We start from the raw sequence: 1153433 nt of genomic DNA, 5'->3' as shown, positions 1-1153433 counted from the left end.
TTGTCTACCTTAATGTTTTTCAAAACATCCAACATTTCCTCCTTTTTATTAATATGCCCCTCTCTGGACTCACCGTCCACCATAACCTTCTTGTTTGTGAACACCAATGCAAAGTATTCATTAAGGACCTCACCCACTTCCTCCAAGTCCATTCATAAATTCCCTCCTTTGTCCCTGAGTGGACCTTCCTTTCCCTAGCTACCTTCTTGCTCCTTTATATGTATAAAACACCTTAGGATTTTCCTTAATCCTGTTTGCAAAAGACATCACATGGTCCCTTTTAGCCCTCCGAGCTCCTTGTTTAAGTTCTTTCCTGATGTCTTGGTGTTTTTCAAGGGCTCTATCTCTCTTCAGTTACCTAAACCTTAAGTATGCTTGCTTTCTCTTTTAGACTAAGCTCTCAATTTTTCTTGTCATCCAAAATTCATGTCATCCAACATTTTTCTTCACTCTCACAGGAACATGATGGTCTTGAACTCTAATTAACTGACCTTTAAAAGGTTCTCACATGACAGATATAGATTCAAACAGCCACCTTCATCTGCATTTACCAGTTCTTGTCTAATATTACCATAGTTTTCCCTCCTCAAATTTAGTATTTTCACCTCAAGACTACTGTTATCTTTATCCATAAGTAACTTAAAACTTACAGAATTATGGTCACTGCTCCTAAGATGCTCCCAAACTAAAATTTGAACACTTGGCCTAGCTCAATACCAGGTTTAGTAGGCTCCTTCCCGAGTTGGATTACTTGCATATTGCTTCAAGAAACCTTCCTGGAAGCAACTAACAAATTCTCACCATTAAAGCCCTGTCAGTATAATAAAAGTTAAAATCACCCCGCACAACAACCTACAGTTATTACATGTTTCCATAATCTGTCCACATATCTGTTCCATCATCATTCACTGGTTGTTGGGACTTGCTGGGATCTATCTCTGAATATTGAGGGAGATGATTGGACCCTTCCTATTCATGAGCTTTACCCATAAGGCCTTGCTGGATGAGCCCTCCAAGGTGTCCTCCCTCAGCTCAGCTGTGATCTTCTCCCTGATAACTAACACAACTCCCCACCTTCTTTATGTTCCTCTCTTCCTAAAGGGTTTGAGACAGTCAGTGTCTTTGTTTTTGAAAAACCCATTTAAACTGGCAATAAGCACCAAAAAAACCTCAAAGAACTGCAAATGTTGGAAATCAGAAATCAGAACAGAAATTGCTGGGAAAACTCAACAGATCTGGACACATTATGTACAGAGAAAACAAAGTTCACTTTTTGAATCTAATGACCTTCAAAACATAGTCAGAAATCTGATAATAACATTATTTTGGATTGGTTTAAGAGAAGGGCATTTGTTTATATTAGTCCAGAAAGGTTATGTTTGCCTTTGAGAAAGGGAACAGTTACAATCCATCAAAGAAGTAGGATAACATTTTTTCCAGCATTTTGTGTCTAGTTTATAACAGTCTGAAAGACAATTGACTTAAAGTTTGTAACATATTGGATAAAGAAACCTGATGTGCTGATTATAATGAGGTCAGCCAGGTGGACCTCATAGAATATGAGTTCCCCGATTGGGGCTATTAATCTGGTCCAATCAGGGAGTCCTGGCTGCCAGATATATACAGGAGTGTCAAGGGTTACTTTCACTCTACAAGCTGGCTCTGAGAGAGCTAGATCAGTGTCAAGGACTGTCCAAGTGGATACCAAGAGTGATTTGGTGATGGGATATTGGTCTCTGTGGAGTGATTTCACCTGATTTATCTAAATTCATCTTATACTTGTAACAGCAGTTTTAATGTGAAGAGAAATGGCGCCAATCCAGCATTTAGCAGTAAACATAATTGCAAGTTGAAAAGAAAACATTTTTCTCAGATGCTCATTCTGCTGTAGTAGTGGAAAGAAAATTGTGGATTAGTGAGTGCAATTTCTTATCAACAACAAATTTAAAAAAAAATATTTGAACCAAGACTTTTCAGATATTCCAACTTACATTCTGATGGTGTATTCAAAAAATTAATAAAGGTCCTTGATTGGATCACTGTCATTGATTAATTTAAAACATCACTGCTCCCTTTTCATGCTTCCTATTTCACTGTTTCCTTGTGTAATGTTTTCTGGCAATATATTACTTCAAAGGTAAATCACAAATGCCTTCAAAGAATTAATTGTAACAGACTTCAAAGCAATATTTTATAAATTACAATCATTGCATGTGACTCCAACTCATTTATCTTTTTGTTCAAACTGAATAATCATGTGATGCTGCTTATTTCTGTAAACTTTATTTCACCACAACAAGAATGTCCTTCATATAGCACTTCCAGCTTATTGGCATTCATAACTTGCTGCTCCGAAAACAAACAGTATTTCTCTATGACTTAAGTTTGTTTTGTTTTCTGCATAATTTTTACCAACTTTTCTCTCAAATTGAAGTTTTATTTGCTTCCTATGAATTAAATTTTAGCAAAGAGAGAAATGATTTTCAGTGAAAAGATACCACACTCTCCCCTCACTCTCTTCCTAAAAGTTTAATAACTTTAAATGAAAGGTAGAGATGAATTTTTTCCTGATCCTACCAGTTGTGGAAACAAAAATAAATGGGAGTAAATGAACTGCTATGTGCTGCACCAGTTTTGAAAAACCATTCTTGATGCTAGCTTTATTTAATCAAGTGATGCGGAATGGAGACTGCAGATGGAATATCGAGATAGACAATGCTTCTATAACCCTCCTGTCATTACCATAGATCACCATGGAACACCAATAGAGGCATTGAGCTTTCAATTACATGTTTTATTTATTTAAAAGAGGATAGACTGGCCAAAGAATGAAATAAAATGTAATTATGAGCAATGTAAGCCAGTGACTTATTCTCAGCCCTGAGGGAGATCCTAGAATGTCACATCTGATCAGCACTGAGCATTCTTCAAACCAAAGGATTTCAAATAAGGGATAATTGAACTTCATTCACCTGTGAGGTATCTCAGGCTATGAACACAATGGAAGGAAAGTGAGTAGCCTGGGTGAGAAATATATTTGTGTTTTTCTCTTTCAAGAATGTACAAGGACAGCAATTAAAAACTAGTTTGACCCCTGGTGTGTGTACAGTCCGAGGTGAAGATATGTGGTGTGAACATTATAGCTAAGCAAACCTCTACTCATCTCTGTGCTGCAGGTAAGAAGGAAGAATTTTCTGTCTCTCTTCGTTGCAAAGCCAGAAAGTAAGTAAAATCACATTTGAAAAGGAAACAGGATCTTTCACCTGACCTACAAAGACAAGTATTTCAAAGTTAACTTTCCAAAACCAAAATTATTACAAGAAGGATCACACAACATAACAGCCACGATGTCCCATCATCTACTCATCTCAGAACTCTGAGTCTAGTCAGTGTATGTTTTTTTTACTGTTTTTGCACTCACCTCTAATTTCTGATCTGTATGTGTTTGTGGTGTGTTTTTACTATTCATGTTTAGTAACAAATAAACTAAAATGCCAGGTTAAATTGTTTGCTTTCAAATGATGAGTCCATTTTTGGTGTGGAAGAAAAGTATCTCAACGGGAAGAGTTATTTTTAAAAATGAGCCTTGTTGTGACTTTAAAGTTCACTTGAGAAGGTAACATTAAAAAATATCTATGATTTACATATGAAAGAACTGGAACCAACATGTTCATTCTAAAAGACGAGAGACTTAACAAACAATCCAGGTCTTTTGCAATATATAATTTCTGTTACATCACATTGTAAATTTTTGTTTTAATTTCTGTGTCTTATGATCCTATACTCCACAACCACCTGATGAAAGAGCAGCATTCCAAAAGCTGGTGCTTCCAAATAAACCTGTTGGACTATAACCTGGTGTTGTGTGATTTTTAATTTTGTACACCCCAGTCCAATACCAGCATCTCCAAATTATAAGAGATAGGATTTATAATCATCTAGAGAGGAATAATTTGATTAGGGATAGTCAACACGGTTTTGTGAAGGGTATGTCGTAGGGGTTTGTAGGATTTTCTAGGATGTTGTCTGGTATGGAGGCAAGGTCTTATGAGGAAACACTGAGAGTCTTGAGGCTGTTTTGTTCGAAAGAAGAAGGTTTGAGAGGTGATTCAGTTGAGACATATAAGATAATCTGAGGGTTAGATAGAGTAGACCGTGAGAGCCTTTTTCCTTGGATGGTGATGGCTAGCATGAGGGGACATAGCTTTAAATTGAGGGGAGACAGATATAGGACAGATGTCAGAGGTAGTTTCTTTACTCAGGGAGTAGAAGGGGTGTGGAACACACTGGCTGCAACAATAGTAGACTCACCAATTTGAAGAGCATTTAAATGGTCATTGGATAAATGTATGGATGAAATTGGAATAGTGCAGGATACATACGCTTCAGATTAGTTCCACAGGTTGGTGCAAGATCGAGGACCGAAGGGCCTGTACTGCACTGTAATGTCCTATGTTCTAATAAGCTTGATAAAAGAGGGGAAGTTAGGCTATATTGCCTACAAGTACTGTGCAGAGTGAAGAGCCAATCATGATCATTCCTCGGAATTAACTTGAAACCCCAAGGAAATTCTGAGAGTTGGGTGGAAGTGGGGGGTGTTCAGGATTGAGAAAAAGATACTACCTTGCCACTGGGCAGGAGTTAGGAGAGTGAGCACTCAGTGACTGGGCATTGAACAGAGTCATCAACTTTCCTAAACTCAGGGCAGTAAAAAGAGCAGAAATAAACTCTATCACTTGAAGTAGAAATATAACCTGTCCACAAGGAGGGTTGGTTAGCTACTCATGAGGGCCTGACACTCATATTTCAACTCCAGTCAGAATGAGGTACAATGCCCCCACAATAAATGTGGAACACTGGGTATCAGGAGGACATGGGAGAGGAGAGAAGAGCAGAAAAGCAAAGGAAGCCACACCTGAAATATAGGCTCTATTCCCAGAGATGGAATTACTCTGGAGGAAAGAGACTGTAATTCTCTCGTCAAACGTTTTACCTCTTCATTGAGTACCTTGCACTTTGCAGCACTGGTCACCGCATCTTGACAATGGCTGCTAAATTCACCAAAGCCTTTAACATCTTCATTTCTGGCTCATTTCAAGCATCAGCTGCAGAACCTTAATGAAAACTTGCAAATGATTGCACACGACTGCACCTTGCAGGCTAGTCATTCTTTCATTGCCAGGGCTGAACAGTACATTCATTTCTGAGCAGATGAGGCCTCACAGCACAGAGAGCACTGGGTATCGTTGACATTACTGGACTCCTTGACATGTATCATCAATCGCATCTGTATGTCCAGTAATCGGAGATTCACCAAAGGATTCGATTCCACTGCCTCAATGTCAGGAAAGGCCTGGGTCCACAAAAACAGCTTCCAGTTAGTGCTTACTTTATTGGAAGCTGTCAATATTACTCATCCTCCAACAGTTCAGCTGCCTCAGATCTTTGTCGCTGGCCATTAAGTCAGTCCATTGGGAATTGTATGTCTTAGTGGTAACAGATTCTCTAGAGTGCTATGAACCTTTCTGGGTACACCCTCTGCATGTTCAGCAGCAAGATGAGCCCTGACGCTCTCCAGTTGGTGTGGCTGCTGGAGAGTGAACACCCAGAGACTGGTCCTGGGGTTGGCGACTGCTCAGAGCCTCTCAGGTTTGGAAGGTTTTACAAAATATTGCATCTCATTTCCAGTCACCATGACAGCTGAACCCAGGTCCCTTTACAGAACCACAGGTTTAATTCTGCCTGCCTTCCTCTCTTTTTGAAGGTAATCTATTTCACAGGCTCCAATGTTACATTCAGCTTGGTATGGATGAAGCGGTATGGGCGGCACGGTGGCACAGTGGTTAGCACTGCTGCCTCACAGCGCCGGAGACCCGGGTTCAATTCCCGCCTCAGGTGACTGTCTGTGTGGAGTTTGCACGTTCTCCCCGTGTCTGCGTGGGGGTGCTCCGGTTTCCTCCCACAGTCCAAAGATGTGCAGGTCAGGTGAATTGGCCATGCGAAATTGCCTGTCGTGTTCGGTAAGGGGTTGATGTAGGGGTATGGGTGGGTTGCGCTTTGGCAGGGCGGTGTGGACTTGTTGGGCCAAAGGGCCTGCTTCCACACTGTAAGTAATCTAATCTAATCAAGAGATAGGCCAGGCCTCCAGCTCTCTGGTGCCATCTCATTTCCCTGTGGTGCTGTAGAAGCCTTTGATGTCATCAGCAGACGTTTCCCTCTGGGCAGTCAGCGGTCTCAGTGCTGGATGCTGTGGGAATCCCATATCTGACCCACCTCTACAGCTGCTCCCATTGACTCTAACTGGACACCTCATTTATCATTTATGAGCTCAGCCCTGTGAAAATCGAGACAATAATTAGTTTCCTCAAAAACTGGTTAGATCTCTCTTCCCTACTTTCGTGCAGAAAATTCAACCTAAGCTTATTCTGTTTGAATTAATGCTGAAAATCTGGCTATTTGCTCCATCACATCAATGTCAGTGTTTATCCTCCATCTACATTTCCTTCCATTCAATCAACCTACCCTCCTTATTCCTTTCTCTCTCAGGTATTTGTCTAGTTCCCCTTAAATGAAACCATTTTGCAAACTCACTGAAGCCTGAGCCATTTGCAGATGATTTTGTCACAAGATTTGCCAACGTCTTTCACATCTCTTTTGTCTTTTTGCACAAATGTATTTGCTAATGGGTGCCTAGTCTCTTCCTTGTCCTTGGGTTGGTGCTTACTAACAGTCTGTGTCTCTGTGTGTCAATGTTTTCCATATTCTGAGTATATATATATATATATATATATATATATTTATATATATAAATATAAAATACACAGTTTGCATTTTCATATCTTTTTATCTTTGCATTTGTATCTGTTTATCATTGGCAGTATATAGACTGCTCACATTACACTTTCTATTTTGTCAATCAGTATTTCTCTTAGCCTCTTTTAAATTGTCTGTTTCTTGTCTTGCACATCTTTTCTGACTTCTCAATTCTGCTTCCCTGTTGTAAATCTTTAAGGGCATGTTACGAGTCATGTGTAGTAGTAGAGAGGCACTCTTGCTGCTCTGACTGCACACAGACACTGGAGAGCATTCAACTCAGAGAAGAGAGAAAGGAGAAGCAAACTCAGCTGAGCCAGGCATGAAATGAAACCAGGCACACACAGGTGAAGGAAGGCACACAGGGAAAACTACTGAGGGGCAAATGGAGCAACATGGAGGGCCACTCAATTATTAGGTTTATGTTTTATTGTCACTTAGACTCAAGTATGGAACTCGAAGAGTGTGGTGCTGGAAAAGCACAGAAGGTCAGGCAGCATCTGAGGAGCAAGAGAATCAACGTTTTGAGCATCAGCCCTTCATCAGGAATGAAGCAGAGAAGATGACCTGGGGGGTGCAGTGAGAGAAAGAGAGACTCACTGAGATCCTGGCAGAGGGAAGAGGAGAACTTCTTCAAGGTGGGCATTCTGGAGAAAGCGAGGATTGCAAATGCTGGAGATCAGAGTCGAAATGTGTGGTGCTGGAAAAACTCAGCAGGTCAGGCAGCATCCAAGGAGCAGGAGAATTGCTGTTTCAGGCATAAACCATTCATCAGGAATGGGAACAGTACAGGAATGCAGCAAAAGTGTACAATGTTGCCATTCCCAGTCCCATCTTGTACAAAAATACCTCAGGACAAGAGCTTAGGCACAAAACAAAAGAAATATGTTAAATAGTTACTGCAGTGATGTTGGATTCTCTCTTTTCCTTCTTAGAATAACCAGTCATCATGATGTGAAATTTGAGAATTTTTATGAAGAGGCAGTGATAGTTAGACTCTGGTTGCTAGAATAAGAGCATAACAATGTAACTGTGTCAATTATAAGTTCGACTTACATTTTTAGACATTAAGACACTGATAACATTATCTTAATTATTTTTCATTTTCAAGCCTTAGCAACACAATAAGCCAATTACAACATGACATTTTGTCAGTAATTCACTTGACATGAACACTTTGTCATGTGACCCTACTAGCAGCAGAAACAAATTTAGATGTTATACCATATTAACTCAATCAGATAAGCTGTTTTCTTGTATTTTTAAACTGTTATACAACATTGGCTCAATCACACTGTTTTCTTATATCCTCACAGTAAGAAATAAAGTTAGAAGTTAAACATTACAGCCCTTTCTTAAGCCATGGGCCTGCAGTCGCTCCACATTGGGTTTTCCCCACAAGGGTTCATTTGCCCCTATGCTGGGCAAAGACCCACCCAGGCTCACCAGCCACTTCCCTGCCGACCACTATCTGGGCTCGAGTTGGTCCCTAGCCATGGCCACAATCCATCACCACCATTGTTTTCACAACTGAGCTCTCACCAGAATGCCAGTAAAATAACACTAAAAATTTAAAAAAAGAATGAGAAAGGAAGAAGGGAAGAAGAAAAGCAGACAGAATGGACAAGACCCTGGTTCAAGAGTCCACATGCTGCCTACTCTGCTGCTGCCATCTTGGCATCTAGGTGATGTCTACATGGAGGTGCAAAACATACAAAGTTGAGGGCAAGAGTAGACTCTTGGACACAAAATGCTCTGACATGCCCTTGAGAGGGAAAGAAAAAAAAGTGTGCATGAGGAAAAGTTGTTGGATGTATTGGAAGATGGTGGATGTTGGTTAGCTCAGTTGGATAGGTGATTGGACAGCGAGCGGGTTTAATCTCAATAATAGTTTGTGAAGACCTGCCTCCCTTCTTTATCCCATCTGACGAAGGTTCTGATGTAAGACTAGTTGATTTTTCAGCAATTTCTGTTTTTGTTTCTGATTTCCAACATCCGCAGTTATTAATTTTGTTTTTAGCTTGCCCCATGTTTGATACAATGTGGAAGAATTGCCTAAAGCCTCAGCATGGACAATGCTAATTATCTTTTCTGGAAGATGGAATGATTGAGTTTCATTCTTTTTCGAGCTCCTTATACTCACTGATTTAATTTTGTAAATATCTTCATCACTCTATTTTAGAATTCCAAACAGATGTTACCTCTGAAAGGATTTAACAGAACAAATTCAATGATATCCCACTTTCTTTCTTCATAATTGGATTTTTTTTTTAAAAATGGTGGTTAAGTGATTTTTTTGATTGGCTCAGATTCATATTCAATGGGATGTGACTGATCTGTGTGCACTCAAAGCCAGATCAGAAAACAACAGCTTTAATTGTGCACACTGATATACATGGCACAGTAGAACAGGGAGACTAGATTTGAACGACAGATGCTCTGCCAAATACTCTCATGAAATATGTCTGATCTGATTTTTGCAAGAGGAAGCTCAAATCCAAAGAGATGGAGAAGCAGACAATGAAAGAACAAACCTCACTGGGTTCTGAGGTCATGTTCCAATCCTGTCATGGTGATAGAGGAAATGGCACTAAACAATGTGGACAGAGGAAGATCCCACAAATATCAGAATGCAATGGGATCAGACACACAATTGTTTGTTTGAGGGTCTTAAACTGCATTATGATATCCATGGAGACAAACAAATCAAAAAAGAAGCAAATTCACACAATTATCTCTATGAGAAAACTAACAGACAAGATGTAAGTTAAACTCACACAACACCAAGTCATAGTCCATCAGGTTTATTTGGAAGCACCAGGTTTCAGAGTACTGTTCTTTCATCAGGTGGTTGTCTTGAAGGAGCGGCACTCCAAAAGCTAGTGCTTCCAAATAAACCTATTGGACTGGTGTTGTGTGATTTTTAACTTTGTCCACCCCAGTCCAACACCGGCACCTCCAAGTCAAGGTGTAAGTTCTTGTGACAATAGAATCAGAATAAACAAATGTGAAACATCGAATGTGAAACACACGTGTGGTCAATATAAACTAAATATTACATGTCAGGTAGCCTACATCACTCAGATTTATTCAGCACTCCACTCAGCATTATACAGCACCAATTTTAACCACAAAATCGTTCAAAGGTCTGAACTTCCTCAGGTAGAATCCCAGTTCCTCTTCCTTGAAGATTGAGCCTCTGATCCCCATCCTACAACTGCTTCCAACCAACTCAAGTTCCACGAAAGTATTCATTCCTGTGTAACCTCACCAACTCTGCTCAAGACATTCTTGATTGTCTGGACATACCTTTATTGAGAATTAATAATAACCTTGTGCATTACATGTTCGGTGCTGAATAGTTCTATTTAAGTAACTTCAGTAGTGACTTGAACTTATGAATAAAACCAGTAGCATCTTAGAAATGGGGGCGGCATGGTGGGTAATTGGGTAGCACTGCTACGCCAAAGAGCCGGGGTTTGATTCCAACCTTGGGTGACTGTCTGTGTGAAGTTTGCACATTCACCCCGCATCTGCATAGTGCCATTTTAGCATAATTAGCATAGTGCCATTTTTCCCTTATTGCCATCTCTGACCCAATGTACATATTCACCTGCTTTTATAACTATAACCTTTTCATTGCAAACCCAATAATATGGGTCTGTATTCACATCTGACTGTTGGGTCACAGAATAATACAGAACTGGCTTGAAGGTAGAAGACAAAGGATGATGATGAAGGTTACTTTTCAGACTGGAGGTCTGTGACCAGTGGTGTGCCACTAGGATCACTGCTGGATCCACAATTTTCCATCATTTATATAAATGAATCAGATGTGAATATGTGCGGTAGAGTTAGCAAGTTTGCAGATGACACCAAAATTGCAGCTGTAGTAGACATTGAAGAAGGCAAACTCAGAGTACAATGGGATCTTGATCAGCTGGGCCAATGGGTGAGGAGTGGCAGGTGAAATTTAATTTAGATAAATGTGAGGTGCTGCACTTTGGAAAAGCAAATCACAGTAGGACTTATATACTTAATGGCAAAGTCCTGAGGACTGTTGCTGAACAAAGAGGCCTTGGAGTGCAGCTTCATAGTTCCTTTCAAGTAGAATTACAGGTAGATAGGATAGTGAAGAAGGCATTTGGAATGCTTTCTTTTATTGGTCAGAGTATTGAGTACAGGAGTTGGGAGGTCATGTTGCGACTGTACAGGACATTGTTTAGGCCACTTTTGGAATATTGCGTGCAATTCTGGTCTCCTTCCTATAGAAAGGATGTTGTGAAACTTGAAAGGGTTCAGAAAAGATTTACAAGGATGTTGCCAGGGTTGGAGGATTTGAGCTATAGGGAGAGGCTGAACAGGCTGGGGATGTTCTCGCTCGAGTGTCGGAGGCTGAGGGGTGACCTTATAGGGGTTTATAAAATCATGATAGGATAAATAGACAAGGTTTTTTCCCTGAGGTGGGGGAGTACAGAAGGAGAGGGCATAGGTTTAGGGTGAGGGGAAAGATATAAAAGGGACCAAAGGGACGACTTTTTCACACAGAGGGTGGTAGTTGTATGGAATAAGCTGCCAGAGGATGTGGTGAAGGCTGGTACAATTGCAACATTTAAAAGACATTTGGATGGGTATATGAATAGGAAGGGTTTTAAGGGATATGGGCCGAGTGCTGGCAAATGGGACTAGATTAGTTTAGGATATCTGGTTGACATGGATGAGTTGGACCGAAAGGTCTATTTCTGTGCTGTACATCTCTATGACTCTGTGATTCTATAATAACTACTATTTTGATAAATATGAACTATCTGTGATTATGTAATATCTCTCCTCATTACTCACGTGGATGCGTTTACACTTTCTCTCCCCAACCAACCTTACCTGAGCCGCAAAACCTCTGCATTCCCCATAAATGGCATTCAAGAACCATCACCACGTGTCTTGATTGTACGACCTTACATCTCCTTCCCATTGCAGGAGTTGACCCATATTTATTCAAATGATCTAAACTACCACAGTTTTCAGACTGTTAACCTCTGACTGCACTTCTCTAACAGCCATCCCATTAACATCATGACACGACTTGAGAAGAGATTGAGATTCCTGTCCAGAGTCCCTGTGAATATTTACCTTTTAATGAGCATTTAATACCAAAAAACAAATTTATTGCCATTTATCTATTATCCATTGAATCTGCTTCTGCAGAGAATTTCAGGTTATATCAGCATACTATGTAAAATTGATTTCTAAAATTAATTTGCCTTTCCTTCGGTTCCTCTGTTAATCATTTAAAGCATGTTTTAGAAATATTTGCCAAATTATTAGGTGCGAAATTTACTACTCCCCTTCATTGAGAAAAACATAGCCTATTTTCAGTAAACTGACTCCAACTCCAACAATCAAATTGCAAATAACAGAGGATAAAAGCTAGCAAATAGCCTGTTTATGAATGGATTATTGAATTGTTAGGGATATGAGAAATACGGAATCTGAAATTGAGTTAAATCCTGATAAAAGAACAATTTGCCCAGCTTTGATCAGTACTTTAATCATGACTTAAATAAACTGAATTAAAATAAGCCATTCACAAATCAACAACACATTGACCTTTGCTTCTGAACAATTTAATTAAAAGCAACAGAAACTCAACCAGTCCTATACTGAACATGGGGAAAGCAGTCTTCTAAATCATGCTGCTGATTGAGAGCAAAGTTGAGCTATAAATGACAACATTTGGTGTCCTAAGTGCTATAAATTGTAGAGTATAGAATTACATCAGGAGTAGTATGCAGGAGAAATAAATAACAGTGTATAACTTTTGTCAGGAGCAGTTCAGCTGAAAGACATATTGATGCTAGGACGGTAGAGATTTATCTTGTGTGATTGCACAAAATGAGTTCTATCACAATGGTCACCTGTTATACAACCCACAATGGAACATCATACAGAGCGTATCATGTGTATTCAAAGAGGAACTGCCTGCTGTTCCACACTACAGCCAAAAGCAAATTTCTACCCTGACATTTCTGTGCATGCAAGTTGTAATCCAGTATTAAACATTTAAAAAAATGTCTTCAAGGGAGCAAAAAAAAACATGCTCGGCAATAGACTGCAGCTACAAGGTTCTGAATCATGAATCTCACAGAGCAGAAAATCCAATCGACAAATTGAATTGAAATAGAGTACCTTTCTTTCTGATTTGAGTGTTATGTTTAGGTAGTGTCCTACATCAACCTCATACTTACATTATCTACCTGAAACGTTAACTCCACAGATGCCAACAGACCTGCTGAGCTTTCCCAACAATTTCTGGGTTTTTTTCTGATCTACAGCATCCCCAGTGCTTTAAGCTCTATTAGAGTATTGCTGTTTGGAAGCAAAAGTAGAACTGTGGTCCAATCTTGAGTGACAATATACACTCTCAAATTTGTGTGTATTTGTGTGTGCATGGGTGGAGGGGATACGGTGGCAGGAGCTGCTGGAGTTTGGATATGTACTAAACTTACCTTCATAAAATTTAATTTGTGTTGGCTTGTCTTACAGCTTATCATGTTAAGAAATTATTCTTCCAGTTTTGCTATCTCTATCTCTTTCATATCTTCATAAGACCTTTAAGACATTTCAAGGTTAAAGAGTTCATGCTTATCGAATCATGCTGCATCATCCATTTTTACCATCTAGGACTGTACTGTTCTCCAGTAATCTACTCCATGTACAACCTGAACACAGAACTGCACTGCTTCACAATGACATCTGAATATTGAAAGTCAACTGATCCAGCAATGATGCATTGGCCATTCTGCTTATTCTCCCCTCATAGGCTTTGCAAATGAATGGATATCATTCTGGGTGTAGGTTTGTTTGCTGAGCTGTAAAGTTCATTTTCAGACATTTCGTCACCATACTAGGTAACATCTTCAGTGAGCCTCTGGATGAAGCTTCATTTGGAGGCTCACTGAAGATGTTACCTACTAAGGTGATGAAACGTCTGAAAATGAACCTTCCAGCTCAGCGAGCAAACCTACACACAGAACCTCAACTTGAGCTCAAAACCTTCTCAAAACTCACGAAGGGATATCATACCAGATTTCTCATGTTATGTTAAACTGACATAGTAGTATTACAAGTTGTCAAAAGCTGTACTTTTAGAAAGAAAGGGCATTATTGGATTTTTAAGATGGCTGCTATAAGCCATCAGACTTCTGGAATTACAATTTTACTAAGCATCTTGAAAATTTTGGAATTGGATTGCAAAGGGCATGCCTGAGCTATTCTGTTGTGGAACGTCAGGTCTGCCATTGTCAGGGCCCACTGTAACAGCAGGATTAGACATTCAGACTTGGTGTCTGCAAACCTAGCTCACAGAGAGAAAAAAAACTCATTATGCTCAAGAAAGTGTTAAAAACAGCAATTGATCTTCTGTTATGTCTTCAGTGGTTTAACAATTGGGGGTAAACGTTGTGTCGTTGACACAAACAGACTTTTGATAGCTTTGCATTGTGGATGAGTGGCCAGTCATCATATGATCAAAACCCTTTGAATTTTGAAAGCCTTTTTTTATTCTAAGTCTTGTTTATCTTTGAAAAGTCTGCAAGAAATCACATCGGAAAGCAGGAAGTAGGCTCCAACGTATAGCTTTTTAGCAAGCCACAAGCCTTGAAGTTCTGAAGTCGCCTTGAAATCTGTTTTCAAAAGAATCTGATTTCACCTGGAAAAGCAAGCTAGCCCTTGGTTATAAATATTACTAAGGCTGCCTTCTTAACTAGCAGAGCATCTCTTATTTTGAAAACATTCCATGAAATCCTGTCTTTGGCTATTTTGTCTCACCTAGATGTTAACTCCCAAGTGAAAGAAGTGTGAGTGTGTACGTGAGTGTGTTTGTGTGCGTGTGCTTGTGTGTGTGAGATTGTGCGCGTGCGTGCATGTATGTTTGTGCGTGAGCATTCATGCATGTGTACATGTGCGTGTGTGTGTGCATGCATGTGTGTGTGGATCCACGTGTGTGTGCGTGTGCACATGTGTGTATGCATGTGTGTGTATGCATGTGTATTTGCATGTGTGTGTGTTTGAGGTAGTAAGCCTTCTGTGGCTTACTGAAAGCTGACTATACATAAATAGCAGTTTATGTTCATGTTTCAGGCTTTATCAGATGTAACTATCCTGATAATGGACAGAAAGGAGGAAGAATTGACTGTTTACAGTCATACACTCCCCTGTAAAACTTTATTGGCAAACTTATAACCATGAGGTATATTGACTTCCTATTTTTGCTTCCATAGAAAACAGAAGCAGGAGTAGGCCATTCAGCTCTTCAAGCCTGCTCCACCATTCAATATGAACATGGTTAATCATCCAGCTGTAAAAGTCTGTAAAACTTTATTGGCAAACTTATAACCATGAGGTATATTGACTTCCTATTTTTGCTTCCATAGAAAACAGAAGCAGGAGTAGGCCATTCAGCTCTTCAAGCCTGCTCCACCATTCAATATGAACATGGTTAATCATCCAGCTCAATTCCCATTTTCTCCCCATGCCCTTTGACCCCTTTAACCGTACGAAATATACCTAACTCCTTCTTGATGACATTCAATGTTTGCCCTGGACTGCTTTCAGTGACAGAGAATTCCATAGGCTTATCACCCTCTGGGAGAGGAAATTTCTCCTCATTGTAGTCCAACATGGCCTATCACTTTGTCTTAGACTACAGATACATTACACTGTAACTGTCCTTATATTTATCCGTGCTGTTATTTATTTGCATTAATCCATTCACTTTGTCTGGTTTTGCTTTTTTTGTCTTCTTCATTTCTCGTGTTTCTTTTCTCAGGTTTGTTTTTACTCTATTTACTTTACTTTTCAAAGAGACCTCAGTCATGGAGGCAGAGGTGGTGATGGCATTGTGGATTCATCGGGTCCAGAGCGTGACAGTGGCTGAGGGCTTGGATTTGGACTTTAAAGGTTGGAGATGAAGCCGAATGCAGGAAGAGCAAGCGGTGAGGAATGTCACTTGGTATCTGCAACCTGAGATCTCCCAGAGTGCACACCAAATCAAAGGAGATGGAGCACGTGTAGGCAGTGCTAAACTCTTACGAAAGACTGTTGAAATCTTAACTTTGTTTCTTTATTTTCCTACTTAATACTGAGAAAGACTGTCATGTTTAACTTTTAATATTGATCTTTACTTTTCTACTTTATACCAAGGAGGATTGTAATGTTTAACTCAATTTTGTTTCTTTATTTTTCAGAAAACCAAAAATTGCTGGAGATCACAGTGGGTCAGGAGGGAGAAAGTAAGGACTGCAGATGCTGGAGAACAGAGTCGAGAGTGTGGTGCTGGAAAAGCACAGAAGGTCAGGCAGCATTGGTGGAGAGAGAGAGCAAGCTAACATTTCGGGTCTAGATGACACTTGATCAGAGCTGACGTGAAGTGTGGAGGGGACAGCATCTGTTCAGTAGTGGGGCTGGGCTGAGTGTGGAGTGCTGCGGGAGAAAGAGTGTTGATAGTGTAGATTAAGTGATCAGAAAGTGGGAAAGGCAGAATAATGATGTATTCTGGATTACTGGTGCTGGAAAAGCACAGCAGTTCAGGCAGCATCAGTAAAATCGAAGTTTCGGGCAAAAGCCCTTCATCAGGAATACAGGCCCCTGATGAAAGGCTTTTGCCCGAAACGTCAATTTTACTGCTCCTCGGATGCTGCCTGAACTGCTGTGCTTTTCCAGCACCACTAATCCAGAATCTGGTTTCCAGCATCTGCAGTCATTGTTTTTACCTAGAATAATGGTGTATCTAACTGACGGACTGGAAAGAACAGGTAGTCCCACTGGAGTGGAGGGAGAGGAGAGAGGACATGGTGACAGAGAACGTAACAAGTAAATCAATGAAGAGTCATCTAGACTCGAAACATTAGCTTGCTTTCTTTCCACGGATGCTGTCTGACCCTCGGTGATTTCTAACATAATTTGCTTTCAGTACAGTTTCCAGCATCCCAACAATTAAGGAGATTCAAGGGGCAGCGTTGAGTATGGCAGCCATTACAAAAGAGGAAGTGCTAGAAAAGCTAAAAGATCTAAGAATTGATAAATCTCCTGGCCCGGATGGGCTACAATCTAGAGTTCTGAGGGAGGAGTCTGAAGAAATAGTGGTTGTAATCTTTCAAAAATCACTAGAGTCAGGGAAAGTTCCAGATAATTGGAAAATCGCTGTTGTAACCCTCTTGTTCAAGAAAGGATCAAGACAAAAGATGGAAAATTATAGGCTGATTAGCCTAACCTCAAATGTAGGTAAAATTCTAGAATCTATCGTTAAGCATGAGATTTCTAAATTCTTGGAAGTGCAGGGTCAGATTAGAACAAGTCAGCATGGATTTAGTACGGGGTGGTCGTGCCTGACAAACCTGTTAGAATTCTTTGAAAGGTAACAGGTAGGTTAGACCAGGGAAACCCAGTGGATGTTATCTATCTATACTTCCAAAAGGCCTTTGATAAGGTGCCTCACAGAAGGCTGCTGAGTAAGGTGAGGGCCCATGGTGTTCAAGGTGAGCTACTGGCATGGCTTGGGGATTAGCTGTCTGACAGAAGGCAGAGAGTTGGGATAAAAGGTTCTTCTTAGGAATGGCAGCTAGCGACAAGTCGTGTCATGCAGGGTTCAGTGTTGGTGTCCCAACTGTTCACTTTTTATATTAATGATTGAGATGAAGGGCTGGGGGCATTCTGGCGAAGTTTGCCGATGATACAAAGTTAGGCAGGCAGTCAGGTATTTCTGAGGAGGTGGGAAGGCTGCAGAAAGATTTAGACATTTTAGGAGAGTGGTCCAAGAAATGGCTGCTAAAATTTAATGTGAGCAAATGCAAGGTCTTGCACTTTGGAAAAAGGAACACAGGCATGGACTATTTTCTAAATGGTGAGAAACTTCCTCTAGCCAAAGTACAAAGGGATCTGGGGGTGCTACTCCAAGATTCTCTAAATGTTGACTTGCAGGTTGAGCCTGTGGTAAAGTAAGCAAATGTAATGTTGTCATTTATCTCAAGAAGGTTGGAATGTAAAAGTAGCGAGGTGCTTCTGAGACTATGAAGCTCCAGTTAGGCCCCATTTAGAATGTGTCCAGTTTTGGGCCCCACACCTCAGGAAAGACATACTGGCACTGGAGTGTGTCAGCGGAGATTCACACAGATGATCCCTGGAATGGTAGGCTTAACATACAATGAACAGCTGAGGATCCTGGGATTGTATTCATTAGAGTTTAGAAGGTTGAGGGGAGATCTAATAGACACTTACAAGTTAACGCATGATTTAGAAAGGGTGGACGCTGGGAATTTGTTTCCATTAGGCAGGAAGACTAGGATCCATGGGCACAGCCTTATAATTAGAAGGGGTCAATTTAAAACAGAAATGAGGAGACATTTCTTCAGCCAGAAAGTGGTGGGCCTGTGGAATTCATTGCCAAGGAGCACAGTGGAGGCCGAGATGTCAAATGTCTTCAAGGAAGAGATTGATAAATTCTTCATCTTGCAAGGAATTAAGGGCTATGGGGAGTGTGCGGGAAAGTGGCATTGAAATGCCCATCGGCCATGATTGAATGGTGGAGTGGACTGGATGGGCCGAATGGTCATACTTCCACTCCTATGTCTTGTGGTTTTATGGTCTTATCTGCACTAATTTGCTCCTCTTTTTTGCACTTTGTTCCTACGATTTTATACCTATGTACCTTTGCACCTAACATGGTGCCAGGAATGGGGCCATTGTACATTTTGCGCTGTACTCATGTACTTGAGTAAACGTGACAATAAAATCGAAGTCAATGCAAACCTGCCAGCTTCTTCTCTTTGATTCCCTTGACTTCCAAATGAAGTCTTAACTTTTAAATCTTTCCATGTTATTTTTATGTCTGCAAGCTCAAACCATTTGGCTATTACAGAAAAAGGCAGCATCCACCATAGAGAATCATGGGCACCCCCCTTAAAGGTTTCCATGCATCCCATTTCAGTTGTGACTACCACAAAGCAACAAAAGAGGGTCCTATCGTGGCTGCAAAGGGACGTTGTTTCTATGCTGAAGAGAATTGAAGCTAAATCGATTGCCTTTCTTAATTCCGGGAAAGATTAATATTAGGTATTACCATTCCAGTGTGACACGATCAAGATTTATACTTTGACAGAAAACTGTTCCTTAAGGCCAACAATTCCTTAGATTGTTGCCAGTTAATTTTTCTATCACAGAGGTATCCATAACTCTTTGCTCATTCCTTCAGGCAGGATGTAACTGATGAGCAGCTAAATCTTATCAATGTAGAGTAACATTGCTGTTTCTGAATATGAAGAAACAGTTCCTGTCTGCTTGATTGATATCAGACTCTGCAAACCTGTTTGTCAATGCAGACACTGAGATTTATTACTACCTGGACTAATTTTGATGGTAAATGGACTGCAGAAAGTAGCTCCAAATAAGCAAGTTTATATAAGCATGTTTTTACAACTCCAAAACGTCACAAAGCACTTCACAGTGAATTAAGTGAGTTTGCCTTGTAGTCAGTTATTTACTTCAACTTAGGGTAAGAGGTTGTGGTCTCAGAGAAGCTGAGAAGAGCGGCTAGTGAGTGAAGTTAATCAGGCGAGAGACAATAATATCACATTCTCTCCATCGAAGTAAATGTTAGCAATTCAGGATCTCCGACCACTAGGGCAGGTCAATTTTACAACTGCAGATGTGAAGAAGCTTATTAGCATCTCATTAAAACTGCAATTTGCCGGAATTAAGCCAGCCTTCCCTGTTAACCCCTGACCAAGTGCTTTGGCAAATAGAGTTAAGAAGAATCCAAAGGACTTTTACAAATATGTTAAGGACAAAAGGATAACTAGGGAGAGAACAGGGCCCCTCAAAGATCAGCAAGGTGGGCTTTGTGTGGAGCCGCAGAAAACGGGGGAGATACTAATTGACACATTTTGCATCAGTATTTACTGTGGAAAAGGATATAGAAGATATAGACTGAAGGGAAATAGATGTCCATATTACAGAGGAGGAAGTGCTGGATGTCTTGAAATGGGTAAAGGTAGATAAATCCCCAGGACCTGATCAGGTGTACCCTAGAACTCTGTGGGAAGCTAGAGAAGTGATTGCTGGGCCTCTTGCTGAGATATTTGTATCATCGATAGTCACAGGTGAGGTGCTGGGAGACTGGAGGTTGGCAAATGTGGTGCCACTGTTTAAGAAGGGCAGTAAAGACAAGTCAGAAACTATAGACTGGTGAGCCTGACCTCGGTGGTGGGCAAGTTGTTGGAGGGAGTCCTGAGGGACAGGATATACATATAATTGGAAAGGCAAGGACTGATTAGAGATAGTCAACATGGCTTTGTGCATGGGAAATCATGTCTCACAAACTTGATTGAGTTTTTTGAAGAAGTAACAAAGAGGATAGATGAGGGCAGAGCAGTAAATGTGATCTATATGGACTTCAGTCAGGCGTTCGACAAGGTGCCCCATGGGAGACTGATTACCAAGGTTAGATCTTATGGAATACAGGGAGACTAGCCATTTGGATACAAAACTGGCTCAAAGGTAGAAGACAGAGGGTGGTGGTGGAGGGTTGTTTTTCAGACTGGATGCCTGTGACCAGTGGAGTGCCACAAGGATCGGTGCTGGGTCCTCTACTTTTTGTCATTTACATAAATGATTTGGATGTGAGTATAAGAGATACAGTTAGTAAGTTTGCAGATGACACCAAAATTGGAGGTGTAGTGGACAGTGAAGAGGGTTACCTCAGATTACAACAGGATCTGGACCAGATGGGCCAATGGGCTGAGAAGTGACAGATGGAGTTTAATACAGATAAATGCGAGGTGCTGCATTTTGGGAAAGCAAATATTAGCAGGACTTATACACCTAATGGTAAGGTCCTTGGGAGTGTTGCTGAAAAAAGAGACCTTGGAGTGCAGGTTCATAGCTCCTTGAAAGTGGAGTCGCAGGTAGATAGGATAGTGAAGAAGGCGTTTGGTATGCTTTCCTTTATTGGTCAGAGTATTGAGTACAGGAGTTGGGAGGTCATGTTGCAGCTGTACAGGACATTGGTTAGGCCACTGTTGGAATATTGCATTCAATTCTGGTCTTCCTCCTATCGGAAAGATGTTGTGAAACTTGAAAGGGTTCAGTAAATATTTACAAGGATGTTGCCAGGGTTGGAGGATTTGAGCTATAGGGAGAGGCTGAACAGGCTGGGGCTGATTTCCCTGGAGCGTCGGAGGCTAAGGAGTGACCTTATAAAGGTTTACAAAATTATGAGGGGCATGGATAGGATAAATAGACAAAGTTTTTTCCCTGGGGTCGGGGAGTCCAGAACTAGACGGCATAGGTTTTGAGTGAGAGGGGAAAGATATAAAAGAGACCTAAGGGGCAACTTTTTCACGCAGAGAGTGGTACATGTATGGAATGAGCTGCCAGAGGATGTGTTGGAGACTGGTACAGTTGCAACACTTAATAGGCATGTGGATGGGTTTATGAATAGGAAGGGTTTGGAGGGATATGGGCCATGTGCTGGCAGGTGGGACTAGACTGGTTTGGGATATCTGGTTGGCATGGACGAGTTGGACCGAAGGGTCTGTTTCCATGCTTTACATCTCTATGATTCGATGACTCTATGAGGTTGGGGAGTCCAGAACTAGAGGGCATAGGTTTAGGGTGAGAGGGGAAAAATTTTAAAAAGACCTACATGGCAACTTTTTCACGCAGAGTGTGGTACGTGTATGGAATGCGCTGCCAGAGGAAGTGGTGGAGACTAGTACAATTGCAACATTTAAGAGGCATTTAGATGGGTATATGAAAAGGAAGGGTTTGGAGGGATATGGGCCGTGTGCTGGCAGGTGGGACTAGATTGGGTTGGGATATCTGATCAGCATGGACGGGTTGGACCGAATGGTCTGTTTCCATGATTTACATCTCTATGAGTCTAAGTGGGAAAATCAGCTGCATGTGACAACTGCATTACCTGACAACCTTCTCTTCTTTCCAGACTTCGGGGTAAGTTTCTTTTGTGATTGGTTTGAAACAGTCTTTGTGTTTTTTGGGGCGACATAGTGGCTCAGTGGTTAGCATTGCTGCCTCACAGCGGCAGTGAGCCAGTTTGATTCCAGCCTGGGGTGACTGAGTGTGTGGCGTTTGTACATTCTCCCCATGTCTGCGTGGGCTTCCTCCCACAATCCAAAGATGTGCAGGTTAGGTGAATTGGTATTGTTAAAATGCCCCATAGTGTTCAGGGATGTGTAGGTTAGTTGCATTAGTTGGGGTAAATGTTGAGTAATAGAGTAGGGGAATGGGTCTGGGTGGGATACTCTTCAGTTTTGGGCTGAAGGGCCCATTTCCATACTGTAGGGATTCTATGAGAGCTTCTATGAGTATTGTATTGAGTTGGAACATAAGCTGACTGATCCCAGTTGAGTTCTTAAAGTGGAGGAAGGCAGGGCTATGGCTATGGTCATGTTTAAGCAGATTGTTTGGGTGGAGTAGGAGAGAGGATAGACTCTCAGTCTGCCCACAGTAGAAGGTTAGACTTTGAAGCTGTTTCTGTTTGTTCCTGTGGCCATGGTTGCAAAGATAAAGTCAAAGGCCGATGACTGTCCAATGGTGCTTACCATGAGGAATCCCATGCATGGGGATGTATCTGGTTGTACTGGCTCTCAAAGAATATGATCAATGCTATGAGTGGGGATGGGAGGGGGGGGCGTTTGGACAGGTAGAGTGGGACTGTGTCAGTCAGGATCTGGAGTAAGAGGCTCCATGAGGAGAATGGAATGTAGTGATGCAGATGTTCTCAATCATGAGAAGGTCAGGTGGAATTTGGAGAGTGCTGGGCTCAGAGAGGAAAATGGGAATGTTAATTGTAAGATGGAGGGACCTGCAGAAGCAGGAGCAGGTGCCTTGTCACGGGGGTGACTCGGGAATTATAAGACATTGAGTGAGATAAAGAATGGGTGGAGTTTGTTAGGTCAGATAGGAAAGGTTGTCCACATTAGTTACAGGGTAAAAACAATGACTGCAGATGCTGAAAACCAAATACTGGATTAGTGGTGCTGGAAGAGAACAGCAGTTCAGGCAGCATCCAACGAGCAGCGAAATCAACGTTTCGGGCAAAAGCCCTTCATCAGGCTCCACGCTTCAGGCTCACTGCCTTTATTCCTGATGCAGGGCTTTTGCCCGAAACGTCGATTTCGCTGCTCGTTGGATGCTGCCTGAACTGCTGTGCTCTTCCAGCACCACTAATCCACATTAGTTACAGGACAACAGTAAATCTCACCAGCTTGAGCAGCAACTGCACAATTCTCTTGATTTTTTTTTACATTCAAAATAGGAATACTATTTTTTGCACTGGGGGTTATTGTATTAACCTTAGATTTTTGTGCCAACTGAAGGGGAACCCCATTAACTTTGGTAATGGAGAAACACAAATCAGGGATTGCTCCCTCAGGAAGCTTGTCTTTTTTCTGTATGTGCTGTTGAATCCAGCATGACCTGAACAGTTGACTGGAAGGCTAACAGCAGATGTAAACATTATCTTCAGTTGAAGTTGAAGAAGATAGGTTAATTAGGCCAGCAGTTCATCTTAAGGTCAGCAGTGCATGAGCAATTATTATCTTTGCATTCCCATTTCATATTTCTACATTATAATGGGAAGAAATGGCTGATGTTTATGCACAATGAAGATCTGCTGGCATATTGTTTACTTCCCTTTTGCCAAACCATAATTATCAGGTTGATGTTTCTCTGCTTTTAAAGAAAAGGGAAAAAAAGAGGTGAGGTTTGAAAACTACGTATGAACACTTACGCTGCTTTTTAATCCAATATTGGATTAAAACCTCAAAAGCTGAGAATTAGTGAATTCATTGAGCTCAATCATCAGTGAAGCAGCAGAAGCATTCTCTGGTAAAGACCTGTCCTAGAGATTGTCGAACTCAGCCAGCAGTTGGGGAGACCATCCCCAGTGATCCTATGTACCTGGAATAGTTATTTTCAAGCTCCTTGCAGTATTCCATTTTAGTCACTGGTGAACATTAACAATCAGAAAGAAAGAATGCTTGGCTTTAGACAGCACTGTTCACTGCCCCAAGGTGTCCCAAAGGCTTTGCAGCCCATTAAGTTTTTTTAGAATTGTGTTTGCTGTTGTTACCCATTCGGGGTATTGAGTAAAAGAGTTGTTACTGTTGTATGGGACTTTGATTCTACCACATTTGGAATATTGCGTACAATTCTGGTCGCCACATTACCAGAAGGATGAGGGTACTGGCTAAAGTGTGGTTGAGTAGATTATGATTATTTTCATTAGAAAGACAGAGGTTGAGGGGGGACCTGATTGTGGTCCACTAAATCATGAGAGGTATAAATACAATGGATAGCAAGAAGCTTTTTCTCAGAGTGGGGAACTCAATTACTAGGGATCACGAGTTCAAGGTGAGAGGGGAAATTTTTACGGGGGGATATGTGTGGAAAGCTTTGTGCACAGAGGGTGGTGGGTGTGTTGCTAGCAGAGGTATTGAGGCAGATACATGAATGGGCAGGGAGCAGAAGCATAGAGACCTTTGGAAAATAGGTTTAGATAGAGGAACGGGATCAGCACAGGCTTGCAGGGCCAAAGGGCCTGTTCCTGTGCTGTAATTATCTTTGTTCTTTGTTTGTACAGTTGCCCTTGAGAAGCTCCACCAAAGAGTATTGTGATAATGACCAGATCATTTGTGTTTTTCAGTGATGATAGCTGTTGGACAACTAATGACTAAATTATTCAGAGAAACTCCACTTCTTTGAAATAGTGTCTTGGGATCAATTCGAAGTCTTGTTTTTGTGTTGAATTTGAAGGACCAGCTATCCAATTGCACAGCGGTCTGTATTCTGAACCCAGTACTTTCTGACTCAGAGGTGAAAGTCATCCCTATTGAAGCACAACTATGAATCAGTGTTGACAAAATGTACGAGGAACTTGTGTAGCCAGTCTTAACATCAGACTGATGGCCCCTCCTTTTCATGTAAGTTCCTTCCATGCTTGGTAAAGTGTGGGCATTCACAGATACCCATGAATTTTTTAATGTAATTCACAATGATCAACTGGATGTCAGGTATCTGTGCTTTACTTAAAATGATATTTGAAAGAAAAAGAAAAATTCATTAGCTACTATGTAATATATGAAAGAGCAGATGGCTGTCAGTGAATTACAGGCACTAATCCAACAATGGGATTTGGCTCGACCACTTGATTGGATTATATGCTCTGAAATCCAGTATCTTCTGTGCAATGCTCTGAGCATCAATATGACAGTAAAGCATTTACTTCAATTTCATCATGAGAACACAGCCAGTACATTTCGCATCTTTGCACTGCCCTCGATTGTTTCCGGTCTTACTTTCCCTGTTTGAAGAAAGTTGCTAGCACACAAAGTTTGCACACGGACTATCTAAAAATGGAACATGACAGCTGGTGTTCACCAACACTGCATGGAGCTCAGTCTAGCCTAGATCTGATTCAACTTGCAAATATGTTGTTGAAGTGTACATCTTTGGCTTAGTGTTTGCATTACTGCCTTCTTCCGTTACTCTTGTGCTCAATAATAGACCGACACCTGTGGACTGTTGAGCTGAAATGACTTTGGGCACTGAAAGGCGTGACCTCTATTGAACTGTGAAGTCACAGGATCTTAAAAAAACAACCCAATATACTGGATATGACCATAAGCTGTAAAACATGAATAGACAAAACACAACATGCAGAGGTAAGCTATACAGATACAAAAGGGTTAATCTGGAAGTGGTATGAGCCAGCCAGATCTCTGGCTCAATAGAAAAGTGGGAACAACATTATCACAAGCAATGGTGCATGGTAATTGCCATTGCCTAATGCAATTAAGAGATGGTAAGCAATATTGTCATGCACGAGACAGAAGGAACACTCACACATCTGTCAATTCTAGAGCCTGGTACCTCCCCACCATGCGACAGAGATCATTTTGTTTACAGTTACTGAAACAATGTTATGTCCAACATCAAGAGCAGACTGTGGAATAAATTAAAGGTAAAAACAGATGTTCAACACTGGACAATTCAGAAGGATGACAACAGGAGGGATATTGCAATATTCTAAAAGGATGCATCCTTAAAGGCAGATATTATCTGAGCATGATTTCTGCTGTCAGAAGTACAAAAATGGAGATAGATCACCGCTAGATTTAAGCCTACAGTCCACACCAGTCATGTCAGTTATGTGAGTGATTAAGTTTCAGACAAATCCTGGTGGGAGTAGAATTATGAGAATTTTCTAAGTGCAGGAGAATCAGAGACATCCAATTAGTGTGAATTTCAGCAACCTTATTATGGGGGCTTTTGTATTGTGGATATTTGTGTAAATTCCAGACACGTCAGAATGAGATTTGTAATGGGGATGGAACTGCAGCACGGTGGCAGAGTGGTTAGCACTGCTGCCTCACAGCACCAGAGACCTGGGCTCAATTCCCACCTCAGGCAACTGTCTGTGGGGAGTTTGCACATTCTGCCTGTGTCTGCGTGGGTTTCCTCCGGGTTCTCCGGTTTCCTCCCACAGTCCAAAACTGTGCAGGTTAGGTGAATTGACCTTGCTAAATTGCCTGTAGCTGAAGGGGTAAATGTAGGGGTCTGGGCAGGTTGCTTTTCGGAGGGATGGTGTGGACTTGTTGGGCCGAAGGGCCTGTTTCCACACTGTAAGTAATCTAATAATAACATACAGCTCTGGAGTCTTGAACACAATCAACCACACCATCCTATTCTAGTACTACACCTACATTATACAAGACTGCACAGGAACAGGCCTTTTGGCCCACCATTCTTTGTCTTTATTTAAACCTATTACTCATTGCCAATTCGTGGTTTCTATCCCACCTCCCAATCATGTGGCTCATCACAATACATCCTTAAACGTTGTTAATGTTCCTGTTTCCACCACCTCCACTGGCAGTTTCCAGATATCTACCACCTTCTGTGTGAAACAAATTCCCCCTTCTCCCCTAAACATCCCCCTTTCACCATGAAGCTGTGTCTTCTTGTAGTTGTTTTTTCCATCCTTGGAAAGTGCCTCTGACTGTCCAGTTTATCCATGCCTGTCATAGTTTTGTAAACCCTTATCAGGTCACCCCTTCACCTCCGCTTTTCCAGTGAAAAGAATTGGGAAAACAATTGGAGTTTATCCAACCTCACTTCATCAATAAAACCCTCCAGACCAGGCAACATCCTGGTAAAGCTTCTCTGCACTCTCTCCAAAGCATCCATGTCCTTCTGGCAATATAACAACCAGAACTGCACAGAATATTCCAAATGTGGCTTAACTAAAGTTTTATACAACTGTAACATAACTTGCCAACTTTTACACTCGATGTCCTGGCTTATAAAGGCAAGCATGCTGTATGCCTTCTTGACCACCTTAACATTGTCAAATAGTACGGGACAAACTCATTTGATTCCACTTTTATTCATCCAGTCACAGCCACAGCCATCTGTAAAGTGGCTTCCCACTGCCGTACTATTACGCGATTACATCCAGTGTTCATCAAGAATCTATTCTTGGTCCCTTCTCTTTCTCATCTATATGCAACTCTGTGGAAATATCATTTACAGACAAGGGGCTGAATTTTACAGATTGCCATGATCCCTACACAGCCCCAACATACTGGTAATAAAATAGGTTAGCAAAGGCCATCGACATAAAGCTGGAAGCTACAGTAATTGCTTCTGTCCCTTTCGCAAGTTAGAAACTGACTTTCAAGAGCTGGTAGCTCTCTTGTCCCAGCACAAGTAATGACCATCGCTGGCATTACAGGCAGTTCCACCCTGCCAAGGACCCAGTAAGTCCACAATGAGGGGCCTCACTAATGGTTCCCTCAGCAGCAATCATTCCCCTTCCTTACACTTCAATGCTAAACACCAATCCACACAACTGAAGAAGGCGCTCTGCATTTGAAACACTAACTCTGCTTTCTCTCCATAGATGATGTCAGACCTACTGCCTTCCTCCTGAAATTTCTGTTTTTGTTCCCTTTCTGTATGTGCCCCCAATCCAACATCTCAAATATAAAATTACCTTTCTCATCATTTAAGACTCTACCAGGGCCCAATCCTCTCCATCCTTTTAACTTGCTTCACCTTTTAGGCTTGCCTGTACTCTGTCTTCTTCTGTTTCTGATTGTTTGTGCACTGTCCACTATGTGCCTCTATGAGCAGACATGCCTTCAGCTACTGAGATATTCCAGGATGGAAGTTGTTGCCTAACCCCAGCCACTTCCATCTCCTCAGTTAAACCCTCCGTAAAAACCTGCCTCTTCAGCCAAGACTTTGAGTATCTCTTCAACTACATCTCCTTCGATACCAAGCTCATGTTTCCCTGGTAGCGCCGAGAAGTTGATAGCTCTGGGTGTTATCTAAATGCTGAATGTAATTGTACACCGAATGTAGGGCCTGTCAATGTCACTTGAACTCCACAGCAAATAATTGGAGAAACAAAGACCTTTTGCATTTTGCATCCAATTAATGCATCAGTCAGCAGCAATTTATGACATTTGACCTTATCCCAGCCTGAATTAGCTTCCATCCTAACTCTGCACTCATTGGGAATGATGATTAGTTTGTTAATTAACAGCTTAGCTGGTTGATCATCTGAAAACTAATTGCTCTGTAATAATTTCTTGAAGAATTCAAAATATCAAAGATAACTTCCACTCCTCCTTTTGTTCTCACCTCCACTTTTATTTCCAAAGATAAATTTGCTGCATTCATTCCATGTACAGTTTGACTGTTTGATGTCTCATTGAAACTCATTTGTGTATATTTTGTCCAAGGGAAGAAAAGCATTATATTTGTGTTCTTTTGATGCGAAATTGCGAGTTGGCACACACTCAATATTACATTCTTGGATGATTTCACTGGATCTCAATGACTCTAAAGTATGCTGTGATATTCAAAGGGGTGGGAGAGGTGGGGAACAGGGAGCCTGCACTCCTGCAATTACGTGATCGTCAAGCTGTTGCAAAACTCATTACAAAGGCTTTTCGGCAGCAGTTTCACATTTTCAGTTATGAGGTGTTGTGGGGGGAGGGGAAGGAGAATCTGAAACATGTCAGGCTACAGCTGTTGTGAATACAACAGGATGGCATGAGGATTCATGGACACCATGTTGAACAACTTTAAGAAACTGACATTTCTACTGCTATTCTTCCAGTGGGCAGGAAGACAGAGCTGGCATTAATATTGCTGAGTGATTTGCATTTAAGAGTGATATAGGGCTCTTGGGGGGGATGTCAGGTGGCCGGCATCACCAGGACATTGGAGGTTGGTAGAGGAACAAAAACACAAGGTAGGTGTGTTAAATGCAATATAGACCAACCTGACATTGGACAGAGGAAGTGGTGGTGTTGTGGAAATGTCACGGGACTCAAAATCTGAAAAGCATTATTGAATCCTACCTTGAAAGATGGTCATATTTGAATGCAAAAATATCTCGAATTAAAATGCTCGGCTAATGGCAAACATTGTTGACTATTGTAAAAAAAATCTGAATATCCTTTAGGGAAGGAAACCTGTCATCCTTATCTGTTTTGGCCTACACCTGACTTCAGACTCTGAGATGTGTTGAGCTAAAGGGTTAATTGGACATGGCAGTGAGCAATTGAAGGAAAGTGGAAACATATATTTGAAAAACAGGCCTAATGCCAACCAGACTGTTTTGACTAGGGAGGGGACTGCCTGATTTTGATGGGCAGTGGGAACTGTCCACTTGTGTGGTCTACATTGGGCCTCCTGGACTTGTTTTCCACCTGTTTTTGAGCGCTAGAAAACTACTGAAGTTATGATGCAATGGGGATTCAGGATGTAATCTTAGGTTTAGAACAGTATTAATATCAGGGACATAGCCCCACTCATCAGAATTTTCACCATCAGGCTGGGTTCATGAGACTGGTGCCATGGAATCTGAGATAGAACTCCAAGTACCACCATTACCAAAGTCTTTGATGGATAGAAGGAAGTGTGAGACTCACGCGTTTGTGTCAACATGTGTACAGTTTAAGCTAATAGGTTCACTCATTAGTTTGCACATATCTCTAGAATATATTAGGTCCTATTTTATTTTTCGACAGGATGAAGGCATTTCTGGCTAGGCCAGCATTTATTGCCTATCCCAGAGGGTAAAGTGTTAACCACATTGCTGTGTGTCAGGAGACACATTTAGGGCAGACCAGGTAAAGATGGCAGTTTCCTTCCATAAAGGATATTAGTGAACCAGATGGGTCTTTCCAACAATCAACAATGGATTCATGATTATTAGATTCTCAATTCCAAAATTAAAAATTAGACCAAAAATTTCTATTATATTTCACTGAATTCAAATTCCTCCATCTTCCATGACAGGATTCAAGCCTGGGTCCTCTGAGCATTATCCGAACCTCTGGATTAATAGTGCAGTGATAATACTAAATTGCTTCCCCAAGTTGATTCATAAATTTGCTTCATATTGAAATGCAAGTTTTTTTCTTGTATTCATTTTGAACAGATTTTAACAAACCCCCCATTAGGAATGTTTACCCCGACAATACAGACTCATTGCAATGCATTTAGCTCTTAACCAATCTGTGGGCAATTAGGTACAGGCAATAAATGTTGGCTTCTCCATATCTCATGAATAGAAAATGGCAAAGCATTATGGTGCAGAAGGCTGCACCTATCCAGGCAGGAATATCAGACATCTGTGATCCTGGTCCCCATTGTGTTCTCCTACTTTCAGCCATCAAAGTCACTGTTGCCCTGAATTGTTATGAACTCATACTTGCTTATGTGGAAACGTCAGCAGGTGTGGATGACTCCTCACAGTTGGCAGCTCATCACACCCTTAGACAAGCAGAAAATTAGGATTAGTGCACTTTTAGTGATAGTTATGTTGGTGCAGACTTGATGGGCCAAAAGGTCTGTATAATGCTCTATAAATCTATATAAGTTACACATTCACCATTCTGGAGGGTGGGGCTGATATAATTATTTCCAGATAGATGGGCCAATGCAGCCTCAGAAGTCTTGTTGCCAGCAATGGATTCCCACAAATCCAGGGGTTATCGGTTGTACACAAGTAACCAAAATAACCTTCCTATCAGATGCTGCATTGTAATGACCTAAAGAGAGGATATTTGTGCACCCATGGATGTCTATCCATACCAACTTTGGTCCTGTCACTCCAGTGATCCATTGAGTGGTATTATACTTAGATTTTGGAATTGATCTGATTCTGGACAACGTTGTGCAAGTTATCAAATTTTGCGATGGATATTATTGAGCTCCAGGGTGAGGAGAGGCACACTGGCTTCCCATCTTTATTAAGCCTCCATCTTGATTGCTTGCAGCAAGGCTAAATTAAGAAGAATTCCTCCCTTGTCAGTATTATTCTCCCAGAACAAATAACCTCTTTTTGAATCGAACCAATTCAATCATTAAATTAACAGAAGAATTACTTACTAAACACAAAAAAATTATGAATAGTAAGTGAGTTCAAATGAAAGGATAAAAGTTAAAAGACATTTAAGTCTCTTTCAGTATAAAGCACAGATAGCAGGACATTAATTTTGGATTTCTTGGTTTTACAGTTTGTTGAAATCCTTTAGTCCTGTTTCCTTTCAATGGCAGCTGGCTGGCATCACTCAGAGTGATAAAATCCTCCTGTTGTTCTGTTTCCTTTAGACCATCATTTTAGCTAGCTGACCTTGTGCACTCAGAGTGAGACAATCCTTTTGCCTGCAGTGCAGTGGAACTAGTGGCTGGTTCTCTGACTGTGACCTTCAAAGCACCCTCACACTTGAACCAGACTTGTCCATGTGAACCTCAACTGACAACCACACCTTCTTCCATTAGTCATGATTTGTAGATGCCGGTGTTGGACGGGGGTCGACAAAGTTAAAAATCACACAACACCAAGCTATAGTCCAACAGGTTTATTTGAAATCACTAAAAGCTTTTAAAGCACTGCTTCTTCATCAGGTGGTTGTGGAGCAGAATCATAAGACACAGAATTTATAGCAACGGGATTGCAGTGTCATGGAATGCAATCTTAAACAAATTTAGTTTAAGTATTTCATCTTTTAGAATGACCATGTTAGTTTTAGTTCCTTCTTATGTAAACCCGAGAACATTCTCAAGATAGCTTATAACAATAGGTGCCATCTCAGCTCAGATAATGCATTGAAGGCATGAAGTCTGTCTGTGTCCTAATGTTAGGTCAGACTGATTCTATTTCTAAAGTGGTACTTACAGAATCTTACATGGATTTATGCAGTTTTTGAGCAAAATAAAATGTAATTCTGCAAGTACAAATTCGCCCATCACAAAATGAGATGGCACCTATTGTTAAAAGCTATCTTGAGAATGTAACTTTAAAAGAGTTCTGGGGTTTACATAAGAAGGAACTGAAACGAACATGGTCATTCTAAAAGATGAAAGACTCAAGCTAAATTTGGTTAATATTACCTTCCATGACACTGCAATCCTATTGCTATAAATTCTGTGACTTATGATTCTGCTCCACAATCACCTGACAAAGATGCAGCGCTCCGAAAGCTAGTGATTCCAAATAAACCTGTTGAACTATAACCTGGTGTTGTGTGTGTTTTTTTTAACTTCTTCCACTAACACACCCGGTTGCAGTCAGTCTTTAAGCTGTATTTTGTATATGCATAGAAGGGAAAAGCACAGAACATCTGAAGATGGAAACTTTCTGCAGGCTGAAGAAAGCGAGTTAACCCATCATTACCTTTTCAATTACACCTCTCCTCTTTCTGTCTGAATTTTCCCTGACACTTTACAGATGCAACATGTCATGGGTCTCACACAGGATTTTGCCAGTCAGCGTTAACTTCACATCTGCAGTGCTTTTTTTTGTCAGTTGCATTCTCTTAGAAAAAACACATTTTGAATTAAAAATGTAATAATATCCATAGTTCTCTGGTGTTCTGATCTTTTGTCGTGGCAGCTAGGATAATACTCCAGTTTTTGTGTGTGCACAATGACATTTACTCAAAGCTTTAAAAAGGTTCCTAATTCTCATGCTTACAGCAATATTCGTCAATTTTGTTTACTTTCCAGGTCATCAGAAGCAAGTCTAACTAATCGTACATAGTGATCAGACAACAGTGAACAGACACACGTAATTAAACACCAAACAATTGACCACTACCAGAAGGAAATCTTGTGGTGCAACAGTAGTGTCCATATCTCATGGCCAGGAGGCCGAGGCTCACAGCCCATCTTATCCAGAGGTGTGTAACAGCTTCTTTGAACTGGTTAGTTAGAAAGTATCATAGAATCCCTACAGGGCAGAAAGAGGCCATTCAGCCCATCGAGTCTGCACCAACCTTCTGAACAAGATCCCACCCAAAGCCACCATGTTCCTGTAATTCCACATTTACCAGGCTAATATATCTAGCCTGCACCCTAGTGGGCAATGTAGCATGGCCAATCTACCTAACCTGCACATCTTCGGATCGTACGAGGAAACTGGAGTACTCAATGGAAACCCACACAGACACAGGAAGGACATGCAAACTCTACACAGTAGCCCAAGACTGGAATTGAACCCAGGTCTCTCATGCTATGAGGCAGCAATGCTAATCACTGTGCCACCCCTCCAATCTAGATCATCGAATCTTAGAATCCCTACAGAGCAGATTAAGGCTGTTTAGAGATCGTGTCTGTACCAACCATTGGAGCAGCATCCCACTCTATCCCCGTAACCTTACATTAACCATAGCTAATTCACTTAGTATCTTGAACACTACAGTACAGCAGCAGTAGTTATTCACCTTTTCAATTGGTACTGCAAACCTGTGAGGATGCCAGTACTTGGATGTCAAACTGATTGTTTCCCCCAACTCCTATGGACAATTAGATGCTTTGAACATGTAAGTTATTCTGATCCAATAAGGATCAGGATCCATATATTATCCAGGCTAAACATTAATTTTAATGCAGTCACCTTGATACATCAATCGCCTAATGTATTGCTTACATAATCTAAACCTGTACTTATATAAGTGATTGACAAATGGACAGACTTTGTCTTTCTCTTATAACTTATTCTCTTACGGAAACCAATCTACATTATAAAGTGTTGCTTCTCAATCTCAGTACCATAGAGACTTCTTCAAAATATTTATGAATAAATATGAGACAGAGAAATCAGACAGACAGGTATTAAGTACAAGGAATACATATGACAGACAGATAGATAAAATAGCTAGATATTAGATATGACAAGCCAGATGGAGATGAGAGACAGATGGGAAGATCTTGTTACAATGCAAGCACAACATAAATGGGGTAAATGTTTTTCTTCGATGTATTGGATTGAAAATTGTACACGATCATGCGTTATTTTTATGAAGGGCTTTCTCAACATGTCATGACTTTGTCTCTTGCCTGCTGTTCAGTCCTCATCACTGGGTTAAGCTAACAAGTTAATATTGAGCATGCTTGCACTGTTACAAAATATCGCAGAAGTAGTCATGAGTAGCCAACATGTCAGTGCTGTTTGACATTTTTATCTCAAGAGTATCACAGTCTCTGACTGATGGTTCCTGAAAGTATTATATATTGAGAATTGCTACCTTTCCACTATGCAACAAGTTTTCAGTCAATTCTGATGCTGTTCCAACTGAAAATATGTGTTAATACTAAAGATTGAGTATGAGCCTGAGACAACTGTAGAATTGGAAATTTAAGCTTGCAGTTGCAATGCATTCCCATGAGTTTCCAACCACGTACACTACCCCAACTCAACACCCAAACACCATACCAAATCCTACCCTTTGCAATATTGATCCCATGCTAGACATTATTTCCTTTGATCCCTGGTGCCATTGTTCTCTTAACCAGATAGCCATATATCTGCTTTGTCTCTTGTGCCTGATGACATCTGACCATCATCGTCTGCATCATTGTTGACTCCTTCAGTCAAACTTCGTGTCCTCCATCAATTTCAGTTGTTCCAACCATGGTCAGTGCAGATATCCACATGTAAGAATCTTTTTGATGGATCAGAACCTTAACTGAGTAAGCCTGGAAAAGTTTCTGACTAATCTTTGGCTTCTGTCTCATTGCTATGGCTATAAAATAGCAAAGCAGTAACAATTTGCTCCCTGCTTCACAAATTTGTGTAAAAATGCAACCTAATAATCAACAGGCAATGGGCATTAGGAGGACTTAACAAAACCATTAACATGATCCTGGAAAAGACTCAAATTTTCAAATCCTCTGTGAGATGATTCTGAATGACATTTTCCAGTTCTATGCTTCTGTACAATTTGTACCCATCCTACTGTGGCTTGTGACTTGTTCCTTGTTCTTTCAAATCCACTGCCAGATGGTATTTATTCATACCCTCTGAAGTCCTCTGACAAATCCATTTGACTTTTCACCTTCCTCTCTGCCAATTTTAGCAAAACTGCTCAAAGCTTGTTTCACTCTGCCTGCAACCTACTTAAATGTCACACACTTCCTCCCTCAAAATACACATCGAGTCTATTTGTAAAAGGCTCTGAACTAGCGATGCTAAAAAGCATAAATGTTTTTCTACCTTGTATCAAGTTTGCCAAAGTTAGGGGGCACGTTTTTAAGTTAAGAGAAGAGATGTTTAAAAAAGCTATAAGGGGCAAATGAACTTCCTGATAAAGTGGTGGATGTGAGTACAATTACAACATTTAAAAGATCTCCAAACACCATCTTACAACCCATCTGCTTTATCCTCGATCACTACGTCTTCACCTTTGACAACCAGTTCTTCATCCAGACACATGGAACAGCCATGGGGACCAAATTCGCACCCCAATATTGCAACATTTTTATGCACAGGTTCGAACAAGACTTCATCTCTACGTAGGATCTCCAAACAACATTATACAACAAGTACATTGATGACATTTTCTTCCTCTGGACTCATGGCGAGAAGTCACTGATAAAACTACACAGTGACATCAACAAGTTTCATCCCACCATCAAACTCACCATGGACTACTCTCGACGATCTGTCTCATTTGTGGACACATGCATCTCCATCAAGGATGGGCACCTCAGCATCATACTCTATCGCAAACCCACAGACAACCTCACAGTGCTACCCTTCTCCAGCTTCCACCCAAAACATATTAAAACAGCCATTCCCTATAGACAAGCCTTACGCATACACCAGATCTGCTCAGATGAGGAGGAACGTTCTGGGCACCTGGAAGTACTCAGGGATGCCCTCACAAGAATGGGGTACAATGCCCAACTCATCGACCGTCAGTTCCAACGTGCCACACCACGGGACCGTAATGACCTCCTCAGGAGACAGACACATGCTGCAACCGACAGGGTACCCTTAGTTGTTCAGTATTTCCCATGAGCTGAAAAACTATGCCATGTTCTTCGTGACCTGCAACACATTATCAATGAGGATGAGCACCTCGCCGAGACCTTCCCCACACCTCCACTACTTGCCTTTAAACAACTGCCAAACCTCAAACAGATTGTTGTTCGTAGCAAGTTGCCCACCTCTCAGAGCTGAAAATGTGTTGCTGGAAAAGCGCAGCAGGTCAGGCAGCATCCAAGGAGCAGGAGAATTGACGCCTCAGGCATGAGCCCGACCTGCTGCGCTTTTCCAGCAACACATTTTCAGCTCTGATCTCCAGCATCTGCAGTCCTCACTTTCTGCCCGGCTCTCAGGACAACTCCATACAACCCTGTCACAGTAGGTGCTGCAAGACGTGTCAGAGTGTGGACATAGATACCACCATTACACGTGAGGACATCTTCCACCTTGATCGTGACAGGTACTCATGTGACTCAGCCAACGTTGTCTATCTTATACATTGTTGTGGTTCTGTTCGCCGAGCTGGGAATTTGTGTTGCAGACGTTTCGTCCCCTGTCTAGGTGGCATCCTCAGTGGTTGGGAGCCTCCTGTGAAGCGCTTCTGTGTTGTTTCCTCAGGCAGCTGGAACTGACAACCGGAAGCGGCAAATACAAATCACTATAAATGCCGGAGGAAAGATCACAGAAGCGCTTCACAGGAGGCTCCCAAGCACTGAGGATGTCACCTAGACAGGGGACGAAACATCTGCAACACAAATTCCCAGCTCGGCGAACAGAACCACAACAACGAGCACCCGAGCTACAAATCTTCTCACAAACTTTGAATCTTATATGTTGTAGACAAGGATGCCCTGGCGCATGGTACATTGGGGAAACCGAGCAAAGGCTACGACAACAGATGAACGGGCACCACACAACAATCAACGGACAGGAGGGTTCCCTCCCAGTTGGGGAACACTTCAGTGGTCCAGGACATTCGACCTCGGACCTTCGGGTGACCATCCTCCAAGGCGGACTTCGGGACAGGCAGCAGCGAAAAGTGACCGAGCAGAGGATGATAGCTAAGTTCGGTACCCATAGGGAGGGCCTCTACCGGGTCCTTGGGTTCATGTCACATTACAGGTGACCACCATTGCACTATACATACACACATACACTCCTACACACACAGGCACTCCTATACACAGATACACACGCACACACACTCCCACACTCACACATGCACCCCCTCACAGAATTAAGACACTCTACACTCACTACACACACACGCACACACACACACACACATATACTTTCTCGCACTCACAACCCCCAACCCAGACAGTCACACACACACACACACACAGTCAGACAAAGACCTACATGTACACATATATTTTGTGGGGTGAATCTGTACTTGCAGAGTTACATTGTATTTTGCTCAAAAACTGCATGAATTCATGTAAAACTCTGTTATCTCACTTTTTAGATTAGAATCAATCTAAACATCATGGCATAGACAGAGAACACAGGGGGCTAACACCTTCAACATATTGTCTAGCTATTCCCCATTGTTACAGCTAACCTGAAAATGCAACTTTTACATATAAAAAAAGAAGTGAAACTGTCATGGTATTCAAACAGATGAAAGACTCAACAGACAATCAAGGTACTTTTCAACGTATAATTTCAGTTACATCACACTGTAAATATTTGCTATAAATTCTGTGTGTTAGGATTGAGCCCTCCACTGTCACCTGATGAAGGAGTGATGCTTCGAAAGCTAGTGTGCTTCCATTTAAACCTGTTGGACTATAACCTGGTGTTGTGTGATTTTTAACATTTAAAAGACATTGAGATAAGTGCATAAATAGGAAAGTTTGGAGGGATATGGGCAAGGTACAAGCAGGTGGGACTAGTTTAGTTTGGGGTTATCTATGGCATGGACTGGTTGGACCAAAGGGTTTGTTTCTGTGCTAATTAAGGCTATGAGTCTATGTTGTCTTCAGGTGAAGAGGACAATAAAAGAAAAAAAAATTCATATTGTGCTGAAATTTGAGGTATGAGTGTAAGAGAATGAAGTTGAGGAGTTTGTGGGTGTTTGTCATTCTGGTCAATGAAGGTTACACGGAAACATTGACTTCTCCACCTCCTGATGATGCCCGGCTTGCTGTGTTCTTCCTGCCTCCTGCCCGTCTGTTCTGGTCAATGAAGTAAACGTCAGATGGGATGATGAAAATAGGTTATCTGCTTCACATTTTTCAACAATTTTATTCGTTCAGGGGGTGTTGACATTATTACTGAAGCCTTGAGAAAGGAAAGGTAAGCCAATTCTTGAACCATTGATGTCTTCTTGGTTAAATTACTCCCCTATGCAATCTTTACTCAAGAATGTTTACTCAGTGGCAGTGAAGCAACAGTGATAGGCGTCGAAGTCAGGATGGTATGTAGATTTGAAGTACAAATTGGAGGTAGCGGTAGCGCTCCCAAAAGCCTGCTGTCTTTTCCATTTCGAGGAGCAAGCTGTGTACAAATTGGCTGGCATGTTGCTTGCATTACAACAATGACCACTTTTCAAAAGTACTTCATTAAATGTGAAGCAATTTGGCCTATTCTGACATCATGAAAGGTTCAGTTTGAATGGAGTCTTTCAAGACTTCTTATCCACATTTTGCGCATCTCAATTTCTTTTGATTTATTTTCCTATCTTGAGCATTTTTTATTCTCTGTATCTTTCTTTGCTTCACCTATCTGTCAGATTATTGCTTGTCTTTGCCTCTCTCTGCCCACTATCATTTCTTGAATGCAGAAGTGAGTGAATGCCTCTATCACAGGAATATTATTTTAAGAGGGAATATTCTGATTTATCTTTCCATTGTTAGAGTGCTCTAGCCAATATGGATACTGATAAACTGTGCTAATCGCTAGTGCAGGGAGGTGATTCTCCAACAGAGTTTAGTCATCACTACTCTGATAGTAAGGTGCGAACAAAACCACAGACACAAATTGTGACACAAAGATAAAGTCTGCCTGACCAAAACAAGGCAGAGTTACATCAATCTGGCTGGTGCTAGCACATTGGAACGGTGGTTTATTGACATTTGCATATAAAGCTCTGCTCACAGCCTGACTCAACATTTTTATTACAGTTTGGAAACTGAAACAATCACATCTGAGCAAAATTATAGCGGCTTCAATTTGTAGATGTTGGATATCAATTCATGCCTTCATGGAAAATCCAACAGTTGCATGTTGTGACTGTAATCTTAAACTGGTTGATACATGTTGATAGTTTAATAATTCCAAGAAGGAAAATTGAAAGCAGGAAAATTTAAAAGGGAGAACCGGTTTCTGCGATCTATCACACCTTATGCTAATATCTCACCCAACAGCAACAATGGAATAAGATACTTGGCTCTTTGTCAGTGTATCTTTAAATGCCATCACTGTACAGCCTACTTGTTGTGGATGTGAAGAGATGATTCTGGCTGATGTATACTGATGATGTGGAAGGAATTTTGCAAGGGCTTTGTGACAGGAAGAGGTAAGGACCTGAGACAAGAAAGGGCCCATCCTAACCTTGAAGACCCAGAGAAGTACTGTTACTCCTCTTAGCCATGCAAAGCAAAGTTAATGAGGTACCTATTGTACCTTTTTATCCTTCTTGGCAACCAACACCTGATATGCACTGGTAATGAGAGTTCCCATCAATTGGTGCTACAATCTGAATCTAAGGCAGCTGGGTTTTGAATTTATGCCTCAGTTGCAAGGTGTTTGTAGAGTTCTGATTTGTAATCAGTTACTCCCTGATCTTCAAGCAGTTTGAATCACCCCAGGACCCCTGGTTCTGGGGGTGTGACATGAAGAGGCAGTAGACAGATGCTTCAAGGCAAAAGAATCTCTGTGTTTATTTAAGGCACAAAGGTAATTATCATGCATGAAATAGGTAATGCAATAACTCAAAGAAATGAACACAGTCAAGGTACAGAAGAACAGTAGTACTTTAAATGCACTACTGTCGGAGAAATTTGCCCAATAGGTTAGAGATCACAAAACACAGCTCGAAGTGAAATTGACAAACAGTTTATTGCAAGTGATATGGCTGGAAGAGAAAACAGACCAGCTGACACAGAACTGACAGTCTGTACAGGTAGACCAGATTTCACTTCCCAGAGCTGAGGATGAGACCAGTTTTATAGTAATGCTGCACAATGACACCGATTAAGAAATGGGAAACTCCAATGTATCTGGAAATGGAGTAATCTAGTTACAATGATACGAACTGGAAAACAAATATCGGATGAATGTACTGTTCCTTCACACAATGCAACATCCTGGCAGTATCGATGGTTCCATTGCTCTTCACAGGTAGATGTCAATGTCTCTTCTGAAGTGGCGAGGTGCTTGCACTGTCCTGTGCCTGGAGCATGTCCTTGCTGGTGCCTCTCTGTCTGACCTGCTCTCTGTGTGGCTTTGGTATTGCTGGATTGTGAAACTGCTTTGAGGGCTTTGCGATATCTGTGGTACTCTGTCATGTCCATGGGAGCTTAAAGTATATTCCCTTGTCTGCAATGTTGTCTGTTTCGGATTGTGAGTTGCTCGGGAATTCTAGGGGTTCTGGCACAGTTTGGCCAATTTTGCTTTTATGGGCCTTTCATGGGTTAGCAAATCTTTTCCCACAGCTACAAAACCGGATTAACACTATGAGAACACTATCCTCCTGACACACACAAAACAACAGTGTTTAATTTCTCATACTTTTATCACAATTCCTACCCCTGGGGTCCGAATGCAATGTCACTACCTGCCTTCCCCACCCTGCCAGCTGAACTTCCAGGTCTCAGGAGATTAGGCTCACCACTCAGAAGGTGGTCTTAAAATACACCCTGGCTGTTCTATTTTGCCGTACCTGGAGACTGGATGAAGACTTCAGACTACATAGGTTTTTCAGTTAGGGTTGAGCGCGCTGATGCGGTAAGATACATATTGGATCTATCGGGTGAGTACCTGGTGTTCTTTACTTTCTGCTGGGTTGTGGGCACGGTTTTCTCCACAAGTTGTTTCTGAGGCATTGTGATGTCGGCACAGTCATTTGTTTCGCCGAGTTGTCAATCTTTAGTTCTGATGGTCATGGCTGGTTGCAGAGGTTCTTGCCATCTGTTCTTTCGGTTCAGAAGAGCCCCGTGTCTGAAAGCTCTTGTGCGGAATAGTATCCTTGTGCTGAGGTGTGTCCAGCTATTTGGTTTTGGATTTCCTGGTTGGCTTCCCCCTCGTCATTACCTTTTGTTCCAATTAAGCCCTTGTTTGGCTTCCCAGTTCTTGCTTTTCAGTTCGGCATCGGTGGTTCTTGTTTCGAAGCTGTTTATGGGGGAAGCCTGTGTGTGGAAGCTTGTTGTTGGAAAGGGCTCCAGCTTCTCAGGTGAAATCCAAGCCAGCAGTTACACTGACTGTGGGCCCCTTAACTCTGCACCAAATCTGTGACTTTCAATGGGCTCTTGACATTCTTTTCTGAAGTTAATCAGCTTTCTGATGATTACAATATGTGTGAATGGGTTTTGATTGAGATTGAATGTCAAGGATCTCAGTAGGCCCTATACCATCTGCGCTATGTAGGCCAAGGTATAAAAGCTGTCTTGGGTTAGGTCTGCTGGTTTTGGGCAGTTATTCTTTCAGAGAGGAGAATTCCAGGCTGAACAATAGTCCCAGACAGCAGTCTCCATTCCCAAGCCCTGCTGGTTGTGTATTTCCCAGAGACTCATTCCCACTTTCATTTTTGGTTTTAAAAGTTTTGAAAGTGCAGGACTCTGCCGCAAATCCATCAACCTTACATATCGGCTCTTCAATGTCAGGCTAGCCTACAGTTCAAGCACTGGGCCAAGTTTCTAACTTCAAACTTTTGCATCTTAAATGAGAGCCAAACTGACAGTCTGTAATCTTGACAGATAACCTTCATGTCTTAGTTTTGAAAATTTCTATTAGTATTGATATTACATTTTCCAAATTGCATTCATACAGGGTTATTTACTTGACCATCATAGATCATGACTGCATGATGTTACATGTACAGAAATATAAAGAAGACTAATGGGTCATCACCAGAAGAGAAGCTTTAGACTAGTGTGTCAATTCATCCTGTCCATGCCATTAAATTCTCAACTCAGCTTTCTGCCATGCTTAAAGGGATGATTACTGTTATGAACGTGTGCCTAAAGATTGTGTTTCTATAGCGTGCGATTGATTTTTATTTTAAAAAGATGACCGTGTTGACATTTTCTTTGAATTGTATGAGATCCATCCAAAGACATAGCTAGCAATTTAAGATTTGTAAAAACATTTGTTGATGCGTTGCTATGTCCACGACAATTGAATTTCACACATAACACCAGTTTAAATGTGGATCCCAAGATAAATCCAAATTTATGGAAAAAATATTCCATCACAGGAACCTGAGTCATATAAGCAATGACATTTCCGTTTCTTTAATGCCTCTTTCCTTCTCTCTGTTAATAACCTTACCTTCTAATATGGAGAAAATGAGGACTGCAGATGCTGGAGAGTCAGAGTTGAAAAGTGTGGCACTGGAAAAACACAGCATGTCAGGCAGCAACCGAGGAGCAGGAGAGTGAAGGCTTTGGGCATAAGCCCTTCATCAGGAATGTCTTGATGAAGGCCACATGCCCAAAATGTCAACTCTCCTGCTCCTCGGAGGCTGCCTGAATGGCTGTACTTCTCTCGAGTCACACTTTTCGACACTTACCTTCTGACATGACTACTAAGGTCCCATGTATGGGTCAGCAGTGGCACTTTGACTTCTGAGCTGCAGGTTGTGGGTCTGAATCCAGCTGTGTAGATATAAGCATTGAATCTAGGCTCACACTCCATTGCACTGAAAGTGTTGTGCTATCAGAGATGATGGCTCAGGTTTGAGATATTAAACTGATGTCCTGACTGCCATCTCAGGTAGACCTAATAGACCCCACAGCCCCAGTTCAAAGAAGATGTGGAAGATCTCATTGCCAGTCTGGGCAAAATTCATTCTTAAAACAGACTATCTGGTTGTTATCCTATAGCAGGGGTCTTGCTGAGTGTCAATTAGCTGCTGTGCTTCCTAAATTATAGTGATGATTACACTTCAAAACCAACACATTGGTTGCTAAGCACTTGGGGACTTGGTGGGATAATAAAATACATTTATTAAATGCAAGTTCCTTCTTTACAATTTGATTAATGCTGAAAAACTGTCCTTTAATTTTTTTCAGGCTTTACCCAGGGAGCTATGAAGGTTTTCACATTGAAATTCAAGTTAACCAATTAAGTCTACTAGATTCTGTTTTACCTGTGATTCTGCCTGTTTCACATCTTTTACAGTGGCTTAACAACATATAATTGATGTAATAGTCGCCGTGGTAAAGCAGCAATGTGAAAGGTCAAAACACTGCAGAAAGAGAGACACTACTAAAGAACCTGCTTCCAATGACCAGGCTCAGAAGTGGATGGTGCAGTGTCAGAGAAACAGATTGACCTGTGTGGACCTGCAGGACTCAGCTGCATGAATGTCAGGTAACAGTGCACTTCACAATGTCTCACTGCCAGGATGAATATCATCTCCCCAAGCTCTCTGATGTGGAAGGAGGTGAGGATCAAGAATATTAATTGCTTGGGAAATTTACCAAGTCAATGCTAAGTTGCGTGGATATGATATTTGGGAATAAAAGTTTATAATGTGGGCCATCAGAATATAACTGTAATGTATGGTTTAGCATTATGGATTAAAGGGTAGATAATATGCATAAAGCACTGATCTGAAAATCAGGATAAATCAACCTGACTACTTCTCTTTCGATATATATATATATATATTATATATAAAAGGAAAAGCAATATTATTTTGTAATGGAGGATAGCTCTCAAGGAAAGGTCAGGGCAGTGGTGCAGCCCAGTATATCTCTTATGATCAATATTTCTAAAGACATCACAATCATATTTGGAAAGAACAACAAATTTCCAGCTTTGCAAATGAGAAGCAAACAGGAAATCTGACCACAATGCTTTAATTTATCAACAGTTCATAGTAAACAGTACTTTATACAACTTTAGTTAGGCCACACTTGGGATGTTGCGTACAGTTCTGATCACTACACGATCAGAACAAAGTGGATGCTTTGGAGAGGATAAGAAAAGGTTTACCAGGAGGTTGCCTGATATGGGGGGTTTTAGCTATGAAGAAAGATTGATTAAAAAAGGTTTGTTTTCACTGGAATGCAGAAGGTGGAGGCCAACCTGATAAATGTAAATAAGATTGTGCAGGGCATGGATAGAGTGAAAAGGGTGGAAGGGTCAATTACTCAGGGGTACAGGTCTAAGATGTTGTGTGGGGGCATATTTAAAAGAGATGTTTGAGGCAGGGTTTTCAAATAAATGGTGGTGAGCGCCTGGAACTGGCTACCAGAGGAGGTAATGGAAGCAGACACTATAGCAGCATTCAGGGAGCACTTGTATGAATACATGAATAGGAAGGGAATAGAGTGATACGGATCCTGCAAATGAGGAGAGTTTTAGTATGAAAGGGCAAAATGTGCAGGCATAGGCTTGGAGGGCTGAACAGCTATATTGTTCTTTGTTCTTTGAAATCCTCTCATGCATTTCAACTAATGTGTACAGAACCTTTCAAGGTGCAAATAATATCCCAAATAAGCATCACAAGGGAATGGAGTGGAAAGGAAGCCAGACATATGCTGCAACCAATTCAGGATGAATCTGCTCTGAAAGAGCGATGTGTTGAGAAGGCTCTTTCAAATAGTAAGGTTCGGAAGAGAATTTCAAAACCTGCTGTGCCACGATTGGTGGAGTTCAACAAAAAAAACAGAGCCAATGAAGGGAAAGCTGCAGGCTGGAATGGTGCCAGCAGATGAGGACGAGGATTTTGAAAGGGATGCATTAGATTATGGGAAGCCAATGAGGACACGGGTGACGGATCCTACTTTGGGCCAGATGGAATGAGAACAGTGGAGTTTTGAATTAGTTAGGGATCACCGTGTACAGCTAAGGAGGTGGCAATTAAGATCGACTCATGGAGAAAGGAAATCTCATGAAAACATTCGTGGGAATTTCAGGAGAACTGAGCATAATGCTGGAACAATTCACAGATTGGGCTGAATGTCTTTTGCTTTGGCAAAGCAGAAGTTGTGTCAAGTTTTTTCAGAGGATTTCTTTCCATGAGGGCCAGTGAGATTTCTCGCTGTATTTTAACAAATATGTCCCAACCCTTGGCATCCTTCACACCCATATTCTATCCCACCTTACCATTCATATAAAAACCCACCATTTAGCCAATGCCACTGAAAGACAGGCTTCCCTTGAGCCCACTCGATCTTTAAGAGGCCACTATACACTCAGACGAGAGTTGGCGATCCAGTATTGCCTTCACGAGCAACATAATGACACAGCAACCATAAAGCTCTGCTGCTGACAACATATAGCCAGCATGCAACCCTATTCTCCCACTCTAGTCATTAATTAACCACCATGACATACTTTACCTGTCCTTAACTACATACTGTCTTCGCACACTTTCTGAGTCCCAGTGCTGTTTCCCAATGCTCAGCAGTCATCTGCATGTTTTCATTGTCCAATGGGGAATATCATATACAGGCAAGCAGTTAGACAATTCCAATCTTCATTTTTTTATTTACAGTCAGCAAAAAGTAACAAACAGGAAATGAATACAGGGTGAAGTTTACCCCAACAATACAAAGCAAATGTTGGCATTTTGACTTTGCCAGTTCATGATGGTCTTCTGCATAAAGCTCACATCTACTGAAACTGGGTGTCAATCAGGTCCTGTCTCATTCCAGCACCAGTTGCTATGGAGATCCGTCATCCACAGGGAGAGATTCCTCTAACTGAGTGTCCCCATCCTTCCCCTTGGATGACTGATCACATTCTCCCAACTCCTCAGTACCTATCGTTAACTTCTGTATCAACGAGTTGTGAATATTAATTCAGCCTACATCAATGGCATGGTACAGTTCACATTTGTCCATCTTTTGACACATAAGCATGTTCACTCAGCAGGTGTGTAGGTGAAGAAATTTTCACAAATGAACTGTAGCTGATGAATGCAAACACTTGCTCCATGTATTTGCCCTTTCAATTTCGTTTGGTTTGCAAAGCCAACAGTATGGGTTCAATTTCTGAACCAGCTGAGGTTTCCATGAAGGACTCTCCTTTGTAACCTCTTCCCTCGCCTGAGCTGTGGTGCCCTTTGGTTAAATCACCACCAGTTATCTCTCGAATGAGACAGCAGCCCTATGGTCTGGTAAGATTATACAATTTGGTCTTGATCATCACCTTCAGCAGAAGTGGATCCCACACTTTCATCCATCAGTGTGACATTGACTCCACTCACCCTCACAGGTGTTTCTCTGTCACATTGTTGCACTATTGACTGAGAGTATGTGTCTATAGCTACTCCTTTAATGGCAATGGTACATGGATGTAACAATGCACATAACTGACTGCAATAGCTGCACGCTGTACTGACGCTATTTCACTGATGCAATTGCACAGAAAAAATGACCGAAGATGAGGTTGTTGGCTTTATACCAGAAAGTCACATGTCATGGTGTCACACAGTTGTCTAATTTGTAAAGGTTTATCTGATTGGGATAATGTGCAATAACATAACATACCATATTTGTGTATGTCAGAGGTGGCAAGGTGGCTCAGTGGTTAGCACTGCTGCCTCACAGCGCCAGGGACCCGGGTTTGATTCCAGCCTTGGCAACTGTCTGTGGGGAGTTTGCACATTCTCCCTGTGTCTGCGTGGGTTTCTTCCACAATCCAAAGATGTGCAGTTTAATGAAATTCGCCATGCTAAGTTGTCCATTTTGTACAGGGATGTATAGATTAGGTGCATTAGTCAGGGGTAAATGTAGGGGAATGGATCTGAGTGGGTTATCCTTTGGAGGGTCGGTATGGACTTGTTGGGCCAAATGGCCTGTTTCCACATGCAGGGAATCTATGTTTTTCCTTTTCTGATAAACATACAATAATTCACATAGGTATATTGAATCTAGACATTAAGCATAAGGTAATTATTTTGAATTGAGATGTAACCCAGGATTCATGCTGACAAAAATATAGAATAAACAGTTCATTTTCGTGCCACATGAATCTAAAGCCAATTAATTTTCAGTCTTCCAGTCTCAGAGTGATACCTGTGACCACAAAATACATTTGCACCAACAATGGCTGGTGCACCACCAGTTGTGATAAAAATAAGTTCCTTTGGTTAGAATGTTTTTCTCAAACATGTACCTTTTGAATTCATCGTGACATGCTGAACTTCTGTTCACTTTTTAAGGGGCAAAGGGTGAGAAGATCCTTCTAGTCATTCTATCTTTAAAAATCATGCAGGCAAAAGCAATCAGCTTGGCTATGTCGATTATGTCGATGGATTCATCGAACTGTAGAGAGAAGCAGTCACAATATTTAAGGTCCTGCTGTAGTTGCTGAAAGATTATTTCAGTGAAAGATTTCAATCATATTGCGAGTGGAAGCACCACATTACATGCATGGGATTATTATTATTATCTCTTTGTTCTTAAACTCTTTGAATAAAGAGTATTACTTCTTGAATCAGCTTGCTATCTGTAATGATTTCTTGTGTTTTGCCAGGAGATGTCAAATGAGGAAAGATGTTTCAGTTTAGGTCTTTACTTTTTATTGTTGGGTTGGAAAGAACAAAAACAAAGGTTGAGCTTTCAAAATAGCCTTCAGCTCATCAAATTTCTTCACTGAGAGTATGTTATTCAGGGGAAAATTAATCCTGAATTTCCTGTGCACCATTGTGTGGTGTTGTTCCAAATCCTCCTGTTTACATTTCAATATAAAGCAAATGCTCTTTTACAGTCATGAACAGAAATGTATTTTCACATTCCATGTGGAAGTTGTACAGTTTTGTTCAGCTGCTTTGTACAATGACAGCATTTTTTTTTTCAAGCAGCGATTTAATGCTTTAAAAAATACAAAATACAGAAACCTCTTAAAGTGCAATTTCAGATGGGCTGGTAAGAATTTGCTGTCAGGATGTTCTTACTTTCAGGAAATTTTATAAAATGGACAACAAGCTGCTGCCCATTTTACCCATCTCTCAATGGTAAGATTATCTCTGGTATGAAAACAAAATAATAATCCTTTGATTTTAGTCTGGAAGTTGTCTATACTGTAGGATGGAGGATGGCTCTTGAGGTAAGTTTTATTTTGGTTGGAGACAGTTTCCTTAAAGTCTTGCAATTTTTAAACTGAAAGTTTTCTTTAGATTTAGCTTCAGCCAAGCAGCCTGGAGACCTGACAGACAGAAACCCTACTCCACAAAGCCATGCTGAGGAGATTAGGTAGGTATAATGTAGAGAGGGGGTTCAGGAAAATGGGGAGGAGATCATGATCATGAAGGTGATTCCAATTTGTAATAGTAATAGAGGTGGAATAGAGGACCCGGAGTCTGATGATCAACTGGAATTGTCGATGCTGGGTTACTGGTGCTGGAAGAGCACAGCAGTTCAGGCAGCATCCAAGGAGCAGCGAAATCGACATTTCGGGCAAAAGCCCTTCATTCCTGATGAAGAGCTTTTGCCCGAAACGTCGATTTCGCTGCTCCTTGGACGCTGCCTGAACTGCTGTGCTCTTCCAGCACCACTAATCCAGAATCTGGTTTCCAGCATCTGCAGTCATTGTTTTTACCTGGAATAGTCGATGGTCTGGGAAAACAGATAGCTTTTTGAGCTAGAATCTGACATAGTCAGGGGCTTCGTTGGTATTTGGGGAAGCAAGTATTAATCAAAGCGTCTGATAGTTGGTGGGTATGGACAGATTTCAGGTTGAGTGTAAGTATTGGAGTGTTGGTTACTGGGTAGCTAGTTAGCCATGAAGAAAAGATCCATGATCTTCTTTGCCCTTGAGCAGTGCTGTAAAGACATAGATTGAACTCTCCTGTTTCCCTGCTAGTTTCACATGATGCGTAAAACCAAGCTGATGTTAGTTATAAGTAGTACGAGTTATAAAATGAAGGCCGGCAGTCTTGTGATGAGGTTGAAGTGATCAGTTTGGTTCCCATAGCCACATAAGTCACTAGCCTGCTAAATGATCTCCAAAGTTAAAAGTGTGTGTGTTCCTCTCTCAGGTTTTTTTGCAAATTGATTTTTAACCTATTTCCACCCATTTCTGTTTACGTAATTAAGCTCCAGAAGCAGATTGCCTTCAGGGAGTCAACCTAGTTCTCTCATGGTAAAAAGGATCAACTATAAATGGCACTTCCAGTTAAGATTAAAAAACATGAATGAAATATCATTGACTTGAAACATTTTTCCTTTCTTTCCACAGATGAATTTTCTATTATTACTCAATTCAAATCCCCCTTGATTCAATCAACTGGCCCACAAATGGACCTGGCCAACTTCTTGCAATGTGACAGCCACAAGCCACATGTTAATTGCATTCATTAACTTATAAGACAATAAGCAGAAATGGTGATTAATTTACCAACGTAATGAAATGCCCATAAATCTCCCAGCGGGCAACCAAAGTCATTTCCTGCAATTTTATTGAAAAAAAATAGTAAATTGAATTGCTGATTGATCTTTTAAATCCGTTAATCAGGCTGCTGCCAGGTCACTGTGAGGTCACCATTGCCAGGACTTCACAGACTGAGATTCAGCAGCAATAAATGCAGTGTTTATTCTGGAAACCCATGACCACTATTCATTTTGATGAAGGAGGAGCTGCAATAATTAAATTCCTGGCAATTGAGTGCCACAATAGACTACAAATTTACAGTATGCTTTTCTCTTCATAGTCTATGAGCATTTCTGGCTGGGCCAGCAGGTTTTGACCATCACTCATTGTCCTTGAGAAGTTGGTGGTAAACTGTCTGCTTAAACCTCTGCAGTCCATGCCTTACATGGAACCTCTGCCTTACACGGAAAGACTGAAGCGACTGGGCTTGTATACCCTTGAGTTTAGAAGACTGAGAGGGGATCTGATTGAAACGTATAGGATTATGAAAGGACTGGACACTCTGGCAGGAGGGAACATATTTCCGTTGATGGGGGAGTGCCGAACCAGAGGACACAACTTAAAAATACGGGGTAGACCATTTAGGACAGAGATGAGGAGAAACTACTTCACCCAGAGAGTGGTGGCTGTGTGGAATGCTCTGCCCCAGAGGGCAGTGGAGGCCCAGTCTCTGGATTCATTTAAGAAAGAATTGGATAGAGCTCTTAAAGATAGTGGAGTCAAGGGGTATGGAGATAAGGCTGGAACAGGATACTGATTAGGAATGATCAGCCATGATCATATTGAATGGCGGTGCAGGCTCGAAGGGCAGAATGGCCTACTCCTGCATCTATTGTCTATTGTCTATTGTCTATTGTCTATGTGTAGCAGCACACCCACAGTGTGGTTTATCAGACAGTTCCAGATTTCTGATCCAGCAGCACTGAAAGAATGGTAAATATATTTTTAAGTTAGGCATGGTGATAAGCAATGGAAGATGTCACTGATGCCATAATTCCATCTTTCATTTGCATGAGTCAGTGCTAAGGTCTAAGTCTGCTATTACAATTATTATCAAGGCCATGTTTCTGATTGTGGGATAGTCTATCGTCTACAACCCAGCAAGTGTGGCTTCTCATTGTACATGCAACCTCTAGATGTTTTACTGCTGATTAAATCTCCACTTTAAACTTAAACCTGTTCAAGCGAAGAGAGTAGAAATAAATATTTTTCAGACATGTGCACAGCAGTCATCACTACAATTTCCCATTTATCAACTGTCGACTCTGCCTTTCATTCCTACAAAGACTTCAATGTACCACGTATGATTCCCCTACCTCACAACCTTCATGTCACCTCTCTAACATTGATCCTTGTTTTCAACTCCCCAACCTCAGAAGTTAGGTCTTTCTACCTCAGACCTTTCTACCTCAACTCTATTCTCATGACCATAGCTTTCTTTCCTGCCATCTCTCCAGGTGTAAGCCTACAACCTAGTCTTATGTCCTCATGTACTTATGGCTTGGTTATTCCTCTTCTTATGAATGTTCTTCTGATTGACAAATGTGACACCATATACCCACACAAATTATTCAATTTGTCATTTTGAGTATGACAGTAAGATAACTGCATTTGCATTTGAAAGTTCTCCTCCAATAGAACACAAGATTCTTGGTCATAACCTGAAGAAATAAGAAGAGCAGTAGACTATTTGGCCCCTCAAATCCACTCCACCATTCAGTAGGATCGTGGCTGATCCAATATTGCCCACTTCCACTTTCCTGTGTTTTGCCCATAACCTTTGATTCCCCTACGGAGCAAGAATCTACCTATCTCAGCCTTAAACATACACAATAACTCTGCCTCCATAACTCTCAGTGGTAAGGAGTTCCAAAGACTCTCAACCTGCTGAGAGAAAAAAATTCCTCCTTATTTCAGTCATAAATTGCCATCCTTCAATTCTGAGACTATGCCCTCTGGTCCTAGAGTCTCCCATGAGGGGTGACATCCTCTCAGTAATTACCATATCAAGCCCCTTAAGAATCCTACATGCTACATTATCTTGCGGAGTACCCCCTTCAAAAATATTATAAGTATATAATTTGTAAAATGTCTTGTGATGTTAATGAGTATTCCTACTACAATGGAGCTTGGTGGTTGTCTTTCACCTCACTTGCTCAGCTTCAAAGGGGAGATTTTGATCGAGTGGGTAACGAGGAACCATTTCCACTGACAGGATGATTGGAAGCCAGAGAATGCAACTTGTAGGAAACTGGGAATAAGAACCAGAAGAGCAATGAGGAGAAATTATTTGATGCAATGAGTTGTTATGTTCTGGAATACTCATGTTGAGTGGGTGCTTGAAGCAAATTAAAATATAACTTTCAAAAGGGAATGGAATTTCTATTCAAAATGAAGGATTTGCAGGGTTATAGGAAAAGAGCAGAGGAAAGGCACTAATTGAGTCATTTTTCATCGAGACGGTTCAAGTAGAATGTGCCAAATGAACTCCTTGTGGGCTATACAATTATATAATTCTATTATAATGTGTCTAAGCCACATGAAGTCACTGTATAAGAAGTCTGTACAATTTCTATGTATGCTAGTGCAAGTTGTTTTTGGAAATAATATAACTGTTGTTGAAATAACAGTTTGGGAGCAAACAGATACAGAATCCAACAGAGATTGCAATCTTCCTATATAAATTGTAAGTTTATAATTTTTTATTGTTTGGGTACTTAATTCTAAAGCAGAGTTAAAATGGATTTTTGGCTTATGTTCTGTGAGGGTGACCTTTTTTTTAAAGCAAAGTCAGAAAGTAATTTTTTTGAACATGCAATTCAAAACAATCTTCCCAAAAAAAAGTGACTGAAGGTTAAAGTTTAAATCAAGTTTGGATTATCAAAGTTAACTTGGTAGATAATTGCTTAAGTATTGGCTTAGAGGAACTCCTATGACATATAGAGACAATTGGCTTGGAACCACAAATAGATTAAATTCAGAAGACTAGTGTCATCCCCCTGTTTGATCGTGGCAGTCTGCAGGGCATCAGAGTTCAAAACAGGTCCATGGGTTGCTTTAACAGCCGTTTTTCTTTTTTCTTGGAAGTCACAGAGGAAGTTAGTCAATGGCTGTATGTTTCAGGGAGAGACAGTAACTGAGAGAATCAGGTGAATGTGCAGGAAGTGGGCGGCACGGTGGGTGGGCGGCACGGTGGCACAGTGGTTAGCACTGCTGCCTCACAGCGCCTGAGACCCGGGTTCAATTCCCGCCTCAGGCGACTGACTGTGTGGAGTTTGCACGTTCTCCCCGTGTCTGCGTGGGTTTCCTCCAGGTGCTCCGGTTTCCTCCCACAGTCCAAAGATGTGCAGGTCAGGTGAATTGGCCATGCTAAATTGCCTGTAGTGTAGGTAAGGGGTAGATGTAAGGGTACGGGTGGGTTGCGCTTCGGCGGGGCGGTGTGGACTTGTTGGGCCGAAGGGCCTGTTTCCACACTGTAAGTAATCTAATCTAATCTAATCTAAAATGAAATGCTAACAACACTGAATCTTAGAATCTCAGAATTAGCTTTATTGTCACATGCAAAAGTTTACATGTCACCATTTACGGCGCCATCTTAGGTACGAAGATACCTCGACACAGATTCTTAAATACAAATTCTAAGCAAAAAATATTATAAAATAAAGAAGTAAAAAGTCCAGCAATTTAGGTCATTGGAATAAAATAGAAAAATAAGGAAAGAAGTTTTGACTGGATTTTATTTATTTTTGTCACAAGTACCTATGTACAATGAAAAGTTTTGTTTTGCTTGCAGTACTGGCAGATCATACCATATAAAGATCACCACGTGATTTAACAAAGCAAGAAATACAAAGTTACAACTGCAAAGAAGGCTCACAAAAGCAACATCAACATTAGATTTGAAATTTGAAAGGTCCATTCAGAGCTGAATGGAAGTTCAAAATTATAGTACTTCCAACCCAGTCCATGCTAGCACTTGGTCTTAGTCTTTAGTCCATGCCAGGGCTTGGCTCCAGACCGTGCTGAGCTTCACCTCCAGGCCCTCAAGGCTGGGAGAATGCTCTGGAATCATCTTGAGGCCAGATGTCCACACTGAGGTCACACCAAGCCACTGTGAGACCATCACACTGGATTGCCGAGAGATGAACAAGAAATGTTAAAGTGAAGATAGAAGAACTATTCACTGGTGTTGATGGTGAAGGATAGTGTTGGGAAAAAGAATAGAGTTGAGTCTTTACTGATTCATAAGTATTGATAGCACAGAAGGAGACCACCCAGCCCGTCATTTCTGCTCCTGGTCATAAAGTTCTGACAAAATTGATCCCATTTGCCAGCTTTTGACCTAAAGCCCTGAGGCTATGATAAGTCAAGTGAATATCTAAATACTGCCTAAATGTTATGAGTTTCTGACTCATTTCCTGAAGCAAACAAATTATCCTCAATTTCCTTCTTAGCTTCTCACTTTTTCTCTTAAACCTATGGCCCATGGTTTTTCACCACTTGATTGATGTAAAAACATTTTCCTATCCACTCTATCTGTGTCCGTTATAATCTTAAACATCTCTATCAGATCCTTTCTCAGCAGTCTCTGCTCCAAGGAAAATGGCCATCGTCTTTCTAATTATTCCTCACAGCTCTGCCCATCGAGTCCAGGCAGCGTTCTGGTAAATGACAACAGAAATTGCTGGAGGAACTCAGCAGGTCTGGCAACATCTGTGGAAAGAGAAACAGAGTTTTGTTGACTTTTATATGACACTTCCTCAGAGTGAAAATGGTCCGCCTTATATGGTCACAGTGGTGGAAGAAAGGGAACTGATAGTGAGGGTGTCAAGAGGACTTTTCATTTCTTTGCAGGGGGTACAGATGATTAATACATCAATTGCAAGGACAACTAATTACTATTCAAAGGCCAAAGCTTGCAGTGGCTGGTGAGGGTAAAAAAACTGGCATCACATATTTTACGGGATAAACAAGATACATCATCTATTCTTGTCACCGTTTGAAAGCTCAGCTGCTCAAGACCCAATTGGCTAGTTGTTGTCAGGCTTTGTCATTCACAACTGATCACAACTCTGCCAACCAATCAGCATCCTGTTACCGGGAGTCTCACTTTTTACACATGCCTCCCAGTACTGGCCCATTTACAGACAGCCTCCCCTACTGTTTCAATAAATAAATGTGACTGACGATGAGGTTCAGTAACTAGACTTTTAAAAATGCTGCAATTCCTTCACCTTTGCTTGCTTTAAAAATAGTCCATCTTCGCATCTTACCACAGTTAAAAATACAGCAAAACATAAAGATGTCATCTCTACAATCATGCTTATCAAGCACATGGAATACTAGGCTTTTTTCAGGGCCCTCATAACCTTCTAAACATGTGTTTTGAAAAGATTCAAAGGGATTCTGTCCACATTGGGGTGACACATGACCATTTGTCCTGTACAAAGCTGACTGGGTAAAGAGTAACCAATCTTTGATCACTGCAGGTTATGAACACATATAAACTGTAAAGGGCTACAGGAAATGTATACTTTTCCTTTTCACCATACTAGAGACCCAGACTTTGGCCAACATTTTGGAAGTTACATCTTTTCTCTTGGGCATCTTTTGGTATGAACAGAGCCAAAAAGGAACCAGTTGGACAGCATGAGATGAATCATATAACCTGTTAATCTCTTGATTGAGCTAAAGCTTCTTTGGAGTGTATTATAAAATGAGGACAAATTGATTTGAGAGAAAGTTTTGATTTTTTTTTATGTGTCCTGTCAATGTACAAATCATACTCTTGTGATTAAGAAACATACATAACTAAAGTTTGTTCAAGAATTTTATAATTTTATATCTTCTCCAGCATCATTATTTATTCCATGCAAGTGTGAACGCTTAAAACATTTGAAGTATTGTTGGTTGGAGTCTCCGTAAAACTGAAGCAATCAAAGTTTGGGCATTTCAGGAATTGTTTCCTTTAAACATAGAATCCTTATTACATGGAAGCAGGCCATTCAGCCCATCAAATTCACACCAACCCCTCAAAGAGCATCTCACACCTCACTCTATCCCTTTAACTCTGCAATTCCGATGGCTAATCTACCTAGCCTGCACATGCCTGGACACTATGGACAATTTAGCATGGCCAATCCACTTAACCTGAAAATATTTGAACTATTGGAGGAAAACAGAGACCCAAAGGAAACCCACAAAGATGCAGGTAGAATATGCAAACTCTGCACAGTCACCAAAAGCTGGGATTGAATCCGGGTCTCTGGCACTGTGAGGCAACAGCGCTAACTACTGAGTCATCGAGCCACCCAATCAGTGTGAATTTTAAACTGGAAAAAATTCTAAAATGTGTTGCAACATGGAGTCATTTGCAGTTACCTTTACAAATATGAGTGTCGGTAAAGGTGAAAATCCTCAGCACTAAATATTCCACATAAACTCAGATGTCACCATCCATATATACTTTTAATATTCCATTGTAACAATTTGTCTCTTCAGGCAATATTGCAGCTAAACCGAGTGTTATAGCACTGAAGATAATTGTCACAGCACCATTGACCAAATTAGCCAAATGCTAGCACAGAAGGTTATCTTATTAGTTACATTGTCTTTGACTAAATTAACAAGAACATATAATAAAACCTATGAAACTGGAGAATCTTCCTAATTGGAATCATACACTCTGTAAGGCTGGTGTGATCAATTTTGGCCATTTCATTAACGTTAAAGTAGGGAGATATTTCTAAAACATTTATTAATGCAGTTGTTCAGTTGGCCACGGAAGATTTGAAATAAATATATTGTGTTTGTGAAAATATGGTGAAGATCTGGACAAAAACAGACATAGGAAGATATAAGATTTGCTGTTGTTGCAGGAATGTATCCTAGGGAATCACAAATCTGTGAACAATTGATATAAAACAGAATTGGATAAAGTATGCATTCACCTCAACGTGGACTGATTTCAGCAAGACAGTCTAAGAAATGTAGAATAGGACCTCGGGCTTAAATTGATTAAAAGATCATTTCACCACTGAGATCAGCATTGCCCATAATACTTTGTTCAATATTTGGCTAGGGATTAATTCATCCACACTAAACACTTTAATTGCTCTAGGTTATGTCACTTCCCTTAAGACTGGAGGAGGAACAGCTCAAGTTAATTCCAGGCATTTTGTCTCTTAACAAGAAACATTTCCTAATCATATCCATTTTTTATTAGAAGGAGGAATTTAGGGTTGAATGTCAAAATGGGAGGCTGCTTAATAATCTCTGCCAGCAAAGTTGCATTTTGATGGATTCCTTGATGCAAAGACTCAGAGTTGAATTTTACCAGAAGTTGGTGGAGGTCGATTCATGGAGGGTTTCTCCCCGTGAGCACAACCAAGTAGTCTCATGGCAATCTCTGTATCTCATTAGCTATGCACGACCTCCTTATTGGGCTCCATTCAACAGTGGCCAAAATACTCACCACCACCAGGACTTCCTGGGATATTTAAGAATCAGGTGGGCACTAGGTCAAGCGCTGTCAGTCCAGAGCTACCCTGTCAATATTGTTCTTAGTCTTCCAGATGCATGAGTTCCTCATTCACTCTGTAACAGCCTGAAGTGTAGCAGCCATGGATGCTTTCTTTGGCATGCAAGCTCCTGTGATCAATACCACAAATAAAGCTCTAATGTGATCATTCAGCAGTCCCATTAATATCAAAAACTGGGGTATAGACGTCCCTGACAAGGAGACCAGGGTGATGACTCAGACATGGAAATTGCATATGTTGGCCCTGATTTAGCTGTCCATTATTCAAGCCTTTCACAGCATGCACAGTGGCAGATTGTAGTGACAGCAATAATGAGGACCTCTCCCTCTACTCATAGTACTCAAGAAAAATGGCATTGCATAATGGTTTGGATGTTTTATTATCGAAAGTGTGAAGTAAACCTTGTTCAGACTATGGGACCTTGGAAGACGATTGCTATTTTTGTAAAACATTTCTTGTGCCTCATAGCCATTAGCCAGATTGATTTGCATTATTGAATGATGTGGTCACGACTGCTTGGAGCCAAGATGTCTCACTGACATTGTAGATCATTGCATATGGCCCCCACATGCAGCACTTTGTGACAGCAGGTCACTCTCCCCTGTACTGTGTACTTAATGCTATTACAGTTTGAAGGGCCTCAGAAAGAGCAAAAATGGACCTTCCTTTCTTCACCTTCTAGGTGCCATTTTCGTTTTGATTATGCTCTTGTTATTTGGATGAGGATGGAAGGCAACAGCAGTCATGTTGCACGGAATGAGTCACAGACTTAACCTTTCAGTCTAGGTGACCCTACTAAATCATTATATTCCCCTATTGATGAATGTCTCTGACAATCCCAGCATCTAAGAGAGAGTTGGTAGATTAGGATTGTTTTCGTTGTGTAGAAAAGGCTGAGGGCGATCTTGACTGAGGTGTAGAAAATTACGAGGGACATAGATAAGGCAGATAGGAAGAAAACCTTTCTCCTTGGTAGAGGGGGTCAATAAGTACAGTAAAGTTTAGGAGGTTTAGAGAGGAATTAAAGAAGTTTGTTCACTCAGAGGGTTGAGGGAAGAGCGGCGATATCTGGAGCTCACTGTTTAAAGGGGGAACGTTTGCAACATGTAAGAAGTATTTTAATGAATACTTAAAACAGCATAGTATATAAGGCTACAGGCCAAATTCTAGAAAGTGGGATTAGAGTAGATTGGTGCTTGACAACTGGCATTGTCATAACAAGCTGGTGAGTTTCTTTCCATGTTGTAAAAGACTATGATTCTATAACCAAAGACTACTCCCCTTGAGTTTAAGATATGAAGCACATACAGTGTGTGATTTGTGCAGTTTGCTGATGTTGTAGATATAATATTGAGGTAGCACAATGTTGTACTGCAACATGTCTGACTCCATTGTCTGTTGAGTGTCAGCAATCATGAAAAGTTGCCTGCCATTCTTCTGCACTGAAACACAAGGCAAGACTGAAGTACTATGAACCTGTCAACTCAGATTGAGGCAACAAAGTGCAAACAGGCAACGCAGAGATGGGTGTGGGCATCCAAATAGGCGGGAAGTGAGAGATCGTTAAGAGACGCTGGAGACGCAGCGTTGCCCAATTCATGAGTCAGGTCTGTATCACTATGTGAAAAGTGTCCTAGGAGTAGCATGCCAAAGAAAGCTTCTGGTGCATTCCATAGTCTAGCAATGAATTGGAGAACTGCTTATAAATGCGTGCTGGAGATGCACCTGAATGACATGAAGATGGTAATATGTGTTCAATGCTAAACTCTACACAATGGGGTATGGATAGCCGCTGACCATGAGCATGCCCTGACAAGATGATAACGGCTGTCTGAGGTGCAGCTGAGAGCCACAAGTGGGGAGCTGGAATTGCCTGTATCAATTCTAATTTTAGTTTCAGAAATTGCTGCCATCTAGTTTCTCTCTGGCATGTGGGAGAATAGCAAACTGCATGTCACTGAGGCAAGATGAGTTACTAATGGAATGCAAATACATGCAAATAGGACACTTTGCCACTCACAAGCAAGATTCTCAGCTCACCATTCAAAACCTGACTGCAGAAATGGTCTTTCTCTTCTTAACTTTGAGAATCACATTTCTGCTGATCTTGGCAGATTTTCCCAGTCAATTTGTATTGTTCAGAGGTTGGAAGATTCTGCCATCGCACTTCTGACTCCTGCTGGTAGGAAATTATTGATTTTTAAAAATTATTTCATGAGATGTGGGTATCATTCGTAAAACCTGGTTTTTCACCGTTAAAGTCTGGTTTATAATTGGTTAATCAATAAATTACTGGCTATTGTCTGCCCCAAAGTGCACTTGAACTGAATAACTTGTCAGGTCCTTCAGAAGGCAGTTAAAATTCAATCATATTGCTGTGGATCTATCGATCAGATCAGGTAAGGGCAGTAAATTTCCTTCCCTGAAGAGTAGTATTGAACCTGATGTTTTATTTTTAATTCATCCACAGTTGTCGGCATCATTGGCAGGGTCAGCATTTATTGCCCATCCCTAATTGCCCAGAGGGTAGTTAAGTGTCAATGATGTTGCTGAGAGCCTGGAGCCACATGTAGGCCCAACCAGGTGAGGATGGCCGAATTCCTTCCCTAAAAGACATTAGTGAACCAGATGGGCTTTTCTTGACAATCGATGATGGTTTGATGGCCACCATTAGACTCTTATTTCCAGATGATTATTGAATTCAAATTCCACCATCTGCCATGGTGAGATTCGAACTTAGATCCTGAGGACATTACCTGGGTCTCATGATTAACAGCCTAGCAATTATACCATTAGCCCATCGCCTTCCCTTTTTAGCAATAATTATTGATATAGTCACCCTGGTCACCATCACAGACTGACTTCTTGATTCCTGATTTTATTACTGTATTTTGCATTCCACCATTTCCATGGCAGGTTCTGAACTCATTTCCGCAAAGTATTTCTCTGAGATTCATATTACTCACTCACTCTGCCACTATCTCGCTATTTACTGCTGATATCTGTACAAGTAAGTGACTTCCCATACCATGTCAGAAGGCAATTAGAGTTAACCACATTGCTGTGACCCTTAATTCACATGTAAGCCAGCAAAGCTAATGATGCCCGATTTCCTTCCCTTGAAGACCTGAGCAAACCAAATGGATATCTATGTTGTGTTACTGACAAAGCTTTACTTTCAATTCTAGATTTACTGAATAAACATTCTGCAGATGCCATGGTAAGATTTGAATCGATTTCTCCATTTGAATCAGTCCAGGCCACTGTTGATTGAGGTAGAAGGAATTCACTCAACAAATGAGGGGAGTACCATTAAGAGGACTCAGACATCTCATTAGCTTGACTTTCTGAGAAGTTTGTGGTGAATATGGAGCCAGGGCTTCCAAGGACAAACAGCAATCATGGAATGAAGTTAATCATCACGATCATGTAACTTGGTCCAGCAAGTATAGTTTAATGTAAAGGGAAAAAAGAAAATTTTGTATTTCCTCATTTACCAGTGATCTATTGATCCAGAAACATTGGTGCCATTGAGAGACTATTTTGATTAGATTGTGAATGAGGATTTGACTAAGATATGGACACGAGTCATATTATTATCAAAGCCACAGTGGAAACAAGGAATTTACTCTGACTATTTTTGTTGTGGTTTGTCTCTCTAACATCCTTCACATTAACATTTTGTTGACAACTTTCAGCTTCTTGGCACACTCTGGGAAGCAGCATGTGAAAGCTGGTAAAAAAATGTTTGCTAATTTCACCAAAAATGTTAATTTCCTAAAAGCTCATATATTGCATGCTGACTTGGATTCTCATTGTGTCCTTCTGCAGCCCAGTAAGGAAGCTGATCCATTGTACAAACTGGACACCACGAATCTGAATCCTGAAGATGTGTGAAGAAGTGCTTCTATTGTTGCCAGGAGAATGGGAAGATAAATTGTTACAGGTTGGTCTGAGCAATGATATCAATTGGTGATGAGGAATTGACATGTCAGTTGGTTGATCTACACTGACCATTATTCCCCAGAAGAGAATGGGATTCGATGTCAATCTCCTAGTATTATGCTGGCTCCATCAAAAGGAAAGGGCTTATGCAGATGCAGTGAAGTGTGCAGTTCTCCCCTAGTGAGACTGAAAAGTATGAATGATATGATTGCCATTGATTTCTGAGCTACTGTTCCATAATATCCTTGGAACAATAGATTTTAATTAGATTAGATTCCCTGCAGTGTGGAAACAGGTCCTTCGGCCCTACAAGTCCACACCGACCCTCCAAAGAGTAACCTACTCAGATTCATTTCCCTACATTTACCCCTGACGAATGCACCTAACACTATGGGCAATTTAGCATGGCCAATTCACCTGACCTGTACATCTTTTGGATTGTAGGAGGAAACCGGAGCACCCAGAGGAAGCCCATGCTGACATGGGGAGAATGTGCAAACTCCACACAGACAGTCGCCTAGGATGAGTATTGAACCCAGATCTTTGGCTCTGTGAGGCAGCAGTGCTAACCACTGAGCCACCACATCACCCTCTTGAGATTAAACTCAAGAAACCAAGCATTTTAAAAAATATCTTAAGACAAAATATAGTTTGGATATAGAAAAATCGAAGAGAATTCTAATTCTGCATTAGGGACATTTGACACTCCAACACATCAGGATATAATTCTATCCTGGGTAGAGACCCATATTCTGGCAGTTGTGATTGTATGACTCAGATTGTATAAGCAGATAATGAAGGCAGAATGCAAGGATTTCTCATAAATGCTAAACCTGATTAACAATGTGATTTTGACTGTGGGATCTGAGACTCCAAAGTACTTTGATGTATTCACCTTGTGAAAGAGTGAACTCCAGAGACATATTTCAAAGCATTTAAAGGTTTCTCAGGCAGTTTGTTTGAAACTAATGTTCTGTATATTTTCTTGTGTGTCAAACAAATAGAAATCCTATTATTATCTTGTGTCTTTGATAGCTCTTCAAATATCACAGAAGCCATTGTTCTGCAATTGATAATGTAATCTTTGTATTTAGACAGACTTAATCCTGAAATTAGAGACAGGCCCTTTCCCATACTTCATGGAATTCCAAAGAGTGATTTTTTTTTAATATTCAGGAGTTCCAATCTTTTCAACAGTTCAGAAAATGAATTAACTTTATTTTGTAAATTAATGAATGGCAGTGAAGGTGGTTTGTGATTGTAAAAGTCAAGCTACCTGCATTCCTACAATAATGCAAAAGCAGATCTTTTTTGAACTGCCACATGTTTCAATGGGTTCCATGTGAGCAGATTGCACACGATTGACTTTTAGCAATCAGAGGCTTTATTTAGCACTTCACACAGCCTGGTCACACTTCTGTCAGAGATGCATTGTTCTGCAGAATGTTGTATCACCAAGAGTGGCTTCAAATCTATTCAGCAACCAACAAAGTTTGAGCAGTGAAAGATGCGCAAGCCCAGAATGTAATGGGGAACTGAAACAAAACTGCTAATGTTGCGTTATTATTTTAAAAAGGCAGAAAGGGTAAACTAAAATCACTGGTGGGAAAATGGTTGAAAAAAGTTCTGAGCAATGGCATGAATTATTGGTTAGGAAGGCCTGGATATTTCAGGACAGTCAACATAGATTTGTTAAGGAAAATTTGTCTCAGGCTAAGTTAGAGTCAGAGTAATAGAGATGTACGACATGGAAATAAACCCTTCAATCCAACTCATCCATGCCAACCAGACATCCTAAATTAATCTAGTCCCATTTCCCAGCCTTTGTTCCATAGTTTTCTAAACCCTTCCTGTTCACATACCAATCCAGATGCCTTTTAAATGTTGTAATTGTACCAGCCTCCACCACTTCGTCTGGCAGTTCATTCCATACATGCACCACCCTCTGTGTGAAAAAGTTGCCCTTAGGTCCCTTTTCCATCTTACCTTAATCCTATGCCCTCTAGTTTTGGAATTTTGGGGAAAGACCTTGGCTACTTACCCTATCCATGACCCTCATGATCTTATAAACCCTTATAAGGGCACCCCTCAGTCTCCGACACGCCAGGGAGAACAGTCCCAGCCTATTCAGTCTCTCTCTACAGCTCTCCCTACAAAGATTGAATTTCCTGCAGAGGTACAAAAGGAGAGTCAATAAGGGTGACATGCTTAGTGTAGTCTACTTGAATGGTAATAAGGCGTTTGATGAGGTCCCACATAGCAAAGTGGTCAAGGAATTAAAAGTTCATGAGATTGAAAGGAAAGTGTCAGTGATCTTGGCAGCTGGAAGCAAAGGATTATGTTCAACATGTATTTCTATGATTAGAAAACTGTTTCCATTGTGGTTTCCCAGGGCACTGAATGTCTTGCTGTTTGCAGTATATATCAATGATCAATCTTAAATGTAAGAAGGATTACAAAGTTTGCAGATGATAATAATATTATCTGTGTAATGAACACTGTAGACTCAGGAATATTCTGATAATCTGGTCACACAGCCAGAAACATTGCAAAAGGAATTCAATCCAGAGAATTGTTAGGCAAAGTATTTGGAGATGACAAACAAGACCAGGAAATACATAGAACAGTAAATGGTGAGATTCTTAAAATCTGTTGGATTGGTTTATTTTGTGCTTTGAGCTAATACTGGCACACACACATTGAGATTCAGTTTGGAGTATATTGGGTTGTGGCTCTGTACAAATACATTGCCCCTGAGGCTGCTTGCTACTTATTTTGAAGTAAAACTCTCAACATCTTATCTACCATAACACATTTTTATTTCTGCACATTCTAGGTCATCAACTGCAACTCTCTACTGCAGCTTCACAGACCTCTCTCATTACATCCTAGACCGATGCCTTCTCTCTTACTGCTCTCCAAGTCATGTAACCAGTTATATCATCATAATTTACATCAATCTCATTATACCGCAGGGACCTTATAATGCATGTCTACAGATCCTTGAAATTGGAGGACAGGTAGATAAAATAGTAAAACAAAGTATGCTTTCCTTTATCTGGTGAGGCCTACACTATAAAATCTGACTGGATCATAGAATCCCTGTAGTGCAAAAAGAGGCTACTTGGTCCGTTGAGTCTGCAATGACCCTCTGAAGAGCAAACCTACCATATCCCCATGGCCCCCACATTCCCCATGGCTAATTAACCTAACCTGCACATCTGTGGACACTACAGACAATTTAGCATGGCCAAACCACTCAACTTGTACATCTTTGGCCTATGGGAGGAAACTGAAGCAGCCAGAGGAATCCCACACAGATGCAGGGAGAATGTACAAACTCTACACAGAGAATCATCCAAGGCTGAAGTTGAACCCATGTCCCTGAAGCACCAGTGAGATTATAGTAAAACTGTACAAAGCACATCAGAGTATTGTACACAGTTCTGACCACCACTTTACAAGAAGGTTATAATTCCACTGGAGATGCTACAAAACAGATTTACTAGAAATACTGTTTGACTTGAAACTTTTAGCAAGAGTCAAGGATTAGATGTTCCTTTTTTTTCCCTTTTTTGGAACAGTGGTGGACAGGGAGAAAACTGATTAAGGTGTATAATTTACAAAGGGTTGAGATACAGTGTGTAATTTCCAATGACATAAAGGTCAATACCCAAGGGGTAGACTTGATTAATGGAAAGTCGAGGAGCACATTTTTAACACAGATGATGTTGCAGAAGAGAGTGTGTAACTCACTGCTGAACTGAGTGGAATGGGCAGAAATGTTGATTGTATTTAAATGTACACATTGAATGCCATAACCTACAGGCCTATGGACCAAGAGCTGAAAAGTGAGATTAGAATGTTTGGCTTTTTTTTTAATGGTGTGGACATAATGGTCCAAGTTCCAGGCTCTGACCTAAATTAGACACATATTATCTTTTCCTCATGTTGTTTGATTAAAGTTCTTAGCTCCCTACATAACACGAGTGTTGGACAAACATCTCCATAATAATTGTAACATTTCAACTCCATTCTCAAAATATACCTGGGAACAATGAGATATTAAATTGAGACTATACCCACTTTATGAATTGGATGTAACCTGATTCCATTGTGTGCTTTGAAGAATAAAAATTACTGCTTACTCCTCAGCTGTAACATCTGATAAACTCTGCTAATACAATGGGAACAGAAGATAGGACTTTTTCTCCTGTACATCTGGTATATTCTATCCTGGATGCTATCATCCAATCTTCTGAGAAAACTATTTGTGACAAGTCACCCTTCAAAAAGATAATGTTCTGTGAGATTCTTCTCTGATCCCTGAAGATTTCCAGGAAAACTCTTGAATATTAACATCATCTTAGGAACAATATTTACTGCTCTTGCCTACTGCAATCCTCAGGCTCCAATTCTATCCTTAGATTCTGTCTCATCTGTCTTTTAAATGAGACATTAAACTGTCACCGTATCTGCTCTCTCAAGTGGATATAAGTGATCCCAAAACACCATTTGACGAACTGAAGCAATAACAACAATATGCATTTACAACATCAATATAGAACAAAATTTGAATGATTTCCACAGAAGTATATTCTGACAGCAACGAAGATCAAATTGCAGAAGGTGAAATAAAGAGTTGATTCTAAAGAGGTCTTAACATTAGAGAAGGAATTGGGGCCATTTAAACAAAAAACATTTCCTGGCCAGCTGACTAAAGTTTTGGCTGCCAAAGCTGAAGTGGAAGGAAACATTCAGAAGCAGCCAAATTAATGGAGATCTTGTTTGGGGAATTGTACAGTTGGACAAATATAGACAGAAACATGAAGGTTTTAAAAAGCATTATGAGACTTTTATAATGGAGTCCTTAGAAACTGTGAATCAAATAGATCATACTGGGATTTGTTGGGCTATACTACATGCAACAGAAATTTACATGATCCTAACTTAACAGAAGATGGCTGATGAGGATCAGAATAGGAGATCATCGGAATACTCAACTCTTAGACTGACAAAGGCATGAACAAGAAATTCAGCAGCTGATGGGCTGAGTAGAGGTAGAGGAGGTGATGCACTCTAGGTTGGGTATAGAAAAGATGGATCAGAAACTCAGATGAGTGTCAAATGCATGTTAATATTACGCAAACTTAACTTCAACTCAAGAGAGTGGCCAACAATAGGATGGAATCAGTGACAAAATCAGAAAATTTGCAGCAGAGTCAAAATAACCCCTTCCTATTTGTAACTGGAAGAAATTGTACAGTCTTTGTAACTGATGTGAAATGAGCAGTTTGACAGATCAAGGAGAATGGAGAACTTGAGAAAGACTGATATTGAGGTGGAACAGATCATCGCCAGATGACATGTAGAAATGGATGGGACATCTTTAGAGGTTGTCACCCGAGCTGCAAAGGCAAAAAGGTTCTGCTGATGTCTTGGTTAACATGTATTCATTCAGCAAAATTGTTAGGGAGAGAAAATGACATTGGCTAACTCATTACTCAGAAGTGAAATGGGGAAAGGTCTAATTTGACAGGGTTATGTTCCAAGGTTCAAATCTGCAGAAATATGCCTGACCACCATATTGGCTCAATCACATCTAGGTATCCTTGACAGCAGAATTAAGCAGCTGTCGAGCTTTTGGCAAAGACACCATTTTAAAATTGGCAGAATATAAGCGAAAATATGCCCTTCAGCTTTTCTTTCAGATTTTGGTTTTCCAGGTTCACTCTCAAGGGGTGTCTGAAAGTCATCAAGAAAAAGATACATTTTTATTTCTATTTGGTTAACCCTGGTGTTATTTCTGAGGCAGTGAATACTACTCTCATTTCTGAGGAGTAATGTGACACGGTGGCTCAGTGGTTAGCACTGCTACCTCAGCGCCAGGGACCTGGGTTTAATTCCAGCCTCAGGTGACTATCTGTGTGGTATTTGCATGTTCTCTCGGTGCCTGCATGGATTTCCTTCAGGTGCTCTGGTTTCCTCCCACAGTCCAAAGATATGCAGGTTAGGTGGAATGGCCATGCTAAATTGCCCATAGTGTCCAGGGATGTACATTAGCCATATGAAATGCAGGGTTATAAGGTAGGGGTGTAGGTCTGTGTTGGGATGCTCTTTAGAGGGTTGGTGTGGACTCGATGGGTTGAATGACCTGCTTCTTCACTACAGGGATTGTATAAAAAGGCTGTGAGTTCATATCCCACTGCCATGCCTTTAGCAGATAATGTGGGCTGGCAATCGCATACCTGGTTAAAAATCACACAGCAACAGATTATAGGAGAAAGTGAGGACTGCAGATGCTGAAGATCAGAGTCAAGAGTGTGGCGCTGGAAAAGCACAGCAAGTCAGGCAGCGTTGGAGGAGCAGGAGAATCAATGTTTTGGGCATAAGTCCTTCATCAGGTTATAACCAACAGGTGTAGTTGGAAGTACAAGTTTTCGGAGCACTGCCCCTTCATCAGGTAGCTAGTCAGGCAGCTAGGAGCAGTGCTCCAAAAGCTAGTACTTCCAAATAAACTTGTTGGCCTATAGCTTGGTGTTGTGTGATTTTTGACTTTGACCACTGCAGTCCAACACTGGTACCTCCACATCATGACTCCTGTACCTGACTAAGACAATACTGCACCGTGTGATGAGTCACCCTTCAGCATGGGATGAACTGGGATGTTTTGTTGTCCCTTCAGATGCTTGTAAAAGATCCCATGGATGTACGGAGAAGAAGCACAACAAAAAAAGTTCCCCAGTGTCCTATTTCATACTGATTCTTCAACTAATAGAAGGAAACTAGATTGTTTGTTTTTTTTAACACAATACCATTTGTAAGACCATGCATATTGCAAATTAACTGGTACATTTCGTGTATTGCAAGTGACTACATTTGAGTTTTGAGGAACTTAGGGTATCATGTAAAACTCTCCTAGAATCTAATAAGTTCTGTTAATCAATGTTTGATACCAGTATTTGAAGGTATCAGGAGTGTAGTGTTGATTAATGCATAGATAAGTATATAAAGAAAAGCCAGCCAACACTGGTGGGGAATAGTTTAGATTAAGATGTAGGCTCTATGTTAAGCAATGAACAATCTCCATCAGTCTCTGTGTTTACTTCACAGATCAGCTTGGATTTCCTCCAACAAGCACTGCACAAATAAAAATCTTCCATTTGATTCAACATCGAGTGAGGAGAAAGAAAGAAATGCTACAGTCTGAATAGCCCTATTAAAGATCTCCAACAGCCAATGTCCGACCGTTCCTATTGACATGTCACACCTTCCAAGTCTCTGTTGATGCCACAGATTGGAAAATCTGACCTGAAGTATCTGACAAGATAGTTCTGGATAAGTCTTTAGCTTCAAGTTGTGTGTGGACTAGTTATTTCTGGCTTGAAAACATTTCAATTTTTCTCTGACTAAAGGTTTGATCATTCTTTGATCATTCATCGCCGTTATAATTGCTGTGAGAATTGCAGTGAGTAAATTGGTTGCATTTTTCCCCTAAGATATAAAATTGACCATCCTTCAAATGTGTTTCATGTCTGGGAAGTGCTTTTGAACACGCTGAGACTGTGAAAGATTAAATGTACACGCATAAATTCCTTGTTTCTCTTTCATCCCAAACATGGTCTAAATTCTAATTATAGTTTGTAATTCCAGACATCTCTTCCACACATCAGCAGCGCAAGGAGGGGTGGGCTAACATCCTATTTGTTTCAGTGGCATGATTGGAAAAATATCTGAAATGATCATTAGGGTGCTGAATCTACTGCATGCTGATTTGTAAGGGGTGGAGCAGTGGATAGCACTGCTGCCTTACAGTACCAGGGACCTCAATTTGATTCCAGATTCAGGTGGAGTTTGCACATTCTCTCCGTGTCTACATGGGTTTCCTCCAGGTGCTCTGGTCTCCCCCAAAGATGTGTGCAAGTTAAATGGATTGACTATGCTAAAAACAAAATGCCCTGTAGTGTCCAGGAATGTACTGTTTAGTTGGGTTAACCATGATAAAAACCCCAGAGATGGCATGGTGGTGTGGATAGGTCTGGGTGGGATGGTCTTCGGAAGGTTGGTGCAAACTCGATGGGCTGAATGGCTTCTTTCTGTACTGTAGGGTTTCGATGATTCTATGGTTTAGAACAATAAGGCTATTTTTCTGTTCTCTTTCAGATACAGGAATAACTTCAATGTTTAAAAGTTCCTTACACATTTCGGAGGACATTGCTGATTCAGGATGTATTGATCTGAGACTTCACATATATTTTATGGTATATCTTTAACGTCCAACCACTGTTTCCTACTAAGGTGCTTAATATAATATTGAAAAACATATAGTTTAAATAAAACATATAAAAATTCTTTTCAGAATCTTGGAACAAAAGAAAAATATCAAGTGTTGTCTTTAAAGATGTAGGCCATTTCCCACTGCATCAGTCGCAAGTTGTCATTACTTTGGGAACATCAACATTCATCAGGCAGGCAACAAAAGCATACAGTGTAAAGTTCATTGTAGTATCATTCTCTTCAATCTATGTAACACCGCGTTCCAGCAAATTAATGCATTATTGTGGCTTTGAGTCTAAATTTACAATCGTTTGCCTTGAACCTTCAGGCGAAGTGAGCAGGAGTTAAATACCTGACAGAAATCAGAGTCCTGCAAAATTGCAGTACTTACAGAAGGAGAATAGATCCACTTTCAGGAACAAACATGAAAAGAAAGCAAAAGTCTGCCTTCCAGACTCCTGAGCCTGATCTCCTTTCTCAATTCTGCAGTCCTGCACCAGCCCCATATCCCATGATTCCCTAAAGTTCCAATGTTCTCTTAATCCACACATGAGTTTGGGCAAAAATAGAACATCATGCGTACTTTCTGGGCAGAGGATTAAAAGTATTCACAATCCTGTGTGTAAGAAGGTTTCTCATAAACTTGGTCTTTAATGGCGATCCACTTATCCTGAAATTATGACCCATAGTTCTACACTCTAAACAAAGGGAAGAGTGACTTATCATTTGTCTTTTCATAACCTTTAAGAAATATACACTTTTCAATGAGAATGTCTTTCAATCTTCTCAACTCCAGAGAAGATAACCCATTTTACTTCATTTCTCTCATCGCAGGAACCATCTGGCGAATCTTTGGTACAGTTGCTGTAAGGCAAGGATATCCTTCCATAGGATCAGAGATCAAAACCTTAGACATTACTCCAGGTTATCAAAGGCTTGCACAATTATAACAAAACTTCTATGCCCTTATACTCCTGTCCCTTGTCCCAAGGACTAACATATAATTTGCCCTCCAAATTGCTTACTGTACCTGCTTATTAAACTTCACTGATTCATTTACAAGAACCCCTAAATTACCCAAAATCTCAACATTGCTATTCTCTCAACTGTTCAAAATTATTATTGTTGTCCAAAGTTAAAAAGCACACAACATCAGGTTATAGTCCAACAGGTTTATTTGGAAACACTAGCTTTTGGAGCGTTGCTCCTTCATCAGGTGGTTGTGGACTATAAGATCGTTAGACAGAATTTATGGCGAAGGTTTACAGTGTGATGTAACTGAAATCATGTATTGAAAAAATCCTGGATTGTTTGTTGAGTCTCTCATCATTTAGAATGAACATGTTGTTTTCTGTTCTTTCACATGTAAGTTGCAGGACATTCAAAAGTTATATTCTCAAGTGAACTTTAACAATTGGTTGTCTGGTTGTGGATTTGTGAAAGTTTTAGGTTGAGATTATCTTCTCTGTTGTATCTTTTTGGCTTGTCTTGCTTTGCTGCTTTGTCTTGTTTGTCTGCTGTGTTTTGTTCTGTTTGTTTTAGTGTGTGTTCTTTGTTTATGGAATACAGAGGGTGGTTCCTGCTTTTGTCACGTTAAAAAAAAGCTGGCCAGTGATACAATTATTGCACACTTGGTTAAGCAGCTATGTGCCACAGCCAGGATTTGTGAGACTCAACTTCCTAACTTTGATTGTTTTGGAATGAGTGCCTCATTACCCTTAAAATGTTCATGTTGCGTGTGTGTGAGAGAGAGAGAGACAGACAGAGAGACAGAGACTCAGCGCTGATTCCCTGCAGCTTGCAGAAAGTTTAACACTTTCAGGTTCAGTTTGAATGCACACTTGTTTGTTGGTGATTGAATGTTTGCGTTTTGTTCCATGGAGCTTGAGATCCAGTACTGTTTTGAATTTGATTTGCGTTTTGGGAATTTAACATGATTTCTTTTAATGTTAAGGACCCATTGGTGATTAGGAAATGAAATGAAATATTAACCCCTATTCTTCTTACAGGCCAAGTCTGTCCTACTATCAGTTTCTAACTAATCACTTTTACGCTTACATGAAAACCACTCTTATTTAATTTCAAATAAATTTAACATGGAGGTAGACGACATCATAATCTTTTAAAAATTGTCTTCTCCTTCGATTCTGCACCATTTGACATCAGGAGAACTTGCTCTCAAATTCCCCATAATTTCATGCTACTACCCCAGATCATTTTCATCTCTCTCACCCCTACGTGTTGGACTAATGAAAGAATTGACGGAAAGGAAATAAAGCAGTAGCACTAAATCTGGGCCTCTGGTGCAGAATCATTATGTTCCAGGATGAGAGCAAGTCTCTGCTCAATTTTAGCTATAATCTAAATCTAACATTGAGGAAAATCACTTCAGACTTTAACATTCGCTCATTGAGTGGAGGAATTGCATGAACCTTATTTAATTTAGTTAAACTTTGTTAAAACTGGAAGTATAAAGATAGATCCAAAATACCCCAAAGCAACAGCATTGTTTTCAGAAAATGATACTCGCAGATTTAAGTTTTGATTCAGACTCGTTTGTTTTTATTTAATTTTAAGACTGCTGTGTCTCATTGGTGATTATGGTGTGCCAGTCATAGCTTTATTTATATCAGTTCCCCTCCCTCAATGACAATTGAAGTTTCAGTTCAACATTATGTTGTGATAAATCATGTAACAAAATTAACATCCTGTTGTTAACATCTGTGTCTTTGGATTCGGCCATTATTTGTGCATTAGAAGTTTTTTGTTACCATGTGAGAAGGCACGACCTTTTAAGGTAGCTGCAGTTATTTCACAGCCTGTAGCATTTTAAATGAGCAATGATTGGTCAGGACCGCTTAAGGAACCCCATCTGGGATTTAAATTAAGGGACTAGAACCAGGTATTGATAATGGATTTCAGAGTTGGAAACTGTATACATTTTACATTTTAAATATTGAATACTGAATAAATGAATTTCCAGTTTATATTGATGACTTTTAAAATGTCTTCGTTACTTGCTCAGTTTCCACCTCTAAATTATAGATAATGATTATTTAATTTATTTGTTTTTAATAATCAATTGTATTAGCCCTGAGTCACAAAATCAGAATTAATTGGCAGGATCGCTTAGTTTTATTCCTTTACACATTGTCAGTGACCTGTCTCATTGCCTCATGGTTAATTTCAAACATGGCTGCATTGATTCGTTGGTAACTAAAGAATGGAAAGATACCTCACCGGCCAGTTGAAGGAATTCTGCGTGTGATTGGGGAATAGAAGCATGTATAGCAGATTGAACTCCCAAAAGCTGGGAGGTGTTCATAGCTGACTGTGAATTGGTAGATGAAAAAATAAAAGGGACATGCACAGTGGCTCAGTGGTTAGCACTGTAGCCTCACAGTGCCAGGGACCCAGATTCGATTACAGCCTCGGGCAACTATCTGTGTGGAGTTTGCACATTCTCCCCGTGCCTGCGTGGGTTTCCTCCAGGTGCTCCGATTTCCTCCCACAGTCCAAAGATGTGCAGGTCAGGTCGATTGGCCACATTAAATTGCCCATAGTGTTAGGTGCATTAGTCAGAGGGAAATGTGTCTGGGTGGATTACTCTTCGGAGGGTCAGTGTGGACTTGTTGGGTTGAAGGGTCTGTTTCCACACTGTAGGGAATCTAATCTAATCTGAGGACATGATTTGAAAACTATAAAAGGAACATGAGAAACAGTGTAAGGTCACTAAGGCTGAGGAATATACAAACAGGGTTCATGCTGTAAAATAAAAAACTTAGATCCTACTCGGAATCCTGAGCCTATGTCTGGCATGCCGACCTTATTTGAGGATGGGGGGTTTATTCCTGGATACCCGCTGAGCCCCTAACATCTCCTGATTGTCACCAGCACACACCCTTATTACAAACCTTTCCTTCTTTTGAAAATGAAGCATCCAGTCTTCATAGCCGAAATCATAAACATGAACGGCCTACACCATTCTAAACCATGGCCCACCCTGGGAATTAGAGTAATGCTAATGAAGCATGCCACTGTCTGTAAGAACAAACCGGCCCAATTTGCTCAATATGTCCAAGGGTGATACGGATGTAAACACAGCAAAATTCTGGGAGTAGCCTGAATACGAATGGCTTGTGTTATAAAACTGAAATATGTGGCTATCTGTCTGATTTAAATGGTATACAATTGAAAAAAGGTAATCGAGAAGCTCAATCACTTTTGTTTGACCCTATGCCTTTGCAATGTTTTCCTCCTGGTGTCACTGAAATGATCCGGACAAACAATATGAGCTAGTCCAGGAATTTCCAGTCACAAATGAGGTGAGCGGTGTTTTCTATTGGGATGACCAGAACCAGACTGAACCATGATACAAGTTACAGGTAAAACCGATTATATCCAGCACCCTTGTGAACCCAAATGCTGTGTGCCAGCCCTGACAGGGTTGATTGGGACCAGGTTACCGGGGGGGGGGGGGGGGGTGGGGGGGGTGGGAGGGGTGGGGTGTAACCTGCCTCAGTTGCCCACCCAGCGACCACTGCTGAGCAAACCTTTCCTGAGAGGACCCTGGAAATGGGGACAGGCAGGATACAGTATTGCACCTTTGAGGCTGGGAACAAGACAGCTGAATCTTTCAGGGACAAATGGCTGGTCCTTGCTTTAACTGCGGAAATGTAGCCACTGGGGAGTGATGTGCTTTTAATGTTACCTTGAAGCTAACATGAGGAATTGGCATGTTTGTGTATTAGCAAAAGGAAAATCCGCAAATATACACAGACTCTTCATTGTGCTTTTGATGTAACCCACGATTATGGAACCTTGTGGGAACATAGAGGATTTTTAACCCCCTCGTGACAGTGTTACAGTAATGCTGTTTTGTCCAATCAATCTGGCAGTTATCAAGATGTTTGGCTCACACTGAAGCAACTGATACAGCTTCCAGAGTGATGGGCAGCTGGATGCTGCTCCCAAGCAGGCAGCCTTACAGTCCAAACCTCTGGTCCCATTGGGCCCCCAGCAAAACCCAGACAGAGACAATATGGAGCTGGGTATGCCAGACCTGGGTACGGTACAGAAATCACAGGGGAAGACCCCTGCTGAAAAGCACAAACTATGGCCTCAATTTGGGTACTCCATCGATACTCAAACCAAAATGTAGGTGACCCCTGCTGGACAAGTTTGTATTCCTTCTTTGCTACTGCCTATTTTAGTTGATTATGTGCGTTATTGTACACACTTGGGCAAGGAGGGATGGTTTATACTCTATTATAATGAACAAGCCACGGCCTCCAACCTCGATGGGAGGAGCCCTTCCAGGTTCTCCTCAGCACCCCTACTGCTGATAAGGTCTGCAGGCACCTCCTTCATTGCAAGGTCGTCGGATGAGCCCATTACAAGGAAGGAGATGATGAAGATTGAACTTATCCTGTTATGTGGACTCGTCATCATCAGCATTAGTGCTCAAGAAGGGACTATTTACCCATGAGATCCTGAGCAACCAGAGACTATGTACTATTTATGCCAAAAAGATGTCCTTGTGTGCCAAGAGACTGATTCCTTTGATGCATGAAATGTTAACAAGAATGACTGTTACAATGGTCAACTGCATCAAGAAGATCGGACAGTTCATTTACAGGACAAGTCTCAATGGTCTTTACCCTGTCAAGGCGTTTTATGTCAGTTTGAGTTCAGTTGTGCTATGAGTGGCCATGGTATGTCAAAGAGGGTGGGGTTTGCGCCATAGTGAAGGGCAAGTATATGATGGCTGTTACTGACCCCTTTGAGAATATTACCAAGCATGAAGATAACATCTGCACCTGCATCAATCAAATGACAGAAGACATTGGATGGGGAGATTGGGGCTTTGGCTCATGGTACAACTGGTTGATAAATCTGGCAATATATAGGTGTTATTTTAATTGGTCTCTTTGCTGGAATTGCTATTATTAAGTGTATTATTGCCATGATAATAACTTCTGTTGACAACATCGGCTTCCCCCAGAAAATACTTCTTCTCCATCCAAATGAAGATGAGGAGGAGCAGTTCCTCGGAGGGGGAAGTATGGTGGTCTCTAGTGTCCATTTGATTGGAATAATCTAATGTATGCCCTCCCATCATATGGGGTGGTCATGGAATGACCAAAGGGGGAGATGGCGATCTGAAACCTGAATACACGCTGAAGTAACTAGTTGTTGTCAAGAGCAACCACTTAACAGATGGTCTTAATAACTTCAGTGGCAATAAAATGGCTTCTCGATGCAAATAACAAGACAAAATGGCTTCTAGGCTGCAAATTGACAATACTGCTAATGCTGCATAAAATGGCTTTTAGGTTACTAACTGCTAATTCTGCAATAGCTGCATAATTGACTAACCACGGTCTGCTTCAATAGAGATTAGCAGACAATGTTCCCTTTATAGCATAGAAATAACTACATGAGATGAAACATCACTGGCCATCCGAACTGACATTTAGATGCAGGTGCAATGGCTCAGTTATGAGAAAAGGGTGGCCTGAGTGTTGGAAAACAAAGTTGGTTCCCAGGAAATATCTTTGGATATAATAAAGCCATATCGTGTACTGATTGGTAATTGAATGTACCATGCAATCGTGGCCTATACCCTTCTTTAAGAAAAGTATAAAAATGTCTGTTTTAAGCCAAGTGTGCAGCTCCTCCAGGCAATGCGGAAGTACACAACCTCTGTGTTTCCGAACGCTCTGTACCCGGCCGAATGAAGAAATAAAGAATGAAGTCTTAAAGAACCAAACTGATTGTGAGTGCTTATTGACTGATCACGGAACATAGAGCCCCAGGGTCTAGATCTTCAGGACCACTAGAAAACAACAAGAGTGTCAGATATCCTGACACCCTGAGGGCTGTCTCTGAGGGAGCTGAATCACTGTTAAGGACTTTCCAAGTGTAAATAAAGAGTGCCATTGTAACGGGATACCATCCTCTGTGCAGTTATTTCAATGATGAGAGTAAAGCATGTTCTTGTAGGGATTCACTCACACCAATAGTCTTTGAGTTGGAGTAAGCTTTTCAGACATCATGCCATATTTGGGAAGCTTGACTCATTCAATCCTGCTGTCAAAGTCTGGGGTCAGTATCTGGAAATCTTTCCAGGCAAATGACGTTGGGGCAGGTGAAAACCAACAAGTAATTCCTCTGACAGTGCGTAGACATGTAGCTTTTTCTGTATTAAGAGCTTAACTTTCCCTGAGGCATCAGATACTAAAACCTTTGGAGAATTGATGGATTTAGTTTAGAAATGTTAAGACCCCAAGTCTCCTCTAATTCTGAGGTTTTTACTCAGCAATTTGAGAATCAGGGAAATCCATTTCAGGATTTTTGACTAGGCTAAGATGACTGGCAGAAGTATGTGACTTCAGTTTAACCCTTCTTAATATACTGAGAGACTGTTCAGTATATGGGATTAATGATGTAACCATGCAAAAGCACCAATTAGCTGAAACCCAACTGGATTGCAACAGGCACTACAACTGGCTTTGTCATGGAAAACGTGACAAGTGGGGCAGATGAGTTGCAAGTTATACCGATGGACATGAACACCCAGTCTGACTGCGCTTGGTGAACACCGCTTGAGTGAAGGCCATTGCATAGCCTCACACAGGACAGATCCTGAACAGAGGGACTCTCAGTTAGTTCATAGCAAAACCCCAAAACAAAGCAAAGCCTCAACCAAACAGTTAAAATTTTCTTCAGGATCTGGGCCGGCAGCCATTGTAGTTGTTGCCAGTATGTGGACTTGAGACAACTTGGAGGGGAAAGTGAGGACTGCAGATGCTGGAGATCAGAGCTGAAAATGTGTTGCTGGAAAAGCGCAGCAGGTCAGGCAGCATCCAAGGAGCAGGAGAATCGACGTTTCGGGCATGAGCCCGAAGAAGGGCTCATGCCCGAAACATCGATTCTCCTGCTCCTTGGATGCTGCCTGACCTGCTGCGCTTTTCCAGCAACACAATTGCAGCTTGAGACAACTGGACCCAAGTTGAGAAGAGAACTCATAGGCTGGAGAGTGCACTCCCTGGAAAGCATACCCATGTCTGGCTTGGAACAGTTAAATTGTTATGGAACATCCAAACTAGAACCAATCAAAATAAACGTCTGGCTTAGTGGTCACTCGGTTCTTGACGGATATAAATTTATAATAATAATGAACAACAATCCGCTGCTGGGTCTATTTTAAGTACTCAAGGCAATGCTACCCAAAGCTTCAGGCTGAATTCAGCAGTGGGCTGTAATACTAAGTGCCTCGAATTGGAACAGCAACCAGGAAGCCAACTAACGTATGCGGATGCATTGAGCTGCCTCCCACTGGCAGATACACTACCAATGATACTGCCACTGGAAGGGTCTGTAATAGGTTTTAATTTTCTGGGCACACGACACGGTGGCTCAGTGGTGAGCACTGCTGCGTACAGCAGCAGGACCCGGGCTCGATCCCCACCTCGAGTGGCTGTCTGTTCAGCAAGTGAGAACGCTTGCAAGCAGCAGTGTATTCTGAAACTGAGTGTGAGTTGCTCTTATTATCAACCATTTAAATTAATGATTAGAAAATTGTACACAACATGAGCTCAAATTATCAGTATGTGCTGGTAATGAGCAGTGCAGCCTTACATCTAAGTTACCATATCAGCACTATGGGAGCTCTTTGTGGAATTTGCACATTGTCTCCGTGTCTGCATGGGTTTCCTCTGGGCGCTCTGGTCCAAAGATGTGCAGGTTAGGTGGACTGGCCAAGCTAATTTGCCCATAGTATCCAGGAATGTATGGATTAGGTGCGTTAGTCAGGGGTAAATGTAGAGTAATAGGGTAGGGGAATGGGTCTAGGTGGGTTACTCTTCAGAGGGTCAGTGTGGACTTGTTGGGCCGAATGGCCTATTTCCACTCTATAGGGCTTCTATGATGATTACTTCCAATCAGAGCTGACAATATTAGCCTTTGGATACAGAAAGATCCAATCCTGGCAAAACTGAAACAGCCGGTTCTGGTGGGGGCAACCAAAGGATCGTCACAACCAGAACTGAGACCTTGATGGATCTGGAGAGACTGGATCGCTGTCAAGGACAGCATATTATTATGGGGAGCAAGAGTGTTTGTCACGAGCAAAGGTCACCACCAGATACTGGCTGAACTCCATCAGGAAAATCCAGGGGTTACCAAAATAAGGATGATGTGGCCAGGATTGGATGCAGATGTAGCCGGGTTTGTGGGGCAGTGCCCAGAGTGCCAACAAGGACAAAACTTACCGCCAGCAGCTCTCTTAATTGTGTGGGAATGTTTAGGTAAACCCACAGGTCGACTATCCAAGTCCGTTCATTGGCTCAATGTTCTTTGTCATTGCGGATGCCTGCTCAAAATAGCTGAATATGCAAGAAGGTCATTAATCAAAAACAGGGACAACGTTAGAAAACTGTGCGCATCATTTGCAATACACAGAGTCCCGGAAGTGTTGGTCACAAATAACAGGCCATCATTTACCAGCAGGGAATTTGAGTATTTCCTGACGTCAAATGACATTTGACATTTAAGGACAGCTCTGTAATAAGCGTTATCCAATGGTCTGGCAGAAGAGCAGTTCAAACTTTGAAGAGGAATGAAGGGGAGAGATTTTATAGACCTTATGGTGTTAGCTTTCCTTCTATACACTGCAGGGAGGTCCCTTAATTTTTTTATTTTCATTAACATTAAAAGAGCTCCCATCGTGCTGATATGGTAACTTAGATGTAAGGCTGCACTGCTCAGTACCAGCACATACTGATAATTTGAGCTCATGTTGTGTACAATTTTCTAATCATTAATTTAAATGGTTGATAATCAGAGCAACTCTCACTCAGTTTCAAAATACACCACTGCTTGCAAGCGTTCTCACTTGCTGAACATATTCTTAAAATGACTTCATACACGTCCCCCTGAACAGCAGTAAGAAGTGTGAACACAAATAATTTAAGGCAACAGAAGAATAACTTTATTTCTAATTGCAAGGCATTTAATCCTTTACAGAATAGTCAAACATTGACTGTGCTACAGGGCATTGGCTTCACGGGTCTATTGGATAGAACAGACATCATAGAATCCTACTGTGTGGAAACAGACCATTCGGCCCATCGAATCCACATCAACCCTCTGAAAAGCAACCCATCCAGACTCACCAACCCCCACGCCCCACCCCACCCATCACCCTTCATTTCCCATGGCTAATCCACTAGCCTGCACATCCCTGGTCACTATGGGCAATTTTCCATGGCCAATCTATCCTAACCTGTGCATCTTTGGACTGTGGGAGGAAACCAGAGCACCCAGAGGAAACTCACACAGACACAGGGAGAACATGCAAACTCTATGCAGATAGTTGCCTGAGGCTTGAATTAAATGCAGATCCATGACGCAGCGGTGCTAACCACCGTGCTGCCCAGACAGATTTTATGAGTAGCCCATAACAGATACTTTTTCAATTGAGTATTCTCATTTTCTCACTATAGATATAATCCCCATAACTAGGGAGGATATAATCTCATTTGGGCCTTGTTCTGTATTGTTAGATCTAAAATATCTTCATTCTTATTCTATTCTGTGATGCGAAAATTGTTGATAAGGTCAGCATTCTTGCCTCTCCTTAATTGTTCTGGAACTGAATGGCTTGCTTGGCATTTCAGAGGATATTAAGAGTCAGCCATGTTGCTATTGGCCTGGAGTTACATGTATGCCAAATTTTATTTTTATTTATTCATGGAATCTAGATGTAATTATTTAGGACAGCATTTATTGCCTCTTCCTAGTTGCCCTTGAGAAAATATTGTTGGATATACACACATTCAGGTAAGTGGGAGTATGCCATCACACTCTTGACTTGTCCCTTGTAGATGCTGGACAGGCTTTGGGGAAACAGGTCATGAGTTCTTCACCAGAGAAATCCTAGCCTCTAACCTGCTCTTGTAGTCGAAGCTTCTCCATTCTGGTTTAATTCAGTAGTTTGATTATGTTACTCCCTTAGATGTTGCTAGTAAGGAATTCAGTGATTGCATTGTCATCGAATGTCAAGGGTAGACATTTAGATTCTCTCTTGTTGGTGATAGTCGTTGCCTTGAACTAATGTGGCATAAGTGTTGCTTATCAACCCAACCTTGGATTATGTCCAGATCTTGCTGCACCTAGACATTGATTGCTTCATTACCTGAGGACTGGTACTGAGTATTGTTCCTCCATCAACAAACATGCCCACTGCTGACCTTACAATAGAGAGAAGGTCATTGATGAAGAGACTGAAGATGTCTGGGTTTAGAACATAATCTTGAGGAACTTTTGCAGTGATATCCTGATGCTGAGATAATTGATCTCCACTAACCAGAACCAGCTTTTTTTTAAAATTAGGTCTGACTCCAAGCAGCAAAGAGATTTCCACTTGAAACCCTTTGACTTAAATTTTTCTAGGGCTCTTTGATATTGTACTCAATCACTTACTGCCACATTGTCAGCTAAAGGCCATTATTGTAGATGTAGTCAATTACTTTAACTAGGGACAAGGCTAGTAATGGCCACATCTTCAGTGCTAATACCAGGATATTGTCAGGACCATAACCTTAGTGGTGTTCAGTGTCATCAACCATTTTGTGATATTACATGCTATCTGAGATACTGAGGAGCTCTGGAAAAGGATTATCCACTCAGCATTTCTTCATGAAGATACATACAAATGCTTTAGCCTTGCCTTTGCACCGATGTGTTCAAATTCCTCCCACCCGCACCCCACAAACTCACCTTAGATTTGTGAAGTCAGGAGATATCGCCATCTGGAACCATACAAAATGATTATTAATGAAAAAGGGAACACTGTGTTGAACATCACATTATTCAAGAGGCCATTGCCCAGTAGCAGGTGGCATTTGTGTACCAAAGATTCCAGTGGCAGCATCCAAGGAGCAGGAAAATCAATGTTTTGACACACATTTCCTGATGAAGGACTTTTGCCCGAAATGTCGATTTTCTTGCTTCTTGAATGCTGCCTGACCTGCTATGCTTTTCCAGCACCACACTCTTGGCTCTCACTGTCCATCCTATCTAACCCTCTGATTATCTTATATGTCTCGATTAAGTCACCTCTCGACCTTCTTCTCTCCAACGAAAACAGCCTCAGTTCCTTTCACTTTCCTCATAAGACCTTCCTTCCATACCAGGCAACATCCTAGTGCATCTCCTGCTATGCTTTTCCAGCACCACACTCTTGGCTCTCACTGTCCATCCTATCTAACCCTCTGATTATCTTATATGTCTCGATTAAGTCACCTCTCGACCTTCTTCTCTCCAACGAAAACAGCCTCAGTTCCTTTCACTTTCCTCATAAGACCTTCCTTCCATACCAGGCAACATCCTAGTACATCTCCTCTGAACACTTTCCAAAGCATCCACATCCTTCCTATAATGTGGTGACCAGAACTTGACCGCAATACTCCAGGTCCGGCCTTACCAGTGTCTTGTACAGCTGAAGCATGACCTCGTGGCTCCGAAACTCAATCCTACTACCAATAAACGCCAACACACCATATGCTTTATTAACAACCCTGGGTGGCAACTTTCAAGGATTTATGCACCTGGATACCAAAAACTCTGTTCGTATACACTGCCAAGAATTTTACCATTAGCTCAGTACTCTGCATTCCTGTTAATTCTTCCGAAGTTAACTAACTCACACTTTTCCGCATTGAACTCCATTCACCACTTCTCAGCCCAGCTCTGCATCTTATCTAAGTCTCTCTGTAACCCACAACATCCTTCGGCACTATCCACAACTCTGCCTCCCTTAGTGTCATCTGCAAATTTACTGATCCATCCTTTGACACCCACCTCCAGATCATTTATAAAAATGACAAACACCACTGGTAACTGAGCTCCAGGATGAACATTTCCCATTACTTACCACCTAGTCAGGTTTTGTCAGGACTTTCACCCTTTTAAAGGATGAGCTCCCACTTCCAAGAGCTGTTGACCATTTAGAGTGTTGACATCTCTCCAATCCCAATAGTGCCACAGTAATTGGTGACAATTACAGGACAGAAAATGGTCTGGACTAACATCGTACAGAATATGGCCACACTAGGGTCAATCAAGGAGACATTTAGAGTATGGAGGAAGGTCAAGTCGTGCAGAAGTGTTTTTTTTATATGGGGCAATCTTTGCCACTGGTGAGGTCCTTTATGGGTCGCAGAGTACCTGATTAGGAATGATGCCCCTCACTGAACAGCCTCGCCCCAATGTTAATGATTAGACAGGGAGGATCTAACTGGAGGTCCCTCCATGGACCAAATGTCCATCTGCCATTGATAAATACAAGGAGCGAGAGGTCTTTAACGGAACCTAATTGGCTAATTAAAGACCTCGATTGGTCTTGTGGTCAATGGGCTGCCCACTACTGCTGGTAAGATGGTAGCTGTCATAGGAAGGTAAGAGGGAGGTCAATCCTGGCAATCCCACCGAATTTTACATGGCACTGCCCTAGCTGCATCCCAGCAGCTCCTGGTACTACCTAAAGCTGCAGCCAGCTACTCCGCTGGACAACAGTTGGTTTGGCCTTCATGTGGTAGAGTTGGTGTTGGTGTTACAGAAAGGCTAAGAGCTTTATAGTAATAAAAGCAGGAGTAGGCCAAGTGGCCTGTCAGCCTGCTCTGCAATTCATTAAGATCATGGCTGATCTAACCATTATCTCAGCTCCCCCTACCTGTATTATCCCCAAAACCCTTAATTCCCTAATCATGCAAAAATCTATCCAAATGTGTCTTGAATACATTTACTGAAGCTGCCTCTACTACTTCCTTAGGTAGAGAATTCCATCGATTCACTACTCTCTCGGAAAAGCAGTAGCTCCACATCTCTATCCTAAATCTACTCCCCATAAGCTTGACTAGTCTCACCCACCAGCAGAAACAACTTGTCTGCCTCTATCTGATCCATCCCTTTCATAACTTTATATGTTCCGATAAGATCCCCTCTCATTCTTCTAAATTTTAGCGAGTAGAGTCCCAGATGGCTCAACCTTTCCTCATGGGGTAACCCCCTCAACTCCAGACTCAACCTGGTGAACCTCCTCTGCACCACCTCCAAAGCCAGTATATCCTTCCTCTGAGGAAAATTCCTGCTCTTCCTGCCTTCACAAGCAAGGTCAAAAACAAACAGTAAAAAGAACTTTCAGAGTTTAAGATCCACTTACCATTTCTCTAGGTCAGACAAAAGTGCATCACAAACCAATGCTTAAAACACGAGTTGTCCCTTAATTATAACTTCAGAAACCAATTTTTATGTTTAAGGAAAGACCCCACACAGCTTTCAGGTAGTTGTGTTTTTTTAATGAATTCATGGGTTGGACGTGTCACTAGTTTGTTGTCCAGAAAGCGTTTAAGAGTCAACCATATTGCTGTTGTTCTGGAGTCACATGTATATCTCAAATTGAAAGGCTCAGTTTATTTATCATGTATCTGTCAGCAAGGGACAACACTGTTCTGATACTTGTTTTATTTTTATTTCCTAATCAACCTTGTCAGAGTTGCTATCACACATTTCTGCAGTAGGTGGGACTTGAACCCAGGCCACCTGTTTCAGAGATAGGGATTCTACCACTGTCCCACAAGACCCCTTCCTGATGCTTGTTTTGATCATGTAAAAATGGCAACACAATTATAATGGAAAAGTGAGGACTGCAGATGCTGGAGATCAGAGTCGAAGAGTGTGATGCTGGAAAAACACAGCAGGTCAGGCAGCCTCCGAGAAGCAGGAGAGTCAACATTTCAGGCATAAGCCCTTCCTGCCTCCTCGGATGCTGCTTGTTTCTGTTTGGCTTGTCCTAGGATGGAAGTGTTGTCCCAGTAGAACTGGTATCCTTCCTCATCTGTATGTAAACATACTAGTGAGAGTGGGTCGTGTCTTTTTGTGTTCTTTAACTGTGTTCATTGGGTACCTGTTCTTTTTGAATACATTGTATAGGTGATTTTCCGCTGCTCTTCATAGTTTGCCTGTGCTGCAGTCAGTGGTGGCTCATTGAAATAATGTTCTAATGCAGCTTCATTTGCGCATTACTTGTGCAAACGAAGCTGCATTACAACGTTATTTCAATGAGCCACCACACACTGCGGCACAGAGGAACTACACATTCCACTGATTTCTCAACAACAAACTCAAACAAGCAGACAAGATACATCCAGAAACCTTAGCCACTCTCCCTTATATCAAAGGCATCTCAGAAATGACTGCCAGACTACTCAGACATGTAGACATCATGATATTTCACAAACCCACCAACACACTAAAACAGCACCAAATGAATTTGAAAGACAATACGCAAAACAAATGTTATTTACAATATACCTTGCAAGAACTGTTACAAACACTACACTGGACAAACATGCAGAAAACTAGCCACCAGGATACATGAATATCAACTAGCCACAAAAAGATATGACCCACTCTCACTAGTATCCTTATATGCAGATGAGGAAGGACACCATTTCGACTGGGACAACACATCCATCCTAGGACAAGCCAAACAGAACACACACAAGAACTCCTAGAAACATGGCATTCCAACCAGAACTCTATCAACAAACACATTGACTTGGATCCCATTTACTACCCCCTGAGAAAAAGAACAGGAAATGACATCACCAATCCAAGAAAATCTCAACATATAAATAGAAAGTGGGCCATGCCACCAGTGCTTCATCCAGAGGTTCACTGATGATGTTACCTAGTATGGTGATGAAATGTCTAAAAACAAACCTTCCAGCTCAACGCACAAACCTATATCCAGAGGATGTAAATATGTCAGTAGCAGTTCAGAGATTTCCAAGGCTAATACCTGGAATGAGTAGATTCCTGATGAGAAGAGGCTGGACAGGTTAATTGAAACATGTTAGATCCTGAGGGGATTTGACCAGGTAGATATTGAAAGGAAAGCTCTTCTTGTGGGAGAAGCTAGAACAAGGCAACACAATTTAAAAATCAGGGGGTGAGCATTTAAAACTGAGATGAGAAAACATTTTTTTTTCTCTCTGAGTTGTGGGTTTTTGGAAATCTCTTCCTCTAAAGGAGTAGATGCAGAATCTATAAATATTTTTAAGGCAGAGGTGAATAGATTCTTTAATACCAAGGGAATGAACGTTTATTGAGGATATGTAAGAACATAGAAGTGACACTGAAATCAGGTCAGCTATGGTCCTGTTGAGTACATAGAACATAGAACATAGAACATAGAACAATACAGCACAGAACAGGCCCTTCGGCCCACGATGTTGTGCCGAACTTCTATCCTAGATTAAGCACCCATCCATGTACCTATCCAAATGCCGCTTAAAGGTCGCCAATGAATCTGACTCTACCACTCCCACGGGCAGCGCATTCCATGCCCCCACCACTCTCTGGGTGAAGAACCCACCCCTGACATCTCCCCTATACCTTCCACCCTTCACCTTAAATTTATGTCCCCTTGTAACACTCTGTTGTACCCGGGGAAAAAGTTTCTGACTGTCTACTCTATCTATTCCTCTGATCATCTTATAAACCTCTATCAAGTCACCCCTCATCCTTCGCCGTTCCAACGAGAAAAGGCCGAGAACTCTCAACCTATCCTCGTATGACCTACTCTCCATTCCAGGCAACATCCTGGTAAATCTTCTCTGCACCCTCTCCAAAGCTTCCACATCTTTCCTAAAGTGAGGCGACCAGAACTGCACACAGTACTCCAAATGTGGCCTAACCAAAGTCCTGTACAGCTGCAACATCACCTCACGACTCTTGAATTCAATCCCTCTGCTAATGAGTAGTGGTGCAAGCTTGAATGGCCAAGTGGCTCACTTGCTTTGCTTGTTCATATGTGCACACTTCTGACCCAGGAGGACCAGGTTCAAGTCTCATCTATTCCAGTGGTGTATAATTACATCTTTGAACAGATTGATTTGAAAGCATTCATAAGTGACAATAGGTTCTTGTGGTGCAATGGTAGTGTTTCCTACTTCTTCACCAGAAAGCTTGGGTTTAAGCCCCAACTGCTCCAGAGGTGCATTGAAACAGGTTGGTTAAAGTATCTATAACAACATACAAACATTTCTGTCAGTGAACATGTAAACATTATGGCTACCCAGAACAATTTGATTTTGCTCAAAATCATTTTCCAGATTAATACCTTAAGTTTGTAATGCAAGAAAAATTGCTCTGCCCGTTGGTTTAATCAGTACATAAATGGCAGAGTATAAAAACAGCTACAGTTTTTAGGTATATAGTGCTTTTAAAATAACAAAGTTTTCCCAAATGCATTACAGAACAAAGCATAACATAAGAAGCCATATACACAGGTTATCTCAGGTTATCTTGAGACAGCTGATTTTATCCATGTAGAAAAACGATTTGGTCACTGCAAGTGAACCTCAGCCAATTCAAACCAACATCATAAAAAAGTAATCCGGAGTTTACATTCCAGATCACAATTCAAAGATCTTTGCATTGTGTATACTTTAAGTGAGGGTAGAATCAACCTCCTTCATTGTGCAATAGATCACCAGTGTTACCTGCTGAGAACATGAGGAATAACACTTGGATGGATACATGAATAGGAAAGGTTTGGAGTGCCCTGGACCAAAATCAGGCAGGTGGGATCAGTTTAGTTTGGGATTATGTTTGGCATAGACTGGTTGGACCAAAGTGTCTGTTTCCATACTATATAATTCTGACTCTATGACTGTTAGGTATTCGTTGGAAATATTTTTAAAAATCCTGATCAGGAAAGTTTGTTACAGAATGCTGGCCCAGATCTTCTAGCTCAGTGTTAGGGAAGTATCATGAGTACACAACAGTCTTTACAAAATGCTGATTGTATCAATGGAAATTATGTGCATGTAGTTGGAGGGCATTAATGAATGTCTACTTCAGCACATATTACAAGACTTTTCAAGTGTAGAATGATGTCCATTGAGAAGACACCAGAATGCAACTAATGACATCTGGATTAAATTGTCTTCATGATTACAGAATATAATCCTTACAATGTGAAACAGGCCCTTCGGCCCAACAAGTCCACAACAAACCTCTGAAGAGTAACCCACCCAGACCCATTCCCCTACTCTATATTTTATCCCTGACTAATGCACCGAACTTAGGCATCTCTGAACACTATGGGCAATTTAGCATTCACACTAACCTGCACATCTTTGGACTGTGGGAGGAAATCCACACAGATGTGGGGAGAAGGTGCAAACTCCACACAGAGAGTCACCTGAGGCTGGAATCAAACCCAGGTCCCTGGCACTGTGAGACAGCAGTGCTAACCACTGAGCCACCGTGCCACCCCAAGAAACTGAGATACAACAGTTGTCCAAATGTGGTGAGTGCAAACTGAAATTCCATTAAGATGGACAGAAAGAAATCACTTAATCATAAAGTCAAAGTTTATTGTCTGTTGTGAGACAATTGCTTCGACCACGAAGATTTTTGCGTGACTATTTGGACAGTGAGTGCATGGTTACATGATACAAAGAGCATAACCAATAAGAGGTAACAACCCAGCCCAGAATAAATCACTGCAGGTGTGAGAACTGGGGCTGTTTTACTTGCAAATTATAACTTCACTGCAGAGGCTTAGTTACACCTTTCACTGGAAAAACCTTAACCTGCTGTTCCAGGGAGAAAGTCATTGGGAGTTCATCACCAGAAGCTTAAACCTCCATTGTCTTAAATGAACTGAGAGCAAAACCTCAGGCGCACAGTTTCCAACCACCAATTCAAGGATTAATGTAAAGAGTGAGTTCTTCTTTTAATTCTGTGAGTAATGTAAATACTGTCAACACATTTTGTGATATTCTTTTCTTGTGTGTGTGAGTTTTGCATGAATTGGGTGTGTGGAAGGTTTCGCATTTATATGCGTAATCAACTTTCTTGGGTGCTATGGAGGCTATAATTGCCAGGATTTCCAAGAGACACTGCACAGATATTTAAAATACAATTTTGACCCATTGGTATTGAAGGAGTAGAAACAAAGGTCTAAGTAAAGATGATGCATGACACAAAGTTACCATGCATCTACTGTCCTTGTCACCCGAGGTAGTTGGTACAGGTTTGCAATATGGGGTTATACAAGCCATGAAAAAGTGAGGACTGCAGATGCTGGAAAAGCACAGCAGGTCAGGCAGCATCTGAGGAGCAGGAGAACTGACGTTTCAGGCAGAAGCCCTACTGTAGTCATCGCGCATCAACAAAGGGGTGATTGCTTAAGCTTGTTGATGAGATGTTGTCCAAAATGACAATTTTGTTCTGGATGTTGTGAGGTCTACACATTTGGTGAGTGAACATTTTCAAACTTTATTAAAGATAAGTGTTTACAATGCACAGTAAAAGATGACATCATGCTGAAATCTGGCAGAGTCAGGCTCCAATTTCATCTGATCTGTCATCACTATGACATAACTCCTTTCACACATGCTCGGTAGATATTCTTGGAGTAAACCCTTTACTGCATAGACCATGGCAAGCTTCTTGATTATAATTGCAGCTGCACCCATTGTGGTGGGTCACTCTTCTGACATACACGTTGTAGATGGTGGAGAGGTTTTAGAAAAGGGTGGAGGTGTGTCACTTGTCACAAAATACCAAAACATACTGATTCAAAAGTTAATTGGGTATTAGCAGAGCCAAGCTGGTATTTGGAAAGAAGAATTAGGCCATTTGGAAGTTCATGCTCTATGGTAATGGACACCCATAGCATCTTTGTAAGAGCCCAGGTGCCTCCACCCTATCACTATCATCCATTGCCCCACTCGTCAACCTAGCCTGGCTGTCGATATTCCAACATCTCAAATTTGAAATTCTATTTCTCCTATTTAAATTCTGCCCTGGCTTTCACCCTTCCTGTCGGTCTTGTCTCATTTGGTAGCCCTGTATCTGTGACTTGTGTCCTAACTTCCAGTCCCACTCTTGGATTCAAGCACAAGTTGAAGCTGACCGTCCAGTTTTAATACTGGGAGAATGTTGTCTTTCAGCTGAGATGGTGCGTTGAGGTTCTATGTGAGCATATAAGTGGATGTAAAAGACCCCTTAGCACTAATTCAGAGAAGGAGTTTTCTCATGTCTTGGCCAATAATTATCCCTCAATCCTCATCACAAGAGGAGATTTCATTATAACATTGCTGCTTTTGGGAATTGGAATACACAATTCGGTTCTTGCGTTTCCGACATTACCAATAGCAATTAAACCTTGAAATGCATAATGAACTGGATGGGTGCTCTGAAATATGCAGAGATCATGAAAGGTGCTATATATAAATGCAAATTTACTTTAAATTAATAAAGCTTTCGTTAGTATTGCAAGTGCCCCCCTTCATCCTATCATTATCTCATGCTCAGTAATGAAAACATTCATTGTCCTCTCTCCAGTCTCAGACTCCTTGCCTTGCTATCGATAGCAGTGTCTAAACAAAATAACAAAGAAAATTTACAGCCCAGGAACAGGCCCTTCGGCCCTTCAAGTTTGAGCCGATCCAAATGCACTGTGTAAACCTGTTGGTCAATTCCTAAGCATTTGTATCCCTCTGCTCCCCACCTACTCATGCATCTGTCCAAACGCATCTTAAATGAATCTATCGTGCCTGCCTCTACCAGCTCTGCTGGCAATGGAGTTCCAAATGCCCACCACCCTCTGTGTGATGTACTTGCCACGTGTATCCCCCTTAAACTTTCCACCTCTCACCTTGAAAGCATGACCTCTGGTTATTGAATCCTTCACCCTGGGAAAAAGCTTGTCTCTATCCACCCTGTCTATACCCTTCATTATTTTGTAAACCTCAATCAGGTTCCCCCCTCAATCTCCTTTTACCTAATGAAAATACACCTAACCTACTCAAGCTCTCTTCATAGCTAGCTCCTTCCATACCACGCAACATCCTCGTAAACCTTCCCTGCACCCTACCCAAAGTGTCCACATCCTTTTAGTAATGTGGCAACCAGAACTGTACATAATATTCTAAAAGCGGCCGAACCAATGTCTTGTACAATTTTAACATGACTTGCCAGCTCTTATACTCAATACCCCATCCGATGAAGGTAAGCATACTGTATGCCTTCTTGTCCACTCTATCCACCTGTGCAGCAATCTTCAGGGTACAATGGACCTGAACTCCCAGATCTCTCTGCCCATCAACTTTATCCAAGGCTCTTCCATTCATTGTATAATTAGCTCTAGAATTAGACTTGCCTAAATGCATCACCTCACATTTGTCTGGATTGAAATCTATCTGCCACTTTTCCGCCCAACTCTCCAGTCTATCTATATTCTCCTGTATTCTCTGACAGTCCCTTATGCTTTCTGCTACTCCACCGATCTTTGTGTCATCTGCAAACTTGCTGATCAGACCAACAGTGTCCTCTTCTAGATTATTGTGTATATTACAAACAACAGTGGCCCCAGTACTGATCCCTGTGGAACACCACTGGTCACCTTTCTCCATTTCGAGAAACTCCCTTCAACAAATACTCTCTGTCTCCTGTTGCTCAACCAGTTCTTTATCCACCCAGCTAGAACACCCTGCACACCATGTGACTTCACTTTCTCCATTAGTCTACAATGGGGAACCTTATCAAATGCCTTACTAAAGGCCATGCATATGACATCTACAGCCCTTCCTTCATCTAACAGCTTGGTCATTTCCTCGAAGAACTCTATTAAGTTGGTAAGACACGCTCTCCCCTGCACAAAACCATGTTGCCTATCACTGATAAGCTCATTCTTTTTTAAACATAAATAGATCCTAACTCTTAGTACCCTTTCCAGCAACTTCCCCACCATCGACGTCAGGCTCACTGGTTTGAGGTTATACGGAATATCTCTACTACCCTTCTTGTACAGGGGGACAATATAAGCTACCCTCTAGTCCTTCGGCACCTCACCTGTATTTAAGGAAGCCACAAAGATATATATCAGGGTGCCAGCTATTTCCTCTCTCACCTCCCTCAGCAACCTGGGATAGATCCCATCCGGTCCTGGGGATTTGTCCACCTTAATAACCTCTAGCATACCCAACACATCTTCCCTACTTATGCCAACATGATCCAGACTGATCAAACTTCTATCTCTAATCTCAAGATTCATCGTATTCCTTGCCTCAGTGAACACTGATGCAAAGTAATTATTTAGAATCTCCCCCATTTTCTCAGGTTCGACACACAGCCTTCTTTCGTTATCTTTTAGTGGACCAATCCTTTCTCTAGTTATCTGCTTGCTTCTTATATAAGAATAAAATGCTTTGGGATTCTCCTTAATTCTGCTCGCTAAAGCTATTTCATGACTGCTTTTTGCCTGCTTGATTCCTTGTTTAAGACTTGTCCTACTATTCTGATATTCCTCCAGGGCCCATTCTGTTCTTAGCTGCCTAGACTTTATGTACGCCTCCCTTTTCCTCTTGGCTAGTCATACAATTTCTCCTGTCATCCACGGTTCACAAATCTTGCCCTTCCTATCCTTTGCCTTCAACGGGACATGTCTATCCTGCACTCTCTTTAACCTATCTTTGAAAGCGTCCCACATCCCAAATGTCGACTTCTTTTCAAATAGCTGTGTCCAATCCACATTTCCCAGCTCCTGCCTAATTTTGATATAATTTGCTTAGGCCCAGTTTAGTACTCTTCCCTTAGGACCACTCTCTTCTTTATCTATGAGTATTCTAAAACTTACAGAATTGTGGTCACTGTTCCCAAAGAAATCCCCCACTGCAACTTCTACCACCTGTCCTGGCTCGTTCCCCAGTATCAGGTACAATATAGCCTCTTCCCTCATCGGACTATTGGCATACTGGTCTAGAAAACTGTACCCCATCCAGACCTCTGACACTAAGTGTATCCCAGTCAACGTTGGGAAAATTAAAATCTCCCATCACCACTACCCTATTGCCTCTACATCTATTCATAATCTGTTTACCTATTTGTTCTTCTACTACTTCTTCATTCTGCCTTATCTATCCTCTTCTGCCACCATCGGCTTCTTTAGGATGCTCCATATCTTTGATAAAGCTTTAAACAGTACTGTCTTAATAATTTTTCCTTTGGGTCCGGCTTAAGTTTGTTTTTCCCTCGCAGATCCTTGAAAATTTGTAGATCTGAGATTCAACAGCTATTCTTTGATAAAGTTTGACATAAACACAAGTTGTTTTTGCCTCCCAAGTTTAAAACACCACATTGCAGTGATTTCAATCCTATTTGCTTGCTCTGGAATTGTAAGCAGCATGCGAAGGATTGGACCATTAGATCTTCTCCTATCTGTGGGTGTTAGCTTCATGTCTGACATATATCTTGTGACCCACAGCCACCAAATCATTACATTTCAGCAGAAAAGGAGCATTTTCTGGACTAGGAATTTATAAAACTAAACGGATGCCGGGGCAGTTTTAAGTTGCCCGAATAGGTAGTTCTTAAATTTAATGAAAACCTATTCAAAATACTTCCACACAATGGTTCTGGACCACAAAATCCTTTTGTAGTTCTTGCAGAATTTGCCTGAGGGTAAGGAGAGCCTGAAATAATTTCTTAAGTAAAAATGTCAATAAGCCTTAAAGTCAGCCCTAAGACTCTGTGTTTCACTTGTCACATCAATTGTAGACTCAAGGTGCAATACCTTTCCATAATTGTACAATTTGTTACACCGTGAACAGAGTTCGGTCATACTCATGTAATCATTTCCTGGAGATTTCAGAAGCCGAAATTATCTTTTCAGCAAATGCATATCAAGGGAGCATTACAGGTCAGAGATAAATGCCAGCAATGTGTCAGCAGCTTTAATCTTCTTTTTTTTTAGTATTTTTTTCTTCTGAACATTCTCAAAATAATCAATTAAGTACTGTGTCTGCTCTGGTATTTCTGTATGGCAATCATCAACAGTAAATTTTGCCACCAACAACAAGAGATAGGTGATAATGAAGAATACAAATTGGTTTAATCTTTTCTCAATTATATAATTTTTGATCCAACAGTTCAGAGAGGTGGATCATTAAAGCAATAAACTGTACTCACAACAGAATGAACAAGGTTATTTATTTCTCTGTTGACGTGGACAGGTAAATTGCTACGAAACAAGGGAAAAACACATTCTCCAGTGAGTTTTTATTTTACAGACTTTGCTGCAAAGTCTGTCAGTGTAGATGCACATGATTCCTCTCACTTCCGGATGCAGAAAGGGAGGGGTGGTGTTACGACAGGATTTGTAATCCAGAAACTCACGTGAATGTCTTTAGGATGTGGGTTTCAGTCTATAGAGCAGATGGTGAAACTTGAATTCAATAAATGTCTGCAAGGTGAGGCAGGGACCAAATGGCAACCACATAACCTCTGCCAATTATTTATTCAAAAATATATTTGGTTCAGTAATGGCCTTCAGGGAAGGAAATATGTCTTCCTTACCTATTGATTCCAAACCCACATCGATGTGGTTGACTCTTAGACATCCTCTGGTCAACAAATATTGGTTCAGGAAACAGTGCCCATACCCCATTAATGACAATTTTCTTCTTATTCAAATTAGATCTCTCAAAATTTGGCTTAATTTTCTTGAAGCATGTCAACCTGAAATTTTCATCTCAAAGATGTTTTGTGGGGCTCCTGTGGTGCAGTGGTGGTGACCCTGCCTCAGGATCAAAAGGAGATGACCTGAAGAAGGGCTCATGCCCGAAACATCGATTCTCCTGCTCCTTGAATGCTGCCTGACCTGCTGCGCTTTTCCAGCAACACATTTTCAGCTCAGGATCAAAAGGTCCAGGTTTACATCTACTTGCCCTCGAGTTGGATCATTACATGTCTGAATAGGTTGATTTGATAATAGTTTGAAAATGTTTTGTCCTACAATTTGCTGATTAATGAACTGACAATTGTACAACAAGGACACTGGGCATTCAAGAGTTTGATACTTCCTTGAAAGTGGGGTCATAGGTAGACAGGGTGATGAAGAAGGCATTTAGCACACTGGCCTACACTGGTCATCACACTGAGTTCTGGAGTTGGGATGTCATATTGTGGCTGGACAGGACATTGGTGAGGCCACATTTGGAATACTGTGTGCACTTCTGGTTGCTCTTCTATAAGAAAGACATTGTTAAAACTTGAGAGTGCAGAAAAGATTTACAAGGACGTTGCCAGAACTGGAGGACATGAGCTTTACGGAGAGGCTGAAAATACTAGGGCTTTTCCCCCTGGAGCATCTGAGACTGAGGGATGACCTTACAGAGGTATTAGAATCGTGAGGGGCTTGGATAGAGTGAATAGCCAAAGTCTTTCTTCCAGGACAGGAGAGTCCAAACTAGAGGATATGTGTTTAAGTTTAGAGGGGATAAAGTTTAAAAGAGATCTGTAGGATCTCTTTTCATGCAGAATATGGTATGTGCATGTGCTCGAGGAAGTGGTGGAGGCTGGTACAATTACATTTAAAAGGCATCTGGGTGGGTATATGAATAGGAAGGGTTTAGAACTTTATAGGCCGAATGCTGGCCATGGGACTCAGTCTAATTGGGATGTCTGGCCAATGTGGATGAGTTGGAACAAAGGGTCTGTTTCCATGGTATCTGACTCTATGACTATACAAATACCTGTGTCAATAGATTGTGTCTTTAATAAATGAGAGTTAATGATTGGCACAAGGAAGTTTCAGAGTTGGTGCCTTAAAGTCATATCAGCTACAGATAGTGAAAAGTTGACTCCCAGAAGTCACCTTGGAGAGACCAGCATTAGGTGATGCATTGAAGTAGGTCCACTCTCAAAGATGTAATAAGACTGGCAGGTGGTTGAGTGCATATGCAGATACCAGTCCAGAAATAAGCCTTTGAATCAAGATTAATTTTGGAGTGAGGTAAAGCAGAGATAAATAAAGAGGAAGAAAAATAATTAAACATCTTAAATACATCATTACCATGCTGCTAATTGTGTCCTTAAGCTGTTAACTAAGATCTCAAATGTTCTATGATGAATTTAATGTGTGACTCCAGCAGGTTCTGAAAAGCAATGGCGAGTTTGAGGATAAGCTGCCGGTGGTGCGAATTATTCCATGATGTATCTTTCCTTCACCTGGGCCTTCTGATCGATTGTGCATTCATAACAGGGTGCATCATTAATATACTGATATATTTCCAACATGATATGGGTCTTTAGCAGCAATATATAGTCATAGAGTCATAGAGATGTACAGCACAAAAACTGATCCTTCGGTCCAACCCATCCATGCAGATATCCTAACCTAATCTCGTCCCATTTGCCAAATCCATCAAAAAACTTCCTATTCATATACCCCTCCAGATGCCTTTTAAATGCTGTAATTGTACCAGCCTTCACTACTTCCTCTGGCAGCTCATTCCATACTTGCACCACACTCTGTGTGAAAAGGTTGCCCCTTAGGTCCCATTTGTATCTTTCCCCTCTCACCCTAAACCTATGCCATCTCGTTCTGGATTCCCCCACCCAGGGAAAAGACCTTGTCTACTTATCCTATCCTAGACCTCTCATGATTTTATAAACCTCTATAAGGTCACCCCTCAGCCTCCAATGCTCCAGGGAAAACAGCCTCAGCCTATTCAGCCTCTCGCTGGAGCTCAAATCTTTGAACCCTGGCAACATTTTTGTAAATCTTTTCTGAACCCTTTCAAGTTTCACAACAGCCTTCCGCTAGGAAGGAGACCAGAACTGCACACAATATTCCAAAAGTGACCTAACTACTGTCCTATACAGCTGCAACATGACCTCTCAACTCCTATTCTCAATGTTCTGACCAATAAAGGAAAGCGTACCAAACACCTTCTCCACTATCCTATCTACCTGACTCTCCACTTTCAAGGAATATGCAGGAAGTCCATCAATATTATGTAAATGATATTGCTGGCAATGTTGGCAATTATTGTCCATCCTCTGTCATAATAAAAAAGATTAGATTAGATTACTTACAGTGTGGAAACAGGCCCTTCGACCCAACAAGTCCAAACCGACCCTCTGAAGCGCAACCCACCCAGACCATACCCCTATATTTACCCCTGCACCTAGCACTACAGGCAATTTAGCATGGCCAATTCACCTGACCTGCACATCTTTGGACTGTGGGAGGAAACCGGAGCACCCGGAGGAAACCCACGCAGACACGGGGAGAATGTGCAAACTCCACACAGTCAGTCGCCTGAGGTAGGAATTGAACCCGGGTCTCAGGCGCTGTGAGGTATCAGTGCTAACCACTGTGCCACCGTGCCACCCTATAAAGAAAGTGGTAGAGAAAATCTTTTTTCAAAACCTTAAAGGAGTCCACCTATTCCAATATCTCTAATCCCTTCCAGTCCCCGCTGAGTTACCTGTTTTTTTCCAATTCTAACAATTTGGCACGTCCTACTTTAATTGCTTTATCATCAGTAGGTATGTCTTCAGCTCCCTGACTTATAATAAGATTTAACCATGCCAATGAAATTCCTCTGCAGCTTCATTTTGATTTACTTCCCTTCCCCTCTCTCTATCTCTCTCTCTCACCTTTGACGATATTGCATGTCCTTAATGGGCTTTGCAGATAAGTTGATTATTTGGAAACACAGGTGACTTGACGGCAGTGAAAAAGGTACAAAGTAACATGGGTGATTTGGTGATTAGGGACAAAAAATGTTCAGTTTACATGAAGGCGTTTCTGGATATTGCAAAAAAAAGGATAATAATGTTTACTCTGACAGCAGCAGAGCAGAGATACCAGAGAGAAATGTATAATGAAGTGAGACATTGCAACCCTCTTAAAACATGATAGCAGCAGTGTTAGCATATTAAAGGAAACTAGACAGCAAGTTTTGTCATTCCCTCTATAACTTCTCCACCTCTTTATTTCTATTTCCAATTCAAGTTGCTGTTTTAAATCGAAAGGTTCTGCATAATGTCAAGTCATTTTTTTGATTAAACAGAATGGTTTGTTGGGCCAGTATAACAGTACATTATACTGTTCCTGAGATGAAATCAAGTTTGTTTTAATTTAGACTTGTAGAGATGGCATTGCTCACCTGAAATGACATTATGGACAATATTTAACAGCTAGGAGGTTGGTCTTGCCCATCAGCACAAGAACTGAAAAGAACTCTGGGTATTATTTTGGGAAAGGCCTCTCCACATTGACATTAACTGAACAGTGGTGGGCACTCCCTCAGGTCAAGTAACCTGGGGCAGAAGACCTGCCTCTTCACTAAATCAGTAGCACCAAGTTGATGTCTAAGGATCATTATGCAACCACATAGAAAGATGAACTGATGTTGAGAGAGAAATTACAAAGTGGAGGTCAGGAGAGAGGAACTCAGATTGGTGGTGGGGGATTCAGCAGTAAAGTTAGGGTTGGTTATCAGCTGGCTATCCATTTCCTAATGCTGGATCCTTCAATTAGCTACTGAGGTCCTGACTATTCTTTCATGACAGCTGTCTAATATGCATGAGCTGTTAGGTGCTCCTGATGAAGGTTGCTGTCATCATCCTTTTTAGTCTGAGAAACACGAGGACCTATCTGGTCTACTGTGGTAATGAGAAAAAGCATTTTCCAGTCTAGCCGGATGAGTCAGTTACAGTAAACAAGATTATAAATAATGCATCAGTTGGACAGAGAGGAAAAGCACACAATCCAGTATGGGTAAAAATGTTTTACTGATCACAGTGATACAGACAGAGTGGTGATCTCTGTCTCTGGGAGGGTCAGCCTTTTGCTCTCCAGCCAAACATTTAGGAAGTGCTTTTCCCACTCTTACTTGGTCTTCCTCAATCTGAAGAAAACAGCAGTTTTTCTTTCAGAGCATCTAGTTATATCACTTCATTTTGAAGGGTATTTATCATACGTCAAACACTTGTTTGATACAATCTGACCAAGTATCAAGGGGCAGGTATCCAAGATAAACCCTTTTTGCTGCCCATCACTTTGCCTTGCTATTACCCTTCATGTTCATTTTGAATCATGCTGAGTACCACTTGTTAACTCCTGCCATTCACTTACTTCAACTACAGGGCAAGACTGTTGTACTGACTTAGGAATACCAAAGTGAGAACCTGCCCATGATGATGAGACTCCTTGTTAATGCTGTTTCCGGATGCTAAGAAGCTTTTATTTGAAGAGAGTGTGAGAGAGAAAGGATAACCTTTAGTCAAACAAACACTATGCCATAGAGACTGAGAGTCATAAAGGTGTACAGCACAGAAACAACTCATCTATGCTAACCAAATATCCTAACCTAATCTAGTCCCACCTGCCAGCGCTTGGCCCAATTCATTCCATACACGCACCACCCTCTGCATGAAAACATTGCCCCTTAGGTCCCTTTTATATCTTTCCCTTCTCACCCTAAACAAATGCCCTCTAGTTCTCGACTCTCCCATCCCAGGGAAAAGACCCTGTCTATTTATCCTATCCATCATGATTTTATAACACTCCATAAGGTCACCCCTCAGCCTCCGACGCTGTAGGGAAAACAGCCCCAGCCTATTCAGCCTCTCCCTATAGGTCAAATCCTCCAACTCTGGCAAAATCCTCGTAAATCTTTTCTGAACTCTTTCAAGTTTCACAACATTATTCAGTTAATCTGATATCATTCTTAAAGATGTCATTGCTTACACTATTGGCTTTGCCAGTAGAGATATTGCATCCATCTAGAAGCCATATCTGAAATAATCACAATGTTCCACATGAGAGAACTTCAGGTAGGCACTTGTAATATAGTGGCCTGAGTGAAAGGAATGTTTGAAAAACAAGTAAATCATTTAAATCGGAGTGGTATTTCCAATCTTGTCAAGTAATAGTTCAGAGTGATCACAATACATATTTTAGTGCAGAAAACCAAAACAATAGAAGAGATAAGACCACTTCTAATTTTCTTCCTCCATTTTTGATTTTCCCGACACTCCTTTCTCTCATTGAAAGGGTGATCAATCATTCAGTCCCCCTCTGCTGCCATTTCTCCTCGATAAAGCCAGCCAGAATAATTGTGCAGAAGACTGTGAACACCCACTTTGCTGCTTATCCTCTCTCTCTGAGATGCTTCTCCTAATGACACAGCAGACATGAGGAATTGATCACTTGGAGAAATCCGCAGAGGAACAGATGCACTGTGGTCCTGTTAAACATCATCAGAAAACATTCATACTTTGCTGTCAGTTTTACAGCTGAAACCAGTATCCATTATGCACTTGTTCCTGATTGCACAGAGTAATTTTCTAGCTTCAATCTCCTGAAAGATTTTGAAATCTTATCCTGATCTAAAGCAAGTTTCAGTGTGTTTTGATGATAAAAAGGATATGATTTGACAGGTTATATCTCTTAAGTACTTACTTCTTCCATACTGTTGTGTTATTCCACTCATCTGCCACTATTTGGAGAAAATGTAGTGACACAATAATAGTATGGCCTGGATCCAGAGTCATGGGCTTGTGCTCTGGAAACATGCATTTGAATCCCACCATGGCAGCTGTGAAATTTGAATTCAATTTTTAAAAATCTGGATTAAAAGCTAGTTTATGTCAGCAATGTGCCATTGTTGATTGTTGTAAATACCCAACTGGTCGACCAATATTATTTTGGGAAAGACATCAGTGGTCCTTACTGCTCTGGCCTTTGTGTAACTTCAAACCCACCACAATCCTATTGATTCCTAATTACCCCCGAAATTACCTTACAAGCTGTTCAGTTAAAAGGCAGTTCCAGATGGGCAATAACTTATGGCTCAGCCAGCAAAACCCCTATGCCATGAACAATTTAAAAAAACATGTTCTTCTCATCTTTAATTTGTTTATGCATTCAATCACAGCTCCAAGCAGCTACAGGTCAGCTAGCTGCAAATCTCTCCAAATCACAACTTGCAAAACTCAAGGAAATTATTCTGGAACCTTGCCTCACCTGCTTACAGTTCCTCTTTCCCTTTCGCTTCTCTGGACAGAACCATGAACTGTTTATCGCCAACACCCTGAGCAAGACAAGTGGACTCCTCAGACAAGAAGAGACAAGATCTCAGGCATGTGCATCATTCTGACCACATCGAGCCTACGCCACCACCACTCCCACTCGCCTCCCCGCCACCCCCCCCACCCCCCCCCCCCCCCCCGCCTGACCGCTGGGCGTGTTGGAGCCAGAGGACTGAACATCATCCACTACCTGACCACAGAGTCATGGATCTCCCTGACAGAGAACTCTCTGTGCCAGGAAACTTGACTGTGATAAATCCTCTAGACGTTAGAGGAGGCTGCCCTTAATTCATCATGCCTCTGACTGAGGGCTACCTCCATCAGCTTTGGTGAGGACTACTCCGCTAAGACTTTGAGCCCTGCTTTCTGCACATACAGTGTGATTGCTGTGTAAGCTGCTGGCACACGGTGTGGGGTGTGAGGTTGACGTAGCACACTGCAGCACAGCAATATGCCTGCTCCTTGACTGAGCACTGCTGACCAACAACATAAGCTGTCTGGTTGTGTTAGTGGGCTAATTGGCCCATGAAGGCAAGGCAAGACTAGGAGCCTGTGAGCGTGCTGGTAGGCACAAAGAGGAAACAAACACTCCTGAGAAGCAGCTTTGGTCTAATCTGGGTGCTGAATCCCTGCACAGTGTCCTTGCAGCAACCTTTCAATGCTATTTGACAGTGTGTCTTGGGCAGCGCATCTTGAGTGTTCTGAAGGTGCCATTAGGATCCTGAGTCGCTGGCAGTTATTGGATGCCAATGTCTGTGGATGAATTGTGAATCATGCCCTGAGATATTCTTGCATGGTGAGGATCACAGATCTCCTCACATCTGGCAACAAGCTGAGGTCATCAAGTGCCCGCTCTGACTTCCAAGAATTCTGATGTGTAGTATCACTCGCAACTGGTGGTACAATGGGAAACTGGATATTCATGAGATGAGCCATGCAGTTAATAAGATGGATAAACAGCAACAATCTCCTTTAATAGGCAAATCACTGATGCCTCGTGAGAATCTTGTATTGACATCCATTACCCCCTTACCTACGTGAAAATTGTAATATGTTGCATGGTGTTGAGGTAGCTGGAATTCTGGCACAATTCTCAGGCTCCTATAAGATTCCTTGGCTCATTTTAAGGAAAATCAGATTAACCTTCTTTATTATATATAATTACACCATTGTGACCATGGATAAGAATTGTCAAAAGGCTAAAGTGAATCATCAGTCATTTCAGGCCAGATCTCAGGTATGTAGTGGCTCATTTATACCTCTGACAAAGCAAGCCATGGGTTCAGTTTCCATTTCACAAATTTAAAGAATATATATCTTGGAGAATGTTGTATCTGATGAACAGGAAGCCTTTTGCTAAATCTCCATTTCTCTCAGGTGGATGCAAAACATACTGTCGCGCTGTTTCTAATAAGACATCAAGAGTTTACCCTTGTGTGCCAACCAATCTTTAGTCTTCAAGTACAAGCAATCAACAAATGAAAACAGCAGATGATCTGATAATTGCTGTTTTTGGGAGTTTGCCGTGTACTGGTTGCCTGTTGTATTTCCGACTTTACAGCAGTGAATTAAACTATTTCACTGGCTGCAAAGTACAATTGACATTGACACTAATTTTCTATTCCTCAATGATGTGCAAGATGGAAAATGGTTGGGAAGTATATAACTCATTTGAACTGAGGTGATTTTTTAAGAAACTACGGATCCAGTTACACAATGCAGAATGCAAGGTGTTAAATGAAGGAACTCCCACAAGTCAGTGAAAGTTAGAAGCATGTTGTGAACCATTTCATTCTAACAAAACAATAACAATCAACAGTTATCAGGCCATGGACATTCAAATATATAATGCATCATTTTTTAAACAGAATGACATATGGAATGATTTGTTTTTTAAATCTAAAGTTGCTCAGTTAGCAATGTCTTTGGACATTGAAAATAATCATGCTAAGATTCTGAAAACACCATTCTGCTCATCATTGCATGTAGATTTGCTGTATGCACCAATTAATAATAAAATTCACTGCAATGACTCACCCAGACTTCTTTCATAGCACCTTCCTTCAGCACTTTAAAGAATGTTGACATGAAAAATTTGGGAAAACTGTCATACTAAGTCATGAAATATCCTGACTTGGCAGTATGTCACTGTTATAACAGGGTTAAAGTCCTGGAACTTGCTTCCTAACATCACAGTGTTTAGACCTTTGCCCCCAGTGAAATACAGCAGTTCAAGAAGCTTGGTCATCTTGACCTTCTGAAAGGCAATTAAAGATGGACATTAAAAGTGGACCTTGCCAGAAAAGCTAGTATCCCTTTAACAAAATTCTAAAAATCGACAGAATCTATATTCCCACCCAAAATAACGGGCCACACCAACTCTCGTCTCCCAGTCAGCCTCAATCCCCTGCAGTTTGCTGACCAGTGTAACAGGTCCACAGCAGATGCCATTTCCCTAGCCCTGTACTCATCCCTGAAATATCTAAACAACAAGGACACCTACATCAGACTCCTGCTCATCGGCTACAGCTCCACGTACAACACCTAATCCCCTCCAAACTGATCTCAAAACTCCGAGACCCTGATCTTGGCTCTGACCTCTGCAGCTGGATCCTTAACTTCCTGACCTACAGACCACAATCAGTGAACTTAGACAACAGTTCCTTCTCCATGAAAATGTTCAACACTGGAGCACTTCCAAGGAGGTGTCCTCACCCCCTACTGCACTCCCTGTACACCCACGACTGTTTTACCAAATTCCAAACAACGCCATCTACAAGTTTGCTGATGACACCACCAAGTTGGATGGATATCTAATAACAAGTCAAAATAGAGAAGGGAACTAGAGGGCTTGGTGATGTGGTGCAATGAAAACAACCTCTCTCTCAACATCGGCAAAACTAAAGAACTGATCACTGACTTTCGCAAGAATGGAGGAGCCGACTCTCCTATCTGCATCAATGGAACAGAGGTCGAGAGAGCGGAGAGCATCAAGTTCCTTGGAGTGACGATAACTGACAACTTGTCCTGGACTTCCCATGTAGATGCGATGGTCAAGAAGGCACAACAACATCTCTTCTTCCTCAGGCAGCCCAGGAAATTTGGCATGTCCATAAGGACCCTCATCAACGTCAACAGAAGCGCATTTGAAAGTGATCTGGTATGGCAGCTGCTCTTCCCAGGAGCGTAGGAAACTATAGACAGTGTGGTGAGCTCAGGCCATCATGAGAGCCAGCTTTCCATCCACGGATTTCATTTACGCAGCTCGTTGCCATGGAAAGTTGCCAATATCATCAAAGATCCTTCTTACCCTGACGATGCTCTCCTACAACCTCTTCTATCAGGTAGAAGATACAGAAGCCCGAGCACACCCACCAGCAGGCCTAGGGAAAGCTCCTTCCTGGTTATTATTAGACTATTAGCCTCAAGTAATGCTGACCTTGCTAACATTGATCTCTCCCTGTGCAATGTTACCTGTATGTCTCCGTCGAAATCTTTTGTTCTGTACAACTTTGCTTACTATGATCTGCTTGTACTCCTCGTAAACAAAGCCTTTCACTGCACTTTGGTACACACGACAATCAATCAATCAATCAATCAATCAATAAAATAAGATTCCATGGATTTCTCAGCATTTCTCCCAGACTGCCTCACTGACTGCTCCTGTTCTAGTCAATTCTTCTCCTTTCTTTGGACTATGTTCTCCTGGACTCCAGAAATTGCACTTGTACTTATTACCGGCACAATCCAGCTTTTCGTTGACCCTTAGCTTCACCAGGCTAGAACTACCCTTGAGGTTTTCCCAGAGCACTATTTTTTCTCAGCTGCATCAATCGAATACTGCTTGTGTTTCAATTGTCACTGAACTATTAGTGGCACATGCCTTCTTCTGAAACCTCACAGGTCCCAGGGCATGTCTAGAACCCTGACCCCAACATTTGGTTGCTCACGAACACCTTGAGCATCATCACATAAGATAATCCTCAAGCTGATTTTAATTTCCTCCTAGGTGGACAATCTGTCTCAGTTTTATTTTTGACAAAGTTCTTATTTTGTTTCAATATTTTATTATATCACCGTAAACACAAGCAAATGCAACATCTATAGATGCCTGTGCTTTATACTCACAGCAGGACACTTCAAGGAATTAAAATGAGACCTCATGCCCACTACACTGCATAGTTCAATCTGAAGTCCCAGTGCGCTCTTGGTTTGGCTGGTATGCTGAAGGTGGAGTTGAGCAATGAACTATCCTGGGCTTTGTAGTGTCGGATTGGTAGATTTGAGCTCCTGGGGTCTCTTCTATATAGCCTGGTCCAGTCCTCTCTCTAGAGCTAGTTTGTAGTAGTTTGTAGGCAAATGAAAATCAATTGGAAAGTAGATATTATTACAATCTGTAAAACATGCATGAGATAAAGATCTTCTCTGGCTCGGTATAGATGTCCCTGAAATAACAGGACGTAATACAGAACAAAGAATCAGTAGCCAGTATCTCAGCAGCAATTAGATTTGACTAATAAATGTAGACTTTTCCAGTGACAGCCATACATTAAGAATGCACAATTAAGAACTTTATGAGCATCGGATTGGCAAACATGAGAGTAGCAATAGAAGAATTGCTGTCAATTCAGGATTATTGTTACAAAGCATTACGTTGCTTGGTTGGAGACAAATAATTTTGTTCTATAGATTTTTGTTTTAATAAAGCAATTAGCATTCAACTAAAATCTTGATTGAATCATGGACATTGAGCGAGTCTCGCCATATAATACAGTGACAGTGAGAGTAAGTCAGAGGCTTACTGCAGCAAGTAACTCAGTCCCTGACTCCCAAAGCCTGACCGCCTACATGACACAAGTCAGGAGTGTGATGGAATACTCCTCACTTGCCTGGTTGAGCACTGCTACAGATCAGACTAAACCCCCTTCAACCATATTGATATTTGAAGATAGTCTAGATCCTAACTTTTATCATATTTAAAGGCAAGTGCAAAGTGCTGTGTTCCAGATGTAACTCAATTGGTAACACTACTTGGCTTTAAGCAAAACAAATGTTATTTTTGCACTCAGTTAAAATGCAAACAAAAGAAAGAAGCATTAACATAAGTTTAAATCTATTTGAAAACTTAACAAAATAATAGACCATTTAACTACTAAACAGCAACTGTTCCAATATAGCAATATCTCTCAGCAAAGGCAAATTCAGTATATTGGATTGTCTCACATGCAATTCTCCAATCCAGGAGACAAGAACACTGACAGAAAATTTTGGCAGAAATGTTGACAGCTTTTAGCTGTAACAGAGAGAGATGTAATTGTTAACTTCAAAACCCCAACAACTGAAAACCAAGCTAAAACCCTGATTCTGTGGGAGGCTGACTCACCTATTCATGCTGCTTCTGTAGTTTTAACTTTAAAAAAAAAACTCAGACTCTGACAAACTATTTATTTTTTTTGTCTTGGAAGAGACAACTTTGTATTTCTGCCTCAACCCCTCTTCAAAATAAACAAAGACAAAAGACACTTCTTCAAGCCATATTATTGTCACAGCACAACTCCCTACAATACTCATGAAGCTTGACAATGTCCAGGACAAAGCAGCACAGCTGATTGACACCACATGTGAACATCTCCTCCCTCCACCACTGACACTCAGCAGGAGTAATGTGTACAAGATACTCTTCCACGCCCATGAATGAAATACTACTTGCAAGTTCCATTCCTAGCCACATGGCATATTAATATGAAAATATATAAGACCATAAGACCATAAGACATAGGAGCGGAAGTAAGGCCATTCGGCCCATTGAGTCCACTCCGCCATTCAATCATGGCTGATGGGCATTTCAACTCCACTTACCCGCATTCTCCCCGTAGCCCTTAATTCCTTGTGACATCAAGAATTTATCAATCTCGGCCTTGAAGACATTTAGCGTCCCAGCCTCCACTGCACTCTGCAGCAATGAGTTCCACAGGACCACCACTCTCTGGCTGAAGAAATGTCTCCGCATTTCTGTTCTGAATTTACCCCCTCTAATTCTAAGGCTGGGTCCACGGGTCCTAGTCTCCTCGCCTAACAGAAACAATTTCCTAGCGTCCACCCTCTCCAAGCCATGTATTATCTTGTAAGTTTCTGTTAGATTTCCCCTTAATCTTCTAAACTCCAATGAATACAATCCCAGGATCCTCAGCCGTTCCTCATATGTTAGACCTACCATTCCAGGGATCATCCGTGTGAATCTCCGCTGGACATGCTCCAGTGCCAGTATGTCCTTCCTGAGGTGTGGGGACCAAAACTGCACACAGTACTCCAAACGGGGCCTAACTAGACCTTTATAAAGTCTCAGTAGCACAACGGTGCTTTTATATTCCAACCCTCTTGAGATAAATGACAACATTGCATTCGCTTTCTTAATCACAGACTCAACCTGCATGTTTACCTTTAGAGAATCCTCAACTAGCACTCCCAGATCCCTTTGTACTTTGGCTTTATGAATTTTCTCATCGTTTAGAAAGTAGTCCATGCTTGTATTCTTTTTTCCAAAGTGCAAGACCTCGCATTTGCTCACATTAAATTCTAACAGCCATTTCCTGGACCACTCTCCCAAACTGTCTAGATCCTTCTGCAGCCTCCCCATTTCCTCAGTATTACCCACCTGTCCACCTAACTTTGTATCATCGGCAAACTTCGCTAGAATGCCCCCAGTCCCTTTATCCAGGTCATTAATATATAATGTGAACAGCTGCAGCCCCAACACTGAACCCTGCGGGACACTGCTTGTCACTGTTCCTTCAGTGTCGCTGGGTTAAAATCCTGGGTCTAACCACAGTACATGGACTAGAGCAGTTCATTTCCCCTCATCCCCACCTTCTCAAGGGCAATTAGCGATGAGCAATAGGTGCTGGCCCAGCCAGTGATACCCATGTTGCATGAGTAAATAATAAAACATTCCTTGTGTTAGGCTTTCCATCCTGGATGTGAGTCAAGCGTGTGTTGCTGGAAAAGCACAGGAGGTCAGGCAGCATCTGAGGAGCAGGAGAATCAATGTTGCTTGTGGGTTAGGGCTGAGAGATAAGTGGGAGGGAGGTCGGGTTTGCAGGAAAGTAGCTGAGAAAGCGATAAGTGGATGAAGGTCCCTCACAAGGTGATAGCTCAGAGGGGGCAGCGATAGACTGGTCCGAAGTGTGGTGCTGAGTTGGAGGCTTAAGACTGGGATAATGGGGGGGGGGGGGGATGGGAAATAAGTAAGCTGTTGAAATCCACATTTATCCTGTGTGGTTGCAGGGTCCCAAGGGAGAATATGAGGCCTTCCTCCTCCAGGCGTCAGGTGATCACGGTTTGGTGGTGGAGAAGGCTCAGGATCTGCATGCCCTTGACGGAGTGGGAGGGGAAGTTGAAGTGTTCAGCCATGGGGCGGTGGGGCTGGTGGGTGCAGGTGTCCCAAAGATGTTCTCTGAAACGATCCACAAGAAGGCATCCTGTCTCCTCGATATAGAGGAGACCACATCGGGTGCAACGGATGGAACAGATGACATTGGGAGAGGTGCAGTTGAATTTCTAATGGATGTGGAAGGATCCCTTGGGGCCTTGGATGGACATAAGGGGAGTGGTGTGGGCGCAGGTTTTGCAATTCCTGAGGTGGCAGGGGAAGGTGCCAGGAGTGGGGTGAGGGCTGGTGGGGGGTGGGGGTGGGTTGGTGGGGGGGTAGACTTGACGAGGGATGTGAACTACTGTAATATCGTTATATCCAAATTCTTTGTGTTCACTGAACAATGTTTTTTAAAAAAAGATAAAACATAAAGCAACCAAAGGAACCACATCCTGATTAATTTTGATGGTTTAATAAATGATAATAAGCTTTATACTATCGTGACCTGAGAAATTATGTGATAGAAAAACACTTATTCTGTTACATTTCCTGATGTTATTATTACTTCTGCTAAATGAAGTGGAATATCAATGGCTCTCTGCTCTGTATAGTTCACAATTAGAGGGCAATATCTGCTTTGGAATTCACAACTTAATTTAGATCCAGTAAAATAAAGTAATCTAAGTATTTATCAATTTAAGAATAAATGCCCATTCCTCAATTTCACATTTCTAAATTCTAGGACTGTGTGTTAAATGCTGATGTAAGGATTTCAGAAGGCCTAGTATTCATCATTTGAAGCTGTTTATTGAACTGGCAAATTACAATTCTTTCACTTTAATTTTAATTCATCCCTTAACTTTGTCTGGCTGTTGGTCTGCTTGTCTGTGAGTGGATGTTTATGCTGAAATATGATTGGGCTTTAGCTTATAGATTTTAGTTAGATTGCCTTGTTGTTAGTTGTGTTCTGCTAAAGTTAATTATTAACAATAAATTAATAGTTTTTGTTTAAATGATAAACTTGGTTTCAAGATCTGTAACTCAGAAAGTCTGAGGAGAAACAATTAAGCAATTTTGAGAAACATTGAATGCTTTAATTTCATTGGGTTGTTAAGCAAATGTTAATGAGGCAGATATGGTTTGGTTTGCTATCTCCATGTCATAACAGGCACCATCAACCACAAACATCCACCGATGCTCAATGGCAGCAGTGTATACTATCTACATGATGCACTCCAGACATTGGCCAAAGATCGTTCACTAAACTTCCAGACCAGCTGGCACAGCGGTTCAATTGTTAGCACTGCTCTCTCATAGCACCAGGCATCTGGATTTGATTCTAGCCTAGGATGACTGTATAGAGTTTGCACATTCTCCCCATGTTTGTGTGGGCTTCCTCTGGGTGCTCTGCTTTCCTCCCACTATCCAGAGATGTGCAGGTTAGTTGGATTGGCTGTGCAAAATTGTCCATAGTGTCAAGGAATGTGCAGGCTAGGTGGATTAGCCATGGAAAATGCAGGGTTACAGGGACAGGGTGGAGGGTGAGGGTCTGCGTGGACCGAATGGCCTGCTTCCACACTGTAAGGAATCCATGAATTTATGAAATACATGACCGCTTCCATCTATAAGGTGATCAAGGCAGCAGCAACATGGGAACACCGCTGCCTGCAAGTTCTGCTCCAAACCACTCAGCATACTGACATGGAAAAATATCACCATTCCTTCACTGTCACTAAATCATATTCCCTCCCAAACAGCTTTGTAGGTCTACCTATAAACATGGACCGCAGTAGTTCAAAAGGACAGATCATGACTACCTTCTCAAGGGAAACTAGGGATGATCAAAAAGCACTGGCTTTTCCAACATCCACATGCCCACATCCAATGAGTACAAAATTTTAAAAAATTAGGGAAATGAACTCATTTGCTCCATTAGATAATCTCAGTCAGCCTCCGATAATAGAACTAAATTCAGCATTTATGAGCATAATTGGCTAGTCACAAAGGGGGACTATGTAACTCTGCTGATCCCAGCTGTGCCTTTGCAAGAATAGCCAGTGTAGGGTATGGCATCATGAAACTTACACACTGGACAGCTCCTCCATTTTCTAGACCTCTGTGTCCATTCCTGCAACCAGGGAGGCCCTGAAGATTTAGCAGATCTACAGAGGTCAAATTGGAATGAAACATCAACTCTGTTCCTCTGTACAAGTGCTTCCAGACCTCCTGAGTTTCTCCAGAATTTCCTGCTTTTATGTTAGTCAGTGTTTTGTACTATTTTAGAATGATATGCCTGTCATAGCTGAACAGTTCGAGGTAAGTGGAGGCAGTACAAAGTGGCGTGATGGGCAGAAGGTAATCTTTGAAGATTCATTTGGTGATGTTAACCACTCACATAAAGATCATTAAACCTCTTTCAGAAGTGAAAGGCCATCAATGCCAGTGTCCAGATTTCACTTTTGAAGAAGTTTCACCAGACTCAAAACTTTAATTCTGTTTTCACTCTCCACAGATGCTTCCAGACCTGCTGAGTTTCTCCAGCACTTTCTGTTTTAGATCCAGATTCCACTTCCTGGGTATTAGTTCCCATTCCTCCCTTTTAAGAAGTGCAGGCTGTCTTTAAATGTTGGAGGGTCATGCTGTTATCATTCTATTCCCACTGAGTGAGCAGCCAGGCTTCAGTCGGAATTGCTTTGCACTGCATGCTGACATCATTCAGGTGAAGAGGCAGCCAAAAGTTTACATGCTGCCTGTCTCAGTAGAGTGAGCATGGCCACTTTGCCAATTGCAATTTCTCAATTTTAAGTAAAATTGTAGCCCACTGCTGAATTGGCACACAGTGGCTCAGTTGTTAGCACTGCTGCCTCACAGGGTTCAATTCCAGCCCTTGGGCGACTGTCTGTGTGGAGTTTGTACATCCTCCCCCATGTCAATGTGGGTTTCCTCTGGAGGGTCCAGTTTCCTCCCACAGTCCAGAGATATGCAGGCTGGGTAGATTGGCCATGGGAAATTGCCCATAACATCCAGAAAAGTGCAGGCTAAATGGACTAGCCATGAGAAATGTATGGATATGGGGTGGGGTTGTGTGTTCTTGTGCATGAATCACAGAAAGTTGGTCTGCAGGTGCAACAAATAATTAAGAAAGCAAATGGAATTTTATCCTTCATTGTGAAATAGATTGAGTTTAAAAGCAGGGAGGTTATTTTGCAGCTGTACAGGGTGCTGGTGAGGCCACACCTGGAATACTGTATGAAATTTTGTTCTCCTTACTTGAGAAAGGATGTATTGGCACTAGACAGAGTGCAGACGACATTCACTAGTTTGATTCCAGAGTTGAAGGGGTTAGGTTATGAGGAGAGACTGAGTAGACTGGGATTGTATTCTTTGGAATTTAGGAAAATGAGAGGGAATCTTATAGAAATATATCATATTCTGAAGGGAAAAAGATAAGATAGAAGGGTGAAACTAGAACAAGAATGTATTGCCTCAAAACTTAGGGGGAGCAGAATTAGGACTGAATTGAGAAGGAGTTTTTTCATCAGAGGTTTATGGAATTCCTTGTCCAGTGAAGTAGTTGAGGCTTCTGCGTTTAGTGTTTTTAAAGCTAAGTTAGATCATTTTTTTGAACAGTAAAGGAAGTAGGCGTCTTGGTGAGTGGGTGGGTAAGTGGAGCTGATGCCATGAAAAGATCAGCCATGATCTGATTGAATGGCAGAGCAGACTCAAAGGACCAGATGGCCTACACCTGCTCCTAGTTCTTATGCTCTTTGGAGGGTCAGTATGGACTTAATGGGCCAAATGGCCTTCTTACACATGGTAGGGATTCTTTGATGTATCTTTTACTGCCCAGGACAGTGCATGCTTGTCATCTGGAACTGACAACTGTTGTTTGAAAGATTAAAGAAATTTAATGAGATTATTGTCGTAATAAGAGAGAAGAACTGAACTAACCATTAATATAGAAACGTCTACTTATGCCTGCACATTCAGCACACATTAAGCACTGCACTTCAAAGGACTTGGGGAGAAAATGTTTGAAATACGTCATTATATAAAATGTTATGGAAATGTTTTATCATTAGATTGTAAATATAAGCTTATTGTAAATAATTGTACACTACAAAGATAAAACAGAGATAGCATTGTGAGTTCAAATAAATTGTATCAAAGATTTAATGTTTTGATAGGGGGACAACCATTTCCATTGGGACCCAGACTAAGCCCTTTCTGAGGTGCACTTGTGAAAATACACAGAGAATGATACGGGTTTCTGAGGAGTGACCCCTCCACAAATCGGGTGATAGACTAATCAGCTTACACTCTACAAGTGAACAGGACATCAATTTGGCTTTGGAGATTTGCATTTGCTAAATAAAAGAGAGGTTGGATTGAGGTATGGCTGCTAATCACTTTAAACTCAACAGCATGAGTTCTAAAGGATTCTGACCCTTGTGTGACTTCCTGCAGTCACATCTCTACCTGAAACCATCAGGAAACAACTCAAAGCATCAGGCAGATGAAGCTGAACATCAGGTAGCAGACAGCAGCTGCCAAGAATTGAAGAAATCACTGCACAGGCTCACACTGAAGACCTCAACTCAGGATAGCTTTGAGGACTCAATTGAAATATGTGGAATTGTAGTTTAAGAATCAATAATAGGTTACCTAACTGGGGAACGAGTACTGTTTTTTGTTTATCCGCCAAAGTAGGCTGATTGACACTGTGTGAGCAATACGCACAAGACAATATTTGGCATGAAATGTGCACTATAAATGTAACGGTAATGAAACACCTCACTGAATTGAAAACATGGAGTCATAGAGATCTACAACGTGGAAACAGACCCTTCGGTCCAACCTGTCCATGCCGACCAGATATTCCAACCCAATCTAGTCCCACCTGCCAGCACCCGGCCCATATCCCTCCAAACCCTCCCTATTCATATACCCATCCAAATGCCTCTTAAATGTTGTAGTTGTACCAGCCTCCACCACTTCCTCTGGCAGCTCATTCCATACACGTACCACCCTCTGCGTGAAAAAGTTGCCCCGTAGGTCTCTTTTATATCTTTCCCCAAAAGATCTGTATTGCACTTTATGTACATCAAATTGAACTATCAAGTGAACGTATTTTCATGAATTTTAATATAAATGTATATTTTGGGGGGAAGATAGCTAACACATTGTGCAATAAAAGATGTTTCAGTTAATGGTGCTTTGCTGCTTTGTTTCATAATTATCAGCCATGTTTGCACCATGAATGTGGTCTTTTCGCACAGATTTATCAAATAGAGGTTAGCTTTCCAAGACAATTCCATTCAGAAATGTGAATACATAGACAGGCAAATTACAGTCTAATGGAAGATAGGAAGTTGTCTCCCTCATGAGCTATTACATAGGACCTTAGAGACATATAACATGGGAAGTAGTCCTTCAACTCAAGCAATGGACAAGGCATTTCTCATTGGTTATGAGAATCCATTTCACACCTTCATGTAGAAATTTGTGTATATTTTTTTAAAAAGGCACTGTGCAGGGGATTAAGTTAAAAAAGCAGACTGCGATCAGAGCAAATATCTGTCTTACCCTGTAGGATTGTGCTTTTAAGTTGTGTTACATGATCCATTAGCATGGACTAGCTTACAGCTGTTCTTTATTTTTGTGACAATACATGGATAGAGTGGTATCAATTTTGTCCAGCAACTTCCACTATTCCCTGTCACTAAGTGTCAGTTTGTAATTTGAACTGAGCTTCTTTGCCCTGGGTTTGCTCAATCTACCTATGGAGACACTGAAGTAAGATATATGAATAAGACACAGAGATTTGTATCCTATCACAAGCAATCTCCATTCTAATGCTCCTGGGTACCACTAACACAAAAGTAGATAAAGATAGCGGGAGCTAATTTCCATGGAAAACTCACAGCACCTAACAGAGTGACTGATTGATATTTAAAGCAGTCCCAAATTTGCAAAAGTCAATCCAAATAGTCAATGCTTAGATTGTGCTATAAAAGTGAAAAGAATTTTAATTGAATTTGTTGCATTCTTTTCCATTGGAATTCATTGAGAATTTTTCCTTGCTCTCATGGAGGCTGGTCCAAACCTGGCTTTAGGGTATGATGTTTTCATTTTGCAGCTTTCCTTTATGTGAATAGTTTGTTGTTAGAGTCTGTCATCAAACTCAATATACTACTATCAGTAAACAATCAGCAATTAATAGGAAGAGGAAGGGAAAGGGATACTTTGTTAATTTTTTTGAGCCTGTGCAAACAGTTAAAAGCAAACAGTGCACTGTATAATGCAAGATTAATCCACTATATTTTATAAGGGAGCCTGGTGTTCACTATAGAAGGACCAGTAATTTGAAAACAAAGAATTGAATCTATTATTGTTATTCCTGCAATATTGGAGATTGTGCAGTTGAGTATACTGCAAACATCAAATGAAAAAAGACACTGCTGCACAACTTCATGTCAGCTAACTATTAATTAAATTCATTTACATGCAAATTATATACATTGTTGTTTTTAAAGTGATGTTCTTGTCCAGAATAAACCAGTAAGAAGCAATGAAATCCATCTATAAGATGTTAATATGCCATTTTTAGTGAGCCAGTCTCTTTAGATATAATATTGTCTTTGAGTAAGTAAAATAACTTTTTTTCCTTGGCATATAGTCTGTAGTCCTTTGACAAAAGATGCTCCTCCAGATTCTTCAAATGTAGCTTACCTCTAACAAAGTCATGATTTGGAGATGCTGGTGTTGGACTGGGGTGTACAAAGTTTAAAGTCACACAACACCAGGTTATAGTCCAACAGGTTTAATTGGAAGCACTAGCTTTCAGAGGCACAACCACCTGATTAAGGAGCAGCCCTCAAAAAGCTAGTGCCTCCAATTAAACCTGTTGGACTATAATCTGGTGTTGTGTGATTTTTAACTTCTTACAAAGTCCTCATGGTGTTCCTGCACTGAAAAGAAATCTTGCTTTTATGTTTAATCTCTGCAGCATGTTGTCAGAATTCTCAAAGATCTTATGCCCGTCTTTCAACAGAAACATCTTGCGTCCCTTTTACTAGTTTCTCTCTATTAATTTCAATCGGGCATTACTGGAAATTTCCTTTGCACTTCTTTCATTTTTTTACTTGCTGTTTGGGTTTTATTTGGGAAACACATATTGAATAAAAATACACTGACCAAGAGTCATGCTGCTGTTGGCAAGTGTGTGATGTTTGCAGAGCTGTGTCAGGCTTGGTCGTTGCTTAAATATAAGGGACAGCATGGTGGCTCAGTGGTTAGCACTGCTACCTCTCAGTGCCAGGGACCTGGAATCGATTCCCACCTCAGGCAACTGCCTGTGTGGAGTTTGCACATTCTCCCCATATCTGCATGGGTTTCCTCCTACAATCCAAAGATGTGCAGGTTAGGTGAATTGGCCATTCTAAATTGCTCATAATGTTCGGTGGGTTGCTCTTTGGAGGATTGGTTGGGCTGAAGGGCCTGTTTCCACACTGTAGTGAGTCTAATTCTTCAGCTGGCATATTATCGAATTAATTGCTGAGTGTATTCCTTTCAGGCCTTCCATCATTTTCTTACAATTGGCCTTTTTAATTTTTTATAGCTGGACGTTAATCATTGATGGAGTTAAATTTCAGATCATATCAGCCTAACTCTTTGATGTTCACTGGTGTCTAGCGTTGGCGTAACTCTTATTACTGATGTTCTGTTCATGGTCACTTATTATTTCTGGGTTACAGTGGAAGATATTTCTGACAGCTGCATTGATACAGTGAAACTGATGTGGTTTGTGTTGTGTATGCTGCCATTTGTATCATCTCAGTGTATGAATTCTTTAGGAGTTAACTTGCTCTAGTGTGTAGAAGGGTAACCATTTTCTGCTCTTACAAGAAGTGCCTTACAAATTTAACAAGACAAAGTTTATTGTATCACTGCAATTATTTACATGTAAAAAGAATAGGCTCTACATTGCTATGAAGGCTATTCGGAGGACCTAGCCTTAGATCTATTTCCCACAAGAGCCATCAATTCCCTGTGACATCATCAGTGGGTGATGCTGATTGCACTCAGGTCATTTATTAACCCTTTCAGACCCTTCCAGGTACGTACACAACAACTTGTAGCTGATATAGGTTTACAGCCTGAAACTAAAAGAGAAAATGCTGGAAAACCTCAGCAGGTCTGGCAGCATCTGTAAGGAGAGAAAAAAGCTGACATTTTGAGTCTAACTGACCCTTTGTCAAAGCCTCCCTGGCATACTCCAGCAAAAGTAAGGCTAAAGTTAGACCTAAATCTGGATCACTACTTGTGAGCGTAGAAGTGTAAGAGATGAGATGGGATAAAGGGAGTAACGGAATTGGCAATTGTGAAGGAGAAGACCCAATAATGAGCCGAGTCATTGGAACAATTACTGCATAACTGATTTGTTCCACAGAGATCTTAACACTCTGACTAAAGTTCAATGATATTTTCTGCATCTGTGTATTCCTGTGTGACAAATGCTCTAAGGAGTTTGGAAAGCCAAAACACTCAGCTGAATTTTGGCATACTATTTTTACATGTAGCTTCTTAAAACCTGTACTGTACACAATTTTCTCAATATCACTTTCTTTCTCTTTTTCTGAAGAAATGCATGTGGAAAGAACCCCAAAATCAGCTTGACGTTATAAAGAGATACTGTTATTGTATCACTGTTATGTAGTCAATGCTGGTGCTATGAATCAACCTTCATAAAGAACTCCTGTCAGGAGTGAACAACATCATAGAAACCAAAAAGAAAGTGTCTACGAAGGCTAGAATGTGTAATATCTGTCACATGCTCGCTGCTCAATTTCACAGTCACTACTTTTGTCTAATTATTACTCCCTCCCTCACCAATCTGATCTTTCGACTTCTCATTCCTTTCTCTGGCTGTGCCATTCTTTCTCTCCTTCTCTTCATTAGTGTCAGCCTCCATTCTTTGCCACGTAAACCTTATGCACCATCTCTGATTTGGAACATTGATGTAAATCCTGATTTAAGCATAACGCGGGAAGTGAATTCTGTAGAATTACAAATTTTTGAGTGAAGAGCTCTGGTAGGTATTTATGAAGATAGAAGCATGTTACTGAAACATTTTGTTGTGAACTCATCAGGACAAAGTAAGAAGGTAAAATTTGAACAACGACAACAATTTCGACCGTAGGAGTAATGATTAGTTGCAAATCAACTCTGATTGGCAAGATGTTGCCATGGAGATAGAAATGGGGATCTGTAAGAGGTTTTGACTCCCACTTAATCTTAAATTGATAGCCTTGTGTTCCAGAAAGCCCTTCTACTGGAACCATTTCTCCCATTTGTCTTCTCCCATCCTGTCATAATTGTAAGCATTTCTGTTTCATATCCCTCAAACTTTCTTATTGTCGTGAAAAAAATCCAAACATTTTACAATGAACTTTATAAAGGAAGGGGGGTGTAGTGAACTGAACAGTCTCCTCTGGCTGAGTATGTCAGAATTACTGTCATTGGCCATCAAGTCTCAATTCTGGGTTGTCTTCTCAAATTCGTTAAGTGTGGTTTCAGTAAAACCATTTGTTGAGTGCATCTTGTTACATCTTAATAAAGTAACTTGTTTTAAAGGACCTACTCTGCACTATTCTTTTTTTTAAAAATACGCTCACTGGTGAAGTTTTCAGAACCTCTCCAGCACATCTTCAAAAATAAATTTCCTTGAGATTCATAGAGTCATTGAGATATACAGCACAGAAACACACCCTTCGGTCCAACTCGTCCATGCCGATCAGATATCTTAACTTAATCTCGACCCATTTGCCAGCATTTGGCCGATACCATCTATACCCTTTCTGTTCATATACCCATCCAGAGACCTTTTAAATTTTGTAATTGTACCAGCATCAATCACTTCTTCTGGCAGCTCATGTCACACACGAATCAGTCTCTGCATGAAAAAACTGTCCCTTAAGTCCCTTTTAAATCTTTCCCCTCTCACCCTAAACCTATGCCATCTAGTTCTGGACTCCCCCATCCCAGGGAAAAGACTTGTCTATTTACAGTCTCCCTGCCCTTCATGATTTTATAAACATCTACAAGGTCACCCCTCAGCCTCCGACACTCCAGAGAAAACAGCCCCAGCCTATTCAGACCCTCCCTATAGCTCAAACCCTCCAACCCTGCCAATAACCTTGTAAAGCTTTTCTGAGCCCTTTCAAGTTTCACAGCATCCTTCTTATAGAAGTAAGACCAGAACTGCATACAATATTCCAAAACTGGCCTAACCTATGTCATCAACAGCCACAATATGACCTCCCAACTCTTGTACTCAATGTTCTGATGAATAAAGGAAAGCATACCAAACACCTTCTTCACTATTCTACCTACCTGTGACTCCACTTTCAAGGAACTATGAACCTGCAGTCCAAGGTCTCTTTATTCAGCAACACTCCACAGGACCTTACCATTAAGTTTATAAGTTCTGCCCAGCTTTGCCTTTCCAAAATTCAGCTACTCACACTTATCTAAATTAAACTCCATCTACCATTCCTTGGCCCATTGGCCCATCTGATCAAGATTCTGTTGTATTGTGAGGTACCTTCTTTGCTGTTCACTACACCTCCAATTTTGGTGTCATCTGCAAACTTACTAACTAGACCTCCTATGTTCACATCAAAATCATTTATATAAATGATGAAAAGTAGTGGACCCAGCACCGATCCTTGCTGCACACCACTGGTCACAGGCCTCCAGTACGAAAAGCAACCATCCACCACCAGCCTCTGTCTTCTCCCTTCAAGATAGTTCTGTATCCAAATGGCTGGTTCTCCCGGTATTCCATGTGATCTAACCTTACTAACCAGTCTACTAGAAGGAACCTTGTCGAATGTCTTACTGAAGTCCATATAGATCGTGTCCACCATTCTGCCCTCATCAATCCTCTTTGTTACTTTTGCAAAAAACTCAATCAAGTTCGTGAGATATGATTTCCCACACACAAAACCATGTTGACTATCCCTAATCAGTCCTTGCCTTTCCAAGTATGTGTAAATCCTGTCCCTCAAGATTCCCTCCAACAAATTGCCCACCACCGATGTCAGGCTCACTGGTCTGTAGTTCCCTGGCTTTTCTTTACCAATTTTCTTAAACAGTGGCACCACGTTAGCCAACTTCCAGTCTTCCGGTATCTCACCTGTGACCGTCGATGATACAAATATCTCAGAAAGAGGCCCAGCAATCACTTTCCTAGCTTCCCACAGAGTTCTAGGGTTGAAAAAGAAAATGAAGATGGAAAATTTTGTTACAGCATTATGGAACCAGTTTTACAGAACATCTGAAGTATGGTTTACAGTTTTGGTCAATTTATTTAAAATAGGATGTAAATGCATTTGAAGTAATAAAGAGAAGTTTCACTTGACTGATCCAGGAGATGAAAGTGAGGACTCCAGATGCTGGAAATCACAGTCGAGAGTGTGGTGCTGCAAAAGCACAGCAGGTCAGGCAGCATCAGAGGAGCAGGAGAATTGATGTTTTGAGTATAAGCCCTTCTTCAAGAATGAGAGGGTGGCCCAAGGAGACCGAGAGATAACTGGAAGGGGGTGGGGCTGGGGAAAGGCAGCTTGGAATGCGATAGGTAAGATGAAGTTGGGGGTGATGGTCATAGGTGGGAGAGGAGGGTGGAGCGGATTGGTGGGAAGGAAGATGGACAATAAGGACAGTTCAAGAGAGTGGTGCCAAGTTGGAATATTGGATCTGGGAAAAGGTGGTGGGAGGGGAAATGAGGAACTTGGTGAAATCCACATTGATCTCATGTGTTTGGAGGGTTTCAATGCGGAAGATGAGGCGTTCTTCATCCAGGTGTTGGGTGATAAGAGTTTGGTCGTGGTCCACCGTTTCCTCCCCATTTATCTCTCAGCCCCCTTGCGCCCACCGTCCCCCCCATTTCTGATTAAGAACTTATTCTTGAAACATGGACTCTCCTGCTTCTCGGATGCTGCCTGACGGCTGTGCTTTTCCAGCACCACACTCTTCGATTCTGATCCATGAGATGACGGTGCTATCTTATGAGGAAAGATGAGATAGGTTGGGGTGGTATCCGTTGGAGTTTTGAAGGGTGAAAGGTTATTATATGGAATCATGTGTGATCCAGAGCAACCTCGACAGACAGGATAGTGAAAGAATGTTGGAGAGACCACAGAGTAGAAAGCCAACATCTTTTAAATTTACGTTGGAAATTAAGAGGATTTCTTTCCCTTCAAGGGTCACGAGCTTTTGGAACACTCTGCCCTGGAGAGTGGCAGAGAACATGAACTTTGATAGATTCTTGACTAACAAGATAGTCAAATGTGATCAGGAATAGTTATGAATGTGGATTTGAGACCACTATATGATCAGCAATGAGATCATTCAATGACTGAGCTGACTTGAGAACTAAATGGTTTACTCCTGCTCCAAGCTTGTTTGTTTGAGTCTTGCTTGTGACCTACACCTCCAATACTTATTCAGGTGGCACAGTGGTTCAATTCCTGCCTCAGGCAACTCTCTGTGTGGAGTTTGCACATTCTCCCCATGTCTCCGTAAGTTTTCTCCGGTTTCCTCCCACAATCCAAAAATGTACAGGTTAGGTGAATTGGCCATGCTAAATTGCCTGTAATGTTAGGTGTAGGGGGATGGGTTATGCTTCGGCAGGTTGGTGCGGACTTGTTGGGCTGAAGGGCCTACTTCCACACTGTAAGTAATCTAATCTAAAAAAAAACAGTCAATTTACCCTTGATTTTCTGCAGATATTATCACCACTGCCCTCAATACTTGATCAGTGTCTTGTCTAACTTATCCTTTCAGTGTTCCCTTATTGCTGTGTTGCACTCTTCCCATTGCAATTTCAAGTTTGTTGTCTCTCTTAAGCTGAGCTGTGTGATTTTATTAAAAATCTACCTGCAATCGAAACAAAAGTTCACATAATATTGAGCGATCAAGAGAATTTTAAAATCTGCATCCAACAGTAATACCGGTTTCCATAGCATTTTGAAGTTTTGTTTCAATATAATGCACTGTTTATGCTGCTTATTGAAGTAAGAAATTTTAATGTAATCCTGAAATCCTGTTTGGGGTGTGCTTTAGCAGTGTCTGATTATCTGTTTGAGGTTTCTATATCTCTTTGTGCAAGGTTCATATTTGTATGCCATCCATTCATATTCCATCTTGTGAAATAGGCTGACCAGTTACTCAGGAACATCAATTGCCCATTCAATTCATCAAGAGTCAAGAGTGTGATGCTGGAAAAGCACAACAGGTCAGGCAGCATCTGAGGAGCAGGAGAATTGACATTTCAGGCAAATGAGACCATTCAATTCATTAAGTCTGTTCCCTCATTCAAATGCAACATATTACAATTACACTTTATCTCCATTTATTTAATTTTATTAAATAACCCTTAATACACTTCATTGACCAAACAATGTTAATCTTGGACTTTGAAATTACACCAACATCCATAGCATTCTGGATGTTGACTATCTTTTGATGAAAAAGTACTTTCTAATTTCAGTCTTTAATGGACTAACTCTATTTTCAGCTGTCACTTCAGACTCTCTTATCTTCAAATACAATACTATTCAAGGTAAAACTATATTGCCCAAGCATGCCATCAAATGGACAGCTATGCAATGTCCAACACGAAGATATATTCATGTATATCACACTAGAAGCACTTAGCATTTAAACCTTTTTTTTACAAGTGCAAAATTCTCTTATATACACTTTAATTACTTTCACTAAGTGTGATGAAATCACAATGTACACTCTGTAAGCCAAATGCTCACACACTTACACTGGACACAAGCATACATATTCTTCTGTTGTATGAATCATTTTACATTTGTATTCATTAATGTAAGCAGGTCATGTAAGAGTCCTGGGTCAAAAACGTGTGGTGCTGGAAAAGCACAGCAGGTCAAGCAGCAACCGAGGAGCAGGTGAGTCGATATTTCAGGTATAAATCCTTCATCGGGAATGTAAAAGTCCTGTCTGCTGAGTTTGTTTCTTGGTGGCAGAATCAGAAATGGTGAAGTAGAAACAGGTACACCAATCAAAAGCTTTCTTGTGGATTTGAGAACAGGAATGCAGGAAGGGAGAATATTGGTCCAGACAGAGATTTGGGAAAATCTGCAATGTGTACTGGAACACTAAGCTGGAAAGGTGAGGCAACTGTAGCCCCATTGTTTCTGTACCCTTAAAAGATGCCTCCTTCATTTCAGTATTGGAGATTGGTAAAGATAATAGAGCTGACACAGTAAACAGCTGCCTAGCTTTACTCAATCTTGATACAAGGCCCAGAGAACATACACCCAGCAACAGCTTGAAACAGTACAGTGATGCAATTGAAAACTTGGGCCCAAAACAGTTAGGACCTTATATGGCACACTGTCAAATCAAGTGAAAGGTGTAAAGAAGCATTTCAAAAACAACTAGATACTGCAGCGGGTTCAGCAGTTTGCCCAGCCAAGAATTCCATTGACAAATTGATTGCCTGGAACAGACTTTAGTCTGTGATGTGTCCAAGCAATCAGTGTCACTGTGAGAAGTACAATTAGAATAGAATGGAATGCCTAAAGTGTGGAAACAGGCCCAACAAGTCCACACCAACCCACCAAAGCGAAACCCACCCAGACCCATTGCACTACCCTACATTTACCCCTAATAATGCACCTAACCTATACATCCCTGAATGCTATGGACAATTTAGCATGGCCAATTCACATAACCTGCACATCTTTGGTTTGTGGGAAGAAACCAGATCACCCAGAGGAAACCCACACAGACACAAGAGATGGCTAAATATGTACAGCCTGACAAACAAATCACCCATACTTGAGTACCCACCAAACAGAAAATAGAAGATACATTTTAGAATGTCAAGGAATGTTTTATTTGAAATTCCAGACCAGAATAACTTAACAGAATCAGGATCACTTATCAGGTTTATACACTGTCAAACTAATTGTGATTTAGAACTTAAACATTGCTGTAAGGCCTCAAGAAATTGAAGCTTTTTAGTTCTGCACTTATCAAAACTACAAGAATGTAAGAAACAGACTAGAAAAGGAGAGACTATTTTAAACAGCATGAGGTAGGTTGCTGATTGGTTGAGCCATAATTGACACAAGGATGCAAGAAGGACAGTTAACTGTAAATCTTAATTCTCAGACCAGGCAAGTAGACTCTGATTGGTCAGGGTGTTGCTAAGGGAATGTAGTAGTTTTCTCTATCCACAATTCCTTTCTTCTCGAAAAAGATCCAATGTATGCACATAAAACTGGGTCTTGAGTTTTTATGTACGTAGCTTCTAGCATGGTCAAATCCATCACACTGCAGGTCCTGCTGATGACATTAAATTAGGTTCCAGTGTAACTCTTAGCAGCATCAGGATTATTTAACAAATGCTTTCCAAGTCCAAAATGCTGGATATACTTTTCTGAGGCTTGCAAAACAGTTTGCTTGAGCACAATTGCAATGCTCTCAGCCTTGAATGGCCAATTGGATGTGTTGTTCAATATGGTCAGCCAGCCGTTGGGATATATAAGGCCTACATACCTGGCATCACTCTGGCATTAAGCTCATACATCACATTATGCATTTGTAGGGTGGGCACAATGTTTCTTAGTCCAATGAAAGCATCTTGTTAGTATCCAAGTTATTGTGGGGTCAGTTAGCTTAGTTGGCTGGATGGTTGGTTTATGATAGAGTAGAATTAAAATTAGAATATCCTTTTTTGTCATGTGTATCAAGTACAGAATTACCAGAGTACAGTGAAAAGTTTACAATCTCACCTCTCATGGCACCATCTGAGGTACAGAGTACCTAGGTACAAATCTTAGATACCAAAAGAGGAATAAAAAGGAAAAGAAATTGAATTACCCAACAGTGATTCAAATCTAAGTTAAAATAAGACATAGTTAAAAGGATAAACATTATAGTCAGATAAACATTACATTGCAGTAGATCAGTGAAGGGGTTTCTGCATGCGGTCTAACCGGCCTTACAAGCCACTGACTGCCCGTAGCAGATCCCAGTCCCACAACTGTCCCTGCTCTGCTCCATACCTCTAGCCTGCTCCCAGCTGCTCAATGCCACTCCAGGCCTCCAGCCCGCTCCACATGCTCCACGCCTCCAGCATGCTCCACTGCAACCCTCAGCCACTGCTCATCACTCCAGGCCTCCAGACTGTTCCTCTCCAGGCCTCCAGCATCACTCCAGCTCTCAGTCGCTCCTTAATGCTCCAGGCCTTCGGTTCCCAGCCACTCCACACTGCTCTAGACTGCTTCACTCCAGGTCTCCAGCCCTCATCCATTCCTCACCACTCCAGGCCTTGAGCACTCTCCTCTCTGACTCTCAGTCAGTCCTCACTACTCCAGGTCTCCAGATCTTCTCATTGCTCCAAATCTCCAGACTGCTCCTCTCTGACTCTCAGCAATACCAATAGTGTGGGTTCAGTACCTACACCATCTGAGATTGTCAAGAAAGAGCTCTCCTTCTTAATGTCTCCCCTCAGCTGAGGTATGGTGACCCTCCGGTTCAACCCCCACAAATCATCTCTCTCTTTCTCTCTTCAGAGAGCAATCCTATGATCTGATAGGATGATAATAACTATACCTTTGCTTGTCCACTATTCACACCTAAAAGACATTTTGCCCAGATATCATGAAAGTATCATGTTAGTAAGCAAGTAATTGTGGAGTTGGTTAGCTCAGTTGGTGGGACGGCTGGTTTGCAATACAGAGTAATGAAAGCATCCTGTTGGTGAAGCTAAACACTCATGGATTTACTCCGTATTAGCAGCATGTCGCAGCTGGCTTCACCTGTTGTTGAAAGTTTTGAGACACCTTCCCCTTCCAGGATAATCTATGGTAGACTGGGTATTGCTCAAGGCAAAACTGTGATTTCCATATAATATATAGAGGGTTATTGCAAAGATAGCCCAACTCCAAATTGACTATATCACATGGTCATAAATAACATGGCATAATGATGATAATAATACTTCTTTGATTTGATTTGATTTAATTTATTATTGTCACAGCTATCTACGTACAGTGAAACATTTTGTTTTACGTGCAGTTTAGGCAGATCATATCTTACAAATAATAATATATTTATCCAACTTAGAAAAATACTTTTTCCAATAAACTAAGTGCAGTCAAATAAGTATACAACATCAAAGTAAACAAAACTTTGAGGAGTACAAACGTGACAAAACAACAACTGACAGCTTTCCCTTTTTGGCGAGGGCCTAGACTTGTGAGGAGTGACAGTCACTCTCAGATTGCCACTCCACTTCATTTTACTCGCTCTGCCCCAGATATCCATGTTTCTGGCTCAGAATCTGGTGGAGCATATGTGATTTGAGTCTCTGTCTACACCGTGCAGGATGCAGACTAGAAAGTAAATTGCATACCATTTTTACAGCAGTCACTGTATTGCAGGGGTTAAAAATCCCAAAGCCACTCTAACATCTACAGAGTAAGTAATGTGGGTAAGACAAAAGAGTGAGGGATGACGCTTGCAGATAGGCAAAGAGGTAGTGGGTCAGGGACTCGGGTAGCAGATTAATGGATGTAGCAATGGGGTGACAGGTTTATTGTTAAGGGGATAGGACATCATTTGAATGAGGGGCACCGAGCAAGTTTGAGAATAGGGTATGTTGGCATGAAAGTGGGTAAAGGAATATGGTGACAAGGAGGTAGGTAATGGAATGAGTTGGCAAGAATGTAGGTGCGGTGAAATGAAAATTGAATGTAACTTTTAATCTTCATAGGTATATACACCTTAAATTTGAGCGTGGTTTTCTCTTTTAGCAGAAAATTGGATTTGATTCCCTACACGATGGAAACAGGCCCTTCAGCCCAACAAGTCTACACCGACCCTCTGAAGAGCAACCCACCCAGACCCATTCCACTACATTTACCCCTGACTAATGCACCTAACACTAAGAACAATTTAGCATGGCCAATTCACCTAACTTGCACGTCGTTGCACTGTGGGAGGAAACCCACACAGACACAGGGAGAACATGCAAACTCCACACAGACAGTTGCCTGAGGTAGGAATTGAACCAGAGTCCCTGGTGCTGTGAGGCAGTGGTGCTAACCACTGAGCCACTGTGCCACCCTAGTCTGTGTTTCAAGCTGATACCTGAAAAGTCAGTCAGCACTTGTTTCTTGAGTGTTTCTGAGACAATTCTCTGCTGTATATAATATGGTTGAGTGGGAAGTTGTATTGTGCGATTCAGCTTTGTGAAATGCTAGAGGCGAGCAGAACAATGCAGCCCTTTATTTGGTTCGCATGCACACTTCACAGAAAGGTTGATATCGAGAGGTTGGTATTGGATATTATTCATTATCACTGCCTGATTTTTTTGTGAGTGCAGAATTCTCGCACAATCTCATGGTCTGGTTTAACTTGGGCACAACCATGATTGGGGATTCCCGAATCTCTGTGATCTGTTTTCACCAGCACAATCTCTCTAAGTTGTTTAGTATGTCCTCAAACTGGGTATAAAAATATTAATAGGGTGAATTGCTAAGGTCTTTCCCAGGGTAGGGGAGTCCAAAACTAGGGAGTATAAGTTTAGGGTGAGAGGGGCAAAGACATAAAAGGGATGTATGGAGCAATGTTTTCACACTGAGGGTGGTGCCTTTATGTATAATGTTGTGAAGGCTGACACAATTACATCTGGGTCGGTATGCGAATAGGAAGGGTTTTGAGGGATATGGGTCAAATGTTGGTAAATGGGACTAGATTAATTTAGGATATCTGGTTGGCATGGATGAATTAGGCTGAAGGGTCGCTTTCTGTGCTGTACAACTCTATGACTCTAATTGACCTAACCAACACTATCTTTGAATTTCGTTTGAAATCAAATGAGGAATTAAGCCTTAAACTATCTGTAAAACATGCACTTTTCAAGGAAAGGATTGGCTTTGCATCCGTTCAAATTTGAGTGTGTATTTTCAAATCAGTAACAGCTTCATAACTCTCTTCAACAAATGTTTGTTAACTTTTCAATTGATTCAGCTTTATACTAATTTGGAAAAGAAGTAAAGGTGAAATGGGGAAAAGCTTTCTTCACACAGTGAGTAGAGTGTGGAATGACTGCTTGGAAAGGTGGAGGAGGTGAATTCAATTGAGGCACTGAAGCAAGCATTGAATATTTCTATGGAGCAAAGTAATGTGCAAGGGTATGGGGAAATGCAGGAGGGTGGCACTCAGAAATGATGCTCACTAAATGAGCCAGTGCCAGCACCATAACCTGAATGGCCTCTGCTGATATATCTGTGATTCTGTGAACTATCTCCACTCAAGCAATTTGAAAGACATGCCTCAGTCTAACTTCAGCTAACAAAGTTAGTCATCATTCATTAAGATTTTTTTTTGTTGTCTGAGGTATCTAACCACAGCATAAGAACACAAGATATAGAAGCAGAAGTAGAGCATATGTCAGAACAACCAACCCCACTGTTCACTGTGACAATGTCTAATCTTGGGCTTCAACTCCATTGTTCTGCATGCTCCCCATGTCCCTTGGTTCCCTGAGAGACCAAAAGTCTGTCTGGCCTGGTCTTTAACATCATCAATAGAAACTCCACAATCATCAGTGGCAGAAAACTCCAAGGATTCAGAACTTTTTGAGTGGAGAAATCTATCAATCCCTTTATCCTGAGACTGTAATGTCACTCCAACCTGTGCTTTTGAGTTCTTGATCAGTAGAAACAATCTTTCAGCTTTTCCTGTAAGACCATCAGATCTAGGCCATTCAGCCCATTAGGTTCACTCCACTATTCAATGAGATCATGGCTAATCGCATAATCCTCAATTCCACTTTCCTGCTTTTTTGTTGCCTTTTTATCATAACTATTGATTCACTTACTGACTAAAAATATCTTTATCTCAGCCTAAAATAGACCAAATGATACTATCTCCCACAGCTCTCTGCACAACAAATTCCTCCTCATCTCTGTTTTATACTTAACCTTTAAGCTCCTTCAGAATCTTGTGTGGTTCATGAGATCACCTCTTATTCTTCTCATCTCCAGAGAATGTAGATCCAGTTTATTCAGCCTCTCAAACCCGGGACTAATTTTGTCAACGTTTGCTTTATCAGTTCTAATGCAAGAAAATATTTCCGTAAATGTGGAGATAAAAGCTGGATACAGCACCCCAGAAGTGACTTCACCAAAGCTATGTACAATCATATTAAAACTTGCTTATTCCTATTCTCCAATCTGCTTTTAATAGAGGTCAACACGCTATTTGCCTTCCTAAATGTTTGCTGCACCTGCATGATGATTTTGTGTTCTTTGTTTGAGCACACCCTCATTAAACATGATACATCCAAGTTTCACAAATTTTTAAAAAATGTCCAAAACATGTTTTTCCATTTTTAGGACAGAAAGCAGAATCCCTACATTATAATCCATCTGCCACCTTTTTCCAACAGACCTAATCCGTCTATGTCCCTTTGCAAACTCTTGGAATCCTACCTTTACACATGGTTTTGTATCATCAGTAAATGTAGATACATTACTGTCTCTTCAAATAAATCATGAGTACAGATTGTAAGTAGCTCAGAACATCGCATTGACCCATGTAGCACTACATGGTTCACTGCTTACTGCTTACTAGCGGAAAGTGAGGACTGCAGATGCTAGAAATCAGAGTCGAGAGTGTGGTGCTGGAAAAGCACAGCAGGTCTGGCAGCATCTGAGGAGCAGGAGAGTTGATACTTCAGGCATAAGCCGTTCATCAGGGATGAGACTCATTCTTGACGAAGGGCTTATGCCCAAAACATCGATTCTCCTGTTCCTCGGATGCTGCCTGACCTCACGTGAAAATACCCCTTGTCAGCCCACTACCCAGCTGTTAATTAAATATCTAGCATGCTAATATTACCCCAATATGATGAGCTATTTTCTTGCACACTAGCATTTAGTGTGGTACCTTAGTGAAAGCATTTTGAAGGTCAATGTTTGCGAAATTTACCTGTTCTCTCTTCTGTACGTCATTCGTTGCATCCTATAAAGTTCCAATAAATTTGTCAAATGTCTTTTTGCCCTTCAATAAAACAATGTTGACTTGATCTAATCATGTACTGTACTTCTAAGTGCATAGTTAAAACTTTCTTAATAGATTCCAGCATCTTCCCGATGATTGATTTGTGGCACACTGGCTTGTAGTTTCCTGTTTTCTCTTTCTCCCTTTTCTTGAGAACCTATGTAATATTTCTCAATTTCTAATCTGATGTGACTGTTCACGGATCTATCAACAATCTCTGCAGCTATTTCTTTTTGAACCTTTGGGTGCAGGTTATTGGTCCTGGAGATTTGTCACATTTTGGTTCCTCGCGTTTCTCCCCTACTTGTGTGATCTGCTACCATGTTGTGGCTGTTTCATTCCAGTGAGGTATTTGTCTGTATTAGTTGAGAAATGGTGTTGGAGAAATTCATGGGACTGAAAACTGATAAATCCCCTGATAATCCACATCCCAGAGTGTTTAAAGAAATAGTGGATGCATTGATGGTCATCTTCCAAACTTCTTTAGAGTTTGCAAGAGATCCAACAGATTGGAGAGTAGCTAATCTAATCCTCACTATTTAAAAAGGGAGGTATAGAGAAAACCATGAATTATAGATCAGTGAGTCAAGAATATGGAAAATGCTGGAGTCACAAAGTGTGGTGCTTGAAAAGCACAGCAGTCAGGCAGCATCTAAAGAGCAGGAAAGTTGACATTTCAGGCATGAGCCCTTCATCAAGAAGATGCTGGAGCCCATTATCAAGGATTTTATAGCAGAGCATTCGGAAAACAGTGGTTGAATCAGACAGTCAGCATGGAATTACCACAGGGAAGTCATGCTTGACAAATCTATTGGCATTCTTCAAGAATGTAACTAGTAGATTTGATAAGGGAGATCCAGATCCCGTGGCTTATTTGGACTTTCAGAAGGCTTTTGACAAGTCTCACATAACACAGAGATTGGAGATAGTGTAATGAGATGGACAGAAAAATGATTAGCAGATAAGAAATAAAGAGAAGGAATAAATCAATCTTTTTCTGAATGGCATGCAGTGGCTAGTGGGATACCACAAGAGTTGGTAATAGCTCTCTAACTATTCACAATATAGGTTGATGATTTAAATGAAGGAGCTAAATGTGACAGCTCAAAATTTCCCGATGATGCAAAGCTGGGCACAAGCTGAGCGGTGAGGAGGATGTAAAGATGTTGCGGTGTTATTTGGACAGGCTGAGTGAGTAGGTAAATGCATCCTAGATGCAGTATCATGCAGATAACTGTGATGTTATCCACTTGGGTAGTAAAAATATGAAGACAGATTGTTATTTGAATGATTGTCAATTGAGAGAGTGGAACATTCAACAACACCTGAGTGTCCTTGTGCACTGCTCACTGAAAGTAAGCACATAAGGTGCAGCAGATGGTAAAGAAGGCAAACTCTATCTTGGTCTTCACAGCAACTGCATTCAAGTTTCAAGTACAGGAACAAGCATGTCTTGCTGCAATTGTTCAAGGGCATTGGTGAGGCCATTCCAGGAATATCACGTGTAGTTTTGGTCTCTTTATCTGAAGATGTTCTTGCTAGAGAGGAAGTGCAGCAAATTTACTAAGTTGATTCCTGGGATGGCTGGACTGATTTTTGAGGAGAGACTGAATCAGTTAGGATGGTATTCACTGGGGATTACAAGAAAGGTGGAGGAATCTCATAAAAAACGATTAAACTGCAAAAGGACAAGGTTAGATGCAGATTTTTGTTCCTAAGTGGAGTCCAGAACATTTTAATGATAAAGGGTAAACCATTTAGGACGGAGAGTGGTGAGATTATGGAATTCATTACCACAGAAAGTGGTTGAGTCCAAAACATTATGTGGTTTCAAGAAGGAGGTAGATACAGCTGTTGTGGCTAAAAGAGTAATTGGATATGGGGTGAGAGAGGGGTTAGAGTATTGAGCTCAATGGTCATCCTTGATCATAATAGATGGCTGAGTAGGCTGAAGGGTCAAATAAGATCATAGAGGTGTATAGCACAGAAGCAGACTCTTCAGTCCAACTCATCCATGCTGACCAAATATCCTAAATTAATCTAGTCACATTTGCCAGCACTTGGCTCATATCCCTCTCAACCTTTCCTTTTCATATACCCATTCAGATGCCTTTTAAATGTTCTAATTGTACCAGCCTCCACCACTTCCTCTGGCAGCTCATTCCATGCATCACCCTCTGTGTGAAAAAGTAGTCCCTTAGGTCCTTTTTAAATTTTTCCCCTCTCACCCTAAACCAGTGCCCTGTAGTTCTGGACTCCCAACTCCAGGAAATGACCTATTTCTCTTCCTATCTTCTATATTTCTATTTCATGAGGCAAGAAGAATTAGATATGGGTAATATAGTATAAAAATATTTAACAGCTATTTATTGTGGTTCCTAGAAGTCAAAAACATCTTTATGTTTAGGCTAAAATTAAGCTATTTGGTTACAAGAAGTAGCATGATTCTATTAGACTGTCATGCCTAAAGAAGCCCCATTTAAGATGGAGACAGACCTTTCCACTTTCAGGTTATATGCTATGATGGGTGATAATATAACTGGCATGTCTTTTAAAGGTACACAGCATTCGAACTGTGAAGCATTACACAACATTGCTCTCTGTTGATTATAATGTCCATCAACTTTCGCACTTTTTAGTGTCTAAGTTACTTTCTATTTCTAAAATTAAATCTGTGTCCTCTGCGACAAAACATATCTCCAATAGCACTGTCATTTGCTCATTCCTGATGATCATCTATAAGTCTATGCTTCAAACTGATCAGAATTTACTGAAGCGACTGACTTGCTTTTTATAGATTTATAAAAGCTCTTTCCAGCTATTTTACTTTCATATCTACATTTTCCAATTTCATCATTATTTTGTAGCCCTTTGCTGTTTTTTAAAATGTTCATGATCCTCAGATTTGTTACTTGTTTGTAACATTATAAATCATCTTCTTTTAATCGAATGATATTTACATCTTCTTTGAATCAAATGATTAAGCTACAGATGGATCTTCTGTGCTGATCTTCTTTTATTTTCAACAGAATTTATTTTGTTTTTAGTTGCTCCTTTAGTTTTTTCCCACTTTCAATATACAGTCTTTTTTAAACTTAAGCAACTAACTTTAGTTAATTCTCCTTTCATGCCAGTGTAATTGGTTATGTGTAGGTCTAAGACTGCATTTCTCATTGGGAGCATGTCACTTCAAAGTTAATATAGTATTGTAGTCACTATTTCCCAGGGGGCTGTTTGCTATGTCGTTACTAATTAACCCTGCTTCATTATGCAATGCTAAACCTAAGACAGCTTTATCCTTAGTTAGTTCTAAAGTGTACCACTCATAAAGCAGTCAGGAAAACATATTACAAACTAATTTTATACAGTGGTCTTGCCAATGTGTTTGTCCCAATTCATATGAAGATTAAGGTCCTCCACAATTATTATCTCTAATAATTCACTCTTTATTGCTCTGACCTAAGCAATGGTTAAGGGGGCAATCAACTATTCCTGATTATTACCTGACCCTTGCTATTCCAAATATCCACCCATTTTTATTATAAGTTGTCATCTGGTGTCACGGTGGTTCTGTGGTGAGCACGGCTGCCTCACAGTGCCAGGGAGAAAGTGAGGTCTGCAGATGCTGGAGATCAGAGTCAAAAAGTGTGCTGCTGGAAAAGCACAGCAGGTCAGGCAGCATCCGAGGAGCAGGAGAATTGACGTTTCGGGTATAAGCCCTTCATCAACATTCCTGATGCTGCCTGACCTGCTGTGCTTTTCCATCACCACTCTTTTCAACTCACAGGGCCAGGGACCCAGCTTCAATTCCAGCCTTGAGTGACTGTCTGGACAGAGATTGTACATTCTCCCTGTGTCAGCATGGATTTCTTCTGGGTGCTCTGGTTTCTTCCCACAGTCCAAAGATATGCAACGTTTTCATGCAGAGGGTGGTATGTGTATGGAATGAGCTGGCAGAGGATGTGGTGGAGGCTGTTACAATTGCAACATTTAAGAGGCATTTGGATGGGTGTATGAATAGGAAGGGTTTGGAGGGATATGGGCCGGGTGCTGGCAGGTGGGACTAGATTGGGTTGGAATATCTGGTCGGCATGGACAGGTTGGACCGAAGAGTCTGTTTCCATGCTGTACATCTCTAAGACTCTATGACTCTATGCAGGTTAGATGAATCTGCCATGCTAAATTCTGCATAGTGTCCAGGGATGTGCAAGCTAAGTAGGTTAACCATGAGAAATGCAGGGTTACAAGGAAAGGGTAGGGGATTAGATCTAGGTGGGATGCACTTCAGAGAGTCAGTGTGGACTAGGGTGGTTATGTTAGGGGATTTTAACTTTCCAAACATAGATTGGGACTGCTATAGTGTTAAAGGTTTAGATGGAGAGGAATTTGTTAAGTGCGTACAAGACAATTTTCTGATTCAGTATGTGAATGTATCTACCAGAGAAGGTGCAAAACCTGACCTACTCTTGGGAAATAAGGCAGGGCAGGTGACTGAGGTGTCAGTGGGGGAGCATTTTGGGGCCAGTGACCATAATTCTATTAATTTTAAAATAATGATGGAAAAGGATAGACCAGATCTAAAAGCTGAAGTTCTAAATTGGAGAAAGGCCAATTTTGATGGTATTAGGCAAGGACTTTCAAAAGCTGATTGGGGGCAGATGTTTGCAGGTAAAGGGACGGCTGGAAAATGGGAAGTCTTCAGAAGTGAGATAACAAGAATCCAGAAAAAGTATATTCCTGTCAGGGTGAAAGGAAAGGCTGGTAGGTATAGGGAATGCTGGATGACTAAAGAAATTGAGGGTTTGGTTAAGAAAAAGAAGGAAGCATATGTCAGGTATAGACAGGATAGAGCAAGTGAATCCTGAGAAGAGTATAAAGGAAGAAGGAATATACTTAAGAGGGAAATCAGGAGGGCAAAAAGGGGACATGAGATAGCTTTGGCAAATAGAATTAAGAGAAACCAAAGGGTTTTTACAAATACATTAAGGACAAAAGGGTAACTAGGGAGAGAATAGGTCCCCTAAAAGATCAGCAAGGCAGCCTTTGTGCGGAGCTGTAGAAAATGGGGGAAATACTAAATGAGTATTTTGCATCAGTATTTTCTGTGGAAAAGGATGTGGAAGATATAGACTGTAGGGAAATGGATGGTGACATCTTGCAAAATGTCCAGATTACAGAGGAGGAAGTGCTGGATGTCTTGAAATGGATAAAGGTGGATAAATCCCCAGAACCTGACCAGGTGTACCCGAGAACTCTGTGGGAAGCTAGAGAAATGATTGCTGGGTCTCTTGCTGAGATATTTGTATCATCGATAGTCACAGGTGAGGTGCTGGAAGACTGGAGGTTGGCAAATGTGATGCCACTGTTTAAGAAGGGTGGTAAGGACAAGCCAAGGATCTATAGACCAGTGAGCCTGACCTTGGTGGTGGGCAAGTTGTTGGAGGGAATCCTGAGGGACAGGATGTACATGTATTTGGAAAGGCAAGGACAGATTAGGGATAGTCAACATGGCTTTGGTGTGTGGGAAATCATGTCTCACAAACTTGATTGCGGTTTTTGAAGAAGTAACAAAGAGGATTGATGAGGGCAGAGCAGTAGATGTGATCTGTATGGACTTCAGTAAGGCGTTTATCAAGGTTCCCCATTGGCGACTGATTAGCAAGGTTCGTTCTCACGGAATACAGGGAGAACGAGCCATTTGGAATACAGGGAGAACTTGCTCAAAGGTAGAAGATAAAGGATGGTGGTGGAGGGTTGTTTTACGGACTGGAGGCATCTGACCATTGGTGTTCCACAAGGATCAGTACTGGGCCCTCTACTTTTTGTCATTTACGTAAATGATTTGGATGTGAGCATAAGAGGTACAGTTAGTAAGTTTGCAGATGACACCAAAATTGGAGGTGTAGTGGACAGCGAAGATGGTTACCTCAGATTACAACAGGATCTTGACCAGATTGGCCAATGGGCTGAGAAGTGGCAGATGGAGTTTAATTCAGATAAATGCGAGGTGTTGCATTTTGGGAAAGAAAATCTTAGCAGGACTTAATGGTAAGGTCCTAGGGAGTGTTGCTGAACAAAGAGACCTTGGAGTGCAGGTTCATAGATCCTTGAAAGTGGAGTCGCAGTTAGATAGGATAGTGAACAAGGCATTTGGTATGCTTTCCTTTATTGGTCAGAGTATTGAATACAGGAATTGGGAAATGTCGCAGCTGTACAGGACATTGGTTAGGCCACTGTTGGAATATTGCATGCAATTCTGGTCTCCTTCCTATCAGAAAGATGTTGTGAAACTTGAAAGGGTTCAGAAAAGATTTACAAGGATGTTGCCAGAGTTGGAGGATTTGAGCTACAGGGAGAGGCTGAACAGGCTGGGGCTGTTTTCCCTGGAGCATTTGACGCGAAGGGTGACCTTATAGAGATTTACAAAATTATGAGGGGCATGGATAGAGTAAATATGCAAAGTCTTTTCCATGGGGTCAGGGAATCCAGAATTAGGGGGCATAGGTTTAGGGTGAGAGGGGAAAGATATAAAAGAGACTTAAGGGTCAGTTTTTTCACGCAGAGAGTTGCACGTGTATGGAATGAGCTGCCAGAGGAAGTGGTGGAGGCTAGTACAATTGCAACATTTAAGAGGCATTTGGATGGGTATATGAATAGGAAGCATTTGGAGGGTAATGGGCCAGGTGCTGGCAGGTGAAGCTAGATTGGGTTGGGATATCTGTTCGGCATGGATGGGTTGGACTGAAGGATCTGTTTCCATGCTTTACATCTCTATGACTCTATGACTCGATGGGCTGAATGGCCTGTTTCCACATTGTAGGGATTCTATCTGCTGAGGCAAAATCAATGATTGCCATGGCTGGCACCTCAGGGTATTGCCACCTCTGTCCATTTGTGGCATAAGGTAAGGGCTGTGTCAAGTAGTTCACTAGAAAAGCACAGCAAGTCAGCCAGCATCCGAGGAGCAGGAAAATCGACTTTTGGGGCAAAAGCTCTTCATCAGGAATGATGAAGGGCTTTTGCCCGAAACATCGATTTTCCTGCTCCTCGGATGCTGCCTGACCTGCTGTGCCTTTCCAGCACCACTCTAATCTTGACTCTGATCTCCAATGTCTGCAGTCCTCACTTTCGCCTTCGTCCAGTAGTTCACTGCCTACTCTTTATTCTGTCTGAATGGGGGGAGCTTAATGTAAAGCAAACTTTAAAACCTTCAGAACCATTATCCAATACTTTATTCCCCCCAAGGTTTTTCACCATAACTCACCCTTAAGTAAAATGTGTCTAACTATGTTACATTTACCATGACCCAATCTTCCCCACATTTTTGCTCTTCTCAAATACAGGTGGACCACATAGCAGAGTTGTGAATGAGATACCTGAGGAGATTGTCAAAGCATTAGTGGTGATCTTTGAGGAATTACTGAAGTGAGGAAGCATCCCAGAGGACTGGAAAATGGCTCATGTAACACTCCTGTTTAAGGAGGAAGGGAGGCAGAAGACAAGAAACTATGTACTGTTACCCTGACCTTGATCATTGGTAAGATTTTAGAACCTTGGAGTGCAGATTCATAGCACCTTGAAAGTGGAGTCGCAGGTAGATAGAATAGTGAAGAAGGCGTTTGGTGTGTTTTCCTTTACTGGACAGACCATTGAGTATAGGAGTTCGGAGGTCATGTTGTGGCTGTACAGGACAATGGTAAGGCCACTTTTGGAATATTGTGTGCAATTCTGGTCTCCTTCCTTTTAGATGCATGTTGTGAAACTTGAAAGGGTTCAGAAAAGATTTGTAAGGATGTTGCCAGGGTTGGAGGATTTGAGCTAATGGGAGAGGCTGAAGAGGCTGGGGCTGTTTTCCCTGGACCTTTGAAGGCTGAAGGGGTGACCTTATAGACGTTTATAAAATCATGAGGGGCATGGATAGGATAAATAGACAAGGTCTTTTCCCTGGGGTGGGGGGGTCCAGAACTAGAGGACATAGGTTTAGGGTGAGAGGGGAAAGATAAAAATGAGATCTAAGGGGGAACTTTTTCATGCAGATGATGGTGTGTGTATGGAATGAGCTGCCAGAGGAAGTGGTGGAGGCTATTACAAGTGCAACATTTAAAAGGCATCTGGATGGGTATATGAATAGGAAGGGTTTGGAGGGATATGGGCCAAGTGGTAGCAAATGGGACTAGATTAGGTTGGGATATCTGGTTGCCATGGATGAGTTGGACCGAAGGGTCTGTTTCCATTCTGTACATCTCTATGACTACGATTTAATGTCCATTCTTTCAATGTATGAACTGAATGGTTATTGAGCCCTCACATATATTCCTAGCCTTTTGATATCTCCTCTGGGTGCAGTCATATCACCCAATTTGAAATGTAGCAGTGACTGAGTGAACAACTTCACTGTGAATAGGAAATTGAATGAAGGGTCACCAGGACCCTGAAGTAGCCTCATGTTTGCAGGAGCCATCAAACTTAGCACAATGGAGTGAAAAATCTTTGTCATCCAAAATTGCTGAGAATGAGCTTGTTTTGTTGATCATGATTTATATCGCTACTTGCTGCAAAAATAGTGGACTTTATTATACCCCATAATTGCCAAAATCTGTTACTATATTGGAGGGAACTTGTAAAGATTGTAAAATTAAGATGATCAGATCACATGATTAGTGGCATCCAGGTAATTATAAAACATGAAGACATTGTATCCCTGGCAGTCTTGTGGTATAATGGACAGCATTCCTGTCTCAGAGGCAAAGCTCCAGGTTCAAGTGCCACTTCAGGACTGGGTAGACAAACATGTTGAGCATCAACTATCGGATTCTTCCAGCACATGCCAATGGCAGCTGTTAAGAACAGGAGAGACTCTTGGTCAGTCATGTGATGGAACAAACTTCGAGCCTTTAGTATCACCATCCAGAGTACAACACGCATGCAACATCGTACAGTATCACAGCAACTCAGACTCATCTGCTCATCTAGTTCCTCTTGGTGGATCAAATTGGTATCAACATCCAGGGCTTCATTTCCAATTCAGTTGAGCTGATTTGCCTGACCTTGATGGAGTTTGTGACACTCTGAGTTAGATTGCCTTCAGGTAAAGAACTCATGAAAAAAGAAAGTAAAGAAACTACACATAGGCTACTTGGCAACTGGTTTAACAACAAAGCTGCACCCTTTCTTTGTGGGGCTTCCTGTCTGTCATGTTGGTAACAATGTTCCCACTAAGCTGTGCACACACTGATTAGCATGCCAATCCATTGATTTCCAGTTTCAGAAGACACTGTGGTGCACGGACCACTGATATCCACTCAGAAGCAGGGAAAATCATCTCATAGGTCCAGGCAGACACAATCTCCCTGGATCTGCAATCATCTCTGGAATATCTGGATAACAAGGACCCACATTAGACTCCTGTTTATTGGTTTTAGCTCCACCTTCAACACCATAATTCCCGCAAAACTCATCTCCAAACTCCGAGACCGAGGACTTTGCTCCCTCCACTACAACTAGATCCTTGACTTCCTGACTCACAGACTGCAATCAGTAAGGACAGGCAACAACACCTCCTCCAAAATAATCCTCCACTCCAATACCCCAAAAAGCTGCATACTCAGCTGTTTACTATATTCCTTATACACTCACAATTGTGTGGTTAAATTCAACTCTAACTCCATTTGCAAGTTTGTTGATGACACCACCGAAGTGGGTCAGATCTCAAACAACGACAAGACAGAGTACAGGAAAGAGAACAACAGCTTAATGCCATGGTATAAAGACAACAATCTCTCCCTCAATGTCAGCAAATGAAAGAGCTGGTCATTTACATTGGGAAGCAGAGTGGAGGACAAACCCCTGTCTGTATCAATGGTGCTGAGGTGAAGATGGTCAAGAACTTCAAGTTCCAAGGAGTAAATATCATCAACAATCTATCCTGTTCCATCCACATCAATGTTGCAGCCAACACAAACCATTGTCTCTACTTCCTCAGAAGGTGAAGGAAATTCAGCATGTCCACTAAGACACTTACCAATTTTTATAGATGTACCATAGAAAGCATCCTATCTGGATGCATCACAGCTTGGTATGCCAACTGCTCTGCCCAAGACTGCAAGAAAATATAGAGTTGTAAATGCAGCATAGTCTATGAAAAAAAAAACAGCCTGCCCTCCAACTACTCCATCTACACTTCCCACTGCCTTGGAAAATCAGCCAACATAATCAAAGACCCATCCCAACCTGGTTATACTCTCTTCCACTGGGCAGAAGGTACAGAAGTTTGAAAACATGTATTAACAGATTCAAGAACAGCTTCTTCCCTGCTGTTATCAGACTTATGAACAGTCCTCTCATATATAAAGTTGATCTTTCTCTGCCCCTTCTCTGTATCTATAACACTATATTGTTGTATTCTTTTGTATTACACAGATGTACTTATGTAAGGTATGACTTGTCAGGTTAACACACAAAACAGTACTTTTCCCTGTATCTCAGTACACATGACAATAATATATCAAATCAATCAGAGGGCAGGTTGGTAGCCCTGGTAATGAGCAAAAAGGCTGGTCAAAGCATATTACTCGGCACACAGACCCTGCTCAGGGTAAAATATTAATGAGCATTTCAGATCATACTTAGAGGTCATATTAATGTGATATATTAATATTCCTGAGGATATAGCCTTTTCTTTTAATGGCATTTCCAAAGGTTGTAATAACACTTTGCAGGAGATTAGAAAAATTAAGTCCACGTAGCTATCACACATTATATACACAACAAAGAATTCTGGTGTGTTTGAGCTTTTGAAGATTTGAGTAACCGTGTGATGATGACCTGGAGCAGCTCCTCACTGGGCATAAATAGCACAATGTGTGAAGAAAGATACAGTGTAAGGGAAATACATGGAGAACTAGGCAGAAGTTTAATGTCCAGCTTTGTGAATGTCAAAAATGTGAGGGATGTGGAGCAGATTGTTGGCATTGGGCAGCTGAGTTTATAGAATAGACTCTCAATAATGCAACAATTGGATTAGATTCTGATACATAAAACTGTCAAGCAAAATAATACGAAACCACGAAGATTGGTGTTCAAAACAAAAAACCCTGGCGATCACAACAGGTCAGGCAGCTCCCCATACAGAGAAGGCAAGTTAACATTTTGAGTCTAGATGACTGTTCGTCAGAGCTGACGTGAAGTGTGGAGGGAGCAGCACTTATACTGTAGTGGGGGGTGGGGGAGGGTTTTGGGTTGGAGTTCCGGGGTGGGGGGGGGGGGAAATGATGGTGAGAGTTAAAGTTCTGACCAAGTGATCAGAAAGTGAGAATGGCCGAAAAATGGTGCGTTTAACTGGCAGACTGAAAAGAATAAATATTCCCACTGGAGTGGAGGGAGGAGAGAGAGGATATGGTGACAAAGAATGTAACAAGTAAACATAAAAGAAAGGAAAGAGATAGGTTCACCATTTGAAGTTGTTGAATCAATATTGAACCCAGAAAGCTGTAAGCTGCCCGGTTTGGAGATGAGATGCGGCTCCTCCAGTTTGCACCGTGATTGGCTGGAGCACTGCAGCATGCCAACAATAGATAAGTGGGCATGTGAGCAGGAGGCTGTGCTAAAATGACCAGCTACATGGGTCATGCTTGTGCACAGACCGGAGGTGTTCTGCACAGCAGTCACCCAGTCTGTGTTTGGCTCCTCCAATGTAGATTAGGCCACATTGGGTGCAGCAAGTACAATACACCAGATTGGAGGAGGTACAGGTTAAATGCTGCCTTCAGTCTGTGTGCAAGCATGATGGCAACCTTCCAGCAGCATCCTGCTCGTGTGACCACTTGTCTGTCCTTGGCATGCTGCAATGATCCAGCGAGTCACAGTATAAACTGGAGGAGCGACATTTTATCTTCAGACTAGACAGTTTACAACCTTCTAGGCTCGATATAGAGTTCAACATCTTCAAATTGTGCAGCCTTTCTTATTGCATTCTCTGTTGCTATGTCCTCTCTACCCTCTCCCCACCCCAGTGGGACTGTATTTCATTCCAGTTTTCAGGTGGACACACCATTGCGCTGCCATTCTCACATTACCATCACATTGCCATTACTATCAACGTCCTTTCACCCTCAACACTCCAGCAAAACCAGCTCCCAACCACTGCATATTTGCCGTACCCCTCCACATTTTACACCAGCTTTGGTGCCTAGTCATCTCGACTCAAAATGTCAGCTTGCCCTCTCTCCATGGATGCTGCCTGACCTGCTGTGATTGCCAGCATTTTTTGTTTTCAGTACAAATTCCAGCATCTGTAGTAATTTGCTCTTCAGATTAACATTTAACTCTGGGCTGCTCAACTGTTCAATGGTAAACATTACATTTGTAGAAGTTATGGGACTGGGTGCCACATGATCAGATGGCAAGCTGATATCAATTGATCATCCAGGCACCAAAAACTGTGATCAGAGTTACCAACACTTGCTATGTGTGATGTGAGTGTCCATCAATATGCGAAGGCTTCTTATAGCCATCCCAATCATGTCTGCTTCTGTCAAGCCAGTCTCAGAGATGTTTAAAGTGGTGCCACTTAAATAGATTCCATCCTTCTGGAAGATTCATTGATGTCTCAGTGAACCAGCATCCTGTGCATCTAAATGTGTCCACGGATACCTCATTCATCAAATTGCTTTCAAATCAATATGCACCACTGTGCTAAGCTGGAGGACCAGGACATAACAATCAGCATAATACCTTTTATTAGAGCAACTGCAGAATATATTGGGGATGTGTCCAGGCCAGCACTGAGGCATGATGAATGTCTTCACAAGCACGACTTACTGGACAGTTCACAACTGATACATTCATCAATGGGTTTATGGTCAGTGTTACTAATAGAGATATTTATCATCACACTGTCGGCTGTGTCATTTTCTTTTGTATATATAATATTTCTCTTATATTTTCTTTCATGCTCTCTCTATCTTCACTTTTCTCCTCAATTTTCCTGAATGTGACACAAATACAACTATCAGCTGCCCCTCTCAGACTAAGGCCAAGATGTACCTATTTAGATATGGAGTGTTGATATATATTCCAGCAGGAGTGTGTAAAATACAATTTTGAATATTAGTTACCACGCAATGGAGTCTAATAATACTTTCAAGAGACTGACTAGCAGAGTTGGTTACACCAAGTTTTGATTTGTTTTTATTTATTACTGTCACATGTACATAGCAACAGTGAAAAGTATTGTTTTGCATGGAGTACAGGCAGATCGTACCATACAAAGACCATACGGTGATTACACAAAACAAAGATTACAAAGTTACAGCTGCACCAAAAGCACGATCAACATTAGGTTTGAAATATGAGAAACCCATTCAAAAGTCTAATCACAGCAGGGAAGAAGCTGTTCTTGAACCTGTTGGTAAGTTTGTTTAAGCTTTTGTATCTTCTGCTGGACAGAAAAAGTTGGAAGAAATTATAATCAGAGTAGGAGGGGTCTTTGATGATGTTGGCTGCCTTTCCGAGGCAGCGAGAAGTGGAGATGGTGTGACCAGATGGAGGGTTGGCTTGTGTGATCGACTAGGCTGTGTTCACAATCTTCTGTACTTTCTTATGGTCCTGGGCAGAGCAGTTGCCGCACCAAGCCATCATGCATTCAGACAAAATGTTTTCTATGGTGCACCTGTAAAAGTTGGTGGGAGTCCTTATGGACATGCCAAATTTCCTTAGCCTCTTTCGGAAGAAGAGGCATTGTTGTAATCCTCTTGACCGTTGTATCAACATGGGTGGTCCGGAGATTGTTGGTGATCATCACTCCGAGGAACTTGATGTTCTCCAACCCTCTTCACCTCAGCTCCATTGATGTAAATTGCAGTGCGTCCTCCCCCTTTCTCCCTGCTGGTCAGCTCCTTTGTTTTGTTGATGTTGAGGGAGAGATTGTTCTCTTTGCACCATGCCATCATGCACTCCATCTTTTTCCTGTATTCTGTCTCGGCATTGCTTTGGTAGTTAGGTGCACTCATGGTATTACCGTTCTGGTTTCATTTCAATCTGGCAGTTAAGCTTCAACGCATTAAGCTTCCTTCCTATTAGAGTATACCTTCAATTTGTTTGTTAGTTCGTGAGTGAGGTGTTTGTCCTCTTGAAATATTTTGATGGCTATGTTTGATGAGGTTGGACAGAATGTAAGTTGTGCAGAACAGTTCCCTCTTAAAAGAACATAGGGCATAGGGCCCCAATTTCTGAAAAGAATTGATGGTCTTCAGAAGCATCTGGGCATTCAGACACTTTCAATCTGGAGTCAACATCATCAGTGGTGTTGACGGAGTGATGAGGTGTTAACAACAAGTGCAGACAATGAAATTTAACATGGCCGGACTGCGGCTTTGAGTGTGAATTGTGGTTAATTTCTTCACCTCCCTGATGCTGGAATACAGAATGTAGAGAATTGTCTTGACTGTGTGGAGTTTGCACGTTCTCCGCGTGTCTGCGTGGGTTTCCTCCGGGTGCTCCGGTTTCCTCCCGCAGTCCAAAAATGTGCAGGTTAGATGAATTGGCCATGCTAAATTGCCTGTAGTGTTAGGTGAAGGGATAAACGTAGGGGAATGGGTCTGGGTGGGTTGCGCTTTGGCGGGTCGGTGTGGACTTTTTGGGCCGAAGGGCCTGTTTCCACAATGTAAGTAATCTACTCTAATCTAATCTGTTACCTTGGTGCATATCTGGAGAGAAACCTAAGGTCAACCTACAGTGGCTCATCTCTGCCCTTCCTTGTTGCAGAGTGACGCTGCTTTATCTTCCTAAACCCCAGAAAAATCAACTTTCCCTTACATATTTGTGGACATTTTCCTCTTCATAGATGGGAGAAGCTTTTACAGCAAGACCCTGACTCAGACGTCAATGAAAATTATACGTCACTTCACAGATTCGAGAATAAACATACAGGCTTGTTCTTCAGAGCAGTACGGAGGGAATGCATCAGATTCAATCTTTCAGTCGATATTTTAAATCTATGCCCCATCTCAGAAGGATGGCTCAATTTCAAAGAAGAAAAAGGAAGTTATTCTCAGTGTAATAATCAATAGTTGTCCTTCAGTCAATACCACAAAATGAAAAAGAAGTTATTTGGTCCTTATTACATTGTTTCTGGAAGTTCGCTGTGCCAAAATTGGCTGCCCTGTCTCATACATTTTACCAGTGATTATGTTTCCAAAAATACTTTACTCATTGTAAAACAGTTTAGACATCCACAGCTTATGAAAATCAACCTACCAGTACAAAGTTTTTTTTTCCCTTTGTTTGTGTAGAACTGACAATTTGCTTACTACCCAGACTTCCATCTTGGTTATCATCCAATGCAAATGCTGTGTCTCAGTCCAAAAGGTCTGAAATGGTTAATACTGACTGAGGCCATAAGCACCAACCATTATCATGATATCATGAGAATTGCAGAAGGAATAACTAATGATCCTAAAGGAGTGAGACTGAAGACTAAGTTGTCCCAAAAGTCTCTGAAAGAATGTGTACTATATCCTCGCGTCATGTAAATTGTTGCAGAGATTCAGAAATATTAGAAACTCCTGGAGTTAGACCTGAAGGTAGCTATCCACATCCACTGCAACCCTTGCACAGCATGTAACTAAAAATGCATTAAAGGCAACACAGATGCAAGAGAGCACCAGTGGATATGATGGGAAACAGGAACGTGTCACTAAGTTCACCACAGACTATTAAACTCTGTTACAGCTTCATGTGTTCTGAGCTAGTCGAGTTACAATGGACCTATTTTCAAACACTTGAAACTTTACTTGCTTGAAACGTGTTATCATTTTACTGCTGTGATATTCTGCTGCTAACAGTTGAATGAAAAAGAGAATACATTTTGTGTCGCTCAATAAATATCTCCACAAATGAGACCAATAAGTCACAATTGACAAATCATTTTTGTGAAATATAGGTTTTCCACAAGTACAACGACATACCTTCTGACGCACAGCTTACTGCACTGTATACTAATAGACTATTGATAAGATCTGTAGCATTTTTAACTTAATACGATAAGTTTTAGGAGGTGTGTTGGCCATTTTTCAATATATTCCATAAAAACTGTTTGGTAATGTTTCTTTGCCACCATAGAAACATGATTGAGATTTGTGCTGGTGCTTTCTGAATGGAATTTGTATTGACTTCAGTTATTTCCATCAGCGTTCTAATACACAGATTGTCAACTTTTATTGTGTAAGCAATATTAGCCTTGCAAATATTGATGCACTCTCGTTCAACACCTGTTATACAGTAGCACTGTCCCAGACAGCACTCTCAACAAGCTCAAACCATCGGAGGGCTGTGTTTCCAAAGGAGTGGAAAGAAGACGAACGGAGAGCAAACACAGGCCTGCAGCATTGGAGGAGGTTGCAGTGATAATGAGGGCAGGTGAGCCAGGAAGGTTTTATTGACAAGAATTAAGACTTTAAACATAATGAATCAGATGACAGTGAATAATGGGAGTTGTTATCGACAGGAGTGGTAAGCAGATGCCACGCATTGTGCGATGAAATACTCAACTGAGTTTGGACATGTTCCATTTTAGGCAAAGGGGAAAGCAGAGACCAACAATAAGATGTGAGGATGTGACTAACAGCTGGCTATGTCTTTCACTGACATTGGAAACTAAGAAAGGCTGGAGATGGGCAGACATGTGCATAGTTGGCCCAAGCTGGAACAGTGTCAGTTCATCTTGACCGAGCGGCCATCTAACCAGATCGAACTTGCTTCACACGTGGAACTTATCAGCAACATTTTAGCAGATTGGATTCTCAGCCTTCAATGGTGAACGTTTTTGACAATATTTGGCTCCATGTTAAACATGTCTAGCCCCGATTCAGCTCACCTACTGCTGAAACCATCACCAAATCTTTTATTGCTTGGCGACTTAATTATCCCAATGCTCTCCACACCCATCCCATAGCATTCGCCTCTGTCTTCATTTAACCCCTACTGCCCATAGCCTTACTCATGTCAAGTCCTGTTCACCCAAACCTTCATGAGTTCATTGTTCTGCTTTGACTTGGCCCAGCAACAGTTTTAAAGTTCTCATCCTTGTTTTCAAATCCTCTGCAGCCTCGCTCCTCTGTATTTGTAATCTCAGCACGGTGGCACAGTGGTTAGCACTGCTGCCTCACAGTGCCAGAGACCCGGGTTCAATTCCCGCCTCAGGCGACTGACTGTGTGGAGTTTGCACATTCTCCCCGTGTCTGCATGGGTTTCCTCCGGGTGCTCCGATTTCCTCCCACAGTCCAAAGATGTGCAGGTCAGGTGAATTGCCCATAGTGTTAGGTAAGGGGTAGATGTAGGGGTATGGGTGGGTTGCGCTTCGGCGGGGCAGTGTGGACTTGTTGGGCCGAAGGGCCTGTTTCCACACTGTAAGTAATCTAATCTAAAACCTTTAAAATCTCTGGTCCTCCCATACTGAGTTCCTGCTCATGCCTGATTCCATAGCTTCAGTGGAGATTCTGGAGTTCCCTCTGTAAACTTAATTCTTCTCTACTTGCCTCCTCCTTTAATTTGTTCCAACAAACCTATCTCTCAACCAAACGTCTGGCTACTGGAGTCCTCATAACCATCCCAGAGCTCAATTTTCTCATGCAGGCAACAATCCTTCAAAGCAGCTTGAAATATTTTTCATTTGTTGAGGATTCAGGGATTGAAGTGGGACCCTGAGAAAAAGAAACCTTTGACCAGTCAGTGAATTTGACAGCATGCTCAGAAATATCAGCTGTTGTTGAAGCCTTCCATTTGAGTCTGATGTTTGTACATCCAAGGCCCATTGCAGGACTTGAATGTAAAAGCCAAGTTGACACTCCAATGCAGTTGTCAGGGAGTGCTACACTGTCAGAAGAGCCTTCTTTCAAATGTTAGGTTGACATAAGAGGTCCTGTGTCCCATTTCAATCAAATGCAGGCTAGTTGTCTTGGATATAATTCATCCTTGAAATCAAATCTGAGAAACAGATTCTGATGAAGAGTCATGGGACTTGAAATGTTAACTCTGTTTTCTCCCACAGATGTTACCAACACTGCTGAGTTTCTCCAGAGATTTCTGTTTTGTTTGGGAAAAGCAGGTTACCTAGTCATCATCACATTGTAGTTTGTGGGAGTTTGTGGTGCATTAGACATCTGCCATGTTTCTAACTTACAGCAGTGAGTACACTTTAAAAGTTATAAATAACTAGGAGTGCCTTTAGGATTTCAGCGTGTCATGGCAGGCACTATAAAAATGCATGTCCTCCTCCATTTGTTTCCCTGCTTGTCCTAGCTTCTTGCTGAACAAAGAGACCTTAGAGTGCAGGTTCATAATTCCTTGAAAGCGGAGTCACAGGTTAGTGAAGAAGAAATTTGGTACACTTGCCTGTATTGGTCAATGCATTGCTTACAGGAGTTGTGGCTGTACGTGACATTCGTTAGGCCACTTCTGGAATACTGCATTCAATTCAGGTCTCCCTGCTATAGGAAAGATGTGAAACTTGAAAGGGTTTGGAAAAGATTTGCAAGGATGTTGCCAGGGTTGGAAGGCTTGAACTATTGGGAGAGGCTGACTAGGCTAGGTGCTATTTTCCCTGAGCGTCGGAGGCTGAGGAGTGACCTTATAGAGGTTTATAAAATCATGAGGGACATGGATAAGGTGAATAGCCAATGTCTTTTTCACAGGGTAGGGGAGACCAAAACTAGAGGGTATAGGTTTAAGGTGAGAGAGGAAAGATTTAAAAGGGACCTATGGGACAATTATGTCACACAGAGGGTGATACGTGTGTGGAAGAGGAAGTGGTGGAGGCTGGTACAATTACAACATTTAAAAGGTATCTGTATGTTGACATGCACAGGAAGCGTTTAGAGGGATATGGGCCTAATGCTGGCAAATGGGACTCGATTAATTTTGAATATCTGGTCTGCATGGTTAAGTTGGACTGAAGGGTCTGTGTCCATGGTGTATATCTCTATGACTCGAAAAGCAAAGCTAAAATAAAACAAAACATTCTGATGGGTATGACTGTGCCAAACAATGTCGAAATGAATGCATGGATCTGTATACTAATGTGAGTTACAGCCCACAGCAGATGAAAGAAGTTGGAGGAGAATATAAAATGAAATCATCCTGTCCATGGTGCTGTTACAGTGCTATCAGCATTCAGTTAATTATTGTTATCATTGACTTTAAATCAGCCTTGCACATTTTTCTGGGTTTAATTCATTGTCGTGATTTACTCATTACCATCTAAGTAGAAAATCACCAAAACTTAATTAATAAGTAAGTAGACCAGGCTGAATTAATACCGGTAGCGGCTTTGTATCAGTTCTAAGAGTACGGAACAAGTTGTGTTCATTTCCATCTCTTCAATCCAGAACAAAATTAACAGTCGCTTGGAAAAGTATGAATAAATTAATGGAATGCAGCATGAATTTGTGAAGGGTAAATTGTGTTTAACTGATTTGATTGCACTTGGTGTTGAGGTAACAGAGACAATTGATGAGGTTAAGGTTGTTGATGTGACAAGTAGATGGGATTCAATAAACGCATTTGATTAAACTGCTACATAAATGGCTGGTTAGCAAAGATGGCAGAAGGGGTACAAAATCTGCCGAATTACAAGGAATGAAGGGGAATAGTCATTCCTCACATTTGATCAATTAATTCCAGGAGGTTCCCAGTGCTGGTACAATCACTGCTTTTCTCAATCTAAATATTAGTATCCTAAATTTGAGTGCGCAATTTCAAAATTTGCAGAATGCAACTTAGAAGGATTGTGAAACATGGGGAGGATAGTAACAGACTTCAACAGTGCACAGACAAGGTGCTGGAATAGGAAAGCATGTAGTAGAAAATGTTTAAACTAAAGCATTTCTAAAGGATGCACTTTTAAAGTGGACACCCAGGCACTTTGGACTTCCATGGATATAAAGCTCTGAAGGTGGTGGAGCAAGTTACAACTGGTTAATAAAGAATTTAGAATTCTGGGCTTTATAAATGGAGACATGAAGTGACATGTCACAAAGCTAGTCCCTTTTTTCTAAAAGCTGTTCCTTTTTGCAAGGATACTGTGTCCTTGGATGTTTTCAGACAGGTCATAAACCAGTTCCCAGTTCTGATCAGACTGATTTGGTATAGAGTTTAAAGGGAATTGAGAGGCCTTTTTGTTTATATGTAAACAGATGAGATTTCAGGCCAAAGTGGTCATGTTTTAGACATGACCTGTATAATGAAAGGGGAGTGGTCAGCTCTCTAGCTGAGCAGTTTAGTCCAGAACTAGTTAGAAGTTCAGCTGTGGACTGTTTGAACAGACTCTCTCTCTCTCTCTTTTTGCACTTCTAACTTCAACCCCTAAACATCTGTTCCATTTTAATTGTTCTTTTTACGGGGGTTTGCTTATTGGGACTGTTGTGTATATTCGGAACAGCATAATTACATCTCGTTTGGATAGACTGAGTTATGCAAGGGTTCTTTATTCTGGTTTTTTTGTGATTTATTGTTTAATTTTGTGAATAAATTTTTGTCTGTTTTAAAACCTAATCGTCAACCTAGCTAACGAACTCTGAGTAATTCTCACTGTACACTTACCAAAACAAATTGCAAAGTTATGGTCTGGGTTGCCTGTTCAAGAATGTTTTGAGTGGTCTTGTCTAGTCCATAAAATATAAAACAAAGAAAGTGTGATGACCCTTGGCTTAGCTTGAATTGAATTGAAGTATTGTTTCTAGCCCTGGACATCAGATTATCAGGAAGAAGTGAAGGTATTAGTGAGAATTCAGAAAGGATTGAGAGAATGAACTTAGGGAAGACGGAATTCAGTTTTGTGAATAGATTCGACAAGCTGAGATTGTTCTTTATAAAGGGATGTGGACAGAGTAGGTCGGAAGAAAATGCATCCATCGAGAGAAGGACTTAGAGACACAGGAGACTTATTTAAGGTGATTAAAAATAATCCAGGTTGACGGGATGAAAACATTTTGATAGTCAATGGTTAATATCTGGAATTTCACTGCCTGAGAGCATGATTTAAGCAGATTCATTTATAACTTGCAAGTTGCAACTGGATGATTTTCTGAAGTTTAATAAAAAACTACCGGAAGATCACTGATGAAGGCCAAGGGAGTGAGACTCACTGAGTGATTCTCACAGAGAGCCAACATGGATATGACAAGCTGATTGGCCATCTTTTATGCTGTAACAGTTTGACAATTTTATCATTTTACCTAACAAGCCGCATCACTCTCACGTACTTCGATTAAATAGGTTATTTTGAAATAGCAGAATGTAACATTATTCATTGAATTTTTCATCTTTCACATGGAGTTTTAAATTGGTAAGCAACATGAAATTTTCTTCTACCGAAACAGTAACATTGGCAAAATTATTAAATATATTGTTAAAAAGGGAAGAAGCATCAACATCAGCTCAGCCAAGTAAGAACTTGTATTTGCAAAGCACCTCTCATATCTGCAGAATAGCTGAAAGCCTCCATGACCAATGAATTACTTTAAAGTTTACTTACTTCATTTATTTGCAGTACACTTCAGAAACAACAATGAAATAAATGAGGAGTTAATCTATTTTGCTGGTATTTGTTCAGCAATAAGTATTGATTAGGATAATAAGACAACTCTTCTGCTGCTGATCAGATAATGCCATAACAACCTGACAGGACCTGTTTGGTCTCAGCTAAAAACCAGGTATGTTTGCAACTGGTTCGTCAACAAACATTTTCCTTATAAAATTCTCGTCTTTATAGCTGCATGGCTTCATCCCTCTATATCTCTGTGAGATCCTCCAGCTATGCTGCCCACTGAGTATAGTGCATTCCTCCAATTCTTGAGTGTACCCCACTTCTTTTCTCCTTCCTTAGGCAAGTATCTACAATTATCTAAATTCTGCAACTAACTCCCCAAAACTTTTTTACTTTTCTACCTACCTTCTATTTTAGGAGTAAGTGTCTTTTCATAGCATATTGTGAATTCATTTCAATATTTTTGGGGATGATTAGGAGCAAGCTGATAAAATGGTCATGGTTTTGACTCATTTTTTGGTGCACAAGTGTAGTGGGCAGTTGTATACACTGTTAAGGAGCTCTCAATGTTGTAGACTGGTGCTGGCGAAAGGCAAGATTAATTCTGAAGGCCCAGACAACCAAAATATTGTCATGCCCCAAAGATTCTGCTACTTTTGGTGCAATCAGCTGTTTTTGGTATCAAATGAATTGATTCAGTTTGGTTGAAGAACTATCAACCAAATATGGTTATGGTGGGGACATCGGAAGGTGATGTGTTATTATAGTGTAATAGCTGATGATCTGCAACTATCATGTTGTGATTTTTATGTTAGCTCCTGTAACATAAGGACCAAGTGTGGGCCATGTACTACTGATAGATTCAATGGCCTTTCATTAAAATCCTTGGTATTTATATATGTACATTACAATCACGAGCATTTCCCTGTCTGGGCTCAAGCTAAGCAATTCATTTCATTCAGTGCACAATGCTGCAAGAGGACAGAGTTCAGTAAGATGGAGATTGAGACCTTTGCACTAATCGGTTACACGCCATGATAGGCTGATGACATCATGAGGATAACCCTTAAAGGTATGTTGTATATCTGCTGTGAGACACATTATAATAGGAGGAGGAGGCCAAGGTGGATCATCCATTCTGCACTTTACGCTGAAGATGGTTGTGATTATATCTTTTGTATGCATGTTTCTACTTCAGAAAATGATGAATGGATAAATGAAGGAATGAATGAGCTTTATTGTCACATATAAAAATTTATACATTACCACTTAGGTAACATCTTAGGTATAAACGTACCAGGTACAGATTCTTTAGTTACAAGATCTTAGAAAATAGAGGTAAAATGTCCAGCGTTGCAGATGTAAAAGTCCAGAACAGCGGGTCTTCAAACCCATACCAAGCTGGCGCCTAGCCTCCTGTCTGCCCTGGGCCCTGGCTCCAGACTGCTCAGGCCTCACCTTGAGGATCATGAGGCTAGGAGATCACTTCAGACCGCCAAGGGCTGAGACCCCATGCCGGGCTGAGAGACCTCCACGCCGGGCCGAGAGATGGCCACTCTTGGGGCTGCCCCGCCTCACTGAGAAGCACCCTGTGAGGCTACTACACCAGGCTGGGGGAGGCCACTAAGTCAGGCTAGAAGTTATTGACCTGAGGCCAGCAGTGGTCAGAGGCAGGGAGAGAAGAAGAGAAGAAATACTAAGAAAAAGAAAATACAAAATAAAAGAAGAATGAGCTCCAGCTGAAGAATCCTCCTCCACCTCCATCTTGGCAGGTTTATGATTTTGATCACTCACATTTACTGAGATAGGAACTGCCTGGGACAAATTGGTGAAGTGAGATGAAAGACCACAAGACATCAGGAAACCATGTTATTGACCAAAGATTCAAAAATTTTAATCTGTTGAAGTAATTCCCAAAGATTAGATTCCCTACCATGAGGAAACAGGCCATTTGGCTCAGCTAGTCCACACCAACCCTCCGAACAGCAACCCACCCAGACCCATTCCCTTACCCTACATTTACCCTTGAGTAATACACCTAACACTATGGGCAATTTAGCAAGGCTAATTCACCTCATGAACATCTTTGGAATGAGGTTGGAAACCCACACAGACATGGAGAGAACGTGCAAACTCCACACAGAAAGTTGCCTGATGTCAGAATCGAACCCAGGTCCCTGGTGCTGTGAGGCAACAGTGCTAACCACTGTGCCACCCAAGACTTGTTGCACCACTGAAGCAATGGAATTATAGAACCATGGGACTATTCACAGCAGTTTCAATTCATGTTGTCCCTGGAATAAGCCCTGGACATGTTTAGCTTCTTTACAAGAGAGTAGCATTTGCTATAAAATTCCAACAACAGACAGGGTGGCATGGTGGCTCAGTGGTTAGCACTGCTGCCTCACAGCACTGAAGGTGGGTATAAACCGTCCCGTGTTTACCGTGGAGCAAGGCCCACATCGGGAAAACCGGCAGTATCCATTTTAAGCCAGCAGTATCCATTTTAAAGCAAACAGTATTCATTTTAAGACAGCAGCTGCCAGCCCGACCACATGATCGGGAGAAGGGGGCCCAAAGACAGATCCGAATACACACCGGACCAGACACTAGTCAGGACTCCAGACAATGGTCATGACTCACAGATCGAAACCCACCTTATAATCTCGTCAAGGTTCCAACTGACACACACCCATAACCTGATCATGCAAAACAGTCCTACACAAAAGGCAAACACCAAACAAACAGGATGAACCTAACAGACACTTTGGAAGTAACAAAGGGGGTTGCTAGCCTCCAGCCCTCACGGAGAGACAAGCAGATAGCACCCGGACCCATTTACATAAAGATAAACAGCACACCTTTTGTGTATGCTGCCGACTCTCCGAGGACGGCAGGAAGCTTGACATTCACACATACTCCAGCCATGATTGCCACCATTCACACTCATTCATACCCAATCTCCTACATCCTGACTCATGAAGTATATAACTTGTAACATTGCACGGGAAACGGGAGAGCGATCGAGATTCGGACCTCGGTTGGTCTCCGCCGGCGTTAAATACTTCAATAAAGTTACCGATTGTCGAACCGCACTCTGGGCACGGACTGAGATCATTTCATCCGCGCTAACAGCACCAAGGACCTAGGTTTGATTCCAGCCTCAGGTGACTGTCTGTGGGGAGTTAGTACATTCTCCCTGTCTCTGTGCAGGTTTCTACCGGGTGCTCTGGTTTCCTCCCACAATCCAAAGTTGTGCAGGTTTGGGGAATCGGTCATGCCGAAATGCCCATAGTGTTCAGGGATGTGTAGGTTAGGGTAAATGTAGGGGAATGGGTCTGATAGGTTGTTCTTCAGAGGGTCAATGTGGACTTGCTGGGTTGAAGAATCTGGTTTCACACTGTGGAGATTCTATGAAGAAAAGACTCTGGAGCAATTTTTATCTTGTATCATGTGAACTGTTTCTAGACAAGTTAGTATGAACAACAAAGAATTTTATGTTGGTCTTTGGAACTGAAAATATTTGAACTTGCAGGTAGTTGTTTTGGAGATAGTGTTCAATGTTTATTTACAGGCAAGCTAAACCAACACTCATAAGCCTCCATGGATTACAGATGAGGAAATCTGCTTTTGCCTCCTAACCACTCTTCCCTACCACAAAGAAAGAATTCATGCCTTCTTCCTCACAATGCAACCGTTCAGAGCTCGACCAAACATCAGTGCTGAAAACACACTGACAGGGCTCTCTCTGGCAGCTGCCCGTCCCGGGCTTCACAAGTTAGAGGAAATCTGGAAGGGTGACGATTCCATATTCACTTCCATATCACGTACAATGATAGAATCACTTTGACCTCATGAAAATTCATTAGTGACAGTATTCAATCATCCAGTAATTAACAAAGAGACAAAGATAGGTGAGGGCCCGGAAACAATCATTATCATAAAAAGAGATGGTGTTGGGCAAGCTATTGGAGCTAAGAGTAGACAAGTCTCCTGGCCCTGATGAAATGCATCTCAGGGTACTAAAAGAAATGGTGGGAGAAATAACAAATGCACTTGTGGTAATTTTCCAAACTTCACTGGCAGTTCCAGCAGTTTGGAAAACAGCAAATGTGATGCCACTGTTAAAAAAGGAGGGAGACAAAAGTTGGGGAATTACAGACTGGTTAGCTTAACTTCTGTCATGGGGAAAATGTTTGAGTTTATTATCAAGGAAGAGATAGCAAGGCATTTGGTAAAAAATTATCCCATTGGGCAGACGCAGCCTGGATTCATGAAGGGCAGGTCATGCTTAATTAATCTACTGGAATTCTGTGAAGACTTCATGAGCTTGATGGACAACAGGGATGCAGTAGATGTGGTGCATCTGGATTTCCAAAAGGCCTTCAACAAGGTACTGCACTAAAGGCTGCTGCTTAAGATCAAGATACAAGGTGCCACCAGCAATGTATTAGCATGCATAGAGAATGGGTTAACTAACTGGAAGCAAAGATTTGGGATAAATGAGTCCTACTCTGGCTGGTAATCAGTGACTAGTGGTGTGCCTCAAGGATCAGTGTAGGGACCACAGTTATTTATAATTTACATAGATGGTTTGTGGTTGAGGACCACGTGTAATGTGTCAAAGTTTGCAGATGACACTAAGGTGAGTGGTAGAGCAAAGTGTGCAGAGGACTGTGAAACTTTGCAGAGTGACATAGATTGTTTAAGTTAGTGGGCTAAGGTCTGGCAGATGGTGTATAATGTTAATAAATATGAAGCTTTCCATTTTGGTAGGAATAACAATAAAAAGGATTATTATTTGAATGGCAAAATGTTGCAGCATGCTGCTTTGCAGCGGGACCTGGGTATCCTTGTGCATGAATCACAGAAAGTTCGTCTGCAGGTACAACAGGTAATTAAGAAGGCAAATGGAATGTTGTCCTTCATTGTTAAAGGGATTGAGTTTATGTTGCAGCTGTTTAGGGTGCTGGTGAGGCCACACCTAGAGTACTGTGTGCAGCTTTGGTCTCCTCACTTGAGAAAGGATGTACTGGCACTGGAGGGAGCATACACGAAGTTCGCTGGTTTGATTCCAGAGTTCAGGGTGTTGGCTTATGAGGAGAGACTGAGTAGCCTGGGATTATATTCATCAGAATTTAAAAGAATTAGGGGGGATCTGAAAGAAACATATAAAATGATGAAGGGAATAGATAAGATAGAAGTACAGAGGGATGTTTCTACTGGTGGGTAAAACTAAGACAAGAGGGCATAGCCTCAAAGTTTGAGGGAGCAGATTTAGTACTGAATTGAGTAGGAACTTCTTCACCCAGAGGGCTGTGTATCTATGGAATTCTCTGCACAGTAAAGTAGCTGAGGCTTCCTTAGTAAATGTTTTTAAAGCTAAGATAGATGATTTTTTGAACGGTAAAGGAATTAAGGATTATAGTGAGAGGGTGGGTAAATGGAGCTGAGGCCACAAAAAGATCAGCCATGATCTTATTGAATGACAGAGCAGGCTCGAAGGGCCAGATGGCCTACTCCTGCTCCTGGTTCTTATGTTCTGATCAGCAGAACGTCTTGAGAAGTTAAATGATCAATTGCTTGCACATTCGGTTTTTTAGGCCTGTATATTGAACCTTGCTAAATTTCAGCTGAACTCATTAAGGACTATACCCTTGATTGTTCCATTTTATATTCTCATTAAGAACTTGCTCCTTCCTCCTGATGCCCTTTCTATTGTTGAATTAAACAGCATAAATAAGCTGGATGTGAAGCTTCGCAGTCTATGTAATGACCTGTCTTATAAAATGTAGCCTCCATGGTTTCATTTAATGACTTTACACTTCACATCTGACATGTCTTGTTTGGTGTTTATGACTGACAGACTCAACCTTTACAACAGTGCTTTACTCATCCTGTCAGCGCAATGTAGCTGGCAAGAATGCAAAAGCTATGCCCCTGACATAAGTCAGGTAGCTGCTTAGATGTCCAATAACAGGCACATATCTATTCTTTCTAAGGCTGGCCTGACTGACTCCTTCGCAACAATCTGTTTTTCTGTAACATTTCTTTAATATGGTATAATCTCCGCAGCACCTCAATGGTACAATTCTCAAACAAAATATCACACCAGGTTTTGAAAGGCGCTATCAGAATAAAAAAAAAGAGATGGATTTTAAGGTGGATCTCAAAGAAGGAAAGGTTTAAGAGGGAATTCCTGAATTGAGGCAGCTATACACATATTTGCCACTGTTGAGCAACAAAAAACAGGAATGTGTGGAAGGTCAGGAGCAGAGGGACACTGAGATCTCAGAGGGTGATAGGGATGGAGGAGGTTACACAGAACAGGAGAGATGAAGCAATGGAGAGGCTTGAAAGTAAGGGTAAGAATTTTAAAACCTTTAGTTCAAATCATGTGTCAAACGAATGATGCAAAACTAGATTACAAGAGCTGTGTAATGCAAATTATCATGCAGGCCAGTTCACTTCATCTACACCATAGAGCAGTCTATGTCCTATTGTTACTCTTAACTGTGTGGTAGCATGCGCATCTTTGTATCAGATAATTGCTGGTTTAAATCCTACAGTAAGAACTTAAAACACAAAATCTCAATTTGTACTCTAATATTGTTGAAGCTGCTGTCTTTTACATGATGTGGTAAACTGAGACATTATCTGTTTTCCCAGATGGGTGTAAAAGATCCTATGGCCCTGCCTGAAACAAGGAATGGGAGTTATCCCTGGTGCCCTGGCCAACAACCATCTCTCAAATCAGTTTACTGACATAGATTTACATGGTCATGACCTCATTGCAATTTGTTGGATCTTACGGTGTAACATTGGACAAAAAAGTGACAATTCAAAAAGAAAAGCAAGGCTGTGAAAGGCGCTATATAAATGCAAATACTGTTTTCCTTGCAGCACTCATATTTCAAAAACCTCTGTTCAACTGAATCTAACCATTTGTACACCTCCTTCCATGTCACCAACTATTGTGGCCATACTTTCAGCCATCACGTCCCATTCCTTCTCTGAAGTACTCTACATCCGTCACAGCATCTCATTGCTTCAGACCTGAACAAAGCTCCATTTCACCAAACACTTAGTCACTCTTGTTTTTCATTCTGTCAATATTTATTACATTGTGCTATACAAATACAATAGTTGTAAACCTTGTACTTTATAGTTTGCAGCGCAAAATATTGTAGCCTGTATTGATTATTTTTGTTGATGTTCTGAGATCACTTGATCCTCAGAGAAGTACCTTTGTTGTGGGCTTTCAAACTTTGCATCATGTGAACCATATAAGTTATAGTGAAGATATTGAGGAAAGTAAAGTATGCAGATTTCGTATATTGTCTGCTTCAGTACTTTGGATGGCTGGTTTGCAATGCAAAGAAATGCCAGCAGTGTAGGTTCAATTCCCACACCAGCTGAGCTTACCATGAAGGACTCTCCTTCTCACCCCTCCCCTCACCTGACCTGTGGTGATCCTCAGGTTAAAGTACGACCAGTTGTCCACTTCTCCAATGAGAGTGCAGACCTATGGTTCCCCCTTTATTTTTTACTTTTAACTAAAAGCTAGTTGCTGTTATTAGGTGGATTTGAATTGTTTGTAGTTAATTGCTTCAGTTTAGTCATATTATGGATGTATTTTCATTGGAAAATGGTTACTTAACAGTCACTAGTAAACCTCCACTTGATTCTCCAACATCACAGATGACAACCTTCAGTCAGTTTGATTCTCGCTGCATGAGATCCAGGAACAGCTGAAGGTACTGGGTACAACAACACTGGGTACAGCTGCACTGCTGAAGATTTATGCTCCAGAACTAGTTGCACCTGTAGCCATGGTGTTCCAGTACAGTTACAACAAAGATACTGAGGACACAGAGCATGTCTTATCCACATCAAGCAGATCAAATCCAACATGGCAAATTTGCAAAGTGACTGCTGTCAAAAATGCTTGCTCAGCAATAGCCAACTCATTGATGCCCAACTTGCATTCTGCCAGGGCAATCTCTGCTCCTGGCCTCATCACTCAGACAAAGGAGGTGCACGTGACTGCCCCTGGCATCAATGCCACATTTTAGTAAGGATAATATGAATGATTCCTAGCAAAGTGAGAGTTAATGGGAATCAGGGGAAACCTCTCCACTGACACAAATCATACCTGGCACATAGGAAGGTGATTGTGGTGTTTGGAGAGTTAAGGTCAATCATCACAGCCCAAATGGTAAAATTTGGTACCCGTTGACTTTGTCAGGGTAGTATGCCCAGGTCAACCATCTTCAATGCTTCAACAATGACCTTCCCTCCAGCATAAAGTCAGAGGTGCTGATAATTGCACAATGTTCAGCAACATTTGTGACTCCTCAGATGCTGAAGAGTGCATGTCCAAATGCAGCAAGGTCTGGACAATATCCAGGCTTGGATATGGTAAGTCACTTTCACACTGAATAAGTATCATGCCATGATGATGTCTAAAAGAGAGAACCTATTAACAGTCTCTTGACACTCAATTTGCTATTCCAGCTGAAATCCTCACTATCAACATCCTGGGGGCTACCATTGGCCTGAAACCGAACTGGTCTAGTCGTATAAATTCTGTGGCTGCAAAAGAAGGTCAGAAGCTAAGAACTCTCCAGCATGTAACTTACCTCTTGACTCCCCAAAATCTGCCTACCTTCTATAAGGCACAAGTCAGGAGGGTGATAGATTACTCTGTAATTGCCTGGATGTGTGCATCTCTAACAATATTCAACAATTTGACACCACACAATACAACATAGCAACCTGCTTAATTGGCACCCCTCTACGACCTTCACCACTGACACTCAATGGTACTAGTGTGTATCATTTTGAGATTTACTGCAGAAATTCACCAAGATCACTTCAAAAGAACCATCAAAAATCCTTGAGCTCCTCTGTCCAGAAGGACAAGGTCAGCAGCTGCATGTGAACATCACACATGTATGTTCCCCTCCAAGTCTCACATCATTGTGACTTGGAAGTATATCACTCTCCCTTCACTGTGCTGGTTCAAAATCTTGACAATCCCTTTATATCTGCACTATGGGTGACCTACACCCCAAGCATTACAATAGTTCAATACACCACTTCAATATCACCTTCTACAGGGAAACTGAGGATGGGCAACAAACACTGCATAGCCAGCAATGATCACATCCCATGACCAAGTAAATAAGAGTCTTAAACAGAGAAATCACCCAATCTGTGGTTCACTACACGCAATGTGGGTGTTAATGAGCTGCAGTTACATTATCACCTTTTCTCCTCTGCGCGAGCTCTTTGAAAATCTCAGAGGTGTCGGGATCCAAGAGACAACCTTTAGGGCTATAAATTTCAAATTGTGCCCAGACTGGGTCACAACCAGAGCAGCTCATGGTGTCTGCAGTTGTTGTGAATTCCTCCGGAGTTTCTTTATCCCTTTCTGCATTTTGCAGCCTTAAGCAGAAACCTAAAGATGCATTTTAATTCCTTGGTCCTGTTAAAGATGGGATGTATGGAATGTTAAAATCTTTGCAGTCATCTATTCATCCAATCTTGACTGCACTCAACATCCTTTAACAAATGACATAAGACCATAAGACATAGGAGTGGAAGTAAGGCCATTCGGCCCATCGAGTCCACTCCGCCATTCAATCATGGCTGCTGGGCACTTCAACTCCACTTACCCGCATTCTCCCCGTAGCCCTTAATTCCCCGAGACAACAAGAATCTATCAATCTCTGCCTTGAAGATATTTAGCATCCCTGCCTCCACTGCACTCTGCGGCAATGAATTCCACAGGCCCACCACTCTCTGGCTGAAGAAATGTCTCCGTATTTCTGTTCTGAATTTACCCCCTCTAATTCTAAGGCTGTGTCCACGGGTCCTAGTCTCCTCACCTAATGGAAACAATTTCCTAGCATCCACCCTTTCCAAGCCATGTATTATCTTGTACGTCTCTATTAAGTCTCCCCTTAATCTTCTAAACTCCAATGAATACAATCCCAGGATCCTCAGCTGTTCCTCATATGTTAGACCTACCATTCCAGGGATCATCCGTGTGAATCTCCGCTGGACATGCTCCAGTGCCAGTATGTCCTTCCTGAGGTGTGAGGACCAAAACTGGACACAGTACTCCAAATGGGGCCTAACCAGAGCTTTATAAAGTCTTAGTAGCACAATGGTGTTTTTATATTCCAACCCTCTTGAGATAAGTGACAACATTGCATTCGCTTTCTTAATCACAGACTCAACCTGCATGTTGACCTTTGGAGAATCCTCGACTAGCACTCCCAGATCCCTTTGTACTTTGGTTTTACGAATTTTCTCATCGTTTAGAAAGTAGTCTGTGCTTTTATTCTTTTTGCCAAAGTGCAAGACCTCGCATTTGTTCACGTTGAATTCCATCAGCCATTTCCTGGACCATTCTCGCAAACTGTCTAGATCCTTCTGCAGCCTCCGCACTTCCTCAGTACTACCTGCCTGTCCACCTATCTTCGTATCATCGGCAAACTTCGCTAGAATGCCCCCAGTCCCTTCACCCAGATCATTAATATATAATGCGAACAGCTGTGGCCCCAACACTGAACCCTGCGGGACACCGCTTGTCACTGGCTGCCATTCTGAAAAAGAACCTTTTATTCCAACTCTCTGCCTTAAGCATTGGGTAAACTCTCATATTAGACAGGTGAAGGCTGCAGTCAAATTCAGGGACAATGTCTGTGTTCGAATGTTTTTCAGACTTCAATTATATTTTACCTCTTAACAGCCAGGTTCAGGGATCACCCAGTGGGGCCAGTGAAGTCTTCACTTTTTTGTTGGGTTATGCCTCACAGCTATTATACAAAATATCTTCTAAGATTTAGAGGAGAAGGTGTTGGACTGGAATGGACAAATTTAAAAATCACACAATACCATCTGATGAAGAAGCAGCGCTCTGAAAGCTAGTGCCTCCAAATAATCTATTGGACGATAACCTGATATTGTGTGATTTTCTAACATTATCTTTTAAGATATATGGTCATGATATAATCACAGTATCATAGCATGTTACCTGATGGTATAGAGTCTCAGTCTCTATCTTACAGTGCCCACTTATAACATGACAGACAATAATTTGTAATCAAATCGCTCAGGAGACAGTGAGGTCCCGGCCTGAAAAGTAAATTTTCCTACTCCTCAGATGCTGCCTGACCTGCTGTGCTTTTCCAGCAACGCACTCTCAAAATCAAATCGCTCAGCACTAACCCAGAAATGATAATGCCTGTAATTTTAATATTCATAGCTAGTGGGAGCCATAACAAACAGTTGAATTGATCAGTACTACATGACTCACGTCTTGTTGCTATGTATGGAAACTATCATAATATCACCTCATCAGGTACAAACACCCTGCTGAAAGTAAAATCCATCACTGAAGATTGTGACTACGGAACAGATGAAATTTAACTGTGGTGTCCATTTCCAATGATGTGGTGCCGGTGTTGCACTAGGATGGACAATGTCAGAAGTCACACCACACCAGGTTATAGTCCAGCAGGTTTATTTGAAATCACAAGTTGTCGGAATGCTGCTGCTTCATGGGGTGACTTCTGACTTTGTCCATTTCTAATGAATCTAAATACGCCCCATCTCATCACATTATGATAACAGCGAGGGCTTACAAAAGATTCCAAGACCTTACTTGCAGTGGAAACTCCACTGTAGATCAAGGTGACAATATCCCTGGACTTCAAAGCATCTGGAAATATTCATACCAACAGCAGCAAGATTATGTGAGTTACAGAGCTATAAATAAAAAGCCAAAGCCCTTTTCTCTCATTTCTACTGTAAGTTCTATCAAGCTATAAGTATACTGCTTTTACAAAAGAAAAACAAATTTACAGACTGTTTCTACATGTAAAGGCTGCATATGCCCTCCTGCTTCGAAAGAAAAGGCTTTCAGAAGGATCAAAAAGTGACTTTCTATGCAGAGGTCAGCTCATTCTGCTATTCTGCCTCTTCAATTCTGAACCAAAGCCTATCAGACTTGATCAGTCCATATTTAGTCCAAGCTCCTTCTGGTGGCTTCCACTGGATGCCTTTACTTATAAAAGACACAGTTACAAAGGTATCGACACCAATGGAACGAGGACTACTAGCCCCAGCACAATGTATATTTGGAAGGACAGTGCAAGAGACCTTGCCTCACAACCCATTGTCCAACTGTTCTGGTTCAGAATAATCTTCCCCAAAGTCAGACCTTTAGTTGCTAAACTTGATAACTCAGTTTTACATTTACACTGTTATTGATTTGACAACACACACACCTAAATCCAACCACGAAGATGTTAGTGATTTTCATTCTGGGATTTTATTGTTTTCTTTGCAAAGGGGAGGATGTTGCATTGGTAAGAAAATGATGTTAAGGAATTTGATGGGATTAAAGGCCAAAATATCCCCCAAATAATTAAGGAAGTGACCTCAAAAAAATGGTTGCTTTGATGGTCATCTTTCAAAACTCCATAGACTCTGCAACAATTCCCATGTTTTAGCGGATAGCTAATATAACTCCATTATGTAAAAAAGAAAGTTAAGAATAAACAGGGAACTGTAGACCAGTTAGCCTGAGGGGAAATACTAGAGTCCATTCTAAAAGATTTAATACAGAGGACTTTAAAACCAGCGACAGGATCAGCAAGAGTCAGTGCAGATTTATGAAACTGAACTGATCCCTGACTAATCGACTGGTCTTTTTAGAGGATGTAACTATTATCATTGATATGGTTTGCTTGGCATTTCTGAAGGCTTTTTGTAAGGTCCTACATCTAAGATTAGTGTGTAAAATTAAAGCACATGGAATTGAGAGTAGTGTACTGTACTGACATCCTGATCGAAAACTGCTGACAGAGAGGAGACAAACGGTAGGAATAAAAGGTCTTTTTTCTGAGTGGACAGTTGGGTACTGCAAAAATCAATGCTTGGGCCCCAGGAATTCACAATATATATTAATGAGTTAGATGGGGGAACTAAGTGTGATATCTACAAGTTTGCAAATGGCTCAAGGTAGATGAGAGGGTGAACCGTGAGGAAGATGCAGAGATGCATCATTGTGATTTGGACAATTGAGTGAGTGGGCAAATGCATGGCAGGTGAAGTCTAATGCAGATAAACATGAGGTTATCCACTTTGGTAACAAAAACAAGAAAGCAGATTATTACCTGAATTTCGATAGATCAGAAAAGGGGGAGATGCAACCATGTTATATCAAACAGCCTACTCAGAAATAAAATCAGAATTGACACTTGAGTGTAAGGTAAAATATTAATGAGGAACTGGACACTGCAAGAGGGAGGGCCTTAGATTCTTGGGTTATTGGGGCTTGACTCTGTGTCAGATGGGACCTGTACAAGTTGGGCAGTTGACACTTGAACAGAATTGGAAGAGAGTTCCTTGGAGGATGCTTGTTGAAGCTGGAGGGGAAAGTTCAGGTGAACTTGGCAGGTTTGGGAGCCAAGAGATGCTGTCGAAGAGAAATAACATGGTATCAGATATCATTGTCATAGAGTATAATAAGTTAATGGGTGGAGTCGGATTAATAAAGAAATGTTCAAAGTCTAAATCAGAGTTCATGTGTCTCTATGGGAATGCACAGAATGCTGTAAATAAGATTGGTCATATAGCTGATTACAACATGCAAATATGTTGTATTTATTACACAGACCTGCTCAAAGAAACATAGGGCTGTGTATTAAACATTCTTAAACGCTTGGGAAAGCTAAGAAAGAAAGAAGAGCGATTGGCGTGTTGGCATTGATCAAGGAAAACATTGCTTTGCTGGAGAAAGACGATGTCCTAGAGGGGTCAAGGACAGAATCCCTTTGGCTAGAATTAAGTAACAAAAAAAAGAGAAATCACATTGCTTGGTGCAGTCTATAAGCCACTAACTAGTGGGAAGAGTGCAATAGTAAAAATTGGCAAAGAAACTACAGAGAGATGCAAAAACCTATTGAGCAGCTATAATGGAGAGTTAGACAAGGGTAGGAGTAGTGTAAGGGAAGACAGGAGCAAAATGTCTGAGAAATTGTGGGAAAAGACATTGAACAACCCAGAGTTAGAATAATTAACTGTGAGGGAAGTCAAAGGCAGCAATTCAAAAGGGCAACTCAGCACCACCTATTCAAGGACAACTCGAGATGGGCAATAGGTGCTGGCCCAGGCAGTGATGTCCACACCCCAGGAATAAATATAAAAATAAACTTCACCTGGGTTGGGGGGGGGAACATAAGCTGAATATATTGAAGCCAAATTCTGGCAGGAGAACACTTTGCTGACTAATGAGTTACCTCCAAAGAAAGATAACTTGGGCGCAGAAAAGGTACATTCCTTTGAAAGGGGAAAGGTTAAACCCATAAATCTAGAGCTCTCTCAATGACAAAAGAGACAGAAATTAAGATTATGAAAGAAAAGAGTGTCTGTGACAAGTAGAAAATACAAGTGTGAATCAAGTTGAATATCAAAGGGTACAGGGAGTAGGTGAGAAAGCAATCAAAAATAGCAAAAAAGCTGTACAAAAAGACACTGACAGCTAACATAAAAGCAAATCCACAAACATCATCTATAGTCATGTGAATGATAAAAGAGGAGTCAAAGGAGGAACGTGGTCAATTACGAACATAAAAGGGGATTTACACATACCGGCAGGGCATAGCTGAGTTATCAAATGAATCCTTTGCATCTGTGTTTGCCAAAGAAGCAAATCTTACCCAGTCAATGGAAAGAGAGGCGCTAATTCATTAGAAGTGTTTAAAATTGCTCAGGCGAAGGCAGTGGATGGGCTGTGAGTACTTAAAGTGGACTGGATGAGACATATCAAAGGCCACTGAAGGAAGTAAGAGTGGCAACTGAATCAATTTTATATTGAATTACGTATATTCAATATAAAATACAGTGAAAAGTGTATAACGTTACCATGCGTAGGCGCTATTCCCATTAATTTAAATTCAAATACAAAATAAAGAAAGATCGCTCAAAGACAGTCAAACCATTCTTTCTCTGCCGCTACAGTCCTGCTCTGGGCTACACTAGTCCACGCCATGTTGCTGCCAGAGTCCCACTCTAGTCTACACCAACCCAATCCATGCAGAAGCGAGCGTTCGACTCTGGGATTGCCAGGCCAGCCAACCCTGTAACCATGCTGCCGCTGAATACACCCCCAGCTGTCCTTCAGTTCTCTGAAACCACCCTCCTACTGAAGAGCTCTTTATAAGGCAATCCTGAGCAAAAACTAAAACAGACTGAGAAAAGAAGAAGGAGGAATAAAGGGAAAAAAATTAAAAACTGACAAAGTGGACAAGCCCGGGCATAGGAGTCCAGATGGTGCCTACTCTGCCACCACCTCTTTGGGAACTTCGGAACTGTCCAAAGGAAGTCTACAATTGTGGAGGCACTAGCCATAAATTTTCAGGAGCGTTGCCAGAGGACTACAGTCATTATGTCATGAGTGTAAAGATAATCCCAGAAACCACAAGCCTGGTGGAAAAGCTTCTGGAAAAAATAGTTCAGGATAAATCTAACTGTCACATGAACTAACACCATGGATTAAAGAAGGAAATTTAACTTGCTGGAACTTTTTGAAAAGGTTACGGGGAGATTGATGAGGATGATGCTGTTGATATGATGTACATGGTTTTCCATTGGCATTTGAGAGCTGCTAGCAATGCAAGAGCTCTTGGAATAAAAGAGACAGAGTAACAACATGGAGACAGAATTATCTGATTAGCAGGAAACAAGGAATAATGGTTAATGGATGGTTTCAGGGCTGAAGGATTTTTTTGTAGTGGAGTTTCCAGTGCTCATTGTTGGTAGCTTTGCTTTTCCTGATATATTAGTGAACTAAATCTTGGTGTACAGTGCACATTTTCAAAATCTGAGAATGCAGAACCTTGAAGCAATGTAAACTGTGAAAAGGATAGAGTAGATCTTCAAAAGGATGGAAATAATTTGGTGAAAATGGGCAATGAGGTGACAGATGAATTTCAACATGGAGAAATATAAGGGGTTTTGTTTTGATGGAATGAATGTGGAAATACAATATAAAATAAAGGGCATACTTCTAAAAGGAGTACAGGAGCAGGCAGACCTGACTATATATGTTCCAAGTCACTGACTACGGTAAGACAGACTGAGAGATTGATTAATAAAACATACAGCACCTTGGTCATTATTAATTGGGTCACAGAGTACTATAGCAAAGGGGGTGATTTTGAATTTGTATAGGACACTAAGTCAGCCTCAGCTGCAGTACTGCATCCAGATTTGGCAAAGATGTGAAAGCAGTGGAAAGGATGACAGAAACAATTTATGACCATGGCTGCAGGGATAAGGAATTTCAGCTAGGCTGAAAGATTAGAGAAGTTAGGACTGTTTCCATTGAGCAAAAGAAGACTGAAAGGAGATCTGATAGAGGTATGCAAAATCATGAGAGGACTGGACAGACTAGATAAAGGAGAGGTGAGAGTGTTTTAAAGTAATTGATAAATGAAGCAAAATGATCTGAGGAAAGGTTTCTCCATGCAGTGAGCAGTTAAGGCTCAGTATGTGCTGCTTGAGAGTGTCCGGGGGTGGTATGATGGAGGAATTCGAAATTTTATTGCTTGAAAGGGAACAAAGTGCAGAGGTTTTACAGAGAAGGCAGGAGAATGGCATGAAGGGAAATGCTGTTTCAGAGTAGACACTGAGTGCTGAATGGCTTCTATCTGCCCTGTAATATATTCCGCACAATGTCTTCCACCGTAAACTTTAAATAACAGTGTGAATATAGAACATTACAGCATAGTACAGGCCCTTCGGTCCTTAATGTTGCAGCAAATTGTGAAACCAATCTAAAGCCCATCTAACCTACAATTTTCCATATCATCCATACATTTATCCAATGACCATTTAAATACCCTTAATGTTGGCAAGTCCATTATTGCTGCTGGCAGAGCATTCCATGCCCTTACTACTCCCTGAGTAGAGAACCTATCTCTGATATTAGTCCTATAGCTATCACCCCTCAATTTAAACCTATCTCCCCTTGTGCTCACCATCACCATCCGAGGAAAAAGGCTCTCACTGTCCACCCTATCTAATCCTCTGATCATCATGATTTGGAGGTGCCAGTGTTGGACTGGGGTGTACAATGTTAAAAATCATACAACACCAGGTTATAGTCCAATAGGTTTAATTGGAAGCACTAACTAGCTTTCGGAGTGCCGCTCCTTCACTAGGTGGTAATGAAGGAGCAATACTCCAAAAGCTAGTGCTTCCAAATAAACCTGCTGGACTATAACCCAATGTTGTGTGATTTTTAACTCTGATCATCTTGTATGCCTCTATTAAGTCACCTCTTAACCTTCTTCTCTCTGCCGAAAACAGCCTCAAGTCCCTCAGCATTTCTTCATAAGATCTTCTCTCCATACCAGAGAACATCCTGGTAAATCTCCTCTGCACCCTTTGTAATGCTTTCACATCTTTCCCATAATGTGGCGAACAGAACTGTATGCAATACTCCCATCAGAACCCTGCACAAACTCAGCAATAGTTTGTAGAAGTCAACAAGCGACCAACCTGGTAACTATCCCTTGACTGTTGGTGAGCAAGGTCCTTTCTGCTAATGAATACCTGCCTATCTTGCATACTCCTGGTGTACACGCCCATGGTCTTATCCTCCCCAGGATGGAGTCTGATGCAGATCACATAAGAAATGTACAAATGCACGGTCGATGCCATTGCATTCAAAATGCTGCCGGAAGCCCACATACAATACATGCTGTGGACCCATATTTTTACAGCTCATCTCTTTTATGTTACCAAGATCAGCTATACAGATCAGTTGTGTACAACATCTGAATCTAGTCCATGCACGTTCACACTTGATGGTGTAACAAATTTGAATGATAGAGAATGAGAGCAAGTCATTTTATGCTGATTATTCTGACTTTGACAAGCTGACCTCTCCCTGAGAAATTTGTAATTGCTATCAGCATGAATGCCTATTTCTTAAATATAATGACCACACCCTTTGTGCAACTGTCAATGATGCACCCTCATGCCTTTCAACAGTGGTTCAGACAGTTTGTCAGTCAGGTTTATCATTAACAAGGCCAGTGCTGCAATCAGCCTGTCACTGTTATTTAATTGTGCTGTGTTTGATTGCTGTTGATGACAGACTGCAGTGGTCTCTGGTTTATTTATTGTAAATGTGCTCTTTTGGGATGCGATTAAGTATGAGGCAAGATGAGAAGCTCGAGTCTTTTCATGGGTTTTGTAGTTTGTCAGCTCTTTCAGGAATGCCTATTAACTCAAGCACTCAGTAGTCACAGTCCAATTAAGGCCAGTTCATTAAAGGGCCTTTCAAAGACCATAGACACAGAAGGTTGTGACCTGAATCAGATCTATAACCTGAAGAAATCATGGGATACTTCAAGATTCCTTCATATCTCATTTGACCATGTCACAACTATGAAGGGCTTGGAAATGAGCACTAAGATTTGGCAGGACTCAGATTTGCCAGAGGACTTGGATCATTATGGCTCAAGAAGCAGAATGTTTCTAAGAAGATACTGAATGGCCATTTAAGAGCTGCTTCCTGCCAACCCCAGGTTTGAGTGGGGTGAGGTGGCACCTCCTTCAAGAGTTTCCTGTTCACACTGGGCACCCATCAATTTACCACTGCCTGCACTCCTCAGGGTCCTCTCTATTTTTCCAATCAACCTGCTCAAAAATGTTAACACACTTCTGAAGTAGGTGGAAATTGGACTCCCAGTTCAAGGTTACAGGCACTATCACTACAACACAAAAGGGGCGTTCTCCCTACAGCCCCGCTATCCAGTTTTGACATCTAGATCCTGACTTCCTGCTATCATAACCCCTGGGGTCGCCCTCAACTCTCAGCCCATCCACCCTTACTGCCACATTAGTAGCTCATCCAAGACTCCAGGACTTGGAAATTGGAGACTGCTTGTAGTCCCAGCCTTGGACAATGCTGAAATTTGAAATAATTGCACAGAGGCCAGTATCCCATCACTAAGTCACACTTTATTGATAAGTGCACATCTACAATCAGCCAGCTCAGAGTTAGGCTCCTGAAGACTCTAAAATCCCCTTCTTATTTTTTATCTTTTTTTTTCTCCCCACTCTACCACCTAACTGCGGTAGTGCTTATAATTTCCCCAGAACCCGTGATGTGTGTGCGCAGATGTGAGACACAGTGAAAGACAACAGGTATGCAAATCTTTATTAACTTCCCACCACCAGGAAGAAAGACAACATCCTAGTGGCCAGTGACAAGCATCAAAGGGCACCCCTGCTTATATTGGTCAGTTACAGCTCCCTGATTTTCCCAAAGTTAACAACCCCAATAAAGGATCTTATAGTCAATAAGATCCACCATGTTCCAATCACTCCATCCATTCCATCCCCCACCCCCTCACCCCCATTAGTTCAGGGATGGAGGCCTTCCCTTCCTCTAGAGGGTCTTCCTGTGATGTTTTAGCCCCAGATCCTGTTCATCTGACTCGGACTCTGACACGGGCGGTGTATAATGGATTGTAACTTGTCTCTTGTGTCCAGAGCTTTTCAGGAGATTTCCCTCCCCTCTTCCAGCAGTAATGGTATTGAGGCTGTATCCACCTCAGACTGTATCCACCTCCACCTCAGTTACAGCTCCCTGATTTTCCCAAAGTTAACAACCCCAATAAAGGATCTTATAGTCAATAAGATCCACCATGTTCCAATCACTCCATCCATTCCATCCCCCACCCCCTCACCCCCATTAGTTCAGGGATGGAGGCCTTCCCTTCCTCTAGAGGGTCTTCCTGTGATGTTTTAGCCCCAGATCCGGTTCATCTGACTCGGACTCTGACACGGCCGGTGTGTAATGGATTGTAACTTGTCTCTTGTGTCCAGAGCTTTTCAGGAGATTTCCCTCCCCTCTTCCGGCAGTAATGGTATTGAGGCTGTATCCACCTCAGACTCTGAGGTTTCCTTGATACTAGACAGAGGGAGAGAATCTACGGTTTCTGACAGGTCTTCTGACTGTTCTGAGGTGCCACGTATCCCTCTGGTCAGGATATGCCCTGTGTGAGGCTCTGCGGTTAACTCCACTGAAGTGGTGTTGCTCAATCTCAGTTGGACTGCTGAGGGTGTCCGATTCTGTTGGAATGCCCTTAGCTCCCATACTCTACCTGCTACATTTCTAATGACAAAGCCAATTTTAGTGCCTGTTTCAAGTCCAGTTGACCACCAGCTAGTAGGCGCTTTTGTATGGTTATATCAATTTGGCAATTCACTTGGTCACTTGGAGTACTTGTTTTGACCTTCTGCACCAAGAATTATATATAAGCAAATTGGGCTTGGATTCACAACTAGTTAGGCTGCGAAATCAGGATTAAAGTAAAAATCATCGAGGAGAAAGTGAGGACTGCAGATGCTGGAGATCAGAGCTGAAAATGTGTTGCTGGAAAAGCGCAGCAGGTCAGGCAGCATCCAAGGAGCTCCTTGAACGCTTGGATGCTGCCTGACCTGCTGCGCTTTTCCAGCAACACGTTTTCAGCTCTAAAGTAAAAATCACACAACCCCAGGTTATAGTCCAACAGGTTTATTTGAAAGTACAAGCTTTCGGAGTGCTGCTTACCTGATGAAGGTACTTCCCCAAATAAGTTGTTGGACTATAACCTGGGGTTGTGTGATTTTTAATTTTGTCCACCCCAGTCCAACACCGGCTCCTCCACATCAGGATTAATGTAGGCATTTGTACAAGGTGATGACATCCTTTAGTTTGAGGCTACGTACTGCCTGTTTGTGTGACTTAGTCCACTCCCACTTGATGGAATGCTTTGTCAGATCACACAGTGAGATGGATAACAGTAAAGTCAGGAATTAAGTCAAAACAGTGTGTGTTGAGTCCTAGCTGACTTTGGACTAGCTACAAATTTGTAGGACTTGAGCTTTCCACTGATCGGGTGAGATTCCCTCACCACCAAAAACGTGACTGAAGAACCTTTTCTGTTTTCATTGGTCTTCTCTTTATTCAAGGCTTCATTCTCCTTCTCCCATTTTCATATTTCGTTCTCTAAGATATTGCACACATGTATTTAGGAATGTCTCAAATTTTCAATGCAATTGATAATGAGAATGTCATCATTGATATTTTGCAAGCCCTCAAGTCCTTGAAGCAGAGATTGAATTATTGTGCTGAAAATATCTCAGTGACTGAACTGAATCCCAAGTTGAGCATTTGTGTTGAACAAACCCAATGTGCCGGGAGAATACATTACAATACCCCGTTTCTTCTGCAAGTTTGATGAGATAGTATCCTGTAATATGGTCTGTTCAACAAAGTGCTTGGCATCTTTTACTTTCTCTGTGATATTATTGATTGTTAGTGTTTCTCATTGTATGGTTATGTGGCTGCCCATTAACACAGATTTGAATCTGGTTCACAATTAAGCTTCTTGAAGATTGCATGGCTGAGACCCAAGCAGTGAGTACATCCCCAACTTCCTCAGCAATATCAATATCAAGTGAGCCTCAAAGTTCCTTCACTGGCTGTTCTAGACATGAAATGCTACTTGTCACTGCTGATGTGAACTGGAGACATGTTAGGCTTTTCATACAACTTGAAATTTAACACCTTTGTCAATAGAAGTCAGCAAAAAATGAAAAAAAAATTGAAAATGCTGTTGACATGCACAGGAATTAAGCACACAACTGTAATCGTGTGCACACCTGTTACTGTGTGGAGAATAGTCATAAGCATGTCACATTCTCCAGATGCATTCTGGTATCTTTAAATGAGACCGGTGTTTCAAAATCCTGAGAAACTTCAGTTGCTTGTCACCATTGTAAGGGACAACTTTGAATTTTCTGTTTTTCAGAGATTAGTACAATCCAGAGTTTGTTGAACATTTTGCCTCCCACGACATTGACAGATGCCGCTGTTGTTATGAGAACATTTTCTCAGGCAGACAGTCACATGTGGCTGATTTGTTGAAGCTAAAGAGATCACAAGGCATATTCAGGGACATTCATGTCTACATTGATTATGGTCTCTCGCCCTTTTGTTCTAGTATATGTATGTGACAACTTTGAGCCTTTGTTATTGTGTTCAGTGATGAACAACAAATTTCAGCATTGGTGTTAAGGTTTCCACAGGTCCACGGTGTTTACCAAGAACAGGATCTGCATGTTAATAAGCACTGTCACGGTGGAAACATTCTTTGAACTTTAAGCTGTTGCTGTTTTGTAGATGCCTTCCTGGCAAGTGAGCTTTGAACAGCTTTCACAGTTTTACAGAGTGGTAGTTACTGTTGGCAGCCTACACTTCAGTGGATTGGGATTCAGAAAGTGAGAGTGATCTTCTGAACTCCAGTAGACTTCTATCTTGCGCGAATGTTTTGCATGTATAGTAAGTCCTCGCTTTATGTTGCCTCACTTAACGTCATTTCATTTTAACAATGTTTTAGCTTTCAGGACTTTTTCCTTGAATTACATTGGGATTTTTGGTTTCACATTGTTACCTCCCCTCGTCCTTGGTCTTGCCTTCCATTATTTCCTCCTCCCCTTGTTTCCTCCCCTTTTGCTATGCTTCTCTTCCGTGCTGTCTCCCTTCTCCATTGCCCTGGTCTTGCCTCTCAGTTTGCCCACTGGTCTCCTCCACCAAACCATGACATCTTTTGGAATTCAAGCATGGGTCCCCAGAACATTATCTGGGCCAATGGACTAATAGTCTAATGATGATACCACTAGGCTGCCTTGTGACAACAGTTGGGTGGTGAAGGGATTCTGTACCTCCTTGCAGTAACCACCTTCTGCAATTAGATGGAGGCCATTCAATGTAAAATATAGGATGATGTAATGTTTTTTTAAAAAACTGTATTGTTATTCTTTTATATCTAGCAAAGTATTTTGTTTTGCATATTTTTTAGTTAGAAATGCACGCTGCTGTAGATGCATCATGTAGTGTTTCAGCTTGTTTTTTTTCAGACAAGACATGTCTGATGAAACTTAATTCTGAATACAACATTCATTCTTACGAGAACCTATGATTCTCTTAAAGTCACTTCAGTCAAAGTCACAATTTTCAAGAATACAATCACATCTTTTAAGAGCTTACTGCATATGACTAGAGATGCACCGTTTGATTGTTTGCATTTTAATTTCCCAGTCAATGTGTTTAATATCACTGAAGGCATGTTGTGTTGCTATTTGGCTTAATTGCATGCAAGGTTGTTCAAATATTTTGTTTGCCTTTATTAGAAATGTTGGAAGATAATCATTTGTAAATTGTGTGCTTTTTAAGCTTAAGAAAGGTTAGCCAAACATTTTGTGCTGAGTCATTATCATTTTCAAAAAGCATGGATCTAAGTGCCTCAGAAATATTTTCCAATTATATCCCACCATAGTGGAAAACTATGGCCTTTTATCTTGCATCATCTGTGATTATAAAACCTAATGCTACACCTTTGAAATATCACAGCCACTTTTGCCAACATAATAATTTCACCAAAGTGCAACCAAACTGTGTATTAATAGTAGCATTATTCCGATGTGATCAGTTTGTGTGCAGGATTTTCTGCTGCTAATCCTGGGCAAAGCAAGTGGGATGCCAATTCACTAATTGTGAATTGACGGGATGTTCAGAGTAGGTCAGGATAGGAGGGATGTATAATGGTCAGTGGAAGGACTGAATACAGCAGGAGAGCAGATACCGAGTCTTGGAAATAGAGAGGGGTGTGGGGGCTTGGGTGTGGGGAGTGTTGGGTCAGGGTCTGAGGGATTTAACAGGTCTGAGAAGGTGTATTTGGGGGGGTGTGACATAAGTTGGATGTCTGTTTAATAGTTACCCAGGAATTGGACAAGGTTATAATAAGCTAACGTTTCCTGAGTAACTCTTAATTTATTGTTAGCAGAACCCTCTGAATTCCTTGATTAAAATGGATACATTTGGAGGTCTCTGAGCAGAGAGAAATTGCTCATTGAAATCTTCAATTTTTTAGGCAATTCTTTTGGAGCCAGCTAAGATGGGGATTCCACAGTTAAGGTAACAGTAAGAAAAAACTAAAATGATTTCAAAAAGGCCAGTATCTTGTAATCAAATGATTGCTTGTTTACACGTGGAAAGTCCTTGACATTGATACAGCTCCCTCAGAGCCAGTTGTGTGTGAGGGAATCTGACCGTCCTGTTTTTATCTGTAGGTCAGGGCTTCCTGATTGGACCAGTTTAACAGCCTCAATCAGGGAACTCATATTCTATGAGGTACATCTAGCTGACGTTACTATAATCAGAAGTTTAACGACTGCAAAAGCTGTGAAAAACGTGTTCCTTTATTCTCCTTCCAGACTCCCTCTGTTCGTCATATGTGTCTGGTAGCCTTCAGAGAACATATTGCACTGTGCAATTTTTAATACATGACAACATTCCGGGCCATTACATATTTTCTGGAGTAGATTAGGCAGTTTTTCTTCCAATTTATGTAGAATGTGAGAGATTGCAAAGAAATATAGTTTACTGTCTCATTTTTGGTGTCAATTTAAACACTGCACTTTGACCATCAAGTTGGGTATAGGTCCATGAGGAGAAGTGTGATTGTGGATCTGACGAAGAAAGTCTAGGAGAAACGCAACAATGATGTCTCTCTGGCTACCTATGTCTTACCCATAGTCTCATGCATATTCTTGAGAGTGAGAATATGATATCCACTAGCTCATTTTTGATATTTCAATCCCGGTGATGATCACAGACCATTAATGGTTTGGTAAACCCAAATATAATTATCTTCTTTACATTTAAATATTGCTATCTATTCATCCTCGCAAGCGAATACAAAGTTCATCTTCCTGTTCATGCCACTACCCTTATAGGTTAGTTTATGAGAAAAAGGTTATTAGATTGGATTAGATTAGATTAGATTCCCTACAGTGTGGAAACAAGCACTTCGGCCCAACAAGCCCACACCGACCCTCCGAAGAGCAATCCACCCAGACCCATTCTCCTACATTTACCCCTGCATGGTGGCTCAGTGGTTAGCACTGCTGCCTCACAGCACAAAGGTCCAAGGTTCAATTCCAGCTTTGGACGACTGTCTGTGTGGAGTTTGCACATTCTCCCTGTGTCTGCGTGGGTTTCCTCCGGGTACTCTGGTTTCCTCCCACAGCCCAAAGATGTTCAGGTGCAGGTGAATTGGCCATGATAAATTGCCCATAGTGTCAGGTGCATTAGTCAGAGGGAAATGGGTCTGGGTGGGTTACTCTTTGGAGGGTCGATGTGGACTGTTTGGGCTGAAGGGCCTGTTTCGACACTGTAGGGAATCTAATCTAACGCACCTAACACTACAGGCAATTTAGCATGGCCAGTTCACCTAACCTGCACGTCTTTGGACTGTGGGAGGAAACCGGAGCACTGAGAGGAAACTCACTCAGACACGGGGAAAATGTGCAAACTCCACACAGATGTTTGCCTGAGATGGTTATGCAATACGTTTTTTCTACTGAATCATAAACGTTGGTGCAAATGCAAAGAAAAATAATATGTCACACCCCAATCCATCCATTCTGCCACTTCTGATATCCTGTTATAATTTAGGGTGAATGTCAGCTGGCTCAGTTTACATTTTACTCATGCTGGAGTCAGACTATTGTAACATCAAGCAATACTTCAGGACATAGTCTATGCTAATACTCCACTCTGCTATTGAGACAGTGATATACTTCCATCTGTTGCCTAACCTGTCACTCTCCAATCCAATCTGTTTGGTGTTGTATGTGGACATTAAAGATCCCATAGGTATTCTTTTGGATCACAGGATGTCATCCTGACTGGAATTTTATTGCCATTCCTTCATATTAATCGGGTCAAAGACTTGGAACTCTTTTCCTAATATTATAGTGGGTGTTCCTATATCCCAAGGAATGCAATTGTTCCAGAAGCAGACTTCCCACTACCTGCTCAATAGCAACTCAGGATGGGGCAATAAACAAAGGATAAGCCAGAGATACCTATATTCCATTGTGGCTGGACAAAATATTTGACTTATCATGAACCTTGATAAAGTGGCCATAAATGAAAGTTTGTTGGAAAAGGAAGCCAGTTTGACCAACATGATGCCAATAAGTATCATGCAGGACTCAGACAGGCTGCAGCTGCCCACAAACAAACCTGATAGCTGTAGACCCTGCAATACATACTTGAAGCTGGACTTAAATGGAACAATGGGACGTCATCTTCAGGACAATCAGGAACATCGAGTCTTTCGCCTGGCACAGAGGCACCTCGTACCCTTATTTGCAGGAGGCTACATGCACCCACCACCTACCATAATGGACACCTTGCCATCAATGTGCCTGCCAACACCTGGTCAGGTCTGAGCAATCCATTGGCAGATCCTCAAAATCCTCCAAAAAGGACACAAAGACTCTGAAGGATAAGAATCGCCACAAAACCCCGCTCAGTGTGGCAACCTGAGAATAACCACCGAAAGGGAAGACATCCCTGAGACCCTCAGGAGAAGACCAGATGACATCACATGTGGAGACCACTAGGGTGGCGGTATGCAATCATACAAAGTTAACTTAAACCATTAGGTAGTTTGTAATGTTTAGCATTAGTTTACAGTATACTTTATTGTTCTATTATTAATTGTGTCAAATAAACAAGTATTATTGTGTATCATTACTAAGAATTGACTCACAGCTCTTTTGCTGAATATATAAGAATTTAAACACACTGTGTGGCAGGCACAATGCCATATACAAATATGAACAGGTAACAATGATATTCAAATGAATGTTCATCACACAACCACCATAAAGTTATGAAATGTGAACTAATTCCATGAACTGATTCTTTTCTGTTTGCACACATGTTCGTGTGTTTCTGCTTATCATGGGATTAAAGAAAAGTTTTAGTAATGTTTATACTTCTTACTGATGGAGTTTACAATTAAACTAGCTCCCTAATTTTAATCAACTGAAGAGATTTGGCTGCCTTGCTTCCTTATAACTTTATAAATCTGGAGGAACGTATTGAATTGTGACAAAAAAACAAAATCTATGACGCAAACTTCAGAAGAGAAAAGACAGGAATTTATTCACCCCTCTGGACTAGGTTGTAATGCAGTCAATTGGAGAATTTGACTTTAGTTGGTGTATTTATGCAACCTCTTCTGGTACAAGACTGGTTTTATGATATTGCTACTCATGATCATCTTAGCAATTAGTAATTAGTGAACGCTAAATTCAAAGACAATGCATGAAAACTTGGCCTGAACAAACACCCTGAGGATTAGGAATAGAGTATTCTGTCCCATTAGTAGAGGCTGGAAATGGACCCATCCTTTTGGAACAGGCAAATAGTTATTCCAGTTCGGCTAGCCCAGAGTGGGAAAACATCAGCTGTGTTTCAAGATGAATCACCTCTTACAGGACAAATTGGAATATTTCGCGTTCCCACCAAAACAGACTGGAACATAAAGACACAATAACCAGGGCTGCCCAGTTAGTCTCTTCAAGCCGACCAACCACACTGAACTGAAAATTAAGATTATATTTGCCAGCGCTGTTCCAAAAAGTTCCCTGGATTGAAAAATATAAAATGAAAAAGATAATTAGAAGTTAATTACCTAATTTCTAAAGAGATGTCTTTATTTGGAGAATTTCCGTGTTTGAACTTTCCTTTTCTCTTTACTAATCAAGTAATATTTCACACAACTAAATCACGATAATAAGATGCAATTTGTTCAGTTTGGCTTGTAGTTCACCATCACAAATAAATGTAACTGAGGAGGAACATCTTTCCTTAAGAAGTGGTGAGAAAGCGAAACTCTACTACATGGAGTAGAATCATTGTATCCTTACATTGTAGAAATGGACCATTCAGCCCATCGGGTCCACACTGACACTCTGAAGAGCATCCACCCAGGCCTATCCCACTACCCTATCCAGTGACCCTGCATTTCCCATGGCTAATCCACCTAGCCTACACATCCCTGAACTTTATGGGCAATTGACCATGGCCAGTTGAACTAACCTACACATCCTTTGAATTGTGGGAGGAAACCGGAGCATCTGCAGACATGAGGAGAATGTACAAACTCCACACAGACAGTCATCCAAGGGCGGAATCAAACCCAGATCCCTGATGCTATAAGGCAACAGTGCTAACCACTGAGTGACTGACCCACCCAATAGTTCTGATGAACTGCAAAGGAATATTTAAGGGGAAGCTAGATATGTCAGGGATCGGATGATTGAGTGTGGTAAAGTTGGGTGGAAGCAGATACAAACACCACAATAGCTCAGTCCTGTGATGTAAGATCTGTGTGATTTTCATGTTTCACTAAGTACTCACGTTGAGTTCCTGTAAATAGAAAGAGCTCTTCATGTGAGAAAAATTGATCAGAAGCCTTCATGTATGCCCACAGCCTATAGGTCTCCCTGGATGTGAATCTCCTGAAGTTCTCCGATCTTCCAAATGCCACATTGCGAACAATGAAGTGGTACACCCAGTAAAAGAAAGGTCACTTTGTTCATCTTGATTAAAGATTGATTGTCTTATGTACACCACTGTTAATGAAAAGTCTATTAATCTGTATCTTAAACATAGTCAAAGGCTGAGCTTCCAAAGGCATCTGGGATAGAGAATTCCAAAGTGTTACAATGCTTGGAATAAAATAATTTTTCGTCACATCAAACCTAAGTGATATTTTTCTTATTTTCAAATGGTGCCCTTTGACTCTGGACTCCCCCAACCAGTAGAAACATCTTACCTGCGCATGCCCTGTTTATTTTGGTATGGCAAATCAGGATTTATATACTTAATGGCAGGGTCCTGGGCAGTGTTGCCAAACAAAGAGACCTTGGTGTGCAGGTTCATAATTCCTTGAAGGTGGAGTCACAGGTAGACAGGGTAGTGAAGGTATTTGCCTTCATTGTTTAGTGCATTGAGTATTGGAGTTGGGAGGTCTGTTGCAGCTGTACAGGACATTGGATAAGCCACTTTTGGAATACTGCATTCAATTCTGGTCCCCCTGCTATAGGAAAGATATTTTTAAACTTGAAAGGATATAGAAAAGATTCACAAGAATGTTGCCATGGTTGGAAGTTTTGAACTATAGGGAGAGGCTAAATGGACTGGGACTATTTTCCCTGGAGCATTGGAGGCTGAGGGGTGACCTTATTGTGGTTTATAAAATGCTGAGGGGCATGGATAGGGTAAATTGCCAAGGTCTTTTGCCCAGGATAGAGGTAATAGATTAGAGGGCATAGATTTAAGTTGAGAGAAGAAGGATTTATAAGGGAACTAAGGGGCAACTTTAGGGTGGTGTATGTATGTAACAAGCTGCCAAAAGAAGTGGTGGAAACAGATACAATTATAACATTTAAAATACATTCGAATAGGTACATGAATTGGATGGGATATGGGCTAAATGCTGGAAAATGGGATTAGATTAATTTCGGATTTCTGGTCGGCATAGACAAGTTGTACCGAAGGGTCTGTTTCTGTGTACATCTCTATGACTCTAATTCTTTGCCTCCAAGTATCTGGAAATGTTAAACATACAGAGAGATAACAATCTCAGTGGACTTGCTGACTCTTATCTGATTAGTGTTACCTACACTGGTCATTTCCTGGTTTCTTTTAACATAAATTCTGTTTTCTCCAAATTAGATATTCTCTAAGGCAAACAATAATATAATCTGATGTGCAAGTGCCTTAAAAAAATGTAAGTATTCCCCATGGGAGGCAGCAGCAGAGTACAAACTCATGGGCGCAGCAGAGTGGGTGGCACGATGGCTCAGTGGTTAGCACTGCTGCCTCACAGCACCAGGGTCCCAGGTTCGCTTCCAGCCTTAGGCAACTGTCTGTGTAGAGTTTGCACATTCTCCCCGAGTCTGCGTGAGTTTCCTCCGAGTGCTCCGGTTTCCTCTCACAGTCCAAAGATATGCAGGTTAAGTGAATTGGTCACCCTAAATTGCCCATAGTGTTAGGTACGTTAGTCAGAGGGGAATGGGTCTGGGTGGGCTACTCTTTAAAGGGTCGGTGTGGACTTGTTGGGCTGAAGGGCCAGTTTCCACACTGTAGGGAATCTAATCTAATCTAAACCGGAGTACTGGGGGCATCAGAAGAAGACACATTTCTGCCACAACAGGACTCACGATCTACTCAGACCCCCGTCCCAATAAGGGGAAAGAAGGTTTCATGATAAGATCCAAAGACCAAAGCAATGGAAATACAGTACAGGGTAACAAATTGAGTCTCAGTACTGAGAGTGCTGTATTATCAGGGGTGCTGCCTTCCAATTCAAGGGGACTCTGTTTGTCCTGTCAGGCTAATACAAAAGATCCCATGGCACACTTTTAAAATGGAACAATGAAATTATTATAATGTTAGTGAAGTAGATGGTCAGTTCGATATCGCATTGCTGTTTGTTTTTTAACACTACAACAGACTGCTATTCAAAATCACCTCAGTTAGGATTACATAGATTATATGACACAGAAGCAAACAATTAGGACAACAAGTTCATGCCATTGCTTTTGTTCCACTCAAGTTTTCTTTCATTGTATCTGATCGAAATCTATAGTTTTAGCCCTCTATTTCCTTCTCTCTCAAAGGCTTATTTGGCTACATTTCAAATGCAACTATTCTAATCAATTCAACCATTCCCCATGGTAGTGAGTTCCTTATTCTCGCCATTCTTTTTTGAGTTAGTTTCTTACCTTATAATAATCAATCTCTGGAGACTAAGTGCAGCTTTACGATCATTTTCTTCATGTCCTGCAGGAAGAGCTCCGCCTAATTATACCAAAGTTAAACTATAAAGGAGAACAGAAAAGTTGAGTATCTTACACCATTTTCTTTGGTCACGTAAGCATCTAATTTCAAAAGTCCACTCTTACTTCATATAATCAAGGTGTCCATTGTAAGTCATGAGTTGATCTTATTAACATCTCTTTTATCCAACCAGGTGTTATGGACCAGACTAGAGCCCTCAAAATATACTAAGAAGATAGTCTCGACCTTAACCCTCTCTGATTTTTAAGGATAAATGTAAGATACTGTGTCCCAGATGCAATTTGATTGGTCAAACTATAAGATTTGAAGCAAAGCACACTTTATTTGTACACTGTTGTTAACATACAACAAAAGAAAGAATAAAGAAAAGAATTGGCTTAGCTGTAACTCTATTGGAAAACTTAACTGAATAATACATTACTTAGTTACTAAATACTAACTGTTCCAATATAGTAACATCGCATAAACACACCCTTAACAAAAAGGCAAATTCAGAAAACAGATGGTCTCACATCAACTCCAGCAGCCCAGGAGGAAAACTATCAAGGGAACTTTGAGGGAGTGTGGCAGGGGTAAATGTGCTGCAGCAACAGTCCCAGCAACAACTGCTGCTGAAAAAATTAAGAAACTAAACTTCCTGGTTCTATGAGAGCTTAACCACACTCACCCAGACTGCTTCTATTGTTCTAACTTTAAAAACAAACTAGGACTCACAAGCTGTTTAAATTATTGGCTTTCCAAATAGACAGCGCTCACCTCTGTCTTAAAGCCTCTCTTTGAAATAAAAGGACAAAATATCCTCTTAATGCCTTAGTATCATCACAAAGGATACACTTAACCTCCTCCTAGATATATGGTGTCAGTATCTGGAACCCTTTTTCTCTCTCCTGTCTCAAAACGTTTTATTTCATTGCCTTTTATTTGTAAAACGTTGCTGATACAGTAATCTTGAGATTCATGTAAAATTCACGAATTGAAGCCTGCATTTAAGTCTATTATGGTAACTTTTATTCAACCCTTAGAGTCTTAAAATCTAAATTCACTCAAATGGTAAAGATGTTTCTTCTGAAATTCCTATTTGATTTCTTGATGATAATCATCTATTCATGTCCCCTAGTAATGCTGTTCCCCACAATCGAAGCACTCTGCCTGTATTCATGCTATCAAAATAATTTTAAGACTGTGTTTATTTGTGACACAATACAATGAGGAGCACATACACAATACATCAGAATGTTTGCTATCTGTATTGAAACAAGTGGCTTGACACAGATGAACAATAACTTTCAGATTATTCACTTTTAAGTTCTGTGCAGTCCTTAGTAAATCATAAGTTTTGTATCTGATTTATGATTTTCAAACAAGTTCAATGAATTCAGAAACTGTGGAGAATTGATTATAATTTGTTTTGCAATAAGAATGGTATTACGTATTAAACATTTCAGAAGATCTTTTTAACCTCATGTAGGATCCTAAAGGATGACACTAGGATTACAAATCATTTTAGCTGTGAAGATACCTTACACTGTGCAGGAGCTCCCCACACTAAATCGTAAAATACTTTGGGATAAATGAGCATTCAAAAATTCAAATGAATCAATTTATTTTGCTTCTTTTCATGAACTGATTTATTGTGGATTTTGGCAAGTTAATTGGTTTGTGTGGGGTTTTCAACCCACGATAAATGCAGCCAATTGTCTTTCAAAGTTCTAGCATGCTTCCTTTAATCTAGAGCCAAATGAGTCTGAAGTAGAAGTGCTCTTATTCAGTTTCTGGTTAAACAATCTCAAAATCAAGATAATTGTCCTAAAGTTAAGCAAAACTTTGACCCTCTCTCTGGCTGAGAAGGTATCAGGAACAGTTGAACCTATTTGGCTCCAATTTGAGGTTAATCTGAATGTGTAACTGTTCCTGGTACCTTTCTTGTCAACAGCATGAGTTAGAGTTAATTTCAGAGTCATAGAAAAATGGATGTTTTTACAACAAGGGGAGAGGCTCTTTGGCCATCATGTCTGCACCAGTCATCAAACATCCATTTATTTTAATATTATTTTAAGGACATCCAAAAGGCCAGTCCTCAGTCTTCTTTATCAAGAGGAAAAGGGACTCAGTCGATATATCTTTTCTTGGTACCTATACCCATACTGTTCTGACATCATGTTTTAGAATCTTCCCAACACCTTCTCCAATGTCTCACTGTCTTCTCTTTATACAATAAGATAACGTGATGTGCATGCAGTACTCTGAGTGGGGTCCAATCAAGGTTCATTAAAATTTTAACATATCTTACGTACTTTACACTTTATTTTACCTTCCTACAGGCAATGAACATCATAAATAAGAGATAATTTAACCACCACCCCTTGACATTCTATGGTGTTGCCATCACTGTTAACATCTCAGGGGTTACCATTGACCAGGAACTCATCTGGACTCACCACATGAGCACAGTGGCTGCAAGAGCAGGTCAGAGGCTAGGAATACTGCTGCGGGTAACTCACCTCTTTTGTCCATCACCTATAAGGCTCAAGTCAGGAGTGTGATAGAATACTACTACTTGCCTGCATAGGTTCAGCTCCAGCAACAATCCAGAAGCTTGACACTATCCAGGACAAAGCATTCCATTTGATTGGTACTACAGCCACAAACATCCACTTCCTCCGCCACCAGTGCTCAGTAGCAGCAGAGTGTACTATGTAAAAGATGCACTGTAGAAATTCAGCAAAATCCTCAGACAGCAGCTTCCAAACCTACGACCACTTCCATCTAGAAGGACAAGGGCAGCAGGTACATAGGAACACCACCAAATGCAAGATCCCCTCAAAACCACTCACCATCCTGACTTGAAAAAAATAGTCATTCCTTCACTGGTGCTGGGTCAAAATCCAGGAATTCTCTCCCTTAGGGCATTGTGGGTTAACCCACAGGAGGTCAACTGCAGAGGTGCAGGAAGGCAGCTCTCCATCATCTTCTGAAGGACAACTTGGGATGGGCAATAAATGCTAGCCCAGCCAGTGACGCCCACACCTCACAAATGAATAAAAGGAAATGCATGTGACATCATTAATTAGAGTGACATTGGGATAATGCACCAAAGCCAGTGACAGTTCCTAGGGAAGGAGGAAGGGATGACATTGTCTGTGGACTGAAAGCACATTCGTGGAATGTCATACCCTCATTCCAAATCTACTGTTCTCGAATGAGCAATGCCATCCGAACTGTGCACGATTCTCTTCAGCATGTTCACTGCCATGTACCATTTCTGGATATCGATGAAAACCAATTTGTTGCCTTTCTCTGAGCATGATGATTCCTCTGCAAATAGGCCATGAAGCATTGCTGCCCTCAGAGAAATTGATTGACTTATCTGAGAGGGTGGTAAATCAATTTCCAATCAGAATGCAAAACTGACGAGATGTGAGGTGAGTGTCGGAGATGGGACACACATGTTCTACCAACCTTTATCAGATACAGGATTGTGTCCAACTCCCACCCAATGTTGGCCTGCTATCGGTGCTACTCCCCGACTTGACTACTTTTATGTGTATGGTTTTTGTTTCTGCCTCAAATCTCTCGGCTGCAGAATCGACCTCTGTAGTATCTGTGGATTCACCTCTGACCTACATGGCCTCAGCTGCAACTGCAAGGATTCTGGTCAGGCCATTAGCTCCTAGGTACTGCTGCTCAAGGTGTAATCACCAAGGCAGGTCAAGGAGGTGGAACAGAGTCAACAAAGTAAAGAACAAACTGCCGCCTAGACAGAGAAGGGAAAGGATTCCCGCGTAGAGTCTCCAGTAGCAATTCCTTCCACATTAGCCAGGAACTGTGTATGCATCCTCAGTAATTCAGGTAGAGAGCTCTAATCACTTCTTGGAAACAGATTTGTCACCTCTGAAAGGTCTGTTTCCATGCTCAACATCTCTAAGACTCGATAACAGAGTAAAGAAGGAGCTGCCAATGGCCACACCAATGATGCTGAATTTCTTCCCAGTGGGATCCCTTCGGACTGCAGCAAGCAACATCTCCTTACTCATCATCCCCTACTGCATCAGAGAGGTGATGGATGCTCACTCTGTCAGGGGAGGGAGTTCATTGTTGTCTCACAGGGGAAGCGATGCCTGAATGGTATTATCACTAGACTGTTGATCCAGAAACCCAGATGGTGATCTGGGGACCTGGGTTCGAGTCCTGCCACACCAGATGGTGAAATCTGAACTCAATTAAAAAATAATCCGGAATGAAGAGTCTAATGATGACCATGAATCCATTGTTGATTGTTGGGAAAACTGGTTCAATCATGGAGGGGAAATTGCCATCTAGAACCCCAGTGATGTGGTTGACTTGTAAATGTGAGGGCAATAAGTGGTGGCCTACTTGCCCTCATCCGCATGATTGAATATGAAAAAGAAATTTCAGAGAACAGACAGGTAGAGCATGCATCAAGCTTTGTAAGGATAGCAGGATGCTCATGGCACAGAGTGATTTGTAGAAACCGTATCTCAATGGTGAGAGATAACACCACTCAAGTATAATCTCATTCCCTGTATGTACAGTAGATGGGTGACTGTGATCAGCACATCATGTGGTGAATGTCCTCTATCCAAGCAATAATCATGGTGCTTTCACTCTGCAGTAGTCTGCTGTTCCCATCTTTCCCTCCCTGCATCCTATTTAAAATGCATATTTTCCTGCCTTCTAATACATTAAGCTCATGAAAGATAAAGCAGCAGGTTGCCCTTACAGCACACTTCCTACCCATCTCCCAAACTGGAAGAGCATTGTTCCACTCTGCACAAAAAAGGTCGGCCAACTGATGAAATTGTACACCCAGTCTCAAAGGAAACTAGGTATGGGCGATAATGCTGGCCCAGCCATTAAACACCTACATCCCACAAGTGAAAAAACATGCTCAGGGTTACTGAAACAGAGAGTTAAGTGTTGGAATGTGCTCCCAGCTTCAACCAACCCATCCAGTCAAACAATCTATATTCCCATCATCAATACACTGACATATTTTCAATGCTTTTATTTAATCATGGGTTTAAAAAGAAGATCCATTTATTTTAATGTCTCTGCAGACAACAGAGTTCAGAAGATTTATTTTTGAGTCCTGGGGATGTCAGGATAAAGGTGAGGGACAGCAACCATTCTCTCACTGGTTAACAGTGGCCACCCAGGGATAAAAAAATTAAGGTAAGGAAAAAGCATCAAGAAGATAATGAGAATAAAAGATTGTTTTTTGTATGAGGTGGGTTATTATGAAAGTTAAAAAGTCAATGTCTTTAAGAACTGTTTATTTGCTCCAAGAATGGAGACTTATGCTGACAAATGCATGGCCTAATTTCCTCCCAACTCTATGGTGCATGAATCCTCAGGTGAGTGAAAGAAATTTAAGAATGATCAATCTTTAAAGAGTAAAAAAAAGAAGACTCATCGAAAAGTTTCATAATGAATTTTTTATAGAAAGAAACTCAAGGGCATGCATGATAGTTATCGTCACTTTCTTTTGTGGATGTGAGTGTTGGAAGTCGAGGAAAATTATTGAGAGAAAGATACCAATAGCAGAAGTGTGTTAGCTCAGAGGAGCACAAAGAGTGTCCAGAATATGAAGAAAGTAGTGTGATCTAGTGGGAATATTGCTTGGACAAGGAGCATTGCTTACCCAGAAGGTGCAAGGAAGCGATGGTTTAAAGAAAGGAATGAGCTGGAACATCATTCCTGGCCCTTCACCTGGAACTGAAAGTGACCACTGTCTGCTCTCCTCATTACAGAGAGCCATTTGGTGCTAAGATTAACTTGAGGGTCACCATGATTGAGGCAAGCGACAATGTTAACCCTCATGGTGACACCTCAGCTGGAATGGGAGCTGTTCCCTTGCTTTTAGAGAGGTGATGATATTGTGGTAATGTCATTGTGAGGGAGTTGCATTACTGGTAAGGGAGTATCATATGGTTGTACTGAGGGAGGACACATCAGAGGACTCATGTAGAGACAACATAGGTAGAACTCAGCAATAGGAAAGGTGAAATCACAATGCTGGGTATATATACAGGCCTCCCAAAAACCAGTGAGAGATAAAGGAGAGAACATGTGAACAGATTATGGAAGGATGTAAAAACAGCAGGGTTGTTGCTTTGGGTAATTTTAACATACCCATGTTGACTGGGAGTTACCGTGCTAGGGGTTTGGATGGAGCAGAATTTATAAGGACCATTCAGGAGGGTTTCTTCACACAGTATGAAATCTGACCAACCAGGAAGGGTTTATACTGGACCTGATTTAGGAAATGAGCTTAGGAGGATGAGTGAAGTTTCACTGGGGAAGCATGTCAGGAGTAGTGACCATAAAACTGTGAGTTTTAAAATATTCATGGATAGGGATAACAGCAGTCCTCAGGCGAAGGTATTAAACTGGGGGAAGGTGGACAATATTAGGCAGGAACTGGAGAACTGGAGGCAGCTGTTTGAGAGTAAATCCATACTGAACATGTGGGAGTTTTTTAAATGGCGATTGATAAGAGTTCAGGAATGGCACGTTACTGCAGAATGAAAGATAGGTGAAGCAAGTTATGTGAATCTTGGATGACTAGGGATGTTATGACCTTGGTCAAAAAGAAAAAGGAAGCCTATATAAGGTCTAGAAGGATACAAATTGATGAAGCCCTTTACATGTTTCTGTTCTGTTCTGTTCTGCCACACTATATTAACTCATTCCAAACACTACCTAGCTTGCCTCCAATTTTAGCAGTCCCGGTCCTGCCCAGTTGTAACCTGTCCAATTTGTACAAGTCCCACCTCTCCCAAAACTGGTCCCAATGCCCCAAGAATCTGAAATCCTCCACCTTACACCATCTCTTCAGCCATGTGTTCATCCTGTATATCCTGTTGTTTCTACTTTGACTAGCTTGTGGCACTGGTAGTAATCCTGAGATAACTATGTTTGAGGTCCTACATTTCAACTTTCTTCCTAATTTTCTATATTCTGCTTTTAGGATCTCATCACTTTTTTAACCAATGTTATTAGTACCAACATGCACCAAGACCACTAGTTATTTGTCCTCCACTTCTAAAATGCCCTGCAACCGCTCCGAGACATCCAGGACCCTAGCACCAGGGAGGCAACACACCATCTTAGACTCTCGTTTGCAGCCACAGAAATACCTAACTATTCCCCTTACAATTGAATCCCCGAAAACTAAAGCATTTCCATGTCTATTTATTCCTTGCTCTGCAGCAGAGCCAAGCAAGGTGAGGTGAATTTGGCTGCTGCTGTAATCTCCGAGAGGCCATTCCCCTCAACAGTATCCAACATGGTATCTCTGTTTGGCAGGGGAGATTCCTGCTTTGCCCTCCTGCTTTGCCTGGTGGTCACCCATTCCCTACCTGCCTGTGGAGTCTGAGTCCGCGGTGTGACCCACTCTCTATACATGCCAGCCACAACACTTTCCACCTCGTGAATGCTCCACAGTGTTCCCGACATTCCTCCAAATCCAAAACTCGGGCTTCCAGGAGCTGCAGCTGGAAACACTTCTGGCACACTCACAGGTCCTGGGCACTGGAAATGTGCCCGGCTTCCCACACTGAGCAAGAGGAGCAAACTATAATTTGGAGCTCTCCTGCTATGGTTTACTCGTTAACTTAATTAATCCTCACAATGTCAATTATGTTTAATACTAAATTGAAATTGCTGGTGCTCTTTGCTCCGATAACAATTTCTCAAAACTTACCAAAAATGCAACTTACCAACCACGGTTTCCAGAAACTGTTTAGACTCGCGCTCCTTTACCTGCTTAAACTCTCATTGTCGCTCTCTACTCACCCCTATACCCTCCTCCTCTCTCCTCCCCTCTCCTCTTCTCTCCCCCTCCTCTCTTCTCCTCTCTCCACTCCTCTCCCATCCCCTTCTCTCTCCTCTCCCCTCTTGTCCCTCCGCTCCTCTCCTCTCCTCTCCCCTCTCCTCCTCTTCTCCCCTCCCCTCTCCCCCTCCTCTCCTCTCCTCTCTCCCCTCTCTCCTCCTCTCTCCTCTCCTCTCCTCTTTCCTCTCCTCTCCTCCCTCCTCTCCTCTCCTCTCCTCTCCTCTGAACTTTGCCTCTCCTTATTGTTTGGTTAGAGAAGAAGGCAGGGATGTAATGTTTGGTGCCGACCATTCCTTAACACCACAATGCCCTTCACACCCACGCTGACTGCAAAACCCACCCCCAGAATGCAAATGACCGATGTCTCAGCACCCCCTGGTTGGATATTGTGTACAAATGTCATGACTTTCACATCTCGGAAAATCACCTAAAACATCTCACATTATTTGAAGTGTTGTGACATACGATCTAAGCAAACATAGCTAACATCTTGCTCCTCTTCAGAATGAGGCTGTGATTGACAATGCAGTTACTCAGAAATCAACTTATGTTTAGAAGTAGCAATGCAGCCTACTCTAGACTGACTGAAACATTGTAGTTCACTAACACTCCGCTTCTGGTAGAGATCCACAGCTACTTCCATTCAGTTGTCAATTTGGGATGTACTTTACAAACTCTCCATAACACAATCAATAAAGAAGCTTGTCTGGATATATCTTTCACTCTCTGTTTCTCTTTGACTGTTGTAAAGCTCTAAGAACATATCGGACATTGCAGACATCTGATACATCCTGCAGTCTGTGATGATTGGGAATAAGATTACTCTACAGAGGACTAAAACACATTGCTGATCACGTAAATAGAGTCATTGAGTCAAAGAGTCATACAACATGGAAACAGACCCTTCGGTCCAACCACTCCATGCCCACCATGTTCCCAAACTAAACTAGTCCCACGTGCCTGGGCTTGGCCTATATCCCTCCAAACCTTTCCTTTTTATGTACTTATCAAAATGTCTTTTAAATTTTGGAGCAGTACCAAATTAAAAACCGCGATCCATCTGCTTTCCTTCATACACTCCAAAAACTAAAAGTTTGCAATCATGGTATCAGTGAAATTTTAGAACTAGTGATCAGCAAGTGTTGATTTCTATTCTCTAAGCAACCGAACCAGCCATGTGACTGTTCAAAACTGCTCTTATCTGGATCAAAAACCACAAGGGAGGTTGTCGTCTCTCCTTGTGCATCAAAAGTAGGATTCATTCATGAATAGCTCACTTACCAAATCACTGTCTCTTCTTGTGATATAATGACAACATTTGACACATTGCAAGCAAACTTCACTGGCAATCAAGCAGAGCAGCACAGAATTAGAACTAAAGATGGGCAAGGTCATTTTATTTGACAGTGGTTAAGAAATAACTGTGACATATTGTGCTTCGGGGCTGCAATCCATGCTGTAGCAGGAAAGCAAGCAAAGCTGGCAAAAGAGAGATCTTATTGCTGAAATAAATCAGCCAGGAATCACTAGTGAAGAGATGTTGAGATCAACTCTCAGTAGGTTTTTGGAGTGCCAGTAAAACATTGCATCATGAAAAAGTTGTGTATGAATTAGAATTGCCATATTAGACCGGAGTTTCCAGGAATTGAAGATTAATCTTCAGGGCGTTGCTATGAACAACATAAGATGAAGATTCATTAATAAAATTATTTATTTAATTTTCCTGAGTACATTGAGTAATAACTTGGGGATGGAGAAAAAGGCTTTTGACTACAGTCAGGTAGCAATGATTTGTTTTTTTTCAAGTCATGCAACATGATAATGCTCCCTGACAGTGGACTGATCTGGGATCCAGTGGTGGACCAATGGGAATATCTGTGAAAGATAGATGGGTACATTATCAAACCTCCAGTAAAACATTCAGTTACAGTTGATAACTGTTGCATACGATAATGGTTGTGAAAGGGTTCATGTTAAAAACTGTATTAAGCTCTACCCAATTTGATAATGTGATATAGTCTGGAGTGGGGGAAAAGGAATATAATAATAGATATGTCTATTGTCTCCTAATTGTCTTACTTCTTATGTTTACCTAACCAAACATCCTTGGACCTACTGTTCAAAAAACAAACCATATTTTGTTAAGAAGGTAAGTGCTTCTTCTCATTATGACTCACAGGTGATTCTCTCTCCATTATAGTTAACTGAATAGCCCCTTAGCCCCAGTATAAAAAGGTGAATTGATCTACAATGCATTTGTGTGGAGTACTGGCAATCACATTGACCTCACATGCGTAAATGTCCAGTTCAAAACCAAGAGAAATGTTGTTCCTCCTTTGTCAATAGAGTGATGAGGCAAGAATGTACTGCAACTGTAATACAGAAGTCAATGGTTCAAAACCACCCTACGCAGTTTACATTCTCTCTAATGCCAGGGAAAAGCATATGATGCTGGAGGACTATTTGGCCTCAACCTTGGTTTGGAATGGGGTGAGGGATTAGGCTGAATAATTACAGGTAAACCAGCCTCACCTAGGTAGTAAGCAACTGATTGATGTTAATTGACACTATAGAGAAGGTTCTGTTCCAGTTCTGTATACTATTTGATTTGTTTCTGTTATAGTGCCCCACCAGGGACTGTCGAACCCAATCGCTGTTTTGTTTAACAGGAGAGCAAACCACACACCTGCCCGATCATTAGATAGTGTAGATTGGTTCAGCAGCACATACAATAACAACCTTAGCCTGCAAACAGATGTAGATCTATACTTAGAGATCCTGGTGTCACCCTAACCCTTTATCTCACAACAAATGGAAGACAAGATGATGATGAAGTGATGCTGCATGAGAAATTCAGAACACCAGGTTAACATTCTGAGAACATGTTTGCAAATCCTATCATGGCAGGTGGTGGAATGTGATTTCAAAAATACTAAACCTGGAACTTTGAAAAAAAAACTAACTTAATGGTAGCCATGCAACCATTGTCAATTTTGGCTCACTCATGTCCTTTAGTGAAGGAAATCTGCTGTCCTTAACTGGTCCGGCCTTTACATGACTATAGATCCAAAACAATGTGGCTGATTCTTAACTGCCCTCTGGGCAATTAGGGATGGGCAAGAAATGTTTAACTAGCCAATGACATCCGTAATCAATGAATACATTTTAAAAATTATCTGGAAGATTTCACATTAGTTGGTCTTTGAAGTGGCCAGTTCTCCAAGAGCTGGTGGTCCCTTACTCAGTGATGGGGGAAGCAGGGAGGTGACCAGTCTCCCTCCCAGGCACCTCACAGGTAAAGCATTAAACTCAAACCTTTATCCACATTTTCCAAGTCCACCACAACATAAAGGTAAGGAATAGAAACTAGTGACTACCCCTGATGGAAATGTGCATAAAGATATTAATAGGTAAGGAATGAAGACCATTGTGTAAGAGGGTGCAGATGGAAATTAACCTACATTACACACTGTCTTAATGCTGACAGCTTGCGGCCATATCCAAGCTGCATGCAAGATAAATTTTAAAAAACATTTAAATTAAGTTGTGAGTAGTATGTGGTGCTGTCAAGGCCAAAGGTAGACATTCTGTACGCAGTTGTCAACACCCGTCGAAACAAGGATCCAAGAACAGTGAGAAATTACACCTCTACATATTATCAACTTGATGATTATGACACATCTAAACAACAAAAATAAAACCTTCAGCATATATTAATAATCATGAAGAATTGCATGTTTAATCATTCCATTCAAGTGCAATTTATAAGATAGATACATGCATATTATATATAATTCACATTTTTTACGGTACATACATGTGCACATAAAATCTGAGAAAAAAAAATCTTTTATTGCATTATACGAGTGAAATTTTCACTTCCCTCAATCTTAGCCATCATCAAGATTTGCAATTTGATACTCATTATTGTGTAGACTGAGCTAATTTTGTACTGTGGTTTATTGTCGTGTTGGAACTGAATGGAGGTAGTTCTACTTGACAAGAAAGCTTTTGTAGTTATTGGAGGGATGCATTTCTGCCTGGTCTGGCTTGACCCTAGTTCTATTGTGGGAAGGTTATGGTTCACTGTGCAATCTTGCCAGAACAATTGACCTGGTTCATTTACAGAATCTCAGCAGAGCACAGTATCACATTCAATGCGAATGAATGACTATGATGAATGGCAAGGCAGGCTTGATGGAGTGAAAGGCCTACTCCTGCTCCTAATTTGTGCATTCTTATGATCCAACTAAGTCACTTGCTAGGCCATTTCAGAAGGGTGTTAAGAGTCAACCACATTGCTGTGTGTCTGGATTTGCATATAAGCCATACCAGGTAAGGACTGCAGATTTCCTTCCCGAAATTACAAGTCTAATGGGTTCATAGTCATCATTAGACCTTTAATTTGAGATTTTTGCAACTCAAATTCCATCATCTGCTGAAGTGAGAATTAAACCTGAGTCTCTGGACCTCATATTTAGCAGCAATACCACAAGCCATCACTTGCTACTTGCAAGATACTTAAAGAACTCAACATAGTCCCTAATATCACCAGAACAGACAAATCATCTTTGGACCACTTCGATGGCAAAATCAGAAGGACCTCCAAGCTAGCCTAGACCAACCCAAGTCACCAACCTATGAGAAAACTACCACTTTCACTTCACTGGAGTTTCAGCTGCTAAATCTTTTCTCACACCCAGCTATCTATTTGTATTATGTTAATTTTGAGTGTGTGGCTGGTAAAAATTTGGAGTGTTTTTATTGCTATACACAAATCAGGTCAAGAACAATAAGTGCACTTCTCTTGTTTTAAGGACTTAAGGAAACCTGCCTGCCTGTGTTTTATTTAACAATCATTGCACATAAGCACTTAAACATTCATTGACTTCAGAAACATGTCTTTTAAAAAGAATACATGTTACAGTCAACCAGCTTCCAGGAATGATGAACTTGGAGTCAGGAAATACATTAAATAGGCAGGATGGTCTCACTGCTCAAATCCTCAGATTGTGGATTGTGGGGGGGAGGGGGGGTGTGGTGTCTTGTGATTAAAGTGTCTGATCGATAGACAAATACCGGTTGGAGGATAACCTGTTGGGAGCCGACTGCCTACCCTTGCTTCTGAGTACCCCAGCCCCATGTTACCTTATGACTCACCTTTTTTTCTGGGATCTTAGAAATCCCTGTCACCCTGGGAGCAGGGATTTCTTCTTACAACCCTGTAGGGAATCTAATTAAAAAAATGTTTCCTTTGTCCTATTGCTGCTTTGAGGATCCCCTCTCCTCTGTTTGGCCAGCAGCTGGATTTCTTCACCAAAGGGCCTGATTCCAGGGTTAGGGCCTATTGGCGGCTTCACCACTGCCTGATTAGCTCATGATCTGGTTATGGTGGGCCTCCACAAGAAATGGCAGTAGTGTCCAGCAGGCTGGTGAGACCCCTGGTGTCTCAACAAATTTCACCAGAGGAGTGAGAAATGAAGGAAGCCGTCCTCTCCTTTATCTAGCTATCATATTCCCTGCAAACATTGAGCAGAAGTGAAACCATACACAGAGGGGCAAATAAAACGAACAAAGAAAAGAATCTCAGAAGGTGAATGCCCAACCTAACAGTGTGGAGTTGTCCACGCGGGTATACGAACATATGATTATGACTGAGCACCTCCAACCCTCTCTACCATTTATTAAGACCATGGTTAACCTGATCATTCCACATTCCTGCCCACCCCAGTGACCTTTCTCCCCCTTTGTTTTATCAATAATCTACCTTTCACTACCTTAAAAATTAAAGTAAAATTCTACTTCACTTCCTTTCAAGAATGAACATTCCAATGATTCAGTATTCCCCATCAGAAACAGAAATCCCCATCTCTGTCTCAAATAGAAGACCATTTATTTTTAAACAGTGACTATTTGATCTTTATATCACCCTATAAGGATAAACATTCTTTCCACATCCACCCTGCCAAGATCCCCCAGAATCTATATTTTAACTAGATCACTTCTTACTCTAAACTCAAGTGAATACAAATCTATTCTGCCCAACCTTTCCTAGCTTCCATCCGTTCCAAGTATTAGGATGGTAAATTTCAGAACCACTTCCAATGTGTTTACATCCTTCCTTAACTAAGAATTCTAAAACTGTGCACAGTACTCCAGATATGGTCTCACCAATGCTCTACATAACTAAAGCAGAATCCCCTTACTTCAATAATCTATTGCACTTGCAATAAACAATAACATTGTAAGAGCTTTCCTAATTGCTTGCTAAACCTGTGTATTAACCTTTTGCAAATCATGCTTAAGGTCAGCCAGATCCCTCTGCATCTGGTTGCTGTGCAACCTCTCACTGTTTAGATAATATCTTCCTTTTTATTCTTCCTACCAAAACATATATTTTTTCATTTTCTCATATTGATCTCCATTGCCATATCTTGGTCCAATCCCATATCCAATCCATATCCCTCCGTAGCTTTGTTGTATTCTGTTGGTAATTTTTTATTCCTAACTATCTTGGTGTCATTTAGCAGTGATATCTTCACTTCCTTCATCTAAGTCATTTATATAAATTGTAAAAAGAAATTGTGGTCCAAAGCATAGATACCTGTGGTGCACCATTCATTACATTTTGCCAAGCAGAAAGTGAGCCATTCACACCAACTCCTTGTTTTCTGTCCACTGGCTAATCTTCTATCTGACAATGCATGTTGCCCTGTACACCATGAGCTTTTATTTTTTTCAATAGCTTTTGATCAAATGTCTCTGGAAACCTAAGTACAGTATATCTCCTGGTAAGCCATTATCCACAACACCTGTTATTTCTCCAAATAACTCGAACAAATTGTTTAAACATTGCATGCCTTCCCATGATATATGTATCCCTGATTTAAATGGGTTTTGCTCATCTGATCCCAAGATATGATAGTCATCAATAATTCATGACGTCCACATTCAATAAATGAATGCAGGTCCAGCTAAGCTTTTTTGTTTGAAAAAAAATGATCCATCAAAACAACATAAGAATTCATGCACAGTATGTGATCACATTGTGGTTTCAGTACACTTTCCATCTGGAAGGTAAACAGCATCAAATATGAATCGTGTTATGTGCTTGAGTTCATTTTACAAGCATATTACAACTGAGAAAAGCAGACTTCTTACTTTTTGGCATGAAAAAGGCTTTCTGCAAATTGCTGTTATTACTAATTTGTTTTTGCTTTTTGCTGCTGTCCAATTTTATTGGTGTATATCCACTCCAGCCTCATGCATTGAATCATGGGTTTCGTATGATCGCACATACTCTGGGCGTACTGATCCCACATACCTAATTCCTGATTGTGAGCCTTCACAGGAATTTTAGAATATTTATGCTGATGGTCTTTTTCAAGAGTAGGAGCCCGGCCAATTTTTCATTCCGCAATCTAGGAATTCTAAAGCCAAATGGAGTATTTCGCTGCCCCCATGCAACACCAGGTTATAGACCAACAGGTTTATTTGGAAGTACTAGCTGCTCCTTTCTTTGGGTAGATAGTGGAGTAGGATCATAGGACACAGAATTTACAGCAAAAGATCATAGTATCATACAACTGATGTGATATATTGAACAAACATAGATTGCTGTTAAGTCTTCATCTTTTAGAATGAGTTTCGGTTTTGATTCATTAATATGTAAATCCCTGAACTTCTTTCAAGTCACATTCCCAAGATAACTTAAGCTTTTATAAAAAATGGTGACATCTCAGCTCAGACAATGCATTAAAGGTGTGAGCATAGAGTCTGAATATATTCCAACCTTGAGTAAGACTGGTTCTATTTCCAAAGTAGGAATTTATAAGATGTCACATGGATTGACTACCTACAAACTCTGTGTTTTTTGAACAAAATAGAATGTATCTGCAAATATAATTATGCAAGTGCAAATTCACTCCATTGACCTATATGTGTGTGCGTGTGCATGCGAGCGAGTGAGAGAAACAGAGAGTGTGTGTGTGCATGTGTGTGTGTGTATGTGTGAGAGAGAGTGTGTGTGATTGTGATGGATTATATGCCTGTGAGAGGGTGTGCATGTGGATGGGAGTGTGGAGAGTGTATATGTGTGTGCCTGAGAGAGAGCATGTGTATGAGAGAGTGTATGAGTATGTAAGAGTTTGTGTGTGTGTGTGTGTGTGTGTGAGAGAGAGAGAGAGAGAGAGAGCGAGTGTATAGTGTAGTGGGGTGACCTGCCGTGTGACATGAACCCAAGGTCCCAGTGAGACCACCCTCGTGGGTACCAAACTTGGCTATCGGCCTCTGCTCGGCAACTCTGTGTTGTTGCATATCTCGAAGTCCGCCTTGGAGGACGGTCCCCCAAAGATCTGAGGCCGAATATTCCTGACTGCTAAAGAGTTCCCCAACTGGGAAGGAACATCCCTGTAGCGATTGTTAGGTAGTGTTTATTCGTTCATTATCATAGCAGTCTGCTTGCTCTCGCCAACGTACCATGCCTCAGGGCAGCCTTGCCTGCAGCGTATGAGATAGATCACATTGGCTGAGTCACATGAGTATCTGCCACGCACATGGTGGGTGGTATCCCCACGTGCAATGATGATATCCACGTTGACACTCTGACATATCTTGCAGTGGTTGCCATGACAGGTTTGTACGGTGTTGTGGTCATTGTTGTCCTAAAGGCTGGGCAGTTTGCTGTGAACAATGATCTGTTTAAGGTTTGGCAACTGTTTAAAGACGAGAAGTGGAAGCATAGGGAAGGCCTTGGTGAGGTGCTCATCCTCATCGATAATGTATTGCAGACTGTGAAGAACATAATGTAGTTACTCGTTCCCGGGAAGTACTGGACAACAAAGGGTATCCTATCGGTTGCATTCCCATGTCTGTCTCCTGAGGAGAGCATTACTGTTTCTCACTGTGGCATGGCAAAACTGGTGATTGATGAGTTGAGCATTAACTTTGTCCACCCCAGTCTAACAATGACACCTCCACATCACAATTGGGATACATACCGGCTCTAACCTCACACCTTTAATGCATTGTCTGAGCTGAGATGTCACTTTTTTAAAAATAAAACCTTATCCCAGGAGTGTGACTTGAAAGAAATTCTGGGATTTACATATTAATGAATGGGAATCTGCAACTCATTCTAAAAGATGAAAAACTGAACAGCAATCTACATTTGTTCAATATATTGCATCAGTTGTAAGACATTATGATCTTTTGCTATAAATTCTGTGTCCTATGATCCTGCTCCACTAGCTATCTGATGAAGGAGCAGTGCCATGAAAGCTTGTGCTTCCAAATAAATCTATTAGACGATAACCTGGTGTTGTGTGATTTTTAACTTTGTCCAGCCCAGTCCAACACTGGCTCCTCCACATCATGGCACAGTAATGAACACTGACTAAGCTATCATGACTTTATTCTTGTCCATATTCATTTTTCAACAGAGTTTATTTTGAATAAATCCTTATACCTCAAATGGTAATGATAGATCTTGTGCCGTGCATTAGAGTAGAGATTTGTTTTTAGTGATAAATACAGATATACTCAAGATTCTAAAAGCTTCATGAATTTTGTATGATATTTCATCATTGCTCTCTTTGACAACCCCCCAGAAGATACATTAGGTCAGGGCTTTGTTATCTATTTTCACTTTCACTCTTAATTTGGGGTGAGTGTGATATTTGAGCAAATGCTAAACAGTATTTGCTTGCCAGCTGTTGGAATGTATCACACCAAGCCAGTTCCTCTGTGCCCATTATACCTATTGCCTTGGACATATCCACTGTGGACACTGCTTGTTCATCACCACTTCAGGAATAAAAAGAAAGTATGTCTATCAAACAGACACCAAAGCAATTCAAATAAAAAGCATGAAAATGGGCAACACGGGTGCTTTTTCATTTCAGCTGATCAATTTATTAGCTTTTCTCATGAGGTGAAATCTTCTTTTACTGCAAGATGCATTGCACAACTGAGAGTTGGTATGCTGTTGGCCAGTCAGGATTGCTCTGTTGGGAGATAGGTGCATCCTATCACATGTCACTGACTAGAAACCAAGGTCAATGAACTCAACTTGGCCAATTTAAGACAATCTTTTTTTTAGCCTTTCATCTTTTTACTATCGTCCTTGGTCCTATTCAGACTGAAATCAGAAATGCATATCATCCCTCAGTTCCATCACAAATGCTAAAGCGCCTGGTATCAAATAAGTAACAATAATTTCAGTTGAGTTGACTTTAAACCGCCTCAGCATTTAATTGTTTATATTCTGCGTTCCAATTGATATTCTAGCACAACTCTGGGTGAGCACTAAAACTACTCCTGATAGTTAATAAAACAAAGGGAGAGAAGAGCAAAATTCAGTTTTGAAGTAACTGTGTTGTGCCCAAAGTTAAACACACTCCCAGTGAAGGGTCTGTAGTTGCTGCTTCAGCTGGCTTAGGACAGGGGCTTATTCAAGCAAAGTAACCCTTGCCAACCTTTTAGTTTTCCAAGTCCCCTGTACAGCTCTGGAAAGGTTTGAAGTGGAGACTGAGACCCCTTTTGCAGTTTGGGGGGAGAAATTGGAGGTACTTCTCTCTAATTCCCTCCTGATGATTATTGTGGTACTGTTTTGTTGGAAGTCTATAATGTGTTGCATTGTCGACCAATGTAACATCATGTGGTAGTGACATACCCAAATAGACACTGGGATGGAAAGCAAAGACTTATGGAGAAAAGACCAAGATGGAATAACGAATTAGGTGGGCTTTTCTTTCAATGCAATATGATTGAAATTATTGGGATTCAGTTTGTCTGCATAATTTATGAAATGAAACAAAAATTGTATTTGCTTCTGTTGCATTTGAAAGATTAAGCAGGTTGTGGAAGACTAAAGAGAACTGGATAAATAGAAAGGTTACAGGTGGGAAGCAAGAATTAAGCCAATGTTATTACAGAGATCTGAATGTGTGTTCATCGGGAAAAACATTATTGGGGAAAGATAATAACAATGGAAAAGAATTGGCTGATGGAAATATTGCAATGAAAATTGTTGTAATGAAACAAGGCTTGGACAAGGAACATTGCATGTAGAAGTTCCAAGAAAGATGGCTTTGATGGCTTGGTCTGGTTCAAGAATGGGAGTTGTAGGAAAATCTTTCATATCCTGAACAAGAAGCATGAGTTAAATAAATGTCAATAATGACTTGTCAAAGAAAGAGACAGTCTGGAGAAGGGGCCCAGTTCATTCACAATTGGCAATAGTGAATTCATTGTCACTGCTGAGCTGACAGACAGAATTTAGTGGAAGTAGTATAATTAATTATACACAATGTTTTTTTCTCTCCCTCTCGCTCTCTCTCTCTCTCTCTCTCTCTCTCACAGATCCTTGAACTTATATCTCATCAATCCCCCTAAAGCACCAGCTCCCCTCACTGGTGGAGCATGCAGATTTCTGAACTCAGTTTATTAAAGACTATATTGAATCCTGCACCAAAGCATAAATAATATAAATGTACTTTAAATGGAAGTCAAACTCAATGTTATATCAAGAGAGCAGCTTTTATTTTGCAAATCAGACATTAATGTAATACATTGGCAAGATCCATTCTGATCTATTATTTCATGTTCTAAACTGATATGTTTGTATTAATTTTATTCTGGTTTCACAAGCTCATTTTAACACAAACTAGAACTGAAAGAATAATATCTCCCTATATTTCCTAATATGTATTTGTTCCTTGGTAAATTTAGAGAATAATAATTTGTGGACCCATCATTCACCCTGCAAGTTACTAATATCATCATTTAGAAAGGCAGTGATTCATTCACTTTTAAGGCATCATATTTCCTACTTTTTTTACTCCTGAAATATACTTCCTTTTGATACTCACTAGACAGCACAAGAAACTAATAAAGCATCCAGCATCTTGCACTCAGGGCTCTGCTAATGTCACCCTGAGAAGAGCCAATAAGACATTTGACTGTCAGCTTTGAGTCACTGCTTCTTCCTTGTGTCAGTAGGTTATGGGTTCAACTCCAGACAATGGGAGTCTACAATATTGTATCAAACTTAAGGACATTGAGAGAGAGAGTGTGTTCTGCTGTCAGATGTACCGGCTTTCAGGTTCGTTGGCTCATTTGGATTTAAGAAGATTCAAAAAAGGCATACAGCAATAAAAAAGAGTCGAGAAAATTATTCCACAAGAGGTATTGAAAATGAAAATTTAACTCATTATTGTTCACACACACTTCTGAAATAGTTCTGGGCAATATGAAATATTATTCTTACTTCTCTCACAAATGCAGTCTGACCTGTTGGGCATTTCTGGAAATTTTCTGTTTTTTTTGTTTGAAAAGCAATTTATCAGTTGCAAAACATTTAGAGACATTCTAGCTTCAATCACTCACTGGTGCAGATTTAACCAATCTGTTCTGGATGGTAGTCACAGCAGCATAATTGATCTCAGTGTACTGGGAGAGGGAAAAACAATCAGCCAGGGTTTCTGCTCCTCATTGTTATCCACTGACATCTACTGCAGCCTGGTTATTTGGGGATATTGGGTGAGTATAAATTTGGGATTGATTGTGATACCTCGCTATCAATTCCACATATGGAACTGGAAGGAACTGAACCATTTGCAGAAAATATCATCTTTAGGCAAAACTGTGAAGAAACAGTAGATTGGAGATGAAGGGTGGGTTTGGTGTTAATAGTAGAATCATAAATTCCCCACAATGCGGAAAGAAGCCATTCAGCCCATCGAGTCTGCACCAACCCTCCGATCAGTATCCCAGCCACCCACTCTTTCCGTTTAACCCCACATTTACTACAGCTAAACCACCTAGCCTGTGCATCTCTGAACACTGTGGGATACAGTAGCGTAGCCAATCCACCTAACCTGTGGGAGCAAACCGGAGCACCGGGAGAAAACCCACACAGACACGGGGTGAACATGCAAACTCCGTACAGACAGTCACCCGAGCCTGGAATCAAACCCGGGTCCCTGGCACTGTGAGGTAGCAGTGCTAACCTCAGAGTCACTGTGCCGATGTTGAAAATAAGAGCTATAATTTGTGCATTCATTTGATCCTCACGTGCAAAATATCAAAGTCTTCAGATAAGAAGCCATTCATCATTAGCCAGAGACCTTCAACAACTTTGAGTACTGGACTGGATCTGTGCACAAGAACAGTGAGTATCTCAAGAATGATGAAATCATTCTCACTCAGGCAGAATAATGACTAAACATGTCCAACATCCAATCTAATTTTCACCTCTTGGTGTCAGTGAACCATGTCACTTCTGTTTCCCTTACTTTTAAATCAGGTTGTCTCCTTCACTAACCTTTCTGTCTCTTTTCTCAGGCATCTCTTCCTCTTTTTATTATTTTCAATTCGGTTATTTCACATCTGCCAGTGTTCTTTCTCAAGTCTTCCTCTTTTGTCTTTCATTTTATTCCTTTCCTTTAATTTTATTCATTTTTTTTCCCTCACTGCTTCACCAATACTCACCCACTCACTCACTCACTCTCTTTTTTCAGGTCACACTGAAACTCCTCCTTTCAAAATTTTACTTCTTTCAATTCCTACTCACTTGCCTCACTTCTCACTTGACCTTATTCAATTTTCATCAATGCTCCTCTATCTATCTTTTTTTTGCTCACTCCTTCATCAGTTCTCACTATGTCTGTCTTCTCCTTCACTTCTCCCTCTCCTCCTTAACTCATGTTTTTTTCAATGTTCACTCACTCTTTTCTTTCACTGCTCTGTCTCTTTCCTTCTCTTCACTCCTCAATCCCATTCGTTACATCTTTTTTCTTACCATCTCCATAGAGACCTATAACTTTTCAGAAAAGATTTGACTCCCTGCGACCTTGCAAGTTTCAACACTTGCACCGTAACAAATAAAGTAAAAACAATATTGTGCATATCTGACTTTTTAGGCAATACTTTAAACAACAGAAAAATCAATTTATTAATGCTTGAGTGTATTCAGTAAAAACACATTGCACACATGTACAATATGCTCTCTGTGTGCTTCCAGACTTTTTCAGAATAGTTTACAACTATTCCTAGCTTCCAATGGGCTTGCATCTTCCTGTGGTACTCAGCTATACCATCTAGTAATCATCAAACCATACTTCTCTCAGTTTCCAGAGGAGTCCAAAATTGAATTCGAGCAGTCAGGCCTGTTACATGGGATCTTTCTTCCCATTCCCACAAAGGACAAGCATCGTGGAACCCTTTAAGATGCCATGGGATGCACCTCTTTAACCAGAGCATATTCCCTTCTATATTCTGCTTGGTAGCCCACAGAAAAAGCAAATTATCTTCTCTGCTGCTTGTGGACTAAATGATATCTTTTATCTGTCTGTGGTACCCTTCTCTCTCTTTCATTTTCATTCTCTCTCTCTCATTCCCTCTCCTTCTATCAAAAACTTTGGAGACACAAGACTGCCCAACTGCCATTGTCTTTATTGAGAACTTTGACCCCTGCTCCACAAATCTCAATCTGTTTTCTGAGTAAGTAAACTATCTGGCATTTTGTTGAATAAAGCTATACAACCTTCTTTCCAGGTTATTCTGTTTTATCTTGAAGTACAATGATCATTTAAAGCATAAAAATCTTGCAAAATTTGCATTTGTATTATTTTTCACTCACTCTCTTTCTTCACTTTGCAGTCACCTATCTCTAAACTTTCACTCAAACTCCCCCATCACTTGTGGGTTCCTCTGCTTCTTCATTTTGCGTTCACTCCTCTCCTTCAGTCCTTGCTTATTCTCCAACAGCTCTCAATCACTCTTCTTTTCCATAATAATCCTCCTTCATGTGATATTCACTCTCATTCACTGCTCACTCACTCTCCTTTTCAATCCTCACTCACATTTCCCATTTCACTCCTTAATTACTCTCCTCCCTGATCTCCTGTCCACCTCTTCCTTTACTTCTCACATACCCTCTTCTTTCAATTCTCAGTCATCCACCTCCTTCTCTCTCTCTTTCCTGATTTCTCCATTTTTCCTCCTTCACTTTTCATTTGTGACACTCTTCAATCCTCATTCCCATTTCTCACTCACATCATACTGTCCCCTTGAATTTTGTCACTCCTCACTCACCCTTGACTTCATTATCACTCACCTCATTTACTTCCTAATCCACTCCATCAGCTTTCACTCATTCTCGATCTTGACTTCACACTCTCCTCTTCACAGTTTACCTATTCTCCTCCATCCTGATCACCTTTCTCCATATTCAGTCACCCTCCTTTACTTGTTACTCTTTCCACATGCAATTCTCATTCAGTCCATCCTTCACTCTTCTCGGTCAGCCAACTCTCTGAACTTTCACTCACTCTCCTCCTTCCCTTCTCCTGCTCTTCTAATTCTCAGTTTCATTTCGTAGTGACTCACCTCCACCATTTCCTTCACATGCTGTTCCTTCACACCTTGGTTTCTTTCTTCAGTTTATTCACTCTCTTCCATAATTTCTCATCAGCACCTCTCCTTCAGTGCTCACTATCCTTCTTCATTTCTCATGCCCTCACCTCTGCATCACTCCAATTCTCTGCTTCACTCCACAGAACACATCTCTCTCTCTTTCATCATTTTTCACTAAGTCCTCTCTTTTGCATTGAGCTCACTCTCTGTTTTTACTCATTCACATTCCTCCATTTCTCACATAATCTGGTTCAGTTCTCCATTAAATTCCAACTTCATTCCTCATTCACTTCCTGTCATCTTTCCTCAATTGTTTTTATAGATAGCCGACCTATCATTCTCACTCTTGTCTTTAGTTTACCTTAATTCTTTTTCTTCCTTCATTTTATTAGAATTAGAATTAGAATTCCTACAGTGTGGAAACAGGCACAAGTCACACCGACCCTCTGAAGATTAACCCACCCAGACCCATTCCCCTACCCTATTTACCCTTGACTAATGCACCCAACCTACACATCCTTGAACACTGTGGGCAATTTAGCATGGTCAATTCACCTAACTGCACATCTTTGGATTGTGGGAGGAAACTGGAGCACCCGGAGGAAACCCACACAGACACGGGGGAAATGTGCAAACTCCATGCAGACTCCATACAGTCTGAGAGTGGAATTCAACTCGGATCCCTGGCACTGTGAGACAGCAGTGCTAACCACTGAGCTACCATGCTGCCCCATTTCTTGCTCTTTCTCCTCCTTCCCATATATTACTGTCTTTTCTTCTTTATTCACTCATATCTCTTTACTGCTCTTGCTCTCTCCCTTTACTTCTGACTCAGTCTCCTCTTTTTCTGCCATTCTTTGACTTTTCTTATTTATCCTCTTCCATCACTTCCCTTTCTGCAATCTGTTTCTCCTTCCTGCCCTTAAATTGATTTTCTCTCAATCCAATCTCAATTTTCTCTTATTTGTGTTTTTATTTTGCTGTCTGTTACTCCATCTGGAGAAGGGAGTGGCCCCAGCTGTCAGGCTGAAAATTCAGGTCCTGATGGAAATTCACATTAGAGTTTGACTCATTTGTCACCAGCATGCAGAGAGCTGGATGGGAAATAGAATGTTGTGCTAGTGGAATTCAATAGTTACATGAGAAAGAAGTGAGGATGAGAAAGAAAATAAGAGAGAAAGAAAGAAAGAGAGAGAAAAGAAGAGAAAAATAGAGAGAGAAAGACAGAGAAAAAATAAAAGAAAGGAAGAAGGAAAGGAGGGAAGGAAGGAAGGGAGGCAGAGAAAAAAAGAAGCAAGTGTGAGCTAGAAGTCAAGCAGTGGATTTTTGGCTAACCTCTTTACAAAAGTTAGAATGTGGTTCACCACAAGGCTTTTGCAACAGCCAACTCTAAAAGTATCAAAGGCACGGTTGAGGACTTTTGCAGCAGATGAATTGGGGCACTCTGGAGAAGTGAAAATTGACAGCTTTAATCAAAGGACATAGATGTGATCAGAACCAGGTTTTAACGACTAGATGAGATTACCTACAGTGTGGAAACAGGTCATTTGGCCCAACTAATCCACACTGACCCTCCGAAGGGTAATCCATCCCTACATTTATCCCTGATTAGTGCACCTAATACTATGGGTAATTTAGCATGAAGGGCTTTTGCCCAAAATGTCAATTTTCCTGCTTCTCGGATGCTGCCTGACCTGCTGTGCTTCTCCAGCACCACTCTAATCTAACTCTGGTTTCCAGCATTTGCAGTCCTCAATTTTGCCTCGTTGATTTTAACCTTACTGTGAATCCTCTTGCAAGAATGCCTACCTTGAAGAAGTTCTCCTCCTCTCTCCACAAGCTTCACCCTGGAGGCTCCCTGCCTCCATTCCTGATGAACGGATTTTCCCCGAAACGTCAATTTTCCTGCTCCTACGACGCTGCCTGTGCTTTTCCAGCACCCCTCTAATCTAAACTCCAGTTTCCAGCATCTGCAGTCCTCACTTTTGCCCAGTAATTTAGCATGGCCAGTTCACCTGGCCTGCACATCTTTGGACTGTGGGAGGAAACTGGGGCACCCAGAGGAAACCCACACAGAACACAGAATGTGCAAACTAGACACAGATAGTCACCTGAGGGAGGAATCAAACCCAGCTCCCTGGTGCCATGAGGCAGCAGTGCTAACCACTGAGCCACGGTGTCAACACCAAGACTGGCTGAAGCTCGGCTCATTCTTAGGGTGAGGGATGGAGCTGGTGTCTCAGGAATGGAGTTCAGAGCAGGGACTGAAATTAATGAGCTGCTTTCACTGAAGCAACAAATTCCTTGAAACTACCCCAACCCCCAACTAAATCATCAAAGGGGGTGGGGGGAGCGGTGGAGTGGGGTGGGGTGAGGATATGGTCAAATATGGTCAGGGGAGTCCCTTCAAAGAGGCACCCTCCAACTTTAATCATAGAAATGTTAGAATCCCTTCAGTGTGGACGCAGGCCATTCGGCCCATTGAGCTAACAGTGACTCTCCCACTCGGACCTACCCTCTAATTTTCACCAGTCCAGGCTGAGAAACCTGCTGGCCTGGATCCACTTGGTCTTGAGTGTCTCTCAGTCCTGGTTACTTTGCAACGGCAGGGTGCTGAAGCCGTGCGGTGGGAATTACCTGTCCATTTATGGGCCTCAGTTGACACACCGATCTGGCTGTGCCTATCGTCGGTATTACGACGACAGTACAGATAGATCGGCAGTGGAGAAGTGGTTAGCCCAGCCTGAGATCTTCAGTTTTCCGAGCGTTTAATTAGAGGAATTTTTTTTTGCTGATTCTGCGGTGGTTTGGTTTTATCTGAGATTTAAGAAATGAAGGAGTTCTCTCAAAACCCTGGGCAGATTAGTGCAATATCTGCCCGATTAGTTCAGCCAGATTAATAATAAAACCGAGTTTGTAAACACACAGGCTTAACGTGCAGGACGTAGTGTTAGATACGAAGCAACTACCAGCAGATCATGCAACACAATGATAAACTCCCGAATTGAGATTGCCACCAGTACTCCCGCTTGTTTCAATCAAATTGGAAACAAATCATGTGAAGTAGAACAGTGATTAATCAGTGGCGTCAAAATGGCAACATTTTAAAGGGCAGAGTGGATAATGACAATCCCGCTGGACCAGAAGGTCCACTTCAGAATGTGATCAGCTAAAAGCAACCAAGATGTTGGAAGTCTGGCAGTAAAGCAAACAAGGAGCAATAATGCAGCAGATTCTGTGGAAGTTAGACGAGAAACGTTAATTCTCGACACAGGACGCGATCAGGTTGGCTTTAATCAAAGCAAGGTAAACTACAGCTTCAGTCAGTCAGTCAGCTCTGCCATCTGCCCGTTTGAAATGCTCACAGAGCCCCACAGCTCACTTTGAAATCCTACCCTCCTGAACTGGTGTGGACAAGTGCCCTCTCCAAACCTCAACAGCAATAAAGTGAAGCTAGATAACTTTAGGCAAAGCAAAAATCGCAGTCCCTTTTGCATTACCCGAGCCGCCACTCCAACGGACACAGTGGTTGGCCGGTCAATTCCCACACCACAACTGAGAGCGGAGATGAAAGGGTTAACCTTTCATCTAGCGCCCCGCTTGAGCAACGTCTGGCTGGTCCCTTGCATTTCTTAAGCATTTCATTAAAAGGAGATTCCTTCTTTTTTTTTTATTCCCTGAATGGCCACCAGGGGATGAAATGAAAGGATCCAAGATCTCGCTACGAGCGAAGCTGCTGTCAGCGTTCGCCTGGACTCAATCCCCCTCCTCTTTCACGGCGCTAGAGGCTGGAGCTGCAGTCTTTCACACTGCGTTCGAGGAAGGGACTGGAGCTCGCACCACAGCTGACGAGGGGAACCTTTTTTTCCTGTTGTAGGGGGATTACTCCAGCAAGACCACCAGCCACTAGGGTGGGAAGACAGAAGGACAAGCGGGTTGTCTCTCTCTCAGCTGGCGCAGAGAGGTAAACTAGACTATTGCTGTTAACTGAGGCTGGACAAGGTTTCTCCAGGTTTTGGTGTGAATAACAGATTTAAACGCAAGACTGTTTTAGATCAGGGTATTTACTGCAGGTTTTAAATCCGAGTGATGTGGGGGAAGGAAGTAAGGTTTTTCAACAGATTCCCTTGGAACACGAGCTAACAAACTGATGCCAGTCTGTGACAGAATAGAAACTGTAGAAAGCTGTGGTTATGATACCTGACAACTCCGAATGCAGCCAGTATTCAGTAAAGTGCGCTTCAGCGTTGTCTTCAAGTTCAGGCTAACGTTCTGACAGCGGCGAGATTTGAGAAACTGTGTTTTGTTATTTCTGTGTTGAGTTGCAAGTAGCTGGCCCGTTTCAGTCGAAGGGTTAAAAAAAGAAATCACTGAGCGTTACTTTATTGGGATATTGGTTAAACTTTGCACCTTTCCTTCTGTCTTAACATTTCCAAGTCCGCTACTTTCTCGCGGTCCGTTTAGTCCGAAAATCCACTCAGATCAGCTGCTCAGCTGCTCAACTGGTTTCCCAGGGTCTCTGGGCAGGCAAGTTAGCATCACAACTCCGGTCCTGACAAGACTTGAGCCTTCCAATGGAGCAGACAGAATACATTCGCATGGGTTTCCACTAGTTAGCTGTCCGTTCTGACAAATTCCGTTTAGTATGCAGGCAAGTGTCGGAGGGAAAGATCTATTGACTTTTAGATTGAGGCTGTATGTGGCAATGAAACGGATTGTTCGTGATGTGCTGTCCTGGGTGCTGATAGCATTTACAAGTAAGAATTCTTCACGAGCAAAATAGTAAGCAGATTGATGAAAAATTATCCCCTCGTGCACATTTTTAAAATGCTTTGAAAAGGTTTTAGAGGCGAAGAAACGTGCACGGTTGATAAGTGAGCCTCAGCTCGGTTTCTTAATTGATAACTGTCAGTAACAACACCAAATTCTTAATCTCCTGCATTTGTAATTAGCTGTTGAGCTCTGCATCTTTTATTTCATGTTACATAGATGCAGCAAATGCTTCCTAAGGGTTTTGATGCACACCCTACCTTCTTACCTGCACGGGGTATCCATGCTCGGCACATAAAACTTGGGTTACCTGCCAATTCCTTTTTTGTAAAAAAAAGGTATCAATATATTAATTGATTATTACTGAAAAAGGATAGATGCTGCAGCAGAAAATCTGTGTGCAAAGGGATGTACTTAGTGGGGGTAAGGGACCTCATTCTAATCTGGTCAGAATGTATCCATAAGTATCCCAGCCGAAATGCATCAACTTCACATAGCTGGGAAATAAATGTTTTGTTTTTCTGAGCGTCTTTTGGTTAAAATGTGGAGCTGAGTAGGAGAATTACTTATAAATTGGTTTCCTGGTATCATAAACCTGAAAGCAGGCAGGTTTTTTTTTGTTTCAAAAACGGTTCATTTTAAAAGAAAACCAATTTCAAAGGAATCAGTTTTTTCTGTGTTCAGTTATGAGATTCAACAGTTTTTGTTTATCATTTGTAATTTTTGCTGCTGTATGGTGATATCTTGAATAGTTACAATTTGCTTTACCGGCTGGTAAGGGCTATCTTTACTTCAGCCTGAATCTTGCTGACTCCTCACTGAATTGACAATACCTCAGCTCCTCAATAACAAGGTGGGACCTGAGTTCCTCAGTGAACAAATGGTACCCCCAGCCTTTTGGTGAAGGGATAGGACCTGAGCTACTTATTGAAGAGATAAGCTCTCAACTCCACATTAGAAAATGTACCACGATTCCACAGTGAAGAGGTGACAGCCTCAAGGGATTTTCGATCAGCTCTGCATTGAAGCTCCACTTTCATCCAATGGGAGCCATGTTGGTACCTTAGCTCCTCTGTGAAGAGATAGTATCTAAGCTCCCCTTTGTCAAGATGGTACCTTAGCTCCTTAATGAAGAAACAAGTGCAGATCTTCAGTGAAGAGATCTTTAGTGTAGAGATGATCTCAGTTCCTCAGTGAGCAAATGGCAACTCAATTTTTCAGTGCAGGGATGGTTTCTCAGTGCATAGAGGGTACCTCAGATAAGAGATGGGAACTAATCTCCTCAATGAAGAGATGATTCATCAACTCCTCAGTGAAGAAATGGTACCTTGATTCTTGATTCAGCTGCACTGCATTAAGGACTCCCAATCTGATGGTTTGAATTGAAAACCATTCTGGAGACACTTACTTCCCACTAGACAGAATGTTCTCAGCTCATTCTCTGCTCTGTATTTAGAAGAGAGAAATCAAATTGTTAAACTGGCATAGTTTGAGTAGAGGGGGTTGGGGATGGAAGTCCATTGCTGTACTATTCAATGTATTCTTTTGGTAAGACATAGGAATTGGAATGGATGCCTTATCGTTTTGGTAGTCTGATGGCTGAACTTTATCATTTCCTCAGCCGCAGTTAGCACAAACAGGATTAGGGGTTTGGAGGGGGTAGCACCAAAAATAAGCAAATGCCATACGAAAGAAGGCATTTAAAATTGTGATCTCCTTTGAGTGGTAGAATGGAACCCTCTCACAGAGAGGAGTTAAATGCCCTTCACCTCAAACAGTCACAGAAAGAATGGGACCTGCAGTTTGCTTGAATGAAAAAAGTAAAAACTGTATGATGAAGCTAATTTGCAGGAAACAATAAAGACAGTAAAGGTTTGCATGTTAATTTTCAAACTTAAATATAAGGAAGCAGGTAGACCATCTACCTCTGGAAATTGTGGGACTGATCTGAAAGTGACTGCATACTATTGTAAAATAAATTGCCATTGTCTGTTTCCTATAGCTCAGCTGGAATGAATGCTCTTAATCATTCATCTGCTGACAAGTCTAGAGCGATGCAATCTCTTTGAACCAGCTGTTACTTCAGCATGCACATTGTAACACTGAAACAAACTATATTAAATAGCAATAATAGATGCTCGAATGCCAGAAGTAACTTCAGTCGTATCACATTCATTATATACAGAGAAATAAAGGCAAGCCATTTTTCATGAAAATAACACATAATATGTTAATAGTGTTTGCTCAGCAGTTTTTGCCTAATTTTCTTACTTATTCATTTATTTTTGCAAATCTAATTCACCTATAGTGTGCATAGTAACTCACAAAAATACTTTAAAGTCACCTTCAGACCTTGTTTCCTCTTCCTGGCTAGCCATCCCCATTGTCCATAAAGGAATTAAGAGCATCTTCTTGTAACAGAGTGATTTGCTAAATCCTGGTCGTGACCAAACTAACCAGCACTCTTAATGAGGCCAGCAAACCTGCTACAGTGACAGGGTAATACAATATTTTACGAGAATAATCCATTTCAAATAGTACTGAAACATTCATTATGAATGGGCATTAAATTTGTTGTAACAGAACTTTTGTTCTCCCTTCAGTTCATGTATGTCTGCTCTGGATGTAAGTAGTAGCGTTCGAAATTTCATTCATTTTAAGAAGGGATTTTTTTTCTCAATTTTCCTTTCAAATTCATCCATTTGTTGGCAAAAGTGAAAGTGTACAATTTGCATATTCAAGAAATGTTTTAGAAGATCTTTCTTCTTTAGAAAAGAAATGTTTTATAAGTATTCTTTGACATATTGAAAAGCAACAACTTGGTGTTGTTTAATTAGTACAGCTGAATATGGGTTTACCACAACAAACAAGCATTTGTGTCTCGTTCACCATCTGCCAGTAACCTGACTTTAAATTACAGAAAAGTGCTTTAAATAACTTAACAGAGCCATTTTCTAGCCATATTGGTGTACAGTAGTCAGATTCTCAGTAAACTAAAAGAAAATGCTATTAAAATGAGCATGATGATTTCTTTGTCCTTAAAATAAGTGGCTTCAATTTTAAGAGCCTCCCTGAAGACCAACAAAAGATTACAATTAGCAAAAGTTCTCTATATTAGTGAATTCGATCTGTGATGGTGGTCAGTTTTGCAAGCAGTGTTGTTAAAGCAATGCTAAAGATTGTAGAATTCTAATTTGCAAAGGATTTCATTTATGCTTCAAATTGCTCAACTGTTTTTTGCACTGTGACTTGCATTTCACTGTCACCTCATTTGCAGTAAGTAGGAGACTATTATTTTGGGCTCAAAGAGGTTGGTGAAGTAATTGTTGCCATCAGATATTTGTTGTATTGTTGACTTCTACTTCCAATTTAAATTATTCCCGTCAGCAAGGAAGGAACTGTTCTCAAACTTAGGAGGCTCGCAATATAAGGTAAGTTTGCCATAGAGATGTTGAGATCTAATTTTACATATGTCAATTCTTTCTTTATGTTGACCATAAGATAAACCTCACCCTATTTTAAAAAAAGTTACATGAGCTTGGCATAATAACCATAAGCACAAAGCAGCATGCGATGGGTTAATAGAGGGAACTTTGTTGTTTATTCAGATTATCTTTAGTCAATACAAGTGGCATAACTTTAGAAGTACATGCAATCTTTCTTGATGCCATTGTGTCAGATTGGCATGACATTCAGGATGCTCAGCCTCCAGGAACTGGTATCAGATTATGTCAGCCACACCACAAACTAATAACAGGATCATTTACCCTCAGTCCCAAGAAATTTGATTCTGGCCTATGAGCTGGATATCAACACAGTTAGGAGTGCCAACATGTAATAGAAAATTGATGAGCAAGGGAAAGGGACAACTGGTCAACCACAGCATGTTGGCCAATGCACCATGACTAAACACCTTGTTCTCTTCTTCAGCCAACTAACATCAGGCAGAAACACAACACTCAATTTCTTTAATATCCCAAAGTCAGCAACTCTCATATTGATTAAGAACAAAGTCCCAGCTCTGTTAGTATTTGTCCTTGAGTAAACTAATATCTATACACCTAACCAATAATATTATTTATACTGGGAATTGAATATGAAACAAATTTACTAGTTTAAAAAACAGAATATGAATCAAACTAGTATGTCTTGCATGGGTGGGGATGGGAAATTATGAAAGTTGAATGGGTTTTTAGTGATTTATTGTATCTAAGATGTCACTCCGAAGAAACCTTTATACTAAGGTGCACGTAATAATGACCAATGTGAAATGTGATTGAATCTTTTATTTCACTATGCACCTTTGAAGTTTACCTCACTTCAAAGGCACTGCCACTATCAGTAGCTCAGCCCCATGGCCAACATTCCAGATTTTCACTTTTCTCTCACTTCAAAGTTAATGCAACCCAAAGTGCTGCCAATTGGAAAGAAACTAACACGATGAGTGACAATCAGTTCAAAAAGGTATTGTCAGTGTTTGTTGAAAAAAATAAAGCCATGCACCAGAAACATAATATAATCACTAATCAAACCAGTAAGGAATCCAGAAGAACCTGTATAGTCAGAGATTGTCTAGTATGTGAAATTTGGTAATACAGAGTGATGCATTTTAAGGGAAGTTAACTATACGAAGAGATAAAGAATAGAATTTAAGATATCTGATCAACATGGACGAGTTGAACCAAAGGGTTTGCTTTAATGCTGTACAACTCTATAACTCTGTGACTTGGTTTTTAGGGTTAAGTAAAGATGGGAGAAGATTCATGGTGACCATAATCACTGATATAAACCGATTGATCCAAATGGCCTGATTCTCTACTGTAAATTTCAATCTTATTCTATCTAGCTTATTGCTTAATGCACTAAATACCAGGTAGAAAATGCATCAGAGATGCAAAGGTGGCTCCTTTCCCCAGCCCCTCGCTCCATAAGTGTTTGTTAGACCAAGATGAGATTCACTTTGCAAACAGACAACTCAAACTTTTCCATTCTTTGGAGTGCTGGTGCAGAAACACTGTCTTGCATTTAGTGCTTGTTAATCAGGAAGCATCAAATGTTGGAAAGTTGTAATCACAAAAAGAACACTTCCATTTTTTTCTGAAGATGTGTAGCATGTTGGTTCTAACATCTTGTGTTCAGATAAACCAAACAGGAGAATAACCTTGGGTTCACTGACATCATAAATTGTGATGGTGCAGCTAAAGCACTTTACAAAAGGCAGCAGAAATCTTTATGCTCATGATCTAGGTGCCAAAGCACTTCTCTTTCTCTTCTTATTTACAATATGTATTCTTCATGTTTCTGAACATGGCTGCTCCTATGAATGTTTTTTGCTGTAGCAGCAGATTCTTCCTTTTAAGTTTGTCATCTTCCATTTCTTAAATGTGCAGACTCTATTTGGAATATGAAACTTAGCCACTCTTTTCTCAATGTGTTCAGACTGAGAACATTGGTGGGCTAATCAAGTGGGAAGCTGAGTACTATTCTCTCCATAACAATAACACCTTGGATTAATGTAGCACCAGTGTTTTCAGATAATGTTACTCAGGAGCAGAAGATGGATGAGAAAGCGGAGAAATCCTTGGAAAGCTCTAGATATGAAAGATGAGCATTAATGGAGATCTGTTAACAGTGACTGGATAGATAGGAACAGAATCCAGAGAGAGTTGATCCACTCAACTGAAAAAATAGAAGGAATTTGCAGAGGATGGTGTGGTCAAACATGGTAAGGCTGCAGGGTGGATGTGGAGAGATGACTTCTCTTAAGTAACATTGACACTGACAAGTGGCTGCTCCAGTGTGTTGGCTCTGTGGAAACCTGATCAACAAGGTTCAATCAAGCAGTTGAATGAATAATGAACAAATGATTTTATTGTCATGTGTGTTTTACAGTGAAAAATATAGTCCAGTTGGTTCTGCTACAATGTGCATTTCTTCAACACCAATTGTCTACAATGCGATTGAAGAATGTAGATCATTATTTGTAGAATGCCTGTTTGGATATAATTACCCGTATTGGCCATAATGCATTTCTGGCCCCTTTAGTTTAAATAGTGCTGCACAGGAACTGAACTACCACCTTATACCAGAAATGGCTGTAAAACTACAATGAAAAGCTTCCATCGTCACTGGTGCTTTTTGAGCAGTTAAAGAATAACGATTAAAAATAAAAAGATATAGCTTAAAGAGAGTCCATAACCCTCCTGCCACTGTTTTGCCACTGTCTACGCCGGACTCAACCAATGTCAAAGTCGCTGTTCCTGATCCTTCACCGCTGTGCCTACCTTGCCAACATCGCCTCTGCTGGTGTAGGAGCCAATGCCATTATAAGAAAGATGACCAAGGATTCAGAAGGAGACGATGTCTTCCAGGACTTTTGAGAGGATATGCAAGTTGGAGAAGTGCGGTTAATTTCAAGAAGAAAAAGCATCAAGACAGGGTCTTGAAGGTGGAAGATAATGGCAGATTTAACAGCGAGTTGTGATCATGATTTTACTGAGGGGAAGGTTCAGGAAACAGGGGTGTGTTTGTCTCATGGACAATATGAATTAGTTTACACATCACATTTATATGTGCATTTTGTAACAGTAAATTCAATGGTTCATAATCAGAAGCAAAGGTATGTGAACAATTGAGAAGTACTGAAGTCAATCCAGTTATTGCCAACTGAATCCCCCACTGAAGTCAGTAATGGCCACAAATGAGGGCACGATTCAGGGTTTTTCAACTCAATACTGTGCTCAGTTACAGCAATACTACCTCAGTCCCTGGATTTATTTTAGCATGTTCTGCTACTTTCCATCATTGAAAGTATTGCTGTCACCTTTCTTCAAGGTGAAACCTTTATTTGGAACCACACAGACTGACATCTGACTGTCACTTCACACACTATCGGAAGAGAGGTTTAAATGTTTGATAACCACATTACTGGTGTTTGACATTGAAGTGATTGCAGGGATATAAGCAGCAGTTTCATCATGTATTGGAACATCGTAGCAAATATCAATGACAGAGATATACCATGTTATTTGTGAGATCAACAAACCCTTTCATATCTAGGGAGGATTAATGGAATGAAACTTGGCTTTGATACCCATCAAGACAATCATTTTAAGTCAAAAATATTCATTGAAATGAGGTATCACCTGAATAATCACAAACATAACATGACCTGGTGGTATTGGTCAATATACTATCTAATCATGAGAGCTAGATAATAATCTGCATTCAAATTCTGTCATGGCAGATGGAGGAGTTTAAATTCAGTAACAATCTGGAATTAAGAGTCCAATAATGACCATTAAACCATTGTTAATTGTTCAAAACCCAACTGGTTTATTAATGTATATCCTAACCTGATCTGGTTCTACATTTGAGTCCATACCAACAGCAGTTGACTCCTAACTGCCCTCTGGGCAACAAATCTGGCCAGGACAATGAAGCCCACATCCTGTGAATGTTTTGTTTTTAAATATCCAATTCTGTGCATTTGACAATGAAGCTAATTCAATTCAGTTCAATTCATTTGCTGCTATCACAACATGTCTGATTGTCTATTTCAAAATGGCAGCTTTATCTTGGATATAAACCAGTTTATTTCTCCTGAAAAGCACTGAATCTCAATTGAAAGTCTTCAAACTGGCACCTTCGCCTGGAAGTCCTCTCTGTAGTTGCTCATCATTGTCACAGAAGGAGGACAACACAAGTGCAGGAACAAGAAAATAAAGAACAAAGTTCAGAAGTGTGAAAGCAAACTAGTGAAGAGACTGTTAATGGCCAAAATTAATAATTAGAATAAAAGCAAATTGATATGTTTCAGAATGTAGCTCCACAAGTTCAAAATTCAAATATGTTAAAGATTTTTAATTCATGGTCCTAAAACCCAATTCGCTCAGACCCACTTCATCAATAATTGAATATGAATTTGTAAAAAATTAACAATTTCAAAATTGACAGCCTGCTTGATCTCTTTGATCTTATCCAACAACTCTAGCTATTAAGAGAATTCAAGAAGTCGAGGTTGTTGCTGAAGTGGCACTAGATGGCGTAGCAGTTTAAGGCACCACTGTCAGAGGCAGTGCTTATCACCTCGAGGGACTCCAGACCAACTTTAGTTCGGGTCAATGAGGAAGAAACTCCCCTCTGGCACTGAGTGACAGAAGCATCTAGTTTAGAGCCTCAGATGCAGCTTCATGTGGGTGTAATGCCATTCAGTGCAATGGTGCTGAATTTTTCAACAGAAGCATCAGGGATACCAACAAATAAAACACCCAGCAGTATCACTTAAAAAGGGAAACTTTTCTAAATGGCCCAATTTGGATACACCAGCCTTTATATCCTGAAGTATTAGCTTGCTTTTGTTTTCAGTTACTGAGGCATCTGCCACATACTTCCATCATTTTCTATTTTTATTTGTGACTCTCAGCTTTTTGTGGATTTACTTTCATTAGAATTCTAGACAGTAATTTCCCAATTCCAAAAACTGTACCAACAGATTGAATTCTTGAGGATTTATATCTTATTCACATTTTCAAAAAAAGTTGCTCCCTTTAACATCCCTTCAGTATATTATCTGAACTCTCAATGTATTCACATTTCTCTCTGTGGCACTGCTGAAGTTCAAAAACAGATTTGCTGCTGTAATTCTGTAATGCTCTCTCCAGTAGCTTTCTGCTTGAATTCTTTGCCCAGCTTCTAGCATCTTTCCATCATGCGCATTGTTCTTGATTGCTTTACATTTCTCTTTCCAAACGGCTATGATATATTTTATCTCAACTCGGATTTTTAAATCTCAATTTCTAACTCCTTTCTGTCTCATTTTCTTTTCCCCTACAAATCCAGGTTTTCAAAACCTTGATAGTCATAAAGAGATGAAAAGTGTGGTGCTGGAAAAGTACAGCAGGTCAGGCAGCATCTGAGGCACAGGAGAATGTTTTGGGCATAATGTCGAATGTCCAAAATGTTGATTCTCCTGTTCCTCGGATGCTGCCTGACTTGCTGTGCTTTTCCAGCACCACACTTTTTGACTCTGACCTCCAGCATTTGCAATCCTCACTTTTTCCTAGTCATGAAGAGAATACAATATGCACCCTTAAATGTGATGAGGGAGGGAAGTCAGAGCAGGGAAAGGATAGGTTGGTAAATAGTAGAATATTGAAGGTTTTAAGCTTGAACATTTTACGCTGTGAATGATATAGGCTAAGGAAGAATTTTAGCCTGGAGGCAAGATTGAATAGGATAAAATTCTAGTGTACAACATTAAGAAGGGCCTTGATTGAGCTGATAGACAGGAACCATTTCCTTTATCACAAGATAACAAAGGTTATGCTGGTTAACAATTGTAATTTTGTGAATAAGGAAAATAATCTGATTCTAAAATGCTCATAGACACATAGGTATGGAGCATAAATAGAGCCCAAGCCACTTTGTCCTTTCACCATTCAGATAGTAAGCATACATTTAAAAAGTATTGAATATAAAATAGAGTTGAGAGTGTGGTGCTGGAAAAGCACAGTGGGTCAGGCAGCATCCGAGGAGCTGGAGAATTGATTCCTCGGATGCTGCCTGACCTGCTGTGCTTTTCTAGCATCACCGTCTCGACCCTGATCTCCAGCATCTGCAGTCCTCGCCTTCTCCTTGAATATAAAAAAGTCAAATTTACTCAACCTAGGAGTAATATTGTATCAACTGGTGACTATTTCCAACAGTATCTAGTTCTAAGAGAACAATTTTGATATCAAACCTCTGCTTATGGTACTAGTCATCCATCTGGATCCCCCACTATCTCACTCAGTATGATGCAATAACATAGACTGATGAAGGTTTCAATGGACTAGCCAGGTACACAGAAATGTGGCAAATATTGGATTAAATCTGGAGAAGTGAGGAGTAACATATTTGGGGGAGGCAAAAAAATGAGAGACTTATTATGTAAAGAGGAACAGAAACTGGGAGCATTTATAAATTCCTAAAACCACTAAGACACTCAGATAAGGTGTTAGGGAGACACACGGGTTGTTTTCTCCTATTGGATGACACTTCGAATATAAGAGCAGTGAGATTTGTTAGACCTGTATAAAGCATCCAGTAGGTCATAGTTAGAGTATTGCAATCTGTGCTATTGCCGCTGTTACAATTTTGATCACCTGAGGTGATCATACTGGAGTGGGTGCATGGTGGCCCCATGGTTAGCACTGCTGCCTCACAGCACCAAGGACCTGGGTTTGATACCACCTTGTGCAACTGTGTGGAGTTTGCACATTCTCCCCATTTCTGCATGGGTTTTCTCTGGAAACAGCACATTGGCTCAGTGATCAGGACTGCTACCTCTCAGAGCCAGGACCCAGTTTGATTCCACCCTTAGGCGACTGTCTGTATGGAGTTTGCACATTCTGCCCGTGTCTGCATGGGTTTCCTCCAGATGCTCTGGTTCCCTCCCACAGCCCAAAGATGTGTAGGTCAGGTGGGTTGGCCATGCTAAACTGTCCATAATGTCCGGGGATTTGCAGGCTCGGTTGATTAGCCACGAGAAATGCAGGGTTATGGGTGCAGGTCTGGGTAGGAAGCTCTTCAGGAGGTTGTTGTGGACTCAATGGGGCGAATGCCCTTCTTCCACACTGTAGGGATTCCATGATTTGTAAAGTTGATGATGGAAATGTAGAATTTTAGACTTGAGGCAAAAGTGATTGGGATAAGGTTGTTTTCTTTAGAATAGAGGAGGCTGAGAGGTGATTTCATTCCAGTGTACAGATTCAGAAGGATCATGATTGAGTGGATAGGATTGAACTATTTCCATTATCACAAAGGCCAATAACCATTGGCATTATTTAAAGTAGGTGGCAGAAGAATTTGAGAAGAGTCAAGCAGAGCTGTTTTCAATCAGAGGATGGTAGGAATTGTCCAACATGGCTTTAAAAATCAGAAGAGAGACTCCCATCACATTCTAAAAATATTTTCATTTGACTTGCTGCATTCAGGACGATAGATCAAGACTTGGAAAATGGGTTTGGCTCTAGCTCAGTTGTCGCAGAAGCATGGGGCCAAATGGACTCCTTTCATGTTACAATGCTTTATTTTCTGTGTGAAGTTGTCCAGCTGGGAGGTTGAAAGCAGAAAGCTTCCTTCAATGAAGGACAGTGACATCATTACTTCAGAGAACCTGTTTGAGCACAGGAGAGCTTTGAAACAAGGAAAGACCATAAGTAAAGGACAGATGATCATTAGATACTTAGGCCAGTCCTCATGCAGGAACCATGGCAGTTAAGTGGTTGAAGCCTGTGACTGCAAAAGAGGTAGGAATGATGCAAGACTTTAGGTTAAGTCTGATGTCAAGACTGGCTGTTCTTGAGGGAGGTGGTGAGGATGTTTGAGTCAGCTGTTGGGCAGCTGACAGAGTATGGATTCAGAAACCCCAAGACTCAGGATAGGAGCCAACTGAGTTGGGAAGAAGGGTGATTGGTTCCTGCTATTCGGGGTATTGTAATAAAGTTGTTTTAATAATCCAGGTGAACTAGACTAATGACCTGGAGACAGGATTTTAAATTATACCATGAAGAATTTAAATTTAGTTGAATACAATGGAAAGAAAATCTAGTCTCAGTAACGATGACCATGCCTGGATTACTGTAGTTACTGGATTGCTGTTAGAATACTGTAAAGATCTGTCTAGGTTCACTAATGGAATTCAGAGAAAAACATTTGCTCCTCTTATTTGGCCTGGACTATCATAGAATCCCTAATATTTGATCCGGACCTCCAGCCATAGAAGTACAGGAAATCAGAGCAGGAATAGGCCATTCAGCCCCTCAAGCCTGCTCTTTCATTAAACTAGATCGTGGCTGATCTTGTCAAAGCTATTTCCTCTCATTATCCCCATGTATCTTGAAATTTTTAATACGGTCTACTCTTAATGGTCCTCTGCAATGGCTGAGCATGCAATTCAGTTGCATTGAGTAAGGCAGCTCACCAGGACCTTCCTAAGGGCAATAAGGGATGTATCATAACCGCTGGTCTGATGCCCATATCCCAAGAATTATTAATCATTTGTTAGATGATAAGTGGTATTTTGTTGCACTCATATTTAATGGGTAGACTGTAAATTCAAATAGCAGTTGAAAGATACGGTGAAAAGCTATTTAAAGATTGGATTCTTGCAGTGTCCTACTGGCATCACATTTGATCTATTGTTGATAAAGATCTTTAATAGCTCTTCCTGTTTATTTTTTAATCATCTGTATAGCATTATATTTCCACATTACACACTGATGTTTTATAACTATGAAACCTTGCTCATAAGCAAATAAAACAATTTGGAATTACATTGATACATGAGAAATATAGCACAAGAAACATTGCTCAGGGAATGCAAGACAAAACCCTTGCTATACATGATATGAATGTTCCACAGATTTTAAATAGTTTTTTAATGTATTTTAAATTGGCATATTCATAGATGGTAGGCTGAATGCTCTGATTAAAAAAGTAGAATTCAGGAATTGAGTATTTTTTAGCCATGTTAGTATAAACTGTAACATTTTCTTAAATGAAATTTTTTAGTGTAAATATTTTATCAAAAATAGGCTGCAAGCAGACTTTATAGAGATTAATCTGCAGATATGATTGTTTGGAAATTTGGAGTGAAAACACACTATGCATGGCTGACAGTATAGTGCCCAGGTCACTAATTATTCTCAAAGCAGTAACATCTACCAAACTGTAAACATATGATACGGAGACACTGGTTAGAATTTATTGTTTCCATTACTAAAATTGGAGGAAGTGAATCTACGGGTCATCAGGCTAACCCTAACTCTAACCCTAACTCTAAGCTCACTGACAGAAATACTGTTAGAAAGAATTCTGAAGGATAAAAACAAAGTGTGCACTTGGACTGTTCAGACATAGTCAGCATGTATTTGTTAAGGACAGGTCACATTTGACAAATTTGATTGAACCTTTTGAGGAGGTAACCAAGATTGATGATAAGTGTACTGTATTTGATGTGGTCTACAAGGACTTTAGCAAAGCTAAACATCTCTCATGGTAGACTAAGAGCCCATGGGATCCAAGGCAAAGTGACATATTGGATCCAAAATTAGTTGAGAGTTAAGAAGCAGAGGGTGATGGTAAAGGATTGTTTCTGAGATTGGATGTCTGCCTTGAGTGGGGTTCCAAAGGGCCCAGTGCTGGGGCACTTGTTGTTTATGGTGTACATTATTGATTTGGACCTAAAAGTTGGAAGAATGTTCCAGGTGTTTAAGGATGACATGAAAGCTGTGTGATAAATAGCTATATACTACAGGTGGATATCAACAGACTGGTCAGCTGAACAAAATGGGAGCAGTTGGAAATCAACCTGGAAAAATATGAGCTACTGCGTCTCAGAAGCACAAACAAGGCAAAATACTATACTATGAATGAACACTGACAATCAGAGGGACCTCACTGTGCATATCCAGAGATCTCTGACAGTATAGTGCTCAGGTCACTAATTACACCCAAAGCAGAAACGTTTACCAAACTATAAGCATAAGATACAGAAAGACTGTATAGAATTTATTATTTCCCTATGTATGTAACAGAGCAGGTAGACCTGTATGCAGCAGAGCAGGTAGATACAGTGTTTGAGAAGGCATATGGGTCATAGTTGCCTTTGTTAGTAGGGGCATGGAGTACAAGAGTGGAGAGGTTATGCTGGAACTGAATAAAACACTGGTTTGGTCATAATCAGAGTATTGTGTACAATTCAGGTCACTATATTGTAGGAAGCATGTTATTGTACAAGAGAGGTGCAGAGTAGGTTTTTTTTAATTTTATTCATTTTTGTGGGATGTGGGTGTCACTGCTGGCCAGCATTTATTGCCCATCCCAAGTTGCCCTTGAAAAAGTGGTGGTGAGCTGCCTTCTTGAACAGCTGCAGTTCATGTGTTGTGGGTTGACCCATAGTGCCACTGGGGAAGGAATTCCAGAATTGTGACACAGTGACAGTGAAAGAATGGCTACATATTTCCAAGTCAGGATGGTGAGTGGCTTGCAGAAGAGCTTGAAGGTGGTGGTTTTCCCATATATCCCTTGTTCGTCTAGATGGAAGTGGTCATGGGTTTGGAAGGTGCTGTCTGAGGATCTTTGGTTTACCGGAATGCTGCCTGGGCTGGAGTGTCTGAGCTGAGAGGAAATGTTGGATAGGCTGTAACTGTTTTCCTTGGAGCAGCACAGATTGAGAAGGGATGTATTAGAGGCATATATGAGGGGCATAGATAGAAAGGATAGAAATATTCTGGAGGAGTGTATGTCAAGGGAGTGTGGATTTAAGCAAAGAGGGAACGGCAAAGAAGGGATTTGAGAAGAAAGTTTTTCACTCAGAGGGTTGTGGTAGTGTTGAACTCATTACCTAAAAGAGTGACTAAGTCAGAAACCTTCAAAATGTTTAGGAACTCACTTGTCTTACCATAGCCTCCAGGGCTATGGGCCAAAATCTGGAAAATGGGATTAGTGTAGTCAGATCTATGTTGACTGGTACACACATGATGGGCTGAATGGCCTCTTTCTATGCTATGAATGCCAATGAGAAATATATCCATTGGTTTATTTATTAGGGCGACAAAGCATTTGGCATGATTCATGACAAACTATAGACTTCAATTGTAGGTCGGTAGAATAATCAAACCTGTGTGCAGAGACATAACTTAGTCCAAGTTCTTTTTAAGATTGCTGAGTTGAGATGTTAACTAACAGTTGATTAAGTGGTCAGATCATTTGACAAATTGTTTTGTGCGTTTTGGCTTCATTTGACTGCACAGAAACTCAATTATTTCGAAGATTATTTCACATCTGAAGTAGTAGATCACTTTGGGTTTGATCAAATTGTGTTGGAGGGAATGCTTTTGCATGGAAAGGTGTCAAAGATGGAAGGGGGAGAATTCATATTACTGCAGACATAATTTAGGAAGAGTATTATAGGAAATTTCCCAAGATGTGTATTGAGTATGAATTCTTTCATGTGCGACAGTGAGTACACATTCAGATTTTTCAGGGAATAGAATATAAAAATGTATGCATTGCCTTTTTTTTCTAACCCTTTATGTGAAAAATGACAATTCCATATTGCTATATCTGATTCCAATTGGATTCCTGGGGATTTGGATGTATAAATTTACATATTTACATGGGTGCAAGTGTACATCCTCACACCCTCTAATTATGCAAATCTCTCAGTCGCTGCTGTATACATGAAATAAAGCAACACCTACTTGGACACAACCCAAATATAATTTCACGCTGAGTTCACACATTGACTGATTCAATCATTTTACCTTTAGTTAATCTCAAAAAGTAACAGACATTTTAACCCAACAAATTAGTCCTGTGGCCTGGGAATGTTAGATGATCCTTCATCCTGGCCTAACCAAACTGTACACCAGACAATCTAACTCTGCTGTCATTAGACACAATGGCAAACAGCAATTCAAGCTTGGAGTTGGGACTGGAGGAAGATTGAATTAGAATTGGTTAATACCTGATAGGAGAGGTTCACACAGCCTCCACTCAAACATTACCTTATGGCCTTCTTTGTCATCTCTAACGAGATTCCCTACAGTGTGGAAACAGGCCCTTTGGCCCAACAAGTCCACACCAACCCATTGAAGACTAACCCACCCAGACCCATTTCCCTCTGACTAATGCACCTAATACTATAAGCAATTTAGCATGGTCAATTCACCTGGCCTGCACATTTGTAGATTGTGGGAGGAAACCAGTGCACCTGGAGGAAACCCACACAGACACAGGTAGAATGTGCAAACTCCACACAGACAGTCGCCCTGGAATTGAACCTGGGACTCTGGTGCTGTGAGGCAGCAGTGCTAACCGCTGAGGCACCATGCCACCCTATGTCAACCTGTTCAGAGTTGCTATCAACCCCTCTGAGGCATGTGGGATTTGAAGTTTGACCAGTGGCTAGAAGGGCACAGACAACAATGCCAAGTTTATGCATCGACTCCCTCTGATTCCTGTGGCAACGAAACATATTTATTGCACAATGGAATACTTCTTTAGGCGGTGGAAAAGTGAGACAGTAAGGGATGTGGGTGGGGGAGGGCATGGGTTCTGCAATTCAGGTTTATTATTAGGAAGGGTCAGTGCTTGGGTGCCAGCCTGCCGAGGAGCTTGAAATCTTTGACACTTAATTTAAAGCAGACTTTTTCTTTTCAAATTGATTTTTTTTTTGCTGAATGGGTAATCTTGGAAAGTTTTCTGTCAAATCATGTGAAAATATTAATGATGAACTGACAAACAAAACACATTGTGTGTACTGAACCTACTCAATTTAAACCTCAACGAAGCAATATATAGAATACTTTTAATTAGCCAGCCTGTAATTTGTACGATTTAAAGGTATAATTAGTGCTGTCTACTTTGTAAAATCAGCACCAAGAACTTGGATGTAAAAATATAAACTCAGGCAATGTGCAGGTGATGGGCGTTTAATCAACATACTTTGAATGCAAACTGTTACTTTGATATTTTTAAAAGCAGCAATGCTGCTTTGTCAAGTGCCAGTGTAAGGAACCAAACTATGAAGCAATGTTCGATGTACAGATGAACAGATGAAAATGCATAGTCGTGTATCTCAAACATAATTATCGCAAATGCACAGTGCTTGGAAGAGGTAGAAGTTATTGCAGCTCACTTCAGAGACACATTTGTTATTCCATTTGTGTGCATTTGTTGACTGATGAATTTTATTTTTGGGAATCAAAATTGATACGGTTGAGGATCTATATTTTTTCGTATCCAGTCCTGGCTGTGAGTAGCATTTATTGCCTACCTATATTTGCTCTTGATAAGATGGTGGTGAGCTGCCTTCCTGAACTGCTGCAATCCATTTGCTGTAGATACACTCTCAATGTCATTAGGGAGAGAGTTCCAGGAATTTGACCCAGCCACAGTGAGAGTTTGGCAATATATTTCTAAGTCGGGACGAAGAGTGGTTTGGAGGGTGAAATAACTCCATCCATCCCGTCACCAAGTCCCCCTGTATTTACACGTGGAGAGCCCTTGACACTGATCCAGCTCCCTCAGAGATAGCCGTCAGACTGAACAGGATCTCTGACACTACTGTTTAGTTATTTTCCATGTCGTGTGTGTGCAGTTGGAGAGTCCTTTTTTTCTTTTTTTTTCTTATTATATTACCCCCACACTACCGTCCAACTGCTGTACACTACTGTTTATATCTGTCAGTCATGGCTCCCTGATTAGACCAGATTAACAGCCCCAGTCAATCATGGCTCCCTGATTGGACCAGATTAACAGCCCCAGTCAATCATGGCTCCCTGATTGGACCAGATTAACAGCCCCAGTCAATCATGGCTCCCTGATTGGACCAGATTAACAGCCCCAGTCAATCATGGCTCCCTGATTGGACCAGATTAATAGCTCCAGTCAATCATGGCTCCCTGATTGGACCAGATTAACAGCCCGAGTCAATCATGGCTCCCTGATTGGACCAGATTAACAGCCCCAGTCAAGAAACTCATATTCTATGAGGTCCTCATGAGGCTGACCTCATTATAATCACTACAGATACCATCCCCAATATATAGATACATGCAACAAAGTCTGTTGTTTTCACTCAAAAGTATGTGGATCTCATGTTGCTTCATGATAAACTGGAACCATAGAGGCATTCTGTACTAATCTGAAGAGAAACCAATGATGGATAGCCATTAGGCCAGCCTAGCAATGCAAACCCAGAGGTACTGCAAATACCTAAAGTGAAACTCCGTGGTAATAAAAGCTGGCCAGCTACAAGCTTCGGCATCTACATGAGTACTTAACTGTGGAATCCTGTGCAGAAACTGAAGAAAGAGCTGCTGATGGTCTGTGGCAGAGTATGAGCAACAGAAAGAAATCAATCAGCCACTGTGCAAAATAGCTACTGTACAGTGATGGGGAAGAGCCAAGGTCTTGAAAGAATATACCAAAAGCAAGCCTGCTTTCCAATAAGGAGTAGTCCAAACCACAGAGGAATTCCACCATTACAAACTAAACTAAACCCCATTTTGTAAAAAGACATCAGGCCGCTGAGAGAAACTAAGATAAGATTGCAATTGCAATGCAGAAAATCAAATTCAGATTGCAGCAGTCCGTCAGAACGTGGATGTAAGGGATAGGATGAACTTTTCCAAAGAGAGATGCACAGTAAAAATTCAACTTCCTTGGCAGCACAAATCTGCAGGATAAATTTTATTACGCAGAGATTATTGTAAATGACAGAGAAACTGGTTTTCAGCTGGATACTGGAGATAAGGTTTTGATCCTTTGAGGCCAGAGATCCTCAGCTCATCTTTCATTACACTTTGGTATCAGGAAATACAAAGGTCAGAATAAAAGACCAGATGCATGCTACATGTTGTTAAAGTTAAAAATCACACAGCACCAGGTTATAGTCCAACAGGTTTATTTGTAAGCACTAGCTTGTGTAGTACTGCCTCTTCACCACCTGATGACGGAGCAGCACTCTGAAAGCTAGTGCTTCCAATTAAACCTGTTGGACTCTAATCTAGTGTTGTCTTGTCCACCTTGTCCACCCTAGTCCAACACTGGCTCCTCTGCATCATGACATTCGTTTTGTTAACAATAGAAAATAAGTTGATGATGCCTTGTACGTGCCTTCTAATCATTAAATTTCTTTACTAAGTGGAGCTGCTTATGTAGCTATATTCATCCTGTGGTTAGCAAACATTGAAGGTACTTCACTCTCAGAACTGCACTAACATGGAGCAGACTTTGCATTTCTCACAAAACAGAAACTGGAAATAATAGTAAACAAAGGTGCCAAAGGAAGTAATGTCCAGCCACCAGAGGGCATTCATTTGCTCTTTCAGAATAGTTACAAAGAAGGAAACCGGCACAAAAGTTGTTCATTTGCTTAAATGGGTAGTTTCAGACATTACTGCGATTTCTAATTCAAGGGACCGTGTTCCTAAACATCCAACTGTCTCTTTCAATGAGAGCTAGTTACTTGCAATGAAGGTAAAGGTGAAGTAAAATTGTCTACACTTTGCACAGATCTTGCTCAGGAGATGCAGCAACAGCAACTGAAATCTAGTTTAATACAAAAGTTCCTTCTAGAATAGAAAACAAAATCACTGCTAGGAAGGAAATAAGTAACTTTGTGCTAGATCAATTAGCAGCAAAAGCAAGTGAAACATCAGAAATTACTGCAGCCAATAAAGTGACCACTAAATCTGAAATGTTTAATATATTTAGAAAAAAGAGCTTCAGTCATTGGAAGAAAGTTGTTTCATTGCTTCAGAAAACAAATCAAGACCGTTCAAGTTTTGATTAGTGTAGACAGTGCCAAATCTGTGCAGGCAGAACTCAGAAACCAAAATAGAAATTGTTGGAAAAGCTCAGCTGGTCTGGCAGCATCTGTGGAGAGAAATCAGAGTCATCATTCCTCAGGATGTCAGGCAGAGGTCAGTTGTTTGCAGTAAATCTTTTCAATCATGTACAAACGATGTTAACATGAGCGAGACATGTTGAGAGAAAATACTTCAATACTGAGCAAAGACCCTTCAAGAAGATATACAGAAACAAATAAAAAATTATCCAAGGAGCATAAATCAAAGATCAGAGTGGATTGTTTTAATATTCAGTGTACATAAATTGTTGATCTTTATGGATAGCTACTGGAAGCTGCACAAGAACCTCATTAGCATCATTAAAGGTGAGAGCATTACAGAGTATCTTAAATCAAAGCTGAAAATGTGTTGATGGAAAAGCGCAGCAGGTCAGGCAGCATCCAAGGAGCAGGAGAATCGACGTTTCGGGCATCAGCCCTTCTTCAGGAATCCTGAAGAAGGGCTGATGCCCGAAACATCGATTCTCCTGCTCCTTGGATGCTGCCTGACCTGCTGCGCTTTTCCAGCAACACATTTTCAGCTCTGATCTCCAGCATCTGCAGTCCTCACGTTCTCCTATTTTAAATCAAAACTAATAATATCAGAATATTGAGGTCCTGGAGGTATGGAATGTGTCTGCAGAGTTTAAAGTTGCGTATAATAATGGACTTGATTAGCTTGGACATCAGCGACAATCAGTAAAATTTGACCATCTCAGTGAGGTGACTGAACTGAAAGTTCACCTATTGGCAGTCAAACAGCGTAAACAAACCTTGTAGGCTACAAAAGAATCACAAAGATCTTGCAATGAGCGAACTATCTCATGTGACAGAACAGAGAGCTGGTTTGATGGAGAAAAATGCCTTTTCACTACAGAAATGTGCAGAACTCCACAATCGTGGAGAACGCCTGGCTGAAGAAAACACAGCTACAGTTAATGAATGAACACCCATCTTTCAAAATGAAACACAGGGGAAAGAGGGGGAAAGAGAGAGAGAGAGCGAGTGAAGCATTTTCCTTCAGTCATGAATGACAGTGATTATCTTCGGACAGAGGGTGTCCTTTTAAATAACTCTGCAAATCAGAACACTACACAAAATGTTGTCATTGCTGGATTGGAATTGTTTGGTGTGGACATGAGGGCCAAAGGACCTTTTTCAGTGCTGTAGATCTCTACAACTCTATTGGTCCTGATTGGGTAATTTGATATGTTGTCCTGGTATGGTACAAACCTACTTCAAGATGGAAACTTTGCGATGAACTTGTCAGCACCTCATCAGCCTCACACCACAGCCACTAATTGCAGAAATACTTCCCGAGAAATAGAGGAGAAAGCTTTATCGCTTTACGTCCAGTATATTAGATTAGATTAGATTAGATTACTTACAGTGTGGAAACAGGCCCTTCGGCCCAACAAGTCCACACCGCCCCGCCGAACGCAACCCACCCATACCCCTACATCTACCCCTTACCTAACACTACGGGCAATTTAGCATGACCAATTCACCTGACCTGCACATCTTTGGACTGTGGGAGGAAACCGGAGCACCCGGAGGAAACCCACGCAGACACGGGGAGGACGTGCAAACTCCACACAGTTAGTCGCCTGAGGCGGGAATTGAACCCGGGTCTCTGGCGCTGTGAGGCAGCAGTGCTAACCACTGTGCCACCGTGCCGCCCATGGTGGCAACACCCAACACCCTTCATTTTCTTTTCTTGTGTACGACATTGATATGCAGGCCAGAGAGCAAAGCAGATGGAAAGGGGAGTGAGAGTTTCACTTCCTTTGAGAGATTGTAATCATTTGGGTCCCAGAGTCTTCTCTGTAAGTTAGTTTTCCCTTGGCATTGCTGCTACATTCAGATCTTCATGATGGTTGCAATGCAAAGACATTCCACTTTTAGAGGTTATCATCATTCCTGATGAAGAGCTTATGCTCGAAACATTGATTCTCCTGCTCCTCGGATCCTGCCAGACCAGCTGTGCTTTTCCAGCACCCCATTCTTGACTCCGATCTCCAGTATCTACAGTCCTCACTTTCTTCCTGTTATCAATACTCCCCCAAGATGTTACTTCCACCATGAGATGACAAGGAAATCACATTTTTAATTAAAGTGCTCAAGATTGTGAAAGGCTTTACTGTGGTGAGTAAAGAGAAATTGCTTTCACTGAGGGACCAGTCCATTATCAGAGGACAGAGATTTCAGTTCCAAAGAAGCATCGAAATGTCATCCCTCTTAGTAGATGATGCTAGACCTGAGTTTCATCAGATCTTTAAATAATTGACAAAGGAGCCAGGTGAGAAATTAGGATTTTTTTTGAATGCAATGAGTGATTTTCATCTGGAATACACTTTCTCAAAGATAAAAGCAGATTCGATAACAATATTCAAATGGAAAATAACTATGAAATTGTAAAGAAAGTGTTTTCAGGTCCAAAGGAGACAAACAGGTGTGGTGTTTCTAATGATATAATTCTGTCAAAGAATGAGCTCCTTCATCACAATACCATTTCATAAGAAGCCAACATGTGAGATCCTGAACCTGAACCTCACGATTCAAACTTCCTGCTGGGCCCTAAAGCATCTGGATATAAACCAATGGAGGATGTTCAAATGTCAGCTAAGTCAAAAAAAGCCCATCCATTTCCCTTCTTGTGATTGTGGTAACACCATCCCGATCTTGAAGCTCCTGAACTCCAAACCAGCAGCAGTTGAAGAAGAGTGTGCCAAACAACAGTGTGGTGGTGTTGATAGCATCACATACATTCCAGGGATGTGCGATGGGTTCTAGATTTCCTGTGGTTTCAGACTGGTAAGGGAAATAAAGTAAAGAAAAAAGAGGAAAATCATAAGTAACACTGAATTGATAACACAGTAAGAAAACGCATATGCTAAGCCGAGGGTTTATACAGTTGAGCAGTATTTCAATATATCCAGACATTGCCTGCAATCGCAAAATAACATCGGTTTAAACTAACACTTTTAAAAAATAATTGGAACCTTCTTGTCACTAAATACATGCAACATACCAATTTCCTGCAGCCTTCCCAGTTAAAGCTGTAATATTTCTCTTTCAACTACCTACTTGTCAATTTCTGGTCAATTTCCCACATTAAAAATCAGATTGCCTGCAGTTTCTGTGTTCCGCACTGACAACCTTGTGATTGAAATCAGCAAGATCGTAACATCAAAGTATTTTGAGCCGCTGAACAAATTGTAGCATTCTGAGAGTTCAGTGATTATTTCTCCACTGAATGATTCTTCTGAAGGTTCAGCTTGTTTTCAGGGGTATTTGCATTTTCCATGGACTTGGACTAAAGATCCTCATTATATTGTTCAAAAGGATATTCCACATGAATGATTTGAGATCAGTGGCTGCCAGTATTCTGTTTGGCCATAAACTAGATCCAAAGCATATTCCTGTATCTCATCAAATGTATTTCAATAGTATTGAGATCAGTTTGATAAAACTGGCCAATGTGTCCTATTAATATATACTAAAACCTACAGAGCCAAACAGTTGGTACTGCATGTGCAAGCAGCCTCATTCAAGTAGACCATGTGACTCAAAACTGAAATCTTCTAGAAGTTTTTAGCTAAGGGAATAAGGGAAAAAATTAATCAGAAAATAATCTTGATCATTTATCAATTTATCTGATTATCAAACACATTTTGAATAAACTTGCTATCAGTGCACTTTTGTTTCATTGAACAATGCATTACATTGCAATGATAGTAATACAGCATTGATTTGAAAGGTTCACACTGTTAAGCTATGTGTATGGTTCCATAATGTTAGTACTATCACAGCGTGACCTGTGACGTTGATGCTCTATTTTACTGATCCACCTGCTATAGTCAGCAACTCAATGGAAGTGGCCTTCGATGGTAGGTAAGGGGACAGTCAGTACCAGTCAGTCCTCATGATAGTGCTGAATGAAGGAAATGCTGCAAATCTATCTCTGATCATATCTCTGGACGGATTTCACCTCCACCCTGATGGTGTAAAAGCTTCAAATTTCTTTTGTTCATAAATTCACAGTAGGTAATCAAGTGCACCTCCACGTTGACATGTTCTCATGTCCCCCTATCAGCCGTGGAGAGCCCATGCCTCCTGTTTTAACATTGCTATAGGCACTCTGTTAGATCTGCAGCTTTGGCAGACCACCTGCATCCAAATAAAAGGCCGTCTCCCAGAAGGTTACAGTGGCCAGATAATTGGACAGATGGATGGACTAGAAGCACCAAGGGCCGACCATCCTATCAAATAATCCAGAACGTGTTTATTGATCTGTAATAGTCACACAGTTGCACTACATGTGTTGTTTTGTAATGCTTGTACTGTTGCATTGTGTTCTGTAATATTGATACCAACATAATGAGTGTTCTGTAATGTTGCTAGGGCGGCGCAGCATCGAGGGCCGAAGGGCCTGTACTGCGCTGTAATGGTCTATGTTCTATGTTCTAAAGTTTCAAATGTTGAAGGGTAAATAATGAGATGGTAACACCGTGCGTTTTGTTCTGAAACATTGAGACTATTACAATGGCTTTCGTTCTTCTGTCATGCAGTTTTGATTTGAGTGCATTTTGTAATATTAACACTTTGACACACTTTTATTCTGTGATACTGAATATGTAAACTCTTAATGCTGAGATTGTAACAGTTCACATTGTTTCGAGACTATAAATGTGTGCATTGTTCAGTCATATTGAGAGTTTTACTCTGTGTTTATTGTTGGCACCAAAACACTATGGCTTCAATTTTTCACTGACCAGGTAATCATTTCTGCAGTGAAATGAGAGTCTATGTAGATGGGAATCCTTTGGTATTGCTAACATAATAAATTCCATGGGAATTGCCCAAAAACCGAAGATTTCAATTGGCAATTTTCCTCTGCCTGGTATCCTCTAAAAGTCTCCATATAAATTAAAGAATTTGGGGGCCCTTGTGTCGTTGAGTAAGTGGTTGCTCAGGAAAGGTTAGACTATTTATAAGGCAATCTAACAACCTCTCATAGACTAACAAACCGTAAGCTCCCCGGTCCCACTGCTGCACATCCTCCAGATCCCTTACATCACTCCTCAGACCTGGGATCCAACAGACACCACTCCTCCCACAACTTGCCCCTTGCCCCTTCACCCCCTGTCACCCAACACCCATTTCCCCTTTGTCTGCCCAGATACTGCCCTATATGTATTGATCAAAGCCATTTACATTGTTACATTTCTGAAACTGAATTCCTTTGTTTATTCACCTGCAAATTGGTTCTGCAAAGTTCACACTTTTACTCTGTCCGGTAATTTTGGTATCATTGTGCTGCAGACAGTGTAGTGTCATGTAGCTGGTGCTTCATGGTGTTCTGCAGCGTCGACACTTGCATCCTGTTTGACAATGGTAAGACTATTGCAATCTGTTTTAAACAGTGACATTGTTAGATCCTATTCTGTAGCAGCGACATGTTACATTCTGTGTTGTAACAGTGATACTGTAACATTATGGCCCTTTTTTAAGGAATAGCAATCACTATCAGATTGCTGTTCCACTTCAAACCTTTTCCACAATTACAAAGTTTTGCACTTCTGGCTGAGACTTTCAAACCCGGCCTCTTCAGAAATGCACACCAGGCTTGTGTCAAATTCCTATTTCAAAGTTCTGTATCATGGAGGAAGCCAATCCAAGCCCCTTCCTTCCCTTTTTTTAGAACACCAGCAGCCATATTCTGTTCAGGTTTCATTGATTCACACTGAAAAATGTTAGTTCCTTGACAAAGCTTTTGAGCGCGCTCCTGAATATGAGTGAGCTAAATAGGTAAGTGGGGAGGGTGAGAGGTGGGTGGATTAGCAAGATTGTAGGGTTGGAAGGTGACATGTGATAGCATGTCAGTTGAGTAAAATGGTAGGGTGCCAAATGGGTAAAGTGGTGAACGGTTTGGGTGACAGGGTGCCAGCTAGATAGGGTGGTAAACGTTTAGGATAGTGAGTTCGGGTAAGATTTCACTGGGCAGATGTTGTTCTGTCTGGGGAGAAATCAGGGGCTGGGCTCATTGGGAAAGAGGGGTAGTTGGCTATGGTGGAAGGTTGGAGGGAGCTTTATGGCAGGGAAAGAAGTCAAGACATCAGTCATATACTTAACTCAGAATTAGACATGGTTTTAATCTATTTCACCTTTCCTGGGTATTGTACGGTCAAACAGCCTGCAGTTGGGTCTAGAAAGCAGTTTTAAAGAGAATTTCAACTTTTCACAGGCTGGAAGCTCTGGGCTCATGATCTGTTCTGTGAGGTGTGTTATTCCAGCTACCTTGCAATGTTAACACAATTGCACGCTGTATTTTTGACATTGTGAAGTATATTAATTCTTCTGTAATGGTACTACTTTTTACATTGTGTAATTTTCTACAAGGTTGTTGTTAATAGACTGTTGCAATGTCATTGCTGTTGTATTCTGAGTATTATTTTGTAGTATTGTTATAGTGCACATTATTTAATATCGACACTCTTACTATATATTGCGCTGTAATGTTGCATTATTACATTGTATATTCTCCACTGTTGGTGCTGACACATTGATGGCTTTGGTTGATGCACTAAGTATTGTTCATTACTGCTATGTTTAGTGCAACCAACCTTAAACTTTAGCTGTTCTCTGTCTTCACAGGCAGAGGTTGATCATTGTGTATTTTTGTTTTAATTTCAAGTTTTACTTCACCTTGATAAACAGTTATATAATAGCTATGTTTTCTCCTCTTGTTTTAACTGTTTTAACAATTATTCAATAGGGAAGCAAAAGAAATGATTTTCAATCATATTTCACTGTTGTGTCATTAACTTAAACTTCTCTGCTATGTTTCCATTCCTGTAGCCCGCTCAGAATTACACACTTCTCATGGACATATTTCAGGAGGTGGTCAACTTACAACCAGCTGTCTCTAACCATCCAATTCCTATTCTCACCACATGGTTAACATTGCTTGCTCAATGTGTTGATACCCATGGTGTAGTGACTTCTCATAATGATGGCAAATTGTTTCGTCTCGTCCCAAAAGTCAAAATCCAACAAATCAGTTTGGTTTCCAATGTAATTCATATTCAACACTGTTCAAAACAGAATTTCTTTTTGTAAATCCAGGTTCAATTAAGTTAGGAGAAGGGAAACCAATCTGCTCCCAGGAGGGGAGACACTCAAAATTAAATATATTATTGAGATAATCTGCCTCAGTTTTGAAATATCTTTTTGTGATGTCTAAGCAAAGACATGCCAGAGAATTCCTAGAGGCCTGGCACTCCAACCACAACACCTTAAACAAACACATCGATCTAGATACCATCTATCAGCCGCTCAGAAAACTAACAGGAAATGACATCACCACAAACCCCAGGAAACCCCATCCAGGACAAAAATATAAATAGAAAGCAGGAGACAACACTTCGCTTCACATGGAAGTTGCCACTGATGATGTTATCTAGCCAGGTAATGAAACGTCTGGATATCAAACCTACAACTCAGCGAGCAAACCTACACCCTAAATCTTTTGCATGTTTTGCAACCCTCAGTATGGAACAGAAAGTGTTTTTCCAAGCCCTCTGGAACAGGGGGACAAGATTGCTCTTCTCCCTCCAGGAAACCCCACCTCCTAACCAAGCTCATATTCTGCTTACCTAAAACCACTGACCTGCTCCACTGAATATGCCTGCACTGACCTCACCATCCCATACCCACTTAAATATGCCTCCTGCCTTCTTTCTTCTGTCCAATACGCCAAAACCAGAATGGCTATCTCCAACATGTGTGCCATCAGGACTGCCCTACTCTTGCAGTTGGACTAGGCATCGCTCCACCTCATCAAACATCCCCCTGACAACCGCCAACTGCATTCCAAGATCATTTCTAGTCCTAGGTCTTCTGTCTGTGACACTTGTAATTACTACATGACCTTTTGTACCCACACTCCTCCCTCACAATCACTTGCCCATACAGTAAGACACAGCCCTCTTCTCTCATCAGGCTGGTGCCCAGCAGGGAATTTGTTTGGAAAAGAAGACACCACTGTGGACTTCAACCTCTGTGTGGAGTAAGAACTCACATAAAACCCACAGTGTCTGCACAATGCAATCTTGCCCCCCCCCCCATTCCCTTTCCCCACAACCCCATGCATTACATATTATCTGAGTTCTTCAATCCATGTACTTGCAAAATTAGTCCCAATGCTAGGAAGAAACTGTCAGGTGCATTAATTGCTTAAAAGATGTGTTGTGAATTTCAGTAAAATATTTAATTTTTAATTGTTGCAGCATTCAAGCCTTCCCAATTCTATAGAGACCTGATAACAATCTGCCCCCATTTATTGGATTTCATTACAAGTTATGCCTGACATTTAGTGCAATGCATCACTGCACGTTAGTTCAGTCAGGGAGATATTGAAAGAGGACAATCTGCATTTTCTCAACATTATAACCTCAGCTGAGAAAACCAAGGATAATGTTCCAGCAACATTTAGAAAGTGGGGTGTCTTTGGCACTCTTTTTGTTCAATACAGTTTTGTTCGCAGAATCCGCACAGTGTGGAAGCAGGCCATTCAGCCCATCAAGTCTACACCAACTCTCCAAAGAGCATCTCACCCACACCCACCGCTCCCCACCAACCCTATCCCTGTAATCCTGCATTGCCCATGGCTAAACCAATTAATCTGCACATCCCATGAGACTATGGGCAATTTAGCATGGCCAATCCACCTAAACTGCACATCTTTGGACTGTGGGAGGAAACCACAGCACTTAGAGGAATCCCACACAGGCACGGGGACAGTGTGCAAATTCCACACAGGCGGTGACCTGAGGGCAGAATCAAACCTGGGTCCCTGGCGCTGTGAGGCAGCAGTGCTAGCCGCTGAGCCCTTGTGCTGCCCCTGTTTTAATAGGATTTTGTGCATCACTGGCAAGGTGAATGTTTATTTCTTATCCAGGATTGCCCTTGAGAAGATAGGTGGTAAACCATTATCTGAACTGCTACAGTCTATTTGAGATGAGTACATGATGCATACCCTTGGGCAGGGGGATGCAGGGTTTTAATCTAGCCACACTGAAGGCACACCCATACATTTCCAAGTGACGTTAGTAAGTGACTTGGAGGGAACCTTCAGGGTAGTGGTGTGCAGCCTTAGTCCTCTGTGTTTGAGGGGTTAAAACATACTGCTGAAGGTGGCTTCCATGGAAATAACTATCTGAGCTCAATGACCAGTCTGCTTGGTATTATCTGATCTAAAGCATTGTGATGACAGGAGGCTCCCATTGGCATTTATACCTCTAGCCTAATAAAGGGAACCTTATCTAAGGTTTCTGATCAATATTAATTGACATCTTATGAAAAGCAGTAAAACTCTGAACTTTTTTAGGGTTGTAAAAGCCAATAATATTGGAACCAATACACATATGCCCACTGGTTTTCCACTATCACTGTCTCCCCCCCTCACCTACTTATGTACTTATGAGTGGTTTGGATAAGATCATTGTCACATATCAGTGTCTCTTCACCACCATTATCTGTTGGTCCATCTCTCAATGTCTATGCTGGCTCATCTAGAAGGACAACTTGACTGTGGTACAGGATGGTTTCAGCCCCTCCCCAGTGGCCTGGGCTTTCCTGCTTGGAAAAACACCTTGTGGAGGCATCGGCTCTGAGCTCTTCTACAATGATGATGATCTTGCCTTCCTGTTATAGAAGCCAAAGGTTGCCTATGTCCCAGATTGGGTGCACGTTTATCATGCTTCTTACAACCAATGGATGTGGCAAAGTACACTACAACCAATGGAATACTTTTGAAGTGCAATCACTGTTGTAATGCAGAAAATTCAGCTGTCAATGTATGCACAGCAAGCTCCCACAAATAGCAATGTAATCATGACCAGATAATCCGTATTGTTTAATTTAAGGTCTTGTCTGAAAGACAACTCCCCGATCCAACTATACTGGTATCTCTTTGAATTTTGTGTTTCAGAGGTGAGCACACTATAAAACGTGTCATACTTCACATTGAACATGATCCTGTTTTTCCACTTAACGTTGGAGACAGTGGAATCTGAAGCATCACCTTGCATATCCATTTAATATACTGAATACTTTTATGCTGGAACTATATTATCAAGAATCTGATCTAGCAAGAGCCTAGGAATTAGAATGCATGGGAGGAAATGTGCCAGATTGCACAATTGGGAAAACTGTAGTGATTCACTACACTGAAAAGCCTAGCCAATCCCAGCACTGATTTCCCATGGCCCACTCCATTGTGGAAAAGCCCTGACCAATCCCATCACTGAAGACTTCCAACCTATCCATCATGGAAAACCCCAGCCAATCACATCACTGAAAAGCCCAACCTACCATGTCATTAGAAACCCCAGCCAATCCCATCACTGAACACCTAAGCCAATCATCACCAAAAATCACAGCCAATAACAACACTGAAAACTCCAATCAATCTTTAAAGAACAAAATGGTGGAAACATTTCTAAGAACAAGGGGAATTATCTATACACATGGACATGTGCAATGAGGAAAGTAAAAACTATGGAATTCATTGAACGAAACATGAAAAAAAAAATCAGGATTGGAGCTACAATCTTCAGCTGGTTTAACGCTGATGATTGCAAACTGAAAGTGAGTTGAATATGGTTCTTGAGAGAGAGGCAAACAGAACAGCCTCTACATTTCAAATTATCTCATTAATTATGCAGCTGAGTGCAGTGAAGAGGTGATACATTCTGACATTTTGTCTGTCAGCAGCAATTATAGTTGTACATCCAGCCCTTGTCCCTTGCATTCTGTCACCCTGATAGACAAGCGACAATGGAGAGAAATGACCAGCATGTCGATTAAACAGAGTGGCAACCCAATTAATCAAGTTCATGCCCAGGAAGCCGTGATTAAATAACTGGAGGTGCCAGCAATGGTGGCATGCCCTCTCGAGAATTTAATTAGCACTGAACAATGTGCCTTGGAATTCATTTACTAATGTTGGTTGTTGTCACTCATCACTGATTCCTTCTTCCAGGTTTTTATGAACTCAAATGACATTGGACCAAATGAATAGGTAGAGGAGTTTGAAAGTGTTATTCATGAAGCAAAGGCTTTCTGTAACTCTGGATGAGAGCTGTGCTTGTAGTCTTGCTGCATATCACTGGAAATGGTTAGCTATGTCAAAATGCAAATCTGTTTAAAATATTTAAAATACTCTATATTGAAGGCTATATGTATCCATTTCAACCTATGTACCTCATTTTTAACGTCTTAGCTCCTGTGAGAAATAGGTGAGGCTTTACCACAGACTTTGTATAACCCACAAATAAAAATACAGTATGTCTAGATTTGGATAAGAGTTGGTAATTTCTCCTGGTAGGTTGCTATCCAGTCAGTGCAGTTGTAGTGTGCCTCCCTGAATCACTGCAAGCTGGGTGGTGTAGTTACATTGACAGTGTGGTTAAAAAGGGAGTTCCAGGATTTCACCCCGAAGATGGTAATGATAAAGGATGCTGTTAATTTGAGGGTGACTTGGAGGTGGTGTTTCCATCTGCCTTCACGTCTTGTTCTTTTAGGTGGTAAATGTCATAGGTTTGAAAGGTGCTTTTAAAGAAACCTTGTTGAGTTGCTCCTGTACTTCTCATAGCTGGTAACACATCACAGGTACAACTGCATTGACGAAGGGCTGCACTATCCTAAATACCAAAAATCGGTGGATGCCAGAACCTGTAAATATTTTTAAAAAGAGAGAGAATTTCTTGGTGGCATGAAAGATTTTCAGGTATTATGTAGGAATGTGGTATTGAGGTTTCGGTCAGATCATCATGCTCTTATTGAATCACACAGCAGGCTCAAAGGGCTGAGTGAGCCACACTAATTCCTTGTTTGTGTGTTCATATCTTTATATATTTTTCTTAGCTTTTCCCTCTGCAAGATGTGTTTGCTTACAAACGGTGGCTCAGTGGTTAGCACTGCTGCCTTACAGTGCCAAGGACCCAGGTTTGATTCAGGTGACTTTGTGGAGTTTGTACATTCTCACATTGTCTGCGTGGGTTTCCTCCAGGTGCTCCGGTTTCCTCCCAAAGTTCAAAGATGCGCAGGTCAGGTGGATTGTCTGAGCTAAATTGCCCATAGTGTTCAGAAACGTGCAGGCTGGGTGGGTTAGCCATGGGAAATACAGGGATAGGGGAATAGGTCTGGTTGGGATTCCATGATTCAAAACTACAATCACTGTAAAGGGAGACTGGGTTCATTAGTAACCCAAGGATCTAGTCTAATAATTCAGAGAGTGTGTCAGGAAAACCTCCAAGCCAGATACAATACAATTTATAATACAGTATAATTCAATATAACACAGGAATATGGCCTTTGGCTCACCAAGCCTGCACCAATTCTAACCCTTATTTAGATTAACAACTTATTTCCTCTGCATGATTTCTATCCCTCTGTTCACCTCCCATTCATGTGTGTCATCAAGATCTTGCTAACATTCCTGCTTCCACCGCCTCCACTGGCAATGTATTCCAGGCACCTACCACCCTCTGGGTGAAACATTTTCTCCACACTTCTCCCATAAACATTCTTTCACTTGAACCTGTGCCCTCTTATAGTTGACCTTTCCACCCTAGGAAAAGCCTTTGACTATCCACACTATCTATGCCTCTGACAATGTTGCAGATCTCTATCAGGTCAGCCCTCCGCCTCTATCTTTCCAGTGTAAGCAATTGAGTCCCAAAGAAATTGTTCTTTCTGTATTGAAATAACTACAATTTTATAATGTGCAGCACTCTGAATTGATAAAGGTTTGCTATTCTGTCTTCATATTTTGGTCAAAACCCTGGAGCTCCCTACTTGTTAGCTGTATTGGAACCACCTTTATCACAACAGTTCAGGAAGAAAATCCATCACTTCGACCTGTGTTCTTATACTGCGGAGTAATCCCAACTCTCACTGGGATATTGTCCTTGCAGTAAAAAAATGCTATTAGAAAATAATCATAAAGCATTCATAATTGCTATGCCCATTGTTAAGAGTTACTTTAAAAAAAGATTTAATGCCTGCCAGATAGTTACTTTCTTTTTAGCAAATTAGTATAGTTAGGAGGTTATAATGCAAAAAATGAATCAATTAGACCAACCATAAGATATAGGAGTCTAGATTAGAGTAGTGCTGGAAAAGCGCAGCAGGTCAGGCAGCATCTGAGGAGCAGGAAAATTGACGTTTCGGGCAAAAGCCCTTCATGAGGACTGAAGGCGGGGAGCCTCCCACGTGGAGAGATAAATAGGAGGGGGTGAGGGTGGAGAGAAGGTTACAAAGAGTACAATGGATGGATGGGAATAGGGATGAAGGTGATAAGTCAGAGAGGGCGGTGGAGTGGATAGGTGGGAAGGGAGATTGGCAGGTAGGACAGGCCATGAGGATGGTGCTGAGCTGGAAGTTTGGAACTGGGTAAAGTGGGGGAGGGAAAGTGAGGAAACTGGTGAAGTCCACATTGATGCCCTGGGGTTGAAGTGTTCCGAGGCAGAAGATGAGGTGTTCTTCCTCCAGGCGTCGGGTGGTGAGGGAGCAGCGGTGGAGGAGACTCAGGACCTGCATGTCCTCGGCAGAGTGGGAGGGGGAGTTGAAATGTTGGGCCACAGGGCTTTGGGGTTGATTGATGTGGGTGTCCCAGAGATGTTCCCTGAAGCGTTCTGCAAGAAGACATCCAGTCTCCCCAATGTAGAGGAGACTGCATCGGGAGCAATGGATACAATAAATGACATTGGTGGATGTGCAGGTGAAACTTTGATGGAGGTGAGGGGGGAGGTGTGGGTGCAGTTTTACAATTCCTGTGGTGGCAGGGGAGGGTACCAGGATGAGAGGGTGGGTTGCTGGGGGGCGTGGACCTGACCATGTAGTCACAGAGAGAACGGTCTTTGCAGAAAGTGGAAAGGGGTGGGGAGGGAATATATCCCTGGTGGTGGGGCCCATTTGAAGGTGGCGGAAGTGTCGAAGATGATGCGGTTTCTGCAAAGGTTGGTAGGGTGGAAGTTGAGGACTGGGAGGGGAGGGGGGGGGCGGGGGAGTTCTGTCCTTGTTACAGTTGGAGGGGTGGGGTTTGCGGGCGGAGGTGCGGGATGTGGATGAGATGCATTTTAGTGCATCTTCAACCACATGGGAAGGGAAATTGTGGTCTTTGAAGAAGGAGGCCATCTGGTGTGATCTGTGGTGGAACTGGTCCTCCTGGGAGCAGATACGGCAGAGGCAGAGGAATTAGGAATACGAGATAACATTTTTGCATGAGGTAGGGTGGGAAGAGGTGTAATCCAGGCAGCTGTGGGAGTCGGTGGGCTTGTAAAAAAAAATGTCAGTGTCAAGTCCGTCGTCATTTATGGAGATGGAGAGGTCCAGGAAGGGGAGGGAGGTGTCAAAGATGGTCCAGGTGAATTTAAGTTCGAGGTGGAATATGTTGGTGAAGTTGATGAACTGCTCAACCTCCTTGCAGGCGCATGAGGTGGCGCCGATGCAGTCATTAATGTAGCGGAAGAAGAGGTGGGGAGTGGTGCCGGTGTAACTACGGAAGATGGACTGTTCGACGTAGCCAACAAAGAGACAGGCATAGCTGGGGCCCAAGTGGGTGCCCATGGCTACCCCTTTGGTCTGGAGGAAGTGGGAGGATTCAAAGGAGAAATTGTTAAGGGTGAGGACCAGTTCAGCCAAACGAATGAGAGTGTCAGTGGAAGGATACTGTTGGGGATGTCTAGAGAGGAAGAAATGGAGGGCTTGGAGGCCCTAGTCATGGCTGATGGAGGTGTAGAGATATTGGATATCCATGGTGAAGATGAAATGTTGGGGGCTGGGGAAACTGAAGTCTTGGAGAGTGTGGATGGCATGGGTGGTATCTCAAATGTTTGTGGGGAGTTCCTGGATTAGGGGGGATGGGACAGTGTCGAGGTAGGTAGAGATGAGTTCGGTGGGGCAGAATCAGGCTGAGTCAATGGGTCAGCCAGGGTGGTCAGGCTTGTGGATCTTCCACCCTACCAAACTTCGCATTAACCGCATCATCCACCGACATTTCTGCCACCTTCAAACGGACCCCACCACCAGGGATATATTTCCCCCCCCACCCCTTTCCGCCTTCTGCAAAGACCATTCCCTCCATGACTACTTGGTCAGGTCCACGCCCCCCCAACAACCCGCCCTTCGTTCCTGGCACCTTCCCCTGCCACTGCAGGAATTGCAAAACCTGCGCCCACACCTCCCCCACCCACACCTCAATCCAAGGCCCTAAAGGAGCCTTCTACATCCATCAAAGTTTTACCACACATCCACCAATATCATTTATTGTATCAGTTGCTCCTGATGCAGTCTCCTCTACAATGGCGAGACTGGACGCCTTCTCACAGAGCGCTTCAGGGAACATCTCCGGGACACCTGCACCAATCAACCCCAATGCCCTGTGGCCCAACATTTCAACTCCCCCTCCCACTCTACTGAGGACATGCAGGTCCTGGGCCTCCTCCATCGCCACTCCTCACCACCCAACACCTGGAGGAAAAACGCCTCATCTTCTGCGTTGGAACACTTCAACCCCAGGGCATCAATGTGGACTTCATCAGTTTCCTCACTTTCCCTCCCCCCACCTTACCCCAGTTCCAACCTTCCAGCTCAGCACCATCCTTATGACCTGTCTTACCTGTCAATCTTCCTTCCCATCTATCTGCTCCACCCTCCTCTCTGACCTATCACCTTCATCCCCGCCCCCATCCACCCCTTGTACTCTTTGCTACCTTCTCCCCATGTATCTCTCCACCCAGGAGGCTCCCTCCCTTCAGTCTTTATGAAGGGCTTTTGCCTGAAACATCGATTTTCCTACTCCTCGGATGCTGCCTGACCTACTGTGCTTTTCCAGCACCACTCTAATCTAGACTCTGGTTTCCAGCATCTGCCGTCCTCACTTTTGGCATAAGATGTTGGAGCAGAATTAGGCCTTTGGCCCACCAGGTCTGCCACCATTCAATCATGGCTAATGTGTTCCTCGATATTGACATCTTGGCCATCACTTTTTGTGGGAATGTTCTGTAATTGTTTTCCTGCAAGTCAAGCACAAATACTGAGAGACCTGGATAGAGTGAATGTGGACAGCATTTTCTAGTGGTAGCAGAGACTGGGTTCAAGGGCATAGCCTCAGAGTGAAGGGATGACTCTTTCGAACTGAGATGAGGAGGAATTCCTTCGGCCAGCGGACGGTTAATTTGTGGAACTCACTGCTGTGGAGGGCTGTGGGGGCCAAGTCAACAGGTTATTTAAGATAGAGATAGGTTCTTGATTCGTAACGGGATCAAGGGTTACGGGAAAAAGGCAAGCAAATGGACCAAGAGAGTATCAGCCATGATCAAATAGCAGAGCAAACTCAATGGACTGAATGGCCTAATCCTGCACCTATACTTTATAGTTTACGGATCTTTCCGGTGAAGTGTTAGACTATTATGCTCTCTGCCCTTTTAAATAGATGTAAAAAGATAACATGCCACTATTCTGGAGAATAGGGGAATGCTCCCCATGGCCCAGACCAATTGTTGTCTTTCAAGCAACACCTGAATGCATGTTATCTGGTCATTATCTCTGTGCTGTTTGTGAAATCCTGCTGCTGTGTTTCCTCCACTACAACGGTGATTAGACTTCAAACATTCTTCTTCCACTGGGGAGTGGATTGTTGTTGCTTTTATGCCATGAACGCTTCTTGCTATGACTCCATACGTCTGCATCAAATTGAAAGATCCAGTGACACCATCATCTCCTGCTCAGCCTCAGATGGTGCACAGCATGAGAAGGAAAATGAAAGGAAAATGGAGAACAAAGAGTCCTGAGCTCAACCTGTACAAAAACACAGCACGGGATTTATAAACATCCCACAGTATTGTAAAGTCTCATCTGTTTGTAGTTCAGAAACAGAGAAATTTTCACTGCAAGCCAAAAGCTAAATGCCACTGATTTATATCAATATCATATTCCTCCATCTCTCTGCTCATCATTTTCTTAAAAGTGACCATTGATTAGATTACATTACAGTGTGGAAACAGGCCCTTCGGCCCAACAAGTCCACACCGACCCACCGAAGTGTAACCCACCCATACCCCTATATTTACCCCTTACCTAACACTACGGGCAATTTAGCATGGCAATTCACCTGACCTGCATATCTTTGGACTGTGGGAGGAAACCGGAGCACCCGGAGGAAACCCACGCAGTCACGGGGAGAATGTGCAAACTCCACACAGTCAGTCGCCTGAGGCGGGAATTGAACCCAGGTCTCTGGCACTGTGAGGCAGCAGTGCTAACCACTGTGCCACCTGCCATGATGTTCTATTGTCTCTGTTGACCACCGTTCCTCCCTCTCTCGTATTTTCTGCTCCTTCCTTCCTCACAGCCACTACACATCTCTTTCTCTCTCTAACTACTAACACTCATCGTTCACTGGGCCAGGACTCCCCTCTCTCAATGAATGCTCTTCACTCTCTCAACTTCCAGGATGTGACTTTCCTCACTTTATTGCATGCTGCCGCCATTAATGATCATTCCTCTGTTCTTATCACAAATTATTCTGCTACTGCCAACCAATTCCTCCAATGCCATTTTGGCCTCTTAAATATCAAAGACAGGAATCTGGAAGTTTCATTGCTTTGCCCTCCCATTTGTGCAGGCTTCCGATTGTGCAGCAAACCCATTAAATGCAGAGATGTGCCACACAATTCAGTACAATAACTGGATGCAGATGAGTTTATTTCCCTTGGATATGTAAATTTTCTTTTCTGGTTTCTCTCTGCACAGGCATGTTTAAGTGCTGCGTTCCCACATAATCTGGATAAGGAAAATTACTTTTTCTCACACTGACTCTGATGAATAGAACAACTCGGCTATTATGTCACTTTCATTTCCACACACCAACGCTTAAAGGCAATCTTACGTTAGCTGTGAAATGCCAGAGCTTGGTTTATGAAAGGGATATAGCATGTCGTCAGGAGGAAATGTATTGTCCAAAACAAACAAACGGAACATAACATCTGATCACAGTCAGAGCAGATTGCAGTCTTCTACTGACTCAGTACCATACTCTGCAATCAGCAGGGGCCATGAGCAGTATCTTTTTTTTGTGAGAGTGATAAAAATAAGATCCAACTTGTGAAGCACAACCAATATATTCTATTCAGTATGAAGACGACACATTTTAACTCAAATGATAAAACTAACCTTCCTCTTATAAAAATTAATTGAAACTTGAACAAGGAAATGTCATTCTTTCCTCTGGGACATTGTTACAAACCAAGTGAGTTCACGGACCTTAAGATCTCTTCTCTCTCTCTCTCTCTCTCTCTCTCTCTCTCTCTCTCCCTCTCGATGTATGAAATATGTTTAGTCACTAATGGAGAGAGCCTGTAGCACCAAACTGTGCAGCAGAACTGAGCAGTTGGATGAATAGCAAAAATGTCATCAGAAGGTTTGAAATAAGCAAGCAGGAAAAAGGATAAAAACAATATGGTAGACCCAGATGCAGTGGGGAAGGGTGAGTGGGGGGCATGGGGAGAATGATCATGTGGAACATAAATACTCTGTTCAATCACTTGGATTGAATTTCCTATTCCTGTGTCGCAGTGTCTGTGTCGTTCTATCTAATGTGCTTCAGTATTCGGATTAACATTAGAAATGTATCCAAACAAGCGCTGGTGCAGTACCACCCCTTTCTACAAGGCCCCAGAACAGCAGAAGCAACCCAAGCAATGATGGAAGATCATTAAGATTGAAGGCCTCTCAGATCCCACCAAAGTGGTCGGTCTCAAGGAATACTTTACTGACAACCAGCAATGTGGTTGAAAGTTTACTGTCCTCTGGGCCATAAATATTGACCTAGCCAGCAGTGCCCACTTCCTGTATGTGAATAAAAAACACAATTTTGAAATCCCTTATAGAGGAAGCTGCCCACAAACTACTGAAAGAAAAATCTTGCAAGCCTCCTCCGACACTGTTTCGAAAAAATTGCTTTGGCCGAGCAAGGCAGCTGATTGAAATGTTAAGGAAAGGCAAGAGAAACAGGAAGACCTAACTTTACATTTTTTTTAATTTCAAAAATATACTTTATTCATAAAAGTATCTCTATATACTTACATAGTCCCTAAAGCAGTTCGTGTGGCAAGTGGCAAGTGGGAAACAAACATTGAAGTTTGACTCTATCCAACAAACAGACTCAAAGCGTTTCCTACTGATACCAGACTATATTTACATACATTTGAGGCACCAGAAGGGTCTGATAACTGAATGGAGCCCCATTTAACTTCAGCAGAAAGACCTTAAACAATTGTATTTCCCCACTGTCCCAAGCTTTAATGAGTCCCTCGGTACATACCCCTAGATCTTGCAATGTATCAGTCTGCAGTTCTGCATTATCACGTCTTTGCATTATCTAAGAATACTTTGTTTACAAAGAATTGCTTTCAAATACAGTCGATGAAAGTAAACAAATACAGCAAGCATTTTTCAAATGATAGTGTTTCATGTAAAGCAAGTATTCCATATTATTGTCTAGGAAACACGTCAAGTAATTTCTGAGCTAAAACCATAAAATGAACTTGAAGGCTGCTAGATTTTTGTGAAAAAAAGATTCATAAATGCCTGTCAGAGAATTTAAATTGCAATCCCTGCTTCCTCTGGCCTATGTGTGACTCTCATTCTGCAATGCATAGTCACCTTCCTTGTCCTCAGAAAAACAAGGTGTGTATGTGTAACAAATAACCAGGATCTCAGAACAAGTATTTTTCAGTGTTTCTTTCATGGCATTGGTTGCAGGACATCGTGATAAAGCACCAGAAGCTACCAGAGACACTTTGACAGCTACCTGCTTCACCAGAGCAGATAGATGGAATCTTGCTTTAACGTAGGAACAAATTACTGCAGATGCTGGAATCTCTACTGAAAACAATACATGCTGGAGATCACAGCAGGTCAGACAGCATCCATGGAGGAGAGCAAGCTAATGTTTTGAGTCTGGATTACTCTTCATCAGAGCTCAGAATCTTGCTTTAATGCTTGATACAAACAAATCCCTTGGAAAAGAAAAAGGTAATGTTTCAAGATTGCTGCTTCGCAACTCAAATTAGTACAATGACCTTGTCCTTCAGAATTTAAAGAGAAAGAAATAAGACATACAATTTGAATGAGCATTCAATGAGTAAATCATTTCCTTTTGTCTGCTCAGGTGTGACTAAAACAGATTTGCCGAGTTGATCCCTGCAACATTTTTGTAAATCTTTTCTGAGCCCTTTCAAGTTTAACATGTTTCCTATAGCAGGGAGACCAGAGTTGAATGTAGTATTCTAAAAGTGGCCTAACCCAAGTCCTGTACAATCGCAACATGACACCCCAACTACTATACTCAATGCACTGAACAATACAGGCAAGCCTACAAAACGCCTTCTTCAGCATTTTATAAGCATTGTTTTTTAGTTTTGCCAAAGAAAATATTTTGAAGCCTCTATCACAAACTCTAAAAATCCTGCATTGAAACAATAAGCTTGTGTGCTTCACATTATTTAATCGCAACAACAAAATGACATTAGGTCCATGGAGCTGTACTGAAACCAGTATCCCTCTGAATTTGTCCTTTGCAATATAGCTGTTTTTGTTTCCACATTGGATGCAGACAATCTTTCTAATGTTTGTTGCGATGCTGGAGTCATTATGCATGCAGAGGATAATGTTATTATTCATTGCCCTGTCCATATCTGTCATATTTGATGTCTCTTCAAGCAAAACATCTTCCATTTCTCATGCTATCTCCATAGCAGCTTGTCTTAACCTTGAAGAAAATATGTTTCTTTTCAGTTTCTTCAAAACACAATCTTTTTCTTTGCTGTTGTGTGATCTATGTTAGTTGATTCCAGTATTGATTGTGAATTTTGAATACAGATACAATGCAATCTTAAATGATGTGAGTTTGACCATGTCATGGGAGAAAAAAATGTCTTTGCAGAAATCTCACAGAAATGTACAACTCCATTTTAAAAGAGGTGGAAAGAAGGGGTCATGGGGACCCTGAAAAGACCAGTCTTAATAAAATAACATTTCCCGGAGTCCTGCCTCACATTTTGTCAGATCTGTCTGTGGTGGGAGCGTGAACTTTGTGGAAGGAGTGTATAGATGTGTATGGGATTGTGTGTTCACAATACCTGTGTATATTATTGTCTGTGGAATTAGCGCACACTGAATTAAAACTACTGGCAGTGATGCATTCTGAAGCAGACCTAAGACAAGGATGAGGATCAGAAGGAACCCTTGAATGTATACATTCATATCTTCATGGTTTAGGAGATGATATTCTGGTCAGTGTGTTTCCTGTCACACAATAATTAGAAGATAAACAGTGAACCATATAACCATGGTAACAGGATATTAAGAAAGGCTGATATTGGTTGAGTGCGTATTGATGATTCCATGTTTATATATTCTATATCCCATTATGTATCTGTTGTGAAATAGTGGCAGCATACATGAACTACAGAGTTCAGAGAATGATGTGGTCTAAGACTGAAACATTGTATGCTGTGGTCACGTGGCTGGCAGTGACTAGTGGGGTACCACAGGGATCAGTGCTCGGACCCCAGATATTCATAATCTATATTAATTATTTGGATGGCAGAACTAAGTGTAATCTCTCCACATTTGCAGATGACTCAAAAAGCTAGGTGGGAGGGTGAGCTGTGGGGAGAATGCAGAGGTGCTTCAGTGTGACTGGAGAGGCTGAGGAAGTGAGTAAATGAATAGGAGATGCAGTGTAATGTGGATAAATGTGAGATTATCCACTTTGGTAACAAAATCAGGAAGGCAGAATATTATCTGAATGGCTATAACTTGAGTTAGGGGAATGTGGAAAGTTTATCAAATTGCTTCCTGGGTTGGCAGGACTGATACATAAGGAGCGGTTGAATCAGTTAGAATTACGATCATGGTAAGATGGGGAAAGAAAAATGGGGAGGAATTTCATAGAAACCTATAACTTTCTAACGGGACTAGATCGGGCAGAATGTTCTCCCATGCTGGGGAGTCCAGAACCAGGTGCCACAGTGTATGGATATGAGGCAAAGCACTTAGGACTGTGATAGGGACAAATTTCTTCACCCAGAGAGTGGCGTGCCTGTGGAATTTGCCACCACAAAAAGCAATCAAGGCTAAAACATTGTATAATATCAAGAAGGAGTTTGGATTTAATGCTGGGGCTAAAGGGAGCTGGGGGGTTGGGGGGTGGGGGGAAGTAAGAACAGGCTATTGAATTGGATGATCAGCCAATTGTTTAGCTTGTCTGCAGCTAAACCACATCTCTCTACTTGAACAAACAGCAGTGTTGAAAATATTTACAATGAGTGACTGCAACCTGCTTTTAAAAAGGCAGTCATCCTTTCCACAATTCTTAGATTTTGAAGCAGTTGATTTTCCATTGCAATCCACAACTAAAAATACTGAGGAATAAAAAGATACGATCTTTATAATTGAGGAGTGTGATGCACCTGAGTTGTTTGAGTGAATAGTAAAGGTAGTAATAAAAACTTTTATATTCATATTGGAATTATTTATTTACCAAAGAATTCATGTTGAGTTGTGGGATATGAAGTCAATAAAAACCTGATTCTGTGCTTGTTAAATTGATGCCTATGTACTCTAGCGTTTAAAATAACAAAATAAAATTGAAGAGGGAAGCAACCCCAGAAACTAGGAATTCTACAAAAGGCCTTTGGCCATTAGTGGGAAGAGGTGTTTCTGACTAATTCAGGAGCTTCCTTCAAGTTGGGGGTGGTCTGCCTGTGGCTGGTGTAACCTAAAGATTTCTTGCAGGGTCTTCATACCCCTGGCTTAAACAATACAGTTTTTGAAATTTCATCTTGCTTCTCCTTTGTCAGTCAGCTGTTGTATTTCTATTGCCGACCTGAGCGTTCCTCTCCCTCCAGATCCTGTGTCCTTACTCCCTCACCATTACCATCACCTTACTGACATCAAATGCAGTGCCAAAGGTCTCACTGCATCATGGCTTCTGAATGTTAGGTTAAGTGCCTGCCTGCCTTTAGTGGGAAATCCATGATCTATGCTTATAAAAATGACAAAATGCCAGGAACAAGATGTGTAAGACCCTTCACATCTCAATTCCCTCTCAAGCATCAATCTTCTTGGATGAGAGAAGTTAGCATGATGAATGTTGTGTCAGCTTCATTCAGTTTGCAAGACTCTGAGTCAGACAGTGATGGTTCAGATTCTATGCTTGGACATGAGAATATAATCTCGCTGAGTAGGTGTTGCTGCACTGTCCAGAGCCTTGTTTCAGAGGAATGAGTATGCTTTTCAATAAGTCGGCAACATCTTTCCTTCAGTTATCACTTTCATCTGACATCAACCTATTTAATGTGTGAGGAAGATATAAATCAGTGCCAACTGATGTGACTTTTACTAAGTTGTTTTACTTTATGTAACAGTGCTTATCTTATCCCTCATAACATGAGAAATTGGATGTGAATAACCTGTTATTGATAAATCTATCAGATGTTTCTGACAGCTGGTGATTACATATAATTTTTGCATTCATAGATGCATCTACGTCTTGGCTAGTATTTGGCTGTGCAATTACAGTGGAAGAGCTCCCCTTATGTAGCATGTCATGTTTCAAGTGGTCCCATGCTAATATGGAGTCTGGAACACTTATGTCCTCAAGGCATGTGCAGTGATCAAGTGGTACTGTCATGTATGTGATCTTAAATGTATATTGACGGAGTACAATACACCACCTTTGCCAAGAGAACCAGGATTTTTAGTTTTCGTTTTCAGCAGTTGCTGCTGGGTTCTTGAATCTGGATGTGCAACCTATTTTATCTACTCTCAGTTACAGCTAAAAGATGGGATTCTACGCCTGCTGCTGGAGGTACATGTGAGATAATCAGATTTTCTGAATTTGCGTTTGTTGAGGGGGTGTTTACAGAATGTTAATGTATTGGAACCATTACTTAATAATAGTCGTTATTGTATCAATTATGTGATTAAGCATTTCAATAGAGCTACAGCTAAGCCAATTCTTTTCTCTATTTTTTCTTTTGTATTTTAACTGTAGAGTATGAATACAGTGTTTTTTTCCTTAAATCTAGCATTTTGACTGGTCAAATTACATCTGGAACACAACACCTCACATTTACCTTTAAAATAAGAAAATATTTGGGACTAGTTCACCTTCTTAATATATTGTGAGAGGTTTTAGTCTGGTCCATAACACTATTGCAGGAAAAACAATGATTTACATTTCTATAACATCTTTAAGATAATGAAATGTTCCAAAGTGCTATATCAGAATATTTAAAGGGTATGACACTGAGCCACAAAGGAATTTATGTGGTCAGATGACAAAAAGACTAGAGGCGTGCCTTAAAGGAAAAAATTAAATGGAGAGGTGTTGGTTGGGAATTTTAGAGAGTGGAGCCAACACATAGTGAACAATGGCAGATCATTTATGATTGGGTATGCACAAGAAACACAAACTAGAAGAGTCAGATGTCTCAAAGGGTTATGGAGTTGGAGGACATTACAGATATAGGGAGGGGCAAAACTATGGAAAGGTATGAAACCAAAGGTGAGAATTTTAAAAACAATATGTTGCTTGAAGGGAGATTGTTTCCACTAAATAAAGACCAAAAGAACTGCAGATGCTGTAAATCAGAGGCAAAAAATAGAAATTGCTGGAAAAGCTCAGCAGATCTGGCAGTATCTGTGGACTGAAATCAGAGTTAATGTTTCAGGTCCAGTAACCCCTCCTCAGAACAACCTCAGATTGTTTCTACTGGTGGGTGAAACTGGAACCAGAAGGCATACCCTCAACCTAAGGGGGAACAGATTGAGAACTGAGTTGAGGAGGAACAACAACGCCCACATGGTTGTCAATCTGTGGAATTGCCTGCCCAGTAAAGCAGTTCTGACTACCTCGTTGACTGTTTTTAAAGCAAATATAGATAGATTTTTGAACAGTGAAGGAATTAAGGCTTATGGTGAGCGGGCAGGTAAGTGGAGCTGAGTCCATTGCAAGATCAGCCATGATCTCATTAATGCAGAGCCAGATGCCCTACTCCTGCTCCTACTTCTTATGTTATAAGAAACCAATATAAGACAACATGTACAGGGGCAATATGGAATTGAGGCCTACTGTAAGAGGACATGCACCAGATTACTAAATGATCTAAAGTTTACAGAGTATACTTTTACACAGATGATATGCTATCAGCATAGATCATGCTGTAACTAGTTTACTGTAGGGCTTATGGTCCACTTCAGCCTCCTCTCACCACTAATCGATTAAAACACACCAACAGAACCATTTATTAGTTTACCACCTTTTGAGGCTCGGTCTATTCTTTCATTATTTTTGGAATGTTTTTGTTTAAAATGATGAGTAAGGTTGACATAACAGAGAAAAGGTTTTCAGCCCACAACTTATCACTAATTGAGCAATCTTACAAGAGGCGGTTCAGACAAATGGACAGTCAGAAATGGGGGAGTGGTGTACTTGTTGAAAAATTGGCATTTTGCACTTGAAGAATTAGTGTGAAAACCGGCTGGGATGAAGCACAGAAGCCAAAAGAACAAGGTGACTGAAGACTTCATGTGCTGAAGTAAAATGAGGTCCATCATACGACAGAGATCAGAATGGTCCCACAACTGACTCCAATAAAAATGCCATCAAACCAAAATAAACCTCAGCAGAACATCAGGAAAGAAAACACTACAAAGCTGAAATTAAGGCAACATTCAGATTTCTGGTAGCCACTGTAAAGACTAAAGAGAATTTGATATTAATATTTCACCAGCTGAAACATCAGCCAATCATTTGTCCTTCTCAGATGCCAATACAAGCATGTATGTCCAAACCTTTTGTTGTCAACACTGTGCACTTTTACAGATAGTTGCTGATGCACGTATTGGAACTTTTTTCTCGTAATGAGTTTAACTTCCACATTGACATTTGCAGGACATTGCATGCAGTGAAAATGTCACTGTAGTAAAGTTAAAGGCTATAGGTTATAGCTCCAGTTGAGAAATTTCCCAACTTGCAGATCTGCCTTGAGTTTAAAGAGGCCTGTTGGGGCTGATTCTCACTCCAGGGAAATGGGTTTGGGATCGGATTGGATTGATTGATCAAATCATGGGCAGACCTCAGGTGACCTATGTAGAGAGAAAGAAAAAGAAAGTGCATAGTATTCCCCTCACTGATGTGAAATGGGTAATGCCAAAAAAATTGGGAAAATGAAAACATTAGACCCTCATCACCAATAAAATCTTTTCCTATTTTTGCCTTCAATTTTAAATGGTGACTTCAAATTTTCACCATTTATTGATGACTGTCTTATTTTCATGCATTTGCATCTCATTAAAACTGACTTGAGTTATTTATTAACTACCTTCAATTCTCTTCTTCTTCCTCCTCTTTCTCTTCCTTGGAGAAATTAGATGGCACAAATTTCTGCTATGAATATCAGAGCAGAAATTTGGTGGCTGTCGCCTGTCCCAGCCATTATCCAACTGTGTACAGCACAACGTCCCTGCATGCTCCCTGGCTCATCACAGAATCTCTACAGTGTGGAAGCAGGCCATTCGGCCCATCAGGTGCATACTGACCTTCCAAAGAACATCCCAACCAGACCTAACCTCCTGCCCTCTCCCTTTAACCCAGCATTTACAATGTCAATCAATACATCTTTGGACAGTGGGAGGAAACCGGAGCACTTGGAGGAAATCCATGCAGGCACAGGGAGAACATGCAAACTCCACACAGACAGACACCCAAGGGTGAAATTGAACCCAGGTCCCTGCACTGTGACGCAGTAGGGCTAACCACCGAACCACTGTGCTCTCCTCCTTAACCATTCATCTGTGCAGATTGGCAGGGGCAAATAACTGGCCTCACCACATCATTATGGCCTCCTACTCCCAGACCAACTCCTGCATCACTACAGCCAGCACTTCACTTCAGAGCTCAGAGACATCTATGTCCTGCATGCTTCTTCCAGGTAATGTTGTGCGCAGGACACAAACTCATCTCACCCATCTGCATCGCATGCTTATTTCATAATAACTCACTTTTACGTTACCTCTAGGCTTCCAGCTTCTGTACCTTGCATTTGGTTTTAGGACATGGGGTCTTTAGTGTTCAGTTACAGACTGCCAGCATCTCAGGCTTGTGCATTGTTTCTTAGCAAAAAGGGAGAAGGAGGCAGTTTGTCATGGGATGGGGGGGGTGGAAGCTCTGAACATTCAGAAGAGTGGGTGTGTTGCTGTACAGCACCAGAGTACATCAGTGTCACACTGGCAGCATGTGCCAACGGCTTACATGGCAGAAATGCAACATGTGAATCAAGCAAATGGTCTTGTTGGAAAGTCAAAGGGGAACAGTTTCCACTTATTCAGTTCCTGCTGCCACAGTCAACCAAGGGGTTCATCTAATTCCAGTCCAGGAATTTGGCCACATCAGTCCAGCATGTGATCCTTCCAGAGTCTGAGAATTCATGCCTATACAATCCAAAGGCTGGTCCTGGTAAGCACTTACTTGCAGTCTGACTGGGGATTGTAAGCAAATCAGTTGGGGTGCTGTGGAGGCATCAGTCGGAGGTGGGACCCATTCTTCCTTCAACGAGACAAAGGGAGGGATTGAGTACATTGGAAGTGTAAGGAAGGGTGTTTAGTGGTAATACGTGAGCAGCAGAGATGATGAGATCCTCAGTGAGTGACTTGGAAGTACAGAGGGTAGCTAAGTGTGAAGTGATTCACTTTGGTAAGAGTAATAAAAAGATGGATTACTGGGCTAATGGTAGACTACTTGGTAGTGTGGAAGAGCAGAGGGATCTTGGTGTCCATGTACACAGATCTCTGAAAGTTGCCACCCAGGTAAATAGTGCAGTGAAGAAGGCATATGGCGTACTGGCTTTTATTGGTAGAGGAATTGAGTTCCGGAGTCCTGAGGTTATGCTGCAGTTGTATAAGACTCTGGTGCGGCCGCATCTGGAATATTGTGTGCAGTTTTGGTCGCCATACTATAGGAAGGATGTGGAGGCACTGGAACGGGTGCAGAGGAAGTTTACCAGGATGTTGCCTGGTATGGTAGGAAAATCCTATGAGGAAAGGCTGAGGCACTTGGGGTTGTTTTCATTGGAGAAAAGAAGGTTTAGGGGTGATTTGATAGAGGTGTACAAGATGATTAGGGGGTTAGATCGGGTTGACAGTGAGAACCTTTTTCCACGTATGGAGTCAGCTATTACAAGGGGGCATAGCTTTAAATTAAGGGGGGGGTAGATATAGGACTGATGTTAGGGGTAGGTTCTTCACTCAGCGAGTCGTAAGATCATGGAATGCCCTGCCAGTAGCAGTGGTGGACTCTCCCTCTTTATGGGTATTTAAGCGGGCATTGGATAGGTATATGGAGGATAGTGGGTTAGTGTAGGTTAGGTGGGCTTGGATCGGCGCAACATCGAGGGCTGAAGGGCCTGTACTGCGCTGTATTCTTCTATGTTCTATGTTCTATGATTGGTAGATGGGAACATGAGAACTATTGAGCGGAATGATGCCAGCAATCATGAGAGCTATATTCCTTATAATCCTTATAATCCTTATAATCCTTATATTCCTTATAATCCTTATAATCCTTATAATCCTTATATTCCTTATAATCCTTATAATCCTTATAATCCTTATAATCCTTATATTCCTTATAATCCTTATAATCCTTATATTCCTTATAATCCTTATAATCCTTATAATCCTTATAATCCTTATATTCCTTATATTCCTTATAATCCTTATAATCCTTATAATCCTTATAATCCTTATAATCCTTATAATCCTTATATTCCTTATAATCCTTATAATCCTTATATTCCTTAAGCATCAATGTATGTGGAGAACTAATGAGTAGTGACCATGTGAGACTGAGAAAGCAGATGGTGGCCTTTACCTTTGTGTCGTGCAGAAGATCATTAACTTTCCTTCCCCTTCCCCAGTATTCCTTGCACGTAGGTCCAGGCTGAAATAATTATGGCAATTCAGGACAAAAGTCTTGTGTGCATCAAGTCATAATAATAATCCTTGGGAAATGCCAGGGAACTTTACTGAAGCAGCATGTTCATGCTTCTTTGAAGCTACACCAGATGGCCTGTTAAGCATAACAGTCCAAAGAAGGGTGCTCTTATTTAAACTCTCAATGATAGCTTTAATCTGTTTTTTTTTTCTCTCATGCTTAAGGAGGTAGAATTTAGAGTTACACAAACTATGATAATTAAGCAGATCTTGTCTATCTGTCAGGAATATTTATGCCTGCCCTATCTGTTCATAACTCTTACACTGCAGTTTGTGGCTCCAGCAATAACCAAAATGAGGTCTGTTTGAACTCAGCAATGCGTTCAAATTATCCTGCTGTATCAAGACTTCCCAGTCATGTGATTCGAGTGCTGCTGCCTCTCTCCTCTTGTGGGGATATCTGCATTCAGAGCAGGCTCCTCCACTTGAAGTCCACAGAATCTTTGTAAATATATTGCCATCAAAAGATTGTTTCCTCCCTAGTTGTTTTGGTGGGACAAACTGGCTCAGTCATTGATAAAAGGTCTTCACATAAGGGACTCTTAAGAGTGAGATAACAATGAGTGAATGCTGGCAAGTTACAGGATGAGAGAAATGTAAACTCGAGTGTAAACAATAAGTACATTTTGACAAAGATATTACAACAGTCAAATGCAGTCAAATCAAAGAACAATGAATATCAATAAAGTCTGTGCATTTGTCAGAGTAAGTGGCTAGAAACATTGTGGGCGGCACGGTGGCACAGTGGTTAGCACTGCTGCCTCACAGCGCCAGAGATCCGGGTTCAATTCCCGCCTCAGGCGACTAACTGTGTGGAGTTTGCACGTTCTCCCCGTGTCCGCGTGGGTTTCCTCCGGGTGCTCCGGTTTCCTCCCACAGTCCAAAGATGTGCAGGTCAGGTGAATTGGCCATGCTAAATTACCCGTAGTGTTAGGTAGGGGTAGATGTAGGGGTATGGGTGGGTTGCGTTCGGCGGGGCGGTGTGGACTTGTTGGGCCGAAGGGCCTGTTTCCACACTGTAAGTAATCTAATCTAATCTAATCTAATTGTGTAAACAAATGAGGATTGATGAATGCCAATGGGCTACATGTTTAATAAGATGAAACCAGAAGAAATGTGGACCTGGGTATAATCAGTAAATAGAAGTATTATAGCTAATGAGGATGATCTACCTCTGTTATATACTCATGAATATCATGAACGAAGTAAGATTTTCTCTGGTGTAAAGATGTTGAAAAAAATGATGATGATAGACAGAGATCATTCTTAAACATTCTGTAAGTACTTTTTTTCCTCTTTCTCTGATAGTTGTTGGGGTACAATGTTATCAGCGCCAAAAGTCATGTGCCAATTTTTCATCCATGTGCAAGCATGATGGTGAACCAAGCTGTATATCCATTGATAGATCAAAGGTTATTCACACTGGTTGTCTACTTATATGCATTCTTCAGCAGAAACTTGCCAGCATCTGTCCAAATCCACTGTCAGTAGCATTAAAACATTTTCAGTTTTGAACTATGAGTCAGAGAGTTATAAATGGCACAGAAGAAGTCACAGAGTTTATGCCAGCTCTCCAACAGTAGTTTCAGTTCCTGTTGTATTTTCATAGGTTTTCTGATGTATTAGTATAATAGGCCATAAAGGCTGGCCAGCCAGCAGCACCCATATCCAATGAGTGAATAAAATATAATTTATTCAAGAGCCCTACCACTTTCCGACTGAAATTAATAACCATCTCTGCTTCTGCCAACTTCATGAGCAGTAAATTCAAATTATTACCATTCAACATATTGTTGCAACTATCTAGTTCATGTTAATATTTTAAAGGGAATGTTTAATATTGAGAAAAGTATTGCTGTAAATGTAAGTGAATTAAAATGCGTGACTATATTGGTTGACAAAATGTCTAATAGAAAGCAATCCAGCAGGTTTGTTTCAGACAGTCAGAATAGAAGAGAAAGAATTACTGAAGGGAAAGTAGGCTAAGTTAAAGAAATTACAAATGAGGCATAATTGGATTGAGGTTGAAAGCGTGGTGCTGGAAAAGCACAGCAGGTCAGGCAGCATCCGAGGAGCAGGAGAATCGATGTTTTGGGCATAAGCTCTTCATCAGGAATGAAGCTTGTGGGCTGGTGGGGGATGAGAGATAAATGGGAGCGGTATGGGGCTGATGGGGGGGGTGGGGGTGGGAGCTGGTGGCGGTGGTGGATGGTAGCTGAGAATGCAATAGGTAGATGAAGGTGGGGGCAAAGGTGATAGGTCGGAGAGGAGGGTGGAGCAGATAGATGGGAAAGACGATGGACAGGTCAAGAGGGTGATACTGAGTTGGAGGCTTGGGACTGGGATACAGTGAGGGGGGGGAGGGGAAATGAGGAAACTGATGAAATGCACATTAATTCCATGTGGTTGGAGGGTCCCAAGGTGGAAGGTGAGGTGTTCTTCCTCCAGGCATTGGGTGGTTAGGATTTGACGATGGAGGAGCCCCAGGACCTGCATGTCCTTGGTGGAGTGGGAGAGGCAGTTGAAGTGTTCAACCACAGGGCGGTGGGGTTGTTTGGTGTTTGTGTCCCAGAGATGTTCTCTGAAATGATCCGCAAGTTGGTGTGCTGTCTCACCAATGTAGAGGAGACCACATCAGGTGCAAAGATGACCGTATGTCATCTACTGTACCTGAGAGAACCACTGACTTTATCATTGCCAGTGTGGAAGATGAGTGAGGTTTAATCTCAATTTGAATCTTATGAAGACTGCCAATGACTGGAACTGAGTAGAATTCTCCAGAGGACTTTGACATACTTGGTCCCATGTGTTTTATCAGATAATTCTTGGGGAAATTTTGAAGTGAACCTGAGTGCATAACATAAAATAATGTAATTTTGTGGCATAGTTCTATTGATTGAAATGAGGTATTCTGATTTCTTGTTAAATGTTAAATGGTCCCAAGTTGGACCGTAACAGCATAAAGATCTTCTCATACTCTCTCCCATCCTACTGCATCACTTTCTTAAAACCTTACATGTATCTCCACAAGTTATTGGACTGTTAAATGAGAACAGTTGTTCCCCGTCTACCTGAACCAAATCGATCTTAAGCTTGTATGCCTCTATCAAATTCCCCTGCAATCTTCCAGTGAGAACAACCCCAGCTTCTCCAATACAACCTTATAACTACAACACCTCATATCTGCAACCATTCTCATAAATCTCCTGTACATCATTCAAGGACACTCCTAATTCTCTTTTTTATTGCTGTATGCTGATGTCTACCATTCTGCTAGTTGAGTTTTAATGCACTTCAAACACAACAGTAAACTTTGCCATATTGGCCCCAGTCCTGTTGAACTGTAACCTGCATTTTTTGAATATGGTGCCTGCCCCAGAACTGGCTCTGATGCTTCAGGACTCTCAAGGCCTCCCTTCCTCACCAGGCCACTGGCTGCATGTTTATCCTCAAGTCTTCTTATTGGTACTTTCACGAAGGAATGGCACGAGGAATGATACAGACAGTATTGCCTTCAAATTCCTACTTTTTGATATCTTCCCTAGTTCCTGAAAATGTGACTATAGTAACATATTAATGACTGTGGTCTTTTAATCAATCACTTGGAAAGGATTGATTAACTGTGTGGGTTAGTTTACTAAACACAGTAAAACATGAAGTCATGAAGCAAACATTACACTAACAACTGATTTGTTTCAGTGCAGATCCACAACAGACTAACATCACAACATTGTGTATGCATAACATACAGAATCCTTCAAGGTGAACTCTCTTCATGGTGACAACAACAGAAACTTCAAGGGAAACTCAGCAGGATTCACAGCATCGGGGGGAGAAAGCAAAGTCAATATATCAAGTCCAGTGACTCTTTATTAGGATTGATAACAACTAGGAAAAAGTGGTGTTTATACTGAAAACAAGGTTGGAAAAAGGGGTGATCAGATATGTAGAGATGGAGCCCATGGACAGAGAGAGATATGAAAGGAATAGACAGATGAAGGGATTGTTGATAGTAATCCAGGACAAAAGAGAAGCTGAATGTGTGATAATGAGAGATGAGAAGAGCAGAGAATGTGTAAACTATGCTGAAAGCTACCTATGTCATGATAGAATTAGGGTGTGGGTGGGTTAAAAAACAAGGAAGGATGTAAACAGTTATTGAATTCGATGTTGAGTTTGAGAGGCTGCCTGGTCCCCAAGTGGAAAATAAGATGATGTTCTTTGAGCTTGTGATGGAGAGTCAGTAGGCGACAGTCTGAGCTCATTCAAAATAAAAAAGATCAGAAAAACTCTAGATGTAATGTCGAAGGAAAGTGAACCAGAGATTGGCTGAGGAATACTTATTTCTATTTTCTGTCTGAGCTAGAACATTCAGTTCAAATCAGACCTGAGAGATTAAAACTTTCAATCGCATGTAAATTAATATAAGTACTAGCACAGAACAGGTCTATAGCATGAATTAAAATAACACATTTAAACAAGAAATTGACTAGGTTTGCAATTTTTGCATTTTGTGAGAGGCACTGCTTGTGTCTTAGAGACCACAAAGGTCAGCGGTGCCTTGAAATGTTTGATTTCAAATCCAAGATTTCCAAATGTGTGACAGACCTGGATTCACTGAGCAGCATCAAGGAGGCTGAATTTCCTGGATTGTATGTCTCAGGCAGTGATCACTTCAGGGGCAGTATCAGGAAGAGGCCAGGGAAGTAGGTCCATGGCACTATTGCCTAACAGCGTTGCTTGCTGTGACAGAGGCAATGTGCTGGTTGACTTGTTGGACCTGTCATTGCAGGGTTGGGGGTGAGCCGGGGAGGGCATGAGTTGAGGAATATTGGGTAATCCTGGTGTAGAGTGAGCTCCATCCAGCAATATTCTGCCAAGAAAACAGGAACATTCCTTAAAGATTTAGAACCATTAATAAAACCAGTCATGAGATGGCCCTTTAATGACCACTAACCAGGTGCCTCTTATAAATGAATAAAATAAATGACTGACATTGATATAGCACCTTTCACAACTTCAGAATTTTCTGAAGCATTCCCAGCCAACTAAATAATTATGAAAATATAGCCACTGTAACAATTTAATAACAGTGGAGCAGACTTAGTACCATTTGTACTTTAGTTTCATAACTGGAATCCTGAAAAGGCACAGGAAATTAACTTTCATTTTCAATTAGTCCCTCATGTGAAACAGGCCAACATTAGGTGCTATAGAAGTGCCCTACTCCTGATTCAAACAACCACCCATGTGTTACCCAGTTGGAAATCAGGCAGCCATTATTCCCATTGGAAGGCAATCATCATCATCAGGAACCCAGGGCTTTCACATTGTGGCCCACGTAAAAACCACGTTCTGCAATGCAATGAGTTTGACTTATCAAACACAGATCAACAATCAATGTAAAGATTCTATCACCATCAAATTCGTTCCAATTCCAACAATAATATTTTGCACATATAGGGACCATCACTTGAGCTCGCTGCTTAAAATGTCTGCAGTTCAACTTTCCCATGTTCTGTTGCAAGTCAATGAAGAAAATCATTCAAAGTGGCCCTTTGACAGAAGCTAGTGGCAATCTGGTTGCAGACTGCAATATACAGTGATCACATTAATCTCTACAGTGTGGGAGCAGGCTATTTAGCTCATTGAGTCCACATCTAAAGAGCATCCCAACCAGACCCACCCCACCACCCCTTCCCTGTGACCTGGTATTTCCCATGACTAATCCAACTAACCTGCACATCCCTGAACACTCTGGGCAGTTTAGCTTGGCCAATCCACCTAACTGGTACATCTTTAGACTGTGGAAGGAAACCCGCACATACACGGGGAGAATGTGCAAATTCCACATAGACAGTCATCTGAGACTGGAATCGAACTCTGGTCCGTTGCACAGTGAGGCAGCACTGCTAACTACTGAGCCACTGTGATGGTTGGATCAATTTATACAGAGCCCAAGGTTAAGAGTAAGGAACTGTATTAAGAGTCTAAAAAGAAAATTTGAAGAGAAATTGAGTTTCTTTAAAAAAAATCTCTGTTGAATACCATATATTCCAACACCTTCCAAATAGAGATCTATATATTCCTATAGGCACCTCTCTAATCTCACCCATTTCTGCCTTTAATGCTTTTGAGAGAAGCTGCATCCTTAATGTGACACCACAATAGGCGATGTGACTGGGAGAGCTTTGTTCAGCTATCTGTTTCTGAGTGAATTCTATTCCTTGTAACACAGCTTGGAAAATGTGAAGTACAGACCATTATAAGTCCCTGTTGAGCCGAATTAGTATAGCAATTGTGTTTGAAGTTTATTTTGAGCAATTATTGATGGTGATCGTTCATTATGGCTAAGTCAGAGTGTTCTGATTGGCTATAAGTAATTGTCAATACCATGATAGAAGGTAATTTTATGCTGCCTCAGTCTATCTGAAAGATAATAATATGCAGGCAAAGGGAAACCACAGTATTCCAAACCCAGTGTAAAAGCATGAAGACAGAAAGCAGTTATAACCTGATAAATATATGGTTACTTTGCTGAGGGATTTTACACTTGAATTTGAATTCCACTGTTAAATGGATTATAAAGAGCAGCAGACAAAAAAAGAATGATGGTTTTCAAATCTTTATTACCCAGACAACAAATTTTCAGCAATTTAATTGGCACAGGCTTCACAGAAAACATTTTAATTTCAGATCTTACCAAAACTGATGAGACTTCTAAAGCCATCTTCAGCTGCTTCATCAGTGACTTTCTCCCTCCATCATAAGGTCAGAAGTGGGGATGTTTGCCAATGATTTCACAATATTCAGCACCATTCATGACTCCTCAGATACCGAAGCAGTCCATGCCCAAATGCTGTAAGACTTTGACAATAGCCAGGCTTGGGCAGATAGGCGACAAAATAACAGTGATATGACATAACTGCCAGGTAATGACAATTTTTAAAAAAGAGAATATAAGAACTACCCCTTGACATTCAATGACAATAGCATCACTGAATCCCTCATTGATAATGTCCTGGGGACTAGCGTTGACCAGATCTGAACTGGACCAGCCACAAAAAAAATAGTGTGAATATAAGAACTGGTCAGAGAATAGGAATCATGAATAATTTGCCTATCCAAAATCAGTCCACCACCTACAAGGAACAATTCAAGATTGTGATGGAGTACTCTGAACTTGCCTGAATGTGTTCAGCTCCAACAATATTTCAGAATCTTGACACCATCCAGGACAAAGCAGCCTGCTTAATTATCACCACATCCCCACACAATCATTCCCTCTATTACTGATAGTGGTGGCATTGAGTACTTCTCCAGGAGGCACTGCAGAAATTTAACAATGTACCTTAGGCAGAACCTTCCAACCTTACGACCAACAGCCTGTAGAAGGATAAGGAGAGGGTTATATGGATAAAAGTCACTGTACACAATTCTCTGAACAAGTCACTCACCAATTCCGACCTGGAAATATATTGCCATTCTTTCATTGTCCCTGGGTCAAAATCCAGAAATTCTCTCCCTAACATCATTGTGGGCATACCGACAGCACATGAACTGCAGTGGTTCAAGAAGGCAGCTCACCACCACTTTCTCAAGTGCAATGATGATGGGCAATAAATGATGATTCAGCCAGAAAAGCTCCCCACCCCCACCACTCTGCATCAGCAGCATGAAACCTGAGGTTTCCTTGAGAGTGAGCCCTTGAAGGCAGTGGGAGAAAGTGAGGACTGCAGATGCTGGAGAGTCAGAGCTGATGTGGTGTTGGAAAAGCACAGCCGGTCAGGCAGCGTCCGAGGAGCAAGCAAGTCGACATTTTGAGCATAAGCTCTTCATCAGGAATGACGGGAATGCACTTGAAGGGACTGCACTTAAGAAAGACTGTTGAACTTTGACCTTTATTCCTTATTTTCAGCTTAATAATAGGAAAGACTAGAGTTTACTTTTCTACTGATACTGAAAAAATGCTTTACTTTTAACTTTGTTTCTCTATGTTATTACTTATGTGTAAGTTTTGTACTTCGGTACATTTGTGCCTAAGGTGATGCTGTGTGTGGCGACATCGAATACTTTTTACTGTACTCCTGTACTTGAGTACACAAGACAATAATGCTTACACCAAAACAAATCAAACATACTCTGAATAAATAAATGAAAATTTCACTTTTTTGAATAGACTAGAATATATAAAATATATACTGGGCTGAAAAATACAAAACAAAATGGATATTTGCAAGATATATGTACTTGAATTTGCATACATTGAAGAAAGGTTTGAAGCATATAGCCGCTTTCAATTCTTCTCGGAGAATATGCATCTAAATGTCCATCCTTTGAGAAGGTGATGGTGAAGTACTTTGCTGATTCACTGTGTTCTGTGCAGAGAATGTACCGTTACAGCAATACTATAAACAAAGATCTGCAGATGTTGAAGATCTGAAACAAAATCAGAAAATGTTGGAGCCAGCCAACAGGTCTGGCAGCATCGGTGGAAGGAAAGCAGAGTCAATGTTCATAACACTGCAAGTTGGAGAGATTCAAGATTGTGACAATGGGCAATGAACAAGAATATTTCCTCTATTTGGGCTGGTACAACACTGGAGCCCACTGGTGTTCTCCCACAAATGTCACCCTGGTTTTACTAGGTGGTGCTGGGGCAAAGTTATGACGTTTATTTGTATTTCTGAGAACAAACTCCTGTCCTACCACCACGATACCTAAAGACCATCTGCTCAAGTGCTGGTTTCTGATGATCCATGGACTGCATCAAGCAATTATACTGGATTCAGCTTTCTGACTGCAGAAAATGTAAAACCATGCAGTAGTGTTGGAGCTGGTTGGGTAATTAACATTTTATATCAGGTGTATGATTAGAAGAGTTCAGTATCTTGGACTGTCACAGTCAGAGGCTGAGGGGTAACTTTGTAGGGGTTTATGAAATCATGAGGGGCATGGTTAGGGTAAATAATCAAGTCTTTTCCCTGGGGTAGGGGAGTCCAATGCTAGAAGGCATGGGATTACGTTGAGAGCGGAAATATTTAAAAGGGACCTAAAGGGCAATTTTTCCATGCAGGGGGTGGTGCGAGCATAGAATGAACTTCAAGACGAGGCTGGTACAATTACAAAGCAAGGATTTAGAGGGATATTGACCACATGCTGGCACATGGGCATAGATTAATTTAGGATATCTGGTCGGCATGGATGAGTTAGACTGAATGATCTGTTTCTATGCTGTACATCTCTGTGATTCTATGACTGTATCTGTGGGAGTAAATGAAAACAACATTGTGTCATAGTGTTTCCAGATATCTTCTCAAATCATTGCTTTTCAGACCTTACATTTAAGTGTCAGCCTAACTTGTTCAAGTATGTCAGCTGGGACCTAAGTCCCTCATTTTTTGACTCAGAGATAAAGTATTAATTTGACACAGATCATAAAGTTAACATAATCATTACAGTTTTAAACTTGGGGCATTTTGGTAAGATAAAAAGCTGTGGTGAGTTGTGGCATTAACAAGGCATTTTAACAAGCATTAATTGCTGTCAATTAGCATTTCACCTGGCAAATATCTTGCCACATTGCTTGTGAAAAGCAATAAAGAGGGAGCAAGATGATCTCAATGTTGAGATAGGCCTTGCTGAAGTTGCTGTCTGATTCTCTGACTTCTCAACAAAGCTCACATTGCTCAGTCCTTTACAAGATTCCACTTTGTGATTTTAACAACTTGTGGTGAGACAATAAAATTATTAGGTAATACAAATAAAAGTACTCACTACCTGGACTGATAAATCCAGATCATCACGATAGTTACCTGAGCGAAATCTCACAGAACATAATCGCTGCATTTCACCTCACTCTTCCAAGGTCACCACAGTGAGTTGCCTTACTCGCTACTGACTATCACTGGCCCATTATCACAAATACCCCAACAACTCCATACAGAACATGTGCAGCAAATTCTGCCTGGAAAAGGACATGGTGGGTACAGCTTTTAAAGAAAGCTCCAAACCAGAATGTTTTGTGACCACCCACAATCAATCTTACTGATTCACCTGAGGGATAGGGTAGGGCAGAAGAATTTGTCAATGTTTACAGTGATTCCATTAGCGTGTTCTTTATGCATATACTTATATATTTACTCAATTGAAATTAGGTTTATTGTCACATGTCCTCAAGTTGCAAAAGAACAGAAGTGCAGTAAGAAGTGTAAAACATCACCAACACACAGCATCTACAAATCATAGATACAAAAAAATAGAGAAACTAAAGAAAAGAAGTTAAACTGCATGATGAATGTACATAGTCTAAGTTAGGAAAATAAGAACAAAAACTGAAAAGGTAGACATTACAGTCTTTCTACAAGGGCTTCCACATGGTCAGACTAGGTGCCATTAGTTCCCAACCAGTAGCCATCTTTGCTTCTGCCCTGCTGGCTGCTATCCCTGCTGTGCTCTGAGCTGTTGGCAGAAAAAGAAAAAGACAGAAGAGAAAAAAAAACATAAAAGAGGGAAAGAGAAAGAGAGAAAAAAGCTAAGAAACAGAGAGCAGACAAGCTCTGGCTGGAGTGTCCTACTCTGCCGTCATCCAGTTAATGGGGATTTATTGCTTGTTCAATACCTTGTTGACAGCCCAACAATGAGTTTTTAATTTCATTGTACTCACCAAATAAGCCAGACATTGAGAAAGCTTGATATGAGAAGCAGATCCAGTTCAGCGCTCATCTAGGAAAAAGTGAGGACTGCAGATGCTGGAGATCAGAGTCAGAGTGTGGTGCTGGAAAAGCACAGCAGGTCAGGCAGTATCCGAGGAGCAGGAGAGTCGACGTAACGGGAAAGAGCCCTTCATCAGGAATTCCTGATGAAGAACTTATGCCCGAAACATTGATTTTCCTGCTCCTCAGATGCTGCCTGACCGTCTGTGCTTTTCCAGTACCACACTCTCCAATTCAGCTAGTCATTTGGTTCAAAGGAAATCCAGTTCAACACTGGGCACCAACATCTCAAGGTACGTACCACAGACACCAACCATATGTACCCACTCCAAGTCCATGGATATTGGCATCCAATATGTGGTGGCCTCTTTACAACCCTCACGGCACATTTCCAATCCACATGCAGATGACTTATGCACTTCTGTGCTGCACCCTGGATTGCATTGTAATGCTGCAGCAAGCACACCGTGCACTCAGGGATATACACCCATGGACTAGACTAGGCTGTATCTCTGGACTATTTACTTGCTGTAAGAGCACTCACTCTCTCTTAGCCTATCTAGATGTTCACAGCATTCCTGCCTTGACTGCACCATTGGCTGGGTCTGGTGCTGGCAATGGGAGGAGGGCACCATGGCAACATCGAACGTGGCGATAGTCTCCAAAGTTGGTGTGCCTGGAGCGAGTGGTGGTGATGATGAATTGGCTCGGCGGTAAAAAGTGGTGTCAAAGGACTGGTGACTTCAATGTTAGTTGGATCTGATACCCGTTAGTTGGATCTGATATCTTTTCATTTCTCTTATTCTTAAACTATCAAAATGGCACTAAATTATGGCAACAAGGGAAGGCTTTTCACTGTATTTTATAGCATTTCACTGTAAAATGGATGTGACAATAAATAATTAATTTCATTGCTTGTCTGCTCTTCACCCTCTCTACCTGAGATATCAGACTCACATTACTTATATTTTGCATTACCATTTAGTACAGATACAAAAGAAGGAAGCTTGTTATGGTTGTCAGCATTCCTCAGTCATCAACTGGGATATCTTTTAGACAGGAGTCCTGGCATACTAAATCAAGAATAGCCTCCAATACCAGTCCAGATGCTTGGACATGATCAGTCAGCCACTTGGGCTAGTCACAGTCATGATGCTGTCCACAGAAAGTGTGAGGAAATACACCCATCTTGACTTTTTCTGCCTTGCTTTGTGCTGCTTCCCTCCTGGCATGGGAGAGAGGAGCAGATTATTAAAGAGAGATGAAAATGGGTGACATCACTCTTACTTTTGGTGAATGTAGAGCAGTGTACCAAGTGAGTGTTTAGGCAGTGCAGAAGGTTACTACTGCCAGGGGAGGTGGGGGGCGGGATGCTGAGAGTGAATGGGGAAAGTGCTGCATGCAATCATGAGCATTATGGTCAGGTGAAGTAGCAGAGAAAGTGAGTTTAAATTGTCAGTGAAAAGATAGGGGTGCTTATGCTGACAGAGTACAGACGGGCATTGATTTATCAAGAGACCTTAAGTGACATGCTAATGATATCACAACTACATCAGAGCAAGTAACCTGAGAGTATAAAGATCTCAGCCACCATCTTAACTTGAATTACTTGAAGCTATTGTTACTGAAAAGCCTAATACTAGCCCATTCTCTTTTATGACTTTGGATATAGTAATGGTATAGTATAACCAACTGTAGTAAACATCTATTGAGTCCTTCTATACCACATTACCAGAACTAGTTTCTTATGTTATAAATGATAATATAAGTATTGCCACATCAGATAAAGATACCCTGTTGAAGGCAACTGCAATCCCATCAAATCCTCCCTTTCTATTGGGCAGGAGTGAGAATTGACGAGGTGATCAATAATTGGTGAACTAGGCAGTAGTGTCCTTCCAACATCCAAACTGAAGAATCGAATTTTCTTCAATTAAGCTCAAATTGTAGTAACTTGCAGGATGAGGAGTTTCAAATTAAACATGAAATGTATTAACTGTGGGAATTGTGACTTTGACTACAACTCTGTAAATATTGCACCAACTGCTTCAATGCAGCTGACTTAGTGAGACTCCTCAATTAGTGCCAAATTAAGAGCTGTTTTTGCTGCAGGCTTAGATCCATCAGGAATAGCATGATATACATAGAAAAGAAAGCTCATTTTAAATCATTAGCAAGTATCAATGCGTAGGTTTTCCTATCACTTTTCAAGGTAAAGATCACAGAAAGAGGCCATTCAGCCCATTAAGTCTTTACCAGCTCTTTAAATTAGCTAATTAGTTCAACTCCCCTGCTTGCCCTTAGAGTCCTGGTAATGCTTTTCCTTCAGATATTTATCTAACTCCCTGCTAACTGATGCTTCTATTATATTTTTCTCAATGTGTTTGCAGTAAAGGTTCATTGAATCTCTACAATGTGCATACATTGTCCTTTGTACTCAGAAAGAATGAGGAAAGAAAACTTTTTCTGGACAAGAAAAGAAAGTCACTTTGAATATGCATTCTTCTATATTCATCTGAGAGTCCCTTTCCAGAAATTGAAAATTCATCCATGTAATAGCATAAAGAGCCTTAGCTATCCCAAAGCACTTCACGGTCAACTCATTAATTTCCAACTGTAAGCAAATATTTTGTCCATTCAAGTTCCCATGAATAACAATGATTTGGGTGGCTGAAAAACAGATGCTGAGAATGGTAACAGGAAAATGCTGTGCCATTCCTTGACCAGATTCCTGGGATTTCACTCTGACTTGAAAGGACAAAATGAAACCTCAAATGAACATCTTGCAGAACTTGCTCAATTTGCAATGCAGAATTTGCACAACACTACACTGAATTATTCATGATTGATTCCTGCCACTGGGCTCGAACCCACAGCTCTCGGACTCAGGGGCATGTTTGCTATTACAGGAATAATAGAAATTGCCTCCTAGTACTTCACCATTGTTCCTGCATGATTCCAGATGCAGTGAGCCATTCATGCATCAGGGTATTGCACTGAAGTCTAACACTATTGTCAGCTAAACTCTCTACATGGAATGTGCAGTTGCTTTACTGATGAACACCACAAACACAGGGTGCTTTCTCATCATCCCACTATCCTCCAGTTATTGCCTGCCTTCAGCTGATGAAAGACAAGGGTTATACAGGAAAGCATCTGACTTCATTAGCATTTCTTTTAATACTTTCAACTTGGTGTAGCCAACTTCATGGGGGAAAATGAAATAAGAGACTCCAATTATGAAAAATCATGTAATGGAATGGATTGAACAAATCGAAAAGACCAAAATCTTGTAAAAACAAATTGTGTGTCAAAATGTATTAAACTAACTTCTATTACCATAATTTGAAGGAAGGAAAATATGCTTGAAAAAACATTTATGCGATGATATTAGCCAAAGAAGTGAAAGCTCCCTAAAGGAGCTTCAGCCAAAAAAGCATTCCCAATCACTACCTGTAAATGCGCACATATTCAGTCACTCAAAATTACTTCAAAAAATTACAAAAGATTTTAAAATGTGTACATCCCTGACCCTACTGCCCTAAAATGCAGCCTGGCATTTGGAACCTCTTTAAAAAGCAGATTCGTTAAAATTTGCCATGGCGATCCATTTGACCTGGGGCTATAGTCAGTTGTGAGTGGGGACAACATCTAGTGTGATTTTTTTTTTAATGAATAGAAAATATTGCAGATACTCCACTTGCAATGAATGCAATTTGTGTGAAAAGTTCAACAATCTTTTGTATTGGTGTGGTCAATTTCAGGTAACTTGAGTTGAAAAATATCATTGTATACCAATGAACTCTACTATCCAGAGTGAACATAGTGGAGAAGCATCCTTTATAACCAGTCCAACACAGAGTTGGAGGGTCTCTCCCATCTGATTCAGATGGTCAGTGGTTCAGGTTCCTCTCCAGAGAATGAGCACGAAACTGCATGATTGACAGAGTGCTGAAGGTGCTGACAATTAGGTAAGGTATTACACTAAAGCCTTATCTGCAGATAAGCTGCAGAGCTGGGCTGAGAGGTGGCAAATGGAGTTTAATGCGGACAAGTGTGAGGTGATTCACTTTGGTCAGAGTAACCGGAATGTAAAGTACTGAGATAAATGGTAAGATTCTTGGTAGTGTAGATGAGCAGAGAGATCTTGGTGTCCAGGTACACAGATCCTTGAAAGTTGCCACCTAGGTTGACAGGGTTGTTAAGAAGGCATACAGTGTTTTAGCTTTTATTAATAGACGGATCGAGTTCCGGAACCATGAGGTTATGCTACAGCTGTACAAAACTCTGGTGTGGCCGCACTTGGAGTATTGTGTACAGTTCTGGTCACCGCATTATAAGAAGGATGTGGAAGCTTTGGAAAAGGTGCAGAGAAGATTTACTAGGATGTTGCCTGGTATGGAGGGAAGGTCTTACAAGGAAAGGCTGAGGGACTTGAGGCTGTTTTCGTTAGAGAGAAGAAGGTTGAGAGGTGACTTAATAGAGACATATAAGATAATCAGAGGGTTAGATGGGGTGGACAGGGAGAGCCTTTTACCAAGTATGGTGATGGAGAGTATGAGGGGGCATAGCTATAAATTGAGAGGTGATAGATATAGGACAGATGTTAGAGGTAGTTTCTTTACTCAGAGAGTAGTAAGGGTATGGAATGCTTTGCCTGCAACGGTAGTAGATTCGCCAACTTTAAGTACATTTAAGTCATCATTGGACAAGCATATGGACATACATGGAATAGTGTAGGTTAGATGGACTTCAGATTGGTATGACAGGTCAGCGCAACATCGAGGGCCGAAGGGCCTGTACTGCGCTGAAATGTTCTATGTTATATGTTCTTATCTGTCCTGTTAAGTGAATATAGAAAATCATGTGGCACTACTCATATAGGACCAGAGGAACTCATTACTGTGTCTACGCCAATACTTTTTCCTCAACAATCATCTAAACCAAACCTGGTAATCCAGTTATGATAATATAGGAACATAAAAACACACAATTTCAAAGTTAATTCACGGCATATGGACTTTAATGGCTGAACCAGCATTTATTGCCCATGTCTCAAAGGTGGTAGTGAGCTGTCCTTTTGAATCTCCACAGTTGTTTGAAGCAAATATCCCTGTAGGACTGTTGGGAGGGGGTTCCAGCACTTGTTCCAGTAAGACTGAAGGAATGACAATATACTTCCAAGCCAGATGGTCAGTGGCCTGGAGGTGTATTTGCAGGTGTAGTTTAAGATTAGGGTTACCTACAGGTCCTGCCCTTTGAATTGAATTTATGGTCACATGTACCGAGGCACAGTGAAAAGCTTTGCCTTGTGAGCAATACAGGCAGATCACAGAGTTAAATAGCATAGAAAGTAAATAATAAGTAAACAGTGGGAAAAACAAAAACATAGGTACAGGCAAATGCTAAGAGTCTGTGAGTCCACTCAGTATTCTAACAACAGTAGGGTAGAAACTGTATCAAAACTGGCTGGTGCGTGTGTTCCGGCTTCTGTACCTTCTCCCTGATGGTAGTGGTTGTAGAGAAACATTGCCAGGGTGGGATGGATCTTTGAGAATGCTGGCGGCCTTTCCTTGACAGCGGGCCTGGTAGATGGATTCTATAGCTGGGAGGTCATACCAATTGATTGTAATGGTTGTGAATTTAGAAGGTGCTCAGCAACCTTGATGACTTTCTGCAGCAAATCTTGTAAATGGTACTCAGCTGCTGTTGCTGTGTTTCTGTGGTGGATAGAGTGAGTGCTTGTGGATGTTTTGGCAATCAAGTCTATCTTTGTCATGGATGGTTTCAAGCTTCTTAAGTGTTGTTGGAGCTGCATTCATCCAGGCAAGTAGGGTATATTCCATCTCAATTCTGACTTGTGCCTTGAAGATATTGTACAGGCCTTGGGGAGTCAGGAAGTGAATTACTCACTGCTGGATTTCCAGCATCTGATGAGCTGTTGTAGCCACAGTATTTATGTGGCTCGTCCAGTTCAGTTTCTATTCAAAGGTGACCCCAACATGTTAATAGTGATAGCATGGTGATGGAATGGCATTGAATTTTCATTTGATCACCTCATTCTCTAGAATCTCTGTGGCATGTATGTTAGTCATCAACCTAAACTTGGTTATTGTCCAAGTCTTATTGCATTTGGACATGGACTGCTTCACTATCTGAGGAATTGCAAATGCTGCTGAACATTGTGCAATCCTTAATGAACATTCCCACTTTTGATGTAATATTGGAGGCAGGTTAATGATATAGCAGTTGCATATGGTTAGACCAAGGACATTATGTTGTGGGATTTCTCTCGTGATACCTCGGAGCAATGTTTCCTTTAAGCCATACAGCTGCTCCAGAATTCCTTGGAGGCTCCACTCATGCCAATCGATGTGCTAATGCTTTGACTTCCATGTTTAGAAATTGCTGACATCCACGCACTGGGACAAAAGGTGTGGGGGGGTACTGTCTTGATGGTGAGAGGACTGACTGACAACAACCCCACCATCTTGCTTCATGTCAGCTATGATTCCAACAAGTGCACAGATTTCCTCTGATTCTCATTTAGTTAAACTTTGCTTGGACCCCTTGATGCCACACTCCACCAAATGTGTCCTGGGTCTCAAGGGCTGTCATTCTCCTCTCACTTTGGGAATTCAGCTCTTTTGTCTATGTCTGAATCAAGTCTGTAATGAGGTCTGGAGCTGAGTGGCTCTGGCAGAACCCAAACTGGGCATCACTGAGCAAGTTATCACTCTGCAAATGCCACTGGATAACACTGTTGTTGACATGTTCCTCATTTTACTGATGATTGAGAGTAGACTGTTGGGTGGTAATTGGCTGGATTGGATTTGTCCTGTATTTGTGTACAGAATGTACCAGGGCAATTTTGCACATTGTCGCGTAGATGCCAGTGATGTAGCTCTAATGGAACAGTTTGGCAATGCATTTTGAAAATTTCTGGAGTGTGAGGCTTTAGTACTACTGTCAGAATGTTACCAGAGGTCATAACCTTTGCATATCTAATGCCTACTGCCATTTCTTGATATCATGTGAAGTGAATCGAAGACTGTAATCTGTGATATGGAGACCTCCAGAGGAGGAATAGGAGGAGGTTTTTGGATCCTTGAGCGTGCTTTTCCATCGATAATATCATGACTTACTAGATTGTGGCTTCAACTCAACTTTCTTGTCTACCCCCATATGCTTTGACATCCTTGTCAATCAAGAATCTACATTACTCACCTTAAAAAATTCAGTGACCCTGCCTCCAATGATTTGATGTTATGTGAGATAATGTACTACAACTGGGTGGCGACATGGCTCAGTGGATAGCACTGTTGCCTCACTCTGCCAGGGACCAGGATTCAATTCCAGCCTTGGATGTCTGCCAGTGGGGCGTTTGCACATTCTCCCCATATCTACATTTCCTCCCAAGGTCCATAGATGTGCAGATTAGGTGGACTGGCCATGCTAAATTGTCCCATAGTGATCTAGAGTGTTCAAGCTAGATGGATTAGCCAAGGTAAATGTGGGGTTATGGGATGGGGTGGATCTGGATGGGATACTCTTTAGAGGGGCAGCGGAGACTCAATGGGCTGAATGGCGTCTTTCTGCATTGTAGGGATCCTATGACATTTTGCACATTACAATAGTGCCAACACTGCAAATGTACTTCATTGGCTATACATGCTTTCTGAAATCCTGAGGTCACAACTGACACTATATAAATGCAAATCTTTCTCTTTATTTTGCTACATGCGATGCATTCTTTTCAGCAATTTGATTATATTCTTTTTTCTCCATTAGCTTCTGAGAGCATGAAGGTCCCTTCTTGCTTATTCTGAATTATTATTTCTAACATGGATGATGTGAACTACGTGATCCAGAAAGCTTGAGGGAAATCATCTTTATTCCAACCATTCTATTACTTCTCCCTCTCAGTAACCAACTCCTGTGTGATAATGTTCTGGCTGCTAATGCAAAACTGAAAAGATACGTCAGCTCACTAACCCTCAACCATCTGCAATCAAATCCACAAGGGTGAAAAGAATGCTAGCTGTGTCCCGGTATGGGTGTTTTATTAACAAGTCCTTCCAAAGTTACTCATGCTGCAGTCAAACATGTTATCTTGTCTGTCCTAACTATAGCAAAACTCCAAGGGAGTTAAAATTTGTATTCATGCATCTAGTCATGAATCATTAAAAAACACTCAGACATTCCAGTCTGGTGCAGGAAGAGTCTGCTCAAAAATACACAAGAAATCAACAGTATAGAATAGAATAGCCTTAATTGCCACATATAATCAATAAGTACAGTGAAAAATGTATACGTTACCAATCACAGCACTGACTTAGATACAAAAGTAACTAAGAACAGCTTCTTTAGTTGCAAGGCAATAGAGAAGTATAATGTCCACCATTACAGAAATAGAAGTTCAGTACAACAGACCACGCTGCCACTTATTTTCCAGTCCGCACTGGACCCTGGCTTCAAGATGTGCCGGTGACATGCCATGCAGGGAGGCTTCAATTGAAAGCACTTGAAGTTGCCACACTGTACTGAGAGACCCCTGGGGAAGAGGCATCACCGAGCAGGGAGGTTACAACGCCAGTAGGTTGCCATCCCAACACTGGGAAGTCACTGCACCAGCTTGGGAGGTCACCATGCCGACACCGCGAGGTCATTGTCCATTGTTTGGGATCATGCATCAACAAAGAAAGTGGAAATTATAACCATGTCTATCTCTGAGGCATTCCAGCCATTTGCATTTAACATTTTAAGCAATACTGACATATATAAGTCACCTGTTGAGTGGGCACAATATTATTCTGCCCTGCAGTTGCCCCAAATTTGTGAAATTATGGCCTCCACCTTCTTGAAAGACAAGATAACAGATAGGTGGAAACATCACCATCTCCATTTTTCCCAGTGGCCAAGTGGCCAAATCATTCAATGTGGACCGGTCAACTGACCATTGAAAGGTTAGTCAATGATCAGACACTAGCCTCTTTTTCCTGATCCCCAAGCCAAAACCAGTGCTCCACTTTGCTCCTGGCAGCCACCACTTATATTGCTGTTGGGGTAGGAAAGACCATCGCCGTTCTCAGGGATGATAAGCAGTCCTCCCATCCAATCTTATTCCACTGACACTTGACCTTATTTTTGCTCAGTTCTCCAACTGATGTTTATCTTCTGTCGGACATTGTATGTGGTCAAATGACAAACCCTCTCTATGGGAATATTTTGTGAGTTCATTTGTGTGTAGCATGCCACCACATAGCTTGGAGCCAGGATCCAGAGCGGACTGGAAGATAAGTGGCAGCAAGGTCTGTTGTACTGAACTTCTGTTTCTAAAATGGTGGATGTTATATTTCTCTATTCCTTTGTAACTAAAGAAGCTGCGCCTAGGTACTTTTGTATCTAAATCAGTCACTCACGGTGTTTACGTCCTTCCTTATTCCTATTTTTCAGTATTATTCCGTGGCATTTTATTACAATGCTCATCTTAACCTCTTATCTAATTTCTACTCTTGTTGTGTTTTGCTCTCAGTTTCTCCTATTATTGCTTTCTCTTTACATGCTGTGTCCTCGGCTCTTTGATGGATAGCTTCCATTTACATATACAGTAATGGAAATTTGTGCTTCCCATTTCATGCTGCTCCTGTGTTTTTCATTGTTTACTTCCATTTTATACTTTCCAGGTTGCTTTGCTATAATTTCTTTCTTGAAATTTTCGATAGTCTTACAGCGCACAGCTGCCTCACAAAGCGAATGTTTCCATATTTAAACTCCAAAGTGGTGATATACTTTCAATTTTCAGTTCAGACATCATGATGCTGAACAAAAGTAAAGCCCGATTTTTATCTTCTTAAAACTACTTAAATCAGACTGAAATACCAGAACTGTCACATGAGTGTATCTGCATTGCTCAACTGGTAATGATTACCTTGGAGATATATATGCAAACATAAGTGTAGTGATCACAATCAGAAGCCCTTTTATCAATGGGATATGTTAAAGGAACTATGCAGTTATAGACAAAATAGCTCATAAAAAATGGCAGACCCACCAAACATAAAATTATTATCCTCTGTAGCCTGGGCTAACCATGGTAAGATTTTGTTGCAGATAGTAGGAAGACATATTCCATATCAGTTCATTTTCAGTAGTAATCTTAAAATTCCATCAGTAATAAGTCTTTGGTCCCCAACTTAGGAAGGAGCTACAGTAAGTTCTACTGCACAGCATCGTGGCTCAGTGATTAGCACTGCAGCCTCACAGTGCCAGGGACCTGGGTTTGATTCCAGCCTTGGGTGGCTGACCATGTGGAGTTTAGAAATGCTTCCTGTGTCTATGTGGGTTTCCTCTGGGTGCTCAGGTTTCTTTTCACAGTCCAAAGATGTGTTGGTTTAGTGGATTTGCCATGTTGAATTGCACATAGTATCCAGGCATGTGCAGGCTAGGTGGGTCAGCCATAGGAAATGCAGAGTTACTGGGATAGGGTGGACGGGTTGAGTCTGGGTGGGAATGCTGCTCAGAGGGCTGGCGTGGATTCAATGGGCTGAATGGCCTGCTTCCACACTGTTGGGATTCTATGACTTTCTTAGAGCATTTGAATGTGCTATGCGCAGGCAGAAAGGCTTACAGTTAAAATCAAAGTGTCCAAAAGCATATGGCATACCTTAAGATATTAGGTAAGGTCAATGGAACCCAGTTTCATTCTGGGAGAGATTTTTTTTTATAAGGAGAAGGGCTTAGAGGTTGGAGGAGGCCTAGGGAATATTTTGGTAAAGGCAGGAAAATAATTAATAAAATAGGAATCAGACTGATGATAGAGTCTGAAAATTTCAAGACGACTTGGAGTACAAATGTACAAATTCTGAGGGGGTTTGAGAAATAACAAGGAGCCAAGGTAATTCTCAGCGAAATGTGGTTAATTTGTTCAGGATGTGGAAGTCACTTGCAAAGAGTGGCATCCAATCCCTAATTGCTCTTGAGAAAGGCGGGTGGCATGGTGGCACAGTGGTTAGCACTGCTGCCTCACAGCGCCAGGGACCCAGGTTCAATTCCAGCCTCAGGCAAGTGTCTGTGTGGAGCTTGTACATCCTCCCCGTGTCTGTGTGGGTTTCCTCCCGGTGTTGCGGTTTCCTTCCATAGTCCAAAACAATGCAGGTTAGGTGAATTGGCCATGCTAAATTGCCCGTAGTGTAGGGGAACGGGTCTGGGTGGGTGCACTTTGGCGGGTCGGTGTGGACTTGTTGGGCTGAAGGGCCTGTTTCCACACTGTAAGTAATCTGGTCTAGTCTAATCTAATCTAAAGTGGTGGTGAGCTAGCTTTTTCAGTTGTTGCAGTCTGTGGAGGTTAAATACGTCCACCTGTGCTGTTAGGAAGAAATTCCTGGGTTTTGACTTATTGGGAGTGAAGGAATAGTGGTATTATTCTGAGTCAAAATGGTGTGTGGCCCGGAAATGAAATTGCAGATGGTGGTAGTGGTGCTCCCGTGCATTTGCTGTCTGCCTTCTAGGTGTTTAAGGTTGTGGGTTTAGGAAGTGTTGTTAAAGGAGACTTAGAGGGATGTTGCAGTGCATCCCGTACATGGTATACATTGTGGCCACTACATGTCATTGTTGGTGGAGGTGAATCTTGAATATAGTGGACAATGTAGTGTGCTATTTTGGCCTGGATGGTGTTAAGCTTCTTGAATATTATTGGAGTTGCAATCACCCAGACAATTGAAGAGTATACCATCGCACTCCTGAATTGTGTCTTGTGGATTTTAGAATTTAGAATTTGAAACTTTGAAATTTGGAAAGTGAATTACTCACCACAGAATTCCGATCTTCCGACTTCCATAGTATTAATATTGCTGGCTCAGTTCAGTTTACCCTGAGAAAGTTGATGATTGGGAATGAGTGAAGGTAATGCTATTAAAGGTCAAGGGGAGATGATTAGATTCTCACTCCTTGGAGGTAATCTTTGTGTGGTAATTGTAGAATGCAAATGTTACTTGCCACCTAAAATTTCATGTCTTGCTGCATGTGTACATGGACTGCTCCAGTATGGGTGGAACCACAAATGATTTGCAATATTGGACAAAGGGTCAATTAGACTCGAAACGTCAGCTCTTTTCCCTCCTTACAGTTGCTGCCAGACCTGCTGAGATTTTCCAGCATTTTCTCTTTTGGTTGCAACATTGTTTTATCATCAGGGAACAAGCCCACTTCCACCCTTAAGTATGCCAGGGAGATCATGTAGGAAGATGACTTTTCAAGATGGTTGGGGCTAGGTTAGTTTCTGAAGAACTCCTGAAACATTGTCCTGGAGCTGAGATTGACCTCCAACAATCATCTTTCTTCACCTCTGATATGACTCTGACCAGTGGAGATTGTTCACTGTGGTTCCCAATTACACCAGTTTTGCTAGGTCTCTTCAATATTGTGCTTGGACACATGACGCCTTGATGTTGGGGTCCATAACCTTCACATACCATTTTATGTCTAGCTCTTCTTCTGTCCACATTTTCACGAAGGGCTGTAACGAGGTCAGGAACTGAATGATTCTAGCACAAACCTCAAATTGAGTAGCTTATTGTAGTTTAAGTGCCACTTCATAACAGTGTCTCTAACACTTTTCAGATATTTTTAATCAACCTGCTCAGAGATGTCATGATACACCTCTGGAGCAGGTAGGACTTGAACCCAGACCTCTTGGCCCGTGGTATCACTGCACCACAAGAGCCTTAATCACACTTTTCATTATTTTGCTAATGAACGAGACTAGATTGATAGGGTAGTAATTGACCTGGTCAGATTTGTCTACTGTCGATCCCTTCAACAGGTTGTTATAAAGTAGTTTCAATACACTGTCCATGACATTTGTTTTGGCTGACTGAATGCCTCCACTGGAGCAAAGGCAATGTTACCTGAAGTGAAGTAACTGCCTTGAGAGGGTTGGGAGAGGAGGGCATACAATTGAGCAACAATGGATCGTTTCCATGTGCTTATTCCAAATTTATATGGCTGTGAGCAAGGGCTTGTTATAAGGTGCATTACATGATGAAGGAACTAACTTGGCCATTTGCATGTAACATGGTAACAAATCAGCAACCTGCTTTACTCTCTGCCTGATATATTCTATTTTACAGGTAATTACTCATTTCATCCTGTCACCCAAGGCACGTTGCACCCTATTTATTCAGTTCCCTACACATCTAACAGAAATGGGGGAGAACAAGTGATATTGATATTGAGTGGCGAATTTACTCATCATCCTCTGTTGTTCGCATGGGGTTTCTTTTTGGTTAACATTTTCTGCTGGACAGGGGTTTGATGTGAACCCTTTGTATTTGGTCCATTTTATTCTCACGGTTTGATATTTCTGACTGGCTTAGCCGATGGCTTTTGCTCAGAAAGGAGCAAAGGAAAGAATTTTTTTTTTCCTGAGCTGTCCTTATTCAGCAATTCAGATCAGCTTCCATATATTTGGGGAGTTTGTCAGAGATGCTGGGAAATGTTTTCTTTAATAGACTCTGATGGAAAATGACATTAAAAACTGACTGAACCCACAGAGAAGAAAGATTTTGTGTGCCTGTAATTACTGTGCATATTTCTTATGCAATAAACTCACATTTGCTGTCATTGAAAATTCAGCTTGCGAGAGGACTAAACCTTTCTAGAAAAAGGCATGTGCTGCGTAGGATTATCTATATGACTGTGGGTGGCAGTGAGTTTAAGAATATACTCTCTATTTCGGGAACATAATTTTGTCTTCTCAAAGGCAGACAAAAATATTTCTTCAATATCCTTACCATTTCCTGATTTCCCTTGATAATTTCTCCTGTATTTTCCTCAAAGTGACAAACACTTCCTTCAGCTACCTTTCTCAATCTTAACTACTTGTAAAAACCTTGGCTACTTCATCCTTATTTCCTAATTTTCCTTCTTTACTAATCTTCAGGCTGCCTGTTGTTGGTTTCCAAATCTGTATCAAACTCTGGGTTTATTGCTGTTCTGCATAACATGATAAGTTTCTTCTTCCAATCTAGTCTTCAGCTCCCTAGTTGGAGGTCGCTATCTCATTAATTCTTTTGCTTTTCAAAGGAGGATATTTTGTATAAAATTTTGAATCATTTCTAAAAATCTTTCCACTATTTACTTCCCACCACACATTTAGTCTGTTCATTGCTCATGCCTACATAATTGACTTTGTTTCAACTTAAGGTTCTTGTGAACCTGACTATGTTACTCTGTGACTATGTTACTGCGAATCCTCTTGCAAGGATGCATACCTTGAAGAGGTACTCCTCCTCTCTCCACAAGAATTTCAGTGAGTCTCTCTCTCTCTCTCTCACACTGCAACCCCCAGGTCATCTCCTCTGCTGCCTGACCTGCTGTGCTTTTCCAGCACCACTCTAATCTAAATTTTGCTTTCCAGCACCTGCAGTCCTCACTTCTGCCTATGTTACTCTAAAGCTAATTTGATCTTCTACTGCATTAAGCTCATCCTTTCTCAAACAGTATTTTACAGAGAGATTATAGATTAACACATTATTTGATTAAGTAACGAAGTGGGTAGTACAACTGATGCTGTGTACATAGACTTTCAAAAGATATTTCATAAAGTTTAGCATGCTTGCCTTCATTTCTCAGATTTTTTGAGTTATAGGAGCTGGGACATCATTTTGAGCTTATACAGGACATTGGTGAGGCCTCTTCTGGAATATTGTGTACAGTTCTGGTCACCCTGTTATAGGAAGGATACTATTAAACAGGAGAGGATTCAGGACTGATCTACCAGGATGTTGCTGGGAATGGAGGATTTGAGTTATGGGGAGAGGCTGGATAGGCTGGGAATCTTTTCACTGAAGCTTAGGAGGTAGAGAGGTGACCTTGTAGAGGTTTTTAAAATCATGAGGGGTAGAGATAAGGTGAACAGCATGTATCTTTACCCTAGGGTAGGGGCGTCTAAAACTGGCATATTTCTAAGATGAGAGGAGAAACATTTGAAAAAGACATTAGGGGCAACTTTTTTTAACAGGGAGTGACCCATGTGTAGAATGAACTACAAGAGGAAATGGTGGATGCAGGTATAGTTACAACATTTAAAAGACATTGGATAAGTTAATGAATAGGAAAGGCTTTTGAGGGATATTTGCTAAGTGCAGGCAAGTGGGACTAGTTTGAGATTATGGTCAGCATGGACTGGTTGGACAGATGGGTCTGTTTCTGTGTTTTATGACTCTATGACTCTATAACTACCATATAATAGATTTGTTTATAAAATTGCTGATTAAAAGAGCAGTAGCAGGTTCTGCAAGAAATATTAAATTGGTTAAGAGCCAGAGGGCAAAGATACTCTTTCTGAGTGGAGGGCGATGTGCAATTGTTTTCCCTAGTGATCAATGTTGGGACTACTGTCATTTTTGCCAATATAAGAATGGCCTGGAATTTGGTGGAGAAAATCTAACCATGTCTCCTTGATATTCAATGGCATTGCCATTCTGGCATCTGCCACCATCAGCATGCTGACAGTTTTCATTGACCAGAAACTGAACTGGACTAGCACATAAATACTATGACTACAAATGCAGGTCAGAGGCTACAAACTGACCTCCCATCTCCCCATTACCTGGTCTGCCGTTGAGAAGGCAGAAGTCAGGAGTGAGATGGAGTACACACCACTTGCCTAAAAGGATGAACATCCAATAACACTCAAAAAGCTTGTTTGGCACCTCCTTCACCATCTTCAACATTCACTCCACTCAGCATCAATGCAAAGTTTGCCATCTACGAATTACACTGCAGTTACACACCATCAACAGGACTTTCCAAACCTGCGAGCTCGGCTACATAGTGGGACAGGTGTGGCAGATGCAACCATCTGCATACCGTGCTGATTTTGAACTATGTCATTGTTCCTTTATTGCTGCTGGGTAAAAATGCTGGAACTCTCTTTCTAAAAGTACTGCGAGTGCCTCTACATCCAAGGAACTGCAGCACTATTTCAAGGCGAATTATGGTTCAGCGGTAAATGCTCACACAGCCTATGACACTCACATCTCATGAACAAATGAAAGTAAAAACAAATTCAAGTCTGTGAGTAGATTTTAGCCTGGGTCTTTCTTCTGTTTGGGCTGGATTTCTTCCCTCAGCTGCCTTCTCTATCAAAAGGACTGCTCTCAAAAATTGATAATTCCTTATAGCAAGTTGGTTTCTTACAGGCAACTATAGTCTCTTTTTTCCCAATTTTAAACCATTTGCAGCTTATTGGAAATGATTGAGTTTCTTTACGCCAGCATCAATTAAAATATATTCTGTAGCCATTTGCAGGCAATAGATTTTGCAGGTTCTTAGGCAATAACAGCAATAAAATCCACAAGGACCTGCTGAATTTTACTTTAAAAAAAAATGACCCAAAAGTGTATATTTTATTGTCTTATCCAAAGAATCAAACTAACTTTCAGTCTTGCGCATTTCCATGCATACCCGCAAACAAGGAAAGAGGTCATGTGACTGCTCAACCCCAACTTGTTTGCTAGCAGATTGTGAATTCTCCATTTGTTTTGAAAAATTAAAAGTGTCCATTCACCATCAAACCACAGGTATAACTTTGGTGGTGTGACAGCTATAAGGGCATTGAGTCATAATATCATAGAATCTCTTCAGTGTGGGAGCAGGCCATTCAGACTATCAAGTCTACACAAACCCTCTGAAGAGCATTCCGCACAGACCAACAGCGTCTACCCCCATAACCCTGCATTCCCTATGTCCAATCCACCTAACCTGCACATCTTTGGACTGTGGGAGGAAACAGGAGCAAAGCTGCACAGGCATGGAGAGAATATGTAAACTCCACACAGCCTGCCAGAGGTTGGAATCAAGCCAAGGTCCCTAGCACTGTGAAGCAGCAGTGCTAACCATTGAGCTACTACCGTGCTGCCCAGGAATATGTTTGTCCAATTGTTCTCCATTCCTTTTTGGCTGCACTGTATTCAATGAATCAACGATTAGTTTTCTCCAATCTGTGTATGATATTAGCAGTGTTGAGTTAGTGACCCAGTCCTACAGCCTATATATCAGGCAGTCAGAACTCTCCCAGTTCTGGCTTTATCCATCAGCAGTGTACATTTGGTCCAACTCTGCCACTGATTTATGTGGTGTGTAATTGTCACTCAGCACCCAAAAGCCTTGTCAATGTTCTCCTGAGAAACAAAACAGTGTGCTAACCTGGTCCAGCCTGAATGTGACTGCAGCCTCAGACCAACAGGGCTGACTCTGAAGTGGTCTAGTAATCTGAGTTGTAGTAAGCCAATGACATTGGTGTGAGAAGACAGTCTGTCATCAGTTTCTCAAGGCAACTAGGGACAGGCAAAAAATGCCAGGACTGGCATTGATGCTCACATGCTGCAAGTGAATAAATAAAACAATCAATGGCTTTGTAAAATGACATGTTAATAGCTGAAGAACTAGCATTGCATGTAAATGTCTTTTGATTAAATAGAGAAGCAAAGAAAATACTGTAGATTAGATGAACTGAGGTGGGAGTGGGCATGTGTGAAGTATTGATGCTATGAATATTAGCAAATAAATTCCAAGGCAGTCATGCAAGACATCAAATTGCTAAGTGATGCTGGAAAAATCCTCAGTGCATCCTTATACCTGAAAGTGGACATCACCAATCTCCCCGTATTTAATCATTTAGTTCTCAAGTCCTGACACAGCTTCTCAGCAGATGATAGAGCCTGAAAAAAAGACCATGCCACCTTCATTATCTAATCCGTTCATTGATCACTGACTCTGTAATAACTACCCATCGAATTTCAGCCCTGATGTACACTTCTTCAAAGCTTGTCAAAGGTTAACAACTCTAGAATGCTTATGCGACATCATACCAAACATAGATCTTCTTTGATTAGCTGACTTCATTGCCGAACACTCACAAGTTGTTTATTGATCAACAAGCAACATGTTCTACAAAGTATTTGATCCTCCATGCATATACATTTCCTGTCCTCTATATGTCTTCCCTGAAGCTGATGTTTACTTGCAACCTTACCATCTTGAGGATAGGGATCAAACACAAGAAAGTCAACTGGAACTACCTATTTGAAAATAGCCCTCAAGAGATGGAGATAGGATGTAGAGACAGTACTGTTTCTGCATTTAATATGTTGTTGACATGATCCTCACATTGTCAAACTGCTTCTATTATCTCTCTCATGCATCTCAACTTAAGGGATATTACACTTGCATTAATTCCCTACTAAGCCCATCTGTTGTTCAAAATAAAAACTGGAAATGCTAAACAGTATCTTGACCTCAGCTGGTCTTCAAACTGAAATATTAACTAGGTTTCTCTCTCTAACTGCTACTGCCTGACATGTTAACTTGCAACATTTTCTGTCCCTGTATTAGAATGTGGTTCTCTTCCATTTTCCAGTTTAACTGTTTCAATAAGATGAACACTTAATGGCATACAAATGATCAGAATAATTCATTTACTGTTGCGATGTGGGTAAGAGTGATAAGATAACATTTATTGTGTGCAAACAGTGAACTGCACTAAATGGGACTAGAATGACTTTAGGTATCAGATTAGCAGGTAGAAGGATCTTCATGAAGTATTGGGAGTCTTTGTAACAATACAGCAAGTTTTGTGATCCATTTTGGCAGGTTGCAATGCTGAAAATGAGCCTGAGCTGAAAACAACAAATGCTGGGAATCATAGCAGACAACATCCATGGAGAGAGAGCAAGCTAACATTTTGAAATTGAGCCTTCTTGGTGTTTAGAGTTGCTGCAATCTCAGTTCTGGACTGGACCCCTTATTTTTTGAATGGTTTGACTGGTAAAAGAAAATTAAAGAGGTAAACTAGGCAGAAAACCTCTATCATTTCAAAACAAAAGCAGATTTTCTCACCAACCCTCACCTCACATTGTTCTTCACCTCACCATATGATACTGGTTAATTATTTGAGATAATTACTGTTATAGATGTATGTACTTTTCTGTCAAATTCATAGAGTTATACAGCATGGAAACAGACCCTACAGTCCAACTTGTCCTTGTTGACCAGATATCCTAAGTTATTCTGGTCCCATTTGCCAGCATTTGGCTCATATCTCTCCAAACCCTTCCTATTCATACACCCATCCATATGCCTTTTAAATATTGTAATTGTACCAGCCTCTACCACCTCCTCTGGCAGCTCATTCTATACAGGTACCACCCTCTGCATGAAAACCTGTCCCTTAAGGTCCTTTTAAAACTTTCCTCTCACTTCAAATCCATGCCATCTAGTTTTGGACTCCCCAACCCTGTGGAAAAGGCCTTGGCTATTCAGCTTATCCATGCCCCTCCTATAGTATTGCCTTAATTTCCCTTTCATTTTAGCAAAGATTGAAACAAACCTCCTTGCAGGATCAACACTCTGCATCTGACATTGCTGAGTGAACAGTGGTTTCATAGACAACTGTAATCATATGAAGTACAACTCAACAACAGCAACAATCACAGGAAGTGAGGCTCCTGCTCTCTTTATTACTGCAGTTTTCTCAGTTCTGGTAAGAGCCGATTTGAATTAATGAGATAACAGGGCTACTACCACCTAAGTGCAAAATTCAAACACATTTTGCCATTATAGTACATAATTTTTACTCACACTGAGATATTTTACTCTCTCCTCCCAGCATGTGTTGTTTGGCAATTATAATCTTTTGTGCAGACTGGCAATTTTCCTGCTCGTTGCTGTGGCAGTGAATTGAGATTCAGGTTTTGACGTCCTTTTGTAAGAAAATTCATGGGAAGTGGCATCACAAAGGAACAGTTGGCTGGGCAGTTGCATATAGACGCATGTGTAGCAAAGGATTGAGCTGTCACACTGTTCTGCAATTACAGGTAAGCTGCAGTCAGCTCAGTAAGTATGGAGCTCAGGGTGACATTAAGAGTAAAGTTGACGCAATTATTGTCACTCTATACATGAGGCTATATTGTATAGAATTAGATAGAATGCACAGCACTGAGCAGGCCATCTGTTCAAAAGGTCTCTACTGGCATTTCCAATCCGCCTAGTCATTTAAAAAAATGGAACAAATATTTATCTTAAGTTAGGAAAAGGGTAAAAGGAGATCATAAGTAAACTTTCTTGAATGATTTGGAACATCAGCAAAGGTGCCGCCATCAGTATGCGGCACAGAGGTGTTACTGATCCAGATGATGTGTTAGAACTGAATTATTCTGAGAACGCAGACAAAAAAAATCATTAATGCAAGGTGTTCAGCTGCAACTATCCTGCTGTCCTACATTAGCATCCGTTACTTTCAATTTCTGGAACTCTTGCTCCTAGGTATTGATAGAAGGAGAAATGGAATGGTGAGGAGATTGCAATGTGTGTGCACAATGCTTATGTTTATAGTGTCACTACACAGAACAGTTCATCCCTCTCTGCACTTGTCATTTATTACTTAAACAAAATATTCAATTAATCAACAGGCGAGAAAGCACAACAATAAAGTATGAGCATTTTTAGACTTTATTTTATTTCAGGCTAGAGGTTGATTGAAGTATGCAAGCCAAATATCACCTAAGCAACTACCAGGCTGCTTTTCTACCCACTCCTCTGCCAGAAAAGAGGAACAGTTTGTCTAAAACAAATATGCAAAGGTGAATATACAGTGGCTTAGATTACAGCCATTAGAAGACATTGAAAGGATCAAATGGACTTTTGTGTTGCCCAAAGATGTTTTTCTAACAAATAAATGGACAATCAGTATTTCAAGGTGACCCAACAACATTTAAAGCTTGAACCATGGGTTAGCAGTAAGATTGATTTGTTTTGATGTTGCTGTGCAATTTGGAGACATTCCCTTAACTATCAGGAGCGGCAAATGCGATCCATTGATCCCCAGTTGTTGTGAGGTTGTATTAAGATTGTACAGAGAGACACAAGTCAACCTTCTCCTGGCAGACAGGAACCTTTGATCATTATATAACGTAAGCAGAGTTGCTGGCTCAGTTCTAGTTCCAGGAATGTCTAGGTGCCAGAAGGTATCATTGAAGATATATTCCATTCATTAGCATAATAGGACTTGGCCATTATCCTATACCACCTCTCAAGCCTCTAAATCATTTACTACTATAATTTCCAATAACATTTAGCGACTTATGTTTCTCTTACTTCCACAAATCACTGCTAACAACACCCACCCCATTCAACACACACCAAGTCTCTTTTCGACCTTACTTTCAGCACATCTTGGAGAAGGATGGGATATAAAGGAATCACTTCACAGGGAAAGTCTGAAAAGCAGTTGGAGTAACCTGTCAGAACATGGATGATGTTCCATTGTAGGTTGTGGAGGATCAGTGTATGTCTGTTTGAGGCCTTGAGTGTTTTCAGCCCTTGTCTCAGTTATTTCCAGCTGTGTTATTACTCTTGAAGGTCCAAAGTATGAAGACAATCCAGCTATTCATTTGTCCTTTAACAAAGTGTTTCTTTCCTATAAATGATGCCATTTGGTGCATGAACAAGTTGTGATCTTTGAAGCCTTGCTAATATGCCTACCTTGTTCTGAAGCCAGTCTTGTTTTCAGCATTGGCAGATTGTGATCACTGTGTTGCTGGTGGAAGGTCTACTTGTTGATCCTGTAATGTTCCTTCCTCTGTTGTACTAGCTCATGGCCCTTCATTGTAATGCTCAACATTATGCCTAAGGAAAGAAAGTTGAGTTTGAAACCTTCAATCCCTCAACAGTTGGTGAGGGGAAAGCTTCTCTGGAGCAGTATGGTAAGGAAAGTCATGGCTAGGGCTAAAGGAAAGTCATCACTCTTTCACAGAGGGTTCTTCATCATTCATACCTTACTCTCTTCCTCATCACCCCCTTGAGGCTATCTCAGTGCACTAGTAAAGTGAAAAAAATCAATATGAGGCTACAAAGAATTTGAAATGACCAGAAGTAAATTCTTGCACATTATCAGAGAGAACTCCATCTGGATTCGAAAACGATTATCACGGTCTCTGAGTTGAGTTGGTTTTATGTCTGTGTTCAATCTATTAATACCCACCATTGATAGCTAAGACTCTAAATGTCCAGGTGCTAACATCTGTCAATGTTTCAACTGAAACATTTATTTCAATTGAAGTCAATGTTTGGAGTCAGCAGGGAGGCTGAACAATATGTGTATGAAGTAGAAGAATTGAAGATGTTATTCCTTTTCATTCAATCTTGAACAATAAAGGATCTGAAAACAAGTTCAAGATAAGAGTATTACTTGGTGTTGAAATGCTTGTGTCTCCTCAATTCTGGCAAGTGTTTCTGAGACTGTCATTAAATACAAAACACGACAGGAAACCAAGTCATTTTTACTTTTTTTATTCCTCAAATCGCTGCAACTGTAATGAAATGTGAAGTCCTAAGATCCTTTTGTTGGTTGATGGACTATTTACAGTCTCTAACCCTGGAATGCAATCTGCCAGCTGACAGGAACGTATTACTTTCCTGAAAAGTGACACTTCTGTTAAACTGATACATCCCTGTGTATACATTCCAGTTTGATAACAGAACAAAACATTCATTCTTCACTTTCCTTGTTTCCGAATCTTTGAAAACGTTCATGTTTTCTGTGAGAGAACTTTTGCAATCACAGCTGAATTTATTTCTAAGTTTGTGGCAGAATCATTAAATCAAGTATTAGCTTGGCTCAGTGTCACACTGAGAGTGGGAAAGATTATGGGTTCCACACTGCAAACTGACACACAGCTGAGAATTACATTGTTGGAGAGTCCGCCTTTCAGATATTAAACAGAGGTTGTCTCCTTCCATTCAGATGGATTTGGAGGATCTCGTGACTCTAGTTGAATAGGAGCAGGATGTTCTATTTGCAATCTGGTAATCCTATAGTCAACAACATTAAAAATCACACAACACCAGATGATAGTCCAACAAGTCTATTTGGAAGCATTAGCTTTCAGAGCACGACACCCTCATCAGGTGGTTCGTCAGGTGTAATTATTGACATACAGTCAATAATTACAACCTAACCAACACCAGCAAAACAGATCAACTGATGCTCATCGAATTTTGTTATCTGTGGGATTTTCTCTGATCAAGTCAGCAATTGCAATTGCCTATAAAACAGTGACTGCCTTTCAGAGGTAAATCACTGCTGTGTACTCTATGAGGACACAGGTAGCAAAGCAGAAAGTGTGAATTCCTTTGTATAGTAAATTTTGTCCTTGCTATTCATCGCACTAACTTTGTACAAACATTGTGGGCTGGAGGAGATAGTAAAGATTGGGAGGTTTCTATGAGTAGTTACATAGAAAGGGAGAAAAAAGTGACGGCATGATAGCTTAGTGATTAGCACTACTGCCTCATAGCGTCAGGGATCTGGATTCGATTCTAGCCTTGGGCGACTGTGTGGAATTTGCACATCCTGCCTGTGTCTGCATGGGTTTCCTCCAGGTTCATCGGTTTCCTCCCACAATGCAAAGATGTGCAGGTTAGGTAAATTGCCCTTGGTGTTCAGGGATGTTTAGGTTAGCTGCATTAGTCAGTGGTAAATGTAGATTCATAGAGTCGAGGGCCGAAGGGCCTGTTCTGCGCTGTATTGTTCTATGTTCTATGTTCTATATAGAGGAATGGGTCTGGGTGGAATATTTATAGGATAGTTGGTGTGGACTTGCAAGGCTGAAGAGCCTGTTTCCACACTATAAGGATTCTATGATTCTATGGGAAGCGAGGAAAGAGATTACTGCAACTTTGGCGGTTATCTTTGCGTCCTCACTGCTCACTGGATTAGTACCAGATGATTGTTGGGTGGCAAATTTTATTCCCTTGTTCAATAAAGGGAATAGGATAACCCTAGGAACTATAGACCAGCCAGTTTCATGTCAGTGGCAGGCAAATTATTGGAGAGGATTCTGAGAGATAGGATTTATGATTATTTGAAAAAGTATAGCTTGATTAGAGTTAGTCAGCATGGCTTTGTGAGGGGCAGGTCATGCCTCACAAGCCTTATTGAATTCATTGAGGATGTGACAATACACATTGATGCAGGCAGAGCAGTGGATGTGGTGTATTTGGATTTTAGCAATGTGTTTGATAAGGTTCCTCATGGTAGACTTATTCAGAAAGGAAGTATGCATGGGGTACAGGGAAATCTGGCTGTCTGGATTCAGAATTGGCTGTCCCTTAGAAGACAGAGGGTAGTAGGAGATGGAAAATATTCAGCCTGGAGCTTGATGACCAGTGGTGTTCTACAGGGATCTGTTCTGGGACCTCTGTTCTTTGTGATTTTATAAATGACTTGGATGAGGAAGTAGAAGGGTGGGTGAATAAATTTGCCAATGACATGAAAGTTGGTGGAGTTGTGGATATCGTGGAGGCCTGTTGTAGGTTGCAATGGGACATTGACAAGATGCAGAGCTGGACTGAGAAGTGGCAAATGGAGTTCAACCTGGAAAAATGTGAAGTGATTCATTTTGTAAGGTTGAATTTGAATGCAGATTACAGGGTTAAAGGCAGGATTCTTGGCAGCGTGGAAAAACAGAGGGATCTTGGGGTCCATGTCCATTGATCCCTCACTGTTACCACCCAGGTTGATAGGGTTGTTAAGAAGGCATATGGTGCGTTGGCTTTCATTAGCAAGGAGATTGAGTTTGAGAGCCGTGAGGTTACACTGTAGCTCTATAAAGCCCCTAGTTATACCACACTTGGCAGGTTGTGTTCAGTTCTGGTCACCTCATTGTCGGAAGGATGTGGAAGCTTTAGAGATGGTGCAGAGGATGCTGCTTCGACTGGAGGGCATGTCTTATGAATAAATGTTGAGGGTGCTAGGGCTTTTCTCAATGGAGTGAAGAAGGATGATAGGTGACTTGGTAGTGGTGTACAAGATGATGACAGGCATAGATCGAGTGGATAGTCAGAGACTTTTTCCCAGGGTGGAAATGGCTATTAAGACAGGCCATAATTTTAAGGTGATTGGAGGGTTTAGTGGAGATGCTAGAGGTAGGTTCTTTACACAGAAAGTGATGGGTGCATGGAAAGCACTACCAGCAGTAGTAGTAGAGTCAAATACTTGAGGGACATTTAAGTGATTGCTGGATAGGCACATGGATGATAGTAAAATTTAGGGTACATAGGTTAGTTTGACCTGAGAGCAGGATAAAAGGTTGGCTCAACATCAAGGGCCAAAGGGCCTGAACTGTGCTGTATTATTCTATCTTCTATGAATAAATGAGTGGGTGAATGGAGGAATGAATGTGTAACACAATGGGTGAGTGAGTGGGTGTAGTCAGATTGAATCAACTAGGTAATTGGCTGAAGTGCATTCTCTAGTTGGATCGGGTCAGGTCATTGGGGAGTTTTCATGTTGAGTTGTGGGGCAGTCAGGTATGTGTGCTTGTTGGATCTTGTGGATGGGTAGTCATGTTGATCAGAGAGGTAATCAGTGTAAGGGAGTAATCAGGTCAGGGGTTATAGGCAGGTAAGGTTGAGGGGGTACTGACTTCAAGTCGGGAGTTGGTTGATTTGGTGGATAGTCAGCTCCACTTGGGATGGCTAATTGATGATAACTTATGGTCCCTAGTGCAGACTTGCTTGTTAATCACTGAGCTATACCACACATTAACCAGCCCAATATTTCCAGGATAAAAATAGGTAAGACCTGATAACGTGCCCATTGCCTTCAGTATTGGAGACATTCATTGTGGATTCCAAATAGCGCGAATAGGTCCACTGGAAATTTACATTTCCTGGCAATTACAATGCAACTGCATGTGCAGGACTGCCTCAAGATCCTGATGGACACAAGCAAACCTTGAATTCAGATTTAAGATCCATATAATAATATTCTTGTGATATCTCAAAGACAAATGAAGTCCATGTAATTCATTTACTTGAAAATCTGTGATGGGCTCATTTACAGCTAAAATCAAATATAAAATACAGATATAGCTTCAGTCTCAAGGGTTCATGTTGAGAAAGCATGTGGCTCGCAGCCATTTGATAGCATTTGGTATTGGGACAGTTGGCATGTTGAACTCTTAAAGGGATATCTCACCCAAGGTGGTAGGCCAGCATAACCTTTTTCCTCTCAATGATAGCTCTTGTATACTTCAAGTAAAAGCACATAAACATGATATAACTTTTGTTTTGCTACTCCCCAGTGAGAGAGATTGTAAAATGTACAAGCAGAGAAGTCTAAGAGGCCATATATTTCAGCAACTCTTCCAGATCTTGTTATGGTGCAACATTCTAGAGATATACATTTCATCCTTCATGGTTCTTGGTTTGCGGATGGGCTGTCAGTGCATTGATTACTGCCCTGATGTTCGAACACTCTATCATCATCTGAGTGTATACAATTGGCAGGTTATACGTGTCCCTTAAGTGGCTTTTGTTCCTGCCTAGTGCTGCCCTGTAAGGTATTGTGACTCCATAAATGCTGGGTTCACTGCACATATAGTAGACTCTGCAGGTAATTATGTTCCCATTATGGGGTGTGTTACTCTGTCCTATATGTAGCTCAGATTATCTTGTGTCAGCATGGTGGTCATATACCAATTTCATCTTCCCTGTTTTGTCAAGGATTGCACCTGCTTCTCTGAGAATTCAGATGGCTAGAGAATTCAGATATTCTCTGCTAATATCTCGAGATGCAATTCTGAAGTGTAACACAGTGACACAACAATTTAGTTCTGTTCTTTTACACTTTGGAATGAGTGATTTAATGGTGCAAACCATTTCATAGAATCCCTACAGAGTGGATGCAGGCAATTTTGTCTATTGAGTCCACACCGATCCTCCGAAGAGCATCACACCCAGACCAACACCCTACCCTGTAATATTGCATTTCCCATGGCTAGTTCACTCAGCCTGCATACTATGGGCAATTTTGCATGACCAATTGACCTAATCTGCACACCTTTGGACTGTGAGAGGAAACCAGGCATCTGGGGATAACCCATACAAACTCAAGGAGAATGTGCAAACTCCACACAGATAGTTGTCAAAGGCTGGAATCAAACCCAGATCCCTTGCACTCTGAGACAGCAGTGCTAACCACTGAGCCACCATGTCATCCCAAGCTGCTCAGCAAACGGTTTAATCTGGTGTAAGAAGATGAGAACCTCAGTTGGTTCATGCCTATTTAGCACACATATCCGTGAACATTTTGCACAAACACTGCAGTCCATTGTCAGAACTGATTTCTTAACCCTACAGACTGAGTGTTATATTCAATGTGTCTGCCATTGATGAGTTGAAGTGCTTCTTACCTGTCAGATCATTGGAAAGAAAGAGCAAAATCAAGTTATCTCTGTTCACAGAAAATAGATCAGTGGTAATTTTGGACTGAGAGACACTCTGTATTCCTGCTGGTGTAGAAAGTCTTCATGTAGCTGTGGCTAGTGGTTCGGTCATGACTCATACATTCTCATTAACCTTTTAATACCTGGCCAATAGACTCTATCTCATGTTTTCTGTCTCCTCTGCTTTGTACCCATATGTCACTCGTGTACTAATGAGGCTGTGTCCTTGCAGAGAGCTTCAGGCACAAGTACTTACTTTCCTTTGACAATAATGCTTCCTGAGGTACTGAGCCCATCTCTCTCTAAGGTTAAGAGCACTTGAGCGTGTCTGGCACCTCTTGTATTGTGTCAGATCACCCTTCGACAATAACATTCTGCATTGCCTTCAGTTGTGGTTTGTTTGATCAAAGCTGGTCACACATTTTATGCAAAAGGTCAAGTTTGAGTTCATCTTTCAGATTGATGTCTGTTCTGTTGGTTTTTAGATCCAGCGGAACATGTGTGTCCTTGCTCGAGTTTGGAAAGCTGCTTAGTATACCAGAGTTGACTAATGTGGTACCTGTTTTGAAGCAAGCATCAAGGTCTTATCGTATTTTTATCATTGTAATCCAGAAGGAACTATTGGAAGGCATTTGTGGCAAATCATTTCCAATGGTTTGTGAACAGTTTCTGGAGTGAATTATATGATACCAAATTCCAGTGCAAATGTTTCACATTCTGTGTTAAAATAATTGGAAATGCACTTACAACAGTTTTGAATCATAATTCATGAAGTGCCAATTTACAGGAGTCATTTCTTCCTTGGATCCTGGGACTGCAGGGTGCACTTTTTTCAACTGTGTTGATGGTCCTCCTGATTAAAGTACATCTTTTCTGAGGAGCATAAGTGAAACTAGGGCAACACAATTCTGCCACATTGTTCCTTGAAAGTTAAGTCATAGGTAGAGAGTGTGGTGAAGATGGTGTTGAACACACTTGCCTTCATTGCTCAGACCATTGAGATTAGGAATTGGGACATCATCGTTGAGGTTGTACAGGACGTTTGCGAAGGCACTTTTGTAGTACTGTATATAGTTCTGGTCACCTTGCTATAGGAAGGCTCCTATTAAATTGGAGAGGGTTCAGAAAACATTTACAAGGGACTGGAGGGTTTGATTTAATAAGGAGAGGCTGGATAGGCTGGGACTTTTTTCACTGACACGTAGGAGTAATCTTACAGAGGTGTATAAAATCATGAAGGCCCATTTTTAAGGTGAACAGAGGATGGAGTTCAAACTTTGAGGGCATATTTTTAAGGTGAGAAGAATAAGATTTAAAAGGGACCTGAGGGGCAACTTTTTCACAGAGGGTGGTTCCTCTGTGAAATGAACTGCCAGAGGAAATGGTAGATACAAGAAACATTTGGACAGCTTCCGGAAGTGTTTGGGGGGATATGAGCCAAATGCAAGCAACTGGGACTAGTTTAAGTAGGGAAACTTGGTCAGCATGGATGAGTTGGGCCAAAGGGTCTATTTCTGTGCTGTATGACTCTATGACCTCATGACTCTATAACTCTCTCAATGATGATGCTTTGACAGAAAAGTTCAGAATGTTTGTTGGATATAAGTTGAAGAATCCAAGGCATTGCTGTAGGTCATCTTTATCTTGTAAGGCAAGTATTTATCTTACACCTTGACTTAACTTGGACCAGGGTACATGTTGCAATCTGAACATGGAGAGCCAAAACTGACCTGATTTAGATTCACCTGCTACTTCTTGCTGTTAAATCTGAGCCCTTTATGGTGAGTTGCCACCATCAGTGAATGAAAGTTCTGATCATCCTCTTCTTAGGTTTGCCTGTTACCACTATATCATCCACACACCCAGGTACATTTTCTGTGAATCTGTCCATTTGTTGCTGCAATAGACATTAACTGACAGTAACCCAAAATTTACAATGAAAGAGCAAAGAAAAAATTTACTGCCCAGGAACAAGCCCTTTGGCCCTCCAAGCCTGAGCCGATCCAAATGTACAGTCTAAAAATGTTAGTCAATTCTTAAGCTGGTCAATTCTGTATCCCTCTGCTCCCCACCTACACATGCATTTGTCCAGAAGCATCTTAAGTGAATCTACCATGCCTGCCTCTAACATCTCTGTTGGTAACCCATTCCAAACGCCCACCACCCTCTGTGTGAAGGACTTGCCGCGTGTATCCCGCTTAAACTTTCGACCTCTCACCTTGACTTCTCGTTATTGAATCATTCACCCTGGGAAAAAGCTTGTCTCTATCCACCCTGTCTATACTATGTAGTTTCAGGAAGCAATATTTTCCAAATGCTGTTTTTGAAGGTAGTGATTTCACTCGATCTCAGAATTGTTACAGTACAAAAGGAGATCATGTAAGTCGTGTTTCAGCTCTATTTATTCAGGTTGCAAAACGTACTCTGGCCCACATTAAGTCAAAGGTGTAAGACAAATGCCTGCCCCATTGCACCTACACTGGTCCTCTTGCCTGGTGCCAATTTCCAGCCTATTCCCTGTATCCTTGTCAAATATTTTATTCCAATTCAGGGCTTTTTGAGATTTCTTGGCTTATGTATCAACCAATATCCATGTTAGGCATCTAGCTTGGGGAAGAATTTGTTTCCTGTCAACTTGGAATTTCATTCCTGTCATGATAAAATGTGGACATCTCTTTAAGCAGAGAATTATAAATCTGTACCTTGCAATGCTGTAATTGCACTGTCTTTCATTAGTACACATATGACTGTGTACACATAGTACACAGATGGCACCAGTCTGTGGGGTGATCTGCATTGTTCCATTGGATCCTAGTCATCCAGCTCATACATAAATCTTTCTTTCGATGCGAGTATTACATTTTTTGGAGAGGGCAATAATCCCAGAATTCCATCTGTTCTGAAGTTCAATACAGCATTGCCTTTGAAACTTTCATTCATGTTTAATCCACAAACAGGCGTAGGCTATTCAGCTGTTCGAGCCTGCTCCACCATTCAATATGATCATGGTTCATCATCCAACTCAGTATGGTCTTTCAGCTTTCTCCCCATATCCTTTATTCCCTTTAGTCCAAAGAACTACATGTATATCTTCCTTGAATGCATTCAATGCTTTGGCCTCAACTACGTTCTGTGGCAATAAATTCCATAGGCTCACCACTCTCTGGGTGAAGAAATTCCTCCTTATCTCAGTCCTAAAAGACCTATCCTCAGATTGTGACTCCTGGTTCTGATCTCCGTTGAGAACATCATGTCTGCATTTACTCCATCTAATTCTGTGAAAATTGAATAGATTTCTGAGATTCTATCCTCATTCTTCTAAATTCTAGTGAATATAGTCCTCACTGATCCTGTCTCTCTGCATTCATCAGTCCTACCATCCCAGGAATCAGTCTAGTAAACCTTCTGTACACTCTCTCAGTTGCCAGAAAATTCTTTCTCAGATAAGGAGATTGCACAGGTTTGGTCTCACCAAGACCATATTCAGTTCAGAAAAGCCTCCCTGTTCCTGTGCTTGAATCCTCTCATACACCATTTGTTATGAAGTTGAATGCACATACTGTACCTTTAAGAGAGAGTGAATGCTGTTCTGAACTAAGAGATGCCAAGCACCTATGTATATGACTAGGTGGCAGTCTCAGAGTGTACTGGAAAATTGAAAATATGTAACATTTGGCTGTGAAATGGGTACCCGAGTTGGTTGTTGTTTTGGCAAACATTCGAATTTAACCAATAAGTTTAAATTATGCCCCAGGAGACTAAAACCCAATCATATTTGAACTTATTGTTTCACCAACATTGAGCCAATGAGATGATCCGACGTTGGGGATATAAAATTGTTCACATTTTGAAAATCAGAGAGAGACAAACTGCCAAAAGAGCCTTAAGAAATTAGGAAATCCTTTCCATCAAAGGTATCGTTTTATATGAAACATATTCACAGTAAAAAGAAAGAAGACGATCCAAGGAGATCACCAGCCAGAAGAAGACAGACACTGAAGACAACAGCCACTGTGTAGTTTTGAAATTAAGTTGATGCAATTTTAATAAGTGTCTCATCATTTTGTTATCGAGTTGGAGGTAGATAGACAGTTAAGAGAAAGAGGGGCTTAGAGTTGTGAAATTGTTGTTTAATGTTCACTTTTCCAGTTAAAAAATAAATTGATGTTATTTTCTTTAAATAGTGAATTTGGGAGTTCTCTGTCACTCATATTTTAACACATTATGAGGCAAAGTGAGCTTTTCTGGGTGTTTGGTTGAATTAACAGAAAGGTTCACCTCTATGTCATAGCACATTTGCCTTCTTCAACACCTCTTGCTTACTTTCAGCGACTGGTGTACAAGGATACCCAGGTTTTATTGCACTACCACCTTTCCCAATCTGCTGTCATTCAGGTAATAATACAATTGCTCTAAATCCTGGACTGACTCCATGATAGTTTTCTGGCTTTCTTCTGCTATCATGGCCATCATGGTGCTCTCATAATGTTAAGATCTGTACATACTGGTGATCCTGCTGCTGCTGTTTCAATTATGCCAATGAGGTAGAGTATTTGTGGAATCTATGTTGAATTGCCATAGCTGCATTGTATTGTTAAAGTAACAATATAAAAAAAAAATTGACACATTGTATGCAGGTGAAAGTGAGGACTGCAGATGCTGAAAATTAGAGTCAAGGTTGGAGTGGTGCTGGAAAAGCACAGCAGATCAGGCAGCATCTGAGGAGCAGGAAAACCAACGTTTCGGGCAGGAGCCTTTTGTCAAGAATCCTGGTAGTCATCAGTTGTACTATTGAGTTCCAATGATCCTGGTGCATTTGCTTTAGAATGTAGACCTGTTGGATATTTGTTCTAGCTATCATCTCCACCTTGGTTTTGAGTGTGTCAGTATTCTTTGGGCAAATAAAATCAAATGTGGCAAAAATGTTTGAGGTGGTTAACTGCTCCCACACAGTGTGTTATATTCATAATGTGGAGAGCCTATTGTACCTCTGGTTGAAAGTTGCTCCACTCTGGGTCTTCATTTGCATCTGTCATGCTGTGAACTTGGTGTATCAGTTTATATTTATACAGGCCTCTGGTGCCACCAAATGCTCTGCTAGGTCTGTCCTCGTTTTGGTTATTCCTTGTTGTAGCTGCTGGCTCCATCTTTCAAGCCAAATTTCTTGAATAAGTGGACTCGTTGTCCTTTTGTACCACACACCTTGCACGGATCTTGGAATGTAGGACAGCTTCGCAATGCAGTTGACTGTACTTGCCACACAATTTGCTTACTTTTTGTGTCCTGGCTAGTGTCAATATTATTTGTTTGCGGGTGCCATTGTCTGTCACCAGTGGCTGTGTGTTTTCTGCCATCTGCTCGGATTAAATCACTATGGTGACTGCTCTTTTTCTCAAAGAGCATTTTTTACAATGTTTCAATAGATACTGAGGTAATCACCAATTCCATTCTCTGCTCTGAAATGTCACGTTGGTTGTAAAACCTTTTACTAACAAATTGATCTAATGATTCCCGTGGCTTTTTCTATAGGACATCAACTTATGATTAGATTTGAAGTTGACTCTTGCATGCAATTGGTCTTCTCACAGTTCCATATCTTTGCAGGAGCTTTCTGGTCCTCTTCAGATAAGCCCCAAGTATTGACTCTATGGCAACCCTATTATCAATTGCTGTGAGCATTTTCACATGTTTGCCTGAAGTGTTGCCAAACAAAGAGACCTTGGAGTGCAGGTTCACAGTTCCTTGAAAGTGGAGTCGCAGGTAGACAGGATAGTGAAAAAGGTGTTTGATATGTTTGCCTTTATTGGTTAATGCATTGAATATAGGAGTTGGGATATCATATTGCGACTGTACAGGTCATTCGTGAGGCCACTTTTAGAACATGGCTTGCAATTCTGGTCTTCCTGCTAAAGGAATAATGTTAAACTTGAAAGAGCTGCGATATTGCTGAGATTGGAGCTATAGGGAGATGCTGAATAGGCTGGTGCTATTTTTCCTGGAACATCGGAGACTGAGGGAAGGCTGTATAGAGGTTTATAAAATCATGAGGGGCATTAATGGAGTGAATAGCCAAGGTCATTTTTCCAGGTTAAGGGAGTCCAAAACTAGAGGGCCTAGGTTTAGGCTGAGAGGGGAAAGATTTAAAAGGGACCTGAGGTGCAAATTTTTCATGCAAAGGGTGGTGCATGTTTGGAATGAGCTGCCAGGGGAAGTGGTGGAGGCTGGTACAATTACAACATTTAAAAGGCATCTGGATGGGTATTCAAACAACAAAAAAGCTGTCTGCATTCAGGAACAGTGCAGAGGATGGATATATGAATAGGAAGGGTTTAGGGGAATTTGGGATAAATACTGGAAAATGGGACTAAATTAATTTAGCATATTTGGTCAGCATGGACGTGTTGGACGAAATGGTCTGTTTCCCTGCGATACATCTCTATGACTTTATAATTGATTTTGCAACTGCCTGATTTATGAAGCGTAGTTGCATCCTTTGTTTAAAATGTCTGAATTCAGACAGGGAATCCATGGCTTTCCAGTTCGTTGGGTGTTATAGCATTTGATATCCATCTCCTTGCTGTTCTGATATTTGTCCATTTAATATTCAACTTTCTGCATTTATTATGTGTTTTCAACCTTGTACTTAGTGTTCCACTTATTTCTTTTCTTGGCTTGATTTTAAGACTTGTTCTATTAGCTCTGCACTGTTCCTGAATATTGACAGCTTTTTTGTTGTTTGAATTTAAGAAAGGTTTCTATTAGCTTAACCTGATGGCTATACAAATTGCAAATGTCAGTGAAGATCGTCACAGTGAATTGCATCTGTGAGCACTATTAGCCTGTTATTCATAATGCAAAGGTGAAGTCAAACTTTATCTACACTCTTTATATTAATTGCTCCAGAAATGTTGTTTGGGTCCTAAGGAGATTGAATAAAACAGAACACAGCTAGTAGCAATCATCTATTTCCATATCCTTTATGCAATGCAGAGCTTTAGCCTAGAAACTGGATTTATGCATGGCTCACTCCAAAGACTTCAACCTTTCCAGAAAAGAGCACATTTTAGTTTCTTTGCCATGTTAGCAGAATACAATTAGAGACCTGCCAGAACTTGACAAAATGTGTGTAACTTACCTCAGGTGACAGATTATGCTTATGCTTCTTTTGCATTGACCTTTACAAGTGAAAAGGATCCGGTCTCTGTTTTACCACTCTAAAACTAAAAAAAGTACATGAAACTCAGTATCTTATAGAAATAGTAGTGCAGTTTGTATTTTGAATACATGAAATATGAGCAGCATTGGACCCTTCATCCCCTTGAACCTGGTTCACCATGGTTGATCTGTGTGTGTTTTGAGTTGCAGATTCTCAACTACGCTTGATAACCTTCAGATCCCTTGCCAACAGATGTTGGAAGGTGAGCTTGGCAGAGATGATGACTAACCTGTACAACTTGTAGTCACAGACTGTCAACATGTCATTGTGTCAGACAATAATCACACTGAGACATGAAATTGTAACAAGGGTTACATGGCATAGTTCACTCACCAAGTATCAGCAGTTAGCAGGAACTGATTTTGGGGACGTAGGAATATCTAGGATCCACTAAGCAACCCCTTCAACCAGATCATAAACACCGCATCCTGCTTGTTACTTCCAATCTGATAAGTTCCATATACAGACTCTTTGATTGCTGAAAGCCCCCCATCATGAAAACCTTCAAGATCTTAACCTGTCTATGAATACTTTTCATGTGTGTGAATATTTGATTGATAATTAATATTAGGTAACTTTAAATAAGTGTATCCAGATTCAGAATAATGAAGGAAAGAGCTGAGTTAAGAATATTAAGTAGGGTCAATAAAGATTTTCTCAGCTTGACTTAACTCAGTTCAAAACTGACACACTTTATATGATCTAATGACAAAATTAAGAAACTATATGGAAGCTTAAGTTTGGACGCTTCAATGTTTTATTGATTTTTGACCAGAAATACTACTTCTGACTCATTTTTCTTCAATCCATTTTCTGAAAGGCAAAATCTGATTTCCTGCTTTGGCTCAAGTTTGCAAAAAGCAGCCACTCCCATGGCCAGTTCCAAAGATCTGATCCCAAAGGTTGATGGACGTATTTCCTGAAACTGAACAGAGAGCATAGATTGTGCCATAAGCACACTGCTGCTGCAATGGGAAACCAGCAAATAAAGCATGTTCCATTTGTACCAACACACGAAAATGTAAAACCTCTCCTCAAGACTGTACAAAATGGATATATATTCAACAAGAAAACATCAAAGATATGACAAGATGATAGCCAACTTGACTGAAAAATCATGAGATAGGAGAGGAGTAGGCCATTCAGTCCATTGAATCTTCTCCATCATTCAGTGTGATCATGGCTGAATCATTGAATCCCTACAGTGTGGAAACAGGCCATTTGACCCAACAGGTCCACACCGACCCTCGGAAGAGTAACCCACCCAGACCCATTCCCCTACCCTATTATCCTACATTTATCCCTGACTAATGCATGTAACCTATACATTGCTGAATACTAATGACAATTTAGCATGGCCAACCTACCTGACGTGTACATCCTTGGACTGTGGGAGGAAACGAGTACTGGAGGAAACCCATGCAGACACGGGGAGAATATGCAAACTCCACACAGACAGGCCTGAGGCTGGGATTGAGCCTACATCCCTGGCACTGTGAGGCAGCAGCACTAACCACTGAGCCACCGTGCCACCTATGATGCACTAATGATCTTCAACTCCACTTTCTTGCCTTTCCCCATTACTCTTACTGATTAAAAATCTGTCTATCTCAGCCTTAAATATACTTAATGGCTCAACCTCAGCCTTCTGTGGTAAAGACTTCCACAGTTTCACAACACTCTGAGAGAAGATTTCTCCATGTCCCTGTCTTGAATATGCAACTCCTTATTGTGGGATTATATCCTCTGGTCCTAGACTGTCTCACAAGGGGAAACAACCTTTCTGCATCTACCCTGCCAAGTCTGGTGAAAGAAACTTTATAGTTTGGCACAGAATTGAATGCAGCATTAGTGAATTGAGAGAGATAGAACTCCTAGAGTGCAAAGTAGGCCATTCAGCCCATTGAGTCCACACTGACCTTCTGAAGAGAATCCCAACTAGACTCATCCTCCTACCCTATCCATGTAATCATGCATTAGGCCAATCCACCTAATCTACACATGTTTGGATTGTAGTAGGAAACTAGAGCACCCAGAGAACCACACAGACATGGGGAGAATGTGCAAACTCCACACAATTGACTTAGGCTGGAATTGAACCCGAGTCCCTGGTGATGCAGCAGTGCTAAACAATGAGCTACCATGGGTTTGGCTTATCTATTACACCATTGATGGTAAGCTACTCACTGTTGATGAATCTCCCATGGCACAGTGCTCAGCTTCTTTATATCAACTTTTACTCCCTCCTCAGAGATTAGATTGCCAAACCAAGATTGATGAGTTCAGCTCACATTGATGAGACCTAAAAATAATCAATAATCTACCTCCAAATTCTCACACTGATAATGAAACACAGCTGACTCCAAGGAGACAGGATTAAAGCCTCAACTATCATATCGAATCAACAATTTAACTGGTTATTCAGCTGACATGCTGTTGGTGGGGGCTGTGGACAGATTACCTGTCATAATATGTACTTCCTAAGCAGTGCCTTCAGTTCAGAAATATAATAATTTGGTTTGAATACCTTTGGGAAGTCATTGAGATGTGTCAGGTGCAGCTCTCTCAGATGCCCCTCATGGGCAGCGTGGTAGCTCAGTGGTTAGTACTGCTGCCTCACAGTGTCAAGGAACTGGGTTCAATTCCTGCCTATGGGTAGCTGTGTGGCGTTTGCACATTCTCCCAGTGTCTGTGTAGGTTTTCTCTGGATGCTTCAGTTTCCTCCCACAGTCCAAAGATGTGTAGGCCAGGTCAATTGGCCACGCTAAATTGTCCATAGTGTTAGGTTCATTAGTCAGAGGGAAATGGTTCTGGGTGGGTTACTCTTCTGAGGGTCGGTGTGGACGTGTGGGGCCAAATGACCTGTGGGAATCTAATCTAAACTTATGCTGTTTTATTAATGGAATGTATTTTTTATTTGGCTTTTCGGATGCAGTTGACTCTTCTGGGACCCATCCCCAGTTAAACAATGGTTTTAAGATTCAGCCAGAGGATGTGGGACTGGGATCACAAAAGCAGAGAACAAGAAATGAAAACAGACGGACCATCCAGCATTGGTGAAGGCAAACACAACTGTGTCGACACTATGAAGTCCAACTTGCTAACATCTGGGGGCTAGTGCCAAAACTGACAGAGCTGTCTCACAGACGAGTCAAGCAACCAGCCTCATATCGTCAGACTCATGGAATCATAACTTACCGGCAATGTCTCAGACCCTACCATCACCATCCCTGGATATGTCTTGTCTCACTGGCAGGACAGACTCAGCAGAGATGGAGGCATGGTGGCATACAGTTGTGAGGAAGTTGCTCTGGGACTCCTCAACATTGACTCTGGATGCGATGAAGTTTCAGAGCATCAGATCAAACTTGGGATAGGGAAATGTCTGTTGATTATTGTGTACCGTCCACCCTCAGCTGATGCACCATGTCCATAAGCAACTATTCCTTTCACCACTGACGCTCAGTATCAGCAGCATGTACTACCTACTAGATGCATTACAGAAATTTACCAAACATCCTCAGACAGCACCTTCCAAACCCATTTAGCACTTCCCTTTTGAAGGACAAATACAGGTACATGGGAACACCACCCCCTTCAAGTTCCCTTCCAAGCCAGTTACCATGCTGACTTGGAAATATATCAGCATTCCATCACTATCACTGGGTCAAAATCTTGGAATTCCCTCCCTAAGGGCATTATGGATCAACCATCAACACAAGGACTGTAGTGGTTCAAGATGGCAGTTCACCACCATTTTCCAATGGCAACTATGGTGGACAATAAATGCCAGTGGTGCCCACATCATATATCTGAATTTTAAAAAAACTCCTCCATGTTGAAAGCACTTGCAGGAAGCACTAAAGGTGGCAAGGACACAGAATGTACTCTGCATGAGTGAGTTCAATAGCTACTATCAAGAGAGGCTGAGCAGCAGTATTACTGATTGAGCTGGTCAGGTCTGACAGGACATATCTGCATCTGTGGCAGGTGGTGAGGGAAAAAATATACTTTACCTCATCCTCACCAATCTGCTGGCTGCAAATGCAACTGTCCATGACATGATCAGTAAAAGTTACTACCATGCATTCCTTGTGTAGACAAAGCCTCATCTTAGAATATTCTCCATTGTGTTGTGTGGCATGATCATCATGTTAAATAGAATAGACTTTGAATAGATCTAGCAACGCAAGAATAGGCATCCATAACAGCTGCAGAACTCTACTCCAATCAGGGATGGACATGACTGGCAGCTTAATGTTTCATGATACAAATGCTACAGGAAGGACAGAAAGGGAGGCAAGAGAAGAGGGGGAGAGTGATGTTTTTGATAAGGGATAGCATTATAGCTGTACTGAGGGTGGATATTCCTGGAAATAAATCCAGGGAAGTTATTTGGGTATAACTGAGAAATAAGAAAGGGATGATCACCTTATTGGGATTGTATTATAGACCCCCTAGTAGTCAGAGGGAAATTGAGAAACCAATTTGTTAGGAGATTTCAGCTATCTGTAAGAATAATAGGGTGATTATGGTATGGGATTTTAACTTTCCAATCATAGACTGGGACTGCTATAGTGTTAAGGGTTTAGATGGAGAGGAATTTCTTAAGTGTGTACAAGACAATTTTCTGATTCAGTGTGTGGATGTACCTACCAGAGAAGGTGCAAAACCTGACCTACTCTTGGGAAATAAGGCAGGGCAGGTGACTGAGGTGTCAGTGGGGGACCACTCTGGGGCCAGTGACCATAATTCTATTCATTTCAAAATAGTGATGGAAAAGTATAGACCAGATCTAAAAGATGAAGTTCTACATTGGAGGAAGGCTAATTTTGATGGGATTAGGCAAGAACTTTCAAGCTAATTAGGGGCAAATGTTCACAGGTAAAGGGACGGCTGGAAAATGGAAAGTCTTCAGAAATGAGGTAACAACAGTCCAGAGAAAGTATATTCCTGTCAGGGTGAAAGGAAAGGCTGGTAGGTATAGGAAATGCTGGATGACTAAAGAAATTGAGGGTTTGGTTAAGAAAAAGAAGGAAGCATATGTAAGGTATAGACAGGATAAATGAATCCTTCTAAGAGTATAAAGGCATTCGGAGTATACTTAAGAGGGTAATCAGGACGGCAAAAAGGGGACATGAGATAGCTTTGGCAAACAGAGTTAAGGACAATCCAAAGAGCTTTTACAAATACATTAAGGAAGAAAGGGTAACTAGGAAGAGAATAGGGCCCCTCACAAATCAGCAAGGCGGCCTTTGTATGGAGCCGCAGGAGACGGGAGAGATATTAAACAAGTATTTTGCATCATTATTTACTATGGAAAAGGACATTAAAGATATAGAATGTAGAGAAATGGATGGTGACATCTTGAAAAATGTCCATATTGCAGAGGAGGAAGTGCTAGATGTCTTGAAACATATAAAAGTGGATAAATCCCCAGGACCTGATCAGGTGTATCTAGAGCTATGTGGGAAGCTAGTGAAGTGATTGCTGGGCCTCTTGCTGAGATATTTGTATCATCGATAATGACAGGTGTGGTGGTGGAAGACTGGAGGTTGGCTAATGTGGGCGGTAAAGACAAGCCAGGGAACTATAGACTGGTGAGCCTGACGTCGGTGGAGGGCAAGTTTTTGGAGGGAAGCCTGAGGGACTGGATTTACAGGTATTTTATTAGGGATAGGAGAAAGTGAGGACTGCAGATGCTGGAGATCAGAGCTGAAAATATGTTGCTGGAAAAGCACAGCAGGTCAGGCAGCATCCAAGGAGCAGGAGAATCGACATTTCGGGCATGAAGATTGTCATGGTTTTTGCAGGTCAGTCATCTCAGCTCCAGGACATCCCTGCATGAGTTCCTCATAGTAGTGTCCAAGGGCCAACCATTTTCAGCTGCTTAATCAACGACTTTCCGTCCATCATAAGGTTAGAAGTGGGGATGTTCACTGATAATTACATAATGTTCCTGCCATTCATGACTCCTCAGAGACTGAAGCATTCCATGCCTAAATGTAACAAGGTCTGGACAATACCCAGAGTGGCAAGTAACATTCACATCACACAAATGCCAGGCAATGATTACTTCCAATAAAAGAGAATCTAACCATCAGTCCTTGCCATTCAATGGTATCAGGGTACTGTCATAAGAGCCTTGGTGAATTTCTGCAGTTCACCTTGTCAATGGTACATACTGCTGGTACTGAGTGTTGGTGATGGAAAGAGTGGATGTGGCCCCAGTCAAGTGACTTGCTTTATTCTGAATATCCTCAAGCTTGTTGAGTATTATTGGAGTTGTGCTCATCCAAATAAATCAGAATATTCCACTAAACTCTTAATTTGTTCCTTGTAGATGGTGGCCAACTTTAGAGAGTCAGGAGGTAGGTTACTGGCTGTAAGATTGATTAGATTAGATTCTCTATAGTGTGGAAACAGGCCCTTTGGCCCAACCAGTCCACATCGACCCTCCGAAGAGTAACCCATCTAGACCCATTTCCCTCTAACTAATGCATCTAACAATATGGGTAATTTCGCATGGCCAATTCACCTGACCTGTACATCTTTGGACTGTGGGAGGAAACCAGAGCATGTGGAGGAAACTCACACAGTCACAGAATGTGCAAACTCCACACAGACAGTCACCCCAAAGATGGAATTGAACCTGGGAACCTGGTGCTATGAGGCAGCAGTGCTAACCACTGAGCCACTGTGCCACCTCTAGCCTCTCACCTGCTTTTGTAGCCACAGTATTTATATGGCTAGCCCAATTCAGCTTCTGGTCACTACCTTCGAAACTATAAAGGGCTGCAGATACATGAAGAACCAACATCTGCAATTTCCCCTCCAAGCCACTTACCATTCTGACTTGGAAATATATCATTGTTCTTTCACTGTTAATAGGTCAAAATACTGCCTTGATCAGCATTCTGGGATCATCTTACATAATTTCATACCGCAAGAAATTACAGAGAGTTCGGAAAGCAGCCATCATAAGCCCAGACCTATCCCACCCTGTATATATTCTCTTCCGCCCTTTTCTGTCAGGTTGAACATACAGAAGTTTGAAAACACATACCAACAGATTCAAGAACAGCTTCTTCCATGCAAGCAGTCCCACATTATTGCATCACCAGGTCGACAGATCATTAACGGCATCAGATCTTTGAATGGACCTCTTATACATTAAAGTTACGATGCGCCGCACCTTCTCTGTATCTGTAACATTGTATTCTTCATTCTGTTTTATTATCATAATGTCCTTATGTCAGGCATGACTTGACTTGATAACACACAAAATAATCACGTACGTGTGACAATAAGAAATCAAATCAAATAAAAAGGCAGCTCTTTGCCACCTTCCAGATGGCAACTAAGGATGGACTATAGAGATGGACTGTCTGCTGACCCACACAGTGATGCCCATATCCTATGAGCAAATAAGTAAAAAGAGACATACATCCCCTTAGCTGTAGGGCCTTAGAAAACAGGTTGGGTTTAATCACAACAAATCCGTTCTTTTGATGGTTATTTTTCGTATGTGAACACACAAATGACCAAATTTATTGTAAATTCAATTCATAACCCATGGTCACTGAGGTCAGGTACACATTGTGAGATTAGGTTGATTAGAGACAGCATGGTGTTCCACCTTCTCATTTTAATTTGAACATTTGCCAACCAAGAAAGATCAGACCGTACCAGACTTGGTCCTAAGAATTGGCAGATGATCTAAGAGTGACATTCAATGGTTAAGCACTGTGAGCTAGAGTTTATTACACATCCCAAATTCACTTTGAGAAGATGGGTGGGTGAGCCATTTTCACTGCAGTCCACCCAGTGAAGATATACCCATAATGCCTTTCGAGGGCATACTCTAGGACTTTGATCTAAAAACAATGAAGGAATGAATCTGTAGTTTCAAGTATGACGTATAGCTTGGAGGAGAATTTGCATGTGGGTTCTCCACACTTGTTGCTTTTATTTTTCTAAGTGACGGCAGCCAAATATTTAGGAGATGCTGTTGAAGGAGCCTGGGTGAGTCGTAATGAGGCCAATAATGTATATTCATAACTCTCTTTCTCCCATTATAATAAATCCTCACTGTGGATGAATTTTGATCTCAACACTTGACAGGAACCTTGAAGAATTGTAAGGATGTAATTGTTTCATACATGAGTCATCGCTCTGTTTAAATTGAGTAACATGTGATTTAGGTTGCATTTATATCTAAACTAAAGTAACAAAGGGAATGAAAGTGTGTTTCATCTCTTTGACAAACATCAGTAATACTGGCAATTGGGAGTTGTGTGCTACCAAGCTGCTAATTATACTATTTCAATATCATTTATTGTCTAATAACTGAATATTTCTGTAGTGTGATTGAAATTGATTATTAATTTACTATTCACACCTGTAATATTAGTGTTATAGACTGCAGAATTCACTTTCAGAGTCAAACCAAAGCAGTAACAATGCCCTAAATTTTCAAGTCGGGATAATTCAGAGCTCCACAAACACACCTTGCACTGGCTAGTGTAATTTCTCTGCGAGGGGTGGTGAGTGGGGTGCAGGTAAAAATTGGAGCGATGAATACCAGTCCTGGAAAGAGTTTGGATGCAGCCACAAGTGGACAGTATTCCATCATTCTTCTGTACTGTACCTTATAGATGGTGGACAGGCTTTGGGGAGTCAGGAGGTGAGTTACTTGCCACAGTATTCCTAGCCTCTGACCTGCTCTTGTAGCCACTGTGTTGACATGGCAAGTCCAGTTGTAACACCATTGAATATCTTGGGGTGATGGTTAGATTGTCTTTTATTGGAGATGGTCATAGCCTCAATGTCTCACTGTCCAGTTCACACCTCCTTGGGAGCTGAAACTCCAATCCCTTATTTCCCTCCAGTTCATTTTGAGTTATACCAAGATCCTGAGAGAACAATATCAGAAAGCTTACATTGCTACTTCACAAAATCCCAAACTTGTCTTCCTTTTCTTATGGAAATGAGACGTCCAGTCAATTCTTGAACTGAGAGTCCATTAGTGAAAACAATCTCCCATCCACTCAACAATTTGATGCTGATGGTATTGTTACATCACCTTATTATTATGTCCTCTCATGCTTTCTTGGCTTTGCACAAAATGAGTCTGTACATCAATCTAATTTTAGATTTAATAACTCTGATCATGGCTGCTTATTCAACTCTGGTGACCTTTAGAAACCTTGAATTTGATCTCTTTGAGCAAGCTTTCAACTATTGCATCTGCTCGTTTCCCTACTCCTGATGCAGTTTGCTTACACCTGTCCAAGTGCCATGGGGCATTTTTACATTGAAGTGTTTTATAATTACAAGGCTCTTCCATTCAGATATGATCCTTACATTTCCCAGCAGGAACTTCCACCCACTCCAATTCAAAATTATACAGCAGCAAACTGTGTCTCTTGCTCGGGAAAGTGAAGTTGCTGGGTGGTTCATGTAAAGCTTACTTAGGGCTCCAACCCTAGGACTTCTGCTGGAACGCCTTAACATAGTCAATGTTTCCTTGGGTTGGGGGAGTATAGAACCAGGGGGCTCAAGTTAAAAATAAGGGGCATGGCACTTAGGACACAGATAAGAAATTGTTTGAATCAGAGGGTTGCAAATCTTTGGAATTCTCTAGTCCAGAGAGCTGTGGAAGTTCAATCTTTCAGGTAGAGATTGGTAGATTTCTGATTATCGGTATATACAAGGTCATATGATAGCATGGGTGAAAGTGAAATGTTCAAACAGCCATGATCACATCAAATGACAGAGTAATTTTACAGGCTGAATTGTCTACTTATGTTCATATGTTCCCATGCTCCTTTGTCCTCTTTAGGGTGGCATGGTGGCTCAATGGTTAGCACTGCAGCCTCACACAGCCAGGGACCTGGGTTCAATTCCTGCCTTGGGCGACTGTCTGTGTGGAGTTTACACATTCTCCCTGTGTCTGCATGGGTTAGCTCTGGCTTCCTCCCACAACGCAAAGATGTGCAGGTTGGGAGGATTGGCTATGCTAAATTTGCTCATAGTGTTAAGTGCATTAGTAAATGTAGGGTAGGGGAATGGGTCTGGGTGGACTCCTGTTCGGAGGGTTGGTGTGGACTGGTTGGACTGAAGGGCCTGTTTCCACACTGTAGGGAATCAAATCTAACAGCAATGATGGGCCACAAATGGAATATTTCCAAGACTGGGTGCGGTGTGACTCGGACCTTTCTTCCTCTCTTGGTTATTCCTTCAGATTGTTCATCTGTTATTAAATCAGGATTTGAAGCCTTTGTACCTCATTGACAGGGGTATTGGTATTGCTCCCCCCTCAGCTGTTCATCACAGGCCTAGACATAAATTCCAGCCAGCAACAATCATCATCTTCGAGAATTCTGAGAATCCACAAAAATGATGCCAGACATTTGAGGCTGGTTTCTTTCCCCAACAAAGCATCCATGGCGAACCAAAGTATGATGGTTACTACAACTCAATTAGAATGATCATCTCTGACTCTTTTGTCTTTACTTGGGCATGGGACTTTATTCAGCATTCTCACCTCTCAGACAGAAGGTTGCAGACTTCAAACAGTTCAGCACATAACCTAGCCTGATATTTGGATGTGGTACGAAGGAGGAGCTGTCTTTCCAGGATTTTTACTAATCCAACACCATGGCTGCCCTCTCAGTTGGATATAAAACATTCCATTCCAATCTTGTGAAGTAAAGCAGGGTATTTCTTGCCAATGTTTTCTCCAATACTTGTTCCTCAGCTAAAACCATTAAAACAAATTTTGTAGTTATTATCATGTTTCTGTTTATTACTGTGGTCCCTTGCTGTGCATATATTGGTTACCATGTTTTCTATCTTGCACTGACTACATTTCTAAAGTACGAGTCCTTTTGAGATTCAGACATTGTGAAATATGTGGCAGAAATGAGTTTTTTTTTCTGTAATACTGTTACATCTATTATTCATTCATTGTTTCCCACTTCATTTCATTTTGAATGTTCAATCATCACAAATGTCTTGACAAATGCATTGGTTAACACCTTCAGAAAGTTGAGTTGTATAACACCCACTGCAGTGCCCTGTTTTAATAATGATATCCATGTATTATAGAATGGATAACGATAGCAACTGCACAATTCTTAAATCAGGCAATTGATAATTATCTACTGAGCTGATTGGTCTGTTTTGCAGGTAGCTGCACTCCCACTAGCCTTGGACTGTATTTCAAGCTCTAGCTTGAGATATTCATTAACCTCATTCGCCAACTTGTTTGCACAATCAAGGGATGTGTTAATCACAAAAAAATTGAAATGTGTTAATTTGTTCAATGATGTTGCCAGCCTTGGATTATTTGGCAGAACTCTCCCCTCTGAGTCACAAGGTATTAGGTTCAAGTTCCACACCAGAGCTTGAGCACAAGAATCAAAGCTGACATCCTAGTGCAGTAGAATTATACAATCATAGAGTACGAAAACAGACTCTTCGGTCCAACCAGTCCATGCCATCCATAATCCCAAACTAAACTTGTCCCACCTACCTGCGCTTGGCTTATATCCCTCCAAATTATTCATGTACTTATCAATGTATTTTCAACATTGTCACTGTATCCACATCCAACACTTCCTCAGGAAATGCATTCCACACATGAATCTCTCTCCATGTAAAAACAAATATGTCTTTTTAAAATCTTTCTCCGCTCACTTTGAAAATATGTCCCGTAAACTTCAAAAGGCATAGGCCATACACTTTATCAATATCTCTCATGATTTTATAAACCTCTATAAAATCATGAGGTCTAATGATAAAAGTCCCAGCCTATTCAGCCTCTCCCCTTACTCAAACCCTCAAGCATTGTGGTAAATGTTTTCTGAACAGTACTGAGGGACTGGTGCACTTACTGCACTGTTAGAGGGTCCATCTTCCTGAACAGAATTAAGTTTATCATCACATGTGCTCACCTGAGTACAGTGGAAAGTTTACAAATCACCACTTACAGTGCCACCTTAGATATAAAGGTACCTAGCTACAGATTCTTGAGTATAAATTCTTAGAGAAAAATTTAAAAAAATAAGAAATAAAAGGTTCAGTATCACAGACCATCATAAGTACAGAATCATTGTAATAAATTAGAAAAATAAAAAAATATAAAAGAAGAAGTGCCATTTGCTGGCTCATGTTGATGAAGAAGATCCCATGACATGACTGTGAAGAATACAAGGGGAGCAATATCCAGTGTCTGGGCCGATACTTATCCCTCAAAAAAAATCACAAAGATAACAGAAATGCTGGTTGGGGAATTTGCTGTGTCTTTCTTTAATGTTTTGTACACCACAACAACGACAGTGATTCCAAAGCACTTTGTGGTTGATGAAAAGCATTACATAAATGTAAGTCTTTCATTCTTTTATCAACTTGTCTTTCAGTCACTCGATACGGCACTGAATCCTGTCTTGTCTGATTCCAAACTAACAGCGTTCGTAATTTCTGGAACATTAGGATTGTCTTTTTTTTGTAAAAGATGAAAAGTATCTATTTTCCAGTCTCCCTGTGGTTCATTTGTCTGTAATAAACCGTGGAAAATGTGCCTCTCACTATCCACCCTCATTTTCCTGAAGTAGTATGGGATTTTTCACACGGGTTCTGTGCCCCAGCTGCTCTGTGATCTACTTTGACTCGGCGTGGAGTGTTGCAAAGAAAGTGAGAAGCTTACACCTAGTTACTGAATGTGAATCGGGGCCTCAAAAGGTCGTGCCAGAGAGCAGCAATAAACCCAGCATGGCTTTTCTTGAACATGGTGAGAATTAAGTGGTTTATATAGGATCATCAGGGTCAAAGGGGAGGCGGGGGGGGGGGGGGGGGGGGGGCGGGGGGGGGGGAGGTGGGACGGGGAGAAGAAGCAATCATGTACTTCATCTTTGATGTTTCATCTCCTGTGGTAAGAAATTCCCTGCAGACTGGATTCAAAGCTGCAAATAAAAATGCAGGGGAAAATAACAGACGGAAAGAGCAACAAAGCTGTTTAGAGAAGTATTTACGTACTTTTGAAGGGATGTGAAGTAAATGACTGATATTTTAACACTTGGCTTTCTCTGACTGTGTTTCTCAGTCCATGATTGTGCAGGAGGTCAAAAGCTCCTCAGACATAGAAATCGACTGTCTCTCTGCGAAAACACTTCATTCCCATTGGGTGAGTGTGTGTGAATGTGTGTAGAGATGCGTGTGAAAGTGTGGATTGGGGAGGTGTGTGTGTGTATGGAGGAGGTGTTAGTGTGAGTGTGTGTATGGAGGAGGTTTGTGAGTGTATGGGAAACTGTGGGAGTGTATGGGAAGGTGTGTGTATGTGTGGATGGGGAGGTGTGTGAGTGTATGGGAAACTGTGGGAGTGTATGGGAAGGTGTGTGTATGTGTGGATGGGGAGGTGTGTGAGTGTATGCCTGTGTGTGCATGGGGGTGTTTGAGAGAGTGTGTATGTGTATATGGGAGTGTGAGAGTGTGTGTGTATGTGCATATGAATGGGGGAGGCCTGCGTGTATACGAGGGTGTTTGAGAGAATACGTATGTGTGTGTATGGGTGTGTGAGAGCGTGTGTATGTGCATGTGAGAGAATGTGTATGGGGGAGGTCTGTGTATCTGTGAGGATGTTTGAGAGAGTGTCTATGGGGTGTGTGAGAGTGTGTGTATGGGGGTGTGTGTGTTTGGGGGAGGTGTGCATGATTCAGTGAGTGCACATGAGTGTGGTTAGTCAGAGTTATACAGCACAAAAACAAACCCTTTGGTCCAATCAGTCCATGTTGAACATAATCAGAAACTAAACTCGTCCAACCTGCCTGCTCCTGTCCATAGTTCTCCAAATCTTTGCCATTCATGTGCTCATCCAAATGCCTTTTAAACATAGTAAATGTACCCAAATCCACCACTTCCTCAGGATGTTCATTCCATACCTAAATCACCATTTGTGTAAAACATATGCCCCTTAATCTTGAAATCCACCATCCTAGGGAATAGACACCTGCCATTAACCCTCTCTATAACCTTTATGATTTTGTAAACCTCTATGAGGTCACCTCTTGTACTCCAGTCAAAAAAGTCCCAGCCTATTGAGTCTGTCTTTATAATTCAAACCATTGAGAATTTCAAGAACAAAGAGGAACATCTTCAGCTGTTATCCCAAGGGTTGATTGTGCAAGCTGACTGCTTTTTTGAATGAAATTTTAAAGGAAGCTAAGTTCTCCTTCATTTGACTTTCATAAGACCATAAGACATAGGAGTGGAAGTAAGGCCATTCGGCCCATCGAGTCCACTCTGCCATTCAATTATGGCTGATGGGCATTTCAACTCCACTTACCCGCATTCTCCCCGTAGCCCTTAATTCCTCGAGACAACAAGAATCTATCAATCTCTGCCTTGAAGACATTTAGCATCCCGGCCTCCACTGCACTCTGTGGCAATGAATTCCACAGGCCCACCACTCTCTGGCTGAAGAAATGTCTCCGCATTTCTGTTCTGAATTGACCCCCTCTAATTTTAAGGCTGTGTCCACGGATCCTAGTCTCCTCACCTAACGGAAACAATTTCCTAGCGTCCCCCCTTTCCAAGCCATGTATTATCTTGTACGTCTCTATTAAGTCTCCCCTTAATCTTCTAAACTCCAATGAATACAATCCCAGGATCCTCAGCCGTTCCTCATATGTTAGACCAACCATTTCAGGGATCATCCGTGTGAATCTCCGCTGGACACGTTCCAGTGCCAGTATGTCGTTCCTGAGGTGTGGGGACCAAAACTGGACACAGTACTCCAAATGGGACCTAACCAAAGCTTTATAAAGTCTCAGTAGCACAACGGTGCTTTTATATTTCAACCCACTTGAGATAACAAGTGAACATAATTATAATCCTGTGTAAATAAACTGCAGCTTGCTCTCCTGTGAGTGAGAAAGCTCTTTCCAAAGCCAGGTTTGATTTTGGCTACATGTTTAATCCATTCCCTCTGCCTCAGTGTGACAGTGAGAGAAAGAGTCAGCCATGGTTGTATTGACTAGCAGGACAGGCTTGAAAGGCTGAATGGCCTACTCCTGCTCCTAGCTTCTGTCTTTCTGACTTCAAAAATATATTGGAATTCTCAACACAATCAACTAAGATACCTCTGACTGTGATTAAAATTCACCTTTGAATATTTTCTTCAGTTAAATACGGTACAAAGAAAATGTTTTTTGGAGAAATGAAAAATGCCTGAGTTTGTAAATGCCTTTTGCCAGGCCCTTATGAGTTGTGCATGCCTGCCTCAGCTAATAGAGTCCTGATAGGTAGCGGATGTACTGGTTGCATTCAGAACACGTACACCATACTGGGACAACCTTTACTCAGGCAATTTGCAAAAGAGAGAAAGAAAATGTTTAAGCCTTATGAATGTTTTCCCTCATAAAATCACGAGCAGTCTCCTCATTTCCCTCCTGGATCTAATGAGGTGATAACAAATTTATAATCATTTCACCTCTGCGAGAGATTAGTGGAATTGCTATTAACACTCTTCCCTCTGCACTTTTCTGACACTTGGCAGACTACCTCAGGTTGTTCTCTCTGGGTTTCATCACCTTTTTATACTGTGATGCATTACTTTAGACCGCATGCTTTTTTTTAGGGGGGAAAGTGGGCGGAGTGGTTGCAGAGAAAAGCTTTGTGTTATAATCAGAATAAGTGGCCACAAATTAACCATAACCAATTACGAGCCAATTCCTTTATCTGACAGTATCACAAGTAAGTCAATTTGCTGAATACTGACAATGTCTGTTCTGTTTGGCACAAACAATTATAACCTGGTTTGATTTAAAGCATTTGTTTTTCTTTGTAAAGCAGCACTATTGCTGATTGAAGTCCTTGGGCTAATACTATGGATGCTGTTAATCAGTAGTCCACAATCTACGAACTAAAAATAATACTACCGCAGATGTTAGCAATCTGAAATAAAAACAGAAAGTGTGGAAATGTTCAGGTTTGGCAGCTGCTATGTGGAGACGGCAACAGGTTAACCTTTCAAGTCGAATATGACTCATCTTACAGGGCTTCTAAAGAATGAATTGGAAACATTAAATCTATTTTTCTCTCTCCACAGGTGTCGCCAGACCTGCTAAGTTTCTCCAAGTTAAAAAGCACACAACACCAGGTTATGGTCCAACAAGTTTATTTAAAAGCACTCGCTTTCGGAGCGCTGCTCGTTCAGCAGGTGGTTAGCACAACCACCTGATGAAGGAGCGGCGTTCCAAAAGCTAGTGCTTCCAAATAAATTGGTTGGACTATAACCTGGTGTTGTGTGATTTTTATCTTTGTCCACCCCAGTCCAACCCTGACTCCACAACATCATAAATTTCTCCAGCATTTTCAGTTTTATTTATCTTTGAAAACGTAGGCTTGCAATTGAAAACAATGGACCTATTTGAAGCCCAGAGTCACCCCTGCTACCCTACCAGAATAAGCTCTCAAGACTGCAAATGGTGATGCTCATGGGAGGTCTATGTGGCAGTGGGGCAACATATGAACCTGGTTCCATCATCAAGATGGTGGTGGAGCAGGGCCCCTGAACCAGGATCTGTCCACTCCAACCACTTTTCTTTCCTTTGTTTTCATTTTTCTCTTGATTTTTACTTATCTCTTGTTGTGAGCTTGGACGGCGGCAAGGAACCCCAGCACAGATTTTGTTGCAGTGCCAAGGGAACCCCATCTTACTTTGTTGGGGCGAGCAGAGGACCTGGCATCGGGATCAGCGGCTGCTACGTCGCTAGAGGCGACTTTGACGAAGTGGGTCCAGCTGTGAAAGATGGTGCCAGAGGATCAGCAACTTCCTCCTTGGTTGGGTTTGGCACAGGCAGCGGCAAAGGGATGGCAGAAGGGTACCACAGTCACATTGAGTCGGTGAGCCCAGCGGTGAGAGATGGAGCTGTCATGTTGGTGTGTCCGGCGCCATTGGCAGCGGGTCATTGGAGGAAGAGAATCAGCCTGGAAACAGTAGATGACACCTGAAGAGTGGGTGACTTGGTTGAGTCCAATGTAGATGGCAGCAGAGAGCTTTCTATTTTTTTTCTTATTCTTAAAACTATTCAAAATGGTGCGAGATCGTGGCAACAGTGGAAAAACGTTCGCTGTGTTTTACTGTTTTTCTCACTGTAAAATACATGTGACAATAAACCATTCAAATAAGCTCTGCCTTCATTTGGACATTTTGCAAATATTTCACGTTTATATTATCAGAAAAGTCCAGCAGGAATCATGATCGAACCAAGCTAATATGAACAATAGAAAGAAATCAAAATGTAAGGTTGGCGAGTCGGAAAATCTTGCATTCATGCAGCAGCTGTCACATCCCCCTGATATCCTGTGCCCTACTCGAACTGGCTCAAGGGTAGAAGGTGGTGGTGGAGGGTTGTTTTTCAGACTGGAGGCCTGTGACCAGTGGAGTGCCACAAGGATCGGTGCTGGGTCCTCTACTGTTTGTTATTTACATAAATGATTTGGATGTGAGCATAAGAGGTACAGTTAGTAACTTTGCAGATGACACCAAAATTGGAGGTGTAGTGGACAGCGAAGAGGGTTACCTCAGATTACAGCAGGATCTGGACCAGATGGGCCAATGGGCTAAGAAGTGGCAGATGGAGTTTAATTCAGATAAATGCGAGGTGCTGCATTTTGGGAAAGCAAATATTAGCAGGACTTATACACTTAATGGTGAGGTCCTAGGGAGTGTTGCTGAACAAAGAGACCTTGGAATGCAGGTTCATAGCTCCTTGAAAGTGGAGTTGCAGGATAGTGAAGAAGGCGTTTGGTATGCTTTCCGTTATTGGTCAGAGCATGAGGACAGGAGTTGGGAGGTCATGTTGTGACTGTACAGACATTGGTTAGGCCACTTTTGGAATATTGTGTGCAATTCTGGTCTCTTTCCTATTGAAAAGATGTTGTGAAACTTGAAAGGGCTCAGAAAAGATTTACAAGGATGTTGCCAGGGTTGGAGGAATCGAGCTATATGGAGAGGATGAACAGGCTGGGGCTGTTTTCCCTGGAGCATTGGAGGCTGAGGGGTGATGTTATAGAGGTTTACAAAATTTTAAGGGGCATGGATAGGGTAAATAGGTAAAGTCTTTCCCCTGGGGTTGGGGAATCCAGAACTAGAGGGCATAGGTTTAAGGTGAGAAGGGAAAGATATAAAAGAGACCTACAGGCCAACCTTTTCACGCAGAGGGTGGTACATATATGGAATGAACTGCCAGAGGAAGTGGTGGAGCCTGGTACAATTGCAACATTTAAGAGGCATTTGGATGGGTATAGGAATAGGAAAGGTTTGGAGGGATATGGGTTGGGTGCTGGCAGGTGGGACTTGATTGGTTTGGGATATCTGTTCGGCATGGATGGGTTGGACCGAAGGGTCTGTTTCCATGCTGTACATCTCCATGACTCTATGACTCTATGACTCAGGTCCATTTGAATTATAGTCAGCACGATAATGAAAAAAATGCAGCAGCCAATTTACGCATAGCAGTCTCCTACAAACAATGACATAAGAATGAGCAAATCATCATTTGTTTTGATGATGTTGATTGAGGGATAAGTGTAAGGACATGAAGGAAAACTCACCCCATTCTTTGAGATTTTAATAACTACTTGAAAATGCAGACAGGCTTCAGGCTGATTGATCAAGTTAAAGTCAAAAAGCACACGGCACCCGGGTTATAGTCCATTAGATTTGTTTGAAAAAGCAAGCTTTCTGAGCCTCCTCCCATTCCTCAGACAGCTAGTGAGAGAGCCAAAAAGTGTAGTGCTGGAAAAGCACAGCAGGTCAGGCAGCATCCGAGGAGCAGGAAAGTGAATGTTTCTGGCATAAGCCCTTCATCAGGAATGTGGGGTGGCGGGAGGGGGAGCTCATTGCGGCTGAGAAATAAATGGGAAGGGTGTGGGGCTAGGGGGAAGGTAACTGGGAATGCGATAGGTAGATGAAGGTGGGTGGGGGTGATAATGATAGATCCGAGAAGAGGGTGGAGCTGATAGGTGGGAAGGAAGATGGACAGGTAGAGTGGTTCAAGAAGGCGGTGCCAAGTTGAAGGGTAGGATCTAGAATAAGTTGGGGGGAGGGGAGTTTGGGAAACTGGTGAAATCCACAATAATGCCGTGTGGTTTAAGGGTTCCAAGGTGGAAAGTGAGGTATTTTTCCTCCAAACGATAGGTAGCGCTCCAACCATCAGCATCACTTCCACCCTCATCTATGTATTGCCATCCAAGCTAACTTTCCCACAGCCCCACCCTCCTCTCATTTATCTCTCAGCCCCCTTGAGCCACCCCCACATTCCTGATGAATGGCTTGAGCCTGAAATATTGACTCTCCTGCTCCTTGGATGCTTCCTGACCTGCTGTGCTTTTCCAGTGCCACATTTTTTTACTTTGATCTGCAGCATCTGCAGTCCTCATTTTCTCCTCACTAATGAGAGAGAATACATTGGACACAGAGTTTATAAGTAAGAGATCAAAGGGTCATACAACTTTTGCAAATACATTGAACAATTCTAGATGGCTATTAAGTCTTTAATCAGTTCAAATGGAGGTGCAGTTTTTGATCGATTAGTACGTCAATCCAGAATTTCTTTTCAAGTCATTTTCCTGATTAACTTCAGGTTTTGTCAGAATAAAGGTGACACTAAATGATTTGGATGTGAACATAAGAGATATAGTTAGTAAGTTTGCAGATGACACCAAATTTGGAGGTGTAGTGGACACGTCATCAGAGTAAAATAAGATCTTGATTAGGTTGTCCATTGGGCTGAGGAGTGGCAGATGGAGTTTAATTTAGATTAAATGTGAGATGTTGTGTTTTGGAAAGGCAAATCAGAGCAGGATTTTTATACTTAATGGTAAGGTCCTAGGGAGTGTTGCTGAACAAAGAGATCTTGGAGTGCAGGTTCATAGTTCCTTGAAAGTGGAGTCACATGTAGATAGGATAATGAAAAAGGTGTTTGGTATGCTTGCTTTTATTGGTCAGTACATTGAGTATAGGCGGTCTGAGGTCATATTGCGGCTGTACAGGACATTGTTTTGACCAATTTTGGAATATTGCATGCCATTCTGGTCTCCCTCCTATTGGAAGGATGTTGCGAAACTTGCAAGGATTCAGAAAAGATTTACAAGGGTGTTGCCAGGGTTGGAGGATTTGAGCTAGAGGGAGAGTATGAAGAGGCTGGGGATTTTTTCCCTGGAGCATGGGAAGCTGAGAGGTGACCTTATAGAGGTTTAAATAATCATGAAGGGTATGGATAAAATAAATAGACAAGGTCTTTTCCCTGGGTTGGGGGAGTCTAGAACTAGAGGTGTAGGATTAGGGTGAGAAGGGGAAAATTTAAAAGGGACCCAAGGGACAATGTTTTCAGAGGGTGATGCTTGTTTGGAATGAGCTGCCAGAGGAAGTGGTGAAGGCTGGTACAATTACAACATTTAAAATATAGCTGGATGGGTTTATGAATAGGAAGGGTTTAGAGGGATATGGGCCAAGTGCTGGCAAATGGAACTAAATTAAATTAGGATATCTGGTCGGCATGAACGAGCTGGACCAAAGTGTCTATTTCCATGCTAGTTTTAGTCCGATGAAAAGTCTCTGATTTTATCAGAAATGTGTGAAAATCAAAGTACTGGAACTATTAAAGGAATGGACAGAAGACGTGTCACTTCTACCAACATTCATTCATTCTGTTAAACTTTCTACTGTTTCCATACTGCAAGTGTGCTCGTAATTCTGTTCACTCAGTTCACCGTAGGTGCAGGATGAAGACAGGCTCTGGTGCATTAACATCTCTACGATTCTTTGACCTCAGGTCAGACAATGCATTTTAGGCGTGAGGCCATGTTTCAAATCTGCTTATATGTCAACCTGGAGTCAGACACTTTTTATTTCCAAAGTAGGAATTGATGAAATGCTACATTGACTGACTGTCTACAGATTCTATGCTTTTTGAACAAAATGGAATGTATCTGCAAATACAAATCTACAAATGCAAATTCACCCAATGAATTGTGTGTGTGTGTGTGAGAGAGAGAGAGAGAGAGAGCATATGAGAGAGGGTCTGTGTGTGTGAGAGGGAGAGAGAGAGAGGGAGTGTGTGTGTGTGAGGGAGTATATGTATGTGAGAGTGTGCGTGTGAGTGTTGCAAGAGTATGTGTGCGTGAGTGTGAAGGAGTATATGTCTGTGAGAGAGTGTGATTGCGAGTGTGTGTATATGTGAGAGGGTCTGTGTGAGTGTGTGCATTTGTGTGAGAGAGAGTGTATAGTGTGGTGGGGTCATCTGTAGTGTGACATTAACCCAAGATCCTAGTTGAGGCCATCCTCATGGGTACCAAGCATGGCTGTCAGCTTCTGCTTGGTCACTCTGCATTGTTGCCTGTCCTAAAGTCCACCTTGCAGGATGTTTACACAGAGATCCAAGGCCAAATGTCCCACTTTGGAATTAAAACCAGTCTGGCTCCAGGTTGAGATACAAACAGACTTGAAACATGGCCTCACATCTAAAAGGTGTTGTCTGACTCGAGGTGTCAGCTTTATTCTGGTAAAACCTTAAATTATCTTGGGGCAGTGACTTGAAAGAAATTCTGGGATTTCAATATTAATTGAAACCTGCTCGTCCATTCGAAATGATTAAAGAGTTAATAGCCATCTAAGTTTGTTCAATACATTTGCATAAGTTATAGGACTCTTTGATCTTTTATTTATAAATTATGTGCCTGATGTATTCTCTCTTACTAACTGCCTGAGGACCGAGCAGGTGCTCTGAAAGTTTGCATTTTCAAGTGAACTTGTTGGATTATAACATAGTGTTGTGTGATTTTTGACTTAAGCCATCCCGTAGCAACACCAGTACCTCCACATCATGGCTCATGTTAAAGTCAGCACCTCTGCTAGTATAGCACAGTGTCACTAATACACAAGAAACATCATACGCTGGGAGTGTCTGCCTACATTTTCATTTTATTGGCAGGGAGTAGGACTTGAAGCTCCAGTATTCCAGCATCAGAGGCAAAAGTGCAACAACAGCTCCATAAAGATCAGTTTTAGCTTATTCCCAGCAGCTAATTTGTGTCTGATGAAAAGTCTCTGATACTCAAACCATTTTATCAGAAATGTGTGAAAATCAAACTGGTGGAACTATTAAAGGAACGGACAGAGGACATGTCACTTTTACCAACATTCATTCATTCTGGTGAACTTTCTACTGTCTCCTTACTGCGAGCATGCTAATTTTGTTCACTCAGTTCACTGTAGGTGCAGGATGAAGACAGCCTAAATGACTGGTGCATGAACATAAATCATCCTGGTTTTAGAGACTACATCAAGATAATTTAACTGGTAAAGATGGCATTTAAATTGCATCCAGTCATTCTGTAGACATCAATTTTACAGTAAAACGCAGTCTGGGTGTATGTGACTATTTACATTTGTGATTTCTTCTAATTTATGAGTGGGTCTCCAGTGTCTTGGCTTATGATGCTTCAGAGGCTAATGTGTATTTAAGCAACAGTAACAATGTATGTCCACCTGTGGGAGTGGGCATGGGTACTCAGTAGGTTAAAGCAAGAGATGAAACTGGATATGGTCGGTACGTTTAAAAAAAAAAGCCTTTACTGTTTGAAAATTCAGCAATCACAATCAGTTAAGTATTAAAGATTACATTTCATGACACTCAGACTGAGATACTCATATAGGAACTCAGACTGAGATACAATACTTCATGACAAAGGGTTCGGAAGGGTTTGGACATAGTAGAGGTGACCAGCTCCCCATCCTGCACGATGAGGAATCTTGCCTGATCAAGCTCCAATAAAGTATTAAAGAGCTAGCCAGTGAGTTTCCTTCTGAATCACAAGCCTAGGTATTGAAGTACCACCTCACCAGAAGCTGTCAGCCAATCAGAGACCAGTGGCTTTTAGATCCTTGAAACCATTGCTGGAGGCTCAGGCTTTGGGGGAGCCAGACCAAGATGGTGGATTGTTGTCTTTTGGGATTTGTGAGGTGGAAGTTACAGGGAAGAGAAATGGTGTCAGACCATGGCCCAACTGGCAACCAGATGAGGTCAAATGTATGTTCCTTCCCACCCTGTTCAAACCCAGCAGGCACTTCACATTGGTTTCCTAGTCCAGCCACTTTTCTTGACTACAGAGAAGGCAGGTAATCAGACGGGGAATGAACTGAACCTCTCAAATAGTTGGGTATTAGTTGGTGACAGATTAAGGAGGCTTCCAAAGTAGCTTGTCACCCAGCACATAATTGCTGAAGAAGCAAGTAGGGATCACTTATCTCACCAGGGCTAATTCATCCAATTATTGGTCCTTCTTGCCAGTTCCAGGGAGGGGATAGTCTGTACTTTAGAGTTTGCCCCTGCTTATGAAGAACATTTCATCAAGTGTAGCTGCATTACAAGTCATGAAATAACTCAGTACAACAATAAAGCTCAATCTGTATTGATAGCTTTATCATTTTTATTCAACTTGCTCTGGCTCAAAATATTCTCCTGGCCATTGCAGAAGTTAATGAAAACTCAATGCTTTAAATTCAATTACAAACCTGACTGGACATTGAGCACAACTCACAGACACAAGGATAATTTGCTAGAATTACCTCCACACCAAAATATTAGAAGTCTTCAGGATAAAACATTATTATCGACACCTATTATGAATATTCCAGATTCAAAATGCATCGCATGCTTATAAATGTGCACTGTTAGTGTTGTGAAACATTACTGAGAAGGAAACAACTATTCCCTGCCACATCCCCAGATGGAGGTGAGGGAAGTACCTTCTGTCAGAGTATCCATTACCACAACAGGTCATGAAAAATGGGTGCATGAGTGAATCAAATGGCCCATTGAGACTTGTCCATCATTCAATATAATCTTGCCTTGCGACTATGTTGAGATTCCTGACCAGTACAGATGTATGGACAGGATCGAAAGATAGGATCAGGACAGAATGTGAAATCTTGATCAATGAATTGGCAGTTGAAAATCATTTCTTTGATCATATTTGAAGCACAGGCACTAGACTGAGCTATGGAATCTTTATTGAACTATACAGATTTTAAAAAGTTGCTCAGGTTCAGAATTACAATTGTAAAACAAACAAAGAGAACATCAAATGTAAATGAAAAGAATAATCTATTGAATGGCTTATTTCAGTCAAAGTTAGTTTCGTAACTTTTTATCATTTCATTTTACCTGGGTTTTCTGTGTTTTGGGATTTTTGACCAACTCTTATGCGGATGATTAGATTAGATTCCCTACAGTGTGGAAACAGGCTCTTCAGCCCAATGAGTCCACACTGACCCTCTGAAGAGCAACCCACCCAGACCCATTCCCCCACATTTACCCCTGAATAATGCACCTAACACATGGACAATTTAGCGCGGCCAATTCACCTAACCTGCACATCTTTGCTGCACATCTTTGGACTGTGGGAGGAAACCCACGCAGACACGGGGAGAATTATAAAGTCCACACAGACAGTTGCCTGAGGTGGGAATTGAACCCAGGTCCCTGGCACTGTGAGGCAGCAGTGCTAACCACTGTGCCGCCCCTGAAAGCAGCTTGAATTCAACTGCTGTGGATAAGATGGTGACTGTGGTACTGTCATTGGACCAGGATATAGGCTACATGCCCTGAGCACATGTTCAAATCATACCAGGGCAGCTGGTGAAATTTCAAATTCCATGAACAGAATTGAAAGATTGTGTTAGCAATGGTAAACATAAAATTGCAGTTGGCTGTCGTAAAAAGGTTTTCAGTTCATTAATATCTCCTTGAGTGAAGGGTGCTTGTTGACCTTACATAATCTGGCCTGCATGTGACTCTAGACACACAGCAATTTGGTGAACTCTTAATTGCCCTGGTAAACAACTCACCTCAAGGGTAATTAAGAACTGATAACAAATTCAGGCTGTGCCACAATGTTCACATCCCATGATAGAAGTCTTTAAAAAATACTTTAGAAAGCAAAAGGTGTTAGAAAGGATTCTGAGGGATAGGATTTATGACCATCTGGAAGAGCATGGCTTGATTAAATGCAGTCAACACGGCTTTGTGAGGGTCAGGTCATGCCTCACAAACCTTATCGAGTTCTTTGAGGATGTGACTAGAAAAGTTGATGAGGGTCGAGCTGTGGATGTGGTGTATTTGGACTTCAGCAAGGCATTTGATAAGGTTCCCCATGGTAGCCTCATTCAGAAGGTTAGCAGGAATGGGATATAGGGGAACTTAGCTGTCCGGATACAGAATTGGCTGGCCAACAGAAGACAGCGAGTGGTAGTAAAAGGAAAATATTCTGCCTGGAAGTCAGTGGTGAGTGGTGTTCCACAGGGCTCTGTCCTTGGGCCTCTACTGTTTGTAATTTTTATTAATGACTTGGATGAGGGGATCGAAGGATGGGTCAGCAAGTTTGCAGACGACACAAAGGTTGGAGGTGTCATTGACAGTATAGACGACTGTTGTAGGCTGCAGTGGGACATTAACAGGATGCAGAGATGGGCTGAGAGGTGGCAGATGAAGTTCAACCTGGATAAATGTGAGGTGATGCATTTTGGAAGGTCGAATTTGAAAGCTGAGTACAGGATTAAGGATAGGATTCTTGGCAGTGTGGAGGAACAGAGAGATCTTGGTGTGCAGGTACATAGATCCGTTAAAATGACCACCCAAGTGGACAGGGTTGTTAAGAAAGTGGTGTTTTGGCTTGAGGATTAACAGGGGGATTGAGTTTAAGAGTCGTGAGATCTTGTTGCAGCTCTATAAAACTTTGGTCAGACCGCACTTGGAATACTGCATCCAGTTCTGGTCGCCCTATTATAGGAAAGATGTGGATGCTTTGGAGAGCGTTCAGAGGAGGTTTACCAGGATGCTGTCTGGACTGGAGGGCTTATCTTATGAAGAGAGGTTGACTGAGCTTGCACTTTTTTCATTGGAGAAAAGGAGGAGGAGAGGGGACTTAATTGAGGTATACAAGATAATGAGAGGCATAGATAGAGTCGATAGCCAGAGACTATTTCCCAGGGCAGAGATGGCTAACACGAGGGGTCATAGTATTAAGCTGGTTGGAGGGAAGTATAGAGGGGATGTCAGAGGCGGGTTCTTTACACAGAGAGTTGTGAGAGCATGGAATGCATTGCCAGCAGCAGTTGTGGAAGCAAGGTCAATGGGGACATTTAAGAGACTGCTGGACATGCATATGGTCACAGAAATTTGAGGGTGCATACATGAGGATCAATGGTCGGCACAACATCGTGGGCTGAAGGGCCTGTTCTGTGCTGTACTGTTCTATGTTCTATGTTCTATAACTTCTGGTCATGTCACTCTCACATTCAGATGTTGCACAGATATTGCCCAGTATGATGCTCCCTGAAAATTGACCATATTTTCATTTTCAAGGAATGTGCATGTTGCCATCAAGGTCAGTATTTTCTATCATGTTGAAGTTGGTGGTGAGCAGCCCTATTGACAACTGAAAGGCTTGTTAGGCTATATCAGAGACTCACCTACAGGGCTGGAGATCTGGAGTCACATTTGGACAGAATAGGGAAGGATGATGTGATTCCATCCCCTAAAGAACATGTCTAAACCAGATGGACTTTTACCGCAACACAGTACTTGCACAGTCAACATTACTGGCTTTTAAATCCAAATGTACTCAATGAATTGAATTTGGTCTATCGAGCTGTTATGGTGAGATGCAAAATCATGTTTTCTGGTATCAAACCAGGTTCCTGAGTTATTGGTACAGTGACTACCTGCGTGGCCATTCATCTGATCCAATAGAATAAGATCAGGGTTTTCTTTAGCTGGCCTGTACACTGCCTGTATCAGATGAGCTGATGTCCAATAGTTTTCTTTTGGATTTGCTCACAATGTAATGGTCACACCATTGCTGATCTGTACCTTGACCCTATACCTTACACTTCTCTGTCACACTGTCTCTCTGGAGGAACATTTTTTTGAATTCAAATTCCACTCTCTTCTGTGTTGGAATTTGAACCCACGACCCTAGAACGTTCTGAGGAAGGGTCATTTGAACCGAAACGTTAACTCTGATTTCTCTTCAAGATGCTGCCAGACTTGCAATTTTCAGCAATTTCAATTTTTGTCTCACAGAACATTACCTAGGTCTGTGGATGAACAGTACAGTGACAATATCATTAGGTCATCACCTCCCATGCTTGATTGTTGCCATATTGTTTGACATGTTTATTGCTCTCCAGTGGATATCACATACGTGTGGATGCAAGACCTTGTAGTTTCTGTAGTTTGCTGGCAACGTATTAGATATTAGATTACCTATCGTGTGAAAATAGGCCCTTTGGCCCAACAAATCCACTCCAACCCTCTGAAGAGTAACCCAGCCAGACCCATTTCCCCTTGAGTAATGCACTTAACACTATGGGCAATTTAGCACAGCCAATTCACCTGGCCTGCACATCTTTTGACTGTGGAAGGAAACCGGAGCACCAAGAGGAAACACACGCAAACACAGGGAGAATGTGCAAACTCCACACAGACAATTGCCCAAGGCTAGAATCGAACCTGGGACCTTGGTGTTGCGAGGCAGCAGTGCTAACCACTGAGCCACTGTGCCACCATATCTTCCTTCCACCCTCCAGCACTGTAGTGTAAATGGTCTGGCATTGTTGGTGTTCGACAAATGCCACCCTAGACCCATAATTAGCATGTTTGTCTACGCCTTTAGTATGGCTCATGAAAACCCATTCTTTTGTTTCCAACTGAGACACGCCAGACAGAAAATGAGGTAAACTATGTTGGAAAGGTTTTAAGTCAGCAATTAGATGGAGGTTGTGTTATTATCACTGGGCCAGTAATCTAGAAACTCAGGTAATTTTCTGGGGGCTCAGTTTATATCCCACCACAGCAGATGGAGGAATTTGAATTCAGTCCTGGAATATAAAATCTAATAATGGCCATGAAACCATTGTCAATTGTTGTAAAATCCCATCTGGTTCACTAATGTCCTTCAAGAGAAAAACTGCCATCCCTATCTGGTTTGGCCTAGAACCACAGCAAACTGTCCTCTGAAAAAGACCAGCACTTGTACCAATCACTACTAAGTCTCAACCAAGAAATGAAACATGAAGGACCACCCAACGTTAACCTAGGCAGCAGAAATGACAATGGCAAAAGCAACTGTGTTGATCCTGAGAATCTCTCCTTTCTGGTAACAACCATTTGGTTATATCATAAAAGGAATGGAAACATAAGGACGACTAGGCATTGACTTAACTGGCCAAATGGCAACCCCGCAAAGACCCCCTGCCAACATTTGGGGACAAGTGCCATCCCTATCTGGTTTGGCCTAGAACCACAGCAAACTGTCCTCTGAAAAAGACCAGCACTTGTACCAATCACTACTAAGTCTCAACCAAGAAATGAAACATGAAGGACCACCCAACGTTAACCTAGGCAGCAGAAATGACAATGGCAAAAGCAACTGTGTTGATCCTGAGAATCCCTCCTTTCTGGTAACAATCATTTGGTTATATCATAAAAGGAATGGAAACATAAGGACGACTAGGCATTGACTTAACTGGCCAAATGGCAACCCCGCAAAGACCCCCTGCCAACATTTGGGGACAAGTGGCAAAACTGAGAGAGCTATCTCACAGGTTCATCTGATGATAAGCTGATGTAAATAAAATCAAAATACTGTAGATGATGGAGATCAGAAATAAAATCAGAAAATATTGGAGAAACTCGGCAGGTTTGGTCACATCTGTGGAGACAAAAACTCATTTCAAGACCAATCAGACTTTTCCTCAGAATGCCTAGAAGATTATACTCAAAGTGTTAACTCTGTTTCAATCTTCCCAGATGCTATCAGACCTGCAGAGTTTCTCCAGCACCTTTTGATTTTAAACATGACCAAATTCACGGAAAATGCCTTGTGGATAATGTCCCAGAGAACAATCAACACCCCAGGGTAAATCTTGTCCTACAAGCAGGACAGGCTTAGCAAAGGTGGTGGCATAGTGGCATAAAGATGGGAAGGAGTCATCCTAGGGTACTCAACATTGACCTGGAACACTGTGAAGTCTCGATATCAGATTGAATACAGACCAGGATACCTCCTGCTGACTAACAGCTGGACAGCCAATTAACCAACTCGCTGGAAGTGGAGCTCAACAAATATCCAAGTCCTCAATAGAGAAACCCAGCACATCAGTGCAAGGAGGCTGGTACAATTACAACATTTAAAAGACATCTTGATGGGTATATGAATAGGAAGGCTTTAGTGGGATATGGGTCAAGTGCTGGCAAATGGGACAAGATTAATTTAGGATATCTGGTCGGCATGAATGAGTTAAACCGAAGGGTCTGTTTTGATACTATATATCTCTATGACTCTATGACTCTAACAAATAGGGCTGAAGCATTTACAACTGTCTTCAGTCAAAAGTGCCGAGTGGGTGTGTTATGGATGAGGCCAGACCACTCAAAACATTCTTAAGCAGGCAGCCCAGACCATAACTTTACAATGTGTTTTGTAAGCGTACAGTGAAAATTGCCTGGATTAACTCAGCTAGGTTGACTAATAGATTTTAAAACAGACATAAATGTATTCACAAAGTTACACAGTGAAACACAAAGAATACAATAAAGAACTCCAACAGAACTCAGTCTATCCAAACTATACCTAATTTTGCTGTTCCAAATATACACAACAGTCCCAATAAGCAAACCCCCTTTAAAACCCAGTATAAATGGGACACATGCTTACAGGTTGAAGTTGAACACCGTTGGACAGCTCACTGTTGAACTCCTCACCAGGTCAAGACTGAACCAAACTGCTCAGCTAGAGAGCTGACCACTCCCCTTTCATTATGCAGGTCACTTCTAAAACATGACCACTTTGGCCTGAAGTCTTATCTGTTTACATATGAACAAAAGGCCTTTCAAAAATCCTTTTCATCTCTGTACCAAACCAGACTGGTCGGAGCCCGGCCTGGTTTATTACCCCTCTGAAAAAAAAATCAAGGACAGTGTATTCTTGAGCCAAGGAACAGCTTTTAGAAAAAAAGGGACTAGCTTTGCGACATCTCCCCCATTTAAAAAAAAATGAACCATCAATACCAACATATGCTTCATTTTTAGCCCCTCAAAACCCAGTTAGTAGTTTAACCACACATATACACTATACTATACGAACAATCAACATGTAAAATGCACAACTATGCAAATTCAGGCTGCGGTCCACCGAATGTCTCCATACCTCATTCGAGTCTCGATAACGCATCAGCTATCACGTTTTCGTGATCTGCCACATGCACAGTTGTAAAATTGAATGGCTGCAACAACAAGCTCCATCTAAACAGTCTGGAATTTTTGTCCTTAATTTTTCCCACAACTGTTAATGGATTGTGATCAGTGCACGTGATTGTCTCAGATGCAGTGCTGGTAATACAGACACTGAAATGTTGTAATGCCAACACCAAGATTAAAGTCTCTTTCTCCACCATTGAGTGTTTCAGTTGATGAATGTTCAACCTCCTGGAAAAATACCCGATGGGTCTTTCTTTTCTCTTATCATTCTCCTGCAGGAGCACCACACTGACACCCACATCACTGGCATCGATAGCCACCTCGAAAAGGCTTTGTGTAATAGGGTGTGGCTAATACTGGGGCAGTGGTGAACACAGGTTTTAGGCTGTCACATGCCTTTTGACAGTCCGCTGTCCACTGAAACTTCTTGCCCTTTTTTAACAATTCAGTGAGTGGAGCAGCAAAAATGCTAAAGTTCGGCACAAACTTCCAGGAAAATCCGCTAAACCCTAGGAATCGTAGTACTACTTTTTTTTCAACACTGTGGAAAATTCTCCAATTACATTTATTTTTGCATCTTGTTGGCCGTTTGACCATGTCTAATAACATGGCCCAGGAAGGTGACTTGGGATTTGGCAAATTCACTTCTAGCTAGGTTTACCACCAAGCCTGCCTTCCGAAGCCGATCGAACAAGTCCGATAAATGTTGTAAATGCTCCTTCCATGAGTGACTAAAAATCACCAGGTCATCAATATACACCACACAGTTGGGTAATCCGTCAATTATGTTATTAGTCAGTCTCTGAAGTGTGTCTGGAGCGTTTTTCAAAAACTGAAATTGCCGTTGCTCTCTCTGTCAGTAACCTCTGAGCAAGTCCAACTTAGAAATGTAAGTTGCTTATCTCACTTTTTCGACACAATTCTCCAACCATGGAATTGGATATGCATCAGTCTTTGTAATGGTGTTGATTTTGTGATAGTCCACACATAACCGTTGAGTACCATCTGGCTTTAGCACCATGACTATGGTGAGCGCTAGTCACTGTAACTCACTTTGATTATGCCATCTTGGAACGTGCACTCTATCTCCTTCTGAACCTGTGCCAACTTTAGAGGGTTATGCCTATAAGGATGTTGCTTAATTAGAACAGCATCTTCTATATTTACATCATGTACAATTAGGTTAGGACTTCCCAGTTTGCTAGCACATATCTCCCCATGTGATTGTAATAACTTTCAGGTCATTTCGATTTTCCTCTGGAAGGTAACTCAATAATTTATCCCAATATTTGACAACTTCCTCATTGTCCAATATGTTTTGAGGAATGTCCAATTCAGAATCCACTGAACTTGAATCTTCCTTCTGTGCTGTAATCATTAACACCTTCTCCTCTTGCTTTCCTTCCCTATCAAAATACCTTTTGAGCATATTCATATGACACACTCTGTGAGATTTCTTCCTGTCTGGATTCCTTGTCAAGTAGTTCACCTCACTCAATTTCATCTCAATTTGGTAAGGTCCACTAAACCTTGCTTTTAAAGGCTCACCTGTCACTAGAAGTAACACCAATACTTGATCCCCAGTTGCAAAATTGTGGATTTGTGATTTCTAATCTGTTTCCTGTTTCATTGTATGCTGTGATACTTTTAAATATTGTCCAGCCAAGTCTCCAGCTCTATTTAATTGTTCTCAAAAATTTGACATATCGTCCAAATGGGTGGTCTCTGAATTCTGACTTATTAATTTCTCCTTAATCAATGTTAATGGTTCTCTTACTTCATGCCCAAAAACTAATTCAAATGGACTGAATTTGGTTGATTCATTTAGTGTATTCTCTGATCGCAAAAAGTACAAATGGAACTCCCTTATCCCAATCATCTGGATAATCCTGACCATAAGTCCTCAACAATGTCTTTAGTGTTTGACAACATCTCTAGCACTCCCTGCAAATCTGGATGGTACGCAGTAGATTTGAATTGTTTTAATCCCAAGTTATCCATAACCTCCTTGAATAGTTTGGATATAAAGTTTGATCCTTGATCTGACTGGATTTCTATTGGTAGTCCGTATCTAGTAAAAAAATGTAAATAATTCTTCTACAACCCTTTTAGCTGTGATGTTGCATAATGGGTTTGCCTCTGGAAATCTAGTTGCCACATCCATTATTGTTAATAAATACTTACTCCCACTTTTTGTTTGAGGCAGGAGTCATATAAATCAATCAAGACTCTTGTGAAAGGTTCCTCAAATGCTGGAATAGGTATAAAAGGTGCAGGTTTTATTACTGTCTATGGTTTACTGATTAGCTGACATGTATGACATATTTGTCAAATTCAACTACATCCTTGTGTAGCCCATGCCAGTAAAAATGCCTTTGTATTTTAGTCTGTGTTTACCTCACCCCTAAATGACCTCCAAGTGGTAGCTCATGCGCCACTCGCAGCACATCCTTTCTATACCCTACTGGCAAAGCAATTTGATGAATCTCTGCCAATTTCTCAGCTGCTTGAATGTGTGATGGTCTCCAATTCCTCATTAAGACATCATTTGTTAAGAAATAACACACAAGGATGCATTCACTTTCTTTCTCTGTAAATGCTTTTTGATATAACTGTTTTAAGTTCTCATCTTTCTGCTGTAATTCAATCAGCTTAGCAGAGCTAAAGATACTTACATGTTTACCTATTTGCTCTTTCTCTGTTCCACTTATCTGATTTAAAAATTTATTGGACAATGCTATGTCAGCTTCCTTATCTGTGTCTTTTGATATCTCCTGTGTCAAATTGTGCCTCTGTGATCTTGTGATCACACAATCAGGGAAAATTCCTGGATAAACATTCTTTATGTCTTCAGTTGCCAGCATCTCCACTGGCTTTTCAACTAGAGTAGGCAGCACGCCTACCAGTGAATCAGCTATATCATTTGCAAGGACAAATTGTATTCCTGGAGCTGAGAGTTTGTCCAGTACTCCTACCACAAATTCTCCACTCTTCACAGAGGGAAATTGAGAAACAAACTTGGAAGGAGATCTCAGCTATCTGTAAGAATAATAGGGTAGTTATGGTAGGGGATTTTAACTTTCCAAACATAGATTGGGACTGCCACAGTGTTAAAGGTTTAGATGGAGAGGAATTTCTTAAGTGTGTACAAGACAATTTTCTGATTCAGTATGTGTATGTACCTACCAGAGAAGGTGCAAAACTTGACCTACTCTTGGGAAATAAGGCAGGGCAGGTGACTGAGGTGTCAGTGGGGGAGCACTTTGGGGCCAGCGACTATAATTCTATTCGCTTTAAAATAGTGATGAAAAAGGATAGACCAGATCCAAAAGTTGAAGTTCTAAATTGGAGAAAGGCCAATTTTGATGGTGTAAGGCAAGAACTTTCGAAAGCTGATTGGAGGTAAATGTTCACAGGTAAGGGACGGCTGGAAAATGGGAAGCCTTCAGAAATGAGATAACAAGAATCCAGAGGAAGTATATTCCTGTCAGGGTGAAAGGAAAGGCTGGTAGGTATAGGGAATGCAGGATGACTAAAGAAATTGAGGGTTTGGTTAAGAAAAAGAAGGAAGCATATGTCAGGTATAGACAAGATAGATCAAGTGAATCCTTAGAAGAGTATAAAGAAAGTAGGGGTATACTTAAGAGGGAAATCAGGAGGACAAAACGGGGACATGAGATAGCTTTGGTAAATAGAATTAAGGAGAATCCAAAGGGTTTTTACAAATATATTAAGGACAAAAGGGTAACTAGGGAGAGAATAGGACCCCTCAAAGATCAGCAAGGCCACAGAAAATGGGGGAGATACTAAATGGATATTCTGCATCAGTATTTACTGTGAAAAAGGATATGGAAGATATAGACTGTAGGGAAATAGATGGTGACATCTTGCAAAATGTCCAGATTACAGAGGAGGAATGCTGGATGTCTTGAAACGGTTAAAAGTGGATAAATCCCCAGGACCTGATCAGGTGTACCCGAGAACTCTGTGGGAAGCCAGAACAGTGATTGCTGGGCCTCTTGCTGAGATATTTGTATCATCGATAGTCACAGGGGAGGTGCCGGAAGACTGGAGGTTGGCAAACGTGTTTAAGAAGGGCGGTAAAGACAAGCCAGGGAACTATAGACTGGTGAGCCTGACCTCGGTGGTGGGCAGGTTGTTGGAGGAAATCCTGAGGGACAGAATGTACATGTATTTGGAAAGGCAAGGACTGATTAGGGATAGTCAACATGGCTTTGTGCGTGGGAAATCATGTCTCACAAACTTGATTGAGTTTTTTGAAAAAGTGACAAAGAGGATTGATGAGGGCAGAGCAGTAGATCTGATCTATATGGACTTCAGTAAGGCGTTCAACAAGATTCCCCATGGGACACTGATTAGATCTCATGGAATACAGAGAGAACTAGCCATCTGGATACAGAACTGGCTCAAAGGTAGAAGACAGAGGATGGTGGTGGAGGGTTTTTTTTGAGACTGGAGGCCTGTGACCAGTGGAGTGCCACAAGGATCGGTGCTGGGTCCTCTACTTTTTGTCATTTACATAAATGATTTGGATGCGAGCATAAGAGGTACAGTTAGTAAGTTTTCAGATGACACCGAAATTGGAGGTGTAGTGGACAACCTCAGATTACAACAGGATCTAGACCAGATGGGCCAATGGGCTGAGAAGTGGCAGATGGAGTTTAATTTAGATAAATGCGAGGTGCTGCATTTTGGGAAAGGAAATCTTAGCAGGACTTATACACTTAATGGTAAGGTCCTAAGGAGTGTTGCTGAACAAAGAAACCTTGGAGTGCAGGTTCATAGCTCCTTGAAAGTGGAGTCGCAGGTAGATAGGATAGTGAAGAAGGTGTTTGGTATGCTTTCCTTTATTGGTCAGAGTATTGAGTACAGGAATTGGGAGGTCATGTTGCGACTGCACAGGACATTGGTTCAGCCACTTTTGGAATAATGCATGCAATTCTGGTCTCCTTCCTATTGGAAAGATGTTGTGAGACTTCAAAGGGTTCATAAAGGATGTTGCCAGGGTTGGAGGATCTGAGCTACAGGGAGAGGCTGAACAGGCTGGGGCTGTTTTCCCTGGGGTGTCGGAGGCTGAGGGGTGACCTTATAGAAGTTTACAAAATTATAAGGGGCATGGATAGGATAAATGAACAAAGTCTTTTCCCTGGAGTCGGGGAGTCCAGAACTAGAGGGCATAGGTTTAGGGTGAGAGGGGAAAGATATAAAAGAGACCTAAGGGGCAACGTTTTCACGCAGAGAGTAGTGTGTTTATGGAATGAGCTGCCAAAGGATGTTGTGGAGGCTGGTGCAATTGCAACATTTAAAAGGCATTTGGATGGGTATATGAATAGGAAGAGGTTGGAGTGATATGGGTTGGGTGCTGGCAGGTGGGACTAGATTGCGTTGGGATGTCTGGTCGGCATGGACGGGTTGGACCGAAGGGTCTGTTTCCATGCTGTACATCTCTATGACTCTATGACTCTCTTGCCTTACTTTACATAACTGTGCACTTTTTGTCTCACGATGAATTCCTGTTACCGGGTCCTTTTCTGGCAATAGTCCCTCAGAAGTACATACTGACTGAGAGGATCCTTGGTCCCTTAATATTGTAACCTCCTTACCTTCTGCTCCTGGCTATGTGAATAAACTTTACCCTTGCATGTATATTTTTTAAGCAGATCTGGCACTTTCTCCTTAATCAACCTCTGATTACTTTGTATACTCTGAGGAAGCTGCCTAAGTTTCCTTGTGCTTTTTTATTACTAGTCTAACAAAACTTCCAGGTTTGTCCGGTTTTCCTACATCTGGCTTTCTGCTAGCCCATCAACAGTGTGATTTCACCAGAACCATTTAACTTCTTTGTCCCCTCAAGGGGTCCTTTTTTACCCTGTGTTAAGTTCTCCTTATGACCTTCACTGAGATCTACCTTTCTCTTTCCATGTGAGGATTTCTGGAAGCCAAACCATGTCCTATGGACCAGCTCATAGTCATCATCCATTTTGCTGTTTTAACCCTCTGCTCTTCCCCATGAGTTTGCACTCCTTCTTCACTTCGCCTACCCTCAGCCTTTATCTCCAGCCTTTTAAGCTGACTTTCCTTTTTAAATGTCAGTTTTTGAAGTTCAAAAGCTGCTGTTCAAAAGTTCAAAAGTGCTTCTGCTGCTCTGTCTTTTTATCTCTGTTCTGCTGCACTCTCCTTTTCCGTCTCTTCTGCTTTTAATCGTAACTCAAACCATTTCATTTCTGCTGCCTTTCCTTATCTCTTGCCTCTCACTCAAGCTGCTTCATTTGCAATTGAATTCTTGCCATCTCTATAGATTCTGATGATTTCACTAGCAAGTTTAAATGCTGAGCTACTACTGTAATTATCTCTCCTTTTCTCGCAGGAAGTTCCAATTCCATCTTCTCTGCTAATTCCTGTATTCACTTTTTGTAAAACTTCCAAAGTCAATGCATCCTCTTCCAGAAAACTTTTGGTGACTGAAAGAGACATTCCTACTTCAAGCTTTGTCTACCCAACCATACCAACACTCGAAATAAAGACACTAACACCTACCGCTCACTGTTGAAAATCCCGGACGAGCCCCCCCGTCTGTTATGGACTGGGCTGGACCACTCAAAACATTCTTAAGCAGGCAGCCCAGACCATAACTTTGCAATTTGTTTCAGCAAGTGTACATGAAAGTTACCCAGATTAAGTTAGCTAAATTGACTAATGGATTTTAAAACTGACAAAAAAATTATTCACAAAATTACACAATGAAATACAGAAAAGAAGAACCCATGCAGAATTCAGTCCATCCAAACTGGACTTAATTAAGCTGTTCTGAATATACACAACAGTCCCAATAAGCAAACGCATTTTAAAAAACAGTATAAATGGAACACATGCTTACAGGTTGAAGTTGAACACCGTTGGACAGCTCACTATTGAACTCCTCACCAGGTCAAGACTGAACCAAACTGCTCAGCTAGAGAGCTGACCACTCCCCTTTCATTATGCAGGTCACTTCTAAAACATGACCACTTTGGCCTGAAGTCTCATTTATCTACATATAAACAAAAGGCCTCTCAAAATCATTTTCATCCCTGTACCAAACCAGACTGATCGGACCCCAGCTGGTTTATTGCCCCTCTGAAAAAAATCAAGGACAGAGTATACTTGAGCCAAGGAACAGCTTTTAGAAAAAAAAGGGACTAGCTTTGTGACAAGTGATCCAGCTCAATATCTTCCAGAGATCCCCAGCATCGTAGGTGCCAGTCTTCAGCCAATTCGATTTGCTCCACACACAATATTTGGAAACTGAAGAGGTTTATGGACTCAGACAATGTTCTGGTGTTAGTAATGAAGGAATACTCTAGATTCTGTTGTGCCTCTTGTTAATCTGTTTCAGTACTGCAACACCATTGGCATCTACTCGACCATGTGGAAGCTTGTGCAAGTGTGTCCCCAACACAAAAAGCAGACAAAAAGCAGCAATCTAGCCAATTACCATCACATCACTCGACTCTCAGTCATCAATAAAGTGATGGAAGATGTCATGTTCAGTGCTGGCATGCATACTTGATTAACAATAATCTGCTCACTGGAGCCACTCAGCTCCTGACCACACACAGCCTTTATTCAAACATGGACAAAAGAGCTAAATTCCAGCAGCGTGATGAGAGTGACAGTTCCAGGCACCAAGACTGCACTTGACTGGAGCATTCAGCTTCCCTGCAAAACAGAGTCAATGGAAATTGAGTGGTGGGGGAGAGGTTCACTGCTGGTTGGAGTCATAACTATCACCAAATAAGATAATTGTGCTTGCTGGAGGTTAGTCATCTCAGCTCCAGGACATCGCTGCAGGAATCTCTCACTGTAGTGTCCTCAGCACAACCATCTTCAGCTGCTTCATCACTGACCTTCCCCTCATTGTAAGGTCAGAAGTTCACCGATGATTGCACAATTTTCAGCACCTTTTACGACTCCTCAGATACTGAAGCAGTCCATGTCCAAATGCAGCAAGACCCGGGACAATATCCAGGTTTAGGGTAACAAGTGGCAGTATTGTTTGCATGATATGAATGCAAGGCAATGACCATCTTCAACAAGAGAGAATGTAAGATTCACCCCTTGACATTCAATAGTATTGCCATCACAAAATTCCCCTGTATCAACATCCTGGGAGTTACAATGAGCAGAAACTGAACTGGACACACCACATACACCCAGTGGCTATAATAGCAGGTCAGAGGTGAGGAAACCTGCAACAAGAAGGTGCACTAAGGAAACATTCAACTCTTAACTCCCCAACGCATGTCCACCAACTACAAGGCACATATTGTGAGTGTGATGGAAAACTCCACACTTGCCTATATGGGTGCAGCTCCAGTTCAAGAAGCTTGATACAATCCAGGACAAAGCAGCCGCTTAATTGATCCACATTCCTTCCATCGTTGACGCTCAGTAGCAGCTGGATGTACCATTTACAACATGCACTTCAGAAATTCACCAAGACTTCCTCAACAGTAGTTTTCAAACCCACAATTACTACCATCTAAAAGGACAAGGACAGCAGATACATGGGAATACCACCACCTTTAAGTTTCCTTCCAAGCAATTCACCATCCCGACTTGAAAATATATCCCCATTCTTTTGGTGTTGCTCACTCAAAGTCTTGGCGCTTTCTTCTCAACAGCATTATGGGTACTCCTCCACCAAATGGACTGCAGCAGTTCAAAACGGCAGCATATCACCACCTTCCCTCGGGGAACTATCAATAGGTATTAAATGCTGGCTTAGCCAGAAACAGTCAGAAAAAGAAAGAAAAAAACTTTTGAGATGGGCTTTGAGGGAAACGTTTTGGAAGGAATGTAATGGCAAAATTGATGGTCAGCACAATCATTCAACTGTTTTGCATTCCTGAGCCATTCATATCGTACTTAAGGTTTGGTCTCTCAAAGCTTGCTCACGCATTGCTTCTCAACGAACTTTCAAATTTTTTTTCTGCTTACTGCCAGAAGGAAGACTGCTATCTTTGTGGACAGTTTTGCTTGCATCTCCTCATATGAATTCTGCACCCACTGTTTCTATACTAACATGGTTGACCTTGTGTGGTGATGACCGTTCGTCAGAATTGAAGAAAGGGAACATTAATTTTCCTTTACAGATGCTGCCAGACCTGTTGACTCTGCCCAGCATTTTCTGTTTTGATTTCAATTTCTCTAGATATTGCCTGATTACTGTGCATATCACATAGTGACTACACTTCACATCTACTTCAGTGGCTTTAAAGGACTTTGGACTGTCTTGTACATGAAAGGTGATGTACAACAACAGCCTTTCTGTTTCTCAGTTAGTACAAGAGCACTTTTACCTCAAATAGCCACTCAACCTCTCATTTTCCTCTTTCAAATAACTTGTAATAAATTCATTGCTGATCCATATTCTTAAACCAGTGAAGAAATTTACTCATGTGCCACAGGAATTATATGTAGCAGTCAGTGTATTGTAAATTATTGAAAACAGCACAAAAATTAAAGAGACCTCAGAGAACCCTTATTGTAAAGGAAGTATCGACAAGACAATATGAACCAACTGTGAAAAAAAAAGTTTTAAAACCTGCACTGTAAAATTTGTGTCAGTAATTACAAGGTCAGTTCTTTTGTAATAGAATTGATTTGGCTTAAGCATATGAAGTAACCAGAACAGTGTTAAATCATCCAAATGAAAGTGCTGAGATACTTCCATTTTCTCCTGAATGTTCATGTATCAGTGGCAGCTATCCGTTAGCATGATGGTGATAGAATAGCTCTCTGGTGCTGCATTTCTTTCTCTTGGAGAACGAGATGTTTCCAGGTTTATTCTGTTTATTTGCTGAGTGAACATCAGGTGAAACTGAGCATGCATCTTATGATCAGAACTATGGTGATGTTGGGAATTCTTCCTTTACTCATAGGGTGGGTGGAAATCTATTTTGTCTGCATCTCAGTACATGTGATTATAACAAATCAAATCAAATGAATCATTTGTAACCTCTTTAATATGATGCTCAGTTTGAGTTTCAGCCAGGGACACCCGGCTCTAGATCACATTGCAGTCTTAGTCTAAACATGGAAAATAGACCTCAAATGCAGAGGTGAGTGAAATGTGTGTGACTGAGCTTATCATGAAGACAACATTTGACTGAATGCAACAAGTAACCTTGGTAAAACTGGAGTCTCAAATGGAAACTCCCCACTGATGAGAGTCATACTTGGCACAAGTGAAGGTGATTGTGGCTCTTAGAGACCAATCATTTCAGGCCTTGTATATTACAACAGGAGTTCCTCAGGATAGCTTCCTGGGCACAACCGTCTTCAACTGCTTCATTAATGACTTGCCTTCCATCAAGAGGCCAAAAGAGGGGATGTTCACTGATGATTCCACAATTAGAACCATACAGAAAAAAAAAAGTTATGGCACAGAGAATGTTCAGCTATCACATCTGTGCCAGCTGAATAAAGTAATCTAATCCTACCCACATTTAGAGTCCTTCACTTTGCAGATTACAGTGTTCCAGATGTACGTCCAGGCTCATTTTAAACATGTTGAATGTTTTCTGCTTCAAACACCAAACTGGACATTAAATTGCAGAAAACCAGCACCTTCTGGGTAAAAAAGATTTTCTTCATCTCCCTCTAATTGTTCTACTGATTACTTTAACTCTCTGTAGGCTGATAAGTGATGTCTCTACTGTATATCCTATCTAAGCCCCTCACTGATGTGTACAGCTCATTTCTGCCATCTGCTCAGACATTCTGAGAAAAGCAGCCCTGGTGAATCCAATCTGATGTCATAGCGAAAGTAAAGTGACTGCAAGAGCAGGTCAGAGGCTGTGAGTTCTGCAGTGATTCACTTTTCTTTCATATCTCCAAAGCCTGTACACGTTCCACAAGACACAAGTTAGAAATACAATAGAATAGTCTCCAATTGCCTGGATGAGCGCTACTTCAAAAACACTCAAGGTACGTCACATCATTCAGAAAAAGTAACCACTTAAGAGTCATGTAGCACGGAAACAGACCCTTCGGTCCAACCAGTCCATGTTGACCATAATCCCAAACTAAACTAGTCCCACCTGTCAGTGCTTGGCTCATATCCCTCCAAACATTTCTTATTCATATACATAAATAAACGACTTCCGCATGTTGTAGCTGTACCCACATTCACCACTTCCACTGGAAGTTCATTTCACACACAAACCACTCTCTGTGTGAAAAATTACCCTTTTTTTAATCTTTCTCCTCTCATCATAAAAATATGCCCCCTAGATTTAAAATCCCCCACCCCCAGGAAAAGATCTTGGTTATTCATCTTATTTATATCCCTCATTATTTTATAAACTTCTATAAGATCACCCCTCAACCTTGCACATGTCAGTGAAAAGAATCCCAGCCTATCCAACATCTGTCCATAACTTAAACCCTCCTGTCCTGGCAACACCCTGGTAAATGTCTTCTGAATTCTTTTGAATTTGATTAATACCTCATCCACCATCTTAAGCATTCACTCTCTCTGCCTCTGCCTCACAGTGGCAGTAGTGTGTATTATTTCCAATTTATCCTTTGGCAGCAGTCTCCAAATCGGCAATGTCTACCACCTCAAAAAGCAAGGGCAGGAGCTACAAGGAAACAAGTTCCCCTTCAATAATGGTCCCTTCTGACTTGGAACTAAAGGCTTTCCTTCACTATCAAAATTGTCTCCCTAGCAACACTGGGTGAACCTATACCACATGATTGCAGAGGTTCAAGGAGGCAGTTCACTACCACATTGTCCATCATAATTAGGAGTGGGTAATACATGCTAGTCTTGTCATCAAACCCACATGCAAGATTTAAAACAAAAAGAATTTTGAATATGTTTCTGTAGAGTTTATAACAATTGAAAACCTTTTTGTCGAATATTTGTATTAACATTGTTTGGGAACAATCCTATAAGGGGTATATTAAAGGAGTTACTGAGGGAGGAAAAGACAGGAGGTAGGGGGTTGTGGGTGGGGGGGAGGTTGCAGATGTGGGTGGGGGGAGTGGGGGAATGGCACCATGACGTACTACTGTGACTGAAGACTTGCTGGTGCATTGAAACGGGACTGCCTTCTGAATGAGGGACGAAAATACCACCACTGACCCACTCAAAATTCTTGAAACATTAAATTGCCGTGGAGCAGCTGATATCAGCAGGGATGTGTCCCCCACTGACTGTTTCAGGTAATAGAGCAGAAAATCCAACCATCCAAAATGTCCCAGCCAGAATGTAGGGATAATGGGCAAGGATTCAGTGGACTGGATGACTATGAATGCTCCATAATGGTTTGGATTCTATCATCACTATTCACTGTACCCATTAGTAATTTTGATCGAAAGCCATAGAACAAAATGTGCCTACCCCTCAAAGGTAGGTAGTATTGTAAGTTGTGTAGCTTCAAGTATCAAATTGTTACAGTCTGTGTGATACAGGCACAGTGCAGTTAGGAAGGGAAAGCAACCTCAAGAGTCTGCTGACTGGAGCTGATAACTGGACGGTGCCGAAAGCTGACCTCTAGGAACATCAGTTCATGAACTTTGCCGGATATTTCTCTCAGACACTCATTATAACATGTTTCACAGCAGCTAAGTACCCTCAGGTTGTGAAATCATACTGTAATGAATTTCCAATTACAATACATATGATATAAATGTAACAAGGTTGACAGCCAAGTTAAAGCAATCTCAGAACACAGCTCTGAGTAACTTGTGATATTTGACAAGAAGGGGGAGGATGAGTAATTGGAATCCTATTGAGTAAAACTGAACAGGTCTGTAAGCATTACATTTAAGATATGGAGATATGAAAATGTTCAGGATATTGCTGTTGCAAGAGCATTCAACAACAGAAATTGCCAAGACCATGAACTATTTTAGAACATGAGTCTACATAACGTGGCATTATAATTTCTTTCTGAGAAATTCAACATTTTGAAATGATGAAAGGAATTAATAATACTTGCACCAAACATACTGGACATTGTGGAAAAGGGTTAAATACCAAAGTCAAAAATTAGCAACTAGCAAGTTGAAAAGAAAGTTAGGCAGATTTTTTTACACTCTAAAGACAATGGAAAAGTGTGTTAATGAATACATTGTCATTGAATAAAAAGCAGAATCTCATGAAGGCACTTAAGAGGTCATTGGCAGGCCTTTCTTGAGAGCAAAGATTATAGACACAGTAGTCTCACCTGCCAAGAAACATTGTATTAACTAGCAATTCCAGTGGGGAGACAATGGCTGCTGTTGGTACCACACTCACTCATAGCCTGGGATTGTTCCTGGACCTCAGGCCAGAATGGTTTGATGGTTAGAGGAGAGTCGTGAGGTGGGGGTCATGTAGGAGGGCCATTAGCAGTTAGGACAGGGAGGGGTACTCAGGGGTCTCAGCCCATGCCCTGCAAAGCCTAGTCTCTCGATCAGATATAGAGTCCCTTTGAAAAAGATGCTCCACCAGCAGCACTGCAAGAGACAACAAGCAAATGTGTCAGGATCTGCTAGTCATAAGCCTGATGTGGCATACCTCCCTACACCCATCACCCTACCACTGGGTTCATGCCAATTAATGAGGTGAAAAGACCAGCCTTGGGGCTTCCTGTCAGAGACCTCTTAGGAATGGAAGCAGGATGGCACATGGGTCTCCATTCCCAACCCTCCCACTTTCCTAAATACCCCCAGCTTGTCACAGAAGAAGGTGGCTTTGAGCGACAATTGTTTGAAAGATGGGAGCTAGGAACAAGTACGAATGCCAATTGGGACTGATCTTAATGGATGCATTTTTCAGACTTTGTTGAATGATTCCATGTTTTAAAATTGCTCAATTCTTATCAGCATTATCTAAAATGGTACTTGTCACATAGGAAGATAGTCATGGTTATTGGAAATCATTTATCTCTACTCCAGTTCATCTCTGCAGGAGTTCATCAGGGTAATGTCCTGGGAGTTCAGCTACTACCTTCAGCTGCATCATCAATGACCTTTCCTCCAACAGAAGGTCAGAAATAGGGATGTTCACGAACAATTACACAATGTTCAGCACTGTTCATCACCCCTCAGCTACTGAAGTAGTCCATGTTTAAATGCAGCAAGATCTGGACAATATCCAGGCTTGGGCTGACAAGTGGCAAGTAACATTCATGCCATACACATCCCAATCATTGGCCACATCCAATAAGCAAGAATCTAACCAGTGATCCTTGTTGTTCAACGGCATCACCATTTCCCTCCATCTACATCCTAGAGGTTGCCATTGACAAGAAACAGGACTGGACTAGCCATTTAAACACAGTGGCCACAAAAGCAGGTCAGAGCCGAGGAAAGCCTACACAAACAACTCACCTCCTGACTCCCCCAAATCTGTCCACCCTCAACAAGGCATGAGCCAGTAGTATGATGGAAAATTCCCCGCTTGCCTGGATAGGTACAACCCCATCAACACTGGAAAAAGTTTGACAACATTCAGGACAAAGCAGCCCGCTTGATTGGCACCACATCCACAAGCATCCATTCTCTCCACCACTGATGCTCAGTAGCAGCAGTGTGTACTATGTGCAAGATGCACTATAGAAATTCACCAAAGATCCTCATACTGTGTCTTCCAAACCCACAACCACTTCCTCCCAAAAAGACAAGGCCAGCAGATATATGGAAACACTACTACTTGCAAGTTCCCCTCGAAGCCACTCATTATCCTGACTTGGAAATATATCACTGTTCATTCACTATCGCTGGGTGAAAATCCTGGAATTCCCTCCCTAATGGCATTGTGGGTCAACCTATAACATGGGAACTGCAGTGGTTTGAGAAGGCAGTTCACCACAACCTTCTCAACGGTAACAAGGGACAGGCAATAAATACTGGCCCAGCCAATTGATAGCCGCATCCCATGAATAAATAAGAAATTAAACTCGTAAAAGTCTTACAGTTTATAAGCATCAGTCAAAACATTGGGACACTACTTAGCTTCATTGCCAATTAAATACTTTTGTTGTTACTGTATTATAGATATGGATTGATTATTATTAGTGAACTGTAGTTCAGTTATTCCATCTTATGGTGTCTATTGTTATTTTTTCAGGTTCCCTGTTAAGCCTAAGGACAAGCAGCTTGAGAAGTGAAAGCTATCACTCAGAAATTCAGAGTCTGATTTTCAATTTGCACCAACGATTAATGAGACTTTTAAGGATCCACTTTCTGATGGGCACAGTGTGCAGCTATCGACTTACCTGAACACTTATTGGTTGACACACGACTGGGTAAAATGGTCAATCACGCTTCTCTGTGGCTCACGTCAGTGGTTTTGTGTGTTCTGTGTTACTGTGGAACCAACTCCACCCAGAAGAGTTTGCAACATCGAAAATGGAAGATGGAACAATCAAAAACAAGCTTAGTAACCCATCGGCGTGTAAAACGTGGCTGGGTGTGGAACCAGTTCTTCATTGTGGAGGAGTACACTGGAACAGAGCCACTCTATGTTGGAAAGGTGAGGTCAACCTGTAAGACTTCCTTTTGTTTTTCAAGTGATTGGTGCCAGTTGACATGAAGCTGCTGAATTTTACTTAAAAGCAGATACCTACCGATTTTTCTGCCATCTTTGAACCTTTTTGTAAAATTGTCGAACTGCACAAGTCAGAATAATCTCAACACGTGCTGCAAAATTAATAGTATTAGCTATTAATATTCACTGAAACTAATCATTTTCTTCACCATTTTTAATTGCAAGTTCTGGATTGCTTGTCCAGTGACACTGATTACAAATTGCACCCCCTCCCCATGTAAAACGGAGTTATTTTCAGTATTTTTTTCTGTCCAGTCCAGTTGAAAAATGACAAGACTGGGTCCAAACTCTTTAATCTCACCTCTGAATAGAGAGGATGATTACTGAGTTAGGTGTAAAATTGACATTTTACCCAATCACTCGGGTTCCCCACAGAGTGAGAAAATGACTCCTGAGCCATGTTACAAAAGGATAGTTGGATCCACTAATTGCTCAGGATGGTGGAGAGAATGAAACACTTCTCTTGTTACCATAAGTGCAGTGAGCTCTACATAGATCGGAGTTTGATCTAAGGTACAATATCACATCAGATAATTCTTCAACCAGGGACAAGGGGAATCAATGAAAATCTCCATTTAAAATATCATTTCAGACCAACATCATTGACCTTTCAAACAAAGGCCAGGAGTGCTTCTTTCTCAATAAACAAAACTTAATTTGATATTGGAGCTTGAAGCTCTGCTGTGAGATTATCATAATTACAGACAAGGATGGAGAATTTAACATACAGCAGCTCGCAAGAGAAAATTGTTTTAGTTAGCAGAAAGAACAGAAGATGGTGGCAAAATTAAACAGTATGTCTAGGATTAAGAAAGCCAGAAGATGCATGTAGTCACAACTTGATATATCACGTATCAGGCAGCACACTGAAGGAGATCATTTGTTGTGTTAGATTTTCCAAACATGACCTTTCAGCAATAGAACTCAGAAACTACAATAGTTAGGAATCAAGACTATATGATGTCCTGGCTATATCACTGAGAATATGTCAGTGAGTTACATAACACCAAACTGTAAGCCTGCTTCAGCTCATCTGCTGCTGTAACCCTTTTGTTAGCTCCTACGCAACTATTCCAATGTATTTCCAGCTGATCTTCCCACCCTCTGTCAAGCTGCTGCCATCCAGTACTCAGCTGCCTTTTGTTACGACAGGTCCCTGGGCAAAGTTCCCCAATTTGTTACTGTTTCAAATGAATTACCCCAACTTGTTAAGCTTCTGGAGGAGGACGAATGAACTCTCCTTCTTTAGTCATCTTCTCCCTCAGCTGGCTTTAGCAACATTAATTTAAGATAGATCCCCTGTGGATACATTTCTCTGACCCAAATGAACTTGGAGTCAATTGAACTAGGCTTCCTTGAATCAACATAAACAGAAAGTTTATCAATTGCTTAAATTGAAAATAATTAGTGATGCAATACACATGCACAAAGATTAAAAATAAGAGGAAAATATATAAAGATAAAACTGAAAAGAAAGCAGATATACCAATTAGACTTTGAATTGTTTGGAAAGAGCGAATCATTGAATAGTTGCAGGAATCATACCAGTGGCTTTAAGGTTGGTAGTTGAATTAGTTTTTTTTGAGATTCCAGGTTTTGCAGTTTGATTGAAGTACCTTTCTCCAGAATTCTTTCTGAACTGGCTTCCAGCTTCAGAGTGAGAAAAGGTCTTCCTTCACCTACAAAACCGAGGAAACAGGAAATAGTTCCTTGACTGTGACTTTCGCTGCATGCTAATGCTGAAACCCAGGTGGGTACACACAAGAGATCCTACTTGCCTACTCCAGTAGAGTTGAAACTGACTTTTTAACTTTTTCTATATATACTGGATGGTAAAATTGCAAGAGGTTTTTTTTTCTGCAGAGGAGGGCGAGATGGTCAGGCTTCACACACCTCTTCTTGTTCAGCATCTCTCTGTTTGAGGTTTCCCTGACATTTTGGGAGCAATAACATTACTGAAAACAAAAACAATGCTAGCTTGCTCTCTGCCCACAGTTGCTGCCTGACCCATTATGATTTCTAGCACTTTTTCTTCCCTGACAATGTAGATGTGTGATGCTCCATGGGCTTCAACCAGAACTTTACAAGCCGTCATGAATTTAAATATGCATTTTTCCCATTGCAGCCTTCCTTTAAAAGCAACACAGTTTGGAATTTTAAGTGAAAAAATATCTATAAATTATTTGGAGTTTTGATATCATATCATGACATCCATATTTTTACTCACACAAAGTCCTGTTCACTGAATCACACCAGGACTTGCTGACACACATTAGCTCCCAGATGAACAATGCCTCAAGTTTTGAAATGCTCATTCCTGTAGGGCCTAGCCATTATCTCTGTGATCCCCTCTATCATGACAACCCTAAATAATACCTGCAGTCCTTTTATTCTGGCCTTTTGATCATCTCAGATTTCAATCATTCCACAATTGGTGACAGTCTTCAACTGATTCGAGCACCAAAATATCCTTTTCTAAACTTTTTTTCACATATTTATCTCACGTTGCTTAAAATCTACATCTTCAACAAAGCTATAGATCACCCAGTGACTCAGGGTCATATTGAGTTTTGCAATGCTCCTGTGAAACATGCTGCAAAGTTTCATGAAATGAAACATATTGAGTCCTGATTGCTGTATCATCATTATGATAACATTATGAATTATTTATCTGTTGTGGTTAACCACATGTGGGAGGAGGACATTGCTAGGGTCTTTACCTGAACATAAATAACTTGTCGACATTGAGGGAGGCTTGAGTTAGGTCATAATGTTTCACTGTGTGAATAGGCTGCAGCTTCATTCGCAACTGGAGTTTAGCAAATATTGCGTTGTTGCTAACGCAGCATCACATTCATCAAAACTAATTGAAAGTGAACCTCAATGATGTAGAATGCTTGGGGCAAGAGAAGATACCAAAGGATGTTTGGACATCTTACATTGATTCAGCCCTTAGTGATTATGGTGAAAGTTTCCTGGCTGTGATGAATACTGAGCTTTGAAAATGGAAATTAGTTTTGGAAATGTTCGTACAACTCCCAGTAGCACACAGCCTGGAGCCTGATACACTTTGATCATAATAGATTTCTTCTACAGCCTGGAGTTGGAGAGTGTTGTGATTTGAAAACCACACTGTTTCAAAACCACAGTGCCTTCAGCCTGCACCACTTCTTTCAAGCTAATATTAAATTTTGCAATTTCTTCGGTTCTGAATCTGTCGGGTTCTTGACCAGTCAGATGACCTCTGACTGAAGTTTCCCATCCTCTCACCATTCCTGAGGCCAGACCTGAAAACATGTTTCACTCTCTTGGGGAGGGTAAGGGAAAAGAGGGGATCTGTGGAAAGTCGCATCTGTTTTAGCTGTGGCCATGACGCTCTGGAGTAATGTGCTGGAAATTAAACCCTACTATTCCTGGAGTCACAGAAGAGAGTCATACAGCGCAGAAACAGACCTTTCGGTCCAACTCGTCCGCACTGACCAAACATCCCAATCTGACCTAGTCCTATTTGCCAGCATTTGACCCATATCCACCTAAGGAGAAAGTGAGGACTGCAGATGCTGGAGATCAGAGCTGAAAATGTGTTGCTGGAAAAGCGCAGCAGGTCAGGTAGTAACCAAGGAACAGGAGAATCGACGTTTCAGGCATGAGCCCTTCTTCATTCACCCATCCAGATGCCTTTTAGATGTTGTAATTGTAAGAAACCTGCCTACATTGCTTCTTCTAGCAGCTCATTCCATATACAAAACACCCTGCAGTCATCCTTGAGGTCCTTTTCATATCTTTCCCCTCTCACTTTAAACTTGGGCCCTCAAGTTCTGGACACTCCCAACCAAGAAAAAAGACCTTGTCTATTTACACTATCCATGCCCTTCATGATTTTATTAACTTCCATAAAGTCACTCCTCAGTCTTTGGCCCCCCTTCGTAGAAAAGCCCCAACCTATTCAACCTCACCCTGTATCTCCAAGCCTGTACTCCTGGCAATATTTTTGTAAATCTTTTCTGCACCCTTTCAAGTTTAACAATATCTTTCCTATCGTAGGCAGATCAGAATTGAAGGCTGTATCCTAAAAATGGCCTCACCAATGTCCTGTACAGCCAAAACTTGATGCCCCAAATCCTATGCTCGATGTTATGATCAATGAAAGCAAACATATCAAATGCTTTCTTCATTTTCCTGTTTACCTCTGATGCCACTTTCAAGGAAGTATGTATCTGCACCCCTGGGTCTCTTTGTTTGGCAACACTCCCCAGAGCCCTACATTGACTTGTATAAGTCCTGCCCTGGTTTGCCTTACCAAAATGCAACACCTCACATTTATCTAAGTAAATTGCACCATGGTGGCTCAGTGGTTCGCACTGCTGCCTCACAGTGCCAGGGACCCGGCTTTGATTCCAAACTTGGGTGACTGTCTGTGTGGAGTTTACACATTCTCCCCGTGTTGGCACGGGTTTCCCATGGGTGCTCCGGTTTCCTCCCACGGTCCAAAGATGTGCAGCTTAGGTGAATTGGCCATGCTAAATTCCCCATAGTGTTCAGGGATGTGCAGGTTATGTGCATTAGTTAGGGGTAAATGTAGAGTAAGAGGGTAGGGAATTGGGTCTGGGTGGCTACTCTTCAGAGGATCGGTATGGACTTGTCGAGTGAAATGACCAGTTTCCACACTGTAAGGATTCTATGATTAAAACTCCGTCTGCTACTCCTCGGCCCATTGGCCCATCTGATCAAGGTCCCGTTGTATCTGAGATAATCTTCTCCACTATCCACTTCAACACATATTTTGGTGTCATCTGCAAACTTACTAATCATACCTCCTATATTCACATTCAAATCATTGATATAAATCATGAGAAGCAGTGAACTCAGTATTGATTCTTTGGGCACACTGCTGGTCATAGGTCTTCGGCCCAAAAAGCAATCCTCTACCATCATCTTTTGTCTCCTACCTTCAAGCCAATTTTGTATCCACTGTGGGGGCACCCCCTGGATTCCATGTGATCTAACCTTATTAATCATTTTACTATGCGGAATCTTTCTTTGTTGAAGTCCATATAGACAATTTCCCACATACAAAACCATGTTGACTATCCTAAATAAGTCCTTTCTGTCTCAAATACATGTAAATCTTGTCCCTCAGAAACCCCTCCAACAACCTACCAATCATTGACATAAGGCTCACCAGTCTATAGTTCCCTGCCTTTTCCTTACAGCCTTTCTTAAATAATGGCATCTTATTAGCCAACCTCCAGTCTTCCAGCACCTAACCCGTGGCTGTCAATGATACAAATATCTCAGCAAGGGGCACAGCAATCTCTTCACTTGCTTCCCACAAAGTTCAAGGAAACACCTGATCACGTTCCAAGATTTATCTACCTTTGTGCATGACAAGACCTCCAGCACCTCATTTTCTGTAGCATTGACTGTTTTCAAGACATTACTATTTATTTAAGGAGAAAGTGAGGACCGCAGATGCTGGAGATCAGAGCTGAAAAATGTAGTGCTGGAAAAGCGCAGCAGGTCAGGCAGCATCCAAGGAGCAAAGCAAGGAGCATCCTGAAGAAAGGCTTATGCCCAAAATGTCGATTCTCCTGCTCCTTGGATGCTGCCTGACCTGCCGCGCTTTTCCAGCAACACATTTTTCATACTATTTATTTCCCCAAGTTCCTGATCTTCCATGTTCTCTGCAATGCAAATAGTGGTACAAAATACTTATTGGTATCTCACATATATCTTGTGGTTCCACACATGGACAGCCATATTGATTTTTAAGGGGCCCTATTCTCTCCCTAGTTACTCCTTTGCCCTTAATGTACTTCTAGAATCTCTTTGGATTCTCCTATTCCTATTTGTCAAAGAAATCTTGTGTCCGCTTTTAGCCCTCTTTATTTCCCTCTTAAATATAGTCCTATTACCCAAAGTCTATGAGAAGATTTGTAGCTCAGGTGCTCGTTGTTGTGGTTCTGGTCGCCGAGCTGGGAATTTGTGTTGCAGACATTTCGTCCCCTGTCTGGGTGACATCCTCAGTGCTTGGGGGCCTCCTGTGAAGCGCTTCTGTGATCTTTCCTCCGGCATTTGTAGTGGTTTGAATCTGCCGCTTCCGGTTGTCAGTTCCAGCTGTCCACTGCAGTGGCTGTTATATTGGCTCCAGTTCGATGTGCTTGTTGATTGAGTCTGTGGATGAGTGCCATGCCTCTAGGAATTCCCCTGTCTGTTCTCTGTTTGGCTTGCCCTATAATAGTAGTGTTGTCCCAGTCAAATTCATGTTGCTTGTCATCTGTGTGTGTGGCTACTAAGGATAGCTGGTCGTGTCGTTTCGTGGCTAGTTGGTGTTCATGAATGTGGATCGTTACCTGTCTTCCTGTTTGTCCTATGTAGTGTTTTGTGCAGTCCTTGCATGGGATTTTGTACACTACATTGGTTTTGCTCATGCTGGAAATCGGGTCCTTCATTCTGGTGAGTTGTTGTCTGAGAGTTCTCTATAGGTGTTCTCTGTAACGGAGAATTCACCACAAAGGTATACAGGAAAGCCACACACACAGACCAAGTCCTGAACTATGAAAGCAACCACCACAACACACACAAAAGAAGTTGCATCAAGACACTGTTCAAAAGGGCCACAACACACTGCAGTACACCAGAACTGCAAAAAGAGGAAGAAAAACACCTACACAATGTATTCGCCAAAAACGGATACCCTTGCAATTTCATCAACAGATGCCTAAGGGAAAGACAATGGAGTGAGGACATGCCACAACCTAAATGACTAGCCACACTACCATACATCAAGAGCATTTCCGAACTGACAGCCAGACTACTACTCCAAAACAGGGTCATTTTTGTTGACTTTGAATATTAGGGTTATTTCTTTCAGCATTTCAAAACATGCTTTTTCTGTATACAGAAAGAGATTTTCAGAACATTAAAGAAAGCAACTTTACATAGAAAGGAAGAGAAAAAGATGAATTTTGGAAGTCCCCTTGCTTCTCTATCTGTGTCCTTCTCCTGCCATGATTAAACTGACCAATTAGAAACTTGATCCTACGCTGAGCTCTCCAGAACCTGCAAGGAATGGTGCCAATATGCTTGGACATCTCCAGGCCTACAACATCTCCAAAACATAACAGTGTTTCCTAGCCAGCATTTAGCTCCATCTACTTTTCCAAGGAGTAGATAATTCATTGTATCTTTTTCCCCTTGTTAGTAGCAACCATTTTTCTCATTTTCAATTTGCTGTCCAAAAAAAGGGCATCTTTTATATAACTCAATCCTGTAAATAAATGAAAAACCATTATAAACTTGTTTTAATACAAGTTATATGGCACATAGACAATATGGAGGTGATGGCCTCGTGATATTATCAGTAGACTATTAATTCAGAGACCAAGGTAATGTTCTGAGTTCAAATCTCACCGTAGGAGATGACAAAATCTGAACTGAATGTTTAAAAATCTGGAAAAAGGAAACTGTTCTTCTTATGTGGTCTGACTGCAGACCCACAGCAAAGTGGTTGACTCTTAAGTGCCCTCTGAAATGGCCTAGCAAGTTGTTTACCTGTATCAGGGAAAAAAAGATCAAAACTGGGTGGTTCACTGGGTATTGACCTAGGTGCCAGAAATGACAATGGCCAAAAAATCCCCATCAATCCTGCAAAGTCCACCTTACTAATATCTGGAGCAAGTGCCAAAATTATCACATATTTTTGTTCTGTATGGTTGTGGTCTGTTAGAACAACTTCTTCACATACTTTCCTCACTGCCTCAGCGACATTTGGGAAATATGTTTGGGTCCAATTTGCCCTGTTTTGCGGAGTCAGTGCCGTCTGATCCAGGTTACCAAAGACTCCTATGAACTGTGACCAATGAAGTTGGATGCTTTCCATTTTGTTGACTACACCTATTTAGTCCCTCCCACAATATTTACTCTCTACAAAGCCCTATCCATATAAGAAAGGATATTACCCATAATGATCCATGTGTTTGAGCCAGGACATTGGAATCTCATCCCTCCCTGGTGTAGAGCTGGCTTTCTTCCGCAAAGGTGGGTGTTGTAGGTCAGGGTGGATCTTCTTCTGGATCTCCTTGAGTTGCTGGACGGTCTCCTTCCATGGGTCTTCACTGAGGGGGTGACTTCCAAGTTTATGATTTTATTCCCCTCACCTAGACCTTCCCAAATGTTCTGTGGCCTTTGGCCCAAACCTGTGTGACATCTTTGACCTTTGCTGTTCTCTATAGGTTATCACTATTCGATGCTGTTTAATTTAGTTTGGTCAATTTTCTGTTTGGCTTGATTTCTCTGGACATGAATAATTTAGGATGTCCAATCTTGGGCCTGTGGTGGCTTGACCACAGCAGTGTCACTACTGATCGAGCTGGTCGGGCCTCAAAGAAAATAACTGCTGGACTGGGTTTGCCGCAGATGGGATACCACAAGGTTCAGTGCTGGGACCACAGCTGTTTCCAATATACATTAATGATATAGATGAAGGTATTAAAAGTAATATTAGCAAATTTGCTGGTGACACAAAACTGGGTGGCAGGGTGAAATATGAGGACGATGTTATGAGAATTCAGGGTAACTTGGACAGGCTAGGTGAGTGGACAGATACCTGGCAGATACTGTTTAATGTGGATAAATGCATGGGTATCCACTTTTGTGGCAAGAACAGGAAGGCAGATTACTATCTAAATGGAGTCAAGTTAGGTAAAGGGGAAGTATAACGAGATCTAGATGTTCTTGTGCATCAGTCAATGAAAGCAAGCGTGCAGGTACAGCAGGCAGTGAAGAAAGCTAATGGTATGCTGGCCTTCATAACAAGAGGAAAGGAGCAAAGAGGTCCTTCTGCAGCTGTACAGGGCCCTGGTGAGACCGCACCTGGCGTATTGTGTGCAGTTTTGGTCTCCAAATTTGTGGAAGGACATTCTGGCTATTCAGGGACTGCAGCGTAGTTTCACGAGATCAATTCCTGGAATGGCAGGTCTATCATATGTAGAAAGATTGGAGCAACTGGACTTGTATACACTTACCTTTCAAAGGATGAGAGGCAATCTGATTGAGACGTATAAGATTATGAAAGGATTGGACGTTCTGGAGGCAGGAAGCATGTTTCTGCTGATGGGTGAGTCCTGAACCAGAGGACATAATTTAAAAATAAGGGGTAGGCCATTTAGAATAGAGTTGAGGAGAATCTTCTTCACCCAGAGTGGTGGATATATGGAATGCTCTGCCCCAGAAGGCAGTGGAGGCCAAGTCTCTGGATACTTTCAAAAAAGAGATGGATAGTGTTCTTAAAGATAGTGGAATCAAGGGTTATCGGGATAAGGCAGGAACAGAATATTGATTGTAGATGATCAGCCATGATCGTAATGAAAGGTGGTGCAGAATGAATGGGCCGAATAGCCTACTCCTGCAGCTATTGTCTATTGTCTATTGTAAAGGAACCATCAAGACAGAAAGACGTACTTGATAACATCCTTAGCAATTTACCTGCTACAGATGCCTCTGTCCATGACAGTATCGGAAAGAGTATCCACTGCACAGTCCTTGTGGCGATAAAGTCCCACCTTCAGATTGAGAATACTCTCCATTATGTTGTGTGGTACTATCACTGTGCTAAATGGGACAGACTACAAACAGATTGAGCAACTCAAAACTGGGCATCCATTAGCTGCAGCAGAATTGCACTCCAACACAATCTATGACCTCATAATCTGTTATACCTCCAATTCTATCACTACCATCAACTCTGGTGCTGCACCCTTAGCCATAATGTTCCAGTTCTACTATAACTCTGGTATCCACCCGACAATGTGGAAAATGAGCTGGACACAAAAGCAAGACAAATCCAACCTGATCAATTACCGCCCCATCAGTCTACACTCGATCATCAGTAAAGTGAAAGAAACGGTCATTAGCAGTGCTATTATGCAGTACCTGCTCAGTGATTAACTGCTCAGTGATGCTTTGTTTGGGTTCTGCCAGGGCAACACAGCTATGATCTCATTTTGTTCAAATATGGACAAAACAGCTAAATTCCAGAGATAAACAAAGGCTGATATCAAGGCTACATTTGACCAAGTGTGGCATCAAGGAGCCCGAGCAAAACTGGACTCGATGGGAATTGGGAGAAAGCTCTCCACTGGTTGGAAGCATGCCTGACACATAGGAAGATGGTCATGGTTGTTGAAAGTCAGTCACCTCAGCTGCAGGACATCTCTGCAAGGGTTCCTCCGGGTAGTGTCTTCAGCCTAACTGTCTTCAGCTACTTCATCAGTGACCTTCCCTCCATCATAACGTCAGAAGTGGGGATATTCACTGATGTTTGCCCAATGTTCAGTACCATTCACAACTCCTCAGATATTGAAGCAGGCCATGTCCAAATGCAGCTAGATTTAGACAATATCCAGGCTACAGGCTGACAAGTGGAAAATAACATTCACGTCACAGAAAGGCCAGTCTATGACCATTTCCAGTAAAACACAATCGAACTATCACATCTTAACGTTCAATGGTGTTACCTTCAATGAATTCCCCACTGTAAAAATCATGTAGGTTATCATTGGCCATAAACTGAACTGGACTAGCCGGATAAACACAATGGCTACAAGATCAGAGGCTAGGAAATCTGTAGTGAGTTGCTCGCCTTCTGACTTCCCATACCAGTCCACCACCAACAAGGCATAAAATTAAAAATCAGGTTATGATTAGATTAGATTCCCTACAGAGTGGAAACAGGCCCTTTGGCCCAACAGGTCCACACTGACCCTCTGAAGAGTAACCCACCCAGACCTATTTCCCTCTGACTAATGCACCTAACACTATACGCAATTTAGCATGACCAATCCACCTGACCTGCATATCTTTGGACTGTGGGAGGAAACTGGAGCAAACCCACGCATTCACAGGGAGAATGTGCAAACTCCACACAGACAGTTGCCCGAGGCAGAGATCGAACCCGGGTCCCTGGTGCTGTGAGGCAACAGTGCTAACCACTGAGCCACCATGCCACCCCTGTTATAGTCCAACCTGTTATAGGCCAGCATGTTTACTTGGAAGCACTAGCTTTCGAAGCACTGATTCTTCATCAGGTGGTTGTAAAGCAGGATCATAAGACACAGAATTTATAGCAAAAGATTACAGTGATACAATGATACATTGAACAAACCTAGACTGTAAAGTCTTTCAACTTTGAGAATGGGTTTGCAGAAGACACAAGTCAAGATGATGTACTTCCCACTTGCCCGGATGGATGTAGTTCCAACAACACTCAAGAAGCTTGACACTTTCCAGGCCTGAGCAACTGGCTTGATTGGCACCACATCTACAAGCATCTGCTCCCTCCACTGCTGATGCTCAGTAGCAGCAGAGTACTATCTACAAGGTGCACTGCAGGTATTCACCAAATATCTTTAGATAGCACATTCTAAACACACGGCCACTATCACCTAGACAAACGAGAGCAGTAGATACATGGGAACACCACCACCTTTAACTTGGCCTCCAAGTCATTTACCACCCTGATTGGAAATATATCACCATTCGTTCCATGTCACTGGGTCAAAATCCTGGAATTCCCTCCCTAAGGGCATTGTGGATCAACCTACAGCAGACCAACTGCAGCTACTTAGAAGGCAGCTCATTTCCTACTTTACAAAGGCAACCGGGGCAAGCAATAAATACTGGCCCAGCCAGCAACACCCACGTCCCACGAGAAATTAAAAAATACACAAAACCATTAGCTATTCATCTCCATTCATTTCCTCTACAGTATTTGAACATTTCTTTTCATTTTTCTCTCAAATTCTCAACTTGTATCATATTCAATGTATCTGCTATTACATTATCTCTTCCAGGAATGTGCATAATTTTTACACTGAATCGTTGAATCAATAAGTTCCATCTGAACAATTTTGCATTTTGAGATCAAAATTTTCAACAAAAGCTAGTGGATTATAGTCAGTTCATTTTAATGTTCTTGGCAACTATGTCTGATTTAGACCTTGAAATGGTGAAGAGCCAATAATAATCCCAGAAAATGTTTTGTAACAAGCTACACGTAACAATCAATAGTCAAATCAAATGCTCCTCTGTCTGCTGTTAAACATTTAGTTGTTCACAAATTTTCCTTTAGGCAAGGAAACCTGCGACCCCCTGGAGAGAACATGATTCCAGTTTCTCACTCTTGGTTGATTTATAATGATGGGGTGCTGTTAAATCCAACCCTGTCCTTACACCAGAAGCTGTAAGTAAACAGCTGCAAGCAGGGATCGCAGGAGGAATGAGAGCTTTGGCCAATTATCATTGTATTAGTTCAGACCGTCCAGGACCATTGTAGCATCACTCTCCATGCAGATTAGACCAGGGTCTGAATGTCACAGTACAACACCAAGTGATGCTCATTGAATCTTTGGAGAATCTTAAGCATGTGAAAATGCAGGAAATTGAACTATTGACTTGATAATGTTAATCTTTGTCTAGATTCTGCTGTCTCTGATCCCAAGACTCACGTTCAAAGAAAGTGTAAGGAATGTATACAATTCTGGTTATCCTGATATGGGAGGGGTATTACTAAATTGGAAAGGGTTCGGAAAGGATTTACAAAGTTTTTGCTAGGAATGGAGGGTTTGAGTTATAAAGGTAGATTGGGACGTTTTTCACTGGAGCATACGATGTTGAATGGTGATCTTACAGAGGTTTATAAAATCATGAAGGGCATAGATAAAATGAATAGCAAGGGGTGACACTGTGGTTCAGTGGTTATTGTTGCTGCCTCACAGCACCAGGGACCTGGATTTCATTCCAGCCTTGGGTGACTGTCTGAGTGGCGTTTGCACACGCTCCCTGTGTCTGCGTGGGTTTCCTCTGGGTGCTCTGGTTTCCTCCCACAGTCCAAAGGTGTGTGGGTCAAGTGAATTAGCCATGCAAAATTGCCCATAGTGTTAGGCACATTAGTCAGGATGAAATGGGTTTAGGTGGATTACTTTTTGGAGGGTCAGTGTGGAGTTGTTGGGCCAAATGGCCTGTTTCCACACAGTAGGCAATCTAACCTTTCTCCTAGGGTGAGGGAGTTCAAAACACAGGGGCATATTTTTAAGGAGAGGGGAGAAAGATTTAAAAAGGACATGAGGGGCAAATTTTTGTTTTACACAGAATGTAGCTCATATGTGGAACTGATGCATGCAGGTATAGTCACAACATTTAAAAGACATTTGGCTAAGCTCATGAACTGGAAAGATTTGGAGGGATATGGGCCAAGAGTTGGATATTGGTTAGACCACTTTTGGAATACTGCATTCAATTCTGGGGTCCCTGTTATAGGAAAGATGTTGTCAAACTTGAAAGAATTCAGAAAAGATTTTCTAGTATGTTGCCAGGGATGGAAGGTTTGAGCTATAGGGAGATGCTGAATAAGGTGAGGATGTTTTTCCTGGAGCATTGGAAGCTGAGGGGTGACTTTCTATAAGTTGATAAAATCATGAGGAGCAGAGCTAAGGCATTTTTCCCAAATTAGAGGAGTCCAAAAATAGAGGGCATAGGTTTAAGGGGAGAGGGGAAAGATTTAAAAGGAACCTATGGGGCAACTTTTTCATGTAAAGGGTGGGGGTGCATGTACGGAATGCATTGCCAGAGGAAGTGGTGGGGCTGGTATAAGTCCAGCATTTAAGAGGCATCTAGATGGATATGTGAATAGGAGGGCTTAGAGGGGTATGGGCCAAATGCTTACAAATGGAACTAGATTAATTTAGGATCTCTGGTTAGCATGGACGAGTTGGACTGAAGGGTCTATTTCCATGCTGCATAACTCTGTTTTTCTGTGCCTTCATTTTCACTATGGAATACTTCCTTTGACATGGTTTGGAATTCTTAGAAAAGTACCACACTGGCTTCTTTATTCCCAACTCTTCATCTTGCAAGAAGACTGCATCTGTCCCCAAGTAACTAGCATTAGTTAGAGTCATAGAGTCAAACAGCACGGAAGCAGATCCTTTGGTCCAACCTGTCTATGCTGACCATAATCCTACTGGGTAACTATTAAACTGATCCCTGCAACCCCTCCCCACCACACACCCCTACCCCACTCCAGCTCCCTCATCCCCATACCAACCTCTGACACCTCTCACTTGAATTTGCAGTACTAAATGGAGGTGCCAGCAGTCCCACCTGCCTGCACTTGGTCCATATCCCTCCAAACATTTCCTATTCCGGTACTTATTTAAATGTCTTTTAAACATTGTAATTGTGCCAGCATCCACCACATCCTCAGGAAGTTGATTCCACACCTGAAGCACTCTCTGTGTAAAACAATTGCCTCTCAACACTTTTTAAAATCTTTCTCCACTCACTTTTAAAATATATCCCTTACTCTTGAAATTGCCCACCTTGGGGAAAAGGACATCTATACCTCTCATAAGTTTGTAAACCTCGAAAAGGTCACCTCTCAACCTCCTATGCTCCAGCTTCTCCCTATAACTCAAATACTCTCTATGACTCTATTTTGTCAAGTCGGGGCAGCCAACAGTTTTCACCCGAAGTCTTTTCCACTGTTTTAGGGACACTATCAGACGTGTAAGGAGCTCAGCCACCTTAACACACTGAACATCCTGTTCTAGAATGTTCCATTTCAGACCTCTAACAAATTGCAACATTGACCTATACCATATTCGACATAATAGAATATTATAAGAACAAGTATTTAAGAAATACTTATCATCCATTTGTATGTAATTTAGCCAATTTAATTTTAATTTGTTTTTAGCTCATTTATTGTGAGCTTAAAACAAACTGTAATATGAGAGCAATAACTGGATTCAAATGTAGATTTATTACTGAGACATTAAGGTTATACAATTTCAATTTATTCATATCTCATTGCTTCAGTTCTCCCATTCTTTAATCTCTACATTCATTTTCTGGTCCATTATTTTGGGCAATAAGCATTCTTAATAGTGTATCCTGTTCTTTCTGCTCCCCAGACATTGTCTACTTTTTTTTTAGATTTATTTTATAGATCGCTGGCACCTCCATTTAGTACTGCGAATTCAAGTGAGAGGTGTTAGAGGTTGGTCTGGGGATGGGGGAGCTGGAGTGGGATAGGGGGTGTGTGGTGGGGAGGGGTTGCGGGGATCAGTTTAATAGTTACCCAGGAGTTAAAACAGATGTTAATCCCGCTAACTTTTCTGGGGTAGCTGTTAAATTGTCAACTGGAACCTTTCCCAATCTTTGAGTATAACACAGAGCTAGCCATTTTTTTTCAGATGGTTCCTGATCCTGGGTAATTGCCTTTTGGAAGTTTCAAGTTCCAGGGCAATTTTCAGGGAATCAATTGCTCTGGGACTTCAGCATGGCTGCAGCGTACAACCCCTGTGCACACTGCAGAAATGACTCTCCTCCCATTGGAAGATCTGGGCCTAAGTCATGAAAACATAAGACATGGAAGCAGGAGTTGGTCATTCGACCTCTCTCACCTTCCTTGCCATTCAACAGGTTCATGGTTGATCTCCTTCAGGCCTCAACTCCACTTCCATGCCAGTTCAGCACTGCCATCAACTCCCTGATAGTTCAAAAATCTATCTACCACCTTCTTTTGGTGATTTAGACTCCACATCTTTCTGGGGTAGAGAATTCCAAACATTCACTGGTCTCTGGCTGTAGAAATTTTTAAATGAGTGTCCCATTAGTTTGTAACAGTTTCCTCTTATTCTAGATTCCTACCACCTTTGGAATCTTGTCATAAAGTCATGCAGATTGGAAATAGACCCTTCAATCCAACTTATCATGCCAACCAGATATCCCAATGTGACCCAGTCTCATTTGCCAGCATTTCGCTCATATCTTTAAACCCTTCCTATCCATATACTCACCCAGATGCCTTTTAAATGGTGTAATTGTATCTACATCCACCACTACCTCTGGCAGTTTGTCCATGCGCACACCACCCTGCGCATGAAGAAGGTACCCCTCAGATCCTTTTTAAATTTTCCCCTCTCACCTTAAACCTGTGTCCTTTAGTTTTGGAATTGTCAACTCCCCCCTCCCCCAACTAGGAAAAAGACTTTGGCTATTCAGCTTATCCACACCCCTCACAATCTTATAAACCTCGACAAGGTCCCCCCTTAGCCTCTGATACTCCAGGGAAAAATGCCCCAACCTATTCACCCTCTTCCTATTGCTCAAAACCTCCAGTCCTGGGAATATCTTTGTAAATCTTTTCTGCACCCTCTCAAGTTTAACAACATGCTTCCTATAGGGTGACCAGGCTTGTACGCATTATTCCAAAAGTTGCCTCACCGCTCAAGGAACTGTGCATCTCTACCCCTAAGTTTCTTTGTTTGGCAACACTCCACAGGGCCTTACCATTAACTGTATGAACCCTTTCCTGGTTGCCTTATCAAAATGCAACACCTCACATTTATCTAAATTAAACTCCGTCTGCCGCTCCTCGGCCCATTGGCCCATCTGATCAAGGTCCTGTCGTACTCTGAGATCTATGCATTTTTTATGTAGCCATGATGATAATAAATAATTACACAGTCTAGGTGTGTGCAGCTCTCACCAAAGGTCATCTCATGTTCAATAGAGTTACTAATTAACTAAGGTATGTTGTTTGCTTGACAGCAAGACAGGGAAATGTAATGAATCACCTTTTTGTGATGAGTAGCTAATTAATGATTACATTAAACAATGTGCATGGAATTCAACAAGGGTTGATAGATTTTAGATTTCCACTGTACGGTACTATCTTGTCTACTAACATTTATCTAATGAAGATATTAAGAAGGGAATTGGTCAGTTTATCGTCTTTATATGGTTACACTATAATTTACAATGAATTCCCTCAATTTGTATCCTAGTTTATTTTGTTACAGTTGACTTTATAGTAAACATTGTTCTAGGATCTGGTATTGCACAACTGATCATGGCGAAGTGTTGTTAATGCCTCTGATTGGAACATCATTGTGAACCTGCCATCTTTACTGACCAAGAATCTTCTTTTTGTGTCTTTATACATACAGACCGATCTCTTTGATATCAACTTCTGTAGTGACAACAGACATTGTCAAATTAAGGTTTAGTTAAAGCTTGAAACTTGATCTGTACATGATCTCAAGCACTATTGATGTCTGTAAATCAATTTGTATCTCTGAAGACAATTGATCTTATTCTTACTAAATACTCAATATGTAATCCATGTGTATGCTAAGTAGGCTAATGCCAGGCATCATCCAATGTCACTGTGAGCTGGTAACATGGAAATTGATGAAAGCAATTTCTTTATTCTTCTACAGGACAAGTCTACCATTCACTATCCATCTCTAATTACTTTTGAATTCATTGGCAATTTGAAAGGGCAGTTAAGAGTTAACCATATTACTATGAGTTTGGAATAACATGCAGGACAAATGAGAATGACAGATTTCCTTCTCTAAAAGTCATTAGTGAACTAAATGGGTTTTAAAATTATCAATGGTAGTTGCTATAGTCACTAACATATTCCTAGTAACCTTTCCTCTGATAATCATGTGTGTTATGAGTACAATGAATGGTACCACTGGGCACGTTATAGCCTGGAATAGCATCTGGCTTGTAGATCACATGTTGACATTTTTTGTTGAGTTTGTTTAGTGGTTAGTCATGGAAACACTCATTTGAGACTGTAGATATTGTATAACAATAGAATATTACCTTATTGCAAATAGAAAGAAAATAGACAAAGCAAGCTGCACTTATATATATTAGGGTAAAAAAGATTTTAATATAAATATCAAAGGGATCTGTTTCCCGGCACTATCCAATAAGGGATTAAATTCCAGATAAACTATACTTTTATCTCAACTCTAGGTTTCTATTTACTCTTTTAAATTTCTTTTTCTTAAACAGTGTAGACAAATTATGATTCCTTTCTGAGCCTTCGTGTCTGATGTTGTGATTCTTTCACAATTCTAATGATTTTTTTTTTCATTTCTTACAAGATAAAGATCCTCAGCACACCTGACTTGGATGCTTCATAACTAGAATAATACTGCTGCTTCAGTTCAGTGAACTGAACTAGACTGATGAGAAAAAAAACTCCTGCTAAGAGAAAATCTGTTCCCTTTTAACTAATTTCAAATTTAAACAAGTTAAAGCAAAAATAATGGCTTGGCTTTAGGTAAATCACAAGATGGATCATATTTTAAATAAGTTGTTCTGTTTACTCTGCATAGCATAAACACAGTGCAAACATCTCATTCCATTATCACCACAAGGATTTACGAGGCATTTTATTGCATTTGGATTTGTTTTTGGTACTGATACATTTAGTTGCTGTGCCAGAGTGGCATTCTGACTTTAAAAAAAAATCCTTTACAGCTCTAACTTACATCCATTTGTCTCACACTCTACTTCTTGTGAGGACAGTATTCCATTCTTCCAGCTACTTCATCTTCATTACATCTGTTCTGTTGATGCTATCTTCCACAGGGGTACCTCTGCCACTGAGTTAGTTTTCCTAAGTTTCCTCATGTTGACATCGACCGTACCCCTATCATATGGCCTCTACCATATTCGCTGCTGACAATAAGATCTCCTCTATGTTGCAGAGGCCAAATACAGACAGGGTGAATGTTATGTGGAACATCTTCACTCTGTCTATAGGAATGACCTCGACCTTCCAATTGCCTGCAATTTCAATACAGCATACAACTCCACATTGCCATTTTAAAATCTGCTGCAATCTTCCAGTGAAGCTCAACCCTAGTTGGAAGAATAATACCTCACTTTCTGCTTAGGTGTTTATAGCCTCTAGGACTTAACATTGAGCTCAACAGCTTCAGGACATGTATTTTGATTATGCCCTTCACCCCAACTCATCCCATTTAAGTGTCTTGATGGCATTAGTGTGCAGTCAGCAGTTTTGACCTGTTTTCTACTATTCATACTTGCCATTAACACCAGTTTTGTATCTAAATCACTCTTTTACCACCATTCACATTCACTTTGTTTTTTGCTCTGTACATCCACACTAGCTATTCCATTCACTATACTGGATTAGTGGTGCTGGAAGAGCACAGCAGTTCAGGCAGCATCCAACGAGCAGCGAAATCAACGTTTCGGGCAAAAGCCCTTCATCATTATTCCTGATGAAGGGCTTTTGCCCGAAATGTTGATTTTGCTGCTCGTTGGATGCTGCCTGAACTGCTGTGCTCTTCCAGCACCACTAATCCAGTATTTGGTTTTCAGCATCTGCAGTCATTGTTTTTACCTTATTCCATTCACTATCCCTCCCACTTTGTCAAAAATATAACACCCATCATTTACTAGTTTCTTTCAGTTCAGCAGAGGTCTTTGGGCTCAAAACGTTAACTCTACCTCTTTCCCCACAGATGCTGTCAGGCCTACTGAATTTCTCCAGCATTTTAAGTTTTTATTCTGTTTGACTCTATTTTGAATTTCAAATATAAAACGACAATCAACATAAATAATACATTTCATTGCATGTGAGGAAGGTTCATATGAACATGACCTCCTTTACTAATGCTCTATACCATGTCAGGGAAATGCCTGATAGCTGCTTGCAATGTCATTGATGATTCGATATGATTTTCAGGACAAATCCCCATGATCTAACCTCAGGATTTATGAGATCGTCAGGACAAATCCTTGTATCCCATGGTTGAGACTGTAGGACAGTCAGACAAATCCACCTAATCTCTATCTGAGGCAATGGAATTGTAAAGACAAATCCCTATGATCCATCAAGCCATCATGCAACATATTGGCACTCTAATACGCTCAGGTATTGCTATGCTGTATGCAAAAGCTATCTTGAGGCGGTGTGATTTAGAGAGTTTGCCAGGTCAGTGACAGCTTTGGTATTTGAAATCACACTATGTCAGTAAAGTCACTGCAGTGAGAAATTCCTGTCATTTACCTTTGCGCTGTGCAATATTTGCCAAAGGAAACATCAATGAAGAACAGGAACACAGCAACCTGAGTAAAATGAATTTTGAATTTGAACTGATTCAGCTTGCACCTTTTGTGCCACATGTTTATCATCAATGTAACCCAAATTAAACCAAAGACACAAAACCTCAAATGTAAGTGTTCACAGATGTTCAACAGGATGTATTTAAACATTTGATTCAATAAGATTGATTCAATGAATCTTGGAGAATTCACAAGACAAACAATATTTTAAACAGTTCTTTGACCCAGGTTCAAACATTATGTTTGACCTTATTATATGCCAGCAAAATCTAGCGTTGGTATAAGGAGGTTTTGACACCTGTTATATGTGTGTCATATCCAGGACCTACATGGAAGCTGTAGTTCAGACATATGTTTGCTACTAAACTGTGGGAACTGAATCGAAGTGGAATGCAACATTTTCAAGCCTTTGGATCATTAAGCCCTATCTATTCATCACGCAATTTCTGAATGATTTTCATTCATGGAAGCATTCTAATAGTAATTTGCAATAGATACAGCCTCATAGGAGAGAGAAAAACTGCAAAATTTGACTCTGGTTCCCATTTTTCATTAAATAAGCAACAACGGACTTTTTAACCCATAGCACTCTCATAGAAATCTGTGAATCATAGAGTTGGGGTTGTCCTCACTTCCATCAGTAACGTTCATTCATCCTTTAATTCAAAGCTCTTCTCTGCTTCATGAAAAAGGAGTGACCCATAGATGGAAATTTAAGCAATTTAGTGAATAATACTCCAGAATTGGCTGTACCATTAAGAAATTCCAATTAACATCAAAGTGATCATTTCAATGTTATAATTCCAAGTCCAATCATTGTGCGACATGCTCAAATTTTGCCTCACTTCCTGCTGAAAACACTTTCATTCACAAAAGCATCAGCTTTATCAGAGTTAAATCTCAAAAGAGAAATTATTTTGCCAATTATACACATAAAAGTGTATATATGTGTGTGTGTGTGTGATACATGATGCACAAAGCAGATTGTAAATTGTTCAGTATCAGAAGCATATCAGCAATGTTCCTTAAGTAACAATTACAGAACAAATTTGTTTTGCAAGCAATGTTACTCAAGCAAAGATGTAACGGTTATGAATGAAGTTTTATATTGCATATACATGCAGCTACAACAGACAAAACCTACTGGAAAAAGTTATGGAGATCTGTAAAATGTTATCTGAAAAATAGTTTGGCCGAGCCACAGTCAAATTCAGAAAAAAATAACACTATTTACAGATTATTCCAAGTACTGCACTGCAGCCGAAATCACTTTCCTTACAACCTGTTTTGGAGATCGATGTGGAATTCTGTTTAAGGAACTCTCCACTTGTGGTGATGAGGTCTTCCAATGGATTTCCAAGTAATACACTTGGATGAGAGGAAATTTCAGAGAAAGAGAACATAAAAAAAGTGACAGCTCCTGATGCAAACTACCTCAGACTTTCTGTGTTCAAATCTACTATCCTTTCCACATCCACAAATTCCAATTTGTCTCCATCGAAACAACTTGTCCAAATGCAACACTGTTGCTGCTCTAGCAGGTATCTTTTTCTGTGCAAAGTGTTCCATCATTAAGTATAGCAAACATTCCAGATCTCTGAAGCATCCAAATGAGTTTATCACCTGTATCCTTTGTTATTGGACAGACTTGGATGATAACTAGAGGGGGTGGGGGAGGTGTTATGTAGGCAGGGAGGAAGCTGATCCTTTCACACCTGTCCAGTTTAAAAATTGCTATTATCAGTCAACCCTTCCTCAACTTAATTCTTTGGATGTATTTGATGCTATCAAGGAGCCTAATCCTCATAGGATGATGAGGACACATCTTCTTGAGTTGGATACTTATGCTAACAGTGTGTGTGTGTGTAGGACTGTGGTCACAAGTGCCATTAGGCTAACAAAGCACATATTACAATTTCCTTCTGAAATAGCCATGAATGAACTGTTCTATTATTATTAGGGAGTTTCAGGGATTTTTTTCAATGATTTTAGCATTTTATTCATCTTTTTAATTGAATTCATATGCTCAAGATGCTATCATGGCACAGTTTCTCTGTAGAAGACCCTGAAGGAATTACCAAGGAAGTTGAATTTTCCTTTGGGCAACTCCAAATTCAACTGGAACTCTTCAAAAACCTCCATAATAATTGGAGACACCAAATGGTCCCAGTAAAATTAGTTAAAATAGTGACTTGCGAAAAAAAATTGACAACCAAATGTACTGTCTAAGACCTGAGTAATGATTAAACAGACCTCATATTTATCTCACGCAGACCAACACCACCACTAGGTCTCTTACACTCCATAGACCATGATGCCACAATATCCTCATTAAGTGTCCCCAACTCCAGGAACCCAATTCTCTCATTCCAAGAACTATTATGTTCCATTCAATCCCTGGGAACTAACATCGCAGCCATGGGACTTGACACATTCACCCATGGTCTCAACAGCAACCCCACCTCTCCACCCCAGGGTCCGTCAGCCCTCAGGGAGCTTGACCTCCTTGCCCCCAGGACCTGACATTCTCCAGAGATCAGTTCTGTCAGATGGAGTTGCAGCTCCTCATTTTGGACAGTGATATGTGTGGAATCTCCTGTCAGAATTGGCACGCTCCTTTCTTTCATAGCAAAGAAAGGAAAACTGCGGGGATTTTTCTGGATTATCTCTCCCAATATGATTTCCAGCAGCGTGAACAATTTTTCATTGAATTTTGAATGCATGAACGCCATCTGAATAATCTTGCATTTCAAATTTTCAATTTCTCTGTGAAAGTTAACAGATTGTGGTAATTATATATTTGTGATTCTTTGCAACCCTTGGCAGACAATGACTTTGAAACGTTGAAGAGCTGATAATAATCCCAAAGTCTCCTTTGTCACTGTAGTTCTACCAACCCCAAAGTCGCTGGCAGTTTCCATTACCATTTACGAAGTTTTCATAAAGTTGGGGTAAGCAACATTGGCTCATTTCTTAGAACTGCTGTTAATTTCTCAAAAACCGCTTGACACTCTGCTGATCAGATCACCTTTACCTGTTTTTATAACAAATCTATTAAAGGTAGGGCTATTGTGCAGATGAAAGCCACAGATTTGTAAATATATTATGATCTCCCATTTAGTTCTGGAAATGGGGAATTTCATCACAGCCTTCACTTGCACTTGTCATGATTTGATGGAAAGTTACACTCTCTTCTGCAAATTCACTTTTGATGAGATTTATTACTAAGATAGCTAACGAATTGCTAAAACAAGTCTTTGAGTCACTTTACACATTATTCCCAGGTGTTACTATATATTATGACATCCTCTAAATAACCTACACAATTTGGCACATCAGTTGCAACTCCAGTTGTAAGTTTTTCAAACCCAGTAGTATCACTCAATGCTGATTTGAAGCAGCTGATATTTCTTTAACTTTTGGTCTTAATGGTGCTTGCCAGGATATCGTCAGTAGATAAATCTTAGAAAAGTATGAAGTATTGCCAATATTAACATTACAATCTTTTGGCCATGAAATTGGGTAAACATAATTTTTTTTTTAACTACATTTACCTTTCTGTAATCCATGCAGAATCTAGTTAACCCATCTGGTTTAAGAACTAACACCACTGATAACCTTCAACGGCCTTGTTTTTGTTCAGTCAGGTGATTTTCAAGCAGATATTGAATCTCTGTTTTGACTTGAGTTGTTTGTTTCACGGGCATTATTGAGAAAGATGTTTTTCCCCTCCATCCACATCACATCTGGCTAACACTCAGTATGTACCGATATATATCCTTGAATATCTCAAGTAATCCTATTAGATCATCCCATTTACCTCCCTCTAAGTCCAAAAACGGTCCCAATTCTTCAATATTGGCTAGTTAAACTGGGGGAGGTTCAGAACACAAACCATTTATCTAACTCAACCTTCCATATCCTCTACTCCCCTTACCATCTCACATACTTGCTCTTTCTTCTCTTAAACCTTATGAAGATATCCCCGAACAAGTTTGGGTGATATAACTGATTTTTCTTCATGCAAGTTGGCATATCTTGATAAGTTACTCCACTTATCCTTTTAACAACTTTGTATGGCCCATTGAATCTCACTTTCAGAGCTTCACTTTGTAAAGGTAATAACATCGACACTTTGTCTCCTGTTTGATAAGTTCTATTTGTGGGATTTTAACTTATACAACTTAAACAATACCAGTGTAAAAACCCAAAAGCACGATCATGATTAAGATGACAAAATACAAACAGTTTAGGACTTTTGTTATGGGTTGAAGAAGAATATTAAACAGGGTAAGCAAATTCTGAAGATCAGAAGTCCAGACCACAAGAGAGATAATTATTTTCTCATAGTTAATTCATTTTAGAAAAATGGCACATTGTTGTTCATGAAGGACTCTCCTTCCCAAACTCTCCCTGTGCCTGAGGGGTGGGGACCCTAAGGTTATACCTCACCAGTTGTCTCTCTCCAACAAGAAAGCAGCCCTATGGTCTAGTAACACTATGATGACTTTAGTTTTACCATACAGCTGTGTATAGGGTGTTGGCCATTCATTGCTTTGATGGTTGATGGCATGAGCCAAGATGTTTCTTGTTTTAGAATTCTTTTTGTTTTCTTTTCCTTCTGCGGTTTTTTTCCCGTGTGGCGGTACAGAGAGAGAGAGAGAGAGGTGAATATCTTTTATTTGCAAGCTCTGTCAGTTTCTCCTCTCCACTGTTACCCTGGCAGATACGGTGTTTGAACATTTTGAACCAATCAGACAGCTGTTGACAGGTAGAATTTCCATAAGTCAGTGCCACTCCAGCAACTTGAAGCACTAGATTTTTTTTTAAGTTGCAATACTCTTTTTTTTGGTATTTCAGTTATAAGGACCAAATTCCATTTAGGTTTTTTAAAATTAATTTGTGGGATATGGGCATCGCTGGCTGGCCAACATTCATTGCCCATCTATTGTTGCCTTTGAGAAGGTGGTGATGAGCTGCCTTATTGGACTGCTGCTGCCCAGGTTCTGTAGGTTGACCCACAATCCCATTAGGGAGAGAACGCTAGGATTTTGTCCAGCGACAGTGAAGGAACAGTGATATGTTTGCAAGTCAAAATGGTGAGTGGTGTGGAGGGGAACTTGCAGGTGGTGATAGTCTTATGTATTTGCTGTCATTCTAGATGGAAAGTGGTCATGGGTTTGGAAGGTGCTGTCTGAGAATCTTTGATGGATTTCTGCAATGCATCTTATCGATGGTAGACACTGCTGCTCCTGAGTATTGGTGGCAGAGGAAGTGGATATTTGTGGAGGTAGTGCCAGTCAAATGGGCTGCTTTGACACAGCTGGTGTCAAGCTTCTTGAATGTTTGTTGGAGCTGCACCCATTCAAGCAAGTAGGGAGTATTATATCATACTCTTGAAATTGTGTCTTGTAGATGGTGGACAGGCTTTGAGAGATCAGGAAGTGAGTTATTCCTAGCCTCTAACCTGCTTTTGAAACCTGTGTGTTTAAGTTCTGAATCCTGCTGAGTTCCTGGTCAATGGTAACTCCCAGGATATTATATAGTGATGGTAGCACCATTGAGTGTCAAGAGGTAGTGGTTAGATTGGCTCTTATTGGAGATGGTCATTGCCTGACATTTGGTGTGGCACATACATAACTTGCCACTTATCATCCCAAGCCCTGATATTGTCCAGATCTTGTTGCATTTGACCATGGACTGCTTCAGAATCTCAGAAGCTGTGAATGGTGCTGAACATTGGTATGCAATCATTCACGAATATCCTCATTTCTGACCTTATGATGAAGTAGCTGAAGAAGGTTGGGTTTAGCACACGACCATGAAGAGATGTCATGGAGAGCTGAGATGGCATCAACAACACAATTATCTTCCCATATGCCAGGTATGACTCCAGTCAGTAGAAAGTTTGACCTGATTCCCCATTGATTCCAGTTTTGCTAGGACTTCTTGATGCTACACTCTGTAGAATGCAGCCTCGATGTCAAAGATTGTCACACACGTCCCACCTCTAGACTGTAATGAGGTCAGGAGGTGAGTGACACTGGTGGAACCCAAACTGGGCGTCATTAAGCAGGTTATTGCTGAGCAGGTGCTGCTTGATAGTACTGTTGGGTTCTACATAGTGATGCAGACACCTTACATCACTTTACTGATGATTGAGAGGAGAATGATAGGTAGGTTTGGATTTGTCCTGCTTTTTTTGTCCAGGACATTCCTGGACAATTTTGCACATTGTTGGGAAGATGCCAGCATTGTATGGTAATGGAAGAGCTTGACGAGTGGAGCTGAAAGTTCTGGAGCACATGTCTTCAGTAGTATTGTTGGAATGCTATCAGGGCCCATTGCCATTGCACTATCCACTGCCTCCATTCATTTCTGCTCTCACATGGAGTGAATTGAATTGGCTGAAGGCTGATATCTGTAATGCTGAGACCACTGGAGAAGACCACAATGGATCAGCCACTCGGCATTACTACCTGAAGATTACACTGATGTGTTGGACTCTTGCATCATTGAGGATGGGGATACTTGTGGATCCTCCTCCTCCTCCAGTGAGTTGTTTAATTGTCCACCACCATTCACGTCTAGATGTGACAAGACTGCAGAGTTAAAATCTGATCCTTTGGTTGTGAAATCACTTAGCTCTGTCTATCACTGCTACTTTTACTATTCATGAAGTAGAGCTTTTCAGTAACTTCATCTTCGATATGCCTGGTGCTGCTCCAGACATGCCTTTCTGCCCTCCCCATTGAACCTGAATTGATCCCCTGGTTTGATAGTAATAGTTGAGTGGGACATATGCCAGACCATGAGGTTGTAGATCTTGCTGGAGTACAATTCTGCTGCTGTTGATGGCCCACAGTGCCTCATAGATTCCCAATCTTGAATTGCTCAATTTGTTCAAAGTCTGTTCCATTTAGCCCCGTGATAGTGCCACACTGTATTGTATCTTACTGATGCTCTCATGGACAGATGTATCTGCAGTAGACATATTGGTAAGGATGAGGTCAACTATGTTCTTTTCCTCTTGTTGGTTCCCTTACCATTTGCTGCAGACCCAGTATAGCAGCTATATGTCTTTTAGGATCCGACCAACTTGATCAGTAATGCTGCTGCCGAGCCACTCTTGGTGGTGGACATTGAAATCCTCCACCCAGAGTACATTTTGCATCCTCAGCCCCTTGAGTGCTTCCTCCAAGGTGGAGCACTGATTCATCAACCACATGATAATCAGCAGGAAATGGTAATCAATTTGCCTATGTTTAACCTGAAACCATGAGACTTCATGGGTTCAGAATCAATGTTGAGGACTCTCAGGGCAACTCCCTCCTGACTGTATGCCACAGTGTCGCTATTTCTACTGGCTCTGTCCTGCCAGTGAGACAGGACAAATCTAGGGATGGTGATGGTGGTGTCTGGGACCCTCATTGGCTGTAAGATATGATAACGTGAGTATGACTATGTCTGGCTCTTGTTTCACCAGTCTGCAGGACAGCCCTCCCAATTTTAGCACTAGCCCCCAAATGTTAGTAAGGAGGACTTTACAGAGTCGATAGGGCAGTTTCTGCCATTATCTATTCTGGTGCCTAGGTCAATGCTAGGTAGTCCATCTGGATTCATTTCTTTGTTGACATCCAAAAAGAAAACATTTGTTTTCTTACACTGTAAAATAAGAACAAACATTTTTTTAAAAATTGTTAAAGCTCCTATAGCTTTGTAAAAAGGAAGAGCTTAGCAAAAGACAAATATGGCTCCTTTCTAGCTAGACTGGAGAGATTGTAACTGGAAATAGAGAAATGGCAGAGAAACTAAACAGTTATTTTTAAGACTGTCAGCACAGCAGACAAGTAAAGAAATCTTACCAAAGATCCCAGGAGGATATTAGAGTGTGGAACTGAAAGAAATTAGTTTTCTGCTTCATTTTTGTCGACAGCACTTCCCACTTGACCAATCTGATTCTCGATAATTTTATTTGACTGATTATAGGCATGTAATGTAATAGATGTAATGGCAGCATTATTAATCTGTTTTGTTTTGTTCAAATGTTCATTCCAATATCTACTAATTCACTTTACAGAAACTTTAACAGCTTTGGCTGGGCGCACTGATAGATGTACCAACAACTAAGCATCACATATCAAGCCACACACGACTTTTAGTAGCGCAATGTCTATTATAAATTGTTGCATTTCATTAGGTGGTTAATGTACGGCAACATTCCGGCACATTGTTTTGCTGACAGAGATATGATAGCAATATACCTTCTTTGAAAGGTAGCTGAACATTGAAGAACAGTGTGAACAAGTCTGTACCAGCACATGCCTATTTTGTAATCCCCTGTCATCAGGGTGCTGAAGCTTACTCAATGTTCATTTCTCACCGTGGCCCAGTGGGTAGCACTGTTGTCTCACTGCACCAAGGCCTCAGGTTCAATCCCATCCTCACGTAACTGTATGCAGGTTGCATGTTCTCACTCAATCCAAGGATGTGCAGGTTGGATGGATTGACCATGCTACATTGCTCAGTAGTGTACAGGGAGGTGCAGGCTGTTTGAGTTAGCTAGTGGACAAATGCAGAACTACAGGCATAGAATAGGGGTATGGGTCTGGATGGAATGGTCATCTGAGGGTTGATGTGGACTCAATGGGCTGAATGGCCTGTTTTCACACTGTTGGGATTCTATGATCAGCAAAATGTCTTTGGACTTTTCTTCTATATTGAAGATTCTACATATATTTAAAGTTATTATTTGCTATCCATATTCAGGTTACAGGTTACAGCTTCTGTAGTAGATACCTTCTAAGATTAAACAGAAATAGAAACACATGATACAAAGGGATTCCACAGTTTACTTTGCAGAGTTATGTCTCTGTGCCCACATGATTTATTTAACCTGATTTCTTTATAGAGAAAGGTTGGGTGTGAGCCATGGCTCCATAAAGAGAACAAGCATTCATTGTTATCACATTTATACATCTTCACTAGAATCTGAACAGAATCTTGGGTTTGTGCACAACATAAAATGGCTTTCATGGCACTACCTTCCAAAGTTCCTCACCTTTAGAAATAGAGTCATAGAGTCATACAGATGTACAGCATGGAAACCCGTCCATGCCAAACAGATATCTCAACCCAATCTAGTCCCACCTGCCAGCACACGGCCCATATCCCTCCAAACCCTTCCTATTCATATACCAATCCAAATGCCTCTTAAATGTCACAATTGTACCAGCCTCCACCGCTTCCTCTGTGAGCTCATTCCATACACGTACCACCCTCTGCGTGAAAACGTTGCCCCTTAGGTCTCTTTTATATCTTCCCCTCTTACCCTAAACCTATGCCCTCTAGTTCTGGACTCCCCGACCCCAGGGGAAAAGACTTTGTCCATTTAATCTATCCATGCCCCTTATAATTTTGTAAACTTCTATAAGGTCACCCCTCAGCCTCTGACAGCCCAGGGAAAACAGCCCCAGCCTGTTCAGCCTCTCCCTATAGCTCAAATTCTCCAACCCTGGCAACATCATTGTAAATCTTTTCTGAACCCTTTCAAGTTTCACAACATCTTTCCGATAGGAAGGAGACGAGAATTGCACGCAATGTTCCAACAGTGGTCTAACCAATGTACTGTACAGTCGCAACATGACCTCCCTACTCCTGTACTCAATACTCTGACCGATAAAGGAAAGCATACCAATTGCCTTCTTCATTATCCTAACTACCTGCGACTCTACTTTCAAGGAGCTATGAATCTGCAATCCAAAGTCTCTTTGTTCAGCAACACTTCCTAGGACCTTACCATTAAGTGTATAAGTCCTGCTAAGATTTGCTTTCCCAAAAATGCAGCACCTCGCATTTATCGCATTAAACTCCATCTGCCACTTCTCAACCCGTTGGCCCATCTGGTCCAGATCCTGTTGTAATCTGAGGTAATCCTCTTTGCTGTCCACTACACCTCCAATTTTGGTGTCATCTGCAAACTTACTAACTGTACCTCTTATGCTCCATTCAAATCATTTATGTAAATGACAAAAAATAGAGGACCCAGCACTGATCCTTGTGGCACTCCACTGGTCACAGGCCTCCAGTCTGAAAAACAACCCTCCACCACCACCCTCTGTCTTCTACCTTTGAGCCAGTTGTGTATCCAAATGGCTAGTTCTCCCTGTATTCCATGAGATCTCACCTTGCTAATCAGTCTCCCATTGGGAACCTTGTCAAATGCCTTACTGAAGTCCATACAGATCACATCTACTACTTTGCCCTCATCAATCTTCTTTGTTACTTCTTCAAAAAACTCAGTCAAGTTTGTGAGACATGAGTTCCCAAGCCATGTTGACTATCCCTAATCAATCCTTGCCTTTCCACATACATGTACATCCTGTCCCTCAGGATTCCCTCCAACAACTTGCCCACCACTGAGTTCAGGCTCACTGGTCTATAGTTCCCTGGCTTGTCTTTACCGCCCTTCTTAAAAAGTGGCACCACGTTTGCCAATCTCCAGTCTTCCAGCACTTCACCTGTGACTATCAATGATACAAATACAAGAGGCCCAGCAATCACTTCTCTAGCTTCCCACAGAGTACTTGGGTACACCTGATCAGGTCCTGGGGATTTATCCACCTTTAACCATTTCAAGACATCCAGCACTTCCTCCTCTGTAATCTGGACATTTTGCAAGATGTCACCATTTATTTCCTTACAGTCTATATTTTCTATATCCTTTTCCACAGTAAATACTGATGCAAAATATTCATTTGGTATCTCCCCCATTTTCTGTGGCTCCACACAAAGACCACCTTGCTGATCTTTGAGGGGTGCTATTCTCTCCCTAGTTACCCTTTTATTCTTAATATATTTGTAAAAACCCTTTGGAATCTCCTTAATTCTATTTGCCAAAGCTAATTCTTGTCTTTGACTAACATCAGGATGAAAGTTGAATTCTCGGTTTGAGTTTGTCAGGAAGACAGTAGTAAGCAGTGAGGACAGATCAGGACATTTCGCCACTGGAAAACAAAATTGTGGCAATGGAGAGCCGACATTAGTGCGCAGCTAAACAACACTTTGATTTGGAAATTTTCATCTTTAATGTAAAATGCCAACATGCCTTCAGATTTCCAATATGATCCTGTCCAACAATGAAAGACATCCTTGCTTCTTCAAACCTGCTCTCTTCAGCATTCCTAATTATTTAATTGACTTTAATTCCTCCAACTTTTGTGGATATACTTTCAGCGACTTAGGGCATAAGCTCTGAAATTCTCTCCCTCTAATCCTTTCTGCCTCCCTACTTCACATTCCTGCTTAAAGATTCTGATTAAATGCAACCTCTTTGGCTAAGCCTTTGCTCATCTTCTTCATATTACCTTCTGTGGTTCAGCACCAAAGGTAATATTTGTAAAGAACCATCATGGAATATCTTATTACATTGAAGGTGCTATATCAATCCAAGCTGTTTTTGGCATTGTCTCCTATTCTACACTGAACTGTCTAATTTTCCAATCATGCAAATCTGATAAGGCAGCTTGTCAATAGTAGGTTCCTACAAATATTACCCATGACTGAGTGACATACTTGTTTGCTCTCTATTTATGTTCTCACGTGCATGGAGGTGTTCAAAATGATTTCCAGCCACCTTGGAGTCAATTTCATTACCATGGTGACTGATCTTCTACTGTGATGTCTTTTTCAAAGTGTCCACAAAATAGGAGAGTTACTGTTCCAAAAAAATCTTTCAATAATCTTCAGCTGTGTTATTGCAAGGCCCCTGCCACTAAGTAGCTTGATAAAATATGAACAGGTAAAAGCAAACCTTCTCAAAGTTCAATTTATTCTTTCCTGTATGCCTGTGTCGATCAAATGTTGGAAAAGTAGACAAGTTAAACCATTTTGTGCAGTGACATCCCTTTTTTGGATTGAACGTGGTGTTGGATCAGTTCCAGACTACACTGTCAGGATAACTCAAGAACATTCCCATCAGCTGTGAGGATTGATTTAGTTTAGTTGGCTGAAGGATTGGCTTACTAACTGGTGTTTAATGCCCACACCATTTGAGGTTACCATTGAAAGACTGCCCTTCTGAATCCAAGGGGCAGCATGGTGACCCAATGGTTAGCGCTGCTGCCTCACATCAGGGTCTGGGTTCGATTCCACCCTCAGGCGACTGTCTGTGTGGAATTTGAACATTCTCCCATCGGCGTGCGCTTGGCCAGGTGCTCCAGTTTCTTCCAACAGTCCAAAGGTGTGCAGCTTAGGTGGATTGGCCATGGAAAATTCAGGGTAGGGGTGGGTCTAGGTAGGATGCTTTTCGGAGGGTTAATGGAAACTCAATGGACCAAATGGCTTGCTTCCACATCGTAAATTCTATGATCTACCCTGGTCTCCAAATAACGCAGGGAAATCAATAGAATTGTTAAGAAGGGCAGGATGTGGAGTTTTATACTCTGTATTTACACAGCACAGAGGGATTGATTTTCCGCTTTAAGCACAATCTGGAAATTGTGCTCGAAATTGCATAGAATTATGCTGAAAGTTATTTGCATAATCATGTCAAATCATCAATGAATGTGCAATCAGGCAGTTTAATTGGAAGTAAATGTTTCTTTTTGTTGCAATAGGAATTATTCCATATGTATTTAGAGTATTGACCTAGACAAGCATTTCAATAAAGAAACCAAAAAAGCATCTGGCAAAGACTCTCCAGGCCTCTGTCTGTGGGCAACCTGATTTTAATTCAAGGAAAGTGGCTTTGAACAAGAACTGGTCTGAACAATTTGGTGGTTTTATTATTGTACTCTACTCTTATTGGTGTGTCTCACCAGAAGAGGCTATAGACATTGGAAATGCCCTCTGCAATATGAGAATGTGAGTACACATGTGGTCAATGGGTGACAGGGAAAGTGTTATATAACTATTACCTTGACAGATATATTGTCAGGGCAGATGAAGAGGTGAGATTAAACTACATATCACCTATTGAAGGGACATCTTCATTCATTCAGCCTGGACAATTGTGAAAAAAACACATTCTTATTCAGCACTAACTTCCTCTCAAATGTAGTCTCCTCAGCTGATGGGAAGGCTGCCAAAAATTCATTCATGGTCAACATCAAGACAGATGACTGGGTAAAAGGTCTGCTTTTTCTTTGACTTGATGTTGAGGATCTGCTGAAGCAGAACACCAGCTGGCATGCCTGTGTCTCACTATGCATTATTCTGCACTTACACAGTCAATGGGAAGCATATTTTCATTGAATCATGAGGTGAGTCACAACCAAATCATTCCCAGCATTAGGCCTTCAAACAGAAATTGAATTTTAAGTCAATGAATGTGAATAATGAATACCTGTGAAAGATTACATCTTAAAGTTACATCATAAAAATTCCATTGAGTTTGGCTGTTATGGAAACTGCTAATTATCTTCCATAGACAGTCAGGTTAGATACCAGAGAGTAACTATTGTCTCAGAGACAATTGTTGCCAATCTGAAGTTGGTTAATGGTGGAGGGGTTCATGATAACCCTTTAAGAAATCCATGAAGAGTTCTTGAGAGGGAGGTTTATTCAGATACATTCAGATTGTGAACACTAGATCACCAAGTCATGCGAATAGGCGTTCTCCTTTGCAAAGGAAAAAACCTGTTCAGGCTAAGACAATTGAAAGATTTTAAAAACAATTATTTGCCTTTTGTGGGGCAATGACTTTGCCAGCTACAAAACCAAGGTGTATGGAGGGTTCTGAACAGTTATGACCGGCTTATATACTAGAACAAATTCAAGGCTGAATGGCCTGCTGATTTCTGTATACAGAGAACCAGCAAAGCTACAACAGACCATACTTCTTTGCAGCTTCTGTGATAAAAACTACCCCAACCCCCCCTCATTTAAACCAGTAACACAGAAAAGATATACCCTCTTCGAGAGGCGAGGAACTATCCCAAAAGTTAAAAAAGTATTTAAAGTAAAAATTAACAACTTTATTTTTCTAAGTCTAACAGAGAACATTAACTAACAACTATTAACAACTCATTTCCCTCAGCCTTCCTTCACCTTTACAATACTAGTCTGATAAAACCCCCAATTAAGATTTACCGAAAAATTCAAATTTCAAAACCAGCCAGCTGTCCAGAAGACCATAAGCCATAGGAGTGGAAGTAAGGTCATTCAGTCATTGAGTCCACTCCGCCATTCAATCATGGCTGATGGGCATTTCAACGCCACTCTCCTGCACTCTCCCTGCATCCCTTAATTCCTCGCAAGATTAAGAATTTATCAACCTTGCTTTGAAGACGTTTAAAGTCCCGGCTTCCACTGCACTCCCTGGCAATGAATTCCACAGGCCCATCACTCTCTGGCTGAAGAAATGTCTCCTCATTACCATATTAAACTGACCCCTTCTAATTCTAAGACTATGCCCACGGGTCCTAGTATCCTCGCCTGATGGAAACAAATTCCCAGCATCCACCCTTTCTAAACCATGCATTATCTTATAAGTTTCTATTCGATCTCCCCTCAACCTTCTAAATTCTAATGAATACAATCCCAACATCCTCAGCCATTCATTGAATGCTAGACCTACCATTCCAGGAATCATCCGTGTGAATCTCTGCTGGACATGCTCCAGTGCCAGTATGTTCTTCCTGAGGTGTGGGGCCCAAAACTGGACACAGTATTCTAAATGGGGGCCTAAGCAGAGCTTTATAAAGTCTCAGTAGCACATTGTTGCTTTAACATTCCAACCCCCTTGAGATAAATGACAACATTACATTTGCTTTCTTAACCATGAACACAACCTGCAAATCAACCTTGCGAGAATCCTGGACTCGCACTCCCAGATCCCTTTGTACTTTGGCTTTAGGAATTTTCTTACCATTTAGGAAATAGTCTGTCCCTGTATTCTTTTCTCGAAGTGCAAGACCTCACATTTGCTCACATTGAATTTCATCAGCCATTTCTTGGACCATTCTCCTAAACTGTCTGAATCTTTTGCAGCCTCCCCACCTCCTCAGAAGTACCTGCCTGTCCGCCTAACTTTCTATCATCGGCGAACTTCACCAGAATACCCCCTGTTCCTTCATCCAGATCATTAATATATAAAGTGAACAGCTGTGGCCCCAACACTGAACCCTGCAGAACACCACTAATCATCAACTGCCATTCCAAAAAAGAACCTTTTATCCCAACTTTCTGCCTTCTATCAGACAGCCAATCCTCAATCCATGCCAGTAGCTAACCTTGGACACCATGGGATCTCACCTTACACAACAACCTCCCATGAGGCAAATTATCAAAGGCCTTGTGGAAGTCTAGGTAGATAACATCCACCAGGTTTCCCTGGTCTAACCTACTTGTTACCTTTTCAAAGGTTTCTAACAGGTTTGTCTGTTGAATCTTTTCTTTGTTTCGTCCTCTGTAGATTTACTCTCCAGGTCGATATTGATTTTTTTTTTCTCTGTGCAAACTTCTTCTCTAGACAGGTATCTCTCAGAGAGTTCTGACCAGCAACCTACATCTGTTGGTCTTTTGGCAGTTCTCTCTCAACAGTTCAATTTTTTCCAGTTTTATACCCCAAAACATTTGATCGTTTCATTGGTGTTAGCATCGTCAAAATACCAAATTCAAACTTGATTGGAGTTTGGTATCTTGGGGCATAATTTAAGCTGATTGCCCAAATTTGAATTTGTTTTTGTCTCATAGCAACCCAGCCAGTGCTAGCTCTTCTGACCAAGTGTTACATTGTTACCTTGTTCCAGACTCTCTGTGCCTCTCTCAGTCTTTGCTAGCTTTCAACTCTCTTAAAGGTTCAGGACCCCTTACCTTCAAAACATCTCCCACCTTAAGAAAAAATGAACCATCACAATGAAAAGATGGCTTTTTTTTCTATTCTTTAAACCATTACCATGGCATTCAGATAACTAAGTTCACCTTAACATCTTCCCATGTATAACATTGGATAAATACAAATCTCATCTAAACTTTATCAGTTAAATCCACAATAACACATCTGCAATTATACCACAACATTTATCATTTTAAAATTAAAAGTCTGTAACATAAGACTCCAATGAAATAGTCTCATGTTCTTGTCTTTAAAGTGTTCTAAGAATGTAAGGGATTGTGATCCTTGCACACAATCATCTCCGACACATTGTTCGTGACATACACATTTTTACGTTGTAATGCCAGTACCAAACTTAATAGTTCTTTTTCGATCATGGGGTATTTCCTCTGTTGGATGTTGTGTTTCTTCGAAAAGTAACCAACTGGCAGTTCCATCCTGTCCTCATCTTCCTGTAGCAGTACAGCTCCAACTCCTACGTCACTAACATCGATGGCAACTTTAAAAAGTGCTGAAAAGTTTGGTGTAGCTAAAATTGGTGCCATGGTTAATGTTGCTTTCAAATGGTCGAATGCCTCCTGGCATGGTTCTGTCCACCAAAACTTTGAATTCTTCAGCAAATCAGTTAACGGTGCTAATACACTGCTGAAATTTGGAACAAACTTCCGATAGAATCCGTTTAGTCCCAAGAATCGAAGCACCTTTTTCATCCAGGTTGGTTGCGAAAATTCCTCGATAGCATTCGTCTTTGCGTTCCGTGGGGTCAACCTTCCATGACTGATGTTATATCCCAAGAACATCACCTCTGCTTTGGCGAATTCAGTTTTGTTTATGTTTATTACCAGTTTTGCTTCTTGTCGTTGTTCAACTGTACCATTGATTTGTCCAGGACTTACTAAAGATCACTACATTGCCCAAATAGATTGCGGAGTTTATTAACCCAGCCACAACTCTGTTCATGATTCTTTGGAATGTGGCGGTGCATTCTTCATTCAAAAGGGCAACACTGTAAACTGATATAGCACATTTGGGGTTATGAAATTTCTTTCGCTGCCTCTGATAAAGGTACCTGCCAGTAACCATGCAGTAAGTCCAACTTGGTGACTGTTCTTGATACAGTCCTTCAATCTAGGAATTGGATGTGAGTCCAATTTTGTAACGGCATTGACCTTCCGATAATCCATGCAGAATCGATGAGTCCTGTCTGGTTTGGGAACTAAGACAATTAGCGAACTCCATTCACTCTGGCTTGGTTCAATGATATCCTCCTCAAGCATGGCCTCCACTTCCTTCTGGATCTGGATTTGGCTTTGAAAGGATTAAGCCTTTAGGGATCAGGGGACCTACACAATCAATTATAATCCACATGAAAGGTTCTTCAAATGTGGGAATTGGCAACAAAGGTACTGGTTTTATTACCGCCTGTGTTTACCTACCATTTGGCATGAATGACACATATGGCAAAAGTTAACCACACCTTTGTGCATTCCACACCAATAAAAGTGTTTTTGTACCTTAGCCTGAGTCTGTCATACCCCTAGGTGAGCTCCAACAGGTAGGTCATGTGCTATCTGTAATATTTCCAGTCTGTATACTACCGGCAACACAATCTGGTGCACTTCAGCCTATTTCTCCTCTGCACTTACTTGTCGTCAACTCCAATTCCATCTTAGGTTCTATCTTTCAGATAATAACCCTCAGGAATATTCTCTGCCACCTGTTCGGAGTGCGAATACCCATATATATCTTTTATTGTCTTGTCTTGCTATTGCAAGTCTCTTAGCCTTTCAGGACTAAATACTTCAGTCTGACCCTCTGCCTGTTCAGGTTTTTCCTGCACCTTTATGTCAAACAGGGTATCCGCTAATGAACCTCAACTCCATCGTCTTTCTCTTTAGTTTTCGCTTTGTGCTGTGACTTATGGAACCTGGTCACTTCACAGTCTGGGAAAATACCAGGAAATTTCAGTTTTAACACCACAGTTTCTTGGTTTTCCTTGGGCTTCTCCACATGAAGGTGTGTCATTCCCACTGTGGATCCTGCCAAATCATTCCCAAGAACAAAGTGAATTCCTGGAACAGACACTTGTCAATAACTTTCACTGTAACTTCCCCAGTCTTGAGTTGGCACTCCAACCCGATCTTAAATACGGGTATGTTAAATGTCCGTCCATCTGTCCCACAGATTACCACACTCTCAAGTAACAGATCAGAAAGAGTGCATATTCGCTCATCCCTTACTATCAGTGACTGGTTAGATCCTATAACTTTCAAAATTATAACTTCTTGTCCTTCTCCTCCTGTTCTTTCTGAGTAAACTTTACCCACAGAAGTGAATTCTTTGGCGAAATCATGTACTAACTCCATACCCAGTCCCTGCCAAGGCTGTGCACTCTCCTGCAGCTCCTCAATTCTTCTTGGGGTCTCCTTTACTACCTTCAATAATGCCACTGGCTTAGCTTCTTTTACCACATCTTTTCCTACAGTGCCTTTCTTGAATGACCAGCACTGTGACTTTACGTGTCCTACTTTTTGGCAGCGATAAAACACCTATTCCCGGTGCCCTTCTGAAACCACTGGCTCTGTAATTTTCTGCCATTACAGTGAAAATGCCTGAGGCCTATCATTTCCTTTCCATCCTCTCAGGCTTCTTTTTAAATCTGTGGTAAGTTCTTAGCAGTGCTCTCTACTCTTGGTTTCATACTGTAGGATCTCCCCTTTTACCAACTTCTATCCCTCACAGGACGAAATTCTGGCCGGAAGCTTGTTTTCTGCACCAACTGTATTCATCTGTTAATTCTGCTGCCCTTCTCACTTCCTGACCTTCCTGTTCCTCCACGTGAATTCTTACCGTCTCTGGAATTTTTAAAGTCCTCCAGCAGAATAATCTCTCTCAGAGCCTCAAAGATCCTATCTATTTTTAAAGCATGCATCCATCTATCAAAATGACTATGTTTAATTCTTTCAAACTCGAATTAAGTCTGACCTGGTTCCTTCTTTCTGTTTTTGAACCACTGTCTATATGCTTCTGGTACCAATTCGTAAGCACTTAAAATAGCCTGTTTAACCTCTTCATAATGTCTTGACCCCTCATCTGACAGCGCAGCAAATACCTCACTAGCTCTGTCTACCAGTTTAATTTGAACTAGCATTACCCATAAATCCTCAGACCACTCCATCTGCCTAGCCAATTTTTCAAATGAAATAAAGAAGACTTCAAAATCTTTCTCTTCAAAATGTGGCAGAGTTTTGACATACCTTCTCTTTTAATCTCCATCCGGTTAACTTGACTTTGCTGATTAAGTCACAACTTCTCAAGTTCAAATTCTTTCTCTTTTTGCTCAGCTAAGAACCTTCTCTGTCTTTCTTTTCCCTCTCCCTCTCTTTCTCTCTCTCTTTCTTCTCTCTCTCTTTGCTCAGCTAAGACCTTCCTCTCTCTCTTTCCCCCCCTTCTTTCTCTCCCTTTATCTTCTAACTCCATTTTTCTCAATTGTAATTTAAGTTTTTCTACCTCGACTGCACTTGTCTGTTTCTCTGATACACCGAAGTGTTTGACTAATTCCATTAAAATTTCATCTTTACTTTGGTCCTTGGTTAAACCTAAATCTAATTTCTTTGCTAATTCTAAGAGTATGATCTTTTTTCTTTCCTTCTGAACATTCTTGGCAAATTTGAGGATCATCTTCAAACCCCAGAATCACTTTAGCAATTTTAAGAGCCATTACTCTCACTTTTCAGTTAACCAGCCACAAGCCACCGAAATTAAACAAATTGCCTCATTTGCGTTTTATTCAAAGATCCAGGACACTTACCTGCAAGTGTTTAAATCTGCTGGGCTTTCTCATCCCCCAAATCTATTCAAATCTGTCTCAACCTGTTCAACTCATTAATATCGTCAGAATACCAAATTCAACTCATGAATCCGAGACCCAAACTGTTCAAATCCTGGTGATGAACCCCCAAACTGTTACGACACAAGGTAAACCCCTGCTAATTTAAACCAGAAACAAGAAAAGATTTTACCCCGTGTGGTAATCTGTGAAAATTCGAGAAGCGAAGAATTATCCTTTAAGTCACTATTTCAAGTAAAAATTAACAACTTTATTCTTTTTAAGTCGAACAGAGAATATTAACGAGCAACTATTTACAACACATTTATCTAAACCTATTTATTAAATTCCCCTGTACAACACTGTCCCAATTAAGATTTAATGAAAAATTCAAATTTCAAAACCAACCAAATGTGGAATGTTCTCTTTGTGTCTTCCTCTATAGATTTGCTCTCCAGGTCGATGTTGATTTTTCTTTTCTGTGCAAACTCCTTCTCTGGACAGGTACTGCTCAAAGAGTTCTGACTAGCAACCTACATCTGTTGGTCTTTTGGCAGTTCTCTCTCAACTGTTCAATTGTTTCAAATTTAATATCTCAAAACATTGGATTGTTTCATTGGTTTTAATATCGTCAGAATACCAAATTCAAACGTAATTGGAGTTTGGTATCTTGGGGCTTAATTTAAACGGATTGGCTGAATTTGAATTTGAATTTGCTTTTGTCTCATAGCAACCCAGCCAGTGCTAGCTGTTCTGACCAAGTGCTACATTGTTACCTTGTTCCAGACTCTGTGCCTCTCTAAGTCCTTACTAACTTTCAACTCTCTTAAAGGTACAGGACACCTTACCTTCATAATAACATTGAGTTTCTGATGCTGAGTTCCTGCAATTTGCAGATGTTCATTTGAATATTCTATACATTCTAAAAGAAACAATATATAATGGTCATTTTTCTTTGTATCCTTAGAAGCAAACGTCACTAGTGTTTGGAAGAATAATAACAGATGACACACATAAAACAGATAATTGAACTTTATTTTCCTTGACCTTTAATTATGTTTGTAAGTCAAGAGGATTCTGATCAAAAAGTTAAACTTCAAATGTGTGTGTGTGTGTGCGTGTTTTGTCCTGTTTATGTGGAATGGATCTCAGCAGTCCGTGTGCAAATTCATGGAGCACATTTGAAACCCTAGATGACTGTCAAACAAACTATGTTATCCTTGAGTCTAGGTTCTAGAGATAGATTTAGGCCAAAATGATTGAATAGTTTCCATAACAGTTTGTTGTCAATTATTCAGCACATGGCAAAAGTTTACTTGGTTGAAAGTAAACCTCTTCCGAGAAATCTGGGAATGGAATGGGTCACAAAATCAGAACCACAGAATGGTTACAGTACAAAAGAGGCCATTCGACCTGTCCTGCCTGTGCTGGCTGACTTCAAGCCCAACTCACCTAATTCACTTCCCTGCCATTTCTCCTGAGCCCTGCAAATGTATTTCCTCAGGTAATTTTAGAATTCACCTCTAAATCCATGATTGAATCCATCATACTGTCAGGCAGTTCACTCCAGAACCTAACTACTTGTTGCTGGTATACTCTGGTGCTTGATCTTTGTGAATACTTTGACATTATGATTATACAATGGGCCAGATGGTCTCAGATGGTTTGAATAGCTTTTCAGTCCACACTTCTATGCTTGTCTCTTATTTATGAATGAACCAGAAGAATAGAGTCAGAAGTTACTAAAAGCATTTAATTATTGTTTGAACCTCCGCTTCCATTTGCTTGTCTGCCACCAATGGTCTTTGCAATTCTACAGATGCTCCCATCACCCCAGCATTGCAAATTTAACATTTTCAGCATCTCAAATAAACTCTCATGGCCTCGACAAACCTTAACTGTATCACCTTTGTCCATTCTCCTCACTCTGGTAACTTGTGCCTCATTTTCTCTCACCATTGGCAGTCATATCTGTTATAGAAATCTGAAATTTCTGTATCCTTCTACATTTTGCCTCCTAATCATTCTTAAGTGTATAGTTTAAGATCCATTTTTTGGATGCCCTCTTGGCATTCGTTCATTTAACCCAGTGTCCATTTTTTGTTCATACCTTCTGAAATGAATGAACATTTTTGCATTAATGATGCTATATCAATCAAAGTTGACCACTTGAAACTAGGCTTCTCGCAAGAGGTAACAAGTAATAGGGTCGAATTTTACTTTTTCCAGTTGCTGACCTGTAAAATGGATGGCTTCCCACCAGCCCCTGCCAGTTGGAATAGCTGACACCTTTGACACAACTGGAATTTGGTTCTATCTGAATTCAACTCATGGCTATTTTGTTTTGCTAACAGAACGTGTCTAGAAGTTGACTTTAGTTTTTTTTAAAAACGTAATCCTTTGTGCAGACATGGTTGAGAAGTCTTTAATTGTGTTTGTGTGGAGGGGAGAAAATTCAAATGTTGTAATTCAGTCTCTTCTCATCATAAACTCATAATTATTCCCCATATGGATAATGAACTGGCAATATGAGAGTCTCTGCAGGGTCTCATTGACTTCCAGAGCTGCATTCTGGACATGATAGGAAAGAGTGACAATCCCAGATATTGGAATGTCCTCAGCTCATAGTGGCTTGAACCGGATCAACAGAACTGCTATAATATCAGGGCAGATAACTTGGTTCAGTTTCTTCCTTGCAGAAGGAGAATACCTTCTGCTATTTGTTCATTTAATCCAGTGTCTATTTCTTTTATCACAACTTCTGAAACTAATGAACATTTTTGCATTAATGATGCTGAATCAATCAAAGTTTGTAATGCTCAGTTGACCACTTAAAACTGACTTCTCTCAGTAAAGACAGAGATAAGGTCACCATTGTGCCACCCTCACGTTGGAGACTGATATTGAGTCCACTCGCTCCTGTTCCTCATCGATAGCAAAGTGTTTTAATGACCTAAGCCAGGAACTGAATCCGCCCTATCTTTAAAGAGGACCTGACCTTCTTGAGCTGGGTAGCTTTGCAATCAGACTGGCAAGAGCAACCCTCCACCCTCATTTAATGCACCACCAAGTGAGTAAGTTTAAAAGCTGGACTATCTCAATTCATCAGTGAATTTGAGTGTTAAGCAAAAATGTTAAGCAGGAAACAAAGAAACAAAAAAATGGATTATTTGGGCTGAATGAGGTGCTGTGGTGCTGTATCATAGATTCCTTACAGTGTGGAAGCAACCCATTTGGCCCATCCAGCTTACACCGTCACTCTGAAAAGCATCCCACCCAGACTCACCCCCCCCACCATGCCCGATCCCTGTAATCCTACAATTTCCCATTCCTAATCCACCAAGTCTGCATATCCCACGATACTATGGACAATTTAGCATGACCAATCCACCTAACCTGGACTGTGGGAAGAAACTGGAGGACCCAAAGGATAGACATGGGGAGAATGTGCAAACTGCACACAGATCAGTGTCTGAGGGTTAATTTGAAACTAGATCCCTGGCGCTCTGAGGCAGCAGTGCTAACTACTGTGATGCCTAGAATGTATAATTTATATAATCCAATCGCTGTCTCATTTGAAAGAATTTACTGTTCTGGAGTTAGCCCATTCCCAAATGTAAGTACCTCAGGAGTGTCGAGTACAGCCAGATATGTAGAAAGTTGCCCCTGTGCACTGTTTTTATAGAAATTATTAGCACATGTGCTCATTGTGCTGACTTCCTGGGGAGGGGAGTGACCATACCTCTGATACAAGCTCCACTCTAGGACCTGTTGGTCATGGAAAGAGTGTTCATGTGCAGCCAAGGTAGTTCTAATCAATGCGCTCATCTTTCCTGTACCATTGAAAGGCACTGAGAGTAGGAGAGTTTCCTGGTCTGCCATTGCTAAGAAACTAGGAGAAAGTGAGGACTGCAGATGCTGGAGATCAGAGCTGAAAAAATGTGTTGCTGGAAAAGCGCAGAAGAAGGGCTTATGCCCGAAACGTCGATTGTCCTGCTCTTTGGATGCTGCCTGACCCATTGCTAAGAAACTGCCTTGTCAGGGCATCAGTGTAATGGCACCTCCTGTAAAGTCATCAAAATAACTGTGCGCAAAACCAAATGGACACGATTGTAGAAGAAGAAGAAAAAAAGTCATTTAAGTTTCCACTCCATTCAATAAAAAGAGGAAGTTTGCCACACCCTAGTGTCTTGCGTTTTATCCAGCCACAAAATCAGCAGCAAGTCGAGCGAAGACATTTGCTTAGACAGAGTACATTGAGAAATTGTAAAGAAAAGGCCAGGCTAATTTCAACCTCAGAGAAGAAAAGTTTGAAATCTAATGTAGGCTCGTGTCAAGTTCAGCACACGCAAGTTCTCCATTTATTAATGTACTTTAAAAGTTCATACTGAGGAGTCATCCTCATGAACAAAGGTTACTACATCATCAGACACAGGCTGCACACTGGTAGAACTCAGTAACATCATGTATGTTAATTTCCACATGGAAATCTGACTCATCCTGATTTCTGCTGTCTATCTCCAAGCAACGGAATTGAAAGTCTTATACTTTAATATATTCCTATGTATTTCTTGATACCCATATGCTAGCTGAAGAACATGAGGAATAAGAATAGCCCTCACTTCTGTTACAAGGATTCACATAGATTGACGTACAATACAGAAACATGCCGTTTGGCTAACTCATCTATATTCCACATGAGCCAACTCCCACTCCTCCTTATCTCATCTAATCAGTATATCCTTCTATTCTTTTGTTCCTCATATACATATCTAACTTCCTCTTAACTGCATCTCTTCCATTCACCTCAACTACCCCTTGAACTGGCAATTCAATGAGACTACAGCTGATTAGAACCTCAATTCCATTTTCCTGCTTTTGCTTCATTTGTCTTGAGTACCTTTGTCCATCAAAAAAGCTTTTCAAGACAAAAGTTTGCAATTCTGAATCTGTCTCTCAGGTTTATCTGAATGGAACGCTTCCTATGCCACAAACTGGCTTCATCCAGTTACAAACAGTTCCCAAATGTCTAACTAACCAGATTAATTAACAATGGTTTTTTACTCTTTTCTAGATTCATTCAGACTCGGACAAGGGAGATGGCTCCATAAAATACACCATATCAGGAGAGGGTGCTGGGACAGTATTCATTATTGATGAAATTACGGGGGATATCCATGCTACTGAGCGATTGGACCGTGAAGAGAAAACCTACTACACACTTCGTGCTCAAGCACGGGACAGGCTGACTGATAGACCTCTGGAGCCTGAATCGGAATTTATTATCAAAGTCCAGGATATTAATGATAGTGAGCCAAAATTCCTAGATGGACCATACGTTGGCAGTGTGCCTGAGTTGTCACCTGTAGGTAAGGAGAGATGATTTTTTTTCATGTGTCATTTGTGCATTGATTGCTCTTGAAGTTGAACCATAGATTCACAAAGACCCCAAATGCATTTTCACTGTGCAGCTGGAAGTTCGGAATCCGATTTTTGTTCATAATTAAGTCTTTGCACAGTATGACATTTGTCAATAATGGGCATTCACTTGTGCAGTCTAGCACATCAACAGTCCACATGCTTGTCTTAGATAAAAGGAAAATTATTTACCAAACCTTTGAAGGGAAGCTTCGGTCAACCACCCTAATGAAATGTTTATTGGAGTGATGTATTTTCAGAGTTGAACAAACTGAACGAATAATTGGATTTCAATGAGGTTTAAGTTTACATTGCAGTTCAAAATGGCTGACTTTTGGTTTGACTGACATTGCACTGAATTACGTGCAAATCCTTTCCTTTTGAATGGTTTGATCTACAACTTGTGAAGTTAACCATATTGTGGAAAGCAATAAATATAAAGGCACACACTTTGTGCTGCTGGTTTCTGTTTTGGTTAAATTAGTAAACCAGAAAATTCAGATCCATTTTGCTGGATTTTCAAATGTTAGCAAGATCAGGAATGTGTGTGATTTGAAAATCAGAGTTGGCATATCTGGACTTCAGTACACACTCTGATTTTCAAACAGAGAGTGAGAGGGGGTAATGGGGAAGCTGTTTGCCTCCATTTAACCATCTGTTAAACTGTTATGGGAGCTGGTTAATGGATAACCAGGATGAGAGGGGAAATTTCAATCATGAATTCAACAAACCTGAACAGTGCGTGTCAGTGCATAATTGCTGCACACTAAGTGAGCAGAAATGACAGCATTTTTTTTTGTAAGGTGAAATATGTCAGGACCTCAGGAACCTTACTCCGGATCAATCACATTGCATCTCTTTCAGCAGTATCACCACTGCCTTGCATGGTTATGCTACTGCTCTCTTTCGCAAGATAGCACCAGGATGCATTATGGCTGCCTGTGTGTTTTTGCTACTTGTGCCTTGTCGGCAATTCCTGCCCCCTGGAGCTAGTTGATGCAACTCATTAGATAGTGAGGTCACCTCCTGCCCAAATCAGGCAGTTACATTTTAAAATTGAATCAGATGGGCAGAGGGTCAGAACCCAGAAGTTACCCAGGAATAGGAGTGACAATTCCAAGTTGAAAATCTGGTGCAATATTGTGTTGCCATTTAACAGTTAGCTCACATAAAAGGCAATGTTCCTTCTCTTAAAGACTGCAAACTTGCTGTTTCCTTCCACTGTTCTGTTCCTCTTGGCTAAGAACCAAGTATCTCAAAGTTCCTGATTACAACATTGCCATTATTAACTCTAAAACATTGATGAATAAAATTAATACAGTTCTCTTCTTGTTTGTTTACTGATGCAAGATCAATTGTAAATGTTAAATCTGAAATGCGATTAATATTCAAAATATATGTGGGGAGTGGGGAAGCAAAGTGCATTACCTCCCCTGGGTGGGGAATTGAGAATTTGGAGGAAAAAGTCTCAGGCTAAGAGCCAGATCTTTCAGGATGGAGATTAGGAGACATTTTTTCACTCCATTCTCTATTCCAGTTGGGAGTGAATGCTCTATCAATTAATTTGTGATTGACTTGATTTGAGATAGTATACTGGATTAATAAAGCTGCTGCCATTGACGTCAACTATCATAGATGGTATTTGATAAAGTGCCTCATAATTGGATGGTTAATAAATGTGTAGCTAATGGAATGGGGGCAGTGATAGCATGAGTACAAAATTGGTTACAGAGAGCAGAGAATAGTAGTTAACAGCTGTTTTTAAAAATTGAGGCAGTTTTATTTTATTAATTTATGGGATACGGGAGTTGCTGGCTGGACCAGAGTATTGATGAGTGTACCCCAGGTTTCAGTATCAAAACTGCTGATCATTTTGGTAGAATATCAATAAACTATATTCCAAGAGGTGGATTTTTGTTATGTTACCCTCTTTGTTGGGGATGTATAAATAAGTTTAGTTTGACAGTGGCTGGCTGCTTTGAGTTAATCGTTTCTCAGTGCTGTTCACAACAGAAAAAAAGCAATGCATTTGGGAATGAATGGCATTCTTACATCTCAAGTACGAAATTAAAGACCGATGAAGATTGCGATAAATTTTGCAGCAACTGTAAATTTGATCTTGGAATATTTGAACAATCTGAAATATTGCTCTTAGTATGCACATTCTGTTCTGTCCACCACAGCAGGTCAGCATGGTAATTTAATTAGAAATAAATTAAGACACATTGGGGACAATGGGAGAATTCGACCCAGACAAAAGAGAACATTTGTAATTATAGGCGAAGGTTATATGAAGATCATAGTGCTAGTCCAGGTATCTGGAAGTCCTCAAATATGTAATAGGTATGGAAATCGACATTGATGTTATTGAGCAAGGAGCTCAGCAGTTGTACGGGGCCTGATGGAAAAACAAAAGCATATGGAAGTTTAAATTAAAAGAACTGACAATATCATTTCCAGTGCTCTCAGTGGAATTGAAATTCAAAGATTCATAACTTACTTTCCTCAATGATGCAGCTGCAACCATGTCTATTAGCATTGAAGGAGAGGAGTCACATTCCCATAAACGACTCTCTTGCGGACATGGTTAAAAATCACACAACACTTGGTTATATTCCAACAGGTTTAATTAGAAGCACTAGTTTTCGGAGCGCCATTCCTTCATCAGGTGGTTGATCAAGTGATGAAGGAGCAGCGCTTTGAAAGCTAGTGCTTCCAAATAAACCTGTTGGACTATAACCTGGTGTTGTGTGAGTTTTAACTTTGTCACCCCAGTCCAACACCGGCATCTCCAAATCGTGAACATGATTAGTTATTCTAATCATTGTTTCAGTATTTGTGAAGTTATTTTTAGTAGAAATTACTGTTAAAGTAGAATATGATGGTGCATCCAATTACTTGTCATTAGTAACAAAATAAAGGAATAAAGCCTACCCGATGAAAAAGAATCGGTTTAATAAGGTGGGTTAAATTGGGGTAAGCTATTTACAGTGGAGAATGGATCAGTAAGAGTATACCTGACATTGAGATGGGGCTTTGAGAGTACAAAGTGGTCATCAAACAAAGAGATCTAAAATGATAAAAGTCTAAAGTCGAAATTAAGGAGAACGTACAATGTGCAAGAAGCAATATGTAAAGAGTTGAATATATTAAAGAGAAAGAACAGGGCAACTAAGAAGGTGAGGAGCAGTAAATGAACCGCAGCCATTGTAATAATTCAACAAGCAGAAGAGCTGAATTGAATTTGTGAAGAATATATGCAAATCGTGATCAGAATGAAAGTTATCCACTGTCTCCCAGTGAAGACTTATTTTCTGACTTACCCATTAGAAGGTTATTTGTGATTGTTTTTCCCTGATATTCACACTTGGCAAATTGTGGTATTTGCCACCTCTTTATTAGTACGTGATACTGGCTAATAGCAGTCCTTTTTTGTTTTTGCTTCATCTTGGGTTTATCTATAGATTGGTGATAGAGGGTTTGCCATCATAGTGTATTTACAGGACAGGCACTGTTCATAGATTACAAGAAAGAATGTATGTTGCATGATGGTAACAAAGCACATTTGGATGGTATAATTAGTAGGATCCTCATTTAGCTCAGTTGGCTAGACAGCTGATTTGCAATGTAGAGTGATGTTAACAGCATGGGTTTAGTTCCTGAATCAGCTGAGATCAACATGAAGGTCTTGCCTTCTCAACCTCACCCCTCAGGTTTAAACCAGTTATTTCTCTCTCGAGCAAGAGAGCAGCTCTCTGGAATTATGGTAACTTTATCTTTATGGTTATTTGTCTGGTGAGTTATTATTGAAAGATTGCTACTCACCCAACACTTTCCATTGTTACTGGCATTGACTGTTCTGCTGGATTAGTTTATTCACAGAATGTTCTGTTGCTGAAGTTAAAGATGCCGGAATGAGCTGGAATGGGCTGTGCTGTTGTCTCAGTTCTCAGCATGTCTTCTCCCACAAACTTTGCTGAGTTTTATCTTCTGATCAGTCTTCCATCACGTTAGGAGTGCTTTCCAGTCAAGACAACTTCTTAAATACTTGCAGATTTCACAATGAGCTCTGAGAGTCTCAATCACTTTTGAGATCCCTGGCTATCACGCTGTTCTGAGGGATGAGATTTACATGTTTTGGAAAGGCGAGGACTGATTAGGGATAGTCAACATGGCTTTGTATGGGGAATCATGTCTCACCAACTTGATTGAGTTCTTTTAAGAAGTGACAAAGAGGATTGATGAAGGCAGAGAGGTGTACATTGCCTATTCAGTAAGACTCTCAACAAGAGTTCACATGGTAGACTGATTAACAAGTTTAGGTCATATAGAATACTGGGAGAACTAGCCATTTGGATACAAAATTGGCTCAAAGGTGGTGGTGGAAGGTTGCTTTTCGAACTTGATGCCTCTGACCAGCAGTGTTATTCATGTGAATGTTTGGATGTGAATATAGAAGTATGTTTAGTAAATTTACAGATGATACCAAAATTGGAGGTGTAGTGGACAGCACAGAAGGTTGTCTCAGAATAGAACTGGACTTTGATTAGATGGGCCAATGGGCCGAGGAGTGGCAGATGGAGTTTAATTTAGATAAATATGAGGTGCTGTATTTTAGTAAGGCAAATCAGGGCAGGACTTATACTCTTAATGGTAAGGTCCTAGGGAGTGTTGCCAAGAGACCTTGGAGTGCAGGTTCATATTTTCTAGATAGTGGAATCCCAGGTAGACAGAATAGTGAAGAGGGTGATTGGTACGCTTGCCTTTATTGTTCAGTACATTGAGTATAGGAGTTGGGAAGCCATGTTGTGGCTGTACAGGACATTGGTTAGACCATTATGTTCAATTCTGGTCTCCCTGCTATAGGAAACATATTGTTGAACTTGAAAAGGTTCAGGTAAGATTTACAAGGATGTTGCCAGGGTTGGTGGGTTTGAGCTGAATAGGCTGGGATTACTTTTCCTGGAGTGGTGGAGGCTGAGAAAAGTGACCTTACAGAGGTTTATAAAATCATGAGGGACATGGATGGACAGAATAGCCAAGATCTTTCGCCCAGGGAAGGCGAGTCCAAAACTAGAGGGCATAGATTTCAGATGAGAGGGGAAAAATTTAAAAGGGGCCTAAGGGGCAACTTTTTCATGAAGAGGGTCGAGTGTATATGGAATGAGCTGCCAGAGGAAGTGGTGGAGGCTGGTACAATTACAACATTTAAATGGCATTTGGATGGGTATATGAATTGGGAGGGTTTAGAGGGTTATGGGCTAAATGCAAATGGGACTTGATTAGTTTAGGATATTTGGCCAGCATGGATGAGTTGGACAGAAGAGCCTGTTTCTACGCTGTACATCTCTATGACTCTATGAATGTACACCTGATAATGCCTAAGTTTCTCCAGTGTTCTCTTCCATATATCTTCTCAAAGGAAACTGCAATAAGTAAACCTCTGTCTTACTGTAGCCCATGACTGTGGGATGCTGTCAATGCTCAAATTATTCATTCTTTGACTCATCATTATTATACTTGGCAATTAGCCACTTTTTTGTCTTTACCGAATTTTGAAGGCGTTGTTTGGTGTGTGGTTACTGTTGCTTCTTGGTCACAAAGTAGCATTACTTTTCTTCCATTATAGATAATCTCAATAGCTTCTTGCTTCTTCCTGGGCTCTGTCATGAGGGTAGTAAGCCAAGTGACACCTTCTACTTGTTTCTCTTTGACCAGCAGCTCAGTCATGGCCTGTTACTGGACCAGTTGTTCTCTTGGAACTATTGGGATTCCTTCTGATCTATAAAGAAGTAAGGTCCAAACATGCATGCTGCCTCAAACATCAGGAGTGCTGTTTGTGAAATATATAAACATTTTCAGCACTCACACATTCCTTATGCTGTAGTGTAACTTGTAGCGTACTTGTGCACTTGTGGAATAATTGATCCACATATGTCACGTCTCCTATCTGTAGACTATAGCTTTATCTTCAGCCATGCCAACAGATTCATTCGAAGAGTAACCTCAGCATTGACACCAACCTTAAAGTCACCTGGACGGCCATTCATATAAACAATTTCTGTCAGACAGTTTCAGACCACAAACATGTTATTCTACTTAATTTTTAAACACAGTACATTGACTATGATCTTTACAAATCTCCCTCTGAAATTGCAACATTATCCCTGACAGATCTGATTCTTTCAAATGTTTAGTGTTTTTCTGACTTGTTGTTTTGATGAAATAATATTAGATTGCTTTAAATTTACCTTATACACTCGTGTAAAAGTCAAATTTTTCGACTATTTATAGGGTTTATAGGGTCAACTATTTCATGGGCACTAGTTTTGAGGCTATGAAATTCATACTGCAGTTTGAAATACTGTATTATTAGCAAAAGTTGATTTGATCTCTCAACTAATCCTGGTTAAAGAAGAAAAACACAATGAATTACAGTAAAGGTAATTACCCGATAAAAGCAAGAGAAACAAGAATGAACTACTGGTAGTAAATTTTATTTATAGATAGCGGGACGAAAATTTAACATGTCAAAGTTTCATTGAAATTCTGCAAAATCAGACTGTTCAACATTGTCATGGTCCAGTATAGTGGCACACTTAAAAGGAACCATTTATGAAATTCTGGATGTGTAAGCATCTTGAGCTTGTTGGTAATTGTCGTTCAGCTTCTAACTGTCTGTGTCTTCTTAAAGCTGTAGTGGATCTTAAAGCTATAAATTCACTTGTTTCAAAATTTTCACTTTGTTCTGGATCTTCTTCTCATGGTGGGGTCTGACTCACTCTCCTGCAACCATGTACTACTTGCCACCTTATCCATTAAGTGATACTGGGGAAGGATTGTTTGTGGTCTTTCATTAATACCAATCCTTCTTTCTCTTCACTTTCTTTGGGCCTTGCTAGTGATCGGTGAAGGGTGGAAGATATAGGGGGGATGTCAGGGATGGGTTCTTTACCCAGAGAGTGGTGGGGGCATGGAATGCGCTGCCCGTGGGAGTGGTAGAGTCAGAATCATTGGCGACCTTTAAGCAGCATTTGGATAGGTACATGGATGGGTGCTTAATCTAGGTTAGAAGTTCGGCACAACATCGTGGGCCGAAGGGCCTGTTCTGTGCTGTATTGTTCTATGTTCTATGTTCTATGTTCTATGATCGGTATTAGAGAATAGTGACTGTAGAATGTACACAAAACAGGCACTATTCTTCAATTAAAAAGAAAATTGACTGTGTGGTAGCATTAACTACAATCACATCTGATCAGGCATAATCTTTAAGACCATTGACGACAAGATTGTAAGACTAAGAGCAAAAGAAGACCATTCAGTCCATCAAGACTGATCCACCATTCGATGAGATCATGGCTTAAAGATCTTATAGAGTTGATGTATGTGTTTCTGCATCTTCCAATGCAAGTGTCTCCACCACACACATCGTCCTCGGTGATCAGTGGAATGACTGAAGTTAATGTAATATGAATACTAACAACAGTGTTCAGTAAGAAACATTCTTCAAATTTCTATTTACAATCAGAATTGCCTGGCAAGAACAAGGAACTGCTTACCATATTTCCAGTTAAATAAAAGCTTACTATTCTGGATGTCTACTGTCCCCGCATGTTGCAGAGAGTAATAGGTCTGAAGGAAGCGTGTTGCTGCTTAGGTTAATTAAGAGTAAGGTTGAACCATTTTAGTTTGACTGCAAAAATATGGCATCAATGTTCAAAAGCTCACGTTTTTCTTCAAGATGTCAAGTTTAACATAACTGGGTTGCCAAATAGAAAATGAAAGTATCTTCCCAACACAGAAAATGTTAAGGGAATTTTGGATCTAAAGAGATCAAAGAATAAAGAAGAGTTTTGAACATTTTCAGAGATCATTTTGCATTAATCTGTTCATTCTCAGCTTTGTTGATTCATTCATTCCACGTTTCAAATGCTCAAAGATAAAAAAGATTGAGTGGCCTTTGAAATGTCAGGTAGCATTTGAAGAAACAAAGAAAGCCTTGACTGTAGTGATATTGTTTTGATTCACTATGATCCTAAGAAAAATTATTGGGTTTAGCATACAATGCCTCAGCGTTAGGGTGGGCGAGATGTTATCTAACGTAATGGAAGTTAGTGTAGAGAGGCCTGGAGTATATGTTTCTTTACTTCAATGAAATGAGAACAGAATTGCACACAGAATGATAAAGAGGCACTGATTATCATATATTGTATTTCTAAATTCCCCATTGCTCGTGTGGTAGACAACTTGGGTTCTATTAGGATTCTCAGCCCCTGACATCATGACAGCCTTGGTTCAAACATGACAAAACAGCTGAACTCCAGGGCTGAGGTGAGGTGACATCAGGCTGTGTTTGACTGAATGTAGAATCACGAAGAGTCAAAAGGTCTGGTGGTGGAAAAGCCCAGCAGGTTAGGCAGCATCTGAAGAGCAGGCGACTCAATATTTCGGGGATACGAGGGCATTGGATGTTGCCTAACCTGCTGTGCTTTTCCAGCACCACACTTTTTGACTCAAACTCTTCAGCATCTGCAGTCCTCACTTTCCCCTATGGTATCAAGAAGCCTTAAGAAAACTACACTCAGTGGGAATCAGGGGGAAAGCTTTCTACTGGTTGTAGTCATAGCTGGCACAAAGGAAGGTTGTTGTTATTGTTGGAGGTTGGTTAGCTCAGTTCCAAGACATCTCTGCAGGAGTTCCTCAGGGTAGTGTACTAGGCCTAACCATCTTCAAATACTCCTAATGACCTTCCTCCATTGTAAGTGCAGATGTTCTCCAATGGCTGCACGATATTTAGCACCACTACAACTGCTCCATCCAGGACAAACCAGCCTGCTCGAATGGCATCACATCCACAAACATTCATTTCCTCTATCACTAACATATGATAACAGCAGTGCATACCATCCACAAGATGCAATGCAGAAATTTTCCAAAGCTCCTCAGATATCATCTTCAAATAACGACCATCTAGAATGACAAGGGCAATAAATACATGGGAACATCACCACCTTCAAGCCATTCACCATCCTGACTTGGAAATACATTCATTGATGCTTCAGTGTTGCTGGGTCAAAATCCTAGAATTTCCTCAGCAACAGCATTGTAGGTCTGCTTACACCAAGCAGACTGCAACACTTGAAGAAGGCAGTTCATCACCACCTTTTCAATGAGAAAACTTAATGGGCATTAAAGTCTGGCCCAACCAGCAAAGTCCATATTCTGTGAATGAATAAAAAAATTCAGTTTACTAATTGATCACCAAATCCTTACTGTAATATTTGATTCAAAGAAGGGAGTAGTGTCCCTAATGGCACCATAGCTTTAGGGGTGTTTGCCTCAATACTCCATCAGTATAATATTAAATATCAGAAGTTAAGTGGAAAATTTGGATGTTTCTCCAAGATTTTGCAAGAAGGCGAATTTGATTTGAGTGACTGGATCACCTTGATTTACGTTACATATACTCACAACAAGCAAGCATCTGCCAGAAAGATCAATGAAGGAAATTGCAAAGAAGTACTGATTAGCAAAGCATTTAGTTATGTCATGAAAGTTAAAGCAGGAGATACAAGTAAATTTTGGTGTCACAATGTGGATATAGAAATTGAATAGTTGTTGAAAATTTCGGGAGCATTTCAGAATGGGTAATGATCCAGCCAAAGCTCCTCACATTCCATGGTCAAATACATTTAATCCTGGCAATGAATACATGTCATTTATCTGCGGTGCTGTGGAGTCCATGGACCATGTTTGTCTGGGGTGTGAGTGTTTGCACTCCCTTTTTAATTTTCTAGAGAAGCTTCTCCTCCGCTTTTGGCTGCACTTCAGTCCCACACTCCTGATCTTTGGGCACCCTGTGCAGAGAGGGAGAGTAGGTCAGGGGATCTCCTCGTGGGTCTGCTCCTGGGCCTGGCCAAACTGGCCATAAACAGGTCCAAGTAGCGGTACATGGAGGAGGTCGTTAAGGCCAATTACCTGACTCTCTTCCGCGGCTACGTCCAAGCCTCAGCATCTCTAGAGAAGGAGCACGCAGTGTCTACCAATTCCCTCTAGCTGTTCAGGGAGAGGTGGGCACCACAGAGATTAAATTGCTTTACTTTCCTCTCCAACTCCATTTTAATTTAAATTCCTGCCTTCCCTTTACTTTTTTTGATCACGCAGCATTGCCTTTTGATGTGAAGGGCACTGATTGTCACTGGCTACTTGGGTGTTTCCTTACTTCCTGATGATGGAAATTGAGTAAAGATTTGTACACCTTATGTCTGTCACTGTGTCTCACACCTCTACACACACACATCATGGGTGCTGGGGAAATATAAGCACCACCACAGTTAGGTGATAGTTTGGAGGGTAAAACATTTTTTTTAAAAAAGAACCAGGAAATTAGAATCTACTCAGTTCAGGTGACTGATTAAAAAAAAAACATGTCATTTGTTTGGATGGGGAAAGAAAGAGAACTTGGTTTTGGTTGAAACTTTTAAAAAATGGACAAATATTGTTATGACATGGTGGTGAACCCTTCTGTTAATTAAACCAAACAGCCAGAAAAGCTCACCTCACCTCGTAATCTGTTAAAGTATGAGTGACAGAGAACTCCCAAATTCCATTATTTAAGAAAATAACATCAATTTAATTTTTAACTCAAAAAAGTGAACATCAAACAACTATTCACAACTCTAAGCCCTCCTTTCTCGTAACTGCTTATTATCTGCCTCCAACTCTATAACAATGTGTTGTTCCAATAAGACACTTACTAAAAATACATCAACTGAATTTCAAAACCACACAGTAGCTGTCATCTTTCTTCTTCCAGCGAGGAATCTCCCAGGGTCGTCTTCTGCCTTTTTATTGTGACTCTGTCACACATGAAAAAGTACCTTTGATAGAGAGTATTTCCTCATTTCTTTGAGAGCAAGACGTTAGACCTCCAGGCTTTTCTGTCTGGATAGCAGTTGCCGTCTCTGTAATTTTCAAAATGTCCACATCCCCAACATCCGATCGTTTTATTGGTTTAATATTGGCAAGACAATAAATTCAAACCTGATTGAGTTTAAGTATCTTGGGGCATAATTTAAACTAGGAGAAAGTGAGGACTGCAGATGCTGGAGATCAAAGGTTAGAGCGTGGTGCTGGAAAAGCACAGCAGGTCAGGCAGCATCCGAGGAGCACAAGAATCGACATTTCCTAATGAAGGGCTCATGCCCAAAATGTCGATTCTCTAGCTCCTCGGATGCTGCCTGACCTACTGTGCTTTTCCAGCACCACACTCTAGATACATAATTTAAACTGATTAGTTACATTTGAGTTGTGTCAAAACACCAACCAAATTAGGTATCCATTTCATAGCCAAATGTTACATACTTTCAATTTTTCATGATTTGGAGATGCCGGTGTTGGACTGGGGTGTACAAAGGTAAAAATCACACAACACCAGGTTATAGTCCAACAGGTTTAATTGAAAGCACAATAGTTTTCGGAGCAACGCTCCTTCATCAGGTGATTGTGGAGGGCTCGATCGTAAAACCTCCAGTGTTATGATCGAGCCCTCCACTATCACCTGATGAAGGAGCGTTGCTCCGAAAGCTAGTGTGCTTCCAATTAAACCTGTTGGACTATAACCTGGTGTTGTGTGATTTTTAACTTCAATTTTTCAGTACACTTTGGGACTGCCAACTAGTCATATACACATAGGTGTTTGTAAGCTCTCAGTTCAGAACAGCATTCACTCTCTCTTAAAGGTACAGTACACACCTTCAACTTCATAACAATATTTTAACCATCCCTAAGCAAAATAAACAACAAATGTCAGAAGCAAATTATTGCAGATGCTGAAAAGCTGAAATAGAAACAGAAAATGCAGGAGAAACATGGCAGCATTTGTAGAGAGAGAAAAACAGAGCTTCCGTTATTTGAGTCCAGTGTCACACTGCTTCAGAACTTTTAATAACCAGGAATTTGGTAAACTGAGCACAAATTAGGGTCATAATTGTAGAGATGTACAGCACGGAAACAGACCCTTTGGTCCAGCTCATCCATGCTGACTAGGTATCCTAAATTAATCCAGTCCCATTTGCCAGCACTTGGCCCATATCCCTCTAACCTCTTCCTGTTCCATCCAGATGCGTTTTAAATATTGTAACTGTACCATCCTCCACGACTTCCTCTGGCATTGGTTTAGGTGAGAGGGGAAAGATTTAAAAGGGACCTAAGGGGTAACTTTTCCATGCAGAGGGTGATGCATAATCCAATAGATCAAAACTTCAATGTAATAAACTGAATTGAAAATCCGAGTTTGAATATTGATAAATCCAATGGTTGATCTGTTCACCCAGTAACTGCATGCCCACCCTACCTCATGCCAATTTTACCAGTGGCAAGGATAGTGTTGGACAACCCGCTTCCCAATCTTGAGTGGACAACTAAAGCCAGCCAAGTGGCCAGCCTGACAGATTTCTCTGTATGGGCTGGCAGTGAGTGGGGCTGCTACTCTAATAGGCCACCTTGACCTATCAAAGATGTAAAACCACTAGGTGCACCTCATTCCACAGTACCATAAACCAAACACCCCCAGTCTTCTTTGCCAGGACCTGCCAGCTTGGCACACAGACATACTGCTATACACTTTCTCAAACCCTGATCCAACACCCCACAGCTCTGTCCCAAAGTGCTGGAGTTAAGTTGTCCTCTGGTTGGAAGCTCTGTGAGGAAGGACTTCCTGATGCTGAAAGATGGAAATGGTGTCTCCAATGCACCTCCAGCCTACAGTAACCAATGAGTAGTTAAATAACTGCAGGGTGGTCTGTGAGGACTGTTATGGACTGTTACAGACTTGCCTTAGAGTGGAAGAGAGTCATCCTCATCTGTGAGGGACTGCCAATCAATGAATGAGCTTGTGAGGTTCCAAGGTCTACCCCTTAACAATCTCCTCCAATCTGCCTTTTGCAGCTGGGGTGAGGGGAGAATCCAGTGTCTTGTATAATTCACCCCAACATGTTTCATCTCTTACTGCATGTTAATGGGCCAGATATTGCATTCAGTGACCAGAATTGAGGCATTCACACACAACAGATCAGGAAATGAAAAGCACCTAAAATTGTTTTAACTCGGGCTGTTAGAAAAAGAAACTCAAGATTTTATTAAAGCAGAGCTAAAATAAAGAAACAGGCTTTCAAAAAAAACAGAAAATAGTGTTTGATGGAAAGCGTATGAAATTTGTATAATTATTATGTAACAAGAGTCATTTAGTCATACAGAAGGAGAGTATCACTGAAAATAAAAGACACATTTTGTCAAAGTTGTTTACTTTGCTCTCATTAGAACATTTTGCAAGAATATTAATTTAAGGGGAAAAGCCATCATTTATGTTGAGTGAATGGAGAGTGCTGACTGGCTAACAAGTGACTCACACGGGAGAAGCATTGTTTGGAGAATGCAGCCATTAATGCCTAGTGACAGTGATATACCTGGCTTATTTGAAGCTTTAAACACGTGGTTAATTCTTTCGATCAAGGGCTTAACTTAAGAAATGAAGCAAGGGGACCACTGTCCGTTATTTTGGTGAATTTATACTGGTGCAGTATGTGTACATCTTCTTTCTGTCTGCAATGAACAGGACTCTGTGTATTAATATATGTAGCTTCCAATACATGCAACTGTGCAAGCTTGTTGCTAGCATAATCTTTTGCACACTCTAGAATATTCAACAAATGTTGTCCAATTGCAGAATCACATCTAATATCGAATAGTGTGTCACACATTTCTACAAATATGGGTTTTTCGGGTACGATCAATACCTTGCTTGTTGCAAACAGCTGGAGGAATGAATATAATCAGTTTTTGGGATATAAGGCTGAGATACATGGTACCACACAGCCAATGAAATACTTATACCACATTGCTCATTTGCAAGGTAGGCTGAACATCTGTTTGGCTCGATGGCAGCATTCTGTTCGTGATGAAGAAAGAACATGTTCACACACTGCCACTTCATCAAAAATAGCTAACCACCATTCACTGGTTCAGTTCTCAAGGCAGTGTCCTAACCAATCAGAGTCGACCTGCCATTTTGAAATGTAAAAGAGCTTGGCAGTTAATTGTCAATCAATATTAATGTGTGTTTGCTCCATTGCAACAGCTGTACTAATCAGAATCCAATTGCCAATTAATCAGCATTTTCCTTTCTTGCAGTATCAATGTTGGTTTTCCTTTGAATTGGTATTCTTGTGAAATATCTGAATGAAATATGCCTTTTTTCAGCCATAAAAATGTGGTATGCCAGAAGTACAATACTTATCAGGGCCATTCAGGAAGGTTAGTAATGATTACGATTAATGATTGCAAATAATGATTCCAAGTAATGATTAATGATTACACATCATTCAATCAGGATTTTTAAGGTTTTAAATGCAGAAATGGAAGTTTTCATTGATTTGTGATTATAATAGAGATAAGAACAAGAGGAGCCTTGCATTATGGATCAAAATTGTCTCACTGACAGCAATTTATGAATTTCCATGCATTCTATTCTCTGGGCCTTGAATTTTCCCAAGTACAGGTAAAGTGTGGTGACGAGTGAGATTTGTATTAGCCCCAGAAGAACTTTCCGAGCAACTGAGCTATTAGATGCATTTCTCCAGATTTGTGTGATTAGTGAAGTGGAAGTGCTCACCACCTGCGAGATCTTTGGCTTCCGTGCCTCTGGCATCATATTTAAAGACCAGCTACATACCATTTTGGACACTACAAGCCAGCAACTACCTTTCAAAGGTCATTGGAGCATGCAGTGCACAGCCATGTCAGTGTCTCAGAGGAAAGGTAAAGGACTTCCCCATGCCCTGACAGGGCTCTGGAGGTGCTGGTAGATGGAATGAGAGAGGAGAGGGCAGTCCTTTTCTCTGCTGACCACTAATGAGACCCAACCAGGCTGTACAGACTTTACAGCATGGCTAAATGCAGTGTCCAGAGTGAAGTGGAGCTCCCAGCAGAGCCACCAGAAGGTTAATCGTTTTCGAGATGTAGGTTCACTGCAGTCATTCCAGAGATGAAGGAGGCATTGACCAGTTTAGGTCTATCATTAGAAGAATGAGAAAAGATCTAATTGAGACCTACACGGTGCCAAAGGGGATTGACAAAGTAGATAGCGAGAATGTTTCCTCATTTGGTACAACCTAAAATGACAGGCCATAATTTTAAGATATGGGGTTGCAGACTTTAAAAAGAAATAAGGAGGAGTTTCTTCTGTCAAAGGGTCATAAATCTGTGAAATTAAGTACCCTTGAGGATGATGGACACTGGGAGGAGATAGATAGATTTCTAATTCGCAATTGGTTTAAGGACGATGGGGAATGAGCAGGAAAGTGGGGTTGAGGCCAAGATGAGGTCAACCATGATGGTTTTAAATGGTGGAGAACCCCACCCATTTTCTGACTGAAACAGTTCCTCTTCCATGCTCCCAACCTGCACAAGCTGCCTGCCTCTCCTTCTGCGCAACGGACTAAAAATATAAAGGCAGACAGCTTGTATTTGAGCATTCAAAACATTGTGCACCAGGAAAGCAACGTGATCCACGGCTGACAGACCATAGCACAGTGCTGTAGTGAGTCAGCAAGCTCAAAGCCATAAAGTGTTGATGCCCATGTTAATGCAAAAGCATCTTGTGTGCATGTGTACATGAGCAATCTAGCTAAAGCATGCGGGCAGTATAAGCCAGCCCCATGAAGGCATGAAGGGCAGTCTGGGTTAGTCCGAGAGCAGGTATGATGATCTAATGAGGATAGTGGTGCCAAGATGGAGCTGTGTGGATGAAGAATCAAGGAGGACTCTAGCCATGGAGCATGCAAGATTTTTGGATAGAAGAAGCAGTTACATGAACAATAGTCTGATTTAGCTGTCCAGAATTTGTGCCATTTAACTTCTCGGTGGATGGGCGGAGAATTGCAAGAGGATATAAACAGAACAAGTTGGGGCTTGGAAGGGATGGAAATGTCTGGAAACAAGGTGGTTGTCATTCAAGGGTGAGACTCTAAAGTTGCCATTTATGGCTTGAAGGAAAAATTGGAAACTTTTTTTCTTGAATTCTTCATGCTCACCCTATTTTATCACCATCTTCTTCAGCATTACTCCTGACAAACCAAAGAGGGGAATGCACCATGCCTAATGTTGCTGACAGTTCCAGTGCAGTAAAGATTGTGATAATAATAATATCATTGTTATTATTACGGCAAAATCTGGGCCAGTAACCTAAACACACAAGATGCAATTCCTCCATCAAGATTTGCATAATTACAGCTTCACTTAAAGTTCAGGTTTGCTTTGAAATATATATTTATTGAAAACGTGAAAGAGCAGGCAAATTTCACAAATCAACACTTCCCACACAGTGTTTGATGGGACAGAAATTGATTAATCAGGTCCAAAGGCCATCACATTCCATCACATTTTCCATAGGTTCCAATATAATTTCATTAAATTTTTACTGTTGAAGCTATTCTGCATGATTTACAATTGATAATGAAATAATTCTGTTGCCAAATAATTATTTTACACCAATCATTTCAAATGAAAAACCTCTGATTTGTCATTAGTGGCTGACAATGCAAAGTGACAATAGCTGATGTACATTAGATTCATGATGGTAACTGGGAGTGCACATCTTTCTAATGATCTTCTCATTGATACATACTTATTTCAGCAAAAGTTGTCTGTGTGCATTTTATTTAACCTATTTAATTTTGACTCAGTGTATTGGGAAGCTAATGTCAAAAATCACAAAGTAAATTGAAATAAGTTAAAAGTAACAGCGTGTGACAGACACTGAAGTTATAGAACAACACAAAACAGTGCTGACACTTCACTTAAATTTAACATGTTTGTCCCACTGTCTGATTAAATGGGGTTTGAAGCTTCATGCTCCAAAGGTGACAGCAGGTTCAGGAGCTTTGAAATAAACCAACTGACAGTTAGCGAGCAGCAAGGAGTATTCACAACCACACCCTGGGACAATGACCACTTCCAACACAACCCACAGTACTGACAACTTCCATTCCTTTAGTGGCCGGATTCTTCAGAAAAGAGATAGTTGGCCTTGGAGCAAGCAGATTCACTACAATGACACCAGGGCTTGAAACGTTATGAAGGCAATTCTTATTGCATTTGCAGCATTTGCGGTATTTCACCAACTTGTCTTGTGTACTCTCTTAAATTCAGGAAATTTGTCAAGTGATCTGATCATGGTGTTTAAAAGGATTTGGCCACCTAGATATAGAATTTCATAAGGACCTGAATGGCTTTGCACTGTGGTTAAATTGGTGCAAAATCACATGAAAAGTTCAGTGAAACCTATCACAATAACAGGAACAATTTGCTGCATTGGTAGAGCTGAGAGGTGAGTTTCTTATTAGGCTGGGACAATTAAGGGGTATTATTGCTTGTTAAGTGTCTTATTAATGGCTAGACTCATTAATATTCAGCTTCCCTGGGGTTACGTTAGAGCCCAGGTGTCTCTGGAAAAGGAGCACCCAGTGTCCACCAACACCCTGGAGTTGTTCAGGGAGAGGTGGGCCCCGCAGGGAGTGGAGTGCATTATTTCCCCCTCCAACTCTATTTTGATTTGATCCCTGCCCTCACCCTCACCTTTTGATCATACAGAATTGCCCTTTGATGTGAAGGGCACTGTTTGTCACTGGCCACTCGGGTGTTTGCTTTCTTTCTGGTGGTGGAAATTTGAATAAAGATTCATGCACCTTGTGTCTTTCACTGTGTCTCACACCTGCACACACACAACATGGGGGCTGGGGAAAAAATAAGAAATCGAAAGAAAAAAGAAAAAAAAAATCAGCTTTCTATCTTACCAAATGCACAGAACAAGCTAGACATTGAGAGTTCTCAGCATGGAAGTCAGATGGTGACTTAGTTCGCTGCTGGCTGTAAGGAGCCTCCATGTTGCTCAGCACCAAACACCAACTCAGGGCAAGATCCATGGGAATCAGCTGCATGCATTCCTTGTCCATGGACATTGGTATCAAACATTTATCAACCCATGAGGACTCTCATGGCACCTCTCTGACCCACAGCATCAGAGGCACAGAATTGCATCACAGGGTGTTCTGGCAATTAGCATTATAAAGCTGCTGCAAGGACACGCTACACACAGCTCATGGATTGGACTGGATTGCATCTGAATGTTCTCATTTGCTCTCTTAGTACCGACCTGCATGCTTACAGCCTTGCCTTACCACCTGCCTTTGTGACAAGCATACTGCATGTTCATTCAAATGACCATGTTGGAAAGGGGTCCAGGCTGACCCTAATCCATTTGGGTAGTGGGCAGAGGTGGGGATGGTGATGGGTGCTGTCTCTCAGGATCCCATTACCACGAGTTATGGGCATAGTCCAGGGTCTTAGCCATAATCAGTCATCAGCATAGGTCAGGAGTTATGTTTGACTATAATATAAGGAGTCGGCAACAATAAATCTTGTAGGACCATCATGAACAGTAAGGGAATTGTGTATTGTCAGTCATGGATCTGCAACCAGCTATCAACAATTGAGTCATTCATGTCTAGCTGCTAATCATAGAAGTTGGTCAGAGGTCTGCAGCTTTGTCCATTGATTACTCAGAAGGGTGCAAAGTGGCTTGTTCTGTTGATGGAGGGATCACTGATGAAAGGTGGGGGAGTAAAAGCTGGAATGGAGGCAAGATGAACATGCTGATTGGAGGGAACCAAAGGTGTATGAGGTGTGTATGTGGAACAGCATCAAAGGGCATGATATGCTTCGCAATGGGTGTTTTTGGCAGTGAGCAAAACTTGGCATCTTCAACCATGTACATTGCATGCAGAGTGAACATGTTGAAGGCTCAAATGCTGGTGAAAGGTAGATTGCACCATGCCATTGCAAATCTAACACTGGCATCTCAGTGATTAGGGGATCATGGCAGTGACTTAGAAATTAGTTGAATGTTGGCGAAAAAAATATCCCATTACTTGTGAAACTTCCAAGGGTGCTCTTGGATGAGGGGAACATTGTTTTATCATCTGTCATGTAAGTATGATAATACTGTCCTGAATAAATGGTAAGTTGAATGATGGTCTGGGGGTCTGGAATGGCAAAGGGTAAGAGTGCAGCAGGCACTCCCTTTTTGATGTAAGGTGGAGGTCACTCAGCTGGGGTGGCACCTTCAACAAGCTGGTGAACATTCTTGCCAAGGCCGATGATGGAGCAGATGGTAGGGCTGCTGAAGATGTGGTTGCGACCGGTATGGAAGACCGTCCAGTATAGACCTGTCAGAGTGTGCCACCTCATCCTGGCACTCTGTGGTTTGCACAATTGGGGTAGAGGATGAGATGATGTGACAGAGGAACTAGGCAATCAGGAGTAATCTGCCAGAGAGGAGGAGGAGACCACTGAGGAGAAAGGAGGAAGCTGACAACATCCATGAAGATCTCAGCTGCATTGAGTGCTACTAACCAGACAAAACTTCATTAATGCTCCTAGTTGCAGCTGACCATCATGGACTGTAGAATAAAAGCAAATTCGTGGAAATCTGAAACAAACACAGAAAATACTGAAGAAACTCAATGGGTCTGGCTGCATCTGTGGAGAAAGAAACCGAGTTAATGTTTTAAATCAAAAATGACTCCCCTTCAGAACACACATTGGACTTGAAATGTTTACTCTGTTTCTCTCCCCAAAAATGCTACCAGACCTGCTGAGTTTCTTCAATATGGACTGTAGAATGAGTGTTGGTCATGAGCTCATGTTTGGAATTATCTGACCTGTAAGTGATGTTCCCTACTGAACAATGAGAAGATGCAGGTCTGCATTGGGCACTGGGAGCAAAGCAGTGGTGACTCATTGGCATGTAACTCAGGACAGGTTAACCATGTGGCCTGGTGGTCATACAGAAATGAGGGTGAGGGAACAGGGTTGTACATGCGAGGGAGTGTCAACCCTACCTGCTGTGAGCCATGACTTTGTGGTTGCTGTGCCATGACATTGCCGATGAGGGACAATGCCGAATTGCCAATGCTAGTCCAGGTGCACAGCAGCCTTTCAAAAATGATGCTTTTGAAATGATTTAATGAATCAGTTGCCATCACATTTTCAGATGGCGCATTCTAGATCTGTACAACTCTCATTGAGAAGCTGGATTCTCATCGTCCCATTGAATAATATACCATTGTATTTGTTCTCCGAATTCTGGTTAGTGACTCACTCAAAAGAGGGAATAATTTTGCTTTGTCTGCCTGATCAAACCTCTCATCATCTTGATAGGTTATCTCAGGTTGGCATTTGTTCTTCTGTTTCAAGGGAAATGTTCCTAAATTCACCAACCTTTTCTCACAATTAGGCTGCTTGGACCCTGGCAACCTCCTGGTAATCCTCATCAGCACTATTTGCAACTCTTCAGATACTGAAATAGTCCGTGTCCAAATAGAACAAGATCAGGACAACATCCAGGCTCAAGCTGACAAGTGGCAAGTAACATTCACGTCACACAAATGCCAGGCGATAACCATCTCTCCTCAATAAGACACAATCCAACCTCTGCCCTTGACATTCAATGGTGTTACCATCACTGAACCTTCCACTGTCAACATCCTGTAGGTTACCATTGACCAGAAACTGGACTGGACTCACCATTTAAATACAGCAGCTACAAGAGCAGGTCAGAGCTAGAAATACTCTGATAAGGAACTCACCTCCTGACTCCCCAAAGTCTGGTCACCATCTACAAAGCACAAGTAAGGAATGTGATGGAATGCTTCCCACTTGCCTGGATGGGTACAACTCCAACAACACTCAAGTAGTTTGACATCTTCCAGGACATAAGAACCCACATGTTTGGCATCACATCCACAAACATACCATCACTCTGCCAGTGACGCTCAGTAGTAGTGCGAACTATCTACAACATGCTCTGAAGATACTTTCCGATCCTTAGACATTATCTTTGAAACCTGTGACCAATTTCATTTAGAAGGGCCGGGCCAGCAGATACATGGGAACACCACCACCTGCACATTCCCCTCAAAGCCACTCACCATCCAGATTTGGAAATACGTCACCATTCCTTCACTGTCACTGGGTCAAAATCCTGAAATTCCCTCCATAGTGGCATTGTGGGTTTACCTAGATCATATGGACTGCAGTGGTATGAGAGGGCAGCTCACCACCACCTTCTCAAGGGCAACAAGGGACAGACAATGAATGTTGGACCAAACAAAGATACATGATCCATGAGTGAATAAAAACACTTTCTATGACCTTTACATTTTCCCTGAAGTGGGATGTCCAGAATTGTCCACGACAGTTCAGCTGATACCTAACCAATGATTTAGAAATTTCGACTATCTTACAGCCAACTAATCACCTACTAAACCATCTTTTTAACTTGTCTTTTAATCTTTAGGAAATTCTGTAAGCACAGTCAAATCTTTTTATTCATCTTAGCCTTTCAAACCTATAATATTTATAGTTTAGGGTCTTCGCATTTTATTCTTTTCACAGTTCCTCACTTCATACTTGTCTACATTAGATTTTATCTGCCATGTTTTGCCCCTTTCACAGTCCTGTTTATTTTCTGGATATCCACCCTGATTAAACATCATTATCCATTACTTTGACAAGGTTTTATCATTTGTAAGTTTTCTAATATCGTTTCCTACACCCAAATCAAAGTCATCCAGTCATAGAGTCATAGAGATGGACAGCACTAAAATAGACCCTTCTGTCCAACTTGATCAGGCTGGACCAGATATCCCAACTTAATCTTGTCCCCTTTGCCAGCATATTCCTCTAAATCCTTCCTATCCATCTACCCATCCAGATGCCTTTAAATTCTGTAATTGTACCAGCTTTCACTACTTCCTCTGGCAGCTCATTCCATACATGTATCATCCTCTGCGTGAAAAAGTTGCCCCTTAGCTCTCTTTTATATCTTTCCCCTCACCTTAAACCTATGCCCTCAAGTTCTGGACTCCCCTACCCCAGTGAAAAGAATTTGTCTACATATCCTATCCATCCCCCTCATTGTATAAACCTTGATGAGGTCACCCCTCAGCCTCATGGCCGAGGGAAAACAGCCCCAGCCTATTCAACCTCTCCCTATAGCTCAAATCCTCCAACCCAGCAACATCCTTGTAAATCTTTTTTGAACCGTTTCAAATTTCACAACATCCCTCTGATAGGAAGGAGAACAGAATTGCATGCAATATTCCAAAAATGGCCTAACCAATGTCCTGTACAGCCACAACATGACATCCAAATTCCTACACTCAATGCTCTGACCAATAAAGGAAAGCATACCAAACACCTTCTTCACTATCCTATCTACCCGCAACTCAACTTTCAAGGAGCTATGAACCTGTACTCCAAGGTCTCTTTGTTTAGTAACACTCCTCAGGACCTTACCATGAAGTGTATAAATCCTGTTCTGATTTGCATTTCCAAAATGCAGCACCTCACATTTATCTAACTTAAACTCCATCTGCCACTCATCAGCCCATTGGCCCATCTGATTAAGATCTCATTGTACTTTGAGGTAACCTTCTTCGTTGTCCACTATACTTCCAGTTTTGGTGTCATCTACAAACTTACTAACTATTCCTCCAATGTTCACATCCAAATCATTTATATAAATTATGAAAAGCAGTGGACCCAGTACCAATCCTTGTGGCACACCATTGGTCACAGGCCTCCAGTCTGAAAAGCAACCCTCTACCATCACTCTCTGTCTTCTACTTTGAGCTAGTTTCATATCCAAATGGCTAGTTCTCCCTATATTCTATGAGATCTAACCTTACTAACCAGTCTACCATGAGGAACTTTGTCAAAGGCCTTACTGATGTCCATATAGATCATGGCCTCCACTCTGCCCTCATCAACCCTCTTTGTTATTTCTTCAGAAAACTCAGTCAAGTTCATGAGACATGTTTTCCCATGCACAAAGCCATGTTGACTATCTCTAATCAGTCCTTGCCTTTCCAAATACATGTGCATCTTGTCCCTCCAACAACTTGCCCACCACTGATGTCAGACTCACTGGTCTATAGTTCCCTGGGTTGTCCTTACCACTTTCCTAAATTGTGGCACCATGTTAGTTAACTTCCAGTCTTCCAGCACCTCACCTGTGATTATCGATGATATAAGTATCTCAGCAAGGGATTCAGCAATCTCTTCCCTAGCTTCCGACAGAGTTCTAGGGTACATCTGATCAGGTCCTGGGGATTTATCCACTTTTATGTGTTTTAGGACATCCAGCACCTCCTCCACTGTAATATGGACATTTTTCAAGATTTCACCATCTATTTCCCCACCTTCTATATCTTCCATGTCCTTCTCCACAGTAAAGACTAATGCAAAATACTTGTTAAGATCTCCTGCAAATCCTGTGGCTCCACACAAATGCTGCCTTGCTGATCTTTGAGGGGCCCTATTCTCTCCCTTTTGTCCTTAATATAATTGCAAAATCCCTTTGCATTTTCCTTAACACTATTTGCCAAAGCTATCTCATGTCCCTTTTTTGAACTCCTGATTTCCCTCTTAAGTATATTCCTACTACCTTTATACTGTTCTAAGGATTCACCCAATCTCTGCTCTCTGTACCTGACATGCGCTTCTTTCTTTTTCTTAACTAAAATCTCAACTTCTCTAGTCATCCAGCATCCTCTACACCTATCAGCCTTACTTTCACCCTAACAGGAATGTAATGTCTCTGGACTCTCGTTATCTCATTTTTGAAGACTTCCCATTTTCCTGCCATTCCTTTACCTGCAAACATCTGCTCCCAGTCAGCTTTTGAAAGTTCTTGCCTAGTACCGTCAAAATTAGCCTTTCTTCAATTTAGAACTTCAACTTTTAGATCTGGTCTATCCTTTTCCCTCATTATTTTAAAACTGATAGCATTATGGTCGCTGGCCCCAAAGTGCTCCCCCACTGATACCTCAGTCACCTGCCCTGCCTTATTTCCCATGAATAGATCAAATTATGCACCTTCTCCAGCATGTACAGATCACAAGTGAACAAACACTAAAACTGACTTCTGAATAACTGCAAGAGTCAGAATCACTGCAAAACTTGAATCACTCCTCCTTGTCTGAAAAATATCCTTCCACACCACCCGTTGTTTCCTGTCACTGAACCACAAATCCACAACATCACTTTCCCTATAATCCATGGGTTTCTATCTCCTTAATAAGCCTCCTGTGTGCCTGTTTGTGCACACACGTTCTGTCAATATGCTGTATGACTCTCTGACTCCAAAAGCATTCATGGAACTGAGGATCAATGTCCCAGGTAGTGAATTAGAAGTGAATTTGGCGCCCTGGGTATTATACTCTGCAATAATCATTGACCTGAAAATGTTGTATATGTCTCCTAGGTTGCCTGCAGGACTAATGTCATTTTTGACGACTTCAACTATTGTGCTTTTCACCTCAGTCTTGTAGAGAGATGCATCAACAATGTCAGGTCAAATCCTGTGGTATAATTGGTATTCACAAAGTTAATCAGATGCTTCCTGTCCCTGAGAGTATTACTTTCTATTTGAGATGAACTCTTGTTGTCAAACCCAGGCTGATTGAGAGAATTTCACACGGCTGCTTTCCTCTGTGGAATAATTAAAAGGACGTAACCCAGATTAGAACAGCTGTAATGAAGTCATCCATAAAACAAACACATCTGGCACTCAGTAAACCTGTGCAAGAGCCTGGCTTCAGATCCTCTCCACAGTCTGCAGTTAGTGGAGCTGAAAGATCAAAATTAATTAAAACAACAGTCCTTTGTTTAAGAATTAAGTTTATCATTTGACTTAGAAGAAAAAGACAAGGCCTTCCATTTGTTTCACTTACTGAATACAAAGTGAGAACATTTTATCACTTTCGGTGTATCTATTTCATATTATACAGCAGAAAGACTTTGAATTTTACAGGCTACACAGAATACACAATAAACATGTTAAGAGTCTACCTATGTTCAAGTGCAATTGAGAGCAATTATTTATGATTCAATTCTCCCCCCCCCCCCAGAATGGGCAAATCAATGTCCAAGGCATTTTAGAATCAGCAAGGTTGTGTCCAGATGGCATATGGAGTACAAGGTGGTGACTATTTCTGATAGTTCAGGCCATAAACATTCCTTATCATATATCTCCTCAGTATTTCTCAATAATGATTGGCCAGGAGCTCCTTGAGAAATGGAGAGATTAGGCAGTCCTCCATTAATTCCACACACCCTCGATAAGGTTAATCCCAGAGACAGTCATCACTGTTGGGGAATGCTCCTCCATGGACCAAGGAATATAAGAAAAGGAGGATTGCCCCCACCCACATCACATGACCCCATCCCTGACATGGAGCCCATTTGGCAGTTTCTTAATGTAGGCAAAGGTTGGCCCAACAGTGGATGAAATTGTGAAATCTTTGAAAAGGCAAAGACATGAATAATACCTGCCCCGTCAGTAACGATTCATTGATTTTATAGTCACTTTAGATACACACAACTTCTTCCCTCCCTCTATTTATTGTTCCCATTTTCTAAGATTTTCACAGAGAGAGAGCATTTCTGCTTTCCACAAACTCGACCCAAGGAATAGTGCCCTGGATAGGCGGATTTTAATTCTGGATAGCAAAGTTCCCTAGGAGGTTGTCCAGGTGGCTCCCAGAATGAGAGTGCAGACTGTGTGTGAGAGCTGGCCATACCATAATCTCCTCAGCAGTTAAAACTGAGCCAAAGAGTAAGCTTTCACTGAGAGATAAATATGACTATCAGTCAATGTACAATAGATCCCTGTGGATCTCCAATTGTCCCATCCCACAGAAAGCTTTTTCCGCTTAGAATCAGATAATGATAAGGCACAGAGAAAGCCATTGCGCCCATCATGCCTGTGTTATCTGTCTGAGAGAGGTATCTAATTAATTGAACTCTGATAGCTCTGCACAATTATCTTATCAAATATTGATCCAATTCACTTTTCTGAAACTTACTCCTGAGCCTGTCTCCACCAGACACATAGAGCAGCTTGCAATTACTCACAGAATTTTATAAAAAAATCCCTCGTGTCACCGTTGGATCTTTTACTAATCAATGGAAATTAAATAAAAACAAAATGCTTGCAGGGACAGAAAGAATGGTAGCCAAAGGGGGTACTTTTCTGCCAATGGAAGCATTTTTCCTTCCTTACTTTTACCATTCCTGATTTTGAATCACCCCCAAAACCATCTCTGTCCTAAGGAGAGCAATCCCAACTCCCCTCTATATATGTGGAGCCCTCAATCCATTCTACTGAACATCCTCTGCATCCTCTCCAAGGCCTGGATATCCTTTAGAGAGTGTAGTGCTACAAATTGAACACTGTATGCCGGCTGAGGCCTAACTATAAAAGCTCAGCATAACCCCAGCATTTGTACCCTATTACCTTGAACCTTAGGGCCCAGCAGATCCAGGAATAGAGTCTTTAGTAAAGCTAAAAATAGGTTGCTTTCCCAGACATTGAGAAAGTAGGACTGCCTGACTGCAAGTCGTGAGGAGCCAAGTGAAGCAATTTGCAGCTTATTGAGGCTCAGTGAAGGAGGTTGACTGGGATTTTCCAACTGGCCTCCAAATGTTTGCAGGTGCCAGAGGTCGGATTAACTGAGCTGTCTGGAGGTGATTTCCTGGAAGCCGACAGCACTCCAGGCAGGCCAAGACATCCTCTGGGCCTGCCAATATCCAGTAGTAGCAGTCCCAGATCACCCTGAGGAATGGTTCCCACCCACCTTACCCAATGTTGCCACATCCCTCCCAACATCAACATCCCTCAAAATGACTTTTGTATATATCCCCATGGTCTCTCGAAATGTCTAATAAATTCTTTTCTTGGTCACCCAGGTTAGTTTTCAGATTTCGATAAAAGCAAATTATTGCAAGTGCTGAAAATCTGAATCAAACACAGAGAATGCTGGAGAAACTCAGCAGGTCTGGCAGCATCTGTGGAGAAAGAAAGAGAGTTAACATTTGAGTCCAATATGACTCCTTCTTTAGAATCCCTTATGTTTGCTTTGGACTTAGACAATTGTCTATGAATTTGACGGAGCTCAGGTTTGACTGATGTAACTTTTTTATGTCCAAGTAGATTGCCTTCTCTACCCTGTTTGGTTCCAGGTTTGCAAACTGACTGTGCGGAGGCAGGAAATTACAGTGGGAACATCTTGGCATAGCAGATTGGTATGTTCTATCTGGAGTTTGTGCTTCTCAGAGCTGACTTTCCTTTGCAAGTAGCAATCCTTGAACAGGCAAACTTTCTGAATAACTTTTAATGCACATTTAACAAAAACAAATGCCGCCCAGTACACATTTAGGCTTTCCCTCTTTTAGAATCCTATACTCCTGAACCTTCCATTTAGCATATGTTAGGTCAGGGAAGTATAATTATCTGGAAAGGGAGAGTTCTTAGAGGGGTCATTTCCTTGCTGTAGGACCAGGCCCTCATTAATCCATTGTTGATATATCCAAACTGCTAGAACTTACATCATCCTTCTCCTGCCAGACCTATCGGCTGACAGATCCTATGAAATGCATTGGAAAGTAATTTGTTCTTTTACTCTGCAGTTCTGTTCAACCCTACTTCTAACTTGCTCTATTTGATAATTGAGCCAAGCGACAATTTTATTCCACTCTCTTCAGGTAGACTGAAGGCAGTCCAATCAAATATTAAATTACGTGTTAGAAAGGAAAAGCAGTATTCAGTTTTGCACCAAATAGAACTTTGCTTCTTCTAGAGAGAACCACGAGTGACAAGCAGCAAAAGCTTATATTTCTAAACCCCTGTAATGTTGTAAAATATCTGGAGACTTGCAAATGAATGTCACATAAAAAAAAGATGTCAAACCAAAGGAGACAGGACAAAGGATGGGCATTGCACTTGTGGAAGGATGTGAAGGGATTGGAGACAATGCAGGAAAGATTCATGAGAATGGTTCCAGTATGAGGAAGTCCAGGATGAGTCTGTTTCAGTGTAAAGGACATGGAAGAAGGTGCTCCCACACTAAACATACTGTACTCGATATTGAGTCCTGAAGGCTGTAGTGTCCCCCAGAGCACAATGAGATGCTGTCCTTCCGGCTTGAGCTGAGTTTAATTGGATCACTGCAGCAAGCCCGAGACAGAGATGTTTACCAGGAAACACGATGGTGTGTTGAAATGGCAGGCAGGTCCTTGGGAAAGAAAAGGTTAAGAAGAGTTTTTGCAGAGGCAGCCAAAATCACATGGAGCCTGGATAGAATAGATAGGGAGAAACTGTTTCCATTAGCAGAAGGATAAAGAACCAAAGGGTATCTAATTAAAATGATTAACAAAGCAGGTCAGAGGCTATGAATACAGCTGCAAATGACTCACCTTCTGAATCCCCAAAGCCTGGCCACCATCTATAGGGCACAAGTCAGGAGTGTGATGGAATACTCTCCACCTATTTGGATGGGTGCAGCTCCAACAACACTCAAGAAGCTTGACACCATCCAGGACAAAGCAGCCTGCTTAATTAACACTACATGCACAAGCAACCACTCTCTCCACCACTGATGCTCAATAGCAGCAGTTTGTACTATCTACAAGATGCACTGCAGAAATTCACCAAAGATCCTCAGACAGCACCTTCCAAACCCACAACCACTTCCGTCTCAAAGGACAAGGGCAGCAGATATATGAGAACACCATCTGCAAGTACACCTCCATGCCACTCACTATCCTGACTTAGAATCTTGGCATTTCCTCTTTAAGGGCATTGCAGTATGTGGACTGCAGTGCTACAAGAAGGCAACTCATCATCTTAATGGCAGTTAGGGACAGGTAATAAACGCTGGCCCAACTAGGGACACCCATTTTCTCATGATTAAATTTAAAAAGAGGCAATGTGGCTGATGTTTTTTTAAAGCAGCAAGTGGCTTGCACTGACTAAGATGGTGTTGGAGATAGATTCAATTCAGGCTTTCAAAAGAGAATTAAATGACATATCTGAAAATATTTGAAGGGATCGAGGAAAAAGGAGAAGTGGCAAGAGGTTTGCCACTCATGCAGACAGGATTGCAATGGGTCAAATAGTCTCCTCTGTGCTGTAATCTTTCTATAATTGAATAAAATGCTTGGTGAAAGCAGTCTGTTTGTAAAAGACTCTGAAAGGAGCAGACAGAAGTCGAGAGACAAGAGTTTAAGGGATGTAATTTCAAATGTACAGTCTCGACAATTACTCATGGCTAAACAGATGTCAATCATTTTGCTGTGGACTCAGCTTTTACCAAACTTGTCTTAGCTATTAGTAGTTCAGTCTTTGCTGACTAGAGGAACTGCATGGTGGAGAAAGGGAAACGGAGTAAAGGGAAGCAGTGGGAAATGTATCAGAATCAGATATCACGGTTTCCCAAACAGATCACACATTTAATGTTACATTGAATGAAGAAGCATAGCTGATGTGCTACTTACAATTCCGTGGTTCTACCTGGAAAAATGCTGCTGGCAAATTGAAGCAGATGGTGTTAAGTGGGTGTTCATTTTCCTCCCTAACTAAAGCAGAACAGCAAATGATGAAGAATTGACAGCCAAACCTGTGCAAAAAACTCTCTATTGTAGGACCTTCTGTCATTCTGTAGTTATTGATAACATGTTGGTTTTGACATTTGATCATTGTGAATTTGTTGCTGGTGTGGACAGGCAGCGAAGGAAGGATTTAATATGGGGGCTGCTGATGTATGCTATTTATGTGCCAGAGACAGATTACTTGCCAGGTTGGTAAAGGCTCCTCTCTAGAAGGGAATAGGTCTGAAAAAGGTATTAAGCATCCTTACGTGAGCAGCATTTGATTGCCCAGGTGACAGTTTCAGCCACTTTGCTGCCAATTTCTTGGCCAAAGGTCTTTCTTTGAGAATTGCCACATCTTGTGATAAATTGGATTGTTGATGTGATTGGATCTACATTCTGTACAGAAACATCAACAGCATTAAGTATGAGCTAAAAAAAGACTTATGTAAGAGAAATTAGGGACTGAAGTTGAATGCTTCATGATGGAGGCAATGAAAAGAAATTAATGGAAATCTTATTGGAAATAATTTTCCATTTACTACTAATTGGTGTTTTTCTATTGATCATTTAGTGCAGTGGAATCACCTGTATTCAAAGGGGAAGAATTTCATTATCCTTTCACTTCCTATCCATTCCACATCTTTCAATGATGTGCAGGCAAAATTTACAAGTACTCTTTAAGTTGTATCCTACAATCCCCAACGTACAACCTGAGTGTCCAACTGGTATTGTGGATTGGACTTGGTAGCCTTTATTTTGTTAATTTCATGATCTCAGGGTTTCCTAATGATTGTTACAGCGACTGAATTACCTCTGAATTTTAATCAATGTGGGAAACATGGGGATTGGCTTAAGTCATAGAATCACAGAGCACAGAAACAGACAATTCGCCACAAGGCATTGTGTTTGGATAGTCCCAAGGGGTAAGTGCACAGGTTTGGAAGGTGTGATTGATTTCCAGGATTGTCTGATCACCTTGATAAAGGAGAGCTGGGAAGAGATGGTTTGTAGTGGAAATGGGAGGAGTTTGTGATCACCTTCTAGTGTCTTTCGTTTTTGGGCATGGCCTCTGCATCACCAATTCTGATTGACAGATCTTCACAGGTATTCGTTATCAATTACATTTCACTTCAGGTTAGTGGGTGTCCCAAAAGTTAATTGACTTTAGAGTGAGTTTTGAAATTGTGTCATACGGGAGAGATGGAAAGTGAAGCATTATGAAATCTACGTTTAGAATATGAAATGTTATTTTTCTTTTGAATACCAAGTGAACATGGTTGCCCAGGAGAAAAATACATATTCAAGAAAGAGAAACTTTCTTTAGATTTTAAAGACACCAAGAAGAGAAAACAGGAATATGGCTCTGAGATAGAGGATCGGCCATGACCATTTTGAATGGTGGGCTAGGCTTGAAGAACTGAATGGCCTATTCCTGTTCCTAGATCCTTTGGAATTTAAAGCAAATTGCAAGAGGTTCTCTTGATATTTAAAGGGTAAATAAAAGAGTAAATGAAATGAGTGCTGTTTCTTTAGAAAGTGATAATGGAGTGGTAACAGTAGATAAAAAGAGAAGTAGACATGAAATGAATAAACATTTTGAACATTCTTACAGAGAGTGCAAAAAATCACAATAGTAGTTATAAATTAGAAAGTGGAAGGGAGAAGCAAAGCAAAATTATAATCACAAGGGAAACAGTATGAAGCAATTTGATGGATCTGCGGACAGGCAAGTCTCTGAGTTCAGATAGGCTTTATCCTGGGGTCTTGAAACATTTTGATCATGAGGTAATAGATGGAACTCTTTCAAAATTCTCCCTATGTCAGGAATGGTTCCTTCACACTGGAAAGTAGCAAATCTCATGCCTCTTTTGAAGAAGGAAAGGAGGCAGAGAATAAGAAACAACAGGCCTGTTAGATTGATGTCTGTCATGGGAAAGTGATATTATGGAGATTCTAAGCGCATGTTTAGAAAATCTCACAGTAGTTTGGAGGGGTCCGCACAGTTTCATCAACAGGAAGTCATGATTCACCAATTTACTGGAGTTATTTGAAGGGGTAATACACCGTGTTGATAAAGGGAGCCTGTAAGTGTACTGTACTTGGATTTTGAGAAGCTATTGGATAAGGTACTATGTCAAAGTTTATTGGAGAAAATAACTGTTTACATTGTAGGGGTAATGTCTGGGCATGGCTGTAAGATTAGTTAGCTGACACAAAATAGTGTGTATAAATTTGTCTGATTGACAGGATATGAGAATTGGAATCCTGCAGGGGTCTATATCAAGTTAACATCAATGACTTAGATGAGGAAGTGAAGACATGGCAACTAAATTTGCACATGACACAAAATGGATATGTTGTGAAGAAGACTTAAGGAAATTTAGATAGATGTAGATAGTTTGGGTGAGTGAGCAGAAATCTGGCAGGTGGAGGATAATGTGGGGAAAATGTGAAGTTGTTCACGCTGGCAGGGAGAATAAAAAAAAGTAGAATATGACCTAAACAAAGCATGGCTGCAGAACTCTGAGGTGCAGAACATATAGGTGTTCTGGTTCAGTTTAAATCACCCTATTTAAGGAAGCATGCAAGTGCATTGGAGACAGCCAGTGGAGGTTTATTAGATTTAAGCATGTTGGACAGGGTGGGTTTGTTCCCACTGAAGTTTAAAAGAGTAAGGGGTGACTTGATTGAAGTGTGTAAGATCCTGAATGGTCTTGACAAGTTGGATGTGGAAAAAAAAAACATTACGGGTCAGTCAGTCAGAAGTAGGACGCTGTTTTAAAATTAAGGGTCAGCCTTTTGGGACAGAGGCGAGGAGAATAATTTGTCTCTCAGAGGATTGTAAGACTTTTGAACTCTGCCTCAGACTGCAGTGGAGGAGGTGTCATCGAATATTTTTAACACAAAGATGAATAGAGTGTTGTTAGGCAAGGGAAAGACCAAATGAAGGTGGAATTCAAAACACAAACAAATCAGCCATGATCCTAATCAATGATGGAGCAGGCTTGAGGGGCTGAAGGGCCTACTTTTTCTCTTATATTCGTTTGTTTGTATGACATAAGGGATGAGATGTGTGATGAAACTTCCAGGGATAGATTTATTCACATAGTTGACAACCATATTGTTGATTAAAAACCAGAAGAACTGGGAATGCCAGCAATCAGAAACAGAAATTGCTGGAAAAGCTCAGCTGATCCGGCAGCATCTGTGGAGAGAAATCAGAGTTAATTTTTCAGTTCCAGTAACTCTTCCTCAGAGCTCTTGTCTTGTTGATTAATTTTGCCCCCCCCCCCGAATCAGGAACCCTTGACTTAACAAGTGATCCAACCATTGAAATCAAATCAAACCATAAGGGAAACGGGTGGACAGGGAGGGGCTGTCCCACAGGCCAATGATCTGAAATCGGTTGTGTCACATTTCTCGGCATCTCAGCAGACAAAAGCCCATATGCCAGACGCTGAAGAGAGCATGGGGAATCCAGTCAGAATGGGCTCGCATGTGTCACTCTCTGCAGAGCTGTCAGACAAACACAAAGCGCCCAGCTGGGCTGCAGAGCGAGGTGTCTGACGAGCTCAGAGATGCATGATGAATAGATGTTGTTTGCCAAAAGAAGCTGTCACCCCTTTCAAGTTAAGCTGTCACCTCATTGTGAAAGGTCACGTGACCAGTACAGGAGGAGCTGTCAAACTGGCTCCTCAGAAAGGGGAAGTTGCGGCCTCTTGAACCAGGAATTATATACCCAGGTCGATCAATGGTCACTCTGCACAAGAACACTGTATTAATAATCCTGTAGACTGGACCCAATCATCCCCCCTCTGGGTCACCTGACCAGCTCTCTTAAAGGGGCAGGCCCCCCAAGTACATGGATAACAAAAGTAGCATCATCATTTTTGGAGAGTGGCCATTAGAACAGTGCATGTTCCATGTTTGTTTTTGTTAAACAGACAGAACAGTCTGTAAAGAGGACACTTGCCTTCATACACAATTGCACCAGGAAGGAATATCAATCCTAAGGAAATCAAATGCATTTCTCTCTTGTGTGCTTCAATCAAACATTCCCAGTCAGAAATTACATGAGCGAGAAGTATTTGCCCCAACGGCTCAACATGCATCAGTTTTCAACTCAGTCAGATTAACTCTTAAACCAGAATGAATAGTTTTCATCACCCATCAGTCAGTCACCCTTGAGGCTGAAGTGTAAATGCAAACTATTTTGCTGTCTCAATACTCCACTGTAATGATGTGGCTCACTCCACTGTCCCAATACACCACTGTACTGATGTGGCTAACCCCACTGTCCCAATACTCCACTGTACTGATGTGGCTAACCCCACTGTCCCAATATTCCACTGTGCTGATGTGGCTCACCCCACTGTCCCAATACACCACTGTACTGATGTGGCTAACCCCATTGTCCCAATACTCCACTGTACTGATGTGGCTAACCCCACTGTCCAAATACTCCACTGTACTGATGTGGCTAACCCCATTGTCCAAATACTCCACTGTACTGATGTGGCTAACCGCACTGTCCCAATAGTCCACTGTACTGATGTGGCTAACCCCACTGTCCAAATACTCCACTGTACAGATGTGGCTAACCCCATTGTCCCAATACTCCACTATACTGATGTGGCTAACCCCATTGTCCGAATACTCCACTGTGCTGATGTGGCTCACCCCACTGTCCCAATACTCCACTGTACTGATGTGGTTCACGCCACTCTCCCAATACTCCACTGTACTGATGTGGCTCACCCCACTGTCCCAATACTCCACTGTGCTGATGTGGTTCACCCCACTGTCCCAATAGTCCACTGTACTGATGTGATTCACCCACTGTCCCAATACTCCCCTGTACTGATGTGGCTCACTCCACTGTCCCAATACTCCACTGTATTGGTGTGGTTCACCCCACTGTCCCAATACACAACTGTACTGATGTGGCTCACCCCACTGTCCCAAAACTCCACTGTACTGATGAGGCTAACCCCACTGTCCCAAACTCCACTGTGCTGATGTGGCTCACCTCATTGTCCCAATACTCCACTGTACTGATGTGGCTCACCCCACTGTCCCAATACTCCACTGTACTGATGTGGCTAACCCCACTGTCCCAATACTCCACTGTGCTGATGTGGCTCACCTCATTGTCCCAATACTCCACTGTACTGATGTGGCTAACCCCACTGTCCCAATACTCCACTGTACTGATGTGGCTCACCCCACTGTCCCAATACTCCACTGTACTGATGTGGCTAACCCCACTGTCCCAATACTCCACTGTACTGATGTGGCTAACCCCACTCTCCCAATACTCCACTGTACTGATGTGGCTAACCCCACTGTCCCAATACTCCACTGTACTGATGTGGCTCACCCCACTGTCCCAATACTCCACTGTGCTGATGTGGTTCACCCCACTGTCCCAATAGTCCACTGTACTGATGTGATTCACCCACTGTCCCAATACTCCCCTGTACTGATGTGGCTCACTCCACTGTCCCAATACTCCACTGTATTGGTGTGGTTCACCCCACTGTCCCAATAGTCCACTGTACTGATGTGATTCACCCACTGTCCCAATACTCCCCTGTACTGATGTGGCTCACCCCACTGTCCCAATACTCCACCGTGCTGATGTGGCTAACCCCACTGCTCCAATACTCCACTGTGCTGATGTGGTTCACCTCATTGTCCCAAACTCCACTGTGCTGATGTGGCTCACCTCATTGTCCCAATACTCCACTGTACTGATGTGGCTCACCCCACTGTCCCAATACTCCACTGTACTGATGTGGCTAACCCCACTGTCCCAATACTCCACTGTGCTGATGTGGTAACCCCACTGTCCCAATACTCCACTGTACTGATGTGGTTAACCCCACTGTCCCAATACTCCACTGTACTGATGTGGTTAACCCCACTGTCCCAATACTCCACTGTACTGATGTGGCTAACCCCACTGTCCCAATACTCCACTGTGCTGATGTGGTTAACCCCACTGTCCCAATACTCCACTGTGCTGATGTGGCTAACCCCACTGTCCCAATACTCCACTGTGCTGATGTGGCTAATTCCACTGTCCCAATACTCCACTGTGCTGATGTGGTTCACCCCACTGTCCCAATACTCCGCTGTACTGATGTGGTTCACGCCACTGTCCCAATACTCCACTGTACTGATGTGGCTCACTCCACTGTCCCAATACACCACTGTGCTGATGTGGCTAACTCCACTGTCCCAATACTCCACTGTGCTGATGTGGCTAACCCCACTGTCCCAATACTCCACTGTGCTGATGTGGCTAACCCTTTGTTCCTATACTCCACTGTGCTGATGTGGCTCACCCTACTATGCCACTAAGCTCCCCGAGTCCCACCTTCAATGGAGATGTTTTCCTTCCCTGTCATCCTCCCTGTGCCAAATGTTGTTTCCTCCCCACAAGTCATTATCTTGGCCTTAGGGTCCTTCCTGCTGCGTACTTGAGATTTACATTCCCTTCGGTTTATCCCAGCACAGTGAAGTGCCCATTCCTGCTCACTTGATCCCAGTCGTGAATCTAGGATCAATCACTCTGTTATATCTTCCTGGTTATCTCCAGTACTGTCAGTTAGAGAACTACAAATTGAGCCACAGTGCCTCAGGTAAAATGATCCTCAGAATGGTAGGCAGAATTAGTTAGTGTCCCTACAGTGAGGAAACAGGCCCTTTGACCCAGCAAGTCCACACCACCCTCCAAAGTGTATCCCACTCCGACCCACATCCTGATTTCCTTACATTTGCCCTGACTAATGCACCTAACACTACGGGCAATTTAGCTTGGCCAATTCACCTAACGTGCACATTCTTAGATTATGAAAGGAAACCAGAGCACCCGTAGGAAACCCACACAGACATGGGGAGAATGTGCAAACTCCACACAGACGGTCGCCCGAGGGTGGAATCGAACCTGGGTCCCTGGCATTGTAAGGCAGCAGTACTAACCACTGAGCTACTCTGCCGCCCATAGGATCTGCACATTTCCATTTGGAATACATTCCCACATATTGAGAGGAATAAATATGGACATTCTTTACCCAGCAGGTATTAAGTTGCAAGTATTTGAGACTCGATGAGATTGTTCTTGCTCTGAGGCAGTCAACATTATTGTGGGTTGCACTAAAAGATTTCAGCTTCAATTGAGTTTGCAATTTAAAAGTTAAGTTTATTCACAATTGTCCACCTGTATGTCCTTCCCACAGGAATGCTGGTGTTGCATATCTATTCAACAAGTTTACCTCTCTGACCATCTCTGTTCACAACACCCTGATCCCGCCACCTTCCCCACATTCTCCCAAATTGACATTGCACACTTCTATGGTTTGCTGTTACCAGTCCCAAGCCCTAGTTTCTTCAGAAAGTCTTTATCAGGCCACATTGTGGATTCACAATAAAAGACAAAGAATCCCTCAAGCTGGGAAAGTGCACTGGTACTGGTAACAGCTTATTTGCTCAAATTTAACACAACAGATTGCCACATCTTGTGGAAATCCAACTCCTTTACTTGCAAACACCAGCTTGCCCTAAACAAATTCAAAACCAGCCAATATTAAAAAAAGTCTGCTTCCAAATCTCGATCCAAAGAGCCAAAACAAGCCCAAGATGTTTGATTAGATACACACTGCAACAAAATCTGTTCTTGCTTCTTATTTATTTTTCTGGGTGGATAATCTGCAGCTGAAAAATACAGTGAATCAGTCTATACTTGTCAAAATAAACATTTTTTTTATCCAGTGTAGGACTTTGTACAAGCCTCAGATGGGTTTAGTGAATATCTTTAAAGCAGAGATATCAATTCTTGTTGGACAATGTTGTGGCTGTATGGGACATGGGTGAAGCTACTTTTGGAATACTGTGCGCAGTTCTGGTTTGCAGGCTACGGAAATGATGTTGTGAAACCTGAAACAGTTCAGAAAAGATTTACAAGGAAGTTGCCAGGGTTGGAGGGTTTGAACTACAGGGAGAGGCTGGAGATGCTGGGGCTGTTTTCCCTGGCATGTCGGAGGCTGAGAGGTGACCTGACAGAGGTTTATAAAACTATGAGGGGCATGGATAGGGTGAATAGGCAAGGTCTTTTTCCAGGATGGGTGAGTCCAAAACTAGAGGGTATATATTTAAGGTGAGATGGAAAAGGTTTTAAAAGGGAACTAAGGGGCAACTTTTTCACACAGAGTGTGGGGAGTGCATGGAATGAGCTGCCAGAGGAAGTGGTGGAGGCTGGTACAATTACAACATTTAAAAGACATCTGGATGCGTATATGAATAGGTAGGGTTTAGAGGAAAATGGGCCAAATGCAAGAAAATGGGGTAAGATTTATCTCTGATATCTAGTCAGCATGGACGAGTTGGATTGAAGGGTCTGTTTCACTGCTGTCCATCTCTGTGACTCTAAGAAGAATCAAAGGGACATGGGGGATAGATAGGAATGTGGAATTGCAAACATAAGTAGAGGAGCCAGGATCTTTCTGGAATGGTGAAGTGAGCTCAAGGCCCTAAATGGTTTACTTCTGTTCCTATTTCGCTTGGTGCTTAATAGTTGCTTAACAGAGGGTTAAATGAGGCAGAGATCAAAAGGGGCTATTTGTATAGGTAATAAATACATTCAGTGAGTCAGTCAGAGCTTTGTTCTGGTGTACACAATGGTTGTATTAAAATTGGACCATATTCAGAGATGTAGGAGTAACAGAAATGGGAGTGCACTCAGTAGCTATTACCTATCTTCGGCAACATGGACAATGAGTGAGAGGCATTTTCAAGTCTATCACCTAGGCAATAATTGCTGCCTGCTGAAATTAATGGAATGGAAATGAGGCTTATTTTACAGAGGCAGCTGATCACTTTGTTGGTCTCAAAACTGCAAATGGCCCACTGTGTAGTCATTGGAAAGTATTTGGCATACAATTGCAGTAATGTTCACTGCAATGTCAGATGGAAATGTGAACTGTTGAGAGTGCTTATTAGTTTCACTCGTCATATAATCAAGGCAAAAAACAAAATCACTGAACAGAAAGGAACATGCAATATAGATTCGTTTTGGCCAAATACCTGCAGAGTGCCATACTGAACTACATTGTGTCAACCACGCACTAACGGCAGCACTTAGTCTCTGAGTTGGAATTGATTTCAAATCCTACTTGGGAGACATGTACATGTAATCCCAGACAGTCACAAAGTTCCAGTGAAGGACTGAGGGAGTTCTACATAGTCAGAGGCACCATCTTTCAAGTGAGCTGTTAAACTGATGTTCTGTCTCTTACAAGATATCTTGTACCATTCTTCCAAGAGCAGGGTAATATTCCTGGTCAAAAGCAATATTTATTCCTCAGCTACCATCACTAAACAGATTGGCAAGTCAGTAACTCTGAGCTGATAGTGGGATGGAGCTGTGTGAAAACTGGCTACATTTCAAAAGTATTTCACTGTCTTTCAGCATGTTCAAAATCTCCTGAAGTTGTGAGAAAGACTAAATATTTGGAAGTGTTTCTCCTTTCTGATTACCAAGGAGTTCTTCATTACAGCTCTGGGCAAATGCAACAAAAATACACACAAGTCTTGACAAGTGTCACTAGACTTGATTTGTTTCTTGAAGAGATGAAAGAAGCAAAGTAGAAACTGAATAGTCCACTTACTTATGCCCTGAACATCTCTACAGGTACAAGCAAGCATCTGATTGCCAGCTAGTAACCAATCTATGGGAAGGAAGCCAATTGGAGCAACAAAGGAAGCTTCCTCTCCATCTCCAAACTCTTCCACTTCCTCCCATCCAATGTTACCATCATTAGGCCTACTACCACATGCCTGATTTCAGGTGTGACAGTAAAACCTGATGATGCAACTTTGAGTTATCATTAAAAGTAACAGTGTTTTTTTTATTGCAGCTACATTCCTAGTTGAATATCTGTCCTGTAAATATACACCCTGAATGTGAATCATATTCCAGTGTGAATGGACATATTGGGTGTGACTGTGTAACTGGTAGGTTGTGGTAACAGGAATGTAAAGAGGTTACCATATCTAATCCAAGCTGTAGATGGAATAATCACAGTCTGGAAGCCTGTCATGACTAGAATTGTAAAGGCACTCCAAATTTAGAATCAGTATTTACTTTTCTTTAAAGATGCAAAAAAGCTGTGAAGAAAATATCTTTAATAAGTTTACAGACATCGCCATCTTTGCCAGCAGAATCTGACAGTAAATTCAGCCATGGTCCCTGGGGCAGGCTTTTTCACTCGCCCTTGCGCTGCCTTATCGAAGCTGATATAAAGAAGCTTCCTCTCATTCACAATGGAGACATGTCTATGCATAACTTTAATATCCAAACAATCAGCTCGGAGTCCTCTGGAGCTAACCATTTTTCAAACTTGAGACAGAAAGGCTGCTTAGGGTGACCATTGCAATTTCTACACAAACTCTGAAGTATCTCTAATCTCTAGGAAGTTATAATCTGAGTGACCATGGGTGGGATGCCTCCCATTTAATCAACACACCGAGATGGAAACCCTTTGTGGTGTGCACATACAAAAATAGTTCGTAGGTGTTAGCTGGAAGTCAAGTGCAGATTTTATGTTTCAACATTCAAAATGTAACAAATAGAGCTGTGCAGAAACTAATTCATCACAGATAGGTGTGAATAACCCACCCATTTCCCCTTTGTTTAGCAATAGATTGTTTCTTGAAGAGATGACGGAAGCAAAGTAGAAACTGAGTAGACCAGTTGGATGGACTTTGGATGGACAGTCAAAGTATGGATTTAGGAGAAGGCTTTTCACCCAGTTGAAACTATCTTCAGCTAACACGTCTTACAATCCAAGGATGAGGAAAAAAACCAAATTAGTCAACTGCAGAAACAGTAGCAGAGAGGACAGTAATATCTACTTTTTTGAACAATTGGAAACTTGTCATTACTCACGTTCTCCCAGCCTGTTCCTGTTCAAGCGTGCCACTATAAGAAACTGACATCCTAGTAATAAGACTAAGAGCAACCAACTTTGTGACCTGCTGAAAATTTGTCTTTTGAAGTAAACCCTGCAATAAACTTGACGTTAGACTCCAGCTTGTTAAATTCGCCTAGGTTACATTTCAGGAGTGAAAACCCTTCTTCATCAAACCCATAATAGATGCTTTTTCTTCAGATGAGTCAAACATGTGAATTATTCACTTTTTTTGTTTAAAATTTACAAAAATGCATGATTCAATTTAACTACATTTTTTCCTTTATGTATAACCACTGAGTGGGTGACAATGCATCAGCCTTTCAGGACAAATGTGTAAACATAATCCTCTTTATTTAAATCCACAACGGCTTGCTGCTGGTTATCAAATTGACCGTCCTCTCACTTGTTAAGAAACATGAACATCTTCCTTTTCAAAACAATACTATTTATGGACAGTCAGGTAAGGGAATTGGGTTTTCAGTTCTCCCTTGTCTGTAACACTCCCAAATGTATTCATGCCTGATGCTCAAAACGTGCATGGTATAACAAAAGGTTGAGGATGATTAGATTGCAAAGCTTTATAAGTTGCTAATGAACAATTTCAAAATGTTGGGTGCACTGTGAATTTCAGCACCTGCATGCCTTCTGTATTACCAGAGACTGGCATGATGGTGTTGGGTGCTATAGGGAGGTGATGGCTTAATGGTATTATTGCTAGACCATTAATCCAGAGACCCAGGGGACCTAGGTTTAAATCCCACCATGGCAGATGGTAGAATTTAAATTCAATTAAAACTTGGAATTAAGTTTGGTGGCCATTGCCCATTGTTGCAAAATTCATTTGGTTCACTAATATCGTTGAAGGAAAGAAATCTGCCATCCTTACCTCATCTGGCCTACCCGTGACTCCAGGACCACAGTAATATAGTTGACTCTTGATTGTCCTCTGAATAATTAGGAATGGTAATAAATTCAGGCACCCATATCCTGTTAATTAATAGCAGTCAGTGCATGAGGTCTTGGGGAATTGGAGCCACATTTGATTTTGAAGAGTGGCAATGGGACAACACTGACATTATTGCTGGACTTATCAACCATAGAGTGAAATATATTTCTTTCATAGGTTGGAAGGAGTTCGGGAAGTCTTCCATTCTAAGATTAAGCTCTCTTCTGCCTTGATTCCCTTCTGTCCCTGACGGGAGGACAGTAGAGGAGTGGAGCAGGGTGCAGTGTTGATGGCAGACTGGATTGGAATAGCTTGGAATGGGTGCCCAAAAATACACAGGTCTTTCTGGACAAAGGCTGTTGGGCAGAGCAGAGGGGAGGGAGGTACAGCACAGTTCAGTGTTTAGTGAAGACCACAGAGCTTAAAAATGTGTTGCTGGAAAAGTGCAGCAGGTCAGGCAACATCAAAGGAACAAGAGAATTGACGTTTCGGGCATAAGCCCTTCTTCAGCAACACATTTTTAAGCTCTGATCTCCAGCATCTGCAGTCCTCACTTTCTCCTAGTGAAGACCACAGGCCTGGCTGCAGGATAGTTGCTGTGACGAGTGCTACAGCTAAGCAAAACCACATCATGGCATGAAGATTAACAACTCTTTAAGCATAGTGCCTCCTCAATGCTAACTATAACATACTAATTGGTCAGACATTCATTCTGCTGGCCATTAGTTGGCTGACTGGCACAAGATTGCTATGGGAAAGAGAGTCATTGCAGGAAGGCTTGGCAGGACCTACTTCCTGTTCCACCTCAACTTTCCCAATGGGTTCCACAGAATCCCAACCATCAATTCTATTTCCCTCTCTGTAGACCTGCAACAGTTTTGGTTTGCATTATCTATTTCCACAAGTAAAATTTGGGTGGACTGTGGATGTAAACAGAAGATTTGGAACCATATCCATTGTAATGACTTAGTGGATTTTTCTGACCCTGTCACACTGCAGCCTTTGTGTTTATACTATAAGGATGAGAAAAAAAGTTGGAAAACTGAAAAAGCACATCAACTGAGTTATGATATTTGGACAAGTAGTCAAGGCCAGCTGCCTGCCAGCTGTCCTATCTGCTATGTGTCAACAGTGAAAATATACACTAGTTGTATTGTATGTCTCTGTATTGGGCAGACTCCTTCCCCAGGGTTGTTAGCAATCCAACACCATCCTGCCAGTTTCTGGTAATACAGAATGATCATGGCTACTGAGATTGCAAGGGGGGAATCATAGAATCCCTACAGTGTGCAAACAGGGCCCAACTAGCCCACACCGATCCTCCAAAGAGTAACTTACCCAGACCCATTCCCACTAACATACAGGTCCCTGAGCACTATGGACAATTTAGCATGGCCAATTCACCTAACCTGCACATCTTTGAACTGTGGGAGGAGAATCACGCAGAAAAGAATGTGCAATGTCCACACAGACAGTCGCCCGAGGCTGGAATTGAAGCTGGGTCCTTGGTGCTGTGAGGCAGCAATGCTAACCACTGACCCACCATGTTGTCCTTTAGAGTTCTGGCTACTTACAGAGAATTGAGGAGGTCAGTCTCATAGTTAGCCAGGACTAACAGCATGTTTTAACCCCTCTAACCTTTCCTGATTAACTACTCAGATAAGAATGCCAACACACTGTAATGTCCCGACTCTAACTCAGAGTTGAGTGTGCTTTTGGAGGGTTCCAGATGCTAGGTAATTGCCCATTGGAAGTCAACAGCATTGGGATCTTCAAGTGATCTTGACACTCAACTCTGGTCCATGCTTCAGCAATAACTGTCTTCATATCAGAGGATGTGGTCCAGTGTTATAGTACAATACATGCTTGCCTTCATTAGTCAGAGCACTGAATATAGAAGTTGGGACATCATGTTGAGGCTGTGCAAGACATTGGTGAGGCTAAATTTGAAATACTGCATACAATTTTGCTCACCCGGCTGTAGGAAGGATGTTGTTAAACCAGAAAAGGCACAGAGGAAAAAAAAAATCATTGGAGGGCTTGAGCTACAGGGAGAGGCTGAATAGAGTTGAACTTTTTTTTCCCTGGAGTGTTGGAAGCTGAGGGGTGGCCTTATAGAGGTTTATAAAATCATGAGGGATACAGAGAAGGTGACTGGCTAAGGTATTTTTCCAAGGGTAGGGAAGTCCAAAACGCGAGAGCATAGGTTTAAAGGTGAGAGGGGCAAGATTTAAAAGGGACTTGAGGGGCAACTTATTACACAGAGGGTGATGCAGGTGTGGAGTGAGCTAACAGAAAAGTGGTAGAGGCTGGTACAATTACAACATTTACGAGACATTGGACTGGGAGATAAATAGGAAGGTCTAGAGAGATATGGGCCAAACACAGGCAAATGAGACTAGTTCAGTTTAGGATATCTAGTCAGCATAGATGAGTTAAACCAAAGAGTCTATTTCCAAACTGTATGACTCTATAACTCTGACCTCAATACAAATTCCACTAACTTACTGAATAAATTTTGAACTTTCGATTTCAAATCTCTAGCATTGACAGGATTTTGATTTTGTGTCACCAACAAGTTGACACATTCTCCCATTTGTAGCTTTACTTTTACTACTTGGTGCATTGTCTGATCTTTGCAGTTGTATGATCAAGCTCCATGAAGGTAACTTACGCTATACTGCATATACTATTTTGATTTCTGTCTTACTTTGGCTTTTCAAAATTAATCTAAACAAGTACTTGGCACTCTGCCAGACAAGAAAGGGTTTTTGATTTTGCCTAACGTGAGCATGTGACACAAAACAACTGGGTGGCTCCCAGAGATCCATCAAACAGTTGTTGGAATGTGGCCATTTGGTCAGTCCTTTGAGCATAAACATTACAGTTCACTCAGCCCTGAATCTTTCCAAAGAGTGTTCTGTTTGTATCAGACATTTCCATTGCCACATACCTCGAATGGAGATTTTGGTCCTGGGTGATTTGTCACAAGTTTAGTCTTTCTTATACAGCTGGAGTGTCACTTTCAGTCAAGCTTCCTGTTTATTTCCTGTGAGTCTGTGCACACATCATTTTCCCAACATTGAAATATATTTTATGCAACAGCTAAGTTTGATGACAGAGCTCAGCCTCTCTAATTTTTTTCCCTGAGAAACTATCAGAGGGCTGCTTCCCCCATCCAACACATCACATCCCACCCAGACTCACCCCCCTAGCCTATCGCTGTAATCCTGCATTTCCCATGGCTGATCCACCTAGCCAGCACATCCCTGGACACTACGGGTAATTTAGCGTGGCCAATCCCCCTAAATGGCACATCTTTGGACTGTGAGAGGAAACCGGAGCACCCGGAGGAAGTCCACGCTGACAGGGGGAGAATGTGCAAATTCCACACAGTTGCACGGCGGTGCTGGTGCTGTGAGGCAGCAGTGCTAACCACTGAGCCACCATGCCACCCTGTTCAGGCTTTTAACATTTTCTCAGGTGGCTAGTTTCAGGTTATAGAGTCATACAACTCAGAAAAAGACCCTTCGGTCCAAACAGTCCATGCCGATCATAATCCCAAACTAAGGTAGTCCCATCTGTTTGCATTTGGCCCATATCCCTCCAAACATTTCTTATTCATGAACTTATCCAAATGTCTTTCAAATGTTGTAACTGTACCTGCATCCACCACTTCCATTGGAAATTCATTCCACACACGAACCACTCTGAGTGTAAAACAAAATTGTCTTTTTTTTAACCTTAAAATTATTGAAATCCCCCAACCTATGGAAAAGACTCTTGCTACTTATGTTATCTATACCCCTCATAATTTTAAAAACCTCTTCAAGGTCACCCCCCAACCTCCTATGCTCCATTTTTAGCCTATCCAGCATCTTCTTACTACTCAAACTTTCAGTCCAAGCAATATCCTGGTAAATCTTTCTGAACCCCCTCCAGCTTAATAATATCCTTCCTATAACAGATGTGGAGACCCACCTTTAGTGCAAACCCTCATTTTAATGAAGGAGTGGTTTCAAATGATGTGGAAGATTAGAGAGGACACAAAAGAAATCTTGAAAATGGTTCTAGGCATGAGGAACTTCAGTCACACTGGAGATTTGTTCAAAAATGCCACTGTTAACATTTTAGCATGCTTTATTAGACTGAATACAAGATGTTGTGATGTTGCTGTTGGTGGGTACAATTGTTTGTGATACAGATTCTTGCCTTCACCACTTGGGTCAAATTATTAATTTTGTTCTGACACTGGAGATATCTCTCGGGTGTAGCACTGCTAGCTGGGATCTCACAAGTGAGCTCTTGCACCCCTGTTACTTAGTTGCTTCTGTTAGTTCACTTTCCTTATCCAGTGTACTCTGCAGGACAATTCCCAGTCTTCTCCACAAGAATCCCAGGTGCCACATTGAAGAAACTGTGAATCCTTCTCCATGGACCCTGAATCGTTCTGGTACAAAATGTTGTTGGCTAGCTAGTGCTCTGCATAACATCAACTAGAATGTGTGCATTGAGACTATGTATCACTGACATAAAAATGGTTCCTAAATATTCATTCAGTGCTACACGTGCCCATCTTCAGTTTTGCATCTCTCAACAACTTTGAGTCATGAATCTTATCAGGTTGGCCCCAAAACTGCAGGGTAAATAGTCATAGAAATACTCCCTCAGCAAGTATAATCATCATTTCCCTTAACTGATCTCCCCACTATTTCTCTGTAATTTATCAAATCTTTACTTGAAGAGTCAACCTGTCTTAGAAAGAGTTGTTCAGAGTACTCGGTGTTTCCCCAGGTAGTTCGACATTGTACATTGCGAAAGCAAGCGCATTTAATCTTAGTTTACCATTCCAATAAACATGTTGCAACTCTTACTGCCAAACCCATCTGTCCCAAACTCTCCTCCTGCCACTCACAGCAGCAATACAGTCACAAAAGATGTTCATTTTCCTCATCTTGCTTTTTTCTAAAAAAAAGGATTTGAATAGCATGAAATGGACTGGATAGCACCTCTTCAAGCTATATCTGCATCTCAAAGGGCACACACTTTGATAAAACATTGTTCTGTCCTTAACTGGAGTATTGCACCCAATTTAGATACCAGACTTTAAGATGGATAGGAAATGTAAGAGAGCAAAAAAATGAGTCAGACAAATGGCTCTACAGCTGATCAACTTTAGCTTCATGAAAAACATTAAAGCAATACTGTTTACCTCGGGAAAGAAAAGAGTGAAGGGTAGTTCAGGGTATGGACAGAGTAGATGGCCTAGATTGTCTAATGGCCAGACGTCGTTATTTCAGCGTTGATGGGAGATGAACATGAGGATCCTGCAAAATCCCCATAATAGTAGACTCTGAATGAATTGCTCAGGAATCTGAAGATTCCACTGGGCCAGTCCCCAAAGCCTGGAACCTTCTGAAAGTCTCCGGTCAAATCAAAGAATCTAGAAGGTTCCCTTCAAGTTGTGTAAGTAATTACTCTGGAAAAGTTAGACTATTATATACATAGTCCAGCTTTGAAGCCCAACAAATCTTACACACTTCAAATTACACTTCCCAAAGATGCTTTACACCCCCCCACACCCTGACATAATATCCTCTTTTCTCCAGAATTTGAAACACCCTTGCTACTGGACCCAACCCACTCCATGTTCGCACCCTACTCACCTGACACTTAACCCCCTGGTACCCTCCCCTCACCCTTTTAACATCTACTCTCACGGTGGACCTGACATTCCTACTCACCTCACCAGATCTGATATCTCTCATCCCCCCTGATCAGCCCTAAATTCTCTACCAGTTTCTTGGCTTCCTTGTACCCTGGCAATCTGCTTAACTAGCATCTAAATTACCTCGGACCTTACTTTGGCATCCTGACCCCTACCCACTTGGCATATTACCTACCTGACAACCTACTTACCTGGCAGCCTAATAGAACACCTACCTTATTTACTTAACCTTTGACAGCAGGAGAGAACTGTCAGAATGGAAGTACTACTCTGTAGTTCTGAAGAAGCCCTGATCAAAATGGAATTGTCAGAAATGTGGAGCTTTCTCATACTATAAAAAGTGGAGTGTTAACTTGAGTGCGATTGCTACTTGGAAAATTCAGCCCAATATTCCTATTGTTGGGAAGATTGAGATGCCAGAGAGCACTGATTTTAAAAAGTTGTCAAAAGAAAACTCTTTCTCATGCAGTAAATGGTTAGGATCTGGAATTCAATATGTGGTTGAGGCAGTTTCCAATAATGTTTTAGAAAAGCTGTTAGATTATTACCTGAAAAGGAAGAATATGGAGATCTCTGTGGAAAAGGAGACACAAAGTAAATTGCTCTTTCAGACATAAAAATGACTGGCTGAATAGCCTGTTTCTGTGCTGTAATCATTTTATAATTCTGAGATTCTAATACAGTTGTGCTCCCTCCTTGGTCATCTGACACCTTTCATGACAAGTCCTGGCCCTACCCTCCAGCAATGCCATGCTTTCAGCTGCATAAGAACACTTAAGAATATAGGCAGATTGTGTTTTACTCCCTCAATTGAGGTTGGCATCTTATTGAATATTTCACAGCTCCTCCTTCAGCAACTGCTAAGAATCTGACCAGACAGAAGTGGAACACAATAAATTTGAACGAGCTGAGGATGATAACACTCTACAGAAGAAGAATTCTAAGGACGTTTATTAATAAGATCAAGGCAGTCTTTGTATCTAATGGAGAACAGGCAGGTGCTCTGCAGTAATGATGATCCTAGAAACATTGCAACCGAAACATAGTTTTCCTAGATATTTTCTAATCAACTTGTTCAGCGATGTTATTACACACCCCAAGCAGGTGGGACTTGAACCCAGGTCCTCTTGTGCAGATGCAGGGACAAAACCATTGTGCTAAAAGAGACCTTGAGTCCACTTTCTGTCTATGTGGTAGTCACATGTTGCAGTGATAATCGCATTGTTGACCAAACCATTGACGTTAATTAGCTTACAACAGATCCATAACAAGGAAATGGTGGGGTAGCGTGGTGGCTCAGTGGTTAGTGCTGCTGCCTCACAGCACCAGGGACATGGGTTTGATTTCTGCCTTGAGCAACTGTGTAGAGATTGCACATTCTCCCCGTGTTTGTGTGGGTTTTCTCTGGGCACTCTGGTTTCCTCCCACAATCCAAAAGATGTTTAGCTAAATTGCCCATAGTGTTCTGTGCATGAGTCAGGGGTAAATACAGGGTAGGGGAATGGGTCTGGGTGGGTCACTCTTTGGAGGGTCAGTGTGGATTTGTTGGGCCAAAAGTCCTGTTTCCATACTCTTGGGAATCTAATGTAAAACCCTAGTTATGAAGAATGCTGGGAGTCAGAAGTTTGTATTCGCTTTGTTTCTGCAAAGTATGCTTGCTGTGGCCGTATATTATATCTAAAATAATTCATCTACTGTACCTAAAGATCTTTCTTCTGCTTTGTTACTTCAAAAAGAACAATATGTTTAATCTCCTGTCAATACAAAGCTACAGTTTTGTTTTGATGCCATGTGTGGAGAAGCTTTGTGAGCATTTGATCAGAGAAAGGTAATTCTAGACAAATATATGTTCTTTATTGTGTTAATTGTGCTTTGAAAAAATATGGAATAACCTTGAAATTCTAAAAACTAATGAACTAGTTGATGTTTGTCCTGTTTTCTTATTATTGATCAGTTTGGGACATTTTAAAAAAGATAAAATGTATACTGGAAAGATATAATGTATATATAAACATGGCTTGAATTGAGCAGGGATGCAAGGAGGTTTCTCAATCCACTTATTGTGTATTTGCAAACTATTTGCAGAGAAGAAGGTGGCATCTTAGCGATTCTTTGTTAAAACAGTTTGAGATTCCCATATTGAAAGCAAAAATAGGTTGTTAATGGGGGCTTTATGGCATTTATTACTGTTGGCTAGTTGAATTATATATGCAAATGACTGTTAATTATCTCAACAGCCTACATAATTTTTAAAATGTGCATCTCAGACAATAAAGAGGTTGAAATTCTTCCTACTTTTTGAAATGCAATGAAGTATATTGCTGGGGTAATGAGAGAGAGAGAGACTTTTAGAGGGTGAGAGTAACAAGTATTATGAAACAAAAGTGGAAAAATGAAGACGAGGCATGGACAGGAGTGATCAAATTGAAAGGCAGAGCAAGTTTGAATAGTTGAATTCCTTTTTTAATCCTCCTACATTTATAGACTTGTTTATTTTACAGTCCCCCATTTAATTCTTATAGAAGGTCCTGAACACGTAGAGCAAGATTAATCATACAGAATATAGTTTCCAAAAGTTTCAAACATGAAGACACATCAAATAGGTTTTAAACCAGGATGCTTTTCAATTTAATGTGGAATGGTTTCACTGCAGGGTTTGTGATTAACCTGGGAAGAACAAACTCACTTTTCTGTCTTGAGTGAAAGCTTTGTTATATTAGATGTTACACATCCAGCTCCAGTGATCTGAGTGTGGCACAGCAAAATGGAATGGTATCTGTGCACCTTGAAGACCACTTAGAAAAAATGTACAATTTCATTTGGTGTCAGAATAGTGATCTAAATTTAAGTTGAAAGCATATTTTGGACATCAAAAATTGCAAGATCATACACAGCACAGAAACCGATCCATCTGATTGATGGTTATTTAGCAACATTATACATCACCAAATAGGAGTCATAGGCCATTGCTCAATCATAATATAAATTCTCTGGTTTAAACACATATGCACATTAAAGGTATGGTTCTAATCTGTTAACAGTTGCCTCAAGGCATCATCTACCATTAAAAGTGAATGGGCACAGCTGCGGACAGTTACATTCTGATTAAAATCATACCAAGTGTGGATTTCATGACTTTACAGATATGCAGGCGAAAAATAAACATAATAAACAGAACAGAACAAAATCAAGAAATGAGCAATAGAACAGCAGCCAGTAAAGTGAATACATTTGATGCTGAGCAGTGAACCTGGGTTTATTTTAAGTAAAAGGCTGAAATTCATTAACATTGCAGACGTGAGTTCATGAAAGATGAAGTCTTGCTCACAGCAACGAGGAAGCCGGCAACATATCACTTTCAGCAGATGATAATACACACTATCTGTCTAATGAAATAATGGAGCAGAGGGTTCAGGTGAGTGGAAACTTAGAAAGTTAAAGAGAAAAAGACAAAGCAATGTTTCACTGCAGTGATAGCTGTGTTGATAAGCAGAGTATGACAGGAAGGTACAGAGTATACAAACATAAAAGTATACTCTCAAATGAGTCACAGAAGGAAAAAAATGCTAAAAAGACAGAATTAAAGGCCGTTTATCTAAATGTCTGTAAGTGTTTGCAAGAATTTAACTGAATTGATATCACAAACAGAAACGAACAGCATATGATCACCATAGCAGAGATGTTGGTGCAATGTGACCAGTGCTGGGAACTCAATATTCAAAGGTATTTCATACTTCAAAAACATAGGAAAAAAATTGAGAAAAATAAATGGGATCTCTCTGTGGAGGAACCAGTGTTGGACTGGCGTGGACAAAGTTAAAAATCACACAACGCCAGGTTATAGTCCATAGGCACCTGATGGAGGAGCAGCGCTCCAAAAACTAGTACTTCCAAATAAACCGATTAGACTATAACCTGGTGTTGTTGTGATTTTTAACTCTATTAATAAAGGAACAGATCAATACAAGAGTAAGACATAATCTCGGCTCAGAAAAAAGAAAACATTGAAGCCTGTCAGAAAGATACTGCACATCCTTTCCCATAACTGACATATTATTTCTTTTCTTAAAATAATCACCTAATTGCTTCTTGAATGTTTTCATTAAAATTCCACCACACTTCTATCTAGTGCATTCCAGACCTGAACTACTTATTTTGTGTACAGTTTTTAGTTTTATTCCATCTCACATTTACTTTCTTTGCAAATCATTTTAAATCAAAAACCTCTAGTGTTTTTCTTAATCTTTACTCATGAGAACAGTTTCTCCCTGTCTGTGTCCAGACTGCTCATTACTTTGAAAATTTTACACTAAAATCTCCATAAGTCTTCACTTCTTCAAGGAAATTGATTCTAACTTGTCCAATCTATCTTCAAACCTAACCCTCTTCATCCCTGGGACCAGTCTCATAAAGTTCTTCTGTACTCTCTCTAATGCATTCACATCCTACTGTTAGTGTGACACCCAAAACTGTACACACATGCCAGCTGAGGTCAAACTAGTGATTTCTGTAGGCTTTACATAACCACATGACTGTTGTACTCTATGGCCCTAATGATAAAGCCTAAGGTACTGTATATTCATGAACTACACTCAGTATCTGTTCCCCTATTTTGATGACTTATGACATATACATACACCCAGGTCTCCCTGCTCTGCACATCTTTCAGAATAGTACCTTTTACTCTAGATTTGCTCAGCATGTTCTTTCTATCGAAATGTACTATCTCATACTTCTCTGCATTGAATTTGTTCTGGCACCTGTCAGACCTCTCCACTTAACTTGCCAATGTCTTTTTGAAGTTCAGTGTTGTACTATGCTCAGTTTACAATGCATCCAAATCATGCACAATTCACCAACTTTGAAATTATCCGTTGTACTCTAGATCATTAGTACATACCAGAAAAAGTAAAGGTCCCAATATTGACCCCCTAGTCACTCCACTACAAATCCAGCCTGAAAAATATCCATCAACCTTTACTTTCTGCTTCCTATCACTCAGCCAATTTTGCTACTGTCCCTTCTATTCCATTAGATTTGACTTTTCTCACAAGTCTGTTGTATGGTACTGCACGGAAAATGTTCTGAAAGTCCATGTACATTACATCAACAGCATTATCATCATCAACTCTCATTGCAACATCTTCAGAGCTCAATAGATTTATTTAACCATGATAGCCCCTTAAGAAATCTATGCTGGCTCTCCCTAATTGAGCCACATTTGTCCATGTGCCTATTAATTCTAATACAAATTATTCATTTTAGATGTTTGCCCAACTGAAGTTAAACTGACTGGTCTGTAATTGCTGGGCTTATCTTCACAATAATTTTGTTAGCAAGAAACATAACTAAAGAAGTTAAGAATTAAATTGAAAATGATAACTATGATGTTGTAAAGACTATTAATAATCCTGAAGATTAGGTATATTTTAGAAACCAACAAAGAATGGCTAAAAGAATTGAAAATGGTAAATTAAATTTTGGGAACTTACTAATAAGAAATATGGAAAAGAACTTTCAGAAGTATATAAAAAGGAAGAAAATAAATGAAGGTCCATTTGAAGATAAGACTGGGGGAATTAATAATAAAGACGTTGAGCTAAAGGGAGAAACTGAAAAGGCTGGGGCTGTTTTCCCTGCAGTGTCAGAGGCTGAGGGGTGACCTTACAGAGGTTTATAAAATCATGAGGGGCATGCACAGGATAAATGGATAAGGCTTTTTCCCTGGGTTGGGGAAGTCCAGAACTAGAATTCATAGGTTTAGGGTGAGAGGGGAAAGATTAAAAAGGGACCTAAGGGGCAACTTTTTCATGCAAAAGGTGGTACGTTTATGGAATGAGTTGCCAAAGGAAGTAGTGAAGGCTGGTACAATTACAACATTTAAAAGACATCTGGATGGGTACATGAATAGGAAGGGTTTAGAGGAATATGAACCAAGTGCTGGCAAAAGGGACTAGATTAATTTACGATATCTGATCGGCATGGACGAGTTGAACCGAAGGGTCTGTTTCTGTGCTGTATATCTCTATGACTCTATGACTCTAAGTAGAAAACAAGAGTTTTGTAACTACTGATAAACGGTAGCGAGATAAGCTTTGCTTCCTGAGATATAAATTAGTGTTTCTGGGAGGAATTAATGAGTGGCCAATCATGTCATGTGGCCAAAATATTTCAGTAGCAGTGATGTATTTATTATTATGTCTTGCTTGTAGTCTTCTAAATTATTGCCACGTAGCTCAAATGCAATGAAACTAGCCACTAATTACTATATTAAAATCTATTCTGTGTATCAGGGCTGAGTCTATCTTCTGCTTAAAATGTTGCATGTGTCCTTCCTTATTCAGTAACGGTAAAATTTCCAAATACCAACAAGAAAAGTGAGTGCCGGTGAATCCATTGAGGATTTCCCAGATGGCTTAGGTAGATATGACCACAAATATATTATGCTGGCTGAACAAGCTATCTGAACATTGTATTCATTTATATAAAGTTTGTAATGATGTAAAAATATTCCAACCCAGTTTACAAGAGCATTCTCAGACAGAATGAATGGCAACAGATTTGATCAAAAGTGCTGTTACGAACGTAAGCATTATGGCATGTCTCCAAAGGAACAAAGAACTGGAAATTTTGACACTTTTGGAAGTTTATTCTAGAACTTAATGCTTAGTAAATCCGACAAGGTTGGGATAAGCCCAGAGGATCTTTTTGGAGGAACATAGTGATTGAGGGCTGTTGGACTGGAAGGGATTCTAAAGATAGGGAGGAGGTGAGATCATAGAGCGAATGAACACTGAGCTCAGAATTTAAATTCTAGGCATTGTTCGGGAGCCAGGGTAGTTTGGCAAACATAGGGTGATAGGTGAATGGGACTTTGTGTCAATTAAAATATGCATTTTACAGGCTTACAGAAAAGAATTACTTTTCTCTATGTTATTATATGCTGGTGGTATTCATTAGTGAAAAGGAAGTTATAGAGAATATCAAACCCAGCTTGTGCTGAGAGATACCAAGTAACCCACTTGGCTTTCAGCTCAAAGAACAAAACACCGAACCATAGATTACTTTTCTAAAATTCGTGAGTGCTTTATCCCTCTTCCTCGACTACGCATGCACCATCTAACAGGGAAGATATCGTGACATTGGTTGAAAAGTCAGCGGATTCAAAGACCATTAGCCGGCCCTTTCATGTAATAAAATGCATGGAGGTTAATGGCTATGATTGGAAGAACAAAGCTTCTGACAAAAGGCTCAATACAATAAAATTATGTGCTGAAAATGGCATAAAATTCAATGCTCATGATTCTTCAACAGTGAATATAGTAAGCTTTTAAAATCTAATCCATAAAGCCAATGTCTGTATAGTGGAAGGTTATACATTGCAGAGAATGTCATGTTAATTTATTGTCTCACCTTAATTTTATATTCCTTGAAATCAATAACCTAATTGAAATAACTTCAAAGAGACTTTTAATTAATTCAATGCCTGTCATCCAATCTCTATAATTTTGCGAATGTGTTATATTTCATTAGAAGAGGTGCATTTAGTTGAAATCTGACTCTTTATATGGTTGTAAAATTGTCTGAATTAATGCAAGCAGCACTCATTACAGAGGTGATTTAGCAGTAGATTGATCAGATCTGTGATGGAGTTCACTAATGTTTTCCCATCACCAGTGATGCTAAATTTGTTCCTTACTTGGAGCCATTTGGTGCTGTAAGAGATAAGTGACATTCACCATTTCATCTGCCATTGGGCATTCTTAAACATCTGTGCTGTCTCAAAGGTTCATTACCACTTCTAGTTCCAGTGAAAAAGTGTGGATTATGTAAGTTATTTCAACAACCAGCAATCACAGTTTGCTGTGACCTACATGGATAGTGCTGCAAACTTCCTACTTCAGTAATTGTTACAGCCCCAGCATCATAACATTGCTCCTTCTGCTCTCCCAGGTTGATCAAAGTGATCTCTTATTTTATCCATTGTCCACTGAATACTTTAATATTCTGAAATAATTTGTCAAATATAATTGATTCTCACCCAAATTAGATGCTGTGTGGGTGAAAGCAGTCCGTCGACTGTTCGTTTGCTCGCTGCCAGCCCATGTACAGTGTCTGCTGCCTGCAGAACACACCACAGCAACATACTGACACTTCTCCAGGAACACCTTCTAAACCCACGAGCTCCACCATCTCGAAAAACAAGGGCAGCAGAGGCCACAGAAACACTAGTAGCTGCAAGTTCTCCTCAACATCACACACCATGATGACTTGGGAATATATTGCCGTTCCTTCATTTTTGCTGGATCAAATAGATAGATCCACCTACCTAACAGCTCTGGGCAGGAACCCTCACTACACAGCCTGCAGCAGTTCAAAAAGGGGGAAAACCTTCTGTTGGATAACTAATGATGAGCAATTAATGTTTATAACCTAGGAATTAATAAAAGACTCACTCCAAGCTGACTATCTATGTATTGGTAAGCTGCATTATAGTTCTTCAAAATGGCTTGCATATCCATGAAACCTGTACTAGTGGTACATAGAAGTTCAGAATGTAAATTTATCCCAAACTGCAGCAATTATTTTAGTACCCTGGCAAACAATGTGTCTGCCTTGTTCCTTGCAACTACGACAAGGTCATTGGTCAACTTGCTGGTGTTTAAATGAGCTGCTGTAATTCAACATATTCTACGAGTGGAGGAGATGGTTTTGGGAGCCATAAAGATAAGGTAGTCATGAAGAAATCCAATTAGGGAATCAGGAGAAACATCTTTACTGATAGCGAGGTTTGAGAGTTGCTTTACTGGCATAATGGTGAAAATGTGGAATTATCTACCACACGGAGGGACTGAAGCAAATAACAATGTATTTAGGATGCAACTGGATAAGTAAATCACGTAGAAAGAAGAGAAGGATTTGCAGATCAGGTGAGATTTAGTAGAGTAGGTGGAAACACGTGGTTTCATTGGATTTTACAGACAGAAGAGCCAAGTTGTTCATTTGTTGTAAACACTATGTAATTCCAACCATCTCTTGATGCATTGCTGCTCTTGATGTGCAAGGGCAACGAATGAACACTGAGTCTCATCTTTGCCTTATCTTTCCTTTAAACTCTCAGTCAGTAACAGCGTTTGTAAATTCTGTCTGCTTCCAGCTGGATCTCTGAAGTGCATTGCCAGAATGCAACCGAGATACTGTGATCCTAATTAGGGCGGGTGTGAACAGGTTCCTTTTATATCAATCCTCCACTTGTCACAGCAAAGTTTGGACTTTTAAAAAGTAGTATTCCACTGGTGGCATTGCTACCAGACTGCATACAGTTTGGTATCAGAAACAAGTTCACCAGGTTCCTTAAGTCAAAAATAAAGAATTACATTACTGCAATCAAAACTTATTCAATGATGTAAAGGTTATTAATGAATGATGTCAACTGTGCAAATATATACAATGACACCTCTTGAAAAATAATATATACTCTTAATGTAAAATTCTGTTGGGTATTATCTTAAAAATACTTTGGTTAAGTTACAGTAAAATTCAGAAAAAAACCCAAAAATCACATATTGTCCCAAATCCTGGTTTGTAGCTGGAGTCTTTACCACACAAACTATTGACACTGGGATTTCTTCTTGGGTCAGTTATGGCTCACTAAATTCAGCTTTTTTTTCCGAGAGACAATGGTGGTTGGTTCTGGATTTTCCCTTCAGGAAATCTCGACTTATGGTGATGAGGAGTTCCAATGGTTGGAAATCATAAACTCGATGAAAGAGTTTCCAACAAAAGAGAGATTAGGCAAAAGCTATTCTTCCTAAGGCAAGTCATTTCCGACTCTCGCACAATCTGTGTTCAAATATATGTATTTTATCGAAAACCTGGGTCAAGTGACCTCTAAGTATTGCAACCTTAATGCCTCCATCAAAGGTAATTTTTTTCTTCCAATTGCAACATTTTTGCTGTTGTACCAGATGTATTTTGAAATGCAAAGTGCTTTTACAAAAAAAAGCCAAAATATATAAGCAGGGGGTCAGAGGGGTCTAGGGGTTCACACCCATAGATCACTCAAAGTTGCCACCCAGGTTGATAGTCTTGGGTGTGGTGCTAGAAAAGCACAGCCAGCCAGGCAGCATCCGAGGAGCAGGAGAATCAATATTTCGGGCCTAAGCCCTTCATCAGGATAGGGTTGTTAAGAAGACATATGGTGGGTTAGTTTTCATGAGCAGGGGGATTGAGTTTAAGAGCAGCACGTTTATTCTGCAGCTCAAAAAAGCTCAGTTAGATTGCATTTGGCATATCGTGTGCACTTCTGGTCACCTCATAGAAAGGATGTGGATGAGGCTTGTGAGCCAAGGGGGTAGAGAGATAAATGGGAGGGGTGTGGTCCTGGGAGGAAGGTAGCTGGGAATCCGATAGGTAGATGAAGGTGGGGGTAATGCTGATAGGTCAGAGAGGAGGGTGGAGCAGATGGATGGGAAGGAAGATGGACAGGTAGGACAGGTCATGAGTGTGGTGCCGAGTTGGAAGGTTGGATCTGGGATAAGGTGGCTGGAGGGGAAATGATGCCATGGGGTTGGAGGGTCCCAAAGCAGAAGATGAGGTGTTCTTCCTCCAGGCGTTGGGTGGTTAGGGTTTGGCGATGGAGGAGGCCCAGCACCTGTTTGTCCTTGGCGGAGTGGGAGGGTGAATTAAAGTGTTCGGCCATGGGGCAGTGGGGTTGCTTCATGTATATGTCCTCTGAAGCGTTTTGCAAGTAGGTGTTCTGTCTCCCCAGTATAGAGGACACTGCATCGGGATATGGGCCAAATGCAAGCAAATCGGACTAGTTCAATTTGGGGAACTTGGTCAGCATGGACAAGTTGGACCAAAGGGTCTGTTTCTGTGCTGTATGCCATTATGACTGTATAATTGTGGATTTGCCTCAGGGGATTAAATAGCCTTCCTTTGTCCCTCTGTTCTATGAAAGCATTATACGAAACATCAAGAATGCACTGCCAGAAAAATCTCAGGAAGATAAGAAATAATTCAGTAAAATCCTTTCATTTTAAGTGAGCTTTATGGTCATATAGTCATAGAAATCGCTTTTTCAAACATTAAATATTTATGCTTCATCAATCTGCACAGTGAAGGAGCTCTGTACTGCAATGTATTGATGAACTAATATTCAGAGGCACAGATTGATAAGGTAAATGTTCATGCTGATGATGTTCCACAGATCAGCTTTCTGCCGACTCAAAATGAGATACTTTATTAAAAGGGAGCATAAGGAATAGAACAAGTCAACCTCTAATCTGTTGGAATGTGTCAAGAAAAGAACAGTAGTTTTTGTCTTTGCACAGGCTCCCAGATGCTTTAAGCAAGGGCGCCATTAGCTGGAGGTAACAGAGCAATAAATCTGATGCTACATTAAGGAAAATTGGACTCCCTTTTTCCAATCCTGATCGGAGAAAAAAACTACATGATTACCTTTGGGGGAATTATGCATGGGAGTCTCCAGGCCAGATCCATTTCAGATGAAGCAGCCTGGTAAATTCTGGAATGTCACACCACTGGCAACAGAGTCAATCAGCAGTGAAACCGTGCTGTTTTTCCACAACAATTCCCGCTGTATTGCCAGGCTAAAGCTTAAACGCATGGATCAACAGATTCAAGAACTTTTTCCCCATGTCATTAGACTTCTGAATGGACCTCTCAAATTTAATGTTGATCTTACTCCTTGTGCACTCTCTCTACAGCCGTAACATTGTATTCTTCACTCTTTTCTATTACCCTAATGCATTTTGTATGGTATATACTGCCGGCAAAACTAAACTTTTCACTGTGCCGAGGGACATGTGACAGTAATAAATCAAGTAATCAAATCAAATAATTGATTTGAGGTCTTGAAACCACTTTTCCAACCACTGAGGGATGGTGGATGGGTGATGTAACTTAGTGGGAATGGTGCTAAATGGATGAAGGAGTACAGATACCAGGTGGGTGAGTGGGTAGAGCACCAGGTCAATGGGTCACTAGGGTGACAGTGTCTGGAGGTTAGGTTGTGAGGTGGGTGAGAGGTAGAGTGACAGGTAGGTGAGGCTTAGGCTCAGTCAGGGTTGGAGAGTCAGGCTGGTCATGTTTTCAGGGTGCAGGGAATGATGGGTCCGAGTGGAGGAAGGTGGTGGTGGTGGTGGTTGTGACGGTTCATGGAGAGTTGGGTGGTGGGTCAATCAAATCCAGTTCAAGGCAGGATAGGGGATCAAGTTGAGTCCTTCAAGGAATAAGCATGGTGAGAGTTATGTCTGGGGGAGGCGAGGTGTTGGGGGGAGTCAGACCCGGGGGACGTGGTGTATTTTGGTTTACCCATGAGCTTTTGAAAGGGTGGGAGTGATGATAGAGAATCAGGGTTAGAGTTAACCAGGATTTCAAGCAGTTTTTAATTCCTCTAACTCTTCCTGGGTAAACATTAAGTTGGCAACTTTTCCAGAGGGTTCCACATGCCAGGTACAATTGCCCAATGGAAGTTTCAACTTGCCAAGTAATTTTCACAGAGTCAATGCATCAGGAATTCTATGTGTTCCTAATGCAAAATTCCAGTTGGAATGGCAATCTGCCCATCAGGAAATCTTGGCCATTAAATTTGTGACAGGGGAATGTGAAGGGCAAAACAATTTAGAATCATTGAGAAAGCTCAAAGAAAAGTTCAAATTGTATTTTAGAGTAAAAATCATAAATAGTCACTAGAAGAACCAAGAACAGTTCACTATTTATTGCTCATTGTTTGATCAAATCAGTGACGTGAACAAATAGATCCATAACATTTAGCCTTTGCATCGGCATCTCATTCTGCAGATTATCATATTTTGAACCCATTCTGCTCCTCATCTAAACTAGATTGTCCCAATCATTTGGATTGAAATAAATCATTCGGTAGTATGCACCATTGGTATTGCTGAAACTTTAGACATAGCATTATATTCAGTCTGATGGGCCAGACCTGCTGGGCTGAATGGCCTTTTGTTGCTCTTTGTCTTACTTATGGGGAAGGTAGGTGGGTAAGCTGGTCAGCTTACTGGAGGGAAAGTTGGATCGAAGTCAAGCACAGCTAAAAGAAATCTCCAGGAGCTCCATGGGACTCAAGAGCTCAGCTGTAGTTCTTTTGGAGGCCCATGGCACTCTTTTGGCCCAGCATGGGACTTCTGAGGTGATTTCAGAGTGGTATCCTGGCTTCAGGAGCCTTGAGGTGAAGCCTAGCGCAGTTTAAAGCCAAGGCCCAGTGTGGACTTGAAAGGAGGTGTGAGTGTGAACTGGGTTGGAAGGATTGTTGTTCTGAACTTCTTATTTCTCTATTTTCTAATTTATTCCTCTGATGTGTTAATGCTGAACTTTTTACTTCTTTATTCAAATTAATTTTTTTCCTAAGAACTGGTACAGAATTATCGGTACCTAGGTACCTTGTACCTAAGGTGATGCTGTAAGTGGAAACTCGCAAACTTCTCACTGTATTCATTTGAGCACATGTAACAACCAAACTAATTCTAATGCTGCGAGGACTGAAAGGAGGAGCACAAGGAAGATTATTTCTGCCCCAGAGAGGTAAATCCTAAGGTTTTATAACAGAGAGGAATCTTAGAGTCCAAATAAAAGGGGTGGTAGGCTGGACTTTAGAAGAAAGCTTGTCTTTTCTTAGGTAATATGACCAAAGCTACACATAATACTCTGGATGTTGTCTTACCAAGTGTAGTTGCAGTACGATATCCTTGATCCTGTACTCAAACCCTTTTGAAATGAAGACCGACATAACAAATGCTTTCCTAAGTGTTTGCTACACTTGCATGCTTGCTTTCAATGATTGGTGTACAAACACATCCAGGTTCCTTTGAAGTTTCTTCCCAAAAACATATTAGTGAGCCAGATGGGATTTTACAACATCATCAATGATAAGGTATTATGGTTATCATCGTTGCTACAAAGTTTATATTCCAGCTGCATTAGCTGAATTTAATATCCACCGGTTTCTGTGGTGGGATTTGAACTTATGTCTCCAGAACATTAGCCTTGGCCTCTGCATTACTCAACCAGTGACATCACTGACATCACTACTGACTTCTTCCTTGAATGTAGCAAATGCTATAATTGATATGGCAAAGGAGGAACTTGTAAGAAAACAAAAAAATAGAACAAATATCTTACAGGTGTAATGTTAATTCATAGATTCCAGACCAATTAGGCAGTTATTGGACATCATGACATGTGAAATTCTGGTATAAAGGTACCTGCCTCACCTTTCATCTTGTTTGAAGGAGTCACTCTGGTGCATTCAGCCAGCCAATTATATACAAAGTACAGTTACATCAGAAAACCCATGACTCAGACTATGTGTAAGTCTGTGATATTACAGCAGAATTGCGAGTAAACTTCAAGACAGTTTTCGTAACCAGAATCTGGTCTTCATGATATATGTAATGTGATTTAACATAAAACGTTTTACTCAACCAGATCATTCTAGCAGTGGTATTTGATGCCAAAACACGACATCAATAGGTACTTTAAAAGTTAGTGTTGAACAATTTGCAACAATTAACAGTGTAAATGTTGACTAAAGGACTGTAATTGAGGTGTCTCTGATGACAATTTTACACTTTGTCTTTAATTGTGAGAGAATTAACTTCAAGTTAGCAAGGTATGAAACAAAAGCAAACTAAACACTGGACTTTATTGTTCAGGGGTGTATTGTAAAGGAAGGATGTTATGCTAAACTGATTTCAGATTTTTTAGCATCCGCAGTGCTTTATTTTGTTCAAAGATCAAAAAATAATTTTGATGAAGAGAGTTAAGAGGAAGCTCTCAGCTTGCTGGCTGTTTCTGTATCTTTAGTATTATATATCCCGTATAAAACTGGATGTTCAAGACCTAATTACAAAGCTTGTAGATTACACAAAACTTGGCAAATGTAGTAAAAACTGAAGAAGATGGTGACAGACTTCTGGAGGACCTCGACAGATTGTTGAAATGGACAGACACATGGCAAATGAAATTGAATACAAAAAAATTGAGAAGAAGTGTATTTGGACAGAAGGCTGTTTACAAAAAGCACACGTGTTCTTTCCAACCAAGGCAAGAATACAAAAGCAAGAAAATTATGCTAATCTGTACAAATGACTGGTTAGGCCTCAGTCCGAGTATTGTGGCCAATTCTCGGCATCACATTTGCTGAAAGATTTCAGTTCAGCCTTGTTAATATGCAAAGAGGTTTACTGGAATGTTATTAGAGAGACTTGGCTTCAGATAAGTGGAAAGACTGAAAAAGCTGAAATTGTTCTCTCTGGAGAAAGTAAACAGGGATTTTTAACATGGGCATTCAAAATCATAAACAGTTCTTGCAAAATTAATGACAACAAAACAAATTCCTCTGGTAACAGGAGACAATGGATTTAAGGCAATTTGCAAACAAAAACAGGGAAAGACAAGGAAAAATTAGTGAAGCACCATGTTATAATGATGAAGAACTCTGTGTGAAAGGAGGAGATTAAAGCAGGTTCAAAGTAACCTTCAAAAGACAATTGGAAACAATATCTGAATAGGAAAAATTGCAAAGCTATTAGGCAAAGGCAATGGAACGGAATTAATCTGATAGCTCTTATAAAGAGTTGGCTGTCATGATGAGCTGAACGGTCTCCTTCTACACTACATTGTTCTATAATTTCATGATTTGTATTAAATCAGTGGGATCTCTTCTACATAATGAAAATGTTTTCATGCGAACAGAAACAGCAAGGTATTTTGGGATCAGTCTCAGATAGATGTTAAGGAAGGAGCCAAAAATTATATAGACAGCCAGTCAGCGCTATGCTTACAGTGAGAACTCTGCAGCAAGAAACTTGTCAACTGTTGCAGGATAGTGTGTTCCAAACAAATTGAAATCTCAATAGTTCCTCACAGTCTGTAATCAAATAGTTTATCTCTCTCAGTCTCTCAGTGAGCAGAGGAAAGATGGCATGAAAGGACACTAAAGCCAGACTTTTTCACATTAAACGTCATTTTATCCATCATTATTCTGAATTTGCAGGGCTTTTGCACCGAGGCTGTCATGACAGCCATTACCAATGATGAATATCTCCAACTACAAGGCTGACTAAGTAACTTATGAATGGCAAAACCTGAGAATGAGTGGTCTCCTGAGTAAGGCTGGCTATTCACAACCTCAGTTGATTTTCAATCAAAGAAATCATTTTGTTCATTTTCTAATAGAAAACAAAGTCAAGACAAGTCTCTTCTTTTGAGCAAACTTCAAATAACTGCAGAAATGCCACTTTTATGCACAAACCCATGGAATAATCAGAAGATGCATGCAATACAATCTCTCCACGCCCGAGGCTCCCAGCCTCATTCCTGATGAAGGGCTTTTGCCCGAAGCATCGATTTTCCTGCTCCTCGGATGCTACCTAACCTGCTGGGCCCTTCCAGCAACTCACTTGACTCTAATCTCCAGCATCTGAAGTATTCACTTCCACCCATTAACAAGATAACTAATAATATTATAGTTGATTAATGTATCAGAAGCTGGGTACAATAATCAATTAGACCCTTCATTACAAATTGCACTTCACCATTAATATGAAAGTTTTAACATATTAATGGTCAGGCTTTATTTTCAACTCTCCTTTTCAGAATGCATTGACTCATTCACTTCAGCATAGCATATATTTCCAAAGGTACAGCTAACAGTTACAGTACGTTGTCAAAGTGGTCTCTATTGACACCTGAGCAATGATGTTTTTTTGTGGACTATTGTACCAGATTATGGTAAAGGGGTGAGGATGGCCAACCAACTCTAATTCTATCTTTATTTGATATCTATATCCTTGTTCTGCAAAAGGTGTTTACTAGGCAGTAATCAAAAAGAAAAAAAAACCCAAGTTTCTCTCCTAAATATAAGAGTGCAGCCAAATGCCTTATTGTCTTCTCAGCAGATGTCAACTGACCTAGATCAGACTAGGGAACGAATCTGAAACCATTGCTTAGTGAGTTGTTGTTTTGCAAATAAATGGAGCCACTAGGGAAGTGGATTTGATTTGTTTAATGCTGTGTATCCCACCATCAACAGGATTCTAATGACATTATTGCACTATTGCATGGCAATGTGCCACAAATGTTATACACTCATGACAAAGGAACAGGAGAGACTATTTAGCCTCATGAGTCTATTTCAGCCGACGGTGTTGGTTGTTTCCTGTTGTGAATCCATGTAACATTAGAAACTATTGGATTCTGTTGAGTCAGCTATCTTGAAGTTTATTTACAATATTTACTACTTGCAAAACTACAATATCACAGACTTTCAGACATAGTCTGGGTCTATGCTTACTGTGTTACTGTATATTACAGCAAACACAACTGACTGACTTCATGTTGCAGAGAGTGTAACAGGATGTGAGAGACAACCTATAGCTGTCTGAAAGGTACAGGCCTGTCTAATCTGAAATCTGTGCTGGAATAGCACTCCACCATTTGATTACGTCATGGCTAAAATGTATTTTAACTCAATCTACCAATCTTGATTCTGTAACCCTTGATATCCTTCCTTAAAGTAGAAACTCCTCAATCTCCATTTTGGCATTTTAACTTGCCTCCAGCATCAAAATGACTTTTGAATTTTGGATTTCTGCTAATCTTTATTTGTGACTAAGTGCTAATCATCACCTATCAGCATAAAACATGATTTTATATGTTTCCGTTTTTCCAGTCTCTCTCACTCCTTTAAAGGAAATGAAGACCAGAATACTGGACCTCTAAAATGTTAGTATTGATTTCCCTCTATTTGCACCTTTAACACTATGTCTGTACTCCATTCTGCTACACTGATGCACTTTGTATGGTACAATCTGCCTCTATAACATACAAAACACCACCTTTCACTGTATCTTGGTACATGCAAATCAAACTCAAGCACCTTCTGTATATCGTCTCAGGAGCATTCCTCAGTGTAAGGCTCGATAATAAATGTCTGCAGAATTTTTAAGTAGGAATGATAAGCAATTGTCATCCCTACCTAATATTTGTACTTCCAGTTTTGGTCACCAAAGAATATAAACTCATTCTTAGACCATGGACGGTCGAACAACTTTTCAGTGTTCACATGCTGCCCCCAAGTGTGATAAAGGGCTGATGTCCTGTGACCCACTGACATCATAAATGGAGAATTATGGACACTGAAGAGTACAGCCTCAGCCAGCATGCCCATTTGCCAAATATAGTCTGGCGAGATGGAGCTTAGCTTAGATAAATATGAGGTGCGGCATTTTGGAAAGGCAAATCAGGGTAGGTCTTATACACTTCATGGTAAGTGTCTGGGGAGTGTTGCTGAACAAAGAGACCTTAGAGTGCAGGTTCATAGTTCTGTCAAAGTGAAGTCGCAGATAGACAGGATAACGAAGAAGGCATTTGGTATGCTCGCCTTTATTGTCAGTGCAATGAGTATAGGAGTTGGGAGGTCATGTTGCAGCTGTACAGGGCATTGGTTAGGCCACTGTTGGAATAATGTGATCAATTCTGGTCTCCCTGCTACAGAAAGGATATTGTGTAACTTAAAAGAGTTCAGAAAAGACTTCCAGGGATGTTGCCAAGATTGGATGGTTTGAACTATAAGGAGAGACTGAATAGGCTGGGATTATTTTCCATGGAGTATCGGAGGCTGAGGGGTGACCTTATAGAGGTGTATGAAATCATGAAGGACATTGATAGGTTGAATAGACAAGGTATTTTCCCTGGGGTGGGGGAGTCTAGAACTAGAGGACAGAGGTTTTAGGTGAGAGGGGAAAGATTTAAAAGGGATCTAAGTCACTTTCACACATGTGGTATGTGTATGGAATGAGCTGCTAGACTGGTGGAGGCTGGTACAATTACAACATTTAAAAGGCACCTGGATGGGTATATGAATAGTAAGGTTTTAGAAGGATATGTGCCAAATCCTGGCAAACCTGACAAGGTTAATTTGGGATGTCTGGTCGGCATGGACAAGTTGGACTGAAGGATCTGTTTCCATGTTGTACATCTCTAAGACTCTGTTAGCCATTTGTGCTAAATTGTTTTCAGGCCTGGTTGGAATTTGTGTAGAACCCTTGTAGCACAGTGCTAGTGTCCCTCCTTCTAGACCAAGAGGTTTGAGTCCTACCCATGCCCCAGAGGTTTGTAATAACATCTCTGAGTAGGTTGATGAGAAAAATAGATGAATAATTATTTTTGACCAGAGTTCAGGGAGGCTGACTAGTAATTTCCACTCATCTTCCAGCAGTTTAACTGCCCAAAGATGGGGACACAGAAGCAGTAGCTTTGGTCATGTGGGCAGTGCTCTAGTCAGGTCTGCAGAGCCTTGCTAAGTTGCTGGGGGATGGTCCAGTCAGGGTGGGTTGGAAGAATGACTCTACTACAGCTCACAACCCCTCCCCAAGCCCCAACTAAGTTACTGGTGGCCTGGCTCCTTCTCTGTGTTTTAAATTGTTGATGAGAGAACACCTCCATGCTGAATCAAGTCTCTCAATTACAACATCTGGAAGGCTTCTGAATAACCATTAACTTCAAGAGTCCACACCTTCCATATAGATTGGAAACCTGGTGATTAATAAAGTACCTCCATGAAAATCCCAAATCAATGGCTTTCCTACCCCAGGGTGGGTACAGGACCCAGAAATATTCCCCACTCGTGTTTCCTGCCCCCAAGTATACTGACATGGACAGACAACTGGCTGACTGAAAAGAAACAAAGACTGAGAGTATTTTTTGAATGACCAGTGACCAGTGGAGTACCACAGGGATCAGTGTTTAGACTCCAGCCATTAACAAATGCATTAATTTTTTGGAGGAGGGAATTCAATGTTATATCTATCAGTTTACAGATGACGCAAAGCTGGGTGGAAGGATTTACAATGAGGAGGAGGCAGAGATGCTTCAGTGTAATGTGGACAACTGCCTGAGTGGGCAAATGCATGACAGATGAAATATAATGTTTGGGTTGTAAGTTTGCTCACTGGGCTGGTAGATTTGTTCTCCCACCGTTCATCACCATGCTAGGTAACATCATCAGTGTGCCTCTGGTGAAGCACTGGTGTTCTGTCCCGCTTGCTATTTATCCGTCTTGGTCCATTGTGGTGGGTGATATCACTTCCAGTCCTTTTTCTGAGAAGTTAGTGAATAGAGTCCAAAGTGATATGTTTGTTAATGGAGTTCTGGCTTGAATGCCAGACCTCGAGGAATTCTCTTGTGTGTCTTTGTTGAGCCTGTCCCAGGATGAATATATTGTCCCAGTTGAACTGGTGCTCCTTTCATCTGTGTGGATGGATACTATTGATAGTTGGTCAAGTCTTTTGGTGGCTGGTTGGTGCTCCTATATCCTGGTTGCTAGTTTCCAACCCGTCTGCCCAAAGTAATGTTTGTTCCAGTCTGTGCAAGGTATTTTGTATATGTTCATACTGCTGGCTGTGGGAATGGAGTCCTTTAAATTCATTAGAAGCTGTTTCAGTGTGATGGTAGATTTGTGGGCTACCATGATACCGAAAGGCCAGACTAGTCTGTTCGCCATGTCAGAGATGTCTTTAATGTATGGCAGGGTGGCTAGAATTTCTGGGCATGTTGCATCTTCTTGTTTATGTTTGTTGTGTAGGAATCTGTGGAATGTGCTTATCGGGTACCCATTGTTCCTGAATACATTGTACACGTTTTTCCTTGGCTTGTCTTAGTTCCTGGGTGCTGCAGTGTGATGTGGCTCATTTAAATAACATCCTGATGCAACTCCGTTTGTGGGTGTTGGGATGATTGTTCCTGTAGTTAAGTATCTGGTCAGTGTGTGTGACTTTCCTGCAAACTCTGGTCTGAAGCTCTCCATTGGCTTTGTGTTCTACCATGACATCTAGGAAAGGGAGTTTGTTGTTGTTCTCTTCCTCTTTGGTGAACTTTATACCAGCAAGAATGTTGTTTATGTGTTTGTGGGTTTCTTCTAATTTGTTGCGCTTCGTGATGACAAAGGTATCATTCACATCGTGGACCCAAAGCTTGGGCTGGATCATGGGAAGGGCTGTTCGTTCTAACCTCTGCATAACTGCTTCTGCTAAGAGTCCTGATGCTGGTGATCCCATAAGCATCCCATTGATTTGTTTGTAGCTCTTGTCGTTGAAGGTGAAGTGGTTTGTGAGGCACAAGTCTACTAGTTTGAGGATGCTGTCCTTACTGATGGAGTTGGTGCTGTCAGGTGTTTGTACCCTTGGTTCATCTAGCAGTGAGGCCAGTGTTTCTTTGGCTAGGATGATGCTTACGTCGAGGGAAACCATGACTTCATCATCCTCTACCTTGGTGACTTTGATTATGTTCAGGAATTCCTCAGTGGAGTGACAGCCCTGTGAGCAGGATGCAGAGATGCTTCAGTGTGATTTAGTCAAGTTGAGTGAAATGATTTCATGCATAGCATATGAAATATATTGTGGATAATTGTGAAGTTAAGCACTTTGGCAGCAAAAAGGAAGAAAATAGATTATTTTCTGAATGACAATTTGAAAAGGAGAAGATGGAACAAGACCTGGGTGTACACCAGTCAGTGAAAGTAAGTTTGGAGCTGCAACAGGCAGTGAATTTGACAAATTGTGCGTTAGCCTTCATAGTGAGAGGATTCAAGCACAGGAGTAAGGATATCTTGCTGCATTTGTACAGCATCTTTGTGTGATCACAGCAGAAGTATTATGGGCAGTTTTGCTCTCCTTATCTGAGGAAAGATGTTCTGGCTTTGGAGGGAATGCCGCAAAGGATTACCAGGCTGATTCCTGGGATGGCAGGACTGATATATGAGGAGAGACTGGATCAGTTATGACTATATTCACTGGAGTTTACACCAATGAGGGGGACTGCATGGAAACTTGTAAAATTCCAATAGGAAAATGCAGAATGGATGTTCCTGATTACTGGGGAGTCCAGAACCAAGGGTTTACAGTTTAAGGATATGCTGCAAAGCCAATTAGAACTGAGATAAGGAGAAATGTCTTCACCCAGAGACAGGTGAGCCTGTGGAATTCTTCGCCACAGAAAACAGTTGAGGCCAAGGCATTGACTATTTTCAAGAAGGAGGTAGGTGTAGTTCTTACGGATAAAGGCATCAAAGAGTATGGGGAGAAAGCAGGAACGGGGGTACGGGATAGGAAGATCAGTTATGGTTATATTGAATATTGGAACATGCCATAAGGGTCACATGGCTTATTCCTGATATTATTTTCTGTGCCTCTATGTTTATAAGAGAGTGGGATGAAATCATGGTATGACACTCCAGTATAAAGCATTGTCATCTTATTCTCAGTTCAGTAATCACTCCACTGCAGTACAGATTAGTGCAGGGTAGTCAACCAGGTCTGCTATGTATATAATGTCACAGTAATATTTAAAAAAAATAGAAACCAGACATACTTATAAGTCTGTGATATTATACTAGTGTACATAGTGAATATTATTAATAAACTTCAACAACCTATATCTTAGCATGGGTTAACATATAAGGAAGCGTTCAGACTACATCATACCAGCAGCAGTATTTTACCCTAAGGAAACTAGATCATCCATCCACAGTGACAAAAATTGCCCATGTATGTCCTGTTAGGGCAAAAAACAGGACAAATTCAACCTGACCAAGTGCTGCTGTATCAGTCTACTCTTGATCATCATCAAGATGATGAAAGTGGTCTTCAACGGTATTAACAAGCACCACTTACAAAGAATATCCTGTTCACTGATACTCAGTTTAGGTTCAGTCAGGGCAACTCAGCTCCTGACTCAATAGAGCCGTGGCCCCAAAACAAACAAAAGAGCTGAAGTGAGGGGAGAGATTGACTGTCCTTGACATCAAGACAGCATTCTACCAAAGGTGTCACCAAGAACCTCAAGAAAAAATTGGAGTCCACAGGAATCAGGAGGAAACTCTCCATCTGTTGGAATCAGATGTAGCACAAAGGAAGGTGGCTGTGGTATGTGGAAGGTCAGCCATCTCAATTCCAGGACATCTACACAGGGGTTCCTCAGGATACTGTCCACGATCCAACCATCTATAAAGTGCTTCATCAATGACTTTTTCCCTAGCATAAGGTTCTATTTGTGACTCCTCAGACACTGAAGCATTTTCATATGCACTGAGTCCTGCACAATATTGAGACTGGGATCAATTCATGACAAGTAACATTTGTGCCACACAACTGCCAGGTGATGACCACCTCTGTCAAGAGAATCTAATTATAATACCTTGACTTATCACTGCCCAGTGGGTTACCATTGACCAGAAACTGAACTGGACCAGTCATTAATGCTAAACTAACAAGAGCAGATCAGAGATTAAGAATTCTGTGAAGACAAACTCAACTCCTGATTTCCCAAAGCCTGTCCAATTTTTGTATGTAGCAAGTCAAGAATGCAATGGAATAACCTCCAAATTTCTGTATTGGTGCAGCTCCAAAAACCCTTAAGAAGCTCATCTCATTCAAGACAAAGTAGAGCAACTGATTAGCATTCAAGTTATCATCTTCAACATTCAGTCCTTTCATTGGCAATACATAGTGGCAGCAGTATGTACCATCTACAAGGTGCACTGCAGTAACTTGACAAAGCATCTCACAGCGAATTCCAAACCTGAGACCTCTGTGGAGAGAAGAACAAGAGCAGCGAATGCATGGAAAAACCCCCACTGCCTGCAAATTCCTCTCCAAGCCACTCACAGTAAGTCTTGGAAATAGATCACTGCTCCTTCAGTGTTGCTGGGTGAAAATCACTATTATCATTGTGGGTGTACCTGCACCAAATATACAACAGCAGTTTGAGAAGGCAGTTCACTTCTACCTACTCAAGTTCATTTGGAGATGGACAATGATTCTTTTCACTCAAAGCGTTGTTTGTATGTGGAATAAATTGCCAGAGGAAGTGGTAGATGCAGATACAGTTGCAACATTTAAAAGACATTTAAACAGATACCTGAAGAGGAAAGGTTGAGAGGGATATGGGCCAAATGCAGGCAAGTGGAACTAGTTTAGGTTAGGAAACTTGGATCAGCACAGACGGGTTGTTGCTTAAAGGTCTGCTTCTATGCCATATGACTCTCTGATAAATGCTGGCTTAGCCAGTGACATTCACATCACTTGAATTTTTTTTTATCAAATAAAGATGAGGCTACAGTTCAGGAGCATTTGGATTTCTTGCTTCTGGAGGAGATCATAACAAGGAAGATGTAGTCAACATAGTTTCAAGGAATAGCATGTGGTCACCAAGTGAGTCAGTGAGAGACTGGGACAGAGATGAGGACATTTGAAAACCTGGTTTAGAAAGAGATCAGAGAGAGTGATGGAGGATTTGTAGAGAAACCTTAGGTGTCTTGGGAGAGATGGTGATTTCAGGGAATGGCGGGATTCGAGCACTTGTCTCAGATGAGGTGGTGTGGATCAGTGATTACAGGACAAAAATCAGTGTACACATTAGCTTGATAAGGCGTGAAGAAGTGAAAAAGAGAAAATTATTTTCATGCAATACAATAACTTCTCACGAAAGTTGAATTCGTTGTGATATTTAAGTGAATTAGATAAAACACTAAGACAAATACTGAGGGTACAGGAGTTAAGTTAAAGCACATAACTCTGAAGCGAAGCTAATACCAGTGAATAGATCTTTGGTTTAAACACTGTACAAATAGTGAATTCTCCAACCTGCTGTTGGTGCATCGTGACAGATGATAAATTCAGCCATTATATCAGTTTTCTGAGCTATCATGGTGAGATGAATCCAGTGAGAAAGAACTAATCTCAACATAAATCCCTCAGCATGGGGTAAAGCACATATGTGACTTTTCTGGATTCTTATACAAATGATGTCTCAAACTTGAGCAGTGGTTACATGACTCTTCAGACAAAAGACAATCATTAATTTTCTTCAGTTTTTCTGCAAGGTCAGCTGAGTAAAATAAGCCAATGTGAAATGCTCACGTCATGTAAATGATGGCCTGGTGTAGGAACTTTTTATTCATTCATATGTTGGCGCTGTCACTGGCTAGGCCAGCATTAATTTGTCGCCTGGTCCTAATTTTCCTCGAGATGGTAGGGCTGAGCTATCTTTTTGAACTGCTGCGCTGAGGGGCTGAGGCAGGGGAGGTGATGGTAAGTCCCCGTCCAACAACCAGGATCTAAGTTGATAGAAACACCCTCTGTTCTGGGGTTGGGTGGGGTAGAGCTTTTGTGTTCAGATGAGGAGTTGGGGTCACCACACTCAGGTTAGTGGAGAGGTGCTGCGCTCAGTTCAAGAGATGGGATGGAGATATTGTCCTCAGCTCAGAGAACATGGAATTACTGTGTTTGGGGTCAAGGGTCAGGCAGATGGCTGCTGTGCTCGGGTCAGTTCAGGATGAAACCCCAAGCCAAGAGTGACTGAATGATTTATTGTTGTCACATGGACCGAGATACGGTGAAAAGTAATGTTTTGCATGCTTTACAGACATAAAGACATAAGACATAGGAGCAGGAGAAGCCATCTGGCCCCTCAAGTATGCTCCAGCATTCAATAAGATCATAGAAGTTATTTTTCCTGGATTTAGCTCCACTTACCCACCTGCTCACAATAACCCTTAATCCCTGATTTCTGCACTGATGGTATACCTACCATCCTGTTAGAAAAGGCATTTCAGGTGTTTGACCCAATGACACTGAAGTAACAGTGACATAGTTCCAAGTCAGGATAATATGTAACTCGGAGAGAAACATAGATGTAGTGGTGGTTAGTTTAAAACGCATCATTAAACCCAAATTTTGCCGCGGCAAGGTGGGAGCAGGATTAAGTTGGACCTGTCAACACTAGGAGCAGGGTCAAAAATGACTTTGGTGTTGGTCAAGTGCTGTGGCAGCATGATGAAAAGTTCGGCCTCAGCTCTCTGTCCTTTTTTTCGAGAAGCATGAGCCACTATCCCTCACACCTTCCATCCCATCATCCCTCATTCATTCTCCTGGCCATTCATACTGCCATGCCACCTCAACAGCCACCCAGACAGTATCCACAACTGGGCAGAAACTAGAACACATGGATTTTAAAAAATATATAAACACCCCACATTTTAATACAACTCTTAGCTCTGCACAGTTACACACAGAATTAACTATCTCATGAAACCAATTCTAAATATTTAAATTTTAAAGTTCAAACTCTTTATTCTTTCAAACTGGAAATCAAAAAATGTACTCAGAATCCCTTGTTAATAAACGTGTAGCATTTAAAATTCAAACTTTCATAATGACATAAAAATCCTTGGGAAATGTTGACACAGAACTCAACTAGAACTGCCTGAATGGATGCTACTTTTTACTTTCTAAGCTACACCTAATGGCCTGTTGATAAAAGCAGACAAGTATTTTTTTCAACTCTCACTGACAGCAGGTTTCCTCATTTGTTAAGAAATTGGGAATTTAAATAAAAAGACTTAAGAGTATCACTTTTCAAAAGACACTGTCCACACTTCAGGAGCACTTATGTCCTACTGCACACCACAATATTAAAATTCTCATCCTTATTTTCATTCTGTACCATGGCCTCATACCTCCTTACCACTTCAATATATCCCCGTTCTTCAGCTATCACAGATATCTGTGCCCCTCCAATTCTAGTCTCTCGAACATTGTGAACTTCATTCATTCCATGGTTGATGGACATGCCTTCTCCTGCAAGAACCTAAGGTCTAATATTTATTCCCTAAGCTTCTCCATCTCTCCAGCTCTCTCTCTCTTCTTTGAGATGTTGCTTAAAACCTAACATTTGAACTAAATAGACAATAGGTGCAGGAGTAGGCCATTCTGCCCTTTCAGCCAGCACCGCCATTCATTTTTTTTTCATTTTTAAGTGAAATAAGAGTCTCGTGTTTATATTTTTTTTGTTTTTTTCTTTTCTTTTTTCTTTTTTTTATGCTATGTGAACTCCTGTTCTTTTTTTTCTTTTACCCCCACACTACCGCCTAACTGCAGTAGTGCTTATTTTTTCCCCAGCACCCAAGGTGTGTGTGTGTGTGTGCAGGTGTGAGACACAGTGAGAGACACAAGGTGTACGAATCTTTATTCAATTTCCACTAACAGGAAGATAGGAAAACACTCGAGTGGCCAGTGACAAGCACTGCCCTTCACATCAAAGGGCAATGCTGTGTGATCAAACAGTGAAGGGGAGGGTAGGGACTAAATCAAAATAGAGTTGGAGGGAGAAATGATGCACTCCACTCCCTGCGGCGCCCACCTCTCCCTGAACGACTCCAGGGTGTTGGTGGACACCGCGTGCTCCCTCTCCAAGGACACCCGGGCTCTAACGTAACCCCGGAAGAGGGGCAGGCAGTCGGCCCTAACGACCCCCTCCACGGCCTGCTGCCTTGACCTGTTGATGGCCAGTTTGGCCACGCCCAGGAGCAGACCCATGAGGAGGTCCTCAGGGCTGCCTTCCCTCCTCCAAACCGGGTCCCTGAAGATCAGGAGCGTAGGACTGAAGTGCGACCAAAAGCAGAGGAGGAGGTTTTTAAGAAAATCAAAAAGGGAGTGCAAATGCCCACACCCAATATACACATGGTCCACGGACTCCACAGCGCCACAGAACAAGCAGTTGGGCAGTGGATGAGGGAGCAGAGGTGGACGGTGTGCAGCAGCAGTCTATACAGGGCAGCACCACCATTCATTATGATCATGGCTGATCATCCTCAATCAGTATCTGGATTAGTCATGCTGGAAAATCACAGCAGTTCAGGCAGCATCTGTGGAGCAGTAAAATCGACGTTTTGGGCAAAAGCCTTTCATCAGGAATACAGGCAGAGTCCCTGAAGGGTGGAGAGATAAATGAGAACCCGAAATATCAATTTTACTGCTCCTCGGATGCTGCCTGAACTGCTGTGATTTTCCAGCACCACTAATCCAGAATCTGGTTTCCAGCATCTGCAGTCATTGTTTTTACCATCCTTAATCAGTATCCTGTTCCTGCCTTATCCCCATAACACTTGATTCCACTATCCTTAAGAGTCCTATCCAACTCTTTCTTGAAAGTATCCAGAGACTTGGCCTCCACAGCCTTCTGGGGCAGAGCATTCCATACACCCACCACTCTCTGGGTCAAGAAGTTTCTCCTCAAATCTGCTCTAAGTGGCCTACCGCTTATTTTTAAATTGTGTCCTCTGGTTCGGGACTCACCCATTAGCAGAAACATGCTTCCTGCCTCCAGAGTGTCCAATCCTTTAATAATTTTATACGTGTCAATCTGATCCCCTCTCAGCCTTCTAAACTCAAGGGTATATAAGTTCAGTCGTTCCAATCTTTCAGCGTAAGATAGACCCGCCATTCTGGGAATTGACCTCGTGAACCTACGCTGCACTCCCTCAATAGCCAGAATGTCTTTCCTCAAATTTGGAGACCAAAACTGCACACAATATTCCAGGCGCGGTCTTACGAGGGCCCTGTACAGCTGCAGAAGCTCCTCTTTGCTTCTATACTCAATTCCTCTTGTTATGAAGGCCAGCATGCTATTAGCTTTCTTCACTGCCTGCTGTACCTGCATGCTTGCTTTCATTGACTGATGTACAAGAACACCTGGATCTCATTGTACTACCCCTTTACCTAACTTGACTCCATTTAGGTAGTAATCTGCCTTCCTGTTCTTGCCACCAAAATGAGTAACCACACATTTATCCACATTAAACTGCATCTGCCATGCATCCGTCCACTCACCTAGCCTGTCCAGGTCACCCTGTATTCTCCTAACATCGTCCTCACATTTCACCTTGCCACCCAGCTTTGTGCCATCAGCAAATGTGCTAATATTACTTTTAATACCTTCATCTATATCATTAATATACATTGTAGAAAGCTGCGGTCCCAGCACTGATCCCTGCGGCACACCACTGGTCACTGCCTGCCATTCTGAAAGGGAGCAGTTTATCACTACTCTGTTTCCTGTCAGCCAACCAATTTTCAATCCTTGTCAGTATTTTGCCCCTAATGTCGTGTGCCCTAATTTTGCTCACTAACCTCCTATATCAAAGGCTTTCTGAAAGACCAGGTATACTACATCCACTGGATCTCCCTTGTCAATCTTCAGAGTTACATCCTCAAAAAATTCCAGAAGGTTAGTCAGGTTTCCCCTTCACAATTCTGACCTATCCTGTTACTGCTATCCAGATGTGTCGTAATTTTGTCCTACCACTGAGGTCAGACTAACTGGTCTATAATTCTCTGTTTTCTCTCTCCCTCCTTTCTTAAAAAGTGGGACAACATTAGACACCCTCCAATCCACAAGAACTGATCCTGAATCTATGGAACATTGGAAAATGATCACCAATTTTCACCAATGATCCACGATTTCTAGAGCCATCTCCTTCAGTACCCTGGGATGCAGACCATCAGGTCCCAGGCACTTATCAGCCTTCAGACCTAACAGTCTCTCCAACACCAGTTCCTGCCTAATATAAATTCCCTTCAGTTCAGACCCTTCAGCCACTATTACATTTGGGAGATTGTTGGTGTCTTCCCCAGTGAAGACAGATCTAAAGTACCAATTCAACTCTTCTGCCATTTCTTTGTTCCCCATAATAAATTCACCCGCTTCTGTCTTCAAGGGCCCAATTTTAGTCTTAACCATTGTTTTTCTTTTCACATACCTAAAAAAGCCTTTACTATCCTCCTTTATGTTTTTGGCCAGTTTACCTTCGTACCTTATTTTTTCTTTGTGTATTTCCTTTTTAGTAATCCTCTGTTGTTCTTTAAAAGTTTCACAGTGGCACAGTGGTTAGCACTGCTGCCTCGCAGCGCCGGAGACCCGGGTTCAATTCCCGCCTCAGGCAACTGACTGTGTGGAGTTTGCACGTTCTCCCCGTGTCTGCGTGGGTTTTCTCCGGGTGCTCCGGTTTCCTCCCACACTCCAAAGATGTGCAGGTCAGGTGAATTGGCCATGCTAAATTGCCCGTAGTGTTAGGTAAGGGGTAGATGTAGATGTAGGGGTATGGGTGGGTTACGCTTCGGCGGGGCGGTGCGGACTTGTTGGGCCGGAGGGCCTGTTTCCACACTGTAAGTAATCTAATCTAAAGTTTCCTAGTCCTCCAATTTCCCACTCATCTTTGCTATGCTATATTTTTTCCCTTTTGTCTTTATATGGTCTTTAACTTTCCTCATCAGCCATGGCCACCCCTGCCTCCCCTTAGGGTCTTTCTTCCTTTTTGGAATGAACTGATCCTGCATCTTCTGCATTGTATCCAAAAATACCTGCCATTGTTGTTCCACTGCCATCCCTGCTAGGGTATTGCACCATTGAACTTTTGCCAGCTCCTCCCTCATAGCTCCATAGTTCCCTTTATTCAACTGAAATATTGCCACTTCCAATTCTACCCTCTCCCTTTCAAACTGCAGATTAAAGCTTATTATATTGTGGTCACTACCTCCTCATGGCTCCTTTACTTCGAGGTCCCTGATCAATTCTGGTTCGTTGCACTACACCAGATCCAGAATTGCTTCCTCCCTGGTAGGCTTCAGCACAAGCTGTCCTAAGAATCCATCTCGGAGGCATTCCACAATCTCCCTTTCTTGGGGTCCAGTACCATCCTGATTCTCCCAGTCTACCTGCATGTTGAAATCCCCCATAACAACTGTAGTAATATCTTTGCGACAGGCCAATTTCAGCTCCTTATTCAACTTACACACTGCATCCAGGCTACTGTTTGGGGGCCTGTAGATAACTCCCATTAGGGTCTTTCTACCCTTAGAATTTCTCAGCTCTATCCATACTGACTCTACATCCCCTGATTCTATGACCCCCTGCGCAAGGGACTGGATATCATTCCTTAGCAACATGGCCACCCCACCCCCTCTGCCAGTCAGTCTGTCCTTACAATAGCACATATAGCCTTGAATATTCATTTCCCAGGCCCTGTCCACTTGAAGCCACGTCTCAGTTATCCCCACAACATCGTAGCTGCCAATTTCCAAATGAGCCTCAAGCTCATCCACCTTATTTCTAATGCTTCGTGCATTCATGTATAATATTTTTAATTTGTTACTCCCCTCACCCCTCCTATCAATTCCTATTTCACTTGACCTTACGGCATGATCCTTTTTTGAGTTTTCTGCTCCATTGATTCCGTTGTCTTTCTTGACTTCTCTTGTTCTAATTTTCCCTTTAACGTCTTTCTTGAACTTCCAGTTTGTCCCCTCCTCCCGCTATTTAGTTTAAACATGGCTGTGTTGCAGTTGCAAACCTACCTGCCAGAATGCTGGTTCCCCCACCTATTAAGGTGCAACCCGTCCCTCTTGTATAATTTATCCTCACCGCTAAACATACCCCAGTGATCAAAGAATTTAAATCCTTGCTTCCTGCACCAGTTCCCCAGCCACACATTCAAGTCCATTATCTCCCTGTTCCTGTCCTCTCCAGCCCGAGGAACTGGAAGCAAACCAGAGATAACCACCAAGGATGTCCTGCTTTTCAGCCTTCCTCCCTCCTCTTCTTCCCGATGTCATTTGTGCCGACATGCACCACCACGTTTGGCTCTTCACCTTCGCCCTTGAGGATTTCCTGCACTCTGTCTGCGATGTCCTTAATCCTGGCACCAGGAAGGCAACACGCCATCCTCAAAACCTGCCTGTTGCTGCAGAAACCCCTTTCAGTCCCTCTCACAATGGAATCCCCTATTACTACGGCTCTGTGTGATGTCTGATTCCTCGGCTCTGCCTCCACGCCAATTTCTGATTTGCAGACCTAACCTTTTCTCAGAGTGGCAATGACGTCTGTCTCTACGGTTTCCAAGAGATTCAACCCGCTCCTGACAGGTAATTCCCCCGAAGTCTCTTGCTCTTGTCTCATCTCTGCCTTCCTCATCGTCTTCTCCCTTCTACTCTCTTCTGGTATGCTCGGTGTAATAACCTCGCTGAAGGTCCTGTCCAGAAAGATCTCGTTCTCTCGGATGGGCCTGAGGTCATCGAGTTCTTTCTTCAGTGCTGCAATATGCTCTGTCAGAAGCTGAACGTTTACACACTGTCCACAGTTATACGGGCCGGCTACACCAGAGTCCCTTACCTCCCACATCATGCACACAGTACACTGAATCAGCATGGCAGTCATATCTTCACCCTCTTCAACTGTAGCATAATCACTTCTCTTAACTTCTTTGTCGAAGACTCCTGAGCCAAAGACTCGCTCTTTTCTCAACAGAAATTTCCCTCGACCCTCGTGTTTTGTTGCAAGTCTGTGGACCTTTAATTTAGGTTAGAGGAGGCCCTTCTGTGTAGGACCTGGGGCCTAGAACACATCTACATAAATAACACTCACCCACCTTCCCAACAGGCTCTGCGCTCCGATTTCACTTCCACCCAGCTCCCGCCACTCTCTGCTGCAAAAAGACTTTGGCCACTAGTCATAATGAGCCAAATTTAATGTAGCTTATCATAACCAGAAATAAAACAACCAGGTCCTGTCTCCTGGTGGTGGGAAACTGTCCTGTGATTATGTTAGGGGAGGGAATGATCCAATGGAGGAAGTTTCCCCATTTGGTGGAGGTGTATCAATGAGCGTCATTAATGATATAATTATCCTTGAATCCCCCAGATTAATAGCTTCTCGTAGTTTACATGAATGGCAAAGCTTTATCATGGTTCCAAAAGATCACAAGTCAAATTCTATTTTGTGGGTGAGGACAGAGAGGTTTTGGGCAGGGGTGTTATCTCTTTCAAAGGTAAGTAGTGCCAAATTTGAGAAATCCAACATCAACTGGTGTTGGCCATTGAAAGCCATCCTCGCCTGAGTCTGTCCTCTCCCATGATTCTCTCCTTATGACCCATATCACATCGTCACTAACCTGTGACTTGAGCACCATGATGATATCAAGTCTCTCTTCTGCCGATGCTGCTGGCAATGGAGAATTGCTGGTATTGAATTGGCCAGCAGATCACTGGAGGAAGTGTGCCGGTGGTGGATTCCTACTTTTGTTTTCCTGAATCCCAGGCAAGGTTCTATGCCACCTAGTTCAATGCATGCTCGGCAGTAAACTCAATCAGGTATGTGAATCTGAAGCAATGTGGTTTGCCCACCTAATCTCTGATGTCCATTGAACATGACTTGATTACACGAAATTCCACCTGGTATCTACTTGTGTGATATATTGAAATATAGAGTCATTGAGTCATAGAAATGTACAACGCATCGGTTATGATATTGTAAAATGTTGCTTGATAACTCTCCTATAAAGCTTCTGGAGACATTTTACTCCCTTAAAAGTATCAAATGTAAGAGATATTGCTGATTTTCAATGGATAGTTTATAAAAATTCTCCTCTTAATGTCCTCGTTTACTCATAGCTGTAACCTGATGTTGGCAATCATAGTGTGCAGATATTGAAATGATTTAGTAACTGAGTACATTAAAGGGGATGGATGTTACCATGCATGGTGATGTGATGTGATGTGATGTCGTGAAGTAAGTAGTTGGGTGACCGTTGCATCAATATTGATGTACGTTGTTTAGTAATAATTCCAAATGGGAATAGCTAAAAGATTAACTGTCAACATGTCTTAAACCTATGAAATTGGTAAATTTTTAATAATTAAGAACTGATGGAGGGCTAGAGCAAAGAGGAGTCCAGTGGGATTGAGATATTGGACTAAATAATGGTAAAGGAATATCAGAGCCAACAGTAGAATGATCAAACTAAGGAAGGAGAATAAATCTTGGAATTATAAACTAAAATGTTATTAGTGTGTTGGATACAGCGTGAGCAACGGACTTTCAGAAAGCTTCTGATTGGGAGTAATATAAAACCGATGAACAGACAGAAAGAAGAGAGTAGGGTTAAATGGGTCGTTCTCAAAATGAAAAGTTATAATTAGTGAGGTGCTGCAAGGATCAGTAAGGCCAGTGATTATGGACCACAATAGTTCGCAATCTGTTAAACGATTTGAAAGTGGAGACCAAATGTAACATTTCTAAATCTGCTGAGAACACAGATGTGTAGTTGTGAGGAGGCAGCTTTGAGAGAACTTGGACAATTTAAATGAATGGGCAGATGGAATATAATGTGAATAAATATGAATAAGTATGATGTTAGCCACTTTAGTGGAAAAGAAAAAGTCTAATTACTGATTAGAGGTGACAAATTGGAAAGTGTTGATGTACAAAAGAATGTGGTATCCTTGTTCATGAGTCACTGAAAGCAAGAATGAGATGCAGCAAGCAACTGGGAATCCAAATGGTATGTTGGGTTTCCTCACAAAGGTATTTCATAGAATAGAATCATAGAACCCCTACAGTATGGAAGCAGGCCATTCAGCCCATTGGGTCCATTTCAACCTTCTTAAGAGCATCCCACCTAGACCCACCCTTCTACCCTATCCCTTTAACTCTGCATTTCCCATGGTTAATTCACCTAGCCTACACATCCATGGATACTATGGGCAATTTAGCACAGCAAATCCACTTCTTTGGACTGTTCGAGGAAACCAGAGCATCCGGAGGTGATCCTTGCCGACACGGAAACAATGTGCGAACTCCACACAATTGCCCAAGGATGGAATCAAACTGGGTCCCTGGCACTGAGAGACAGCAGTGCCAACCACTGAGCAACTGTGCTGCTCTGAGTGCAGGAGAGGTCTTGCTGCACTTGTGTAGAGCCTTGGTAAAACCACACCTGGTGTATTGTGACCAGTTCTGGTCTCCTTATTTATGGAAGGATGTATTTGCTATAAAGGGGGAGCAACAAAAGTTCACCAGACTAATCCTTGGTAAGGTCTATCTCTTACCCTGCAGGTAGGATGCCCTGAGGCATGGTACATTGGCAAGACCGAACAGACGCTACACCAACACATCAATGGACATGGCACAACAATCACTAGGCAGGAGTGTTCCTTCCCAGTCGGGGAACACTTCAGCAGTCTGGGAAATTCGGCCTCAGACCTTTGGATGACCATTGTCCAAGGTGAACAAGCACAGCGCAGGGTGGCTGAGCAGAAGCTGATAGCAAAGTTTGATATCCATGGGAATGGCCTCAACCAGGATCTTGGGTTCATGTCACACTACAGGTGATCCCATTGCACAATACACTATCACACACACACACACACACACACACATCAAATGCACTCACACCCACATGCGCACTCCTACATGCATACATATATAAGCTAATGGGGTGAATTTGTTTTTGCAGAATTCTATTTTATTTTGCTCAATAACTGCATGAATCCATGTAAAACTCTGTAAAACTATACAGAAGGTTTGTCAGTCTGACATAGCATTGGAACACAGACAGATTTCACACCTATGTTTGAAAAGTTGAGCTTTCTTGAGAATGTAATTTAAAAGAAGTTCTGGGGTTTATATATCAAGAACAGAAACCAGCATATCCCATTGTAAAAGATGGAAGTTTTAATGTAAGATTTTTTACTGTATCATATCTCCATGACACTGGACTCCTTTGGCTATAGATTCTGTGAATATGATCTTAATCTCCACAACCACCTGTTGAAGGAGCAGTGCTCCAAAAGCTAGTGCTTCCAAATAAACCTGTTGGACTATCACCTGGTGTTGTGTGATTTTTAACATTGTCCACCCCAATCCAACACCAGCACCTCCAAGTCATGGTAATCTTTGGGAAATCAGGATTGTCTTTTGAGATTAAGGAAATTGGGTTTATATTCTCTATAGTTTTGTTGAATGAGAGGTAATCTAATTCAGACTTCAAAAATTATTGCAGAGCTTGACAGGGAGTACATAGTTATTTCTGATGGTTGATGAATCTAGACAGGGGACATAGCTTCAAGATAAAGAGTAGACTATTTAACGAGGTAAAAGCAATGACTGCAGATCCCGGAAACCAGATTCTGGTTCACAGAACACACTAGATGGCCTCTTTCTTTAGAGACCGCAATTTCCCTTCCCACGTGGTTAAAGATGCCCTCCAACGCATCTCATCCACATCCTGCACCTCCGCCCTCAGACCCCACCCCTCCAACCGTACCAAGGACAGAACGCCCCTGGTGCTCACCTTCCACCCTACCAACCTTCGCATCAACCAAATCATCCGCCGACATTTCCGCCACGTCCAAAAAGACCCCACCACCAGGGATATATTTCCCTCCCCATCCCTTTCTGCCTTCTGCAAAGACCGTTCCCTCCATGATTACCTGGTCAGGTCCACGCCCTCCCTACAACCCACCCTCCCATCCTGGCACTTTCCCCTGCCACCGCAGGAACTGTAAAACCTGCTCTCACACCTCCTCCCTCACCTCTATCCAAGGCCCTAAAGGAGCCTTCCACATCCATCAAAGTTTTACTTGCACATCCTCTAATGCCATTTATTGTATCCGTTGCTCCCGATGCGGTCTCCTCTACATTGGGGAGACTGGGCGCCTCCTAGCAGAGCGCTTTAGGGAACATCTCTGGGACACCCGCACCAATCAACCACACCGCCCCATGGCCCAACATTTCAACTCCCCTTCCCACTCTGCCAAGAACATGGAGGTCCTGGGCCTCCTTCACCGCCTATCCCTCACCACCAGACGCCTGGAGGAAGAACGCCTCATCTTCCGCCTCGGAACACTTCAACCCCAGGGCATCAATGTGGACTTCAACAGTTTCCTCATTTCCCCTTCCCCCACCTCACCCTAGTTCTAAACTTCCAGCTCAGGACTGTCCCCATGACTTGTCCGGACTTGTCCTACCTGCCTATCTCTTTTTCCACCGATGCACTCCACCCTCTCCTCCTTGACCTATCACCTTCATCCCCTCCCCCACTCACCCATTGTATTCTATGCTACTTTCTCCCCACCCCCACCCTCCTCTAGCTTATCTCTCCACACTTCAGGCTCACTGCCTTTGTTCCTGATGAAGGGCTTTTGCCCGAAACGTCGATTTCGAAGCTCCTTTGTTGCTGCCTGAACTACTGTGCTCTTCCAGCACCACTAATCCAGAGTAGACTATTTAAGACAGAGATGAAGAGAAAGCCCTTCACTGAGAGGGTGGTAGATATTTGGAATTTTATATCCCAGTGGACTGGAATATTCTTGAATGTATTCAAGACAGAAATAGATTTGAGATTTCTGGATTTTCATGGTATCAAGTGATGTGGGGATAGCATGGGAGAGTGATTTTGAGGAAAATGAACAGCGATGATTTAATTGAATAGCAGAGAAGGCTTGAGGCTCTGAATGGCCTACTCCTGCTTCTGTCTTCCTATTTATGTGCACTGGTAAAGCTTGTAGGATCATTGGCAATTATTAGTGTTCAGCAACGGTAAATGTCAGACCTTGTGTAGTATTCATTAACACATGAAAATAAACTATCTTAGTGATTTTTCCTGTCGCCAAGATTTAGAGGTCCAAATGCAGTGTTGTAGTGTTCTGAATTTATTAAAGGAAATTAAACACGAGAAACACACAATGAGATGAAGACCGTGCGATCGGTCACACCACTGTCACCTAGTTGAAGTGCAGAGTTACCCCTACTTCCCAAAAGATCATCTTGTATTTTTAAGCTTAACGTCAAACTCTACCCCCACCCCCTTTGTTTTTGTTTTACTCTGATTTAACATCAACTCAGCATTCCAGAAAGTGGCCTCCCAGCGAAACAAATTCTTTCAAATACAAAAACTGGATGTGTTTACTCAGTGAATAGAACTCCTCCAGGCTATCTCATTTGTCAATAATCCACACAGCCTTGAAAAACCAGATTTTCTTTGATGTTAGACACATTAGATTCCCTACAGTGTGGAAACAGGCCCTTTGGCCCAACAAGTCCACACCAACCCTCCGAAGAGCAACCCACCCACATTTCCCTACACCTAACACTGCTTGCAATTTTAGCATGGCCAATTCACCTAACCTGCACATTTTTGGGTTGTGGGAGGAAACCGGAGCACCCAGAGGAAACCCACACAGACACAGGGAGAACGTGCAAACTCCACACAGACAGTTGCCTGAGGTGGGAATTGAACCCGGATCTCTAGCACTGTGAGGCAGCAGTGCTAACCACTGTGCCACCATGCCATCCTATCAATGGTTTGAGTAGATTCTCCAAAATTGTCCACTGGCTATAAAATGGAATCTTGACAATAAATGGATTCTTTGTCAAGAGCTTTTCTGCCAGCATTCCGATTATGGAGCATATAAAATAGAACAGAATTACAAGCTATAAAAAACTTTGGCTTATTTTCATCCAAAGTGCCGTGTGCTGTTGTGGTTGCCATATCACAAAAACATTATCATGTAAAAAAAAGTGTGAAGGCCACCCATCATACATCCGAGCTATAAAGACCACTGTAAAAGTAAAGTTTATTTATACAAGAAAAGGGATGATAGAAGTTGAAAGTTAATTTAGAAATCTTGGAAAGGAGTCTTAAGGAAATAAAGAAGGTAAACTCTGAAGGGGTACCTGGGAATCGAAAAAGAAGGAGGATAAAATATGAACATAAATTAGCAAGATAAAAACAGATAGTAAAATGTTCTTTAGGTAGGAAGAAAGCAAAATATTGGCAGATATAATTGTGGGTCCATTACAAGCAGAGACAAGAAAATTAAATTGCAGAAAAGTGAAGGAAATACTTTGTACCTGAGTAGGTGTGAGACGTGCCCCCTGAAACAATTAACATCCAGGTGTCTAGCAAGTATGGAGACTAGAAAAGTAGTATCAGAAAAATAATAGTATTAGCGAAATTATAGAACATAGATCATTACAGCACAGTACAGGCCCTTTGGCCCTTGATGTTGCACCAACCTGGGAAACTAATCTGAAGCCCACCTGACCTACATTATTCCAATCTCGTCCATATTCCTATCCAATAACCATTTAAATGTCCTTAAAGTTGGCGAGTCTACTCCTGTTGCAGAGAGTGCACTCCACGCCCCCACTACTCTCTGAGTAAAGAAACCACCTCTGACATCAGTCCTATATCTATCACCCCTCAATTTAAAGCTATGTCACCTCATGCTAGCCATCACCATCCAAGGAAAAAGGCTCTCACTGTCCAATCTACCAAATCCTCTGAAGTGAAATTTGATAAATCCCTGGAACATGATGACATTCACGTGAGAGAGTTGCAAGATTTGACTGCAGAGGTTCTGGATGCAATGGAGATCTCTTTCTAAATTCTATTAATTCTGCAATGATGTCTATAGAATGAAATGCTGCAAATGTAACCCTGTGGTTGAAGAGATGAGAGAGAGAAAAAAAATGGGAACTACAGACCTTTTAGACTGCAACAAAAACAAAAAGTGAAGTTGAAACTCAACAGGTCTGGCGCATCTATGGGGAGAAAGCTGCGTCAACATCCAGTGACCCTTCTGCAGAATTGGCTGTAGCTAGGAAGATGGCGATATGTATACTGCACCAAGCCCATGACAGAAATGTTGGCCAATGAGCACGGTGGTATATTGAGGTGGCAGGCACCAAAGAGCAAGGTCATTTTTACACACAGAATGTAGGTGTTCCTCAAAGCAGTCACCCAGTCTACATTTCATCTTCCCAGTGGCAAGGAGAACACATTGCCACATTTGGTTCTAGAACAAATGAAGAGTGTGGATCAGATCTTGTGCGGGGGAAGGGGTGTCAGTTAAGTCGGTTAAGGCAGATTGGATGCCTGGGGATGAAGGAGAGTCTTGGGGCCAGAGCGAGTGAAATGAGGTTTGCTTCCAAATTTGAGGGTTGTGTGGTGGATGAAGGGCGGATCATGTATGGAACAAATGAAGGGGCTGGGTCAAGAATGGATGAGGTGTTCCAATTCCTGGGAGATAAGGAAGGGTTGGGACTGAAGCGGGAAAAGAGGGTGTCAGCTCAAGAGTGGAGGAATGAGAGTCTGGTCTGGAGCAGGGTGAGTATTGCAGTAAGGACGTTGTCTGGGTGATGTGCAGTTGTTAAGGATTGATGGGATACGTATGGGATCAGTTGAATATTTACTAAGGAATAAAACTACTGTCTTAATCATCTACTTTTTCTTCCATAACTATTTTACTTAATTTCATTGGAACAATGCAAAACCTCTGGCATCGAGGAATTGCCCAGTAGAAAATTTGATTCCTTCAGAATGTGCAAAAATGAGGATTCTGAATGGACCCCTGTGCAATTCCCATTCATGCTGACAATAATTACTGTCCGGTCAGTGGAAAATCTTCCCTAGGTATTTTAACAACAAAACACTGACATTTGGATATGAAGCACCATGTTGTTACTATATATGATCTGTTTACTAATAGGGAAAGCAACAGATGAGTTAAGCTAACAATTCTATAATAGAAATGTTTAAATGGTTTCAGAACTGTGTTATTTATGGAAATCCCTCTCTTTAAACTGTCTAATATATTTTTCTGTGAACTCAGAGAAGGTTTATTTCAGTCAGACAACCATCATAAACAAATTGGCTACAAATGCCATACGACTTGACTGTTCTGTTTTCCCTAGATTAATTCCTGTGATTGTCTATCCATTGTCTGCTTTAAACGTGTGAACTTTTTCTTAGCATTGAACAGCATGTCATCTTAGATTTGATTTTCCAGCTGGTTTTCTTGCAATTATCACAAAAGTATGCTCAGAACACGACAGCCTCTCTCAAAGAATACTTAAGGCAAGAGGCATAGATGCTTATAAGAGGAAGATAGATTGGGCAGAAAGGAATAGCACGGTAAGTTTAAACGAGAATGAATCGGAGGAGGTTAATGCAGAGCATATCTATCAGCACAGACCAGTTGGACCACAATGCTTGTTTCTGTGCTGAAAATCAAAGTGACAATCTCAACAGATCCCTTATCCACTCTTTTCTTTTATTGGACAAAGTTGATTTCTTATTGCTTGGGTGATGATTGGGTAACTCTTTGATACCCCATTGCAGAGCGGAACATGAAATATCCAACTTCCATCTCCGTAATTTCAATCCAGCTGTTATCATTTTCTCATTAGTTCGTCTACTGTCATATTCTGGGAACTGTTATCAAAGAAAAGTCTGGATCAGAGACCAGGCAGGTTACATTCAAATCAAGAATGAAGTACTTAGAGACAGTGAGGACCGCAGATGCTGGAAAGTCAGGGTCAATAAAATGTGGAGCTGGAAAAAACACTGCAGATCAAGCAGCATCAGATGCTACTGGCTGTGTGGCACTTTTCCCAGCTCCACATTTTATCGACTCTGAAGTAGCTCTTACAAAATGGTGTCACTCGTGGTCAGGATTGATGCAGTGCCAACACTTATTTTATGGGAATCTTCTGGCTTCCCTCTCAATACAAAATATTTTTGCTAAATATTCCTCTGTTATTTCTGTGTTTGCCTGTGCAAAGGAATATCTTTCCTTATCCCTGACATAATGTGCAGACACACCAATGCAGCAACCCAAAACGTTTTGTCTCTGGATTTATTCACATGGAAGATCAAGCCATTCCATGTAGGCAATTACTTTTTAGTTTGTTTTACTCACTATCCTCGAACTGGTGGGTCAAAGGATAAGTTCTGCCTTATTCTATCATGTCATTGCTGCTTCCTAACTTTGCTGGGAAATGTTGCTATGGGGCCTGCCTACATCTATACTTTATGCAGAATTAAAGTTTTTATTCCGCAGTGTGAATGTAGACACAGAAAGCATTAGAGGTTAAATTGTGGTTTTAAGTGTGTTGTTATTTAGGACACCTTAATTAAAAACATTAAAATAGAAAAAAAAAGTGTATAAATTAAACACTCAACAATGATGTGGAGACTTCCTAATTTTCAATGGAATCTTTTTTTTTTGGCCAAGTCCAATTTACCTCAGGTTTTTTGGAAGGATTTCTACCACAGGGCCTAGCAAATTTTCTCATCTCACATCCTCCCAACCCCTCATCTTACCAAGCTCACCTCGCTAATGACCTACCTGCCCCTGTGGCATCCATGTCCAATTCCGTTCCTGTCTTGTCACGCTCCATTCCTGGAATAGCGTGCCACACAGCGGATATCCTGAATCACCGGTAATCCTTGCATCTGCACCATTTTTAAAAACCCATTGAGCACCGGAAAAAGTACTGTCAGTCGCTGATGTCCTTGCACGATTTCTGACATCTGCCCACAACATGATGGACAAGGGAGAAATGGGTGTCTCACATTGGGAGGTCCTGCTGGACTGGTGCTACTTAGGAGTGACTTCTTTATTCTCTAGCAGTAGAACAGGGCACTGCACCAGACTATGCCAATCTGGTTCAAGATTGCCAGGTCAAATCCTCTGGAGGAATGGCCAGTCCAATGACCTTTTCCACTGGACCAGCATATGTGCCACCATCTTCTCTCCAGTACCTCATACTCACTCCACCTCTGCCACTGTACCCATTTTCTACGAAGGCTCATGCTTTATCCCTCTGACGATTGCCTGCAACATCTTCCCTCACTCACTCTCACCCTCCCTAACCCAAAACACCACTAACGTGGCACACCCTCTGTGCTGCATGCTCAATCATTCAGATATCTTCCCGTTTGTACCATTTATAACAGCTTTGACATCTATTTTGATCTCCAATAAAACCTGCCTGTTTCTTGTTGCAGTCTGCAAAAGTGCAGAAGGACTCAGAAAGGGCAATAGGGTTGTCAGACACTTGACCCCTCACCTGTTATGTGAAGAGCATCCTGGTTCCCACCACCCCGAGTGGCTGACGGACCGTGTCCTATCCCCTCCACTGTAATTGGAGGCTGCCCTGGACCTACTGCTCCAGGAGCTCCCAAGTGAAGGTGATTCTCCCTAACAGGACTGAGGCCTGCGAGCAACCGAGACAAGGTTCCTGCCTTTGTGTTTACACTGACCAGCAAGACAAGACAAACGTTATGTGAGCTTGGCATCGCTGGCTGAGGGGGAAGAGTCTAAAAAGACAAAGCAATGCAAGGGCAGGATGCTGCGGGCCTCAAGGTAGGCTCAAACAGAATGAGCTCTACAAGAGTGAGCGAAGAGCCCAAAGAAGGGGCCCTCTTCCAGTCATAAAGTCATAGAGATGTACAGCATAGGAACAGACTCTTCAATCCAACTCATTCATGCTGACCAGATACCCTAAATTAATCTTGTCCCATTTGCCAGCACTTGGCCCATATCCCTCTTAACCCTTCCTATTCATATATCCACCTAGATGCCTTTTAAATGTTGTAATTGTACCAGCCTCCACCATTTCCACTGGCAGCTCTTTCCTTTCGCATCACGCATGAAAACGTTAGTCCTTAGGTCCCTTTTAAATCTTGCCCCTCTCACCTTAAACTTATGCCCTCTCATTCTGGACTGCCCCACCCCAGGGAAAAGACCTTGCCTATCTACCCTATTCATGCCCCTCATGATTTTATAAACCTCCATAAGGTCACCCCTCAGCCTCTGTTTTAATCCTGTTTAATTCTCTAACATTAAATTTGTTTTAAAACTAAAAAAAACTGTGTGCAGTGATTGTAATGAGGTCAGTCAGATAGACATCATGGAATATGAGTTTCCTGATTGCGACTGTTAATCTGGTCCAATCAGGGAGCCCTGGCTGACAGATACAAACAGGAGTGTCAAGGGTTCTGTTCACTTTGAGAGCTGGCTCTGAGGAAACTGGATCAGTGTCAAGGACTTTCCACACATAAACAAAGGGTTTTTAGTGACAGGATTCCAGCCTCTGAGATGTTATTTCACTGTGGATATCAGCAATCTGAAACTAAAATAGAAATTGCAAGAGACAAACAGAATTAATGATCCCTTTACTCCTCTCACCGTGATCGGGAAAGGGTGACAATGATCTCTGCTAATACATTTTCCTCACAGATCCTCCTTCCCCCACCTTCCCACCATCTCTTACATCCTGACAATTGTGTCAATACTGAGGCTAGTTGAGAATAAGCCCTTACGTAATGTCAAAAGGGGCAAGAGTGGGATGGAAGCGGGATTTGTTCCTAGTCCTCGCACAGCTGTTAAAACATTCTAATGAGACTGGAGACAGTAGGGACCATGAGGGAAGCATCTGCAAACCCACAGTGGGGTCCACAAGATATTGCTCAATGGCACATGCAGCTTGGATTTAGGTTATAATGTCACATGTACTCAAGTACAGTATAATGCCACCAGTCATGTGACAGAATCTTACAAAGTATTCCTTCTCTGTGCAAACATCATAATTTTAATTTCAGCTTTAATCAGTTACAATAGCAAATCTGGTGACCTCATCAGGACCGTAACAATAGAAACTCTACAAGTCAATTGGAAGCAAGGAAAATTTGATCTGTTTGGGCATAAGAAGGGTGGACACTTTAAGGAAAATTCATGAAAAAGTGATAGCAAGGATAAAAAAAAACTTGGCTGTGCTGGTATAATGAATATCTGTAATAATTTATGTAATATAAACTGTTATAATAAAATTAATGGCTCTTGCTCTGCTGGTAATTTAAGAAGTGATAGATACATTTCGGATGTGGCTGCTCAGCCAAGAAACTATTTGCACGGGGGACCAATTGAAAATTTATAGTATTTTCTAAAAAATGCTTACTTAAACAGAATTCTTTACTGTGTTCTATTTTACTTTTAAATTGTATGCAACACACAAATGATTTTGATGTCCCCAGTTTCCATGTCATGATCATTAAAAATTGAAATACTGAAATTACACAATTAAACAAATTATACCAATATCATTGCAGTGAGTGAACATCAGGAAAAGAGGGGGAGGTGTATTACAACTGTCAGGCATTTGAAATTGATTCGCACTTTATAATTTAACACTCATAATAATGTTTACTAAAATAGTCAATGCCATTTGAATTGCTATCGGTCCACTGCCTCCAAAATGACCAATAGAAAAACCTACCACTGTCCGCTTAACCACCAACCTCTCTCTCCTGCCACCCACAAATGACCATGAAAGCATTAGGTTTGTTTACATACTCTTTGCTGTGATGTGCCCCTGTCTAAAATGTTAATTCTGTCGGCCAGCCTCCTGTATCTTGTTAACATATTTACAATTTGTATCTCTTCATGTGCAAACCCCCATTCTTGCTAATATACTCTCACATGGAGGTGGAATCACAACTGAGCTGCACTCCACTATCCAAATATTTTGTTTTAAACAGGAGTCAGTTCGGGTCAATGGAGAGTCAACTGGGGTCAACAATCGGGTCTGTAAATAATGAGTCAGTATTAACAGAGAGGGAGCAGAAGGCACAATGGACCATGTTCGAAAGTCATTGGGAAATATATGGAGATGCTGGTGTTGGACTGGGGTGGACAAGGTCAGAAATCACAAGACACCAGCTTATTGTCCAACAGGTTTATTTGAAATCACAAGCTTTCATGCTGCTGTCCCTTCATCAGGTGACTTCACCTGCCTGTTGAAGTAGTAGCGCTCCAAAAGCTTGTGATTTAAAATAAGTCTGTTGCACTACAACCTGGCATTGTGATGCCTTCTGACATTGGGAAGTAAGCAGGGTTCAAATGCCAGGGAACAATGATGACTGAGAAGGTCATCCATTGAGAATGGACAGAGTTAGATAAAGTACCATTAAGAGAGAATAAGCAAGTAGTTGGCTGAGACTGGTTGGAAGATCAATGGAAAATAAGCAGGGCACCAATGGAGAATGAATAGAGGTTAATGGAAAGCGAGAAGAAGGCCACTAAGCAGAAATGTTAAAGGTTGCTAATCAGGGTCAGTGGATAATGATCAGGATTTATTTGCCCAGTCCAAGGTTTAGGGTATCAAGTGGTTGCCTGGTTAAGCTAACGTAACACAGAACAGAAATAGCAAACTAATCTGAGAATTTGTACATTTTAGTGGTTTGTTTACTGAATAAAAAATAATTCCTATCTCATCGCAATAGACACAGTTCATTAAAAGGCTCCTGCTATTATTTTCCCTCCCACAAGATTTTAAAGTAGTTTTTATCCACTTAATATATAAAATAAATATCACAATTCCAAAATCAAAATCTCTTCTTCCTTGGATGCTATGAATATTAATTTTGCTTAATAGCTTCCATTTATTGCATTTAACATTTGAAATATTCAATAAATCCAAGAAATTTTAATACTGATATCATGAAAGCTGTGAGGAATTAAAATAATCTCAACATTAAATTTCCAGAGCACAATTTTACTATGCAGTATATATAAAACAATTATTACTTCAGATGTTTGATATTGTAAAATTGCATTAGACTATTACATTATTTAGGGAGAAAGTGAGGACCGCAGATGCTGGAGATCAGAGCTGAAAATGTGTTGCTGGAAAAGCACAGCAGGTCAGGCAGTATCCAAGGAACAGGAGAATCGACGTTTTGGGCATGAGCCCTTCTTCAGGAATGAGGAAAGTGTGCCCAGCAGGCTAAGATAAAAGGTAGGGAGGAGGGACTTGGGGGAGGGGTGTTGGAAATGCGATAGGTGGAAGGAGGTCAAGGTGAGGGTGATAGGCCGGAGTGGGGTGGAAGCGGAGAGGTCAGGAAGAAGATTGCAGGTTAGGAAGGCGGTGCTGAGTTCGAGGGATGAACTCAGATCTCTCCAGTTTCCTCATTTCCCCTCCCCCCACCTTGTCTCAGTCAAATTCCTCGAACTCAGCGCCGCCTTCCTAACCTGCAATCTTCTTCCTGACCTCTCCGCCCCCACCCCACTCCGGCCTATCACCCTCACCTTGACCTCCTTCCACCTCTCGCATTTCCAACGCCCCTCCCCCAAGTCCCTCCTCCCTACCTTTTATCTTCGCCTGCTGGACACACTTTCCTCATTCCTGAAGAAGGGCTTATGCCCGAAACGTCGATTCTCCTGTTCCTTGGATGCTGCCTGACCTGCTGCACTTTTCCAGCAACACATTTTCAGCTATTATATTATGTAGCCAATTGTGTTTTAGGAATATTAAAATATATCTTTAGCAGCTCGCAGTGGAATGGTCTTTAATACGCTGATTGGTGTTACTGAATTGTGACTTTGAGCCTGACAGCAGAGAGGAAGAAAATTAGAACTCGTATTTACCTCAAGACATTCTAAAGCACTTCATAATCAATAAAGTATTTTAAACTGTAATGTGAAGAAACATGGCAGTCAAATTGCAGAGCATAAGGTTCCACTGAAGTGTCAGACAGGATTACATACTTAATTCTCTGGTGTGAGACTTGAACCTACAACCTTCTGACCTAGGGTGAAGAAGAGAGTGTACATAACTGTGATATCTTCCACATTTTAATAGCTGGGTGTCAGGGTTCAAGAATATCACTTCAGCTGCAGTGGCAAGAGACTTCCAGCTGCTGAAACCCAGCAGGAGTTAATGCTTTTAGGAAGGGGCAGAACACATAAATCAAACACCTCATTATATCTTCAATTTATGTTGACGTTTGCACCTATTACATTGCACTTTACAACATTCAAACTCTGTGAAATCTCAGTATTACAATCTAGAACAAGACCCTTGGCTGACTTCTCTCCCAGCTCTTTTAGGCTGAATTTTACAGCACAGTTCCTGTCTCCTGGCTACAAAGACAAACATTTGGTAGGTCAGAAATACCCACCTACAACTGGGTGCCATCTCCACAACAATTTCACACAAGGGTCTGTGCCAGTTCCTGTAAGGCAAGACATTTACTATAAGACCATAAGACATAGGGGTGGAAGTAAGGCCATTCGGCCCATCGAGTCCACTCCACCATTCAATCATGGCTGATGGGCATTTCAACTCCACTTACCCGCATTCTCCCCGTAGCCCTTAATTCCTCGAGACAACAAGAATCTATCAAACTCTGCCTTGAAGACATTTAGCGTCCCAGCCTCCACTGCACTCTGCGGCAATGAATTCCACTATCCAATTTTCATTTGGGGTGTCCCACCTTTGAAAGTCCCTGACAATCGCAATACCAATAGCTCTGTTATTCCAGCAATGATAGCTAGGATAGGTGGTCCCACCACAGCGAGGAGCCCAGCTAAACCTGGGATTGGGGGACCCAGTGGTGGATGGGGGGTGGTGGTTTTGGGGTGAGAGACTGGTTCTTAAAGGGGTGCCTCCCATGGGCACAGGAGACTGGCAAAGCAAGTTCCTCACGACTTTGCTAGATAACATTAAAGCTGCTGGGCTTTCTGCATGGGTACACCATGGGTACAAATACAGTGAGATTGGGATGAGGGACTTAAATTGCCAATTAAAGTCTTCAATGAGCCTAAAGTCACCATTTGTCTTAAAAGTGTCTTTCACTTCTAAATCCAACTGGCATGCAAAAAAATCCAGATCATTTAAATTTATGTAGAATCTGAGACAGACCCTGAGAATTCCTGGGTTATTGCTAAATAATGGTTCTATTGCCACCAGCAGCATCTTAGTGGCTGTCTCGATATCTGCTGATTAAATATGACAGATCTCACCCAATAACACTCTTCTAAAATCTGTTATCTATATTTGTTATTGGAAGTGCAAGGACAGGAGGGATAGGATCTGTGCATTGCTGTTCCTAACTTTGGTGATCAGAGTGACAGGGTGGCAGAAGATTGAAGGTTAAAAATGCATGGAGTGGGAAGAAGAAGTGAAACTGAGGACAGTGAAGAGACGAATGAATGAGGAAATTGAGGGGAGTGATTTAAGAAAGAGAGAAAAATAAAAACTAATCAGATGGAAGGGATATTGAAAGGGAGAGGGCACGGTGGCAGGAGTTGAAAGAGGCATTTTGGAATGTGGGTGCAAAATTGAGACACACAACACCAGGTTATAGTCCAACAGATTTATTTGGAAGCACTAGCTTTCAGAGCACTGCTCCTTCATCAGATGATTGTGGAGAATAAGATTGTAAGACACAGAATTTCCAGCAAAAGTTTTCAGTGTGATGTAACTGAAATTATATATTGAAAAAGACCTGGATTGTTTGTTCAGTTTTTCAAGTTTTAGAATGACTATGTTGGTTTCACTTCTTTCATACGTAAATCCCAAAACTTTTTTTTAAGATGTTACATTCTCAAGTGAATCATGGGGAGGAAGGCATGTAGGACAAGAAGGAAGAGGACCAGTATGATATCCAGACACAGAATATGATCAGTGTAACTATTTTACGTGAATGGGGAAGACAGTAGAAAAGGAGGGCCAGGCTCAATCAAACCTGGTCAGCTTCTCTTCTTTCCTAAAATATATGCAAATCTTTGCACTTCACAGTTGTGATTATTGGAAAGGAACAAACTTAAACATTTTTTGATGAAATCAAAATCCTATTCCCTGGTACAGTAGGATACCTTTACCAGCCACCTGCAATTCAGTAAGACAGTTCACCACCATCACTTGGATGGTCAATAAATACCAAGAACACTCTTGTCTCCAGAATGATTTTGGAAAGCTTGAGTTAAAAAGGAAAGCTGGATAAGCTGGAACTCTTTTCACTGGAACGTACGAGGTTAAGTGGTGACTTCATAGAGGTTTATAAAATCATGAGAGAGGGTTCATGGTAGGTGACTTTTCCCTAGGGTGGGGGATTTCAAGATTGTGGACATATTTTTAAGGTGAGAGGAGAGAGATTTTAAAAAGATATGACAGGACAATTTTTTTTTATACAGAGGGTGTTTCGAGTATGGAATGATCCTCTTGAGGAAGTGGTGGATACAGATACAGTTACAGTATTTAAACGACACTTAGATAAGTACATGAATAGGAAATGTTTGGAAGGATATGGGCCAGGAGCAGGCAGGTGGGACTAGTTTAGTTGGGATTATTTTGACATGGACTGGTTTGACTGATTTCCATGCTATATGACTCTAAATATTTCAAATAGTTCATTAGTCGTGTTGAATAATCTGGTAAGCATAATACTTCTGTAGCGAAAGTACATATTAACATACCACATAATAATATGTGATGTAGCAAAACGGGACTTCACAAGAACATAATGGTCAACCATAGCTGACCCCTGTTGTGCTGTAGGTTAGCTCAGATCTGAAAGTACTTTGTTGAGGTGATTATATTATAGTAAAATGTCAAGCCGAAAATAAATACTTCCTCTTCCCTTTCTGATTTTACATTCTTCTTGCCAATATTTCATGATAGCAAGGATTCTGACAGCAGTCCTCTGACCAGCAATAACATCTGGCCTGCAAAACATATTTGTGCTTGGTATTGGAACAGTCTAGTCCTGACAGCATCTAACAGAGAGCATTGAACACACATTGAGCAACAGTGTGCCAGCAAACTTGCTGAATCCTATGACAGTTCCATGAGGGCAGGAACAAGTGAACTTAACGCGCTTATTAGTGGATTGTAGGGAATTTAATGCAATTAGTGCAGTGACTTTATATTCATGGTTTGCCATTGGAAAGAACATGATGCATTTGAAAATTCCCATGGTTGGTTGAACGCAACATTCTGCAGATTTTCTGTCCCAGCAACAAAGTATTAATCTATACTTTTTAGTTGATTAATATAAGGGATGATAGGTTTATCAAGAACCATTGTTCAAGTTATACCTGTCTTTGTCAGCATCAAACATATCCAGGAGTATGCAAAGGAGAATCTCCTTTATGTAGTCCCAACAGAAGCACATGCCACTACACAATTATGGTAGCTCAAAAAGTTATACTGCCAATGTTGCAGCAAGTTATGGTCAGTGTTATGCTTTTCGGTTTTGTCTATTGGGAGCCAAGTCAAAACTATTCAATGAAGGAACTAAGTATCTCATCTATCAGTTCTGAAGAAGGGTCACCGCACTTGCAATGTTAACCCTGCTTTCTCTCCACAGGTGCTGCCAGACTTTGAGTTTTTCTTGCAATTTTTGTTTTTTATCTCATTTATTTGGACTGATTGAAATCTGGTTGCAGCAGTGAAAGCAGATTAAAGACCCCACCTGCCTCAATACATGACCCAATGTAGAAATTCAGTGGATGGGGAGATGATGCCGGGCAGTAATATCACTGGATTTATAGTCTGGAGCCTGGACCAATCCTCTGGGATATATGTTCAAATCCAACCATGACAGCTGGTGGAATTTAAATTCAATCAATAAGCCTGGAATTAAAATTGATCATCATACAAACTCATCTGGCTCAATAATGTTCTTTTTGGAAGGAAATCTACTATCCTTACACACAGAGTAGTGTACATGTAACTCCAGATTCACAGTAGTGTGATTGACTCTGCCCTCTGAAATGACCTAGCAAGCCAGTCCACTCCATGTCAATTAGGGAAAGGCAATAAATGTTGACCTTGCCAGTGGCACTGACAAATCTTCCTGTGAAAGAATTCTTAAAATGTTTCCATTATGAATGAAAATGTTAAACTTTATGCATTCAAAACTGCTGTAGTTTAGTGTAATTTACAAAGATCGAGTCAATAAAATGGAAGTTTTCACCCCTACCACCTGCTGTTCTTTCAGTTTTTTTTGCCAAAGAAAATGACAGCCATCAATGAAAGAATCATATCCAATTTGAGACTGAAATCCAAGACATTCCTTCACCATGACAACATTTTCTGCACAATGCCTTGAATGACATTTTTATTTAAATGGGGAAAGACTGCAGAATGCTACAACATGGAAGGATTTGGGGGTACTCAGGGATGAATCACCTGTCATACAGGTTCAGCAGCTAATAGGAAAGGCAAATGGAAGGTTGGTCTTTTTTTCAAAGAAAGTGAAGTACAGAAATAGGGAAGTCCTGCTTAAGCCAAACAACTTTAACAAGGAGATGACAGTGGACTGGGAGTGCAGCATGCTCAGAGCTCATCTGCTCCAGGTGCTTTTACTTTTAATACTTCTCTCTATGCTTTGTTACTTACATTAACCTTACTGACCTTCTGTGGAAGCTTAGGCAGCTTCAAGATTACCAACGTGTCAGATGCAGGATTCTCACTGGCAGCAGTAGCAGAGGGAAGCGAGAGAGTATTCTTGGTGGTGGTGGGGGGGCGTGGGGCGGGAGAGAGAGTGTGTTCCTGGTGTTGGAGGGAAGGCAGTAAGGCAGTATGTACCTGGTGGTGGTGGGGGGGGGGTGAAGCTGAGAGTGTGTTCTTGTGGTTGAGGAGGGGGGAGGTGAGAGTGTGTTCCTGGCAGTGGGGGAGGGGGGAGGTGAGAGTGTGTTTCCTGGCAGTGGGGGAGGGGGGAGGTGAGAGTGTATTCCTGGTGGTGGGGGAGGGGGTGAGGTGAAAGTGTGTTCCTGGCTGTGGGGGAGGGGGGGAGGTGAGAGTGTGTTCCTGGTGGTGGGGGAGGGTGGAGGGGGGAGGTGAGTGTGTGTTCCTGGCGGTGGGGGAGGTGGGAGGTGAAAGTGTGTTCCTGGCAGTGGGGGAGGTGAGGTGATGTGAGAGTGTATTCCTGGTGGTGGGGAAGGGGGGGTGAGGTGAGAGTGTGTTGCTGGTGGTGGGGGAGGGGGGGGTGAGGTGAGAGTGTGTTGCTGGTGGTGGGGGAGGGGGTAGGTGAGAGTGTGTTCCTGTCGATGGGGAAGGAGGGTGGTGAGAGTGTGTTCCTGGCGGTGGGGGAGGGGAAGTGAGAGTGTGTTCCTGGCGGTGGGGAAGGGGGAGTGAGAGTGTGTTCCTGGCCGTGGGGGAGGTGAGAGTGTGTTCCTGGCAGTGGGGGGGGGGGGGAGGTGAGAGTGTGTTCCTAGCGGTTGGGGAGGGGGGGTGAGGTGAGAGTGTGTTCCTGGTGGTGGGGGAGGGGTGAGGTGAGAGTGTGTTCCTGGTGGTGGGGGAGGGGTGAGGTGAGAGTGTGTTCCTGGTGGTGGGAGAGGGGGTGAGGTGAGAGTGTGTTCCTGGCCGTGGGGGAGTAGGATGAGGTGAGAGTGTGTTCCTGGCAGTGGGGGAGGGGGGGGAGGTGAGAGTGTGTTCCTGGTGGTGGGGGAGGGGGGGTGAGGTGAGTCTGTGTTCCTGGCGGTGGAGGAGGGGGGTGAGGTGAGAGTGTGTTCCTGGCAGTGGGGGAGGGGGGTGAGGTGAGAGTGTGTTCCTGGCAGTGGGGGAGGGGGGTGAGGTGAGAGTGTGTTCCTGGTGGTGGGGGAGGGGTGAGGTGAGAGTGTGTTCCTGGTGGTGGGGGAGGGGTGAGGTGAGAGTGTGTTCCTGGTGGTGGGGGAGTAGGATGAGGTGAGAGTGTGTTCCTGGCAGTGGGGGAGGGGGGGGAGGTGAGAGTGTGTTCCTGGCAGTGGGGGAGGGGGGGTGAGGTGAGAGTGTGTTCCTGGTGGTGGGGGAGGGGGGTGAGGTGAGAGTGTGTTCCTGGCAGTGGGGGAGGGGGGGTGAGGTGAGAGGTGTGTTCCTGGTGGTGGGGGGAGGGGTGAGGTGAGTGTATATTCCTGTCGATGGAGGAGGTCGGTGCTGAGTGTGTTTTCAATGGTGGAGGAGGATCTTTTTGGGTGTATGTTCCTGGTGGTGGAGGAGGGGGGAGGTTGGAATGTTTTGCCCAGCAGTAGTGGTAGAGATGGGCCCAGCGCCTGATGTGGGGACCAACAGCTTCAGTGCCAGCTGCATTGCCGCGATTTGTCTGGTGAAGTCTCGTGGTGATAGCATTGGTAGAGGCAAGATGGTAATGGCCAGCTTGGTGAAGGGACTCGAGAGTGGCCAACTGCTTCGTGCTCGTGTTGGTTTCAGGTCTCAGGGTGGAAGGCCCAACTCTAGGCCTATGGCTAAGCACTTACGGAGTGTAGTGTTCAATTTTTTACTTATTTCCTCAATTTCTACTTTATACCTCAGATTTTGTACCTTGTTACCTTTGCGCTTAAGATGGCGCAGGGAATGTCAACATTGTACACTTTTCACTGTATTCCTGTATCCATGTGCTTGAGTACACATGACAATAAAAATGAATTTACTAATTCACAAAGCACTAATTAGAACACATCCAGAAAACTAGAAATAATTTTGCTCCTCTTACCCTTGAAAAGATATACCGGCGTTGAAGGCAATCCAAAGATGATTCACTAGAGTGATGAGTGAACAGCCAGATTTTCTGATGAGGAGAGGTTGGGTAGGTTGGGCCTGAATTCATTGGAATTTAGAAAATGAGAGGTAATTATTGGGTCATATTAGATTCTTCGGTGGTTAGACAGGGCACAAACTGAGAGGTTCTTTCTCTTTGTGGGAGAGTCTGGAACCAGATGGCATAATCACAAAGTAAATGGTTAACCATTTAAGACAGAGATAATTTTGCTCTCTCTCTCAGATGGTAATTAATCAACAGAGTTATTTCCTGCAGAGGACTGTTGAGACCGAATCATTATCATCAAGACTGCTGTAGACACATTCCTAATCATCAAGGAGTTCAAAGGTTGGGAAAAGGCAGATAAAGGGGAGTTGAGGATTATCAGATCAGCCATGTTTCCTCCATTGGCCAAACAGTTTCAATGGACCAGGTGGTCTATTTCTCTTATAGCTGCTGTTTCTGTAGCACAACAGTGACAAAAGCCTTCAGAGAAATTAATCTATTAATCAAAGTTCCATCCCAGAACTGCCAAGCAAAAATGTCCCAACAAAGGAGCCAGATATTCTCAGCAAGGAGTAATGGGCGGCACGGTGGCACAGTGGTTAGCACTGCTGCCTCACAGCGCTGGAGACCCGGGTTCAATTCCCGCCTCAGGCGACTGACTGTGTGGAGTTTGCACGTTCTCCCCGTGTCTGCGTGGGTTTCCTCCGGGTGCTCCGGTTTCCTCCCACAGTCCAAAGATGTGCAGGTCAGATGAATTGCCCGTAGTGTTAGGTAAGGGGTTGATGTAGGGGTATGGGTGGGTACGCTTCGGCGGGGCGGTGTGGACTTGTTGGGCCGAAGGGCCTGTTTCCACACTGTAAGTAATCTAATCTAATGGACAGTATACCTCACTTTCAAAAGAATAGCAGGCCCACAAGTAGCCCTGAGTAGGAGGGTTGCAAATTTGCTGCCTTGTGTTGCGTTAGTTGAGCTGAGCCATGGTAAAGGCAAGGATTCTGGAGAGAGTACCTGTTGTGAGAGATGGTATCAGGAATTGTATTCAAAAATCATTGCCCTTCGGGAATGGTCACTTAATCGAAGTGATACAGGACTGCTCTGTCAATCTATTGCACTCTAACCCAATATCTCATTCCCTTTTTTTCTGCGAATGACCATGTCTTTCTGGGATAGCTTTCCACGAGCAGGGCCTGATGATTTGAACCATGGATTTGTATAGTCACAAGGTGGCTGTTTCTCTCTGAAAAATCAATAGTAGTCACACAAAGGGGTAAGCGAAACATACTCTTTAGTGAGGTTTCTGCTTTCACCTCTGGCCAATGTATCAGAACATTGACAATAGAAACTGAAACATCTTACTCACTCGGATGGGAACCACTGAAGTGTGAAATTAATAAAAATAAAAATTCGGTTTCAAGCTTCAAGATCTCTCGCGAGGGCAAATGTCAAAATAAAATCTTAAGGACTAGGTTTTCTATCTATTCAGAAATAGATATCCACTCCGAATATCCATTCAATGCCTATACATTCAATCCTTAAATCATTGCTACTTACATTCCCAAATGATGGGAGACACAAGCACAATAACCTAAAAAGGAAAGCTTTTATGAAACCAACACCAGTCGATGTTTTAAGAGAAGGTGGTCCTGCTCCAATCAATGTATTTATTTTGTGCTATTTGCTCAGTTAATCGTTCAGAACATTCTAATACGTCCCAATGGATCTGCTCCTGAAGTAGGTGTTATGCAAGCCATTGCGATAATTGTTCTTCTGTTCCTACTTCTCCATCACTTTCGTCTCATCCCAGGCCAGTCCAGAAATATGATGAATTCACAGCATCAGAGATTCCGATTCCATCCATGTAACATTCTAATTTCCTTCTGCTTTTCTTTCTGCTGCTGGATTGCTATCCAGCTCACTCTTGAATTTAAAGAACTGAGTTTCCTCGTCAGTCAGTTCCGCAAATTCATTACCACTGCGAGCAGCAGTTAAATCCAAATGGCTTGTTCTTCTTCCCTTTGCTGGTATTTCAGAAACCCATTCAAAATTGTAAGCGACTTTGATTGAGCACTTTACCTCAGCCTCGGTATTAGCATTCTTCTTACTGGTTTTCTGACCAGTCCAGAAGGTGGGGGGTGATTATGGCCACACCTGAAAAAATAAAGAATTTCCTGTTAAGGGAACACTGGCAGGGGCAGAACGGTCGATCGGAACATTGTTTCCTGGGACTGCAGCAAGTACAGCATCGAGAGAGAGATCTGGAGTGGTTGCCCACATCCACCCTCAGCTCAGGTCGTCAATTCTGCCCTGGAGGTCCAGCCGAAGGATCGGAGAGTTTTGCTGTGAAGTGCTATTCTGTGCAAATTGCCTCTCAAACCAAGCAGGCATGGATACTAGTGACCAAGGATGTGGGGAGCAGGAGTACAGTATGATGCTTCAGATCAGAGTACAGTATCCCAAGAGACCTATCAATGGCCTTGGGGGTAGGAGGTGTCAAGAAAGGTGGCTATTGTCCCATTTGGTAGATACCAACCTCATTCTCTGACTTCTCTACAGTAATCTAGTCACAACCCCATCAGAGCAACTGTCACTTACACCCTGCTTCACTGTTGTGCTAGTTCACACACACACCTCACATTCACTCTCCATGAATATTGTCCTTTCCTCCTCACATTCACAACCCTCTGCTTTCTCCCCTTACAGAATGAAGCTCAGAACTTCAGGAGGAGGATTCTGGGTGGTTTCCCGGTGATAGTCACCTTGATGACCACGAGAAATGGTCAGCTCTCCCAGCCTAGGGGTAGGGACATTTCTGCTGCATCGCAAGAGGGCCTTTAATTCCACACATCTTATGCATGGCTGTTAACACCAAATTGCTGGGTTAAATACGTGTACATATTGCTGGGTTAAATACATGTACATATTGCTGGGTTTAATACATATGCAAATTGTCTGTTTGAATATTGAAATTACTTGCCCAACAACACAATAAGAGCTTACCTTCCACTTACCTTACCTTCCATTGTGATCCAGTTAAAATCAGAAATGGATAACACAATGTGCATTTTCTAACTGAATCCTCTTTTGGGCTTTTGATCACCTATCAAATCTGAACCTGAACTAAAGCTCTCAGCTTTATACAATTCTTCCCATGGCTTCAAAAATATTTTGTTTCCTTTGCATCCTTTGTGGTATCTGGAGCCCTCTGAAGCATCTCCTAAATTCAATACTTTATCTTAACTGAGGCCTGCATGACAATCCTCCCTCAAATCCCAAGTAAATCCCATGTTGTATTGCTGACAGTTGGCTCCATAGCCAGTTGCCATAAAGCTGCCCAATAAAGCTGACGGTCATCTAGAGATCTAATTATACACTAGATAATCAATATAGCAATATTCTTGCTATTTTTCCATCAGGTTGTCTCATTAATGTTGCTGACAACCCCCTCCCCCCTCAGATTCTCCCTTTGATCTGATAACAGTGTGAAAGGAGGTCATTTGGTCTCCTCCCCCCACCTCAAACCAGTACAATCCTTCCAGCTCAGTACTGTCCTCATGACCTGTCCTATTTGCCAATCTCCCTTCCCACCTATCCACACACCCCGCCCCTCTGACCTATCACCTCCATCCTCACCCTCATTCACCCATTGTACTCTTTGCTACCTTCCCCCACCCTCATCTCTGACCTATCACCTCCATCCCCACCCCCATCCACCTATTGTACTCTTTGCTACTTTCTCCCCAGCGCCCCCCCCCCCCCCCCCCCAATTTATCTCTCCACCCTGGAGGCTTCCTGTCTCTATTCCTGATGAAGGGCTTTTGCCCGAAACGTCGATTTTCCTGTTCCTTGGATGCTGCCTGACCTGCTGTGCTTTTCCAGCACCACTCAGATCTAAACTCTGGTTTCCAGCATCTGCAGTCCTCACCTTTGCCGAGGTGATTCCAACCTTACTGCGAATCTTCTTGCAAGGATGCCAAATTGAAAAAATTCTGCTCCTCTCTCCACAAGAATCTCAGTGAGTCTCTCTCTCTCACTGCAACCCCCAGGTCATCTCCTCTGCCCTGAAGCTCTTCAACCATGTCCTGAAAGAGACTCACTACCACAACCACATTTGCTTCCTCAGTGCCTGCCTCCATAACCAATTGATCCCACATGGACTCCAGACTACATTCAACCCAGCACAGTTCAGAATCGAACAGGACAACCAGTACAGATTACAGATTCAAAACCACCAGCAATGGTTCTCCTTCAGGATCCTTCACTCCATGCTCGCAGCAATGCGCCAGCACCTAACCTCTCTACAGTCAGCCCTGCCTCAGCTGAGGTCCATACTCTCTCAGAATTGCAAAAGGACCCACTTTGTACTGCAAGAAGAATTCATACTCTCAACAAGCAGTATTTCAACAACATCTCAAACATCAAAAACTGTAAGTACAACAAACGTTTATACACCCACCTCCATAACCAGCATTCCTCAAAAACTCAAGCAGATTCCCCCAACCTCTGGAACTGCTCGGACACCATTAGCCATGCGGCTGGTGCAGCCACCATCCCCACAGTAATCGATGACTTCACTTCCGCCCACATCATGGCCACTTCTACAGCCATTTCCGCCCGTCACGATTCCTCATGCACCACATGTGACATCACTTCCACCCCCGACGTAATCGGTGACATCACACGCCCAGCGACTTCCACCTCCTCTACTGCCGTGTTCACCATCACTTCCGCCCCCACCAACGCCAATGCCACTCACCTGCAATCTGCTGACACACCCCCCACAGATCCCACTGTCTCCATCCCCCCACAGAATCCTGAGGGGAACATCACCCCTGCCCATGACTCCACCACCACACCCACTCCAGTTACAGGCTCCGCCCCCACTCCCAACTCCACACCTACACCAGGTCCTAGCTCCCAGCCCTGCCGAGTTTTCACCCATCCCCTTACTGAAGATGAATGATCAGTCCTCAGCAAAGGCCTCACCTTTGTCCCCCTCCGTACACACATCAATGAATTTAATATGCATCGTGACGTCGAGCACTTCCGCTACCTCCGCCTCCGAGCTTACTTTCACAATCAGGAGTCCCGCCCAACTTCCGAGGACCCCTTCGCCCACCTCCAACACACTCCATCCACCTGGACACCCCATGCTGGCCTACTACCTGCCCTTGACCTCTTCATTTCCAACTGTCGCCGAGACATTAACTGCCTCAACCTGTCTAACCCCTCCCCCACTCCAACCTCTCTCACTCACAACGCGCAGCTCTCCAATCCCTCTGCTCCAATCCCAACCTCACCATCAAGCCAACAGATAAAGGGGGTGCAGTGGTAGTCTGGCGCACTGACCTCTACAAAGCTGAAGCCAGATGTCAACTCGAAGACACCTCCTCCTACCGCCCCCTCGACTATGACCCCACCCCCCATCACCAAACCATCATCTCCCAGACCATACAGAACCTCATCACCTCAGGAGATCTCCCACCCAATGCTTCCAACCTCATAATCCAGGAACCCCACACCGCCTGATTCTACCTCCTTCCCAAGATCCACAAGCCTGACCACCCCAGCCGACCCTTTGTCTCAGCATGCTCCTGCCCCACTGAACCCATCTCCACCTACCTCGATACTGTCCCATCCCCCCAAGTCCAGGAACTCCCCACATATGTTCGAGACACCACCCATGCCTTCCACCTCCACCAAGACTTCCGTTTCCCCAGTCCCCAACGCCTCATCTTCACCATGGACATCTAATCCCTCTACACCTCCATCCGCCATGACCTGGGCCTCCAAGCCCTCCGTTTCATCTTCTCCCGACGTCCCCAGCAGTACCTTCCACTGACACTCTTATTCGTTTGGCTGAACTGGTCCTCACCCTTAACAATTTCTCCTTCGAATCTCCCACTTACTCCAGACCAAAGGGGTAGCCATGGGCACCCATATGGGGCTCAGCTATGCCTGTATCTTTGTTGGCTACGTAGAACAGTCCATCTTCCGTAGTTAGACCGGCACCACTCCCCACCTCTTCCTCCGCTACATTGATGACTGCATTGGCGCCATCTCGTGCTCCCACGATGAGGTTGAGCAATTCATCAACTTCACCAACATATTTCACCCCGACCTTAAATTTACCTGGACCATCTCTGACACCTCCCTCCCCTTCCTGGACCTCTCCATCTCCATTGACGACAACCGACTTAACACTGACACTTTTTACAAACCCACCAACTCCCACAGCTACCTGGATTACACCACTTCCCACCCTACCTCCTGCAAAAATGCCATCCCATATTCTGAATTCCTCCGCCTCCGCCGGATCTGCTCCCAGGAGGACCAGTTCCACCACAGAACACACCAGATGGCCTCCTTCTTTAGAGATCGCAATTTCCCTTCCCACATGGATGAAGATGCCCTCCAATGCATCTCAACCACATCCCACACTTCCGCCCTCAAACCCCACCCCTCCGACCGTAACAAGGATAGAACACCCCTGGTCCTCACCTTCCACCCTACCATTAACTGCATCATCCGCCGACATTTCTGCCACCTCCAAACGGACCCCACCACCAGGGATATATTTCCCTCCCCACCCCTTTCTGCTTTCCACAAAGACTGTTCCCTCCGTGACTACCTGGTTAGGTCCACGCCCCCCTACAACCCACCCTCCTGTCCTAGCACCCCCTGCCATAGCAGGAAGTGCAAAACCTGCACCCACACCTCCCCCCTCACCTCCATCCAAGGACCCAAAGGAGCCTTCCACATCCATCAAAGGTTTACCTGCACATCCACCAATATCATTTATTGTATCCATTGCTCCCGATGCAGTCTCCTCTACATTGGGGAGACAGAATGCCTCCTCACAGAGCGCTTCAGGGAACATCTCCGGGACACCCACACCAATCAACCCCACCACCTAAAATTTCAACTCCCCCTCCCACTCTGCCGAGGACATGCAGGTCCTGGACCTCCTCCACCGCCAATCCCTCACCAGCTGAAGCCTGGAGGAAGAACGCCTCATCTTCCGTCTCAGAACTCTTCAACCCCAGGGCATCAATGTGGACTTCAACAGTTTCCTCATTTCCCCTCCCCCCACCTCACCCCAGTACAATCCTTCCAGCTCAGTCCTGTCCTACCTGCCTATCTCCCTTCCCACCTATCCGCTCCACCCTCCTCTCTCTGACCTATCACCTCCATCCCTATCCCCATTCACCTATTGTAGTCTTTGCTACTTTCTCCCCATCCCCACCCCCCACCCCCTCCATTTATCTCTTCACCCTGGAGGCTCTCTGCCTCTATTCCTGATGAAGAGCTTTTGCCCGAAACGTTGATTTTCCTGTTCCTTGGATGCTGCCTGACCTGCTGTGCTTTTCCAGCACCACTCTGATCTAAACTCTGGTTTCCAGCATCTACATTCCTCACTTTTGCCCATTTGGTCCATTGAGTCCACACCAATCTTCCAAAGAGCATCTCACCCAGACCCACACCGCCATTACCCTACCTATCCATGTATTTCCCACGGCTTACCCATGTAGCCTGCATACTATAGGTAATTTAGCATGGCCAATCCACCTAACCTGCACATCTTTGGACTGTGGGAGGAAACCAGAGCACCCAGAGGAAACACACGCAGACATGGGAAGAATATCTGTGTGGAGTCTGCACAGTCACTTAAGGCTGGACTTGAACCTGGGTGCCTAGTGCTCTGAGGCAGCAGTGCTAACCAATAAGCTGTGCCATCCATGTTAGAAGATAACAATTAAAGCACTGGCTGCACTTTGTGACTGACTGTATATTTGTCTTATTCCCCTTGCAAAAATTTATGTATCAGAATTGATTTGATTCAGAATTGATTAAGAGGGTTCTGTTGGGAGGGTGAAGGTCTGAATCATCCAAAATTCTGCCCATTTGTCAACCGCTTGAGTTTTCGATGCATCAGAAGCTTAGAGAGCAGTGTGAGGCACCATGAGCGTCAGCAACTTCCAAGTGACGGATGAATTAATTTCAAGCACTGCAGTCAAAGTGCCCACGAGAACATTTTTATGGGTTTGCAAAAGGGAAGAAAAAAAATCAGGTTTGCTATTTTCACAGTTTACCACTGATTCTTTGATTTAAGCCATATTTAATTGGGAAAAGACACATGTCAGCACCAGGAAAGGCAAACGACTAGAAAACAGCCGCTTGCCAGGGTAAACGTCAGCTACACCTTTGACTTGAACATCAATCTTCTTTTACACACTATCTGAAAATCTGGAAGCGAGGTGTTCAAACTGTGACCTGAAAAGGTCCTGGAGAAGAAAAGCACAAAATTAATAAGCCCCAAATGGGACGAGATGCTCAAACATCCCCTTCACCCTCGAAGAAGCAAGCAGACAGATTGGAGAAAGACTGAGCAGAAAAGTGATACCAGCTCTCAGTCTCTGCTGCTGGCTTGGCCAGACACCCTGAAGATAAGCTTTCGTAATCATTAGGATGAAAAGATAGCAAGGGATTTAATGACCTCAAGCTTGAAAGAAATTTAAAGCCCACTCAAGATTTGAGCACTGACAGACTGGCTCTCTCACACACCATGCCACCATAACTATTTTAGTCCCCTCAAAGTCACAACTTGTCCAGAATTGGAATGATCTGAGGAAGCTCTCACAGTAACTTCGAGCAAAGAGCTAATTATCTAATCGTATGTCTCAGCATCATCTTCAGTGTTCAGAACTTTTCTCTGTGGAGTGACTCCTGCTCAGTGTCTGTGGTTTAGAGGCATTGCAATGGTAAGTGTTCCACAGGGGTCAGCTCTCGTTTCCACCTAGCCCCCAAGTATTCTGTTTATCCATTCCTCCTCCTTCTCCCTGCATGCAGTCTTCTTGCTATTAACGTACTCTGTTTCAGCAAATAAAATCCATGGACTGGCATGACAGTGTAGTGGGACAACTGATGTTCTGCAACTATCAAGCTGTGATAATTAGGTTAGCTCCCATGACATAAAAATGAGTCACACAGAATTGTAGAATTCAGTAAACATTTATTACCACTCCTGGTACTTACATAATTACATTATTTGCATATCTGGGCACAAGCTGAGCAATTCAGCAGTAGTGTGGTACACCTGCTCAGCATGTCATGCTGCAAAATGGACAGAGTTTAGTAAGATGGAGACTGAGTGTGTTTTACCATTAGGTCAAGTGCCTTGATAGAGATGATAGCATCAGGACGCCCCCTTAAAGGTATATCACACATCCCTTGTGAGACAACATGGAACACAACATGGAAAAACCTTCCCTCAGTCTTCTCTAATCCCTCCTTCAAAACTCCAATCTTGGTGTCACACAACTTTTACATTGCAATCTGCACTGGATTTTCATCCTAATCTTTTGAAAATGAATGTAACAGTTTATAGAAATTGATTACAGCTCAGTCACTGGCATCAATGGCTAAAGGATTTCACATATTGAATCATACAATCCTTACAGTGTGGAAACAGGCCCCTCAGCCCAACAAGTCCACACTGACCCTCTGGAGAGTAACCCACCCAGACCCATTCCCTATTACTCTACATTTACCCCTGACTGATGCACCTAACCTACACATCCCTGAACACAATAATCAAAATATCTTGGCCAATTCACCTAATCTACACATATAGCCTGCATGTGTATTGTGGGAGGAAAGTGGTGGAACCCCATGCAGACATGGGGAGAATGTGCAACATCCACTCAGACAGTTGCCCGAGGCTAGGATCAAACCTAGGTCCATGGCGCTGTGAGTCAGCAGTGCTAACCACCAAGCCACCATGCCGCTATTGTTTACATTCTCTCACAATCTTTGAGTCTGTTTTGCCTGCCAATTTCCTCTTCTGTTTGCTGACAGTATCCATCTCCAGTGCTTCTATCGGGTTGTGTTTTCTGTAGTTAATTCTAAACCACATGATGCTCTTCTGTCATTGAACTCACGATCCCTGTGATGGTGTTAGTACTGAATGAATTATTCCAATTGAAGTTACCTAAAAGACTTGGAAAGTTGAATATTTGGAAATGATTGTCAGCATTTTTTTTTTCTTCAGTATAAACCATTACAATCACTTGAGCCTTTCATCATAACTGAGATTTCAAATCAAACAGCTTGGCTACTTCTCTTTCAATATCACTACAGTCCAGACTCAATATTTTATCTGGGAATGACCTGGGTTTTGTGCATAGAATATTTCTGTGGTCTGAGCAACATGGACTATGACAAGATTTGTGGTGAAGTGCAGCAAGGCCTATTTCAACATCAAAACATCTCAGTCCAGCTGTTCACAGGCAGTGAGGTGAGGGTTTTTTTGCCAAACAGCAGTGAATTGCCAATTTAGAGGGATTGTTAGGCCCTGGTTTTCCTCTTTCATCCTTCTTAAAAGACCGCTTGGTGGAACAAAGTCTTACCACTTATTCTTGCTGATCACAAGAGGTCATTTATCTATTCTTGACACAAGACCCAGGATCTTGGGAAAACCGTATGAAACCCTGTTAATTGCCCAACCTACCTCAACAGTTACAGCCTCCTGCCTTACCATATGCACCAAACAAGCTAGACATTGTGAAATTTCAACATGGAAATGGTCATTTCAGCTCGCTCCTTGCTTTGAATGACCTCTATGTTGATTAGGATCAACTATCACCCCATGGCATGAACCACAAGCATCAGTTGTACACACCCTCATCCACGGACATTGGCATCTGTTGGCATTTATCAATGCCTCACATTCATGACATGTATGTGTTCCACTTGCAGCCACTTAGGAAACACAGACCAGCAAAGCAGGGTGCCCCTGTTACCAGCATTGAAAACCGATGACTTTGTGTGTATGGCTCTAACCTGGGGTTTGTATAGCTGTGACATAACTTGTACTGCCTTACACTTCAGTCTTCTAGATATAAAGGCCAGCACTCCAGTAACCTTCTTAATTACTTTCTGTGCCTACTGTTGGAATTTTTAAAATTCTGTACCTGACTCCCAAAAGTCTCTTTAAACATTCACTGTATTTAACCCCATACTATCCAGAAAGTTCCCTGATGCTTTTTTGGTCTAAAATGGATAATCTCACACATTGAACCCCATCTGCCACAGATGTGCCCATTCACCTAGTCTGTCAATATCCCTTTATAATTTTATGCTATCATCTACACTGTTTACAATGCAGCCTAACTTTGTGTCATCTACAACTTTGGGCATATGACTTTCTGTGTTGTTATCTAAGTTGTTAATAAATAGTATGAATAACTGAGGCCGTAATACAGATCCTTGTGGAACAGCACTGGTCATATCCTGCCAATTTGAGTAAATACCCAATATCACTACTTTCTGTCACCTGCCACTCAATCAATTTCACAGACATATCAGGAATTTGGTCTCAACTCCATGGGTTTCTCTCTTAACAGTCTCTAATGTAAGACTTTATCAAATGCCTTCTGGAAGTCATAGAGTCATAGAGATGTACAGCATGGAAACAGACTCTTCGGTCCAACCTGTCCATGCCGAACAGATATCCCAACCCAATCTAGTCCCAGCTGCCAGCACCCAGCCCATATCCCTCCAAACCCTTCCTATTCATATACCCATCCAAATGCCTCTTAAATGTCGCAATTGTACCAGCCTCCACCACATCCTCTGGCAGCTCATTCCATACACGTACCACCCTCTGCGTGAAAAAGTTGCCCCTTAGGTCTCTTTTATATCTTTCCCCTCTCACCCTAAACCTATGCCCTGTAGTTCTGGACTCCCCAACTCCAGGGAAAAGACTTTGCCTATTTGTCCTATCTATGCCCATCATAATTTTGTAAACCTCTATAAGGTCACCCCTCAGCCTCTGACGCTCCAGGGAAAACAGCCCCAGCCTGTTCAGCCTCTCCCTGTAGCTCAGATCTCCAACCCTGGCAACATCCTTGTAAATCTTTTCTGAACCCTTTCAAGTTTCACAACATCTTTCCGATAGGAAGGAGACCAGAATTGCACGCAATATTCCAACAGTGGCCTAACCAATGTCCTGCAACATGACCTCCCAACTCCTGTACGCAATACTCTGACCAATAAAGGAAAGCATACCAAACGCCTTCTTCACTATCCTATCTACCTGCGACTCCACTTTCAAGGAGCTATGAACCTGCACTCCAAGGTCTCTTTGTTCAGCAACACTCCCTAGGACCTTACCATTAACTGTATAAGTTCATATAAACAACATCCATAGACATCACCCTGTCCACTACCTGAGTCACCACTTCAAAAAATTCACTGAGGTTTGTTAGGGATGACCTATCTGTCATGAACCCATTCTGCTCTTCCTAATTATCTGAAAATTTGAGATGTTCAGTTACCCCATCCTAGATAATTGACTCTAACAGTTTCCCAAGACTAAGTGGTCTTCAATGCCCTAATTTTCCTCTTTCACCCTTCTTTGCTGAAACAAAGCTTTACCACTTATCCTTGCTGATCACAAGAGGTCGTTTATCTGCTCATAGCATCAGACCCAGGATCTTGGGAAAGCCTCATGTCTCCTCACCACCTCTGTGATCCTCATCCAAACCACCATGGGTCAACCAGATGGGATTCCTCGCCACATCCCAGAGGATGAGTACCTCCCGCCTTTCCCAGATGGCCTGGATGGGAAGCCACAGGGAGATATCACAGGGTAGGTGATGGTCTAGTGGTATTATTGCTGGATTGGTAATCCAGAGACCCAGTTAATGCTCCAGGGAGCCATGTTTGAATCCCACCTCAACAGATGGTGGAATTTGAATTCAATTTAAAAAGAATTCAGAGTCTAATGATGACCGTGATTCCATTGTCAGCAGTTGGAAAAAACTCACCTGGTTCGCTAATGCTTTTTAGGGAAGGAAACTACCATCCTTACCCGGTCTGACCTACATGTGACTCCAGACCCACAGCAATGTACTTCACTCTTAACTGCCCTATGGGCAATTAGGATAGACAATAAATGCTGCCCAGTGAGTGATGCCCTCTTCCTGTGAATGAATAGAGATAGAATAAACTGTGGGCGGCACTTTTTAACTCTGTGGCAGGACATTTTGGGAAATGGGACAATGTGGAGCAAAACAATGGGAGGGATCCAAAAAGGTAATGTTGCGGGGTGGGGGCGAGGGGCGGAGGGAATCAAAGTGGTGAGTAATGGTGTTCTCAGAACATAAATTTGTTAATAAAGGAGCAAATAATGAAAGGCACCTCATTTTTAAAAAACTCTTTCATGGGATGTGAGTGCATAAGGCAAGGCCTGCATTTGTTGTCCTTCTTTAATTGTCCTTGATTTGAGTGGCTTGATTTCAGAGGGTAGTTAAAAGTCAACTACTTTGCCATGGGTCTGGAGTCACATGTAGGCCAGACTAGGTAAAGCGCCAGATTTACTTCCCTGAAGGGCATTAGTGAGCCATTAGCAGCTATCACGGTCACCGTTACTGAGATTAGTTTGTGAATTGAATTGAGACCCCATTAGCTCCCTTTGTTGGGTGATGAGGGTGTCAAGGGGAGGGTGGAGTCTGTGAGTCATTGAAAAAAAAGTCAAAGATGGCTTTACAAAAGGGCACCAGTGCTCCCTGCCTTCAGAGACTGGATGGTTGCTGAGATGGGCCTCTTAGACCATAAATTGAAATTTAGAGAATTATTAGCATGGGTGGACATTTCTTCCATTTCCCCTGCTGTGTGATTGCTCCTGGGGCATACAGTCCCATGAATTATGGATTTCTACTGCGGATAAGACCAGGGAAGCTAGTTTCTCCTTTGAGAGGAAATTTGTCACTTTTGTTGCAGATCATGCAGCACAAGACAGAACAGTTTGAGAAAATGAATCCCGTTAATAGAGTCAGAGGATGCAGATTAACAAAATGAAATAAAGCGCAATGCAAGGAAAGAAACTTTGATCACTCAGTTATTAAAAAAATAGATGTAGCATCTGAGAGTGTGAGGGAGGCAGATATAATTGTGGCTTTCAAACGAGAACTGGGGAAAGCACTTGAATATGAGAAATGCACAACATTAGGAAAAGGCTAAAGGTATCTAAGTGGTTGTGGTTCTGTTCGCCGAGCTGGGAATTTGTCTTGCAAACATTTTGTCCCCTGTCTAGGTGACATCCTCAGTGCTTGGGAGCCTCCTGTGAAGCGCTTCTGTGCTGTTTCCTCCGGCATTTATAGTGGCCTGTCTCTGCCGCTTCCGGTTGTCAGTTCGAGCTGTCCGCTGTAGTGGCCAGTATATTGGGTCCAGGTCGATGTGTTTGTTGATAGCCGGAGGAAACAGCACAGAAGCGCTTCACAGGAGGCTCCCAAGCACTGAGGATGTCACCTAGACAGGGGACGAAATGTTTGCAAGACAAATTCCCAGCTCGGCGAACAGAACCACAACAACAAGCACCCGAGCTACAAATCTTCTACCAAACTTTGAGCTATCTCAGTGGCTTTTACAGAGATCAAGTAAATGACTTTGATGGGCTGAATGGCCTCGTCTACACTGTTAAAAAAGTTCTATTTTTAATAAAAGTTAAATTAATGGCAGCAAGTGGCTCAGTGGTTAGCACTGCTGCCTCACAGCGCCAGGGGCTGAAGTCTGATTCCACCCTCATGAGATTGTCTGTGTGGAGTTTGCATAATCTCTCGGTAACTGTGTGAATTTTCTCTGGTTTCCTCCCATAGTTCAAAGATGACCAGGTTGGGTAGATTGGGCATGCTAAATTACTGCATAATGTCCTGGGATGTGTGGGTTAGCCATGGGAAATGCGGGGTTCGGGGGAATAGGATAGGGGGTGTAGGTCTGGGTGGGATGCTCTTCAGAGAGTTGTTGTGGATTTGATGGGCTGAATAGCCTGCTTCCACACTGTAGGGATTGTATGATTCTATGAACCCTCTCATTCCCCCTGAATTTACATCAGATCAGTTCCCCAACCATATATTAAGAATCAATCTGTTGAGTGACACTGGGCAACTTTACTAAACCTTTAAATGTAAAGGAGCTCTCTGTCTCTATTCAGTAGTTCTTATTTGTTGGCCACAATTGTTTTTGAATCAACTTATATTATTCTGATATGTTCTTAGATTTTTCATAATTCGCTAAACTAATGATCTTAGTCATACCCAAAGTTTTGGGCAAAAAAAACCATAAGACCATAAGATCATAAGACATAGGAGTGGAAGTAAGGCCATTCGGCCCATCGAGTCCACTCCGCCATTCAATCATGGCTGATGCGCATTTCAGCTCCACTTACCAGCATTCTCCCCGTAGCCCTTAATTCCTCTAGACAACAAGAATCTATCAATCTCAGCCTTGAAGACATTTCGCGTCCCGGCTTCCACTGCACTCCATGGCAATGAATTCCACAGGCCCACCACTCTCTGGCTGAAGAAATGTCTCCGCATTTCTGTTCTGAAATGACCCCCTCTAATTCTAAGGCTGTGTCCACGGGTCCTAGTCTCCTCATCTAACAGAAACAATTTCCTAGCATCCACCTTTTCCAAGCCATGTATTATTTTGTACGTCTCTATTAAGTCTCCCCTTAATCTTCTGAACTCCAACGAATACAATCCCAGTATCCTCAGCCGTTCCTCATATGCTAGACCTGTCATTCCAGGGATCATCCATGTGAATCTCCGCTGGACACGTTCCAGTGCCAGTATGTCCTTCCTGAGGTGTGGGGACCAAAACTGGACACAGAACTCCAAATGGGGCCTAACCAGAGCTTTATAAAGTCTTAGTAGTACATCTCTGCTTTTATATTCCAACCCTCTTGAGATAAGAGACAACATTGCATTCGCTTTCTTAATCACGGACTCAACCTGCATGTTTACCTTTAGAGAATCCTCGACTAGCACTCCCAGATCCCTTTGTGCTTTGGCTTTATTAATTTTCTCACCATTTAGAAAGTAGTCCATGCTTTTATTCTTTTTGCCAAAGTGCAAGACCTCGCACTTGCTCACGTTAAATTCCATCAGCCATTTCCTGGACCACTCTCCCAACCTGTCTAGATCCTTCTGTATCCTCCCCACTTCCTCAGTACTACCTGCCTGTCTACCTAACTTCGTATCATCGGCAAACTTCGCTAGAATGCCCCCGGTTCCCTCATCCAAATCATTAATATATAATGCGAACAGCTGTGGCCCCAGCACCGAACCCTGCGGGACACCACTCGTCACCGGCTGCCATTTTGAAAAAGAACCTTTTATCCCAACTCTCTGCCTTCTGTTAGACAGCCAATCCTCAATCCATCCCAGCAGCTCACCTCGAACACCATGGGCCCTCACCTTGCTCAGCAGCCTCCCGTGTGGCACCTTATTAAAGGCCTTTTGAAAGTCTAGATAGACCACATCTAGAGTAGTTAAGAAGGTTAGAGGAGGAGGGTGGGTGGGAGATACTACAGGTGTAGAATCTCGGGTTTAGCCGCCTTCCTGACTTATATACTCACTTTTCCTTCCCGGCTGCCCCTCTGCTTGCCGTCACTTCCTCTGCTGCTCCCGCTCTTTCTGTGGAGAGAGAAAAAAAAAAAAAACCACACCGCTGCCCGCTACAGGTAAGCAATTTTAAAACAAACTGTCTTACCTTTGCTGTAGTCTCCCGGGTTCGCTTTTACTTCGACGCTGCTCCCACTGAAAATAAATCAAGTTATACAACAGAACCAGTTGAATATTGTATACAACAGTTGTAGACACTTGCCTTGACTTGAAAGTTTCTGTCAGTAACGCCATGCAGAGAAAATCTAAATGAGTTATGCTTTTCCAAATAACCATTTCCTACACACATTGATGACTTATCAGGTCACTGCGCTGCTCAAGTTGCTGTGTTATATGAGTTATATCTCAGATCCATGCAAGAAATACAGATTTTATATGTGAAATAGGTTTTAATCAATGTACTTACACATATCTACACCATTGACTAGCTATAGATTGAAGATGCTTCTGTAGATTGTTCACTTTTGTCTGAGTCGAGACCCAGACTTCACCAGTCAAGCACAGTGAGTATCAATAGTGAACAGACTCACATAATCAATCACAGACTGAGGAAAACTGGAGACAAGGTTCACCTTGGTTCTGAAACAAACCAACATCAGTCTTTGGAGGAGGTAGCCTCACTTTGTACTGTCAAAGTACATTCAGTGGACTGCTAAGACATCCTCGCACTTTTGCTAATAAGACACTCCTGTCCCTTACCTGTTCCCAATCTTGAGCTCATGAGATCTGCGTAACTATACCTACTCAGATATGGTCCAAACCAGAAGAATGGGAGCTGTAGTTAAAAGGTATCAATGGACTAATAACTGCTTGGAAATGAGGCAAGTGACAGTGGTGTCAGATTGACTGCAGTGTAACTGTAGATGATGATATGTTCTGTAAGAGGCTTTAATCATTTATAATAATCATTTGGGTTGAAACCATATGGTCATTAAGCTTTTTGTAGGGTACTGCAGTCTGCCTAGGACAATGTATACTTAAGATATTGAAAAAGTCTTAGCTGAGATGGTTGGGCTGAACCCAGGGCAGATTATAAATCTTTGTACATCTTGCTTTCTGATAGCCAGAAGGTAGTTTCATTTTATTATAGCAATTATCATCTTGCACTCGTGGCACTGAGCAAGGCATTTTGTAGAAACAGCTCTCCCGGAGTCACACTTTGCTGTACTCTCTTACTGAGAGCAGATATTTTACAAAAAATAAACAAGATTCCACAATTGCAAATGTGGTACACGATCCTTTAATCTCTTTTAGAAGGTATTGTTTCAGCAAGACTATCAGTTAAACCATCCAGAGAATTCCCTGGTCTTTACAGAGTAATGCCTTATAGAAACCTTACCATGCATCTGACGAGGTCAAAGAGGACTCAGAGCCCTGGTTCAATGCCTCATTCAAGGCATCACGATCTGATAATACAGTTTTCTCTTGATATTGTACTGCAGTGTGGATCTGGAATTTATGCTTAAGTACAGCCTAAATCAATGTACCTTAGTTGGAGGAAAATCGTGAATGCATTTGATATGATACTTGTAGTTACTAGCGGTGTTCCACAAGGATCTGTTTTGGGACCATTGCTGTTTGTCATTTTTAATAAATGACCTGGAGAAGGGGCTAGAAGGTTGGGTGAGCAAGTTTGCAGATGATACGAAAGTCGGTGGAGTTGTTGACAGTGAGGAAGGATGTGTCAGGTTACAGTGAGATATAGATAAGCTGCAGAGCTGGGCAGAAAGGTGGCAAATGGAGTTCAATGTGGGTAAGTGTGAGGTGATTCACTTTGGTATGAGTATCAAAAAGATGGGGTACTGGGCTAATGGTCGGATACTTGGTAGTGTGGATGAGCAGAGGGATCTTGGTGTCCATGTACACAGATCTCTGAAAGTTGCCACCCAGGTAAATAGTGCGGTGAAGAAGGCATATGGCGTACTGGATTTCATTGGTAGAGGAATTGAGTTCCGGAGTCCTGAGGTCATGTTGCAGTTGTATAAGACTCTGGTGCGGCCGCATCTGGAGTATTGTGTGCAGTTTTGGTCGCCATACTATAGGAAGGATGTGGAGGCACTGGAACGGGTGCAGAGGAGGTTTACCAGGATGTTGCCTGGTATGGTAGGAAGATCGTATGAGGAAAGGCTGAGGCACTTGAGGCTGTTTTCATTGGAGAAAAGAAGGTTTAGGGGTGACTTGATAGAGGTGTACAAGATGATTAGGGGTTTAGTTCGGGTTGACCATGAGAACCTTTTTCCACATATGGAGTCAATTATTACGAGGGGGCATAGCTTTAAATTAAGGGGTGGTAGGTATAGGACAGATATTAGGGGTAGATTCTTTACTCAGCGAGTCATGAGTTCATGGAATGCCCTGCCAGTAGCAGTGGTGGACTCTCCCTCTTTATGGGCATTTAAACGGGCATTGGATAGGCATATGGAGGGTAGTGGGCTAGTGTAGGTTAGGTGGGCTTGGATCGGGGCAACATTGAGGGCCAAAGGGCCTGTACTACGCTGTATTTTTCTATGTTCTATGTTATGTGAACAGGTCGATAGTTGCCTGTATATTTTTGTCCCCTTTCCTTTTTTGAATAAAGGTATTACAGTGACAGCTTTTCAATCCTCTGGAACTTTTCCAGTATCTAAGGATTCCTGGAAAATTAATGCCAGTGTCCCACTATCTCTGGAATACTATCTTCTAGGATCAGTTAGAACGGGACTTACTGTTCATTTAAATCTGAGGTAGTATTTTTTGTTAAGCAACAATGTTGAGGAATATGTTCCAAATGGAATTAGGACACAGATCATCCGTGATCATATTGAATGGTGGAATAGATTCAAAGGGATGAATGGCCTACTCCTCTTCCTATAATCCCTAATTCTTTAGCCCCAACCATTTCCCTCGCACTTTTTTTCTGGTAATAGTTATCCTTTATTTCCTCTCTTCCTTTTGCCACCTGAATATTTAGCAATTTTATAACGCTATTGTTGTCTTCGATTGCAAAGACTAATGTATTTATGTAACTCCTCTGCTAGCTGGGCATCAAAAGGATTCCTGATTACTGCCAAAGATTTCTTGATCTCTATTCAAGCGCTGTCCTTGCCTCGATCTCCCTTCAATGGGGAAGGGAGATTGTGAGTTGACAGGGGTGTGGGAACCAGGGGAAAATACCAGGAGAGAAGACTGGAGTTCACAAAATACATAGAAGTGCAACAGGCCCTAGCATAGACAATAGGTAGTTTGTAGACGAAGTCAGAATGCGGAAGGGAAAATGAAGTCTAAATCAGAATTATTGCGTATGTATGTGAATGCTAGGAATATAGTAAATCAGATTGGGGAGTTATAGGTGCAGATCATCATGATGCTGTGACAATAACAGGGACCGAGGTCAAGGAAAGACAAGTCTGGCTATTCAGTGTTCCTGGGTACATAGTGTTCAAAAAAAGAAAGGACGAGAGTAACAGTATTGGTTAAGGACAGCATTGCAATACTGGAGAAATAGTAAGCCTCACATATTCAAGTACAGATTTGGTTAGAACTAAAGAACAAAAATGGTACATCTGCTTTGTTTAGTATAGTCTATAAGTGACCAACTAGTGGAAAGGATGTTGGAGAACAAATCTGGAGGGAAATCACACAGAGCTGCCAACATTACAGAGTAGTTATCATGGCAGACTTCAGTTACCCAAATATAGACTGGGATACTTGCAGTGTACAGGGCAGTGAAGGGCAAGTGCTCCTGAATTGTGTGCTTCCTGCAGCAGTATGTTTCCAATCCAACAAGAAAGGATGTACTGTTGCATTTGAATAGGTATCAAAAAATCCATGACAGTAGTCAAGAATCTTTTTGATGCCCAGCTAGCAGAGGGGTTGCAGAAATACAAGATAGACTAGAATGGGAGGTTGTCAGGAAAAACAGTAATTGCAGATGACAAAACCTAGAAGACTTGTCAACTGTGAGGAAGACAATGTAGAATTCTGGAAGGAGATAGACAAAATGACAGACTGGGCAAATAGGTGGAAGGTAAGTTTCAAAGCAGAGAAATGTGAGATGATGCATCTTGGTAGGAAGAACATTGAAAGATCATACAAAATAAAAAGAAGTACATTGCGAAAGGTGGGGAATGGGGTTGTAGGAGTAGAGAAACTTGGTTGTGTATTGACCATTGAAAGTGACATGACAGGTCGAGATTGTAAGTAAAATAATATAACATCTTGGTAGGGGCACAGAGGACAAGAGGATGGAGGTGATATTGAACTGGAAATAGCCACTTGTTAGATCTCAGCTGGAATATTGTGTACAGTTCTGGTTGCTACATTATAATAAGGATAAGTCTGCATTGGAGAGTGTAGAAATGATTTACAGGAATGTTTCCAGGAATAAGAACTTTCATTATGAAGATAGACTGAATACACTGACACTCTTCTCCTTACAGAAAAGGAGGCTAAGAGGGGATCTGATAGAGGTTTCCAAAAATCATGAGTGGGCTGGATGGAATAGATAGGAAGAAACTGTTCCCGCTCATAAAAGGAAGAAGAACAAGATGGCTTAGATTTAAAGCAAAAGAAGCAAGGGTGAAAGGAGGAAGATCTCAAGCAAGGATGAAGAGAGAAAAACCACTCTGCAAGTGGTTAGAGTATTGAATGCACTGCCTGGGAGATTAGTGGAGCAGGTTCAATTCAAAAGGGCATTAGATCATTATTAGATTTTTAAAAATATGTTTGACAATGGGGAAGAAATAGGTGATTGGCAGTACATAAGGATGTTCATTTAATGAGATGTTTCTGACACAATGGGTTGAGTGGCCACTTTCTGTATGGTAACACTTTGTGATTCTGTGTTTCAATGGCAAATAACCATCCACTCAACATTAACTGAAAAATTGCCAGGTAGTTATTTGGATTTTGAATGTTTATCATCCTAATATTTGGCTTACAACATTATTTATATAGCAAGAGTAAATCTTAGGAAAATATGAAGACGATGCATTCAAAAAAACAATGCATTCTTATACAATTTTTTTTATGTTGAACAGAGAACCCTACTCCCACAAACAGTCGGTCATTTTAACCATCTCATGCCAACATAAAAGCCCGAACATTTTTTTTTGGCATCATTTTGGAGGCCACAACTTTAATTGGGGTTAAATCATCTCTTACATTTGAGACAAGCACCCTCTGCAATTTGTTCAGATCAGGCTTCTACACTTGTAAACAACTCAAAATCAAAGTAATCCTGAAGTTCTTCTGGGGAATAATACTGAGCAGCAGTGATAATAGATCTGCCATGTGCAGGTTTTAAATTATAGCCGTCAGTGGGTTCTAATCTGTAGGTGGTTACATCAGGCTGATCAATGATAGCAGAACAAGCTGTGATAAAAAAGGCAGCTATTTTAGCTATCTAAGAACTGTATTTAGCATTTACTTTTTATCATTGTGTTTTGTTTCAAAGGGGAAAAGTGTCAAGTTACAAACCAAAGTTTCACAGAATTGCATAAGCAATAAGTAGTTAAAACATGCTTTAAACGAAAGAAACTATCAGAAAATCATTAAAAGTACATGATAAATTTAGCATACACCCAAGAATAATTATTGTGATTATAACTGAGTGTTTTCAGCTTATAATCACTGTACATTATTTGAAAGTATTCCACAAAACATAACTTTCTGTGTGGGAAACAGTGTTAAAACACTGGTACATGCCCAAATACCCCATCTCCTAACTTCAGAGAAGCAACATCAGTTACTGAAAGGGAATGAAAATGTGTCATCACTGCAGAAAACTTTTGTAGAAAGCAAATAGAGACTTGTACAGATATTACCCTCACTGTCTGGTCCTCAGATCTGAGACTACCTTAGGTTCTCTCCAATGCCTCCAAGCCACTCGACATCAGTTTGGAACTTTGTTAATTAAGAAGGCCAATTGAGATGTCTCAATTCTGATTTATTGTCTTGTAATTTATAAAGGCCCTCCTTTGTTATTCCCATCAGATTTAAACTCCTCTGACAAGCCTATTGAGGAAAATCATGTTAATTAGAAAAGTAACAATTTAGCTGTCAGGGGACAGTTGGGAATCTCACCAGAATTTCAAAATAACACAAGATAATTGTTAACCATGTTATGTATTAAAGAAAGTGTAGACTACCATCCAGCCCATTTAACCTAAAGATCGATCCCATTCTGCATTGCTCAACCTATTCATCTGTTGAAGGCAAGTATGCAAACATACTCCAAAAGACGCAGGTATAGCTTTAGAATATTTGTCAACCCTCAGATTACCACCAGTATTCCTTGGGCTCCTATTTAACAATCTACCCACCACATTCTGGGAAGCACAAAAACAAACTAATCGATAAATTCAATTTTTACCATCACAAAAATCTGCACCTCTTGCTAGCCAAATAAATGCTCTGTTATTTGATGAATGAGTTAATTGGTTTATTCTAAAATACACCCAATGTCGTATAATCGACATCACGTATATGGTGCTCTCTTGTGTTAACATGATGAACCCATTAATTGTTGGGTGGTAAAAATTAAAATTTTAAGGAACTTTCTTTTATTCATGCATGGGATGTGGGTATCACTGGCTGGACCCGCATTTATTGCCCATCCCTAGTTGCCCTTGAGAAGGTGGTGGTGAGCTGCGTTCTTGAACTGCTGCAGTCCATTGCTGTGAGTAGACCCACCATGCTCTGAGGGAAAGAATTCCAGGATTTTGACCCGGCGACAGTGGACAAAATATTTGAATGGTGAGGAAACTTACAGATGACAGCATTCCTATTGTTGTCCTTGTCCTTCCAAACTAAAGTGGCTGTGGGTTTGGAAGATGCTATCGAAGGATCTTTGGTGAATTTCTGGAATGGATCTTATACATAGGAAACACTGCAGATATTGAGTGTCAGTGGTAGAATGAGTGGATGCTTGTGGATGTGCTGCCAATCAAATGGGCTGCTTTGTCCTGGATGGTGTCAAATGTCTTGACTGTTGCTGGAGTTGCATCCATCAAGACAAGTAGGGAGTATTCCATCACACTCCTGACTTGAGCCTCATAGATAGTGGACAGGCTTTGTAGAGTCAGGAGGTGAGTTATCTTGCCTCAGAATTCCTAGCCTCTAACCTGCCCTTGCAGCAATTGTGTTTATATGGCCTGTTCAGTTGAGTTCATAGTTGGTGGTGACCTCCCCAGGATGTTGATAGTGGGGGGTTCAGCCACCTCGTGCTCCCATGAGGAGGTTGAGCAGTTCATCAACTTCACCAACACATTCCACCTTGACCTTAAATTCACCTGGACCATCTCAGACTCGTCCCTCCCCTTCCCTGGACCTCTCCAATTCCGCCAACGTTGACCGACTCAACACTGATATTTTCTACAAACCCATTGACTCCCACAGCTACCTGGATTGCACCTCCTCCTACCCTGCCTCCTGTAAAAATGCTATCCCGTATTCCCAATTCCTCCACCTCCACCACATCTGCTCCCAGGAATATGAGTTCCACCACAGAACACACCAGATGGTCTCCTTTTTTAAAGACCACAATTTCCCCTCCCAGCTGGTTGATGATGCCTTCCAGTGCATCTCATCCACTTCCTGTACCTCCGCCCTTGAAACCCATCCCTCCAACTGCAATGAGGACAGAGCCCCCAGTACTCACCTTCCACCCCACCAACCTCCATATACATCGCACCATCCTCTGCCATTTCTGCCACACACAAACAGACTCCACCACCGGGGGATATACTTCCCTCCCCACACCTATCTGTTTCCCGTTCCCTCCGTGACTACCTCATCAGGTCCACGCACCCCCCCCTCCCCCAACAACCCACCCTCCCATCCTGGAACCTTCCCCTGCCACCACAGGAATCACAAAACCTGCGCCCACACCTCTTCCCTTACCTCCATCCAAGACCCCAAAGAAGCCTTCCACATCCATCAAAGTTTCATCTGCACTTCCACACCTGTCATTTATTGTATCCATTGCTCCCGATGCGGTCTCCTCTACACTGGGGAGACTGGGTGCCTACTCGCAGAGCACTTCAGAGAACATCTCCAGGATACCCACACCAACTAACCCCAATGCCCTGTGGCTGAACACTTCAACTACCCCTCCCAGTCTGCTGAGGACATGCAAGTCCTCGACCTCCTCCATCGCCACTCCCTTATGACCCGAAGCCTGGAGGAAGAACACCTCATCTTCAGCCTTGGGCCGTCCAACCCCAGGGCATCAATGTGGATTTCACTAGTTTCCTCATTTCCCCTCCCCCCACCTTAACCCAGTTTCAACCTTCCAGCTCAGCACCGCCCTCATGACCTGTTCTACCTGTCCATCTTCCTTCCCACCTCTCCGCTCCACCCTCCTCTCTAACCTATCACCATTATCCCCACTTCTATCCACCTATTGCCCTCTCAGCTACCTTCCCCTCAGCCCCACCCCTCTTCCATTTATCTCTCCATCCCTGAGGCTCCCAGTCTCATTCCTGATGAAAGGCTTTTGCCTGAAATGTTGATTTTCCTGCTCCTCGGATACTGCCTGACCTGATGTGCTTTTCCAGCACCACACTCTCGATCTAATCCCCAGCATCTGCAGTCCTCTTTTTTGCCTAGACATCCCAATCTAACCTAGTCCTATTTGCCAGCATTTGGTCCATATCCCTCTAAACCCTTGCTATTCATGTACCCATCCAGATGTCTTTTAAATATTGTAATTGTGTCCGCCACCACCAATTCCTCTGGTAGTACATTCCATCCATACACTACTGTCTGCATGAAAAAGTTACCCCTCAGGTCCTTTTTAAACCTTTCCCCTCTAGTTTTGGACTCCCGCAACCTGGGAAAAAGACCTTGTCTTAATACTATCGCCCCTCATGATCTTATAAACCTCGATAACATCACCCCTCAGTCTCCGATGCTCCAAGGAAAATAGCCCCAGCCTGTTCAGCCTCTCCCTGTAGCTCAAATCCTCCAGTCCTGGCAACATCCTTATAAATCTTTTCTGCACTCCCTCAAGTTTAACAACATCCTTCCTGCAGAAGGGCAACCAGAATTGTACACTGTATTCCAAAGTGGCCTAACCAATGTCTTGTACAGCCGCAACATGACATCCAAACTGCAATACTCAAAGGTGTAACCAATGAAGGCAAGTGTGCCAAATGCTTCACTAACCTGTCTGCCTGCAATTCCACTTTCAAGTATCTGCACTCCAAGGTCTCTTTGTTCAGCAACACTCCCCATGGCCTTGCCATTCATTGTGTACGTCCTGCCCTGATTTACCTTACCAAAATGCAACACCTTATCTTTTATCAAAATTAAACTGCATCTGCCACTCCTCAGGCTATTGCCCCATTTGATCATGATCCCAGTGTATTCTGAGATCAGCTTCTTCAATGTCCCCTGTGTCACCTAACTTGGCGTCATCTGAAAACTCACTAACCATGCCTCCTTTATTACATTGAAATCATTTATAGAAGCAACAATATGCAGTGGAGAGTTTTCCCCAATTCCCACTGATTTCAGTTAAAGCCATACTCAGTCAAATGTAGCCTTGATGTCAAGGGCTGTTACTCTCACCTCACCTCTGGAATGCCTATTACTAAAGGAGAGTTGAGGTTAATGAATAGGTCAACAAAACTTGTCCTTGCAGCTGACCATGATTCTACACTTGACTGTGAAAGTTCTTTCTATGACAAAAACATCGATTAGAATCAGCGAGTGATTGCAGCACAGAAGGAGTCCACTTGACCCATCATGTCTCTGCTTGTTTCACTGTCAGAACCGCTGAGCTCAGCCCATTCCATTTCTCCATAGTCCGGGAAATTATTCCTCTTCACATTACCATCCAATACAATTTTGAAGACAACAATGGAATTTGCCGCCACCATGCTCTCAGGCAGTATAGTCCAAATCTTAAACATTCGCTGCATCAAATTATTTTTTCTTTGTGTTCTTCCAGCTCTTTTTACCAATCACCATTCATTGGTGTCCACTTAGTCTTCTATAAATGGGATTGGTTTCTCCCTATCTACTCTGTCTGGACTCATTGTGATTTTCATCGGAAGGTGGAATTGTCTCCACACTGCACTGTGTTTAGCCAAACCCCTGTGAAACAGAGCTCTTTATCCAGCTTCATCATTTCTGTCAATAATAGGTAATATAAATTCTGATAAACATGATGGGCCAAATCTAACTTAATAAAATATCCTGAGGCCTGAAATGAAGCATGCATGGACTGATTCACAAAGAGACTTAACTGCAAATATAATATGGTACAGAAGGTGGGAAATGCTGGTTGAATTGTCCTAAATAGCATTGTTAATTTGCTGTCAGCAGCATGTTTACAATTGTCCTGTATTATAGTGGCAGATGGTTAGTACTACTTGTCCGATATAGATGAGGTTGTTAGTTAAAACATGGATTGTTTCACCGTTTGGGACTGCTACCAATTGTCATCCTGGACTTGCGCTGGCCATTTCCGTTTTTTACAAGACAAGGTGGATGATAAAAGCAAGCCATTTATAAAAGAAAAGGACGTCAGCAATTAATAAATTAGAGAGTAGTTGGAAGGGGTTAAAATCAAGCAAAAGTTCACGCATTGACATCCAGTGTAATGATAAATTTCTTGACATTCAGAATCAGCATAGAAGAGCATTCAGATAAGAAAAAAGATCCTAAAGCCTCTCATTAATTAAAGGGCATCATCATCACTGTGTCAGAGCTTGTGTCAACAAGTAGTCTAGCTTTAAGCTTTTGCTGACCCTAATATGTATCATGCTGCTCACATCGTCTGGAGCATCTCTGAAAGCACCTGCCCTTCTTTCTTTCACTAGAGAGGACTGTACATTCTATGAACGACGAGTGTCAGTGCACATCCAACAATTGTGTTGTGATGCATTTTACAATACCAAAATATACTAGCACTCCTTCACACGTTTTCAACATTCATCCTTCATCAGAGCAATAAGCAAAAAATATGGGATACATCTGGTTCACATCTGCATCACTTACTGTTGCTGCCTCATCCTAAAATTGCTTAACTTAGTCTAAATTTCCTTGCTAGTGAAGGTACTTAAACTTCTATCAATCAAATGAGATTTTTACACTGGAGTCTTTTACAGTAGTTAATTTGGACCATAATCCCTTCACAAAGACAAGTGTTGTTGAGCTCCATTACTATTGCAAGAGGAGATAGCGTGTCAAGTTATTTCAGTTCATAACGGCATGTCAGGACATGCACGCACATTGATATTTACTGCTAGACATAAATCTCGTTGTGAGAACAAAATGTCACCAGTCCATAAAATGTATTGGTTCATTGCCAGTTTCAACCAAAGGTAGGACTAGATGAGATCCTGAACTGGTGAGTGTGCTCTGTCAATTTTATCACCATGACTTACCATTCCCAGTCACTACCAGCATTGAAGAGCACAGTGGAAATGTAAACCCTACAATCTTTTGGGAACAGAGGTTGGGGAGTCTGGGGAATGTAGTGATAGCTGGAAATAGAGAGGAAAATGCCTCTCACTTTGCTCCATTGCAAAGGTACACAATTCTGGGTCTTGGGAAAACCATATAAATTGATCATCAATATACTAAAATATTTTAAGATGCGAGACATCCGACAGCTGAAGGCTTAATAGGAGCTTAATCTCATGGTAGTAAGGAATAAAACATTAATTCCGCTAAATCCAATTTGATTAGATAAGTCACAGTGCAGATTATTAGCAATTTAATCATGGCAATCCACCTGATCCTAAGATATCAAGTCCTACTTTTAATTCAGTGATGAAGTCCATTATTCTGTTGCCAGGCAGCAGTACAGATCTTGCTCTAATTACTTTGTACCTTCGAAAGGCGAATAGATGTCATACATCAGAAAGTCCTGAGTACATTGAATGCTAAGAAATAAAGACTTGCACATATGTAATACGTTTTAAACTCAGGCAATCTCAAATCTCTTTACAGTCAAAAGATGGACCGATAAAGTGCTTAGATTTTACACTCAAGTGCAGGATTTGCACCTTTGGTGCAGAGGTGAGAATATTATCTATTGAGAGACGATACCAAAGAGTTCAAAGATATAATGCAGTTATGTAAAGTATACTTTGCAACATAAAGTCTAAGGGCTGAATTTTGCAACAGAGACAGGCAAATGCATCAATGTTTGTTTTTGGGTCAAAATGTTGCATTCGGTGGAAACTGGTTAGAGCTAAGATTTTCAAGAGGATGAGCTTAATGGTTGTAGGTTTGATCGCTGAGCTGAAAAGCTCATTTCCAGATGTTTCATTACCTTACTAGGTGACTTCTTCTCTATTCCTGATGAAAGGCTTTTGCCCTGAATGTCAATTTTCCTGATCCTCAGATGTTGCCTGACCTGCTGTGTTTTTCTAGCACCACTCTGATCTAAACATCTTCAGTGGACCTCACATGAAGCAATGCTGAAAATTCCTGATTTCTATTCATGTGTTTGGGTTTCTTTGGGTTGGTGATGTCATTTCCTGTGGTGAAGCCACTTCCTGTTCCTTTTCTCAGGGGGTGGTAGATGGGGTCTAACTCGATGGGTTTGTTGATAGATTTCTCAAAACTCCCTTGGATGAGCTTAATCTACAAGAAGATCAAGAGCAATCAGGTGGTTCTTGAAGCTGAAACAGACCAGCTCCAGAGAATTAGAAGGGTGCTTCAACAAGGAAGTGCTCTTGGAAACATATTTTGAAGCTCACAATTAAAGAAAACAAAAAATGTAGCCAGGCCACAACCACAACAGACCACCCAATCAAGCAACCAGACCAACCAAGCTCTTCTGGAGTACTGTGCCCAGTTCTGGTTGCCCTGTTATAGGAAGAATATTATTAAGCTGAAGAGAATTCAGAAGAGATTTACCAGGATGTTGCTGGGAATGGAGGGTTTCAGTTAAGAGGAGAGGCTGGATAGGCTGTGACTTTTTCATTGGAGAGTAGGAGGTGGAGGGGTGACCTAATAGAGGTATATAAAATTATAAGGGGTATAGATAAGGTGAATGACAGGTGTCTTTCAGGTGGGGGATTTCCAGACTAGGAGGAATATTTTTAAGACAAGAGGATAAAGATAAAAAAAAATAAGGGACATTTTGTTTTGACACAGAGAGTGGAATGAACTTCCAGAGGAAGTGGTGGATGCAAGTATAGTTTTAATGTTTAAAAGACATTTAGATTAGTACATGAATAGGATATGTTTGGAGGGATATGGGCCAAGCGCAAGCAGGTGGGGCTAGCTTAGTTTGGGATTATGGTTCGCATGGACTGGTTTGGTCTGGGACAAGGTCTGTTTCCAAACTGTATGATTCTCTGACTTTGTATGTGGTCACACCATAGATTGCAAGTGGGTTCCTCTCTCCAGACAGCTACTCATACCAAACATAGCACAAGCTCCCACCCATGTTCCAGTACAATGAACTATGGTATCAAGCCCTCCTCCTCTGACAAAAAACCAAAGACTCTGTGGTGTGTTGATAAAGTAAGGGTTTTCTATTTCTTTTTTTCTCGTGTGATTGGTAAAAACTTTTCTTTCCCATTTCATTTATCTTATTTAAGTTATGTTTAAGATTAAAAATGGCAGGAGATTTCTGACCCGTGTTATGCTCCTCTTGTTCAATGTGGAAGCGCAGGGACTCAGCTGATGTCCCTGACTCTTTCATGTGCAGGAAGTGTGTCCAGCTGCAGATCACATTACACCATATGACGGCTCTTGAGCTGCAGATGGATTCACTTTGGAGCATACGCGATGCTGAGGAGATCGTGGATAGCACATTTAGTGAATTAGTCACACCACAGATTAGAATTGCTGAGGGAGAAAGGGAATGGGGAACCAAAAGGTAGAGAAAGAGCAGGAAGGCAGTGTAGGTGACCCCTGCGATCATCTCCTACAAAACCAGGTATGCCATTTTGGATACTGTTGGGGGAGAAGGCTCACCAGGGGAAGGCAGTAAGTGTCAGGTTCATGGCACCATTGGCTGGCTTTGTTATAGAGAAGGGTGGGAAAAGGAGTGGAAGGGCTATAGTCATAGGAGATTCAATTGTAAGGGGAGTAGGTAGGCTGTTCTGTGGCCAAAACTCCCGAATGGTCAGTTGCCTCCCAGTTGCATGGGTCAGGGCTGCCTCAGATTGGCTGCAGAACATTCTGAAGGGAGAGGGTGAACAGCCAGTTGTCGTGGTACATATGGGCACCAATGATATTGGTAAAAAATGGGATGAGATCCTACAAGCAGAATTTCAGGAATTAGGAGGCAAGTTAAAAAGTAGGACCTCAGAGGTAGTAATCTTAGGGTTGCTACCGGTGCTGCTCTGAAGCTTGTGCTCATCAGCCTAGAAATGAAAGAATAAGCAGGATGAACGCATGGCTTGTGAGATGGTGGAGAAGGGAAGGGTTCAGATTTTTGGGACATTGAGACTGGTTCTGGAGGAGGTGGTACTATTACAAATTGGACATTCTACACTTGGGCCAGCCTGGAACCAATGATTTGCCAACGTTGTGGGGGCGGTTTTAAACTAATGTGGCAGGGGGATAGGAACCAAATGAAGAGGTTAGTGGACAGTAAAGAGGTAGAACTAAAGCCTGTAAGGAACTAGATAATGAAGTCAGCATAACTAAGGGAAATAGTAGGCAGGGAGCAGATGATGAACGCAAAGGGTCTGGTGGTCGGAAGTGCATTTGTTTTAATGGAAGAAGTATAGTTGGTAAGGCAGATGACTTAGGGCTTGGATTAGTACCTGGTAGTATGGTGTTATTGCTATTACTGAGACTTGGTTGAGAGAAGGGCATGATTGGCAATTAAATATCCCAGGATATTGATGCTTCAGGCAAGATAGAGAGGGAGGTAAAAGGGGTGGAGGAGTTGCACTACAGGTTAGAGAGGATATCACAGCTGTGCTGAAGGAGGGCACAATGGAGGACTAGAGCAGCAAAGCAATATGTTCAGAGTTCAGAAATAGGAAGGGTGTGGTAACAATGTTGGGGCTATACTGTAGGCCTCCCAACAGTGAGCATGAGATAGAGGTACAAATATGTGCAGAGATCATGGAAGGATGTAGGAGCAACAGGAAGGTGATGAGAGATTTTAATTTTCCCAACATTGACTGGGATTCACTCAGTGTTGGAGGTTTAGATGGAGCAGAATTGGTAAGGAGCATCCAGGAGGGTTTTCTAGAGCAGTATGTAAATAGTCCAATTCAGGAATGGGCCATACTGGATCTGGTGTTGGGGAATGAGCCCGGCCAGGTGGTCGAAGTTTCAGTCGGGAGTTACTTTGGGAAGAGTGATCACACTTTGTAAGTTTTAGAATACTCATGGACAAAGATGAGAGTGGTCCTAAAGAAAGAGTGCTAAATTGGAGGAAGGCCAATTATACAAAATTCGGTAGGAGTTGGAGAATGTAGATTGGGAGCAGCTGTTTGAAGGTTAATCCACATTTGATATGTGGGAGGCTTTTAAAGAGAGGTTGATTAGAGTGCAGGAAAGAAATATTCTTGTGAAAATGAGTGATAGAAATGGGAAAATTAGGGAACCATGGATGACAGATGAAATTGCGAGCCTAGCTAAGAGAAAAAAGGAAGCAATTATAAGGTCTAGGTGACTGAAGACAGACGAAGCTTTGGAAGAATATCGGGAATGTAGGACCAATCCTCAATGAGGAATTGAGAGGGAGGGAAGGAGTCATGAAATATCTTTAGCAAACACAATTAAGGAAAATACTAAAGCCTTTTATTCAAATAAAAGGAGCAAGAGGGTAACTAGAGAAAGGGTTGGCCCACGCAAGGAGGAAAGTTATGCGTGGAGTCAGAGAAAATGGGTGAGATTCTTAACGCGTACTTTGCATCGGTATTCACTGAGAAGAGCTACATGGATGCTGACGTTAGGGACAGATGTTTCATTATTCTAGGTTATGTCGGCATAAGGAGGGATGAAGTGTTGGGTATTCTAAAAGGCATTAAGGTGGACAAGCCTGCAGGTCCAGATGGGATCTATCCCAGGTTACTGAGGGAAGGGAGAGAATAAATACCCGGGGCCTGAACAAATATCTTTGCAGCATCCTTGAACATGGGTGAGGTCCCGGAGGACTGGAAAATTGCTAATGTTGTCTCCTTATTTAAGAAGGGTAGCGGAGATGACCCACGTAATTATAGACCAGTGAGCTTGACGTCAGTGGTAGGGAAGATCCTGGCAAAGATACTGTGGGATAGGTTCTATTCCCATTTGGAAGAAAATGGGCTTATCAGTGATAGGCAGCATGGTTTTGTGCAACGAAGGTCGTGTCTTACCGACTTAGTAGAATTATTTGAGGAAGTGACAAATTTGATTGATGAGAGAAGGGCTGTAGATGTCACATCATGGACTTTAGTAAGGCACTTGATAAGATTCCTCATGGTAGGCTGATGGAGAAGGTGAAGTTGCATGGGTTCCAGGGTGTACTAGCTAGATGGATAGAGAACTGGCAGGGCAACAGGAGACAGAGAGTAGTAGTGGGAAGGGAGCTTCTCAAAATGGAGAACTGTGACCAGTGGTATTCCAGAGGGATCGGTGCTGGGACCACTGTTGTTTGTGATATACGTGAATGTTCTGGAGGAAGGTATAGGTGGTCTAATTAGCAAGGTTGCAGATAAGACTAAGACTAATGGTGTAGCAGATAGTGAAGGGGATTGTCAGAGAATACAGCAGAATGTAGATATGTAGATAGATTGGAGAGTTGGGCAGAGAAATGGCAGATGGAATTCAATCTGGGCAAATGTGAGGTTATGCATTTTGGAAGATCCAATTTCAAGAGCAAACCAGACAGTTAATGGAAAAGTTCTGGGGAAAATTGATGTACAGAGAGATCTGGGTGTTCAGGTCCATTGTACCCTGAAGGTGGCAATATAGTTCAACTGAGTGGTCAAGAAGGCAAACGGCATGGTTTCTTTCATTGGACGGAGTATTGAGTACAAGAATTGGCAGGTCATGTTACAGTTGTATAAGATTCTAGTTCAGCCACATTTGGAATGCTGTGTACAGTTCTGTTCGCCACATTACCAAAAAGATATGGAGGCTTTGGAGAGGGTGCAGAGGTTCACCAGGATATTGACAAAGGTTGAGGGGGAACCTGATTGAGGTCTACAAAATCATGAGAGGTATAGTCAGGGTGGATAGCAAAAAGCTTTTTCTCAGAGTGGGGGACTCAATTACCCAGGGTCACAAGTTCAAAGTGAGATGGGAAAAGTTTAAGGGAAATATGCATGGAAAGTTCTTTACACAGAGGTTGTAGATGCCTGAAACATGTTGCCAGTGGAAATGTTAGAGATGGGTACGATAGCGTCATTTAAGATATATCTAGACAGATACTTGAATGGACAGGGAGCAGAAGGATACAGATCCTTAGAAAATGGGTAACAGGTTTAGATAGAGGATCTGGATCAGTGCAGCCTTGGAGAGTTGAAGGGCCTGTTCCTGTGCTGTAATTTTCTTGATTCATTGTATAACTGGTATCTAGGTAGAAATGCTGATTAACTATCATGGAGAACCAAACTCCACTACAGCTGGGAAATAAATGGACAGGATAAACACGATTGCTTATAACTTATTCACATATTGTCTGGGAATACTATAGTTCAAGCAATTTAGATGGGTCAGTTTGTGTCCAATATGTGCAGGAGGGTTTCCTGACACAGTGTGCAGACAGGCCAACAAGGGCCGAGGCCACGTTAGACTTGGTACTGGGTAACCCAGCTAGTGTTAGATTTGGAGGTGGGTGAACACTTTGGTGATAGTGACCACAAGTTGGTTATGTTTACTTTAGTGATGGAAAGGGTTAGGTATATACCGCAGGCCAAGAGTTATAGCTGGAGGGATGGCAATTACAATATGATTAGGCAAGATTTAGGATGCATAGGATGGAGAAGGAAAGTGCAGGGGATGGACACAATTGAAATGTGGAACTTATTCAAGGAACAGCTACTGCGGGTCCTTGGTAAGGATGTACAGGTCAGGCAGGGAGGAAGTTGTCAAGCACAGGAGCCATGGTTTACTTAAGGAAGTTGAATCTGTTGTTGAGAGGAAGAAAAAGGCTTACGTTAGGATGAGACATGAATGTTCAGTTAGGACACTTGAGAATTACAAGTTAGCCAGGAAAGACCTAAAGAGAAAGCGAAAAAGAGCCAGGAGGGGACATGAGAAGTCATTGGTAGATAGTATCAAGGAAAACCCTAAGGCTTTTTATAGGTATATCACGAATAAAAGAATGATAAAAATAAGATTAAGGCTCATCAGGGACAGCAGTGGGAAGTTGTATGTGGAGTTCGAGGAGATAGGGGAAATACTAAATGAATACTTTTCATCAGTATTCACACTAGAAAAAGATAATGTTTTCGAGGAGAATACTGAGATACAGGCTACTAGATTAGATAGGATTGAGGCTCACAAGGAGGAGATGTTAGCAAGTCTGGAAAGTGTAAAAATAGATAAGTCCCCTGGGCCAGATGGGATTTATCCTAGGATTCTCTGGGAAGCCAGGGAGGAGATTGCAGAGCCTTTGGCTTTGATCATTATGTTGTCATTGTCTACAGGAATATTGCCAGAAGACTGGAGGATAGCAAATGTTGTTCCCTTGTTCAAGAATGGGTGTAGAGATAACCCTGATAATTATAGACCAGTTAGCCTTACTTCGGTTGTGGGTAAAATGTTGGCAAAGGTTATAAGAGGTAGGATTTATAATCATTGAGAAAGGAGTACGTTGAGTTGGAATAGTGAACACGGTTTTTGTTGAATTATTGAGATGGTGACCAAACAGGTGGATGAGGGTAAAGTGGTTGATGTGGTGTATGGATTTCAGGAAGACATTTGATAAGGTTTCCCACAGTCAGCTATTGCACAAACTACGAAGGCATGGGATTGAGGGTGATTTAGCGGATTTGGTAAGAAATTGGCTCACTGGAAGAAGACAGAGGCTGTGGTTGATGGGAAATGTTCATCCTAGAGTTCCATTAGTAGTGGTGTACCACAAGGATCTGTATGGGTCCACTGTAGTTTGTCATTTTTATAAACGACCTGGATGAGGGCGTAGAAGGATGAGTTAGTAAATTTGTGGATGACACTAAGGTTTGTAGAGTTGTGGATAGTGATGAAGGATGTTGTAAGTTACAAAGGGACATAGAAAAGCTGCAGAGCTGGGCTGATAGGTGGCAAATGGAGTTTAATGCGGAAAAGTGTGAGGTGATTCACTTTGGAAGGAGGAACAGGAATGTGGAGTACTGGGCTAATGGTAAGATTCTTGGTAGTATAGATGAGCAAAGAGGTCTCGGTGTCCATGTACATAGATCGCTGAAAGTTGTCACCCAGTTTGATAGGGTTATTAAGAAGTCATACAGTGTGTTAGCTTTTATTGATAGAGGGATTGAGTTTCGGGACCCTGAGGTCATTCTGCAGCTATACAAAACTCTGGTGCAGTTGCACTTGGAGTATTGTGTACAGTTCTGATCACTGCATTATAGGAAGGATCTGGAAGCTTTGGAAAGGATTGAGAGGAGATTTACTAGGATGTTGCCTGGTATGGAGGGAAAGTCTTTCAAGGAATGGCTGAGGGACTTGAGGCTGCTTTCGTTGGAGAGAAGATGGTTGAGAGGTGACTTAATTGAGACATATGAGATAATCAGAGAGTTAGATAGGGTGGACAGTGAGAACCTTTCTCCTCGGATGGTGATAGCTAGCATGAGCGGGCATAACTTAAAATTGAGGGGTGATAGATATAAGACAGATGTCAGAGGTAGTTTCTTTAATCAGAGATTAGTAGGGGGCATGGAATGCATTGCCTGCAACAGGAGTAGACTCGCCAACTGTAAGAGCATTTAAATGGTCACTGGGTAGGCATACGGATGAAAATGGAATTGGGTAGGTTAGGTTGGCTTCAAATTGGCTTCAGAGGTCAGCGCAACATTGAGCACCGAAGGGCCTGTACTGTGCTGTAATGTTCTATGTAACTTGAAACTGTCAAGTAATTTCTGGGATTTTGGAGACTATCTGTCCATCGGCTCCAGAGCTGCCTTTTTAATTGTGTACGAGTGGAAATACTCTGTACCTTATAACAAGTAAAACAATCTCCATTTCTCTTTAATCCCCTCACCTAGGCCAGTTGTCAGGTAGACTTTTGTACAGGCCCTTCATTTTACCCAAAATTTAAAGGTGCAGTCCACAAACATAACAATCTTATAAATCCCAATCGCAAGAATTTAACTACTTGCAATTTGCATTTGTTCTTTGGTTACAAAGCATTGATCCACTGTTGAGTGTATAGCCATTTCTGCTCTTAAAGACTGCTTTGAGCGCACTGACTGGCGCATGTTTAAGGAGGCAGCAACCGATGGTGATTCCATCATCTTAGAGGAATACACAGTGTCAGTGACTTGCTACATTAGCAAATGTATTGACGATGTCACTGTGTCCAAGACCATCACTTCTCACCCCAACCAGAAGCCGTGGATGACCGCAAAGTTGTGTGTGCTGCTGAGAACCTGTGATTCCGCCTTCAGAGCAGACGACAAGGCAGCCCTAACAACAGCGAGGGCCAACCTGACCCGGACCATCAAAGAGGCAAAGTGTGCACATGCACAGAGAATACACAGTCACTTTCAGGATAGCGGAGATGCACGGAGCATGTGGAAGGGCATCCAGACCATCAGTACCCACAGAACAGCATCACCTGCTTGTGCTGGTGATGCCTCCCTCCCGGATGAGTTGAACAACTCCTATGCACAAGTTTGAGGCACAATGTAATGTGACAGCAAGGAAGTCCACCCCCCCCCCCCCCAATGACCAGGTACTGTGTCTTACCATGGCTGCCGTGAGGAAATCCCTATGCAGAGCCAACCTACGTAAGGCTGCTGGACCAGATAACCTTTCTGGCAGAATGCTCAGAGGATGCTCTGACATACTGGCGAATGTTCTCATGGACATCTTCAACATCTCCCTGAGCGGAGCCATAGTTCTGTGTTTCAATGCTGCTACCATCGTCCCCATGCTGAAGAAGTCTTCAGTGTCCTGTCTCAATGACCACTGTCCCATTGTGCTAACATCCATCATCATGGAATGCTTTGAGAGGCTGATGAGAAGGCATGTTAAGACCCTGCTACCCCCTGTCACTGGACACCCTGCAGTTCGCGTATCATCCCAGCCGCTCAACTCATGATGCCACTTCCACCATCTTCCATCTGGCCCTTACTCACCAGGAGAAGAAGGACACTTATGTCAGATTACTGTTGATAGACTTCAGTTCTGCATATTATTCCTCAGTACCTGATTGGAAAGCAGAGTCTGTTGGGCCTAAATACCTCCCGTTGTAACTGGATCCTGGACTTCCTGAATCAAAGACCTCAGTCAGTCCAGATTGGGAACAGCATCTCCAACACCATCACACTGAGCTTGGGGGTCCCCCAGGGCTGTGTGCTCAGTCCACTGTTGTTAACCCCCCTGAAACACAACTGTGCAGTGATGCACAGCTCGAATCACATCATCAGGTTCACTGATGACATGACTGTAGTGGAGCTCATCAGCATGAATGATGAGTCAGTATACAGGGAGGAGATGTAGCGGCTAACGGACTGGTGCAGAGCCAACAACCTGTCTCTGAATGTGGACAAAATTAAAGAGATGGTTGTTAACTTCAGAAGGGCATGGAGCAACCACTCTCCACTGGACATCGTCAGCTCCCCCATGGAGATCGTGAAGAACACCAAATTTCTTGGCACCCCCTGGTGGAGAATCTTACCTGCTCCCTCAACACCAGCTCCATAGACAAGAAAGCCCAGCAGCTTTCTGCGCAGGCTGAGAAAAACCCACCTCCCATTCCCCATCCTCACCACATTCTATAGAGCGTTCACTGAGTGTACCCCGAGCTGCTGCATCACTGCCTGGTTCGGGAATTGCACCGTCTCGGATTGTAAGACCCTACAACGGAGAGTGAGGACAGCTGAGGATATCATCGGGGTCACTCTCCCCTCCATTACAGATATTTACACCACACACTGCATCGAAAAGGCTAAACACGTTGTGGAAGACCCCACACACCCCTCACTCAAGCTCTTCTCCCTCCTGCCATCTGGCAGAAGATATTGGAACATTTGGTTTCTCGTGGCCAGACTGTGCAACAGTTTCTTCCCCTGGCCCATCAGACTCCTTAACACAGTACGATCGGACGCTTTTCCATCTGAAATTCCTTGCATGACTTCGAATTGCTGCTAGGACAATGTTTTATTAATTATCATTCTTTTATTACACTGTAATTTGAGTGTTTTGTACTCCTTATGCACTTCATGTCATCCTTCGTGTGTTCGTGTAGTTTGTGCTGTCCATGTAGCACCTTGGTCCTGAAGGAACACTCTCTCATTTTTTACTGTATCAGTTGTATAAGGTAGAAATGACAAATAAAATCTACTCTACTCTCTATGGGGGTTGAGTTGTACTGGATTACAGAATTAATTATCACAAGTTTTTATAAAGGAGAAATAAATTAATTCAGTCTTCAGTAGCGGTTTGTCGACATAATGAAATAGATTTTTCCCTTATTTTTAAATGCGATGCTCAGTTTGGCTGGAGTAATTCTGCACAAATCCAAATACAAGGATTCAACCTCAGCCCAGTCACAAGAGGTATTAAGCACAATCATAAATATGTCCACTTAACTTTTGATTCCCTCAGTGATTGAAAAGGACTATATTTGACGCCCCACTGGCAAAATACTTCATTACGCAAATTCTAATTCACCCAGGTTAAGACAACTATCAACTATTGCAATAAAATAACCGACATTTCTGAATTAGCATGAACTGTTCAATATAACATTGCATAACTCAATTCCAAATTGCAGCATTACATCCTTAGCTGGATTTGTCACAGCTGTTAATACTCACATTAAAGAATGGCAGTCGATGCTTGGTAAATGAGCTCCTAACTGAGCTAAAATATTCCGATAGTCCAAACTAATTGAATAGAAAAGTTGGTAAGTGAAGCCCAGTAGTGACAAATCTTCAATTGTAAAGTAGATAAGGTACAGATTGAAAACAATCTGAGAAAAATTAAAAGGGGTTTAGTAAGAGAAAATTGATTAATAGATCACCCAATGCGGCCACAAATGTGGTGTAAGGAGCAGGTACATGTTGTCAATAAATTGAGGAGCACAATCAGGAAACATATCAAAAGCGAGAGGACACAAATGAATAGAAAAAAATAGGAATTGGAAGTAATAGTTACATGTTTGACACTGTGTCAACACTGAGTGTTAAAAAACCACCTTCCAAACACAAGGATGGCCATAAAAGGTGGGGATCATGAAGGGATTAAGTTTACATGCCTATCCTAGCAAATGACAAGGACGCCTCTTCATCGAGGGGGAGCAAAGAGCCACAAAGATAGTGGATGACCTGTGAGGGGGAGTAAAAGTTGTTAATAATAGATTGTAAGGTCATAAGGTACACGAGCAGAATGAGGCCATTCAGTCTATCAAGTCTGCCCCACTGTTCAATCATGGCTGATATGTTTCTCAACCCCATTCATCTGTCTTCTCCCTGTAACCTTTGACTCCCTTATTCATGAAGTAAATATCTATCTCTGTCTTAATACACCTAATGACTTGGCCTCCACAGCCCTCTGCAGCAATGAGTTCCACAGATTCACCACCCTCTGGCTGAAGAAATCCCTCCTCATTTCAGTTCTAAAGGATCGTTCTTTTACCCTGAGGCTGTGCCCTCAGGTCCTCGTCTCTCCTTCCAGCAGAACCATCTTTTCCCCATCCACTCTATCCTGGTGTCTCAATATTTTGCAAGTTTCCATGAAATTCTCCCTCAGTCTTCTGAACTCATTGAGTGCAGACCCAGAGTCCTTAACCGTTCCTGAAATGACAAGCCCATCAACCTCAGGATTACTCTTGTAAACCTCCTCCAATGGCAGCACGTCCTCCCTTAGATATGGGACCCAAAACTGCACACAGTATTCCAAATGTGGTCTGACCCAGAGCCTCTATACAACCTAAGCAGGACATCAATACTCTTGTAGCCCTCTTGAAATGAATACCAACATTACATTGACTTTCCGAACTACTAACTTAACCTACATGATAAGTTTGTCTCTTTGTGCTTCTGTTTTCTGAAGCCTTTCCCACTTGGAAGATTGTCCATGCCCCTAATCTTCTAACCAAAGTGGATAACGTCGCACTTTCCCACAGTGCATTCCATCTGCCACTTCTTTGCTCACTTCTTTGCCTGTCCAAGTCCTTCTGCAGCCTCCCCATCTTTTCATCACTAACTGTCCCTCCACCTAACTTTGTGTCATCTGCAAACTTAGCAACAGTGCCCTCAGTTCCTTCATCCTTCATGAGTTAGTGTATAAAGTGAAACAATGGTGGTCCCAACACAGACCCCTGCAGAACTCCACTAGTCACCAGCTGCCATCCTGAAAAAGACCCGTTTATCCCTATTCTCTGCCTTCTGCCAGTCAGCCAATCTGCTAGCCATGTCAATACCTTGCCTCTAACATTTTGCATTCTTATCATAAGCAATCTCCTTTGCTACACCTTATTAAATGCCTTCTGGAGGTCCAAATAGATCCATGCCCACTGGCTCTCCTTTGTCTAACTTACTCATTAACTCCTCAAAAATTCTCACAACTTTTTCAGATATGACCTCCCCTTGATGAAGCCGTGCTGACTCAACCCTATTTTACCATGTGCTTTGCAATCTCACCCATTATAACAAACTCTAACATTTAACCAATGACCAAGATCAGGCTAATCAGCTTATCATTTCCCATCTTCTGTCTCCTTCGCTTCTTAACAGGGGTGTTACATGAATAATTTTCCAGTCCTCTGGGACCCTCTCTGGCTCCAGTGAGGATCCTAAAAACTCAACAGAAAGTAATACAAAGGGTCAATTGTTCAGATATTACTGTATTAACCCAACTGCTTATGCTGATTTTTCTCACCATTATTGCTGTTAAAGAGAAATTGGGCCAAATGACTAAAGAGAGACAAATATTATTTTTTCATTAAAAATGATTAAAGACCAAAAGTAATAAGAGAACAGTTATGGAGACTAGTAAAGGCAAATACAGCAAAATTTATTTTAACCCAGCACCTTATTAATTGGGACAAAAAAGACAAAACTTATATATACCCTCAAATACCATGATCCACCGCAGTGTCCAAGTATTCAAGCTGTAACTAAAGTATAACAGTGCCGTGTATACCCCCTGCATTATATTTCTATTATCTCTTGTGTATTTTTACATTGATGTTACAAGGTGTGTTGATGTTTTTACATAGACTTTTTTGAAGGACATTGATGTCTTGAAGCTTGGCTTGGTCAGGGAATATTTAATCAACACACCTGGTCCTATAGATGACAGTTAATTTAAAAATGGCTGTAGTATGTCTGAGGTAAAAACAATGACTGCAGATGCTGGAAACCAGATTCTGGATTAGTGGTGCTGGAAGAGCACAGCAGGTCAGGCAGCATGCAAGGAGCTTCGAAATCGACGTTTCAGGCAAAAGCCCTTCATCAGGAATAAAGGCAGTGAGCCTGAAGCGTGGAGAGATAAGCTAGAGGAGGGTGGGGGTGGGGAGAAAGTAGCATAGAGTACAATGGGTGAGTGGGGGAGGGGATGAAGGTGATAGGTCAGGGAGGAGAGGGTGGAGTGGATAGGTGGAAAAGGAGATAGGCTGGTAGGACAAGTCCGGACAAATCATGGGGACAGTTACTGAGCTGGAAATTTAGAACTAGGGTGAGGTGGGGGAAGGGGAAATGAGGAAACTGTTGAAGTCCACATTGATGCCCTGGGGTTGAAGTGTTCCGAGGCGGAAGATGAGGCGTTCTTCCTCCAGGCGTCTGGTGGTGAAGGAGCGGCGGTGAAGGAGGCCCAGGACCTCCATGTCCTCGGCAGAGTGGGAGGGGGAGTTGAAATGTTGGGCCACGGGGCGGTGTGGTTGATTGGTGCGGGTGTCCCGGAGATGTTCCCTAAAGCGCTCTGCTGGGAGGCGCCCAGTTTTCCCAATGTAGGGAGCAATGGATACAATAAATGATATTAGTGGATGTGCAAGTAAAACTTTGATGGATGTGGAAGGCTCCTTTAGGGCCTTGGATAGAGGTGAGGGAGGAGGTGTGGGCGCAGGTTTTTACCGTCCCACTCTGCTGAGGACATGGAGGTCCTGGGCCTCCTTCACCGCTGCTCCCTCGCCACCAGACGCCTGGAGGAAGAACGCCTCATCTTCCGCCTCGGAACACTTCAACCCCAGGGCATCAATGTGGACTTCAACAGTTTCCTCATTTTCCCTTCCCCCACCTCACCCTAGTTCTAAATTTCCAGCTCAGTAACTGTCCCCATGATTTGTCCGGACTTGTCCTACCTGCCTATCTCCTTTTCCACCTATCCACTCCACCCTCTCCTCCTTGACCTATCACCTTCATCCCCTCCCCCACTCACCCATTGTAGTATGTAGTATGTCTGAAATCACTGTAGTTTTTCTGGTTTATTCAGATACACTGAAGAAATATAAAATAACTGATATCTTCAGTAAATTCCACTTGCTCCATCCAGGACACCCTGACTCTGTTTCTGTCTCAGCAATAATCTTCCCCTCTGTTTAAACTCAACATTTAAACTCAACACATTAGTGAGGGTTGTCCAACTGCAGTTCTGTTTGAATCATCATCTTCCCAGTCAGGATAAAGTCCTCAACAATGCTTCTATATTTTCCTACAGCTGGGTCAAAAACTTTCGGTGGATGTGGAAAAGTTGCAGATGTTCTTGACAGTTTGATGGTGGGAAACTCTAAATCAGACCTTCAGTTTGTTAGAAATGCAATGCTTTGGGAGCATTAACATTTTGAAAAGGCAATTGGTAAATCACCCCACATCTTCATCATTTGATGGTTGACTAGATGCAATTTGTTCTCTACACCCTGCCATTTCCTCATTCTTACAGTACGCCAAACATTCTTTGCTGATTGTAACTAAACTTTGTATTAATTCTACATTGAGCCAGTCATGAAACAAAATCAGATGCAAATGAATGTTTGTGAAATTGGACACCAGAGGTCTCATAGGGTGATGGCATGGTGGTGGATAGAAAGTAAACAATAGGATTAATTTGGTGTTACTTAGTAACAGTGGTTTGTTTTGGTCTGTTTAGAGGGGCAAGAGCAGAGATTTTCCTCTTCCTTACCACTGGAGTAACCACTGAAAAAAAAAGAGGTAGAGGACCAGACATCCCTCGGCCCTATGTTGATTCTGTATAAAGTTATAAGTTATGGGATGGTTAAAATCTGATTGTTGGTTTCCTCTGTTCCTATTTTATTGTGCTGTGTGCATGCACATTCGCCTCTGCCTCCATTTATGGGCTTGCTTTGACATCTGTGTGAATGGGCAAGTTTGAGGGGCTGAGTAAATGATAATCAGATATAGCAAATATCCTTAACATTGAATGTACTATTACCTGCCTAGGGTATTCATTGGACCTGGTCAATGGCAAGGAATACAACATTACTTATAGTTGGCAACAATACTATTTTCCAGACAATACCAAATAAGTATGTATTGGAAACAATGAAGGACAATACAGGGGACTGGATCGGTGAGAGAACAGGTATATATGCAACAAATCCAGTTCAAAGTAAATAAATGTGTAATAGTTTTGAGGAAACCAGAATGAATAAATGCTGTCAATAGGAAAAATCTGCACTTGAAGAGGAGATGGAATGTTGGGAAAGTAGGAATCTGTTTTGAGATAGAGGAGCACCAAATCGACTAACAATTGGTGTAAAAAATTCTTAGAACAATGCTTAGGATATTATTATGGGTAGTATATAGAAACTACAGGTAAGATACAATTAATTCATTGGTAGTATAGAACTTAAACAATGCCAAACATGAGACAAAGTCAAAACTTTTACCTTGCACTCAGTAGAACAGTGAACAGTAGAACCGCCAGTTTCTGTCACAATCCCCATGGCAAAACTCTGGCCAATCAGAGTCCACTTGTCTGGTCTGGGTTTAGTCATCGAACTACAATTGACAGTTCACAGATCTTGCTGCATCTCCTTGCTATCCATGCTCCAACCAAACAGCACTCTCTTTTCATTATAAATTGTTATAACTTGTAGGAATTGTATTTCCCTAAGTTTGGTTTCTTGTGTCCAGTCCTGACAAGTGCAGGATGCAAAGCTCAAACTCAATGCTACTTTGTAGCAATATTAAAGATGCAATGTCAGATGTGAGGAGAATTTATTAAAAAAAAATTGAAGTAAACGAGTTTTGCCTCACAATAGCATAGAATGTTAAAGGAGCAGCCAGAGGATAGATAGTGATTTGATTGAAAAGGTTTGACAGGGGAAACTCTGGAAGATCACTCACACTCAGTGAGCTTGCACTGGCCCTTAAGATTACAATCAAGATAGAAACATAAAAAGTAAGGTTAGAAAGAAAGAGGTTCGTCCTAAAAATATGAAATGCATTGCCCCATTTGGAGATGTTTCATTATGTCTTAATTCAACAATTAGATAACCACTTGAGAAAGAAAATTACATCATCTAACTAAAGGACAAGAAATTTGCAGAGTCATAGTGGAGCTGGTAATGGCACTATGGACATCCTTTAGGTGACATACTTTGGATGACATGCTTTGTCATCCAAATTCAGTTAAATATTGATGGAGAAATCATGCACTTGCTGTTTAAAACTGGACTGTGAATCATAACACAAAGAGCTAGATATTATATGACCCTGCCTGTTATATCTTTGCTGTGATACCACACAGAACGAGTCTGGTTGCTTGTCCATCATCTCACATCTATCCACCAAGCTGACAAGCATAATATGGAGGGTGAGCGGCTGTCAAGATCAGCCATCATATGTAAATATATAATTATGGGTTATTGAGCTTGTTAAAAAGCTTAAAGGAAGTTGATATGCTGCCCGTCTAGGCCACTTTTAAAGGCAGGAAGAAATGAGGGTTTCTCATTCAAGAGGAGCAGTGCGGGCACCTCCTGCCCTTCCTCAAATATTTAACCCCATCCTTGCTTCCATGCCACCTATCCAATAGAATCTGCCATCGTCACCAACCCTTGGTCTATCCCCTGGGCTCTGGGATCCTTCACCATCCTAAATTCCTGGGACCTCTCTTCTTGTGACTGCTGTGATCTTCTTTGGGCCTTTTCATGCAGTTCCAGTAATGATTGGCCACTGGAAGGGAAATCAAGAAAAACAAACATTCGCTGGCATCTGATTTTGTTTCAAGGCTGCCTGAATGTGGAATTGATACAAAGTTTAGTTACAATCAGCTCAGGAGGTTCGGTGTGCTGAATAAAAATCCCTGTAAGACTGAGGAAATGCCAGGGCATAGAAAACAAATTGCATTCGGTCAACCATCAAATGATGCAGATGTGGGGTGTGGAAATCATTAATCAAACTCTTTTTATTATCCAAAGACACATTGTTGGCTGTGAACACACACCTGATTCCCTTGCATTGCAGTGAAGCTGACTTTACACAAGCTGTTAGCCATCATTCTCATAATACTTTAATTGACATTAAGAGAAGAGATTGCACTGGCACAAACTGTGCTGTAACCTCCATTCTACATTTATCAACCAACAAATACTCAAATTTTGCAACTGACAACATTGCTTTTATTACACAGCATCTATAGATGTTATCTTACAAAGGCATTAAGATAATATTGGACTCTCTTAAATTGAGAACACTGTTCATATAATTTAACCAGAGAGAAATCCTGACTAAATTTTGGTTGATTTGAGATCCTGGGCCAGGCTATGTTCTTCTTCTAAAACCTCTCCCATCGGTTGTGTTCAGCTGTGACATGTGACAAACACATCTTCCGAAATCAAGCAGTATTTAGTAGAAGCTCATTTTTAAAATTGCCTAACAACAAGCCCGGATACACAAAACATCATTCTTCTTTACGGCTTGCTGAATTTTATTTGCTTGTGCAATACCCAAAACAGCAACACAAATATACCAATCTGGCAGTATAACAGTAAACCTGTCTGTTGGCACTATCACAATCTAACAGCTTGAAAGACCCAAATGTTCCCCTCCTCTTCTCCTTTTAAACCTGTCACTAGGAGGAGCCAGTCTCCTCTACTGTGTCGTTGGGGGTGTTGCAGCAAAACAAAGACCACGTGGAATGAATGAACAATATGCCAGTGTGTGCAGCAATTCAATGAAGGTCAGTTATCTGTTATGGTCACAGTTCCATGTCTGCGATGATGTGTTCAAAATATGAGTCGGCCCTCACTGAAACAGGGCATCTTGTGCTGCACCCTCTTAATTAGACTTTATTCGTACTCTCTTCACTCTGAAATTTGTGCAAAAGGTGAAGCCACCATAATTTGAACTGTTAGTGTTGAGTTCAACCCATGAGCATGACAGGGGATGTCATACACTTGCAATGTCTGACACATACTTTCAACGTTAATTGCAGAAATAGAATTGTTATTGGTCTCAGTAATCCCCTGAAATTGTTGTCTAATTTTGGTGTGTATCATAACAGGTGTGGTTCTGTGACACAAGACCTGGCTCCTTAATTAGTGAATAAAACTTAATATTATTGAGCTCCAGATGAGAATGCCACATCTTAATTTACAAGAATTTTGTATAGCTTTATTTTGATACCTGAATACCAATGAAGCTTTCATTTGCATTTTAGGAGGATTGATTAGTAATATCTAATCAGGCGCTGTAGCATTGGAATTGAAATGAAACATAATCTTCAGGTGAATTGAAGTTCAAGGGCAGGAGGAAAATTGATCCAGACTGCACATTATTCAGTCTCTATTTCAAAACCATACTTCAATCCCTTTGTTTTGTATAATCATTAGATTTAACATCGTTTATAATTAATTTATAGAATTTACAGCAATTTGAGAAGCAGAGTAGAATTGGCTGGAGCAGAGGAGCTGCAGTAATGCTATTGCAAGAGGGATGCAATTACAGCACAATGTGTTTACATGGGCAGATTCAAGAAGTATGGGCATAGCGATATATCATGAAAAAAAATGACAGCAGGTTGTTAAGAAGTAAATTCCAAATTTCAGTTATTTTAGATTTTCAATAACCACAGGTATTTTACTTTTCTTAAGTATTATTGTTTTGTTAAAGAGATATTCAATTGCATAAATTCCATGAAGATGAGGGTTAATGACGCCATTAAGCGCAAGGACATAGAGCCAGGAAGTATTGATGAAGTTACACAAAATATTGATTAGGCCACAATAGTTTGTCTATCTATTAAAGAAAGGACATTAAAACCATAGAGGGTAATTACTATAGATTCACTTGGATGATCTAAGGAATGGTATACTTTAGTTAATCAGGAAACAACTGAGATTCTGCAACTATTTCCATACAAGCAGATATAGCTGAGAGGACATTTAGTGGAAGCATTTATAATTGTGGAAAGGTTTGATAGGGTGACTAGCAAATTATCAATTTAAAATGAACGTTAAGAGAATGAGTGAAATATTTAGGAGAAATCTCAGTGCACATTTTGAAAGGGAATGATTGAAACAGAAATCATGTCCTCTGAAGGACTGCATAAAACCTAAAGCAGAAAAAAAAACTATAAAATAATGGAGGTGGAATAATATAGGACGACATAATTAGCTTTGAACTGCTTATACAAAAGGTAGGCAAGAATGAAACGGGAATGGGCTGAATGGTTTCTTTCCAAGTAGCAAGTTTATACAATTCCCAGCAAAGATCCAACTACAAAAAATAAAGTCTTCTGATTCCTTTATAAATTGGAAACCCATAGTTCCAGTTATAGGAAGGATATTGTTATGCTGGAGAGGATTCAGAAGAGATACAGGAGGGTGTTGCCAGGTATGGAAGGTTTGTGTTAGAAGGGAAGTCTGGATAGGCTGGGACATTTTTCACTGGAGCATAGGAGGTTGAGAGGCAACCTGATAGAAGTTCATAAAATAATGAGAGAGATAGAGTTAATGGTAGTTGTCTTTTCCCTAGGATGGGGAATTTTAAGACTGGGGGAGCATTTTTAAGGTGAGAGAAGAGAGATTTTAAAAAGACATGAGAGGGAATGTGTTTTACAGAGGGTGGTTGGTGTGTGGAATGAACTTCCTGAAGAAGCAGTGGATGTGGATGCAATTACAACATTTCAAAGACATTTGGATAAGTTCATGAATGGGAAAGGTTTGGAGGGATATGGGCCAGGAGCAGGCATGGGGGAACTAGTTTAGTTTGGGATTATGTTCGGCATGGACTGGTTGGACTGAAGAGTCTGTTTCCAAGCTGTTTGACTCTATGTGAGTACATGCAATTAATCTCTCATGTTTGAGAGTTTTAGTCACTCCTGTGTGGTAAAGATAGGCTGTTAAGAAAAACCTTTGAGAGGGAAGTGATAAATATTTTTGTCATCTGAACTGCTGAGCAGTTTTGAAGTCAATTTGTTTGCATGTCCAGTGAACTGATGAAAGCAACAGTAGGTGTTTGGGTAGACCCATCACTGTTGGGTTTTGTGGCTATCGGCCAGAAGACTATGAATATGATTCTGTCAACCAAGTTCACTGAACTTCGCAGCATGTGTTTCATTAAGGTTGACTTCAAATCGCTAGACTGAGCAGCCCATAACTTGTTATCTCTGAGATAAAGAGGTGATCACTGACTACCTCATAGAGATGTACAGCACTGAAACAGACCGTTTGGTCCAACTTGTTCATGCTGACCAGATATCCTGAATAAATCTGGTCCCATTTGCCAGCACTTGGCCCATATCCCTCTAAATCCTCCCTATTCATGTAATTATCCAGATGCCTTTTAAATATTGTAATTGTACCAGCTTCCAGCACTTCCTCTGGCATCTCATTCCATACACGTACCACCCTCTGTGTGAAAAGGTTGCCCCTTTAGGTCCCTTTTAAATCTTTCCCCATTCAGCTTAAACCTATGCCCTCTCTTTTTGGATTCCGCTGCCCTGGGAAAAAGATTTTGTCTATTTATCCTATCCATGCTCCTCATGCTTTTATAAACCTCTATAAGGTCACCCCTCAGCCTCCATCGCTCCAGGGAAATCAACCCCAGCCTATTCAGCTTCTCCCTATTGCTCAAACCTTCCAATCTTGGCAACATCCTTGTCAATCGTTTCTGAACCCTTTCAAGTTTCACAACATCCTTCCCATTGGAGGAAGATCAGAATATCATGCAGTATTCCAAAAGTGGCCTAACCAATGCCCTGTGCAGCCACACCATTACCTCCCAACTCCTGTACGCAATACACTGACCAATAAAGGAAAGCATACCAAATGCCTTCCTCACTATCCTATCTACCTGTGACTCCACTTTCAAGGAGCTATGAACCTGCACTCCAAGGTCTCTTTGTTCAGCAACACTCCCCAGGACCTTACCATTAAGTGTATAAATCCTGCCCTGATTTTGCCTTTCCAAAATGCAGCCTCTCACATTTGTCTAAATTGGACTCCATCTGGCACTCCTCAGCCCATTGGCCCATCTGATCTTGCACCATTAAAATGTCATGCATTCAAGAGGACAACAAGTCATAGGAAACCAAGTGGTACGGACGAGTACTGCCCAACACAACAAGCAACTTCTGGCTAATTGGAAATGCTGTATGGCTAACTACTTTCGTTTTAATGAATAATTTGGACATTTATGTTTATATTCTGTGATAATAACGTGTGAGTTTTTCATGCATTAAAACATCAGACAGAAGGCAAAGTGTGAGAATATTTTTAATCATCATGCTTTACTTTCTTGCTGGTTGAGTGGTGGTAAATGTTTATTTAATTTATAGACTTATGAAGTATCTGTACGCTGTCAATGGATTGCGTGATGCTGGAAAAGCACAGCAGGTCAGGCAGCACCAGAGGAGCAAGAGAGGCGACGTTTCGGGAGTAAGCCCTTCATCAGGCCTTATGCCCGAAACTTCAATTCTCCTTCTCCTCAGATGCTGCCTGACCTGCTGTCCTTTCCCAGTGCCACACTTTTCGATTCTGATCTCCAGCATCTGCAGACCTCACTTTCACCGATGTCAGTGAATGAAAGGCATTTTTGACCATAATTAGTGTGGGGATTTAATTGGTACCGCTATAGTCATATCCATGGCTCATCAGAGAGTTTGAGATATTTTGCAGTCAACCTGGTCAGAGCTGTTATTGCACTCGGACTTAACCACAAGTCTCCCAGTTCAGAGGTAGGGACATTACCATTGCACCACAAGTGTTCATATTCATCAGTAAATTCTAATGGGCTTTTCTCCATCAGCTGTTACGCTAAATACTACAAAAAGATAGCAAAAGATAGAGAAAAAGGAAAACAGACAATTAGGAGATAATGAACCGCAACATTTTCTCCTCAGGCACATTCCCACCCGTATTCTGACACGGCCACTTCACTCACAGTTCATTTTTGCTCGACCAGGAATACTCGACAGGGTTATTAATTCACTGGCTGTCTTGCTGGTTTAATGAGTAAAAGCATCAGAAATTGAACTGGTCAATCTCTGAGCTCTTTCTGCTTACAATTGGCTGGAAAGCTGCCCTAGGATGGTGATTTACGATCAATGAAAATCCAATTTGTTGTAAAGTTACTCTCAATTCCAAGATGCACCATGGGAGCTGGGAGGAAACGGAATAAATGAAGGTAAGGTAAAAAAAAACATGAGTTGGTAGGAGGAGGGTAGAAGGAGAGGTCAGAGAAAATGAAAGAATAGCATTTGATACTAAAACTCAAAAATATTGCCTAAAAAAAGTGAATAAGGGAAAACAGATGATAATGCATGTATACTAGCACCATAAAAACACTTAATATCGTAGTCAATATTACATTTCATTGTGACTTAACCAGTGAAATTAATATATATTTATCACAAGGCAATAATTCCCACAATATTTCTGTTTTAAAACTCAGATAATAATTCTAAGATTGAAATAAATTGAATCACAATACTGAGGATTTTTGAGTAAAATTATTGCTTCAACATTAGTGCTCATTTCAGTGAGCTTTGTAGAGCTACTCAACAATTGTCGAGTCATAGAGTCTTGCAGCACAGAATAGGCCCTTCTGCCCATCAAGTCTGCACTGCCCCATCTGTGCACGATCCAACTTCCCAGCTCTTGGCCTGTAGCTTTCAATATTATGGCATTTCAAGTGCTCACCTATGTTCTTTTTAAAGGTTGTGAGTGTTCCCTTCTCTGCTGCCCTCTCAGGCTGTGAATTCCAGATTCCCACCACCCTCTGGGTGAAAGGTTTTTTTCCTCAAAACCCCTGTAAACCTCCTGTCCCCATCTTAAGTCAAACCGCCTCTTATTATTAATCTTCAACAAAGGGGAACAGCGGCTTACTCTCCACCCTGTTTGTGGCCCTCACATGTTAAAGGGTTAAATATTTTACTTTCTCACATCAAGAATCAAACTGTGTTTCCTACAGGATGGTGGATATGGATATAAAAAAACCCATCAGGAAATGTTAATTTAGACCAGCTGAATAAGTAACTGGAACAATGGCCAGGTTGTAGTGAAGTTGATAAACTAGGTGGCTGCTGGCAATTAATTGTACAAGAGACGAAACATCAGCTTCCAGCCAGCAGGATGAAAATCGGCAATTAGCTTGGTGGTGGCACGTCATCGTTTCTGACAGAAAACAGTAAGAACACATTTCTAATATATTAACAAGTTACGCACAGTCGCTGAAATACATGATCACCAAATGAAATTGTAGTCAGCAGCAAAGAGAAATGGGTGCGTCAATCATTCTGACGGCATCAGATGCATGCTAGAGGAGAGATCAAAGGTGATTGAGAACAAGAGAATGGTGAGGTGAAAATTGAGGGAAACAGAGGGGAAGTCAAATGTGTTAGCGGGAGTCTAGAGTTTGACGGTTGGCAGGTTCCCAGTGCAAGGACAGCTCAGTTTAAATGGGAAGGGAATGAACACTTTCATGCTCTGACAATTGATCAAGGGTGATGGTAAGTGGCTCAAAATTCCAGAGGTCAGGATTGGGATGATGGAGAGGAGGTGAAAGGTGGCCTAAGAAGGACATGGGGTTGTAGCTCCAGAGTCAGAGGAAGAGAGTCTGGAGACATGGCAGTGACACCAGGAAGTGGGAGTCAGGGTGCTGGTCCAGAAGGGAGTTGTCCATGGTGGAGACTGAAGCACGTCAATGCAGAACAGTGGGTTGCATGTTTTGTATTCACTCACGGGCGGAGGGCATCTCATTTATTGCCCATCCCTAATTGCCCTGTGGAAAGTTAAGAGTCAGCCACATTGTTATGGGTCTGGAGTCACATGTAGCCCAAACCAGGTAAGGATGGCAGTTTCCTTCCCTAAAGCACATTTGTAAATCAGATGGGTTTTTCTCACAATTGTTTCATGGTCATCATTAGATTCTTAATTCCAGATTTTTTTTTACTTCAAATTCCACCATCTGTGATGGTGGGATTTGAAGCCAGGTCCACAGAATATTACCTATGTCTTTGGACTAACCGTCCAGAGACAATACCCACCTCAGGCGACTGACTGTGTGGAGTTTGCACGTTCTCCCCGTGTCTGCGTGGGTTTCCTCCGAGTGCTCCGGTTTCCTCCCACAGTCCAAAGATGTGCAGGTCAGGTGAATTGGCCATGCTAAATTGCCCGTAGTGTTAGGTAAGGGGTAAATGTAGGGTATGGGTGGGTTGCAGGTCGGTGTGGACTTGTTGGGCCAAAGGGCCTGTTTCCACACTGTAATGTAATGTAATCTAATCTAATCTAACCTAATACCACTAGGCCATTGCCTCCCCAGTAGCAGAAGGTCAGGCATCCCAGTGGAATACTGAGCAATCCAGAATTTGCTGCAGAGGAGTGACTACTTGCAAATATCCAACAGCCAATGACGAAGAGAGCTAAGGGTGTCACAGCAGTCAGTCATGGACCTACGTCAGCTCCTGCAGGAAGACCTACTGTTTCATGGAATAGGAGACAATCATAGGCAAAGATGTTAAATCTTAAATGCCACCATTGCCTTGAATCTTTACATCATTGGGTGGTTCCAGGATACCACTGATGACATGCATGGCATCTCCAACTCTCTCACATACAGAGGGAGAAGGGAGTTCATGAATGCTGCATTCATAGAAAGATGTTTTGTGTGATTCCCCACAGATCAGGAGAACTGGGCAACCCGAGGTATTGGATTGCCTGGATTTCCACAAGTACAAAGGGCAATTGACTGTACGCATGCAGTACTGAGTGCTCCCTGGGATCAGCCATCAGCAAGGGGTTTCATTTCATAAATGTTAACATGCAGGTTCAGTTGGCTTTTGGAAGGCAAATGCAATGTTCACATTCATTTCAAGATGGCTTGAATACAAGAGCAGAGATATACTACGAAGGCTGGTCAGACCAGATTTGGAATACTGTGAGCAATTTTTGGGTCTTGCTGGTATTGGAAGGGATCCAGAGGAGCGAACAAGAATTATCCCAGGAAGAAGGACGTGTCATGTGAGGAGGGATTGAGGATTCTGGGTCTGTCCTTGATGGAATTTAGAAGGATGAGGGGGAACTTGTGGAATACTGACAGGCCTGGATAGAGTGAATGTAGGAAAGATGTTTCCACGAGTGGGAGAGAGTAGGACCCCAGGGCACATCCTCAGGGTAAAGGAAAACCCTTTAGAGCTGAGATGAGGAGGAATTTCTTCCACCAGAGGGCAATGAATCTGTGGAACTCATTGCCCTGGAAGGCTGTGGAAGCCAAGTCATCGCATACATTTAAGACAGAGATAGGTAGGTTCCTGGTCAGTAAGGGGATCAGGGGTTGCAGGGATAGGCAAAAGAATAGGGTTGAGAAACATGTCAGCCATGATTGAATGACAGAGCAGATTGATGACCTGAATGGCCTAATTCTGCACCCATATCTTATGGTTTTATGATCTAATGTGCAGCTGGATTGTGATGACTACAAACTAATTCCTCAGAATATATAAAGCCCAGGAGAGGAGTGATCACAATTCCTCTGATTGCCGTTAACAAGGGCACAAAGCGTATCAGATAATCCCACTACTGAAGGTGAGAATCTTCTGCTGGGACTGTTGAGATGGAATGCTGCAGTCTGCAGTTAATACAGTCTACTGAACCCTCTATCTTATAGTATAGCAAAGAGATAAGGAATTTCCAGTCAGCGAGATGAAGATAGCAGAGAACTAGAGGTTAGTTAGTCAAACACCTGCCGTAGGGAAATTGCTTGAATCCATTTTTCAGACAGTTATAGGAGGAGACTTAAAAAACTAATAATAGGATTGGGCAAAGTGAACATGGTTTTGTGAAAGAGAAATCTTGTTTAACCAGTTTTATCTTAGTTGTTAAGGGAGGATCTATTAATGTGATGAAAGCAAAAGCTACTAAAGATCACCATGGGTCCAGCAGTAATTTGGACACATTAATGTGTTTTGCTTGGAATTCCAAAAGTCATTTAATAAGGCATCACAAGATGTTGGGAAAAGACACAATTTAAAAGCACATATGTAGAGGTAATATATTGAAATGGATAAAGGACTGGTTAACTCACAAAAAGCAGATAATAGGCATCAGGTGGCTCATCTGTATTGATGGAATGCTACAGGGATCATGACTCAAATAGTTACAATCTGTCAACGGTTTGGATGAAAGGACTTAATGTGTAAGACTACATTTGTTTTTCGTGCTAGGATAGAAGACAGTAACTTGTAAAGTGTCCTCAATGGAATATAAATAAGTTGTAAATGAGCAAGAATTTAGCATAAGTAGTATCCTATGGGAAAATGTAAACTTGCCCACTTTAGCAAGAAGATTAGAAGAGATAACATCATTTAAGAGAGATTTGTGCATCCTGGTACACTTTAGCAAGAAGATTAGAAGAGATAACATCATTTAAGAGAGATTTGAGTGTCATAGTATACAAATCACAAAGTTAGTGTGCAAGTACAGCAAGTGATTAGGAAGGTGAATGGGGTGTTGGCGTTCATTACAAGAGGAATAGAATATATAGAAACAAGTTTTGCTACAGCTATACAGGGACAGTAGTGATAACACATCTGGCCTACAAAGTACAATTTTGGTCTCCTTATTTGAAAAACGATATGATTAAATTTGGAAGTAGTTCTGAGAGGTTTCACCCAACTCATTTGTGGAATGAAGGGCATGTCTTGTCATACCCATTTCAGTTTGGAAAACAGTTTATGAAACAGAGGGTGCTGAGATTACGTGAAAAAGGGGATACTGGGAAGATATTTCATTTTGTGGGAGAAGTAAGCATGAGGGGACACAGTTTCAGAATAAGAAGGCTGACATTGCAGATGGAGATGAAGAGTTTTTTTTCTCTGAGAGGGTGAGTTTAGTGTGTGGAATTACCTTCCACAGAGAACAGTGGAGGCTGCTCATCGAACTGTGCATTGATGTATTAGATATATTTTTGATCTTCAGGGAAGTCAGGGGCTAAGGGAGTAGAGGGGTGCTGCGAGACGAAGACAACAACTTGGAGTTGAAACACCACCCAGATCAAATAGGGTCTCATTGGATGGTGGAACAGGCTGGCAGGATCAAATGACCTACTCCTCCTAAAACGTATCTTTCCTATGTTAACCGTGGAACAAATTAGCTTTGAGTCAAATTACTTTTCATGGCTTTTTACAGATGGGAATGATCTTGTCAAAGACCAGAGTGATATCCCACACTTATGAAAATTAATTGATAAACTTGGCAACCTCACAACTCTGAGCTTTGGATCTATTTTATTATTGCAGAGATAATTTACCAACTTTAATTATAGAAACAGACCTTTCTACCCGTGACAAGAAGTCACTGTGTCCACTGCAGTGCATAAATGCATGAACGAGCACTAACAAAAATGTGAAAGGGCAGGAAGGTAGCTTCAAACAGAGCCATAAAATATTGCAATGTTTTCAAATGAATTTCAAGGACACTTATTCATACGAGGATTAAAGTTTTGAATCTCTCATGAATAAGTTACATCATGCCTTACAAAGGCATCAAAACTAGAGGGATTACAAATTTATAGATGTCGACAACAAAGAGGAAAACAATCCACTTTATTGCATCTATTGTCATCTCTATGCTGGAGCCTTCAAACACTGGCCCCATTCTCCAATACCTCTCAAAGCCCAATATCTTCCTCTTCTTTAAGTACTCATTCAACTTCCTTGTGAATATGTGGTGGTTCCTGCCACACCTACACTAGATAACAGAGAATCCCATTCTCCAACAATTCTGAGAGTGGGAAATTTACCTCAATTTTTATTATTGCAAGCCTAAATCAAGATAAGATTAAACATGAATGGATTGAATGGCTTCTGTCAGGAAATTAGTATGTAAAAATAGTAAATTTGTAAATCAGGGAAAGCATTATGATGTCCCTTTAAGATAAAGGGATTTTTCTTCTTAGAGTTTATTTTTAAAATGCAGTTTGTAAGCAACTTCAGGTGCTTGAATTGGCACAAAGTATCTAAAAGCTGTTCAGTTAGTAGACTCAAGCAGCATTTTTACCCAGACAACAGTTTAAATTCAGAGCTGAAAATGTGTTGCTGGAAAAGCGCAGCAGGTCAGGCAGCATCCAAGGAACAGGAGAATCAATGTTTCGGACATGAGCCCTTCTTCAGGGCTTCTTCTCTGTAGGTCCAACAAAGTGTCCAATCTTCTCATTGGTAGAATGCTTGAGAAGATCCCAATCAACTGCACTCTGGAGATTTGCCAAACCATCATGGCATGAGTAAATTGGCCCAACAACTACAATGAGTCCAAACACTTACCTCCATTGCCACTTGATGTCAACAAATGGTTTGTGATAATGTTTAAAAGAAACTACGAAAGTCAACACCGATACAATTTGTCCTCAAAGCCATTGACCCACAATGGAGTGGAAAATTGAGTGGACTATTTTTGTTCCACTCAAGCTCCTGAGCCAAAAGCCACAGATAACCAGAGATTTCAATATCTATCATGGTCCTGTTTATCATAATTTCAGGTAGATGTCCTCCATTCTAAACCGATTATCCAAGCCCCCTCACTCCACATGGAGACTGTTCCAGTAACTTATACTATTATTACAAGATCTCCTCTTCCTTACTCATGCTTCAAACAGTGTCTTTGTCAATCCTGTCACAGATGTAGAATGAAATAAGAATTTTCCTCACTCTTATCACCTGAGACAATAGAATTGCCAAGTTTCATGCTATTGCTACCAACCTCTAGGTAGGTGGCTATGGCTTATTAACACGAGACTGTTAATTTAGAGACTTAGGTCTGGGAACCTGGGTTTGAACTCAGCAATGGTAAATAGTAGAATTTGAATTCAATAAAAGTCTGCATTTAGGAATCTAATGATGACCATGAAACCATTGCCAATTGTTTGGGAAAAAAAATCTGGTTCACTAACTGAGAGCAGGAAACTGCCATCCTTACCTGACCTGGTTTACATGTGACTCCAAACCAACAGCAATGTGATTAACTCTGAATTGCTCTCTGGGCAATTAGGGATAGGCAATAAATGTTGACCTGATGTCCTTGTCCCATGAATGAATAAATAACAACCTCTGTCGGGCCATTAAGCAACCCATCAGACTTCCCTCCAAGCCTACTATAAATCTGTTGTGGTTCTGTTCGCCGAGCTGGGAATTTGTGTTGCAGATGTTTTGTCCCCTGTCTAGGTGACATCCTCAGTGCTTGGGAGCCTCCTGTGAAGCGCTTCTGTGATCTTCCCTCCGGCATTTGTAGTGGTTTGAATCTGCCGCTTCCGGTTGTCAGTTCCAGCTGTCCACTGCAGTGGTCGGTATATTGGGTCCAGGTCAATGTGCTTATTGATTGAATCTGTTGATGAGTGCCAAGCTTCTAGAAATTCCCTGGCTGTGCTCTGTTTGGTTTGGCCTATAATAGTAGTGAGTCAGGCAGCATCCAAGGAACAGGAGAATCGACGTTTCGGGCAGATTCCCGAAGGGCTTATGCCCGAAACGTCGATTTTCCTGTTCCTTGGATGCTGCCTGACCTGCTGCACTTTTCCAGCAACACATTTTCAGCTCTGATCTCCAGCATCTGCAGCCCTCACTTTCTCCTTGAACAGTTTAAATTCAGCCAATTAATTTAAAATAGAGACTAAGGACCAATTAAATTCAAATCTGATGGTATTGACACCTGAAACCAATCATATTATAGGAATTTGATATGTCATAGGGGTATAAAACAGAGAGGCAATGGGACAGAGAGGGAAGAATCCAGTGTCACCTGAAGGGGGCACAAATCTGCCATCTGAGAAATGTCCACGTTTGCTAAATAACACTGTCCATCTGTAAAGGTACACGGCATGTTTAGCGAATATTCTTGACTCCAGAAAGCAAGTGAGAAAACCTATTGGATAGAAGGAGACAATGGAGAGAGGTGTTCAGAATATCCCCAACAGCAGAATCAGTGGAGAGGAAGAGCAACATTCTAGAGGATCTGTTGTGTGTGAACTTTGAGGGACTAAGTTTTAATGTATTGTTTTCTTATTTGCTGGATTCATATAAGTGGGACCTGTGTTATTGAAAACAGAATTTAGTTAGGGAATAAGTAGTAGTTATGGAATCATCAATAAGAATTCTGTTAATTTGTTCACTGTTGGAGTTAGATAAATAAATTGTTACCCATTAATTGTAGAGTGAGTGAAAGGATTTTATCTCATTTAACCACCTCTTTATAATAGTTTGTGGGGTAAGAGATAGGATATACCACATGTCATATTATGAGGCAAGGTGCTCCTCTATGGGTGGTTCAGTTTCAATTATTAGAGGGGTGTTGGCCTCTGATTCATAACACCTCTATTCAATCAGCTGACATGAGTAAGAACTGATAAAGCAATGGACTAAAAAGGCACATGTTTCAATCTCAAATTAAAAAGTAGCAGGAAGCAACCAATCAAATTGTTTGAAAAAAGAACATTGCTGGTTACGATTTTGTTTACAATCAGGTCAGAATCTGCCGATGAATCATAGAATCATAGGCAAAGGGAGAATTTGCAAACTCCACACAGTCGACTGAGGCTGGAATCGAACCCTGCCATCACAAACTAGGTCAATAGCAACCAGCACAATAAAATGACCACCTCGTGGCACAGGCAGACTCCCTCCTCTGTTGCTGCTGGGAGCCATTTTTTAGGGGTCAGTAAAGGGTATGGTGCAGGAACCCAATATCCATCAAAAAACCCAAGATCAGGCCTTTCTGAATTTTGAACAGGACTGGTAGGCCACAGAATCATTCCATTTCCCTCAGTGGGATTTGTCATTGAGGTGAAAGGTCATAAAACATCTTTAAAAGGAAAGGGAGAAAATTTCTGTGGTTTTCTGGGAGGTATTCAGTACGTGGGGCAGCATGATGGCTCAGTGGTTAGCACTTCTGCCTCACAATGCCAGGGACCCGAATTCAATTCTAGCCTTGGGCAACTGTCTTTGTAGAGTTTGCACATTCGTCATGTATCTAAGTGGGTTTCCTCCAGGTACTCCAGTTTCCTCCCACAATCCAAAGATGTGCAGGTTCGGTGAACTGGCCATGCTAAATTGCCTATAGTGTTCAGGAATGTGTAGGTTAGGTGCATTAGTCAATAGAAAATATAGGGTAGGAGAAATGGGTCTGGGTTGGTTACTCTTCAGAGAGTCGATGTGGGATTCTATGATTCAATAAGAAAGACAGTAAAGGGGGTAGGAAACAAGTCCATGGAAGTGCCATATTATTTAAGAGTGGCAGGGTCTAAAAGATCTGAGGAGTCCGATAAGCATCACCCACTAGAATAATGGACTTGGTGGCAGAACAGCTTACAGTCTTAGAGAAGTAAGAATAACATTAAGATCCTGAGGATGGTCTAAGGCTATCCTACATGAGATTCTGCTTCAAATCTGCTGACAAAGTTGGCAGGCCCAACTTCAATGTTAGGAGTGTTCTATCACCGGGGAAAATCCCGATGTCCTGGTCGTCTGGAGACAGGATCAAGGTCAGGATTTATTCTTACCTTCCAATTCCCACCCCCGAAAGGAATATCTGGCTTCAAATATTCAGAATGCAGATCACTTCTGGAAGGAAAGAAAGGTAGACAGAAAGACATCACCAGGAGAAAGTGAGGACTGCAGATGCTGGAGATCAGAGTCAAAAAGTGTGGTGCTGGAAAAGAATAGCCAGTCAGACAGTATCCAAGGAGCAGGAGAATCGACATTTCCAGCACCTTCATCCACCTATCGTATTCCTAGTGTCACAATGCTGGTCTGGTACAAAGTCACTTTGCTCTTGAGTTTCTTTCCAGAGACGGGATAATTGACTAGGCTCCATCGTGTCTGAGGTTTGAATGGTTCATTGGGGCATTGTTATTTACCCTAACAGATCGTGCTTCAGGCCAAAAGCTTGAAAGATCTTTTGAAAAACTGGAATAGTCAAGAGGACGTGGCCAGCTCTCTAGCTGTGCAGTTCAATTCAGTCTGGGAGTGAGTTGAGTAAGAGTCACAGGGGAAACTGGAAACCTTCTCTCTGTCCTTCTGCCCTTTTGCTTTCAAACTGTAAGTTGCCTGTGCCATTGTTTACTGCTTGTGCGAAGGGATATGTGTGTTGGGACTGTTTGCAAGTATTTTCGGAACAGCATCATTAAGTTGGGTTTGGATATGATAAATTATCCGGTAATCTGTTTTCTGTTCTTTGTGTTTCACTCCATAATTTTGGAAATAAATTTTGTTTGTTTCAAACTTGGCAGTTGTCCCAGCTAACTTACTCCAGGAATATCCACTATACACCTAGCTAAACAAACAGCAAAGTTACAGTCTATAACAGTTTCTGGCTGGAATACAAATAGAAAATGGCAACCTAAGTGGGCTAGTGAGATCAAACATCAACTGTCTTTTCATTTACACTTGCATAACCAATATTTAAAATCTACCATGAACCAATGCAATTGGGCAGCACATCAAAATGTAATGATTATACCTTCAGTCATATTAAAAAGTAATTCTGACAACATATTTAAGATTGGAGCCATTGTGCAGTTTTATTAATCCAGCTGAAATCAAGGTCAGCTCTTACCAAGACCATCAACTATGATCAAAATCACTGAAGTTGACTTTTTAAACATTTTCCTGAAACAGCTGTTCAATTCATTGATGTGCAGTGATCAGGCTGTTATTTAATGAAATATTTATTTTATTGGACAATTGTTTGAAGTGTGCCCTATTAGGGAATGAAATTGATCACCATTTCTTCCCAAACGATCCCAATCAGCAGGATATTGACCTATAGGGTCTGGTTAGCTTTGGAAGTTGGACCTAATTTGGGCAAATTGTGTCATTGAACCCACAGAAAAGTCCACATAAAACATGAATACAGATGGATTTGTGCATAACCCACTTGGATTTAAGATCCTCCTTACTTGTACAGGTATAGCTGACACTGCCCTACGGAGCTGATAATATGTCAACTTATAAATACCGTGGATGCTGGAAATCTGAAATCAAAATGGAAAATCTCAATGGGCTGAATTTTTCAAGGGGAGTCAGGACCGCTTTGTTGAGATTTTGGTTTACAGATAATTTTACCCCATTTGGCTTTGCAATTGGCCTCCTGCAGACCTGCCATATGAAGATTGTGCCAATAGCGGGTCTTTGGGAGAGGTGATCCCTGTGGGGTAACGTAGAGGACTTCAGGCCTTGAGCAGGTAAGGGAAATGTATTGTTAAAAGATTGTACCCACTGTTAAAGGGAAACCTCTTTCAGGGCAGGTTGCCTTCTCTGCCCTCAACCCCTTTATTGACATAAGTATCTTTGGGACCACCGCCAACAGCCCCTTTTCTGGGCTAGTGCTGAGAAGCTGCCTCCATTTTGTTGGTGTCTTCCCCATGTGTTGGGGTGGTTTTGACATACCCATCATGAAAGCTATGCAGGCTTTGGAGAGCATGCAGAAGAGGTTTACCAGGGTGATTCCTGGATTGGAGGGGATGAGCTATAAGGAGAGGATAGAAAAACTAGGATTGTTTTCTCTGGAGTGGCGGAGGCTGGGGGTGGGGAAATTGGTTGAGACCTTATAGAAATCTATAAAATCATGAGATGCATAGATTGGTTTGACAGTCAGAATCTTTTTCCTCGTCTAATGCTAGGCGGCTTCCATTGAAGTTGTGCGGGGGAAAATTCAAAGGAGATGGGAGAGGTAAGAATCTGGAATGCTTTGCCAGAAGTGGTAGTGGAGGCAGATAAGATAGAGTGTTTAAAAGAGCTTTTAGATAAGCACATAAATTTGCAAGGAATAGAATCATAGAATATTTTCTTAGAGTCTCTACAGTCTGGAAACAGGCCCTTCAGCCCAACAAGTCCACATCGACCCTCCGAACAGTATTCTGCCAAGACCCAATCCCCTACCTAATTACTGTACATTTACCCTGACTACTGCACCTAACCTACATATCTCTGAACACTATGGACAATTTAGCATGGCCAATTCACCTAACCTGCACATCTTTGGACTGTGGGAGAAAACTGGAGCACCCAGGGGTAACCCACGCAGACAGGGGGAGAATGTGCAAATTCCACACAGACAGTTGCCTGAGGGTGGAATTGAACCCGGGTCTCTGGTGCTGTGAGATAACAGTGCCAATCACTGAGCCACCGTGCCAGCCCTAATGACGGAATATGGACTAAGGGCGGGCAGAAGGGATTAGTTTAATTTGGCAGCATGTTTGCGACAATATTATGGGCCGAAGGGCCTGTTCCTGTGCTGTACTATTCTGTGTCAAAGAGTGGCCCTCATTGTAAAGTGTCCCCTCGTTTTAAATTCTGGATGTTGGCTTCTTGCTTGCTTGGGGCCTGCAGCCTCTTCACTTCCTGTCTCCTCCATTGGTAATGCTCCGGTGACAGGAATATATCCAGGATCTGATCTGCTGTGACTCTGCAAAATTTAAACAGTACACAACCCCCCACCCACATTCTCAGTGCACCTCACAAAGTCAGAAAAGTCCTGGCCAACATTGCAGGTCGATGACCTTTCATCCTGCTGCCTTCTTGGTGTTTGGCTTTCTAGAGGCTCATAGGTCACTGCATTCAGAGCCACTGCAGACAAAGTGTGCAGTCATTTAAGATTAAGCATATGGCTATTGTCAGTTTTTCACTTTGTGCAGATATTGACAGGGTCAGAACTCTGCACAACCACAGTCCAGTGTACAAAATGCATCTCATTGGGCATCACGAATCTATAACTTCTGTCTTTCCACTTGAAAAGCTCAGTGCATCAGAATTCATGTGTGGTACATTGCATAAACACAAACAGTTAATGGTTCAGTTGGGACTAAGAACCAGACCAGATGTGAAACTAAGACACAAGGCTGCTGATACTAGCCAAGATACAGACCAGTGAATCTCATATCAGTCTATTGGAAACTATTGGAGAAAATTCTGAAGGAGAGCATCTATCTCCGATTGGAGAGGCAAGTCTTGATCAGGGATAGTCAGCATGGTTTCATCAGAGGAAGGTCATGCCCAACAAATTGAATTGAACTTTTTGAGGAAGTGGCCAGTTGTGAAGATGAGGGTAGTGCTGTTGATGTAGATTCTATGGATCTCAGCAAACCCTTTGACAAGAAGGCAAATATACATGGGATACATGGTAATTTGATAAAGTGGATTCAAAACTGGCTCAATTGTGGGAGACAGAGGGTGACTACCGAAGGCCGCTTTAGTGACTGGAAGCCAGTGTCCAGAGGCACACCACAGGGGTCTGTGCTGTGTGCCCTATTAGTCGTCATTAATGTAAATGACATAGATGTCTATGTGAGGCATTGGATTATTAAGTTTGAGGATGACACAAACATTTGTCAGGTGGTTAACAGTGAGGTTGAATGCCTTGGGCTACACAATGATAAAAATAGGATGATCAAAAGTGGCAGACGGAATTAAACCCCGAAAAGTGTGAGGTGATGCACTTTGGGAGGAGTAATTTGACAAGAATGCACTCAATGAATAGTATGATTCTTGGAAGTTCCATGGGACAAGGAATCTTGGCATGTTTGCCCATAGGTCTCTGAAGGCATGTTAACAAGGTGGGGAAAAAGTATATGGGACACTTGCCTTTATCAATCGAGGCATAGATTACAAAAGGAGGGAAGTCATAGATTCACTGAGAAGTACAGCACAGAAACAAGACCCTTTGGTCCAACTTGTCCAGGCCAACTAGATATCCTAAATTCATCTGGTCCCATTTGCCAGCACTTGACCCATATCCCCCTGAACCATCCTGTTCATGTACCCAACCAAATACCTTTTAAATAGTCATTGTACCAGGTTTGACCACTTTCTCTGGCAGTTCATTCAATGTGCGCACCACCCTCTGCATGAAAAAGTTACCCTTCAGGTCCCTTTTAAACCATTTTTCTCTCACCCTAAATCTATGCCCTCTAGTTTTGGTCCCCCTCCCCAGGGAAAAGACCTTGTCTACTTACCCTATTTGTATCCCTCATGATTTTAAAAATCTCTGACACTCTAGGGAAAACAGCCACAGCCTATTCAACCTCTCCCTAAAGCTCAAATCCTCCTACCTCGGAAACATCCTTATAAATCTTTTCTGAACCCTTTCAAGTTTCACAAAACCCTTCCTACAGGATGGAGTTATATAGAACTTTAATGCGACCACAGCTAGAGTACTGTGTGCCGTACTGGTTGCCATATTACTGGAAGGATATGATTGCATTGGAGGGGTTGCAGAGGAGGTTCACCAGGATGCTGCATGGGATGGAAAATTTAAGTTATAAGGAAAGGTTGGATTGTAATAGTTGGAGAAGATTGAGGTGTTCAAGATTACGAGGGACACGGACAGAGTGAACCCTTAGTTGAAGAGACAATCATGAGGGGACACAGGTTCTAGGTGAGGGGCAGGAGGTTTAGGGAGCATGTGAGGAAAAAAAATCTTCTTACCCTGAGAGTGGTGACAGTCTGGAATGCAGTACCTATGAGGGTGGAAGAAGCAAATTGCCTCACATTCTTAAAAATGTATTTGGATGATCACTTGGTACCTCTAGCATTCAAGACAAAAGAGCAAGTCTTGCTTGGTTGAAGTTCAGGTGTTTCTCACGTGTCAGTGTAGACTCAATGAGCTGAAGGGCTTCTTCTGCATGATGATTCTATGGCACTCGAGATTGCAAAATAAACCGAAACATCCCACATTACAAGGCGAGAGCACCTGTGGGGTCTAACCTTGATTACTCATATTAAAACTTCCTCAATCAGACCCAGCACTACCCATATCCTTTTGGGTTTCAGTTAACCCTGACTGAGCTCCTCTGCATATCGATTGAAATGATCGTTCAGCAAATTGTGCCACAGAGAAAAGCAAAGAAATTAATTGGAGAACCATTGACTAAAATCAATAGTTTATTTACTGCAGCTTCAGAGAGCTTGTTTATTCATTTAAACTCTGTTTCTAATTACTAATTTGCAGCTTTGTGTGCCTGACATACAAAGAGAAGCAGATGTTAAACTATAGATGAACATTCTTGCCTGTGCCTCATAAACCTATTCAGTATTGTTTGCACTCCAAAGGAAAATATTGAGGTTGAAAGTAAAATCTGTTTTAGTATTAGTTAGCACATTTGCAATGATGTCTGAGTTTCCATTCCTGAAGCAACGGAGATCTCATTCACTGGCTGGAGAGCCAGTGTCTGTAGAGACAGGTGTCATCTCTATCAGGAATGGCCCACTGCCATCTTAAGTGGATAGCAGCAGGTCTCCGTGCAAGAACCATGGGGGTGATTTCTACCCACCGAGAACTACCAAACAGAGGCCAGAAGCTCTGTTGTACAACATCACCACCTGGAAGGCAGTGGCTGCTGATGGTACTGCACTTTTAGGAGAAAGTGAGGACTGCAGATGTTGGAGATCAGAGCTCAAAAGTGTGTTGCTGGAAAAGTGCAGCAGGTCAGGCAGCATCAAAGGAGAAGGAGAATCGATGTTTCGGGCATAAGCCCTTCTTCAGGAAGCTTTTAGCTCAAGACAAAATAACTGCAGACGCTGGAATCCAAGGTAGACAAGCAGGAGGCTGGAAAAACATCAAACAATCAGGCCATCCCTTCTACCTGTGTTTACCTATCACCACCCCGTTCCTTTCACCATACAAAAACCTCCCCCACCCCATCCTTTATCTGCAGCTCCTCTTAAGCCCATCCCTGAAGAAGGGTTACACCCAAAACATTGTCTTCTCCACCTCCTGATGCTGCCTGGCTTGCTGTGGTCTTCCAGGCTCCTGCCTGTCCATGATGGTACTGCACCCAGCTGAAGATGGTCCGACAACAGATGAGTGATGATGCAGCGGTGGTGGTTTGCAATGAAGGAGGTAAAGGTGTTGGGCTGAGAGGGAGAGGTTTGGATCACAATAGGCGTCCCCTTCCTGATTCCCTCGATCAGGCATTGAGTGCCTATGAATGAGTGGTCATGACCCTCCACAAGAACCAGCAAGCTCTTCCCTTTAGTAGAGGGGTCAATAACTGGGGGTGGGGGGGGGGTATGTTTTATGAAAAGGAAAAGGCTTGATGGGGTCTTGAGGAACATAAATAAACCCAGAGGGTTTTAAGTATCAGAAACTCACTGCCTAAAAGGTTGGTAGAGGTGGGAACTCTCATTTAAGAGCTATTTAATCACTTGAAATGTCATAACAGGCAAAGGACCAAGTGCTAAAAAATGGGGCAAGAATAGATGGACATTTGATGATTGACATGACACAATGAGCTAAAGGACCCCTTTCTAGACTGGACTGGAATAAAAACCTGATAAATTCCAATCCCTAACCCATATCTTACCATCATTCAACTGTGATCATCCAACAACAAATGAAAGCTTTGATTAGCTGTAATACTCTCACTGGCCTCTACCTCTCCAGTGAGGCTGCTGTTCAATAGACATGCCTACCACTGAATGGCCAGCAAGTGCTTAGTGAGCTAGACTCCTGCTCTTGGGGTCCTGAATCCCTGGGAAATACTGCTGCTGTCCAATTAGCTGCCTGAGAGTCATCTAATTCATTGAGCCTTCCCTGGAAGAGAAGCTGGCTGACTAGACAGACAATGCTTAAAGACCTATCTTAAATTCAGCCTGGATGTATTATTTCTGATGTTAGAAGAACTGGTAACTAAAGGAGAGCAATACAAAGCAAATGCTTTAGAAAAATAAGCGGGAGGTGAGGCAAAGTTTACAAATAGTAAATTGAATTGATGTGGGATGGAAAAATGCTGGGTGAAGAATCAATAATAATTTTCAAAAGGGAATTAGGTAAATATTGGAATGTAAGGATTGGGGCTGGTGGATGTGTGACTATTAAGAACTAATGTGACCTTCTGTGCGCTATAATTTGACGAAGCTCTTTGTTCTTTCAAATCTGATAGTGGTAGAAAAGCAGGAGGCACTCAGGGGCTTAAATGGGGACTTGTCTGTGAATGTTACTCAAACAATGTGATCACTTCACTGCAGAACAGACATGGTGTATTCTTCACCTGTCCAGGGCAATATGTGACTCTTGTTTGAAGTCAATTTACATCAGACTGCAGCCAACAGCAGATGCAGCTCAGCCCACCCACAGTGAGTGAGAAGTGAACAGGAGGCAGCCTGAACATTCGAACATATGCCCCTCTATGAATGCAATGCTGCAAGATTCATCTCTTGTGTTTGTGCCCAAACTTCTTGCGTGGCCACTTTAGATTTCTCACTTCTAAACATTTAAATTTCTAACTCTTGAGAGAAAGCTGTGGGTGTGAAATGTTCAGGTATGTGTCGAGCTGTCTCTTGGTGAACATGCATTGGAATTGAAGCCAGGAAGGAGCCAAGCATTGGAAACACAATTCTGCCTAGCCTGAGAATGGAATGGGGTTGCTAACCTCCATTGTAAGTGCTTCCACTGAGTTTAAAGAATGAAGCTGCTTATTTGGTGATGTTATTTGTGATAAAAGAGCTGACATGTTGTTGAGTGGATCAATTTCCAAGTTGTTTCGTGTAAACTCATTGCATGCTTTTTTGACATTTATAAGAGATACTGAACTATGTCAACCACAAATAAGCACCTCTGGTGATGTTCTGACAATACCTGTCTCTGTACTGACTAAAATAGAGTCATAGCAGTGGATAGCATTGAAACAGACCCTTTGGTCCAATGTGTTCATGCCATCCAGATATTCTAAACTAATCTAGTCCCATTTGCCAGCACTTGGCCCATATCCCACTAAATCCCTCCTATTCATATACCAATCCAGATGCCTTTTAATTGTACCAGCCTCCACCACTTCCTCTGGCAGCTCATTCCATATACGCACCACCCTCTGTATGAAAAAGTTGTCCCTTAGGTCCCTTTTATATCTTTCCCTTCTCACCCTAAACCTATGCCCTCTAGTTCTGGACTCCCCACCCCAGGGAAAAGACTTTGTCTATTTACACTATCCATGCCCCTCATGATTTGATAAACCTCTGTAAGGTCACCACTCAGCCTCCAACACTGCAAAGAAAACAGCCCCAAACTACTCTGCCTCTCCCTATAGCTCAAATCCCTCAATCTGGCAATGGCCTTGTAAATCTTTTCTGAACCCTTTCAAGTTTTGCAATATCTTTCTGAAAGGAAGGAGACCAGAACTGCATGCAATATTCCAAAAGTGACCTAACCAATGTCCTGTACAGCCATAACATAGCCTCCCAACTCCTATACTCAGTCGTCTGACCAATAAAGGCAAGCATACCAAATGCCTTCTTCACTACCCTATCTGCGACTCTACTTTCAAGGAACTATGAATCTGCACTCCAAGGTCTCTTTATTCAGCAACAGCCCCCCAGGACCTTACCATTAAGTGTATAAAAGCTGGTCTGATTTGCTTTTCCAAAATGTAGCATGTTGTATTTATCTGAATTAAACTCGATCTGCCATTCCTCAGCCCATTGGCTCATCTGATCAAGATTCTGGATTAGTGGTGCTGGAAGAGCACAGCAGTTCAGGCAGCATCCAAGGAGCTTCGAAATCGACGTTTCGGGCAAAAGCCCTTCATCAGGAGGTTTTTACCTCATCTGATCAAGATCCCATTGAAATCAGAGGTAGCCTTCGCTGTCCACTTCTCCTCCAATTTTGGTGTCAACTGCAAGCTTACTAACTAAACCTCCTGCAGAATGTTCCTCCTGCAGAATGTGGCAGGTGAGAGACACAACACATGTCTCCGCCAACCACATCTGTGGGAAGTGCACCCAACTCCAGCTCCTTGAAAACTGCGTTAGGGAACTGGAACGGGAGCTGGATGAATTGCGGAACATCCAGGAGGTTGAGGGGGAATTGAGGGGATGTACCGGGAGGTGGTCACTCCTCAGACACAGGATAAGTTCAGCTGGGTTACAGTCAGGGGAGAAGAGGGAACTGATGGACAGAGCAGGGATCCCCTGTGGCCACTCCCCTCAGCAATAAGATTACCATTTTGGATACTGCTGGTGGGAACAGCCTCCCAGGGAAAAGCTACAGTTGTCAGGTCTCTGGCACTGAGCTGGCACTGTGGCTCAGAAGGGAAGAGGGGAGAATAGAAAAGCGCTAGTGGTAGGGTACACAATAGTTCGATGGATTGACAGGAGATTTTTGTGGTCAGGAACGGGACTCCCGGAAGATATGTTGCCTCCCTGGTGCCAGGGTCTGGGATGTCGCAGATCGGGTTTACAGGATACTGAAGGGGGTGGGTGAGCTGCCAGAAATCGTGGTACATATTGGCACCAATGATATAGCCAGGAAAGGGATTGAGGATCTGAAAAGTAACTACAGAGAGCTAGGTTGGAAGCTGAAGAGCAGGACGATTAGACTAGTGGTCTCACGATTGCTACCAGTGCCAGGGGATAGTGAGGTGAGGAACAGTCAGCGAGTGCAGCTTAACACATGGCTGTGAGGTTGGTGCAGGAGGGAGGGCTTCAGATACCTAAACCATTGGGATACCTTCTGGGGAAGGTGGGACCTGTACATGAAGGACAGGTTGCAACTGAGTTGGATGGGCACAGATGTCCTGAGTGGGAGATTTGCTTGTGTGGTTCAAGATGGTTTAAACTAATTTGGCAGAGGAGTGGGAACCAGAGCTACACATCTGAGAGGGGGAGGCCGGGAGAGGGGGGAGGCCGGGGGTGGGGGGGGGGGGGGGGTGCGTAGTTGTAGATGGGGCAGTGACAGGCTGTAATGAATCTATCGGTAAGGTTTTTCATGTGATAAAACAAAGGGAGGGTGGAAAAAGAGGAGGGGGTGTAGTATTGCTAATTAGACAATAGACAATAGACAATAGGTGCAGGAGTAGGCCATTCTGCCCTTTGAGCCTGCACCGCCATTCAATATGATCATGGCTGATCATTCCTAATCAGTATCCTGTTCCAGCCTTATCTCCATACCCCTTGACTCCACTATCTTTAAGAGCTCTATCCAATTCTTTCTTAAATGAATCCAGAGACTGGGCCTCCACTGCCCTCTGGGGCAGAGCATTCCACACAGCCACCACTCTCTGGGTGAAGTAGTTTCTCCTCATCTCTGTCCTAAATGGTCTACCCCGTATTTTTAAGTTGTGTCCTCTGGTTCGGCACTCCCCCATCAACGGAAATATGTTCCCTCCTGCCAGAGTGTCCAGTCCTTTCATAATCCTATACGTTTCAATCAGATCCCCTCTCAGTCTTCTAAACTCAAGGGTATACAAGCCCAGTCGCTCCAGTCTTTCAGCGTAAGGTAGTCCCGCCATTCCAGGAATTGACCTTGTGAACCTACACTGCACTCCCTCAATGGCTAGAATGTCTTTCCTCAAATTTGGAGACCAGAACTGCACACAGTACTCCAGGTGTGGTCTCACCAGGGCCCTGTACAGCTGCAGAAGCACCTCTTTGCTTCTATACTCAATCCCTCTTGTTATGAAGGCCAGCATGCTATTAGCCTTCTTCACGACCTGCTGTACCTGCATGCTTGCCTTCATTGACTGGTGGACAAGAACACCCAGATCTCTCTGAACAGCCCCTTTACCTAATTTGATACCATTGAGGTAGTAATCTGCCTTCCTGTTCTTGCCACCAAAGTGGATAACCATACATTTATCCACATTAAACTGCATCTGCCATGCATCTGCCCACTCACCTAACTTGTCCAGGTCACCCTGTAATCCCCTAACATCCTCATCACATTTCACCCTACCACCTAGCTTTGTGTCATCAGCAAATTTGCTGATTAGAGAGTGCATTACATCTACAGAAATGAAGTTTGTTGAGGAAGGTTTGTCTACTGAATCCGTATGGGTGGAAGTTAGGAACAGCAAAGGAGCAGCCACCTCATTGGGGGTTTTCTATAGACCCCTCTAATAGCAGTAGGGAGATTGAAGAACTCATAGGCCGGCAGATTTTGGAAAAATGCATATGTAACAAGGTTATTGTTATGGGTGGGAGAACACTTTGATGACAGTGGCCATAACTGCCTCACATTTACCATAGCCATGAAGAGGGAAAGGAGCAGTTACCATGGGAAGATATTTAAGTGGGGAAAAGGAAATTATGATGCCATCAGACAGGATTTGGGAAGTACAGAGTGGGAGCAATTGCTCCATAGATAGAGCACAGCAGCCATTTGGCGACTGTTTAAGGAGCAGTTGTTGTGAATGATGCTCAAATTTGTTCCTCTGAGACAGGCAAGAAGGGGTAAGATTAAAGAACTTTGGATGATGGGAACAGAGGAACTTCTCATCAAAAGGAAGAAGGCAGCTTACGTAAGGTGGAGGAAGCAAGGATCTAGCACAGCTTTAGAGGATTACAGGCTTGCGAGATAGGAGCTAGAAATGGACTGAGGAGAGCCAGGAGGGGGCACAAAAGAGGCTTGGCAGGAAGAGCCCGACTGCATTTTACTCATACGTGAAGAATAAGAGAATGATCAGGGAGAATGTAGAGTCGGTCAGGGATTACATAGGGAACTTGTGTGTGGAGTCTGAGCAGATAGGGGAAGCCCTAAATGAGTTTTTTGCTTCGGTTTTCACTAAGGAAAAAAACCTTGTTGTGAATGAGAATTTTGAGGAGCTGGGATACAGACTTGAGCAGATCAAGATGGATGAAGTTGGTGTGCTGGAAATTTTGGCAAACATTAAGATTGATAATTCCCCAGGGCCAGATCAGATTTATGCTAGGTTGCTCTGGGAAGCAAGAAATGAGGTTGCTAAGCCGCTGGCAAAGATCTTTGCTTCCTCACTCTTCATGGGAGTCGTACCAGAGGATTGGAGGGAGGCGAATGTTGTTCCTCTTTTGAAGAAAGGTAATAGGAAAATCTCTGGCAATTACAGACCAGTCAGTCTTACGTCTGTGGTCAGCAAGGTTTTGGAAAGAATTCTGAGTGATAGGACTTATGACTATTTGGAAAGGCATAGTGTGATTAAAGACAGTCAGCATGGCTTTGTGAGGGGCAGGTCATGCCTCACGAATCTCATTGAGTTCTTTGAGGAGGTGATGAGACATGTTGACGAAGGTCAAGCAGTGGATGTGGTGTATATGGACTTCAGCAAGGCATTTGATTAGGTTCTCGATGGTAGGGTCATTAATAAAGTCAGGAGATATGGGAGGCAGGGAGATTTGACTGTTTTGATTCAGAATTAGTTGGCTGACAGAAGGCAGGGTGTGGTTGTAGATGGAAAGTATTCTGCCTGGAGGTCAGTGGTGTGTATTGTCCTGCAGGGTTCTGTTCTTGGGCTTCTACTCTCTGTAGTTTTTATAAATGACTTGGATGAGGAGGTTGAGGGATGGGTTAGTAAGTTTGCCGATGACACAAAGGTCGGAGGTATCTTTGATTGTATTGAGGCTGTTGCAGGCTGCAGTGCAACATAGACAGGATGCAGAGCTGGGCTAAGAAATGGCAGATGGAGTTCAACCTGGATAAGTGTGAAGTGATGCATTTTGGAAAGTTGAACTTGAATGCTGAATATAGGATTAAAGACAGGATTCTCAGCATTGTGGAGGAACAGAGGGATCTTGGTGTTCAAGTGCATAGGTCCCTCAAAGTTGCCACCCAAGTGGACAGGGTTGTTAAGAAAACATATGGTATTTTGGCTTTCATTAACAGGGGGATCGAGTTTAAGGGCCGTGAGGTTTTGCTGCAGCTCTACAAAACCCTGGTGAGATCACATTTGGAATAATGTGTCCAGTTCTGGTCGCCCTTTTATAGGAAAGATACAGAGGCTTTGGAGAGTGTGCCAAGAAGGCTTACCAGGATTCTACCTGGACTGGAGGGCTTGTCTTATGAAGAGAGGTTGACTAAGCTCGGACTTTTCTCTCTGGAGAGAAGGAGGAAGAGAGGTGACCTGGTCAAGGTATACAAGGTAATGAGAGGCATGGATAGAGTTGATAGCCAGATACTTTTCCCCAGGATTGACTGGCACAAGGGGTCATAGTTTTAAGGTGTTAGGAGGAAGGTATAGAAGTAGGTTCTTTACGCAGAGAGTTGTGAATGCATGAAATGCATTGCCAGCGGTAGTGCTGGAAGCAGTGTCATTAGGGACATTTAAGTGACTGCTGGACACGTACATGGACAGCAGTGAATTGAAGTCGGTGTAGGTTTAGCTATTTTATGTTAGATTAGGAATAATCCTTGGCACAATATCGTGGGCTGAAGGGCCTCTTCTGTGCTGTCTGTTTCTATGTTCTATACCTACTTATCTTCACATCCAAATCACTTATATAAATGAGAAAAAGTAGTGAACCCAGCACCGATCCTTGTGACACTCCACTGGTCACAGGCCTCCAGTCTGAAAAACAACCCTCCACCGCCACACTCTGTCTTCCACCTTTGAGCCAGATTTGTGTCCAAATAGCTAGTTCTCACTGTATTCCATGAGATCTAACCTTGTTGAACACCTTACTGAAGTCCATATCGATCACGTCTACCACTCTATCCTTACCAATCCTCTTTGTTCCTTCAAAATCCTCGATCAAGTTCGTGAGACATGATTTCCCATGCACAAAGCCAACCTGACTCTCCCTAATCAGTCCTTGCCTTTCCAAATACATGTACATCCTGTCCCTCAGGATTCCCTCCAATAACTTGCCCACCACCAAGGTCAGGCTCACTGGTCTATAGTTCCCTGGCTTTTCCTTACCATCTTTCTTAAATAGAGGCACCATGTTAGCCAACCTTCAGTCTTCTGGCATGTCACCTGTGACTACTATTGCAACTATCTCAGCAAGGGGCCCAGCAATCACTTCCCTCGCTTCCCACAAAGTTCTAAGGTACACCCCATCTACAGTACTTTTTAATAACGTATGCCGCAAATGGTTATTCTGAAAAGTACAATACTGTGCAGTCAGTTTCATATCAGATTGATGTCTCACTGAGGCAGGGCATTCAGTCAGGCACCTTTCAAAGGGTAGAGGACTCTTCCATTCAGTGTTGAGAATGTAATGTGTTTAAACTGAGCTGCCTGCCACATACAACCTATCCTAAACTTGTTGCTGTTTCCAGTGCTTCAAGCCATCAGTCAGTAACACTCGATAAACCAACTCCTCGTCATGGGGTCTGTTATTGCCAATAAACAGAGTATCGTCATGAAAGGATTCCCTGTAGTGTGATCTGTCACTGCAGCAGCTAGGACAATCAAACACTTTGAAATCACTGAAGCATCGCAGTGAAGAGTAATGATGGTTATTGTTTACATGCACAGTGCATTGCCAAAACCTTGCAGTTGCTTCCAATGTGAATCAACCAAGTGATGAGGCCTTCTATTTATGGTTTACAAATGTTATCCACTTTGTAATTCAAAGTGTTATTCATTCCCTTCAATGTTTAACATCAGAAGATGACAGTCAAAGGAATATATCAATTATAAATTTCAATTTTTAGCAGTTGATGGTGACCTAGAGTGGAATTCTCACCTCTGTAATAAAGCTGGAGAGTTTAAGTTCCACTTCAGAAAATTATTTTCAAACTGCCATCCTGAGGTAGTGGTCGTTGGTCAGAGGCGCTGCCTTTTTGATTAAATGATCAATTAAGGAACTTTGGTTAAGAAAAAAAACTTTGAACTTATTTAAAGATCTGAATAATTGTCCCTGGAGTTAGCTTATGTACAGCCCTCAATTGTTCATTAATCAGATTAATAGATCATTTTGCTATTCATGTGAGCATGTAATGCCCAAAATGGCTGCTATTTCTTCTGCAAATATTAATTACATTTCAAAAGTCATTTATTTGAATTTGTCATGAGCTGACACCATGAAAAGATAACCATATTAAAGTTCTTTTAGATTTTAAAACCTGTTCCTATTTTTTTAACTGTGGTAACTTGTGCTGGAAGATTGCTTCACTGACAAAGGCAACAGGATGGGAGATAATTTTTAACCAAACTGTCCTGAGATTTTATTATACACCCTCTGGAGCAGGTGAGACTTGAACCCATGTCTATTGGCACAGTGGTAGGGATGCTATTACTGCACTACAAGAGCCCTAGTAGATGATGCTTCAATCAAGATGTTCTTCAAGGGCACACTGACCATAATTTATGCAAGCATCTCTTAATTTAATGATCTATCCCACCTCCCACTTGTTCACTCTCCTGTACTCCATGCGTTCCATATTTCTCAGGTGGTGACTGGGAGTTTACTGGCGAGTCACCTCTTGCTGCTGCTTGAGCATCATTGATTTTTGTGCACGAGTGCTGTGCACCTTTATACGCTGTATCATTGGCTCACTCAGCCACAAGGAAGCAAAGGGAAGAGATGGGTAACTTCATGGCTGAGGCCGGAGGGTAATCTTTAACAAATAATTAAAATGCTTCATAAGGAGGAAACTGTCAGCACCCAGCATTAATTGTCTAACTTGACTTACTTGGCCATTTATTGCCTGGTTCCATCACTGCTTGGAATCCTCGACCCCACCCAAATCTCAGCATGATGCCCTGTTCCAGTGTGTGCTTACCTCAGCCAGGATTAATAGACAAATTTGTCTTCACACCTTTTACTCAAGAAAGAATACTCACAATTAAATAATGCAGTGAAAAAGCAACAAATGCTCCAGGGAATGCATGGTGGCATCTGCGTAATTATTGGAATACATGATTAAACTAACTCTCACTCTACCTGCATCCACCCCTTCCAACTGATTTCCTCCTGCCTGGTTTTTGCCAGCAGCCTTTGGTTTTATTTCCCCAGAACTGATTAACTTATCCATCTATACGTTTTGGCAATTGGATGCTAATATCTGAGTTAGGTGCTAATTCTGTTCTCAGCATTGGAATGCAATACAAGCCAAGGAAGGCACATGCCATTTGGTTTTTTCAATATAATTCCTCCTGAAAACACCATTCTTTAATTTGCCCACTGTCAATTTAAGTTTATGGTCCTTGGTTAAACTATTCCTTTGATTTTAGATGTGAGCATGAAGACATTCATCTTTAGCTCTTGCACAATATGAACAAAAATCATTCTGCAGCTTAATTTCTATTTATCAGCGCCTAGCATGTAAAACGAACACTTCACCCTACAACTTTCTGCTTCAAATGTCTTGAGATTAGAGCCCCATAAATTAGTTTGCTATTCCAATTTTGGATTCTGTGCTATCTTTGCAGGAATTATTAGTCGTCAGCACTTTGGTCTATCAACTTTATTTGTATGGCTAAAGTCAAAGTTCTCGAGATAGTGGAAATACATGATAATTCAACTAAGGCCTATTCACCTTAATTGATGAACGAGTTGTACCTTATAACTATCTTGTGAACTCCTATTTTATTGTTAACTCAGAGATTTATCCTTATGCATAATCATTTTGCTCTGAGCATCTCCAGGGTCCTTTCTTGAGCACTAAAATTTCCGTTCTAATCTTAGTTAACATTTTACTAAAGTCCTCCCATGATTCAATATTGAAATGTTTGCCGTGAGATCATTGAATGTTCAACAGGAATATTGGCTGTTTGAACATTTAACTAGATCAGGGACGCAGGTGGGCTCAAGTGGACTCATCAGAGAAGGGACTGAACTGAATATTTTCCTGTGGTATTAATCTGATTAGTGAGTAGGAATATTATGTAAATCATGGCAGCTTTTGGTTTGTGAAATACCATATGAGTCTATGTTTCATATTCTCCTTCAGTGGACCAGATTGCAGATTCACAATGTTAACATAATAGATATAGACGTCAGCACAAAATCACAGTAAGAAATGAAATATAGAAAACACAAAGGAGGGAGGGCAAAATACCAGGCAAGGATATGCATGGAAGTAATAAAATGTTTACTGTAAATAACTGCAGCCCAATAACTGACTGGTGAAACAGCATAGCAGGGTATGTACTGACAGTACTCAACCAGACTATACTTGCAAAAGCCACTTTGTAATCTCTGAAATTCTGCAATTTGATATCACTTGCTAGACAGTCCCGAGTATGCTAAGAATTGTACTAACCGCAGATCTGAGATGATCAGTGCCCCACTTATATGAAGCTTGATATATTCAGATACAGGGACCTGTACTCTGCAGAGGAACAGAACATGTCCCGACATTGTCCTTTCTCCTGAATCAAACCAAATTTCAAGAGTCAGTGCCCCCTCCCCCTCACCCGGTTGATTCTTCAGGCAATTGGAGCTGATTCATCAACCAATCAGCACCATTTTCTCATGCAGCCTAAATTGTTGCTCCTTTTGGAATTTGGAATCCTTGCATCGCTCCTGGAAGATTAAAAGACTACTGTTTACCAGTAGTCAAGTTCTGTACTACCAAGTGAGCATTAATAATGAAATGAGATTAGAAGGCAAAACCTGAGAAGAGTGCTTTCTCCTGAAGCATTCCCTAAAAGCAGCAGTGACCAAGCCATCACTTAAATTATAAAGTGCCCATTGAACCTTTATCTCTCTGTTCACTTGATATCTGCCAGACAGCTCCTCACAATACCTGGCATGCTTTGGAGTCTCAATCAATTTCAAACTTATCTCTTACTTTTCTCTCTGTTCTGCATTTTGATGCTCCAAGCATTTGATAATTGCTACATTTTGAATGCAGGCAAGGTATTATTTTGGAGGTGGCAAGATGGCTCAGTGGTTAGCCCTGCTGCCTTGCAGCACCAGGCACCCAGTTTTGTTTCCAGCCTCGGGCAACAGTCTGTGTAGAGTTTGCACATTTTCCCTGTGTCTGTGTGGGTTTCCTTTGGGTGCTGTAGTTTCCTCCCACAGTCCAAAGATGTGCAGGTTAGGTGGATTGGCCATGTTAAGTTGTCCTGTAGTGTCCAGGGTTGTGTAAGCTTGGTGGGTAAGCCATGGTAATAATGTGGGGTTACATCAATATGGTAGGGGACTGGGTTTGGGTGGGATGCTCTTCAGAGAGTTGGTGCAGACTCCATGGTCTGAAATGCTTCCTTCCACACTGTAGGGAACCTATGTTTGTAATTGAAAAATCTAATAAAAAAGCAAAGGCAACAAACATAAGAAATGAAAGAAAATGGGAAAATGTGAAAGTGAATTTGGATGTTCTAACATTTAATGATGACTAACATATTGTGTTATTTGCTGGTAAACAACTGATGATTAAACCTGCATTGATTACACTGCAGTCATTAATCCTTCAGTGAAGTTTTCATCACTCAATGACTAAGTGAACGGTTTGGTCATTGATGTCTACCAGCTTTTCGGCAGAATTAATGACCCACAAATGAAACTGTGGAAATGAGTGGCTTTGAAATCTGTAATATGTTGGATACATCAGATGATACGTGGGAAAACTCTCATTTTTCATTTACTGAGGAATTCACTTCCCTCACAGTCAAAAATAACTGACCAGAAGTATTAAATAAAAAAAAGTCTGTATCTAACAGAGGATAAAAATCGCTGTGAATCATTTCAAAGCATTAATCACAACCCAACAATTAGGCTCAGATGACAGATTTTTCAGTAAGATTGCTACCTGCTTACAATCAGTCCCAGTTTTACAAAATGATCTTCTGCATCATTTTTCCTGGAGACTTCGCACATTCTCCCTGTTGATTTCACCATTTATATAAGTCTAATAGAAATAACATAGCAGTTCCATAGTTTCCATAGCCTGTGTTTTCAAAATCAGGTTCCTATAAGTGAAAGTAACTGGAAAGTAAAATTACAGATGAAAAAATATATATGGTCTGGATTTTCTGCTTGAAACAACAGTGCAGCTAACTCATCTTGTATCAGCGAGGACCTAGAATAGCACGTTCCACCAATGACACATGTTATAGTTAAATATGCAAATCAGAAAATTGCTGTGTAACATGCCTTGCTGCTTCAAAGGCTGTACAAAAATTTATGTCTTGCTTAGACACTCCATGATTGAAACACATGGCAGATTTTCTGGCAATGTAGACCCCTTCATTCCAGGGAAAATAACTTTTTAATAGTATAAGAAGTTCTAAATATTGTTGAATTTATGAATGGGATTCTGGGTATTGCTGGAAATTCCAAAAAAAACTGAGAGACTTTAAACATCTCAACTTTTCCTGTTGACTTTCTCCCTCGCTCGCTGCCTTGATCACAGCTTTCTTTAGATTAGATTAGATTACATTATGGTGTGGAAACAGGCCCTTCGGCCCAACAAGTCCACACCGACCCGCCGAAGCGCAACCCACCCAGACCCCTACATTTACCCCTTCACCCAACACTATGGGCAATTTAGCATGGCCAATTCTTTGGACTGTGGGAGGAAACCAGAGCACCCGGAGGAAACTCACGCAGACACAGGGAGAACGTGCAAACTCCACACAGTCAGTCGCCTGCGGCAGGAATTGAACCCGGGTCTCAGGCGCTGTGAGGCAGCAGTGCGAACCACTGTGCCACCGTGCCACCCACAAAGAGGGTTCTTTTCCCCTTTCTATTTTACTTTGTGTTTTGCTTGACGTTGTGTTCAATGCTGCAACTGTCTTCCTGTTACAGATGCAGTGTTGCTCATTAACCTTCAATTTGACTGGATAAGGACTTGCATACAATAGTCTGTTCATTGCAAGTCCCAGAGGCACTCATTTGAGATTTGGCTAACAGAAATCTGCTGGTATCTAGAAAAAAAAATCTGTGATCTGACCTCTCCTGACTGCAAAATTCACCCAAGTAAATTGTTAGTCTCCATCTTCTTTTGTGTTTTCGGGCGTGGGCATCATTGGCAAGGCTGGTATTTATTGTTCATCCCCAGCTGCTCTGAGGGGATAATGCCAGGCTACTTTCTGTTAAGTGATTAAAAAAATTTGCTTAAGAGAACAGTTGCGAGTCAGTCATATCAATGTGGGTCTGGACTCAAAAGTAAACCAGACTGGGGAGAGACAGTAGAATTTGTTGTTTTTTTGATAAATAACATAAGCAGTTTGATTTTTGTGAAAAATCAAATAAATTTATTAGTATTTTAATACATTTAAAAAATTATGGTGATATTTCGGCAAGTCATATACATTCTCAGTAACAAAGTTCCAACACTATTTTAGTGATATTTTGTAAAGTTTTTCACTGTCTGTTCAAAAACACTCTTTTTTTTCAAATTATTAATACTTGTCACTAACTCAGATCAACACCTCTCCCCACCACCACAGTAATCAACCCAAAATTGATACTGCTTATTTCACCCAGCATAGCATTCATAAGGATCAGTTAACATTTCAAAATTGACAGATTCCTTTAAGTATCATTTACTGCTTGCAGGCTATTGATTTTCCTATAGTTTCAACAAGGTCACTGCAAACTGAAAGGTCAATCATTTATTGATTACAACGCAGAGAAATCATCTTTATTTGCTTTGAGTTTAAGCAGTAGTACAGGAACCATCTGGATTGGCTGTGGGGCCAGTTCTTCATAGTGACAATAAATTTGAAGTCATAAGTGGGAAGCTGAATAAATGCTGTAGATGTAGTTACTACACTTGGAGAAATGTGTGGAACACAGTTACTTGAGGGTGGAGTTGATTCAAGTAATATTGAACAGTGAGACAATTAATTAAGGCTCGATGGAGTGCAATATTTTTTGAATCTTGGATACCTGTATTTCTGTGGATGCCAGTTGTTTGGTTAAAAAGGAATAAGTCATTTAGTGTTAAATGTAAAATAAATGCTCAAATATTACAGTGTTCCGATAGTATAGCTGTTAGGCATGGATATATCCACAGTGCATGGCTGAGGCATGGGGAGAGACCATTCCACCACCTAAACTTGTTCTGCCATTCTATTGAATATGTAAGACATTTTAACTCCCATCTTGGTTTGATAACCCTTAACAACCTTATCCAACTAAAGTCTGTCAATCATAAAATTGAAATTTTCAATTGAGTATTTCCTCAAAGGTTTTTTAGAGCTGAGTGTTCGAGATTTCCAGTCATCATTGTATCAAGACATCATTGCTGATATTATCTTTGAACCATTTTGCGGTATTTCCATGGTTATCTATCCCACCCTTACGTTCAATTTCCTCCAACGCAAAATAATTTGTCTCTATCACCCATCAAGTTGTTTAATAATTTAAACAGCGATTTGCTCACTCCATGCTTGAAGTGAGTCTATCCAACGCAATTAATCATTATCATTTAACTATGTTAGGTCAGGTATCAATCTGGTATCTCCTAAATTGAGGTGTTCAGAACTGAAGCGCAATACTCCATATGGGGACCGTATAGAACTTTAAATAGTTGTTACATAAATGCCGTTCCTTTACATTCCAGACCCCTGGAGAGAAAAGCCAACATTCCATGAGATGTTTCCATTTTTTAAAAAATCTTTGTTGCCTTTCTTGAGAGAGTAATCTTAATTGCGCATATATTGAGGGAACAGATGCTAACCTTTTCAAAGTAGTCTATTTAATATATAAAAAAAACTTAAAATCTGGAGTCTGCAATTACCCAGGGAAATCTTAATTTTCTGTAATGTTTTTGAGTCATTTTGCAAGAGTTTGGATCAGCAAAACAAAAGGTTTGGTTTGATTAAAATGAAGGCTGACTAAAGAAGGACGACAATTTCTTGATGCTTTCTCACTTAAAACCTATTAGGAACGTGCTATTGCTCTCGAGTAAAAGATATCCAATTCATACAAGCAAAACTGATTTGACAGCATTTTAGAAAAAGGACAACTTTTTTTTTCAAGCAATGGAAGTACAGATAACTGGGATGTGGTGGGAGAGTAAAATCGAGAAACGTACAACATCATGCTTTGTTTAGCCCCTGGAGATCAGCAGCCTGCAAGATTCAGTACTAGAACACCAATAAGCTGCAATTCAATCTCAAAGTGATACTTTAATCACAAGGCATTCCTTTAATCAAATTGGGAAAATGGAATGTCCTAACTGCAAATAAGGCTTGCTGGAGGATGGTGGTAATGCCTCATTATTTTGAGAATGAAAAGCAGACAATATATCCTGAAGGTGGTTGGTTTTGTTCCTTTGTAAGACATTTCTCACAGAAGTGATAGGCAGTAGTTCTATCAATGTTGACATGTACATGATCTGTGGTGTTGTGAAACAAATGTTTCAAGGAGGTTCAGTTGTTCTAGTCTAACTATATGAGTCAACCTGTCCTACTTCTCAAATATTGTTCCATGTTTCTCTTAAATTGCAAATACATCACCCCATTTGTACCATCTGCGCTCGCACCAAGATCCAATTTTATTTTCTGAGCATCCAAAATCTCAGGACTTTGCCACCATCATATTTTAACCACTAGCCCTTCACTCGTCTTAGCTTCAGTTTTATGTTCTTCAAAATGGGGTGGTGTCTCGTTCTAGAGTCCTTAGCCCTTTGCCATTACTCTGCATTTAATATCGGGCAATTGAAGAAACTTTGGCTCCTGAGACAGTGGTCATGATTGATATAGTAATAAGGATGGAGTTTGTAACTTCACTGTCACTCCTGAGTGCTGAGGAATATTGTCATTAAAAATAATATTACGAATGTATATAGAGAAGTCATGAGATGAGATTGATGTCAGCACAAATGAGGATAACAAGGGAATTCACAAACGATAGATGCAATTTTTGATGATAAGCCTCACACAGGATCTGTCTGGTTTCAGTACTGGCCTTGTTATTATAGTATACATCACTATGTTCTCTATATATAATTTATTCCACCTAGAAATTACTATTGGGAGTATCATCATAAAAACCATATTCTTTTTTATTGCCTTCATTTTTAAACATTGGATTAAGGAATCTGTGTATAAAGGATGGCCACAATTTTAAAAAGCATGTTCACTAGAGCACACCGAGAGTTGGACACAATGTTGCTTTCCTCTGAAACAAAAGGAGTAAAAAGATAGACACTGCAGAGCCAATAGGTTCTGAATTAATGACAAAACTGCTTGGAAACAACATTCTGATCAGCTATTGGTGGTGCCTGGGTCATTGTCTTAAAGATATGATTCTGTGAGTGTGACTATGTCAGGCTGTTGCTTGACTAATCTATAAGACAGCTTTCCCAATTTAGTCCCCAGATGTTAATGAGACACAATTTGCAAAGTTGACAGGAATTTGTTTGTTGTCATATCTGGTGCCTAGGAGAAAGTGAGGACTGCAGATGCTGGTGCCTAGAGCAGTCCCAGGTGGTCAGTCCAGTTTCATTCCTTTTTTGAGATTTTATAGCATTTGATCCAACTGAGCAGCTTGCCATGCTATTTAAGAGTATATAGGCTGGAGGCTAGAAGAACACAGCAAGCCAGGCAGCATCAGGAGATAGAGAAGTCGATGTTTCAGGTGTAACCTGTTTTCACGACTCTTCAGGATATTTCAGAGGGCAGTTAGGAGTCAGCTATGTTGCTGTGGATTTGAAGTTACATGTAGGCCAAAGGACGGCAACTTACTTCCTTTTCCTCAAGGGCATTATTAAACCAGATGAGTTTTTCTGTCAATTGGCAATGATTAATTGTCATCATTAGAGATTGCTAGTTCCAGATTTTTATTGAATTCAAATTTTATCATCTAATATGGTAGGATTCAAGCACAGATCCCCACAACGTCAGTCTACCTTTGGATGACCACTACAGTGACAATGTCATTATACCATCACCTCCCAATAGCTTTCAACATTTTTCAGATCTGCAAGGCATTGTTGTTCTACAAAAGACTGAGGGGAGATACCTTAAGACAGAAAAGTTTTCTTTCTCATTCTCTCAAATCTTGTTACTTGTCTTTTTCCACCCATAATATCTGTGTCAAACTTTGTCTTTTTATCTGTCTTAGCTACAATATATGTGTGTGTGTATGTAGGTGACTGAGATTTTTAAAAGTAACACATTTAACTGAGGCAGTAGTGAATTCAGAAATCTTTCTTTTCACTGCCATTTTATTAAAGTTGTGTGTTGTAATAAATACTTATTTTTGGTTAATAATGATAATTGATTTTGCTCTGTGTAGCAGTCAGTCAGTCAGCAGTAGTCAACTTGGTGGCCTCGCTGGGACCTCACTTATTTAGTGCTGGTTGTGGGACATTGGGCACACCCTTTCCTACCAAATGCTGTTTGTTCTGAATCAGGTCACCCTATTGTTCAGGAGTTCAATATTTGTATACAATATGTAAAAATGAGAACCGGCAATCCACATTCAAAACATTATGTAGTCTGACCACTAAGAGTGGCTGTGTTTGAGGGTGAGTTACCACTGGTCGTTCAGCTGTCACACCTTCTGTACATATCCCTGCAGCAAAAAACATCGTGCACTGAGTTCCGAGCTTTCCTTTGTGTCATGCAGAGGACTTTCAGAGCTGACGTGTGCCCATAGCACTCATTACAGCCGAGACGAGATTTATTGATTCACACAGTGAAATTTTATTCATTAATTGCATTTCGATTACCTTCAGGGACTGACAGGGAAGCAGCTGCTTCACTCCTGGGAGGCATTCGTTGAGGGCTAGGGCTGCAGATGAGTTCTGTCATTTTCAATGTTGTCCTCACTGGCCACAAGTCAGTCCCTATGCTTTTCGTCCAGTGGAGAATGAAGTAAATCGATGCTGCCCAAGAAACTTCGTAACTTGGCTTCAGAAGTTTTGAGATGCTGGAGTTATCCTCACGAGAAGAGAGGTAGTTTTTTTTAAGTTGGGCATGAAGTGCATGGATAAGGCAAGTGAGGATTAGCAGTGCTTCCATTCTACTGCGAGAGTCAGTGCTGTACATTTGATATTGATAAATTTACAACACAGAATTTGAGTCATCACAACTGGCTAACGAGTAGCCATCCAGTCTAAAACTATTAATCAGGTTTTGGAGTATAATCTTATAGTTTCCAGCACTTAAAGTGCATATCAAAATATCTTTTTAAATATTATAAAGGTTTCTGCCTCTACTAACCTTCCAAACAGTGAGTTAACAATCCCCAACATCCCTCTGTGTGCCAACATTTCTCCTTAAATCTCAGAACACTTCCACCAAATCTGCACCTACTTATTCCCCATTTCTGAGTGATGCATAGATTTTTCAATATATACACTTTATCTGGGTCCCTTTTATAATTTTATGCATCTCAATTAGAGTTCCCCCTACTTTGCCTATTTTGGTCTAAGGAAAATAATCCCAGTCTGACCAATCTTTCTTCATAACGAACATACTCAAGGCCAGGTGACATTCTCGTAAATTTCCTCTGGGACCTTCTCTTGAACATTTACATCCTTTTCTCTTCTGCTGTGACCAGAATTGCATGCAATACTCCAGCTGTGATCAAAGCAGGGTTTTACAGATTTCCAACATATCCTCCGTCCTCCAGTATTTTAAGCCTCTTAATAAAGGTGGATACTTCATATTCGGTCTTAACCACATCATATACTTGTCCGACTGCTTTTAGGCATCAATGGAAGTGTACTCCAAAGTCCCATTGCTACTCTACATTTCTCAGTATGTTTCCATTTACTGTGTACTCCATGGTTTTGTTAGTCTTCCCCAAATGCATTACTTCTCCGTTCTTCCGATTGCAGTTATTCTGCCCAGTCTCTCTTCTTCATTATCACCCATGTGGGCAATTTTTGTATTCTCTGTAAACTTCTGAATCGTACCCACTTCACAATCAAGTTCTTATATAGATTAGGAAAAGCAATGGATCCAGTACCTAGCCTCGCAAAATCCAACCAGAAACACCTCCTTGATTCATAAACGCACCTATTGATCCGTTTCCTTTGCTTTCTGCCTCTGAGCTGATTTTGGATGCAAGTTGACACTTGGGCTTGGATCAAATGTGAGTTTATTTTTGCGATCAATCTACCATGGGCATTATAGTGTCTCTGAACAGGTTGATGAGAAAGCAAGTCATATGGAATCTTCCAAAAACTAAAAACCAAAACCACATCAAGTGTATTATCCTTATTAACCTTCATTGTTGGCATATTACATCATTTAAACCTTCCCTTGACACATCCAAATTACTGTCATTCAGTAATCTTTTTTTATATATGTATATATGTAATCGCCTCACCTTACCCGACCCACCAAAGCCTGTTCACCATCTAAAGGCACAAGTCAGGAGTGTGATGGAATACTTCTTTACAAAGCCACTACCAGTCATCTCTCTCTGATGAAGGAGCAACCCTACGGTCCTCTGGGACGATGACAACTTTACCTTTGCCTTACCTGCACAGATGTGGAATCTTAATCAGCAATAGAGACACCTCAGGCACTGAAGTAAATGCAATGTGCTGAATCCCCGGCTTGAACCAGGGAAAAGTGGATATATTTTGACATCCCTCTGGGGTAGATGGGACTTGAATTTGAATCTTCTGATGCAGAGGGGTGAACACTACCACTGAGCCATAACAGCCTCATGGTAAATTGGATCTTCAGTCAAATTCTGTCAGTAGTGAGCTGTCTGAGCTACACAGTGACCAGACGATTTGTGTGTGTGATATTAGTTGAGGACAATGGGAGATGGGTTCCTTGCTTCTCTTCAAAATATTGGTAGTTCTGGATGTACCCACCATCCAAGGATGACTTTGCTCACCTCCAACTTACTCCATTCACTTAGACCCCCAGAGTCGGTCTCTTACCCTCCCTCAACCTCTTCATATCCAACTGTTGCTGTGACATTGACGGCCTCAACCTGTCCACCGCTCTCACCCACTCCAACCTTTTGCCCTTGCAACACACAGCCCTCCACTCCCTCTGCTCCAATCCCAACCTCACCATCAAACCAGCAGCCATGGGGAGTGCAGTGGTAGTTTGGCGCACTGACCTCTGCACTGCTGAAGCCAGCTGCCAACTTGCAGATGCCTCCTCCTACCACTCCCTCGACCATGACCTCCATCCATCTCCAAACCATCATCTCCCAGATCACCCACAACCTCATCACCTCAGGGAATATCCCGCCCACAGCCTCAACCTCATAGTCATGGAATCCCGCACTGCCCGATTCTACCTCTTACCCAAAATTCACAAATGCCTCAGTCAACCCATTGTCTCCACCTTCTCCTGCCCCACTGAACCTATCTCCTCAGACTATGACGCCGTCCTGTCTCCTCGGTCCAGGAACATCCCACATACATTCAGGACACCACCCACACCCTCCATCTCCTCCATGACTTTTGGTTCCCAGCCCCCAGTGTTTCACCTTCACCATGTCCATCCAACATGGCAAAGGCCTCCAAGTCCTCCGTTTCTTCCTCTCCTGCCAATCCAACCAGTACCTCTCCACCAACACACTCAATCGTTTGGCTGAACTGGTTCTCACCCTCAACAACTTCTCCTTTGAGTCCTCTCACCTTCTCCAGACCAAAGAGGTAGCCATGCCTGCTACTTCATCGGGTATGTGGAACCGTCCACCTTCCGCAGCTACACCGGCACCATTCCCCACCTTTTCCTCTGCTACATTGATGACTATATCGACACCACTTCGTGCTCCCACAAGGAGGTTGAACAGTTCATCAACTTCACGAATACATTCCACCCCAACCTCAAGTTCACCTGGACATTCTCGGACACCTGCCTCCCTTTCCTGGACCTCTCCATCTCCATTTCCGGCGACCAACTCAACACGGACATCTACTACAAACCCAGTAACACTCACAGCTACCTGGACTACACCTCCTCCCAACTTCCCTCCTGTGAAAACGCTATCCTGTACTCCCAATTTCTCCACCTCCGTCACATCAGCTCCCAAGAGGAGCAATTCCACTCCAGAACATCCCAGATGGCCTCCTACTAGAAGGACCGCAATTTTCCTTCCACATTGACAACAACAGTCCAGCGCATCTCCTCCACTTTCCACACCTCCGCCCTTGAACCCCACTCCTCCAACTACACCAAGGATAGAACTCCCCTGGAGGTCATCTTCCACCCCACCAGTCTCCAGCTACAACGCATCATCCGCCACCATTTCCGCCACCTACAGTCAGACCCACCACTAGAGATATATTTCCCTCCCCACCTCTTTCAGCATTCTGCAGAGACCAATCCCTCTGTGACTCCCTCATTAGGTCCATGTCCTCCACCATCCCACCCTCTCCTCGCAGCTCTTTCCCTTGCAGCAGAAAAAGGTGTGTAGTCTGTGCCCATCCTTCTCCCCTCACCTCCATCTACAGCCTCAAAGGATCCTTTTACATCCAGCCGTGATTCTCCTGAACATTGAAACACCTCATCTACTATGTCTGTTGCTCCCAATGTAGTCTCCTCTACATTGGGTTGACAGAATGCCAACTTATGGTATGGTCCAGGGAACATCTCTGGGACACACGCACCCAACAATCCCACCTCCCTGTGGCTGACCACTTCAATGCCCCCTCCCACTCTGACAAGGACATGTAAGTCCTGGGCGTCCTCCACCGCTAAATCCAAGCCATCCGATGCTTAGAGGAGGAACGCCTCGTCTTCCACCTTGGGACGCTCCAACCACACCCCATCAATGTCGATTTCACCAGTTTCCTCATCTCCCCTTTCCCCACCTTATCCCAGATCCAACCTTCCAACTCAGCAATGCCATCAAGAATTGTCCCACCTGTCCATCTTCCTTCCCACCTATCCCCTCCACCTTCCACTCTGCCCTATCACCATCAGTCCCCACCTTCATTTACCTATCACATTCCCAGCTACCTTACCCCCAACCCTAACCCCTCCCATTTATCTCTCTACCTCTTTGGGCCTTTCTCCCACATTCCTGAGGAAGAGTTTATGCTCGAAACATCAACTCTCCTGCTCCTCGGGTGCTGCCTGAACAGCTGTGTTTTTCCAGCACCACACGTTTTGACTCTGATATCTAACATCTGCAGTCCTCACTTTCTCCTTGTCCTGGGTGTACAGGTATCTTGAAGGTCAAAAATCAGAGCATGGAATCATGAAGGACAGACAGACGAAAATGTGTGAAAGAAGCCAGTAATAGGTAACATGTAGATGGATTACAATGAAAGAGCATTGAAATGTTGGTGTGAATATTTTATTGGGATAGTATGCTGCACACAACTGTTACTGTGCTGACTTTCATCCTGAATGTCAGGCTGGGGCAGAAAGTTATATCTTCCTCAGTAACTCTGTGGTTCAGGGTATGAAGCATGATCTGGGACTGAAGCCACTAATCACTTCCAGAAAGGGCAGCTGCATTGTGAGCATGGCCTGATCTGGAAAAGGATAACCTGCTCAATTCTAGTTCATTCGTTGTTTGAGCTTTCAGCTCATCAGCTTGAGCAATGGCTGAGCTGACGCTGGGACATTTTACGCGTTGTATCCAACAAAACATTAAAGGTTAGAAAAGTGCTGAAGATTAGACCAGACAGGAGCTCCTGGATCATCCTTTAGAGGATGTTATAACCAACAAGAACACAAAATGTTAACCTCCACGTGAAACGTGTCCATTTTCTAATTGCTCATAATTAGCCCTTAAAAGATTTGTGACTTTTTTTTTGGAAATTACATGAATTACATATTATTCTGAATAAATAAGCAAAGATGCTGTGACTGATTAATGATTTATATGATACAATCGAGTGTAATTTGGAATGCTTGTTCTAGAAATAAGTGATGTTTCCGTTTGACTCTCTTTGCTATCTTGCTATCTTTACTGAGTTATTCTGCAGTCGTCTACAGCTAATCCAGGTTTATTTTATTCTTTCCTGAGATGTGAGTAGTGCTAGCCAGGCCATTATTCCTTGTCCACCTCTATAATTGCTCATCAGAAGGTGATAGTGAACTGTCTTCTTGAACTTCCACAACCTGCCTGGCGAAGGAACACCCACAGAGCAATTTGTGGAGGACTTCTAGCATTTTAACTCCGGGACAGTAAAGGACCAGTGATAACTGGGGAATAGCGAGTCACCTTTGTACCAGAACATGTGAATATTGTTACTCCCGTACATCTGCAATGCTGATCCTTCTACATGGTAGACGTTATCTGTTTGGAAGGTGCTGAGAAAGGGTATTTAGTGAGTTGAGCTATCGGCTCTGAGACTGCTAGATAAGACGTGTGTTAAGCCTTTTTGTTCTTGGTTATTAACAAAAGAAAGTATTTTGGGACTTAGGAGGTGGTGAAATAATGATATTTGCAGATCAGTTTGTAGTAGTTTAAGTCTGAGCATCACACAGGAAGAATGTTGCACAGGATTTAATTTTACAGACTGAAGGTGCACACAGGTAATGTTTCTAATTTATGTTATTACTAATGTGCTAAGTCATTGTTTCAGCATTACTGGGTATTTTCATACCAGGAAAGGCTGATAGTATAGCTTTCCCAATCCCTGATGACAACTTTTCACAGCTAAGTTTAGGGAAAAGGGAAAAAGAAAGAAAGACCTTGATTTATATCAGATACTGTACAACCTCAGGATATCTAAAAGTAGTTTACAGTCAATGAAGTACTTTTTTGAAGTAATGCTACTTTCTTTAGGCTTCTACTTTGCATTTTTTTTAATCTATTGAGTTTACCCAAGGTGTTCCCAACAGCAGGGTATACCCACTTGTTTTTTTATTGAAGCAAGGAATACTACAAAAATATTCCATTCATGGTAATATGAGCTTACATATGCAATGCTTTTGATTGCAACTGACCTGATGTATTTGGATTTGTCTGAGATCAAACCAAAACAGATGATCAGCCTACTCTATCCCATCCTCCGGTCATTGATCTGATGATTCTGTTCCTGAGCTAGCTAGCCATCGTTCTGAAGTCCATTCTCTCCTCCTTTCCATGCATTCAGCCTGCATGATCAATCCTTGTCAATGACCAGTCTCCAATGATCAATCAGTTTGACAACTGGCAAAAATCCCAAATGTATCACATCTATTAAATGCCAGTTGATTTTTAAGTCATGAGGGTATCTGCTTGTTTTAATGAACCTTGACCCCAAGCCATGCTTATTGGGATTGCTCATATAGGCCATTTCCTTGCAACTTTTGTATCATCCAATCAGCTATAACGTATTCACACAACACGACCCTGTGGTCAACTGCACTTTGTTTTGCTCACAAATGATCAGCTATCACATCTAGTGCCCTGCAACTGGTTTTAATAGAACATACCCAGGCACATTGTGTCATTTTGCCGAGTTACAGCATTTAATTTAAACATGCACAGATCCCTTCAGAAGCTGCTCAAGACATAGCCCAGTGTTTATGTCAACATCCAATCAATTCATCTTTCAATAGTGCAGGCTTCATCTGTTTTTTTTTTCCCTTAATTCAGTTGACCCAGTAAATTTAAAGTTACTATCAACACTTTGGAGTACCAGTCGGGTTAGTCTTTCTGTAGTGACCAGCTATATAAAGCATGTGTAATGGGTGATAGACTGGAATAATATGTAGTAAAGTGTCTACTTGCACTTCTGGCTCTAACAACTGCAATGTAATAATTCAGATGGCAGATCAAACAATTACATTTTCCTCACCAAGATGGACAGTATGATCTAAGAATTGGGACTTACTGGAATGATGGTGATAGAATATCAATTAGCACATCTCAAAACTCTTTAAAGAGAAGTAATTCTTGAATTGCCTTTGCAAACTGCATGAATATGTTTGCTTAAGGAGACTCCACTTTGGTCATTGAGCAGAGTATCCATGCTACAATTTATCTCGTGACACAATTAATCTCTTCACTGATGTATTTCATACAAGTGCCATCATCTGGTCACATGATTTCAGCAAACACATGATTTTTAGGTCTGCCTTCACTTGGAAATATTTTGTCAAAAATAACAAGTACAACAAGAGAATTGTGTTTGCAATAATGTGCTTACTCTCCTCAGGAGGCCAATTAGGGTTCAGTTACCTCAAGCAAAAAGAATATTTTATTTCAGAAGCTACAATGTCAGTACTTCAACAAGTTTGTTGGCTGCTTCAAGATAAGTTGTTGCATTTGTTAGTCCTATTTCTTGTGCTGATGGAGCTGTCAATGTTGGGAGTGGAATGATACTTGTTCAGTGTTAGACTAAGTACTCCCAGGTCAGGTATAGTATTTATCAAACAAATTGACAGTGAAGGTACTTCTACGCTTTTACATTCTCCAGTGCTGGCGTAAGAACCTCTAAAACTGCACCTCTCTAAATTTGTTTTTATTGATATTGTACATTGCCTGTGTTTTCTTTGACCATCAGTTAGTGTTGAGTTATGAGCAGTTTCTTGCTGCAAGTTTGCAGCCTGAGCCCTTACAAACTAGTAAGAAGAAAGACATATTAGAATAGCAATTAATGCAACATGCCAGCAATCAAACTGTTATATGTTCCTATATTTACTTTTCCATAAAATGTCACTGCTTTGCATCCATGAGACCCCTACAATCAGCATAATAATTGTCCATCTGAGGGTCACATGTAGTGTGTCTACCAAAAAAATATTTTTTTTTTCATTATTATTAGTTGTTCATGTGATGTGGACATTGTTCTCCTCTTGTGTTTTATTACTTAACTCAGAGTTTCTACTCTGGTACGGAACGCATGTTCAACTTACTTGAATATCTCAAACAGGTTCACATAAAAAACAAACAAACTTAATAGCTTATATCCATACAGCAATTTAAACACACACCCCTAGTTTAGTACACTGCCACTCAGACTCCTCATAGCTGCTGCCAAGTCCTCTCATCCTGGTCCTTGGCTCATTTGCATTCTCAGCTCTTAAAGTGATAACACATCTCCTTTTCTCTCCCAAGATAACATCGAATGTGAAGAGTGAGAATGCCTTAGGTATTTGCACAACTATTTACACAGAAACAAGGGCTGCAAAGTTTAAGTTTGAGTCTACAATGACATAGGGTGGCTTGACAACCTTTCCAGAACTCGTCATACTTTGCCAGTGACCCATATTTCACACTTGCTTGTTCTCGACTTTTATGTGTGTTGCTCCCTAGTGTCGTTGCAAGTGCAAAGTTGGTTTTTAGCATAATGGTCTTCCATACTTTCACTATCTAAGCATATCTTCGTTTGCTCGGTTGGTATATTGTACAATTATCTGATTTTGCTTCTTGTTCTCTACAATATTACTCAATTTGGAATTGCAAGTTTGCATGCACTATGCAATTTAGATATCTCAGAGTAACTAGGTTCCTTGGATAAGATGTATGACTCTGTCCTTTTGTCCAAAGTGTAAATTGGGTGATTCCACACGTGCATGTTGGTCATATACCATATTGATTCTCTCTTGTTTTTCCAGAAGTATGTTCTGTTTTTTTCTGAGAAATTAGAAGGGTGACTGCTTGGCAGAATTGTCCCAACTTTTCTTTGTTGTGATCTCTGCTGGTAATAGTATTCCAATATCCAGAAGTCTAGTTCTTCCTTGTAGTATATCAATATAGAAGTCCTGTTTTGTCATTCTGCATTTCATGATGCGCTTGTAAGGGTGAAAACCATTCACTCAGTGAAACAATTGGATCCGGGTGTCATACAGTGACCTGCCAGACGATCGATAAGTTATGCCTGATTTGGCTGCCACCCCTATCTGCTCTGGCCTACCTGTGATTCCAGACCTACAGAAATGGTGGTTGACCCTTAACTACCCTGAAATCCTTTATCAAGCCAGTCAATCACATCAACACCTAAAATGTCTAAAGAAAGGAGGAAAACCAAAGGGACCTCTTGGCATCAATCTCGTCAGAAAAAGACAACTGCAAACACAGCCATGTTAACCATGTAAATTCATTGTTGTTGACATCTGGGGACTGGTACCAAAATGCAAGATCTGTTTCTCAGACTAGCCAAGCAACAGGCTAACATAGTCATACTCACAGAATTATACTTTATGGGTAACATCCCAAACGCTACCAGCATCATCCATGGTTATGTCCTGTCCCACCAACAGGACAGACCCAAAAGATGTGGGTCGGTACAACAATCAGCAGGGAGTTGCCTTGTGAGTCCTCAAAATTGACTCTGGATCCCATGACGTCTCATGGTATCGTATCACATGTGGGTAGGGAAACCTCCTACTGATTATCACGTACTATTCTCCATCAGCTGGTGAATCAGTACTTTTCAATGTTGAACATGACTTGCAGGAAATGCTAAGAGTAACAAGGGCCACAGAATGTGCTCTGGGTGAAGGGTTTCAATGTCCACCATCAATAATGGCTCGGCAGCAGCACGACAGATCGAGCTGTTCAATTCCAAAAGGACGAAGCTGCTAGACTGAGTCTGTAGCAGACGGTGAGGAAATCAACAAGAGGGAAACCCATACTTGACCTCATCCTTACCATTCAGCTGGCTGCAGACACATCCATGACAGTATCAATAAGAGCATCCACTGCACAATCCTTGTGGAGTTAAAATCTCGTCTTTGTATTGGAAATAACCTCCATCATTGTGTGGCACCACTGCCATGCTAAACGGGACAGACTTTGAACACATCTAACAATGCAAAAATTGGCGTTCATAAGGTGCTGTTGGGCATCAACAATAGCAGAATCGTACTCCAACGCAATCTGCAATCTCATGACATGGCATATCCCCCAGTCTACCATTAAAATCAAGCCAGGGTTTTAACCCTGGTTCAATGGCGAATGCAGAAGGGCATGCCAGAAGTAGCACCCAGTATCACCAGCAAGGAGATGTCAACCTGAAAAAGCTACCAAAAAAGACGACTTGTGTGCCAAACAGCATAAGCAGCAAATGATTGACAGAGGTAAGCGATTATACAAAAACAATGAATCAGATTTAAGCTCTGCAGCATTGTCACATCTGGTCGTGCATGAAAGTGGACAATTAACAATTGCCTGGTGGGGGAGAGTGAGGGAGGACTGGGTGGAGGGGTGGGGGGGGTGCAAATGGATGGATGAGGGACAGCCAGCGGGGGGACAATCGCAGGGTGGGGGTGGGCGTGGATAGATGAGGGAAGAGGGGGTGGAGGGGACTGATGAGGGATGATGGGGGAATGGAAGGATGAGGTATGACAGATGGACAAGGGACGACGGGGTGGGGGGGGCAGACGAGGATCGACGGTGGGTGACAATACAAATATCCCCACTTTCGATGAAGGCCGAGCCTAGTGCCTGAGTGCGAAAGATAAGGCTGAAGCATTCACCACAATCTTCAGCCTGAAAGTTTAAAAAAAAATCACACAACACCAGGTTGTGATCCAACAGGTTACTTGGAAGTACAAGCTTTCAGAGCAGTGCTCCTTCATCAGGTAGCCAGAAAGGTCAAGTGGACGATTAATCTTAGCCTCTTCCAGACGTCCTGAGCATCATAGATGCCAGTCCTTTGTCAATTCGACTTACTCTATGTAATATTAAGAAGCAGCTGGAAGTACTGGATACTGAAAAGATTGTGGGCCCCGACAACATTCCAGCAACAGTCAGGAAAATCTTAGAACTTGCTGCTCCCTTAGCCAAGCTGTCTCAAGAGCCGGGCCCTGAAGCAGACCTGTATTCAAGTACAATTCCAACACAGGCATCTACCCAACAATATTGAAAGTTGTCCAAGTATATCCTGTACACAAAGAGCAGGAAAGATCCTAGCCAGCCAGTTATCCCCCAGCAGTCTACTCTCAATCTTCAGTAAAGTGCTCAAAGGTGTCATCAATAGTGCTATCAAGCAACACTTCGCCTGCTCAGTGACAACCAGTTTGGGTTCCACCAGGGCCATTCTGTTCCTAGGTAAAAACAATGACTGCAGATTCTGTTCCTGGCCTCATTACAGGCTTGGATCAAACCTGGACAAAAGAGTTGACTTCCAGAGGAGAGGTGAGAGTGACAGCACTTGACATCAAGGTGGCATTTGACTGAGTGTGGTGTCAGGGAGCCCGAGCAGAACTGGAGTCAGTGGAAATCGAGAAAAGTATTGCTGGCAAAAAGGAAGATGGTTGTGATTGTTGGAGGCCAGCCATCTCAGCTCCAGGACATCTCTGTGGGAGTTCCTCAAGGTTGTATGTGAGGCCCAAACAACTTCGGCTGCTTCATCAATGACCTTCCCTCCATCATAAGGACACGAGTGAGGATATTAGCTGACGATTAGACAATGTTCAGCAGTATTTGCAACTCTCATACTGAAGCAGTCTATTCCAAATGAAGCAAGACCTCCATAATATCGAGGCTTGTGTTGAACAGTAACAAGGGACATTTATACCACAAAATGCCAGGCAATGACCATCTCCAACAAGAGAGAGAATTTAATCATTGCTCCTTGGCCTTGAATAGCACAACTAACATTGAATCCTCTAATATTAACATCCTTCAGGTTACCATTGACCAGAAATACAACTTGACTTGGCATATACAGAGCAGGTTGGAGGTTGGATTTCTTACAGTGAATAACTAAAACATGTCAACCTTGTATAAGGCCTAAGTCAGGAGTGTAGTGGAATACTCCCTACTTGCCTGGATGGGTGTAGTTCCAACATTATCCAGGATAAGGTAGTCCACTTGATTGGCACCATATCCACAAACATTCACTCCTTCCACCACTAACTCTCAGTAGAGAGTTCATGACTAATTACTGACAGTTAGTGGTGGAAAGGGTCAATCCGTTGGGTTGCTTGGATGTAATCAACCCTGTTAAGTGTTGTTGTATCTACACTCAGTAGCAGCAGTACACTGCAGAAATTCATTGCAGAATCCTGCAAGAGGTTCTCCTTAATCAGCATCTTCTGAACCCATTGCCTTTACCATCTAGAAGGACATGGGCAGCAGATACATGAGGAACTACCACCTGAATATTGCCCTCATCATTCTGACTTTGACATATATTGCTGTTCTTTCATTGTCGTTGGGTCAAAATCCTGGAATTCTCTCCCAGATGCCCTGCAGCACTTCAAGAGGCAGCTCACTACCACCTTAAGGGCAATTCAGGACAGGCCCAACCGGAAGCACCCACATCCCAAGAAATGAATAAACAAAACAGCAGACCAAATTCCCCAGACATCTTGCTGCATGCTGACTTGGGTGGTTACGATTCATATGTACAACCTCCACGTCCCAGCAGCTAAAGTCCTGACCTTCCTGAGAAGGTATGTCCAGGTTGAGGGAGAAAGCATCGATGTGGTTGACCCTTTCGGGATCTGGACCAGCAAACAACAGGTCAGGATAACTCTGAGGGTCGATGCCAGTGGGAACATTCTCCACTCACCCTCCAGCTTTGCATTCGGAGGGAGCAGAGGGTGCCTGACGTACGCAGGGCAGCTGAAAGTGTGCCGAACCTGCGGGAGGTCAGGCCACATGGTGGCAGACTGTAAGGTCACTATTTGTCGGAACTGCAAGAAGGAGGGTCACCCAACCAAGGAATGCAAAGAGGCCAATAACTACAATCTGTGCGGAGAGGCGGGCCACGTGTACAAGGCCTGCCCGAGACGAGGAGCCGCCACCTACACACAGATGGCCAGAGGCGGCAACGCGAGCTGTGGACCACAAAGGGCCAGCAAGGTACCACAAACCAGCAGGGGAACAACGTCTGGGGGCACCCAGAAGGATGGAGCAGAGCAGACGGCAGCCAGCGGGGAAGTGTAGCAGCCAATCCAAGCTCCTACAGGACAGACAGAGGAAATGGAGGAGGAGCAAACCAAGGAGGCAGAGGAGTGGATTCCTGTAAAAAAACCAGGAAGAGGAAACCTGGCCAGGTCCCCAAAGCCACCCAGCGAAGGAGGAAATGACACCTGCATGAGGAGGATACAACCAGCTCCTCAGATGGTGAGGATGGGCGTGAGGAGGGTCATCACCAGAGGAAGAGACAGAGTGCTGCGGGGAGAAAGGAGGGCAGCACCCGCCCAAACAGGAAATGACAAACCCTGAGGGGGCTGGTAAAGACCACCCCCCACCCGGTGAGAACCAGGAGGTACCCACCACCCCACAGCTCCAGGTCACTGGGAGCAGCGATCCTCGGACAGCCCCACTGTCAGACAGAGAATGGGACTGTGCGAACCCTGATCCCGACCTGAAGACACCAGAGCAGGGAAATGCTAACAGCCTGGAGCCGGACAGCGACCTCAGCCCTGTGAGTGTGCAGCAGTTCGCGTTCACCACAGGAATGCAGATAGCTACCTCCGAGAGGCAGGACCAGCAGCAAATGGACACTGGTAACCTGATAAGCTGTTAAAATGGGGATAAAAATTGCCATTATTAATGTGCGTAGCATTAAGTCTGCTATGCGATGTGTCTCTAAGCTGGCCTTCCTGGCCAACGTTAAAGCCGATGTCATGTTTCTGCAGGAGTGTGGGATACCGCACCTCAGCAGTGACAGAAGATGGTCGAGTTTGTGGGCCCATCCGTCAGTTCGGTCGGGGTACAATGCTAGCCGTGCCTCCGGCCTGGGTATTCTGTTGCGAGGAGGCAACTTCACTATTTCTGAAGTTAAGGAGGTGGTGGGCGGGCACCTCCTCATCGCTGATGTCATGTACAGAATCGCTCCCCTGAGACTGATTAATGTGTACGCCCCAGTGGGTAAGAGTGAACGGTTGGCCGTCCTGCAGCAGCTTCCACTGTTGGTGGCTACATCCAGGTCGGTCATTCTGGCTGGAGACTTCAACTGTTTCATTGATGCAGATGGACGATCTAGCAGGGGGGACAATAAACTGGACGCCACGTCCAGAGTCCTGATGGAAACGGTCAAAGATGCACGACGTCTTCAGCACCCCTGCAGACGGACCACAGCGTAGATACACCTGGTCACGGGCAGACGGGTCTATCCGCTCGAGGTTCAATTACCTGTTGGTGTCCCGAACGCTCTCGGTCAGATCCACCAACGTCAAGCTGGTGTTCTTCTCTGACCACTGCCTCCTGCTGGCTAACTGTCACCTACAGGACGAGCAGTGGGCTGGTTAGGGAACGTGGAAGCTGAACACCAAGCTGTTGACCCCGGAAAACATTGAGGAGCTCAAGAGGGACTACGCAGGTTGGAGAACCGTGAAGCCCCTCTTTGAGTCTCCAGCGGACTAGTAGGAAACAGTAAAAGGGAACATCAAGAGGTTCTTCATCCTCAAAGGTGTTCAGGAGGCGAGAGAGAGGCGGGGAAAACTGTCCCAACTCCAGGAAAGTATGCAGAACCTGCTCCTGCTGCAGACGATGGGGGTCGATGTCACGGAGGACCTCCAGGAGGTGAAGGGCCAGCAAGCCTCGCTCTTTGCCTCAGAGGCCTCCAAGATAACCTTCCAGTCCAGGGTCTGCTTGGTGGAGCAGGACGAGACGTGCTCACATTTCTTCTTCCAGAAGGTGCATAAAGAGAGCTCCGTGCTCTGCAGCCTGAAGGAAGAAGATGGCTCGATAACATCATCTCAGGCTGACATCATGAGGATCAGCAACTCCTTCTATGCCAGTCTGTATGACGCGAAGCCGACCGACAGTGCAGCCTCCCAGTCGTTCCTGTCCTCTATCACGGAGGTCTTAGACGACAGAACACGGGAGAGGCTGGACCAGCCGCTATCTCTGGATGAGCTGACCAAGGTCCTCGAGTCCTCATTGCCTCATTGCCAGAACTTTCCAACAATCCCCAAGACATTGCTTGGCTGCTGGTGAGAAGGGCTCTGCCTGTGAGATCCTTCATGCACGCCTGGACTCTGTGCCGCATCTCACGCTGCCCTCGAAGCGGCTGTGGGGGGGACGAGACTGTCACACACGTCCTTCTGGAATGTGCCTATGCAAAGGAAGTCTGGAGAGGAATGCAGTGGTGTTTGTTGAGGTTCGTCCCGAGCAGCTCCGTGATGCGGGACTCTGTGCTCTACGGTCTGTTCCCTGGGAAGCACGCCGAGATGAACATCAACTGTACCTGGAGAATCATCAACTCGGTCAAAGACACTCTTTGAAACCTGTTGATCTTCCAGCTGAAGGAGTTGACCCCGACTGAGTGTTGCAGCCTGGCATATTCCAAGGTCCAGGACTACGTGTTGAGGGACATGTTGAAACTTGGGGCAGCTGCCCCCAAGGCACGGTGGGGAAAGACCACCGTGTAAGGTCTGCCTTATTAAGAAGAACAGGGGCCCACTCTGAAATTGGGCCCCGCTGATGCCTCAGCTAAGTACCTGGATGGTCAATGTACAGACCTGTATATACGAATGATTAATTCCGATCTCTGTATGTAAAGGAATGCAATGTGTGCATAAGAATGGCATGACCAATTGTGTAGATATCAAAATAATTTTATGAATAAAGTATATTTGAAATTAAAAAGCAATCTTGCTGTAAGCTGACTACTGTCGCTGTTCTGGTAACTGAATCTCATCCTTCCAAAAGTTGGTGTCCAAATAAATATTTTTTTGCCACCCTTTAGCAGTATGCTAATGCATGACTTTTCTTTGTTCTTCAAGAGATACTTTTGGGTAGTTTTGATCAGTTTTGAAGCTGTAACCAGCTGCACTATCCGCTCCGCCTCTGCAAGATCAGTCATCACCCTTGTCAAAGCACCTACTGACAAATTGATCAATTTATCATTACAGCTGCTGCCTATGAGTATTCAACTGTAGACAGTGAATTGTAAGGTTCACTTTTACCCAAAGTGATTCTTTGAGCATTTCCCATTGCGAAGCAGGGTCACTCTGGTCCTCTTCAGACTCTGCTGTAACTAGAGTCATAGAAACAGACCCTTGGGTCCAACTCATCCATGCCGACCAGCTATCCCTAAACTAATCTTGTCCCATTTGCGAGCACTTGGCCCATATCCCTCTAAACGTTTCCTATTCATGTACCCATCCAGATCCCTTTTAACTGTTGCAATTGTACCAGCCTCTACCACTTCCTCTGGCAGCTCATTCCATACACGCACCACCCTCTGCGTGAAAAGGTTGCCCTTTCGGTCCCTTTTATATCTTTTCCCTCTCACCCTGAACCTATGCCCTCTGATTCTGGACTCCCCCACCCCAGGGAAAAGACCTTGTCTATCTACCGTCTCCCAGCCCCTCGTGATTTTATAAACTTCTATCAGGTCACCTCTCAGCCTCTGACACTCCAGGGAAAACAGCCCCAGCCTCTCCCTATCGCTCAAACTCTCCAACTACTTGTCTCCAGGAGCTACTTGTACCTTCACTACCTGTTGTTCTGATTAAACCTAAAATGCATAGTTCTAGCCTTTGTTTAAAAGCTCAATATTCAGATCGAACATCTGTGGCTTTCCAATTCATTCAAGGAAGTTTGGTACTATCATCATGTTCCCTGAATTTTTCAAATGTATCAATGATTTATGGTAGCAAGACTTTCAGGGTATGTGTATGTGTGGAGATTCTGCTTTGCTTTTTTATCATGATAATTTCTTTTCTTCGTGCTGTTACCAGTGGCTGAGGTTTTGTTTTGTTAAAATGTAGTTCGTGGGAGTGGCACACAAGGTCAGCTTGATGGCCTTGCAACTTCTACAGAATTACTACTCTTTTACTGGGCTTGTAAGTAGGGTGGGTTCAACATACTTGAATATATAATGAAATGGTGATAACACCGTGCTGTTAGGTGGAACGTCTGCAGATGTTGTATTAACAATGGTGAAGTAATGCTGTTTCACATTAGGGTGTTGTGAATCTTGGAAAGGAATTTGTCGGTGGTAGTGCTCCTGTGAATCTGCTACACTTGTTCATTGCGATGTTGTGTTCATTGTTTTGAAAGGAGTTTTCGAAAGGGTCTTGATGTGTTGCTGCAGTGCGTCTTGATCATGGTACACACTATTGTCATTGTGTGCCAGTGATTGGGTCAGTGAACGATTAAAGTGGTGGACGGTGTTCAATGTGGGCAGCTTTGTCCATCTATTATTGTCATGCAGTTTCTGAGTTATTGGAGCTGTGTTCAACCAGGGAAGGGAGGAGAATTCTGTCAGGCTTGCAATTGGTGCATGGCAGGCTTTGGAACATCAGGCAGGTGAGCTACTCACCTGAGAATTCCCACCATGTGACCCCTTGTATTTTTCACCTGGAAGGGTTCTCCTCCCCTCTCATGGAGGATGAAGATGCCTCCATTTCAGTAGTGTCAATGTCCACCATCATTCATGCCTGGATGGAGTTGGTGTGCAGCATTTGGATCCTATCCATTGTTGTGAGATCACTAAATATTGTCTGTAGAATGTCACTTCTGCTGTATAGTATTCATGCTGTTGTAAGTTGTAGTTTTACTGGTTGACACATCATTTTTCAGTATGCTTGGTGTCTGTCCTGCGAGCTCTCCTACATGCATTGTCAAATCAGGTAATCAATTCTGGTTCAATGAGGGTATAGTGAGGTATATGTCAAGCCTTGAGGTTACAGCTTGTGTTTAAATACAATTCTATGAGCGACAATGTACCTGTGATGAAATTCTATGATTATGAGTAATTATGTGTCATGGATGGTCAGTTTTGAGCTTGTAGATCTGTCCTGAATGTGTCCCATACAGCACAGTGGTGGCTCCATGTGACATGAAGAGATTATCTCTGTGGGAGGGCAGACTTTATTTCCAAAAGGACTGCCCGATAATCATTCCTGCCAATGCTGTGATAGACAGACTGGTGAGGTCAAGGTTTAGTAGATGTTTCTCCCAAATTGGTAGCCTCACCATTTTTCACATACCCAGTCTATGCCCTTTTAGCCTCAGTCAGCTTGCTAATGACACACTCCAGATGATGAATATTAAAGTCCCCCACCCAGAATACATTTGGAGACCTTGTTACCGTCAGTGCTTCATCTAAGTGCTGTTCAACATGGAGGATTTTTGATTCTTCAACTGTGAGAGGATGGTAGGTGTTAAATTTAAGGAAGATTTGGTATCGATGTTTGGCTTGATTCTCGTCAATGCTGAGGATCAACTGGAGCACTCTCTCCTGATTAGTTATCAATGTGCCATCATCTCTGGGGCTGTCACTGGTTCAAGAATGTTCCCTTAACGATTCTAATTCATTCAATCTGATAGGAAAACCTTCCAATTTGGAAGCAAGGACTGCAATTTAGAAAATGTTAATTAGCAGAAATCTGACTGATCATTATTATAGAAAAATCAAAGAAATATAGACTTGTTGGCCAGTGCCAAATTAAGTCTTAACTTTGTTGCCAAGCTTTTCAGTGGCTCCTGTATATTTTTTGCTGTGGTAGACTGATGATAATTGTACATCATTCTCCACATGTGGCCTTTTGCTCATTACCATCTCTGAATTGTGCTCAATTCTTCTGTTTGTTTTTCCAGTTAGATTCATAGTAGTTCAAAGTTTGTGAGAAGATTTGTAGCTCGGGTGCTTGTTGTTGTGGTTCTGTTCGCCAAGCTGGGAATTTGTGTTGCAGACATTTCGTCCCTGTCTAGGTGACATCCTCAGTGCTTGGGAGCCTCCTGTGAAGCGCTTCTGTGATCTTTCCTCCGGCATTTGTAGTGGTTTGAATCTGCCGCTTCCGGTTGTCAGTTCCAGCTGTCCACTGCAGTGGTCGGTATGTTGGGTCCAGGTCGATGTGCTTATTGATTGAATCTGTCGATGAGTGCCAAGCTTCTAGGAATTCCCTGGCTGTTCTCTGTTTGGCTTGGCCTATAATAATAGTGTTGTCCCAGTCGAACTCATGTTGCTTGTCCTCTGCGTGTGTGGATACTAAGGATAGCTGGTCATGTCGTTTTGTGGCTAGTTGGTGTTCGTGTATACGGATCGTTAGCTGTCTTCCTGTTTGTCCTATGTAGTGTTTTGTGCAGTCCTTGCATGGGATTTTGTACACGACATTGGTTTTGCTCATGCTGGGATTCATAACAGCACACAAACCAACAGCCACACTCAGACAACAACTCACCAGGACAAAGGACCCGATACCCAGCATGAGCAAAACCAATGTAGTGTACAAAATCCCATGCAAGGACTGCACAAAACTCTACATAGGACAAACAGGAAGACAGCTAACGATCCGTATCCATGAACACCAACTAGCCACGAAACGACACGACCAGCTATCCTTAGTATCCACACACGCAGAGGACAAGCAACATGAGTTCGACTGGGACAGCACTACTATTATAGGGGAGAAAGTGAGGACTGCAGATGCTGGAGATCAGAGCTGAAAATGTGTTGCTGGAAAAGCGCAGCAGGTCAGGCAGCATCCAAGGAACAGGAAAATCGACGTTTCGGGCATAAGCCCTTCTTCAAGAATCTGCCCGAAACGTTGATTCACCTGTTCCTTGGATGCTGCCTGACTCACTACTATTGTAGGCCAAGCCAAACAGAGAACAGCCAGGGAATTCCTAGAAGCTTGGCACTCATCGACAGATTCAATCAATAAGCACATTGACCTGAACCCTATATACCTACCACTGCAGCGGACAGCTGGAACTGACAACCGGAAGCGGCAGATTCAAGCCACTACAAATGCCGGAGGAAAGATCACAGAAGCGCTTCACAGGAGGCTCCCAAGCACTGAGGATGTCACCTAGACAGGGGATGAAACGTCTACAACACAAATTCCCAGCTCGGCGAACAGAACCACAACAGATTTATAGTAGGCTTGGAGGGAAGTCTGATGGGTTGCTTAATGGCCCGACAGAGGTTGTTATTTACTCATTCATGGGACAAGGACATCAGGTCAACATTTATTGCCTATCCCTAATTGCCCAGACAGCAATTCAGAATTAATCACATTGCTGTTGGTTTGGAGTCACATGTAAACCAGGTCGGGTAAGGATGGCAGTTTCCTGCTCTCAGTTAGTGAACCAGATTTTTTTTTTCCCAAACAATTGGCAATGGTTTCATGGTCATCATTAGATTCCTAAATGCAGACTTTTATTGAATTCAAATTCTACTATTTACCATTGCTGAGTTTAAACCCAGGTTCCCAGACCTAAGTCTCTAAATTAACAGTCTCTTGTTAATAAGCCATAGCCACCTACCTAGAGGTTGGTAGCAATAGCTTGAAACTTGGCAATTCTATTGTCTCAGGTGATAAGAGTGAGGAAAATTCTTATTTCATTCTACATCTGTGACAGGATTGACAAAGACACTGTTTGAAGCATGAGTAAGGAAGAGGAGATCTTGTAATAATAGTATAAGTTACTGGAACAGTCTCCATGTGGAGTGAGGGGGCTTGGATAATCGGTTTAGAATGGAGGACATCTACCTGAAATTATGATAAACAGGACCATGATAGATATTGAAATCTCTGGTTATCTGTGACTTTTGGCTCAGGAGCTTGAGTGGAACAAAAATAGTCCACTCAATTTTCCACTCCATTGTGGGTCAATGGCTTTGAGGACAAATCGTATCAGTGTTGACTTTAGTAGTTTCTTTTAAAAATTATCACAAATTATTTGTTGACATCGAGTGGCAATGGAGGTAAGTGTGTGGACTCATTGTAGTTGTTGGGCCAATTTACCTCATGCCATGATGGTTTGGCAAATCTCCAGGGTGCAGTTGATTGGGATCTTCTCAAGCATTCTACCAATGAGAAGATTGGACACTTTGTTGGACCTACAGAGAAGGCTGCTTTTAGTTTATTGCTTTTATACTTAATTACCTATTCATCTCTTTTTAAATACCTAGTAACTTCAGCATCCCTTTGTTATTCCTTTTTTCAATTACTGGTAATTTTTCAACTAAGTTTTGATTAACCAGTAGGGAGCCAATTAAATCTTGGAAAACTGGCTTGGAGCAGCAATGGCTGTCTCTGATAACAGGCTGAAATTTATTGAATTGAGTTTAACATTTGCAAAAGCACCCTGGGTGTATGTGTTGATGTTAATTTGTACCTTCAAAACTCTAGACATAGGTGATGCTTCTACACATCATTAGCCATGCTTTCTGCTTCACTGCTCCTGCTTCAACAGATCTTTTGTCATGGAACGTTATTTTCTTGCCTTTATTTTGTGAAATAAATGTGTCATGCTCAGCTCAGAAATTTACCCCAATTGTCTGTTTGTCTTCAGGGACCTCCGTGATGCAGGTGACTGCTTCAGATGCTGATGATCCAACATATGGCAGCAGCGCAAGGTTATTATACACGCTGGTGGAGGAACAAGACCAGTTCACAGTGGACCTCAAGACTGGTAGGTAGGAGCTGAACCTTGTCCTGAATACAGTTTTCCTTCTCAGAAGAAAATACCAGGATATGCATCAGGCAGACTTCAGCAAGCACACCAATGCTATCTTGACCTCAGGAGCATTTATCTTCACTCTTCTGTTACCACAGTCTATTATAAAAGGCCGAAGACATGTTTCAATCTCCACACATTACATTTGTCAGCATGTTGACATAATTTCACATTGGGTCACAATCTTTTTCTAAAATGCTTCCAGTGTATCTTCGATAATTTATTCTTTTTGACTATACCCATCATTCTTTCTTCTTGTATTTTACTCTATCTTCTCTCAATCTTACTTATTATTTATTCTCCCCTACCTAACCTCTTTTTTTTTTTGTTTCTTCATCTCCAATTCTCAATTATTTTCCTTTTAAACTTAATTTCTATTGTGTGCACATTCATCTTACTGCTGTCTATCTCTCCCGCCTCTCATTCTTCCTTTCTCTTCATTCTCTGGCAATCTCTCTTCTTTCGACCCAAATTACTTTCCCTTTTTTTCACCCAACTGTTTTTCGTCTTTACCCTTGGCCTCTTTCCCTCTTTTCTGATCTATCTTTCTTTCCGTAGCACTCTCTTTCCTGTCCCTTACACTTTCTTCCTCTTTTCCCTGAGAATTGTGGAATGAGACAAGCAGCATTCAGCCTCTTTCTATGAAATCATTAACCCATTTCCTTTCGTACATCAATGAAGCACCTCACCTCATTAGCAACGAAAATCAATCAAGCATGTTTGCCTCCAGATTTTAAATACTGCCCCTCGCAAATGCTGCGATGTCCAGATTTATTTCAATTGAGCAGCCATTTTGTTTACAGAAATTTGGGATGATTTACCTTGTGCTGAGATGTGGTGAACTCAAATCACATTAAAAAAAATTGGAGGAATATTCATTTCCCAATGGTATTCAGGACTAAAGGATTCACACGTGTATTTTGTAATTTTGATTTATTTTAATAAAAGCTCATCTACAGTTTATTAATTCAATGCAAGACTGACTAAGCTTAAACCATTTTACCATAAGTTGTTGCAGAGTTATAAGCATTTACACCTTCCCTGAATATGAATCTTCACTGTACACTATCAGATTGATACTTTATAATATTGGATTGTGACTGTTATGACAACAAGTAACTATTGGATTGCTTAAATATCCAGCATTATTCATAAGGATGGCATATCACTCATTGTAATTTGAAAATATCACCTAGCTTGCTGCATGTCATTGATAAATACGAATCCCATTTCAAATATTTCAATGCATTTAATATCTGGCATTTACCATTGCTGGTAGATAAAATTGTCATTGCATAACAAGGATTAGACCAACTATCCATTGTTAATGCACTCTCAGGTTTCAGTGATTTAACTTCTTACCTCAGCCTGAGACTCCACTTGGCTTTGGGTTAATCCTATAACAGTATAACCACTTCGACTGGGACAACATATCCATCCTCGGACAAGCTAAACGCTTGGGAGTTCCTAGAGGGCTGGGGTTCTTACTGGAACTCCATCAATATACACATTGATTTGGACCCCATTTATCAACCTCTGCGAAAAAGAACCAGAAATGATATCACCCACCTTAACAGATCAAGACACCCAATTAGAAAGTGGAACACAACACCAGCGCTTCAGCAAAGGCTCACTGATGATGTTACTGAGCATGGTGACGAAACATTCAAAAACAAATCTTGCAGCTCAGCTAAAAAAACTTAGAACCAAAACTGTATAACAGCTCCAAGCTTGGCTGGAAAGATCCAGACTAAATGAGGAAGAAAACTGTTGCCCTGGGCTGGAGTTCTACTTTAGAGAAATTTTGATGGTTAATTACTGGCTAGTAACCGTGTGGCACCAGCAGATTATGGAGAGACCTGAAAATCAAAAGCAATTGCCGAAAGCAACCAGAATTTGATAATTTAATCTAAAATTAACACATATTGAAGTCATATTGTCATGGTCTGAATCTGTTCGTAATTTATCTCCTATGTTTTACAAACAGAGGCCATGTATATTTTTAGCTGTTTTGACTTCAAGCTCTGCAGTTCCCTAGCCAAGCCTTTCGGTACCTCTCCCTTCAAGAACAACCGCCGGTATATATTTTTTTATACATTAGATTACTTACAGTGTGGAAACAGGCCCTTTGGCCCAAAAGGTCCACACCGACCTGCCGAAGCACAACCCGCCCAGACCCATTCTCCTACATTTACCCCTTCACCTAACACTACGGGCAACTTAGCATGGCCAATTCACCTAACCTGCACATTTTTGGATTGTGGGAGGAAACCGGAGCACCCGGAGGAAACCCACGCAGACACTGGGAGGATGTGCAAACTCCACACAGTCAGTCGCCTGAGGCAGGAATTGAACCCGGGTCTCTGGCGCTGTGAGGCAGCAGTGCTAACCACTGTGCCACTGTACCGCCCATACATATATATTACTTGCAATATGAAAAAGGTTCCAACCCTCAGGACATTAAGTAGACCTCCTGGATCAAACTTTTTCTTACCTCTCCTCATATCCCCTTTAGCCTATTGCTTTTGTTGAAAATTTATTTTTCAATTTTAATGATACTATACAAGTTGTTCATTGTAAAATGTCTGCACACTTCTGGTAATACTGAAGAATATTTGCTGTTGATATGATTTCTGGCCCATGGTCTGTAGCACTTTCAACCCTTGAAGGTTGAAAGACATAATCAGTATCTTCAAGAATCATAGAATTCAGTGGATACTGTAACTCTGAAATAAAGCCAGAAAATGTTGTAAGACCTGTGGAGAGAGAAATAGAGTAAATGTTTCAGTCAATACCTTCACTTGACCTGAAACATTGTTTCTCTCTCTACCGGTGCTGCTGACCTGCCGAGTATTTCCAGCATTTTCTGTTTTTAATCCACACCTGTGTTTGAAGACTGTAAGGTATGTGATAATCTTTTGATTCTGTTAGATATACAGGGGTGGTTCAGTGGAATTGCAGTATCAGTATAACATACAGAGATAAACACTTCAATAAATGTTCGGCCAAATCAAATTCAAAGTGAACCTAAATTTGCAAGTACTGCAAGGCCAAAAATAAAAGAAATGATCCAAATTAGCACCTACTCAGTTAACACTGTTCTTCAATGAGGTGTGAAATCTGTGGTTTCGCGACAATAATGTGCTAAACAGCACTAATTACAGTTTATTCCTAAAAATTGAGTTGCATTTCACATCATAAAAAAGGCAGCATTTAATTATTTGCATCAAGCAACAAAGGAAAGAAGCAGATAGGTCCCACAAACATGAATGTGATAATGATCATGACCAGATCATCTGCTTTTTAATGATGTTGGCTAAGAAATAAATATTAATTGAGATAAAAACAGCAACAAACCAGCAACCATCAGAAACAGGAATCTGGGTGATTTCCCTCCTTAGTCCAGGGATGCCTGAACCAACCATTTTATCTTTCAGTGCCTGTTATTTCTCTGCCTGTGTTCATCTAACTCAGCCCACAACAGATATGGAACCTGGGACTTTCTTCAGCCCCAAGCTGATTGATGCATTTACCACTGATCCATTAAGACAGATGTCAATATTTTTGTATCATTTAGTTATTTGGGGGAGACTGGTTAGCTTGGTCAGCTTGATGACCTAGTGCATTCAGACTGATGTAGACCTGGGAGCTGGGAACTGCTTTCGTGCCTGGCCCATGCTTGTTACAATGTGGTGCCCCTCAAGGGATAGAAATGATTGTCTCTCTAATAAGGAGATGTAGTCCCTCATCCTATATAGCTAATTAGCATGCTACCTATTAGGTTAAAGTGATATGAACATGAAAGCTATCAGTACCCCAATGCCCATAGTATTTGAAGGTTCTGATTGATCTCCACTAAGTTCCTGATTTTAATTACACCTTTTGTTGGAAGACACCAGTGGTCAAGAAAAAACAACAAGACTTCCTGAACAGCACTTAGGTACTTCCCCTGACTCTGGAAGGCAGCTGGAGAAACAGGTTCTTCAGCCCTTCATCTCCACACTGACCCTCTGGAGAGTAACACACCTAGACCCATTCTCCTACCCTATTACTCGACATTTACCCCTGACTAATGCACCTCACCTGCTAACCCCTGAACACAATGGACATCTTAGGATTCTCAGCCCTTGCTGGATTTCCACAGGTATAGGGTACAATCAGGTAACCCATATAGCAATCGGGACACTATATCATCGATCCTTTGTCTCAGTAACAAAAGCCTATCCCACTTCCTTAATTTTCAACTCATTTGGGATCATTTGGGACGTTGAAGGTCTGTGCTGCATTTCCGGGAAACTGCAACAACTCAGACATCCCAGACTACCCACAGCTGCCCAACGCTTTCAAACACCCTTGACCTATACAAGAATGGTTGTCAGGTAAGGAATGGTGCCCCCGTCCTTCATTGCTGATGACAGCTCTAAAACACCATCATATTCCCACTGAGGGGAGATAGAAAATTGCCCTATATTTCAACCAGGGCCATTGCAGATACAAAAACCTCCTGAAGATGATGTTCCAATGCCCAGACTGGTCAGACAGTACTGTACAGTATTCCCTGGAAAAGGCAGTGAACTGCTGGCCAATTCACCTGACCTGCACATCTTTGGACTGTGGGAGGAAACTGAGCACACGGAGGAAACCCAAGCAGACACAGGGTGAATGTGCAAGCTCTGCGCAGACAGTTGCCCGAGGCTGGAATTGAACCCGGGTCCCTGGTGCTGTGTGGTAGCAGTGCTGAGCTGTCGTGCTATCGGATACAGTTCACATTATGAATGCCAAGATTCACTGATGGATTATCTCAGCAGGGATTTATTTTCACAACCTGAAAGAAAGTTTTGCTTTGTCTCTTTGAGGTTAAAATAAGGTATTCTTTCTTTGATTCATTTTTCCTGATATACGTGCATTTACTTTGACAAAATTAAGAACTGAGAAGTGAGGTAAAACTTCTGTAGTTGAAACTTTGCATGTCTGATTGGTTATATATTGCGTATGAGGTGAGTTGGTATGGAGGGTGGAAGGGATCCATGGAACAGGCAGAAAATAATGGAAGAGGTGTGGGTACAAGCACCTAACAGTCTTTAGTATATTGGGATGAAGTGCTAGAGAACTGGGAAAAGTCTTTTCTCATCAGTATTTCAGCACTGCCTGCCTCTGCTTTGATCGTCAATGGGTCTAATTTGATCCTGCCTCCTAAAAGCAATAGTGCTCAAAGAAGGGTCATGTGTATCGAGTGAATCTGCTGAGTCAGGAACTTTCTCAACTTGAGCTTTCAGCCTTGGTGTTGCATTTTAATTTCCATGAAGTGAAACCCAAACTTTTGGAAATTCTCCTCATTCGTTAACTTTTGAAATCTAGGTATTGTAAGGCCATAAGATGTAGGAACAGAAGTTAGGCTATTCAGCCCATTGAGTCTGGTCCTCCAGTCGATCATGGTGGATAAGCTTCTCAACCCCAATCTTCTGTTTTATCCTTGTAATCCTTCATCCCCTTTAGAATCAGGAACCTATCTATCTCAGTCTTAAATATACTCAGTGACCAGGCTTCCACAGCCTTCTGTGACAATGAATTCCATAGATTCACCACTCTCTGGCTGAAGACGTTTCTCCTTATCTCTGTTCTAAAGAGTCTTCCTTTTACTCTAAGGCTGAGCCCTCAGGTCCTAGTCTCTCTCACCAATGGAAACATCTTCCCAACATCCACTTTGTCCAGGCTATTCAGTATTCTGTAAATTTTAATTAGGTCCCCTCTTATCCTTCTAAACTCCATTGAGTATAAACCAAGAGTCCTCAAACATTCCTCAGGTATTAAGCTTTTCATTCCTAGGACCATTCTTGTGAACCTCCTCTGAATACGCTCCAGTACCAGTACATCCTTCCTAAGATATGGGGCCCAAAACTGCACACTAACACTGTTAAATCTATGCTGTACTCTTTCTAAGGCTCATCCAACCCTTCTAAGATATGGTGCCCAACATTGTTCTCAGTGACTACAGAAGGTGTCTTTTTTCGACTTATTGACTTAATGTGGGAAACATTGACAGGTATTCACAGTCCATCCCTAATTGTACATGAGAAGGAGTAATCTTTTGAATTACTGCAGTCAATATGTAAATGACATATTTCCATGGTGCTGTTTTGGAGGCATTGTTGAATTTGGCGAAGTCTATGGTGAACAAGTCAGGAGAATGTGTACCTTAAGAAAGCTCCTGTACCTCCATGTCAGCCAATAAATTACGCCTATGGTGACTGAGAATGCAGAATGTGCAGCACACAACTATGATGCAGTTACTACCTTGTCCGGGGAATACGGCCTGACCAGTCTGGGCATTGGAACATTATCTTCACGGGGTTTTTGGTTCTGCAATGGTCCTGGCTGAAATTTGGGGCAGCTTTGTACCTCCCCTCAGTGGAAGTATGAGGATGTTTTAGAGCTGCCATCAGCCATGAATGGAGGGGGGGGCACCATTCCTTACCCGGCAACCATCCTTGTATAGGCCAAGGGTCTGGCAGCTGTGAGTAGTTCGGGATGTCTGAGTTGTTGCAGCTTCCTGGATCTGCAGCACAGACCTTCAACATCTGGTTGCTGTGCTCCCAAATGAGTTGAATGTTAAGGAAGTGGGATAGATTTTGTTACTGAGACAAAGGTTGGATGATAGAGTGTTGTGATTGCTATATGGGTTACTTGGTTACACCCTATACCTGTGGAAATCCAGCAATGGCTGAGAATCCTAATCCCATCATTCATTGGCAGTTACAGTAAGGGGGAACAAGATCTTAAGCTCTTATGGAGATTGTATCAGTAACAATTTGGATGCACTTGTGGGCTGAGGACTTTGAAATGCACAGACGTCTCTGGTAGATCCTTACGATGACCCATTAGCAAATAAATTAAGTGTTGCTGTAATCGTTATGGAGCCAAGAATGCAATTATCCCAGTCCTTATGAATGCAAATCCTTGCCCAGCAACTGGCATAAATGTGAGACTATTACTCAGTACATACTTAGTCATCTTCTGACCTGGCTCTCAATCATTTTCCGAGACGAGTATTGTAGTATGTTGATCCTGATCCATGCTAAAGATTACCTCCCCTCTGGTGGCTGTTGATTTTTGGATCAATTCAGTAAGGTTTTGACTTTGCCTTCACTGCAGTAATGAGCAAGATCTGCCTGCAAGCCATGCATTATGTCCCATTCACCACACCCTCTATTCTGTTGTGATCCCTGTGCTCAAATGAGCTTACTCCACCCCCCACCCCCAGCTAACCAACCCATCTCCTCATCAGGTTTTTCAATGTCCATGTCCAAAAACATATCTAATTGTCTGCTAAACCACATATACTGTTTACTTTGCTCTTCATGTTACTTACTTGAAAGGTCTCATTACTTTGGTGATAAACTTTTTCCAGGCAAAATCCCATCTTACTTGTAATTTCCTGATTTTTAACTTGTAGAGTCATAGAACTTTATAGCACGGAAACAGACCCTTCAGTCCAACTCATCCATGCCAACCAGATATCCTAAGTTAGTCTCATCCCATTTGCTAGCATTTGTCCCATATCCCTGAAAACCCTTCCTACTCATAGCCATCCAGATGCCTTTTAAATGTTGTAATTATATCAGCCTCCACCACTTTCTCTGGCAGCTCATTCCATATATGCACGATAGTCTGCATTAAAAAGTTACCCCTTATGTCTTTTATAAATCTTACCCCCTCACCTTAAACCTATGCCCTCTAGTTTTGAACTCCCCCATCCCAGGTTAAAGACTTTGTCTATTCGCTCTATCCAAGCCTCTCTATAAGGTCACCCTCAGCCTCCGACACTCCAAGGGAAACAGCCCCAACCTATTCAGCCTCTACCAATAGCTCAAGCCATCCAACCCTTGCAACATCCTTGTAAATCCTTTCTGAACTCTTTCAAGTTTTACAACATCTTTCCTATAGCAGGGAGACCAACATTGGACGCAGTATTCCAAACGTGGCCTAACCAATGTCCTGTACAGCTGCAACATAGAACAATACAGCACAGAACAGGCCCTTTGGCCCTCGATGTCGTGCCGACCTGCGAACTAATCTAAGCCCATCCCCCTACACTATCCCATCATCACCCATATGCTTATCCAAGGATTGTTTAAATCTCCCTAATGTGGCTGAGTTAACTAAATTGGCAGGTAGGGCATTCCACACCCTTACCACTCTCTGAGTAAAGAACCTGCCTCTGACATCTGTCTTAAATCTGTCACCCCTCAATTTGTAGCTATGTCCCCTTATACAAGCTGACATTATCATTCTAGGATCTTCCAACATGATCTCCCAACTCAACGCACTGACCAATAAAGGCCATCATACCAGATGCCACCTTCACTCCTCTCTCTACCTGTGAGTCCATTTTCAAGGAACTGTGAACCTGCACTCCAAGGTCTTTGTTCAGTAACACTCCCCAGAACCTTACCACCAAGTATACGAGTCCTGTCCTGATTAGCCTTTCCAAAATGCTGCACCTTTATATTTACCTAAATTAAACTCCATCTGCCGCTCCTTGTCCCATTGGCCAATTTGATCAAGGTCCTGTTATACTTGATTCTTTAAAATTAAACTCATGATAATTGGTAAGTAAGTGACATTGCCATTCTTTTGTGATGTTTAACATTCTTTAATATTTCATACAAACTAAATCCTAATTATTGAACTGAGCTGCATGTTTACTTTGAATTTTGTTTCGATAGCAGTTTATGGAAACCAAAAGTTGTATCTCCTGCCTTGTCTTTTTTTTTCAGTTGATTATTGTCTCTTGGTTTATACAATGTTAAATATTTGGCATTGTGAAACTGCCAGAAGAGTGTTTTGCTATGGGATGTAATTAGATATTAATTACTGCCATGTACATCTGCAAAGTCAGCAAATAGTAAACCTAATCAAGCTGCATAAGTCAAAACAAGCAAGAGAGAAGTGGAAAGTCAGAGGGTACAGTAGTACAGTGAATGTAATGATAGGTAATCACACTTCTGCAAGATGCAGCAGCTACTTGACCTATCTGGAATAGCCTATGTGTTCAGTACCGTTCAAGTGGTAACTTGGCAATTAATGCCTGTTACAATAACAAATGGTGAACAGCATTTGCAATATGCTGCAGATACTCGACTATTAGCAGATCACAAGTAAAGAAAAATACTTGACTTTTGGCCCCAGAGTCCTTAATTTTCTTCATATAATTTTGGGAGCAGGTTTGATAGGAATAGTCAAATGAATCTATTTTTAACAATTGGCTTTTTCTCATTTAAACTGTCAGAAGTAGATTTCCTTGTCCAGTAGACTCCTGTTGAATTCAGGACCATGGCCAGTAACCAGTGGGACTTTGTTATAATAGGCTTTTACCAGAAACGGCATGGATTTCAATCCCTCAAGTATTAACCATGCAGGAGTTAAGCCTTGGGGTTTTTTTTTGAAATATTTATTGCCGAGCACTCAACTATACAAAGTATATGGCTTTCTGGGATTAACGAGGGCAATGCAACTGATGAAGATTTACCTTGAACATTTTGCCAAATCCAACAAATTTGCCAATTCCTTCTCAGTCATAAGGATGCTATTAATCTCTTCTCGAACTCCTGGCTTTCACTACAAATCCTCTTTTGTGCACTTCAAATGCAAGATTCCAATGAAGAGCACACTGTTTGCATTGATGTAATTGCTTGATTTTATTTATTTATTGCCACTTATACTTGTTACATCTATTTAGAGTCATAGAGGTGTACAGCGGAAACAGACCCTTCAGTCCAACTCATCCATCCCGACCAGATATCTTAACCTAATCTAGTCCCATTTGCCAGCACTTGGCCCATATCCGTCTAAACCCTTCCTATTCATATACCCATCCAGATGCCTTTTAAATGCCGTATTTGTACCAGCATCCACCACTTCCTCTGGCAGCTCATTCCATATACGTACCACCCTCTGCATGGAAAAGTTGCCCCTTGGGTCCCTTTTATATCTTTTGCTTCTCACCCTAAACCTATGCCATCTTGTTTTGGACTCTCCTTCCCAGGGAAAAGACTTTGTCTACTTATCCTGTTTGTTACAAATCAAGTGAAAAGTGTATAATGTCGCTGCTATCTGGTATCACCTTAAAAACACAGAAAATAAACCAAGGCATAGAATATAAAGGTTAAAAGAAAATGGAAGAAATAAAATTAAAAGTTCAGTATTACGGTCCTTCTTGTTAGATGCCTTAACTATGCTGGATCCAGGCTCTTTCACCTTGATGCTGAGTCCAACACCAGCACAAAGTGTCAGCCAGCTTTGATCCCCTTGCTGTGCTGATGCCACTGGAACCACGTTGCCATTCATTGGTGCCAACTTGCCTCCACCGAAGTCATTGCCGCCATGCATCTGCATGGAGCTGAAACTGCTGGGACCCAAACCCAACTCGGGACCCACAAGGCTGAAGCAGTCACTGCTTGATGATGTCGGGTCCTGCTCCAGGCACTGGACCCAAACTCGCCTCTTTCTACCACTGCCAGGAGCACAAACTTGTCTCCGACACTGTGGACACCTCACCGCTCCCAATGCCAACTGAGGTCTCTGCAAGAAGGTTAAGTATAAAAAGCAAAGGGGAGAAAAAATGCAATAGAAAAAAGGGAAAAACAGATGGAGCAGGCAAACCTGGGCTCTTGGGCTCAAGGAGCCTAAACTCTGCATTGGTTACTCTGCTACCATCTTGAATTACTTTAATTACAGACATCAGCTTAGCTCTTCCTGGCTACTGTCATTTTGGACCTTACAGAGCAGATGATTGATGTTGGAATTTGCTATTACACCATTGAAAACCCAATCACTTGTTGTAAGCTGAAGGCTTCTTACCAATTAAATGTGTACTTACCAGCATCATTTGTTACAAAGATAGCTTTCACAGTGGTTGTCAAATTCTGGAAAACAGAACTTTGATGCTTGCAAACCTGACTTGCCTTCTTCATCTTGGTTTGTGAGTGTGTGATTTGAAGGAAACCTGAGGTAAAGACTGAAGATCATCTGTATAAACATGTAAATCACAATTCCTTCTCATTGAGATCAGTTGTGAAAAGCCATTTGCTTTCCTACTCAACCAGGTTTCTTTGGTCCTACTTAAAAGTTGGCAATTATTGTACCTCAGTTTTGATGCAGAGATATAACCTTTATTTTCTACATCTTAGTTTGTTTTCTATGTTTTTAAGATGGTGCCAGAAAGTGGCAACATTATACACTTTTCACTTTGATTTGGCACTATATCGAAACCGTACAGTAGCTCAATGACCACTGTGAATAACATTGATTCTAAAGTGGCTTTTTTTTAAATGTAAAGTTGTAATGTTAATTATATGCCAAAAAATTTTACTGCCACCATTAATGTGCGTGAAACTTTACATGACTTTGTCATCTAAAATTTAGCCTTTCCCGTTCAGAAACTCCAGTTTCTGTTATGGACACAACTGTAGGAGTCAGCCTTGTAATGATAGGCTGTTGAACATATCTTGAATACCTCTTCCTCCACTCATCAGAGAATGACTGCCTAAAATAGTGGGCAGAACCAATAACGCTTGAAATGAAATTAGATAAATTCTTGAAAGAAAACAATTAATTGGGGAGCTAGTGGGGAAAGAAAGGGAGTGGGAGTACTTGAAGAGAATTTTCAAAGAACTGGCAAATGGACAGTGGCTGAATGTCCTCCATCTGTGCTATAAAATGTTATGACAATGGGAAAAATTGATCCTCTATAAGTTTCAAGGATAGTATTTGCTAATTATCATTTGCTCGTTCATTTCAAGGATAGTATTTGCTAATTATCATTTGCTCGTTCAGAACTACTGCATTATTTAAAAAAGATGCATTTTGTCAGAGTTTCTCACTTTCCATTCATCAGGAGAATAGACAAGAATACCAATGAAGGGGGAAAGATCAAATTTTTTCAGTAAGAGAGGGAAGTGCTGTGTGTTAGCAGGTTGTTTGTAGCAGGTGTTGAATGGAGAAAACAGCAGTTTTGATGTTTAACTGGTATTTGCCAAACTTTGTTTTGATTTAATTCAGTAGATTAGTTCTGGTTGGTCAGAACATTATCCTGAGAAATGCACTAACAAATGGCTGCCTCCTGTTTTGTTGAGTTGAAACAGGATCCATATTTGTACATGTTCTGTCTGAAAGAACAGGGACCCTGTGTATCAATATGTTATTTCCAGTTCACATAACTGTGCCACACTATGGGCCCTAATGTCAGCATGACTCCCTGCACACTCAGGATTATCCAGCCAATGTTGTCTAACTATAGAAATACATCTAATGTTAACATACTATGTTGTGAGTTTTCAGACATGAGCTTGTTTGCTATGGTTAATGCCTTACTTGTTGTGAACAGCTGAAGGGATATGCTGTTTACAGAGAAACCTCAATTAACTGACGTTCAATTAACCAAATTTTGGATTATTCGAACAAGATCACAGTACTCCTTGCCCATGTTCTTCGGATAATCAAGGTTCCTCTGTAATATGATTGGTCAATCTTTGGAATGTATGTTCTGATTATATCACAGTGGTACTAAAATATCACATTGCCCATTCATCAGATAGGCAAAACATCTTTTCTGGATTGATATTTTGGTAAGTATTTTGTTTGGTTAATCTAATGCCGGGTAATCGAGTGCCGGGTAACATAGTTAGTCAAGCATCAGGACATTGCGATCTTGTTCAGATAATCCAAATTTCAGTCAATTGAATGCCAGATAATTGAGGTTTCTCCGTAAACAGCATGTCCCTTCAGCTGTTAGCAACATATGGCCAATGCCATTTGTATTCAGTCATCAATCATTAGAACTGTTACATTCTCTGTGGCCATGCCTCTATCAATCAAAGTCCATTTGCCAAATAATCAGCACCCTGCTGTATACAGTATATATATTTTGTGTTTTCCCCTTTATTTGTATATTCTTGTGAAATGTTCTGATCAATGTACAATATAGAGCTTTGACAAAATGTATCATTTATCAGCAATATAATTTCACACCAACTTTGTTTCTGGGAAACAGTGTGATTGAATATTAGCATCTGAGTGTTGACATTTTCACATGGCATTCCACTGCCTGCTGGCTTAATGGAGCTGTTAACATATTTGAAAGAAATGGGCATTAAAATAGAAGAATGTTGTACAAATATATTAAACATTTGCATGCTAATATCACCAGTCATTTCTAAGCTTGTGGGTTTAGTAATTGTCTATACATCAAAGCTGAGTAAGTTAAGTTCAATCAAACTGAGTAAGTTAAGTTCAATCAAGAATGTTAATAGCACCAATATGATGTGTGAATATCACTGACAAGAGAAAAATGTTGCTGAAGCTTTGCATCTTGCTCTCTCAGAGAAAACAATGGGAAACATTATGTTCCTGAAGCTCCCAGTTAATTGAGAATAAAGGCCAGAGGTTTAAATGTGTTCAGTTTGTAGAGAAAATGTACTTATGTCCTGGCAGCAGTAAATGAGCCATGTGAAAAACTTGTCTGATAATTTTGCATTGGCTGTTCAGACAGTCAACATTGGCAGTTGGGATTGTTCAGTAAGTTACATCCCAATGGGAAGTCAATGTCTCATGGCATTATCTCTAGACAATTTGCATGCTGTTCTCCTAGTGTATAAATTGTGATCTTTGAAATTTGGCATCTTAATTTGTCCTGATGGGTGCAAAATGAAATAGCTCTGGCATATGTCTCTTTGATTTGATTGATTTTTGATTTGACTTATTATTGTCACATGTCCCAAGATACAGTGAAAGGTATTGTTTTGTGTGCTGACCAAATAAAACATACCTTACATAAGTACATCAGGGTATTGGAACAGAATGCAGAATATAATGTGACAGCTACAAAGAAGATGCAGAGAAAGATCAACTCTAATATATGAGAGGCCTGTTCATAAGTCTGATGATAGCAGAGAAGAAGCTGTTCTTGAATCTGCTAGTATGTGTTTGCAAAGTTTTGTATCTTCTGCCTGATGGAAGAGGGTGGAAGAGAGTATAACTGGAGTGGTACATATCTTTGATTACGTTCACTGTTTGCCCAATGCAGCAGGAAATATAGCTGGTTTTCATGAGGGACTAGGCTGCATTCACGTCTCTCTGTAGTTTCTTGTGGTCTTGTTTCTTCTTTGTGTTTTGTTTCTCCTTCCAAAGTGCATGAAGAGTTACCTACCTCCAACAATCCAGTGCAATCAGCTTGGTGGCCTAGATGTTACAGGAGTTGGTTTAGCAGTTGCCATACCAAGCTGTGATGCATCTGGATAGAATGCTTTCTATGGTGCATCAAGAAAAATTGGTAAGAGCCAGTGCGAACATGGCAAATCTTCTTAGCCTTCTGAGGGAGCAGACGAGCTGATGTGCTTTCTTGACTGTCTGTTGACATGGATAGACAGGATAGATTGTTGGTGATCTTTACTCCTGGGAACTTTTTATTAATGTGAAAGCTCAGCATGATACCATTTTTTAAAATGGCCAATTTGGATCAAGGGATTGCATGATGCAGAGGCTGCTGAAAGTGTCAAAGGGATAATTTCTGTAGTTTCCAAACTTTTAGCACTGTGCATTGAAATGAAATGTAAAGGGTAGAGACTGAATTATGACTTTAATCAATATGTAGTTCACCTCTAACATGTAGCTGGTGTAGTGCCAGTTTGCAATGAGACTTTTATGACCTTGTCACACTTCAACATTGGTTAGCATTTCTTGTGTTTAATTAAGGATGGAGATTTTTATGGTGTGCTGCAGAGCAGTAATGATATAATCTTTGCTTGTACAATTCAACCAGCTCCTATTAATTCTCAGACGAAATCAAATTAATTTGTTTTCTACACTACTCTGTACTTTTTTTTACTTGCGGTGTCACTTTGATCAAATTCGAACATGTGAGTATTTTTAGTTACTCATGCAAAGTTGTTGGCTGATCAGTGAATGATTTTATGGATGTCATTAAACTAGGGAGACATCATTGTCTGAAGGTGAAATTGCTACGTTGCAAGGAAAAGATTCATAGATCTGTACTGGTGCAGAAAAGACCCTTCAGCCTATCGAATCTGTACCAGTATAAATTCTACTACTAAAAGTGCGCTAATTCCAATTTCCTCTACTTGTCCCATATCCTTGAATGTTATGACATCTGAAGAGCTCGTCCAAATATTTTTGAAGGTTTCTGGCCTCCACTACCTTCCCAGACAGTGCATTTCAGATTCCTAGCACCCACTGAGTGAAGAAGTTTTTTCTTCAAATTCCCTGTGAATCTCCTACCCCTTAGCCGAAAACCAAATCCTCCCATGGTTGATCCTGAACCAAGGTGAACAGCTGCTCTCTTCTCACCCTGGACATGCTCCTCAATCTTATCTCTCCCAATCTTGTCCCCCTTCAGTCTTCTCTGCTGAAAAGAATACATTCCAGGCCTATCTAGTCTCACCTTATAGCTCATCACAACCTGCCTGTAGTGAGGCAACCCGAACTGCACACAGTACCCTGTACCCCAGTTATGGCCTGACCAATGCTCTGTTTAACTCCAACATTACCTCCTTGCTCTTATATTCTATGCCATGGCTGATGAAAGCAAGAGTCCCATATGCCTTCTTAACTATGCTGTTCATGCAGTTACAACATTTAAAAGGCATCTGGATGGATACATAAATAGGAAGGGTTTATAGGGTTATGGGTCAAATGCTGGCAAATGGGACTAGATTTATTCAGGATATCTGTTTGGCTTGGACAAGTTGGACCGAAGGGTCTGTTTCCATGCTGTAGATCTCTGCGACTCTGGCTCTGTCAGCTTCGGGGCTCTGAATAATTACCCCCGAGGTCCCTCGTTTCCTCTAAACTAACCAGTGTCATGCTAATCATTAAATACTCTCTTGTTTCTCCTTCCAAAGTACATGAAGAGCTATCTACCTCCAACAAAATAGTGCAAGCTGCACAATGGCCTAGATGTTACAAGTGTTGGGCACCTTGGTTAGCACGTTATAGTGCCATGTCATGCTTGGGGGAACTTTTCCTCAGCACTGATTGCTTGGTGATTTCACATTCAGAACAATGGCTTTATAATGATGCACATTCTATTTGCAGCATTATCTGTTTTTTTTTATAACCAGAAAATAGGAAAACAATTAATATTTTGACCAGAGAAACTGGGCAGTTTTTGACTGATTCAAACATTCTCCCAACATGATATATATTTTTAGAGAACAATTTCCTTCCATCTTTAATGTGGTCCGCCCATTTGAGTAAATGGTTTTCTCTGGTAACTTTTGTTTTTGAACATTTACCTACTCTATATGTGTATTCTAGTCTCTTATTTATATTTGTTTTGAACATTTGAAGGTTCTGGATCATTGTTATTGCTGAAGCGTTGTTTAGACAAAGTTGGAAATGCAGCCTGGTAATTCCTGGTCATGGAGTTATCAGACAGGAAATAAAGGGGGAGAGTAACCGAGAATGGATTGCGGTCCCGGTAGAAGAAAGGTTGATGTGCTGGAAGGATAATCAAATGAGAGCAGTTGGGTTGAACTGAGGAGCAGAAAAATAGTAATCACTTGCTCAGAGAGTATTATAGACCTCACAGTCAGAGAGAAGAGCAAATATGCAAGTAAATTGCGGACAAGTGCAGAAAAGATAGAACAATAATAATAGAGTATTTTAACAACCTGAATAACAGCAACAGGGATAAAGTCAATGTAAATGGCATAGAGGGCACAGAATTCTTAAAATGCCCTCAGAATGTTTATCCAGTATGCAGCAAGGCCAAGAAGAGAAGTTACAGTATTGCCTTTTGTTCAGGGGACAAAACTACATGGGTAGCTGGAAGGAGTATCAGTGAGGGAAGAATTTGGTTGTAATGTTTATAACGTAATGGGGGTTCGTTAGCTCAGTTGGCTGAAAAGCTGACTTGCAAAGCAGAATGTGCCAACAGCACAGGAGCAATTCTCATGCCTGCTGAGGTCTCCATGACAACCCTGCCTTCTGAACCTCAACTGCGGCGTGATAACCCTCCAATTAAACTCATCCACCAGTCATCTCCCTCTAATAAGAAAGTCCTCTAGGACTTTGGTGACTTTTGTTTCACTTAGACGTCAATTTAATTTGTGGAAAAGGACAACCATCAGCACATGTTTTATCCTGGGAATTTCTCAATGTTACTAAGCTGTGATGTGTTTGAAGCTAATGTTTGAAGGTAATTCAGTGTCTGAGAAGACAAGATAATATTCAAGAACACTAATAGCAAACATGTTCCCAGAAAGTAACAAATTGCACCCCAAAATCGAGCCAACCTCCCCACTCCTGATTCCAAAGAGCCTGTGGACTCTGATAAGAACAAAAGGAAAGCTTATATCAGACACTGAGAGCACAATCTTGTATAATAATTAGAGCACTATAAAAAAATTAAGGCGTGAAACAAAGAAGGAAATTAGAATTGCAGAATCCCTACAGCCCAGCAAGTCCACACCAACTCCCTGAAGTACATGCCACCCAGTCTTTCCCCCCCTACCCTATCCCCGCAACCCTGCATTTCTCATGGCTAATCCATCTAACCTACGTATCCCTGGACACTATGGACAACTTAGCATGGCAAATCCACCTCACCAGCACGTCTTTGGACTGTGGGAGGAAACCGGAGCACCAGGAGGAAACCCACGCAGACACGGGGAGGATGCGTAAACTCTACACAGATAGTCGCCTGAAACTGGAATCAAACCCCTGTTCCTGGCGCAATAAGGCAGCAGTGTTAACCACTGAGCTACAGTGCCCCCTTAGGAAAACAAAGAGGGAGCATTAAAAATATTGACACATAAAAGAACAAAATCCCATCGATGTTTCAACCATATGAAGAACTGTAGTAATGAAGGTAACTCAGAGTAGATTCAGTTAGAGACAAGAAAGGTAACATGTGGAGAAACATGATGTGGGCATGTTTCCAAATGAATATTCTCTGACTACCTTCACCAAAGAGAGGGACAATGCTGGCATTTCACTTAAGAAGGTGTGTGAAATATTGGATGATATAAACCTAGCGAGAAAGAAAATATTAAAGAGTTCAGCATTTTTGAAAGTGGTTAAATAACCAGATGCAGATGATATAGGCTGCAGGCTGCCCAGAGAAATTAGGGCGGAAATAACGTAGGCTCTGTCCTTCATTTTCCAATTTTCTTCAGCTACAGGCATGGTGCCAGAAGATTTTCTGCAGTTGTTTAAGAGTAGAAAAAGCAATAGACAGATTAATTATAGGTCAGTCAACCTAACCATTATTGTGTGCAAACCGTTGAAAAGAAAAAAAATCTGATTGGCCATTTTAATTGGCACTTAGGCACTATTTAATCAATATTAGTCAGCATGAACTTGAGGCACAGTTAATCCTGACTAACTCGTTTGAATCTTGAGAGAACGAGAAGGATTGGTAAGGGTAGCTGGTTTGACACAATCTACATTGATTTCAGCAAGAAGGTACCTCATGACAGAATTGTTACAGTTGCAAACCATCACTGGATTTGTGGCAAGTAGAAACTTGGATCCAAAACTGACTCTTTGGTTGAAAGCAAACTATGATTATGATCAATGGCTGTTTCTTGTGACTAGAAATCTGAATCTATAGGGCTTCTTGCTTTATGTTGTATTATGACGTAAATTCCAGACCAGAATAAACTGTACTTTTAAGACAGTCATATGACATCTTAGCACATCATGTTCCAGTGTAAAGGTACCAACTTTGACTCCATTACACAGGGTGTTACTCAAGACAATGTCTTCTGTCAGTTAGCTGTGTGTATATAATGTATAACAACACGGGAGGCAAGAAAGTACATGCTCAATGCTTTTATGGTGAGAGTTCCAGGATTTTGACCCAATGACATTGAAGGAACAGCAACATAATTTCCAAACCAGGAAGGTGAGTGGTTTGGAGGAGAAACTGCAGGTAGTGACGTCCCCATTTAGCTGCTGCCTTCGTCTTTCTAGTGGTCATGGATTTGGAAGATGCTTGGCCTTGGCAAAGGAATTCTGAATTAGTGGTGCTGGAAGAGCACAGCAGTTCAGGCAGCATCCGAGGAGCAGTAAAATCAACGTTTCGGGCAAAAGCCCTTCATCAGGAATAAAGGCAGTGAGCCTGAAGCGTGGAGAGATAAGCTAGAGGAGGGTGGGGGTGGGGAGAAAGTAGCATAGAGTACAATGGGTGAGTGGGGGAGGGGATGACGGTGATAGGTCGGGGGAGGGGGGAGTGGATAGGTGGAAAAGAAGATAGGCAGGTAGAACAAGTCATGGGGACAGTGCTGAACTGGAAGTTTGGAACTCGGGTGAGGTGGGGAAAGGGGAAATGAAGAAACTGTTGAAGTCCACATTGATGCCCTGGGGTTGAAGTGTTCCGAGGCGGAAGATGAGGCGTTCTTCCTCCAGGCGTCTGGTGGTGAGGGAGTGGCGGTGAAGGAGGCCCAGGACCTCCTTGTCCTCGGCAGAGTGGGAGGGGGAGTCGAAATATTGGGCCATGGGGCAGTGTGGTTGATTGGTGTGGGTGTCCCGGAGATGTTCCCTAAAGCGCTCTGCTAGGAGGCGTTCAGTCTCCCCAATGTAGAGGAGACCGCATCGGGAGCAATGGATACAATAAATGGCATTAGTGGATGTGCAGGTAAAACTTTGATGGATGTGGAAGGCTCCTTTAGGGTCTTGGATGGAGGTGAGGGAGGAGATGTGGGTGCAGGTTTTGCAGTTCCTGCGGTGGCAGGGAAAAGTGCCAGGATGGGAGGGTGGGTTGTAGGGAGGGGCGTGGACCTGACCAGGTAGTCACGGAGGGAACGGTCTTTGCGGAAGGCGGAAAGGGGTGGGGAGGGAAATATATCCCTGGTGGTGGGGTCTTTTTGGAGGTGGCGGAAATGTCGGCGGATGATTTGGTTTATGTGAAGATTGGTAGGGTGGAAGTTTAGCACCAGGGGCGTTCTGTCCTTGTTACGGTTGGAGGGGTGGGGTCTGAGGGAGGTGCGGAATGTGGATGAGATGCGTTGGAGGGCATCTTTAACCACATGGGAAGGGAAATTGCGGTCTTGAAAGAAGGAGGCCATCTGGTGTGTTCTGTGGTGGAGTGAATTTCTGCAGTGCATATTGTAACAGTGCACACTACTGCTACAGTGTGTCAGTTGTGGAAACAATCAAGTAGATTATTCTGTTCTTTCAAGCATCTTGAGCTCTTGGTGCTACCCTCCTGAAAGTGGAAAGTTTTCCTTCCTACTCCTTACTTATATCTTATAGACTATGGACAGGCCTTGGGGAATGAGGAGGTGAATTCCTCACTGCAAGATTCCTAACCTCTGACCTTATTTTGAAGCTGCATTATTTATATGATTAGTCCATTTCAACCTTTAGTGAACAGCAACTCCAGGATGTTCATAATGGAATATTCAGCAGTAGGAATGTCATTTAATATGAAAGTCGATGACTAGATTCTGTCTTGGTCATTGACGGGCGCTTGTATGATATAAACATTATTTGCTGCTTGTCAGTCCAAACATGGATATTGTCCACATCTTGCTGCGTTAGAACATGGACTGCTTCAGTACCTCAGGAGTTACAAATGGTACTGAACATTGTGCAATCATCAGCGAACATCCCCATTTCTCACCTTACGATGGATGGAAGCTTATTGATGAAGCAGCTGAAGATGGTTGGACTAGGATACTACCCTGAGGCACTCCCGCAAAGAGTCCTGGAGATGACTGACCTCCAACCACCACAGCCATCTTCATTTGTGCTGGCTGTGATTTCAAAGACAAATTCCCATTTATCAGTTTTATGTTAGAATTTGAACTCAAATTCCAATGTAAGTTTGTTTGAGACAAACCAATAAGGCAACTAAAGTCAGTATGTGCAGTAACTGAGGAAACTTAAATTATAAAGCATGTCAATAACTTTACAGGTGCACTACAACTCTTGTTTTCCAGCTGTACTTAAGTGGCAGGGGCAAAGCATAATCTGGTCTCAGTTCAGCACTTTCCAAATGGACAGCAGTTTCAAGCTTAGTGTGCTCCTTGGTCACTGAAAGCTGCTGCTTATTCACCCTTTTCAACAGCCACAGGATGATCAATTATATCTTCAGATTCTGATTGGCCTCAGTGAGGCGAGACCTATTTTTAATTGGTTTAATGGGTGTATGATCAATTTCTAATTGGCTCTTAATAATAATTGACATTGACCGATGTTAGCAATCCCCATTTCCTGCCTGATTCCTCACACAGTCAATTAGCTATAAGCTCATCCTCTTCATAATTGCTTTCTGCTGTTACTTTTACTTTTATGACTTCTTGCTAAGACAGGAGGACAGTTTATAATATCTTATTTGCCCATCTGTTACAGGGATGTTTACACTGCCAAGCCCCCTGATTTGAAGGTGATTTTCTTTGTCTTTGTGGTTGTGGATGTCTCGAATGAGCTTCTTACGATTTGTCTGCAATAAAGGCCACGGTGGAAAAGTTGCTTATAACTTTAACACTAGGTGTAATCAATGCAGAAGATAAACAAACTAATACAGACTATGCATATGGTGGTTGCAGTAGTGAGATGACATTACACATTCAGTCATTGCATCATCCTGAATAATAAAATTTAAGCATAGTACTGTTATAAACTTAAACATGCACATTGTTATAAAATTAACTCTAACTCAAAGATTATATTGAGTCAAATCTAAATGCTTCGCTCCTCAGACATTACAAATTGAAACTGTGAGCATTGAGCATCCACACCTAAGTGATTGTGAGCCACCATTTCCACCATCCTCTATGGGATGCTATGACCAGACACATATTCCCCTCCTTTGTCAATCTTCCACATGGACCGTTCCCTTTGGGACACCCTGGTCCACTCCCCTTGCACTCCCAACACATTCCCACACCCCTTGGCATCTTGCCATGCAATTACAGAAGGTGTAACACCTGCCTGTTTACTTCCTCCATTTTCACTATCCAAGGTTCCAGACACACCTTTCAGGTGTGTTATTATAGTTATTATAACTTGCTTTCCCCCAGAAGCCTCCTTCTTCCCTTACTCTTTTAAAATATAAAGATTTACTGAGCAGATATAATTTTTAAAAAACAAGGAACTATGGATGCTGGAGATCCAAAATTTAAAAAAAAAACAACAGAGATTGCTGGAGAAACTCCAATAGGTCTGGCAGCATCTGTGAAGAGAAATTAGAGTGAACATTTCGGGTCCAGTGACTTCTCAGAAGAATGGATAACATCCAGGAAGAAGTGGCATTCAGGGGAAGGTGAGGGTGGGTAGATGAATGGATAGGTGAAGGTGGACTCTAAAGCAAGAGAAAGATATGAAAGGGATAGGCAGACAAGTAAGCCAGGACAGAAGAGAAGCTAAATGGGTGAAAACAAGAGCTAAGAATAAGAAGGAATCGGTAGACTGTGCTGAAACTAACACATATGGTGACAGGACCAGAGTGTGGGAATGGGTAAAAAAACATGGAAAGACATAATAAAGTTATAGAACACAATGTTGAGTACGAGAGGCTGCAGGGTCCCCAAGGTAAATGAGGTGTTGTTCTTTGAAATTGCGCTGAGGCTCTCTGGAACACTGCAGCAGGCCTGTGACACAAGTGTTGCCATGGGAACACGGTGGACTGTTGAAGTGGCAGGCAACTGGAACCTCGGGGTCATGTTTACAGACAGAATGTGAGTGTTGTGCAAAACAGTCAATGGTTTATGTTTCACTTTCCCAATGTAGAGGAGACCACATTGTGAACAGCGAATACAGACAGAAAGTGAGAGGAGTTAAAGGAGAAGTTGTTCAAATTGAGGACGAGCTCAGCCAGGCAAAGATGGCAGATGCAGATGGTTCAGGCCTTTTTTCCAGGAAGAGGATGAGGTCCCTAAGACCATCCTGATGGAGGATGAATGTGTAAAAGGGAAGAAGAGACAGCTACTGCCCTTTAACTGGAAATATTGAAATCAATATGAAATGTCAGTAGAGGAGGTGGCTGGTCAAGGGGAGAAAATTATTACTTCCTCCCTCAATCCACCACCATCATGGACAACATCTCACTGTTACCAAAACTGAAATTAGTGCAAATACAACTGTGATTTACTTACACAAGAACTATTTAAGGAACTGGCACAATGTGGTGCAGTCTGCACACTTCTTATAACAGGATTGAAATCCCACACATTGGCATTTAAGATGAATGATACCAAAACAGATCCTTGGGCTGGTTGCCTGAAACTGTTAGTATTATAGTGACAGATGGACCACATCACAGGTCTAACAGCGTGCATTGATTGACATGTTCTTCCATAGAGTCTTACAGTGTGGAAATAAGCCGTTCGGTCCAACACGTCCAAACCGACTCTCCAAAGACCATCCCACTCAGGCTCACCCTCCTACCCTGTCCTTGTAACTCTGTATTTCCAAGAGTCAAGAGTAGCTTTATTTGTACAACTTTTATACAACTGATACAGTAAAAATGAGACAGCGTTCCTCCAGGACCAAGGTGCTACATGGACAGCACAAATTATATGATCATACAAAGAGCAGCATAAAATGCATAAGAAGTGCAAATCACACAAAACAGCACAGTAATTCGTGACGTGTCAGGACAATAGGCACAGTGGTGTACAAATTACAGTGTAATAAAGGAATGATAATTATTAAACCATTGTTCTAGCAGCAACTTGTGGTCATGCAAAGAGTTTCAGATGGAGCAGAGTCTGATCACAGGTTATTAAGGAGCCTGATGGCCCAGGGGAAGAAACTGTTGCACAGTCTGGTCATGAGAGACCGAATGCTCTGATATCTTCTGCCAGACGGCAGGAGGGAGAAGAGTTTGAGTGAGGGGTGTGTGGGGTCTTCCACAATGCGCTTAGCCTTTTCGATGCAGTGTGTGGTGTAAATGTCTGTAATGAAGGGAGAGAGACCCCAATGATCCTCTCAGTTGTCCTCACTCTCCGTTGTAGGGTCTTACAATCCGAGACGGTGCAATTCCCGAACCAGGCAGTGATGCAGCAGCTTAGGGTCCTCTCAGTGAACGCTCTATAGAATGTGGTGAGGATGGGGAATGGGAGGTGGGCTTTTCTCAGCCTGCACAGAAAATAGAGGCGCTGCTGGGCTTTCTTGGCTATGGAGCTGGTGTGGAGGCACCAGGTGCGATTCTCCAAAAGGTGGACACCAAGAAATTTGGTGCTGCTCACTATCTCCCCAGGGGAGCTGTCAATATCCAGTGGAGACTGATCGCTCCATGCCCTCTTGAAGTCATGTCCACTTTCAGAGACCGGTTGTAGACTCTGCACCAGTCTGTTAGCCACTGCACCTCCTCTCTGTATGATGACTCGTCGTTCCTGCTGATGAGACCCACTACAGTTATGTCATCAGTGAAACTGATGTGATTCGTGCTGTACGTTGCTGCTCAGTCATGTGTCAGCAGGGTGAACAGCAGTGGACTGAGCACACACCCCAGGGGGTCCTCACTGCCATGTCATTCTGTGCCTCAAACTAGTGCATGGAAGTTGTTCAACTCATCCAGGAGAGAAGCATCACTTGCATAAGCAGACAATGATGTGATGTGATTGGTAATGGCCTGAATACCCTTCTACATGCTCCATGTATCGCTGCTGTCCTGAAAGTGGCTGTGTAATCTCTGTATCTTTGCGTCTTTGATGGCCCTGGGTCAGATTGGCCCTTGGTGTTGTTAGGGCTGCCTTGTTATCTGCTCTGAAGGTGGAATCGCTGATCCTCAGCAGTGCACATACCTTTGTGGTCATTCACAAATCATTCCCTTGGCTAATCCATCTAACCTTGGACATTATGGGCAAATTAGTGTGGCCAATCCAGCTGACTTGCACACCTTTGTGGATGAGGAAAAGTGCTGTGGGAAGGATGAACCAGCTGACCATGGCACCATGGTGTAGAAGGCCATTCAAGAGGAGGGAGCAAAAAGACAAGTGGTAGTTATAGGGGATTCTATTACTAGGGGGACAGATAGTATCGTTTCCGAGCCAGATCAGGAGTCCCACATGGTGTGTTGCCTTCCTGGTGCCAGGGTGCAGGACCGGCTTGAAAGGATATTGGAGCTGGAGGGGGAGGATCCAGTTGTTGTGGTCCATGTTGGGACTAACAACATAAGCAAGGGCCAGATGGAGGACCTGCTGGGGATTATCAAGCACTAGAAACAGATCCTCAAGGGTCATAATCTCCAATTACTGCCGGAGCCACATACAAATTGGCTTAGGGACACGAAAATTAGGGAAGTAAACATGTGGCTAAGGGTCTGGTGTAGGAAAGAGGGGTTCCATTTCATGGGTTATTGGCAATAGTTTCGGAACCAGGGGAGATCTGTATCGATGGGGTGGTCTCCACCTGAACCGATCTGAAACTAGTGTTCCAGCGAAAAGGATAAATAGGGTGGTCACTAGAACATTAAACTTGTGAGTCAGGGGGAAGGGAAGGGGAAGCAACAGGAAGTATGATGGTAATTTAAAAGGTAAGCAGCAAGTTAGCATGTATGCAGGAGGGTTTAAGTTCAAGGCAGACTATGAAAGAAGTAAAAATGAAGGGTAACTCAGGAGATATTAGAGATGTTGTGAATCATGACGGCAAGAAATCTAGCATAAAGGCACTTTACCCTGAATGCTCATAGCATTTATAACAAGATTAATGAGTTAACAGCACAAATCATCATCCCAAGTGAATATGATTTGGTAGCCAGCATGGAGACATGGTTGCAGAATGGTCATGACTGGGAATTAAATATCCAGGGGTATTTGGAAAGACAGACAGGAATGCAAGGGAGGTGGTGTAGCTCTGATATTCAAGGACTACATCAGGGAGGTGCTGAGAGATGATATAGATTCTATGGAGCGTGAGATCGAATCCATTTGGGTGGAAATTAGGAATTCCAAGTAGAAAAAGTCACTGATTCTATAGGCCATCAAATAATAACATCACGTTGGGGCAGGCAATAAACAAGAAAATAACTAAAGCCTGTACAACCATTATCATGGGGGATTTTAATCTGCATGTTGATTGGCTGAACCAGCTCAGTCACATAGCCTTGAGACGGAGTTTGTTGAATGTATCAGTGATTAGTTTTCTTGAACAGTATGTAAGGGAACTGACAAGGGAGCAAGCTATCCTACATCTGGTCCTGTGTAATGAGACAGGAATAATTAATGACCTCATTGTCAGGGATCCTCTTGGAAGGAGTGATCACCGTATGGTTGAATTTAAAATACAGCTAGATAGTGTGAAGATAAAATCCAATTCCAGGGTCCTGCGCTTGAATAAAGGGGACTATGATAGAATGAGGGAGGAAACAGAGACTTTATGGTGAGACAGTTGTCGAGCAGTTGAGGATCTTCAAAGAAATTTTTCGAAGTGCTCAGCAAAAATTATATTCGGGTGAGCGGGAAGTACAGTAAGAGGATGGGTAATTGCCATGGGTGTCTCAGGAAAAAAGGCAGGCTATCAAAGTGAAAGTGGCCAACTACAGCAGGAATCTAGAAGATTGGGAACACTTTAAAGGTCAACAGAAAGCCACAAAAAGAGCTATAAAGAAAAGTAAGACAGAGTAAAAGAAAAACTAGCATGAAATGTAAGGACAGATAGCAAAAGTTTCTATAAATACATAAAACGAAGAAGAGTGACAAAAGTAAGTGTTGATCCTTTACAGGATGGGAAGGGGCAGTTAGTTATGGATTATGATGAAATGGCTGAGACATTAAACAGGTACTTTGCATTGGTCTTCACAGTGGAGGATACTAATAACATGCCAGTGAGTGACAAAGAGATGAAGGTAGGTGAGGACCTGAAAACAATTATTATAATGGAAGAGCTAGTGTTGGGTAAGCTAATGGAGCCAAGGATGGATAAGTCTCCTGGCCCTGATGGATTGCATTCCAGGGTACTAAAAGAGATGGTGGGAGAAATAGCAGGTGGACTGGTGGTAATTTTCCAAAATTCACTGGATTCGGGGATGTCACTGCTTAAAAAGGGAAGCAGACAAAAGATGGGGACTATAGACCAGTGAGCTCTGGGGAAGATGCTTGAGTCTATTATCAAGGAAGAAATAGCAGGGCATCTGGAAAGAAATTGTCCTATTATAAAGATAAAGCATGGGTTCATGAAGGGCAGGCCATGCTTCACAGGTCTTTTGGAATTCTATGAAGACGTATCAAGCAAGGTGGACAACAGGGACCCAGTGGATGTTGTGTACCTAGATTTCCAAAAGGTCTTTGACAAGGTGCTCCACATGAGACTGCTGCATAAGCTAAGGATGCATGATGTTTGGGGCATTAGCGTGGATAGAGAATTGGTTGACTGACAGGATGCAAAGAGTGGAGATAAAAGAGTGCTATTCTGGCTGGCAATCAGTGACTAGTGGTGACCCTCAGGGATCGGTGTTGGGACCACAATTATTTTGGAGTTGGGGACCACATGTACGGTGTCAAAATTTGCCGACGTCACGAAGATGAGTGACAGAGCAAAGTGTGCAGAGGACTGTGAAACTTTGCAGAGATACATTGAGTGAGTGGGCAAAGGTTTGGCAGATGGAATACAATGTGAGTAAATGTGAAGTCATGCATTTTGGTAGGAGCAAAATAGATTATTACTTGAATGATAAGAAGTTGCAGCATACTGATTTTCAGAGGGATGTGGGTGTCCTTGTGCATGAAACGCAGAAGGTTGGTCTGCAGGTACAACAAGTAATTAGGAAGGCAAATGGAATTTTGTCCTTCATTGCTACAGAGCTGAATTTAAAAGTTGGGAGGTAATGTTGCAGCTGTACAAGATGCTGGTGAGGCCACACCTGGAGTACTGTGTGCAGATTTGGTCTCCTTACTTGAGAAAGGATGTACTGTCACTGGAGAGGGTGCACAAGAGGTTCACTAGGTTGATTCTGGAGTTGAGGGGGTTGGCCTATGAGGAGAGGCTGAGTAGACTGGGATTATATTCATTGGAATTCAGAAGATTGTGGGGGGGATCTTATAGAAACATGGACATTTATGAAGTGAATTGATAAAATAGAAGTAAATAGTATGTTTCCACTGGTAGGTGAAACAAGGACAAAAGGACATGGCCTCAACAGTAGAGGAAGCAGGTTTAGGAACTGAACTGAGAAGGAATATTTGCACCCAGAGAGTTGGAAGTCCGTGCCCAGAGAAGTAGTTGATGCTACTTCAGTAATCACTATTCAAGCCAAGGTAGAGACTTTTTTGGAAAAATAAAGGAATATGGTGAAAATGCAGGTAAGTGGACCTGGGTCCGAAAGGATCAGGCATGATTTTATTGAATGGCAGAGCAGGCTCGAAGGGCGAGATGGCCTACTTGTAGTTCTTAGAGGGAACTCCACACAGATAGTCGCCCAAGGCTGGAATCGAACCCCCGTCCCTGGTACTTTGAGGTAGCAGTGCTAACCACTGACCCACTGTGCAATGCAAAGGCAGTGAGTTGTGACACTAAAGATTCCAAAATGTAACACCGGTCTAATACTTTTTATTCACAGTTGAGCAGATCAGAATCAGAAAGCTAGTCAAGTTTAAAAACAAAAATGACCATCTGCAACAGTAAAAGAAGATCAATCTGAACTGGTGGCTTGAATGCACCCAAGTGGTCTTTGAGCTAATGTTCTTTCTGGTTAGTCAGACCAAATAGAATTCCCCAAGAATGTAAATTGCAACAGTAAATGTGTCATAAGTCGACAAGCTCTACATCATGACATGCAAGACCTTACCAATACAGGGTCATATGGTGCAGAAGAAAAACAAGTGATTTTTGCCTGAATGCATAGTTTGGTCTGGCATACATGATGACAGATAACTAAAACAGAAATTGCTGGAAAATCTCAGCAGATCTGGCAACATCTGAGGAGAGAAATCAGAGTTAATGTTTGGGTTAAATGACCCTTTCTCAGAGCTGATTGTAGCTCTGAAAATTTTGGTTCTTATGCAGAAGATAAGGTGAGGGGGAGGGTGTAAGGATTAAATTTATAGGTGGAGATAGAGCCCAGAGAGAGAGACAAAGAGTTGGATAGTCAAAGGAGTGGATACGTTCGAGATACCACCATGCCCTCCACCTCCTCCAAGACTTCCGTTTCCCCGGCCCCCAACGCCTCATCTTCACCATGGATATCCAATCCCTCTACACCTCCATCCGCCATGACCAGGGCCTCCAAGCCCTCCATTTCTTCCTTTCCCCAAAGTCCCCAACAGTACCCTTCCACCGACACACTCATTCGTTTGGCTAAACTGGTCCTCACCCTTAACAATTTCTCCTTCGAATCCTCCCACTTCCTCCAGACCAAAGCGGAAGCCATGGGCACCCGTATGGGCCCCAGCTATGCCTGTCTCTTTGTTGGCTACGTCGAACAGTCCATCTTCAGCAGTTACACCGGCACCACTCCTCACCTCTTCCTCCGCTACATTGATGACTGCATCGGCGCCACTTCGTGCTCCTGCAAGGACGTTGAGCAGTTCATCAACTTCACCAACACATTCCACCATGACCCTAACTTCACCTGGACTATCTCTGACACGTCCCTCCCCTACCTGGACCTCTCCATCTCTATTAATGACGACCGATTTGACACTGACATTTTTTACAAATCCACTGACTCCCACAGCTACCTGGATTACACCTCTTCTCACCCTACCTCCTGCAAAAATGCCATCCCGTATTCCCAATTCCTCTGCCTCTGCCATATCTGCTCCCAGGAGGACCAGTTCCACCACAGAACACATCAGATGGCCTCCTTCTTTAGAGACCGCAATTTCCCTTATCTTGCGGTTGAAGATGCCCTCCAACGCATCTCATTCACATCCTGCACCTCCGCCCTCAGACCCCACCCCTCCAACAGTAACAAGGACAGAACCCCCCTGGTCCTCACTTTCCACCCTACCAACCTTCGCATTAATCATATCATCTGTCGACATTTCCACCACCTCCAAATGGATCCCACCACCAGAGATCTATTTCCCTCCCCGCCCCTTTCAGCTTTCCGCAAAGACTGTTCCCTCCGTGACTACCTGGTCAGGTCCACGACCCCCAACAACCCACCCTCCCTTCCTGGCACTTTCCCCTGCCACCGCAGGAATTGCAAAACCTGTGCCCACACCTCCTCCCTCACTTCCATCCAAGGCCCCAAAGGAGCCTTCAACATCCATCAAAGTTTTGCCTGCACATCCACCAATGTCATTTATTGTATTCGTTGCTCCCGATACGGTCTCCTTTACATTGGGGAGACTGGACACCTCCTTATAGAGCACTTCAGGGAACATCTCTGGGACACCCGCACCAATCAACCCCACCGTATTGTGACCCCAACATTTCGACTCCCCCTCCCATTCTGCCAAGGACATGCAGGTCCTGGGCCTCCTCCATCACCACTCCCTCACCGCCCGACACCTGGAGGAAGAACACCTCATCTTCCACCTCAGAACACTTTAATCCCAGGGCATCAATGTGGACTTCACCAGTTTCCTCATTTCCCCTCCCCCCATCTTACCTCAGTTCCACCCCCCCCAGCTCAGCACTGTCCTCATGACCTGTCCTACTTGCCAATCTCCCTTCCCACCTATCCACTCCACCCTCCTCTGTAACCTATCACATCCATCCCCACCCCCCATTCACCTATGTACTCTTTGCTGCCTTCTCCCCAGCCCCACCGCCCCATTTATCTCCTCACCCTGGAGGCTTCCTGCCTCTATTCCTGATGAAGGGCTTTTACCCGAAATGTCGATTTTCCTGCTCCTCGGATGTTGCCTGATCTGCTGAGCTTTTCCAACACCACTCTGATCTAAACAAAGGAGTGGATAGCAGTCAGCCTAGGAGAATGAATAGCTACTAATGGGGACTATTAGTGGCTAACAATGGGTTGTGCATAATAGCAAACCATGCGATAATGGCCTAGTGTGGAGGCCTGGGATAAGGACATGGGAGAAGGTGCCTCCACCCTAAGGTTGTTGAACTTGAAATTGAGTCCAGATGGCTGTAGGGTTTCCAAGCAGAAAATGAGATGCTTGTTACCCCATTACCGCCCTTAACAACAGTTATGGCTTGTCATAAAGAAGGAAAGAGTCAGATCTGTATCATCAATCAATCAATTTTATTAGTTAGTTAAAACAGACATACAATTCACACCATTTTGTTAAGAAGGAGTTAAAAGCAGGCATGCAACTCACACAAGACTAAACTCTATGTGCACACTCAGGTTTCTCAGATGTTCCCTGAACAGTCACAGAGTATAAAGGCTAAAACCCAAGATTAGGAGTGTATGCTGGCCAGGTGATCACTCAGTTCCTCGATATAATCTCCATTTTGCTAATATAGGGACCTCCACTTCTGCGAAAGTATATCTCTGGACCTTTGCTGTCAGCATGTCCAAAATCCTTCATTTTTATCCTTTTGCTTGTCTTCTTGAACTGTGATGCCTTACTTTTAATTGGTTCTGGCTCATCTGACCAGCCGAAGGACACTGTTAGCATAACCTCAATATTATTCCCCCAAGTAAAGATGTATACCTTTTATGGGATAAATTTCCCTTGTTGTCCTCTGAGCTGACCTGGTGCAAACTGGTTTCAGCCAGCACAAGTCAGTGACTGGGGCTCAGGTAACTTGGGTTCATAAGCTGCTGTTTCTAATGTGTGAGCAGCTCCTGGCCATCATGCTGTTCTCCAGCTTGTGCTGAGCTTCACTGCAGTACTGCAGCAAGCCAGAGACATTGGCTAGGGAACACTGCGGTGTGTTGAAGTGGCCAGCAAGTGGAAGCTCAGGGTCATGTTTTGCACACAGACCATAGGTGTTCTGTAAATCCATCACCCAGACTCTGCAATCATCGGTCTATATTTTGTTTCCCCAGTGTAGATGAGACCACATTATGAACAGCACATGCAGTAGGCTTGATTGTGTGAAGTGTAGGTAAAGCTCTGCATCACTTGAAGGTGTGTCTGGGCCTTTGTTTACTGGGGAGGGAGAGAGGAAGTAAGCGGGCAGCTTCTGCAGTTGCAGGGGAACGTGCCATGGCACTGTGGAATGGGAGTCAGAGTGTTGGAAGTGAAGGAGGAGTGAGTGCCCTGGAGGGAACAGTCCCTGCAAAAGGTTGACAAGGGAGGGGGAGGGGATATGTGTCAGGTTGTGGCATCCCACTGGAGGTGGCAAGGGTCCTCAGCCTGGTCTGACCCAAGTCCCCCACATCAGCCCCCATCCCTTCTCTTCCATCCCACAACAGCGATAGGGTCCCCCTTGTCCTCACCTATCATCGCAACTGGATCTGCATCCAGGGGATCAGTGGGAGGAGGGGAAAATGGTGACTACAGGACTGGAGAAAAACACTATTCAATTGTACGTGATAAAATTCCTGGATGTAAAGGAAAGAGAATACTTTTTCTTTCATGCAAGATTCCTTCCAAGCCACTGCTGCCAACATTTTCTCTCTTTAAGGTCATGACTCCATATTAGTGACTGAGTGTTTCACCAAGTTCTTTTTTGGATGGCAATGCAAAGATACCAGGAGAGCAAAAATTGTAGATACATCGATGACAATTGTTATGGGTTTTGTATACCCTGAACGTACACAAGTGCACCTTTCCAAGAAATGTGCAGGAAACAATGTTCAGCATATTACTTCTTTGTCTTAACAGTTGAATGATGTCACTGTTTGTACCACAAATACTTTTATATTAAATGGAAAGTGAACTGCCAAGATTTTCAGATAGCTGTATTAAATCTAAATTCTTCTCAAGGCGATGGCTTACCCTCACTGGCAGCTGTCATGATGAGGAGACAGGTTCAGACAGTTCTTCACTCCTACACTGTTGAATTAAACATGCACAATGTATCATTGGGAAGAAGGAAGAGAATGGGACATGATCAAGAAGTATATTGCCAGTTATCCCAACTTGAATCAGGACAAAGCACAAACATTTGAAATTGTTGCGTGAACTCATGAGTTTATTGGAAGATATTACATTGTTATGGGCAGCCCAGGTCATATGACATTATAATGATCAGTGATCGAGTTCTGATAAGTATGAGAAAACACAGCCAAACAGCACAGAATCAGCCATCAGTCATAGCACATATCAAGAAAACTAATAGATTGCTGGCCTTTATACAGAGGACTGGAGTACAAGGCTGCAGAAGTTGTGCTGCAGTTATACAACACTCTGGTTACACCACATTTGATATACTGTGAGCAGATCTGGGCAACACACCTTAGGAAGCATATGTTGGCCTTAGACGAAGTACAATATAGGTTGACAAACCTGAAACCTAGACTTCAGGGATTATGGATCAGTTAGCTCAGTTAGATGGTTGGTTTGCAATGCAGAGTAATGCCAACAGTGTGGGCTTGATTCCTGCATAAGCTGAGGTTACCATGAAAGAGTCTCCTTTTTAACCTTTCCCCCCATCTGAGATATGGTAACCCTCAGGTAAACCCCGAGCAGTCATCGCTCTCTAATGAGAGAGCAGCACCATGGTTTGGTAGGATTATGGTGACTTTACCTGTACAAATTAGGCCTGTTTTCTCTGGAATTTGAAGATTATAGAATGATCTGATTAACGTCTTGACGACTTCAACAAGAAAAGAGAGGGAATATAAAAACCCTGATTGATGATTCTAGAACAAGTGGGCATAGTCTGGGAGTGAGCGCCAGATCATTCAGGAGGGATGTTAGGAAGCATTTCTGCATAGTAATGGTGGTTGATGTTTGGAACTGTTTTCCGCAAATGGTAATAGGTGCAGGATCCGTTGTTAATTTTAAATCTGAGATCGATAGATATAAGTAAAAGTACTAAGGGATATAGGTCTGGAAATCCCATTTTGAAAGGGTGTCAGATTTGAACCTTTTTTTACATTTGGGAAAGAAAATGCTTGGAAATGGATTAGAAGTACTACTGACCTTTGAGAAGGTGACTAAGGAAGTGGACGAGGGTAAAGCTGTAGATGTGGTGTATATGGATTTTAGCAAGGCGTTCGATAAGGTACCCCATGGTAGGCTACTGCAAAAATTACGGAGGTATGGCATTGAGGGTGAGTTGGAGTTTTGGATTAGGAATTGGCTGGCTGGAAGGAGACAGAGGGTAGTAGTTAATGGTAAAGGTTCATCTTGGAGTGCAGTTTCTAGCGGTGTTCCACAAGGATCTGTTTTGGGACCATTGCTGTTTGTCATTTTTATAAATGACCTGGAGGAGGGGCTTGAAGGCTGGGTGAGCAAGTTTGCGGATGATACGAAAGTCGGGGGAGTGGTGGACAGCGAAGAAGGATGTGGCAGGTTACAGCGGGATATAGATAAGTTGCAGAGCTGGGCAGAAAGGTGGCAAATGGAGTTCAATGTAGCTAAGTGTGAAGTCATTCACTTTGGTAGGAGTAACAAGAAGATGGATTACTGGGCTAATGGTAGGCTACTTGGTAGTGTGGATGAGCAGAGGGATTTTGGTGTCCATGTACACAGATCTCTGAAAGTTGCCACCCAGGTAAATAGTGCGGTGAAGAAGGCATATGGCGTACTGGGCTTTATTGGTAGAGGAATTGAGTTTCAGAGTCCTGAGGTCATGTTGCAGTTGTATAAGACTCTGGTGCGGCCTTATCTGGAGTATTGTGTACAGTTTTGGTCGCCATACTATAGGAAGGATGTGGAGGCACTGGAACGGGTGCAGAGGAGGTTTACCAGGATGTTGCCTGGCATGGTAGGAAGATCGTATGAGGAGAGGCTGAGGCACTTGGGGCTGTTCTCATTGGAGAAAAGAAGGTTTAGGAGCGATTTGATAGAGGTATACAAGATGATTAGGGGTTTAGATAGGGTTGACAGTGAGAACCTTTTTCCGCGTATGGAGTCAGCTGTTACTAGGGGACACAGCTTTAAATTAAGGGGAGGTTGGTATCGGACAGATGTTAGGGGTAGATTCTTTACTCAGCGGGTTGTGAATTCATGGAATGCCCTGCCAGTATCAGTGGTGGACTCTCCCTCTTTATGGTCATTCAAGCGGGCATTGGATAAGCATATGGAGGTTATTGGGCTAGTGTAGGTTAGGTAGGCTTCGGTCGACGCAACATCGAGGGCCGAAGGGCCTGTGCTGCGCTGTATTTTTCTATGTTCTATGTTCTATGTTCTATGACCAAAATTTGGAAAATGGGGTTTGATTGGATAGCTCACTCTTGGCTACGTTAGCCATGAGTGGTTGAAAGGCAACTTTAGTGCTGTAGATGTTCTGTATTTATGTGTCTGCATAATACAATTGGTACCACTCCTACTTGGGTTTAATAGCTGTAGGTGGACTGTCCACATCTAACTATCTCTCTCTAGAGCATTGGCTCACATTTAAACTGTAATCTCCCTGAAAAATTAAGCTGGGCCTTATGTAGAAATACTCAGATGCAAAAGGTCTCGTGGCATATTTGCAAAGAGAGGAGTGAATTCTGCTAACATGCTGATCAAGAACTCCTTTCATAATCATCCAGAGCAGTGATTTATTGTCTTGAGAACTTCATTAGCCAACAGAACAGCATCACACTCCAAACAAAATCAATGACTTGGAGAAAGTAATGTAATAAGAGGATGGATTGTAATACTTCATTAAGATATCCAGGTACTTGAACCTTTCTTCACAAATTAATTTCTAAAATTTTGGAACTAACCTTGATGCCAAAGAATGGCATTCCTGTTGTTATGGTTACTGGAACTGCAGCAAATACTAGAAATGGATCAAAGAGTGCCCTTAGGAAATAATCATATCTTTTTGATTTGTGTTCTTTAACATGCTTTAATGTTTTTTTGTGCTCGATTAGAAATATCAGTAGTCAGTTCCATAATAACTTCTGATCCCTTTTCAGATTAACACATTGGTTTAGAATTCCATTCAATACATGCTTTTTTCTCTGCTTTATTTTTTCTAAGTACACGGTTTACATGTTCCCTGTGTTGCACTGCCATCCCAATCTACCAGTCTAATTTCTGAAGATGTCGAATCTTTGAGAGTCTGGTTGAAACTCGGCTTTGCCCTAAATTTTAGTATTATTGGTAAAAATTTAATATCGTCTAAATACCTTCCACCCCACCAACCTCCATATACATCGCTTCATTCTCTGCCATTTCTGCCACTTATAAACAGATCCCACCACCTGGAGATATATTTCTCTCTCCACCCCTATCCACTTTCCATAAATAATGTTTCCTTCATGACTGCCTTGTCAGGTTCACACACCCAATAACCCACCCTCCCCTCCTGGCACCTTCCCCTGCCACTGCAGTAATTGTAAAACCTGTGATCACACCACCCCCCTTCCCCTCCGCTCCCCCCCACCCCACCTCCAAGCAAGGCCCCAAAGGAGCCTTTCACATTCATCAAAGTTTCATCTGCACTTCCACAAGTCCTTTACTGTGTCCGTTGCTCCCAATGTGGTCTCCTCTACATTGGAAAGACAGGATGCCTCCTCACAGAGCGTTTAAGGGAACATCTCTGGGACACCCACACCAATCAACCCAACCACCCCGTGGCCGAACATTTCAACTCCCCCTCCCACTCTACTGAGGACATGCAGGTTTTGGGTCTCCTCCATCGCCACTCCCTTACCACCTGTCCCATCTGTCCATCTTCCTTCCCACCTATCCATACCACCATCCCATCTAACCTATTACTTTTACCCCCACCTCTAGCCACCTATTGCACTCTCAGCTATTTTCCCCCCAGACCCACCCCCTCCCATTTATCTCTCCACCCCCGAGGCTCCCAGCCTCATTCCTGATGAAGGGCTTTTGCCCAAAGCGCGATTTTCCTGCTCCTCAGATGCTGCCTAACCTGCTGTGCTTTTCCAGCACCACAGCCTTGACTCTAATCTCCAGCATTTGCAGTACTCACTTTCGCCTATTTAATATCCTCATCCATATCTCTAATACAAAGTGGTTTTTCACATAATTCTGCAGGAAATGTAATGGTATAATGGCAGCATGGTGGCTCAGTGGTTAGCACTGCTGTATCAGGGCGCCAGGGATCCAGGTTCGATTCCACCCTCAGGTGACTTTCTGAATGGAGTTTGCGCATTCTCCCTGTGTCTGTGTGGGTTTCCTCTGGGTACTCTGGTTTCCTCCCACCATCCAAATATGTGCAGGTTAGGTGAATTGGCCATGCTAAATTGTCCGTTGTGTTCAGGGATGTGTCGGTTAGGTGCATTAGTCAGGGGAAATGTCAAGTAATAGGGTAGGGGAATGCGTCTGAGTGGGATACTCTTGGGAGGGTCAGCGTAGACTTGTTGGGCCAAAGGGCCTGTTTCCACGTTGTTCAAATTCTATGATAATTCATTTTAACTTTGTGAATATTTCTGTTATATAAATGGGGAGAAGAATGAAAAGCTCCTGCCTGAAACTGTGGTTTTCATGCTCCCCGGATGCTGCCTGACCTGTAGTGCTTTTCCAGCACCACTCTAATCTTGACTCTGATCTCCAGCATCTGCAGTCCTCACTTTCACCTATAACTTCATAGATATAATGCCATGTTTAAGGCCTACACAATGCTTCTTGGCCACCCATTTAGTTACTCATCCATTAATGGTTTTCAAACTATCCAGAAGTATATATAGAAAATGAACAAACCTTGCCCATCAGGCACCCATTGTTTGTACCAGTCCATCCTTCATGAACTTTCTTGTCAATTTATCTCTTTTATTAACATTACTGTGAATATTAGTCCTCCGCACAGGCTGCTTTTGCACTCGTTCAGCTCCAGGTACATTATTGTCAATCTTCTTTCTCTTCCTTTCTGGGAATCTAAACATAACGTGCAGGCTGACACTGAAGTGAAGTTCTGAGGCATGCTGCACTGTCAGAGGTGCAGTGTTATAATGTAGATGCCAAGCCCATGGTGCTGTGTGCCCACTCATAGATCAAAGTGCCCGATGCCTTACAGCAAAGAAGAGGAAGACTGTCCATCTTGGTGTCCGAGCCGATATTTATCCCATAGCCAAAATGATTACTAAACAAATGTCCTTTCATTATTACATCACCATTTGTGGGAGCTGGCTGTTTCAAAATTGGCCATTGTTTCCTGCATTGTAACAGTGAGTGCACTTCAAAATATAATAACTCTTGTCTTCAATAATAGTTCATCAAGTCAGAGATTTTCTTGCAAAATTTAGGACTGAAATGCAAGAAAACTAATTTCAGAATGCTGTGAGGAAAGGTCACTCGACCCAAAAAGTTAACTCTGATTTCTCTCCACAGATGCTGCCGGACCTGCTGAGCTTTTCCAGCAATTGTTTCAGATTTATAGCATCCAAAGTTCTTTAGGTTTTTTTAATTTTAGAAGGTGTTGTATAAAGGAGTGAATGATTAGGTTACATTGAGCTTGCTCATTCCGATGATGTTACAGCCTATAGGTAGAGATAGTGAGTTCTACAGTCCTCTTTGTAGGGACCAGGTATCCCCTGTTCACTTCCTGAGAGTCTGAGTAATTGTGCCTGATAAGCAATGCATTAGTATATATTGTCACCCTCCAATAAACCATGTTGTTAACTAAGTGCAGAGCCTCTTCTGAAAACCATCTACTGTGGTGTATACCCTACCCCTGATCATTAGACAGGCCTGAGACGAAGAATCACAAAAGGATTGGTGTCAGAGAACTACCAGAAATACCTCCTCCTCGTGTCACATACTGGCAGTTATTATGGGTGCCAGTGGTGGCAATTGGTGTAAAACCACAAAACAGGAAATAGCAATGTCCAGGTGTTGTGCAACAAGATTGGATGAATTAATGACTTAGTAGTGTATGTGTCCCTAGGAAGCTATGATCTTACTATGTTTGGATCTTCAGTTTGCAGGAGAGAAGAGTGTGTTTAAAGCTAGCATTTAAAATTTAAATAAGGGCAATTATCAAACCATTAAAAACGGAGTTTGCTAAAGCAAAGTGGCTAATTCACTGCAGAAATGGGTCAATAAAGAAATATTAGCAGACATTTGAGGAATATTTCTTATCGGAAAGAACAAACTTATAGCAATGTGAAATAAAATTTCCAAGGAGGAGGAAGTACCATCCATGGTTAACGATAGAGTTAACATTAGTATCAAACTTAAAGAAAAGTCGATAATTGTGCATAAAATTTTGGCAGGTCAGACAATTAGACAGAATATTCAGAACAGCAAAGAACGACGTTTAAAAAAGAAAGGAGAGAAAAATTACAGCGAGAGAGAAACATAACCAGAAATCTTAAACAGGTCATAAGAGTTTCTATAGATATTTAAAAAGTAAAGTCCTAACATTAAGGATGGGCATTAAATGCTGGCCTAACCAATGACACCCACATCCAATGAATGAATTTTAAAAGAAGTGAGTGTTGGTCCTGTTGAAAATGAGCATTGGGAATTTGATAATGGAAGACAAGGAGATAGCAGAAGAACAAATATTTTGGAGTTTTCTTCATGATAAAGTGTATAAGGGACATCCGAGAAAGATCACTAAATTAGGAAATGGAAAAGTGGGAAGCATTAAAAAATAAAGTGCAATGACCTTGGAAGTGCACAAGCTGATAGAGCTGTGGACTGACTAGACTCCCAAATGCTGATAAACCTCAAAGTTTGTGAGAAGATTTATAGCTCAGGTGCTCGTTGTTGTGGTTCTGTTCGCCGAGCTGGGAATTTGTGTAGCAGACGTTTCGTCCCCTGTCCAGGTGACATCCTCAGTGCTTGGGAGCCTCCTGTGAAGCGCTTCTGTGATGTTTCCTGCAGCATTTATAGTGGTTTGCATCTGCCGCTTCCGGTTGTCAGTTCCAGCTGTCCGCTGCAGTGGCCGGTATATTGGGTCCAGGTCGATGTGTTTATTGATTGAATCTGTGGATGAATGCCATGCCTCTAGGAATTCCCTGGCTGTTCTCTGTTTGGATTGTCCTATAATAGTAGTGTTGTCCCAGTCGAATTCATGTTGCTTAACATCTGTGTGTGTGGCTACTAAGGATAGCTGGTCGTGTCGTTTCGTGGCTAGTTGGTGTTCATGGATGTGGATCATTAGCTGTCTTCCTGTTTGTCCTATGTAGTGTTTTGTGCAGTCCTTGCATGGGATTTTGTACACTACATTGGTTTGCTCATGCTGGGTATCGGGTCCTCTGTCCTGGTGAGTTGTTGTCTGAGAATGGCTGTTGGTTTGTGTGCTGTTATGAGTCCTAATGGTCGCAGTAGTCTGGCTGTCAGTTCGGAAATGCTCTTGATGTATGGTAGTGTGGCTAGTCCTTTGGGTTGTGGCATGTCCTCGTTCCGTTGTCTTTCTCTTAAGCATCTGTTGATGAAATTGTGCGGGTATCCGTTTTTGGCGAATACATTGTATAGGTGGTGTTCTTCCTCTTTTTGCAGTTCTGGTGTACTGCAGTGTGTTGTGGCCCTTTTGAATAGTGTCTTGATGCAACTTCTTTTGTGTGTGTTGGGGTGGTTGCTTTCGTAGTTCAGGACTTGTTCCATGTGTATGGCTTTCCTGTATACCTCTTCCTTTGGTCTGGGAAAAATGACTGTTGGATTGTAAGTGTGTTTATTTAATATCCCAGAAATCAAAAAGGGAGACAGAAAGTAGAATTTAACAAATCAATTAGATGCGGTAGGAAAAGTATTAGAAGTTATTATTAAGGAAGTTTCAGTGGTGCACTTAGATAACTTTATAGTAATCAAACAGAGTCAACATAGTTTTGTGAAAGGGATGTCATGTTTTACCAACTTACTGGGGTTCTTTGAAGATATATTGTGTGCTGTGCATAAAAGGGAACTGATGAATATATTGTGCTTGGATTTACAGAAGGATTTGAGTAAGGAGAAATGTTGAAGTATATTGCGGAAGGTAAGAAGAGTTCATGGTGTGGAAGGTGGCATAGTAGTATGGATGGAAAATTAGCTGTCCCACAGAAAACTGAAAATAGGCATAAATAGGACATTTTCTGGTTGAAAAGACGGAAGGAGTGGTGTGCAACAGATGTTTGCTGGGGCCTGAACTTTATAATTTATATAAATGAATTGGATGAAAGGACCGAAGATATGGTTGCGATATTTGCTAATGACACACAGGTCAGTGGGAAGTCAGCTGTAAAGAGGACATAAAGAGCACTACCCATTAACATGAGAAAGTTGCCAGTTAGGTCCCTTTTAAATCTTTCCCGTCTCACCCCAAACCATAGAATCATAGGATCATAGGATCTCTACAGTGTGGAAACAGGCCATTTGGCCCAAGTCCACACTGACCCTCCAAAGAGTATGCCACCCAGAACCATTCCCCTACCATATTACTCTACTTTTCTCTTGACTAATGCACTCCCAACACTCTGGGTAATTTAGCATGGCCAATCCATTTAACCTGCACATCTTTCGACTGTAGGAGGAAACCCACACAGACACGGAGAATGTGCAAACACCACACAGGCAGTTGCCCGAGGCTGGAATTGAATCCGGATCCCTGGCACTGTGGAGCAGCAGGGCTCACCACTGAGCCACCATGTTGCTGATTCTGAACTTCCCACCGCATGGAAAAAAAACGTTGTCTATTTACCCACATGATTTTATAAACTTCGATAAGATCACTTCTCAGCCTCCAACTCTCCATGGAAAAAAGCACCAGCCTATTTAGCCTCTCCCAATAACCCAAACCCTCCAACCTTGGCAATATCCTTGTCAGTCTTTTCTGAACCCTGTTAAGTTTCACACCATTCTTTCAATAGGCGGGAGACCAGAATTGCACACAATATTCCAAAACTGGACTGTACAGCCGCAACATGACCTCCCAACTCCTTTACTCAATGCCCTAACCAATAAAGGAAAGCATACCAAACACCGCCTTCACTATCCTATCTACCTGCGACTCCACTTTCAAGGAACTGTGAACCTGCACTCCAAGGTCTCTTTGTTCAGCAACATTCCCCAGGACCTTACCATTAAGTATATAAGTACTGCCCTGATTTGCCTTTTCAAAATGCAGCACCTCACCATTTATCTAAATTAAACTCCATTTGCCACTCCTCAGCCCATTGGCACAAATCCTCAAGGTCCCATTGTACTCCTGAGGTAACCTCCGCTGTCCACCAATTTTGGTGTCATCTGCAGACTTACTAACTGTACCTCCTATGTTCACATCCAAACCTTTTGTATAGATGACAGAAAGCAGTGGACCCAGCACGGATCCTTGTGGCAGACCACTGGTCATAGTCCTCCAGTCCGAAAAACAACCCTCCACCACCACCCTCTGTTTTCTACTTTCAAGCCAGTTCTGTATCTAAATGGTTAGTTCTCCCTGTATTCCATGTGATCTAACCTGCTAACTAGTCTTCCATGAGGAACCTTGCCTAATGCCTTACCTAAGTCCGCATATATGATGTTCTCCACGCTGCCTTCATCAATCCTCTTTGTTAAAAAACTCAGTCAACTTAGTCAAATATGAATTCCCATGTGCAAAGCCACGCTGACTATCCCTAATCAGTCCTTGCCTTTCCAAATACACATACATCCTCTCCTTCAGGATTCCCTCCAACAACTTGCCCACTGCTGATGTCAGGCTCACTGGTCTATAGTTTCCTAGTTTTTTCTTACCACCTTTCTTAAATAGTGGCACCACATTAGCCAACCTCCAGTCTTCCGGCATCTCACCTGTGACTATCTATGATCCCAATATCTCAGCAAGGGACCCAGCAATCACTTCCCTAGCTTCCCACAAAGTTCTAGAGACCACCTGATCAGGTTCTGGCAATTTAACCACTTATCTATTTAAAGACATCCAGCACCACTCCTTCTTTCATATGAACATTTTTCAAGATGTCACCGTCTATTTCCCCACATGTTACATCTTCCATGTCCGTCACCATAGTAAACACTGATGCAAAATACTCATTTGGTATCTTCCCACATCTCCTGTGGCTCCACACATAGGCTTCCTTGTTGATCTTTGAGGGACCCTATTCTCTCCCTAGTTACCCTTTTGTTCTTAATGTATTTATAAAATCCCTTTAGATTCTCTTGATCCCTATCTGCCAAAGCTATTTCATGACTCCTTTTTGCCCTCCCGATTTCCCTCTTAAGTATACTCCTACTGCCTTTAGATTATTTTCAGATTTGACTCAATGTCTGCTGTCTATACCTGACATGTGCTTCCTTCTTTTTCTTAACCAAACCCTCAATTTCTCGAGTCATCCAGCATTCCCTACACCTATCAGCCTTTCCTTTCATCCGAACAGGAATATACTGTCTCTGGACTCTTGCTTTCTTATTTTAAAGGCTTTCCATTTTCCAGCTGTCCCTTTACCTGAAACATCCCCCGTAAATCATCTTTTGAAAGTTCTTGCCTAATACCGTCAAATTGGCTTTCCTCTGATTTAGAACTTTAACTTTTAGGTCTGGTCTATCCTTTCCATAACTTTTTAAAAACTAATAGAATTATGGTCACAGTGCCCAAAGTGCTCCCCCACTGACACCTTAGTCATCTGCCCTGCCTTATTTCCCAGAAGTAGGTCAAGTTTTGAACCTTCTCCAGTAGGTGCACCCACAAACTGAATCAAAAGATTTTTTTTTGTACACGCTTAACAAATTCTTCTCCATCTAAACCCTTAATACTATGGCAGTCCCAGTCTATGTTTGGAAATTTAAAATCCCTTACCATAACTACCCTGCTATTCTTACAGACAGCTGAAATCTCCTCCCAAATCTGTTTCTCAATTTCCTGCTAACTATTGGGGGTGGGGGGGAGGGGGCGTCTATAATACAATCCCAATAAGGTTATCATCCCTTTCTTATTTCTCAGTTCCACCCAAATAACTTCCCTGGATGTATTCACAGGAATATCCTCCCTAAGTACAACAGTAATGTTATCTCTTATCAAAAATGCCATTCCCCTTTCTATCCTTCCTATAGCATTATCCTGGAGTATTAAGCTTTCCACCCCTGAGCCACACATCTGCAATTGCTATGGTATCCCAGTACCATATTCCTAACCATGTCCTAAGTTCATCTGCCTTCGCTGTTAGACTTCTTGCATTAAAATAAATGCAATTAGTCCTATCTCGTTCTCTGCTTTGTTCCTGTCTGCCCTGACTGTTTGACTCACTTCTTTTTCCAACTGTACCAGCCTGAGACTGAGCTATTTCCTCACTATCTCCCTGGGTCTCCCTCCAACATACACGCACACTTTAATAGTTTAAATCCTTTCAAACCTAGCAAACCTACCTGCCAGTATGTTACTCCCCTTCCAATTTAGGTGCAATCCGTCCTTCTTGTACATGTCACTTCTACCCCAGAAGAGCTTCCAATGATCCAAAAATGTGAATACACCAGCTCTTTAGCCATGCATCTGCTCTATCCTCCTGTTCTTGCCCTCACTAGCTCGTGGCATTGGGAGTAATCCAGATATTGCTACTCCTTTTTAAATTCCCGCCTAACTTCCTATATTCTCCCTTCAGAATGGCATCCTTTTGCCTTCCTATGTCATTAGGTCCAATGGTCCCACTCCTCTTTGAGACACTGAACAAATTCTGCACCGTCTCTGAGACATCCTTAATCCTAGCATTCTGATTTTTCACTACTGGCCACAGAAAGGTCTGATTAGATTACTTACATTGTGGAAACAGGCCCTTCGGCCCAACAAGTCCACACCGACCCGCCGAAGCACAACCCACCCAGACTCATTCCCCTACATTTACCCCTGCACCTAACACTACGGGCAATTTAGCATGGCCAATTCACCTGATCTGCACATTTTTGGACTGTGGGAGGAAACTGGAGCACCCGGAGGAAACCCACGCAGACACAGGGAGAATGTGCAAACTCCACACAGTCGCCTGAGGCGGGAATTGAACCCGGGTCTCTGGCGCTGTGAGGCTGTAGTGCTAACCACTGTGCCACCGTGCCGCCCACATGTTTGTCTGTGCCTCTGACTGGAGAGTTCCCAATCAGAATCGATCACTTTGAACCTTTGAACCTGGTGTACCCTTCATTACATTAGAGCCAGTTTCGGTAGCAGAAACCTGGCTGTCCATGCTACATTCTGCTGAGAGTCCATCACCCCCTATATTTTCCAAAACAACATATTAGCTCGAGATGGGGAAAGCCACGGGAGACTCCTGCACTACCTGCCTCCCTCTCTGACCTTTCTGGGTGGCAATCCACCTACCTGACTGTTTCTGTCAGCTTTTTCACCCTCCCTCCCTGTACCTGCCATCCATCACACTCCCTAGCTCCTGTGAATTCCTCATTGCCTGTAACTGCCGCTCCAACGGATCCATGCGATCTGATAGGATATGCAACCAACCACTCTTACTGCAGACATAATCATCAGTAACATGGAAACTCTCGTTAATCTCCCATATCCGACAGGAAGAGGACATCACTCTACTAATGGCTATCTTTGCACCTTAACAATCTACAGACCTGGAAAATAGCCCAGTCTTACTGCTCTGAAAAACACTGCTTCAGGCTAATTTAATACCTATGTTTTAATGAAACATATCTCAATAAAACATAATCAAAAATAATCCACTCTAATCACTATTGTAGATTTACAAAAAGATGAACAGCAAGGTTACACTTAAAAACCATGCACTTATCTGCTTCTGTGCTCCTCCCACACAAGTTCCTCCAGGTCAGCTGTGATTTTTACTGTTTGCTAATTTTTCTTGGATGCACTCTGATGTCCAGAAATACTTGTACTCAAATAACAAAGGCAGTAGCTGTGCAGATTCATTTCTGTGTCAAACAGCAGTATTAGTGTCTCTCTCTCTCTTGCAGTTGCAATTCTTTAGTAAATATTGTCCGACAGCAGCATCACATTGAACATTAGATATTAACTTCTGAGTTTTACCAGCATGAGTTAATTGAGTTTGGTTGGCATAGTTACCTCAGTCCCAACCCCCGGATTCAGCACCGCCTGCAATCTTCTTCCCAACCTGTCCGCCCCCACCCCCTCTCCAGCCTATCACCCTCACCCTCACCTCCTTCCACCTATCATATTCCCAGCGCCCCTCCCCCAAATTCCATCCCCCCTACCTTTTATCTCAGCCCGCTTGGCACACCAGCCTCGTTCCTGAAGAAGGGCTTATGCCCGAAACGTCGATTCTCCTGCTCCTCGGATGCTGCCTGGCCTGCTGTGTTTTTCCAGCACCACATTTTTCAACTCTGGTACTCCAGCATCTGCAGTCCTCATTTTCTCCTATGTTTCTCACTATGGACAGTCAAAGGAACATGTTGCTTGATATGGTCCATCTCTTACTGAACATAGGGAAAATGTTCATGATTTCATATTAGCATTGAAATCCGTACACCATATTAATTTGTATGATGGATAGACTAGCAGTTTTCTGTATTGGACAGTGCTGCTGTGTATTTACTGCAAAGTAGCATTTGTGTTACTCCCAGTGTCACCTGTTTCTCAGCTTAATCTGAGCTATCAAAGACAACTAAAGTAAAAGCAAAGTTCTGGAGAAACTCAAACTCAGAAATTGTTTGAAAATCTCAGCAGGCCTGACCACATCTGTGGAGAGAAATCAGAGTTAATGTTTCAGGTCAAGTGACCCTTTTTCAGAACTGGAGAAACTCAGCAGGTGTGAGAGTATCTGTGGAGAGAGAGAAACAGAGTTCACATTTGATTTCCAAGACTCCTGAACTTCTGTTGTGAAGAGGTCACAGGACTCAAAATATGAACTCTGTTTCCCTCTCCACAGATGCTCTGCTGCTAAGTTTCTCCAGAACTTTGTTTTTATTTCTGATGTCCGGCATCCATAGCGTTTTGTTTTCATCAAGTTGATTGTGAAGCTCCTGTGGTCATTTCTGTGTGTTCCTGGAGACATTGTTTTCTGAAAGACACAATATAGATGGAATTATTTATTTTTCTTTATGCCCTTAGTACGAACTGTACAATTGACTTGCTAACTTTCCTGAGGCACATTTCCTCAGCTCCCATTTATAAACTCAGCTCCCTGTTTCAGTTCTCGCCATTAGTAGAGTGATGTCTTCTTCCTGTCGGATATGGGAGATTAAGGAGAGTTTCCATGTTACTGATGATTATGTCTGCAGTAAGAGTGGTTGGTTGCATATCCTATCAGATCGCATGGATCAGTTGGAGCGGCAGTTACAGGCAATGAGGAATTCACAGGAGCTAGGGAGTGTGATGGATGGCAGGTACAGGGAGGGAGGGAGAAAAAGCTGACAGAAACAGTCAAGTAGGTGGATTGCCACCCAGAAAGGTCAGAGAGGGAGGCAGGTAGTGCAGGAGTCTCCCGTGGCTTTCCCCATCTCGAGCTAATATGTTGTTTTGGAAAATATAGGGGGTGATGGACTCTCAGCAGAATGTAGCATGGACAGCCAGGTTTCTGCTACCGAAACTGGCTCTAATGTAATGAAGGGTACACCAGGTTCAAAGTGATCGTTTGTGATTGTGATTGTATGACTCTGGCAACCTTATGTCATTATACATGGTTCTCGTATTAATCCTATTACCCTGCATTGTTGCCTCTTCTTAACAGCTTCTCTTTCCTGCGGGCGTGTCCTTCACTTTGGGCTCTGGGATATTCCAGCCCCAATATAATAATTGATAGTTTAGAATGTTACAGAATAAATGATTACCTCACTCAGTGATGACTGTATATTGTCACACATGTTGCTTATTGAATTAAAGAATTGTGAATTCCAGAAGATTAATGTCAAGTGAGGAGAAATATAAACGAAACATAGAATACCTTGCTGCTAGTAATGATATTGGTTCCCAAGTACCTAGTAGGATATGTCTGAAATCAAGACAGCAGCTTTGCTATTTAAAAAAAAATATTTTTGAGGAATGTGTACATTGCTGGCAATAACAGTATTTGTTACCCATCTCTCTTTGCTCTTGTGAAGATGGTAGTGAATTGCCACCTTCAACCGCTGCAGGTATACCTACTGGAGAAGAGTTCCAGGATTTTGACTCTGCAAAAGTGGAGGGGCAGAGATATAATTCCAAGAGTGGATGGTTTGTGGCTTGCAGGGGCACTTGCAGAGGGTGGTGTGGCTATGCATATGTTGTCTTTACCCTTCGAGGTGACAGGTTTGGAAGATGTTGTCATTGTAGCCTTGATGTTTGCTGCAATGTGTCTTGTCATTGGTAAAGTTGCTGCAGTCCTACCAGATCTAAGATTGCTGTCTTAGTAGAGAGAGAGAGAGAGAGAGAGAGAGAGAAGGAACTGGTGGTGTTTTAACCTGAGGGTCACCACTCCTCAGCAGGAGGTTGAGAAGCAATGTCCTTAATTGCAGCCTTAATCAATGCAGGAATTGAAGCCATGCTGCTGGCATTACAAACCAGCCAACTGAGCTAACCACAATGGTCCAAAATGTCCAAATGGGATAGGACTTAGCCTTTGAAAGAAACAGTAATTCATTCAACCCCTAACACTCTAGTGAACAAGTAAGTGTATGTAATGATCATATTGTTCTGTTTTGTTCCTTGAAAGTGCCACTGGTAAAAAATTCTTGGGAAATCTAAGGCATTGATGATTTTCTTCTTAAAATGTATTTTTAAGCTAATTTTCACCTGAAGAGACAAATGCCACATTTAAATAATCTGACCTTCACTCCTGACACATACATATTTCAGTTCATTGACATGAGAATTAAAAAAAGACAGCTGTTATACTGATTTCCAAATGCTATTGCGGTGTATCCTCAGTGTGTCTCTAACCAATAATTATCAAGCATTTTTATATGCAGTAAAAATTCTACAGCAACTAATTAGTAGTCCTATGGCCACAAACTCACGGGCACTATGGGTAAAGGGACTGAGAAGGTCTATGAGAAGTAGCTTGCCAATGACCTGAGTACAACAAGAATCATGATCATAAATATACATCTAATTTTAGCATTTGATTGCACCCTTTGATTCCCATGACTCCCACTACACACAAATACATACCCAAGTGTGGATCTTTGCAAATGTTAAATTCAATGATGTCAGCATTAGTGATTAAAAAAAGAATTCAATTAATTATACCAAAATCAGCATGTCACAAAGAACATCATTATCTGTCAACCCGCATTATAAAGTGAGCGTGGTCACTGATGTTAAGCTGAGAGCCTGTTCAATGCTGACTCCTATGAAATATCAAGGAATATAGGAAATACAAACCATTGGATTTTTTTCAGTGATTAAATGATAAATAATTTGAGTCTGACCACAGGACAATACCCAAAATGTAAGTGAAAAGAGATGAAATGGAAGATGCTGATCAGATTTTATCAAGCTTGGGTTTTAAAAGTCCAAAGATTATATGGAGTGGGATGTTCTGGGCTTCTGTGCTTTGCTTGGAAAGGAAAGATTTGAGTAAGATACTGGTGCAAGCAACCTTAATTTTAAACAAACAGCTTCATACACAAGATTGCATATAGATCTTAAAGGTAATAGAAGACGGAACTCTACGGAAGGAATAACCATTGCATTGCAATAAAGGAGAAATGAGAAAGAGAATTTGAGAATTAAAAAAATGGGATTAGTCTAAAGGTAAAAGAATAACTTCGTTTTCTCATATCGTGTTCAGGGATTGAAAGAAAGATTTGCTTGGTCATTCAACAAAATCATCACTGATCTGCCCTAGATCTTTTTTGTTTTTAGATTCCCTACAGTGTGGAAACAGGCCCTTTGGCCCAACAAGTCCACACCAACCATCCGAACAGTAACCCACCCACCCTACCCTAGCACAGTCAATTCACCTAACCTGCACATCTTTGGACTGTGGAAGGAAACCGGAGCACCCGGAGAAACCCATGCAGACATGGGGAGAATCTGCAAACTTCACACAGACAGTCGCCCAAGGCTGGAATCGAAGCTGGGTCCCTGGCGCTGTGAGGCAGCAGTGTTAACCACTGAGCCACCATGCCACGCCATCTCAGCTTTATGTTTCTGCCAGCTTTTTAAAAAAGTTTAGGTTGATTTGATTCATTAATGTCATATGTATTTGGATCAGCAAGGACTGATTAGGGATAATCAGCGTGACTTGGTGTATGGGAAATCATGTCTCACTAAGTCAATTGAGTTTTTTAAAAGAAATAACAAAGAGGATTGATGAGGGCAGAGCAGTGGACATGATCTATATGGACTTCAGTAAGGTGTTTGACAAGGTTCCTCATGGTAGACTGGTTAGCAAGTTTAGATTACCTGGAATAAAGGGAAAACTGGCTCAAAAATAGATGACAGAGAATGGTGGTGGAGGGTTGCTTTTCAGACTGGAGGTCTATGACCAGTGGTCTGCCACAAGGATCCGTGCTGGGTCCACTGCTTTTCATCATTTATATAAATGATTTGGATGTGAACGTATGAGGTATAGTTAGTAAGTTTGCAGAAAACACCAAAATTGGAGGTGTAGTGGACAGTGAAAAAGGTTTCCTTAGATTACAATGGGATCTTGATCAGATGGGCCAATGGGCTGAGGAGTGGCAGATGGAGATTAATTTAGATAAATGTGAGGTGCTGCATTTTGGGAAAACAAATCTTAGCAGGACTTATACAGTTAATGGTAAGGTCTTAGGGAGTGTTGCTGAACAAAGAGATCTTGGAGTGCACGGCCAAATTTCCTTGAAAATAGAGTCTCAAATAGATTGGACAGTGAAGAAGGTATTTAGTATACTTTACTTTGTTGGTCAGAGCTTAGAGCACAGGAGTTGGGAGGTCATGTTGCGGCTGTACAGGACATTGGTTAGGCCACTATTGGAATATTGTGTGCAAATCTGGTCTCCCTCATATAGGTAGGATGTTTTGAAACTTGAAAGGGGTCAGAAAAGATTAACAAGGATGTTGCCAGGGTTGGAGGGCTTGAGCTATAGAAAGAGGCTGAATAGGCTGGGGCTGTTTTCTCTGGAGTGTTGGATGCTGAGGGGTGATCTTATAGAGGTTTAACAAATCATAAGGGGCATGGATAGGGTAAATAGACATGGTCTTTTCCCTGGGGTGGGTGAGTCCAGAGCTAGAGGGCAAAGGTTTAGGGTGAGAGGGGAAAGATTTAAGAGGAACCTGAGGGGCAACATTTTCACCAGAGGGTGGTGCGTATATGGAACGAGCTGCCAGAGGAAGTGGTGGAGGCTGGTGCAAATATGACATTTGAAAGGCATCTGGGTGGGTATATGAATAGGAAGGGTTTAAAGAGATACGGGCCAAGTGCTGGCAAATAGGACTAGATAAGGTTAGGATATCTGATCGACATGGATGAGTTGGACCGAATGGCCTGTTTCCGTGCCATACATCTCTATGACTCTATGTGACAACAATAAATTAATCAATCAATTAAGTGTTGATATTTATAGCTATGATTAGATTTTTAAAATTTGTAATTAACAGTATTTCTTTGTAAATACATAGTTTCAGTTTAAAGACATCATTACTGAATATTATCAGTCAGGTAAATCAGACTTTGCATGCTGTGATTAAATAATTGACTTTCCCAACGTCTGAGGGGTGATAGAACTGAAGAATAAGCTTTCACTTCCATGTGGGTTGTAATGGAAGAGGATAGTGATCGACTTTAGGAAATGGAAAGGCTGGGGAAATGGACATACAGAAGGTACTTATTGCGGACAATTATGAAGTGATGCATTCTGGTAAAATGCCTCCTGAGAGGCATTATGAAATGCAGATAAAATTCTGAAGAGAAAGTACAAACACTAAGACCTGGTGATATGCATGTGCAAAACTCAACGAAGGTGGTAGAAAAGGATGAGAAGGTGGTTAATAAAAATATATGGGATTCTGTGCATTATGAATGGAAACATAGAGGACAAAAGCAAGGAAGCCACGATAGGCTTTAGAAAATATGAATGCAGCCTCAGTGGGAGTATTAAGTACAATTCCGAACACTGCACTTTTGGGAAGATGTAAAAGCTTTTTATAGAAAGGTTTGTGGAGGATGATTTCAGATGAATTACATGGATAGTTCAGAGACGCTGGGACCATTCTGCTTCATGAAGAGAAGGTTGTTAATGGATTTGATAGAGGCACTAGGATCTGAAATGCACTGTGGGTGAAGGCAGATTGAATTTCAGCTTCCAAGTGATTTGAATAAACATCCCAAGAATAAAATAATTTTGCAGGGCTATGAGGAAAGAACTGGATGGACGGAGTGGCTGTGTTGTTTTTGTCGAGAGCTAGCGTGAATACTACAGATCAGAATTCTGTTCGAACTAATCTAGGATTCAACGAAAATGAACCTACCATAAGAATTCATTGGAACATGCAAGATTCTGAGAGCGCTTGACAGAGTTGCTGCCAAGAGGCTATTTTGCCTGGCTGGAGTGTCTAAAACAAGGGACATACTCTTTGACTACTTTTTGGCTATTTTATACAGAGATTGGGTGAAACTTATTCACTGAGAATTATGACTCTATGGAAGTCTATAACCCAGAAATTTGTGTATACCCTGTCATTGAATATTTACCTGGTTTTGATGAGACTTTTGGACGCTCAGAGAATTAAGGGATGTAAACATCAGGCAGAAAAGTGGAAGAAGGAGTATAGAAATTATCCCTGATCTTGCTAATGGGGTGACATGGTGGCACAGTGGTTAACACTGCTGCCTCGTTGCACCAGGGACCTGGGTTCAATTCCAGCCTCAGGCAACTGTCTGTCTGGAGTTTGCACATTCTCCCAGTGTCTGCTTGGGTTTCCTCGGGGTGCTCCAGTTTACTCCTATGGTGCAAAGGTGTGCCACACTAAATTGCATTGTCATGTCCAGGGATGCACAGGCGGGGTGAATTAGCCATTGGAAATATAGGGAAAGGAGTGGGTTGTTCTTTGGAGAGTTGCTGTGGACTTGATTGGTTGAATGGCCTGCTTCTACATTGTAGGGATTCTATGATGATGATTCTGACTGTAAGGTGTGTACCGCTTATTCCTATTCCATTATCACATGCTGTATAGGAGTGGAATGAATGATGCTAAGTCACTCTAAAGATGTAAAGAAAAGGATGGCTAGGGAGAGTAAGAGGGAGAAAGGAAATTACCAGCTATAGGGCAGTGCAGAATGAGTCAGAGGGTAAGGTCACAACTGCACCATTTAATAGGAAGGCAACTACAATGAGTGTACCTTTTTGGTCCAAGGTGATTTGATGGTAATTAGTTTAAAATGACATGATTTCAGAACTTGTCAAAACATCTGGATATTTCCAAAGAAGTGGCATTTATACCCAGGGTACTCTGTTTTTCAAAAATGAAACCAAGCAGAGACTTGATGCCTGATGAATAGCTGTAGCAATGGCATTGCTGATTAGATGGAAAGTGATCAGATTTAGCTTCCATCAAAAGAAAAATGTGGAAATGCATAACCAAAATCTAAAGCATTCAACTCTGAATGAACAAGCTTTCCATTATTGCAATCTCCATCATTTAAGTATGAGAATGCAACACCACGCTCGTGACTTGAACCCTTTCCACTGGTTAGAAGAAGCTACTACAAACAAGTACTGACTTGTGACTCCATGTTTTGGCTGATCATGAAGAAATTGTGCTTACCTGCTGCCTATTGCATTGATCAAATGAGTATATTTGACGATATGGTGGATAGCACAATGTTCTCCAAAGCAGATTGACCAAGGACTGAGGAGAGTCCCTCTGTCCTTTCTTATTTTCTCAGTATTGTGCAATGTGCTGCAAATGAACATTGGAATTGCTAAATTAAGACAGATCAATATTGTCCAATTTGCTTTCCTCCACGTTGGACTCAATGTTAACTCTGTTTCTCTCTCCACAGATGTTGCCAGAACTGAGAGTCTCTCCAGCACTTTCTGTTTGCTTTGCTTTCCTCCATTCTGTTTTTTACACATTGAGACCATTGAATTATTACCAAATCATAGCAGTTGACGTTCTTCAGTTATTTCACAACAGACACAAACATGCGAGATATTGAGGGGTATTGCATTAGGTACTATAAACAAGGGGAGGACTTAAACAACTAATAGTGAGGCCTTAGGTGGTGTTGTAGAACAGAGGAACCCAGGGTTCAGGTAATTCTTTGAAGTTTGCATCACATACAGATTAGGATAATTAAAAGGGCAAGTTAGCACGCTTGCCTTCATTGCTCAGAGCTTTGAATATAGGAGTTGGAAAGTCATGTTGAGGTTTTACATGACATCAATGAGGCCTCTTAGATTAGGTTTGATTAGATTAGATTAGATTACTTACAGTGTAGAAACAGGCCCTTTGGCCCAACAAGTCCACACCGCCCCGCCGAAGCGTAACCCACCCATACCCCTACATCTACATCTACCCCTTACCTAACACTACGGGCAATTTAGCATGGCCAATTCACCTGACCTGCACATCTTTGGAGTGTGGGAGGAAACCGGAGCACCCGGAGGAAACCCACACAGACACGGGGAGAACGTGCAAACTCCACACAGTCAGTCGCCTGAGGCGGGAATTGAATCCGGGTCTCTGGCGCTGTGAGGCAGCAGTGCTAACCACTGTGCCACCATGCCGCCCATTGTGCCACCATGCCGCCCATAAATGGAATACTGTGTCCACTTCTGGTCACCGAGTAACAGGACGGTTGTTATTGAGCTGGAGAGGGTTCAGAAGAGATTTACCAGGGTGTTACTGGATATGAGAGGTTTGAGTTACAAAGAAAGGCTGGATATCCTGGAACTTTTTTCACTGCAACATAGGAGTTTGAGAGGTGGCTTTATTGAAGTTTATAAAATAATGAGGGATATAGTTGGAGTTAATGGTAGTTGTCTTTTCCCTCTGCTGGGGGATTTCAAGGCTAGGAGACACATTTTTAAGCTAAGAGGAGAGTGATTTATAAAAGACATGAGGGGGCAAATGTTTTGCACAGTGTGGTTCATCTGTGGAATGCACATGCAGAGGAAGTGGTGGATGTGCTTTTAATTCCAATGTTTCAAAGACATTTGGATGAGTACATGAATGGAAAAAGTTTTGAGGGATATGGGCCAAGCGCAGGCAGGTAGGATTAGGTTAATTTGGGATAATATTCAACAGAGACTGGTTGGACTGAAGGTTCTGTTTCCCTGCTGTATGATTCTATGACTCGATGACGCAATGAAACTCCAGTCTCCCAATGGGATCTAGTGGTTCCCTCAAGAATCTTACCCAAATGTAATCTGAATAATACTAATGGTCTAGATTTTTCAATAACCAGATGGCTTTCCTCCCAGCATAGCTGGGAGTTGTCCATGGGATCCTGCAGAATCTTCACTGTAAGATGGAGGAGTTGGAGGCTGGTTCTCAAAAATCAGAGAGGAGGGTAAATGCAAAATGTGATCTTGGATAGGAGTGCCTCTGATGTATGCAATGGTCCGACAAGAGAAGGTTCCCCAGCCCTATCACCCCTTACCGGACCATAGCTACCTGCTTGACATGGATTTCCCCTGTCATGGGGAAATTATCAAGGGGGTGCTGGATGAGGCCCTTAATTATTCATTCATTGGCCACATTAGAACCTTAATAGATCCAAAAATGTGAAACTCCTCCTCTCCTTTTCTACTACATCCATGGGATGTGTGTGCTGCTGGCTCGGCCAGTATTTATTGCCCATCTCTTATTGCCCAGAGGTTAGTTAAGACAGCAACAATCACATCCTCCCAATCCCACTTGGCTTTTTGTTCTGATGTTTCCAGTAACATGTCCAGACAGTTTGGTGCAGTTGGACAGGCAGGCACTGGCAAAGACCCTCTGCTACATTGTACTAGTCCTCAACCATCCCTCCACAATCCATGTTCAAATCCACAGGCAGTGAAGAGTAAAAGCCAGTTTGCGCCAATTCTTTGTGCATGTGTTTGTTTCAGGCCCAGGCTGTGCGCACAGACTCCACTGAAGTTATGTTTTTAAAGGTATTGCCTTCCTCGTGAAATCGAAAAGGTGGTATTGTCTTTTACCGGGAACCAGATTCTGTGGTGCAACTCAGGAAAACCGAAGTACACAATTTCTACCCATGTGTTACGCAATTGCTACAGGTTTAATCTCTCTCCACAGCTTCCCCACCTCACCCAAACCCCCAGAGCCCACCAACACATTTTACAATGGTGCATCCAAACCTTTCCTGTTATATGCAAATTTGGAAAGCCTGTTGAATGATTTTTCTGTTCATATGTGTTTCCAGTTCAATCGACTAGCATAAATTTCATTCACAAATGTGTCACCCATGTGTGAAATTGCAACATTGCAGTGAATAAAACAAACACCAAATTGAAATCTTCGATAGTGCTGTAAGTCGCAGGGTGTGTTCAAGTTGAAATATCAAATTATGTTGATGAAATGCTTGGGCAGTGATGATGTTACAATCTATTTACTGTTAAGCCATTGAAGTCTTCTGTTCCAGTTTAGAGAATGTTTTTGATGAGGTTAAAGACTGTGTGATGCCACATTGTGTCCTTTATGACTATAGAGATTCTTCCTTCTCTCAAGAGCCATGACAAATGATAATGGATTAATTCTGGTCAAGCCTTTACGCTGAACACTCAATGTTCAGGCCACATATGGGATTGACTCACCTCACTGAATCCATTAATGTAAGTTATTCTGCACAATCTCTCAGTACCTAGCAAGAAGCACTCTACCAGAAATGGCTGTCAGGCAACTTTATAATGTTATTATTGGGAGCACTGACTTACAGGACCAACAACATGTCTAAGGGTGACAATGAAACCATTGTCGATTGTCAGAAAAATCCTTCTGCTTCATTAATGTCCTTTAGGGAAGGAAGCTGCCACCCTTACCTGGTCTAGTGTCCATGTGACTCCAGACCCACAGTAATGTGATCGCTGCTGTCCTAACTACCCTCTGTGCAACAAGGGATGGGCAATAAATGCTGGCTGAGCCAGCAGCACACAAACATCCCATAGATGAAGGAAGAAAAGGTCGAAAAATTAACAGACATAATATGATATATCGTGACATCGAGTTATTAAAAACTATGGCCAAAACATTGGGCAATGGCAAAAATTCAAAACATGAGGGAAAAATGAGGTCTAGGGAGGGAATTCTAGAGTTCTGGACCTAACAGCTGAAGGCACAGCCATCAACTAATGAAAGTGAAGAATGTGCACAAAGCCACAATTACAGCAGGGGAGAGAGCCTGCAGTTTGACAATAATTCACATTATTACAGCAGTTCATAGGGCTGAGGCCTCTGAGGAACTTTAAAACAAGAGTGAGAGGATTGAGAGCAAATGTGGGTCAATGAGAAGAGGGGTAACGGGTGAATGAAAGTCTGGCTTTCGACAGCAGAGTTTCTGTTCAATTTTTACATTGAGGATACAGTTTCTGTTGCATCTTTACATTGCAGTTGCCCTCCATTGTGTTGTGTGGCACAACCCTACTGGTAAATGGGAGAGACTTTGAACAGTTCCAACAACTGAGTCGTCCTGCGGTGGCCAATCAACAAGAGCAGAATTGTATTCAACCACAATCTGCAACCTGACATTCAGCATGTCCCCCACTCATTATTACCATTCAGCCAGGGGATGCTCTCTGGTTCCATATAAAATGCAAGCCGCAAGCAGCACCAGACACAACCTGAAAAGAGGTGTCAACCTGGTGAAGCTATTACATAGAAATACTTGCATGTCAAACAGCAGAAACAGCAAGAGAAAATCTAGCCACCATTTCTTAATATTCTATAGCATTACCATTATTGAATTCTGAACTGTCAACATTCTGGGGCTTATTACTCACTAGAAACAGAACTGGACTAGTAATAAATATCGTGACCTAAGAGCAGGTCAGAAGCCTGGAATCCTGTTGTGTAAAACTCACCTCTTCACTCCCTAAAGCCCTTCCACCAACTACAATGCACAAGTCAGGAATGTGATGGGATACACTTCACTTGCCTGGAAAGCTGCCATTCCTAAGACAGTCTGGAACTTTGATATCATCCAGTACAAAGCAGCCCACTTGATAACTACCCTCTCTAGTACCTTCAACATTCACTCTCTTGACCCACAGATAAGCAGCGACACCGGTGTATTCCATCTACAAGATAGACGACTCTAACTTACCACAACTCCATCGCAGTACTTTCCAACTCCATAACCTCTACCATCTAGATGATAAAGGCAGAAGATGTTTGGGTATATCACCCAGCTGTGAATTTCCCCTAAGTTGCACATTATCCTGCCGTGGACCTACATCACTAATTTTCACTGTTGCAGAGTCAAAGTCCTAGAATTTCTTTCTGACCACCATTATGTATGTCCATAGACCTGTGAGGTCGACACACAGTGTCCTGTAGATTTACCACCATCTTCCCCTGGGCAATTAGGAATAGCCCACAAATGCTGACTAAGTCCCATTTCCTTAAATGAATTAAAAAAAAACTCCGTCAATGACCTTTGTAACTTCATGTAATAAAGCCATAATTACATGACTCTAAGGGAAGGAGAAAAAGATGAAAAGAACTGGAATGATTTCAAAGTAAAACAAAACTCAGATCACAGTCATGGATGACATGAACCATTGACCCAGGTCATAACATTCAAACAGGTGGAGTGCACTATTGTTCTTTGGCAGGATAACATGTAAAAGCAAAATGCTGATTCATCACTTGCAAAGCCTTCACGTTGTGCCTTCATGTTTGAATTTCTTTGCTTTAATTCCCCTCGTGCTATTTGTCCCGCCTCCCACCCACCCACAATGTCAAAGTTTGGAACATGTTTTAGATCTATTTTGAATACATTTATAGACGATGGCCAAATCTTCCCACTTCCTTACAGCCGCCTCCCTTTTTGAGTGGGTACATCGCTTTAGATTTGAATCAGATTTCCCACATAAACTGAATTTCGGTGCAAGTTAATGTCATTTTTTTAAAAAATCAACCTGTTCAATAATGTTACTGCACACCCGTGGAGCAGGTGGAAGTTGAACCCCAGACTTACTGACTCAAAGGTAGACCCCCTCAGTATGGAGCATAGGAAGTTGAGCTCATTAATTAAGAAACCTGACCAGAGCAAGCTGCAACCACTTAGCTCACTTACAAACAAAAACAGATCATTCCATCCTTCAAACCTGGTCTGTCATGGCTGGAAAAGCTCAGCAGGTCTGGCAGCAACTGTGGAGAGAAATCAGAGTTAATGTTTTGGGTCTGGTGTTGGACCTGCTGTTCAGAGGAAGGGTCACCAGTCCAGAAACGTTAACTCTGATCTCTCACCACTATTGCTGCCTGAGCTGCTGAGCTTTTCCAGCAATTTCTGTTTTTGATCTGATTTTAACTTCAACTCTCTTTCCTGTACATACTCAATACTTTTGCATCTCATTTGTAATCCGCAATCTATTCAGCTCTCCCTTAAAAATATTTCTGCCTTTTGAGGAATGGAATTTCGAGGACTCTCAATAATCCAAGAGAGAAGAAAATACTGTTTCCACATCTCCATTTTAAATGGGCATCTCTTTATTTTTATACGATGATCCCTGGCTCTAGATTCTTCCACAAGAGGAAACATACTTTCCACATCCACCCTGCCAAGTCCCCTTTCCAACATCTCCATCTCTTTTAAGTTCCAGAGATACACAGTTGACTGGCTTTGTATTGGGAACAAAACATTCTGGCACATCATCTTCTTGAGAACAGGTGAAGGCACCAAATGCTGACCTTGCTATTGGTGCTTATGTCCATGAAAAAATTAAAAATAAAATTTTAGCAATGCAAAATTAGGATTCAATAAAGGTTTAAGGCGATTGCATAAGGAAGGGTCAATGTTCATACAGGCCAGTGTAGCTAGAATCTCAAGTGTTCATCGCCGTCCACATACCTTAGATGGAAGGGAATATTTATGTGAAGCTTAATGATAACAGGTACTTCATTTGCTTTAATTTATTACTGTCACATGTACTGAGGTATAGTGAAAAGTGTTGCTTTGTATGCTTTACAGGCAGATTGTACTGTACAAGTGCATCAAGGTAGCAGAACAGGGTGCAGGATACAGTGTCACAGTTGTCAAGAAGGTGCAGAGAGAGAGCAACATTAACACTAAAGAGGTCTATTCAAAGGTCTGATAACAACAAGGAAGAAGCTGTCCTTGATTCTGTTTGAACGTGTATACATATATAGTTACCTTCTGCCCGATGGAAGAGGGTGGAAGAGAATATAACCTGGTGGGAGGGGTCTTTGGTTATATTGGTTGCTTTCCCGATGCAGCAGCAGGTATCGTTGGAGTCAATGAATGGGAGGCTGGTTTGCTTGATGGACCAGGCTATGTTCACAACTCCTTGTAGTTTCTTTTGGTCTTGAGAAAAGCAATTGCCATCCAATACTGTTTTATGTGAAGTGGATTACTGAAGCACATGATGTGATACTATGTCATGCAGACCAAAGTTCCCAAGTTGGTGTCCCAGCCTGCACCATGTTTAATGATCTCACATCATTGGTAGCGGGTAGGCAATCCTGCACCAGGGAGGGACGGATGCAGCCAGCATTTCTGATTTGGATTACTATCCAAAGTCTGGACGGAAATTGTAGTGCTTGTCTGTTCAATGTATCTGTGTGTGTGCTTTGCATAATGTGTGATTAGTTTAAGCCGAGATGTGGAGACAGAGTTAGAGAAACTAAACTGTGAGCAAGCAGTTGTAGGCTGAGCGCAGATATTTTGAAAACACTAAAGTCCTAATGATACCCTATCATCTCTCTATATCACTGAGGGATGAAACAGGAAAATAAATTACTTTAACTATGAGTATGATCAGGTTTAGGCTGTCCTGTAAAGCCATGTGCTATCGAACGGCTTGGTAATCATCAATGTCCAGATTCACATGTACAACATAGGTATTAAGATCATAAGGCATAGGAGCAATAGTAGGCCATTCAGCCCATCTAGTCTCCTCTACCAATCCATGAGCTGATGGCTGATTTGATAATGATGGACTCCACTTTCCTGTCATGTCCCTATAACCCTTGATAAAGACTATAAGATGGAGGAGCAGGATTAGAAATGCAGTAGAGAGTAAATGGTATCTATGACGGTGGGTGGAGAATGATACTTTAGCAGTAAAAGTCATCCAAGGAAGAAAAATACAAGCCCTCATCATTGAACCAATGTCATATTTCATGTACAATTCATTAACGAGCATTATACAACTTTCCAAAACAAAAACATGTAGACCTGTGGTCCACATCTACAAGGCAAAATAATTAATATACAGATATTAAATGGAATCTAAATTCAATCAGCTGCATGATTAAATGTCATTAGCCCTGCAAATCCATTAATTGAGCCTTTACTGTTCCTTAATTTGAAAGATTACATTGTCTTGATTTCTTGCTGCTTTTCACAGTTCAATCACTTTTGAAAAGCATCCTATTTCTTGATGGGCTACAATATTCTCCCTTGTACCACAATGGTCAAGGTAATAGTTAATCCTGAGGGACCTTCTTGTGGTGCAGTGGTAGTGTCGCTACCCTGGAACTGGAGGCCTGGATTTAAGTACAGAGGTGTGTAATAACAGCTCAGAATAGATTGATTAGTTAAATAGGTTAATTTAGAAAAGTTAATCCTGTCACTGATTCTTCTCTGTCTTGTTCAGCTATCCTATGTAAAAATGAATTCCTGTGAAGATCTTATGAGGTGAATTTGAAGTACATGCTGTCTACTCACGTGAGTGAGTACACATTTGTATTTCTTTCTGAGGGACTTTTCTCTCCAATCAATACTTCACATTTAAGTAGTGTTTTTAATGTAGGAAAACTAAATGCCAAAGTACTTTGCTGAAACTGAAGGAAAAATGAACATTAAATCAAAGAAGGTTTTGGGGGTGACCATCAGTTTGGCCAAGGAGGCTCCAGAAAGATGAGAGAGACAGAGAGGAGAAATTGTTTAGGGAATGAGTTAGAAGCCATGGAGGTCAGGAGACAAAGGGAAAGGAAATGCACTGGCGACCAGTGGTAGATAGATGGGAAATGGGAACGCTGCTCCTTCAGGTGGTTGTGGGGAATATTCGAAGCAGCACTCTGAAAGCTAGTGCTTCCAAATAAACCTGTTGGACTATAACCTGGTGTTGTATGACTTTAACTTTGTCCACCCCAGTCCAACACCAGCTCCTCTAAGTCATACTTGCATCTTGAAAGCAAATTGAAAATCTCAAATTAATGCTTGCGTTTTGTATGGTTATAAAATCTAAATATTCTAATAGATTAGACATTTGACATGAGGGGGGAGAGAGAGAGAGACATGAGAGTGAGCATCACACATAATCTTTCTGGTAGACAGTAGTGGAGGGAAGGCACATAAATAGAGACTGTCAGAGAAAAATTTCTGAGAACTGTTACAAAACATCAAATTTAATGTTAGCAGAGATTTTTCAGGTGCTGCCAGTTTAAGGACACCCATCTAAATTACTGTCAGGCCCTTTGCCTTGAGTCAAAGAATCATAGAAACACACAGTACAAAAGAGGCCATTTGGCCCTAGAGTCTGCACAGACAAAACCCCTCAAAATCTACACTGGATATCAAGTATCCATTAGTGAGCCAATGTTCCACCCCAGTTCACCGAAAATTCAAGTAAATGATACTGTGAATCTGAAATAACCAAATGGATTAAAGATGATTGACCTTAAACATTACATCTCCTTTTCTCACCACAGATGGTGCCAGACCTGCTGAGTATTTTCAGCATTGTCTGTTTTTATTCCGAGCTGAAAATGTGTTGCTGGAAAAGCGCAGCAGGTCAGGCAGCATCCAAGGAGCAGGAGAATCGACGTTTCAGGCATGAGCCCTTCTTCAGGAATGAGGAAGGTGTACCAAGCAGGCTAAGATAAAAGGTAGGGAGGAGGGACTTGGGGGAGGGCCGTTGGAAATGCAAGAGGTGGAAGGAGGTCAAGGTGAGGGTGATAGGCCGGAGTGGGGGTGGGGGCGGAGAGGTCAGGAAGAAGATTGCAGGTTAGGAAAGTGGTGCTGAGTTTGAGGGTTGGGACTGAGACAAGGTGGGGGGAGGGGAAATGAGGAAACTGGAGAAATCTGAGTTCATCCCTTGTGGTTGGAGGGTTCCTAGGCAGAAGATCTTCCTCCAGCCGTCGTGTTGCTATGGTCTGGCGATGGAGGAGTCCAAGGACCTCCTTCCACCTATCGCATTTCCAACGCCCCTCCCCCAAGTCCCTCCTCCCTACCTTTCATCTTAGCCCGCTTGGCACACTTTCCTCATTCCTGAAGAAGGGCTCATGCCCAAAATGTCGATTCTCCTGCTCCTTGGATGCTGCCTGATCTGCTGCACTTTTCCAGCAACACATTTTCAGCTCTGATCTGTAGTCCTCACTTTCTCCTGTTTTTATTTCTACCGAAGCTCAAATTCTACTTCACAGTTATTCTAGTTTGGACCTTAAATTTTAAATCCCAGCAAATCCTAACACTAACCCAGCAGCCAATCCACAATGTTTCCAAACTTCAGGAATACTATCCCAGAGCTGTTAAAGTCCATGGCAGCATCCCAAATCTGCAAAATTCTAGGATCTAACTCGTCCAGCTTCTAAAACTCCAGGTCTTGCCTACTGTGCTAAAATATGGGCCATCTCCTAATGTTGTTAAAATGCAGGCTTCTGTTTGCTATAGTCACGGGCAGCATGGTGGCACAATGGTTAGCACTGTTGCCTCACAGCGCCAGAGACCCGGGTTCAATTCATGCCTCAGGCAACTCGCTGTGTGTGGAGTTTGCACATTCTCCCCATGTCTGCATGGGTTGTTTCAAACCGGGTGCTCCGGTTTCCTCCCACAACCCAAAAATGTGCAGGTTAGGTGAATTGGCCATGCTAAATTGCCCGTAGTGTTAGGTGAAGGGGTAAATGTGGGGGAATGGGTCTGGGTGGGTTGCTCTTCGGAGGGACGGTGTGGACTTGTTGGACTGGAGGGCCTGTTTCCACACTGTAAATAGTCTAGTCAAAGCACAGGGCTATTTCAGTCCAATGGAAACCCCCAGCCCCTGCCCTGTGTGAATTACCAGTGAGTGGGAATCTCCACAGAGTTCACTTGTTCTCCTGCCCTGATATCAGCGAAAGATCAGTTCAAGTTTTGCAGGAGGACCAAAACAATTTATACCAATCTCCCATCCACGTTCTAGGTCAAGTTTTTCAGAACCCCTTATGGCAATTCTACTGAATAACAACTGGTAGATATTTACTCTGCGCAGTCAGCTTTAGAACTGAGTTGAGATAAAAATCAAACTTTTAAGGAAGGAAAATACATATTAAAAGAAATCAAAATGCTGCAAATGATGGAAATCTGAATGAGAAACACAAAATCCTGGTTCTGATCTGTTCTAATCAAATGTCATTATCTTGAATCTTTTGTTCAATGGGGAAACAGAATTAGAGAGTTTCTGTACGTCCTGTTTTATTCAGAAAATATATGTTAGCTTTCACAGAATAATGGGGAATTCAATCTGCAAAGCATTAGTTAAAAGCCCTAGATGCATTTTAACATAAATAGAATTTGCCTTGCCTCTGAATGGAAAAGAATGGTTGTGATGTTCTTGGCTCTGTAACATTAGTACCTGTATTATTATAGAGGCAAGATATGACCATTCAGCTGCTCAAGCCTGCTCTGACAGTCATGCAGATATTTTCTAATTAACCTGTTCAGAGATATTATTACATGCCTCTGGAGCAGGTAGGAGTTGAACCCAAGCCTTCTGGCATGAAGGTAGCCCTGGACCCTGAATTAGATTTAGCTTGATACTCCTGTACTTTCATAATTGAGTACACTTGAAAATATATAATGTTGCCACACAAGGTGCCATATTAGATTCAAGTACCTAGGTACAGAATCATAAGAACAAGGTAGAAAAAGAGCAAAGATGAAATATAACCTTTACAGTAATTCTTAGTATTAAGTAGAAAAATTTTAAAATGGCTAAAAGTCAAACATTACACACTTTTGAACGTGCTTAGCCACGTTGGGACCGCACTTCCTACAGTGACTTTATCTCCTCCCATTTTCCATGCTTTCCCTGCACAGTCCATTCCAGTCCCACACCGGGCCTACCATTCAACCATCGCTCTTGTCGATCCACCCAGAGTATTAATTCGGGCCTACTGCATTGCCTCAGCTGACTGACGCTGACCACAGAGGCTGCCCTGCCATTGAAAGTTGATGCCACCACCATCGCCTCGAGTCCTGTGCTGGGCCCACCAACGTCGAAGATGGCCTGCTCCAGTGCAATCATTCACCGCTGGACCCACAATTGGTGCTGTCGCAAGCTTCTGAAAAGATTGCTTCCTCCATGTGGGGCTCACTCTCCAAACCCTTGTAAACTCCTTGTGGCTTTGGGAAAAGTTGTTTTGGTACCCTGTCGTTGTGACAGAAACCGGTTTGGAGAAACTCTAGCATGAATTTCTTGGAAAGATAATCATGGATTTGGATGGTGGGTGCACATTCAAGAATTCTGGAAAGTAAAAGGAAACTGGAGGTACCCAAAAAGGAACAAAACAAAATTAGTAAAAGCTGTAACTGAGGGATATTGATCACACTCAATATCTATACTTCAAAGGAGAACGTGAGGACTGCAGATGCTGGTGACCAGAGTCAAAATGTGTGGTGCTGAAAAAGCATCTGAGGAGCAGGAGAATTGATGATTCTGGCATACGCCCTCCATTAGGAATGTGGACTGGGCCCAAGGGGGCTGAGAGATAAATGGGAGGGTGCAGTGGTGGCTTTAGGTAGATGAAGGTAAGGAGTGATGGTGATAGATAGAGCAGATAGGAAGATAGACAGGTAAGACACTTCAAGAGGCGGTGCCAAGTTAGAGCGTTAGATGTGGGATAAGATGTGGGGAGGGGAGATGAGGAAACTGGTGAAATCGACATTGATGTCATGTGGTTGGAGGCGTAAAATGAGGCTTTTTTTTAGATTAGATTACTTACAGTGTGGAAATAGGCCCTTCGGCCCAACAAGTCCACACCACCCATACTCCTACATTTACCCTTTCACCTAACACTGCGGGCAATTTAGTATGGCCAATTCACCTGACCTGCACATCTTTGGACTGTGAGAGAAAACCAGAGCATCCGGTGGAAACCCACGCAGACACAGGGAGAATGTGCAAACTCCACACAGTCAGTCGCCTGAGGCAGGAATTGAACCCCGGTCTCTGGCGCTGTGAGGCAGCAGTTCTAACCACTGTGCCACCATGCCGCCCATCTGCAACCATTCTCTGAAAACCAACCCACCCAGACCCATTCCCCTACATTTTTTTTCTAGGCTTGGATTTGGGGTAGAGGAGGTGCAGGACTTGCATGTACTTGGTGGGCTGGGAGTGGGCATTGAAGTATTCAGCTAGAGGGCATTAGGGTTGTTGGATGCGTGTGTCCCAGAGATGTTCCATGAACCATTCCGCGAGGTGGGTTCCCCAGTGTAGAGGAGACCACATCGGGAGCAACAGACACATTAGATGAGGCCGAGCGTGTAGTGCTAGAAAAGCACAGCAGGTGAGGAAGCATCCAAGGAGCAGGAAAATCAACATGTTGGGCAAAAGCCCTTCATCAGAAATTCCTGATGAAGGGCTTTTGCCTGAAACATCCATTTTCCTGCTCCTCGGATGCTGCCTGACCTGCTGTACTTTTCCAGCACCAAACCATTAACCCTAATCTCCAGTATCTGCAGTCCTCACTTTCATGTAATAGATGAGGTGTTTGGATGTGCAGGAAATTTTCTGCTGGCTGTGAAAAGATCCCTTGGGGCCTTGGTTGGAGGTGAGGGGGGGGGTGTGGGCGTAGGTTTTACACCTCTTGCGACAGCAAGGGAAGGTGCAGGAGTGGAGAGTGGGTTAGTGGGGGGCATTGATCTCGCAAAGGGAATGGTCTCTGTGGAATGCAGATAGTGGTGGGGAGGGAAATATATCTCTGGTGGCGGGGTCTGTCTGTAGGTGGCAGAAATGGCAGAGGATGATCCATTGCATCCGGAGATTGGTGGGCTGGAAGGTGAGGACCAGGGGTGGTTCTCTCCTTCTTGTGGTTGGAGAGGTGAGGTTCAAGGCTGAGGTGCAGGAAGTGGAGGAGATGTGCTGGAGGGCATTGCTGACCACGTGGGAGGGGAAATGTAGTCCTTGGAGTAGGAGGCTATTTGAGCTGTTCTGGAGTGGAATTGGTCCTCCTGGGAGCAGATGCAGTGGAGGTGGAGGAATTGGGAGTAACGGATAGCATTTTTACAGAAGGCAGGGTGTGAGGAGGTGTAGTCCAGGTAGCTGTGGGAGTTGGTGCATTTGAAGTAGATGTCCGTGTTGAGTCAGTCACCAGGCTATACTTCAATTCAAGTCTTCTGTACAACCAATGCATTCATTTCCAAGCATTCCTGGATTTTCCTTCAGGGAGTAGTGTGCAAGGATAGAGTGACCAAGGGTTGGGTTTTTGAGGAGAAATACAAAGATGGTGGATTTGTAAGAGAGAGGGACAGAATGTGAGGAGTGAGAACAGTTTATGATCTCACTAGTGTGGAGCTGATAAGGGAAGTTTGGTGGTTGGTGCTTTAGTGGATTGGAGTTGAGAATGCAGGAGATGGGTCTTATGGACAAGATGAGTTCAGAGAGGGTATGAGTGAGGAGAGGAGAGAAATTGAAGAAGGTAAGAAATTTGGGTCAAGGGCAGGAAGGAGCCTTTGAGGAAGTTTGGCCTGATGAGTTAGGCGAAGCCATTTATGTGACAGCCAGCTAATTGAATGTTCTCAACCTTGATGACAAAGAAGGCTGGAAACAGATGTTAGAAAGTAATTTGTGACAGAGATAAGAGACTAGAGATTCTCCTTTGCAATCTAGAAGGATCCTGGAAAGAGATCAGTTTTCATAGTGTAGAACAAGACCCAATAATACACATCTACCAATGAAAAGCTTAGCAGGTTATCTCATTTAATCTGCTCAAGTAGGGGAATGAAGATGAAGGCCATATTGGGCAAATGGTAACGGTACAGTGAATAAAGTTGTAATGGAGAATATTGTGTCGAATTTGTGGGTGAGTCTTCATTTGAAAAGATCTTAAGCAATAGGGGGACAATATCAATTTGAGAAGACAGTTCTAATGAAAAGAAATTCCACTGTCTGCTACATTAGTTGTGTCTTCAAAAAATATCATTAGGTTTGCTACACATGACTTATCCTTTACAAATGTATTGTGGCTGTATCCAATCAGCTGAAGCACTTTTGATGTACTCAGTCATTCTGCCCCTAATTATAGATTGCAATAACCTATATAACAGATGTTAGATTAACAAGCCTATAATTTTCTGGTTTCTTTCTTTCACCTTTCTTAAATAATGGAGTTACATTTGCAATTTTCCAATCTAAATCTTGAATTGTTAACACTTGGGAAAATTGTATCTGTACCATCATCTAATAGACACTAAAGTGATGTAGTATTTAAAGACTAGCAAAAAAAAAGAAGAGTTCTTTCAAGAACGAGTTTCAGTTCCCATTGCCATATTTTGAGTTGGATTTTCCTGCAGGCTTTGGGACCCCAAAGTCAGGCAAAATTGGGGCCTCAAGAATGTACTCTGCATCATATTATTTTTCCAGATATGGCCTCCTCATAGGTTGTCGCTGTGTTTGCAATCCTGTTAAAGATATCAAGCAAACGTTTGATGTTGCCATGAGCTTTGAAGAACCGCACTGAGGGAGACAGCCTCTATTGATCCAGGGATCCCCAGATGCAGAAACAAACAGAGACCTCTCTTGGGTAGCATGCTGGCTCATTGGGTAGCACTTTTGCCTCACAGCGCCAGGGATCCAGATTCAATTCCACCCTCAGCTGACTACCCACTGTGGAGTTTGTATATTCTCCCTGTGTCTGCGTGGGTTCCCTCCTGGTGCTCTGGTTTCCTCCCACTGTCCAAAGACATGCAGGTTAGGTGGATTGGCCAGGCTAAATTGCCCAGAGCATCCAGGGATGAGTAGCCGAGGTGGATTAGTCATGGGAAATGCAGGGTTACCAGGATAGGGTAAGGGATGGGATGGTCTTTGGAAGGTTGGTATGAATTTGATGGGCCAAATGGCCTGCTTCCACACTCTGATTCACCCCACAAAATCACAGTGAACTTATAAAGTCACTCCTAATTGGGAATGTTAAAGATCTTAATTGGCTGCCAACTTCTATGGAATGGACAGTCAGGTCTACTCCCAAGCTGCTCCCTGGAAATCATCCCAGTGTGGCTATCACTTATTCCCCAGATTCCCCCAGTTTAAGTTAGAGGTACAATTCCTCTAACAGCTTCTCTATTCACTTTCCATTACATTTCATAGTATTCTCGTTTAAAAAATGAACAATTCTATAAAAGCCAGTTCTAGCTCTTTCCTTATTCAAACCTTTCAGCCACTCTTTTGTTTTCCTTAAGAGAAAGCTCTTACAGAAAATAATCTTCACTTCAAATAAATTGGATCATACGTTTCTAAGGAGGTCAGTGTTCAACTGAAGTGCATTCTTGGCTGTGCACAATCTGCAATTTACTTTATGTAACTCGTACTGTGCTACAAGGCACTGCCTATTCAGTATCTTCCAAGGAGAAAGATTGGATTAAGAAGTATAAATGGCAGTAAGAAAGCAATCGAATGTTTCAGACCTTCTTCAGACTTAATGACCAACAGCTTGAACAGTCTAGTCATTTGTCAATCCACAGTGAGGCCCGTGGACACACACCTGTGGCAAGATGGAGAATAGAATGCTCTTATTTCTCCTCAGCTGCCTATCCTCTTCTGCCTCTTTCATTCCATGACTTTTTCTGTTTTTGTTTCATTTTCATCGTTTTATCTATTTTCCTGTCTGGCTATTTGCTTCTTTCCCTTCTGATGGTGCAATTGCCATAAACATAAATGCCACATTATAGCAGTTACTGTCTGTTTGATGGTTACCTTTGACACCAAAAGGTAAATCTAAAGTAGCTATATTGCTAGTAAAGAATTCAGTATGAGCAATAGAATCAGATTAGACATGAGTGCCCATTTGATTTGGCAGTGGTTAACACTTATCAGTGGATTACCGAAAGCACTCCAAAGACCTTACTGTGGAATTGTTCCTAATGCCATTAATCTATCCTTTGAATTGAAATTGTAGCTTTTTGATTGAAACCATGATAGATCTGGATAAACGCACAGAACGCTGAAGCCTGAAGAACAGTCATATTGGACTCGAGACATTAACTCTGCCTCTCTCCACAGAAGCTGCCCGATCGATTGAGTCTCTCCAGCATTCTCGGTGCTTGTTTCAGATTTCCAGCATCTGTGGCATTTTGCTTTTAGATCAATATCTGCATGGGATTTTACATTGCATTCTCTGAAGGTACTTCAGCCAATTCTATAAGTCATTGTGTCAATTACTGGAAACTACAACAGGCAGCAAGGACTCGAACATGCTGACAAGGAAATGTGGGAGCTGAACAAATCTTGATCATTTTGGAATCAAAACATTCACCAGCATGTTGCCTGGGATGGTAAGTCTCAGTTATGGGGACAGACTGGTTAGGCTGGGTTTGTTTTCTTTGGAGCAGAGTAGGTTGAGGGGGCATCTGATTGAGGTGTACAAATTTATGAAAGAAGATCATGAGAACCTTTTGCCCGTGGCAAACAAGTCTAAGGTGAGGAGTAAGTGATTTAGAGGAGATTTAAGCAAATTACACAGTGTATGGCAGATATATAATCTGCACTGCTTCAGAGGGTTGTGGAGGCAGATACTCTGGCAATCTTTAAGAAGCAACTGCAGAGCCGAGTAGACTATGGAGCAAGTGCAAGAAAATGGGAAGTTGGTCCAAAAACAGAAATTGATGGAGAAACTCGGGTCTGTCAGCAACCATTGGAAGAAAGCAGAGTCAACATTTCAAATCTAATGACCCTTTTCCAGAACTGATAGCAGCCAGGAGATGTGGTATTTGTGTAAAGACAGATCAGCCGTGGTCGAATGACGGACCAGACCCGATGGGCTGAATGGCCTAATTTTGCCTTAATATCTGATAGTGTTATGGAAAGCAAACTCTGCAGAGGGTGAAAATGGATTGGCTGTGCTAAAAATAACCCTTGCTGTAACAGGGCTGGGGTGTAACAGGGTGTGGGGCTGGGTAAGAAACAAAGAAAGATGGAAGCAGACTCCAGAGTTATTAAACTCTGTTGTGTCCCGAAGGCTGCAGGGCCCCATCAGAAAATGAGATGTTCTTTGAGATTGAGCTTCGCTGGAACACTGCAGCAAGTCCAAGACACAAGTGTTGGCCAGGGAAACTGGCGGTATCTTGAAGTGGCAGGCAACAGGAAGATCAGGGTCATTTTAATGGTCAGAATGTAGGTGCTCTCCAAAGCAGTCACCCAGTCGCATTTCATCTCCCCAATGTAGAGGACATCACATTGTGAGTAGCGAATATAGTCGACTAGATTGAATGAAATGCAGGTAAATTGCTGCTTCACCTGGAAGATGTGTCTGGGGCCTTGGCTAGCGAGGAGAGAGAAAGTAAACATGCATTGTACCTTCTGTGAATGCACGGGAAGGTGCTGTGGGGGTGTGAGGAGGTGTTGAGAATGGGGGACAAGTGGACCAGGGAACGGTCTCTGCAGAATGCTGAATATGTGGCATCCTGCCGGAAGTGATGGAAATGATGATTAATTATTTTTGGGATGTGGATGCTGGTGGGTAGTAACTGAGGACCAAAAGGGGTGAGGGCCTAAGTGCGAGAATTGGGTCAGACATGACGGATCAACCACAGTGCTGGGGAATCCTGGTTGAGGAAGTACATGGATTCTTCTGTAGTCCCTGTGCGGAAGGTGACATCATCAGAATATTTGTGACAGAGACAGAGAAGCCAGGAGAATGAGGTAAAGCCCTGACAGGAAGCAGGGTATAAGGACGTATAGTGTGGGTCGTTGTGGCAATCAGTGGGTTTGTAGTTAATCAGTGGCCAGCCTATGCCCCGAAATGGAAACAGAGATGTTGAGAAGGGGAAGGGAGGGGTCAGACATGAACCAGGTGCAGGTGAAAGCAGTGTGGAAATTGGAAGTGAAATCGATTAACTTTTTCTAATTCAGAATGAGAAAAGGAAGCAATGATGTCATTGATGTACGAGTGAAAGAATTGTGGGTAGGCACCAGGACTGGAACAAAGAATGTTCCATGGATCACACACAGTGACAGGCATCCGTGGCCACACCTTTGACCTGAAGAGGATGAGAGGAGTTGAAGGAGAAGTTGTTCAAAGTGAGGACGAGCTTAGTCGGGTGCAGGAGCGTGGCGAGGGATGGTAACAGTTCAGGCCTTTTTTTCCAGGAAAGCCCGGAGACTATCCTGAGTAGGGATGGACGTGTGAAAGATTTGCACTTTGGTGAGGAAGAGGAGGCACTGGAGCCTACAAACTGGAAATTCAGAAATTGACATAAAGCGTCAGAAGAATCGTGGATGTAAGTGGAAAGGGGCTGGACGAGGAGAGGAAAAATCATGTCAAGCTCAAACAAATCAAGTGGAAGAAATAAATTCTGTGGTACAGGAACAGGTCTGCCTGGATAGTCCTGTTTGTGGAATTTGAAAAGGAGGTAGAAGCAGGCCGGATGGGTTTGGAGGACTACCAGGTGGTTGGAGTGGGGTGGGGTGGATGTCCGCAATGAGATGAGTTTTGTGACTGTTGTGGGCATAATGGCCTGGCATTCGATGGTGGGGTCATAGTCCAGGGAGAAATAGGAGGAGGTATCTGAGAGCTAGCACTTAGTCTCTATATTGTAGAGATCAGTATGCCAGACAATAAGAGCAACACAGTTGTCAGCAGACTTGATAAGAAGGTTTGGATTAGACCTGAGAACACAGAATGCAGTCAGTTCAGAGGGAAGTAATTTCTCTGCCCCCCTCACCATCTGAACCAAAGGCAACCAACGTCACCGTCACAGTCCAAATCTTATCATAATACCTGAAAGCATTGTAGTGCTGATTGATGAATGACTTTTCATTCCATTCTTTAACTCCTTTGGTTCCAGTAGGCACTATTTTTTCCTTTCCCCATTGTTAGCCAATCAAATTTTTAATTATGGATTGTGTTCTTGGTAGAGTGTTTTTGTTCCGATAAAGGTAAATTGTTTTTGTATTGTAACTTCAGAATCAGCTTTACTGCAAATCAGTTAAACATAGAAGACATTGAGTGATTCAACTATCATATGAATATCTCAGATACACTACAGAAATTATTTTGCAGTTACCCTTTAATTTTGTCTTTGATTGACAGTTAAATTAGCTTTTTGTAAATTCTGAAGTGCTTGATTCTTTGGTCTCTGTGGGCTGCCATATTGTTTTGAAGTAAAGTATTAATTTTCCTGAGTGCTTAGAGAGCACCATGGTGCATTATGGGTAATTCATAGCTCTGTGCTAGTTAACTGAGTAATTTAATTCATAAAATAGGGCTTCTTCAAAGTTAAAACAAACCTATTACCAGGCAAAAGACATTAAACTAAAATGGCTCTGACAGCATAACAAGATTTTATTAACTCAGGGCAGGAATAAAGGAACATAAAGCAGCGCTTGCAGTAATTAAGTTTACTGTTTTATATGGAGATAAACACTGGATTCCAGTCTACAGTAATATTTCTGACTTGTCTCAACTTTACACATCAAAACTGTACTTATCTGTGACTACTGCCTTTCACATGGTCAACAATATTACCCTCTCTCAGGGCTTGTCTTCCATTGTCTAGGCCAGTTGAGACCAATTTACCTTTGTACCATTCTGGCTTATGATGTGGAAATGCCAGTGTTAGACTGGAGTGGACAAAAGTCAGAAGTCACAAGACACCAGGTTATAGTCTGACAGATTTATTGGAAATCACAAGCTTTCAGAGTGGTGCTCCTTCATCAAGTGAAGACACTTCAAATGATGAAGGAGCAGCGCTCTGAAAGCTTGTGATTTCAAATAAACACGTTGGACTATAACCTGGTGTCCTGTGACTTCTGACCTCGTTCTGATTTAGCCAAAGTATCTCCTGCGTTCTGCCCTTCGGTGACACCAGTCAAAGGTATGAGATTAGGAACTAGTTAGTGCTATGTTACTTCTGTTATAAAATGGGCACTGAGTATTCAGTACACTAGTTGGATTTTGCCATATTACTAAAAGTACAAAGATATTCAGGACCAACCCAGAACAAAGAACTAGGCCTGCTTTGAGACCACCTTTGAAAATTTGATCTTCTAATTGAAGTACAGTCTATATGAGGTGTAACCACCAATCCTACAATCAATATTTTAGCCATGGGACCAGTTTCTACTTAATGGTTACAAGTCCAAATCTCCACTTTCATGAGAGTCATAGAGTCACAGAGATGTACAGCATGGAAACAGACCCTTTGGTCCAACCCGTCCATGCCGACCAGATATCCCAAACTAATCTAGTCCCACCTGCCAGCACCCAGCCCATATCCCTCCAAACCCTTCCTATTCATATTCCTATCCAAATGCCTTTTAAATGTTGCAATTGTACCAGTCTCCACCACATCCTCTGGCAGCTCATTCCATACATTTACCACCTTCTGTGTGAAAAAGTTGCCCCTTAGGTCTCTTTTATATCTTTCCCCTTTCACCCAAAACCTATGCCCTCTAGTTCTGGATCCCCCAACCCCAGGGAGAAGACTTTGTCTATTTACCATATCCATGCCCCTCATAATTTTGTAAACCTCTATAAGGTCACCCCTCAGCCTCCAACGCTCCAGGGAAAACAGCCACAGCCTGTTCAGCCTCTCCCTATAGCTCAGTTCCTCCAACTGAAAGGAGACCAGTCTTGCACACTATATTCCAACAGTGGCTTAACTAATGTCCTGTACAGCCGCAACATGACCTCCCAACTCCTGTACTCAATACTCTGACCAATAAAGGAAAGCATACCAAACACCTTCTTCACTATCCTATCTATCTGCGACTCCACTTTCAGGGAGCTATGAACCTGAACTCCAAGGTCTCTTTGTTCAGTAACACTCCCTAGGACCTTATCATTAAGTGTATAAGTCCTGCTAAGATTTGCTTTCCCAAAATGCAGCACCTCGCATTTATCTGAATTAAACTCCATCTGCCACCTCTCAGCCCATTGGCCCATCTGGTCCAGATCCTGTTGTAATCTGAGGTAAACCTCTTCGCTGTCCACTACACCTCCAATTTTGATGTCATCTGCAAACTTACTAACTGTACTTCTTATGCTCGCATCCAAATCATTTATGTAAATGACAAAAAGTAGAGGACCCAGCACTGATCCTTGTGGCACTCCACTGGTCACAGGCCTCCAGTCTGAAGAACAACCCTCCACCACCACTCTCTGTCTTCTACTTTTGAGCCAGTTCTGTATCCTAATGACTAGTTCTCCCTGTATTCCATGAGATCTAACCATGCTAATCAGTCTCCCATGAGGAACCTTGTCGAATGCCTTACTGAAGTCCATACAGATCACATCTACTGATCTGCCCTCATTAATCCTCTTTGTTACTTCCTCAAAAAATTTAATCAGGTTTGTGAGACATGATTTCCCATGCACAAAGCCATGTTGACTATCCCTAATCAGTCCTTGCCTTTCCAAATACATGTACATCCTGTCCCTCAGGATTCCCTCCAACAACTTGCCCACCACCGACGTCGGGCTCACTGGTCTATAGTTCCCTGCCTTGTCTTTATTGCCCTTCTTAAACAGTGGCACCACATTTGCCAACCTCCAGTCTTCCGGCACCTCACATGTGACTATCGATGATACAAATATCTCAGCAAGAGGCCCACCAATCACTTCTCTAGCTTCCCACAGAGTTCTAGGATATACCTGATCAGGTCCTGGGGATTTATCCACCTTTACCCTTGTCAAGACATCCAGCACTTCCTCCTCCGTATTTTGGATATTTTGCAAGGTGTCACCATCTATTTCCCTCCAGTCTATATCTTCCATAGCCTTTTTACACAGTAAATACTGATGCAAAATACTGGTTTAGTATCTCCCCAATTTTCTGTGGCTCCGTACAAAGGCCACCGTGCTGATCTTTGAGGGGCCCTATTCTCTCCCTAGTTACCCTCTTGTCCTTAAAGTATTTGTAAAAACCCTTTGGATTCTCCTTAATTCTATTTGCCAAAGCTACCACATGTCCTCTTTTTGCCGTCCCTGATTTCTCTCTTAAGTATACCCCTACTTCCTTTATACTCTTCTAAGTATTCCCTCGATCTATCCTGACTATACCTTACGTATGCTTCCTTCTTTTTCTTAACCAAACTCCCAATTTCTTTAGTCATCCAGCATTCCCTATACCTACCAGCCTTTCCTTTCACCCTGACAGGAATATACTTTCTCTGGATTCTTGTTATCTCATTTCTGAAGGCTTCCCATTTTCCAGCCGTACCTTTACCTGCGAACATCTGCCTCCAATCAGCTTTCAAAAGTTCTTGCCTAATACCGTCAAAATTGGCCTTTCTCCAATTTAGAACTTCAACTTTAAGATCTGGTCTATCCTTTTCCATCACAATTTAAAATGTAATAGAATTATGGTTGCTGGCCCCAAAGTGCTTCCCCACTGACACCTCAGTCACCTGCCCTGCCTTATTTCCCAAGAGTAGGTCAAGTTTTGCACCTTCTCTCGTAGATACATCCACATACTGAACCATAAAATTTTCTTGTACACACTGAACAAATTCCTCTCCATCTAAACCCTTAACGCTATCGCAGTCCCAGTCTATGTTTGGAAAGTTAAAATCCCCTACCATAACTACCCTATTATTCTTACAGATAGCTGAGATCACCTTACAAATTTGTTTCTCAATTTCCCTCTGACTATTAGGAGGTCTATAATACAATCCCAATAAAGTGATCATCCCTTTCTTATTTCTCAGCTCCACCCAAATAACTTCCCTGGATGTATTTCCAGGAATATCCACCCTCAGCAAAGCTGTAATGCTATCCCTTATCAAAAATGTCAATCCCCCTCCTCTCTTGCCTCCCTTTCTATCCTTCCTGTAGCATTTGTATCCTGGAACAGTAAGCTGCCAGTCCTGCCCATCCCTGAGCCATGTTTCTGAAATTGCTATGATATCCCAGTCCCATGTTCCTAACCATGCCCTGAGTTCATCTGCCTTCCCTGCTTGGCCCCTTGCATTGAAATAAGTGCAGTTTAATTTATTAGTCCTACCTTGTCCCTGCCTGCCCTGACTGACTCATTTCTGTTCTCAGTTGTACCCGTCTCAGATCAATCTCATTCCTCACTACCTCTCTGGGTCCCACCCCCCCCCCCAACCTTACTAGTTTAAATCTTCTCGAGCAGCTCTAGCAAATCTCCCTGCCAGTATATTAGTCCCCTTCCAATTTAGGTGCAAGCTGTCCTTCTTATAGAGGGCACTTCTACCCCAAAAGAATTCCAATGTTCCAAAAATGTGAATCCTTCTCCCATAAACCAGCTCCTCAGCCATGCTTTCATCTGCTCTATCCTCCTATTCCTGCCCTCACTAGCTCGTAGCACCAGGAGTAATCCAGATATTACTACTCTCGAGGACCTCCTTTTTAAATTTCTGCCTCTCTGTAATCTCCCTTCAGAATCTCAACCTTTTCCCTTCCTATGTCGTTGGTTCCAATGTGGACAATGACCTCTTGCTGGCCCCTCTCCCCTGTGAGAACATTCTGCACTCTCTCTGAGACATCCTTGATCATGGCACCAGGGAAGCAACACACCATTCTGATTTTTCGCTGCTGGCCACAGAAACGTCCATCTATACCTTGAACTAGAGAATCCCCTAACACAATTGATCTCTTGGAACCCAACATACTCCTCATTGCATTTGAGCCAGTCTCAATACCAGAAACTTGGCTGTTTGTGCTACATTCCCCTGAGAGTCATGCCCATCCTACATTTTCCAAAACAGCATACTTGCTTGAAATGGATATATCCACAAAAGACTCCTGCACTAGCTGCCTACTTCTCTTACTTTTCCTGGAGTTAACCCATCTATGTGACTGTATCTGAGACTTTCCCCCATTCCTATAACTGCCTGCCATCACATACTGTTGTTATTGCAAACTCCTCATTGCTTCTAACTGTCTCTCCAACTGATCCATTCCATCTGATAAGATTCACAACCAACAGCATTTATGGCAGATATAATCTGCTGTAACCCTTAAATTCTCTTTAAACTCCCAAATCTGACAAGAAGCACATATCACTATACTAAAAGCCATTTTTGCTTCTTCACAATCTACAGACCCAAAAAATACCATTGTCTTATTCCTCTACAAACACTACCCCAGGTTAATTTAATATTCATGGCTTATATTTTAAGTTTAATCAAGACACATATCTCCAAAAACATATAATCAGGAAAGAGAACCCACTCTACTCACTACTGCAGACTTTCTGTAGGTCACACTTAAAACAACAATACACTTATCTGCTTCTGCGCTGTGAATTTCACCCAACAGTTCCTTCAAGATCAGTTGTGAATTTCACTGTTTGTCAATTTACCCAATGTCCAGCAATACATGAATTCAAACAGCAAAAGCAGTGTCAGTTTCTTTCTTTCTTTCTTTCTTTCTTTCTTTCTTTCTTTCTTTCTCTCTCTCTCCTGCACTGACCTCACCATGTGTTTCCTTTGTCTGTTCTTCTCTCTTTTAAACTCCTGTTGTTTTGACTTTATTTTTCCAATGTTCCAAAGCAATGCAACAGCATATAAAACAGTAATTGCTGCTCCTGGAATTCGAGGAAATCACCTCCAACACCTAAAGTACCTCAAAAAAAAGGAGCAGCTGTTACAGCCAGAAATTATTCCCGTCTTCCATCTTGGATTACCCAGAATAATCATTCAGTCTTGGATGAGTGCAATTTCCACAGTTAACGATTGTGAAATCTTTGACTTCAACTTGACCACATTTGAATTTCTTCACATATATTTCATCTCATCCTGGATATAGCCCCAAATTCAACTGGATTTTTCACAGCTTTGGAGTAATGTTGTACCCTGGCTCTGCATCTTCTCCACCACAAAGATCATCTATTCTCCGTTTGTTAGCTCTGCACTTCTTCAGGTCATTTTTAGAAACAATGTGTTATTTTGTGTTGCCATCTTTATATATAACTGTTCCAATGGTACTGCCCCACCATCATCCATGGCGTCTGAACTCAAATGCAATATGTCTTCTCTTAATTCGTTTGAAACTCTTGTACGTTCTTCCCAGTTAATACTGATAACCATCTATATTATCTGCACATCCTTTACCAGTTGCTTGATCTTTCCCTGTGTTTTTCACACCAAATGCTCTGACCCAGACTTTAGTCCTAGTGCCAATGCTGCAGTAAGGGGTTGTACACCCATACAGGAGGGTCTCTTGATCTCATGTGGATACCCACGGATAGGTGGTGCTGTTTGTTTTTGTTTTTATACCAAATATAGATGGACAAAGTTCTCAGACAAACTGGCTATTGAGGAATCCAAGAAATCGTAGAATCCCATAAGTGTGGAAACAAGCCATTTGACCTGTCTGACACACACCAACTCACCGAAGGGCAACCCTGCATTCCTGCATTCCCCATGGCTCATCCACCTAACCTGCACATCTTTGGATTGTGGGTGGAAACTGGAGCAACTGGTGGAAAACCATGGGGGTACGGGGGGAATGTGAAATCTCCTCACAGGTGGTTGCCTGACAGTGGAATCGAACCCGGGCCCCTGGTGTTGTGAGGCAGCAGCTACTAACTAAGTCACTGTGCTGCCCAAGAGGCACCCAATTTTCATTTGACACACATTAGATATAAAAATTCAACTGAGGATGATTGGCATGTTGTTGAGAAAGCATCTTCCATGCATGAGCAATTGTGAACATTCTCAGACTGTTCCAGGCTGACCATTGATGGGTTATAGGAACTGGATCCAACTGGGGGTACCTTTATCAGCCCAAAAGTTGAACAGTTCCAACGTTATCCCTGAGCAATGTTCACATGTGTCTAAAGGACCCAATGCAATTACAGACAATTGTGGGCATTGTAGAGTGAAGACAAGTTAAGAGCAAGAGTAGACATTTTGGATCCTGAAACCTGCTCTGCCATTTAATAAGATTACGGCTAATCTAATTGCAGACTCAACTCCAATTTTCTGTCCAACCAACAACACCCACAATAACCTACGTCTCCAATGTTGCTCAAAAAGCCATTTTTTCCTTCATATATTTAATGAATTTCTGCATAATGACAGCTACCACTCTTCAAAGTGTAAGTCACTCTGCACTCTGCTACCATGAAAAGCACTGTTTAAATCCAAGGTTTTGTTTCATGTGTTAAAAATATGTAGCAAATCTTGTGCTTTCACATCTAATGCCAAAAATTAAAATAAAGCATTATCATACACAGAAAGAAAAACAGAATTTTTAACCTGTTGTTTGAAGCATGTTGGCATAACAATGAAGGGTCAGTGCATATACAATGGGCTGAACAGCCTCCTTCCAAACTGTAGGGATTCTATGATTTTAGGAGGATAGGAAGCTGGCCTATTCTAACATTCAAACTGATCAGTACAAATGATTTTTATGGATGAGTTAAAAGTTTCCATATCCACGCAGCTTCCTTCACCGAGACTTGACCTTTCATTCACAATCCTGTCTTTTCCATTAGCAACGCTATGCCCAGATGTATGATAAGAACCAGGAGAAAGTGAGGACTGCAGATGCTGGAGATTAGAGTCGAGAGTGTGGTGCTGGAAAAGCACAGCAGGTCAGGCAGCATCTGAGGAGCAGGAAAATAGACGTTTTGAGCAAAAGCCCTTCATCAGGAATGAGGTGTATAATAAGAACTGATGATGTAAACACATCCCATTGTAATTACAGCCTCCCAACACAGGTGGTGCTGTAACATCACTATTTTGACTTCCTGCTTTTGCTTGTTGTGGCAGAGAAATCAATCCACCTTATTTCCTTGCTTGTCCATTTGCTTTGTTCATGTCTATTTTTTAATTATAAATAATATAAGCATTGAACAAAAAAAAAATGCTCTATTATTTTCGCTCGTGATTTGGACTTTAAAGTAGAGGCAGGTGGACTTTGTTCAATTCTGTGAAGGTAATGCTTTTTTTTAGAAAGGTCAGAGAGTAATTTGGAATAATGATTGAAAGACATAATATCTAAGAAGGCAATTTTAATCAAGTGCCTGCCAGGATATCTGTGGTGTAAATAAATGTAATGCAACAAGAAGTGTTCCAGCTATCTCAAATGAAAGTAGTTTTGACTATCAGCATGTTAAAAAGGTTTGTGCCCACAGACTCCAAAATAATACTGTCTCAGCACTCAAGGAGAAGAACTGGGATAGGTCAGGTAAATAAGAGCTACAATATTTAAGCCATGAGCAATGTTTCTCTGGGAGGGATTAAGTATAAGTAAAATATTGGAAAACAGGATGAAACTTTGTCTTGTGTTAGAATTTTTCTAACTGACCTTTGTACAAAGAGATTTTGTTTGTTTGCTTTCATTGTATTATAAGCTTTGGTTCTGTTGTTAAAGAACATCTACAGCCGGTGTGACTATGTTTAAGTGACTAACCACCATGATAACCAGCTGCAAAATCCAAGCATATGATATATCAAGCAATTTACCTATCTTTCATTCTGAGATCTGACTTGTCCAGTATTTCCATTATAACAATGTCTGACCGTACAAATACATAGAACATAGAACAATACAGCACAGAACAAGCCCTTCGGCCCACAATGTTGTGCCGAACATTTGTCCTAACTTAAGCACCTATCCACATACCTATCCAATTGCTGCTTAAAGGTCACCAATGATTCTGCCTCTGCCACTGCCACTGCCACTCCCACAGGCAGCGCATTCCATGACCCCACCACTCTGTGGGTAAAGAACCTACCCCTGACATCCCCACTATACCTTCCACCCTTCACCTTAAATTTATGTCCCCTTGTAACACTCTGTTGTACCCGGGGAAAAAGTCTCTGACTGTCTACTCTATCTATTCCCCGATCATCTTATAAACCTCTATCAAGTCACCCCTCATCCTTCGCCGTTCCAATGAGAAAAGGCCTAGCACTCTCAACCTATTCTCGTATGACCTATTCTCCATTCCAGGCAACATCCTGGTAAATCTCGTCTGCACCCTCTCCAAAGCTTCCACATCTTTCCTAAAATGAGGCGACCAGAACTGCACACAGTACTCCAAATGTGGCCTTACCAAGGTCCTATACAGCTGCAACATCACCTCACGACTCTTGAATTCAATCCTTCTGCTAATGAACGCTAATACACCATAGGCCTTCTTACAAGCTCTATCCACCTGAGTGACAACTTTCAAAGATCTATGAACAGAGACCCCAAGATCCCTCTGCTCCTCCACCTTACTAAGAACCCTAACATTAACCCTGTATTCCGCATTCTTATTTGTCCTTCCAAAACAAACACTTGACAGGGTTGAACTCCATCTGCCACTCCTCAGCCCAGCTTTGCATCATATCTAAGTCCCTTTGCAGCCGACAACAGCCCTCCTCACTATCCACAACTCCACCAATCTTCGTATCGTCTTCAAATACCAATGCATTTGTCCAATTATTCTCCATCTCTAACTGTAATTTGTTAGATTGCATATAGCTTTGACTCCCTGTGCACATTGCTACAAAGATTGATTAGTATTTAGAAATTTTCATAATTTAAGAGGGGTCTGATTTTTTTTCTGTCCATGCTTCTAATTTCCCCTGAGAACTAATCTGGGTTAATGCACACAATATTAATATTCCTTTCAGACTTGTTAAGCACCAGTTAAAGGTGAATGTGCATGTTTGCTCATGCCTGCCCGTCAACAATATGGTAATATTTCCATGATTAGTTCTAATAATATTAACATAATGGTGTTAATTAGTGTGGAGAAGCAATTTGGATATAAACACTGTAATACAATGAAGAGTAACTCCACTGTTTCAACCTAAAGATTTGATGTTGGCTTTGCTTGTAACAGCATATGTTACCTGGATGTGGCAAACTTTGCATTATCTAACCCAATACAGAAAACTAGGCACGGATAACATGGCATTGAAAAATCCAGTAAATGTTCATTGTAATTAGCTAAGCTATACAAATATTGTAGTTCTTAGAAACCTAGGTGTCTGTTCTCATATTAAGCTATTCAGTTATGCAGAACATCATGGGTCAATTAGTGTGTCATACTGTAAGTTATGATGACAGCTTTTATGTCTTTGAATAATATATAATAATGTAATATGCTGGGACATAATGATGTCTTGAGCATGCCTGTCAAATTTATACTGACCAGGAAACATCATACAACACCCCCCTTTTCCAAAAGATAAAAATTATCCCAAGCAGATACATAAAGTTGTACATGGGTACATGTTGTCACTTCAATAGTTATATGAACAAGTGAAACAGCGTTCACAAAAGTAACATTTCAAGTTTCAATGCAATGTTTTGGAAGTTTGGCAACTCATCCTAATCTGGTGATTAGATACTCGTCTGGGGAAGGACATGTTATTCTCTTTTGCATTTGGTTGTCCTATTGCTGGTTTTGTCCATCAACATCACTGCACATTGTCGGAGTTTTCCTCCTGATCTTGTCATGCAGAATTAGTGTGCAATGGTATGGTCTAGTCTCTGCCCCTTCACAATGGAGCACCATGATCAGGATTGACTTTGTATGATATGGGCTAGTTGCATATTTTAGAAACCTCTGCTTGTATCTAAGTATTGACATTTAAACCTTTGATTCACACTCTCTGCCCAATATATAGCCATGTTAGTTCTCTCCCTGCTTGCTCAACCATGTACCTCTTTCGTTCTTCACTGTCTTTGAAAATGAATATCCAGTGCCACAAAATGGTTCATCGCTGGCAAATGACCTTACACTTTTCTTCCAACGCAATGCTGTATTGAGGATGTTAATCCCTTCTCTATTGGCATTAAACAAAAATGTTACAATATAATGTGAAAATCTTGCTTTGTTTCTTGACACTTGATGATGATTGATTTGATAGTAGACGCCATATGTTCTTCTTTTAAAATTTACTTGATGCTGGATGGCCAGCATCATTTGATGATAATAGGTGTTGGTGGTGGTTGTTGTTATATAAGTCATGACCCAATTAGTACGCATATCGTCTAATGGTTTGTGGGTCAACTGCAGTCTAACATCGGCCACTATTCATTTCAGGACACCAAATAAGCACAGACAGTGCTCATCCTGTCAGCAATGGTCATGCTTACTGTATTGATAAGTCACCAAACAAAGGGAAAGTGAAAGAAATAATCTTTCACTAGTTCCTTAAGCACTGTGAATAGATCTGTTGCTACCTTTGTGCAAGGAAGTGAATAGAACAACATGTATATACCCTACTAGAGCTAACCTAACCTCCTCCCTGTCTACTTTGGATTCCAGCATCTGCAGTTGTTTTGTCTCTAACCAGAGTTGATCCTTTGGCATGCATTCACAGGTTTGGAACATCTTGATTCACGATTGGCTAGATTCATGCCCCATTTGTCTTGTGCAATCACACCCATGTGTTCCTGATGCAACATGGGCATGGTATCCTGGCATAATACTTTCAATATTAGCACTTCTTTCCTTTTAATTTTTTTTGTGATATGCAAATTCATTTTCAAATGGCTGAAATGAACATATCTTCACATATATCTTTTTAATACTGTCAGCATATCCCTCTTTTTGCTATTTTTTGCAACTCTCGTAATTACTCATTTTTGTTAGCAACTGAACTTTTCACACTGACTTTGACCAAAGTGTAACGCATCAACCTAGAGTGAAGGATGATCTGTGAGGGATCTCTCAATCATGTTCCCACAAATGCGTTAGCACAGTGACCAATGTCATTTGTGCAAAACCACACTGGTTTTTCAATGGTCATGTTGTTGCCAATGGTGTCAGTGCTGCAGCACAGGCAGTAACATTCGGGAACATAACTGGCAACCTCTGGATGCAGGGTGCCATTGACTGTCCACACGTGGCATTGAGAAGGCTGGATCACAACACTGTGGAATTCACCAATAGGAAAAAGTTCCAACTCATTAATGTTTAGTTGATCTGGGATCACCATTGCCACTTCCTGGAAGTGTATGCTCACTACCCTGGTAGCTGTCCCCACTCCTACATCCTGGAGCACTCTTGTGTACCAGGTGTGTGCAAGGATCCATGTGCCCTGCAAGCTGGTTACTAGGGGACAAGGGCAACTCACTGTGACCAAGGCTGATGACAACATTTCATGCCCCTGCTGACTCACGCATATCACAGATACAATGCTGTCCATGCTTCGACCAGGGCCATGGGGGAATAGACAATGGGGCTACTGAAGATGTGGTTCCACTGTAGACCAGTCTGGTGGGGGGAGGTGGATGGGGTGGAAGGCACTTTCCAGTATAGCCTCTACACTGTGTACTATACCATCCTGCTGTGCAGGCAGTAAGGTGATATGTTGGAAGATGAGGGATTGAGAGAACATGAGGAATCTCTCCTTGTCCATGACAGGGCTCCAGCTGCATCAGGCACTACAAAGCAGACAGAACCACATTGACACTCCGGTTGCACCAGATGACGGCTGGGTACAACAGGCAATTGTGGAATGTAGTATAGTCATTGTTCACATGCCAGCATTTGGTTTGCAAAGTGGGGGTGAGCTGCAGTCTCTATTCGTTTTGGTTGTGTTCACCTATTCAGGCTGTAACTAAAAAGCGCATGTTTGAAATTCCCCAATGGCTTATCTGTATGTGGCACTCCCTGACTGAGCAAAGACAAGTTGCGACCGAAGCAGAAATTGCTGGAGAAACTCAGCAGGTGTGGCAGCATCTGTGGAGAAAAAGCAGAATTAAAATTTTGAGTGCAGTGATCTGGAAGAATTAGTGCTTTCATTTCAGATTTCCAGCACCTGCAGTTCTTTTGTTTTATTTTAATCACAAATTACAGATCTCCAATGAGTACAGGGTGCAGAATGGTGGTGCTTTTGTGTGAGATTGCAGACAGTTTAACCATCCTGTGTTATCTGATGGTTAACAAATGACTAAGGTGAGAGAGTGTGTTTGTTTGTGCAGGAGAATGTCATCTATGCCAACTTTGAGCTGTGATCATCATGGCATTATGGCTATTGTGCCATTATACAGAATCCCTACAGTGTGGAAGCAGGCCATTCAGTCCACTTGGGTATACACTGAACTTGGAAGTACATCCGGCCCAGACCCACTCCCCTACCCTATCCCTATAACCTGGCATTTCCTATGGCCACTCTACCTAACTGCATATCTTTGGACTATAGGAGGAAACCAGAGCACCTAGAGGAAACCCACACAGACCTGGGGAGAATGTGCAAACTCCACACAATTTCTAGAGGCTGGAAATGAACCCAGGTCCCTGGGGCTGTGAGGCAGCAATGCTGTTGAGTACATAGCGACTTTGCTGAAAATGTGTTGCTGGAAAAGCACAGCAGGTCAGGCAGCATTGTGTTCTGCATTGTGTCCTGACTTGCAAATGGAACATGTACTGTGTTTGAACTTTCAAAAAGTGTTCAACAAGGTACCTCACAAAAGGTTAAGTCATAAGAAAAGAGCCCATAATGTTGGAGGTAGTGTATTGGCATGGATAGAGAACTGGATCATGGGCAGGAAACAGTGAGTGGGGATAAGAGGTTCTTTATTCCAAGTTGGTAACCTATAACTAATGAGTTCCATGGGGTTCAGTGCTAAGACTGCAACTGTTTACAATGTATGTTAATAACTTGGAGGAAGGAAGCGAGTGTACTGCAGCCAGATTTGCGGATGGCACAAAAATTAGGTGGAAAGGCAGCTTGTGTAAGGGATACAGTTTACAGAGAGCTATTGATAGGTTCAGTAAGTGGGCACAAAATTGGCAAGTGAAATATAATGTGGAAACATGTGAAGTTGTGAAAATGTGAATTTTGGAAGGGAGAACAGGATATTACTTAAAAGGAAAGCACTGCAGAAGCCTACAACACAAGGGGACTTGGGGGTATTTAGTAAAAAGCTAACACATGCAGCAGGTAATCAGGAAGTCGAATGGAATGTTTGCCCTTAGTTCAAGGGGGTTGGAGTGTAACAGTAGGAAAGTCTTACTGCAACTGTACAAGGTGCTGGTGAGACCCCACCTGGAATACTGGGAGCAGTTTTGATCCTCTTATTTAAGAAAATGTATCATTTCATCAGAGGTGGTTCAGAGAAGATGCACTAGGGGTGATTTATGGTATGTAGGGATTGACACATGCACAAAGGCCAAACAGGTTGAGACTCTACTCACCGGGGTTTTGAGGAATGAAAGGTGATCTCAATGAAATATATAGCATTGTTAAGAGGCTTAACCGGGTTAATGTTGAGAGGTTGGTTTCTCTCATGGGAGAGTCTTGGATCAGAAGGCATAATCTCAGAATTAAAGGATACCAATTTAAGACTGAGATGGGAAGGAAATTCTTGTCTCAGAGGGTCGTGAGTTTTTGAAGCTCCTTGCCACAAAGAGCTGTGGGGGGCAGAGTCAGAGAGGTGTACAGCATGGAAACATACCTTTCGGTTTAACCTGATCCCTTGTGTATATTTAAGGCTGAGGTAGATTTTTGGTCAGTGGAGGAATCAGGATTATGGGGAAAGGGAAAGAAAGCAGATATGAGGAGTGTGGGATCAGCCATTATCCTGTTGAATGGTGGAACAGGATTGAGGGGCTGAATGGCCGACTCCTGTTCTTATTTCATGTGGTCTTACTGTATCCAGGAACTGCCTGAATGGTAGTTGGTAAAAAGAACCAAAGTTGAGTTACATAGTATATTGTGAAGATCTGGAGTCCTCTGTCCTCAAGAGTGATTGAAGCAGATTCACGATGGGACCAGATATCCAGCAGAGGGATATTGAGCTAAATAACCTCCTTTGGTCACTGCTGTTTCCATTTCCTGTTTTCACAGATCATTCCTCACACCAGGGTTCAGATAATCATTGACTCATTACTTGGTAATTCAGAGTCACATTTTTAAGTATTAAGGCCGTGATGAATGGACTCCAAAAGTCAAGCGTGTGTGTGAATATTTATCTCCATCTTTCAATCATTCTCAATTGTTCCTTTTGTTAATTATTGTTTCTTGGCCTGATCTAGTAATCTCAATTATCTTCACCATTTCCCTTTGTATTGTAATTGCAGCAAGCTGATACATCAATTCAGGTTAAATAGATTAAGCTACTCAATACAACCGAAGCAGCGTACTATTTACTTGGCAGCTTTCAAGAGATCAGACAATTCTTATTTATGTCTTCCCCAGAGATCCCAGTAGTTCCTTCAGATATACAGCTAGCATGATGGCTTTCTGTACTAGCTTGACACTTGGGGTTAATGACCTGCTTCCTCATTACACCATGCAGCTTACACAAAGAACAGGTGTATTGGCCAACAGTTAAGAGATTTTTTTAATCTACTTGAACAGCAGGCACTTTTATCTCCTCAGTTGGGCAGCAATTTTAACACACTTGTGCTTGACAAAGCTCTCAAAATAGTGATTCATCCACATCTGCTTGTGGGGATTAATGTTGCCTCCTTATTCAGCTTGCTGCTCCAACCCTGAATTAGGAGCATTCTTCTGCTATGGATGCAAGAGTCTCACTGATTCTGGACCAACTCAGTAGAAGTTGGGAGGTCATGTTGCAGTGCACAGGACATCGGTTAGACTGCTTTTGGAATACTGTGTGCAATTTAGGTCTCTCTCCTGTTGGAAGGATGTTGTGAATGGGTTCAGGAAAGGTATACAAGGATGTTGCCAAGGTCGAAGCTATTGGGAGAGGCGGAAAAGGCTGGGGCTGATTTCCCCTAGTATTGGAGGCTGAAGGTTGACCTTATGGAGGGTTACACAATCATGAGGGGCATGGATAGGGTGAATAGCCAAGGTCCTTTCCCTGGGTTGGGGGAGTCCAAAACTAGAGGACATGGTTTCAAGGTGAGAGGGGAAAAATTTAAAAAGGACCTAAGGGGGTAACTTTTTCATGCAGAGGTTGATGCATGAATGGAATGAGCTGCTGGAGGAAGTGGTGGAGGCTGGTACAGTTACATTTAAAAGGCATCTGGATGGGGATATGACTAGGAATAGTTAGAGGGATACGGGCAAATAGGGCTAGATTAATTTAGGATATCTGTTTGACATGGATGAGTTGGATTCAATGATCTGTTTCCAGGCTGTACAGCTCTATGTCTGTATGACTAATACAGGTCCAAAGATCAGAGCTCTTGCCACAGAGCCACCTAATTTCTAACAAGCTGTTTTATCCTATTCCCCCTGAAAGTCACGTTTTTAGATCAGAAAATGCCTGATATTAGCTACAACATAATAATCCTGGTATTGGACATCTAATGCAGTACATCAGTCATTTGCAAATCAGACATTGCACCACATGCTTTTATTTGTCATTTCGTGGTTCTGAATCACTTTTATGCTGAGAAGATTCAGTAAGGTGGAAGTTATTAGATTAGATTGGACTCCCTACAGTGTGGAAACAGTCCCTTCAGCCCAACAAGTCCAGACTGACCCTCCTCAGAGTAACCCACCCCGACCCATTTTCTTCTGACTAATGCACCGAACCCTATTGGTAATTTAGCATGGCCAACTCGCCTGGCCTGCACATCTTTGGACTGTGGGAGGAAACCCGAGCACCCGGAGGAAACCCACGCAGACACGTGGAGAATGTTCAAACTCCACACAGACAGTTGCCAATTGAGCCTGGGTCCCTGGCGCTGTGAGGCAACAATGCTAAACACTGACCCACCATGTCACCCTATCTCCAATGAAATGCTGCAGATGCTGGAAATGGGAGAAGCACAAAAATCGCTGGAGAAACTCAGCAGTTCTGGAGAGAGAAATAGAGTTAAAGTTTTACATCCAGAATTCATATCAGACTCAAAGCGTTTACTCTGATTCTCTCTTTACAGATACTGCCTACCTGCTGAGTTTCTCCAATCATTTGTCTGTTTCTTCAAGTTATCTTTTATGTTATAAATTTCACACAGAATGGTGATAAATTCAGTTGAATAGACAGTGTTTTATTGGCACTAAGGGTGCAATACTGGGTGTAAACTTGCATCTGTTCCACGTGTGCATACCTCTGGTAGAGGATATAGCAGTCTCGCTTTCCCGAGAGAAGCAGGCAGTATGTGAGCCTACGTTTATTTGACTATCATGACTGCCTTTTAGGTGTTGCTTCTAAATTCACAAGTGTACAGCAATTGAAAAGGGTTCAGCTCTTTAAGTGTGCAGATGGGCTGTGACCAGGCTCTGCATATTCTCCCACAGTGTGCCCAGTTGCTGGGCAACAGCCAGCATTCCTTTATTCTGAATCAGTCTGCTTTGTCGCACTGAGAATCAAGAAAGTAAGCACTGAGCGAAATGTTCTGTCTGCTGATTCAAGAACCTATGGGCATCCTGCATTTGGAGCCATGCTACCACACAAAGTGAGGTTCTGAGGCCGAATTCTCACTGTCTGGACCACACAGAAGGAGCCTGCAGTGCTGGTTAGAGCAAATGTCATGTTCACTATATCTTGTACAACCTCCTATCTTCAGGGAATAACTCCTGCAACGAGTCCCCTGTTGAACAGCTGAGGAAGAGCAGGAAGGAGAATCAACACACCTAGCTGGTTTATCCAGACTATAGAACCAGTCAATAGCCTCAAATAGTGCTGAGCTTGCCAGCATTCATCTTGCCTAGCATATGCCCTGAGCAGTGTAACCTGTATGCCTCTGTCTAAGTCATTTTGATCTGTACATTCTTGATACTATGATCTGCATGTACTGCTTGTAAACAAAGCATGGTACACATGACAATCAATCTATCAACCAACTTCCCATTCACTAATAATCTTCTACCTTATCTTCTCTCTCTCATGCAATCTGAAGTATTGTGTTAGCTGCAATGCTGGAGTAAATGCTAATACAAATAAAAATCCAATCCAATCCACCTGTATCAAATAATTAATCCAATATTCCATATAAAAGCATATTAGTCACCCTCATACACCTAGTCAGTGGTACCCCTGTACCTTGCTTGTTGGAATACTGTTGCCCCTCAGTGGGGGAGACACCACAGGTCCTTCTCAAGCAGCTGCAAGGGTAAGCTTTGGATTGTACTACCTCCTGCAGGGGGTCAGTAATCTGTGCTGGCTGCCTGAAAGGGGACTGTAAAGCCAATAGACGAGTGCAGGAGTGGAAGGCTCCACAGGTGACACAGACACACACCCTGGGACAGTGTCATCACAATCCTACTGATCTTCTGGTAGACAGATTGTGAACCTCTCTTTTAATTTGATTTCTTTATTTTCCTTAATTATACTATGAAGAACTGTAATATAGAAACGTTAATTTTTGTTTTCTTTATTTCTCTGTTTTTGTACCTAATCTATTTTATTACATAAGATTTGTAACTAGGCACTTTGTACCTAGGATGGTGCTGTGTGTGGGAACAGTGTACACTTTCCATCGTACATATATAGGTGAGTGCACGGGACATCAATTCTGCGAAACCCTGAAGGCTCCTTTCAGTACTGGCATTTTCAGCCATTGTGGCATCAGCTCGGGACCAATATCATTGCTTGTATGGTTTTGACCTGAACTTCCACTGCACCACTCTCTTTTGGGTGCCTTTAGCTTGTGCTACCATGGAATTTCTCATGAGATGCAGCATCATGGTGTGTCCATAAATGTTCTTATCAAGTTGCTTCCCATTTCCATGGTGGAAAATGTGATCTCCAAACTCTGCACCAATATCTTTTGAGACTTCATCGAGGTCCTTGATTGATATAGCTAACATTGAAAGGCCCACACAACCATTCCTATTGTCTTCATAGTATTAGTCTGAAGGACTTGCTTCCCTGTATGGATAGAAGACCTCTCTTTTTTTTTGTCATTCACCAGAATCACCAGTACACAGTGATTGTGCGACATTCCTGTGTTTTTTTCCAACTCAAAATTATTCGCACAATTAATTCCTGTATGTGCAGTAACCAAAAATATCATCCTTCGGGAAAGGACCTGGAGGGCATGAGTACAAGTGTGCAGAAGTTATGCTGCAGTTACACAAAACCTTGACTGACCCCACTTGGATTACTGTGAGTAGATCACAGCAGCATAGGAAGGATACATTGGCCTTGGAGGGAGTACAGAATAGTTTGACAAGGATGAAACCTGGGTTTAAGGCATTATGTTATGAGGAGAAATTATACAAATTAAGTCTGTGTTTTCTAGAATTAAAGAGGTTAAGGGATGAGATCTGATTGAAGTCTTGAAGATAATAAGAGGAAAAGACAGGCTAGATAAATATAAATTATTTCCATTGGTTAAGGATTTGAGAACTAAGGTGCATTGTCTTAAAATCAAGGCCTGACCATTCAGGACAGATGTTAGGAAGCACTGCTACATACAAAGATGGTAGAGACTTGGAACTCTCTTCCACATAGCATCTGATGCTGGATTAGTTGTTAGTTTCAAATTGGAGATTGCTATGCAAAACTTTATCAAAGTTGTGAAAGATTCATATGGACAAAGGCAGGGATATGGAGAAAGACTACAGATTGTTGAATGATCTCGTTGAATGGCAGAACAGGCTCAAGGGGCTGAATGACTTACACCTGTTCCTATGTACTCATCGTTGACAATCACTTGTTAATGAATGATTTATTGCCCATCAGCTTCTGTGTGTCTTTGTGTGGATGATGACCCCGATCCTGGAGCTGCATCTCTGACTACACATTTGGGAGGTGTTTCCCAAGAGGTTGAAGCTGTCCTTGGATTGAGATCATTTGTATTTCTTTTCTTTCACTCTTTTGCCAATGGGTATTCTTAATTAATTGAATCCCTTTCTACAGGCGTTTCCTCTAAGTTAGTTTCTTCTCAAGAAGGGTCTCACATGCATTGGTATCTCTGATATATTTTTTGAGGGAAGCCTTCAGAGAATCTTTGAAATTCTTCCTTTGTCCTTGTCTCATTTGACTGGCTTCCATGTTATTGTTATTATTGTTACCATTCTTCACCTTGTCATGAACTGGTGAAGGTCCCTTACAGTTAGAATCTGGTGAATTCATAATGGACAACAAAGAGATAGCAGGCCAGTTCAACAAATACTTTGGATCTGTCTTCACTAAGAAAGACACAAGTAACCTTCAGGTTGTGCAAGGGGACAGAGCGTCAAGCATGAAGGACAAACTGAAGGAAATCCTTATTAATCAGGAAAGGGTACTGGGAAATTGATGGGATTAAAACCTGATAAACTTCCAGGGTCTGATGCTCTGCATCCTAGCGTACATCAGGATGTAGCCCTACAAATAACAGACGCGTTAGTGATAATTTTTCAGTATTTTATAGACTCTGGAAGAGTTCGAATGGACTGGAGAGTAGCTAATGTTATCCATCTTTTAAAAAAGTGGGAGAGAGAAAATGGGGATTACAGGCTGGTTAGCTGTGGGGGGTGGTGGGGAAAATGCTGGAGTCAATTATTAAGGATTAATAACTAAGCATTTGGAAAGGGGTGACAAAATTGGACCAAGTCAGCATGGATTCACTAAAGGGAAATCATGCTTGACAAATCTTCTGGAATTATTTGAGGATGTGACCAGTCCAGTGGACAGGGGTGTATCAGGAAATGCTGTGTGTCTGGACTTTAAAATGGCTTTTGACAAGGTTCCACACAAAGGAAAATTAGTAAGGAAACTTGGAACTCATGGTATTGGAGGCATGGATAAAAAACTGGCTATCAGACAGGAAGCAGAGAATTGGAATAAATGGGACATTTTCAGGGTGGCAGGCAGTGACGAGTGGGTGATGCAGTGTTCAGTGCCAGGAGCCCAGCTGTTTCCAATGCACGTTAATGATTTGCGTGAAGGAATTAAATGCACTGTCTCCACACTTGCAGATGACACTAAGCTGGATGGCGGTGTGTGCAGTGAGGAGGATGCTGAGAGGCTGCAGGGTGACTTGCACAGATTGGCTGAGTGGGCAAATACTTGACAAATGAACCAGAATGTGGATAAACGGGAGGTTGTCCACTTTGGTTGCAAAACCAGGAAGGTGGATTATTATCTGAATGGTAGCAGCTTAGGAAAAGATAAGGTGAAATGAGACCTAGGTGTCGTGGTGGGACATATGCTGAAGGTTGGCATGCAGATGTGGCATGCAGTGAGCCAAGCTAATAGCATGTTCTCCTTCATAGTGAGAGGGTCTGAGTACAAGAGTAAGGATGTCTTACTGAAATTAGACAGGACCTTGGTGAGGCCTCACCTTGAGTATTGTGTGCAGTTTTGGTCTCCTAGTCTGAGGGAGGACATTCTTACTATTGAGGGAATCCAGGGAAGGTTCACCAGATGATTCCTGGGATGGCAGGACTGACACATGAAGAAATATTGACCAACTGAGCTTGTATTTACTGGAACTTAGAAGAATGAGGGGGGTTGTCATAGAAACCTATACATTCCTGATGGTACTGGACAGGCTATATGTGGGAAGAATGTTGAGGAGTGTGGTGCTGGAAAAGCGCAGCTGGTCAGGCAGCATCCGAGGAGCAGGAGAATCAATGTTTTGAGCATAAGCGCTTCATCAGGAAAAGCTTATGCTCAAAATATCGATTCTCCTGCTCCTCGCATGCTGCCCGGCCGGCTGTGCTTTTCCAGCACCACACTCTTCAACTCTGATTTCCAGCATCTGCAGTCCTCACTTTCTCCCAGTGGGAAGAATGTTACTGATGTTGGGGAAATCCGGAAAAAGGGGTGACAGTCTAAGAATAAGGGGTAAGCCATTCAGGACTGAGCTGAGGAAACATTTTTTCACTCAGAGTTGTGAACCTGTGGGATTCTCTACCACTGGAAGATGTTGGGACCAGTTTTTTAGATATTTTCAAGAGAATGCTGGACGTTGCCCTTGTGGCTAAAGGGATCAAGGAGTATGGAGAGAAAGCGGGAATGGGATACTGAGATTGCATGATCAGCCATGATCATATAAAATGGTGGTGCAGGCTCGAAAGGCCGAATGGCTTACTCCTACACCTATTTTCTATGTTTCTATGTTTCCATGTAACAAGTTTCCCTGTGGTGTGGATATTATCTACAGGATGGATGGAAAACTCTTCAACCTCACCTGTTTGAAATCCCAAAAGTAATTGACATTGACCTCACTTGTGGAACTTCTGTGTATTGATCACAATGGCATCTCTGCTCCCTCAGAAGAGAATATTCAAGTCTCACCTCATACCTTTGCGGAACCATATTGATGAATTGATCTCAGCCTCCTCCTCAAGGGGACTCAAAACCTTTACTAACCCATCCCAGGTCAAGTTCCAGTCCATCCCTCCATTAAGGTCAATGGAATAATCCTCCCAAACATCATACTTTTCCCTGACCTGGGAAGCTGCCTCTCTTCTAAGGCTGATATCATTGTGAGTATTCAGTGTTGTATCCAATCCACAAGTGCCACTTTTGGATGCCTAAGGATGAGTCTGAGACACCCATGCTGATACCCAAGATCCTTGTGTTCTTAAGTAAGCGGGGGCTTGCTCTAAATAATGCAGACAAAATATAACTGCTGCTCCTTTTCATAATTCTGCATCCTCTAATCAGCTGTTCTGCCCTTCAACAACATAATAACATGCAGCCAGCTGCAATTATGATGTAATTGTCTGCAGAATATGAACCTGAGAAGAGTAAGCATGGGTTAATAGCTTATTAGGATTTCTGGACTGTTTTCCAGCGTTATCCAAATTTTGCTCCAGTGTGTTCACGTAAGTTAAGAAAGCTGAAATGATAGGTAGCTAAGGGCTGATCAGTTGAGCTTTCATATTGATATAGGCTATAATTTATAAACGATTTATTGATGAATGATAAAAGTCTGACGACAATTTCCATAAGGATTGGCGAGAAATTAAAGAAAATAGAGATTAAAAATACATGTGATCAGTCAAGTCTTCAAATAAAATGTTTTTATGAGTCATGCATGCAGAACAATGCAGTTTATTTTGCTAAGTCAAGATGATAGCTGACATGGAGAAAAAAATCTTATTCAGTATTTTGCAAAGTTGTCATCTTGGGGCAAATTGTATCTGAACATTAATTATTACTCCGTATGTTCGTACAGAAAGGAAGGAGGAAAGGGTTGCATTTAGATAGCACCTTTCACAACATCTAGCACGGTGGTGGGCGGCACGGTGGCACAGTGGTTAGCACTGCTGCCTCACAGCGCCAGAGACCCAGGTTCAATTCCCGCCTCAGGCGACTGACTGTGTGGAGTTTGCACGTTCTCCCCGTGTCTACGTGGGTTTCCTCCGGGTGCTCCGGTTTCCTCCCACACTCCAAAGATGTGCAGTTCAGGTGAATTGGCCTTGCTAAATTGCCGTAGTGTTAGGTAAGGGGTAAATGTAGGGGTATGGGTGGGTTGCGCTTCGGCGGGGCGGTGTGGACTTGTTGGGCCGAAGGGCCTGTTTCCACACTGTAAGTAATCTAATCTAAAAAAACCTATGCATCCAAAGTGCTGAGCAGCCAAGAAAGTGCAGTCATTGGTAATAATAATGGTAATATCCTATATTTAGAGTCATAGAGATGTATAGCACGGAAACAGACCCTTCAGTCCAACTCATAATTGCTGACCAGATATCTCAACCCAATCTAGTCACACCTGCCAGCACCCAGCCCACATCCCTCTAAACCCTTCCTATTCATATACCCATCAAGATGCCTTTAAAACGTTGCAATAGTACCAGCCTCCTTCACTTCCTCTGGCAGCTCATTCCATACATGCACCACCCTCTGAATGAAAAAGTTGCCCCTTAGGTCGCTTCTATATCTTTTTCTTCTTTTTTTCCTCTATGACCTCTAGTTCTGGACTCCCCCACCCCAGGGAAATGACTTTGTCTGTTTATCATATCCATGCCCCTCATAATTTCGTAAACCTCTATAAGGTCACCCGTCAGCATCCAACACTCCAGGGAAAACAGGCCTAGCCTATTCAACCTCTCCCTATAGCTCAAATCCTCCAACCCTGGCAACATCCCTCTAAATCTTTTCTGAACCCTTTCAAGTTTCACAATATCTTTCTGAAAGGAATGAGACCAGAATTGCATGCCACATTCCAAAAGTGGTCTAACCAATGTCCTGTACAGTCCCAACATGACCTCCCTACTCCTGTACTCAATACTCTGACCAATAAAAGAAAGCATACCAAATGTCTTTGTTCAGCAACTCTCCCTAGGACCTGACCATTAAGTGTATAAGTCCTGCTAAGATTTGCTTTCCCAAAATGTAGCACCTCCATTTATCTATATTAAACTCTGTCAGCCACTCCTCAGCCCATCTGATCAAGATCCTGTTGTGCTTTTCCAGCACCACTCTAATCATAACTCTGATCTCCAGCATCTGCAGTCCTCACTTTCACCTCGTATTTCCTGTACACCTACCTGCCTTTCCTTTCACCCTAACAGTAATATACTCTCTCTGGACTCGTGTTATCTCATTTCTGAAGGCTTCCCATTTTCCAGCTGTCCCTTTACCTGTGAACATCTGCTGCCAATCAGCTTTTGAAAGTTCTTGCGTAATACCATCAGAATAGGCCTTCCTTCAAATTAGAACTACAACCTTTAGATTTGGTCTATCCTTTTCCATCACTATTTTATTTAACCTAATAGAATTATGGTCGCAGTCCCCAAAGTGCTCCTCCACTGACAACCTCCGTCACCCACCCTGCCCCACTTCCCAAGTATAGGTCAAACCCTGCACCCTCTCCAGATGGCACATCCATACACTGCATGAGAAAGTCTTCTTGTACACACTCCACAAATTACTCTCCATGTATGCCTTTAATGCTATGGCAGCCCCAGTCTATGTTTGGAAATCCAAAATCCCCTACCACCGCACTATTCCCACAGGCAAGCGAGATCTCCCTCCATATTTGCTTCTCAATTTCCTGCTGACAACCAGGGGGTCCATAATACAATCCCAACAAGGTGATCATCTCCTTCTCATTTCCCAGCTCCACCCAAACAACTTCGCTGGATGAATTTCTGGGAATATCTTCCCTCAGTACAGCTGTGATACTATCCCTTACTAAAAACACCACTCCCTCTCCTCTTTTGCCTCCGTTTCTGTCTTTCCTCAGCATTTGTGTCCTAGAACATTAAGCTGCCAGTCCTGTCATTGCACATTTGAACAGGTTGATATAAAAATATCTGTAAGAATTACAATATAAGAGCAGAGTCACGAGCAAATTTTCCGAAAGTGATCAAGATAGCTTTCAAGAACAATATGCTGTGGAGCCAATGATAGACTAGGTCAGTGCAGGTTCAGTGATGAGCCTGACCTGTCAATGTTGTTACAGGTTAGAAGGATGCCATTCAGTCCATCAGCCCTGCACTGGCCCGTTCAAACAGCGTCGCTACCAAGTGCCAATCGGCTGCTGATTTCCCATGCCTTTTTTAAGAATCAAAGAATAAAGCAACATTCATCTAATAGTAATCAAAAAACATGATGAAGTTCAAATGCTAAAGTTGTAAAGGAAATCCTTTAAGATGTTCAATTTTGATTATGGTAACTTCAACAGGACAACACAGAAACAAGGCTAGCAGACTGTTCAACACAGCTAAATGACAAAGAAATTGTGGGATGTATTGAAAAAAAGCTGAATACAGGACCAAAATGCCATAAATCCAAGACCAGTTTGTAGAATTTAATCGACCAATCCACAGAGTGAACAGCACAGACATGCTTTCCTGAACCTAGTCATCGAAGAGGGCGAAGGCTCGGGCAGCTTACCTCGGTGTACTTATTGACAACAGCACGGATCTTTTCATTGATGTGGGGCTGCAGGACAGTTCACAATAAATTCATGGATATATTTGGATTGATGAAGCTCACTGTCATCTGCGTTAATGTATTCTAAAGCGTTCTTATGGCACGGGGGGGAGCATCCCTATCTCTGGGCCAAAAGCTCTCAGTTCGAGTGCACACCAGGTTGTAGTTAGCAAAGAAGGATTGTTTGTCACTTGGCCAAATAAGTTGTTTATCAACCTATACATCTTTCTGGTATGCTTTTTGCAGGTGGTGAGAGTGGGAGAGGTTCAACATGTTTGATATGATGTGGTGCCCCTAAGCTGCACACTTTGCAGAAGGCCAGCGATCAGTTCCTAGAAATGTTAGGTAAAAACAATGACTGCAGATGCTGAAAACCAAATACTGGATTAGTGGTGCTGGAAGAGCACAGCAGTTCAGGCAGCATCCAACGAGCAGCCTAGAAATGTTAGCCTTGGAAACAGACATAAAGGTGTACTTGTCTGCCTCACACATCACTAGTTTTGTGAAGAGAAAAGAAGAATATAATCTCAGTTTTGTCATAGCCCAACATATATTTGGATTTAATTTATATGAGCTGTATTAGAAATGGATTGGCATTCCTGCCTTCCTTCCATTGAAGACAGTTCACGGGTATGGATGAAAGGCCAGCTTAACTTTGTCAAGATTGTAATAGACAAACCCAGAACTATTTGTCATATTACTTGTTTGACTTGTTTAATCATCCATTGCTGCATCTTTTTTGATTTCATTGGGATGATAACATGATCTGCTCCACATTGGCCATGATTGTGTCAAATATTCTGAAATGTGAGGCCACACAGTGAAATAAGCTGTGCTTCCATGTGGGTTTGAAGGATATGTGATAAACAGATTGCTGAACTAATAAGCCATGAATTATAGGAATTACACAGCAGGATATGCAAGCCCAAACAGCAGTCGCAAGATTTAACATTTCTAGAAAGCAGGGCAATCATTTGGAAATTAAATATCCACACTTCAAAAAGATGAGAAAGCAATGATTAGGTATCTATCACACACCGGATATAAGGGTTAATACAATAAAAGAACATAAGACACTTTACAATGTGTTTCAAGTATATTGCAGTTCAGCAATGACAAGACTGTGAATTGATTAAAGCTAAGAAGCGATCATTTACACTGAGGCTAAGTTATAACTTAGGCTCAACCCGGGTGGCAAGAATCATTGTTGAGGAATCAGCTAACAGCAAGGCAGCTTTGCAGTTGCAATGTGAATTTCTGCCATGCACAAGTGTGGCCAGATGTTTTTCCATTAGATTAAATGGCCACGATATATCAGTAAATAAATGATTAACATCGTGAGATATTTAACCATCCAATGTGGACTTCGCTTGTACTGACGAACTGATTGTAACAAGTCAGTCCAATTTCATTCAATGTTCTCTAACTATTAATGGGTAGATGGCAGTGAGGGAGCTGGAATAATCTTTCCTTCCCCATCTGGTGACCGCTTTGCAAAGTCTCCCTGAAAGCAATAGAAAAGCAGAGTTATAATTAGCAACTGCAGTCACTTCCTGCTTGAGGATGCAGCCACTTGGATGAGGAAACATTGACAACAGTGCCCTTAAACCTGTCTCCTAGCAACAGTTATGGCCTCATACTACAACAAGGTGAAAAGAAAATCTGGATGAATGTCAAGAAATAAAGACAAACTGTCGAGAATGGAAGTAGAAGGTGCCAGTTGTGAGAGGCCTGGAGAATTGTGTTGCATAGGTGGGTGACTGGGTATATATCAGAACGTGATATAGAGGAAGAACTTATGCTCCCATGACACCTATAATAATTTCAAGATATTGGAAAGTGCTTTACACTACTTTTGAAGTGTATTCGCAGCTATTATATAGGAACCATGGCAGTTCATTTGCTTATAGTAAACTGGGATGTTGCTTGACTGATATATATTTCCTAGAACACCAGAATAATCTCCACAGCCCCTTTTCTGAAATTTGGCCATCTACTTAACGGGGAAATCTGGACCTCAGCTTAATGTCTCATTCAAAAGATTGTCTGAGCGGAATTCCCTCAGGAATGTCAGCCGAGGTTTTGAGTCTTAAGTCAATGGGAACTCAAACCCCTTGATTATTTGACTTAGAGATGCAAGTGCCAGACATTGGACCATTGACGTATTCTGTGGGCTGGCACAGTTTCAGTGAGTATCAATGGATTAAGTTGATTTCATCTGGTAAATGACACTTCATTTGATCTGGTGCCCTCTTTCAGGTGCTGATATTACAGTAACAATCAGGGCAGTAAATTAATTTTCTTATTCATTTAAGGTTTCTGGGAGTTCCTGGCAAATTCTGAATTGCCTTCTTGAGACAATGCCTTTCTTGAACAATTGCAGTCTGTGTGGTGGAATTACATTGAGTGTTATTTGGTAGGAGATTCCAAGATGTAAATACAGCACTGATGATGGAACAATGTGAATGAGTTAGAAAATTCTCTGCTGATTGGAGTCATACTTAGCACAATACATAATTGTTGTGGTGTTTGGCATCTGATCATCTCAGTTCCTGGACATATGTGCAGGAGTTCCTCAGGGTGGCATCTTAGACACATCTTCAAATGCTTCATTGATGACTTTCCCTCTAATACATTCAGAAATCAGGATATTCACTGATGAAAGCACAGTGATCAGTGCCACTTACAAAACCTCTGATAATAAAGCCTTCAAAGATCTGGGTAACATTCAGGCTTAGGCTGATAAGTAGCCAGTGACCATTATGTCAATTAAGTGCATCGATAAAATGGAAATTCAAGCCATCTTCTCTTAATATTCAATGGCACTACTGTTGCTGAATCCCAAGCTATCAACATCCCAGGACTATTGTTGACCAGAAACAGAACTGGGAACTACCATCTGAATACAGTTCCTCTAAGAACAAACCAGAGATTGAGAATTCTGCAGCAAGTTGCTTGCAGCCTGTCACCCCAAAGCTTGTCCATCATCGACAAGGCATAAGTCTGGATTGTGATGAAATATTCTTCACGTGCCTAGATGAATGCAGCTTCAATTAGGTAACAATTGCCTAATGCCAAATTAGGTAACAATCTTGTTTTGTTAAAAGTAGACAATTTTTCAGTCCCAGATGCTTACTAACAGAATACAGCCACAAAATTCAATAAATTAAACGTTTGAAACAGAGTTACAAAAGAAAAGCATTCTAAAATATATATATGCGATTTACACTCTGACAGTCAGATCTGAAATGAGGTCAATTTATGTTAATAGATAAGCAATGGTCACACTCCCCTGCAGACTACATTACGTAACAGAAATCATGAGGTCAGCTCCAGGGACACGGGTTCGATTCCACCCTCAGGCAACTGACTGTGTGGAATTTGCACATTCTCCCCGTGTCTGCATGGGTTTCCTCCGGCTGCTCCGGTTTCCTCCCACAATCGAAAGATGTGTAGATTAGGTGAATTGGCCATTCTAAACTGACCATAGTATTCAAGGATGTGTAGGTTAGGTGCATTAGTCAAATTAAATATAGGATAAGACGTTAGGGGAATGGGTCTGGGTAGGTTACTCTTGGGTCAGTCTGGACTTGTTGGGCCGAAGGTCCTGTTTCCACACTGTAGGGATTCTATGATTCTATAACATCTCAAAACTTTGGCCCCTTCAGAAGGGATTCCAATTACAGAGGAATCTCAATTATCTATGTTATCTGGCATTTGATGATCCGGATAATCAAATTTCAGATTATCCAAACAAGATTGGGAGGTCCCAATGCTTGACTACCTATGTTATCCGGCATTCCATGAACCAAATGAAATATTCCCCACCCGTGTCCTGTTCAGATAATCGAGGTTCCTCTTATTCACCTTTCAAGATTTTTCTGTGAAATGTTCTCACTAATCACTTCTACTAAGCCTAATGGCCTTCCTGCTTAATCTTTGGCCTGTAAATAGTTCTCAATCAATGGCAGGGTGGGGGGTAAAACTTGGCCTTGGTACTGCCCAATATTCATGTCCCCATTGGCTTCACCAGTCTGCATCCCAAGCTCCACAGAACAACCAAAGGATTTAGATTGGCAAGGCTGGCATGGCTCGTGAATTTCTCTGAACACCAATCCTTTTCAACTCCATCAAACAAATGCAGTTTATAGACTTCCTAACCTCCTGTCTCCTTGCACTAAACTATCAAATGGTTCCCAGAGCTACTGTTGGCAGTAACTCTGCAAAGCCAAAACCAGCCATTAGCTGCATGTAGCCTCTTCCCTGCTCCTCACTAAAACAATTTTTGTCACTTGGCAGAGGCAGAGTATCCCTTGAACTGTTTTTCACTGAGCTTTTAAATGATCTAGGTCACCTTCAAAGCTCTCCGAGGGAGTCCCATGCTTGTTACTATGCAGGAACAAATGTTTGAAACACTGGACCATCCTGTGCTTTTGAATGTTACAATGTCAACAAGCTGCTATCTCCCACAACACATATGGATAGTGATACAAAATGGATTTTACTACGCATTACAAGAATGACAAATAAAAACCAAAGTAATATATTTCCAAGTCAGGCCGAGGTGAGACTTGGACGGGAATAGGGAGCTTGTCTTATTGCCCTCATCCCTCTGGATAGTGAAGGTTACAAGTTTGGTAAGCATTATCACAGAGATGCTGGTGGCTTGCTGTGACACATCTTGTGAATGATGCAGGCTGTAGGCATAGTGTTCTGTTTGTGGTGGGAGTGAATGTTTAAGGTGGTGGATGAGTGCTTTGTCCTTAGTGTCAACAGACTTGAATGTTAAGGATGGTGTAGTCCATCATAACCCTGACTTGTGGGTGTCAGAAGACTTTGGGGTGTTGGGAGGTGATTCACTTGAGATGGATAATATAACCCCCTGATTTGTACTTGCAGTATTTATATGAGGAGAAAGTGAGGACTGCAGATGCTGGAGATCAGAGCTGAAAAATCTGTTGTTGGGAAAGTGCAGCAGGCCAGGCAGCATCAAAGGAGCAGTAGAATCGACGTTTCGGGCATAAGCCCTTCTTCAGGAATGAGGAGGGTGTGCCAAGCAGGCACAAGATAAATGGTAGGGAGGAGGGACTTGGGGGAGGGGCGTTGGGAATGCGATAGGTGGAAGGAGGTTAAGGTGAGGGTGATAGCCCGGAGAGGGCGTGGGGGCGGAGAGGTCGGGAAGAAGATTGCAGGTTAGGAAGGTGGTGCTGAGTCCGAGGGTTGGGACTGAGATAAGGTGGGGAGAGGGGAAATGAGAAAGCTGGAGAAATCTGCATTCATCACTTGTGGTTGGAGGGTTCCTAGGCGAAAGATGAGGCGCTCTTCCTCCAGATGTCGTGTTGCCATGGTCTGGTGATGGAGGAGTCCAAGGACCTGTATGTCCTTGGTGGAGTGGGAGGGGGAGTTAAAGTGTTCAGCCACGGGGTGGTTGGGTTGGTTGGTCCGGGTGTCCCAGAGGTGTTCTCTGAAACGTTCCACAAGTAGGTGGCCTGTCTCCCCAATGTAGAGGAGGCCACATCGGGTGCAGTGGATGCAGTAAATGATGTGTGTGGAGTTGCAGGTGAATTTGTGACAGATATGAAAGGATCTCTAGGGGCCTTGGAGGGAGCACAAGGGTAGCGCCGATACAGTCATCGATTTAGCGGAGGAAAAGGTGGGGGATGGTGCCAGTGTAGCTGCAGAAGATGGACTGTTCCACATATCCGACGAAGAGCCAGGCATAGCTGGGGCCCATGTGGGTGCCCATGGCTACACCTTTGGTTTGGAGGAAGTGGGAGGATTGGAAAGAGAAGTTGTTCAGAGTGAGGACCAGTTCAGTCAGTCGAAGGAGGGTGTCAGTGGAAGGGTACTGGTTGGTTCAGCGGGAAAGGAAGAAGCGGAGGGCTTTGAGGCCTTCGTGATGGGGGATGGAGGTGTTGAGGGACTGGATGTCCATGGTGAAGATAAGGCATTGGGGGCCAGGGAAGCGAAAATCATGGAGGAGGTGGATGGCGTGGGTGTTGTCCCAAACGTAGGTGGGGAGTTCTTGGACTGAGGGGACAGGACCATGTCAAGGTATGAAGAGATGAGTTCGGTGGGGCAGGAGCAGGCTGAGACAATGGGTCAGGCGGGGCAGTCAGGTTTGTGGATTTTGGGCAGGAGGTAGAAACGGGCGGTGCAGTGTTGTGGGACTATGAGGTTGGAGGCGGTGGTTGGGAGATCCCCTGAGGTGATGAGGTCATGGATGGTCTGGGAGATGATGGTTTGGTGGTGTGAGGTGGGGTCATGGTCAAGGGGGCAGTAGGAGGAGGTGTCCGCGAGCTAGCATTTAGCCTCAGCGGTGTAAAGGTCGGTGCGCCAAACTACTACCGCGCCTCCATTGTATGCCGGTTTGATAGTGAGGTTGGGGTGGGAGTGGAGGGCTGCACATTGCGAGAGTGAGAGGTTGGAGTGGGTGAGAGGGGTGGAGAGGTTGAGGCAGTTAATGTCATGGCGGCAGTTGGCTATGCAGAGATCGAGGGCAACACATTTTTCAGCTAGTATTTATATGACTTGGCCAACTGAATTTCTACTCAATGGTAACCCCAAGAAGGTTGAAGCTGGGGACTTCAGTAACAGTAAAAATAGTCTTGAATATTGAAGAAGATAGCTAGACATTTCCTTGGGACAGTCGTTATTTGCTACTTGTCAGCCCTGGTTTGCAATTTGGTCAAATTTTGCTGCGTGCAGGGATAGATTGTTCAGTTAACTCAGAACTTGTGAATAGACCTGTGTATTCATCCAGTGAACATTCCATTGATAAAACTGGCAATCATTGAGCACAGGACCCCTGAGGATGCTCTGTCGCGATGTTCATGGGCTGAGGTGAGTGGCATCCAATAGCTACAATTTTATTTTGTACTAGTTACGTCTCGAACCAGTTTTCTTTCCTATTCCCATTGATTTTAATTTTGCTCGGGCTCTGTTGGGTCAAGAGCAATCACTCTCCCCTCCAAAAAAGTAACTCTTGTCCAAGTTTGGTCAAAACTGTGAGCCTGGAGCCAAGTGATCATGAAGGAACCAAAACTGAGCAGGTTATTACTAATTGTAACTTGATAGCACCGTCACTAGCACCTTACTTACTTTGGTGATTGAGAAGAGACTGAGGAGATGATAATTGGCCAGGTTGAATTTGTCCTGCTGTTTTGTGACCATGGTATACCTGGAAATTTTCCACTCAGTTGGCTAAATGGAATTGCTGTATTTGTGCTGGAAGATTAACTGGTACCAGACAAGAATGCTGATTATCATTACAAATGATCAATCCAAAGGGAAGGCAGGGAGAGTCCAAATCAATCCAGGGATGGAGACACAGATAATCTGCAAGAGTGATGAAGGGACATTTGGACAAAGGGAAAGCTATTGATCTACAACAGTGCACAAAGACTGAAATATCTCTTGAAGAAGCCATTGAAAAGCAAGAAAGCTGGACAATTGAGGGAGAAAAAGAAAAAGTACCTTGTCAGAAAAGCAAAATGGCAAACTAATTTATCCCCAAATCGGATCAATCATCCAAGCAATTACGAAAAGGATCCAAGCAGTTGCTCATTCACTGGAAGTTTGAGTAGATTGTAAAGAGTTCTTTCTTCCTCATTTCAGAATAACCAAGTTTGCTGTTTGATTGCCAGTATAGTGCTACTGAGAATTATTATGGACCAGGCCAGACCCCTCAGAATGTTTCAAGAAGGTAGCCCAGAGTCTAACTTTTCTGTTGTTTTAAGCAGATGGATAGTGGATGTACCAGGAGTGATGCAGATGGCCCAAGCACTCTGTTTTAACCAAATCAGAATTTATTTAGACGTGAACAAAAGATAACAGGTTATAGAATAACATAACTATTTGAAACCCCAATCGAGTATTGCAACATAATGATGCTGTTCCAAATACTTGCAACATCCCATAAACACCCCCTGGGCAAAAAACTTAAAATCAAACACAGGTTCTTACAGGAGAGATGTCAGAGAGAGTGAGAGAGGATAAACATGGAGCTGTTTCTTTGGGTCCAGCAGTTTCTCTGGGTTCACCATTTAAACTTGACCAGCTGCAAACAGAACAGTCCTACTGCTGAAACCAAAACAAACGAGAGAAAAGCTGTACTAGGAGAACTGACCATTTCTTTTTCATTGTACAAGTGTTTTTCTTTATTTGAAAGCTTTTCCAAGTAGATTAACCCAGACACATCAGAACCTCTATCTTTACAACCCCTCTGACAAACAAACCTCAGACAACATAACCTTGTTAAAGGAGCAACATCATCACAGAATGTTCATACTTTTAATTTGGATAGATTGTATTCTGCTCTGTGCCTCACACACTGCATTTTTAAAAAAAATAACCACTGGCTTGAAAATATGAATTATTTTTTATTCAGTCATGGGACATGGGAGTGGCTGGCTGGTAGTATTTATTGCCTATCCCTAGTTTTCCTTGAGAAGGTGGTGGGAGCTGTCTTCTTGAACCGTGGATAGACCCCTAATGTTCGTGGGGAAGGAATTCCAGGATTTTGACCCAGCGACAGTGGAGGTACAGTGATATATTTCCAAGGTAGGGTGGTGAATGGCTTGGAGAGGAACTTGCAAGAGGTGGTGTCCCTTGTATCTGCTACCCTTGTCCTTCTCAATTGAAGTGATTGTGGGTTTGGAAAATGCTGGGAATCTTGGAAGGGGAAGCATCATGATGTTGCAGATTGTGCTGGAGTACAATTCTGCTGCTGCTGATGGCTTACAATGCCACATTATTGGCTGTGCTGGGCCGAAGTATTCTAGTATTTCCCTGTCGTGTGGGCAGAGTTTGAGATGAGATAAGGATAAGTTAATGTTGTCTGCAGTATATCAACCAGTGGTACTACAACAAAGAAAACACTGCAATCTTACACAGTCAGTTCAATATTTCTTGTAAATGTACTTCCTCGGCTGATGAGGGAAGCAATCTAGAAGCGCATGTGGATGGTGGTGAACCTATTTTAAATTAGCTTGATGCTTATGGAAAGTCAAGCAGATGGAAGATTAAGAGAGACAACAGGCATCGAGTAGCAACAGTATGTCATGTCAGACAGTTGTCGTTTATAGTGGGGCATCAGCAAGGCAGGTGGCTCTCTTCCAATTGCCTGGCAGTACCTTGCCAAAACCTCTTCGTCATCAGCTCTAATCCTACAATTTTCACTGCGTGGAGGAACAAGCACCAAAGGGGGTGAATGGAAATACCATCACCTTCAAATTCTGCCCCGACTTTGACGTCGATCACAACTTCTTCACTGTTGCTGAGCCAAAGCCCAAACCTCCCTCCTTAACTGTCTTGGGCAATTTGCCTTTATCACTGAGTACAGGAAGTAGGCTCAGCACCATTGTCCCAAGTGCATCTTGGGATAGGTGATAAATGCTGGCCTTGCCATATCCTGAGAGTAAATATTAAATAAATGGCCCAAGTAAATGGATTCCAGTGGAGCATGCAGATCCACATTCCTGCTTATATTTTACAGTCAATGATTTTTTTAAGTGTACTCACAGTTACGCTGCAGACAATCACAGTGATCAGTGATGTAGGGAGAGAGATGCATGTTAACCCAGACACCAGGACGAACTCAATTGTTGTTCAGAATAATGCCATGTATTATTTTGCATGCACTCCTCCCTTCAAGAGAGCCGAAAGCCCCTTGGCAATCTAACAGAGTCAGGGTGAGTTCCCTCAGTACTGAAATGTCAGCCTGGATTACATGTTCAGATATCTGGTGTGAGACTTGAATCCATCACTTTCTGACTCAGTTGTCACTGAACTACCTGTTGAGCTGCAATATGTCCCTCCAATATTGTGCTTTGTAGCTATGTAAATCCCGAGCGTTTGTGTCCACACAGATGGACTTTTTCATATGATGGATTGCGCCTGATGAACAAAATCTGTTTGCTCTCAGTTTACTCACTTTTCCATCTTTTGAATTTCTAATTTGCTGCTCTCAGCTGCTGCCAAATGCCATACAGTCTTCTCAGGCATTTCTACTGGAAACTCTGCAAAAGGAATTTTCCATCTGCACATGTGTGTATTTGCATGTCTAACGCATAATTTAATTAATACTGCACCTGCAGAAGTGTTCAACAACTCGAGCTGAACCCTTCATTCTAACTGCATTTGCAGATTCAATTAGTGGGTCTGTATTAGTGGACAATCAAACAGCATTGTAATGTAAACGCCCAGAGACCTTTGATGTATCGCTCTGAGCTGCTCTGTTCCTGATGACAATTTGATTACCTTCAAAATAAAAGCAAATAAGAATAGTAAGAGAAAACTTCAATACAGCACTGTTCACAAGTTTAAAAGCACTCTGAAACCAGTGAACTGTATTATTGTTGAAAGGTGAAAGCATCATGGCTAATTTAAGCATGGCATGAATCCAAAAGCAACAATTTGTTAATGACCAGATAATCTGGTAAATGTTGTTTCAGAGATAAGTATTGTCAAGGGCATCAGAGCAAACTCTCTTGCTCTTTGTATAGCACCATGAGATATTTCACCGCCATTTGAGAAGACATACTTAGAATGTGCCATGCACCTCTTAACGTAGTGAAGATGAGACTCTGTTGGGAAGATGATGTCACTACTCAGTATCCTATACAAAGGACATCACAGCTGCCCATTACTCAATAGTTCTGATTTGGAGATGCCAGTGTTGGACTGGGGTGTACAAAGTTAAAAATCACACAACACCAGGTTATAGTCCGACACGTTTAATTGGAAGCACACTAGTTTTCAGAGCCACCACCTGATGAATGAGCAGCGCTATGAAAGCTAGTGCTTCCAATTAAACGTGTTGGACTATAACCTGGTGTTGTGTGATTTTTAACTCAATAGTTCAGCATTCCCATGGTACTACACAGATGTACCAGTTTTTATTGTGTTACACTATTTGAAACTTGTGACTTGCATACAAAATAGGAGCAGTCCATCCCTTGAGCCTGTTTGGCCATTTTATAAGGTCCGAGCTGATCTGCTTATGTTTCAATTTTCACTTTCCCATCGATCCCCAAAAATCTCTAATCTATCTCATAGCTTGTATGCTGGTCAGTTCCTACTCTCGAACCTTGACTCTTGACCACCCACAATCCAGTTTGACCCAAATTGCCCACCACCCAAAGCACTCAGCCCAACATTTGACAAACCTCAAAATACAGCATGGTCAGAATTGCAGATTTTGAGAGTCTACCTGTGTCAGAAAAAGCATAATCCCTTTATTTAACTTCCATAACAGATCTCTTTTGCCTGAACACTGAAGACTTTTGGTGCAATAGATTTAATTTGAGTAGTATAGAACAAAAATAAAACTGCAGATGCTGGAGATCTGAAAGAAATAAAATATAAATAGCTGGAGGAACTCGGCAGGTCTGGCAGCATCTGTGATGGGAAAGCCAATTTAAAACTTCCAGTCTAGTGAACCCCTTTTTGAGGTCAAATATCCTCTGGATCGCTTGTTATGATCCCAGAAGCAGTTACATATTGAATAGACTCAATTTCAAAGTTATGAGTTTGAGCAAATTAATCCCTGGATTAGTTCCACTCTTTTTTTTCTTTGTTCAGAGATTTTATTACACACCTCTGGGCAGGTGGGATTTGAACTCAGGCCTCTCCAGTCTCGAGGCAAGGGCACTATCAATGGAGGCAAGAGGGCCTCTGGATTAGTTATATTTTCAAAAGAATTACAGGATTCACCTGTTCTGACCTCATTACAAATGTGCTATTTTGATTGGAATCAAATGTCAAAGGAAATGGAAGAGGTGAGCAATGTCTTTGTGGATGTGAATACCATATGAACATATGTCATGTATGGTGTTTGTGTGTGATGTTTGAGGTGTGTGTGAGTGGGTGTATGTACATTGTTGTGGTTGTTTGTTTGTGGGTGCATGAAGGAGTGTGTGCACTCAGACCTTGAAAAGCAGTACTGTCGTAACCAGTCAAGTCAATCAGGGCTTGGTACCAACTTGTATAATTCCTGAACTGAAACTGCATAAATCCTGTACTCCCACGCTCTTAAACACCTCGACATCCTCCCACCAAACACCCCCACTCCCCGGTGCACAATACACCACTGAGAAATCATTGTAACCCATGAAATTTGACATTAGCCTTCAGGTAAAGATGTGATGATGTGGAGGTGTTCTGACTTTTTTGAAATGCAATTGAAAATTTTTCAATAATCTTCTCTGAATATCACCCAGGACCCATGTCATTACAGCTGTGCGATAAATTGGCATTATCTCTGAGATCTTGGCAAATAGGAGAGTTTAATGAACTATCTTGTTACTGAAGACAAAACTGACCTTTGAACTATTATCTCCCACCCACCCCCTCACCTCAATCCAGGGCACCAAACAGTCCTTCCAGCTAAGACAGAGGTTCACCTGCCTCTCCTTCAATCTTGTTTACTGCATCCGGTGCTTCCAATGTGGTCGTCTTCACATCAGGGAGACTAAACGTAAACTTAGGGAACAGTTTGCGCATCTCAGTGGGCCCGCAGGGGTCGACCAAGCCTCCCAGTCGTCACTGTCCATTTTAATTCCCCTTCCCACTCCCTTTCTGACCTCCTTCATTGCCATAACAAATCAGACTGCAAATTGGAGGAACAACTCCTCATCTTCTGCCTGGGCAGCTTACAGCCCAGAGGACTTAACATTGAATTCTCCAATCTCAAATATCCTCCCTTCCCATCTCCCGACCTCCTTCCCAGCCCTTCCCCCTCCCTTCCATTCTTCTCTTCGACTCTTCTTCCCAGCCACCAACCAGATTTATTGTTCCCATCGCCCAATCAGGTTGTACTGTCTACCTGTCTTCACCAATCCCTAGCTCACCGCCCTAGCCCCCCCACCCCCTTTATCTGCAGCTGCCCTTATACCCACCCCCAGTTCTGAAGAAGGGTTACACCTGAAACAATGACTTCTCCACCTACTGATGCTGCCTGGTTTACTGTGTTCTTCCAGCCTCCTGCTTGTCTACCTTCAGACTATATCAACCTTTTTCCTGTGTGCACTTTCCAAGTTTCATTTAAATCTGGGGGTTGCTGTTCCCTTATTTCATCTACTGATGCATTAAATTGACATATACCACACTTTGCTTCATTGGCCTCATCAGTGGTATCATTTTCATTAATTAATTGGCTGTTTTTGAAGTTCACAAAAGGACAGCTATTTTGGTTTTATGGCAGAAACAGAATATTCCTTGGCAAGTCAGCAGCAGAGAGCAGTTTGTATGGAATTGTCAGCTCGTGGCTTTACAATTAGTGTCCACCTGAAAACAAAGCTATATGTCTAGGATTGAGCAACCTCTCCCCAGTCACACGTTGTCATTGAAGAACTGATGAGATGGTGTCCAAAGGAGCTAGATGTTAACAGATATGAACACTGCTCGAGTTTGGAAAATGCTCTGATCAGTTTTGCTGGCAGCTCATTCCTGTGTCAGATCCCAACATGAAGCTCCTTTGTCATGCTCCTTTATTCTGGCTGTCCTGTTTTTTGTGGGAGTTGTGTCCAAATAGTTTGGTAGAACAGGACCTGAGAGTTGCTGAAAAACGTGTACATTTTTTATTAAATATTTTTGTCTTGTACTCCTCAGACATTCACAAGAAAGTCAATGATACGGGGAATCACATCACTGATTATACATGTGCTGAATGGTTGAGCTATGAACTGTGATTGGTGGAGGTGTTGCCCTGGAGAATGCACCAGTTTGACTGACAGATAACCGTCAGGTTTTGTTTAAATTCTGTTTCCGTGATATTGATTGGACAAGGCATGATCCTGAGGAACAACCCTGAACATGCTAAAAATTACATTGACACCCAATTTTCAGGCCAGTTTTAGCATAAGAAGATTGTCAGTCAGGGTCACAGAGTGGCCATTGTTTTGTTAAGTTTGAACAGGTACAATATAGGTATGTGATTTTTCTCTTTGCACACTCAGAGTTGTTTAGCAAGTGCTGTCCATTTGGAGAATTATGTCTAATATTGAGCACTGTGTTTTACATTTTGCACCATGGCTTAATGTGGTTAACAGTGGCCTGTTGTGAAGAGTAGAAAGAACAAGCTGTTTAGCACAATCAGAAGAAATATGGCCGACTAACCTGGCATCACACCACAATCCTCATAGTCACATACTATAGTACCCTCTTATGTGAGAGGAATAATGTGTATTTGACTTGACAGCTATAGATGTGCCATGAAATACTTGCATGTAGCTGTGAATTCAATAAAACAAACCTATCCTCCACATACTGGAAATATGCAAGTGCGATGAGATTAGGTGTCATTTCATCAAAGACATGTTCCTCTTGGATCCCAACAAAGATGCTTGTGAAACTTAGACACCGTGGGAATTATGTTATAACACCACCCATTTCGGAATACATGTGTCTTTAAAATTTAACTTGACTATGTGTAAGCTAAGGAGATTTAGGGGCGGCACAGTGGCTCAGTATTTAGCACTGCTTCCTTAGCGCCAGGGATCTGGGTTCACTTCCACCCTTGGGTGACTGTCTGTATGGAGCTTGCACATTCTCTTTCTGTCTATGTGGGTTTTCCAGTTTCCTCCCACAATCCAAAGGTGTGCAAGTGAGGTGGATTGGCCATACTAAATTTGCCCATAGTGTCCAGGGACATGCAGGCCAGCTGGGTTAGCTAAGGCAAATGCATGGTTACAGGGGAGTGGGTATGGGTGGGAAGCTCTTTAGAGGGTCAGTGTGGATTTGATGGGCTAAATGGTCTGCTTCCACACTGAAGGGATTCAATGATTCTGTCATCAGTTCAATGAATTCTGATTTGCATAATAATGACAGGATTTAATTATTGGGCTACGTCCTGCACCCAAGTCCTCCTTTGAAATGGGGCAGTCAGACTAGCTTCCTTTCTTTGATAGCTCGGTGCTAAGGATTCTCAATAGCTGTCTACTGCATGCCTACCTCTACTGGAAAATGTAAGTCTGACAATTCCACAGGCTATAAAATTGATCTCATCAGCAAAAGAACAAGTTAGCTCCAAGACGCTTGCTCACTCTGCAAGTTTGTTGCTGAATTAGCTGGTGCATCCAAGATATCCTGCAAGGTACTGGGTATCCTGATCAGATAATTACTTGCTATAAACCAGTCAATGAACAGGCCAAAAGATGCCTCTTTCAGTCCTGCAAAGTACCTATTTCATCTCTTAGTATTTCAAAGCAACAGTTGAAGCTAGCTTTCTTTTTCACATTGTTACTCTGCAACAGTCCTAGTGGTCAACATCACTAACAAGATTGTGCCATTTGCTTATCACACACATTAAGCGGCATTTTGCAAAAACTGGTGGATCATATCAAGCAGCATGTCCCTTCACAACAGGCATAATACCAACCACAGTCAAGATGGGAGTGGTGCTGGAAAAGCACAGCAGGTCAGGCAGCATCCGAGGAGCAGGAAAATCGATGTTTCAGGCAGGAGCCCTTTATCAAGAATGACATCAACCACACCCAGCTAACCAGTGCTGGTCAAACTCAACACAATGCCTAACATTAGATGTGATTTTTTGCAACATTCATTAAATAATCATAAGTGTATTAAGGATTAACACTGAAGAATTGGCACAACACTTAAGCTACATACATGAATACACATGGTTCTATTCTTTACAGACAGGACACATACATGTATTGCAATTGTTACAATATAACAAAACAGGTGACCATCATTCTCTGGTTCATTCTTCCAGGCAATGACTTGACCAATCAAAGTTAACCTGCCTGGTTCAACTTTAACCAAAACAGTTAACTGTTAACCATCACCTAACTGGTACTTTCCCCATGGAAAGACCTGTAGCAATCAGAGTCTACTTTTCAACCATTAAGCACATACTCCCCAAGTAGTGTAAAGGTGTTACTTCCTTTACGTTGGTGATCTTGCAAACGTCCTGATCACAAAGTGAACAACTTTAACAAAATGCTTCCCTTTTCGGCAATACTCAGATTGTATGAATGAATAAGATAGGTTGATTGTCTGCCATTCTGTGACATCAATCTTGGAAATCGATTGTTTTTTAATAAATTTATCTGATATAATGTCACACTTATAAGGCAGTGTCGCTGTTCTGGTCAGTTTCCCAGAAACCATTAAACTCGGCTAAGTTCTTAACCTTTGTGAAGGATTCGTACCATTTAAAAAAATGAAGAAACTACAAAGTTTGACAATTTATCTATTTTCCCCTTCTTTGTGCTTTGTGCAGGAATAATCCGAACTGCTGTAGCTAACCTGGACCGTGAAAAGAAGGACCATTATGTCTTAGTCATTCAGGCCAAGGACATGGCTGGACAGCTGGGTGGACTGTCTGGATCAACTACTGTTACAATCACCATCACCGACATTAATGACAATCCTCCTCGATTCAACCAGAGTAAGCTATCTTCTCTCTCAATGATGATGAAAGGTGTTCTCTTTGTTTAATGATGGTTACAATTACAGGATCTCCAAGATTTCCCTGACACACTTTCCTTTTCCCACGTGATGTAGATGAGTTCACGTAATGATGTTAACTGTGCTTCACCTTTGTATTTTAATACCTCTGCACGGATCTGTCTGGACTGAAGGCTGTTCTGGATCTCAACTGTTGGATGGTTTGTCAGCCTCATGGTTGTGTTGAGCTGGGGATAGGAAGCATGTAGTCCAGGACACCCATGTTGTGGACTGAGTCTTGGTTGAGGAGATTCTCAATCCTTCTAATCAGAGCTGACTGCCTCGCTGTTTCCTGATGAAGGGCTTTTGCCCGAAATGTTGATTTTGCTGCTCCTCAGATGCTGCCTGAACTGCTGTGCTCTTCCAGCACCACTAATCCAGAATCTGGTTTCCAGCATCTGCAGTCATTGTTTTTACCCTGCCTTGCTGTCCTCCACTCCATTCCATTCTTAGCTGCATGTGGGGTGGGTCCTTGGGTGCTTGGGCCATTCATGGTATTGAGTATATTAAAGAATCTATGTGTGTTATCCAGCAAGTTGTTGGTTTTCTCATGTTCCTTCTGCCACCATCTTTAGATCATGAATTTCTTTGTTCAGCCCCAGCCTTCACTTGCCTGTGGAGTGAATTTCTAGCCCTCAACTGCACAGATTAAGAACTTGGTGTGCTTATGATTTAGTAGCTTCTGGATATCCTGGTCATTCTCATTAAACCAATCTTGATGTTTCCTTTTGGAGGAATCTCGATTCCCCAGGCAGGTACTGCTTACGATGGATTTAAAGACAGACCAGTGGGATATTTTGTGGCCCTTGAATGTTGGGTGTTGCCAGGTTACCTGTGAGGTACTCTCCAAGTAGGTCCTAGAGTCCATCAAAATTGAATTTCTTGCATCAGTGCCTGCCCTAGCATTGCCAATTCTGGGCCAGGCAGCCCAGGTGCCGGCTGGTCCTACAGTTATCACCTCTTGTCACGGTGCTGGTGATGTGGACATCCTTGTGGTCCCTCATTTGGACAATGACGTAATTAATGCAGGTACCAATGTCTGGAAGCCAGGTGTTACCATGAGGTCTCCGATTTGCTTGTCTGGTGAAATAGGTGTTTATCGGGACCAGCCCACACTCTTGGCATTTTGTCAGGGGGTGCACTCTGTTCTTGATTGCCTTCCCAATTATTTTCCTGGCAGTCAAAGCTACCCGGAAGTTTGTGTTCCTCTCAACTCTGGGATTGAAATCACAAAGGAGAATCAACTTGTCTCCCTTTGGAACTCAAGACTGTTGCTGAAGAAGGCTTTTAGTGTTGGGGCTTACACAGTGGTGGGGATAGTGAGGTCTGCAGATGCTGGAAATCAGAGTTGAGAGTGTGTTGCTGGAAAAGCACAGCAGGTCAGGCAGCATCAGAATTTCTTCCTGATGAAGGGTCCTGGCCCGAAATATTGATTTTCCTGTTCCTCGGATGTTACCTGACCTGCTGTGCTTTTCCAGCAACACACTCTCAACGCATACATAGTGGTGCCGAAGATGAACTGCTTCTGCATCGAGGTAGACTGGAGGGTCTTGAGGCATCCATTTGACCCTCAGTGGGGCTCAATGAGATAGTCAACCAGTTCACGTTTTCTGAGACAAACCCAAATTCATGGATTTGATATTCTTCCTCCAAATTGTCCTTCAGAAGACGGTATATCCATCACCTTGTCCTTTGAGCTGACCACCTCCTACCAGCTGTGTCCCATGGAGGGGTGAGTGCCACAGTGCTAGTGTTCCCTAGCTGTGGTAGAGGTGTGATGTCCATCACTGCTGGGGTTACCTTTGAGATCTCAATGCTGCAGGCCCTAGGCTTCATATTTAGATGGTGGAATATCCCTAAACATGGAATCTTTTAAAGTGGGATGGTCGTTGCATGTTGACCTGATGCAGCAAAGTCATTATCTAATGTGAGGGATAGCTAAGACAACTGGAGACCAGGCACCAGTGGGGATTGACATGTATGTACATATTGTTGCCGCATCTTGTCCCCACCCTACCCTGTCCTATCCTCAGAGCTGGTAGTCCTGCTTGCTTGTGGGTCTACGCCAAAACAATGAGCATGGTCCACATTGATCCACTGTGTAACATGAGCAAAGACCCATTGCTGTCATAGTGCCATTGGTCAACCTCTGAGCCTCCCCATCCCATCCACTCCCTGTCCCTGCCCTGCCCGTTATATTAACCAGCCCTGGGCTGCCTGTCTTCTTACAGTTTTACACTCAGCCGATCTCCTACGATGTTACTGTTTGTTGTGGCTCTTGGTGGGAATGCATTCTGCCCTCCAGGTGGTGTAGTCACTACCTCTATACTGCACTTATCACCCTTACAGGTCTTTTTCTTTGCCACTACCTCTCTGTTCCTGGTATTGTGTTGCTGCTGCTGTCAGCCAAAGTGTGGGCCTCACTCTTTGTCCCTGCCAGCTCTCTGTAAGCATTTTATAATTCCATTTGTGACAGAACTGCAATTCAAATTCTGACTGAGTTTTAATGCCACCTCACGATGACTGGTTTAAAAAATGGATATGGAACACTTTTAATGTGGGGGTTTGTCCTGTGGTTGAGACTGAAGTGCACTGTTGGGATAAAATAGAGGAGGAACCTTTACATTATTTCAAACCACGCTGTACATGATCTGAATTTCCATGATTTATGTTTAACTGCTTCTAAGCAAAACAACATTTAAAAGAACATATTTGTTTTATGTAATTCGTTTCACTTCCAACAGTGGCTTGCACAAGGTGATGATCAACATAACATCTCTACTACCATGCTGTTCTGTCGAACGCAAATGTGAGCAATTCAAGCTTATATTTGCAAGAACCTGTGCTTATCGGAGCTCAGAGCAACATTCACCTCTACTGTGTAATGCGCTGTTATCAGGCAGAATACTGACACACTCCTATACACACGCTGTGAGACCTCCTCTCATACATGAACACACTGTTGACTACTATCCTATAGACACTAGGAACCCCACTCCTGTACACTTGTTTTGAAACCAATTCCTATACAAACATTAAAGTCCCACTCTCCTACCCGTGCTGTGTACCCCACACCCCTACTCGCGCCGTGTACCCCAATCCCATACCTGTGCCGTATACCCCACTTTCGTAACCGTGCCATGTACCCCAATCCTCTACCCGTGCAGTACATCCCACTCCAGTACCCGTGCCCTGTACCCCACGCCCGTACCCATGCTGTGTAACCCACTCTCGTAGCTGAGCCGTGTACCCCATTCCTATAATTGTGCTGTGTAGACCACCCTTGTATCACGCCGTGTACCCCAATCCTGTACCTGTGCTGTGTAGCCCACTACCCTTCCCGTGCTCTGTATCACATTCCCATACCTGTGCTGTATAGCCCACTACCCAACCTGTGCTGTGTACCCCACTCCCATACCTGCACTGTGTAGCCCAATCCCCTACCCGCGCTGTGTACCCCACTCCCCTACCCGCGCTATGTACCCCACTCCCGTACCCGTGGTATGTAACCCAATCCCCTACCCATGCTGTGCAGCCCACTCCCCTACCTGCGCTGAGTACCCCACTCCCCTACGCACGCTGTGTACCCCACTCCCATACCCATGTCGTGTGTACCCCACTCCCGTACCCATGTTGTGTACCCCATTCCCCTACCCACACTGTATACCCCAATCCCCTACCCGCGTGATGTACCCCACACCCCTACTCGTGCTGTGTACCCCAATCCCATACCTGTGCCGTGTATCCCACTCTCGTAACTGTGCCATGTACCCCAATCCTCTACCTGTGCAGTACACCCCACTCCAGTACCCGTGCCCTGTACCCCACGCCCGTACCCATGCTGTGTAACCCACTCTCGTACCCGAGCTGTGTACCCCACTCCTATAATTGTGCTGTGTACCCCACCCTTGTACCGCGCTATGTACCCCAATCCCATACCTGCGCTGTGTAGCCCACTCCCATACTCGTGCTGCGTACCCACGCTATGTACCCCATTCCCCTACCCGTGCTGTGTACCCCACTCCCATACCCGTGCTGTGTGTACCCCACTCCCGTACCCACGTTGTGTACCCCACGCCTCTACCCACACTGTATACCCCACTCCCCTACCTGCGCGGTGTACCCCACACCCCTACTCATGCCGTGTACCCCAATCCCATACCTGTGCCGTGTACCCCACTCTCGTAACTGTGCCATGTACCCCAATCCTCTACCTGTGCAGTACACCCCACCCCAGTACCTTAGCCCTGTTCCCCACGCCCGTACCCATGCTGTGTAACCCACTCTCGTAGCCGAGCCCGTATACCCCATTCCTATAATTGTGCTGTGTACCCCACCCTTGTACCGCGCCGTGTACCTCAATCCTGTACCTGCGCTTTGTAGCCCACTCCCATACTCGTACTGTGTACCCACGCTGTGTACCCCACTCCCCTACCTGTGCTGTGTACCCCACTCCCCTACCCATGCTGTGTAGCCTACTCCCCTACCCACTCCTGTACCCCATGCTGTGTACCCCACTCTCCAGCTGTGCTGTGTTCCCCACTCCTCTAACCATGCTGTGTACACCACTCCTGTACCGACGCTGTGTAGCCCACTCTCCTACCCACGCTGTGTACCCCACTCCTGTACCCCGTCCTGTGTACCCCACTCTCCAGCCGTGCTGTGTTCCCCACTCCTCTAACCGTGCTGTGTACACCACTCCTGTGCCCGTGCTGTGTACCCCACTCCCCTACCCATGCTGTGTAGCCTACTCCCCTACCCACTCCTGTACCCCGTCCTGTGTACCCCACTCTCCAGCCGTGCTGTGTTCCCCACTCCTCTAACCGTGCTGTGTACACCACTCCTGTGCCCGTGCTGTGTACCCCACTCCCCTACCCATGCTGTGTAGCCTACTCCCCTACCCACTCCTGTACCCCGTCCTGTGTACCCCACTCTCCAGCCGTGCTGTGTTCCCCACTCCTCTAACCGTGCTGTGTACACCACTCCTGTGCCCGTGCTGTGTACCCCACTCCCCTACCCACGCTGTATACCCCACTCCCGTACCAATGTTGTGTAGCCCACTCCCCCGCCCATGCTGTTACCCCACTCCCATACTCCTGCTGTGTACCCCACTCCCCTACCCGCACAGTGCACCCCACTCCTGTACCCGTGATGTGTACCCCACTCCCATACTCACACTGTATACTCCACTCCCGTGCCTGTGCCATGTACCCCACCCCCCTACCCGCACTATGTGTGCACCCCACACCAGCACCCACGCTGTATACCCCACTCCCCTACCTGCACTGTGCACCCCGCTCCCATACCCGTGATGTGTACCCCACTCCCCTACCAGTGTTGTGTGTACCCCACACCCGCACTCACGCTGTGTACCCCACTCCACTACCCGCGCAGTGTACCCCAATCCCGTAACCGTGCCGTGTACCCCAATCCCGTAACCGTGCCGTGTACCCCAATCCCGTAACCGTGCCGTGTACCCCAATCCCGTAACCGTGCCGTGTACCCCAATCCCGTAACCGTGCCGTGTACCCCAATCCCGTAACCGTGCCGTGTACCCCAATCCCGTAACCGTGCCGTGTACCCCAATCCCGTAACCGTGCCGTGTACCCCAATCCCGTACCTGCGCTGTGTACCCAAATCCCGTACTGCCACTGTGTACCCCACACCCGTAACTGTGCTGTGTACCTCACTGCCATACCAGCCCTGTGTACCTCAATCCTGTAACCATACCATGTACTCCAATCCAGTAACTATGTGATGTACCCCGCTGCCGTACCTGCACCTTGTACCCCAATCCCGTAACCATGCCATGTACCCCACTCCCATATCCACACCGTGTACCGCAGTCCAATAACTATGCTATGTACCCCAATTCCATATCCGCGCCATGTGCTGCAATCCAATAACTGTGTTGTGTACCCCACTGTCATACCCGCGCTGTGTATCCCACTCCAATACCCACTCCGTACCCGCGCTGTGTACCCCACTCCAATACCCACGCCATGTACCCCACTCACGTACCCGCGCCGTGTACCTCAATCCCATAACCGTGCCGTGTACCCCACTGCCATACCTGCACTGTGTACCCAACCCTTGTACCCGCGCCATGTACCCCAATCCTGTACCCGCACCGTGTATACCAATCCCATACCTGCGCCATGTAGCCCAATCCCATAGCCGCGCCGTGCACCCCATTGTCGTACCCGTGCTGTGTAACCCACCCCTGTACCTGCTCTGTGTACTCCACTCCAGTATCCGCACCGTGTATACCAATCCTATACCTGCTCCATGTACCCCAATCCAATAGCCGCGCTGTATACCCCATTGTCGTACCCGTGCTGTGTAACCCACTCAAGTATCCTTGCTGTGTGCCCCACTCCCCTATCCATCTTGTGTACCCCACCCTTGTACCCATGCTGTGTACCCTGCTGCTGTACCGCTGCTGTGTACCCCATTCCCCTATCTGTGCTGCGTACCCCACTCCTGTACCTGCGCTCTGTACCCCACTTCTGTACACACAAGTGTCATTCCTGAATACTCACTTCTGTGAAGCCCATGACCATGCACATCAAGAAGCAACTTCTACCTTTCTTGACAACCCCACTGCAAAAGTCATTGTTAATCCCATTTCTACATACGCAGTCGCATGTACTGTCGACACTGCTCCAAATATACCATTTCAGTGAGAGACTCTGATAATTGCGATGTTGTGACTTCCTTTTGGCCAAACCCATCTGTATTGGTCATTATATCCCACTGGTATTTCCTCACCGTCTGGTTGCCTGCTCTAAGCCCTGCAGCAATCCTTTCTATTCCTCTTTCTCTCATGTACTCATCTGCTTTCCTGTTGGATGTAAACACCTGATTTGCTTCAATCATTTGCCGTGGTAACAAGTTACACATCTTAATCACACTAAAGCTGAAAATAAACTTCAGGCAAGATTTCAACTAATGACCTTCTGACCCCACTTTGAGAAAACTACCTCCTGGTTACTGAAGTTTCCACCTCCCACTGATATGGAATTGAAAAAATTATCCAGGGAGAACAACAAAGCCTCTGAAGAAACAGGATAGTTTATTGCAATTACATAAAATAAGTGTGTTCTTTTAAATGATTTTTTACTGAGCAAAATGTTTGACATAAATCATAGAAATTCAGATCCTCTACTTTATCCCAACAGTGCACCTCAGTCTCAACCACATGACAAACCCCACAGTAAAAGTGTTCCGTATCCATTTCTTATACAACTTAGTTCTGGATGAAATTATAACTCAGTCAGAATTAGTAATGTCATCACACTAAGCACAATTAGACTTCTCTTCCTGGATTTACCTATCTTGTGCTTAACTGCTCCCACATGTATGCTAATTTTCCTGCTATGGTTTTCTCTAGATAATTTGCCACCCTATCCTCCTCGTAAATTGGTCAACAGTATCCCTGAAATTCTAAATCCAGATTCTGTATGCACAATTTGAACAGGAATACCTGCAGCAAACTCCCAATGTACTTAATACTTCTCCCTAGCCACTGTGTGGGCTTTGTGCTTCCTCTCTGCTTGCCCTCCTGCCATCTTTCTGTCCATGTTGCCACAGTGTCTTTCGTGCCATGTATCACAACGCTGTACATGTATCATATGCATGTTGGAGATTCTTATAAACCAGGTATTTCTTCAAAATCATCTCTAAAGTTGGTTAAGTATGATCACTCCGTGAGAATCCTACACTGGCCCTAATTGACTTCTTTCCACAAGAGTAGAAGGTAAGCATTCTGACTCCAAACTCCTGGAGTGTTTGTCAATGTGGACTCTCTAGACTGTGCCTTTCCATATGATTTTCCTGGTGTTACTTACAATAAAAGTAGAATCTTTGATTTTTCACTTGAGCTTTTCAGAAATTATTTGAACACATGCTACAAAAAATTGAAATAAACTATCCTGTTTGTTCTCTCTGGATAATTATTATTGATTTCCATACAACTGGGAGTTGACAAATCTTCACTTCCCGGAAGATGGTTTTCTCAAAGCTGGGTAGAAAGACCATCATAGAGTCAGAGTGTCATACAGCACGCAAATAAACCCTTTGTCCAACCAGTCCATGCTGAGCCTAATCCCAAACTAAATTAGTCCCACCTGCCTGGTCCTCCAAACCTATATATCCCTCCAAACCTTTCCTGTTCATGAACTTATCCAAACGTCTTTTAAACTTTGTAATTCTGCCCGCCCACCAATTCCACAGAAAGTTTACTCCACACGCAAACCACCCTCTGTCGAACAAAAATTGCCCCTCATGTCTTTTTTTAAAATCTGTCTCCTCTCACCTGTGTCCCCTAGTCTTGAAATCCCCCATCCGAGGGAAAAGGCACCTATCATTGACCCTATATATACCCCTCATGATTTTATATACCTCTATAAGGTCACCTCTCCACCTCCTATGCTCCAGGGGAAAAAGTTCCCAGCCTGTCCATCCTTTCTTCCTAACTCAAATCTTCCATAGCCAGCTACATCGTGGTAAATCTCTTCTGAACCCTGTACAGCTTAATAATATCTTTCAGTTGAAACTTTTCCTGAAGTTCATTTTCAAGCTTTCTTGAAGGTTCCATTGTGTGCTGATGTGTGATTCCATTGTTCCTGGTAACAATCCAGGAATTCATCCATGTGCCATCTGTTGTGCTTGACCCACGACATTGGGTGGCACTTTGAAATTGGTGCAGTGCCAGGCAGTGGAATCACCCTTAGGGAGCAGTTAATAAGAAGTCTATAATTTATTGTGTATATTTTCAAAAATTTACAGTGTCATTTAGGAACTATTACCTAATTCTTGCTCATTTATTTCTGACCTTAAAAAAACCCAGATTCAATTTCATTGAATTCACTGTTGGAACTAAATATTGTCAACCTATAATATATTGGTCTATGATAGAAGACAGTCTATTAGGTAAGGTAATGAAACAAGATGCAAAATACATCTGTAATGGGAAAGAACATGAATGTTAATGGAGAAGTACTTCACCGTTGAGATTCTTGAAATGTTCCTTCACAAAACCAGGATCAGAATTCACATCCTGTCATGGCTCTTTGTATGAATTCCACTGTTTTGTTAAACTTATTTAGAACCTTTGGACCATCGATAATTGGATTGGAATTATTTACATGTCTTTTGAGTTGTGGGAGCTGCAGTAAGTTGGACATGGGCACTTCAACTACCACCAATTTTTATAAATGCAATATAGAAAGCATCCTATCTAGATGCATCACAGCTTGGATTGGCAACTGCCCCTCCCAAGGCTGCAAGGAACTACAACAGAGATGTGAGCACAGCCCAATCCAACACACAAACCAGGCTTTCATCTGTTGTGAAACTTGAAAGGGTTTATAAAAGATTGACAAAGATGCTGCTGGGATTGGAGGGTTTGAGCTAAAGGGAGAGACTGAATATGCTGGGGCAATTTTCCCTGGAGTGTCAGAGGCTGAGGGGGGACTTTATAGAGGTACATAAAATCATGAGGGACATGGATAGAGTGAATAGTGACACTCTTTCTCCCAAGGTAGGGATGCCCAAAACTAGAGGGCATAGGCTTAAGATGAGAGGGGAAAGATTTAAAAGGCACGTGAGGGGCAACATTTTCACCCAGAGGGAGGTACACCTATGGAACGAGCTGTCAGAGGAAGTGGTTGAGGCTGGTACAATTGCAAAATTTAAAAGGCATCTGGTGGGTAGCAATAGGAAGGGGTTAGAGGGATGTGGGCCAAGTGCCAGCAAATGGAGCTAGATCTGTTTAGGATATCTGGTTGGCATGAAGGAATTGGACAAAAGGGTCTGTTTCTGTGCTGTACAAATCTATGACTCTATATTTTCTGGCTTTTTATTTGCAAAGAAGTGTTATTGATTTTAGTTTGGGAGAAGGATGCTGACAGAGCACCCTTTCAGCTCACGGTGTGTGAACGCATGAAGGGGAAGGGGGTGAAATCTCAGCTGATGCCTCATTGGATGGGTAAAATGCTAGAATCGCTCCATTTCTTTTGCAGAGCTGTACCAGCTGAGTATGCCTGAGTCAGCAGCTGTTGGAACAACAGTGGGGAGGGTGAAGGCTGAAGATGTCGATTTAGGCCTAAACTCAGAAATGACCTACACCTTGAAAGAGGAAGACGGTTCTGATCGGTTCAGCGTTATCACGGACACGGAGGCACAAGAAGGGGTTATCATCTTGAGAAAGGTAAGAGCTCCCTGCCCAGAGCCCTGGAGCTCTCTCTAACCTGAGGACTGATCTGATTCCATAATGAGCCTTGGTTAGCGAGTGAGTCACAGGATATTTGCTGAGATTTCCCTTTGACTTTACAGGTTGGAAATAATTCCAATCACAGTGTGTTCAACTCACCATGTTAGCTCATGAACCTCTGTGAGCTCAATATTGAAAAAATTAGAAATAATAACTGAGCATGTATCATAAATGCGTGTATGCACTTTGGAGAAAAGATTTACATAATCACTCCAGTGTAGGTTGAAGCAAGTTATGTGTTATTTTGTGGTAAAGAGACATTCAAAGCAGACACCATGCTGTTCAGGTAATTACGCTGTAATGGTCTAGAGTAAAAAGAAAAAGGTTTCAGATGGACATGAACACCTGAATGTGTCAGGAGTCGAGAGTGTGGTGCTGGAAAAGCACAACAGGTCAGGCAGCATCCGAGGAGCAGGCGAATCGAGGTTTCGGGCATAAGCCTTTCATCAGGAATGAGGCTTGTGGGCTGGGGGGACAGGGGGGGTGGGGGTGGCTAAGAAATAACTGGGAGTGGGGTGGAATTGCAGGGAAGGTAACTAAGAATGCGAGAGGTAGATGAGGGTGAGGGAGATGGTGATAGGTCGGAGAGGAGGGTGGAGCGGATAGATGGGAAAGGTGATAGACAAGTTAGGAGGTTGGTGCTGAGTTGGAGGCTTGGGACTGGGATAATGTGGGGGGAGGGGAAATGAGGAAACTGTTGAAATCCACATTGATCCCATGTGGTTGCAGGATCCCAAGGTGGAAGATGAGGTGTTCTTCCTCCAGGTGTCGAGTGGTGATGGAAGAGGCCCAGGACCACCTCGATGGAGTGGGAGGGAGAGTTGAAGTGTTCAGCCACAGGGCGGTGGGGTTGGTGGGTGGGGTGTCCCAGAGTTGTTCTCTGAAATGATTTCCAAATGGGCGTCCCGTCACCCCCAATGTAGCGGAGACCACATCGGGTGCAATGGATACAGTAGATTAAGTTGGTATACAGGAAAATTTCTGTTGGATGTGGAAGGATCCTTTGGGGTCTTGGATGGAGATGAGGGGACTGATGTGTGCATAGCTTTTGCCCTTCTTGAGGTGGCAGAGGAAGGTGCTGGGAGTGAGGTGTGGGCGGGTGGGGGGGGATGGGTGTGGATCTAACAAGGGAGACACAGCTGGAATGGTCTTTCCGGAACACTGATAGGGGTGGGGAGAGTAAAATACATCTGCTGGTGGTGTGTAGGGAGTGCCAGACAAAATAAAGATACACTCTGACAAGTTTCCACTGTCTGGCTGGTAGTATGCCTATAATATAGCTGTCAATTAGTCAGAACAATCACTGTCTGTCAACACTCCACAACAGACCCTGACAGGACGTGTGGAGCCTATGGAAACCATAGCTTGAAAGGTACCTTTCTGCTCCTAAGTATCTTCCAATTACCACATATATCCTTCCCCACATTCCCCGCTCCTCCTATCCCCCCACCCCACCTCACCCTGGAGGGAATAGACTACATTTTTTTTGAGTGAATCATTGCTATCTGCTTCCAAGGTCTGCACAGGAAGCCAATGCCTTTGGTGGATGATATCCCTGTTGAATTCCACACATGTGAATTGCAAATTTATCCCCATCCCATTTTGACTCGGAGAAATTCCTACATTTAAAGATTCATGAACCAGACAAGGTAGCCACTTACTGCTGTTTTCTTTGGCTTGTTTTCCCTGGAACGGGTCACTTCCCTGAAGTCAGATGCTTGTAGCTCTTGGGGTATCTCTCTCCATCAAGCATGACTCACTCGGAGTTTCTCTTGGCCTTACATCCTGCCGTAGGTGTCTTGGAAGGAGTTACAGACTGACAATCAAATTTTTTGCCATGTTACGAACTAACCCCCCCCCCCATGGCCAATACGTCCTGAAACAAGACTTGAACCCAGAACTTAGCTCAGAAGCAGGAATGCTAGGCCATGATAACAAGCACCCTCCCATGAATGAGGAAGGTGGGCCTGTGGTTTTATTACTTTGGTCCAGTTGACACAATCCATCATCACTGAGTACCTTTAGAATACTAAAACAGCCATAATCTTCCTGAAATTGAATACTGCAATGCACAGATCACAAATAATCTGTTAGGTCAGCTTGTCTGAACGACACATATACTTTCCCATTTATCATCTCCCACTTCATCTAACTTATCTCAGCATTTCTACTCCCTCTTCAATCAACGACTCATCTGGCATCCTTTCTTAAGTATCAGAGTGATTTCCAACAGCCACTTTGTGTTGTTCCAGCTCTGGCTGCAGTTGGATTTCCTCCACCATGTTCTGACAGTATTGGGAAAATGCTAACATTGTGAAACCAAAAGGTTTTCAGTATCACTAGGAATATGTTCAAATTGTCTCGAAATGTTGATCACTGATGAAACAAATCAACAGAGGCCCCAATGGAGCACAGAGAGAGCGCAAGGGTCAACTTCAGAAAGAAATGAGGAGAGTAACGAGGAGACATTAGAAACACTGGCAGGTAAAATTAGGAAGAATCCCTCCAGATCATTCTGTAAGCGTATCAAGGGGAAGTGGGTAACCAGGGAAAGAGTAGTTTTCATTCCGCACCATGGGGGCCATCTACATATGGAACCAAAGAATGTTGGTAGTGAGTTAAATAAATATAACACATCTGTCTTCCATTGGAGAAGGAGCACACAAGTAGATTTTAAAAAAAATTTTATCCACAGGATGAGGGCATCGCTAGCCAGGCCAGCATTTATTGTCCATCCCTAATTGTCCAGAAGGCAGTTAAGAGTCAACTACATTGCTGTGGGTCTGGAGTCATATATAGGATAGATCAGGTGAGGATGACAGTTTCCTTCACTAAAGTGAACCAGAACCACTCTATTCTCATGGCCATCTAGGGTATTCTATGGTGGAATTGGTCCTCCTGGGAGCACATGCAAGAGTGGCAGAGGAATTGGGAATAAGGAATAGCGCTTTTACAGGACTCTGGGTGGAAGAGGTGTAGTCCGGGTAGTTGTGGCAGTTGGTGGATTGGCAGAGGAGTTGGGAGTTCCTGCCTCCATAAAAATGTTATCCCTTATTCCCAATTCAACCGCCTCTGCCACATCTGCTTCCAGGAGGACAAATTCCACCATAGAACATCCCAGATGGTCTCCTTCTTCAAAGACCACAAATTCCCTTCCCACGTGGTCGACGATGCCCTCCAGCACATCTCATCCACTTCCCACACCTCTGCCCTCACACCCCATCCCTCCAATTGCAACAAGGACAGGACCTCCCTGGTCCTCACCTTCCACCCCACAAACCTCCATATACATCACATCATCCTCCGCTATTTCCGCCATCTACAAACAGACCCCACCACCAGGGATATCGTTCCCTCCCCACCCCTAGCTGTGTTTCGGAGAGACCATTTCCTCTGCAACTCCCTTATCAGGTCCATTCCCCCCCCACCAACCCACCCTCCCCTCCCGGCACCTTCCCCTGCCACGGCAAGAAGTGCAAAATGTGCACCCACACCTACCCCCTCACCTCTGTCCAAAGCCCCAAAGGATCCTTCCACATCTGAAAGAGATTTACCTGTACTTCCTCACATCACCTATTGTGTCCGTTGCAACCAATGTATTCTCCTCCACATTGGGGAGACAGGCCACCTACTTGTGAATCACCCACGCCAACCAATGCCACCGCCCCATGGCTGAACACTACAACTCCCCCTCCCACTCCACCAAGAATATGCATGTCCTGGGCCTCCTCCATCATCAAACCCTAACTACCTGATGCCTGGAAGAAGAATGCCTTATCTTCCACCTTGGGACCCTCCAAGCACACAGTACCAAAGTGGATTTCACCAGTTTCCCGATTTCACCAGTTTCCCAATTTCTCCACCCTCCCCTTATCCTACTCCCAAACCTCCAACTTGGCACCGCCCTCTTGAATGGTCCTACCTGTCCATCTTCCTTCCCACCGATCTGATTCACCCTCCTCTCCGATCTATCACTTTCACTCCCACTTTCATCTACTTGTTGCATTCCCAGCTTCCTTCCTCCCAGCCTCAGCCCCTCCCTCCTACTCCACTTATCTTTCAGCCCCCTTGGACGACAAGTCGCACTCCTGATGAAAGGCTTATGTCCGAAACGTCAATTCTCCTGCTCCTCAGATGCTGCCTGTTTGGAAATATACTAGTGAGCAAACAAAGGTTCATCCCATATTTTACCATATAAGATTGAAGAAATATATGCAGATAAAGTTGCCATATTTATCAAATCAAAGTGCGTAGATTGGGCAGGCTACATAATGGAACTTCAACAGGTTTTATTGAATTTTGTTTCACTTTGGTTCTGCTCTATGAATCTATTACATTATGGAATTAGAAAATTCTTCTAATTGAAGATTTACAAATATATTTGTTTCTCTGCTTGGGTGCTACTGCTGAGAGACCTTAATGACAGCCACCATTATCACAGGTACAGCACCGACATCCTGGCAAATTGTGGTTTTTTTCAAACTTTCTAAATGTCTGAAAGCTTCCAGAATCAATATTGGGTTACATTGTTTGTATTATCTGCACTGAGGCGATTTCTCAAACTGATTGTTTATGAAATAAGCAAATTATCAGAACCTATAGCAGATAGAGTGGTGTACAGAGTGTGTTGGACAGCTAAAGATTGAAAGTGACAGGGATCACCAAAAATAGCATTGCTTTCATTATTCAAAAAAGCTCCCAGTACCTCCAATGGTAGCATCAAAGGAACTGCTTAAAGGGATAAGCGACGTTGGAAAGATTTGCTGAGGTCTCAGTTTGTCTGATTCCAGGGTTCTGCGACTTGTGTACTTTCTTCAGGATATTTGTGTCCAATCTCATTCCATCATCATTTTGTTTTCAACAACAACAACAACACACATCAAAGCTGCCTGTGAATGGGGCCAGGCCTTTAACTATTTGTGGAATACAGTAACATTTCTGCATGAAACAAAGGCAAAACCTAGCCACAGTCCTTGTATTTTGATTCTGTAACTTGAGACAGATGCATGTTAGCTGTATTTTCATCAGTAGCGTTCCTGCTGCTCATACATAACAAATTGTGCGTTCAAGCCCCATTGCAGGGATGTTGAATATCTCACCACGCTGACACTGAAGTACTGGCAGAGAGCTGCATTGTGGGTGTGGTGATGTCACGAAGCAGATGGACAATCTACCTTTAAGGGGCATGGTCATGCTGACATCAGCAGATAAGGCATATGCCCTAATGTGAAAAGGGTCTCAGTCTCCATCTTACTGACCATGTCCTATTGCAGCATGACCCACTCAGGGAAGTGGGCTACGCTGAACGGTCAATTCAAATCCAGTTTGAGCCAAGTCATGTCTGTGACGTAATGTACTGATGTAGATGGGTGCTGTAATTAAAGCTTCAGTACTATGTGTCTCCCTGCTCCATCTTTATGTTACAGGAGCTAACATATATATCACAATGTGAATGTGGCTGATCACCAGTATGTATTGCCATATCACTTCATCATGCTATCTCATGTCAGTGGAAAGTACTTTTTTTTTTGGATTATACAATGAATTCAAGTCCTATATGCCCTGTCAGGTTTTTTTAAGTCTTCCCACATCTTATTAGAGACCGCCTCCCCTCAACCAACATCACAACAACAAATGATGCGATTACTATCATACCTACCATCAGTTCTGAGGAAGAGTCACTCAACCTGAAACATTAACTCTAATGTTTCTCCACAGCTGCTGCCAGACCTGCTGAGTTTTTCCAGCAGTTACTCTTTTTGTCTCATACTGCAGCCTGCAGATTCTTGCTGCACATCAGTTGGCTGCGGCATTTTGAACAAAAGTAGCCGCCGCCAAATTTGGTGAGGAGAGTGCTAAATGACCAAGAGAAGATGAGCATGATTTGACCAGGAAGATCCAATAGAATTTTCTAGGAGATCTGACATGGGAGGTGGACATTTCCAGTGGTGATCAGTGGGACAAGACGTCATTTCAGCATTTTCCACAGCAGAGTGGTGAGTACAATCGTCACGTCTGACCGAATGGTCGAGACTTGCAGGCACCTATTCCAATAAAAAGATGCACAAAGGATTGAGCACTGTTGGGGGAATGGAAATTGCAATGAAAGAAGTGGTTTTCAAACAGATGGGCCCTGTATATTTGATTAACAGTCTTGCTTGAACGGAACATCCACTTAGCTTCACAGAGGAGGAAAACATTTGGAACAGATGAACGATTGGTGCGAGCTCTTGTGGTCGACAGACGAAGAGAAAACTGAAGCAGCAGCTTGATACATGTACTGATTACCTTCAGCTATGGAATAATCATCTGTGCTGTGATTGTAAGTAAAGGGAACTTTCAGTCACAAGTTGGTCATCGTGTGTCTGCATGCTGAAATTGAAACAATAAATTGAAGTTATGACCTACCTGGAATCATAATCAGTTTCATAGTCCTAAAGCAATAGAATCTTACATCATAACAGTGAGTACTCTCCAAGAGGATTTCATTGAGACCCTGAAGTTATAAAAAGGTGCTGTATATGTGCAGTGTTTTCTGTAACTTTAATAATGAAGCTGGTCTTTGCAAAGTTATCTTGAAGGCAACATGCGAGCTATTTCTTTAACCCAGTCACATTCGACAGACACTTTTACGTAGGTCGCGTGCTGAATGGCACATCCGAGAGGGATAATCAATCACGTCCTTGCCATCCTAGACCGTGAGCAGAAAATGATCAATGGCTCTGAAAAAGCTGACCCAAGTGTAGGCTGATTGAACAAGAAGACAAAGAATTGCAATGAGAGCTCAGCAGGACACAACTGTTTGTAATACCAGCATTAGGTTTCCCCATAGTCCATCGTTCTTTTATTGCAGCTGAAAGAATGGCAATGACAACAATTTGCTACTATGTAGCATCTTTAATGTAGGAAAACATAAGAGATTCAGCAATGCTTTACAGAAATGTTCAGAAAGGGATATGCGTTCTGAAGACAGAATGTCCAAATCTTTGAATGTGGACAATTTATTTGGTGGGTTTTCATTCTTTATTTAAAGGAACAGTGACCCTGAGTTTCACAGGTGCAAAAATCTTTGAATAAAGTAGTTAATAATGTTAATAAGTCTGAGCTAGGCATACAAAGGTAAGTCTCTGGAGAATTATATTAAAGGCCCTACACTTTAAGACAGATGCCAAGGACATTGAGATAATGCAAAGCTGATTTTTAAGGCTGATGCCAGTGATAAGGGAGTTCAGAAGCTGGGATTGCTCTCCTTTAAATGGAGAAAGTGAAGGTAAAATTTACTTGAGGCGCTCATAGTTGCAAAGAGTTTTGATAGAGTGAATTAGGACTGATTGTAGCAAAAGGATTAGCAATCAGAGAGTATACATTTAAGGGAAATTAGAAAAGAACAAAAATGGAGATCCACAGAGTTGTTTTCTGTAATCTGTTGCTGAGAAACTCATTACCCCAAAGGGTATTGGAAGCAGGATGAATGGCACATTTATTAAAGGAATTGGATAAATACTAGACGGGAAAACAAACGGCAGAGCCTGGGTAAAGACCAAGGGAACAGGATGAGCTGAACTATTCTTTCAAAGAGTTGACACAGTCATAAAGTATCAATTCCTCTGTTGTGTGAGAATATGAGAAATCAGGGCAGGAGGAAACCAAATGGCCCCTTGAGCCTGTTTCGATGTTCAATATGATTCAAGTTGAACTTCTACAAGAGCTGCATTTTCCTTCCTTCGTGTTCTCTAAGGTCCCAAGCCATATTGGTTTCTGGCTCAAATATACTTATTGATGACAAATCCATGGTACCATGTGATGGAGAATTTCTAGCCCTCTGAGCAATGAAATTTCTCTTCTTTTCAATCTTAAATGTTAATGTCCCCATCATGAATTTATGATACTTGTTCTAAGCATTCTGTTCATCAAAATAGCCTCCGACTATCAATTGAACAAGTGAATTGGATTTAGGACCTACCTGGAATCATTATTAGTTTCATAAACCTAAAGCAATAGAATTGGTCAGAATGATACACTGATTTATCTTACATCACAACAGTGAATACTCTCCAGGAGGTTTTTATTGAGGCCCTGAAGATATAAAAGGTATTCTCTATATATAGTGTTTTCCGTTTCTTTAATAATGTGACTTGCCTTTACAAAGTGATCTTGAAGGCAATGCTTTCAAAGTTTCCTGTTTGAATTTCTCTCTCATATTCACCAGCAGCCTTCTCTGATTTGATGCCTGTGTGCTATTAGCAAAGATTTGTTTTGACAGCTGTCACTCCTGCCCCTAAACCAAGCTGATTTCGAGGTTCAAAAACAAACTGACCGAATCGATTGGACATTTTCCCACCTATTCTGTCTAATGTTTTTGAGACTGATAGCCTGTAACCCCACTGATGAAAATAGTTACATTTTCTTCTGAAGCCCTAACAAACTGGACTATGGATTGGAATGGTGACTGCTCACTTCATCTCACAAGGTGACACAATCTCTTAAATAAATGAAGTTTTAACCCTTTCTTCTCACTGATGAGCTGCTTGAGAATATCTGATTACGGTATAGGATGCAAAGTCCCGTGATCCCCTCATCTGCAGTGCAGAAAAACCCTTTGGATACTGCCAAGACTCACATTGTGAGGACATTTTGCAGAATTGTGAATATCTTGAATACCTTGAAGCCTGTACAAAACACACTGCCTCATTTATAATGTTTCATGAGTAAATATCATGCCATATCTCTCTCAATAGAGAAGGACAAAGTAGGCCTCAAAAAGAGGAAGAGACTCTGATATGCTTAAATGAATCAGCTTTTCGAGGAAGGATGTTTTAGCAGGCTTGAAAATCAAGACCCAGATGAGGTATATCCCACAGTGCTGTGGGAGGCAAGAGAAGAGATTGCATAGGCTGGGACATTAATTTTCAAGTCTTCTCTTGCAACAGGAGGAGTGCTAGAGGACTGGTGGACAGCTAACATTGTACCATGATTGAAAAAAGGGTAAGACAGCAAACTACAGGCCAGTGAGTTCAACCTCAGTGGTAGGGAAACTATTGGAAAATGTTCTGAGGCTTAGGGGTTCATCTTCACTTGGAGAGGCATGAATTGGTAAAGTCTAGTCAGCCTGATTTTGTAAGGGGGAGATCATGTCGAACAAATTTGATTGAATTTTTTTGAGGTGGTATGTAGATGAGCTGAGTGCTTAATGGATTTCAGTAAGGCTTTCGTCAAAGTCTCACATGGGAGACTGGTTAAGAAACTGAGAGGCCGTGGAATCCATGGGGCAACTTGTCTAATTGAATCTAAAATGAGCTTAGTGACAGGAAGCCAACATAAATGGCCAAAGGGTGTTTTTGTGGCTGAAAGCATGGGTCCAGTGGTGTACCACAGGGTTTAGTACATTAATGATGTAGACGTAAATGCAGGAGATATGATCAGTAAGATGATAGGAAAATTGGCGATATGCTAGTCAGAGAGGAGGCACGCCTTAGATGTCAATGGGCTGAAGAGTGGCACATGGAATTTAATCCTGGAAAGTGCACTTGTAGGAGAGAGTTCCAAGCTCTGCCACATTTTTCATGCAGAACTATTCCTTGACTTCATTTAGAACGTCGAACCTAGAAAGTACAGCACAGACCAGGCCTTTTGGCCCACAACGTTGTGCTGAGGATTATTCCTAATGTAAAACAAAATAACTTAACCTATGCATCCCTCAATTCACTGTTGTCCATGTGCATGCCCAACAGTCGCTTAAATGTCCCTAATGACTCTGCTTCCACCACCATCGCTGGCAACACATTCCATGCATTCACAACTCTCGGCTAAAAGAACCTATCTCTGACGTCCCCTCTATACCTTTCTCCTACTATTTTAAAACTATGACCCTTCGCACCAGTCAATCTTGCCCTGGTGAAAGGTCTCTGGCTATTGACTCTATCCATGCCTCTCACTACCTTGTATACTTCGATCAGGTCACCTCTCTTCCTCCTTCTCTGCAGAGAGAAAATTCCGAGCTTTGTCAACCTTTCTTCATAAGGCAAGCTCTCCAATCCAGGCAGCATCCTGGTAAAACTTCTTTGCACACTCTCCAAAGCCTCTGTATCTTTCCTATAGTAGGATGGCCAAATTGGACACAATATTCCAAGTGTGGTCTCACCAGGGTCTTATACAGCTGTAGCAAAACCTTGCAGCTCTTAAACTCGATACCCCTGTTAATGAAAGCCAAAATACCATATGCTTTCTTAACAATTCTATCCACTTGGATGGCAACTTTGAGGGATCTATGTACTTGAACATTAAGATCCCTCTGTTCCTCCTGCTAAGAATCCTGTCTTTAATTCTATATTCAGCATTCGAATTCGACCTTCCAAAATGCATCACTTCGCATTTATCCAGGTTGAATTCCATCTGCCATTTCTCAGCCCAGTTCTGCATCCTGTCCATGTCACGCTACAGCCTGCAATAGCCCTCAATACTATCAACAGCATCTCCAACCTTTACGTCATCTGCAAATTTACTAACTCGCACCTCAGCCGCCTCCTCCAAGTCATTTATAAGAACTACAAAGAGCAGAGGCCCAAGAACAGAGCCCTGCAGAACACCACTCAACACTGACCTCCAGGCAGAAAACTTTCCATCTACAACCACTCTCTGCCTTCTGTCAGCCAACCAATTCTGAATCCAGATAACCAAATCTCCCTATGTCCCATACCTCCTGACTTTATGAATGAGTCTACCTTTTCAAATGCCTTGCTGAAGTCCATATACACCACATCCACTGCTCGACCTTCGTCAACATGTCTCATCACCTCCTCAAAGAACTCAATAAGATTTGTGAGGCACGATCTGCCCCTTACAAAGCCATGCTGACTGCCTTTAATCATGCTATGTTTTTCCAAATAGTCATAAATCCTACCCCTCAGAATTCTTTCCAAAACCTTGCTGATCACAGACATAAGACTGACTGGTCTATAATTGCCAGGGATTTCCCTATTACCCTTCTTGAAAAGAGGAACAACATTTGCCTCTTTCCAATCGTCCGGTACGACTCCCTTGGAGAGTGAGGAAGCAAAGATCCTTGCCAGCAGCTTACAAACCTCCTTTCTCACTTCCTGGAGAAGTGAGAATAAATCTGACCTAGCCCTGGGCACTTATCAATCTTAATATTTGCCAAAATTTCCAGCACATCAACTTCATCAATCTTGATCTGTTCAAGCCTGTAACCCAGCTCCTCAAAGTTCTCATTCACCACAAGGTCCTTTTCCTTAGTGAAAGCTGAAGCAAAAACTCATTTAGGACTTCCCCTCTCTACTCAGACTCCACACACAAGTTCCCTATGCTATCCCTGATCGGCCCTACTTTCTCTCTGATCATTCTCTTATTCCTCATATATGAGTAAAATGCCTTTGGGTTCTCCCTAATCCTTCCTGCCAAGCCTTTCTCGTGCTCCCTCCTGGCACTCCTCAGTCCATTTCTGAGCTCCTTTCTAGCAAGCTTGTAATCCTATAAAGCTGTGCTAGATCCTTGCTTTCTCCATCTTACAAAAGCTGCCTTCCTCCTTTTGATGACAAGCTCCTCTGTTCTCGTCATCCAAGGCTCCTTAATCTTACCCCTTCTTACCTGTCTCAGAGGAACAAATTTGTGCATCACTCACAACAATTGCTCCTTAAATAGTCTCCACATGTCTGCTGTGCCCTTTCTGTGGAACAATTGCTCCCAGTCTGTACTTCCCAACCCCTGTCTGATAGCGTCATAATTTCCTTTTCCCCAGTTAAATATCTTCCCTTGGTAACTGCTCCTTTCCCTCTCCAAGACTATGATAAATGTGAGGCAGTTATGGTCACTGTCACCATCTGACACCTGTCCTGGCTCATTGCTGAGCATCAAATCCAAAACAACCTCTCCCCTCATCAGCCTGTCTACATACTGAGTAAGGAAACCCTCCTGAACACACCTGTCAAAAATGGCTCCATCCAAACCATCTGCACTAAGGAAGTTCCAGCCAATATTGGGAAAGTTGGAATCACCCATAACAACAACCCTGTTACATCTGCATTTTTCCAAAACCTGCCAGCCTATGAGTTCTTCAATCTCTCTACTGCTATTGGGGGGGGTCTGTAGAAAATATTAGGGGGTTCGTAGAGAATTTGTAAAAGGCTTAACATGTAAACTTTGGTGATACTCTATAACCCTTGGGTCTCGGAACAGGGCAAATCATGTTGCTCCATCCTATAAGTTTCTGAAAATTTCAATCAAATCACTGTTACCCTCCTAAACTCAAGTGAATACTGCATTAGTTTGTGCAATCTGTCCTTGTAAGTTAACCTTCAGAGTTCAGAGGTCTGATGCCAATCTGTCCTTCCTCTCTCAGTCACAGAACTGCTCACTGTCTCCAGATCTGGTATATCTAGAGCCTTGTATCGCTGAAGCATGACTTCTATCTCTTTGTAATTGAGTTCTTTAGATTTCAAGGGCAGAGTTTCATTTGTCTTGCTGATTGTATTTGTACTTTGCCGAGGTGTGCCAATTTAATATCCTATGTACACGAGGTCCAATAGCACTTCGGACTTCTCGTGCTTGTAGTTTTTCACCATTCAAAAGTATTTTTGCTAACCCTCTTTAGGTTCAAAGTGTTGAAACTTCTCCATATTGGAACCTATTTGCCCATTGTTTAGTCTATTCTCTGAATCTAGGAATAGCACTTTGTAATTTTGTGTTGACTGCTTGCAAAGCTGCTAATCCTCATGTAAAGTTGGACAAGTAGCTTTTTCTCTAGATTATAAGTAAGGCCCCAACATAGATCCTCATGGGATGCCCACTAGATGTAATCTATCAATTAGCATTCCCTACTTTCTGTTTCCTCAGTCTCCTCCTGCTGAGCCAATCATCCAACTAGAACAGTGATTTGCCCACTTGAACATTAACCAATAGTATCTTATGACAAACTTTATTGATATTGCAACTACACAGGCTTTGTTCAGCACTGATGCAGTCACTATGCCTGTGATACCATTGCATACAATACAGTAGTAAGGTGGCTGCATCAAAGAAAAGCAGCAACAAAATGACTCTTTGTTCAAATGTTTTAAACAAATTCAAATCTTGGGATTGCAATTTGCTCACTGCCCAACGCTGAGCACTTAGCCACCTCAATTGGAACCCTTCCTGCCTGCCTCCCTCCCACTCACTACCCTGGTGCCTCACTAGTCACTGTCCCTCGAAAGAGAAGGGCAGTGACGGGGTTAAGAGTGGGGTAAGTCGGGAGACAGCGAGTGGGATGGCGAGCAGAATACTGATCAAGAGGGGGAGGCGCTGAGTGAAGGGGTGAGTAGGTGGGAAGCAAATTGCGTGACAACCAGGATGCTGAACAGGGCTACAGGCAGAGTGAGGTTAGCGAGGATTCCTTGCATGTCAGTGACATAACCCTACATGTGGGTATGGGGTGTGTCGGCAGCAGCTTCCTTCTCTAGGCATACATCATGGCACCAGTGATGCCAACTTTCTCTGTCCATGCTTCGCTGGGAGCTACTCCGTTATGGAATGCTCTCCAGAAGTTCATGTAAATAATTTCCATAAAAAGTCCCCTGCCCACTACCTTAGTTAGCTCTTCAAGGAATTTCTCAGCTCCTTCTGGCATGACCTATTGTTTACAACTGTATGCTGGCTCTCTCTGACCAGCTGCAAAATTTCAAGGTGTTCTGTCACTCCATCTTTCAATATAGACTCAAATAATGTCCTGACAACAGATGTTTGGATAACTAGTCTATAATTCCTTGTTTTTGCTTTCTCTTATTCTTAAATAGGAAAGTGTAATGTGCAGCATATCCATCATCTTTGTAGGTCAAGGTGTTTTTCACTTCAGATGGCACAAGGTTCATAATGCAGTGAATTATACAAGGTATTCTGTTTAATATCCTTGCTGACATTTGGAGTAAGTGATCTCCTACCTCTTTCTCATATCAAAATCCAGCCTGTAAAATGTAGGGATAGCACAGAAACATGGAAGATGCAAGCATTAGACTCATTGGAATGGTTATAGTGACAATCTCTCTTCTGATCTAACACTATTTACTATCATGGATGTTTCAGACATTTCTGTCTACTTCCTAGGAATCATCCTCAAAATGACATCAAATGCAGCATTGTTTACCAGGATACAAAACCATAGTATGTGGGATGTGTTGAAATGCTTTCTTATTCGGCTTTATCATGTTATTTCCTTACACACAAGCACGTGCAGTTGCTAAAATGCAGAAACAAGTCTTTAATGAGACAGCAGGCTGCATGATCCATTATGTCTTTTCAGGTCTCATACTTCATGATTCCAGTATGAATACGTAGGTCTATGTGTCTCGTTGTACACAATCCATTAAGAGTAATCAAGTGCATTCTCTTCACCAATCCAGACTAAGTGCAGTAAACAATGATTCACTTCCAGCTGTTATAATTCTGGTAGATTTTGAAACTTTTAAAAGGGATTTGAATTTACAGTGACCAATGTAATTGATTGCACAACAGTTAATATTTTCACTTTAATCAACAAAATAAAACTGGCATCAATGAAGCACAATTTCCATTCTAATACTCTATGCCTAAATATGATAGATGGACCCACATCATGTTTATACGTTATGCTGCACTCTCCACAGGATAATAGGCTTTTTGTTAACATCCCTAATTCGTCCAGCACTTCAATAGAATCATAGAACCCTGACAGTGTGGAAGCAGGCCATTCAGCCCATCGAGTCCACTTCCAAAGACCATAATACCCAGATCAATCCACATCCACTCCCTCCCCACCCTAGCCCTGTAACCCTGCATTTACCATGGTTAATCCACCTAACCTGCTCACCTTTGGACTGTGGGAGGAAACCACAGCACCTGGAGGAAATTCACACATACCCAGGAAGAATGTGCAAACTCTACACAGACAGTCACCCGAGGATGGAATTCAACTCAAGTCCCTGGTGCTGTGAGGCAGCAGTGCTAACCACTGAGCCACTGTGCCACTATTTTCTCCTGTTTCACCAAGTCAAGTCACAGGTGAGATGCCGGCAAACGTGGTGCCACTGTTTAAGAAGGGTGGTAAAGACAAGCCAGGGAGCTATAGACCAGTGAGCCTGACCTCGCTGGTGGGCACGTTGTTGGAGGGAATCCTGAGGGACAGGACGTACATGTATTTGGAAAGGCAAGGACTGATTCGGGATAGTCAACATGGCTTTGTGCGTGGGAAATCATGTCTCATAAACTTGATTGAGTTTTTTGAAGAAGTAACAAAGAAGATTGATGAGGGCAGAGCCATAGATGTGATCTGTATGGACTTCAGTAAGGTGTTCGACAAGGTTCTCCATGGGAGACTGATTACCAAGGTTAGATCTCACGGAATACAGAGAGAACTCGCCATTTGGATACAGAACTGGCTCAAAGGTAGAAGACAGAGGGTGGTGGTGGAGGGTTGTTTTTCAGACTGGAGGCCTGTGACCAGTGGAGTGCCACAAGGATTGGTGCTGGGTCCACTACTTTTTGTCATTAACACAAATGATTTGGATGCGAGTATAAGAGGTACTGTTAGTAAGTTTGCAGATGACACCAAAATTGCAAGTGTAGTGAACAGCGAAGAGGGTTACCTCATATTACAACAGGATCTGGACCAGCTGGGCTGAGAAGTGGCAGATGGAGTTTAATTCAGATAAATGCGAGGTGCTGCATTTTGGGAAAGCAAATCTTAGCAGGACACATACAGTTAATAATCAGGTCCTTGAGAGTGTTGCTGAACAAAGAGACCTTGGCGTGCAGGTTCATAGCTCCTTGAAAGTGGAGTCGCAGTTAGATAGGATAGTGAAGAAGGTGTCTGGTATGCTTTCTTTTATTGGTCAGAGTATTGAGTGCAGGAGTTGGGAGGTCATGTTGTAGCTGTACAGGATAGCTGTTGGAATATTGCATGCAATTCTAATCTCCTTCCTATCGGAAAGATGTTGTGAAACTTGAAAGGGTTCAGAAAAGATTTACAAGGATGTTGCCAGGGTTGGAGGATCTGAGCTACAGGGAGAGGCTGAATAGGCTGGAACTGTTTTCCCTGGAGCGTTGGAGGCTGAGGGGTGACCTTATAGAGGTTTACAAAATTATGAGGGTCATGGATAGGATAAATAGACAAAGTCTTTTCCCTGGGGTCAGGGAGTCCAGAACTAAAGGGTATAGTTTTAGGGTGAGAGGGGAAAGATATAAAAGAGATCTAAGGGGCAACTTTCTCACGCAGAGGATGGTAGGTGTATGGAATGAGCTGCCAGAGGAAGTGGTGGAGGCTGGTACACTTGCGACATTTAAGAGACATTTGGATGGGTATATGCATAGGAAGAGTTTGGAGGGATATGGGCTGGGTGCTGGCAGGTGGGACTAGATTGAGTTGGGATATCTGGTCGGCATGGACGGGTTGGACCGAAGGGTCTGTTTCCATACTGTACATCTCTATGACTCTAAGTCATCCATAGTCCTTTTAAAAGCCCCTAGATTTGATCCTCCTGAAACTACCTAGTATCTCAGAACTGATACAATGCTGAAGGTGGTCACTTGGCCCTTCATGTCATACCTGCTGTCTGAACAAGCATCAGGAGAAGTATCAGCAACAAAATGACCTTTTCTTCAAAAGTTTTAAGCAAATTCAAATCTTGGGATTGAAATTTGCTCACTGCGCAATGCCAAACACTTAGCCACCTCAATTGGAACTCTTTCTGCCTGCCTCCCTCCCACTCACTGCCCTGCTGCCTCACTAGTCACTGTTCCTGGAAGTGAAAGAGAAGGTCAACATGTGAAAGTGGGGCAGTGAGGGGTCAAGAATGGGGCAACTAGGGAGACAGCAAGTGGGCTGGAGAGCAGAATACTGAACAGGAGAGGGGAGCCCTTCTCCTGCCCTTTCCCTATAACCATGCATATTGTTTCTATGAAACTAACATCTAAAATCCTTTTGAATGCCCCAGCAAATAATACCTCCACCACAATTCCAGGCAGTGCATTCTAAACCTTAACTACGTGTGTGAAATTGTTTTGTTTCAGATCATGTTTTCTTCTTTTGCCTATCACCTGATTCTATGCCATATAATTCTTTGATGAGAGGGAAAAGTTTCCAACCATATAACTATCCATACCTATCATGATTCTTCTATCAAATCCCCTCCTTGTGTTCTCTTCATGGGAATCTGTCCTAATGTCTCCAATCTATCCTTAAAATTGAAGTTTCTTATCTTGTAACCACTTTCATAATTTTCTTCTGCCCACTCTCCAATGCTTTCACATCATTCCTAAAATGTGACTTCCACTACTGTACACCATACTTCAGCTGAGGTCCAACTTGTGTCTCATACATAGAGTCATACAGCACAGAAACAGACCCTTTGGTCCAACCACTCCATGCTGACCATGATCCCAAACTAAGCTAGTCCCGCCTGCCTGCTCCTGGCCCATATCTCCGCACTCATATATACATAATGCACATAAAGAATACTGTATGCTTAATTAACTGCTCGGTCTACCTGTTCTGTCACTTTTGGTGACGTATGCGCACCCAAGATCTAGATCATTAATACAAATCAGGAAAAGGAAGGATCCCGTGGGATGCTCCACTATAGAGCTTTCTGCAGCCTGAAAAATATCCAGTGACCATTACTCTCTGTTTCCATCCTCAGCCAATATTGTATCTGCTTCTCAGCTCCCACTTATGTTATGAGCTATAATCTTCCTCACAAATCTGTTGTGTGGTATTGCATCAAATGCCTTATAGAAAGCCAAGTATACCACATCAACCACATTATCCACATTACCTCTTCAAAAAATTTCAGCAAGTTATTTAAACATGATGATTTTTCCATAAGTGTTCTGAGTTAACCTATTTTTTTTCATCCATATGACTATTAACTCCATCCTGAATAATTGTTCCATCCACCTTCTCTGTCATTGAAGAAAAGCTGTGTGGTCTGTAATTGCTCAGCTTAGAGTCATAGAGCTGTACAGCATGGAGTCTAACTTGTCCATGCTGACCAGATATCTTAAATCAATCGAGTCCCATTTGCCAGCATTTGGTCCATATCCCTCTAAACTCTTCCTATTCATGTACCCATTCAGATGCCTTAAGAATGTTGTAATTGCACCAGCCTCCACCGCCTGGCAGCTCATTCTATACCGGCACCACCCTCTGCATGAAGATGTTGCCCCTTAGGTCTGTTTTTAATCTTTACCCTCTCACCTGGAACTTATGTCCTCTAGTTTTGGACATCCCTGCTCTTGGGAAAAGACTTTGGCTATTCACACTAAGCATGCCCCTCATATTATAAACCTCTATAAGGTCACCTCTTATTTTATAAACCTCTGTAAGGCCACTCCTCAGTCACCGAGGAAAACCAGCCCCTGTCTATTCAGTCTCTCCCTATATCTCCAACTCTGGCAACATCTTTGTCAGTCTTTTCTGCACCTTTTCAAGTTTGACATTCTATTGTAGACTCTTTTTTGAACAAGGCTATAATGTTTGCATTTCTCGACTTCTGGCAGCACCCTGAATCTAGGAAAGGTTAAAAGGTTTTGGCTTGTCCCTCTGCAAATTTCCACTTATGCTACCTTTCATGAGCTTGGAATCATCTGTGTTCACAACTTTAAGTACCGACAGTCTATCCAATCCCACCTCCTAATCAATTTTAAACCCTTCTATTGTCTGCCTCTGTCACCAAAGCTTTGGCATCTTTTCCCTTTGTTGGTAAAGTATTCATTTGATGCCAGAGTACAATCCCAGCTGCAGGGCACCATCTGGTGACTTTTTGGTCTTTAAATCGCTACAAGGTTTGTCTCTTCAAGCAGGGGATAACCTGACAATGACTTTTTTTCTCTCACCAACAGCTTCCTTGCAACTTCATAACAGCATTACTTCTGACTCAGTACCATGATCTCTAATTCAGACTTAAATAAAACAGAAATCTAAAACAAAAACAGAAGTTGCTGGAGAAACTTAGCAGTTTTTGTCTTAAATCTGACTGCCTGTAAGTCTGCCTTTATGTTCTAGCATTAAGTCTGATACTTGGGTTCCAATAGGACTTGACTGGTGAACATATCAACTAGGTGGTATTGAATTATTGATTGGTCGGCAGAGCTAATAGCAGCTCACAGCTCCATGTTGGTTTAAATATAAAACAGTAGGCTTTGACAAATACCTTAATATGCCTTGTTTTTTGGAATTTAATTCAAATAGACTCAGGGTTAAGATGGCACATATGTTATTGAGTATATTGTCTGTAGGATCTTTTTCTGGTCAAGTTAGTTTACAACGTTCTCCTACTTAAAAAGAGTAACTGTGCATTCTGAATAATTCCCCAACTCTAATGTTCTGTTGTCCTTCTGCAAGTCGTTTAGCTTCCATGTTAATTTAACATTAAGTAGTAGTACAAGGGCTTTTTTAAAAAGTATTCTTCTTGTGATAGAATATTTAAGATGTTAAACAGATTTGATTTTGCTGACACAACTTGGATACCCAGAGGAACTTGACCTTAATGACAATATGCGCCTTTGAAAAGGAGACAGCACAATGATTCAAGTATAATCCCAGCAACAGTAACCGTTCAATCAAAAGACAAGGTTTTGCTTCAGGAATAAGCCTATCATACATTCTAAAAAGGTTCAGGTTTTTCCCAAACTGCTTTATTTTTCTTTTCCTCTTTTTCCCAGAAGATTTAGTCCATACTAGTGTCAAACTGATTCTCTTTCAACTTATTGATCTTCTGGTGCCTGCTGTAGCATGTTGCTCCCCCCCCCACCCCAGCCCCCAGTTGGGTCAGTGGTCCAAGAAACTCTTGTCTCAGAGTCAGAATATTGTGTGCTGACGTTGCAGCAGAACATGACCTGCAGGGGTGTTGCAGATGAGATTGTAGACCAGGCTCCCCCCCCCCCAACTCTCAGGGAGAAGTAAAAGATCTGATCCTATTTTATAAAGAGCTGGTGAATTCTTCTTGGTGTCTTGAGCCAATATTTATTCCTCTACCAGCACCTAAAAACAGACTGATTTGCCATTAAAGCTATTTGCAAAATGTTTTTGACATTGGAACACTGACCACAATTCAAAAGAGGAGCTAATTTTACACATATTCCATAAAAGAAATAAAGTATGTCACTGATGAGCCTAGCATTTGTTGCCCACCCTAGTTGCCCTTGCATTTGTTAGGCCATTTTGGAGGGCAGTTATGAGTCAACCAGAATATAGGAGCATAAAATGCTGGAAATCACAACGGGTCAGGCAGCATCCGTGGGGAGAGAGCAAGCTGATGTTTTGAGTCTAGATATCTCTTTAATAGAGGTCTAGGTGAACAGTCATCTAGATTCGAAATATTAGCTCCTCTCACTCTGCCTGATCCTCTGTAATTTCCAACATTTCTTTGTTATCAGTAAGAGTCAACCATGTTGCTGTGGGTCTGTAGACAGGACCAGATAAGGACAATAGGTTTCCTTCCCTCATGAACATCAGTGAATAAGATGGATTCTTTTTATCTATCAATTAATGATAGTAATGTTGACTATGAAACTGAGACTAGTTATAGTCCAGATTTATTAATTGATTTTAAATTCCTCCAGCTATTGCAGTGAAAATTCAGACTTGTCCTCATGAAGAAATTAAGCGTCAAAACCTTTGTTACTTTAATATAGAATCACTACAAGTCCTTCGGCCCAACAAGGCCATGATGACCCTCTGAAGAGTAACCCACCCAGACCCATTCCCCTACCCAATGACCCAACATTTACCCCTGACTATAATGCACCTAACCTACATATCTCTGAACACTATGAGCAATTTAGCATGGCCAACTCACCTAACCAGCACAATCTTTGGATTGTGGGAGAAACCAGAGCACCCGGAAAAACCCACACAGACACAAGGGAGAATGTGCAAACTCCACACAGACATTCACCCGGGGTGGGAATCAAACCCGGGTCCCTGGCGCTGTGAGACCACAGTGCTAACCACTGAGCCATCGTGCTGCAGAGGGAGATTATTTTTCTTTTCCATGATGTATAAATAGTGTTAAATTGCTAAGAAAGAAATTAAATCTACTTACCCCTCTCCTTTGTTGTCTTTTATGGAGGACAGGTTCCAGAAATGCCAGAACACAATGAATAACCCACCAAGGGTCCTTCTCTTTCATACAGGAGACTTTACAGTAAGCAAGACAAGTTTTCAGAAAACCCAAAGTTTCACTGAGCTTTCTTGTTCCCAACTAATGTCTATTGATTTTTCTAGCTGGGATTAGCTAGGGATTCAAGCAGAAGAACCTTCCTGGTCATCAAAATGTCTGTGTTCATCATTAGGCAGCACCTTTGACAGTTTTTAATAACCTAACATTCTTTTCTGATAACTGGCCTTTTAATACTATTAAGCAGACTAGATAATACAAGGTTAAGAACCAATTTAGAGTCGTGAATGAATTAAACATTTCCACACTGGTTCCCATGTTAGTCAAAGATTTCAGTTCTCAGTATGAACTTAACACTGGTTCCACCATGACCACTCAGCTCCAGACCTCATCACAGAAAGAAGAACTAAGTGCGATGAATGAAGCAAGGAGGAGTTTTTGCTGATGATTTCACAGTGCTCAGTTCCATTTGCAGTGAAGGAACGGCAATACCGCTGCAAGTCAGGAACAGATTCTTTCCCGTTCGACTATGTCCTCATGCCTCATGATTTTGTAACACTTTTTAGTCAAATCTTTTCTCAGTTTCCTTTATTCCTGGGAAGAAGTTCTTTGCTGATCTATCTGTGCAATTTGGGACCCTCTTCCTTGCAAACATACTCATCAGTCTTTTCCACACCCTCCCCTATGCCTTCATATTGTACTCATGGTTTGACGCCCAGTCTGGATGCAGTGCTCCAGCTGAGATTGATTTTGTGACCCATTGACATTTCACACAACATTTATATTTGAATTGCATATAATAAAGCCTGGGATGCAGTATGCCTTGTTCACCATTCAATTAATCTGTCATGCCATGTTCAATGTCTTAGACACGCCTACACCAATGTCCTTCTGTTCCTGCCCCCACTCCCTTTAGAACTGTGCCCTTCGTTTTGTCACTATGCCTTTCCCTCCAAAATGAATCACTTCATATTTCTCAGCCCTGAACTTCATCTGCCATCTTTTTACCCCATTTCACCCACTTGTCAGTGAGTGTCCCTTCAAGTTCCAGTATTCTCGTCACAGTTCGTAATGATTACAGGCTTTCTGTCATCTGCAAAATTTGATTTTTTTTATCCTATTCACGAAGGTATAGGTCTGTAATAAATGCCAGGAAAAGCAAGAGTTCCAACACTGGTTCTTGGAGAATCCACTCCAAACCACCTCCAGTCTGAAAAACTATTTGGTTCACTATTACTATTTGGTTCCTGTCACTCAGCCAGTTTTGTCTCTATGTTTTTGTTTACCCTTCTATTCCAGAATGTATAACAAGTTTGTTTTTGGAGAAACATAACAAATACCTTTTATATCTCTCCTCCTTCAATAACTCTCTCCATTGCCTCAGAGCACCAGCAGGGTTATGAATCCAAGCAGGCTTCCGATTTTAATTTAACCTGAAATTGTGTGAGTGACTATTTAATTTTATCCTGAACTATTGTTTCTGGAAGTTTCCTCAACTAAAATTAAATGGGCTGGCCTGGAGCTGCTGAGTTTGTCGGGCCATCCTTTTCGTAAACAAGCGTGAAATGTTTGCAATTTTCTATAGCATCACCCTTTGATTCTAAGAAGATTGAATTTTTTTTTTCTCTAGTGTATTTGCAATTTTCATTTTTGTTTCCCTCGGAATCCTTGGATGTATCTGATTCAGTTCTTGTGCCTTGTCAAATTTAAGCACAAAGCCCACACATAATGTCGTACTTAACAATTTTAAACCCATTTCATGTTTAACATACCTCCTCTTTCTCCATGACCTGGGTAACATCTTCTCCCCTTGCATAGGCAAATGCAAAGTGTTCAATGAATACATCAACTAAGCCTTCTACCTCCATGTATAAATCCCTGTCAGTCCCTAATTGGCTTTACTCGTCCTTTTATCTGCCTTTTTGCTATTTATATGCCGATAGAGGGCTGTGACATTAAAAGAAATACCAATCTCCTTTTTGTAACCCATAGGTTAGTTTTGTCCATCTCTAGTGTCAGGGTGTTAATGGCTTTTGCAACCTTTTCTTTACATGTAATGGAATCTGTTGCTCTCCAATCTCACACAGTATCCTGATAGCCAGCAGATAGATGAGACTTCTTTTCCGTTATTCTGGGCTGGATTTGAACTCATAGAATCTCTACAGTGAGGAAGCAGGCCATGCAGTCCATCAAGTCCACACCACCCTCTGAAGAGCATCCCACCCAGGCCCATCTCCCTACCCCAACCTGTAACCCTGCATTTCCCATGGCCAACCCACATGGCCTGCACATCCCTGAACACGATGGGCAATTTAGCAGGGCCAATCCACCCAACCTGCACATCTTTAGACTGTGGGAGTAAACCGGAGCACCCAGAGGAAATCCATGCAGATACGGGGAGAATGTGCAAACTCCGCTCAGACAGTCACCTGAGGCTGGAATCAAAGCCAGGTCCCTGGCACTATGAGGTAGCATTGATAATCACTGTGCCTCCTGATAGTCTCAGATAGTGAGAGGTGACTCTCAGCTCTGTCCGACTCTCAGCTCTGTCCAACTCTCAAGTTGATTTTTCAGGTGAATGTAGTTCTCATGACTAACAGCTATAATTAATGAAATCATGTATTTCCATTGTATTGAACATTCTTCCATCACTCTGCAGCCAATCAAGTTCTTTTGAAATGTAGTTACAGCTGCAATGTAGGAAACAGCAGTCAATTTATACACAGCAAACCCATTAAAACAGTTTTCATAAATATCAAAAAAAAAGTCTGTTTTAGATCTTGGTTGAAGGACAAATATTGATCCACAAAAGCAGAGAGAACTTTGCTCTTCCAAATAGTGCAATGGGATCTTTGAAAAAATGCCTGGAGCTGAGTTCTCCGTATGAAGTTTTTTCGGAAAGACAATACCTCCAATCCTGACAGTTTTCCTCAGTACTACACACAGTGCTACTCTGGACTTCCTTTTTCAAGTTTCAAGTGTAAGACATCAACCTGGCCCTTTATGACTCAGAAGCAACAGTGCAACTGACTGAGCCACAGTTGACAATCTGTGGGATGCAGTTTACTGTCCTCCTACACATTGCTATTAATCAGACCAGATAGGAAACAATGCACCACAACAAACCCTGACAAGCAGTTCTTGCATCTGTACAAGGGGAGAATTCTAATTAAGATTCTATTCTGCTCTGCATCAGAAGTAGGTATAGAATAACAGATTGGCACTGGGCACTACAACTCATGCATCTGTGATAATGATGAGAAAGCTTCTTTGTTGATTTTGACTTTTCCTCTCTTGCTCTCTGCTTTTTTGATCCTTGTGAGAATGCAGTCTTCCTCATCCAATTCCCTGGCTCACCACCCTCTGTTGTGTTCATTACCTCTGCTTGGGAGATGGGCAGTTTATCAGCCAGGAAGGGCAGAGATTCTCCTATTAACAAGGTAGCATGAGTGACAGGTTCTAATAAAATTCATAGACTTAATGTGAGAAAAGTTGTGAGGCAAACATGTTTTGTGTTGCATGAGTCGTTTTATATGGGGAGTATATGTTTAAACTTTGGTTCACACTTAAACTTGGATATTGCTACCGTGACATTGATGTGCAGAGAGCCTGTGTGTTCAAGTGAAGTTTTCCTGCTAACTGTTTCAAAATGAACCCATTTAGAATAAACAGGTAAATTCCTCCATTAACAATACAGAGGACAATTCTCTGTGAATAATTTGTGTTTACCTACTCCAATCGTCAATGGCACATTTCTAAACTATACTCTCTATTCATAATTTAATTTAAATGTTCCTGTTCTATCTTTCCAGCTATTTATCCAAGTATTTTCCCTTCGCCTGAAGCTGCAGTAACTCACTCTTTCTCAAAATCTCAGCTGAGAATTCCTCACCTCCCTCACAATCTCTTCCCCCTTTAATAAAATAAATTTGACACCATTTAATAATGGCTTTACTTCATTCTTTGTTGTCCGTCCTGTCAGCGTCCTGTGCTCTGACCCATGATATATCAACCCGGTCTCGCAATGAAAAAGATGTATTTTATGAAATTTAATTTTAAATTAGTTTTGTATCGACTGTTTTTTTAAAGGAAATGTAAGTGAAGTAGGAATCTTTGATTTAATGATTTTTGAATTTATTTATTGTCAGTGCATTTTGTTACAAAAATACATTGAAAAGTGTTGTATAGTGTCACTAATCTCCTGCACCACGATATAAAACTTTTCATTGCTTTTCTTTTTATTGTACGTAAATAATTTGGGTGGTAAAACACATAAGTTTTCAACATTTGCTGATAATTCCAAACTTAGAGTAGTGAGGGTAATTCAAACTGACTGCAACAAGCTATTAGACCTACTAACCGAATGGGTTGCAAGTGGCAGAATGGATTTAATAGAGGTGTCAGTGAGATGCTGCGTTTGGAAATATAGACTTAATGGTGCAGTTGTAACTGTGCGTGGACAGATAGCCTGGAGGTTTATGTGCATTGATCACTGAAGGAGGCTCAACATATCTGGAAAGAAGCTAACAAAGCATATGGCATCATTGGCTTCATAACTTGAGATATTGAGTACAAAAGCAGGGAATTTATGCTGGACTTGTCCGAACGCTCTAGTTAAGCCACATTTATCTTATTATATTAAGTTTTGGTCACTGCACTTGAAGTATGCAGTTATCCTTAAGAGGTTGCAGAAACAATTTACCAGCATAGTGCCAAGGATGAGGGATTTAGCTGCAAGTTTGCGTTGGAGAAACTGGGGTTGTTATTGCTGGAACAGAGAAGATTGACAAAATAAAAATTGGACGAACTGTACAAGATTAAGACAGGTTTAGAGAAGTTAGACAAAGAAAAGCTGTTTCTGTGAGCTGATGGCACCAGGATTAGGGGACACGATGAAGGTTTTGGGCAAATAAGGTGGTATGGAGACACTCGATCATCCAGTGAAAGGTTACAAGCTGAAACTCGCTGCCTCATAGAAAGCTAGGAGCGGAGTAGATCAATAATTTGAAAAGGATACTGGATGAGCACTTGAGAATTACAGCTCCAGAACAGCAAAATGGAACTGAGCGAATTCCTCAATGGACTGCTTTACAAAGCCTCCAAGGATCAATTGGCCACCGTCTGAGCTGCAATAACTCTGTGACTCAAGAGGTGACCATTCAGCTTCTCTAGCCTGTTGTGTTATTCAATTACTTTGAGTGGTTCGCACCTTAACTCCATCCATTTGTTTTACTCTCTAATCTTGGTCTGATAAATCTTACAAATTAAATTTTACGTTTTCAATTGATGCTATTTCAACAGCATGTTGGGGTGAGAGTTCTAAAATTCATCAGTTCTTTGTATAAAGTGTAAAGACTATATTTTGTTTTTATATTTCCATAATTTTGATGGTGGAATGAAGTGTGGGCATGGATCTCGTGGCAACAGTGAGTAAGCTCCTATTTACGTTTCCAGGGTGAGTGCAGGACCTAGCAATGGAATTAATGGCTGCTACATGGGCAGAGGTGAGGTGGACCCAGCGGGAAAAGGTGGCACCTGAGGATCGGTGACTTTTTCATCACTGGTTGGGTCCAGCTCTGGTAGCAGCAGAGGGGTGGTGGAAGGGCATCACAACTAAATCATGTTTGGCCCAGTGGCAAAGGATGTGACTCTGGCACAGTTGGGGGGTGGGGGGTGCGAGGTAATGGCAAGCGTGAAAGATGGTGCCTGAAGAGTGGCACTTCACTGTTAGTTGGGCCCAACGTAGACAGCTGTAATGAGAGATGGCGGTGAAGGCATTATTGATGATGAATTGGCTCAGGGACTGTTCGATTCTCTTTCAAGCTACTCCTTTTCTTATTCTTAAAACTATTCGAATCGTGGTGACAATGGCAAAGCTTTTCACTGTATTTTACTGTTTACTCGCTGTGGAATATATGCGACTATTAATTATTCATTCAAACATGAAGAGGACTGTTTGAGAACAAGCAAAGATTGATGATGGTTTTCACTTTTTCAAAAACAAGTTATCTGACACTCATTGTAAGTATTGTTTACAAAGCTGCTTTATCAAGCATTGAGGAAGCCTGGTTACTGACAAGCTGGAGTCGAGGGATTGTGTATAAATGGGGCTTCAGTCAGCAACAAGTCTCTGTGGACTGGTGACCAGCCTTTGAAGATGGGGTCTTCCACCTTCACTGCCTGTTGGTGACTCTTTGGTTGGCTCCCCGATAGCTGAACAGCTTTGGGGTGTGACTGATTGGACAGGATTTATCCAGCTTCCAGAAGGGAATGAGCTGTGTTTCTTCCTTCACCTCTCAAGCTTGAAGGTGGCCAGTTTATTTCCTCTTATTGCTTGTTATAAGCACTGACTTTTAATTAATAAGTCAGAGACTTTTACAAGTGTGAACTAGTCATCCTGTGCTTCCTGGAAAAAGTGCAAGTATCTGGAGAAAGAGGATTGAGAACAGCATGCTTATCAGTAAAAGAGTCACCTCATCAAACCCCTTGGTCAGTGACCATTGGACTATCTTCCCAGCCTTTCCCTCTGCCCTCTTTCTTTTGTGCTTGTCTTTGTGTGTGTGTAGAGGAGGAATTTTAAACAAGGGATAGAGTTTTAACTAGTGCAATCTTATGTCAATAATTCATGTTTATCTGTAGTTAGAATCTTTTTATGAAATTAATAATAATTCATGTTAAGTACAGGAAACTGATCTGTGCTCTCTATCCACCTGGTCTCAAAGTGGGGCGAACTGGGGAGTTTTGAGTACTTTTAAAAATCTTCAACTTTTGTTCTGGCTTCGAGAATAGCAGAGATTGATTTCCAGCACAATAATCCAATGAATTGTTGTAAAAGAAGTGTCTTAGCTTTGTTTATGGGTAAGCTTCCATGTTCTAGATTCTCCCACCAAAGAATTAATTTCTTTCTGTCTATTTAACAAAACCTTTAATTATATACTTCAAATGGTGATAGGGTTTCAAGGATTCGGTGGGATGATCTTTGGGGGTTGGTGTGGGCTGAATGGCTTGCTTCCACATGGTAGGAATTCTATTATTCTACAGTGGTTGGAGTGATATTAGCAAAGGAAACATTGACTCCCTATCACTAACGCTAATGTTTTCAGAGCAAATCCCATGGCCTTTCCTTTCTCCTAAGTAAATGCTTGACGGGTACTGAGATTTTTGAAGGATGGCCAACTATCAATCTCCAAGGAGTCCAATTTTAGGTGATCCCAATGTGAAGGATTGGGTATATTCTCAGGCAGTTCCCCTTCAGACACACATCTTCAATTTCCATTAAACAAGGTTAAAAGTGACACCAGATGGGAAATCAATACACAAATGGTTGTGAAAATGTGATATATACTGCTGCAGAAGGCAAGGGATTCTGAAATTATTAAAGAGTCTTGCTAAAAGTAAGGCAGGTATTTATTTTGGGAACTAGGGCATTGAAGAATGAAGGATTAAATCAGGTCAATTAGTTTTTAAAAGTAAGCTACTTTGGCTAATGGAATGGTGGAGCAGGCTGAGTGGGTGACTCTGGTCTCCATGTTTTTCAGCTGGATAACTACTGTTATGGACCGAAGGGGAATGGGTGGTTTTAAATTATGATTGCTTTTCCCGTTTTGAGCCTAAGACAATGAAGTATTGTTTGACTATTCTCTTAGGTCGCACGTCCAAAGGTGATCCTCAAACTCTGGTTTTCAGATTGTAACTTTTGAAATAAACCCATAGCAAAATCCTTTAAGATGAGATCAAGGGTACAGCTTATCAGCAAATATTCACAATGCAAGGAAAACTTTGCTACTTCATTCACACACACAAGTGTACAGAGTTGAAAGAGAAAAGGAATTGCAATGTATGAATTTCCGATTTTTTTTAGAAAAATCAAAGTTGTTGATACCAGTTGAGATTATTTAGAATCCTGTGATTCAATGTTCAGTCGGGAGTGGCTAATCTTGTACTTTCATGGGAGTAGGGATATGGATAAATGCAGTCCAATGTACAACAATATTTCTAGTATGCAGAGAACTAATCCAGTTTGATAGGCCAAATCTGAAATTCTTCCTGAAGTTAAGACATTTGAGAGGGGGTTAGAGGGAACCTTTTCATCTGCTGATGCCTTGAGCTGCTTTTCTCATGATGTTAGGTCAGCAACTGACTTAGAATTTCTGAACTCAGCGAACTTAAATTTCAGTCATGTGTCAAAAGCAGATATTCCGTGTAATGATGACCTATCTTGTTGGGCTAATTGGAAGGCTGATGATTTTACCTCCCTTGTTGGAGTTGCCATGGTGAGGAGATGAAGTAGCTGTAAAAGTACTGATACTCATTTTGATGTAATGGAACTTGATGTTTTCCTTTGTCCAGAGTGGCTGGAAGCATCATCTCTCTAAGTCCTTGCTTCAGGAAATGTTATCAGCCTTGGCCATTTTGAACTCAGCAAGGTTGTCCATTTTAAAAGAAGCAGGATTTATACATGAAAATGTAACAAGAATATAACTGTCTTCAAGATTTCTCTTCATGCCCTCTGGCCATGGCACATGTCAGGAGGGTGATGCCTAGATGCCTACTTGCCTGGATGGGAGCAGCTCCAACAACACTTGAGAAACTTGACACCATCCAGAACAAAGCGAGCACTTGGTTGGCACCACATCAGCAAACATCCACTCCCTCCACCACCGACACTCAGCAGCAGTGTGTACTATCTACAAGGTGCACTGCAGAAATTCACCAACGATCCTCAGACAGCACCTTCCAAACCCACGATTACTTCCATCCAGAAGGACAAGGGCAGCAGATATATAGGACACCACCATCTTCAAGTTCCTCTTCAAGCCACTCACTATCCTGACTTGGAAATATATTGCTGTTTCTTCACTGTCGCTAGGTCAAAATCCTGGATTACCCTCCCTAATAGCATTGTGGGTCAACCCAAAGCGAGAGCAGTGGTTAAAGAAGGCAGCTCACCACCACCTTGTCAAGAGCAAATAGGGAGGGCAATAACTGTTGGCCAGCCAACGACGCCCATGTCCCACAAATGAATTCAAAAATGTTTTAAATGGGCCAAGTTCAAAAACAGTTTTTTTTTAAAATTTGTTCATGAGATGTGGTCTTCACTGACTGGGTCAACATTTATTGTCTGTCATTTGTCACCCTTGAGAAGGTGGTGGTGAGCTGCCTTACTGAGCTGTGCAGTCCATGTGCTGTATGTTGCGAGGGAGCTGCAGGATTTTGGCCCAGTGATCCAGTTCAGGCAGACAGAATTAAAATGTTGTTTTCATAGGACAATAATGATCCCACATGAAATGATTTTGTGACAACCTCAACTGAACTTCTTGTGGACATAGAACAAATCTTTCCCTTAATTGAACACTGTTGATCAACTTCATTGAAATGCAAGCATGCATGTCTTAGGAAGAGGAGAAGGCCAACGGTACATTGCACTTCATTGAAGACCACAGCTGATCAAATTATTACCAGACATCAGGTTGCGAATGAGTTCCATTCTGGAGTCTGTTTGCAAGTTGTTTTATACACAAGTCAGAGCACAATTGAGGATAATATGAAGGATAAGAACAGAAACTACGCATATTCCGAGCCAAAAGGCTGAGAAGCAGTCAATCGTAAGGACAGGAAATGGTTCATATGAAAAGTTTTTTAAATTACATCCCTGTGTAAGATTGCGTCTATATGTGTGAGCATTTGTAAGTTGGTAAGTCAAGAGGCCCTTGTATTCTCTGTTTCTGCTGACACTCACTAACCTTATTTATTTAAAGTCTAACTATTTCTGCCTTAGAATTGGCTAGTAACGACGGCTAGATGGAAACAAGGATTGGCAAAAAATTGTACCTGTGCCGTGGTACGACTGAACGTTCAAAATTGTCAATTATTCTCATTCCCAGTACCAACGCTCTTTCTTCAATGAACACATTTTCTCCCCACTTTTATTCAACATGAAGTTTTTGTGCAAGTCCTGAGGAAGTGTGTAAACAGAAAATACTGAAAACACTCAGCAGGTTTGGTGAAACCTATGGGAGCATACGGGTTAATATTTAAGGCTGATGACACTTCATCACAAAAGGAAAAAAGTAGTAATCAAATAATTCAAATGCAAAAGTGTTGCCAGAGTAAAAGGTGAGGGGTGGGGGTAATGATCAAAGCAAGGTTTGCATTAGGGGTGAAGTTCGAAATGAGAACAGGAATGATGGGCAAACACAACAGGTGTTGTTAATGAGCCAATACATAGCCAAAGGATGGACTCTGGAGAAGTAAAGTTGTAACAGTGGAATGATTATTAGCATCTGCTACCTGACAGAATGAGGCAGTGGTGATGAGCTTCAGAATTTAATGTCAAGACTACAGGCTGTAAAGTCCCCAATCAAAATATAAGTTCGTTACTATAATCGGTGCCCCTTCACCTAAATAACACCTGCTCACATTGTTATGTACAACAATCTCATAAATGCACTCAAAATCAGCCTGTTTGCACCATCAATGTGCACAGTGACTACCGTCTGTTTGCTAGGTCAATATCTAATTTAGTAGACTCATACGGAATATTAAATGTGTATAGCTATGTCTGTTTCAACTTGAATGGTTGTTGTACCAAGACGGAGTTCATCATCAAAAGAGGTTCAACCACTTGGATGTTGTTCCCATTACTTCTTAATTCCAGATGTGTAATAATGTGAGACAATGCTGAATACTTTAGAAGTGTTTGTTTTGTGTACCTTCCCCCTTGATGAGATTGGGCGAATGCCTTTGCTGCGAAGATTTCTGTTCACCTTTCTTGAGGTTAGTAAGCAATCAAAAAAACCGACAATTGAAAACCAGTCGCAGTACCTCTGGGAAAAGTACTGAGTAGAAAATTACCATTCCAGAACAGGATCACTCTGCAGCCATACTGAATAGGTATCTTGTGTCATCACGTTGGCACGTTATAATGTGATGAAAAGGTGGTCCTTAAAATTGGGAAACTGATCACCATATTAAAAATGTCAATTCAATTATTCAGTTCATTAGGTTGTAATAAAATGTTTGATTTCCAAAACTGCAGCCAATCAGTTAGGATTTTAAGTAATTGTGTTTGTCAGGGTAGATTTTAATGCAGCAACTGGGATCAATTGTAGACAGTCTGCTGGAAAATATGATATGTTCCCGGTGAAAGATTGGCATTTGCCTACACTTGTGAAGATTGGACAACTGAAAGTTGCAGCACATTCTCATCCACTCTACACCCTGTGTGTTTGGGGAATATGAGATCGGTGGTCTCAGGAGGAGTCACAGTCCCTCAGTGAGGACAGGGAGAGGAGGAGAATGAGAAGAGGGAGAAGGAAAGAAGCTCACGTGGAGAAGCCACCTGGAAGGGTTGATACTGCTCCAATGGCACCAGTGAAGGGGCACAATGGTTGAGCCTCGGAGTCATCTTAAAAAGTAGCTTGCAAGAGGATCTGAATGTGCCATTTGACAAAGTCGGAGCCACACTGCTGGAGGAGACTTGGGCTTAGCATGTCAACAGTAACATCTCTTTATCACATACTGGCTGTGGCGATAGGTTCTAACTATGTGAGGAAGGCAGCATCCAATGCAAATGGATCTCGAGATGATTGTGACCCACAATTCCCATTGCATGTGGCTTTTTTTCAGACGACCTGTTGAGTCACCAGCTTTCAACCCATCAGGTTTCCGACAGATGATCGAACGAGCTGAACAATTCCTGGAGTTCACAATGAATCACAATAGCCAGGAGGTTTGCCGAAGTGACAAGTTAGTCAAAGGATCACCGGGTTATTGACTGCACCCAGGTCAGCATGAAAATGTTGGCAGACCAGCCTTACATATTCATTAGCATAAGGCTATCACTCTATGAATGCTCAAGTAGGGTGTCACCAGCAACAATGAACACTGTATGTACATGCCAGAAGGCAGCCATGGTTCATATAACTTGAGGAACTTTTGGATGTCAGAGTTGATGTTTTAGAAAGATAGCTGTTAGAAAATGAGGGCTATCTTTTTAAGAAATAACTCATGACACCTGACAACAGAAGTTGAGCAAAGGCACCTTGACAGCCACAGCACAAAGAGGGTTATCATTGAGCAGACTGTAAGTCTGAGGTTTTGATGCCTCAGCAAATCAGAAGTAGCTATGCATTATGCTCCAAAGTAGACAAGGAGGAGGCTGGAAGAGCACAGCAAGCCAGGCAACATGAAGAGGTGGAGAAGTCCACATTTTGGGTAAATGGTGGTGAGGGTAGGTGGAGCTGCACATTAAGTTGGGGGGGGGGGGGCGGGGAAGGGTAATGGGTGGAGAAAGGGGCAGAATGGTGAGGTAGTGATAGGTGAATACAAGTGATGGGTATGAAATGGTTGATCAATGGGAGGAATGAATTCGGTTGGTAGCTGGAAGGAAAGTCAGTAGGTGGAGTGGAAGGAGGAGGTGGGTCTGGAACAGGAATCGAGGCCTGGGTAGGAAGGTTATTTGACATTGAGTTCTCCAATGTTAAGTCCTCTGGGCTGTAGGCTGCCCAGGTGGGAGATAAGGAGCATTACAAGACCATAAGACATAGGAGCAGAAGTTAGGCTATTCAGTCATCGAGTCTGGTGCACTGAGAACAATCTAGCTCTCAATGCCAGCAAAACCAAGGAACTCATTATTGACTTTCGGCGGGATGTTACTCATTCTCCCCCTATGCATTAACAGCACAGAGGTGGAACGAGCGGAGAGTGTCAAGCTCCTGGGAACGGTTGTCCACAACAAGCTTTCTTGGACTCTTCACGTGGATGCACTGGTAACAGAGGTCCAACAACATCTCTTCTTCCTCAGGCAGCTGAGGAAATTTGGCATGTTGGCGAATATCCTTGCCAACTTTTATAGATGTGCCATCTGCAGCATTCTGTCTGGATGTATCACAACCTGGTATGGCAACTGTACCACTCAAGTGAGTGGTGAACTCAGCCCAGACAATCACAAAGGCCAACCTCCCATCTATAGAATCCATCTAGCAGGCCCACTATCAAGGAAAGGCCGCCAGCATTCTCATCCCACCCTGTTCAGACCCACCTCCTCCTTCCACTGAGTTTTTCACTGAGCCTCGGTACACATGACAATAAACTCAATTCAATTCTGCTCCGCCATTCAATCATGGCTTATCATGCTTCAGGCAGACTCCCCCTGCTGGTATTTGTGTGCAGTGCTCTTTGCACAACCTGGTGCTAGAGAGAGGGGGACATCCTAGAGGAAGAGCAGCCAGATTGAGTTTGTTGAATGAGATCTTCTGAGACCATGGACATGCTACTTCATGGAGTGATGGAGAGATTTGATGACCATCACAAGACATTAATAATAAAAGTATTGGGTGCACACATGGTGTGTCTCTCTGGAAGAGCCAGTCTATATTTCTGCCATGCAACTTCCACTGATGATGATTTCTCATTGTAATAACTGGATCAATGTATCATCCCTGTAAACGTCATGACTCACCCACGCCTAACAATCCACATGCATTTTATCTGCCTTCTCTTTGTCCAAGCGAGGGTAAACCACTGAATCCAAAGATGATGTGTGTGTGTGACAAAAATCCGGAAAGAGTGATCTAAGTCTGTCCATGTCAGATTTAGAATATTTAAAAAATACCATTTGAAAAAAAATCAATGTCAACAGTAAAAGTGAAATATTTGTGAAAATCAAGGTTTGTGCAAAGATTTGTAGCTCAGGTGCTGTTATGGGTATGTTCACCGAGCTGGGAAGTTGGTTTGCAGATGTTTTGTCCATTTTCTAGGTGACATCCTTGGTGCTGTGGAGCCTCCTGTGAAGTGTTGCTGTATTGTGTCAGCTGGAATTTATTTGGTTTTGTGCCTGCTGCTTCCAGTTTGTGAAAATCCACAGAAGTTGCTCATGTCTTTGAGGGAAGGAAGCCCTTGTTCTTACTCAGCCTGTCCTATATGTAACTCCAGTTACATCTTTAATGCCATTCACCACCAAAACCATCCTTGTAGTAAACAGATACATGTTCATGCTTGGGTCTCTAAAATTAAATTAAAAGCAAAATTAAATGGATTTTGATTAAAGAACTCAAACGGATATTTGTAATTGATGAGGCCACAGAAAGGTTTCAGTTTGACAAATTGCTTTTTGTTTTTCTATATTGAGACATATTGGTTATAAAAAGCAGTTCAGGGATGTATTGAAGAGTGCTACTAAAAGTTAGGAAGAAACCTAAATGAGGTAACTCTAAGGTTACTGACTGCAAGACACTAAGCTTGGATTTCACAAGCCTACACTGGTGAAGCCATTTTTGGAATATTGCATTCAGTTCTAGTCTTCTTGTTATAGGAAGGATGTTGTAAAACTTGAAAAGGTTCAGAAAAGATTTACAAGGATGGTGCCGGGGTTGGAGGGCTTGAGCTATTGGGAGAGGCTGATTAGGTTGGGGCTATTTTCCTTGGAGTGTTAGAAGCTGAGGGGTGACATTATCAAAGTTTATAAAGGGACAACCTTTTCATGTAGAGGGTGATGAATGTATGGAATGAGCTGCCAGAGGAAGTGGTGGAGGCTGGTACAATTACAGCATTTAAAAGGCACCTGGATGGGTATATGAGTTGGAAGGGTTTAGTGGGATATGGACCAAATGCTGGCAAAATGGGAGTAGATTAATTTAGTGTATCTGGTTGGCATGGACAAGTTGGACCGATGGGTCTGTTTCCATGCTGTACATCTCTATAACACTATAGAGTGTAAGAGGATTGCAAATACAGTGAAGAACAGCAATCTTCATTCTTTGCATGAATTAGAAAGTTGACAAAATCATAAATATTTTACCAAAGAGAAAACAAGGAGCAAAAAGAACAAATGGAATGACACTGGACATTTCGGGGGAAAATTCAGTAGAGTACTCAGCTTGCTTTATTGTAGCATTGTTTTAAACAAGGAGACAAATATGGGCCAAGTTATTACAAACCAGTTATTCCAACCTCAGTTGTGGCAATAATTACTGGAAAATATTTTCAGTTCTAATTCCAGTTGATATTTACGTTTTTTTTTCTAAACTCCTAGATGAAATAATTTTAGCTGGATCCACTTTGGGCTTCGAGTCTCTATTTCTCTGGGTAACTTTCATTTTGTTGTTTGCAATGGTTGTTGCATGTCATCACTGGCAAGGTAAAGTATAGTCTTACCTAACCGTAGGCTGATCTCTCCTTAGAGAAAGACATGACAGGTGGTGGTTTAACCTGAGGGTGACCACACCTCAGTCGAAGGGGAGAAATTGAGAAGGAAAGTTCTTCATGGTAGCCTCAGCTGGTGTGGGAATTGAACCCACGCTGTTGGCATCACTCTGCATAACTAACCAGCTATCCAGCTATTAAATTGACATTTTCATCTTGTTTTGCACTATGATCCCTCAAAAGATGCAGAAGAGACTTCAGTATTATTAGAACTCTCAGCAAAGAGTGTAGTAAGATCCAGTCCCTCTTCATCTATCAGATTGTCGATCTCTGTGATCTCTTCCACTTTTTCCTGAAAGGACCAAAAATTATAGCTGATAATTATAATCCCAAATGCGTCCTATTTCTACTATTTCAAGTCCTTCTTCAGTAAGAGGTGAAAAATATCTCCCATGGTCCTCAAAGATATTTCATCGAGAAAGTCTGATTTCCTTGAAGCTGACCGAGTCAACTTCAGTCTCTGCTCTAGCTGGTGAGTAAAACAATTCATAGAACATAGAACATAGAACATAGAACAATACAGCACAGAACAGGCCCTTCGGCCCACGATGTTGTGCCGAACTTCTATCCTAGATTAAGCACCCATCCATGTACCTATCCAAATGCCGCTTAAATGTCGCCAATGAATCTGACTCTACCACTCCCACGGGCAGCGCATTCCATGCCCCCACCACTCTCTGGGTAAAGAACCCACCCCTGACATCTCCCCTATACCTTCCACCCTTCACCTTAAATTTATGTCCCCTTGTAACACTCTGTTGTACCCGGGGAAAAAGTTTCTGACTGTCTACTCTATCTATTCCTCTGATCATCTTATAAACCTCTATCAAGTCACCCCTCATCCTTCGCCGTTCCAACGAGAAAAGGCCGAGAACTCTCAACCTATCCTCGTACGACCTACTCTCCATTCCAGGCAACATCCTGGTAAATCTTCTCTGCACCCTCTCCAAAGCTTCCACATCTTTCCTAAAGTGAGGCGACCAGAACTGCACACTGTACTCCAAATGTGGCCGAACCAAAGTCCTGTACAGCTGCAACATCACCTCACGACTCTTGAATTCAATCCCTCTGCTAATGAACGATAATACTCCATAGGCCTTCTTACAAACTCTATCCACCTGAGTGGCAACCTTCAAAGATCTATGTACATAGACCCCAAGATCCCTCTGTTCCTCCACCTGACCAAGAACCCTACCATTAACCCTGTATTCCGCATTCTTATTTGTTCTTCCAAAATGGACAACCTCACACTTGGCAGGGTTGAACTCCATCTGCCACTCCTCAGCCCAGCTCTGCATCATATCTAAGTCCCTCTGCAGCCGACAACAGCCCTCCTCACTGTCCACGACTCCACCTATCTTTGTATCATCTGCAAATTTACTGACCCACCCTTCGACTCCCTCATCTAAGTCATTAATAAAAATTACAAACAGCAGAGGACCCAGAACTGATCCCTGCGGAACTCCACTTGTAACTGGACTCCATGCTGAATATTTACCATCTACCACCACTCTCTGACTTCGACCGGTTAGCCAGTTTTCTATCCAATTGGCCAAATTTCCCTCTATCCCATGCCTCCTGACTTTCCGCATAAGCCTACCATGGGGAACCTTATCAAATGCCTTACTAAAATCCATGTACACTACATCCACTGCTCTACCCTCATCCACATGCTTGGTCACCTCCTCGAAGAATTCAATAAGACTTGTAACGCAAGACCTACCCTTCACAAATCCGTGCTGGCTGTCCCTAATCAAGCAGTGTCTTTCCAGATACTCGTAAATCCTATCTCTCAGTACCCTTTCCATTACTTTGCCTACCACAGAAGTAAGACTAACTGGCCTGTAATTCCCGGGGTTATCCCTATTCCCTTTTTTGAACAGGGGCACAACATTCGCTACTCTCCAGTCCCCTGGTACCACCCCAGTTGCCAGTGAAGACGAGAAGATCATTGCCAACGGTACTGCAATTTCCTCTCTTGCTTCCCACATAACCCTAGGATATATCCCGTCAGGCCCGGGGGACTTGTCTATCCTCAAGTTGTTCAAAATGTCCAACACATCTTCCTTCCTAACAGGTATCTCTTCTAGTTTATCAGTCCGTTTCACACTCTCCTCTTCAACAGTACGGTCCCTCTCGTTCGTAAATACTGAAGAGAAGTACTTGTTCAAGACCTCTCCTATCTCTTCCGACTCAATACACAGTCTCCCACCACTGTCCTTGATCGGACCTACCCTCGTTCTCGTCATTCTCAGGTTTCTCACATACGCATAGAATGCCTTGGGGTTATCCTTGATCCTATCCGCCAGGGATTTTTCATGCCCTCTCTTAGCTCTCCTAATCCCTTTCTTCAGGTCCCTTCTGGCTATCCTGTATCCCTCCACTGCTCTGTCTGAACCTTGTTTCCTCAACCTTATGTAAGCCTCCTTCTTCCTCTTTACTAGACATTCAACCTCCCTCGTCAACCAAGGCTCCCTCACACGACCATTTCTTTCCTGCCTGATCGGTACATACATATCAAGGACACGTCGTATCTGCTCCTTGAAAAAGTTCCACATTTCCACCACATCCTTCCCTGACAGCCTATGCTCCCAACGTATGCTCCTCAAATCCTGTCTTACAGCATCGTAATTTCCCTTCCCCCAATTGTAAAAACTTCCTTGTTGTGCGCACCTATCTCTCTCCATAACCAAGGTGAAAGTCACAGAATTGTGGTCACCATCACCAAAATGTTCACCCACTAACAAGCCCACCACTTGTCCCGGTTCATTACCGAGTACCAAATCCAATATGGCCTCCCCTCTGGTTGGACAATCTACATACTGCGTTAGAAAAGCTTCCTGGACACACTGCACAAACACCGCCCCATCCAATCTATTTGATCTAAAGAGCTTCCAATCAATATTTGGGAAGTTGAAGTCGCCCATGACTACGACCCTGTGGCTTCTGCACCTTTCCAAAATCTGTTTCCCAATCTGTTTCTCCACATCTCTGCTGCTATTGGGGGGCCTATAATAAACACCCAACAAGGTGACTGCACCTTTCCTATTTCTGACTTCAGCCCATACTACCTCCAGAGGCAGATCCCCCTCAAACTTCCTTTCTGCAGCCGTTATACCATTTCTAATTAGCAATGCCACCCCCCCTCCTTTTTTACCACCCTCCCTAATCTTACTGAAACATCTGTAACCAGGAACCTCCAACAGCCATTCCTGTCCCTCATCTATCCATGTTTCCGTGATGGCCACAACATCGTAGTCCCAGGTACCGATCCACGCCTTAAGTTCACCCACCTTATTTCGGATACTCCTTGCATTGAAGTATACGCACTTGAGCCCATCTCTGTGTCCGCAAGTAGTCCCTGTCAGTGCTACCTTCTCCACAGCCTCCCTACAGTCTTGGACATCCTGACACACAGCTAGCTTACTTGCTGGACTACAAGTCCGGATCCCATCCCCCTGCCAAATTAGTTTAAACCCCCCCGAAGAGTGCTAGCAAACCTACCCCCCCAGGATATTGGTGCCCTTCTGGTTCAGGTGCAACCCGTCCTGTTTATACAGGTCCCACCTTCCCCAGAATGCAGTCCAATTGTCCAAATATCTGAAGCCCTCCCTCCTACACCATCCTTGCAGCCACGTGTTCAACTGCACTCTCTCCCTATTCTTTGCCTCTCTGTCACGTGGCACCGGCAACAACCCAGAGATGACGACTCTGTCTGTCCTAGCTTTTAGCTTCCAGCCTAACTCCTTGAGCTCTTGAATGACCTCCCCACCCCTCTTCCTACCTATGTCGTTGGTGCCAATGTGTACCACGACTTCTGGCTGCACACCCTCCCCCTTAAGGATTCTGAAGACACGGTCCGAGACGTCTCGGACCCTAGCACCCGGGAGGCAACAAACCATCCGAGAGTCTCGCCCATGTCCACAGAACCGCCTGTCCGTCCCTCTAACTAGAGAGTCCCCTATAACTAGCGCTCTCCTCTTCTCCCCCTTTCCCTTCTGAATCTCAGAGCCACAGACCCCTTCACTGCAGCTTACACCTGCAAGGCTGTCCCCCCCAACAGTTTCCAAAGCTGCATACTTATTTTTTAGGGGAACGACCACAGGGGAACCCTGCACTGCCTGTTTCTTCCCCTTCCCACCTCTAACTGTTACCCAGCTACCTCTGTTCTCCGGCGTAACTATGTCCCTGTAGCTTCTATCGATCACCCTCTCAGCCTCTCGAATAATCCTCAGCTCATCCAGCTCCAGTTCCAGTTCCCTAACTCGTTCGGTGAGGATCAGGATCTGACTGCATTTCCTGCACACGAAGTCGGCAGGAGTATCGGTGGTCACCCCTACCTCAAACATCCTGCAGGAGGAACATTCCACCGCCTGCGCTGCCATGACTGTACACTGTCTCCAAAAACAAGAACACTGAGTCAATAACCTGTGGACTTTAAAGTTAGGTTAGAGGAGGAGGGTGGGAGGGAGGCCCTACGGAAGTAGGACCTGGGGTCTAGAACACACCCACTCAAATACTAATCACTTGCCTTCCCGCCCATCTATGCGCTCCAACCTCACTTCCGCTGCCCGCTACAGGTAAGTAATTTTGAAACAAACTGTCTTACCTTAGCTGTAGTCTCCCGGGTTCGTTTTTCCTCGGCCGCTGCTCCCACTCAAATAGTTCCACATTTTTAATAAAACAAAAAATGAGGCTGATTCATAATGACTGACAGGGTGTCAATAATCTCCCATTCATTGCAACTAAGAATTAGTTGTATCTGACCTTGTGCTGCTAATGTCACTCCTCCTGTACCTTGCAATCTAACAGAAGACTTTTGGAGAAATTGAGACTGTTTTCAACCACAGTGATATAGCTGAAAGAATGGAAATGCTTGCCCCTTTATTCAATTTTTTTCTTTCCATTTCTTGATTTAATTTAATTTGTTGTTGCCACAGTACCTAGGTACAGTGAAACCTTTTGTATGCAGTATAGGCAGATCATACAACACAAAGTGCATTAGGATCATAGAACAGAGTGAGGAATACAATGTTATGGCTGCAGAGGTGTACAAGGAGCAAGATCAATATTTTAAAATTTGGGAGGTCCATTCAGATGGTTGATAGCAGTGGGAAATAAGCCATTCTTGAATCTGTTGGCATGTCTGTTTAAGCTTGTACATATTCTGCTTGATGGAAGAGACTTTAACCGAGATTGAATTGGTCTATTTTCAAAACTTTGCATCTCAAGTGAAAAGGTCGATGGTTGCCTTGACAAATGTCTTGAACAGTTCCTTTCCTATGACATTCATGACACTTAATCTTGGTGGCTGGATAGGATTGGACTAACAGGAAGCTTTCCTGCCACAAGAGAAAGACTGGCAGGAGTGGTGTACCCCCTTTCCATTGTGTCGATGTATTACTAGCACATTGTCAGCCCTGTGATTAGGAAATCAGAAGTTTGAAGATGAAACAAATTGATGAGAAAGATGAAAGCTGCAAACTTCAGGAATGGTCAGGTGGGTAGAACAATGACAAATGGAGTTCAATCCAGACAAGTGTGAGGTAATGCATATGGGGAAAGTTAGGAAGCCCAGGGAATACACAATATGCAGAAGGATACTGAGAATTCTTGGGGAACAGAAGGAGGTTACAGTGCATCTCCACACAACATGAAGGTAGTTGGACAGATAGATAAGGTGGGAAAGAAAGCATAGAATATAGGAGCAGGAAGGTTCTGCTCAAATCTCAACAGCTGGAGTACCACCTGCCTGTGTTTACTACATAATGAAAGAGGGGAAATGTAGCTAAATTACCAAGACCATGCCTTGGCTGGAGAACCTCAGTTACAAAGCATGTTTGGATCGCTAAGAGGTCTTTTCTTTGGAATGAAGATGGCTAAGGGGAGCCCTAACTAAAGTGTTTAAAATTAGGATGGGTCTGGGTAAATTATGAGAGATATAGATTGCCTGGATGAAAAGGGCACATTCCCCTTTATAAGTACATCAAATGGATGTAGGAGAAGAAGGCATTGGAGAGGTGTTTTAAGGTAGTTTTTAAATGTGTGTTGAGGATCTTGAATTCACTGCTCAAAAGAATGGTTGAGCTTGAAACCTACATGGTATTTAAAACATGAGTTGGCTATGCCTGTGAAATGTCATAATCTGCAAAGTTACAAACCCCAAGTGATGGAAAGTGGGATTCAACTTTGTCAACTGGTATGGACACATTGAGTAACTGGATTAGTGGTGCTGGAAGAGCACAGCAGTTCAGGCAGCATCCAACGAGCAGCGAAATCGATGTTTCGGGCAAAAGCCCTGGGCCTGCTTCCACACGATACGATTCCGCACTATAAGGTTGAGTATACTCGAATTGAGTATACTTGGATTGAGGCTGGCAGAACTGTACTGTTTGAACAACAGCAGCAATCATTGGGGTTTGATTATGTGACAGAATCAATGATCCAGTGTTTATATAAATCCCTTTTATTAAGCAGAAGTAAACATCGCAGCAGGTTTAAAGCCTTGCTTCCGAGGCTTTCCTATCTCCGTGACACAATGCATGGGAAGCCAAGAGAGAGAGGAAAGATTTCCATTTGACTCATACCTATTCCATTATTTAAATTATTTGTGACTAAACTGATGTACAATCTGATTTTCACATGATTTGACTGTTTTTACTAGATTTAATCACAAAAGCCTGCTTTCATTGGAAAGATGTGGCTTAAAAATGTTACAAACATCACTGCAGCCACACGTCAGTCTGGTAAACATTGTGCCCCCCCATTACTCTGACATGCTGCCTCTCTCTTTTCTCGATGGCTTCTTAATTCCCTCTTGTTAGCTGTGCCCTAGGTCTCCTGTGTTCTGTGTCTATTGCTCATTATCTCCTCTCCTACGAGATAATGTGCCGCATTTGACAAAAAATTACAAATTTTAAAGGCTACTACTTAAGAAAGAGCAAGGGGCAGAATATAGCACTGATGTTCCATGTATTGGTGCATTTGACAGATACGTAAAAGTTTTGTGTATAAAGTTTATCCAAAGCTTTTAAAGTGAGAGTGGGATTGAGTGCCTATCCATTTTAGACCCATTCTCTAATACCTTCTCTTATTCTTTATGCAATAGATTGCAAAATTCAGTGTGTGGGACTGGTGGCAAATTAAAAAAAAGTCTTTTTGGGAGCCTTGCTGTCATTTCTATTGAGAACTGGCTTCATTTGTGTTTCATTGCCACACTGTTTTCACTGATGTCAATACGAGTGCTGCAGTTGGAGATAATGTCTCAGGAGTTATTTTACTGTGAAAATATAAGTTCAGCAAACTAATTAACTCGAGCAGGCTAACAACATTCTTGACTTCAATCAACACCTACTTATTGGCCAAGTTGAAAGCCGTATCAACAGCAGTTACAAAGAGTGGGTTTTACATATCACCTCATTTGTTTTCAGCAGAAGCTTTCTCAATTGTGATCTATAATCTCTTGGCCTGGTCCATTCCTCTCTTCTCACTTACACCATTACTATCTAGTCAAGAGATCAATCCTGGCTCAATGAAGAGCACAGGAGAACATGCCCATGTAGCACTTAAGAATAGGCTACCAACTTAGTGCGACTGTAAAATCGTACTACTTACATGTCAAGTAATAGAACCAGCATATGAAGAACAATGTGATCACATGACCAACTGATCCAATCAAGGATCTGTATTCCTGTCATGTCCAGTTGTGAATGGCAGCAGACAATTAAATAGCCACTCCAAAGAGGAACCGTAACACACATGATATGGGAGCTCATCACACAAAAGACAAAGCTGAAACATTTGCAGACATTTTGAGCCAAAAGTGCCCATTCATGTCAGTTTCTTCCTGATGTCTCCAGCATCACAGATGGTGGTCTTTAGCTAGTTAATTTCAGTCAAAGGGATTTCATGAAACAGTTGAGCTATTGTGGAAAATGTCGGGGGGGGCGGGGGAGCGGGAGCGGGGGAGCGGGGGGTATTTGATTCTCAGGGGAATGTAGCACAAACGGCCAAGCTTCTGATATTGAGACTGTAACTCTACCAGCCTCCACCACTTCCTCTGGCAGCTCATTCCATTCACACATCCCCCTCTGTGTGAAAAGGTTGTCCTTTAGGTCCCTTTTATATCTTTCCCCTCTCACTCTAAACCTATGTCCTCTAGTTCTGGACTTGCCCACCCCAGGGATAATGCCTTGTCTATTTATCCTATCCATTCTCCTCATGATTTTATAAATCTCTATAGGCTCACCTCTCAGCTTCCGACGCCCCAGGGAAAACAGCCCCAGCCTATTCAGCCTCTCCCTGTAGCTCAAATCCTCCAACCTTTGCAACACCCTTGTAAATCTTTTCTGAATCCTCTCAAATTTCACAATGTCCTTTCGATAGGAAGGAGACCAGAATTGCACATACTATTCCAAAAGTGGTCTAACCAATATCCTGTACAGTTGCAACATGACCTCCCAACTCCTACACTCTGTGCTCTGACCAATGAAGGAAAGTATACCAAATGCAACAAGATCCATTCAGAGAGTGGGAATTTAATGGCACATAACTCATCTGACACCCAAATATCTGTCCGTCACTCAAATATCTATCCCCATCCAGAAGATTTAAGTCAGGAGTGTGATGGAAGTAATTAGATTAGATTACATATAGTGTGGAAACAGGCCCTTCAGTCCAGCAAGCCTCCACCGACCCTCCGAAGAGCAACCCACCCAGACCCATTCCCCTACGTTTGCTCCTTCACCTAACACTACAGGCAATTTAGCACGGCCAATTCACCTAATCTGCACATTTTTGGACTGTGGGAGGAAACCGGAGCACCCGAAGGAAACCCACGCAGACACAGGGAAATGTGCAAACTCCACACAGACAGTTGCCTGAGGTGGGAATTGAGCCACTTGCCTGGCTGAGTGCAGCTCCAGCAACACTCAAAGCTAAAACCATCACTTGGTCTTACAGAGTCATGCAGTATGGAAATAGAGCCTTCAATCCAACCAGTCCATGCCAACCATGTTCCCAAACTGAACTACTCCCATCTGCATGTGCTTGGCCCATATTCTTCCATTCATTTCCTATTCATATACTTGTCTAAATGTCTTTTAAATGTTGGAAGTATACCCCATCCGCCACTTCCTCTGGCAGGTCATGCCACACATGAGCGACTCTATCTGTAAAAAAAAAAATTGCCCCTCATGATCTTTTTAAATCTTTCTACTGGCACCTTAAAAATATGCCACCTAACTTTGAACTCCGCCACCCTACGTCAACATGTCATCCTTCACCTTAAACATTTTCTCCTTAAACTACTAATGTTCAGTAGCAGCAGTGGGTACCATCTACAAGATGAACTGCAGTGCCTCACCAAGGTAGCACCTTCCAAACCTGTGAAAGCACATGCCTAGTCACACAAAAACAAGTGATGCAAGTTCTCTTCCAAGCCACACACTGTCTTGCCTTGGAACTATCTTGTTGTTTCTTCACTATCATGGACTCAAAAGGGTGGAACTTCCTTTCTGAACGCACAATGGGAATTAACAAAAATAGGATTTTGGAATATTGGGAGTTGAGCAAGTCATGTCAGGATCACAAATTAAAGCGATGTTCACAGAGAATTTTGCAGCTGGGAAAATCCTCTATTAAGAAGAGCAGACAATTGTAACACATCGGAATTTTCTTCAGTGATCACTGTACAACAGGCATGTGTCAGAATATTGAGTAGGGAGTGCTGAATAATGGGAGCACATAACACTGTATGAGCTGCTTTGGCTATGTAAGGCCCTGTAGACATCAGAATACTGGACGTAGTGCAGAAGCACATGGTGAGAGCTTAGGAGAGTGCTCATGTCATGTGTTGCCATCAGTAGATTTCAAAATGTTGGCCAACCTTAGATCTAGAAGAATACAAATGAGGAATGAAAGTTGGATATGTGTGTGTGTGTGTGTGTGTGTGTGTGTGTGTGTGTGTGTGTGTGTGGAATCATCTGTCTCTTTTTGCAGCCTCCCAACAGTCAATCAGTTCACTTGAATAAGGAAAAAAATATGATAATTGGACTGTCTCTAATAAGATCTTATCCAGTGTCTCAATGTACTCACTATCTCTTTACGCATGTCTTGTGTTTGATGTTAGAACCATTTAAATAATAACTATCCCACTTGTGCATGGTAAGAAATAGAAAGGTTGGATGCTAGCGTATGAACGTTTTGATTTTATTCATCACTGCTCCTTTATCCAATGGTTATAATAAGCAGCTTAGATAAAGAAAGAACTAGCTTGTATTTAAAGAAGATTTGGGACTTAGTATCTGATTGTATACAGACAGATGACCCAATGCAAATGCTCTGTGTTTTATCCCACAATTAGACAAATGACTAGTTAGTCTCTTTTCATGGTTGTGGTTCATGAACATGAAGAGAAGGAATTTCTGTCCGAAGTTAGTGTGTCTGGGAATTCTTTGCCCCAGCAGGTTGTCAAGGCTGAGTTGTGAATTATATTTGAGGCTGACATAGAGTGATTTTTGATCAATTAGGGAATCAAGGGGAAAAGGCAGGAAAAATGGAATTGAGTATTGAGATTAGCCATGATTCCATTGAATGGTGGAGCAGAATAAATGGGCTGAATGGCCTTTTTCTGCTCCTATATCTTATGCTGCAATGGTGTCATAAATGTTAACCAGGATACAAGGACAATACTTCCTCACAGAGTGTAGGGGAAAATTTTGCATACATGTGAATAAGCAAATCAGCTCTTGTTCTAGATTTTTTGGCATATTCTCAGATAGCTAACAGCTAGCAAGCTACTAAAAAATTTGTAGGAACTCACCCTCACTCTGGTGGGTAGTCCTAGACAATCTGAGGAGCATTCATTGGCTGGTGATGGGCTCTGTCACTCATTTTGGGAGGACGTCCTGCTTTCATGGATCCTGGATCTCTCTGTTCATGTATTTTTGCTTCTAGCAATGCCACCAGAAGCAGGGGGCTGCATCCCACTGGGAGGTGATGGGGACAGTGGCAGGTTGGAAATGGGGGCACTTGGGGAGTGGTCAATCCTAAGGGAGGCCCTCTCTGTTTTGAAAAGGGGATGGGGGCCTATGAAGAAGACCCTTTCCTGTTGTTCACACAAGGTCCCATGTGGTTAAATTGCCGAGAATTCCCCACACAACCTCTCCAGCCTTTGCAGGATTCCCTGCTATATAAAGGACTCGTTTTGTCAGGATTGATGCTCAACAATGCATTGAACTCCAACCAATCTGATGGTAGAGAGTCAGAGTCTGGCTTGAGATCTTGATGGGGTCAGACATATTAGCTCTGATTCCTGTTAATCTTAGTAATTATGTTTAACTAAACAATGTAATTTACACCTGTTGCAATAAACTAGATCTTGGTGTTAAGCCAAATGTCTCTTCTTGCTGGGACTCACTGGTTCATAGTTCACCATTGTTAATACAAAGAACAAAGAAAATTACAGCACAAGCACAGACCCTTCGGCCCTCCAAGCCTACGTTGATCCAGATCCTCTATCTAACCCTTTTGCCTATTTACTGAGGACCTGTATCCCTCTGCTCTCTGCCCATTCAGGTATCTGGACAGATACGTCTTAAATGACACTATCATGTCTGCCTCTACTACCTCCATTGGCAATGTGTTCCAGGCACCCACCACCCTCTGCGAAAAGAACTTTCCACACATACTTCCCTTAAACTTTTCCACTCTCACCTTGAACTCATGACCCCTAGTAATTGAGTCCTCCACTCTGAGAAAAAGCTTCTTGCTCTCTATCCTGTCTATAATGAAGCAGATCTTTAGAGCTAGTAAGTGAGCTGATGGCCTAGTGGTATTATCACTGGACTGTTAATCCAGAGACCCAGGTAATGTTCTGATGACCTGCATTCGAAACCTGCTATAGCAGATGGGAGATTTTGAATTTTAAAAAAATTAATAAAGAGTGTAATAATGACAATGAAACCATTGTCAAATAAACTAATGTCCATTAGGGAAGGAAACTGCCGTCCTCACCTGGTCTGGCTTACATTCGACTCCAGACCCACAGTAAAGTGGTTGACTCTTAACTCTCTTCTGGGGCAATACATATTCATTGAACCAGTGCTGCTTTTATCCCATGAATGATTTATTTTTAAAACATGTTGTCGAAAGGAAGATTAGAAGTAGCAACCAAACCCTCCAAAGCACATAAAATTACCACTTCCTGCTAACTGAAAAATTGTAAATGGGGCAGGAAATGGCCACATTAGGACTGCCATGGGTCTCACCCCACCTCAGGACACTTGTGAAATCATGGCAAATTCAGGGGTGGGAGACTAAGTGCCTGAAATGTGACCTAGAGAATTTTAACAGGTCATCAGGAACCTTACCCATCAGGGAACCGTAAAACTCTGTCCTAATTTCTTTGTAACTATGCAACACTCCCATTTAGTGTTATACTGGCATGTCAGTCTAGATGATGTATTTGAGTCCGAGAGTTGGCTTTGAACTCATAACCTTCCGGCTCAGAGATAGAGGCAGTACCATTGAATGAAAGTGGCTGCAAAACATGAAAAATGGAATCACAAAAACAATACATTGTGTGCAGACACATTTTTATTATTGGGGGTCCAGACCTGTGCATCCTTACTAAATAAAAGCAGCAGCACTAAATTACCTGCCAGCTCAAAAATTCCAAATAATGAACACGTTAGAAAGTGTTGTTCAAAAGGGAGAGAATAAGAAATTCAGGGTTGGAGAATAATGAGACATGCATGTGTTCCCTGTGCTGATAGAAGAACTAATTATCCCAGTTATCATTGTTTATTGACTCGAGGACAAGTACAGGATCTAGGTATTGCATTAGTCATAAAATGTACCTACCCTGGAGGCATACTGAAGGGTAAGGACCATTTGGCAGGAATGTTAATACCCTTTGGTTATTGAATCAGTAAAGAACATATTGTGCCCTGCTTTATAAAGCACTTGCCAAGCCAAAGTTTTGATGGTGCAACTTAAATGAAAGGGATTGAACTATGTAAATTTAGCATACAAATTAAAACAGTTTATTCACATTTAGCATTTTAATTAATTTGGACCTTTTATAAAGCAGTTTCTAAGTGACTACAGTGTTTTCATTGAAAACATAAAAAAGATTGCCTACTGTGTCTGACACACTTGAAAGTGTTACATATAAGACTCAGTAATGCTTGCACATGATTTGGACAAAATGTCATATTGATATAAAGCAGCCAGTGAATTATAATTAAATGGAGAGGTGTCAATCATTAAACACGAACATTAATTTTAAAGAAAATCTCCCATTTCTTGTTGTATTATCTTACTACTTAAAAGGCAGTGCCAACACAACTGTCAGTCTGTAATATCAGGCTGCCTCAACAATAAGCGTCTAATTAATCTCGTGCCAATTTATAGCAATTCGAAACAGAACTGAACTATTATGCTCTTCCTAACAGCAGAGTAATGAATTGTGTAGTATGATATTTGATAATGACAGATACACCTTATCCTTTGACTTAGCATGAGCAATGCCACTCAAACAGTGTTAATAATTAACTAAAAAATGGCTGTGGTGTTCCAGTGTGTACCATTACTCCCACAGATATAATGCTATAATGAGTCAGAGATGGCAATTATACTGTTTTTTTTGCACTCGGGTGGAAGTTAGAAGTCAAGGAATACAAATCTCTGTCCAAATCTACTCCCAATCAAGTAGAAAATAAACTGCACTCATCAATTTTTTTTTTCAGCAGTCTCATTTGTAAATCAGCACAACTGTCAGTAATTAACTTTAGCTGTGATGTATGGGCTTTGCTGCTATTCATCCTAACATCACCTCAGCCTCATCCAGATTTTATTGTTCAATATTCAGGGCAAAAATTCACCTTGTGGGTTTTCTTCTGCTGGCTTATAACTGACTATTGCTGCAATGGTGCACTTTCCAGGGGAGGCATCAGTACAATTAAAACTCATCATCGTGAAATATTCTGAAGAAAAGCTGTCGAACTTTTCATTAGAATCTGGCTTAGCTTTGACCATCCATTCTTATCCCATATCCCAGATGTGAAGGACAGTCTTCTGTTACATGCCATTCTTCAACTGTACCTTGTGCTAGAATTGTATGTGGGCAGATTCTGATGGCACTCAGCCAATACAATTTGCTGCTTTGCAGTCTGTTATAGTTGGACTAAAAATTCATATAAGATAGAGCTGCTAATCTGTTTCCCTTCAAGAAGTTTGTTCGACCAGGTGTTAAATACAATAGTCTCGAAGAGAGCTTACTTCAGCCAGGAATAGGGGATGGGAGGGAGGAATGTTCCATTCCATTGTCACGTCTTTATTATGATGTATCAGAGTTTGATTGGCATTGTTTCATAAGTTCCATCTGGCCATAATCATTGCAAAATTGACGAGTGGAAAAGTGACAGAGAAACTAATTTGGCCATTGATTGTTGCATGCAAAATGATAGACATGATCGATTTACAGCTAAGGACTGGCTCTCCTGGAGGTCTCTGGATACAAGATATAAAACAGCAGGATATCAAAGAAAAGGATGCATACTTTACAGTGGCTTAGCACTAACTGTTCATGCAAGGGCATAATTCTTGAGCATAACATTGGAAAAAAGTACCAGACTCAGTGCTCCGGGATCAGTGCTACTGGTTTTAATAAAGCCCGCAAGACATTTGAGTAAAGCATCTTCAGAAGCAGTTGTTGATTCATTTCAAGATTGTGTTTGGACGTATCTCTATATCATGGACCTGGATAAAGCTACCATCAAGGCAGCATCCAAGGAGCAGGGAAATTTTTATATCTCTCCACCCTGCAGGCTCCCTGTCTCTATTCCCAATGAAGGGCTTTCACCCAAAACCTTGATTTTCCTGCTCCTTGGGTGCTGCCTGACCTGCTGTGCTATTCCAGGTAAAAACAAGGACTGCAGATGCTGGAAACCAGAGTCTAGATTAGAGTGGTGCTAGGAAATCACAGCAGGTCAGGCAGTATCTGAGGAGCAGGAAAATCGACGTTTTGGGCAAAAGCCCTTCATCAGGAATAGAGGCAGGAAGCCTGCAGAGTCGAGAGATAAAATGCTCTGTGCTCTGTGCTTTTCCAGCACCACTGTAATCCAGACTCGGGTTTCCAGCATCTGCAGTCCTCGTTTTTACCTAAAGCTCCCATCAAGACAGGCCCTAATGATTTTCTTGTTGGGTACTAGGTAAAAGATGGAGGATGTTCATTCGCCATTGTTTCTCCCAGAGTAAGAGTATTTCCTATACATAGGAGCAACCAATCAACCCTGATCAAGTATTAAGATCATGGCTGATCTGAATAGACTTCAAAATCACATTCCTGCCAGTTTCTCATACCCCTTGATTCACCTATCATTCAAGTTCTGCCTGTTTCACCCTTAAGTATATTCAATGATTCAATCCCACAGCTCTCTGAGGTAGAAAATTCCAAATATTAATGACCTCTGAACAACGGATTTCCTGTTCACCTCTGCCCTAGAGGATTTTGAAAGCTCAATCATTATGTTCCAAACAGATCTGTAGATTTCTTCACATATTAGAGGGCATGCAGGAAAATGACAGAAGTGTTTACCAGAATTTAAGGATCAAGAAAGGTAAAGGCATGGCCACCAATGGTGAGAGTGATTAAAATCAAGGTTTCTCAAGAGATTTCAAATGGATGAGTGCAGATATCGTGCAGAATTGTGAGTTTATATGACAAGGATAGAGAAGGGAGAGTCCATTGGAAAGATTTGAAAACAAGGGTGAGCATTTTAAAATCAAGGTCAAAAGTTAATGTAAGTAAGCAAGCACAGGAATAGGGTAATTAGACTTATCGGAAATGAAGACGTAGCCAATAGAAAATTGGGTGACCTATAGATTAGAGAATGTGCAATATCAGAGACCAGCATAAATGCATTGGGATAGTCAAGTCTAGGGAAAGAAAAGGCAGGAATAGGGAATGGAGCAGCACACACTGTTCAATGTGGTTGACCCTTAACTGCCCTCTGGGTAATACGTGCTGGCCTAGTCAGTGATGCCCTCATCCTGCAAATGAATTTAAAGAAAAATAATGAGACAGAGGCGAAGTCAGGCATTACTGCAAAGGTGGAGATGGGCATTTTTAGGGATTTCACAAATATATCATCAACGAAAATGAAGCTCAGAGTTAAATGTGGTTCCAATGTTGCAAAATGTCTGATTTAACTCAGATCTTTGATAGGGAAAGGACTGGAACTGGCAGCAAGAAATGAGAGTTTACAGGAGGCTACAGAAAGCAGTAGCTTTCATTATTTCAATACTTCATTGCATGAAATTTCTGTTTATCCCAGATTCAATGTTACATAAGAAGTCTGATAATTTAGCAATTGTAGAGAATTCGATCTCAAATATGGTGAGGTAGAACGGTGCGGCAACATATAAATGTGAAAACTAATGCTGCACTTTAGTAAAAACATTTATCAAAAAAAACCTTCTGTGGAATGAAGGCATATTACTCTGTTAATATTGAACCATTTCACACAAGGCATGTCAACTGATAGTGTTTGCATTGCAATACCAAGAAATCAGGTCCAGATTGCTAATCGAGCAGGAAGATTTCTAGCTTTACTGTAATTATCAGTTTTCTAATTAGCAAACGATGAGCCTTCTGTAAAATCACAAGACACTGCAAAGTATAAAATGACAGTCATTTACTATTGAATTTGATGGTTCTAAAAATTATAATTCTCTCTGCAGAACACAATTCATCTAACAATGTTAATGTTCGACCACAGACACATTTGGAAATCCAAACATTGAAGCCAAATGTAGAAGCAATTTGCTTCTTTAAAAAGAATTTAAATTGCTTTCTTGTCATTGAGCACTGCTGATTCCAGTTAAATATGTCAACTAAGAGTCAACACCGCTCCTCATTTATCTTGTCTCCATCTGTTCCTGTAACACAGGGAGGAGTATGTTTAAATTGTTACACCCCTGACATTGCTACCATTTACTCAGGGATTAACATGTCAGAAAGTGGTGCTCTTTTATTTAGTTTTGTTGCCCATTCTCAAAGTGCAAATATAGGACATTATAATGAAGTTATTCATCATTATTGTGTTCAAAAGGGCAGGCTAGTCAGACTTATTTAGTAAGGTTATTAATAAAGGCATTTTGTCAGCAGCAAATGAAAAGTCTTAGATTATTATATTTCCAGATTTTTTTTAGTTCATGAGGTGTGGGTATTGTTGGCTCGGCCAGTATTTGTTGCCTTTTCCTAATTGCCCTTGAGAGTTGCAGCCTCCTCCAAAGGTGTTAGAAGGGAGTTGCAAGATGTTCGAATCAGCAACAGTAATATAATTCCAGGTCAGGATTTGTGGAAAACTTGCTGGAGTTGGTCTTCCTGCGAATCATGCTGCCTTTGTCCTTCTTTAACTTCAAAAGTAGTAGTCTACTCGAAGCTTTCTCTTGGGTAAAATAGAATAAAATGGAAATAGGACAGACCCACTGCCAACCTAGGCTGACTCTTCAATATTGCAATGAAGGAATTTTTCTTTATTCACCTGTGAGATGTAGCCATTGCTGGCTGTCTCTCCCTGGTTGCCCTTGAGAAAGTGGTGATGAGCAGCCTTGAACCACTGCAGTCCATGTGCTGCAGATTGACCCAAAAATAGTATTAAGGTATGAATTCCAGGATTTGGACCCAGTGGTAGTAAGTCCTGCATGATTTGAGTTCTTATCTTTCAGGATTTAAGGCCCATTTGCCTATGCAAGTGGATGTCATCACTCCCACATTAATATCTGAAGAGATTAGGGGAGTTTTCCTTTTATCTTGACTGAAATGTATCCATTAAACAAAAGTAACTAAAAATTTCAGCAGGACACTGATTTCATTTGTCAAACTTCACCATTTACATTTATAAAAGTATATCAACTACATTTGATCATCCAACTTTGTTTTACTGTTTTGCTACTTTGCAAATCATCATAGAATCCCTACAGTTTCGAAACAGACCATTCGGCCCAACAAGTCCACATGGACCCTCTGAAGAGTAATCTACCCAGACCCAATCCCCTACCCTACTACTCTAAATTTGCCCCTTACTAATACATCTACCGTACACATCTCTGAACACAATTGGCAATTTACAGTGGCCAATCCACCTAACCTACACATCTTTGGATTGTAGGAGGAAACCAGAGCACCTGGAGGAAACTCACGCAGACACTGGAGAATGTGCAAATTCCACACATACAGTCACCCGAGGCTGGAATCGAACCCGGATCCCTGGCGCTGTGGGGCAACAGTGCAAACCACTGAGCAACCATGTTGTCCTGTCATAAATGTTGATGGTTGTTTGTAACAGAAAATAACATGAATCAGAGAATAGAAATATAAAATTTATTCCCACTTTCCCTGGTCTATTGGATTTACTATGGATATCAATAACCCAAAACAGTTCTAACAATGAAGTATATTCAATGTTCTTTATTCACACAAAATACTGCAAAGTATCTTACCCAGACAATGCTTATTGTCATAAGTGAACCCTTTTACAAGAGTCAGACAATAGCTGATGATCAACCTCCTCTGTCCCCAGCTCTACGCACTAATCAGATGACTCCCAATTCAGGGCTAGATAACTATGCTCCAAGGCAAGCTTTCTTTACAGTCTTTCCGGACATAGAAGCCATGCATTCAAACTTTTAACTATCAAGTCTCCAGCAAATGATCATTTAATTACTGTCAAACATCACAATTGTGTCATTGACAACAGCCAGTTTGATTAATTGCCCATTAGACCATGTCTCTCTCTCCCTGGAAAGAGGTTTATCTCTTGGAATTATCAAACTAGGACCTCTGACCAGCTTCCACAGGCTCGCTGCTGTCTGTCACTGTATAAAATCATGAGGGGCATGGATCGCGTGAATAGTTAATGTCTTCTTCCTCGGGTATGGGAGTCCATAACTACAGAGCATAGGTTTAGAGTGAGAGAGGAACGATTTAAAAGGGACATAAGGGGCAGCTTTTTCACGCAGAGGGTGGTGCACGTAAGGAATGAGGTGCCAGAGGAAGTGGTAGATGCTGGTATGATTACAGCAGTTAAGACGCATCTGGATGGGAATAGGAAGGGTTGAGAGATATGGGGCAAATGCTGGCAAATGGGACTAGGTTAATTTCTGATATGTGGTCAGCATGGACGAATTGAACCGAAAAATCTGTTTCCGTGCTATACAGTTCTAATTCTCTATCTTGTTAGCAGTATGCTATTTATGTAGCACAATTCCATGACGATCACAAATTGTTAACTGGTAAATAGTTCTTATCACATCTGAATTCACGGTGTCTGTTTTAAACAGAACTCCTAACTTTTTCAGAGTTACAACACCAGTTAGTCCGTTACTGTTGAATTACCACCACTTACTACAAACACATGCCTACAGCAACACATTAAACCAGTGATCTTTCAAATCATTAGGTAATTGCCAGACTTCATGTGTGTTTTTCCCCTTATTTCATTAAATTTCATTTATTTTCATTTCAGCGGACATTGCAAATTTAGGGTTCATATCTACAGGATATCATAATATTGTAGCTTGATTTCCAACTGTCAGTAATTGTGAAATTGCACTTAAGATCTCATTTAGAGACAAGTAATTTTTTTGCAAAAAGAAGGAAACTGAAATCCGGAACTTGAATGGTGAGCAATGATTTTCCCCTGTGTTTGAATCTTGGTTCTTCTGTTTACAACATTTTGAAGTGTGAAATATTCCATAAACAGGTATAGGTTCTATTCATCCCCTCCGATAATATGCATAAATATAAAACACACTCTTGTTGCTTCCTTATCCAATGTACACAACAAAGTGTGAGCCTACTTTTCATCTGACTTATTCTTTCTGTCGGCGAAAATGAGGACTGCAGATGCTGGAGGTCAGAGTCAAGAGTGTGGTGCTGGAAAAGCACAGCAGGTCAGGCAGCATCCGAGGAGCAGAAAAATCGAAGGAAGGGCTGATGAAGGGCTTTTGCCCGAAACGTCAATTTTCCTGCTCCTCGGATGCTGTGCTGTGCTGTGCTTTTCCAGCAACACACTCGTGACTTTGTTCTTCCTGTAGTATAAAAGTTAAACGACACTTGTCATGTCATTCTTTATTTAATATTTACTTCTCATCTCAATTCATTCAGGAACTTTAAATATTTCCCCTCCATCCCCCTTCTGCCTCAACATTATGGCTTGTAGCCCATTTTAGGAGCAATGTTATGGAGCGTGTCTACAGTAAAGTGTCAGCTACTTTCCCAGCACACACACTTTTATGTGAATCCCTCTACAGGCCAGTACTTGGTTCTATTCCGTGTTACATAAAGTACTAAAGAGACTTGAGAAATTTCCACCTGTGAATAGAATTCAACATTATTAGGTTGATAAGAGTAGAAAGTTGGATGGATCAGCTGATATAGCACCCTGGGCCGAAGAGAAAATGATTAACATGCCAATTGGTCTTTGCCCTTTAGTATTGACTCTGGAGTCCAATCCTAGACCTTCTAACTGGACACAATGCACCATTACTCCAAAGTATTTGTTTGATGCAAATATAGAATTAATTCTGTTTGCATCATTTTGAGGCTGCTTTCTTAATTTGGTTTTGTTCGTTTGGGGAATAATCTGTCACTGAGCTATTTTATGCCAACGGCCTACATCTTGAGATGTGGTGAACCAGGGGAGTCAGAGAGTGAAGCTACAACCATATTATGTTTCTCTAATGTGCCATCAGAGTTTGTACTGAGAGTTGAGACTAATCTTATCCCCTTATTTTAAAATGTGAGATACAAAGGGAGCTGGTATTTAAATGGCCAGCTGCCTTTATCGAGCTTGGACTTGCCCCACTTTCTATAGCCCAGTGTGCACAGTGCAGACCTGGTCAGAACAGATCCATTTGATGGCATTTATTTTGGATAGCCAGAGTACCCTTCTGGAGAGGTGAGATACTCTTGTGGATATGGTCTTTTTAATGGCAGGAACTGGATGGGTAGGCAACGTTGTCAGGAGGTTGTCGGTCTATAGGTACTCTTTGGAATTTCAACGACTACACAATAATGTGCCTAAAAACTGCGTAAACCCTTCGGAAGCAGAAAAACTGCCAAAGCTACCATCTAAATTAGAATAAAAGTATTTGTTTTCATAGGAGATTAGTTGAAGGAATTTCAGTGCATTGATTCTTTTGTCAATGAGTTTTTTTTTATAATACCGATCTCATTAGCAAACTTATATTTGTGTGTCAGCCAGCCATTTGAAGTGGTAGATAATAGTTAATTTGGTGTGGAGGGGTTAGGGCAATGCTTAATCGATGGCATGAGTGGGAACTAAGTGTGGCTCTCCCCCCAGCAAACATTGGCTGCGTTTCCCACTCTTGTTCCAGGGTTAGTCGTGGCAGGGGGCTTGCATTCTGAGGAACACTGCCACCCTGGAAAGACAATGTGGTCATCAAGGAGATTTTTGCCTGGGTTTGATTTGTGGACCCTGGAAATGTCCTATCTCTGTTCACTTGACCCAGGAGTGAAATTCACGGTGGACTGTCAGAATATTGAGTCTCTGGAGCAGAGGATCAGCCTCTTCTCCCATGATGGTGCAGCTTCCAAATTTGGACACAATGCAAAAGGAAACAAAAGGCCGGCAACTCAGAGAATCCCTGCAGTGTGGAAGCAAGCAATTCAGCCCATCAAGTCCTCACTGATCATCTGAAGAGCATCCCACCAGACCCAACCCCCCCTGCCAACCTTATTCCCTGTAACCCTGCATTTCCTATGGCTAATCAATTTAACCTGTACATCCATGAACACTATGGGCAATTTAGCGTGGCCAGTTCAGCTGAGCTGCACATCTTTGAACTGTGGGAGGAAACCAGAGCACCTGGAGGAAAGTATTAACTAACATGAGGTTGCCCATGCCCTCTGTTGGCTCATTCTACGAGGCCTGTTATATCCAACAGCGCAAAAAGACTAAACAAAATTTAAGAGATTTTCATTTTAAATTATGATTGTTTATACAATAGTTAAAAGGCAAAACCTATTTCCTTACAATATTTCCTTATGGTGAGGAGTCAGTAATTAAAAATTATGACTGAACAAATAGGTAACAGTTTCCTTACACAGAGAGTCGGTGCAGCATGGAATGATTTGCTACACAGTATGCCTTATCTTGGGATTGTCCTGACTGTGGGCCTCTGGAGACTCCCACTGTCAGCCAAGTACTTCAGGCTTTCAGCCTTCATTCAAGATGGATTCCTTGCTCATTCCCAATGAGTTAATAGAGAAATCCTAACACGTGTACCCAATATTACTTAAAGGAGGCCCCTAGAGGGGATGCAATGGTCGAGACCCAGGCTAATGCTTGGAAGTCATGGATTCCAAACCCACCACAACAAATATTGAAATTTGAACTCCGTTAAGAAGTTGGGATTTAAAATGTAGTCTGAGGGTGACTATGAAAGTATTGTAAAAACCCTTCATGTCTGGGTCACTAATATCCTTTAATCTGCTGTCATTACCTTTTCCAGCCTATTTGTGACTCCAAACACACAGCATTGTGGTTGACTCTTAAATGCCCTCCAAAATGGCTTAGTAAACCATTCAGTTTGTGGGGGGTTAGTGAACAGCAACACATTCTGGCCTTGCTAGTGATGCCCCTATCCCATGGAAGAGTAAAGAAAGAAAAGTGGAGCTCCAGCACCCCAACCCTGCTCCCATAGGGCCCTCCGACACCCACCCTCACTCTCACTGAAGAGACATAACAAATCTCAAGCTTCAAATCAGGGGTGGATATAATAGACAATTTTGCTCAGCACTGAATTATAAATTTCACGACAGTATTTAATAATTAAGGCTCCAAGAATCTGATTCTCGAACTAAACTATCTTAGCTGCAATGTTGTGTATGGTGGATGTTCATTGAGGCAGGTGGATCATGTGACCTGTCACAATGAACAAAATGAAATGAGTCAATTCATGACCAACTTGATGCACAGCATGCACTTATGCAAAAGTAATATGATTGGCTGTCTCTTATCGTGCTAGCTGCCTTTTTACATGCAAAAACTTCCAGTGTTTGATAATAAATGTTTATTCAATAATTAGAGATAGTATAACATCTAAAAAATATTTGCAAATTTATTTGATATCTGACAAACTGTAACACAGTTCGCCCCAAAAGGATTGTGTGCATCTTTTCACTAGGAGATCCTTTGTGTCATATTAGTAATTTAAGTGATGATAAAAGGAATGGTACATATCATGTAAATGATCAATAACATTTCTTCTTAAAATTAAGCTGTTGCTGTATTTCTTTCAGCCACTGGACTTTGAAACCAAGAGGATACACAGTCTGCTGCTAGAGGCAGTGAATAAACATGTTGACCCTCAGTTTGAGAACCTCAGATCTTTTAAGGACTGGACCAGCGTCAGGGTGATGGTGAAAGATGTCAATGAACCTCCAATGTTCATCTCGCAAGCAAATGTGATTGACGTTCAAGAGGACGTCCATGTTGGGAGTGTCATTGGCTCCATAACTGCACGGGATCCTGACATAACAAACAGTCCAATCAGGTACAAACCTTTCCATTCTGCTTGACTCAACTAGGCATGGAAATAGACCTTGTGATAAATAAAAGTCAAGTGAAGTTGCCATAATCCTACCAGACCATGGGGCTTGTATTTAATCATAGAGAGAGGGAGGCTGGGAGTATTGGTGGTGGTTTAACCTGAGAGTCACCATACCTCAGGCAAGGGAAAAGGTTGAGAAGGAGAGTCCTTCACAGTAGCTATGGTTGGCATCATGCTGCATCACAAACCAGCTATCCCACCAACTGAGCTAACCAACCCCCATCACTATATGTTGTGTTATTCACATGCATGTATATTTTTATGCACTTGTGAGCTGGAAATGCCTCATTAAACAGATACTCATTTATTCATCATGTTTGTGACTTTGGTCACTGTTAGCTCAGCGGATTCCACTCTGCTCTATGTCAGATTGTTGCAAGTTCAAATCTCACTCTGGACATTTTGGCACGGTATCAAAACTGTCACTGACTCTAATTTTCATTCAGTGGCCTGCTGTGCAGAGACAGGATAATTCCCGGTTCTGCAAACCCTACCTTTAAAGTGGCTATGTGAAGTATTGGTGATAGGGGAGGGGTCGTGGGAAGTGGAGGTAGAAGTCAAGGTGGATGATTTGGGAAGACCTGGACGAGAGTGCCCAATGTGAGGTGGGATGGCTGGAAAACTGTCCATGGTTTATTATAAAGATTAACAGACAAAATCCCTCTAGGTCTCACCCGTGTCATGCACAAAGGGAGGATGGTAGTGAGTTTACACTATGATTACTTTCCTGCTCTTAAGCCAATTGTTGTTTGATTCATTCCTGTCTCTTACTAAGGTAGGCTAAAGCATGTTTGCCAACCCTTGTTTTTTTTTTAAGTTTCATCCTTGCAAATAAGCCAACCAAAAAATCCTTGCTGGCTTAATTTATGAAGCGTTCAGAACATGAAATTGCTTTATTATTTCATTCACATGCCCAGGCATATAAGAGATGACAAGTCCAGTGTTGAACAAGGGTAGACAAAGTCAGGAGTCGCACAACACCAGGTTATAGGCCAACAGATTTATTTGAAATCACAAGCTTTCAGAGCGTAGCCCCTTCAGGTGAACTGGAGGGATGCACCACTTCACCCGACGAAGGAACAGCACTCCAAAAGCTTGTGATTTCAAATAAAGCTGATGTTGTGTGATCTAAGAGATGAAGGGTTTGTTTAATGACGAGAAATTGAGTAATTTAGACCTTTTCTGGAGTTGAGAAGAATGAGAGGAGATCTTATTGAAGTATATAAGATGGTAAAGAGGATTAACAATGTACACAAAGAGAGGATTTGTTTTATCTCTAATGAGAGATCATTGTTTTAGGATGAGGAGTTTAAAATGGAGGTGCAGAGAGTTTACCTCTCTCAAAGGGTGGTGAATCTGTGGAATTCACTACCTCAGAGTACGATGGATGTTCCAACTTGAAGTAAATTTGAGAAGGAGACAGATTAGTTGTTAATTAGTAATAGATCGAAGGGGTTTGGAGATCAGGCAGGAAAGTGAATTTGAAGTAGAGGTGAGATCAGCCATGATAGAATTTGAATAGTGGAGCCAGGTAAACTCCTGCTCCTTTGTATTTTCTTATGCATGTATTTTATTTGGTTTGATTTATTACTGTCACGTGTACTGATATACAGTAAAAAATGTTGTCTTACATGTGTTACAGACAGATCGTACTATATAAGTGCATTAGGGTAACAGAACAGAGTACAGGATACATTGTTACAGCTGCCAAGAAGAGAAGAGGCAAGGACAGATAAACATTAAAGAGGTCCATTCAGGAGTTTGATAATAGCAGGGAGGAAGCTGTTCTTGAATCTGATCGTACGTGGATACAAACTTTTATATCTTCTGTCGGATGGAAGAGGGTGGGAAAGGTTTTTGATTATGTTGGAGACAGTGAGGACTGCAGAGGCTAGAAAGTCAGAGTTGATAAAATGTGGAGTTGGAAAAAAACACCGCAGTTTGGTTGCTTTCCTGATGCAGCAGGTTGTATCGACAAAGTCAATGGACAGGAAGCTGGTTTGTGTGAGGGACTGGGCTGTGTTCAGTCAATTAGAAAGAGGGAGAAAGGGAAGGAAGGAAGTTGAAAGTTCTTTAAAATAAAATGAAAATGTTTGTCTTAGTTCATGATTTAGAACCACTGAGTCGATATCCAGTTGGGAATCTATGAATTGGCTGATCTTGTAGCAGTTCTTTTTCTGAGTGGTCAGACACAGATCGGTGGCAGCTACATGAAGAGCATACTTAAAGAATCCACCCAGTTTGACAGGTGAAGGTCAAGATTGTTTCTGAAGATGAGACTTTTAAGAGTGGAAGTGAGGGATTTCTCATGATGTTTAATCATCAGCAGCAGCTGAAAGTCAAAACTGTATGCTTATTCAATTCGTGGAACAGGAAAATTGACGTTTTGGGGATGCTGCCTGACCTGCTGTTCTCTTCCAGCACCACACTCTTGTCTCTAATCTCCAGCATCTGCAGAAATCACTTTCACCTGCTTATTCAAGTTAATATGTGCAGGTTCCAGTCATGTGACAGATTAGTTCTGCTAAGTCAAAGAATTTGGATACATTGATTATCCTCATAATGGCTGTTGTGAGATGAAAAGATTACAATGATTATCTATTAGTAATTAATTGGAATACAATTACCATTCTGTTTCTGGACAGTAGTAATTTGCAATTCCTTTGTGTTGTGGTTTTCATGGGGAGTCAGGATGTTTCTAGGAAATTTACAGTAACAAAAGGCTCCAATTTACCCCTCCAGGAGTTAAAGGTTTTAATGGACGAGCTGACTTTGATTTACAGTGTGTTCTGGAGGGTTCTGTCAAATTCCAGTCATGTGATTATAGCAGCCCATTTATGAATTTTACAGTGTTTATAATTTGTTTCTAAACAAAGAGACTTAAACAAGAGATGCATGAAGACAGTGTAGTTTCACACAATTAAAAAGTTAGCATTTCTCTTGATGCCCTCTGGCCATTAGACTTTCCACACTCTCCACAATCCTGATGAAGGGTTTTTGCTCAAAATGTCGACTCTCCTGCTCCTCGGATGCTGCCTAACCTGCTGTGCTTTTCCAGCACCATATTTTCGGCACATTCCCCATCCCCGATCATGACTGTCATAGTCTCCATGTCAATGTATACCCCTTTACCCATCCTCCACACCATGCCAATATAGTGACAACATGCCACATCAAGCCCCCACTAACACTCTTTATCTTTCACTTGGAGACAGTAAGGACCGCAAATGCTGGAGATCAGAGTTGAAAAATGTAGAACTGGAAAGGCACAGCAGGCCAGGCAGCATCCAAGGAGCAGGAGAGTCAAAGTTTCGGACATGAGCCCTTCATCAGGAACGTGTTGGGGGGAGGGGGCTGAAAGATAAATAGGAGAATGGGGGGGTGGGGCTGGAAGGAAGGTAGCTGGGAAGGCATAGGTGGATGTGGGTGGGGTTGATTATGATAGGTCACTGGGGAGAGTGGAGTCGATAGGTGGGAAAGAAGAGGGACAGGTTTAGAGAGCAGTGCTGAGTTGGAAGGTTGGATCTGGGATAAGGTGGGGGGAGGGAAACTAGTGAAGTCGATGTTGATGCTCTGTGGTTGAAGGGTCCCAAGGCCCTTTGTCTTTCACTTGCCAACACGTGTAATATTGACCATGAGCAAACCTCAGGAGCTGTAGTTGAGGGGAAAGAAAAGCTCTGTTATATAAAGTAAATATTGAAAAACAGTCTCATTCATATAAATATGTTCAATACTCTTACATTCCTTCTCCTCAATAAACCTTAGAAAAAAAGAAACATTTCATTCTAGATTAATAAACATTGGAATTAAAAGAAAAATACTGAAAATATTGGAATTCATAGACCCACATCAGAGAGTCCAAAGCCAATTTTTGCCAGCTGTCAAACTGAAATAGAAGCTAGCCCACCACAATAATGATTAATTTAAAATCAGTTGTGGAAAACTAAAAATAAAATTCCCATACTCATCTCAATGGTCAGATTGAAAAGGAAAACAACTTTGCTTTGGCTTAGTAGATATTTTTCAAAGATTAATGGGCAGCATTATTTTTTAAATGCCTGAACGGTTTTACACATCTCTTTTACTTTTCTCGACAGCTCCTATTGCCATCTTTAGCAGGTTTGTTTGACAGCTTTAACAGTTCTTTTATAATTTGCCCAAAGAAGCTCATATTTGGGTTTGTTGTTGCATGCCCTGCCTCTCCAAGGAAGTACATCCTCTTACGATGGTGCATTGCTTCCACCAGAGGGCAGGTGACCTCTCCTGAAGTTGTCTCAGATGCAAAAGGATAGCTTACTTCAAATAAGTAGACAAGGTTAAGACCTGGCTTCACGTAGTATAATCTGCACACTCCAGGTTCCAGACAGTTACCTCAGCAATTGCATGCAGGAGCAGAGGCTGCTGATGACTTAAATGAGCAACTGCATGAACCTCAAGACATCTCCATTCCTGCCCCTGTAAAAATGGTAGGTGTGGTGTTTGTGATTGTACCATTTCCACCATAACGGAGGGCTTCTTCACCTTGGTGAAAATCTGGGTCTTGGCCATCCATCTGTTCAGGCCTAGTTTGTGCTCGGAGGCAGGCAGAACAATCCCATTGGTGAAGAACAGTAGTTCTGGGTGACCCGGCCAATGTTTATCCCAAATTATTTGATCATTAATTTATTGCTGTTCCATGTTTACTGTGTGTAAATAAACTCCTGTGCTTCCTATATTACAATTGTGATTACAAAAGTACTTCTTGGTTGTAAAGTGAATTGCTATATTAAGATCGTTGATAGTACATTAAAAATGACAGACCTTTCTAATTGCCTATTTCGACATTTTAGCACACAGGATGTTGTGCCTTTTCAAAGCTTCCAATGAAGGGAAATGTATAAAACAAGGTAAACCCAAAATCAGATCCCAATAAAGAATATCATGCAATTCAGCCTGGCACATTCAGCCATTTTACATCACGCCATCATATTCCATGCTCCATGTCACCTCCTCTTCATTGTGCTGTAAGAATCTGTTAAGTCAACACAATAAGTCTGTTATAATGATTGGACTTATTCATCCATTTTAGTGACAAGTTTAGAGCTATTTTCACACAGGGTGAGAACAGCAAGTAGGATCATTTGAAGCCGTCGCTGGCAGGCAGGACCCAGACTGGAGGCCGCTGTGGGGAGGGGAGGCGGGATCGAGACTGGAGGCGGGTCCCAGACTGGAGGCCTCTGTGGGGAGGCGAGTCCGAGACCGGAGGCCTCTGTGGGGGGAGACGGGTCGAGGACTGGAGGCCTCTGTGGGGGGAGGTGGGTCCCGGACTGGAGGCCTCTGTGGGGGGAGGCGGGTCCCAGACTGGAGGCCTCTGTGGGGGGAGGCGGGTCCCGGACTGGAGGCCTCTGTGGGGGGAGGCGGGTCCCAGACTGGAGGCCTCTGTGGGGGGAGGCGGGTCCCGGACTGGAGGCCTCTGTGGGGGGAGGGGGGTCCCGGACTGGAGGCCTCTGTTGGGGGGAGGCGGGTCCCGGACTGGAGGCCTCTGTGGGGGAGGCAAGGCTTCAAATTTTAAAGCCCAGTGTGATCTGGAAACTTGGCCGAGTGTGGTCTGGAGGCTCAGTGCCGGCACAGACTGGGATGAAAGGACTGTAAATCGAGTATTTTCCTTTTCCCTTTTTATTCTTATGCTGGACTCGTATTTATTATTCTTTCAATTTTGTACCAAATGCTTAAGTATCTGTACAGAGGTGTCTTGTACCTGAGATAGTGCAGTAAGTGGTGACATTGCACCCTTTTCACTGCACTCATTTGGGTGTATGTGACAATAAAGCTCATGCAATTCAATTCAAAATAAAGATCATAGGGTTTCTTCCTAGGAGGGCAGATATGAGCAGTAGACATTTGTAAAAGAGTAACCCACCCAGACCCATTCACCTACATTTACCCCTGGCTAATGCACTTAACCTACAGATCCCTGAACATGTATGATTTAGCATGGCCAATTGACCCTACTTGCACATCTTTGGACTGTGGGAGGAAACCGGAGCACCCGGAGGAAACCCATGCAGACACGAGGAGAATGTGCAAACTCCATACAGACAGTCACCCAAGGTTGGAATTGAACCTGGGACCCTGGTGCTGTGAGGCAGCAGTGCTAACCACTGTGCCACCCCTAAAATTGTGAACAAGAAGGATGATGAGTTCTTATCTTTGTACCAGTAACACATTAGCTCAGTGGTTAGTGCTGCTGTCTCACAGCACCAGGGTCCCAGGTTCAATTACAGCTTTGGGTGACTATGTGGAGTTTACTGAGACAAAAACCCAGAGATCTGGATTCTCTAGCAAAGAGAAATTACTTTCAACACCCAGCATTTGCTTCTCACTCTTAAATTCCAGCGAATAGAGCTCGTTCTATTTGTTTTCATAGGTTGTTCCAGTAGCTCAGGAAGAAATCTAATGATTTATTGTTACTCACCAATGAAGCCAAGCATGTCCTTCCTTTGTTAAAAAAATCAAACTTTACACAATAATCAGGTGTGCTGCAGCAAATACTGCACAATTGCAACAAGTCATCCTTTTTTTCATACAGTAATCTTTTTACTAAGGCTTATAAGCCATTCACTTTGTTAATTGTTGTCCATGTGTTTACCACCTTTGGTGGAACCCCCCAAAAAAATCTCTGAATTTGAACATTTACCAATCTCTCATCTTTCTAAGTACAGCATTGTTTTCTTTCATCTTTCCAAGCTGGATTATTTCACACTATCCTCTCGAAAGATCGGTTACACAGAGTTCAGGCCTATACCTTTTTAATTAAAGTGTTAATTTAGCTTAATGAAGTTCATAATCTTCATTACAAGTAAGTGTGGCATGGTGGCTCAGTGGTTAGCACTGCTACCTCACAGCGCCAGGGACCATGGTTTAATTCCAGCCTCAGGTGACTGTGTGAAATTTGCACAATCTCCCCGTGTCTGTGGGGGTTTCCTCTGGGTGCTCCAGTTTCCTCCCACAATCCAAAGATGTGCAGGTTAGGTGAATTGGCCATGTTGAATTGCCCATAGTGTAGGTTAGGTGCGTTAGTCTGGGGTAAATATAGGGTAGGGGAATGAGTCAGTGTGGACATGTTGGGCCAAATGGCCCGTTTCCACATTGTTGAGATTCTACAAAAAAATTACAACACAAAGGTTACCTCTTTCCCATAGATCTCTCGTGTAACTCCCAGTTCTCAACAAACTATCCCTTAATTAACATTTAACTGTCTGTTCCCTAATTTCATTTGGTCCCAGGCATATCAGCCACACCATATTGGATGATAATCGATTCCCAGTTATATTAATTGGTTTTAAAAAGGATATATGGAATAATAATAAAAATTCAAAATAAATCAATTATATTCCCACTTTTTAGTGTCCACTAAAGTTCCTGTTATTTTCCTTCAATAGTTATAATAGTTTCTCAACATCTGCTTTATTTTGTAAAGCAATTAGGTAGCTGTCTGCTCCTTTCCATCCATTTCAATTTGAAGGTTTCTCCATTTTCCACCATCTGTTTTAAAATGGTACTATTAAAATGAAACAAAGACTAGGATTAAAGTCCCTTTGAATGTACTTTCTTCCAAAATTGCTTATTATGAATGTAATATAAATTTCTGTAAGATACCTTGTTAAAATTTCCTAAGTAGCATGTCATATCTACAATTTAAACAAGAGTGGGCATTTCTGCCACTAAAATACTTTTTATTGCTCTTCTGATCCTTTTAGTTGCAAGCTAAAGGGCAACACTTAATTCCCTTTTCCCAAAGGAAAAAATATACATTGCACTTGAGAATCCATCGCACAGACTTTTAGAAGAAGCATTATTAGGAATGAAAAGTTCCTGCTATCCCCTCCTGCTAGAAATTTCAAAACACAATACTCTCCATTTAATATTTTTGAAGTTTTGTTCACCCAATAATATCTTCCATCTTGGGTTTTGTCATGCACTTCACTCTGTAAAACCACAAAGCTGGCATCTGGCTTCCCCAGGCAATTCAGGTCTCTAATTAAACTTTGCAATTCCTCTATTTCAGTTTAGGAAGTTACTGCATCTTTTTTATTGGATGCTACTTTGACCAATCGCAATGGGGCTAACAATTTTTCCAATAGCATTACTGCTGCAAAGCAATACTTAACTGATGCTGCTTGATTTCCAATCCAATGTATACAAAAGCCCCTTAACCTAACATTCAATTTTCAATTCTCTTTTACATTCTTTATGTTTGGTATAATTTGTAAGGTCTAGATAACATTTTAGCCAACCTGTTGTACACACAGCAGATTTGTACTGTATCTAGTACTAGTGCTATGATCCTAGCTGGTGATACGACTGGACAAGTCAGATCACAGAATGAAACTGGGCTTGATAGACCATAGCTGTTTTTTATTTTAGTTAACATGGTGTTCATTCACTGAAACACATGTCACAAGTTGCAACAATAGAACACATATTTTGTACCAAAGATAGAAAAGAAAACAATAAAGAGTAGCTGGAAAAATCGTAAAAGATCCAAACCAAAGTTTCAACCTATTCCCCAACATTATCAATTTATAGCGTTTCCAACCAGAGAAATTGCACCTCCTGACACACTATATTAAATAAATTAAACAGATTCTCCCCAGATTCTGCTTTGTGGACTATGCCATCTTCTTACATTAATGCTAACAAAACTAAGAGTTTAGACTTTCTCAGCTCCTAACAACCTACAGATTTTTAACCACACACTCCGGATTGAAAGGTAACTGCTGTTTTAAACAACTTGCCATCTCTTGATTTCCCAGCATAAAATAAATTCTTGATTTACTGTGAAACAAAAAAAAACTGTTGGCCTTCAATGTTTACTCTGCCTGTCATAAAGCACCCAATTATAAACACATTTCCATTAACATTCAGAAGTTTGAATTCATCTGCTGTCTGACACATACAGAATTAGTAACTATCTCATAAGAACTGACTGAGCTTATTTTTAATTTTTAAAATCCCTTCACAAAAGTAACCAACACCCACATTCCACTATTTTGAAATATAATCCATACGTATACATACATGCACAAGTATAAATTGCACATCTTTAATCAGAACTGCACAGTTGAAAAATTCTGTCACCAATCTGTTTATCACTGGGCTGAAACATAAGTTCAGTGCTTTGCCCTCTCTTTGATCCACATCTCCATTGTGTTATGAGTTTGCTACTTCATTTTTAGTTTCAAATACTCTATCATACAATTTGGGACAGTTCTTGGCATAACAATAACTTGAGTGACACTTGAAATATCAATTAACTATACCCTTCACAATTCTGAGGTCAATTTGTTTGTCATAAGTCCAAAAATTCTCTTAATTTGTCAAAATTATCAAAACATTTCTTTCCTAATGTCTCTCAATTAAAATTCTTCTTGTACTGTACCTTTGATTTTCTGCCATGTTATAAATTGCCCCTTTTCACTATGAAGAATGCTGAGAAAGAATTCATAAGATTTTTTTTTTAATTCTTCCAACATTTATTCTAGTCATGTGTGTCTTTATCTGAAAATTTAGCTGCCATCCAAACTAAGCTAAATTCAGTACTTTGGCACAGTTTTATAAATTAACTGCCAGCACAGCTTGGGGAATTTTCAAACAGTAATTCTGCACTCAGACCCTTCAGTCCAACTCAACCATGCAGACCAGATATCCTAAATTAATCTAGTCCCAACCCTTCCTATTCATATACTCATTCAGCTGCCTTTTAAATGTTGAAATTGTATCAGCCTCCTCCGCTTCATCTGGCAGCTCATTCCACACATGTACCACCCTCTGAGTGAAAAAGCTGCCCTTTAGGCCCCTTTTATATCTTTCTCCTCTCACCTTAAACCAATGTTCTCTAGTTTTGGACTTCTATACCCTGAGAAAAAGACTGTGGCTATTCACCCTTTTCAAGCCTCTAATGATTTTATAAACCTCTATAAGGTCACCCCTCAGCCTCCGATGGTGCAGGGAAAATAGCCCAAACCTATTCAGCCTCTCCCTACAGCTCTAACACTGGCAATATCATTGTAAAGGTTTTCTGCATCATTTCAAATTTAACAACATCTTTCCTAACAGGAAGACCAGAATTGAATATGGTATTCCAAAAGTGGCTTTGCCAGAGAAGCTGTTACATGACATCCCAACTCCAATACTCAATGCACTGACCAATAAAGACAAGTATATCAAATGTCTTCTTCACTACCCTGTCTACCTGTGACTCCACTTTCAAGGAACTATGAAACTGTATCCCAAGGTCTCATTGTTTAGCAACACTCCCCAAGACGCAACAACTAAGTGTATACTTCCTGCCCTGATCTGCCTTACCAAACTGCAATGGGACTAGATTGGGTTGGGATATCTGATCGGCATGGACAGGTTGGACCGAAGGGTCTGTTTCCATGCTGTCCATCTCTATGACTCTATAACATTCAATCTGCCACACCTCGGCCCATAGTACTCTACAGTCTTGCACACAGTTACTGAATTACACTGTTCATTTCTATGGAGTCCATTGAGTCTGCTTCACCATTCAAATGTGGCTGATAAGTTTCTCAACACATATTGTCCGCTTTCTTCCCATAACCCTTGATACTCAAGAACCTCTTAGATCTCTGTCTTAAATATACTCAATGACCTGGCTCCCACAGCCTTCTGTGGTAATGAATTTCATAGATTCACCACTCTCTGGCTAAAGAAGTTTTTCCTTATCTCCCTGCTGAAAGGTCTTTCCTTTGTTCTAAGGTTATGCCCATGGATCCTAGTCTCTCCTACCAATGGAAACATCTTTCCAATATCCTCTCTGTCCAGGCCATTCAGTATTCTATAAGTTTCAATTAGATCTCCCCTCATCCTTCTAAACACCATCAAGAATAAACCCAGAGTCCTCAAACATTCCTCATATGTTAAGCTTTTCATTCCTCGGACCATTCTCACGAATCTTCTCTGAACACACTCCAGCGCCAGTACATCCTTCCTGAGATATGGGGTCCAAAACTGTGCACAATACTTCAGATGTGATCTGACCAGAGCCTTAAAGACCCTCAAAAGTACATCCCTGCTTTTATATTCAAGACCTGTCAAAATAAATGCCTTCATTGCATTTGTCTTCCTAACTACTGACTCAACCTACAAGTTTACCTTGAGAGAATCCTGGACTAGAACTCCCAAGTCTCTTTGCACTTCAGATTTCTGAATTTTCTCCCCATCAAGAAAATAGTCCATGTCTCTATTCTTCTTACCAAAGTTCATCACCTCACTTTCCCACATTGTACTCCACCTGTCACTTCTTTGCCCACTCTCCTAACTTGTCCAAATCCTTCTGCAGCCTCCCCATCTGCTCAATGCTGCCTGTCCCTTTACCTATCTTTTTATAGTCTGCAAACGTAGCTAGAATGCCCTCAGTTCCTTCATCCAGACTGTTAATGTATAAAGTGAAACACTGAGGTCCCAACACTGAGCCTTGCAGAAGACCCCTTATTACCAGCTGTCATTCCTGAGAAGGACCCTTTTAGCCCCACTCTCTGCTTTCTGCCAGATGACCAGGCTTCTTTCCATGCTAGCACCTTGCCTCTAACATCGTGGGCCTTATCATACTCCGTACCCTCCTCTGCGGCACCTTGTTAAAGGCATTTTTGAAGTCCAGTTAGATAACATGCGTTGGCTTTCCTTGGTCTAACCTGCTCATTAATTCCTCAAAGAATTCTAACAGATTTGTCAGGCATGACCTAACCTTGATTAAATCATGCCAACTTTGCCCTATTTTATTATACACTTCCAAGTATTCAGAAATCTCATCCTTCACAACAGATTCCAGGACGTTACCCACAACCGGGGTTAGGCTAATTGCTCTGCAATTTCCAATCTTTTGCCTGACTCCCTTTTTAAACAGGGGTGTCATGTTAGTGATTTTCTAGTCCTCTGGGACCCTCCCTGATTCTAGAGATTCCTGAAAGATTAGCACATCATGCCCCCACTATCCCTTCAACTATCTCCCTTAGAACTCTGGAGTGTTGTCCATCTGCCCCAGGTTTTTTCTTCACCTTCAGGCTGTTCAGGTTTTCCACACCTTCTCCTTGGTGATGGCCACCATACTCACTGCGGCCCCCTCACACTGTCGATTTTTTGGAATATTACTCATGTCTTCCACCGTGAAGACTGACGCAAAGTAATTATATAGTCTCCTGAATTACTCCCAGAAACTCCTGCCACTGCTGTTCCAGTTCTTTCCTGCTCAGGTTCTCTCTCAGTCAATTCTACCCAGCTCCTCCCTCATTCCTCTGTAGTTGCCTTTATTCAGCTGTAATACTGTTAGCTCTGACTCTATCTCACTGTCGATTTTTTTTGGGATTCTTTTTTTGGGAATGATTCTTTTCCCTCCTTATTTCTTTTTTTGTTTACCTCTGTTGGTCTTTCTAAGCTTCTCAATCCTCATTTGTCACATTATATGCTTTCTCTTCTGCTTTTTATGCTAACTCTGACTCCTTAGTCAGCCATGGTTGCCTCACCCTCCCTGTACCATGCAGCTTTTACCTCAGGATTAATCTCTGCTGTGTCTCCCGAATTACTCCCAGAAACTCCTGCCATTGCTGTTCCACTGTCTTTCCTGCTCGGCTCCTCTCCTGGTCAATTCTATCCAGCTCCTCCCTCATGCCTCTGTAGTTGCCTTTATTCAGCTGTAATACTGTTACCTCTGAATCTGTCTTCTCCCTCTCAAATTACAGAGTAAGTTCAATCAAATTATGATCGTTGCCTCTGAAGGGTTCCTTTACCTTAAGCTCCCTTATCAAGTCTGCCTCATAACACAACTTTGAATCCAGTATTGCCTGTTCCCCAGTAAGCTCCAACAAATGCTGCTCCAAAGAGTCATCTCATAGACATTCCACAAATTCCATTCCTTGCAATCCACTGCCTAATTTTTCCAGTCCACCTGCATATTGAAATCCCCCATTTCACTGTAACTTTGCCTTTCCTTTCTCCTGATGTATTTTGCACCCAGCTCCTGACTGCTATTTGGAGGCCTACATGTAACTCCAACTATGACTTTTTTTTTTACCTTTGCAGTTCCTCAATTCACCCCCACAGATTTCTTACTATTGATTTAATTTCATTTCTTGCTCATACAAGAAACCCACACTGTCTGCCCACCTGCCTATCTTTTCAGTTGGATGTATATCCTTGAATATTCAGCTGACAATCCTGATGCCCTAGCCACCACATTTCCGTGATTAGATTAGATTAGATTACTTACAGTGTGGAAACAGGCCCTTCGGCCCAACAAGTCCACACCGCCCCGCCGAAGCGCAACCCACCCATATCCCTACATTTACCCCTTACCTAACACTACGGACAATTTAGCATGGCCAATTCACCTGACCTGCACATCTTTGGACTGTGGGAGGAAACCGGAGCACCCGGAGGAAACCCACGCAGACACGGGGAGAATGTGCAAACTCCACACAGTCAGTCGCCTGAGGCGGGAATTGAACCCAGGTCTCTGGCGCTGTGAGGCAGCAGTGCTAACCACTGTGCCACCGTGATGCCCACCACATACCTACCAATTTTGATCTGTGCCACAAGCCTACTTACCTTATTCCTTATACTCCATGCATTCAGATGTAACACCTTTACTCCTCTATTAACTGTCGCTCTTCTCATTGTCATTCAGTTGTCCAGAGTGCTTGAAGTTTGATTGTTAATCCTTTCCAAACACTCTGTCCTATTTTTGTCTGTGCTGAATATTTTAATAACCTCTCCTGAGTTCTGTACTCTTACCTCATCCTTTAATTCAGGTTTTCTAATTTCTCCTACAATTGAACCTTCTTGCCCGCCCCCGCATTTAGTGGAAAGCCCTGACCCACAGCCCTGGTTACAGGGTTCACTAGGACTCTGGTCCCAGCAGGGTTCAGCTGAAGACTGTCCCATTGGAACAGGTCCCTCCTTCCCCTGTACTGGTGCCAATGTCCAATGAATTCAAACCCATTTCTCCCACACCAATCTTTGAGCCACACATTTCCCTGCTTAAATCTTATTGACCCTGTGCCAATTAGCTCCTGGCTCAGGTAGTAATCCAGAGATTATTACCTTTTTGGTTCCGCTTTTTTAGACCCCAGCTCTTCATACTCCCTTCGTAGAATCTCTGCCCTAGTTTTATCTATGTCATTGGAACCTACATGGACCACAACCACTGGATCTTTACCCGTCCACTCCTATTTCCTCTGCAATCCAGACAGGATATCCCAAACCAAAGCACCAGGCAGGCAACACAATCTTCGGGATTCTCTGTCCTGGTCATAGAGAGTAGGGTCTATGCCTCTAACTATGCTATCCCCAATTACAACATTTCTATTCTCTTCCCATTTGAATGGCTCCTTGTACCAACTCAGCTCATCCTCCCTGCAGTCCCCATTCCCATCCGCACAGGGAGCAATACTCTTGAAACCTGTTGGGCAAGGACAGGGGCTGAGGCTCCTGCTACTCTCCCTCCTGGATCCCTCTACCTGCCTCACTCACAGCCACAGCCCTGCTGTTCCTGACCATTGACTGAATTGGAGTTAGTTAGTCTAAGGGGTGTGACTATCTCCTGAAACACAGCATCAAGGTAACTCTTCCACCCCCCCCCTCCCTCCCCATCCCCGCCACCCACCAACAATGTGTCGTTATGTTTGAAGCTCAGACTCCAGTTCATCAACTCTGAACTCAAGTTCTTCCAGCAACCAACATTTATGACAGACATGGTCACTGGGAACCAGAATGGGGTCCACCAGCTCCCACATCATGCAGCGATAACACATCACCTGACCCTCCAGCCTGGTTTTTCTTAATTAGTTTTGATTGTTTAAAATTTTTTTTAATGTTTTTGTATCTCTGCTTATGCATGTTGTAAGCAATAAATAAGTTGTAAGCAATAAATTAACAAGATTCAATGTAACACAAACACAAATTTAGCAGACTCCTTATTAGCTCGTCAAATCACAGCCCTCCTGTGATGTCACTTTTCAGTTTCCCCCTCAGAATCAGAATTTCTTACCTTCACAGACTGCACTATACTCGTTCCTGCTCAACTCTGGTCCTGAAGTGCAGGCCCCAAATCCACAAGTTTTTGTAGTCCCTTCCCATTCCAGACTGCTCTGTGCTCACTCCCACTCAGTTCCCACCCCTTCTGTTCTTCAGCCTGAAATCTCCAGCATAGTGGATAGAGGGGAGCCAGTAGATGTGTTGTATTTGGATTCCCAGAGGTATTCTACAACATAGCCCACAAAAAGCAAAGTCAAAAGATAAGAGTCCCACAGTGCCTGAGATAGTATAGTCATATAGATGGGGTGGCACATTGGCTCAGTGGTTAGCATTGCTGCCTCACAGCACCAGCATCCCAGGTTCATTTCCAGCCTCAGGCAACTGACTGTGTGGAGTTTGCACATTCTCCCCGTGTCTGCGTGGGTTTCCTCCGGGTGCTCTGGTTTCCTCCCACAGTCCAAAGATGTGCAGGTGCAGGTGAATTGGTCATGCTAAATTGCCCATGGTGTTAGGTGCATTAGTCAGACGGAAATGGGTCTGGGTGGGTTACTCTTCGGAGGGTCGGTGTGGTCTTGTTGGGCCGAAGGGCCTGTTTCCACACTGTAGGGAATCTAATCTAATGTAATCTAATCAAATAGAGAATTAGCTCATGGCCAGGAAACAGTGAGTGGGGGATAAGGCGTTCTTTTTCACTTTGGTGACCTGTAACTCGTACGGTTCCAAATGTTCATTGCTGGGACCACAACAATATTATATTATATTATATTATAGCAGTATACATTAATGACTTGGAGGAAAGATGGGAATGAACTGCATCCATATTTGCAGATGACAAAAGTAGGTGAGAGAAATACAGATTACAGAGAGATACTGATAGGTGAAGTAAATGGAAAATGTGAAGATGTTCAATTTTGAAAGGAGAATAAAAGTGTTATTTAAATGGAGAAAAACTGCAGAAAAATGCAGCACAATTGTACTTGTGCACAAAATACAGAAAGCTAGCACACAGGTGCAGCAGGTAATCAGGAAAGCGACTGGAATGTTCACCCTTATTTCAAGGGGGTTGGAATATAAGAGTAGGGAAGCTTTACTGAAAATGTACAAGGTACTGGTGAGATCATATCAGGAGTACTGTGAGCAGAGTTGGTTCCCTGATTTAGGAAAATAAGCCATTTTACTGGTGGTGGTTCATTGAACATTCACTAAGGTGATCCCTAATCTGAAGAGATTGATATATTGAACAAAGGCTAAGTAAGTAAGTTGGGCCTCTATTCACTGGAATTTAGAAGAATGAAAGGTGATGTCATTGAAACACATTCAATTCTTAAGGGGCTTGACAGAGTAAATACTGAGTGGATGCTTCCCCTCATGGGAGTCTTGGATCAGAGGGCATAGACTCAGAGTAAAGAGGCACCAATTTAAGACTGAGATGAGGAAAAATTTCTTCTCTCGGAGGGTTAGGAGTGCTGGGAATTCCTTGCCACAGAGAGCTGTGATACAGAGTCCTTGCGTATATTTAAGGCTGAGATAAATTTTCAATCAGTAGGGTAACCAAAGGTTATGGGGAATGTTGGTTCTGTCATGATCTGATTGAATGGTGGAGCAAGCTCAAGGGGCTGAATGCCTACTCCTGTTCCAATTTCTTATGGTGTTCCCTCTTCCTTTGTGCTTAAGTAATCACACAAAATATGAGGGGAATGAATAATGTTCATAACATTAAAGAAACCGGAACAATGCTGTTCTGTGGTGTATAACTAATTTAAATTGTGCCCAAATGAACAGTTCTCCTATTTGTATTTTAATAGCTGTCAGTAACAGATTTATATTAGCATTAATAACAAGGGTAATCTAACAGTCAGAACTAATTAGCAATTAATTATCATTACCATTTAACAGCAGTTTAAGAAATAATCTCTTGTGCTATCAAGTGTTGAATTGCATGAAGTCTTGCCTTACTCATCTTGGGATCAGGTTATTTAATGGTAAGTGCATTGAGACACAATTAACAAAATAACCAACAAGAAATTCCCAAAACAATTATATTTATACTTGATGGATTTTTACTAAGGATAAATGTCCTTTATTTGTGCCAAGAGAGTACTGCATCAGTGGTCAGAACTGTGGGATAAAATTTAATTGCATTTGGATTGTCTCATGTATGCCAAAACTGAAAGAATCGATGCAACACAACAGGATTTTATTTTGTCATTCTATTCTTTTCCTTTGCCACATTGCACACAGTGAGTTTTTCTTCCAGTGATTCATGGCTGTGGTCATTGACTGACTTCTAAATATCTTCGCCAAGTGCCAGCTCTTCATATGAGAGCCAAAAGTACGTAGTTCAGTGGGCTTCTAAATAAGAGTCTTTTTTTTTCTTTCCAATAAAAGTCAGGCAGGCTGAAAGAACAGCGATGGAAATATTACCCTGGTGTCTGTTTTTCACCCTGGCCTCTCATGGGTCAGGTGCGGTGAAGCAAACAGTAGATCTCCCAAATATCGCCCTTGTTGAAGCCAACGATTACAGGAATCACAAAAGCTCAATTAAAAGTTATTTTCCAATGTGAGGAAATAATAGTTGTTCATATGCTAATATGGTCAAGAATTTGAATACCACTCTGCTGGATAATTTCAGTAACAGAATATTTATTAAGGTAAATTTAGATTTAAATTAAAATGTTGCGACAGTAATTATAGTAGAGGTTTGGTCACAATTCTGAAAATGGGAAAAGACTAGGGCATAGATGACAGACTTAATTAGAACAGTTACATGGCATCGTGACAGTTGAAGTTTGGAAGTAAATGTATTTGCCTTCAATCAAACTCTCTGTCAGAGAATCAGTGTAGTGTGTTCAGTCAGTCAGCTGTGTATACGTAATATACAGTAACATCAATAAACACAGAACTCAAATTTTGTGTATAAAGCTGTGGTATTGTAACTTGTCAGCTGTAACTTCAAGACATCTGTCTCTACATGAACACATGTAATGCAGGCCAACACATCGGAAACCCACAAAGTTCATTATAGTGACAGCAAGGAGGACTTAAAAGCTGCTGCTAAATGCTCGTTATTGGCAGCAAGTAGATATACCAAAGGTTGAACAATGAAAGGTGACAGCAACATGGCAGTTACAAACAAGTATTTTTCCCAACAGTCATCCATCAATCTGAATAAAAAGTGCTGAAACACAATATTCTAGCTCACTTTCAAAATGTAAGGGTTTGAGAGGCACAGACAACATCAATTTAAAGAGAAAAGGATCAGCAAGTTAAAAATGTTAAAGACCGTCCCTGATCTAAGAAAGCAATCCAGGAATAAAATACAGCTCAAAACAATAGGAAATCACATTTTCAATGTTAAAGAGGGCTTGCCTGTGTCCAGGCATCAGTCTATTCCAGCATTTTAAAATGGCATGAAAATTTAAAAAAAACAAATTTTAAAAGCCACATGCGACATCATCACTGCTGCTTTTTGGTGTAATTGCCACCTATAGACACAAGCCTCCAAGTTTTAAAGAGGCATCACGGTGGCTCAGTGGTTAGCACTGCTGCATCGTAGCACCAGGGACCTTGGTTCGATCCCACCCTTGGGTGACTGTCTGTGGAGTTTGCACATTCTCCCCGCATCTGCGTGGGTTTCCTCCCAAAGTCCAAATAAGTGCAAGTTAATTAAATTGGCTGTGCTAAATTGACCATAGTGTCTGGGGATGTGCAGACTAGGTGGGTTAGCCATGTAAGGTTACAGGGATAGATTAGTGGGATGCTCTTCGGTAGGTCGGTGAGGAGCAGATGAGCCAAATGGCCTGGTTCTACACTGTAGGGATTCTATGAACAACTGATAATAATACAAAAAGAGAATAAAAGCCAAAACAAATAAAAAAAACAGAAGAGCTATAATGTAATACAGATTCTTATATTGGCAATATTTACAGAGCGTAAAGCTACACAAGAAAGATGCAAATTGATTATCAGAATTGACATGCTCCCTGAACTGCAGTTATTTAAAGAAAGTATCACTTATTACTTAATGGATTGGAAGATTATAAACAAGGATCAACAGGCAAACTTCTTCTCATTTTGGGCACTGAAGAATAAAACCTTCCAATATTTCTGATGATCATCACAAAGGTCTTGAGAATTTTTTTCAGATTTTAGAATAACAACTTAAAGTCCAAGTCAGTTTCAGACTGGAGTTCATATTTATACTGACAACAGCCAACAAAATCAATCAATTAATTCATTGGCAGATATTAAGGCAAATGTCCAGAATGTGATTTTACAGAAGTTAACTTAGCTGAAAGATTTGCGAAACTGGCCTCTGCCTTTAACCTACCATATACTTTTGAAAAGCCATATGGTTGGCTGCCATTGGTTGGACTGAAGGGTCTGTTTTCATGCTATATGATTCTATGACTATGACTCTATAAACCCAATTGACCAGGAGAAGGATGCAAGTTTGAAAACATTGGAGTAGACCGGCATCATCTGCAAGTGCTCGAGTGTGGAACAACTACTGCAGCCCTCAACAGGTTCAGTAGAATATCAACATCTTGCATGAAATATGTTTTTTTTTCAATGAGATGGTGTTCAGCATCTCATAATGTATGCAAACTATGTTCATAGGAACTCAAAGTTCAACACAATACTCCACAGAGGCATATGAAGGTACAATGCAAAAGAAGCTTCCAAAATTCTGTCTATGACACACAAGCAGGTCAACAAACTCCAAAAGGCAACTACAATGGTACAGCTTACAGATCCCAGTCTGTATAGAACTTGAGATGCCACTTGGATGCTGTCAAAAAACAACCTAAATTGTTTGCCTCATTTCAAGTGATATATCCCACAAGGAACAGACAATATGCTTTATGACAAAATTGACACTGGTGTGAATGGATGCATCCATTATACATCTGACAAAGGTGTGCTCAGGAAACAGGCACATTGTGATTTGATTGACAAAGGTGAGCTAACTGCTCAAAAAAGGGTCTAATATTCCATACATTGACGTTATCCAACTTAAATGTCAATCTGCCTCCACAGTATTGACATTTGAAACTTTTTACGTCATTAAAACAAATTAACAGTCTGCCCATATGCACGGATCTGTGGATTTTTATGATCCACGATGTAACAAACCCATGCGTTGCAAACTGAACATTCTAGACTGCAACATTGATCGAATGCACTTTGGTCTCAGCTGATCAGGGCAGATTCACCAAGCTACACCATATGGTGACCAACTGCAACAGCTCAAAACAATCATCAGTGAACACATCTAATGGTCTGTGAGCTGATGTCTTCATTCTGTTCATTCAAAGATGACCTAGATCTCTCTAGGAAAACAATCTTCAAAGAAAAACAAGTCATAATTCTCCAAGCTCGACATAAAGACAATCTAGACCATATAGGTCACATGGGCACTGAAAAACCCAAGAGATTGACACACAAATCCATAGATTGGTCCCACATTGATAAAGACATGCTCAACTTATCATTGTGTGAAAAAAATTTCAATTTCACTAACTTCAATAATCAACAGAGTAACTCCTCCTTCTGAGCCTCCTCTAGTGAAAGTTTGTAACTGATACTTCGCTTGTTCAACATAACATTTTGACATGTGACTATCAGATTCCCTTTGGTTTGTCAAATCAAAGATACCACTCCTGCAATCATTGACACATTGATTGGCATCTTCATTATGTTCAATGTTTCTCAGCAATGGGCGTTCCACAACAGTCCACAGTACACTAGTGAGATATGCAGGAGATGGGATGTTCTATTATCTCTTCTCTTCATTGCCCTTAGTCAAGTGATTCCACAGAACTGTTCCTGCCATAAAATCACGAATCATTAAATGTAAAGCACCTGCCAAGATCTGCAGATAGCCAGGTTAATTTTATGCTCCACTCCTTCGGTACCAGGTAAGTCTCACCACCAGCTCTCACGTTTAGGAGATGGACCCACACAGTTCTTCCCTCCCACAGACTCACAGCTTAACTGTATTTGCATGAAACACTGTTGGAAAGAAGAGGAAAAGGGCAGAAGAATATAATCAATGAGCATGAAAACAGTTTTCCCAACCTGGTCCAGGATATTAGATATTGGATTCCTTACAGTGTGGAAACAGGCCCTTCAGCCCAACCAGTCCACACCGACCCTCCGAAGAGTAACCCACCCAGACCCATTTCCCTCTGCACCTTATACTATGGGCAATTTAGCTTAGCCAATTCACCCGACCTGCACAGCTTTGGACTAATGCATAAGTTTGAGAGTTTTGCACAAATGCATGAAACAATACTTTGTCGCCGTATAGTCATATGGTGTTGTTATGAGCAATGGTCAAGTCCTGCAAAGTAATAGAAACATATCTCATCAGCAACCCCTCAAATGGTAAGATGACACAGATATTGACGATTTCATGCCAGACAACAACCACACATCTGCAACAAATCTTTCTACAATGGTAGAGAGTGCATGGCAGGCTAAAGCTACAATACTGAGTCATGTTTTCTGTGCAAGAACTAGATCTGGCCTTGTATGACCATCAAGGTGTCATCTGAATGTAAAACTGCTACACAGCTATATGCATCTTTGTACTTTATAGGAAAGTTTTAAAATTTTTTTCCGAGATAAAAGGGGGAATGTTGCACTATGGCATAGATTCCAGACCAGGCTGTCCTGTAATTTTATGAAAGTTACAATGCATCGCAACATGTGACATTCTGGTATAAAGCTACCTGCCTTACTTGCTGCCAATCTGTATGTAATGGAGTCAGTGTAATGTGTTCAGTCAGTCAGTTGCAACATAGAGGGACACCAGTAATCACAGAATCCAAGTTGTCTCTGTGAATCAGAGAAATTATAGCCATGTCGGCAGTTAGTGTGGTTAACACTTCAAGGCATCAATCTCAGCATGCACCTGACTCTGTGGGGAATGAAATGTGGAGTCCTACTTCTAAAAAACATACCCACAAATGCGATGAGAAATTGCACATAAGATTGCTCTGGCTAGGTTATGAGTTCGCCTTTAAAAGTGTTTGCACAATAACAAAAGAAACATCTTTATTTATTGATACATTAATGATCATAACATTTATGATCTTTAGTAAATGTAATAGAACTTTAGAATTGAACATAAAGTTTCCTTAAGAGTGGAGATGCCCTGGAGGTTTTATTATTAAGCTAAAAACTTGATTGTCATAGCAAATAACCCCTTCTCTTATTTCCATGGGATATGGGATATGCCTGACATTTTTTTGCCCATTTCCAATTGTCTTTGAACAGAGGGCATTTCAGAGGGCAGTTAAAAGTCAACTGCATTGCCATCGATCTGGAATCTCATAGGCCAGGCTGAAATGTTAGATTTCTTTCCCTAAAAGGAAAATAGTGAACCAGATTCATTTTTACAATTATTGATTGTAGTTTTGTGGTCAACAGAATTGAGACTAACTTTATATTCCAGATTTGTTTTAACACTTGACTTTGAATTCCAACAGCTGCCATATTACCTTTTGAACTTGTGTCAGAGTTGTACAACCCAGAAATAGACCCTTTGGTTCAACTCATCCGTGCCAAACAGCTATCCTAAACTAATCTCATCCAGCATTTGGTTCATATACCCATCTAGATGCCTCTTAAAGGTTGTAATTGTACCAGCCTCTACCACTTCCCTTAGTAGCTCATTCCACACACACATCACTCTCTGCATTAGGTTCCTTTTAAATCTTTCCCCTCTCACCTTCCCGTATTGGGCTCCCCTACACTCCAATAAAAATCCCTAGTTACTCCCCCTACCCATGCTCCTCATAATTTTGTAAACCTCTATAAGGTCACCCCTCAGCCTCCGACGCTCCAGAGAAAAAAAGCCCCAGCCTATTCAAGCCTCCCACTGTCGTTCAAACCCTTCAACCTGTGTTGTCTTTGTAAATCTGTTCTGCACCGTTTCAAGTTTAAGAACATCTATCCTATAGTAGGAAGACCAGAACTGAACACAGTATTCTAAAGGTGGCCTAACTAATGTCCTGTACAGTTGCAACATGATAACCATTAGCCTGTAGCTCTAGATTACAAATCCAATTAATTTGCCATCATCTCTTCCTCTTCTCTGCCACCTTAAAAACAATTTCCCCTAGAAGTTGAAATGTGACTCATATCTACCAATGGAGCTATATTTGTGAACTGGATTGAAACTGACATTTTTTTTAAAAATGTTAATCTTAATGATCAATTTCTTACAAAATTAAGTGCATTTAAATGTGCATGAAGTTTTAGAACTATTACCAGTGCTCCAAAGAATTTGAGCTCAATTTGAAGGGTCTGATTCAGCAGTTGCAAAGGGACATAACTGGTCATCGTTGTGCTTTTAGTCTGGGTTGGTGGTTAGTTTTTGCACAAGGTTAGCATCAGGTGAAATCAATTTTTCACCAGTAAAGATTTAGAAACTCAGTTTTGCCTTGACTCAAGTGCTTGTGACTCAGCTCAGTACTGTTTATGAATGGTGTGCAGACAATGTTTTCCCAATGTGTTCTTGAAATCATTAACGATATCAATCTGTAAACAATTGTAATTGTGATCCAAGATGATTTCATGTTCTAGCTGTGACAACTGTAAACTTCAAAATAATGGACCTCTGTGTCGAAAATAAGACCCTAATACACTAAATAAAGAGCTTTTATTCCATCAGCATTCCCTCAGTACCATGTTATTAGATTTGATTCTCTGCTCAAGTTTTTGAGAAGGAATGAATCTATAAGTTTGTGACTCAGCATGAGAGAGTGGTACTGCTGAACCACAGTTGACACGATACGTACATAAATAATACTGTTATGATCCCTGTAGAGATTATGAATTTGACAAAAAATAAATTTGAACATTCAGTTAATATCTTAAAAGGACAAACCAAGAAGATTTTATACTTTATGACCTTTCCTGTAATACTGGACTAAAAGCATTATTGACTAAATGTTATTTTTGGACGCAAGTTACTTTTAAAACACAAAAGGTTTTATTTTCCCCATTTTTACTTGTGGCACACCAAACTCCCACCCACCACCTTGAACATTTAGTCCCTCCATCACCAACATACAGTGACAGCAACGTGTGCCGTCTACAGGACGCAACAAATCACCCCTGACACCATCTTCTAGATACATCATTCTAGTTGGCAGAGGGCAGCTGATACATGGCAACACCACCTGCAATGTCCCCTGTCAGCCAAACATCAACTGCTTTGCCAATGCTTCATTGTGATTCAGTCAAAGTCCTAGAATTCCCTGCTTAACACCATTGTGTGTGTTTTTAACACTCCTACTCTCATGTGAACTGTAGATGCGCCCACCATTACCTCCTCAAGGGCAATTAGGGACTGGAAATAAATGCAGATCTAGACAATGACACCCAGGTCCCGTGAAAGAGATTTTTGAAATGATACTCCTGAACTGATAGGTGCAGTTGGGCACTTAATTAGCACTTAAGACAACTTTATAGTGCAAGAAGATGAGGAAACAAGTCATAATCTCAGTGCACAAACCATCGAGTTACAGGCAGAAACTCAGGAGTTTGAAAATGTTTCATTTCAGTAAAACAGGTTGATGCTCCATGTCGTTAAAATGCTGAAAAGTCAGCATAATAGTCGAGTTTACATAGTGAGATATTGTAAGATAAAATTGCCTTAGTCCCAGAGGATGATTATGCTGCTCTCAGAGAGAGAGAGAGAGAGAGAGAGAGAGATATGACTTGTGGTGGTTTAATTAAAGGTTGACAGGGAGAGTCCTTCATGTTGATCTCAGCCAGTGCAAGAATTGAACCTGTGCTATTTGTATCACTCTGCATCACAAACTAGCCATCATAAAACTTCGAACAGTCTCAAAGAAATTTCATTTGAAATGCAATGTCTATTATTGTACATTGTGGAAGTAGTGAGTGGATAATTAAAAATTCAACTATGAATTCAAAATTATTTCATTCATTGCAAATAGAATGTTCTTCAAAGCTAAACAATGAGATTGCAACTTTTTTCCTGTTATGCAATCATGCAAGGCAGGTTTGTTGGGTAAATTGTGCCAAATCTCAGTCTTTTTAGGGAGTATGTAAGTGGAATCTTCACTGATAAATTTCAGGTCAAGAGGTTATTTAAGTGGTGTGCCTTCTCTTGAGGAGATTACCTCAGCTAGTAGGAATAACAGATAAGCTGCTTGGACACCAACCATTCAAAGTATTGCAGTCTGTTTCTGAAATTGTTAGAAATAAATAACTTGGGAAATTGTGGCAAAAAAAATCACAAATACTTACAGATCACAGTAAACTGGAAAAAAAAGGGCAAAGAAGCTAGACTCTGAGAATACAAACCATTTGGGAATTGCAAATACAGAGAGAAGAAACTAGATGCAGACAAGGCACAACAGCTATTCTCTCTCTTTAATGAAACAAGATTAAAGCAGGTGGGATAAATAAGATCTCTCTCTCTCTCAGCTGCAAGGAACTAAAGTGAAGTGCTAATTAACCAATTTGGTCACAACTGACAGCACAAAAACTGGCCATAATTCAAGATTGATTCGTTTTTCTATTTCATGCCTAATTGTTCTGCCCAGAATCTCAGGAGTAACTGTCTTAATGTTCCCTTGATGCAAGTGTCTAATTAATGTCAGAGAACTGAATTTAACTGAACTGGGCTTTTGTTTCTGTCACACAAACAATCCTTGAAGGCAAATGGGGGAGTTGTTTTAACCCCCTCTTCCCCCGAATGGGTAAAGTGGAATGCTATAATGTTAAAACACTCAAACCTGAACCTGTTTCAACTTGCATCCATCCTTTCAATAAAAATGGATGGGGCCAGGTAACCAACATGCTCCCAGGTTGTTCATTTAATCAGTTTAATGACACCTCCACTGTTTCACCTCGAGTTGAAACTGAGGGCTAATTTTCTGGTCTTTTGAAAATCAGGAAGCTGAAAGGAAGTGAGGGCTAGATCAGGCTCTGTGTTGCTCTCCACCACTGCTGGTGGATCCAGGAGGGTTTTTGTTTTATTCATTTATGGGATGAGGACACCATAGCATTTCTTGCCTGCATTACCCAGAGGGCAGTTGAATGTCAACCACATTGCTGTATGTCTGGAGTCACGTGTTGGCCAGACCAGGTAAGGGTGGCAGATTCCTTCCCTCAAGGACTTTAGTGAACCAGATGAGTTTTTCTGAGAATCAACAATCGATTCATAGTCATTATTGGACTCTTAATTTCCGATCTTATTGACTTCAAATCCCACCGTCTCCCATGGCGGGATTCAAACCTGGGTCCCAAAACTTTACCTGGGTCTCCGGATTAACAGTCCATTGATAATGCCACTTGGCTGTCACCTCTTAATCATAAACAGATTATCTGACCATCATCACATTACTGTGTGTGGGCACTTGCTGTGCACAGAGTGGCTGCTAGATTTCCCACTTTAAAAAATGACTGCATTTCAAAAGTTCTTTAACTGGTTACAAAAGTACTTTAAGATGTTATATATTATGTACATGCAAGGATTTGTGTTTGTTAGTCACACAGTTGGAATGATCTATCTAAATTATATGCTGTATTCTCACTAATGCTCTTTATTCACTGTTGTTCGATGGTGCTTTGACAGATACTCTATTGATCGTAACACTGACTTGGAGAGAATATTTAATATGGATGCCAACACTGGAGACATTACAATTGCTAAGAGGCTGGACCGGGAGACAGCAGGATGGCATAATCTCACCGTGATAGCAATGGAAGCAGGTAGATGACATTTATAAGATCAATTTGCTTTTCAATGGCTTTTGTTCAATGGAAAGGATGAGAGAGTCATTTGTCTGGTCATGGTTTACATGCTGAAAATGTTTTTAGCCACACTGATATATGATATAGGGCATCTGAACAGAGGAGCCCAGCTTGAGAAAATAAAGAACAAGGATGGAATAATGCATACAAAGGTTAAAGGTTAATCCAGTCCACAGGAATTTGCAGGAGGTGAAGTGATGGATGCAGGGGTTAGAGGAAATTGGGAAATGGGCTGTTCTTCACCTTTCCAGCTCCCTGTAATTCTGTCAGGGGCAGAGGAGATTGAGGATGCCACCCATCTGCCAATTGAAGGTCACTGAAGGGTGGCACCGGATTGGTGCTGGTATGTCACCAGTAGTGGGTTTGCCAGATGTCCCATGGACAGACTATCAAGTGAAAACTGGCAGTCCCCTGTGGGCTCTGGTGTGGGGTGGTGGTTTGTAGTGTTTGGATGTGATGGACCGGGTAGCGGGCTGTTGTTTAGTTCTGGGATTTCCTCCTTGGTGGTTTCTTCTAGCTGGCTACGATACCAGCAGCAACCTTCACTCCCACAGAGCCAGTGCTGGCCTTTTGACTGTCCAGTTGTTCTGGGAGGCAAGTTCTCAGCCTTCGAGGAGCTGACACCTTAAATGTACAACAGTTAATTGCATCTTGAGCAGAGATTGCGCTGGGGCTCCTGGAAGCAACCACAGTAGAGTTACCCCAATTCCCAGCCTGCTGTAAGGGCCATCTCCATCATTAAATTCAACCCAAGTAACCAAAGTAACACAGTGTGAGAAAAGCTGATGAAGAGAAAAGCTAACATTCAATATTGGATAAATTAATCCAAAGGATAGGGTGTAAGCATGAGTTTTGAAGCCTTCATGAGTTTGCTGAGCAAAGAGTTAAATATTTAGATCTCTCTGAGAGACACATTATCGAATGTTCCATTATGCAGTCTTGTGTTTCCATTTCTTTTTCACATTGCCACAGTTTTTGTCAAATGTGTCAAGTTTCACAGATGTATCTAATAATGCCAATAAACATTGACATTATGACTAGTATCTCACATCCAAACAGTTACCTTACCAATTTTCCACAGTTTTGCATTCCAAACAGGGCAGTACAAATTCACATCCCTGAAAATAACATTGCTCTTAAGAATGAACTTGATGAGGCAAGTATTTATTTCTCAGCAGTTTATTTTTGCTTTCATGTCTTTACTTGCTCTTAAGTGATCATTACCTACGCCACCAAGTATAAAACTCCAATTGTACATTGCGCTTGGTGCCTCTTGTATTTTGATATAAGACTTTGAATGCTAGATGTGGTAGAGATCTTTAAAATTATGAAACGAGTTTTTGGGGTAGATGTGGAGAAATGTGAAGAAAACTGGTGACTTCAGGCATAAGGAGAAGGTGAGGACTGCAGGTGCTGGAGATCAGAGTCGAGAGTGTGATGCTGGAAAAGCACAGCAGTTCAGGCAGCATCCAAGGAGCAAGGGATTCAACGTTTCCAGCACAAGCCTTTCATCTTGATGAAGGGCTTACGTCTGAAAGAGCAACTCTCCTGCTCCTCGCACGCTGCCTGACCTGCTGTGCTTTTCCAGCACCAGACTCTTGACCACAGGCATAAGACAGTCACAAATTAATCCAGATAGAAAATCATGGGACACGTCTTCACCCAGTGTGTTGTAAGAACATAACCGAGACAAATTTGGATAAAAGCATTTTGGGGTAGGCTGGGTAGGCACATAAGGAAGAAAATGTTAGAGAAGAAAGACTAGGGGAATTTTAATGTCGAACTTAAACACCAGAATGGGCGGGTTTGGATGATCTGTTTCTCTTCTGTAAATTCTGTGTAATAGCTTTCTACTGCTGTTATTTCTTTTGCACTTTGCATTCTATGCCAGTGCTGTACATTTCTTTTGTGGTTGTTAAATGCTATTTTAATAATTCTATTTCCTGGCTAGCATTCTGTCAGACTGCATTTGAATGCATAGAGGTGGGTGACTTTGAATGAAATAACTGACCCATGGTTCACTTCAGCATATCTCCTTATGCCAAACAATTTCTGTTTAATACACACAATGCTCCTATAACATCTGGTCCGTGGCAACTAATCCATTTTTCTCATTTCATCCATGCAGTAAAAATGAATTTCAGAATGGTTGAAAGACAGAATTTCATTTTGAGAGAGAGAGAGAGAGAGAGAGAGAGACAGACAATGTTTAACTTTCGCCACTAGAGGGTGATCTCTCACACTTTGCTCATAGCTTATTACACCCAGAGAAATGTCAACATGAAGTATTTTTCTTAATTGCAGCCCTTGATTATATAAAGGGTTTTTTTTAATATATGGAATAGATTTCATAGATCCCTGATTACTTTGTACTCTATGCACATGCAGCGTAGATCTAGACCATACAGGGTAGAGTGCTCCACCAGTTTGAGTGACGTGCATTAATCTGTTGGTTTTCACTGTTGAGTGATGGTTCAAAAGAGATGTCCATAGATGTCAAATGAAGATAAAACTAAACTCAAGCTGCATGCTTTGGGCCCTGACAATGTTGTGGCAAAGGTTCTGAAGACTTGAACTTCAGATCTTGCCGCCTACCTAAACACTCTCTTCCAGTACATTTCCAACACTGGCATCGACCCGGGAGTGTGGAAAATTGCCCAGGTACATCATGTACACAAAAAAGAGGTAAAATTCACCCTGGCCAAAACCCCCTGCCCCATCAGTCGATCATTTTAAAGTGGTGGAGAGTGTCACCAACAGTCCTATCAAGCAGCACCTGCCTCATGGCAGCCTACTCATCTCTGCCCAGAGTTTGGGTTCCGCCAGGGTCACTCAGCTCCTGACCTTATTAGTTCAAACTTGAACAAAAGCTGAATTCCAGAGTTGCGGTAAGAGTGACAGCCCTTGACATCAAGGCCACATCTTGACTGAGTGTGACATCAAGGAGCCCTGGCAAAACGGGAATCAGTGGGAATCTGGAGAAAACTCTTTGCTGGTTGGAGCCATACCTGGCCCATAGGAAGATGCTTGTGGTTGTTGGAGATCAGTCATCTCAGCTCCAGGACATCTCTGCAGGAGTTCGCCACGGTAACGTCATAGGTCCAACCATCTTCATTAATGACCTGCCCTCTGTCATAAGGTCAGAAGTAGAGATGTTTGTGATGAATGCTCAACATTCAGAACCATTCATGGCCCATAGCAGTTCACATCCAAACACAGTAAGTCATGGTCAATATCCAGGCTTGGACTGACAACTAGCAAGAAACATTCATGCTGTACAAGTGTCATACAATGATCATATCCAACATGACCTTTACTCGTTGACATTCAATGGCTGAATCTTTCATTGTCAACATCCTGGATATTATCACTGACCAGAAACTGAACTGAGCCAGACACACAAATACAGTGAATAGATCAGAGGCTAGGAATCCTGTAGCAACAAACTTATTCCCCAAACTTGTCTACAGTTTATGAGACAAAAGGCAGGAATGAGATACTCTAGATGAACGTAGCTCCAAAAACACTCTGCTCTGACTTTCGCTCTGCATGTGCAGGGCGGCACGGTGGCTCAGTGGTTAGCACTGTTGCCTCACAGCACCAGGGTTCCAGGTTTGATTCCAGCCATTGGGAGAATGTGCAAACTCCACACAGACATTCTCCCTGTGTCTGCGTGGGTTTCATCCAGGTGCTTCGGTTTCCTCCCGCATTCCAAAGATGTGCAGGTTAGGTGAATTAGCATTGCTAAGTTGTCGTAGTACTAGGTGCATTACTCAGAGGGGAATGGGTTACTCTTCGGAGGGTCGGTGTGGACTGGTTGGGCCAAAGGGAATTAGATTAGATTACTTACAGTATGGAAACAGGCCCTTCATCCAAGTCCACACTGACCCTTCAAACAGTAACCCACCCAGACCCATTCTCCATATTCACCCCTGACTATGGGCAATAGGAGTGGAAGTAAGGGCATTCTAACCATCGAGTCCACTCCACTATTTAGTCATGGCTAATGGGCATTTCGACTTCACTCCCCATAGCCCTTAATTCCTTGTGAGATCAAGAATTTATCAATCTCTGCCTTGAAGATATTTAACATCCCCGGCCTCCACTGCTCTCCGTGGCAATGAATTCCACAGGCCCACTACTCTCTGGCTGAAGAAATGTCTCCTTATTTCCATTTTAAACTGACCCCCTCTAATTCTAAGGTTCCCAGCATCCACCTTTTCCAAGCCATGCATTATCATGAATGTTTCTATTAGATCTCCCCTCAACCTTCTAAACTCTAATGAATACAATCCCAGGATCCTGAGTCGTTCATCATATGTTAGGCCGACCATTCCAGGGATCATCCGCTGCACATGCTCCAGTGCCAATATGCCCTTCCTGAGGTGTGGGGCCCAAAGATGGACACAGCATTCTAAATGGGGTTTATAAAGAGTCAGAAGTACATCGCTGCTTTTATATTACAAAGCTCTTGAGATAAATGACAACATTACATTCGCTTTCTTAATCACAGACTCAACCTACAAGTTAACCTTTAGAGAATCCTGGACTGGCACTCCCAGATCCCTTTGTACTTCAGCTTTATGGATTTTCTCACCACTTAGAAAATAGTTCATGCCTGTGTTCTTTCTTCCAAAGTTCAATACCTTGCATTTTGCTCACGTTGAATTTCATCAGCCATTTCTTGGACCACTCCTAAACTGTCTAACTCTTTCTACAGCTTTCCCACCTCCTCAGTACTACCTGCCTGTCCACCTAACTTCGTATCATCAGCGAACCTCCCCAGAATGCCCCCAGCCCCTTCATCCAGATCATTAATTATAAAGTGAACAGTTGGGGCACTAACACTGAACCCTGCGGGACACGACTTGACACCGGCTGTCATTCCAAAAACGAACCTTTTATCCCAACTCTCTGCCTTCTGTCAGACAGCCAATCCTCAATCCATGTCAGCAGATAACTTTGGACACCATGGGTCTTACTCAGCAGCTTCCCCTGAGGCACCTCATCAAAGGCCTTTTGGAAGTCCAGATAGATAACATCCACTAGGTTTCCCTGGTCTAACCTACTTGTTACGTCTTCAAAGAATTTGAAGGTTTGTCAGGCACGACCTCCCCTCACTAAATCCATGCTGACTTGTTCTAATCCAACCCTGCACGTCCAAGAATTTAGAAATGTCATCCTTAACGACGGATTCTAGAATTTTATCAACCACGGAGGTTAGGGTAATTGGCCTATAATTTTCCATCTTTTGTCTTTCTTGAACAAGGGGGTTACAACAGCGATTTTCCAATCATCTGGGACTTTTCTTGACTCCCATGACTTTGGACACCATCCAGGACAAAGCTCTCTAGAATGACACTTTTTGCTCCTATTTCCAAGCGTCTTATCACTACCTCCACTGCTCAGTCTAATCAACATGCACCATCAATGAGATGCAAATCAGAAATTCACAAAAGCCTCTCAGACAGCATCTTCCAAATCCACAACTACAATCCAGGAGGGCAAGGACAACAGATTCACGGAAACCCCACAACTTGCAGTTTCTGTCTAAGTCACTCATCTTTCCGACTTGGAAATCCATCACGGTTCCTTCACTGTCTCTGGGCCCAAATCTTGGAACTACCTTCCTAATAGCATTATGCACATGCCTACACCAAATGGGCTGCCGTAGTTCAAGGAAACAGCTCACCACCACCTTCTCAAGGGCAAACAGTGATGAACACAGATGCTAGCCTTGCCAACGAAATGGTCATCTCAAAACGTAACATAAAAACCTCCATTCTGAATTTCCCTGCCAACACATACTATCATTGCACTTAAAAGATAGCTTCCAATGGAAGGTTTGAAAAGATAACCTGCACTTGTGAAAATTAAGGTAGCAGTACATATTGCATCAGGATATATGTTGAGAAAGACAAGGTGATCTTGTATAATTCAAAAATCAAAACCATAATCATGAGTCTATGATACCCAGGAGGATATATATCCAGCTCATGCAATAGTCGGAAATAAATATACTCTTAGATTTCAAACTGGATTTTGGATGTGTGTCTGGTTTATAAAAAAGCACAGTCCTTTTTTAAATTCTCAAGCAGAGCTCTGATATTAATTCACCTAACTGGCAATCTAACAGTACAATTTCTGTGTAGTGGTTACGTGCAATCTTAGAGTTATCGGGTCATACAGCATGAAAACAGACCCTTCGGACCAACCAGTCCATGCCAAACATAATCCCAAACTAAAGTACTCCCACCTGCCCACTCCTGGTCCATATCCCTCCAAACCTTTCCTATTCATTGCTTATCCAAATGTCTTTTAAATGTTGTAAAAACAATGACTGCAGATGCTGGAAACCAGATTCTGGATTGGTGGTGCTGGAAGAGCACAGCAGTTCAGGCAGCATCCAAGGAGCTTCGAAATCGACGTTTCGGGCAAAAGTCCTTCATCAGGAATAAAGGCAGTGAGCCTGAAGCGTGGAGAGATAAGCTAGAGGAGGGTGGGGGTGGGGAGAAAGGAGCATAGAGTACAATGGGTGAGTGGGGGAGGGGATGAAGGTGATAGGTCAGGGAGGAGAGTGGAGTGGATAGGTGGAAAAAGAGATAGGCAGGTAGGATAAGTCCGGACAAGTCATGGGGACAGTGCTGAGCTGGAAGTTTAGAACTAGGGTGAGGTGGGGGAAGGGGAAATGAGGGAACTGTTGAAGTCCACATTGATGCCCTGGGGTTGAAGTGTTCCGAGGCGGAAGATGAGGCGTTCTTCTCCAGGCGTCTGGTGGTGAGGGAGCGGCGATGAAGGAGGCCCAGGACCTCCATGTCCTCGGCAGAGTGGGAGGGGGAGTTGAAATGTTGGGCCACGGGGCGGTGTGGTTGGTAGGTGCGGGTGTCCCGGAGATGTTCCCTAAAGCGCTATGCTAGGAGGCACCCAGTCTCCCCAATGTAGAGGAGACCACATCGGGAGCAACGGATACAATAAATGATATTAGTGGATGTGCAAGTAAAACTTTGATGGATGTGGAAGGCTCCTTTAGGGCCTTGGATAGAGGTGAGGGAGGAGGTGTGGGCGCAGGTTTTACAGTTCCTGCGGTGGCAGGGGAAAGTGCCAGGATTGGAGGGTGGGTCATAGGAGGATGTGGACCTGACCAGGTAGTCACGGAGGGAACGGTCTTTGCGGAAGGCGGAAAGGGGTGCGGAGGGAAATATATCCCTGGTGGTGGGGTCTGTTTGGAGGTGGCGGAAATGTCGGCGGATGATTTGGTTTATGCGAAGGTTGGTAGGGTGGAAGGTGAGCACCAGGGGCATTCTATCCTTGTTACGGTTGGAGGGGTGGGGTCTGAGGGCGGAGGTGCGGGATGTGGACGAGATGCGTTGGAGGGCATCTTTAACCACGTAGGAAGGGAAATTGCTGGCCCTAAAGAAGGAGGCCATCTGGTGTGTTCTGTGGTGGAACTGGTCCTCCAGGGAGCAGATCCGGCGGAGGCGGAGAAATTGGGAATACGGGATGGCATTTTTGCAAGAGGTAGGGTGGGAAGAGGTGTAATCCAGGTAGCTATGGTGGTCAGTGGGTTTGTAAAAAATGTCAGTGTCAAGTCGGTCATCATTAATGGAGATGGAGAGGTCCAGGAAGGGGAGGGAGGTGTCAGAGATGGTCGAGGTAAATTTAAGGTCAGGGTGGAATGTGTTGGTGAAGTTGATGAATTGCTCAACCTCCTCGCGGGAGCACGAGGTGGTTCCAATGCAGTCATCAATGTAGCAGAGGAAGAGGTGGGGAGTGGTGCCGGTGTAATTATGGAAGATTAACTGCTCTACGTAGCCAACAAAGAGACAGGCATAGCTGGGGCCCATACGTGTGCCCATGGCTACCCCTTTGGTCTGGAGGAAGTGGGAGGATTCAAAGGAGAAATTGTTAAGGGTGAGGACCAGTTCGGCCAAACGAATGAGAGTGTCAGTGGAAGGGTACTGTTGGGGACGTCTGGAGAGGAAAAAACGGAGGGCTTGGAGGCCCTGGTCATGGCAGATGGAGGTGTAGAGGGATTGGATATCCATGATGAAGATGAGGCGTTGGGGTCCGGGGAAATGGAAGTCTTGGAGGAGGTGGAGGGCGTGGGTGGTGTCTCAAATGTATGTGGGGAGTTCCTGGACTAGGGGGGATAGGACAGTGTCGAGGTAGGTAGAGATGAGTTCAGTGGGGCAGGAGCATGCTGAGACAATGGGTCGGCCAGGGTGGTCAGGCTTGTGGATCTTCGGAAGGAGGTAGAACCGGGCAGTGCGGGGTTCCCGGCCTATGAGGTTGGAAGCTGTGGGTGGGAGATCTCCTGAGGTGATGAGGTTCTGTATGATCTGGGAGATGATGGTTTGGTGATGGGGGTGGGGTCGTGGTCGAGGGGGCAGTAGGGAGAGGTGTCCTCAAGTTGACGTTTGACTGGTGTAGAGGTCAGTACACCAGACTACCACTGCGCCCCCTTTATCCGCTGGCTTGATGGTGAGGTTGGGATTGGAGCAGAGCGATTGGAGGGCTGACGTTTGGCTTCAGCGGTGTAGAGGTCAGTGCGCCAGACTACCACTGCGCCACCATCCACCATTTTCTCAGGAAGTTCATTCCACAGACAAACCACCCTTTGTGAAAAATAAATTTGTGGCTCATTTCTTTTTAAAAGCTCTCTCCTCTCACATCAAACATGTGCCCCATAGTCTTGAAATCCCCTGTCCAAGGGAAAAGACAACTACCGTTACCATGGTCGGCGTGGTGGCTCAGTGGTTAGCACTGCTGCCTGACAGCACCACGATCCCAGGTTCGATTCCAGCCTCGGGCGACTGACTGTGTGGAGTTTGCACATTCTCCCCGTGTCTGCGTGGGTTTCCTTTGGGTGCTCCGGTTTCCTCCCACAGTCCAAAGATGTGCAGGTCAGGCACACACCCTGTGCAGGTCAGGTGAATCGGCCATGCTAAATTGCCCATCGTGTTAGGTGCGTTAGTCATAGGGAAATGGGTCTGGGTGGGTTGCTCTTTGAAGGGTCGGTGTGGACTGGTTGGGCCGAAGGGCCTGTTTCCACACTGTAGGGAATCTAATCAACCCTATTTTTGAAATATACAAAGCCACTGGAAAATGACATCATTCCAAGGCCATTAATTCATATTTGTTGAAATATCAGCCTGTTTAGATTTATGATAATCAAGGAGAATCTTCAAAGAGATTTCAATGGGATGTTGTAGTTGACAAAGATGTTCACTAGAGCTTTATAATGAGGCAACTTGCAAATTTACCATCAGAAAACGGTGACGTTATGAAACAGGCAGTACAATTTGTCCATTGGGTATGTTTAAATAAAAGGACTGAAGAAATCTGAAAGAAAAACAGAAATTGCTTGAGAAACTCAGTGGGTGTGACAGCATCTGTGGAGAGAAGGTAGAGTCAATGTTTTGAGTCCAGTTCTGAAGTGTCACTGGACTCAAAATATGAATTGTTTTTTTTCTCTCCTTCGATGCTGCAAAGTGAGAATTTTATGATTAAGATCTTGTTAGATCATAGGTCAGTGTGAAGTGGAACTAAGTTTGCGTTAGGATATGAGCAGCAAGGTTTTGGTTGTGCTAAATCCTCTGGGATGAGGAGCAGGCAGGCCTGCAAGCTTATGCTAATATAATATTGTGCTTATTTTCAATTGTAATTACTTTGAAGGAATGAAAGTGCAGACTTTGGGGGATGATTTCTTTTAAAGCATCCATAAATGGGAAACATGTTGGTTGGGGAGAAAGTGAGGACTGCAGATGCTGGAGATCAGAGCTGAAAATATGTTGCTGGAAAAGCGCAGCAGGTCAGGCAGCATCCAAGGAGCAGGAGAATCGACGTCTCGGGCATGAGCCCTTCTTCAGGAAGGGTTGGTTGGGCCAGCATTTATTGCCTATCGCTAGTTGGAAGGTGGTGGTAAGCTGTTTTCTTGACTGTAGCACATTTGTAATAGGCGCAACCACAATGCTGTTTGGGAGTGTGTTCCGAGATTTTGATCCAGTGACACTGAAGGAACGGTGATGTATTTCCAAGTCAGGATCGTGAGTGGCTTGGAGGGAACTTGCAGCTGATGGTGTTCTCATGCATCTGCTATCCTTGTCCTTTTCAATGGTAATGATTATAGGCTTGAAATACGTTGTCTCAGGACTCTTGATCAATTTCTGCAGTGTGCCTTGTACATGTTACACACTGCTGCTATTAAGGGTTGGTGGTGGAGGGAGTGGATGCTGATGGATGTGGTGCCAATCAAGTGAACTGCTTTGTCATGGATGGTGTAAAGCTTCTTGAATGTTATTGAAATTGCGCTCAGCCAAGAAAGTGGCTTTAAGCAATCACATTCCTGATTTGTACCTTGTAGGTGGTAGGTAGGCTTTGTGGAGTCAGAAGGTGAGTTTGATGCAGATTTCTAGCTTCTGACCTGCTCTTGTAGCTACAGTACTTATATGGCTAGTTCACTCCAATGGTAACCCCTAGGATGTTGACAGTGGGAGATTTAGCAACGATAATGCCGTTGAAAGTCATGGGCAAGTGGTTAGATACTGTCTTTAAGAAGTCGCTTCCTCTAGAGAGTTCATTTCTGGTGAAGCACCTGGCTTCCAGTAAATAATCACGAGGCCAAGTTGTTTGGAAAATAAACAGCAGAAAAACAAGAGTTCAACAAAAAGGCTCATAATAGTGGTGAGTGACTTATCGTTGTGACTGGTCTTAACCGAGGTTTTGTGTTCTTAAATGTATCTGGTTGAAGACCAAGGAACCTTCTTTTCCAGCAATGTACACTTGAAATTCAGCATGTTATAGTGACTTAAGCATCTTGGATAGCCATGCTGAGAATAGAGAAAGCTGTAGATTTAAGACTCCAGAGCTGGAGAGTTTCAGGAGAGTGCTAACCTGAGATGGTTATACTTAAGAAGGTCAGCTCGTGTTGAACTGGACACTTACAACTGGGGGATCGTTGGAAGAACTTCCAAGGGAAAACCTTACCAGAGGCAAGCAGTAAGTCCAAGAAATGTCAATCTTTGTATTAATTCTCACAGCTGTCAGTTGTTTAACTGTTCGAATTTTAATAATACCTGTCTTGAATTCTGTGGATGTAAGTCAAGTACCTGGACAAGGAAATTTAATTTAAGTTCAGTTTAGAAAATATTAACAGTTCCTTGTACTTTGAAGATCTTTACTTTATCTGCCCCTTTGCGATAGTGTAGTTATTAATGTGTGTTTTTTTGATTTCTGTTTTGTCAAATTCTTTTGACTAAAATGACAAATCTTGACATTTCATCATTTTAGTAATAAACTTGTCTTTCAGATTCTTTAAAGAACATTAACCAAGTCTATTCCAAGATCATAACTTTTAAAAACTCATAAGTGATTTCAGTTGTAGACAGTACTTTTGTGATGTTATATTTTCCGCTCTCTGAGGTAATAAAATACGGGGAAACATCCTTCGCAAATAATTTACAGGGCTTGCATTGTTTTTAGAATAGTGCCTTCCTGACTGACTTGTAAGAAACTTAAAACAGTCGCATTGGCCTTTGGAGGAGGTGGAAGTGCAGAAAAAGAGCCTCATATCTGTTTTGGCAATGACAGTATAATTTAAATTACAGTTACTAATTGATATTAAAAATACCCAGGGATTCCATAAACAGCCTGCCACTCTACAATTCCACAGATTGAAGCCTAAAGTCCAAAGCACTTTGACATGTATTAGCCCATCTTGTTCCTAATAGGAGTGACCAGTGCAACAATGTCACCACAATGCAGTTGCTGTTTCCCTGCACACCTCCCTCCCCCCACCCCAACACCAAAAGCCTTTTCTTTTCCCAACTTAGCTTCTTTTTTACCCACCCCTCCCCCTCAGGTCATCAAACTTGTCAGATGTGGACCTATCAGCGCCCCGCAGGATCATAGATGGCACTGCCAGATGCTGAGCTCTCCTGCTGAGAGATACATTTAATTAAATAATGTAAGAAACATGTGTACTGTTTGGCAGGTTGTCATTAGGAGTAGATCCAGCTCTGTTCTTATGTCTGCCTTGTAACAAACAAGTTGTTCTTTTAAGATATTGAATCTGGGTCACAGAACCATCACTGAGTCTAAAGAGGTATTGCTTGTGTGTCACTGTCAATTAATTACAAAACATGTCAGTAAACAAGACTAATATTTATGTAGCACCTTTCATTACTTGAGAATAATATAAACCTTTTTATTATTAAATCTTTTTTTAAAGTTAAAACTGTATGAAGGCCTACCAAATCCTAGCAGCAAATGTTGAGGCTGATGGATGACAGGCTTGTTATGATGCCCATATCCTGGAACGAATGAAAGAATCTGATGTTTAGCTGCATTACATGAAGTTATAGCGTTTGTGTGGGGGTGTCACCAATAATGAAGACTTGGACTAACAGCTGGACAATCCTGAAATGTTAGTAATTAAATGTATGTGTAACCCATTTCCATTTATTTCTTTTGAATGCCAGTACTTGTAGCCTTGGTAACTTGCACCACGTGATGGGAAAGCTCCTTTTGAAGTTGTGGTATTGCCTCTTCCTACAGCCTCTAATTGGCTGCAGGAGGGATGGTATTATTGGATCTAACTAAATGCTAAATCAATCTTTCCACATGTCTGCCAGAAAGACTGCAAACCACAATTCTCCCAGAATCCCATACAGTTTTAGGTATAACGTGCATAATTGCCATTAGATAAAAATAATAGAATTATAGAATCGTGTAACACAGAACAAGGCTATTCAGGTTATAGTGCCTGCACTGTACGTTCTTTGAACGGTCTGTACAATTAGTCTCTCTCTTTTGCTCCTTTCTCCACAGCCTCTTCCCCTCTTTGAAAGTTATAATTGAATCCAACCCTGCCATCCTTTCAGACAGTGCATTCCAGATCATAAATATTTAAGTTGTTAAAAACAATTATCCTTACCTCTCACATTGTAATGTAATGTTTAAACAACAGAAGAGTCTCTCTTTAATATAGATTTTTTTTAAAAAATGCTGGATATAAAATCATTCATTGAAATGGATGCAATTTGACATTATTGTCACTGCCATATGTGGCCCTGGGCAGACAGCAGATGGTATCTGTATTGGAACAGACTTGAGTGGTTGTGAGAAAGAGCAAATGATATCACCATAGCTGTGTGTGTGGTGAATGAGTTAAAGTACAACTTCCCTGTCCAAATATATTAATTCAGTTGGCTCAGCAACAGCAATGACTTCACTCCCCCTTTATTGATTGTGAACCGACATTGGTTATTTAGCATTTCCTTGTCTTTCTCAGCTTCTGATTTTTGTTCGTATATAAATAAAGCTTGTTTCGTGCATGGTCACAGAAGGTGATCCAGCTGTTTTCATTCTTGAAACATTCCCAGAATATCTTGGTCATCTTGGTCTTGATTCTTATCAAAACTCTGATCTTACTGAATGATTCTTGATCCCTTGCATCTGAGAGGCTTTCAGCAACATTCTCATTCAACTTACCTTAGTTGCGAGTATATTTCCTATGTTCTGCACTTGAATCAGTGTAAATATATAATGAATAAGCAAATTGATAAGAGTTGGAAAGGCATGAGTGATTGACTTGCAGCAAAATTATAACACGATTGTTATTCCTCTCCTCATGCAAGTGGTATTTCCTTCAAAACACAATGGGACAAAATGAGCTTGGTCATTTGTATAATTGCAAAGAGACCAAGTATGTTCAAATAAATTCAAGATAATTAATGGAAGATAAATTAAAATTTCCACATTCAAGACAGAAAAGATTTTGTCAGTCATACATGATAATACAAATGGCTTTGTTAGAATAGGTCACTTTGATGGGTTAAATATCCTTTCTTTATTCATTTGTATCTTAAGGAAGGCAATTTAATTCTTCCTTTTGTGGATGTTTTTGAACAACCAAAAGATTTTTTTTAACATATGGGGAAAGGAAGGGTAAAACTCCAAGAAGTATAGTGGCTAGTGGGGTGCAGGTTGGGACTGATGTTGGTTGGATTCAACTCCATGGAAAAATATGAAAACAATGAACAGAATGGAAAACTCAGGAGAGGTTATTCAAGTCTTAACAACTCACAATAGGACAAAATGTTTGGAAAGGGTTAGAAATCTAACTTCAAGCACATTAGATTAAGGGATGACAATAAGAAGAGGGATGGTAAATGCAGGACTGAATGCACGCAATATACGAAATAAGTTAAATGAGCTTCTGGTGCAGACTGAAGTTGGCAGGTATGATGGGGTGGGCAACGCAGAGACGTGGCTGCAAGGGGATCAGGACTGGGAACTAAATATCCAAGGATATGTATCCTATTGAAAAGACAGGCTGGTGGGCAGAAGGGGTGGGGTTGTCTTGTCAGTCAAAAAAAATGAAATTAAATCAATAACATTAAACAAAGTACAGTCAGATGATGTAGAATCTGTGTGGGGAGAGTTGAGGAACCACAAAGGTGAGGAAACCATAATGAGAGTTATCTACAGGCCTCCAAACACTAGTCAAGATATTGGGCACAAGATACACAAAGACAAGGTTCCAGTGGTCATGGGGGATTTCAATATGCAGGTGGATTGGGAAAATCAGGTTGGTAGTGGATCACAAGGAAAGAAATTTGTGGAATGTCTATGAAATTATCTTTTGGAGCAGCTTGTGGTGGAGCTCACTAGGGAACAGACAATTCTGGATTTAGTGTTGTGCAACGAGCCAGACTTGATAGTTGAAGGTGAAGGAACCATGAGGAGGCAGTGACCGTAATATGATAGAATTTTCTCTGCAATCTGAGAGGGAAACGCTGGAATCAGACATAATGTTATGACCGTTGAATAAAGGCAAATGCAGAAGCATGAAGAAGGAGCTGGGCTGAATTGTCTGGGAGGGGAGCTTGGTGGAAAAGACAGGGGAACAGGAAAGGCAGGAGTTTCTGGGAGTAATTTGAGAGAGAAAGCAAAAACTCATCCCCAGGAAAATGAAGCATACTAAAGGGAGGATGAGGTAACTATAGCTGACAAGGGAAGTCAGAAACAGCATGAAAACAAAGAGAAAGCATATAATGTGGTGAAAGCTAGAGAATTGGAAAGTCTACAAAGACCTACAGAGCAAATCAAAAAGAATCAAAAAGGGAGAAGATTAAAATGTGAGGATAAGCTAGCCAGTAATATAAAAGAAGATTGTAAAAGTTTCTTTAGATATATCAAGAGCAAAAGAGAGGCAAAAGAGAGGCAAAAGTGGATACTTGGCTGCTGGAAAATGACACTGGAGAAGTAGTAATGGGGAACAAAGAAGTTGTGAAGAATAGCCCATTCCTCTATTCTTCCTACCTTGTGTCAGTCTTCACAGTGGAAGACATGAGTAACATCCCAAACAATTTAAGAGAGTCGGTGGGTGGGGATGTGATCAGAGGTGAATATGGTGACCATCACCAAGGAGAAAAACTGAAAAGTCTAAAGGTGGATAAATCACCTGGACCAGATGGGCTACACCCCAGAGTTCTAAAGGAGATAGCAGAAGAGGTAGTGGACGTGTTAGTGCAGATCTTTTAGGAATCAGTGGAGTCAGGGATGGAAAATTCTAATTTAACACCCCTCCCCCCCCCCACCTCATTTAAGAAGGGAGTGAGGCAAAAGAATTCCTGGAATTTAGAGGCTGACTAGCCTGACCTCGGTCATTGGTAAGATTTTGGAGTCCATTGTGAAGGCTGAGATTTTCAGACTTAATACATGGTAAAATATGGTAAAGTCAACATGGCTTCATCAAAGGAGGTCATGCCTGACAAATTTGTTAGAATTCTTTGAAGAGGTAACAAGCAGGTTAGACAAAGGAGAGTCAATGGACGTGATCTACTTGGACTTCCAGAAGGCTGCTGAGTCAGATAAGAGCCTATGGCACAAGAGGCAAGGTGCTACCATGGATAGAAGATTGGCTTTCTGTTCGAAAGCAGAGAGTGGGGATAAAAGGGTCTTTCTCAGAATGGAAGCTGGTGACTAATTGAGCTCCATGAGGGCAATGTTGGGACCACAACCTTTTACTTTAAAAACATAATGATCTAAATGAAGAAACTGAGGGTATTCTGGCTAGGTTTGCAGATGATGCGATGGTAGGTAGAGGGGCAGTAGCATTGAGGAGGTGGGGAGGCTGATAAAGGATTTGGACAGGTTAGGAGAGTGGGTAAAGAAGTGGCAATTGGAGTACAACGTGGCATAGTGTGGTAGGAATAATAGAGGCATGGACTATTTTCAAAATAGGGACAAAATTCAGAAATTTGAGGTGAAAAGAGATTTGGAGTCCTAGTCCAGGATTCTCTTCAGGTTAATTTGCAGGCTGAGTCAGTAGTTAGGAAGGTAAATGCAATGTGTTGGCATTTAGTTTAAGAGGATTAGAATATAAAACCAGGGATGTACTTCTGAGGCTTTTTAAAGTTCTGGTCAGAACATAGTAAGAATATTGTGAACAATTTTCAGCCCCATATCTCAGGAAGGATGTACTGGCTCTGGAGCAGGTCCAGAGGACGTTCACAAGAATGGTCCCAGGCATGAAAGGCTTAACATATGAGAAAGATTTGAGGACTCCGGGTCTACACTCACTGGTGTTTAGAAAGATGAGGGGGTATCTAATTGAAAGTTACAAAATACTGAAAGGCCTGGATAGCGTGGACATTGGGGAGATGATTTCATTAGCAGGAAAAACTTTGACCTGAGGACACAGCCTTAGAGTAAAGGGAAGACCTTTTAGAACGGAGATGAGGAGATACTTCTTCAACCGGAGAGTGGGGAATCTATGGAATTTATTGCCAGGGAAGGCTATGGAGGCCAGGTCATTGAGAAAATGTAAGACAGAGATAGATAGGTTCTTGATTGTCAAGGCAATAAAAGGTTACGGTGGGGGGGGGGGGGGGGGCGTGGGGGAGGGAGGGTTGGCGGGGGGTGGGAGGGGGGTTGGCGGGGAGGGGAGAAAGCAAGAGAATAGGATTGAGAAACTTATCATCCATGATTGAATAGTGGAGCAGACATGATGGGCCGAATGGCCTATTTTCTGCTGCTATATCTTGTGATGTTATTGAATTGCAAGATGAAACCAAGTTGAGGAGCAAATATTTTACACATAAAACAGGGGAATTTTAGGTCTTGATGGCAATAATGATTAGTAATGCAGTAAACATTAGTGCACTTGAAGTTTTCTGATTCAGTAACTTGCAATAGGACAGCAGTTCTGAAACTGGGGTCTGTGACAGTGCCAGGAGTGGGCAACATGGGCAATTGTTCAGCAGATGCAGTAGTTTACTTATCTGGGCTACTCTCTTCTTCCTTCAGTTACCCTTTGTGCTCCTCCTTGACTGTGCCTCTACTCATTCCAGGATCCTGCTTTCCCTGCAGTAGTGAAGCAGTCACACCCATCTTCATTCATGGGAAGAGGGTGTCGCTGGCTTTGTTAGCATTTATTGTCCATCCCTAATTGCCCAGGCTGAAGAGTCAGCCACATGTCTTTGAGTCTGGAGTCACATGTAGACCAGACCAGATAAGGGTAGTGTTTTTCTTCCTGAAAGGATAATAGTGAACCAGGTGGGTATTTTTTGACAATGGATTTGTGATGATAGTGAGATGATCCGAATCCAAATCACCAGGAACTTACCTGGGTCTCTGGATTAACAGTTCAGTGATAAAGCCATTAGGCCAATGCCTCCCCCCTCATCTCACTGATATCTTACAGCATCATCACAACACTTCACATGCAACTTTTTTGTGACATGTTCTTCAATGGGATGATGTCAAGATTAGTAACTCCTTTGAAAAGAAGACCTTCATTCCAAGAAATTTGTGAAACATTGCAATAGACTTATGCATCAGTTTTGGAAAGGATGTGAGTTGGTTGACAAACTCCGGTATTAAATTGACCGTATTGGCTGAATGGAATTTATGTATGTTCTTGCACAAATGAAAACAATCCTGACTGAGAGGTGTGAGGGTGGCATGACAGAATTTTTTTTTTCACTATTGGGCAGCAAGGTGGCTCAGTGATTAGCACTGCTGCCTCACAGTGACAGGGACCCAGGTTCGATTCCAGCCCCAGGTGACTGTCTTTGTGGAGTTTGCACATTCTCCCTGTGTCTGAGTGGGTTTCCTCAGGGTGCTCCGATTTCCTCCCACAATCCAAAGGTGTGCAGGTTAGGTGAATTGGTCATGCTAAATTGCCCATAGTGTTAGGTGCATTAGTCAGGGGTAAATATTGGGTAGGGGCATGGGTCTGGGTGGGTTATTCTTCAGAGGGTCGGTGTGGACTTTGCCTTCCTAACTACTGACTCAACCTGCAAGTTTACCTTGAGAGAATCCTGGACTAGAACTCCCAAATTGCTTTGCACTTCAGATTTCTGAATTTTCTCCCCATTTTGACAATAGCCTATGCCACTATTTTTCCAAGATGCTGCCTGCTGCAGTGTGCCTATGAGCCTCAGCGCAAGCTCGAAGCGCAGCATCTCATTTTTCACTTGCCGACTCAGTGGCCTCTAGGACTCAACATCGAGTCAATAACTTTACAGCCTGATTCCATCCTTCCATGTTTTTAACCACCCCTCCACCATGTTCCTGTTATGACATCGAATAAAAAACTGAAAGCACTGCAGATGCTGGAAATCAGGGAGTTCTGAGGAAGGGTCACTGAAAATAAACGTTAACTCTGATTTCTCTCCACAGATGTTGCCAGACCTGCTGAGCCTTTCCAGCAATTTTTGCTCTTGTTTCTGTGATGACATGAGTTGCTTTTAGCACAGTCACCTATTCTCACCTACTCATATACCCATTAGCACATTATATGGTTTGCATTCAGCACAGCTAACCTAGTTTCTCACTCTTACCTTGTATAATCTTCAGCATCTGCAGTTATTTGTTTCATGCAGTATATAATGGAAAGTCATAAAGTTTAAATTAGGGTTAGTGTGAATGTATATGGATTTATGATATTACAAAGAAGTTTGGTAAATTGCAGGTGTAGATCGCCATGTGGAAATATGATGAAAACTGTAACATGGACCAAAAAAGGGCAGGACTGGATATTTAATATTTGTGGACACAAACTGTTCAGGAAAAAGTAGGAAAGGAGGAAGAGGTATAACAGCAAAATTAAGGGGAGATTATCGTAATCAGAAAGAGAGTATTCCAGAGGGGTCAAGGATTGATACTTTAGAGCTAAGGAATAAAAAAAGATTTACTTACACTGCATGGTGTATTTTATTGACCGTGAACTAATGGGAAGGGTATAGGGAACAAATTTGCAAGAAAATTGTAGAGAAGCACAAGAACTATGGAATAATAATAATAATCGGAAGTAAGCCTTCCCTTAATATTTTTGTATCATCTCGCCTCAAAAGTCTGTCAAGGGATAAATCCACTCATGTCATCCTAAGTTCCACTGCTTATATAAAAAAAATTTAAAAGCATTTCTAGAAAGATTATCTGAAGAGACTTATTCCAAATGATCAGTTTTGATGGTTGTACTGATTCAGTTTGGTTAAGAATGAGGTTGGAGGAGTGTATTATTGCTCTAATCCCACTTCTTCCTGTGTGACAACATCAAATAAAAACAAAAGTTCCCAGTTACTACAATGACCAATTAAATAACTTGCCACAATCAGATTTTAAATTAAGAAAGAATTATCAACTTGGTTTCCTCAATAAATGCAACATTATTTATTAAACAGCCAAACCTACTCAAATTAAGATGTAAAATTTGCTAACATGAATGGTCTGTAATATGGGAGAATGAATGTTAATCCATTGAAATAACACAAAACTCATTTTTAAGCACACAACTTCATACACCAGGTAAAAGATAAAGAACAGATTTCTCTGCAGTTTGACATTCAAAGGAAAAAAAAAACACTTTGGTCAATGGGTTTTGGATCTTGAGGAATAAGATCAAGTATGGAATCTATCATCTTCTGATCCAGTGGTCTGGTACTCACAGTCAGGTGACTAAATTGATACAGTGGTCCATGAAGTCTTGCTCATGAAATACAAGATTTAGATGTTGTTTCACTAACTGTTCTAGAAGAACAAACAAGTTACATGCTGAACAAAAGGGATTTTCCAGAAACAGGAAATATCAACATGGCAACCCCTTCCTCACCTCTACCCTCTCCCTTCCCACCCCACACCCCTCACCTTACCCCACAGAATATCAGAACAAACTCAACACCTTTCAAACAGCCCCAGGTCTCCATCAAAACAAACAGTGATTACAAGGTGTGTGATTTCCAAAGAAGCTTCATTCAAAGAAAACGTTCTGATGTCCACAGTAACATTTTAATGACCTTTTAAAGAAACTAGATGTTTTTATGTATCTGCCGCCATGTTAGATCTTGGTCTATCAACCTGACATTCTAACCTCAGGATTAGACAGAGCAACATGGTTAGAATTATATGTGATTTCCCATGAGCCATATTATGTTAATCAATTACAGCTGAACTGTTCAAGCCCAAAGCACTAATCCTAAAATACCATTTATTAGTCAGAGTCAGATTTTAAACCATAGGTTTATGAGAGTTTACAAGAATGTTCTTTTTTGTTGAAACCTAAGACAAGAGTGTGGCAAAGTCATCCTGTATTTATAAAGGCTTCCATTTATAGTGACGCTTTAATATTGCAAAACTGCCTCAGGAATGTCACAGTACAATCAGCCAAAAGCTGATCCACAGCCAGAGAAATATTGAAGTAGATAATAGGTTTATAAAATCATAAGGAGCGTGGATAGGATGAATATGGGGCGGCGCAGTGGTTAGCACTGCTGCCTCACAGCGCCAGGGACCTGGGTTCAATTCCAGCCTTGGATGACTGTCTGTGTGGAGTTTGCACATTCTCCCCATTTCTGCGTGGGTTTCCTCCCACAGTCCAAAGATGTGCAGGTTAGGTGAATTGGTCATGCTAAATTGCCCGTAGAGTTAGGTGCATTAGTTAGGGATAATGGGTCTGGGTGGGTTGCTCTTCGGAGGGTCAGTGTGGACTAGTTGGGCCAAAAAGGCCTGTTTCCACACTGTATGGAATCTCATCTCATCTAATAGCCAAGGTATTTTTTTCCCAGAGTAAGGGAGTCCAAAACTAGAGGCATTGCTTGAAGATGAGAGAGGAAAGACATAAAAGGAATCGAAGGGGCAACTTTTTTTTTCACAGAGAGTGTATGGAATGAGCTACCAGTGGGGGTGATGGAGACTGGTACAATTACAACATGTAAAAGGCATCAGGATAGAAATGGTTTAGAGGGAAATGGGCCAAATGCTGGCAAATGGGACTACATTTGTCAGTGTGGACAAGTTGGACTGAAGGGTCTGTTTCTATACTGTACAACTCTATTATAAGGTAGCCTTTGAGCAGGTTTTGAAGGCAGAGAGAGGCCACAGGTTGAGGGAGGAAATTCTGGGATTTAGAATCTAGATAGCTTAAAGCAGGACTGTTATTGCTGGGGCAAGGGCAGTAGAGGATACACAAGGATTATGTTTATTTTAGCAATGGAAAGGGATAGGTACATAATGCAGGGCAAGAGTTATTACTGGGGTAAAGGCAATTATGATGCGATTAGGCTAGATTTAGGATGCATAGGATGGGGAAGGAAACTGCAGGAGATGAGTACAATCGAAATGTGGAGCTTATTCAAGGAACAGCTACTGCGTGTCCTTGATAAAGGTGTGCCTGTCAGGCAGGACTGAAGTTGTTGAGCAAGAGAGCTATGGTTTTCTAAAGAAGTTGAATCCCTTGTCAAGAGGAAGAAAGAGGCTTATGTTAGGATGAGATGTGAAGGCTCAGTTAGGGTGCTTGAGAGTTACAGGTTAGCCAGGAAAGACCTAAAAAGAGAGCTAAGAAGAGCCAGGAGGTGACATGAGAAGTCATTGGCAGGTAGGATCAAGGAAAACCCTAAGGCTTTCTATAGCTATATCAGGAATAAAAGAATGACTAGAGAAAGATTAGGGCCAATCAAGGACAGTAGTGGGAAGTTGTGCATGGAGTCCGAGGAGATAGGGGAAGTGCTAAATGAATATTTTTCATCAGTATTCACACTAGAAAAAGACAATGTTGTCAAGGAGAATACTGAGATGTAGACTACTATTCGAGATAGGATTGAGGTTCACAAAGAGGAGGTGTTAGCAATTCTGGAAATTGTGAAAATAGATAAGTCCCCTGGGCCAGATGGGATTTATCCTAAGATTCTCTGGGAAGCCAGGAAGGAGATTGCAGAGGCTTTGGCTTTGATCTTTATGTCATCAGGAATAGTGGCAGAAGACTGGAGGATAGCAAATGTTGTCCCCTTGTTCAAGAATGGGAGTAGAGACAACCCTGGTAATTATAGACCAGTGAGCCTTACTTCGGTTATGGGTAATGTGTTGGAAATGGTTATAAGAGATAGGATTTATAATCATCTAGAGAGGAATAAATTGATTAGGGATAGTCAACACAGTTTTGTGAAGGGTACAACGTGCCTCACAAACCTTATTGAGTTCTTTGTGATGGTGACCAAACAGGTGAAGGAGGGTAAAGCGGTTGATGTTGTGTAAATGGAATGTGTGAGGCATTTGGATAAGGTTCCCCACAGTAGGCTATTGCACAAAATACAGAGGCATGGGATTGAGAGTGATTTAGTGGTTTGGATCAGAAGTTGGCTAACTGAAAGAAGACACAGGGTGGTGGGTGATGAGAAATGTTCATCCTGGAGTTGAGATACTGGTGATGTCATGCAAGGATCTGTTTTGGGGCCACTGCTGTTTGTCATTCTCTTAAGTGATCCAGATGAGGGCGTGGCAAATGGGACTACATTTGTCAGTGTGGACAAGTTGGATGAGGGCGTGGAAGGATGGGTTTGTAAATTTGCAGATGACACTAAGGTTGGTAGAGTTGTGGATAGTGCTGAAGGGTGTTGCAGGTTACAGTGGGACATAGGTAAGCTTCACAGCTGGGCTGAGACATGGCAAGTGGAGTTTAGTGCGGAAAAGTGTGAGGTGATTCACTTTGGAAGGAGCAACAGGAATAAAGAGTACTGGGTCAAAGGTAAGATTCTTGGTATTGTAGTTGAGCAGAGAGACCTTGGTGTCCATATACATAGATTACTGAAAGTTGACACCCGGGTTGATAGGGTTGTTAAGAAGGCATACAGTGTGTTAGCTTTTATTGGTAGAGGGATTGAGTTTCGGAGCCATGTGGTCATGCTGCAGGTGTACAAAACTCTGGTGCAGCTGCACTTGGATAATTGTGTACAGTTCTGGGTCACCACAATATTAGAGAGGGTGTGGAAGCTTTGGAAAGGGTTCAGAAGAGATTGCCTGGTATGGGGGGAAGGTCTTATGAAGAAAGGCTGAGGGATTTGAGGCAGTTTTCGTTAGAGAGAAGAAGGTTGACAGGTGACTTAATTGAGACCTATAAGATAACCAGCGGGTTAGTTAAGTTGGACAGTGAGAGCTTTTTTCGTTTGGCGATGGCCAGCATGAGGGGACATCACTTTAAATTGAGGGGTGATAGATATAGGACAGATGTCAGAGATAGCTTCTTTACTCAGGAGTATTAGGGGTGTGAAAATGTGTTGCTGGAAAAGCGCAGCAGGTCAGGCAGCATCCAAGGAGCAGGAGAATCGACGTTTCGGGCATGAGCCCTTCTCCTGCTCCTTGGATGCTGCCTGACCTGCTGCGCTTTTCCAGCAACACATTTTCAGCTCTGATCTCCAGCATCTGCAGTCCTCACTTTCTCCTAGTATTAGGGGTGTGGAATGCACTGCCTGCAACAGTAGTAGACTCGCCAACTTTAAGGGCATTGAAATAGTCATTGGATAAACGTATGGATGAAAATGGAATAGTGTAGGCTTCAGATTGGTTCCACAGGTCTGTGGAACCAATGAGGGCTGAATGATCTGTACTGTGCTGTAATGTTCTATGATTCAGAGCTGGAATAATGCAAATTTCTTCGGTGATAGCAGTGCCGGAAGAGGTTTTAGAGATAGCAAGGGACAATCCTGTGGAGAGATTTGAACACCAGTGAAGACTTTTACAGTCGAGGTATTGCAGAACAGCAAGTCAAAGTGGGTCGAAGATTGGCAAATGAGAATGTGTGGAATTTAGAATTGGCCAGTAGAACTTTTGATGACGCCGGATTTATGGATGATGGTTGATTGGAAAGGAGCCAGGCTGAACATTAGAAAAATAAAATTAGATGGAACAAAAACATGAACATATGTGCAAAAAAAAATTAATATACTTTCAGAGTTGGGCTGAAAAGTGGTAAACTGAACAGGGAAAGGAGTAACTTATGTTCTCCATTGTCCAGCACAGTTCTCCTGACTTGCAGCTAAACTTATATTGCTCATCAGTTCATGTTTTGCTCATTGGTTGCCCTCAGTCATTAAAGTGAGATAAAAATGAAGAATCCTCTTGCTAAAAAAAACCTCCTCATTCTGATTGAATTCTCTCCGAAATCCAAAGAAACTTCAATCCATAGAATGACTTCAAATTCTTTAAGTACCTATCTCACTGGTTAAGCTTTATTATATAATGTTCTTGCTGAATTTTCAATACAAGATTAAATCCAGCAGCTATAAGCTATCCAGCAACAATTTAAAGCTTTGACGTTGCTAATGCTGAATGCAAGCAGGAACCTATTTAAAATGGATGGAATCCATTCTTATGGAGTTCTATGTACTTTGGTGAAGAGAGAAATAACTGGAAGATTCTGTTGACTTGTGACCCCATAGACCAGTTGTTGTGATACAGCAACAAAGCTGATGATCTTTGATACCATAATGTGACACTTCTATTCACTCACTTAACATAAGGACGAGACATGGTTCATGTAACACTGAAGAATTCAATTAACTTTGTTACAGCTCCTGGTACTTACATGTGCACATTACAATCACAGGTTCTTGCACATCTGGGCTCAAGATAAGCAATTTGGATAAACAGCAGCATATTTCCCCAACATGTCATGCTGCTAGAAGACAGCTCTTAATAAGGTGGTGACTGAGAACTTCACCACTAGGTCATATGCCAATTTAGGATGATAACATTGTGAGCATGCCCATTAAAGATACCTTGCATATCTACTGTGAGACATATCACAAGCCTAGTCCTGCTTCTTGGACACAGGAGGTTGCCATCTCTTTTCTTGAACAGTAAACAGGGCAATTACTCAATTACCTCAACAACATACATTAAACTAACTGTGTAATATGGCTATCATTTTGATTGACATACCAGTTTGATTGACAGACCTATGTTAATCCAACCAGATTTCTTCTATTATTCATGGGTTGTGGATGTTGGTAATTCCTAATTTTTCCCAAAGCAGTTAAGAGTTATAGAATCCCTACAGTGTTGAAGCAGGCCATTTGGCCCACTGAGTCCACTGAGACCCAGACCCTCCCCCTACCCTATCCCCGTGACTCTACATTTCCCATTGGCTAATCCCCCTAACCTGCACATCCCTGGACACTATGGGTAATTTAGCATGGCCAGCCCACCTGACCTGCGCACGTTTGGACTGTGGGAGGAAACCGGAGCACCTGGAAAACCCATGCAGATGTAGGGAGAATGTGCAAACTCCACACAGGCAATCATCTGGGGCTAGAATTGAACCCTGGTACTGTGAGGCAGCAATGCTGACCACCGAGCCACTGTACTACCCTATCACATTACTGTGGGTCTGGAGTCACATGTAGGCCAAACCAGGTCAGGACAGTGATTTCCCTACCTGAAGAACATTAGTGAACCTAATGAGTTTTTGCAACAATTGACAATAGTTCATGGTTATCTTTAGACTCTTAATACTAGAATTGTTATTGAATTCAAATTCCCCTATCTATATCTTGGTGGGAGTCATACCCAGGCCTCCAAAATGCTGGAGTCATAGTCATAGAGATGTACAGCATGGAAACAGACCCTTCGGTTTAACCTGTCCATGCCAACTAGACATCCCAACCCAATCTAGTCCCACCTGCCATCACCTGGCCCATATCCCTCCAAACCCTTCCTATTCATACACCCATCCAAATGCCTCTTAAATGTAGCAATTGTACCAGCCTCCACCACTTCCTCTGTCAGCTCATTCCATACTTAGACTTCTGGATTAATAGTGATATCATTGGAGTATAATAGTGGTCTATTAGTGATAATTCTACTAGACCATTGCCTTCCTTGCACAATTATAAACGTGTATGGATTTTTGAACTTCTGTACTTTAGTACAAAGAACAGATATTCCAAACACAAAATGCATGGTGATTGTTCAGGTTAAATGATCAGACTGATGAATTGAGTTTCACACCAATCGCCTTCACTTCAGAATGGAAATCTCCTTGGCGTAAATAAGTTGTGATTTCGCCAGGAAGGAACAGCATACATTGACAACAACAACTTGCATTTGTGTAGCAGCATAGGCACTTCACTGAAGTGTTTTCAAACAAACCTTGAGGGAAGAAGACATTTGGGATGGTCACCAAAAATTTAGCACTGAAGGAGATTATGAAAGGAGGGAGAGGCAGAGAGCTTTACTAAGCAAATTGCATAGCTCATAGCTTAAACAGGTCGATGAATGATTACCAGTTGTAGCACCTTTAAGTTTGGGGGTGTGCCATAACCTAAAATTTGAAGAGCTGTCACGGAGAGTTGGAGAGCTAGATCATGTGACAGCAATAAATGATGGAGGAATTTGAAATGAAGAATGGGATTTTTTTATAAATTGAGGCATTGCCAGGCCGGTATCCATTTGGAGATCAGTGTGCAAGAGTGACTTTTTGTCCACACCTTGTGTGAGTCAGGATATACAAAGCAGTTTTGAATAAGCTCAAGTTCATGGAGGGTAGAGGATAGGAGGCTATTCATGACACTATTGACATTATCAAGTCTGAGTTTTTGAATGGCAGATGGGCTGAGACAGGGATAGAATCTGGCAATGTTATGGAGATGGAATGTGGTGGTCTTTTGGTGTAAAAGATACATGATTGCAGCTTCCCTCAGAGTGAAAGAGGGTGTCAATGCTGTGAATTGTCTAGTTCAGCTCAAACAATGACCACAGAGATAGGTGACGTTCAAGGCTAGTAATGGGGCTTGTGTAGGATTCAAAGATAGTAGCTTTGGATCTCCCAATATTTGGCTGGAGGAAACTGGAAGTCAAACAAATAGTACAGTAGTTCAGTGAAAGGAATAAGAGAGACACTGACGAAGTGGAGCTGCACATTCTCTGTGCACATGTAGCACTGACTTTTCAGTCTTTGAGTGACAATGAAAAGATACGGCATGTGGATGGGAAGTAGATGGAGGCCAAGGAACTTGTAACGTAACTAAAGGGAAGTAATTCATTGCTGTTACTGTAGTTGATGTGAACTATACATGGATATGGAAGTGCATATCTTTTTCACAAATTTTGTTAAAACAGAATGGGCATCAGTGTCGTGCTCAGACCCACAATGAGTAATGTTCTCAAAACTAAAGGAAAATAATCCAAAACTATAAAATCCGAAAGAACTGCAGATATTCCAAAACTTCTGAGGAAGGGTCACTTGACCCAAAACATTAACTCTGATTTTTTTCCACAGATGCTATCAGACTTGCTGAGCTTTTCCAGCAATTTCTGATTTTATAATCCAAATGTTTGGCCATCTGTCCATTGTAAAGAGATTACACAATAAGGAAGTTTTACATTGTCAGCATACAGGGGATTACATTACATCCTATACCATATCGTAGGCATAAGGCTTTGAGTCAGTCAGTTGACCTTAATCAGAAGTTTGACTGAGGTCAAATCTTCTTTTAAGTAAATAACTCTATTTAATAGAAAACCTGAACAGTTCTCTGAAAATTAATGGATAGTGATCCTCTTTTATCATCTGAATCCTAAAATTGGACTACGCTCTTTAAATCCACTGAGAGCCATCAGAATTATTTATAGGGCAGATGTAAATTCTTCTTGTAGAGTATGGTTTCTATTTGTTCCACTGGTTAAGAAATGTATTATGCTGATTGATGTCGTACCTTTGAATTCAGCACTGCACTGCCAGGTTATTTTAGATTGTGAATTATGAATTTTGCTTTCACTTATTCAGAGTAGCTTCCTTTATAAACTTCCTTTATAAACTTTATAACACAGTTACAGAATATTTTCTAAATTATGACCTGTTCCATATTGCTGCTCTCTTTAATTGGCTATGCTTTGATAAATTGATGGAACAGTTATAATTCTGAAAGGGGCTTGTGTGTAGTAGGGAAACAACTGAAAACATTTAAGTGTGACACAAATAAAAAGTATTTTGAACCAGAACTGAGCTAATTAAAGTCTATTTCTGGCCAGAGCTAATCAAGTCAGTTCTGTTTTTGAATGGATTTATCTCTGATATCTTTGAGAATCCAATATTCCACTCTTACTAAGTCAAGCAAGACCAACAATTCTGTGGGATTATGGTTGCATCCTATTGTTGTATTTAACTTTATTGTACATACTGATCTTTTGCCAAAATTCTTGAATGTAGCTGTGAATCATTGTTACTTTAGATAGGAGGTTTTGGCAATTAGATGCCTCAAACTGAATAAATGGAGTGGTTGCAGAAAAGTTAAACCAAACACATTTCTCCCTATTTTATTCATTAAAGTTATGAATACTTGAGCCAGAAAAATTAACTTGGTCCCTGTGAATTAATTGAAGAGCAGACTCAGTAGTGTGCAATTTTTCACCTTCACCATGCAGTGTTTACTCAACATTATTGAAATTTTGCAGCTCTTCCTAGAGGCTTTTCCATACCTGGTTTATGTTCTGTAATGAAAAAACTTCCATCTTATTAATGAGGCTTCAGCCCAATTCACACTCAGCAACTTGCTCCAAAAACACTGCTCACATTTCAACAGCCACAACACATTCTGTCATAGCAATGAAGGAAATCTCCGCAATTCTAAAACAAACAGAATGCTCAATAACACAGAAAAGAACATTCTAAAAGAAAATTCAGTTTCACCTATTTCCCAATGCTAAAAGACACTTTAACAGACTCCAGGAACCAGATCTGGATTTTCACTCACACTTAATCAGTTTCTCCTTGAACCATATGATGTGTGTGCACAGTTTTATTCAAATTCATTCATTGCATTCAAGATATATTGGTTACATCATACAGACAAACAAAAAGGAGTGAAATCTATTGCATAAGGTAATGATTCTGACTGACTTAATGTTAAAGCTGCACTAAGCTTTACACAATCTGATGATGTCATACAATCTTGAAATGGAAAATAAAGGTGAATTTGTGCATGAGACACTAGTGGAGTTAGTTATGTCAGATATGATAATCTTAAGTAATTATGGCTAACTAGTGCCACATGTATCTGTTGCTATCAGATAATAAACTATCTCCTGTGATGTGAGCCAAGTTCCTCTTCATGTTAAGACTCATCAGTTCATAAAGTCATAGAATCCCTGAAGTGTGGAAGCAGGTCATTCGGCCCATTGAGTGCACACTGACACTCTGAAGAGCATCCCACCCAGATCCATCCACCATCCCCCACACCCATCCCCAATCCCTGTAACCCTGCATTTCCCATGGCTAACCCACCTGTCTGTACAACTTTGGCACTATGGGCAATTTAGCATGACCAATCCACCTAGACTGCACTCCTTTGACTATGAGAGGAAACCGGAGCGCCCGGAGGAAAACCACGCAGACACAGGGAGAATTTGTTGTTGATCCTCTACCACTGATAACCAGATTGAAGTTCATGAAGTATTTGGGTTCTTCAGAACAAAGAATTAACAAGTTACTTAGACATGAGGAAAACCTTTGCATTAAGCAAGCAGTTGGGAACTGGAATGTGTTCTACCCAACACAGCTTTGTGGGTCTATCTGGACCATGTGGATTGTAACTGTTCAAGAAGCAACTGACCACTTCCTTCTCAGGGGAATTTGGAGTTGAGCAATCAATGCTGACTCAGTCAGCAACACCAACGTCCCATGAACAAATTTGAAAAGATTTGAGTTCTCTTGACCTAGTGGTCTGGGTGGCCAAGAGGTGGAGGAGGGGAGTGGTAGTGGAGGGCTGTTAGGAGGGAGGGAAAATGTGGTAGTGGAGTGCTGGGTCGAGGATGCCAGTGGAACCAAGTTGAGATATCTATCTTCCATGATCATGGAGGGGAATGTCTGAGGGGTAATTTGGGAAACAGTTAGGATTCTCGTAGGAAAAAGGACCAAGCCAATTTATATATTTATGACCCAAAATCTGTATAATTTAGAATGCCAATTCACAATGTGTCAGCCAAGTTGATGGACACCTCCTTCTATGGCAATCCAAGGAGGGCTCTCAAAGCCCAAGGTTCAATCACCCAAGACAAGCCAAGCAGGCACAGAGGTGTCCTGGTCCTCTCCTAATGTTCCATTGGAAGGAGTTTGCCCTTTGACCTGACGGCTGTCTCCTCTGTTTTATCAATTTAATTTAATGCTCTGAGGCACCTCCATGTTAAGGCAGTCTTAAGGTCACCCACCTACCTCAGTAGCACCCACCTCTCCTGATGGAGCTGCCATAGTTCAAGAGTTGCATGCCCTCTGATTATGACATACATGGAAGCAGTAATTTGGAGGTCACTGTCAGGTATATCGCTGAGCCAGTCTCGCTCTCAGTCTCTGGACTGCCAATGTTCCTTATCTCCAGGGTGCAAAAGCCCACAGTAAAGCCTTATCCTCTCCTGCATGCTACTTGCCTGTTCTCTCTGATGTTTCTTTAAAGAAACCAGTGAGATTGATCAAACAAGACAATTCCTTTCCAGACTCATGTTGACTTCTTCAACATTTTTTTTCATCTCAATTTGTTTTGCCATGTCTTACTTAAGAAGGATTTTGACTTTTTTTTTGGCTCACCGATGATAATCTGCCTGGTCTGTAAATTCCTGATTGAAGGGCTCCAGCCTGAAACATTGATTCTCCTGCTCTTCAGATGCTGCCTGACCTGCTGTGCTTTTCCAGCAACACACACACACACACAACTCTGATCTCCAGCATCTGCAAACCTCACTTTCTCCTAGTCTGTAAATCCCCAGTCACATTTCCATCTCTTTTCTTAAAAACAGATAGCGCATTACCTATCAGAATGTCCTTTGGTATGACATCTTTCATTTCATGAATGATGAAATGTGTAATCAAATCTTTGCAAGCTCTACCCTGGATTCTTTTGAATTGCATGGACGCAATCCATTCAGATCAGATCATTTGTCCTTTTGGTATTTGACTGGTTATTTAATTTTTTTTATCTTTTTATTTTAAATGTTGTTCTAATTTCATCTTCTAATGTCAAGGCCAATTGATTTGTCTTCCCAGTAAACACTGAAGTAAAGTAATTACTCCAATATTCCTGCTATTTTCATTATCATTGTTTCTGATTGAAATTGTCCATCACTTAGTGACTCTATTCTCATACTATTATTATTTATGTGACCGTGGAGCATATTATTATTTTGTTTTATGTTCCTTGATAATTTAATACCTCTTGCATCTCTCCCTGTATCATTACTGTCAAGCCAGGGGACGAACCTGGTTCAAAGCTTTATCGGGTATGAAATGCCAATCTCGTGAATTAACTTGCCTTCGTTTCTCAGACCATTGATTTTAGGAGCTGGGACCTCATATTGCGGTTATACAGGATGTTAGTGAGGCTCCTTTTGGAGTACTGTGTACAGTTCCGGTTGTCCAGCTATTGGAAGGATGCTACTAAATTGAAGAGGGTGCAGAAAAGATTTACAAGGATGTTTTCGAGATTGGAGAGTTTGAGTTATAAGGAGAAGATAGATAAGCTAAGACATTTTTCACTGCAGCAGAGGAGACTGAGGGGTGACCTTTATAGAGGTTTATAAATTCATGAGGGGCATAGATTAGGTGAATAGCAAGGGTCTTTTCACTAGAGTTGGGGAGTTCAAAACTAGACGGCATAATTTTAAGGTGAGAGGAGTAAGATTTAAAAGAGACCTGAGGTGCACTGCTAGAGAAAATGGCAGATGTAGGTACAGTGACAGCATTGAAGAGATATTTGGATAGATACGTGAAGAGGAAAGGTTGAGAAGGATATAGGCCAATTGCGTTTAATTTAGGTAATGGATGAGTTGCACCCAACGGTCTGTTTCTGTCCTGTAAGATTCTATAACAGAATCATTGACATGTTTGGGCGACAGAAACAGCATGTCGTGGTAGAGTTAAACAGTCCAAGTGTCAACCAATGTATCAAATTAATGTACTAGTCTCTTGCCACATATAATTGTGAATGGTTATGGAGAATTAAATAATTTGTGGGAAGAGGAGGTGACACAAACATCTCCAACTTCAGTGATGAGGGAACCCAGCATGACAGTGGAAAAATCAAGTTTGAAGCATTTGCAAAAATGTTTGGCGAGAAGTATCCAGTAGATAATCCATCTCAGCATCACAGATGCCAGTTTTCATCTAATTCAATTCTCTGCATATGTTGTTAAGATATGGCTGATGGCAATGTTACCAAAACATGCCATGGGATCGATAACATTTCTATTGTAATGCAGAATACTTGTGCTCCAGGAATTGCTGCACTCCTAGTCAAATTTTTTCAGTACTGCTACAATGCAAAATCTACAGAACAGTGTGGAAGTATATCCTGGCAACAGGAAGCTAGTCAAATCCAATCCAGGCAATGACCACTTTGTCAATCCACACTCAGTCATTTGCGAAGTTATTGAAGGAGTTGTTGATAGTCCTATCGATCTGTGTTTGCTCAGCAATAACTTGCTCACTGACATTTACTTTGGGTTGTGCTAAAGCCACTTGACTCTTGATTTCATTATAACCTTGGTCCAAAATGGACAAAAGAATTGAATTTCAGAGGTGAGGTGTGAGTGACTGCCTTGGACATTAAAGTAGTCCTTAACGTTTCATGTGGCATCAAGGAGGTGTGACAAATTTGAAGTCAATGGGTACAGGAGAAAAGCTCTCAACTGGTTGGAATCAAACAGGAAATGGTCGTGTTTGTTGGAGACCAAACACTTCAATCCCTGGATATTGTTGCAGCAGCTCCTCAGGTCGCTGTCCAAGACTCAACCATCTTTAGCTCCTTCATAATTGACCTTCCCCTCACCATAAGGCCAGAATTGCGAATGTTTGCTGATGATTGTAAAATGTGCAGCACAATTTGTGACTCCTGAACTCCATGTCTGCAGGCTACAGAACTGGACAACATTTGGGCTAAGTTTCAATAACATTCTTTCTCTCGAAGTTCCAGTCAGTGATCATCTCCAGAAAATTAGTTACCAATCATCTCCTCATCTTTCTAATGTCACTGCACGAATATGAGATTGTAATCTTCAGAATTTGCACAAATGTCTAAAACTACCTTGCCAGCAGAAATTATTTTCATCTGATCTCCTATATTTGTTCCTCTAAATACCCTGCAAAGCCGTCTCTTTCAAATTGCTAGGAAAGAAACCCTTTGCTGTACAGTGCATCCAGATGTTTTAATCCTTAGAATTCAGATTTCCTCCTAGTAACTTTATACTGCTCTCCCTCTAATATATCCTTGAAATGAGGGACTAAAAATGGCTCAGAATACTCCAGATGTGGTCTAACCAGGTCTTTGTACAGCTGAAGCAAGACTTTTATCCTGTGATATTCTAGGTGTAAAGGCCAGCTCTCCATTTCTTTGGATTATTTCTGGTCATCATATTTTAATGTACTCACAGTCCAGTCTTTGCATCGAAACTATTTCTTGTGTTTTGTCATTTCGCTTGTCCTCGCTTTTTTTTAGTCCAAAGTGGAAGGCAGCACTTTTGCCCAAAGTTTTCAGTTTTGCCCATTCACTCAATCTATTAATATCTCAAATTCCATTTATCCCGCTTTCAATACCTCCCATCTTTGTGTCATCAGCAAACTTGGAAACAAGTACTTTAACTGACCACTTGAAAGCAATTAATTTTGGAGTACACAAGTGCAGATGAGAGAGAAAGGTAGAGTCTCTGGACTGATAATGCAGACTTTTAATGGTTTGTTCTAAATCATATTTATCTTCTCAAGTACTACTATTAATCTTCAAAATCAAATTTTCTCCTTCAGGTTGCTGTAATTGGATAGTACAGAAATCAAAATAAATCTAGATGTGTTATCAAAATGTAATTCATGTGATAGAGTCCAACTCATGATTTAGGTTTGCAAATGTCATTGCTTTTGATGTCTGCCAAAAAAAAGTTCCAAATCCTTGTCAGCTACTTCATCCCCTGGCTGACCATTGTCTCAGGCTCTGCTAGATTGTTCAGGACCCAGTGCCCAGTTTAACTTAAATCTCCTCCGCAAAACTGCCTCCCACCTGCTGCTCTATAACATTGCCCTCCTTTGGCTTGATTGAGGCCATTTGTTGAAATACTCATCCTTGGCATGGTCAATCCAGGACTTGACTGTTCCATTACCTTCCTGACCTGTCTCATCATTCCACAAATTTCAGATCAACTTGCTGCCTGTGTCTTATCCTATACCATGTTCTATTTACCCTGCACACCTATCCTTGCCAAGTCTAACTTTCCGAAAGCGTTCCAGTTTAAAATTCTCGTCCTCCTGTTTAAATGCATTCTGCATCTCTGCTATTTCTGTAAGTCAACTGTGTGTTTAAGTGGACCCTTCTCCTATCCGCAAACTGTCAATTCCTCTAACTCTGACCATTTCTGCAACCACCCATGCCATTCAGTGACCATTGGAGGCCATGCCTTCATCTGTTTAGACTGTACATTCTAAAATTCCACTCCTAACCATGAAATATCTTCTTTAAGACCCTCCTTAGAGCCTGTTTGATTGGAGCTTTAAATTTACTTGCTTTCCTGAATTTTCCTGAATTATATTTTGATTCTCTCTGTCATTCTTTTCCCCTGATACAATTGATATTTTCTGATGCAGATTTTCCTTTTAGTTTGTGCTGAGATCGCTTGAAGCTCTCCACTGGAACATGTGAAATACTGTTCAGGGTTATTTCTTTTCGCAATGAGGTACTGAAATATTCACTCCCATGTATTTATTTTCATGTACTCCCATGGAGAAGCTGTTACAATCACGATCATGAGATTACATCAATAAATTTTGGATTGTAGAATTAGCACAGGTGTTCGGCAACCCACACATACTGTTACTTGGCAACAGTGAACTATAGACATCTGTGAAAAGAAACATGTCGCTGAATTGAACAAGCCATTAATCGTTTTTCAATTGAATGGTCGATTGAAAAGGGATGGAAATACTTCGTATGTTGCACAAAGCACCTTGACCCTACAACCCACCAAAACGTCCTGAGGGATCTTAGGCAGTAAACACAACCTAACATTCAAAATAAGACCTGAGGGCACACATTCGCTGAGAACTTAGTTATTGTTGTTCAGTATCCTAACAACAAGAAAAATATTGGCCTTTATCTCATCTCTAACCTGATCTCTCAAGAAAGCCCATTAGGCATTTTTTCACCTCATTTTAAGTGTACATTGGTGTATGTCTCTTTTATTTAGTCATAGGATACAGATGTCACTGACGGCCAGCATTTGTTTAGATCAGAGTGGTGCTGGAAAAGCACAGCAGGTCAGGCAGCATCATCCCAGAGGGCAATTAACCACATTGCTGTGGGTCTGGAGTCACATGTTATCCAGACCAAGTATGGATGTGAGTTTCCGTTCCTAACGGACATTGTGAACCCAAAGGGTTTTTCCAACAATTATTTATGGTCATCATTAGACTCTTACTTCCATATCTTTTTCACTGGATTTGGATTCAAACCTGGGTCCACAGAACATTGTCTGGGTATCTGGATTCAGAGTCCTATGATAATATCACTAGTCTATCACCTCCCCTCGACTAAAATGGAAGAACATGTGTAAAATTAAGAATTTAAGGATGCATTCACATAACACTTAACAATTTATAATCTCCATTAATATATTATTTGAAGAAGGTGGATGAGGACAAGGAATCCATTTCTCTCCCCTTACATCTCGTAATTGCTCGTTCCCTCTGCATTATCATGCCATCACCTGTGAAGGAGAATATTATGTGGAACATAATGTTTGAGGATATTTACTTTTCCAAATATTATGGATTTTCTGATGTGTTTTCCTCTCACTCTGCTTTGATGAAAAGTAGCTTTGCAGTTTATTTCTTACTATAACAAGGAATGTGCCCTTCTTAATGGCGATGAAGTAATTGTAAAAGAATCAGTATTCAGTGAATATTGTCAAGACTTTGAACACATCTGCTTCAAATGTTCTTGGATATTTCACTGTTCTCCCCTTTCCCTTGATGAACTTTAACACTCTTTCTCCAGGTATGGTGTTGTATGCTTGTGAAAAGAAATTTTTGAGTCTGTCAGAGTTGTTCGGCTGACTGAATGTCATCAGTCTCAGGGAGGCAAGAGATATAAATAATTTTTTTTTCTCTACAGGCTGTACAGAACCTGTTTTGTCATCAGATTATGGCTGATCTACATCTCAAAATGCAAACGAAATTGAAAGAAATTTTAAAAGTTTCCATTTCAAATAAGTTATTAGAAATGATTCAGTATTAGAAACATCCCTACTCATTGGAGACCCACTCTGATAAATCACACAATCAGCACTCTATTATTGTATTGTTTAATACTGTATAATTTATTGTTCCCTTTGAGATTTGGTACTTTTATACATGTCCTGATGAGTGCAAGACAAAAGCAATTGATGGCATCTCTCTTTTCTAAGCAATGCTCAAATCTCATTTTCATAGTGCTGGTCTAGCAATGTCCGACGATGACAATGCTGTACATTTACGTAGAGCCTTTAACATAGAAAAACACCCCAAGCCTCTTCAAAGCTATTTTGTTCGATAAAATGTGACATCAAAGCTACATAGAAAATTATATGATGGGCAAACAAAGGTTTGCTCTTAAGAAAAGATTTGAAAGGGGATAAAGAGGTGGATGTTTTCCAGAGTTATGACCTGGGTGCCTCAAAATTTAGTGTCACTGGTAATAATAGCTCAACAAGAGGTTAAAGACATGCCCTTAAAGAGCCCCTACCCGCCAGGACCACATTGGCTTGTGGAGGGGACAGGATCATCTGATTGTAGAATGGAGTGCCCTGCCTGTTATTTGCACTCCTCCTCTGAAATTTTATCAGTGATTGACTATATTTTGAGTGGTCCAAGTTAGGCCAAGTTAGGCAAATTGATGACCACTCAAGAACCTCTTCCCATTACAGTTCGGCCAAGTGGAAGTCCCATGCCCATGTGATGACTAAAGAGTCCAGCTGTAGGGAGGGGCAAAGCCTTGGGAGAAATATGAAATTGAAGATGAGAGTTTTGAAGTGAAAGTCTTGCTGGACAATGAGCCAGCGCGTACCTGCAGTCACTGAGGTGAAGCAAGCCATGGTGTGAGTTAGGGCACAGATAGCAGAGTTTTGATGTGTTCATGACTTTAGGGCATCTTGGAATGCTTTCAGACAATGAGGTATAAGGTAGAAAAAAAGGTGCCAAATTTTAAGATGACCAGATAATCTGGTTTTATATTTTGATTGAGAGGTAGATATTGTCTGGGAATGGGGAGGACTCTCCTGCTCCTATTCAAGCAATGCTGTAATCAGGACAGGAGCGGGGTAGCCCTCACGAAAAGAAAACAAAACCAAAATGTCAGTGAGCAGGAGCTGCTCATTAGCACTGTTGATATACGTTCCATCACTTTACAGACGATGGAGAGTAGACTGATGGAGATCTAATTGGCTAGGTTGAACTTTTCCTACCTTTTGTGGACAGGAAACACCAGGGCAATTTTCCACATTGTTTGGTAGATACCAGTGTTGTAGCTGCATGGGAACAGCATGACCAAGGGCACGGAAAGTTCTGGAGTTCATATTTTCATTACTATTGCCGCAATGTTGTCAGGGTCCATAACTTTGCAGTATTCAGTGCCCCTGACCATTTCCTGATATCACGTGGAGTGAATCAAATTGGCTAAAGACTGGCATCTGTGATGCTGGGGACCTCTGGAAGATGGCAAGATGAACTATCAATTTGGCTGTTCCAGCTGAATATCTTTTTGTGAATGTATCAGCCTTATCTTGTGTACTGGTGTGCTTGGCTCGCCCATCACAGCGCACGTGGATGTTTGTGGAACCTCAGCCGCCAGTGAGATGTTTAAATTTCCACCTCCATTCGCAGCTAGACCTAGCAGGACTGCAGAACCTAGATCTGATCCATTGGTTGTGAGATTACCTAGCTCTGTCAGTTATTTGCTGCTTATGTTGTTCGGCATGCAAGAAGCTCTGTTTTGTTATTTCACCAGATTGACATCTCATTTTTGGGTATGTCTGGTGCTGGTCCTGGCATGCTGTCCTGGCTCAGTGGTATATAAAGGTACACCATATCTCCATTTATATACCCCAAAAATGCATGGACCTTATGAACTTTCTGAACCTGCCCTGCGGCAACCCTGCCTTGGTTGTTCGAGCCACAGCCTTCCTCTCTCCTCCTGTTATATCTGTGCTCATTCAACCTGAGGAAGAGAATTTGCAATGTCTGCTGTTAGATAGGGTGGACAGGGAGAGCCTTTTTCCAAGTATGGGGACGGCAAACACGAGGGGACACAACTTTAAAGTGAGGGGAGATAGGTATGAGACAGTTGTCAGAGGTAGTTTCTTTACTCAGAGAGTAGTAAGGGTATGGAATGCTTTGCCTGCAACGGTAGTAGATTCGCCAAGTTTAAGTGCATTTAAGTCGTCATTAGACAGGCAAATGGACATACATGGAATAGTGTAGGTGGGATGGGCTTCAGATTAGTATGACAGGACGGCGCAATATTGAGGGCCGAAGGGCCTGTACTGCGCTGTAATGTTCTATGTTCTATGCTCTTATGCTTGAGATCCTCCGTGACCAGTGAGAACTGCAGGGGCTGGAACGCATTACCTCCACACTTCCACACAAAAATAACATTGTAATTTCCAATTGTTATGTTTCAGTTGGAATTTAGTTCTTTTTTTTGAATTACTTGTTAGACCATCCATCCTTGGGCCAAGTTAGGTTCCTATGTGGCAACTTGATGACCGCTCAAGAACCTCTGCCCATTGCAGTTGGTATTTACCAAAGGCTGAGTGGAATCCCATGCCCATGTGATGACTAAAGATTCTAGCTGTCGGGAGGGGTAAAGCCTTGGGAGAAATTGTTTTATTGGCTGTCAACTAGCTAATGAATTATTATTTTACTTAAGCTGAAAAAAATCAGATTTTGTCAAAACTTGTCATCTTACAACCATCAAATCGATTTGCAAGAATTGTAAATCAATGTAAGAATGAAGCATTTTACTTTGAAAGGAGAGTACTGACTAGTTAACAAGTAGGCCCTGATAGGTGCAGGCATTGACATGGAGAATGTTCCGTTTATGTGCTGACTGATACATAACTTATTTAAATTTTAAGCCAGAGAGGTTGACTTCAATTTGTCAAGATATGACTCTGAGAATGTGTATCACATTATGGTGTAGTGTTGAAACAGGTGAAGTGTGCGTACATGTTTTTTTCTGTCCAGAAAGAACATAGAGATATGTCGCTTCCAGTGTGCAAAAGTTCGACAGACCACAGGCTTAATTAATAATACTAAATTGGTCATCAGCATAATTATTTGTACACTATGAGGAGATGATGGCCTCGTAATATTTTCACTAGCCTGTTAATCAAGAGATCCAGGTAATATTCTGGGGACCTGGGTTCGAATTCTGCCATGGCACATGGTGGTATGTGAATTCAATAGAAATCTGGAATTAAGGGTCTGATGATGACCGTGAATCCATTGTCGATTGTCAGGATAAAACCCATCTCATTCACTGATGCCCCTGAAGGAAGGAAATTGCCATCCTTACCTGGTCTGGCCTACATGTGACTTGTCATTGACTCTTAACTCCCTTCTGGGATGGGCAATAAATGCTGGCCTGGCCAACAAGACCCTCAACCCATGAATGAATAAAAAATACTAAAGGTTATTTCATAAATGTTGTCTAATGGCAGAATGATATCAAATGTTGGACTCTGTGTTGAGTTGTGGTCAGTACCTTGCATGTTTTGAAAAGCAGAAGGGATACGCTGTTTGATATGATCTGCCAATCTCTGGGACATGTGCCCTACATACTCGCATCATCCTGGCTCAGGTTCTGTATTACCAAATTAATTTTAATCAATTTTCAAAAGCATTCCATGTCCAGTTCTCTCTGCTCCAGTATCTTCATTAGAATTGACTACATATTAACCACAAGTGGGTTGTCGAGAGAAATGCAGTTAATTGTGTTCAGTTAACTTGATTAAACTTTTCTGATGAGACAACAAAAGGGTTGTTGAGGAAGAGGTTGTTAAAAATCTCTTTGTTCGTGGGTCTGCTCCTGGGCCTGGCCAAACTGGCCATCAACAGGTCCAGGCAGCGGGCCATGGAGGGGGTCGTTAGGGCCGACTGCCTGCACCTCTTCCGCGGTTACATTAGAGCCGAGGTGTCTCTGGAAAAGGAGCACGCAGTCTCCACCAACACCCTGGAGTTGTTCAGAGAAGGTGGGTGCCACAGGAAGCGGAGTGCATTATGTCCCCCTCCAACTCTATTTTGATTTAGTCCCTCCCCTCCCCTTCACTGTTTGACCACACTGCATTGCCCTTTGATGTGGTTAATATGTAGTTAATATGAGTCAATTATAATGAAGATACTGGAGCAGAGAGAACTGGACATGTAATGCTTTTGAAATGATATAGAAGATGGTATTAGTAATAACATTAGCAAATTTCGGAATGGCAGGCAGTGACCAGTGGGGTACTGCAGGGATCAGTGCTGGGACTGCAGCTTTTTACAATATATATTAATGATATAGAAGATGGTATTAGTAATAACATTAGCAAATTTGCTGATGATACTAAGCTGGGTGGCAGGGTGAAATGTGAGGAGGATGTCAGGAGATTACAGGGTGACCTGGACAGGTTAGGTGAGTGGTCAGAAGCATGGCAGATGCAGTTTAATGTGGATAAATGTATGGTTATCCACTTTGGTGGCAAGAACAGGAAGGCAGATTACTACCTAGATGGAATCAATTTAGGTAAAGAGGCAGTACAAAGAGATCTGGGTGTTCTTGTGCACCAGTCAATGAAGGTAAGCATGCAGGTACAGCAGGTAGTGAAGAAGGCTAATAGCATGCTAGCCCTCATAACAAGAGGGATTGAGTATAGAAGTGAAGAGGTTCTTCTGCAGCTGTACAGGGCCCTGGTGAGACCACACCTGGAGTACTGTGTGCAGTTCTGGTCTCCAAATTTGAGGAAAGACACTCTAGCCATTGAGGGAGTGCAGTGTAGGTTCACAAGGTCAATTCCTGGAATGGCGGGACTACCTTATGCTGAAAGACTGGAGCGACTGGGCTTGTATACCCTTGAGTTTAGAAGACTGAGAGGGGATCTGATAGAGACATACAAGATTATTAAAGGATTGGACAATCTGGAGGCAGGAAACATGTTTCCGCTGATGGGTGAGTGCCAGAGGACACAGCTTAAAAATAAGGGGTAGACCATTTAGGACAGAAATGAGGAGAAACTTCTTCACCCAGAGAGTGGTGGGTGTGTGGAATGTCTGCTCCAGAGGGCAGTGGAGGCTCAGTCTCTGGATTCATTTAAGAAAGAGTTGGATAGAGCTCTCAAGGATAGTGGAATCAAGGGTTATGGAGATAAGGCAGGAACAGGATACTGATTAAGGATGATCAGCCATGATCATATTGAATGGCAGTGTAGGCTCGAAGGGCAGAATGGCCTACTCCTGCACCTATTGTCTATTGTCTATTTTCACTGCTTGTCACTGGCCACTCGGGTGTTTCCTTTCTTCCTGGTGGTGGAAACTGAATAAAGGTTCGTGCACCTTGTGCCTTTCACTGTGTCTCACACCTGCACACACACAACAAAAAAAAAGCAGGAGATTATTGTTCGGGGTTCTATTTAAAAAAATAAACAAGGGTGCCAGACATCCTGTTCACTCTGAGAGCTGGCTAAAAAGAAAATATCTTTGTATGTTCGGCAACCTGGTCTACAGTTCCCCATTTCCTCTTCCTTTTTCTAAGTGTGTTTAAATGTCTGTAATTCTGGAAACATTGATTTTGGGAATGGCTGTGGATGAAATATCAGGGCTGACAATGTCACCTGAGGAATTGTGGCATCGGCATCTGATTTTGGCACTTTCCTGATAGGCTGACCTGACAGGAGGACATCACACACAGATGTGGAGGTCATTAAAGCAATGACTTAGCAAATTGGCATTGATTTTTGGGTGGGGGAACAGATTTTGTTCTTTGCAAATGGTTTGTGGGAATCATGAAAGTCTTGGCAAGGAAAAGTAGAAACCAATGCAAGTGCAATCTCTGTGCATTTCCTCTGACTTTGAGAGAAACAACTTGTTCGTGGAACAAGAACCTTCAGTTTTGGGGGTGGAAGGAGGTGGCATGAGGATTACACTGTTTGCATTCTTAGAAGGTGCAGCCAGAGTCCTATGGGATAACAGCATTTACGAAATGATTCATGGAATCCATACAGTGTGAAGCAGGTTTTTGGACCCATTGAGTCCACACTGATCCTCCAAAGAGCACCCCCCACCCTGTAACCCTGTATTTCTCACCTAGTCTGCACATCCGTGGACGCTTAGGGTAATTTCCACCTAACCTGCACATCTTTGGACTGTGGGGAGAAAACTCTCACAGAGAGAAAGTGCAAATTCCACACACAGTGACCCAAGGGTGGAATTGAACCTGGGTCCTTGGCACTGTGAGGCAGCAGTGCTAACCACTGAGCCACCATGCCGCACCTGCTTGTAATGAAGATTGTTAACTTTATTAAGTTAAATTAACACTTTAACTAAAAAGGTATAGGCCTGAACACTGTTCCAGATGCCACTGTTCTTCCGCACCCTGCCCCCTTCCCGTCCATGATGATGCATGCTGAGGGAAACAGGGATCTCACCGAGGATAGCTTACTCCTATCCTGTGGATACAAAGGAGAAGTACAACCTCGACAACAAGCACAGATAGCCATTGAACAGATGGTCGGCCCCCTCGAGGGTGACTCAATCGGTCTGATTCAGTGTGCTCCACCAAGGTACTTACGTTTCTCAGAGACAGAAGGTGGCCATTTGGCCCATCTCAACAATGGTCGTCAACAAAGATTTCTAAACTAATCCTGTTTTCCAGCTTTTAGCCCATAGCCCTGAAGGTTATGGCAACATGAGTGAATATCTAATTACTGTGTGTGTGTGTGTGATGAGAGGTTCAGACTCATCTACTCTTTCAGGTAGCAAGTTCGAGACCCCCACCACCCTCTGAGTGATATTTATTCCTTGACCCTACTGTTACCTTTCTACCTCTTAAATTAATATAGAACATAGAACATAGAACATAGAAGAATACAGCGCAGTACAGGCCCTTCGGCCCTCGATGTTGCGCCGATCAAAGCCCACCTAACCTACACTAACCCACTATCCTCCATATACCTATCCAATGCCCGCTTAAATACCCATAAAGAGGGAGAGTCCACTACTGCTACTGGCAGGGCATTCCATGAACTTACGACTCGCTGAGTGAAGAACCTACCCCTAACATCAGTCCTATATCTACCCCCCCTTAATTTAAAGCTATGCCCCCTTGTAATCGCTGACTCCATATGTGGAAAAAGGTTCTCACTGTCAACCCTATCTAACCCCCTAATCATCTTGTACACCTCTATCAAGTCACCCCTAAACCTTCTTTTCTCCAATGAAAACAACCCCAAGTGCCTCAGCCTTTCCTCATAGGATCTTCCTACCACACCAGGCAACATCCTGGTAAACTTCCTCTGCACCCGTTCCAGTGCCTCCACATCCTTCCTATAGTATGGCGACCAAAACTGCACACAATATTCCAGATGCGGCCGCACCAGAGTCTTATACAACTGCAGCATGACCTCAGGACTCCGGAACTCAATTCCTCTACCAATAAAAGCCAGTACGCCATATGCCTTCTTCACTGCACTAATTACCTGGGTGGCAACTTTCAGAGATCTATGTACATGGACACCAAGATCCCTCTGCTCTTCCACACTACCAAGTAGTCTACCATTAGCCCAGTAATCCATCTTTTTGTTACTCTTACCAAAGTGAATCACCTCACACTTAGCTACATTGAACTCCATTTGCCACCTTTCTGCCCAGCTCTGCAGCTTCTCTATATCCCGCTGTAACCTGTCATATCCTTCCTCACTGTCTACAACTCCTCCGACTTTCGTATCATCCGCAAACTTGCTCACCCAACCTTCTAACCCTTCCTCCAGGTCATTTATAAAAATGACAAACAGCAATGGTCCCAAAACAGATCCTTGCGGAACACCGCTAGTGACGGCACTCCAAGATGAACCTTTGCCATCAACTACTACCCTCTGTCTTCTTCCCGCCAGCCAATTCCTAATCCAAACCTCCAACTCACCCTCAATGCCATATCTCTGTATTTTCTGCAGTAGCCTACCATGGTTACCATAATATGCCCTGGTTATTGACCCCTCTACTAATGGAAAACTTATTTCCCCTATCCAAGCACCTTGTAACCTGAACCTTAATCTTTCAGACTCTGCTGCTTCAAGGAAAATAACCCCAGACTATCTAATCTTTCCTGAGTTCAGAATCTCCAACCCAGGAAGCATCCTGGTAAATCTGTTTGGTGCAATCATGTCATTTTTATAATATGGTGACCAGCTTATAGCATGGTACTGCCCATACTACTCCAGTCAAGGTCTAATCAGCATTGTATATATTTCCAGCATAACCTCTTTGCTCTTACTAAATATGGATTAGAGTGGTGCTGGAAAAGCACAGCAGTTCAGGCAGCATCCGAGGAGCAGGAAAATCGACGTTTCGGGCAAAAGCCCTTCATCAAGAATACAGGCAGAGTGCCTGAAGGGTGGAGAGATAAATGCATTTATTTTTCAGCAACCTACCATTCATAGTATAATCCATTGCTTTCTTTGTCGTCCCCAGGGGCCTTATCCAACATATTTCCAGGTTGAATTCCATTTGCTAATGCTGTATTCAGCTGACCAGTCCATTGATAATGCACCTTTACCAATCCCCTCACTATTTAACACAGGATTAATTTTTGTATCATTAATATACACAGGCCGAGTTCCCAACCCAGTCGACCCCCAATGGAAACAGACTTCCGAAATAGAAACATTTCTCTACCATCTGCTTCCTAACTCTCAGCAATTTTGGATCTAATGTGTCAGTTTGTCTTGTATCCCATGGGCTCTTACCTTCTTAACCAATCTGCCATGAGGGACCTGATCAAAATCTTTGCTAACCACATAAACCACCTTAAATACGTTACCATCCTCAAACTCCTGGTTACCTACTGAAAACACTTGATCACATTTGTCAAACACTAATTTTATTTAAATCCATTCTGACCACCCCTGATTGATCTACATATCCACAAGTGCTGTCCCTCAATTCTTTCTAAACATTTCCACCATTCAAATTGGATTGACAGGCCTGCAATTTCCTAGTTTATCCCTCCCTCCCTTTTTAAATCGTGGGCTGATATTAGCAGTCTTCTGACACCATACTCTGGCTAGATTTGAAAATTACTGGTAGGGTTCCTGATAGCTCCTGCCCTGTGTCACTCAACATGTTGGGATATATCTTAAATAAGAGTAGGCAGATTTACTCACTATTAAGTCTGCTTGAACTTTTGTGTACTTGTCTCTCTCTCCCTTTTTCCCTCTCTCTCTCTCTCTCCCTTTTTCCCTCTCTCTCTCTCTCTGTTTGTCTCTCCACATTAGTGTCTAATATTTCACTGTGCTCCATATAGATGTCTGCACTCTCCAATTCCATTGAGACTGTGCTCAAGTCTAAGCATAGATAACCATTGTGGTTCCTAATGGGCCCTCTCTATCCCGAGATATTCTCTTGCTCATCACATAGTTAAAAATCGTCTTTGGCTTTTCCTCTATTCTACCACATCAATGCTTTCTCTTTGTTTCTTCATTTCCTTTTTAAGAATACCCTTTGCAATTTTAACATTCCTCTAGGTACTCTGCTGTATTGAGACCTCGGTATCTGCCATTAGCTTCTCTTATTTTCTCGATTTTAAACTTTATGTCCCTTGTCATCCAGAGTTCTCTGGTCTCGATCCCACCCTTTGCCTTTACAGGAACATATTGGCCCTGTCCACTAGCCGTTTCCTCCCTGAAAGCCTCCCACTGTTCTGACACAGTTTTACCTCCAAGCAGCTCCTCTCACTCCACTTAGGTCAAAATATATCTTAACTTTGTAAAATTAGCCTTTCCCAGTTTAGAATCATTACTCCTGGTCCACCCTTACCCTTCTCCACAGCTATCTCAAATCTAACTGGAGGAGTGACATTATAGAATTTAAAAAAACCATGAGGGGGGCATGCATAAGTTGAATAATCAAGATCTTTCACCCTGGGTGGGTGAGTCCAAAACGAGAGGGCATAGGTTTAAGGTGAGAGGGGAAAGATTTAAAAGTGACCGAAGGAGTAACTTTTTCACACAATGGCTGGTACGCATATGGAATATGTGCTGTCAGAAGAAGTGGTGGAGGCTGGGACAATAACAACATTTAACATCTGGATGGATGTATGATTAGGAAGGTATTAGAGGAATATGGGCCAAATATTGGCAAAAGTGACTCGAGTAAGGTAGAATATCTGGTCGGCATAGACAATTTGGACCGAAGGGTCTGTTTCCATGCTGTACATCTCTGTGACTTGACGATCATTGTCTCCAAAATGCTTCTCGACTGAAGTGCCTTCCATCTGCCTGGCTTTATTTCCAAATATTAGGTCCAAAAGTGTCCTCTCCCTCATTGGGCTTCCGATGTGCTGGTTAAAAAGTTCTCATGGATGCAATTTAAGAGTTTTGCTCCCTCTCTACCTTGCAGGCCAGAACTGTCCCAATCAATTTTAAATAGTTAAAATCCCCCATTATTACTACCCTATTATTCATAATTTTTTTCCTGAAATTTGATCACACATTTGGGCCTCTCTCTCTCTCTCTCTCTCTCCTTCACCTGTTTGTGGCCTACTGTACATATTCAGCAATGTGTTTGCCACTTTTGTGTTTTTCAATTCTACAAATATGGCATTAGTTGGTGATCCTTCCAAGATACCATCCTTGTCATTGCTATAATTGATTCCTTGATCAATATTACGCACATTACCCTACTCTGTCCACAACCCCTAAATCCCCTTCTACACCCCTACCCAATTGACTGAATACCCTATAACCAGGAATGATGAGCTACTAATCCCATTCATATTAGCCAAGTCTCAGTCACAGCAATGACATCGCACTCTCACGTACTATCTATGCCCTCAGCTAACCTGTCTCATTCCTCAGACTTTTTGTATTAAAAAATATTCCATTTAGCCTTGCTAATCTCATTTTTTTGTTTTCTGGTCTATGTTTCCTCTGTCTTCCAGACTCACTTATTCACATTTTAACTTTGAATTCCAGCTTCTCTCTTCTGAATTACTTGTCAGGATCCCATCCCTCTGCCAATCTAGTTTAAATTAGCCCCAACAGCATTAGCAAACCCCTCCACGAAGATATCAGTCCCATTCCTGTTCAGATGTCACCCATTGATATTGAACATCTCCCCACCACATCCATACCAAGTAATACCCCCAGTGCCTTAGGAATCTAAACCCTCACCCTCCCCTGCACCATCCATATGTCCATGCATTCATATGCTCTATCCTACTCCTATACTCACTACTGCATGGCACCAAGAATAATCCAGATTTTACTACCTTTGAAGCCCTAGTTTTCAATTTCCAACTATTTCCATAAAAAGCAGGTAGCAAGATTCTTCCATCTATTGACTCCATCAATATTTCCTGCTTCCTCAGGAAAACAACCTACATAATCAAAGCCCCCTCCCATCCCTCTTCCACTCTCTTCTTTCAGGCAGAAGATAGAAAAGTTGGTATCCGCCTACAAATAGATTCAAGATCAGCTTCTTCCACACTGCTTTTAGACTTCTGAATGGACATCTCAAATTTTTAATTCAATGTTGATCTCACTCTGTGCACCTTCCCTGCAGCTGTAACATTCTATTCCTCCCTCTGTTCTATTACCTTAATGCGCTTTATATGGTGAAACCTGACCAAACTCCATGCAAAACAAAATTTTACGCTGTGCCTCAGAACGTGTAACAATAATAAATTAAATAAAATGGGAAATGGTCATCCTTTCCATGAAGTCTGCTATGCACTGCAGAGCCTGGCCTGCAAACAGGAGAACTATTAAAGAATGAGGACATTTTTAGTCGTGGTCAAAACATTGAATGTTTTCGAGGAGGAGTTAGATGGGGCTCAAGGGTACGGGGAGAAAGCAGGAACACGGGACTGAGTTGGATGATCAGTCATGATCATATTGAATGATGGAGCAGGGTCACTGTCCTGAATGGCCTACTCTGACTCGCATTTTCAATGCTTCGATGATTTGCGATGCCTCCTCCAATGATAGACATATGGAGGCAAGGACTGACCAGGCACGCAAGTCATCACTGGCAAGGCAAAAGTCCGGTTTTCAAAATCATAAGGGCTGGACAGAGGAGGTAGTTTCATACAAGGGTAGCAAGGGTTAAATGAATGGCCTGAGTCGTATTTTACAATTACAATTGCACGGTTGTCTGAAAAGGACAAATGTGCAGGGTTGTGGGAAGAAAGCAGAAGAATGGAAATAAGTGTGAATTGCTTTTTGAAAGTCCCAGAACAGAAGCAATTGGTAGAATAACCTCCTTCATGCTGTAAGCGTGATTCTGTGATATATTCGAAGGATGCACAGGGCACACAGATGCACACAGACTCCATCTACCTATTGGATCCACACCACTGATATGGGACTTTTCTGCAGATTTCAGCTGCTCTATCTCCCATTTATCACCCAGTGTCCGGTGGTAAGGGTGAGGTGCTGACGAAACAGGGCATGTTCCCTTGTAAAGCCAAGGCTTTTTTAGGGCCTGCCACTGACATATAGTGGGAGGATTTACAAGTTGATACTAAAGCTGTTTGGCCACATTTTGAATGTAGCTTCTTTGTCCATCAATACCTGGATCTTGAATCACAGAGCTACTCATGCAGAGGTGGGATGCGACCCATTGTCTGACCAGACCTCTATCCACAATATTTGGCAATGTAATATATAATTTAAAGGATCATTAAAGGTAAAAGTCTATCTTTATCACATACATCATGAGCAAGTTAGAAAATATTAGAAAGCTGATAAATTTATTTGTTTAGCTCGTGGAATTATCGATCCATAAATAACGGCTTAGTCCATTGAGTCCATGCTAGCTATTTATAAGGCAGTGGTGCAGTGGATAATGTCACTGGGCTACTAATTCAGAACCCCAATCAAGTATTCAGAGAAATGGGGTCTCATCCCACCATGGCAGATATTGAATTGTGAATTCAATTTATACATGGAAAATAAAGCTACTTTCACAACCATCAATTGTCATTAAAAAAAAACCTATCTGGTCCACAATGTCCTTAAAGGAATGAAATTTGCTGTCCTCACTTGGTCTGACCTAAATGTGACTCCAGACCCATGACATTCTCTGGCAATTGAGGGTAGGCGATACATCCTGACCCAGCCGGTCAATTCAATTTTCTCCATCTTTTACTCCATTAATCTTGAAAGTTTATTTTTCTGATGTGCCAATCCATTTCAATTTGAAATCCTTAATCATCTCACTTCACTTCAATTGACTGTAACATGGCTTCATCACATCTCCTTGCCTCAAATTCATGTCCCCCTGTACCATCATCTCAGGGAGATATGTTTTCTGATCTATATCTGTCGGAATCTTGATTCTCTCTGACAAATTCATTTATTGCAAGGAGGACAAGTTTTGTTGCTACATTCTTTATCCCTGGCACCACATTGGTAAATCTCTTCTGCACCCTCTCAATGACCAGCACATCCATCCAAAGGTGTGGTGACCATAATGGATATAATACTTCTTTGTAGCCTTTACTGGGGTCTTAAAAAGGTTCAAATTCCTTGCTTTCTTGTTTAATATTTTTGAAGCCCAGGGTTCAACGTGTTTGTATCGATTTGGATGTAAGGATCAAATGTAATATTTCCACATTTGCCGATGACATAAAATGAGATGGCAGTGGGAATTGTGAAGAAGATGCAAATACATTTCAAGGTGCTTTGGAGAGGCTATGTGAGTGAGCAAATATTCAGCAGAAGGAATATAGTGTGGAGAAAAGTGAAGTTATCCATTTTGGTGTGAAAATCAAATATGCAGAATATTGCTTAAACGGTGAGACACTTTGAAATGTTGAATTTCAAAGAGTCTTTTCTTGTCCTTGATCATGAGCCACTTAAGGTTAACATGCAGGTACAACCAACAATTGAGAAGGTAAATGCTATGTTGGCTTTAATGACAAGGAGGTTTTAATGCAGGGAAAAAGTTGTCTTGCTGCAATTGCATAGACTTTTGGTGAGATCATGCGCTGGATATTGTGTGCAGTTTTAGTGTCTTTACCGAAGGAAAGGTAAACTTACCACAGAGGGAATGCAGTAAAGGTTCACCAGTCTGTTTCTGGGTTGGTGATCTAATTCAAGCATGCAGAATTCTTAAAGGGTACATGCAGGAAGGATGTTTCGCATGGTCTTAGAATAAGGACAGGCCTTTAGAACTTAGATGAAGAGGAATTTCTTCCTTCAGAATGTGGTGTAGCTTTGGAATTCTGTACCCTAGAGGGCTGTAGAAGTTCAGCCACTGAGTGTCTTTGAAACTGAGATTGATAATTTTCCGCACATTAAAAACATAAAGGGAATAGTAAAGCAATGTGTTGTTGAAGTAGATCCGCCACAATCTGAATGAATGAATGATTTATTGTCAAATATATCCAGGGAGATACAGTGAACAGTGTTCTTTCTGTCTCTACAATCTAGCACCATTTGAGGTACAAAAGAATAAAGAGTAAGTACTTAAATAGAATTCATCTCCATTGGCCAGGATCCCAAACATGGCTCCAGGACTTCTGCAAGGTCCCTGTCCCAGGCTTACATCAGCCAGGACCCCCCCCCCCCCCCCCCCCCCCCCCCCGCCCTGGGAGCTAATGCCACCTGCAGTCAATGACTTGCTGCTGCCAAAAGAGTCCATGCCCCGAACCTGCTATAGCCAGAAGTCCCCGCTCCACCATCACCGCAGCTGAAGCCTTGCCGATTCCGTGAGTCTGTGCATCAGGCGTATAAAGCCACGAGTCACTAACAGCATACCGCTCCAGCCTCTGTGCGACATCAGGAAGATGGCAATAAGAAGAAAGAGGAAAAGAACTCAGACAGCCTGAGTGGACGGGCTCAGCCCGAACATTACCTGCATTGCTGGCACTGCCATCCTGATTGAAGGCTTGAGAAACTCGCTCAGAGGCCTGAATGGCATCCTCCCACTGCTATTTCAGTATCTTATGTCATTTCCAAAGATCTGTGCATGTGAACTCCTGAGTGCCTCTATTCCCTGCGTGCTGTTTGGAACTGTGCCAATATGTATACAGTGCCTTCCTAACCCTTCTGCCAAACTACATCAACTCACACCTCTTCATAGTGAAGTGTGGCATTGTTAAAATAATTCAAAATTCCACAGCTATCTCACTTCTGTCTTTCTCTGTCAGTTTCATATTAGAGGAGCTATTATCACCTCAGTCAGAAAATACTTTGACCCTCTTTTTTTTTATATAAAATCAAATTATCCCCATTATAAATTGCCAGGCTTCATTATTTAATCCGTGATATAGCATCATTTGTGGAATAAAAGGACCATGAATATTTCCTATAAATGCCAAACTATTGTGACATCTGAATACATTTAACATTGACCTTCCTGGGCCTTTCATAATTGCCTTATAGAATATGACTTCATCTTGCTCAAATCCAAATACTGCTTGTAAATGATGAATTGGAAACAATTAGAAAACTTTGTATTAAAAGGATTGTATTAATGGCTGCATCACTTTAAACCAGGCACTCATCTTGCTCTGCGCTTCAAACAATCTCATGGCCTTTTCATATTGTACTCACACTCGTTTTTTGAAAAAAAACTTTCAATAAGCAGTAGCAATTAATGGACCTACATTTCAAAATGAAGAGAAAACTAAGTATAATACTTCTACATTTCTCTATCAATTATTTGTTGTAGGATCAATGACATTCAGCAGCTTTCTGATGAGAAGTAGCTAGTATTTGACAGTGGTGACAGTAACTTTCACTTTGACAATATCTTGAAAGCAGCTGGAATACCCTAAATGGATGGACACCAAGCAACAACTTGACATGGCATTGCAATATGATACATGACAAAAAAAAACACATCAATCATCCTAGCCAGTCATACGACTGTTTCTGCTCAATTTGAGCTTATTTCAATTTTACTTCATCTAAATCTACATCAAAATATTGAACTACTTTGAGCTCCACCCAATCTGGTAATGCATAGTTTTTGGGAAGAGACAAGAGCTCTTCTCTCGCCCTTGCAGGATGCAAAGATATTCTGTACAAGTCCTGAGAGGCCTTTGTAATTGTGCCTGTCTTGTAATGTAGTTGTACTTTTTGCTGTCATGCAATAAACCATCTTCTGAGCTAAGGAGAGTGCCTATTCTATTTGGACTTACCAGTGGTCTACCCTCTACCATTGATCATGATAAAAGGTCAGGGCACATCATAGATCAAGAAGTTCCCTCAGTCAATGTATGGTTACCTTATCCCACACACTGGCAGGGATGTCAGGTACCATGAGGTGTCAACAGTGGCATTCGAGACTAATTTTGTGGCAAGTTTCATATTCTCAACATTTTTTGGTTAAAAAATTCTTCCAAATTCCTGACCAGATTTCTAATCCAGACGATCTTAATGTTGGTGGCTTCTAGCTATGCCCTTCTCTGTATGAGAAACGTTCTCATAATCTATCAAAATCTTTTATAATTTTAAAGACCTCAAAAAGGCTCCCCTTCCTTTTTCATGACAGAACTGACCCATCCTATCATCCATTCTTGTTGTGTACATCCTTTCAATTCTGGTATCATCCTTGTAAATCTTCCATGCAGACTGTCTCGACCATTAACCTCTTTGTGTACTGCAACTCCTACCACTGTATATAGCACCCTCAGTATGGTGTGACACATTCATAGGAGGAAACAAAAGACATGGTCAGAGAGAGAGGCTGTGAGTACAAATCTGCAAGTGGGGAAAGAGGTTACAAGGAGAAGGGAATTAGAAGAGAATTGTAAAATGCACACCCGGTTTGAAGGAACAAAACTCTTGTAATTTTAAGTTGTGGCCAAAGGGAATTTTAAGTTAGTAGGATGCAAGAGGAGAAATGAGCAAGTTAAAGGACTGGAAGTGCTCTTGATCGAAACATACTCGCTACGACATGACATCATAGGAAAGAGGAACAAGAGTCGACCCCATGGTCCATCAAGCCTGCTCTGCAGTGATGTAACTCTCAAATACATTCTCCCACCTACTCCACATCCCGTTATACACTGAAAGGCCAGAAATCTGTCTCACCCGCTTCTCAATGTATTCAGTGATGGAGCATCCACAGCCTTCAGAGCTAGAGAATTTCAAAGTTCCACTGCCTGTTGAGTGAGAGATTTTCATCATCTCGGTCTAAGTGATGAGCCCTTTATCTCAGAACTGGTCTGGATTCCCCAGCCCCACAGGGGAAATAGCCTCTCAATGCCTATCATGTCAAGCTATGTCCAAATCTTGTATATTTCAAATCACATTCTGCCAGGAGTATAGGCCTAATTTAGTTAGCATCATGTCATCAGACAATGCTGTCTGGTCAACAATCAGTCCAGTGACTTGTCATTTTTGCATCCAATGCAAATATAACCTTCCTTAAATATGGAAAACTGTGCACATGTGATCTGCATGTGATCTTATCAAAGCCCTTTAGAATTATAGCAGTACTTCCTTCTTCTTGTACTCCATTCATTGTGCAATAAAGATCAAAACATCATTTGCCTTCCTTTTACTTGCAACAACTGTATGCTAACGTCTTGTTCGTGAGTACACCCACGTCTCCATGAACGTCAATATGTGCAAGTTTCACTTTCTTTTAAAGAAGTATTTAGCTTTTCCATTCCAGTAAGCAAAATGAATATCTTTACACTTACCCGCATGTTATGCTCCATCTCCCACAGCATGTCAGCTGCCAGCTGGAGAGTTGGTGAACACATTCAGTGCCTCTTTCTGGGGAAGCCTCCACACATTGGTGTCACTCAGACACTTTGCAGGCTAGTAGCTGCCTCTCCTGCAGGGAGCAGAGACTGGCAACTGTTCTGTACCTGGAGGTGGGTGGCTGCACCTGATAGTACACTCATCCAAGATTTCCCATTGAAGGGGAGCTGGGCATATGTGAGGTCATGGTGGTAAGTGAGTTTGATGAGTGTGGGTCATGGGCAATTAGAGGGACATGGGCAGCAGCAAGTAGAAGGGTGTGTCTTCCAATACTCGCTTAGCCTGAAGTTTGTGCTCCCTGATCAGTGAACCTCAACTACTGTACCCTCCTGCCCAGTTAATCAACACTTGGAGCCTTTGTGTATCATGTTCACAGTTTGTATTCCCATCTAGCTTTGTATCATCAGCAAATGTAAATATATTCATCCATCTCTGAATCATTAACTTTATTTGCTCTTGAAGTGTGTGTGTGTGAGAGAGAGAGAGAAAAAAAAACAAGGACTAGAGGCGGTGGCGAGAGAAGATCAAATGTTTAGTTCCATCCTATGAGTGACTTCACGAACAAGCCCAATCTCGCAAACAGTCTACAGTATAATAAATTATACATACTTTATTTAACCTCTTGCAAAACGTAACTAACACTGACAAAATCTTAAATAACACATTCTCTTTTCTCGATCCCTTGAGATGGTTGAATAAAATTCCCACGATATCATGCATTCTGATATGTATTCAACAATGGTTAGCAGTCTTATATGGGTTTTAAGTCATTTATTTATTGTGATATTTAGTGGACTTTTCTTTTATAAGGACATGACTCCAATCTTGGAATACAATTTGATTTTTCCAACCTCTGATTTTCATACAGACAATTTTACAGCCATATTCTCCATTGTGGAATCTCAAGTTAGGTTAAGTAATTTGTTTTGTGCACAGAGTTAAATTGATTTGAATTAGGCATGTGAAGTAATTAAAATTAAATTTTAGCACTGCATATGATGCTTCCTGTTTGTTAGTTCCGAATTCCCAGCTGTCAGTGGACAGCAGGCTGGATCCTTTTTGAAATGAAAGGAGGAATAAGGTTTGATGCATTTATGAAGAGGGAAACAAAGTCAGCCTTTAAAGTTGATATTCCATCATCAGAACTTCTACCTACAAATCAATTCTAGAAAGATTTATAATAAATGGATTGTTGTTTGTTACCTTCTGTGAGAAATACTAATAATTTAGTATATTAGGTTACAGGGCTTGTTAGTAACGTTGGTTACAGAAAAAGCCTTTGGAATAATACCCACACAATGACACAAGCACATCACACACAAAGTGATTACTCACACAAGGACACAACAACATTTAGAAACAAAATAAAGTTATATGTGTTGTAATTGGTTTGTTTCCAAGCAAGGATTCTTTCTTTGCTATTTTTTTCTTGCTTCATCAAACTTAGCTTGAGCTTTAATACCTCTGTTACCTTCCCTTTCAGCTTTCTATGTATTGAAAGCAATCCCAGTTGTTTTTGCCTTTCCTCTTTAATAAGGACTTCCTGATGATAACTTATTGAAACTCTTCTCTGCCTTTTCCATATCCTTGAGTGAGATACGTGAATAGGGAGGGAATAGAGGGAAATAGATTGCGTGGAGGCAAAAGCTTTTTAGTTTAGAAAAGGCATCATTTGTCGTCGCAGTCCTGGTTGCCTAAAGGGCCTTTTCTTGGGCTATACTTTGATTTGTTCTTTGTTAATACCTCAATTAAGCTACCAAATATAGCAACAATGTTGTTATACACAGCTTGAATGAGGTAACCTGTATAGTTTAGGAGCAAGTTATTGCAGATGCTGGAATCTGTACTGAAAGTAAACAAATGCTGGAGATCACAGCGGGTCAGGCAGCATCCGTGGAGAGAGAGTATGCTAACATGTCGAATCTACATTCTGTATGATGTAGAATCATCCATACTTGAAATGTTAACTTGTTTTCTCTCCATGAACACTGTCTAACCCGCCGTGATCTCCAGCACCTTTTGTTTTCAATGTGTATAGCTTATCAGTCTCGACACCTCTCCAGAAAATGTGTTGCTGGAAAAGCACAGCAGGTCAGGCAGAATCCAAGGAACAGGAGAATTGATGTTTCGGGAATGAGCCCTTCTTCAGGAATGAGGAAAGTGTGTCCAGCAGGCTAGGATAAAGGGTAGGGAGGAGGGACTTGGGGGACGGGCGTTGGAAATGTGATAGGTGGAAGGAGGTCAAGGTAAGGGTGATAGGCCGGAGTGGGGTGGGGGCGGAGAGGTCAGGAAGAAGATTGCAGGTTAGGAAGGTGGTGCTGAGTTTGAGGGATTTGACTGAGACAAGGTGGGGGGAGGGGAAATGTGGAAACTGGAGAAATCTGAGTTCATCCCTTGTGGTTGGAGGGTTCCTAGGCGGAAGATGAGGCACTCTTCCTCCAACCGTCGTGTTGTTATGGTCTGGCGATGGAGGAGTCCAAGGACCTGCATGTCCTTGGTGGAGTGGGAAGTGTTGAGCCAGGGGGTGGTTGGGTTGGTTGGTCCGGGTGTCCCAGAGGTGTTCTCTGAAACGTTCTGCAAGTAGGCGGCCTGTCTCCCCAATATAGAGGAGGCCACATCAGGTGCAGCGGATGCAATAACTGATGTGTGTGGAGGTGCAGGTGAATTTGTGGCGGATGTGGAAGGATCCCTTGGGACCCTGGAAGGAAGAAAGCGGGGAGGTGTGGGCGCAAGTTTTGCATTTCTTGCAATTACAGGGGAAGGTGCCGGGAGTGGAGGTTGGGTTGGTGGGGGGTGTGGACCTGACAAGGGAGCCACGGAGGGAGTGGTCTTTTCGGTATGCTGATAGGGGAGGGGAGGGAAATATATCCCTGGTGGTGGGGTCCGTTTGGAGGTGGCGGAAATGACAACGGATGATACGCTGCATATGGAGGTTGGTGGGGTGGTAGGTGAGGACCAGTGGGGTTCTGTCCTGGTGGCGATTGGAGGGGCGGGGCTCAAGGGCGGAGGAGCGGGAAGTGGAGGAGATGCAGTGGAGGGCGTCGTCGATCACGTCTGGGGGTAAATTGCAGTCTTTGAAGAAGGAGGCCATCTAGATTGTTCGGTATTGGAACTGGTCCTCCTGGGAGCAGATGCGGTGGAGACGAAGGAATTGGGAATATGGGATGGTGTTTTTACAGGGGGCAGGGTGGGAGGATGTGTAGTCTAGGTAGCTGTGGGAGTCGGTCGGTTTATAGTAAATGTCCGTGTTGATTCGGTCGCCCAAGTTAGAAATGGAAAGGTCTAGGAAGGGGAGGGAGGAGTCTGAGATGGTCCAGGTGAATTTGAGGTTGGGGTGGAAGGTGTTGGTAAAGTGGATGAACTGTTCAACCTCCTCGTGGGAGCACGAGGCAGTGCCGATACAATCATCGATGTAGCGGAGGAAAAGGTGGGGGGTGGTGCCAGTGTAGCTGCGGAAGATGGACTGTTCCACATATCCGACGAAGACGCAGGCATAGCTGGGGCCCATGTGGGTGCCCATGGCTACTCCTTTGGTTTGGAGGAAGTTTGAGGATTGGAAAGAGAAGTTGTTGAGAGTGAGGACCAGTTCAGTCAGTCGAAGGAGGGTGTCAGTGGAAGGGTACTGGTTGGTACGGCGGGAAAGGAAGAAGTGGAGGGCTTTGAGCGGAGGGCTGGTCCTCACCTACCACCCCACCAACCTCTATATACAGCATGTAATCCGTCGCCATTTCCGCCACCTCCAAACGGACCCCACCACCAGGGATATATTTCCCTCCCCTCCCCTATCAGCATACCGAAAAGACCACTCCCTCAGTGACTCTCTCGCCAGGTGCACACTCCCCACCAACCCAACCTCCACTCCCAGCACCTTCCCCTGCAACCGCAAGAAATGCAAAACCTGCGCCCACACCTTCCCCCTTACTTCCCTCCAAGGCCCCAAGGGATCCTTCCATATCCACCACAAATTCACCTGCACCTCCACATACATCATTTACTGCATCCGCTGCACCCAATGTGGCCTCCTCTACATTGAGGAGACAGGCCGCCTACTTGCGGAACGTTTCAGAGAACACCTCTGGGACACCCAGACCAACCAACCCAACCACTCCGTGGCTCAACACTTCAACTCCCCCTCCCACTCCACCAAGAACATGCAGGTCCTTGGACTCCTCCATCTCCAGACCATAGCAACACTATGGTTGGAGGAAGAGCGCCTCATCTTCCGCCTAGGAACCCTCCAACCACAAGGGATGAACTCAGACTTCTCCAGTTTCCTCATTTCCCCTCCCCCCACCTTGTCTCAGTCAAATCCCTCAAACTCAGCACCGCCTTCCTAACCTGCAATCTTCTTCCTGACCTCTCCGCCCCCACCCCCACTCCGGCCTATCACCCTCACCTTGACTTCCTTCCACCTATCACATTTCCAACACCCCTCCCCCAAGTCCCTCCTCTTAGCCTGCTGGACACACTTTCCTCATTCCTGAAGAAGGGCTCATGCCCGAAACGTCGATTCTCCTGCTCCTTGGATGCTGCCTGACCTGCTGCGCTTTTCCAGCAACACATTTTCAGCCCTGATCTCCAGCATCTGCAGTCCTCACTTTCTCCTTGATACCTCTCCTCCCATAAACCTTTCTGTGTTATATTTTCACCAAATGGTCCCTCACTTTCTCTACTCCCCTACTTCTTTTAACTTTTATCTTTTAGAGTATATACCCCTTCCTTATTTATCCTTCCAAAATGTTTTGTCTCACATTTTTCTACTTAATTTAAACCTGGAATCCATCTGTGTAATCTGCTAATTTGGTTGGGCACTCTTTAAGGAACTATAGCTCTCCTCGTGGTTAACGTTATTCCTTTTTTTAGTGTATTTTATACTCTAATACAGCGATATTGCAAAAAGTAATGGCACCCAAACAATAATCGCTGGAAACACCACTGGTGAAACCCTTTCCATTACATCCAGAAACCTATTCAATTGTATTTTTAATTTGATACTCAACTTTCTATCCATCTAAACCTGAGAAAGTTCATTTTATAAAATCTCCTATGTTGCTGTTCAAAATCCGTTTGAAATTGCAGGGCTTTCCATATGTTCTGACCCAATTATTTTGCATCACTTTTCTTTTCCTTCAGGTGCCACAGTGCTGAACAACCTCAAAAATCACATGAATGGACTAACTCAAATGTCAGGATTAGCAAACACCTTAATTCTGCCGTTGCTGGCTTCACTGTTTTTAAACCTCATTATTATACAATGACCTTCAAAGTGCCACTTTCTGTTTCAAACATAATACCCATAAGAATTCCCCATGAGAAAGGAGTACACTTCTAAAGAGGTCTGCTTCCCTTTCCAACAAAATTACATTTGAAAACTAACTCGATCATTCTATTCCATCAGGCTGGAAAACAGCAATTTTATTAAATGTGAGCCTGAAGTGTACTGGTTAAAATATCACACTTTACTCTAAAATTAATGCATAATTTCAAAGTACAGAAAGAAGCAATGATTGTAGATGTAAGATTCATCTAATTCCCAGAGAACAGCAATGACTTGTGCTTCTGTAGCATATGTTGAAAGGTCTGTTATACCTTTCAAGCAGCAAGATCACCCTAGATGTTTTAAAATGTTTTTGGATGAAGATCATTCAGCGTTCCAATTTATCCTCTTCATAGGTACGATTAAAATAATAAACAGTCAAACAAATTGGCATACCTTTCAGATTCTTGAAGTGTAGAGCACTTAAGAAGAACTTTAAAGTTGAACATTTTTACTTCTTCATTTTTCTGCATTTATATTCTGTGTTTGGGTTTATTTTTCTGAGTTTTAGGATGGAGCCTGAGATTGTCAACACTGTACAGCACATTTTACTGTGATAATAAATGAATCAAATAAAGCAAATCAAATAAGCTGGACTATTCCGTAGGTGCTGTTTGAGTAGGTTGCACACGAACTCTCTGATCACTCCGGCTGGGAATGAACTCAAGCTCTATAGCTCATCTCATGTTTGATTTCTCTTTGGTGTTATTTTTAATGTACACTTCTTCAACCAACATTAGCAACGGTATAAATGTTAAGCAAAAACAAACTAATTCCATGATCACACCATCTGGAGTCTAAAGGCAGGACCCACAGTTAACACTACACCCCCACGTCTTATAGCACAGGGGATATGGCCTCACCTCATGAACGATTAAAAAAAAGTAACATCGCTCCAAAATGGTGCTGACCTCTAAATACATATGTTTGCACTGAAGTCCTGAGTAAAAATAGACCTCAAGGCACAGAATGAACTTACCTTTGCTAAGTAACCTAATTTAAAAATTAAATTAAGAATGGAATCTAAAATTCACATTGTTGAATTCTTGAATAACCAATGTACAACATTGTAAATTAATCTACTTTAAACACATGCTTATTACCTCTCCCCTCATTCTCTCATGTAGTTACAGCACAAGCTTTTGAACAATGGATGTGATTTGGCAGGAATCGACTGTGACTGATCTGATTGCAATCTCAAATCCACATTCTCACCTACCTTCAGCTCTGATGAAGAGTCATCTCAACTCAAAACATTAGCTTGCTCTCTCTCCAGTGTTGCTGCATGACTCACTGTGATCTCCAACATTTTTTGTTTCCTCACCTATCCCGATAGACTTTCACCCACTTGCTTCCCAAGAATCTATCCACCATTGCCTCAAAGACTGCTGACACCATCTATTCAAGGGAAGTTCCAAAGATTTAGAACCATCTGTGATCTATTAAAAAAGAAACATCTCCATTTTCAATGGAAGATCCCTTGATTTTACACTGATAATTTGTTTTAGATTCTCCCATAGAGACATCTCCACTGCTAACCTATCAACACCATTCAGATTTGATATGTTTCAATTAAACTACTTATTGCTGCTCTAAACTCCAGTGGACACAATCCTTACCAATCCAATTAGTCCTTATAAGATAATCCATCCATCCTAAGTATTATCTGATAAGTCTTTGCTGAATTAACTCCAATGTATTGACATCTTTACTTGAATATGGAGACTAATACTGGACGCATTATCCCAGATGTGATTTCACCAGTGCTCTGCATAATACAAGCATTATTGTTTTTGTATACTATCCTATTGTGACTTATGCATGGAGACATCCAGACCATTTTGCATCTCAGAGCACTGAAATAATATTTATCTCATAGATGATATGATCCGTTTTTATTCATCGTGCCATTGTGGGTTATTTCACAATTTCCCATATTCTATTATGTTTGCAAGATCTTTGCCCATTCACTTAACCTTATTACCTTCTGACCTATATACCTTTGCATTTTCCTTATATACTGTTTGTATTAACACTGCTAACAAGGTACTCTACTTGATGAGAAACTAGAACATAAAGGCTAGATTCTCTTCCAACTAAAATGGACTGGACCCCATTCCCAAATTGCTGTTCGGCATTCATAATACATAAAGTTCCCAGGTGGTAACACAATGGCTAAGTTTTCCAATAATTTATTACTCCCTGGTGTCACCAATAATTTATACTTATCCAGCACCTTTAACATAATAAAGCATTCGAAACTCTCTTACAATCACATTTTAAAATGAAATATAACACTGAGCTATATCAAGAGATATTAGGGCAGACAGTTGTGAACTTTGCCCAGTTTCCTGGACCACTGCATTCTCCTTGCTCATTCTTGCTGGGAATTATTTTCACGAGCTGGAAGGTAATTCAAGAACCAATCTTTCTTCATTCAATGTTAGCTCAGTATATTGCAACTTGACACACTCACAGTGTTAAAGGTCACTTTATAGGGTGTATTTTTCACATACACTGGGTCACCTTTTTACTTCACCAGCTAATTAGGAGCAGCTCATGATGTAGTGACTGTCAAAACTGACCGTCTCATTGGCAACATCCAGACATTGACTGCAATGTTTCCACAGTTGGACTGAAAATCAAGACGCTGACCAGGATTGCTCTTCCAGTCAGTGTCTTGTGTTCCTTCATTAGTCCCACTTTCTGCAAGGCATTTAGTGTCAGAATGTAATCTTAAGAATCTCTATTCAAGGGAATGCAATCCTTTCAATGTTAGACTGCAACAGCAAAAAGCAATCAGTTTCACTCTATGTTTCCCCTTATAATAAACAGAAATAGGAAATCCACCTCTTCAAATCCAACTGCTCCACCATTCAATTAGATAATGATTAGCCTATATCTCAGCTTCATTTGCTCATGTTTATTCCATCCCTTTACACCATTATCTAACAAAGATCTATTTTCATGCAGTTTAATTAAATTAAATCGTAAAGATGACAATACTTCTGCCTCGTGGGTGGGCATTTGAAACTTGAGAGCTTTCAATCTTTCAGTCAAACAGAAAATGCAGGAAACTCATCAGGGCCAGGCAGCCTTTACAAAGAAAACAACAGTGTTAAATTTACGGAGGGATGGCCATGAACCGGTGAGCTGAATTTTCATTCAGGAGTACCCATACCAATGGCCGTGGTGGGACCTGGAGACTTTTGAAGAAATAATAAATTAAGAGACCATCACTGGAAAACCAATCCAGCTGAGGATGGTGATGGGACAGTGTGACGTGTCCATTGGGGGGTTTGAATGCTTAGGAGCTCCACCAGAAAAGATGGATGCTGCCAATGTAGGTGGGAGAAAATGAGGGTGCCTCCATATCTGCCAACTGTCTGTGAAGACTCACATTTGATACCAAATATACAGGGTGTATGGCTGTCAGGGCATAACTGCAGAAGGGGGTCCTCAGCAGTGGCTGGTGTCCTCACAGCCCAGGCAGCATCCAAGGAACAGGAGAATCGACGTTTCGGGCATCAGCCCTTCTTGAAGAAGGGCTGATGCCCGAAACGTCGATTCTCCTGCTCCTTGGATGCTGCCTGACCTGCTGCGCTTTTCCAGCAACACATTTTTCAGCTCTGATCTCCAGCATCTGCAGTCCTCACTTTGTCCTCACAGCCCAGCCTACCCATGAAAGGTTGCTCTGCATGCTGTGTGACTCCTGACACCAAAAGCCTGCCAGCAAATCATTTTTGGGCTGCCCTCCCATCTGGGGACCCAGGCCACAACAAAGAAAATACCAGACCACTCCGATCCCTTGGCATCATGACAGCCCACATACCTACCAACACACTTAAACAGCAGCTGATGAACCTAAAGGATCTGATACAAACAACCAGCAAAACAAATGTCATTTAAAAAATATCATGCAAGGACTGTAACAAACTTTACATTGGGCAAATGGGCAAAAATGAGCCACCAGGATACATGAACACCAACTAGCCACCAAAAGACATGACCCACTATCACTAGTATCCTTACATACAGACAAAGAAGGACACCACTTTGACTGGGGCAACACATCCATCCTGGGACAGGCTAAACAGAGACACGCACGGGAATTCCTAGAGGTCTGGCATTCCAACCGGAACTCCATCAATAAACACATTGATTTGGACTCCATTTACCAACCTCTGAGAAAAAGAACTGAAAATGATATCACCCACCAAGAGACCAAGACACACAAATAGAAAGTGGGAGATAACACCAAGGCTTCACTGATGATGTTACCTAGCATGGTGATAAAACGTCTGGAAACAAACCTTCCAGCTCAATGAGCAAACTTATAACCTAAAGAAAATCCAGTTTGATTGGCCTAATTAACTGCATGTGATCCCAGCTGATATTACCTCTGGCCAAATTAGATCCCAGAACAGAACCTGGTGGTTTGGGAAATCAGTTTTTCTTTTCTGTTTTATTTAATGAGAAGGTCTTTCACTGAAATACAAGCAGGCAGATGCGGCAGATTTTGTGTAAACACTAAAATAGGATTTAATTATGCAGAAGAAAGAAAGATAAAATAGAACGAACTGAACTATTTGCATATAACACAACTTGAAAGATGTCAAAGCATATGGTAAAATAAAATCACATCTCTTTCCAATACGATTACTTTATTGCACTCAAGTGTCAGTGAAAGTTCCTTTCTCTGTCAATCTATCAATTTGACTTAACTGTTTCTTTCAGTTCCCAGTCTTGAGAGTTTGTTAGCCTATTTCTGGATTACTGTCACAAATTTTCTTAGTCTCACACAGCTCCTTCAGGGTTCTAACCATGTAATTCTGGTCTGAAATTGTCAAACTGACACCTTACGCTGAGGTAACCTATTTTTTAAGTTCTGAACTTTATTCTCCAAGGGACATCATACTTAACATCTAACCTTGGTGGGGTTCAGTTGCAAACTAAAACCAAAACCTTTTCCCTTAATGAAAAGAAAATCAACTTCCGATTGGCCTAAATCAAGATAATGCTTTTCAATGCTTACCCTCTTTGATTGTAAAACTATCAATATGCAAGCAAATTCCCATTCTCACTCCAGGTCCTGAACTCTCACATTTGCAGATTTAAAAATCAGGGCTTCAGAAAAACAATTGTCAAACACCCTCAGACACACCCATACCTATATGCCAACAAATCAAAATCCAAATTCTAAAATATACAATATTAGAATGTAGATCACACACCTTACACCTTAATGCCCATCACTGACAAACAAATACTGAGCTCCATCCCAGAAGTTCCCTCCTTGAAAACAAGCCAGAGATGGGAATGTGTTGACACACAGACTCTCAGGCTGGTGGTGAGAAATTCTAATATGCCCAGTTCCAAACGGACTATCTCTCGCGATGGAAATTCAGCCCATTTATTCCTCTCCCCGCAGAGGCTGCCTGACGTGCTTTTGATGTTGAATACAAATGGAAGCTGCTGGAAATATTCCACGGGAATTTCTAATAGAGGGTCATAGATGTGAAATATTAACTTTTCATGGTTTGCAAATGATTCAAGGCCTGCACAATGTTTCCGACATATTCTTTATTACAAGTTTCCAGCATCCGCAGTATTTTGATTTTTTCTGAAAGCTCTAATTACCAGCTGAGTCGTTGTCAGTATTTGAAATACTAGCTGCCATTAGTTCATTAAAAATGAAAATGTCTGTGAAATGAGTTTCATTTTAATACTGGACAGTCATTAAGGTTGTGTACATCATGAGTAAAAAGGTACACTTTGATTCCTAGATTAGTGAAATGGAATAATCTGTCACCTCTGTGCAATGAAGTTCCACTTTGATCATTAAGATCATTCTTTTTCAGTGCGAAGCATTCCTTTCTCAGAATGAAAATCCATTACTGACTGTTTATTATAAATAGCTCACCAGAGAAAGCTGCTAATGTAGGAAATCTGAAACACGAGCCCATTCTTGGGTACCACCTCAGAGTGGGAAAAGATAGGTTAATTTTTGAGTCAAAAACTCTTTATTGGATGCACTATAAGCTCATAGTTGAGCCTTTTTTTATTTCCGGTTTTCAGATTTTACATGTACCTAGTAAAAACTAATATTAAATGGCTGATCATTATTTGGATACAGAACAAATATGCTATTGGTCATTTTACTTTTGTGACATATGTATTCCTCCTCTTCCAACTCTTCTGTATCACTCACCTCTGCCCTCACCTTCTGCACTACACAACTTAGAATGAATTGCTGCCATGCAGTTTAATTTTGGAATTACAACTGCAGATCTGAAGTGTTGAACAAAACTTTGGTCTGCAACTTTATTGGAAGCAAGGAGCAGCATGGTGGCTCAGTGGTTAGAACTGCTGCCTCACAGCACCAGGAACCCGGGTTCGGTTCCACCCAGGGATAGCTGCCTGTGTGGAGTTTGCACATTGTCCCTGTGTCTGCGTGGGTTTCCTCTAGATGTTCCAGTTTCCTTCCACAGTCAAAAGATGTACAGGTTAGGTGGAGTGGCCATGCTAAATTGTCCACGGTGTCCAGGCTGGGTGGGTCAGCCACATTAAATGCAGGACTGCAGGGATAGGGTAAGTGGGTGGGAGGCTCTTCGGAGGGCTGGTGTTGAATCGATGGGCTGGCTGGCCTGCTTTCACACTGTAGGGATTCTATGAAATGCATCCTGTAGATGGTACACACTGCTGCCAGTGTGCACTGCCAGTGGAAAAAGGGCTATGGTTACGTTGGAGGATAGGGTGTCAATGGAGCAGGCTGCTTTGTGTCATGTTCACTGTAACAGACCTTTACAGTATTCTTACCAGTCTCTCACAGTTACCTTCAGTTTTACAACCTTGATGTATGGCACATCAAGGAATACCACCATCGGTTCATTTTTAATGAATAGAAAATCTATGTAATCTTTTTAACGGAAATAGAAATTGATGCTGTGTGTGTACAATAACACTTACTATTCGGCAGTTAGCAAAAACCTTCTCTTTAAACCAAAATAAAATTGTCCTTTCAATTTGTTTTTCAAATAAAGCTTGCCTTGGAAACAGAGAGTTTATTTTCCTTGGTCTAATATTAGCAATTTTGCTTCAGTTCTCAAGCAGAGTGAAAGTGATGAAGATTCAGATCTTGCTCTGCTTGAGTTAATCAATATTATAAATCTTGTTGCCTACCTCAGCCAACAAAGGCTTGCAGAATGAGGGTAGATCTGATTAAGCATAGACTGATGATGTTGGATTGTCCCTGGAGGGATGAGGCAGTTATTTAAAGAAGCTACTGTAGTATCGGTCACCCCCTGTGTACTGATTGCCAATCAAGTGCAGCAATACATTCAGGAAGCCTCTTGTCGCAAATTTGATGCACTGTCCATGCATTGACAGTTTAGCACTGTATTTAGATACAGAAGAAATGTCTCTTTTCTTAAAGGAGAGAGGAAACTGAAGGTAACAGAATGGACATCCTTAAAATTAATCAATTGCACACAAGATTTGATTGGGTGAATAGACAGAAAATGCTTCCATTTTTAAGAGAAAGGAAAACTAGGCATCATGAACATAAGATAATCCGTAATAAATCCAAAAGGGATTATAGGAGAAATGTCTTCACCCAGAAGGTGATGAGAGTGTCGAACATGCCCCCACACGAAGGGTTGAAACAAGCGGTCAGGTTGTCTATAAGGGGAAGCTTAGTCAGCCCATAAAGGATAAAAGAACCAAAGAATCTGCTTATAGAGTTAGGGGAAGCTCATGTGCAGCATGCACACCAGCACAGATTAGTTGAGCCAAACAGCCTATTCCCATGAATTCTATGTATTTCTATCAAAAGAAACTCAGGCAAAATATAAATGGTTTTAAATGGACCTGATGATTGTGAATAGTACAATGGGGTTCTATTGATCATTCTTCTAACTTGTCAATAACCATACTTAAAAAAAAAAGTGTCTATGAAGATAAAAGGTTGACAAAATAATGCAGAACATTACCTCAGTCCCCAGGAAACAAGTGAAGAAAGATAGGACAAGGCAACATAGCCATTCCTCTATAGGCAGCAATGTTCCTGCAATAACCACATGTTCAACAAAACTGCAATTGCAAGCATGAAATAACAAACATTCTTTGATTATAAACAATGCTGCTATTAGAAAATGTTGCTTATTCACAACAGTTACACCAAAGGGATGTGGAATGGCTTGTGAAAGACATGTCCAATTATTGCTAGAATTCTCTGTTTAAGACTACTGCCAGCATTGGTACTTTAAAGGGAACATCCTGCAGTCTTGCATATTTTAATGTTCCTAACCATGAAGCTAACTTGGATATTCAGAGACTGGTGCCAAAAGACATAACCTTGAGCACAGAATTGTTGCTCAATTGATGGAAGAACTCACATTTCAAAGTAAGGTTTGCTATTGTACTTAATTCTCTTTGTGGCATCTACATCTGAATCAGAAGCAAACGTGTCCAGGACAATTTAAGATCTTGAACACACAGCCTAGATTGACGCTACAGTGACATGTTGTCATTACACTATCTCCAATGATATGTTAAACAAAATCTCTGATGTTTAGGTGGATGTTAAAGATCACATGGAACTATTTGATAAGAGCATTAAGAAAAATCAAATCAACTCACCACTATTTGCAGGATCATGTTTTGCATAGCATGACTCCCAGGCTCATTTGCATACCAAAATTCACAACATGTCAGTAATTCAGCATATGTGAAGCACCAGCAGAGTGATTAGTAAACCTCTATATTGTAAAGCAACAGTTTATTGAAGCAGTTTTTATTTCCGTGTGAGATGAGCTGTTATCTAATCATACAAGTAAGTGTTAATGTGCTCACAATCATGTGTGTAGAACACATTGAAGGAGGTGGCAGTTTGTATGGTCTACCTGCTCTGGTTACAATTAAAGTTGTGGACTTTAATTCTGAACAAGAATGCTCTTAAAATGCTAATAAAGGAAGAACATATTGATGGCAACAGCAAATAGTAAAGTAAATACTGCTGATGAAGGAACTCTATCATAAAAATCAGAAAACCTGTAGCGGTTCAGTCAGTATTTATGGAGAGCAAAATCGAGTTAATATTTCAGTTTAATGACATTTTGTCAGAACACTAACTGGTTCCCCTGACTCTCCCAAGAATGTCTTCTATGAATGAGGAGGAACAGGGCATTGAGATGGGCAAGCAGTGAGTAACATGGCCTGGTGAATAATCTTTGCCATAAATCACACTTTGTGAGACTGCTGCAATTTGCAAATGCAGCAAAACTTCGACACAAAAGTAATTAGTTTTCCAGTACTTACTTCTAAAATCATTACAGATCTCTGTGGCACTGACAGTGTACTAATTCCATAGTGGACTTGGTTACCCAGTACAAATGTACAACATATATTAGCACTTCAGCCTGGTGAGTTGTTGATTCCAGGACAGATGACACACTCTTCCTCAGGGAAAGCATGATATCTTATGGAGAACCACTCCAAAGCTGATTTCCAAAGATGAATCATACTGAACTTGAACTGTTAACTGGTTCTCTGTCCAGTGATGCTGCCAAACTTGCTGAGTTTCTCCAACACCTTCTGTTTTTATTTGCTATCTCCAGCATCTGCAGTACTTTCTTTTTATAAATTAATTCCTAGCTACCCCTCTGGTGTGTAAAAAAAGCTGAAAGTGAAAGGGACAGTTGTAAAAACAAAAATTACAACAAACAATCGTTAAGAAGGAGACTTATACCCTATACACATTTAATCTGGAATGACCTGGACTTCCAAGTTGAAATAAATTAATGTTTATTATAAAATTGATAACATAGCAACTGAAGAAGGGCTCATGCCCGAAACATCGATTCTCCTGCTCCTTGGATGCTGCCTGACCTGCTGCGCTTTTCCAGCAACACATTTTCAGCTCTGATCTCCAGCATCTGCAGTCCTCACTTTCTCCAACATAGCAACTGGTTCAGCACACATCGTGAACTACAGCAGCTTTACCTCACTTACTGTGTGTATTTGAATAATAGTTGATTTCGTGTAAAAGTCAGAACATTTGATCAAACAATTGTAATGTTTTCTTGATTTGCATTTGTCAGTTGTCACCAAAACTTTTGTCACAAAATATTTATTTTTTCACAAACCTCATGCTAGTTTGGGGAGTGGACTTGACAGGAACAGTTAAAAAGGTGTTTATTTTTTCACAATTGCTCTTTCCTCATTGTAATTGTAAAATATTGACAGCTTGAGACAACTTGTAATTCAGGACCACGGCCAGCAATCTGGTATCAACACTGGCCATTCTGAAGAGCTGACATGTATTCCAACCCCTTCCCCAAACCCACAGAAAATATTACTTGTGTATATGTCAACCCCCTACATTTTGAATAAGATTTGGTCACAAAAGCCCAACTTTAAGGTGAGAATGTATAGTATTTAGCGTAAATTGGGCTCGCCCATTTTTGGCCCACTTCACCCACCATTGAAGCTGTAAGTGATAATATTCTACTCCACTCCACACATTTCTACTTGAGAAGACTCTTCAGATCTGACACTTTCGACAAAGTTTTTGTTCCCCTTTTCTAATATTGTATCTCCACCTTTGGCACAATGTCAAGTTCTGATCGATAACCCATCAGTGAAATTTTACCATATTGAACCTGTTACATCAATGCACTTTATTGACCTGCACATGGTGTTGTTCCACTTCCAACTTTTGCGACAATACCACACACACAATTGCTATTTGTTGAGTTATTTTCACATTTCTTTTTAAAGACAGACAGCGCAGCCCAACTCCTAAATTGCTGCCATTAATCAGAGTCCATAGAAGGGCTGGTGATTGATGTGAGAAGCATTGAGGTGTCAGAGTAGAGGATGCTCCCCTGAAATATTAGCAACAGTATGTTATTGGGAAATTCTGTTGCATAACTTTCCTGTGTTATACCTATCCCAGCTCTATCTTGTGGGCACAATAACACATGCCAATTCCAGTACCGACAAATATAAAGGTGTATTTTTTGAGCATTAGGCCAAGTGGGAATGCTCCTTAGCCAGTAATCCAAAGGTTCAGGCTAATGCTGTGAAGACAGAGGTTCAAGTCCTACCCTGGCACCTGGTAGAGTTTAAATTGTTTGCAGAGAAATCTGGCTTAAGGAGCCTCATAGATAGTCAACATTGACAACTATGATTGATTAATGTAAAAAGTCATCTGCTTTAAGGAGAGGAGATGCTTATGTGGTCTTGCATGCATGTAACTACAACAATATGGTTGACTCTTAACTGCCTTTTTAAATGGCTGAGCGAGCCATTCAGTTCCAGAGCAGTTATGAATGCACAAAAATTGTAGCCTTGTTAGTGACACCCACATCCTGTGAAAACGTTAAAAACCTCGGTGAGAGTTTAATGTAAATAATAGAGTTTTAACATGGATCTTGATGTTATTTCAAAGTCTTTTAAACTGCAAGCTTGAATAGGTTCATTGAGTTTGTAATTTTTTATCTAAACTAAAACCCATTAAACTACTAAGCAATAATAACACTATGCAATGTAGCAGAGAGAGCAGAATCTCTTGTCCTTTAGATTGGGCCCATTTAATGCCCCCAGTCTCATATTTCCTGGCAGCCCACTCCCCTTGCCATCTTATGGGGTTCATAACTGGCCATCTCCATTCTTTTCCGGTAGATGACTCTAGGCAGGGTGTTAGTGTTGCAGGTTCAGTCCACGGGATGACACATTGACAGTATGATAGCAGCCTACTGCAAGTGATAGGTTCTGCCATAGTAGGATTGAGGCTACAAGCACACTTCCACTTTTAAGTTTGTTTTTATTTTATTATATAAAGGATTGCCACAGCTGCCAGGATAGAGCTCTCCACAGAATTCCCACAGTCTCAGCTGTAGTCCCCTGAATGTTGCACTTCCAGAAAGGTTATGAGCCAGAACTTTTGGCAGCTGCCTCCAGTCACCTACTGGGTTTTGGCCTCTTCTTGGATCCATTTGCCACCAGCAAAGTCTCAGCAACATCCACAATCTGCCCACAATTCATCACTTAATTGCTGCTATTGAATAAGTAGCTGCGTCTGGTGTCCCGCTCACTGTTTCTGGTGTCCCCTTCACCGTTTCTAGTGTCCCCCTCACTATGTCTGGTGCCCTCTCTCCATTGACAAGTCCAAACAAAGGCGCAATTGTGTCAAGACTCCTGTTAAAGGGAAAGTTCCACTACAGAAAGCAAACTAGATAGACCCTTTAGAGTCATAGAGTCAGAGCGATGTACAGTGTGGAAACAGACCCTTCGGTCCAACCTGTCCATGCCGACCAGATATCCCAACCCAATCTAGTCCCACCTGCCAGCACCCGGCCCATATCCCTCCAAACCCTTCCTCTTCATATACCCATCCAAATGCTTCTTAAATGTTGCAATTATACCAGCCTCCACCACATCCTCTGGCAGCTCATTCCATACACGTACCACCGTCTGCATGAAAAAGTTGCCCCTTAGGTCTCTTTTATATCTTTCCCCTCTCACCCTAAACCTCTGCCCTCTAATTCTGGACTCCCTGACCCCAGGGTAAAGACTTTGTCTATTTATCCTATCCATGCCCCTCATAATTTTATCAACCTCTATAAGGTCACCCCTCAACCTCCGACACTCCAGGGAAAACAGCTCCAGCCTGTTCAGCCTCTCCCTGTAGCTCAAATCCTCCAAACCTGGCAACATCCTTGTAAATCTTTGCTGAACCCTTTCAGAACATCTTTCTGATAGGAAGGAGACCAAAATTGCACCCAATATTCCAATAGTGGCCTAATCAATGTACTGTACAGCCGCAACGTGACCTCCCAACTCCTGTACTCCATACTCTGACCAATAAAGGAAAGCATACCAAATACCTTCTTCACTACCCTATCTACCTGCGACTCCACTTCCAAGGAGCTATGAACCTGCACTCCAAGGTCTCTTTGTTCAGCAACACTCCCTAGGACCTTACCATTAAATGTATAAGTCCTGCTAAGATTTGCTTTCCCAAAATGCAGCACCTCGCATTCATCTGATTTTAAACTCCATCTGTCACTTCTCAGCCCATTGGCCCATCTGGTCCAGATCCTGTTGTAATCTGCAGTAACCCTCTTCGCTGTCCACTACACCTTCAATTTTGGTGTTATCTGCAAACGTACCTCTTATGCTTGCATCCAAATCATTTATGTAAATGACAAAAAGTAGAGGGCCCAGCACTGATCCTTGTGGCACTCCACTGGTCACAGGCCTCCAGTCTGAAAAACAACTCTCCACCACCACCCTCTGTCTTCTACCTTTGAGCTAGTTATGTATCCAAATGGCTAGTTCTCCCTGGATTCCGTGAGATCTAACCTTGCTAATCAGTCTCCCATGGGGAACCTTGTCGAACACCTTACTGAAGTTCATATAGATCACATCTACTGCTCTGCCCTCATCAATCTTCTTTGTTACTTCTTCAAATTTCTCATCCAGTACTTTCTAGAATTTTCAATGGCAAAGCTCCCTAACTGTTTTGTCTTAATCTGTAAAGAATGCAATAGCATTATGCCAATAGTAGAGGATGCTTTGATTTTTCTCAATGCTCTACCAAATTAAGCCAATCCTTTTTAAACAAGGAACACAATTCCTTTGGCAATACACTGCTGATAAAGCTGCTCGACCGAAAGGCGCAAGGCTGGAATTTGCATACCTGAGGGTAAGCAAAGGTGGACACGACAGTATGCTGTGGGCACCCAACTTCACCGAACACCATTTTACCAGTGGCAGAGGACACATCGAGAGGCCTACCTCCTAATTATTAACTTGTTAACCATAAAGTGACCCATCTCCATCACACCTGGAAATTTACCCATAGCAGGTAAAGCTGGTGCCAATTGTCCAGGCTGACACATTTTGCTATTTGAACTGATGGCCAGTTAAGAATAGGAGTACTGTCATTATAGATCCCAGCTGAGAAACACTGCCCACCTTACTAGCCCTTTTAATTCCTTCTACCACCCCCCCTCCATCCCTAACCCCTTCCATTACATCCTCCACTTATCTACCAACCCTGCCCAATCCATTCAGCCTGGCCTCGGTGAGACCCCAAACTGACCTTAGAATTTGAGTGTCTTCAGTGAAAACCTTTTTGGGAATCGGCTGCAATTTCAGCAGCTGCCACTGCTCCCACTGGCATTGTTGGAAAAGTAAGGTCTTCTGTCAGCTTTCTGAGGAGGGCAGAATCCCCTTCACAAGCTGATTCTTTTATTCATTCACTGTTTTAATTATCACTGGCCAGACCAGCATTTATTGCCCATCCCTAACTTGATTTGATTGATTATTGTCACATGTACCGAGTGAAAACTGTTGTCATAATTACCCAAAGGGCAGTTTAAGAGCTGACCACATTGTTGTAGGTCTGGGGTCAAACGAGCTAATGGTGGCAGCTTCCTTACCTAAAGGAGATTAGTGTCCATTTAACATTCACATCAGTGAACCACTTGGGTTTTTATTACATTTTCCATGTTTTCTGTTTACTTTTCTCCAATGAATTCAAATTTCATCATTTGCTGCAGTGGGATTTAAACCTGGATATTAACTTGGGGTTCTAGATTACTAGTCCAATGATATTACCATTACCACCCCTCAATAGTCCAACTGTGCTTAAGTGGCAAGCTGACGTAAGGTCACCTCTCCCATTTACACTGTGGGTGTTTCTGCCCATTCACTAGAAAATACAGTCCTCGTTTTGAGTTTTTCTTAATTTGTTCTTGAGACGTGGACTTGTTAGGCTGAGCTGTTACCTTACACAATACAATCCGTGGTTTGGTGGTATATACAGGTTGCTATCATGAAGGAATTTCCTCAATTTTGACTCAACCAAAGTAAAGGAACGGTGACAAGGTTTCATGTCAGGATCATGTTTGATTTGGACAATATTTGCAAGTGGTGGTGTTCCTGTACACCTACTGCTCTTGTCCTTTCCCGTGGTTGAGGCTTCAGATGTGGAAGATGCTGGTAAAGAAACCCAGGTGAATTATAGCAGTGCATCTTGCAGGTGGCAGACACTGATGCAATTGAGCGTTGGTGGTAGAGGAAGTGAATATGGTAATTTGTGTTGGTTGGTACCAATCCACTTGAGTGTTGCTGGAGCAAGTGGAGGGTATTCCATCACATTCTTGACTTATACGTTACAGACAATGGACAGGCTTTGGGAAGACAGGAGTTGAGTTACTCATTGCAGACCATTCCTCATCTCTGGCCTTCTTTTGTACGTACAGTATTTATAAGGTTGTTTCAGTTCAGGTATTGGCCAATGGTAATCCCTGAGGATGTTGATATCAGAAAGGCTCAGTGATGGTACTGCCATAGGGTGATGGTTCGATTGCCTGGTGGTTTTAATTTGGCTTATGTGGTACAAATGTTCCTTGCCACTTATTAGCCCAGGCTTGGATGTTGTTCATATCTTGTTGAGTAGGGGCATTGTCTTCTTCAATATCTGAGGAATTGAGAATAGTGCTGAACAATGTTCAATCACCAGTGAACATCTCCATTTATGACCTTATGATGGAGGGAAGGAGTCATTGATAAAGCACCTGAAGGTTGTTGGGCCTACACATTACCCTGAGGAGCTCCTGCAAAAGAAATCCTAGAGCTGCGATGCAAAAGAGATTCTGTTCCTTTCCCTCTTGTAATGGTTCTTGGACCCTGGAAGTGCAAGAGAAAAACTACAAGCAGTGACAAGATGACAAGATGTGACTCATCCTCAGATTTCTTAGTTTATTGGTTCCATTTAACAAAATACTGTACAACCCTCCTACATTTTGATTGAAATTAATTGAGCTAATGTAGCTGGTCGTTAGTGATGTTAAATATCAGCCTGGATCTGGAGATAACCAGGTCTCCATCCTCCTTATTCTGACCACAGTGACTATGTCAGTGTTGTCCCTTTTTTTATAGTGTTCAAGTTGCACTACCATACACCTTGGCCTCCAGCACGGATCCCATCATGTCACTGGATTTTTTAGCCCCTTGCATCTCCTTATCTCAGCCTTTCTGGTGTCCTAGCCAATGTGAGACTGAAAGGGCAGAGACAACTCCCTTATTTTTTACATAACAAAAAGAAAATGTGATCCTCTTCTCATGCTTGAAGCTGACTGAGGTGTAAAGACTCCTTCCACTTCTGGCCAAAACTATTGAAACTTTGCATTGCAGATGCCATGTGTCATTGTCAATTGTAATGGCTCTTTAATCTGTAATGACTAGCTCACCACAGATTGAAACAGCCATTACAATTGGAATTACCCATTTCATCCCCTCACAGTAGGAAAGTCATGCTCTTGAGGTAATTTACCTCCAATCATAACTTTCTACCGTTGGACTAGGAATGACTCCAACAGGTGCTTCCTGATTATCATTGACTCCATTTTTTTGGGGGGTTACTTAATGCTGTCCCTGAAAATGCTGTGTAATTTGAGGAAATTGAAAATAACAAAATTAACTAATTTCACTGAATCGATGTTCAAGTTCCATTTATGTGGTAGATAGACATTATTCTCTCTGGGATGACCATTGAGAAATGACTGTTACTCATTGGTATGTATTCAGGTCCACAGTCTCAATGACTATAGGCCACTCTTGGCATTTTGCCTCAGGCTGAAGGAAATGAGGTATTGATTGGCTGTTTCCTTCCCTTGAGGTATTGGTGCTAGGGTGGTCCCACCTCCCACGGCTGCCCATTACTTTCTCTGAATTGACAATTGGAAAAAAGAAGCAGGAAGTAAGAAAGCTTAATTGTGGTCACAAAACCTCACCATTGGCCATGAATGGACAAGCCAGAAATGCATGCAGTAGCAAATCTTCCAATGGAATGCATGGTTGAACGTAGACTATAAGTTTTCCTGTTGTCATCAGCATAACTACTGACCTGTGTAATGTAGTCACATCACAACTGAATCCTGTGGAGACACTTGGTGTGGGATTTGAGTAATATCAGTTGTGTGGACCTTAATAAGCACAAATCTTGGACTTATTTTGTTGACTGTAAGGTCCTGAAAGATACCAGAAATCTGCAGCAATATTAACTACCATTCATGTGATTTGTATGAACATCCTACTGCGTAACTCCTTCCAGTTTTTAAAAGATAAAACATATTTTGCAAACTTAGTCAGACCATCAGGTATGTGGTAGTTTCTCACAGAGCTCACTGTTCCAGGAATTCATGACTTTGACACTCATAAATACCAGCCCTGGAAGGTGAATAGATTTAAATGACATGGAGTCCGGTGAATTACATATGCTGCGTTATTATAAGAAGCAGTGTCAGATTTTCATTGGCATAAGCATCAAGATTTATAAAGGAGGGATAAAAAGCACAGAGACCCTTTTCATTCCAGCATAATGTGGGTTATGGGGAGGACGCAATCCAGGAAGCTGTGAATTGAAGACTATAAATTGGACTGAATTCATTGCAGCTGTCTCCATCCCAAGTACTCCGTGATTAATATTTATTCTATTTGTACTACAGATTTCATTGATATATTTTCATCCACAGCACTTATGTGCTGTTCTAAAGTAAGTTGATAGTGCTCCACGGCTTCTAATTCAGTGCCTATTTAGAGTGTGTTCAGTGTGACTGACAGAACTGGAAGAAGAGAAACTTTTGTGAGGATGCAGATCTTCATTCACATTGGAACAGAGAGGAAGGATAAGCCAGCAGGAAGTTAAAGACAGATACAGAAAGATCTGGAAAACTTGCATTTATATAGCATCTGTCTCATCCTCTGGACATTGCACACTTCAGAAGTTTTGAAATGATGGCTGCAAAGAAATTGTCAAAATATTGAAGAGGAAGACAGGGTGGGAATATTTAATACAACAGGATTAACCCATCACAGTTCACAAAAACATAAATTTTGTCTCTCTCTTTTAAAAGCACCTTTGTTTCCAGTCCACATACAAATAAATTGTTCTTAAGAATAAATGTGATGGAATCATTGATCCTAAGGGATGATGCTATTTCAAACAGTAGATAATAGGGTGCACAAGAGATTCAGATGATATGGAACAACCAAGTATTTCTCATTTTACTGTGTATGTTAAACAGTTGAGATAGGTCTCAAAGTACCTAGCATGTGCGATATGTTAGATTTCTGAATCTGAACCTAATACAGATGAATATGGGTCAGTTGGGAACGCGCTTCCTTCAGGGTCAGAAAATAGTGAATTCAAGTCGCTCTCCAAACTTGAGCATAAAATATTGTGCTGACACTGTACTTCATTATTGATGATGGAGTCTCTCAGACGGCTTTAAGCCAGGCTCTATTTCCCTTTTGAGATTGATAAAAAGATTCCATGCCACTCTTCAAAGAAGAGCAGTGGAATTTTTCTTGGGGTCCAGATAAATATTAATCCTTTAACCAACATCTCTAAATCAAAAGATCTATTCAGGTTCCTACTTGTAGGCTCTGGCTGTGTCAAAAATAGCTGCCCTCCTTTCTACAGTGATGGTGTTTCAGAAGTATATAATTGGCTGAAAATCATGTAAAAGGCGATATTGAAATGCAAGATTTTCTTTTCAAGGATTGTCTCAAGAGCTTACACTTCTTGATTCGTTCTCCTATTTTCAGGCATTAGATCTGGGCTCCATTTCCATCTTGAGGCTGAAATTAAGAGGCAAGAGCTTCCTCCATGTCATGATCCTGACTCCTGATTGACAGCACCATTGATACTATTTTCCTGGCAGAGAATTCTGGCTTTGCCATCTATAGCAGCTGATCCAAAGCAAAGTCACTGCTGATCCAATGTTCAAACAACCAGGTTAAAAGGCCCATCTATTTTCACTGAGGTATCAGCCCAGTTCTGGACATAAGTGTGTGGCTTCCTAACCCTCACCAAATTGCCCTGTAATTCTGTCCCTCCCCCATACTGCCAATAATTTACATGCCTCCATAATAACCTCCCGCCCTGTAACTTTTTTACACTTCGTAACTTTTGAATTCCCCAATGTGACAATATTGGGGCTTTAACAGTGTGTTTGGCCCTGGTTCTCTTCATGAAGAAACATTGAGACAGAGGTGGCGAGCAGTCTGCTCAAAGCCAATAAATAAGCTTGTGAGGCCTTGTTTTTTTTTTAAATTGGAACAATCGAAGCAGGCTGAATGGATAGGGTCAAGCTATTGTCGGACCAGGATCTTTAATTTTAACTTTCAGCAGTTGCTGGGGTCTTGAACCTGGATGTGAAAGCTCTTAATCCTTTCTCTGTTACAGCTAAAAGCTGGGGTTCTCTTCCTGCTGCTAGAATTGCATGTGAGACCATGCGTTTTACTGAATTTGCTTTTGCCAAAGGGGTGTTTATGGGACTTAACAATATTAGAGCAGTTATTTAGTAGTAGTTAACATATATTATTTTGTTATGCATTTCAATAGACTTACTATTAAGCCATTTTATTTCCTTTCTTTTTATTTTGTCTGTATTGTAACTGTAGTATAAAATAAAGTATATTTTGCTTAAAGTTGATTAATTTAACTAATTAAATTGCACATGGAATGCAACACCTTACAGCTACCTTTAAAATAAGACAAGTTGAGGTGTAGGCTATCTTTTTAATATATTGTGAGGGGTTTTTATCTGTTTCTACCCCCATTATTCCCTTAGCCCATGCGAATCTCACCCTCCTTTACACATATATAGTGTTTGTTTTGTATCATATGTAAAAATTATTCGATTTTACAGTGAATACGTTGTCTCAGCTTAATCCTTTTGTCGATGAATCATTTGCAATTACTGTGCTTGTATTTGTGTATTTTTAAGATCACAGGTGAAGTGTTAAAACAGCATCGAATTGGTCTACCTCACTATCCAAGAATTGATAAATGAATTCCAATTACACACCCTGCTGTGCTTAATAAAATGCACATTTCTGCAAGCATTTTAAAATTTTAACAAGTGCTGAAAAGCAGATTTAAATAATGGTAAATGTTGTAAAGGAAGAAAAAATTATAAATAAAGCAATTTATTGATGTCACATTAAATCAGATTCTAATTGTCACCTGCATCTTCATTAAGTTTGCATTTAAAGCTATTCACACTTACGTGAGTTGTTTCTCACTCTGAATGGGAACAAAGCAAAAGACAGCCAGTGCTCCTAATTACTTGCAAAGAAAGACCAACTCGTTGTAAGTGAGGATAAATAGATTGGAAGTGTGATTTATTTAAAAAAGAAGGATCTGTAAATAGAGGAAAAAGTGGTTGGCATTTCATGCAGTTCCGTGATGCATTGCTTCAGATTCCATGAGAATAGTAGGCAAAATATTTAATAGTTCAATGTGACCTGGTTAGGACTGTTCTTGTGATTTATATTCACTTTATTTAGGGGCCAGTTGTACAGCGAGGGTACTTGGTTGTCCTTCTATTCCCAATGTAACACAGCTCTGGTTTACTTTCATGGCTGTGTAAACAGCAAAATGATCTGAATCTATTACTGAAGCTTGGAACTCAATCCAATGTTTATAATGAGATTCCATTGCACAGCTGAATAAACAAACCCTCCAGAGCTCAATGCTATCATGTCTTTGAAATTTGTTTGTTTACCTTTTCAAAGGTTTAGCAGGTAACATGTTAATCAAAGATGTCAGGATATTATTTATCAACTTCAAAAGTTCAATAGATATCTGTACTTTAATTCAATGTACCAACCAAATAATGCGGCCCAGATAACAAATTAAAGTTGTAATGTCACATTGCTACAAACATACCTATCCCAGACTCATTAAAATTCTATGTAATGAGAATTCTTGAACTATATTTAATTCACTTCATATTCATGCTGACATGAACAGCAATATGAAAATTCAGTCCACAGCGTGAAAATAAAAGATTATACAAAACACAAACAGAAATAAGGAACAAAATGGACAGTTTACCAGGGCAGTAAGGATTGAGAGTTAATTGTGCAATAGTTGAATGTATCAGAACTTTACTGCAAGTGCTTTCATACATTACGGCTATCAGTCTGCAAAATACTGTCACTTCTGACTCATATGCTAGTCCATACTTCACTTTCAGATTAGCTTGATGAACTCAGTAACTTCATATATTTGGTCAGACTGTCATTACCACTTGTTTGAGCCCTTGTAAAGAATCTGATCTCAAGTCTCAAAGGTGGTAGAACACTACCTGACACAAAAGGGTGAGATTAGGGTTAGGGTGAACACACACCTTACGAGCACATTCAAAGTCCATTGAAAAGTAAAATCACAATTCATCTGTCATGCATAGAATGTTGAGCTGTGTTTTCCAAGTAATGACATTCACACACACATTACCTTCTGCTCTGTTTTTACTAAATGAAAGAGTTCCTCACATCTGATAGATTCTGATCAGGGTTCCTTACTGGCCCATCATTGAGAAGTACAGTTGGTGGAAGGCAAACAACGCTACCCCCTTTAGCAGTATTCAGGTGCTGTGTTCTGCCATTTAAAAGGGGCAGTATCATAGCCACTTTGACAGTTCTTGTGAAAGGCTATGAGCATAAAGTAAATGTGAGGTTAAGATACAAAAAGGATACCACGGTAGATGGTTGTGGGGTGATGGGGATGGGTGCTAGGTTGGTAAAATATCAGGTGAGTAGGCCTTTAGGAGGGTGGAGGGTAGGGTGACAAGGAGTGAGTGCCAGGTTGATAGGGTGCACAGGGTACAAGTGGCAATGGGGTGAGGTATGTATTGCATGTTTAGGCTGGGTCAGTGTCAATGGGAGATACAATCTGGGGTGAAACATGTCATGATTAGAGCAAAGGTGAAGGTATCAGGTTCAGACTGGGAGGATGGTCTTAAGTATTCAATGAGGGGAAGGTTTCAGATCCAGAGGCAGGGCAAGTGGGGTTGGGTCTGGAGTTAGGGGTTTTGTGGGGAGGTGGGATGGTTAGTGGTGTCAGACCCAGGAGCAGAGCAAGGAAAGGGTAAGGACCAGGGAAGAGGAATAGAGTATCGAGTTCAAAGCAAGGGCAAGTTGAGTCCTTTGGGGGAAAGGAGTTTGGAGGGCCCGGTGGTGGAAGTTGTGCCAGGTCACAGAGGAAGAAGGGTCAGGGTTTGATCGGGTATTGAAAGGGTGGATTACATGTAGTTAAGAGTGTATTGTAAGTCTGTGGGCTATTTGAATAGTTGCTCAGGAGTTAGACTAGTTGTATAATCGTCCAATTTCTCCTGATTAGTTAATTATATAAATGCAGCAGAACTGTCCAAATTTTGATTTGATTGGATGTGTTTGGATGGTTTAGGGGATTTTCCAGCAGAATTTCCATTTTCCCAGGTCTGAAGTCTATTTTGGAGTGCACTGTAATGGAATTCCCATGCACAAGTCCCATCTATACCAGAATAATGACTGTCCGGCCATTAGAAAATCTGCACCAATTTCTGTGACTGCCATGAGCCTAATATTAAAGTCTCTAAGTGTGGAGATTTTTAATGAGTTAAAACTTCACACACAATACATTATTTTGAGTGGTAAGATGTTTATTGCCTTAGTTGACAAAACTGAGCAATATAGAATAGAAGATGGAGACAAGCAATAGTTTCCCCAAGTTTAAAAGATGAAGAAAATGCAACAGAAACTCAAGATCAGATGGTCAAAGTAAGCATTAACAAGATCTCAAGATAATAACAGTTGAACGCAACTTTAAATCCCTGTCAGTTCATCCATCCAGAAAAATACTTAATTCCATTTTAAATATCCACCGTTTTCACCTTTAACCACTCCACCCAGAAGTCTGTTCATCATAATCTTTATTCTCTGTGAACCGTTTGGAACTAGAGTTGAAGTTACATTTCATTACCTCTTCAACCTATTGTTGTATGTATTATTTCTGTAATTTAATTTACATGATCATAATTAATCTTGCCTTAATTTTATACTTTTTTCATTAACTCACCGGATATTGACATCTTTGGTTAAACCAGCATTTATTGCCTGTCCCTAATTGCCCAGAGGTTAACAGTCAACTACGTTGCTGTGAGTGTGGAGCCATGTAGGCCAGAACAGGTAAGGATGACATATTTACTTCCCTAAAGGGTTTTTCTGACAATCAACAATGTATTCATGATCATCATCAGGCACTTAGGATTTGCCATCACAGGATTTGAACCCAGCTCCCTGGAAGATTAGCTGAGGTTGTGGATTAATAAGTTAATGAGAACACACTAGGCTATTGCCTCCCCTTGTAATCTCTATAAACATTATCTCATTAATACCTTCTCCTTGAAAACTGCAATGTGTTTCATGATACCTGCTTGTGAAGTTCATGTGAGCTGTAGACACTGTTGCAGTTTAGGAGATGAGGTAGCCAGTTTGAGCCTTTTGTGAGATTTTGCTGCACAATGAGATAATGATGAAATAATTAGTTTTAATTATCATTTTATGGTCACTGGCCCCTCGGGTTCCTTCACCTAATCCAGTCTGACTCATTAGACACCACCAAATCTAGAATTGCCTGTTCCCTAGTGGGGTCAACCACAAGTTCCTCCAGAAAGAAAACTTGTCGACATTCCACAATTTCCTTTTCTTGAGATGCGCTACCAACTTGATTCTAGTTCAGGTTTGCAGTGGTGGGAAAGATCCCAGCTCCACAGGCCTGGCCTTTAAAACTGGCCAGCCACATTCCCATGGGAGGGCTGGACTGGGAGTCAGCCCTGGAAAAGCCTAAGATTCCGCTAGTGGTAAAGGCAGACTGGAGAGACCACTTGCCTTAGGGGCCCAGCAGCGTGGTTAAAATTTAAAAGATCAAAACATAAAATGTCCATCTGGCTTACTCCTCCCCAATTCTATATGCACTCATGCTCCATCCAAACCACTGTATCTTCTTCTACCCATTCTCATTGACTCCTCAATTCCCCGTGCTTTTGAATGCCCATATATCCATCCCTTGTAGCCCTTTATAACTTTCACTGACAGCCAATGCCCATTTACTATCTTTATCAGTTCCTCAACTCTGTGCTCCCATACTTCCAATAATCCCCTTAAATTTCTATAGCCCACGTTGCAATTCATGCCAACTCATACCCCCGTTCTACCAGCCTTTGCCCTGCCTTCTCTTTGTCAACTCATCTGATATTCATCATAGGAAACAAACAAACATGCTGTCAATAAACCTTCTTGAAACCTTATTCCCAAATGCCTCATTCCTCACGTAAATAATTTGTTCCATTCAATAAACATTTGGAGTTGGCCAAAAATGCTTAATCTGGTTGTGAAAATTAGTTTGGGAAATTGGTCATGCAACACAACTTCTACAATAGCTATGTTACCAGGCACTCTGAAATACTTGGCAAAGTTTTGTTTTAACTCCACACTTGTTTCTGAACAGTTCCTTGATAAAAGGGGTGATGGTACATAGCAGCGTTATCACTGGGCTGGTCGTACAGATGCCAAGGCTAAGAATTTGGGTACATCGGCTCAAAAGCCTGACAGTGTTCTGGAACCAAATCCGCAGGGATCCCTCAGCCCTGCAAAGTGGTATCCTGGCTATCTAAAAGAAAGTTGCTGCTCTTACCTAGTCTACGTACTCTGGATTCAAAACTCCAAGAACTCTAAATCCAGTGGAGACAGCAGGGAGCTTAAGTGAATGGTTCATAACCTGAAACTTTTCGAAGTTTGTTTGGGCTCCTTTTATTTGTTTTTGAGTATTCTAATGTAATCTCATTTACCTGCACTTGGTCTACAGTCCTGGCATTTTATGTGCTCATCCAGATACTTCCTGATGTTACCAGAGAACCTGCCTCCAGCACCCTTCCATTCAGGCAGCACGTTCCATATTTTTCTGATGCTTCTGGTGTTCTGATTTAAAACAATAACGCACACAGCCTCTTGCCGATTAAACTGCAATAAAAAGTTGAAAAATATTGAAGCAAAGATGGATAGGGATCTATTTGGAGACAGGAGCGCAATTCATTTGGGAAATTATAATTGAACAAGAGAACTCACTTCCTTGGGAAACGCCAAGTACATGAGGTGTGAGGTGGATCAAATGTTAAGTGCCTCTTAAGTGTTAAAGAGACCACATTCAAGTAAGAAAGCAATTGACCAGCAAGGGGAAAAGAAAACGTAGGAGATTGAGTGAGAGACCAATAAAATATAAATGTAAGAGAGAGCACAAGAGTTAGAAAGGAAATCCAGGTGAGACAGTGCAGTACATGAGGGGGTTAAAGGGCAAATGAGTAAAAGAAGGAGGAGTCTAAGTAAGGGAGTATGAGAGTGAGTGTGCTTTATTTTACATTTGTCTGCAATGCTCCTGATGTAGGACTGTTGAATGCTGAAAGAGAGTGCTTAAAGTGGAAATGATTCAGTTCCTTGGTGGTGGCATCCTTCACTTTGACAAGAACATAAGAACAATGAAAAAATCAAAACCCAATGAACTCCTGGTCGTGAGAAGTTTGTGATTGAGAATGACAATTTGATGGAAGGATGTGTAGTCTCCACCTTCAATCAAACCGCCTATCCTCAGTCACAAACTACTCGACAGCTACACAGTCTGTCAGTCATCACTGTAATAGACACTGTGGATATAAAAAAAGCTTCAAGCCAGTTAAGACAATCAAGTGTTTTAGACAAGGTCATAAATCTTGAGCAAGTGCCAGTGTGTTTGTATCTGGTACCTGAGCCTCAAGTATACATCACAGGTTTGAACCGTCAAGTTTTGTTTTTCCATAGAATCTCACATTTTGCAGCACCAAACGAGGTCATTTCACCCATTCTACTTGTACTTGCTTTTCAACTGGATCTGTTTAATTCTCATCCCCTTTTGGTATCTTCTCTTCACGTATTTTTATAAAATTTCCCATTTCTTCGCAGTCAGGGTGCCCGGCTAGAGTGAAAAAGAATTTGGCAAAAGCGGATACTGGAGATGCTGGAAATTAGAGTCAGGATTAGAGTGGTGCTGGAAAAGCACAGCAGGTCAGGCAACATCCGAGGAGCCGGCAAAGCTACGTTTCGGGCAAAAGCCCTGATGAAGGGTCAGAAAGGGGATGTGGTCCTGCCATCAGAATTTAGGGAGTTAGGTAGTAAAACTAGCAAGCAGGACCTCAAATGGAATTTTCAGATTACTTTCAGTCCCACGTGCAAGTGAGTTCAGAAATAGGATAAGGCATGTGAATGCGTGGCTGGAAGGATGGTGCAGGAGGGAAGGTTTTCGATTCCTGAGACAATGGGACTGACTGTGGGGAAGATGGCACTTGTACAGGACAGTTTGCACCTGAGTAGATCTGGGACTGAACTCCATGCAGGAGGTTTCAACTGTGATGTAAGGAGGGCTTTCAATGAACTTGGTAGGGTTGTGGGAACAAACAATACTTTAAAGAAGATTGCCAGGGTTCACAAAATACTTGGAGCAGTAGATAGCGTAGAGGTTAAGAGGCGAAGTCAGAATAAGGGAGAAAGTCATGAAGTCTAAATCAGCATTACTATGCATGTAAATGAATGCACAGTGTATGCTAAGTAAGAATGGGGAGTTATAGGATTGCCATGTGGACATGTGATATTCTGGTTCAAGAAAGGGAAATACTAGCTGCTAAATCTTCCTGGATAGCAAATATCAGAAAAGATAGAAAAGAAAGGAAGGAAAGGACAGGAAATAGCAGTATTGATTAAGAAGAGCAGTGCAGTACTGGACAAAGAGGATGTCCCAGAGGATTCAAGAGCATAGTGAATTGGATGGGGCGAAGGATCAGTTACATTGCTTGATGTAGTCCATAAGCCACCAACTGATGGGAAGGATGTGGAGAAATAATTCTGCAGGAAAATTAGGGAGATACCAATGTTGTAGAGTAGTTATGATGGAGATTCTAATTACTCAAATGTAGGCTGGGATACTGGTAGAGGGACAATGTGGGGCAAGCGCTCATAAATTGCATTCAGAAGAATTTCTGAAAGCAGTACATGTTGAGACCAACAAGAAAGAATGCACTGTTGGACCTGGATCTTGGAAATGAGATGGGCCAAGTAGATCAAGTGTCAGTGGAGAATCATTTAGGAGTTAATGACCATTTTATCACAAGTGATAAAAAGTCAAGCCAAGGTAGGACAAATCAGTTGACAAAGAGCCGACTTCAACAGGGAGAAATAAATCTGATCAGAATAGACTGGAATAAAGGTTAGAGGGTAAATGAAACTGAATAATCGGTTAACTTGGAAAAGGAAATAGTTTGGGTATAGTCAAGATACATTCCCTCAAAAGGAAAGATAAGATAAACAAACCTTGAACTCTCTGAATGACAAAGGAGATGGAAATTAAGTCAAAGAAGGAAAGAATGCTTATTACAAATATCAATTTATCTTCACTGGTGGGAGAATGTCTGGAAATGATTATTTGGAATAGGGTTGTAATCACATGGAAATAAAAGTAGGTATATTAGAAAGAGTCTGCAAAGATTTCTAAAGTGGAAATTTTGTTTTGCTAACTGTTGAAGAGATAAGAGACCGTGTCAATGAGGGTAATACTGTTGATGTGATGTACTTGGACTTCCAGAGGTGTTCAGTGCAATGCTACAGAGCAGATGTGTGAAAGACGTTATAGTTCATTGAATAGAAGTGAGAGTGACCATATGAATTCAAAATTGACTCAGGGACAGGAAATGGAGAGTGTCATTGGGTATTGTTTGGATTGGAGGAACGTTTGAAGTGGAGTTCCCTGATAGCTTTTAGAATCATTGCTTGTTCTAATATATATTGATATTCTAAATCTTGGCATGCAGGAATAAATTTCAAAGTTTGCAGGTAATAGCTTTCAATTCTTACAATTTTTCTATGAGCAGATGGTAAAGAACATCAAGAGGACATTGACAAGTTGGATGTACAAGTGGCAGGTGTAGTGTAAAAGAGAGGTGTAATGCAGAGAAGTGTAAGGTGAACCATTTTGATAGGAAGGTGAACATAAACTAGAATGACACAATCCTAAAAGGGGTGCAGGAACAGAAGGACCTGGTCTTTATCTGTACAGATCATTGAAGAATTGGAGGACAGATAGAGAGAGAGAGAGAGAGAGCAATTAATGAAGCAGACTTCGGTTTGTTAAAGGAGCCTAGAGTACAACAACAAGGAGGCAATGCTGAACTTGCATAAGATATTTGTCAGACATCAACATGAATTTTATAAGCAGTTCTGGGCATTAACTTTCGGAAGGATGGGAACTCATCAGATAGGACACAAAAGATTTGCAAACAGCACTTCAGAGATGAGAAACTTCAGTTATGAGGATAGATTGGAGAGATTGAACCTATTCTCCTTGGAGAGTAGAAGGCAAAGAGAAGGTTTGATAGAAGTTTTCAAAATCATAGTTATGCTGGGTAAAGTAGGTAGAGAGAGACACTGTCCCCAACCATGAAAGGATCTAGAACAAGGGGGTGTAGATCTAAAGTGGTTTGCAAATATACCAGATGTTATGTAAGAAAAATACTTTTTCATACAATGAGTATTCATATCAGGAATGCACTGCCTGGAAATTATAAAAATACTTTATTGAGGTAGTTAAATGACTTTTCCAACTAATGCAATCATTTCTGCAAGCATAGAATGGTCAAAAATTTGCAACAGGCTTTCTGGGAATAAGGGAGGTTAAAGGTCATAGAAGCAAGGCAAGTAGATGGAGTTAAGCTACAGATCAACCATTAACTTGTTGAATGACAGAAAATGTTTGAGAGCCAGACAGTCATACCTCAATTTCTCTGTCTTGATTTCTCACCTGGCAGGAAACTAACATTATTTATCTCAATCTCAAATAGCCACATGTGGTGAAACCTCTCCTACTTTACGAAACAAACAGCTTTCTAATTCATACTTTGTCCAACAAAGAATGTTTATTTCCCAGTTAAAGTTTTCTCCTCTGGTAAAGTCACTGAGGTGAATGCAATTATGCAGTAGCTGACCTCACAGTCTACTGTTGTAAAAATCTATTTGAGCAAATGAGGACTATCAGTACTATTAACAATTGGAGTTATTGCCTGACATTTGGGAGCATGTAATTTGCTATCGAAAATATCACAGTTGTTATGATCCCAGCTGATGTTATTAATGGAGAAGTCACATCCCAGACTGAAATCTGGCTGGCTAGATTATCTTTTTAGCTTTTTTTCATTTTAACGAAGTGATCTTTCATTAAAATATGAAGATCCAATGCTGATGATTTGCGTTAACAATAAAACTGAAATTTATTACCTAAAAGAAATAAAGATAAAATAGAAACAACCTAAGTATTTACATATAAAATACATGTAAAGATTTTTATGCACATATTAAAATATAATCCCATTAATTCCAATAACATAACACTCCTTTACAGTACTCATGTCAGAGTGAGTTCCATTATCTATCAAACATAAGTTTTGACTTAAGCATAGCTTCAACTCCCAACCTGGAGAACCTGATAAGCCTCTTCCTGGTGACTTCATACAACTAAACTTTTAGCCAAATATTTCTGGTCTGGAATTTTTATTAAACTCCTTACACTGAGGTAATATTTTTAACAATTCTAAATTCTCCCTTTCTCAGGGTCAACTGCTTTATACATCTAGCTTCAATTAAGAACTCTGCAAAACTGCCCAAACTCAAACTAATGTTAAAGCTATCAATCAAAACTAAACACTGTGAACATTTCCACTAACCTTTTTCTGCTAATGAAGTCAGCTGTTACCAGGGGACACAGCTTTAAATTAAGGGGTGGTAGGTATAGGACAGATGTTAGGGGTAGATTTTTTACTCAGCGGGTTGTGAGTTCATGGAATGCGCTGCCAGTAGCAGTGGTGGACTCTCCCTCTTTATGGTAATTTAAGCAGGCATTGGACAAGCATATGGAGGTTATTGGGCTAGTGTAGGTTAGGTAGGCTTCGGTCGGCGCAACATCGAGGGCCGAAGGGCCTGTACTGCGCTGTATTTTTCTAGGTTCTATGTTCTATGTTCAATAACCAAAAGAAAACACATCCCTGACCTTGTAAACTAGAGCCTAACCCACAACAGTTTACTTTGTTTGCTCATAAAGCTCTTCCAATGTAAACAAAAACTCATAACTGATCAGGAAGTCACTCCCTCATATTGTTTTTTTTTAAAGAAATGACACCATAGCTACAGATGTTAATCATTAAACCCATTCAGACACGCAGAAGATGCATATGCCATCAGTTCAGATTCAAAAAGTCAAGCTTAATATAAATGATATAAAAATATATATCATGTGTGTGTGTGTATATATATGCGCACACACATCTTATATCAGACAATGCAAATGACAAGTTCTATGCATCTGAACAAACTAGCATACATTCTCATGACTGGAAATCTGTATGAAATGGAGGGAAGCACAAACAGCAATAGAAGAGCTACAGTTATAAGGTTTGTTGCTATGATGAAGACTAAAAGAGCCAGGAAATTAATCCCTGAGCTAACAATTGAAGAGGTAGATTGCAGATTCAAGATGTAGAACTGTGAGGCCCTGTGGACAGAGGCAGAGCCGAGAGGCCTTGATGTGAAAGGTGAGACCCTGAGGGGAGAACTGTACCTTCCACGTAAAGTCCTTTTTACTTTGAATCAGTTTTGTACCCAAATTGTAATCATAAAAGAACAACCCCTAGCTCAGCATTTGAGACATTTCCATTTCTCAATCCAGGCATCCTTTGTGTCTATCTGATTAAGTTTCATGATTCTCTAACAGTTAACGTTAGGAGAGACAGAGCACTACCAATTTGAATTGCTTTAATACAGAATCCCGGCTGTGAAAAGAATGCTTATTTAAATCTACATGTTCACGCAAATCGGAATCGCAGTTGAAATTTCAGGCTCTTTCTTATTTGTTCATGGGATGTTGGTACTCGTCTTGAAGCACTAGTCTTTAAGGAGAGGGAACAAAAACAGTGGTGTTAGGAAGGGATTCTTGGATTTTGACACAGCAGATTTGGTTATATAAGATATGTAGTGTAAAGGCAACGATCTCCTCCTCAATGTCAGCAAAATGAAGGAGCTGGTCATTGACTTCAGGAAGTGGCATGGAGGACATGCCCCTGCCTATGGTGCTGAGGTGGGAATGGTTGACAGCTTCAAGTTCCTAGGAGTAAATATTACCAACAATCTATCCTAATCCATCCACGTCGATAATTTAGTCAGGAAAGCACACCCACACCTCTACTTTGTCAGAAGACAGAGGAAATTCAGCATGTCCACAATGACTCTTAACAACTTTTATAGAAGGCATCCAATCCAGATACATCACAATATCGTATGGCAACTGCTCTCCCAAGACTGCAAGAAATTACAGACGTTTGTGAATATAGTCCAGTCCATCATGAAAACCAACCTTCCTTCCACTGACTCCTACACTTTCCTTTGCCTCAGGAAAGCAGCCGTCATAATTGCAGACTAACCCGGTTATAACCTCTTCCACCCTCTTCCATTGGGTAGAAGGTAAAAACATTTGAAAACATGTACCAGCAGATTTATGAACAGCTTTTTCCCACTGTTATCAAACTTATGAATGGACCTTTCATATATTAGAGTTGATCTTTGCCTACACCTTCTCTATAGTTATAACACTGTATTCTGCATTCTGTTCTATTAAGACCATAAGACCATAAGACCTTGGAGTGGAAGTAAGGCCATTCGGCCCATCGAGTCCACTCCATCATTCAATCATGGCTGATGGGCACTTCAACTCCACTTACCTACATTCTCCCCGTAGCCCTTAATTCCCCGAGACAACAAGAATCTACGAGATGGAATGTCTAAGGAGTATATGCAAGACAGCACCGTCACCCTGATGTATTACCCTGATGTACTTACATTAAGTATGATTTGTCTGGTCAGCACACAAAACAATACCTTTCACTATATCCTGGTACATGTGACAATAATAAATTAAATTAATCAAATCTAATACAGGGTTGGGGGGAAATTCCAGGTGACGGTGCAGTCTTGCATATACTCCTTTGACATTCTATCTCGCAGTGGCCATGGATTTGGATGATGGTGTCAGAAAAGTCTTAGGGAGTTCTTGCAGAGCATCGTACAGATATACACAGTTGCACACTGCGATATGTCTGCATCATTGATGAAAGAGTTGGCTGCTAAAGGTGGTCACAGGGCTGCAATTAAGTGGGATGCATTTTCCCAGATACTGGAAAGCTTTCTGAAGCTACACCCACCCAGGCAAGTGGAGAGTATTCTATCACTTTCCTGACAGGTGTTGGACAAGCTTTTTTGAAACAAGAAGTGAGTTACTCACTGCAAATTTCTAATCTTTGACTTGCTGCTATTGTAACCATTGTAGTTATATAGCTATTAGTTCAGTTTCTGATCAGTGGTAACCCGCTGGACTAAGTAAAAGACTAGATAGTGGCGGATTCAGTGATGGTAATACCTTTGAATGTCAATGGGCAGTGGTTAGATTCTCTCTCTTGTCAGAGATAATCATTGTCTGGCCCTGATGTGGTGTGAATGTTAATTGCGACCTATCAGCCCAAGCTTGGATATTGTTTAGGTCTTGCTGCATCTGGCCATAGGCTGCGTCAGTATCTGAGGAATTGTGAATGGCACAGAACATTGTGCAAACATCAGTGAATGTCCTCAATTCTGGCCTGGATCTATTATTGATGAAGCAGCTGTAGATAGTTGGGTCAAGGGCACTTTGAGCTGGGAGACTCTGGTTTCAAAACCCACATACTCCAGCAGTGTTTCATTACATCTCTAAATAGATTGAGGATCTCCTGAACAGAGATTTTGGAGCTGAGCTGATTGAAGTCTAACATCAATAACTATCTTCTTTTGCAGTAAAACCCCATTGACTGAAGCTTTGATGGAGTTCCCTGAAGCCACATGAACTCAAATTCTGCCTTGATGTTCAGGGCAGTTAGTCCAGGCAATCTAAGAGTGGGTTGTTGCATCTATAATCATGTTTAATATTTGGACAACAAAATATCCAGTGACTAATTACATAATTTCACTCTTTGTAACTTGTACTAAAAATAAAAGACCTTCAGGTAATCAGGGAAATATAGGAGATAACAGAAAATAAAGCTGATAATGGTAGCAATATGGAACGTCTGCTGAAAAATAGTCAGTCAGTTGATGCTGAACAAAATCACTGTTCCTTTTCTGATTCATGTTCTGATTAAATCCATTCCCTCCCCTAAAGAAATATATTTGATCACTATTCAGTTTTGTTGGTTATGTTAAACGATTTAAACTGAAATCAGACAAATAATGGATCAGGAATCCAAAACCATTACACCAGGTCTGTTAGTGGAAATTGCAAACAGGCCTACACACCCCCCAACCCCTCAACACCTCTCCCTACCCCACGGCCCCCTCCTCCACGTTGCCTGACCTGCGACAGAGAGTAAATAAAATAAAGTGTTCATTACTTGAATGTGAAGGTGAGTTATGAAGCTCTTTAACTTGTCTAACTGAGTATTGCAATGCTCCTTGAATGATACCAGACCCCTTTTTAGTTCTTGGATGATTAATTTGCATAGTTTCTCTTTAATGTGTTTTGCAATTGGATTCATTGCTGCAAAACTTCAATTTTAGCGTGACTCCCATGAATTATTTTGTCAATGGACAGAGGCAGCATTTGCTCTGCATACAGTATAACAGTGGAAACTGGAGGTTTGAATAAAAAGGCTGAATTAAACACTTTTGTAAAGGTAACACAACTGCTGACAAATGTGTAAGGCAAATTTGGCCTTCTCTGCTTCAAAAGGACTCAGTAAGTTTCTTTATTGCTTCCTCCTCGACCTCTCAATGACAGTCAATAAATCAACCCAGCCATTTTCCCCTTGTGGTCAAAGCCTTATCCTTCTACCTTCCCTTAAAACAGTTAGTACACCTTCAGCAAATTCTTCTCCTTTTCCCAGATCATTCACAAGAATCTGTTCTTGCCCCAGTTGGTTTTAGTCAGAAAGCAACTCTCAGTATTACAGCAAGCCTACATGTGTGAGCTGACAACTCTTGACTCTACCTCAGTGTCATTTCTGTTAACCACCTCTGTGCTGCTCTGACACTGTCTCACGGATCAGATTGACTAAGTAACTATAGAACAGACATAGAATCATTGAGATGTAGTCATAGAACCTTTGATCCAACTCATCCATCCCTACCAGATATCCCAACCCAATCTAGTCACACCTGCCAACAACCGGCCCATATTCCTCTAAACCCTTCCTATTCATATACCTATCCAGATGCCTTTTAAATGTTATAATTGTACCAGTCTCCACCTCTTCCTCTGGCAGCTCATTCCATATATGCACCACCCTCTGTGTGAAAAAGTTGCCTCTTAGGTCCCTTTTATATCTTGCCCCTCTCATTGCAAACCTATGTCCTCTAGTTCTGGACTCCCCCACCCCAGGGAAAAGATCTTGTCTCTTTACCCTATCCAGACCCCTTATGATTTTATAAAGGTCTATTAGGTCACCCCTCAGCCTCTGATGCTCCAGGGAAGACAGCCCTCACCTGTTCAACCTCTCCCGATAGTTCAAATCCTCCAACCCTGGCAACGTCCTTGTAAATCTTTTCTGAACTCTGTCAAGTTTCACTACATACTTTCGATAGGAAGGAGACCAGAATTGCATGCAATATTCCAAAACTGGCCTAACCAGTGCCCTGTATAGCCACACCATGACCTCTCAACTCCTGTACTCAGTATTCAGACTATCCTTGGTGGTGGGCTCATTATTTTGAAAATAAAATCTGAGGAACTCATCATTTACAGAGGTACGGCTTTAATAAAGGATAATCAGCATGGAATTTTAAGAGGTGGTACTTAATAAAATTAAACCTGATTTGATTATGGAAATAACAGGAGGGTTAATTAAGAAAGCTTGATTGATTTAGCCAATAACTGTGGGCAGATCTAATTTGTGGAATTGATAAAAGAGTTAGAGGGGCAGCACAGTGGCTCAGTGGTTAGCAACGCTGCCTCACAGGGACCTGGGTTCCATTCCAGCCTCGGGCGACTGTCTGTGTGGAATTTGCACATTTTCCCCATTTCTGCATGGGTTTCTTCTGGGTGCTCTGGTTTCCTCCCAAGTCCAAAGAATTGCAGGTTAGGTGAATTGGCCATGCTAAATTGTCCATAGTGTTCAAGGATGTTTAGATTAGGTGCAGTCATCGGGGTAAATGTAGAGTAATATGGTAGGGGAATAGGTTTGGTTGGGATACTCTTTGGAGGGTCGATGTGGACTTGTTGGGCCAAAGGGCCTGTTTCCACACCTGTAGGGATTCTATGAAATGATTATTTTTTTTACCCAGAGGGTGGAGGAGTCCAGAAATTGCTTGTGATGTTGAAACCTCTGGTGCATTTCAGAAACAGTTGAATATGGAGGCTCTCTAAACTCCCAAATCTTTTCACCAGGAGCTGGGAGGTGGGTCAAGCAGCACAGATACAATGGTCTCCTTCTGTGTCATAGATATTTTTTGCTTCCATGATTTCAGTACTTCAGAGAGAAGGCCCAACTTCTCTAGAAAGAGAAGGCTGAGGGGGTAACCTGATAAGGTTCTTTAAGATGGTGAAAAGGGTTGGTAATTTAGATGTGAAAGAATATGTATGGAAATACAAATCTTGGAGCAATAAGTGTAAGATAGATTATACCAAACAAAAAACAATGGCACACTGGTTAGCATTGCTGCCTCATAGCACCAGGGACCCAGGTTTGATTCTACCCTCGGGTGGCTGTGTGGAGTTTGCTCATTCTCCCATGTCTGGTTGGGTTCCCTCCCATAGTCCAAAAATATGCAGGTTAGGTGGATTAGTATGCGAAATTGCCCATAGTGTCCGCGGAGTTCAGACTAGGTGGATTACCCGTGGGAAATGCAGGGTCACAGTGATAGGGTCGGGGAGTAGGTCTGAGTGGGATAGTCTTTGGAGGGTCAATGCAGACTTGATGGGCTGAATGGCTGACTTCCACACTGAAGAGATTCTAAGGGCTTTAGGAAAACTTCTTTAACCAGAGAGTTGTCAGGACTCATTATCACATGGAGTTCCTGAGGTAAACAGAAGAGTTGCATTTAAAGGAAACTTAGAAAGGGAATGGGAAATTGATAGGTTGCTGGGGTGAGATGAAAAAGGATAGGATGAGCCACATACTCTGCTAAATGCAAGCAGAGAGCAGTTTACTGCAATAGCCTGATTGTGCCCTGTTTTGTTAGATGTAATTCTGTGTAAACTACCTTCTCAGGAAAATCAGAAATGGGCAGTGAATGTAGCTCATGTATCATGTTATAATTAAATAGCAATAAGTTCAAACAACGTTCACAATTCAAGTCGCTTGCGAAGTCATCTGAACTCCTTGGCTTTGGGAATGTTGCCGAATAAAAGGTTATTGCAATCTGATCACATTACAGCACACTGGCCTTTGACAAAAGCATCACGCTGGAGAAGATATTGTGGCATGAGTAACCTGAAGAAAATCAATTGCATTAAGGAATGAGAGTCTGCGCAGTGAAGCATCTGAATAGATGATGAGAATAGCAAGAGAGATTCAACTGACTCGGTATTGCAGCTAGCAATACTCAGCAGAATTGATCTTACAACTTTAGTTAATTCCATGGAGTATTTTACCAGCTGCCGGTACCACAACAGACCCACAAGTAGAATACTCAAAGGATAAAACCACAGTCGAAAGATCGAAACCACTTCATTATCCAAATCATGTCAATTATTCTATTCTGTCCTATATAATGATAAAAAGCTGTTCTAAAAACACAATGCACTTACAGAAATGTTACTATCCTAAGAGGAATGCAAGCAATTTGGAAAAGAGAGGATTTGGTAATCTGTTTTGAAAGTAGAAATGATGAAGTAAAAATATCCGAAAACATTTTCCCTGCACTAATTTCAACTGTCAGTGATGCTAGTTGTGAAACTAGAATTTCAATAGTGGCTGCAGGGTATGAGTTAAATAGAGAAATGAGTTTGTGACCAGGGTGGTTGTATGATGAAATGAATGTTCAAATCAAAAAGGCATTGACTTTGATTAATTAGAGTCATAGAGGTGTACAGCATGGAAACAGACCCTTCAGTCCAACCCGTCCGTGACAACCAGATATCCCAACACAATCTAGTCCCACCTGCCAGCACCCAGCCCATATCTCTCCAAACCATTCCTATTGATATACCCATCCAAATGCCTCTTAAATGTTGCAATTGTACCAGCCTCCACCACTTTGTCTGGCAGCTCATTCCATACACTTACCACCCTCTGTGTGAAAACGTTGCCCCTTAGGTCTCTTTTATATCTTTCCCCTCTCACCCTAAACCTATGCCCTCAAGTTCTGGACTCCCCGACCCCAGGGAAAAAACTTTGCCTATTTACCCTATCCATGCCTCTCATAATTTTGTAAACCTCTATAAGGTCACCCCTCAATCTCTGACGCTCCAGGGAAAACAGCCCCAACCTGTTCAGCCTCTCCCTATAGCTCAAATCCTCCAACCCTGGCAACATCCTTGTAAATCTTTTCTGAACCCTTTCAAGTTTCTCAATATCTTTCCAATAAGAAGGAGTCCAGAACTGCACGCAATATTCCAACAGTGGCGTAATTGAAATAATAATGAATGAAAGAAAGACATTTGCCTATTTATCACCCTTTACAACCTTAGAAGGCATAAACCCTAAACAGTTAATTTTGAACTGTTGCAGTGTTATAATGAAACATAGTCTCTAACTGACATGCAAACAGCAATATAATAAAGAAAATAACCTTTTTTCTCATTTATTCATGGGACATGGGCATCTCCGGCAGGGTCAGCATTTATTGTCCATCTTTAGCTGCCCTTGAGAAGGTGGTGGTGAGCAGGTCACAGTGGTGACCCATTGCAGTCCATGTGCTGGAGGTGGACCACAATGCCATTAAGGAGGGTGTTCCAGGGTTTTGACCCACTGACAATAAGAACTCCATTATATATTCAAGGCAGGATAGTGAATAGCTTGGATGGGATTTTGCAGATGATGATATTCCCATGTATCTTCTTGACTTATGACTTGCAGATAGTGGAAAGGCTTTGGGGAGTCAAGAGGTGAGTTACTCACTGCAGGATTCTTAGACTCTGACCTGTTCTTGTAGCTACTGTGTTTATGTGGTGAGTCCATTTGAGTGTCTGGTCAATGGTAACCACCTGAATGTCAAGGAGCAGCAGTTAGATTGTCTTTTATTGGAAATGGTCATTGCCTGGTATCACACAGGTCACTGTAGTGCAAACATTACTTGTCACTTGTCAGCCCAAGCCTGGATATCATCCAGGTCCTGTTGCATTTAAACATGGACTGCTTCCGTATCTGAAGAGTCACAAATGGTGCTGAAAGTTGTGCAATCATCGGCCAACATTCTCGTTTCTGACCTTGTGATGGAGGGAAGGTGATGAAGCAGCTGAAGGTGGTTGAGCCTAGGACATTACCCTGAGGAATTTCTGCACAGATATCCTATAACTGAAGGCATTGACCTCTGACAACCACAGCCATCTTCCTATGTACCAAGTATGACTCCAGCCAGTGAAGAGTTTGCCCTCTGTTAACGATTGATTTCAGTTTTGTTGGCATCCTTGATGCCACACTGGGTCAAATGCAGCTTTGATGTCAAGGGCTGTCACACTCACCTCACCTCTAGAATTCAGCTCTTTTGACCATATTTGAATGAGACTATAATGAGGTCAGGAGTTGAGTGCATACTCTCTGTTTTCTGTCAACCTTTTATCCAGGCTAATATGTTAGTCCTATACCAAGAGCTTTCACTTTCTTCAATATACTTTGATCACCCACCTTCTGGAAATCCAAGTACAGTATATCTAAATGCACCCCTTCATTCAATGAACTCTTTTATGAATTATTTAAACATTGTTTCCATTTCCCAGAACCATGCTGATTTTTCCTGATTGTGTTGAGTTTTTCCAAGTGCCCTAATGTAATCTTAACCTCTACCTTCTTCCCAGTGGCAGATTTCAGGTGGACAGGCTGATACTTTTTCTGGAGCCTTCCTTTTTTGAATAGAGAGATTATATTTATTATTTTCTATTAGATTAGATTAGATTAGATTACTTACAGTGTGGAAACAGGCCCTTCGGCCCAACAAGTCCACACCGCCCCGCCGAAGCGTAACCCACCCATACCCCTACATCTACATCTACATTTACCCCTTACCTAACACTATGGGCAATTTAGCATGGCCAATTCACCTGGCCTGCACATCTTTGGACTGTGGGAGGAAACCGGAGCACCCGGAGGAAACCCACGCAGACACGGGGAGAACGTGCAAACTCCACACAGTCAGTCGCCTAAGGCGGGAATTGAACCCGGGTCTCAGGCGCTGTGAGGCAACAGTGCTAACCACTGTGCCACCGTGCCGCCCATCTTTTGGAACCTTTTGTAAATCTGGGAAATTGCGAAAAATTAATACTTGTCCATATGCTACCTCATTGGCCACATCTTAACTGATTCTAGGATGAAGTCTGTTTGGTTTAGGAGACATGTTCGCAAAATAGAAAATAGGAATAGGAGTAGACCATTCTGCCCTACTGTGCCATTCAGTCTATCATGATGATTCCTGCTTTCTCCCCTTACTCTTCGGACCCTCTCATCCTAATAACTATATCTAATTCCTTCTTGAAAGCATTCAGTGTTTTGGCCTCAACTGCTTTCTGTGACAGACAATTCCACATGCTCTCCGCTCTCTGGGTGAAGAAATTTCACTTCATTCCAATCCTAACTGGCATCCCTGTATCCTTAGAGTGCGAACCCTGGTTCAGGACACCCCAGACATTGGGAACATCTTTTCACATTCACCCATCTGGGTAAACCTTTCTTGCTCTCTCTCCGTACCAAGAACACCCTTCCTCAGATAAGGAGACCAAAACTGCACACAATGCTCTTGGTGTGATCTCACCAAGGCCCAGAACAATTGCAGCAAGGCATCCCTACTCCAGTACTTGAATCCTCTTGCCTGCTGCACTAGCCTGCTTACTTTCAGTGACTGGCTTCATCAGTTTGGTTAATACCACTTCCATCGTGATTGTAATTTTAATAAGATCCTCTCTTGCTTCCACCTTCTCATTTAAAGCTATCCCTGGAGTGATTTTTGAATCCTCTGTAAGGAAGACAGAAGCAAAGTATTTGTTCATTTCATCCAACATTTCCTTCATTGAGTGAATTTAAGATAGAGATAGATAGGTTCTTGATTAATAAGGGGATCGAGTGTATGGGGAGAAGGCTGGAGAATTTAGTTCAAAAGCATATCAGCCATGATAAAATGCTGGAATAGACTCAATGGGCCAAATGGCCTAATCTGTCCCCAAATCTTATTGTCTTATTATCTACTACTAACTCCTTATTCTCTCTCTAAAAAACTATACTTGTTCTTTACTTTTTTTAAATAAATATTTTATTGGAAAGCTTTTTAAAATCTTTTACAAAACATTTATATGTAAAGAAAAAAAACCACCATCAAAACAGAAAAATAAGTACAAAGAACAAGGCAATAACACAGTACCATTGTTACTAAACAACCCACTATTCTACCAAAACAAACTATCTATTTAACTAAAACTAAACTACAAACATATTAAATCAATACTAGCTTAAATTACATTTGAGTTACTTAAATTTTATAATATTTTACTACTTTGTTCTGCCTTACTCATCACACCTCCACTGAGGCTCCCACCTCTGGGAGTATCCCCTACAGTACCCATATTCTTTTGCTTCCAGTCTCCTCCTCCCCGGGCCCCACAGGCACCCATAAAGGTTCTCACGGCTACACCACAGCCCTGACTAATATTGCCGACCAGTCAGTTTCTATACAATTTAAAAAGGGCTGTCACATCTTATAAATCTGATCCGTTTTGTGGTGCACCATATTTGTAAGGTAACCTTAGGGGTAATGCTCCATCACCAGCTTACGCCACCCCATAAGACTTGGTGGTTTTTCTGATGTCCAATTTAGTAAAATGTTCTTCCTCGTGCATTGGGCAATTACTATTTTAAATACTTGGTAACCATTTTTAGTTGTCCCTCCTATTCCACTTTCTTCATCTTGAATAGTCTTTTTATCATTTGACGCTGTTCTTTATATTCTGCCCAAATGTTTGACCTATCCCTCATCCTTGGGCAATTATGTGTTTTTTTTCTTAACTTTGATGCATTCCATAACTTCTTTAGTTAACCAGAGATGGGGATCTCTGGCCATTAGAATTTTTCTTTTCAGGTGGAATATAGCATTCTGAAATATCCCCTTAAAATGTTAGCCGCTGTATCTCTTTTCATCTAATTCCAGGCCCAGTATGACAATTCACTTCAGGTAACTCAGCTTTCATGCTCACAAAGTTGCTCTTATTTAAGTTTAATGCACTAGCCTTAGGTCTAATCTTTTCCCTTTCTAAATTATGATTGCTGGTACTTAGAATTGCCCTTTCTCCGGGTTCATAAACAATCCTTGTCACATTATACAATGTGAAGTGTAATGTAGCTTGCTCATTGGTCAGTCCCAGAACATAGCGTTCTAAGGAACTATCTTAAAGGCATTCTGTGACCATCATCCAGGCCACAGAACCAGACTGATTTTTCCAGTTTATATATAGATTGAAGTCATCCATAATTATTATCAACCCTTTATCAGGACATGTAGTATTTCATCTTTTTTGCTTTGTCTTACTTGTGTTTAATGGTTAGGAGGCTTGTAGTCACTCCCAATAGTGACTTTTTACCCTTACTGATCTACATTTCCAACCATGTGGATTCTACATCCTTATCCCCTGAACCAGGGTCACCTCCAACTATTGGACAAATGGCACCCTTTATTAATAGTGTTACCCCTACAACTTTACCCTGCTTCCAACTCTCCTTGAATATTAGATAGTCCTCAAGATTCAAGATGTACTCATTGTCATCCTGCATCCACATGTCCCCATTGGCAATCATATCATCTTTACTTCATTCAGTGTGTATTACCTATGTTATTGTTCTAAATGCTAGACACTTTAGTTTTGTCTTTTTGTTACTTCTGCAATAGTTAGTCTTAATTACTGATGTACTCCTTGGACTTCTTTCTCTCTGTCCCTTCCTGCCATTCTTTAATTCTTATTTCCCATATTAATATTCTCATCTCTCATTCTGATTCTACATTTTATTAGATGGTATTACGTCACATTTGAGCCATTGTCCCCACTATTTAGTTTAAAGCCCTCTCTGCTTTCTTCATTATGCAGTTCCCTTGAACATTTATTGCAGCACTGGGCAGATGTAACCATCCCACTGAACACAAGACTGAGGAGTAGGAGCAAGCAATTCAGCTTCTCGAGTCTGCTCTGCCATTTGATATCTCAACATGGCCTTAACTCCACTGTCCTGCCTATTCCCCATAACCGTTCAACCCATTGTTCATTTTAAAAATCTGTCTACCTCTTCCTTAAATTTATTCAATGTTCCAACATCCACTGCACTCTGAGATTGTGAATTCCACAGGTTCATGAGCCTTTGAGAGAAGTGATTTCTCCTCATCTCTGTTTTAAATTTGCTACCACATGAGGAAATATCCTTTTTATGTCTACTTTGTCAAAGCATCTTTAGCATCTAATATACATCAATTAGATTAGTGAGTTTTGAGAAGATTTGTAGCTCAGGTTGAAGTTCTGGATGTCGGTTTGCTCGCTGAGCTGGAAGGTTCATGTTCAAACTTTTCGTCACATATTAGGTAACATATGAATAGAAAGCAGGACTCATCAGCAGTGCTTCGTCCGGACGCTCATTGAAGATGTTACCTTGTATGGTGACGAAACATCTGAACATGAACCTTCCAGCTCAGCGAGCAAACCTACATCCAGAACATCATTTAGATCTCTCATTCTTCTAAACACCAGAGAGTATGGGTCTAAACTCCTCTGTCTCTCTTATTAGATAAACGGTTTCCACTTCATCACCTTGATCTCATCTTGATGCAGCTTCCAATTCACCAGTATTAGTGCCAGTGCCCCATAAACCTGAAACCACTTCTCTTGCAGCAGACTGTGAATCACATATTCTTCTCTGTAATTTTATGGAGCAAGTATATCACCATTGAGTGACAGCAGAAGTAGTTATAGCACCTTCTTGGATACAGAAACTCCTGTGCTTAATTGAACCTTTACTGAAATATGGTTAGGTCAAGTAAAGGGTAACATACAACTGTCTTCCATTGTGTGTGTCTAGAGGTTTTTAATGTGGATACTGAGAGACTTCAAGATGTGACTGCAAAAGTAGTGATTAAAATGCAACAAGCTGAGGAAAGGCACAAATTGAGAAGTAAGTCAATATTTGCTACAACGTGGTCACCAAATTGCAAACTTCTCCTCCCCTCTCTGAGGTAAATGATTCTACTGCAGTCATGCCTCTGGGTCAAGGATTTTGGAAAGGGGATGCACAGTGCGTTTTTTTTTAAAATCAATGTCACTTTTTTTAACATGGTCAACAGCAGCAGCTATAATTGGCTACGGCAATGAATTTATAGATGTACCTAAACTTGACCTAGATAGGAAGGAGCATCATATTGAATTGTTGACGATATGGAGAGAGAATGGAGAATGGGTATTCTCCATTCAAAGATGGTTCTAATTTTTTTTTGTTTAACGCAATGGTTGAAATAGGGTTGTTCTTCAAATGGTGTTGTTTCCATTTTAGTTTCAGCACTTGATCCTGTTTGGCACCCTTCCTGCACTCTGAGTGACAGCTTTCCGGATAGGTATGGTGAGAGGGAGGAAGTGAATGGGAAGGACAGAGCACGGGCACAGTGAGCAGAAAGGTGAGGGAAGGGAAGTTGCAAGTGGGAGGCTAAGGAAAGGTGGTGAGTAAGAAGCAATAAGCAAGAACTAAGTCGTACAAGTTAGGAAGTAGTTAAGAGTTAGTAAGAAGATTTTGATTCTGGTGGCTTAAGGCAGCCAATTGATTTTTAATGCAACATTTCCAAGTCAGGAACATAACTTACCTATTATCTGATCTCTTTTAGAAAACTGATTTTAGTTTAGCTTGCTTTTCTGAAGCCGCATTAGAATTGTTAGTGAGTGATGACTATATAGCATTGTGAATTCATTCCTGATTTTACCAAAGTTACTAAGTATTTTTATAGAATAAATACAGAGAATCAGTAACTGGAGGATGTAGATTTGAAATGATTGCCAAAGAAGACGCTGAGGAGCATTATTTTATGCAGGAAATTGTCTGGAATGCTCTAACTGAGATTGTCGTGAAAGCAAATTCAATAGAAATTTTCAAAAAGAAATAGGAAATAACTTACAAAAGACCATTTTGAAGGTCTCTGGGGAAAGACCAGAGAAGTGAACTAATTAGTTAACTTTTTCGAAGAGGCAGCAGTAATCATAGGGCTGAATTACCCCCTCCTTTGAGTGCGATTCTATGGTTTTATAAGATTTCCAGGCATAGACTTATTTCCTACTCTATCTTCCTCATAACCAGTGAATTTTGTGCATTAAACTGAATATAAGATCCATCTGTGGTTTAAGTATTTGAGTGTGGCTATTCTATGAAAATAGATATTTATAAGTTGCTATAAAAACAAATTGCAGGAGAAACTCTGCAAGTCTGGCAGCATCTGTGGGAAGAAAACAGAATTGTTTCTAGGCTTGTGACTCTTCATCAGAAACCATCAGACCTATGATTTATTTTATATATAAGAGTCTACTTGCCTCAACAATTTGCTGGAGTAAATAGCTCACGTAACATCAAAGTGTCCCAAAAGTGAGTTTCGAAATTCTACCAAGTCAAAATGCCTTTGAATGCCTTTGTTCACTGTTCTGTCTCCATTGCTTTAAACTATTGTTAGTGTTTCCAATAAAACAGCAAGAAGGGGAATTTCAAACAGATGTTTAAATGTTCACATTTTTGTAACAATTTTATAATTTAAAGATCTTTGTCTCTTAAGGGAATTACACGATGTTAACTTATCAATGAAATATTTCTTTGCCCCACAAATGTAGTCACATTACAGTTTATCAGCTTGGCATCATAAAGTGCAGTATCCAACCCTGACCAATTCTATTTGACAAAGTGTATGTGGGTCAGAGGCTTGGAGATTGTATTCGAAAAATTATGTGGGAATGCATACCCTTTGAGACGAATATATCTAAGTTGTAGATTGTCCTCATTTTCCGCATCACAAGCTTAAGCAGCAATTTGTTTTAGCATCCATATACTTCTTGGCCCATTTCCTTATACAAATACAGTACAGAAAAATGCAGTAAGACTGTATGATGGTATATCCTTAAATGGAATTCAGGAACAGAGATTCAGATGCACAACCAGTTAATAGCAACAAGACATGTGGAAGAAGTATCCTGGATCCTTGAATTTGCTAATAGTGGGCTAGATTGGAAAAGCACAGAAGTTACACTAACCCTCTAAAAATCATTTAATAATTTTCAGCTTGAGTATTACTTCCAACTCTCAGCACCACAATGTAAGGAGAAAGTCAAGACCTTGAAAAGTTGCTTTACTGAATTTAATTGCAGTGTTCAAAATAATGAAATATTTTGAGAGAGTAATTGAAAAGAAACTTTCAACTGGCTAGGTGATTCATAGCAGTGCAGCATGAATATAAAGTAATTGACATAAACCTAGAAGAGCTGGACAAAATATTTTTCTGTGCAGCAAATATTAGGATATGGAATGCTCAGTAAAAATAGTGGTGAAACAGATGGAAGCATCAGTGTCAAAAGTTATAGAAATGGGTCTGCTTGATAGCTCCTAAAGAACCAGCACAGGCACAACACTGCTGACCTCCTTCTGTAGATCTTTCCTAAGATTTCCAAGAATCTCTAAGCTTCTGCGGTTTCCCTTTGAAGATACATTATACATTATTTTAAAGGAAGTCTGTGAAAGGAAAAATAAAATCAAGTGGAGATTATTTAGCCTGCTGTTGAACTTATAGAAAGCAATGGCTGGTTTTGTCGACTTGCTTTCAAGCTAATGGAAATCCTGCGAGGAAGAGAGACACTCACAGATTTAAATTATCAAGAAAACCTTGAATAATATAGAGCAATGGAACATTGGAATGAAATGCCAGAATGTGTTCCCTATACTGAAAGCCTCTGCAATGTTTAAACTCCATTTGAGATAGTAATTTGGTCATTATGTTTGGAAAAATTCCAAAATACAGCGGATCATATGGCAAAAGTAGGTTATAGCAAGCCATTATTAAGCAATTTTTTCTGAAGGGGAGTAATACACTCCCCGATATTTTTCCCACCTCGAATTTAAAGTGTGGAATGATTATGTATGTTGAACAATGTCAATACTAATTTATTCTGCTTCCATCCACTTTGTAAATGGAAATCCCATGAGACTATCTTTCTAACTATATTCTTCCATAGATGTCCTTCGAAATGCAGTGAGGGAAATAGAAATGTTATTACCATAAAGTTCCTAATGTTAACAAGTGTTAACACTCTTTACGTCACAATCCAATTCCAAAATTGCTCATTGCTGTATTCAATACTTTTAAAACAATATCCAATTTATATTCAATTTCTCCAAGATATCTCTTGACATTAATATATATACTTATTGAAGCAAAGAGCGACAGTGTTGGCAAATACATTCACTTCTCCTCCACTCTACAGTCAGTAATATCTGTAGTGTTTTCCAAGATGATTATAGTTTGATATTTTTCACCTCTGCTAGAACGTGATACTGGGGGAGGATTGTTTGAGGCAGCTTGCTGCAATAAAATCCTCCCGTGTTCTTGTTTTTTACTGGATGTTTCTAATGATTAGTACCTGAGGGCACACCGTTGTAAAGCATCTTTAGAAAAGATACAGTTCTTAGATAATTTTTATTAAATTATGTCAATGTTACAACTACATATGGTCACATGTGATTACAAGGACTTTAGGAACTTGGTACAAACATATTTGCTCCCTCTGAAAACTAGAGTGGATCAGCTTATAGGCATCTCTGCACTGTGTTTGGCATTACTAAGTTGTGAAGAGGAAAGGAAACAAGAACATTAACCCCTTCAGAACTGGTGCTGTGACGATGCTGTGGTTTTCAGAGATGCATTTGTCTTGGTTTCTTTTAAGAGAGAGATTGAACAAGAGGTACTGAGCAGTCGGTGGTAAAGATGCCTTTTTTAAGTAGAATCAGACTGGATAGGCATGGCCAGCTGTCACAGGCCAGCATTTCTAGTTTTTCTTTAGATTTTAGCTTTAGCTTTAAGCAGTTGCTATTGGAGTCTCAACTGGGCAGAAGCTGCTGGAGTTTTGATGTAGGAGAAGTTTTCTTTTCCCTTTCTTAATTGCAGCTAGAAGCTAAGGTGATTCTCTGCTGCGGGGTTTCTTGTGAGACAAATCTATTTTTCTGATGTTGACTTTTTGCCAAGGGGGTGTGTTTATGGGATGTTACTGAATTAGAACAGTCAATTAATAGTCACTGTATCTATTACTCAGTTAAGTTTTCCAATAGAGTTAAGTTATTATAAGTTCTTCTTTCTTTTGTTGTATTTTAACGATATTGCTTAAATAAATAGTGTCTTGCTTAATGTCGAGCACTTTGAGCAATTGAATTGCATCTGGAACATGACATTTTGCATTTGCCTTTAAAATAAGAAAAAGTTAGGATCTAGACTGCATTCTTAAAACATTTTGAGGGGGTCTGCTCTGGTCTATAACAATGCATTATGAAATAACATTTTCAATTGTTCTCAGGTTTGTTGTGAGCTGCATTGCAGTGGTTTCTCTCCAAACCTCCGACCAAGAGACGCAAATTATTTTGGTCACAATGCCCCACATTGTAAGTTCAACTCATCTAACCTGAAGAATTGTTATCAATGGTGTCTCCCATTTATTCGTTGAAATAAAGAAATGCGTAAACGAATTGAAATGTCAAGCACCACATTAATAACAAGGTCAGGAGCACAGAAATAAAGGGCTGCATTTTATAGCAGTGTGGACAGCTTGCTGCCCTGACTAAAAAGTCAGCTGGTAAACTGACCAACAGAGATCACAACCACCCTGTATCCATTCCACGTATGACCAGCATTAACATAGTGAAAATGGAACTTCTGTCTGTCAGTGGTTAAGTAAGTGAGAAAAAAGTTGGCAAGTGGAGTATAGTGCGGGAAAATGTGAAGTTGTTTATTTTGAAAGGGACATCAAAAGAACAGAATATTATTTAAATAGAGAAATATTGCAGAAAGGGACTTTGTGGTACTTCTACGTGAAACACATTAAAATAGCACATCGGTACAGTCGGGAATAAGGAAGACTAATGGAGTACTGGCCCATATTTCAAGGGGATTGGAGTATAAGAGTAGGGAAGTCTTACTGCAGCTGTACAAGGTGCTGGTGAGAACACAGCAGGAGTACTGCGAGCAGTTTTTGTTCTCTTACTTTATAAAAAAAAATATTTCAATGGAGACAGTTCAAAGAAGGCTCAGTAGCACGATCCATGGTATGGAGAGATTGTCTTATAAACAAAGGTTAAAAAGGTCTCGCCTCTACTCGTTGGAATTTAGAAGAATGAGAGTTGACTCTGTTGAAACATTGAGAGTTATTGAGGGGCTTGACAGGGTAAATGCCGAGAGGCTAGTTCCCATCCTGGGAGAGTCTAGGACTGGAGGGCATAATCTCAGAATTAAGGGGCAACAATTTAAGACTGAGATGAGGAGGAATTTCCTCCCTCAAGAGTGTTGTGAGGCCAGAGTCCTTGTGTACATTTAAGGCTGAGGTAAATAGATTCTTGATCATCCAGGGATATGAGGAATGGGTAGGAAAGTGGATCATGAGGAATGCAGATCAGCCATGATCCTATTGAACAGAGGAGCAGTCTCAATGGACTGAATGGCCTACTCCTGTTCATATTTCCTAAGTTTTTATGATCTTGTAGGCTTCAGTTCTGAAAAAGTCTTATTAAACCTCACAAAGTAACTTTATTTCTTGGTCCACAAGTACTGGCAGACCTGCTGAGTTTCTCCAGCATTCTCTCTCTTTGTTTCAGATTTTCAACATGCACTTGAAGAATGTTTGAAGCTGTTGTCACTTCTGCAGTACAAGAAACAATTGCATGGTGTTTATGTTACTGGGTCGGTAATGATTAGATTAGATTACCTACAGTGTGGAAACAAGCCCTTCAGCCTAACAAGTTCGAAGAGCAACCCACCCCTCCTCTGACTAATGCACCTAACACTACGGGCAATTTACCATGGTCAATTCACTTGACCTACACATCTTTGGACTGTGGGAGGAGATCAGAGCACCCGGAGGAAACCCACGCAGACACAGGGAGAATGTGCAAACTCTACATAAACAGTCACCCGAGGCTGGAATTGAACCTGGGACCCTGGTGCTGTAAGGCAGCAGCACTGAGCCAATTGAATGGCCTGGTCTAATGCTCTGACGATTTGAGATTAAATGCCACCACATCAGGTGGGGAAATTTAACTTCCAATAATAAATTTGCAAATTACAAAAAAAGCCACTCAGTCGAATAATGACCATGAAACTATCATACTATTGCAATAACTCATCTGCTTCAATAATATCCTTCAGAGGTTTGGAGATGCCGGTGTTGGAATGTGGTGTACAAAATTAAAAATTACACAACATCAGGTTATAGTCCAACAGGTTTAATTGGAAGCACTAGCTTTTGGAGCGCTGGTCCTTCATCAGGTGGTTGAAGGGAATATGCTTCAGAGGATATTTATTGTTCTTGCACGGTCTTGACCCCAAATGCAGAATACTAGACTTTACTTTTAACTACCTCTAAAATGTCTCACAACCTTTATTTCCCACCCCTAGTTGCCCTTAAGAAAATGGCAGTGTGTTGTTTTCTTCAGAACCAGCTGCCCCCAAAACTAAACAGTTTCAGTACAACTACGACACTGTAATCCAATTAACAATGAGGAAAGTTGCCCAGATGTGTCCTGACACAATGATCTGGGCAAATCTAAACCTGTAATTCCATAAGTCCACTCTTAATTCTCAGCAACTGACATGGCTCTTAACTAGCTCTATCAGTAAATTAAACTTTTTGGTTTCAGACCTCATCATAGTCTGGTCCAAACATGGATGAGAGCTCAATTTCAGAGGTCGGTAAGTGTGACTATCCTTAACACCAAGAACTCTGACTAAGGATAATATTAACCCACCAATGGAAAAACTCTCCACTAGTTGGACTCATACCAAGCACAAAAAGTAGTGGTGGTTTTTGGTGATCAATCATCTCAGCTTCAGGATATCTCTGCAGGAGTTCTCCAAGGTAGTGTTCAAAGCCCAACCATCTTCAGTTGCTTCATCAATGATCTTCCCTACATCCTAAGGTCAGAAGAGTGGATGTTTCCTGATGATTGCATAATATTCATGGCCTCTCATATGTTAAAACAATCTGTCCCCATATGCAGGAGAAGGTGAGGACTGCAGATGCTAGAGATCAGAGTTGAGAGTGTGGGGCTGGAAAAGCGCAGCAGGTCAGGCAGCATCCGAGGAGCAGGAGAGTCGATTTTTCGGGCATGAGCCCTTTGTCAGGAAGGGTGTATGCCTGAAATGTCGATTTTCCTGCTCCTCGGATGCTGCCTGACCTGCTGTACTGTTCCAGCACCACACTCTTGACTCCGTCCTCACATTCAACAAAAGCTGAACAAAACCCAGGCTTGGACTGTTAAATCGCATCCACACCACCCAAGTGCCATTTCCAAAAAGGGTATCTGAGTACTTCCCTTTGACATTCAGTTGGATTATTGGTGAATAACCCACCATCAATATCATCCACTGACAAGTTCATTAACAATATGCAACCTTTTTTTAACCAGAGAGATTAGAGGTTGTGAATTTTATGGCACTTAAATTATACCTAACTCCTGAACTATCATTGTTCCTTCACTGGCATTGCAACAAAACCCTGGAAATCCCTCTCTAAAAGCACTGTAAATGAATGGACTGCAGTAGATTAAGGATACAACTAACCAACACTTTCACAAGAGTAATTCCAATCCATGGGTGCTGGCACCAGTACAGGGGGAAAAAGAGAGCTGTTCTATTGAGAGAGGCTTCATTTCAACCGTGGTGAACACAAAGCTCTGGTCAATTGTATTATTTGCATTGTTGATAGGGCTTAAGCTATTAAATTTAAGGGGGGGTGCGGGAAGAGAGGAATAGAAGGTCTCAGATAGTGGGGGATGATGTTAAAAAACTCAGAAAGAAATAAGAAAACAGTGAAGCAGGGTCACGAAGAGATAAACGGCAAAGTGTGACAGAAAAGGGTAGAACGTATGCACAGAAGAGTGCAGCAGGATTTAGGCAGTAGAGACAGTAATAGCAATAGAAAGTGACAGTTTAAAGCCCTTTACATGAGTGCGTACAGCTTTTGTAACAAGGTGGATGAGTTAGCAGTACAAATAGAAATAAAGGAATATGATTTGATAGCTGTTACAGAGAGCTGGTTGCACAGTGACCAAGACTGGGAGCTGTTCAAGGGCATTCCATGTTCCTGAAGAATGGCAAAAAGGAAAAAGTGGTGAAGGTCGCTTTGGTATCAGTACAATGGTGAGTAATGATATAGGAGCACACAATTATGATGTGCACTCTGTTTGGGTGTAAAGAAAGGGGAAAAGCTGGGAATTTGAGTCACGTAAGAGAGTCATCTATAAGCTCACGAAGAGTTAGGAACATAGGAACAGGAGTAGGCCATTCAGCCCCTCAAGCCTGTCCTACCATTCCATAAGATCATAGCTGGCCTGTGGTCAATCACCATAAGCCTACCTTGAGCCCATATCTCTTGATACTCTTACTTAACAAAACTTTATCTGACTCAGATTTAAATTTAACAATTGAATTAACATCAACTGTCATTTAAGGAAGAGAATTCCAAGTCTCTTTGTGTGTAGAAGTGCTTTCCAACATCTCTTCTGAATGGCCTGGCCCCTAATCCTTAGACTATACCTCTTGGTTCTAGAATCATCAATCAGTCAAAATAGTTTATCATTATCTGCTCTGTCTTTCCCTTTTAATATCCTGAATACCTCATTTAGATCACCCGTAACCCTCTAAATTCTAAGAAAGATAGAACTAATTTGTCTAATCTCTCTTCATAACTTAAGCCCTGAAGTCCAGATATTATCCTTGTAAACCTCCCTTGAACTCCCTCCAGGGCTAAAATATCCTTCCGATGGCAATCATCATGGGTAAACTTGATCTGCATCCTCTCTGGACCAATCAGATAGGCAAGGTAACATAGAAGTTAAATTTGTAGAGGGCATCAGGGATTGTTTCTTTGAAAATATCTTGCTGGGTAGAGGCTATCTTAAATGCAATGCTGTGTAGTGAAGTGCGATTATTGGAGATCTCAGAGTTAAGGATTCTCCAGGGGATAGTGATCATAACGTGGCAGAATTTCAAATCCAGTTTGATGGACAGCAACTCGTGTTTCAAACAACATCCTCAATTTAAGCAAGGCAATTACAGAGGTATGAAGAAAGTGTTGTCTAAAGAGAGCTATGAAAATAGACTGAGGGATTAATCAGTGGTTGAGTAGTAAAAGGCATTTAAGCACATATTCAGCAAAAATTTGTTCTGCTTAAAAAGGAAGGACTTGATGAGAAGGATGTTGTACCTGTGATTAACAAAAGTGGTCAAGGAGGGTTTCCACTCAAATAATGCACAAAAAGTGGCGAATCCTTTTAGCTGACCAGAGGATTGGGTAAATTTTAGAAACCAGCAGCAAATAACTAAAAAGCTATTATATGGAAAATGGGCAATATGATAAGCAGTAGAAATCTCTGAGGGTAAATTAAACGAGGATGAGAAAGATATGTGTGGAACTCTTGGAGTTTGCAACTGGGGAAGCAATAATAGGGAACAGAAAAATAATATACAAGTTAAACCATAATTTTAGCATTGGATCTTCAGGGTGGAGGACATTAAAACCTCCCAAAGATAATAGACAAGGAAAGTGTTCAACAAGCTAAAGGGACTAAAGGCAGACAAGTTACCAGGATCTAATTAGCCTGCGTTCAAGGAACTGGCAGCAGAAATAGTGGAGTGATTGGTTGAAATGTTTCACAAATCACTGGATTTCAGCAGATTGGAGAACAGCTGACATGACACCCTTCTTCAGAAAGCAGAAAGCATCTTTAGTTTTGAAAATACAGCAAACTTTTTTTATTTTCCAGCACCTATGGGACCAGAAGCATGGTGGTTAATCAAATCAAGAAGTCCACATGATCAGTGTAAGAACACATACTAATTAATAGAAACGTTATGTAGGGTGTATATACATTACTGTTATACTTTACTTACAACATAAATCACTTTTATAAGAAAGCAAGTGTGCCTTAAATAAAGCATATCAGCAGAAAGCCTTCACAATCACACCCTCAACTGACTATTCGGACATCACAGAGATTGCAGTATTTGAGGAGAAATTGACTCAAAATTGAACCAACTGCTGCTATTTCAAGTGGCCTTCACCATTGAACAACAAACATATTTAAATTGAGGTCAATAAATTAAAAACTATAACAACTGGGCACAATAATACAGTAAACTTTATCGAGCTGGTTTATTGAGTACACCAGTTAATAAGGTGCTGGTTAAAATTAGGTTTGCTTTAATGGAATCCATTATTAAGGAAATAAAATCAGGAAATCTAAAATGATGCTTAAAACAGTCAAGCAGAGTTCACATTGTTTTGTGAAAAGGATATTGTGCTTGCTAATTTGCAAACGTTCTGTGAGGATATGGCTAGCAGAGTTCATAACGGGAACCACTAGATGCTTTTTTTAAAAAAAGGTATTCGACAAGATACTAAAAACATTATTGCCTATAATAGAAGCTCATAGACTCCCTAGAGTGGAAGTAGGCCATTCGGCTCATCAATTTCACACTGACACTCTGAAGACCAGCCCACCCTGATGCAACCCTCCACCCTATCTCTGTCACCCTGCATTTCCCCTGGGTAATCCACCTAGCCTGCACGTTCCTGGGCACTCTGGGCACCAGGGGCATTCAAGCATTTCAAGTCCACCTAACCTGCACATTAGGAATTGTGGGAGGGAACCGGAGCATCCGGAGGAACCTTATACAGACATGGGAAGAATATGTAAACTCCGCACAGAGAGTCGTCTGAGGGTGGAATTGAATTCCAGGTCGCCAGCACCGTGAGGCAGCAGTGCTGGCAATTGAGGCACTGTTCCACCCTGTGGTGTTGGGGATAATGTATTAACATGGAGTGATGGTTGATTAACACATAAAAGACAGAGTTAGAATTAATGGGTCTTTTTCATTTTGGAAAGATATAGCGAGTGGAGTACCACAAGGGCCGATCCTGAGAACTCAATTATTATTTTTTTCATGACTTGAGTAGGCAGGAGGTGAAGAGTAATGTATCCAAATTTGTTGACAATGAAAATATAGGTGGGAGGGCATGCTGTGATGAGTACATAATGATTCTGTGAGGGATCTAGATGGTTACTTGAAGGGGCAAAAAGTGGCATTTGGAATTTAATGTAGAAAAGTGCAAAGAATCAAAATGCAGACTACCATTTAAATGGAGAGAGATTCAACATCAATGCAGCACAGAGGGATCTGGGTGTCCTGTGCAGGAAGCACAAAAATGGTGCAATAAGTAATTAAGAAGGCAAATAGAATTTTGTCTGTTATTGCAAAGCGTTGGATTTTAAAATGAGGGTAATCCTGTGACGATTGTGAAGGGTGTTAGTGAGGCCACACCTGGAACATTATGTACAGTTTAGGTCCCGAAAGAAAAGATTATTGGCATTGGAGGCAGTTCAAAGAGATTCATTGAACTGATTGCTGGAATGAAAAGATTGGCATATCGAGAATGACTCACCAGGTTCGGACTTTATTCATTAGAGGTGGAATCCAACTGGATACATAATTGGCTTGAATGCAGAGGACAGACGGTTTTTGGACTGGAGGCCTGTGACCAGTGATATACTGCAAGGATCAGTGCTGGGTCCACTGCTTTTTATCATTTATATAAATGATTTGAATGTGAATAGAGGAGATATGGTTAATAAGTTTGCAGATGACACCAAAATTGGTGGTGCATGGACAGTGAAGAAGGTTATCTCAGAGTACAACAGGACCTTGATGAGATAGGACAATGGGCTGAGGAATGGCAGATGGGGTTTAATTTAAATAAATGTGAGGCATTGCATTTTGGTAAGGCAGATCAGAGTAGGACTTGTACAACTAAAGGTTGGGCTTTGGGGAGTGTTGCCGAACAAAGAGATCTAGGGGTGCTTGTGCATAGTTCCTTGAAAGTAGAGTCACAGATAGACAGGCTGGTGAAGAAGGCATTTGGTACGCTTGCCTTTATTGGTGAGAACATTGAGTGTCGGAATTGGGTCATCACATTGCAGTTGTATAGGACATTGGTAAGGCCACTTTTAGAATGTTGCATGCAATTCTTATCTACCTTCTATAACTTAACAGGCTGCAGAAAAGATTTACAATGATGCTGCTGGGCTGAAGCATTTGAGCTCTCAGGAGAATGTGAACAGGCTGGGGCTTTTTCCCCTGGCGCAGAGGCTGAGAGGAGACCTTATAGGGGTTTATTAAGTCATGATGGGTGTGGGTAGGTGAATAGCCAAGGTCTTTTTTTGCCAGGGTAGGGGAGACTAAAACTAGAGGGCGTAGGTTTAACGTGAGAGGGAAAAGATTTAAAAAGGATCTGAGGGGCAACATTTTATCATAGAGGGTGGTGAGTGTATGGAACCAACTGTCAGAGGAAATGGTGGAAATGGATACAATTTCAACATTTAAAAGACACCTGGATACATATGTAAATAGGAAGGGTTTAGAGGGACAAGGGCCAAATGCTGACAAATGAGATTAGATCAGTTTAGGATGACTGGTTGATATGGATGAGTTGGACCGAACGATCTGTTTCCATGCTATATGACTCTGAGTCTACAAGAATACGGGGTGATCTTATTGGAACTTAACAAGCTTTTATAAGGGCTTGACAGGGAAGATATTGAGAAGATATTTCCACTAGTGGGAGTAGCCTGAACTAGGAGACATAATAACAGAATAAGGAGACAACTCCTTTAAAATTGAGCTGTGAAGGAATTTCTTCTCCCAGAGAATTCTCTACCACATAGAGTTGTGGAGATTAGACGACTGAAACTATTTAAGGAGGAGGTTGAAATTTGAGAGAAACGAGGGTAAAGCTGAGCTGGCACAAAAGAGGAGTTAAGGCCTGGGGAGATCAGGCCTGAAGACCGACTGGCTTGTTCGTGCTCATATTTCTTTTGTTCTTATGTTGTAATCTGGTATGGGCAACGGACAACTTTGGAGAATGGGAAACTTGTCAGCAATCCCATGCACAAACGAAAAAAGAATTTGCACATGGCAAGCTCCCAGAAATAACAATGTAATAATGGCCTGAGAAATAAATATTGACCAGGCGATGGGAGAACATTACGCTGCTGTTCAACAAATAGTTCTATGGTATCTTTCACATCTACCTTTGGTTTAATATCTCACCCATTGAAGATACATTTAAAATTGCAACATTGCCTCCATATTCTAATGGAGTGTCAAGTCATCTTTTGATTAGATTACTTACAGTGTGGAAACAGGCCCTTCGGCCCAACAAGTCCACACCGCACCTGCCAAAGCGCAACCCACCCATACCCCTACATCCACCCCTTACCTAACACTACGGGCAATTTAGCATGGCCAATTCACCTGACCTGCACATCTTTGGAGTGTGGGAGGAAACCGGAGCACCCGGAGGAAACCCACACAGACACGGGGAGAACGTGCAAACTCCACACAGAGAGTCGCCTGAGGCAGGAATTGAACCCAAATCTCTGGCGCTGTGAGGCAGCAGTGGTAACCACTGTGCCACCATGCCACTCAGAATTCTAAAGTGGGATTTGAATCTACATCCTGAATAAAATGCATCTGCCCAAAGCCATTACCTGGTCTGCAAAACCACTTTTTGCTGTATGTATTCTTCAATGATTAGACCAGGCAGGTGTATTATGACTCATCACATACAGACAGTTAGCCAGGTATAATGTGCCATAACCAACAGTAATAGAATATAATACACTTGTAGTAGCTCATCAGTCAGTACTCCACTCCCTCAGACACTGGCAATAATTCTTTATTTGAAAGGGTATGTTGATCGAAATGCAGAAGTAACCATTTTATCATTAACTTGGAGATTACAAATTAATTAGTTTAGATGGATGTCTTTTGCAAATACGTAATTAGATAACTAGTTTGTTTTTTGCATTTTTTGTAGAATATTTAAACTCTGATGTGATGGTATACTGCCATTGAAAGCTGAATAAGATGAAACTGAGCCATGTAATTAGCCCATTGCCTAGCAATGACCAGTAAAGACGTGCTGTGGGTTTTCAAGATACAATCTAAGAAAGCTTTTTGCAATATGAGACAAAGTTTGACACTATGCAAGGCATAAGGACGTGGGACTCATTGAAGGGAGTAATTGGAGATGTTAGTGTCAAAATGATCTGTGTAAGGCTGGAAAAGGTTCAAAGATATAAACTTGCAAAAGTAGCAGAACTGTGGCTATGAGCATCATGTGAGAGTGAGAGCTGGAGAGAAGACGTATCTTTTTGGAAATGTAGGAATGATAGGAGACCACTCAGCTCCTCAAGCGTAATGTGCATTCAACAAGGTCATGGTTGATCTGAAATCCGACTCCATAAACTTGCCTCGTCCACTTTGATTAATAAATATCTAACAAGTTCATCTTTAAAATAAACAGTTAACACTTGCAGAAGAAATGTCCAAATTACTACCTCTTCTGTGTAGAAGTGGTCAGGTTAGCCTTTAGGTCTGAGATTATGCATCCTAATCTTGACTCTCCAGCCAGCAAGAACACCTCCTCCCAATGTCTGGCTAAATACCTTGAAAACCTCAATCAAATAATGGCTTAGCCTTTTAGTCAGGATCTACAGCCCTCATTTCTCTAATTCTTACTGTACTTTTAATCTTGAAAGCCTCATATAATTTGGATAAATCAATATTACATTCCATCCAAAGCCAATGTGTCCTTTCATTCCTTTTCAATGGTACCTAGAGTTACACTCAGTGCTCTCAGGTATGGTCTAACCAGAAAAATGTACAGCTTGAACCGTGTTTTGTATCCTTTTATATCTAGTTCTCCAATAACAATCAACATTCCATTAACCTTTCTGATTTATGTCAGCTCCTGTTCATGAAATTCTAATGATCTCTGTACATGGACCCACAGGCCTCATTGGATTTCCACTCTCTAGCTTTTGACCATTTAGGAAATACCCTTCTCTATTATTTCAATGTACAAATTGGTTGATTTTATATTTGCTACTCCTGAAACCATTTACCACAATCTTCCCATTCAATCAATCCAGCAATATCCCTTTGTGAAGGGATGCTTCCATCTAAGATATTTGCCATGTGATAATTCCCCTCTTTCTTCTTCCCCCTTTGAAACTTGCTGCTCCATCAGGTCACTGTCATCCTTTGACTGTCTCTCCAGCAGTTATTATCCTCATCCTCAAGTAGCAAGTACATCGATCTTACTCACCAGGAAGAATCTCTGCAATTCCTCAATCTCTACCTCACCTCGATTCCCTTTATCTCTGCACACCATCAATGTACGGGGTGTGACTGACATCTGAGGAAACTGTCCAGATTTTGCTCTCCTTACCATGTCTCACTGTCTCCAGCTCTCAGTCTGATTCAGTAATTCAGAAGCAGAGACTAGAGACTGAGATAGCAACTGCAGATGTGTTCACTTGTGACATTGTAACTCCAAGAAGCTGCAGTCCAAACTCATAATCAATCCTGCTGTTACAATTGAAAATAATTATTATTTATATCTGTGTGATAGTTTGTTGCAATATTTTTTGTTAACAATCTAATTTGCAATGAGCTCTAAAATACAGAAAAAAATGTTAAATATTTGATGACTCAAGCTCACACATACTAATACAAGTATCAGAAGTAAAAAAAAGCATTCCTTTCCCCTCTGAAGCACATTCCTAACTTGGACAGATTTTTGCTACTTTGCTATTTTCATGAATGCTCTGTGAAGCGAAAGAATTTAGAATTTAGATCACATTTATTAAGGTTTCACAGATGAAGTAGCAGACATATGAACTATAAAACATTAAAGCTTTTTGGAAATTGAAATGGTACCAAAGGACTTGAGGCAATTTAATATTTCATTCTTGTTCAAAAATCTGGAAAGATTAAATATTGGCCCAATGTGGAGAATTGTTGTAAGCTCTAAGGAGGAAAAACATACTTTATGAGGTCCACCTGGCTGACTTCATTACAATCACTACATCCCTCCCTCTCTGTGTCCGAGGATAAAGGTTAGTCCTTTTTTGTAGCTCCTCCTGGGCATTTTAGTACCAGATCAGGCTCCTCCAACTCTGCCTGTGATACAGGCAGTGTGTAATGTACAGTAGTTTGTCTCTTGCACTCAAAGCATCGCGGAAGAAATTTATTCTCTTCTTCAGCAGATAAAGGGGTCAAGGCGTCACCACCTACTTTGTCCATCTCAGATTCCGAAGTATCTTCAACAAATGACAGAGGGGGAGAAGCCACTGGTTCCAGAACAGTGGCAAAGGCTGCCGATGAACCTGGCACCATTTGGTCCTTTTATATAGTCTAGGTGTTTGTTCAGGACAGTCACATCTACCTGAACTTTATTCATCCCTGGACCCGACCTTGCGCGAACCATGCCTGTTACCCATATTCTTATCTGTCAGCCAGTGCTCCCCGACTGGACCAGATGAAAAGCCCCAATCAGAGAGCTCATATTCTATACGGTCCACCAAGCTGACCTTGTTGTTACTACTACAGAGCTCACAACAGCCTTGAAAGAAAATGCTGGCAATAGGACTTCTCCAATATGCTTCAGGACTCTAACACCAGGGTCAAATGGAATCAAAAGAACACACGCTGTGGGGATCACTTTCTATTGATTTTTATTGAGTTGGCAAATGAGTGGCCCCAGCACAGGCAGTCCAATTAAGGATGATGAATGGACTCTTGAAAAGGGAGGGCCAGTCAGCAATCCCTCAACCCTATAGATAAAATATCAGGTAAAATAACAAAAAAAACTTTTAAAGCCAAGACACCGTGGCAAATGAGGAAATCCTTCCAAACAGCATCCAGTGGCTGTGACTGATGTTTGGCAACCAGGGTGGCCCTCAAAGCCTGCCTAGAGCTTTGCTTCCTCCAGTCTAGGCCTCCTGCTGGGTCAGTGCTTGAGCTGACTGAGCTACTTCTTGAGAACCCAGGCTTGTGAACAGTTTTATCTAGTTACCCGTTAATTGTAGGGAGAAAGCCCTGGTAAGGTAAGTTAGAGTGATGGGGGTGGCAGTGGGGATGGGGCAGAGAGTAGGATTGGGAGAACGTGGCGGTGCAGGATGGTGTTGGGATGCTGGCATGTCAACCAATGACACAGAACTCTGTGCCTGCTCTATCAGGACCAAATAGTTCAGCCTAGATGATTGTGAAAAGAAGAAGTAACAGAATTTTGGGAAGAAAGTGGGAAGTGGATTTAAACATTTGAACACATGATTTAAAAAAAATCTGTTATGGGACGTTGAAAGGGACAGAGGCCAGTATCCTGTCACCAAGTCACGATTTATTAACATGTGCGCTGTACAAGGGGTCTGACTAGCCAGCTCAGAGCCAGTCCCTAGAATGAAGAAATCCTCTGAACCTCCTGTTTATATCTGTCAGCTAGGGCTCCCTGATGGGCCCAGGTTAACAACCCAAATCAAGGATCTCATAGTCAATGAGATCCACTTGGCCCGTGTTCCAATCACTATAGACATGGTTGTTGCGAGCTGGTCAGTATTTATTGCCCATCTCAAGTTGCCCTTGAGAAGTTATTAGTGAACTGCCTTTTTGAATTATATGGCAGCACAGTGCCTCAGTAGTTAGCACTGCTGCCTCACAGTGCTTCAGGCAACTATCTGGGTGGAGTTTGCATATTCTTCCCATGTCCGCGTGAGTTTCCTCCAAATGCTCCAGTTTCCTCCCACAGCCCAATGATGTGCAGGTCAGGTAGACTGGCCATGCTAAATTGCCCACAGTATTAGTTGCATTAGTCAGAGGGAAATGGGTCTGGGTTGGTTACTCTTCAGAGGGTCGGTGTGGACTTGTTGGGCCGAAAGGCCTGTTTCCACACTGTAGAGAATCTAATCTAATCTTGAATTAGGAGCAGACATAGGTCATTTGGCCCTTCATGCTTGCTTCACCATTCAGTAAGGTCATGGCTGATCTATTTATTTTCCACATTCTCATTCCCATCTAACCCAATAGTCTTTGTTTCCCTTACCAAACAAGAATCTGTCCAGCTCCCCCTTAAAATCATTCAATAAGCCTTTCTTCTGAGGCAGAGAGTTCCAAAGTCATACAGTCTTCTGAGAGAAGACATTTCTCTCATATCTGTCCTAAAACCCTAATTTTAAAACAGTGCCCTCGTTCTGGGCTCCCCCACAAAAGGAAGCTTTTGTTTTCACCTTGTCAAGACCATTCACAATCTCACAAACTTCAATCAAGTCACCTCCCACTCTTCGAAACTTTAGTGAAACAAGCCCAACCTGGCCAATCATAAGGCAGCCTGTGTATTCCAAGTATCAATCTAGTGAACTAACTCTAAACTTCCTCCAATGTATTTATACCTTTGCTGAAATAAGAAGACCAGACCTGCACAGAGTAATTGAGATATGATCGCACCAATCTCTATACAATTGGAAACTATATCTTTGTTTTTATGCTCGATAGCTCTTATCATAAGTTCATGAGCTGCTTTAACCATTGGCTGCACCTGCATGCGAAGTTTACTTAGCTCCCTCTGAAACTTATTAAAACTATGATGAAGAGTCACACCAGACTCGAAGCATTAACTCTGTTTCTCTCTCCGCAGATGCTGCCAGACCTGCTGAGTTTCTCTGGCATGCTCGGTGTTTGTTTCAGATTTCCAGCATCTGCAGCGTTTTGCTGTTATTTGAGAAAACTTCAAACCCGTTGCCCGACTGTGAAGGCTGACGGTCCAGCACTCCTATCCACTAGGTCCCCTTAACTGCCTCACTCACAATCACATTTTCTTATCCCTGACCATTGATCAAAACAGGAAATGCTGTCCTACAGAACGTGAACACCTGGAACAAATATAACATTCCTGTACTCTCAATGCGTGATGTTTTATTGAGATATAAGGGAAGGCCGTGGGAATGGTATTGTCATTTTATTTCATTTGGAAGATCTTGCTGGCATTGACAATAGGCTAATCCAGTCACCAAAGTATCGGCTTTTTCATTATTGCCTGAAAACATCTACAGACACGGTTGATTTATAGATTTTACTGAATGCAATGGTGTGTTTTCGCTACCACCTGTCTGTGAGTAACACACAAAAAGATGCAGTAAAGACAAGCCTGTGATGATTAGCGTTTGTGATCAGCAATAAATAAGATAAACCTATTCAAACGCTGGCACAGAGTGAGTCACGTTTCAGATATTACCATTCTGCCAAGGGCAAAAGATTTTTTTTTATTGAATCATCTGAAGTTTTAGGAGCACTAGGGAGAGTCTGGTTTAATTTTATTTTATTCAACTGGTGGGATGTTCAGAGGATCAGAGGAAAGCTTTTAAACTCCATCCACTATTTTCCACTGACGGCAATATGAATTTAATTATGCCCTCTCTCTACCTACAAGTAGTTGAGCAATGAGCAAACCACTGCAAATCAGCTGTCACCAATTACCCCCCATTTCCCAGAAGTTTGATCACTGTGATTAATTTGTGACATGACTTTTTTTCTATATCAAAGTTGCATGAACTACCATTTACTGCGCAGGGAACTTGCATCAAGTCTACTTATTTTCAAAAGCTTAATGTATTCTTTGTCCACTGGTCTATCAGAAGTGTCAGCTCACTTAAAGTAAATGGGTTAAGTGCAGCATAAATCTATTCACCAGCATATTGTCAAGGCTACAAAGAATGTGAGCACTGCATTGTTTTGTTGTGAACAGTAAGCTGCATTAACGTTTCCCTACCATAGAATCATACAGTGCAGTGGAAGTCTTTCAGTCTAACATGCCATTTCCAGCTCCGAGAAAGAATTACTTTGTCCACCCCATTCACTTGCTGTCCTGTGCACTGCAGGCTGGCCTCAGACATTTTGAAATGTGACTGTCGAAGCACAGTATAGTTACAGATGGATCTCTAACATTCTGCTATTTACTAAATCACTCCCCATTTAGATGTATTTGTCTCCCAGTTTAACTCAAACAGAATAATGGTTTCTTGCCCAAAGAGGGTCACAGTGGCAAATAAACATGACAAATTTCTGGGTGGCATGGTGGTCAGCACTACTGCCTCACAGCGCCAGAGACCCGGGTTCATTTCCCACCTCAGGCGACTGTCTGTGTGGAGTTTGCACATTCTCCCAGTGTCTGTGCGGGTTTCCTCCGGGTGCTCCAGTTTCCTCCCACAGTCCAAAACTGTGCAGGTCAGGTGAATTGGCCATGCTAAATTGCCCATAGTGTTAGGTGAAGGGGTAAATGTGGAGGAATGAGTCTGGGTGGGTTGCGCTTCGGTGGGTCAGTGTGGACTTGTTCCCACACTGTACGTAATCTAATCTAATCTAATCTAAACTTTGAGATGGAAGCTTTAAGCAACACAGTTGTGAGTTACATCAGCTGCACTATAAGTGAGTCGCCATTAATGATCACTTCTGTCAGTGTTTTGTTTATATGCCACGTACCTCTATTATGTGTTTGTGTGAAAAGTTCGTAGCTCTTTTTCAATTCCATTTTGACAAGAAGTAGGGCAGCTAAATATTAAATTACAGTTCATTAAGATACGGTCCTAAAACTCGCAGTTTTCATACTGGGGAGTTACATCTCCATGAAAAGGAATAAGAGAAGATACAAGACCAACTGGAGGAAGGATGCTCACAGTAACAGGGAGAAGTCAGAAAAATCCTGGACTGCTTTAAGACAGAGACTGAGTTTTTACTAATCTCACATGACAACTCTCCCTTGGTCCTGAATTTCCTTACCTTGTGGTGAGGCTAGATTGCATATCTTTCTGTCCTTGGGGTGAGTGTGTTACCAATTGAGGAAGCAATGAAAAGTGTGTCAAAGGAATATAGCCCTTGACAATAAAAGCTGTAGAAAACAGATGGTTCACACTGAATTTGATTCTAGTTATAAATCATATGATGCCATTGCAGATAACTACGTTGTATTAATCACCTCACTGTATAAAAATCAAAGGAGATAAAAATTAATGCAAATATTTTGATTGAAAACAAAAAGTGCAAGAGGCTGATTGGACAGTGTCCATGGAGAGAAAGTAAGCTTCCGTTTTGAGTCTGAATGACTCATCATCAGTGCTGACGTGAAGGGTGGAAGGGCAGCATTTATGCCCCTCCAACAATATTTGTTTTCAGTACACATTTCAGCATCTGCAGTAAGTTGCTCCTACATAGTGCAAATACTTTGCCTTCTATATCCTAAATATATCCCACCAATGCTTAAAAATCTTTATTGGCTGAGAAGACATTTGTTTGCTTTGACTCTACGTTGCCTTGTGCATATCTGATGTTTCAGATCAGATCAAGTTCAGAGTCTAGGTTAGCAAGGACTGTACTGACGAAATGTATTCAGATATTCTTTTCATTATTGAAAATCAACTGATAGCAGTCAACCTAGAGCACTGTTCAATAAGCACATGACAGAAGGAATCTCAGCTGACTGTGTATTAGATCTTGCTTCCCTTTGATGTGTGGCATGGTGGTTTGAAGTCACAGCTTCTTGTAATGGGTGAAAATATGACATAGAATGTTGTTTAAATTACATTAGACTAAGAAATTTTGATTGGGACATCCCTTTAGTTCCAAGACTGATCCAATTTTTCTTTCGAGCGATCACCTTTACTCTGCCTTGTAAGCACATTCTTCAATCTTTCTCTCTCCAAACATGCAACCCATCAACTTTCTTGTCCATTCACAAAATTCCTTCAATGTCATTTGTAATCCACAGATCTACTAACAAATAGAATATTCTTTTTCCATTATACTCACAATGATCAAAGGCAAATAGCTGCAATGAACAGTAATTGTAAATTAAATTTAAGCTCATCCAATGTTCAATATGACTCGAAAAATGAGCAAGTGAAATGACCTTAAAATGAACTCCCTACAATATTCTCCTTTATTTGTCTGATTGATCTCAAAATTCTATTTATTCGGATTATGTGACAACTGAATCACTGATAAGAATCAGTGAAATGTTTTAGGGTTCTCCATATTGTCTGTGCATTGCTCTGGCAAAAAATGACTACATTAATCTTCCTGCAAATGCTGCCGTTTGTTCATCCTTTGTTGCATAGAGCTTCATCTAAACAAAAACTGAAAGTGCTGGAGCTGCTGTAAATCAGAAACAAAAGCAGAAGTTGCTGGAAAAGCTCAGCAGGTCTGGCAGCATCTGTGAAGAGAGATTCGAGTTAACGTTTCGGGTCTGGTGACCCTTCTCCTGAGGAAGGGTCACTGGATCCAAAATATTAACACTGAATTCTCTTCACAGATGCTGCCAGACCTGCTGAGCTTTTCCAGCAACTTCTGCTTTTGTTTCATCTTAAATAAACTCCACATTACATATTGATTATGTAACCGTGTTCCCTAGAAAATCAAGAATAATAAATATTCCATTTAAATTGTGTTATTTGCTTTGGCATAATTGTTTATATCAGTTTCTGTACCATCTCTAAATTAACGGCTTGAAAGGTGATCCAAAGAGGAATGCAATTGCGCAGATATTATAAAGCTGACAACATTGAGCCTTGTGGAATGTGAGAGTCAAGGTCAATTTAGCTTAAAAAATGGTTTAAGGGCAGCAAACAATAGGAACTGGTTATTTTTCAAACCAGGATATGTTAGTCAGTACTGTTCCCAAGGGTCAGGATAAGGGCCACTGCTCTTTTATTGGTTTATATCAATAACTTGGATCTTGCGATACAGAGTAGACTTTCTGCTCTACCAATGGTATGAAACTTAGAGGAGTAGTAAACAATGAGGATGCTATGAGTTGGCTGTAACATGAGACAGATGGGCTAGCAGAATAAGCTGGCAAGCATTAGTGAAGTTTAATATCAAGAACTGTAAGGTGATGCATTTTTCTGAGGAAGGATTAGGAAGAGGGGACTAAGCAGGTTATTGCTGAGCAGTTGCAGCTTGATAACACTTTTGATGACACTTTCCATCACCTCACTGAGGATCAAGAATAGACTGATGGGGTGGGAATTAGTTGGGTTGGATTTGTCCAGTGTTTTGTGTACAGAACATAACTGGGTAATTTTCCACATTGTCAGATAGCTGCCAGTGTTTTAACTGGACTGGATGAGCTTGGCTAGGGGAGCTCCACCCTATTCTCTGACCTATTACCTTCATCCCCACCTCCATCCACCTATTTTACTCTTGGCTACCTCTCCCCAGCCCCACCCTCCTCCCATTTATCTCTCCACCCCAGAGCCTCTCTGCCACTTTCCTGATGAAGGGCTTTTGCCTGAAACATGGATTTTCCTGCTACCTCAGATACTGCCTGACCTGCTGTGCTTTTCCAGCACTACTCTAATCTAGACTCTCATCCTCACGTATGTCTGGTGCAGCTTCTGGCATTCCCTTCTGCACTCTCCATTGAACCAGGATTGAGTAGGAGATCTTCTGGGCCATGAGGCTGCAGGTTGTGTGATTTGCTGCTGTTGATGGCCCACTGTGCCTCACAGGTGCTCAGTCATGAATTGCTATTCAAAGTCTGTCCCATTTAGCCCAGTGCCAACATTATCACTGTGAATGACCACAAGGTGGTCATTTTTACCGATCCTGAAATGGACAGATATATCTGCAGCCGGCAGCTTCATGAGGGTGAGGGTCAAGTATGTTTTCCCTCTTGTCGGTTCCCTCACCATTTGCTGCAGACCCAGTCTAGCAGCTAAATCCTTTCAGACCTGACCAGCTCGATCAGTCGAGCTGCTCTCGAGGCTCTCTTGGTAGTGAATGTTGAGATCCCCCATCCAGAGTATGTTCTGCCCCCTGGCCACCCTCAGTGCTTGCTCCAAGTGTTATTCAGTATGAGAGAGTATGGAGTCATCAGCTGAGGGAGGACAGTAAATGGCAATCATCAGGAACTTGCTCTTGCTTAATCTGATGCCATGTAATTTCATGCCTTCTGGAGTTAATGTTGAGGCCTGTCAGGGTAACTCCCTCCTAACTGTACATCACTACGTCAATACGTCTGCTGGGTCTGCCCTACTGGTGTGATAGTACTAACAGAGGCATCTGGGACATTGTCTGTAAGGTCTGGTTAAACAAGTATGACTATTTCTGGCTGTTGATTGACTGGTCTGTGGGGCAACTCTCCCAATCTTGGCATTAGGTCCTAGATGTTAATAAGGAGGATTTTGCAAGTTTGACAGGGCTGTTTTTGACTTTGTCATTAGATCAAGTGTCTAGATCAAGGCCACATGATCCATCCTATTTTATTTCTTTTTTGAGACTTTGTCACATTTATTACAACTGAATGTTTGCTAGCCCATTCCAGAGGGCAGTAGAGAGTCAGGCACATTACTGTCAGTCTGGAGTCACAGGTAAGCCAGACCAGGTAAGGTGAGAGATCACCTTTGTGAACCAGATGGGTTTTTCCAAGAATCAATAGTGGTTTCATGATTATCATTAGACTGTTCATTCCAAATTTTTATTGAATTCAAATTCCATCATCTGCCATGATGGGATTCAGACCCAGGTCCCAAAAATATTACTTGAGCTTCAAGTCAATAATCTAGTGATAATTCAACTAGGCCATCACCTCTCTATACCTCTTGGAGAAGGAGAAAGAGAGTAATGGAGATATGAGGAAAAAAATTCTGCCTGCTCAGTGGTGCTATGGAATACATTATATTTAACTCCAGAGCTGTGGAGTTAATCTGACCAAGTTTATATTTCCTTGACTATTGAAGATTAAGCAGCAAACCAACTCAGGTAGTAAGATTTTTTTAAAAAAACGGATTGAAAGGCAGATAAGAAGAAAATAAGAACAAAAAAAACAAGTAACAGAAATAGATAGTCCGGCTGTTTGGGACTACTCTGCCATTTATTATGATCGTGGCTGATCTCACCTCAACCTCAATCCACATAGCTCTTAACCCATTACTAATTAAAAATTTGTCAATCTCCTCCTTAATGTTATTCAGTATCTTGACATCCACCACGCTCTTGGGGAATGAATTCCACAGATTCACAACCATTTGACAGAAGTAATTCCTCCTCATCTCTGTTTTAAATCTGCCATCCCTTGTCCTAAAACTAGGACCTCTCATTCCAGGTTGCCCCACAGGGAAATACCCACTCTGCATCAATCTTTGTCAAACTCCTTTAGCATCTTACGTGCCTCAATAAGATCCCCTCTCGTTCTTCTAAACTCTTGCAAGTTTAGGCCTAAGGTGTTCAATCTCTTCTCATGAAGCAAGCCTTTTATCTCTGGAATTAACCTGATGAACATTCTCTGAATTGCCTGTGATGCATTTACATCCTTCCTCAAGTGAGGGGGCCAGAACTGTACGATAGATATAGTCGGCATAGACTTAGGAAAGAGGTTAGATATTTGACTGATGTCAGGAGACACTTGTTTAGCAGAGTGGTGGAAATCTGGAACTATCACAGCTGTGAAACAACATTGTTGTTAGGTCAGTTGAAAATGAGAATTGTTAGGTTTTTGCCAGCTATGTATATCAAGACATATTGTGTCCAGGCCAGTTAAGATGCTGATCGCTCCACAGTTTAATGAAATCATGTAACAGACTTGAGAGTTTCATGTCCATTATAGTTTTCCCCATTGCAATTGAAAACACTGCACCGTCCTCTACCAAAGCTAAACTCACTGTTTAATTATAATCTGTGGAAAAGGCACTGTTCTGTGGCATTTTCTGATGTCTTTCATGGACTTTTATCAAGATTTAAAAATATTTCAAAACTTTTTGCTGATGGCACTGAAAATAGGGAGGGATTTTAGTGTGGACAGGAGACAATGCTATAACTGAGTTGAAATACTTCGGGACATTCTGAGGAACTATTTAAATGTGACCTATTTGTTTCTTTCAATTGAGATTTTTTTATCTGTTTACTGGCTTCTCTTCCCCAAATTGTTTAAAGGGATTGGAACTTTTGTACCAAGGTATTCAGGAGATGTCAAACACCACTGACTTCCTACATGTAACTGCTTTTTATTTAATTTTGAAATACGGGTGTATCTATCTCACATTGAATTCCATAATAGCGTTCTCATGACTACAGTTTTAATCAGGGACTCTTTCAGTTATCTTGTTAATAATTAAAACATCAGATCCAGCACCAAGCTCATGGCTTGCAGAAATGTGGTGATTCCTTCCCTTCTGTACGACTCTGAGAAGTGGACTCTCTACAGCAGACATTTCAGGACATTGGAGCAGTCCCACCAACGCTGCCTGCGCAAGATCCTGTGAATCTGCTGGGAAGACAGATGCACCAACATCAGCATCCTGGACCAGGCCAACATCCCCAGCATCAAGACACTGCCCCCCCTCCCCCCGCCCCCCACCACCACCAAAGAGACGCTGGGCATGTTGTCCACATGACTGACACAAGACTCCCCATACAGATATAGTTTCAAAATGGCAGCCGAGCCCCAGGTGTACAGAGGAAGCACTTCAGGGATACTCTCAAGGCCTCAGATGAGGTGTAGTATTCCCACAAACATCTGGGAATCACTGGCCGAAGTGGAGGAGGAGCATCCAGATGTAAGGAGTGTACTGCCTCGGCAACGTCTCACCCACCCCATCCCATAATCACCACCTGGTCCCAAGTGTAACAGAGCCTGTGGTAACTGCATTGGTCTATACAGCCATTTATTGACACACCCTGAAAGTGGAAGAGAATCACTGAATCACTCTAATCTGCGAGGCACCATCAATGATGATGGTGACTAGGCTCTCAAACAACATAAGGAAAGACGGATTATCTTGACATGATTACATCATTGTTATCAAAGGTTGGTGTGACTACACCTCTAATGTATTTGCCTGTATCACTTCAAGGGACATTCAATAGCAATCAATAATGCTATATAAATAGCACAGTGACTTAGTGGGTAGCACTGCTGCCTCACAGCACCAGGCTCCCCGGTTCAATTCCAGCCTCGGGTGACTGTCTGTGTGGAGTTTGCACATTCTCCCTGTGTCTGTGAGGTCTTCCTCCAGGTGCTCCGGTTTCCTCCCAAAGTCCAAAGATGTGCAGGTCAGATGAATTGGCCATACTAAATTGTCCATAGTGCTAGGTGCATTAGTCAGAGGGAGATGGGTCTGGGTGGGTTAGTCTTTGGAGGATTGGTGTGGACTGGTTGGGCTGAAGGGCCTGTTTCCACACTGTAGGGAATCTAATCTAATCTAAATGCATATTTTAAAATCCCCCAAAAAAGCTAATCGCATTTTTAAAAAAAAAGGAATCCTCACAATGACAGTGGAAAGAAAAACTGTGGACAGAATTTTATTTTACTGCAATAAATTAAAATCAATATAATTCAGCCATTAATAAAAGGATTTTTATTTATATAACAAAGATATGTCTCATTCAGTTAAGGAACTTGCATAATGTTCTGCACAAACCAATTTCACAACTTTTCAAACTTGATTATCTTTTTGTAGGATCTCTTATTTCCTAACTGTTGTATCACATTGGCAGTGATTGTACTCCATCCATTGCTCCTGGACACTGTTACCTCCACCAAGGTTCAAGTCTCTGCCACTCAGGCAATGGCAGACCTGACAGCACAGAATTCCCAGAGATTCTTTCATCAGCTCCTTTGACTCAAAATGACGCCATTGTGACAACACAAGTGGATGTTCAACCCATGATACCTCACATTTCCTTCTTCACTGTTTCTCCTTTCCAATTGAATACTGCACAGTGTCAGTTGTCTTATCCAAGGGCTGCTTCAATACCAGGAGTTCATTGAAGATTCCCAAACAGAAACCTGTTCTCTTTGGAGAGAGCCTCGCCTGCTTTCTCACTGCACCAATTCCCATTGTTGTCAACAGCCAGCTCTAACTCCACTGCAATCAGCTTTTGATTTATCCTTCCCTTCTTATTATTCATCCCATTACAATCCTTGGGTGTTATTTGGGATAGATTTATGTCATAGTCAGGAAACTGATTAAGCTGATTTTGAAACACTCCCCTTTTCTGTTTTGTTCTCAAAGGGATATCACATAACAGGAAATTGCACGTACATAGGTCCCCACGTGTTTTTGTTTCCTCCTTATGTTATCAAATGTTGTTTGAGCTGCAAATTGCTTAGAAAGGATAAAACTTTTAAAATGCTCCTTTCTGGCACAAATACATTTAAGTTCTTCACATTAAGTGAGTGGACCAAATATATTGAGCTCTCTGCGCCACCACAACTATCAGGACCAGTAAAATATTACACTACAAGTGCATTTGTTCTGGACCCCTCCACTCCCATCAAGACACAATAAAGAAATAACCTAGGCCCTAACGCTTATCTTAGTGAGAGGCAATTGTAAAGTGCTGCATTCCAATGTGGTTCAGTTGGTCAAACTACTGAGCTTGAAGCAAAGCACACTTTATTCTTACACCACAGGAAAATACAAACAAAACAAAAGGCATAACTTTAGCTCTATCAAAATGCTTAACAAAATAACATATTATTTAACTAGTACTCATCAGCTGTTCCAATATAACAACATCCCTTAAACACACCCTTGACAAAGGCAAATTCAGCACATTGAAGAATAAGTTTCCATGGATATTTGAGATAAGACAGGGTGAAGGCACAGTGCAAATAGGTCTACAAGGACATTGATTTAGGTGTTAAGGCACTACAGTTCCTTGCAGCCAGCATCCTGCATTACTTGATAGATCTCAGTTGATTTTAGTGCATTTCATCACATGACTAAGCTACTCAAAGCTGTACTGCCACTCACATGACCTGAGTCACTAACATATGCTCTAACATCGATTCTCCTGCTCCTCGGATGCTGCCGGACCAGCTGTGCTTTTCCAGCACCACACTCTTCGACTCTGATCTCCAGCGTCTGCAGTCCTCACTTTCTCCTAGTTGATTATAACTACATCTGGTAAGTAGCCTCTGAACTCCATTGCCTCATACTTTTATCTGGAGCCTGACCCCATTGTCAATACCAAAGGCAAAGTGGAGAAGAGTACTTATGTTAGTACTCTGATACAGCCAGGACATGTTATGATATAAATCCAGGGCACCTGGAACTTGAACCTTTTAGCTTAGAGTAGGGACACTACAACTGGATCTCAAGACCATTGGAACAATGAGTAAACTGGATTAGATTAGATTACTTACAGTGTGGAAACAGGCCCTTCAGCCCAACAAGTCCACACCGCCCCTCCGAAGCGCAACTCACCCATTCCCCTACATCTAACCTAACACTAGGGGCAATTTAGCATGGCCAATTCACCTGACCTGCACATCTTTGGACTGTGGGAGGAAACCGGAGCAACCAGAGGAAACCCACGCAGACACTGGGAGAACAGGCAAACTCCACACAGTCAGTCACCTGCGGCGGGAATTGAACCCGGGTCTCTGGCTCTGTGAGGCAGCAGTGCTAACCACTGTGCCACCGTGCCGCCTGCGCTGTTCTATTCAGTTACCTTTCCTTTTGTGTTTTGTACAGTGGAAGTTTAAACAGAACCCTTGGAACTTCTGGAAAAATATCTTTTCAGATTTGTAGCTTTGTCAGCAAATCAGTGTGTACTTTCCTTGCAATTTTAACCTGTTACATTCAAATAGTACATGTAATCTGTTTTCAAATAGAGGGTAAAGAATTTCCAATTCCATTTTTGAAACCACATGATACCTTCTTGAGTTAATAGTACTTCTTGAAATTTCCTGCCAGGACCTCTGAATCAGCAAGAACTGCACTTCACGGTCATTGTTTTGATTATTCCCATTTCTTCCAGCAAGGAATTGTAGTTCACCAGTTTGAAAGGTGTGAAAATATCCATCAATGTACATATTGATTTCCACTGAGTAAGATTGACCAATACTTGAAACCTCAATAAATTGAATGGATTAATGCTCGTTATAAGCAGGAGTGGCCACATTTGGACAATTATTTCAAAAGCGAATTAATAATTATTTATGGAATAAGCTGCACTTGGTTTATTGAATGTTAACTCAATTGCAACATCCATTAAAAGGAAATGGATTTCAAGCCACTACAGGATGAGGGGGACCTGGGGCCTCGCAGCAAGATACAGATTGTAATGGCCCAAGTTTCTGTGTAGTCTGATTAAAATGAATGTCATTATCAAATCCAAAATAAATTAAAGATCCCACCTGACAATGTTTCCGATGAGGAGGGAGTTGTCCCAAGATCCCAACATTTCTCGCTCAGTCACATCCATCCAACTAGATGAATTGGCCCTTCTCTACTATTTCTCCATACGACATAAGACATATTGGATGCAGTAGAGTGATGACTCTGTCATTGGATGTTCTTAGCAAATGCCAGTTGGAACACTTTCATATCTAAAAGTTGCTGTATAGATACAAGGTCTTTTACTGCCAGAAGAATTTATAATCCAGAGAATGGGAGTTCAAGCTGAGTGTTTGAGAATTTGAATTTAATCTACTTGGTCTGGTCTGTATGTAGAACTGCAGTTCAACATCAGTGAATTTGATTTCGAACGCCCTGTGAAGTGGCCGAGCAAGCTGCTCAATGGCCTCTCACTGCTAGAGGTTCAACAAGTCCCATTGTCAACACAAGACAACTGGAGAAGACAAGCTCCATGGAAACATGGAAATTACTCAATTGAGTGTTGTGCCCTTAGAGGCACCCTCCTTTTGCCTCCAGTCAGGGAGTGATTATTGGACTCCAGTTCAAGATGATTAAAACATCTCATTACTTGCCACAGCTGTTGCTGCTATATTCTGAATGGACTCTGTTGCCAGTTAATTCATGGTAATAAAGGAATCTCAACTGCATGTGTGTATAAATAAACTGTCAACAGCTTACTTAAGCAAAGTCGCTATTCACAAGCAACTCAACAGCCTGCACTCCTATATCAGGGTCGCACACCATCGTAAAACCTTATAAATCAAAGCTTCTGTGTAATTTATTTCAGTGAAATTCATCACCATTTCTAACCCATTCTATTTCCAAACTCTGTCAGCATCGCCATTGGAACAAGAGAATGCTCAATAATGCATTCATAGCAGGGAACATTATCCTTATCTTTTAAAAAGTGCCTGCATATTGTGTCTTCAGAATTCATTAACCAAGCAAGCTCTAAGGCATACAATCATATAAATATGAAAATGACAGATACAAAAACACACACTGGCCTATCCAGACTCTCTCTTATAGCTGTGATTTCTGCTGGATAATTTGCATACAGTCTTCACTCAACAGAACCATGAAGTCATCAGAAGGAGGTAAAAAGAATGATGAGACCTCAGGTGATTCAGAAGAAATTGTCTGGGAAATTCTTTCACAATACCTTCAGATGATCACAGCTATTCTGGGACATTATAGATACCTACCCCATTTCCACAACACCTACATGTAACTCTTTAATGGACCAAAGCAAATTTCAATCATCCTGTCACCAGGCTCTGTGTAACTCTGACGGTAGCTTGTCTTCAAACAGATCCAAATCTGTTGACCGGAGGTTTCTGCAAATGGCTTTCGGCCAATTCTTAATCCACCACAGCAGGTCATCTCTGCTCTCACAAGATTCTATCATTTAAAGTAATCTGTTGAGAAGTATCAGTTACAGCACAAAAAGAGAATATTCAGCCCAACATGTCTGTACCAGCTCTCTGAAAGAACAACCCAGCTGCTAGCTGTCACCCTGTAATTATTTTCAGTTCTGATTCCCGTACCCTCACCCAATGGCAGTGGAGTAGTGCTTCTGAGCCCAGGCTTGTCCACTCCATCTGCTCTCTTTTTGTTTCTTTTTTCTCTCTCTTCTGTTTTATTTCACTTATCTTTTTTACTTTTTTTTTGTTTAATTATTAGATTCCCTACAGTGTGGAAACAGGCCCTTCAGCCCAACCAGTTCACACCAACCGTCCGAAGAGTAACCCACCTAGACCCATTTCCTTTTGACTAATGCACCTAGAACTATGGGCAATTTAGCATGGCCCTCTCTTGGTGAACAGCTCGGTCATGGCGACAGTATCGGGGGTCTCATGGCAGTGGTGTTGGAGGTGAGGTGAGGTTCCCAGTGACCTCCGCATCTTCTAGACCCACCGAGGTGGTGGCGGGAGCTTGTATAAACCTGGCCCTATCGGCAGGGAACACATTGACAAGTTGGGCCCAGAGCAGATGCATAGTGCTGGCTGAGTTTGAGTTTGGGGCGCTGCAGTAACTGGCAGCATCAGTGGCACCTGCATTGGTGAGGTCCACTGGGGACTCAGTGGTGAGGTCATCGGTGGCGATGGGATGGCACCAAAGAGTGGGCAACTTTCACTCCAGCAGCAGTGGTGCAGGGAGCTCACGCCTGGCCACCAGCTCCATAGCCTATGATGGAGCACTTAACAAGAAGAACAGTACAGGTGGGCACCTTCCTTATTTCTTCATTCTTCTTTTTATTCTACGTCTTTGTTCATTTTTCTGTATTTTAAGATGGAACTGGAGAGTGGCAACACTTTTCATTGTATTTTGTGACAAGATACATGATTAGATTAGATTAAATTCCCTACAGTGTGGAAACAGGTCCTTCGGCCCAACCAGTTCACACCGACCCTCCGAAGAGTGACCCACCAAACTCATTTCCCTCTAATTAATGCACCTAACACAATGAGCAATTTAGCATGGCCAATTCACCGACCTGCACGTCTTTGGATTGTGAGAGGAAACCGGACCACCCGGAGGAAACCCACGCAGACACGGGGAGAATGTGCAAACTCCACACAAACAGTCGCCTGAGACTGGAATTGAACCTGGGACCTTGGTGCTGTGAGACAGCAGTGCTCACCACTGAGCCACCATTTGTGACAATAAATAAAATCAAATTAGTGCCTTTAAACCTTCCCTAAAGTTTTGTGCCAAGAATTGGACACAGCACCCCAGTAGAAGCCGAGTCAACATTTTGTAAAGGTTTTGCATAAATTCCTTGTTTTTATACTATGCATATCAACGTATGAAGCCCAGGATCCTTGAAGCCTTTCAAACCACCCTCTCAACCTGCTCTATCACCATCAATAAATTATGCCCGTACATCTACAGATCCCTCTGGTCGAGAACCTAGGTTTTTGTACTGCTAACTTTGTATTGTCTTTCCTCTGTCCTTCCTAGCAAAATGTATCACTTCACATTTCTGTCACCTTCAAAATAATTCAGCCAAAATCTATAGACACAGCCTTCTTTTTGAGAAACTGTAATGATTGTCTCTGATAAAGTCTTCTGCATATTTGTGGTGCATACAATACTACTTATTCACTTTTTTGACAACAATGATCACTTAATATAGAGCCTTTAGTATGCTAAATGCAGAAATAAGTAGCCTCAGAGGTGGTGCAGCTATGTGGTCAGATGCCCATCTTGTGACATGACCAAATATAACAGCAAAATTGTGTCCGGTCAGTTTTCATGAGTATTTTCAAGAATATTAAATGCCCTTCTGGAAGTTACTACAGGTCATATTTCCATCACCCTTTCAGAAAGTCTACTCCAGATCTTAAAAACTTGCTGCATTGAAAGGTTTTCCACAAGTCTGTACAGTTTGTTTTTTTTTTGCCAATCACCTTAAACCAATGTCTTGTCTTATCAATCCTCCCCTGAATGGAATCAGTTTCTCTCCACCTTGCTAATCAAAATCACTTCCACCCCCCTAATTTTGAAAACCTCTCTTCAATATTTGCTTACTTCTGTCCTTCAAATGCAAAAATGGACCACTGGAGAAAAATGCAAACATAAAATGTTGGAAGCACTCAGCAGACTCACAAGAAAGGCCACAGACCTAATGCAAGAATTGTTTCTTTCTCCACGGATGCTGCCAAACTTGCTGAGTATCTCGTGCACTTGGTATTTCTTTTCAGTATTTTGCTTTTTGCCACAAGAGGAACGTGGTTTTATAACCATCTGTTTTTCCTTCCAACTAATGTGATTGGTTCTGATAACTTCCAGTCATGAGTTCCGACTGTTCTGATTGTCTTATGTTGACAGCCTGGAGGTCAGTTAGCTTTGTTGGCTGTTTGGTGATACAGAATGATGCCAGCAGCGCAGGTTCATCTCCTGCACCAGCTGAGGTAACCATTGGAAGTCCCATCTTCTCAACCTCAACATTTACCTGAGGCATGGTGACCCTCAGGTTAAACTCCACCAGTCATCCCTCTCTGTCTAAGGGGAGAGAACTACATTGAGAACCTCCAGTACCAGTACCGAGCAGATTAATTTTTCCGTGTAATCATAGAATCTCTCCAATGTGGAAGCTGGGCCATTTGGCCCAATGAGATCACACCCACTCTCCAAGGAGTATTCCACCCAGGCCCATTCCCCTACCCTATTATGAAACACTGACATCTTGACACACCAGTTAAAATGCTGATCGCCCATGATTGCCCTGACCCGAAGCATCGACTTGCCTGCTGCTTTGCTGCTGTGCTTCTTTCAGTCCCACACTTTATTGATTCTGCCCATGTGCGGCACGGTGGCTCAGTGGTCGGCACTGCTGCCATGCAGCGCTATGGACCCGGATTCAATTCCAGCCTCGTGTAACTGTCTGTGTGGAGTTTGCACATTCTCCTCATGTCTGTGTGGGTTTTCTCCTGGTCCTCTGGTTTCCACCCACAGTCCAAAGATGTGCAGTTTAGGTGAATTGGCCATGCTAAATTACCCACAGTGTTTAGGAATGTGTAGGTTAGGGTATTATCAGGGGTTAATGTAGGACAATGGGGGTGGGGGTGGGAGGGAATGGATCTGGATGGGTTGATGTGGACTTGTTGTGCTGAAGGGCCTGTTTCCACACTGTCTGGATTCTATGATGATAGTTTAGCTTGTAAGGTGTCACTTTATAATTCCATTATTTCAGGAACACCAGAGAGTTTCAGATTTCATGCCTTTTATATTTTGAAATGCAGCAAAAGAGTGAATATAACCTGCAATAGGATAGTTAGGAGTAACTGTGAATTCCTATCCCTTTATTTCCACATGTCCCACTAATTGGACTATTTCATCATAATTAGTAATCTCTTTGAGGAAGCAATCTTATTGCAAGAAAGAGAAAATGTAACTAGTTTTCAATTGTAGCACTTTGAAATGGTACATGTTCTTTTCTTTTAAACTTTTACACGCTATCTAATCCATTAAACAATTAAGACTCTTAACAAGCATTGACTCTGGTTGAAGTTACAGTCACCATGTTAAAGCAGAAAATCTGGTTCGGTTTCCATTAATGGGACTTGAGATGGTCCTGTTTTATGATTGAAAAGGATGGGGTGGATTAGAGGGCAGAGGTTAATAGGATGGAAGAAAATAAGTATGGAAGAAAATCATTATGTGACCTATAAATGGGCTCGTTGCATGTAAATGCCGCATTAATATCTTTGACCCATGCAAAATAAGCATATATTTATTATGCGGCAATCTAATGTGAGAAACCTATCGCATACTTTTACGACAGTGGAGAGCGTATCTTTCAAAATATATCATTTTTTTTCACATCCTCGTGTAGTTTTGAAAAAGCACTCATTTATCAGGAACAAAAGTAAACTAAATGTATATAAATCAGCACCCATTACTGCTTCATTATCCCAACTTATTAAAATTAATTGGGCTGGAAATTAGTCCTGTCAATATTAGTGGACAAGTGTAAAGAACAGCAAGTATTAAGTTGAGAATGGCGCAGAATTAATCTGTAATAAATTGTGCTCATTATTTTGAGCTGTATTTGAGCATTTGATTCCCTTGTACAACATAGCTGTAAAGAATGTTAAATGGCAGTGTGTCCTTCAGCGTCCTTCAAGGCATGAAAGCGTTTGAACATGTTGAATTTGACTTGTATCTTTAAGGCATCAGTCCTTTGTTTTTCCATGATTTTTGCTGAGCTACAAAAAAATTCCACTTTTGCTACCAGTTATCGACATTGGGATAATAGTATGTAAAGATTTTTTGTATCCACAATTGTCAAAACTAAATTTCAAAGACTTCAAAGGTTTTTGGATATTCAGAGAAACCGAGCATCATTGGGACACAAGTCCTTCCTCAACCTTAACACTTTCCATAAGACCATAAAATACAGGAATAGAAGTAGGCCATTCGGTCCCTTGTGCCTGCTCTGCCATTCAGTTGGATCATGACTGATCCTACACACTCCTCACCCCATTTTCTTGCCGTTTCCCTATAACCCTTGCTTTCCCCTACTGATCAAGAATGTATCTCAGCTTTAAATATACACAGGACTCTGCTGCACAGCTGTCTGTGGCAAGAAGGTCCAAAGACTCTTGATCCTCTGATGGACGAAATTCCTTCTCATCTCAGTATTAAATTGGTGCCCTTTTATTCTAAGAATATGCCCTCTGAGTTCCTAGACTCTCCCTTGAGGTCTCACCAGCAACTTGTACATTTGCAGTAAGACTGCCCTACTCTTGTATTCCAACTCTTTTGAAATAAGGACCAACATTCCATTAGCCTTCCCAATTCCTCTGTGTTAGCTTTCTGTGTTTCAATTACTTTTGTTTCTTTTTTCTCCATTTAAATAATGCTGTTCTTCTTGTTCTCCTTTCCAAAATGAACAACTTCACATTTTTGCCCTATTACTTAACGTATCAATATTGCTCTGTACTCTGTTTGTGTCCCTGTCACAATCTGCCTTTCCACCTACCTTTCATACTTCTTGAATAAAGCACTTGAAAATTCTTTGTCTTAAAAGTTGTATGGTGTTACCTTATTGTCCTACCCCCTTTACTAACTATAACTGGGAAGATCAGAAATTGTCTTTTTACTTCATGTCCAAGATGTATATTTTTGCAGCTTTAAGACAGGATTTCCTAATTTCAGAAAGCACTCTCTTTCACCTCAATATTCAGGATCCTCATCCGAACACTGAGCTGTTCTCATTTCAGCACGATATCCTGAAAGATAGGATCAGTTGCCCAAAGCAAACGTTGAAGAACAAGGCAGTAGTTGTTTTGTTAAGTGTTGGTCGGACAATGTGCTCATAGCGCATTGAGCTGTTCAACCTCAGGCAAAAGGGAACTGAATGATTTCCAGTCATACCCAAGTGGGTATGGAAGCAAAGTTCTGTCAATGCTGAAAATCTGAAATTAAAAAAGAACTCAGCAGGTCTGGCATCTTCCTGTGGAGAGAAGCAGAGGTAATATTTCAGGTCAATGACCTTTCATCAGGAGTAATAGTTTATATCTTAGTGGTTTCCTGCAGTGATCTGTAGGTTTTCTGCTAGTCCTATGTCTTGATTACTAACTTCTGCTCAGTCTTTGCAATTTCTCTACACTTTCACAGCATAGTTAATCATGAAGTAGTAATTAAATATGAATTGTGTGGGTGTTGTCACTGGTCAGTGCAATATTCATTTAACAGGAATGTTTTAATTGGTCCATCTCTCAGGCAAACTGGTGTTTGCAGCAACCAGTCAATTGCATGATAAATCTTTCAATTAAACTTCTTAAATAAATACATTCATTTAACTAAAGCTACACACTGAGCTACTTACTTACTCAAGTTGGTGCATAACATGCACTGTATTGTTCTCTCTCCTTCACAACAATAAAGAAATTATACAGAATCTTTTATGCAGTAAACTGTTACAAGAGTGCATTCACATTATCATTGACACTAAGCCAAAGACAAAGAATCGATATTAGATGGGGGTAAATATGAGGTTTCAAAAGGGATTTGAAAGGAGAATAATGCAGTGAAGAGGTTAGGGTTGAACATTTGATAATTTATGGCCTAGACAGTTGAATGCATGCTTGCTGACAGAGCAAGGAAGAAAAGGTATGTGCACAATAATTGGATGAACTCACATCTCTCAGGGACACAAGGCTGGCAGAGATAATAGAGATATGAAGGGATGGGATTATGGAGAGTGTCTTAATACATAAAGTCATGGTGCTTACAGACTGGGGGCCAATGGAACTCAGTGAACAGGAGGATGATGGTTGAATGAGATGATGCGGTGGATGCAGGGAGCGGGATTTTTGATGTGTTCACCTCTCTAGAGTATATAATCTTGTTCAGGATAGCACTGACATGCATTACAATAAAGATAATCCATGTTTTTCAATGGTAGGTTCTAACTGCTGCAAAATAGGTATTTTAATCAGCAAATGCCACCATTAAGCACTCCCAATTAAATTGAAGTGATTTGAATGATTTATTGTCACTTGCATTTTACGATGATCAATACTGTAAACTACAGTGAAAAGCTTCAACAGTCTCCACAATCTGGCACCATTTTGAAGAGTTTAAGAATAAAAGGATAGAACTGGAAGAGAGTCAGTCTTCGTTACTCTGCTTCCATTGTGAGGCCTGAGCTCACCAACAAACTTGCCTGTCCTCCCCTGCCTCATCGTCACCTGCTCTGGACCCACCAATGTTGGAGCAGCCAATCTTTAGATGCCATCTCTTTGCCACTAGGCACATCTTGCCACCATTAATGTCGGGTTCCATGATAAACCCACACTCGCTCCACAGCCAGGAATCCCCAGATCCAGCCCTACCATAACGAGGAGTTGCTACTGTTGCCTTGTTTATAATCAGGAGTCCCTGGTTCCGGTGCCACCTCGCCAACACCAGGAATCCCCACTCTGGGCCCACCACACTGATGCTGCCATCTAACCAATACCTGGAATCCCTACTCTGGGCACACCACACTGATGCTGCCACCTCGCCAACACCAGGAATCCCTTCTCTGGGCACACCACACTGATGCTACCACCTCACCAACACCAGGAATCCCCACTCCAGGCACACCACACTGATGCTGCCATCTAACCAATACCTGGAATCCCTACTCTGGGCACACCACACTGATGCTGTCACCTCGCCAACACCAGGAATTCTTACTCCAGGCCCACCACACTAATACTGTCACCTCACCAACACCAAAAATTCCACTCCAGGCACACCACACTGATGCCACCTCACCAACACCAGGAATCCCTACTCCGGGCACACCACACTGATGCTGTCACCTCACCAACACCAGGAATCCTGATTTGGGCCTACTGCAACCAGGATCCACCTCAGCATTGGACTGACAAAGAGATTCATCACCATTTCACCAGGCTTCATGAGGACTGTGCCTACCAGAGGATTTACTTTTGCATCCTGCCAGATATTTTCACAAATTACACCCGAACCTAAACGCTTAACAAAAACAGGGGCAGTTCTCTTTTTGGTCACATTCCTGTTGGAAATTGCAATGCACATATACAAATGCAGCAACATCATCTCCTGGCTGCAAGGATTCTGTGGAGACTTTGAGCTGGATTCAAATTCAGACACTTGAATTGAAAAGTTAGTATTCCAACCCTCTGCCTCACCCAGTTATGTGTTTTTATAACATTACGCAGAATATTTCCCAGAGCTAGGGACTTCACCCATCAGCTGAAAATCCAGGCATGAGCCTTTCTTCCTTCAGCCAGCTCAGTCCCACCTCCATCACAGTCTAATGGCCACAGGATCTGGCATACATGTGTGACCCCAAACTCATAGCAATGTGCTTGACTCTTAACCCATGCCTAGGCGATTTGGGACAGGTGACAAATGCTTACCTTGCCTTTGATGCCTACATTCCCTGAACAACTAAAAGAACCTAGTGTGCCATGTTATCTGCACATTGATTCAATACTACTCTGTGCTGTGTGTGCGTGTGTGCGTGTGTGTGTGTGTGTTCAAACCCATGAACTCTCCATTGGAACTCCCAGCAAGTTCTTCTGATATGTTCTGACTCCACCCATATTGTGCTGTTGATGCTCAGGGATGTGAGTCTCTGTGACAGCATCACAAGCTTGCTGCAGGGTCCTCACACCCTTAAACGCTCTCTGCCCATTAACAAGCATGAATGGCAGAGTAAGCTCAGTGAGTGTAAGTTCAACTCTGCTCCTTTTCCCTCTGATATTTCTTCCTGATACCTACCACTGCTGTCACTTTGACGTAGAGCATATGAATGTACCTAACTGTAAAATGCTAGACCATCACAATCAGTGGTTAAACTAACAGAATATGGAATGGGAAAGAGCTATAGTTCTATTTGCTCTTCAAACCAAACCATTTTCACCAAATCTATGAGGATCAATATTCAGTTTAAATTTTTGTTCAGTCTGCTTTATGGTTGTCGTGGCTATTTCCCAATTAATTTATTAAAATCTGAGTGGTTTATTCTGAAGGATATACACAACATCTAGTGTGCATTGATCAGAGTTTAAGAATATCTTATTGGCAAAAGTAAATCTGGTTCGCAGCTCCTTGAGGATCTGAGGGATAGCTACTGACCCATATGAATTAGGGTTCCCAGGGTTTCATTACAGCAACATAACAATGAAGGTACTGAGGATGCTAGAAATCCAAAACTGAAAATGTTGATGGAACTCAGCAGATCAGGCACCATCTAAGGAGAGAAAGTGAGAGTTAATGTTTCCAGTCTCTGAGTTCTGATGAAAGGTGGTCAGTCTGAAGCCTTAACTCCATTTCTCCCTCTACAGATGTTGTCTGACCTGCTAAGTACTTGCAGGATTTTCTGTTTATACTTCGTAAAATTTTGGAATTTAGAATTCACTATTGAGCTTTAGAATGCGAATAGGATGTCAAATGTGAGAAGTCTATCCTGACTTCTGATCAAGGGCAATGGTGTTTGATGAGTTGTAGATTATTATTTAACTGTAATAAAGGGAATGAGAGTCATCTCTCCTTCATTCTCAGAAGAGGATTTTTAAAATCTCCCATCCTTCTCTGACACCTTTGACGAAAACTGACATTAGAACAGGGTTGGAATCTGATCACGGCTTTCTGCAGTATGCCTTCTCCAATTAGGATTCAAATGAAAACTGCCAGAAGTTATAAGAATTAATTTTACTTGCAACTCTCAGCAGCCCTCAGAGAGAAATCATTTATCTGCAGTTTCATAAAATCAATCAATGCATCTTCTGCTCTCCATTGGATAAGCCAGTCCACATGTAATTCTGCACAATAAAACTTGTACCTCGTTTTCAGAGAACATTACAATTTCAAGACATTAACCTAGATAAAATAAGCACATGCTGGAAAATGTCAAATAATGGAGTAGTTTAAAAATAAATGGGTAAACTCTTGAAAGTAATCCTGGAGCTAATTCACTGTTTTAAGTCTGAAAATTTGCAGAGGCGATCACATGCTTTTTGAAGAAAATCAAATTTAATTCCGCATTACCCATGAATTTCACTCCTGGGTTCATTGTTACTGATTTACGGTTCAACAAATTTACTGTTTGCTGCTCCTGTGTTGTTCAGTAACAGTTCTTTGTGAAATAGAGCTAATGACAAATTAGTTTCTGTGTAAACTGTTGTGTGAGGACAATGAGAACCTGAAGCTGTGTTTCGTGGCTTAATCCATGTGACACATATTCTCACTTCAATTTTCCTTCCTTCCCTAAATACAGTGTCTCAGGTTGATGTGGTTGTCAAAGATCTCATGCAATTTGTGGCAATGACTGATGGCAACTGGGATTTCTTCATACATTTCCTAACTAGAAATGCTGCCAGCTTTTCAGCTCCCTGCTAAAGGAACGCTGACACCAAGTGTACAACTCTCTCCAAACTTAATTTTTTCTTGATTGAATCACTAACTTCGCCTTGAGAAATGAATATGTTAAATAAAAAGCAATCTGAACTAACTAAACGTATGAAATAAGATTACTTAGGGTTGGGAGAGAAGGTTGCGAGCCATAATTTCAACTTGTAGATTGCATTGTGATTCCAGACAAACACATCCGCATCTGCAACTATGTTCATTCAGTACAGAGCGGTTGAACGCGACTTCAATTTGCAGTCATTGCAGAGCATCAGAAAAGTGGTAAATTGTCAGGACACTTTGTTCCAGGAGACATTTGCATGCAGTAGTACAGATCAGGTTAGTGATCAGGGAAGGCTAGTATGAATATGTATCTGCAAGTAAAGAGATCCTGGTATATGCAATATTGAAGGAATCTCTGCTTTGTCTTTATCTGCCAGGCATGGAATTTCTGCTGCATGTATAGATAAGGGCAAAGTCTGCAAGGTGGATGAGCATTTTGGTGCAAGAGGCCATTCACTTAAGAGGGACAGATAATCTAGGACACAGTAGTGTGAGGAATAGTTACGGCAGCTACAGCCAGCCATTCTGAAAATTGTGATGTTTGCTTTGTGACAAGGTGCAGGACATCTCCTGGAGATCATCTCAGAGTGGGAAGGGAAAGATTCATTCGTTATGGACCTCATAGGAACTGATGCCATGGGTAAAACTAGGATGAAGATTTTGCAAGAGAGCTTGTGAAGATAAAGTCAAAGAACCTCCTGGGTAATAATCTCTGGATTGTGCCCTGTACCACAAGCTAATCGCTGTAGAAATAAATAGATGAAATCTTGAAGAGAAAGCGGAGTTAACGCTTCGGGTCAAGTGACCTTTCCTCAGAATCCTTCCTTAAATAGTTAAATGTTTAGCTGAAAGACTGGAATCTGCAGAATAAGAGTTTGATTTATGGGCCCACATAAGAAAGAGGGATTTGGTTCTTTGATACATGCTTCAGTGAAGGAGGACTGGGACCAGTGTCCTGGTGAATTGAGTAACTGACCTATATATAGGGATTTAAATTAGTGAAATGGGACAAGGGTGAAGGAAGCAGGTGAATTCATGTAATTGTAAAATTAAAAGCAGTAGGAGTGTAAAAGCAGTCAGTCTATAGACCAGAAATGGGACTTGATAGACATTGAGCAAAGGGATACAGAGCTGAACAGAAGTTAATAGAGCATTAGTAATAAAGCTGACATCAATGGGGAAATGTTCAAGGTAACAGCAAAATATCTGAACTTGAAAATCATTCACAATAAGATAGGGAAATTAATACCACAGGTAGAACTGAATAAGATTAAACAGGGTCCATGATGGAAACCCGAATACAGGCTGACCAAGGCTGAGAAACAAAACATTCCAAAACACTGGACTTCTGACAAATGAGAAAGGATGAATGTCGCCCAAGTAATAAAGGAGGAATAAAGAAAATAGAGATAAAGGAGCTCCACTGAGAAAGTCAAGAGGTATGATAGTTTAGAGGGAGCTGAGAAATGACAGGGGTTAGTATTGGTGGGAATAGTTCATTTGCCCCCAAATTGTGGTCATCGTGTCAGGCAGGATTTAAAGCAGAAAATTAGAGATGCATATAACATTGGTAACACAACAATCATTGAGGAATTTAACCCTCATGCAGATGGGACAAGCCAAATTAGTAATGGTAACACAGAAGGTAAGTTCATGGTATGCTTTCAAGTTAACTTTCTAGGTCAATGTGTCAAGGAACGAACTAAGGAACAGGTTGGCTTAGGTTCAGTATTGTGTAATGAGAAACGGTTAATTAAAAACTCTATGGTCACGGAGTTCTTGTGTAAAAATGATTGTATAAGAATGAACGCGATGGAGTTGAGTGCAAGGTAAAAGTTTTAAATCTGAACAAGGCAGGTATTTGGGATAAATTGGACAAGACTGATTCAGGAAAGTAGATTAAAATTTATTGTAGTAGATAAACAATGATAAAAAAATGATTTTGTGAATTCATGATTCACAAAAAAACTGTTCTCTTTAAGAATATTCAAATACCATGAGAAGAGTTGCTTCACTTAACTGGTAAGCATTGTTCATGTAAATCAACACAGCAATAGCACTTAGAGTAATGTGTCTAGAATGGTTAATCTCTATGAGATTGATCCAAGTTTAGAAAGAAACCCTATCCTAGTTTACAGCAAGGTCATTAAAAGATGCCCTTAGGGAAATTCACTCGTATTATTTTTCATGAAAAGGCATGAAAGGATATTTTTAATATGTAGTTGCTGTTATAATGTGAGCAATGCAGGGTCCAAATGATTCACAGCAATATTCAACAATCATGAGATCATTTACTTTAGTGATGTTGAATGAGGGACAAATATTGGACATTGCACCAAGGAGAATGTGCCTGCTGTTCTTCCAGTAGTGTCATATTTACACCTTCCTAATAGGCCATAATTTAGCATTTCATCTGAAAGATGATACCTCTAATAGTGCAGCACTCATATAATCCCCATAGCATTCGGCCATCAAGTCCACACTGACTCCCTGAAGAGCACCTCACCCTGACCCAACCCCCTATCTTTAACCCTGCATTTCCCATGGCTAACCCACCTAACCCACACATCCCTGGATACTATAGGCAATTTAGCATGGCAACTCCACCTAGTCTGCACATCCTGGAGTGTGGGAGGAAATCAGAGCACCCAGAGGAAACCCACGCTGACACAGGGGCGATGTGCAAACTCCACACAGAACAGTCCTCCAAGGCTGAAATCCAACCCGGGTCCTGGGTGCTGTGAGGCAGCAGTGCTAACCACTGAGCCACCATGCTTACACTGGAGTGTCAGCTTAAATGTAGGTACTCAAGCCTCTGGAGTAAGACATGAACTTATTCTGTCTCAGACATATGAGTGCTACCATAAAACAACAGCTAATCATGTGAAACACTTAAGTATTTCTATCAGATCCATAATGGCCTCCTAGCCAATACTAAAGATTATTATTCTTCCCACTTCATGAAAGCCGTAAAACCAATAAACAAGGAACTTGGGAGTGAATTTCCGATTAGAAAAATAAAACAAATTAAATTCATCTGAACATTGGACAGCAAATGGTTTCCAGCTAGAATTTTTCTGATAATATTAAATATTAATGAAATATTTAATCCAAAATGAACTTTTATTTCACTTCATGTTTCCATTGCAGTTGCTGCAGAATATAATTAATTGGTTCGCTTTAAATTTACAAGAACTGTTCTCTTAATCCAACGTCTTAGCAGTTATTAGAGTACCTTCAATCCTTCATATTAATTATTGTCTGAATCCAATAGGGCATATCTATGGCTTTAGCAGTTCAGGATGAAATGTAAGCATTAGAGCACTAGAATTAGGAGGTAGTTATTGCAGTCGGTAACATCAGCTATAATTGGAATCTGCCAGATGTGGTTAAGTCATGTCGAAGGCAGTAATGCTCAGCAATATTTGCAAGTCAAGATGATTTATTAAGTACTGCAGGAGACAGTCTGACTGGATAAATGTTCATCTTCAACATTATAAGAACCGTTATCCAAGTCTACTCATGGCTCCCTGATAAATTTACCTGTGGTGTAGTACAGAATCCTAGATTAAGGTTACTTCAGATTTATTCCCTTCTCTATACTAAGTGAGTTGATCTTGGTGCTGCAGTAAGGATGATGCTAAAAGGCCTGTTAAAGAGGCAAGTAGATAATAAGAAACACTTTTGTGTCCTGTGATCTCTTGTGAATCCTTGCTCCCTTCACCCTCCCATTGGTGACCATTCCTGTAGCTTCTTTACTCGAAACTCTGGAATTCTTTTCCTGAAGATCTTCACCTTTCAAAGTCTTTCTTTTCCTTTAAGATGCTTCTTAAGATTTATTTGTTCAACAATCCTTGTCTTAATATCTCCTTATTAACATTCCCTCTAAACTGCACAGTTTAAGAAGTTTTGCCATGCAGAGTTCGCTAGATTCAGGGTCGGTTCCTGAGGATTGGAGGGTGGCTAATGTTATACCACTTTTCAAGAAAGGTGGGAGAGAGAAAGCAGGAAATTATAGACCAGTTAGTCTGACCTCAGTGGTGGGAAAGATGCTGGAGTCTATTATATAGGATGAAATTACGGCACATCTGGATAGTAGTAACAGGATAGGTCAGAGTCAGCATGGATTTATGAAGGGGAAATCATGCTTGACTAATCTTCTTGAATGTTTTGAGGATGTAACTCTGAAGATGGACGAGGGAGATCCAGTAGATGTAGTGTACCTGGACTTTCAGAAAGCTTTTGATAAAGTCCCACACAGGAGGTTAGTGAGTAAAATTAAGGCGCATGGTATTGGGGGCAAAGTACTAGATTGGATTGAAAATTGGTTGGCTGATAGGAAACAAAGGGTAGTGATAAATGGCTCCATTTTGGAATGGCAGGCAGTGACCAGTGGGGTACCGCAGGGATCAGTGCTGGGACCGCAGCTTTTTACAATATATGTGAATGATATAGAAGATGGTATCAGCAATAACATTAGCAAATTTGCTGATGACACAAAGCTGGGTGGCAGGGTGCAATGTGATGAGGATGTTAGGAGATTACAGGGTGACCTGGACAAGTTAGGTGAGTGGGCAGATGCATGGCAGATGCAGTTTAATGTGGATAAATGTATGGTTATCCACTTTGGTGGCAAGAACAGGAAGGCAGATTACTACCTCAATGGTATCAAATTAGGTAAAGGGGCAGTACAGAGAGATCTGAGTGTTCTTGTACACCAGTCAATGAAGGCAAGCATGCAGGTACAGCAGGTAGTGAAGAAGACTAATAGCATGCTGGCCTTCATAACAAGAGGAATGGAGTATAGAAGCAAAGAGGTGCTTCTGCAGCTGTACAGGGCCCTGGTGAGACCACACCTGGAGTACTGTGTGCAGTTTTGGTCTCCAAATTTGAGGAAAGACATTCTGGCTATTGAGGGAGTGCAGCATAGGTTCACGAGGTCAATTCCTGGAATGGCGGGATTACCTTACACTGAAAGACTGAAGCGACTGGGCTTGTATACCCTTGAGTTGAGAAGACTGAGAGGGGATCTGATTGAGACATATAAGATTATGAAAGGATTGGACACTCTGGCAGCAGGAAACATGTTTCCGCTGATGGGTGAATGTCGAATCAGAGGACACAGCTTAAAAATACGGGGTAGACCATTTAGGACAGAGATGAGGAGAAACTTCTTCACCCAGAGAGTGGTGGCTGTGTGGAATGCTCTGCCCCAGAGGGCAGTGGAGGCCCAGTCTCTGGATTCATTTAAGAAAGAGTTGGATAGAGCTCTTAAAGATAGTGGCATCAAGGGTTATGGAGATAAGGCAGGAAGAGGATACTGATTAGGAATGATCAGCCATGATCATATTGAATGGCATTGCAGGCTAGAAGGGCTGATTGGCCTACTCCTGCACCTATTATCTATTGTCTATTGTCACAGGCCTTGGAAATTAGAAAGAACACTGCTACTGATGTAACTTCATGTGAAATAGTCATTGGTAATGTTCCTGTGAAGTGCATCAGGGCATTTTGCTACATTAATGACAAATGATCATTTTCTAATACGGAAATCGAATATTGCTGAAAAAACACATTTTGTTGAATCTTTCTGTCTTACGCTCATCAAGACAATTCACAAGCAATTACGTTTAGACTGTGTGACAGCCAATTGGCAAGTGAACTCAGATAGGTCGAGACATTGTCATTGAGGATGCACCAGTTAATGATGACTGATAATAAACTGCCAAGCTTGGTTTAAATTTTAAATTTTAAACCAAACACGTTGACTCTGATTTATTAAAGCATTGCTCTGAGAAATAGATTCGAATTGTGTGGAGTTGAAACTAGTGCGGTGTGTGTACATGTTCTTTCCACTGGCAAAGACCAGAGGCATGTGCATAATTACGTAACCTCTCTTGCATGTAACTGGGCCAGGCTGCAAGCTTAACCAACAATCCTCGATTTATTATTAGCAATCCCAACCTGTATACTGACCAGTATATTTGTGTTAAATGGTAATAGAAAACCCCTGGTCACTTCCTCAACTAAGACATGTGGAATCCCTGATAGGCCAAACGCTCACAAGCATCTTTGTTGGGTTGCATGAGAAATGTGTCTTTCATGAAATGACAGCTAACCTCCCAATCTTAGTATATTTGCAGCATGTAGATGATATATTTGCTATATTTGATTCTGGAGATCCATGAGATAATTTCCTTGCATGGCTTAGTGACCTCCATCCTGTGCTCAGGAACAGAATAGGCAGGTGAGCTCTCTTTCCTCAATGTCCTAATTAAGAAATAGGCCAAGGGGGTCTGTACTATTGTTTACCATTACTGCTCAATATTGCTGCTATGTCACCTTCTATAGGTTTGGGCTTATAAGTAGCCTTGTCTGAGCCATTTGTTCACTATGAACATTTGATGCTGAAGCGGATGCATCAAAGGATTTTGGCTACCCTGCCCAGACCTTTTCTCTCTGCCCGCCTCTCAAACTCTTGAACACACTTAAAGACCATCACTTTTGGTCCTAATCAACCTCAGATCTGGTAAGATAGCTCACTGGTTTGAACAACAGCTGAAGCTAGCTGTTTCAGGCTGCTGTTACATATTAGTGGCGCAAGAGGTGTGTTCATCACTAACAAGGTGCTGCTATTAAGTCAAGAAGACACTGGGCGGATCTTTTCCAAAAAATTTCCACTGTCAATTTTGGGCCGTTTCATGGAAAGTTTCCTTCTGTAAGCCTGCTTGAGTTTTCCCATGCAATTTTCCGCTGCTCACCTCATTAAATATGCACCACACCTGTGTGCTGCAACTCTCATGCTCACCAAGGGCAAAATGCTTGCTGAACACTGAACACTGAACTGGCAGCTTGCTCTGAAGTTGCCAACTCCATTAGTACAATGCTCACACTGTATCTGAGAGAAGGTGAAACTCTGGACTGGTAAAGTGCCTTCCAAGTAGTTACCACTCACCTACCAAACAGGCATCGCCCAGTCTATGCACATCAAGGCAGCAACTTAACCTGTCTATTCCTCTGGCCATTCCATTCAATTGATCAAAGCCTTCACAGCTGGTCTATTTTACCTGTACCCTACTCCTGCTCTCAGCTTCGCATTGCTAGTTTGGGGATACAGTATGGGACAACTATGCTATTGGGAAAGAGAAATTTTAATTGGAAAATCCCTCAGCTGGATTTGTAACTGATTCACTTGGGTTTGCACCAACCGTGCACAAAACATGACCCTGGAAAAACCAGGAGCAGATGGAAATAATATGTCCACCATCTTTCTTTCTAATTTTACTGTTTCATATCTCCCTTCCCCACATCCAAATCTGTCATCACAGGCCAGGATAATCCCCCCATTGTTACCTGATGGAGTGCACAAGTGATGCTTTCACCAGACAATGGTACTGTTGAACCACACATAGACTGAACCATGACTTCAGACTGGTCAAGAAGGACAGCAATAGATTCCCTTTGTCAGTTACAGAGAATGCTGTTCATGACTGATTACAACTGTGTCAGTACTGTCGCAGAGGTGGAAACTTACCAGAGGGATTTGGATGCGATGTTCCCAAAGTAGAAGCGCAAGATTTTGGGAACCAGTTGACTACACATTAAAGGACATTGGGAAAGAAAGGGAAATTGGTGGTAGGGTGATTGTGTACAAATATGAAGGAAACTAAGGAAATTTTTTTGTGAAAGAGTGATCACACTAGATTGGAAACAGAGAAAAATGTCAAAAACTCCAATTGCAATGAATGGTATTTATCACCTCTGCCAGTATATAGTTCCAAGTAAGTATTGTTTGTGATAGTTTATGGCAACTGATTATTGCAGGATAGTAATAAGTACATCTAAATACTATTTAGACACAATTACTAAGATGCAATGGAGTTGTACAGAAAATATCTGCTCCCTAAGAAGTCAAGTGTCAAACTCTGTCTCCACCTTCTGACTGTGCTTGACATCATAAGATGGCAGAGTTCAATGTAACAAGAGCATCACCTCACTCAGAGTGAGAATACATTACAGCACATGAAGAGAGAGAACCCAGGAAGCGTTGTCAATAGTACTTTAATGGGAATGGAGTTGATTGACTATGTGATGTGCTTTGAGGACCAAATGAGTTTAGAAAGGGCATGAGATGACTCAGTGAAATTCAGTCACACTAGCCCATGTGCTCTGTCTGATTTCCTCACCTTTAGTAAACTGTAAATCTTAATATGTGAAGATGCCCAACTCTGTATTTCAAATGTCAAGACATCACTGTTCAGAATGGTTAGATGAGATAATGGTTCTGACGGGGTTAATGTTCAAGCTACATCAGCTACAGTCCTTCTACTGATGTCACACACAGTCTTGTGCAGAGACAAGGAGATCCACTGTACTTTCAGAGGAAGCCGATGTAACTGTACCAGCTCCCTATTGTCTTAATTTGCCCGACAAATTGTAATTCTAATTTTTGCTGATGTGCAATAAAAATTCTTGTGGCGTAAGAACATTTTATAATCTATGATAGTGTATCCTCTACTTTGTAGTGACAAAGCAAAGATAAAGGAGGATTATTGCCAGTTAACTACAAACACCAACCCTTAACTAGTATCGCATTTTGGTGGAGGTGGCAAATATAAGGCGCTAAATAGTGGTCATCTGGGAAAATGCCACAGGGATGAACTCTAGTCAGCTCTACTAGTTTGCTTTCTCAGTTTGTGTATAATTGAACAGCTCTTTTCTTGGGAGCAAACACAGCCTCTACCGTCTGTTTATTTTGTCAGTCAAAATATCAATTCAGTGATGCAACATTTGAGTCCAATCTGTTCTATAAATGTTCCTGCTACTCTGTAATTTTAGAGTAATGCCTTAAAGGAAAAAATGTTTCTGGCAGAAGTGTTTGTTGCATAAGGATCAGAGTCTAAGAATAAGGTGTAAGCCATTCCAGACTGAGATGAGGAAGAATTTCTTCACTCAGTTATGAACCTATGGAATTCTTTCTCACAGGAAGCTGTGTTGGGGCCAGGTTGTTGGGTATATTCAAGAGGGAGCTGGATGTGGCCCTTGCAGCTAAAAAGATTGAGGGATATAGAGAGAAAGTGGGAGAGGGATGCTGAGATTGTGTGATCAGCCATGATCACATTGAATGGTGTTGCAGGCTCAAAAGGCCAAGTCGCTTACCCGTGTCTTATTTTCGATGTTTCTATTTTTCAATCAAAATGCCTTCTTTGGCAGGAGGCTTCTGATCCTAAATTCTTACCTTATTTCTATACAGTCTGTTATTTGTAACTTTCATTATTAACCCAGCAACAGAGCAAGATTCCTATTAGCTATTTGTGTCTATTCCAGCTCTATGCTGGTCAAATTTCACTGCTGTGGGCCTCACCCAGGGCTATCTCTCATCCATTGCATTAAATTGTTGATTCAAGCTCCACTTAAGTTGTCCCTGCCTCAATTAACTCCTACTCCCAAAGCCAAACCCCACCAATTATCATCATGAAGACATTTCACCTCAAACCATCTCTAGACTTGCTCAGTTTGATGGCTCCATATGTTTGATTCCCCACACAAAATGGTCTTCCTGGTCTTACCTTACATGATATGCCATTCATGATATTAGGAGCAGGAATTGTCTTTTTTCTCCTCTTTGGCCTACCCCATCCTTCAATAAGATCATCACAGATTAGATCACTCCACATTCCTGACTACCGCTGATTCAACCCTTTGCTTATTAAGAGTCAATCTCCCTTCCCCTTAAAACAAAATCAACAATTCTACTTCACTGCCTTTTGAGGAAAACAATTTTAAGTTAATTTGGGGATCTAATGAAGGAAAATTCCTCTCTTACTCCCAAAGGCAATCAGACAGCAATCCAGGTCACCATGGTGACTGGGAAGCATATCCCCAACTGCCTTCAGAGCTGTCTCGGAAGATATATTGGCCACACTCAGAAATCATCCTGCAGAAATTTTCTGTAATTGTTGTACCTGTTGACAAGTCGTTCCAGAGGTTTGAATTTGTGCAAAGAGCAGACAAAACAATGATTTAATCACAGTCAGAAGCTTGCACCTTAAACTGTGAAATGCTCTCTGTTGAGTATATTGAATTGCCGAACACATATCATTACAGGCTATTTGTGAGCTTTTAATCTTGTGTGAGGACTACCATGAGGCAGAGTAACAAGAGTATCTGATTCTTAGACTGTGGGATGTGAATTGGTGGTTATACAGGGCTCCACAGTCATGAGGATAGAGAGGAGTTTTTGTATCATTAATCATGTTTCACAAAAGATTGGATAACCTTTCAGCTCAGCTCAGCTCAGCATTCCTAGACTTAACAGTACATTGCAAATGATTCCTCAAGCTCAGAAACCATGATCATAGTTAGTGAGGGGCGCATCCCCAAACCACATCAAGCATTCAGGACTTTGAGAATATATCAAGACAATCATGGGCCTTAACATCCACCACAGGTATAATGAGATCGGGGTAAAAGGCTTTCGACAAAGAAAAGTCCTTGTACTATTTTCCTTTATTCCTTCACAGAATGAGGGTGTTGCTGGCTAGGGCAGCATTTATTGCCCATCCATAATAGCCAAGAGGGCAGTTAAGAGTCAACCACATTACTATGGGCTTGGAGTCACATGTAGGCCAGACCAGGTAAGGAAGGCAGCTTCCTTCCCTAAGGAACCCAGATTGCATTTTGCCAACAATGGAGTCATGGTCATCATTAGACCCTTCCTTCTATTTTATTAAATCCAAATTCCACCATATGCTGTGGCAAGATTTGAAACCAAGTCCCGAGAGCATTATCTCAGTCTCTGGATTAACAGTCCAGTGATATAATACCACTACCATTTCATGCAGGATCAAATGATATCGGAGAAAGCAGAAATGAGGATCTTCAGCGTGAGCTTTAGGATGTCAGGGTTAGATTTTAAAGCAAGAATCATGAGTGTGAATTTTCTTTAGTCACATTGGTGCAAAGAACTGTCAAAGTAGAGAGGTAATTACATTGCTTGGATAGCAGATTTAGCTGTTCAGGAAAATAGCAGCAGTTCTTTTTAGCATTGACTATGTTAAGATTAGTGTCCTCACTGGCAAACATGATTTGGAGGTGCCAGTGTTGGACCAGGGTGGACACCACAGGTATAATGACACTGAATTCACGAGCAAAGTAATTGTATAGGATTACATTGGACATACTGCACAGAAACAGCCCCAACCAGTCCCTAGCAGTGTTTATGTTTCACCTCAATGACTTCTCCATCTTTTCTCATTTAGATCTATGGATATTATCCTCTATTGCCCTCTCCCTCATATGCTGTCCAATTTCCCTTTAAATACACCTATACTATTTGCTGGTAGTGTGCTCCACATTCTCACCACTATATGGGTAAGGAAGCTCCTTCTGAAGTTCTGACTGGATTATTTGATGACTATCTCGTGTTAATGGCCTCCAGTTACACTCTTCCCCAGTAGAGAGAACTGTTTCTTTCTTATCCACATTAGGATAAGAAATTTGTGGAGACAACACAAGTCCCACCTAGCAGGCTGGGAGAGCCAACAAGTCCAATGCATTGCCTCTTGTATGTCAGGCGTTTAATAGTACACTACTGGCTTTTCCCTATGGTCAAGAACAATTAGGTAGAGGAGCCTTGATGAGTTAGTGTAACACACCTTTTATATGATGCACACAGCTGCCACTATGTGTGATTTGTTCTGAACGATGTTGAGTTTCCTGAACTTTGTTGGAGTTACACCCACAACCTGTACGATCTGGAAGGACAGGGACAGCAGGTACATGAGAACACTGAAAGTTCACCTCCTGGCCACTCACCATCTGACTTGGAGCTATGTCACCGTTTCCTCAGTGTAACTGGGTCAAAATCCTGGAACCCCCTCATTAGTAGCACTGTGGGAGTGTAAATACCTCATGGGCCGCAGTGATTCAAAAAGGCAACTCACCGGCATCTTCTCAAGGGGTTTATAAGCTGGTATAAATGCTGGCATTATCTGTGATGCTCATACGCTTTGAATGAATTTAGAAAGATTTGGGGAAGAATGCAAGATTCAATCATATTAGTTCAGGGAAGAAAAGACAAAGATTAAATGAAGCAGAAATTAAAGCAAAAGCAGAAAGGGATATGGGAAGGCCTCAAAGTGGAAATAATAATGAAACACATTGTTGGAGAAAGGATTAATAAGCTTAATAGGTGATTTAAGAGATTACGATATTTAAGCTTTAGGAAGACAATGGACAAAGTATTTGAAATAAATTTGAATTGCGAAGGCCACATAAAGCCAAAGAGTAATAATACCTATATTAACAATTCTGATTGAAAGGTTATGGTCCTTAAATATTAATTCTGCTTTGCTCTCTACTGATACCCTCTGGCCTGCAATGCTTTCTCAAATTTTCTGTTTTAATTGCATCTTAACAGGAATGTGGCTGAGACTTGCTCAGAATTGAGCGTTGCTGGTTACATAATATTCAGATGGAGAAATTAGGAGAAACAGAGTGATGGCAATATTACCCAAGGACATTTTTTCAACATTCAAACACAGCAATACTGCAGGGAATAGTTAAATTTTGGGGATTGAGATGGGTTCTGTTATTGTCCTGTGACTTCATTACGGTTTGAAGAATGGAAACGAGATATGCTGCCATTCAAATAATATGGCAAAAAGAGGCATGTGGCTTAAACTACCCAAAAATAATGGGTTAAAGATAATTTACAAATGTAAACATAGAAACAGGATTCGGCCATTCAACCCCTCAAGCACACTGCACTATTCAATTAGGTCATGGCTAGTTTCTATCTTCACTTTGTTTATATCCTCTGTATATCCCATGATACCCTCATCTCATAAAGCCGATTGATCTCAGCCTTGAAAGCTCTAATTGACTCAGCATCCGTAGCCATTAGGGGCAGAGATTTCTGCTCCCCACTGCGTGAAAACAAATGCTTCCTGATTTCATTCCTGACTGGCCCAGCTCTCATTTTAAGTTTCCGTTCTGCATTCACTACCTCAGCAGAGGAAATTGCTTGTCTGTATCTACCCGAGCAAACCTACATCCAGAACCTCAACCTGAGCTACAAATCTTCTCAAAACGCACTATTTTTAACGTTGTGAAAAACCTTGACTGGGTCACCCTTCAGTCTTTTATATTTCAGGGAATAAGAACAAGTTTATACAACCTGTCCTCTTAAGAATGTGGAGTTTGTGCACTATTTTTACTTTAATAAGGATGAGGTTAAAGGTGCTACCACTGTAGTTCTCAAGGGTGAAGTGGGACAGGGAAGATAATGCAAAGGTAATAACTATGTAACTTTAATTGTAACAGGGAGAGTCACTGAACAGGCTAACATTGCCTTTGTGAAGGTGTTGATGACCCATATTCTTGAATCATTGCAGTCAAAACCAACCAATGACTGAGTGTTGTAGACTGACACATTCCAAGGTCCAGGAGTGTGTGCAGCTGCCACCAAGGCACAGAGGGGAAAGACATGAGGTCTTTCTGTTGAAGTTAAATGGGATTCCGTTCAGTTATTGGACTCTGCTACTGCCTCATATATATGTAAATATAATCTTGTACAAGTAAAAACTGCCTTTGATTTCTTTGCTGGATGGAGTCAAACCCCAATGCTTGCTTGAACCTTCATATGCTACTGTACAGAACCAAACTTCTTCAGTGACTGTGTGTGCATATTAAAAGATTTTTATGAATGAAGTATATTTTTGAAGTTTAAACATGCTTGATTAAAATATTTCAAAAGAGAAAGAACTGAAAATGGTTAAAATATAGACCATAAGACAGAGAAGCAGAAATTAGGCCATTCAGCCCATCGACCCAGCTCTGTCGTTCAATCATGGCTGATAAGTTTCTCAACCTCATTTTCCCATGTTCTCCCTGCAATCCTTGATCATGTTGATACTCAGGAATCTTTCTATCTCAGCCTTAAATATACTCAGTAACCTGGCTTCTGTGGCAATGAATTCCATAGATTCACCACTCTCCAGCTGAAGAAGTTTCTCCTCATCTCCATTCTAAGAGGTCTTCCCTTTACTCTAAGGCTATGCTCATGGGTCCTAATATCTCCTCCCAATGGAAACATCTTCCCAACATCCACTCTGTCCAGGCCATTCAGTAATCTTTAAGTTTCAATTAGATCTCCTCCCCCCCCACCTCCATCCTTCTAAACTCCACCAAGTATAAACCCAGAGTCTTCAAACTTTCCACATATGTTAAGCCTTTCATTCCTGGGACCATTCTCGTGAACCTGCTCTGAACACACTCCAGGGTCAGGGCATCCTTCTTGAGTTATGGGGTGTAAAACTGCGCATCATTCACCAAATGCAGTACTGAACCAGTTTTTTAAAAAAGCAAATAATTCAGAACATAAAAAAAGCAAACTCATTGAGAAATAATTAAGTCAACAACTTGGCAGAAAACAACGGGAATGCTAAACCCAAGTAATTTCACTATGTCTTCCCACAAGTAAGCAATGCACGTGATTGATCTAGGGATGGGTTAGGGTTAGGGTTAGGGTTGGGGTTAGCATCATTAAAGAAAATTAGGCAATTCAACCAAAATAGAGAGAAACCGAAAATGTTTCAGAAGAATATGATGAGAAAGTAGAAAGAAATACTGAAAAATGGCAGAGAGATAAATAGAGACTGTATCGACACTGCCTCGTGCTCCCATGAGGAGGTTGAACAGTTCATCCACTTTACCAACACCTTCCACCCCGACCTCAAATTTACCTGGACTGTCTCAGACTCCTCCCTCCCCTTCCTAGACCTCTCCATTTCTATCTCGAGCGACTGAATCAACACGGACATTTACCATAAACCGACCGACTCCCACAGCTACCTAGATTACACCACCTCCCACCCTTCCCCCTGTAAAAACACCATCCCATATTCCCAATTCCTTTGTCTCCACCACATCTGCTCCCAGGGGGACCAGTTCCAATACCGAACAACCCAGATGGCCTCCTTCTTCAAAGACTGCAATTTCCCCCCAGACGTGGTCGACGATGCTCTCCACCTCATCTCCTTCACTTCCCGCTCCTCTGCCCTTGAGCCCCGCCCCTCCAATCGCCACCAGGACAGAATCCCACTGATCCTCACCTACCACCCCACCAACCTCCATATACAGCGTATCATCCATCGTCATTTCTGCCACCTCCAAACGGACCCCACCACCAGGGATATATTTCCCTCCCCTCCCCATCAGCGTTCCGAAATGACCACTCCGTCCGTGACTCCCTCGTCAGGTCCACACTCCCCACCAACCCAACCTCCACTCCCGGCACCTTCCCCTGCAACCGCAAGGAATGCATACTTGCGCCCACACCTCCCCCCTCACTTCCCTCCAAGGCCCCAAGGGATCCTTCCATATCCACCACAAATTCACCTGCACCACCACACACATTGCATCCGCTGCACCCCGATGTGGCCTCCTTTATATTGGGGAGACAGGCCGCCTACTTGCAGAACGTTTCAGAGAACACCTCTGGGACACCCAGACCAACCAACCCAACCACCCCGTGGCTCAAGACTTCAACTCCCCTTCCCACTCCACCAAGGACATGCAGGTCCTTGGACTCCTCCATCGCCAGATCATAGCAACACGATGGTTGGAGGAAGAGTGCCTCATCTTCCGCCTAGGAACCCTCCAACCACAAGGGATGAACTCATATTTCTCCAGTTTCCTCATTTCCCCTCCGTCCACCTTGTCTCAGTCAAATCCCTCGAACTCAGCACCGCCTTCCTAACCTGCAATCTTCTTCCTGACCTCTACGCCCCCACCCCCATTCCGCCTATCACCCTCGCCTTGACCTCCGTCCACCTATTGCATTTCCAGTGCCCCTCCCCCAAGTCCTTCCTCCCTACCTTTTATCTTAGCTTGCTGGACACACTTTCCTCATTCCTGAAGAAGGGCTGATGCCCGAAACGTCGATTCTCCTGCTCCTTGGATGCTGCCTGACCTGCTGCGCTTTTCCAGCAACACATTTTCAGCTCTGACCTCCAGCATCTGCAGTCCTCACTTTCTCCTCCAAAGAGATAGATAGTTCAGGATCATGAATGTATCAAAATTAAAGGCTGGACGAAGCAATGGTGGAGATAATTGAGCAGTAGCTTGCTCGGAGGTTCTAGAAATGTCCTGTGGAAGGGCAGGAAAACTGCACATATGGAGCAGTCAGCGGAATGTTAGTGAGGTGCCAAAGTCGGTAACAAATGATTAAATTAATAGTCCCTTGAAAGACATAGCTTGATTAAAAACAGCTGCCATTGACTTACACAAGAACTTTGAATAAATAATCAATTGTATTGATGAAAGATACTCCGACCACACCTAATGGATTTTCAGACGTTGTTTGAGATGGTGCCACAAGAACTTGGTTGATAAAATTAAGAGACAAAAACAGAAGTAGCCTCAGTTTTGTCAAAATGATTAGATTACATGACAGTGTGGAAACAGGCCCTTCGGCCCAACAAGTCCACACCGACCCGCCGAAGATCAACCCACCCATGCCCCTACACTTACCCCTTACCTAACACTACGGGCAATTTAGCATGGCCAATTCACCTGACCTGCACATCCTTGTGACTATGGGAGGAAACCGGAGCACCCGGAGGAAACCTACGCAGACACAGGGAGAATGTGCAAACTCCACACAGTCAGTCGCCTGAGGCAGGAATTGAACCCGGGTCTCAGGCGCTGTGAGGTATCAGTGCTAACCACTGTGCCACCGTGCCGCCCACAAACTTCCCACTTTGAAATGTATTGCCTGTGACACAGTTGCACAGGTTGAGTAGGAGGGTGCGAGAGGAAGTGAAGAAGCAATGTGTTTATTGCTGTGCATTGAAGGAGAAAGAGAGGAGGGGTGGCTAATGAAGGAATATAAGAGGTAAAAACAATAACTGCAGATGCTGGAAAGCAAATACTGGATTAGTGGTGCTGGAAGAGCACAGCAGTTCAGGCAGCATCCAACGAGGGCTTTTGCCCGAAACGTCGATTTCGCTGCTCGTTGGATGCTGCCTGAACTGCTGTGCTCTTCCAGCACCACTAATCCAATGAAGGAATATAGACAGGCCTTACAAGTGATTAGCCCAGTCAGAGAGACAGCAGCTCAGCAGTACCACCAGGAGAGATAACTGAAGCTGCAAAGAGTATCCCAGGGTGTGAGCGTGATGAGGCACCTTTACGCGGGGGGACGAGGGGGGTGCGAGCTGATTTTTTATTTTAACTGGGGTCCAACATGGAGACTTCTGTTGTGCAGTCTCCAGCTCTGCCTCACCCGTCCACCCACCACCCCACCCCCCATGAGAAATCCCAGTGTGAAGTTGTACCCATGATGTGGATAGCCTCCAGTTGTGTTGGTTGTGGAAGTAGGTTCATGGGGAGGTACCCTGCCACTGCCAAAGCAGCCCTTTAGTTATTTAAATTGATACCACTGTGTCCTGTTGGCCAACACCCGAGCCACTGTTATTCTTGCCTCCTGGAATCCACCCTCCGCAGCTTGTCTCTGTCAGAGGAACCTTCCTGGTGTGACACCCTTGTCTCATACTCTCCCAATTCTTTCTGGGACCAGCCAAATCTCGGCCAATGTCTTTATCAGACTGAAATTTGTGTTCCTATCACATCCAGGTTCTGGGCGCCTTTGCTAGAAGAGAGCTGGAGCCAAGGCAGGTGCAAACAAATGATAATTTATTGACTATTTATTCGACTTACAGAGACAGACCTTACCAAGAGTTCACCTCTAGGTTCCTGCATTAACATCAGCTGAAATCATTCGTGATGATCTCTAACAATGAGCATAATTGCTATGAACCTGTATAATATAGCACCTTAGGAAAAGACACAAATATGAACTTCTCAAAATTTATAAACAAACTGTGCTTAGTTATACTTACTGTAAAATTGAGTACAAGCAGTTCCAAGATTTAACTCACATTCTTCTGTAAACTATCATTGCTATCTGAATGGGTAAAGTGTCTGGGTGATTTGAGTTTGCAACTAGAAATGTTGAATATAAAAGCAATGTTATGGTTGCTATTCCCATTGCTAAATCATGGGTTAATCAGTTGGGGTATTATGGATATTTCTGGGCATTAAACTTCAGCAAAATATGTAAAGGCTTGAGAAAGGGTACAGAAGTTCCACAAGGTTAAAGGAGTTCAGCTGTGAAGAGATTTTGAAAACATCAAGATAGTTTTCCCTGGCACAGAGAAGGAATGGGGCGACGCATGTTCTGACCAGATGAGAGATTATGACTCTGCTCTTTTCGCATATCCATCACAATGATTTGAATTCCTTTTATCACTCAGCTACACATGACTCCAATAAAAATGCTAGCTCACTAGAATCACATAAGGTACATGTTTAAAAGGTTTCTTGAGTGAAAAGAAGAGGACATTTATTATCTGTCGTGATTTGCGACATCAGAAATACCAGTTTTCAGCCAATTTGATTCACTCCATGTGATTTTTGTTTCAATTAATTTAGAGGTATGAGGGTGTCACTGGCTAGGCCAGCATTTATGGCCTGTCCCTAACAGCCCAGAGGACAATTAAGAGTCAATCACATTACTGTGGTGCTGGAGTCACTTGTAGGCCAGACCAAGTAAGGATGTCAGTTTCCTTCCCTAAAGAACATTAATGACAAGAAACAGTCGGAGGTACTGGGTATGACAAAAACTGTGGACCCTAGCAACATTATGTCAATAGTGCTGAAGACTTACGCTCCAGAACTTGTCATTCCCCTCGCCAAGCTATTCCAGTAGAGTTACTAGTTTTTAATCTGTAACCATAATTGTTGAACTGATATCTTGTAGGAAATGATGCAGGACATTGAGTTCTTGTTAAATAAATAATTTTCTAAAGTGCCTTATCCATGGGTGTTGCCTTTTAAAAGGCTGAGTGAAAACAGGGAGAGACAGTGTTTTCCAGTTCTACTGTTAGGAATCCATTGTGTCATGCTCAGTATGGCTACCAAAGTAGGCAATTGAAAAACAGATCATTTATGTGTTCCTGTACGTGGCCTCATTGGTGTTTCCCAACCTCTCCTCCCCTCCCAAATCTAGATTATTCATGTTTTATGCAGTTCATCTCAGTACATGAAATTTCTCTTTGAAGCTTTATGTAAAACAGTCAATACAAACCAGAGTTCCATCACATTCTAATAAAAAATGTTAATTTTGGCTCAGAATTGTTTTTGTTTATTGTAGCTTTTCTGAGCTGAATAACCTATGGGAAGCTGATTGTTCTGGTCATTTTTGCATCATTACCTTTTCCTTTGCAAAAATGCTTTCAGCCATTAATGTTTCAGTTATAGAAATCAGATGGATGTTTGGAGATTGATTGTCCATCTTTCAGTGCAATCATAACATAAGATGATAGTTTGCAAGATGAGGTAAGGTTCTGACAAAAGCAGATAAGAAGGAAACTATTCTCTTGTGTAGCAATAACCACAAAATTCATAAATGTAAAATTATTGGTTAAAGGTCTAGAGGGAAAAGTTGTAGAATTGTATCACAGTAACAGACCTTTCGGTCCAACCAGTCCATGCAGAACATAGTCCCAAACTAAACTAATCGCACCTTCCAGCTCCGCTCCCATATCTCAACAAACCTTTCTGATTCATGTACATACCTAAGTGTTTTTTAAACACTATATCTGTATCCACATCTACCACTTCCTCAGATGATCATTCCATACGCAAACCTCCCTCTGTGTAAAATATTTGCCCCTCATGTGCCTTAAAAATGCCCCCAGTCTTGAAATCCCCCAACCGAGGAAAAAGACACCTGCCATTAACCATGTTTATACCTTTCATGATTTTATAAACCTGTATAAAGTCACCAAGTTCAAAATTAATCTGTAGAAGTAATCAGTTGGATGTTATTGTTATTGGAATGTACTCACCATTAGATTTCAAAAGTGTGAAAGTTGGACAAGCTAAGTTTGGCGAATACCAAATTCTGGGGGTCCATCTTCACAGTGGCAGCCAGTGTTGTGTTTTCCTCTGGTACTGTTACCCTTGTGAAAAATAGTGACATCCCTAACCCGTCAAACACTGCCAGACAACCAAAGGGCTGACAGCTCATCAGCTACAGTAGCTCCATCACTGACCATCAATAGGGAAGGACACAGGAGCCTTTGAGTGTGTGCTCTCCCAGGATCAGACATCAAGCTCGGCCCTTCACCTTACTGTGAAGCAGTCACACTTGGGTGCAGTAAAGAATGGGATAATAAGGATAAATTGGCAAGACTCCCAATTCACAACTGTGAAACCAACTGCACATGAACAGCGATCTGCCTATAATTTAATCATTAGCTGTTTCTAAATCCATCCATGTAATTGTTCCCCGTGAAGCAATGGTACTTGAGTGTGGTTTAAACAGAAGCATGGGCACAATGAACGATCACAATTCTGAGACAGTGAGGCTAGTACGAAAAGAGTCTAAGTGCTATGCGATGAGTTACGACCATGTTGAAACATGCAACAAAGGTTTCTGAAGGCTGCAGCTGAGCTATTAGTTATCTAATGACCACTGAGTGTACGATTCATAGATTTGAAAGTTCAGGATCCATTTCTTGCTGAGTGAGTACATTTTGAGCCACAGTTTTTACGCAGGTTTAGGGGGTGAAACGCATAAAATAGGTGGCTGGCCTGTTACCTGCTCTCCCACCTGTGTGAACTGACCCTCCTAATAATCAAGGTGGGTGGCTGCTGAAATCAGTAGGCCGCCTGTAATATTAAAATACATAATTAAAGGTCAACTAAGTTTGTTCCTGAGCCTATTGACCAGGAAAATGCATATAGTCACACTGAAAGGCCGCTTCATGTCTTAATGAGAAGAGATGGGAAGGAAAGGGGTACGCCTCATTTCAGGGGGACCCTGTGTGGCTCGGTGAGATGTCTCCATGTCTGCATAACATCCCCCCTGTCCTCTCCCCCTCCCCACACCCCAACCTTACTTTCTCACCAGTTGCCCTTTCACAACCCACTCCCCCGAGCCCTGAGATCTCCCTGTTCAAAAAACCAGTGACTCTGAGTCATGTGGAGAAAGTGAGGACTGCAGATGCTGGGGAGTCAGAGTTGAAAAGTGTGGCGCTGGAAAAGCACAGCAGGTCAGGCAGCATCAGAGGAGCAGGAGAGTTGATGTTTCAACATAAGCCCTTCATCAGGAATATGGGGGGCAAGGGGGCTGAGAGACAAATGGGAGGGGGTGGTGGAGGTGGTGCTGGGGCGAAGGTTGCTCGGAAGGCAATAGGTGAATACAGGTGGGAGATTTGATAGGTCAGTGGGGAAGGTGGAGCGGATAGGTGGGAGCGAAGATGGACAGGTCAAGATGGCGGTGCCAAGTTGGAGGGTTATATCTAGGATGGGGTCAGGGGAGGAAAGACTTGGAAACTACTGAGGTCAGCATTGATGCTGTGTGGTTGAAGGGTCTCAAGGCAAAAGACGAGATGTTCTTTCTCCAGTTGTCGGGTGTCTTTGATTGGGTAGTGGAAGAGGCTCAGGACTTGCATGTGGGAGGGGGAGTTGAAGTGGTCAGCCACAGGGCAGTGGGGTTATTTGGTGCGTGTGTCCCAGAGGTGTTCCCTGAAATGCCCTGTCATGTTTCAGGGCACAGCTCTGGGACACACGCACCAAACAACCCTACCACCCTGTGGCCGACCACTTCAACTCCCCCTCCCACACCGCCAAGGGCATGCAAGTCCTGAGCGATCTCCACTGCCCAGTCAAAGCCACCCAACAACTGGAAGAAGCTTGCCGCATCTTCCATCTTGGGACTCTTCAACCACATGACATCAACATCAACTTCACTAGATTCCAAATCTCCCCTCCCCCCCCACTTCATCCCAACCCTACAACTTGACACCGCCTTCTGACCTGCATTACCTGTCCATCTTCTTTGTCTCGTATTCGTTCCACCCTCCCCACCGAATTACCACAATTACCCCTTCCCCACCTGCATCGACCTATCACCTTTCCAGCTACCTTTCCCCCACACCCACACCCCACCCTCCGCATTCCTGCCCAAAACATCGACTCTCCTGCTCCTTGATGCTGCCTGACCTGCTGTGCTTTTTCAGCGCCACACCTTTCGACTCTGAGTCATGTGGCAGCCCTTGTGCTCTCTTGTGCAGTCCCGGTAGCGCCTACTACCGTGTTTCTGGGGCTGCCAATCTGCGCTGCCAATCTTTCCCCTTTAAAAAAAAAGCAACTTATAGAATTCTGTATCACAGAAGGAGAGTAATCAGCCTATTAGCTTATGCTAAGCCCATAACAGAGCTTCGTCAAAGGTAAAAACAAGGACTGCAGATGCTGGAAACCAGATTCTAGATTAGAGTGGTGCTGGAAAAGCACAGCAGGTCAGGCAGCATCCGAGGAGCAAGAACATTGACGTTTTGGGCAAAAGTCCTTCATCAGGAGTAGAGCCTCTATTTTCCTGCTCTCAGATGCTACCTGTTCCATACTGTTTCTCCAAGACCCTGATGCGTTTTTATTTCTTTTCCTTTTGATGTGTTTGAAATTCAGTTGGAGAGTCATAAAGAATTACATTTGATTCCACATGCTCTCAGGCAGTCCAATCCAGATCAACGTGTCACTCAGTTGGCATTCTTCCCAACCTCTCTGTCATTCCATGATTGCTTCTATCCACTATTTGCTCAACTCCTGATTTAACTTCCTCACCCCTCCCACCACCCTTGAGGGTGTTAGCTGGCAGTCATTCTGCCCCGGTTAGCATGGAACCAAGTCAACAGCTCTCGAACTAAATAAGACAGGCCGGAGGCTGGGAGAGCACAGCAAGCCAGGCAGCATCAGGATGTGGAGAAGTCGACATTTCGGGTGTAACCCTTCTTCAGTCCTGGTGCTGCCTGGCTTGCTGTGTTCTTCCAGCGTCCTGCCTGTCTACTTTGGATTCCACCTTCTGCAGGTTTTTTTTGTCTCTAACTAAATAAGGCCAGTAAACCAGTTTGGGGTGGTCCTTTTGCAACAACTTGATCATTGATCATTGATCTGAAATTCTAACACAGTACACTTTCTCTGCACAGATGTTGCCAGATTTGATGAGTATTTGCCACATTTTCTGTTTTTCTTTTGTTTCAGATTTCCAACATCATTTTAAAACATATATTGTGTTAGAAAGAAGCAGTTGATTTCATTTGAGCTAATTTCTAAACTTCAAAGAAGGTGATTTGATCATCTTTGCAGTGATTGCATACTTGATGGTAATCTTGAGTTAATCAAATATGAACGGTCATCATTCAAGAGCACCACTTTCAATCATCCACCTTCTTGTACCCAAGGCAACACCAGCAAGAGGTGGTTTGAAATTCTGCCCATGTCTTTATAAATCTACAGCACAGCCAGGAATCTCAGTCCTACTCCTTATTTATTTTATTTTACATATGGGCTAAGAATAATGTAGTGATGTATTGCAACAATAAAAGTTTGTTTACTCCAGAGGAGTTGGAAGGATGTGTAAATATTAATATTAATGAATCTCTGTCTCGTGAAATAACTCTATCCTTGTCATACATCGAACCTCTCCAGCCTGTTTGTATAGGGATGATTGATTTATCATGAAGTCGATGCTGATCCTCCTGAAAGCATCAAGGGAAAAAAATTGGAATTTGGTGTCAGTCTACTGATGCTGTTCTTTCAAAAGAGGTGCAAGAAGCCTTGAGTGTCATCCTGTTGTATTGTCTTCTCTCCTTCAAATAACCCTCAACTAACTGTTTCCGTGATGGTGTGTTTTGTGTAGATGACCACTCCCAAGTGAGCAAGGCCTCCCTCGGTGTCAGGATTCTGGATGTCAATGATAATGCTCCAGAACTTTCCATGCCATTCGAAGCTACTATTTGTGAAGATGCCAAAGCGGGTCAGGTAGATGCAATATTCATTGGATTTTTCGGTTAATACAATCAGCTAAATCTTCTCCTAGAACAAGTCATCAGTTGATACAAGCTAACTCTGGTCCTCATTAAGCAAAGCCATCCAATTGATTTCAATAAACAGGGAATCAATAAGTATTTGAGGTAATGGCCCATTGACAACCGCCTAATATGCAAGTCATTTTGAGTTCCCAGGCTTGTTTTGCTGACTGAAGGTTTTCGCAGAGGCTGAAAACATAATTAATGCAAATGCAGCACGATAAAGATTTTTCCCAAGAGTTTTCATACAGGTATTTACATACTGAGAGCACATAGAGGATAGTTCTGCCACTGAAAGGTTTCCTGACAGCAATTGTTAAAGATGAAGAGTTAAGACCTGGGAGGGTAGACTTTCTCAATATGTGCTGCCACACTATACTTGGAGCAGTGAGAGAGGCATTTTCAGTCAAACTGCTAAAGTTAAACATTTATGAGGTGGTTGCTTATATCACTTAATTTTTTTTAAAAAGTACATTTATATTGTGAGTTTTACAATAAGACACATTTCTTCACAAATACTTTTGAAGTGTAGTCACTATAGTGGTGTCCGAAGAGCAGAAAGGAATTTGCACACATCAAAGTCATACAATGTGGTAACAGTTAAGGGCCAGAATACAAGGCAAAATTCTCTGTTTCTCTTAAAAATATTACTTTAAAAAAGAGACAGTAGCTCAGTTTAATATCATATCGTAAACAGCATTGCCAACAATGTAGTGCTCCCTCAGTATTGAAATGTGACTGTGAACGTGGATGATATGTTCAGATCTCTGGAGTAACAGACAGTTGCTCAGTTTCATATCTGACTGTTTCCAGCAGCAACTTGTTTGGAAGATCACAGTGTTTCCATACATGCTTTAGGAGCTGACAACTCCTGGAGATCATGTTGATGGAAGAGAGTACCATTCCCACCAGGTGTAGAAACAAAAGAAATAGGCCGTTTGAGCCTGCTCTACTATTCACTATGGTCATGGTTGATCATCCAGTTCAGTAGCCTGTTTCTGCCTTTCTCCATAAACTTTGGAAGTCATGTTGCTGTTAATGTAATTACACAGCTATGTTGGATGGTCGCCATCTTTTGTGCTAATGGAAACAAGTGGGATCATATAAGGGTTGTGGAGTTTGCAATCAATGAGTAGGTCATCAGGATTGGTTTTGGAACTTGGCTTTGTACTACTGCCATTATTAAAGATCCCTTCTTACCAGAGTGTAAGATTCTCTCTACACTGTTCTATGTTTGATAGTATCCCTCTAGAATTGATAATGTGCTCATTTCATAGGGATCACTACATCCTCAACGTACCAGCTAATAAGTGAACTCTGACAAGCATTAAAACTAACCTAATTAGACTTGCTGAGATCCTAAAAAGAAACAGACACAAGATTTCCTCTTCTCTTATGAAACCTGAGTATATCCAAAATTCTCATGTACGGGCCCCGAACGTATGATGCCTCATTCATCCCTCGGCCCAGTGGTGACAACACCTCAGGTTTAAAGAGCTCATCCTTACTTTCAAATCCCATTACAATAGCCCCTGCCTGCAACTTCCTCCAGCTCTGCAGCCCTCCAAAATATTGACACTCCTCCAATTACCCTCTCAGGTATTTTAATTGAATTGTGCAAATTTTAATTGTTCTACCATTGGGGGCTGTACCTTCAGCTACCTGGGCAGTATGTCTTACAGTTCCTTCTCTGACCCCTTCTTCCTCTCTTATATGCAGGCACTGTTTAAGACCTACTCTTTAATGTAGCTCCTAGTAACCTGTCTATCTCTCCACGTAACTCAGCTTTTTTTTGTAGATTACTTACAGTGTGGAAACAGGCCCTTCGGCCCAACAAGTCCACACCGACCCACCAAAGCGCAACCCACCCAGGCCCATTCCCCTACATTTACCCCTTTACCTAACACTATGGGCAACTTACCATGGTCAATTCACCTAACCTGCACATGTTTGGAGTGTGGGAGGAAACCGGAGCACCCAGAGGAAACCCACGCGAACACGGGGAGAGTGTGCAAACTCCACACAGTCAGTCACCTGAGGCGGGAATTGAACCCAGGCCTCTGGCGCTGTGAGGCAGCAGTGCTAACCACTGTGCCACCGTGCCGCCCACTTTTGTTGGGAAATTTTCCTGTGTAGCACTTTGGTAGATTTTATGACATTAAGATGCTGTAGAAATGCAAATTATCGTCGACAACAAAAGTTGCAGAAGCTTATTTAATACTCTGCAATAATCGGTCACTTTAACGTGTTGTAAGCAGGGCCCGTGTATTTAATTTCCACAGTAATAGCAGATGGTTAATGCTGCCCATGATAGTCAGGGACAGTGGAGGTGTTGGGGACTGTATTGATGAAAGCCAGCATTCCTGCGAGCAGACGGAGTTCCACATCGTTGGCACTCTGGAAGAACTGCTACAGCTCAGACTTTGACGCTTTGTTCTTTGTTACAGCTGATCCATACAGTCAGCGTGGTGGACAAGGATGAACCGCAGGGCGGCCATCGCTTTTACTTCACATTGGTTCCTGAAGCAGCTGACAGTCGCCATTTCACCCTCTGGGATATCAAAGGTACACCTTGCTCCCAAACCCACTTTACAAGAGGTAGCAAACCTGAAAGGCGAATTGCGTGCAAGTGGCAAGAAGAATATGGTTCAAACTTGTATCCACAACAGTACACAGTACCACATTGCAAATAAGATGTAACCTTGAGGCAAATTGCTTCAACATTATATCCAGAGAAAGACTAATGTTAAATTTATTCCAGTATGCCATACTTTCACCCCAAAGAGTTTTGACAGAGTTATTATATCAGTGTTTTGAAAGTAATATCACCCATTCTTCATATCTGATGCTTAATTCCAGTAAGTCTATTATTCAACATTGAAAAATCAGTCATTGTCAAAGAGGACAGTGATTCTTACTACCAATTGAGTCACAGGCAGATTTAACATGTTCATTTGAAGTCCCTTGGTCAAGTATTTCAGTCAAGGCAGAAAATAAGTGGTTTTACAATTACATCACAGTGCATAACTTTAAGGCCTAAGTATAGTTACTGTAGGTAGTGGAATGAAAACGCTGTAAAGCAGTCGCTTATATAATAACTAGCGAAGTTTAATAACTATCCCACCTGGCCTGAATAGCCCATTGTTACACCAAATTCAGCATTGTTTAGTGTGATGTAAAAGGTCTGGTTCAAAAAGAATGCATTCACAGGTTTAAAAAACATGTAACTACATTCTGAAGAATGCAGGCAGAGTTCATGTGTATGCTTAAGACTGAGATAGATAGATTCTTGATCAGTGAGGAATCAAGGTTACACAAAAATGCAGTAAAGTGAAAATAAAGATTGTCAGATCAGTCATGATCCTATTGAATGGCAGAATAGGCTTGAGGAACCAAATGGCCTACTCCTGTTTCTACTTCTTATGGATTTAGAAAGTCATATTGGACTTGAAAGTTTAACTCTGTTTATCTTTCCACAGATAATGCCAGACTTACTGTGTTGCTCCAGACCTTTCTGTTTATTTTACAGATTTCCGACATCCACAGTATTTTGCTTTTATGATGATCCTGGATTTGATCATTCTATTCACAAGCTTTTTAATCTTCATTTCATCCCTGTTCCCAATACACCCTGCACATCGAAGGGACTCCAAAGGGTGGCTCTCCTCTGGTTGCTGTCTTTTCAATGGACAGAGATATGTCCTCTATTCAGCCATTACCTGTAAGGAGAGGTGGCACTGATCAAAAACTAAAGATTAAATGAGTAATTGAGATTGAATAACATAGCTATATAGTTAGGTAAGAAGATGAGCGATAGAGGAGTGAGACATTATACAAAGAATTAGAATAAAAAGAACAGAAAGAGGTTTACAGAGTCATAGACTCAAAGTTATACAGCATGGGAAAAGACCCTTCGGTCCAACTCACCCATGCACAACAAGTATCCAAAATTAATCTAGTCTCATTTACAAGCATTTGCCCCATAGCCCTCTAAACCTCCCTATTCATGGACCACCCAGATGCTTTATAAATGTTGTAATTGTACCAGCCTCCACCACTTCCTCTGGCGTTACATTCCATATAGGCATCACCTTCTGCATGAAAAAGATTTCCCTTAGATCTCTTTTAATCATTCCAATCTCACCTTAAACCTATGCTTCTTGTTTTGGACCCCCCTATCCTGAGGAAAAGAACTTGGCTTTTCACCCCATCTATGCTCCTCATGATTTGATAAACCTCTATAACCCCTTTTATAAACCTCAGTCTCCAAGGCTACAGGGAAAACAGCCCCAGCCTATTCACTTCTCCCTCTCGCTCAAACACTCCAACCCTGGCAATATCCTTGTGCATCGTTTCTAAACCCTTTGAAGTTTCACAACATCACTCCTATACCATGGACCCAGAATTGAATGCAGTTTTCCAAAAGTGGCCTAACCAATGACCTGTACAGCCACAACATGATCTTCCAACTCCTATACTAATGTACTCACCAATAAAGACAAGCATGGTAAATGCTTTCTAGACCACCCTGTCAACCTGCGACTCTTTGTGGAGAGCATTACCATCAATGAGGTTCAGTTGGACAGGATGGCCTGTTTCTGTGCTGTAAGTGCTGTGTTCGAGGCAAGGATTATATTTGAATTGTCCAACAGTTTGTAAAGTTATAGTGTTCTGTTGGACAAGTGATTTCTTTTCAGGGGTCATGCTGCAATTGTTCGGATGGAGCTGCATAGTTTGAGCAAGTGAATGATTAAAGTTATCCATTATGTCACCAAGCACAGTGAGTGTGCAGAACTTTGACAGATGACAGCCTTGCTTATCATTCCATTCGTGCATTAACAGCTCTTCTGGCTCTGTAAGTGCCAACCATTTGAAAAGTAGGAATTAACAATTAATTAGCTAGCAGTCAGTTTGATACAGAACTGGATCTGACATTATGCTCCCTATTATACTGCTGTCAAAATATGCCGCGTGCTGAGGAGAACTGTTGCCAATAACTTTCCACCTTCCTCTAACATCAAGAGTTTTGAAGATACATTTTCAAGGATTCCAAGATATTCACCTGGTATTTGTTTTCCCATTAAATTATGGTGTATACTTGCAGATGGAGGTAGGTATACACTTTACTATTAACTATGGATATACTGCTTATCTGTATCTCTCTGGCCATATTGGTATTGTGGCTGTGGATTAGGGCTATTTGTCCCATTAAACTGTTAGCACTTGGTCAGCAATATCCTGCAGGTTGAGTGAATTCACCCATGTGACACTATAGAGATGTTTGGCTATTAATATTGAGGCCAGCAGAATTGGATTTGGTTTCATAATAAGCACAAAGCTGTGTATAACTTAAACACAACAGTAAGCTTGATTCTGAGGAGTGGATAGTACAGTGATACTGTCCCTACCTCTAAGCCAGGAGGCATGTGTTCAAGTCCTATTTGCTTCAGCAGTGCATTGTAGGATGTCTGAACAGGTTGATTAAAAAAAATCTAAATTTGATTCCACCACTGCTTTTCTTCCCAAACTCTTTGTATATTTGTCACTGTGACTCAGTGACACCTAGATATGATCAGTATTACACAGGGTTGTATTATAATGACGTGTCACATGGACCAAGCTTGTATTCCCTTGATTATGGGATATTAAGAGATGTTGAACAAAAATGTTTGAATGTTTTAATAAGCTAAGAGAAACTATTTCTGCTGATGAGGAATTACAAATCAAGGCTGGAATCGCCTTAAAATAGAGCTGAGTCATTCAGGGACACTTTCAGGGTGCACTTCATGTGCTGGAAGAAATTTGGAACATTCTATAAACAAAAAGACTGTTAAAGTTGTGGATCCATAGACAATTGTTAGAATGAGATTTTATATTGTTGTCTATCAGGGTGTAAGAATGTGACACACTATAAACGAGGAGTGCCTGAAGTACCAGTGTTACGATAATGTCATATAAACATGGTAGGAGAATAGCTTAGGATCTCAAAGGTGTAAAAACTGCAATTTAGGTCCACACAGTTTTTGTATAAATGTTTACCATATCATTGTATCTTGTAATAGGTGTTCAAGAGGATATTCTTGTTAACTAGCAAGTTGTTTTCCTCTGCCGCATCAGGCCCTATAAATCCTACCGGGAAATCTACCACATTGTGAACAATAGTACGGACAGCCTCATACAACATGGTGATCAGCAGTGAGAATTGATTGTACAACAGATATATTGCTGTTTGCAAATACAGCAGCAATTACTGAACCAGAATGGACACATAAAATTGTACAAAATAGGAGAAGGAACTAAATTGCTCTTAAAGATAACCTGCACAGGTTCAACAGGCTGAATGTTTTCCCCTTGTGCTTTGTTAGTACCTGAGCAGCATATTTTGGTGATTTGTGTAAATGGACTTCTAAATTTCTATGGTCCTCTACTGCTCCAAGCATTTCACTATCCAGATCTAGCCTTTATTTATGGCTTAAAATAGATTATTTCATATTTGCATTCATTCAAATCATTTGCTGTAGTTTTGCCAAACACCTATCAATATCCCTCTGTAATTTTATGCTTTTGCATTACTTATTATGCCAGCAATCTTCTGCATGGCTAACTGCCATGTTTAGTCATTAATAAATCATGTAAAGCAGTTTAGACTCTGTATTCTTGTTAGAAAGAACTGGTCACTGCTTTCCAAATAAAATACACTCCTACATTCGTACTCTCAGTTTCCAACTACATAACCAGGTCAGTAATCTACTTACCACCATGAGAGTTTAAATTTTAGTCAATGGCTTCTCTACAGATCCACATCAAATGGCTTATTGAAAAGCATATGAACTACATTGAAGATATTCTCCAGATATTTACTTTAGCAAGTTCCTCAAAAAAAGATTGAATTAGGTTTGGTAGACACGACCTAATCTTCACAAATTTGTGTTCATGTTTTTTGGTCAGTCCATAATTCTCGAAGCACTCAGTCACTTTTGATCCAAAAGATTTGGTTTAATTTATTTATTTATGTCATGTATGTTTTGTTACAAAATACAGTGAAAAGTGTTCTCGTGTTGCCACTCTCCAGTGCCATCTTAAACACACAAAAATAAACATAGAATATAAAGGCAGAAGAATAAAGAAAAAAAACCTTCCCCATAACTTGCTCTCCTTTACTTTTCATAAATATGTGTTTACTTTTCTAAGTTTCCAATTGTAAGGGCATTGAAAGAACCTTTGAAGGTTATGTTAAGAGGATCTTCATTTTACACACTGACTTTAAAGGGTGAAACCCAGGATGTTCTGGGCATTTTTGGGGCTTTGGTGCCTTTGCGTTTTTCAAATATTGTTTTCTTGCTCAGTAAGGAGTTTAGCAATTTGAGAAAGCAAATTCACCGAAATGTCCAATGTTGACATGGTTTCATTCATCAGAGTGCTTGGCTGGCACACCCTAGCTGTTCATTCCTGAGGGTACATCCACCCTTGGTTTCTTGTCAATCTAGTACCAACTCCTCAGAACCAAAATGTTTTAACTTTAACTTTCAAATAGGGATTTGAAGACCTCAGCTTGCTGTCTGGAAGATTGCAATTGCAGACGGATTCTGTCAGCTTTCTTCAAGAGAAAACTAAATGCAGCATCACACACATTACACTGTCATATTCTGTTTATCAATAGGATTAGAGAGGATTAGGAAGAGAAGAATTCCTCTGCATGTTTAATATATTAAATAAAACCTGTCAATATGAACACATAGTTGATAGAGCATTCTTTTGATGTTGTTATACTGAGGGAGAAGGAAACTTTTCTTTCTGTTGTCAAGCAATGAGCTGTGGTTGAAACTCATCAACAATTTGTTTATTTAGAATCAAGTTACATCATAGTCGGGAGCTGAATTAAACTTTACAATCAATCATTTTTCCAACTAAATTGAAAAAGCAGTAAAACAAAAAGAGCACAGTTAAATGATGTAATAGTCATTTGGTAGCAATCTCATGAAGACAGAAGAGTTTATTGCATCTGTGGCATCTGTTTTCAAGTGATTCCCGAAGCATCTGATTAGGTACATTTGTGAAGGCCAAGAATTGCTCTGCAAGTCTTTTTCTGAAGGTTTTCAATGGCTTTTCATTGCTTCCCCTCAACTACAAGTATGCTCATATTCCAATTTGGACTTGAGCGTGGTAGGAACAAGCATAGAATATGTGGAAATATTAACAAGACTTATGTTTCAATTAATATTTCTAAGGTCTTTTACAAACTAAAGTCAAAACAACTCACAGCAGACATAGACGTTCCATGACACTGGCAAACCGGCTAGTACAGTAAGTCCAAATTTATTTCTCCAAACATCCTTTTTCTCATAAAAAAAAGCAAAAAGCTGAAAGTTAGCAAAAATCTACTGAGAAGCCCTTTCTATTGGTTTACTTTGCTTCTTTGTGGGTAATTATTTAGATGCAAATGATTTGGTTTCTGGAAGTTGGAGAAGGGCTTTACCTATGTTGTGACGTTGTTTACAATGTTTCCATCTTATACTCTGCCCTTGATCTTTCTGCGGTCCTTCTACAAATATTTTCTTTCTTTACTTTGAGTATATTGTTCACGTTTGGCCTGGAGTGCCTCTCAGCATCACACAAAGTCTCATTTTTTCTCATATTAAAATACTTCAGCTGATGATTAACAACCTCAGAGTTTCTGCATATGTCTTGTCTGGTCACATGAGCAATGCTCACTGCATGCCACGTTATTGTATAAGCCTGTCTGTTATTCAGCATGAGAAACATTTGTAGCCACCATCCACTTTAAGGTTAGAATTCTACCGGGGTCTGCATGGCCTGTTGTGATAGAGGAAAAGCAACTTGTTAGTTTAATAAGAAGAGGCATTTGTCTTGAACATTCTATGTTATTGAATTTTATTGCTTTGTAAAATTACACTGATCTGATTGTGATTACAAGAAGAATTTGTATGATAGTTCTCAGTCCTTGAAGATCTTAAGATGTATCCAGTCCATGTTGGTGCGTAAGATACTCATCATCAGAATCAACCCTTTGAGATGCTTACAACCCTATGCAGGGGAATCTCGATTACCCGAACATGATGGGTGGGCACTATTTCGTTCAGATAATCGATTATTCGGTTAATTGATTAAATGCCTTTCCTCTGAGGCTCAGAGTTTTTAGTCTGCTCCCTGTTCAGGAGACTGAAGTAGCACACAGCGCATGGGGCCCCAACCCCCCCACACCGTCCCGATCTAGTGCAACACCGCCCCTCTACCCCCAGCACTGCCCACCCGCCCCCAAAAACGTGCAACACTGCCCCCCAACCCCCACCCACGTGCAACACTGCCCCTCCGCCCCCAAAACTGTGCAACACTGCACCGCCGCCCCCTGCAACACCGCCCCTGTCCCCTTGCACCGCCGCCCCCACACACCCAACACCTGCCCCTACCCCAACCCGTCCAACACCGCCTCCTGTGTGTCCCCCCAACCCGGTCCACCCCCACCCCCTCTCCGTGCAACTGAACTGTACACCAAAATCAAGACTGCTGCTGCTGTTGCTTTTGTGGGGTAAGTCTCCAAATAGCACACAGACACAGCCACAGCCACACACACAACTTTTTACTGCAACTTTTTGACAGGTTCTACCTTTGCCCTGTACAGGACAATGTTGGTCAGATTATCTGGGGAAATTGGGGTGGGGGGGGTGGTTACAGCCCACCCTTGTGTAGAACTCCAGGGAATGTGTGGGGAGAGAGAGAGGACGGGCAGTCAGTCATTTAGAGACGGTGCCTGTTTAATCACTGTAAACAAAAGATGCAATCACTGCTGGAAACTCATCTTTGATGTAATGTTTCTATCGGGACCTGGCGATCTCCTTCGGATAATCTGCTTTTTGAATAATTGGTGTTCGGATAATCAAGTTTCCTCTGTACATCATTTATCCCAAAGCTGTGATTTTTCTTAAATCCAGACTGTTGCTGGCTGGGTCAGTGTGCACTAATTAATTGCCCAGAGGCCAGTAAGAGACAAACATGTTGCTGTGGGTCTAGAGTCACATGTCGTCCAGACCAGGTCAGAATGCCAGTTTCCCTCCCTGAAGGGCATTTGTGCACCAGATCTGTTTTTTGTTTCCTGACAATCAATAATGGATGTTTCTTATTGAATTCAAAATCCACCAGGGATTCGAATCTGGGTCCCCGGGGCGAACATCACCTGCCCTCTTTTTGTCTCATTATTAGATTAGATTACTTACAGTGTGGAAACAGGCCCTTCAGCCCAACAAGTCCACACCGACACTCTGAAAAACAACCCACCCAGACCTATTCCCCTACATTTACCCCTTTACCTAACACTATGGGCAATTTAGCATGGCCAGTTCACTTAACCTGCACATTTTTGGACTGTGGGAGGAAACTGGAGGAAACCCACGCAGACGCGGGGAGAACGTGCAAACTCCACACAGACAGTTGCCTGAGGTGGGAATTGAACCGAGGTCTCTGGTGCTGTGAGGCAGTAGTGCTAACTGCTATGCCACCGTGCCGCCCATATTGTTGTACATTTGTCTATATAATGATATTTACCACTACCTCTCTTCATTAGCTTTAGCAAGAAACACAAACAAGCTCCATCTTAGTCCTCTGAGGAAATCCAACGTCCGTGCTCCTTCCTTCACTTCCCCATTTTAATCAGACGAGCGACTCACAACTTATACAACAGTTGAAATTCTGCAAGGTTTTTCCTGCATTGTCTTCCATGAGAATCCAATGGAGACTCATAAGTATTTCACAAGAATTTTTGTTAGGGGATTTCTGTCTCCCAGGCCTGTTCTACCATTTAATTTTATCATGGCTCATCTGTTTCTGAACTATACCTACCTGTGTGAAACCCTTAAAAACCTTGACTAATCTAGCCCTAAAATTCCCCACTTCTGCTGGATTCTGTTACTGGACGTAAGTGAGCAGATGCAGTAGGTGAAGAAGGTGGCAAATGGTCTGTTAACCACCAAAGCAAGAGAATTCAAGTTCAAGACCAGGAGTGTCTTGCTGCAATGATACCAGGAATTGACGATACCACACTTGGAGTATTGTGTGCAATTTTGGTTTCCTTATTTGGGGAAGGATGTCCTGTTCATTTCGGGAGTGCAATAAAGGTTTATCAGACTGATTCCTGGGTTGGCAGGACTGACGTACAGAGAGAGATTGGATCAGTTAGGAATATTTTCACTGGAGTTTAGAAGAATGAGGAGATTTCATAGAAATCTATAAATTTCTCACCAGATTAGAAGGATAAATGTAGGAAGTACATTCCTGATTACCAGGGAGACCAGAACAAAGATGCATTTAGGACTGAGATGAGGAGACATTTCTGCATCCAGACAATAGTGAATCTGTGGAATTCTCTAAATGGGAAGCATTTGGAGTCATAATGTTGAATGTTTTTAAGAAGGAGTTAGCTATCACTCTTCGGGCTTTAGGAATCCAAGGGTATGGGAAGAAAGGAGGAGCATTTTGAGATTCGCATGCAATTGTCTATCCCATCATTCCTGGTAACTGAAACTCTGCACCAGGCTCACCAAATACTTCTCCAAGTCCCACTGAGTTAGGTTTCTCACCTCAGCATCGTGTATAATTACCAATTCTGGTTGGATGTATTCCAGAAGATTGTATTACATGAGCCCCGCCCTCTGTCTCCCCCCAACCTTTCTACATGAGCCCCTATCTCTATCTCCTCCCAAACTTTCACCAATGATGATCAACATGTCCATCTTTCCAGCAGATGGTCTTCCTAGAAAGCCAGAAGTATCTCATTATCAAATAAGATGACCTCTGACTGTTGGACGAGTTGCCTTTAGCCTTCATGTCCAATATCTTTTGAATGCTGCACGATATGTTTCTTGCCAGCAGTGTCTCAGATTTTAACTTTAGATTCTGGGAAGATACCAGCAGCAGAATTTTATTTACTGCGTCTGACGTGTTCACAGGCATAAGGTTCTTGTCAGATTCAATGAATAGCCTTCCCCCACTCTGCAATTTGCTGGTGGAACGGGTGAGACTTTAGTCAGTCTGCCTGCCCAGGCCCAATTCATGCCTGTTAATAATCTCTGACAGAACATTTCTGAGCTGAAAAATGTGTTGCTGGAAAAGCGCGGCAGGTCAGGCAGCATCCAAGGAGCAGGGGAATCAACGTTTCGGGCATGAGCCCTTCTTCAGGAAAGCCCTTCTTTCCTGAAGAAGGGCTCATGCCCGAATCGTCGATTCTCCTGCTCCTTGGATGCTGCCTGACCTGCCGCGCTTTTCCAGCAACACATTTTTCAGCTCTGATCTCCAGCATCTTCGGTCCTCACTTTCTCCTAGAACATTTCTGAGCCTGTTTAAATTTTCAGACTGATGGGGCAGTCCAAGGGCAGGAGATGAAGCCCAGAAAATGATGCTGCTCAAAGCTGTTAATGGGAATTGATGAGAGAGAGGAGGAGTGGCGTCTTCAATATCGGGTTCACTCTACCCATTCACCCCGACATGCTCTGAACGTGTGAGTATTCCCCGTACCCAAACCCCTCCAGCCACACCCTCCACCCTTTTGCCAATCTCACCAGGTCTCACTTCCCCTCCCTTCTCTGAGACTCAATCATTTATCTGGTCCTAATTCTGATGGTGGGGACTGTTTGCAGTATTGCACCTGCTGGAACTGGGGAGCTGCTGGACAATCTGATGCAGGACCCCCCTGAGCGAGGGGCTAAAGCTCCCCCTCCATACAGTTAACACTCCTCCTCCACTAAATGGCTGTGGGGCAACTCATTGATGTGGCACTGCATTGTCTATTGACTTCTTGAGTGACTAGAAGGAAACCCACAATATCCTAAAATCTTCTGGGCCGGGACAATCCTGGGGACAATACTCATGAATTTAAAGAATGTTCATGAGCGACTTTGATAAAAACCTATCATTATCTGACATTAGGTTGGCCCAGAGGCTCAGTAATTAGCACTGCTGCCTCACAACAGGGTTCGATTCCACCCATGGGTGACTGTCTGTGTGGAATTTGCATGTTCTCCCCGTGTCTGTGTGGGTTTCCTCCAGGTGTTCCAGTTTCCCCCACAATCCAAAGATGTGCAGGTTAGGTGGATTAGCCATGCTAAATTGCTTGTAGTACTTTGGGGATACACAGGCAAGTTGGATTAGCCATGGGAAATACAGGGATGGGGTGGGTCTGGGTGCTTTGGAAGGTCAGTGTGGACTGCTTCCATTCTGTAGGAATTCCATGATTACAGTTTTGACTATATTTCAAAAGTTACTTCATTGACTGTAAAGTGCTTCAAAAAGTACAGCAATCATGATGAATGCTGTTTAACTTGCAAGTCCTTCTATCAATTTTATCCTTCAATCTTTGAAACTCTCGAAGTAAATGAATGAGAAGGCTGTCAAGTAAAAATGTTCCCTTAAGAGAAACATAACCCATTGAACGTTTGTTCACTTTAAGCAACTCTTTGTTTCAAAGGACCTTGCAGGAAGATGGGTAGATAGTCAGTTTGAAGTCACAAGGACTTTGTCAACCTCATGGTCAAGGTTATCATGAAGTCCCCTTGAGAGCTCAAAGCTCCATTCATTCAAGTGCAAAGCCATGACTTCATCACATCAGCTCAAATATTGCATAAACTGTTCCCTTGAAATCTCATCAATAGTTGGCAATGAGAACGTTCTTGTAGCAAGGTCGATTGCAAATTCCGACATGAATTCAAAAGTTAAATCGACTGGGAAGCAGCGTGCTGTCAACATTAGTCTGAATCTGAAACAGTTAAATATAGTGAATTATCAATCTGTTTCCTGACTTCAGTTGAAATAATTTAAAGTGACCTTTAATTAATTTTTTCCTTAGCACTCACTTAGCAATAAAAAAGATGAATAAGAACATGCAATTAGTCAAAATCCAGTATAATTTGGCTCAAATTATCCATTGTTGCAAAGAACTAGACATTTAATATTTTACCAGCCCAATTATCAAATCCTGCAGTTTAGTTTGAAAATGATCACCTTCAGCAATATTTTGGTCCTAGCTGTGGTTTTGCATTAGTTCCTTTTGCAAATTGGCCATTTATAAAATGCTTCAGAGCTCTTTTGAAATTCTCTATCTTGTCTTGATTGTTCACATTTACACTACTAGTTTAACCAGTTGGTCCAAAGGATTGTAGATCCCTCTGCAGCATTTTAACACTAATAACTTCTACCCACTAAGTCAATACACACTTGAGTGAGACATCTTCCTTGGCCTGAATGTCTCTTGCTTGCTGTCTCTGGTTTAATGTAGACTTACAATCACTTACCTCTATAACAGAACTGCTTTCCACACAAGCCTCCAGTTCACAGGACCTATTCTAACCCCATCAACACATCCTTCTATACTTCGCCTTCACAGCTTCTTATCTGGCTTCCTTCTAAATGCATCTCTGCTGCCTACCTCAACCACCTCACCTGATCAATGGATTCTCCTTCTCAACCCTCTCCAGGTATAGACATTTTTCCTAATTCTCCTGCTGCATTCAGTGACTATATTTTCGATGTACTTATTTGTTTGTAGTTCTGTAAGTGCAAACATCTTAAGAATGGAATCAGCAAAATTGAAATGCCATCATATTAATGAAGTGCTTCATTCCAAGATTTGTCTAATTGACCTGACTGACAGAATAGCTTAAGGCAGCCATGATTAAGCTTGAAAAGGCAGATTATTTCCAAATAATATCAATGTATAGCTCTAAAGTGAGTATCTTAAATCTCCTTACTGAATTTCAAGTGATCATTGAAGACAGGTTGATTCCCCCCATAAATCAACTGTTTCCATCTCATGTATATCATTTGCTTCATTGATTAGGATTTACAAATGGACTAATTCTTAACAAACTGCTTGAATAGTATTGTCCAGTTGAAGTCAAGGCAAGACATGGTTTTACACGGCCTACTTCAGCTCCCACTACTCATGATCTACTATGTTGATATATATAGAATCGTCTGAGAACCCATTCATAGGCCATTCAGCCCATCAAGTCTATACCAACCCTCCAAAGAGTATCCTATCCAGGCCCCCACCCTCACCTGATAACCTTGAATTCCCATGTCTAATCCACCTAGCCTGGAAAGTACAGGCAATTTAGATGATTAGATTCCCTACAGAGTGGAAACAGGCCCTTCGGCCTAACAAGTCCACAACAACCCTCCAAAGAGTAACCCACCCAGACCCATTTCCTTCTTGACTGATGTATCTAACCCTATGCACAATTTAGTATGGTCAATTCACCTGACATGCACATCCTTGGATTGTGGGAGGAAACTGGAGCACCCACACAGACACAGTGAGAATGTGCAAAATCCACACAGATAATCACCCAAGGCTGGAAATGAACCTGGGTCCCTGTGCTGTGAGGCAGCATTGCTAACCACTGAGCCACCGTGCCACCCTAGCATAGCATGGCCAATTCTGTATACCTTTGGACTGTGGGAAGAAACTGGAACACCCAGAGGAAACCCATGCAGACACGGGGAGAACGTGCAAACTCCACACAGACAGTCATTCGAGGCTGGAATCAAACCCAGGTCCCAGTGTTATGAGGTGGCAGGGCTAACCACTGAGCTACTGTGCCAAATATTAAATCAATTTATTAGAAAGTTACCAATCATACAGTACAGAATGATATATTGCATGTGTATATTTACTTAACACAATGATCAAAAATGAATATTTCCTTTTCTCAATCAAAAAACACAAAAAGGTAAAAACTCACATTGATATGCTATGCAAGTCAGTTTACAAGGTAACATGAGTAAAAACAGAAATTGCTTAGAAAGATCAGCAGGAGTGGCATCATCTAGGGAGAGAAATCAGATTTAACACTTCGGGTCTAGTGACCCTTCTTCAGAACGATTGTAGCTAGGAAAGAGTTGCTGAAGGTGGGGTGTAGGAGGGGAGTAAATGATACATAGAGAAAGAGCCCAAAGAGAGAGAACAACATTGGACAGATGAAGGAGTGGGTAATGGCCAGCCTGGGGAATCGATATCTATGAAAGGGAATATTAGCAGCTGACAATGTGTTGCTTGTGGTAGCAGTCCATGTGATGACAAGGCTTGGTGAATGGGAATTGGGATAAGGGTATGGGAGAATGTGTCTAAGTCAAAGTTTATTGAACTCGATCTTGAGTCCAGAATGCAGCAGAGTCCCCAAGTGAAAAATGAGATGTTGTTCTTCCAGCTTGTACCCAGCTTTGCAGGAGCATTGCAACAAGCCTGAGACTGAGATGTTGACCAGGGAACATAGTGGTATGTTGAAGTGGCAGGCAACTGGAAGCTCAGGGTCATTTGTGCACACACAATGTAGGTGTTTTGTAAAGCCATCATCCAGTTTGCTCTTCATCTCCCGAATGTAGACGAGACCACACGGTGAGCCGCGAATATAGTAGAGTAGGTCGAGTGAGGTGCAGGCAAAGCACTGCTTCACTGGGAAGTGTGTCTGGAGCCTTAGATATTGAGGAGACAGGAAGTGAACAGGCAGTTTACTGTGATTGAAGAGGGAGATGCCATGGGGGTGTGAGGAGATGTTGGAAATGGAGGAGGAGTGGACCAGAGTGTCCCAGAGGAAACAGTTCCTGCAGAAGACCGACAAGGGAGGGGAGGGGAAGATGTCTCTGGTGGTAGCATCCTCCTGGAGGTGGCAGAAATGGTGGCCATTGCTCCTTTGGCCATGTCTGCTGGTGGGCTGGTAAGGGAAACTCTCTTCCATTCTCTCAGTTTTGCCATCTCTGTTGCATCTGTTTCAGTGAGGCCAATTTCTACAAGGGGCCTCCGATATGTCCACCTTCATACTCAACAGAGGATACCCCACCACTGTGGTTGACAGAGCCCTTGGCCATGTCTGACCCATTTACTGTACTTCTGCCCTTATCCCTTCTCTTCCCTCCCACAGCAGCAATAGGATCCCCCAATCCTCACTTGCCAAAGGATACCAAAGGATCATTATACTCTTTTTCTACTACCTCCAGCAGGATGCCACTAGCGTGTACACCAACCTTTTCCTAGCTACAGCCAGTTCTGAAGAAGGGTCACTAGGTCCAAAATGTTAACTCTGCTTTCTTTCCACAGATGCTGCCAGACCTGCTGAGTTTTCACAGCCATTTAGATTAGATTCCCTACAGTGTGGAAACAGGCCCCTCGGCCCAACAAGTCAACACCGACCCTCCAAAGAATAACCCACCCAGCCCCATTTCCCTCTGACTAATGCACCTAACACTATGGGCAATTTAACATGGCCACGTTACCTGGCCTGCACATCGTTTGCACTGTGGGAGGAAACCGGAGCACCCGGAGGGGGCCCACGCAGACACGGGGAGAATGTGCAAACTCTACACAGACAGTTGCCCGAGGCTGGAATCGAACCTGGGACCCTGGTGCTGTGAGGCAGCAGTGCTAACCACTGTGCCACCCCTGTTTTGTCTACCAGCATCAACAGTACTTTGAGTTCTTTTTTACATACAGTGACATTCCCAAATACAGTGTCTGGTGTCCATTTGTAATTTACTAATCAAAAATGTAATTAAGGAGAGGTGATGGCCTAGTGGTATTATCAATGGACTGTTACTCCAGTGACTCAAGTAATGTTCTGGGGACCTGATCGAATGGCTCCAGGCAGATGATGGATATTGAATTCAATAAAGAAAGAATCTGGAATTCAGAGTCTAATGATGATATGAATCAATTGCTGAAAAAGCTTTCCTAGCTTTAGGGAAGGAAACTGCCATCCTTACCTGGTCTGGCCAAAATGTTGTTGCCTTTTAATTGTGCTTAATGAACATTTTATCCCTCCCAAAGGGCGTTTTAGCTTTCTCAAATCCGTCAATAGGAAAATGTAAACAATGTACAATGTATTTCAGCTCTCCAAGTTGCCCTATCTTTTCAAAGAGCTCCAGCAATTTTAAACCTTCTCCTAAAATTGTCCTACGGTATCCCAATAGCAAAACTTCAATCTTGTGCCTATTAACATGTGAATCTCTTTCTGTAAGTCACTGATGTGCAAAGTATTGCAGTCCAACAATCACCGCCCTAATTCCCCCCACCCCATTTCACCAACCCCACTCTGATGAAACAGTGATGCATGACTTCAAAGTTCAATAGTCATTTTGCAGATGTCAGAGACCCTTTCAATCTACTTAATAAGTTAGGTCTTGGTATCTATTTGGCACTCATCTGTGGTGACCACCAGTTGCAGAAGTGTACCAGTGGGTACAGTGCAGTCCTGCACCAGAGTATGGTTTGAAAGAAAGTCTGGCAGTCAAAGCAACCCTTCTACAGGCCTTGCCAATTCTGGTTGTCTTCATTAGGCATCAGCAAACCCCCTGACTTATCAATACCCTGTCAACACAAATACTCCTTCCCTCTTCCCCAGGCTGGACAGAGTTTTAGTGGATGTTTAAATGTTTGCAAGCGATTTACATACATAATGATATGAAACGTGAAGATAGAGAGTCACAGAGTTGCCCAACATGGAAATAGACCTTCGGTCCAACTCATCCATGCAGATCAGATGTCCTAAAATAATCTAGTCCAATATTTAGCTCATATCCACCTGAACCCTTCCCATTCATATGCCTTTTAAATGGTGTAATTGTACCAGCCTCCACCACTTCCTGTGGAAGCTCATTCCTTACATATACCACCCTCTGTGTGAAAGCTTTGCCCTTTAGGTCCCTTTTATATCATTCTCCTCTCACCTTAAACCTATGTCCTCTAGTTCTGGACTCCCCCAGGGAAAATACTTTGTCTATTTACCCTATCCATGCCCCTCATGATTTTATAAACATCTGCAAGGTCACCTCTCAGCCTCCAACACTCCAGGGAAAACAGCCTCAGCCTATTCAACCTCTCCCTATAGCTCAAATCCTCCAACCCTGGCAACATTATTATAAATGGTTGCTGAACCCTTTCAAGTTTCACAACATCCTTCTGATAGGAGGGAGACCAGAATTGCATACAGTATTCCAAAAGTGGTGTAAGCAATGTCCTGTACAGCTGCAACATGAACTCCCAACACATGCACTCTGTGCTCTGTCCAATAAAGGAAAGCATATCAAATGCTTTCTTCACTATCCTATCTATCTGCAACTTCATTTTCAAGGAACTATGAACCTGCACTCCAAGGTCTCTTTGTTCACCAACACTCCCCTGGACCTTACTTTAAGTGTATAAGTCCTTCCCTGATTTGCCCTACCAAACTGCAGTACCTCACATCGATATAAATTAAACTCCATCTGCCATTCCTCGGCCCATTAGCCCATCTGATCAAGATCCCATTGTTCTCTGAGGTAATCTTCTTCACTGTCCACTACATCTCTAATTTTGGTGTCATCTGCAAACTTACTAACTTTATCTTCTATATTCACATCCAATTCATTTATATAAATGCAGTGGACCCAGCACCGATCCTTGAGGCACACCACTGGTCACAGGCCTCCAGTCTAAAAAGCAACCCTCCGCCATCACTCTCTGTCTTTTACCTTTGAGCCAGTTCTGTATCCAAATAGCTAGTTCTCCCTGTATTTCATGTGATCTAATCTTGCTAACCAGTCTACCATAAGGAACCTTGTTGAACGCCTTCCTGCAGTCCACATAGACCATATTCGCTGCTCTGCCCTCATCAATCCTCTTGATTACTTCTTCAAAAAACTCAATCAAGTTTGTGAGACATGCTTTCTCACGCACAAAGCCATATTGACTATCCCTAATCAGTCCTTGGCTTTCTAAATACATGAACATCCTGTCCCTCAGGATTCCCTCCATCACCAATGTCAGGCTCATATATTTCATCTTTATTACTCCATTTTACATTTAACAGTCAACACTCAGAGGAAGTGTGTGGGCTTATTGATTTCTTTGATTCTGTTTCCAGGAAAATCTTGGAATTCTAATCCAGTGACTCAATGAGCGGGGACAGTGAGCGGTTGAAACTCTCCCCATTCCTAATGTCACAACAGAAGTCATGCTGCATCAGAAGGAATTGAACAAAAATACAAAACATTACCAGGTCTCCCCAATCAGACAGATTTCAAGGATTGCATAAAGCACATGGACACATGGGATAATTAAAACTGCATGCATGCAGTTCTCTCCTCCTTATAGTACCTAGATTATGTGGACATTTAGACAAACATGGTCGATTTTCAATGTGATTTCCACTCTGTGCACCAAGGAAGGGGGCAAGTGCCAAACTAGTCCATCTAGTTCAGCAGTGCTGATGGATGAGAACCTGTTCTGGTTCCTAAGAGGCGGCTGCTTCTCCTCTGTTAGTTATAATGAGGATTCTGACTTGCTCTCAGCAGAAAGAATGAACTGAAAGCAAACCAAGGCATGAGGCCTAGCACAGTACCTCAATCAGCCCTGCATTCCCTGTGTGAGAATAAAACATGGTATCGTGTTAATTGTTGTCATTAGTAGATAATGACCAATTTGGAATACAAGCTTTATTGTGCATTAATACCAGCTGTCTTGACCAATCAAATCTCAAATTTAATTTCCTTACTAATGTCAATTTGGGATTTCTGCCAAGCCAATTACAGCTTTTAATTGTCTTCACCATCCATTGCTACACTTTTCATTTACTAGTTAGTGGTCTTAAAATAAACAGCCCAGTATAGTCTTCAAATCAATACCATTTTTGTTAAGAATGTCTATTTCTCAGATCTGGACAAAACAAACTAAATAACCATTGATCTGTTCAGCCAATAAATATGTAAACAGTACAGTTCCTCTTTAAAGAAAATGTATTCTCATTAAATGTGCAATTTTCATTAAACAATTAGGACTCATTTTGCAGCCAGATGTGCACTTTTGCTTTTTTCTTATTTTGCTGCCAAACTGAAGCAAAGCTATTTGACAAGCAGGCATTTTCCTCCAGCAACGTTACGGCTTTTCATTCACGTGCAGCTCACATCTACAGCATTCTCAAAGAGGCTTGGTTCTCCCTTTCACGATAGGTCAAAAAAGATTCCATACAAAAGCAGTTTATTTTTCTTTGATTTGAAAAGCTCTTCTTTTTCCCTTACTCTCCAAGAAGCTTGCATCGCTCCCGAATATTTCTCATATTCCTAGGGGAACTTTTCTCAGTGTTCTTTCACATTCTTTGATGAGTTAAATTAACATAAAATATATTTTATGTTAGTTGTGTGAATTTAGAATATCCTGCAAAGAATAACTTGCGACTTTGCAGACTGTTCTATCCTTTCTCTTTTTTCTGTTTATTGGCATCATGCATGGAATCAAAAGGTTTCTCAGTGTCTGAAAGATCCTGAACTACACCCATTGTATCTGCTGCTTTTGTTTCTCATGTCAACGTTTGACACCTTTCCTCAAACAATTATTGTGTTTATTTCCATTTCTGAACTGATGCTCTCATGTTGCTTATTGAGAAGTAAGATTTGACTTCTAACCGTTTGACTCCTAATTTTTCCTACTTCCACACCTTCACCGATCTACCCTCCAGTAACCTGCAGGCTTTTAAAATTCAAGCATGGCGTAACTAGTTGTCAGTTTCACATATATGGAGAAAGTGAGGACTGCAGATTCTGGAGATCAGAGAAGAGAGTGTGGTGCTAGAAAAGCACAGCAGGTCAGACAGCATCTGAGGAGCAGGAGAATCGACATTTTGGGCATAACCCCTTCATCAGGAATGAGGCTCATTCTTGATGAAGGCATAATGCCCGAAACATTGATTCTCCTGCTCCTCGGATGCTGCTTGATCTGCTGTGCTTTTCCAGCACCACACTCTCGATTCAGTTTCACATATGTCTCAATTTGCCTTTTTTTTTAAGTTATATTGATGGACTTCAAAATAAGCACTTTCTTCTTAAAACACAAATGATAAATTCCATGATTATTTTTGTTGATGATATATTGTACAGCCTTTCTCTTTGTGACATTCACTGATTTACAACTTAGGTCCAATATTCATCATGTTATGTCTGTTCTCCTATTCTATCTCAATTCTTGGTGATATGTTGGGTTGATAAAGTGCCACATTGTTGAAGCATTCATTTCATTATCACTGGGATGCAGTGAACTGAAACCAACTCACTTTGAACTGGAAAAGTCCAAGTAAACTGCTGTGATAGAATCAGAGCTACAGAATTTGACAGAGGATTTTTTTTTGTCAAAGTTTGTAATGGAGCACACTTGATGGGCAAGTGTGTCTTTTCCTTGCCTTGTTTTCTGCCAATAATTCACATGGCATCCACAAATTCAAAGGACTTGTCCACTGGTTTTCATCATTTATATTTTTCAGGGGTAGCTGATTGTATCGTCATTATTTCCTTAAGTAACCTGGATGCACAAAAAATTAATCTTGAGCTTCTTAAATGTATACATAACACAAACACAAAGCACAGCAGAGAAAGAGAAAGCAGCTGTTATTGGGGAAAGAACTTGACTAAAATTGGTGCTTAAGTGATCTAATACCACCAAGTATTGGGCGACACGGTGGTACAGTGGTTAGCACTGCTGCCTCACAGTGCCAGAGACCTGGGTTCAATTCTCACCTCGGGCAACTGTCTGTGTGGAGTTTGCACATTCTCCCCTGTCTGTGTGGGTTTCCTCCGGGTGCTCCGGTTTCCTCCCACAGTCCAAAGATGTGCAGGTCAGGTGAATTAGCCATGGTAAATTGCCTGTAGTGTTAGGTGAAGGGGTAAATGTAGGGGAATGGGTCTGGGTGGGTTGCTCTTCATAGGGTCAGTGTGGACTTGTTGGGCCGAAGGGCCTGTTTCCACACTGTAAGTAATCTAAGTAAAAACTAGGAAAATCAATGTTGCAATAAAGGAAGCAGAGCAAGTTTTCAATGGGCCTGAAAATCAAAGCAGATTTCATGTTCACACTTGTAGAGCAGTATGTTATATAGCAGTTTTTGTTTTAAGAAGTTGAAAATTATAATTCCTTCTTGTCTACAATTGACAACATTAGAGGGTAGGAATACTGGGACCCTTATTTTTGTCATGGCAGATAATGTTTCTGTTGTAGCAAAAATGCCAGACAAAGACATTTAATGGTGATCCCTTACCTGAATGCCATACCTATCAAAGTTCTGTGCATTACAATTGACCAGATACTCAACTGGATTTATCATATAAATACATTGCCCACAAGAGCAGATCAATTGATAAATGTGGTCAAAGTAAGTTGCAGTACTATTTCCAAGCTCTTCAACAGGAGATTGTAATATTGGGAACAGTATAGAAAAGGGAGCAAGAATAATGCATTGTGTACTTGACATACAACAAAAGACTTGAGAAGTTAAGGTCCTACACTATAGAAGAGGGGTGTTAATTGAAGCATTCAAAATAATAAGTGGTATTGATCTGGTAAACTTAAAATCATTTAGTCAGGCTAAGAGTGACTGACTTCAATTAGTTAAAAGTAAATTTCAATGTGATAACTTTTTGGAATAACCTCACACAAATTGGAGGTTAATTTACCAAGAGAGCTCAAACCATAGTTAAACACCAAGGCTGGATGAATTTAAATGCCAGTTTGATGGGCTGATTGGTCTTTTTTCTCCCCCCACATGGTAACTTGCCCCAAGCCGTTGCAGAAAAAAATCCCAAGCTAAAATTATTGATCATTTAGCTCTCTGGAGATATCACCTGCCAGCTGATTTTCAATTCATCTCCTTTTCATGTCAAATTTCCACATGACAGAAAGTAATTCTGAGCAAAGATTTTTCTCAATAAATCAATTCCCATGCTCTATATTTGTCTTTCCAGCATGTCACACACAAAAGCAGAATAGGAGAGGAATATAGAAATCTATGGCAAGATTATAGGTATTAAATGATCTCCATCATGGTGCATTGTAATTTACAGGGAGATGTTTTAGCCCCTCTTGCAAAGCTACTGTTCCTGAGCAATGCATTCTTTCCCTAGTAGCACACCCCACTGCTCCCTCTTTGCATGGTGCAAGTTGTCTCCACACAATTTTTTAACTGTGTGCAAATGTCCAACATGATCAGCTATTTGTTCAACAAAAAAAAATAGTTTTTAATTTGTTATTCTATTTTGGGTTCTTCTACTTAATACTCATAAAAATCCCATGTGCTGAGTAGGACTGTTTGCATTGACGGGATTTTCAGCACGTGCCCATAACCCATACAAAGGGAGAAGAATATATGAACGTAAAGTAATGCAGTTCCTCAGCTGCACAAGACGCTAGTAAGGCCACATTTGGAGCATTCCATACAACTCTGGTCACCCCGCTAAAGGAAGTTTGTTATTAAACTGTAAAGAGTGCAAAAATGATTCACAAGGATGTTACTGAGACTAGAGGATTTGAGTTGTAAGGAGAGGCTGGATAGCCTGGGGCTTTTCTTTTACCTGGAGCATCAGAGGCTGAGGGGGTGACTTTGTCAAGGGATATAAAATCATGAGGGGTATAGGTAAGGTAATTAGTCCAAGTCTTTTCCCCAGGGTAGGGGAGTCCAGAACTAAAGAGCATAGGTTTAAAGTGAGCAGGGCAAGATTTAAAAGTGACCCGAGGGGCAGCTTTTTCACACAGACAATGATGCATATATGGAACGAGCTGCCAGAGGAAGTGTAGAGGTGGGTACGATTACAATATGTAAAAGATGTTACAAAAGGTACATGGATAGGAAATGTTTAGAGGGACATGAGCCAAACACAAGCAAATGGGACTAGATTAAGTTTAGGAAACTTGGTCAGCATGGACGGGTTGGGCTGAATGGCCTGCTTCCATGCTGTATATCTCTATGACTCTATATTCCTCACACAAATGCAGGATTTATCCATAAGGGCTGGTCCTTTCCTTTATGGTTTTCTTTCGAAGGAGGCAGTGATTTTTATGCAGCGCGCTGAAAAGTGTTTGATAATTTCATTCTGGTGTAGGTTGCAGCTGCAGGATTGAAAGCATTGGCTTACTGAAGTTAGTCCAATAATCTACTCTCCCACTTGCACTTTCTGCCCCCCCCATCCATCTGTCACGTTGTATAAACTGTTGGCAGCAGTCCTACTATTTGTCCAGACAAACACAAAATGTATTTTCTCAAAACATAATGAATACTTTTCGCTTTGTCTGCTAGGAAACCATGACACTGATATATGCCAGCACAGATGGAATCTATTTTTATTAATAAAGACTGGTTTCCAGAAAAAAAAATGAAATGCTACATTCCAAGACGAATGCCATTTGTCATTCTTCATGCTTGGCTTGTAAAGGCAGTGGAGATTGTTAACTGTATTTTCCCTTCTCTATAAATGAAGCACGAGTTTGTCCATGAATGTTTACCAAACTTCAGCACATACATACTGTGAAAGTCATAACTCTCAATGGGACATTGATGGTGACATGATATGCATTAATTCTTCACTCTGAGTACAATAGGGCATAAGATGCCTTCAAAATCTATGATTTGATTTGACAAGCCAGTCTGCAAGGTGCAAACAGAAAGGACAGCCAATGACTGCCGACAAAGACTATGCTGTTTAATAGGTCCATGCGTTTCTCCGCCATTGTGTATGGAACTGCACCGAGATCAAGTGTTAGCACAAAAAAAGTACATAAAAACACTTATAAACCATAGAGTGAGTTATTAAAAAGAAGAGAACAGCCTGGAGTGATTGTAGCAGCAGTCTATCAAAGGGGCTTCAAACCTATTGCAGCATTAGAATGTATGGTGCTACTTTTGTTACCATAGTCAAAAATCACATGACACCCTGAATATTGTCCAACAGATTTATTTGAAACCATAAGCATTCGGAGGTCCTATACCTTCCTCAGGCAGCTGAATTACCATAGGGTAGGGTAATATATATCAGGGAATAAGGCTTTTATCCATTCTTAAAAAAGTCTGTGATGCTTTCATTTACTCAAGTGGTCCTTCACAGATGACTTCTTCTTCAGTTCCTTTACTCACCTCAGTCTGGTGCTCCTGGTGTGATCTTAGACACTGAGTGCTGGCACACTGCACAACTGTGGCCAAACCTCTCTGACATGAACCCAAAATTTTCCAAAACGGACCAGTGCACGGCATTTAGGATGTGGGCATTCTGGACATTTGCTTCCTCCTTTCCATCCGCCAAAGCCATTAGTATCACCCACTGCTGCCCAAACCAGACAACTAAAGGACTGACAGCCCCAGAACCTGTGGGCATCCATGGATAATTCTGGGTGGTCAAGCTAAGATCACTGCAACAAACAGGAAGCATTCATTTCAAATCCATTCCCAGAACCATTTACAACCTTATCACAACAATCAGTGAAATGAAATCAATTAAAATAAAACAGAGATCTGCTACAAATCTGAAACACACAAAAAAAAACAGAAATGGCTAGAGAAACTCAGCAGCAGATCCAGCAGAATTTGCTGAGAAAAAAAAAGAGTTAACATTTCAAGTCCAGAGAATTATCTTCAAAAGTTCTGAAAAGGGTCATTGGACTAGAAGAGAATTCGATTATTCAATTTTACAAGGGCATGGGAAAGAATTGCAGCCAAGATCGCAGTTTTCTGATATGCAAAGATATTTACTGGCTGAATTCAATTAAATCGACATTAATTTAGAGAACAATTTGTTATGAGCAATTCAGCATTACTAAATTTGTCATTTTCTTGCATTAGAATAGAATTTGCAATTTTCCATACATCAATGTCAAAATGTCCAAAAGAATTTTGAGAATCCTGTGTCTTATTTAATAACCAAAGTTACTCAGTAGAATTTTGGTGTCAGTATGAGATTTGGTAAAGAGGCAAGAAAGTATGGAATTTCCTGACACTGGCCAGTTTGCTGGTTCTCTGCCACAGTTCTGATTCCTGGCAGATTTTCCTGGAACCCGGGATTCAGCTTATGTAAAAGGAATGTTCCAATGACTAAATAATCACTCAACAAATCTTCAGTTTTCAGTCAAGTTTTAAGTAGACTTTATTCACACTTCGTAAAGAGAGAACCTCTATTGAACATGCAAGGTGATTTCTTTAATGATACAAGTCATGGCCTTTTATCATTTCTATCGCCATTCGTCAGTTTTACCAACTGCAGATTACAGCTTCCAATCATTTTTGTGCGTGTATGCTCAATTATGACATCTAATTCCACAGTAAGCAGATAACCTGTAGTTTCTCTGATCATTACAACATCCTCTTGACCCTTGATTCTGTTGGGTCCTCAGTAGTGCCTTTATCCTGTTTTCATTTGATTTTGCTTATGTTACATGGCATCAACATCACTCAACTTGTAGTATTTCGTCTTTGACTTGTAATGAGTATGGGAGAAAGTGAGGACTGCAGATGCTGGAGATCAGAGCTGAAAATGTGTTGCTGGAAAAGCGCAGCAGGTCAGGCAGCATCCAAGGAGCAGGAGAATCGACGTTTCGGGCATGAGCCCTTCTTCAGGAATGAGGAAAATGCGCCAAGCAGGCTAAGATAAAAGGTAGGGAGGAGGGACTTGGGGGAGGGGGGGGGGCGTTGGAAATGTGATAGGTGGAAGGAAGTTAAGGTGAGGGTGATAGGCTGGAGTGGGGGTGGGGGCGGAGAGGTCAGGAAGAAGATTGCAGGTTAGGAAGGCGGTGCTGAGTTCAAAGGTTGGGACTGAGACAAAGTGGGGGGAGGGGAAATGAGGAAACTGGAGAAATCTGAGTTCATCACTTGTGCTTGGAGGGTTCCTAGGCGAAGATGAGTATGTACTGACAAGTGCTGGGGACCTTATTGTCTCAATTAAGAAGCCTGTTGGTATAATGGCAGTTGGAAATTTCTCCTTTCACAGTGGACTCTGGCGCCTCTGAGCTACAATGTGATGTTACTGTGATTTCCAAAACCATGTGCTGGAAGGTTGGAATGAATGTAATGCAGAGCAAGGAACTCTATTGTTTATCATTCTCAATATTATCTGAAAAAAAAGCTGAGAAGTCTGGCCTGAGCATATGCAAAACTCGACGGCCTACCACTTCAGCGTCACATTGAATCTTGCCCAGTTCCCCCACTCCTCCACCCTACCCTTAGCCTTCTAATTTCACTGACCATTGCTGCAGTTGGCAATTGCTGATGTGAAGCAGGTCAGGATCCAGTATCAAAAAGAAAATAGACTGTTGTCTGGAAAGGGACAACATGTAGGTTTACAGAAAAGGCTGGAGAATGATTTTAAGTGATTCACTCATTTAGAGAGCAGGTGGAGACACAGTGGGCTGAATGGCCTCCTCTGCACGATAACAATTTGGTGATTTGCTCCTTATGCCAGTGATCAAACCTCAAATACAAAACCGTGCCCAGTAGTTTCATTGGATAGTGAGCACTGACCTGTGAACCAGCAGCACCCTAGTGCCATCTGATGAAATAGCTAATTGCTAGCGTTGTTGGTATGATAAGTTGGAAGAGTACAATAGATTTTCCACACCAGGGAACAGAACCAAGAAGCTTTGACACTCAATTTATGAGTTTCACCCCCTCTCCCAAATCTTATTCTTCTCGAAGTAAAACAATCCCTTCAGTATTCCTTCATGACTGAAAAGATTGCTATTCAGCATATTAAAGTATTGTTGCAATTTAGTAATTTCATTGTTAGTCACAGAATCAGTGTTAAAGAATGTGCTGTCAAAGGGTATTTCTGCAAGGTCTACGGCTTTCATACACACTTTCATAGCACGTAGAATATAGAATATTACAGCGCAGTACAGGCCCTTCAGCCCTCGATGTTGCGCTGACCTATGAAACCAATCTGAAGCCCATCTAACCTACACTATTCCATTTTTGTCTATATGCCTATCCAATGACCATTTAAATGCCCTTAAAGTTGGTGAGTCTACTATTGTTGCAGGCAGTACGTTCCATGGCCCTACTTCTCTCTGAGTAAGGAAACCACCTCTGACATCTGTTCTATATGTATCACCCCTCAATTTAAAGCTATGCCCCCTTGTGCTCGCCATCACCATCTGAGGAAAGAGGCTCTCACTATCCACCCTATCTAACCCTCTGGTTAGCTTATATGGCTCAATTAAGTCACCTCTGAACCTTCTTCACTCAAATGAAAACAGCCTCAAGTCCCTCAGCTTTTCCTCATAAGACCTTCCCTTCATGCCAGGCAACATCCTCGTAAATCTCCTCTGCACCCTTTCCAATGCTTCCACATCCTTCCTACAATGCGGTGACCAGAACTGTATGCAATATTCTAAGTGCAGCCAGAGTTTTGTACAGCTGCAACATGATGATTTCCTGCATTGTGTAATCTTTTACCGTAGAAACACGGGTGGAGTTTCTACAAAAGCACTTTTGGGGAAGATACCAAGTGGTACTGAAAGATAACCGGGTGGGAAGAGACTGCCAGCCTGATGGGAGAGGGAGTCACACTGTCACCTTGATCAAGAGGTTCTGGAGATGGTGGAGGACAGACAGCATGAGTGGGAAGCAAAGGGAAATGAACCAGCAAGGTTGAAAGACAGGGTGGAAGGAAAATTAGTTACATTTCATGTGGAGATGGTAGCCATGCACCCGACACCTGCTAACCCATCTGAAATGTCATGGTGAGGGACTCCTCTGGGGTAGTGTGCCTAAGAGTGGAGTAGGAGGCATGGGTTCGAGTACCACCTGGCCCAGAGACATTTGAACAGCTTCTTTGAACAGGTTATTTTAAAAGATATCTAAAAGGCAGAGTAAACCTGAGAGGTCGGGGGGCATTGGCATCCTCCCCAATTTGCCAGCCCCAAACATGGAGCTGGATCTAGCGTTCGGTGAAGGGTGCAGGAATGGGTATTTGAGAGAGGAGAAAGTGAGGACTGCAGATGCTGGAGATCAGAGCTGAAAATGTGTTGCTGGAAAAGCGCAGCAGGTCAGGCAGCATCCAAGGAGCAGGAGAATCGACGGAAGGGCTCATGCCCGAAATGTCGATTCTCCTGCTCCTTGGATGCTGCCTGACCTGTTGTGCTTTTCCAGCAACACATTTTCAGCTGGGTATTTGAGAGACCCAAGGGCTTTGGTACTTTCTGTTTGAAAGGAAAGGAGGGAATATATGTTTGTTGAGATCACTTGTAGAGATGATATATTTATCTTTCTATTTCCTTTTGTTGATATAAATTGTTATGGACTAGGCCAGACCACTCTAAACATTCTTACACAGGTAGCCCAGACCATAACTTTGCAATTTGTTTCGGTAAATGTGCAGTGGAAATTACTAGGATAAAGTTAGCAAGGCCAGGTTTAAAACAGACTAAAAATTTATTCACTATTACACAATGAAGCACAAAGAACAGAATAAAGAACCCCTTTAGAACTTAGTCTATCCAAACTAGACTTAAGTATGCTGTTCCAAATATACACAACAGTCCCAATAAGCAAACCCCCTTTAGAACACAGTACGAATGAGGGTCAGATGTGTACAGGTTGAAGTTAGAAGGGCAGAAGAGAGAGTTTCCACATAGCTCATTGTTGAACAACCAACCAGTTCTGGACTGAACTAAACTGCTCAGCTAGAGAGCTAACCACTCTCCTTTCATTCTACAGGTCACTTCTAAAACATGACCACTTTGATCATCAGTTTACATATAAGCAAAAGGCCTCTCAAAATCCTTTTCACCTCTGTACCAAACCAGTCTGATCGGAGCCTGGCCTGGTATATTACACCTTTGAAAAAAAAAATCAAGGGCAGAGTCTCCTAGAGCCAAGGGACAGCTTTTAGAAAAAAAGGTCGAGTTTTGTGACAAGATTAAAATACAAATTGTGAAATATTAAAGTATTTCAGCTGGAAATAATGGTGTAGTAATGTTCTGAAAATTGTGAGGAACACTTCCCACACCATTCCAAGCAATAGCCAGCTCACAGTGAGTAATGAGGAATGAGGAAAAGGAAGTGGGTGAGTGGAATTTGGAGAGGAAAGCAACACCTTGGAGGGAAAGAGTGGGTCAGGGGGGCATCAAGTGGAAGGTAGTAAAGGAGTGTTAGGAAAATCAAGGAGTGCTTGGAGTGAGGGAGTCAGGAGGGATATCAAGATGGAGGGTGAGAGGGAACTGGGAGGGTCATGAATTTGGAGGGCAGTGAGGGGTGAAAAGGGGAACCAAGCAGGAGGAAGTGACGTGGTTGGTGGCCAATGGGGTACAAGGGGTATCAAATATAAGGGAGTAAGTGGGTCAGGTGGTGTGTCAAGATAGAGGTTATGAGGGGTTGACAGAATCCAAAGAAAGGAGTCAAGGTTCTGGGATAAGTAAGTGGTGAGTGGGACAGAGCCAAGGGTCAGAAGAGGGAATTTGAAGCAAGAAGAGTGATGGGTTTGGGAGGGACTTCGAGTAGAAAGGGGTGAGGGGGTCAGGGTAGGCATCACCAGGGCACAGAAGTTGGACTTCATGGTCAAAGGGTGAGAGCGTGTCTGGGGCAGGGAGTGGTAAGTGGTGAATTGTAAATGGTGAGTGAGAAGCAGTGAGGATCAAGAAAGGAAAATGTAAGCAGCAAGGAATGAAAGGATTGAAGAGGAAAGCTGTGAGTAAGAAGGAGCAAGGTGGTCAGGAGAAGTGAGGAGCGAAATCATAGAATCACAGTGTGGAAACAGACCATTCAAACTATCAGGGCCACAATGACCCACCAAAGAGCATCCCATCCACACCCACTCCCCTACCTTATCCATATAATACTCCCTTTCCCATGGTTGATCCACCTAACCAGCACATCTTTGGACTGTGGGAGGAGATTGGAGCACCCGGAGAAAACCCACATAGACACTGGGAGAATGTGCAAACTCCACACAGTCACTGAGGGTGCAATTGAACCCCGGTCCCTGGCGCTGTGAGGCAGCAGTGCTAACCACTGAGTGTCCGATGGTGGTCACTGTTTTCAAGAACAGACTGAGCATGTGCAGTGGCAACACAGTTTTTGCTGTATGCTCAGTAACTGTATTAATACACAAATGGAGCGCTATTTAGCCAATTTCCCTCATTTATAAAACATGCTAAAGTTTAAAAAAAGCACTGTTATAACATGGTTTAAATAGGAAATAGTTGTAATTGTACCCTGCGATCCTATTTTTCTCCAACTCTGCTAGACTAATACCTTTCAGATTGTAAGTCACCTGTTCTTGCTAATAAAATATAAATTTCAAGTAAAACCTCAGTAAATTTAGATTAGATTAGATTAGATTACTTGCAGTGTGGAAACAGGCCCTTCGGCCCAACAAGTCCACACCGCCCCGCCGAAGCGCAACCCACCCATACCCCTACATCTACCCCTTACCTAACACTACGGGCAATTTAGCATGGCCAATTCACCTAAACAGCACATCTTTGGACTGTGGGAGGAGATTGGAGCACCCGGAGAAAACCCACATAGACACTGGGAGAATGTGCAAACTCCACACAGTCACTGAGGGTGCAATTGAACCCCGGTCCCTGGCGCTGTGAGGCAGCAGTGCTAACCACTGAGTGTCCGATGGTGGTCACTGTTTTCAAGAACAGACTGAGCATGTGCAGTGGCAAGTTCTTTCCAACTGAAGGTAATTACGAGGAAAACATATGTTCCTCCATTTGAAAACATGCTGTATTGAGTGCTGAAATAAAATTTAATCACCACTTCATATATCCTTAATTCCATTCTCACAGATATTTTTAAGAAGTGCACCCTAATTTCAAATCAGGTATAGATAGTCCTTCAATATCCAGCTCCATTTAATGTTCCAGTTCTAATCTTCAATTGAATGTTGAACTTTGTGCCTTATTATTCAAGGACAGTTTACCCAGAAAAATATTGATTTGAGTTTGAGTTTGAATTACTGTTGTTACACGTACCGAGAAACAGTGAAAAGTGTTGTTTTGCGTGGATGTTGTACCATACAAAACCCATCAGGGTAGCAGAACAGAGTCGGACTGTCCATCTTCTTTTCCTAACACTGACAAGTATTTGCGTCATGATCTTTGAGCATTGATTACAGCACCTGTATTTATAGATGTCCTTAAAAATAACAACCAGAGCTTCAAGGTTTTACTGCCCAGGTTACGAGCACCCATTTCATCCAATCTATCAACACCTTGTAGATGTTTTAAGGCACTGAGCTTCCTCATAATGTGGTCTCTTACATCACATACAAAGTCCATGCTTTTGTAATTTTATGCTAAATGGAGGTGGATTAATGATCCAGAATCCCAGGCTAGCATTCTGGGTTCAAATCCAACAATGGCAGGTGGTGAAATTCAAATCAATAAAAATCGAGAATAAAAAATAACCCTCATGACAACCACGAACCACTTGTCAATTGTTATAAAACAAAAACATCTGGTTCACTAATGTCCCTTTAGGGAATGAAATCTGCCATCCTTTCCTGGTCTGACCTACCTGTGACTCTAGACTGAAAACAATATGGTTGGCTCTTAACATTGAGGCAGGGACAGTAAATGCTGGTGTAATCCCTCTCATCTCGTGAACAAATGAAAAAAGCGACAACTGTAAGTCACACTTGACTCTGTGTTAGAAATTTGCAAGTATCACTCTAAAGACATCACCACAAGATCTAGGCTGGTGCTCAGTAAATGCTTCACTGCCTGTGCTGCTGTTAAACCTCGGCTCTCTCTGGCCGCTCAGGTAGACATACAAATCCAGCGGTACTGTTTTGAAGAACAACAGGGGAGCTCTCTCTGGCATCCTGGCTATAATTTATCCTTCAACCAACATTATTAAACAGATTACAACAGTAGCAATAATGCATACAAGTACTCCCTTGACTATAAAGCATTTTAGGATGCACTGAGATGTTGAAAGGTACTAAATAACACAGATCTTGCATCTTTCTAAAATGATAAATGGATTTCACACCGGAGAATCAGGGCGATTATTTTCTCAGTCAGAGAAACCAGAAGAAGAAAAGCATTCTCAAAATTTTGAATTCGGACCTTAATGAGTGAAATCAAGAAATATTATTTTCACAGAAAGGCGAGTCTGGATTCCTCCAACTTCCAGCACCACCACTTCTTCTATTACCCCAATCTGCCCCCACCCCTTCACACGCCGTCAGAAAGTGGGCCAACTCAAATTCCCTAAACAGGTATCAATAAATGGTTACCCAAAATCAAAAGCAAAATGCTGCGTAAGTCAGAAGTGTAAATTAAGAAAAAAAGCTGGAAAATCTCAACAGATCAAGAAGCATCAATGGAGAGAAATCAAGGAGACATTACAGATTGATGGCCTTTCATTAAAATTGCCAAGGAATTGGCATCCATGAACACCAACTAGCCACGAAATGCCACGACCAGCTATCCTTAGTAGCCACACACTCAGATGACAAGCAACATGAGTTCGACTGGGACAGCACTACTATTATAGGACAAGCCAAACAGAGAACAGCCAGGGAATTCCTAGACACATGGCACTCATCCACTGATTCAATCAATAAGCACATCGATCTGGACCCAATATACCGGCCACTGCAGCGGACAGCTGGAACTGACAACTGGAAGCGGCAGATACAAACCACTACAAATGCCGGAGGAAAGACCACAGAAGCGCCTCACAGGAGGCTCCCAAGCACTGAGGATGTCACCCAGACAAGGGACGAAACGTCTGCAACACAAATTCCCAGCTCGGCGAACAGAACCACAACAAGGAATTGATTGTGTATTTGGATTTTCCTGTTATGTTAATGCTGGTAACAAGAACACTGAGACTGGGTTCTTACTGAGGACAGACATGAGAAAATTTATTCATAGAGGAACTGAATACATTGAATTTCATGACAAGACATTGGTTCACTAACTGAGTTTCCTTGTGAGTAACAAACTACTGCAGTATCTTTTCACAATGGAGCTGATCCCTATATACAAGAAGATTCCATGGTATGATGTTACATTATCGGCATCACTTAATTCCCTTTAAGGTGAACACTGGACTGATGACAGATAGTTATAATATCACAACAGAAATAGAAATGTTTGAGTTTTAAAAACCCATGGATGAAGGAAGAGAGCAAAGAAGAATACTGGTGATAGAGGCCAGGAGAGGTTAAAAAGAAACAGGCAGCACAGTGGCTCAGTGGTTAACACGGCTGCGCCACAGTGCCAGGGACCTGGGTTCGATTCCACTCTCAGATGACTGCCTGTGTGTGGGTTGCACATTGCCCCTGTGTCTGAGTGGGCTTCCTTTGGTTTCCTCCCACAATCCAAAGGTGTGCAGGTTAGGTGGAGTGGCCATGCTAAATTGCCCCATAGTGCCCAGGATGTGCAGGTTAGGTGGAGTGGCCATGCTAAATTGCCCCATAGTGCCCAAGGATGTACAGGTTAGGTGGAGTGGCCATGCTAAATTGCCCCATAGTGCCCAGGAATGTGCAGGCAGGATGGATTAGCCATGGGAAATGCAAGGTTACTGGAATAGGGTAGGGGTGTATGATTTAGATGGGCTGAATGGCCTGCTTCAAGTGTGTAGAGATTCTGTGATAATGCAACAGCCAAAGTGTGTGGTGATGAAGAGAGTGAGGAAACAAAGATTGTGAACTGCCACCTCAAAACTGCTGAATAAAAACAGAATTATGTGGATGCTGGAAATCTGAAAAGCAGAAGCAAAAATGCTGGAGAAACTCTGCATATTTGGCAGCATCTGTGGAGAGAGAAACAGTTAATGTTTTGAATCCAATTTGAGTCTTCTTCAGAACAGTTCTTCCAGCAGCATCTGTTCAAGGGCTGGAAGTCCTGTTGCTGATTTGTACGTTCTCATATAGTCACCGCAGCTTAATCTTCTTAAATTAGGTTAGACTTCCTTGCAAAGATAGGAATAGCCTACTTTAGACAAAAAGAGATAACCTTCCCTCTAGCAGGAATGTAAAATTGCCTTAGAGAAAAGAGTAGCTCTTTTGCATGCGATAATGATAGGCTTCCTTGCAGCTGTCTTTTCAGATCTCTTAAAATACTATTAAAAATGGTTTTGTTCCTTATCTTTTGGTTCATATCTGAGCTATAATTCAGACTTCAAACCATTAATGGTACTTACGAAAGTCATACTGTATTCTGCCCTAAGCCTTTGAGTGTTTTGGAATTCATACAGCCTACAGGCTCCATCTTACACCCTCCTCTCACTTCTGCAAATCAGTGTATGCTCTGTAATGCCCTTTCTTACGACAAATGTTGGATGTCTTGAGCTTGGGGATTCTTCGAAACCAATACCTCTTAGCAACATTTGTTTTTGTGAATCTCAAACTGTTGCATAACATTAAATTATTAGCATAGTTAGAACACTGAACATATTGTGTATTCGAAAAAAAATACATTGAATTGTACTATTGCCAAGCAGTTAAAAGAAATAGTGGTTTGTCTACTTGTTATCTGCAAAACCAGGAGAACAAAGGTTTCTTTTTAATTAAAATGAATTATACACCCCTTGAAGACCTTTTCCTCCAACGTTGTGAGCAATTATGAACAATGCAGACTCTTTCGGGAAAACTAATGTGTGAACTGGGCTGGTACAGAAAGGTACTCAGCCCAAACAAATTTGCTGCATTTTTGAGACATGTTGATCCTTAATTCATTAAGATTTTTGCCTGGATTTACCTTTCCAAGTCACAAGCACAGTTTTGGGACAGTCTCTGATTTTAGAAAACCAACCCGGGGGCAGTTGACCCAGAATTTGAAACCTCACTCAGTGTGGTAGGGTTCTTTATGAGTCAAGCTGATCAGCCAGCACATGGCCCAATGGTTAGCAGTGCTGCCTCACAGCACCAGGGACCTGGGTTCGATTCCAGCCTTGGGCAACTGTCTGTATGGAGTTTGCACATCCTCCCCGTGTCTGCGTGGGTTTCCTCTGGATACTCCGGTTTCCTCCCATAGTCCAAAGATTTGGTTAGGTGAACTGACCATGCTAAATTGCCCGTAGTGTTCAGGAATGTGTAGATTAGGTGCATTTGTTGGGGGAAATGTAAAGTAATAGGGTAAGAGAATGGGTCTGGATGGAAAACACTTCAGAGGGTCGGTGTGGACTTGTTGCCACACTGTAGGGATTCTATGATTCCATGTAACCATGGCAAAAGTCGAGAGAATGTGTTGGTGCAGTGGTCAACTGGGCAGGAGGTTTGTATCCATTTAACTGCACTGTATTGCAGTTTCATAAAAAGCATTAAAATTAAAACAGCCTCATAGGGGAGTTCCCCTTGCTCTCACATATCTTATCCATGCCAAACATTGCCATCTCATATGCCATATCCAACTCTCATTGCCATTTATAGCCCCTAGGCCAACCTATACACTTGTATTCAACCCTACAACGTTTTTACATCCTGTGCCAATTTATTGTCCTCTGCCCACCTCCTTTGTAGCCACTGCACCACTCATATCAACTCATAATCCCACCAACCACTCTTTGCTCTTGAACTTAAGCAATACCAACTCAACTCGCATCCACCAAACATAGAACTCAAAACTCATGCAAATGTGAAATAAAACAGCATTCTGAGTGTATATTGCAGACTTTACTATGTTGAAAAATGCACTGTCATTCAGGAAAATCCATTTACTGCATTTACATTCCTTCCAAAATGTATAATAATAAATGCTTCACCCAAGTATGCAATGCCTTGTAAAGACAAGCAATGGAATATAGTGTGACAAAGCGAGTACCAGTTGTAACTGACAATCAAATTGTAGGCACCCAACTGTGATAATGGGTGGTTATGACATCAGGGAGGAAAAAGTGAGGACTGCAGATGCTGGAGATCTGAGTCGAAAAGTGTGGTTCTGGTAAAGCACAGCAGGTCAGGCAGCTTCCAAGGAGACGGAGTGTAGATACTCCAAGCATAAGCACTTCCTGATGAAGAGCTTACATTCAAAACGTCACCTCTCTTGCTTCTCAGATGCCGCCTGACTGGCTGTGCTTTTCTAGCACCACAATTTTCAACTCTGGTTATGACATCAGCCATGTCGTAGCATTTCAGTAATGGGAAGATCAAGGCTTACGTTGACAGCAATGACCTTCTTAGCAATAAACACATTTTTTGCAAAGGTTTAAAAGTCAGAACTTTGGTCTGATTGATAATTCCACTTAATGCTTTCAGAAGTGCTTTTGATTCTTCCAATGAATGAGACAATTTTAATGAGTATGCTTTTTTCTGCATTTTCATGCCTATTTTCAACAATCTCAAAGGGCAGCTTACCTCTCACAAGCTACAAGAGATCACCAAAGCAGTCCTCATACCATTTCCAAAGGGGTACCCTAACTCTCCTGACGGTACCCTGGTTATCCAAACAAATCACCAAAGTTTAGACCATCTTGTATTAATTGGTGCACTTGGAGTTACAGACTCCCATTCACCAAAGTCACTCGAGTAGAGGCATTGCTGACTTCTATGGGCGGGTGACTCTACAAAATGCTCATCACAAAACACGATCTGTCCCCTTTCCAGTTTCTGTGTAAATGATAGGTACTCAGGGATGGAACTTACGGTTTTCAACCTCCTCCATTATGTTTACAATAAAGCACCGGCTCTCTGTTATTGCCAAACTTCAATCCCTTGTGTTTATCATGTTACTGGATATTTCACAAAAATATATGTTTTGAGCCCACCTCAGAGTAAGCCTTCACTAGATCAGTTCAGGTAACAACATGAAGAGGAGATTGAATCAAATGGACAAAAGTGAAGATTTTGGATAGAATTAATGGGGAGGAATTGGCAGAGCAATTGAAGCAGGTCCATACTTTTAAGAGAATTGGCAAAAGAGTCAGAAAAAGAAAAAGTTTCTTTTCTGGAGCAAATTATTAATATCTGAAACCTCTTGTTGAAAGGATGATGGAAACAAATTGTATAGTGCCTGTCAAAATGAAAATGGATATATGCCTGAAGTGAATGGATATATATCTCACTATCAAACCAGCAGACAATGGAGGCGCGGTAGTAGTTTGGCGCACCGACCTTTACACCGCTGAGGCTAAACGCCAGCTCGCGGACACCTCCTCCAACTGCCCCCTTGACCATGACCCCACCTCCCACCACCAAACCATCATCTCCCAGACCATCCATAACCTCATCACCTCAGGGGATCTCCCATCCACCGCCTCCAACCTCATAGTCCCACAACCCCGCACCGCCCGTTTCTACCTCCTGCCCAAAATCCACAAACCTGACTGCCCCAGCCGACCCATTGTCTCAGCCTGCTCCTGCCCCACTGAACTCATTTCTGTATACCTCGACACAGTCCTGTCACCCTTAGTCCAAGAAGTCCCCACCTACGTTCGGGACACAACCCACGTCCTCCACCTCCTCCATGATTTTCGCTTCCCCGGTCTCCAACGCCTTATCTTCACCATGGACATCCAGTCCCTGTACACCTCCATCCCCCATCACAAGGGACTCAAAGATCTCCGCTTCTTCCTTTCCCACTGTACCAACCAGTATCCTTCCACTGACACCCTCCTTCGACTGACTGAACTGGTCCTCACTCTGAACAACTTCTCTTTCCAATCCTCCCACTTCCTCCAAACCAAAGGAGTAGCCATGGGCACCCGCATGGGCCCCATCTGTACCTGCCTTTTCGTAGGATATGTGGAACAGTCCATCTTCCGCAGCTACACTGGCACCACCCCCCACCTTTTCCTCCACTACATCGATGACTGTATCGGCGCTGCCTCGTGCTCCCACAAGGAGGTTGAACAGTTCATCCACTTTACCTACACCTTCCACCCCAACCTCAAATTTACCTGGACTGTCTCAGACTCCTCCCTCCCCTTCCTAGACCCCTCTATTTCTATCTCGGGCGACTGAATCAACACGAACATTTACTATAAACCGACCGCCTCCCACAGCTACCTAGACTACACCTCCTCCCACCCTTCCCCCTGTAAAAACGCCATCCCATATTCCCAATTCCTTCGTCTCACGCCACATTTGCTCCCAGGAGGACCAGTTACAATACCATACAACCCAGATGGCCTCCTTCTTCAAACACCGCAATTTCCCCCTCAGACGTGGTTGACGATGCTCTCCACCTCATCTCCTTCACTTCCCGCTCCTCTGCCCTGAGCCCCACCCCTCCAATCGCCACCAGGACAGAACCCCACTGGTCCTCACCTACCACCCCACCAACCTCCATATACATCGTATCATCCGTCGTCATTTCCGCCACCTCCAAACGGACCCCACCACCAGGGATATATCTCCCTCCCCTCCCCATCAGCATTCCGAAAAGACCACTCCCTCCGTGACTCCCTCGTCAGGTCCACACCCCCCACCAACCCAACCTCCTCTCCCAGCACCTTCCCCTGCAACTCCAAGAAAGGCAAAACTTGCGCCCACACCTCCCCCCTTACTTCCCTCCAAGGTCCCAAGTGATCCTTCCGTATCCGCCACAAATTCACCTGCACCTCCACACACATCATTTACTGCATTCGCTGCACCCGATGTGGCCTCCTATACATTGGGGAGACAGGCCGCCTATTTGCAGAATGTTTCAGAAAACACCTCTGGGACACCCAGACCAACCAACCCAACCACCCCGTGGCTCAACACTTCAATTTCCCCTCCCACTCCACTAAGGACATGCAGGTCCTTGGACTCCTCCATCGCCAGACCATAGCAACATGACGGTTGGAGGAAGAGTGCCTCATCTTCCGCCTAGGAACCCTCCAACCACAAGGGATGAACTCAGGTTTCTCCAGTTTCCTCATTTCCCCTCCCCCCACCTTGTCTCATTCCCAACCCTCAAACTCAGCACCGCCTTTCTAACCTGCAATCTTCTTCCTGACCTCTCCGCCCCCACCCCCACTCCGACCTATCACCCTCACCTTAACCTCCTTCCACCTATCTCATTTCCAGCGCCCCTCCCCCAAGTCCCTCCTCCCTACCTTTTATCTTAGCCTGCTTGGCATACCCTCCTCATTCCTGAAGAAGGGCTCGTGCCCGAAACATCGATTCTCCTGCTCCTTGGATGCTGCCTGACCTGCTGCGCTTTTCCAGCAACACATTTCCAGCATATGCCTGAAGAGCAAGGTAATGCACAGGTCTATGGGCAAGTGGATTTAGAGGAGTGGGACAAATTGGACAGCTTCAATTCAACAAGAATTTACCAAGACTGATAGACAATGTAGACCCAATGGCATCTTACTCCGTAACATTATGGCGTATAGGCAGTAATCTGTGGCTGTAGAGACTTTGCTGATTTACTTACAAAGATCCTAAATGGGAATTCCAGCTTCTGGTTTATAACAATTCTGTGGGAATGCCCCAGAGACTTCGAGATTGGCTGAAATTTTCTCTGTTCCGTACCCACCAAATCTAGCCCTCTCTGTGATCACTGTAAAGGTGAAACCAAATCATTGCAATATTACTGTTTGACCTTATAATGAGTTTCTGACTGTCTATCAATTTTATGAGCAAGCCCACCTATATATACTTCTGTAGCAATACTTGTTAAATCTCATCTACCACTGAAAGCCTTTGTCATCTCTAGACTCAGCTATTTTAATGCATATCTGGTGAGCCTGTCATCTCTCACCTTATGTTAGCGTGAGCACATTCAAATGCTAACACCTGGATCCGAACATGCAGTAGAACCCTCCACTTATCATCACTCCTCTCTGACCTGAAGTTGGCTCCCAATCTTAATTATAAGGGCATCATCCTGGTTTTCAAATTCCTCTAATATTCCACCTATTCTTCCAGCTCCAGTATCCCTGTGACCTCTGCATTCCTCCTCTTCTTGTGTCTTCACCACCCTTGACTTTAATTTCTCCATAGTTGCTGGCCTTGTGTTCAGTTGTCTCAGCCACAGTTCTGGAATTCCTTCCCTGAGCCTGTCAGCTTTTCCACCTTTCCACTCTCCTTAAGGAATGATTTAAAACATATTTCTTTGACCAATATCTCTTTATATTACGGATTCTCCTGGTGTGGATGGCTATTCAACATAATGAAAAAAGCCTGGTTTGCACTCAAGGTTGACATCATCTTGCTGAACAGTCTGCACTTGGGGTATATTGAGTTGGTTGGGGTTTGTGCAGAATCTCTCCCCTCCCTCATCCTAGCACTTCATACCACACTGACACAAACTGTGGAGCAAGTGTGGCTGCTAGAGGAATGCAGGTTTGATTTTTGAGTTGTTCTTCTAGATTACACCACTTTTGGAATAATGCATTCGATTCTGGTCTCCCTGCAATAAGAAAGACGTTGTTAAACTTGAAAGGGTTCAAAGATGTTGCCAGGGTTGGAGGGTTTGAGCTGTTGGAAGAGGCTGAAACGCCTGGAGCTATTTTCCCTGGAGTGTCGGAGGCTGAGGAGTGACCTTATATAATTTTATAAAATCATGAGGGGAATGGATAGAGTAAATAGACAAGGTCTTTTCCCCAGGATAAGGGTGTCCACAACTAGAGGCATAGGTTTAAGGTGACAGGAGAAAGATTTAAAACGGACCTAAGGGGCAACGTTTTCATGCAAGGGGTGGTGTGTGTATGAGCTGCCAGAGGAATTGGTGGAGGCTAGTACAATTATGGCACTTACAAGGCATCTGGATAGACATATAAATAGGAAGGCTGTAAAGAGATATGGGCCAAATGCTGGCAAATGGGACTAGATTAATTTAAGATATCTGGTCAGCATGGATGAGTTGGACCGAAGGGTCGGTTTCTGTGCTATACAACTCTAGAAGCTGCTGAACAGGCTCAAGAATCCAATCTTCCTTTGACAACACTGTCAACTGTGTTGGCATTATCTATGGTTTTCCTCACTGTCAGCCAATGCATGACCTGTAGTTAACCCAGTGCTGTTGATTTTAAAATCACAATTGTCTTCTCGATGGACTAACAATAAACATTGAAAACTGTAGGACCTTTTAGTTTATTGAAAGTGCTATATAAATGCAAGTTCTTATTGTTGTTGTTGGTTGGGATTAATTGGATGCCTCTTTCCAAAAGCTAGCAGAGGCATGTGGGGACTGAATTATCTCCTTGTGTGCCATATAATTCCAATCACCACTGTAGAAACGTGGAAGAGTTAAAGAAAAATTAGCCCCATTATTATTGGCCCAATAAAAGGAAGGTGATCAAATAACAAATCAAAATTTCATTTGAAACCTAATGAACTCCAAACCATTGTAGCTTGTTTGTAAGTCAAATCCAATTATCAATTACTAGCACAGGAACCAACTGTGTTAATGTCAGTGTGCATAAACACTGGATGTGACTGGAAAAGCAATGCTTTGCATAAATGTGGAACAGACTGGACTTTAGCCATTTTTATGAAAAGACTGGAAACAAATTTACATTTGATAGAATGAATTTTGACAGCAGAATTAACATGTAATTAGCAACACAAAGCTTGGTGTGAAGAATTTGTCATAATTTGAAAAGAATTTATTGAAGCAGATTTTTAGCTATTTCTAATCTGTTTACCACTGGGAACCCAGTTTAACATCTCAGGTATTTTTTTTTCTTTAATGTGTATATTCGGTTAACAGCTTTTTAACGCTGTAATGGAGCCTCCCAGAAAAACAACAGCCCCCAAATTATCAAGCATCCACCAAACATATAGGCTCAATTCCCATGGCATGTCTGTCTTCAGGAGTGTGAGCTGTGGGTCCCTCAGTCCTACACTGGAATTAAAATGCAGCATGGATGTGTGAATCCCTGGAGAAATTAACCAAACCCAGGTTATAGTCCAACAGGATTATTTGGAATTACCAGCTTTCGGAGTGCCAATCCTTCATCAGGTTGTTGTGGAGAATAAGATCATAAGACATAGAATTTACAGAAAAGATTGCAGTGATATATTGAACAAACCTGGATTGTTAAGTCTTTCTTTTTTTAGAATGCAGGTTTTGGTTCATTAATATGTAGATCCTAGAACTCCTTTTAAGTTACCTTGTCGAGATAACTCAAGGTTTTATAACAAAAGGTGACATCTCAGCTCAGACAATGCATTAGAGCTGTGAGGTCACAGTCTGTCTGTATCTTACTCTTGAGTCAGACTGGTTCTACTTCCAATCCCTGGAGAGGGGCTTGAAACTGTCAAATTTTGTTTTAAATGCAAGAAGATTCCCGCAGACCTAAGGATGACATAATAGGGGCAATGAGAAACTGGGGTTGCAACAATGAGGCTGAGTACCTGGCCTAGCCTGATCTCAGGTCAAATCCATAATATTCGGAAGAGAATGGAACCTTTCAAGTATATCCTTGCATTGCCTACAATAATTTAAACCTGACTGAGAGATTGAATTGAGTTATTAGTGTATGCAGCCCCTTACAGTCATGGCTGACCACAGGTTGCGTCCTCATTGTTCTTGCTTTCTGCTTCTCTGAAGCAATGTCGCTTGTGAGTGAAGAGACCAATACTGGAGTGACAGTCTCTGTCGAAGAGGTCACATCTGTATGTGGTTGTTGACCTGCTCGAGCTGCTGCACTCCTTCCTGCGTGCCCGCTTATCTGCTGCAGTGCTCATCAGCTTCCTTTCCCCGGTTTTGAGGTATTGGTTCAGGGTGCTTCTCCATCTCGTGCAGTCAGCTGCAAGCGATTCCCAGGACTCCATAATGATATCAAGTGCCTTCATGTCCTTCATGCAGATGTCCTTGTAGCGCAGCTGGGGACACCCACTGGGTCTCTTCCCCGGATGTGAACTCTCCGTAGAGGATATCCTTTGGGATGCAGCCATCCTCCATGCGGTGGACATGGCCCAGCCAGCGCAGTCTCTGCTGTCTGAGCAGAGTGTACATTGCTGGGAAGGCCAATGCGAGATAGGACCGCTGCACTGGACACACTATCTTGCTAGGATATGCCTAGGAGACAACGGATACTCCTCAAGTGGAAGGTGTTCAGTTTTCTCTCCTGTCTGGCAGCTATAGTCCACGTTTCACTGCCGTACAGCAGCGTGCTAATGACGCAGGCGTTGGAGACTGACATTTTTGTTTTCACTGTCAGCTTGGGGTTTGTCCATACTCGAGTTGTGAGGTGAGCAAGAGTTGAGGCTGCTTTCCTGATCCAGAGGGAATTGTTTCTGAAACAATGAGAGAAGCAGAGGTGAGACAAATAATTAAAACTTTGTGCGAGAGAAGATAGAGGGATCCCCTTTCTTTCATTTCGTGGGATTTAGGTGTCACTGGAAAAGGTCAGCATTCATTGACCTTTCCTCATTTCCCCTGAACTATTGAAAGCAAATTGCTGTGGATGCCTGGAAATCTGAACCAAACAATCTTCTTCAGAAGGTGAGTCATACCCCCATGTTTGAAATGTTAACCCTGTTTCTAGCTCCACAAATGCCATCAGATCTGCCGAGTTTCTCCACTGCCCTGTACGTTTATGCACCTGAATTTTCAATGACTCCTCACGGCATTTCCGAAGGTATTTGAGAATCACCTTTATTACTTTGACCCTGCAGTCGCCTGTAGGTTAGACTGGTTAGGTGACATATGGCAGATTTCCTTCCCTAAAAGACATGAGTTAACTGGATGGGTTTTTATAAAAATCGCTGTTCTCACTATTACTGAGACCAGCTAACAATTATTAATTCAAGTTAAAATCCACCCTGTGCTAAGGTGAAATTTGAACTCAGTAACTCCACGGCATTAGACTGGGTCTCTGGTAATGCCCACGATGCCGCCACCACTTTATATGAATTAACTAGGGATTTGGTTTTGGGCGGGAATCAGGGAACAGGAAGGTGGTTTACTGGGAAACCTGCCCAGTGTAACCAGCAACTTCAATCCCATCACCACGTTGTTGGAGAGCTACTGCAGAGGTAGTCAAAGCTCACATTGTCCACTATGGAGTCCAGTCTGCCCAGTAAGGTAAAGTGGAGAATCGTGGGTGAAGCAGGGTGATCCCACATGAGGTCAATGGAGAGTTGTGTTTAGCTGAGGGGATTTTTTATAGCGTCTGGTCATTGATAACTCACACTCTGAACCTGTCTTGAGCACTCTTCAATAATTTGTATCAGGACCACTGCTTAGTTCACTCAACTGATGCGCAATTTGCTTTTATTGCAACCTGAACATTTGTTGCAGCGCAATACAATTACACCTTGGCACGCAGTAGGGTACGGACTATTCTACTGAAATCATGACACAAATCTTTGAGCACTGGGAATCAGTTGGGCTAAAGCAACAAAATATAATTGACACAGGAATCCCTGAGTTATTCTGAGGAAGATTTCCCTGGGAATGGCAGGAAAGTGCATCCACTGTCTGCTCCAAGGCATTCTGCATTGCTGAGGCCCTCATTAGGAAGCATTTGGACGGTCTGCCAGGATTTTGTTCAGATCTGAAAACTAAAGGAGCTTTTCAAGGTGCAAGAGCCCACATTCAGGGTGGAAAAGGCACTTTCTGGTTAATATAACTCACAGCATGTTGATGGAAAAGAGTAGGAAGATTTAAGTAGAGTCAGGATGGGATTTATGGGATCCAGCCAGTTAGTGGTGTGATGATGCCATCTCTTTAAAAAGGTTAGTTTACCCTTGGTTTTTTTGAAGAGAGGTCATAAAGGCAGAGGTACCAAACAGTCTAGTTTAACAATGGAATGGGAGTGGCCAGTTCTCCCAGTTCAGGTTTATTCTAATTTGGTTTATACTAGTTTGTTTCAGCTCTAGCAGTCGCAAGATATGAGAGTCCGGGGGGGTTGCAAACTTCAAAAGAGGATTCCTCTGACTTTCTCTGAAATATCTCTCTGGGTGTTATTCCCTCCTGCCTGTAAGAATCTTTGTTTGAATTTATCTTTTTGCCAAGGGGTGTGTTTATGGGATGTTACTGTGTTGGAACAGTTCATTAGTAATAGTTACTGTATCAGGTCACTTATGTTTTCCAATAGTTACTTTAAATTCCATTTTCTTTTGGTTGTGCTTCAACTGTGATGCTTAAATAAATTCTGTTTTCCTTAAAACTTAGTGGTTTGAGCAGTTACATCGCACTTGGGGCGTCCACTACACATCTGCCTTTAAAATTGGAAAAAGTAAGAGTCTAGGCGACCTTAAAATATTCTGAGGGGTTCTGGCCTGGTTCATAACAATGGCATGTTACCAAATGATGTAGAGACATGAAATATGGTGCTGAAAACTATCTGGGATAATTCAGAAATACAGGGGTTCAGCCAATCTTGGAAGTATAAAGAGGTTGTTTTGTTTTCTATTGAAAGGTGAAGCTTGATGTGTGAGCTAATGGAGACCTTTGAAATACTGCAAGAGTTTGATCAGTTTGCTACTTATGAGGAATACTAGATACTGTCAACTTTCAGTCAGTTATCGAGGAGCCAAATAAGGTAACCAGAATAACCTCTTATATTGAGAGAATGACAAAGAATGAAAGTCAATACGATGGAGAGGTTGAAGCAAATGGTATAGATGCATTTAAAATGAGGATGGTTGAGTGTAAACTGGAGAAAAGTAGAGAGGCTTAAGCTGATAGAGTTGGTAAGGAAGTATGAGAGGACACTGGAGTGGATCATGAACACTTACATGGATCAATTGGGCTCTATGGTCTCTTCCTGCACTGTATATTCCATGTATTTCTGTGCAACTGTGACTCTGATTTCGCTGGATAAATCAAACTGGTACCTGTAAATCCTCAAAGAACACTAAGGAGTTCACAATGGTATTGCCAGTCACATTGGACAGGACCTTCTGAGTCTGGTGGGTTTCCAGTATGTTGCTACAAAACAGTGGGGCAACCCGCTTCACTCTTAGAAGGAAAGCTTGCTTAACATTGTGCACTTCAGACACTGCCTCCCACCTGAGGATAGCCTTCACCTCTTGTGCCTGCCGTAGATCATGAACAAGTTATTTCAGATTGGGATCCCCCACCTCCCTGAACCTGAAGAGATATGCGGGGTAAGCTTTCAGATGACTGCCTGCTATTTGCCTGTCCTGGAGCTGGGAGATAAGAGGAGGTCGTTAAATAGTCATTCATTGATACATTAAAGATTAAAGTGGAGGTAGAGTGGAAGATCTGGCATGGGCCTCCTACCCAAAATGTATTTGAGCAGAGGCAGGAATGTGTTGGAAGCCATTCCAGACCTCGCATCTCCTTTATTGCCTTTGTGATGTGACAAATTGCAAGAACTTAGGGAGAAAGCTGAATGGGTATCCACTGTAAAACGATTGATTCCTTGTAAAGTGCCTTCAACATACTAGAACATCCAAAGATACTGCCATAGATGAGGAGAAAGGAAATCCAGACATTACATGGAGATTTGGACAGAAAATAGGCAATGTTAATTTGGTAGGTTCTGGGAAACTTTACAAGAGTGACAATTGATGAAATAAGACATATCAATTTATCAATGAGAGCTGTAGTTTAATGACTGAAATAAAGACTCTGTTCGAGGTGAGAAGAAGGGCTCGTGGGAAAAGACTGATCTGCTGAAGTCCAGATGAGGAGCAAAGGGTCTCACTAACAATGCCATGACCTCCATCACGATTGGACAAGGAGGCAGTCAGCTTATCACCAACGTCTTTGTGTCAGCTTTGGTTGCAGCATTTAGACAATAGACAATAGGGGCAGGAGTAGGCCATTCTGCCCTTCGAGCCTGCACCACCATTCATTATGATTATGGATGACCATCCTTAATCAATATCCTGTTCCTGCCTTATCTCCATAACCCTTGATTCCACTATCCTTGAGAGCTCCATCCAACTCTTTCTTAAATGAATCCAGAGACTGGGCCTCCACTGCCCTCTGGGGCAGAGCATTCCACACAGCCACCACTCTCTTGGTGAAGAAGTTTCTCCTCATCTCTGTCCTAAATGGTCTACCCCGTATTTTTAAGCTGTGTCCTCTGGTTCGGCACTCATCCATCAGCGGAAACATGTTTCCTGCCTCCAGAATGTCCAATCCTTTAATAATCTTATACGTCTCAATCAGATCCCCTCTCAGTCTTCTAAACTCAAGGGTATACAAGCCCAGTCGCTCCAGTCTTTCAGTGTAAGGTAATCCCGCTATTCCAAGAATTGACCTCGTGAACCTACGCTGCACTCCCTCAATAGCCAGAATGTCTTTCCTCAAATTTGGAGAACTGCACACAGTACTCCAAGTGTGGTCTCACCAGAGCCCTGCAAAAGAACCTCTTTGCTTCTATACTCAATCCCTCTTGTTATGAGGGCTAGCATGCTATTAGCCTTCTTCACTACCTGCTGTACCTGCATGCTTACCTTCATTGACTGGTGTACAAGAACACCCAAATCTCTTTGTACTGCCCCTTTACCGAAATTTATTCCATTGAGGTAGTAATCTGCCTTCCTGTTCTTGCCACCAAAGTGGATAACCATACATTTATCCACATTAAACTGCATCTGCCATGCATCTGCCCATTCACCAAACCTGTCCAGGTCAACCTGTAATCTCCTAACATCGTCCTCATATTTCACCCTGCCACCCAGCTTTGTATCATCAGCAAATTTGCTAATGTTATTGCTGATACCATCTTCTATATCATTCACATATATTGTAAAAAGCTGCGGTCCCAGCACTGATCCCTGCCGTACCCCACTGGTCACTGCCTGCCATTCCGAAATGGAGCCATTTATCACTACCCTTTGTTTCCTATCAGCCAACCAATTTTCAATCCAATCTAGTACTTTGCCCCCAATACCATGCGCCTTAATTTTACTCACTAACCTCCTGTGTGGGACTTTATCAAAAGCTTTCTGAAAGTCCAGGTACACTACATCTACTGGATCTCCCTCGTCCATCTTCAGAGTTACATCCTCAAAAAATTCCAGAAGATTAGTCAAGAATGATTTCCCCTTCATAAATCCATGCTGACTCTGACCTATCCTGTTACTACTATGTGTCGTCATTTCATCTTTTATAATAAACTCCAGCATCTTTCCACCACTGAGGTCAGACTAACTGGTCTATAATTTCCTGCTTTCTCTCTCCCACCTTTCTTCAAAAGTGGTACAACATTAGCCACCCTCCAATCCGCAGGAACTGATCCCGAATCTCTTGGACTCTGGAAAATAATCACCAACGCATCCACGATTTCTCAAGCCACCTCCTTCAGTACCCTGAGATGTAGACCATCAGGCCCCGGGGACTTTTCCACCTTCAGACCTAACAGTCTCTCCAACAGCAATTCCTGGCAAATATAAATTCCCTTAAGTTCAGGTCCTTCAGCCACTGTTACCTCAGGGAGATTGCTCGTGTCTTCCCCAGTGAACACAGATCTGAAGTACCAATTCAATTCTTCTCCCATTTCTTTGTTCCCCGTAATATATTCCCATGTTTCTGTCTTCAAGGGCCCAATAGTCTTAACCATTTTTTTGCCTTTCACATACCTAAAAAAGCTGTTACTATCCTCCTTTCTATTTTTGGCCAGTTTACCTTCGTACCTCATTTTTTCTCTGCGTATTTCCTTCTTAGTAATCTTCTGTTGTTCATTAAAAGCTTCCCAGTCCTCCGTTTTCCCACTTATCTTTGCTATGTTATACTTTTTATCTTTTAACTTTATATGTTTCTTAACTTCCCTCGTCAGCCACAGCCACCCATGCCTCCTCCTAGGATCCTTCTTCCTTTTTGGAATGAACTGATCCTGCATCTTCTGCATTACACACAGAAATATCCGCCATTGTTCCTCCACTGTCATCCCTGCTAAGGTATTGAACTATTGAACTTTGGTCAGCTCCTTCTCTCATATCTCCATAATTCCCTTTATTCAACAGAAATATTGTCACTTCCGATTGTTCCCTCTCCCTCTCAAATTGCAGATTGATGTTTATTGTATTATGGTCACTACTTCCCAATGGCTCCTTCACTTCGAGGTCTCTGACCAATTCTAGTTCGTTGCACAATACCAGATCCAGAATTGCCTTCTCCCTGGTTGGCTCCAGCACCAGCTGTTCTAAGAATCCATCTCAGAGGCACTCCACAAAGTCTCTTTCTTGAGGTCCAATATCATCCTGATTCTCCCAGTCTACCTGCACATTGAAATCCTCCATAACAACTGTAGTAACATCTTTGCGACAAGCCAATTTCAGCTCTTGATTCAACTTACATCCAACATCCAGACTACTGTTTGGGGGCCTGTAGATAACTCCCAAGAAGGTCTTTTTACCCTTAGAATTTCTCAGCTCTATGCACACTGACTCTACATCCCCTGATTCTAGGTCCCCCCGCGCAAGGGAGTGAATATCATCCCTTACCAACATGGCCACCCCATCCCCTCTGCTCGTCTGTCTGTCCTTACAATAGCACGTGTAGCCTTAAATATTCATTTCCTAGGCCCTGTCCACTTGAAGCCACGTCTCAGTTATCCCCAGATTATCATATCTGCCAATTTCCAAAAGAGCCTCAAGCTCATCCATCTTATTTCTGATGCTTCGTGCATTCATGTATAGTATTTTTAATTTGTTACTGCCCTCACCCTTCCCATCAACTTCTATTTCACTCAGGGGACTTAGAAACTGCTGGAAATGTGGTCATGTGATCAGTCATGGCCACCTGGTGAGACCAGCAAGGATGTCCATTTTTAGAAGGAACAGAATCCAAACGGAATCGCAGCGTGGTTGTGGCCTAGGAGAACTGAGAAAGACGTTGTTTAACCCTGCACTGCATTGTTGTATGGTGTATGCTTTCGCAATCATTCACACAGAGGATTCCAATTTCTACTGAAACATTTAAGAAGAAGCATTTGGTCAAAATATGACACATCCCTAGAGGGAAGAGGAAAATTGGACAGATACTGTCATCAGGACATTTCTTTTTTGTCATTTTAACTCCCAAAAGGTGACAACAATCCGTGAACAGCTGACCTGACTGCCTTTGGTTGTCAAGGGATTGCACATGATGTACAGGGCTTTAAGAAGGAAGAGACAAAAAGGATAATTAAAAGCAGCCTTATAAAATGGCAAATGTGCCTCATCCGTCAATGAGTGCCAATGACTCCATCCTGTCACATCTAGAAGTCAGAATAAAGAAGTACGAAAGTTTACTGCCTGCTTGGAACAAGATCCATAAGCAAAGTCACGCTTTCAAAGTGGCAGAACAAATTAAACTCCTTTTATTACATGGATTTATGCTGGACTGCAAATGGAGGATTTTTAACCAGCTTTTGCATCTGAAATCCCATTTCCCAAATCAAATTGATTTCTCTGAAACACAATGACCTTGCATGATACAGGATAAAAGGGAATTACAAAAAGAACAAAATAGAGCTTTACACCTACAGAACTACAAGACAATCCCAAACCACTCTACAGTTGTTGAACTACTTTTGAAGTGTGCTCAGTGTCTAAATGGAGCAAACAGAGCAGCCAGTTTTAGCACAGTAAGATCCCATGTGATTCAAATGCAAAGTTAAACTGTACACACTAGACAGCTGTGATCACAAGGGAGGAGCAAATGTTCATTGGGGAATCCTATTTTTTATGGGTTTGGAAGAGTTAATATTGAAGAATGCCAGAGGCTCCACCCACTATGATGTTGCCAGATAGACATGTCGTCAGATCAGCTTAGAATTTTGAAGAAGTGAGTTTAATAGACAATAGACAATAGGTGCAGGAGTAGGCCATTCTGTCCTTCGAGCCAGCACCACCATTCATTATGATCATGGTTGATCATCCTCAACAGGCAGTATCCTGTTCCTGCCTTATCCCCATAACCCTTGATTCCACTATCCTTAAGAGCTCTCCAACTCTTTCTTGAAAGTATTCAGAGACTTGGCCTCCACAGCCTTCTGGGGCAGAGCATTCTATACACCCACCACTCTCTGGGTGAAGAAGTTTCTCTTCAACTCTGCTCTAAGTGGCCTACCCCTTATTTTTAAGCTGTGTCCTCTGGTTCGGCACTCACCCAACAGCGGAAACATGCTTCCTGCCTCCAGCGTGTCAAATCCTTTAATAATCTTATATGTCTCAATCAGATCCCCTCTCAGCCTTCTAAACTCAAGGATATACAAGCCCAGTCGCTCCTATCTTTCAACGTAAGATAGTCCCACCATTCTGGGAATTGACCTCGTGAACCTACGCTGCACTCCCTCAACAGCCAGAATGTCTTTCCTCAAATTTGGAGACCAAAACCATGCACAATATTCCAGGTGCGGTCTCACCAGGGCCCTGTACAGCTGCAGAAGGACCTCTTTGCTTCTATACTCAATTCCTCTTGTTATGAAGGTAAAAACAATGACTGCAGATGCTGGAAATCAGATTCTGGATTAGTGGTGCTGGAAGAGCACAGCAGTTCAGGCAGTGTCAAAGGAGCTTCGAAATCGACGTTTCGGGCAAAAGCCTTTCATCAAGAATAAAGGCAGTGAGCCTGAAGCGTGGAGAGATAAGCCACGCTTCAGGCTCACTGCCTTTATTCCTGATGAAGGGCTTTTGTCCGAAACGTCGATTTCGAAGCTCCTTGGATGCTGCCTGAACTGCTGTGCTCTTCTAGCACCACTAATCCAGAATCCTCTTGTTATGAAGACCAGCATGCTATTAGCTTTCTTCACTGCCTGCTGTAACTGCATGCTTGCTTTCATTGACTGATGTACAAGAACACTTAGATCTCGTTGTACTGCCCCTTTACCTAACTTGACTCCATTTAGGTAGTAATCTGCCTTCCTGTTCTTGCCACCAAAGTGGATAACCAGACATTTATCCACACTAAACTGCATCTGCCATGCAACGGTCCACTCACCTAGCCTGTCCAGGTCACCCTGTAATCTCTTAACATCCTCCTCAGATTTCACCCTGCCACCCAGCTTTGTATCATCAGCAAATTTGCTAATATTACTTTTAATACCATCATCTATATCATTAATGTACATTGTAAAATGCTGCGGTCCCAGCACTGATCCCTGCGGTACCCCACTGGTCACTGCCTGCCATTCTGAAATGGAGCCGTTTATCACTATTCTTTGTTTCCTGTCAGCCAACCAACTTTCAATCCAAGCCAGTATTTTACCCCCAGTACCATGCGCCCTAATTTTGCCCACTAACCTCCCATGTGGGACTTTATCAAAGGCTTTCTGAAAGTCCAGTTACACTACATCCACTAGATCTCCCTTGTCAATCTTCAGAGTTACATCATCAAAAAATTCCAGAAGATAAGTCAAGCATGATTTCCTCTTCATAAATCCATGCTGACTCTGACCTATCCTGTTACTGCTATCCAGATGTGTCGTAATTTCATCCTTTATAATTGACTCCAGCATCTTTCCCACCACTGAGGTCAGACTAACTGGTCTATTATTCCCTGCTTTCTCTCTCCCTCCTTTCTTAAAAAGTGGGACAACATTAGCCACCCTCCAATCCTCAGGAACTGATCCTGAATCTATAGAACATTGGAAAATGATCACCATTTCTAGAGCCATCTCCTTCAGTACCCTGGGATGCAGACCATCAGGCCCGAGGGACTTAGCATCTGGTTTATCAACTGGTCATTCTCAAAGTCTCTGTAAAAAGTATCTGTCATATCAGTAACGAACTGCTAATATATAATAAATATATTTTTATAATGATTTTTGAGAATTTTTTGATAATTGTAAGAGCCTCTTCCTGCTAGATCAGCAAATGATTTTCCCCTGTCATATGAGAGTTGTAGAGTCACGGAGTCATATAGCATGGAAACCAACCCTTCAGTCCAATTCGTCTGTTTCCCCAAACTAGTCCAGTCCCATTTGCCACATTTGGCCCATATCCCTCTAAACCTTTCCTATTCGTGTTCCTGTCCAAATGCCTTTTAAATGTTGTAGCTGTATCTGCATTTACCACTTCCCCGGGCAGTTTATTCCACATACACACCCCTCGCTGTGTGAAAACGTTGCCCCTCAGGTCCCTTTTAAATCTTGCCTCTCTCACCTTAAAACTATGCCCTCTAGTATTGAATTCCCTTATCAGGGAGAAAAGTCCTAGCCTTTTCAGCCTTTCCTTATACCTCAAACACTAGACCAAACAAATCATGTAAAAGGTCCTCCAATTTAAGATGATGATGACAGCAGCTTATATGAGCCGACATGTCCATATAGCTGACAATGCAGAACGATGTATAATAGAATCCATTCCACAAACAGGGGTTGAGGGGGGAGCACAGCAGGATATTCGGAAAAACATCCCAGATTTGGTGAGGCTTTCCTTCAGATTGTCCTCCAGGCCACCAGGAAACACTCAGATCAGACCATTCCTGTTGCAGACTTCCACTTCCCTTGATTCTTCCTCCCCCTGAATTCCTCCTGCCCCTGTTTTATGACATTAGCCACATCTCCCTCCCCACCTCTTATTCCTCCAGGAGAAAGTGAGGATTGCAAATGCTGGCGAGTCAGATTCGAAAAGTGTGGCACTGGAAAAGCACAGCAGGTCAGGCAGCATCTGAGGAGCAGGAGAGTCGACGTTTCAGGCATAAGCACTTCATTAGCCCTCCTGAACCTTCATCCAAACTTACAAATCACACAACACCAGGTTATAGTCCAACAGGATTAATTGGAAACACTAGCTTTTGGAGCGCCACTAATCACCTGATGAAGGCGCAATGCTCCAAAAGCTAGTGCTTCCAAACAAACCTATTGGACTGTAGCCTGATGTTGTGTGATTTGTAACTTTGTACACCCTAGTCCAACACCGGCATCTCCAAATCATTCATCCAAACTGGCAGCCTGCTCCCATCCACTGTGCTACAGATTACTCACTTTAATCAAAATAGACAAACTCAACTAGTGCAAAGTCGATTTCACCAGTTTCCTCATTTTCCCTCCCCCACCTCACCCAGATCCAACCCTCCAACTCAGCACCGCACTCTTGAACTGTCTACCTATCCATCTTCCTTCCCACCAATCTGCTCCACCCTTTGCTCCAACCTATCACTATCATCCCCCCCCGCATCTACCTAATGCCTTCCCAGCTACCTACCCCCTCCAGCCACACCCTCCATCCTATTTATCTCTCAGCCCCCTTGCCTCCTCCCCCCTCCCCCACATTTCCTGATGAAGGGCGTTTGCCCGAAATGTTGGCTGTCCTGCCCCTCAGATGCTGCCTGACCTGCTGTGCTTTTCCAGCGCCACACTTTTTGACTCAACTAGTGCATGGCACCTTTAAATGATCATGAAACTGGTGCTACAAACTGGCACAACACAGAGTCTTTCAGAATCTTCAAAGCCTCCTCAGACTGTAATAATGATTAGGACTGTGTTGTGGCACCGTGGTACTGCCCCTACCCCTAGACCAGAAGGCCCTGGTTCAAATCGCACCTGCTCAAGAGGTGTGTTATACCATCTGTGAAGGAGTTGAATAGAAAAATAGGTTAATAAAAAAAATTAATATGCAAGACTTCATGCAAATCCCAGCTCCCACTATCTTACCATCATACAGCACTGTTAAAGCAAATTGACAAGCACAGTGCAAGTCCAGGTGTTTATTTAAGAGTGATGTTAACACAAGACAAACTAAGTAGGGTGACATTAAGCATTGTCTACTAGTTATGAAAGAAGTCCTAGATAAACTATAACAACATTCTTTGGCTCTTTTCCCTCCCATTCCTCCTTCCTGCCATTCAATTTAGGAGAAGTTAAAATTGCTAGTCGTTGTTGTTATGTTATTTTTTAACCTATTTCACATATTTGTTTGCATATCATTTCATTCATTTCCTTTTGTGCAACAGGTGTTTAATATATACCGCTACTAAATGTGACTAATCCCTCCTGAACTATTATTTAAATCCATTTTGATTCTATTTCTGTCCTTCTGCAAGTTGTACCTTTTTTGCTCTTGTTACGATGTGATCTCCAATCAACACAGCTCCATGTCCCTTCCTTCTTTCCAGTTTTTTTCTGATTGTCTTGGAATTTGTAACATTTAATTTTCACTTCTGTTCTTCCTCGGCCACAATTGAGGCATCCCCACAACATCAACAGTCCACAGTTTCCAATCCCCCGATTTCATTTTAGAGTCTGTCTACATTGTTGTATAAGGCAGTTTAATTTATCATAGCATTATTGACTCGCCACAGTGTGGAAGTGACCATTCAACCCATCAAGTCCATACTGATCCTCCATGCCACTCAGACCCCACCCCCTCGCTCCCCACCCCCCCCCCCCCCAAACCCCCCACCTTGTAACCCTGCATTTCCCATGGCTAACCCATATAAACCTGTACACTGTGTGCAATTTAGCATAGCAACTCCACCTAACCGGCACAGCTTTGGACTGGGAGAGGAAACCAGAGCACCTGGAGGAAAATCACACAGACACTGGGAGATTATGCAAACTCCATACAGTCACCCAAGGCTGGAATCGAGCCCAGGTCCCTGGTGCTGTAAGGCAGCAGTGCTAACCACTGAGCCACCATGCCACCCCATCTTTAAAAGTTGTTTCTTTTACTTTACTTTTAAAAATCCTTTAATATTTTGAATTTATAACTGTTTTGATCCCCTGTTCATCTTGTTCCTGACTAAGTCTAACCTCTCCTCTCAACTCCTATTTTGCTTACCTTCAGACATATATTTTTATTACTAAAATCCTTCCACTCATTTTTCTAGCTTAAAGTCCAATCAAGAGCACTTTTTACTCTCTTTTCCAGTAAACAGGTCTTACTTTGGTTCAAATGGAACTTATCGCAGCATGGTAGTTCCTTCCTACTACTATTTTTAACAGTGTCCCATGAAAGGGAACCAGCATTCCCCTGTTAGTGAATACAAGGCGGGAGCAAGAAAGATTTGAGCCAGATTTCCATCTGCAAGTTGCTTTTCATATTCATTCATGAGATATGGGCATCACTGGCTGGGCCAATATTTATTGTGCATCCCTAGTTGCTCTTGAGAAGGAATAGTGAGCTGCCATCTTGAACTGTTGCAGTCTGTGTGCTGTAGGTGTACCCCCAATGACCTTCGAGAGAGAATTCCAGGATTGTGACCCAGTGACAGTAAAGGAATGGCGCTATATTTCTATCTGAGGATGGTTAGTGGTTTAGAGGGGAATTTGCAGGTTGTGGTGTTGCCATGAATGTGCTGCCCGAGATGGAAGTAGTCGCGGGTTTGGAAAGTGCTGTGTAAGGATCAGTGGTGAATTTCCACAGTGCATCTGGTAAAAGTTTCAAACTTGTTAGTGATGGAGGGAGTGGATACTTGTGAATGTGGTGTCAATCAAGCGGGCTGCTTTGTCCTTGATGATGTCAAGCTTCCTGAGTGTTGTTGGAACTTTACTCATTGAGAAACGTGGGGAGTATTGCATCACTTGACTTATGCCTTTCAGATGGTGGACAGGCTCTGGGGAGTCAGGAGGGGAGTTGTCATTTGCAGGGTTCCTTACCTACTCTTATAGTCACAATGCTTACATAAGTGTTTCTGCTCAATGGTAGTGGTTTCAGAGTGAAGGGGCAGAGTTGAGAGGAAAACCGAGGAGAGTGTGATTATCACAAGTGCCCCAGAACATTAACTCCACAGTTCCTATGTGTTATCTGAAACTCGTTCCATAGGTAAGCTGATTTCCAGGCTTGGCTAAGTGCCATAATTCACTTACCTCGTGCATCCAACCCTTTGCCTCCCCTTTGACCTGCTGGAGTTCCTGAAGGTCAGGAATTCTGGCCTCCATGCATCAAAAATGAACTTGAAAGCTTGCAGCTTCCTTCGAAGATTTCATTACAGACCTCGCTCCTGAGAGTGGTTTATTTGTTTGCTCTTAATCTCTTCTGTGAAAACCAGAAATGGAGGTGGACTGAATTCCTCCTTCAGGTTTGTAACATTTTAACCTCCCCCAAGCTCGTCTTTTGGAATAAAAATTAGCCCATTTTCTCATTACAGTTTCTTGCAGACTCATTTGAACAACATGAAAAGTGTAAAAGTACAGATTTCTGTGCACCTCCTGAGGTTCTACTTTTGTGCAATTTGAGTCATTCTTTCCACCTTTATTGTTGCTATGTCCCCTTCTTGGTGCCTCAGACTTTGTTCAGCTACAAAGAGAAATTTCCAGAAAGTGCACTTGTTGTTGACTGGGAACTGATGAGGGGACATGGTGCCTTTTAGTGATCACACATAATGCCAGTGTATTATTCTTCTTTCTGTCATGCTAGGACATGCTTAATATAGAACACAATCAAGAATAGTTGCTTTTCAAATTAAAGGGTACAATCTTTCACTTTTGCAGCTCGCAGTGCTTTTTTTTTGTAGTGATCAGTTGTAATTAGAAAATCTAATCCAGTAGGCTTGACACAGACATGCTGCTTATTTGAAGTTTAATCACACAAGTACAGCTCTGGTAAGAATTAACAACTGCACACTTCATAAACATAGTTTGACTGTAACTTTTCACAGACTTTCTTTTTAGTGATCAGACCCTGTGGTTCTCTCCATCAGTCTGCACTCAACAATGGCAAGACAGAACAAGCTTTTAAAGGAGCCTTTAACTTTCAGCTCCAGCTCCAGGGCAGCCATTGTTACCTCAGAGTTTTGTCACCTCATGATCCCATCTCATTACTCTATATGGGGGCCAGGGCATGCAATCTGGGGAGCACTGAATGTGATGCTGAGCTGTACAAACTCATCCCTCCACACAGAGTCCTCAGCCCACTCATAGACTTAACCAACAATGCCATACTAGTAAGAACATCTAAAGCAACATTGATAAAGAGTAATCTATTCTCAACCCGTTAGCTTGCTCTCTCTCCACAGATGCTGCCTGACCCACTGTGATCTCCAGCATTTGTTGTTTTCAGTACAGATTCCAGCATCTGCAGGAATTTGTTTCTTCCAGAATTTGTATCAAGTAAACCAATGACTAAGTTTGGTTAGTTTTATAGTTTTTCAGTTTTCTTTCAGTTAAACTCTGTCATTACTAGCTGCAAGTGTAGCATGAAGAGGAGTGAATGAATTAATGAAAAGGAAGCTGAGGTTGTAGAGAATTAAAGTCTCTAAAGTACACAATATCCATTTGTGACTGGTCCCAATCAATGTGTCTTCTTTTGATTCTAACTGTCCTCTTTTTAACATTTCCTGATCAAGTGGAAATTAAAGTATTTTATTTCACTGAAGTTATTAACTTGACACAATGTCATTGGAGGAAGGCTTCCAATTTTTCTTTGACATGGTTTTGCTCTTCATGATAAACCTTAAAATCTGCTTTTTACCAGCATTACCAGGGGAAAGGTCCATTGACCAGGAATGTTTTGTAAGACCATAAGATCATTGAATGAGATCATGGCTTATATGATTGTCTTCAACTCCACTTTCCTGCCTTATCAACATAATCGTTGATACTTTTACTAATTAAAAATCTGTCTCTCTCAGCTCTGAATATAATTAACGATCCAACTTCTATAGCCCTCTGTGTGAATGAATTCCACAGAGGCACTCACCTCTGAGAGAAGAAATTTTTCCAATCTCTGTCTTCAACTGTAAGATTATGCACAGTGGGCCTAGACTCTCCCATAAGGAGAAACAGACACTCTGCATCTATCCTGCCAAGCTCATTAAGAAGCTTATCCATTTCAATTCAGGTTTCCTATCGTTCAGCTCAACTCCAATGTGTACAGACCTACTCAACTGTTTCAAGTCATACAGATGTACAGCATGGAAACAAACCCTTCTGTCCAATTCATCTATACCTTCCAGTATCCTAAATTAATCTGGTTCCATTTGCCAGCATATGGCCCATATTCCTCTAAGCCCTTCCTATTCATATACCCATTCAGATGTCTTTTAAATGTTGTCGTTGTACCAGCCTCCACCACTTCTTCTGACAGTTCAGAAAAAGTTGGCCTTTAGAACCTTTTAAATCTTTGCCCTCTCACCTTAAACCTATGGCCTTTATTTTTGCACTCTCCTACCCTGGGAAAAAGACCTTGCTTATTCCCCCTATCCATTCCCCTTTTAATTTGATAAACCCCTAAAAGGTCACTCCTCAACCCCCAATGCTCCAGGAAAAAACAACGCTCAGCCTATTCACCCTCTCCCTGTAACTCAACCCTTCAATCCCAGGAACATCCATGTACATCTTTTCTGCACCCTTGCAAGTTTAATAACATGTTTCCAATCACAGGGAGACCACACTTGAACGTAGTATTCCAAGCGTCCCTCCATTCTGGATTACTGGTGCTGGAAAAGCACAGCAGTTCAGGCAGCATCCGAGGGGCAGTCCCTCCTGGCGTCCCTCCATGCCTAGGATCAACCAATTGAACCTTCCCTGGAAAACCTTGAAAATGTTTCTTTCCACTGTGGCCTGTCATCTGAGAGAAAACCATAGGCCTTCAATTACTCTTCCTTCTTTGCATATGGAAGACACATTGGTTATTTCAATAGAACATGGAAGAGAACACACAGGGAGTCCATATCTAAGAGAAGACAAAGGACAATCGTGTACCTTACACAGTTGAGCCTTATCATTTTAATTCAAGCTAAGAAATAAACTTTTTTAAAAGAACCATGTCCAGAAAAAGAAGATACAGGGGAACCTCGATTATCCAAACGAGATGGGTGGACACTATTTTGTTCGGATAATCAATTATTTGGTTAATCGATTAAATGCCTTTCCTCTGGGGCTTGAAGCTTTTAAAAGTCTGCTCCCCGTTCAGGAGACTGCAGCAGCACACAGCACACGAGCCCCCGTCCCACAATCCATTCCAACACCTCCCCCCCGACCCCCGGCACCTACCCCCACTCCCCCAACCGTCCAATACCTCCCCCCGCCCCCCCAGGCACTACCCCCCAACCGTCCAGCACTGTTCCCCCGACCTCATCCAAGACCACTCCCCTGCCCTCGTCCAACCCCATCCACCCATCCCCATCCAGCACTGCCCCCACCCCTTTTCGGGACAGCCGGACTGGACATTAACAATAAGAATGCTGCTGCTGCCTTTGTGGGGGTAAATCTCCAAATAGGGTAAATCTCTAAATAGCACACGCGGACACACACACACACACACACACACACACACACACACACACACACACACCTTGTTTGACTGTTCCACCTCTGTCCCGTACAGGACAATGCTGGCCAGATTAACTGAGGAAGGGGGGAGGTGGGTTTAGGGTAGACCCCTCTGTAGAACTTCAGAGAAAGTATGGGGAGAGGGAGGTGGGAGGTCAGTCATTTGGAAACGGTGCCTGTTTAATCACTGTAAAAAAAGACGCGATCACTGTTGGAAACACGTCTTTGATGTAATGTTTCTATCGGGACCTCGAGATCTCCTTCGGATAATCTGATTTTCAGATAATTGATATTCGGATAATCGAGGTTCCTCCGTATTTTGTTCAGGAGACTCCCTCTGGCCAATAAAATGGGTCTACTTGGCTGACTTCAGTTGGATGCTGCTAATTTGAATGTATTCTTCTCTGTTGCCTATTTTGGAAGCTCGAGATCAAAACAGTCACCTGTTACACAGCACTTCAAAAGGAAATCTTGATATGTGAACCTTCCTGACAATTTCTTCAGTAGAGTCCAAATCTACTCTTGGTTAAAAATAGGATTCCTCTCTTTGAAGTGTCAAATTGCAACTGGTAAATGGAAGTAACACACAACCATCAAATAAACCTTTGCAAAGGAGTCATGCTAAGTAAAAACTTCTGCGGTCTTTGAGAGACTCTTTGCTCTATCAAAAAAAAAGTATTTTAAAATTTTAGCATTTCAGTATTCTGCTAATGCAAAGCCAAACCAGAACAGACTGACATCAACAGGTTACATTTTCAATGTTACACAAGTAGCAAAATCCCTTCAAGTATGACTTTCTCTGTGGAGAAAGGGAGGACTGCAGATGCTGGAGATCAGAGTCGAGAGTGTGTTGCTGGGAAAGCACAGCAGGTCAGCCAGCATCCGAGGAGCGGAAGAATCAATGTTTCGGGCATAAGCCCTACATCAGGAATTTCCCTGTGACCATTTGAATCAGTGGCTAATGATGCACTTGACAGAAGGTCACTTTTTGCAGCTTTGTTTACAATATGAAATGGGCATCTTGAGCAGTTGAACAATTCCTTAATGTTACAAATTTTAACCAAGGTGCTATATTTCTACACTGAAGGGTCACAGCGACAGTACAACTGTGTAATTTGTGAAGTCACATATGTAGTTTGTCAAAGACTCTGCACCATGTGCTAAACATCTAATTCACGTAGGAGCCCAGAAAATTAACACCGACTCCCTTCCGCCAAAAGTTCCGACTAAGATTGGGTTAATGTTTTTCTAAATCTTGGTAGGTGCTGCCCTCTATGTGAATGTTTTAGCTACTCGTTACCATCACTTCTTTAATAAACACAACCTTGCTTCATGCTTTTGATTTGTGTCATTGATGATTTGGAGCTGCCTTGTTCACAGAAATTATTTTATTTTTGTGGAACAAAGGACTGACACAAGCATTGTTCTCCCTCAATGCTGTTTCTCATGCTGTCAGTGCCTTTCTCCAATATTAACTTCAGAGATAGGAATTGTCAAATAATGACAGTGGCGGTTATTCTCCCTTCGCTAAAAGGAAAATCAAGAAATGTTTGCCATAAGTGCCTGAGCCAAGTAACCATTTACATACAATTGTCAAACATTAAAACTATTCCCATTTATTGTCTCTTGTCAAGAAATATTCACAAAATCGGTTAGAAACTGTGCTGAACAAATACTTCATAAAAAAACAGTAGCCAGCTGTGCCCTAGAAAATTTCTTGAAAGGATATAAATTTCTTAGGTATAAGCAAGTTATCTGCATAATAATATTCTAAAGATAGAAATGGGTTTTTTTTTGGAAGAAAATGTGAATAATCCAGTTGTTCAAATTGAGATTTTAATGGAGCAGTATTTTCCTACACCGTTTTAATTCATGTGTATCATGGCAATGAAGGAACTTCAGCACAGACTGTATATAATGTTTGTGGGAGACTGATAAATAAACAAGCCCTTTGTGACTCTGTAAAACTATCGGCTCATGGTTCTGTGTTTCTGCCTTGCCTTTACAGCAGCATGGTGGCTTGGTGGTTAGCACTGCTGCCTCACAGCGCCAATGGCCCAAGTTCAATTCCAGCCTCGGGTGACTGTGTTGTTTGCACGTTCTCCCTGTGACTTTTCTCTGGGTGCTCTGGTTTCCTCCTACACTTTAAAGATGTGCAGGTTAGGTGAATTGGTCAGGTTAAATTTCCCATTGTGTTCAGGAATGTGTGAGTTAAGTGCATTAGTCAGGGGTAAATGTAGAGGAATGAGTTTGGGTGGGATACTCTTCAGAGGGTCGGTGTGGACTTGTTGGACCAAAAGCCTGTTTTCACACTAGCGATTCTATTCAGAGAGTAAACAATGAAAGGAATTTACATCAAACTTATTTACAATCACCAAATTGGTTTCAAATGGCTTCTGTGTGCTAATATTGTAAGATGAAAAGTGGGTCAATGTGTCCTGACAAACCTTGACAAGTTTAGCCTAACTTTTTTAACTCAGGTGTGTTATGCAGAGAGACAGACAAAGGGGAAAAAAGTCAGGGGAAGGTCCAACACAACTTTATTTAACACTTTATCAAGTATAAAACAATATTTACCACACCGCACAGGGCGCTCTGTTATAAATGCAAATTCACTGTAATGCAATTGACAAATTGAAGATGCTGTTTCTAAAGCACAAACTTTTAAAATGTGTGTTGACTGTAACACGACTACAGTGCCCACACTTCAAACACTGTTTCTAAAGCGTGATTTTTCTCAAACACGGGGCTGCATTAGAACACACCATCGTGTCATAGAAGAACTGACTGTACTATTGTACTTTATTTAAACTCTCTCACATTCTATCAATCTCTTCACAAGACTGTTCAGTAGATAGTCTTAAACCTCCAAATAGACAGTGTCAAACCTACACTAGCTATCAACATCTGACACGTGCTTTTAAGGATTCGTTATACCCTATCCAGGTCCTTACCGTTGGTATGCGAACTATTTGTCTGAAAGGACTGGCATTACCCATTCACTAAGGCTGGACATACTGTTCTGAAGGTTGGCTGATGTTTCAGGATCGATAGTCACGATTTAAATTTCCCCTCTTGTCTAGCCTCGGCCATGGTCTTTGGATCTTCATCTGAGACAGCCTCTCTGGGACTGGTTGGTCTGATAATGCTCCCAACAAGGTGTGGGGGTGTGGAGATGCAGCGCAGCTCATTGCCAGTCGGAGGTGGTCTTTGGAGACACTATTGAAGAAAATACAAAAAGCAGAGAGAGTTGGGGCACCTGGTTTGCCCCTTTAATTCCCCTCTTCACATTCCTTGATGCTACAATTGGTCGAATGTGACCATGATGTCAATGGCTGTCACTGTCACGTCACTTCTGGAACTCAGCTCTTTCGTCCATGTTTGAACCAAGGCTGACATGAGGTCAGGAGCTGAGTAGCCCTTGCAGAACACAAGCTGGACATCACTGAGCAGATTATTGCTGATCAGGTGCTGCCTGTTGGAATTGTTGATGACATCTTCTATCATTTTACTGATGATCTAGAGTAGACTGATGGTAATTGGACAGGTTGGATGTGTCCTGCTTTTGTTGTACAGAAAATGTCTGTGCAATTTTCCACATGGTCAGGTAGATGCTGGGGTTGTAACTGTACTGGAAGAGCTTGGCTCGGGGATCAACAAGTTCTGGAGTACAGGTCTTCAGTACTATTGCCGGAATGTTGTCAGGTCCTATTGCCTTTGCTGTATCCAGTCCCTCCAACTGTTTCTTGATATCACGTGGAGTGAATTGAATTAGCTGAAGACTGACATCTCTGATGCTGAGGACCACTAAAAGGGTGGATCATTCACTCTGGATTTTCGTTGAAGATTGTTGCAAATGCCTCAGCCTTATCTTTTGTAGTGACATGCTGGGCTCTTCCATCATTGAGGGTGGGTATATTTGTGGATGCTCCTCCTCTGGTAATTTGCTTAATCACCATTTGCAACTAGATGTGGCAGGACTGCAAAGCTAAACTTTGATCCTTTGGTTGTGAGATCACTAAGCTCTGTCTATCGCTGGCTGATTATGCTGTTTGGTAGCTTCACCATGTTGACACCTCATTTTTCGGTATGTCTGGTGCATGCCTTCCTGCACTCTTCAATGAACCATGGTTGATCCCCTGTCTTGATAGTAGTGATTGAGTGGGAGATAATATACTTCATTAATGAAATTAATATTTTTAAAACCTGGAATTGAAAGATAATGGTAATCACATCCTTGGCCTCCTCCATTGCCAAAACAAACCACAGCACAAACTGGAGGAACAACACCTCATTTTCCGCCTCCAGCCTGGAGGACTCATTACTGAGTCTGAAAAGTGAATAGACGTGATTTTCAGAGGACTGTTTTTAAATGAGGTACTGTATCCCCAGATGAGTGCCTGGTTCAGGAAATCTATCCTCTCATTGATCCATTTTATTCATCCTCTGAAAGTCAATCTTTTAAAAAAAATGAATCAAGACACCTCAGATCTTCTGGATCGATCGGACAGTGGCATTCACTTGTCAAGACAATGACCCCTCTAGATAGGCTGCTCTTGGTGCGTTCACATGGGTTAGGTTCCAATTTGTAAGGAAGCAACTGTCCAGCCAATGGTGACTTGTGGTACGATGAATCATTCAATATGCAGACACCTTCAAGTTGTAAATGAATTCTGTTGTTGAATCTGTTCACAAGTTGACTTGCATAGAAGTTGGAACACAATACAGGACAATACACGGTAGCCGTTCATCAACACAGCAAATGGTTGTATGTCAGACCTTTAAAATTGCACCCTATATAGGATATAGTTCGGAAATACGAGTGTATGTAAGCTGGAGGTTCATAAGTCAGGGTCTCCCTGTAACCAAGAAGAGAAAATGGAGGAAAAGCTGAGGGCAGAATGAAAGTTGGGAGATTGAACTGGTTTCTTTTACCTCGGAGAACAGTACAGTAACAGTAAACATCAGATCAACAAAGATATTAAGGACAAAAGGGTCACTAGGGAGAGAATAGGGCCCCTCAAAGATCAGCAAGGTGGCCTTTGTGTGGAGCTGTAGGAGATGGGGTAAATACTAAACGAGTACTTTGCATCAGTATTTACTGTGGAGAAGGACATGGAGGATATAGAATGTAGGATATAGATGGTGGCATCTTGACTAATGTCCATATTACAGAGAAGGAAGTGCTGGATATCTTGAAACGCATAAAGTGGATAAATCCCCAGGACCTGATCAGGTGTACCCTAGAACTCCATGGAAGCTAGGGAAGTGATTGCTGGGCCTCTTGCTGAGATATTTGTATCATTGATAGTCACAGGTGAGGTGCCGGAAGACTGGAGGTTGGCTAATGAGGTGCCACTGTTTAAGAGGGGTGGTAAGGACAAACCAGGGAACTATAGAGCAATGAGCCTGACGTTCGGTGGTGGGCAAGTTGTTGAAGGGAATCCTGAGGGACAGGATGTATATGTATTTGGAAAGGCAAGGACTGAATAGGGATAGTCAACATGGCTTTGTGTGTGGGAAATCATATCTCACAAATTTGATTGAGTTTTTTGAAGAAGTAACAAAGAGGACCGATGAAGGCAGAGCTTTAGACATGATCTAGATGGACTTAAGGAAGGCATTCAACCAGATTCTCCATGGGAGACTGGTAAGCAAGTTTAGATCTTATGGAATACAAGGAGAACAAGTCATTTGGATACAGAACTGGCTTAAAGGTACAAGACAGAGAGAGGGTGGTGGTGGAAGGATGTTTTTCAAATTGGAGGCCTGTGACCAGTGGAGTGCCATAAGGATTGGTGCTGGGTCCACTACGTTTCTTCACTTGTGATTTAGATTTGGATTATAAATGATTTGGATACAAACCTAGGAGGTATAGTTAGTAAATTTGCAGATGACACCAAAATTGGAGGTGTACTGGACAGCGAAGAAGGTTACCTCAGATTACAACAGGATCTTGATCAGATGGGCCAATGGGCTGAGGAGTGGCAGATGGAGTTTAATTTAAATAAATGCGAGGTGTTGCACTTTGGGAAAGCAACTGATAGCAGGACTTATACACATAATGGTAAGGTCCTGGGGAGTGTTGCTGAACAAAGGGAGTGCAGGTTCATAGCTCCTTGAAAGTGGAGTCGCAGGTAGATAGGATGGCGAAGAAGGCGTTTGGAATGCTTTCCTTTATTGGTCAGTGTATTTAGTACAGGAGTTGGGAGGTCATGTTGTGGCTGGACAGGACATTGGTTAGGCGAGTTTTGGAATATTACGTGCAATTCTGGTCTCCTTCCTATCGGAAGGTTGATGGTGAAACTTGAAAGGGTTCAGAAAAGATTTCCAAGGATGTTGCCAGGGTTGGAGGATTTGTGCTATAGGGAGAGGTTGAATTGGCTGGGACTGTTTTCCCTGGAGCATTGGTGGCTGAGGGGTGACCTTATAGAGGTTTATAAAATCATGAGGGGCATGGATAGGGTAACTAGACAATGTCCTTTCCCTGGGGTGGGGGAATCCATAACTAGAAGACATAGGTTTCGGGTGAGAGGGCAAGGATATACAAGAGACTTAAGGGGCAACGTTTTCATGCAGAGGGTGGTACATGTTTGGAATGAGCTGCCAGAGGAAGTGGTGGAGGCTGGTACAATTGCAACATTTAAAATGCATTTGGATGGGTAGATGAATAGGAAGGATTTAGAGGGATATGGGCTGGATTGGTTTGGGATATCTGTTTGGCGTGGATGAGTTGGGCCGAAGGGTCTGTTTCTGTGCTGTACATCTTTATGACTCTGACTCTAAATCAGATTTTTTTGATAGGCACTGAATTCTCACATTGCGAAGAGATTCTAAGACAAAGGGCAGATATGAAAAATCTCAAGTCTGTTTGCAACAGCTTTAAAATTGAGCATTATAATTACATGCATTTATTTGTTTGCTTTTGTCAACTATCTCTGTTACTATTAAAACATGGACTGCTAAAACCTTTTGCTTCATTTTCCAACCTGGTTACTTTGCCATGCTCTAATTTTATGTGTTGCTGAATTCAGTTCAGGAAACATGCTGAATCTTTCCTTGTAGTTCCTCGCAGTAATATATCATCAAAATATCCCAATATAATCTTCAATGCAGCTGATGAAGCTTCAGGGAAAATACATTGGCGTGTTCAGTAAAGAGATGATTGACTTAATGCTAATTGCTACTTCCCAGATCTGCAGCAAAACCAAGATGTGGTCCAGCAAAAAGGTCACACACAATAATGATCCACAATTAAACATTCAGTTTGGAAAGTGCTATTGCTTTGTTCCATACTCTTTCTAAAATGGTTCTAACTGACTACGCAAAGAAATCAGAGAGAACTTGCACTTAGCACTTGTGTCCTTCCACCATTTTTTAATTAAAATGCAAAATAATAAAGCATTCCAACATATAAATATGCAATTGATTTTATAACACTCTGCAATCTCTGAGGTACTGAATTGCGTTTTCAATGTATGGAACTTTGAAAACATTCACTGCTGACTTTTTCTTATTCTGCTCCACAAGTAAGTATAAAATATTTAGAGATCTCGACTTCTCTGTTGATCTTCTTACCAGGCTAATTTTCTTCAATCTTATTTCTCAGCTTCAACATTTTGCTTGTTGGTCAAATTCCTCCTCTAATTCCTTTGAAAACCAGTCATTACTAGAAGTACACCCCTGGTCCCCGTGAATTCTCTCTTTTTGTTATTCTTTCATGGATGTGGTTAACCGTCAACAAGATTGCTGGAGTAACACATGGGCTACACCAGGCAAGGTCAGCAGATTTCCCTCTATGAAAGGCATTTGTGTTACAGAAGGTTTTTGTGACAATTGATGCCAGTTTTATAGCCGAAAATACTTCAGATGCTGGAATCCAATGTAGACAGGCAGGAGAACACAGCAAACCAGGCAGCATCAGGAGTTGGAGAGGTCAACGTTTCGGGTGTAACCCTTCTTCAGGACTCGGGGTGGGTGTAGGAGGAGCTGCAGGTAAAGAGGGTGGCAGGGCCAGGGTGGTGAAGTGGGGATAGGTGAAAACAGGTTGGTCAATGGGAGGAATTAATCCAGTTGGTGGCTGGGAGCAGTGGAAGGAATGGGGAGGGGACAGGAAGGGACGTCATTTGAAATTGAAAATATGAAATATGAAATATGAAAATATATCCTTACCACAAGTTTTCAGTTTACCTCCTGTGTTAACACAATTTCTAAACTTAGAGTCACTACACATGTCTTGTGGCAAAGTCAGGACTGGAGGAATTTAGTGGTTCATTTTCTTTAAATGACAGGCTACATTCAACTTACATTCAGAACCTCAAAGACTATGCTTTTGAAATATGGAGTGAGAGGTTAAGGGGGGGATAACATTTAAGTAGTATTCAGATATACACTTATGATGCCTAGCCATAACACTACAGGCCAAGTGCTGGAAAATGTGTTTCAAATAGTTAGGCAGTTGTTTTTGACCAGCACATGCCTAAGGGTTTGTTTTGTACGTTGGAGACTTCTATGACTCTCTGCTCAACTAACACTACTGACTCATTTGACAAAAACAAAGCAAAAACTAACACGTTCATTAGATGTTCCTTTTGTTTTCACTGTGGGGTAAGTTCAGGAATTTCTACAGGAAGATGAAAAGTTAAAAACATTGTTGGTAAACTTCTATATTCTTTCATTAACTGTTAAATGTTGATGTCAACATATTGCTGTGAATGTCTGTATGATCATTTCCTCAACATTTTAATTCAAGACACATGTAGAGGTAAAGTTCCACAGTTCCATAGGAGCATTGGGCTGCTCTTTCAGAGACAGAGATGATTGGTGGTAGTTTAACCTGAGGGTCACCAGGTTAGCCTCAGGTAAGGGATGAGTTTGAAATGGCTGCTCCATCATGGTGGCATTGCCAGTTTAGAAGTTGAACCGTGGACTGTTGGCATCACTGTGCACCACAAATAGCCATCCAGCCAACTGAATATATCACAACAAAACTCAAGTACTGTCCAGAGTAACAGGGCAAAATGGAACATCTTAATTTACTCTTACACAAACAAATAATGACTCAGAACTAACCAAACTCCTCAAACCCAAAGTAACAATGAGAAATGAATTTTTGCATTCTGGTTGGGAATCAATTGGTCCTGTCCATTCAACCACTGGACCAACAGTATCTGGACATTATCTGTGAAGTAATAACAGTTTTAGTGTTTTATTTTCTTCAGGATGTGGAGTTGTACAAAACCCAAACGGTTGATATAATAGTTAATCTTTTTTAAAAAGAATCAACGTTTAAAAGTAACATCACAATGAAACATTTTAATAGTTTACAGCAAAGAGCCTTGAAATTTAATGGCATGAACATCCCTTCATGAGTCACTTGTCCAGGTTATCACTGCAAAACAGTGCAGAGGCTATCTCATTCTGGTTGATGTGTTTATCTTCTTAGTGGAGTTGTTGTAAAAGGCATTAAGGCATATCCAAAAAGACTGGCAAGGTGTTATTGAAGAGAAGTCTAAATATGTATTTATCAATGTTTGCACCGTGTTACTTGGAATGAGGAGTTAAATAGACTAATTTCAAATGCTACTTGAAGGCATGGAGTGCGATAAGCAAAGTTAATCCAATTTATCACCGTCAATGAGCTGAAAGATGTGTGTGATTTGCTCTGCTACAATCACTCACAAACATATACAGATGAGTCAATTTTTCAAGGCTAAGACGGAGCAGAACTGACAGCTTCTTGAGATGGGTTTATGGGATTGAATATTAGTTTTATTTGGCGCTGGACATCGCTAAACTGAAACTGAAAAGCAATGTAAAGCTTGGTTGAGTAGAGTGAGGAGACATTTATCAGTGTTTAGATTCAGACGAATTATATGGGCTGCTGGTATCCACAGAACTGCAGGCTTCTTGCTGCAGTGGTTGAAGCAGAATTCTGAAGCAGAAAACAGCCTGTGATCTTTCATTTGTGTACAACATTTAAAATATGTTGGTGCTAACCAGATGAATTTTGCCTCTTTTAGAAAACACAGCTGGAATTCTAACGCACAAAAATGGCTTTAACCGCCAAGAACAGGACATCTACTTTCTCCCGATTCTAGTGGTTGATAGTGGACCCCCACCCCTGAGCAGTACAGGTACCCTCACTGTCCGGGTGTGTGGCTGTGACAGCGATGGTACTATCCAGTCGTGCAGTGCCACAGCGTATGTTGTTTCTGCAGTGCTGAGCCCAGGAGCACTAATAGCTCTGCTGGTCTGCATTCTTATACTGATAGGTAAGCAATTAAAGTGATTCATTAAATTAAACAAAAAGCAGTTATTTATCGGTTGTTCTACTAGGAGCCTTAAGATTTAATGAACCAACCTTTATCCATTCAAATGTAGCAGGCAGTATCTGAACTATAGACCATGGACAGATCTTCCATTCTCCAGATGGAAATCAGACACATCCTAAATTGGAACAGTAATAATGAACATGGAATCTGTGGGATTTGACAGGGAAGTATGAACATCCAATGGGAATTCCCTCTGCTTCCTTCAAATAGTTTAGTAAGAGACTCTGGAGAATTGTACCTGGATAATTACCTGGAAAACTGTAGAAGAAAAACTGTAGACTCTCTTCCCAGTGACGAGACATTAAGCCCCACCTTGTTTTTGCTCAACTACTCAATTGCTTCCTCACCAACCACTCTGACTCATCCCTGAACAATCAACTCTCAGCCTAATCCTCAAATTCTCTCACAGCACATCGGTCCCTCAAACATCTCGCTGTCTGTTGACCCTTCTGATGCCTCCTGCCCCTCCATTGCACTCTGCCTCCCCTTGAATCCATGTTTCCCCCAACTCTCTGATATAAACACCTTCCTCCCCCAGACCCATTGTGACCTAATGTCACACCCTGCTGAGAGATCACCTTAACCGAATTTCATCCAACCCACCTGTAACACTGCTACTCTTCATCCTCCTGCTGCTCTGCTCTCTTACCTATACCTCAGCCTGCCCTCTCACTCACATACTTCACCCGCCTTACCCCCTCCCTTACTGGCATCCATACATTCATCTATTTACTACTATGCTCTCCCTCTTACACTGAGAGGTTCATGGGCATTTATACTTTATAAACGACAATACAACAGCTAGTCTTGTACAAAGGGAGCAGGCTTCTACACAGTTTTCACTACTTCCGCTGAGGATTCCTGCACTGACCATGAAGGGGAGGCAATGGCCTAGTGGTACTATTGCTAGACTGTTCTTTGCAAACGTCCATTCCTAAATGTCAGCATTCCCACCACCACCACCCCCCCACTCCCCTCACAAATCTGAAAGTGCCCCCTGCCCTACTGCCCACTTGCAGGATCGCCCACATGCCAAACACGTTTTGCCAAGAGTTGGTCACGCTTGGCAAGAGCACGGATAATGTCGACTTGACTGTGAGCTGATGTAGCAATGACGGTGGGTAAACGAGAGTTGGTGCAAGAAAGGACAGGGACAGCAGAGTTATAATCTGCTTCATGTTTGTGGAGGGCAGAGGAGGGAGGCCAACCAGAATTGTGCTGGAGTAGGAAAACCGGGAATTTGGAAAAAATGCTTGGAGGAGGTTGTTGGCTGCAGAATGGGCTGAGACATGGATAGGGTAGGGTGAACGTGGATATGGAAATGCATGGTTTACTCTTAGCCATTTTCAGAAGATCTATTACAGTAAAGTTACAAACACTTTAGCTTCAGACAGTTAACAGGTGTCTATCTTAGGAAAATGTTGAGTTCAAGGTACAAACAATTAGCGGGTGTAAGGCAATCTCAAAATGCGTTCAGGCCTCGGCTTAACTTAAGCAGTCACCCAGCCCCAGTCCCCAAAAGATTCCTTCTTGGAGTGTTAAGTTTTGCCCTGATTTCAAAGCAATCAAAATCCAGAGTTCTAAGGAAGGAATTGAATGAATTCTGTTTCACTGTGAAGGAGTAGGAAATTGTGGTCGAATTAGATAAAATTGTTCAGTGATATTTAACTGATTTTAAATTCTTGTATGGAATGTGATTTCGCTGTCCCAGCCAACATTTGTCAGCACCATGCCTAGTTGCCCTCGGACTAAGTCACTTGCTCTGCCACTTCAGAGGGCAGTTAAGATCCAAGCACATTGCTGTGGGTCTGGAGTCATGTGCAGTCCAGACCAGAGAAGGATGGCAGATTTCCTTCCCTGTAGGGTATTAGTGAACCAGATGAGTTTTTATCCAATCAGCAGTGGCTACATGGACCATTAGACCAGTTATTCATTCCAGATTTTTACAAATTGAATTCAACTTTCATTTTTGCCAGGATAGGAACTGAAGCTAGGTCTGCCGGACATTAGTCTGTGTGTCTGGATTACTAGTCCACTGACTGTCACTACACTGCTGTCTCCCTGGTGAGATGGATAAACAGGTGGCAGAGCCACTGTTGGTCAGCATTTTGGGATGACGTTCTCATTGGGCACTGCCAGCTATGAAGGGAATACCCCTGACAGAGACCCTGGCCTATGCCCTACCAGTCAGTCAGAGGCTGGCAGCTTCCTAATACCAGCAATGCCATGTTTCTTCCAGTATTGCACCATGGATCCACAATGGAACCCAGGGTAAAATGGTGAGTGGGCCAGATTTATTGGGACTGAGTGGAGAGGGTTAAGAAAAGTTTTACCAGGCAGTTGCCAGGAATGGAGGGTTTGAGTTGTAAAGAGAGGCTGGATAGACTGGGATTCTTTTCACTGGAGCAGAGGGGGTTGAGGGGTGACCTTATACAGGTTTATAAAATCATGAGGAAGTATAGATAAAGTGAATGGCACGTGTCTTTTCTCTAGGGTGGGGGATTTCAAAACTAGGGGGCATATTGTTAAGATGAGAGGAGAAAGATTTAATGAAGACATGACAGGCATTTTTTTAATACAGAGAGGGATTTGTGTGTGGAATGAACTTCTAGAGGGAGTGGTTCATGTGGGTACAGTTACAACATTTAAAAGACATTTGGATAAGTACATGAATAAGAAATATTTGGAGGGATTTGGCCAAGTGCAGACAGGTAGGACTAGTTTAGTTTGGGATTATGGTCAGCATGGACTGGTTGGACCAAAGGGTCTGTTTCTATGCTGTATGACTCTATGACTGTGTGAATGATGTAGCCAACAGGGGCTTTGTGGATCAATTGAGGAGTCAGGGTGAGATTGATATTTCTCCAGGTCTTTCTGTTCCAACTCATGGATACCTTCATCAGGCATAAAGTGTCTGACAAGGAGAGAATCCTCCATTACTGGTCCCAGGCCTATATGCTTCTGTATATTAGACAATAAACCTGGAAAAATAGAATATCTTTTGGTGTTATTGATCTGGAATGAGTCTGATGGCCTCCTTCATGCACATCTTTCTTGTATTCTTCTGAAAAGTGTTAACAATCTATGTGCATGTTGAGCCCCATCTTGACGATACTTGAAACTGTAAACAAATTTCACTTCAGCATCTTAAAACAAATAATTTTGCAGTAGGAAATAATTCCTTAACTTTATGTCTTTTGTTTTGATACAGTACTTGTCCTCCTCATCTTAACTCTGAAGAGGCACAGGAAGGGCCACATGGTCTCAGAGGATGAGGAAGACATGCGTGACAATGTCATTAAGTATAACGACGAGGGAGGAGGTGAGGAAGACACTGAGGCCTACGACATGACGACATTGCGAAGTTTATATGATTTTGCAGAAGTCAAAACAGATGGAGAAAATGTGACGCCTGAACTGCATTCTTTGCCCCAATGGTTTCAGAATCCAGATGCAGATTTTTCTATTTTCAGGAGTTTTGTCTGTAAAAAGCTGGAAGAGGCTGATGTTGATCTCTCTGTTCCTCCGTATGACTCTTTTCAAACATACGCATATGAAGGCACAGGCTCTGTGGCACAATCACTCAGCTCCATTAACTCTCTGTCGACTGACTCAGATCAGGACTATAACTACCTCAGTGACTGGGGGCCTCGGTTTAGGCAGCTCGCTGGACTTTACTCAGGAAACCAGGCAGATGACGGATCATAGCATCCAACAGTGAAACTCCCAGTTACTCTTGCATTATTGCAGAAATAGTACAATCATTCCCAACAAAAATAGTGCAGCTTAGGTCCTGAAAGCTGACACTTGGGAAAGTCTAAACGAAAACTTTCCTCTTCAAAAACACATCACCTTCTCCAACTAAAGTCCCCGATCTGGAAATTGGCAAGTCTCTTTCAATCAGTTACTGTGGCTGAACATTGCCAGTGAAATGGTGATTGTAAACACAACATAGAACACAGTGTAGAATCTTGACAAATCTCCAGACGTCAATGCATTAAAAAGCCTGGCAGCTACAGTGAAGTATTGTGCAATGGTCCAAATTTGAACACAATAGATCAAGTTACTGCTGGCCATGAAGTAGCAATGGTGTCTATGAAGTGATGTAGAAACCAAGAGTCACTGTCAATGAAGCTGCAGTTTGATCCTGCCAAGTTTGCTGTTTTGGAATTATTTAATTGATTTGACTCTTTTAAAAAATTCTGTTAAAATTGTTACAAAATGTTGTTGCTTACATGGTTTCTTTTATTTTCGGGAAGAAAAAGAATGAAAGTTCGGAGGCATTGGCATCACTGCAACCCTTGATTGCACAGTAAGTTGGCAGTGCCAATTTTAATTAATAACATATCCAGCTGGATAACTAGCAGCGGTCAAAAGGTGCCACTAAGTTAACTGGCTTGGAAGTACTTGATCCATGGTACACCAGAGTGCAAGCCAATTTGCAAACATCGATTGGGAACAGTTTCATCAAAAAAAACAAAAGAAAAAGGATCCTGAAACAGTCTTTGATAATTTGCATTAGTTCAGTTGAAAATAGAGAAATTAGCCGTCAGGTTGACACCCATGAGAAAAAATGAATTCCCATTAGCCTCACAATGATCGGCAGATCAGTCAAGAGATGTATAAATTAAAATCTAGAATTCTACGGCTTTGTAATTCACAAAGATTTGTGCATTTCTCCCTGTAATGCACTGTATGCTCAATGTACCAGTGTAAACACTTCTCTGTACTCTTGCTGAAGGGCAGTGCAAGCAGAACTACCGATGTGATTTACACTGACAATACAATGATAAACCAGGGCCACTGGTTTATGGTAACTGCCAGTTCCACACCTCACTCAAATCTTTGAATGAGGCAATGTTTGTTTTGAATAGTTGGGATACCAGGACTTTTACATGCGTTGTGAATCAATCTGTTTTTCCACAGAAATGGAAAACCCAGTATCTGTAAGGTGTGAGCTCCTCTGTCACTGAACAAACAAGTCCAGAGTATGTTCTTATTGTTTTAGATCTAGGAGTTTTAACCAGAGATTCATGGATTATGTTCCAACTCAAATTGGAAATCGCAACCCAGTGGCCTTGGTTACAACGCAAAAATAGTTGGGCGACTTTTCCTGTATTTGTGAAGTTTACCTTTATTTTGTTTTTTTTTGTTGTTGTTTGCGACACTTGCAGTGAGGCTAAGAGCTTGTAAACACCATTGGCAGCTTCAGACCCTCCAGGTCTGCCATGTCAGAACAAATGGCCTCCATAAAACAGCCTTGTCACTTCAGATTCTCAGCTGTACCTGCCATTGTTGTGTCCTTTTGCTGGAGTTCACTGGTTTGAGGAATTCTTTCATTCGAAACAACCTTCAATGCTTCTAGGACGCCAATGCAATAAGTTGAAGCTTGAGGTGACAATTTCCACTGGGTCTGAGTTCCATTCTTCCTTTTCTTGATCATAATGTGGCTTGAGCATTGACTTTTATCCCAGTTCCTCGCAGACTACCCCATCAAATCTTGATAGCACTGTCAACCAAATTCGGTTTGTTCTTGCTGGGACCTCAGGACATTTGAGGCTTAATGTCACAAGCTCACAATGTAGTATTCTTTAGCTATAAAATCCAACACAATCCTTCGTGTCACAAAGAATCAATAGCGTGTGGAATGGAGACAGAACTTCCCCCAGTTTGGATACCCTACAGAAAGAGCTACCATCCTTCAAAATAAATGTCAGATGTCAACAGGAAGAAACAGACTGAACATTCCTGACAGTTCTGGCTGTAGGCCAAGTTAGAGCTCGCAAAGCATGACGTTTTATACAGAAAGACGCTGTTATAAGGTCCACTATGTGAAATGCAAGTATCTGTATCAGTTTTCCTTTTGCTGTAAAATATGACAGAATTGGTACATTTTTATACTGCCACCCACCCCAGACCCTCTCCCTGTATAGTGATCAAAGGAAGTAGTGAAAAGGTAAATATTTCTGGTGCTATGTTCAATATTTTGAAATGCGATAATCAGAAAATAAAACTTTCAATACTCGTTTTCATGTGATGAATGAGGTTTCTTACCATGGAGTTGACTATTTACAATTATAATTTTTTGTTTCAGGCCTAACCCAAATGAAGGTGGCCAGAAATTTGGCAAAATTGGCAAATATAAGATAGATAGAGGCCAGTGAAGCAGCAATGGTTGCTTGATTCTTTTAGAAGGAGGGATAGGAAGACTGAAGGAAGGCTGGAGTCTCGGAACAAAATTCGAAACTGGATCAGGCAGCATCTGTTAGGAGAAAGAGAGCAAGGAGAGCTAACATTTCAGATCTTTCATCAGAACTGGATGATGTGAGAGTTTAACAGCACCTAAGCAATTCCTGTAATTCCAGAGAGTGGGTTGAGATTGAGGAAACTGCAGTACCAGAAAACATGGAACAATGCAGCACAGAATAGGCCCTTCAGCCCTCGATGTTGTGCCGACCTGTGAACTATGTGACGTGTATCACTCAATAATGCATGCCAAAGAAGGTAATAGAGTTCCAAAGATGTATAATGGGAGTTACATCAAGAAATTGAAAAGAGTTAACAAGGGTAATATCTTTTCAATTCACTTAATAGTGGAGATCACAGACCCTTTACACATGCATCTAATTTTCCTAAATGGAGCTAGTGGAAAGGGAAAATGTACAATAGACAGGTGATTCCACAGATTTCTTGATATAACTCCCAATGTAGATCTTTGGAACTCTATTACCTTCTTTGGCGTGCATGATAATTATTGAGTGATACACGTCACATTCTCTGGTACTGCAGTTCCCTCAATCTCAACTCACTCTCTAGAATTACAGGAACATGTCTCAAAATCATCACTAATTCAACTGGTTACAGTTTCCTCTCTGAAACTCTGGCTGGTGTATAAAAGAGGTCTATTATTTATCTCATCTAATCTTTCTGCTAATTTTGGCTAGAGATGACAAAATGCAGTACTTTGTTTTAAAAAAAAGCAAGCTTCTTCCTGTAATTTGTTTGAAGAGAATAAAATCTATGCACTGAAAAGCAAAGAATGAAATATTGACTAAATTTAAATTAGATTTTGTTAAATACTCCAATACCTTGAGGTACATTAACTCTCTCCCATGAAAAATGGACAACAAGTCTTTGAAAAATTAACCAAGGCTCTCAGCTATGCACAGCAGGAATAAAAGACCTAACCATTTCAATAGGACTGTTTCATAATTCAGAGATTTTTATACAATCAATTCCACTGGCAAACTGGCTGTTTTCTGGGCAAATACATCTGCTGGCTTTATGCACAGCATATCCCACTGACTAAATAAAAATGATTTTTTTTTTGTGACAGTTGTTTCCAGGAAGGGAACTGGGGAAATCTTCTAGCTTTCTTTCTGAGAAAGGTATTGGAATATTTATTATTATCTAAAGAAGCAGGTCAGGCTTTAATTCAGTCGTTCTACTGGCAGGCCCTGAATCGGTTAGTTTACATTCTCACACCATACACATGAGCTCACAATTGTGACAGACACACTGGTACAGTAGTGAAGGAGTGCAGTACCAGGAGAGGTACTATATTTAAAATGTTAAACCAATGCCCGGTCTTCCTCCCTCCAGTGGCTATAGAAAGTCCTTGTCATTATTCAAAGAAATATAAGAGAATTCTCCCCAGTGCCCAATATTTACCCCTCCCAAACACCTCTATGAAGCAAATAGATTATTTGGTCACTTCCACCTTGTTGCTTGTGGGAGCTTGCTGTGCATGAATTGATTGGTGCATTCTTTACACTGAAATAGTAAGTGCACTTCAAAAGAAAATATCATTGTCAAGTATTTGGGAATTCCAGAAGCTTTAAAAGTCCAGAAATGAATGCAAGTTTCTTTCTCTAACCGATTATGTAAAAAGGCCCACACAAAAAGGAGTTCTGAGGAAGGGTCGCTTGACCTGAAACATTACTTCTTTTTCTCTCTCCACAGATGCCGCCTGATCTGCTGAGCTTTTCCAGTAATTTCTGTTCTTGCCCACAAAAGAGAACCCTACTGAATCTAATACTGGTAGATGAGTCAAAACAGATGATAGAAGTTCAGGTGAGGGGATACCAATCACAGCATGATAAGGCTTAAGAAGAAGGGCATCCATGACAAAATACTTATTTTATACAAAAGTTGATTTTAGGAGATAAGAAATATATTGCCAGACAGGGGAATGGGACTGGCTGCTCCAGGCAAATTCTGGATGTGTTTTTGGTTGTGGTGGGGGCAGGCAGAATATGGAAAATTATCCAGGTGTTCCCCTCGCCGTAGTGAAGCCATCCCATCCTTTTGGGTTGCCTAGCAAACAGAACCTGGTTCTACATTCCCAACCCCTACTTTCCTGAGCTCTAAAATCCCTCTGTACTGAGAAATCCCATGACCTATTTCTCAAACCAGTCACATTCTTTTCCTGCTCTCTTTCTGTCTTCCTGGCATAGAACATAGACAGACCCTCAGCCCATGATGTTGTGCTGAACATGCCACCAAATTAAACCAATCCCTTTTGCCTGCCCTTGGTCCATCACACCCTTCCATCTTTTACATATTAATGTGCTGATGTAAAAGTCCCTTAAATGTCCCTTTCGTATCAGCCTCCACCACCATTCCCGGCAGTACGTTCCACACTGTGTAAAAAACATGCCCCTCAGATCTCCTTTGAACTTCCCCCTTCTCACTTTTAGCCCCTTAGTTTGAGAGACATTCCAACACTGGGAAAAAGATTCTGACCATCAACCCTACCTATGCATCTCATAATTTTATAGACTTTGATCAAGTTTCCCCTCAGCCTCCATCACTCCAGCGAAAACAACCCAAGTTTTTTTAACCATTCCTAAAAGCTCATACCCTCTAATCCAGGCAGCATCCTAGTAAGCCTCTTCTACACTCTCTCCAAAGCGTCCATATCTTTCCTGAAATGTGGTGACCAGAATTGAACATAATATTCTAAGTGCAGCCTTACCAAACTCTTAGAAAGCTGCAACATGACATGCTGAACCTTGTACTCAGTTCCCTGACCAATAAAGACTAATATGCCATTCCCCTTCTTTACCACCCTATCTACTTGCATGGCTACTGTTGGGGAGCCCATGATCCCTCTGTACACCAATGCTGTTCAGGGTCCTGCCATTAACTGTATACTTTTCCTTAACATTTAATCTCCCAAAAGTGGGCAGTGCCCACTTCTGAGATTTCTCCATAGAATCCAAAGCTAACAATATAATATGGTAACCAAAGAGCTCAAGCAAAACAGATCCTACTAAAATACAATAACAAACTAGACAGTTATGATATATCCTGAACGAAAAAGTAAATAAAGGAAACATTTAAATTTAAAAGAAATTTTATATAACAAATACGTTAGCTGAAGCGAAAAGGAATATGAAAATTTTACAAAGTAAATGTTTTAAAATAGACAAAGGGAGCAAATTTAAATAATGATGGTACATAAAAAGAAATAGTACTATACAGAAATATAAATATCAAAAGGATAAATCCGGATAAAGGCATAACGCACATGATAAACTCTCTGGTGAGTACATGACAGAAATATTAAGGAATCACTTGGCCTTCTTATTCATAGGAATACTGGCATAATGGACATGACATTAGACAGAACAGACATGAAAGGAATGAAGTGATTTAAGATAGAAACAAGGGAGATATTGATAAACTAAAATCGGAGTGAAGAAAGGGATAAAGCTTTTAATCATTATGGCTTGTGTCATGTATATTTAAAAAAAGATAGCAGTAACATAATTATGTATGTATAAATATTCATTGGATCAAGCAGACTGTTAATGTGAATCTTTTAAATAAAAAGGGAGAAAGGACAAACCAAGGGATCAATAGATGATTTAGCTTAATGTCATTGATGAGAAAGATAATTGAATCCTGATTGAAAACTCTAATAGAAAAAGTCTTGGAATTGTAACTAGAATAAAGAATGGTCATCACAGATTCCAAAAGGGAATGTCTTGCTTGAACAACTAATTGAATTATTTGAAGAAGTAACAGAAAGTATATAGAGAAGGTGGATGTAATATTTCTGGATTTCCGAAAGGCTTTCTATAAGTCAATGCGTTATTTGCTCATTATTAAGGTCAGAACATGTTCAGTCAGTGGAGAGTTGCAGAACAGACTGAAATATGACTACAAATTAGGAAAGAGAGAGTAGAGATTAGAAATAGTTACTCCGATGTGAATTGATGGGAAGTGGTGTCTCAGTTGAGTCAATGCTGGAACAACGTTTGTTTCAACTTTAGATAAATGTTGAGGATGCAGGAATCTAAAATACATTTTAAAACTCTGGATAACACCAAATCCAGGCTACAGTTAATATGGAGGCGTAATGTAACAAGTTACAGGAACATATTAACAAGGTTGCAAAATGGAAGTGCAAATGGCCAATTCATTTAAATAATAATTAGCAAGATTTAATGTATATTGCTAAGAATAATATTCCTTGGAAGATACTATCTAAATTGATAGGAGAACGTAAGGATCTGGGAGTACCTAGGCACAGATCACAGAAAGTAGCGGCACATGTTAATGAAGCCATCAGAAGAAAATCTACCATTTCACTGAGGTTAATGAAGAGGGAGATAATCTCTCTCCTTGGAATTCTGTGTAAACCAGATAGGTAAGAACATCAGTTAGTCCACACTTTGAATAGTATACTGTATGTAGTTTTGTTTGTGATTAGATTAGATTCCCTACAGCATGGAAACAGGCCCTTCGGCCCAATAAGTCCACACTGGCCCTCCAAAAATAAAACCCACCCAGACCCATTCCCCTACCCTATATTTACCCCTGACTTGGCAATTTAGCACAGCCAACTGACCTGACCTACACATCTTTGGATTGTAGGAGGAAACCGGAGCAAACCCACACAGACACCAGGAGAAATGCAAACTCCACACAGACAGTCGTCTGAGGTGGGAATCGAACCTGGGTCCCTGGCGCTGTGAGGCAGCAATGCTAACCACTGAGCAACTGTGTCACCCCAAGCTGTCTATTATAAAAGACAATATCGACACACTGGTGATGCATAAAAATATAGACCAGTGTCCTTCCAGAATTGAGAAACTAAACCAGTCAGGAAAGATTTAACAGACCAAGATCCTTTTCCTCTTGGAGAACAAAAAAACTAAGGAGTTATCTAATTGAATGTGTTTCAGATAATAAAAATATTTGAAAGCTTGGATGTAGGGGACTTATTTTGACTTACAGATGGGACTAAGACCTTCGAAGTACTATTGTGAGATAGTCACTAATAATCCCATAAGAAATTCAAGAGAAACATTTTTACCCAGAACACGGTTAGAATCTGAAGCTCACAGCCACAGGGAGTAAATCAGATTAATGGAATGGATATACACAGGATGGAGTAACAAACAGAACGGGAGATTGATAATGTCAGATGAGGAAGGTGGGATATGAGACTCAAGTGGAGCATAAACATAGGCAAGGATTTGTTGAAACAAATGGGTTGTTGCTGTGCTGCAAATTCCTTCCTAATATATAGTCTGAAGCGTGGTACCCATGGCAATGCAACACTGCTACACAGAATTGCCAGTGGGGAAATTCTCAATAGGATTCAAGCTGCACTGTGTGTCCCTGTGTGTTATATTGCTATGTTTTGGCAATTTATGTCAGCTTACTTTGTAATGTTGATTATATTCTACACAAAAATATAATTGCCAAGAGAGAGATAAACCTGGTGGGTTATTCTTGAGGGCAATAAGTCAAGGGTTCTGGATCCTCATGTATAATGTGATTATATTTAATTTTATGCAATTAAACTCCTATGGATGCTGTTCTTTTTAGTAGCAAAGATTATCTTAAAAGAATATGACATCACTTTTCAAACTGGTCATGCATGAAGCAAGAGTTGATCTTCCGATATACTTCTGGTATGTGATGTGAATTATCTACTGCTATTCAGTCAAGCTTCATGTTGTGAAGAAACAATAGCATTTTGTGTTTTATGTGTGCACTTACCAAGTACAATTCCTTCACAACAGAAAGCCTCACTGGCATATCTCAATGCAGATGAAGAGCGAACAACTTCATTACAAGGAGAGTGAATTACAATGCTGGGAGTTGAATTTTTTGAATAATCAATAAAATGCAACTGAATGTGCAGTTAGTTGCAAAATAGGTTTTAAGGATATGAGGTAATTGCAATTCATATAGAGAAAGTTCTCATAATCAAACTGACCAATTTTTATTTTAAAAATATAGATAGTACAAGTGCCCTATCCTGTTAGCTCGAGGTTTGAAATGCCCAGAGACTGTTTCTCAACATATCTCCTGTTTCTAAACACCAATCCAGCATATGTGGTTGAATTGTTTCTTTATTTTTTCCTCAATATCATTATTTAATGGTTTTCAAACTGATGGAGAGGGAACATTTTGCAGATTTTGTTCCCATCTTGTGTCCATTTTTTTTCCAGTAGATTATGAATTAAATTGAAAAACAGGCTGCAGTATCTATCAAGAATAAAGAATACATACGTGGAGCCTGGGAATAAAATTAACGCTTCTGCCGAGTCAGGGATTTAAAGTGCTCATTATCCTGAGGTATCCATTCCATCAGTAAAGAGAGGACATCAATCACACATAATAAGCCCAGTAACAACAGTATCGGCAACTGGAAATTAGGAAAATGACGCAAGTTCAATAAAGAGCATCAGAGTCACTAAGTATAACTTGTGTTGAATGGTGCATTTGAGTTCCTGCCCTTAATGGGACCCTTTTTTTTTGGGAGGGCGGAAATTAAGGAGAAATGGGAGATTGTATTTTTTTCTGTTTGAAGGACAGTGGAATTCAATTTGGCCCCAAAATGACTTGACTGGGAGTTGAATCTGGGGCAGTGGCTGGATAGATATCCATATCCTTGATCCAGGCAGATCAGTTGGATTTTAGATCAGAGTGGTGCTGGAAAAGCACAGCAGGTCAGGCAGCATCCGAGAAGCAGGAACATCGACGTTTCAGGCAAAAGTTCTTTTCCCTGATGAAGGGCTTTTGCCCAAAATGTTGATTTTCCTGCTCCTCAGATGCTGCCAGACCTGCTGTGCTTTTCCAGCACCACTTGCTCTAAACTCTGGTTTCCAGCATCTGCAGTCCTCACTTTTGCCTAGATCAGTGGGATCTCAAGCCATTGTTAATGATTAACCAAATACCTCACATTGTCTGGAGGAGCAACATTGTAAGTCAGGTTTAGATGTTAAACAACTTGACTCCACATAACCCTGCAATTTAACGACCTCATACATATGTCCATCATTAAGCAAGTAGTACAAAACCTGCCGATGATCTATGAAGCCGATTTTACCTGGTTAAGATTTACCAGGACTGTGGACAAATTTGAGTGTAAGTATGTATCATCTCTTGAGAAATTCAGTATTTTTTTGACCATTTTGTTGAGATTGGCCCTGTGTATCAGCTCTCTGTGTCAGCTGAAGCAATACTCTACTCAAATGAATGTCTCAATGGCGTGGATGCACTTCAAACAATAATTTGAATCACATTTTGTCTTTCCCTGCCTCAGGACTATCCCAAAGCTCTTTGCAAGCAATAAGGTGTACTCGCTATTCTCATGCAGGAAATGGAGCAGCCAATTTATGGACAGAGAGGTCACACAGATGGCTACATAGTAATAAGCAGGGAGCCTATTTCAGTGATGTTGATTGTGGAATAAATATTTTTAATTCACCAGGAAAATTTCCCATGCTCTTATTCAAAAAGTTCCATGACCTTCTCCACTAGATGTAAGGGCAGTCAGTGTAATATCTCATCCAAAGTATAGCAGGTCCATAATGGTGCCACATTCCATCAGTACTGTACTGGAATATTGGCTCGGTGAGGGACTTGAACCAATAAAACTCCCCACGTCCATGCTATTACTGAGCAGCAACCAATACCTTAAGCATAGCAATAAGAATTCTACATGTTCAACATGCATCTGACCAAAAATAGATTAGACTTTAAGCTACATCCTTACATGCCATTCTGCTTTCAGTGCAAAACAAACCAAATAATCTGAAGTGTCAATATACCACTCCCCAGTAGAAGTTGGCTTGGCTGTGGTTCAACTTGAAGAAGAGCAGCCAGTTCCCCTGATTCCCTGGCCAACGTTTCTCCCTCAGTGAAATTCCTCACTCATTTCACTTCATTTCATGTTTCGAGGTACAAACTGCTGGGTCTCTTACATACACATATACTGCAAGTGCAATGCATTGACTCTGAAGCAACTTGGGATCTGCTAAAGATATAAAAGGTGCTTTTCAAGTGTATTTTTTTAAGTTGATTGTTCAGTGGAATCCAGAGACAGAGAGAGAAGTTTAAAAAAGGCAATGTTCCACCCAGATATTTGTAACCATTTTGGACAGCTTGTGTCAAGCCTCATTGCTGGAATTGTGAGAGGTCGCCTTAAATATACCCAGTGAGGTCGTGCACTTTCTAATCTTGACAATCTCCTTGATCTTAAATGGTGATATCCTTCCTTCATAAGAGTCACTTTTTCTATCTAACTCACAATCAATTAACATTGGAAAATTGACAAGTTCTTTACCTTCACAAAACAAAGCCGTACTGGACCTTGGAACGGCCAAAGCTGAATTCAGCAAAACTTCGTAACCATCAAGGTATTCTCAGTTATTACAAGTCACTTGGCTCACTGACGAGCAAGCTATTCCTTGGTTTTTATCTGCACTGAACTATCATTAGAGTCCAGACCTTTATTAAGAAGGCAGCAAACTGAAATAAAACAATTCCCTGACTCAGCAGATCCATCTCCCTCTAAGTGGTCCACACCTTATGCCTCTCAACTCCCACCCATTGCCTATTCTCCCTCATATCTCCCCTACACATTCCATCCCTCAACTGAATTATTCCCACACTTGATTTGTCTGTCTACATTCTGGGTTTGAACGGTACCTCTTTTCCATGCTTTGGTAGGATATACTACATTGTCGCATTTATTCTGATGGATTCAGCAGCACTTTCCTGCTATCAGTCAAACAGGAGAAACAGTCTTTAATGAGATCCTTAAACAGAGTAAAAGACAAACAATTATGGGCATTGTAAAATAGTCTTAGTCATAATCAAGAATGACAGAAATATTTAAAGTCTTAGAGAATGTGTCAGAATCCGCTTGAGTTTTATCTGTTCCTCATACATTTGGCTAAACATTATCCAAAAATATCTTGGCTTCCTTCAACAAGTACTGCACAATTTTATTTGTAGGTTCCACACTGTTCAAGATGTTTCAAATAGGGCCAACGAGTAACTTAGAACATGCCAAATCATCAAAATATGTCAACAATTTTAAGAGCCTCGGGGGGGGGATAAAAAATTGCAATTAGCATCAGCCACCTCATCTAACTTATTCCATACAATCCCATCAGATGGTAATGCAAGTCAGTAAGAACACATCTTGGCAACAGTGACCATAGTAAACTGAAGATTGAGGTTAGCCCGAAGGTAGGAAAGTGAATGTGTACAACAGAACATTGCATTTTCAAATGGGAGATTTTGTGGAGATTAGGGTATGAATTCAATCAATTGGACTGGATAGCATTATTACACAACGATGCATGAGAAAAGCTGATTTTTTTTTAACCTCATTCAGGGAATGTGAATTTCACTGGCAGAACCAGCCAGGATTGTCTGTCCCCTTGCCTTTGAGAAGGTGTGGTGAGCTGCCTTCTTGAACTGCTGTAATCCATTTGTAAACCATGCCTCAGATGTCTTTTTGCCCTCATTGTGTCATTATCAATTCACATATCCGACAATACTGTTAAGAATGGAATTCCAGGCTCTTGAACCCATGACAGTGAGAGAATGGTGAAATATTTTCAAGTCAGATTGGTGAGTGACTTGGAGGGGAATATGCAGTTGGTGGGATTTCCACGTATCTGCTGCCCTTGTCCTTCTAGATGGAAGTGGTAATGGGTTTGGAAGGTGCTGTCTAAGGACCTTTGGTGAATTTCTGCAGCGCATCTTATAGATAAAGTCAGAAGTCACACTTCACCTGTTGGGTTATAGCCCAACGGGTTGATTTGAAATCACAAGTTTTCGGAACACTGCTTCTTTGGCAGGTGAAGTCTTCGCAAAGGAGCAGCGCTCTGAAAGCTTGTGATTTCTAATGAAACTGTTGGAGTACAACCTAGTGTCATGTGACTTCTTACTTTGTCCACTTCAGTCCAACACTGGCACCTCCACATCATCTTGTAGATAATATAATGCTACTGGGTGTCACTTATGAAGGGAATGGATGATGCAGATGTGGAGCCACTCATGGGGGCTTTGTTCTGAATGGTGTTAAGTTACTTGAGCATTGTTGGAGTTGCTTTCTCAGAGGTCAATGCTTGTGTCATTAATCTCCAAGAAAATAGCATTAGAAAGTAGAAAAACACACATTAATGCCATAATTGTGCTCATACGACAAGCTAACAAACAACCCTAACATCCCATAGACTGAGGAGAGACCCTACCTACTTTTTTCTCTAAAGCCTCAGATGTCTTTTTGCCCTCATTGTGTCATTATTAACTCACATTTCCAGACCCTTTTTGGGTAAAAGTATGACAAACCTAAAAGCGTTTGAAGAAATCTGATTAGTGGGATCGTTCACTGCACACAAATCAAGCATCTGACCCTTAAAGGGCTCAGCATAGAAAGAGTGGAGAGAAATTTCACTATAGCTGTTTTATAAATCCACTCACAGTGCAAGAGGAAACATTATACAAGAGGAAACATTATACAAGAAGATGTTTTAGTGAGATCTGAGATAACTTAGAGCACTACCTTGTCCTTGTTTACATGTGGAATGCTGTAAAACTGTGAACAAGCAGATCATCCAAATTGATCCATTGTTGGGTATCAGGGAATCAATCCAGTCAAATTTCTGCCTCTTTCACAAAAATGAATCTTGAAACTTGTACATGATTGGAATTCTCAATAGCTAGGGCAGGCGTGAATTTTCTGCTGTAGTTTAAATTCTTTGCATTCTAATTTCAGCATCAACAACCCAGGGACCCCAAGAATTTCTTCCATCTTCCTTCCCTTACTCAACTACTGTTAGAAAAATCATACACTGACTTAGAGTCAGTGTCTGCTCATACACCGACTGTCGCACTAATTTGTTTGGTGATTGTGTATTTTTCTTTACTCTTCTGTGCACTGTTAGTTAAGCTTATCAGTGAGGGAAAATAAACTGAAAGTAAACTCATAGCTTCATTATTGAAAAATAAATGTCATAATAAAGTCTTGATTGTGAATCAAACCTGGTCTGTGTCCTTTCTGCATATCACTAAGTTACAAAATACAGCAGGTGGCAACATGATGGAGAATGGCCTAAATTTTGGCTTCAGCACCTTTTCATTCTTCACCAAGTGATCCACCCACACCATTGGATCAGTGCAATTCAGGCTTTGAGACATATTTGCTTGTGATGGGTCTGGACAGTTGACAGATAACAAAAGAAGGCAATAATCTTTATTGCTTCAGTGCAGAAGATGGTGAGTATCCAAGCAGTTCAAAAGAAGAAACATCTACTTTTGATACAGAGATAAATGTTCTCAAAGAATATTTTGGGTTAAAGAAAGCTGTGATGATCGAATGATATACAAAGAATTCCCAATTTATGAATGTTCAACTTAAAAAATGCTCATACTTACAAAATCAATCTCTTCCAAGGGTGTAATTTTAAAGACCCAACGTATGATCATTACCTCGACTTACGAACATCTGCTTTATATTGCCCTGCATTACACTTGACTTGCATACAAATTGACTAGCAAAAGGACTCCAGAACACAACCTAGGCACTTCTAGAACATCTGACTAGAGATGCCAAGGAAATGAAACAAGATGTGACTTCCAGGTGTAAATTGGGCAGATCCACTAATGAACTAATTTGTAATCAATTCATTGAAAACATTCAATTTCACTGATTAGGGAATGCCTCCCCATGGACATTGATGATGGTTTAGCCACAGAAAATACCTTTTTTTTTGGAGCTGCAAATCAATTTCTTCACGTTTGGTTTCCAAAGGCTTACAGAAAAATATGATCACTCCACCCTCCCACTCAAAATCAAGGTACCAAATGCTGATTGCTCCCACACCTCCACTCAATAATTCTCTCCATTCACTCTGAACCACATTCTCCACACTCTTTCTGTGTCTCTCAGCAATTGGCTCCTGCTGCTTAACAATCCCACACTTTGCTCACATCCTACCACTCAGCTTCCCCCTACCTCACTCAACAACTCTCCCTCACTCAATAATTCGAACACTACAGCCCACCCCATCCCCCCCAACACCGCCATCCCAAACCATCCCATCCCTAACCCTTTCCTGAATTATCACGTTGGTTCACATGGAATCTTAGACATTAAAAAGCCACAGATTTGGATAAAGTTTGTAAAGCACTGGAAGAAGTGGGGCTGACTCATTCCTCATGTCAACACATCAATTTCAGCAGCTTTGCAAAATTTGAGATGATTGTCATTTCCAATCTAAATTGAAGAGTCACTGGAGCTGAAAGCTCTGAAGGCAGATTCTCAGGAATATCAAACATCATTGCACAATGCAAACATGGCAGGTATTGGAATTTCGACTGACTTTAATATGGTCCACAAAGTGATCATTCCAAACAATTATTCACCTCCTATTGACAACTTGCATCACTTTATGTCTTCTCAGTCTACAGGAGGGCGAACATTGAATAGGGTTATCTTCAGAAAATGTTGGCGGTGCCTCGTTTACTCACAGAAGTGTTTCAGTCTCCCAGAACCCATTATGGACTAAGTCCAGCATGTCACATTTCTTCCATCTTGTCAGATGTTGAGGGTTTGCTCAACAACTTGACAATGTCTTTATCCATGGAAGGAACATTATAGAACATGGTCAGGGCTATTAGCAATGCTCAACAAGCTCAAAGGCCCTTTTTCCACGTCCAAGATTGATTGTTTAGGCTTTGCAGTGGTCATATGCTTCTGTTGTTTTCCTTAATATAACAAGATGCATCTTACATTTTTCTGGCTAAATCCGGATTACGTTAAGATTTTGGAGGGTTGGCGCTGTGAGGCCTAATGTGTTTTCTCGCTGTATCTTACCAAAGTCGCCACATTTTAATTTCTTAACGCACCGCTATGGCGTCCATCTCATCCAATTCTGACTCCAACTTCCCACGCTCCATTCCCAGAACAACTCACAGTCAGTAGATAGCTCAGAATTTGCCTACATCACTTGCACCCGCATCACCTTTAAAAACAAGTTGTGCACCCGGCCAAGTATAGTCACTGTAACTGCTCTGCAAGGTTGCTGACATTTATCCTGGACATGGGGATATCGGTGCCCTATCATGTGGCCAGGAGACATGGTTTGGTTCAACTGACTTTGGAGTGAGTATACAAGCTATGATGTGAAGGAGCCGGTGTTGGACTGGGGTGGACAAAGTTCAAAATCACACAACACCAGGTTATAGTCCAACAGGTTTAATTGGAAGCACTAGCTTTCGGAGCGACTCTCCTTCATCAGGTGGTTGTGAAGCAGGACCCGAAGCAGCTTGCTTAATCTTTTCGCTATAAATTCTGTTTCTCACAGAATTTTTATGTGTGATTCTTAACTTTATACAACTATGCCATTTCTAACTAATGTTCCAGTTGTAGCGATCTATTGCTGACGACAGTCTGTTTCATGGGATTTTTGATTCATTTTAATGACATCAGGATGTCTTTCATGCAAAAAGAATATAGTACATTTTGTTTGTATTCCATTGAGAATAAGCATTGGAATTGCACATGGGATACAGTTGGCAGATTCAACCCGCTGCTTGCTCTGAAGGCGTGTCATGTTGGATATTAGGTCATAACACCTCAAGGCACACTCCATGGGGGACAGATCCGATATTTTGCATTCTGATGTACTTACATAAGGTATGATTTGTCTGAAAAGCAATACTTTTCACTGTATCTCTGTAAATGTGACAATAATAAAGCAAATCAAATCAAATCAAATCCCACGCACCCATGCCCACTGTCATTGGCATCCTACGTGTGCCAGTTTCAAAGAATTCTCTTGGCTCATCCCTGATCTACTTGCAGTATGCTTCTACACTTGTGACAAACCTGTTCCTTTGACAAGGTTACACTGTCCTTGGTTCTTTTTCAGATAGGTTTGAAATGACCCAATGCTCCAACTCGGCTGGGTTTGAAAGGTTCATTGGGGGACTTTTTATTTACCGCTAACAGATAACACCTCCAGCCTAAACCTTTCATGTCTTAAAAAAAACAATATAATCAAAGGGGAGTGGCCAGCTAGCTGTGTAGCTGGCCTTCATTTAGATTAGAGTTAGTTGCAGTTAGGCAGCTGAACTCTGTCCTCTGACTTGAAACCTGTAAGTGTTTTGTGTCATTTGTAATCTTTGTGCTAGGGAGTTTGTTTATGGAGATTGTTGCAAGTTTCTTTGGAACAGTATTATTAAGTCAGGATAGTCTGTCGGGTTTGGATAGGATAAGTTATCCAGAATTCAATTTTCTGGTCTTTGTGTTTCGTTCCTTAATTTTGTAACTGAATTCTGTTTGTTTAAAACTTGGCAGTCGGACCAGCTGATTCCCTCCGGGAATATCCACTATACACTTATCAAAAAACAAATAACAAACTTACAGTTGAGGCTACCAGCTTAAAAATGTTTTGAGGGGTCGGGCCTGGTCCAGAACAAACTTCAATGCTGCTCCTGGCTCATATTTCTCCAAACCTTTACTGTTTATGTACTTATCCAAATGTCTTTAAAACATTGTAACTGTACCCACATCCACCACTTCCTCTGGAAATTCATTCCAAACATGAATCACTGTCAGTGTAAGGTGATGCCAGGGGTGGGCATGGTACAGCTGTTACTGTTATTGGAAGTGGGGTGGTGAACCAAATGAATGAGTGATCAATGCAGAAGGTATCAGTGGTTAGTGGTGTTGGAGTTCAGGGTGTGTGAAGGCAAGTGAGGGAAGATGTTCCAGGGAATAGTAAGAGCATGAGCCAAGGTGGGAGGTAGATGAGCAAGAGAGCTGGAGTGAGATTGAGGTGCTGAGGTTAAATTGGTGTCACTTAGGCCAGTGCAGCTTGGGGAAGATTATTGACCTTCCTCCTGCAGAGTTGTGCATTCCCCCAGAGGCTAAGACTGGTTTACAACCTCAGACCATGCTAGAATGGTCCCCTCTGCTGGTCCTGGGAGTGGAGGAAGTCCTGATTATGCATCACACTGTCCAACAGAATCTCATCGAACAAACCCGTGTCTCTGCCAATCCTGAGATAAAAGTCTTCTCTGCACGATCCTGTCCACTAGAACTTTCACGTCCCTGTCTATACAGCAGGGCAACAATTTCCTTTCTCCACCAAGTCTGGGGAAAATGTCATCAACAGTCCAATGGGACTCTGGGCTGCCAAGGTTGGTCTGGTTGCATAATATCCGCATTAAAAATGGCGTCAGTGCCAGGGATGACGTTCTATTCAGGGATATCCTGACAGTAGTAAGTTCTTATGGCTAGGGCAATTGGTGGAATTCAGCTAGCATCAGATGAGAATGGTACCGTAGGAATGTGGTTGATAGACTAGATGGAATGATAGTGTGAAGGTTTGGTGAAGAGAAACCCTCCATGAACCTCAACAAAAAATGACACTTACCACAACATATTACAAGCCATAGACGTTTACAACACAGAAGGAGGACCTTCAGCCCAAGATGTCTGTGCTGGTCAGCAAAGATTCCAATCAGTTTTTTTAATGGCTAGAGTTTTGTTGAGAGGATGCATCATGACGATATCAAGGAAGATTGTCAATGGACTTTAGTGATTGGGAAAAAAAATAGGATTTCGATTGAACAGTGAGAGTTCTGCTGAGGAAAAGTCTAAAGGCAAACACCTTTGAAAGCCAAGTCTAATCACTTGGCAAAAAGACAGACATATGATTGTATTGTGGAACTATACTGACTATCACAACTTTCTGTCTCAATAATAAACTTGTATTTGCACAACAAACTCAAATCTGAACCACGAGGGATCGTTTAACTGATTAAAGAAGCAACTCTTACACAGTCTCATCCGTAATGGTACTTACTTGTTAAATTAGGAGAAAGTGAGGACTGCAGATGCTGGAGATCAGAGTCGGGAGTGTGGTGCTGGGAAAGCACAGCCAGTCAGGCAGCAGCTGAGGAGCAGGAGAATCAACAGTTCAGGCATAAGCCCTTTGTCAGGAATGTTTTTGATGAAGGCCTTATGCCTGAAATGTCGATTCTCCCAGTCGTAAGAAGCTGCCTGACCTGCTGTGCTTTTCCAGCACCACACTCTCGACACTTACTTGATAAATTGTCAACTGTGTTTCACACAAGGAACGGAAGGAAAATGAGAAAATATGTTGAAAATGAAATAATTCTGCGAATGCAAATATCCAAACATCATTAGGCACTTAATGTTGTATCAAACTGGTGAAGTTAGTGAGAATTCCTGAACCCAGTTTCAATTTTCCACACATTTTTAGAAATTTAACATGATAAAATTAATCCATGATTGACTGCTAATTACAAATAGACATATATACAATAAGAAATGGACTGGGCCATTGCAATGCATTTCTATTAGGTCTCATTTAAAACTTAGCATATTTATGCTGTGTGAGCACCTCTCCACCCTGGAGGCTTCCTGTCTCTATTCCTGATGAAGGGCTTTTGCCCGAAACTTGGATTTTCCTGCTCCTCGGATGCTGCCTGACCTGCTGTGCTTTTCCAGCACCACTCTGATCTAAACTCTGGTTTCCAGCATCTGCAGTCTTCACTTTTGCCAATATTATGCTGTGAGTTTATTTGTCACACACATTTTCTGAAAGGGCCAGTGAATAAACAGTATCTATACAAACAAATCCTTCCAGTCGTTTTTTTTTTTGGCTTTTGTACATTGACACAGTGTTGATGTCATGGCAAGGCCAGCATTTATTCCTCTTGAGAAGGTGGTGGTATAACTGAATGGCTTGCTAGTTCTATTCAAAAGGTCAACCACGTTTCTGTGGGTCTGAGACTGCATACAGATCAGATGAGTCGAGCTGAGAAGTTATTATCCCTGAAGGACATGATTGAACCAGCTGGATTTTTATGACAGTACAATAGTTTCATGGCCACCAATTCTTGAGATGAGTTTCTTTACTAATTAAAGATTTATTTAACTAACCAAGTTTAAACTCTGCAGCCACTGGGATGGGATTTGAACTCATATCAGACCAGGTGTCTGAATTACTATTTAGGTAACATAATCTCTATGCTACTATGACATAACTGGTAGAATTTTGTTGAAAGGGGACTGTGTGTTTTTGTCTCATTCAAAGTATTCCTCCTTCCAATAGTTGTGGAATCGCTGTCTGTATGGAATCAGAATTACAGCACTTTGACATTCACATTAGGCCTACAGCCTTTTGGATGAGATCACCAATTCTAGTAAAACACATTCATGGAGGATTAATCACAGAAGCTCATCCTATGACTGTAAAGAAATCTGAGTGAACTTTAACAGGCCTTATTAATCATAACTATGTAGAAGAGAGGGTAACGGAGGTCATTTTCTGGAACCCTACAGATTGTTCATACAACCTGATATCACAATGAAATAGCTCCATATGCACACATTAGTCTTAAATAAAATTATAGGTAACCTGTCACTCCATCAACAGAAATAATGAGAAAAGTTTATGTTGAATTAAACTTTGCACATAACCACAATGTAGACTTTTCCTAAACTAACCTGGTATCCTCTTTTCTTTATCCAGTCAATTTAATGACAGCTTACTTTGAAGGGATATAAAAACTTTCATGAAATGCTTTTTTGTTTCCAGCAGACTTTTGACTTTTTTTTTCTAACTGACTTTAAACTAATATCGAAATCAAGGAATGTCATTACTCTTTAGAAAGTACAAACCAGCCATCTGAACTTTACATGCCAGGACATCAAGATGAGGGATAACAGCGTGTGTAATGGAGCATTTGTCTAAATTCAGTTACAGATTTTTCCAAGGATAGCATTTCTATTTTATGACTGCATTATTTATCAAGCGTTTAATTATTTAGCAATGGAATCCGCACAGTTATTCATGTCTAAATTTCTAATTTGATTTGAAAGTATTTGCTGTGTGGGTTGTGAAGCTGAAATATGTGGTTAGACAGGGCTTAATTAACCACTTTTCTCTCTGCTGGGATATGACACTGCAGTATGGTGGGACAGAACCACCTGCGGGAATTGAAGTCTGAAAGATACAGTGTGGTACAAGAACTGCAAGAAGTTATTCTGAACATTTTATTTCCTTTTTTTATTCCATTATTCTGAACATTTATTTCTTTATTTTCCAAGAAATGCAATGCTGGGCTTTTCATTTCTTTTCTTGTTTTCTTTTCCCTAAGAATTTGTTCATAGTTAGGTACCTTTGTCCCTAAAATGGCATCATAATGTGACATCTTGAAAGTTTTTCACAGTAATCATGTCAGTACACGTGACAATAAAGCTAATTCAATTCAATTCAATTCAGTGGGGACTGATATCTTACAAATCAAATCAACTACACTTCAGCACTTCCACTTGAGTTAGCAGCAACTTGTGGGATGAAGACCCATGACCTGAGGCTAACACTGCAGTTCAGTGCTGAGAGGCAGAGATTTAAATGAAACAACAGTCCCTCCTAACCTTCATGTGTACGTCAAAGCCTTCGCGTTCCTCTATTGTCCTGTAGGAAAGGAAATCTGCCATCTTTACCTGGTGTGGCGTACATGTGACTCCAGACCCACAGCAATGAGGTTGACTCTTGACTATGTTTCTATTATGGTTGATGTGGTAGTCTATCGACATGGAAATACAATGAAACAACCTATCGTGCACCACAATCAGAATCTAGTGTGATTGCTAGAAGCATCAGGGGTATGGGGAGAAAATGAGTGTTCGGCACTAAGAGGATAACCATGCTCCTACTGATGATATATCAGGATCAAAGGGCCAAATGGCCTACTCCTGCTCCTAGTTTCTCCATTTGTATTTTCTTTAACCTAAAGCTTAACAAGAAGATGCAATTGAAGATGTCTGAGATTTAGTACATAGATTATCTACTGCCACTGAAAGGACTTTGCTCTAACCCTGATAAAGTGGGAGTTGTAGCATAGATGCAGCCATGGAGAGATGTCACCTCGATCGGACTACCTAGAAACATTCTGAAGAAAGGTCACTGGACACAAAACATTGACTCTGCTTTCCCTCCACAGATGCTGCTGGGCCTGCTGAGCTTATGCTGCAATTTCTGTTTTTGTAGCAAAGTTCTTGCCTGATTTCTCATCAAAATGTGAACCTCTATGCAAATTCTCTGCAACGATATGCAGTGGTGTTGGGGCAGAGGACAAAAAGCAGCAGTTTCACAAGAATCAAACAACTAGTCATAAGAATGCCAATGTTTAGATTCTACAGTGTTAATAATGAAGTAACATTGCATTATAATGTCAGAGAGACAGGACTTGGAACAATCCTCATAGAGAAGTTGTGCATTTTCACTTAAGGTGATAACCCAAACTGAACAATGTTCCAGAGAGTTGGAGAAGGAACATAACCCAGCAACCAGCTGACAGTCGATAAAAAGCCGATAACAACTTGCATACTTACCGTTCAAAAACCTGAATGCTTCAGAGATTGTAGATCAAATACATGTTTTGGAACAGGCAAAAGTGGAACTTATTGGAATAAAGACACAATTTTTAATTTATGATTGGCAACTTTCTTTACAGACCCTGTAAAATTCTGCAACTTGCAGTTGCAAATAATAGTACCTGTAAATTTCGTTCTTTTAATGAAAATGGAATGTTTGGCAAAATGCATTTGCAAGGACAACTGAATACCATGACTTGTCACAATCCTGTGGCATCCAGTACCAGTGAGTTCAGTTGAGTGACAAAAGCCGACAAGTGGAAAATAAAGTCTTTGGAATGAAATATGTGATAAACTCTCATTAAATACAGCCCTGAGGTTTGGGCTTGCCATGATTTTAGTTGACAATTTTGCACAATCCTTCTACCTCACCCCATTCTCTGTGAAGTCATTGCCCATTTAACAACTGCTGTTCACCTGTTGGCATATTAATCAGTTCGCTATTTGAAATAATGGGAAAACAGTTTTTAAGTAGACTGTTGCAATTTTCCCAATCTTCACTTGTGAATGTAATTGGGCGTGGTGCCCCGGGACAGACACTGGCAGATTTGAAAGAAGCAGTTCCTAATTGCACTTACAAATAAGAAAATGCACCATTGCGAGAAACTTGTTGCTAAGTTACCATAAATGAGTAACTACAGTTATTACATTTTGTCAATATTGAAAGCCCCAAAGGTTAGTGATGAATTGCATACAAGATATTCTTAGTGACTGAGCTGGAAAAATAGTATGTGCGATGTACGCAATGGTTTTGAAGCTTTACATTGTATAATGTTAGCATTTAAACTGTTGTTCATCAGGAAAATATTATTGTTCAGAGGGGACATTGTTAAGAATGTGTTTAAAGAGGTTCTCCAATAGCTAACTGGTTGGTTATGGCATTAATCAACTCCAGCCTCCCCATTACTCTTGACCCACTTCAATTTGCCTATCAGGCCAACAGATCCATGTCAGATGCCATTTCACTTGCCTTTCACTCCTCCCGAGAACATCTTGACACCAAGAACAGCTATATAAGAATCCTACTCATTGACTACAGTTCAGTTGTTAACACTTTTATCCCCTCGAGACTGATTACTATACTTAATGATCTTGGACTAAGCCCCACTCTCTGCAATTGGACCCTCAGTTTTCTGACCCACAGGCTGCAATCAGTAAAGATTGAGGACAATATTTCATCCTCACTAACACTCAACACTGGAGGCCCTAGGGGTGCGTACTCAGCCCCCTCCTGTACTCTAGTATACCCATGACTATGTTGCCAAATACTAGACTTATGCCATTTACAAGTTCGCTGATGACACCACCATAGTCGGTCGAATCTCAGATGGCGACGAAACAGACTATAGACGGGAGGTGGAAGACCTGGACAAATGGTGCACTGAGAACAACCCAGCTCTCAAAACCAAGGAACTCATTATTGACTTTTGGCGGGATGTTACTCATGCCCCATACACATTAACAGCACAGAGGTGGGACAAGTGGAGACTGTCAAGCTCCTGGGAGTAGTCATCCACAACAAGCTTTCTTGGACTCTTCATGTGGATACACTAGTGACAAAGGCTCAACAATGTCTCTTCTTCCTCAAGCAACTGAGAAAATTTGGCATGACAGTGAATACCCTTGCCAACTTTTATAGGTGCGCCATTGAGAGCATTCTGTCTGGATGTATCACAACCTGGTATGGCAAGATCGGAGACGGTTACAGAGAGTGGTGAACTCAGCCCAGACAATCACAAAGGCCAACCTCCCATCTACAGAATCCATCTACCAGGCCCGCTGTCAAGGAAAGACCTCCAGCATTCTCAAAGATCGATCCCACCCTGGCAATGTTTTTCTACATCCTCTAACATTGGGAAGAAGGTACAGAAGCCTGAACACATGCACCAGTCGATTTCGAAACAGTTTCTACCTTACTGTTGTTAGAATACTGAATGGACTCACAAACCCTTAGCATTTGCCTGTACCTGTGTTTTTGTTTTGCTGCTGTTTACCTATTATTTACTTTTTTATGCTATTTAACTATGTTATCTGCCTGCATTGCTCACAATACTCACAATTCACTGTGCCTCGGTAAACATGACAATTAATTCAATTCAATAACTTATATAAAGTAAGAGAGGCAACAGTTAGTAATTAGTGTGATGCCAATGTGCTGAATTACCTGGTCTCAAAGCAGACAACACAAGCAAATACAGTTGATCTGAATCTCTATGATTTAGGCATAATGGATGAGGGAGGTAGGGACTAGTTGGGATTTCCACTGTTTATCACCTATACAGTTTCTTCTCATTAGCTAAGGGCAAGATCTGATGTCACTGGATGCAACTCCAAGCAGAAGTCTTTTTTTTCAGGAGAGGAGAAACATGGCAATAGAAAAAGAATAAAGATGAATAGCAGGTATTATATTGCAAAGTCTAGAGCAGTGTAGAGGAGCTCAAAACTATCATCTTTATGGTTCAATTATAATGTGTTCTTTAACAAAGAAGGTAACAGCATTTTGAAGAAGGCACTCTACACGTTGCAATAGCAAAGGACTTTCTAGTCTCTAGATAGTTGAAGCAGGCATGAAATATCCAGCCTTATGTCAGCTGAAAAATATCAGGTGGAGTTTCTCCTTTCTTTTGACATATGTACACCTGAAAATTGAACTGCTTTTCAATATTCACTTCTAGCCTTTTATGTAAGGTTATTAATCCATTACAGGGTTATATAGTGGCAAGTATATATTTAACAAAAAGGTTGTGATGTGCTCCCATTACCAGAACAGTAACAATTTAGGTATCTTCAGAATTGTAGGTGAGGTGCCAAAGTAAGCAGATCACAAAGTCTGATCCTGACAGAGGTTTCCTTAGTAATGCTAAACTAGATTAGATTCCCTGCAGTATGAAAACAGGCCCTTTGGCCCAACAAATCCACACCGACCTTCTGAAGAGCAACCTACCAAGACCCATTCCCCCTGACTAATGCACCTCACACTATGGGCAATTTAGCATGGCCAACTCACCTGACCTACACACCTTTAGATTGTGGGAGGAAACCAGAGCACCCGGAGGAAACCCACATAGACACGGGGAGAATGTGCAAACTCCACACAGACAGTTGCTAAAGGTGGGAATTGAATCCAGGTCCCTGGTGCTGTGAGGTAGCAGTGCTAACCACTGAGCCACCATGCTGGCCAAATTGTAGAAATGGTTTTCCAAGCTTACAGTTTATACTCAATACATCATTGCTAAGTTTCTATTGAGCATTCAATCAAAATTATGTGCATACATTTAAAGTAAGGGTGTAATCATGTTACTAAAATCAATGTTAAAAAGAAACAGATGTCTTCATGTCAGAAGAGAAATGTAGCTTATGTTGCACATTGGGAAATGTTCAGAGTTGCTGTATCCTATGAGGAACCAGAATCTTTGATTCACTTTTATTGGCTGAATTTATGATAGGAAACATACTATTCCTCTCCAAAATTGATAGTAGTTTCAATTTAATTATGAGGTACTGTATATCTGTCTAATATGATTTGTTTTCACAACATGCGCACCCTTATCTGAAAGCAAGTATTTTTGAGTGAATAAACAGAAAAAGAGCAGGTGCTACTTATTCAGGGCTTAAATGGATTGAAAAGTTACGAGTCTATAAAAATCTCTCGCTTTCTCTGCATTTTCTCCTAATGGAAACTGTGCTTACACAGCAGCTTGAATCAGCCCTTCATCCAATTTATGCTGTACCTTTAAGCCTCAAGAATTAAATGTAATCTCTAATACAAGAAGGCATGTCTGACCACCCCTGGGATTGTTCTCGCATGATCATTATAGACAAGTTCAATTCGGAATCAGCATGAAAACCCATATTCTGCAGCTTGAGTTTCAGAAATGTATGAAGCCATCAAGAACTTATTTGCCTCCTCATTGTAGAACTGACAGATGTCTGCTGTTTCCAAGGAAGCAAGTAGTTGCATTTATATAGCACCATTAATGTAGTCAAGGACAAAGCTTTTATCAGACAAAGTGTGACAATGAGTTACACACAAAGAGTTATTAGGATGGTAGCGCAAAAATTTAATCAGAAATGTGGGCTCTTTACAGAAAGGATGGTGGTTATGGAAGGATCTGAACACCACAGAGCCTTAGAGATGTGCAACATGGAAATAGACCCTTCAGCCCAAGTCATCAGTGCTGACCAGATATCCTAAATTAATCTAGTCCATTTGCCATTATTTGGTCCATTTCTCTCTAAACCCTACGTATTCATGTAGCCATACAGATGCTTTTTAAATGTTGTAATTATACCAGCCTCCAGCATTTCCTCTGGCAGCTCATTCCATACATTGCCTGTGTGAAAAAGCTGTCTCTTAGACCCCTTATAAGTCCTTACCCTCTCACCTTAAACCTATGCCCCTTATTTATGGACTCCCCTACCCTGGGAAAAAAAAGACTGTCACTCTTCACCCTGTCCATGCCCCTCATGATTTTATAAACCTCTATAAGGTCACCCCGCAATCTCAGAAGCTCAGGGAAAATAGCTCCAGCCCATTCAGCCTCTCCCTATAGCTCAAACCCCAAGACATTGTTAGGCCATGAGCCAATTTGGTCATCAGCTATTGTAGAACGAGACATTTTGTGAATGAGGTTACGTCGGCAGAATTTCAGAGGAAGTTTCTGGAGGATGGAGGATGGGGAGTTCGGGAAGGAGAACATTAGAACAGGTGATCCAAGAAATGATAGTTATGGGTGAGGATTCCTGCAGTAGAGGGGCTGAGGTAGGAACAATCGATGGGCTATGTTATAGAGGTGGCTGTAAGCAATCAAGTATGAACTGCAATGGGTGAGTGTTCTAACCTCCCGATGTATTGCTCCAATAACACGGCCACTTATCCCATTCAGGATCTGAGTAACTTAAAAAAAAAGTTCCACTCATCAATGAGGGACGAGTGCCAAAGGCACAAATGAGTGAAATCCAAACTCTGAATATTGGCATGGACAATTACAGGAAGAATCACAACCTAATTGTCCTTCCTCACAACTAAACCTTCAAATACTTCCCAGAATGAGTCAATTAGTAGTGAGTGATCCATGACTTTTTTTTTGTTCACTGCAATTCAGGCCACTGAAGAAAATTCTAGAACTCCATTATCTCCTCTATTGATACTGCCTTGTATTAGAGACTACACTTGAAAATTATCTTCTGTACCACAGCGGTGACAGAATGCAATGACCATTAATTCACTATTAAAAGTAATGAAACACCGGGCATTAGAGTCACAAAATCAGTGATCTACAGCACAGAAAAAGACCTCTCAGCCGATCAACTCTGCATCAATCAAAAACAGCTACCTAAATATTCTAATCCCATTCCGGTGCATAGTCTTTTATGCCTTAGCATTGCAAGAGCACATCTAAATCTTCCTAAAATGTCATGAAGGTTCTTACCCCATCTACCCATATCGGCATTGAGTTACAGGCTCCCACCAACCTCTGGGTGAAAATCTTTTTCCTCACATTTCCTCGAATCCTCCTGCTCCTTACCTTAAATCTATGCCCTTTCTCACAATAAGAGAGAAGGTTGTGAGTTTACCCTGAGGGTCTCCATACCTCAGGCAAAGGGCAAGGGTAAAAAGCAGGGTTTCCACAGAGATCTCAATATGAATTGAACCTGAAGCAATGCCTTAGCTTTGACATCACAAACCATTATCCAGTCAACTGAGATAACTAGGTCATTAGAAATCCTCCATACAAACAATGTGTGAGTACTTACCAGGCAGAGAAAGCAATTATTGAACATTAGTCAACCAGATTGGCTTTTCCCCCAACAATTGTTGCAGGGCTGTTATAAGAGTCTTACTTCCAAATTTTCAATTTATCCAGATTCCACGATCTGCCATGGTGGGGTTCAAACCCCAGCACATTACCTAAGTTGCTGGTGTAATAATTTAATGATAACACCACTAGACCATCATCTCTTTCAAATGTAAACATGTCTCTAACTAGCGATGATCATGTAATTGAATTTTAAATCTACTTTGAAAGGGAGAAGGTGGGTCTCAGAGCAAGTATTTTAAATTTAAATAAAGGATGCTATCTGTGGCTATGTAAAGAAATTAAGGGAGCATTAAACGTATGGAAAAAGTAAATAATTGCAGAGAGGTGAGTGGAAGGTCAGAATACAAAGAACTGCAGAGAGTGACTAAAAAGGTTAATAGGATAACTAATTAGAGTATGAGAGGAAGCTGGCTAGAAATATGGAAATGAATAGCAAGAGTTTCTATAGCTATCTAAAAACGATAAGAATAAGTAGAGTGAGTATTGGGTTTCTGGAGAGAGTAAATTGAGAGTTAATAGCAGATAATGAAAAAATGGTAGATGGAATGAATATTTTGCTTCTGTCCTCAAGCCTATAGAGTATACAAAAACATCATAGTAATAGCTGTAAAAAAGGCAGTTAAAAATAAGAGAAACTTGGTGAAATTACAATCAATAGAAAAGTGGCACTGATCAAACTGATGAAGATGCAGGCTGATAAATATCCAGACCCAGGTGAACTTCATTCCAGGACCTTAAAAGATGAGGTAAATCAGGTATAATCAGCATGGAACCTGAAAGGGAAATCCATATCTAATCAATTTATTGAAATTCTTTAAAGGGGTTACATACAATTTTGATAAAGGGGAACCCATTAATGTACTGCATTTGAACTTCAAGAAGGCTTTTGACAAGTTGCACAAAATGTTAGCTATACAAAGTAAAAAGTACAGGGATCAACATATTGGCATGGATAGAAGAATTGGCTGGTTGGTGGACAACAGAGAATGTGCCTGAATGGATCTCCTTTTTACTGTCAGAATATGACAAGTAGGACCTTACAGGGCTCAGTGTTGGGCCATTAACTCGTTACAATCTATATTGATGACTTAGATGAGGAGTTCAAAGGCATGGTGGCTAAAGTTACACACGATATAAAGGTAGATAGAAAAGTATGCGGCATGATGACTATATAGATAAGTTGGGTGATTGAGCAAAAAGAAATGACGGATGGAGTATAATTTAGAAAATGAGAAGTTGTTGATATTTTCCAGGAAGAATTTTTAAAAAACTTAAATGTAATACAACTGAGGAATTCTAAAGCCCAAGTGTCCAAGTTGTTCAAATGTATAAGTCATGTAATATTTGTATGTGAGTATACCAAGTGATTAAGAAAGCTATTGGAATTATTATCCTCCATTTTGAGAAGACACATAGGGATGTTATGTTTCTGCCACACGGAATTAGTGAGACAACAATACAAATACTCTGTATTTGACGTAAATGTTTTGCAGACAGTCCACTAGAAAGATATCTGGAAATAGCAAGTTGTCTTACGAGGAAGGATTGGACAGGCTGCACTTGTTTTCTCTAGAATTCAAAAGATTGAAGGGTGACTTGGTTCTGGCAGGATGAATGTGTAAAGGATGTTTCCTCTTGTGTCTAAATCCAGAACTAGGGGACACTTTTAAAATTAGAGTCACTCATTTAGACAATAGACAATAGACAATAGCTGCAGGAGTAGGCCATTCTGCCCTTTGAGCCTGCACCACCATTCATTATGATCATGCCTGATCATCCTCAATCAGTATCCTGTTCCTGCCTTATCTCCATAACCCTTGATTCCACTATCCTTGAGAGCTCTATCCAACTCTTTCTTATATGAATCCAGTGACTGGGCCTCCACTGCCTTCTTGGGCAGAGCATTCCACACACCCACCACTCTCTGGGTGAAGAAGTTTCTCCTCATCTCTGTCCTAGATGGCCTACCCCTTATTTTTAAGCTGTGTCCTCTTGTTCGGGACTCACCCATCAGCGGAAACATGTTTCCTGCCTCCAGAGTGTCCAATTCTCTAATTTAAGACAGAGATGTGGGGTCATCTTTTCTCTCAGAGATTTATGTAACTCTTTGCCTCAGAAGTTGGGTAAGGCAGGGTCATTGAACATTTTTAAGATGGAAGATTCTTGTTAGCCAAGGGAATCTTAGTTTAGTGGGGAAAGATGGGAATGTGGGATTCATAACACGCACAGGTAAGCCATGACCTTATTGAATAGCGGAGAGATGTCAAGGGTTGAATGGCCTATTTTAAAAATTATACATGTGGAACCCCTCATCCACTGACTCACACACACTCCCTCACTGGTGAAGATAAGTAGGGCAACCTTTTGTCTGATCTGTGCTGAAAATAGGGATTCTAATCCAGGTCAGAAGAGTTTGGCTGCATTTTGACTGTTAGTTGAATACACATATTTGACAGACCGATTTTTGAAGTGTCACTCTCATTCCCAGACTGGGTCCATCTCGCAAGTTTAGGAGAAGGGTAGAGTACTTTAGCTGGTTTTGTTGACATGCTGAATGGTGAAATCCCGATCACGGTATTTTGAGAAACAATCCTGCTTCTTGTTGGGATTGCAGGAGGAGGGCAGCTTTATCCAATTAGAAAAGGTCGGTCTAGGAGGGATTCTGCCCTTACAAGGGAATTCACGACCATTTCTTTTTATTCTTTCCCAGGATGTGGACCATCATTAGCAAGACCTGTTTTTGTTGCTCATCCTTATTTGCCCTTGAACTGAGTGGCTTACTGAGCCATTTTTAGATTTTTTGGATTTGAATTTAGACTTTACTGTCACGTATACTCAAGTACAGGAGTACAGTGAAAAGTTTTCAATGTAGCGACGCACAAGTACCTAGGTACAAAACCTTAAGAACAAGGTAAAATAGATTAAGGAACAATGTCAAAAGTGAAACATTACAGTTAGTCTCAGTATATTGAAAAAAATGTGACTGCAATATTTAGCTTTTAACATTGTTCTTTATTTATTTCTAACTTGTTCTTAGGTTTTTGTACCTTGGGAAGGGCAAATATAACAAGAGTTAAACATATTACTGTGGATCTGGAGTCAGATGGGACGGCACGGTGGCTCAGTGGTGAGCACTGCTGCCTCATAGCACCAGGGACCCAGGTTTGTTTCCAGTTTGAGGCGACTGTCTGTGTGGAGTTTGCAGATTCTCCCCGTGTCTGCGTGGGTTTCCTCCGGGTGCTCTGGTTTCCTCCCACAGTCCAAAGATGTGCAGGTTAGGTGCATTGGTCATGTTAATTTGCCCATAGTGTTCAGGGATGTGTAGGTTAGGTGCATTAGTCAGGAGTAAATGGGGAATGGGTCTGGGTGAGATACTTTTCGGAGGGTTGGTATGGACTTGCAGGGCCGAAGGGCCTGTTTCCACACTGGAGGGATTCTATTCTTCGTCTTCTATGTGTAGGCAAGGATGGCAGATTTCTTTCCCTGAAGGGCATTTGTGAACAAGATGGACTTTTATAACAATTGTCATAATCACTATTGCTGAATCTGGCTTATTTGTTAATCAAATTTCAATTCCACCATCTACTATTATGGGATTTGAACATGCATCCCCAGATCATTAGCAACAAACTGCTAGAGTACCAGTCTAGTGACATTGCCACCATAACACCTTTGTCCCTGTTGAGCAATATGTTGGTATACTGCATTCTTAAATGCACAAAGAATAAGTGGGCTTATTACTGCTCATGTTCATCTCACTGTCCACAAATAAAAATTAGCTCAATAATTCATGGCTAGCTTTGTCTTACAAAACTGTTCTCAGTCTGTCTACTATGGGTTGGGAAAGCACAGCTTAAGCTATGCATGAATGACATGATGTTCAGTTCACCTCACAAAGGCCCTGTCTACACTGTTGTATGTTAGATATTGCACATTAAAGGCAGACTCCGAAATATATACTGTCCACTTATTCTGTGTAGCAGTACTGCTGAACCCCAGAATGCAAATTGATAAAACAGGGTCAGATTTATTTTACACGATACTGCATAGTAGGTGGCCTATCTTAGACATAAATTATTCATCATTCGAGGAAAATGTATGGGAACTTGAGGGAAGCATGCTGAGGTTCAACTTACTGCTAAGGTAGTGAAGGAAGGGTCTGGTCACATGTTGTTTTGGAAGGCTCAAATTGTTTGGACAATACATACCACATATAGCTCATGGATTAAACACTTTTGAGCACAAGTTCGTCAGGCATTGTCCTGCATATCATGCTCTCAAGGTCCTGTGGGACAAGGAGATGGTGATCTTGGCAGTTGGTTCTCTAGGCAGATTATTATTAAGTATCTCTTCGTTGTTCAACAAGGTATAACTTCACTTGTGGTGAGAAGGGTCTCTTCCAGTCAAATCAGTAAGCTTGATACCATCAAGGAGAAAGCAGTCCACTTGATTGACACCACATTCACTCCCTCCATCACCGATGCTCATTAGTAGCAGTGTGTAGTATCTATAAGATGTACTGCAGAAATCTACCAAAGATCCTCAGGCAGCAACTGCCAAACCCATGAGCATTTTTATCGAGAAGACCAAAGGCAGCAGATACATGGGGACACCACCATTTTCAAATTCTCCTCCAAGCCACTTACCATCCTGACTTGGAAACTTATCATCGTGCCTTCACTGTCACTGGGTCAAAATCTTGTAATTCCCTCCCTAATGGCACTGTGAGTCAAACCAAGCTGGTGAACGCATGGTTGAAGAAGGCAGCTAGTGACCACCTTCTCCATGACAACTAAGGGTGGAGAAAACGTGCTGGCGAAGCCAGCAACAGCCACATCCCACAAATGAATAAATTAAAAAAAACTTCATGATCTGTCCAGAGTTGTAGCCCCTCCACAAGTTGCTGTTGAAGTGACTGTAGAAGGGAACAGAATGTTGTCCACCTCTTGCCAACATGTGCCTTTGCAAAGAGTGCTGGGAAAGAGTTGCCTTGGTTTTTGGTACAAACCAAGCATCTCTTTGATGAAGGCCACTTTTCTCTACTCCAGGGTTGTACACCAACTAAACATCAAGTGTAATAGGAGGAGCAACAACATAAATGGGGAAAGCTGCTGCCCTCCTATCTCTGCCCCGATTGAATCCATAATGAGTAGACACTTGGATGACCCTCCTCATCACCAGTTTAAGCTATTAAACAGGCAATTTGCATGGACATCTATTCTCTCCCAAAACCACTGCCACACACTCTCTCATGTTTCATTATTCACTTGATAATCCTGGGTCCAGGGTCCATGTATTACCAGCAGAAGCCTCTGCCTCCAGTAGTGAAGTGAGCTGCCAGATTGTGAATGGCTATCGGCAAACAGGACCTGGGGTCCTTGATCCTGTGGACAGCCCACCATTGGCCTGTTCAATGTCTGATTAGCACTTTATTCAGTGTGTCTATTACAATCATAGTGACAGTTGTCTATCAATATTCAACTTTCAGGATTTGACATTAATGCCTGAGACTTTTATGGACTAGACATTCTTTGTAAAAATGCTACTGGCCTAAAATGGCTGATGTGGTCAACTGACAAATCCAAATAACCCACGTAGAATATATAAGACTGGCTGTTTCAAAACTAACATTTTTATAAAGAGGTAATCAAAACCAGTGAGTTGTTAAAGATATTTGTAACTCTTCTTTTATTCACACAATAGCTACACATATTGAGAAATGAAAGACATCATGAAACAAAGGAGTGGATGACAAAGAATCTGCAAAAGAGCTGTAAGCCAACAGCAGCCTTGAGAAGCCAACAGCAGCCTTGAGAAGCCAACAGCAGCCTTGAGAAGCCAACAGCAGCCTTGAGCAACAAAGGAGAAAGAATATAACCTGGACTCATACCAGCAAGGACACTGAAAGCTCTTCTCTCACCATCTCTCAGTCTCTCTCTCAATCTCAAAACCAGAATCAATTAAGCAAATTTGTGAAACGACCATTCATTGAGAAGTCAACATTATCTGTAAGCCTCATCTCTCCTGAGGAAGTAGGGCAACAGACAAACTCTTGAGACTCGGGTTGCACTCTTGTGTCTCAAAGCTTGTGGAAACTTTAAACTGTATTTGCCTTTGTCTTCCTTGTCTGTAGAGATAGCTCCTGTGGCCCTTTAGTTTAAAACATCATTACATGTGTTTCTTTGTGTGTAATTGATTTTCTTATTTTCTTATTTTCTCAGATGAAACATGTAATAAACTTTCACTCCTCTTCAAGAAAGCATTGCAATTTGGAGTATTAATTTTAATCAAGTTCATTATGTTTTAATTGAAGTGTGTTAACTACGTACAAGAAAAGAAATGAAATATTTGCAATGGCTGACTGAAAGGAAGTTAAAAAGACAGAAGCTGATCACCATTCTTAACCTGTTGTAACAGATCTCTTACATAATAGATGATGCTGGACTCACACTAGTTCTTACCTCCATTACAGTACACCCGATCACTCTAATACGTTACGATTCTTTAAAAAAATTTAAATCACTATCCAAGTACTGCTAATAATGCAAAGCAGCTTTTGAGGCTATTTCAGCCAAAGATATTATGCCTGTGTCTCACACTTAACTTAAACACCTAAAGCAATTACACAATCTTGCAGTTAAACACTTCTTTTCCAGCCAGGTATTACTAAAAGCAATTTTTAAAAATTAAAAAGAAGACATTATAAATGCAGTAAATGTTGAAGCACCGTATAGTTTGTTCTACCAGAAGTAAGTTTCCAATAAGATCGTGTTCTTCTAAGTCACAACAGAATTATTGCTCACGTGACCCTTTCAATTGATTTTGTGCAATAAATACTGCACATAAAAATATTTCTAAATTCTATTAAGGAATATTTATGTCATTTGAACCCCATGACCGTTGAAACACTCAAAGTGATTTAACATGACGAAGTCCTTGTTCTCTGCTAGCGATAAGCGATGCATGAGCCTGGGAAGCTGAAAACTAGTCTACAATGTAAACCTATCCATTGATTGGTGCAATTTGGCAGTCTCAGTCAGAAAGTCCATAAAGACAGGCTTCATGGTAGAACATTCCATCTAAGATTGGGTTAAAGGTTAATATTCTAGCAAAAAATGTGTTTGGAAAGCACATTGGCTCGTAAATCATCCTGGATAGTTATGAACAGCGGACAGCAGTGAATCAATAGCTGATATACTTTCCACACAATGGTCTTACTCAATAGAAAAGGAGATTGAACAAAGTGTACAACTGGCTTCTGAAGGGTTCTTGTGGCGCAGTGAGATTTTCCCTGCCTAAGAACCAGGAAACCCAGGTTTAAGTTCAACCTGCTCCAGAGCTGAGTAACACCATCTCTGAACAGGTTGATTAGAAAGCCTCTGATATTTGTAGTCACCCATTTTGCATTCCCGCGATAAACAAATTACACCCCATTAACTGTGGCAATTCCATGTCATTGTCAACACAGAATAATTAAAACGAAAGTTTCTAAACAACACTTACATGAAGCAACACCAAGATTGATAAGAGAGATTTATTCTACTTTTGGATCCATCCTACATTTGTTTTAAAAGACACAAATGTTGAGACAGAATGCTTAAACAAGAATATATTTGATTCACCAGTGGGCAAATCTGTCAAACTTATTCTCCCCTCTTCAAAAGATAGAGCAAGTTTTGATTGTTAACATGTTGAAAGATTCGTAATGTTCATGACACTCTGTGTACAGATAGTGGCTGGGTTTGTTCAGTATAACTATATTACGAGATCACACAGTGGGTGCCAAATTCCTACTCTCCTTGACGACACTGTCCACAGAACAGGGATGGATCTGTCCCTCACACACAGCTGCATGCATGGTGCTGGAACTGGGCTAGAATAAGCACCAAAGTTTCAGACCCAGTTCTGAACAGGATGTAATGCATGGCATAGAGAGAACATATCAATTAACACTCACCTTCAATATAATTAGATACTACCCAATTCGAAGCTGCCTTATTAATGGCACGAACATGGAATAATAAACTTTAACACAATGATATTGTTCAATATTATCAATGATTCAATATAACTGATGAGTCTTCTGATAACCAAATTTTGTTTATTATGGCACAAAGGATCAAGCAGGCAAGCCTGAACAAGAAGATGTCTCACATTGCCGTTCAGCCATTTTGAAGATAGATGGCATTCACTGTAACTGAATTGTACAAACTTTTACACCAGTTATTCAGCTCATTAGCAGCTCAACCAATAATTCGTTTTTACACTGGCAGCATGACTGCTACTTCCTCTCCTTATCATATGTTTCTGTCATTTTGTTCTTTTTTTCTCTTGTGTCACATTAACAAAAGGTAAACATCTCCCAGAGTAAGTAATTATGTTGCAGTTTATTTCACTTTGTGTGTCACCTCCAGCAGAATCCTAGTGCCATCTGTTTAAAAGTAGCTATTCTTCTCCCTTTCTCTTTTGAACAAGGAATTGCTCCTGTTATTTTCTCATGTAATTTTCTTTCATATCTATCAGTTTGGATTCAAGTTGGATTGGCCAAGGAGAAAACAAGGTCAAGAACGATCTTCAGATTTTGGCTTCTTTATGATACCGTTTATTACATATTAAGACTAAATGCTATAATACAAGGCACTCATGATTCAACAGTTTCACATTTTACAGTTACATTATTAAATAACTATACAATGAACTCCTATACAATCTATACAATCTAGACTATGCAATCACCTAATGCTAGTCAGTCTACTACATGTGCTTCTCTGTACTTGTTTTTCACATTCACCAACTGGACTTCAGGCTTCTGCCTAGTTCTCCGTGTATTTCTCAATGTGCCCAAACATGTGTTATTTATACCCAGTGAAGAGCCAACCCATGACATTATCACAAGATTGCTCCACGTTCCTAGAACTCTTACACAACTAGTATGACAAAAGTGGCTATCCCCTCATGTGTCTGCTTGACAAACATCTAAGAAAAAGCAGTGTTCCCTCATTCAGGTTATTTAATCAGTCTTGACTGATCTGTTAAAATAATTGCTGTTCAATACAGTGGCATGGGTATTTCAAGATACCCTCCTCAATCTATTAAAAAATAATGTGAAGAGAGGCTTTAATGGATGTAGGTTTGTTCGCTGAGCTGGAAGGTTCATTTTCAGACATTTCGTCACCATACATCTACAACCGGAGACTCACTGAAGATGTTACCTAGTATGGTGACAAAACACCTGAAAATGAACCTTCTAGCTTAGCGAGCAAACCTATATCCAGAACCTCAACCTGAGCTACAAAGCTTCTCAAAACTCGCTTTAATTTCTTCAGAGGTGAACTCAGCAGACAGATCGGTATGGTGGGTCAGTGGTTAGCACTGCTGCCTCACGGCGCCAGGGAGCAGGGTTCATTTCTAGCCTCAGGCAATGATCTGTGTGGGGTTTACATATTCTCCCCATGTCTGCATGGGCTTCCTCCTGCAATCCAAAGATGTGCAGGTTAGGGGAACTTGCTCAGGGATGTGTAGGTTAGGTGCATTAGTGAAGGCTAAATGGAGAGTAGTAGGGGAATGAGTCTGGCTGAGTTACTCTTCAGAAGGTTGGTGTGGACTAGTTGGTCAATGGCCTGTCTCTGCACTGTAGGGATTCTGTGATAAATATAGAAAGGTCTGAGATTTTTTTAAAGATAATAACTTGCATGATGCTTATTTGAATAATTAAAACTTAGTTTTAGTTTCTTATAATTAAATTTGCAAATTTCCATTGTTGTACAATTGGATGCATTTAAAATCTTTAACTTGTACAATTAACAAGAAAATTGAAGTTTAATTGAATTTTAAAGACTTTATCGTAAAATTGTTTCCTAACCATTTCACATCTTAATCCTTAATGCACAAAGTTTCATCAAAGAAAAATAAGTCGCATGCAGGGTAATATTTACAATTTTTTGAATTGTTCCACTTATGAATCCATTTTGCAAATGGATCACCCAGAATATGGCAGAATTTTGACCTCTAAAAGGAAACTTGGTATATGATACGAAATTGAGGGAAGTATTCAGGCAAGAAGTCTCAGCCATTGAGAGTTTTGGGGAGCAAGGCCATCTCCCAGGCCCTTGAACTGCTTCATTGCATGGTGCAAAATACAGTCTTGGTTATCTTTCGAACTGAAAATGTGTTGCTGGAAAAGCACAGCAGGTCAGGCAGCATCCAAGGAGCAGGAGAATTGACGTTTCAGGCAAGATCCCTTCTTCAGGAATGAGGAAAGTATGCCAAGCAGGCTAAGATAAAAGGTAGGGAGGAGGGACTTGGGGGAGGGGTGTTTGGAAATGCGATAGGTGGAAGGAGGTTAAGGTGAGGGTGATAGGCCGGAGTGGGGATGGGGGCAGAGAGGTCAGGAAGAAGATGGCAGGTTAGGAAGGTGGTGCTGAGTTCGAGGGTTGGAACTGAGACAAGGTGGGGGGAGGGGAAATGAGGAAACTGGAGAAGTCTGAGTTCATCCCTTGTGGTTGGAGGGTTCCTAGGCGGAAGATGAAGCGCTCTTCCTCCAGCCGTCGTGTTGCTATGGTCTGGCAATGGAGGAGTCCAAGGACCTGCATGTCCTTGGTGGAGTGGGAGGGGGAGTTGAAGTGTTGAGCAACAGGGTAGTTGGGTTGGTTGGTCCGGGTGTCCCAGAGGTGTTCTCTGAAACGTTCCGCAAGTAGGCGGCCTTGTGGAATGTTTCAGAGAACACCTCTGGGACACCCGGACCAACCAACCCAACCACCCCATGGCTCAACACTTCAACTCCCCCTCCCACTCCACCAAGGACATGCAGGTCCTTGGACTCCTCCATCGCCAGACCATAGCAACACGACGGCTAGAGGAAGAGCGCTTCATCTTCCGCCTAGGAATCCTCCAACCACAAAGGATGAACTCAGATTTCTCCAGTTTCCTCATTTCCCCTCCCCCAAGCTTGTCTCATTCCCAACCCTCAAACTCAGCACCACATTCCTAACCTGCAATCTTCTTCCTGACCTCTCCGCCCCCACCCCCACTCCGGTCTATCACCCTCACCCTAACCTCCTTCTACCTATTGCATTTCCAACGCCCCTCCCCCAATTTCCTCCTCCCTACCTTTTATCTTAGCCTGCTTGGCACACTTTCCTCATTCCTGAAGAAGGCCTCATGCCTGAAACGTCGATTCTCCTGCTCCTTGGATGCTGCCTGACCTGCTGCGCTTTTCCAGCAACACATTTTCAGCTCTGATCTCCAGCATCTGCAGTCCTCACTTTCTCCTATCTTTAGAACTGTTGAGTTCTTGTCACATCAGATGAATTATTTTGGCTTCAGAATTATTTTGGCTTAATGATGCAAAGAGTCCACACTGAATCTTACCAAACCTTAACAGGGACTTTCATTTAAGCTGAAAGGTGACTTTGTGCGTGTAATGAAGTTGGCAGAAAGTATAAAGCACAGAGTGACTGGAGAACCGAACTTTCTGTAAACAGAGGGGGAACTCAGAGAAAGAAGAGTATTCCTTTACCATTTTATTTTCTAACCTTCAGATAGCTGGTTCGTATTTCCATTTCATCTCTAAGCTAAGAAATTGTACCTTGCTGAGATTTGAATTGAACTATTTAATAATGAATTAGCCTCAATAAATGATAAAATAAAATTAGAATAGGCAAGGTAGGTGATATGCTGCATCTACAGTATTTAGGAATGCACAGAGAGTACTGGACAATCAATTCCGTGAGGTGTTCTGAGTCTCGAGCAGAATTGGTTCTGTGTTACTGAGCTGGAATCTGAGTTTCCAACACTGCATGCATCAGAGAGGAGGAGAGTTTGGTGAGATACAAGAACTTGAAAGGGTGCAGAAAAGATTCACATGGATATTGCTGGGGTTGGCTACAGGGAGGGGCTAAACAGCCTAGGGTTATTGCAGCATCAGATGCATGGGGGCTAACCTTATTGAGGTTTATAAAATCATGAGGGGCATTGATAGGTTAAATAGCCAGGATCTTTTTATCCCAGGATAGGGGAGTCGAAAACTAGAGGGCATAGGCTTAAGGTGAAAGGGGAAAGATTGAAAAGGAACCTAAAGGGCAACATTTTCACACGGAGGGTGGTATGCATATGGAATGAACTGCCAGAGGAGGAGCTGGAGCCTGGTGCAATTAGAGCATTTAAAAGGCACCGGAATGGGTACATAAAAAGGAAGGGTTTAGAGGGATGTGGGCCAAATGCTGGAAAACAGGGCTAGATTAATTTAGGATATCTGATCAACATGGACAAGTTGGACCAATGGATCTGTTTCTGTACTGTAAAACTCTGACTTTATGTAACCATGAATCCAGCACACATGAAAATCGAAGGTAGAATGATGGAGGTGCTGCAGTCCTGGACTTTGGCCAACAAGTACAAAGTACTCCTATTTGTGTGGACAAGAACAAAGATGCAGAGTTACTAGGTAAATTGTCTGTTGCACAATGGTGCAGGAAACGACTCAGGTGAAGGAAGTACAAAGGGATTTGGTAACATCGGAGAATAGTATAGTCTGAGGAGTATAACCATTCTCTGCAGCCATTAAAGGTTATTACAAAGGTTGTATTGCCTACCCAGTATCAGGACTCAGGGCATTTCTAACTTGCTGAAGATTAAGTTTGGGTGTGAGAAGATGAGTATCCAGTTTTTGCTGTCCAAATAAGAATAATAGGAAATCCCAAAAATAAAAATAATGGCACAAAATAAAATACACCATACATTCCTTTACCTAAGTCTACAGTGTATATTCAGAATTGTGAAAATGCAGTTCTTGGTGCCAGGGAATACAGCAATGAAGTAACTTATTGTTAAACCTTTGGGGAACAATGTGCAACTAATTAGTAACAATTAAGATGCTTAACTTTCCAGAGGCTATTTTAAAAGCCACAGTCACCTGTCTCCTTCTGTTATTATTTTTATATCTTCACGTTCATCCCTTGGAGAATTTTGTGAAGGCGCGGAAGCATCTAGTTAAAAGCAAAATGCTGCAGATGCTGGAAGTAAAAATCAAAAGTGCTGGAGAAACTTGGCAGGTCTGGTAGCATCTGTGGAGAGAAAGACAGAGTTAACACTTCAAGTCCAATATGGTGACTCTTTCACAGGAGTGAAAGGACAGTCATACTGGACTTGAAATGTTTAATCTGTAAGTATTCAGAGGGTGATAATAATTCTGATGAATTGTGATTTGTGCCCTTCTTCAATATCAATGGCCACCTTTCCAGAGTTGTTTTGCACTATACTGTGGGAAACTTAATTTGACCGTATAACCCATAGGATGAAGGGAGGGAGGGAAGGGGCTACCAATCCTCATATGTGTCCATTCCAAAATGGTTTTGCTGATAAAGACTAATGTTTCCTATCAATAAATGTTTGGCTTTGATTTTAAATTAGAAAATCAAGTCTGTTTCTATTTAACTTGATTTGTTTTGGTTTAAATTCAGAGAGATGAAGGAAATCCACAAATGTTGACGCATGCTGAGAGAAACCTCAGACAAGGTTTCTCAACCTTGAAAAGAAGAATGTAAAACACAGTTCTTGATCATTTTGGTAAAGGTTCAGAATAAATCAGGGAATCTTAATCCACATCTGTACCTCTTCAGCACTACCTTTAGTTCATTCAATTTTGGGATTTTGCAGTCACAAGCAAGGTCACACTTACTAACCTTTGACGAGGTGGTGATGGATATTCATCTCCAAACACCACTACTTTCATAGTGAAGGTATATTTTCTCAATGTTTTTTTATGAGGTCAAACCATGCAGGACCTACACTCAGTGACAGTGAAGGAATGGTGTCATATGTCCATGTCAGGATGTTGACTTGAAGACCATGTGGTCCCCATGTAATCTGCTGCATTCCTCTTTCTATACGGTAGAGATTGCAGCTTCAAAACTCCCAGTATCCCGATAAAAGGGAGTGTATATTTTTCAGAATTTAAAATAATGATTAAGGAATTTCACACTCTTGTTTTGACCACCTCTTAACTAAAATCAGTAGCCTTAAAATTATCCCACAATTATCTTAGTCATCTCAATAACCTTTGACAAAATGTCATGATGATTTCAACTATTTGGACAATGGTAGCAACATTGCTATCCATAACTTGCACACCAATTTTGTTATAAGGCGCAGTTAGGGTTAACACGTTCAGGGGAAACAGTTAGAATTTAACAAAGGACAGCATGTTCACTTAGAGATCCTTTTGACCATAGAGAATCAGAGTCAGACAGCATCGAAATAGACCCTTTGATCTAACTGGTCCACCATGTTCCCACTTGCCTGTGTTAGGCCCATGTCCCTCCAAACCTTTCCTATTCACATACTTATCCAAATTTCTTCTAAATGTTAAAACTGTAAATGCATCCACCACTTCCTCTGGAAGTTCATTCCACATATGAACCACACCGTGTAAAAAATGTTGCCCCTCAATTCCTTTTTAAAACTTTCTCATGTCACCTTAGAAATATGCCCCTGGTTTTGAACTCTCCCACCCTAGGGAAAAGACCCTTGTTATTTACCTTATCTATGCCCCTCATGATTTTATAGACCGCTATAAGGTCAATCTTTGTCATGAACATATACAGCGACTAAGCATCTACAATCCTCTGGAACAGAAAATTCTAAAGATTCATTGTCCCCTGAATAAAGAATTTTCTCTTCATTTCAGTCCCTAATCCTAATATATTCAACAAGTTCTAGAAAAAAGAACAAAAAACATTTCAGCACAGGAACAGGCCCTTTGGGTCTCCAAGCCTGCGCCAATCCACATCCTCTATTTAAATCTGCTGTCTATTCTCTAAGGATTTGCTCCCTGCCCATTCATGTGTCTGTCTAGATACATCTTAAATGACGCTATCGTTCCCACCCCTACCACCTCCAATGGGAACACATTCCACCCACCACCCTCTGAGTAAAGAACTTTCCACGTATATCTCCCTTAAACCTTTCCCCTTCAACTTTAGACTTGTGACGCCAAGTAATTGAGTCCTCCACTCTGGGAAAAGGTTTCTTGACACTCACCCTGTCTACACCTCTGATAATTTTGTAGGCCTCAATCAGGTCCCCCCTCAACCTCCTTCTTTCCAATGAAAATAATCCAAGTCTACTCAAGCTCTCCTCATAGCTAACACCCTCCATACCAGGTAACATCCTGGTGAACCTCCTCTGCACCCTCTCCAAAACATACACATCCTCTTGGTTATGTGGCAACCAGAACTGTACACAGTATTCTAAATGTGGCCCAACCAATGTCTTATACAATTGTAATGTAGCCTGCCAACTCTTGTACTCGATACCCTGTCCAATGAAGGAAAGCATGCCATATGCCTTCCTGACCATTCTACTGACCTGCGTTGCTACTTTCAGGCAACAATGGATCTGAACACCCAGATCTCTCCGTACATCAGTTTTCCTCAGGTCTTTTCCATTTAATGTATAGTTCGCTCTGGAATTGCATCTTCCAAAATGCTTTACCTCGCATTTGTCCAGATGAACTCAATCTGCCATTTCTCTGCTCAACTCTCTATATTCTCTATCTATATTCTGCTGTATTCTCTGACAGTCCCTTCCACTATCTGCTACTCTACCAGTCGTAGTGTCATCTGCAGACTTGCTAATGAGGCAGCCTACATCTTCCGCCAAATAATTTATGTATACCACAAACAACAGTAATCTCAGCATGGATCCCTGTGGGACACCACTGGTTACAGGTCGCCATTTTGAGAAACTCCCTTCCACTACTATTCTCTGTCTCCTGTTGCCCAACCAGTCCTCTATCCATCAAGCTAGAACACCCTGGACCCCAAGCAATTTCACCTTCTTCATCAGCCTACCATGGAACACCTTAACAAATGCTTTATTAAAGTCCATGTGTATGACACCTACATCTCTTCCCTCATCAATCAACTTTGTCACTTCTTCAAAGGATTCTATTAGGTTTGTAAGGCATGACCTTCCCTGTACAAAACTATACTGCCTATCACTGATAAGCCCATTTTCTTCCAAATGGGTATATACCCTATCCCTTAGTACCTTCTCCAGTAGCTTCCCTACCACTGACATCAGACTCATAGGTCTGTAATTACCTGGATTATCCCTGCTACCCTTCTTAAACAAGGGACAACATTAGCAAACCTCTGAGTTCTCTGGGACCTCCCCTGTTTTCAAGGATGCTGCAAGGATATAATCTTTTGTAAAGTCTATTTGATTGCACCTTATCAAATGCTTTTGAAAATCCAAAGACACCATATCTACTGGTTCCTCCTTATCCATCCGACAATAAGGATCTGCAAGAAAGAATGAAAACAAATTTTTCAAACAATTTCCTTTTCATAAGCCCATTTTCATTCTGCTTAATCATATTAGGATTTTCTAGAGCCCTATAACCACATCCATGATAATAGATTCTCACATTTTCTTTACTGATCTATATTTTCTCATTTTCACTTTTCCCTCCTTCTTAAAAACTTGTCGATTTTTGCTATCTTCCAATCCTTGGGAGCTCTTCTAGAGTTCAAAGAACTCTGGAAGGTCAAAACTAATATTCTTGTAGCTAACTCTTCTAAAAACCGTGAAAGGAAATGACCAGGGATATCTTGGCACTCGGTTCCAATAATTTCTCCAAAACTATTTATTGACACTGATTTCTCATTTTCAATAGATCCTTATTTACGCAATTTTGTTTGTGATTTTTTAACCTTCACTTTTACCTGTGATTTATGAACCTACATTTACAAGTCTGGTTTGCTTTCTTCCAATGGAATTAACTTACTTAATCAAATTTGTTTCCAGATCTGTTTTGCTTCTGTAATTAAATTACGTCAGTGTTCCCTGGACAGATTTGTTTCTATGATCAATGTCTGTTTGAACACTTTTAATAATTATCAGCAGTGAATTAGGAGTTCTTCCACCATCCCTTAATTTTATGCTGCCGAATTGGCTGATCTGTCGACTATATTTTTGTTTAAGCACGGGCAGCTGAGGAAATCACTTAGGTTCACACGGCTTGTGAAAGTTGCCAAGCTTCACATTGTGAGAGAACTGAAAGACTATAAAATACACCGTAAATCATCCCGGCACCTCAACCTGCTTTGCACAGTCAGTTCAATTTTGTTGCACACACTATAAATTGACTTTTAACCAATCACTGTCTAAAAAGTGGCACATATTGCAAGTACCAATCATTCATGAAAAATACATATTCTGTCTTGTGCTACTTTGGATAGAGCGCTGATGAATAATGGTAAGAGGATGGGAAGCTAATGATTCACCATTGAAACATATATATAGTTCCACATAGACACAAAATAAGGCTTTTTGCTTAATGTTGACTAAATTGCAACTGCATAGCTTTCAAAACACCTATAAAAATTATATTTCTAACTATTTGAAAGTTAAAAATGGACCCTGCATTTATTTTTCCAGTTTGGATCCAGTTAAGAAGATTATGTTTGTTGGTTAACCATACTGCAAAATGTTTCAAGGAGTAGTATATTTATATAAATAAACAACTGAATGGCATTAGAAGGAAGTGGTTGCAACATGGGGTAAAATTGCCGAACAACCTTTTCTCTGATAATTTCCTTTTACCTTTATAGTTAATAGAAAGTCTATACAAACATATGAGTACTGATGATTCATGAAAATTTGTTCAAAATGACACCTTATGATGTCAAATGACCACTAGTGAATTGCAAACACACTTGACTACAAAGCAATGCCAATATTCTCTGGTAGGGTATCTTTCCAGGTTGGAAAGACTGGGGCAAAGCAAAGACGGGACATGGAAGTGATCACATTACTGTCAGCCATTTCTAACACGGTTTATATCTTCTCCATTCCCAATACACTCCCCAGAATGTGCCCTCGCATCTCCCTCTTTTCCTTTTTCAACTTGTTACATCAGATAGTGCCATGGAAAACTACTTACGCCTTCAAAGGGTTTTAAAGAAATGGTAATTTTTTGCAGTGAAAGCTTTCTTATGTGTGAGAAGGAGCAGTCATGTACATTTCTCTTTAATGTCAGGCACTGTAGCCCATCAGTTGAATCATAACTTCAGTTGTTTTTGTTTATAAATGCCTGTGGCCATTGGCTACACTAGAACACTGATCTCAGCACTGGCTCATGAGCAGCACAGTGGTGTCGATATGAAAACATTCCACTCCATCAACATCTAACTCGTGTGAAGCTCTGCTATAAAGTCAGACACTGGCTGCTAAACAGTCTAGCTAAGCCCACAGTTCATTTGCCTTGTTGGAACAAAGATCACTGACTCTTTGGTAAGTGTTAGATAAGTGATGATGTTTCTAAATCTTTTATTTTTATTGTGTGTGACATTAGATTTCTTACTGCGACTGCCATGTTGAATCACAGCTGATGACCCCAATCACTGACCTTGCCAGTTTGATGTTTGAACACTTACAATTTGTACATGAAAAAATACAAGAGTTCGCAAAATAGACCAATTTAGCGGAAGAATGGGGTTGGCACAGTTATAAGTGAAGGAGATTTACAGAACTCTGCTCAGAGCACCAAACATTTTTGTGGTGTGGAACAGTATATAACAGGCCCAGAGAAGATTTGCTCTTGTAACTAGCAATTATTCCAGACTCTTACCAACAAAAACATCCTCTTCTGATGCTGAAACTATAATTAGGATTGCTACATAGCCACTCAGAGTGAATCAGATAAGTTGGTATTCCAGGTTTAATATGATAATGGTCACTAAACATTAGTGGTTCCTCAGGATGTTTGATCTTGCATCTGCTGATTCGTGACCATGGGAACAGCTAAATTCCAGCCTTTGATCAGCTTGAGAATCATGTGACATGTATTACAGCAACATAGTATTGCCGAAGCAGCTGAAATTCCTGACTAAAGTATGTCGTATTTATCCAGTGTTTTGCCCTTATTTAATATTGAATTTGCCTCACACCATTTAAGTCAAATCTATGTCAAAGAAATGTAACTGACCACTGCTGTGGCACAATAGCACTGGTGTGCTATCAGTGCTTCTGGGCTGCTGTTGCTTCTAACTGTCTCCTCCAATTTGCTGCTAATTTTGGCACTCTCATAATCTTCCCTCTCCTCATTTCCTCATTTTCTCAATCTGCATAGATTAATCACCTTAATCAGTCTGGACATAATTTGGAAATGTATTTCAAAATGATGGCATGCTGCTTTTTATCATTAGCTACCATCCATTCATTTGTAAATTTTGCTGTCTGTGGTGATTGCAATGAGGTCAGCCAGTGGACCTCATAGAATATGAGTTCCTTGATTGGGGCTGTTAATCCGATCCAATCAGAGAACCCAGGCTGGCTGATATAAACAGGAGCATCAGATATCCTGTTCACTCTGAGAGCTGGCTTTGAAGAAACTGGACCAGTGTCTAGTATTAAGCATGTGTAAGTAAAGGATGACTTGGTGATGTGATACTGATCTCTGTGGAATTATTTTACTGCCATTAAGAAACAAGGAAAGTTAAATACTTCGTAGTTTGGTATCGATAGTAGTTGTCTGGGGAGTTTACATATAGCAAGCTTCTCTTTTGAACAAAGCCTTTCTCACCCTGAACTTCCTTTAACTGCTTTAGAATCTGTCACTGACATGATCCAACTGACTGCAAACATTATTTTGAAATTATTCCTGCCCTGTTATAAGATTCTCACTGATAAAGCCCAGACTTTTAAACCCAGAAAATTATTCTTTTTCTTTTTACAGTCAGCTTTCTGCTTCAAAGTGGAAGAGAAGTAAAATAAATTCCATCCACTGGGTTTTTGTAGAGAGAGAGGAGGCATCTCTCTGACATATTTATTTCAAAATCTCACAGTGCAGTTGGGAGTTGGATGTAAACTTAAGTGCTGTTTGTTGGTATCCGGGAAATTATGTGGGATCTGCTAGTTGTACAATATATGTACAACACTTCTTGTAGTCTGCAGGGCTCACTCTGATTCATTAAGGAAATAATGTCCTCTTTATTGATTAATGCCCTTCTTGCCCTCCTCTGCCTCACACCGCCATGGCTCCCACACAAACCCTTGGCCAGACCCAAAACTGAAGTCAAATTTCACTTCAGAGAGAAACAAAGAAAAACAAAATGGAGGGGAAAGAAAAATAAAAGTTATAGGATTCTGCAAAAATAATTTCTGACCTGAAAGAATGAGACTTCACAGGTTCGGTTGTCCTGTTGACGGCCGGAGCTTTTGAGCAGCTTAACAACATAGATCTCCTCCGGAAAAATGTCCTTCTATTTTGAAATACCAGCTTTACTTTGTGGGCAGCACGGTGGCATAGCAGTTAGCACTGCTGCCTCACAGCGCCAGAGACCTGGGTTCAATTCCCGCCTCAGGCAACTGACTGTGTGGAGTTTGCACATTCTCCCTGTGTCTGTGTGGGTTTCCTCTGGGTGCTCTGGTTTCCTCCCACAGTCCAAAGATGTGCAGGTCAGGTGAATTGGCTATGCTAAATTGCCTGTAGTGTTAGGTAAGGGGTAGATGTATGGGTGGGTTGCGCTTCAGCAGGGCGGTGTGGATTTGTTGGGCCGAAGGGCCTGTTTCCACACTGTAAGTAATCTAATCTACTTTCCTGTATTAAGTTTAGCTAGTTTTTAATGCATGAATTCAACAATTTCTTAACACTTACGTGGCAGGAGATGTGCAATGAGCAGAGCGATGCAAATTATCCAATAGCTTGTGTTGATTTGCAGCTCATCACACCTCCTTTGCTTCCCACAAATCGCTGGGCATTTTTTCATGCAAAAGGCTTCACACTATTTTGCCAAACAATTAGAACATAGAACATAGAACATTACAGCACAGTACAGGCTCTTCAGCCCTCGATGTTATGCCGACCTGTGAAAAATAATCTGATGCCCATCTAACCTACACTGTTCCATTATTATCCATATGTATGTCCAATGCCCATTTAAATGCACTTAACTTCGATGTGTCTAGTACAATTGCAGGTGGGCCATTCCACACCCCTACTACTCTCTGAGTAAAGAAACTATCCTTGATATCTGTCCTAAATTTACCAACCCCCAATTTAAAGCTATGTCCCCTCATGTTAGCCTTCACCATCCAAGGAAAAAGGGTCTCATTGTCCACCCTATCTAACCCTCTGATTATCTTATATGTCTCAATTAAGTCACCTCTCAACCTTCTTCTTTCCAATGAAAACAACCTCAGTTCCCTCAGCCTTTCCATGTAAGACCTTCCTTCCATACCAGGCAACATCCAAGTAAATCTGCTCTGAACACTTTCCAAAGCTTCCACATCCTTCCTTTAATGCACACAGTTTGGCCTTACCACTGTATTGTACAGCTGAAGCATGACCTCATGACTCTGAAACTCAATCCCACTACCAATAAACGCCAACACACCAGATCCTTCTTAACAATCCTATCAACCTGGGTGGCAACTTTCAGGGATTTATGCACCAGGACACTGAGATCTCTCTGTTCATCTACACTGCTGAGAATTTTACCATTACCCCAGTACTCTGCATTCCTGATATTTCTTCTGAAGTGAACTACCTCACACTTATCTGCATGAAACTCCATTTACCACTTCTCAGCCCAGATCTGCATCATATCTATGTCCCTCTGGAACCCATAACATCCTTCGGCACTATCCACAACTCTACTGACCTTAGTGTCATCTGCAAATTTTGTAACCCATCCTTCTATGCCCACATCTAGATCATTTATAAAAATGACAAACAGCAGTGACCCCAAAACAGATCCTTGCGGCACACCACTGGTAACTGAGCTCCAGAATGAATATTTCCCATCAACCACCACCCTCTGTCTTCTTTCAGCTAGCCAATTTCTGATCCAAACTGCTAAATCACCTTCAATCCCGAAACTCTGTATTTTGTGCAATAGCCTACTGTGGGGAACCTTATCATACGCCTTACTAAAGTCCATAAACACCACATCAACCGCTTCACCTTCACCACCTGCTTTGTCATCTTCTCGAAGAACTCAATTAGGTTAGTAAGGCACAACCTACCCTTCATAAAACTGTGTTGACTATCCATATTCAAACTTTCTAGATGATTATAAATCATCTAAAAATCCTTTCTAGATGATTATAAATCCTATTGCTTATAACCTTTTCCAACACCTTACCCATTACCAAAGTAAGGGTCACTGGCCTAAATGACTAAGGGTTGTCCTGACTCTCTTTATTAAGCAATTCTAAGTCTCAAGCTCCATACTTTACAGAACAGGACTTTATTTACAATTCACAGACATACTCTGAAATATGGTTCAAACTTGGAACTCATCATCAAAGAAGCAACACATGCAATCTAATGTACACTGGTTAAGGAGACCATTTTGCATAACTGCATGGCATACATAACCAACACAAATCAACAAGGCATTGCTTTCCCAAAGATAATTCCACAGTAGAATCAGATCTATTTAAGTTTTACATCAGGAGACTTATTTTGATCATGAATTAATAAAAGAAGCTATTCGTATTTAATGAGAGAGTAACATTGAAACTAAATTGATTCATTTCCTGTTAAGCAAAGTTGAGTTCATCTCTGAAATGCTTGCTTAAACGAAGGAGTTTTGCACAAGATCTTCTTTCCTTCTTAAGATGTTTTATCATTGAAGTAGTTTTCAAAATATAGGGCTGTATCTTGAGTGAAAGCTTCATGATTAAAGCCCACTGTAAAGCATGTAATTGAGATTCAAAGGTACAGCAGAAAGTCTCATCGTCACTGAGTGAATGAGTGAGTTGAGTTCTGCGAGCAGATGTGATTTGGAGATGCCGGGGTTGGACTGGGGTGTACAAAGTTAAAAATCACACAAAACCAGGTTATAGTCCAACAGGTTTAATTGGAAGCACACTAGCTTTCGGAGCGACAACCTGATGAAGGAGCAGTGCTCTGAAAGCTAGTGTTTCCAATTAAACTTGTTGGACTATAACCTGGTGTTGTGTGATTTTTAACTCTGTGAACAGACTGTTGTTTGGTGTTCTTTGAGATATGACTCATTGTATTCCTAATAAGTGGGCAAAATCCTTTGTTCCATTGCAGCAGGTAGGGCAACAGAAGGATATTGTGTTGTTTTCATCAATAATTCTTAGTCACCTATATTGAGAATGCAGTGTTGCAGATCACATAATGGGGATTTCCTCCAGGTGCTCTGGCTTCCTCCCACAGTCCAAAGATGTGCAGGTCAGGTGGATTAGCCATGCTAAATTTCTCATAGGATGTGCAGGTCAGGTAGATCAGCCATGGGAAATACAGGGTTACAGAGCTGGAGGTGAATGTGTGTGGGATGCTCTTCAAAGGGTCAGTATGAACACAATAGGCTAAATGGCCTGCTCCCACACTGTAGAGATTCTATGATTCTTAATGCTCCTTCCAAACAGCTATTTGACCTCCAATGTCTCTCAGAACAACATGTCTTTTCATAGGTGGAATGGAATTTCAACATTTTGGTAAAGACTCCTGGTTTTCCATTTGGGTTCAGACATCGATTTGTCATATTAAATAACCAATAGTTTGTGATTATCTTATTCTACAGCATAACCCACATTAACTCATGTTTAGTCTTGTGGGGAAGGAACCTATTAAATGTAGAATATAATTGGGAATATGTTAGTTATTTGAGCTTTATGAACAATGTCAAAAATTTGGAAAAGGCACCGATGAGATTTATCAGAATTATACAGGGAGAAACATGATTCCTGAAGGAGACTTAAGAAAGTAGGATCTTTACTGCAGCAAGAAGAAATCTGATAGATATATTTAAAGTTAAGGAACATAGAAAGATATCACTTGTTGATGACTCAGTTAATAGAATACATTTCAGATCACAAATTCAAGAATGAAAAGAGAAGTTTGATTTTTAAACAGTAGTTTGTTAGAAAATCAAATGACATATCAAATACAATGGACATATGAAAATACAATATGTCACCATATTAGAGGGCATAATATCTGCCATTGTTTTTAAAGTGAAAGTGAATAAATATTCTCAAATGCAAATTCAACAGCCTAAAGGTAAAATGCAGAGAAATAAGACAACGTGGATCATTTTTCCAAGCAACTGGTATAGTAACAATGAATTGATACAACCTATTGATATAGGGTGAATAGCCAAGATCTTTTTCTCAGGGTAGAGGAGTCTAAACCTAGAGGGCATGGGTGAGGAGTGTGATGATGCTGCCCCTTTAACAAGGTTATATTTTCTTTGATTTTTTTTTCCATAGAGGTTGTAAAAGACACAGACTCCAAAAAGTTTGAGCTAGGAAGGTTTTTAGGGGCAGTGTGATTATAGCTAACAGATACTGCCTCCAAGCTATTTTCTTCTATCTTCTGTAATGGCAAAGCTGCAGATATCGTAGAGTTCTCAGTGATTCCTCACCATTGTTTTGATCTGTTTTTCATTGCCTAATGTCTGAGCTTGAGGAGGATTGAGAGAGGCAGAAAAGAGTGAGACAGAGAGAGAAAGAGACAGAGAGATCCAGAGAGGAAACTTTCAGTATCCTTGTTGTTATCAGCCCTGATGGGGGTTTATGCCCGAAATGTCGATTCTCCTGTTCCTTGGATGCTGTCTGACCAGCTGTGCTTTTCCAGTGCCATATTCTCATCTGTTAAAAGTCCATGTTGTTTTCTTCCTCTATTCTCTTCCTGAAAGCAAGCTACTGAAATAGAATTAGGGTCATAGAGTCATACAGCATGAAAACAGACCCTTCAGTCCAACTCATCCATGCCGACCAGATATCCTAAATTAATCTAGTCCTATTTGCCAGCATTTAGCCCATGTCCCTCTAAACCATTCCTCTTCATATACCCATCCAGATGCCTTTTAAATGTTGTAATTATGTTCACGTCCACCGCTTCCTCTGGCACTTCGTTCAACATGCACCACTCCTGCATGAAAAAGTTGTCCCTCAGGTCCTTTTTAAATCTTTCCTCTCCCACCTTGAACCCATGTCCTCTAGGTTTAGACTCCTCTACCCAGAGAAAAAGATCTTGGCTATTCACCCTATATATGCCCCTCATGATTTTATAAACTTCTTTAAGGTCACCCTCTCAGCCTCCAGGGAGAAAAGTCCCAACCTATTCAGCCTCTCTTATAACTCAAATCCTTCAGTCCTGGCAACATCCTGGTGAATCTTTCCTGCACCTTATCAAGTTTAACAACATCCTGGAGCAGGGAGACCAGAACTGAATGTCGTATTCCAAAACTGGCCTCACCAATGTCCTGTACAACCAAAACTTGTCATCTCAAATCCATACTTAATGCACTTAACAATAAAGGCATGTGTAACAAATACTTTCTTCACTATCCTGTCTACCTGTGACTCCACCTTCAAGGAACTATGAACTTGCACCCCAGGGTCGCTTTGTTCAGCAACACTCCCCAAGACCCTCCAATTAATTGCACCAATCCTGCCTGAGGTTGCCTTACCAAAATGCAACACTTCTCAAATAAAAATGAATAACTCAGAATTTTTATTTTGCAGAAGCTATTTCATGATAATGATTTTCAGGCACTGAACTCTACATTAGCAACATTGACCAAGAAATTCACCTCTAAAGGTAGTTCTTCTATAACGTGATGATTGCATCCTTGTGCAGCCCCACATTATAGAAGAATATTACGGGTTAGAAACAGCACTTAAAGTGTTGCGATGCAATCCCTTTACAGCCAAAACACATTTTAAAAGTTCATGCTTTAGAAACAGTGTCCCCAATTCGTCTATTGCATAGCAGCAGATTCGTGGTAACAAAACACATGTTATAGCAGAATGACTTGTACTTGTCTTTAAATGCTTAAAAATAAATGACTACAGAATAATTGAAATGGCAGCAATTACACAGAACCTGCTACAAAAAAAGCCTCGAGCTATAACACTTCAACAAGACTGTCTCCTCTGAAATGCCATCATGCAACAATTATTTACATTTATATAATGCACTTAATATTAAAAAAAGAATCCCTTGGTTTTTCATAAAAATAGTATCCAAATGCTCTTTCTGTATGCAATAAAAATGCAATAATTTGTTGAATTGGACAATTAATTGACTCCAAAAAAGATAATCATGTATGCAAAGTGTTTCATTCTTAAACTATTCCGCGACCTATGGAGTCATAACAATCAGTGCTTTAATCCCTAATGTAAAGCTTAACTGTTTGGAAATACGTCAGGCAAGTTCAATGCTCAGAAGGGTTATATAGTGATTGTGTGGACAAGTGATTTAAAAGTACACTGCAATTATCAAAAGAAGGCAACTTGTTAGTCTTTCTTGGTAAGGACTGGAGTTAGAAAAAATTTAAAACACATTTTACAGACAGATTATTGATTATCGGCAGAGAGCTTATTCAAAACAAATGTTTTCTGTAAACATGGCTTTTCCTGATAATTCATGAGGATCACAGTCAGGAACCAGCAACTAAAGCAGCAGGATGAGAACAGACACACATGGTGAGGAATAATGCACCCATTAAATCCGGGTTTGGGACCAATACACTCAAACCAATTGAGATCCTATTTTCTGACAGAATCTAAATTTCTCTCAACATAAATAAACACTGAGTTCAACTTGATTTTGGAAAATGTTTTCTACCAACACAGAGAACATATCTTGCAGTTCTGCATAATTAGAACACCACTGTACATTTTAAAAAAGAACATGTGTCATAATGTTCTTAATGTGTCATAATGTTCTCACAGCGCCAGAGACCCGGGTTCAATTCCCGCCTCAGGCGACTGACTGTGTGGAGTTTGCACGTTCTCCCCGTGTCTGCGTGGGTTTCCTCCGGGTGCTCCGGTTTCCTCCCACACTCCAAAGATGTGCTGGTTAGGTGAATTGGCTATGCTAAATTGCCCGTAGTGTTAGGTAAGGGGTAGATGTAGATGTCGATGTATGGGTGTGTTACACTTCGGCAGGGCGGTGTGGACTTGTTGGGCCGAAGGGCCTGTTTCCACACTGTAAGTAATCTAATCTAATCTAATCTAATTTGCAAGCAACCAGTTAGTTGAGGGTTTGGTAAAGGTGTTGCTATTCACTTGTGTCACATTTCCCAAGTCATGTCAGAAGGTGTATTGAACATTTGAAACAGTTGCTACTAAATTGCTTCCAAGGAACTATTGTCATTGTCCTAAACATGCCTTTAAACAGTACATTCTTTCCTAGATATTATGAGCAAGATTCTAATTTCAAGGAAATGAGAACTAGTGTAAGTCACTAGATTGAGAAAAAAAACTGCACACATATAGGATTAATGTTTCTATTCTCAGTTTCTCATTTTCTGGTTCTGTCAGATATTTTTCACTACTGTACCGATCTAGCTTCTCTTCCACATCTAGGGTTATAATGATTCATCTTTGATTGAAGCACATTTAAACACATTGCATAAGTCTTGCGAACCAATTATAGCACTTGAAGGACACAACATATTATCAGTAGCAGGCCTCATTGACTGCTCCTTTATTCCATGCAAAAACATAGGTTCCACCCATATGCCCTATCTTTATCAGTTTGGTTACACGCTACATTAATTTGGTTTCAAGTACATGTCTTGTTTTATTCAACCCACATTCAGAATTTTCCATTTGACTTTCTTTATGCTTCAGTAAAAGGAATACAGTCATCTGATGTGATGTTGTGTGACATACCGATGATCACATTGTGATACTTATGTTAGCTCTTGTAACATAAAGATGAGATATGGGTCATGAAGTATTGAAGAATTCAATGAATTTTTATCATAGTTCCAGGTTTTAAATACATAAATTACAATCACAGGTACTTACTTATCTGGCCTTGAGTTAAACAATTTGGACACACTTAAGCACAATTCCCTCAGCATACCATGCTACATGCTCAGTAAGATGGGGACTGAAACCCTTATACCATTAGGTCGTATGCCATGATAATCTGATGATGTTATCAGCCTATCTGCTCCCAGACACAATACAACCTCACTCTTTTCCCAAAGAAGTTCCAAAACAGATACACATCATTGACAGACATGTGCTGTCAATTCAAAAAATTATATAAGCATGTAAAAAAAGAACTCAGAAGATTAATAATTCAAACTTCAATGTGAACATTTTAGATAGCTGATCTGGAATTTGTTTACTTATCTGGACAGGTGTGTTGTTCTCCATGGCTCTTGCTGAACAACTTGTTTGTTTTGCTGCTCATTACTCAATACCCTCTCAAAAGCATTGTCATTAGAGTTTTCTTCCTCACTCTCTGTCATCTAAGTTAGCTTCAGTACTTTTACAATGGAGCATCATGAGCAGTCATGGAAATCAGCTAATGGAATGCTGGCCCTTATATCCAGAGATCTGGAATATATGAAGTCAGGAATTATGTTGCAGGTGTACATACCATGGTTATATCCCAAATGGAGTCATACGGCACAGAAACAGACCGTCGGTCCAACTCATCCAAGCCGAACAGACATCCCAATCTGACCTTGCCCCATTTGTAAGCATTTGGCCCATATCCCTCTAAACCTTTCCTATTCACATACCTGTCCAGATCCCTTTTAAATGTTGTGATTGTACCAGCCTCCACCACTTTGTCTGGCAGCTCATTCCACACACGCACCCTTTAGGTCCTTTTTAAATCTTTCACCTGAAACCTATTCCCTCTAGTTCTGGATTCCCCACTATCTTAAAAGTTGCTGCCTATCTATCCTATCCATGCCCCTCATGATTTTATAAGCCTCTATAAAGTCACCCCTCAAACTCCAATGCTCCATGGAAAATAACCCAAGCCTATTCAGCCTCTCCCTATAGCTAAAACCCTTCAATCCCGGCAACAATCTTGTAAATTTTTTCGGCATCCTCTCAAGTTTCACAATATCCTTCCTATGGAAGGGCAGCTAGACTTGTACATGGTATTCTAAAAGTGGCCTCACTAATGTCCTGCAGAGCCACATCATGCTATCCTAACTCCCGTACTCAATGTCATGACCAATAAAGGCAAGCGTGCCAAATGCCTCCTTCACCACCCAGTCTACCCATTTTCAAGGAACTGTGAACCTGCATCCTTAGGTCTCTTTGTTAGCAACACTCCCCAGGGCCCTACCATTAATTGTATCGGTCCTGCCCTGGTTTATCTTACCAAAATGCAACATCTCACATTTATCTAAGTTAAACTCCATCTGCCACACATCAGTCCATTGGCAGATCTGATCAAAGCCACATTGTACCCTGAGATAATCTTCTTCATTGTCCACCGCATCACTTATTTTGGTGTCATCTGCAAACTTACTAACCACAGCCCTTAAACTTGCATCCAAATCATTTACATAAATGACAAAAAGCAGTGGACCCAGCACCGATCCTTGTGGCACACCACTGGTCACCGACCTCTCGCCCAAAAAGCAACCTTCCACCACAACCCTCTACCGCCTACTTTCAAGCCAATTTTGTTGTCTAGCTCCCCCTGGATTCCATGTGATCTAAGTATGCTAATCAGCCTTGTCCCTGGTGTTTTTCACTCTTCTCCTCTCTTCCTGCTTTGTGCTGCACAATGGCCACCTCAGCAATGGGCTCCATTGTACTTTGTCGGGCTGATGTTTTCGACCGTCCACTCAGAAGGGCAAAAGCAGTGGAGACCACAGCACTGTGCGACCTGCCTCCAGCCATTATGTGCCAACCAATGGGCAAATCAGACCAAAAACCATCTTGCAACCGATTCTATCAGTTAACTTCAACTGTGGCGGGTTGTGATTTACTGGGAATGGTTGTTCTGTGAAATGGATGAAGTAGCTACTGCAACCTCCCTCAATTGTATGAGCATTGTTGCAGCTTCCCTACTTTGTGGCTCTGATGTTGAATATGAAGTTAGCAGGGAACAAGAACAAAGTATGTGACAAGCCTACAGCAATGACGTGAGCATTTAATCCAAATAATCCTTTCCATACAAAGCCTTTTAACTTTTCATCACAGGTTGTGAAACTTTGGAATCATCTATCACAGAGGACTGAGCAGGCTTGGGTCTTTGAGCTTGTTTAAGGTAGACATTCATAGATTTTTAGATTACCAGTGATGGATGGGGATTGGGATGTGTAAAAGTCATTGAGGTGTTCAATCAGCCATGATTGTATTGAGTAGTAGGGTAAAAAAACGACTAAGATAGTGCTGGAAAAGCACAGCAGGTCAGGCAGCATCTGAGGAGCAGGAAACTTGATATTTCGGGCAAAAGCCCTTCATCAAAAATTCCTGATGAAGGGCTTTTTGCCGGAAATGTCGATTTTCTCTCTCTCTCTCCCCCTTCCATCACACAATCCTGACGGTAAGGATTAGCAATTTGATGTCAGCTTCAACTGAATCACACTGTTCATTTCCATCATGAATGATAAAATTCAAAGATACTAACCTAAAAAATGAAAGTTCCTTATCTGAAAAGGAAATCCCTTCAAACTCATCCTGCCCCCTCCCAACTGCATCCAAAAAGGAGGAATGTGCAGGGTTACAAGGAGCAGGAAAGAGGTTGGCACTAAGTTAATTTTTCATTCAGAGGGCTGGCATAGACATGATAGGCTGAATGATATCCTTCTGTGATGTAACCATTCTGTAATTTTGTGATATAGCTTGGAATTTAAACATGTGTTTTAAGTCAGTCCAAGAGTTTCATTGATTGAGTGCAGGGTCCCCAGCTAAAGGCAGTATGGCTTTACATCTTAAGCTTAAAACTTAATTTTGTGTAACAGCAATGGAAATTGAGTCAAAGATGTTGCAGTTCAATCATACCTTCCTAATCCCTTGTGATGTATGCACTTTAAATGTCTATTACAGTCGTTTAAATCAGTCTCCTCTCAATGCACCATGGGCTTGGTTTGAAAGGAACTTGGATCAAACAGATAAATTATGCAAGGTCAGGATATCAGGAATAAACAACGTTATTCATACAGTCACATAGAACTCTCATGGTGCATTTCTTAACTTCATTTATGCAGCACAGAGAACTTTGAGACTTCAAATTGAGAAAAGCTCTGTTGCCTTTTCTCAAGCTGCCACATAACTGACTTTTCGCAAGACATCTTACGCATGACTGTTCCATTTAAGGAAGGGAATCAATTTGAACTTTCCAGGTGCAATTGAGGGACCAGATAGAATTTGTCTGTCATCTTGATATACAAAATTCTGTGTGGGAGCCCCTATGTTAAATCAAACTAAAAATTACAGTGCATAAATAATTGAATTGCTAGTCTTGCTATTTTAGCAACAGACAAGTAATCTATAACTGAACTACCTTTCAGTGTCAGACTTAGCTAAATACATGGAGAACCTAGCAACCGAAAAGACTGTCGATGGTAGGCATTTAGCCATCTTATACACCGATTTGTCACTCCCAAAGGGTCTTTGAGATGTTCTTTAAGTATCAATTTGTCTCAGTTCGTTGCAAATCTTGCTGCTGAGTCAGCGGATCATAGGTTCAAGCCCTTCTCTCAGACATCAATATATAATCCAGCCTGACAGTTTAGTGGCGTACTGAGAGATTGTTTTACAGATGCAATGAATTACTGCCTGCCAGTTCAGGTCAACATAAAAGAACCCTAGGTGTCGTTTGAAGGTATAAAGTTTTTCTTGGCATGAAAGACCATTATTTATCTCATGACCAAAATCACCAGAAGTAGATTAAGTGATCATTGACCCTGACTTGCTGCAAGGCCTTGGGAGTTCAACCTACTTTGCAACAATGATGGCACATTGAGAGAGTACTTCACCGATTGTGAAACACTTTGGGATAGCCATAGATGGGAGTCACCATTTTTAACCGGCGATGATGAGAGATTATTTTCTCTCAAAGGATTGTGTGACTTTGGAACTCTGCCTCAGAAAGTGGTTCAGTCAATGCCTTAAGCAGGGGAGTCAAAGGTTGTCAGGCAAGATGGGAGATTGGAATTTGAGACATAAGCAAACTAGCCAGCTTCTTATTAAATGCTGGAGGTTGAGTTGGCTTCTTATGCTCCGAAGTTGAAAGCTCCCCCTTTGAACTTGTACTATTATAGATAGTGTTTTGAGAGGCATTGTGCGACTACTTTAGTCACTTTAATCAACCGGTTCAGTCATGTTATAACATAACTCAGGGTGAAACCCAGCCCTCCTGGTCCAGAGATAGGGACAATACCACTGTATCACTATAGAAATTAGTTGATTGATTGTAGTGATTAATCAACAATCCCATTGTCAATGTACCAGCATAGTAGCCCAACAAACGAGATGAAATCTGTCAAGTAACTCCTATAAGTAAGTGGGTAGTTAGTTAGTAAGCAGTTGGTTTGCAATGCAGAATGAGGCCAACAGTATGGGGTTAATAGCTGAAAATGTGTTGCTGGAAAAGCGCAGCAGGTCAGGCAGCATCCAAAGAGCAGGCGAATCGACGTTTCGGGTGTGAGCCCTTCTTCAAGCTCATGCCCGAAACGTCGATTCTCCTGCTCCTTGGATGCTGCCTGACCTGCTGCACTTTTCCAGCAACACATTTTCAGCTCTGATCTCTGCAGTCCTCACTTTCTCCTAGTATGGGGTTAATACCCACACAGGCTGAGTTTGCCATGAAAGACTCTCCTTATCAATCTCTCCCCTTGGCTGAGGTGTGGTGACCCTCAGTTTAAACCACCATTAGTCATTTCTGTCCAAGAGAGAGCAGCATGATGGTCTGGAAAGACAGTAGTGACTTCACTTTTTTTTTCCTTATTAGTGTGTTAATTCCACAATGGAATCAGATCTCCAGAATTGGGATTTTCTCCCTTACCCTTGGAAGAAATTACTCATTTGGATGTTTACACTGTCTCCACCTAAGTGGAGGAACCTTCCATTAGTCTTCTATGATGGGGAAGTGTGTGTACGGGGCATAAATTCTGTTGAACCAAGAGGAATCACAGACAGATAAAGCAGCACCTGTAATCCCAGTGGTTTCCCTGCTGGGATTTTCCATTCAAAACTCAACCTTGCAACATTTTGACCCAGGACTCTGGCCTCCCTCAGCACTGAACACTTTCCCCAGAGATGGCTCTGCTGAGCTACCATCCAGGCCCCAAGTCCCACCGTCAGCCAAAGTCAGGTAACACTTCAATTTTCAATCTTGACAGTGGGACTTTTGTCACCAAATTACAGCTACTGAATGATTACAACATGGGGAGAGGCCATTCAGCCTGCCTTTCTGTGTTTGCTCTCTGTAAGAGCTGCAGAGCTAAAAGCCATTCTCTACATAGCCCTGAAAATTGTTTTCCTTTAGATGTCCATCCACATCAAACTTTGAAAGCCACAATTGAATCTGCCTCTATTACATTCTCAGGCAGTATATTCCAGATCCTAAACACTGTCTGAGTAGAAATGTTCTTTCTCATGTTGCCCTGATTTGCTCAACAATCACCTTAAATCAGTGTCCTCTGTGTACTCACCTTCTGGCAATGCGGATCTCACTATCCATGCCCGTGATATCGATAATCAAGGGAAACCTTGATTGTGATAGCACCTTTTGAGAGCAGATAAGACTTCAAGATCAAATGGATAATTTTTATCCCAAACGATAAGGTGAAACAAAGAACTGTGGACACTGGAGATCTGAAACAATAAACAAAAAACAGAAAGTGCTGGAGAAACTCAGCAGGTCAGGTAGCATCCATGGAGAGAAAACACAGATTTGACTTTCCTAGTCCAATGTCCCATTGTCAGAATTGGAAAATTGGAATTTGGAACACAAATAGATCAGTTTGGTATTAGTGAATAGTGAAGCAGGTTTACAGGGCTGAATGGCCTACTTAAGCTATTTCTTAAGAAGTGCAGCATTGAAATGCAGTATTGTGTGTGCATTGGAGATTTGCTGTGTAGGTGCAGAGGGCCCAATACTGTATTGGATGCAGTCTGAGGACACTGCCCTGGAGAAATTGGTGCTGTGTGCCAAAGATGGGCATCTGGGAGGAGCAAAGGTTTGGAGTCATGAGGAGACTAGTCCAGCTTTCATTTCAGGATCTCTTGATGTCTAGCTTGTATCCAGCAGATAATTGAATGGGAAACTATATATTAGTGAGGTAGGATTGGATAGTAATGAGGATAATAATGAATGATATTACCCATTAACAGGTCTCTCACCACTCACCAGGGAGAACTTTATCTCAATGTCCAGAACTTTGTTGGAAAATGGGACTTGTTGCTCCCGACAATGGTAAAGACCTTGCCTCGCTCATGATTCGCCCAAATTTCTTGCCACAGCTCCTATCATTCAGAGCCTGGGATGGCTCCTGGCAAAGTGACCACCCATAGAACCCAGGATCAGAGCATACTAGTAACAAGGAGAGATGGTACCTTGATTTCTGTGCTGGGTAGTGTAATCATGAAGGCATGGGCAGATTGGTTTCTAATATTGCTTTACAATGTTCAAATGTCCTAATGGGGTATGGAGAAGATTAGAACAGCTTTAGCCTGGACCAGGTCTGTGGTTCACTCTGGCTTCGTTCCATTTTACAAGGTTTGATTCGGCCAGCCTGTAAGATCCTTGCCTTCAGTGGATAACTGCCTCATTAATGGGTAAAATGCTTGCTACTGATCAAACCTGTCAATGTGCTGGTCACATTCGGGGAGGTAGTCAGTCAGGACTCCTCATAGTCCCACAAGGAACCCTTTACATCTCCCTTGCCTCTGGGTGTGTCGTTCCCCACAGCCGTTCGCTTACGTTGTCCCAGGCTGTTTATATAGATCTCTTTCTGTGACCTTGTCTCACTCCATGTGATCTGGGGTGGAAGTCACGCTCCATGGATTCGGATGAGACTCAACCTTCATCTTGGCCACTCATATGACGAATCTGTGTGGAGGGATTCCTGGCAGGATTGAATCTAGCCGACTCCTCCACACTTATCCTGACACCTTCTCAGTCGGCCACATTCTTGGATGGAGGAAAAGGAAAGGAAAGCAAAAATTGCATTTCTGTAGCACCTCTCGTGGACTTAGTGTTTCACAATTGATGACGTATGTTCTGAAATGTCACTATTGTGAGGTGGGAAGCATATCAGCCAATTTGCACACAGCAAGCTAATGGACAAGCCATCTTGTTTTTGTGGCGCTGGTTGTGGAATAGACTGGGGCTGCTGTCACTGATTTTCTTTCAAATGGTCCACCTGAGTGGGGAGACAGGGCTGGGCTATAGCCTCTCATCCAAAAGACAATATCTCACGTAGTGCAGCACTGCCTCAGATCAGCACTGGAGTGTCAGCCTAGATTCCCCAGGCTGGAATGTGTACCCGTGTCTGATAGTCAGGTGTGTTCCACACAGAGATACGCCTGACCCGACCATTTGAGCATGACAGGGACTGACTCCTAAAGAACCCTACCCTCAGCTCACAGCTGCACCTGTGAAACAGGAACGACGAAACGGATTAATCCAAAATCCACATTTTATGAAACTATAGGAAACATTGCAAAGCAACTCAGAGGGAATGCTGAAGGCTTCAAGCCCAGCCAACATAGAGTCATAGAGATGTACAGCATGGAAACAGACTCTTCGGTCCAACCTGTCCATGCTGACCAGACATCCCAACTCAATCTAGTCCCACCTGCCAGCACCTGGCCCACATTCCTCCAAACCCTTCCTATTCATATACCCATCCAAATACCCCTTAAATGTTGCAATTGTACCAGTCTCCACCACTTCCTCTGGCAGCTCATTCCATACACGTACCACCCTCTGCGTGAAAAAGTTGCCTCTTAGGTCTCTTTTATATCTTTCCCCTCTCACCCTAAATCTATGCCCTCTAGTTCAGGACTCCCCAACCCCAGGGATAAGAGTTTGCCTATTTATCCTATCCATGCCACTCATAATTTTGTAAACCTCTATAAGGTCACCCCTCAGCCTCCGACACTCCAGGGAAAACAGCCCCAGCCTGTTCAGCTTCTCTCTGTAGCTCAAATCCTCCAACCCTGGCAACATCCTTGTCAAGCTTTTCTGAACCCTTTCACAACATCTTTCCCATAGGAAGGAGACCAGAATTAACTGATGACTAACATGACAACCTCAGCCTGGGAGGCAGGGCTAAAGAGAGCAGCAAATACCATCATTCCCAGTCGATAGCCCCACAGAAACCTTCTGTTTGCTCGAGGGAATGAGTATGTGAACAGAGGAGAAATTGCTCACAAAGGCTTGTCTTTTTCCAGTCCTGCATGCCAAAAACAAGGTTCCTGGAAGTGGTGTTATTTTGGTGAATGTAAAACAAGCTGTTACCCTGTCATGTCCTGCTGATCTCAGTCCATTCCAGTGTGGAGTGGTCATATGTAACAATGCCAAATGGAACTTGGTGAATGTGGTACTTGTTAAGCTCTGATGTCCAATATTAAACATTAGTTTAATCAACACACATCAGCGATTACCATAAGGTGCAGGCTCCCATTGGTAATGCTGCCTTTAAAGGAAATGTCTGATTTCAGATTATACTTCAGCTTTCTGAAATAAATCTGTCAAAACCTGCATTTTTCCTTTCTTTTTGTTTGGTGCTGCTACGACTCTAAGAAATAACCATGTTGCTTTCTTTGAGCGAACACTGAATGAAGAGACATCTGAAGACATGACAGAAAGTGTCTCACATCCAATGCGGTTAAGTCGGGTGAAGTGGCATGTGGTGTTCACATTGGTGAGTGGGCCTGTCATGAATCACGGCCTTGCAGAAGTGATCCTGCTTTAGTGCAGTTGGTAGAACTGGAATCAAATAGTTGCATAAAGCTGAAATGGGAATGAATTTCTATCAACAGGTATCATACCATCCATGGGCACACTGGTGTGACTGCCATACACATGGCAGTTTTGAATAATTAACAATTAATCTAATCAGGAGTGCATGGGCTGGTAAATATAAAGGTCACAGGAACAGTCTATGGTCAGAGATACGGTTGATGAGATGTTACACTGAAGACCCACCTGGTCTCTCAGGTTAATACAAACAAACCCATGAATAAATAACAGGGTCTGGTCTCCTGAGAGTCCTGGCCAATTCGGATCTAAAGCAGATTAATTTATCATACATCTGATTACAGTTAATGGGAATTAGTCATAGAGTCGTAGAGGTCTACAACATGGAAATAGGCCCTTCGGCCCAACTTGCACATGCCGCCCAGTTTTCACAATTTAAACAAGTTTCATGTGCCTGTGTTTGGTCCATATCCCTCCATACCTATCCTATCCACGTATATGTCCACATGTTTCTTAAATGACGAAGTTGTACTCGCTTCCACCACTACCCCTGGCAACCTGTTCTAGGCACTCACCACTCTCTGACTGAAAAAATTGTCTCTCTGGAACTTTTCGTGTCTCTGCCCTCTCATCTTAAACTCATGCCCTCTAATTTTAGACTCTCCTACTATAGAGAAAGGATGTGAGCTATCTACTTTATCGATGCTTCTTGTGATTTTATGGACCTCGATAAGGTCACCCCTCAGTCTCCAGCACTCCAAGGTTAAAGCTACCAGCTTATCCAGCCTCCTTATAACTCAACCCTCTAGTCTTAGTAAATCCTTTCTACACTTGTTCTAGTTAAATGATACCTTTTCTACAGTAGGACATCCAGAACTGCATGTAGTTCTTCAAATGTGATCTCACCAACTTCTTGTATAGCTGCAACAAGATGTTCCAACCCCAATAGTCAAGGTTCTGACCAACGACTTAGAGTCCATAAGTTAGTTATCTCATTTCTCTAATATTACATGTGAAAAGACAACACGTGAAAAGTACTTTGTTAGGTGTGAAATACTTGAGGATGAGTAATAAAATCGTTCATGTAAATGTAAGTTCTTACTTTAAGGGCTGAGGAAACAAGAAGAGAATTGAGATGGATTTAACTGAAGTGGGTGTTCTAGAAATGAGATCTCAAATGAAAACTGGTTACATCTGAAATAACTCCACAAAGGCCAGTAACAATATCATCAAGTCACCCTTTATTTACATATGCACAGTATTTGACCCTGATCCAGCTTCTTCAGAGCCAGCTCTCAGGGTGAACAGAATGCCTGACACTCCTGTTTATGTATGTCAGCCAGGGCTTCCTGATTGGACCAGGTTAACAGACCCAATCAGGGAACTCATATTCTATGAGGTCCACCTGGCTGACCTCATTCCAATCACTACACTATCTTTCTGGTTTATCAGGACTTTAAGAGCTATGCAAGGTTACTGGAAAATACTAAAATATTAGGTGGGGCATGAATGGATAACTGAGTTTGAACTCTTGGGGATTAAAAAAAAGGTAAAGTTGTTGAATTAATTCTTCATCTCTATTCTCTAAAATGAGATTTTTTTTAATTCAAAAAGGATCAAGGAATTGTAACGTGAAAACATAGGCATGCATCAAGAACAAAAATCAAATCAAACAGGGACTGTGTCAGGCTTTAAAATTTCAACAAATTAATGAAGAAACTAGTGAAATTATTTGATTGTTAATGAGCATCTCCAGCGAAGATTGTTCGCCTCCAGAGTAATAGATAGATGACAGTGTAATATATATAGAATATTCTTCCCTCAAAAGTAATTAAGGCATTTTCCACTTCCTTGAGAAAATAGAATGAATCATGTCTTGAGATTTGAGGTTATAAATCCTTTATTTCAGATGTTTTTCATACTTTGTGATTGAATGAAATGAATAATTTTGTTCCAGTATTAAACAACTTACATACAATGCTATTCACCAGTCCAATCCTGAAGACGCAGCATGAGTTGGTCAGGTGACCTACCGAGACTCTTCTGGTATGGCACAATATTTTCTGGGGGAGCTGACTGCTCAACCACCTTTCCAACTACAATGCTTTCAGGCTGCCAGCCAATTGGATTGACAGGCAGCTCCTGCCAACAACACCAGGGGTCAGTGATGGGCACTGCTGGAAATGAAACGAGAGATGAATGCCTCTGTGGATATCCAGTGAGGTACATTGGAGGGAGAGGTGTTAGGGAAGGCAGGTTGGAGACATGTGGTGAGGGGCTTTGCACTGCGGTTCGGGAGGAAGGGTGGGTTCATAGCACAAAGAGTAACCCTCATGGATAGTACCCTGTTTCCTTCCCACCATTTCAAACATTGAGCTGCCCCTTCCTGCCCGCTTGCCCACTGCATTTGTTTAGATTAGATCAGATTACTTACAGTGTGGAAACAGGCCCTTCGGCCCAACAAGTCCACACCGACCCGCCGAAGCGTATACCACCCAGACCCATACTCCTACATTTACCCCTTCACCTAACACTACGGACAATTTAGCATGGTCAATTCACCTAAACTGCACATTTTTGGATTGTGGGAGGAAACCGGAGCACCCGGAGGAAACCCACGCCGACACGGGGAGAACGTGCAAACTCCACACAGAGCGTCGCCTGAGGCGGGAATTGAACCCGGGTCTCTCGCGCTGTGAGGCAGCAGTGCTAACCACTGTGCCACCGTGCCGCCCATTATTATGATCATTATTATGTATTATGATGTCAGCAGGATAATAATTGGGGGAGATTGAGGGAGGCTAGGAAGGTAATAGGTTTAGACACTTGATCTCTATTACATCCCCTCTGCCATAAATGCACCCAGTGGGGACATATAAAATCTAGACCAGGATTGTTGTGTGATCTAATTCTATAAATCGCTCTTGGTTCCTTATCCATTGATACATTTCATGCATACAAATGTCTGTTTTAAAATTAATAATTGACCTAATGTGAAGTGTCATTTGCGGAAAAGCATTCTAAAACATTTACCTCCTTTTGCGTGTAGAAGCGTTTTGTAATTTTAATCCTGAAAGGTCTGGCTCTAATTTTTGGATTATGCTCCCTAGTCCTAGATTCCCCAACCAGGACAAATGTTTCTCTGTTGATCCCATCCCATTAATATCTTGCAAATTTTGATCAACTCACCCACTAACCTTTTAATTTTTGAGTCAATTCTGACATATTTTCTGATAACAGCACTTCCTCCATGGTATCTGGTCCTCATCAGAACTAGCTGAGATGCCTTGAGTGCAGTCTCTGTCACAAATCCTTCTTTTCAGTGAAATTCTAAGATGGAATCCTATAGTAGTCTGGTCACTGTGAATCTGGCAAGATTTATGATGAGCAGGTACATTCTATTTTTCTCAAAAAGCACACATTCTGCAGGCAGCCATAGAGTCAGAGAGATGTACAGCATGGAAACAGACCCTTCGGTCCAACTCGTCCATGCCAACCAGATAGCCCAACCCAATCTAGTCCCACCTGCCAGCACCTGGCTGATATCCGTCCAAACCCTCCCTATTCATATACCCATCCAGATGCCCCTCATGACTTTATAAATCTCTATAAGGTCATTCCTCAATCCATGTAATATTTTATAAATCCTATTTTGGAAAGCGGACCAATCTAACTCAAGATCAGAACACAGACCGACTCTAACCTCACAACTTTAATGCATTGTCCTAGCTGAAATGTCACCCTTAATGAACCAAAACCTGCAACCCATTCTAAAAGATGAAAGACTTAACAGCAATCTAGGTTTGTTCAATATCCCATTTCAGTTGCATGATACTATGATCTTGTGCTATAAATTCTGTGTCTTATGATCCTGCATCACGAGCTACCTAATGAAGGAGCAGCGCTCCAAAAGCTAGTACTTCCAAATAAATCTATTGGACAATAACCTGGGGTTGTTTAATTTTTAAGATTTATGACAGAATTGGACAAAAAGTCCAGTGAAAACCACTTCAATGTCGGGAGTACTTTGCTCCATCCTTTACGGTTTTGATGATCAGTGGGGTGGGTTTCTTGATAGGCAGCCGTGAGTGGTCAATTAAGGGTATGATGCCTGGATGCTCACAGCATCTCTGCCTTGCCCTTGCCATCTTGCATGTTGCCCTCTCATCCTGAGATACCAGGCTCACACAGTACTGCTGCTTTGCTTTGCCGGTTAGCACAGACATAAAGGAAGGAACCTTGTCATGGTTGTCAGCAGGTCTCAGTAAAGACAAGTGAGACTGACCAAGCAGTAACTGGTCAACCCACAGAGAAATTCCAAAACATCAGCAGCAAAAACAGGATGTAAATGTGGTGGGGCACATCCCTCAACTTTAATAAAATGTGCGATATTTTCAGATACCAGCTCAGCCCATATAAGATCCATATTGGTCATGTCCACCAAAACCATCGGAGGTATTCTGGATCAGAACTGTACAGCACGGAAACAGACCCTTTGGTCCAACCCATCCATGCTGAGCAGATATCCTAAATTAATCTAGTCCCACTTGCCAGCGTTTGGCTCATATCCTTCTAAACCCTTCTATTCATGTACCCATCCAGATGTCTTTTAAATGTTGTAATTGTACCAGCCCCCACCGCTTTCTCTGACAGCTCATTCCATATGTGCACCACACTCTGCATGAAAAAGTTGCCCCTTTTAAATCTTGCCCCTCTCACCTGAAACCTATGCCTTCTAGTTTTAGACTCCCCTACCCTGAGGAAAAGACCTTGCCTATTCACCCCATCCATGCCCCTTATGATTTTATAAACCTCTACGAGATCAGCCCTCAACCTCCAACACTCCAGGGTAAAAAGCCCCAGGCTATTCAGCCTCTCCCTATAGCTCTAACCCTCCAACCCTGGCAACATCCTTGTAAAGCTTTCCACAACATCTTTCCCATAGCAGGAAGACTAGAATTGAATGCAGTATTCCAAAAGTAGCCTAACTAATGTCCTGTACAGCTGCAACATGACCTCCCAACTCCTGTACTCAATCCGATGACCAATAAAGGCAAGTGTACTAAATGGCTTCTTCATCCCACTGTCTGTCTGTGACTCCACTTTCAAGGAACTAAGAACCTGTATTAGTTTAGCTTACTGTACTAAATGGGGCAGCAGAAGATGGGCTCAATGTTAACAAACAAAATAATTTTATTACATGGTATTTAATAGTTAGTTATATTACAACTGAGTTACGTGACAGCCCTGTGTAAAACCTCCGCCTGTACTTAAGAGTAAAGCACTGAAACTGTTCTTGAAACACTGACACATGTCATCAAAACAACTGAACAACCTGAACACTGGGTTAACTCCTGCCAGGAACTGTCCTTTATATCCTGAGGAGTGGAACTTGTCTCATTATGTTTGTTAGCTCTTTCAAGTTTTAATGTCTCATACAGCAGAAAGCTGAAGCAAAGTATTACAGATTGAAGACTGATGCACTGTATTTCTCAAAACCCGAAACTGATTGGTCTTGATCAGATGGGTCAATGGACTGAGAAGTGGCAGATGGAGTTTAATTTAGATAAATGTGAGGTGCTGCATTTTGAAAAAGCAAATCTTAGTAGGATTTATACACTTAATGGTAAGGTTCTCAGAAGTATTGCTGAACAGAGACCTTGGAGTGCAGGCTCAAAGCTCCTTGAAAGTCGAATTGCAGGTCGATAGGATAGTGAAGAAGGTGTTTGGTATGCTTTCCTTTATTGGTCAGAGTATTTGAGTACAGGAATTGGGAGGTCATGTTGGGGCTGTACAGGACATTGGTTAGGCCACTGTTAGAATATTGGGTGCAATCCTGGTCTCCTTCCTTTCGGAAAGATATTGTGAAACATGAAAGGGTTCAGAACAGATTTACAAGGATGTTGCTAGGGTTGGAGGATTTGAGCTATTGGGAGAGGTTGAATAGGTTAGGACTGTTTTCCCAGGAGCGTTGGTGGCTGAGGGGTGACCTTATAGAGGTTGACAAAATTATGAGGGGCATGGATAGGATAAATAGACAAAGTCCTTTCCCAGGGGTGGGGGAGTCCAGAACTAGAGGCTATAGGTTTAGGGTGAGAGGGGAAAGATATAAAAGAGACCTAAGGGGCAACTTTTTCACACAGAGGGTTGTGTGTGTATGGAATGATCTGCCAGAGGATGTGGTGGAGGCTGGTACAATTGCAACATTTAAAAGGCATTTGGATGGGTATATGAATAGGAAGGGTTTGGAGGGATATGGGCCGGGTGCTGGCAGGTGGGACTAGATTGGGTTGGGATATCTCTGCCTTGACTTGATGAGTTGGACCGAAGTTGTTTCCGTGCTGTACATCTCTATGACTCCATGACTGTGTGCTGCATAACTACAAAGAGGGTGAAGAAGATGTGGCAGCAAAGACTCAGTGGAAACCTCTTTCTTTTGCAAAACAGTTGTACAAGAAATGTAACGAATGAGGATCAACAAGTTGTCTTTGTCCTGCCTAACTGACCTCCCCTGCCTTTGCACATGTTTATTCAGCAAACTGTATCACAGCAGTGGGTAAAAACTGCTTCACTCCATCTGCACAATCCCAACAGATTTAACATTCAGAGCTAGAAGATGCATCAATAAACTGAGAGTCTTATAACTTTCAGCTGGATGAGAGAATGTAAAATTTACCAGATATAAAAAGCTCTGCATCTACTAATTAAGTCAGACAGATGACAGTTTACAGGTATATGGTTATAATAGATCTCAGCAATTCATGAAAATTATGGGTCTGCTTCATTTCCAATCCCATTTAACAGCTGGTTGACTCAAAACCACAAAACCTTCTCAGTTTCATTGTTTCCAAAGTGAATCAATCCTGTGAGGATCTACTTATTTCCTTGTTTTTGTTGCAACTCCTGCGTTTTTCTTCAAGTCACAGAACATTCAGTCATGATATCAAATAAGTTCTTGCTCTTGAATAAATGCAAAATACTGCAGCTGCTGGAAATGTGATACAAACCCAGAGAACACTGGAGAAACCCAACAGGTCTGGCAGCATCCACAGAGAGAAAAGCAGAGTTAATGTTTCGGGTCCAATACAACTGTTCTTCAGAACTGAACAAGAGAAAATCAATAATAGTTTCTTGCTCTTTGAGGAATTACAAGCAAAGAAATTAGAGATTACAGTATCAGTTTGACTGCCATTAAAATAGGAACAAGAAGTTCATGTCTGGGGACCAAAATCGTGCTCCTGTAGACGCCATCTCCTATTCATTTCTAGCCATTGCCTTTTCATTTATAGAAATTGTAATTTAAAAATTAAAATATTACTCCTGGTGTAGTCCTGCACTTTGGACCTTGATCTTTCTTATGTTACATAAAGGTAACATGACCATAGTCTTACCAGACGAGAGGAATGCTCACTCATTAGAGAGTGATGATGGGTAGTGCTTTAGGCAAGGGGAAACTTTGAGAAGGAGAATTCTACATGGATAGTTTCAGCAATAAAACTACATAGTTGGCCTCACTCTGCATTACAAACTAGCTGTCTAGCCAACTGCGCTAACAAAACTCCATGGATCTTAAGTAGAAAAGAGTCAATTTTTAACCTTCTGGCTCCATGTGCTATGTGTATACAATGCTGTGACTCTGCCTAGTAGTTGGTTTGCAGGGGTTGGTAGGTTGGCACACAGAAATCAGTTGTGCCAAAATGTCTACTTCATAACTTATAGTGTAATTTGCTATTTCAAATTAATGTGACATAGTGGCTCAGTGGTTAGCACTGCTGCCTCACAGCACCAGGGTCCCAGGTTCAATTCCAGCCTCAGGTGACTGTCTGTGTGGTGTTTGCACATTCTCCCCGTGTCTGCATGGGTTTCCTCCGGGTGCTCCGCTTTCCTCCCACTGTCACAAAGATGTGCAGGAGAGGTAACTTGGCCATGCTAAATTGCCCATAGTGTTAGGTGCATTAGTCTGAGGGAAATGGGTCTGGATAGGTTACTCTTCGGAGGGTTGGTGTGGACTTGTTGGGCCGAAGGGCCTGTTTCCACACTGTAGGGAATCTAATCTAATCCATAGAGTTAATTGATTGCAGACAAGTGATTCATTAGTAAATTATTTCATCAAGATGGCAGTTTATTTCTTTTTTCTCAAATTACATCCAGAATGTTTCCAGTTGAGCATTTGTGATGTGATCAAGAGCTGACAGGTGTTCAATTAGATGAATTGTTTCAAACAATAGCAGAATGTGAAATGAAAACAGAAATTGCTGAAGATACTCAGCTCATCAGGTAGTATCTGTGGGGAAAGAAACAGAGTTAGTGGGCTAAATTTTCCAGGCCCATTTTTGACAGACTTGGAGGTGCATTGCGGGGAAATCAGTGGGGGGGGCCATATCAGAATGCGTCCCCAAACTTTTCCCCAGCAGCACACTGGGAAGTGAATAATCTGCCCATTGCGTGAAGGCTGGGAACATTTAATGTTGCTGCTAGCCCAATGAAGGAGGGGTTGGCAGAGCTGACCAGCAGATGATCAGCGACAGCTGCACTGTAGCCACATGTGGAAGCCACCAGCCTAATGGCCATCAAACCCAATGACGAGGCTCTGAGCAACTCAATTAATCCACACAAAGGGGCTTCCCCTCTTCTCAAATAGACATTCCAATCTTTGCCCCTCGTAATTATTTATTTGATTTTATAGCTCCATGTCACAGTGCTCTTGAACGATCTGATCTATCTCAGCAGTACTCACTTCTGTTGGTGGGTACTGCTGAGGCTTGAGAACTGTCAGCCTTCATAAAGAGTTAGCAGTATCAAGAGTCTGGTCTCTATCTTTAAGCAAGCTCACAACAATGTTACACAACCCATCATCAGAGAAGGACCATTTGATTGAGAAGTCAGGAAACGCTTCCTTTAGCAAAGGATAGAAGAGTCATACAACTCTCTGCTGTATCATCTAGTGGGCAGAGTAGTTCTCTGAGTGGCAGTGTGATTCTTAGTAATAGCATCCGTTTGGAGGTGCATGTCTTTAATAAAATCTGCAAATGAAAGGGGTCAGGTGTGTAGTCACTGAGATGGCTGGCTTTCAGAAATGGAACCACTTTGCTCCATCATTAGCAGCCGTACCTTCAGCCAGGTAGGGCCCAAACTATGGAATACCTCACTAAATCTCTCCATCTGGCTGATTCTCATCTCCTTTAACACCGTCCTTCATCCTGATGACTTCTTCTTTGACCCTGGCATGATTTCGTTTTCTAATGACCTCTCAGCGAGTTGCATTGGAATAGTCAAAAGGTGCTAAATAAAAGCAAGCTGTTGCTGTTTTTGCTTGTCCATGGAAGCCATATTCAACAAGGAAACCTACAGAAAACATGGAATCACAACATAATTACAGCACAGATGATGGCTATTTGACCCGTGACATTTGTGCCCAATTTCTGCATCAGTTGATACCACTTCATGCCCTTTCCCCTAATGCTGCAGTCATTTCTAATTTCCTTTTGAAAGATTCAATTGAACCTGACCCAACCACACCCTCGAGCAGTGCATTCAAGATCATAATTGCATTTAAAAAATGTCTTCTCTCATGGTCTTTGGCTTTTTTGTCACTCGCGTTCAATCTGGATTCACGGGCTCTCTGAGCCTTCCATCAAATCTCCTCAATCTTCTCTTCTCTGAGGGAAACGCGCTCAGCTTCTTCAACACATCCTCAATCCCAAAGTCCCTCACACTTGCAACCATTCTTGCAAATCTCTTCCTTTGTTTTTGTTTTAACTGATCCATTGTTGGCTTTTGTCGCCATTCCCCAAATGATCTTGAGAAAATGGTTGCGAAATGCCTCTTGAGCCATTACACTCCATGTGAGATAGGCGCACCCATAGTACAGAGAGAGCCAAAGTCCCAGTGATGATCACAAAGTGGTTAAATAGTTTTAAATCGGGGTAATGTGATTTGGGGAAACATTTTCCTTTCCACATCCTCCTCAAAATCGTTACACACAAAGAGCAGTGCCCAGAGTTGCACATAGTAATCGAATTGAGGCTGAAGTAATGTTTCGTATGTTCATCACAATTTTCCTGCTTTTGTACTCTGCTTTGCAGCTGTTTATAAAGCTGAGGATATTATTAAACTAGACGGGGTGCAGAAAAGATTTACCAGGATGCTACCTGGACTAGAAGGTTTGAGCTATAAAGTGAGGCTGGATAGGTTTAGACCTTTTTTTCCCTATAGTGGTCTATAAAATCATGAGAGGCATAGATAACATGCTTATCTATACTTTGCCTCAGGGTAGGAGAGGAAGGGCTCATGCCCAAAACGTCGATTCTCCTGCTCCTTGGATGCTGCCTGACCTGCTGCGCTTTTCCAGCAACACATTTTCAGCTCTGATCTCCAGCATCTGCAGTCCTCACTTTCTCCTCAGGGTGGGAGAGTTTAAAATGAGGTAGCATAGGTTTAAGGTGAGAGGGGAAAGATACAAAAGCATCCAGAAGGGCATTTCTTTTTCACCCAGGGGGTTGGTGAGTGCCTGCCAGTGCGAGTGGTGGAGGCGAGTACCATTTTCTCATGAAAGAAACGTTTAGACGGGTATATGGATGGGATAGGCACAGTGGGATATCAACCAAAGGGAGGCAAATTGGTCTAATTTAATTGAGAAAACTGGGTGACATGGACAAGTTGGCCCAAAGGGCCTGTTTCCATGCTGTAAGCCTCTATGACTCTATCATGAAAGCGTTTTTAACCACTTTCTAAAGCTGCCTTGTCACTTTCAATGATTAATACCCAAATATTGCCCAGATTTCCATTCTGGCATCCTCCTTACATCTGGTACACTTTATGTTGTATCTTATCTCCTCACATTTCACACTCCTTTTAATTTCATTAACCACTTGATCTCCCATTCTACCAGTCTGCTTCTACCCTCTTGAAGTCTGTTATCATCCCCCTCATTGTTCACAATGCATCCAAATCTTACATCATCTCCAACATGTCCAATTGTGCTGTTTACACCTAGTTCTAAGTTATCAGTGGAGATTAAGAAAAGCAGTGGTCATAATATTGACCTCCAGGGAACTCCACTGTACTCTCTCCTTCAGTCCCGAAAAGAACCACATACCATCACCATCGTCATCATTGGCCGTCCCTCCCAGATGAGGATGACTCTCTTCCATTCTCCAGGTGAGTCCACAGACCAATACTGTTACACTTGGGGCAGAAGGTGGTCATGGGCAGGAGTGGGTGGGCTGTTGGTGTGGCAGTGCGCTCCTTATGCTGTGCAGACCTGGCCTCCGCTATTTCCCAACAGCAAGTCTCGGGGTGCTCGATGCCTTCCTGGACAAGGTACAGATTCTAAAGGACAAATTCTTAGGGAAAGACAAACAAAAAACTAAATAAATAAAACGTCCAGCAATAAATTGGAGAAATAGAGAAATAAGAGTTCAGCAAAACAGTCATACCAACCCTTACCTCACCAGTCTTCACCTCGAGGTCAGGAGATCAAGTCCACACTGACGTTGGGAGATTGAGCCCACACTGAGGCTGGGAGATCGAGTTCACTCTGGGGTCGGGAGATCGAGACCTCACTGAGGCTGGGAGATCGAGACCACGCTGAGGTTGGGTGATTGAATCCGCACTGATACTGGGAGTCTGAGTCCGCACTGAGGTTGGGAGATTGAGTCTGCACTGAGACTGGGTGATCGAGTCCACACTGAGGCTGGATGATCGAGTCCACACTGAGGCTGGGTGATCGAGTCCACACTGAGACTGGGTGATCGAGTCCACACTGAGGCTGGGAGATTGAGTCCACACTGAGGCTGGGAGATTGAGCCCACGCTGAGGCTGGGTGATTGAGTCCACACTGATATTAGGAGCCCAAGTCCATGCTGAGGCCAGGAGTGCAAGCTCGCATTGAGTTTGGGAGTCTGAGGGAAGAACAAGAAATGCATTGTATGTTCACAAAATCCGGTTATTTCCACAGAGCCTGTACCTGGCAGGATAGACTTCTACCTCCAAACTCTGGAGATTACAAACTCCTTCAGCTGCTTGCCTTGTCCACAACCACACTTTCAGCATGAAGGGTGAGGCCTGTCCATGTTGATCAGCTGATGAGAAGTCGCAGCCATATGCAGCCTGACCAGTTGTTGTTAATCATGAACAGGGTTAGGGAGTGAAGCCTCACCTGACTGACAAGCCTGCCCTTGTGAGGCCAGCAAACCTGACCAGAGCAGACTGAACTCTGAAGGAAACTAAACTCAAAAGGCCATCTTTTTTGGTGTGACCTTTGGAATAGATGGTGGTGCATAGCCTGGTAGCTACCGATGAAACTTGAGCAAGGTTCCCCTGAGTCACCCTCAGACTCTGAGCTTTGTAGCCACCTCTGTTCCAGATGCCTTAATTTAATTAGGATGGCCTCTAGATGCCACCTACCGAGAAGAGAATATCTCTTTTTGCCCGGATTTCTCTCAGGACCACCTTTCAGGAAATGACCTGAATCAGGGCACTGCTTTTCCCTTGGTCACTGACACCTCCAGGGGTGATGGGGAGGTGAGACAGCGGCTGAACAATGCTCCTGGATTGAAAGGAGCACAATGTTATCAGCCGGCCTTTGAAATGTGTTGCCCGGATGTTTGAATCTGCAAGGTCTTGCTGGGCCTTCCTGTCCATGACATTTGCTATTTTATACACAGAACAACATGTAATGAGCTGAGAAGATCTCAATTGAGCTAGACAAACCCACCCAGCCCTGAGCAGATGTACTTCCCACTTCTACAGCTACCTCCACAGTTAATTTGAAACCAAAAATACAAACAGCATGGCAGATTTTTTTCACAACAGCACTGAAAACTCTCCATTTTCAGCCCCTTGTTTCCATGTTGCCACTGATTGTTGATGAGCTAAGTAGTGTGACACTTTGACAAATATCTTTTGGAAGTTCATGTATGTTAGTCACATCAACTATATTGCATTCATCCAACCTTTCTGTCCTCTTAAAACAAATCAATGAATTTAGTTCAACATCATTTGCCTTTAAGAAATTTGGACTGGTTTTACTTAGTTAGCCTGTAATTTTTTCAGCTGATTGTTAATATAACTTCTTCCTTCCTGTAACCTTTCCAACTCAAGGTTTAACTGTCTGTTCTGTAGTTGCTGACTTTATCCTTATGTTTATTAAGTCTGCTGTTACCCCAGATAAGACCCCTCAGATCTATTATCCATTTTGCAAATTATAGGCTGTTCAAACCTGTTTTCAAGTAGAGAGACTTTAGATTAATTGGCCATTTAAAATTAAAACAAATAACGTTTTCCTGGCACTGCATCATCAATTTTTGTGGACTAGTAATTTATTTTATTAAAGAATTATGTAAATGAGATTTAAATGCTTGTGTTATGATTTATTGGAGAAGTAAAATATAATGTATTTGTTCCCTTTAATGACAGAATGGCGCCTAGATTTATTCAGTGAATAAATGCTGTAGCTTTTTGATTGATTAATAAACATAAAGAATAAACAAATTCTGTCAAGCAACATAACTGTAATTCAACACTATCTGCATATATTTGTTATCACACCAACTTATTATGCGCCACTCCAGTTCCTGCTGACAAAGAAAGGGTTATAAGAGGAGACATGCAAGTTTGCAAAACTCTAAGTTGGGAAGGGGACTTTGAGATACTCAGAATCATTCTCCCATTACCCCTCGTCTTTCTTTAGCACATAAGTCAGGTCTCAGCATCAATGCTCAACGTTGAAGCTTATTGCTGCTATTACCTTCACTGATTTAACGATGAGAGAACTGCTTTCAGTAAGTGAATGAGTAAGTGGGTTACAGCTCAACACATTCTGCTTGGAGCGGCATCTTGTAGGCAGAACGGTGTCAGTCTCTGTCCTTGCTCTGTGAGGATTTCATGTATCACAGGTCTCATGTGACAGCCAGCTATTCTGCACACTGGGACAGACAGCACTCCCTCAGTGTACTGAGTCTAGTTCACATGCTCAACTTCCAGAGTGGAGCCTAAATCCACGATTTTTTTCTGCTCCGTAGTTTATCTCAATTGTTTTTGTCTCTTCTTAAGACTTTAGCATCAGCACTGATGAAACAAGCAAAAATAAATAGAATTCCGAAGAATAGAATCCCTACATTGTGGAAGCAGGCCATTCGACCCATTGAATACTCTACCCTCCAAACAGCATCCAACCCACTCCCACCGAACCACCCACCTATCCCTGTAACCTTGCATTTCCCATGGCTAACCCAGCTGACCCACACAGTCCTGCACTTTGAACAATTTAACATGGACGATCCACCAAACCAACACATCTTTGGACTGTGGGAGGAAACCGGAGCACCTGGAGGAAACCCACACAGACATGGGGAGAATGTGCAAACTTCACACAGACAGTCATCCGACGCTGGAATCGAACCCTAGGGCGGAATAAAATAAAGGAACCATGCACCCATCAAGTCCCCGCTGCCATTCAATGAGATCATGGCTGATCTGGTAATCCTCAATCCCACGTTCCTGCCATTTCCCTGTAACCCTTGATTACTTTACTGTTTAAAAATCTGTCTCTCTCAGTGTTGAATATATGTAATGATCCCACCATCCTTGGTAAAGAATTCCACAGAATTATTACTGTCTGAGAGAAGAAATTTCTCCTTATCTCTGTCATAAAAGGGAAACCTCTTATTCTGAGATTATGCATTCTAGTTCTGGACTGTCCCATTAAGGGAGACACTGTTTTTGCATCTACCCTGACTAGTACCCTATGATTGTTTTGTGTATTTTTAAATGAGCCATCTCTCATTCTTCAAGACTCCAATGATACAAGCCCAACCTATTCAACCTCTTCTCATAAGGCAGTTCCTCCACATCTGGTATCAGGCTATTGAACCTCCTCTGCACCGCCTCCAGCAAACCTGCTGTCAGCATCAGTGATTGAACATCACTTCTAACTGGGTTTTGAGAAGGTTTGTAGCTCTGGTTGAGGTTCTGGATGAAAGCTTGCTCACTGAGCTGGAAGTGAGCTCAGGCATTTCATTTTCAGACATTTCATCACCATACTAGGTAACATCATCTGGTGAAACACTGGTTTCTATTTATATGTTTAGGGTTCCTTGGGTTGGTGATATCATTTCCTGTGTTGACATCATTTCCTGTTCTTTTTCTCAGGGGGTGGCAAATGGGATCCAAGTCAATGTGTTTATTGATAGCATTTCGGTTGGAATGCCATGCTTCTAGGAATTCTCATGCGTGTCTCTGTTTGGCTTGTCCTAGGATGGATGTGTTGTCCCAGTTGAAGTGGTGCCCTTCCTCATCTGTATGTAAAGATCACTTCTAACTATTGGCCACAACGCCTTGTCTTCCAGCTACAGTCGACATATGCAGCACCATTACCATGGGGAATAGCTGACTGCATCAGGAGTCCCCTTTGATGACAAGAGTATAGAGGCCTCAGAGGAAGCATTGATAATGGTGCATCCTGCACCTCCTAACAGCATAAGAGATGCAGCAAGATGCTTCCAATATTGAGATCGGCCTCACCTCATCCAATTCCCTCTCAAGTCACACCACAGCCCACACCATTCAGATCCATATACATTCTGCCCAGTTCCATGCTCAAACATGGTCCTTAAAACTGAACAAAGTAAACTGTGACAGACTGAAGAGCAAGTTCGCCATGATAGATTGAGAAAATGCACAAAAACAAATTGATGGTAGATATGCAATGGCTGATATTTAAAGAAAAATTGTATAGGTTGCAACAAATGTATATTTCTCTAAGGCACAAACACACAAGGGGAAAGGTGGATCAAAAATGGCTTGCAAAAGAATTAACTGTTATATTGCATTAAAAAAGGTGACTTAGGAAATGCTAGAAAAAAGTAATAATCCCAAGGACTGGGTACAATTTAGATCACCACAAAGGAAAGCCAAGAAACTGATACAGTATAGGAAAGAAAATATGGATAGAAGCTAGTGAGAATTTATTGAGGTATGAATAAAATAAAAGATTACTTTGGACAAACGTGTGTCCCACTACAGATGGAGAAAGTAGCATTATAATGGGGAACAGTGAAATGGCAAAGCAACCAAAAAAAACACTTTGTATCTTAATTTTTGTGGAAAAGAATGTAGAAAATCTCCTAGGTTATACAAGATGATGAAGTCATATGACACCAAGTTATAGTCCAACCTGTATATTTAAAAGTCCCAAGTTCACGAACCGCTGATCAGTCACCTGACAAAGGAGCAGTGCTCCAAAAGCTTGTGATTCTAAATAAAGTTGTTGGACTAAAATCTGGTGTCATGTGATTTCTGACTTTGTCCACACCAGTCCAACACTGGAACCTCCACATGCAAGATAATGAAAAGATTTGTGAAACTTAGGATCTGAGAGAAATTAGTATTTGTAAAAAGGTGGTACTTGTATTGTTAACTATATTGAAGGTTAATAAATCCTCTGGATCAGATGAATTACAACCCGAAATGTTGAAGGAAGTGGCCAGAGAGATAGTGTATGCATGGCGATCATGGCAATAACATGATTATCATGGTGATAACATGGTTATCTTGGTTATAATATGGTTTCATGATTGTAATACAATTATAAATTGATTATATTTCACAATTCTATAGATTCTGAAAAGATTTTCACATGTTGGAAAGTGGCAAACATAACCCCATTATTCATAATTTGAAAAGGAAAATGGAAGTAGAATTGAGAAATGTAGAACTGTTGTTTCAACATCAATTGTAGGGATAATATTAGGACCTATTATAAAGAATGCAATAAATGGGCACTCAGAAAAGATCGGTAAAGTTAGGAAGAATAGACATGGAATTATGAAAGGGAAAGCACGTTTTAGGAACTTGTTGGAGTTGCTTGAGGACGTCACTCATAGTTTGGATGTAAAAAGATATATTAGATTTGGTTTTTCAAAAGGCTTTTTATAATGCCCCAAAAAGACACACGGGATTGGGATGAATGTATAATACGATTGACAATTTGGAAATATTACAATCGGTCCCCACATCTAGAGCATTTATATAGATTGTGAACAGTGTAGACTCAACACAGATCCTTATGGTACCCCATCAGTGCCAGTCTGCCATCCTGAGAATGATCTATATATTCCTACTCTCTGCTTTCCATCTGCAAACAGAGAGTAGGAATATATAAAACATGCTTAGGTTGGCAGACTGGTATTGATGGGGTATCACAAGGATCCATGTTCAGTCTACAGCTGTTAAAAATCTATATAAATGCTCCAGGTGTGGGGACCAATTGTAATGTTTCCAAATTTACTGATGACACAAAACTGATATAAGCTGTGAGGAGAATGTAAAAAGGCTTCAAGAAAACTTGGACAGGATAATTCGATCGGCAAGAAAATGGCAGATGTGTAGGTGTCCTTTCAATAAGTCACAAAAAGCTAGCATGTAAGTGCATGAACAATTGGCATGTTGCCCTCATAACGAGACGATTTGAGTGCGGTAGTAAAGATGTCTCATTTCAGTTGTACAGAGTTTTTTGAGGCGACACCTGGAGCATTTTGCACAGTTTTGGTCTCCTCACCATCGGGGGGCATGTGACCTAGGTTCACCAGACTGATTCCTGTGATGGCCAGATTGTTTTATAATGAGAGTCATAGAGTCAAAGAGCCATAGGGATGTACAGCATAGAAATAGACCCTTCGGTCCAACTCATCCACGCCGACCAGATATCCTAAAGTAACCTCGTCCCATTTGCCAGCACTTGGCCCATAGCCCTGTGAACCCTTCCTATTCATATACCCATCCAGATGTCTTTTAAGAAATGCTGCAATTGTACCAGCCTTCACCATTTCCTCTGGCAGCTCATTCCATCCATACCCCAAACTTTGCGTGAAGAAGTTGCCACTTAGGTCCCTTCTATATCTTTCCCTTCTCACCCTAAACCTATGCTCTCTAGTTCTGGGAAAAGACTTTGTCTGTTTATCTTATCCATGCCCCTCATGATTTTATAAGCCTCTATAAGGTTACCTCTCAGCCTCCAACGCTCCAGGGAAAACACCCTCTCCCTCTAGCTCAAGTCCTTTCAGGTTTCACAACGAGACCAGAATTGCATGCAATATTCCAAAAGTAGCCTAACCAACATACTGTACAGCCACAATATGACCTCCCAACTCCTGTACTCAGTACTCTGACCAACAAAGGAAAGCATACCAAACGCCTTCTTCACTATCCTATCTACCTAGGACTCTACTTTCAAGGAACTATGAATGTGCACTCCAAGGTCTATTTGTTCAGCAACACCGCCTAGAACCTTACCATTAAATGTGTAAGTCCTGTTAAGATTTGCCTTTCCAAATTGCAGCACCTTGCATTTATCTATCTGTGGCTGTACTTACTGGAGGTTTGAAGAATGAGAGCTAATCTCATTGAAACTTCAAAAATTCTTAATGGACATGACAAATGGGGTATAAATGAAATATTACCCCTGCCTTGTGAATCTAGCACCAGGGACATAGTCTCAGAATAAGGGGCTAGCCACTTATAGCTGAGATAAGGAGGAATGTCTTTCACTCAGAGAGTGCACCTTTGGAATTTCTTTACCACAGAGAGCTGCAGAAGCTCAATTACCGAACATGTGTAAAGTGGAAATGAATAGATTTATACAGTCATAAAGTCATGCGGCACGGAAACAGACCTTAGGTCCAACTCATCCTGGGTGACCAGTTTTCCTAAACGAACCTAGTCCCATTTGCCTGAGTTTGGCTTATATCCCTTCACACTCTTGCTGTTCATGTACTTATCCAAATGTATCTAAAGCATTGTAACTGTAGCTGCATCCACCACTTCCTCTGGCAGTTCATTCCACACACAAGCTATTTTCAGTGTAAAGAGGTTCCCCCTCATGTCATTTTTAAATCTTTCCCCTGTCATTTTAAAGTTATGCCCACAAGTTTTGGACTCCCCCACCTTAGGGAAAAGGCCTTTGCTATCTATCTTATCCATGCCACTCATGGTTTTATATACCTCAATAATTTCACCGCTCAACCTCCTACACTTGAGAGAAAAAAGTCCCAGCCTATTTTTATAACTCAAACTGGAGGTAGTGTGGGAAAATGGTACTGAGGAGTAGGTGATCTGTTTGTCAGATGGAGCAAGCTCAATGGACTGAATGGCCTACTCCTGCTCCTATGTTCTTTTGTTCCTGAAACAAAGGTTGCCCTCCAGCTGAAGAAGGGCTTATGCCCGAAACGTCGATTCTCCTGTTCCTTGGATGCTGCCTGACCTGCTGCGCTTTTCCAGCAACACATTTTTCAGCTCTGATCTCCAGCATCTGCAGTCCTCACCTTCTCCAGCTAATTCTGTCGGCTCAGTGTTCACATTTTGCCTTTAGGACTGCTGCTATTATTGCGCTGGAACCAAAATTACAAACTTGTTTCATACATTCCGATGAGATAAGTAAATAAACTGTTCAAGTATGCTCCGGCATGCTGTGTGCTATTACTGAGTGTAAACACAGCAGATCTTTGCTAATAAGCATGCTTTGTTAACAAGGACATGAATTGATAGATCTGACTCATCATTCCTTTGTGCTAATGAGGAATTTTCGAGTTCTGTACATTCCAGGCCTGAGCTGTTGCCTTGTAAGAATTATTTGCAGGCTATGCTGTACAATGACAATTTCGAAATGTAGCCGATGTAAGCATTTTAAAGAAGAGACGCAGGCTTAGTTTCATTAGTGTGTGGTTAACTAAGCATCCTGACCTTTTATGAAGACTGCTGATTATGTTCTTCACAAACTGAATTAGTAGATGTAAGTACTCTGAGCAACTGCGACTAGCATGATCCTTACAGGAGGATTTGCATATTTTTATCCTGCTGTGGTTCACAATAAATTCATTTCAAAGGAGTACAATAGATCAGCTTTAACTTTCTCATCATCAATCACAAAGAAGCTGTTAGATGCTTAATGAATGGATATGCACATTCTGAATTTCTTTCAAAGATTTTGATTACGATTCACTGTACTGCTGATGGAATTTGATTTGGAGTCTCCGTGATGCCAAGTGAAGTGACATTTTGACAATGCGATTTTCTTAACAGGAAGCAAGTGAAGAAAATAAGCAGCTAAACGTGTAACTGTATCAAGATTGTGATTTAAATGGAAGTCTCCCTGTGAAAAGTTCTGCTTGCATAGCTGGCAAAACAACACTTTTCACTGTATCTCGGTACATTTCACCACAATAAATCAAACTCAAACTCAAACTCCAAAATGCTATGATGTGGAAGAGCTGGTGTTGGACTGGGGTGGACAAAATTAAAAATCACACACCACCAGGTTATAGTCCAACAGGTTTATTTGTTAGTGCTTACAAATAAACCTGTTGGACTATAACCACGTTTTGTGCAATTTTTAATTTTGTCCAGTATACTAGAAGACAGGACGGTGCTCCGGCTTCCGCCCACAGTCCAAAGATGTCCAAGATAGGTGGATTGACCATGCTAAATTGTGCATAGGGTCCAGGTTAGGTGCATTAGCCACAGGAAATACAGAGATAGGGTAGGGGGATGGGTCTGAGAGGGATGCTCTTCAGATGATCGGTGTTGACTTGTTGGGCTGAATGGCCTGTTTCCACACCGTGGGGATTCTATGATGAGTAATACAAAGTTCTGGTCCAAAGACCAACTTTGACCCTCCATGACTGCAAGCCTGATATGCTTCTGGGAACCCGGGTTCAAATTTTCTTTGATGCATTTATTCAGGGATGTGGGAATCAATGGGTAGGCAAGGATTTGTTGTCCATCCCTAATTGCCTAGAGGGCAGTTAAGTAGCAACCACATTGCTGTGCATCTGGAGGCACATGTTGGCCAGACTAAGTAAAGATGGCAGATTTTTTCCCTAAGAGACACAAATGAACCAGATTTCTTTTACAGTGATCGACAGTGGATACATGGTCACCATTTGGTATTGAATTTAAATTTCACCATCTGCAGTTATGGGATACAAACCCCATGTCTTCATAGTATTAATCTGGGGATCGTAGATAAACAGCCCAGGAACAATACCACAAATTTACCACCTTCCTGTGGTATTTGAATTCAGTTATAATAAAAATCTAATGGTGACCATTAAATTAATGGCAGTTGTGGAAAAGCCCAACTGATTGTCCTAACCTGGTCTGTGTGACTCCAGATCCACAGCGATTTGATTAAGCCTTAACTACTCTATGAAATGGCTCAGCAAGCCACTCAGTTTTATCAACTGCTACAAGTCTCAAAGGATTGAACCCAGATAGACTACCTGACATTGGCCGCAGCACTAAAAGTGACAATGGCAAACAGCTCTGTGGTCCCTGAAATGTTCTCTATACCAACATCTGGGGGGTTGTAGCAGTATTGGAGGAGTTGTTTCACAGACTGGTTATAATTACAAATCAGACCTTGCAGACAATGTCCCAGGCAATCACCATCCCTGGATATAGCAGATGTCAATGACAGGCAGACTTAGCAGATATGGTGCTAGAGTGGTATTCATTTCAATGGTAGACCCTGTGGGTTCACATGGAATTGGATGAAATATGGAGAAGGAAATCTCCTGTTGACCAATCTTCATTTGCCTGGATGAGAGCAGCTCCAAAAACACTCAAGAAGCTTGACTCCATGTACAAAAAGCAGCCTGCTTGATTGGCACCACATCCACAAGCATCCACTCCCTCCACCACTAACTGTCAGTGGCAATAGTGTGTACCACCTACAAACTGCACTGCAGAAATTCACAAAAGCTTGTTAGATAGAACTTTTCAAGTCCATGTCCATTTCCATCTAGAATGACAAGGGCAGCAGATACATTGAAACACCATCATCTGCAAGTTCCGCTCCAAGCTACTCACTATCCTGACTTGGAAACACATCACCTTTTCTTCAGTATCGCTGGGTCAAAATCCTGCAACCCCCTCCCCAACAGCATTGTGGGTCTGTCTACAGCACGTGGACTGCAGCTTATCATCACCTTCTCAAAGACAATTAGGGTTAGGCAATAACTATGGGTCCAGCCTGTGATGCCCCATTTTCTGAATGTATAAAATGAAATATAAGCCTCAATATTTATGATGTATTTCATAATTTCAGAATGTCTCACAGCACTTTGCAATTTCAGAAGCACTTGAGGAGAGTAATCACCTTGAGGAGAGTAAAAACATGGCCTTTAATCTGTGCCCAGCAGGATGCCACAAATAACATTCTGATAAATGTTTTACTTGTTGATTGAGGACCCTGGGATAAATCTTTCAACTCTTCTGCAGATTATGTTATGGTTTATTTACCTGCAATTGAAGAGGCAGACATGGTCCTTGGTTTAGCATCAAGGATGAAACTGAAACCAAAGCAACCATTAATGCAATGAGAGGTCCTAATGATCAACATGGAGAATTTTCAAATGACTTTTAACACAGAGCCAAAATAATGAGCAAATGGCCAAAAGCTTGTTCAAGGAATTCAGGCTAAGGGGAGGAGAGATGCAGGAAGAATATTTCAGAATTTACAGCCAAGGCAACTGAAGACTGATGGGCAATGACTTTAGGGCTTTTAGCAAGAGACCAGGATTTGAGGAATGCAGAGATCTCAAAACATAGTACAATCAATAAAGCTTTCAGTGACAGTGAGTGGCAAAGCCGTAGAGGAATATAATACAGTACAGTACAGACAGTGAGCAAGTAAAATGCCATCTTCAATTTTATGCGCACATTTCTTGAGTCGGATCTGAACCTTCATATATATATATATATATAGAGAGAGAGAGAGAGAGAATCAAGCATGCCACCACTGAGTGACATATATTGATGCAATCCAGACTTCTGGAGAATTGAAAGCCTTAAAAATCCCGTGAAAGGAAAAGAGGAGGATGAAGAATGAGCACGTAGAGATTGTTCAGGCTTTGAAGGAATTTGATGCAGTTGATGCAAAGTCAACCACTATCTATGTAGGGAGTTCAAAACTAAGTCTCATGAATGTAAAATAGTTACCAATAGTCCAAAAAAAAATCAGATGAAGTATTTTTCCACAGAAAGCAGTTGGAATGTGGAACTTGCTGTCACAAAGATTAGCCTGACGCAGATGAATTCATCAACAAGAAAAGAATAGAAAATGTGAGGAAGTATCAGATGAAGTAAGGTATTCTGCTGGAATAGTGCAGCAGGTCAGGCAGCATCCAAGGAACAGGAGAGTCAATGTTTCAAGCATAAGCTCTTCTTCAAGAATGTGGAGGGGGAGGGGGGCTGATAGATAAATGGGGGGTTGGTGGGGTAAGGTGGGGGGGAAGGTATCTGGGAAGGCGATAGGGTGAATGCAGGTGGAGAATAGTTGTGACTAGGTTGGTGGAGAGGGAGGAGCGGATAGGTGGGAAGGAAGATGGACAGGTAGGACAGGTCAACAGGATGAGAGACTGGTCAAGTAGCTGTGAGTGGCTGAACTGAATGGCCTACTCCTGTATTGTATCTTCTCTGAAATCTCTAATTTAATGCTGCAAGGAAATAGGAATGTCCTTTATCAATCCCACTCTCCTCAGAAATGTATGCTGAAAGGGGTAGTTTGCTAACAGTCTTGCAATGGAGTCAAAAATTAAACACTGCAGCTTAGAGGTGTTGGCTCATCAGATGTGTGGGAAAAATATTGCAATCTGAAGACATGAGCAGGCTGCTAAATGATAAAAATATTCCAGGCATTCCCACAATTCTGGAGGAGCAGGGACATTCTCAATCCTGGCCAATTACACAGAAAATTGAATCCGAAAAGCTGCTTTCCTTAAAATGGGCGGAAGGTCACTCCCTTAGACTGTCTGACAATGGGAAATGTTGCTTCACCTCAAAAGCACAAAATTAGTCTGGTGGGGCATATAGAGAGCTGTTTTCTCTAAGTGAGCCTTTTTGTTTTCTTAAAATGAAAGGCCCATCTGAAATGAATCATCAGATCCTGATGAAACATTGTTCCTCCCTGCTCAAACTAGTTCCAACAGAACACATGGTTCAGTGCTGACAAGGCACATGAGAACCACCTGATATAACGAACATGGATGGCTTAATGGTGTGGCTTTAACAGCAGTCAAAGCCTATATTTCCACAGCCTAGGTTCCATTAAAAGGTTTTTGTTATACATTGTAAGCACTATGTAAAATGGCAGCATAAATAGTTTATTACTGTCATATGCTTGGTTAATGTGAAAGTGATGACATTTTTACTTACTTGGTAACAAAAGTAACCCAAGCCTACTTGCAATAACTTGCCAACACTTTCCTCAAACCACCTCCATCATTTTGAGGGACAAGGGCATTGATTGCATATTTTCTTCGAGATACCTCCCATGTCTAACAGTTCTGATCTGGAAATATAGTAGCTATCCTTCATCGTGATTGAGTCATTAACATGGAATTTGCTTCTTAACAGCACCAGGAGTGTCCCTCCTGTACAGGGACTGAGTAACGAGGCAGATCATCATCACCTTTTCAAGGGCAATCAGGGCTGGACACTGAATGCTGACCTTGCAAGCAATATACAAACGATGACCCTCCTTGCAATTTTTATTGTTGAATTATTTTAGCTCATCGGTTCCTTGTCTTCCATCTGATGTAGTTTTTTTGTTAAAATTAGCATTTTATCCTTTAGGGCCTAACTCTGCTGATGCCTCAAAGTGGAAGGAAAGATGTTGTTAAACTTGAAAGAGTGCAGAAAAAATTTAAGGGATGTTGCTGAATTTGGAGACTTTGAGCTGGAGGGAGAGGCTGAATAAGCTGGGGCTGTTTTCATTCGAGTGTTGGAGACTGAGGGATGACCTTGTAGAGATTTCATAAAATCATGAGGGGGATGGATAGGGTGAACAGCCATGGTCTTTTTGTCAGGTTAGGGGAGTCCAAAGCTAGAGGGCATAGATTTAAGGGGAGAGCAGAATGAAGTATAATGGACCTCATGGTTTTTCATGCAGAGGGTGCATGTGTGTGGAATGACCTGTCAGAAGAAGTGGTGGAGGCTGGAACAATTATAACATTTAAAAGGCATCCGGATGGGTACATCAATAAGATGTGTTTAGAGGGATATGGGTCAAATGCTGGCAAATGGGATTCAGTCAGATTGGGATGTCTGGTCAGCGTGGATAAGTTGGACTGAGGATCTGTTTCTGCGCTGTACAACTCTATGAACCTACGTTGCAGCAAGTTTTTTCTGGATAGTTTGCATGAATAAATTGGCTTCCAAACTTCCTCAAAACTTGAAACAGTCAGTACACTTGAAAATTACCTTTTCGGCTATAGCATGATTTGGATTGCCCAAGACACTATATCAATGCAAGATTTCTCATTCGTCATTGTCAATGTCAAAGCAGAGTGCAGAAAAAAAAATGAACCCGAATGGTTCCAGGCATCAGGAAACTCAGTATGAAGATAGATTGGAGGGACTGGGCTGTCTCCACAGAGAAGTAAAGGTTGAGAAGAGATGTTCAATTCAGGAAGGGACTGGACAGAGTAGACAGGGAAAAAATAATTGTTCCACTTGCAAAAGGACTGAGAATGGGAAGACACAGATTTAAAGTAAATGGTAAAAGAACCATAACAGATATGAGAAAAAAAAATCTTCTAATGCAACAAGTGGTTCAGGTGTGGAATACACTGCCTGGGATGAAGGTTCACTTGGAGTATTGAAAAGGGAAATACAAACTTTTGTTTGCAAAAGGAACAAGAGACAAGGTTACGAGGAGAAGGTGGGAGGATGGTTCTAACTAAACTATTCATTCAGAGAGTTGGTGCAAACACAATAGACTGCACTGAAACAATTCTGTGACTTTGCAAAGATTCAAGCAAGGAACTTCCAAAACACTAGCCAAGTGTCTGAAGAAGTAGCCATAACAGTGGAATGGAGCCCGACAAAGGCAATGCGACATACTGCCTGCATGCATTCTGAGATGGAAAAGGCATAAGTAGTATATGTTAGAACAGAGACAAGCTGAAAAGACCAGCAAGAAATGATTCCAAGTACAAGGAGGATGAGCTAAAAGGTCATAAAATTCAATTTCTGATACCTAAAGAGATTTCACCATAAAACATTAAATATTAAAGGCATGGTTCAGATAAATCCTCAACATCATTTTTTAAGTAAGGCAGGACCACAGGACTGGAGGTCATAAATATTAATTGGTGAAATATAAATGTAGAATAAAGATGTGAAGACACTTCTCAAGTCAAGAGTGGTAAAGGCTTGGAATAATTTGTTTGGCACAGTTTTAGTAATATTCAAACACAGAGTTGAGTCTGCAGACTGGGTGACCACTTTGCGGAACATTTCCACTCAGTCCATAAAGATGACCCCAACCTTCCAGGCACTTGGTGTTTGAACACACCATCTTGCTCCCATGCTGACATTTCTGCCTCAGGCCTGTAGTGTTCCAGAAAATGCTGAAAAAAATGGCACCTTTTCATTCACTTCATAGCTGTAGGACTCGACATTGTGTTCCACAACTTCAGATGATGAACTATCCCTTCCATTTCCTTTCCTACTATCAGGTTTTGCTTTCTGCAGAGCTGATGTAAATTCTGTTATTATCACTTAATATTGACACTTAATCTGGATCTTAAGCTTTAGTCTGCAACCATTACTGCTCCGTTTGCCTTTCGTTCTGTGACATCTGTGGTTTCCAATCTTGCTGGCTATTTAAGCTTCCACTGACTTTCCCTTCCCATATATTTCTTCAGTTTTGTCAGTCAGTCCTACTGGACACAAAACATTAACACCAGTTCTTTCACCTCAGATGCTGCCAGACTTGAAATAAGGAGAAACTTGTTTACTCAATGGATTGTGAATCTTTGCAATCTTCTATCCCAGGCAAGTGGGCCTGTTTAGATTAGATTACTTTACAGTGTGGAAACAGGCCCTTCGGCCCAACAAGTCCACACCGACCCGCAACCCACCCATACCCCTACATTTACCCCTTACCTAACACTATGGGCAATTTAGCATGGCCAATTCACCTGACCTGCACATCTTTGGACTGTGGGAGGAAACCAGACCAAACCCACACAGACACAGGGAGAATGTGAAAACTCCACACAAGCAGTCGCCTGAGGTGGGAATCAAACCCAGGTCTCTGGCGCTGTGAGGTAGCAGTGCTAACCACTATGCCACCATGCCGCCTACAAATCACGAGTATTTTCAAGACAGAGGTTGATTGATACTTGAGTGGCAGGGAAATGAAGGTATAATTGTGAGAAGAGAGACATTATTTTATTGAATGACCAAGCAGGGTCATACAATTGAATGACTTCCTCCTGTTGCTCCGGGTTCATTATGTTCTTATCCTTTCGGAAGCATTCCATATTCTAACAAATTAATCACATAAATAAATTTCTCCTTAGATTCACTTCTTTTTTCAAATTATCGTTAATCTGTGTCCTTCATCTATTAACTTCCTGCCTTTAGAATCAATTTCTCCTGATACCAAAATCTCTCACACTCTTGCATTAATCAAATTTCAAATAGCACCTTTACCATAGCAGCTGCACAGGACAGATTATCAAACAAGTGAATAAGGGAAATCTTGGTCAAAGACATAGATTTAATTGTCACTTTGAGTGGCCTAGTTTAATCATGGACAAGCAACAGAAATTTGTAAGCTAAGGTCATGTCTGACTAACTTTATTTAATTTTTGAAGCAGTAATAATTAGGTCAATGAGAGCAGCATGTTTGATGTGGTCTACATGGATTTTAGCAAGGCTTTTGACACAGTCTCACAAGTCAGACTGATTATTTTTAAAATGTTCTTCAGGGGCTGTGGACATGGTTTGCTCGGTCAGCATTCAATTCTCATCCTTAATTACTTTTTGCAGCAATTAGTTGCAACTGGTAGATTTGCTAGACCATATCAGAATGCAGTCAAAAGTCAAATACATCATATAAGTTCATGTTAAAATAGTTGCGTATTAAAATAACATCAGTCAATTAAAATTTCATGGAAGCAAATGGTAAGGTGACTATAACGTTGGTTTAGAGGCAGGAGGCATGAGGTAATTTCTGAACATTTGTTTGTGGACAGGAAAGTGGCAAACAATATTGAATCTGGGGAATGTGAAGCTATACGTTTGGGAATGACAAGCCAGGCATGGGAATGGACAATACACAGTAAGATTCTGAAAAGTGGAGGGGAACAGAGGAACTTAGAAAATAGAACATAAAACGTAGAACATAGAACATGGGACATAGAACATTACAGTGCAGAACAGGCCCTTAAGCCCTCGATGTTGCTCCACCGTGAGACCAATCTGAAGCCCATCCAACCCACACTATTCCATTTTTGACCATATGTCTATCCAATGACCATTTAAATGTCCTTAAAGTTGGCGAGTCTACTCCTGTTACAGACAGTGCACTCCACGCCCCTACTACTCTCTGAGTAAAGAAACAACCTCTGACATCTGTCCTATATCTATCACCCCTCAATTTAAAGCTATGTCCCCTCATGCTAGCCATCACCATCTGAGGAAAAAGGCTCTTGCTGTCCACCCTATCTAACTATCTGATTATCTCATGTGTCTCAATTAAGTCACCTCTCAACCTTCTTGTCTCTAATGAAACAGCCCCCAGTCCCTCAGCGTTTCCTCATAAGACCTTCCTTCCATACCAGGCAACATCCTAGTAAATTTCCTCTGAAACCTTTCCAATATTCTTCCTATAATGCAGTGACCAAAACTGTATGCAATATTCCACGTGAGGCCGCACCGGAGAAACTCAATCCCTCTACCAATAAAAGCTAACACACCATATGCCTTCTTAATAGCCCTATCAAACTGGGTGGCAACTTTCAGGGATCTATGTACATGGACACCGAAATCTCTCTGCTCAACTACACTACCAAGAATCTTACCATTAGCCCAGTACTCTGCATTTCTGTTACTCCTTCCAAAGTGAATCAGCTCACATTTTTCCCCATTAATTTCCATTTGCCACCTATCAGCCCAGCTCTGTGGTTTATCTATGAATCTCTGTAACCTACAGCATCCTTTGGCACTATCCACAACTCTAGCGACCTTAGTGTCATCGCAAATTTACTAACCCATCCTTCTATGCTATCATTCAGGTTATTTATAAAAATGATAAACAACAGTGGACCCAACACAGATCCTTGTGGTACACCACTTTCAACTAAAGTCCAGGATGAAAATTTCCCATCAATCACCACCCTCTGTCTTTCTAACCTCAGCCCATACCACCTCAGTAGACTAGCCCTCAAACATACATTCTGCAACCGTAATGCTGTCCTTTACTAATAATGCCACACCACCCCCTCTTTACCATCTTCTCTGTTTTTACTTGACAGTATTTCCTCAGAACCTTGAAGATAACAAAGACAGGTGGATAAGGTGGTCAAGAAGCAATGTAAGATTTGTTGTGTCAGTCACAGGGCATGTACATGGGATATTGCCAGCTGATGGCAGTGCCAGTGAGAATCTCACATCATGCCCTTTAGAATGGCCAGTCAGACTACATTCCATGTAGGTAGGGAGTAGTGTGCCTTCTCTGGCACCAAGGACCACCCGGGAGTAGGTGAGGGAGAGTTACCAACCAATCAAAAGTTAAGCTATTGACCAACTATTGGCAGAATCTTGCAGGGGCCTGAGTGACATGGATTTGGCAAGATATGTGGCAGAATCGGATGAATCCAGAGAAGCCCGTGTCAGTGTTGAGACCATTTTACTCTACCTTATATGTTTTCACAAGGGACATGATGACATTCTCAATGGGCGATGGAAATTGATGGAGATTAACACTTGGTAACACTAAAACTCATCTCAGTAATATTCAGAATCCTGTTAAATGCAACTCAGCAGAACAGTTAGACATCAGGTAAACTCAACGAGGAAACCAGAATATCAACCTGGCGACCTTAATGGTGGGCTCCAACATCTCAGCTCATGTTCCCCAGGCACCAGCCAAATGCCATCCTACTCCATGGATATTTTCATCCACCATCTGCCACCCAAGACCATCACAGCATCTTTCCAAAACCTTGTCAGGCCAGTGGTGAGGCACATTGTTGGGAAGCAGCAGCAACTCGCATTGAGAAGGCCGCAACAAGGACTCTAGCCTGGACCCTGACAGACAGGACCAGGCTGCATCTCAGGGCTGCTCATTCGCTCTCTTAGCGCTCACTCACTTAGCACCTACCTGCATGCTCACATATCCATAACCTGCCTTGCCTATTAGCATGTGGGCACTTCAGTCAGAGCTGAAGCCTGTTTAGGAGGTTATTAAACATAGAAAATCTACTTGTCTTGATCGTCAGCATTGGAATATTCTGGATGGAGAACCATCTGAGCGAATGGCATGACCGATCAGCAATCAAACACCTACAACTGTGCCATTTCCTGTGCAGCAAACACATTCAACCAATCAAAACTGTCAGAAACTGATTGGGGATGGCCCTCAATCCAGAAAGGGTACTGCCTGTCACAGAGTCCCAATACCACCATTCACAGGCAGAGATAGCACACAGGGTCCAGGGGCTCTGTCATGGTCAGTCATTCACTTGGGACACTCAC

At 41.8% G+C, this 1153433-nt stretch overlaps 1 protein-coding gene across 1 annotated transcript; it reads left to right on the top strand.

Moving 5' to 3' along the window:
- The first annotated feature begins 208365 nt into the window (after positions 1-208365).
- Positions 208366-1060671, top strand: LOC140463157 (cadherin-22-like). The gene is made up of 12 exons (XM_072556924.1): positions 208366-208547; positions 348572-348976; positions 393758-394052; positions 601715-601834; positions 716817-716984; positions 727069-727256; positions 787002-787255; positions 813972-814108; positions 982383-982504; positions 984999-985116; positions 1054313-1054564; positions 1057836-1060671. The coding sequence occupies exons 2-12, from the start codon at positions 348755-348757 to the stop codon at positions 1058330-1058332; spliced, it is 2373 nt and encodes a 790-aa protein (XP_072413025.1). The 5' UTR covers positions 208366-208547; positions 348572-348754; the 3' UTR covers positions 1058333-1060671.
- Positions 1060672-1153433: the final 92762 nt, after the last annotated feature.

The sequence above is a fragment of the Chiloscyllium punctatum genome, chromosome 37 (assembly GCF_047496795.1).
Source record: "Chiloscyllium punctatum isolate Juve2018m chromosome 37, sChiPun1.3, whole genome shotgun sequence".
Taxonomy (NCBI): Eukaryota; Metazoa; Chordata; class Chondrichthyes; order Orectolobiformes; family Hemiscylliidae; genus Chiloscyllium; species Chiloscyllium punctatum.
The sequence above is the reverse complement of the archived record's forward strand: the minus strand, read 5'-3'. Positions and strand labels throughout refer to the sequence as shown.

Coding starts and splice junctions, on each gene's coding strand:
- LOC140463157 (XM_072556924.1), top strand. CDS start 348,755: ATGGTCAATCACGCTTCTCTGTGGCTCACGTCAGTGGTTTTGTGTGTT. Junction 716,985..727,068: donor TCCTCCTCGATTCAACCAGA/GTAAGCTATCTT, acceptor TTTCTTTTGCAG/AGCTGTACCAGCTGAGTATG. Junction 727,257..787,001: donor GGGTTATCATCTTGAGAAAG/GTAAGAGCTCCC, acceptor TATTTCTTTCAG/CCACTGGACTTTGAAACCAA.